At 42.3% G+C, this 1,033,807-nt stretch overlaps 2 protein-coding genes, 1 long non-coding RNA gene and 1 other non-coding gene across 10 annotated transcripts in view; 1 reads left to right on the forward strand and 3 right to left on the reverse strand.

The window, feature by feature from the left end:
- LOC130886168 (uncharacterized) overlaps positions 1 to 16,761 on the forward strand; it is an 18,358-nt gene extending 1,597 nt beyond the window's left edge. The window contains exons 1-5 of one of the 5 annotated variants that reach the window (XR_009058221.1): positions 1 to 301; positions 4,739 to 4,767; positions 5,548 to 5,679; positions 5,913 to 6,742; positions 9,027 to 16,761. The exon at positions 1 to 301 is cut by the window's left edge and continues 1,597 nt beyond it. This is a non-coding gene — a long non-coding RNA (uncharacterized LOC130886168). The remainder of the gene's footprint in view (positions 302 to 4,738; positions 4,768 to 5,547; positions 5,680 to 5,912; positions 6,743 to 9,026) is intronic. The other 4 variants (XR_009058217.1, XR_009058219.1, XR_009058218.1 and 1 more) reach the window with 4 other exon arrangements.
- A 114,858-nt stretch (positions 16,762 to 131,619) lies between these two features.
- Cdkal1 (CDK5 regulatory subunit associated protein 1 like 1) lies at positions 131,620 to 765,600 on the reverse strand. 3 transcript variants are annotated; one of them, XM_057788043.1, is made up of 18 exons: positions 765,500 to 765,600; positions 764,858 to 764,901; positions 761,153 to 761,322; positions 757,865 to 757,977; positions 686,323 to 686,407; positions 624,302 to 624,398; positions 618,066 to 618,114; positions 603,381 to 603,501; positions 541,318 to 541,421; positions 460,053 to 460,219; positions 430,495 to 430,640; positions 372,343 to 372,523; positions 344,578 to 344,640; positions 263,684 to 263,767; positions 260,783 to 260,947; positions 236,326 to 236,514; positions 189,137 to 189,205; positions 131,620 to 131,673 (listed from the first exon to the last, which is right to left on the reverse strand). In XM_057788043.1, the coding sequence occupies exons 3-17, from the start codon at positions 761,320 to 761,322 to the stop codon at positions 189,158 to 189,160; spliced, it is 1,782 nt and encodes a 593-aa protein (XP_057644026.1). In that variant the 5' UTR covers positions 764,858 to 764,901; positions 765,500 to 765,600; the 3' UTR covers positions 131,620 to 131,673; positions 189,137 to 189,157. The 3 variants fall into 3 exon arrangements, with proteins under 3 accessions (XP_057644026.1, XP_057644025.1, XP_057644027.1); XM_057788042.1 differs by having other exon boundaries at positions 131,621 to 131,673; positions 761,153 to 761,325; XM_057788044.1 differs by lacking the exons at positions 131,620 to 131,673; positions 189,137 to 189,205 and having other exon boundaries at positions 235,693 to 236,514; positions 761,153 to 761,325.
- On the reverse strand, positions 216,544 to 216,687 carry LOC130886246 (small nucleolar RNA SNORA67). Its single transcript, XR_009058231.1, has one exon. It is a non-coding gene; the product is annotated as a small nucleolar RNA SNORA67 (small nucleolar RNA).
- Positions 765,601 to 805,511: 39,911 nt separating the features above from the next.
- On the reverse strand, positions 805,512 to 884,313 carry E2f3 (E2F transcription factor 3). Its single transcript, XM_057788027.1, has 7 exons — positions 884,107 to 884,313; positions 820,005 to 820,116; positions 818,439 to 818,658; positions 816,666 to 816,824; positions 812,239 to 812,353; positions 810,098 to 810,233; positions 805,512 to 809,081 (listed from the first exon to the last, which is right to left on the reverse strand). Exons 1-7 carry the CDS (start codon positions 884,122 to 884,124, stop codon positions 808,819 to 808,821), a joined length of 1,023 nt encoding a protein of 340 aa, XP_057644010.1. The 5' UTR covers positions 884,125 to 884,313; the 3' UTR covers positions 805,512 to 808,818.
- Between the last annotated feature and the right edge of the window lie 149,494 nt (positions 884,314 to 1,033,807).

A 1,033,807-nucleotide genomic window follows, 5' to 3' on the forward strand; every position in this document is an offset into this window, starting at 1 on the left:
GTGTGCCTCCTTCCACGATGTGTCCAGGCTTTTCGGCTGCGTGGCTGTGTTTGTGCCTGCTCGGTGGACAGAGTCTGTGCTAAAGAGAACTTTTTGTCTGGCAGACTGTACCATTCATCTCGGGGTGATTGTGCCATTCTGAGGAGGTGGCACAGAATATCCATCCTCCCTGGGGAACAGCGGAAGCATTTAGCAGATGTGGGGGCTTCTGGAATTGTCCTTCTAATAGCGTGGAGACAGCACGTGACTCATGCCAACCAGCAACACTTTTGCATTTGACTATTTCAGGGAGGGACCGAAGGTATGTATGACAGCCATTTGAGAAGGTCCCAAATCTCTCAGTTAAAATTTGGGGATTTTGCTCGAGATTCAGCCCTGATGTGTTCTTTTGTAATTCATTCACCTGGTTTACCCCCTTCTGTATGTTCCCCTACCTGCCCTGCTCTTGTACTAAGGTAAGTTGTGTTTCTAGTAATTTATATAACAAGCATGGATGCGCCTTATCATATGATGTTAGTGGGGACGTGCTTTTGATGTTGTCTTTTCCTCCCATTTTGTTCTCTCTACGCTGGGGCAGACTCATAAGTTTATATTTCTCTGTTTTCTGAGCACAAGTGAAAATGTGGCATTTTGAAGCATGACTTAAATATTGTGTTTTGTTTTCTTTTGTTGTTTTTCTGGCTGAGGACATTCAAGGTTCTAATAGTGTTTAAAGGAATGGGGGAAGCAGTTTTGTGCAGTGAACACTTTGCTTAAAGGTACCAAGCAGTTCGCTGGCCATCACCTCTGTCTTAGCACATTACTGTTTTTAGGGCGCCTGCTTTTCCAGCTTTGGCCCCACTATTGCCACTGCTCCAGAAAGAGGCTCTGCTGGGAGTGACCACAGAGCCTGTGTGAGTCCACACTGCACCCTTGCCAGCACTTCCTGCCCCTGTCTGTGATAAAAATACAGTTTTGCTTATCAGCAAAGGATTTAACTTCTGACGCCTTAAATTGTTTCGAAAGCCAGAGTTTGAGCAGGAGAATCATTGAGTGAGCCAATTGGTTTTTCTGTCCAATATTTAAGCGATAAAAGTATCTTCCAGTTATCTGAGAATAAATGGAATTCAGGCTTTGTCATGTGGGAAGACTCATCAAAACTAATTTTAGGTATTGGGTAAGAATAGCAAGTTGGAGAGCTTATTTTTTTTTAATGATGAACAGATATAGATATCATAGTCTTAGAAGATGAAGGTGTGTTTGGTTTCTTCTGACTATAGGTATGAGAATATTAGTGGTTTGTGTATAATCTCTGTAAGACTCCTTCCAGTGTGCCAGCTGGCCAACACGGCACTTCCCTTGGCTTCGCCTTTTGGGATGCAGGTCTGCAGAGCCACTCACTTGTAGAAACCATTGTTTCTTTAAACTCAAATTTGCTTCACAAACTTTGTTTTTTTAAATGTAAGTACTTTAGGTCATTTTTAATTCACCATTGACAATTTTTCACTATTAATAGATACTCCTCATTTGCTCTAGATATAGATGAACCAGCGAGGGGGAGGATGAGGGTAATGTTATAGCTACAGATAACTGAAGACAAGAGTCCCTGTGAAAATATGTGGAATATGTGGGCAAGAATTAATTTAGGTGTAACCTAACACTAGAACAAACTCTACTGTATATTTTAGCTTTTGTTTAAAATTTTTTAAAAAAATGGTTGTGTGTGTATATATATATTTGTGTGTGTGAGCATAAAACAGGTGCCAATGATGCCTTGTATGCATGCTCCTACCTTGCCAACACTCCAGAGAGTAAACTACAGTTAGAAAGAATGATTGAAAGCTCAAATCGGTTCCTCAGAAACCCATTTATAAAACTCACAGAAACAGAAATGATTCCCACTTTAAGACAGAACGTATAAATTTTGTCACTTGCTAATTAGTTATGTTGAACATCTCTTCATGAGTGTATTTTACATTCCATCTCGTTATTAAAGTCCAGCTTGGAGCAAAAACCCAACCTGAAGTAACTGAAATTCCTCACAGAGAATACATTAACCTTCACTGAACATCTGTGAGCTACTTAGCAAGGCTATGGTGGATGCATTTCACAGATAATCAAATTGGATATTCGTCATCAAGCCTTGTGGCTGGATTTTCCCAATTGAGTTATTTTTACAAGAACAACAGCATAATGTATTTCCCTGATTTTTAAGTGGATAGTAGTAAAAAAAAAATGCCTTTGCCAAATATGCATTTTTGTGTGATTTTAGTCTGGTAGTGTGAAAAAGGCAGGCAAAAACAAGAAACAGGTAAAGACTACCCTTTCATCTTCTGGAGTATTATTTTAGACAATGGTAAGATCAAAAGAGGTTGGTATCTTAACATACAAAGTTAAAATTATTTGGAGGCATGTGTGTCTGTGTGTGGGTATGTATATATAAGTACAGGTACACTTGGAGGTCAAAGGGTGCACCAGATCCCCTGAACTGGAGTTACAGACAGTTGTGTGGTACCTGCTTTGTGCTGGGAACTGCATTTAGATCCTCAGCAAGAGGAATACGCTGCTGACTGAACTCTCTTCTGATTCAAGACTGGTGTCTTGTATCTGTAGAGTGATTTTTCTTTTTACATGACTTGTTTTCTATAGTAAGATTTTTCAGGTGTTGTATTATTGGAAATTTCAAGCGTGTAGAAGAACACAAGAGCGTGGACAGCCATGCACACACCAAGCACCCTGACTGTTTACGTATACTTTCTGGTTCTCACTCTGCATACAGCTATGTGCACACCCACCCTCTATGCATCCATCAGTCTCTGTTTTTAGATGCATCTCTAAGTAACTTGCAGACATCAACACACTCCATCCCTAAGGCTGAGAGGTTTAGCTAGATTCCAAGCTTCCAGGACTCTCCTTTAAGCATATTTTGAGCAGGACTGAGAGTTTTTGAGAAGGAAGCGCCCTTCTGTTTTCATGTGGCACCAAGTATCTCCAGACTTTATCAAGAGTGTCTAGTGCAGCCTCCAAGAGCCTGTGTTTTAAAACTGGAGGACAAAAATCCCTGAGTTTACGATAAAGGGAAACTGGTTAAAGGAGAAGCATGTATGTGGGCCTTTCTCCGGTCTCGGTCTCCATTCCCAGGCCGGACTTATCCACCAAGGATTTCTGGCAATCATGGGGACCACTGGTAATACAGCACAATCGCACTCCCGTGCTGGGTGGAAGAGGTGGGAGGCACAGGCGAGCAGTTTCCAAGGTTGTTCGTGCTCCTGGGCCAGACTTCCCTCCTCTTTCCCACAGGTCCCCGGGAAGGAACCCATGGAATCTTGAGCCATCAGCAGCTGGCCTGCTTGAACTCTTTGGTTGCTCCTCTTCCTCTCTGCTGTCCCCACACCTACCCTTTATGCCCTTCTCCCAACTGTTTCCCCTCCAGATACAAGAGAACAAATTTCCTTATTTTCCCCCAAGGTCATGTCTGTTTCATGAATTTCCTAGCAATGGTTACAGGAGACAAAAATGACAGGTTAAAGAATCACATGATCTCTTAAAGGGATTAATTAGTTTTTCTTGATCTTAATTAAAACATAAATGATTGAGGATTGTCCTCTCATTACTCATTCATGGAGTCACTCCTCCCTCACCTGAACTGGCACCACAGTACTCTAAGACCGGTGTCGGCGCAGGCCCTAAAAAGAAACTTTTCCTGAGCTCCCCACATCTGCCAAGCTTCCTAGGCGCCAGCATCTTTCATAGCCGCGGCCCAAAGCGTTCTCATCAGAAGCAACACTGAGGTCCTGTCCCTTGCTTCTTAGGGATAAGAAGGCTCCCAAAGCCTCCCATTCCAAGTTTGTCACCTACATAACTATAACCATGTCGCCAGCTTGCGGGCGTGTCCCTCAGGCCAGTGCTCTTCCCTGAGCCCATGATGCCTTAAGATTCTCTAGATAAGTAACTGGGTCCGTCATTGCCAGAAGCACCCTCTCCTCTATTCTTTTGAAGTGTTCATTTTCCTGTTCTTCTGAAGTGATATTTGGATATGACATGCTGAGAAGGATCTTAGACTCTGCAGCAACTCAGGCTTACATTACTCTGTCAGGTCTGCCACTTAAGAGCAACCTTGTTCCAGGCAAAACCAGTTTGACCTCTCCAAAATATTGCGATGATTGTTGATATTTTAGTGAATTTCTAATGAATAGTCACTAAACATTTGTGCCAATCTCATATCTACAGGAGGTGTTGACACCCAAGAACTTAGTTGGGTCACCTGATAGACCCCTGGAGGCTGCTCTTTCTTCACCAAATGTTGAGATTTGTTTCTCCTAAAGACCTTTCTATTAATACTTTCTTTTACTAAGGTCTAAAACTACCAGCTCAGTGGGAAGCCCGACAAATGATTAAGTTCTTCCAGGTAAATGTCCTCAATCCAGATGTGTTTGCAAGGCAGAGGTCAACTTCTGATGTCATTCCTCAGGTTTTCTCTACCTTTTTTTGTTTTTGTCTTTTGAGACAAGGCCTTTCACTGAGCTTGAGACTGGCCAGTTAGCTTGGGCTGACTGACCAGGGAGTCCCAGAGATCTGCTTGTCTCTGACTCCTAAGTTCGGGGATTGGTCCTTCTTTCTCCTCCCCCCTTCTCCACTCCCCTCCACTCCCCTCCTCTCTCTTTCCTTTCCTTTCTCTCCCATTCCTTCTTTCCATTATTTACCTCCTGCCCTCCCTCCTCACTAACCCTGGCTTTTTCTGTCTCTCTTCCTCTGTCAGGAATTGTACCTACAGCCCCTACCTACTAGGTGAGTGTTTCCACACTGAGCTATACCCCCAGTCTAGTCTTTTCATCCCAGGAAATACAGTAGATGGCAAAAGTTATACCAGGGAGCCGGGCGGTGGTGGCGCACGCCTTTAATCCCAGCACTCGGGAGGCAGAGGCAGGCGGATCTCTGTGAGTTCGAGGTCAGCCTGGTCTACAAAGGGAGTTCCAGGACAGGCTCCAAAGCTACAGAGAAACCCTGCCTCGAAAAACCAAAAAAAAAAAAAAAAAAAAAAAAAAAAAAAAAAAAAATTATACCAGGGAAACGCATCCTGTAGACCTAGCAAAAGGGACCCTTGGCTAGGCCCCATAGTTCATAAGGACACAGCTTGCCCTACTGTGGCTCTTGTAAAGACAAAGAGTGAGTGGAAGAGGCAGATGTGTCTACTTGGAGCCTGAGACGCTCTCTGTGTACAGACGCTGGGGTCCTAGGTGGCCTGCATGGCTTCCTCTTGAGGGCCTTCCTCCTAAGGGTGAGCTATACATGTGCTCCTGGTGCTGACAGGTGGGTGCGGAAGGGCTCTAGGTGAGATGAGTGTCCCCATACATGGGGAAGGACTTTCATGATGTGTGAGAGTCAGGAGTGTGCAGGAGTGGGGTGGTAATGGGACTGGAAGCTATGTACCACACTGTTGAACAATCTGGTCTGGACTGCTATGTGTAAGGGAGAATATGGATGTGATTCTTGCCTGCAAAAGGGTGTATTTGTGAGAGTCAAAATGTATCATTAGCATGCTGACTTACTGTGTGCTTTTTGTCACAGAGTATAAAAGACACGGTATGACCCCTGCACCTGTACTCTCCTCCACCTGGGTCTGACAAACGCTGGCCTACAGCACAACCACAAGAAGCCTTTGCAGATTCCTGAGAAGCCAGTTGGTGTGTAGCTGTTTTTGTGAGTCACTAATTTTTTACTGTTAAAACACAGGGAAGAAAAATCTAGAAAGTCCATTTGATAGTTGAAGTTTGCAGTCTATATAGTTTTTAAAAGCTATAAAATACTAAAATATGAATGTTCATGCTTGTTCTAATAAATTAACATAATTAATGACCTCTTTCATTCTTCCTTCCATCCTTTCTTTCTCCTTCCTTCCTTCCTTTCTTTTTTTCTATTAATGAATCAAAAAGGCAGACTGGATTTTGCACTTGATGCAGCCCCCAGTCCAGCACCTGATGAACTGGAAAGACAATGGTTATCATCATCACACTGAAGAGGAAGCTCTGGAGCCAGTGTTTTGAGCTATCTCACGAGACAATCTCCCTTACCCACTGTTGACTGGTATCCGGCATGAAACAATGAACTTGGAAGATGAAAGGGTAAGGGATACTCCATGGGAGAACAGTCATTCCTTCATAAAATACTACTTAGAGGAATTTCCTCAATTGGCTTTTCAGAAGAAAATCCAAGGGATAAGAAGACAAAAGATTTAGGAAATACAGGAAAGCGGTATGCCTAAGACTATGAAAGCATTTTACATCCACAAAGTTATACCTATGCGTTGCTAATGTAGGGTGACATAGGTACCACAAGGACTGACGTGATGGAACCTGGAGCCAGACAACCTGGATCTGAATTCCGACTCCTGCTTCTTATCTTTACGACCGCCTGTGGTTTGGATGTGGTTTGCCATATTCAGAAGCATAAATTGAAACCTGGTGTTGGGGAGATTGTGCCTTTCTTGTGAGACTAGATTAGTGCTCACAGGAGAGGCTTAGGTGGGTGCTGAAAGAGCAAAGGGGCAGTCTTTGCGTGATGCAGATACATGCTAGCACACTGCCCTTAGATTTCCAGAACCGTGGGCCAAATACACAGCGTTTCCTCAAGCAGTGCTCAACTCAGGTAGTCTGCACAGCAACAGAAAGACTAACCAAGTGCGGGTGGAACCCTCTTTGCTGCTCCATGCCTTCCAGAGATGCTCATCACAGTGTCTTCCTCACAGGGAAGGAAGAAACACACCGTAAGTTTATATTTGTGAAGCAAAAGAGCATGCCCAGCAGGCGGTGGGTTTAAATGACAAAACGAAAAGGTGGAGAAACTAAAGTCCAGAGAGGTTAGCCACTAGTTCCCAAACACACAGCAAATCAGTGAAATGTCTGGGATGTGGCAAAGGCGTTCAAACCTGAGGCCTGGTTCAGAAAATTGCACATTGCCCAAGAGCTGATTTTGATCAAGACACAGGTTTGTAGAATTTGTTGCTTCTCATCCAGGCAGTGGTAGTGCACACTTTTAATCCCAGCACTCAGTAGGCAGGGGCAGGCGGATCTCTGTGAGTTTGAGACCAGCCTGGTCTATAAGGACTAGTTCCAGAACAGGCTCCAAAGCTACAGAGAAACTCGGTCTCAAAAAAACCACAGGGAAAAAAAAGAAAAAAGAAAAGAAAAAAAGAAAAAAAGTTTTTGCTTCTCTAAAAGAACTTTAGGAAATCGCCTGGTGCTGGATCCTGGTAAACACTGATGTTTTTCACTATATCTTCTGTATCCTGCATTCTTCCTTCCTATGTTGTGATTTTAAAGGCTTTTCAAGTTCATTATCTAAGATTTATTTCGATTTTAGTTATGTCTGTGTGTCTATGAGTTTATGAGTGTGAGAGCTGGTGCCTGAGACAGGTAGAGACTTCAAGTCTCCCTGGAGCTGAAACTATAAGAGGTTGTGAGCTGCCCAGCGCTGGTGCCAGGTACTGCTTCTAACCACTGGTCGGACTCTCTAACCCTCAATTCATTTCTAAGTCCCCACCCAGCAGGTCTGTGGAGACAAGCCACCGTCACTATCTTCCTCGTGTGTTAGCTGTTCTGGAAAAAGGGCAAGTGATATGCAATTATACATGTGCACACACAAACACACAGCACACACATAAACTTATGCTCACAGATGCACTCACATGTGCACGCACACACATACACATGCACGTATGTGTGTGCACACGGATACAAACATCCTTGTAGTGGGTCAAGGGATAGCATGATAAACTAACAGAACTGTAAGAAGAAATGAGGAAAATCTACAATAGCATAAGAGAGAACGTAACCCCACCACAGTCCCCCTGCTTCTAAGACAGGCATGGAGTCCATTATTAAATTTTACACAACTAAGTAAACTCCGAGATAGATATTACGTTGCACACTCCTGCTTTGTAGATGACCTAAACATTAGCATATCAAGGGTATGTGTTAGGGATATTTTTTGGTCATAGAGTGTTTACCCTGCATGCAAGACCCTAGGTTCAATCCCTAGCACTGCCAACCCTCCCTCCCCCCCCACACACACACACTCCAAACCCAAGAAGTGTGCAACAGGTCTTTTGGAGCTAGTGAGATGGCACATAAGGGTGCTTCCCACACTGCCTTAGAAACCCTGAATTTGATTCCTGGGACCCAGATATGTAGAAGAAAAGTGAAAACAGTTTCACAAAACTGTTCTGACCTCCACGTGCATGCGTTTGGCACACACTACGTAAGTAAATGAAAGTAATGTATATATAAAGTGGGTTGGCGAGACGGTTCAGCATGTACAGGCATTGGCCCTCAGTTTGATAAACCGAGATGGAGTCTCTGGGTCCACTGAGTGGTTGTTTTCTTGCCCCAGTTTTAGGGTTTGACCTGGCTGGGATGGTGAGGGAACGAAGAGAAGACAAACACACAGACAGAAAATAAGAGACCGGGTGGACCGGACTTTCTGCCGGAGAAGTCACAGCACCCTGGAAGCTCAATGTGTTTGTTATAGGCAGCTGAACAGGGTGTTATTGCATGCAACTGAACATGAACAAGGAGGCAGGGTCTGAGGTACTGTGGTCCTCGGCATGGCTGTGTCCTTGTCAAACAAGACAGACCACTCAAGACTTCACCCATTCCTTATGACAGTGGAAAGAAGGATGTGACTTTTGCAACTTGTTCCCTCATCTCTGCTCATTCAACATGGCACACACTCCTGTCTGAGCAAACAAAGACAACATGTCTTTAAAAGCGGGCAGAAACACCTTTTGAATAAAGGGTATGCTTCCTAAATTCTAAAACAGTTTTTTAAAACTGAACTTTTAAATGACTGTATATTATTCCAATGTATAATCCCTGTTTATTAAAAGGGATTAAAAGTTTCTCTAGTGCTCATTATCATACATGCAATCAGATGACTGATTAGAACATTGGTGTTAAACACTGAGAGTATTTTGAGGCTATATTGCATCATTTATAGGCTGTAGTTTCATTTTACAGCTATAGCTGTCTTTCTTCCCCTTTCTTTCCAAGGGCCTCGGTGGAGCTTTAGATCTGCACCCTGGATGTCCTGGACCCAGAGAAAATGCAACAGACTCTTGCTATGCAAAGCATGTTCCTGGGAGAGTGAGTGATGGGAAGCACCGCCTACAGGAAGTCATAGGCAGGACAGAGATGATGGAGGCTTGGCGCTTGCAGAGGGTCCATGATACTTGGAGATAGGGAAATCAGGTCTGGTTCCTCACAAGGCTGGGATGGCAGAACTTTGGTTGGGAGACTGAGGATGCCTGGTGAAGACCCTGCACCCCTGTGGATCAAGCAGGTGTGAGACAAGCAGAGGGGATGACGGTTACCATAAGTGCATAGACGCCAACCGGGAGCCATCTTACCTAAATCTGTATATGGGCTGTTTTCCACAACTCTGAGTAGAGGAAGAAAACTCAGGAGAAAGAAAAGACTAGGCACCAAACCTACACCTGCTCGTTTCCTTAGGATATGTTCATGCAAACAAAATGAACTCAAGATTCCGAATGACTTAAGGTTTTCTGCAGGCAACATTCTATTTGTATTTTTCACATCTATGCTACATCTATTTATCTCTGACAAAATGTTATTAGGGAAAGGCAGGAGAGCTGAATTAACCGAGCTAATTGATCATTAAGTATAATCGTCCATTAAGTACAAATTTCCATTTATAATCTATTTCATCCCAGAGGATTTCAATTATTAGATTGCTGTATTGATATGCTGAGGAGTAATCATTAAGTGTGTAAACAAACAATATAAATTTCCACACGAGAAAGAGAAGAATATTGATCAATTATGCATATTGTCAGAAAATCATCTAGAAGGGTGAAGACAGCACGAGACTAAAGAGAGGTGAGTCTCATCTCAAAACCTATCTGCCACCTCTTGGCGTCTTCTCAATGGTTTCAGAACATGACCCCATGCTGTGCTCAATGGTTCAGCCGTGTGTATTCAAAAAAGTGACTTAACTCCTGTGATTCTCCAATGTCTCTTTCATAAGCAACAGGTAATGCTGAGACTCATCTCGAAGGGTTTCTGGCAGAAATAAAAGAATTAAACTTGGAACCTTCTAGAAACATTCTTGGTGTCCCATGAGCCTATGAACATCTTCAGGAGCACGGAGCGCAATGTCCAGCCTCTGGCCTCACTCTCCAGCATCCCCTCTCCCTGTCCTCTCAGCTCCCATGATCTTGTTTTTCCTGCCTTTCCAGGCATCTTTTCTGTCTGGAATGAGGTCCTCATGCCTTTCTTGTTGAACGCTTCTCCTGGATAAGGAACAAGGATTGCTAATCCCCGCTTCTGTCTACTCCCTGCCTTGGCAGACCAGCGTTGGTAAGAAGATAATGGCCTTCTTTGCAAAACCCTTCAGTCTGAGCTGGACACATCTCAGGGCCCCGTGCAATAATTAGCAGAGTATCTTAGTGGCTCCAGCATAAGAAAAATCCCTGAGGTCAGGGAGCATGCACATTTATCGTATTTGCCGGTCCCTGTTCACTGTGGCTATTTTAGGTACCCAGTCATGGTTTCTGTCTGTTCTGTCTGGTTTCCCAACACTGGGGATCACACCCAGGGATGATACATGACAGACAAGCACTCACCACTGAGCTACCAGTCCAGACTCAACCATCATCTTTTGAACAACTTCATTTGCCATCATAATGTGGATCAAGAGACAGGGTACTTTGTATTAGTTTTGTTTCAAGTATTCTGCCTACATTTTATTAGACGCACATGGAGCAACCAAGCCAGAAGTAGTGACACTTTCACAGATATTCATGAATTATAGTCTCAAAAAAGATGCCATGTGGTACCCAGGATAGGTCCGTAACCAGGATGGAGGCAGCAAGATATTGGGCAAAAAAATGTGGCATTCAAAATGGGTCCCACCCAGCGTTGCAGATGAGTTGTGTGACTTGCTTGCTATCTCTTGGTCTCATTTCTTAATTTAAGAAATGTATTTAAGGTCTGGGGAGATGGCTCAGTCAGTCAAATGCTTACAGAGCAAGTGTGAGGATCCGAGTTCGTTCTCAGAACGCATGTGAAAAATCTGGGCAGGGTAGAATGTGACTGTAATCTCACAACTGAAGCAGAGATAGGGGGATTCTGACCAGCCAGTGTAGCCTATTTAAGAACTTCAAGACCAGTGACAGATCCTGTCTTAAAAAAAAAAAGGTGGACAGAAGCCGGGCGGTGGTGGCGAACGCCTTCAATCCCAGCACTCAGGAGGCAGAGGCAGGCGGATCTCTGTGAGTTCGAGGCCAGCCTGGTTTACAAGAGCTAGTTCCGGGACAGGCACCAAAGCTACAGAGAAACCCTGTCTCGAAAAACCAAAAAAAAAAAAAGGTGGACAGAGCCTAAGGTAAAACATCCTAATTTGTCCTCTGGCTTTCAAATGTATTGTAACCTGATAGTCATTCCTCCCCTCACGCACACACATGCATAGACATACAAATATATATATATACACACATATATACACACACACAACTGTAGCTAGCTGCAGCTACCTTGTAATGTGAGGAGGTGTCATCGTAGCACAGATTCCCAATATTCCAATACTTAGAACATCAGCTCCTAAGCAGATGCTCAATAAAAATCTGTTGGCGCTATGAAATGAGCTGAAGATTATTGGTGGTGTATGTCACAAGGTTGCTAGCTGTCAAAACTCCATAGAAGCAGCGGATGCTGTTGTGTTTTGCTCAGTAAATTTAGAAGTGCAGAAAGAAAAAATGAGATGGAGTTTGGCTCGGCAGGTAAAGGCGCTTGTCTTTAAACCCGATGACCTGACTCCCATTTCTAGAACCTACATGATGGAAGGAGAGAAGCAATTCCAGCTGGGGAGTTCTGCATGTTGTGCTCTGCCTCCTCATTCATTCATTCATTCATTCATTCATTCATTCATTCTCTCTCTCTCATACACACACACACACTAATTTTTTTGTTTGGCTTTTTGAGACAGGGTTTCTCTGTGTAACAGCTCTGGCTGTCCTGGAACTAGCTTTTGTAGACCAGGATGGCCTCAGACTCACAGAGATCTGAATAAACGTAGTTTTTAAAAATTGGAAAAAGTTACTTTAAAAAAAAGCAGGAGATGGGCAGCGACTGAGAGGTGATAGCATACACCTTTAATCTCAGCACTCAGGAGGCAGAGGCAGGTGGATCTCTGAGTTTGAGACTAGCCTGGTCTACATTACAAGTTCCAGGATAGCCAGGGCTTTACAGAGAAACTCTCTCAATAAACAAGCTAACAAGAACAACAACAAAAAACCTAAAACAAATAAAATTCAAAACCCGAAAAGGGCTGGCAAGATGGCCCAGTGGGTAAAGGTACCTGCGGCCAAGCCTGAGAACTGGAGTTTGATCACTGGGACCATACGATGGAAAGAATTGACTCCTGTAGGTTATGAGTGCTGTCATAATACATACATGTACACACACAGCACATGGACGTCATAGCACATGCTACACACACAAATAAATAAATGTAATTAAAATTTAAAAAATAAGTATATGAAAGAATTTATTTGTTATTAAGAAAAAAGTCCCATGTCACATAAGATTGTAGGGGAAGAAGGTGTAATTAGACTAGCTTTAAACATGAGGTAGATGCCTTAAAATCCCTGCACTCGGGAGGCAGAGGCAGGCAGATCTCCATGAGTTCGAGGCCAGCCTGGTCTACAAAAGTTAGTTCCCGGACAGACTTCAAAGCTACAGAGAAACCCTGTCTCAAAACACCAAAAATAAAATAAAATAAAATGATGTATTGGTCATTTCTACTCTCTAGCTAACATATCCAGGCTGGCCTGGACCTGTGGAGGGCTGGTGTAGCTCAGGTCGCTGATGCACGACCTGGCACCACATTGCAAACCTAATGGGAATTCATCCTGCTGCACTGTCTCTCTCCTACTGCCCGGGGCATGGAGCCAAACCTATGCGGCAATGGGAGCAAAAATAAACCAGGCGATCTCCACACACGCACCAAGGCTTTGCAAATGTGTATACAGAAATAAGCACAACCTATAATCTTGTAGAATACTATACCTAATGAAGTTTTGTGACTGTGTTGTAAAATGCCCACAGCACATTCAAATGATTCTGTCACATCTACCTGATAGGATGTTAGATCAGTTTTCAGATAAATGGTCCATATGCATTCTGGTAAAGTGAAGCAATGTTGAGTTTCTGATATCTTGCTTGTACCTCATTTATTGAGTCTTTTTTCTTGACATACCCGGAATCAACTGTGAACAAGAGGTACACCATTATTCCTAGAACTGAGGAGACAAATAGACCTTGGAAGTTTTCCAGTGAAGACTGAGGTGGGGCATGGCCAGCAATTCCTCTCTCTCTCTCTCTCTCTCTCTCTCTCTTTGTGTGTGTGTGTGTATACATAGATTTTTTTTTGAGACAGGTGTCAGGTTTCCTACTCTTGAACTTACTATGTAGTTGAATGTGACCTTACAGGCACACACTGCCATGCTCATACGGAGATGGGGATGAAACACAAGGCTTTGTGTACACTAAAAAAAATTTCAGCAAATGAAATACATTCCTAGCCCATAATCCTATATTTTTATTTTCATCTATCTATCTATCTATCTATCTATCTATCTATCTATCTATCTATCTATCTGTTGTGTTTTGTATGTGTATATGGTGTACATGTCATGACATGTGTAGACATCAGAGAACAATTAGTAGAAATTTGTTCTCTCCTTCTACTATGTGGGTCCCAGGGTTGGCAGTTAGCACACGTACATGCTAAGCCATCTCACTGGCCCCATCCTTTGTTTGTTTTTATACAGTGTGGTACTTTAAGGGGGTCACAAATGTGTAGTTTTGAGTTAGTGAGTTGAATGATGATCATATACCTAATGAAATCACTGGATAGTCTTCAGGCTTCAGGCAACGGAGCCTCTAAGTCTCTAAGACACAGAGGCTATTTCTCTACTCAAATCTCTTCAGATTCAGAAAAACGAGTAGCCTGGCTTGTGTCTTTGGGATTGTTTTCATATAGTCCAATGAAAGGACTATTCTAAATAATACATGGAACTTGGTTGGCTGATTCTGTGGCAAATAACCACTGACTATCCTGACAGTGGATCCTAATTGCTTTTTTCTTTCCTGCCTCTACTACAGGTGCTGGAAATGTAAGTCTCCATGTCCCCTCTTCCTTAGTACCTGAAAGTGAAGACAAGAATACTCATTGTTCACTAGCTACCAAGGGTGATAGGGGGCAGGGCTGTGGGTTCTCGTGAGGGAAGATGACTACCCTATGTGGCGGTACTACTTTATCTTTCTTCTCTCAAGTGCAGATGAGGTACCTGGAGTAGTGGTCCCAGTGTCCAATCACAAAGAAAAGACAAGATCACCCAAGGCCATCAGTTCCCATTTTTTATTGTTGTTATTGCATGTGCATGTGGCATATGTGCATGTGTGTATTGTGCTCATACATTTTGAGTACATATTGTGTGTGGGTGTGTGTGTAAGCCAGAGGTAGCTCCAGCTATCCCATCTCCACCTCCCTAGGGCAGGGACTACTGGCAGGCCACTATGCCTGCCTGACATTAACATGGGTGCTAAATATTTGAACTCTAGTTTGCACACTTGTGAGACAATCACTTTTCCTATTGAACCATTTCCCCAACTTCCATGAGCCCTAAATTTTGAGTCCTTGAACCCCTACTGGTAGCTACTAGCCTCTAAACTCCTGAGAGAAATTGCCCCCTACCCTGTTAGACCACCCTTGGGTTTTATATTGTTTGAAGTTGACATCAAAGTATCTTGAGTTCGCCTAAAGATTTCATGTGACAGCAAATATATAAATTCAATTAACTGCAGCAAATAGGTCACTGTTCTATTTTGTAAGGTTCTTCCAATGGCAGTGATGTCAGGTACTTGAGGACACCGGTTCCTTTGTTGCCTTTCTCTGCTAATTCTTTGTCAGCCTCTTCTACATCCTATCCATAAATCTCTAGGTCTATTTTTCTCTTCTTCTAATTATTATTACTATTATTATCATTATCATTATTATTATTAATCTCCTGGAGCCCAACCTGGCTTCAACCTGACTATTTAATTGAGGATGACCTTGAACTTCCAATCCTGCCTCATCCTCCAGAAGTCTGGGACTACAGGTATGTGTCACCATGCCTAGTTTTATGCGCTGTTGAAGATCAAATCCAGAACCTTACAAATGCTACTCAAGAGATCTACCAACTGAGTCCCAGCTCTTAGGTCTGCTTTATTCTTAAAGACACACTTAAAATCCATCACTTTTTCTGTAAGCTGCACCCTGCCTACACCACGGTTCTCCAGAAGAACACTTCTCTGTGCGGTCACTACTTAGACTTTCTCATGACTTTTCCACTATGGTTGCTTTATCCCACTGTCTCTGTCAATGTACTGACATCTCAGTTTCTATGTGTGCGGGGGTGGGGGAAAGACAGTGATAACATTGTTTTTCTTGGTTTGATATTAGCTTGAGAGATGGTGGTCACTGGATTCTCCTGTCTTAAGTTCTTCACAGAACAAATTATTGTGTTACAGTGGAAGTAACCTGCGCCTACATGACAGTGACCCTGCAGAAAGGGAGCGAGGAACACCGGATGGGACAGAGACGCTGTATTAGTAGTCTCTGGCCACTTTGTAAATGTTCTACAGCTTGACTAGGCTATTCCAGGTGCACATGGACCTTCTATGAATAAGGAGCTGTTTCTACCAAGTTCTGCAAAAATTCATTTAAAAAAATTCATTTAAACACAAGTCAGTTATGAGTGCTTATTGCTTTTTAAGAGAGTTCAGTTCCCAATACTCATGTTGCATACCTTCAACTCCTGGAGACCTAATGCCTCCTCAGGTACAGACACACATACACACACACACACACACCAAACAATTAAACTCAATTTCTCTTAGCAAGCAAAATTATCCTTGAAAATACGTACTTAAGCCAGACAGTAAAATCATGTCTGTTTTCCCAGTTCTCAGGAGGGGAGGCAGAAGGACTGCCTGTGATGATTCTGAGTTACATAAGGAGTTCCAGGCCAGCCTAGGCTACAATGTAAGACTTTGTCTTCCACTCATACACAACCCCCACCTAAGAAAGAAATCAAATAACTGCTACATAAAGGAGATGGTTGACTTTTGTTTGCTCTAAGGTCAGTTCAGAGTCTTCCTTGAAAAAATAATGGCCACTTTGGGAGGGAGCTATCTCAGAAAGCTCATGTCTGCAAGAGACTAGGGGGAAGATGAAGGATGCTGGGGTCATGCGAAGAGCATGGAAGCCCTCACGGATGGCTTAACCTGCCCAAAATGAGGCCAATTTGAACACTGTGTTATATTATTTTACAAACAGTTTAGCCCAACCAATAAAGCGGGGATGCAAGAATCTTTACATAGGATAAACAAACTAAGAAATCTGAGTCATCAAGTATATGACTCCTCCATATACTTAAGCCACAGAGGAGGTGTGCTGGCTGCATTTATGTCAAATGACAGCACCTGTAGACATCAGGAGGCGGAAACATCAATTGAGAAAAAGGCCTCCATAAAACTGGGCTGTGGGCCAGTCTGTAGTGCATCTTCTTAACTAGCAATTGATGGGGGAGGACTCAGTCTATTGTCCTTGGAGCCATCCCTGGGCTGGTGGTGCTGAGTTCTATAAGAAAGCAGACTGAGCAAGATACCTAGGGCAAGCCAATAAGCAGCACCCCTCCATGGCCTCTGCATCAGCTCCTGCCTCCAGGTCCTTGCCCTGTTTGAGTTCCTGTGCTAACTTCTTTTGATGATGAGCAGTGATATGGAAGTGTTAGCCAAATAAACCTTTTCCTCTACAACTTGCTTTTGGTTATCGTGTTTCATCTCAGCAGTAGAAACCCTAGCTTAGATAGGAGGGGAGAGGAGTAACTGTGTGGCCTTTGGAAACAGACCTGAATATCTCCAGAGGGGATGCAAATTGAAGATACCCATCACCTAAAGGCATAAGTGGGGCAGCAGCCCTGTGGGTTTTTCCTGTGATGTCTAGCCTGTACAGGGAACTCACTTTGACTCTGCAAGTATGCCAGGCTCATGGAGTAAGGCTGAGCTCGTTTCCCACAGAAGGAAGGTGAAGAGTGTGGTGATGCCTTGATATTGACGGGGTTAGCCTGCCCTCCTCTATCCTTACGCTAGTTTTCCTTGACACTGAAAGGGATGTGAGCTTCCGGGGACTGGATCCTGTTATTTTAAGCCCATCTCTGAGACCCCTGGTGGGATTTTAATTCCCCTCCCCTGCAGAGACTTGAGGATAGTCATGCACCCAGTGTTAGTTTTCTGACTTTGATGGTTGTGTTGTGGTTTTATAGAAGAATGTCCCGTGAAGGTACGAAAATGTACACTAAAATATTCTAGGTGACAGGACAAGAGGCTGCTACCATGCTCCTGGATGGTTCTGGTAAAGAGCTATTTGTACAGTCATCCCAACATCTCTGCAAATTTGAGATAATTTTGAAAGATAAAGTGTGAAGCTGGGTGGTGGTTCACTTTTGTAATCCTCGCACTTGAGAAGCTGAGACAGGAGAACTGCCACAAGTTTGAAGCTAGCCTGGCCTGGCTGTGTAGTAAAACTCTGTCTTTTAAAAGCAGACAAAATCTCCCAAACAATCCTCCAATCCCCCCAAAATTATAAACAGTTTCAAAGCAAACAATGACTTATTAAAAAATGTTATCTAACTCAGAATTTTAATATTTATTTATTTATTATGGATACAATGTTCTGTCTGCGTGTATGCCTGCAGGCCAGAAGAGGGCACCAGACCCCAGTACAGATGGTTGTGAGCCACCATGTGGTTGCTGGGAATTGAACTCAGGACCTTTGGAACAGCAGGCAATGCTCTTAACCACTGAGCCATCTCTCCAGCCCCCTAACTCAGAATTTTAAAATGATTTATTTTATTTCATGTGTATGTGTTTTGCTTGCATATGTATGTGCACAGCAATTGCTGGCATAGGATCCCTTAGAACTAGAGTCACAAACAGATGTGAGCAGTGGTGTGGGTGCTTGGAAACAACCTAGGTCCTCTGTAAGAGCACCAAGTGCTCTTAACTACTGAGCCATCTCTCTACCTCTCCCCTCAGTAATGCTTAAAAGCCAAACCAACAATTTTCCATCATCAAAAATAGACAACAGCTTTGATTCTGCAGAATTTGCCTGAGTGCCAACTCTACTGCCAAAGGGCACAAGAATATGGGTGCCACCCACATTCAGGGTGGGCCCCTCCCCCTCAGTCCTCTCTGGAAATGCCTCACAGACACACCCAAAGGTGCACCTTAGGAATGCCGGGGGTGCTTCTTATCCAGTCAGATTGACAGTCAAATTAATGATGCATCGCATTTTATAGAGAAATCTTGCTCTGGGCATGTAGCTTAGGTGGGCGAGTGCTTGCCTAGAACACATGAGGCTGTGGATTCAAGTCCCAGCACTGCATAAGCCTGGAGCGGCAGTGCCTGTAATCCTATCACTTGGACAGCGAAGAAAGAAAGATCAGGAGTTGAAAGTCAGCAGTTAGTGAGTTTGAAACCACACGGGGCTCCATGAGACCCTCACACAAAGTAAACCAAAAAAGAAAAAGAAATCTTTATTTTTTATTTATTTATTTATTTATTTTTTTGGTTTTTCGAGACAGGGTTTCTCTGTGGTTTTGGAGCCTGTCCTGGAACTAGCTCTTGTAGACCAGGCTGGTCTCGAACTCACAGAGATCCGCCTGCCTCTGCCTCCCGAGTGCTGGGATTAAAGGCGTGCGCCACCACCGCCCGGCTGAAAAAGAAATCTTGCATGGATGGACCTGACATCTCTGCTGACCCTGTCTGTCTGGATCATTTTTCTCACTGTCTGTATCATTTTCCCACATAATGGGTTTAGTCTTTCCCTTTCCATCCTTATGATGGTTTCTTTGACATTGAAGGGTGACTCCCTCAGACACTCAATTCAGAAGCCAGTCCTGATTAATACGGAGTCCATACTTTGACTTCATGTGAGTATATGCGAACTTGTATCAGCAGGAAGGAACATTCTAGATCAGATTCCTGAGAGGCAGTTAGGTTAAAGAAGGCCCTGGGGCTTTGGTAGCATGCTGGCCACTTGTATGCGATCTTGGGCAAGTCACTTGAGCGCTATGTATCTCTTACTTGTGAGACGTGGAAAGAGTGTCTCATGACCAGTGAGACATTTTGTGTGATGTGTCATAAGCTTCTTGTCCACACAGAGTCTGAGCATGCACTGAACACCTTGAGGTGACCGGTAGGTCCATCCACCCAGAGCAGGATGCATTGATTCTCCCAGTTACAGCCATGTTCACACACTTTGCTCACACTCAGAACACTCGCTCGATGAGAACGCCCACCATTCCATTGTTTAGGACAGGCCATGCTATTCAGCTGTCACAACCAACTCCACATCTTGGTAGCTTCTAGAGCAGCCAAAAGTCCACTATTATTGTTTTCTTCAAGCAAAGACTTCCGCAGACCTCTGTGACCTTAGAAGGAAGGCTTCCCTTTGGGATAGTTCAGCCTCCTTCTTCAGACAGAGCTTTAGGGTGCTGAAGTAGGAAGAAAAGGGTACAGCTGAGCCGGAGTGATTAGATGTTTGAGTCAGATAGGAAATTCAATTTCCCTCACATTTCACTGGTAAAGACCAGACCTATGGCCTGATGTGAAGGCGAGCAGCTAAAGTCATGTAATCCCTTGAATTTCTAAAAAGCAAATAGCAAGCAGAAGCAGTGGTGGCTCTCTGTCTCCTGGGAGGAGATGTTCTAATCAAGTGTTACTAGAATTGTCAAGTTTGTAAACTACACAGAAGCTTTGATGGTCACTCCAGTGATATCTACAAATGATTCCCCTTTGAAACAAGAGTATTGATATATATATATATATATATATATATTGCATTTAACCTGCTTTTTCTTCCCCATTTTTCATAATTTTTGCAGTTTTATGACTCAGAGAAGTGGCGTTGAATCACAGCAAGCACGTACTAAGTGCTTATCACATACGGATGGATGAATACCACTGCCCAGAAACTGCAATTGTAAAGGTAGTGGATGGATAGAACCAAAGTCATAAGGCTGTGACGAAGCCAGAAAAAGGTTTTTCCTGCATCCTGCCGTCAGCCACAAGAGTGCTTTTATTACTTCCTTGAGAAAAGTTGGCCCCAGCAGAGTTATTTATGTCTGTTGGCAGTTTCCAAAGGCGGTTGCCGTCTTCAGCCTTGGACTCTATTCATGCCCAGAATGTTCCATGCAGTCACAGGGTAAAACAATGTCCGGCACAATTCGAGGCAGTGTCCTGACTGAAGTGACTCCACAGGGCTCCTCCCAGCGAGAAAGTACAGAGCCACCACTTAGATGCTACCTCTTCTTAGTTTCCTGTTGCTGTGAAAAAAGACCCCAACAAAGGGAACTTAAGGGAAAAAGGGCTCATGTGAGTCACAGTTCCAGGTCATAGTCTGTCATGGTTGGGGAGGCAAGGCAGCAGGAACAGGAAGCAGCTGATAATATCGTATCCACGGTCAAGAACAGACAGCGGGGAATTAATGCGAGCGTGTCAGTGCTCAGGATGGCTTTCTTCATTCTTGTACAGTCCGAGATGCCCTGCCTAGGGAGTGGTGCCACCCACAATAGGTGGGGTTTCCAACTTCCTTTAATATAATCAAGGGAATCATCCTGATCCATGCCTACAGGCCAACCTCATTTAGACAATCCCTCTTCAAGACTCTCTTCTCAAGTGATTGTAGGTTGTGTCAAGCTGACCCTTAGAACTAGCCATCACATACTCCGTAAGTCACAGAGCTCCAACCAGAATGAGTTAGCATTTACATTAATAGCTTGCCTATCTTCTTTACTGGATTCTGTGAAACAGAATCAAGGGACTATATAGGAGGAGAAAGGGGACTGGAAAGGGGGAGCTATTGATACCCCAAATCGGAAAACGCAGTGGGGAGAGGATGAATGAGGTTAAAGCAGAGTGACAGATATGTACGAAAATGTCACAGGGAGACCCCTCTCAGGGTCTGGGGAGATGGCTCAGGGAGTAAAGAGCTTGCTGTGCAATCATGACGACCTACGTTTGGGTCCCCAGAACCCACATAAAAGCCAGGAATAGCAGCATCAGCCGTTACTCCAGCACTGGGGAGGTAGAGAGGCCTCTCCCATCTCACCCGCTAGGACACCTAGCTGAAAGAGAAAACTGTGGGTTCAGTGAGTGGTATTGTCTCATTGTCTCAGAATGAAAAGTAAGGTGCAGAATGATGGAGGGAGATGCTCAGCATTGACCTCTGACCTCCACAGAGGCCCAAGTACACCCCACATATGTGCAGACGCTTGCATACACCACAGCAAACACATGCACATAGAAGCCCACTTCTTTGTATGAGAACGCAAATCTTGCTGATAGAAAAGAGGGGAGCTCTGGTCTTATGCAGGGTTTTTTTAACCCCCTGCTCCTGAGAGGTTTCTCAGACTAACAAAGAGCGAAATGGGTGTCTGCGTTCACTCTAGAAACCCAAATGGTAGCCTGGGCCTTTCTTCTTTGCTGTGTTTTTAAATGATACATTGACATCTGTATCCAAAGAGGAAAAGGGGGACAGGATGGGTCTGTATTCTCAGCTGCGGCACATACCCTGCCAAAGGAGAGACTTCGATTTCATTTTAGCATCCAGGAGACATCAGGTCCAATTTAATTTGATCCCCAAATGACCAGGCTGATTAATTGTCAAGTCAGGTCTCACTTCATAGTAAACCTTAATCTCTCATAATTTGCCGTGAAATGAATGGAAGTTGGCTATTTTGGGCAGGAATAAAATAGGTCTAACAAGCCTCCCCAGGCCTTCTCTAGGCCAGGTGGGGATGGCCTGGTTGTACCCGAAGAGGAACAGGTGGAATGAAGGTTAGGTCACATGGTGGGAAGGGGGTGGCTGGAGGCCGGCAGCTGTTGAAATCCCAGGTGTGTGTGAGTTGGCAGGGGTACAAAGCCAGGAGAGCTGCTAACAGCTCAAAGTCCCTGGGCTGTGCAGCTGCTTGCCTGGCGCTAGCTGTGGACGGGCACACCCCACTCTTAGGAGCAGGAGAACATGAAAGGTCTGGGGGAAAGAGCAGCCAGCAGCTCTTCTAACCCGAGGGTTGCAGGGAGCAAGCTTGCCCCCTCATTGATGAAAATGAGTGGGCTTGAGACCAGACCCCCTTGGCTTTTCTTAGTTACCATGCAGCCCTTGGAGGTCTAAAAATGGATACATGTTTTCTCTCTGTCCCAAGCCTATTCCCAAGTACCCCGAGGAAGTAAATGAAAAAAAAAATAATAATAACCCTGAGCTGGAGGGTAAATCAACATGCAAAGGTATTGGAGGTGGGGAGATGACAAGGGATCAAGACTGAGAGACAAAAATAAAAACTGCCCCTGCTGGGCTTGGGGAGTGTGGAAAAAAAAAAAAAAAGGCACTACCAGCCAGCCTGTCTTAATCTGTTTCTGCTCTACACAAAGCCCTGCTGTGGCTTTCACAGAATGGCCTTAGCTCTGAGGCTAGGTTTGCAGATTTAGTGGCTCTGGATTATGCAAATTCAAGCGACAGCAGTGTTTATTATAGGTGAAGTAGCAATCCCTTGCAGGTGTGCTGGCTACAAAGGGTTGCTAGCTCTCCTTCTATGTCCAAGGCAGCCTCCCAAAGAACCAGGAGCCAGGCCAAGGCCCTTGCCTTCTTGCTTCACCCATCTCTGCTTGTAAATACACACAGCAGATCTGCTGCCCTGTTACCACGTGATCTCCCTCTCCTGCGTGCCTTGGAGAATCGGAACCCATTTTGGAGGTACAAGGATGCCACCACAGATCTGTGACGTCCTCCCAAAGGCATGTGGTCCCGGCTTGGTTTGGGGATGGAGTGAAATTATTCATCAACAGACTCGTGTGTGGGTCCTCAGGTCACTGGGGGTGACTCCAAAAGAGGATAAGATGGTAGGACCCTGGTCCCTTTCTCTTTTGACGTCCTCAATTGTGGTAGGAGTGTTGTTATGTGGTGGGAGCCAATCAAATCAAGGGCTGGAACCTCACAAATTGTGAACCAAGATGAGTTTAAATTTGTTTAAACTTAAATCAATACATCTTTTCACATTATGGGTTGATTGTCTCAGGCATTTTGTTATAACTACAAAATACTGATGACAAGATGATGACAGTTGCTATCACATACTAGCTTTCATGGACTCTGCTGCCCTTTGGCATAGCTGGGTGACTTTGTCTTACAAGGGATCGTAATAGATAGCGTCTGGAAAGGTTTTTCAATTTTGGAAAAACATATTCTGGATCCAGCTATTTTTTGTGGCCTGGAATGAAGGTGTATCTATAGCATATCATGTTCCAAAGATAAAAACTCCATTCTAAACACGCCCAAGAGAGATATGGAAGAAACTGGAGTCCTCATTGTCATAGCTGTTGCTGTGAGACCAGCCCTAACTGCCAATATCTGTATTCTCGTAACAGAGGATCACCCAGACTTTAGTGGGCATCCACACTTATTTAAAGGACTCTCGATTCAGAAAGTCTGGACGGAGTCTAAAAACTAATGTTCTAGACCCAGATCCACAGCCCAATGGGGCTGATCCATCTACTGGGGACAACAGGGTCAGAACCCCTTGGACAACTGAACTGCCATCCACTGAAGCTACTGTTGACTGGGTTTTCACACATTTGCAACTGTACACAGAGAAACCCTGCCTTGAAAGAAAATAAAACAAAGCAGCAAAAACCAAACCAAACCAAATGCCTATGTGGTACCCATAGTCCAGCCTTCCTCTGGCCAGTCCCTACCCCTACTTCCTTTCTTCTAGTGTCCACTGTTCTACTCTGGTCAATGAAATCAACTTTTCTCAGTTTTCATATTTTGGTGAGAAAATGCATCCTTTGCTTTCCTCTGCCTGCCTTACTCCACTGAATAAAAACCCCTGAAGTTCCTTCTGTGTCATTGCAGGTCACACTATCTCATGATGACATTTTGTTTGCATATATACCTATTCTCCAGAAACAGAAGCCTTAGTCAAAGAATCTCAACTTTTTGTCCTCTTCAGATGCAGTAGGATCACACCCAGGGCCTCACACATGCTAGACAAGCTCTCTTCTACCGAGCTAGGTCCCTTGACCCAAGAATCTCTACTTTTAACTTGGAGGTATTATCAGAGTTGAATGGGAGGGGGCGCTCAGGCTAGGAGAATGAACTAGAATTTGTAGAATATCAAATATGCAATTCCACTTTCAAGTTGGTATTTCCTGGGTTTCTTTCCTTATCCCTAACCATAGAACCTGGGGCAAACTCTTCAACTTCTCTAAACCTCAATTCGTCTCTAAATTTGGAGTGATATATTTATCAGACAGATGTGCTATCAGGCCTAGTGATGTTCGGGACTCAGAGACACACTGAGTGTCAACCATTGAAGAGTGGAATGAATATGTGTTTCAGCATCTTAGGTAGCAGAAAAAAACAGCAGAATCGACGCACAAATACCAACTCAAACAAGCCCTGAAAATACAGGTACTTAGGGGCAAAAAGATAGGTAATGAGTTACTTTTCTAAATTACACAATTAAAAATGATGCATATCAAGTAATATATATTACGTTTATATGCATTAGCATTGGAATGAGAAGGAGAGCCAGATATAGACATAAAAACTTCAGAAATAAATACATGGGTGTCTGTCAGGTTGACCAAGCTCTGTGTCAGACAATGCTAAGAAGTTGAGGCACTGACACCCTGTGAACAGGACAGTACCAAGCAGGAACCTGGCAGCTGCTCTCCAATGCCTATTTTCTCATCTACATCACTGAGGTCATGCTTTACATAACCACTAAGAATAACTAATGCCCCAGCCTCCTTCAAAGGTGCTGCCGGGTGAGTTTTCACTAACATTATATGACTGGAAAAGTCACTAGAAACTTCAGGGTAGTTTCTTTAAGTAAAGGAGTCTTGATCAAGGATTTGGAACAAAAGTGCGTGTCACAGAATGGTGGCCATGATCAGGAATGCTGGAAATTCTCCCCTTAGCTGACCCAAGGAAGCAAGCTATCCTTAAAGGCAGAGAAAAATGGCCTTGGGCTATGCAGGCTCATGATGGTTCATCTTGACTAGGTTTGGAACCCCCAAGGAGACACACTTCTGGGTGTGTCTTCAAAGGCATTTCCACAGGGGACTAATGGAAGAGAGGAGACCTAACCTGAATGTGGTTGGCACCAACCCATGGTTGGGGGCCTGGCCGAACAAAAAAGAATAAATGAGCTGAATTAGCTTTATCTCTCTCTCTCTCTGCTTCCTGTCTAGGGATGCAATGTAACTAGTTACCTCCTGCTTCTGCCGCCATACTTCCCCACTGTGATAGCTGCACCCACTCAGATTGTGAGCCACAAGAAACCCTGCCCTTCTTAAGGTGCTTTTGTAGAGTATTTTGTCACAACAGTGCTAATACAAGCACATCACTAGGCATTAGGGAAGAAGAGGAGGAGGAGGAAGAGGAGGAGGAGGAGGAGGAAGGCCTGTTCAAAGAAAGCAGTTGTAAACAAATATAGAAACACTCCAAGACATTAGCAGAATAGTTTTTAAAATAATTTTTGTTTTAAAAGAGTAATTACTTCTTAAACCTCTGCCTCAGCTTTCCTGTACATTACTCATCATATACAAAAATATTTTGCTTTGACTGGACAATTGCTTACAGAAAAAGATTATGAATTCAGTTCTTCATGTTTCTCTTTCCTAAAAACAAGGATATTCTGCTTCTCTGTCATCTGACTTGTTTCAATAACAGTGTGTCTAGCACAGAAAACCACAGCCCCACATCTGCTGCTAATAAAAGTCCGTGATCAGTGGTGCCCACTGCCTTTCAAAATGGGTTTACTTCGCTCCCACACTGGGCATGGAGCTGGCCGAAGCTTGTTTCTGTTGTCATCGAGATATAATGGCATTGCGCGTATTCCAGGAGGAACAAATGACCAAGCAGAATCTGTGTCAGCCACTGAAGGCCATTGCATGTTTGTGTCTTAGTGACAAGTTGACAGTTTCATTTATTAAGTTGCTGAACAGGCAGGTTTAAAAATTTTGTAACTTTCTTGGTAACACTTGGTTGCAAGTCACAAGGCTAAATGACATTTGATAAGCAAAACAGCCACATTTTCAGTACAAACAGATTCTCAGATCACCAACCTTAGAACCTTTCCTTTTTTTCTTTCTTCCTTCCTTCTTCCTTCCTTCCTTCTTTTTTCCTTCCTTCCTTTCTCTTTCTTTCCATAAGAAATATGTGAGCTTCAAACTAGGCTTAAGGTGGAGGCCACTGTCTAGTCAAGACTTCAGCAGGCCCTAGCCCTGATTGGCAGGCTTCTAGATAAATGAGTTAGGGACAGTCTGCAGTCCTTCTTGTAGATGGTCATTTTGCCCAGTGAGAAACAGCTCTCTCTCTCTCTCTCTCTCTCTCTCTCTCTGTGTGTGTGTGTGTGTGTGTGTGTGTGTGCAACCCACTTGAGCAACTTTTATTCTCCCTTAGAGTGAGGGAAAAGTAAGAAATACACTTGTTAAAGCAGGAGTGGACTTACCAACCACAATGGGTCAGTGAACTGTGTGTTAAGAAACACTGGCAAGAGAATAGAGATGAGTTATAAGGTCAACTGTAAGGCCAGAGAATAGAAATTTCTGGCATAAGGCAGCATGTCCAGACGGTCTCAGTATTTGTCTCCATGGACTTCTGTGTTGGGCACAGCAGGGGTCAAGGGGTTATTTCCCACGAGCACATGGAAGGAGAAGGGGAATGGAGGAGGAAGGATGCCTTGCACGCTCCCTAGCTAGCACCTGAGGGTGGAAACTGCACCCCAAAAGTGTAGGCCTGGGCCCAGCATCAGCTCTGGGGGATGCACTGCAAATGCATGGTTGAGAGGAGACAAGAGTTATTAGGAGCTCCTATTTGATCCAGAGGATGAGCCCTGGGACACTTTACCATGCAAACAGAGAACCAAGGAACACCAATCAGACCCTGGCCAACTCAAAAGCCATGGAAAGAGGATCCAGAAGACACCAGATCCTGGGACACTGACAGAGCCTTTGACAGGTACCCCTGGGAGCCAAGAAATAGAGTGCCATTCCTGCCTGGCCTCTGCCAGGTGCACTCCTTTCAGCTCTCCCTAGGACTTTGGGGACGGGGTGGGGAATGAGTGACAGCTTTTTTTTAAAATGTACTGAACACATGAAGGAGGCCTCACGGGAACAATGCAGACACAGGCGAATGAGCACCCCAGAACTTAGAGACAACAGGCTGGCCACTGTGGAGGGACAGGGAAGAGGTCCGAGCCTGGCACTGAGTCGCAGAAATGGAGGAACCACGAGGTCCGGAAGGTGATGGAGTCAGTCATGAAGTGTGCCACGATCATTTCCTTCCCACTTATTCTTAACTGTGATTTAAAAAACAAAAGAGCAAACGAGAAATAATTGAGATGCATGTAACTCAAATGGTTACATGCATGGTTGCCCAAAGGAAGAGGGATGAGAATGCCTGATGGAACGCCATGCAGCTTCCTCTGCATATATGGAGCCGTCTCACAGAAAGAGATCATTCAGCTAGATGTATGCTGTATAGCAGAAAATCACAGTCCCCTTCTGGGGGATCTTAGTCTCCTTAACAAAGGAGTTTTAGAAAGGTCAAAATCAGAAGTTCAAGGACTGTTGATGGAACAGCAGGCTGCGTTCCTGCCACCCAGCTCTGGCCGCCTGGCTAGCTTATGCCCCGAAATAACAACACACAAATTGTATTCATTTAAACACTGCTTGGCCCTTTAGCTCTAGCCTCTTACTGGCTAATTCTCATATCTTGATTACCCATTTCTATTAATGTGTGTAGCACCCCAAGGTGCGCTTACAGGGAAGATTCTAGCCTATGTCCATCCTGGGTCGGAGCTTCATCGTGTCTGCAAGGAGAGGCGTGGCGATTGCCTCACTTCCTCTTCCTCCCAGCATTCTATTCTGTTTACTCTGCCTATCTAAATTCTGCCCTATCAGATGGGCCAAGGCATTTTCTTTATTGACCAATGAAATCCCACATCAAAGGACAGTTTGATTAGAGTTTAACAGAACCTCCCCAGGGCAGGCGAGCTGTGAACCTCAGCAGCTACCCAGAGAAGACAAAGGGAGAGAGAAGGACGGAAAAGACCACACCCTTTGAGTTCAGGCAGCCTGGAGGTCAGACACATGGAGGTCATGCAGCGGCGTGGTAAGGAGGGGACCCTTTTTTGGGGGGGGGGTTTCGAGACAGGGTTTCTCTGTGGTTTTGGAGCCTGTCCTGGAACTAGCTCTTGTAGACCAGGCTGGTCTCGAACTCACAGAGATCCGCCTGCCTCTGCCTCCCGAGTGCTGGGATTAAAGGCATGCGCCACCACTGCCCGGCGAGGAGTGGACCCTTAAGCCAAATTGCCAGTAAGCATGCTTTTTCTGGCTGGCGGAGAGAAGTGGGCATACTTAGCAAGCTGCCCATGGAGCTCTCTAAGAGACAGCCTTCCCCGAAGCTTGGTTTCAGTTACTGTTGCTCCGACCAAAGAGCTGATAAAGCAACTTGAGGGAGGATGGCTGTAGGATGGTGGATATGGATCATCACGATGAGGAAGTGTGGGAGAGGGAAGGGATGGAGGGTAGGGGGTGATGCCCCAGCTAGCTACACCGAGTTGAGAGTCAGGAGGCAGGTATGGGACAGCAAGCAGGCCTGGTTCTAAAGCGAAGTGACTCGCTTCCTCTAACTAGGTCCCTGCCTCCCCAGACAGCCCCAGCAGCTGGGGAGCAAGTGATGAAACACCTAAGTCAGTGACTGATACTTCTTCCAAACCACAAAGGATGGGGGAATATGGACAAGCTGTGGACAAAGCAGAGGCACCCTTGATGGAGACTTTTTCTTCAGATCACGCTCTCCCTGAGGATCCTTCCAAGAGAGTCATTTGAACAAAGTAACAGCACCACAACATCTCATGGGCAACTTGAAATTTTAGAGTATTGAGCCCCTGTCCTACTGTCGCTTCCAGCAGACAGCCCTCATCCTCAATAGAAGCTTCCAGAAGAAAGAGGAGCTCTCAAGTCACACCCTTGATGGAGTCTGAAACTCAAGGGGTATCAGTCTGATCCAGCCAAGAAAAATTCAAGGAGGAGTTTGTTAATGCCAACAAGTTATTCTTGGCCCCTGCCTAAGTGCCTGTTCTTCCATCTTCCGACCTGAGTGGCAAAGAGGGCACCCCAGGGAGACACAGTGTTTACTCTTGCCACATAGTTGAACAAATGGCCAGAGATTGGCCACTGCCATGTGCACACTATAGCAAGTATAAAGGAGCGGGTGCTTGAGTAAGGACATGCCAAAGTCTCCTGTGAGGTCATGGAGAATGTCTTGATCAACAGTTATTCTTCAGGTCACTAATCCAGGCTCTGATATAGATTCCCCAGGGCCACCATTTGGTCTCCAGCCACCACAGGGTTGATGGGCTTCCATTCTGACTTTCCTCCTCTGAGGACTGGACACCATACAGCAAGCTTCAAGCTCATTCTGGAAAGGCTTTGGATTTTTCCCCCTCCCCCAGTAAGAACCGGTGCTCTCTCTCTCTCTCTCTCTCTCTCTCTCTCTCTCTCTCTCTGTATCTCTCTCTCTTTCATTTTTTTTCTTTCTACAATTATCCTGGGACCTTGAGTGTCTGATACAAAGCCAGACAAATTGGATTGTTAACTAATATCTATAACCAGACAAGATGAAACTTGTCTCATCTGAGGTGTAAAGGTAACTTTACCATTAGATTGAGATTCGCAAGGAGAAATTCCCAAGCCTTGAATTTCCATGGAGATCCCCCTGCAAAGAAGTTGGAACTCATCAGGCTCCAGCCTTTCAGGTGAAGAGGGACTCGACCACCAAGATGTCTCTAATAAGTGACAAAGTCATGTGGGTAGCAACTTGACATTTTTTTGTGTTCAAGTCTCTATTGAAATAGGATGTGTAAATTAATAGTCTTAGGAGACCCATGTGGAAGAAAACCAGAATGGGGATCATGAACCCCATTAACTCACGCATCTCAAGCCTCTAATGAGAAGATCTCTAGGGGAATGGAGACAGGGAAGGATGCTCAAGGGATGCAGAACACTTCAAGAGCTCACAAGCATCCATTTCACAAGATGCACAGCAGTGTTCTCCACTGAGTATATAACAGCAGACTTAAGGGATGACAGCAGCCCTATCTGCAGAGGAAGCAATAACTTCTCTAAAGATACCATTTGCTTTGATATGCTGTTTTCGTTTGGGGGCTTTTTGTGTGTGTGTTTTGTTTCGTGTTTTTCTATAACCCTCCACAGTGCCTTATACTGTAACTCAAAATCTACTGTTCCTATCAAATCAGTTTCCCCAAAGATGAAGAATGTAATATACTACACTTAAAATCCAGCGCAGTCTTCTAAGAGCTCCGGAAGAGTCTTTGAGATTATGGGGGCCTGGACATCAGAGACAGAGAAAATGCTTAGGAAAAAAAAAAAGGATCCACTTTCTGATTATTTCCTAATAAAACTGTTCATTCTATGGGAAAATGGAAGGAATTAAATACAGGTTTGTTTAAGCCCAGTGGTACTGCTGTCCAGTAGATTGTTTTATCCCATTATGACATCTGTAATTCAATATTTTTTTCATGAACAAACGTCAGCTGAGCTGAAGTCGTCCATATTTACAACACTGTTCTACAGTAGTACGGCTTAAAGCTTGAGAAAGTTATATGCTCTATGATACATTCAAAGGTTTCAGATGCTAGAAAACCTATCCAACAACATAATTATGGGTCTGGGAAGAGTCAGGGTGGCAGGTGAATTAAAACACATTGTAGAAATTTTCAATGAACTAGTAAAAAATTAAACACAGTTTAAAAATTAACATAGAAAGTCATACTGATAGCCATCTTGAGTACCCACTATGAGTTGGGGATTTTATCTATAGCTTCCCTCTGATCTGTCCCTGCAATGTTACCAAGCGGTATCGATATTCCTGTGTCTATATGATAAAGTGGAAACCTGTCAGAGTTTTCCAGGGTTAAGCTAAGCTTTATCCAAGATTAACAAAATAGTTTGAGGCAGATGGGCTAGCTCAATGGCAGTATGTTTACTTAGCATGGAGGCCCTGGGTTCAGCTCCCAGAACCAAAATAAAATGAAATAGCATAGAACCAAGATTTGAACTCGAATCTTACTACTAACCCACCAAGATTATTATTCAACCTTAATAGTCTCCTTTACCATAACATGAACATAGAACAGACTTGATTTCTTTTGCATTCCTGGAGCACCTGCTTTGGTCCAGGGCCGACTCCAGCGACTTAAGGCACACAGGTTTCAGAACCCATTATAACGCAGTCACAGCTGCCAGTGTGTGAGCTTCACGGCAAGTTTTCAAATGTGTTGATTTAAAGAAGCAATGATGGTAGCACTAACTCTTCCAGGTGCTTCTTAACCCACAGGATGGTCGAGGAGAGCACTGCAAAGCCAGCAAGATGGCTCAGCAGATGAAGGCATCTGCGACCACACCCGAATATGAGTTCGTTCTTCCTGAGCCATGGTGGAAGGAGCGAACTGAACCCTGCAAGGTGTCCTCTGACCACATGTGCACTATGGCATGCACACGCACATCTGAAGAAATTGAGGCGTCAATTTCTAAATGTAATAAAAAAGAAGCCTTGCAAACTTCGTTTTAAAAATAACCTGTGGGTGCATGTGAGCACATACACTGTCTCGAATGTTAGCTTTCGGATCCCTTTAATCTTGTTTGAGACAGGGACTTTCTTGACATGGGACTCTACCACACAGGTCACCCTGACTGGTCTGTAAACTTCCAGGGCATGCTCCTGTCTCTGCCTCCCTGGTGTGGTCCTTATGGGCACACAACACTATGCCCAGATTCTTAGGTGGGTTTGGGGGATCTAATTCAGTCTGGCCAGTTATTAGTCATGTGATTTACCAGCTAAGTTATCGCTCAGCCCCAGTTTTGTTTCTGTGTCTACGTAATATATTAAAAATGGGTAGAGTGGTGCATTGAAGGCCAGGAATACATTGAAACTTTGGACTTCTCGATGCTTCGATTTCTTCATGGGTCAAATAGAGGGTGACGTTAACCTTCTTATAGACCTATTATGAATACTCTCATCATGCTATCCCAGAATGTTGTTGATCACCTTTCTGGTCCCATCTACACTTTTGTCTTCAGTCTGAGCTCACAGACCTTACCAATGAGAACCATTTTTTACCCTGAGAAACTAGTTACCACACCTCTTCAGTCATATCTGGGTCCTCACCCAGAACCACCCAGAATCATCTTACCTAAGGACATCTCCATACAGCACCCAAGTCTCCTTGACATCTGCAGTTAGGTTTACCAGCCACTTCCTCTCCACTCTTGGAGCACCTGCCTCTCCCTTGCAGTACTGTCTCGTTTTTCTTTGAATTATTAATTATCATCTGTGCTGTGGCTTTGTTTTGTTTTGTTTTGAGCCTTGGGATTAAGCCCAGAGCTTTGCCCCTGTCTGCACTAGGCAAGTCTTCTACCAGTGAGTTTTATTTCCAGCCTTAGGCCATGTCTTAATGATCTCTGCTTCCACCCCAGTACTCAGAACAGTCCTCCTACATGATGAATGAGAGAAGGGATAGGGAGTCACTGAGCTTGGGGACAGGGGTTCCTCTTCCTTCTCCAGACTTCACTCTGTAATTAGCTCAGCTGTCACAAAGACAGGCAAGTACAGCAAGCAATTGAAATGAGGACGTTTTCCATGGAGAATAGGACCCTACGTTACTTGATAAAATTCTTGGTAGGAGTCCAGTGAAGGGGTGAGTTTGAGAGAAGAGGCTTAGACAACATTCCCAAAGATTGGGCTGTATGCTTCTCCCTTGAGGCATGAACATTTCATTAACACAAATAGACACAAATGTTTATTAACCCCCCCAAAGCCATACACGTGAGACATAGTTAATAAAGCAAATGTGTCTACCACTGTATTAATCAATGCATTATATATTATAATACATGTGACTATATAACATATAAAATTTTAACTGAACATATAATTTTTTGTGTTTTCTTTTTTGCCTTCTAAGAAATAGTCATTTGTGACTCTCCATTGAGGAGCTATACTTTCTGGGAGACAAAGGAAATCATGTCTTTCTCTCCATTGGCTAATTCCCTGACCATGGTGAGCCCCTTTCTCTCCTCGTGTTCTGTTACAAAGCACAACCGTTCTTGAACCAGGAGGAGTCTTTGGACTCTGCAGTCTCCATCGGAAGATGCCAAATTCATCTCACCTGCCCCTCCCCACCCCCAGAGGTTTGCTGGAGCTGTGCGCATGACAGTGTAAAACTCAACAGATTACTGTAGAATTCTTTGTTTTCCTTGTGACCTGACACTCATAAAATGTATTTTATTTTCTCTTCCAAGTTTCTAGGGCATGTGATCATATGATTCAAAGTGGAAGAAAAAACATTGTCAAAACAGTATAAAGGAATGTCATTTTTTATGTTGTTTTCATTACATGAAATGTTTCAATGTGCAGGTCTAACAATCTAGTTTATCTGCATCTAAAAGAATCAAATGTGATGCTATAAAATATTATTTGAATTACTTAATATTTTTGGCATTATGGCTTTTATTTACAACCTAAAGAAAAAGCCAATAAATACAATCCCAAAGGTTGTTTGGGAAATGAATGCAGGAACTTATCAGGTTAAACACACAAATGTCTCCACACCACACAACACACTCACATACCACATCTCCCACCCATACACCACAATACACCCTACACACCTGAAACCACACACATACACACTATACACACACATATACATATACACATAGTCACATCACATGCACACACACACATCCCAATACATAATACACACACACACATACATACACACAGAGGCATAGGCATTCTCTCCTCTAGAAGTTAACTAGTATTATTTCATAACAATAAGATTGCAATGGATTTTTCTTTCTTCTTTGTGTATTGCTGTAATTTCCCTAACATTCTACAATGGCCAAATATGTTTAGCAAGAAGGATGCTTTACAACAGTTGTGCACGATTTATAGATTTGTGACTTATAAACCTTCAAATAGAAACTTAAAAAATATTCTTCGGAGCTCTTGGAATTTAGAAGAAAACTGTATGTTATTTCTAAATCTGGTTTAAACCATAACATAATATTTAATGCTATTTTGGTCTCATGGAAGAAAAATAGCATTTTAAATGAAGTGCTTTTTAATAGCGTCTCATGCAAATTTTAGACACAGTTTGGACCGAGGTTCAAAAGAGAGGCTGGGCATTAGTGCAGAGGATCTCACAGAGGAGGGGAGTCCAGGAGGAGATGATGTCTTCACAGAAACATCAGATGGTGGGTCCATCTGCATCAGACTAAGACCCTGGCTGTGGGATGGTTCGGTGCTATGCAGGTCTAATGACCTGAGTTCAGATCTGCAGAACATGCACAGAAACCAGACTCAGCAGCCTGTGTGTCTGCAGTTCAAGCATGCCTACAGAAAAGGGGACACTGAGACAGGAGAATTACTCACAGGTCAGCTAGCCTGGACTGTGACACAGCAAAGAGGCTATGACTCAAAGCAAAGTCGAAGGTGATGACAGACACCCAACGGTGTTTTTAGACTTCCACACGGTGCATGTGTAGTGGGTGTGGATTCTCACCCTGACATGTTCACATGTACAGAAACGAGGTCCTGCTATACTCTGAACACTCCTAATAAGATATTCCTACCTAGCAGCAACGCCTACAACATGCTCACATGCTCAAAAAGCAGACTGAGGTCCTACTGTACTTTAAAGACCCTTCACAAGGGCTGGAGAGATGGCTCAGAGGTTAAAAGCATTTCTTGCTCTTCCAAAGGTCCTGAGTTCAATTCCCAGCAATCTGGTGTCCTCTTCTGGCCTGCAAGCATACACACAGACAGAATGTTGTATACATAATAAATAAATAAATATTTTTTTAAAAAAGACCCTTCACAAGACTTTCCCAGAAGCAGAGCCGTGCAGAGGATGCTTTGGGAAGCAGCATGCTGTCACCATCGTGGCTGGTTTTGAGTGCCACATGTCACCAATTAGAACCACCTGAGCAGGGAGCCTCACCTGAAGAGTTTTCCCCTTTGCCTTGATTGATGTGGGGAGACCCGCCCCAGTGGTGGGAAGCACCTTCCAGTAGCAGCCTAGAGTGAAAGGAGTGTGCCAGAAGAAGATCATCTAGATCAATGCTCACTTGCTTGGTCCGACCTCTGGTTGCTGAGTTGGTCTGCCCTGTTGCTGCTGCTGTGATTCCTATGCCGACAGCAGAACCATGGTTTCCAAGTTTTCTTCATGGAATAGGAACCAGTGCATGGATCTCCAGGAAGCTTGGAGGCCTCCAGTGCTGGGTTGGGATTATTGAGGAATCCCACTTCATGGACCCAGGGGAACTGCTGACTGTCAGCCCCCAGCGAGAACCCACCATTCTGGGACTACTCTGGCTGAGTACCAGGGTCTTATTATCTCAGGTGTGAGAACACACACACACACACACAAACACACCCTTTCCCATCGCCTTTATTCTATTCGTCTAGAGAACCCTGACCAACACACCTACTTTCTGGGCTGGCAAGGTGGCTGAGCAGAGATTGGCGGCTAGACCTGACAACCCTAGTTCTAACCTGCTGGGGGACAAATGCCTATACTCTGTCAATTATATTTTAAATAAATGCTGATTGGCCAGTAGACAGGCAGAAAGTATAGGTGGGACAACCAGACAGGGAGTAGAGGCGGACCAATGAGAACAGAATTCTGGGAAGAGAAAGGCCCATTCCTCTGCAGCTGTGAGCCCACCACAGAAGAAGCAAGATGTGACTGCCACACTGAAAAAGGTACCAAACCATGTGTCTAGTATAGACAAGAATAATGGGCTAATATAAGCTGTAAAAGTTAATAAGAAGCCTGAGCTAATGGGCCAATCAGTTTATAACAAATGTAGACCTCTGTGTGATTTCTTTGGGACTTAACTGTAGAAACTGGGCAGGACAGAAAGCTCAGACAACACTAACCCAGGGACCTGCATGATAAAAGAGGACTAATTCCCTCTTCTTGCTCTCACACAGGCAGACATGCAAGTGCCCCTCACACACACCAGGAATACACATGTAAAAGAAAGTCTAAATTTGCTTTTAAAAATATTCCCCCATATTCCTCATTTACACTCTGCCACATCACTCTGTCACCTTCTCAGTATGACATGCTCATCTTGCTTTTTCTGCACCTGACCAGTGTCTCCTGACTCTGCCTTTCTCCTACCCATCATCCTTAGTTTGGTTGCCCCACCCATGCATTCTGCCTGACTACTGGCCAATCAGCATTTTATAAAACCAGTTCAAGTGACAAATCTTTACAGTGTACAAGAGGATTATTCCACAGAAGTTTCCTGACCTCTTCTTGCTTCTAATTCAGAGAATCCTCATCCTACCCACCTCTCTTCTCATTCCAAGGTTCTTGGCTCTTGCACTACTACGGAAGACTTAATTTTTCTCCTAACACATGAATGAAATAATTTTACTATTTTTATTTTTTTATCTTTTTAAAAATATTTATTTATTTATTTGTTTATTTATTATGTATACAATATTCTGTCTGTGTGTATGTCTGCAGGCCAGAAGAGGGCACCAGATCTCATCACAGATGGTTGTGAGCCACCATGTGGTTGCTGGGAATTGAACTCAGGACCTTTGGAAGAGCAGGCAATGCTCTTAACCGCTGAGCCATCTCTCCAGCCCCTTTACTATTTTTATTGTGGCCTTTTTCCTTCTAGAGGGCTAAGGGAAGACAATGGCTCTCTAGACAAAAAGTCTTCTATGGTCTTCTGTTCCCCACTTACAGATCTGAGATAATAGCCCTTTTAGATTTGCTTGGGTTTTTTGGTTTCATTTTTGTTTGTTTGTTTTTGTTTTTGTTTTATACCTGGCCTTGAACTCTATATAACAGAGGATGACCTTGAATTCCCAATCCTTCTCCTGCCACTTCCCTTGGGCTGGGATGACAGTCACGTACTATCCACATCTGGCTAGATTTGTGTGTTGTGTGTATACATGGGTCTGTAAGTGCTCATGTATGTATCGGTGTGTGGAGACCTTATCTTACATGTCTTCCTCAATCACTTACTTTTGTATTTTTTGAGACATGGTCTCTCACACTTAACCTGGAGCCAGCAAACTATAGGGATCCCCTTGCCATTGCCACATTCCCAGTTCCGGGGCTACAGACATGCACTGAAGTTCCTGGCATTTTTACACAGATGCTGAGGATCTGATTGTTTACACGCTTATGGGACACGTACTTGACCTATGGAGATATCCTCAGCCCTAGATTTTTAAACTAGCTTCTTCATTCTCTTCCCACTCAACAAGATATACACTTGTTTATAAGGACCAAGACCTATCCATAACCACCCCAACATCTTCCCTGTGCAAAAACTAGCTCTGCACATCACAGCATCTCCTTCACCAGATTCTCAGGAAACAGCAGTACAGAAACAAACAGAAGCTGTGCCAAGGAGTCTGTTCATGGCATGGTCATTATTAAAAACCAAAACGTGAAGATAATCTGAAGGAGAGAAGATGACTCAGTGATTCATGACTCTATAGACATCAAAAGGACAGTCAGAAAGACATGAGAATAACACAGGAAATAATTATGAGACAGTGTCTCTTAGATGCATGATGTGAACTTGTAAAGAAGAAACATATTGTGTTTTCCAGTGTGTGCACAGGAAACAAAAGAGCACCAAAGAACAGGGCAGCAGTTGAGAAGAACATGAACAGTGGTGTGTATCTTTTCTCTAGAAGACAATTCTATTCATCCTACTAAGAATAAGCTTAAAAATAAATACAATTTTAATTCGCTGAGTCATTCCAAGCTCATTGAAATTTAAAGCAAAGAACCAAGATAAATGAAACACATATATAAAATCTCAAGAGTCTCTCTCATAAACCTAATATTTAAAGAAGTTTATTTCATTATTGTAAGTGTGTGTGTGTGTATGTGTGATAATACACATGGGACATGGAGTGTGTGTTTGTATGTGTGATAATACACATGGGACATGGAGTGTGTGCGTGCGCACATGTATGTGTGTGATAATACACATGGGACATGGAGTGCGTGTGTGCATGTGAGCATGTATGCGTGTGTCCATGGGACATGGGGTACAGTTGGAAGCCAGAGGACACTTTCAGAAATCAGGTCTCTCCATCTCCAGGCTTTGGGATTAAACTCAGGAGTGCTTTTACCCATGGAGCCCTCTCACATCCCTAACTTCTATGCTCTCAGTTCCCCTTTGAGTAAGTTCCGTGGTGCCCATTTGCTAGCTGGCTCAACTCTCTGAAGAGAAGTCAAGACCCGGGGAAAGGTCAGAGAGTTCTAGCAGGCAAAGTGAGTGCCGATGCCCACATACTTGCCCTCGCCTCTCACTGAGACTCAGTTGCTGTCGAGGACACTCGCCAGCTAGGATTTCTAAGACACAGTGGGTCAGAAGCAGGAAATTGACAAGGGGATGAGGTTGTAGAAGTGACATTTGGCAGTGTAAAACACTAGAGTGCAGAAGTAGAGAAAAGCATTTCGCGCTGGACTAAACATTTCAAAAACGACCTCATGTTGGATGCCTGCTCTAACTATATTGCAGGACATTACATGGGAATATCTCCAATAATGACGCTAGGGGTCTTCCATGGCAAAGAAGCCACCCTGCTTCTCACGCTCCTCTCAAAGAAGCACACAGAGTACTCAGTCTAGAAAAGAATTCCACTTAACATGGTTTCCTCAAAGTATCCTGGGTACTTGTATTTCCTAAGACATACAAACTAATCCCAAGTGGCTACAAGGGACTGCTTACTTCTACGTAATATGAAAGGGTTAAAGCCTAGCTCTTCTGCCTCCCTCCCAACCTGGAAAAAGTGTCAATTTGTTAGTTGAGAGAAGCCATCTTCTTAATTTTTAAAAAAATTTTTTCATGCATTACTGACAAAGCACTCTAAGAATGCTTCTCAGTCTCGAAGAAGCTTGCCTGGTGTCCTCTGGTCTCCTCTCCCAGACACCCCTCAACTCACGTTGCTCCCCCTTCTACATTCCCCACCCACCCATCCACCCACTCGCTTTATCACAGACTGGAGCTGCCCCTGTCTCTTGGGCTTTAAAACAAAGATATGAAAATGTCAGTGTCTATGACAGCTAACAAGAAATTCTCCTGCTCCCATTTCTGGGAGCACCCTGAGCTCTGGGAGGTGCCAGCATATCACAATGGCCCAGGCTGTTTGGAAACTTTTCAAGTTGTTTGTATTCGTGGATTTGCTCCAATTGAGGCACATGTCTAAAAGAGAAGGAACGCCAACAATAACAAAAAGAGGCCAAGAGGAGGGAAAAGGGGGACATAACCAAAACACAGGAGTAAACAAGATAAAACTGGCCAAGCAGCAGAATGTTCAAGGGCACTGGAATCGCTACCACATTGAGAGTCACCCAGAAAGACGAGGTTAAAGACTGCTCTGCTGTCTCTCAGAAGACCCTGAATATTTAACAGCTTCTTCACATCCGGGGGGAGTAGAGGTCACTGCACTTTGCTGTTATTTAAGCTGTTTACAGCCCTATTCCAGTGGTCCTTGTTGACAATGCTGTTTCCAGGCAATTTTCTAAAAACGTTCTGATTGCCATTGCTTGTCATTAGCAGCTCTAATTTGTTTTCAGGGTGGATGGTCAGCACTGTAATTGCATTCGGAATGCCAGTGGCTTTGCACGATATTGGGTGCAACTCTGCCTCCAATTTATTGCTATTTCTTGAACCCGATTTCAATTAAGAAGAATATGCCCTTCCCAGCTTCACAGATAATGGAAGATCATTATTTTTGTGTTCTTATGGCTACAAATTTCCACAGTACTTACAATTCCAGGCCTTACAATCTTTCACTAATTACCTACCTCTGGATTCGGAGCCCTAAGCCATTTGGATTCTGATTTCTAGACTAGCCACTGAGGGTAGGGAAGGGTAGTTGGCTGGCGAGCTGTTCCTCCCTTCCTGTTAGAATCCCCACCTTTTTTTTTCCAGGCCACCCCACCCAACTGAAGCCTGCACAGGCTGGCTTCAGTACTTTGTTTGAAGTTTTTTGTTTGATGTTCTCTAAATGTATAAAATGCATTCCAAACACAAATATAGATTATTTGATGTCTTGGATTTTCCCCATTGCTAGTCAGTCACTTTCATTCACTCCTTTACCCCTTCATTAAAACAGGAAGTGAGTTCTCCTATGTCAGGCATGCAATGAGTCAGGCACTGAGAGGCAAGGGACAGCCTTACCACACAGTTTACCAAAAGGACTGCCCACGGATATTTAATGCTGGAGACCATATTTAAGGGGACTCAGTGGAATTGCTCGTTCTTGGAGGGTCAGGGGTGGGGTGAAGTTGGAATTTGGAGACCTTAGTTATGTATGAGCGAGTGAAACACACAGAGGAGATGAACAATATCTCTCCGGGGAACATGGAAAGCCACATGGAAGATGGGAACTCAGGGAATGAGTTCATCATGATTAGAGGACTTATTGTATTAAATGATGGCACGGGAGGCTGGAAATGGTTTGGAAAAAAAGTCGTGGGTGGTCTGCAGATTGCTGAACAGTTTATTTATATTAAGTTGCAAGTCCTTCATAGGACTATAAGGCAATCAGAGGCAGCCAGGAGTATAAAGTATGCAACAGGTATTAGGGCATACACTGTGTGAGGGTAAGTTGCAAAGAGACAGAGAGAGAGAGAGAGAGAGAGAGAGAGAGAGAGAGAGAGAGAGAGAGAGAGAGAGAGAGAAAAGCAGAAGAGAGAATTTGTGGGGTGAAAATGTAAATATCCATTAACCAAGAGAACCAAAGGAAGACCAAGAAAATAGTTATTAGGAAGGACAATTGATCATCAAATAGGTGTAAATGATTTTGAAACATGTCAAACCCAACCACATTGAGTCTCTGAGTCTGTGTCAAGCCACACGTTCTGCATTAAGAACATGGTGTTCACTTCCTTGCACATTCAGCTACATGTGGAGCTAAGGATCCACATCTCTGTGACGTCAGCTACATGGGGCGCTAAGGAGCTGCATCTCTGTGATGTCAGTTACATGGGGTGCTAAGGATCCATGTCTCTGTGATGGCCAGGTCGTTTTTGCTTTTGGATACCTCTGTCCTTGCTCCCTTCAGACTTTGTACTACCACTCCTTCCTACACCCTGTTTCTGTCAAGCTCCTTCCATAAAAAATCCAGTCAAGCTGGGCAGTGGTGGCACACGCCTTTAACCATAGTGCTTGGGAGGCAGAGGCAGGCGGATCTCTGTGAGTTCCAGACCAACCTGGTCTACAGAGCAAGTTCCAGGACAGCCAAAACTGTTATGCAGAGAAACCCTGTCTCAAAAAATGAAACGACAAGAAAAAATTCAAACAAACAAAAAATAAATCTAGTCATATCAATGACATTGATTTTCACAGATTATCCAAAAGGTACAGAAGGTGAGACATTGGGTCTTATCACAGTTGCTAGCATGCCTTTAGGTATTTTGACTAGGTTAATGTGGAAAAACCCATTTCTCTCAGGAGCAGGACTAGTTCCTAGACAAGGAATCCCACACTGTACAAAGTAGATAAGGTAGCATGAATTCATCTCTGCATCTGGACAGGATATTCAATATGACCAATAGCCTCTGGCTTCTGCCATTGTGATTTCACCACCATAACAGATGGTACTTCCACCCCCAAACTGCGAGCTATAACAAGCCCTTCTCCCTAAGTTGCTTTCGGTAGGGTATTTTACCACAGCCACAGGCGGGGAAACCTACTCAGTGTGCCAAGTATCAAATGCCATCTTACAGAGAAGGAAAGAGAAGCTAAGTGGCATGCTCAAATAACGCAGACTGGAAGAAACCAAACTACTACCTACCAAAGCACTGTACACCCCCCCCACCCATGTTGCATGTGCGTTGTATGATATATATGTGTGTGTGTGTTCAAATGTGTGCATGCACATACATCTGTGTGTGCTCATTTGGAAGGCATATTGATGTCACATACCTTCTTCTATTGGTCTCCATCTTGTTTTCTGAGACAAGGTCTCTCACTGAATCTAGAACTTATTTATTGGCTAGGCAGTGGGCTCTAGGGATCCTCCTGTCTCCACCTGCCTGCAGTGGCATTATATGTATAAGCTACCAGGTTCACCTTTACATGTAGGTGAGGAGGATCTGAACTCGGGTCCTTATCCTTGCACAGTCAGTATGTTATCCACTGAGCCCCTCCGCAGGCCCCAAAGTGTGAGATCTTAACTAATCATCCAACCAGAATTGCCTTCAATTACTTAGCACTGAAGACTCACGGTACAGATTTTAGGGTGGGGACTCAATTGTTTAAAATGAAAACTAGTATCTGATCGCTAAAATGATGCTCCTTCAGACATCAAGCATTTGAATGTTTGCCCCTCCAGGATCAAAATATCCCCCAAGGATCCTGGACACACTTGTGCATTAGAGGCTAGGCCACAGTGGCTGAACTGACTGCTTCTAGAAGGCTTGTTCATGGCAAAGGGAACACTTGCTGCTGTGTTGAGTGTGTCATGGAGGCTGTGAAAGTCCCCTGCAGATTCATGTAACTCGGTGCTCAGTTACTGGAGCTATTGGGGTAGTTATGTATCCTTTAAGGGATGGGAGCCATCCTGGCAGACTTGGGTCACCACGGGATAAACTTTGAGGGCAATGCCTTCTTCTAGTTCTGGCCCAAGTTCTCTGCCACCAAGACTTGAAGGGCTCTTCCACATAGTCCTGCCGCAAAATAAAACCTATCCGTTCTGTAATGAAATAGGCCTGAGACTGTGAGTCAAGATACAGTTTTCCTCTTTTAAATGACTTCTGTCAGGAACTTTATGGCTGAAATAAGAGAAGTACCCAATATAGAGGCCAGCATGGTCCAGTGACTCTACAGTGCTTGGGAGTTCTTACACGGTTTTCACCTTCTCCTACCATGAGGAGTTAAATGCTGTTCTCCTAAAACATACATGATTAGGTCTTGGTATTTGGATTTGTTTGGAGACAGGATCTTTACAGAGGATATTTATAATGAGGTCAGAGTTGGGGATCCAGAGTTGGGGTTTAGTGGTACAAACCTACTTAGTATGTACAAGGCCCTGGGCTCACTCCTAAGTATCACAACAACAACAACCAAAAAAAATATGCTTTGCCAGGTGTGTTGACACCACATGCCTGTAATCCTCTCATGTAGGAGGTGGAGACAGGGAGATGTGGGATGCAAAACAAAGCCCTTCCACAAAAACAAAATGAAAATGAGAAGGCACTAGAGTTGTCCCCAGTACATGCTGATGTCTTTGGAAACGTGGGTGTTCGGACACAGCAATCTGAACAGAAGGAAGACAATGTGATAGAGGACCCTATAAACCCAGGACACAGGTTCTCTCACTTCTCTCACAGGCCAGTAGGAGTCCACCATGCTCACTACCTTGAATCTGGACCTCTGGCTTCTAGAAAAGTAAGACAGTGGATTTCTGTTGTGTAAGGTGCCTGGTTTGCGGTACTTTGTTAGAGCAGCGCTAGAAAGCTAATACACACTCCCAAAGCTATGGAACCTGCAATTTCTTCTCAAATAAAAACAACAGTTTTTGTTTTGTTTTGTTTTAACTGGCTGGACAAAGTACAGGGTGAACTTTTCCTGGAAGGCTGCCTTTTGAGCTGTGTTGCTCAAATGATGAGCAAGAAGAAACATTTGATGCTGCTTTTCGGAAGCGTTCGTGTCTACCTCTGAGTAAGAACCAACCGCAGTTGACTCTCACTGATCAGGATGCTTCTGAGGATCACAGGGGAGCCCCAACAAATATTCCAAACAGGTTTCAAGCAGATGCAGTTTCTTCCTTAAAATGCATGAACATCCTGGCAGCGAGGCAGCCTCCTCCTCGTCCACTCCTCTCTTGAAGTAACTTTCAGGACAAACTCTCACAGTCTGTTACGGGAGGAGTTAATGACTCCGTGCTCAAAAGGAATGACTTTTCTGAATTATCCATTTGACAAATCTCCCTAAGGTAACACCCGCTAGCCCCTGCTTGCTCCCCTCATTGAAGTTAGCAACTGTATATCAGTCAGTTGAAGTCAACTCCCAGAAGGCACGAATCTTTGTCTTTCATTTGTAAATAATACTAAGTCTGCTGTTAGAAACCAAGCTACCTGGAAGCTTTCTTTGACACTTTCTGAAAGTTCTCTGGAAATCTTTCCTGCCAGTCAGCCATGTTAAGGTCCTCCTTGCTCTGGGCCCAGCTCTCCACGAAGGCAGTTAGCTTCTCACATGAAATGATTGGCATTCCCAGAACCTTGTTCTACTCCAAAGAATTCCCCTCACTGGCTCGTCATAGGCATCTGAACTTACTAATAAATGTACCAGTTCGACGTTAGCTGTGGCTTCACTTCTGCATGAGAAGAAACAACCTCTGGGGCCAGAGAGATGGGCCCGTAGTGAACAGCATGTACTTCTCTTTGAGAGGACCCAGGTTTGATTCCCAGCACCCAGGATGCGCTGCTTATAACCTCCTGTAACTGCGGTCGCAGGGACTCAGTCAGCCCTCTCTCCTGCAGTCACCTACACTCACATGTGTGTGCGCCTGCCTCTATCATAAAAACACTGATCAGTTTTCTCCAACGGACCTCACTAGGGATTCAAACCACACTTAAGAGCAGGCTCGGCAGTTGATGGCCAACACAAAACAAACTCAAACTCAATGGTACTTTTGGAGTTTGGTTTTGCTTATTGTTTTGTTTTTGTCTCACAATGCTTTGTCTGGGCTGTTTTGTTTTGTTTGCTTTATAGACGCTTTGCTTATATATTATGGCTTCCAATATGGCTTTTGTTTTTATATGTTTTCTGCGTGTTATAATGTGTGTATCAGCATCTATATGTTTCATGTGCTTTCTCTTTGGCTTTTTTTTTTCCTGTTTGTTTGGTACTGTTCTGGTTTGTTTGCTTTTATTTTATCTTCTTCTTATTATTTATGATGTCTGTATTCTAACAAGAATGAAAAAGGGTGTGGATTTGGGTGGATGGGGAAGTAGGGAGAGTCTGGGAGGAGTTGGGGGTGAGGAAACTATAATCAAAATATATTGTATAAAAATTTTCAATAAAAATCATTCTAAAAAAGATTTCTTAGAAAGATAAAACCTTCATGACTTATCCACTTTCTGATCTAAGGTAAATATTATTGTCAGTTAGGAGAGTGTCAGAATGTGAGCAAAATATCCCATAACATTTCCCCCTTTTGTCTAATAAAAGGGAAGGTTTTAACTCTAACACAGTAAAACTATATATAATAAGAACAATTATTAGGTAAGGATTATATTCACAATGTCCAGTCCATTCACATTTGGTAAATTCAGAGAAAATACTCCATTATCTATTGTATCTTAGTTAGTCCAAAGTTTTGTACCTAATTCAAATTTCTATTCTAACTTGTATTGCCAACCCAAAACTATCTTTTTAGATATCAAAATATTTTCTTAGATAAATAATTTAAGTTTTTATGTCTCTCAACCTTATATATGTTACAAGGAAAACTGTAACTGTAACTATCTACTCTTCAACCCCATCAGATATCTGAGAAGGATATAATATTACCTGAGTAAACAGGAAGTGCAGAGCAAACAACTTCCAAAACTATAGAATCAGAGAGTGGATAAGTCATGAAGGTTTTAGAAGACACTGGTCATGTAGAGAGACACAGAAAGAGTTAAGGAGGAGCTTGGAGAGATGATGGGCCTTTGGGATCAAGAAAGGAGAGAGAGAGAACAGGTAACTGATCACTTCTCTGTTGCTTCTCTGATCAATCAGGTTTTTACCCTGATAGCTTACTCTGGAGTGTTGTTGTTTGTTTTTTTGTTTGCTTGTTTTTTGATTAAAGAATAATTAGAAAAATGCTTCAAATTGGGGAGATAGCTCAGTCAGTATTTTGCTTATTATGCAAGGCAGGATCTGGGTTCAACCCCCCTCATCTATGTAAAATACTAGGCCTAGTATCATGAGGGACAGAGAGGGGAGAGAAAGAGAAGCGGGAGGCAGAATACAAGTGAAATCCCATCATGAAGCCTTACCTTCATTTACACAAAATGTATATTCATGTTCATTTTGTATGACTATACAAAATTTGTATACAAAGTGACATATTTATCTAATGGAATATTATATAGCCAGACAAAGACAAAGACAACGTACTAATTATTGGTACATGTTGACTCCATGGAGGAGTCTTTACAGTGGGCTACATTTTAAAAGCCAAACACAAAAAGGTCACATTTATAGCTGCCTTTAAATAAAATATACAGACTCATGAAAGGAGTAGATAAGTGGCTGGCAGCTGCTGAAAAGAAAGGGAATGTGGAGTGGCAATTCATGAGTGTGGTGGGATGTCCCAAAATTGGAGGGTGGTGATGGATGCACTCTCACAACCATACTGGAAACTGTTACATTGTGTAGTGTAATAGGGTGAACTGACTCAGGGGAAGGATGGACAGGGTAGGGGTGGGGGATCAGAGTTGTCAGGATACAAAGTGTACATATGAGAAAATTTTTAAAAATAATAAAATTTGCTGGGTGGTGGTAGCGTACTCCTTTAATTCCAATGTTCAGAAGCAGAGGCAGGCAGATCTCTGTGAGTTCAAGGTTAGACCGGCCTACGGAGCGTGTTTTAGGACAGTTAGAGCTACACAAAGAAATCCTGGCTCATAAACCAAATGAATGGATGAATGAATGAATGATTTTAAAAATTTAAAAAGGGTGAACATCTAAATACCGTCCCAAAAAATTTAGGTCTCTTGCATAAATGTTAGCCCCGGCAGAAACAGAATAAGGTGTTCTTTCCTTACTTTTAGGAAGTGTGTTGGAAACATATGGTTTGTTCCTGAGGATAATATAGGAGCCTGCTGAGCTACTGCTCCTGCTTCTAAGTCCTTATTTAACGTGACGACTTCATCTGAGCAATGCCACCTGCTTCCAGATCAACAGTCTCTCCCAGGTTCCTGAAACCTTGATGCTATTTTCACCTCTACACTAAATTTCACCACATTAAAAACAAAGCAGAAATCCCTGCGTACCTCCAATTTCAGAAATACAAACTCCCACAAGTGTTTCTGATTCCCCATTGTTAGAGGCATAAGCCTGGGAAAATCAACTTCACCACATTGACGGAAATTACCTTCATCCTGCCATGGGCTTCCACTCACCAGAGGAACAGTATTTGGTTATTCGTTTATTTATTCCAGGGAGCCATGTCTGGACTCAAACCATGTATATCAGTCCAGCAGCCGATGTAATGTTTTGGGGCCGGTTCCTTTTCAGACCACAGCGGTAGGATGTTACAGCAGACTATACTTAAATACAAGCACTTCAAACTGATACTTACTGTGTGCTGCCCCACCCCAAATTATAAGTCACTATGAAATTTAAAATGAAAATCACCAACTAGGGCAAGAGCATAAGTGGAATATGAGTTTCTGGCGTATGGTACTTAATCGGATACAAGGCTTTGAAATTAGGCAGCAAATTCTCAAATGCTCCAAGGTAATTAACTAGGAAAGGAAAGAAAGAAGAGAAAGAGATGAGAACTTTATTTTTTGCTTCCTCTAAAATAAGAATTTGAATCTCTTGTTGGTAAAAAGCAAAGTCATTTGTTGGTTTCAATGGCTTCACCTTCACGTTTTGAAATCAGCAAAAGTCAGGAAAACATTCAGGTTGAACCTCGGGCCAAACTCATTTATTGTGTATAAAATTAAGTTTCTGGAACCCTGAAGCTGGTTGCAATTCCAGGAAGGTTTCTCAGGAGAAGTCAGCGAAATAGATTAATGGGAGCGGCTTCAGTAACTCACCAAAGGGCCCACATAGGCCCAGGCAGCCCTGGCCTGCCCCAAGCAGGGCCATCTTGTGGGACAGAGTGATAATTGCCCAGATGTGAAGTCCTTTCCCAGTTTCCTCTTAGTGGCCTATTATTGATTTGTTGTCTGTATCTTAGTCTAGACCCCACAGCTATTTACTTTCTCACCAGGGCAACCACTTCTCTGTGTCCGATGTATACAGAAATAGAACTCTTTTAGTGCGTCCCCAGAAAATGGTTTTTTTTAAGCCTCAAAAAAATGCTGAAGTTGGGGTACAATTGTTACACAGATTCCCCACCTTCTCTGACAGTCTGGTAGGTAATTATCAGCCTCCCAGCTTCGATCTTTTATCCCAGGAATCATGGAACAGACCAAATAGAACAACCTCCTTCCACCCCTGGGAGAAGAGGGGGAAACAGAGCCAAAGATGCTTGCAGAATAGAAAGTAATTTGGGTTCATGATTGAGAGTTGGTGGTTATGGAACTTGGCTGTTACAATACACATAAAAATGTAAAGGTCCGATCTCTGACCCATCCTGTTTCATAAAGCACATATTCTAAACAAAGTACACAGAGTGTTACATATAAGTATGCCTTAAACTGAATAGAAAACATATTCAACAAAACAAATATTTGAGTTTCAACAATGCATCGCATTCACCAGTGAAGAGATGAACGGACCCCAGTTTGGTGTTATGTTGTTTATATAAGTTAACTTTGGAATCATCTCAGATCGAGAGTACCAGAAAGGGAGCACTGTGGCATAAATGTTGCACCCAGACTTACAGGATTATGGAATGTCTCCTATGAAAAGCAACATACAAAGAGAACTTAATTGTGCCATATGGTCTACATATGTGTGCTGAATACCTAAAATGTATCGGCAGACATTGGTATAGTCTCTGGGGTGGGCGACAAGTAAAATGAAGTCCTGCCTTCACCAGCCTGGCAGGCCCTGACGGACGAGAGACAGTAAATAGAACAGTGGAAATGTAAGCAGAGCAAATGATGGTTGCTGTGGCCGAGGTGTGGGGAAGGCGGTGCGGTTGCAGCCTTACACAGAGATACCGGGAACATCCTGCCTTGTAAGGTGGCTTCTGAGCAGAAGGCAGTGAGGGAGGATCAAAGTTTCTGCTTGAAAAAACAGCAGTCTAGGGACATAAGAAGAAGAGCGAAGACTCAGATGTGCATGGCTCTGAGTGGGCTCGAAATAATAACAGGAGCAGTTGGCCCCGAGTCCCTGGAACCCCAGAGAGATGGGTAGAAACTGCTATTGGGAGAATCACATTCTTTCTCCCCATCCATTTGAAGGTGATGCTCAGATATGGTGGTTTTAGATGGCATTTTAAGTAGAGCAGCAATTTTATTATGATGATGCTAATGGTGACGACAGGGTCTTACTCTGTTTCAAGATGACCTAGAACTCACTGTGTAGCCTAGGCTAGCCTCAAACTCATAGCAATCCTTCTGTTTCAGCCTGCCAAGTGCTGGGATGACAGACATGAAACACCTATCTGCTCTGGAAAAGCAGTTTTATTGTTTGTTTGGTTTCTTGGTTTTTGTTTTGTTTTTCAAGACAGGGTTTCTCTGTGTGGCCCTGGCCATCCTGGAAGGTTGGCCTCAAACTCAGAGTTCTGCCTGCCTCTGCCTCTCAAGTGCTGGAATTAAAGGTGTGTGCCACCACCGGGCTGAGAAACAGTTTTAAAGGGTCCTTCCTGTCGCTGGGATGAATAAATGACCTCTAAGGGAACAACTGAGGAAGCGGGAAGATGAGGTAAGATGATGTCACATTTAACTAAACAAAAACAAGGGTGGGGACAAGAGACATGGCTGTTGGTAGGACCTAAGTTCAGATCCCCAGTGCTCATGGAAGAAGCCAAGCATGGGGGCTATGTTCCTATAATCCCAGCACTTGGAGGTGGAGACAAAAGGGTCCCTGGGGCCAGCCTTGCTGAACTGATGCAATCTGCGTTCAGTGAGAGACTCTGTCTCAAAGCACAAAGTGAAGAGCAACCAAGGAAGATTCTCATACCTGTTGGAACCTCCAAACACACACTCCCACAAGTGTAGATGCATATAAAAAACTCTAAAATAAAGTCTTTTAAAGAGGACAAGGATGGCACAGGGCTGGTGTAGCGGAAGCAGTAACAGTAAGAAACAGCCAGATACTGGATGGATGCTCTTGAAAGCGGGACAAACTATTTGGATTGGGCATGAATAATGAAACATGGCATCATGAGACCAAGGGTCTGGGTCTGATAGGTGAGAAGAATGAAGGTGCCATTGGTTGAGCTGGTTCAGGACCGGTCAGCTGAATGGGATCAGCTATGAAGATCTGAGGCTGATAGCCTTGAGACACCAGTTGTTGGTGACACTGAGTTAGAAGCAGAAGCTCAGATAGCTGGACTAGGCAGTCGTCGGTAAATAGGTGGCATTTCAGTCATGAAGTGAATGAGCTCATCCATCAGTGAGTCACCCCCTATCTGAAAGTCAACTAAAAACCCAGAGTGCCACAGAGATATGAGATCATTTATGAGGGGAGAGGGGGGAAAATATGATAGAGCATGGAAACTCAACAAGTATTTATAGCCCGGATCCGTTTTTAACTAGATAATTGTAAAATGGTTCAATAAGGAGAGTCAACACGTATATGCAGACAGTCAAGGCAATGTTCTCCAAAGATGGATTGCAGCTGATTTAGGGAGGAAACCGTGATAGTCATTGACCACAGCTTGCTTGTTACATGTCTCCCTCTACTTTACAGATTCTAAGGAGATCAAGGATGTAAAAACTGCATGCCATTCCATGATACCCAGAAGCTTGGGCCACCTCTGAGTTTATTTCTCTGTGTTTCCGTTCATTTTATTGTTCTAAATAAGCACTCACACCTTTGGTAAGACATTTCAAGAAACATTAACACACACAGCATAGAACTTGAAAATAATAAGAGCATTAAAAAATCTTGTTATCTGTACAATGATAAGAAAGGCAAGAGACTAGTTAGAACAATGTATCAGTTGGACATCTAGTTGTAACTGTGTATCTGTGGCCCTGGTGCCCAGACTCTTCTAGGTAGCTGGCTGAAGTTTGGAAAGACCCTTAGGACAGGAATGCCCTCTATCACTTAGGATCAAACATTTATTTGTGACTCTAAGATCATGCAGAAAAGAAGTCTTGCTGGCTGGCTTCACAGAGTTTCCAGACAGCGTTCTTCTGTAGGCTGGAGTCTTGGTGGGACTGAACTTTCCCTGGATCCCACTTGTTCAAGCATTCCACTCTTGACCCAGAACCTCCATCCACACGCAGTTAAAATTAGACTAACGGTAACGCTTGGTTCAGTTTCATCACTTGCAAAGAAGGCTCCCCATGAACCACTGATTGCTTTTGTTCCTTTCCTGGGGACAAAAATGTTTTCATACCCTTTAAGGGGAGGGCCTCTTCTTCCGAGCCTGCTCTGACTCTGAGATTGCTGTCAGCAGCTAAAGGCACTGACAGGACCGGTACTCCCATAGTTGGCCACACAAATACAAGGACTGGGCCTCTGCTTGGAGTGATTTATGCTGGTTGGCGAGGACTCCGTGCAGAAATCTCTCCCCAACATCCAAAGCCCTGCTGCCTATATCCAGCAGTGAGCCCTTTCTTCACTCTCGTGCTGTGTGGAAAACAGTCTTCAAAGGGGCTTCACGTTAAGTCAATGTGTTGGTCAGGAAGGTGGGAAGGAGACGCTGCATAAAGAGTAACAGAAGGGAGCTGACAGAGAGGTGGTGACATAACACTGTGGGGGCTGCAGCTTTATTATGGGCTGCATTGCCATCCTGGTGCAAACAGAATAGGTAACAATTAAGAGAGAATGATTCCAGTATGGCTCAAACCCACAAGATCATGTCTAATGTGGTCTTATTATTTGTTTATATGAAAGCTTAATAAATGAGTGCAGATTCAGACTGATCTGTAATTGGCTTGCTAATTCAGTACAAATTATAGGTTGAAGACCGGGCTTTTCAGCTGTGGGAAATTTTGACCTTCTCTCCAAGAGGCTATTAGAAATATCTGAGGATGCTTTGGGCTGTCTCAACAGGGCATTTCAGGGGAGGTTCTTCTTGCATTGAGTGGGTAGAGGCTAGGAGTGGTATTGAACATCTTACAACATATAGGACAACTTCTCCCCGCAAAGAATTATCCAGCCTCAAGTATCAACTGTGCCACAGTGGATAAACCCTGTCCCAGGGCTACAGACAAATTGTCAGGTTTGGACCTATGACTGGAGCACAGTAATGTCTAGTCATGCTTTAACCAGGAACACCAGGGATGTATTTAAAGCACAGGCATGGAGCGTGTCCCACCCCAGAGATGCTTGCCTTCAGAAGTCCGCCGTTATGGTTTAACCCCACAGTTGGGCATTTGGAGGACAAGAGTTTGGTCCCACCGCCTCAGTAGCCAGAAGACAAGGAGTTTCAGCCAATTCACATGGAACCCATTATAGTGACACCTCTCGCCAGTGAGTCCTTCTGAAGGTCCTTTAAAAATCAATTGTTCAGACGATGTATCTTGATGAGTGGCAAAAACGTCTTACTTCTCAGCTTCTAAGTGTTCCAGCTAATCGAAAGTCACACAATGGCCATGGAGAGCAATGCTTTCGGCCAACGTCTTCTGTATATCATTTCCCTCTGAGGGATGATGATGCTTTCTATATGACCACTCCACAAGGTGCAATCTTTAGCCATTGTCTGTCTTCCTTCTCCAGATGTTTCCATCTTAAAAGCCACATTGTTTAAGAGCCGCTCGAAAACGGACCCCTCAATAGCTGCTTCGGTTTGTTGCCTAATGCGCTTTAATGCCTTGTGGAGGAAGGGCTTTGCCGACGTGAAGGGCTGCAAAGAGGTCACGTGTAAAGATAGACTGTCTGAAACTTTCCCTCTGTCCTAAAGATACTCGCCCCGCCCCCACCCTGTTAGTCTCACGGACTCCAGGCTGGTCTTGAGTTCTCTATGTAGCCAAGCATAACCTCTGTTCCCTCCTCTCCTCTGGCTTCTCCTGGTCAACAAATTCTTCCTCTTAGCCTGACATCTAGGTATGTGTCTTGTATTTTCTCATATGTATTACTGGAATCTATGCTAATCTTGGATTTTTTTTCCCCCTTTCATACCAGAAAAGCCTTTCTCCAGCATTTCAGAGACTTCCATGGTAGTATATAAGATTTCAGGTTGAATTCTGGGTCTTGTGATGGTGTCTGCCCTGGGATGTGTTTTCTCGGCTAAGGGCAGCGTACCTGACTGCAGAGCAGGGGTTTCTGAATCAGAACCCTGCTGCTTGTCCACGAGATAAAAGAGCAATGTTGCGGAGTAGTGCAGAGGATCTATCCAGACCTCTAGGCCTAGGTGGAGAAGCAGAGGGCAGGAGGAAATGGTGCTCATCTTCACGTTCTTGGCAGAGGCTGGGGAAAGTCTGCTGCATAACAACTTCATCACTGCTCCCCGACTTTATACGTTCCTCTCGATGAGGTACTTAGAGCGGAGAGAGAGAGCAGGCCTTCTTTGGGTTAGCCTTCATTCCCCAAACCAAGCCGTGATGAGCCACTGGTTTCGACCCTATAAATTATTCAAAATTCCACCTTCACATTGAGATTGGAAAATCAATCTCCCTGATTAAAAAGTGACCAGCTTCACATTGCCAAATGTTTCTTTAATCTTTTAATTATGTCTAGTTATAGACAGCAGAAGTCACAGAGAGGCAGGGAGCTGCACTCTGCACTAACTGAACTCAGAAAATCTAGAAGTCCATTGGCCTTTCTATTTAGCCGTCTGGCCTCATTACTGTAGGTGAAACTGTGTTCAGAAACACTGCCAAAAAATGGTGCCCTTCTCTTTACTTCTAATTCAGTATCACACACACACACACACACACACACACAAAGATTGTTGTTTCTGGATTCTAACTGAAAATGAGATCTTAGAAATCCTAATAACCTAGATCCAGTGCTTGGAAAGATTGTTTATAATCCTGCACTGGGTGGGCAGAGACATCAGGGTATCTGGAACTTGCTGGTCAGCTAGTTTGACCAAATCAAGAATCTTCAGACTTGGTCTCAAAAATAAGGTGATTGATGAACATTACCAGTTTCAAGCTCTGCCCTCTACACACACACACACACACACACACACACACACACTGCACACACACTTACATAGAGATGTCATAGCATTACAAGTGTAAAAGCCAGCAAGAAGAGGAAATTGATAGTATGCCAATGCTGGGGCATAAACCTAAAAGCTCAACCCAAACCCACCAGCATAAACAGAACTGAGATAACCTGGGAACATGCATAGTGTACATGAACTCCCTGAGCCAAGGTTTGTGGAAGAATTACGGTCACTTCTACCACCCAGTGTTTCCTGCAAGGCGGCTCCTCTCTGCTGAGCCAGATGAAAGGCAGGCTCTAGAAGGCTTTCCAAGGTAAGCAACAGATTACTGAGTGCAAAACAAGAAGAGAAAGCTCCAGGCTAGCCTTTCGGTAGTCCTGGAGACATCATTTATTATGCACATTGTTTGAAAATGCAGAGAAGCCTATGATAACAGTGCTCAAAAGAAAAATCCCAAATGCAGATACGCAGCCAGCTGCTCCTATCTGGACATCCTGAGAACTGTCAGCAGTCCTCACTGACTAACGGTGTTCTCACACACTGTCGGCCACTGTTTGAAACACCCGTGTCATGATAGGAATCACATTGTCCATCCCACGGCCCCTCTTCCAGATGTCTTCTGGAGAAATGACTGGGACGTTTAAAGGCCATTCTAAACAAACAGAAAGCAGATTCCGACTAGGAGTGGCAACCTGCAGTTCCATCATGCTGAAGGTTTGCACAGGGGGATGTCTGGGTCTATGAACTACTGGAAAACGCAGAGCATCAGGGTGAAGGATTGCGGGCAGCGGGAGGGCATGACTGGGAAGGTTCAGCAGTATCTGCAGTGAACCCTGCCTCACCCTGCAAGGCGGCCTCCATATTTATCAGTCAGGGCACTGACAGCACCTGCTGGAGATGATGCATCATTCCGTGGCCTGACCCATCACAAGCCCACGATAACAGGCGAGCATGCCTCTGGCTCTGAAAAGACAGATTCCTTGTCTGCTGGAGTTTCAGCAGCCATGCCGAAATCTCCAGCAAATACTGAAACTGTGAACTCCTGGAAAGTGCTCACAGAAGGTAATTCAATTCACATTCCATAAATGTATAAAGTTTTTCTAATCTCAACACTAGATGGCTGGGGGAAAAAATCCAAGCTTTAACCAATTTGCCACTCCAGGAGGGCTGAGATAGTTGAACATGCTCATGATTTTCCACGTAAAATCAGCATTAAAATGACATATACTTGTGTACTTCAAATGTCACTCAAGATCCCTTTTATCTGAAGCCCAGTAATTGCCTTTGGAGAACACACACACATAGACACAGACATATATATATACATATACACACATATACACACACATGGTGCTGTCCACATTCACAGTTGGGTTTTCTCTCAAAGGAATACACAGCAACGTGTTACCGAATCAACTTTGAAGGACAAAACCTGGGGAGTCTCTTAGAAGGACGATGTGTGGATGATGCTGCCCATCATCTTCCACAAAGTACTGTGGGAGGGGTAGGACTGTTAAGGTTGTCACAGCTCTGCCGATCCCTTTCTAACCTTTCTGGGAGTCAGAGCCTTGGCTTCTGTTGTTTCCCACATGAAGGCCTGAAGACCACCCAGAGAAAATGACATGTATTTTCATTGACACCCTTATTGCTTTAGTTACATGTTTCTATACTAAGATAAATTATGTTGCGTAATTATTATCTGTTTCTTTAACAGGCTTCTCTTCTAGATTACAAAGCTCCACACATTCTCATCTACTCTCCAGCACACACAGTAGAAAAGCGAGTTGCTTTTCTATTGCTTACAGAAAAGACCTTGATAAAAGCAACTTAGAGAAGGAAGGGTTTATTTGGAGCTGATGGTTCTGAAGGATGTGAGTCCGTGATGTGAGTCCATGACCCTCACAGTGGGAAGCAGGGTAGCAGGCAGGCAAGTATCCTTCTGGAGCAACCTCAACCCACCAACAGGAAGCAGATAGCTCATTTGAAATGCCTAAAGTCTTTTGAAGCCTTAACACCCCCTCAGTGACACACCTTCTCCAACAAGGCCACACCTCCTACTTTTACACGTTAATACCTTGATTTGTAAAGGAAAACCCAGTCTTTCCAAGTACCAACACTGAAATAAATGCTATGAGGACATGGCATGTAGCTTTCCACATCTACTGCATTTATCCATCTGTCAAGGTACAGCATCTGTCAGTCAAGGTACAGCATCTGTCGGGGTACAGCATCTGTCAGTCAAGGTATAGCATCTGTCAGGGTACAGCATCTGTCAGTCAAGGTACAGCATCTGTCAAGGTACAGAACATTAGAAACAGCCTGGAACTCAGAAACAGTCATTCACAGAATTATAGAATTTATAGTCCCTTAAATGTGAGATACTGAATACACACACACACACACACACACACACACACTTCCCCCCATACATACTTTTCTCCACTCCATTCTGGAAGTGCATTAAAAGTGTCAGTAAAGAAATATAAAATAAAAGTCCAAAGGATTGAACAGAGCAGCACAGGGAAGAATATCAGTGGTCAACAAGGTCAACAAATATCTACTGGATGGAAGGTATTAAAAGAGTGACTGGAAGACAATAGAAAATGGTGGTGTGAGCCACATCAGCTACCCAGTCATGAACAGAATTCTGGGAAGGCAAAGGGAGTTCAGCCATGGGTGTGGGGCATGGAGTAAGCCTCTAGTGAATATGTATTGCTGACATGCGCAGGATCATGTCACGGACCTCAATACCTCAGCTCCGTGGGAGTGGCAAAGCCTTCCTCTGACTGGAGTGCAAATACTGACAGGGAGCACAAGTACAAGTATTTATAAATGGTTGATCAGTGTGTGCAAAAACTATCAAATGCTGCTTCTTCCTCCCATATGTATAGAACTTGAGGTTGCTCCCTTACAGAGACCTCTTACTAGACACTTGCTGACTCCTCCTCTTATGCTCTAATAAAAGCCCTGAGCTTCCCTGGTGTGTTTCTTAGTTGGTATTGCTTCAGCAGAGCAAGCCCAACCTACCTGATTCTAGTTTTTCTGTACACATGTCTCTGTGTCTGTCCTTTCTTCATTCCATTTCCAGGCAGGTTTCCAGGACCAAGCTGTGAAGGACTCGGCACATGGGATCTGAAGGAGGTACCAATATGAAGTGTGGGGCGGAGCAAAAGTCAGTATAAAGCACAATTCATCCTTTAGGTTCCCTTGCCGTCATTACTTTCCATCCCCAGACATAGGTGGTTTATTCTCTCAAACAATGAGGCAAACAGACTGAATTCAGGAATAGCTTGCACCCAAGGCACAAACAAAAGGGAAACTGGAGGCATTATCAGGACCATCAGAGTCTTACAGCCCACTTCCTCCATCTCTATCATCCTCAAAGCCCCATCTAGGTTTGCCAATGGGGTTTAAAAGAAAAGGCATGGGGAAGTCCAGGACGCCAAGTGAAACCTGCCGGCTCAGTGTACCATCATCATAGTCAGCGACCCTTACGAACCTTCTGGCCAACATGTCATTCCCTCAGATTCATGAACACCAGATTTGGGGACAGCATCCAAGACGGAAGATGGAGAGAAAATAAGGAAATAGTGAACAAGGAAATCAGCAGAAGAAAAACAATGTAGGGATTATTGCCAATGTAGTGTAGTTAATTGCTACAGAGATTTAAAAATATTACATCTATAAAACAAGAAGAGGCACAATAAAAATGGAATAATCATAAAACATGAAATATTTCCTAGAAATTAAAAATAAGCACATGGCAATAACAAATCAGCACAATCAGGCAGAGTGGATCACGACCGCAATCCCAGCACTGGGGAGGTTGAGGTAGGATTTAGGATTGCTAAAAACATGAGGACAGTCTCGGCTACATAATATCAGGCCAGGCAGAGCTACACAGCACAATCCTGCCTTAAAAAAAGAAAGAAAACAAGCAAATAAAGAAAGAAAAACCAATATAAAATTAAAGAGGATGAACTTCCAGAAGGTAAAGCAAAAAGACAGAGTAGACGTTAGAAGAGAAAAGACCAAAAAAAAAAAAAAATGTGCGATTAATCCTGAAGGCAGGGGGCTAGAGAGATGGCTCAGTGGTTAAGATCACTGTCTGCTCTTCCAGAGGTCCTGAGTTCAATTCCCAGCAACCACATGGTGGTTCACGACCATCTGTAATGAGATCTGGTGCCCTCCTCTGGCATGTTGGCATACATGGAGGCAGAATGTTGTATACATAATAAATAAATGTTTAAAAAAAATCTTGAAGGCAATAAGAATTTGATCAAAGAAATTATCCTGTAGCACAACTAATAAAAACCCGGAAACAGATATTGGGGTTCAAACTGAAAGATCAGAGAAGCAAAGCAGCCAACCACTAGAGAGCTCTTATCTCTCCCAAATCTCCTAACTGAAAAGAGAGCAAGTTCCTGTCTCATCCTGCCTTATATTCCTCTCTAGTGCACCACCACCACCTGGCCTCTATGGCTAACTAGCGTGGCTGCTGGGATTAAAGTGTGCACTGCCCGGCCTGTAGGGTTGACTAGTATGGCTAACTTTGCACTCTCATCTTCAGGCAAGCTTTATTTGTTACGTCATAAACAAAATATCACTGTATTTTCCCTTTTTTGTCTAATATAAAAAAGAAGGTTATAATTAAAATAAGAAAAACTATATACAATAAGCACAATATCATATACAAAAATATAAACAATAATTACATTAACAATGTCTAGATTATTTGCATTTGACAATTCAGAGAAAATACTCCATTATCTATCCTATAAAGTTCAAAGTCTCATACCTAATTAACTTTCTATTGGAACTTGCATTTACATTCAAAACTATATTTTGATATCTATCAACCTTAGACACTTTACACTTCTTTAGTGAATTTCTTTTCTGAGTCTGAGAAACAAGGAAAACTATGACTATCTAGTTTTCAACTCCCTCAGAGACCTGAGAAGGACATATCACTAAGTAAGCAGGAAGTGCAAGCAGGTGACTTCCAAAAAATGTGAGAAATGACAGAAACATCTGACTTCCTGGACAATCACCTATGGTTCTTCTGCAATGTTGGGGCATCCATCTTCATGATCCCAAGAGAGTTTGGGAGATAAGCCAGCCATTAAAATACTTTTAAGTTCCATTTATTTATTTATTATCTATCTATCTATCTATCTATCTATCTATCTATCTATCTATCTATCAGACTATTTTTTTTATTTATAGCAGAAAGGCTTGAGGTTGATTCCTAAAACCCATATTTTAAAGGTTAAAACACTGGGCATCATTGTGTGCACACCTTTACTATCAATACTGGTGAGGGAGAGAGTGGACAATCTCTAGGACTGGCTGGTCTGCAAACCCAGTCTACTAAGTGAGCTCCAGGCCAGCCAGAGACTGAAAAAAAGTGGATGGTACCTGAGGAACAACACCCAAGGTCGTCTTCTGATGCATGTGCACACATGTACATGCAAAATACCACATATGAACACACACACACCAAGACAGAATGGAGCTGTTCATGATGTTACACAATCATAAGCCCACCATTTAGACTGAGGCAGGAACATTGATTCTTCGGTGCCAGCACAGGTTATATAGTAAGACTCTGTTTTCAAAACCAAAACACACAAAAGCAAAACCAAAGGAAGATGAAATTCCAGGGAAGAAGAGAGAAAACAGATTACAAAAGAAATAGCAAACTAAAACTTCATAGTACTTTAGATTAGCACAAACATTGAGTGATGACACAATATGAAAGAACCCATGTCACACCTATTGTTTTGAAATTCCAGCATACCAGAAACAACAGTTCATACAACCATGAGAAAGAATGACAGTGGGCCTGTCAAGAGAAGCATGAGAAGCTAAGAGAAGATGGGTGAATGCCCTTGAATTCAGAATAAGACTTATTTTTAATATTCAATTGTAGCCAAACTGGAAAATAATGTGAAGGTAGACTAAAGATAATTTCAGGAAACAAAGTTCCCAGTAAACTTACCTGAGGTGCACTCTTCCTCAGGAAGGGCGTGCTACCAAAATAAGGGCACCAATCAAAAACTAGAAAACAAAAGGACCAAACAAGAGAGGCTCTAACCCTTGAAGGCGACGAAGAGCTCAACAAGGCACAAGACCAGGGGCAACAGTAGTGTTTTGTCCCTGCCCTGAAATCAGTTCAGGATGGAAAAAGAAAAGGGTGTGAGGTTTTGGCAAGGAGATCTTGAGACACGGGAGGATTATCTGTTACACATTACTAAGTGGACAGTTTTTGTGGGGAAAATACTGGACATTTTGGCACTTGAAGATTGTAACATACAAAGTCAACCTGGTGAAAAAACAAGGCAATTATTAACTCCAAGAGAAACAGAAAGTTGAACAAGGAAGGACAAGTAATTATAGTTTAGTGTTAGCTCAGAAGAGAATGTTATTTACATAGTTATAATAATATACACCCTGAATATTTATTTAACCCAAATGGAGAGCACAAGAAAAGAGTGTTGCAGGATAGGATGTTTAAATTGTCACCAACTACAGCATGCACTAAATAGAGAAATTTTGGGATATATGTGTCCTATGTATTACTCAGAAATTCAGAAGTATCAGAAGAAATATGCCAAGTTAATTTAAAATTACAACCTTCTGAGAAGCAGGAATCATGATGAAGGTAGATGAAGAGAACTTCATTATTTCCTGTGCCAAGTGCTTTCACCACCCAGCCTTCTCCCTGCTCCTCCTTCCACTTCTTACAGCCTTTTTAACATGCTCGGTTCTTAAAATGGGTACATTAATTTGTGTAAATTTGTTAAAACATTAAACTGCAATGCTCAGTTAACTATGAAAGCCCATGATCAACAAAGTCAATACATTTCTGCCCTCAAGGGTCATACAACTTAAACACACATATGGGTAAACCATATAATTTTCTAATATAACAGAGCCTAAAAGAGCTCCAAACCAAGCCAAATGTATTCGCCATTCCAATGTGTAGACATACCTAAGTTACACAAACAGATACTCCTAGGCTGTCCCAAAATGCCTGAGAGACTAACTACAAACCCTTTCCTGCTTTCTGAATGTATTTGCACCTGTAGCCCACCCAGAACATGAGAACAAACTGGTACTGGGAGAATCTGATGTGTCCTTATCTGGGTTTCAATTTAACCAGAGAAGATGGTGTGGACAGGATGGGTGGGGGGAAACCAGGCCTTCTGGTGCAGTCGGAAGAACAGGTGGGGCTGTTCATTCTTGATTCACAGAGGATAGTTGGAAAAGGCCTCACCTAGCAGGTCAAGCATAGAGTCAGGATCGCCCCTTGGAGGTTCCCAGAAATCTGCAGTGCTTCAGGAAATAAATCACTGGGGAGCCACAGAGACTGTGACCTGCTAATTCATCCCTGATCTATTCTTTCTTCTCCATAGTGGAAATCCGTGCAGAACAATAAAGACGTTTTGCCTCAAGTGGCCTGACCATGACCGAGCGGTAGCGAGCTGCCTCACGACAATAATAATGTGTTAATGACTTTGATGAGGGAGAATTCATATTATTATCACCTCTTAATTACCTTGTGGCCAACAGGAAAGCTGCTGTACAACACACAAATCAAGGAATTGTGGGTAGAAGTGTACCTTGAGCTGGCCCCTGTGATGATTAATTTTGTATTATTCTGCTTCTGTAAATTGTTATTTATATGACTTGTGTGTGTGTTGCATGTTCATGCACGCGTGCGTGTGTATGTGTGATTTCATGTACTTGTACAGGTCGCAGGAGGATGTGGCGTGTTCTGCTTTATCATTAGCCGCCATATTCCATCGAGACACTGTCTTTCCCACCAGCCACGCAAGCAAGCTCTGGAAGTTTGACCTAATGCTAGCGGGGTAGAAGAGATGCGGCTTACTAGGAAGTGTCCCCACAGGCTCACATATGAGGCTACTTGGCACCCAGCTAGGAGTGCTGTTTTGGGAACTTGGAGAATCTTTTGGGCACAGGGCCTAGTGTTAGGGATGATAGGGCAGTAGCGATTCATCTTGAGTCAAAGGCTGTTCCACTTCCTGTTTAGCTCTTTGCTTCCTGATCAGCACCAGGTACCAGGCAACAACCCGCTCCTCACTGATCTGAGATCGCCATGACCAAGCCCTATGCCACCCTTCCCTCACCGTGATGTACTGCATCCTCTCAAACAAAATAATTATGTGTCTGAAGTGGCAGTATGCTAGTTCTGATCATTACGCATTATGCATATGTATTGAAATATAATGTATACCTCATTAAACTGAAATATAATGTACCCTAAATGCATAGCTATTATATATCAATTCAAAATTTAATATTAAAAAAACTATTTTTTAAAATAGCTTGGCATTTAGTTGGTAAGACCCACACAGGGAACACCAGTAGGCTCTAAATTACTTATTGTAAATGAAAATATAAGTTCAGGAAACATCATTGTAGTGTAAGCTGCAGGAAGTAGGGAAGACATGGGATTTCCTTGGAATACAGGGAAGAGAAATTTCTGCCAAGACATGGGAAGAGTCTGTTCAGGCATTGGCAAGACCCTGAGCCACTTAGTCTTAACCAGAGAGCCACAGACAAGGTCAGACCGACCTTCAGCTGGTCTTGGAAGCCCCAGTCAGGCCTTCATACAAGACATGGTGGCAAAGAGTGGCAGCTCAAGAGGTTTCTGGGCAGAATTCACTCGTTAATATTCTCCTCCTGCTGATGGATGAGGTGTCTTGTACTAGCTGGCGTCAATAGAGCAGATGAGTTCCTGAGAAGGTGACAGATGACAGCGGTGGTGGCGGCACCAGGCATCTTGGTCCGCATCCCAAATGGTGATTCACCCAGCCCAGAAAGCCCCACTGTTCCCCTGAGGTCTGACTTCACAGAAATTTCGAGAAAGGAGAGGAATGGAATAAAGAGCTTTCATCCACAGCCTTGAAGTGTGGTACTTTGTGAGAGACATCTAGGGCTAACTCCTCCCTGAGATAGTTTCCATGTGGCTGTCACTTTTTAGGCTGGACAAAATCCCATCATAAGAGCTGGGGAGATAGGGCTATTGGTAAAGAGTTTGCCATAAAAGCATGAGCGCCGGAGTTCAACCTTTAACACCCGTGTAAGAGCTGAGAGTGGCAACACAGAATTTGTAATCCCAGCACCATGGAGGCAGAGGTTGTAGGGTTGATTGGTCAGCCTAGCTGAGTTGTTCTGCTCCAGGTTCAGTGAGAGAGGCTCTTGCCTCAAAAGTAAAGTAGAAACCAAGTGTAGAGGCACACACCTTTATTTTGGGTCCTCAGGTGGCAGAGACTGATAGAGCTCTGTGATTTTGAGGCTAGCCTGGTCTACACAGCTAATTCCAGGATAGCTGGAGGCTAAAGAGTGAGATCCAATCTAGAAAACATAAAGTAGAGAATGATACAGGAAGACGCATAACATCAGCCTCTGACCTCCATGCATACCTGCAAGGACACCTATACACACAACACACACACACATACACACACACAGAGCAGTCATAGAGCCTCTGGATCTCAGAGTTAATTTATGACCTTCCATCTCTCTAGGTCTAGATTTTCTATACACAGTTAAGTATGTGATTTTTTTCTTTATCTCTGGAGTCAAAGCAAATGTGCTTGATGGATTATGTAATAATGGCTATCCATGAAAATAAATTTATCATCACATTCAGGCTGATTATCTCCAAATAATAACTGTTTTAAGCCTTTGTGAGGGCTGTAAAGTATTAGAGCTTTAGCAAAATGAAAGTACACCATAAAGTAAATTCCTCTCAAATTTTATGCAAATTACCCCATTTGAATAAAAACATTAATTAAGTTTACATATGCAGATTAATTCTAACTAGCCATGTTTTAATCCTTAGTTATTAACTACAATCTCATTGTAATTGGCCCTATCATTTAGAAAATATTAACAAAAGAGTACTTTAAGTGTTTTATATTTATATTTCTATGCATTAGATATAAAATATTATCATTCCAATAAAGAAGACATGAAAATATACTATGAGATAATAAATAAATTTATGGGACTAATTTTATGTTAATTGGAGAGTTTGCTGGAGAACAAAGGGACAGTGAATATTTGTGTCTCTACTTTGTCTATGATATTTTTGTGATGTATTTCCATCAAATTGGGTATTAGGATAGCTCCTAGTGGAGACAATAGGAAGGGGCTCATCAATGAGTAAGCCTGTCCAAAATATGTTTGGATAGAAAAATTGAAGTGCTTGATCTTCTGTTTTATGTACCAGTGAATAATCATAATGGATTTAATGATTGTGTTCTCTGCCTAAATACATTGGAAATCACATTTCCGAAAGACACAAAGTAAGAGTTATTGCTTATCGAATCCATTTTGCAGGTACAAAACTGATTGGAAGAATAAATGACTCGGCTAAAGACAGATCTCCAATAACAGACAGAATCAAATCTAACAGCCTTGACTTTCAGTTCAAAGTTCTTTTCACTGAATCTTGTTTATGATGGGATGTCACCGGTACCGGACATCTTCCTGAATCTAGAGAAAGGCTCACAAAAGAAACACAGAGAACCATCTATGTCTCCCCATCACAAACCCTCTAACACAGGAAATTATGAGACTGCTTCCCCCAAATCATAGATCGTTAAACTTAACGCATGAGGCTTTAAGACTATGTGACAATTATGTCCAGTAATCTGCAGGAGGCAGATTCGGAGCAAATGCCATTTTGCCTCCTGTATTAATACTACAGCATAGGAGAGGTCAGAGCTGACGGAGTACAGCATTCAGGCACACACTCACACCCACTCACACCCACTCAGCAGCGGAGGCTAGTCTTGCACCTGGCACTTTACTAGGAAATAAATTGAAAAGAGGAAATTGGAAGATATGGTCCCCGCCTTTCTCGAACTTACATTCCAGACTTCTAGCTAGGGAGACAAAAAAAACCACAGTGCTGTGGTTCATATCCAGAATATTCCTCAACACCTTGAGTTAAATGCTTGTTCTTGGGTTGAATGTTACTGGGAGAAGGTGGAACTTTAAGGGTGGGGTCTATTGAGGACGTGTCCTCAAAAGAGATGATGAGACCCTGGTTGCTGATTCTTCTCCTCCTCCTTCCTTATCCGCATGTCCCCTACCCCATCCTCTTTGCTTTTCTTCCTCCCCCTCCTCTCTTGTTTTTCAAATCCTAGCTATGAGGTTACCCTTTTTTGCCCAGCCATGATGTGCTGCAGGCCCAAAGTAAAGAAATTAGTTGATCACAGACCCAAACCTCTAAAACTAAGAACAGAGGGTTTCTTGTTCTAAGTCGATTAGCTCAGTTACTTGTTCCAGTCACAGACTGCTGAGAGCACACATGACATCCAGACTCTCACACCAGGTCACCTTTGTGCCTAGGATATGAACGAAAACTAAAACCATTGGCTTAGTCGGTTTGGGCTTATGTAATATAATACCTTAGACTGATTTTATCAGAGTGTCAGAAGGCGGCAAGTCCAAGATGGAAGTGCTGAAAGAGGCAGTGTTTAGTGGATGCCGTCTTCTTGGTTTGCAGACGGCTGTCTTCTCAATGCACCCTCACAAGGCTGAGAGAAGGAACTCTGCTCTCATCTTCTTGTAAGGAGGCTAAGGCTGCCATGGAGGCTCTGTCCTCACGACCTCATTACAATCTAATCACCTCTCCACATCCCACCTCCTAACACATCGATTAAAATGAGGTCTTTGATATACATGAATTTAGATAATATGTGCCATCTAGGTCTGTACTGTCCAATCAGATAGCTCCTCGTGGTTACCAAGGTCTCGACGGAGGGCTCATCTGTGTTCAGATCTGTTGTAAAGTACAGACAGACGACTCAGAGGTTTAGAGCATACGCTGGTGGGTTTTCTCTGAGAAGAGGGAATTTCAGCTGAGAAGTGTTTCCATCAGACTGGCCTATAAGCAAGCCTGTGGGAACATTTCTTGATTAATAATTGTGGCAGAATGACCCAGCAAATTGTGGGTGGTGCCACCCATGAACAGGTTCCTGCCTCGGATTCCCTCTTCAGGACGCCCTGTAAAAAGCCAGTCGAAACAAGCCCCATCTTCCCCAGTTGGTCATCGTGTTAATCACAGCAATAGGACCAATAGGACAGATTGCTTGCAATTTGTAAGCCAGATCGTTCGTAAGTTCCAAGATACAGATTCTAGAGTTTGAAACGCAAAAGGGCAGGTAGTAGTTCATCACAGCGAAGCTTGTTTCTGCCTGAGTGTTTCATGTAGTTTAGGGAAGCTAAGGCCTGGAAGAGAGCAGGTGAGACAGCACAGCGTAAAGTGCTTGTCTTAGAAGTTTGGAGTCCTGAGTTCAACCTCCAGAAACCATGTTAAAAAGCAAGACAAAAGCCACAGATGTGGTGGCATGAACTTGCAACTTCAACACTGGGAAGGCAGGGACAGGCCAATCCCTGGGGCTCACAGGCAGCTGGTCTAGCCTAAATTGGTGAGCTCTGGGTGGATAGAAAGGAGGTGGACAGTGCCCTGAGAAAAACTCCTAAGGCTGTGTCCACACATGCGCAGACCTGCCATACACACACACACACACACACACACACATGCACATATGAAGAAAAGAAGAGAAAAGGAAAGGGAAGGGAAGGGAAGAAGAGGAGAGGAGAGGAGAGGAGAGGAGAGGAGAGGAGAGGAGAGGAGAGGAAAAGAGAAGAGAAGAGAAGAGAAGAGAAGAGAAGAGAAGAGAAGAGAAGAGAAGAGAAGAGAAGAGAAGAGAAGAGAAGAGAAGCTGGACAAAATCAGTCCTAAATTTGTAATGTCCCAGAAATTGCATCTCTTTTGAAAATGTGCCTGGTTTCAGTGGGTTTTTCCCTATTCCAAAGTAACACAGTCCTGATGACTTCAGCTTTTCTGGCTCTTTGGACTTTAGTGAGGATATAATAACTATATTCGGATGTGATGCCCTGAGAACTTAGGTTGATGGGTGAGAAAGTTTGGGGACTCTGGCTGAACCTGCGGGGTGCTTTTCTGTTTGTGCCTGTATGCAGAAGGGGAGTGAAGCTCTTATTACTGAAGTCCCCTGCACAGAACCCCAGAAGTATGTTTTTGTTAGTCTCCAATGGATGGAAACTTCCTCCTGCCCATTACAGCCCATTGTACCGTTTTGAAAACCATACATTTTAGGATTTCCTGACTTGTCCTATTTAAGGTGCAACTGTCAATCTAGGAGTCTGAAAATAAAGCTTCTCATTGGTGCACCTGCAGCAATTTTGCTTCCAGGGCATCTGGGGTCACTGCTTCAAAACCCAGAAGGCAGAGTTTCCCTAACCTCACAACCTTCAAACTTCAGTCACACATAGGAAGACTTGTACGCAAAAATAAATTGGTTGGAGGAAAATGATATCCTTATAGAAGCCACTTAAGGAAAACCAGGATTGCTCTGCAAATACTGTACTGTGCCACTCGACCGCAGGGACAAAAAAAAAAAAAATTAAAAAAAAGAAACAAACCAAGCCACACTACTTTACATAACTTTAGGACCTCATGTAACCTCCTAGGCGCTGCCACAATACCCAGATTGCTCCCCTGCCTTTAAAGCATAATACATTTGTAAAGCAAAACATGTAGGGAAAGTTTATTCAGGATAAAGGAGTCAAATCGTGGTCTGTTTGAAGAGCAAAGAGAATACAGAGTTAAGTTCTATTAGTTATTAACTACGCTACTCCTCCTCTCAGTCTGTGGACAGATTGCACTTCCCTACCCTTGCAGATTTAGACAAGGGTTGGCTAATGAAGTATGAACCGAAGGGATGCGTGCCACTTTGGGCTCCCTTCGAGAGAAAGTGGTAGTGTCAGCATGGACCAGCCTAAATCCTGGAGGCATCTGAAGGATTAAAGTTCCCTTGCAGACCCACTGTGCATCCCAGGCCTGGGAAATCCCAAAGGTTTTCCAGTTTTCCTTACTGTGGCATGTCCCAGTCTCTCCTGACTAATGAGACAGCGCTGGGTTTTGTTTTCTGTATCATTCTCCAAATTACCATACAACTGATTTCTCATCTAAGATGGGAAAGGGAGCTTAAAATATAAGCAATTAATCGTCAAAAATGATCATTCCAGAAGTGTTTCCTACATTTCACTTCCCATTGCACATACAAAGCCCCTGCAGTGTCTGACCCCCTTAAAGCGAGGGGAGCAGTCCTGGCTGACCCCCTTAAAGCGAGGGGAGCAGTCCTGAGAAATGAGAGTGGTGACAGTCACTTAATGAGCTCTTATTAGGCTTATTTTTGACTCTGTATGCTTGTGGGCACTCACACCCTTGGACCATGGAATAAAAGGAGTTGATTTGTTCCTTCCACCATGTGGGATTTGAACTTGGGTCCTCTGGCTTAGAGGCAGATGTCTCTACCTGCTAAGCCATCTTATCAGCCCAGAGGATAGTCATTTTGACTGTGTGTGTGTGTGTGTGTGTGTGTCTGTCTGTCTGTCTGTCTCTGTGTGTGTGAGACAGAGAAAGAGAAAGAGAGAGAGAGAAAGAGAAAGAGAGAGCATGTGTCTTGCCTGTTCCATCTTTCCACTGTCTCTCACTACTTTCAGTCTGCTGATTTGCCCCACTTTTCCTTGATGCCAACTCAATAATGTTGCCACAGAATCATTTTTAATGACTGCTTTTTCCATGCTTGTGGTCCTCACTGGATTGCTGAGTAAAGACTACCAACGTGCAGAGCACCTGCGCCGTCTGACCCTCTGAATCCAGTTTTTCCATGCACCCCCTCGTTGGTTCCCCCACTGTGCACTAACCACAAGCATGCAAGCGTGCAGTCTGAATGCTAATCAAAAGGGAAATCTGGGTTAGTTGTGGCAATGTCTGAGCTGGAAATTCCTCTGGCCCTGGGGCATGTGTTGGCCACATGACTGCTCCTGGCAGGGTCAGCTGCTGAGCACTGGCTTCCTACGATGTGTTAGGCATTTAGTTAATTTTCCTTTTGGTTTCTCCTTAATTTTCTGTTTTATCAGAATGAAGCATGTGTATAGTTTTAAAAAACAATAACAAAAACGGACAAGTCTATAGACTCTCTATTGACAAAGAACCGTTTTGTCTGTTCCTCTGCTCTGTCCCTCCTTGCTCCGGCTCCATGACTCTTGGAATCTTCCACTTGAAAATCCTTTCATTGCTTTGGCCTCTACTGTGTCGTATGTCTTCTGACTTAGATGCAGTTTCCATTGCAGAACACAAAAGCTTAGCTCTACCAACACCGGCGTCTACACACACACCCACATCCCACACACGCACATGTTCAGTATCAATTGGTGTTTGCCGTGTAACAATCCACTTCAATTCTTACTGGCTTAAGGGAACCATTTATTTACCCACAATCCTGCTGATCAGCAGTTTGAACTTGGCTGGGCAGGGTGAGTTTTCTGGGCTTGGCTGATCTCACTTCTGCAGCTGTGGGGTTACTGGGTTGGCTCAGCGCTGGCAGGCCTAAGTGGCTCCAGCTGGGGTAGCTCTTTGCTACTCCTTGGGTTTTTTTTTTTTCCTGCCATGGACTCTCCTAGGCCGGTTCACTCACAGGATGGTAAGGTTACAAGATGGAAGAGAAAGTGTGTACGGGTTCTTGAGGGCTGGACTCAGAGCCACCCCCTTCTGGGGCCTACAGCAGAGGATGAAAAATATTCCCCACCTCTTAACAGGAGATGTTGTGAAGTGTCATTACAAAGAACACAGAATTACGGCTGATGCTGTAATCTATCATGCCGTGGGTGTGCACTGCAAAGAAAATCCTTAGTGTCCCTGGGGGTCCAGGAGGGATTAATTCCAGGTTGCCCCTGTGTCCTAAAATCTAAGCACGCCACATTCCTCATATAACACACATGCAATTTGCATATACTATGCACATCTTAGTAGATAACTTACTTAATTTATTTTCTTTTACATTCATCTATTCATTGAGTATGTGCTCAGAAGCATGTGTGTGCCATGTCATGTATGTGGAGGTCAGAGGACAACTTGCAGGAGTTGATTCTCTCCTTCCACCACATAGGTCCTGGGGATTGGATTTGTCATCTCAGACAACTTGTTGGCCCTCGATTTGGAATACTTAAGTCACCTCTTCATTACTTAAATATCTAACATGATGTAAATGTTATTTAAAGGTTGTTATACTACATTCACAAAGGGAGGAGGAAGCAATTGTGGGCATATAGGTTTTGTTCCTAAGGAACTGAATCTGCCGTGTGGATGGCCCAGGTGCCTGACTATCACATAGCTGTAGCATCCAATCACTGGTGTGAGCCAAGTCAGTATTCTCCCTGCTGCAGCAATAGACAGACTCTTCCTTCCAACCAAACCATTAACTATCAATAACTCCTAAAACAGGTAGGGGGATTCAAGAGCCCCTCCCTTCCATGATAGAATGTTGATTGGCTTGATTGATGTCCCATTCGTGACTGAGCACTGCATTCCAAAGGATTGTCAATTAAAGGAAAAGGCAGAATGAGAAAAATATTTTCTCCAGTGTTACAGAGCCTTAATATATCGAATGTACAAAGACCTAAAACCCGGTTACCATAAATCTAAACAATCCAGTTAAATGCAGGCCATGGAATTGAAAATAAAGTTCTCAAAAGAAGAAATATGCATGGCTAAGAATTACCTTTACAAGTGTTCGCCATTTTTAGGCATCAGGGAAGCACAATATTTTTTTAAAAAGACATTTTAAGTCTTGAAGTCTTCATAATATTCCTGTGTAGAAACATCCTGTTCTTGTTTCATGGCAGTATCTTTTATCAGAACACTAATGAAGCTCCATTTGCCATGTTGATTATCCATGTGACAGAACACACTCTCAGGTTTCATTGATTGGGACATGGCCAGTATTCTCCTTACCACAGTGTGTTAGTCCTATGGTCACTCCAATAAAACACCCAATGGAAGCAACTAGATTTGGCTCATGGGTTCAGATGTCTCAATCTGTGATGCCAAGGAAAACGTGGTAGAGCTGAGCAGTTCATAGCAAGCCAAGAAGCAGAATAACTGTGTTTGCTGGCTTTGGCCTTTTTCTCTTTTCCTCAGGCTATGTAATGGTGCTACCCACCTTCAGTGTAGACCCTCCTTCTAGTTGAATCCTCTCTGAAAACACCATCACAGCCATGCCGAGAGGTGTGCGTCACCAGTCAAGTTGGTAATAAAGACTAACCATCACGAATCTAACCCTTATCAACTCAACATATCAGCACATCATTTTAAAGCCATAACATTGCATGCCCAGTCCCCAAAAGGCTCATATCTATCTCGTAATTAGAACTGCATTGAGTCTGGCATCTAAAATTCCCAAAGCCTTACCAATGCTGTTTATTCATGCAAATTTAAAATCTCATCTAGGATGCAAGGCAAACTATTTACTGTAAACACCTATAAAATAAAATTTCAAAAGTTACATGCTACCAAAATGTGAAAGCACAAAGTATATAGTCTCATCTCTTAAGGAAGAGAGGATTAATATATTGAATGTACAAAGAATATACCAAGGAACAGCTGATTCAAAGTAAGACAAACCAGCAGGGCAAGCATTTAATTCTGTAACTCCAAGTCAGTGTGTGGGCATGTGGTAGTGTGGCATGAGCTCCAGTTGACCTGAATATCTCCATTTTTCTGGCCTGAACATTTGTAGCCTACATTGTCTCTCACTTGGTCTGGCTGTATTCATCGCCTGCAGCTTACGTTGGCAGATGACCCACTTCCTAGTGTCTCCAGTTTCCTGGGTGTTGTAAGGAGGCTGCTTGCTCATTTCCCACCACCTGACAGCTCAGACCCAAAATAATCACACAAAAACTATATTATTTAAAACACTGCTTGGCCAATGACTCCTAACAAGCTTTTACATATTAAATTAACCCATTTCTAGTAATCTGTGTATTGCCACATGACTGTGGCTTACCAGGTAAAGTTCCCAGCTTATTTCTCCAGTGGGGCTACTTGGCTTCTCTCTGAATCTGCCCTTCTTTCCCCCAGCATTCAGTTTAGCTTTCCCTGCCTATCTAAGTTCTGCCCTTAAAGAATAAAGAAACAGGCCGTTTCTTTATTCGCCAGTGGTATTCACAGCATACAGAGGGGAATCCCACATCACCTGTGGTCTTCATGGTGCCTTAGGTTTCACTTTTAGCTTTTTGCATCTCTTAGTCATGGATTCCCAGAGAGACACTGACTGCACTATAAATTTCATGCCCTCCCAGTCCTTCCTTAAAAAAATGGATGGAAGCCTCCATAATCCTGTGCCTTTTGCATTTTGAACGTCTGCAAAACCAGTATCCCATAGATGGGTGCCAACTCTTCCACCAGTTTGAGCAGTAACCAGAATCCCTTGGACCACAGCTTTAGGGGTCTCTGACTGACTGGATCTCTAAACCCAGGAAACAATTTCATAGGCAAATTTGTGCAACCAGGATATCCTAGTGTCTTCTTCTTACAGACACCTTTCAAGTAAGTTTGGTCTTATAGCCGGAGCCCTGCAATGGGTGGTGTCTAGCCACTTTCCTATGTCCCCAGCAAGAAGTACATGATTTCTCCTCAGTGGCCCCATGTCTTGAACAATAGCACTCTCCTTGTTTATAACTTTCAGTTCCTTCATCTTTTGGTCAGTCTGCATATCTTCCCATTTCTCTTTGCTCTGATTTTTACTCCCCACTCTTATTGTAAACCTGGGTAAAGGTAGCCAGCAATAAACCATGCCACAAACTCAATGCTGTCTTGAATTTTTTTTTTCCAAATCAACTAGTCCACCATCTTTAAATGAGTGTCCCCCTGGGAACCCATGACTAGGAGATGCTCCCCAATGATGCAAGAAATATACAAAATGTAGATTATTTCTTTGCCACAAGGTAACCTGAATGACCTTCTGTCCAATTCCCACCTGAACCCATGTCATTGTCTGCATTTCTACCAGCATTCGGATATTCTAAGTTCCCATTAGAATTTCCCATTAATCTGAGCTTAAAACCTGGGCTTTTCTAGCCTGTATCACCAAATTCTTCCACATTTCTAATTTTGAAGGCCTAAGAACCACCTGGCGGGGCTTAGGCATGGCAACAGCCCCACTTCTCAGCTACCAGTTTTCTATAATGGTTACTTTTCATGTTTCTGTGACAAAATACCTTAAAGACACATAAGAAGGAAGGAATTCATTCTAGTGAGTGGTTTCAGATGGTTTAATCCATCATGGCAGAGAATGTGGGGCCCTTTTTGTTATGATAGCTGGGGAGCAGAAGGAAGGAGAACGCTTGTACTCAACTGGCTTTCTCCTGCACCTTTTATTTTGTCTGGGTCTCTGGTCTATGGAATGGTGCCATCCATATCAGAGTGGAATCACTCCGTCACCTATCTAGAAACACCCTCGATGGTATGCCCACAGGCGTATCTCACCACCAGTACGTGTTTACCCTGTAACCATGTGACCAATCATCTGATAAGAAGCAATTTAAGAAATAGAGCAAATTTTGGCTTAAGTGTTAGAGTTCAGTCTACCACAACGGAGAAGACATGGCTGTGAGACTAGCTTGGAGGGGTGGCAATAAGAACAGAGGACTGCTCGCTCACATCTTAGTGGTCCAGGAAGTACAGCCAGGCTGTAAGTGTCAAGGCTCACTTCTTTGCGACCCATTTCCTCCAGGGAGGCTCCATTTCCTAAAGGTTTCAGTCTCTCAAACACAGCCATCGTCTAGGTATCACGTGTTCAAACACTTGAGCCTCCGGGAGACGGTTCACATTCACACAGCAGGACTAGAGGCATCTGCCTTCTCCTACCATTGCATGTTTAATTCTGGCTGCTAGCATTCCAGAAGCAAGAGAAGAAGGCCATTGACTTTACAACTGCTCCTTTAGGATCCTTACCTTCAAATGCCTTAGCTCCGCCCAGTATCCCCTAGCCTGTGACTTTGTCAGTCAGCCTCTTCCAGGAATAAGTCTCCATTCTTTTGCCAAGCAGAGAAGAGAGAACAGCTGGAGGTGCCAGATATCATGGGGAAATCTGAGGATCAAACCACTCCTAACACAGCTGTTTTCTTCGTATTTTCACGTCTGCCCACACCGCTGCTGAGGCATTCCAGGGCTCAGTCATTTCGTTCAACCTGGCTTTTGGCTTGTTGGTTCTCAGGCTCTTCCTATGCAGCCCCCTGCGTCATGCATTGCCCATCTGCCTGTTATTCAACCTTTGGAATATTTTCACTTCCTCCTTTCTCTTGCAGACTTGACTTGTGTGCTTTTCCCATGTTCCTGCTGACTCCTAGGATGACTCTGAGAGGAAATGGAGGTCTAATCATTTTTTTAATTTGCTATGGTTGGTTAAGGTCCCTCTGGTTTGTCTTTCAGGAGCATCGAGTAATCATGGAACCAATTATACTCCTCGCATTCTTCATTAAACATCAGAGACAGAGCTTAAACATTTCTCTGTTTCCCTGGGAGGGAAAATAAAAGGTTGGAATAAAAGTGGTAGTCACCAGGGGGCAATCTCAAAAGAAGGGTCTGAGTCTCTTGGTCTGGAGAAGGTGCTCAGTGAAACATTTTTGTACGAACTACACAAGGTCCAGGAATCCCAGGCCCAAGTTTCGGTCCCATCATCTCTAAGCACAGGCCTGTGCATATTAAGCTTTTTTTTTTCTTTTTTCTTTTTTCTTTTTTTTGGTTTTTTCAAGACAGGGTTTCTCTGTGGTTTTGGAGCCTGTCCTGGAACTAGCTCTTGTAGACCAGGCTGGTCTCAAACTCACAGAGATCCGCCTGCCTCTGCCTCCCGAGTGCTGGGATTAAAGGCGTGCGCCACCACCACCTAGCTTATATTAAGCTTTTTCAACTCATCAAGTATCTTTTCCCCACTGTAACTGAAGCTAGAAAGCCAAGCTCACGTCCCATTCTAAATTTCCTAAATCTATAGCTTATCATAGCCAATCTCGATGAAGAGGAAATATGAATTCCCCAGAGAATGTCTCATTAAGAGTTATGTTTTTATTTATGCGCTATCTTGACCATGACTGGATAGAAAACTTATGTACTAAGAGTGCATTTTAAAGCTGACTATGGTGGGGTTCATGTACAATTGTAGCACTCGAGAGGCGGGCCGTAACAGTTAGGAGTTCCAGGCCATCCTTTGGCATATAGCAAGTACGAGGCCAACCTGAGTTACATAAACTCCTGTCTCAGTGGGTTGGAGAGATGGCTCAGTGGTTAAGAGCACTGACTGTTCTTCCAGAGGTCCTGAGTTCAATTCCCAGCAACCACATGGTGGTCCACAACCATCCGTAACAAAACCTGGTGCCCTCTTCTGGCCTGCATGCACACATGCAGGCAGAATACCATATATATAATAAATAAATAAATAAATATTTTTTTAAAAAACAGAAATCCTGCCTTTAAAATAAAAATCAACCAATGATCTAATCAAATAAACCCAAACAAGAATATCTAGATTTTATAACCTCTAATTCTATTAATTAGGCTTCTAATACCCCTGCCCCAAAGCAAGCTATTTGATACCTCTAGGAAAGAGAGGTTAGCCACATATGGCTTTGACCACGTAGGTAGGAGGGTTGGGACATTGCCTAGTGAGAGGTGGTGTAGCAGTCACAATGTCAGCCTCTTTTTCCTAACACCCAGCTCTTTCTGTAAGTACATCTGCTATCCCTTTGAAAGCCATCGGATTGTCCCATGTAGGTATCCATAGCAGCTTTGCTCAGGCCCCAGATCAACACGGTAACTCGTGGTCCCAGAAACAGCAACACCAGCTGCTTTCAGAAACTTTCTCCCAGCATCCCCAGAACAGAGCAGAGCGTCCAAACCAGAGGCAGGCTATGGTGCTATTAAAGGAACGGTGAGATAAGGTTGGACCAACTAGGGCAGGCTAGACCATGTGGGCTTACAAACCTTGCTGAGAAGTGTCTTGTTAGGTATTTTTCTTCTAAGGGCATCAAGATGCTGATGAAGGGTGTAGTGAGGCAGACATAAAAAGCTGGGGCTTGGGGAAAATACTGGAAGTCGCTGACGACTGTAGAGGACTAGGTGCGGTCACCCCTCATCCGCACAGCGACTGCCCATCTTCTAGACTCACCTTTAAAACGCACACTGTGCTCACTCGCAGCATTCCACAGATTTCAATTATGATCCATCGGTTGCTATTTGCCAAAAACATTACACAAAATTGCACACAGGATGAAGTTGTTAGAGTCTAATTTACACTGGAACGTATCTCCGTTTCCAGGCAACGTCATTGCAAGGGATAATGATGGCTCTGACCCTCTGTGTCTTCCACAATCTGGTGGGTGAAATGAACGCAGAGAACCATTTCTGTGTGTTCAGGCCAGTATCACAGCTATTACATCCATCCTGGAAATAAAACCCATTTTTAATGCACCATTTGATAAGAACACTTAACCTCGGTACGTATTGTAATTAGAGTGATAATTAGAACCGCACAAGAACCTCTTAAGACTCGAATATGTTTGAAATTCACCTAGATGAAAATCGCATTATCTAAGACCAACCCAAGGTACTTTTTTTTCCCTTTCAACTTTACCTTGATGTTGCTCCCTATCCAAAACCCTTTGTGATCTGAGAGAAAAAGAATAAGAATTGTGTAGGTAGTACACCACAGAGAGCTGATAGGCTCAGCTGATTATTGCTTTAGTTGTTTGGAGGGACGGGAATCCTTAATTTTGAGATGAACTCTGAAGGCCGGGGCATGGAGAAGATGAAATGAATTACATAGGCAGAGAGGAGAATCTGTTCTTGTGTGAATCCACTCATGAAATGTTAAAATATGCATGTGAAAACTGTGTTCCTTAATCTCTGAAGAGACACTTATCACCAAGAATCTACTAATTCTCTTTCTTTGCTTGATTTATTAGCTTATGAAATTATGTTAATAGCCTTCATGGTAATGGTTGGGGGGCTCAAATGGCCTGATTTTAATAATGAAGTAATTTATGCAATAAATGCAATCAGCATCTACGAGTCTCACTTAACAGAACATATTGGTGATTAGCCAGTGCTGGAACAAGGGGCTGTCGGCATGGGGCCACACATGGGCTTCTCCAAAGAAATCAGCCCGGCTGCTGGGCAGGAGATGTGGCCACCCAAGGCGTCTAATCCCAGTGGCAAAAGCAATGCCAGAGAGGTACAGACTAAATCAGACTTAATGGACAAACTGTCCTGTGAGCTTGGCCTGCATACGAGGTGCCTCCTTGTCTTTGTGGGAAGAGATGGGGTGGGTGGTTCTTTCAAAGAAATTGGGTTGTGAAGAAAAACAATCTCCAGCGAGGTAGGCAGTCAGGGAAAGGAAATCCTCCTGAGAGGTGATGGAGTGGACCCCTCTGGAGAAATTAAGGTCATTGAGCCTGCAATTCTAAAATCAACATCCTAGAAACAGCCCCGAGACTTGTATTGTGTGTTAGCTAGCCCTGTGCTGACTTTTGTGATGTGATCTCAGCCTTTTGGCTAAGATCAAGCAGAGAGTATTATGGTATGCTTCTGCCTCACTTTTTATCTCTTGTATACCTGTGTACATGTTCGTGCATGTGCAAGCGTGTTCATGTGAGGTTAGAGTTCAACCTCAGATGTTGGTCTTGACAGACTTTAAGACATTTCGTCACTTGGCCTGGACCCGCTGATTAGGCGGGAGTGGCTGGTCACTGAGACTCCAGGGTTCCACCTGTCTCCTCATCCCAGGCACCGAGAATTCAAGCATGTCGCCAAATCCAGATTTTGTATATAGGTCCTGGAGATGGAGTTCATGTCCTCTTATTTTTGGGGCAAGCATGTCACTGACTGATGGATTAAGGTTTTCCTAAGTTTTCTTCCTATTAACTTTCCTTCCTCCCAGCTGACCTATGCTTGTCTGCTTTCCTCCAAATCCCCCAGAAATGGTGGCACGTTGGTCTGCCATTGTCTTTTTCCACTGACCATGCATAGCCCCAAGAAAAGCCCGTGGAGAGCCAACCGTTTATGAGTGGGAGTTTCCAGTGGGGTCCTGATAGGCTACCGTAGTCCCATTGTCCAATCAGATATCCACCCTGGATGCAACCCTTCCACAGAGGTATTTTTGACATTGTCATAGTTTGGCTGTGAAACAGCCTGTGCAGAATCTTGTGTTTGGTTCCTTGGTCCTTAGCTGGTGGTGCTGTTTTGGGAGGTTGTTGAACTTTTAAGAAGGGAGGACCGGATGGAATAGGTTACTGGGGTAAACTCATGTGTTAGTCTGGTGAGAACTCTAGGCAGAGTCTTGCTCTCTGCTTCCTGATCCCAGGAATGGAGACGAGCGGCCACCTATCTGCCATGCCGCCCTCACCCTGAAATGCTATGAAGAATAAATCCTCCCCCTAAGCTGCATCTTGGCAGGTTATTAATCACAGAGGTGAGAAAATAATTCATGCAATGTTTGGAAATAGTGCGGGCTGGGGAATTTTGCAGAATGCTATGTGTCCTCTAAAACATTCAATATCAAATCCGCTTTGTCATAGGGTAGGTGAGAAAAAGAGAGGGAAAATACATATATAGCTAAGTTCTAAACTGTGACATAAGCAACAAACAAAATCCCTTTACATTTGCTTTGAATTGGCAGTCCTTGAGTTCATAAATGTCCCCACCTACACCTGCTTATGGTATTGGTCAAGACGCTTAATTCTTGGAGAATAGCTCAATTTTGTTTCTATTAACATTTTTTTTCTAAATCTCAATGGACAGGCTCTGCGATAGTTAACTTGGAGTGTCCAGGCTAAACACGATTTCTGGGTGTTTCTGCGTGCTTCCTGATGAGATCAACATTAGAACCAGTGTGGATGGGCATCCAAACTCTGGGGGGCATTCAAACTGTGGAGAGCTAGACTGGAGTCTAAAGAGAAGGAACACTGCTCCACTCCCTCCTTGCTGCTGAGCTTTGAGCTGGGACAGCCATCTGCTCCTGGGCTGAGGTTCCCTGGGTCCTCCCTGGCTTTCAAACTTGCGCAGAAATGAAAACTCGACCTCTCCTGAGACTCCAATTGTGTAAATGGCAGATTGTGGAGATCCTTATCCCCCAAGACCAGGTGATCCAACTGCTCAGTATAAATCTCTCTCTCCTCTACAACTACACACACCCGTGTACATGCACACATACAAACACACAGACATGCGTGTGCACACACAGGTACCCCTAATGTGAATACTAACGATGCTAAAATCATAAAATGCTTAAAAGTTTGGTAGATAGAGATGGAATGTGTTTTGTAAGCAAAACATACAAATCATGAGCGTAATTTTAATTCCCCAGTCCAACCAAGTGTAGTTGGTTTCCTGGCTATATTCGGACTGTGGCAGTCACGTCTCGGGTGAAACCTACCGAGATTTACACGCTTTCTTTGGAAGTGTATAAAGGTGCTCACGCAGCCGCTTTACAGCATGATGTAAAATGCCCTTGGGAAGCCTCTTGTGTAGTCTGCAACAGAAGCTACTGCCAATTATGGAATTTCAGAGGTCAGCAGTTGCACCTGGCACCGTGTAGGTGTTAAATGAGTACTGACCACCATTCTCTCACTACTCCCCACTTCCAAGAAGCTTCTAGAAGTGTTGTCCCTATTTTATTATTACAATCACATAATAACTGTGTAGAGGCATTTGCATCTGCTTTCTCTATATTTTTAAACATAATAACTGGGTTATCTATTCATGGTCACCAAGGATGGTTTGAGCATATGACACAACAAATATAATCAATTAAATTGCAAGGGCATTGATTCCTTGAAAAACAACTCCCAATGTTATTTGAGTTATCTCTTATCACACATAATTTTCAGGATTTTTTTTCCATATAGCAAGAACATTTTATGAAGAGTAAGAAATTGTATGTCATTTCCTATCAAAATGGAAAGTAATAATCAAACCACAGTATGATGCTAAGTAATACCCCCAAGATGAATGACTATTTCTGTTGAGTTGACCAAATTTCATATATACATATTTCTATTTTTTACACACATATACATCTAGCTTCTTCTGTGTGTGTGCATGCACGAGAAAGAGAGAGAGAGAGAGAGAGAGAGAGAGAGAGAGAGAGAGAGAGAGAGAACATGTGAGTACCTGTTCCTGTGTTAGGGTGTGTGTGCATCTGGAGGTCAGAATTACCTAGGTTTGTCTGTGGCCAACTCTGTGGGGTCTGCTTTGATTATTAACTGAGGTGGGAAAACTCACCCTGCATGCGAGCAGCACCGTTCCCTAGGCTGGCCTAAAACTATGTGAGTAAAGAAAGCAGCAGGCAGGCAGCACGGGTGAACACACCCCTGTGTCTGTGGCTCCTGGCAATTATAAACTATAATCTGCAATTGGAAGCTGAATAAACCCTGCCTACTTTAAGTTGCTTTTGCTAGGGTATTTTTAAACATAATTTCTTTATTGATTTTTGGGGAATTTTACAACATGCACCCTAATTCCTCTCACCTCCTGGTACCCCCATTTCCTTCCCCTCACCGCTCTAGCATCCCCCAAAAAAGAAAATTTAAAGAAAATCAAATAAAAACAAAACAAAACAAAGCTTTTGCTAGGATATTTTTACCACTGGAACATTCTCTATTCTGAAACTCACTGCGTAGGGTAGGCTGGCTGGGTAACAAGTCCCAGGGATCTGCCTGTCTCTGTCTCCCCAGTGCTGGGATTGTAAGTAGAGGCCACAGTTGTAGAATATTATTTTAGCTATGTAAAGATGTGTCACATTTCTTTATGCTATGGAATATTACTTTAACTATGTGAAGGTGTGTTATATTTGTCTCTGCTGTGAAATATTTAACTGTGTAAAGATGTGATACATTTGTTTATACTGTAGAATATTACTTTAACTGTGAGGAGGTGTGTTACATTTGTTTATGCTGTATTTGTTTCATGTGTAAAGATGTGTTGCATTTGTTTCATCTTGTCTGCCTAAGGCACCTGATTGGTCTAACAAAAAGCTGAATGGCCAATAGCTAGACAGGAGCGGATAGGTGGGGCTGGTGGGCAGAGAGAATAAGTAGAAGGAGTAATCTAGCAAAGAGAGAGAAGGAGAAGAGAATGAGCGAGAAAGGGAGGGTCTTCCCCAGGGCCAGAAGCCAGGCAGCTGCCAGTCAGTCAGTCAGTCAGAGACAGCAGGAAAGAGAGAGAAAGAAAAGGAAGAAGGGAGGAAGGAAGGAAGGAAGGAAGGAAGGAAGGAAGGAAGGAAGGAAGGAAGGAAGGAAAGAAGGAAGGAAGGAAGGAAAGAAGGAAGGAAAGAAAGAAGGAAAGAAAGAAGGAAAGAAGGAAGGAAAGAAGGAAGGAAAGAAGGAAGGAAAGAAGGAAGGAAAGAGAGAAAGAAAGGTAAAAGTTCCAAGGCAAAATGTAGATAAAGAGAAACATTAAAATAAGAGCTAAGATGAGGCCAAGCATTCATAACTAATATTAAGTCCCTGTGTCATGGTTGGAGAGCTTGTTGTTAGCATAAAAGAAAAGTCTGCTACAGGTCACCACATCCAGCTTTTTAAAAATAGAATCAAACTCTTGCTTACAAGACAAGAAACTTGACTGAGCTAACTCTCCCGACCACATTACACTTTCTAAATTAGTCCTTTGCAGATTTTCTACAATGTGTTTTGATCATATTCACCAGACCCCTCCCAGACCCACCTCCCTTTCCTACCCATCCAACTTCGTGTCTCTCCTTTTTAAAAACCAAGTTCAGTTTGAGGTGCCCATATATTCTTGAAGGCATGGCCTTCTACCAGAATGTGATCAACTTGTCAGGGGCTATGCCCTTAAAGAAAACTGTCTCTCCCTCTCTCAGAAGCTGGCAATGGCCCATAGCTCCTCTGCCAGATGTGGGACTTCCTGTCTACCTCCACTTCCCATGCAGGTCTGCCCTTGTTGTCACAACCACCGTGCCACATGCTAACTTTTGAGACCATGTATCATTCAGTATCCCAGGCTCCCCTTAAACTTGTGGCACCCTTCCTGCCTCGGCCTCTCAAGTGCTAAGGTTGCAGATGCGGGCCATCTTTATTTGTATTTTTAAATTACTATTGTCACTTCAGGATAGTGACGTTTACCAATTAGAGCTCTCAGCCTCACAGTGAGAGCTTTCCACCATTTTTGTGGTAAATATTATACCTTGTAAGGAAAGAAGAAAAGTGGCGGACGGAGCAGCAGGTGGTTGGAAGTGGTCCTCTGTCACTCCCCACTTCCCCAACTGAGTTCCTGGCTCACTATAACCCTCCCCTTCACTTGGGAGCCAATCTCTTTGCTCCATAAACTGTCTCCCCTTTGCTCCACAGGGCTCTCTGCCCTTCGAGAGAGACAGGCCAGTGGATAGCCACGTCCGCCATCTTGGGCCGACAGCTCTGTGGCTATCCACTGGCCTGCGGCCTGGAACTACTCATCCTGTGAGAGATTCTGGCCTCCCTGTGGCTTGGAGGACAGATGCTCTCCACTCCAGGTACCTTCCAAAGAAGCATCGGCTGCCTCTGTATTTCCAGGAAAGACTGCATTCCAGCTCAGGAGCTTCTCCTGCTTCCTGACTCGTTCTTCCTTCTCTGGATTTAAGAAATCATTGAATCACTGTGACTGCTATGCCAAAGGAAATACAGTGAAATGAAAAGTTCTGTCATTTACATTTGACTCCATAGTTCCGTTTGTGTTTGTTTTTATTTGTATTGGGCGAGGGGCTGTTGTGTGAGCACGCATGCCTATGGAAGCCAGAGGTATTGTTCCTCAGAATCCACCCACTTCACCTTTTAAGATAGGGTATTTTGCTGGAACCCCTAGCTTGCAAATAGGCTATGCTGGCCAGCGAGCCCCAAGGATCTCTCCGCCTGTTCCTACTCTACAGCGTGGGGATTACAAGTGAGTTACTATGCTCTGTTTTTGTTTAGTTTTGTTTTAAATGTGGATTCTGCTTGGACTCGGGTCCACCTGAGTGATCTCCCCAGTCCCCCATAATGTCAAAAGGAATGTCTTTAAGTCATTCCCTTTCAAGTCAGGCCGGTCACACGAAGGCGACAAAGGTCATACACACAGCCATCCTTTAGTTTTTCAGCCCACACTGTACTCTGCGGACAGCGTGGTGATTCTTGCTTGTTTTGTTTTTAAACTTGTATTATGAAATGAATGGGTGACTGGAAAAAAGAAGTTGCTTTTGCTAAAATAACCACTGCTGTAGTCCATGAATATATTTTTCCAAAAATGGCGAGAAACAGGTTATTTTTAAAGTCCCAGTGCCTATATCTGGTACAGAACCACAACGCTGTGGTTGGAAGTGTGGATTCTGGAGGCTGCCTAGCCCAGACACAAATCCGGCCTCTCCCCAAAATACCTGTGTCACCTCGGGCAAGGACTCAACCCTTCGCCAACCTTGCCACTCCCCACATTTTAGATGAAGCTCCCACTTCTCTACTCAATTGCTGTGGAGCATAACTGGATGCAGAGCTACAAAGCTCTGAGAGGTCTCCGGCGGGCACTAAACGTTCATCGGTCGTTACTGGAATGACGACACTGTGCGTGCGCCATCTCATCCATAAAATACCTCTCCCTCACTGTCTATGGGCTCTCCAGGCCAGACCAGGAAGGAAGAAAAGCTTTGGCATCTTGTTTCCTCTCAAACGCTTTCTCTCTCACTATTTCAAAGCTCATTGGATTTAGCACAGTTTTTTTAAAAAAGATTATCATCAAAACAGTTCCGGGAAGCGTATGTTTCACTTTCAAAAAGTGTTTTTATTCATTCATTTGTTTCTGTGGTGTTCATGTTTTCATGTATGTATGTTCACATGTGTGTTCATGCATCTGGGACCTAAGTGTCAATATTGAGTGTATTTCTCAATCGCTGTCGACCTCAGTATTTGAGACAGAGTCGCCACTGACCCTGGAACTGAACAATTCAGCATGACCTAATGGGAGCTCACCAACTCCAACCGGACAGGGAAGGAACCAGCACAAGACCAAGCTAGATCCTCGGAATGTGGGTGACAGTTGTATGGCTGGGGCAGAATGCAGGGCCACTGGCAGTGGCACCAGGGTTTGTCCCTGCTGCTTGTACTGGTTTTTTGGAACTCATTCTCTTAGGATGGATACCTTGCTCAGCCTGGATATAGTAAGGAGGGCCTTGACCCTTCCTGGGAGCAATGTGCCTTGCCCTTTCTGGGGAGCAGGTGGGGGTGGAATGGGGGAGAAGGTAGAGGGAAGAGAGGAGGGAGTGGGAACTGGGATTGGTACGTAAAATAAAAAAAAAAGATAGTTTGTTTTATTTTTTAAAAAATAAAATAAAAGAATACACATTTTAAGAGTTTAAAAAAAAACAAAAACAATTTGGCAAGACTAGCTGACCACTGAGCCCCAGGCCTGCCTCATGCTGGGATTATCAGTATCCCTGCTTTTTACGTGATTGCTTTGAACCTGAACTCAGGTCTTTATATTGGTGGGGCAAATATATCATGCACTTTGCCACCTCCCCAGTCCCCTAGACTGAATGTTTTAAATACAATCCTAAGAGTTCTGAGATTCACTCAGAACTTTCAGCTCTGTTTGAAGTCCCACGTTCTAGGAAACAAGTCACAGTGGGTGGCTCTGTCAGCTTCTTCAAAGAGGCCAGAGGAAATGAAGGTGTTTGCCTTTTCCCTGCAAGCGTTTTTGCTTCCCACATATAAGGCAGGGGTAGCTATGGTTGCAGCAAGCTTTGAGGAAATGATGATCTGGCTTGTGGGAAGAATTCAAAATTATCTATCCAAAGCAGTCTTGCAACATGGCATGTGGGAAGAGGGGAGGAAAGGTCAGTGTTTCTCTTCCACCTCATCACGATTGCTCCCCAACCTGACATTTCTTAATCTGGGTTTCTTTTCCAGGTCATTAGCTCGATTTCCCAATGTTTTCCAGCCTTTGGAAGTCTGTTTAAGAAACTGCCCATCATCAACATCGTTTTCCCTTCTTCCTTAGTTTTTCACGTGCCAGCTTGGCATCTGTTTCGTTTTAAATCTCTGTCCCAACACTGTTTTTGAATCGTTTCTGCCCCCTTCTCTGCATCAGCTGTGTTCCTTTCCAGCTGCAAAGCTATCCGTAAACTTCAGTTTTGTGGTTCTTGTGAGCCCGCCGTCCCTGAAGGATGCTCGCCTGCTTCTCTGTTTGTCCCTCCTAGAAGCTTCGGAATTGATAACTGAACAGAGCAGGATACCAGCAAAGCTTACCACCTTAAAATTTACCACCTTAAAACGTACCATCTTCGGAATGGGAACAAGAGAATCCGCCATAGTGCACCACCATGCTACAAACACACAGCTTCTCTGTGCTCATCCCCAGTGGGTTCACTTCTTTCACCACTCAACAGGCTTCAAGCAAATCAGATCTTTCAGAATACAGATACCCCTAGGTGAGCAAGAACCGAAATTTAAAGAGAGAAGAAGAAGAGAATCCCACCGATCATCATCAATGAGACCTGCACAGGTCCTAAGGTTGTCTTTGCTGGTTTGATCACCCAGAGGCTTGAACTGAGGCATGAACACACATGTTTAGTTACTATGTCTAGGAACATGCAAAAATTGGGTCACCAAGTCAAGAACAAATTTAACTGGATTCTCTTTGTCTCTCTCTCTCTGTTACTGTGAGTTTTCTTTTTTCTTTCTTTTTATGTGTGTGTCTTTCTCTGTATATGTGTGTGTGTATATGGACACACATATGTGTGCAGGTGTACATACACATATGAGCCCATGCATAGGGAGGCCAGAGGACAATCTCAGACATCATATCTTGGGCATCATGGGTTTGTTTTGTTTTGTTTTGTTTTGACAAAGGCTCTTACTGACCTAGATCTTTTCTGGTAGATTTGGTTTGGTACCCAGTGCTGGGATTACAAAGTTACACCACCATTTAGACAGACCGATGTTCACTTCTTTTTCCCTTTCTCCCTGGAACCAATAGTGGACCACTTCTTACTTTTCCTGCCTCCTCAAACATGCCCCTCTCTGGGAGTAGTCCTGGCATCCAGGCTGGCCTCGAACTTGTGATCCTACTGCCTCTGCTTCCTTCAGCACACTCTACCAGCGTGAACCACCACAAACAGCAGTCCCAGAATCCAGGACAATGAACCCAGCAGTAGACAGTGAGGCAAGGGTCAAAAGAGGGTCTTTTCACAATGCATTTCCACACAGGGAAAGCCCCACATCACTGGCTATGTAGTCTTTGGAGATGACCGGTAACAGAGCGTGGCCACTGACGTTGTCCAGTGGCTTGCTGTTTACATAAAACATGCTCATTCCCATATTTGATGCTCACAGGAACCTTAAAGCATGAATACAATCTCCATCTTCATCTTACAGACAAGCCAACTGAAATGGAAAAGTGAAGTGGGCCGATCAAGGGGCCCTGGGTTCCGAGGTTGGCAGCCAGGATGCTAAATTCTCTCCATTTCACAAATAGTAACTCGGTCTTGACTATGATTTGTTTGGAAGCATGATCAGGGAAATGTGAAATAAAATTTTCAGCAACCCACTTACTTTTGTAGGTTTAAGTAGTATTTTTTTAAAGCACCCACTACTTTAAAAGTTCATAATTATTATCTTAGTTGTTTAATATTAAGGACCTGAAAATTTGGAAAGTACAGCTAATAGTACATAGCAAATTATTAGAGAATGTATGCATAACTAAGCTTTAGAAATCTTATCAGTGTGTATTAATAAATGAAGGGGTGGAAATGTAGAAATATACCAATATAGGACAAAATTCAGTAGATATTCTTGAGCAAATCTTTAAGTCAAGCAAGAGAAAAAATTCTCTCTCTCTCTCTCTCTCTCTCTCTCTCTCTCTCTCTCTCTCTCTCTCTCTCTCTCTCACACACACACACACACACTTTCCAGTAGAATTCTGGGACCTGAACTCAGCCAAAGCCTTGAGCTACATCTCTACGTCTTTTAGAAAACTGAAATAAGACAGAAAACAGTTTCTCAGATTCGTAAACAACAACAAATAATCATAAAGCACGAGGAAATTTTTCATTAAACTTAGAAACAAGATTGAACTGTCTGATACCACTACTGCTATTTTAAGATTAGAGGCAGCTAGAATTGGTGGCAGCCTGGCAACCGGAGGAAGAACCTGCAGAGAGGCACACAGAGCCAGTTCCACCATAAAGAACACGCAGGGGCTCCCCCACAGATCCGGGTCCAAGACCAGAGACTTCCACACACAGAGATAGTAGAGACCATGGGGTTTAAAGACTTTGAAATGCAACCCAGCCAGCGAGAAAGTGTTGCAAACAATGTAGTGACCAGGTAGAGGTCCTCAAAGAGCCCGACTGTATGACCATAAGTCTGCACCAAGAGCAAGGACTGTATCTTAGGACCCAGCAGCAGGCCTCACGGAATCACACACTCCCCTGTTCATGGCCCAGGGTCCAAATGGCAACATCCTCAGTCTGATTTCTTGAGTGCAGCTCTGAGTAGTTCTCTGCCTTCCACAAAGCCTGACGCAAAGTCTGCCTGAATCAAGAACACAGGCTGATAATACAACATACACCCAGAGCAAAACTCAGCAAACTTTAAGGAAAACAACATGACTAGACTCTCCCTATTTTGAGTCATCTACAATGTCTGACATTCAATAAAAAATTACCAAACATGTAAAGAAACAGATAATTAGATTCATAATGAAGAGAGGACAAAGGAAACAGATGCTGAGAAAATCCAGATGGTGAGATTAGCAACCAAGATTTCAAAGCACCTGCTACAAACATGCTTTAAAATGTGAAAGATACAAAAGAAATCTTAGTGAGATATCAGAATGTATGTAGCTAACATCTGTATCTATCACCTATCTCTATTATTGATATCTATATCTGTTTTTATCTATAATATCCATCTCTGTATTTGTCTGTCTATCTATCATCTAACTATAATCTACCAATCTCTATCTATATATTTATATTTGTGTGTATGTATTTACAACTATGGTGTCTATCATTTATTTCTATCTAGGTATCTAGCTGAATCTATCTATTTGTCTCATGTCATCTTCTGTCTATCATCTATCTATAATCTACCAATCTCTATATATTTATATTTGTGTGTATATATTTACAACTATGATGTATATCATCTGTTTCTATCAAGGTATCCAGTTGAATCTATCTGTCTCTATGTCATCTGTCTGTCTGTCTATCTTTCTATCCATCATATATATCTATTTGTATATCAAAAGAGCAATGAAAAATAGTTTATCTGAAAAGAATCCAAAGGTTTCTGGATAGGCTTACTAACACGCTTACTAGCAGATGATGTGACATAAAAAAGCACCATGACCTTGAGCATGTCTTCCAAACGGACACCCACACTCTACACTGCAAACCAGAGAGCACCGCCTCCTGCAATTTGACAGTGAAAACATTATTCCCTAAAGTAAAGCTGGAAGAAACTTCTGGGTCTTAGAAGCTGAGAGAGAGCACATTCAGGTATGGGATCTGCACTTCATGAGCTGCCAGGGAACGTGATTCAGATAAGGCTGTGGAGGTGAGAACGGATGTAAAGTCAATTTACAGAAAGATGTGAATGACCTCAGTTACCCTGATAATGGAGGTAAATATAAAAGACTGTCTTCTTTATTTTAAAAAATTATTTAAAAGAAAGTGAAAGCCAGCCATGGTAACAATTATAGCACTCAGAGGCTGAAGTAGGAACACTGTTGTTATAATATAGCATTTATCTACATATGCTGTGGAAAGTTTTTTTAAAAAATCTAAACTCCTAAAAATAGAACCACATAAATCCTCAAAGGAAGAAAAATCAGAAGAACTGTAGACACTGACATAACTGGAAAAATGATATAATAGGAGACCCATACTCAAATAAATAAATAAAATTAAAAGAGAAAAAGAAGATGAAAAAAATATCAATAGAGTAAGAGTTCTAAGGTAAAAGTAACATTGAGCCAAGAATTCTGTACTCAGTCACGCTATCATGTGGTATGAGAAGGAAGACAGGTATGAAGTCAGGCATCACAGCCCAGACTCCTAATTTCAGTACTCAGGAAGCTGAGGCAGAAGGATTCTGACTCTGAGATCGATCGGCCAGAGCTAAGAACCAAGACCTTGTTCTAAAGTAAATAAATAAATAAAACCAAGGGGGAAAAAGAAGAAGACTAGAATTGGGGAAAGAGAAGAAGGCAACAGCAGCAAGATGTAGCTGGACTCTCCCGACACGCCTTGAAATCCAATCCGCAAGTCTCATGCCCAGCCCTGAAGCAGACCACCCTCCAGCCCCCATCTCTAGCAGACCAGGCAGATCTTCTCCTACAGCCTCTCACCACCTCATCTCCTTGTCTCAGGTACCAACTTCCTCAGGCACTCCCTGGAACCCAGCTGGTCATATCTGGCCAGGGAAGCAAGCAGGTGATCTTTAAATCTCCACTCTTCGTCTTCTCCGCTACACTCAGTCCCACAAGCTCATCCCTAGCTAGGCAGTAGACTCTGGGCTGCAATCTCTCCTCCCTGTCTGTCCACATTCTGAGGGGATTAAGCAGATCCTGGCGACATACTCTGTTTTCATCCTTCTGGTGGACCTCCTCAGCCCCAACCTCTTTCTCATAATACATACACAAATGAAGGTGATCAAATGAAATCACCAGACAGCAGGGGAGATGGAGCACCAACCAGACAGCTCTTGTCATCAAATGAAGTGTCCAGTACCAGGGATGAGCCATATATAGTCAAGTCGTTGGCCAAAGGGATCCCTTGGGAGCCTTAAAACAACCCAGGTTATTGCAAATGTTATCGGTAGCACTCTGCAAACTAATACAACACCCCTTTGCTGAAGATAGATAGCACCTATACAACTCACTTAACGTGGAGAAGTTGAGCTCCAGCCCTAGTCTCTACGGACTAGTATTTATTGTACTAGAAGGTACTGTGCATGCTGCCAAATGGGGAAAGATAAATACCAATGCAGTGGTAAATCCTTCCTTATACAAGGGTGATCAGCCCACAAGATGCACTACTGTGCAATAATGGTACAAAGCTTGCGAGAGAAACCAACTAATATCTAATTTGAGTAAAGCATGCTCAATGAGATGGAACCCGTTCCCACCTCTGCCTGGGTGACCAAGAACCTGAGACTCGATAGGCCAGGGATCTAGGTGAAAATCAAATACAATTTTCCTGCTCAAGGAACATAGTACTGAAATGACCCCTCACAACATTCTGCAGTGCTCACAGATCCATGTCTCTTAGCCATCATCAGAGAAGCATCCTCCTGTAGTGGATGGGAGCAAATACAGAGACCCAAAGTCAGAAAATGTGCAGAGAGAGGTAGACCTTGGACCTCTCAGTTCTGAATGAGATGCCTCCATCAAATTCCTCCCCTCAGGCATTAGGGAACTCTGTAGAGGAGGAGGAAGAAAAATTGTGGGAGTCAGAGGGGTGAAGGGCACCAAAGAAACAAGGCCCTAACCCCAGCATGGCTGACACACACGGACTCATAGAGACTAAGGCAGGGGCAGCAGAGCCTACATGGGTCTGTTCTAGATGGGATCCAAGAGCTACTGCTTTTGACTTAGGGATTTTATGGGATTCCTAAGTGTGCAAACGTGTATGCTTCTATGTGATTCTTGCGTTTTTTTTTTTTTCTTGTCTGGTTATTTTGTCATATTTTGATTCATTTGGTTTTGACTCAGATGCCTATTTGTTTTCTAATCAGAGACAGAAACGGAGTGGATCCAGATGGGAGGGTAGGTGGGGAGAAACTGGGATGAGTAGGGGGAGAGAAACTGTAATCAGAATATACTGCATTAAAAAAATCTATTTTTAATAAAAGGAAAAAACAATGTATAAGAAGTTAGTCACTAAGGAGCTGTTTTGTTCTGGCTTTATTTTTGTTCTGACTTAGTTCTTATTTTTAATCTTTATTTTATGTGTATATGTGTTTTTGCCTGCATGTATATCTGTGTGCCGTGTGCATGCCAGCTGTCTTTGGAGGCCAGATGAGGGCATCTGATCCCCTGGACATGAAGTTTCAAATGGCTGCTAGCCACCGTGTGGGTGTTGAGAACTGGAATCGGGTCATCTGGAAGAGCAGCCAACGATCTTAACCAGCAGGTCGTCTTTCCAACCCCTTGCTCTGTTTTGTTAACAGCAAAAACCAGAAGCTTGGAAACCTATGTAAAATACGGCACCTTCAAAACACGGCGCACTAAGAAGTTAAATGAAAGAACTGGAGCCACGTGTACCTGTGACAGTTTCGTGCGATCAGGTTGTCAGTATGATGGCCTGTGTGGCAAGAAGCACTCAATACCATCCACATCATCAAGCAAATGCGTGTGTTTCTTTGCAGGTGCTAGACAGAATCAAGCACTTTCTCTATTTTATCCCAAATTATGAAAACCCAGAAGTGAAGTCTTATTACTATCATGTTATAAGTGAAAAAACTGAGGTTTAGAAAAGCCAGATCATTTCAACTCTGATGAGTAACCAGATTGGATTCTGAGTCTAGGCCGAGGCTACACATTGTGACAACTCCACAAAGCCACGCCACACATCCCGTGCAGCTTCGTCTTCTCTAGCCCCGTGGGAAAACCAGACAGAAAGTTCTACTGACTTCAGGAAGAGATGAGCGGAAAAAAACGAGGGAGAAACACTCATCAGGGATGTTAGCTCATTGAAAGCCTTGGAAAGAGCAGGGATAAATGACCATGAGGCGTCAGAATGCTGGAGAATGGAGCATCTATGTTTTAGTCTCTGAAACTTTTGGCACAGTGAAATAATTTAAATCAAAATAAATAGGACATGACAAAGTTTCAACGTCTCTCTATTCCTGATGAGACATGGGTGAGAGCCCAGTGAATGACATCATTGCTTTAGAAAGACACTCGGTGAAGGGATGGTGGGATAGCGCAGTTGTTGAGAGCTTTTGTTGATCTCCCTGATGACTTAGGTTCAATTCGTAGGATCCACACGCTGAAAGAAGAGAGGCAACTCCTGCAGCTTGTCCTCTACCTTCCACACACATGGCATGGTATATGCACATCCCTTTTTATGTACACACATGCACACTCACCAATAACTATAAGAGTCCACGATTTCCGAGGTTATTCATAATTCTACAATTCACAGCAGAAAGTCAAATTCTCTTCTCAAGCCAAAGCAGTCATTTCCCAAATCAATAAATTTGTTGTAGAATTCTAAATCCTAACAGCAAATATCTATCTCATCAAGTGAGTTGGCAATACAGTATCCATGATGTCTTTTGCTCTCATTTTTTTCTACAATTTGATTTGAAATTTGGGTATCAGATAATTCTCTGGACTGATAACCACAGTCAAGTTTTCTACATGATCTCTAGCCTGTGCTAAATGCAGAGCACTTTCTCAGGTAATCAGTACTATTGTTTACACTGTAAGTCAACTGCTATCACTAAAATGTCACTCAATCACCTACTAGAAAGCTTAGATTGTTAAAATGTCATCTTTGTACATTTCTCATTTGAAGTTGACATCTAAAAAACTGGTTACATAATTAATATCTTTCTTTCTATTATTATACCAACTAGGTTTTGCCGAGTTCTCAGAGGGTGGGTGGAAAATCAATCTGAAAATCCCCGATTCCCTTCAACAGACCTTGAGTCCTCGTGTTAAACTCAGGATTCCATTCTAGCTGGTGGTGAGTGAATACATGGTTGGCTGTGGATGAAGCCCTGTTTCCAACAACTTCCCATGTAATAACAGAGCTGCTGGCTTTCATGTCAATAACTAAGACGAAAATTAGAATATTCAAAATGTCTAAGGGCCATAGAGTGGCCTCACTGTCAATCAAGTATTCATTAAAATTCTTTTTTAAAATTTCTTCTGTATTGAACACATATTTTTTCCCTAAATAACACAGTAAAATGTTATATATCATTTGCACCATCTTAGGTATTATCAACTATACAGAAGGCTTAAAGCGCTTGTGAAAAAGTGGTGTGTAAAGACTACACTATCGTACAGGTAGAACTTAAAGCAACATGGGATTTGATGTGCATTGGGGGGATCTGGAAGGCCACAATTCTGTAGCTGAGGCTTGAACTAAGAGAAATATCCTTCCAATAACTGCCAAAGGGAAGAGGACTATGGGGAGAGTTTTAGTGAGAAATATAAACAAAACCCTGAAATGTTAGATCCAGGATGGAATGAGGTGAAAACACAAAGTGTAATGTTGTAGTCAACTTTGTTACTACAACAAAATTCCCAGGGCAATTATCACATAAAGAGAGAAAGTTTAGAAGTCCTACTCAAAGATTAGGCAATCTGACTGCTTCGGGCCTCTGATGAGGACACCACACAGCAATGGCAGAGACTCAATGGCAAAGCAAATAAGATCATGAGCCAAGAAGGAGAAAGTAAAAAGCAGAGAAAGGAAGAAAGGATGGAGGCAGAAATGATAGACAGATGATGATGATGATGATATATGATAGATAGATAGATAGATAGATAGATAGATAGATAGATAGATAGATAGATAGATAGATAGATAGATGACTGTGTGTGTGTGTGTGTGTGTGTGTGTGTGTTATGGTCTCATTATGATCAAATGATATGGTTATATCATTTTCAAGGACAGGTCTCCAATGACCTAAGAACCTTCCATAAGACCTCCCCTCCTAAGGGTCCGCAGCACTCCCAAAGGCATAACTGAGGATCAAGTCTTCTACACATGAGCCTTAGAGGATACTCATCCACCATAGTTAATGTGCTTGTGGAAGATGATTTGGGTTTTTGAAAAAAGCTGAAATGAGACGCTAAAATGAGGAATTTGGTGGTTTTTCTTTAGTGTTAGTGAGATCTCCAAAGTGAGGGCAGAGTAGGGTTGGTTTTGTGAATTTCCCCAGCACTTAGGACCAGGAAAGAACAAAGCTCTTTCTATCCTTCTTCCTCTTCCATCAAAAGATGGAATGGCTCACTTTCACGAATTGTAGCCATACATGTCAACACCCATAAATAGATTTTCGCCTTTCTCTGTGTCTTTTATAAGCATGAGAGGACATTTAGAGAGGCCTGGCACATGCTTTGCATGTCTCATTAGCCAAACACAAGTCACAGCACATTTCTGAACCAATCACTGACACATAGTACTGGAGTTTTCTTAAACCAATCAAGTCTTCCCTGCCCCCAAGATCTGTATATAGGCTAAGTACATAGATGATCAAGACCAAGATGCTTAAAGGATAAAGGGACAAGGAGAAGAAACAGACCCTGGATGGATGACCAATGAAACATCCACTCTGGGGACCAAGTTGTCACATGCCTCCCTTGTACTGTGACAAGCTGATGAGATTTTTGTTTGTTTACTTGCCTGTTTAATTGCTTAGTTTTGTTTCTTTGAGTTAAGGTCCTATGTAACCCAGACAAGCCTCAAACTCAGTATGTAGCACAAGCTGGTCACGAACTCCTGATCCTCCTGTGACAACCTCCCAAGTGTTAAGAGCACAGACAGACACCACTACACTCAGTAGTTCGTTGCGTTATTTAGTTTAAGTGGCACATGAGCATCTGGATGAGAAAGTGCCTATTCCAGGGTCAGTCTGGGATGCCCACACTTTATTCTGTGAACCATGATGCTAAGTATCCCCTAGCTTTCCCTTCACTCTATTTCTTACAGAGTCCCTTCTGTCCTCGTCTCTGATAATTGTTCAATTCAACCAACCTGGACATCATAGAGAGCAAACTGAAGCTGGGTCGTCCACAGAGTCTTGTGGTAGTTATGTTTCTTGATACCAATTTGAGAGGACAGGAGTTTTTTGGCTAATGGTTTCAGGGTTCTGTCCATCATGATGGGGAAGGAATGGTAGCTGGGACACCAGGCTGCTTGCTCAGTGTTAGGTGAATGATAGTACGGAGACTGGACAGGAACAGGGCCAGAGTAGAAACTTAAGGCCCTCCCCACAGTGACTCACTTCCTCCAGCTTGGCACCACATCTAGTAGTTATAAAATCTACCAAAAGAACTGACGACCGAATGCCCACACTCACAGCCTGCAATATTTCATGATCAAGTCGCAGCGCTCCCAACACTGCTGTGCCTGGCCCCATTGAATAAAAGTAACGGTGTCACTTTCTGTGGCTCAGTCGTGGACTCTTGGTCTGGAGGTGTGTTTTCATTTAGTTCTTTTTTTTTTTAAGTTTCTTTTACTGAGTATGGTGGCTCATACTTGTATTTTTAAATTATTTATTCCTTCTTTTTTCTTTCTTTACTTCTTTATTTATTTGACACAGGGTCTCTCTACATATCCCTGGGTGTCCTGGAACTCACTACGTAGACTAGACCGGCCTCAAATTCCCAGAGATTCCTCTGCCTCCTGAGATTAAAGGTGTGAGCTACCATACCTGGTTAATCTAGTTCTAGATACACTTAGTTTCTGCAAATTGAGATTTCATTTCTTTCTACCTAACCTTTCTGAGCCTAGCACCTCCAGTTTGCTTTGTCACAGCTTCCCTTCTCTCTCTTTATCTGTTTTTGCTAGTCAGTCTTCCCCCAAGGGTGTCCTGAGATCCTTCCTTGAAACATGCAGGGTCTCCCTCCTCTTCATTTACATGCAGGTTTTTCAATACACCATCCAGACATTTCATCCTTGTTCCTATGAACTAGATGACCTAACATTACTAATTTACATTGAGTACTTCGGCTACAGCACCCTTCCCTTCCTGGCCACCAGAGACAGGTACCTTCCCTTTGGCTTTTGCCCTAGATCAACCAACAACTGGAAATGAACCCTAGTGTCCTTGTGGATGGAAAGGGGTGGATGTATGGACCTTTTCCAGCTGTGGTGACCCCTCTGATCCATGCTCAGCAGTTTCTCCAGGCCCGGTATGTTTGTCCATGGCATTAGGAAATGTTTATGGTGGTCCTAAGAGAGACCAACTCCAGAGGAACATGATTGAGGAATGACTGGGGGAAAAGAATCAGGAAAGGCCAAACTCAAGGTCAGTGAAATGCAGCTTAGCAAGTTCCTTTGTTTCAGGTCCTTTGTAATCAGGACAACCCCACACTGTGTCCTCTCAAGCACTCAGCGGTCTTCGTCCAGATTTCTAGTAACAGATCAGGATTCTAGCTACTCTGCCCACCAGGAGACAGGGCATGGCTCAAGGGTGATGCTTCAGGAGAAAGACTGGCTGCCGGCACTCCCAAAATGGAACCCCAAAGAGTCAAACCTTCTTTCCCTACCACACAGCAGGCTAGTTGCAGGTCCAGGACTCGGTATCCCCAAGCCTGAACCAGAATTCCTTTGTAATCACTCTGTTCCCTGACAATTGGGCTTTCCAGAGCCGAGTTGAGACCCCAGATACCTCATGTCATTTAGAGTAAATGAAAAGGTGCGTGGAATTTAAAATCGCAGCGCTGTCAGCAGTGATCAGGACAGTCTGTACTGGACTTTGCGATTCCTTCGTCAGCCTTTTCCCCTAAATGCCTCCAGCATGTCTTTCTCAGTATCGAACAAACGTCGCTTCTGCCGATGTCATGGATTTTGTCAATAGGAACTGAGAATGTTCCAGGTCTTTTCTCATCGCTAACAGCTTTCTTAATTAACCTACTGATAGAGTCAACAGCACAGTTCACTGTTCACTGTTTGCTCTTCAGCCTAGGCAGAGTCACCATGCTCTTTGAGAAGTACAGAACACTTGCCTGAGGTTGTTTTCCAAAAAGAACCAGGGTGGGCGGGGGAAGGGGGAAAAAAACCCTCACCACCACAGTGAATTTGACTTAATTGCTAAAACTTCCTTCTGATTGTTTTGCCCGGAGTAATAGTCCTTCCTTAACTAATAACTTTAATTATAGCAACCACAAGTTATAAAAATGTACCCTTTCTCTTCACATGGCCTGTTCCAGTAAACTTCTAATGATGAAACGGAGAAACGGCAAGCGGGCCTCTGGGATTGACAGTAGATGGGAGGTAGGTTCTGAACGACCAGTTGTGAGTGTTAGGCTTCTTCAGCCAGAGGGGTGGATGTCTAGCTGATGAATCTCTTTCTGTGACTGTCCAGCGTATTCGCAGATTAAAAGTAAAACTAGGGTCCTGATTGCAAAAGAATTCCCCTTTAGAAAGGAACAAGGTTCATTTGGGAGGCCGAGGCAGGTGGATTGCCATGAGTCTGAGCTCACCCTGGACTGCACAGTGAGTATCATGTGAGTGAGGTCTACACAGTGAAGCCCAGTCTCAGAATAAAAAGAAAGGCAAAACCAAAAAGAAATCAAAAGAAAGGAGCAAGGTCGAAGACATTACTTTCCAGCTTTAAGATGAAATGTAGATTTCTTGGTAAAACCTAAATACCTCTACTTCCAAGACTGACTAGAGCTGTGTAGTAACTGTAACACACACACACATTTATATATACACACAAATACATACACAAGTCAGTTGGTAAAGTGCCCAGCATACAAGCACAAAGGCAAAGGTTTGGTCCCCACTAGATGTTGTGGTACACACTTGGAATCTCAGTACTGAAGACTTAGAGACAGGCAGATCCCTGTGGCACTGGCCAGCAGCCAGTCTAGCCTAATTGGCGAGTTCCAGATCAGTCAAAGGCTGTCTCAGAAAACGAGGCGAGTGTCTCCTGAAAAACAACACCCGAAGTTGTCCTCTGGTGTCCACATGCGTGCAGGCGCACTGCCAACTTCCCATCCATCCATATAAAGAGAAAGCATCCGAATTTACACAGATCTAGATTATCCCCTGGCTCCGCCCCCACAACATTTTCACTCGATTAGAAAGAGAAGAACACGTTCTCTCATTTCCGGCTATGAGATCAGGATTTCTGTTAAGGGATGGATATTGGTAGACAGTCATGCTGAGCTCAGTGATAGCCAGAAACCACGTCTGTGCCCCGATGACGTCAACTACATCACTGCCAGCCAGCGAGGCTCCTTCTTATCTGCCTCCCAGGCTTGTTTGCACCAAGCTGCCTTGCACAGCTGCCTTCTCTTTGAAGTCATGGGTTCTTCTCACCCCGGTGATGTTATGGAATCAGCTGTCTCCCCAGACCTCAAGAGCAGTCATGGTTGACCTTCTCTGTATCACCAAGGACAGAGGAAACAGGAAGGGATTCTTCAGGGCTCATGGTCACCATATGTGGGCAGGGATCACCAGGGAGGCAGGAATGACTGATATTAATCCTTCATGTCTTAAAGACAGACTCCTCCCCTCTCCACAGACAAGAGAAATTGCCCCCAGCTCACCTGACACGCTGAATCCTGAAGAGGACTTCTGACCAGAGACTGTATCTGCCTAGTAGACAGATGGAAGCTTTGCTTTGGAGAGGGACAGTTCCTCATTCCTGCCTCTTACTGTTCTTAACCATAATTTTGTAATTTATAATTTTTAATGAAACAATATAATCATTGAAAACTTGCCCTTTTCTATTCATCTTAGCGACAGCAAACATTGGAAGACTTTAGGCCACTCCCTGGAGGACAGGAGTGGACAGACTATATTAGTCTGTCTCCTACCATGTTAACAAAATACCCTTGGCTGGGCATTTAGTCAGTGATTGAAAACATTTCTTTCATACAATATATATTAGACAATCTATACAGTCCCCCTCCCTCATCTTCTCCCAGATCCTCCTCCCCTTCCCACCTCCCCTCCCTTCCAGTTCTGTGTCGTCTTTCTCTCTGTGTTAGAAAAGAAACAGGCAAATTTTGAAAAAATCAGAATGAAGCAAATAGGAAAAAAAAAGAGAAAAACACAAGAAACCCATACATGCTCAGAGGCAGACAGATACATGGAGTTCATTTTGAGTTGGCCTTCTACAGCTGGGCATGGACTCCACTCTTGATACAGTGTGTATTCCTGGTAAGATTCTGATGGAGAAAACTGCCTTCCTCTGTGAGTGGCTGATACTTGGAGACAGCTTCTGGGTGAAGGATGAGGGCTTGTGCCTGCTTCCCCTTTTAGTGCTGGGACCCATCTAACTTGTGCTTGTGCAGTCCGTGTGTGTGTGTGTGTGTATGTGTGTGTGTGTGTGTGCTGTCTCAGTCTCTGTGAGTGTGAGTCCTGCTGTGTTTGGAAGATCTTTAGTGTTCTAGGTGTTCTCCAGCCCCTCTGGCCCTTACACTCTTCCTGCATCCTCTTACACATAACTCCCTGGACTCTGAAGGAGAAGGGTTTGATGAAGACATCCCCCTTAGGACCAAGTGTTCCAAAGCCTCTCACTCTCAGCTGAGTGAGACATTTTCCTGCTGTGGATCTCTGTATTAGTGCCCACTTAGTGCAGGAGGAAGCGTCTCTGATGATGGCTGAGCAAGACACTGATCTATGGATTTATCAGACTGTTAATGGGAATCATTTTATTGCCATATTTCCTTAGCAGAAAAGTAGTATTTTGTTCCCCCAGGTCCATGGCCTATCTCAGGTTTTTGGCTACCTAAGTTGTATCAGGCATGGGTTCCATCTCATAGAGTGAGCCTTAAATCCAATCAGATATTGGTTGGTTACTGCCATATGCTTTGTGCCATGACTTCACCAGCAGAGGCTGGGTATTTACAAAGAGAAGAGATTTCCTTAACTCAAAATTTTGGAAATGCCAGGGGTTAGCACCAGAATCTTAGCTCTGAAGGACCTCAGGGCAGATGACATCATCACAATAGGAGTATCTTCGAGTGGAATAGCTCATAAGTCAGGAAGGTAAAAGCAAAGGGAGGGGCCTGGCTTGCTCAGCTCCACACATGATGCTGTGGAGATGCTGTGGAGATGCTGGGGATATAATGTGGAGATGCTGTGGAGATGCTGGGGAGATGCTGGGGAGATAATGTGGAGATGCTGTGGAGATGCTGTGGAGATGATAATGTGGAGATGCTGTGGAGATGACGCTGTGGAGATGATGCTGTGGAGATGCTGTGGAGATGCTGGGGAGATAATATGGAGATGCTGTAGAGATGCTATAAAGATGCTGTGGAGATGCTGTGGAGATGCTAGGGAGATGCTGGGGAGATAATGTGGAGATGCTGTAGGGCAACAGTCTCATCCCAGACTTCCTGTGTGTTACCTGACTGGATAGAAAGATAGGGGTGGTAGATAGAAGGTGATAAATAGATTACAGATACACAATCCTCTCTCAGGTCCCCATAAGAACTTCCTGAATCCCTTGTGAGGGCAGCACTTTCAGTGACCTTTAGGGGAATATAATGCCAACTCCGCTTAGAGTAGTAGTTCTAACTACCCTTTGGGCAGTCAAATGACCCTTTCACAGGGGTAGTCTAAGACCATTGGAAAACACAAATATGTACATTATGATTCATAACAGTAGCAAAGTTATGGTTATGAAGTAGTAATGAAAATAATTTTATGGTTGGGGGTCACCACAACGTGGGGAACTGTATCAAAGGGTCATGGCATCAGGAAGGTTGGGAACCCCTGATTTAGAGGGACGGAGAACTGATTACGTGTGGGATAAGGACAGACTTGCAAATCCCCCAGACAGGGAATAGAAGAGGATCGGGGCTGGGAAGAGCATTTGTGTGAAAGAACTCTAGGAGACACATCATCACCCCCTCTGAAGGCCCAGGTAATATCGAGATCTGGAAAGCAATGGCTTCATCCCGGAGGAGGAGGAGTGCTCAGAACTGGGTGTGAATCTGCAGGAAGGCTCTGGAGAAGACACTAGCTGTCACTCATGTGTTACTCAACATATTCACTAGAGAAGCAGTTTTTTCTCCAAGGGTGTTTGTTTCCAGAACTAACAGTCTGGGTATTTGATAAAGAGGTATTTGATACCCTGTCAATCTCTAGACACTCTGACTGGGTTTACTTTTATAAATAAAAGAACATAGCCTTTCTTTCACATCTCCTGTAGGACACTAGTCATTCGGGAGGAGTGGGTAATCAGAAGACACCGGAGGTCATTTCATCCTGATTTTGCACAGAGGAACCTTTGAGGTCCATATTCACTTCCTCCTTTCACAGGGCCTGCACAACGGGGGAGCCGTGCAGAAGAAGCCAGCGCTGAGAACCAATCGTGTATCCCTCCCACTGCCAAAACTTATAACTTCTCCCAAGTGGAATTGTTCTCCAACTTTAAAGAAATCAAGCTAGAAGAACAGTGTGTGGATGTGGCTCAGCTGATAGAATGCTTGCTTAGCGTGAACAAAATCCTAGCTTTAATCCCCAGCCCAGAACACGCCAGGGGTGGTAGCATCCACCTGTCATCCGGGCACACAAGCAGCGGAGGAAGGGTGGCCCCAAGCTTAAAGGCAGTCACACCTACATAGTGAATTTGATACTTTCCCCGGCTACGTGAGATTCTGTCTCAAGGGGCAACAAGTTGAATCAGGGGGCAGAACAGTTCCTAAATTGAAATTCAAAGAGAGCCTGAATTTCTCTGTCACGCATGGGACTGTCAGACTTCTTTGAATTGTTAGGGGAAGCCCAGGAGGTTTGTTGCAAAGGTGACTCCACACGTCAATTTCTAGTATTTCTTATTAATAAATAGCTTCTATTTTTCACACAGTCCCGTTCAGAAGTTCAAATGAGTCTTCCATTGTAATTTCTTTTCTCATTTTCATGGGACAGCCGGCCCGTACATGTTAAAATGAGGCAGGCAAAAAAGAAGCAAAGGAGGTTGGGAAAATATGTGAGAGCAAAGGTTAAAAAATGGCAGGAATGGCCTCTTCTGTTCACCAGGGAGAAATTGAGGCCGCAAGCCACTTCATAAGGCTTTGCATCTCCCGCCTTCTAGATCAAATAGAACCTCATTCACAGGCCGGGTCAGCAGGGAGCCAGACCAAATTTCAGGGCCAGGAGATGCAGATACACTGGCTCCACTCCCAGGAGGCCAGGACAGATGAGAACCAGTATTTCACTAGCTTGCCATTAGGAAACCAACCAACATGCCTCCTCCTGCCTGTTTAGGGGAACAGACATGAAAATCACGAGACAGTCTGTGTCAGATGGTGACAGACACCAAGGGGCTGGGCTGCAGACACCGACTCATTGCTGCTGCACTTTGGGAGTGGAGAAAGCCATCTGGAGGGTGCTCAGAGTTAGTCTGAGGCCCCTTACCACTGTAAGTAGGATCACACAGACACACGGAAGCAGCTTTCCTGGCCCACGGGAAAACAAAACAAGGCTCTATGTTCAGTTGTGCAATGAGTCCTAAGTTGTTTAGAAAACCAGAAGTCACTCGTGGGGTACAATATGACTTGGTGACAAAGCAGACTTGGCTGTGATTTGACAGTCCTCCACGGGGTCTGCTTTTCACCAACAGACACAAGGAAAATCTAAGCAACCAAAACTCACTCTGCTTCCTCCCAACTGATACCCTTCCTATTTGTGTCAAAGGATGTACACAAACATGGGGTGATGTATGCCAGCTCACACCTAGGGGCATGCGTACACAGAAGGTAGGGCGGGGAGGGCCACATTTCTCTTTCTAGCCCTCAGAAATAATGAATGAGCACTGAAAAGTGGACTCAGTGGATCAAGGGCTGTGGCACAAACATGAGAGCCGGTGTTTGGATTTCTTGCACCCACATAAATGCCAAGTAGGCATGGCTGCCCACCTGTAATCCCAACACTTGGGAAGTCGAGTCAGGGGTCCCTGGAGCAAGTTTGTGCCCTAGACAGTCCTGTATCAGTGAGTGCAGGGTTCAGCTGAGAGACTCTTGTCTCGATGGATGAAAGGGAAAGCCACCAAGACAGTGACACTGGACCTTCACATGCCTATACACACACACATGCAAACACACATTCATACATGTACATGCCCATGCATATAAAAAGAAAAAAATACAAATGAGATCAACTCTATCTACATAAAGGGGCTTTCCTGCAGGAGAGATGATGTCTTTCATGTCTTAAAGCACACTTGATTCCCCACAGCCAACAGTACAGGGACTTTTTCCAGGGCACTCCTCCCTCTTCCTCCACCACTTCCAGGTGTCCAGAATAAAGAAGGAACACTGGGAGGGGAGGGGGCCTCTCCCAGCTCTAATTGCCCCGCTGACAAGGATCAGATCAAAGGCATCTTTCATGGGCTCTTTGATCTCTTGATAACCACATTTAGCACCCTCTCCTGGCTGTGCCTGGGGCCAGCAGCCCTCCCTTCCAACTCCCTTGCCTCTTTCTGCTTTAAATAATTCAACTGCTAAACAGTTTCAAAGGGGTGAAAATAAGCAAATGCTCTAAAGAGCCAACTTGCTTGCTGGATGAAGCATAGCTTCCTTGCCCAACAAATCCCCAAGGAAGGCGATGAAAATCCAGACTGAAGAATCTTAAAGGCAGGGTCGTTGTTTTGAATACTTTACCAGGCTTCAACTTCTGTAGCAAGTGCCTGGGAATGGGACAATAACCCAAACTCCAACTCCAGGGAAACCTGGGTGGGGAAAGCCTTCCTGCTAATGGAAGCATCGATGTAACTAAGAACCCTCCTCTTTGTCCCCTGTGGCCCTCCACCTCCAATTTCTAAGACAATTAAACAACTTCTTTACCCAGCATTGCTGAGACTTTCTACAAGGTGTGCCTGGAATGGTCTGTCCAGAAATGATCTTGATTCAAACATAAGGTCGGAGGTGGGGCGGGGGAGCTCAGTCTGTAAAGTGCTTGCCTTGCAACCATGAGGACCTGAGTTTCATCTCTAGGACACATGTTCACAAAACAAAACAAACAAATAAAAGAACTCCTATGTGTTTATAATGCAACCAGCCAGCACTGAGGAAGTGGAGACAGTCTAATTCCTGGGGCTCGCTCCTCAGACAGCTTAGTCTTGGTGAATTCCAGACCAGGGAGAGACCATACCTCAAACAACAACAAAACCCAGCAACAACAAATGGCCAGCACCTGAAGAAATGGCCTCTATACCACACACACACACACACACATACACACACACGTTTGCTTCTACACCAGCCTTTCTACAAAACTAACACAGGACACCCAGTCACAGCTGAACCTCAGATCACAAATAACTAAGGTTTGAAACCAACTACATTCTGCAAAATAAATGCTCAGGCTTCCCTTACTTTAAGGTACTCTGTTTCTTCTCTGCCGCCATCTTCCTCTCTCTAGGACGGAAGGCCAAACTCAGACTTGTGGCCTCATCCCTACACGAACTGGATATTTTTCGTTCCATTAGATTGTTCACATTCATCTAAGCTCTAGATCGTATCCCCTAGAACTGGCCATTTGGGTACTTTAAGCAGAGTATAAGAAGTCAGTCTGAGGAAGGCGAGTCAGTTTCTGAGAAGAGGTGAGGGTCTAGGGTACTAAAGGAAACTGAGTCAAGGAATGTCCTCTTGCAGGTGAGCCTGTGTAAACTCACCACACCTGCACAGAACTCAAGCCAGGACAGAGCTTGTTATCAACCCCTGACTTCCTTGTCCCCAGGGGCCCAGCTTCCAATCTGGGGCTGCCTCTGATTCTCTGCAGGGCTTGTTCAAACACAGCTTGCGGCCCAACCCCCAAACCACCACCACCAGGATCTCTACCTGGGTGAATTTTGAATGAAACTGGAAACTGGAGACGTCACAGCTCTGGAAATGTACTAGCTGGTCAGGTGATTCTACTCACAGACCCACTACTCTGAGACTAGAAGAAGACAATTCTTGGGACTAAAGTCCACTTACACTTTCTACTTCCAGGCCATTCTACACCCCTTCCCCCAGTCCCTTCGGCTCCCCATCCCCAGCTGAAAATGCCATAGAGTCCTCTTTCCTCACTACAGGCTAAGTTCCTTCCTTCACACACTCCTCCCAGACACAGATTGGGCATTGACAATCTACCAGGTATGAAAACTCGGGAATGAACTAGACCCTCTCCCGCCTGAACACAGGAGACAGTCCTCTGAGTAAGAAACTAGTGCTCAAGAAAGAGAGGTTACAAAAGAGAGGCAGGCCAAGTCAGCAACAAAGCAGGAAGGGGGGGGGGGAGGATCTTCCAAAGATTTAACCCCGAGCTGGGTTTGGAAGGCTGGGGAAGGGGTTACCAGGATAGCAATGAGGAGAGAGCGTCCTCAGAGAGTTGTGGACCAGCAAGACAAGTTCCAGGGCTGCAGATTTACATCCTGGGTTTAGTGGTGATAGGAGAATTCAGTCAGCAGGTCATGTTGAGATGTTTGGCTTTTTTTTTCTTTTAAGATGATGGTGAAGCATTGGATGGTTTGTCATAGGGATGACATCATCAGATTGGTCATCATAATGAAGGGAAAGCCCTGTCATCTGGAAAGTTATATGAGCGAAGGGAGGAGTTTCTTCTTCATTCCCCAGAGGTGCTGTAACAGAATATCATCAGCGGGATATCTCAGAAACAACACAATTATCTCTCCAGATCTTAGAGATGGGGAAGTCCAAGGTAGATACAGTGTCTGGTGAGGGCGATTTTCTGACTCATAGGACAGTTCTGTGTCCTCATGTGGTTGAAGACATGAGAGAACTTACTAGAAACTTTGCATGTGTTCCTTAGGAGTGCATGCAGGGAGTGTATGCATTTTATGGTCCTATGTCTGAACACAAAGACCACAGGAGGACTTCAGGTGCCTGTTCTAATCTACTCCTTTGAAACAGAGCCTCTCACTGAACCTGGAGCTAGAGTGACAGCCCACTAAGGTTAGAGATCTCCTCGGGTCACATACGAAATCACTTCCAGCATTTTGCTTGGATACTGAGGATTGGAACTCAGGTCCTTCGACTTGCACAGCAAGCACTCCTGTCCCCTGAGCCATTTCTCCAGCTCTCCAAGGATACCTTTGAAAAGAACAGCAGAGAGTTCTGCATGAGTGATCCAGTCATCTTAGTCACACAGTACTCTGAAGGGCCTTCATCTGAAGTCAGAATTCTGGAGGATGTGAGCATTTCTATCCTGATCTTCAGAGGGCTCCATCGGAGCTGGGGCAGTGGAGTTCACTGAACAATGGTAGACGGGCTTCTCTGAACTCAATAGAGGTGGGATACTGATGATCTGAGAAGGAAATGTCACATGCATTCTCGCTGTCTTTGGCTACCAAAGGGAGAACAGTCAAGCCTGGGCAAACAAGAAGCCACCACGTCTATGTGTTAGTGCATACATTCATTGCCTGTGTTTCAGCTAAACTGAGGTTCTAATCTAATCATCACCTCAAGACTGCTTCAGCTCTTGACTACGCTCAACCACACTTCCCTTCCCACGCCCAGACATTCATTCATCCAAAATAGTTTCGTGCCTTACTTGTTAACAGAGGAGACAGATACATGGATAGTGTAAATTCACTGTGGTGCCTATTGTATCTTTTGGTAGCATCCCCAAAAGCCATTGAGATTACAGAGGAAGGAAAGAAAAAAATATTAAAACACTTAAGGCTACACTTAAGGCCATTCTAAACTACTTTGAAATTGAGGTTAGGGGTTTCAGTAGAAAGTATCAACTTATTTTCTAGATTGAAAGCCACTTCCAGGAGCAATGAGATGACTCAGCAAGAAAAGGTGCTTGCCACCAAACCTGATGACCTGAATTTGATCCCTGAGAGAACCAACTTCCTTAAGATACACTTTGAACTTCACACATACCCATATAAACAAATAAATGTTTCTTTTAAAATATAGTACTATTTCCAAGAAGAACGTGAAACTTTTTCCTTAATAGAAAGCCTAACATGTCATTGTAACATTGACCCTTCATGGAAGAAAGTCTAGCAGCTGAGAAAACTAATTTCATATATCAGTCTCACCTCAATACCCGAATTCATAAGTCTCCATTATCTCACTTTCTCCAATAAGAATAATTTTGAGATTCAAAACATTTTTGGGAAGTTAGAGATAGTGAGGCAGAAGGACTGCTGCCAATTCAAGACCATCCTGAGCAATAGGGAGTTCCAGAGTAGCTTTGGCTATAAATCAGACTCTATCTCAAATAAAATAAAACTAGTAGGGAGTGGAATAGGGATAGAGCTCGGGGGTAGACAGTTTGCCCAGCATGCGTGAAGCCTTGGTTTCAATGTGAAGCATCAGAAACTGGTAAGAAAAGGAAACTTGCTTTTCTTGTGTGTCCTATACAAGGGTGTGCAAAGGAGGGGTGTAGAGGGGTGTACTATCAAGGTGTAGAATGGTGTATGATCAAGCTATCCTGTACAGAAATCAACCACCGAAAAAGAAACTTGGCTTCAGGGAAAGAAACAGGTTAGTTTATGTAAGCAGAGCTCATTACAGAGCAACTTCATTGAAGATATAAAATAATATATTCATGGTCATGAGCTGCAGCTTCAGAAGACCGAAGCATCTTCTTAAGTCATTCCTATTTCCCTGGGGGTAAATGGCACTAGCAACAGCTAGTGAAGCAGCAGCCCTGGCAGCAGAAGCAGTAGAGGCCCCGTAAACAAGGCAAAGTTTTCTAAGGGTCTCCAGTGATTCCCTGCCAAGTGCTGGGGGTGGACACGCATAAGCTGGACTGAAAGACGCGACTCTCCCCTGAATCCCAGTAAACACAAGGCCACCAGTAGTTCTGAGAATGGTGAAGGCTCCCTAGCTCCATCCATGACCTTTGTCCAGTCACGGGAGAGAATGCCACCCACTTGGTGTCCACAAAAAGTCCTTGTCAGCTGTCACAGATGCCAATAGCTCTACACGTGCGAGAAACCATGACTTTAAAGGATCCTCTGAAGTCTATGCCCTGACCTCACCACAAGAAAAAAACAAACAAACTTATTCTTTCACAGTCAAAAAACAAAACAACAACAACAAAAACTTCTAAAATGAAATTAAAGCAAAATAAAATGGAAAAAAAAAAATAAGAGACCAGAAGGGAGGTGGGGATGACTCATGAGCTCCTTCTTGTCAGTGTTTTCTGCTGAGCTAACTCATGACTGCTTTTGCTTTTCTAAATTCAGGACTGGCCCTGGTCATCTGGAGGTCAGGGGAGGTAGCTTCTAGGATATCACCCATCCCATCCCATCCCTCTGCAGCCACACAGCTCAAAGTCAGCCAGGATGACTCCCGGGGGCCACAGTGACCTCAGCCATGAGGGCCTGTTCCCCAGGCTCTTCCACCTGCAGCCTTGGCGGAGCTGTGATCTCTGCTGGCCTGCTTCAGGTCTTGGAAGGCATCCCAAGAGTGGTGTTTTTACAGCAAGTCTCTGTGAAAGTTGAGGGGAAACACACACACACACACACACACACACACACACACACACACGTGGTCTTGGCAATCTGAGTGGTACACAGGAGAAACTGGTAACACTGAGGTTATGACAAAATAAACCAGGCCACCGTTACTGTTACTGCATTCTGCTCTCAGTGCTTCTGGCCTAGACCTTTCTCTGCCTCACCTGTGCATCTGCCAGGCTAATTTCTGTTTACACAATGATCTGTACTTTGGACTCCACATAAACCTGTTTCCTTGATGCACACCAGACATTGAGACCATCCCATTCCTCCTCTCCTGTCTCTGTCCCAGATTCCTGTTAAAATTCCTTTCCTGTGGCATCCACTGACTAGAGAAGCTGCAATCTCAGGAGCCCTTTACACTAAGGTGCGAATGAGGAGGACCATAGCTGCAACCAATATCACTCCTTGATTGGTTGCTTCCTTGCCTATTCTCTTCTTTAGCCTACCCATAATCCAGATGACTGGCTTGTTTGCCCAGCCTCCCTTGTAGCCTTGGGAGGCCATGAGTCATAAAATTCTGGCCAAAGAGACCTTGTAGGCGTAAGGCAGCGTGTCCTTGAGAGTGCTTGCCCTGAAAAGAGAACAACATACTTTATATTGTTGTCTTTCTTGGAAACACTTGGAAACAGGCACAATAGCTTAAGACAGAAAGTATGGTGAGGAAGCTGACCTTTTTTCTCCTTTCCAAACTCAGCATCGCAGATCACTATAGCCACTAATCTTTCCTTCTCCTTCCTTCTTCCGGCACTCGCCCATCAGCCCCCTCTATGGCACCATCTGACCATTGACTTTCCATGCCCCATGCTGACTCTACTATTGCAGGCAGATGTTCCCAGTCTTTTCCATTGCGTGCTGCTCAGATACTGTGGTATACAGCTTTAGGAGGGTGGATAGAGTATGGACACAATGCTAAGCAGAGTGCTCTACTGCCCATCTCCCCTTTCCCCAGCCTCTGGTAACTACAATTCTACTCCCTCTTCCTCTGATTACATTGGATTCCTTAATAAACGGAATCCTGTAGTATTTGTTCTTTGGTGATAGGCTTTTATCACTAGCACACTGTCCTCAAGGCTCATTCATACCACTAGAGACAGTAGGATCTCCTAATTTTTGATGGTTGGGTTGTATTTAATTTTGTGTCTACATTTGAAGTATTAACCTCTCTCTTGTTGGATTTCATCTACAGTCAGACTCACACGTGTCCTCGAAATGGCAAACCCTGTAACTCGGTAAACTTAGTGGTGTTACCTGGTACCTCTATTTCCAGCATCCTACCCAAATCTATTTTCAAGCCCACTAAAGATTTAGTTTCCTTCTTCCCCAGATATTTCTTACGCTATTTCAGGGACATGGGCATGGCTAATGTCTGGAGAATCCTAGGTTCCCAGACCAACTTTGCCAAACTTGTGCCAGGTCACTCCATTGCTCTACACCCTCAAATCTCTCTCTTGTCAAATGAGGCTATTTTGTTTGGAGTTATAAAATATGTAAGAGGAACACAATAACTGTGTAAAAAATATTAACTATGACTCTCAGCATGATCCATGCTAACAAACAGAGAGACTGTTGCCACCCCTAGGGCCATCTTAACAAACACCACCAGCAAGTCTCCTACTGGACCAAGAATGGCCCATTGCCAAAGCATTCTTAGAAGGAGGAAGCACACTGTTAGCAAGGTATTATTATCATTCTGAAAGCTTCACTATTTTAGTGGAAGAAGAGGAGATCAAAATGTAACACTAGAAAGCCAAGTATGACGGTACACACTTACAATCCAGCACCAAGGAGGAAGCCACCAGAAGATCAGGCACTAGAGACCAGAAATACATAGCAAGAACTTGTCTTGACCCTCCTCACCTACTGTCCCCAGAGAAAGAATTCTAAAATTAGAGCTCAGCGGAGATGCAAGGGAGGGTACTGAAGCGATACTGAAGCTGTGGGATGAAGGAAAGTGTGGGAAAGGCACTGTTGCCCCCAACCCCTGATGGTGCTGGTTAGTTCCTTTTCTTCTCTCTTGTTTTTGCTTCTATCTGGTTTAAAAATAAAGTGTCCTGTTTTAGCTCTAATTATGCCTTTTATTTTCATATTTATAAGATTAAGATTGTGTAACCTGCCCATGACAGGCTGTGATCTTAGGCACTTGATGTGTGTTGGAGGAGGAAGGGCCTGGAGCCCATCTGGAGGATGCAAAATGCTTATGTAGTGTGAGAACTTTGTTGACTTAAGTCAGTCTCAGGACTGTTCTCCCAGGCAAGGAAAACCATCTTTAAAAACAAACAAACTTGTATTCTGGGGTAATTCCCAGAAAAGACGCAGGTATGGTTAGTGAGATGGGATTTGGTTTTGTTTTTCAAGCTGCAACGGAATGGCAAAAGGTCAGCCCTATGTTGTAACCCACGCTGGTGCCTCTCTCCCGTAATCCAAACCACAGCCCTCAGAAAGAGAAAACCAGGCAGCGTGGCAATTAGTGAAATGCAATTTCATTTTCTAAACGCCTGCCCCTGGATACCTTAGGAAGTCAACTGCTGAGTCTTAGATTATTCTGGAAAAACTCTGGTGGTTGGAATTTCGGAATAGTTTCCCTGGGAGAAAGCTGTTAAAACTATTTCCATAAAAAGACGTTCGTGAGCTGGAAATTGAGCAGAAGGAGACGAGGTTCTCAGGAGTGAGATCTTCGGAATGGGTCAGAAGGAACAATGAAGTGCTGATGGATGAGAAGGAGTTTCTTATGGAGTCGTAACTCCCCTGTAAGGAGTCCTGTGTGCTGGGTGCTTCACTCTGGAGCCCGCTCAGATAGCATCTCAGTATCACCCTGCATTATACACCTCTGAATAGGGATGCCACCTCCCTGAAGTCCTCATCTCTCTATCCTCACAATCAAGAAAAGAACCAGCCCCCTACACACAAGCCATGAAACTCTCAACTCACCAAATCACATGACGGCATCATCAGAACAGGACATTTTAGACAGGCATCGTGGCTCATGTCTGTAATCCCTGTGCCCAGAATGCTGAGGCAGCAGGATTGCTCTTGAGTTTGAGTTAAGCCTGGGCTATAGATTAAGACCCCATCCCATAACTCCCTAAACGAGGTTGCCTAGATGGGTCAGCAGTTGATGAACAAGCTTGGGGACATGAGTTCCAGAACTGCCTTCAAAAGGGCAGCTGCGAAGGTGTGCATGTCTTTAATCCCACAGCCCTATTGTGGGACAGGAGGGGAGGCCGAGGCAGGAGAAAGTCCCCAAAGCTTGACTGCCATCCAGCCTGGAATATGAAGTACAGCAGAAACCATAAGAGAGACCTCGCTTCAACAAGGTTGAAGGAAAAACCAAACTACAGAAAGGTGTCCTCTGACCTCTACAAATGGCTCCAACTCCACCGTTTCAACACACACACACATACACACACACATACACACACACACATACACACACACATACACACACATACACACATACACACACATACACACATACACACACACATACACACACATACACACACACATACACACACACATACACACACACATACACACACATACACACACACATACACACACACATACACACACACACATACACACATACACACATACACACATACACACACATACACACATACACACACATACACACACATACACATACACACACACATACACACATACACACATACACACACATACACACACATACACACACACATACACACACACGTACAACAATAAAAGTAATAATAATAATAAGTAAGTAAATAAGAAACAGAGGGAGGAAGAAAGGGAGGCCTTCATTTCAGGTCATATTCCACCTTTTACCTTCTCATTGCCATTGTTTATTAGATGTAGCATTCTAGACTTAACTTGGAAACTCACCCAATATCTTCGGCTGTGGTGAGGAGCCATCTTCCTACACAATCAGCTAAAAGCCTTAGGTTGACACCAGCACCACCCCCAGCCTGATACTACAACTTAACGTAACAATACAGTAAATAGATTTGATTTTCATTTACCCTCCTGTTTACTTGACTCATATCCTAACAAACTGAGCCGTGTGGTAGACTGCAGAGAGGGTAAGAGCCTATCTAATCTCTAACCAAGGTCATTCTTTTCTTAGAGGCCACGCTGTGTGGCCACCCCATCAACCAAAGTCGTAGGTTGAAGTCCTAAACTGGCTCCCTCAGATCTCACCTTATTTGGAGTTCAGATGAACAGATCCTCAGTTTAAAAAGAGGCCATTAGAGCCCTCCCTAACGCAAGCCGACTGGTATCCTCACAAAGAGAGGGAACAGAAACACCGAGATGGGAACCCTGGGAGAATGCCTTGAAGATAAAGCCGAGAGCAAGCGATGCTCCACAAATCAAGCACTGAAGACTGGCAGTAAGCCACCAGAGCAAGGGCTGAAGCATTGGCAGCTTTTCCCACGCTCTCAGCGGGAGCCAACCCTGCGATGCCCTCATCTCAGACCTCCCTCCTCCAGAACCATGAGACAATATTTTAGCCACCTGATGTGTGGTACTTCGTTGCTGCAGCCTCAGGAATCTAATGTACCTTAAAAACCCTGTAGTCATGCCAGCAAGATGGCTCAGCAGGGAAAGACACTTGTCACCAAGGCTGATGAGCCAGGGTCAATCCCTGGGATCTGCATGGTGGAAGGAGAGGACCAACTCCCATGGGTTTTCCTCTGACCTATATACATGCATGCATAGCATATCTGTGCTCTACCATACACAGAAGAAATAAGTGTAATAAAAACCCTGTTCATGGGGCTGGAGAGATGGCCCAGTGGTTAAGAGCACTGCCTGCTCTTCCAAAGGTCCTGAGTTCAATTCCCATCAACCACATGGTGGCTCACAACCATCTGTAATGAGGTCTGGTGCCCTCTTCTGGCTTTCAGGCATACACACAAACAGAATATTGTGTACATAATAAATAAATATTTAAAAAAATCCTGTTCATTACTCTTGCTCCCCTCCCCTACTCCTTTAGACCTCTCCCTCCCTTCTCATAAGCCTCTGTTTCTACATATATATGTGAATATGCACACATGTGAGTTTAAATCTAGATTCTGCATATATGAGGAAAGATATATTTGTCTTTCTGAGTCTGGCTTATCTTGCTTAACAGAATGAACAAGTTCCCTCTATTTTTTCCTGAAGATGTCCTCATTTTAGTCTTCTTTGTACATATGTGTCATGAAAACAAAAAGGAAGGACTATCTGGTAAGAGGATGCAGTACGTCAGAGGGACCAGAGGTTTAGGGGAAGACAGTGGGGGATGCATAGGAAGAAGGGGCACTGATTTATATGTCTGGAAATGTCAGAGTGAAATACATTTTCTTGAACGCCAACTAAAGACATAGTAAAATAAAATAAAAACCCTTAGGATCTGTAAACAGGGTGTGTTCATCCTGAACAGAAGAGGTAGCTGGCCACCTAAAGGTTGGTTTTCCCCACTTTTCAAGATAGCTTTGTTCATCCAGTCTGATGTGTGAGACTCTCAAAGAATGAATAGCAGGCTGCTTTCACTTCTCCCTGGAGAAGACCTGCCCACCTCCCGTTTTTGGCACCAGGCTAGCTCATTTCTCACACAGGTCATGGCTAAAGGAAGAGGCTAGTTGGATGTGAGAAGCCGGTCAGGATCATCTCCCTGTATTCATTGACTGTTTGAATCTGTAGAGTCTGTGCTCCTGCCCTCAGAGTGCCATGGACAGAGACAAAAGTCAACAGGAATGCTTTCAGAACTGACTTCGACATCTCCCCAGCCATGACCAGCCAGTCTGCACTGAACCCTTGACGACTGGGGTATCTCACACTCCTCTCTTTCTGTATGTCCACGTGAGCAGCAGTGCATATGAATGTGCGTGACAGTGGCAGCCAGAGGACACCTCAGCTGTTGTCCCTCAGGAGCCAACCACTTTTGCTGTTGCTACCATTGTGAGACAGGGTCTCTCTGGCTAAAGTTGCCCAGTCTGCTGGGCTTGTTGCCCAGTGAGCCCCAGGGATCTTGGTGTCTCTGCCTAACCAGCCCTAGGATTGCAAGGGTGTGCTCACACACCTGGCTTATTATGTGGGTTCTAGGGAGTGCACTCGGGCCCTTGTGTCTACAAGTGTTGTAATAAGAGCGGCGGGGCTGCGTCCCCGGCACCCAGCCGCCCACATGGCTAGCTTATGCCCCGAAATAATTACACGGAAACTGTATTCTTTTGATCACTGCCTGGCCCTTTAGTTCCAGCCTCTTATTGGCTAGCTCTTACTTATTGATCTAACCCATTTCTAATATTCTGTGTAGTACCACGAGCTGGCTTACCAGGAAAGATCTTAACCTGCCTCTGTCTGGAGTGGGGGAATCATGGCGACTCACTTACTCGGCTTCTTTCTCCCAGCATTCTGTTCTGTCTACTCCGCCTACCTAATTTTCTGTCCTATTAAAGGGGCCAAGGCAGTTTCTTTATTACTTAACCAATGAAACAACAGATAGAAAGATGACCCACCTCCATCATTTCCCCTTTTTCTGTTTAAACAAAAAATGGCTTTCACTTTAACATAGTAAGATTACATATAACAAAGTAGGCCGAAGATGGATGCCCCAATGGTACAGAGAAACTTTGGGTGACTGTCAAGGCAGCGAGATGTCTCTGTCATTTCTAGAGTTTAGAAGTTGCTTATTTCTTGTTTGCTTAGGTAATATTATATCCTTCTGGAGTCTTTGATAGAGTTGAAGAATAGATAGATAGTTATAGTTTTCTTTAGTTATGATAAAGATAAAATAGATGTAAATATTGTAACTGTAATTCTTACTTGATAACTGTTTTGCTATATGTAATTTTGCTATGTTAGAGCCTTTCCTTTTTGTTTAAACAGAAAAAGGGGAAATGATGGAGGAAGGTCATTGGCTAATAAAGAAACTGCCGTGGCCCATCTGATAGGGCAGAATTTAGATAGGTGGAGTAAACAGAATAGAATGCTGGGAGGAAGAGGAAGTGAGCTCAGATGCAAGGCAGCTCCTCTCAGAGACAGACGCCATGCTCTCCTCTCCAGAGTGGACGTGATAAAGCTCCGACCCAGGATGGACGTAGGCTAGAATCTTCCCGGTAAGCGCTCCTTGGGGTGCTACACACATGAATAGAAATGGGCCAAGCAGTGTTTAAAAGAATACAGTTTGTGTGTCATTATTTTGGGGCATAAGCTAGCCAGGCAACCATGAGCCAGGCTGTGGGAAGAGGCCCGCAGCTCCCCACTACATACAAGGCAGTCTCTTTTCTGGCTCAGGTATCTCTCTACTCCCAGTATGTCAATATTTTTGTTGCTGACTGCTAGGGACTCAGGAAAAGAGGCAAAAAGGATTCAGAATATCACTGAACTTCTGGTGGGTGCATGCTGTCTGTTGCCTGGAGATTAAAACATACCCCAGCAAGTCTGTAATGGAACTCTATCTCCTTAACCTGAAGGAAACTGATTTTGGACAGTCCCCTGACCAGAGATATAACAGAGGTGCCCTGGGTTATGCTGGGAGACACTGACATCAACAGGAAGGCAAAGCAAGTGGAATTAAATCATAGCAAGAAGGTTTTTGAAACTCCGCTTTTGTAAAGACAATCCATGTGGTTGACTTCTTACATGGAGAAGGTCATGACAATATCTGCTATCTACTGCCCTGCACCACTTCCCAGCATCGGGCCACAAGCCCCAGCATTGATGCTTCCTCACCCTGCTTCTCTTTGATCTGGCTTTTTCCTTCCCAGCTCCCGAACCCACCCGAAAGCTCTACCCTACCGGTACTCATAACAAAAATAGAAAACTAAAATTGGGTGTCATAGGGGGAAAAATTGTAACTCTTACTTTATTGACTCAAGAGAGCACCACCTTAAGTTCAGTCTGCAGAATGCCATCAGCAGCATTTACAAAGGGGGACCCAATTTGTGCTATACCTGTGGGAGTTCCCAGGTGACTAATGAAGCAATTGTTCCAGCATGTCCTTATGGTTTGAATGTGTAATGTCCCTCGGAGGCTAGCGTGTCTGGACATTAATGTCCCTCGGAGGCTAGTGTGTTTGGACATTGCACTGACTGGCGGTGCTATTTTGGAAGGCTGTGGAATCTTCTGGAGGCGGAGCCTTGATGGAGGAGGTGGGCCTTGAGGAAGAATCTTGAGGTTTTCCAATCTGGCCCACTTCCTGCCAGCTCTCTGCTTCCTGCCTGGGAATTAATTGAATGTGAGAAGGTGCCTCAAACTCCTGCCACCAAGCCTTCCTCACAGTGATGGACAGTATTCCCTCCTCTCTTGTATGGCTTTTGTCAGATGTTTTGCTACAATAAGGAAGGTAACCAATACGAACACGCTTCTGGGCAATGCCTTTAAAAAAATAGCATTGAACAGAGTTTTGACTAAAATTCAAATAATCAGAAGGCAAATATCGATGATGGGCCAATGAGCTACCTCAGGTGAGCACACAGACATGGCTTCTGTGAACCTAAGGGGTTATCTGCATTTTGAGTTCTCTCTGTAATCACTTTGAGGTTGTCGCCTCCTAAAAAGCAGTGAACTTGATTGTGGACCCCTATGCCCTCAGTCACAATCTAGTGAGGTGGGAAAAGGCAGGGTCTACAGACAAGGCTGAGGCCATCTGGGCACTCTTGTCACCTTGCCTGCTAGTCAAACCTCAGAAACTTTTTACTGTAGAGGGCTATTGTGAGGATCAGTGAGGGCATGTGAAGAGTTCAAGTGCCAATTCTGAGCAGGTACTCAGTGTCTGTTTCAGTCCACTGTGGGATGTCGTGGGTTCTTTGTCCTGGTAGCTCTCGATTGCTGAGAGAGCACACATAAAAGGTAAACACAGCTACTTTTCATTGTTGTGACTAAATGTCTGACAAAAGCCACTTAAAGAAGGAAGGGTTTATTCTGGCTTGTAGTTTGATTGGGATACGGTACTTGCACACACACATACGTACACATATCCACAAATCTCTGGCATGTACAGCCTGCCCAGTCCAGCCAATCAGTGATCAGGCTCAGTGAAAGACCCTGTTGCAAAAAAAAAAAGAGAGAGAGAAATAACTGAGGGAGAGACCTGATGTTGCCTTCTGGCTTCCATATACATGCACATATATTCACACACATGCACACACACACATACACACACACATGCACACTAGATAGGTAGGTAGGTAGATAGATAGATAGATAGATAGATAGATAGATAGATAGATAGATAGATAGATAGATAGATAATCAACCATCCCAAGCATTCTCTGTACCTCTTTGGATATTTTTGTTTGTTTGTTTGGTTGGTTAGTTGGATTTTTATATTTGAAACAGATCTTGTATCTGTAGCTCAGGCTCGTTTCAAACCCACAGTATTATTCCTTCCTCAACCTCCCTAATGTGTTACATGGATGAACCAACACATAGCTGGTGTTTGAGTACTTTTATATTAGTCAGTGTATTTGAGGTTTAGTGGGTTTGTTTATATACTTAGGATCAACAAAATTCTCTCCTCTTTAATATCCAGTTGATATTAAAGGAGGTGGGCCTTGTGCTTTGCACAAGCACCAAGGGACTGTGATGGTAAATCTCGTAACTGAGATGCTTACAGGGTGGATAGCGTATATAGTGCCTATAGGCTGAACAAAGGGATGCTTCTGTTCAGGCAGAGACTGCTAGGTAGAGTGAGACTTCTTTACAGGACTCAGAACAGTGCTGTGTACAACTGGAAAATTCTGAGTTTGCTATTTCTTGAATGTTCCTATATGGTTGAACAAAATAACTGAGACTTCAGGAAGGGAAATGGATCAAGGAAGACAGTCTATTTGCCTTTTCAAATGTATCCACAGCACACAGGATGCACTTTCAGTCTTGTGCTCTGGGCCCTGCCTGACTCTCAGATTTCTCTTTAATAATGAGCAATCAGAAACACCTCCAGTGCTCCTCCAGCATTCTGAACATCTTTAGTACCTTCCCATACTTTCCTGCCTAATTTTGATATCATTTTTGTTCTTTGAGGTCCTTCAGCAAAATATATTTTTTGGGTGTGGGAGGGAACTTTGTGTAGTCCATGCTGACACCGAACTCTCTGTTTAGACGAAAATGACCTTAATCTTCGATCCTCCTGCCTCCACCTCCCAAGTGCTAGGATTCTAGGCATGTGCCACCATATCCACTTTCTACAGTATTGGGAACGGAACCCAGGACTTTGTACATGCTAGCGATGGACTCTACCAACTAAGCTGTGTCCCCAGCCCCAGCACAAACTTTCCTCCCCAACACAGTTACTCCCGAGTGCACAGCCACAAGTTCCCTGTTGACACTGACCCTGTTAGCAGTTGTTTCGTCTGACGGCAATTCCTTCTTCTTTCACCCATTCTTCAACCCATGTTGCTTTGTCGATTGAAGTATGGTGGCCTGAACGCTCTGTCCCGTGTCTTCCCTGCCCCGCATTTCTGAGCCTCTGGTGCTGGCTTAGTGAGAACTGATATAGTTGAAGAAGGATTGGGCCAGGGTCAGGGTCACTTCTAACTGCACGTTTTACTTCACTACACCAAAATGGCCCTTCTTAACTCTGAAACTCACGACTGAGATTTGAAAGTCTCTCCCATCATCCATTGAAGACTTTAAGTCCCCTCAAGTCTCTAATTTTCTAAGATACAACCTTGTAATTCCTGTTCCTTCCAGGCTGAGACAATGCCTGCAGTTTACAAACCAAGTTAACTCCATTTATCATGATGTTTATTTCAGAGAACAAGAGAAGTGTATTTCCAGGACATGATAGTATTTATCAAAAGGAAAGTTTATTTTTCTCCAACATTTTCTTATTTGGCCCCTACCTTGGATTGCAAACATATAATCAAATGTTCTCTAAAGTACGTTGTGTACAAATAGAGATTGCGCATGCAAATTAAACTACCTCGGCTTATTATACCCACACACCACCGGCTTTAAGTAGTGGGAGTAAAAGTAATGGCATTGCCCTGGGGCTCGGCTTGACCGCTGATGAGCTATCCAAGGCTTGTGAATATCTAACTAGGTCCCACGTAGACGCTTGAAAAGGCAGGGGCTTCCACTTCCAGAGCCACAGGATCTCTGATCTGAGCTCCAGCTCCACTTCTGCTTAAAATCCTCCCTCTCTTTTTTCTCAAAAGGCCCCACTCAGCATCTTCTCCCAAGTGGCCTTTTCTCCCTCTGCTCCTCTCGAGGGCTTAATCTTGACCAGCAAGGTGTGTCCTTCCAAGCCAGGAGCAGCCCAAATCTAATCCACCCCACTTCCATGTCACAGCTTCGGGGAGGCCTACTGAAGAGAAACTTCATGCCAAACGCTTTCCTCAGCAGACTTTCCAAATTCAGTAGCAGGGTCAGTCGCTGTCTTGATGAACTCCGAGTATGCACATCCTTGAAGAAGCGAGGGAGGGAAGGAATGAGCTGGGGGTCCTTGGAGGCTTGTTGTCCGGGCATGCTCCATCCACCAAAACAGCAATTGCTGCCTTCATCCGCGGGGCTTGTTCTTGCTAAGAAGCAGCTGGAGCCTGTGATCTTATCCATGCTGAACTTCTGAGAAAGAAAAGATATTTTCAAAGTTTTATGCCTGGGGTCAAGCCAGGGCCACAGACAAGCTTATCACTCACACTACCCTTGACTTATACTCCCTCCAAGTCCTGTTTCTGCAATTTAGACGTGTGCTAATGCAGAGGGTTATTGAAGGTTAATCTTGAGGAACACTGTGAGGAAAACAGCTTTAAGCTCCGGGCTTAATATCCTTGTCCTTCTCCGGGACTCATGGGCCTCCTCTACAGAGTTCCGTCTTCGGACGAAAGACTCCAACCTCAGGCATGCACGTGTGCAGAGAGAGCTGCCTTAGTCTATAACAGAATATTCCTTCACCAGAAACCCTGAGTGCTTGCTACAGTGGGAATCCTGGCTTCACCCAGCCCCAGGGAATGGGAATGTTCTTGACTGGTACACATTCTAATTTCGGTCTACTGGCTAAGACACTCAGGAGTTCTAAAAGTAGGCGCTGCCCTCTAAGGAGTTTGCAGATTTCTGACCACTCTGGAGGGAGCATGGTTAAGAGGGGGTGAGGTGAGGACATTTTTGAGAATTGGGAATTTTTTTTCATAATGTACACAAAGTCATTTTTTTTTATTTGAGTTCTGCTTTCAGGTTCAGGTCACGGATCCCACCTCCTCTAGTTAACTGTCCCCTCAAACCTCAATAAGCATTCGGCATAGGATGCTGGTGGCCCCTCTCTCTTAGGAGTTTAAACTTCCTCTCAGAATCACGTCTAAGGAGCTCACTTCATGTTTTGATGGAGAAGCCAATGACCGGGAGAATATCACAGAGCTCCCTTCTAGTACTTTACATTTGTTCAATAGATATGTTACACCATGCATATGACTTCCTTATGTGTGTGCGTGTGTGTGTCTGTGTGTGTGTGTGTGTGGCAGGGGGTGGAGGCCAGAGTTTGATGTCAGGTGTACATCAGGTGTCTTCCTCCATCTCTCTACCTGATTCTTTTGAGACATGTCTCTCGATGCGCCTGTTGTTAACTGAATGGCCTGAATCACTAAGCAGTGAGTTCTAAGAATCTGCCAGTCCCCATCCCTCTACATTAGAGTGACAGGCACCTATAACTGTCCTCCGATTTTTGCTTGGTTGTTAAGATCCAAACTCAGGTCCTTGTGCTGTGCAGTAAGTGTTCTTATCCATTGAGCCATCACTCCAGCCACCCCCAGAGAGACTTCTGACTCACGACGTCTCCAGACAGATTTGAGTCACTTTATGAGAACCAAACTAAGAGAGTTTAAGAAGCAGCCCCTTGATATTTTCCCCCAAATAATTTGCACATGGCAATTTCCCAGAAGGCATTAATATTTTCCAACATTACTTTTTACAGATGCTGCTTGGCTTACGACAGGGTTGCATCCCAATAAAACCACCACAGATGGCAAACACCGTAAGTGCAGAATGCATGGAATATACCCAGTCTACCCAACAGCACAGCTTAGCCTGGCCTACTTCACACCCTGCTAGAGTACAGGCTGTGTGACTCCACGGATCATCTCACACAGTCTGGTTTATAACTAACTAAGTGTTGGCTATCTCAGGTAACAGATTGAATACTATGCAGAAAGTGAAAAGAAGAGAGGTCACCCGGATACAGCTCATCATCATGAAGACAAAAATCACCAGTCAAGCTGTCATGGCTATCATCGTTAGGTCTGTGCATAGGCACACACTCATGTGCACACTCACAGACTCATAATCACACACAAGCTCGCACACACACTTAAGCCCATTGACCCTCAAAGATTTCTCAAGGGACTTTTCCCCAAGTAAATCTTAGCTGGACTTGCTCTTTCCTGCCTAGCATTTTCCTTTTATATTTTTTGAAGTTGGGACACACATGTGCCATGGTATGAGTATGCAGGTCAGAGGACAACTTGCAGGAGTCAGTTCTTTCCTTCCGCCATCCGGCTCCCACTGATCTAATGCAAGTTGCTAGCCTTGGCATCAAATGCCCTTACTCACTGAGCCGTCTTGCTTCTTTCTCTCTTACATCTATTTATATTGATGTTTACTTATTCGAGTGTACCCTCTCTTTTTAATCATTGCAAATGTATGTGTGGTGTGTATATTTGTATGTGTGTGTGTGTGTACATGTGTGTAAGACAGATGTTGACATTGGATATCTTTCTCAATTGTTTTCCATTGTACACATTGAGGCAGGGTCTTTCATTTGAACCTAAATCTCACTGATTTGGCTAGTCTAGCTACCAAGCTTGCTCTAGGGGTCCTCTCTCCCCACCTCCCAAGCACTGCATTATAGGGAAGTTCCCATGCCTTTGGACTGGGAACAAACTCCAGTCCTCGTGTTTGTGTGGTCAGCACTTTATCCACCTAGAGGTGCTTCGAGAGGAAAGCCAGTTTTATTCAGCTGCATCTGTGAAACACGGGTCTCTGTGGAAATGCAGATTCTTGAGTCCATACCATAGTAATTCATTCGGGGTCTTCGGGATCACGTGCAGGCGGTCCTTGGGAAATGGTGATCGTTGTTATGGGCTGACCCAGAGCCCATGTGTGCTGAATGACCCTACTAGAAGATGAACACGACTTGTGTAGAATCTGGGTACCAGCATCCAGCAAGAATGGCCAAGCAAGACAAAGACCCAGTCTTTCTCTTCTTGAAGTATGTTATATCAAATGATAGCTGCTCAATGTAGATACTTATTTGGTTATTTTTCTTGTTTAGATAGAGTGAGGAACTATTCTCAGACCCAGTATGAGAGTGTGTGGGTGAGTTAGTAGCATTCTGTCTGCTGTCCCTCATTTTATTTTATTAGCTACTGGATATGATTTCTACTGCATATTCTAGAACCCCATAGGCAATTGAACTGGAAACATAGTCCCATCTGCTCTTCCACAGGATGGCTCCATGATCCCATGTGATCATGACCTAGGATCTACATTTAATCTTCACAGACTTCCCTTTCTCTTTACATATTGGCTAAAGACTCTTTGACCTCAAACTGATTTGTAAATTCTCCACGAGGCACCAAGTAAGTACAATAGGAAGGTGTAATGTTATTCAAAAAAGGGGAAAATAATCCTATTTTTCCTATGCTATTTGGAATCATGCCATCTTAATAAACCTCCCTAGCCTGTGGAATGAAAGCTGGGGAAAGCAATAACACAATATGTTTGGTGGCTGAGAATGCCCTTCAGAATCAAGAATATGAGCATGCATGAAAAGGAATGGCTAAATAATTCACAAGGCAGCTTTTTATATTAGTACTATCACAAACTCTATTAATTCTTATAAAATGGTAGGATTTGAAGTTAAGATCATTGGTGTGAGAAAACATGAGTTTTCATCATTTTAATATGTTTTTGTAGCCCAATCCCAGATACCACCCAAAGTAACATTTCCAAACAATAATGCCGGAAACAATTATTTTTAAATAAGAGCATCATTTTAAATGTTCATGTTGAGTAAATAACTGGACAGTGACTTGCTCCAATTAAAATCTCATTACAGCTTCCCTTCGTGGAAGGATTGTGGAGCTGGCTGGACCTGGAGTTTTCCTTTACCGGGAGGGTGGAATTTCCATGAAGGTCAGGGTTTATCCCTCCAGCAGAGGTTAGACAGGGCAATGTTTTGGCATCAGAATAAAGAGCCCAGGGAGGATGGAAAAATGAGATTACAGAGAATATTAAAATATAGCTGGTACTTCCCTAAATGTGAAATAACTGAGCATGATAATGCATGCCACTGAGGGGTGCACACGCTTAGAAACCAGCAGGAAAATAGTTTTCTTTTGCTCTTTCCCCCCTCAGAAGCCTCCGCGTCTGTATAGACACACCCAAAACATTTGGCGTCTTCCCAAAACTCCAGACTCTAGTGCTGCTGTAAAAATAGCTCTGCACTATAAGGAGTGAAGGGTGAGAAGTTCTGCACTTCTGAAAGGGGCCTTGTTTCCCTCCCAGTCCAGTAGATTTTCACATATGCAAACTCATGTACTCACACTGTGTACACAGGTAGGTGCGCAGAGATGGCCACTGGTCTAGGCCGAGAGTTTCGTGGAGTGAAAATTCCCCACAGGGTTATGGTTTCTGTGTTTTCTCTCTCTGTCTGTCTCTGTCTTTCGTGTGTGTGTGTGTGTGTGTGTGTGTGTGTGTGTGTGTGGAGAGAGAGAGTGGGGGTGGAGGAGGAGGAGGAAGAGTCGTTTCAGATGTCACTAGATAACACTGAGCTGTTTCCATGAAAAGCTATTCGGAATAGTCTTAGCTCATATGGAAATGATGTTTTAACTAGCTAGGAGTGGTCCCTGGGCCTTTCCCTGATTCTGCCTGGATCCAAATCCTTCCCCTGGACCACTGCAGAATTCAGACTCAGGTACCGAACTCGTAAGAAAGAGTTAGAAGAATTAATCTTGGATTGAAAAAGACAAGTGATTAACAACTGTTGGTCCATGTCAGGACAAAACTGTCTCTCAGACTGGAACAGAACTCCTAGGACTTCAGATTGCCAACCGAACCACCTGCCCAAATAAATAAACAAATAAATAATGCTGCAATAATACCACAGAGATACACAGAGAGAAAGCTTCAGACAGACCAGAAGGAGTCATCTACATCATGGCAAGAAAATGAATCTTCTCTTTATAGCCACAGAATTAAACCTGCCACTGTTGGATCATATATTTTTTTTATTGCTTGTCTGTTAAGAACCATCTTGGTTACCTAAATTGATTTCACATAATTTAAAATCTAGTGAAATGTCAGCAATGTCTACTGAAATTAAAATCTTTATTATTTCGGGTAGAATAAATATGAACTTGTTCTTCAGTCCAATGCTTTGAGCATCCATCGACAGCGCCTAAGGAAACTGTGCCATACCCACCACAAACCAGTATTTCTTTTTGTGTGTGATGTCAGTGTATATGTGCACATGTATGCATGTATATGTGGGTGTGGAGGCCAGAGCGTCATATTCTGTGTCTTCCTCAATGGCTCCCCATTTTATTTTTTGTGATAGGGTCTCTGGGTGAATCTGGAGCACACTGATTCAGCTATACAGACAGGTCCACAAGTTTCAGGGATGCTCCTGTCTCTGCTCCTCAATGCTGAGACTGCAGGTATCCACCACCATGCCTGTCTTTTTTGTATGAGTGCTGGGGATCCAAATTCAGGTTCTCATGAGTAGGTAAGCATAGCAAGCTCTTTACTGACTTAACCACTTGCCCAGCTCCACGCAGTGGGTGTTGACACACGCTTCCAGTCTTTTTCTTAATATCTGGGAAGTAGGGAGGGGCTATCTTTTCCCTAGAGAGGCTTGGGCAATAGCCACTGGAAGCTGAGATGCAGCCACACACACTGTATGTGTTTTGTGAACCACAAACACCCCAGTTTCTGGTGGTGGCCCCTTGGTACTTCCAGGGCATATTGCTAAGTCTTCATACCTTATGCAGTTGTTCTAGGTACAGTTGTTTGGAACAGAATCTGTTGTGGAAGATTTGTTTGTATTGTTGCTCAGAGACCATCAATGGAATCGGTTTGAAGGGCGGAGTCCACATTCAGCTGGCCAGAGTGGACCATGGAGTTTTCTAGCCAACTCAGAGGAAGAAACACAGGGGGAATAAGGAGGGGCCAAGAGAGAAGCAAGGCCTTTTCAACCGGGAAGGTAGAGAAGAGGGTGAGGCGATCCATTTCTCCATTGCTCTGTGGATCTTTTAGTTTTGTTCCCTAACATCTGACTTCTGAGATTTATTTTGTAATAAAACAATAAAAGAAGCTACAATAAGAGTCTGTACATCTTAATAAATTAAGTGCTATGGAAGGTCTTGTTTGCCTCCAAAACACTCATCTAATGGCTTAGTGATCTCTATTCCCCGTTAACTTGGGAAAACTACACAAAGTATGCCACATCTTTTTTTTTTCCTGTGCATTCTTGCATGGTGTAGTGGCCTCTCTCATCTTCTAGATCTTTAGAGTGGGAATATGTTTTCACTCTCCATATCCTTAAAGATAACCTCACCCTCTGTTAAGAGTTGAGCTCACAGCTCCATGCTGCACAAACATGATGGTCTGAGTCGCCCTCACACTCAGCTGCCAGCACATTCACGTCAAAGGCACACACAGAATAATCTAAACAGCAGAGATGGGCAGACACCTGGGACTCACTGGCTAGCCTCACCTACTCTACGGTAGCAAGTCCTATGTCCCAGTGAGAGATGCTGCCCAAAAATCAGAGTGGATGACACCTGAGAAATGGTACCTGAGGTTGCCCTCTGTTGTCCAAGCACACATGTCCAAGCACACATGTACAAGCGTGCGCACAGAGAGAGAGAGAGAGAGAGAGAGAGAGAGAGAGAGAGAGAGAGAGAGAAGAGAGAGAAGAAATATGTGCCTGCAGATTGCAGAACACCCCCAGATCCACTGTGAGTACTATTCTGATAGTGGTTATGATGGTCAATTTTCAGTACCAACTTAACTGAATTGAGAAACCACCTAGGAGATTAGCAAGGCCCACCTTTGTTGGGGCATATTCAGGTGTTTACGGAGAATATTAACTGAGGGAAAAAGACCTGCCATGAATGTGGGTAGCACTATCTCATGGCCCAGGGCCCTGAGTAAAATAAAAAGGCAAAAAGGGGGAAAGCCATCAGAGGGACAGAGCATTTTCTCTCTACTTCCTGTCTGTCATGATGTGAATATCTCTTCTGCACCACACCTCCAGCCACTACAGTATTCTCACCATGTCCATGGACCCAAATAAACATGACTGAGCCATCTAACAACAAAACAAAGCTTGCTTCCTTCAGTTATTTCTCCAGACACTCAAATCAAAACTATACAAAAGTAACCGGTACAAGGTTTCCCTTCTATGCAGACCCTGGAAGGAAAGTTAAGGGACCGTTGTAGCCACATTAAGAAGGTTCTACTTTAAAGAGTGAGTGCTGGACACACTCTCCCATTTTCTGAGGCAAAGGGACCAAAGAAGATTCTCACCCCCAATCTATATTACAGACATATGTGCATAGTTGTACACAACATATGTATTACATACACGTGCATTCATATAGAACATTTTTAATTTGTATTTAATTAGAAAGCTGTATTTCACTGTGGGGACAGTTGGTAAGTACATAAAATATAATGAAAACAGCCAAGGGAGAGTCTTTACGATTCAAAGAAAGAACTTGCTTGTCAAGCCTGAAGTGAAGGAGAGGAGCAGGTCTGTGAGATGCATGCCTTAGCAAAACTAAAGCTTTAGCTCACGAGGATAAAGTCCTCTCATCTTCTTCCACACGAGTTCAGCTTATTTTTGTTTACTTTGTATTTTTTCCCTTCCTACAAATTCTCCTGGAGCCCAACATTACACGGACGGCTTCAATAAGCCTGACAGCATCCTCGTTAAAAACAATAGCGAGTGCCTTTTGCCAATACCCTAATCTGCAAGGACAGGTGGTAAACCTAAGAGGGATTGGCCACCTCCACACGGTGACATCTAAAGGAGAAGACTGGGTCAGTTCAGCGAGTTGTTCGCCCAGCTTACAGCTTCAAATGAGGTTATTGATTAGGTTAATTTTCCGTGGGATATTGGACTGGGTTTGCAATTCAACATCAGAGTTCATTAAATTTGCATTGCGGTTGATCATCTTCCATTAAGAAGCACATTGTGAAGCTTCATTACTGGGAAATATATGTGTGTGTACACTTCCTTAGTGCCAACGCAAAGAATGCACATCTCGGAGCCTCCTATTGATTCCATTGAATTTCGCTAGGCAGCCGAACCCGGTAGCGCTAATTTCTTGAAGGATTAGCATCACTGCCAGTAAATAGAAGGGGCCAAGACTGGAAAACTATTGCTAAGCCTTACAGGTCCTTCGCACAATGACCTATGAACAGAAAGTCGTTTACTAATTAAAACTGTTTTCAGGTTGGGGTGTAGCTCACTGTAGCACACTTGTCTAGAAGTTCCAAGGCTCTGGATTCCAGGCTTAACCCAAAACAAATAAAAACTAACAATAACAACAACTGCACAGAAGCAGAACAATAGTTCTATTTAACTTACAAAGCCCTTGACTTGGTGACTGTTAAGGATGACTTCGCTTAGAAAATTATATGAGAGTTGCGCCTGTCTGGTTAATTTTATAGCCATCTGGATTTTAAAGGCTGTATTTCTAGGGCTGAGTAGACAACACATTTAGAGACAGTTTGTTTTACAGGTACAAGGACCTGAGTTCAGTCCCAGAAGCCTAGTGAAAAAGTTACCAAGGGGGCCTTGTCAATCTAGTGTTGGGGAGGTAGAGACAGACAGAACCCTAAGTGCTCGGCTTGTTGGCCAGTTAACCCAGGCCCTTTGAAAGGCCTCAGGGCCCAGTGAGAGACCTTGGCTCAAAACAAAAGACAAACAAACAAAGAAAGAAACAAGATAAATGTCTTCTGAGGAATGACAACCGAGGTTGTTCTCTGGATTACACACACACACACACACACACACACACGCATGCATGCACACATGAGCACACTCACATACACACAAGAGTGTAATTCAGGTATATAACCTGGAAGTCATAAATTTAACCACTAAAATCTGAGCTCTGGAAAGCCATCCTTCTAATCAGAAACTGTTTAAGGAAGAAGAGGTAACCACTGTTGGAAAGAATGGTGACCAGCTGCTTTACAGTCCTTGGCTTTAGAAGAAAGGGGACAGTGGCCCTCACGAAGGCAAAGGAATATGCTCAAAGGCGGAGGAGGATTTCAAAGGAGGAGTTCACAAATCCTATACTATTACTTTAAACTCTCGCTCATGAGAGCCCGGATCCCCAGGGGTTTCGATCAAAGCTGTTGAGATGTGGAAAGTTCGCACATTCATTTTGTGACTGTCAACCTGCAGAGCCCGTGCCTCAGGATAATGGACACAGCATGGGAAAGGTATTTGTAGGGCTGGGAGCTCCACCTTGTTGCTAGATTACAGAAACCACTTACTGTCTTTATCCTCGATCCTGACAGGGAAGGGCAGACAGCATGCCAGATCCTCACTGTAAAGTGAGGGCACCACTTTTCCTTAAGTACAGTGTGGACATTGGCCACCCCATCTATCAACCTGCGTGTCATATGTTTTAGAAGGAATGCCAACGCTGAGCTGTTGAAGTTGAGGCCCCCTCCCACTCTGCCCTGTTTCTGGCTCCTACTTTGGTCTAGAGCCCAATGAGCGGTGATAACAAGAATTCTAGGACATGTCACCACGTCCTCGTGGATGTGACCTCAGAGGGTCCCCATGCTTCTAGGCACAGAGGTCAGTGTCTCATAGCCAGACTGAAAAGGGACCCAGAAAATCGAGCCATGACCACTAGTCACAAAATGTCCACTAAAATGTCTTTTATTATGACTGAAGTTTTCTCCAGGGACAGCTGTAATAAAGTATACAAGAGAAGTGTAGGCTTCAGAGGTCCAGCAAGGAGTAGAATAGGAATCTGTACACAGACAATATTCAAATGCCAGAATCCAATCCAAGAGGGTCCATTCAGGGCTTATTCAATAGAAGTCAATAAAACAGAAGTACAAGTTAACTTTGCAAAGAACCCAAAAGCACAGGTTCTACTTAACAGTGCTTCTCAGCCTCGTTTTTTTTAAACCACAATTAATAAAAACCCAGAGACAGAAATTAGGGTTCAACTTAAAGGTCAGAAAAGCAAAACAGCCAGCCACTGGATCTTACCTTTACCTCAGTTCGAAATGGCGATAAGGCCTTCAGCAATCTCAGAATGAGACTGTGTGTGAGAGTTGTCTTCCATTTTATATTCCCCTCTAGTGCTGGGATTAAAGGTGTGCACCACTACCACCTGGTTTCCATGGTGGCTACTGGGATTAAAGGTGTGTGTCACCACTGCCTGGTCTGTCAGGCTGACAAGTGGGGCTGTTTTACTCTCTGATCTTCAGGCAAGCTTTATGTATTAAAATACAGATGAAATTTCACCACAGCTTTTAACTGGCATCATCTGGCCCCAAACACCTGGCATCTAATCTGAAGTGGGGAAGGCATAAGAAACCTGTTGAAAACCCTCCTCATGGGACTCTAACTTGAAAAGTCAGTTTATAACAAACTGAGCTAAAAACTTTTGAAGCAAATATTTCCATATAGGGCAGACAGTGGTCTATCACAGAGAGCAAGAATTTGGACTTAGCTAGGGCTAGGGAATGGATTACACATGGCTAAAGGGCTTGTGAAAGGGTCAGATACAGGTAGTGAAGGTAGATGGAGAACGACTTCATTAGCTTTGCTATAAAACCTGACTTTAGGTCCAGGAATGGAAGGAGCCTGGTCTTCAATTAGGAGCAGTCATTGCTTTCATCTCCCAAGTCATGATCCCTTCAAAGTCAAGGGGCCTTGTTAGTTTTGTGCCTTCACTGCGGAGTTTAGAGACCCCAGGACTGTCCTCTCCCACTACCTAGGTCCTGCTACCTAAGAAGCCCTTAACATATGCAGCTACCCGCATGCCCCCAGCCCCATGAAGTACTTTCAACGTGCCACCATTCCTCCAGTCTCCACAGATAACACCAAAATATTTCTCAAACCAGTTTTGTGTATCACAAAAGAGGAAGCTAGTACATATGTTTCACCCCAAAGCATCTTTGAGCACTTCTTTCCCACCTTTCTCTTTGTCTAACTAGGAATAGTTTCAAAGGTAGACTATCCTATTGAAGCTACCTTGCAGAGGTCAGTTACCAAGAAGAGACATAGGGCTGTCTGGCCATCTTCAAAGTATTCCTCAGATATGGTGTCATCCTCATAACTAAGCCTAGTTTCTTTAGTTAGGGTTTCTATTGCTGTGAAGAGACACCATGCTCACAGCAACTCTATAAAGGAAAACATTTAATTGGGGTGACTTACAGTTTCAAAGGTTAGTCCATTATCTTCATGATGGGACACGGTGACCGACAGGCAGACATGGTGCTGGAGAAGGAGTTGAGAGTTCTACATCTTGATCCGCGGGCAGCAGCAGAAGACTATGACCACAGTGGGTGTAGCTTAAGCATAGGAGATCTCAAAGCCTGTTCCTACAGTGACATACTCGCTCCAACAAAGCCACACCTCCTAATAGTGCCACTCCCTATGAGCTAACGAAGGCCAATTGTATTCAAACTACCACAATGGCTTAATCGATCTCCAAACATTAAGTGCAGTCAATACCCAGGTAATTTCCTTGGTTCCATCACTACCTTCCAGGACACATAGACCTTGAGGGCTTCCCCAAATGACTAGGTAGTTCCATTGCCCTTGCTCTTGCTGAGTACTGGCTGGGATTAACTATCCTGGTAGTGAAAGTTCTTCAGAAATGACTCTGGATTTGATTATTAAACCGTCTTAAGAAAACACCATCTGTTTTGAGTGTGGCTGTCAGCAGCTTCTAGGTTAAGGGGATAGCATATCCACCAGAGCCTTGCAGTTCTCCCCCGAAATGACCACTGCAGTCAAGAAAGCCAGTACTAATAAATCCCTTCTCCTTTGACAGGCATGCTCTCTCTCCCGCTTCTTTTCACTCTTGCCAGCCTGCAGGAACGGTAGGGGCCACACCTAGAGACACCCTCCACACAACACTTAGTCCCTTCACTATCTTCAGCAAACCTCCTCTGCGCAGGCTTCTGGTGGCATTTTATTTTGTTTCTACTTGGAATTCATAAGTTTCTAGGAAGGAGTCACATTGCAGATCATAAGGCTTCAACTATCTCACTCTCACACTGTATCCTTCGAACACACCACACTGAAGAAAAAACACCGAAAATTTCAGACAGCAGCATTCTCCATCAACACCCATCATCCCTTGAGTCACCTGGGTTGTCACATTTGTTAGAAACAAGGCTGCCAAGTAGTCCTTTCCTTCCTTTCTTCCTCCTTCCTTCCCTCCTTCCCTTGTAGCGCAACGCGGGTACGTGCTTCAGTACGGTGACAAGTAGGGCAGGGGCCTGCAGATTGAAATACACACACACAGAGAGACACAGAGAGAGAGGGAGGGGGTGTAATGCCAAGAATGCTCCCTTTATTGTGTTCCAGGGCAGCTCATATAGGGTCTCCTTGACTAATAGCCACGCCCTAACGCTCAGCTGCAAGGCCACCAGAATCCACTCCCCTGCCATCAGGAACCCATGAGGGTCTCGTGCTCAGAGCAGCTGCAAAACAAGTGGTTTGCTCAGAGCAGCTGCAAGCAGAGAAAAACAAGTTGTTTACTCTGGCAGGCATGGGGTCACAGGAAATTCAGGGTCTGGGGTCCATATTCCCCAATACTCCCTCCCTCCCTCCCCTTTCTCTCCCTCCCTTCCTTCCCTTTCCTTTTTCCCAAAACTCTACTTTCTAAAGACTCAAGGTTCAGAGCACCCCTAAATCCAACCAAAGTGTGACAGCTCTGCCTTTGTTATGCCACCCCAGGAATGGTTTCCCTGAAAGATGGAGACTTTTTAAAATAGACTTTCTTTATCTAAAGCACTTTTGTGTTCACATGAACGCGAGGGAAAGGTACAGAGAGTTGTCATCCGTCTATGCTGTGCAGGTATCTCCTCCCAAGTGAAGTGTTCCCTGGTAAAGGGAGAGGGGGACTCCTGAGACTCAGAAAACATGGCAAAGCAACAAGATTCACAGACCCCTGCCCACCAGCTTGTGTATATGAGCAGCAAGGGCTGCTGGGAAAGGATTCTGAGCCACCGACTTGCCTGCCTGTTGCAGAGGGAGCCTCAACACACTGGTGTGGGCTTTCCAGTTGCCTCTGAGTCACCCACGCTCTCTAAGTGACTCCAGTATCACTATTAATTCACGAAGCTACATTTAGGTGAAATCATTTTCTTTTGCATGTATGTGCACAGGCATGTTGGTACATATTCATGTGAATATGTGTGTGCAAGTGTGCACACATGTAGTAATGAGAGATCAGCTTTATGCATTGTTTGTTCAAAGCCATCCACCCTCCTTGCCTTGAGATAAGGGTCTCTCATTGGCCTGAAGTCCCCAGGATGAGCTAGACTGGCTGATCAGAAAGGCCCTGGGATCTCCCTGTTTCTGCCTTCCAGAGGTGAGATTAAAAACACATTGCACCATGGCCTGTGTTTTTCATTTTTTTAATCGAGGGTTGAGCTGATTTTCCTGCTTGCATAGCAAGTACTTTACTGACTGGACCATGCTTAGAATCATTTCATGGCTGTGACATCGTTAGCTCATCTTGTGTGAATAGACATTTTCTCCCATTTCCCCAGAAGGGCAATATAACAGCCTGTTTTCTCCATCTGTGTAAAGTCTCCCCCATCATTACACACACCACCAGAGCAGTGTGCTTGTCATGACTGCTGAGCCTCCCCACACACCTCACTACCGATAGTCCATTACACTGGAGTCTCCCCAGGTAAGCGAAGCATTTTTAGCCATGGCCTTCGACATCAGAGTTGTAACTGGGCCCTGCGACAGCATGCAGATTGTTGCCTACCATTCTGCCATTCATTACAAGAGAACACCATAGGAGGGCATTAAGCTCAGTTCTGCGCTATCATTCAAACAGGCTTCAAAATGCCACTAGCTACTGCAATGAAATTATGTCAAAACCCTAAAGTGCAGAAATCCCCGCCACTGTCTTGACTTTAAACAAACCATTGGGGGCCACATCTGTGACATCATGTAGGTGACTGGCTTGTGCATAAACATTAGCTAGCAAGATCTCCTGATACTGTGGCAGCAACGCCTGCAGTGGGCTGTCCGGCACTACCTGCATCTTTGCATTTTGGTAGCATCGAAATGGAAGGTAATGAGTTACAAGTGTTTTAAAAGAGAGTCATCTCCCTGCTTCTTCTTATTATACTTGGATCCTCTGCGTATTTCTAAAATAATCGTGGTTCCAAAGCAAACCATCTCAGCTAATGGGCCCTGATGTGTGCTTTGGGACTGACCATGTGGGGACAGCTGCACCAGGAACATTCGACTACAGCAGCTATTGCTGACTTTCTCGTTGTGCAATTGGAAGAGGCCTTTGTTCTTAAATGATTCCAAAGATGGAACTCTTTCTAAAACTGTTTCTCAGGGAGCTCACATGTAGTAAACTGTAGTAATTTTGAGGTTAGCACAGCTAATTATTTCATAGCCCCCAAAAACTGACAACATTGAAGTCAAAAATAGGATATTTTTTGAATACTGGTGTCGAAGACACAGTGCTGTTTGCACTTAAGTTCGTGGAAAAGCAGGGTTTTCCTTTTTAGGATAATGCCTAACTTAAGTGATCATGGAAGACTGAAAATTCCTCTTTCCAACTGTCCTTCCATAAGGGACTTAAAGCTACGATACACCCCGTTTTCATTTTCTGTCTTAAAAATAAAGGTTGGTCAAGCATCTTAACTTTGTCAGGTTCTATTTCAAAACTTGTTATGTTTGGCTAAAGAACTATGATGTTTTTAAGCTCTCTTTTCTATTATGGATTGTCCAAATAGTGTGTAATAGTCTAACATGTTGTGTTATAGTATCTTAGCCTTACTTTGCTAATCCCAGTGGGCTGAGAACCCCCACAGCTCTCAAGAGACAAATGAAAGCCTTTTCTGATCATCATCATGCACAAAAGAAGAAGGATCACAGTAAGCAGGTTACTTTAGGGATGTATATTGCAACCTGTCCTAAACCACCGTGGACAGAGAGCTGGCCTCTAAAGGCCAGGAGTTCTGGTGTGACCAGGTGCTTACCAACTGTCTGCCACACACTTCCCCTGTGGTATTTTATGTTATTTTCAGGGATGGGGTGTGGGTGCCATGGCATGCACATAGTCAGGGGACAACTCATCAGAGTCCACTGTCCTTCTGACTTGTAGGTCTCAGGGATTGATTCCAAGTCTTCACCTGCTTTTACCCTATGAGCCACCTGACTGGTCTGCCTTTACATGTTTTTGTGAATTGTTCATTTCACACCACTCATAGACACCTGGGAATGAGGCTCAGTCATAAAGTGTCACTGCTGAGTATGTGTCAACCCACAACTTTTCCTCCGCCCACGTACTTAAACTGGCTTGTAGAATAAAGGACTGCACACGTGTCTTAGGGTTACTATTGCTGTGATGAAGCACCATGGCCAAAGCAACTTGGGGGAGGAAAGGGCTCAGTTAGCTTGTTCTTTCACAACACAGTCCATCATCAAAGGAAGTCCGGACAGGAAATCATGCAGGACAAGAACCCGGAGGCAGAAGCAGATGCAGCGACCATGGAGGAGTGCTGCTTACTGGGTTGTTCCTCATGGCTTGCTCAGTCTGCTTTCTTATAGAACCCAGAACCACCAGCCCAAGGATGGTACCACCCATAATGGGCCCTCTCCCATCAATCAACTAATAAAGAAAATGCCACAAAGCCTTGCTGGGAGCCCAAATCTTAGAAGCATGTTCTCAATTGAGGCTTCCTCCTCTCTGAGGATTCTAGCTCGTGTCAAGTACGTAAAGCTAGCCAGTACGACATGCTAACAGGCCTCTCAGGAAGTAGGTAATCCATAGTAGAGATTACAGCTAGGATTTGCACACCCCAGAGGCATATCCTGGCTCAACACACAAGATTCTTGAGCTAAGCAAATCTGGGCGCCACCCTGTATCCTCACATTCCTGGAGTCTGCCAGCAAGCATAGCATCACACATGCATGGGAATCCAGGACCAAGGAAGACTCTGAGTCTACTGTTTTGACAGGTCCAGCCAGCATGCCTATCTGCCCTCCAGAGTTGCACAGGGTAACTCCCTGCCCACGCCATGCCAATGGGCTCAAGCACACAAATGGGAATTTGAAACCACAGAACATCATTGGGTCAAGGGAGAATTGGTAGGGAATAGCCAAGGAGCCCAGGAATACCCGGACTCAAAGGTGACCATCGAAGACACTTGGCATTTCTGCCTGTTCTTTTCATGACATCATGACCAGCCTCTACTATCCTCTATGTTTAGCTGAGTCTTTTGAGTCACTCATTCTTCATCTGTAAAACAGGGAGTACTAAGTCCTTCCCCAGGGAGAGGGTATGATTGAGTGGTTGATGAGAATGAGCCTCCAGCATGCTGCCACGTACATTAACAGGCTACTCAAAGAGTTGATATTATTATTAACCTTGACTGGCCAGTATTAGGCTAAAAATCATAGCCAACTTCACATAGCCAGGAATTCTATAAGACTGTGGAAGGGTGCTTCATTTCCTCAAAGGTTCCTCCTTCCTTATCCCGGGCCCTATCAATTATTTATGATTCATTTTGTTGAATCAGCATATCAATCCATCTATTCATGATCTCTTTACTAAACATTATATTTATTCCAGACTTGAATGCAAAGAAATTCTGGGCAAGATCTGGAGTCAAGGGGTCACCATTAACATGTTTTACACACACACGCACACACACACACACACACACACACACACACTAAAAATAATAGTTCATTGACCATCTGTTTGATGACTTTCAACTGTCATTTTTATTTCTGCTATACAATCATGGTTCCTACTGCTTTAACCCAGTTTTTAAAATGTATTTTACACACTCCAGGGGCAGCCTGCCAGTCACAAGTCACTCTTATTGTCTTGATATATTTCATACTAAGAGATTTGTGGCTGCTAGGGCCCATCTTTAGGGGATAACATGATTTAATGATTAAGTCTCAGAAGGTAAATATGTAAGCACCAGCATGTCATACAATCCTCACACACCTGATGTAGACATTGGGTTCACGTGTGGGTGTGTGTGCACACATATACATAGAGCGAGCAGAACTCACCCTCAGGTGTGATGCCTCTTCAGGCAGCATTCACTTGTTTTTAAAGACAGAGTCCCTCCCTGGTCTAGAGTTTGACCATTAGGTTAGGGGGGTGGCCAGCAAATCCCAGGGACCTACCCATGTCTGCTTCTCACATGCTGACATTATAAAGATATGCCATTCCGGTTGAGGTGCTCACTCACAGTTGCCTGGCAAGCATTTTATCTTCTGAGTCACTCCCTAAGCCTGAAGAGAGACTAGTCAGCTCCTAAAGAATTCAGCCTGAATGTCACAGTGCTGAGTTCCCTCAGATGCACCGATGATACACCCTGCCAAAGTGGGGTGCCTTAGTTACTCTTCTCTAGTTCAGAGAAAAGGGCTTGAGATATCAGGAAGCTTCTTGACAGCAGGCTTGCAGGGAGCCATGGTAGCACAGAATGAGTAAGATAAGGAGAGCCTTGGGATGAACTCAGTGCATGGAGAACAGTAATACATGTGTGTGGAACCATGGAAGGACTTGAAAGCCGCAAAGGAGATCAGGCTTGCCTCTACATTAGTAAGCAGTGTCTATGGTCTACAGGATTTAATGGGCACAATAAAAACTAGCTAGTCTGATTCCAAGTCATGATTTTTACTCTGTTTTTATGAGTTTCTAAAACTTTTAGGGCAAAGACCTAAGTTATCGCTTGCAAGAACAATTCTTAGGAGATAAAGAACAATGAAATGTCATTGCAACTGAAGCATGTCAACCTTCCCTGTTACAAACATAATCACGGTCCCGACACCCAAGCCAAGTGGGGAGGAAGCCTAGAAAAGCATGGGGTGTCTGAAGTGCACACTTAGCGATGCTCTCCACAAATAGCCCAGCGAGCATTCCTCAGTGAAGAGCTATGCGGACACCAGATGCTGTTAGCAGCTCGTGACCCAGGAACCAGGAATAGGGACCGCAGAGACTCACATTAATCCAGCTACAGATTCCAGGCTCTTATCACGATCCTCATATTCTCAGTGAGAGCTTTCTCCTCTCCAGGAAAGATGCCTCTGGTTTCTGCTGTTAACATTCTTAGTCTGTGTATATGAACCAGTTGAGTTTACGCTATCAAGCTCTAGAAACTTAGTAAAATAAATGTCAAAATGCTTATCCTCTGGGGTTTTGGCCATTATAACCTCCTAGTGGGGCACCCTAGGATGAGATGTTTGGCATTGTTGTTGTGATGTTGCCATGTTTGTTCATCTTTTGACAATTGACCTGGTATATGGTTATCTGTTTCTAGTCCCTAAGGGGTTTGTTTGTTTGTTTTTCATATATATGGAGAGAGAACTCTTGGGGGTTAATTTTAATTCTCTCCTTCTACCACATAGGTCCTGGGAGCTGAACTCGGCTTGGTGGCAAATACCTTCACCCACTGAATCATCTCACCAGCCTGATCCCTAAAATATGTTTAAGAAACTCTTGGAGACACCATGCTTTCAGCTATAACTTGCAATGGTGCCTTTGCGAGACACTGCCACAAAGCTCCTTCAAGAGGCCTGGAGCAGCATGTTCTTCGACCCTTCCTTCTAATTAGGGTAGACTGGGAAACCTTCCAGAATTTGGGACAAGTACTCAGGCATGTTAATCATCCAAGTTATCATCTGGAGAAAGTGTGTGCAGCAACTCTCCCACTTTCCTGCTAGGCCTGTGCACCGTACCCTCTGTTCTACTCGGTGAGTAGCAGGGACCCACCTAGGAATCCCCAGATGAGGACCAGGCTTCATTACATTCTTACAACACAGTTTCTCACATGTGTAGTGGAGCCGTCACTATGGCATGCCTCTTCCCATGGATGCAACATGCCCTTGAATATATATTATCTTTTATTACAAGTCAGAGGTCAGCAAGTTTTTGGTTTTTATTTCTGTTTTTCAGTGAAGACTCAAAGAGCAAATACTTGAAGCCTTGAGAGCCACATAGGAGGAAGCACATTTTGTTCCTTGTATATTGTAACTGCTTTTGTTTTTCACTTTTCTGGGAATTGTTCGTCTGCCTCCATTATTCAGTTCTACCACTGGAGAACATCCTCAGGCATGGATGAAGTGTACACAATGAGCACAGGTGAGTTCTAATAAAACTTTATTTACAAGATCAAGCACTGGACGTGATTTACTGGGCATGCTGTAGTCAGTTGACTCCTAATAGCTATGACCTGTGCATATGCACATTAATACTTTAGTAGCCCATTATCTTATCATTATTATTGAATATGTATGGTGTGTGATTTGAGAATGGGCACACGTGTGGATGTCAGCAGACAACTTTCAAGAGTCACTTTACTGCTTCTACTGTGGGGTCCAGGGATCGATCTCAGGCTTGTATGCCGAGAGTTTAGCTGCTGTGCCATCTCACTGACCCCTGTTATTATTTTAGAACTGTTTGCATAGACATTTATTTCCCACTGCATGGCAGAGAGGCAGAACCAGTGTGGTGTAGACTCATTTTCTGTGTAGGTATTGGAGGCTTATTGATTACCTCCCTGATTGGATCAATCAGAAAGTCATGGTGGAGATATACAAAATACAGCCTCTTTGGTTCCAACATGTTTGCTATTATGCCAATATTTTCTGGAATGCCTCTCCATGTAGTAGGTATTCGATGAAGGAGAAGCTCTAGAGTCACATGTGTTTGAGAAACTCCACATGACCTAAGCTTAAGAAGGCCTTTTGTGTTTGTTATGAATCTCCAAGTGGGGATTAAAGTCCAATAAGTTTTCCAAACATATTGGATGCCAGATCATTTTAAGATTCTCATCAAAGGAACTCTTAGGACTCAGGCTTCTTGGATTGGCTTCTGGAAAATCCTTCACTGAGCAAAAATACAAACTACAGAGCGGTCACGGGGGGGGGGGGGGCTGCCAAACTGAAGCCCTGGATCAGACAGACCACAGATTCTGATCAGACCTTGACCCAGTGAAGTGATAACTGACAGAACCTGCCACATGCCAGGCCCGAGCTCAGCCAGATTCTCCGCACGCCACAACTGCTCCCACTGTTTGCCTTCTAGAAATTACTAATCTGATTGGTCCCAGTCCAAACGGAAGGCTGGCTCCTTTTCTCTAATAACCTCTTCAGTGGAGGACATGGACTCTGGATAAGCTGAAGCATACAGTTTGGTTAAAGTCCATATCTCATAAAGAAATACTTCATTTTATGTTACCAAGTGCAGGCAATTTTATTGAGTCAGTCAACGAACTTCTGTCCCTGTGGAGACATGTTGATGATGTTTCAGAGGCATTATGTTTGGGAACCCAGGGCTATCTGTACCTTCACCATGAACACTCCATCTCCCTACAGGACTTTGGAGTAAAGATGCTCAAGAAATAGTACCACCACACTCATAACCACTGGAATTCACATTGCCAATAACACAAGTATTCCCAAATGCCAACAATGGCTTCTCTGACAAAATCATATTAGAGGCCACAGTTGAGGCTCACAGTCTAACCTTATCACCCAACCTCAGGGCACCACCCACAAACTCATGGACATGTAAGGAGCTGGAGTTTCAATGGCTGACCCACCCAAGAGAGATTCTCATTCTGTTTATTGAAGGAGATGAGCTGAGTTTTTGCAGTTCCTTAAGTATGAAGCCCTTCCTCCAGACCCTCCACTGAGACCTGTGTGATGGCTCTGCACCCGCCCAGAGGTGTGTCTCTGGGGGTCAGGATGGAGTCCTGTTTGGATAGGAAGGAAGATTGCAGGTGAAGACTCACAGAGAAAGGTTATAGCCAGTTGTGGTTGAGACGGCATGGTGGCAGCTGGTGACATTGCATCCACAATCAGAAAGCAGAAAGAGAAGAATGCTCCTGGTACTCAGGCCATTTTCCTTTGGTTGTTGTTGTTTTGCAAGACAGGGTTTTTCTGTGTAGCTTTGGAGCCTGTCCTGGAACTCTCTCAGTAGACCAGGCTGGCCTCGTACTCACAGAGATCCTCTTGCCTCTGTCTTTCAGGTACTGGGATTAAAGGCATGTGCCACCACCGTTCAGCTCATTTTCCCAGTTTTATCTAGTCAAGGACCCCATGGGATGGTGCCACCCACACTCAGGGTGGGTCGTCTCTTCTATGTTAAATTTTCCTGGAAAGACCCTCACAGATGTGTCCAGATGTGTGTTTCCATGGTGATTCTAAATCTGGGGGAACTGGCAATGAAGGTTCACTAACATGCCAAGGGGTCATGTGCTTTCCCTGGGAACTTTTTTTTTAAAAAAATATTTATCTATTTATTATGTATACAATATTCTGTCTGTGTGTATGTCTGCAGGTCAGAAGAGGGCACCAGACCTCATTACAGATGGTTGTGAGCCACCATGTGGTTGCTGGGAATTGAACTCAGGACCTTTGGAAGAGCAGGCAATGCTCTTAACCACTGAGCCATCTCTCCAGCCCCTTCCCTGGGAACTTGTGTTTCACAATTGCCACCCAGCTCAGCCCTGTCCCCTCACCATGTTGAAAACATTGGAAACCCTCATGGTGATAGTGTCTGAGCGACTGAAATGGCATTCCAGGTTGTGTTCTAACGCTGGCCTTCTCTACCACTTCATCCAGAGCAACATTTAAATGCTGTCTCCGTTTCATTCGGTCTCCTTAGAGCAACCACAAGCCCAGGGTGGGACCCACCTGGGGGAGATCTGACAATGATGGGGCTGAGAAGAGTACCTGGGGTCCTGAATCACACAAACTACATTGGGGGGGGTGCTTTTGTTTTTCTTTTAAGCAAACGGGTCAAAAGGCATAGCAGATTTTGAAGCAATGGGATGGCCAAAGGACACTTTCCCCACGGGATGTGAACAAGCCTAACTCAATTAAGATTGCAACAGGGAGGCACTTAACTTCTCTAATAAACACGTATCTTGCAAGACGCTGGCAGTAAACAAACTGTAATAAGCAGCTGACAGGCAGGGCTCCCAGCAATCACTGTTGGACTTTCAGGGTCTTGGGCCGTATTTTTCCATTATGGAAGGGGGCGGTGATCTGGTGCAGGGAGAACCTGGAAATGACTGCCAGAGCAGATCAGTTCCGTGAAAAATGCCCCAAACAGTGCTCTTTTTCCCTGCCCTGGAAATTACATGGCTTCCTCCACCCTTCTAAATTACACTGTCCTGATGTACTTTATTTTCCAACTAAATATACAGAATGGAGAGATTATCTGATAATGTGACCTGAGCTGCTTTTGGCCAGTAGCATGTTTTTTTTCCCCAATAACAGAATGAGGTTCTGGATGACAGGGCCATTAGAGTCAACCGCCAGCATGGCTTTGTCCTGCGTGAAAAATGTGTGGCCAGCTTTTGTGCCTTGTACCAGAGATGAGTCCCGGGGCTGCAGTAATAGCCCAGATGTAGTTTTGCAGAGATCACAGCCAAAGGAGGGGTGTATAAATATATTGCATATGAATTTTGCCCAATATGTGTGTCTCTCTCCCTCTGTGCCTTCATAAATAATCCAGAGCCTGCAAGAGAGGAAAGAGTGATGGTAAAATCAGCTTCCAATGTTAAAGTAATTACTACCTGGGTGTGGAAACAGCAGCCAATGGTTTGAAGGCTGCTCATGATTTTGGTCTGGGTGGGCCTGCTAAGAAACCCACCAACAGAAGAACCCTAATTGTTCCTTCTCGCCAAAAGGAAAACATCCAATTCTGAATGGAAGTTTCAAGAAAGGTAATCATTTGTTTCCAGCTGGTACGATTGTTTAATAAAATGCCTGCTGGGTTTCTAGAAGTAATATTTTGCTCTCTTCAACAACAATGAAAAGTACCCTGACGTGGGGGGCTCCTAACTCGACCCATACAGAATATTCTCTACTTGAAGAGTAAGATGCTCGGTGACAGTCATTTGTTCCATGAAGGTTTGAAGAAGTGTCAGAGACATATAGAAATCTGGGGGGGGGGGGGATCCCAAAAGAAGGCCTAAGTCACTTCGGTATTGTAATAATTATTCCTCTAATGTTTTAATCAAAGGCAGCAGCCTGTCTCTCCCCTCATCTATATTCAAGCCACCACACTTTGTAGGTGTTAATCTCCACGCCTCCAGGCTGTTAGGAGGCAGAGGAAACTGGCAGCTCCTGAGCTACAGAAGCCCTTAGGAGAACAGTACCTGGCATTGCCCGTAATTATCTCGATTATGTTAATATGTGTTGTTTGTCATCAGCTGGAGAAGTCGGGACTGAAGCAATCTGAGACTGCTTTTTAGGGAGATTTGGCCAATCAAGGTTTAATAATAATAATATTAATACTTGTAAAAGGCAACTTAAAGATGGATTTTGTATTTAGGAGACTGAAAGAACAAGCTAAGAATCAGCTAGTATGTGCTTTCTTAATCACTGTCCAAACGTAAGTGAATAAACAGTTATTTCCATTATAAATGAAAACATACAAATATTAGATGCACAGGCAATACAGGGGGTGCAAATTATTTATTTTCCAGGGGCTCAATAATTACATAAACATTAAACTAGATAAGATGAAAGATTGGTGTCATGTTTACTCAAACTCAACTGAAATAAATTTCGAGCTATCTATCCATGCAAACGGTCACAATGCTGCTTAACATTCACAGACCCAACATGGTTGGTTTTCAGAACAGAATGCAAGCATGTGAGTCTGTATTAGTTATTTTCCATGTCTGCATCAAAATAACTGACAAAAACTCCCCCAAAACATAAGGATTTCATTGAGCTCATGGTCTGAAGGGTATTCGGGCCGTCACTACAGCCAGAGTGAGAGGCAAGGAGATACAGTGAATCTATAGCCCAACTTCTTTTCTCCATTTTATTCAGCTCAGGATTCCAGTCCATAGATCTTGCCATCCACATTCAAGGCAGATCTTCCCTCTTTGGTTAACCCTTTCTACAAACGTCCTGGAAAACACGCCCAGAAGTGGGATTCCTTGGTGATCCAAGGAAGCTTGTAAAGATGAACAACCATCCCAGACAGAGACCTGGGCCAGTTTTCTCGTTCCTGCTCAAATAGTCCCTGATCCAGCCTAGGCTACCTAGTTAGAGACTGACCAACAGCTACTGAGGCCTTGCTAGTCACACACACACACACAGGATGTGTCCCCAACTCTGGCACAGGAGAGAGAGAACCTGTGCTATTTTCCTTATAGCCCTCTCTGGGGCTTGCTAGGCCCTTTAGCAGCTTTCTGGAGTGCAAACTTTTCTCGGGCTATTCCTCGAGCTCGCTGAGCTACACACAGCCCATGCTGGGCGGGAAAGCAAGCAGGGGTTAGTGGGGGTGTCCAGGCTCCACTTTCACCAATCTTCTGTCTGCTGAGATAATGGCAACCATGCTGCTTGAGGCTAGTAGCCTGCTCTGTGCCTCCGTGCCTCTGTGCGGCTTGCTGGAGGGTCCAGAGCAAACAGGGGAGGAAGGGGGCCTGTCTGTGTCGGTAGAGGCATACCGCCATTCTGCCCAAGGCATCGGGAACACTGGAACGTTCTTTCTGAAGGTTCTCTTGGAAGGGTCCTTCTGACACAAAGAATGGCGCAGGACAAGACGAGAGCCTGTCCTCAAAGGCCAGGATTCCCACCTTCTTCCTCCACTGACCAGTCAGGTGACATGAGAGAATCTGTGCCTACGACGAAGTGGCTGAACTAGTTAGGACTTTTTTTACTAGGTACGTAAGTTAGTAGGCCACTAGGCCCACTTTCTCACGTAAAACAGAACTAGCACAATATCCCTTTCATTGGGTTTTTATGAAAATTAAGTACAAAAAAGTGCAAAATCCAACAAAATTTTATTTAGAAAATGTTATGAGCAGTCAATGTGTGTTTTTTATTTTTCTGTCTTTCCCTGATCCTTAACGTTCTCTAGTTTTCAGGGAGAGATTGACACATCACCCTCAAAGTTACTTTTCCCAGTCCACAATGCACCCAAAATGTTCTAGTGGAGAGTGGTGTGTTCTTCATCATACGCTGAAACTTAACTCCACAAGAAAAAAGTATTTTCTTTTTAAATTATTTTTTAAATTCTTATTAAAAATGAGGCCAGATCAATATACGTCAGCCCTCCAAATCCAAAAGTCTTATTTCCACAGGGTCAATCAAATGCAGGTTGAAAATAATTGCAGATAGATGGATGGATGGATAGATAGATAGACAGACAGATAATGTGTGAATGTATGTGCGTATGTATATTGAAGTCTATGGACCAAGTGTAGACTTTCTTTTTTTCTCTCTTTCTCTTCTGTCTTATTTCTCTTTCTTTCTCTCTTTCTTTCTTTCTTTCTTTCTTTTTCTTTCTTTCTTTCTAAATATAACTTGTATCATTTCTTTAGAATTTCACATCATACACCCCAATCACACTCATTTCCCAGTCCCCCTGTTCCCACCCTTCTTGCCATTCCCTAAACAATACCGTGTGAGAACCATTTGCCCTGCGTCTGTCTTGCATTCTGAGTAATCTATAGTGATTTAAAGTATGCTCAAAGATCTGTCGTTTATATACAAACAGCATACCACTTCCAGGAGGGATTGTGAACACCTGCAGGGTTTGCTTGCTACCCAGTGTGGAGTGGGTAGAATTCTGGAAACAATTCCTCAACAATCAAGGATTATCTAAAAAGGACTGGAGGAAATTTAACTTGCCATATTCCTTAGTTGCGGAAAGGCTGGAAGAGTGGAAGGACCTTTCTGTTCTTCCGAGGGTGTAGAGTCTACACAGTAAGAGCTAAAGGATACTGGGGGAGGGGATCCCCTTTTCACAGCCTCCTTTTTTCCCAATTCTTCCTGAGGCAAAGCCAGAGGTAGCTGATCACCTCCCATCAAGTATTCTACCAGTTGAACAATAGCCAGACACAATAGTTTAGAAGTCCCAGAGAAGAGCAATTGTGCCATCATAGATTTTTCCTTCTTTTTGGTTTGTTTTGAAATAGGTCTCACTACATAATGCAAGTAGCTTCAATCTTCAAATTGGCATGCCTCAGCCTCCCAAGTGCTGGGATTACAGATTTGAGCTAGTATGCTAGGCCGAATCCGGGCCTATTTGTCGATGTCCTTTACTTATTTATTTTTGCAGTGCTGGGGGCCAAACTCAGGGTCTTATGCCTGCTGGGAAGGCGTGCTACCGAGGCAGGAGCTAGCTCTCTGTAGATTGTAAGGAGGAAGGAGCCCGTTCTGCCAATGGCTAGTTGCTTGTATATGTTGGGTGAGAGGAGGCCGGGGTTAAGGGGAAGACTGAGTTAAAATGGCAGAGTCGGAAGCACCAAGGAGGAGGATTAAGAGGGCCTAGAACTGGGCATGAGGTAACCAAACTAGGCAGATGAGGAAAAGAAGCAGGGGTCAGAAACAGTGCAGCAGGCCAGCTAGCCCCTCGAAAGCCCCCAATGAACTCATACAAGGTACTGTTGTCCTTTTTGTATTCCTGATTTTAATGGAGCTAATTGTAACAGACTGAATCGTAAGTAAGGGTGGCTTCTAACCAGAAGCTTCCACCTCGCAAACAACCTCAACAGACAACGGCCTAAGAATGAGCTAACCGAGAAAGACTGCGGCCGCATCTTGAGAACAAAGACAGCTTAGTATAACCAACAGCACTTGGGACACCTACCAGGTCAGAGGCAATATTGTGGGCCAAGGGACTAACAGCTAGCAGACAGCCAAGGTCAAAGCAGGAGTCAGAGATGGACAGATGGGAGCTTCAACTATCCTTCACTGTCTGGGCAGCCCAAGAACAGTGTGTGAGTAGCCCTCAGGTTGGGCTAGTAGGACACACACAGAGAGGATCGGTTCTCTGCTGAGCTGGCTCATGATGGACCAGAAAATTAGCCAATCTCAGTAGAGATTACTTCAGTCCAGTCAGTCTCTACCATGGTCCCATAAAACCCCTGGATAATTAAATATGAAAGCTTTCCCAAAAGATTTGGGACTCACTCCTCAAGAATTTCTTTTTTTTCATAATTCCTTTAAAAAAAACATCACTAAAACATATTATTTGGCATAACTTAAAGATGTCAGAAAATTCTTAAGTATGAAACACAATAGTAAAAGAACAAAAGAAAAGTCTGTGTTTTAAGTTCTTAAGTGTACGCACGCTTTTCAGCTAATGCTGCTTCTACAAAGCCGCATTTTTTTTTTTTTTAAGTAAACTATACTGGTAACTTCCTATCACACTTTCTGTATTTCTGCTACCAGCGTCCCCAAAGTTCTCCCTGTAGACAATGGCCTGGAGCATCCATCGTCCTTACATTGCTACTTCCGCTCACTCCTCAGAAGCCATTTCCTCCTTTCCCTTTAAGAAAAGCCATGAACGTCTAATTCACCCTCCTGTTTGTATATAGGAGCAAACAGAGACCTTGCAAGGCAAAGCATTTTGTCCATATCCCCAGAAGCAGAGCTGCTCTTAGAATCTAAGCAGAGGTTTCTTTCTACACATTGGGATTTGTGACTACGGTCTAACCTGGGCTTAAATGTGCTGTGTAGCTGAAGATGGCTTTCTGCCTCCCAAGTGTTGGGGTTGTAGGTGTGTACCCCCACACTTGGTGTAGGCAGTGTTGGCTCTGGTCTGTGCACAATAGTGCAGGTGCCCTCTCGCAAGAGGCATTGGGTACCCTGGAGGTCATGAGCACCTGTGATGAGTGTGGGGAATTGAACTCAGGTCCTCTGCGAGAGTGAAGCCGTAGTTTGAATGGGATTTAAATGTGCCTCATAGGCTTAAATATTTGAATACTTGGTCTTCAGTTGGTGGTACTCTGGGGAGCTTACAGGACCTTTAGGAAATGGAGTTTTGCTGGAGGAAGAACATCATGAAGGGGCAGGCTTTGAAAATGGAAACCTCACCCCTCTTCTTGTGCACTCTCTGCTTTCTGCAGGCAGATGAAGACTCTGTCCCTCAGCATCCTGCTCCAGCCACCACTGTCCCACCTTCCCTGCCATTATGGATGCTCCCTCTAGAAACATAAGCCAAAATAAACTCTTTCTTCTGGAAGTTGCTTCAGTCACAGTCCTTTATCGCCGTAAACAAGCATGCAAGCGGCATGATTTCTTAATAACAGAGCCATCCCTCCAGCCAGGGAATGATTTTTTTTTTTAAAGCTATTTAGTCCACACGGTTGTCAGTTTTTCAGAATATTTATTCTCCCAAACCCAGCAGACTTTCAAACTCATTAGTGCCTGCAGTGTTTACACCAAAGCTTTTGTGTGTTGGTGGCCAGTGAAAACAACAATTACCATAAAGTTAATAAGGACTATCGATGGCCACCTCTGCTGACAGGCCACAGGATGGAAGAACAGGAGGGGATTTTATTTGTGGTCAATTATTTACCAAGATTGAAACATGGAGCTTTCATTAAGAGAGGGAGGATTAGACAGAGTTGGGAAGAAACTGACTGGGAACAGATTTCTATCTCAGAGCTCAAACCCAGAGTGCGCATGTTTGCTTCCTCTACTCTCGGCCTTCTGCTGCCCACAGACCCCAGGCTGCCCACAGACCCCAGGCTGCCCACTGAGTGCAGTGATTCCAGGTGGGAGACTCCACCCATCACAGCTGCTGCACTTCTTCTAAAAACGACTAAAGTTGTGGGTTTGAGGAAGAGTTCAAACCCAAGTTGAAAGCAGGAGAAAATAATGGGGTTCAGTGACTCCAACTGCCTATTTTAGGGGAGTGGTCTGTCCTCCTGGCTGGCCATTGCTTGAAGGTAGCATCAGTCCCCTGTCACAAAGATGCTGATGAATCAGTCTTGTCCCTGAAATCCCAGGTCATTCAGGAGGAAAGTGTCAGGGTGATTCCTCATCCCTGTACCTTTATCCCTGGCAGACAATGGGACACCTTAGGTAGGCATAGTCAAACAAAAGTTGAGACAAAATAAAGGAGGCAGACCCAACATAAAGGCAGAAATATCAGACTTTCTTTCTTGATTTTAATGACACTGTATCCCAAGTGAGGAGTCTGTATTCTCTAGCCAAAGTAGCTTCCAAGTGTCTGTTACACTGCTGGGGTATAGATACGGAAGCAGCGACAATAGCCAAAGGCTTCTGCTTTGTGAGTAGAAACTTTCACTTCTTTCCATTTACAAGCTTTTCACTGGGAGCCCTGAAACACTAGCTATACAGACCAGCATGAAAAGAACGCTAGGTGGTAAGCTTTATCTTCACTGCGCTTCCCCCACACGTGAGCTGGCCAGCACGTGGGCTGCCGTGGGCCAAGTCTCGATGCCTGCAATGTGTTCTAGGAATTGACATCTTTTTTGGTGCCCTCCTTTGTAAGTTGACGTTAACAGCATACAGGCCTATCAAGGGACTTTCCCCTTCATGTTCGGCAGTTAGCACCAAATCTCCTTGGCAGGGCCCCAGTAACTGCACAACCTCACACCTGCCAGTGCCGGAAAGTTCTGGAAACAGAGACTCTGTGCCAGACATTCCTTCAGAGTAATTCACTTCATCCTGTGCCTCATCCTGGCCAGTGGATGTGCCAACAATTCCTTGAGCTTGGTGAAACTTTCCGCAGCCGTAGTGTACAGCAGGGCTGTTTAAGAACGGAAGTGAACATTGACCCCAAAGGGTTCTTCTCACCAGTGCTCTTGTGGCTTTCTCCACAGCCTTAGTTTAGTACGTCATCCCCAACATCCTAAAATATCCCCACCATCATCTCCCATTGGTCTTTCATGACAACTCTGAAGAGCTGGGGGAAAGGACAAGTGACCTTCTTTGAGTATCTATATAATGCCAGACTTCATGCAATATATTTTTTCTCTATTTACCCCACACAATCCTGACTGTCCACCCTGGAGGCAAATGAAGGGAAAGTTCCCATCGCACAATGAAAAACTGGAAGACCGGGAAGCAGAATGTTCCAGAATGGAAAGTTAACGCCTTTTCTTACCAACATATAATCTATTGGAATACTAGTTCATACTAAGAACAACAGCTGGTATTTATGTCCACCACTTACATTACCTATGCTTCTTTTGCATGTTCGCAGGTATGTGTGTATGCATGTTCACATGTGACTGTGCACGCGGAGGCCGGGGGCTGATATCAAGTACCCTTCTTGGTCACTCTCCACTTGGTTCACTGAACTCAGAGCTCGCTAATCTGGCTGGTCTAGCTAGCCAACCTGCTCTAGGCCTCTTTGGTGCAGGTCAAGGACACTGTGGTTGAAAGTACAGAAGGGCTTCTGCTTAGAGCTTCTAAAACACCCTACACCTTCCCGGGAGGGTTTAACATACTCTATTAAAACTACTTACTATGATTTGTGATGGAGAGATGGCTATAGTTAAAAGAAATGGCAGCTCCCAAGGACCTGGATTTGGTTCTCAGCACCCACAGGGTGACTCACGGCTGTTTGTAACTGCGCTCAATTCTTCATTTGAGCTCCTTGCTTCCAGTTTTAAATTTTTAAATTACATTTATTTGTTTGTGTTTGGAGCAACAGCATGTGTGCCACAGTGTGCATGTGGTGGTCAAAGGAAAACTTACAGGAATCTGTTCTCACCTTTCACAATGCGGGCCCCAGGGATTGAACTCAGGCCATCAGACTTGGCCACAGGCTTCTTTATATGCTGAACCATCCCCTTGCTGAGCCATCCCCCTGCTGAGCCATCTCCCCTGACTTTACTTCCAGGGTTTTTACCACCATGAGCAAAGCTTCAATAAACAACACTGAATAGATGTCTTTAAAATATTATTTCTATGTGGAGTAAGTTCCCTAGAGTACTGAGTTAAAGAATGTATGGTTCCTATCATTTTAACGTGAGTAGATTTCTTTTCTAAAGAGCCATATCAGGGATGCCCTTTGGGCTTCAGCGTGGATACCTTAACACAGGCTCATCTACTGCCCGTTTGTCCTTTCTTGTTTGTAAAGCTGTTGGGTATAAGTGGCATTTGAGCCCCACTGTTATCTGCATTCTCATTACCATTGCAGACTGAACCTCTTTTCACCGTGTGTCTCAGAAGTTTGACCTGGCTTTACATTGAACTCCCTGCTCTTGTTTCATTGGTTCCCTTCGTAAGTTCCACCAAGGCAAGCGCCCTGAGCCACTGTTACTAACTAGGGTTATTGCTGCCTGAAACTGTGACTGGCAAATAGAAACAATAAGATACAGTTTAGTAGGCCTGGAAAGATGGCTCTGCAGGTCAAATGCCTGTCAAGCAAGCATGCCGATGGAAGAGTTGGGTGGATATGGCTGCCCACGTGTAATCACAGTGCTGTGCAGGCACAGGCAGGAATCCAGCAGCAGTGTGGCTAGCTAGAAGAAGTGGCCAGCTCCGGTACATTGAGAGACCCTGCCTCTGTAAATAAAGTGGAGGATGGCTAAAGAAGAGAGCTAATGCCAACCTCTGACCTACACACCCATGTGCACACATGTGCACCTACATCTGTGCACATTAGCACTCATATACATGCAAAGATGGTGTAGGAGGTTCTTCTATGTGTTGCTTTCATTGGTTGAATAAAGAAACTGCCTTGGCCTTTTGATAGGGCAGCACTTAGGTAGGCAGAGTAGACAGAACTGAATGCTGGGACGAAGGGCAGATGAAGAACCGCCACGGAGCTGCCAGAATCAGACATGCTGAATCTTTCCCAGTAAGCCACAACCTCATGGTGACATACAGATTATTAGAAATGGGTTGAATCAAGATGTGAGAGTTAGTCAATAAGAGGCTAGAACTAATGGGCCAGACAGTGTTTAAATGAATACAGTTTCTGTGTGATTATTTCAGGTGTAAGCTAGCCGGGTGGCTGGGACAGCAAGCAGCCCACTCCTCCTGTAACACAAAGACATGCACAAGTGCATGCGCATCACACATACATACATACATAGTTTTTAAAAAGCCTTTAGTGAATGGGCAAATATCCTTTAACCCCGGCAAGTCTCCTCTGAGGAACTATACTAAAGACATACCAGCAGCGGTATGCAAGGATTTATCCAAAGGAAGAATCAATATTACAGTAGTGTTCATGAGTGCAAAAAAGCTGAAAACTTCAGCAATGACGTTGTAGAGTAAAACGGTTAGTGATGTCTGGCCCAGGAAGAAACTAAGAACTGCCTTTCTAACAGCGAACTTTCATTTAGGAGTTATGTTGAGCAATGTGTTAAAAGTGTTAAATTCTCTTGTTTAATCCTTCACCATACATATTATTCCCTACAAGGCCATTAAACGCAACACAAGTATCTTAATTACTCGAAAAAAAGGCTCCCACAAGCACAAGTCATTGGAACAATACGCACCAGATGCCACTAGCGGTTTGTTCGTATCTGTTAAAAACTATGGATTATTTTCTTCCTAGTTGATGTCTTTTACCACAAGCAACATTAGCTTTTATAAGAAGAATGTAAGAAAACCTCTTCTCTAATCTCACATAGTATCTAGTGATTTCTCTTTGCTGTCTTTAACAAATGCGCTCACAAGCACCAAGGGGACCACAATGCATCGATGCACGTACTCTGAGCACCAGAGAGGGGCACCCGAAGGACGATGTTTCCCATCTGCAAAGTAGAGCACCAAGCACACTTTGTGCCTAAGATTTCTAGCTTACAGATCCAATGACTGGGATTTTAAAGTTTGTAGAAACATGTTTTATCTTTAAAAAAAAAAAAAGTAAAAACTTGCTGTTAGTTTTATCACTTTGTATACTTAAATTAAGAAAACATTTCTCTGAAAAAATAAGAATATTTGTGTAAATACATATTTAAGTATATTCACATTCATGAGAACTCTTATTATACACACTCATGCCTATACACATACCCGGTCTTACAATAAAACAGCTAAATAAGCCCCACGGAATAGTTCACTGACCATTCCATTTTTCCTAGATAATGTATGTCCTGAGGCTTGTTTCTCTATGAATGAGGTATATTTGTCTCCTTGGTCTTTTCAGGTTGGCCTAAAGAGCCATTAATCATTCTGTCTGGGGCCCAAAGAGAACCCTCCAGAAGCAGAAGGGGCAGTGAGCATGTCAGGCCTGGGCAGCAATGATGAAGGTGCCCAGCTACCTGGGCAGAAGCAGGCACTGGCTGGCTGGTGATGAAGAGGGTCATTTGCTGCTTCGCTGCCTTGCACGGCCAGTGAGGCCCCCACCCGCCCGCTCACACCCCTAGAGCAGTTCTTTCCCTAATGGCAGAGGAAAGAAAAATGAGGTTTTTCTCTGGAAAAGGGACTGGACAGTGTCCAGACAAAAAGAAACTGCAAGGAAGGACCACCCGCAGCAGCCACCCCTCCAAATACCCAAGAAACAAATACAACAAATCCTTAAGTTTTAGAAAGCGAGAAATACACTCCTCTGATCTTCTCGTATTTCATGGCAGTCCGTTCTCATGCAGCTATGAAAACCTTCTGCAGAAACTGCTCCAACGCCCAGCCTTGAGGAAGCGGGAGCTCGGTTCATAGGTGTTGGTTTATATTCTTTTTAAAGATAGAGTTTCACTTTACAGCTCAGGCTGGTCTGGAATTTGTGGTGATACAAGACAAGAGCATACACATTTATTTAATCTATGTTTTAAATGGCACAGGAGTTTGAGAAAGAAAGACTTAAGGGAACAAGGAAATCCGTGTGCATTTATGCTCAGCTTTGACACAGAATGAGCGCTCACAGAGATATATGTGGTCAAAGTAGGTTTGACCCTGTGGTAATAAGCAGGGAGAACTCAGCAAGGCTTGGTGGTTGGGATCGTTCCCTGCTTCCCTGTGTCCCTTCAGAGTGAAGTGCACCCTCTCCTCTGGGTTACTGAAGTCACCTTTTACTCAGGGTCTCATGATATGCTTCAGGCAAAAGTCAGCTAATTCCTTCTCAGCCTGCTTCAGGGGCCGAAAAGTCAGAGACCTCTTCCTACTGCCGCTCTCTCAGAGAGACCAGGATGCTGCATTTGGGGACTACACCTCCTGACTGACCTCCATGACAACTCCCAACTATTGTAGCTTGGTGCGGATAAAGCATGAGGCCCCATCTCTGTCACAAAGGATCCGCAGCTACAGCTCAATGACAAGTGGAGGCAGGTGCCACCAGAAAGGGTCACAGGCCCAAGGTGGGAGCACCAGCTAAGGCTTCAGTTACTCCTTTTTGAAGCACAAAGGTGCTCAGCGGGGCCTGCCACCTGGCAGTCCCTGGAAGCAGGAGACTATTGTCAGCAAGTGTGGGGAGCCAGCGCAGCTCCCAAATGGGTCTTAAGCCAGCAGCTGTGACTCCTGATTCTACTTCAAATAGGCTTTTTTTTTTTCTGTTTTTCTGGGAGCCTGTTGGTGATCAGGCACCAATAGCGAGTATTGGAAAAGATGAGGCCTGGCTGCTCCGAGAGAGAGAGAGAGAGAGAGAGAGAGAGAGAGAGAGAGAGAGAGGGGGGGGGGGGAGGAGGAGAGGAAAGGAGAGGAGAGGAGGGGAGGGGAGGGGAGGGGAGGGGAGGGGAGGGGAGGGGAGACTAGGGCAGTTCTCCCCTGCTCATCTTGCTTCTATGTAGATGATGGCACAGGTACCTACAGGAAGACAAAATGAGTTGATTTGTTTCCTATTGTGATTTGAGTTTCATACTTTAGGGTACAAAATGGGTTGGGAAATATTGGCCAAGATAAGCCCACTGGTACAACCGTGGTATGGATGTTATGGGAGCTGGATTTAAGGTCTGATCCTCAAGACAGAACTCATGCCCGAACCAAGACCCTGGGGCTTGGGTAGAACCTGTGGTTTAGGTTCTAGGGGACAGCCTCCTGCTAGTATTTTGTTCGATAGATACAGTATCAAACCACCCTGCAGAACATATCGTCATGCCCACAGGTTAGTGGATGTCTGGATCCCTGTCAAAGAAGCTTCTCTTTGTAGTAGATATTGATTAACACAGAGACACCTTCACACACAACTAGTCAGTGAGCAGAGACAATGAGACCTGGGAATGCTCAGCTATAAAGAGGAGGCCATCAATAGTTCATCCCTTCCTCTCAAGGCTCGGGACCATGATGGAAGAGGGGATAGAACGTTTGTAGGAGCCAGAGATAGTGGACAACTTGAGTGAAGATGTTTCCCAGGCACAGCAGAGCCACTGCACACGTGAATTCACAGCAGCCATAACCTTCAAAGTCAAGCCAGACAAAATCCCAGCACGGATGGTACAGAGGATCGTGAAGTCTCACCCCTATCCGAGAAGATGCTGCAGCTGATGGCTAATAGGAGAGGGACAGTCATATTTCTCCAGCTCCTGGAGGCAACCCATATTCCAGTAGATGGCCCTATGTCCATGCACATACTGACAGCACCAAGTGCACTCAGTGGGTTTTACTTTATTTTAATTACATGAAGTTGGGAGGCTAAAGTATTGAGGTGGAGAATAGAGAAAGATTGAGAGACGGAAAGGTTTGGCCAAAACATATTATGTACATATATGAAATTCTCAAGCAACAATAGATACATAGAAATTTTCAAAGAGCATGAACAAAAGCTACCCCCAAACCCTGAAAGTTTACCCAAGTAACTTCAGGGGTTCGGATGTTGCCGAAGACATCTAAGTAGCAGAACTTCCCAAGATGATTCAAGAAGATGAAGAGATAACAGCAGAACAAATGGGCACTAAATAGGAAGAATAGAAAAGAAAGCAGGTTGGGAGGAAACACACAGTGATCGAACGCCATGGCTTCACCTGCTGATCCCCTCAACAAAGAAAGAGAAATAGCCTTGGCACTTGACAGACTCACAGCTCAGCTGGAAAGCTGGGCTCCTGCAGAGAAATCACGCACATGAAGTTTCGCCTCACTCCAAGGCCCACGGGAGCCTGGAACTTTCTATGCAGCCCGGGATTGCCTTGAATTTGAAGCCGCCCTCCTGCTCTCAGCCTGAAGTGTTGGCGTGGAGGGCATGAGCAGCCTCAGCTAGCTGGCTGGCTGTTTGGGGACAGTTTGGAGAGCATATAACCAGCGGATGCAGAAACCTTGGCAACTTTGCACTTGCAAAGCTGTTGTTGGGACACTAGGGTCTCAAAAATTACCTAGTTGTTGTTTTGTTTTTTTCTATGTAAAGAAAGCTAAGCCTTCATTCATCTAGGTGGTCCCAGGGAGATGGAATGTGGACCTTTAGTTCTTGTTTCCGTCTTGCTGCGCTGAGACCCATGTATGACTCTGCTAGGACCCCATGACTTAGTTACCACTATAGGAATTGACTTTGCCAGCAGCATTTTCATCTCAACCAGAACACAAAAATAGATGCTCTTCAAAAACGATCCAAGGGCTGTGCTTCTGGTGTTGTTTTTGTTTTTTTCTTCCTCACAATTTGAAATAATCACCAACTCTCCCGAGGAGCACTGACAATTAAGCAGCTCTCTTGTGTGGCCCTGCCTGGCTGGCTAACCTGTAAGAGACACAGTGAGCCGGAGGCGGTAATAGGAGTACGCTCAGCAGGTAGAAAGAAAGTTCTTCTTTTTCTAAGACACAACACAAGCTTGCTTTAATAAGCTCCGCCATTTCTCCTCAGCACCATGCTTCAATAGAAAACTCCTTTTGTGTTGATGAGATCATGCGGGTCCTGACCCTGACTCTTTTTTCCCCCCTCACATTTAAAACATTAGCATAAAACAGAAGTAGAAGACGTTGGTCCAAAGGCAGCAACGTTCTTTGTCACGGTCAGTCACCTTCAGTGTACTGGGTTCCTGAGAATGTCGGGGAAGAATTCCACTGTAACCCGATAGCCCTGAAGCCAGGCGCACATGGGCACCACCCTGCTCCCAGGCAGCTGCCTGGACAGGTAACCTGGGAGCAGTGGAAGGTTAATGAAGAAGAAATGTCAAGATGCATGTAGGCAGAAAGAATTCTACTGCCTTTAAAAAGGGAAAAGAAAACCCTGTTATTTTATCTCTTCATCCATAGAGCAATTATGCTCTAAAGTGCAATGAGAGGCTTTTTACGCCAGATGGGCACCTGAAAGGTTAAATGCGGAGTCCTTGTATTTATTTTACTTGGGAGCAGTCAGGTACATACACACAAAACATAAAACTTAAACCAACTTGTTAGCTTGTTTTGTCCATTAAAATACATATAAAACAAAAGACATCCCCCCCCCATCTTTGATTTACTTCCTTCTGTCTTTTTCAGGTCTGGAGAGGGGCCTTTCACACACCAGGCGAGTGCCCTGCCTCAGGGCTGTGTCTCCAGCAGTCTTTTTAAAGTTTTGAGACAGGGTCTCACTAAGTTGCCTGATAGTCTCGAACTCAATCTGCACTGCAGCTTGTGATGCTCCTGCCTCATCCTCTTGAGCACTTGGGACTACAGGCCTGTACCACAAGCCTGGCTTCATCATACATAGCCTTCCTAAAGTGCACAGTCAGTAGTATTAACTATATCTACATCACTATGCCACAATTCTCTCTCTTCCTCCTCTTCCCCTTTCTTTTAATTCTTTGTCTTCTTCCTCTCCTCCCCACCCCTATGTACTTTTTCACATGCATTCTGAGAATCAAACTCATGCTTATAAGGTAAGCACTGGCTGAGCCACTCACTAGGAAAACTAAACGTGCTATCCACACACAGCTTACTGGTAACAAGTTTTCACTTACAACAAGCTTGTGTATTAACTACCGAAATTAGTTACACTAAATCAAGACTAAATCTGGGCACGGTGACACCTGTAATCTCATCAATAAGGAAGGTAGGAGGATTCCCATGAATTCAAGACGAGCCTGGACAAGATAGCAAGACCACATCTCAAAACAAACAAACAAAAAATGAAACACAAAAGAAGAAACAAATTTCAATCATATTATCATGGCCTTTGCTACTCTTTATTTTTTTATTCACATTTATTTATTTATTTGCTCTCTCTCTCTCACACACATACACACACACACACACACACACACACACCATGGCATACGTAGAGGTCAGAGGAGTCAATTCTCTCTACAGTACGCATCTCAGGGATCAAACTCGGGTCCTCAAGCATGGTGACAGTTGCCTTTGACCCACTGAGCCATCTTCCAGATGAGATCTTTCTATTCTTTAAGGAAAGCCCTCATTTGGGAGCATTTTGCCTACCAACTGAACAATCCATTTGGATAGCAAGTCAGAAATTCAGAAGAGAATGAAGCTGGTAAGGTTAGCATACAAAACACACGTGTTAAGGTCCAGTAGACTGAAAGAGCTGAGGCACAGATGTCTCTGGCAGTCCTTCAACAGCCTGTGAAAAGGGGCAGTTACAGGAATCAAAAGCTAATCTCCTGAAGTCTCTTGAGAGCCGGCAGAAAATGAGTTTCAGGCAGGACTGTGAGTGAAGAGTGAAGAGAGGTGTGTGAGGGATTAGGAGCTGGAGGGGAATGAAAATGGATGGACCCCATGCAAGAATCAAAAGGAAATTTGAGCATCCTTTTAGAGTTCACGGATGCAAGGACTGTATGCAATTTGCTTGCCCCAAGCTGGGGGTGAGAGAGTTCAAAGGTTCCAGACTCTAGGAAATAATAACTGTATTATGAGATGAAGAGTGTGCGTATGTGGGTGGGTGTTTAGGAGGTAATATGGATGTGTATGAGTGTGTGTGTGTATGTGTGTGTGTGTGTTTGTGTGAGATGCATGCCCACATTCATGGAGACCAGAAGTTTATTTCAGGTATTTTCCTCGTTCTTCACCTTATTTTTTGAGGCAAGATCTCTTGCTGAACCTGGAGCTCACCTATTCAGCCAGACTAGCCGGCCTCTAAACCCAGGAATCCTCTTGTTTCCACTTTCCAAGTACTGGGATACCAACAGACACTCCAGTTCCCAGCTTTTTAGATGACTACCGGGATCTGAAACAAGGTCCTGTGCTGTGTGGCAAGCATTTTACCAACAGAGTCATCTCTCGCCAGTCCCAAGAAAGGCTGAGTTGATCATCCTGTTTGATTTCTAAGCCAAACCCCTAAGATCGGCATCCCAGTCGATCAGTTACGGTTGCATCACGGCCCCCCCTGCACTATGCACTGCATTCTACAGGGTTCCAGCATTATTTTCTAATGAGCAAAATCCTTCGGAAGCTGGCAGAAGACTCTACTAGAACAAAAATTACAGAGAATGTCTGCTTAACATCAGACATAAATAGAGATGAAAATCAGTCTCCTAGAATACATGGCATGGGTGGTCTCACGAGAGAAGAAAATAGTTAAAGGCAGTGCTCCCAGAAGCATCTCGCAGCTTAATTTGGAAGGAATCTTCTCAGCATTTCCCAAATTGGGAGTTTTCAAACTTAAGCCATAGCGCCTCACATAACTATCTCCCAGGTCTGTAGAGCCGGAGGACTGCTCGTGAACCTTCTAGAACTGTGCCGGTGCACTTGGATTACTACAGCCCACAGACTGGAGGAGTCACTGGGGATTGCCTAAAGGACAGGTTCTAAGGTCATCAAAGAAATCATTTAAGTACCCCAAGCTTCTGGCTTTTAATCTGGAATATGACTGTGACAATACTCTCATTTAAAAAAAAATCATGGGAGGAAATAGGAATAAAATTGGAGGCAGGAAAGAGCTAAACAGGTTTACGAATGGAGCATGCACACCCAGCAACAGGGCGCATGCATCTAAGATAGACTGGACCCTTTCAGCTTCAAAGATTCCAGATCCATGATCAGATACAGTCTAGAAAGAGCTAAATCTGAAGCCAGATTAAGTGTCATAAGGGCTGAAAATGAAGGGAATTGAAGCCAGGAGAGTGAAGAGAAGCAGCCCCTGGCTTTTCTCGGGGTTTCCAGAGCTCCTGGCTGTAATAAGAGAGGAGGCGGGCTCTTGTGGAGAGATACAGTGTTTTCACCTAGAGAGAAAGAAGACAGGGCAAGGTCCTGGGCACAGGACTGATGTGACATTGAAAGGAGCCAAGTGGTAGAATACTTGCCGTGCTTGCTTGAAGCCTTGAAGTCATTCCCCAGCACGACTTACGGAGGAGAAGGGTGGTGAAGAAGAGGACAGCAATGATGATGGTGATGCAATGATGATGATGATGATGATGACAACTCTTTGTTTACTAGGACTGTGATGCAAAGATACTATAGACTGGAGAGCTTAAATAGTAGAAATGCATTTACTCAGAGATCTGGAGGTTGAGCAAGGTGGCTTTCTCCTACAGCCTCTCCTTGGCTGGCAGATGGCTATAACCTTGAAGTAGCTGCAGCTGTGATTGGTGCTCACGTGATCCCCATGTGACATGGATCTTTGATGTGTCTTCCTCATTACAATAGGACCTGAGTCCTATTGGACAGTGCCCACCTTCACGTCTTTTCCCAAGCAGCGTTACTTTACAAAGAAACTGGGAATTAGTTAGGACTTTAACATAGAAATCTGGGGGAGGACTCAACTCATCGTGTAACAATGTAGGGGACAACAAGACCCCTACACTAGACCTAGAGCAACAGCAAGGAAACTGGGCAACCACCCCCTCATCACTGTCCTTAAGAGGGGAAACTCGCAGGCCAAGCTTTGTAGGCACAGATGTGAACTTGGACCCTCTCCTTTGCTGCATGGTGTAGGAAGTGTGGTTAAGAAACTGACCTGCAATACCGGGTCAGGACCATTGATACCCCAAGTCATCCATCAGAAACTAAAACCTAAAATCTTCACCAGAGAGAAAGTTTTACAATCTAGGCTATGACAAAGATTTTTTTCATTCACATTGAAATTTAATCCATATTAAAATACACAACTTGGGGCATGTTGAAAGCTCTGGGCTATGGGCACATTATGAGCCACCATCTCCAAGCCAAACATGTAATCCAAAGCTAAACATGGTGGCAGACACCTGTGATCCCCGCACCCGGGGAGTGGAGAATCATGAGTTCAGAGACTGTCTGAACTACGCAGCAAGAACTTGTCAAAAATAACAAGAAAGATAGAAACCAACAGTGAAGTACAAATGACAGAAGTAGACACGGTGGTGCATGCTTTTGATCCCATAGAGGCAAGCGAGTCGCAGTTAAAGGTCATCGTCAGCTAGCCTGGGCTACAAGGAGCTCCTGTGCAAAACAAACAAACAAGCAAGCAGCAAAAGTCCTGCTGAGAACTACTCTAAGAGCGACTGCAGCAGAGAATTGGTTCTCAGAATACCCCCTAGGCTAGCAGGGAACTTACTAGAACTATGCACCATCAATCCGTCACTCAGAGAATCAGAGCACTTAAGGGAGGGTCTTACTAGTGTACATTTTGTCAATCCCTCCAAGACCACAGATGGCGGGAAATGGCTTTCCACCAAGATCATGGTGATCCTGCCCAATGCTTCCCCTCTAAAGCCACTCTTAGTACTTGTGCTATATTGTCCATTGTCCCAAACAATTGCCCTTTTATGCTCAATGAGAGGGTCACCTTTCTCACTTCTAGCCATTTGGCCTACTCTTTTCTGATGAAGAGCAGGTGCCCAGTTTCACAGAATCCAGAGCTGCCTACGGGACACACATCCTCTAAGATGCTTCTAACCCTAGAGCTACTGAAAGGATGTGACGGCATGCTGCTCCACACATGGCTAAATTTAAAAAATGACAGCCATGAGTGAGGGAAACTCCCCTGTAGAACTGTCCTGCCTGTACAACAGCTTTTGATGACTTCATCGGGCCACTGACATCTTGAATCAGAATGGCTGTGATGATCCGATTGAGACCCTCCTGAGATAGCTAGGCCTATTGATATTCCCTGTTCGAAGAGGAGTGGAGGGTCCTGAGTCCTTTAGGAGAGTCTCAGATGGCCCCTCCTCTTCCAGAGATTCCAATCCTTCTATGTAAGAGGTAAAGAGTTGACTGGGGTGGGACTTCTCAGGGACGTTGCTACTCATTTGTCACCCAGGGGATTTCTTGGTGATTGTAGCTGCCTGTGACTCACCACCCATCCTCCCATAGATAACTCCAGTAAACACATTAGCTCACCATTGACTTGCATGGAATCCTTTGGTCTGTTGGTGTTCTCGCTACCTGGGGGCAGATGTTTCTTTATGTTTGCCCAGGAACAGTCACACAATGTCCCCAGACCTCATCTCCACACTGGCTTCCCTCTGAAAGTCCTCTCTTTTACATGGCATTCATTCTGTAAGAACGCCAGTCCTAGGGACTTACCATACTGCTGCATGGTATCAGGGCTTAACTAACTACAGCTGCAATGTACTTTTCCCAAATAAGGTCATAACCCAAGGTGCTGTGGGCTTCGGGGAGGGGGAATGACACAATCCAGCCTATAATAGACACACACAGTATGAAACATACATTTTCAATTACATGACTTGGAAAATGGAAAGCAATGCTGTGGCGGTATTTATGAACACATAAATGCATAGAAAATGTACAAAACATCTGTGAGAAGGAAAACAACCTCAGGATGAAACCTCCCTCCAAAGAGGGAGCACAGGAGGGAGCTGGAAAGGAGACACAGCCTTATTTTAACATTCAATTATTCTAAAACACGACAAGATAGAGTTAAGTGTTCGAATGTGTTTCTCTCTCTCTCTCCATTTTCTGCTGCTATTACAAATACTCATGGCCAGTCAGAAGTTTATTTGGCTCATGGTTCTAGAGGCTGGGAAGTAACCCACGGAGCTGTAGCTGATGGTGGCCCTCAGGCTCCACTCTAACATCATGGATATCTAATATCACGTGATGAGACAGACGTGCACACTGACTCAGGCCTTGCTCCCCTCCTACCAAAGTTACTAGAGCCATCATGGGCTTCCCCTCAAGACTGGACCAATTGTGTAGCTCTTTCCTCCAAATTAAACCTTCTCTCCGGAAGGGAGGCCCATAGGACTCAGGAATGGAAGAGTTCGGAAGTTCATCAAAGTTATAAAATGCACAATACCTCACACCCCCACCAGGATATAAAAGCAGTCCATCATTACCTCATCATGGAGACTCTCTAGCATAGCTGCCTGCAAACTGGACAGGAAGCTTCTGGAATGCAAACCCTGTGAGTCATCATCTATGCTTCTCAGTGATGCATTTTTGAGTAAAACCCTGAAAATAACCCCAGTAAACCCGCTGGCTCCCCAAGCTAAGCTAGACTTGATTGGAATTGTTTTTCGGGTCCATCATCAGTGCCTATCAGCAATACATAGATATTTGTTTGAATCCCTCCAGGAAAACAACATCTAATCCTAAATCACACCCAAAGGTCCCCTTTTAATATGTGAATTTGGGGATCAAGGTTATAACATGTGAACTTAGGGGCACACAAACAGACTGTAGCCGTGATTATGGTGACTGTCACCTTAGTCTCTGATTTTTTTTTTTTTTGTATGTCAGAAATATTTCAACATTTTGTTTGTTTATCTTAGAATGTGGCAATAGGAAAGAAATGTCCCTTGCCATGATGAAGGTGCGGTGTTTGGGCATGCTCAGAAGCAAAGCAATATTGTGTTCGTTCTTGTAAACACAGCACAAAGCATCAAGAGGCAGGTGATAGTAAGAAAGGACTGCATCGCAAAGGCTGACTCAGAAGCCAGCCCAGACCGCATGGGGACAGATGGATTCCCTATCCAGCCAGCAGCCACAGGGATGGGAGGATGGGGCAGGCTGACAGGGGCAAAGAGATGACATTGCAAGTTGAAGAGACACTGCAAAGGTCAACAGGAAAGGCAAGACTATGACACTGGTGCCAGTAAAATACAGGTCATCCAGGCCCAGAAATGCCATCCAAGTAGATAGACGTCCAAGGGACAAGTCAAGATGAGTTGACAGAATAGGAACACCACTGCCTCAAGCAATGTGGGATTAGTGATTTTGTCTGTGTTCGGGAGAAGAAGCCATGTTCCCACAGCTCCCCCACTGATAACTGTACCCCAAACTCACTGGGATCTGGGTGCTCACGGTTTCCTTGCAATTTGGAGCAAATGTCAGAAGATGAGGAGGACAATGGGTTTGCTCTGTTCCATTTCAGAGTAGTTGGGGAAAAAATAAACCTTGGTCAGGCCTTAGATCCAGAGCCCACAATGCTTGCTATTTCATTTAATACTTACATCAATCCAATGGCACTGGACCCACTTCACAGATGAAGAAACTGAGGCTTAAAAGGGTCACATAACCTGCCAGGTAGCACAGACAATACTGTTCCTTTTCTCTTTAGGTATCGGGAGAAAGTTCACTGCAGAATGTAAGGAGGAAAAGCTGGTTTCTCGAGAGAGAGTTGCCTAAGAGAGTAGATCATGGAGTTCTAAGATCAATGCTCAACAGTTTCATCCCCTCCTTACAGTCTGAGTCGCTGTGCATTATGGGTGTCCAACTGACTTCATCCTCAGGCACAGGAGACACGAGTCTGGTCCAGTCTGTGTCATCTGTACATATGTGTTAGAGGTCTGCTCATCCCTCTGTCTTAACTAATGAGAGACCAGAGCGTTTTTGTTCAAGCAGAGCATTCCTCAATAAATCACCTCATTTTTTAAAAAGAAATTTTTTCTTCACATACATTACATCCCAACCACAGTTTCCCTTACCTCCACTCCTCCCAGTCCCCTCCACCAGTTTTTAAAGAAAGTGCTGTGTGATGTGTGTTTGTGTGTGTATTTGTGTGTATATGTGTGTATGTGTGTATATGTGCATATGTGCGTATGTGCGTGTATGTGTGTATGTGTGTGTGTGTGTGTGTGTGTGTGCGCGCTGGGGTAGTTGCAAGGCAAGAAGGTGTGATCCAGGAGTTGAGGCCTTAGGGGGTTCTGTTCTCTGGGAAGTCCAGGATTTCTGAAAGACACTTCTATTCATTTTAGAAGGGACAAAACTATATCAACGACCTTTGAGCTGCAAGGACAAGAAGGAGACTAGTCCTGATGGGCTGTGTGCCAGCAGGGAGACTCTGGTCTGGCTGAGTACACAGTGATTATTATGCTAGCCTGAGGAGGAGAAAAGTCAATTCAAAAACTGCTTGTTCATGTCACGGCAAATCTTTAATGGTTTTAATGAAAATTCCTCTCCTTCATGAGATATTTTCTATTTTAAAGAAGAACTGCAAATTAATACAGCATTTCCAATAGCCTTTAAGTCAGGTTTAATTGGGGCAATTCCCTCCAGTGAATCGGAAGATGACATTCATCTTCGCTGCCTGGGCGGAATGTTAAACTAGAGACAGGGGTGAAATGTCAAAGCAAAATAATGCTAATAATTATTCCGAATGTTACATTCTCCTTGACTTTGGAATTTAAAGGGCCAAAATGAAGGTTTTTTGTCAAAAGTCAAGAAGTCATCTAGAGACGTGGCTGACATTTATGATTAATGTAATCTGGGATTATTAGGAGAGAAATGTAGGCTATGATTAGTTTCTCATATCTCAGTATTTCATTTTTATATTATTATAGGAACCATATAGTATATGGATATAAAAAAAATGCTGACATGCTGTGGATAATCCTAATCTGGAAATTTCAAAAGGAAACCTCTAGAGAGAAGGCCTTTTTAATTAAAGTGGCAGTGACCAAATAATTAAATTTGTATCGCGGTAGTGAAAGAGAGAAGAAAATGACCCCATCCAAGGCTAGATAATGATTGCTTAGGCACAACACGCGTGTGCGCACAAAAGCAGTCAAGCCTCTGTCTGCCGGGACCTGTCCTTTCAGAGGATTTCCTGGTTCATTTGCTATGACAAAGGAGACAAAGCACAGCCTGAGCAGACTCTCCATGTTATCCCTGAGCAGGCAACTCCACTGCCTCAGAAAAGTGAGGCTGTGGCTGAAAGCAGAGGCCCTCCAGAGGAGGAGAGATGGCTGGGGCATGCTGGGGAAGCATAAGTCCTCACTGAAAACTAAAGCTTCTGTTCCAAGGCTGGAGCTGGGAAGAATGCAAACGTGTAGTGGAGGCTGCTCCTTAGAGCTCAGCTCCCTGCTCCAGACTGCTGCCTTCCCTGGCAAATCCTTGACATTCAGTTAGCTTCCAGAAGCCTGTGGTATGAAGCGAGAATGCCAGAGGAGCAAAGGAAAGGGACAGGTCAGGACTCACTCCAGGAAAGAAGGAAAGGAAGGAAGGAAGGAAGGAAGGAAGGAAGGAAGGAAGGAAGGAAGGAAGGAAGGAAGGAAGGAAGGAAGGAAGGAAGGAAACCCATCAATCCAATCAACCATGGCAACAGAGGAAGCAGGAGGTTTGTAAAGAACTCCCGGAAGCACTTACACTGTGTGCTACACTAAGGTGCTTGTGGATGCAAATGGAAGTGGGATGCTTGGAAATCCCAATCAGACTCAGCCAACTTCATTCAAAAACCTTCCAGATCAAGACAGCCATCACAAGGACCAGGAAAACTTCAAAGGCAGTGGCTGTCAACCTGTGGGTGACAGCCCCTTTGGGGGATGAACAAAGACCAACAGAAACACAGATATTTACATTAGGATTCATAACTGTAGCAAAATTACAGCAATGAAGTAGCAGAGAAATAATTTTGTGGCCGAGGATCACCACAACAGGAGGAACTGCATTAGAGGAACAGGGCATTAGGGAGGTTGAATAGCATATGTAAAACTTGCCTGGGGATCAGGAAAGTTAAACAGCCACACTGGTCAGCCTTACAGACCATGCAGCAATAACACACACTTTTCATCCCAGTAGCCACACTAGTTGCCATAGAAACCAGGCGGTGCGTGCCTTTAATCCCAGTGGTGCGTGCCTTTAATCCCAGAAATAGAGAGGATTATAAAACGGGAGGAGACAGCTCTCAGACACAGTCTCATTCTGTGATTCCTGGAGGCAGGATCGCCATTTTGGACTGAGGTAGAGGGTAAGAGCCAGGGGCTGGCCTTATCTTCAGGTAAGTTTTATTTATTAAAACACAAGTGAAATGCAACTACAGGGGAGCATTCCGAGCAACCGACCCTGAGACGTGACCACCATTTAAGTCATTCCAAGCCCTCAGATGCCATGGCTGAGAATGTGTTCTCCAGTTGGCATCATCAGAACTTGGAAGGCAGAGTCACCGGGCACAAGGGAAAAATGCAAGTGGAAAGATCTCTAACCATCAAAATTCGTCACTGCCACAGCTGGTTGTGGCCACTACCCCCCCCCCCATTCCTCCATTTGCATTTCAGCATCTCAGCACTCTTGGTAGCCCTGGAATGCGGTGATGCAGAAGCCACTGTGTTCCCTCCCTTGAGGTCTGATGGGAATCAAGGAAGCCAGACAGCAGTGGAAACGGCCTGAGAGCACTTGTCCATCAACGGAGGTTGTAAGCTATGTGGTCAAGGGACAGAATCTGACGTAGACGCTCCTTGGAAGGTATGAGCAGCAGAGAAAGCCCTGAATGGATGTGTAAAGTGTGGAGAAAGCATAAGTGACAGAACCCAGATGTCATACTTAATCTTTCTTTTCCCTTCTGCCACGGTATGCTATGAAGTTCATGTCACCCTGAGCTTCATATGTAACAGTTTGGTCCCTAAGGCAGTGTTACTGGAGATGATGATCCCTTCAGGAGGTATAGCCTAGTGAGAAGTTCTCAGGTGACCCCGGTGAGCCAGGGGCTACAGGAGATGTTGTTTCAGCAAGGGTATGTGTGTGCAGGTTGAATACAGACAGTATGGGGTCCAGATCTATACCCCAACCCCACCTGTCCCAAAGTATCCTCATGGCATGGAAGAAGAAAGGATTCATGGGAAGTGGAATACGTGACTCCCTAAGCTGGTTCCTCTACTGTGAGCCCTTCTTTGGAAAAGAGACAGACATGTCAGGCTGGGGAAGAAATGGGGGTAGTTTCAAGGCGATTTGGGGGTGAGAGAAGGGATCCCTCAGCCACAAGAGAAAGGAGTCAGGGTTCTGCACATAACTTTTAGAGCTTCAAAGTCTCAAGGGGGACAAGGTCATGAAAATAGATGCGGGAGGGTAAGGGGGGAGGAGAAGAAGTGAGGAGTTGCTTCCATTCAGAGTACCCACTCCCTACAGGCGAGACCGAAGGCAGGGCACTCATAAAAGTTAGCTCATTTATGACTTCAGATAAGAGGATTATCAGTTACAAGATTATAAAAAATAAGCTCATCTACAGCTTAGAGGACCACCAGGATTTTAAATTTATGGGGACTACTGGAAAAGTCAAAGTGAAAAGGCACAGGCTTGTCTTAAAACATCACTGTTGGGGACAAATGGGAAAAGTCAGAGCTTTGTCCCCCAGCAGATAAGAGACTCCACTCCCACTCTACAGAGAGAAAACATCTCGTTGTCTGAACAGCAGCTCAGTCATTACAGCTCGGTCACTAACTACTAGGTGAGAAGCTAGCCTCCTTCTAATGCCTTAGAACGCCCATTTCTATAGGTTTTAAATATGAAAAACAATGCTATAATATTAATACCCACAGATATCACCAAACGTTAACTCAGTAAGTAAATGTCTAAACACTGACTGGAGATATTCTGTTTTTAATTTAAAAATTACATCCTCCAGACTGATAAACCAGTTTAATCATCGTCTTTGGCTCTAGAACAGTCTCAACTGTTTCCAAACATCACACCAAATCTCTAAGGGAAAAGATTTGTCAATTTTATAATCTTAAAAAAAATCTGAGACAAATTATGGCAACCTGTTTTTTTTAAAAAAAAAATCAAAACTTGTCTGAACAACAGAAACATTTGAGCAACATTGTTTTAATAAGCTTATTGTCTCAGAAAGTGAGGAAATGGAGGATATTGGGACATAATTCCTAGCATGTGTATTTTTTTAAAAAATCAGATTTACAGGCTGGGGAGGGAACTCAGAGCCTGCTCTACATATTCAAGGGCTAGAGCTCAGATCCCCAGAGCCAACATAAAGTAAGGCAGGTGTGGTGGTTGACTATAATCCCAGCACTTGGGAGACAGAGGTGGACTCCTTGGAGCTAGCTGACTATAGCAGACCCTGCAGGTATAAATAAAGTGGAAGAAGAAAGACGTCCAGTGTTAACTTCAGTCTTCAACATCCATGTGCATGCCTGTGGATGTGCACTTCCACACCACCTCGTGACCCCTTGCACATAAACACACATACACATGTTATATACACATCCAAGAAAAATTGAGGCTTGTAATTTTATATTGAGTGTCTTTGTGTTTGCTGAGTGATGGAGATGCCAGACAGATAATGCTACATGTTCTATAGTAGAGACACTGCCAAGATTCTAATAGAACGTTCTAGAATCTCATTCTCCTTGACCTTATGAACTAAATACAGTGTCATCAATGCTTGTAAGCCACATTTTATCTTTAGTCATCCTGTTTGGTTTCATGCTCATACTGTAAAAGAAGTGGTAATATTCCTTTGGCTCAGTTTCTGCACTTTCGGTATTCAAACAAATGACACCCATTTCGATACATTATTGCATATTAGTCTAAGAATCCATTAAACAGTCACAGAGAAAGACAAGACACTTTGTTTCTGAAAACACCTTTTCCATAGCTAGTCCACAATGGCGTCAGCCACGTAAGAGTAGGACATGCTAATGATCACCATTCGCAGGTCATATCCTCCTACAAGACAAAAATACAGGTCATATCCTTCCACAAGCTAAATGTTCCTCTCCACAGGTCAGATCTACTATGTTTATCTACAGAATTACAAAAAAATAATTTATAAAATTAAGTAATAAAAATTGGGGGTCGGTGACAAAGACTCGCTAACAAAGTCTACTTTCAGAATCAAGTCTATTTCATCAGCATTGGCACAATTACTCAGTTACACAATCTGTTTTGAAACCCTGTTGGCCAGCAATGCCACCCACTACAGCATAAAGGCGAAGGCCGGAACAAACCAGGTACAGCCAGCATTTAAAAAAAGAAAAATCAACCGAGAAGCAAAGAGAGTTAGAAAACTCTACCAAGAAAACACCTCTATGAATGTCTTCAGTAGCATTATTGCAGGTATTAATTTACGTAAAATTCACATGCTATAAATATAAAACTCAAGGTAGGCAGGGTGACTCAGGCCTGTAATCCCAGCATTTTGGAAACAGAGGTAAAATTATCAAGGGGGTGAAGAAATATCTCAGAGGTTAAAAGTGTCTGCTGATCCTTCAGAGAACCCAAGTTCAGTTCCCGGTGTCATACACGACAGTTTACAAACACCCATAAGTCCAGCTATGAAGTATCTGATGCTTTCTTCAGGCCTCCTTGGGTATCTCCCCACACACACAGTATTCATTCACACAGACATATAAATGAAAATAATATAAATATTTTTTAAAAAGGTTGCCGTGAGTTCGAGGCCAACCTGGGCTACCAAGTGACACCATGTCTCAAATGCAGTTGGTTCAATAAATCCCATCACCATCATGACGAAATTCTGGAACCTTCCATTAAACTCCCAGTGCCGTTACACTCAGCCTCCGTCCCCTGTCCCAGCTGCAGACAGTCACTCTCCTGTTTTGTCTGTTTAGAGTTGCCCTTCCTAGACACTTCACCTGTGGGTCCCTGAATCAAATCGTTTTTCCTGCCTGCCTGCTTCGCCCCTACTTAGCAGAAAGATTCCAAGGTTCGTGCAGGTTACCACATGTATCAACAATTCATTTTTAAGTTGCCTAATAGGATTTTATGACATGAATATACTATATGCTGTGTATCCATTCATCAGCTGACGGCATCCTGGGCGGGGGTGGGGCATTTAAAAATAAGGATGTGATGAAAATCCTCATTAAAATCTTTGTGGCTCTAGGTTTTTATTTCTCTGAGGTGAACAAATTAGGGCATAATCATTAAACTGTGTGTGCATTCTATATTTAGCCTTCTAAGGGAATGCTAAGTTATTCCTCAAGAAATGAAATCATTTTCCATGCCCATCAACACATACACATTCAGTTTCTTTGCAGTCCTCAACATGGGGTCTTCAGACTTTTGACTGGAGTTACACTAGTACGTGGGTAGCATTGCTTTGCCACGCCTTGCATGACTGAGAACAGTAACTAGTACTCTAGATTATCTTTTCAAACATTTACTAGTCGATTGTGCACATTCTTCAGTGAAATGATGCCTTAAATCTTGTCAGTTTTTTCAATTGGATGGTTATCTTATTTATTTGAAGGATTTTTTTTCTTATTATTAGTGTATATGGGGGGGCTGGGTATGTGTGTGGAGGTCAGAGGATAACCTTTCAAATCAGTTTTCTCCTTTACTGTGGGTTTTGGGGATCAAACTCAGGGCATGAGGCTTGAACAAGTGCTCTTACTCACTGAACCACCTCATAGGCTCTGTGAGAGTGTGTTTTAAAATACATTCTAGTTATACATCCTCTATACTGTACAAACATAATAAATGCATACAAATACATATTTACTAATGATTAGGTAGATGATGTTAGATAGATAGATGATATAGATCATAGATGGGACATTAGATAGAAGATAGTCAGATAGATCGATAAATAGATGCTAATTTTTTATTATGGGTACAAATATTAGATTTACAAATATTTCTTTTACCCTGTGGATTGTGTTTATTATGATAATATTATTTGTTTCCTTGGTTTGGTTTGGTTTTTTGAGACGGGGTTTTTTCTGTGTAGACGTGTCTGGAACTCACTCTATAGACCAGACTGACCATGAACTCACAGAGATCCACCTATCTTTGCCTCCCGAGTTCTGGGATTAAAGGCATGTGCCACCACCGCCAGCTCTTAACATTGTTTTTTGAATACTACCAAAGGCTTTTAATTTTGACACCTATGTAAATTATCTTTTCTTTTTAATAGACTATAGCTTTAGCGCTAATTCAAGAAATCATTGGCTAACCTATATTCACAAAGAGATTCTTTGTTGTCTTCAAGAAATTTAAAATGCTAACAGCTGTTGCATATAAGACCATGATCAAGGTTCAGCTGAATCTTGTGTCTGAGGTAAGCTTCAGATGGAGGTGCATTTTTTGTTTGTTTCTTAGGGAGAAAACTAATCATCGTTCTGGTACTAATTGTTTTTTTTTTGTTTGTTTGTTTTTTGTTTTTTTTGTTTTTGTTTTTGTTTTTTGTTTTTCGAGACAGGGTTTCTCTGTAGCTTTGGTGCCCCCCGTCCCGGAACTAGCTCTTGTAGACCAGGCTGGCCTTGAACTCCCAGAGATCCACCTGCCTCTGCCTCCCAAGTGCTGGGATTAAAGGCGTGCGCCACCACTGCCCGGCTCTGGTACTAATTGTTGAAAGGACAGATCTGCCTCCCTCTGACCTGTTTTCTATGAGTAAAAAGCCAGTAGACCATCGTAAGAAGAAATTTGGGGAAATTAGCTTTTGTTCTTTCCTCTATCTCATCTAGCTGATGCTGATACTGAAGTCTTAGCTGCTATACGTTTAGACTGAATGAAGTTGGGAAGCAGAAATCATCTTTTGTCCTTTCTTCAAAACTCACTTTGCTCCTGGCGGTGGTGGTGCACACCTTTAATCTCAGCACTTGGGAGGTAGAAGCAGGTGGATCTCTGCAAGTTGGAAGCCAGCCTGGTCTAGAGAGAGTTTCAGGGCATCCAGGGCTATACAGAGAAGCTCTGTCTTGAGAAACCAAAATCAAAAACCAAATAACAATAAAAAACCTCACTTTGTCTATACTAGATCCTGTGCATTTTCAGAATACTTTAAAATCGATATGCTAATTCATCTCCACCAAAAGTTGAAAAACCTGCTGGGATTTTTTAGAGGGATAATATTGAACTTGTAGAACAATCAGGAGACAATTGTCATCTTGACAATATTGCCTATTCCAGTCCATAAATACAGAATATATCTCCATTTATTTAGATTCCTTAAGTACCTGTCATGATAAAAAAAAAATTAAGCAATTTCTGTCCACCAATTCACCTCTACAGAAAGCACTAGAAGGAAAACTTCAGTCTAGAGAGAGAGTTAACTACTCTTAAGAAGATACAAGAAATAAATAATCCCAGTTAGTCAAAAGACAAGGGAACATTCATATCGCTACAACAAAATAAAAGGAATTAATAAATGTTGCTTATTAATAACTGTTAATATTAACAGTTTCAATTTTACCAATAAAAAATACAGACTAACATATTGGATTAGAAAGTGGGATCTAGCTTTCTTCTACATTCAAGAAATACACCTCACCATCAAGGACAGACATCACTTTAGGGCAAGAGAAGGAAAAAGGTTTTCCAAGGGGGAAAAAAAGCAGCAATAGGCATAGCTATTCTAATCTGACCAAAAAATCAAAAACAAAACAAAAAGCAAACATCAAAGCAAAACCAGTCAGAACTGACAGAGAAGGATGCTACATATTCATTAAGGGAAAAAAAGAAAAAAAACTACCAAGAGAATATTGCCATTCTAAACATTTATACACTAAACACAAAGGGATCCAAGTTCATAAAAGAAATGCTGCCACAGTTAAAATCACAACTGACCCTCACACAGTGAGAATGGGTGACTTCAATAGCCTACTCTCTCTCATCCAGACAAAAACTAAACAGAGAAAGGTATGGTGTCAGGCAGTGTTTCGATTTGTGAAGGAAGACTTAAATACAGTGAGAAAATGGTTGGTTATTACCGCACCATTTGGGTCACTATGGCAACGTGGGCATGTCTTGTTACTGTATCTCACAACCAAGTTATCCTCCTCCTTGATGCCTAGAGAAGAAGCTACAAGCAATAAATGGTGCCCTTAGCACACTCTAGCTCAAGTAGCCCGTTGTTTCGTTGCAATGCATCCTGTGTTGTCTCTAAAGAAAACTTACTGCTTTGCCATTTGTGTGTACTTTTAAAATTCTTTGAAGAGTGTGGCAGGAATCTGGAAACAGACACCCCAGACAAGGCCGCTAGTTATATATCACACAGATTTTAGTTCCGCTGGGTATGTATCTAGAAGTAGGATTGCTGGGTCTCTAGTAACGTTATTTTATTTAAGTACTATTTTATCTAATGACATGGCTGTTCAAGCTATCCCACAGTTGCTATTTGCACAGTGTTTCCTTTTCCTATCATTTTTACATTAAATCAGCTTGTATTCTGTAGTAGACAGAATATTGTTAGATCTTTCTTTTTCATCCATTCTGGAAACTGCTGCCTTTGGGATTATTTAGTCTGTTTACATTTAATGCAATCATTGGTTTTTAGTTGGATTTACTACTGCCTTTTGAAATATATTTCAAAACAGACTTAAGTTTCTGTTTCTCTACCCATTCTTTGTAAGTTTCTTCCACAGAAACTTCTATCACATACATGTTTTCTGGTTTGTTATTTTGTCTCAACCAATTTTTAATGTTTTTCTTAGTGGTTATTTTCTATAGAGCTGTGGGCTATGGATGCCATTCCATGAGACAGGGTCTCATATAGTCCAATGGGCCTTGAACTCTCTATGTCACCAAATATAACATAAAAGTTCTGATCCTTCTGCCCTCCCTCTTGAGGGCCAGGATGTGCCACCTGCCCAATGTATAGACATCCTAATATATAACAGTCTAATTAAATTATAATACACTGTTATATATTAGTCTATTACTTCCTTCTTGTAAAACACAGCAGTTTTCCTTCAGCAACTCCATTTCCTCCCTCTTCCATTGTACCATTATCATCAAACATAATATGCTTATACACACATAAACAAGACAGTGTATCCCACCAAGTGTAATTCTTCCTTTATGCAACTTTAAATAAGATATTTTATACAATCTTTCCTGTTTGCCCATTAACTTCCCATCCAACCCTTAGCTTTAATTTCTCCCCACATACTCTGTACCTCAACCTCCTCATTTCCTTCCCAGGAAGCAGCCCGGCCACAGGAACAGATCCTATAATGATGAGCTTCCTGAGTCAGGTCTGTCTGAATAACGGAAGGAACTTTCCTGGTAAGCTGCCAACCGTTGTCTTTCGAAGCATCTTCCTGGAAAGCGGCTTCCTGCCTAACGCTAAAGAGGCAGCTCCGTTCTTCTGCTTTTGGGGTGCTAGGCTACAACTCAAAAACCTTGTCCTGGAACTGTTGCTGACCTGCTTCAGTGACATCCTCTGCTGCAGGTTTCTGATTCTTGCTGTTTCCTTCACCCCTAAGTAGCAGGTTTATTTCTCAGGTGGGGTTACTAGGAATATTCTTTCCTTGTATTTTGAACAAAGGGATTAACAAAAATATATTTTCTTGAGGTATAACAAATGAACTCAGACTTAAGTTTGTTGTCAACTTCACCCCCGAAAGAAATCCTTCTGTTTTCAAAATGTCCTACTCTGGGATAGTTAAAAGAATTCTTAGCCATCTAAGAATCATTATTATTGGGCCTGACAAAACTTGACTGAATATTTCATTAAGGTATGATAATTATGGTTTCAGGGCATCACTAAGAAAATATCCCAACATGCCATATCTGTTTAAGATATGTACAAACCCACATATGTAATTTCTTTGTCACTAAATACATATTTGTTTTCTATGTCTTACCATTGTTATTACTGCCAGTGGTTTGAGGTTTCTAAAAATAGTTCCCAACTTCCTATCATTTAAAATATGAATCTAATGTCTGTAGTTATGAAATTCTTGATAATAATGTCTGTATAGTTTAGAGAGGGTGAAGAGGGAGAGAGAGAGAGAAAGGAGGGGAAAGAGGAAGAGAAAGCGGTAAAGAGGATGGGGGTAAGGATGGAGAGAGGAAGGAAGGGAGGGAGGAGGAAGGATGGAAACCTAAAGAAAGACAAAAACCGTAACCTAAGAAATGCTAAGTGAGAGGTTTAAAGAAATCGCCAGTTTCTGAGTCATTAGCTTCATCTCATTACTAACAAAGGAAGCAATGTGAGCCCTGGGTGGAGGGGGAGTCTAGAGAATGGGGTTCAGGAGAAAATCTAAAGAAACTGCTGATTACTCAGTCACCAAGGTGCTTTAATTTAAATAAATAAATAAATAAACAGGAGAAAAGGGAAAAAAGCGTCTCTTTTCTCTTCACAAAAGACCCGTTGAAATGGAAGTAAGCAGCGTCTTCAGGAAAATAGGAAGGGTATGATGCGGAAAATAGCCGGCATCCTACACAGTGAGACTTTGTTATTGGCAAACAGAAAGCAATAGTTCAAACTTTATCAAGCTTATCAGTTCCACCTAATTAAAGTTGTAGCCCAGAGGGCATGGCGAACAGAACTCTCAATGACTCACTTCTCAAGCTGCTGCCTCCGTGAACCTCAATCTCCCTCCTAAAATGTGCAGGGTGGAGCTGGCTGGTCCTGACCTCTATCAGAAAGCGACCGCATGGAAACACTTGACTCTGCAGAGGCCCTGGGTGGAATTATGGAGTGATTACATTCTTGTCATCTACGACAGAAATGTGTCTCCAGCCAGAATTTTGCCAGAGGATGCATGAAATTTGTATGTGCTCCTTTCTGGGAAAGGAGCATCTGAAGAAGCTGGGGAGGATAATTTGAGAATTCCCATCTTGTAGACTGACACCGTCGCCCACTCCGTTTGTTTAAAAGGAAGACCAACGGTTTCCCAGAAAAAAAATCTCCCCTCTCAACTCAGAAGGCTTTTCAGTGTGGAACTTATCTGTTCTTCAGGGTAGCTGGATGACAGTCAACAGAGGCTCTCCAAGGCTCAAATTAGAAACAACGGAAATAGAAGACGAATGCAAATTCAGACACCCACGGCCCTGTGTTCTCTTCACAATCCACTCCCTAGCACCCTCAACCAGCTTCTCCTCGGGAAGTCACTTCGTATCCCCTTTTGGTTCCCATGAAGAGACAGGCATTCTCAGGCACCCAAGCCCCTGAGTAGATAAATGAAGTGTGTGTGTGTGTGTGTGTGTGTGTGTGTGTGTGCATGCGCGTGCGTGAGTGCGCGCGCGCACACGCGAGAAGACATTTTCCTTGGAAGCATTTCTGGGACATGGTGAAATGTGGGTAGATGGACGAGTCAGCTGTCCAACAGACCAGGGCCTGAAACTCCAACTACACAAATCTATGCGAAGATACGGAGAGCAACCAGGACAGACAAAAAGAGCAAGTCAGAGGCAGGTAACTTACTTCTCGGAGGAATCAAACGCAGCAGGACACAAAAGAAGCCCAAGTCTCCTACCCAGTGTTAAGTCAAAGACTAGGAACTCACAAAGGTAGAGAAAGGGACACCAGAATAGGGACCTCGTGCTAAGCACTGACTTGGGAGGAAACTGTTCTGCACTCAAAACAGGCTGAGGGTGCCACAGGACCTTTCTCCCTTTAATGTGGCAAGGGTCCAGGGAGCCTGTGCTCTGGATTCTTTGCAATGCTTTTGCATCACAAGCAGCACAAGTATCCGGGAACCAACAGGGCCTATGAAGGAGTGAGGAACTAGAGTGACAAATTCTCAAGCTAAGGATTTTCAGAGCTTACGTCATCCCTAATTAGACAGGTGAGGAAACTGACTGCTTCCGTGAATGAAGAACTCCCACCTCCCTCCGCCACCCCATTACACCATTAAGAGTTACAAAAGCAGGGCTGGAGATGGCTCAGCAGGAAAGAGAATGTGAGGCTTTTGCAGGGGACCCGAATTGTATCCTTCAGCTCACAACAGCTCACAGCTGCAACTCTAGCTCTGGAGGATCTGCCGCCTCTGTCCTCCATGAGCACTGCGTTCACATGCACAAACCCACGCACTGATACACACAACCACACATAGATAAAATAGCAAAAACAAAAATGAGATACTAAAGTCATTGCTAGCAGAAGCCCAATGCCCGTCTCAGAACCTTGCACTCAGTCCCCTGGCATCTTTCTTTGCTCGATGCTTGGCGCTTCTGCTCTCCCCCATTCCTCTGGCTTAGATCTGAGCAGCCTAGCGGGGTCCTAGCTCCTTAATGTAGAAACACACTGATCTAAACTGTGAATGCTGTGTGATCAAGGCGCTGGATTTGCCGTTGTCCTTGGAAGTCCTTGTCCTCCTTGTAAAAATGGTCAAGACCCTGGAATTATAGATGAAGTGCTGTGTGCTCGAGTGTGTGCTCATGCATGCACACATGCTCAACATTTTCCTTGGAAGCGTTTCTTACTTGTCTGTTTATTTGTCTTCAGAAGATCAATGTGGTCAGCTAAGACATGGTTTCCAGAGAGGTCAAAGACTAGGACCTGATTCCCCCTAAGTGACATTGTGGGCACCAGCCTAAGGCCAGCCAGGATGGGAGGTTTATCACGATCTTGTAGAGAAAATACTACGGCTTACATTTCAGGGGCGATAAAAAAAAGCATTCATGGGCCAATAGCATGCAATAGCGGCGCCAGTCCCAAATACAAGTAAAAAGGGAATTTTTTTAAAGTGGAAGACCTTAGAAGAATTGTTAGAGAGACAATGATCATAGATAAAAGGGACTAAGTGCACTTGTCAGCTGGGGACAGCTGTGACCACAGACTCTTCTCCTGGGTTGCAAAGAAGTCGGTTCTCCTGCTAAATCATTACTTTTCCCAATTGTTCTTACTTCTAAAGAGACTAAGCTGGGGGCAGGGGTTGTCTCTTCTACTACTGAAGTAGGCGTTGACTTGCTAAGTGATGGAAAGCCCGTGATCACATACCTTAGAAATATTGTTTCTATTCTTCCCATTGGCACCATCTCGGAAAGAAAAGGAATCCAGGGCTGTGGAGGTGGCTCTGTGGGTAAAGGGACAGCCTTGCCAGCATGAGGACCTGAGATCAGTCAGCAGCACCTATGTGATGGTGTGGTGACCCATATCAGAAAGGCAGATTCCTGGGTCTCACTGTACCCACAGAGTAGTCTGTTTGGTGAGTTCCAGGCTAGTGAGTGAGTGAGCCTGTTTTTTTTAATTTATTTATTTATTAAGATAAATAAACTAATGGCTGTTGGCATCTGAAAAGCCACACTAAAGGTTGTCTTTATATAAAGTAAGGGTATGACTGCTCCAAATGGTTGAGGGGAAGGTTTCTATTGCAGATATGAGGGAGAGTACAAATAGAAGCATCTAGAAGAGTCTAGAACAGGAAGAGAAAGTAGTACACCGCATATGGTCAGCAGACTGGACCAGGCCATGGGAGGAGAGAGAGGAAAACAGAGAGAGGGGAAAAGAGAGGGGAACGAGAAAGAGAGACCAAGACAGAGGAGTTAAGAGAACCAAGAGGGCACATGGCTAAAATGGCAGGGTTATATAGAATTAAGAAGCTGGGATAAAGGAAGCCTTTGAAAAGTTTAGGGTAGAGGGCTGGGTGAGAAATGCCAGGATGTTAGCATGGATTCTGTCATTGGTGTTCATGAAGCTGAGAGACCCTGGAGATCGACATGTGCTTTGGCGTGCTAGTAGGTCCACAGTCAGTCATTTGTCCAGAGTCTCTGGCCTCTATGTACATGCACACACAGGTGTATACACACTGCATCCCCACACACATGAACATACATATGTGAGCGCACGCACACACACACACACACACACACACACACACACAGTCCATTCATAGGTCCAACCAAGTGTGCTGAAAATACATTTTAATAAGAACCGGTGCAAGAGAAAGAAGCACCTTCCCTCATACCAAGAGTTCCTAGTGACCTGGGAAGCCACACTCTGGGGCTTGGATTGTACATTTGACTTTCAAGCCTTTTCAACATGCTGGCAATGAAGTGTCCTGCCCCTGCCCATCTTCAGGGCCATCCCTCAGCAAATGTGTCAAGAAAAAAGTCTTGACATTTATTAGCCATTAGTCTCTGCAACCTTTCCAGCTTCAGGCTGCTGAAAACACTGAGCTTGTGGCTCTCAAATCATACTGCCTGCCCGGCTGTGAAATCCTTTTAACCCAGCCCTTTCCTCCTTTTGGCTACTGCCATGCTATGGTGGAAATCTCATAGCAGATAGCAGATGATAATGCTTCTAGGAACGAAACTGAAGCAATTCCTCTAACACAGGTATACAAGGTATAGAATGCACCACTAACTATGGGATAAAAAGCCTTATCAAATAGTAACCCACTGATGAACGGTGTGAGAAGGTAGAGAGAAGTGACTTTGTGTGTATGTAACTATAAACTGAGGTGCTGGGCCTTTTCCTTGAACTCAGGGCAAAGTTTAAGAAAGGGCAAACAATCCTGTCTTTCAGACAGGTGACATAGTTATCAACACAGAATCTCCCCAAATATATATTTTTTAAATGTAGACAAGGCTTCTCTAAGAACTGTAAGACCATTTAACAAGTCGCTCTACTTACCACTAAAAGAAAAAAAGACAGCTAGAGGAAACTTCAGTTTCTACTGCAAAATATTTATTGTTGAGAGAGAGAGGGAGAGGGAGAGAGGGAGAGAGAGAGAGAGAGAGAGAGAGAGAGAGAGAGAGAGAGAGAGAGTAAGCACAGCTGTTCCTTGGCTCATAGTTGCAGTCATGTAAGAGATCACTTTACACTGGGACTCCCACAAGGCCCTCTGAGAAGCCAGGAACCACAGGCTCAGTTTTCATATACGCCAGAGAATTGGTTTCAATCCCTTCTACACAATTTGCAAAGTCCTGGCTAATGCAAACCATGCCAGTTTCATTTCAGAGAACTGCAAACACAGAGAAGCTAAGGATTTTCACAAAATGTTCCCTCCCCAGACCGGAGTGTGGGCAACTAGAATCACATTGTGAAGCCTTGGAGAAACTCGAGGCCGCACCACACGGTGCTGCTTGGTCATGAACGTTCCGCGTCACCTGGGCTGTCTTGTGAGAGGCAGTTCTTTCTCACCATCCCACCTCAGACCTTATGTGGCTGTCCCCGCTTGGCTTCCTTCTGGCCAGGAAAGCTTTGGCGAGTTTTCTGTTTTTGTAAAAGCCAAACAGAAGAGCTCAGGGAGATTCGATCTGACAGCGAGTTTGAGGTCTTCAAATCACATTGTGTGCCTGGCTGTAGAATTCTAATATTATAATCAAGACATAATGTTTCTGTGAAATCTAATTTGGGCCAAGTAGTTACAAGCCATGGGCACTGTCAAACAAGAAATTTCATAATTCAAATAGACCATTTATCCATTTGCTACATTTTTGAAAAGTCCTCGATGGGATTTGAGTTTTTCCGTTTTCTTCTGTACCCGTCGAAGCATTGTGTGGTGGGCAAAGTGTCTGTCTTGGCTTTGGAGACCTCTGCCTTGACACAGGACTCTGGATCAGCCTCTCCTACCAGGGAAGTAAAAGATCATTTGAAAGAGATCTTGGCTGCTGTGATGGCAGAGTGACATGTTCTCCTTCACTAAAAAAGAAGATCTCAGGCCACCGAACAGCAAAGACCTGGAGACATGGGCCATCTTCGGTGAAACTAGAGACATCTGCAACTCCAGCTATAACATTTAAAGACAGGGCAGACACAAACGTGGTCACCATCCTGCAGAAGATGACGTGCAGAAGGCTTGAACCTGAGAGCTGATAGGGAGGGCAGTGCTGAGCAATCAGCCAGTCTGCCTCCTCTGACACCCCAAGTGCCAGGTGATACAGCCATGTGGACATGCAGTGTGCACGTGTGCGGCTGGGGGATGGGCAGAAGGTGGATTGGAATCTGGGAAGCTAATTGACCTCTCCACTCTCTGTACTGAGGAAAACCTCCACAGTGGAGCATAAGAGCCAGAGGTAACCCCTCTTCACAGTGTGCCCCTCCCCTCACGGACCCCAGAGATGCAAGAACAACACACATCTAAAGTTGGAAACAATAGCACCTACACTTCAGAGAAACAGCTGGCGGGTACTGGAGAAACGCAGTGTCTTAGCTAGGGTTTCTATTGCTGTGAAGAGACACCATAATCACGGCAACTCTTATAAAGGAAAACATTTCACTGGGAGTGGCTTACAGTTTCAGAGGTTTAGTCCATTATTGTCATGGTGAGACGCACGTCAGCATGCAGGTAAACATAGCGTGAGAGAAGGAGCTGAGAGTTCTACATCTTGATCCACAGGCAGCAGGAAGTAAACTGAGGCACCCTTCCTCCAACAAGGCCTCACCTACTCCAACAAAGCCACACCTCCTAATAGTGCCACTCCCTATGAGTTTATAGGGGCCAATTGTATTCAAACTACCACACACAGGCAAATATCAGGAGGGGGATCATGCGTCACTCAGGAACAGTGTGCACTATTCAACTGCAAAACATAAGGAGCGCCCACTATAGACACGCATGAAATCATGATAAAACATAATGCAACACCATACACAGGTGTGTTCTATGAAGCGATGCAGCTGAACTGGAAAGGGAAGAAAAGGGAGAAAAATAAACGTTTAATAGCTTAAGATGCTCATGTGTGAGAATAGGGATTCATCAACATCAGAAATTGATGCACTAGGAAGTAGCGTGGCAGGTGATGGCAGACACACTCCGAGATGATCCCGGTATACCATGTCCTTCTGTTTTCTGATCCCCTTAGACCTGGGTATGTACCCTCATGCACACTTTACGTGGTCCTGTAGGTCAAACACAAGCCTTCATGAGTGGAGGCAGGGATTCTACCAACATCCCTGGGCAACAAATTTATATCGTTTAAGCCGCTCCGTTTGTGACATTTTGTGATGGCGTCCTGAATTGTCTAATACACATCTAGTCCTCCTGCGAGTTTTGTAGCAGAGCATAATGCTTTCCAAGTTTGTTTTATTTCAAAAAAGTTATTTTAAAACTTAAAATACACATGCTTCGTGGATGAGAACAAAAAAAAAATCTAAGAGCTTAATATAGTTCAGGAGAACAACCAGAAACTGCTGTTGCTGAGTAAATGCATATGTATCAACGGGGGAAGAACACAGCAAAGCCAGACCTGAGGAGGGCACGTACTTTCAGATGCACGGAAGAAAGCTTGGAGAGCATTATTTATAACAGAAAAACTGGGGACAAGCCCAATGTCTGATAATTACATGAGATTAGTTATATAACACCTATACATTGAAATGTTATGGGTCATTTAAATGAAATATGATAGTTATTTAAAACAATTTTAGAAGAAAAATTAACACCCTAAGAAAACACTGTTTTGCTAAGGAGAAAATGTCACAGAATATTTCAAGCAACACAAATCTAATATGGGAGGGTGCTTGTGTTTATGAGTGAATTCTAGTACTCCCCCTTTTCCGTAATGGCCACAGACCACAGACAGCATGCTTCAACTATAGACAGCCATTGGCTTTCGGCAGAGAGTGCTGTTTCTCTTTTGTTTCAGAGAGAAGGAAGGTGGGGTTGTTGGTATTTCTAGTATTAAGCTTTTGAGATTCCCCATCTGCGATCATCTTTCCACTGAACCTAAAGACAAGGAATCATGTCATGAAATTGCCTGTCAAAGAACTCAGGCAGTCCAGATGTAGACGCGGTACCTCTAGAAGTGGTCTGGATACTCATTTGTGATGACCAAGGTGCGTTCCTCTCTCCTCACGCCCCGGCCATTTGTCTCAGAGCTGTTGCCTTAACTGAACTCATGGAGGAGCACTTGTCCTCAGATGTGCTATGGAATGGTCTGTTGGGTGCAGAAAAAGGCGTTGAGTGTTTCTTAAAACAAGCCCTCTGAGCTCACACCACCTAAATTCCAGCCGTTTTTCTGGGGAAAGACACATCCCCTCTCAGAAAATGCCTGGGGATACCCATACTGAATATGTGTGGCTGACAAGAGCATGCAGAATTGATTTCATGTTTATTAACTAAAGCAACCAAAAGTAAAGTTTAATATGATGAGCTGAGCAGCTGGAGATACACAAGAATGAAACAAGACAGTGTTGTGAGCATTTGAGAAGGCTGATATAGAGCAGCATTGCATCTCAAACTCACCAAAGGGAAGCTAAAAACTCAGAACTAAGCCACCACTCACATCAAGCCACAGCCTCCCCACTCAGTGAGTGATCATTTTATCAATGATGCTGTATCCTTTTGTGGAACCTTCTCTAATACTTCTGGCTGTCTGGAGATTAGGGGCCAGGCTTACAGCTCCTTTGTCCCAAACGGTACTTGAGATGTTTTCTTCTTAGGCACTTAGCCAAGGCTGAGTTCAGTTTCTAAACCAGGAAAAACAGATCAAGTGAGTTTTATTGGTTGAACTGAGTCCATCCCTTCCCCACAAAAGATATGATGAAATTCCTAACTCTCAACATCTCCACATGTGACACTATTTAGAAACGGGGTCATTGCAGATTTCATTAGTGAGGTTAGGGCGAGGTCATGCTGAAATACTGTGGCCCATTGATTCTATGTGATTGAAGGATAGAAAAAGCACAGACACATGAAGACATGTGGCACTAGGGGCAGAGAATACCACGGGATGCTAGACATCAAGGAAACGCCCTCCCCAGAACCTTCAGTCACCAATCTCTGGTGTTCGTCTGTGGCACCCCTACCATAAAAGACTATGGACAACTTGGCTCCAATAATCTTGAATGAATATAACCAACCTACTACACAGTCAATCTTCTTGGGAATTATGATGAATAATGATAGCTGCTGAGTTTCCTGTGCATAAAAACAACTGAGGAAATGTTTCATTTTTGTAAATCAGAGTAGTGAGCTCCCTGCTCTTGTGGGTATTGCCAAATATAGGCGATGCCCATATAGCAGAAAGACCAATGAATTTAACCTTTCTCTATGAAGAGCTTAATGCTAGAGGAGCCTATAGGTATGACACTCAACTCTGTGCCTTATGGCCTCTGACTGAGCTTTTCTGAATACGTCTTAAATAAAAATGCAAATACTTATCAAGTTGTGCTACAAAATTCAGCATGTGGCCATTAATCTCCCTTGTGATGTATTGGGAAATATTCTGGGCCCTGTGACACAGAGTGTTGCCAGTGCTTCCAACACAAAGAATGAAGAAGGACGCTTAAAAGAAATCCCAGACTAGATCAGAATTGAGTATAATAGAAGGTTATTTACTTAGGGGTAGACTCACAGATTGCAGTCCTCTGCTCGATTGGGAAATATCAACCGAATCCCACAGCCAGAAAAGAAGCCAGAAGCACGTTGTACATTGACATTTGTATATAGAGGCCACGCCCAAGTGGGCAGATAACTAAAAGGCTACTTGCTGTAGGAATTCCTATAGCAACTCCCCCTTTTGTTTAAATAAGAACAAATCAGGTATAAAAATTAGAATTACAACAGCATAAACAATATCAAGCAAGAAACATGTGATACATGTTTAAATGACTATCCTATCCTAAGGAGTTTAAGTCTTGTATTATAAATAACTTGGCCAAGTCATGAGAGGAAAGTAAGTACAACTATCTAGTCTTCAACCCCATCAAAAACCAGAGAAGGGAAAGAATATTACTTGAGTAAGCAGGAAGTGCAATCAAGCAAATTCCAAAATGTGCAACAAATGACAGAAACAACTGACTACAAAGACTCATTTGCAACGTTGGAGCAACCAACTTTGGCTAAAGCCTAGAGTAACTGACAGAACATTTTCAGAAGCAGGAAATTTATCAAAACCATCCTACCCTATCTTGGCAAGATTTGACAGTCTTTTTTCTTGTATCCTGCTTGTCCTATCTGAACATCTTACATTTTGACAGTGGTCGATGCATGGGCAGTTTCTTGCCCAATGGCCAGTTCTGCCAAGAAGAAAACAAGCTCCAAGTGGAGTGTCTTCGGTGCTCAACATTCTCTCAGGAATAGATCTGTGCTGCCAGGAGCAATTGTGTCTTACATCAAAAGAACCCTAAGTTATTTAAATGCCGTATTCTACAGCTCTTTGAAGTGGTTGAAGATTACCTATTTATGCAGAATACACTCTCTATATATCTAAAGAACCTGATTAGTCTAACTATAAGTATGACAAACATGGATGACTGACTATTGACCTATGAATCTTAATACCTATATAACTTAAAGTCTAAGACTTCATATTAGAATATTAAACAATCTTTAAACAACTGTGCAACAAATGAGGAAATGATCTCAAAATGTAAACAACATATACGTATCTTGGTCAGAGGTAGAAATGTATATTATAATATGATAAATATATCCTAAAATAATATTAATATACAAAATGTCTTAATCAGAGGTAGAAGCAGGCCTTGTTTCTTTGGTGTCCTCCATTCCCCCCTTCCCCAGCTCTTACCATCTTTCTGCCTCCTCTACTACAGCCCCCAGGGGAGGGATTTAATGAAGACATCCATGTGTTCCTGGGTCTCTCACTCTCTGCACGTTGTCTGGCTGTGGGTCTTTGTATTAGTTCCCGTCTCCTGTAGGAAGAAGCTTCTCTGATGATGGCTGAGCAAGGCAGTGATCTATGAGTTTAGCAGAGTGCCATTAAGAGTCATTTTATTGCTAGGCTCCTTTAGCAGAGGAACAGTATTTGGTTTTCTCCTAGGTCCCTGGCCTAGCTAATCTCAGGTTCTTGGCCACCTCAGTAGTGTTGGAAACAGGCTCCATTTTATGGAGTAAGCCTTCAATCCCATCCGATATTCACTGATTATTACCACAAGCTTTGTGCCACCATGGCACCAGTGCATCTTGCAGGTAGGTCATCATTGTATATTGAAGGATTTGTACCTGGTGGTGCTCATCTTTCTCCTCTGGCAATGTACAGAGTACCTCCCAGTACCATGGATACTGGTCCACCGGGCTGAAGGTTCTATGCAGCACTAGCTCAATGTCTTCATGTCAAATGAGTTGTGTAGGTGTTGTCTTCAGCAGTATGGTCTTACCATCATAAGTCCAGTTATTCTAAAGAAAGGGTTAGATTGGATTTATGCTTTTTGCATTATCTTCTTAAGTCTATTTTCTTATTCTGCAGGTAGTCTCTGATATACTGCTTAGTGGAAAACTTTGAAAATGGAAATGTGTGTGCAGTTAGAACATACAAACCACTGTGCTGAGCACCCATCAATGAGCACTGGCGGTGGGAGTTGCAACAACCAACACGCCACAGGCTTTTCAGTGTCCTCTGTCTACTCACGAAACAGCTCCTAAGATAAACTACTAGTCACCATTTGTGATAAAAATCTGAGGGTGAGAATGAGGGTTCTGGTTAGCACACAGCTGGGCTGATAGAAGGCTTGCTTAGCGTCCACAAAGCTCTGATCCCATTCACAGGACCATGCGAGCTGGATGTGGCACATATCCAAGAGCTTAGCACTGGGGAGTAAGAGGCAGGAGCATCAACTATTCAAGTCATCCCTGGCTATATAAGTAAGTCTGAGGCTAGCAAGAAATGCATTTGGCCCTGTCTCAAGCAAAACAAAACAACAAATACATAAGCAAATGTCCATAAACAAAGAAAAAAAATTGAGGAGAATTTTGGGGCTTACAAATACTGCTGGTGGGAATGAAAATTAGTGAAGCCACTGTGGAAATCAATATGGAGGTTCCTTTAAAAATTATATCTGTCACATGGCCCAACTATCCCCGGGTATGTACCCAAAGGATTCTAAGTCAGTTAACCGTAAATCCTGCACAATTGTGTCCACTGAAGTTAAACTCATAGTGGCCAAGTTATAAAATCAGCTTAAGTATCCATCAGCTGATGGATGAATGGATAGAGAAAATCTGATATATGTATATAGCCTTAATAAACCAATAAACACATAATGGAGTTTCATTAAGCCACAAAGAAGAGCAAAATTGTCACTTAGGAAAATGGGAGCTGGAGAGCATTATAAGGAAAATAAACCAGGCTCACAAAGGTAGACAGAACATTTTCTTTCAGGTGTTGAATTTAGAGAAAAAGAAAGGACATAAAACTAAAAGGAGATGTGGTAGGGAATGGAAGAAGAGGGCAGGGGCATGAGAGTCTAAAGGAGAGGTAAATATCATCAAAGTACAAGTGTTTAAATGCTATCATGAGCCAGGCAGTGGTTGTGCATGCCTTTAATCATAGCACTCTGGAGGCAGAAGCAGGCAGATCTTTGTGAGTTTGAGGCCAGTCTGGTCTACAGAGGGAGTTCCAGGACAGGTTCCAAAGCTACAGAGAAACCCTATCTCAAAAACCCAGAAAAAAAAAAGCTATAACGAACTCCCTCTTTTGTATTGTAGATTAGTATGCGCCAATTACACACACACACAAACACAAACACACATACATACACATTCATGAACGTACACACATGTGCACACACACAAAGAAACAGGTAATTTTCAATCGGGCTCCGAATATAGACAGTTTTCACGTGGTTGACTCGTTGGTAGGGCTCTCTTCTACACTAGTCCAATGACTTAAAATACACTGTTGTTCAAACCTTGTGAAGTCTGCCTCGTGGAGACCAAAAGGCAGTTTGGTTCATGTGCTGAGACTTATCTTCTATTTAAATCACTTGCATCTCCAACTGCAGTTCGCGTTTCCTTCAACAGCATTAAGCCCTAGCATGTCACCCTCTCTCTGTTTTCAGCCATGAAGACTGGAAATCTCCACACAGAACATTAACCACGTAGTTAGAGCTCGCAAGGTAATAGATCCTTGGAAATGGCAGTGGCAAAGCCTGCCGGGGCTTCCTACCATGACAATAAAGCATTGTAATTCCTTTATTGAACCAAGAGCATTTAAGTCACAAATACATCTATGCAGAAAGCCATGGTGTCAGCGTCTCAAATGGATGACTGAAGGAACCATTCAGTCCCAGCCCTGATGGGCCCTGGTGCTAACAGCGAAAATAATAGGCTAGATTATCAAGAACTGCTGAGACCCAGAGCAATCAATGACACCTCCTGATTGCTGATCTGAGCTGTGATCACTCTTATTTCACATGCAAAGCACACTGCATTAGCAGCCAGATGGCAACTTCCTTTTCCTCGCTGGACTTCCTACTGCTTCCAAAGGCACTCGCTTGCTTTAGCTCACTTTCTCAGACCAGACTAATAAGGCTTCGGCCTGCTGACAAGCCTGAGCACAAAGAAAAATGAGTCCCAACAAATAAGCAGAGCTGTTTATTGGATTTAATAAGAGGAAAGGAAAAGAAGTAACAGTTTAGGCACCCGTGTGTTCAACACCTCCGAGTCTCCTTTTCAAACCCCGAACTCAGAAACCCTCAGCCTGGAATAGGCAACAGAAGACAACTGCTCAATAAGCTCCATTCATTTGTTACCACTATATGACAAGTTATACTTAAATTAAGTGGCTTGGAAGATATTTTTTTATTTCTTTGTTTCTCTCTGTGAGTCTCACCTGGCTCTTCTGCTTTGAGGTCTCACACACGATGAGGCACATGGACCACAGGCATGTGCAGGCTTGACTTGGGAAGGATTAACTCACGAGCCAGTTGGCAAGAGTCAGCTGCTCCTGGGCTGCAGGACTAAGTTCCCTGCTTCCTCAAGAGCACTGGCCAGGGGCCTCCTTCTGTTCCTTGCCATGTGATCCTCTACACGGTGGCTCATGACAGAAAAGCTGCCTTCTACCATCAGGTAAAGAAAACTAAGCAAGGGAAGTAGAACCCTGTAGCTGTTGAACTCTTCTGCAAACATGTCCCAGCGGAAGCATCCCTCCTAAAAGGAGGCTGTTCAACAAGAATATGGGTACCAGGAAGCAGGGCTGCTATCTGGGGGCCAGTTTTGAGGTTGCCTGACATCTGTACTATAGATCTACTACCTTTAGCATCTCACTGGATTCTGCCTTAACTTCTACCCTGAAAGAACATGTGACCTCTTCAAGCATCCAGTGCCTTCCATTTTAATACACTAACTTTTTAACTGGTTCGAATAATTAACCCACCTTCCATTGGCTTGATCTCTGAGATGATTTTAAGAACCTAGAAAGTCTCAAGAGAACCTTAATTCAAGATGTATAGGAAGGACTTGTTTATAAACAAGAATTTTGAAGTATTCTGTATTGAGTGTGAAACATCCCCCAAAAGACTCGATTGTGTATTGAGTGTAAAACATCCCCCAAAGTCTCATCATGTGTTTGAATACCCGATTCCCGGCTACTGATGCTGTTTGGGGGATGTGTTGTGGAACCTTACACAGGCATCCATCCTTGTCACACTGTGGTACAACACTATCATCTATAAACGTGTTGAGATCCATAGATGCATATCGGACATACCTGTAGGAGGTGAAACCTGCCTCACTTGGCCTCAAAAAGCTGAACTCCCAGTAGCTGATCCATCCCAACCTGTATAGGAAATATAGGGATCAGTTAGATGGTTCAGTGAAAAAACATACTTTCCCCGAAGTCTGACATCTGAGTCCAATCCCTTTAACCTACACGGTGAGAGGAAGAGAAATGACTCTTAAGACTCATCCTCTGACCTCCACACACATGCGCACACAAATAAACAAATGTAAGGAGGAAGGAGAAGGAGATACCATCAGAAGCAGGGTATGGTGACACACGCTTATAATCCTACCATTTGGGAGACAGAAATAAGGTGGCTACATGTTCAAGGCCAGCCTTGGCTACATAGTGAGTTCAAAGCAAACCTGGGCCAGATGGCAAGACCCTTAAAAACAAATAATCCCAGACTGGGGAAATCGTTTATGGGTAAAACACTTGTTGTGCAAGTATGAAAACCTAAGTTCAGTCCTCCAGAGCCCATGTAAAGCCAGAAGTGGTAGGAAACATGTCTAACCCCAGGACTCCTACGATGAGATGGGAGGAAGAGACAGAATCCACCCAGAACATTGTAGGTCCCTAGCCTAGCATTTGAATTGGTGAATTATGAGAGACCCTGTCTCAATCAAACAAGGTGGAAACAAGGACACCTGAAAAGGCCTTCTCCTCTTCACATGTGCACCATGGTCTTCATGTGCCCATACTTACACACAAAACATGCATACACTCACATACACATCATACATACACACAACACAACACTCACACAAAAGGATATATGCATTTATGATTCATGTGTACATACATACATATATCCTTACATACATATATAAACAAACCCAAAAACAAGCGAAGAAGGCAAAAAAAAAAATACATTACTGCTGTAGGAATTCCTACCACTAGTATTCTTTAAGTTACCCACCCACTTGGGTGTGGCCTCTTATACTATATATGCCAATGTAAAGAGCGCTTCCGGCCTTTTTTTTTTTTTTTTCGGTTGCAGAATTCGGATGCTGTTCCCCATTCCAGCAGAGGATTGTGATCAATGAGTCTACCCCTAAATAAATAATCCTCTATTATACTCAATTTCTGAGCTAGTGTGGGATTTCTTTTAAGCGTCCTTCTTCACATTACAGATCTGATGAGGATACCTAAGAGTGTGTTGTCACGGTTTGACGATGTAGCTTAAGTTGTGCTAGGAAAGATGGCTTAGTGGTTAAGAGTGCTTACTGCTCTATCATGGGGACCAGAGTTCAGATCCCAATGCCTACTCCTGCCATTTCAACTTCTAGGGATCTATTGTGTCTACACACACACACACACACACACACACGTAGAAGTAAAATAATTATTTTTAAGGAAAGATAGTTTTAATCCCTCTGTGTTGGAAAGAGAGGTGGTTTAGCTAGTAAGAGCACATTGTGATTAGGTAAATGCTTTTCTCATGAGTAGGGATCAGCCATTGTTGGAACTCGGCCCCTCTTCTCATCTTTCTGCCCTTGCTAGTTTTGTGTTTTATGCTACATATAAGTTCATGAGGTTTGTCCAACATTGTCACTTGACCCTGCACTATCCAGAACTATGAACTGAAATAAACCTTTACTTTCTAAGACACAGACATTCTGTTAGAGCAACAGAAAATGGGTCAAGACAGCTGTTTCCCTGGGATGTTCTTCTGAGAACCACTAAGCAAGCCATTATTAGTCCTGTAGAGATACATACTGAGATTTTGTACAGGGATATACCAAATGTAAATCAAGCATGTATTTGGATATCAAAAGTCCACCTCAAATCTAAAGCATTTGGGAGTACAGAAATATTTTCACAATAAACCTAAATTAGCACCCAAGCTGCAGACTGAAGATTTCCCAAGTCCAAGGACAATCGGGGCAAGCCAACTGATATCACCAGTCAAAACAGACAGTGCGATCTATACTTCCAACTCCACTTTAATATGTATGATATATATGCAATATAGGTAAAAAAATAGAAAAATAAATTATTTGTAGATTAAATTAAAAAGAAAATTAAAATATCGTCAACTACTCCCATTTATGCAATGTTTATATTTTTTTGTTGAGCACTGTATTCTGGCTCCAAAGTAACAAAGCCAGGGATCATCAGTACATTGTACTCTTTAAGACTGTATAGAGTCACCCATGGGTACCACGTGGATTGTTCAGGGATGCCCAAGATCCTTCTGCAAAGCAGTTCATGCTGCTATGCACTTTGAAAATCATCTCTTGCTCATTTGCAGTACTTGGTAAGATGTCCGTGCAAAGGGATGTTATACTGTGTTGTTCATGGAGCAAAGGCTCTGTTCATTTTTAGTATTGGCTCAATTTCCTAATATTTTTGATCCACAGTTGGTCGAATCCACAGAAGCAAACCTGCTGGTAGAGGGCTGCCTTGCTCATACTTCACAGAAGCACATCTTAGCAAAGGAAGAGGAGGCATGGGGTTATTTCTTCCCCGGACATCTCTTCCTAGAAGAAAATGCACGGGGCCTTCCCTGAACGTGGGGGGTGTAAATCCTCACAGCTTCTCAGCTGGTCTCTGGTGAGACGTGAGATGAAATAAGGCCGATCTACGTCTCTGCTTCTGGCCTGACTTAATGACTTACTAATTGCAATTGACTGAACACCAGGCATCAGCTCTCACGTGTCAGGACTCATTTCTGTCACCATTCTGCCTCCATTGTGTTCTATCGAGAAACATGCAGGGAAGAGTCCAACAGGTCACCAAAACATGACACACCCAAGGCCAATATTACAATCCAGAAGATGAAGCCAGATGGTCTGAGAGCCAGGGGGACAGGAGCAGGGAGCTGCAAGTCAAGCAGGCACTACAGGACGAGTGACTGAGGTCACCAAGCTTCAACTACGGTTATTGCACGCTCTTATTGACGTATGAGTGAGCACTGAGGACAATTCCAAAGAGCCAGAGTCGGGGTGCCAAATTAAGGGATTTTGAAACAGAGCCACTGTCAGATAGGCCCAACCCTTCTTCCTTTCTGAACATCGCTAATTTAACCAACTGTCCTCCATGCGTGCTGTTGGACGTGTGACAGTCAGTCTTGATTGTCAACTTGATTGGCTTGAGATCTACCTGGGAGATTAGTAAAACACATTCTATTTTGGGAAGCAGCTCAAACAGGTCTATTTTGTATGTAGGTAGCACCATTCAGTAGGCTGAGGGTTGGGATAGAGATATAACAAGGATGGGAAAGAAAGGAGAAGGCTCAACAGTCCAGACATGGTTCTCTCTGCCCCTGTCTGCTGGGAGGTGAAAAACTGTGGTGGCCAGGTCTTGTCAAACTTGACACAAACTAGAGTCACCTGGGAAGAAGGACCCTCAACTGAGGAACTGACCCAATTAGACTGTTCAGTGGGAATGTCTGTGGGGCATTTTCTTTATTGCTGATTGATGTGGAAAGAACCAGGCCACTGGGGGTAGTTTTAACCATGGGCAGGTAGTCCTGAGCCAGGTGGTGGCGGCACACACCTTTAGTCCTAGCACTTGGGAAGCAGAGGCAGGCAGATCTTTGAGTTTATGGCCAGACTGGCTTTCAGAGCCAATTCCAGGACAGTCAGGGTTACACAGAGAAACCCAGTTCTGAAAAAAAAAAAAAAAAAAAAAAAAAAAAGAATAAGTAGATAATTAATTTTTAAAAATAAAGAAAAGAAAGGAAAAAAGAAAACTAACCAAGCCATGGGGCGGTATTTCTTCATGGCTTCTGCATCAGCTCCTGCCTTTGGGTTCCTGTTTTGAGTTCATGTCTTAAAGTCCCTGGATGATGACCTATTAAGTATACCAAGAAAAAAACATTTCCCCCCAGTTTGCTTTTGGCCATGGTGTTTATCCTGACCACAGAAAGCAAGCAGGATGGAGGCGTTGCTCTACTATGAGGCCTACCACGATGTCCAGCCTTACCTCGGGCCCATAGCAATGTGTCAGCCAAACATGGACTGAAACCACGAGGCAAAATAAATCTTCCTTCCTTCTAAATAATTTCTCTAGGCATTAGTCACAGGCAGCGATGCCTCTTCCTGTAATCTTCCAGGCACAGGTGCAATGTTGTGCGTCTATAAAATGAAGCACTAGGGGGACCTAGTAAAACACTTGTCATGTATAGAAGAGGCCCTGGGTTCAATCCCCAGAACCCATGTACAAAACGAAAATTCCACCCCTAGTGATGTGTGCTTATAACCCAAGTGCTAGGGAGGCAGAGACAAGAGGATCCCTAGTGTTTCCTGACTAGTCAGACAGCCAAACTGGTGAGCTCCAGACCACTGTAAGGCCTGTCTCAAAAGCGAGGTGTGAACACTAGAGATTGGCCTATGGCAGGCCTACACACCTCTATGTGCAAACATGCACACACACACACACACACACACAGACACACACTACTAAGCGTAAGAAACATCTATTAAGTATACTGAATATAGTACTGTGCACCAAGGACTCTTCAAGGGACCAAAGAAAGGCAAATAAGTGGTACTCCTTGCTCTCAGGAAGCTCGCTGTCCCCATTCACTTCAACCCTCTGTTTAGAATCTGATTTCCAGTTGTGGTGAAAGACATGTAATGTTAAACTCACCGTGGAGCCGTTTTTAGTACACAGTGTGGTGACAGCAAGCGTATTCACATTGCACAATCAGCACTACCATCCATCCATAAAAGTTGCAAAACTGAAACAGGGCCTGGAGCAGGGTGCGTAACTCACTCTCCACGGAGACCAGCCTCCTTGGCACCTCAAACACCACTGTGGGGTTAGTCCCCCAACGACAGGAAGCCTGGCAGTGTACGAGCTAGCTCCCTTACCTCCTCACACCCAGTGCCCCTCCAACTCACACAGAAGAGCAGGGTGTTGGATTCAGCCAATAACCTTTGCTTCCAATCCCTGCTCATCGCTGTTGGACGAGCCTGATAGCAGTCTGCTCCTATTCCCAAAGTCCTGGCTGCTTGCTGGGACAGATTTCTCCTCCTTACACTGTATTTATTACTGGGGTGTGAAGCACAGCCTGCAGATCCCTTCCGTGCTTGCCTGCTATGAAGAGCCTGCTCCACCGTTTAGCTTGCTCTCTCTTAAAGACACTTGATGGTCGTTGGCCATTGCTTAAAATGGGGTGAGATGCTCCCCACCCCCAGGTCTCCCAGGATCTCTCCTGCTCCCTCTCCTGCCTCCCAGGGAGTGGCTCTTGCTATGGCTGGTTTGCAACTGTGAGAAAAGCAGCAACTTAACTCTTTGCCTCCTGCAACCACCATGGCTCTTTCCCAGACAAGAACTGCTCTCTCCCCGTTAGATCAGCAAATTGATAGTTACTTTAAAAAAAAAAAAAAAAAAAAAAGCAACAACAAAAAACTGTCACAATAGGAGACCAAACACTGGCAACAGATAAAACAAAAGGAGGCACCGAGCTCTTTAATTAAGACTCAGGAAAGCATGGGAAGCTTAGCTTTGAGTTCCCCTGCTGTGTCTCAGCCTGATTAGCTCCACTGCATCTGCTTGCTTTCCTGGCCTCCATCTGTACTTCGAGGGAGAACCGTATTTGGGCTGCCCTGATTCTCTGGGAGACAATGCTAAGGCATCAGCTGTAGCTAGACTAACAGTGATGCGTGTCGACAGAGTGTGTTCGGTGCTCCCAGCTTCGTCGACACGTAGACTCCCATCACCTTACAGGTACCTGGGATTAACTGGTACCTGCATGGCTGGCCGCAAAGAAATGCTCACTTCCAGGAAAACCCAGGCACTTCTGGGTGAGTCCCATCACCAATGGGGAGTCTGCAGGTGGGAACAGAGCCCCCCTGCCACACGTGCACACACTCACAACCCTAGGACCCGTTCGGCAATGGCCGACAAGTGATCCTCCTGTATGTGACTATAGTAAGGCAGTACAAGTGGGATGGGTTTCCTGCAATATTAGAAACTTGACGTCGGCCATCGTACATGCCAGATGGGCGCTCTGCCTCTGAGCTACATACAGCCCCAGCCCCCTTGAGTAGATGTTTATACAGGTGTGTTGTTCTGCTAAAGAGACACGGGCCCTGGAGATCCCGCAAAGAGCTTTATACCTCATGGCATAAAAATAGGGTTGATTCTAAAGTAGGACCCCTGGAGGCTGAGGGATGCATCTCAGAAATGAGTTCTTGCCTAGCATGTACAAAGTTCCAGCTTCCATCCCCCAGAGTAGTAGGTGAGTTGGCTCAGTGGGTAAAGAGGCTTGCTGCCAAGCCTGAAGACTTGAGTTCGGTTCCTGGGCCCCACATAGTGAAGGGAGAAAACCTATGCCTGTAAGTTGTTCTCTGCTTCTGCATGCGTACAAACGCCCCCCACCATAAGAAAGAAAGAAAGAAAGAAAGAAAGGAAGGAAGGAAGGAAGGAAGGAAGGAAGGAAGGAAGAAAGAAAGAAAGAAAGAAAGAAAGAAAGAAAGAAAGAAAGAAAGAAAGAGTTCAACGGATAAGGAAGAGGGAGTAGAGTTTGGAGGAATTGGAGGAGGGGTAAAATGATCAAGAACTAATAACTTGCCGGGCGATGGTGGCGCACGCCTTTAATCCCAGCACTCGGGAGATCTCTGTGAGTTCGAGGCCAGCCTTGTCTACAAGAGCTAGTTCCAGGACAGGCTCCAAAGCCACAGAGAAACCCTGTCTTAAAAACCAAAAAAAAAAAAAAAAAAAAAGAACTAATAACTTTAAGAACTAATAAAAATATATTTTAAAATAAAAAATACATGGATAGTACATTTTTTAAAGTAGCCCTTTACAGAAACACTAAAAATTTTACTAATACATCATTATGCGCATCACTAACATTGATTTCATGTTTAAATTCATAGAAAAGGAAGTGTTTGAGCCGGCTCTGTTGTATAAACTCAGAAGCCTGGGTCTTACACTCTTTTCCAGAAGGCAATGACCTGAATCTCAGTTAATAGTAACGCATCATTGTGGCGTTCTCGGATTAAGTAGACCACACTGATGTAGGGTGGTACCATCAGTGGAGACGGGATCAGGATGAAAGAGAACTTGGCCAGATGAGGGGGTAAAGGAATGCTGAGTGATCTTTGTGATTTTTCTGTTCATCTATATATGATTCCAAGTGAAAACAGGTTTTAAAAACAAACAAACAACAAACCAGCCCTCAGTGGAGTAGAATAGAGCTCATTCATCATCTCCAGCATTCGGGAGGCTGAGGTAGGAGAATAAACAAGTTCAAGGCGAGCCTGGTCTTCAGAGCAAGTGTCTGTCTCAGGATTGCAGAGGCAGTTGGCCGTTAAAAGTACACACTGTTCTTGCATGGGACCCCAGTTCAGTTCCCAGAACCTACACAGGGCAACTTACAGCTGCTGGGAACTCCAGTTCCAGGAGCTCCAACACCCTTTTCTGTCTTCTCACACTCAAACACATATTATTCAAACAGAGACACATTAATTAAAAAGGGGAAAACTTTTAAAAATTATCTGAAAAACAAAACAACAAATGAAAACATTAAAAAAAATTAATTTTTTTCCTGCTTCGATGTAAGAAAAGTAGTATTTAACTTAAGCTGTGTATTATAATGCATGGCCTCTTGCCAGGCTGCTGATCTCATAAAAGGGATGAGAATAAAACAAGGATTAAAATTCTGAGGTAGCTATGAATTGAGTGCTAACTTATTCATGTATTATATATAACTGCACATATGTAATTTTAAACCCAGGTTCCTCATTGAAGGGAAAACATGCACTGTTTTTGTTTCTGAATCTGGCCTGTTTCACTTAGCGCAATGATCTCCAGTTCCGGTCATTTTCCTGCCGATGTCATGATTTCAGTTTTTGTTACAGTCACATAAAATGCCATGGCATATATGCACCATATTTTCTTCATCCATTTATCTGTTGATGGACATGTAGATGGGTTCCACTTCTTGGTTATTGTTAATAATGCAGTAATAAGAACAGATGTGCGGGTAACTCTGTGGTATGCTGACTTAGAGTTCTTGGAGATCTTCCCTTTGATGCTAACTTAGGACATTTAGTCTCCTGGGCACTTCCAGTGCCTTCCATTGTGGTAGGAAGAATATCAGATGCTGAAGAGTGTCAGATTCTCTGGAGAAGAATTACAGCGTATGAAATACCTTTGTGTTATAAGTGCTGTAAAATATGTAGTTAAGATAAAGTCCAGGAGAAATTTCCCTTGTAAAGTGACTGACTAGGCCAGGAAACCAAGGTGCAAAACTTTATAATACTGAGAGCCACGAGGAAGGATTGACTTGAGCACACATGGTCTCACCATTACACACTGGATAAGCTACTTCTTGTTCACACTAGCTTATGAATCAGTGTGAAATCCAGTAGCAGTGCTATTAGTCTAGCCTTCCCCTACCTCCATTTAAATGACTTCTTTTGGAATTCATACCTGTCCTCCATCAGGACCGTAGAGACAGGCTAATCCATTCACCCCCAAGGCCCAGAAGGAGGTTTGAAATTAAACAAGGATTCACTGGCCCAGACAGAGACATATCTTGATATCAACACTAATTATACCTTACCAGACTCTGGGCCAGGATCACTGACTGCATAAACCATGGAAGAGTCTAGAATCTAAAGAGCCTGGGTCTTTATAATTAATTATGGACGGCACTTCGTCCCACGCGAGGAAGTGTGTAATAAATAATCAGACGATTGCAGAAGCACTGTTTAATCCCAAGCCAGAAGACAGTCTTGTTTTTCTCTTTGGAAAGAATCAAATCCAAAGAGAGAACATTTGTTTACAAGTTTGAAAAGGGAGATGAGAGGCTTGCCTTTTCTCCTGAGTGGAAATAGTGCAATGGTTCACATTGCTGTGCCACATGAGTGGGGGAAATGCTTTCTTTTAGAAATTTAATCCCCAAATAAGCATTTAGAGGCCCCCACCCTTCACAAGAACATAAGCAATAAACTGCTTTCTGCACCAAGGGCGTCCACCAGGAAGGGAGAAAGTCACTCTTTAGATCCTTTCTGTCCCCTCTCTCCCTCCTCCCCCACCCTTCACTTCCCTTGATCTCACCACAACCCACACCAATTCCTTCTCAAGCAGATCAAGACCAAACAATCAAGTTCCATGCTGAATATCAACAAAATCGCTGGCGACGAGTGGGAACCAAGGAGAGCATTTCACAACATATTTAAAATGTTAAATTGGGTTCTTATAATTCCCCTGATTTAGCTTTTTTAATTAAAAAATTCAAGCTTTACTCAATATTTGCATATTCATGCCTCTATAATGTGCACTGATTGCACTAAAGGCAGAGGGAAAAAAGCATGTAAGTGCAGCCCAAATATAGTTGCTCATCAAGTGCACAGTCTGTGTGTGCATAGATAAATATTTCCAAACAAATTAACATACCCGCCAGCGCAGGTGCTCTGGCCCCACAGCTCCCTCTAGCTAGTTCAACCTTTCTCTTCTGTCAAGATCCAAGAGCCAGAACTCCAGTGTAAATATGTATAATTTGGTAACTTTTAGCATTAGCAGGGCTTTCCTCCAGCAAAATCACTGGTCAGAAGGACCAGTCATTAGCAAACAACAGAAATTGAATGTATGTGGACATTTATCTGTACAGTTCATTTAATACCAAAAAATGGGCTGGAGAGAGGACCCAGTCAGAAAAGTGTCTGTCACACAAACATGGGGAACTGAGTTTGTAATCCCAGTACCCACAACAAAAGCTGAGCACAGCAACATACAAATGTAACCACAGGACATAGAAGTGGGAGTCTAGGGGATTACTGGAGCTTGCTAATCAATTAATCTAGTCAATTGATAAGCTCTAGGTCCTTTGAGAGAGATTCTGTCTTCAAAAGAAAGAAAGAAAATAGAAAGAAAGGAAGGAAGGAAAAAGGGAAGGAAGGAAGGAAGAAAGGAAGGAAGGAAGGAAGGAAGGAAGGAAGGAAGGAAGGAAGGAAGGAAGGAAGGAAGAGAAGGAGGCAGGGAGAAAGTAGAGTAGGAGGGATGGCTCAGTAGTACTTGCTGCTCTTGAAGAGGATCTGAGTTCAGTTCCCAGCACCCTATCAGGCAGCTCACAGCTATCTGTAGCTCCAGCTGCAGAATATCTGACTCCTCTAGCCTCCATCACACACAAGAGTGTGCACAGTTTCTGTAATCAGCAAAGAGCTCTAGCTGTGGCTCTGGGAAGGGGCCGTTCTCATCCCCGAGATGCAATTCCCACTGCCCAGTGTGACAGTCACAGCTGGTAGTCATTCAGGACCCATTCACCCCCTCTGGTCTTTCCTACAGAGCTACATGTCTCTAGCTCTTAGAAACAGGCCATGCTTGGTCTGAGCCAGAGGCTGGCACTCTCCACCCTGACTTTACAAACAAAGGCCCATGGGAACATAGACATGCCTACTCATTCTCCACTGCTCACACACTTCCAAGAATAGATTTTAACAGCTTTAAGAAAGACTATATGTCCTGTAAAGTATTTACAATCTGATTATTTATAGGAAACATCTGCCAAGCCCTGGCTAAAGCCAGTGGTGGCCAATTTGCCAGGTCTCCTTCAGGTGGGACAACGTGGAGTTGTGTATAACGGGTATGGCATAGAATGTCAGCATTAGTTACTCCTAATAAGAATATATGTTGTAGGAAGAGGCCGCTAGTTAGTTCCCAGCTGCTTAGCCCCAAAATAATCACAAAGAAACTGTATGAATTAAATCATTGCTTGGCCTATTAGCTCTAGCTTTTTATTGGCTAACTCATACATATTAATTTAACCCATCTCCATTAATCTGTGTATCGCCACGTGGCTGTGGCTTACTGGGTAAAGTTCTGTCTAGTGTCTGTCTTCCGTGGGGGCTACATGGCTTCTCCCTAACTCTGTCTTCTTCCTCCCAGCATTCAGTCCAGCCTCCCCCACCTACCTCTGTTCTTCCCTGTTCTGCTATAGGCTCAGAGCAGTTCTTTATTAACCAATGGTATTCACAACATACAGAGGGGAATCCCACCCCCTTTCCTGTTTAAATAAAAAGGAAGGTTTTAACTTTAACATAGCAAGATTACATACAACAAAACAGGTATCAACAAGAATTACAGTTATAATATTTATATCTATTTTATCTTTTATAATAACTAAGGAAAACTATATCTATTTTTTACTCCATCAAAGACTCCATAAGGATATAACATTACTGAAGTAAACAGGAAGTGCATTGTAAGCAACTTCCAAAACTCTAGAATCAACAGAGACATCTCACTGCCTGGATAGTCACCCAAAGTTATGTACCGTTGGGGCATCCATATTCAGCCTACAGGCCCATATTATCCAGCAGACTTTTCCATTAAGCAAGAAATTTTAAAGGCAGTTCCACCTATATTGGCAGACTGTCAGTTACATTTTTCTGTGTGACTAGCAGAGTCTTTCATGAAGCAGGAACCCCGAAAGATCATCTCACTTTTAGGCAAGTTCAGCAGTCATTTCTCTTCAGGTCTTGCATGTCTAGTTCATTAAGTAGTCCAGGTAAGAGCAGTTTCTTGCCCAAATGGCTAACTAATTCCATAAGGAGCCTCTTAATCAAGAGCAGAAATATACATATACACAGTATAACAAAATTGACTTTAAATTTGTATCAATAAACCAAGATCCATACCAACGCAAATTATTTATATCTATATCATATGCCCCTTTTAAAGTAAAGAAACATTTATAAACAATATTTAGGAATTTGGGTGTAGTTCTCTTGACTACTTCCTGCTGATTGGGGTGCTATTAATCAGGTCTTTCATGGTGTATCCTGTGTACTAGGTTTATCTCAGTCAGCATTTGGGTGAAGTAATTTTTTGGGAGTTGTTTACAGCAACCTTTCAGGAGATCTTGGTTCATCAAACTACATTAGTCTGGAATTAATCCACAGGTTCTCATCTTTTGTGGAAACAAAAGAAGAACCTCTTTTTCAAAGCAACATATCCTCAGACTCAAAATTTGAAATCAAGATACCTTTAAAATATATATGATTACTTAGCTCCTTCACAGTCAAAAAATTTAAACACAACACAATAATGTACATAATCCAGACTTCCTAGGAGTCATTCCTCAAACTCACATTAGAGCTTAACTCAGGGTAACAGGGTTGAGGCCTAGAAAGAGTTTTAGAGGTGCTTAGCTCATTAGGAAGGTTAATGTGTTTCTTGTGGGAATGAGCACATGTGGATGACTGGCTTTTCCTTGAGGCCTTGTGTGACAGAGAGTTCAGCTTTCCTATGGGAGCCTGCTATTGGCCTGCTGCTTTTCTGCATGAGCTCTGCACATATGGCTTCCCTTTCTGTCCTGAAGAAGCTCGTCCACCAGCATCATGTCAATGGGTGACCAAGGGAGTAAGTTAACGGAACCACTTTCCTTATCGAGCACCCAGGTTTGAAATAAGGTAATAAGGAGAGAAGACGATTTATCCCCGAAGGCCTATCAGCCTTCCTGGCTTCCACGAATGCTCAACAGCTTTCCAACATTCAATCAAAAGACGATGGCACTGATACTTCCAGCTGGCAGCTTTCTCTAGATCGTCTACCATACATTTCAGACATCTGCAGTGGTCTGTTTATTCCTGCTCTCAGAGAACACACAAAAAAAGCAGACTGGCTAGGAGGGGGAAATGAGAGATTTCCAAACCAGAGTTAAGCTGAGTGACAGAAAATAAAGCTGGTAGACTTGGAGATGGAGTCAGGTGGTGGCATGTTCACCTAGCATATGCAAAGGCCTGAGTTTGATCTCCAACACTGCATAAGCCTGATGGAGTGAATGGTGTGTGTTTGTGGTTACAGCACTCCAGAAGTAGAGGCAGGGGATGGGGAGTTCAAGGTCATTCTCTGCTACTAACGGAGTTTAAGGCGAACCTAAAAATGTGAGCCTCTACCTCAAACAACCAAAAGCACATAAATAAAAGCAAGCAAGCAAAGATATAATTCTCCACTGTCCTAACTTGTCTGTTTTTGTTGTTGTTGTTTTTAAGACTGGTAGCTAATCCGGGTGTAATCCTTTAAACCCAGCACTCCAGAAGCAGAGGCAGGCAGATCTCTGTGAATTTGAGGACAGCTAGGGCTACATAGAGAGATCCTGTCTCAAAAATTTAAAAAAAAAAAAAAAAAAAAACACCTAAAAAGACTAGTAGCTAGCTGCCCAGGAAAAAAAGAGTAAGCATAAAAGCCTAACTGTGGGTGGGAGTCCATGGGTGGACTTTCCTCTTTATAGTAATGATTGGTTACTTCCCCTGTGAAGAGTACTGACTGACTCTAGGGCTGGCATTTGAATAGGAGTTAAAACCAAACCTACATGAGATCAAACTGTGAATAAAGGAGAATTAAAATAAAAATTGACAGCATAGTTCACAGAACTAGAGCTGTGGCTCAGCTGTCTGGAAGTCACTGCTATCATACGCTTTGGACACGAGACATGAAAAATTGCCTGGCTGGGTTCTGGCGGAGGCCTTGCTAGAAGCACATTTGTCTGCACTTTGTCGGGTCTGTGACATTGGGAAGGCAAGGGGCTGGTGAGAATGTTGACAGGCTGATAAGTTTCTTTGGAAGCAGCCTGTGAGGGCTGCCAAGAATGCAAGACTGTGTTCTGGTTCCCCAGCTAGATTCCCCCATACTGTATAAGCACAGCAATGCCATTTTAAAATAGCCCATTGAGAAAGGATGCTTCGTTTGCGATCAGGAACTCAACTTTACCCTGCCTCTGTAACTAACAGGAGTACAAAGGCTGCTTAACTTCTCCAGGTCACGTGTTTCATGGGGTGGTAGGTTGGGCTGTGGAGAAATGGGACAGCATGACTTGGTGTCTTGGTAGGCTCAGGGCTGAGAAGGCGGAAATGCTTAGCCAGTGCTGTCCTCAGGTCTTAGCTTATTGCTTTCCATCTTGTTACAGTTTCAACACCAAGGGCTGGTCTTTAATGAGCTCCAAAGATTGTGCACATCACTGCGAATGTGGGTTTATTTAGAAAAAAAGATTTCCATGCATGTGATTAAAGCTCTTCCAGATGTGTCCCAAATTCAATGACAGATGTCCTTGATGGTCACATGAAGGCAGAAACAGCACCAAATCCATGGAGTCCTGAGAAGCTCCCAGGGCCCTGGAGGTGTTGCAGTTTGAATGTGAAATGTCCTGCACAGGCTCTTGTTTGAACGCTTGGTCTCCAGCTAGTTGAGCTGTTCACGAAGGTTTGAAACCTTTAGGAGGTGGAGCCTCAATGGAAAAAGAGGGTCCTTGGGGGTGGGCCTTGAGGCTGGGTAGCACAGTCCCACTTCCTAACTTAAAACATTACAAGACTTTTTTTTGGTTTTTCGAGACAGGGTTTCTCTGTAGCTTTGGAGCCTGTCCTGGAACTCCCTTTGTAGACCAGGCTGGCCTCGAACTTACAGAGATCCGCCTGCCTCTGCCTCCCGAGTGCTGGGATTAAAGGCGTGTGCCACCACCGCCCGGCAAGACTTTTTTTTTTTCATGGCTTTATTTTGTAACTCGATCACAGGTTCTCCAGTGGGAACTTCGTAGGAAAGAGAAATTATGCTGTGTTCCCATGTCAAAAGCTTAGAAACGCCTGTGTGGCTATCACTCTAGTCTGGACACTAAACACAGTGGAGTCAGACACAATGTTTTTGTGACTTGTGTATTGATCATGTGGCCTCTGAGGTTCACTGTGCACTGCAGGTTGGGATATCTTTATCATCCTTTCTTCAGTCCTCCATCTTGGCTTCATCTTAAGGAAATAACACAGTATATTTATCCATTTGCCCAAGAGGCTATCTCGAGCACTGCTACTTCTTTGTTTCTAGGTGTTTGGTTGGTTGGTTTGGTTTTTTTCAAGACAGGGTTTCTCTGTGTAGTCCTGGCTGTCCTGGAACTCACTCTGTAGACCAGGCTGGCCTTGAACTCACAGAGATTCACCTGCCTCTGCCTCTTGAGTGCTAGGATTAAAGGCGTGTGCCACCACCGCCCGGCTGCACTTCTGTCTCTTAGCTGTCATGAGTATAGTTGCTGCAAGCATGGGTGTCCACGTGAGTTGAATATTTTATTCTCTTGTAAGTGGAGTTCTTATGATCATGTCTAACTCAGAATTAAAATATTCCATATGATCATTAGTAATAAATAGCCTAGAAGCTCCCAGGGTCATAAATCAGCTCTGATCATGAGTTTTCCTACCACACTTTCTCTACAGTCCTTTCCAGAGAAACCCCCTTGGCACATTGATGGTTTCAACAGCTGCTTTCCTGTTCACATTAAGAAAAAGTAGACTCTCTGCCTCTTTGCCAAACGAAGCCTCTATTCATGCATCAGGGATGGAGTTGATTTCTGTCTTCCACTTTGGATATTTATATTCCGAAGAAAACACTAGTGTTTTAGGACACTGTCCCCCAGAAATTCTTCCATCAGGTTATCCCTATGGCTTCCAAGTGGCACTCTATAAGGAAGGCTGTGGTCTTCATGTATTCAGTGTACGCCTCTGACACTTCTCTTAGGCCTGAAACAGAGACTCGGGGCCCACATTCTCCCCCTAATGGGCCCAATAGAGCTTGTGCACACAAGCTTACCTGTCATTTTGGTTTCTAAAAATAGTCAATTTCTGTTTAAAGGTTAAAGTCTGTTGTTTATGTCAAACAGATGGACTCAGGCCAAGGAGCATTTCAGACCAATTATACCACATCAGAGGACAGGAAGGGTGCAGAGGTCATGGTGTGGGCACAAGAATCGGTCCTTTTATTCTGTCACTATGTCTAAACCTTCCCAGATGTCATTAAAAAAAAAAATCAAAGAAGCTTAGTATGGTGGCACATTCATATAATTCTAGCACTCTGGAGACAGAGACAGGGGATCATAAGTTTGAGGCTAATATCTGCCACCTCAAAAAAAAAAAATGACCAACTGTGCACATGTGTGAGTGTGCAAAAATTGAAGGCTCACTTACCCATGTCATTCAAGAGTACTCCTTCCCTATCCCATCATTCTGCCAAGTACCCTTGATTCACCATGTATTCGCTTTGTGCCTCAGTTTCCCAGTTTTCAATACAGAGTTAACAGCAATAACTGTCATTATGATTACGAATTGGCATCTATTGATGTTGAAAGGAATAACTTGCACACATTCAGCTTGCTGTGATCTAAGCAGATCATCAATATCTGTACCAATAGGGAAGAAAGAAAAGACTGCATTTTCTCTCCATGTGACTGTACCATGAACCCCCAACACACACACATACATACCACACACACCATACCACACACACATACACACACATACCACACACCACACACACACATACTACACACACACATACCACACACACCACACACCACACCACACACACTACACCCCACACACACATACACCACGCAAACACATGTTGGGAGTAGTGGCCTGATTAGGAGCAAGGCTAAAACCACTGAGGACTTAGAAGGACGCAGATGAACCCACAGTTTATACAGCTTAAGGATGGCATAGTCTTTACATTTTTACCTGAGCATTTATGGTGTCAATGTGTGAAACAGACACCACCCAAGGAAGAGGTTGTCTCTGACCCAACACAGGGTAAAGAGGTCAATGGATTTCCTTTACTGGCTTGTATCTTATGCCAGGTCCCAAATGGGTTCCCAGTGAAAAGTGTCCCTGCTTCCAGAGGCTTCCTTCCATGCTTCCTTCCTGAGCCCCTCCCCCTGATCCTGTAGGAACAGCAGGGCCTGGCCTGCCCTTATCTTTTACTTAAACAGCCTTTTGACATTTATGGATCGTAAAGCTGCTCACAGATACCCAATTTAGCACAGCCTACCTTCATTAACAGTGTCGTTTAACACTTCCTTCACACTACAGGGATCTAAAAGGTTTAGTAGCCCAAAGAGAACCCAAAACAAACCAAAAGCGTCTGCCTGGGGAAGAGGCTTGCTTGTAAATCAGAGGTTTATGTTCCTATGTAGGAAAAAAGGACACCTTTTGAAAGTGACAACAGTAATTTTCTAAGTGTCACTGTGGAATAACTGTACAAATGTGATGTTTTTCTGTTGGCTAAGGGCTGCACATGAATCTACTGATATTTTAATTATTGTCTTTGGCCCCACAGCCCCACAGTCAACGCCTGTGGCCACTCAGGCCCTGAGGGCCTTCCGGTTCTGAGCCCAGCTCTGCCCTGGTGGTGATAATTAGGAGTAACTGAGTCTCTATCTTTCTATTTACCAACGAAGACTCAGAAGTCAGACGTAGGGATGAAAACCTGCTAGATCAGAGAGGCTGAGAAGCTACTTGCTTTTTGACTGGAGACACATAAGAGACCGTCTCTTCACTCATCCCAAAACCAAAAAGAAAGCCCTTTCCTTCCTGTACATCTCCTCTATCCAAATTGATGGCTTCTCTATGGCCAATTCTAGTCAACTAGTTGTTAGTTCTGCCCCCTAATTCAAGGTAAACTTTATTTAACAGTCTCAGAATGTCACAGTGTGATCAAAATTCCTACAAGATTTCCCCTTTTTGTCTAAATAAAAAGGAAAGGTTTTAACCTAACACAGTAAAACTATATACAATAAGGACAATTATCTGGTAAGAATTACATTTGTTAAAGTTGGAGAAATTGCTCTGTTTTCTTTCTTATCTTAGTGAGTCAAAGTTTTATACTTAAACCACTTTTTATCATGTTTATTTACTATCCTAAAAATATCTCTCTAGACATTAAAACATCTTCTTAGACAAACAACTTAAGTTCTTCTGTTTCTCAATCTTATAAACTTTACACCTCTTATTTAAGTTTCTTTTTTATTTTTTATTAGATTTTTAAAAAACTACCAATTTAAGTTCCCACTCCCTCCCCTCCTCTCAGTTCCTCCATACACCCTCCTACCCCACCCCCATCTAATCCTCAGAGAGGGTAAGACCCATTGCCTTGTGGAAGGTCCAAGGCCCCCCCTACTATATCTAGGCTGAGCAAGGTATCCATCCAAAAAGAATATAATCCCAAAAATCTAGTACATGCAGTATAGATAAATTCTGGTGTCACTGCCAGTGGCCCCTCAGTCTGCCCCAGCCAAGCAACTGTCAACCACATTCAGAGGAACTAGTTTGGTCCTAAGATTGTTCCTTCCCAGTCTGGCTGGAGTTGGTGAACTCCCATTATCTCAGGTAAACCGTTTCAGTGGATGAACCCATCATGGTCTTGACCTCCTTGCTCATATTCTCATTCCTTCTACTCTTCAACTGGACTTTGGGAGCTCAGTTCAATGCTCTGATGTGGGTCTTTGCCTCCATCAGTTGCCGGATGAAGGTTCTATAGTGATATTTAAAATAATCATCTGTCTGACTACAGGGCAAGTCAAGATCAGACCCCCTCTCCTCTATTGCCCAGGATCCTAGGTGGGATCATCCTTTTGGATTCCTGGGAATTTCTCTAGAGCCAGGTTTCTGCTAACCCCATAATGGCTCCCTCAATCAAGATATCTCTCTCCTTGCTCTCATCTCTGTCCTTCCTCCATCTTGACCATCCAATTCCTCAAGTTCTCCTCTCCTCTCCCCATCTCTCCTCCTCTTCTTCTCCTACCCTCCCATCTTCTCCCACACCCATGTTCCCAACCATGTCAGTCAATCCTTTTCATTTCCAATTTCCAGGTGGGTCTATATATTTTTTTTTCTTTGGGTTCACCTTATTACTTAGCTTCTCTAGGATCATGAACTATTGTTTCTTTTCTAAATTTGGTAACAAAGAAAATTATAAAACTATAAATATCTATTCTTCAATCCCATCAGAGACCTGAGAAGGATATAATATTACCTGAGTAAACAGGAAATACAGAATAAGCAACTTCCAAAACTATAAAAATGACAGGAATAGCTGAGAGCCTGGACAGTCACCCAAGGTTCTTCTGTAACTTTGAGGCATCCATCTTTGGTCTACATGCCTAGAATATCTGACAGACTTTTCTGTGAAGCAGGAAGTTTGAAGGACTATCCCACCTTGTCTTGGCAAAGTTTGGCAGTCACCTTTTGTGTCTTAACACATACAATTTGGAGAGCATATTGTCAGCAGTTGTGGCAAAGGCATTTTATTGCCCAGTCATTAGCTTTTCACATAGCTGGCTTAGGATATTTTATTATATTATAGATCTTAACAACTTCACCATGTGATTTTTTTTCCCAAGCTACTTTTTCACTTCAACACTGTAGCTTCCCTCTGGTGTACCTGAATTACCAAGATTATTATTCTTGTGGACTAGCAACATTATTAAGCTAAACAAGGGTTTCTTGAACAAAAGTGTGATCCTTCCAAACTGCACTAGTAGCCCTGCTATCCCAGATGACTGCTAAGTTACTAACAGGTTGGTAATATGCACAGCATGGAAACTCTGGCCCAGCTGAGGCAAATCAAGAAAAGATGAAATTCCATACTACCAAGAATGATGGATGAGTTTAAAATTTGTGAATTGCTTATAGCTGGAATTTTCCATGTAATGTGTTCAGACATTGGTCATCTGGAAGTGACTGAAACAGCATAAAACAAAGTGAGGAAGAAGGAGGTGTTACTGTATCCGCCTCACTATTTTCCTGGAAAGGAAAGCCAACTGACCCAGTAGCTGAAAAGCCAGCAGGTGGAGTGAACACTGGTGCTCCTCCTCAAACGCCCTGCTAGCCTTTCCAAACAGAAGAACAGTTGCCTTTCTGATGAAAGGTAGCTATAGGGTAGGGTTGTTTGTGTTCTAACCCAGACCATGTCTTCAGCCACTCTTCTCAGTCCCATTCCTTCCTTCTGCAGGTCTGCACACAGTCTTGGGGAGAATGCATGGCTCCTCCTTGGGCCCCAAGACTGTCTACCTGGACAGGGCTCTGAGGCTGCCTGCCTTAGGATACCCTCAATGCCCAGTATCACTTTCTTTTCTTCATGTTGTTTCCTCTCACCAGGCAGGAACCACTCCCTTCAGCTTCCTTTCACCGTAACACAGGGTGAGTCTCAAGCTAACTCTTTATATTCTGCTGTGGACCCTACCATCTGTCTCTCAAGTAGTTTCAGCTTAGTTTGTCCCTGAAGCATGTTGTGGGGCCTATGTTCACACTGTGAAAACATTATGGACTTTCTTGGTTTGTTTGATAGTAAAAGTTTTACAGTGTAGCTGCAGCTGGCCTGGAAATCACTACATAGATCGGGTTGGCCTTGAACTCACAGAGAATCTGTCTTCCTTTGCTTCCTGATGGCAGAGACTGAAGGCATGCTCTACCACACACAGCCCTGGAAAAGCTTTGAAAGCACTTTTCAACTGAGAACAAGTTTTTCTTTCTTTCTTTCTTTTTTTTTTTTTAAGAAACTATATTTTGCCATAGGTAAAACAATCTTGCTCAAACACAGCAAAGCAATAACATTGAATTATTCACTGTCATTAATTATAAATAAATGGAAAACATAAATTCAGTTTTCTTCTTCTTTTTAAATTGAAAGAAGTTAGGTTGGGAATACAACATACCATCTCAGTTATTTAGAGCCATCAAGACAGTACAAACACAGGCAGGGATTCATGGGGGATGGTGCTGAACACTCGCAATCTCCTGCTGCCAAGGCTGAACAGAGAAGAAGAGGTCCAGGTCAGCCTGAGCTACACAACAACCCTTATCAAAACAAAACAAGACACAAAGTCCAAACAAGAAAAATTCTAAAAAATTTCCTAAACACAAGTCTCCTAATGAAGAAGTGAACTATCCAAGACTTATCCCCCCAGGGTGGGGGTGGGGGCTGTCACACCACCCTGCCCACAGCATCCTCACCTTCCTGTACCCCACCCCTGCCCGCAGCAACCTCACCCCTCCATTCAAATAACAAAGTCCACTGGTCCATTGATAAAACTCTCTCACAGAGAAGGGAAGGGGGACAAACTTACATCCCAACAGTGCTTCCCACGCTCACAGAGGTTATATTACTCCATTACCTCTATCTTTGTCTTTGGGTAGCTTTCCCCTCTTCTTTCTGTCAGTGGGCCCAAATGGGATGGAAGCCCAAAGCCTGGGTTTTAAGATCCCGCTTGGTTCCCAACCCAGTCTCCATGAACTTATGCTAACAGACACTATGCATTCGTTTCAAACTTAGGCATCCACAAACAAGAAACTTACAAAGAAGCAAGGTTATTTTTTTTAGTATAAAGTGTTTCTCTAATCCAAAAAGTGTTTGTTTTCAATTATTATTTCTTATTAAAGATTGCTACTCAGTTATGAGTAACAAATGGTCATAACTATCACTGACTTCCTTAGTATCTGGGAGAGCTGACCACCAACCATTAAGACTCTTAAATGTTGTGGGCAAATGGATGAATCTAGAAAACATCATAGTAAGTGAAGTACCCCAGACCCAGAAAGACAAATATCATATATTCTCACTCATAAGTGGTTTTTAGACATAAAGCGAAAAAGAAAACCAGCTTACAATTCAAATCCCTGAGAACCTAGACAAGAAAGAGGACCCGAAGAGAGACATACATGGATCTAATCTACATGAGAAGTAGAAAAAGTCAAGATCTCCTGAGTAAACTGGGAGCTTGGAGACCTGGGAGAGGGTAGAAGGGGAAAGGGAGAGGAAGAGAGGAAAGCAGAGAAAAAATATATAGCTCGATAAAACCAATTTAAAAAGATTTTTTTTTTTTTTTTTGGTTTTTCGAGACAGGGTTTCTCTGTGGTTTTGGAGCCTGTCCTGGAACTAGCTCTGTAGATCAGGCTGGTCTCGAACTCACAGAGATCCGCCTGCCTCTGCCTCCCAAGTGCTGGGATTAAAGGCGTGCGCCACCACCGCCCAGCCTAAAAAGATTTTTTTTAAAAGATCATTAAATGTTAAGATGGTGGGAAGAATGGTTGTGTCGGGAGGGTAGCAGGGAACTCTTCCTGAGAGTAAGGGTAAGTTTAATGAGAAAACATTTTCCTAAATTAACTTATATTTTAATTGAAACATAAAGATACAAAAATGCAGACTAATGACACACTGTGTGATGCATTGGTACACACATACACACACACACCTACAAAATCAATTTAAACACATCTCAAGTGTTGTCCCCTCTTTAAGGTATAAAACAAATCAGAAAAACAAAACAAACACTCCACCAAACCCAAACATTCAAATCTTTTCTTCCGGCTCATAATCACCATCACCCCGCCCCCAGTTCCCTACTGTGCAACAGCACACAAGATCTCCTTGCTCCTAGCTAACTGGAACCTTGCCCCCATTGGTCAACTTTTCCCCATCCCTCCAACACTTCCCTCAGCTTCAAGTAATCAGCATTTCCCCCCTGATATTCAAGGGAGTAACCTTATAAATTCTCTACCCCTGAGCAGCGAGGCCACAGGACGCTTGCCCTGTGTCTGGCTAGTTTCACTTCTCATAACCGTGTATGGTTCATCCATGCAGTCACGGACAGGAAACCGTTCCTTGTTCTTGATGAACAGCATGCTGCTGTGTCTGTATCCACTGTGTTCTCCTCACCCATCCACCGGCTGACAAGCCCTTGTGTTGTTTCCAGAGCTCGGCTGTTATAAATTGTGCAGTAATAAGCATGGAGAACAGGTGTCGCCGGACCATTCTGACTTCATTTCTGGGTACGTACATGAACCCAGTAGCAGTATTGCCGAACAATGTTGTAAATCCATTTTTTTTTTTAAAGAGAGAAAGGAGGCTGGGTTTGTAGTTCAGTGACTGTGCACTTGGCTAGCCCATGCAAAGCCCTGGGTTCAAGCCCCAGCACCTGCAGAATCTCCATGTTAAGACAGGAAATCCACCATCACTGAATAGATTTACTTTTAAACTCTCAGTCTGCTGAGACTCCCTTTTCTCCGCATCTACAAAAGCTTTGGACCTGAAAACAAAACCAAAACCATTTCCTTATCTGTTTTCTGATGTGCCAGGGGAGGCCAGAGGGCTTGCAGGAGTTGACCTTCTTCTACCATGTGGGACCCAGGGGTCAAAGTGAGGTCACCAGGCTTGGCAGCAAGCACCTTGACCTGCTGAGCCATCACAGGCTTGCTTTTGACTTTTTAAGAGGAGTCTGTCTTGCTGGAGTGAGGTGATATCTTAACCTGGGGTTTTGTTTGTTACTTTGCTTGTTTATTTTGAGGCAAGGTCTCACGTAGCTCAGGCTTCCTGCCCCTCCTGCCTCCACACTAGTGACGTTCAGCTACTCCACACTAGTTAAGTTCAGCATTTAACTCCACACTAGTTAAGTTCAGCACACTTAACTCTCACTGTGGTGTGGACATGAGTTTTCCCAGGGATTAGTAGTGGTGAGCATTTTTGGTCTGTCCGCTGTATGCAGATGTGCATACCTTCTTTTGAGAAATGTCTGTTAGATCTGTTGGCCATTCTTAGATTATTTGTTTTTCCATTAAGATGTTTAAGTTCCTAATATATTCTGAACATTTGCCCCCCCCCCCAGATGTTTTCTTTGCAATCTTCTCCCATTAGTGAGCTGACTTACATTCTGATGATTCTTTTCTTTGTTGCAAAGATATACAAAGTTTTGATGGAATCCATTTGTCTGTCTTTGTTTTTGTTTCCTGTGCTTCAGAGAATCTTGTGTAAACAGCCTTGTAAATCCCAGTGTCCTCAAGTGTCCTGGTGTTTTGTTGTTATTATTATATGGACTTTGTATCTTGAAGCTTTGCTGAATTTGTTTATTCTAATAGTTTCTTTGGGGTGGGGGTTCTGTCTTTGGGGTGGGGGTCTTTCTTGGGGGTGGGAGTCTTTGGGGTTTTCTACATAGAAGATCACATCATGGACCAGGTGTGTCAGCACACACCTTCAACCGCAGTGTACTGGAGGCAGAGCAGGCAGCTCTCTGTAAACTAGAGGACAGCCAGGTTGACATAGAAAGAACATGTCTCAAAACAGATTACATTGCGCGCAAATAACTTCCTTTTCTGCTTGGATCTTTCTTTTCTTTTTTTTTTTTTTTCCTTCCTTCCTTCCTTCCTTCCTTCCTTCCTTCCTTCCTTCCTTCCTTCCTTCCTTCCTTTCTTTCTCTCTCTCGTCTGTTTGCTTTGCCAAAGACTTTCAGTATCAAGGTGAATAAAAGCAGCAAATGCTAAACACCCATGTCTTAATTTAGGCCTCACAACACTGGTTGGCAGCATTTCACTGTTGAATACATTGCTAGCTCTTGACTTGGTGTGTATGGCCTTTCTCATGTGAAGGTTTGATTTTTCTTTTTTTCTTTTCTTTTTTTTTTTTTTGGTTTTTCGAGACAGGGTTTCTCTGTGGTTTTGGAGCCTATCCTGGAACTAGCTCTTGTAGACCAGGCTGGTCTCGAACTCACAGAGATCTGCCTGCCTCTGCCTACTGAGTACTGGGATTAAAGGCATGTGCCACCACCACCCACCTGGCATCATCTTTTTAATGTGCTGTTGGACTCAGCTTGGTGGTATTTCACAGGCACGTTTGTATCTCTGTCGATTAAAGACACTGGCTTATCATTCTTTCCTTTGGTACCTTTATCTATGTTTTGTATCAGGGTTTTGTTGCTTTCATAGACTATGTTCTTCTTTCACTTTTCCCCCTAATAATTAGAGACTGGTATAACACTCGATGGTATAGCTGTCTTTGGCGGATGACATTTGAAATTACTAATTCAGTCTCATTATCTGACAGAAATGGTAATACAGGAAGCCACGAAGACCCAAGAAACCAGGACTCCTTCATCACTAGGTGGGAGAATTGATCTTAAATCAGTTAAGCTCACAGATGACTCTCCTTTTAAATCCACAGTTTCATGGTAATGGCAAGTGCCAAGGTAGGAATTATTTCTCATTAACTGTAAACTACAAATACTGGTCTTTAAAGGAACCAAGACAATCTGATTAATTTTAAGAATTTATCAAAATAAATGTTCTGTACTAAAAAGTAAATCAAGCCATTCAAAGCAAATTTCCATTAGTAATTTGAAAGCGAGCCCCAAGGCTACTTTAAAACTTCAGATGTCCACAGAAGATGAATTATAAGATTAGTGTTTATTGAGTACAATTATTTGCGCAACTGTGGATAAGGCAGCGGCTTCACAAATTAAGGGAAGAATGGGGCTGTTGAGGTGGCTGGGTGGGTAAAGGCACTTGCTGCCTATCTAAGTCAGGTCAGTGTTCTATTGCTTTGGAGAGACACCGTGACCAAGGCAACTTATGAAAGGAAGGATTTGATTAGGGCTTGCTTCCAGTTTCATAGTGTTAGCCTATGGCCATCATGACAGGAAGCACAGAGGGAGGGAGGCAGGCAGGCACGATGCGGGAGCGGTTGATGAGAGCTTACATTGGATTCCCAGGACAAAGGCAGAAAGAAAGCAATCCTGGATCTGGCAAGTTCCATTCCCGGTGACACACCTTCTCTAACAAAGCCACATCTCCTAATTCTTCCCAGTCTACCAGCTGGGAAGCAAACCTTCAAATCTTTGAGCCTCTAGAGGCCATTCTCATTCAACCATCCCACTGCTAATACCGCTGACCTGGGGTCAAGCGGGATCTTGGGAACCCATGTGATAAAAGGAGAGAACAAAGTCCACTAGGTGCCCTCTGACCTCCATACCCATGCCATGCAATAATAATAAGCAAAAACAAAGAATAAGTAGATAAACAAATGAATGTGATACTGGCAAAAAGAAAGGGCTAGTGTCTCCAGGCGGTGAGTATTACCACATTGTGACAGATGTGGTTGGTTCGGAAGCTCAGGAGAATCTGTTAATACACCACAATGGCAACAATTCTATTAAGACATACAGAAAAATATGAAATTCCTACAAGTCACTGAACATTTGTTATTATTAGCTATAAACATGCAGCAGAAAACAAAGGCTACATATTGACATCCCCCAAACGGTGTCTGATGGCCACATTGACAGACACAGCATATGTCTTCATATGAGGAGAGATGTTGACTTAGCTTTCTACTTGACCTTTTTTTCACGTCATCATGTATGAAAATGACATATGAACCATGACTGTGGGGCAAACTGAGGTCCTTAAGTTACAACTTTGCTTTTCACTGTTTTGGTTTTCCAGAGTCAACCATTGTCCACAACTATTAAACAGAAAATTACAGGGATAAACAACTGCTAAGTTTTGAATTGTGCATTGCTCTGAGTGGTGTAATAAAATTTTGCACCATCCGCTCTTTCCTGCCCATGCCATGCACAGCACTCTTGTCCAGCCCAATCACAGCTTGTGTGCACCCCACCCACCAGCTTCCAAGACCCTGCTTGATTATGAGGCCAAGGGTCCAGAAGATGTCCCGGAGCTTGTGTTCAGGTGACACTTACTTGTGATCCAAAGTGCCAGTGTGAAGAAAAGAGTCACCCAGGCAGAGAACCAGGAAAGACAGATGAACCCTGGTGTTTGTGGCGATGCTGACAAGGCATACCGGGAAAAAGGTACATTCACTGAGTGTGGCTGGCTTGTAATGTACCCATGTAACAGATAACAGAGAGCCACAGTGCTGAGAACATGGGATGCCTGTCTAAAATTAGCCCTATCTTTCCGAACAAGGCCGAGGATATCAGTGTTTTGAGAATTTCAAACAGGAACCTCGGTTTAGTCTTTTTTATTCTTTTTTTTATTTTTGAGATTATTTCATTTCCCCCTTCCCTTTCCTCCCTCCAAACATGCTCATATACTCCTTGTTCTCTTTCAAGTTCATGGTCTCTATTTTCATTAATTTTTGTTACATGCATATATGTGTACATATACGTTACGTGTATATAGATACATATGCACATATATATATATAGATATATAATCTGATCAGTCTGATATATAGACATATACACAATCTGCTTAGTCTGTACAATGTTACTTGTATATGTTTTCAGGGCTGATCATTTGGTATTGAGTAACCAGTTGGTGTGCTCATCCCTGGGGACGATTTCTCCCACCCTCAGCATAGGCGCCTACAGTTTTCCGGTAGGGTTGAAGCCTCATGCTCTTTCCCTAGGGAGTTTGGCATGGCTATTGTTATTGTCTCTGTCAAGTTCATGTTCAGGCAGTCTTGTTGGTGAGACTTTATTCTGACATTACTAGGATTTCCCCTACATTTACTTGTGTGCACACATGCACATTTACACATACATGCCTGCCGTGGCACACATGTGTGAACCAGAGAACAACTTTCAGAAGCTGGTTTTTTCCTCCAGCCATGTGTGTTCCAAGGATGGAACTCAGACTGCCAATATATAGTCATTTTAAGGAATAATAAAATTGTGACAACTTGAAGTAAGGATGAATCAGAACCTAGAATTTTATGAATAAATATATATCTTGAATATTTTGAGACAGGGTTTCACTGTGTAGCCCTGGCTGTCCTAGAACTCACTTTGTAGACCAGGCTGTTCTTGAACTCACAGAGATCAACCTGCCTCTGCCTCCTGTGTGCTGGGATTAAAGACATGCATCACCAGTGCCTGGCAATTTTTCAGTCATATATGTAGGCACTTCAAGGAAGGCAAAGGGAATCAGTATCCCTTGCTCTGCAAGGACATTAGGCATTCAGGATTTTCTTCCAAGTTGCTATATTCTGAGAAGGACACTAGTTAGCTCCTTGAAGAGGAAATAATCACCTTAGTGTGCACGCATGCACATGCACACGCACACACACATACACATACACACACAGATACTCTGAGAAAGACATACAATGTATTTTTTATCATATCCAGCCCTTTCATCCAACTCTTCCCAGATCCACACCACTTCTCTACCTAATCAACTTTGTGCCCTCATTAAAAAAACCTACTAGGTCTGATTTGTGCTTCTCAAGGGTCTATGGGATCATCCATGGGAGCCTGACTGGTCTACCAGGGACAACCACCTTAGAAAAAAAAAAAATGAACTCTCTCTCCCAGAAGCTGTCAGCTTCTCCTTAGCTAGGGAGCCCACTTCCTCTCTTCATGCTGGGACTGTGTTTGACTTAAGCTTGTGTAGGCCTTGTGCATCCTGTCACAACCATTGTGAGCTCGTGTGTGCAAATGTCCTGTAGCGTCTGGAAAACTTTTGCTGTAATCCTCCTCTGCCTCTAGCTCTTACAGCCCTTTCTACCTGCTCTTCCCCGATGCTGCTTCCTTGAGAGGAAGGAGTGTGATCTGCATCCTATTTACAGCTGAGCATCTGCAGCAGTTTCTCACTCTCTGCACCTTGGTCGATTGTGGATCTTTGTGTGATGTGGGATGTCCTTTTGTATATGTGTTGCTTTTATTGGTTGATGAATAAAGCTGTTTGGGTCAATGGCTTAGCAGAGTAAGCCAAGCAGGAAATCAGAACAGAGAGAGAGAGAGAGAGAGAGAGAGAGAGAGAGAGAGAGAGAGAGAGAGAGAGTCGGTGGAGTCAAGAAGACACCATGTAGCTGCGGAAGGAGACAGACACCCCAGAAATGTACCAGTAGTAACCTTATAGCCTTATGGTATACACAGATTTGTTGTGATCCAGTTGCCCTCACTCCCCTGACTGACAGCGGAACTTCCTTGTGGTCTGTAATTGACAAGGATGTTTGTGTTCTTTCTGGCCGGTGGGTCTCCACGGAAGGAGTAGAGGTATAAAAGGTTGCTGGGAAAACTAAAGGTTGCTGTTCTTCCATCTGAAAAGAAGCCTCCGTGTCTCAATCCCGGCACCCCCAGCCAGTCTCGGCTATCCGGCTGCGCTGACCACAGCACAAATTAATAGAAATGGGTAAATTCGAGATGTAAGAACTAGCTAGAAATATGCCTGAATCATTGGCCACACAGTTACTGTCATTAATACAGTATCTGTGTGATTTTCAGATCTGGGCGGCTGGGAAATGAATGAGTATTCTCCGCCTACATTTGTGTTGATTGATGTCTATTGTAAAAACAAGCTCCTTTGATGAGGGGTGAGAGATACACTTATCCAGAGGTGTATAGCAAGAAGTCCTCAGGGAGAATAGATTTTTCCTATGTGGGTCCTGGAGATCAACTCATGTCCGTGTGATTGCTCGGTCAGTGCTTTTCTGACCGAGTTAACAGCCCAGCTGTCCAGATGTTTTTGTATGTGTATGTCAACTATGCCTCAGTTATTTAAAAAGTAAGTGTTCCTTGGCTACAAGAACCCAGTTCTTTGCGTTTGGGGGGATGTCAGAGCTGAGGCAAGGAGACTATGTAGTGGGTTGTTTATAGCAGCTTAGTTTCTAGAGCTTATGAATCATTTTGTGCCTATAAAAAGTTTTGTGGGGTTTTTTTTGTTTGTTTTGGTGTGTGTGTGTGTTGTTTCTCTGTGTAGCCCTGACTGTTCTGGAGGAAATTTATTATTATTATTATCATCATCATCATTATTGATTTTAAAAATATGTTTAGTACTGATCACACAGACTCCATAGTCAGGAAGCAGAGAGATACGCATGCTCAGCTCATGTTCCCATTTTCATTCCATGTGGGACTTGAGCCTCTGGGATGGTGCCAGCCACATTCAGGGTGGGTCTTCTATCTTCTGTTAAGCTTTTCTGAAAGCACCATCATAGATATATATTCACAGGAGTGTTTCCATGGTGACAACATCCTGTCAAGTTGACAGTTAAGACCTACTACCATATAACATACACATATTTCTGGCACAGTTAGCTGAGAGGGACAAAAAGCATTGGCACTCCAAAAGCAACAAGTACTTCTGGCACTCAGCTCTTGGCTTATAAAACCAGTCTATAATAAAGGGAGCCAGGGATCCTTGGAGAAGTGGCTCATTCCGCGTCTGGGGCAGAAAATACAAGGAGAGGAACTGGGGTACCCTGCAGTGACAGAGTAAAGAGATTAAGACCACACAGGTTACCAGGTGAAGCTGTCTATCAATAGAATACTGCTCAGAAGTCGAGTGACCTCCCAGTGGCCAAAGCTGGAATAATTTGAGGGGGGTGGAAGTGGGAGAGTAATGTTGGATTACAGCTCCACTTGTAGAAAAAGAACCTGCGTGGGGTGATGGTGGTGCCCGTCTTTAATTTCAGCTCTCGGGAGGCAGAGGGCGGTGGATCTCTGTGAGTTCAGGGCCAGCCTGGTCTACAAGAGCTAGTTCCAGGACAGGTCCCAAAGCTACAGATGAAGGATTGGGTTAAAATACGATGTTGGGGTACCTCACACCAACTCCCCTGCATCTATGGTGAGCTGAAGGTCCACACTTTTTTTAAGTCTCTAATCACTGGAAATGGCGATAAACAATGGTTGGGCTATTTGATATGCGCACATCATGTTTTAGCTTTGTTAGTTTCTTTGGTGTTTGCTTGTTTGTTTAAGTAATTTTATTGCCAGGTCTAGAGTCCTTACTCAGGAAAAACACGTTGTTGATGTTTAATTAAATGAAATCTGCAGAACCAGACTGAATTTTAACATATTATAGATTACCACTGACAGCCCCATCCATCCCACTTAACAGTTACACCTGGCAGATGGGAGGAACAGGGGTGGCAAAGCTCGTCAGCACAAATGCCTTCCCTAGTCCAAAGAAGATCACCTTAAGGACCACCATGTAGATGTCTTGATGTAAAACCAGTCAAAGACGCTCACCAACCAGACTGGAAGCATAGAAAGTGGTCTATACCTACAGGTAAAAACCCCACTGACCTGTACGACATATGGCACTGTCTTCTGTGTTCAGTGGTGACTCTGTGTAAAAGGTGACTTCAGCTGGAGACTATCAAGGCGCCTATAATCCCAGCATTTGGGAAGCAAAGGCAGGAGGATGACTTTAAGTTAGCCTCAGCTGCAGAGTGAGTTTGAGGCTTGAGGTCAGAGTGGACAACCTGAGACCCTGTCTTAGAAGGTTATTTGTTATTATTGTGTGTGTGATATGTATGTGAATAAGATTCCCATGTGAGTCATGGTACATTCATGGAGGTCAGAGGTCAGCTTTCAGGCGTTGGCTCCGTCTTTCTGCCATCAGTTCTGGGGTTGGAACTCGGGTCCTCAGGCACGTGCAGTGAGTGCTTTAGCCAGCTGCACCATCTTTCCAGCCTTCGTTCTTAAACACGAATTGTGTGTGGGGTGCTCAGGTGAACTTGCATGTGTATACACATATTCCTATGGGGACCAGAGGTCAGCCTTAGGTGTTATTCCTCAGCAGCTATCCTCTGTAGTTTTTTTGTTTGTTTATGTTTGTTTATTTGAGATAGAGTTTCCACTCTGTGGCTCTGGCCAAACTAGAACACACTCTGTAGACCAGGTTGGCCTTGAACTTGAACTCCTGGAACCCTGCCTCCCCAGTCCTTGAATTAAAGGCATGCACCACCAAGGCTGGCTCTTTTTTTGAGACAGTGTCTCTCACTGAACCTGGGACTTTCCCAACTCACCAAACTGGCTGGCCAACAAGCCCTGGGGCTCCTCCTGTCTCCATGTCCCCAGTGCTGGGATGACAAGCAGATGCCACCATACTGGCTTTTTATGTGGACGCTGGGGATCAGCCTCAGGTCCTCCTGTTTGGCATGTTCCTGGACTGAATGAATCATCTCCTCCCTGGTCCATTTTTATTTTCCTTCCCAGCCCAAATACACCTTCCTTTCCCTTTAACCTCCCTTAACTCCCATCATCAGGCATTTTCTACCAGCTAGAGGTATCAGTTTTCTTGGGAGGAAGCTGTGCCAGCTGACCTCGGTGTGAATTAAAACATATCAAAGAGTCGAAGCTTTAAAGTTGCCAGGCCTTCCCTTCCACAAGGAAGGGCTCTATTTTCACTCGTACTCCAGCAAGAGATTAGCAGCTCGAAATCACTTTGACATCGCCGGTTACTCTCCTCATACCGCAGGGAGATTTAATTCCAGCCTGTGAAATTGTAATTGCTTCTCAAGGAGAAGTGAGGAATCCTGGGTGATGGCCACAGCCACGCTCAGTGTCAGAGTTGCCAGTTGCTGCCACATCAGATATGCCTTGCTGTTATTCAAAAATCACTCCAGCTTTCCAGCCGGGAAGCCGAGCTGGGGAGTGAGAGTAAATTAACAGAAACTGTCAGCTGTTCAGATGAGCGCAGACAGCAGTGTGACAGAGGTGGGTGACTTCCCATCAAAAAGGGAACTTTTTCCCTCGCACTAGTTTGAGATAAAGAGTTTCACAAACAAATTCCATGACTTTAGGTATGCAGCTAAATGATGCCGCTATGAAGCCGTGATAAGACGAGGCCTGACAATTTCTAGTCAACAATTCTTGGAAAGTGTTGGGCAAAAAAAAAAGTTATTGAAGAGTAATTAAAATAATGAAGATAACATATACACGTCAGATTGATGCTTCCGCCGGATTGAAATTACCTGCTGGTGAAGTTAAACTGTCTTGAGAAATTGCTTCGCAGCTAGGGCTGGAGAAAGTAGAAACTGGAGCCACGGCGGCTCATCCCAGAACACTCACTGACAGGGAGGTTAACTGCAGTGGGGGGAAGACCTGGAACCTGTCACCTTCTCGAGGTGGGGAAGGGCTGGCCAGAGCTAGGTCATTCTGTTCTTCTCCTAAGGACTGAAAGAAGAGGGAAGGGCTAAAGAGGATTCTTTTCTCCTTTTTCTGTGAGTGTGCACACCATCGCACTCAAGTGGACACCAGAACCAGGATGGCAAGCATCTTCCTCTATCTGTCTGTCTTCCCCCATCCAGCCAGGCTATGTCATCAAATCAGAGCTTGCCATATCAGCCAGGCTGGCTGGCTGGCTGACCAGTAAACTCTCAGTATCCGTTTGTCTCTGTCGCCCAGATTGAGGGCTTACAGGCATGCATAGCCATGCCCAGCTTTTTATATGTGTACTGGGGATTGAACTCAGATTCTCGTGCTTGCTGAGACGTAATCCCATCCCTCTAAATACATGTTTTATAGAAAAATATTCAGTCTGAGGCACTGCCTATTGGTTTCACATTTACTGAAAATTCAGTGGGGCGTGGTGGCATATGCCCATGATCTCGTCACCCTGGAGGCAAGAAGATCAATAATTCAAGGCTAGCCTAGGCTACCTTGAGAGTGCTAGGCCAGCCCTTTGAACTACATACATTTTGAATCTTTCTAAAGTCCAAGGGTTAGAAATGTCGGTAAGTGGTAGAACACTAGGCCACAGTGCTTTAGGCTCTGGGATTGATCCCCAGACCCCAAAAAAGAAATTTCTGAAAATTCAGACATGGATTTTACATTTTCATTTGATGAATTTTATAGCAAATTTCAAGAATCAGAGTTCACCTTCAAAAAAGGAGACTTTAATTAAAAGGTGGGAGTACCCAATTTCTGCTTTTTTAATAAAAAGAAGTAGAAAGGGATTGGTACCCATTCTACTGTATTCCCTTCTGTCACTATGGTTACCAGTTGAGCAACAGTTTGCTGACACACATTTGTACACCTTGTGGGTGTACTCTGATAATTTGGTATAGAAACAAGCTGGGTGTGGTGGTACACCCCTATAATCCTAGCACTTACAAGGTTGAGTGGGAGACCAACTAGAGTACATAGCAAAACTCGACTTCTGAGAACCCAAACTACGACAGATGTCATTCTTGTTTTAACCAATATCTTAAAGTTCCACAAAAACAGCTCCTCCTTCCTCTGTGTCTGTGGCTCTCCTTCCCCTCCCTCTCCACTCTTCTAGTCCCTAGTGACTGCCCTGTTCTTCCAGGAGGTCAAACATTCAGTTTCCACAACTGAGTGAGCACGTGTCTCTGGTTTATTAATGTAGTGGCCCTCTGCAAATGACAAAAATGATTTTTGTGGTTGAAAGATATTTCATTATACATGTACATCTGCATTTCCATGATAAAACCACAGTAATGACTCTGCTCAGGTGGGTGAAAGACACCCATGGACCAGCCTTTCACAGGCCTGCCTTGTGCCTTCCAGTCCTGGGTGGGTAGGGCCATTATGATGAACAAATATATGGGAGAGAAATGGGAGAGAAAGAGGAGCAGACCTGTGCTGTGGTAAGAGGGAGACTCAAAGAAGTGAAGACAGTGAAAAACAGGTTGATATGGGTAGCTTGCTTGCCACATGGGGCCATGATGGTGTCTGGGCCTGTTCAGAAGATCCCTTTCTACACCAGCATCTCATAGGGCACTGACTATGTTCACCTAGCAGGTTCAGTATTTCAGCTTCCAGACTGAGGTCTTCGGTCTCTTTGGAGTTAATGGTTGTGCAAGGTGACGGGTACGGGTGTAGTTTTGTTATTCAGCATGTGGGCATCCAGTTTTAATTAGAAGGAAGGAAATTTGAAATTCTGTCTATCAGTTTGTTTGCTGGTCTCTCCCCCTCTCTCTTCCTGGTGGTAGGAATTGAACCTAGACCTTCATGCATGCTAGACCAGTGTTCTTCCTCCAATAAGTAGGCACTCCACCCCTGAGCTCTCTGGCCCCTGTTCCTCTTTTAGCACCAATATTGTTTTGACTTTATAAACTTATGCTTAGAAATAATCTCCAGCCTACAGAAAAAAAATTAAGAATAATACGAAGGTTATACTCCAATTGCCCTGCTTCCCACAGTAGCCAGTTCTCCCGGAAAATCGGGATTCCAAGTGCGCTCTGTCCTTGCCCCACACGGTTGAAAATGGCTGGGTACTGTTCTGCAGAATGATCTTCTGTTCGGGATCAGGTGCTGCGTCATTACCCCACGCGGAGGCATGTTTGACCAGAACGTCACAGGTGTGGCATTGTGTTCTTGTCATGACACCTCAGGGCCCCACAAACTGATACTGAGATTCTCATAACTTGTAACAATGATGTGATCATGTGATAATGGTAGCACCAATATTTTAGGAGTGAAGTTTACTTGTAGCCATGCCGGAGCACCTGTGTTGAGGCCTCCTATATCCTGATGGAGGACAGGATCTAGAATATGCTAAATATGATGACCTGTGACAACCATCTGAGGTATTTACTGTTAGCTTATTTGGCTTCACAGGGAAGGACCAAGTGGCTTATTTGCATTATGCGAGGACACTCTGAACCCAAACCTCAGGGTGCAACAAATGGATATCTGATTTGAAAAAGACTAATTCCAGTTACTCTCAAAGCCCATGCTAAACCCTTTCCCCATTTCTTAGTAGACCTTTGAAAGCCTGGGCCCTTCACCTAAAGCTTTTGGTCATCTGTTGTCTGTGTACGCTGAGCTCTTGTTCCCACTGATTCATCTGCTTATTCATTCGTCCGTGGAGCATCTACCCTGGTGTGGATAAGCCACATGCTATAGTAGTGAAGCTACTAAAAACTATCAAAAGTAAATGCCATAGTTTAGAACCTCTACACCAAAACCAGTCTTTGCTTGGATCTTCGCTTAGAAATCCCCTAAACTCGAGGGCTGGCTTTAGGCAAGTCAGTTGATTCTGACTCTGGTTCCCTGTGTGCAGTAAGTGGTCTACCTCACAGGCTCTGTGAGCGCTGCCCTTACTCCCTGCTCCCCTACAGGCTCTCCACTTCTGCTTTTCCGAGAAACACCGGGTTCTAGCTGAAGCCAAGGGACATGAGCCAGTTCTCATTTTTTCTTTCCAAGCACCAAGAAAGAGCAATCGCTTTGTCATCAACTCAAATCTTGACTGAAATTTCCAACATTGCTGTGGAGAAGTTTGAGTTCTCTGACACGTTACGGTGCAACAGAGGCTGTTTAGGACTGATTACCAGAAGACAGCCGGTAGTCACTTCGTCCAGTGTCGCGTTTGTGCTTGCAGTGTTCAGTTACCACAGGTTTTGCTTTTAATATTAATTGGAGTTGCAACGGTTCCTTGGGTAGACAGCTTGGCTTTGCCACAAAGCAGGAGGGCAAGCTGCTGTTAAATTGCCTTTTCCTCCTCGCTTTCTTTTTGATTTGGAAGTTGACAGCATTAAAAACATTCTTCTACCTGAATTCGCACCATTTTGAGTCACTCCATTTTCTTGCAGTTTTTTTTTTTTTTATCATTTTCACGGCTCCAGGCAATCTAATCAGCTTGATAAGATTAAATGTCTTAGACCCGTGTCCAGCTGACTTTTGCTTAAGATTGGAACATTCAACCTTCCTGTCTTCAAAAGCCTCAGAGGATCTTGGTTAAAGGAGAAAAAAAAAGAAAAGGGGTCTTAATTGAAGGCTTGGTGACTTTATCTTGCATGGATGGGGTCAGAGACCCTACATTTAGGTGTATAAGTGAAAAAAAACTATTGGAGAATCAGATATTAAAAGCAAAAAAACAAAAAACAAACAAAAAAACGGGGCAGACAGAGCAGTGACAGATGACAAGCACAGCAGATCTCCCTTTGTGGGGAGGGCTTCCTTTTAATACAGCATTCTGATAAAACGCTACAAACCCCGTCTGTGCGTTGGCAAATTCTGTATTAACTTGACATAAACTATAGCCATCTGAGAGGAAAAACCTGCAAATAAGAAAATGCTTCCATGAGATTGGGCCGTGGGCAAGCCTGTAGGGCATTTTCTTATTTAGTGATTGATGTGGGAGGGCCCAGCCCATTGTGGGTAATACCACCCTGGGCTGGTGGTCCTGGGTTCTATGAGAAAGCAGATTGAGCAAGTCAGTAAGCAGCACCCCTCCATGTCCTCTGCATCGGTTCCTACCTGAGGTTTCATGCCTAGTTTGAGTTCCTGCCTTGCTTTCCCTCTATGGACTGTGATTCAGGAAGGATATAGAAGCCAAATAAATCCTTTCCTCCCCATGTTGATTTTGGTCCTGTGTTTCTTCATTGCATTTAGAGACCCTAACGAAGACACCGTCCAACCTGAATACCACAAAAGAGAATTTGAGCTGCAGAAATGGTTCAGGTGCGTGAGACCCTGAGGTCACTCTCCAGTGCCCATGTGAAAAATTAGGTGTGGTGCCATGTGCCTGTGTCCTAGTACTGTGGAGTGAAGACAGAAGGATCCCTGGTGGGGTGGGGGGCTGGCCAGTAAACCTAGTTTAATCAGCAAGCCTTAGGACCCAGTGAGAACCCTTGTCTCAAAAAACAGTGGCCAGCTCCTGGGGAATAACATCTGAGACTGACCTCTAGCCTCAACATGCATGAGTGCACACATGTGCCCACACATACACAATACACACATACACAAACACACAGAGAGAGAGAGAGAGAGAGAGAGAGAGAGAGAGAGAGAGAGAGAGTCATAATAAACAATCCTACTTACAAACAATAAAAATTGAAAGTTCAAAAGGATACTTTAAAAGATCCCTATTTCTGATATTGGACCAGTGCTAAACTCCATCTGCTCCTTTGAAATTTTGTTTGACTTCCAGGTGAGCTCTCAGATACGGAATGAAATGAGACATGCTATTGACTCTCCACCACTGTTTCCTGGAACAGAGTGTCCTGTAATAAGGCCCAAGGCATGGAGTTCTGGCTGAACTCTGGTAGAGTTTTTTTCCAGTGTTGTAAAATGGCAGCTTTAAGCACTTTCATGGGCCAGGATTAGAAATTTAGACTCTTCCTATGAAGATTGTAGAGGGGGATGGCAGACCATGAGGTGGTACCTGCAGTAGCAGAAGTCCGTCTCTTAGCTCTCAACGGATTTCAAGTAAGGTTGTAGAATGCACACAGGCTGCAAGCACACACACACCATACCACACCACATACACATACCCCACACCACACCACATGCACACACATACCCCACACCACACAAACCACATACACACATCACACCACACACATACACCACACATACACACATACACCACACACACACATACCACACACATATACCACATACACACACCACACACATAAAAACACACAACATACACATACATACACACAACACAACACACCACACACATACACACACTACACACACACATACACACACCATACCACATACATACACACACACTACACACACCACACACATATACACTACAGAAACAAAAAACCAAGAACATCTGCTTTCTACACTCACATCCCAAGAGAGTTACCAAGGATGACGTTTTTGGTAAGTATTCCTGTTTATTAAGAACAAAGGTCTTGCATGCTTAACAGAACAGGTGTGGTAACAACTCGAGATACAGAATGATGGTGTCAATTGTTTAATCACTGTGGATGCGTGGAGAAGGTAGCAGGTGCTAGAGGGATAAAGAGTTGCTAGGTTCCCCGAACTACTCTGTGTGGAAATGCCAAAGGAAAGATTAGGTGAGGATAAGAAATTCTCAACAACAAAGGCAGGCTTGGGTCTTACTGAGGCCCTTTCTTAATTAAAAGAATGATGTGATCCACACATCCAGTTCTGTCTCTGCCTTACAGCGACAATCCCAAGACAGATGGGACCAGAGAGTCAGCAGCGACATGCGTGTCAGCCATTACATTAAGAATAGGGACCACTAGCACCTGACTGAGCTGAGGGTTGCCTACGACACTTCGGAAAATAGCCACCGTGAGAAATTCGGCTGTGGACAAAGGAATAAAACCAAAAGCAAGGATTTAGCTCTTTGTAGGCCTTGCTTCAAGGACTTCAAGAAAGCACTGGTTTATTGTGTGTTTCTAGAAGTGCTGAAACTAAACTGGGAGATGCTCACTGACCCAGAGTGTAAGTAAGAGAAGCAGCATTTTCACACGGTCACTGCTGATTTTACCGAATGGGGACTTCTCCATAGCCTGCAAGAATAAGAAGTTGTTCGGAAGCTGGCACAATAGCGCTTGCTTGGCTGCTGCACAACATCTATTTCTTAGCACAGCGTCAAAATTCTGGGTTTCGTTGTTGCTGGTGATATATATATATATATATATATATATATATCCTATTTAGTGTGCTGTGGGACAGGGAAGCACACGTGTAATGTGTAATGAAAGACCATTTACAGAAGCCAGCTCTCTCTCTCCTTCATGCGAATCCCAGGGATGGAACTCAGGCCGTTAGGTTTGGTGGCAGGTGCCCTTACTGGCTGACCCATCTCAGCAGCCTTGTTTCACAAGCTCTCAAGTAGCTCAGACCTTGAATTTGATGTGTAGCCAAAATGACCTTGTACTTCTCATCCTCCTGCCTCCACCTCTTGAGTGCTAGTATTGAAGTAGTGCACCATGCCCAGTTTGTGCAGGGCTGGGGATCAAACCCAGAGCTTTGAGAATGTTCGGCAAACAGCCTACCAGCTGAGCTAAATTCTCAGCCTCAAAACTCTACATAACCAAGACTGAGATTATTTCTTTGTCTAATTTCTAGTCCTGTCTCGTAGGTAACTCTTTCCCACATCTCTGCCAGAAACTCTGTATGTTCGCATGTTGTCACTGTCCTTTTCTCCTCCCATTTGCCACTGGTCATCTCTGCTCTAGGAAACCCAGATGAGCTGACTCCTGCAGTATTTGTCCTTCTGTGTCTGGTTTACTTCATTAAGTGTGTGGTCAAGGTCTCCCTGAGGCTGAGGACATACCTCAGTAGTAGGGTGCATGCTGAGCATGCGCAAGGCCCTGGGTTCAGTGCTCAGCACAAAAGGTGAGTGAATGGGGGCTCATCTGCACTGTAACATATCAGAATTTCACTCTTTTTCAGGACTGAATAGCATTCTGATGTATGCATCCATCTTGTTTGTGTGAGGACACCATGAACCTGGGGTAGTTTCCGTGTTTGGTTGCTGTGAATGACACCACCATGAACACTCCTGAGTCTACTTGTGAGATTTTTGAGTGTGTAGCTAGGAGTGAAATTGTTAGGTTCCAGCCTTGAATCTTGAAGAATTAACACCCTAGTTTCCAGTAGCTTACATCACTGACATTTCCACTGAAAGTTTGGGGGTTCTGATTTCTCTACACCATCACCCACATTCCTTACTTCCTGTTCTTTTGCTAGTGATGTCAACAAGCATGGATTTGAGTTGCATTTCCCTAATGACTATTGCTATTGGCCACCTCCTCCTGGAGTTACAAGTCATCTGTATGTCTTCTTTGGAGAAGTGTTTTTTCAAGTCATTTGTTCAAGTTTGGATTACTATTTTTTATTGTTATTGAAGTGTATGAGTTCTTCATATACTAGACTGTCTTAGCTGTTTTTCTAGATATACTGTTTGCAAATATTTTATCCAATTCTGTAGGTTGTTTGTAGCCATAATGTTTTTGATGACTCTACATTATTAATTATAGCAAAGCTCAATTCTTTTTTATTGCCTATACTTCAGATCTCTCATCTATAAAACCAATATGGTTTCATATTTATATATTCCCTTGAAATTTTCTTGTAAAAGTTCTATCATTTTAGTTCTTAAGTTTTGGTCTCTGATCCACTTTGGGTTAGTGGGTTTTTATTTGTTTGTTGTTTTTTAGTAGTCTGAGGTCCAATTTCTTTCTTTGCATGTGCATACCCATTTTCGCTCTTGCAAATCTTTTTGAAAAGGCAAGCTGTTCCTTATTGAATATTCATGGATCTTTTGTTAACAATCAGCTTGCTTTAAATGTTGTGAACCCTGGCTGGTTGACCTCCCAAGACTAGTTAGATCACACAAATGACTTGCTGGGTTTAAAGAAGAAGGAGGAAGAAAAAGAAAGATACAAAGTTGGGTGGAAAGGAATGGGAGGGTGGTTAGGGTAGGAGCTGGGGATAGAGGGTAAATATGTTTAAAATATATTGTATAAAAATTTCAAAGAATTAAAAATATTTAAAAAATCAATTAACTGCATATGCAAGAATCTACTTCTGGGCTTGCTATCCTCTTTCATTTGTCTGTATGTCTGTCCTTAAGGTCATTTCAAACTGTTGTAATTGCTACAGCATTGCTGCACATATTTTTATTTTATTTGTTAATTTATTTATTTTTGTTTGTTTTTCAAGACAGAGTTTCTCTATGTGGCTTTAGTTTTCTAGAACTTGATCTGCAGATCAGGTTGGCCTCAAACTCCACCTTCTTCTTCCTTCCGAGTGCTGGGATTAAAGATGTGTGCCACCACACCCAGCCACACCTATATTTTGTTTTGTTTTTGTAATTAGCTGTGGTATTGACTCTTTGCAATTCATAAACCTGGGACAACTCTCCATGATTTCTTCTTATCTACATCTGAACGGTTTTCAGTCTTTAGCAAACAGAGCCTTTCATTTCCTTGGTTATATTCACTGCTAAACAGCTAATTAAAATTAAACGTTTTTAAGATACAACTGTAAATGCAGTTACTTTTCCAATTCTGTTTTTGGATTATTCATTGCTGGTGTACAGACACCGGATTGTCTGCTCTTGGCTCCATGATTTACATCTTCCCTGAGTTTATCTGTTAGCTCTAGTGGCTTCCTTGTGAGTTTCTACTGGGTTCTCTACAGGCAGGATCAGGTCATCTTCCTTTCCGAATCCCTTTCCTTCCTTCTGTTGTGTGACAATGCTCTAACTTCTGGGACAACACTAAATAGCAGTGTGCAAGAAGACATTCCTGACTTGTGACTTTAGGGAGAAGACTTGGAGTCTGTCAACACTGAGTGTGTCGGTAGGCAGCCAGCAATGACTTTTTTCCTTTTCCTTGAATACTATTGATTATGTTGAGGATTATGTTTCTTGATTTCTCCTTCTCATATGAGACTGTCAGATTTTATCAAATACCTTTCTTGTGTCAATTGAGATGATCACGTGTTCCTTACTCTTTATTCTAGTATAGTATGCAAATTTTTCTTTTGTTGAGCTACCCTAAGTTCCTAGAATAAATCCCATTTCATTGTCACAAATGTAAATAATTCTTTTAATATGCTGCTGGATCTGATGTGCTAATATTCATGTTGATAGCCTTGGTATTTGTGTATTCATAAGGAATCTGAGTTGTACATTTCTTTTCTCATCCTGTCTTTACCTGACTCTGGTATGGAGTTCCTCTGGATATCCACCCTGCCTGGGACTTTTCTTTGCAGTCTAATGTTTCTTTCTTACTCTCTAGTATTAAAGGAAAAAGAGTCTTGGTGCAAAGCATTTTCTCAAAGCAAATTTCTCAACGATTTCGGGAAAGATTTTTCCCAGGTTCCCCCATTTACACATCCAGTTTAACATGAAGCTTCACCTGCCAGATGCTTCCATTACTTCTGGTTATTCCAAAACAAACTATTGTGCAAAGCTGCAATATTTTCTCTTCTTGAGGTAGTGCAGGAGTGACTGTAGGAGTTGAGAATGTCATCAGAGTCATCCCAAGTGCCAGATAATACTTGACCCAAAAGTTAGTTGTAATTAAAATCGCAAATTGTGTGTCTGTTGTGTGCTATAGTATATGGGAACCCAAACATAAAATGTCTTAAGTAAACAGTGTTCTTCCTATTTGGAAAACCATAGGCCTGTTAAAAGCCATAGGCTTTATGGCTCTCTATGGAAGTAGTCCGGTGTAGCATATAGTTATGTGCACATTAAATGCAGATTTGATGCTAAGAGCTGGAATCCCCCATCAGCAGGCTTTTCTGGATGGTACACTTCCCTCATTTTGGCACATAGCCATCCCTTCCTCTGCTACTTTCTTCTTGCATGTGTATCATTAAGTACTGGTGACTTTAGATGCTCAAAAGCTAGGGAAACTGAGATCTAGTGAAACCCTGCGCTCACCTTCTCCACCATTGTGGTGTTTGGACTATAGAACACGGAAAAGAGTACTGGGTGGACAGACACAGCAGTCAGCTTCTGCCTTCACTTCTTGAGGCGGGGCTGGGGAGGGCAGGGCTTACCCGGCTGCCCTTTGAATCCAGGTGCCCTTTTCATCTTTGGCCACAGACATCCTCCTTCTTGATCTCAGATCAGCCTTTCAAACTTGCGCTTGCACTTCTGCATTAATTTGATCTCTTCAAATGCAGCTGCAATCCATTTTCTTTGAATTTTCCTGCCTTTGCTGAATTTGTTAGAGTCCAGACCCAAAGTCCCTTGAGGCAGGAATCTTTTTATTCCCCATATAATTCTTTTCAGCGGTTATGTGTTGGTATCAGAATCTAAACTTTTATTTATAAAATTGGGTTTTGCCCCAACTGATGTAAAGCTCCCTGGAAAGCCATTACCCATGCTGGAGAGATGAATTGATTGGACTGTCTTTGTCTCCTTATTACCCTCTTTATATGAGTATCAGTAAAAACTTGGGAATCAGTTCTTATTAATTACCAAATTAAGAATATCATCGGATTGCATCTGAAACCTACAACAGATATTTTCCATGCTTTTCTAAACCTATCTGTTATCCCCAACAATCGGCTGAAAAGCAATTTGCTGAAAGTGATGATTTAGTGCTAATTTTTAGTCTGTGACTATAAAAGTTCATAGAACCCAGCTCCACAATGGCACATGTCGTTTGGGACCAGCTGAATCTCTGCTCCCATTCCAAAGCCACTTCAATTTGACTCAGAATAAACTAGCTCACATCTCTTTGGAAGTACTAGCATCTTTTGCTGCTATAGTGGCTAATGTTCTTCAAGGAGAGGAAGTGACACATGTCAGGGACATCGTGTATTTTTATTTTAGAGAAGGTCTCACTGTTGGCCTAGAGCTCACTATGTAGACCAGGCTGGCTTCAAACACAGCAAGCTGCTTCTGCCTCCTGTATTCCTGGATTAAATGCCTATACCAACACGAGCACTTAAGGACATAGTAATTTATATGCACAATATCCTTCAATATATGTCTCAACGCCCTGCAATAAAAATCTTTTTCTGTTTTATAGAAGAGACTCTAAGAGAGAAAGTCGCCTGGTTAAACCCCAGGTTTGCTGATGGTAAACTCTTATGCCTTTTCTTCATTTGCCTAATATGCATACTGGAGACCACTGGGACCTATGTTCTCTTGACTCAGCTCCTTAACTCCTTTACAGTTTCGACACCATTTAGGCCAAACTCTATGGTGGGCTAAGGACAAATTATTCCCAACTGGGCATAGTGGCACAAGCCTTTAATACCAGCACCTGGGAGGCAGAGGCAGGTGGATCTATGTGAGTTCATAGCCAGCCTGCTTTACAAAGTAAGTTCCAGGATAGCCAGGGCTATGTGGAGAGACCCTGTTTTGTTTTGAAGTGAAATTCTATCTCAAAAATAAAAAGAGAGACAGAGAAAGAAAGGAAAGAAAGAAAAAGAAGGAGAGAAAGAAGGGGAAAAAGAACAAGGGTTTTAAAGATTTACGGCCCAAGAAGCTAACTTGAAGTAATAGGTACAGTCGGTTCAGTGACTCTGATCGATGAACTCAGGCAAACGCTGTGAAGCAGCGATTCCACTCCTCACTATACATTCAACACACACTTATCCGTGTGTTTCAGAGCATCTTCATAGTAGGATGGCTCAAGATGAAGAGGTCAGAAGCAAATACAGAACGGGTGAACACTGGGTATTTGGGACAGTAGAATACTATTCATCAATAAATGCCAATGACTACATGTGACCATCGGAATGAGTTTCATAATGCTGAACAAAAGGCAGGCATGAAACAGTTTGGCTGTATTTATGTTAATGCCATAAACAGGAGAGTCAGAGATAACGGCAGTGGTTGTGATTTCTGCGGTGGGGTTAATGGGTGGGAAGTTGTCTGAGTGGCCTCCCAGTGCTGCCTTAAAATGTAACTCACTTCATAGAAATTCTTCCAAGTTAAATTTTCTTGCATGAATTTTTACTTCAGTAGTGTGTATCTCTCTCTCACACACACAGGGTTTCTCTGTGTAGCTCTGACTGTCCTGGAGCTCTGTTTCCTAGACCAGACTGGCCTTGAACTCACAGAGATCGAACTGCCTCTGCCTCCTAAGTGCTGGGATTAAAGGTATGCACCACTATTTCATGGCTTATGTTTCCTTCTTAAAAGAGAAAAGACACAGTCTATATAGGTCGTGTCCTACCTTGACAGACTCTTGGTATGAGTTGGGTCATGTCCTACCTTGACAGACTGTTGGTATGAGTTGGATCATGGTATGAACACAGCCCTTAATGCCAACAGCTTATATTGCAGCATACTTCTTGCTTGTTGATGCACATGCAACTGGACCTGGCATGGACCAAGGCTGAGGAAAATTTCATTCCTCTACAAAAGTCCGCCATCACTGCAGTGGTAGGTAGAGCATGTGGCCAACTGTATACTGGTTACTTTTAACCTGGCTGCACAAAGACGTCACTTTTGCACCATATGCACTGTTTAAAAAGGGCATGCAGGTATGCTTAGCATCAAAGAAAAGTCATGGAGCTGAACTGGACAGGAAGGGAGCAAGATGGAAAGGCAACAGTGTCATTGATGGCCACACCTGCTTCGGCATCAGCCACACTCAGACCTGTCCCTGGAGAACCATGTTTACACACCCAGCAATGACTCAAATGTAGAATGGTCTTCTCTTTCCCCCTCAAGCAGTAGGTCCTAGGAAACAGCAAACCAGATTTCCAGGCCACTGCTGTCCCCTGTGCAAACTGGTCACCACCAGGGCAATGTACATGGTGTGTGACAGTGCTGACAGTCAAGGCATGACTGGTCCTTCTGTGGACCCAAGAACACAGTGGGGTCATATTCGTAAAGAGTCCTGAGCACAGGAACCAGCCTTGAGGGCTCTTAGGGGGCCAATGGGACTACTGAGCACCTGAGAGTGTCATTCTCTCACAGGTAGGAAAAATGGAGGAGGACTAGGAGAGAAGAAAGCCGAGGATTAGAGGGGAGGGACGCGTGGGGACGAGGGAGGAAGAGAGGCAGGGGTAGGAAAGCAGAAATAAAGAGAAAAACTGCCTCTAACAAGCCACAGGTGGAAAGCTCTCCTGCCTTATGTAGTATGGCTCCTGCTTGGGAAAGCATTCTGAGGTTTGCTAGGTTTTTATTAAATAAGCACCACACCAGATCTCACTGCTTACCAACAAAGCAATGACGACACCTCTAAAAAAGGGTGGTCAGTGGTAGCTGCTGCTACATCTCCCAGTTTCTGCTACCACGGAGTAGTTCTTTGCCCTTCTGAATCTTAGTGTACATGATGGATAAGTATGCACACATTCCAAATGTGTATGAAGGTCAGACACAACTCAAGTGTCAGTCCTTGCCTTCTGCTTTGCTTGAAGTGGGGTCCCTTCTTTCTAACACATACAGCAGGTTGTCTGGCTTGTAAGGTTCTGGGAATTCTCCTGTTTCTGACTTCTGCAATGCCATAGGAGATAGACCTATAGATGCACGCTATATTACTTCTGATCTCTGTGGGCTCTGAGAATTGGGACTCAGGTTCCTAGGCTTGCATAACAAGTACTTTATCTACTTGTCTTCTTCCTGAGCCCCAATCTTTGACTGCCCTTTAAGAACTGGCTAGTGGCTTCCCTTTCACTGAATGCTTTAATTAGAAACTTATTCCTTACAGATGCTTCATGTAGCTACATTGCAAGCACAGGTTTTGACCAAAAAAGCAAAAAGGAGGGACCAGAGCCAGGCCTGCAGCTACCCTCAACACAATGCACTGCTTTCCTCATAGAAATCTGCACATGGTAGATTTAGGAGAACTGTGCCATAAACGAATGCTTGTGTGTATAGCGGTGCGTGCTAGAAATGAGTGCTTGTGTGTGTAGCTGCACATGTGCTCTTATTTATTTATTTATTTATTTATTTTTAGCCAACTGATGACATTAAATCTGGGGATGGGCTCTTTAGGGGAAACATGTAAGGAAGAGTTAACAGGGGATCTAGAGATGAGAGCGATCCTATGGCATCTAAAGGCACTTACTTTGTTTCCCTCAGCCTACCCGATCCAAGTAATTCATTTAAACACCAATAAACACGGGGTTTGCTTATCGCACCAACTCCTTTTATTGTGAAAGAAGTAATTTCAGTAGGAAAGACTGATGATGTCCGGTCAAACGTGCAGGAAAGAAGCGTGGTCTGTTGGAAAGTTTGTGGGTACGGCAGGCATGTCTTCCTCACATTTTCTAAAATGCCAGGAAGAGTCCTTTAAGTAGCAGACTTGGGTCCAAGTTCCAAAAAAGGTTCCTATATAAACTTTTCAGGAACACATGTGCTGTGGAAAAGATGTTTGTGGCACAGGGACTCCAAACACAGACTAAAGAGTGTTTATTAAGGGCTGGATATTCTTCCACACCAGGAAAGGGTGGTCAGAGTCACTGATGGCCAGAGCCACTGTGCACTTAGGTTGGGACTTAATGACTGGAGATTAAAAGAAAAAAAAATGCAACCACTTGCATTTGTTGCTAAAGAGTCAAAAGGAGTTTGATGAGAAAGACATGTTCCAGAAGCTGTGATTTGAGGTCAAATGGTTCAGCTCAATGTGAGACAGGGTGAGCCTCATTAAGAAGGGATCCAGACCCGGCAGCATGACCAGTTCAGACTACTGCCTGCCTCTTGAGAACTGGGGTGGTTGCTTTCCCCAAGATTTTAATTAGAAACTTACTCCTCGTGAACGCTTCACTTACTTACGTTGTAAGCATAGACTCTGGCCAGAAATGCAAAAAGAAGAGCAATGAGAGCCAGGCCTGCAGCTACTTTCACTGTGGAGTCACGCTGGGACATCCACAGCCCAATTCTGGAATATGCCGAGTCACGCCGAGTTGGAGCACAGCTGTCTGAAGTTGGCTTCGGATGATTCCCAAACTGATTTCTGAATTCCTATAAAGAGAGAAACAGGTAAGAAAAATACATTTCAGAAAACATTCCTGCAGTTATATCAGCTATGGTTCCTTATTCTTTCAACACATTTAGATGCCCTGCAGGGTTCAGGTAGCCCCACGCTTGTATGGAAACGTCAGCTTCTTTCTCTGAAGATTAGAATAAAGTCTTGTTATTTTAGACTACATGGAAGACATTTTGTTTATCAAACACACCCTTGAGGACAGACATTCTAAGGTGACCATCACTGCCGTTGGGGAAAGGCTGAGCCCATCTCCAGGTAGGCCCATACAGGTCTACGTGACCAGAGGGGCCCAATCCATAGACTTCCCTCCATATACCCTGGTGGGCCAGACACAGAAAAGCCGGGAAAACCCAGCTCGAGAAGAGCACAAGGGGTGAGTCAACATGACTGCTCTGCTTCTTTTATTTTTGGGGCGGGGAGGAACTCCATTCAGCAAGGCTTCTACTCTGACAAGGGAAAAGTAGGGGGAGGAACACTGCCACTCTCATGGCAGTTTTAACATTTCACAGCACACATTGTTTCTATTGTATGAGATTTTTCCAAACAATGCCTCTACTCAGCATGGACATAGCATGGGATGGCGGGATGTGCAGATAGGAGGATCACAGAGGAGGAAGAAAAGGCAGAGGCAGCGCAGCATGCATCAGCGTAAGCACAGCTGTCCTCCAGCAACCACTGGATTCTCTCGTGCCTCCATTCTTAGTGCTGCGAGTCCTGAGCAACTTGGTCTTCTTCCCCATTGCACACATACTGGCTGTGGCCCGAGAGCGGAGAGTAGCAAAGGCACAACTTGGTAATAGATGAAGAGAGAGATATTAAAGACCGGAAGACATCTGATTAGGACAAGGGCAGAAGGAAGAAAGGAATCTGGAGTCTGAAGAGATGGCTCAGTGGTTAAGAGTTTGCTGCTCCTGCAGGGAACCTAGTGTTCCATTCTCAGCACTCACGTCGGGCAGCTCACGACCACCTCTAACTCCAGCACCAGGGGATCTGACGCTCCCTTCTGGACTCAGAGATTACCACACTCACGTGCACAAACTCCACATAAATACACACACACACACACAATTTAAAACAGAACAGAAATGTAGAAATGAAGGCAATGTTTATGACCCAGTTTCTAAGCTTTTATTTATACCTCATTCATGTGGAAGAACTTGCTTTCACTGTAGGAGACTTACTGGAACTTAAAGTTGTTGGCTACCAGGGTGACTTTCTCAACTCCAACTATAATCCTTGTTTCTGCACTTCTCAGGCATTTGGGCCCATGCTGCCCTGCTGATCTCTATGCACTGGGAGTCTTTATCAGGGAGCCACTCCTTTATCAGGGGGACAGCTCTTCTGTGAAGCTGATTTTTGTGGTGTTTGGTACAAGCATCCACTTCAATTGACTGAAGGAGCTCTCAAGAATGGTACTTATGGGGCTGGAAAGATGGCTCAGCGGTTAAGAGCATTGCCTGCTCTTCCAAAGGTCCTAAGTTCAATTCCCAGCAACCACATGGTGGCTCACAACCATCTGTAATGATGTCTCGTGCCTTCTTCTGGCCTGTAGGCATACATGTAGACAGAATATTGTATACAGAATAAATTAAAAAATTAAAAAAGAATGGTACTTATAATGGGTTTGTAGGTTTTAATAATAACTAGGAGTTATTTGTATGAACCTGCCATCAAGAAACTCTTAAAACTGATACATTCAGTAAAATAACAGCAGTAGCCGTTTTGGAAACTTGCCATGTGCATAGGAGGCCTCTCACACTTTACACATTTTTGGTCCTAGGACTAGGTGCAATGTAACTGTCAGTCACCTAGCTCGGTCTGATGACTAGGGAGGGGGCTAAGCTTTAGCCTTCCTATCACAGCACACATCAGGGATGTTTCCAGTAACCTATAAATAAGAAAGTGATGTCCGGTACCTCCTGACTATCAAACTGACTGTTATGAACCCAGGTTTCTAGCAAATAGGCTTTCGGCACCCTCCCCGATGCTGTACCCTGTGAGGCAAGAGTGGCATCTCCTGTTTCTCTACAGAAGGCCATTCCAGGAAAGCCAGCCTTGATCAGGCACAGCCATTTCTCGCTGCATGTCTTAAAGTTTTGAGCCACATTGAGACTGTATCTGTACAAGAAGCACAGCTGGATTGTCTCAGAGCGCACACACATACACATGTGCACGCATACATACACAATCAACATGCTCATATTAGAACACGCTGCAAAATGCATTTTAATGAGGAACAGTTGGTCTGGTTCTGCTCAAATGAAAGACAGCCCTGTAAGAGAGTCACCACCTGCCTTCCCAGCTTGTACAGCAGCTTCTAAATGAGTTCTTCTGTCCCCGACACTGGCAGGTGTTGCCAGGGCCCTGCAGTGACATCCCAGTGCCAGCTCCTTCCCTTGAACTGACAGACAATGTCATTCCCTGTGATTCAAACTATTAGGAGATAATAGCACACACAGTGACCAAGGGCACCAAACTATCTCAATTATTCTTCTAGACTTCCCCTAAATTGGGAACATGCTACTATCATAAGAGTCTTTGATTTTCATAACATGGGAACATGCTACTGTCAGAGGAGTCCTTGATTATCACCAAGCCAAGGATGTTTCTAGTTCTTGAAGTCTATGTTTAACATGTTACATGCAGAGTCTGCCAGCTTAACAGGCACAGTGGAATATACAGGACCAGCAGATTGAAATTAGGAATTAATTGGGCCTTTTCACTTGAAAACCTGTCACACGGTCACACGTTGAGAATACACCATCAACTTCCCAGTATCACTTTTAGGTATGAGTGATTCAAGATCAGATATTATTGAGATGAAGTCCCCCCACCAATGCTTAATTGCTATCAAATCATTAAAATTGCAGAGGAAAAATTTTAAACATGAACATAACACAAACTCTCCCTCTCATCTTAGTATCCTAGATTTTTTTAATCTTATTTTGGTGATAGCAAAGGCTTGTGTTTACTTTACTAATAAGACTGAACATAAATTATTAAGCTATTGACTGCATGATCAAAGAAATTTCCGATTATATTCTGAATAATTTTGCTTTGACATCCACCAAAGGAATAGATCTAATGTGTCCCTGCATGGCCTCAGTGGCCCCTCTCTTTCAGGATGCCCACCCCTCAGACGTGAACTGTGCCTAGTGAGACAAACCCAAGCCCAGCATCTGCCTGTCACCTCATTATGACTTCTGGGGAGTCCACATTTCGTCTGACTCAAGGGACATGAAAAAAAAACTTCCAAGCTCTGAACTTCTTTTAAAGGATTGAAGACATTTCTTATGTGCAAATTTTTCTCATGCCTCATTCAGAAGCACAGTTAACAACTTGAAGTGCAAACTAAGAAGGATGGACAATATGCTTGATAGCCCCTGTCTCAAGGTAAGTAAGACTTTCTATCAGCCCTATCTCCTAAGGGCCTACTGAGCCCATGCACATGCCCAATGCAAGGCAGCATCCAGGAAAGAATCTCAAGAGCTGAGTTTTTGCTTTGAATATAAAATTATTTTCATGTCAGAAAGTGATCTCTACCATAACTGCATTTAAATTCTTCAAATATAAACTTCAAGACCTACCTCTTGCTGTAAGCATTGCTCGTTCATCCTCGACACACAGACAGGTCTTCGTATAAAGGAATAAAGGGCCACACTTTGATCTAAAGTCTATAATCAGTGCCTAGGATAGCAGCAGAAATCTGAGGCCATTTAGTCTAAATCGGAATAGCATTAATACGAGTTAAAGTTCCACAGGCAGGGCAAGAGATAGGATATTTGAATCTGATCATCTAGTAAGAAATACAATAGGTAAATTGCATTTCTCAGGGAAAGAATATTTGTATCTATATAAAATGTGAACATACACTACTAAGGAACAAGTAGAAATCTCAGTATTCATCAGTTAGTGCTGCCCTCTCCTTTGTACCAGGTGCTGGGTGTCTACTGGAAAATAAGATCTTGGTCAGCAGGGCCAGGATGCATCACTGAAGTCCTTTTGGTATTTTCTCCAACTGGTGTAGGAGGTCCTTCTGTCTATGTGTTGCCTTCATTGGTTAATAAAGGAACTGCTTTGGGCCTACAGCAGAGCTGTAGGGGAACAGAGCTAGGGATGGAAAACTAAACAGAATGCTGGGAGGAAGAAGGCAGAGGGAGAGACACCATGGAGCCACCAGAGACAAACATGCCAAATCTTTGCCAGTAAGCCCACTGCCAGGTGGCGATATACAGATTAATAAACATAGGTTAAATTAATATAAGAGTTAGCCAAAAAGAAGCTAGAGCTAATGGGCCAAGTAGTATTTTAATTAATATAGTTTCTGTGTGATTATTTCAGGTGTAAGCTAGCAGGGAAGAATAAGTGACCCCCTCCCTCCAACATCCAACCATGGCCAGAGCCATCTTTACTCCAAAGTCATGTACACAGGAGTGGTGAGGATGCTGGGAAATACACACTTGCAATCATCCAATGAATCTTCAGGTAATCAATCAAACTAAAATAATGACTACAGAAAGCTTCTTTTCAACTAGGTAACCATGTACCATTTATATTTTAAGTGAAAAAGAAGTCATGTGTGATGTTAGTGTCATTGTCATTTGACCTTCTCAGGGATTGCAGGCATCATTTTCAATGATGCTAGAATTATGGTTTAACATCACTTGGCTCTATGAGCTGTATAAAATGAATAAAGGAGGTAGCAGGTGTTATGCTGTCTCACAGAGCTTCAGAAAGATGAACTAATATATAGAATTATCCCTGATAGCTCATGATGATGATAGCTATTCATCTTCGAAAGTCCTAGAAAACTGGTTAAAATCATTTTTATGGTTAAATTACTGTAATTAAAGAATGATTAACTAGGAATTCACACCTCTCGTTCCAAAGTTGCATTATACATTTCCCCAAATCCTTTCCTAGATGGCCCTCTTTCTACTTCGAACAAAATTTTTATAAAGTAAAAAGTACTGGTCCTACCAAAAGTCATTTAAAATAACTAGGATAAAGTTTAATATGAAGGTTTTCATTATTTCCATCACTACTTCAGGTCCCTAGTGGTCCTTGCCGCCTTCTATCCACACCCCTGGGTCATACTTTCTTCTTGGCTAAACTTACTAACCCACTTTTAGTTAATCATAGATGACAAAATGATGGGTGTTCCATATGAAATACACTTTCCATTCTTTTTCTGTTTTCTGCTGCCCATGGTAAACTGGCCTTGTCACATCTTGGGCAGGTTTCAACCACATCACACCCAGGCAATCTTGGCTGCCCCACTGGTAAGGAGAGACACCTCACTGAGCTGCACTAGATTTCTGACTCAGAGGAACCTTGAGGAAAAGATTATGACAGAAAGCTGCTGCGTTAAGAGTTAATTTGTTATGCTGCAATAACAAATAAATTTAAAAGATGTCAAGCAGAGGTCTAGAAACCAACACAAACACATGGAGAAGAAATGTACTAATGTCTCAATTAAAGGTCCTAAAAATTTCAAAAAGTGTTGGGTGCCACTTGTGGTGGCGCAAATGAATGTAGACAGATTATATAGATATATACAGCTTTAATAAGGAAATAGACTTACAGGACCACAGGTTCCCGCGGAGTACTGGAAAAGCGGAGCAAAAGAAAAGGGGCTGCTGGGCTCACGCCCGGCAGATTTATCCGTAAACATTAGCCCGAGGCGAACACGCCCCCAATGGGTGGGGCTATGTCCCTACAAAAAAGGATGGCTTTAACAGAATCCAATGGGAGGAAGAAGTCTAAACAAATAAAGGAAACCAACCAGTTTAAATTCACCTCATTTGTAATTCAGGATTGTGAACTAGACACTCAATGAGGTACTATTTAACATACATCAGCATGGTAAATAGCTTAAGCCTAGGTGCTGGAGAGATGGCTTAAGAGCACTAGCTGCTCTTCCAGATGACCCAGGGACAATCCACAGCACCCCCAGGGTGGCTCACAACCATCCTTAAGTCCAGTCCCAGGGAATCTGACATTGTTGGGTCCTCTGCAGGAATGCAATGCAGACACACGTTCAGGCAAAACACTAATATATACATAATCTGATACATTTTACAGTGCAAGTCTAAGGGGACTGAGTGTGGGTGAGTCAGCAGAGGGGCTGGGACACATCAATACTGCCGCCATACTTCACGGGCATGGTAGGGAGCACTGCTGTCCAGTGAGGAGGGACTTGTAAGCACATGACTAACAACAATTCCACTTCTATGTAGTATGCACACTGGGGGAAGCGATGCAGGGAAGTGCCAACCTCACTTCTCCTGCGACTCAGGAGCTGCGTTACAGTGCCAGCAGAGTGTGGGCTTGAGATTAGGGTGGTCAAAGAGAGAAATGGCCCTAGAGGGAGCACCCAAGGCATGCAGAGCAGACCTCCCGAGGACATCAACTCTCCTTTCCCCAGGAACTAAACTACCTCTTCTTCAACACTTGTCTTTTGCCACCTTCAGCTCCTAAATTGCTCCATGTCTAACTCTCAGTTAAAAACACGGAGTTCACTTGTCACAAATGGGTCTCTCTGGACTAAAATCTCCTGAGCTGTCTGCCTCTTTCTGGAAAATCTAGAGGAAAGCTATTTTCCACCCCTTCTAGTTTCTGTCCCACTCATGGCCTGCATCTAGCTTCTAAGACAGGTTCCCCATCTCCCTGACCCCCGATTCTTCTGCTTGCCATTCACTTTAAAAAGCCTTGTGATTCTATTAGGCCCAGTTGAAAAGTTCATTTTAAGGCCAGATGATTAGCAAATTTGACTCCAGCAGAAACTTTTAATTTATTCCTGTCATGTAGATTAATATAGTCACAAATATGAGGGGTTAGGATAGTGTCTTAGTTAGGGTTTCTATTGCTGGGATGAAACACCATGACCAAAAAGCAAGCTGGAGAGGAAAGGGTTTTTTGAGTTATACTTCCATACCATTGTTCATCACTGAAGGAAGTCAGGACAGGAACTCCAAAAAAGGAAGGAACCTGTAGGCAGGAGCTGATGCAGAGACTATAAGAGGGTGTTGCTTACTGGCTTGTTTCCCCTGGCTTGCTCAGCCTGCTTTCTTATAAAACCCAGAACCACCAGCCCAGAGATGGTACTACCTACCATAGGCTGGGTCCTCCCCCATTAATTACTAGTTAAGAAAAAGCCTTACTAGCCTACAGAAAGGGAACAGATCTTCACCAACCCCACATCAGACAGAGGTCTGATCTCCAAAATATACAAAGAACTCAAGAAATTGGTAATCAAGAGAACAAATAATTCAATTAAAAAAAATGGAGTACAGACCTTAACAGAGAACTCTCAATGGAGGAATCTAAAAATGACTGAAAGACACTTAAGGCAATGCTCAACATCCTTAGCCATCAGAGAAAAGCAAATCAAAACAACTCTGAGATTCCATCTTAGACCTGTAAGAATGGCCAAGATCAAAAACACTGATGACAAGTTATGCTGGAGAGAATATGGGGTAAAGGGAACACTCCTGCATTGCTGGTAGGAGTGCAACTTGGTACAGCTTCTTTGGATATCAGTATGGTGATTTCTCAGAAAATTAGGAAACAAACTTCCTCAAGACCCAGTAATACCACTGTTGGGCATATATCCAAAGGATGCTCAATCGTGTCACAAGGACATGCGTTCAACTATGTTCATAGCAGCATTGTCTGTCATAGCCAGAACCTGGAAATAACCTAAATGCCCCTCAACCAAAGAATGGATAAGGAAAATGTGGTACATTTACACAGTGGAGTACTACACAGCAGAAAAAATAATAACATATTGAAATCTGTAGGCAAATGGATGGATCTAGAAAACATCATATTGAGTGTGGTAACCCAGACCCAGAAAGACAAATATTGTATGTACTCACTCATAAGTGGCTTTTAGATATAAAGCAAAGAAAACCAGTCTACATTTTACAATCTCAGAGAACCTAGACAACAAAGAGGACCCTAAGAGAGACATACATGGATCTAATCTACATGGGAAGTAGAAAAAGATAAGATCTCCTAGATAAATTGGTATTGTAGGAAGGCTGCTTGTTTGTTTCCCAGCTGCCCGGCAGCTCAGACCTGAAATTATCACACAGAAACTATTTTATTTAAATCACTGCTTGGCCCAATAGCTCTAGCTTCTTGTTGACTAACTCTTACATCTTAATTTAACCCATTTCTAGTTATCTGTATATCATCATGAGGCTATGGCTTACTGGGTAAAGTTCTGGCGTTGGTGTCTGACAGGGCTACATGTTTTCTCTCTGACTTCACCTTCCTTCTCCCAGCATTCAGTTTATTTTCCTCCACCTAGCTCTACTCTACTCTATTAAGCCAAGCCAGTTTCTTTATTAACCAACAGTATTTACAGCATACAAAGGGAAATCCCACATCAAACTGTGAGCATGGGGACCATGGGAGAGGGTTGAAGGAGAGGGGAGAAGTAGGGAGGGGAGCAGAGAAAAATGTATAGCTCAATAAAGTCAATCCCTTATAGTTGGATCCTATGGAGCCTCAATTAAGGTTCCCTCCTTTCAGATGACTCTAGCTTGTGTTGACATAAAACTGGCCAACAAAGACATAAAGAGATTTACTTACTCTTCACCTCTGAAGGTCACACAAATGGGGGACCATGATAACTAAGTACTTTTAGGACTGATATCTTGCCTACCATAGGATCTAACAGTAAGAATACAGGTAAAAAGGAGCTGGTCAATGCAGAAAATGGAGAAATAAACATCTCTTTTACTGTCCGTTCACAACTTATCACACTTTATGTGGACTCTCTAGTGCAGTGGCTCCCAACCTCTGATTGTGACCCCTTTTGGGGGGGGGCAAATGACCCTTTCACAACGGTTACCTAAGACCATCAGAAAACACAGATATTTACATTATGATTTGTAACAGTAGCAAGATTACAGCAATGAAGTAGCAATGAAATAATTTTACAGATGGGGGTCATCATAACATGAGGAACTGTATTAAAGGGTCACAGCATTAGGAAGGCTGAGAACCACTGCTCTAGAGTAAGTGCTAGTTTCCTAACACTAACTGTAAAAAACAATCACAATCTAGCTAAAAAAAAAAACAGTGAGAAGGCTCTTTCTTCTAGTGTTCAGATTGTTTTTGAGGTCTAACCCTTCCAGTTCTATTGACACCTGAAAAGAAGGCATTACAGAACCAGAAACATTACATCTAAGACTGGAACAGAAAGTGCTTTCTTGTGGGGGTGTGTAGAAAGAGGACACAGACATACACCGATCACAAGTGCCAAGAATTCATAGCCTTGGCAGACTGATCTTTGGTTCTTACTCCTCATTTTCTGTATATCATCTGCCTTCTGTGGCATCACTTGCAGTGTGCTCTGTTGACCATATGACTTACTCGGCCAATGGGATGCTATCAAACATGCAGGCAAAGACCCAAGGCGACTTGTATGTGCCTGCTTTGCTGTTCTTGTTCCTCTGCCTTTACCATGTGACCATGTCCCCATGCTCTTTTGCATGGCTAAGACCTGGAGGACAAAGTTGACTCATCCAAGTAGTTTTAGCTGAGCACATGTGAAACACTAGTCTCCAGTAACACCTCCAGACATGTCTCCAGAGTCCCACTAAGGTGTGAAGAGTTGCACTTTACTACCCTACATCTGACAGATACATGTGTGATCCCTGCAGAGTTCATCTGGGCCTTACTGAGGTTCTGTAAGTTGCTTGGGAGGGGGCATTTGCAGTGGCAATGGAGAGACTGTTGATAGATGATGTCCATGTATTTGGTTCAGTAGTGTTTTGAATAAGGACTATGCATGTATCTCTTCAACACCTACATTTAACAGCACATAGTCCATGGCAGGTACTTAGCTATCAAGAAGATAGATGCAAATGAAGCAAAGTCTTAGAACTAATGAAACTTCTATTTTAGGGACTGGAAACCGACACATTATTTCAGATATCCGGTGTTGAAATCCATTATGGAGAAAAAGAGCCACCCACATTGTGATGGTGGTGGTGGATAGTTCTGTAGACTGTAACCTAGGGTGATCTCACCGATGAGCCAGTGTTTCAGCAGAGATCTATCTGGATGATATTAGATAACAGACACTTTGTTTGGACATCTAACGAGAAAAACACTACCAGAGAGGGACTGGCAGGTGCACATGCTCTCCCAAATGGTGCTTTCATGTCAGGGAGCAGCAGGCAGGCACTGGCTGGACCAGTGTTCATGAGAAGAGAAAAGTCAAGGCCTCAGACTTGATGAATGCTGTTGGATGTTGGCTTTGAGCCTGAAGCCCTAAGGTTGTTTTTTTTTCTATTTAAATTTTTTATTGTGAAATATATGTAAAATACACCTGATAATTTTAGTCATTTTAAATGTAGCGTTCCATGGCATTCATTACATTTACGAGGTTTACTTAGTTGTGCAGATATTACTGTTTCTAATAGTTCATCACCCCACAGAGATGCTCTGTCACCACTGTAGCTGTCCACCGTCACCAGAAGGCTTGATGACCTTGCTCCTCCCACACCTTGAATGAGGAAACTCACAGTATTTGTCACATCTTGGTCTCTTATTTCACTTCAAACTCAAGGTTCACCCACGCTGCCACATACGTGAGAAATTCCTTTCTTTTCATGACTGAATTTTGTTTGTCCATACATCTGTGGATTGGGAGGTGGGTGGCCTGCTTCTTGTTTTTATGAATAACTCCAAGATGAACAGTGGAATCTAAGCACTTGCTTTCAGTTTTTTGGGTTATAGAAAAAGGAATGGAATTTCAGAGTCCTGTGGGCCTAAGGATGGATTTGACAAGGAGGACACAATCTGCCTTAGACAGGATAGCAGAAGGGAGGCAGTCAGGTAGACTGTGGTACGGGAGGATAACTTCACGGGGCGCAGAATCACTCTGTGGGAGAATGCTTGAGAAAGACTCGTGAATAACACTGCAACACAGAGGCTCTGCGGTTGTTCAGAGCAAGTGACCTTGGGTGAAGAGTACCAGGAGAAAAAGTCACTCTAAGTTACAGGAAAAATGGGCTCCTAAGAATGCCACCAGGATATTTACTTTAGGTAACTATCCTTCACAAATGTTATTTCTACATCTGGCTGAAGAGCTGATGACCATGTTCTATTCCCATTGAACACAATGATTATGGGGAAAGTCTTTGAGGCATGGATGACGTATTAACATCTTAACCAGCCCCCAAACAAACCTTCAATTCCACACCTTCTTCACGGACTGCTTACATGATCCAGTATTTGCCATGTCTTATCTCAGTCTATTGTTAGAAACTATGAATCAGGCTTTATCACTCCTAATTTGTAGCCGAGAAAACAATCTAGGGAGGGAAAATGCCCAGAGGATGATGGCACAATCTGAAAGGGTGAGACCACAATGCCAAAGTCACCGCTGGCCCCAGGCTCTTAGGCACAGGGGCTGCTTTATTCTTTTTAAATGAATGCTTTCAAGAAGGAAGCCTGATGAGCCAGGGGCCTATGGGAGGGAAGTGCTCCTCTTGATAAGGTCTACAATAGTCCTTTGCTGCGAGTGTTCTTCAGATTTCTCTCTCCAGAGGTGGCAAATCGGAAAGGTACTGTATCCCCGTTGTGCAGGTTGGCTTCCTACCAGATAACTGTCCTAGATAACCGACCTGATGTATGGCCTGAATATTTATGTTTCTTGGTAGTTTTATAGAATTACATTTGGGAGATAGCAGGAAAAGAGAAAATGTGTTTCCCCAAAGCTCTTCATTGCAAACCCATGTTAGAGAGCAGTCTATTCCTTAAACATCCTTGATTTATTTTACACACAATGAAAAGCCGATGCGGAGGGGGGCAGGGGACAAGCTGTGTTTTTCACTAGTAGAAAGAAGGGTGAAGAAGCCAGAATTCATGGTAGAAAGTAAACCCCTGCTCTGTGGTACCCAATTCTTAAGAGTTCCCATGAAAAGCAACTTAACAAGCTCAATCTCAGTTTCAAAGAAGCCTTTGCCATCTGCTTATCATGATGTCAGGGGACTTCACGGAGCAGACTGAGAAGCTTGCCTGAGAGTTCCTGCTCAAAGAATATATCAACATCCTGAGTGATACACACAAGTACATTGTCTACTCCCAACCTCCCTGCTAAGAGAATTCATCCATTCCACCCTGCAGATCACTGAAAGCGGAGTGCAGTCAACAAATACTCGGCGAGGACTAACTGGAGATGACCATGGTCTGGAGTTGGAACGAACGCACCAGACTGGGTCGGGTATCCTGCTCTTTTGAGCCACTCTCACAAAGGTCTCCAGCATTTCTTCCTGCCATGTCTCTTGCCTTGCCATGCCTGAGGACGCAGTCACCACGTGACTCTATGGAGCATTCAGTCTGACTCCACAGGACTTACTGTGTGGGCAGGATGTGGCTGCAGGAGGACCGAGATGTCAGGGTTAACCTGTGAACAGCTGATTCTAGAGAAAGACGTACTCTGTCTAACAGTTTAGTGTAAATATTTAGCTTTGAAAAGCCAGAGTTCCTAGTCTTCATACAGAATATTATTTCCTCTGACTGCCCACTGCCCACATTGCTTTGAGTGTGAAAGTCGGACACTGCCCTGTGCATTCTGCATCCATTTATGACCCTTCCACCCTGAGGGTTTCATTCTTCACCTACCTGAGCCCTTCTCACCTTCAAAGCCAGTTCTAATCTCACAGTTGTGAAACCACGGAAGTGGAGGCTGAACCTCTCCACAATGACAGTTCCCACTCTCAATTCTACCTTGGCATTCAGTTCCCTGCAAACCTTTCACAAGTGTCTCTGTCCCCAGGGCAAAGGCAAGACTCGGATTCCATAATTAGAGGCAGCACCTGTATGAGGAAGATGAGGGGCAGATAGGGCATGGGGAGGCAGAGCAGAAGCCACAGCTCTGCCAACAGCTCCGATGTACTTCTAGATAACAGCCAAGACTCTGCTTCTACCATCAGTGCTTCTCCGAATGACTCAGCGTTCATCTTTCAAACCTCTTCCTATCGAAGCAGCCGTGCCCTGCTTCCTGCAAAGAGCTCTGGCCCTGCTGTCTCTTCAAAGGCTTTCCACCACGCATGCTTCGATGCTATCTCACTTAGCACTGGACAAGATCCACATTTGATTGGCACATACTCACTGTTTTAGTTACTACAGATTGGGGAACATTTGGACAAAAGGTTTGGAGTCTGGGAAGTCTAGATGCAGATGCTAGCAGAGCTGTTTCCAAGTTCATGTACGATACTTCCTTGCTGTGTCCACCTGGGATTATAGAAGATTCAAGTCTGCTGTAAATGGGGCCTCTGCCACCATAACCTGTCTCCCAAGGCCTGTACCCCTTTCATGGTGATGTTGTTTCCACAGAAGAATTTTGGGGAGGTGTAAATATTGAGACACTCATTTTTCTTCCGAACACCCCAAAAGGCAAGTCCACACCTCAGACATCTGTGTCCCAAGCAGTGCTTAGCAATGCGCTGAGCAGCTTTGGCACTTCAGAGCTGATGACAGAATCCTTCCTACAAACCATTTCTGGAGGGTAGGAAAAGTACTGTTAGTGAAACCAGACCCACAGGCACAGAATGGGATAGTCCCAGACACATGAGACACAGGGTCCCAACTGGTGTTGGTGAGCAGCCACTTGAGTAGAAAGGGAAAAACAACATTGAGAGAAAGAATGAAATGACAGGAAGGCACAGGACAGCTCTGGGAAGCTGGGACCCACTCACCACAGGGACAATGTTTCTGAGGAGTTTCCCTAAATCCAGCCCATTCGGGTGTGATGGGGCATCAGGGATCTTCTAGGTTCAAAAGCTGCTGAATCCAGCCTTTGACCTCACAGGGAAGCTTTCCCACCAAATGCTTTCCAGTCTGAATAGATTGATTTTACATTTGGGGAAAATCACCCACAAATTAGGCAGTTACATCATTGGTCTAGTTAAATTTGATTGCCAGCTTGGATGGATTATGAAAAGCCCACGACATTGGCAAAATCCATCTTTGGGTGTGGCTGCCAGGGTGTTTTTGAAGATGCTCTGAGTGAATAAGAACTGCCCAGAATATGGGCAGCACCACTGTATGGCTGGGGGTCCCAGGCTGCATAAAAAGAGGGAAAGGGAGAAAGTGAGCTGAGCCCAGCATCACTTCCCTTGGTCTACCCAGATGTGAGTGAGCAGCTTCTCATTTCTGCTGCTGCAGCCATCAGCTATTGCTCCTCACGATGGACTGTATCTGTTAGTCACATGCCAAGCTAAACCCTTTCTTCCTTGAGTGACTTATTAGACACTCAGTGACAGTCATGGGGGATAGTGTGCCCCTTCTGATTGTTACCCTTGCTACTCCCTGCTCACCAGAGTCACAACAGAAGAGCAGAACAACCACAACAGTCAGATCAAGATCTATACAAAAGCCCTGTGCATTTTCATTGCTTGTCTGTCCAACATCAAGTCCACTGCCCAGGTAACATATTCAGTGAAGATGGAAACAAAAGCAGTCAGGAGGCATCTGCATGCTGCAGGTATGAGCACTCAGGTTCAGGTGCCTGACTCTTTGCTCTTAAATTCAGCCTCCCTAGCTCTGGGCATCTGTCACTGCTTTAACTCAACTTCACTATTCTTTCTCCCCATCCCAGTGGAGTAAAGGATATAAGGTGTATGTGTGTGTACGTGTGTGTGTGTGTACACGTGTGTGTGTATATGCATGTGTATTTAATTTTACCATAGGCGTCTCTTTGTCATTATGCACAGAAATGCTGAGAGCACTTTTCATGGCATTCAGGTGCCCTCCCCCAGGCTACCAGAACAACCCAAGGCATTGCGAGCCTCAACGCTAGGGACATAGTAGAGACTCACTAAATTGTAGCTGTTATTGTCATTATCAAGGCACAATTAGTCCCCTGATGCATGCAACTCTCCTTTCTATGCCCAGCTCCAACCCTCAGGAGAAGGAAAATTATCGTTGCTGATTGCACAATTAGGGGTGCAAGTGAAATGAAAGCTAATTGTTCAGCATCAGCTCGGCTGATGATGCTTTGAATGGTACTCAGATTGGTACATAGAAAGTATTGCAAACATATTCTACACTGTTTCAACTGACATCATCCATACTGGCTTGGCAGTGTCCAACTAAACGCAGCTCGAAAGGAAGTGTAGAGTAACAGTTATGTGTCCAGCCTGTGCAATTCAAATGTGTCCTAAGTGGTCTGCAAAAGAAACCAATGAGATGCAATATGGAAGACAGCAATGCACACAATGGTACATGTACTGTGGTCTTAATTGTCTGTGACACCAATTTAAGACTCAGGCGATAAAGAATTCAGTTCTGCATGGTGTAAAGTGAAAAAAAAAAGAAAAGAAAATGAACTGGGAAAACGTTGTGGGACGACAGCCAACATCTAGGGGGCAGAAGGAGAATAGGAAGGAACACACCCTCATTTGCTCCTAACACGGTTAGCTGATCTGTTTGAAATTAGATCCACTTTCAACTTAATTATTAAGCCATTTCTTAACCTCATGAACGAAGTTTTCTTGTGCTTTCAAATCTGGCCCTGAACTAATAGCCCCTTTCACTTCAGTGGTTTTGGAAATGAATGTTAGACGGGAAGAAAAACATTTAAACAGTGTTTTTCTAAGGGTCAAAGCTAAGAAAACACAGTATAGTTTGTACATAAAATTCAGTACATCTGATGGTACTGCAGGCCCTTTGTTAGGTAACGAGGCAAACATGCAACCCTAAGATGCCTTCTTTCTTGTCAAGAGTGGCCGCAGGACTGGATCTGAGCTGTCTAGCTGACTCCAGGGAGCCACACATGCCATAGTGCTCTTGGTAGAGGTCAGAGGACAACTTGCAGGCATTGGCTCTCTCCATTAGTCATGTGTGTCTCTGGGATCTAACTCAGGTGGTCAGGGTTGGCAGCAGGTGTCTTTGCTCACTGAGTCATCTCATGGGCCCGTCTGTGGTTTGTGTCAATGTCATTCTCATTATAGTTTTTTAAGGTGACCTGCTTTCCTCTGCCATTTTGTAAGAAGTCAGTGGTCAATGGATGCACTAGAAATTATAGACAAGTGTGTAATTTCTATTGTCAGTTAAAGTAAGGTCATGGCTTAGTGTGCGTCACAAATGCTGCTGCTGCTGCTAGTATATTGCAATATTTACTGTGCTAAGCCTCTCCTGTTACATCCTGTAAAACAGGTGCTCTTATGGGTTTCATAAGAGAGACTTGGGTAAGTGAATTTCTTCAAGTTCACACTGTTTGTCAGGGATGGAACAAGGATTCAAACAACAGGTTATGAGAATCCTGAACGTGTGCTCTGAATTGTTAAACTGTAATAAAAGCCAAAGTAAGCAAAGTACTTTAAAGAAGTCTACAGTCAAAATAAAGGCCAGGGAATTGGTGACCTATGCTTACGAAATTCATACGTCCACTATGTCCATGTTCATATGATCCATTTAATCTTCCCTGAATGATGTAGTCAGTATGTGATAAACACTGTGATTCAAGGAAGTGAGCTGTAAGGTATTGTAGGATTTGTCACTGTAACGGGGCCCAAACCTGCCAGACCACAAACTGTCCTGGCCTTTCACAAGTGGCCACCTCTTTCTTAAACCAATTCTACCATTAGGAAAGAACTTAAAATAAATAAGTTAAGTCTTTGCAATAAGCCCGACAATTTGTAAGCTTAAAATTCAGGAGAAAATGTTTCAGAGAACCAGCTCTGACTTCTTAAGCACTGATGAGAGAACTGGAAAGATCAAGTGTTTTATGTAGAAGGAGCCACACAAGCCTCCAATAGTTCTGCTTCTCTCATCATGCAGGGCCCAAAAGTTGCTGTGACCGAGTACACAAAAGGGGATTAGTTCTACCCACTTCCTCATTATTTTCTGCCTCACCTTCCTTTTCTTCTTGGATCCAGTGAGCTGAGTCTAGAGAGAAATTCCTGACCAGAGTTATCAAATAAGATTCCTGCAATGTAAAGAGCATGGAGCTGGGCTTTAAAGCACTTGTCTGGCATATCTGAACGGCCTAGAGCAAAAGCATGAGATGACACGATTGTGGGAGAACTGGACCTTTGCTGATGATACAGCTGCCATGGAAACAGTGTAACGCTCCTCAAAGAACAATTCAAAACAAAACCAAACAAACAAACAGAAACTATCATGTGATCTAGAGCAGGGACTTAAGTCATTTGTGTACTGTGTTCCTAAGAAGCAGTTGGTGGCAGCATTCCAGTGTGCTCAGAAAACTGGGCAGAAGAAATACAGTGGAGAATTACTCAGCATGTAAAGATACAATGAAATGTCACTCAGCTTTTGTGGGGTTGACATGTGGCCCAATATGGATGAAATCTGGGGACATCATGCAAGTCACAAAAAAGCAAAAGCAATACGATGCCACTTTCATCTGTCACTTCCAGCAGTAGAGTCATGGAGACAGAGAGAACAGAAATTGACAGGGATTAGCAGGGGGGTGGAAGAAGAATTAACGCTTAATAAGTACAGAGTTAGTTTTATAACATTAAACAGTCCTGGAAACTGGTTGCAAACTGGTGACACTATCAAAATAGTTACAGTGGAAAATTTTATGCACATTTATTCTCCCTTTCTCTTTCCTTTCTTATATCCATCTGTTCATCCATCTCTGAATATCAGGGCCTCCTGCATAGTAGACAAGTGCTCTACCACAGAGGTATATCCCCAGCCTTATTTTTATTTTTGAGATAGGGTCTTAGGAAGTTTCCCAGGTTGGCCCTGAACATACTACATAGCCCAGGTAGGCCTTGCACTTATGACCCTCTTGCCTCAGCCTTCTAGGTAGCTTGGATCATAGGCCTGTGCCATCAGGCCTGTCCAAATTTCAAGTTAAAAAAAATATTTCTGTGTATGGTATTTTGCCTGCATGTGTGTATGCATTAGGTATGTGCCTGGTATCCATGGAAAACAGAAGAGAGTGTCAGGGTCTCCTGGCACTGTAGTTACTGATGCTGGTAATCTGCAACATGGTGCAGGACTTGAACCTTTGGAATGAGTTCTTCTGAAGTGAAGCCAGTGCTTTTAACCACTGTGTCATCTCTCTAGCCCCACAGATTTCATACTGTTCTTCAAGTTGGTAAGACCTGGATTTAAAAAGTGGTTCTTGTTCCTCTACCTGGCTCTTGTCATTTTATGAGTCTGAGTAAGTTATTTATTAGTCTACTGATGCCCTGGTTCCTTATCTGTGAAATTTGATGGTAACAGTGGCCTATCATGAGGATGATATGAATGCATATAAGATATTTAACATACCACTTGGCCCATTCCCCTAAATGTTGGTTTGAGATTGTAGCAAAAGTTAGGGAAATTTCAGTCAATGGTAAAGAAGAATCTTTGTTTTGTGATTTGATAATAGAATATGATTATGTTTTGAAAAGGAATTTTCTAGTGATAGAGATGTAGTTTAGTGGGTTGAAGAGCCTAGTACACCAGAGCCTCTGAATTTAATTCCTAGCACCACCTCAAAAGAGGCGCTGAAAGCACACATACTGAAATTCCAGACACTCCAGAAGTGAAATCTGGGGGATCAGCACTCATAGCTCATGCTAAGCCTCAACCAATTGTCACTTAGGCTACACTAGACTTTGCTCCAAGATGACAAAAGAAAAGTTAGACCCTAAAAAGGCCTTTTCCTTTTGGGGTTAATTACTGATATATTTCTAGATAAAATGATAAATGGAATTCTCTTACTAATAATTAGGGTATGGGAAAGGTGGGAAGGTAAGAACATAGATGATATAAGATTTACTAGAAGGTGACAACTATTCAAGATGGCTAATCATGGGGAGTAGGACGAAGATGATATGCTATTGTTAGATGTGCTTGAAATTCTCTGTTAGTAGATTTAATATGATTATTAGAACAAAGCCTGATCCTACTCTTGGATGAGGAGTCACAGACAATTTTTCATTCTATTGAATGGTTGTAGATTTGCACACCTTACCACGCTTGTCTACCCATATGTTTCTTTTTTTCTTGTTGTTTGAGTCAGGATCTCCCTGTGTAGCTCAGGCTGGCCTTGAGCTTACAGAGAACCTCTTGTATCAACTTCCAAAGTATTGAGCATTGGGATTCCAAGTGGATGCCACCATGTCCATAGGTTTCCTTTTGATATCCACCTGCAGTTTCTACATCTGGTGTGAGGAAGCTGTGTAAATGTACATCAGAATTGCTTTTTTTTTTTTTTGTATCAATACTCAAGTTTGTGAATCATTTTTTTGGGAAAATAGGTCTTAAATTTTAATGTGTATTAGTGTTACCAAAAAAGCTTGCAAAAAAAACCAGTACAAAACTGTAAAACAGGTTATGCAGGTGGAACACACTTTATAGGAAAGTAGAGGGAGGAACCAGTCAGAGTGGAAAGATTTAAGTGGAGATGGAAGTGGGAGGTGGGGAAAGAAGGAAGTAGAAGAAGGTTTAACTAAAATTAAGGATGCATGAAAAAGCCATATGGAGACCTATTATTTTGTAAGCTATTATATTTAGAAATATAATAAAAATACTTTGAAGGCAAGTACCTTACAGGTATGGATAATGCGGCTCTCAGAAGCTATAAGGTTATTAAACAAAAATCCCAGTGCCAGGTATGGGATATTATCTTATGAGTTGAGTTGTTGATCAGAAAGGACCCAGATACTCCCCTAAACAACTCAGACTACTGCCATTGCTCTTGATTATCCATTGGAACTAGTTTAGGAGACCCTATTACTGAAGACACCACACACTTTTGTTTTAGGTCCTAGAGAAATGTAGCTGGAATTAGCTTACGAGAATCCTCCCTGCTGGCTACCTCTATAGTATTGGAAGGTGTTATGTATGCTGCTGGAGGGGAAAAGTCGTTAATGGTCTTATCTAACTATGAACTCTGTGAGCTCTAATACTAACCAGCCAGGTAACATGTGGTCGCCGGTGCAGTAATGGCATTGCTGAAAGGCCATAACCAACCACTTATGATCAGATTTGAGGCAGGAAAGAATTCGCGCGTAGTATTGTAAACCTGGTCAAAAGTCCATGGCCTGGGAGGTCACAGGCCCTCGAGGTCGTGTGTGTGTGTGTGTGTGTGTGTGTGGGGTGACCTATAACTGTTATTTTGCTAAATGAATGTGGTGTTCAACTGCCTTCTAAGCAGTTACGTTTATTTCTATAGATTAGTGCTCAGCTTTGGTCAGAGAAGTTTCTGTCTGCAATGGTGACAGTTAATGCAGAGACTCATAACTGGCCAAAGTGCTGAGAATAAGTGACTGTGGAGTGGCCAACCCTAAGTAGGACATCCTTATCACCCCCTCCAAGGCTCAGAGAGTATAATGAAGAGAAGGCAGAAAAAGGCTATGATTCCGTCTCTTAGACATGGCGTATTGCACTGAGGAACTCACAGCAGTAGTGGCTCTCTGTACATGACTGGCCCGTTACTATTTCTTTACTTATGAGGAAGATGCTCTTGAGGCCCCACTCTACTTTAAGGAGCATACGGGGCAGGTAGAGTCACCGTCATAACAGTGTGGTCACTGACAAATTATACTTGCTCAAATAAAATAATTCCCACTTATACTCACGCAAGTAACCCTAATTAAATGCAAAATGGTGCTCTATACCATGTGTGCACTGTATGCACTGTATGACAGTAGGAAGGGAACTCTTTGGAGAGAAGAAGAGGTTTGGAGGACGGAAATAAGATAATGGGGTACAGTATAAGCAAAGTTACATATATACATATATATGGAATTGTGAAAGAAATACAAATTTAAAAATAGACCATGTATCTTAGTATTTGAGGAAGGAGTGCCATGAGTTTTGGCCATCCTAGGTTACATAGTGAAGTCCAGACCAGCATGGACTATATACAGTGTGGCCTGATCTCAAAAATAGGATTAGACAAAACAATCCTTATCTCTAAAAATACTTGGCTGAATCGTCCCCAGAGTGATTCTGACTTAGGGAGCTGGGGAGGGGCATGTGGAATTTGTGTTCTTCCACAGCTCAGGGACAGTGCTGCACTGTGAGCATGGGGACCACAGTGAAGGTTATCATCCTAGAATACATGTCACCACCCCTTCCTCCACCTTAAAGCACAAGTCCCCTGGCTGGTCTATAGGAAAGGTCACAGCCCGGCCTTCATTTGATTTACATTCGTCTCTGAGCTCAGGCGCCTTCACTTAAATTATTACATAACATTTTCCTAAATCAACCACACTTCCTCGACTTATTTCTTAAGTTGTGGGTGGCATTTGACTCCATAAGCCCTAAAAATAGTCAGACTAATTGTGTCTCTAGTTGTCTCGCCTCCTCCTCCACACCTCTAACACAGCTGGGAAGAGGATTGGCATTCTGTCTCGACAGAACCCACCTATAAGCTCAGTTTCTGAGGGAACTAAAGCAGAGAATGGGGACAGGCTAGACTCAGCAAGTGATGAAGACCCTGTCTCAGAATAAAATGTATAAAGGCAGGAACTACATGTAGAAACCTTGCATCATACGAGGAGGAGGCTCTGGGTCCAATTCACGGTGCTTCAAAGTAGAAGAGAAAAAAGCAAGAGGTTCCTCTCTGTCCTTTTCCATGAAAATGTAATTTCATAGAGACAGAAACTATGCATTTGAGTATGGAAACTCACCAGCAGGACTGAACTTATTCCTTCATCAACACTGTGGGGTGGGGATTTCACTCCCACTCAACATGCAAAACTAGAGCTCTGAGCAGTTTAGACCCAGGGTGCACTGGTAACGGCAGGTGCAGCCTCAGGTCCCTGTGACCAAACTCCAACCACACAGAGCTAGGTGATTCCACAAACCATTTCCAGAACCTTTACCTGCTGTCAAAGAGCTCACCATGCCTGAGATGGGCTACAACCTCTGCCACTTGCTTGGCAAGCCTGTAACTCCCAAGCTCCCTTCCTGCTCTCTTTGGTTCTCCTGCTAAAGAGTACAGTATAATAACAGAACGAGGTCACTGGCAAAGCCTCTGGATCCTGGCATGTTGCTCATGTGTTTAAAGATAGACAAATACAGATAAAGAGTGAGTCACAAATAAAGGTGCAAGAAAGAGCTGCAGATGTTTCCCTTAGCACTGCCCCCACCCCCCAGTCCTTACTTATAGTTTCATGCATGTAAAACAATCCATTTATATAAGCTCAGGGAAGCTAGGAGCCACATGAGCTCATCACACCCCGCCCTCTGGGCTGTCCTGGGCCGAGACAGGCTGGTGGCAACACTGTACCTTAGGCTGGAAGAAGGGAGAGGAGAGGGAGGAAGTGGGCCTCTGAATTGAAGTGGGGCTGGACCTTTAGAAAGCCCACGGTGTGTAAGAAGAACAGAGGGGCTGTCTTTCACGGAGAACTCACAGAGGTTTTCGAGCTCGAGTCCTTACGAGAGATGCACATGTCAGAACTAAGCCAGGCAGGGTCTTTAAAATATTTCTGCCATTTGTTGTAAAATTCTTTCCATTATAGCAATTGAAAGTCAACCTCAAAGGGCTGGAGATATAGCACAGTGGTCAAGGGCTGTGCCAGCATGCGTGAGGCCATGAGTTCAAGCCCAGAACGATAAGTAAAGAAAAAAATCTCCTAAAGCACATGATGGGTTAGCTAATTTCCTTGAAAAACATCTAAAGAAGAAGATGAAATAATTCAGTTGAATCTCTAGCCATTTAATTTCAATGTCAGACTACTGTTGTTTCCAGGCCATTCTCTCCAACTTCCAAAAAATGTTAAAAACAAAAAACCCAAAACTGTAAAAGCCAAAAAAAAGGAAACAAACAAAAACCAAACCCCTAAACAATGAAAATAATAACTAAAATACCTCCCAAAACCCAAATGAACATCGGTGATTTTCCCCCAAGTTTTAACAAGATGGTCGCTTCAAACTGGGTACAGTTTGAGAGAATTATACCCTGTAATTCTAGCAGTTGGGAAGTAAAGGCAAAAGGATTAGGAGTTCAAAGTCATCTTCAGCTACAAAGTGAGTTCAAGGCTAGTCTAGTGCACATAAGACACTGTCTCAAAGTAAAATGAAATCAAATAAAATACGTGAGGTGGCTCAGAGGATGAAAGTATTTGCTGTACAACCCTGAGAACCTGAGTTAAATTTCTGAATCTCACAGTAGAAGAAGAGAACCAATTCCCCAGAGTTGCGCCCCCCCCATGTCCACACACACACACACACACACACACACACACACACACACACACTAATGATGATAATAACACTACTAAAGTGTATACACACAAAAGAGGAAAGCTGATATGGTTCTGACGTGCTAATACATGCCCCTCTGCTGGGGTCAGAGAACATGGACAGCCCCTCCTCTGCAATAGCCAAGCACAGAAGTGCCGCTCTCGTAAGATTTGAGTTCAGCGTCATCAGTGAAGACAGAGGGCAAGGACACACCTGTCGCCCTTTCTGAGGCACAGCTCTACTTCCCTTACTGGAATTAGGATGTCTTTACTATTCATTTGAACTAAGAGCTGCAGAGGTAAATGATCGAGGAACTGCATGGGCAGATAAGTATCAGTTATCTTTTTCCCATATGTTAAGTCATTGCTATATCCTTTTGTGGGAGGGGGTGTTTAACAATTGCGTTGAAGAAAGGACATCAAATGATGCTTAGAAATGTGATACACATTTTCATTTCACACTCCATCAGCTTTTACAACTGTAGCTCAATGAGATGTGTGAGAGGCTGGCAAACATCCATATTTACCAAGGTATAAAACAGGGCCAGGTGACTTTTTTTACAATGAAAAAATGTTTAATTTTCGCTCCACAGGACTCAAGTATCTATGCAGCTCACACTAGCATGAGGTACCACAGCACGTGTGTGCCGCAGCTTCGTGTCTGTTCACCTGTAGGCTTTAGCCGTGTTACAAACAGCTTTGTCAGCAGGGAAACACCAGGTCCTTATTCCCCTCCCTTCAGGATAGACGATACAGAAACATGCTGGGTCTGTTCACCCTCGGTGTTGAATCTCCTATCTACAAATAATGGCTTTTTGCCTTCTGCTTATGGCCTGGAAAAGGAAGCAGTTTATTCCCTTTATGGGCAGAGAAGCAAAAGGCTGCATCAGCACCCACGCAGCTGCACCTCTAGATCTCCATCTGCCAGAAAGGAGCAAAACCTGCGCATCCTCAGAAGGGGCCTACACGTGATCACAGACTCGTGGCGCAGGTCACTGTGCTTCCCAAGCTGCCACGTCGTCAGCAGCGTAGGGGACAGAAACCTTGAACTTACCTTTGTTAAACCCGAGACTTCTCCCTTGGCCAGAGGCTTGCTGATGGATGGTGTGTAGATTTTGGTGTTCGATACCGGCTGTCCTTTCAAAAAGTGTTTTCCTGATTCATAAATGTCTACTTCAACCATTTTCCCCATGAATTCAGGGTTCTTTGGCACTAAAACCTTTAAACAGATTTTCAGAAATTAGAAGTTTTTAATATCAGCCTGATTTTACAATAGTTCTAGGCTAAAGCACAATGATAATGCCATAGGAAGGCTTCTTGCTACCCCCACCCCCATCATTAACTTTCTACATTACCGCAGTGTGTCTGCCACCATGAAGACAGAAAAATGATATGCCACTATCAACTAAGTCCACACTTTATTCAAGTGTCCGCAGAAGGTTCTGCTGGGGGGGGGGGGCCCCATTACAGAGTGCTCTGTCTCCTGGTCACTGAAGGCTTTGGACCCCTGAGAGTGCAAAGGCCTTTCTGAGATGAGCCAAGGGGCTACAGGCCCATTGCCTCCATCACCAGATGCCAGGTGTCTTGAAACACAGTGGCAGGAAGCTGTGAAATTCCCAAAAGTCAGCCAACCACTTCTGGAGTAGCCTTTGACACTCAGCCATTGCCTGCCCTACACAATAAAGAAAATGGATTCAGAAATTATGAAAGCCTCACACTTCCAATACTTTCCAATTTAGCTGTCAGGGAAATGGTTTAATAGGCTCTTCAAATGAAGATCTTGTGTGTGTGTGTGTGCACGCGTGCACGCGCGTGCGTGTGTATTCATGTGTGCAAAAAGGCAAGAGGAAGGACATTTCAAAGCAATTCTTTCAGTGAAACGGCACATTGGTGTTTGTCTAAACGACTCCTCTGGCTAATGGCCGCCTTTCATGCCTTTTGTTGTTAGAAAAGAAATGTGTTTGTTAGTCTCATGAGTCAATCTCTGTACAGAAGCAGCCACTCTGAAGGCCACTTTAGGTGGCTCACGGGTAGCTGTCACATGGCTTTCTTCTAGAGACTGCTGATAGAGCGAGAGAGGTCCATGCTCACCTCAGCAGAAGTCGCCTCTTGTCGGGATCTTTCAGGTCGTCTGTACACATTTTACCCACACACACCTCTGCTTTGGTATTGTAGCTACTTGCCAGCCTCTTCGGGTCAGAGTCCAATATAAACAGAGCAGTGCTAAACCAATAATCCTTTGATATTTTGATGCAATCTTATTTAGAAATAGAAGCTATGACATCTTTGAAAGGCTTAGTTATAGAGACAGAAAAAAAAGGGGGGGCTAAGAAATGGTCAGGGAGGATCCTGCCATTGCCACACTGGGTGTTGGTCTTTCTGAGGTCAGTTTTTAGGATCACTGTACACATGGCTTCATCAAAGGGTAGGGAAAAGGTCACTTGGGGGGTGGGTGACTCATGGCAAACAGGCCAACTAAAAGAGCATTAGTATCAGGCCCTTTTAAATTAATTTTATAAAGTAAGAAAATCCCTAACCCAAACTATGCCTAGAAATTCTGGTGCTAGTCCCGTGGAATATAAGCCTTCTTGGTCTGCTGCCTTGACCTGAATGAAGGGCTCAGTGTTTCTTGTTTTCTCCCCCTGCCCCCCCCCCCCGGTTTTAATAATTGGAAAAAGCCCAACTGCCTTCCACTGGAGGAAACAGCTAATGAGGCATGCTGTTGCCTTTTAAATGAAGGGGGAAAGGTTCCCTGCTGAGGCACAAACCCAGATGGCAAGAGAAAGAAGAGAGAAGAGGCAACCAACATACATCGGGGCCCTCCCCAAGGCTGAGCAGAGGGCTGGCTTGCATACAAGAATGGCTCTTCCTGAGATGGGAACAGGAGAGGGTCAGCTTAAATGTGAGGTACAGGGGCTTCTTTCTCAGCTGCAGCCTTCCCTGTACCCCACAAGAGTCTCCACGTGGGCTCTGAGGGGTCCTACCTGGAACTATTCCATGTGGATAAGCAATAGTGAGGCCTCTCTGCTGCTTTTCCCTTGCCCAGCCTTATCTGAAGTGCCCATGTAGTACTTAAAATCCCCAAATTCCAATTCCAGTCATGACCCAGAGAGAGAGAGAAAAAAAAATCCACTTCTCATCTGATGAGAAATAACAGAAGGATAGGAAACACCATTTGACATTAAGGAAAATTAACATGACTCAGAACCATCTGTGGCCATCCCACGCCACTCTGAGTGTCTCCTAGGACACGTTTTCCATTGTCCTCCTTGGTCCATCCAGGGTTCCTCCCTGAGGGAAGAACTCTGTAAATCACTTCTGACATGCTTTCCCCCTCTAGGGAAAAGAAGCCCGAGGTGCTGACCACAGTCAGGAGCTTCTAACATCCCTCTCCAGTGGCTGTGTGTTTATACTGGGTATGTATTTTGAGATCAATTAAGTTTTTCTATATTTTTTAAAATTCTACTTTCCTAGAGAGGCTGGGAACAGAAGAGAAAGGGCCCATCTGAACTACACTCAGACCAAAGAAGCACTGTGGAGGCCTTGTGAGGGTGCTGGGGGGGGGAGGGAGGAGGACGGGGCGGGGTAGAGGGGAGGACACACACATGCTTGGCAGCCTCTCTCACCTGCAAGTGCAAGGGCACATCTCCAGGGCACTGGCTTTGCTTCCTGCACACACTCTCCCTGCCTTGCCAACAGGAGCCCCTCTCCACCAACTGCATTAGCTGCTAGTTCCCAACGCCCAGAAGCCTAAGGCTGTTCTAGAGACTCTAGTGGCCCAAAGTATATTCAGGGACCAGAAAAAAAAAAAAAAAAAAAAAAAAAATCAGAGTTCAACCCCTTGCTAGCCTGGTTCCTTGGATTCAGTTTGTTTTCTTCTTGTTATCCCCTTTGCTTAAACTTTCAGAACTGGTCTCAGTCTGGAGAAAAAGAAGGGAACATGAAGGATTCTTACCTGCTCGTAGAAGCGATTATGTGCAACATAAAACTTGGAGTCAAAAGACTCTTCTGTTACTAGCACTTGCTGTCGTTCACCAATCTGTGGGGAGAAGAAAAGGCAAGGGTGAAGAAGCAAGAAGCCCAAAACATCTCTGTGAGTTCGAGGCCAGCCTGGTCTACAGAGTGAGTTGCAGGACAGCTAGGACTACACAGAGAAACTCTATCTTGAAAAAACAAAACAAAACAAAAAATTCTGAAAATAAGTGTCGGCCCATATAGTATCCTGGACCATAGCTGCTTCTTGAATTTAGAGTAGGCTGCAGATGGTCAGTTGTTTAACAGACAACATTGTGCATAATTCATTCCCATCTCTGGAAAACCATTAACTATGCAGGGATGTGAAATCACCACAGCGCACTCGTTTTGAACATGACTATGAAACAACTTGATCAGATTGCTTTCTTTCACACAGGAAAGATACAAGAAAAAAAAAGGCCCCTAAAATACACCAAGATCTAAATATCACTTTGTTTCTTGCAACAAACTTGTACAACAAGCCAGAACAAGCTGCTTCTAATCCAAATGCAGGGAAATATTTTGGCAATATGGGAGAATAGTAATAAACATTAATTTGAGTTATGAGGGATATAACACTAACAAAAATGCACCCGAAACTAGTCATTAGGGCTGCAGAGATAGTTCGGTGATTAAGTGTGCACACAGCTCCTCCAGAAGACTAACATTTGAGTCCTGCACCCACACTGGACGGCTTACAGCTGCCTGCATCTCCAGCTGATTTCCTCCTCTGCCTTCAGGGGCACCTGGACTCTCTCGTGTGTACATACCCTCTTCCCAGATACACACACACAAACACACACACACACATTAATTTCAAAACATACACATAATTTAAAAAACAAAATTAGTTGTTAGGCCTTTACACTTCAGTGTTGCAGGCTTCATACAATCCTGAAATTATGACTATTTACATAAGCATTTACTTATTTTATATATATATATATATATTTTGCTATGGGCAAGTGTCTCTTTGTTGTAGCTATAACTCCATGCCATCTTTTAAAGAACAAACATGAAATTATGAAGTTTGCTGATCAATGGATGGAACTAGAACACATACTAAATGAGGAAACCAATATCAGACCCAGAAAACCAAATGTCACACGTTCCACTCAGGTGGATCTTTAGATTTGTGTGTTTAATCAGGAGAACCTGTAGAATTCAGAAAGTCAGGGGGGCATTGGTAGGGAGTAGGGGAGAAGGACCTTAAGGTAAGAGGATAGCAGAACACAGATGATATAAAGGGGAAGAGGAGAATAAAGGGGAGAGAGGTTTGGGTGGAAAGAGGGATGGGAAGGTAGGGCAAAGAGGAAGAAGGATGACTAATACTAAAGGCGCTCGGAAAAGCCGTATGTATCTGTAAGCTCCATATATATACACACACACACACATATTTGTATACAGGAGTTTAGTTCATATAAAAGAGTTACCCTACACAGGGGATAATGTTCCTTCCTGTGCTAGATAGTTTTTTCCCAACTTGGCACAAGCTTGGGAAGGAACTTCAATTGCGAAAGTGCCCCCACCAGGCTGGTTTCTGGAAAAGCCTGTGGGACATTTTCTTGACTAATGATTGGTGTGGGCGGGCCTACCTTACTGTGGGTAGTGCCACCTGTGAGTAGGCAGGTGGTCCTGGGTGTATAAGAAGCAGACTGAGAAAATCGTGGGGAGCAAGCCAATAAGCAGCACTCCTCCATGGCCTTTGCATCAGTTCCTTCCTGCAGGTTAAGGCCTTGAGTTACTGCCCCAACTTTCATGGACAATGGACTTACAAGTTGTACAGTGAAATAAAGCTCTTTCTTCTCAAATTGTTTGTGGCCATGGTGCTTCATCACAGCAATAGAAGTCCTAAGTAAGACACCCCTAAAAGTCATGGGTTGCCAAATAAAACCCCAGTGCCAGTTGTGGGATACCTTCCCTTGAGAGATGTCCTGGAAGCCCCCAAAACAATACAGGCAGGCCATTGCCATTGCTCTTGGTTGCCCCACTCAAACTTGATGATAAGACCTACTGCTAAAGACAGCACACTCTGGTCACAGAACATGGAAAAAACAAGCTGGTACTGAATAGGAAGCTTCTTCTCTGCCACCTAGCTTCGTAGTATTAGAGAGTACTATACAGGCTTCATAGTATTAGAGAGTACTATACAGGTTTCATAGTATTAGAGAGTCCTATACAGGCTTCGTAGTATTAGAGAGTACTATACAGGTTTCATAGTATTAGAGAGTCCTATACAGGCTTCATAGTATTAGAGAGTCCTATACAGGCTTCGTAGTATTAGAGAGTATTATACAGGCTTCATAGTATTAGAGAGTCCTATACAGGTTTCATAGTATTAGAGAGTACTATACAGGTTTCATAGTATTAGAGAGTCCTATACAGGCTTCATAGTATTAGAGAGTCCTATACAGGCTTCGTAGTATTAGAGAGTATTATACAGGCTTCATAGTATTAGAGAGTACTATACAGGCTTCATAGTATTAGAGAGTCCTATACAGGTTTCATAGTATTAGAGAGTCCTATACAGGCCACCAGGAGAAAACGTCATGCACAGTCTTGCTCGGCTGTAGCAAGCTACACCCCGGGTGCAACAGTGGTACAGATGTTATACAAGTAATCACTCCTTTTTAAAAATGGGATTTAAGGCCCATTCTATAGGAGGGAATTCTTGCCTGATATTGCTAATCTGATCAAGAATCCATGGTTTGGGAAGCTCACAGGCTCCAGAGGTGAATCCACAACCATTATCCTGCTAAGTGTGCACAGTATCAAACTGCCCTCAAAATTAATATTTTTATGCCTTTGTATTAGTGCAGCTCTCAGACCTCATCAGAGAGGTTTCTCTGAGCTGTGAACGGTGGTTAAAGCAGAAGCTCACAGCTGGTCAAGGCACAGAGAATTAGTGGAGTGCTTCGCCACAAAGAGACATCTGTTACCCCACTCCCACAAGCCTCAGTCATGAATAGTACAGAAGAAGGGATGGAAAGAACGTAAGAGCCAGAGGTAAGGGAGGATGGGAGCAAAACAGTGTCTTCTGGACATGACAAGGATGCTGACCTCATGAACTCTTTGTGGTTGTAGCTGGCGGCACACGACTGCCATAGGATCAGGCCACTTAGCATTCTAGCATAGAGCAGGGAGGACTCCCAGCTCCCATCTCCGAGGAGCCACTGATAGCCAATTCCTTATGGGGAAGGGAGAGTTCATTTTCTTTAAGAGTTCAGTCCCTGGTAGGTCAACCACGCCCCAGCGGATGGCCTCACACCCGTGAGCATATGGGCAGCACAAACTGGACTCAGTGGGCAACTCAAACAAGAGAAGACATAAAACTGGAAGAGGGTGGGGAGGAGGGGTGCATCTCTGAGGAGTTAGGTAAAGAAATATGGGGTGAATATGATAAAATACACTATGAAATTATCAAAGAAGTACTAAAAATACACTTTAGGAAGCAACTAACAATGGACATGTTAGGCCTGTGTTTCCAAATTACGCAGCCATTTTTAATGAGCATAAGTTGTCAGCCACATAATGGTTAAAGAAATGTGACTATGCATCCTTCCGATTGCCATTTCCAACTTTATTCCACTGTGAAATGTATCATTTAAAGGATCAGTTACTTAAAAAACAAAACTCAACCTTGTCAAAAATGTCTGCTCCATCAAACCAGCTGTAAAACTGCCTGGAATTGCTTGTGCTCTTGCTGCTTGGTAAATACACCCCATACTGGCAGGATGGTCATTTCCCCCAAGAAAGTCCTATTCTCATTTGTGGGGACTTGTCACTGTGTTCAGGCAGTTATCATTTAGGAACCATAAACACAGCTGCACTGAACAGACCACCTAACAATTAAAAAAACAACAGAGTAAACTCCCCACTCCCTCTTACACTGCCAATACCTAAGTATGCCCCAATGTGCCATCTAGCTTACCACCCCATTCAAATGCAATCCCCTTAGCCAAAAGCTGTGAGGTCTCTGAGCATGCTTTTTTCTTTTCTTTCCTTTTCTTTTTTTAACAAGACTGATCTCACTCCCTGAAAAGCAGCGCATACTCCTCCTGCAATTCATCTCTTTAAAACAATCCAAATAGAAGCCGAGGAGAGTTCCTCCAATTTCTACGATGAGCTTCCAGAGTTTCGTTTATTAAAAAAGACTGGTAAAGAGTAGGTTTCATGGGTGTTTATTCTTCTGGAGAAGGCTAGGATATTTACACACAGCTCACAGTGTGAGTTGCTTATGACTTAGGATAAGTACCTGTCGATGGTTCTTAAGGTAATCTGCAATTATACTTCATCTAGAGTTAACACGGTGAGAATATTGAAGGTGTGTAGTAGGAGCTGCGGGCCTGTTTTTCGTCCTGCCCGGCTCCTGCACGGCTCCTGCACGGCTAGCTTTACACCAGAAATAATTACACGGAGACTGTATTCTTTTATGCACTGCCTGGCCCATTATATCTAGCCTCTTCTTGGCTAATTCTCACATATTAATTTAGCCCATTTCTAATCATCTGTGTAGCACCTTACCGGGAAGATTCTAGCCTACGTCCATCCTGGGTCAGAGCTTCATCGCATCTGCTCTGGAGAGGAGAGCATGGCGTCTGTCTCTCAGAGGAGCTGCCCTGCATCTGAGCTCACTTCCTCTTCCTCCCAGCATTCTATTCTGTCTACTCCACCCACCTAAGGGATGGCCTATCAAATGGGCCAAGGCAGTTTGTTTATTGACAAATGACCTTCCTCCATCAAAGGTGTGTGCAATTTGCTGTTTTGCTATGCTTGCTTCAATTTATGTGTCCAGTTGTACCCACATCTGGGCTGTTCCATTTCATGTGGAGATAAAAACACCAACAGCAAAATACAGGTATAACGTACAACAAATAAACAAACAATAACAACAACAAAAAACTTTGTAGGTTGATGTAGGCATCTGGGATTGAGAACTATTTATAGATTAGCCTTTAACTGTCATTTGCCAAAGGGGATCAGAACTGTAGTGTGTGGCGATGGACAGTAGCAAACACCTTTCTCAGCCACTGACCTTGGGTCATTGCCGCAGCTCTAACAATTCCCAGAGGATACTGAACAAAAGACAATGGAAGAAAGCTGGACTCTGATGGGAACTGCTGCGATCCATCCCCACCTGTAAAAGCCACAGTAAATACTACCAATGCTCCCCTTTGTGACTTCTATGAATGAAGGCTTAGACTGGTTATCAATCATAACCATGAAGTCACCCTAGAAGCCAAAGAAGAAGCACTTGGCTTTGAAAACAATAAAGACCTTATAGATTTGCCTCAGTGTATGTAAGCCTCATGTCTTCTCTAGTTTTTAATTAATCTTTCAATGCTGGGCATGGAATTCAGTGCTCTTCCACGGAGTTGTACCCTAGTCATCAAACCTCATTTTAGAAGAACCATTCACTTTCTATGTTTTCTAAATGTGATCCCTACCCAAGTCTCTAATTCCATTAAAGACTCATCATCTATCAACATTTACAGTGACCAGCGTGATGTGCCTTATCATGACTGCTTCTGCTAGCAGATAAAAACAGGGCATCTGGCAAGAGGGGGCAAACCACAGGCCTCCTTAGACACACCAGACCACACCTCTTAGCTCCTTTGCTAGCAGAGGGAATGTTCCATGAGAAGGGACCAGAGTTTATCTTATACAGTGATAGAGCATGTACCGGGCCTTAGCCAACACTAATCCACAAGGCCACTCATCACAGCTACCTCCCTTCAGTGACAGCACTCACAAAACGGGTGGAGCCACCCACAAGAATGCAAGGTCATGGTACGCTGTAAAATGATCAAACACAATCCTGTAAGCAAGCATATAAGGCACTGGAAGACATGTTTTTCGGAAACCCTCCAGGAGCAGCACAACACCACACTCTGCACAAAGAGTTCAGCCTCCACTGGAAGATCTATAGAACATTCTAAGGATGGCTTCACAGCAACCTGGGCATTCCAGGAGAGGAAGAAAGGCATGCTGGGACACAGAAGGAACATGTGATCTAGCAGCACCCAAGGGAAATTGGAAAAAACAACAACAACAAAGAAACACAAAAAACCAAATAAACCCCATAATACCTAAGCCGAAAGCACACGGGGGGCTACGGATATGGCAGGAGAGCGGAGCAGGGTACAGGGTGTCTGTCAGCACATGCCTGTAAAGATGAAAGCAACCTGACTACACTTTGGCCTTCATGTCACCAAGGGAAGTTGGTAGAAGTCAGAGGGCTGAGAGGGGAAATACAGCACTTAGACGACCTTGGCCCTTGGTTCCCACAGCCTGCATCAAGTGGCTTACAACTACCTACACCTCTAGTTCTTGTGAATCAGATGCCTCTGCTGGACTCATCAGAAACCTGCATGCACACGACACATGCACGCATGCGCATACAAATTAAACAAACAAACAAATAAAAATTAAAAGCCTTTTCTCAACCAAGTTTTATGTCATCTTTTACTGTGTAGATTTGTCGTGAGAAAGCGATGTGAGCACACAGTTTCATTGGAATCTGGAAAAGGAGATCGTGTAATCCAGGCTGTTTCTTTTCTCATAGTAAGCAAGCATATGCAGAGTGCCTGAAAATGACAGCCATTTTTTTTCTGCACTGAAACTAATAATTTGATCTTTAATGGCCACCATAGAGCACTCACAAGTCCTTCAAAGGGCCACCCATGACCTAAATCCTGTTGGAGATTTAATAAACCGCTTTAAAAAAACCTCAGCGGTTGGGTGGTGGTAGCACATGCCTTTAATCCCAGCACTCGGGGTAGAGGCAGGAGGATCTCTCTGAGTTTGAGGCCAGCCTGGTCTACAAAATGAGTTCCAGGACAGCCAGGATTGTTGTTACACAGAGAAATACTATCTCAAAAAATCCCATAGTAAAAAAAAACAATCCAAATTGAAGCAAAACAACCTTCAGAAAGATGCCTCTTGTCTTTCTTTTCTTGTTTTGTAAGTCTGTAATTTTACAGTTGGTTAAATAAAATGTTTATTTATTTAATGTGTGACCCCTTGGAGCTAGTGTTTTCCTCCTTAGTAGTATGAGCCTCCAATTGGGTGTTTCTATGGCAAACTCAGTTTCCCTTTACAAAGCTCTGCCAGGAAAATCCCTAATACTGTCTGGGAAGCAGGGATAATGTGGCCCACTTGCTTGTTTCTTAATTCAGTTCTTTGGACTTTCCAAAGTGGCTCCTGGTCTCAGTAACCACTAAGTATACTCTGCAATTTTTTCATCAAATGTCAGTGGAGAAAGCGATTTCCCTGGGATGTACAGAACTTCATTCAACCCATTTTAACCTAACTCTAAAGGTCATCTGTGAAAGACGAACTATAAAAAGTCCTGTAAAACTATCGGTTTAATAGACTGGATGACTGAATAAAGTGGGGACAGTATGCAGAGATTCTCACAAGATCCTGAGGGAAGTGGGGGGGGGCTTCAAGAGCTGCTGGGAAACACAGTCCTTGTCCATGACAGTCAGTGTGATCCAGTGGTCTCGGTCTGGGAGAGCCCAGATGAGAGGATGAATCTCAGTATTCTCCATCTCCCCCTGCCTACCTCCTCTTCTCATTTCCTGCAACTAAGGCAGAAAACAGAAAATAATGTGGTATTCCCTCAGAGAAAAGCAGCAGCAGCAGCAACAACAAATGAACTTGGAGGATGCTTAGCTTAGTAGTCTTGGACTCGAGAGGGATCTCCCGAGACAGGGTCACCTGCACAGCAGCAAAGACCAAGAGAAAGAATCCTTTGAAGTGAGCCAGCTCTCCCTGTCTCCTGTTAAGAGATAACTAGAACTAAAAGCTCAGTTTTGCCGACATCATTCTGCAGTGCCTGACTTCTCCGGAGAACAGAAACACAATGGAGGATGAGCAGCAATGCTTTTCAAATTCAGTTCCTGTGCAGGCTTTGAGCTGTTCTATCACCAGAGGCTGTGACACAGGCTAAGATTTCCCAAGTGCTGAAGTTGAGAGGGTGGGTCAGGTCTAACCACCCTGCTGGAGAACATGCGTAAACACAGGCATGTTGAGAAAGCAGTGGTTTCCCACAGAATCTGGCTGCTGACTGCACGCTCCATCAGAACTACTCTATTTCCCGCCTTTCTTCTCAAACACTACGTAAAATTTGGAGAGAAATATGGAAAACAACTGCTGGAAGAAAGGAGTTATTACTCAAATTCAAGACAAAGTTGGGGTACTTTGGTTAATGTCTGTAATTCACTAAGACAATCTAAATGCTCTTTATATCAGAAAAAGCAAAGCAGGGGGTCTCTAAACTCACATGAGGCTTCATCTGTGCACTGCATGTGAAGTGTTTCCTTTACTAATTTTGCCTTCTTTTTATATTTCTGTTATGGAGCAGGCTTTCTATTGGGCCATCAACCCAATCATGACATGAAGACTTGTTATTCGTTATGAATGCTTGGCCTTATCTTATGCTTGTCCACTAGCTCTCATAACTTACTTTAACCTATTTCTCTCATCTACATTTTGCCTCAGGGCCTTTTACCTTTCTTTCCTCCTGTATATCCTACTTTCCTATTTCTCCTGTCTGGTTGGCTGAGGCTGTCTGTCTGTCTGGCCACAGGCAGCTCTCTCTTCTTCTCTTCTCTCTCTTCTTGAGCCTAGATTTCTCTTCCTCCTTAGTCTCTCTGCCGGCCAGCCCCACCTATCCCTCTACTGCCTAACTATTGGAGGTTTAGCTTTTTGTTAGACCAATCAAGTGCCTTAGGGAAGCAAGGTGAAACAAACCTAACACATCTTTACCTAATGAAGCAAATACAGCATGAACAAATGTAACACACTTTACATGATTAAAGTAATATTCCACAACACTGTTGCATTCAGAAAACCCAAGATGTGGATTTGGAAAATAATGCCAATGTAACTTCTATTTTCAATTCTGGGTAATAAAAAGTTTTAGTATTTCAATGTGACTGAAAAATGGAACAAAAAAAAATACCACAGAACCCCACAAAGATCAGAGCTTATTTGGAAAATTTGTAAACATTTACATACACAGGCCTGTGAGAGTAACAAAGCTATAAAGTGTAAAGAAATGATCTTCTCTTGAAAGAATCTAACAAGTGCTGTTTCTGAGTTGGGCTTGGAGATAGAATCCTGAAATTCCTGTACTTGGATGGCAGAGGCTGGGGGCTTACCACAGGTTTGAGTCCATATGGTTATATACCAAATTCCAGGCTAGCCTAGGCTACAGTGTGAGACCCTATCTCAAAAACAGAAGAAAATTTTTTCTATCCACACCTGTTTTTAAAAAAGAATGGAGATGAAACCAGATGTGCTTATGATCATTTTTATCACGGTCCTAACCAACTTGAATTTTATCTCTGTTTGCCCTACAAAATATTATGACATGCTACTTCTCTGGCTAAGGCTTTTTTTTTTTTAATTGTAGATAATACAATTTTTCTACCTGACTGATTTCTGAATGCATGACTCTGGGAAATGTCAAATGTCTTTCATTAACTCCAGTCAAATTAAGTTTAGTGTCGTCCCCCCCCCCCCCGCCCAAGATACCCCGAACATGTTAAACACAAGGCTGTGACCTTAAACTGTGGACTAATATTTCTGGTGTCTGTGGAGAAGCCTGCCCTTGCATATACCTTTAGACTAATTACTGTAGTGTGCTGTTGCCAGTGAACCACTGTAATTACACTTGGAGAAAAGCATGGTCTTGTTCTCTGCTAATGAAAATGATAACCTCTCCATTCGGACTCATCACTCACAACAGGCAGAGCGTGTGACACTGGCTCTCCAGGTATCACCGCTTCCCAACTGTTTATGCACACTTGGGTGTTCTCGCCTGGCAGGCCCCGGAACTAAAGAACCAGGCGTGTGTATACTAAAGAGAGTCAACAGCGATAACAGCAATAGCATTAAATTCTAACACCATCTTTACTGCACAGTGCTATCTGTAATGTAGGAGGGGCACAGCTCAGGAATGTGGAGCAGAAAACATGCACTGAGCCTCAGTTCATCAGAACCCACGGAGCTGGCCTGTAGCTGCCTGGGCTACTTGAGGGCTCGTAAGAGATGGTGACATTTATTTTTAAAGGAATTGTGTCTAATTGTAAAACAATGATAAAAATATTTTAGTTTTTTAAAGAGACATTATTCTCTGTGTGAAAAAAAATACTGTTTAGCTATGCTTATTAACAGCTAATTTTATTCAACTCCTTTGAAGCAAAGTGTCTGTGCCTTTAAAGTCATCTATATTTGCATACAGATTAATTGCTATGACTCTCTCACTGGCTCTGTTCCTTCTTTTTTTCACCCAGAAATAACCTAAATATGAAGAAAGTCAGAATAGCAAGTTTTTCCAAAGTCCTTTCTCTTAAAATGATAGAGGACACAGGAACTACACTCCAGACACTTCAGGCTGACCAAAGCCACCGTACCAGAGGCCTTAGTCCCTTTTCCTGCACTGGCTGGCTCACTTTCTTCTAGCCATGTGACCACCCCAGCCACAAAGGCAAACCCTAGTAATGTCTTCCCAGCTGGAGACCAAACCTCACCTTTCATTCCAGAACTGTGTTCACCTACTGACTGGTACCTAGCTACTAGACAGCTGACCATCTAAGACTGCTCCAAAGGAAGCTCTATACCTAGCCTGGCTAGACTTGGACCTGAAGATCTTTAGAGGCTTAACTACTTGCTTGGTATTGTAGAACATTTCAGGATACTTCCTACAGAGTTTTAGTGTGTGTGTGTGTGTGTGGGGGGGGGATTGATTGTAGCAATGATGGACAGCATGAGATCTATGATGTCAATAAACTCACACAAATCCTTCTTCCTTATCACAGACTTGGCACAAGTATTTCAAATCTATTTTTCCCAGCATAGAGTAACCTCTATCATGTCCAAGCAGTTTGGAAAAGTACTCAGAATTCATAACCAATTAAGCTGTTTGGGTAGATATTGGTAGTAAAATAATACATATCTCATTAATATGACTATGTTGACTCACATGAGATATGTAGACGGGGTTCCTTATACCTTTTAAGATTTATTTTGTTGTATTTTAATAATGTGTATGTGGGGGTGGGTATTGGGGTAGTGGGATATGTGCATGTCTGCGTGGTTGCTTGTGGAGGCTGAAGGCATAAGATCCCCCTGAATCTGCTGTTACAGGAGCTTCTGGACCATCTGACATGGGTGCTGGAAACTGAACCTGTCTCCTCTGGAAGAGCAGAGAGTGTTCTTAACCACTGAGCACTCCAGAACCCTGCCCACCAAAGCTCAATCCTAAAAACTTAACTCTTGAGCCACCTCCATCCTACTGACCTTTCCCAATATCCCTTTTGCCCATTACTCGATAAGTCTGAGCCAAATTTCATTGAAAAGCATCTCATAAAGAACAGAAATATATGACATACTTTGACTATATGTAATTTTATTTATAAATTATACATAAGAAAGATAAAAAGAGTAAGAAACCATAAGTGATTGAAAAATATAATTTTTCCAAGACATTTTGGCCATAAATATTATATGGCCATGAGATATCTTTACCTATTTACATTGTAATTAATTAAATTTTTGTATACATGTCTGTGACAATGTGTGCTATGGCGCATTATGAACTTGTGGCAGTTGGTTCTCTCCTTCTGCCATGTGTAGTATTATAGAGCATCCAACTCAGATCACCAGGCTTACCTACGGAACTATTTTGTCAGCTGTAAAATGCCAGTTTTCAGAAGTGAATGTGCAGGGCTCCCTCTTGTCTACGTTTTCATTTCCCCCAGTTTCAGTGGCATTTAACCAGCTTCAGTCTGCAAATCTTCCTTGAAATTACACATTGCCTGCGTGGCATTGTGCTGTCTGGTGACCTCCTAGTGTGTCCCACCTAGGGCACAATTATCCACTGTTCACAGTATACACTGTCTGTCCATTAGTACCCACAGCACAACAAGAGATTGTGAGAGTGGTGAGACCACTCAACACGTAATATTTATAATGTCATACTGTTATAATTTTATTACCAGTTATTATTAGTATTAATCTCTTACTGTGCCTCATTTATAAATTGCATTTTATTATGGTAGTGATATAAAAATACAACTCTCCCTTCAAAGGGATAAAGATAACTTACTGTGGAGTCAATATGAGTGACCCTGACCAGGAACACAGACAGACTCAGGGGACCCTAAATTCCACGATCCAACTTAGTACTACTCTGATAAAGTCTTGCAGTAATAGAAAGAAGAACATCATAAATCAAGGTACTTTCAAATCCACTGGTGGGTGTACCAGGTAGGTGGTTAAAAGCAAATTAGGAGGGTCTCAGCTACAGGCTTCATAGGCTATCTGAGGATATCCTCAGACTTTTGATTGGTGAGAACATGGATTCTGTTTCTAGATTTCAAAAGATTTATTTAATGGTCACAAAGATGTTAGGCCACATACGGAGGAGGGTGATATGGATAGTAAGGGCACCAGAGATCACCCAAGATAAGTAGGCTCTAGGTTTGAAACATGCCAAACTTTCCATCATCACTGAAATCCTCGTCCATTAACCAACCTTGAAGGAGTTGAGTGGAAGCTGTCGTTCTCCCCAGGAACTTCTGTATAATAGGAAGATGTGCATAGGAAAACCTCATAACATAGAGTCTGGTACACTCTGGGTTTCAGGGGTCCCCAGGTGGATCTGACTGCATCGATAGCAGATATATTTGGGGGTCTACTAAATAAGCAACATGGCCATCAAGTTAAAAAGAAACACAAAGATTTTCAGGACTTCTGACTTACTAGTTACGTATGAGTTACAGCAAATGGCATTTATTCTTATGTAAGTACTAGGTATTAGCTAGAGACTCTCCGAAACCGTGAGAAGACTATGAGTGGTCCCCACAGAGGAACGAACTGCTGAAGGATCGGTTCAAAACAAGCACACTCAAATCAGAATAACCCAGGCACATGAACGTACTTCTACTTTGTTCTCAGCCAAAGGAATAAACACCAGATAAATAAATAGCCATTTCTAAACAAATGGTTACAATGAAGAGCTGAGAATGAATGAATTCTCAGCTTTATTTCAAGCTATGTGCACTCATAAGGCACAGATGTGTCCAGCCTTACTTTTGAACCGTTCCTAAACAGGTCATCTTCCTGGAAGACACTTGTGGAAATTTTGTTTCATTCATGATACAATAAACTGAGAAAAACAAAGTAAACACAAGAAGTAAGGGCAATCAGTGTTTGGGCGAGATGGAGTTATGGAACCTGGTGATCTGTAGCCACTATCTGTCAACCTGCTACCAGCTCCACTCATTTGGAAGTCCAGACCCGGAAGAGAAAAGCAAGGCCCCTTAGAGAATGGAACTTGGTCAAGGTCATGTGGCTCATAATATTTAACCCATTAAATCAAACATAGGTTTTCCTCCTGACAGGTGTACTAGTCAAGTGGTAAGGTGACTGATTACTCTAAACAGCCTTTTTTCAATACAATGGACTCAACATAAAGCTACATGGCATAGGCAACAAATTCAAACTGAAATGTGCTGTGGAACACTGTGAGCCAAGTATGCACCAGTTAAAAACAAAAACCTCAACATGAGGCTCGGCTGTGGCTCTGTCCATAGAGTGCTGGCCTCCCATGCACTAGGTCCAGGGCTCCATGCCCAGTACCATCTACAGGGGGTCTGCTGTACATGCTTGCACCCCCAGCACTTGAGACACTGAGGCAGGAGAATCAAAAGTCTGATGTCATACTTGGCTACTGATACCTGAGACCTCTTTTTAAAACAAAAACTTAGTATGAATAAAATCATCTTAAATTTTGCACAAGTTTTTAGATTGCTCTTTGGTTAACACATCACTTCTGGGATACTGACTTAGACCACGCATGGAGCAACTCTATCTTCACCAGTTTCTTTCCACTTTTAATGTGCGGTACTGGGGATCCTCCTCCAGGAGCTAGCTGGGAAGTGTAGTCCTCCTCCCTCAGCAAGGAAACGTCTCTTCACAATAGATGGACACCCTTACAGAAACCCACAGTCAAACAAAATGCAGAGTCGTGGAGCCCAGTCCTAACACATACATCTACAATACAACCCCTGCACCTAAGGCTCAGGGATCACTGCAGAAGAGGGGCAGTAAGACTGTAGGAGCCAGACCAGGAGATTACTGTGGGACTGTCTTTCCTAGAAGTGTCAGAAGCTACACTCATTAAATCTCAACATGATTGTTTAAACATGAGATGCACAGGGATGGGTTATTCAATACTGTATGATCAACCCTGAAACTATATGCACACAAGTAACATTGTACAGACTGAGTAGGTTATAGTAATGAATTTAGAAACACACACACACCACCAACAATTAGAGAAAAAGAGGCCAGGAATTTGAAAGTGGAAGAGGGAACTTGGGAGGTTTCAGAGGGAGGAAAGGAAAGAGGGAATCATGTATTTATAATCTCAAAAAATATTTTTAAAATATGAGTACTGGGGGCCAGCCAAAATGTTCGAAGGATAAAGACCGTTGTCACCAATCACTAATCCTGACAACCTGAGTTTGACGATTAAGACCAATAGGGTGAAAGGAGAGAATTGACTCCCACAAATTTCTCTCTTATATCCACATATGGATCTCTCTTTCTCTCTCTTTCTCTCTCTCCCCGCCTTCTCTGCCTGTCTGTCTCTCTCACACACACAGGATTTTTTTTTTTTTAATGTGGCTACCAGGTAATTTAAAAGAAAATATGTGCTCACACCGTGCTTCTCCTGTCCACGGCTGCTCTAGAATACTGTGTTGCTAGTGGAGAATTTCACAGGTCACACTATCCCCGAACTACTTAAAAAAAGACCATGCTGGTCATTTTTCAAAAGATGCTGTTTTTAAAATTCACCACAAATACTCTTAATTGTGGCAATCATGTAAATACAATGCTCCAGTCTTAGAGAAGAAGGCAGGCGTATCCGTAAGTTGTGAAGGCAGGCAAGCTAAATTGTCGGTTTGGGCCATTAAATTATTCTTGCTTCGATTTTATCCCTTCCCCCCGGAATTACAGCTTCCCTAAAATCTTAGGGTGTAATCAACTTTGGACTTAAACAGAGATTTCAGGGAAATCCTGGCACCCAAGGAGAGATGATGCAAACTGCCCTCTCCTGTTCTTTAGGACGGAAAGAGCAGCCATGACAACAACAGTGGGGTGGGGGGCTTCAAAGTCAGGAAGCGGTCATTTTCAAATTAAAATTTTTTAAGTAAAAAAAATAAATGCCCGAAACACATACTACCTTTGTTAAAACAAATCTTTTATCATCCACCTTTCTACCAAAGAAGTCAGCACACACAGGAGTGATAAATAACAGCGTGGTGCGACACAGCCCACTATCTGCCAAGCCTTTGCCAGTCAGGACTGAGGCCGAGGAAGCAGAAAGGATTAAGCCGAAATCAAAGACTGCCAAGCTCTAATGGTGTCTAATTAGCATAACAAAAGACACAGCCACAATCTTTCAGCAGGGCCATACATCTCATTAAAGAAGACTGAATAGCAATTATTCTCTCCAGCTATCCCTCCTTTTCCTGGCTTCTAGGCTTAGCTCTGAGAGACTCTGAGACCCGGAGTGGGAGAGCCTCGGCTTTGTTGGCCAGGCACCCGGGATGCAGGAGGAAAACCCTGCTCCCCAGGACCAGACACCTGCATCTGTCTTCTCTGCCGAGGAAATGGAACTCCTTCAAGCACAAACAAGTCCTGCTACATATATCATAGGAACACAACACTGAAGAATGTTCACGTTGACCTAAGAAGACAGAACCCCAAACTAAATCTTATCCCCCCGCCCTTAAAATGTCCATATTAAAAGAAAAATCCGTCTGCGTATTTCTCTTCACCCACGCTAGCTATTCCCCTTTAATGCTACTTCCCCTATCTCAGACATAATGAAGCTAAATTGAAATTCTCCCAAATTCTACTGCAACCTGTAATTAGCTGGGCGCACGTGTGCGTGCACACATCATGGCTCCGTTTAGACCTAGTCTCCCTGCTTCCTTTGGATGACAGACAAGTGTGAAAATATATGAAATTCAACACAAGGAGACTGAGCTTGTGGTGAAGGGACTTTTTTTTTTTGCACACATTTAAACCAAGAATAAACAAATAAGCAAACAAACCTACTCTAGAGTGACTGCTAAGAAAAACAAAGCCTCAATGAACCTTAATATTTGTCTATTTTTGGGTAAGAATTGAGTTGGGAAAGGAAGAAAAAGGACACAGTCATTTAATTTGAGCAATTTTCAGTTGAGTACTACGTTTTGATCAGCAATGCCTTTTTCAAAAGGAAATTTGGTGTAATGCTTCTTTGATACCCGCCCCCCTCCCATAATGGCTTCGGCTGCCAAACACAATATTGTATTGTGGACCTAAGCCAAAACTAGCCAGGAATGTGGCCGCTCTAGGAAAACTGTTTAGCATAGATGCAGACCGGAACTCCTGCTACAGCTCCCAGAATGACACAGGGAAAAGAAGCCAAGTGGATGGGCTGGCTGGGAAACCCCACCAGGCCTATGCAGCTTGTCTGGGTTCCCCAAATTCCTGTAAGAAGACTGTACAGCAGGCACGGGGAGACCCTGGGACCCCTGAAACCGAACTGGAAGCTGGGCCAGACTTTTTAATGATCTAATGTGATGAAGGACTAGGAATTCAAAAGTTGTGTTAAAACACTAGCCTGGTGGCCGAAAAGCCATCCCTGATTTGTGGTCCTAACCAGCACTGGGCTCATCCACGCTCCCTGTTCCGCACTCTATGCTCAGACAAATGGAGTGATATGACGGGTCCTGCCACACTAAAGGATCCTGAAAGTCAGACCTTTCCTTTTGCCTAGGGATTGGTCTGACACTCTTCAGGGAGACTGCTTGGGGTCCGCATATAAAGGCTGCTTTCTGAAGGGGTTCCCTGGCCGCCACCCATCATTCCTTTCATCTCATTCCGACCCTTAATGAAGCTCCTCTCTAGGCTCTGGAGGGAAGTCTCTGTCCTGTAAGTTCCGGCCTTGTCTCTCCATATGTCACCTTGTTTCTACCCAATGCTCTTCCTCCCACCTGGAGGCCAATCTCATTCTAATAAATTTCACCAAAGGGAGTGTCCACTGCCAGCCCTGCAAACAAGCCCCGCTGTAGCTGTTTTACTTCTTATATGACAAGCTGCTCTTCACCCTTGACCTTGGGGGCAGAGCAGGATGATTTTTTCTGTTTCTTTTCTCTTTTAACTTTCTTTTAAATTATTCTTTGTGTCTTTCACATCATGCATCTCAATCCCATTCATTTGTATCCACTTCTGTCCTTGCAGCCCCCTCTCCCCCAATAAAATTTAAGAGGAAAATAAAAGAAAGAAAAAAGAGGGGGTAAAAATCTCCTCAAGGAAGCTGGCATGTGACATAGTAACGCAGTAAGCCCCTTTGTCCATATAGCTTTACTTGGAAGTGTTCATTGCTGAGAGTCATTGGTCTGGTTTGAGGCCTCTGGTTTCTGCTACACTGTCGATGCTGGGCTTTAACCAGAAGTCCTCATGCAGACCCTGCTGCTGCCCTGTGTTGTAGAGATCCTGCAGCTTTGGGTCTACAGAACCAGTCCCTTCACATGCTCCAGTAGAGCATAGATGGGGTGGATGTTGAGGTGGGCCAATCCATAACCCTGGTTCTGGGCCCGGATATTTTCAGTCCCAGCTTTCCTTTGTCTTTACCACTAGGATGAGCTCCAGCACTTCCCAGGTGAGTTCACCCTTTGCACAGACGAGCAAGGGGCGGGGCCAGTTCTCCTGCTTTCCAGTCCTCAGGGTGGATCTCCCAGACCAACACCTTCAATGTGAGCTCTACAAGGCTGCTTACACAGCACTGGGTGCTGCAGCAGATGAGAGGCAGGGCTAGCTCTCCCACGTGCCTCAGGTGTCAATGGATGGTGGAGGGGTGGGGGCATCTCTCTCCCACCCATGCTGCCACATGACAGGTAAGAAATGGGGACAGCTTTTCCATGCTCACAGTATCAGGGCTGGCTCGCCCACACCTCTGCCATTGGTTGGCTCATTGTGCTGCCCACGGGAGATACAGGGCCTGCTCTCCTGAGGAGAACAGGGCTTTTTGATTCTGCCACTGACTCTGAGTCCTGTTTCAGAAATCAACAGTATTATACAGATATATTATTTACATGTTGATCTAAAGTTTTGACTCAAATACACAATAACATATTATGAGCTGTAGCTTGTTCTGGAAGCTAAATATGCTGTGATCGGAGCTCTCATGTGAACCTTGATGCGGAGGGAATGACAGAAGAACCTGAGGGGCAACAGGGGAAAAATCCTTTTACTGTGGAATCTGTCTAGGAGCTAGAAACTTGACTACAAGTGACAAAATAGAAATTGCCTCCGGGGACCATGCATATATTCCTAAAGATGTCACAAAGCACAATGTTAGAAACAATTTCTGTTTCCTTGTAGCCAGCATGTTTGCAGTCCTCTCTTATTTCAGGCAACATGTAGCAACAGAGTTGGAGAGACAACAGAGTTGGTCCCACATGTTGCCTAGGAACTCCTCGGGGTTCTTAGTCTCATTAATAAAAGAATTTAAGAAAAGATTTAGAAGAAAACTCAAGGATTTAAAAGAAAAACTTCTAGGTACACAAGCTGTAAGTATTGGTGGCTGCCTAGAGGAGAAAGATGTCAAGAAGGAAGAGAGAAAGCTATGACCTTTGTAAGTAGTCAGATGGGGAACAAGCAACCATAGTGGAAAGAGCAGGGCTTCAGAGAAAGAATAAAAAAGGCCAAAAGGACTAGAGAAAGCATATTTAGGCTTTAGCCAGCACAAGGAAGGAAGGAAGGAAGGAAGGAAGGAGGGAGGGAGGGAGGGAGGGAGGGAGGGAGGGAGGGAGGGAGGGAGGGAGGGAGGGAGGGAAGGAGGGAGGGAGGGAGGGAGGGAAGGAGCAAGTTTGAGGCCAATCTGGACTACAAGAGACGCTGGCTCTTCTGTGAGCTTGTTTGCTTACTTATTTTCAGCATGATCTGTATATGTGGCCCTAGATTACTTCTCGACATGCTAACAGAGTGGAGGGTTCCAGGAAAGAAGAGGCTCCTAGATGTGAGCGAGGGTGTAGGCCAGCATCCCTGGTAGGCACACGATGTCCCTACTGCGGAACCAGCCAGGAAAGCCTAGAGAAGGCCCCAGAGTAAAGCTATGTGACTCAAAAGACTGCCCAAAAAGTAAGACAAAATATATTTAAATGGGGAGCAGAAAAGGGAGTATTTACAATACTGATGAATCTATAATTCACTTTAAAGGACTTACTGGAAAACTGAATTGTCCTGGGGAAGAAAAATAAAATCCCACAAGCAGCTTCCTGTCATTTCTAAAACATGATCCAGTGCCTGCCTGAAAGAGTTAAGGCTGTGTGTGCAATATAAATATTTATTATTCTTCTTTCAAAAGGATAAGAAAAATTTCCTCTGCATGCATGAATTTCAGATGGCCGAGCAAACATGCAGATACGGCCAGGGCCCGTCATCTTAATGAGGATATGGTAATGATAATGATTTTTTTTCTCCCAGACTGCTTATATGTGATCAAAACCTAGCGGTTTTGATTTTATTCTAAGCCATGCACAGGCCCAGGAATGGCTAATGCTCTTAGAAGCATATGGATGGGGTGACAGGAATACCAGCAAGGGTTTAAAGTGGGCCCAGGGTGAAAGATTCATTAAAAGTGATAAATAGGAGAGGACTTGTCTAATGCTTGCCATTGCATATTCAATCTAACACGTCAGTGACGATGCATTTTAACTGTCTTTATTTTTAAGAGTGCTTCCAGGTTTTAATTACAGATTAAACAGGTATTTGCAAATGAGCACTTCTTCATTACCAAACCAAAATCATAATAATAAACAGTTCTCTGTTCCTAAACAGCACATCTGGCAGCATGAAGTTTAAGAGCAGTGCACACAATGGTCCTGTGTTAGGAAAATAGCCTAGACAATATCTGCAAGCTGATTACCCCACCACCTCGCACTGATGCGTGCATGTGGGAACTGTTCTTCCCTTTCACCACATGGTCTCTTGCTAGAATAAACTCAGGTTGTCAGGCTTGGTAGCAAGCACCTTTACCTTCTGAGCCATCTCGCTGGTCCTATCTTGAACATTTTTGAGAAAGAAGTGACCAAGATAAAAGTGTACAACTAGCTACCTTCTTTTTTCATTTGTCTCGCTTTTGAATCAAGGTCCCCATCATAACAGTCCCTGAATGATGGACGCAGCTTTTAGTGAGTAGATGACCCTATGTCTGAAGGCATACCCTCAAACAATATTCTGAAAAGTCACTGACTTGACTCTAATCATCAGTGATATATTTTCCCCAGAGGGTTGACTTCTGTGATTTACAGTGAGAAAAAAAGCCCGTCTTTCGGTTAGCACCTGTAATAGGGAGAGTCTACAATAACAACCTTATTTGTGGACCTCTTTAGTTTTCAGTTTCACATCCTCCTTTGCTGTTTCCAACTCCCCAGAAACACAGACTCGAAGCATCTTTGCTGAGGGCTACTCTGTGAGACACCCGGCCCAGGCCCCCAGTTCACTGCAGATGGTTTTGGCAGCGCCCAATACTGCACTCTCTTTTCTGCTACTTATGTATGTGTCTAGAGCAACATGGAGAACAGAGCAAAGAAAGACACTATAACAACAAATGATGGGAAATGAAAGAAGCTCAGCATCATTCCCTAATTAGCAGAGAAGAATGGAAAAATAAAACAGCTTATTAAAGAGCTACATATAGTATCAAGTAGAGATCTGCGAATGTCAAAATGAGACTAGGAAAACGATTTCAGTGAGATCTCTTTCTTGTTCTGTGCTGCTATCACAGAGAACCCGAGACTGCCTGCCTTATTTAAAAAATATTCCTCCAGTTCTGACACTGCAAAGTCCATAATCCATAGGAGAGGCGCCTGGTCAGGGCCTTCCCAACACACACTGCTGCAGGGGGCGGAAAAGTGGATGTTAGACATCACTCACAGGCCTATGTCTTAGAACACTTGGTGCAGTTTGGGGAGGCTAAGGAACCAGGTGGAGGAGGCGGGGTACAGCGGGGAGGGGGGTGTTCTGGGCAGTATGCTACAGTGGTTGAAAAGCTCACTCCATTTCTAACCTATTCTCTCCAACTGTCTGCCGAGATGTAAGCCAACAGTCTCATGTTCCTGCTGCCATGCCTGCCCTGCCACGATGCACTTCCTAATCAGCATATCCTCCATCCAGGCCTAAGAGAAAAGATGACAGCCATAATGCAAACAAGTGTTCTGCACGCCTCAGGCTGTTCCCACCTTGTAGTGGGGAGCTGCGGGCCTCTTCCCATAGCCCAGCTCCCACATGGTTAGCTTTATACCCGAAATAACAACACACAAATTGTATTCATTTAAACACTGCTTGGCCCATTTCTATTCATGTGTGTAGCACCCCAAGGTGCGCTTACCGGGAAGATTCTAGCCTACGTCCATCCTGGGTCGGAGCTTCATTGTGTCTGCTCTGGAGCACACCAGCATGGCGTCTGCCCCAGAGAGGAGAGGAAATGGCGTCTGAGCTAACTTCCTCTTCCTCCCTGCATTCTGTTCTGTCTACTCCACCCACCTAAGGGATGGCCTATCAAATGGGCCAAGGCAGTTTGTTTATTGACAAATGACCTTCCTCCATCACCACCTGTGGTAGTTTGAAGAGGAAGGACCCCCCTGGACTCATGTGTTTGAATGCTTGACCCATAAGGAGTCCCAACATTAGGAGGTGTAGCCTTACTGGAGTAGGTATGCCCTTGTTGGAGGAAATGTGTCACTGTGGGGGTGGGGGGATTTGAGGACTCATATGCTCAAGCCACATCCAGTTGGGATACAGACTTCTGCTGCCTGGGATCAAGGGGTAGAACTCTCAGCCCCTTCTACAACACACCATGTCTGCCTGCACACCATTATGCTTCCTGCCATGATGATACGGACTAAACCTCTGAACTGTAAGTCATGCCAATTAAATGTTTTCCTTTATAAGAGTTGCTGTGGTTATGGTGTCTCTTCAAAGCAATAGGAACCCTAACTAAGACATCACCATCCTGAGAAATATGCCAGTGAAATCATGTTGTCTTGTTTAGTGATTCAGACCTGTGGCAGGCTGCAGCCATTCCCAGTACTGCTTATTTAGATGGAAAGATATTCTGGTATTGAGGGTCAACATGGGACTGCACCAGGGTGGGGCTAGGTGCAAGCCCTGCTGGGCTAGTCCTTTTGGGCTCTCACATCAAATGTATGCAGAACCAGCTCCATTAGTGAGGTTGTGGGGAGAGGGGGGAGGAGATTGACTCACTGTGTAGTTTTGGCTGACCTAGAACTCACTATGTAGACCAGACTGGCCTTGAACTTCTGTCTCTGCCTCCTGAGTGTCGCGATTAAAGGTATGTAGCACTAGGCCCAGCTAGTGTCTTCTTTTAAAAGACTAGCAGGGGCTGGAGAGATGGTTCAGCGGTTAAGAGCATTGCCTGCTCTTCCAAAGGTCCTGAGTTCAATTCCCAGCAACCATATGGTGGCTCACAACCATCTGAAATGAGATCTGATGCTCTCTTTTGGCCTGTAGGCAGACACACAGACAGAATATTGTATACATAGCAAATAAATAAATATGTAAAAAAAGGACTAGCAGTTGCTGGACAAAGGCAGGTTGTTGGTTTATGACATTTAATTTTAACTAAAAGGCTGGCTGGTCACAGCTATTGGGATAATGATGTCACTGTTGTAACTGGAATGGTACCTTTTCAGTTTTTTAAAGACAAAAACCAAAATCCTCAAGCTTTGGTTTTAATACTATTAATGTGTATAAAAGGATTATTTTCCATATATGTTATATTTGCATGTAGAAAATCTCCAGGACCAAGGCTGGAAAGAGGCTCATGGTCAAGAGCACCTGCTGTTCTTTTAGCAGAGGAGCTTCATTCCAGTGCCTGTGATAGCTCACTACTCTCTTTAATTCCAGCCCCAGAAAATCTGATGCCCTCTTCTGGTCTTTGAGCATATACATACACATATGTGCATGAGTGTACACACATATAGAGACACACATATATAAATAATAAAGTAAAAATCTTAAAAAAAAAAAACCCACAGCTTATACCTCGATTAGCGAAGCACAACTAAATGAAGCACGATTAATAAAAACTCAGGGTCAGAAACTGGGGTTCAACCTGAGGATGCCTTGACCTCAGTCCAAAAATGGTGATCTTGCCTCCAGGAATCTCAGAAGGAGACTGTGTGTCTGAGAGCTGTGTTTCCTCCCATTTTATAATCCTCTCTAGGGCTGCGATTAAAGGTATGAACCACTGTCATTAAAGACATGCACCGCCCAGTTTCTATGGCAACTAGTGTGGCTACTGGGATTAAAGTTGTGTGTCATTATGGCTACTGAGATTAAAAGTGTGTGTTATCATAATCTGGTCTGTAAGGCTAATTAGTGGGACTGTTTTACTCTTAGATCTTCAGGCAGTCTTTACTTATTAAAATACAATTGAAATGCCACTACAAAGTGGTTCTCTTATTGTGTGCTTTTCAGTGAAATTGTTAGCACATGCCATCAAAAGATACATGTCAAGAAAAACTTCTCATGTAATGTTTTTATTTAACATATAACAACAGTACATATTTTACTAATATAATCAAATTTGGTACTTCAACACCACTTCGACCTGGAGGCCCAAAGGTACTGAGTCCCACAGCCCTGGTCCCATGCTTGGTAGGTGACAACTACATTCACCCTCTCACTCTATAGTCTGGCTCTAGAGTCTTACCATGCTGTGCTACATTCTCAAGTTTAAAGTCAAGTTACTGCTATAAAGACATATTACAAATACGTAATTAATCCTGGGAATCTGATCACTACAGATAGCTGGTGAGGACTTAAAATGGCTTTTTATTATTAGATGACCTTTCCTAAACCAATATGAAATATTCATGTAAAGAGATAAATATCAAGCGACATCTTGACAGCCACCAAGGGATCAAAGCCACAGCATGGCTAAGATGGTGACTTTTATGCTCATGCACTTATTAGTAATTTAAATCTGCCTAGTCTCAAACGGTAGAGAAGCTGGTATACAACAAAAAGCACCCATACCATGTAGCCTTTGAAAATGGCAATAAAAGAAGAAATCTGTGGAGGGAAAGCAGAAGCTAATTGTACTATTCGGCCTAAACTTAAGCTAGGCCCATGTAAGCTGATCATAGCATGTGCTCAGAGCTTCATGCTGCTGAAGAAAAAGAACCCCAAAGTCACCTCGAAGGGCTCCAGCCTTTTAACAAGGACATGAAAAACAGATGAGTGAGAAAAATTGATTTATAATTCTAAATAATTTAGTCAGGTGATGAGACAGTCAGCAAACCTCTTCTATCATCTTTGCCTCGGTAAGCATTTTGTATGAAGAGCTGCCCAAGACATGTCAAAACAGAACCCTAAAATATACTGCTATGTCTAAGTGTTTCTGGCTGGTGACTGCGCTGCAGCTGCCATCTCAAGGGGCCATCATTAATGGTCAGCTGGATTAACACCTCCTAATGGGAGTCTCTGTTCTAGTTTATGTCTCTCTGATCTGTTTTCCATAATCCCTCCAGGAAGATATCTTAAAAACTCAAGTCTGGTCATGTCGTGCTTCAACTTAAAGTCCCACAATGGCTCCTCACGCTGACAGGAGAAAGTCCAACACCTTCTGTTGCCACAGAGCCCTTACTTAGTTTTCATGAGTGCACATGAGGTCAGACAATGAAGACATTATAATATATTTAACCACTTTTCTATTAAAGACACCTGGCTTGCTGCCAGTTTTTGACTGTTAGCAACAAGAGCACACGCTCTCTGGGTGTGTGGGGGAGCATTTATCTAGATGGGGAATTATCGGGAAGAAAGACCATTTCAATGTACCACTGTCATATTTACAGCTAAGCTGCTTTCTACAGAGGCTGTGTCGACTTATACTTTCCTGGAGAGTTTATGGTGCTTTATTTTCTACATCAAACAGTATATATTACCAGCTTCAAAAGTACCACAATCCCACACACAGCCACAATCTACACTGACATAAAAGGTCAAGTATTTGTTGTAATTTTCATGCACTTTGACTTTGCCCATTTTTCTGCTGAGTAATAATGACTGAATTCCTAATTTGTTGCTTATCTCTAACTATATCCTGTTATTTGTTATATAAATCTTTACTATTTTATTCTAAAATTTACCAAAAGCCTTGGTGGATTTTGATGAAGACTAAAGCAAATCTATAGAATTGTGTGGGAGAGCTGATATTATCATATTACACCTCTGTCTTGTAGTACAGCAGGTATGCCCAAATGAAATTAGCTTGTGCCTTGGGCAGAAAAGGACATATTTAATATCTGTTTTGGTAAAGGAGGATATTTAAAATAGGACAAAAGGAAAGAAGGGATGGAGAAAAAGAGATAAGGATAGAGGAGGTGGGGAGAGAGAATATACGGATAGTGACCTCTCTTTCTCTGAAGATTAATATTTTACTTGAAAGAAAATTGAAAAAAATCTGTGATTTGCATGGTCTGTTGTTGTAGAATATTACTTTAACTATGTAAAGGTATGTTACATTTGTTTATGCTGCATTTGTTCAATTATGTAAAGATATGCTGCTGATTTACCTTGCCTGCCTAAGGCACCTGATTGGTCTAATAAAAAGCTAAACAGCCAATAACTAGGCAGTAAAGGATAGATGGGGCTGGTGGGCAGAAAGAATAAATAGTAAGAGGAATCTAGGTTCCAAAAGAGAGGAGAGAGCAAAATGAGGGAGAGAAAAAAAAAAAAAAAAAAGGGAGGGCGATACTAGGGGCTAGCCAGTCAGGCAGCTGCCAGATGGTCAGACATGGAGTAGGATATATAGAATGAAAGATAAAAAGTCCTGAGGCAAAACAGATGAAGAGAAAGAGGTTATATTAAGTTATAAGAGTTAGTGGGACAAGCATAAGATAAGGCTGAGCATTCATAACTAATAAGTTTCTTTGTCATGATTTGGGGACTGGTGGCCCTAAAGAAAGCCTGCTATAGTCTGTGAGTACCACAGGATGTTAGAAATTGTTTTTACAGTTCTTTGAGACTATACACTAACTTTTAAAATATTCCTTTTAGGCTTGAAAAACAGATGGTGTGCTTTTGTTTTGATATTATCCCTTCTAAATTTTCTAAATGGAGGTGTATTGCATGATGATATGGAAGTTCTGAATCCAAGGAACTAATTGCACACAAAACTTGTCCTCCTGTGCGGCTATGTCAGCTAGGTTTTAAAGGTGATCTCACTGAAAAACGAAAATCTATTTCTGTAGCTTACATATTATGCCTGCAAATATCTGCCATTTTTCCAGGCATACTTTCTAGGACCCTGGTGGTGGTTTGACTGAGAATGGCCCTCTAGGGCTCACATATCTCAATGTTTGGTTTCCAGCTAGCAGACTGTTAAAGTGTTAGGAGGGTTGTTCTTGTTGGAAGAGTTGTGTCACTGGGGTGGGCCCTGAGGTTTAAAATCCATGCCAGGCCCAGCCTTTCTCCCTCTGCCTGCTGCCTGTGGATCAGATGGAAACCAGCCACTGCTCCAGCGCCGTGCCTGCCTACTGGCTGCCACACTTCCCACCACGACGGCCACGGACCCAGCCTCTGAAACTGTAAGCAAGCTCCCAATTAAATGCTTTCTTTACTAAGTTACCTTGGTCATGCGGTCTCTTCACAGTAGTACAACAGTAACTAAGACAAGCCTCAAAACGATCCCAGATCCTATCTCAATATAATCTCGGATTCCTCTCCTGAGCAGCAGGGATGAACTAGCCACAGCTCTGGTCATCAGACATGGGTCTCCTCAGGAGGACGAGACCAGAAGTCTGGTGTGCAAATGTCCTCCAGGGCCCTCACAAAGAAGGGCTGGTGTGAGCACATCCAGTTCACTGGGATTATGTTGATCTCCATGACTGTTTTGATTTTGTACTCTGTGCTCCCCGCAGTCAGCCACCCCCGGTGGCTATGGTAGGATGCAGTCTAAGAGCATTCGCACCCATCCGGACTGTCGACAGGGCAAGTCTCTGCAAGCTCCATGGCAGTAACAGGCAGCACCTAGAAGACAGCATTTTACAAGGGCTACCCCATTCTGCTTAGTGTGCTAGATAGGCTTGCTGCTTTGCTCAATCTCTCCTCACATTTCCCTCTTACAGCCTTAAAACTGGCAAGAGTACTTTCTTTTCAAAGTCTGAATCTAATACTCTGGAAGCTTTTAATAGACCCCTTCACTGACACAGTGAAGTCTGACCAGCTTATGTCTGATGTACATTTCTAAACACTCTGTAATCTTACGTGTGCTATCTCCCTTCTGACAATATAGAAGCACAAGGTTAGCCTTCATCTAACTATACCCTACCCATAGCCCTATTCGCTCTCATTTATCAAGTTGATTCCAAATAATAGAGAAACTGAGCTCTGGGCATGCTGGTGTACATCTGTAATATCAGCACGCAGGAGGCTACAGCTGGAGGATGAGTAATTGGAGACCAGCCTCAGTTATATAGCGAGTTTGAGGTCATCTTGGACTACATTACAACTTGATCTCAGAAACCCAAAGAAAATAAGTTAATAGAGAAAGCAGATCATCTGCCAAGCCCTGTTTTATTAAACTCATTTGGACATGTGTAACTTAACATGCATGAGACTCACAAGACAAGGACTCTAAGAGAAAAGCACTGCTTCTATCTTCTACTGCAGGGCACACTTCTCAGCAGCCACACAGAGGAAGTAAATGGAAGGGCCCGGGAATGAATGCAGAGCTCTCCTTCTAGACTGGCCTCCCACCTTGAGAATCACACTGTCCGGCCAGGTCTGGCTTCCTTTGGAGAAGTTCCCCAGTGCGCTCCCTCTCTCCGGTACACTCACAGCATGCTGCATGCTCTTCTGCAGTCAGCCAGCATGGCTCTCCACAGGCCTCCTGATGATGGAGGAGAGCAGTGGCTATGGGCCTGGGACCTCGGCTTGTGCTGTGTGCTCAGGCTATGACCAGGACTTCCAGTGCAGTGAAATTAAAAGCATCTTTCAAAGACAAGCACCAATGTCAGCAGTCGCCCCCTACCCTAGCGCAGGGCCCTTCAATGGGTCTGTTTAATATTCCCCCAACACAAAGCCAAGCAAAGCAAGAAGATGGATGATTTCAAAGGCCTGTGTTTTTTTTAAAGTCCAAAGTGTCAAATGATGTTATTCATATTTGTGAACAAAAAGAATGCTGTATTTCTGTTGTTATCAATTGTTTCTTGGTTCTTTACAACCTCATTAGAACTCACCAGAGCCTTTTTTCTGCCGTTTCTTTCCTTTTATCAGCCCATGTCCACGGAATGTTTGCATACAGATGCACACATAGCTTGAGTGTTTTCCCTTCTTACACACCCACTAGTCCTCCTTATTTCACTTCTTCTTTCATGTTATAGATACATACATAATCGTATGTGTGTCTATACAACATATAAGAATTGTAAATGACAGAAAACTTACTTAGGTGAGATTGGCTTAATTCTCTGACCGATTATCTCCAGTTTTATCTACTCCCCAGCAAGTGGCATAACTTTGTTCTTTATATTCGAGAAAAACCTCAGTGCTCTTTTAAAAGTATGACACAAAGCCTCCCAAGTCTCACTTAGGAAAGTGGGCAGTAAAGACACTGGTGACTTCAGGAGTGGCTGGTTGAGTGGAAAGCCTTACACAGCACAATCATTTCAGTAAGTCAAGATTTTTTCTCTCCTGATCACAGGTGTAAAGGGCTAAAAGTGCACGAGATTGGCTTCACCACTGCCAAAGACTGGGTCCATCACTTTGCAACAGGGCTTTAGCATTGATGTCTGTTCCTATAGACACTTGAGGAAGGAGGGAAAAAGGGTTCTAGCTTTCACTTCTACAGCTCACACACATCTTAGCTGCCTATTCATTTCTGATTGAAGGCAATCTTCAGGGGCTGAGAAGATGACTCAGTTGGGAAGTACTTGACTTCCAGGCACAAGGACCTGAGTTTGAGCCCTAGAATCCATATAAAAAGCCAGGTGTGGTGATCAGTGTTCATAACTCTAGCACCAGAGAGACAAAGGTGGGGGCTCCCTCACCTCACTGAGCATCCCGTTTAGCCTGCCTAGGAGCCCCTAGCCAACAAGAAACTCCATCTCAATAAAATGAATAACACTGAAGAATGACATCTTGAGGTTATCTTCTGTCCTTCACAATGTACAAGTGCCCAGACACCAACATGCATGTGTACTTGTATGTACACATCAAAACCACATAAACACAAAATTAAAAATAAACTAAACTGTGTTCTGAATCCATGAAGATGATGAATTGAGAAAGACTGATCTTGTCTACGGTGCTTCTTGGCAGCTTAGTGACAGTGAGAAACAATACACAAACTTCCCAATGTGACACTCATGGGCCTTGGAGGCACCACACGATGGAGAGGCTAGGAAAGTCAGGGTTGAAGACTAGTAAAAGCAATTCACGTTAAGCTGGTGTCCCTTCCCACTACAAGCTAAAAAACAAACAAACAAATTGCCTAGGGGGAGGGAGGGCACTTGACCTCACCTTCAAGGCTGTTGAGTTTTGGTCTCCCTTTTACAATGACAAGCTTCTGGGTTTACATGACAATGTCACCCATGGCTTTCCCCCTCCCCAGCAGTTTCAGGAATAAAATTTCTCAAACTAACTTAGTGCTAGGGTAGGGAGTGGTGGGAGACACTGATACAGAGGAAGGGCCCAGGGGAGGCCTTTGTGTGCTGAGTCAAGGCTTGCAACAGACCACCATGGATACTGGTCTAAGGGTGTACTGATGAGGCTAAATTCTATTCCGGCTCAGTCTACGCTTCCTAAGCTTTTAGATTCTAAACAGCACTAAAACTAAAGAAAAAAAATGCTCAAACTCGGGTTCTTCTGTAAGATTTCCACTTTTTATTTCATGAACAAGGGCGATTGAAAATATTCAGTAGCTAGAACCACAATCATGCCCTAAAACAGGGAGAGATTTTGATGATGAGTCTATCTATCTATCTATCTATCTATCTATCTATCTATCTATCTATCTGGCAGATGTAGCCCTGGTTGGCCTTAAAATTGCTAGGTAGTGAAGGAAGGTGGTTTTTAATTCCTGATCTTGCCTCTACCTCCCAAATGCTGGGGTTATAATCCCAGGCTACCACGCATAGTTACAAAAGCCTATTAAAGAGTCAATTTTAAACTGACAATATTGTAGTGTGTGTGTGTGTTTGTGTGTGTGTGTTTTAAATTATGCCTGCAAATTGGCAAAAACATCCTTCGGGACTAGCATTCAATAGAGCAGTAATTAGGAACAAGGGAATAAATCATTCTGAGGCCATAATTAAGCCAGAGCTGGAAGGACAATACTAGGGATAGGGAATCCAGTTAATAATGAGGATAACAGCATCATTTTAAGGACACAAAGTGTATGAGAACTGAACTCTACACATATTTTCCTGATTTTTACTTAATAAATACCTGCACTGTAGTTCAGGAGTTATCACAGAATTAGGAATTTTGGGTGGTTAGTGAGAGAATCTTGAGGAAGAGTGGAAATTAGGATGAAAAGAAAAACTGGGAAAAGATGAAAAGGTGATATGAAATCGCCACCCTCTAAGCTGTTCTCTCCCAGTCCCAGAGGCTAAGCATTGGCATTTGAGGGCCTAATGCTGAGACTGAGAGACTGACCTTAGGTCTAAAGTGACCAATGATGGAAGTGAGGCCTCTGCACTGCTGAGCGTCAGACAGAGCAGTGCGGAAAACAGTTTTAGGGAGGGGGCTGCGGATGAAGAGCCTAAAAGAAGAGACTTCTTCTATGGCAGTGTCTGTCCCAGCCACTGTTTCAAAAGGCAGGATTAAGCTGGGCATTTGGAAGAGGCGGAAAGGGCACTTACCAGTCTCAGACTTGAGCATGTGTTAGGGAACAGACATTCTATCATCATCCTGTCCCACTGGCCTTGCTGGCTGTGTGGGACAGCAATCCAAGACAGACTGTCACGGAAGAGGTTAAGTGTGGCTCAGCTACGGGACAGGTTCTTCAGAGCAAGCCAGAGACTGGGACACAAGGAGTGGTGAAGAGCCTGACACACCAGGTGCCTTTGGTGCCTCTATTAGAGAAATGCTCATTTTTATGACTCCCAGTAGACTGCAATTTTATGGAAAAGAAGCAATAACAAGGGAAGAAGATGCTATGGTCTCAATGTGTCCCCAGTAAAGTATGCTTTGGAAGGTTACTGTCCAGTGTGGGAAGGTGGGAGGTGTTTTAGTCATGAAGCTCCTCCCGCATAAAGCAGGGAAGCTTTACAGAAGGACCAAAGCTGGGAATGTGACCTCTTGCGGTCTTGCCCCTCTGCCTTCTACCATGAGGTGATACAACATGAAGACCACCCATTAACAAGGGACCTTCTGACTCCAGGCTTCCTTTGTGAATTAGGGTCACTCACATTTCTAGGGTTTGAAAGTGTCTCTTCCTTCCACATAAAGGCACCTCACAGATTCGGTCCCTAAGCAGTGTCCACACTCATTACTAAAAGCCTCGTTCTAGGAGCAAATGAGACCTGTGTTCAGCTCTGGCTAGTGAAAATGGCCCTTCAGAGTCTCTATCTGAATTAGCCTTGCCTTTGCACAAAGGCTGAACTTCTTTCCAAACGTGGCTCAAACTAGGAAATGGCAACAATTATGAGCCCACTGAGATTTAAATCTGAAACTCGAATTATCAAGCCTTAATAAAAGCCTAATAAATTCCTTTATGTGTTATGTCTGCTTAATTACTCCGAGCCCATCAAGGAAGCCGTGCAGAAGTGCAGTCTGTTTGTTAGCTTTGCAGAAGAGGGGATTTGGAAGATCTTTCTTCTATATTAAATTTTTATGTTCATATTTAAAACACATATAATAAAGCATTGTAACTCTGAAGTGTAGGTCACTGCTATAAACGTGTGAATAAATTCTCTGAAAAGAGAAAATGTGATTATTCTCAACACCGGCACATTCTTACTTCTTCACTCTTTGACTGAAATGCCAGGTACCTCATACCTGTGAGAACTACAGATGTGATACTGTCTCCAGAGCACAGATGATACTGTAATAGGGGAAGCAGCTGCTGTGAAACAGCCGTGTTTTATCTGGTGCTGCTGTAAAACGGGGAGCAGCCAATGTTACTTTCACTATGACAATGTTAATCTTCTGCAGAATTTTCAGAGAAGGGCAATGAGGCTTTGTGTGGTACAGAGGAAAAACAGGCTTTTACAATGTTTTTGCCCAGGAAGATCTGTGACATGATTGGGCAGAGTGGCTGTCCCTCAAGATTATCTTCCTTGATCCCAACACGCTACTTTTACTGCCACAAGAAAAGGGGTTTCTTCTAACTTTTAGGTTTTCTTTAACTTACATTTTTTTTAATGTTTCAGGGTCCCCTTCCTTTTTCTTCCCCTCTCTCCTTCCTTTCCTTCCCTGTCCTTCCTTTCTTCTGCACTGAAGGTTGAACCTATGGCCTCCTACAAACAGACGCTTCCAGCACTGAGCCCCAGCACCAGCCCCGTCGGCCTCACTGATGGAGGTTAGCCACTGCTCAGGTTAAAGTCATGGGTTCAAAAATATAACAGGAACATCGTTCCTCTCCTCTTCAAGTACAGGAGTTATAACAAAAACAAAGAGGCTGATGCCAGGAGCGCTGGTGAGCCTAGAAGGGCCCAGGGTCCTTTCACTGAGACACCCAGATTGGGTTCCAGGAGGAGCTGAAAAACCTATTTGCAGGACTTTTAAAACCAGCAGAACTATAGGTAATCAACCCAAGACCACAAGAGCAAACTGTACCCATCAGGCAGTGTGGACTGGTGCACACACTTGGAGATACAAGCTAGAAACCCACAGGCTTGCCCTTCATGGTCTTTCACAGGTGGCAGGAGTTAGGAAGCCAACTATCTTCTTTTGTCTGTTTTTTTTCTTTTTTTTTGAAAAGGTCCACCCTGTACCCTGAACTGGCCTGGAACTCACTATGTGGCCCAGGCTGGCCTTCCCTTTTCACCCCACCCTCCCAAGTAAGTGCTAGGATTAAAGATGTAAGCCACCGTGCTTTGTTTCCTCTTGCTTCTTCAGAATAATACATATTAAACTTGATTAGTGATGGAAGTAGGGGAAGCTACGACTCTCAGTCCTGGTCTGAAGTAGGGCTTTACAATTTGAAAGGCAAATCTCAAGGCTAGACCAGGGACTGAGGATAAAATCTCTACAACGTAGCAATTAAATCAAATAGGAAACCCTTAGAGTAGATATCTGTATGGACCAGGGTAACCGAGGGCACAATTTCATGAAACAAAACATCATACAAATACAATTCTCTTCATTTAATCTTTTGTTTTCATAGAAACAAAACAATTTTCATATATAACGGACTCGATTATTCTACAATTCTTCACTGCGCAGCTACTGCACTTTAGGCACGGTCTCTTTCCTTCTGGAACTTACACTGGAATGGGAAGATGAACAGCTTCCAAAATGTGTGTAAATATTAGTGGTGTTATACATGGGATCCTAGATATTCCCATGTCTCATGTTGAAAGCCAGCCCGTGGCATTATTGGGAGATCATGGCAACTCTAGTTGAAGGAAGCAGGTCATTGGCTCACCCTGGAGAGGTATACTAGGAACTGGGCCCCTCCCTTTCTCCTTCCTTCCTAGATGCCATGAGGTGAGCAATTCTCCTTTACATCCTCTTCTGCCATGGCAGCCTTATCACAGATCTGAGAGTAACCATTCACCACACTGATACCTCTTAACTGAAAAAAACAAACCCAATAATCTCCCCCCTTTAAGTTGCTTTCACAGGTTTTCATTACGGCGAGGGATAGAAAGTGGAAGGATGACACAGCACTGCTGTGTACTGAGGAGTGTGACCATTATGTGGTCATCTGACCTGGGCAGGAAGGAACCATCAGAGATGAAGTCTGAAGGACTAGAAGTCATGAGGCGGGAAGAGCCTTCCAAGCAAAGGCTGGCTGTCAACAGCATGTGGGGATGAAAGTGGAGGTAAGGAACTCCTGACTGGGGAACTACCCAAGAACTGTCTGAGCCCTGGTGGCTGCAGTGAGACCTAGTTTTGGGGATGGATTAACTGGGGTGGGGGTAGGGTCGAGTGCCCTGACCCTGGTGCTGGCATCCCAAGAGCTGGGGTCCTTTCATCACTGCCCCCAGACATGAGCAGAGGAGCCACACACCTGTCACTCAAGTGCTGCCTGCTGCCAGGCCTTCCCTACTGGATGGACTTATTTCTGGAAACCATCAGAGAAACTAAACCTCTTCTTTAAATTGCTTCCTGTCCAGCATTTGGTCATGGTGACAGAAAAAGCAGTTGATGCGAGAGGGGAACAAGAAGGGATGCACAGGAGATGCACGGGGGTGGGGTGAGGGGAGGACCCATGAGGAGGCTGCAAATACCGTCTAGATGCATACTACCCACAGCTGTGCGCTGCTGTAGACTCCTTCTCCCTCAACAGGAAGTCAGAGTCTATCTGGGAAATACATTTATCATTCTCAGTTCTATCATATCCATTTCCAATAATACTTCAGAAATGAACTTTATGATGAGATATAGAGCTTACTAAAAATATTTTCAAAAAATTTATAAAAGACAAGTTGTAACACTTTAGATTAAGGCATTAAGTAAACAACTATCAAGTGTATTGACAATGGTCAAAGCAAATATATTTGAAACACCAGTTGTCATAAAAAATCTGCATCACAGAAGCCACACCACGCATAATTAGGTATATAATTACAAATATATAAAACTAAAAATACATAATTTGTTTATGTTTCCAACTAAAAAAATAACAGAAATTAAAAACAAAAAATTAAGTGGGAATTTTAGTTATTCCAGTATGAGTTTTAAAGGATGAAATATCTCTATCTCAATGAAACTGCTCAGATTAGAGAACACTTGCCTGTTGGCAGTGATGGAATTCACACGGAACCCTGCGTTTAGACTCTCTCTGGCTCGGGGAATCACATAGCAGGGCATAACCACAACCATGTCCAGCTCTAGCTTCCAGCCTTCATAAAGCTTGTTCGAGTTTGCCTCCAGGCCTGGGTAAAATGGTAGCGGACTGGATCCCTGCAGAGGCTGGAAGCTGAAGGCAACGGCAACAAGGGCTCTGACATCCTGCCACCGGAGCGGAGGGCAAAATGGGCTGGAATAGACAGGTGGAAGCAGACTCACTGCTCTGGGTCACTGGCTGTCTCCAGACTCTAAGCTCACCTTGGGGTGGGAAATATGGAAGAATAGAGAATTTCCTGTCCTAACCGAGGCAGGGATGTATGGATCTGGAAACAGAAGCCTCCAGTGCACATGGGATCCAGTTCAGTAGTCAGTTATACATACACCTGAAGAAATACACAGGATTTTCAGAGGCTCTGTGTAGTGTTCATACCTCTTACAAACACATGTCAAACATCATGCTTACATATACGTGAGCAAATGTGTGATGTGTAATTATCTCAGTCCGATAACATATGATGGTAAAACCACAACAAAAAAAGAGTACTTGGAAGGAATCTAAGATGAAAGAGTGAGTGACCAATATTAACCTTGCCTACTGTCACATTGCCCTGCTGCTGCTGCAAATAAAACACCCCCGAAGAACATTTCTTTCCCAAGTGAACAAGCACACACAGACGCAAACTTGACTGTGAACATTTAATTCACAACAGAAGGATGCTGCTTATGGAGTGAGAAGTGACAGTGCGGTCCCTCTGGACACATCAGGTGCTCAGCCAGTTTTCCACAACGATGGTGACGATGTGCGCAGCTTTCTCAGGGACTGATTTCTGTAAGGCCAGTTTAGGTGACAGCTCAGTGTCAGCAAACAGAAGTAATTCCCAACACCTGGTCTAAGCAAGTGGTTTGCCTTTCTGAGTGCAGCCTTCAGCTCACCTATTTCTATTACTTACTACTACCCCCACCCCCAACAACAACAAAAGCACACCCCAAAAACCAGTCACGCTATTTCTGACCACCAGTAGCAGCAGCAACAACAACATCAAGAAGCACATATCTAAAAACAATCACATTTCAAATACCAGCCTACGGTCTTGTAATTATAATGTACATTTAGTATAATCACAACCACGAAAAAGAGACCAGCATATACAAGAGAACACTCATTAGCTGTCTCTTACTGTGAAGGCACAGAGCTGGGGAATTTCTACATCTCTCTCTTGTCTAAAACTTGAAAGGAATTGCTAATAGCTTCATTTTAGCACTACTGACTTAGATTAGAACACTGAAACAAATGTGTGCACGGTGTGGAGTTTATAGATGATAGAGCAGTTCAAACCTGCATTGCCTGACTTCTGCCAAGCTCTAAGCCAATCTCATTCCAATCTACCTACCCTCACTGTAAATGTCATGACAGAAACAAATGTATGTTTGTGGCGAAGGAGCTCAGTGGTAGGGTTCTTACATAACATGCACAAAGTCTAGAACCCAATCACAAATACCAGAAAAATAAAAAACAGACAGAATAGGGCCTAGAAGAAGAAACCCATAAACACACAGGAAGACTTGTACAGGCTTAGACCCTGTGCTGATGAAGCCAGGCGACAGCAACACCAGACTCCTTTTGTTAGGTGTCTGGGTTTCTGATTTCCATTCAGTTCATACTTGTGTGACACTTGGAAGGATTTCATCCAGGGCAGGTTTAACAGCACACAGACCCCCTTCCCTCCCAGGTAAGTTGGGTCTTCTGGCACCTGTATCCAACCACAAAGGTGCTGGTGGCCATGACTCTAAATAGCCAACCTGTGCTCTGTCCTCCTGTGTGTCCGCTCTTCCTTTCCATATGGCCCTGTTCCCTTTTGCCCCTCATGAATGGGCTGACCTTCTGCCCCCAAATTAGTATCAGGAAGCTTTCCTTTCTTCCCTGCTCACAGAAGGAATTAATGTTCACTTCAGAAAATTTTAAAATCACAGGCATAAAAAAGAAAGCAAGATCCCCGGGTTTCTACCCCTACACATAACTTCAACTAACATTATCCTAGATATTTACCAGTCTTGGTTTTTCTAAATAAATGCATACTATTATTTTTATAAAATTGATATCACAATACAGGCTATAATAGTTCAATTTTTGACAAGTCCGTGAAAATTCTTTATCACTATAACATGATTAATTGACCACCTGGTTCTGTGTTATACAAATGTGGTATATTTAACTTATCACCTACTACTGACCATTTAGGCTGTTGCTCACATTTGATTCTTTATGAACATCCTGCAGATTTATGTTTACTCAGCCATGACTTTGTAATACATTCCTTGGCACATTGGATGGCTTTGATTTGCCCTTCTTACAGTTTATGAAATTTCTTTCCCAGCAGGACTAATTGCTAATGCATGGGAAATGGGTCTCTTGAACATAATGAATAATCACCAAATTGCACAATGACTTATCAGTGAATTAACTAATTCATTTAACAAATCCTCATTAACCTTCTATACATGCTAGGGACTGGGAGCTTTCACTGCCTCCCCAGCGGAAGGAAGGGCAGTAGTGGGCGGTGACAGGAGGGACATCTTAGCCTATCAGAGCTTTTCCTATCCTCCTTATACCAAATTCTCACTCTTCTGACCACCACATACCCCCATCTCACCTCCATGTTTACTATGTCTGTTTCTAATTTGAGTTGAAGTAACACAGTATTTCATTTTAAGATTCTACTTCTACCTATGAAAAGAATTGCTAGTGAAAGATAATAATTTCTTAAAACCACACCCTCCCAACACTGACTGCAAAGTGAACAATTTCACATGAGAACTCAGTAAAAAAAAATCACTTAGAAAAATGCTTTCTAAATATTTTAAAATATGAATTTCTATGTTTTTAGCTTTTGAATATTTGAATTACAATATTTTTCATGATTAACTTTAATTTCAAAACTGGTCAGAAGCAAATTAACCTAGATATTTTTTAAAATGGGAACAACCAAAACCTGCTATTATATTCTAAATTAATTTCATCCCCCTTGTATTTTAATATTTTACATGGTGTAGCTCTTGGCCATCCCAGAAGATAAAGCCATTTTTCCATAACTTGCTTTGTGCACTAAGGTCAAGTGAACTGAACTTGCCACTGTGTCTGGAGAGCTGGCTGCACCGCTACTTTAGGAACAAGGCAGACCTTCCCTAAAAAAGCGCAGAGGGCTCAGAGAACAAGTAAAACCTAGTAAGATGATGGTCTTTACAAATAGAAGGCAAAATTCAGACTGAGTCAGATAAAACTGGCATGAATTAATTAAAAATAATTTTTTTTTTATTCAGAGTACACACTGAAGACCTTACATACGAAATGCTGTTGGTGGAAATGGAGATTGCTAAGCCAGTTTTACCCTGAGAACGAGGCTGGTGAACTTTTTCTCTGTATTCAGCTGTAAAGCAGGGCAGCTGTGAGAGGACATGCCTCGCAATCCAGCGCTCAAAACAGACAGGACGAGGGTGAGGCCAGTCTGAGCTGTATAACGAAACTCCATCTTGAAAGAAGGAACATATGCTTCTCATTAAGTAAGTTCTATCATAAGTGTATCTCTGTTTATATAGTGAGATGTATGTGATATTTATTTGTTTATTCACTGAATGGACGTACATAAAACATTTCCAATCTTTACTAGTCTTAATTTAATCACCAAGAAAAATCAAGGAGAAAAAGTACCTGGATTATTTCCACTTGGGGGGTGAGGAAACTGTGGTACAGAACAACTGAGTGTCTGGGAAGTAAGACAGCCAGGAGCATCGTGGACCTCAGCTGTCCAGGGATACAGGTGGATAGGCTCCAACCTCTCCACCTTGCCACATGGAGAAGAATCCAGATCCCTCCCTTAAATCATTTTAAACATCTAAAGAACCTAAATCATCATGGTCCTATCTTGTTCCTAATTTTTGCTCTTCTGATTTAGGTCCTGTGATTAAATGCACACAGGGAACAAACAAACAAATAAACAACAAAACTCCCCAAACCAAACCTCAAAACACCTAAAGCTAAACATTGGCTATTCTTCATTCCTTCTTCTCATTCTCTATTTAAAAATGAGATTTATTAATTTCATTGTGTGTGTATGTTTATGAGTGTTTTTTTCTGCATGTAAGTATGTTTACCATATGCATGCTTGGTACCCACCCACAGAGGTGAGAGGAGGGCATGGATCCTTGGAACTGGTGTTGGGGACAGTTGTAAACTATAATATGGGTGCTGGGAATCCAACCTGGGTCCTCTGCAACAGCAACGAGTGCTCTTAACCACTCTTTGGCCCCACTCTTTCTTTTATTTCTTCTAAGCATACAAAATCAATCCTTCCAATTTTTTAATTGCAGAGAAGCTAGATCTATCTTTCACAGTCTGCTTCCTCTGGAGGCCTCAGGTTCTAACTGTGGATGGAACTGTTTATTAGAACTATTTTCTAAGCAAAGCCCACTGTTTCTAGGAGGAATTCACCTGCTAGCTAAGAGAACTATACCTATACAGAATGAGCATGCAGCATCCTACGATATGGTTAATAGAAAGCACTGTTACTGATGACTAGTCAGCTACAATAGAAAAGATCTGAGCTACACTCACCTACACCAGAATGAAGGTAGAACAAAGTTCAAATGACATTAAATTAATTCATTAAAGTCTTAAATAAATCTATATGCAAGGAATTATTTTTCTTTGTATTTCAGAATCCATGGTGAAAAATGACAATGCTTAATGACAAAAAGAAAATCATATACCTCCATCCTGCCAATGAGGCTGTCAATACAGATGACAAGTGTCAAAACACTATTAGAAAAGCAGATTAACAATGTAATTGGGGGCATACACAAATTACTAAATCATATATATCTAATCCATATAAATGTGAAATTTCAAAACATCACCTACATCTGAACCAGTGCGTATGAATTATTCACATGGCTTTATATAGTAGGAGGATCAAAAAGGGAAGTAAAGACAAGAATAAATGTTAGAAAATAGTTCCCAAACTGCTGCTTTTCTAAGTCAATGAGCTCCAACGTGCACGGAAACAGGGATGTATTTGCTGCCCCTGTGGACCTTTGCAGTTATGGTCAGGATGGGCATATGAAGAGGCCCTTTTCGGCAATGGTCAGGAAAAACACAGGGGAATCAATTATTGAGAAGCTGTCTTTGCCTTCAAAGTGATTTTTGCCTTGGGACTGCTCAGATGCTCAGTGGTTAAAGTGCTTACTGAAAAAGCACAAGGACCAGAGTTCAGATCCCCAGCTCCCACATAAAGGCTAGGCAGGTGTGGTGGCTTGCTGCTAACCCAGTACTTGGAAGGCAGAGATGGGGGATTCCCAGTGCCAGCTGGCTAGCTCCAGGAGCCAAATGGGGGAGAGCTACATTCTGTGCAAGCCTTCCTCCATAAATAAGGTGGAGAGGACTGAGGAAGATACCTGACATCAATCTGGCACAGATACAGGCACGCACGTGCACACACGTGCGCGCGCGCGTGGACACACACACAGATTCTCATGTGATTGCAGGAGGACATAAGCATACGACAGGTACACACAGAAAATGCTCTCTAAATTTGGGATAGTAAATAAATAAAAATTTGGTATGAGAGTTACAGTTTGTATAGTCTGCAGGAGGAGTAAGTGCTTTGTGTTCTTGAGAGCTAGGATTTCTTAAGAGACCCAGCTCGGTACCTGCCTAGTAAGTAGAGGCTCTGGATTTGATTCCCAGAACCTCCAGACTGAAAGAAACAGCTTATTAAGGGAGAGCGAAGGCTGGCATTGGTAGTCAGTGTTCTCTGACCTTGACTTGGTAAATGTTTAGAGTGATGTTTGTCAAGGTGATAAATAGAGGAGGGTACCTGCTAAGTCGATTTGGCAGCTGAGAGCCGAGAATGAACTCTGGAGTTGCCTCTCACTCCTTGGCCCCATGCCTGTGCCTGCTGAGTGGCCACTTCATGGCTAGCTAGTCAATGGCAGTAAGAAGACAGAGGCTAAGTTGAGACCATTACTAACTGCCACCTGAAAGTCAAGGGCAGGTGTAAGACATACAAACTCCTGGGACAACTGGCAGAGGTCCAGCCAATGCCTGACACAGATGAAGGGAGGGAGGAGCCTGGTTAAAGAGAAAACATTCTTCTTAGCTAGACTCCAAGGGGGAAGAGAAGGCATGGTTGGAGCATTGACGTGGGGGTGGGCAAAGGAAAGAGGGAAGGGGTACAGGCATCTTCTCCTTCTTTTTGTCTTTGAGGATAGGGTTTCTTATTCTATAGCCCTGGCTGACCATGAATTTGCCATGTAGACCAGGCTGACCCTGAACTCACAGATGTCTGCCAGTGACTGTCTCTGCTGGGATTACAGACACGTAAAATGGTAATGCATGTTAAAAGAGTGCATAGATGTCTTCAGTACAGACCACTATGATTACTCAACTCAACAGACATACGGATGGAATAAACAGGACCTGGGCTTTGAAAATGGCAAAGATGACCGGGATCACTGGGAAGGTGGCATGATGTGCAGACATGGGGCATTCTGGAGAGAAACCATACTTTTCAAACTAAGGCTTTAATTGTTCCATGGTTTTATCAAGAACTGTGATAGCCAGTACAGGAGATTCAAAGAAAGGTAAGATATGGCTCCCACCCACCAACAAAAAAAGGTAGATAACAATCCTGAGATATTTCATGGTCAAATGTGAATATATGCCCTTCTCCCCTCCCCCCTCCCAAAAGGGAAGTGACAGGGACAAAATGCTTCACAAGGAGAACAGAGGACGTGCCAATTCTTTCCTAGTCTATCACTGGTCTTCCTGACTGTTTCTGATACTGTAATATCATTACGAAGTCATTTTCTGTTTTCATGTTGACTGTAACAGTAGCAGATATTTGAGTTCTCTGGTTTGTGGGAAAGTTGGGGGTCCTGGAGATTTGGTGAACAAAACAGCCGATGGGATTTTGGTTGAACCCAGAATCATTTTTTTTTTTAGGTAGGCAGATTACATTTTTGTTTTTAAATGGCCCTTTTGCCAACAAGGTGGATTCCCAGAACCACGGGGCATGGGCACACACTTTGCAGTGTCCGTCCGCACTGAGAGGAGGGCCTAAAAGGGAACAATAACAACCAGCAAGCTATCCTGCTCCTCCTCTGGGTCCATCTAGCTTTTCTGCAACTCTCTAGAGCTAGCTAGGCAGCTGACAGCATGGATTTTTATTGAAGAAATGCTATGACATTTGTTCTAAATGTCACATTTCTCCCCCACCAACTAAAAATAGCTTGTCACCATACCCCTACCCCTAATAAAATTGTTGGCTTGGAAATGACATTGATAAGCAAAATGAAGCATATAACCTTTTCTCCCCTTTTCTATAAATGTTTTATTTATTCCCGAGTAACATTTTGTGTCTTTTGTAGGCTGAGATCAAAGGGACATAGCAGTAAATTTTACTGCGCCAGTGGTCTCCTGCAGTATGGGACTGTCATTTTTAAAGCACGTCTCTGCCAGGCACGGCTGTCATTTGAGTAGTGATCTAGTGACTGACAGAAAATATCTGTAGAAATAATATGTGTTCTCATAGCCATGTGACATTTTATGAGCAGTTTGACTGTTTTCATTACGCTGATTTCAGTCTGGTGAGGAGGAAGTTGGAAAGCCTGTGATGGGCACATACACAGCCTGCCAGGATGAAGCCGACAGGACAACCTTGAAATTGGGCTGTTGCATTTAATAAGACCATGTGGCAATTATCTGAAAGCCTTTTAAATAGCGAGTTGAACGAACTGCATAATCTGATCAATTCCAAGGTCACTAGCTTTATTGATAAGAGTGTGTGGCTAACTGACAGCCTGAGCCCAAATTTCACACAGACATTATGGCAGCTCTTTAGTACTTGCCTTCAATCACAGCTAGGTTTTTTGGTTTTTGTTTTGGAGTGGGGTAGGGTAGGTAGGCCATAGCCCATGCTGGCCTTGAACCTCCTATGCAACCAAGGATGATCTTGAACTTATGATCCTCCTGCCTTCACCTCCTAAATGCTGAGGTAATAGGCATGTGCTACCATGATTGGTTTATGCAATGCTGGACATGGAACCTAGCCTTCCTAAACACTAAGCAACTGTTTTACTAACCAAACTCTAGTGGTAGACTAATTAGGCTTTAAGACTTAACATTTAGTTATTATAGAAAAATCTCCATTAAGCATACTTTACATCCAAAGTGTTCTCATTAGTAATGGAATTCTTTTTACAACAGAATTAGAACACACTGCTGGAAGACATGGTTCAGGAGTTTTGGACTTTTTTTTTTTTTTAAAGCAAGACAAATAAAGAATAGCTATGTGTCATGCTTGTGAATACAACACCTTCTCTTTTCTTGTTCTTGCAAAGGCTCCATACACAGTCGACGGAGGAATATTTGCTCTCACAACTCCTAGTATGACCTGTTGTGTCACTGTGCTGATGTTTCCTTCAGATCCCTCAGATCACATCACAGCTCAGAAAGGAATGACTCACGTGATGAGTGCTGACAGCCAACTCCCCTGCACTTACATCTCACTTGGCATCTTGATTGTTCATGCTGGTCCCCTTCAGAAAGGCAGAACTTGAAATGTTCAGTGGTCTACCATATTTAAGTGTTCTTCTACGCTGCTACACAAGGCACGCCAACAGAGCCCTAACTCTAATAAAACTCTTGGGGAGGATCTGAGGATTCCTAAAGGTTTTGGGATTCAAGGTCCAAAGACATTCACACACAAACTATCAAGATGCTATCTCCATGGTCTACTACCAGAATAACTGTGTGTGTTCAGTTTTTAACATGTGTGCTTGAAGCAAAGCACCACATGTTCTACTTTGTTGTAATTACCAGTTCCCAAGGGTCCACCACACTGTCACTGTCAGTCCCTTTGCTATGCATTTCTCCCTCCCTCCCTCCCTCCCTCCCTCCCTCCCTCCCTCCCTCCCTCCCTCCCTCCCTCCCTCCCTCCCTCCCTCTCCTCTCCTCTCCTCTCCTCTCCTCTCCTCTCCTCTCCTCTCCCCTCTCTTGTTTTCTGAGAAAAGGTTTCTTTGTGTAGCCTTGGCAATCTTGGAACTCGATCTGTAGACCATGCTGGTCTCAAACTCACAGAAATCCTCCGCCTATCTCTGCCTTTGAGTGCTGGGATTAAAGCCATGCCACCACTGCCCCACTGCTTACATTATCTGCATTTCTAAGTCCCCAGCATCTATAGACACACAATACCTATTGATGTTTCCCTGACAGCTCTAAAGTCAGTGTGCCCCATGCTTCAAGATGCAAAAGCTCTATTCTGGGACTTAGTTGAAAATTTAGCCTTCATTCTGTTTATTGCTTTTAGCCATGAATCAATGGTAAAAATTTCAAACACAAAAGTATTTATACTTATTTTCCTGCAATCTGCAATTCACAATGTGTCTTGGTTTCTCTACCGTGGAATTTTAAATCAACATATTATTCTTTGACGTCATTTTGGACACTTTAAAATTGTCCTTTTTTTTTTTTTTAATTTTGAAAGCCCAATCAATTTCTTCAAAAGGCGTGTAGTAGCTGGGTAGTGGTGGCACACACCTTTAATCCCAGCACCTTTAATCCCAGAGGCAGAGGCAAGTGAATCATTGTCAGTTCAAGGTCAGACTGGTCTACAAGAGCTAGTTCCAGGACAGGCCTCAAAGCTACAGAGAAACCCTGTCCTAGAAAAAACAAAACAAAAACAAAGAAAAAAAAGAAAAAGGGGAAAAAAGGTGTATAGTAATTATTACTAGAGATACATATAGAATATTTATAATTAAAAATACTATAAAAATAAACTTTAGAGCTCAATAGGACTTTGAATCTATGTTTGATTCAGGATATTTAAGGCATTAAAAATAAATGCTTCTGAATGTAATAAAACAACTACACATTCTTTTCTATCTATAGTCCGTGCAACCTCAATAAAATTAGATTTTCTGTGTGTTTATGAATTTATGTGTAAATCTGTATGTGTATGCATATGTAGGTGCACATGTTAACAAGGGTATATGCTTGTATGTGCATGTGAAGGTCAGAGGTCAACCTTGCGGGCCATCACTCGGGAGCCATTTACCTTGATTTTGGACAGGGTCTTTCACTGGGGCTTACTGACTGTGCAGGGCTGGTTGGCTAATGAGTCCTAGGGATCCTCCTGTCTTGCCTCCCCAGCTCTGAAATAGGAGCACACATTGGGCTTTCTACTTGGGTGATGGGGCTCACACAGGTCCTCATGCTGGTGTGGCCAGTACTTGACCTTCTGGGTCACTTCCCCAGCCCCAGTCATTAAGGTTTTTACAAATCTGGTAATTAGCAGCATCTATTACGTAGATTTTTTTTGGTTATTGTTTAAAAAGCTGAATTACAAGTATTTTCCCAAGTACGTGGAGCTATAAAGAGAGGCACAGAAAGACAGCAAAGTTACAGTTGTAAAAGTCTAGGATTTTACTGTATGGCTCCTCAGTTAAGACATAGTCTCTTTGATTCAAACCCTCTCAGATTCCTGCCTGCTTTCCCATCCCCCTCCAAAACAAAACATTTATTAACCAACGCTTCCAACTGTGACAGAAATTACAGTCAGGTTAATGCTACAGATGGTGTAAAAAATGCAATCTAAAAACATGATTAAAAACTCAGGCACTAGGTAACTCAGGTTCCTCTCCACCATGGCTGACCAGACATCTGGGAGGAAGGAAACGCACGTTTTTGGTTAATTAGTTTGCTTTTATCCATCTCTGTAATTAGAACATGCTTTTCCCCTACTTAATCCTAAGCAGTCATTAGATTTAATAAACCTTTCTAGATTGTCATAAGCAAGAAAATGAATCAGTTAAAAAATAGGCACTAAGCTTTATTAGCAATATGATTGCAACATCATGAGGACAAAAATGTTTCTGTTTAATTATTAAAAACTAAATACATCATTTTCTAGCTTGTTACAAAAAGATTATATAGGGTCCCATACTCTTTCTCTTCATGTTGGTTTATATATAGCAGGAGAAACACTTAGCTCCACAGATTTTAGCCCACCAAACAGAAGTGATTATTAATCATTCTTTCAAAAACTTAGTCAACAATTAGCTTCCTCTCAGGTCAGTCGGCTTCCCACATGACAAAGGAGTGTGAGTGGCCTCGTGGGAGCCCTAAGTAGGGGTGGAGGGGTTGTGCTTTCTCCCCAGGTTCTTGGGGGCTGATAAGAGCACAGCCTGTGCTATTCTTTCCATTCTTACATCTAAGCCTTTGAGTGACAGACAGCCTGATCTTCTCGCAGACAGTCCAACATGGCCGTCTAACACCACATGTCTTACCAGCCCCCGAGCTGCTCAACTGGCCAAGTTGGTGAGAAAGTTAGTTATGCAATGGCATAGCTTTATTTAAAGATGTTTAACTTTAAAATTGTTTTTAAAGAGAAAAGGCTATAAAAAGACACGGACCCAGTTTCCCATGTTTCTACCTGTTGGCTTTCTCTGCAGCGAAGGAAGTTTGTCTTTGTTCTACTGTAAGAAACTGGAATCAAATGACCTTCTGTATAAAAAGGTTAGTGTTCACCTGGACTTTATGACCCACTTCATAGCAGGTCCTGTGGCCCTGGCATGGATGGGCATGGCTTCTGCACACCCTCTGCCTATGTGTTCCTGAAGAAGTTCTTGCTCATGGCTTCTGTAAACACGAATGCCGATCAATCATCCACACATACAGGCTTCCAAACATGCAGCTCTGAGTCTGGATTAGATGAGAGACGCATAGAGCAGAGCAGAAGGTTTATCTTATGGGAGATGTGGTCTCATTGTAACCCAGGATGGCCTCAGTTTTCACCATGTAGTCAAGGATGACTCTGACCTTTGGGGCCACACTATTGACTGGTCCACATCTCTAGCCTAATAGGAGAGTTTGATTATAGGATGATAAGAACCCTGGCTAGGTAGTCAGGTCAAAGACAAACAGAGGTCAGCTTACCTCGCCAACAATACTGTAGGGTCTAGAAATGGTAGTACGCATTTTCTCTCTATTTCATACCTTACACCACATTTATCCTGAGCCTACCCTGGCTGGGGTTGGTAGTACAGACTGGGAAGGTTGCGGGGGGTGGTGTAAATTACACATATGTAATGCACATGCACATTCTCTGTGGGACATGGGAGAGGAACTCTACTTCTCTCTCTCTGTACATACGTGCAATCTTTAGTGATGATTAGTATCCCATGGCTACATTAGCCATATTATTATTCTAATTTCAGTGAAAAAACTCATGACCCAGGAAATACCTGTTGGAACCCAGACAGATACCGGACTCTGACACCCAAAGTAGTATTTAAGGATTTTTTTTTAAACGAGGTAATTCTATTACACACAGTCAGATTCACTGATACAGTCAAATGCTGCCACACTGAATACCTACAGCTGAGAAGTTCATACCCCCACTGCCTGTCAGTTTCTACAGGCATTTATGTTGATAAGAAGTGTTCCATTCCAGTTCATTCCACCTTTCAGAAAGACAACTCTTTGGTTGCCTAGTGACCACAAATGGTATCAAACTACAGGCTCAGCCACAATGTAGCTGTGGAACTTCAGGCAGAGACTGAGCTCTTCTGGCCTGTGACATGGCTTGATAAGCCATCTCTATAATTTGAATTTGAAAATTATCAGATTTCACTCTGTCATAAACTGCAAATCTGTTTCACTGACTTTTGGCCAGATTGGCAAAATCTTGTTTCTTAAAAGAAGGGCTTACCTGGTCACTGTGCTAGAGGTATGGTAGCTTAGTGGTACACGGCTTACCTAGAACCTATGAATGCCCTGGGTTCCATGACCATCACCTCCACCCAAACCACTAGAAATGGGTTAAAGGTCAACTACCCTGTTATTAATGAAGCTGGCTGAAAGGGCTGCATGCTGAGATGGATGTTTGACTGGGGACCGAGACAGAGTTCTGGTTTTCTAGGACTATGTAACCAATTCCAAAGGAGGAGAAACAATCTCTTTTAATAGCGCTGTTACAAAGCTGGTGGTGCTGAGGAGTCTTTATAAAGTTGTTTACTCTAAACGAGGAAGGATCAGCTTAATAAACAAGGATATTTATGTCAGTGGAATAATTTAAAATTTTTATAGACTTTCTGGTTTTTGTCATTGGGGGTTGAGATGAAACTCTGTGCATTCTCAACAGCTACAAAGATGAAAAGTGGTTTCCTGGAAATGTGGGCTGTGAACCAAAGCTAGCACTGTAGCTCCCCGCCACTTCACCCTGCAGCCCACATAGAACACGTGCAAGACATTAACCTTATGATGGCTCCAAGTCACCCAAGGGGACATGACCACCCAGGGCTCAAGCTCAGCAAAATAGAACTGACCATGCACATATGATGAGGTTAAAGCCACTGTGTGAATTCAGATGGAGAGTAAATGAGAATACTTCAAACAGAAGGGATTTATTTAGACATGGCGATACTGTGGCATTTTTCTCATCCCATACCTTAGCAACCTGCACCTCCACCCTGCTCACCTGGTCTCAAGTCCTTGAGATTTATTCTGGTCATGTGTGTGTAACACATACCCTTGTTCGTGCACATAGGTGTGTTTAAAAACTAGAGGGTGATGTTAATTGTCTATCTTCTGTCTCTTCCCCTCATTTGTTTGAGGCAGTATCTCTCAGCGAACCCAGAGCTCACTTGATCAGCTAGACTGGCTGGTTGGTAAGCTCTGGGGATGCAGGCCCTTCCAGCTCTCTCCCTTCAGAGCTGGGGGTTACACACACGGTCCACTGTGTCCAGCACGGAAACTGAGATCTGAACTCAGGTCCCTGTGCTGGTGCAGGGGGCACGTTATCAGCTGTTCTTCTTTGGGTTTTTAGAACTGGTACGGTCTGTCACTAGGATGCACACTCACTGCCTGGCACTTAGCTTGTGGCTCTTGCTTTAAAAGCAAGAGTGGGGAGGAACCTGGGAGAGGTTAGAGGGAGGAAAGGGAACAAATGAAATAATACATTATAATGATGGACACAGTGGTGCATATCTCAAAAATTATTACAAAGCCCCGTGTGAATTTGCATGACTTTGAAGCGCGCACCACTTGCAATTTTATGCCCACTCTGTGGATTAGAAAATTGAGAATCAAGAAAGGATAGAAGGGAACCTATTTATGAGTGCATGACTTCGTATAGAGACGAAGTATGGAGCACTGTATAGATAAGAATGATGAATGTGATTTATGCATACGGGGATTTGTGCATGCTCCTGTGTACATGTGTGTGTGTGTCAGTGTGTGGGACGTGTACATGTGTGCTCGTCAACTGAAAGCGTCCTTCCTTAAAGACTGTCTACCTTGTTTTTCCAGCTGATTTCTGTCAGTGGCCTGGAGACTACCAAGTAGGCAAAGCTGTCTGGCCAGCAGCTTTGGGGATCCACTTGTCCCTCTCTCCAGCACTGGAACTGCAGATTCATGCCACCATATCCAGCTCCACTAAAAAACTTGGGTGTTTTTCACCTTTAGACTGTCTCTTCCCCAGCCCCTTGGTGCCAGAACAGCAGGCGGTTTGGCATTTGACATGGACTGTTGTATGTCTTGAGTTGCTCTAGACAGGCTGTCACTGGCCTTTCAACAGAAAGCAGAAACATACACAATTAACCTCCCAAGTAGGGTCCCTCGCGACAGAGGACTGGAGAATTGCGGCATTAAGCCACGGTGTTTGGTACAATCAACAGTCTCTCAGATTGACTTAATGTGGAGAGAAAACAGCATCAGAAAATCAGGCTGTAGTCAAGCATTCTATAGGAGAGCACAGCGGGTCATTTCATAGTTTCATCAAAGTGCATTTGCTTTTGTATAGCAGAAATACACCCAGAAATACACAAGGCTTGTGCAAGGCACAAGCTTAACACCAAAAGCCCAACCAATTAAAATCCAAATGCTCATTCCTCCTTGACATGTTATCACGTCCATTTTTATTCAGACACAAGACTTAAGGTGTTGTTTGTGGCTCTTCATCACCCTCCCTTTCCTTTAAGAGGGAAATAATCAGAGCCTGGGTGAAAAGATGCGAACAGTAAGATCTACATGTTCCACCTCACACCCAAAGGAGACATCCATCATCACAGACATGCTTGCTTTGATTAGGCACTACTTAAAAAGAAAAAAAAAACAAAACAACAACAACAACAACAACAACAAAAAACCACCCCAAACAAACAAACAACCTCCTAAGTCTCAACAAACCAGAGAAATTGTAAGAGGAAAATACACTTGGAAATGTATTCCTGTGCCCCCCACCCCCCTTCATTCAGGACATGGCTAGATTCTCCTTATTGGATGCTCTTAGATTTCATCTTTGGGCAAAATTGTGTTTTAACTTCGAAGAAATGAAATGTGACTACATGGAATATGCATGTGGATGCTTTCATTTCAGCATCTGAGAGTGAGGACCAGGGTGAGCTGGTAGATTGGTTTTGTCCCTGCATTCCAAGCCGGATGGCATGATGATGTGGCTACATGCTGGTGGATTACACATTCCACTCTGTTATAACGCAAATTAGATATTTATGCTTCTCTTCCAAACAAAGCAGACATGCTGTCTGGCAAGCCTTTTTTTTTCTTTTTGCCCTAGTTAGAACTCTTGTGAGCGAAGCTGGTGAGTTTTGCTATCCGGCATGCCAGCACCGCTCCATATAAGCCATCCTTACGGGGGCTGCTCTGCTGTATACACAAGTAATAGACACATGCTTGCCACCACCCTCTTTCCCACGGCTTTAGGAACCGTCTCAAAATAACATTTCCTTGCTTGAATCTGTCCACCAAGTAGTTCATAGTACTCTTTAGCGTAGTATTATCATATTTTGGGATTCCCTTGTCTCTCACATGTTATCTGACATCTTTTGACCTTGTGACTTGATACTATCATCTGAAAGTTCATGCTGGAGAGCTGTACCACTGAGTTACAAAATGGAACTGCAAGAAAATCTCCTAATTGTTTATGGTCTTGCTAGTGAGATGAGCAGGGTTGACCAGCCCCAGGGTGCCCCACCCCCTATCCCTGCCAACCACAGCTCATCTCTGCTTCCTGCCTGTCAACACAGGTCTGAGAGTCATAATGTCTGTCTCCAGTGGGTTCCACTCAGTTCTCCAACTGCCCTTCTTCAGGTGCATGCTGGGAGCCACCAGCTCCCTAGAAGGAAGGTGGTGACTTACAGTGATGCTGCACACCCTGGTGTGGTGTGGAACCGGGCCAATCACTTCTGTCTCCTCGGTGAGCTGCCTGCTTCTCCAGAGGAGACTGGCGCTTTCTGGGTGCCTTCCCTAGAGCTGTATGGGGTCAGAGGCGCCTTCCCAGCTATATCATCCCGGTCACGACAGCGGTCCCTTAGCCAGAGTAGAGCAAAGGGGAGAGGAACTTAGAGGCGAGGTCAGCTTCCTCAGCACCTGACTAGGTATCTGCTGTGAAATGGCACGGAAGGGAACACCGAAAGTGGCCAACTGCAAGGCCTTCCTTCTTTGAAAAGAATTTCAGTTCCACCAGGAGCCAATTTATTTATAAAAGATGATAAAAAGTAATGGCCAGAAAAATGGAACTCAAAGCAAGTCCTTTTATTTTTACTGGGCTTAAAAGGCATGACATTATTACCAAATTTCTAAATATTCTAAATTCTAAGTTTCAGGTCAGTACTTTTGTGGACAAGCTGGGTCCAAGGATCACAGTTTTGTTTCTGCTGGCCAGTTCCCCCTTGTATGTCCTGTGCTGGTCTTAAGGCCTGAGCTACTACAAAGGGCTACTCTTTTCTTACCTATTCTCCAGCATTGACAAGAAAGGTTCCCTATTTACAATGCCAGATTGCTGCTATCCTGGGCATGCCTGGTATCAGGTTTTTCCTAGTCAGTAAGAGATAACATTAAATGTTCTCCATATAAACTAATTCCTACCTGACAATGTCACTGATGGATTCATTTAATAAAAACTTATTCATCAAGTAACCAAGATGTGACAGGCAGTGAATGGATTCCTGGGACACACTTTCAGTCTAGTGGGAGAGGCGAAAGGTCAACTGAATGTTTAGAATGTCAAAGAGCCACCTATCCTGCTCTGGATGTGAAACCAGCAAAGGCTTCATTGAGATGCTCATGGCTGACCTGAGTCCAGAGGCTTCGAAGCCGCTCACTGGAGAAGGAGGCAGGGTGGGAGAAGAAGGGATGAAATATGCGGTGACACGTGAGAAGACAGAGTGGCTGGATGGGGATGAACTAGCTCAGCCAAGCTTACACAGACTGAAGGAATGGAGTGGGGGCGGGGGGGCGCAAAAGGTGTATTTCTGAAGACAAATGTTAAGAAATCCAGCTTGCTAATAACAGGTGTCAGGGGCTATGTTTCTTTCCTGTGACAGATGGCAACATTCAGGATGTTTAGCATCCTTGGTCCCTGGGCATCAAATGCCAGCAGCATCATTACAAATGATATAACCCTTCCTCCTTCAATATACCCTCTTGAGAGGGTGTTATTAGCCCTGGGTAAGATCCTAATGTAAGGAGATGATTTAGTCAGAGAGTAGACAAGCCCTTTAGGAAGAAGGGCACCAGAGAGAGCGAATGAACGCATTATCCTACGGTGGGTAGAGGCACAGGACCATAATGTGTCTACTGAAAACTACATCAAATTCCTCTAGTGTTTCTGTATGGTCTTAGTATATGTAATTTATATGTAACATAGCCATAAATTCAATTCTACTCAACAAGGATTTATTTAGAACCTTTTAAACTTCAACTAGTTTTCTAGGTTCCTTAAGGGCCATTGGAGAACAGAAGACATGGTCCCTAATCTTGAGAAATTTATAATGTAGCAGCTAAGGTACAATTAACTAAAAACAGAAGGCCACATATAACCCGGCACTCGGCAGTCTCATTCACATGCTCCGTGGGTACATTTAGCCATTAAGTGGATTCTTCTCTGTTCCTCCCCTTGATCTTTCACATTTGGTTTAATCTTCTATCAGAAGAGAACAACAAAGAAACAGTCAGCAGAAAGCTAAGAGTGCCAGCAACCCTGGTCTTTCCCTTATTAGAGACTGAGGGAAATGCCATCTTGATTTACCTGAGGGGAAAGTTACATTCTTGCCTATAATGGGTATCTTCATAATTAACGAGGTGTGCAGTTGTGTTCGGGCACTTTCTACAAGCACAGATGTGAAATGAAGGCATCATGAGAATACTTCTACACTGAGGGTCGGAGCTGCCTTGCTTCCTTCAGTTTCATCAGATTTTCATTGGAGCCATGCAGATAACCTCAAGTAATGGCATCCAGCAGATGCCACCCTATGCTTAGTGCAGGCTGTCTTCTCTGGTGACACCCCCACATCCCAGCCAATGGCATCAGGCTTGGTGGGAGTGATGGGCTTTTGTCTGAAAGAAGCAGTTTCCAGTGATTTATGGATCTCCTTGATCAAGTCATGAACAGTGACCTCTTACCGGGTAACTTTTCAGGCACACCATGAGAAGACACTGCAGAAAGTCTGCTACAGAACAGGAAGGTTTGCAATCACTGAGCATCAGCAATTAGTAGTTTGGATGTCAGCTTAACCACTGCTTTCTTTTCGAACTGAACATGGCCAGGAGTCTCTCCTGCTGATACCCTCAATAGTTATATCTTCATAAAAGAAATGGCCACGCTTATTGTACTGTCCTGGAAAGAGGTGTAGCTTTGGGTGACTGGAAATGAGAAGAGGTAGCTGAGGTCCTCAGCATAGAAAAGGGCATGCAGAGGTGAAGAGACATGCACTGCCCCGTGAAGCAAGCTTGATTCCATTGTTCCCAGGATTGGACCTGGTTGTATAACAGCAGGATCAACTGAGCTGATCCTGGTGTAGTTCATCATTCCAAAGCAGTCTGTCTAATTGCCATGGAAAGATGTAAGAAATAAAACATGAAATGTAGTTCTATATTTAATAATTCAGTTTTCCAGTGTCCAGACTAGACATATTACATAGAAATTACTTAGCAGGAAGGGGAAGGAAATGGCCAAGAGATTTTATGGACTGTTTCTACAAATCAGCTGCTGGCAGTTTCATTTGCAACAAAATAAGACAGCATTTTCCCTTTTTCACAGATGACCAATGTGTGGGTCAGAAGGACTAGGAAATGTGCCCAAAGTTCCCCCAAGAAGTCAGTGAGACTGTGCGCATGCAAGTCAGGGCCAGTTGGATGGAAATATCTGCTTTTTCCAACCTACAGATGCTGCCTAGGGTTTTAGCAAATCTGGATTACAAAAAATGTTAAGACATGAAATCACATCTGTTAAGTATTGGAGATTTTAAAATCTTTGGGTTGTGGTTATCTGTGACTGAAATGACAATGGAATGTTTTGCAGGAGGGGAGAGAGGAAGAAGGGGAGAGGAGGAGGGGGAGAAGAGAAGGGAGAGGAGGAGTGGCGAGGAAGAGAGAGAGGGAGAATGATGATTATTATGACCATGTCACTGGATTTATTTGGAGGAGTCATTTTCTTTTGCAATACAAAATGCAGATGGCAATCAACTTTTTGCAAGAAAGAGAGCAGGGCTGCAAAAGGGAGAGAGGAGGAGGATGGAGGGATAGGAGGGGAAGGGAGGGAAGGGTAGAGGTGGGGGAGGGATGGAGGGAGGAAGGGAGACTGGTGATTACTATGGCCAAGTCACTGAATTTATTTGGAGGAGTCATTTTCTTTTGCATGACAAAATGCAGATGGATACTAACTTCAATTTGTAGAGTGAGACTCCAGTAATACATATAGAAGCAAACCAATGGTTGAGGTGAAAGAAGAAACAATACAAAGAAAAGAAAGAAGGGCTAGGGACACAGCTCCATGTTAGAGTACTTGCCCCGCATGTTCAAGGTCCTGGATTCAGTCCCTAGCACCATAAAAGAGAGGAGAGAGGAGAGAGAGATAGAGAGAGAGAGAGAGAGAGAGAGAGAGAGAGAGAGAGAGAGAGAGAGAGAGAGAGAATGAAAGGGACAGGAAGAGGAGAGGAGAGGAGAAGAGAGGAGAGGAGAGGAGAGGAGAGGAGAGGAGAGGAGAGGAGAGGAGAGGAGAGGAGAGAAGGAAAAGCAAGGGAAGAGAGGGGAGGAAGGAATAGGAAGTTAACAAAACAGCAAGAATACAATTGAAAAAGGAAGCAAGGAAAGGTTCTGTGGCACGTGTCTTCACAGTGGTACAGAGCGGCACCAGCAGTGAACAGGCAGTGTTCATAAAGAGAATTTGAGTGGCTTGATGGTGAGCTTTGCCCACCCCTAAGGACAGCATGGCTGCCATGGCTTCTCATCTCCCCCGGTGTTTACTCACATTAACTGTATTAGGGGCACCCCCTTTTATTAGTCTGCATTTCTGCTGTCTGAGGCCATGAACTCAAAGAGAAATCACACTCAGCTTATACTATGCATAGACTCTTTAACCAATCATTCTAATGAAATTACTGCTTTGTGAAATAAATTAGTTTCTTAAAGTGTTTTACTTGAAAAGAGTCTGGATGATAAAGCTCTCTCAAAACACAAGTACCTCACTACCTTGTCTGTGTAGAGGATGGCTTTTGCCTGTTGTTTTGTAGTCTTTTGTGTTCTAACTACATTCTGAGAGCTTTAATAGACTTTGGGAACAATGAGAATAGCTTCCTTCTTTATGTGATAAACCCACCTTTGGCAGGAAGGGTCAAGAACAAACCATCGATAAGTGAAATATTCATAATTAGTAACAGGTTATGATTCATATGATTCAGAACTCATATTCATCTATGATTAAATGCAAGTCCTTGTTCCACTAAGAGCAGCATCTTCAACTTGGAACCAAATAATTACAGTAGAGTAGGATTTAGTCTAAGGCTCTTGGAACTTTGAAAGCATGAAGAATTCACAGCTATCATCGAGTATGGAGAGGGCCGGGAGAACTATGACTCAGTACTTGGGCCAAAGAAATGTATTTCTGTGCCATGAGGATTTCCTTAAAGCGGAGTGTGAGGCGGCCTTTTGCTCCTGTACATGCTGACTGAACACTGCTGCGTTACTGTGCCCTTCCGGTCATGATTCCTGCTTGTTTTCTGGTTTTCTGAAGGATGTGGGTCCATATCAGCAAGAGACAAGGTGTGGAGATGACAATAGTGCTCACTGGTGTGGGCTACCTTAATCTTGAAGGCCTCCAGAAGACCAGGTAAAAATAATTTATTACAGCATCGGACAGACAGCTAGCAAGTAATTCTTCAGTGTGACCACCCTCAGCGCAGTGTTCACAGGGCAAGTGTGCAGGCTGTCAGGGAATAAGAGGACATTTCTTTGGCCCAAACAGTGAGTCATAGTTCTCACAATCCTCTCCACGCTTGATGCTAGCTGTGAACTCTTCAAGCTTTCAAAGTTCTAAGAGCCCTTGGCTAAGCTTTCACAAAGTGATTCCTTCAAAATTCATTTAGACGCTGTAGGAACACTACAGCTAACCACGGTGGTCCTCCTGCTATTGAACATGAACAGTGGAGTGGAAAGTAGCCGTTTATCCCATTCCCACAGCACACTGATAGTGGGATGGGAAGAGGGGACACACAGAGCCTCATACACACAGTGACAGAAGGAAAGAATGTGACTTTTGTGATGTGTCATAGAACGACTATTGAGTCCCACTTACAGAGAGAGACTGTCCACATCGCGACATTGATCTACTCTGTGACACTAAACACCAGTAGACAGAGGACACCTGACTTCAGCTAATGGCAATGGACAGCCTGGAATGAAAGTGCCTCCTCTCTGATTGGGAGAGCTTCACATATGTCTGGTTGCTTCTTGACAATACGGCAACACTAAAAACTATAAAACAGGACAATGAAGAAAAGTGTATTCCTATGTTTCTGATAAGGTAAAAATGTAACAAAATAGATGCATTAATCCAATATCAAGTGGTTAGCCCCGAAAGCATATACATGAGTAAACAGGTTGTATGTATATATTTAGAAATGTGTGTCTCTGTTAAAATAATGAAAGAAATTTATACCATGGATTTGAGAGAGAGCAAGAGGGGATGCATCGGAAGGGTTGGGAAAAGTAATAAAAGGACAAAATAATGTAATTATATTTTAATTTTAAAAAATATTTGAAAAAGAAGTAGTTCCAAAGGTTGGAGCAGACAGCTCAGAAAGTGAAATGCTTCCTGCACATGCATGACAATGTAGGTTTAATCATTGAAATCCAAGTAAAAAAATGTCAAACATGGTGGCACACTCTGTAATGGCAGTGCTGGAGAAGTAGTTACAGGAGGATCCCTGGAGCTAGCAGGCCAGCCAGTGGAGCCTAAATAAAGAGTTCCAGGCTAATAAGACACCCTGTCTCAGAAGAGAGAGTAGACAGGGCTAAAGGAATAACATCATAGCTGATCTTTGGTTTCTTCCTGTGCGTACATGCACCTATACATGCACGTGTACACACCTATACATGCACTTGCACAACCTATACATGCATGTGTACACACCTATACATGCACGCAAGTTACAAATACAAAGTCACTTATCTATAAATTATGGAGGGATTATTTACAAATTTGCTGCACATTTAAGCAAAATACAAAGACTGTGGAGGAAGAAGAAAGCCCCCAGCTTCCCGACACGTATGCTCAAGCCCTGCCCTGAAGGAGAGCAGCCAAGCTATGTCCTCTTGGAAGCCGCCTGCCCTGTCTCCCTGAGCTGATGAAATAAATGATTTGCTTTGAAAGACTTCTCATTTTATCCTGCCCAGTCTTCACAACGAGTGCCCTGATTTCCAGAAGCACAGTCCAACAGCTTACTTGTTGCTTAAAGAAGGAAATGAAATCTCCAGTGTTTGGACCCTAATGGGTTAAAAACAGTTTTGAGCCAGAGTCAGAAACCCTCAAGGGAACTCATGCAAGAAGCAGAATTCAGGCAGCAGGAAGCGCGTGCATTCTTCCTTTCATTGGCTCTTCACGGTGACTGGAACGTAGGGGGAGACTGTGTGCCAGTGCACGCACTCACGTGTAATAGACACAGTGCAGGAAATGGAAATCAGCATCCCACCTTTACAAATGGTAGCACTAGAATTTTACTGGTTGAATCTTACATACTATTATGTAGAACCAAAGTACCTGTCTTTTCAGGCTTGAGGTCACCAAGATTTTTCTTTATTCTTTTGTAACAAAGCAATCTCACTAAGACAATAATCCCTAAAAATAGGGTTTACTTGGAAACAGCCTAGCCAGTTGACAGCTATTTTGAGATCATCTGAGGAGATGTGCAGCCGAGACACCATCCCCATGTTCTCTGCCTAAATTCTGAGCGACAAGAGCGTCGCAGCAGTTGGAACCTTATTCCGTGAGGTTGCACTTTCTTACGTGTCTATGCAGTGCTGTGGACTGGGAGTCTATTTAGAAAATAAAATCAATTAATAAAACGAATTAAGCAACAATGAGTTCTAAATTATTGGAAGAAACAAAAAAAATAATTTTTAAAGTAAAAAAAATAGGTGAACTGAGTGTTAAATGAGTGATTTTACCCCGAACGGTTTTCCCAGTTCTCTCCATGCCATCTTAGAATGAAACGTCTGAAGATGTCAGCTTCTGAGCAGGTAATATCTCACACACGTTCTAAGGCTATTGCTCCTGGTGCTTAGGCGACTAATTAAACCTCCTGAAATCACATTTCAAACAGGAGCTGCGGCTGGCTTATTTCTCAGCACAAACCCTGAGTGTGTGCCTTCCTTCCCAGGCTTTAGTCCATGATTGATCACTATTATAGCGGGTGCCATATTTTGCATTCTGCGGCATACAAGCATTAATCTTCGCTCACACTTCAATAGTAGAATTCATTAAAACCCATGCTTTGAGTCTGGCACACATATAAGAAGATGTAACCACATAGGAATATGGTATTGTTATGACAAAACACAATTAATAAAACATAAAATGTGTTTTTTGAAATTATGGTTTTAATTTGCTACTGTAAGAAATACGCTCCAGCAATGCTGAGCGAGGTAACTTCCCAGGGGAGCTGTAACCCATTCCCTCCCTCCTCTCCATACTGAAGGATTATGATTAATACTAAATCTCCCCTTCTGGAAAAGGCCTTAGCAAATTTCTAAAACCAAATTTGAACTACTGATAAGGATGGAGGCCCTACATTTGGAGTCTACTCTCTCTGGCTTATGAATCCCTAGTTTGCCTTTCCTGGCCCCTCTTCTTTCTTAACATTATTACCCAGCAGGGGACAGAGCTCACAGAGAGGAGCCAGACAGAGGCGGCACGCACGAGTAGGGCACAGCTGCCCCCGGCGACCCTGCATGCAGATGGCCTACATTTAGTGCAAGGAGCTCACGGCACAGAAAAGCATCAGTGTGCCACTTGCATTAACCCGTGTTTCAAGAGGCAACTGGAGAAGAGAACGGCAAACACAGGGACTGGGGTGATGGACACGCGCCACTCTAAATTCATGTGAGAAGCCAGCAGAACGTGGTGTGGTCATGCAAATTGTGTACACAGTCTTTTGCTTAATTCTCCAATCTTCATAAACAAATGTATGGGGGGAGGTTAGCAGAAGTAGAAACAGCATTAATGGGTTGCATATTAATATTTATGCTTTACTATATAAAGACCTTGCGTATATTATGACTCTGCCTTGCAAGCTGAATGAATAACTAATGTTACATTATGTATGGGTACATATTAAGCAGACATGTCTACACTTTCTTAGTTCGGGATATGATTAATGCAGCCTATCAGAAGCCAGATGGTGCAGAACCAGAGGCATCAATCAAAATGAAAAGACCACTGCGTGCTATCCACAATGAGGTTCTCACAAATGGAGATTCTGTTCACAGACCCTAACTGGTAATAGGCAGAAAACGCCAGGAACATAGCTGCACTGTCCCACTGGGATAAAAACTGGTAGCTGAGGCCCGGCTGTATAGAAAATCTGGTGTGGGCAAATTTAACCTGGAGTACTCAGCACCAGAGCCGAGGAGGCCTGGACAAACCAACAGCCCATCCTTCAGCTTAAAAAATGAAGCAGCAGCTTTTAAATTATTTTAATAATGTTAACGCTGATGACAGATTCTGTCAAACAACTCCCATCTCCCATCTGATTTTGGATGGGACAGTGCCACACAGTAACAAAGCAGCTGCCACTGCCCGTCCAACATGTAAACTGGCATCTCACTTCTTTTGGATGGGCTTTATTATAAATAACCCCAAATGTTTCAGTGTTACTTTGTAGTCTTTTTCCATGAATCTATGGGCAACGGTTTGAGGCTGTTAGTGTTTAGTCCTAATGACTATTTCTGGGGCAGTTGTAGGGAGAAAGGTGGCTGATGGACATTTCCTGTTTCTTTAAAAGCTTTACATCAGAACAAGTAGAGAAACACAAGATGCTTTGTCTCTGTAAAGGAATCACATGTGCTTAGAAAATGTTAAATGATCCCTATGCACTCCAGGATTTCACACATACACAAAAGAAAATAAATACATAGGAACTGCCTCTCAATAGCCACTGGAATTCTAGTTTTAGGAACAGAGATGTATGTGCAAGCTAAGAGAAAATCCCAACTAATACAGCTTCTTCCAGAACAGTTCTATGGCAAAAACGTTGAGATACTTAAATGGCATTTAAAGTCACAAGAATAAAGATTAGTAAAAGTGAAAAGCCTTAATGTGTTATATAAAGATATGCTCCCTGTAATATAAAAATTATATTGTAACGGGCTCCACCTGCCAGGGACGGTCTGGAAGGAGAGCTGTCTTACTTTATGGTTCGGCAGCATCAGTGACAGAAGAACTGTACATACTAACAGAGATAAGTCAGACGAGTGCATTTGCAGAGGTAAAAGCAATGGCATCTCCTTCTGTCTTCACTGTGCAGTTCCGAAACAGGGCTGAATTTGTAACTTACGTAAGATATTTTTTTCAACTATCTTCTCCCATCCCAGGAGCATTTTCATATGAGCACGGGTATAGGTTCTGTGTAGACATAGGTTCACAGCTGGGTGTCACAGTGCCACATATATAATTGATCCCTGTATGTGACCTTAGCTAAACAACCCAGAGGTGATAGAACTGGTTTCTTTAAAGGCAAACATTTATGATTTTCCTCCCTCTCTCCCTTCTTCCCCCTTCCAATAATGCAGCAGAGAGATGTAATCTTGTCTTGAAGATTATTTCCTTAGGGTAGATTTTTCAGAAGCTGAACTACTCTGCTAACTCATGTGAACTTTAAGTCTCCCTCTAAAATTAAGATTTGCATCTTATACTGTAGTGTCAACTTAATACACTTTTTAACTTTACAGGGAGAACAATGATTTATAGCTATTTGAATTTATGTTGCTTCAGTTGTCAGCTAGGTTAGAAATTTTTCTGTGGCTACACATTTTCATTTTAAGTCTTATTGATACTCTAGAAAATATATGCTATCTATTCATTCAAATGATCGAATCATGGGGCTGGAAAGATGGCTCAGCAGTCAAGGGAGCTTCTTGCTCTTGCAAAGGACGCAAATTCCATTTTTATCACCCACGTCAAGTGCCTATAACTGCAACTCCAAAGGACCCAGCGCCCCCTTCTGGCCGCCAAGAGGACCTGCACTCGTGTGCATATGCCTCCAAACAGACATGCATAAACAAACACACATTATCTTAAAAAATACTTTATAAAAAAATCACAACATGCATTATTTTGGAATTTTGAAATTCTCATTGTTTGAGAGCAAAAACTTGTATTTCTTCAAAAATATTTATGCCTGGGCGTGATGGCACACACCTTTAATACCAGTCCTTGGGAGGCAAAGGCAGGTGGTTCTCTGTGAGTTCCAAGCCAGCCTAGTCTACAAAGTGAGTTCCAGGACAGCTGGAGCTGTTATATAGAGAAACCCTGTCTCGAAAAACCAATATATATATTTATGAATAAAGACTTTCCCCTACTTCAGGCAGGTCTTTTCTGAAGCAACTTCAAATCATGCAACAGAATTAAATGCTCTGGCCCAAATTAACAGTTTCTGGTTATGATTTCCCAGTATTAGGAGTGTTACATGGGAGCTGATCTTCCCAGGAAATAAGTCTTTGTTTCCTGGCTACAAAAACTAGGGCAGTTAGCATCTAAGTGCTTTTGACTAATTTATGAAGATGTTTCTATTTCAGTAAAGACCCCACAGGTAAGAAACACACATGACAAGAAAGGAAAGAATAGTGGCTGCATTCAAATGTACAAAAGAATAACAAGTGACCCCACAAAAATATACAGATCACACTGGTTCAAACACAACGTATAATTTAAGAGCTAGGTGTAAACCCTGGACAGGAAGTTACTATCACAAACAACTGGGATTACTGAAATTCAGCATTGTTTATGTTAAAGATGGAAAAAAAACATTTGAAACACAAACAGAGATATCCATATCTCTGACAAAGTCACAGTCTTTTTAAAAGAAAGTGGTATTTACTACTTCCAGCCCTCCCTAAAGATAACGATAGTGTATAAAAGGAAGAGGCCTGGACCCCTCCATGAGACTGACATGCGAGATTGAATACAGTGTCTGCCCCTTGTGTATGCCAATAAGCCTGCTACCACTGAGTCTTTTGTTTCTGTTCCTATGCATGTGTTGTATGTAGTCTGTCTGTCTGTCTGTCTGTCTGTGTACCTGTCTACCTTGTAGGTATCCCGCGTGGCATGGAACTTGCTATATAGACTGGGCTGTCTTAGAATTTACAAGATCTTTCTACCTCTGCCTCCTGATTGCTAGGATTACAGGTGTGCTGCCGCTATGCCTGGCTTGGAAACTTCTGAACTTCGGAACAGTTTACGCATTACCCTAAATCATAAGTAGTGTTTGGGATCACATAAACTTTTTTTTTCAGAAATTTTTACTGTGTGTGTGCTTGCCGGGGTGAGGCACGTGGAGGCCAGAGGACAACTTGTTGGACACAGCTTCCCTTCTATCACGTGGGCCCTAGGGCTTAGATCACCAGGCTTGGAGGCAAGTGTCTCTCCTAGCTGAGCTGGCTGGTCTGAGGGATCCCCTCTCAAGGGAGGTAGGGCATGGGAACGAGGGCTAAGCACTCTTACAGCACTGATGGTCACCGCTAACTGACAGGTGGTTTCTGCCACACCTTCACATTGCCACCTCACCACCCTGGGCCTAACCATAGTATTTGGGTGTTGATGGCAGCAGGCAAGAAACTACCACCGGCTCAGTCCATCCTGGCCTTCCTGCCAGCAGAAAAGAGGCAGGTTACACATGCTGCATCTGACTTAGAATCGCGCAGGTCTATAGCAGAGTTCCTTCGATTTGTTCCACCTGCCACCCTTTTCCCTGAGAACCTGTCACATGACTCCAGGTATTTAGGTACATAAGAGAGGTCAACTGATAGAATACTTACTAATGATAAATCAAAGAGAAATGTATTTTAAGCAATTTTTGGTATATATGTAATTTTACTCTTCATTAAGGCTGAAAGCACATTTGCATAATAACAAAAATGTGTGTTTATATATTTTGCATAAAGAATTAAATCTTGGCTGAGAGTTTGATGCTACAGGATGCGAAACATCTTCAACATTTTTCAGCTGATTGATACTTTATGATCCTCAATGTTGAGAATGTTGCTTTGAATAAATCTGTAGCACAAAATAGCAGAAATACATTTAGGGCAATTTTCAGAAATTACTGGGAATTCTGTCTTAATAGCAAACCAAAATTAATTCTCTCTCTCTCTCTCTCTCTCTCTCTCTCTCTCTCTCTCTCTCTCATATATATATACACATATATACATATATATGTTCTATATCTGCATATCTACAGATGTGCACATATGTGTATCTATATATATACATATTTGTGAAACTCAGCAAATTTTGAAATCAAACACTGTAACGTAACACAATCTAAAGTTGTACCAATTTGAGATGTATTTGCTGAGCAATGATGCTAAGAAAATATTAAAAGTCATTGTTTCTTATGGTTAAACTAATACATATGGATAAAGGCAGGACAATTAATATGTACAGGAAAAACACTGCAATCCACAGCATACAGGAGCTCGGAACTAAGCTGAGTGGTTTCAGGCAGTGTTTGTTGACACCACGTGGTATGATGGCACGAACTGTGCAAAGCAATGTGGCTGCAATGAAGTTATGAGATGCAACATGGACTAGTACATGAAACACAGTTTATTTTGAATTAATTTTCTGTCGCTGCACATTCAAGAAACTGTGTGCGTGCGTGTGTGCGCGTGCATGTGTGTGTGTGTGTATGTGTGGTGTGTGTGTGTGTGTGTGTGTGTGTATAAGCTGGTGCACTTGTCCATGGCCAGATATATGGAGGCCAGAGTTTGATGTTAGGTGTGTTCCTCTATCATTCCCCACCTCAGTTTTTGAACAAAGTCTCTATCTGAATGTGGGCTTGCCATTTCAGGTAGACTGGCTTGCCAGCAACCCTCCAGGAATCTTCCTGCTCTTTGCTCCCCTTAGAGTCGGGGTCACAAGTGTTTGCTTCCACACCTGGCTTTTTACACGTGCTCTGACAATGCCGACTCAGGTTCTTGTCAGGATGTGCTTTTTCTCTTGAGCCATCTCTGGCCTCTGGAAAACTTTTATTCTTGTCAATTTTTTCTTAAGCTCCAAACTCATTAGGCAACTGCAGTTTAAGAAGCTATGAGCTCCATATGGAGCTGCGCATTATTCGGGCCACTACAGCTTCTGCAGAGAGGATGCTTGCCCTTGGATCAAAGCCAGTAAACTGGACATTCACATTTGGTTTAGTAAAATCAAGGGCCTTGTTGAAATGTTCCATCTTGTTTGCTAAAAAGTGGGGTATACTAGAGTTCTGGGCTCCAGAGTAAATGGAAATCAAGGGTCTCTCCAGACTGTAAATATTGGAAAGCCACATTATCTAGAAACAAAAATAAAAAACAGTAGAGGGAAAAAAAACTACAAAAGCCAAACACTGTGTGGTGAAGTGAAAGCCACACCAGACTAGGTGCCAGCTAATCTGAATTTAAGGTTCACATCTAACATTAAGTAGCCAACTGTGTGTGGGCCTCTGTTTCCATACAATACAAAGCAAGAAAAGTGATGGGACTGTGTTACACTGACCCCTAAGCTCCCAACCCATCACAGGGCTTTTTTAAAGACTCCAAATACACACTATGTTATTTTTATTGTATTTAATAAGCCACCAACCACCAACACACCATATAAAACTAGTAATCATGCTTTGGATTATTCCTAGAATTCTTAGTACTGGGCATTTATTTATTTTATTTACTTATATTTACCAAATTAGTCCAGTAACATGAACTATCTTCCTATAAGTGGACGGCTGAACCACACACACTGGGTACAATATGTTAATGCGCCTTCGTGCACGACAGCACAATTCCAAGGAATTCTGAGGGCTCCCTCTGAACTCACAGTCAACCACAGGCCTTTCTGACTGTCGTGTCATGGAGAGTCTCAGTGCTACTCTCAACTGCCTTGTTTTCAAAAGCACCAGAAAAATTTGAATGGCTCAGAGAACCAGAACAATATTTTCATTTTTTTCATTAGATTTCCAGATGGCTAGATTTTTAAAATCTACTTTAAAGACCCTGGCGATATTTCTGAGTTCTCAGTCACATGCTTCTTTTAATGACAGCGAGATTATCTCAGTGCTAATATTCTTTTCAAGATAAAGAAGCATAGCAATAAATATTTATTGATGGAATTTATAATACTAATTACTATAACAAGGAATACTTATGGAGCCTGCTTTGCTTTCCAAGCCTGTGCTCATCTCTTCAACAGATATTCTCTTGTTTAATCTCTATAATTACCTGTGGGGTAGGTACTGCTTTGTTGCTCCATTTTAGAGATGGGAAAGCCAAGCCTTAGAGAAGATGAGTTATGCATGCTGTGCACATAGCAAACTACAGGTTCAAACCCTGGGCACACTGCATCTCTACTATGCAGAACAGCTTCAGATCTTAGTAATGTGAGTTTAATGATGGAGTAGTCCATTATGCTGTTCAGCGTGCTCTCATAGAAGACTATGGAGCATGTAGTCTATTTAGAGACTCACCCCAAGGAACAGCCATCACTCCTGAGTGATACACTTTCCATTAGCACAATGTAAGAGCTGCGCACTTAGGTATTTGCCTTCGCTTCCCAGAAGCCTAGGCTTTTATTCATAACTGTAGCCAGGACTCAGATTTGGTTAGCAATATAGCTATTATTATTATTACAATGCATCACATTATCCAACCTGTCTTAAGACTCAGTGTACACCTGAAGATGACCTTGATCTTCTGATCCCACTGCCTTCATCTTCCGAGTGCCCTGCCACATCTACTTCGTGCATACTGGGCCAAGCTCTTTACCTACTGAGCTGCATCTCTGCTTATTAGTTTACTGCAGACTTTTAATATAAGGAATTCTAAGCTTTCTTTGGACAATAATGAAAATATTTTAAGTATTAAATGTCATATTTTGACCACACAGAATTCTTTTTTAATTATATTGATATTTTATGAGGCGGTGAACTTCAAAAGCAACATTAAACTCTGACTTGTCATGAGAAAAGTTTACTTTAACATACTGCTAGAGATTCTGTGAGTCATGTTAGTCTAGCATGAAGCTGGGAAACAGAAAAGACAAACAACTCACTCAGAGTTGTCTAGGTAGGTGGGCAGCAAAGCATGGCTTTGAAGTCAGTTCTTCAGACTCTGTCTACCCATCTTCTAGAATGTCAATGAGTGATAATATTTGTATAAAAATAGCTCATAAATTCAATGATGCAAGTTTCCTATATTGTTTATAAAACAGTATATGGCATACACGCACATCTGATTCCCTAGAGTTTTCAGGGGAAACTCAAATTGTCCAGTAACATCAAACAGTTGTAATATTTTTATATGTATTGCATCTGAAATCAAATATGTATAATTCAAATGTCAGGGAGATCTTAGCTATAGATAATACTGTTTCGTAGATTTCTCACTGGAAATTCACAACGATTCAATATGACCAAGTATTTCTACTATGTGTATGACATTTCAAATTAAATACACACTGTTCAGATCTTAGTAAAACTTTTAAATATGGATATTATTATTGTGCAATATTGTGAACATTTCTCCTCTCTTTCCGCCTCCTTTTTTCTCTTGTAGAGAACACACTAGCCCTCTATCCCTCATACCTCAGCCACTGCAAGGTGACAGGTTCTGCACTCTCAGATCTTGGGATAAAAACCTTCACTGGGTCAGGCACAATTCAGAGAAGTATACGTAGCCCAAGTCGATTTCAATGAATAATAAAATTTCAGTTAGTTTTTCTAGAACATAGATCTCTCTTCCTCATTTTTGACAAAATGAGGACCAGCAACAGTTATTTTGTTATCTCCAAGGAGGTGAGCCCAACAGTTGTATTATCAAAGAGTGATCCTTAATACCAAGATACCACTCAGAACAATGGGGCAACTTTCAGAAGGCAGAGCTGACTGAATTAGAAAAGATGCAACACAGACCATGTCAACAGAAGCTTCCAGAAATAGGAAGTGGGGGACAAAGACATGGAGAAAGCAGAGTAGGAGAGGACTTAATTTGGCAAGAGAGGTATAAGAAGATAGGAGGTCAGGTGCTACTAGTGGGGCTGAGAAATAAATGGCTCAGTGGTTAAGAGTGTTTACTTCTGCAGCAGAGCACCCAGGTTTGGTTATGAGCACCCATGTGCTAGCTCACAAACATCTACAAATTCTTTCAGGGGATCCAATTCCTTCTTGTAGCCGCTACATGTACCTACATATACATGGTGCACAGAAGTTCATGCAAGTACATACACACACACACACACACACACACACACACAATAAGAAACAGGAATCTTTTCTTAAAATTAAAAAAGAAGTTACTAGCTGGGGATTTGTTCTGTAAATGACGTAGGGCCATGAGGTATTTTACAATGGAGACAATCATGATCTGGACAACAGGTTACGAGTCTCTGCTTGTCAAAGCAGTGGAGGAGTGGGTTGGGTTTGGAAGAGGTCATTGAGAAGGGAACAGAAATACTAGTTTGAGAGAGGAAAAGGTCACATGAACACCGTCAAAGGTTGACACAATGGCAAGGACACAAAGAGGATGAGGTCAGATCTGGGACAGAGAATAACTCGGAATGATTTTCTGCTTGGTGCTCTTTGGTGAGATGATACACAGGACATGTGAGCCAGTGTTTCACTGAGGAGCTTGGCCAAATACCTGGACAGAGAGGGGTACCATGTTTGAGTGGATGCTCTCAAGTTCACTGTATGGATGCTGGGATTTGTGGAAGCCAGTACAATGATAATGGCCAGCAGAATCAGAGAGAGAGAGGGAGTTCAATGAAGAGAAATCTAAAGAAGAGAAGGGAAGAGCCCCTGGTGGCACGTGTTAGGACTCTTATCACCTGAATTTTATGAAACATCTCCAGTACAAAAAAGGGGGTAAAGCTCAGCTCCCCTAGACTTCAAGTGTTAGTGGCTGCTGGCCTTCGGGGCACTCATTTGGTGACAGCCTGGGAGCAGGATAAATCTGCTGTCCTAAGCCTCACCTCAGGGACAGGTGGTGTTTAACAGGAGACACTAGGTTCGCCTCAATTCTGAGAACAAACTTTCAGGTTTTGACCTTATCTTTTCCAAGAAAGTAAAAGGCAATTGTGGAATCAGATACACACATTGGCAAATGGACCTGTGGTAAATGGACCTCTGTGATACACTAAAGTGAACTCCAGCCATATTTGGCACTCATAGGAAGGGGGAGAACTGCAGTCTTCCCACAGAGTCCCGGGAGAGGTCTGGTTGTGCTGGGATGGGCAGGTTCAGACAACTCCGGTACACTCCACTATGATTAAGGCACTGGAGAAGTGCAGTTAGGAGTGGGGCTGTCATAGAGTCGGGTTATGCCAGCTAATCTCATGTTAGCTGAGCCATGTGACCCTCAGCATGTACCATCCACACATCTGCCAGTCTTCTCTCATGTAGTCCTATTTGTTAATGTTTATAAAAATACTCCGCATTTTTGTTTCATGACTCTTTTTAAAGTAACTACATCAGTATTGTTTCCTTTTAAAATTGTAAAAGATTGAGAGACCTATGTCATATAGAAATATTGAAATACATGTCATCAAATTAAATGAAGTCTATTGCAAATGGCCGTGAAAGAATCTGAAATTCAAACCAGGCTTAAAGGAGCAGAGCCCATGTTGTAAAGAAGCAGAGCCCATGTTGTAAAGAAGATGCTCTTGAGGCCATTTCCTGTGATCCTGGAAGAAGATGTCAACTCCTCCAAGCTCAAGTCCAAGTAAGGAATTCATGGTACTGAAAAAAAACAGAAGCCTCTAATACTTTATCCTTCCTAGAGTGGAAATTTACTCAACAATAATCCAAGAATGCATTTGTTGTAAAAATTACAATAAAAATGTAAACCCCCAAAGGTAAGATGAATATAAAGCCTGTGTAATTCTTATTAGTATCCTATGCAGACTATGTAGAATAATACATAGAGACCTTTGGGAAAAATTTCTCAGGGACAATATTTCGATAAACCCTTTCAATGTAAGGTTTTTGGTTTTATGAGTAAAGATTCTTAAGTGTTTAACCTAAGTTCCAGAGGACTCGTTTACTGATAAAATGAAATCAAGCATTTTGTGAAAAGGTCAATGCATGTAGGAGACTTGGGGTAGAATGGGAATAAGATCACAGAACCCCAAGGCCTATAGCTGCTGGATCTGCTACCTAGGAAGGACTAAGAGTCCTACAGTGCTCTAGAGTACTCTTAAATAAATATGGTCAACATCTGGTCTGGAATATATTGCTACTTTTTGCAAGAAGAATGTGACCGTTCTTTACGTAATGATCAAAACAATCTCCATGATACACTGTAAAGGGAAAAAAAGAAATATAGGCATTTGTAGTGCTTTAATGTTTAAATTTTAAAAAGCATGTATCTATATTGCAAAATAACTCTAGAAGCATCCACACAAAATCAGAAACAACTGTTTCCTTTGGAGAGGGGCCTAGGAGCCTGCAGGACAGGGCCAGCAGGGAGACTTTCTTTGAATATGGTGTCGGTACATGTATTGTCTGCTTTATAACTGAAAATGAAAAACCACCTTCGTGCAGTCTCCCACAGCAGAGTGTATGACGATGACTCACCCCCTGAGCTGTCGCCACATCCCCACGGTGTCCCTTCTCCCCCCACAGAGCCCCAAACCAGAACAAGAGGACTGAATTTCAGCCCGGCATGTGCTGTGGGATGAGGAGGAAACACCCTGTGTTCTAAGGTATGAATAATGCACTTCACAGTAAGAAATAAACCACCCTCAGTTCAGGCTCCTCCGGGTGGAAGGCGAGGAAATGTAAGTCAGGGCCCCAATTCTCAGGACCTCACAGTACAATAAGGTGAACTGTGACATCAACAGTGAACACGCGACAAGGGAAAAATAAATACAAAGTAATCCTTGCTGCCACCTCACCCTATGTCCTATTGGACTTCAAGCATCACACCTGGTCTGTCAAGAAAGAAGAGCATGGAGTGCCAGATAGCAGAGACACACACAAGTTACAGTTGCAGGAGAAAACCTTCCTTGTGTATTAGACAAGATCTGAAAGAGGTAAAACTAATGCGGGCCTTGAAGGATGAGTAAGTATTCAACAGGGCGAGGATACCCATTCTTTCCTGTATTGCAGCAATGTGAGCCCAAGGGCCCGTTTGTCTGCTCTCACCAGGGAAGACGGACACACACAGTGTGAGTGCTCATGGCACTCTTCCCTGGAAGAGGAATCCAGATACGACACCCTGTGCTGCAGAGCTCAGAAATGACACAGAGGAGGGCAACAAGCCAGGTCATCTAAGCAACTCTGTGGGAAAATATTAATAAAACAGGAATCTGTGCTATGACCAGGGAAAGAGAACCAGACTGCAGGGCAAGAAAACGAGGGCAAGGGAAAAGAGAAGGAAACTAGTTAGTAATGGGAAGAGAGGGTGGGAGGCAGAGACCCCAACCACTCCTACACTGCTTAAAGCTTCAAGTTTACATTGAGTTATAACAACAAATAAAATACTAAAGACAAATAAGTAGCTTTAGGAAGCCAAAATTAAGTTAGAGAATTTTGCACTCAGATACATCTAGAGGTTTGAGCAAAGTATACTGCATAAAAAAATTTTAAGTAAAAAGTACTTTTAAAAAGAGATACATTTAAGCCTTAAAAGGTATTAATAGACTAAATGCTGGAAACAGAAACCCTTCACCATCATTAGCATCAGTTGGGAACTTATTTCCTCTCAGATGTTGAAACTCAATGTTCTCCAATTTCAAGAGAAAACTATGGAAGCTGTGCATAGTGTAAGCCCAGTACTTGTGATGCTAAGGCAGGAGGATTGCCAGAAGTTCCAGGCCAGGCTGGGCTACAGTGTGAGACTCTGTTTCTACTTCTACACTCTCCATAAGAGTATTAAATATACATTTCAAAAAGTACCATAAATGCTTACTGTAATTATGTCTTCTTAATACTGTAAAAACAAACAGACCCCAGAGGGACTGAGAAATTGGCCCACGGGAATACTTCCCATTCCCTATTCTCTGTGGACAGAATTCTGCCAATGGTTTCATGCGACTCAGAATCTAACCTCAAAGGTAACAATCACTTAATGTGGCCCACAAATGGGGCCTTTCAGTCACTTAATGATGTGATGTGGAAGAGGAATCAGGCCTGGGGAGTCCCTCTGCTCCAAAGATCTACCCAGACACCACCAATCACAGGACTTTCCAGAGCCTCCCTGTAGAAGAGTGAGTGCAAGCCAAGTCAGCAGCAAGGCCCTTGCTTCTCCAGAGTGGACCATGGGGGTGTTGTCAGCAGACATTTGCAACACATCTCAATAAAACAAGCAGCTAAAAATAAGCCACTAATTTTAGTTTATGATAAGCTGCACTTCTAAGAAACAGTGTACCATCCTTGGAGAGGTAGTTAAAATTCTTCTTTTTTGAAAATATGATATGAGCACTTTTAAATTTCTCTTTATATTTTCAAGAAACTTAAAATATTTTTTTTCCCAGGTGGACAGTGTTTGCACACACCTTTAATCACAGCACTCAGGAGGCAGAGGCAGGCGTCTGTGAGTTCAAGGTCAGTCTGGTCTACAGAGTGAGTTCCAGGACAGGCTCCAAAGCTACATAGAAAAACCCTGTCTTAAAAAAACAATAAACAAAACCACCAAAAACCAAAGAAAAAAGATTTTTCCAGGTTAATATGTTTCCATAAATTTTGTGAGAGACTGAGCTTAGTGAGTTGTTTTCTTAAATAAACAAGTAAATATCTGATAAGCTGTGTCTGACCATTGTCACCTCGGGGCTCTGGTCAGGGAGAAAGACACATCCTCTAGGCAGGAAATGAAATGAAGGGAAGGTCTGACAGTTTTTTTGTTTGAAGACTGATTGACCAATTTTTTTTTTTTTGATTGATTGATTTTTTGAGATAGGGTTTCTCTGTGTAACAGTCCTGGCTGTGGGGGAAGGAGTGTGCATGTGTGTGTGGTGTCTGTGGAGACCCGAAGGGGGCACTGGAGCCCCTGGAGCTGGAGTTCAGGGCTGTAAACAGCACAACATGAGGGCGGAGTGCAAGCGCTAGTGTGAGCAGCAGGAGACAGGCCCAGGAGAGGAAGGAAGGCAGACAGTGCACTATGGGAGCTATGGGAGCTGCAAGCCAAGAGTGGCCAAGAGCCGCTGACTAGTTTTGTGCACCTACCTTCTGCGGCATGTCAGTTCCAAGACCCGGTGGAAGCCTATTTCCTCTGCCCAAGCTGATTTTGAATTAATCGGCTAGGGGACCTGTCCTGTCTCTTATTCCTGTTTATACCTCTGTGTAGACTGAGATCTGGGGTTGAGGAGAGAGAAGGAAGAAGGTCTCCCTCTGCCTGAGTAGAAGTTGTGTCTATCAACCACCTCTTAGAGGACTGGTTACAGCCAATCTCCACTTATTTGTGCCACACAAGTAATGGGCATATGCTCTGGAGCAAGGCTTCCAGAAAGTCTAGCTATGTGGCCTACAATAGCTACTTAACCTCTCTGTTCCAGGTTCTCATCAGTGGGACAAGGTACAAGAAGTCTAACCTTCTTGTTATGTGCAATCCAGAATGTATGTGGAGGTCAAAGGGCAAAGTTTTGGAGAAAGTTCTCTCCCTCCACGTGTAAATGGATTCTGGGGATTGAACTTAGGCAGCCGGGCTTGTAGAGCAAGCACCTTTCCCCGCTGAGCCATCTCACTAGTTCAAGAGCACTCTCTTTCAAGAGTGACTCCTGGGAATGCTGAATAAGTCATGACAGACATGGAAAACATAATGTTCAATGCCAATATTCCATTTAAAGGAAAATATACACAAATAATACCAAAGTTAGGCTCAAGGAAACATGACCTACTACTTAAATGTGATGTTGTTAAAAGAAAGCCAGAGCTGTTGGATTAGGTTAGCAGGGATTAGACACCATGAAAGCAGGAAACCGCTGAGCTATGAATGTAGATGTGGTGACAATCACAAGGCCATCTCCAGAAGGAAGGCATTTTAATAAATGGAAGTTGTTTTTATATTAAAAGTGTTGTTTGTGTGGGCTTTATTATGTGGCCAGGTTGTTTGTCTCTAGAGGGGAATTGAGGGGATGAATTTAATATTTTCTTGAGGTTTCATATCCTTATATTCTGAGGCCACAACCTGAGTGTGACTTTTGTGTAGGGATGTGCCAGTGTAACCATAAGGAAATGCTGTCAGTTAGACATTTACTCAAAATCTCCTGATATTTAGCAACATCCATAAAACTACTTTAAAAGCACTTTTGTCTTTGCCAAAGATGGAAAATAGAGTCACATGCACAAATGGCTTTGGGCAATCTGCTACAGAACTGTTTTAAGCATGGCATCGACACACCAGATCAATAACTTGTTTCTTTATCTGCACATGCCATGAGAAATCTGGCGACCATAGAGTGCCGGATCAATTAAAAACTGAATTAGCTATTTCCAGACAGCAGATAGCTCGAGGTTCTGTAGGGCCAGCAGGCAGGGATCCAAATCCCATCTCTCTCTGGAAGCACAGCTCACAGCACTCCGATGCTGTGTTATGTTGGAGCACGGGGGAGGGGGTGAGGACTGATAGAGCAGTGAATGCTTCCTTCAGTGTGGAGGCAGCCATCAATCCTCAGGCAGCAGGAGCTGGGCACAAGCATATCTGCTGCTCTGCATCTCTACAGCATCTGATTAATGGACATCACCACAGGGTGTCTGAGCCGAGACTATACATTTGCTTACAAGGTATGATGCAAGTATTTACGAAACTGACGTCACCAAGATTCCTAACCTCTTAGGGAAGAAAGGACAGTTATACACAGCCCAAGACTGTTGGTGAGGACGTCCCCTGGATACTTCTGCTCAAAGCAGAACTGCTAAAATTTCACCTCATATTTTAATTTTTTATTGTATTACTTTATATAATAACTTTATTGTATAAAACTTCACCAAGCACTAGTAGATAAGATTCCCAGACATGTTTGTATAAACATGTTCTTAAGGTAGTCTTGGGAAGTGTGGGTCACTGAAATAAATTTTTGTATGTTTGAATTATAATTTAAAAGATCATGCTTGGGGTGTGATGAGAAATGGCTCAGTGGTTAAGAGCTCTGGTTGCTTGACTGTATCCAATTCTCAGAACCTATATCGAGGCTCACAGCCACCTGTAACTCTGATTCCAGGGGAATGACATGTTCTCTTCTGGCCTCCACAGTCACTGCGTGCACATGTTACACAGACAGACATACATGCAGGTGAAAACATATACACATATAGTAACATAATAAACTAAAACATCTTGGGCTGGGCTCAGTGGATAAAGTACTTGACATGCAAGGGTGTGAGATACAGTAAATTCTCCAGGACCCATATAAAGCTAGGGAGATATGCTGACTGACTGAAATACAGACTTTGTGGATTGCTGGTAAACTGGCTGGCCAGACCAGCTGGAATAGGCCAGCTTCGGTTCAGTGAGAGACCCTGCCTCATCAACTTTAGCTCTTCACATGTTTGTGCACACATGTGCCCATACACATGAAAACATGCAGACATAGCCACACAAATAAAATGTACCAATACATCATTATAATTACCTCATGTTAGGCTTAGAGTAATCTTTCTGTTTTCTTTTTTTTCTTTTTTTTTAGGGGGGTAGGCGGGCGCGCAGTGTACCAGGAGTGAGCTAAGGACCTTGTGCATACTTGCAGACAACTGTGCCAGTGATCTAGCTAGTGAGCTCCTGAAATAATCTTCCCAAATGTGTATATGTGTGCACATACACACATAAATGTGGATACACCTAGGTGAGGTACATGTGCACATGGGTGTATGCACTTGTGGGGGTCAGAGGTCAACTAAAGCTCAACAAGGGCTGTCCACCTTTATTTACTTTTGAGAATTAGTTTCCCACTGGTCTAGAGATCACCAAATAAGCTAGTTGGTAGTGAGCCCCAACACAGGTATTAAAAGTGTGTGCTACCATACCCATTTTTCTTTGACTTGGGTTTTGGGAATTGAACTCAGGTCCTTACATTTGGACGGTAACCATTTTATCACCTGAGTGAGGTATTTACCAGCCCTCAAACAGTCTTTAAGATGAAAACACAATAATTAAAAAAAAATGTTCATATGTTTCACAGTACCTGACTTAGAAATAACTGGTGTAGGCCATACTGGTCAACACGCTTCAGCTCTTAAGCTCACATCTGCATTCCTCATCCTACTGCCCACACACATCCCAACATTCTTTACAGTAACACTTCAGCTACTCAAACCTTTCCTAAGAATGAACTACTCCTAAAAGGCCTTAAGAAAAGTACATTGACCCCCACTCCCACAGTACCAATGTTTCCAAAAATAGATTATATGCATCTCCATTGTTTTCAAACAAAGTGTGTATCTCATGATATAAACTAATCCTAATGATTAACCCTGGGGTTGTTAATGCATTAGGTATCTGAGTGCTGGGGTCTAAATTGAGTGGTCCTGGGCAGCTGTACTTTCAGAGGTCCTATTAACAGACGCTAGTCTTTATGTGCACTCTTGCTTTTCCTCCTAGAGCTCTGGATTACTGAAGCAGTAACTAGCCTTTTCTCAATTGCTGTTGGAGTTGACTTTGTGGACTGGGCAAGCAGACATGTATACTGGTTAGGGTGGATTTAAACAAAAGAATGGACTGTTAGTGGATGAGGGACCAAAGGTAAAATGAGATGGTCGTGGTGGTGGGGGGGGGGGGTAGAGGGGGTGGATTTAAACTGTTCTCTGAGCAGTCTGGGCCACATTGGATCTTCAGCCAATTCTGAGCTATATTTTGATTTAGCCAGATCACTGCATGAGCAAGATCCTGATTTAAAACAAACGCTCGTGCTCATCGTCCTCCTGTTTGGAGCTGAAGTTGTCAAGTGCACTCACACGCAGCTATTTTCTGAGATACACAAATTTGTTTGCGATTTTATGAAATAAATATCAAAATAATAGCCATCACCAAAAGACAAAAAAAAGCCCACTCCAACAAATGGAGATGATGTACCATGATTTTTTTTCCTGAAGCATTCCCATTAGCTTCTGTCTATGTCTACAGAAAAACTCTTAACACAGCTATCTGCTAAAGAATAGATACGATGTGCCTCACAAAACCTAGAGAGTGCTACAGCGTGCTACAGCAACAACACATTACAGATGCCTTAGTGGGGACAGATTAATCCACTCAGATTAACTGGTTTAGAATTTACTCAACTCTGCAGATGTTCAACGCTGCTACAGATCTGCACCGAGTTTTCTAACTTTTTCCTTCAAAGTGGTTTCATATTTTATCATGACTTTTTTACATTAGCAGATTATAAACATCTGTGTTTAACTAATAAACCTAGATTTCCCTTGAACACATAAATTCCGATAAAATCTAATAAAAAGAAAGGCAAAGAGAAAGAAAAAGAGAGATGCATCTTTTATGTGAATAATATTTTCTTCAGGATAAAGATATACTGCACATGTTAACTGACATGCATTTAGTAGGAATATTCTAATTATAGCCTGCCTAACTTACCTGTGGCTTACAGAAGGAAAAACTCAATTCTGGATTGAGACTACATGCCCTAGAAGGCCCGCAGGTGGGAAATCTCTCCTGGCGGTTACTATGCTGTTTTCAGAAACCAGAAGCTTTAGTTATCAAAATAGCAGAGGGCAAAAATAGATAAAATATGAACAGATTCCTTGCTATTTTGGGGCTGCCTTTCCTGATATTCCTTCAATTAGAACAGATAAAGAGAGTATGTGTTGGTCAAAACTGTTTAAGTGGTCTTTTAAAAAGTTATTACTGTAAAAATCCTTGAAAACGACCTCTTTAAGAGGGAGAAACAATGGTCCAAAATGAAAGCTCTCCAGGTCCCCAGTCACAGTTTCAGGTTGAGAAATGTTTCCCAACATCTATTTAGGTGCACACATTGCTGTTCAGCTTTGTTTGCTTTTGCAATAGCATTTAAGAGAAAACTGAGAGACCATTTACCACCTACACAAAAGCTTTAGGGTGTGATTAAGAAACGAGCTCAGCCTCACTGAAACAGCATGTTTGTTTAACCTGGTAACTTTCCTACGTCTGGGCTGAGGCAGGAGCAGCCTGGCTGTGGGGAAGTGGGGGAGAGTGACAGAAGAGCAAACACACCTGACTCACGGAGACAAGGCTGGAACACTAACTACTCTTTGTAATGACAACTGTTTTAGCACTTACCAGTAGGCAAGGCTATCATTTCCCTGACCCTCTGTAATTTGGGATGAAATCCCAGGAAATGACGCCAGCTGAGGCCCGGCAGCTTCACTTCTGAGCTCACTCAGCATAATGGACCCACTGAAACGCTGAGTTTTTCTTCTTTGGCACACAAGGACATCAAGGGAAAAATGAACAGTGAAAGCATGGCCAGAGAAAGAAGAATATGAGCACATTCACTCTCACGACCTGGCCGACGTTTATTTTAGTCTCCCATCTCGAGGATTCTGGAAAGTTTCAATCATATAGAAAAATACACAGAAGAACAAACCCCCACAAAGCCGTCACTCAGGTTCCATAATTGTCAACACATGGTCCAGCTGACTTCATGCACCGTATCCTCTCCTTGGAAGTTTTTAAAAGCAGTTTCTAGACAAGCTGTGTTTTATTCTGTGTAAGGTTTCATTTACAATACACATGTATATTTTTCTAAAGATCACTCCAGAAATCTCATTGAGCATGAGATATTTGAATCAACTTTAATCATATCTTGTAAAACATTTTACACTCAAAGCTATCTACCTAGAAAACTGATTTGTCTGGCTGTAATTGGATAATTAAAATGACAAAGTAGTGTGAGACACAAGTCCTATTATCTATTTATGGTAGGGGAAGAAACACACTCTCAGATTGAGAAGACAGTACATGATCATGTCTTCCAATGTTTCTAGTCTTTGTGTACATTACAATCAACGATGAAGGAAAAATAGTGTCATTAAAATTTGCCAGCACAGACCTGAGAGTCTTAGAGGAGGTCACTAAAGGGCTGGAGCTGCCTCCAACACCCCTGCCCTTCTCTACAAACATATGCAATAAAAGAGAATGCCAACAGACCAACTTTTATGGGCTTAAAATCATTCCTCTAGCAGGCTAGCTCCTTATAATAATTTATTACTAATCTGAGAGCAGAGATCAAAAGGAATTCCTTCTAGCATTTCTAGCCGATTCTTCATTGCCAATGACTAATTTGTAGGGGAATGAAGTCCTCACAAGATGAAGCCAAAATCATCTGAGGTGACTTTGATACAACGCCACAAAGGATATGAAGAGGAAGTCAGTAGGAGCTACAGATGGCTAGGCTCCATTAAGAGTTTTAATAAAAGAATAAAAGAATTTCCCTCATCTGTGAATTTTAAAAATGATAGAAGTTGCAAAAATTCAGACAACTCAAGGGAAACCTTTGATTTGCAAGGCTTTTGAAAATTTATCGTTCTTAAATGCTAACTTCAGTCATTAGTGCACTTATGCCAATTAAACGGCCTCGTGGAGGGGGCAACACTCCCCACAGCAGTCTGGGGGTCCTGGGCCACTGCTGTCACACAACTATTATATCACCTTCCCACCGCACTTCCAGATGTTACTGGCTCCCAGGCTCTTTTAAACCAACCCTTCCTTTCTGCAAAGTGACTGAGGCCGGAAAACATTCCTCTGAAATAATAGTTTTGGGGGTCACACATCTCCACAAAGCATAAACACTTCCCTTACAATCTGCTGGTGCTAAAGTCAATTAGCCCCTTGTTACACTAGAAATTCTAAGTTCTTTGAGGTTCCATCAACTGCTAGCGCACTCATTTTGTCTCTTGAGTCTAGACATCTCTCTATTCTCAACCGAGGAATGAGGTTTTTTTACATTAGTTATTTTGGCAGGATGAATAACCTCACACTGCGTCTGCCTACAAGTTCATAGGTAAAGACTCAGATTTATAGTAGCATTTAAACTGCGTGATTTGTTTGTTTGTTTCCTTTTGAAATCACCTCAAATTAACAGATTTATTGGAACATTTCATCTACAGATTTTTCATACAAGCCTCAGAAACTCTGTAATGTGTTGCTCTATGAAGATATAGAACACTAGGAGTTCTAATATTGGCCCCAAACACATGATTTTTGAACTTAAAAATATATTTTTTTATTTTATGTGTATGAGTATTCTGACTGCATGTATGTTTGTGCACCATTTGTGTGCAGTGCCTGCAGAGGCCAGATGAGGGCTCTGAATGACTTGGGGTAGGAGATACAGATAGTTGTGAGCCACTGTGTAGGCACTGGGAATTGAACCAGAGTCATCTAGAAGAGCAATCAATGCTCTTAACCACCAAGGCATCTCCCCAATCCTTGATGTTTGCACTTTTTACAGGAGACCTTACCTTTTACAAAGATGGGGGTTGAAATGCTTCAAGGTGAAAATGCAACTGAAGTTCTTAAAATGCAGGGGTGAAAAGTTTGGGCACAAACTCAACCGGAATGGCTCTGGGTCTTTCCCGAGCAGCAGAAGGGAGCACAGGAGCCCTTGCATCTTGGGCTTCTGCCTTGCTAGTCTTGAAAAGGGCATTCCAGATCATCAGGCCCAGCTGCTTCTTGTACACATTATTTGATACATGGTACGTATCAGAACAATGAAGAATCAAGATTTGAAAGTGAACGTTTCAACTGTCTCTAGCCATTCCAAAACCTGCCTCACTCACCACAGTATTTCAAAAGAGAACATCAATAAACTAAAACAGTAACCACTACTTCCATCTCAGGAGAACACTCGAACTGTCTCTGCAGGATCTGGCACTTCACCGAGAGTGATGGCTGGACTTGGTTTGGGGTAGTGCTGGGAAGTGAGCCCAGGGCTTCTTGCATGCTGGGTAAGGGCTCTTCCACAGAGCAACAACTCTAGAACCCTGTAACTACATTCTAATTTGAAAAAAAAAATGTAAGCAATTCAGTTCAGAAATAGAAATTTTGTTTAATTTAGAAGGCACTTTAGAATAGGAATAGAAATGTACCTGGTCATGCATTTCAAAATCGTCACAAACCAGTGAAAACAGTGCTATCCATTTAGAAAGATCCAGGTCTGGGAGGCATCACAGCCATGCCCTCCCCTACATTTCCTGGAAGAGGGATTGTCGGCAGATGCTCTAATCACAAACACACTAATCACACGCTTCTCTTACCTTGTGATCATATGGATTGTAGGAGTGAAACACCCGAGACAGATCTTTTGTCCTTTGCTTTTTCTGTGGAAGAAAAACCACAAATACTTGAGTTGACAGGTAGCAAAAAATACACGTATGTGTGTGTGCATTTTTATCTATAAATAGACTATTACTTTATGCAAATGGATACCAGTCAACTGATACTTATATATGTCAACTGTAACGTAGCAAGCAGGCTGCCTCTTCCTAGAACAGTGGTTTCAACCTTCCTAATGTTGTGACCTTTAATAAAGTTTCTCACACTGTGGTGACCCCCAACCATAAAGATATTTTTGTTGATACTTCATAAATATAATTTTGCTGCTGCTATGAATAGTAATGTAAATAATTTTGGAGGTAGAAGAGTTTTGCCAAAGTGGTCACAACACATAGGTCGAGACCCACTGTCCTAGAAGGTTTTGTAAGTGAAGCTAATTATCATCACAAACTATTTCCAAGTACACACCTAGAAACCAGAGTGAGGAGAAAGAAACCTCAGCACCCATTTGGGGTCCCTTCAGCTCTGTTTTTAAGCTCCCAAATGACCCTCAAGCACTAGGATCTACTGAGTGGCACTGCTGCTGCACCAGGCTGCCTGGCACATCTGGAGTCTGCCTGCTTGAGCCTGCAGTTGTTGGCGGACCTTCATTATGAAACTGTCCTACAGCCCCAGGAACCAGCATGGTGTATTCTGTACACAGTACGTATGCAACAACAATGGTGCAATGAATCAGTGACGTACTAGAGGCAGAGAGGCACGAACGGTCACAGGCCTCATCTGACTTCGAGCTGATCATAATTAAGGTCGCACATGAAAGTCACTTATACACAGTCATAGTTGTGAAGTGGGGAACAGGTCTGTAGGAAAATTATCTTGAGAGGAACAATTCCATGGGGAAGTGTTTCCGATTAATTGGCTTTGTTGGATCACATTCTGATGCCCACTGATGGCCATCTTTTCCTGCAAAAGTCCCGCCTCTTCCGTCCTCACAAGCAGCACTTGCAACTACCTCCCTGACGTGATATAACCCCCTTTTCTCTTTGCCCCCAGAGCAGAGGTGAGTCTTTGAGGAAACAGGAAACAGTTCCCTTGGCTAATGAAATGCTAGTCCTATGAGCCTCAGAGTATATCTGAACACTCGTCCACCAGACTTTTCATTAGCTTATGATTTTCCCTTTCCTTCCTTTACACCCACTTAGCTGGTGGAATGGTTCTTGGCTCTACTTCAGTCAAAAGAAAAATGACGAATACTAACACTTCTTTCAGTGGGAGACTTGATATAACACACTAGGGCATTTTTTTTCCCAAAAGGAAATTATGCTTGTCAAGATAAGATGCCAAAAATCAACTTAGGAAGTGCCCCAAGGCTGAACAGTCTCAGAAATGGCCTGTTACCAGCTTGAGCTAGCAGGTGGGGCAGAAATGGCAAGCTTGGATAGCCCAAAATCGCACATGCCCTTTAATTTTCTTCTTCTTTTATTTTGGGGGGCACTAGAGCTTCATGCAAGTTAAATGTACGTTCTACGGCCAAGTTATACCCAGTCCTACATATACCTTTGTCATAATCTACTTCAAATGATTTGGGGAAAGAAGGAGGTAAAGATAATTAAATAATGCTATGTGGATTGAGTCTCCCCACCCCCCGAAAGGAAACAGCACTCTTTATTTCTGACAAACTATACAAACATACAGTAGAATTCTGGCTATGAAAAAAAAATAATAAACACTTCAACAGAGTTATCTGAATGTCCCCAATATTCTTCCTCTGAAGTCAGTTATACAGCCAATGGCATATTCTCTGGAATGTAGAACAAAGGTTGATAAGTTATGGTTCATGGGCCTATCCAGGTTATCTCCTGTCCTTATAAACAGGTTTCGTTGAGGGCTGGGGAAATTGTTCAGTTGGCAAAGTGACTACCATGGAACCATGAGGACCTAAGTTCAATTTCCCAAAACCCTTGTAAGAGACCAAACATGATGGCATCTGCTTATAATCCTGGCTCTGGAAAGGTGGAAATAAGTGGATTCCTGGGGCTTTCTGGCCAGATAGGCTAGCCTGACCCTCAGTCTCGAAGCTAATGAAAGAGAAGGGTCTCAAAAAGATAAATGATTCATGAGGAATGACTTCTGAGGTCTGTCTATGGCCTACACACACATAACCCCATACATAGGTTCAGATTCTCTTACACATACAGTCAAGTCAATAAAGTTTTATTGAAACACAGTTACACCCATTCATTTGTGAGTGCTTTCATGCTCCAAAAGCAGAGCTGAGTAGTCACAACAGAGAGTGCAAATCCCACAAACGTATTTACCACCTGGACCTTTGCAGAGAAAAAATGCTAGTCGCTCCATTTTAGAGTCTGTGTTCCTAACACATCAGTCAGCACAAATCAAGCAAAAAGCTTTCCAGCAAGATGCCCTGCTCCTTCTACTTGCTACTGAAGACAGATGAGCAGCAATCCTAGCCTGTGTCCTGATGCATGACAATGAACCAGTGTGGTGCACCAACCAGCTGTCTGCTTTTCACAGCTTGACTTCCCAGAGAATTCTATAGGAAGGCAGAGAATACTGCTAGTCAGTTTTGGGAGCATGCTGCAATAGATCTGGGGTTCTCAGAGCCTTTCTAGATGTATCCTACAACTGCATATCAAAGAAGCTTCATGAAGAAATCTTTTACTAAGTACAGCATGGGTTGCACATACAATGAAGATGTGGCTACAGGCAACATGAGGATAGCTACTCGTCAGGAATTATTGAGCTTTGCTTTCAGCAGTTTTAACTGAGACCAAAAGCTGAGCCCCAAATGGAGTAATTAGGTATTTTCTTATTGCATCAGAGCACATGTCTAAGTGACCTCCCACTTTTTAGCCTGTTAAAACAAACATCTCAGCCACATGGCCACCTGCGGATTCTTTAAGCATTTAAAAAGTAAACATGCCACATGACCCACTTGTAACCAGATGGCCTGGCAAATGTCTCTCCCAGAATCTTACATGGACCCTCAAGTCACCTTCGTCGTCAGTCCCCATGCACGGACGGCAGAGATGGAGAGCGGAAGCTCTGCTGTCTAAGTGGGATGTATCTGGGTTTCAAAACAAGGCAGTATGCAAGTTTGCTAGAACACATGTATTCTCTTTTTACTTCTTTTCATTGAGACCTCTTAGTCACTGTTTAACTAATTGTTTCTTTCTCTCTCTCTCTTTTTGAGGAGCTGTCCATCCCCATCATTCCTTCTAGCTCACTTTATAAACTAGTTTGGTATTTTCTCCCAAGTTCAGAAACATCTCTGGCCTCCTTTCCTTGTACTTACACTGAACTCCTTTTTAGAGAAAACCAAACAAAACTGAAAGCCTCCCTTTTGAACAGCCCAGGCTGCCAATATTGTGACCAACACTGTATGGAGTATGTACCGTCTCTGTATAGAGTATGCAACAGAACACACAATGTGATGCTCCCTGTGTGCAGAGAATCTGTTCTATGTGAGGCCGGAAAATATCTGAGACTCTTGCTTCTCTTCTCTGCCGTCAAGTCACATTCTCTTAGTACTTGTCTCCAGATGGGAACTTCTTGAATAAACCTGCTACAAGAAGAACATGAGACTTCACTTCTTCACGTGGATTCTCAAAAGTGACAAGGGCTTGAAGAGTATGATGTCATAACACAGCATGCTGTGCGGGATGAAGCTGAAAGAGGCAAGTTTAAGTTTCAACATACCTTCTTCTGGCTTCACTACTGGTAGGGAGTCTAAGAAGTAATTAACTGAGCAACTGGCAGGCCAAAGCCAAAAGAAAAGGGGCCAAGATACCATAAACTAGATTATCAGGTTCTGAGTGGCCGACTTCTAGGCCACCTAGGGGCAATTGAGGGAACATGACAACGATGACCTGGTGGGTACTAAGAGAGCCGTGCCAAAGATAATGTCAAAGGAAAATGAAGGAAAATGAGAGCTAGGTTATAACACAGGCCGGGACAGACCCCCAGGAGGGAAGTCAGAACCACACTCAAAGTTATCAGGGTCATAACAACCAAGACGTTTAAGATGAAAACACTAAATTAAGGGCCAGCACGATGGCTCAGTGGGTAAAGGTGCTCTCTGCACAGGCTGGTGACCTAGATCTATCTCAAGAGCCCATGTAAAGGCAGAAGGAGGAACTAACTTTGCAAGGCTATCCTTTAACCTCACACACAGAGACACCGACAGAATAACTTAAGTATATACACTAACAAGCGAGGGTCAAAGTGGTCCATCGTGAAGTTAAGACCTGAGTCAGTGAGGACCAGGTCTTAGAAGAAAGAGAAATGGCCACTGAAATCAGGGGCAAGGCTGGCGGTAGCCAGGACACCTTATGAGGGACACGCAGATGGTAAGGTGGGCTTTGCGTATATCTGCTGATCGTTTAGTCTACATCCTCTAGAAGGAGACACCACTCTTAGACTCTTTGGTGCTAGGGTAGGAACAACACTGGGGTCATTAAGTTTACTCTGCAATGACAAACATTTGCCCCCCTTGCTTGTCAGCTTAAGCTTTCACAAAGTATTAAGAGAAGCACTGAACAGACAGGCAATGGTGCCATTTATGGACAGCAAGGCAGCAGGCTAAGTACAGGCACACAAACACAAAGGGGTGGAAGGAACTGGCCTGAAAGAGGAAAGGTAAATGAACAGAACACATGATGTGCATGATGTAGCAACAAATGGCCAAACATGACTCAGAAAGAGGTCCCCAAAGAGACGGAAGATGAAGACCAACAAGACCAAAACCATCCCTCCCATGGAGGGATGAGAGGCTACTGAAACCACCCCAATCAAATGATGAACCCCCAAGCAAAGCTGGGATGGGGTGAGAGGGTGGACTGGATTACACAAGCTGAGAGGCAGGATGGAAAAAACAGAAGAGACTTCCAGAGATCAGCTTCAGTTCTGGAGCAGATGCACCTTCCATGGAGTGAGGCGTCATCAAGAATGGGCAGGCTGAGGGAGGGAAAAGAATTCCAGTGTTCAGTATCCTAAGGTGAAGGTGGCTTGGAGATATGAGGAGAGTAATGGGAAGAAGCTGGTGACTGAAAGAGGGTATGTGGGCCACAGGCTTGGGAGCTCCAGGCACATTAGAGCTGTCTAAAGCAGGACTGGAGGGAGATCACATATGAAGCTAATGGAGTGAGGAAGGAGAGAAGATGTGTGTCTAGGGACTCCGGCTCCAAAGCCTGCCTAGAGCTTCCTAAGGCCAAGCAGGGAGTTGGATATGCCATGGTATCCACCCCTTGCTACAGATGAGGATGACTGATGCTTCTGTCCTCCCCAGTGTCTCAGCTGTAATTGCTTTTCTGGGGCTCTAGCAAGCTCGCCGTATTTCCAAAGCATGGTTAAAGTTGAGATCCAGTAGCCAGAATGTGTCTTCTATGCTCCTCAGCCATTTCCCTAACATCCTTTGGCTTTTGCTATCATCAAGAACTCTTCAGCTCTACATTGTGCCTGCAGCTTTGCCTTGCTCCCTCATCTGCTCCTTTACTTAAGACACAGAATCCTCTGGGTCACACCAAGTATGGGCTTGCAGAGCAGGCTGACGCTACAGGCCTAGGATGGTGAGTGCTTCTGAAAACGAAGGAAAACTGATTCAATAATCCTGGGCCTTTACTGTGCTGTGTGTGAAAAACAGCAGAAGCTTTATTAAAAGCATTGACAATACCAATCGAGAGTCAACAATCTCACATTCCTACTGTCAATATGTCAATGGTGGTTCAGAGATAGCAATTCTCAATGAAAGACTAGTAAGGAGGAGAAAAAAAGTTTCTGGAATTTAAATCACAAACCTCAAAGATTAAAAACCAGTTGGAAAACTGATGTGAAATATAATTGAAACAGAAAAGAGCTTCAAATCTTATCTGCTAACATTGTAATTATTGTGTTTGCTATCTGTAGTGCTGTGGATAGAACTCCACACACAAGTCAAAAGCCAACAAACAATGTTCTACGACTGAGCTATGTTTCTTGTGCCTCTGTTTTCTAAGGTGTACAAAGTAGTTCCTTGCTATTTTGTGAGAGAGGCCTCTTCAGTGACAATAGGAAAAACAAAATAAAACAAGGCTACAATGTCCTATGTAGATTTCACCCCAGTCTCTAGTCAGAGCTGAAAAATAACTAAGATGATCCTTCACACCACCGAGTGGAAGGATAAGATGGCCAATGCTAAGGGCAGAAATTAGGAGGTAGATGGCTCTGTTCACCCCATCATAGGAAGTAGATGGCTCTGTTCACCCCATCATAGGAAGTAGATGGCTCTGTTCACCCTATCATAGGAAGTAGATAGATCTGCTTACCTCATCATAGGAAGATGAGGTCTGATCACCCCATCATAGGAAGTAGATAGATCTGCTTACTCCATTACAGGAAGATGAGGTCTGCTCACCCATCACAGGAAGTAGATGGGTCTGCTCACCCATCATTACAGTATACAAATCAAATAACAGGCAGACATGAAATGTGCAGCTGATTCGAAAACATGACAGGTATCAGTGAAAACACCTTTTCAGCCTTATCATTTCTTAAATAGCAAGGAGACTGTAACAACCAACCACAAGGACAGAGCAGTCCATTGACTCTTAGGTTTCAATGGGATCCTCAGCAGGCAACAACCAGGGAAGCCTGCAGGGAGATGCTGATATGTCATGAAGTGGAAGGGAGCAGCCAGGCCTTAGTGCGAACACTCTCTATTTTCTACAGAGAACATTTATTTGCAAGGAAAAGTCATTCTTTAACAACAAAGCCATAGTGGGCACAGAGGAAAGAAAAAAGCCATTCATTTATGTCATAGCTGTTGCTCAGATGAGTAGCCATTAGCAGCAATAGGACAAAGTAGCAGATTCTACACAATGGTTCACTCAGACATCCTCTGTGTGCTCACTTCTGGGCACTCAAAATGGGCAAGAAGACAGGTGGCTCTCACTGGCCACTCAGTAATGCCAGCCTGCACTTTGCCATCCCGACTGACTACAATACAGAGGAAGGTCCTCTCCTATTGACATTGTCATCTCACTGTTTCTTTTCTTCACTCTGTAAGTAAAAAGTTCCCCAATACATAATCTGTGGGCCTAATGCGTGCCTGTTTTTTTATACTTTGAGGTTTGTCTTTATATTTTCAAATGCTTTGGATATGACACAAATTGAAACATACGTGTGTGTGTAGACACTGGGCTCCAGCTTGGTCCATTCCTTATGTAGGTAGCACCTATGCTCCAAAGACCCTGCTGAGTGGTCATAGTAGAGAACACGTGGTTTGGAAAGCTGAGAATATTCAGTACCTGGCACCTACCTAGACTTTGCCACCCACCACTCCCAATCACCTCTTTTGTCTCTCTAGCTACACACAGAACCACCCAGGAATACATGATACTGATATCCGGCTCCTCAAGTTAGAAGTTAGAAGCTTCAGTTTGGTGGATTTGGGATAGTCTCAGAGTTGGGTATAGACAAGCATCCCAAGCAAAGCAGATATAAAGCCAGAATTTAGAACTACGGTTGGATCCACCGCCTCTCACTTAGGAGGCATGAGTTTTCCAATAAAGTCATCTGGTTTCACTCTCCAGAAAACCTGGAAGGCTCAGACACTCAAGTTCCTAGTCCTGTGTCAAAGCTCACCCCACTCTTGCTGCTAACCAGCGGCCATGTTTGTTCCTGACAGAACCTATCTCTTCCAACTCACATTAGGAAAGAGCTGGTAGGGACCCACTGCCTCTCTCCAGGTATTGGATTCATATTACAAGTTTCATTGACAATAGTCTCTTCTGAGGCTGGAGAGATGGTTCAGTAATTATGAGCCTCCCCACATGATTCAGCACCCACATGGGATCAGATCCAATGGCCACTGTAGGTACCAGGCATGTTCCTGGTGCATACACATATGTGCAGGCAAATAAAATTTAGTTTAAAATGTGTCTCTTCCATGGGTCAATGCCCATTCTAACAGAAATGTTCTCTGTAAAGAGCTTCTAATTACTGTCGCTGTGTGTCAATGCCTCTTTGAGGAGAAAGCCATAATTTGGTCACTAATGAAGAAACTGCATAAGGGAGATGTTCTCAAGGTTCATTTACCCATTCTCTTCCCCAGCCCATTCAATGCTGGTTTATCTTTCCTGAGCCCCTGGGTCCTCTAACTACCTCGCCATATTTTTTTCTAACACCTCAATTTATGACATAGCACTCCAACCTATTTCTGGTCAGCAATCTTAGCTTTCCAATTCTTTTGTCCTTAATTCCCTCTCAGAGTCATCTGATCAGTCCCCCAACCATATATCCATTCAATTCTTTGATGGAGCCTTCCACCATGCGGTTACTCTTCTAAGTGTGGACATTCTATTTTCCTTTCCTATGAGCCTTCGGGCACATTTTTCTGCTTCCACGATCACCTTCTTCACATACAATCCATTCTCTGAGCTCTGACTACAATAAGCCATTTTCTATGTCTCCACCATTTTGCAGGCACCATATTAATGCACCTGAAAGCAAGCCAGCTGACACTACTGACTTAGCAGAGCTCATGAACTCATGGTGGGGAAGAGGCAAGTCTTGGGCATACTTACTTACGCAGTACCACAGCACACAGTGAGTGCGGACATGTTGGCAAAAAAGAATTGTAAGTGTTCTGGGTGGCAATGTCTGGTATAAGCACTGCTTAATAAGAGTGTCTCCCACAGAATGAATATCTGATTCATGATTCTTAAGCAGATTATTTGATCAGATGCCAGTCACCAGGCTGGATGGCACCATTATCATCATTATAGCTATAAATGATGCTTCAGGACTTTCATGATGAACAACTCAGTTTCAAATTGGTCTTCCAGGGATTTTTACTTTGATTCAATTTATACTTCAGGAAAAAATTTTAAATTATGCTTGCATTTTCATAAAGTTCTGTTCTCTAATAACAAATTGGTATGAGAGGTCCTTCTGTCTATGTGTTGCTTTTATTGGTTAATGAATAAAGAATTGCTTTGAGCCTATGACAGGGAAGAACAGAACTAGACAGGGAAAGCTAGGCTGCATGCTGGGAGAAAGAAGGACAGAGTCAGAGAGAAGCCATGGATCTGCTGGAGATAGATGTTGGAAACTTTACCCAGTAAGCCACAGCCACGTGGTGATATAAAGATTAATAGAAATGGGTTAAGTTAATATAAGAGTTAGCCAATAAGAAACTAGAGCTAATGGGTCAAGCAGTGATTTAATTAATACAGTTTCTGTGTGATTATTTTCAGGTCTAAGTTAGCTGGGTGGCTGGGAACCAACAAGCGGCTCCTTCCTCCAACAAATCCTACATAGCTTCTGTGGGATAGAAAAATAGCATGATGGTCAAAATCCACAGGTACATCATGGCTTCTCCTTACATAAAGAATAAACAAAACAACCAATAATCATTCAGGGTGTGGTCAGATAATCCATGTGTTCTAGATACCAAGTTTTCCAGCAAATACAGTAACTGAGAATACAGGAATGCTGCATCCCAAAGTCTCAGCTTGGTTTCTATGGCTGTGATAAACACCATGATCAAAAGCAACAGAGGGGAGGAATGGGTTTATTCTAGCTTACAGTTCCTAGTGCATCATCTAGAGGAATCAGGGCAGGAACTCAAGCAGGAACCTGGAGGCAGGAACTGCAGCAGAGGCCATGGAGGAGCACTGGTTTCTGACTTGCTCTTCATAGTCTTATCTGAGTTTTTATGGCACCCAGGACTACTGGTCCAGTTATTATACCTCCCACAGTGAACAGGGCTCTCCCATATCAATTACCAATCTAGTGGGGTTCTCAGGTGAGGCTCCTTCTTCCGAAATGATTCTAGCCTGGGTCAAGTTGATATCAAACCAGCCAGCAAGCTTACCAAGGCTTCCCTGCCTCTTCATCACTTGGAAGCTGATTTGCTAGACAAAACAAAGGAAATGGGCTCATTTCCTTCCCATTAAAACTGTTTCCAACAATCTAAGCACTGGGTAGGTATTCTAACCCACACATCTGACATGCCTGGAAGTATTTATGTTTTGGAATCTGGGTTAGAGATGCTCAACTACTCAAATCTATGTAAGTAATTCCCAATTCAAACCCCTTTGGAGTTCAAAAGCACTTCAGAGAAGGGAAACGACCCATGGGCAGAAGACTCTTCCATGCAGGAAGATGGTTCTATTACTTCTTAACTTTAAAGCATTCTTTAAGTACACGGTATGTGATAATGCATCTCTGGAAGGATTCACAGTTATGGCGTTAAAGCTCTGATGTCTACAGCACTTTAACAACCCAGCAAGTAATACAGGACAACTTGTATGCAGCTTGTGTATTGCACTGCTCTTACCTTTGTTTCTATAAACTTCTAATAAGTTTTCTTTTTTTATTTTTTTTTATTTTTATTTTTTTAGGGTTAAAGAAGGCAGGGACAACTGGACTTATTTACCTGTTTCCCACTTGCTAAACAACAGTGTTTGATGGCCATAAAATAATTTACAGCTGTGCCAAAGAGAAAAAAAAAAAGGCAAGGAAGGGACATAAGTGTGAGAGTAACATTTTGGAAGTGGATAAAACTAGTGCAGGCGAGTTTTGCTCATCAGCACCTTGGCGTTCTGTGAACATTTTATTGAAATCGCCATCAGCCATCGTACTTATTTTCCCATTTGCTGAGATCCTGTCCCTGTACAAATCCAACAGTCAGCAAGGCTGAGGCCGGGAGCCCATCCTGTAGACATGAAATCTGGACCCTCCCAAGCCCTGTTGACACCCACAGCCTTGTACCATCGTGCAGAGGCCAATCTGCACAGTGCCCAGGAGGAGTGGGGGAGGAGGGTGAAAAAAGAATGGAGAAAACGAAATTTCTCTGACCCCCAGGTAAGCTGCTGTATAGTTCTAAAAACTGATCAAAAGCGGCGCGCCTCCTCCCTGACCCCAAATAAGCCCTGGTGTCATCCCATTTGTGGAAAAGCTTGAAAACTGTTCGGTGCCAGTTATTGCTGCCTCTCTTGATAAGCCTGAGACTCATTTTTATTATGATCCCACGGTTGTGACCTGGAAGGTCAGACATGACCATGGAGGCTTGACAACTCCACTACTTTCTACATCTAATTTAGCACCTACTGTAAAAACTCATTTCGAGCAGCAATGCAGCCATCCCTGATCTCTCCCTCACACCCATCACTCCAATAATACGGAGTCTAAATTCAGTTCAGGGGTGGCTGGGTTTTCTGACCTAGCTTCTCTTCAAGTACTATGTCAAAAAAATAGAGTTATTTTTTTTATATATTAAACATACACATTTTCTTTTATCTTTGGCCTTTATGACAAAGGAGCCTTTATTTGATAACCAGAGGACAATTTAATAGACAGCTCAGTCCTCTCCTTCTCTTGTTTTCATGTCAATTCAGAAGCCAGCCACGGTTTTTTATGTTGTAGAGCAGGACTCCTACACAGAGGTCCACTGGATGTAAATTCTCAGGCTACCACGGGGAAGGGCTCAGACGTGTGTGTGTGAGGTAGGGACAGGGGCAGGGAAAGTACAAAACGATCTGCAACTTTTAGCCACAGCTTCGGGGAGTCAAGGGCATGGCACCGAGGGCTGCACCACACTGGCAGGAGAGTTTGCGCAGAGACAGAAAGACAGGTGTGGGAAGGGGCCAGGCTGGGACCTCCCACCAGGTCAAACCTCTTCCTGTATTGCAGAAATTGGGCCAAGGGCCTCAAGCATGCACTTTGCTGTGGAACACAGCCTGTCTGGTTCATCTTTTAATGTCTCTACCACATCAGCACCGCCATACTAAGTACCACCCCCAGCGCAGGGATCTGTAGAGAGCATATTCAAGCTATAAGTAAACCAAGCAGTGTGTAACCCAGACCTCAGGTCAGGGAGGCTGCCTCAGCACAGGCTACTTTGTATATATTATTTGCTTTCAGTAACTATTTTCCCTGACACCCCCAAAACATTTATTGATTATTTTCAATTTTTTCCTGGTTGCTATTCAAAATCACTATATATCACCACTTAGATGTTGTATGAATTCTGTTCAAATTTTGGATATCAACTCCTTTTCGGATATAAGATTTACATGTTGCCTAGTATGTGTAGAGCATATTGTTCAATATTGTGCCTTTTTAGTTTTGAAGCCCAAGTTTCTGTAGGCTATGAAAAATGAAACTGCCAAGCCATTATGAAGAGGCCTCCTGATCTATGTGCTGACCCAGAGCTGTGGCCTTACCTTCTCAGTCTTTCTAGGTACTCGGGGTTAGGTGAGATCACGGTTTCAGTTAGATTCTTTTGCATGTGGGAGTCTAGTTCTCTCACGGCTACTTAACAGACAGATTGCCCTTTCCCCATCTGTCCTCCAGTGCCAGGTCGAGAAAGAGTCTGCCATATGCTTAGAATTATTTTTCAACTCTGTCTGATTCATTTATGAGTCTGTTTTTATGTCAACATGATAGTGTTGTTATTAATAAAACTTTATAGTGAAATTTAAAAACAGAATATGTGGTGCCTTTATCTTTCTTAGAATTGCTTTGGCTATTCAGGGTCTTCGTGATTCTATATAAATCGTTAAATGAGTTTTTCCATTTTTGTAAAGAATATATCATTGGGATTTTAACAAGTGTTTTGCTGAATCTGTGTCTGATAGATTTGAATCTTTGGAGAATATGATCATTTTAATAATATTCTTTTGGCTCATGAACACTGAATTCTTGCACTTCTTCATTTTCTTCTATTGATGTTTAAAATAGATTTTTCCTACCAAGATCTTTCACTTCTCTGGCTAAGTTTATTGTTGTCTATTTTTGGTGCTACTACAAAAGAGACTTACTTTGATATATTCTTCAACTTCGTCAGTATTTTCATATGGAATTGCAAGTGGTTTTTTAAAGTTGGTTTTGCAACTTTAGTGAATTTGTTTTCTGCTTTTAGCACATAGGGTAATATCATCCTTAACAAAGATTTTTGATTCCTATCTTATTTTAAACCTTTATTCATTTTTACTGTCTGATCATTCATCATCATTTTCAGTAACACAGACAATGACAGAAGAAGCCATCTTTGTCATGAACCAGCTATTGAGGAAAAGGCTTTCATTTTTTGTTATGATACATTTTTGATAAGTAGCTTTTATTATATTGATTACTTTTTTGACCTCCTAAATTGTTGGCAGTTTTGCAGTTGCTGTTTTGTGTTTTTTAATCAAGAAAAAAAATAGAATTTGTTCAATGCCTTTTCTTTGTTATCAGAGATGATCATGTTCTTTTTATTTTTTTTTCACTACTGTATAGATCACAATCATTAAGTTACACTATTAATCCAGCTTTGCATACCAGGATTAAGTCCCATTGGATCATGATGTACAATTGTTCTAAAGTGCTTTGAATTTAGACTGACAATATTTAATTGAAGATTTTCACACCAGTGCTAATTCAATATAACAGCCCATGCTTTTCTTGTGGTAACTGTTCATGATTTAGATATCAATATAATGTTAGTCTTGTGAAATACCAATTTTTAAAAATGGAGTTGGAGCTGGATATGGTATCAAAGACTCTGGACATGCTAGGCAAGCACACTACAAGTGAGCTAAACCCCAGCCCTCCCCTTTTATCTTCTGGAAGAAGGTTCTTTCAAAGCTCTCCGGCTGGTTCTTATTTGATCTGTCTGCTCTTAAGGTCTGGCACACAGCTGTCTCCTTTAGCATCCTGGAGGTCTGCTCACCTCTTATCTGTGCTAAGCCTTATGCTTCCTTTATCCTGTGTCCTCATCCTTCACTTAGTCTCTTATTTGATGATGCCCAGACTGCCTTTAAAAGCTTTCTGAAAACTGCATAAAATCCTAGACTGGAAAGCATTTTTCTTTAGTGCTGGTCATCTGAGTGTTCTTTGGGTGCTGTCCAGAAGCTTGAACCACTCTGACTCCCCAATCCTCGCAGCATGCACTGTTCTTGTCCCTTATCTTGGTTTAGTTAGGTCTGCCACAGATTCACAATTCAAGCCTCTGGTGGCCATTTTTTGACTGGCAAAGCATGTTCATCAGTCACTGGAAGTATTTTTGAATTATTTCATTATTTTTCTCTGCAGTCTTTTTAGAATTGTTGTTAGTTAAATGTTCAGTCCTCACAGACTGTTCTCTATCTTTATGTTCTCAAAATATTTTCTACCTAATTTCATTTATTTTCTAGGTATATGCTCTACTTTATTCAAATACATGCTCTTTTCCTCTTTTGTCACGTTAGTAATTTCTAAGAATTTCCCTTTGTTGTCTAAAGCATTGCGTTAAATGGCGCCCTGATCTTGCTTCATGCGTTCAATACTGATGGTAGATCCTAGACGTTGTTGTTGTTGTTGTTCACCCAGAATCTTGATTGTTCTTTCTTTAGCCCAATGACTCTGGTCTGTGGACACAGAGCATTTTCTTAACTTTCCTGAGATATCTCAAAGTCCATGAATGACAGTCTTTTAAAGTAAGGGACAGAAGAAAAGTACCATAACTTTTAAAGTAAGGGACAGAAGAAAAGTACCATAACTGAAAATTCAAAGCCAGGCCCGAGCTTGGTGTGAACTTCTCTATGGAGTGATCAACCAGAGGCTTAACTCTAGAACTCTGCAGGTGAGGTTCCTTAGTGCTGGGCTGGCCAGCTTTCCCAAAGAGACCCCTTCAAACTCTCCTCGGGAAGGCAAAGCCTTAGCTACTGACAGTATTCTACTTGCTGGACAAAACCAGTAGTCCACGTCCAGGGACCGACTGGATTCTGCTTGTCTTCAACCACACCCAGTGTCCTTCCATACAGTTTTTATTGTCACCTCAAGGTACAAGCCACCAGCTTTCAGTTGAGACAAGGGAAGGGGTGTCACCTGGAAGTCTGAGGTGGAGGGAGGAGGAAGAGGAGAAGAAGAAGACTCTAACTCCTTCATGGTTTAAGCAGTTTTTCTGATAGCAATGTTCTCTTCCTGCTTCATTTTCCCTTACAGAAAAACCAGCTGATTCCCTGTCCACTTAAATCATCTCCAGCATAGAAGTGTTTTTCAGCATTGGTGGTGAGTTGGTTCTAAGAGCTCCAAGGACACAAAGAACTGTGGATGTTCAAGACCCTCATATAAAATGCTTTAGCAAGCACACTGAGCCTATTTAGCCTACACATATCCTCTGGTATACTTTTAAAAGAACTTTCTCTAGTTTACTTACAACACTAATGCACTGTACGTCCTTGTTAAGCAGCTGTCATTATGCTTAACATTTCTTTCTCTCTCTCTGTCTCTCTCTCTGTCTCTCTGTCTCTCTGTCTCTCTCTCTGTCTCTCTCTCTCTCTCTCTGTCTCTGTCTCTCTCTCTGTCTCTGTCTCTCTCCCCTGCCCCCCTCTTTAGTTTCTTGAGACAGGGTTTCTCTGTGAAACAGCCTGGCTGTCCAAGAACTCACTCTGTAGACCAAGCTGGCCTCAAACTCACAGAGATCCTCCTGCTTTTGCCTCCTGAGTGCTGGGATTAAAGGCGTGCATCACCACTGCCTGGGAATGATGACAAGGACAAATGCTGGCTTGATACAGAGGTATTATTCCTTCACTACATGGCCTTTCCATGGATGGCTGAATTTGTGGATGGGAAATCCACGGACAGGGGCCTACGGTGTATGAGTTTCTCTGGGTCAGTCAACTCTGGTAAAGTGCTCATCTGCTTTCCAGCTGTCACAGTACTGGTGACTCTAAGTTATCCTTATGGGTTAATAATATATGTAATAAACCTTACTCTGCAGTTTGGAAGTTTTTATGAAAGAATAAAACCAGAGACCTATGATAGAACCAAACATGAATGGAGAAAAAAATGTCAGCGTAATGATACTTAATGATATTCTGCTATACTCATAGATTAGTGACTACCACCAATGTCAGCAGAGAGCCTTCATCTAGTAATTGATGGAAACAGATGCGGAGACCCACAACCAAACATTAGGCTGAGTTCAGGGAATCATGCTCAAGAGAGGGAGGAAAGCTTGTAGGAGCTAGAAGGGTCAAGGACAGCACAAGAAAACCCACAGAAACAACTAATCTGGTTCATAGGAATTCACAGAGTCTGAACCAACACCAGGAGCCTGCGTGGGAATGACCTAGACCCTCTACATATATGTGACAGTTATGTAGCTTGATCTACTGGTGGGACTTCTAACAATGAGAGCAAGGGCTGTTCTTAACCCTTTGTCTGACTCTTGGGACCCTATTCCTCATACTAGCTGCCTTGCCCAGTCCTAATACAATGGGAGGTGCTTAGTCTTACCACAACTTAGTATGCCATGTTTTGCTAATACCCATGGAAGGCCTGCCCCTTTCTGAACAGAAACAGAAGAAGAATAGATGGGAGGGAGTGGAGGAGAGGTGAAGGGCATGGGAGGAGAGAATAGAGGGGGAAATATGGTTGAAATGTAAAATAATAAAAAATTAAAAAATCAGATCTTTTTTTGTTCATTGAAGAATACATTTTAAGCTCATAGTTCATACATGCACAGGGAACTCATGAGTTCCTTTAAAAATATCCAATATAGAACAAAATGAGAATCCAGCATTGTATAAATACTGTGAGATAAAAAATGGAGAAACTTAGGATGAAGCTAAAAATCTTATTTTATATACACTTTATTCTGCAGAAGAACCACGCTCATAACCTACAGGGAGCAGTTTTTACGAGTAAAAAGAGCATCCTGGTAGTGAAACGGTGTATTTTTCTGTTTGATTCCAGAACCAGCTGGAACTTACATGGGAATGTTCTCCCATTTCTTTATATTAGTTTCCCCTAAAATAACAAGTTCAAAGAAGCAAAAAGCCACTTGAGAGTGTACTTTGTGATTTCACAGATACCAGAGGTTGAGAGTTAGGGCAGGAAAGAAATTTAAGATGGAAGGGAAGTATTTCTGCCTCCAACAGCATGCAGCCCACACCAATTTCCATGCAGCAAGTCTCATAGTACATCAGGAGAAATACTTCCGACACAATCTGTGAATTCTCCTTCAAGCAGAGATTTTTATCATCCATAATTCTACCCAGCTTCTCTCAACCCATACAGGTTTTTGACTGCAGTTTTGAGGATGCAGGGTCCACGCGTATTGCTAACCGCAAGTAAACGACAGGCACTTCAAGAGATAAATTCTGCCCTTTCTAACTTGAGTTTCCCTTCTCTGCCCCGAAACTCTAAATCTGAGCTGTTTTATTTATTTTAAAGATAGACTCAGGGTTAAAAACTCTTAAAGAATAATCCAAAAGTTTGGAATGGATTGGAATTAAAGTGAAAAACGTCTTAGACTATATGACTGTAGCCGTTTAAGTAGTCAGAAAGCGCAAAATGGGACATAATCATTTGAGATATTTCCAGAGCCTCACTGCTTTTTCTTCTGTGACATACGTGGGTGTTCACCCAAACAAGGTAAATGTATACTAATTATTAAAGGATGGAGGGTTCGTTACACAGATTGTCCAGGGAAAGAGTGAGACTGTCTCTTTTTGACTGGGAGGGAAGGAAGGACAAGGGAGGGGTGAAATATTCCGGAGAAAGATGGGGGACGGGGCACAAACACATGCAAGAGAGAGCATGTGAAAACATAGTAAAAATTTGAAATATAAAAACTGATTCACCTTGGGGAAGTGTAGCTGGAGTCCCTTTACCATACCTAAGTCTTTTCTTCAGGTCTAAAAACATTTTTAGGGAGTTAAAAAACAAGACCAGTGAGACGGCTCGGCAGGCAACGGTGTCTGTCTTCAAGCCAAACAACCTGAGTGCTGTCCCCGAACCCATGTGGTGGATGGAGAGAACACCTCAGGCAAGTTTTCCATGGACCCTCACCTCACACATGTGCCCATACACATACACATCTATGCACACTGAATAAACTAAAGCTATGAAGTTTTAGAAAAAGAAGTTAAAAGCACTTTTGAAACCGCACAGCAATTGCCCTAAGAGGACATACTTTAAATGTCAGCATTTTATTTTCTAAAATTATGAATTTCTGGAATGAATATTTCCCTTGTTTTTTATAACAGCAAAGATCAAGAGAGCAGAAAGAATACAGCTGCAGTCCCAGGATTTCTACTTCACTGTGAGGCAAACCAACTTAGTGATACTCAGTCCAGCTAACTGGACTGCCAAGCAGAAATGCTAGATTCCTGCAAAGATGACACCAGGCAGGACACACAGAAAGCAGAGCCCATGCTGTTCTGTCACACACTGACCTCACAAAATGGAAGTTTTTCCAGAACCCCTCCTAAACCCTGTTTTACAATGCGCTGCTTGAGGGTATTTTGCTGTGAGTAGTAAAACTAAGGAGTCAGGACACATGTACAAAATGACAAGACTCGCACATCGAACATAATCAGCAAAATACACTTTTGTCCAGTTGAATGCTTATTCACTTGGGTTTGGTTCTCTTGTCATTAATTATGAAACAAAGAAAATTCTTAGGAGCAAGAGTTAGACAAGAGCTTCGCACTACACTACCAAATCATTTCTGCTACCCTGAATGCACAGTTAACATCAGTTCTAATTCTTGAAACTACAATTCTAATTCCCCTGAAAGAGAAGAAATATGGAATTATTATTGAACCATACTTATCATAGAGAAAGAAATATAAGACCAAAACCAGGAGACAGCACCATAAGGTCCTTTTTCCTTAGAAGTTAGTCCAAAGAGTCTCATCTCTTATAAAACTATTATTAAGGTAATAAAAATGAGTTAAAATTGAATATTAATATTTTAATAAATCAGGTTCATATAAAAGACACAGAAGAATTATGTAGATCCTTGCAATTTTTTGGAACTTGTATAAAAGAAGGCATATAATCCCCCATGAAAAGAAAAAAAAAACCTAGACAGAAATAGAATAAAAATGACTTTTTAAAGTCCAGGATTTATATTCTCCATATAAATCCAGTCAGACATTCTCCATCTTAACACCCTCCAGCATGTAACATCTAACATAGAAAAACCACCTGTAATCATATTTTTCTTACAGTCATAGTAATTAAAAATTCCTAAAAGCAGGATAAAAGTTAATGCCAAAATTAAAAAGTTTGAAGGAACAAACTGAACACATTATGTAGGTTTTGTTTGTGTCACATGGTTTTCTGTAAGATCATCATAAATCATAAAGGAACGTTACTCTCAGTGAGGTAAAATCATACTCACTCTTCATTATCCCATATTTAGATTAAAAAAAAAAAACTAACGATGCTCAAGCAGAGACATCCTTGTTTTGATTCCTTATTTTAGTTTTTTTTTTTTTTTTTTTTTTTAAAGCTGGGTATAATTAACAGGAGGTCTTTTGGACATCTGTAAACAAAGTTCTGCTTTTACAAGTCTGCTGCTCCTTAGCATCGTGAACACAGACTATCACAGAAGCAGGGCTTGTGCAGGACCTAGCCTCCAATGCAGTGAGTATCCCATCACTCGCACAGCTGATTGACAAGGCCATAGAGCTTATCCTCTCAGATCAAGACTTAACCAAAGGGTGGGAAGGTAGGCAAGAGGTCTAGGATGACAGACAGAAAACTGAGGTGGTCACAACGAGCATGCTCAGGGAAATATTGGCATCTGGAAAGCATGGTCTGACTGAGAGGAATGAGGAACCTATGCTTTTAAACACTGTTTTGTACATATGAGTGTTTTGCCTGCATGTGTGTCTGTGTACCTCACGTGTGTCTATTGGCCAGAAGAGCGTGTCACATGCCCTGAAACTGAAGCTGCCATGTGTGTGCTGGGAATGAAAGCTAGGTCATCTGCAAGAGCAGCCAGTGCTCCTAATTGTGGAGTCCTCGCTCAAGCCCCAGGATCTTACTCTTCAATACAACCATTTCCCAGGTAATACCTCTCTGTTGGGCCTGTGCTGTCTATGGGGAAATGATGTGCTGTATGATATCATATGCACACACTGGCTCTGTAATCTTGGAGACCACTGACATCTTTTAAAAAGCCCTTTTCCTCATGAGAATCTTACACACTCTACTTTAGCTTAGACTAATACTTAAATTCAACATGGTGGACAATCAAGTGCTTGACAGGGCTGTTGAGGCTGCCTGGTGAGAATTACTGGCAATCCTTCCTTTCCACAGCTGAGGTTTGGCAACAGTTTTTGTTATTTTTAAACCTTCAAATTCAATATTATTACCTCTTTCCCTTAGGTTTTGAATAAGGATTGATAGAAGAATAAAAAGAAGTGCTCAATTTAATAAAGTGAGTTTTAAAAAGTAAATAAATTACCCTTTTTCAAATGTGTTCCAGATTGATGTTTCTAGAGGTTACAAAACACAAACTTGGAGTTTAGAACAATAAAAACACAAAGAAAAAAGAGGCAATGATGAAAAAAATCCATCCTGTAACTCTAGAATAGAGACAGCTGAACAGGGAAAATCAAGTCTGGGGTGTGAGGGAGAAGACAGGATGGCATTTACAGGTTAGCATTAGTCATCAGTATCAGATGGAGTCAGATAGGAAGCTGTGATCCTGAGAGTTTTGAAATGTTCAGGAGTCCCTGGGCGATGCAGTGGTGGTGTCAGGAGTGCACGACAGGTCAATAAGATGACCTCTGTAGAAGTATCTCCATAGAACACAGAATAGCCTTGCTGACTGGATCTAGGACTTAGAATCATCAAACCCTTGCTCATGTTCTCCCGCCTTCTGCTCCTCATTTGGACCTTAAGAGCTCAGACCGTTGCTCCAAATTGAGACTCTGTCTCTACCTCGATCCATCGCCAGATGAAGGTTCTAAGATGATATGCAAGATATTCATCAGTATAGGATAGGGTCATTTCAGGTTCCCTCTCCTTAGTTGCCCAAGGTACCAGCTGGGAACATATTCCTGGACACCTGCGAACCCCTCAAGAGTAAAGTCTCTTGCCAACCCTAAGATGGCTCCCTTAGATAGGATATATACTTCGCTGCTCCCGTATCCACCCTTCCTATATCCCAACCATCCCAATCCCCCGAGCTCCTCCCATCCTCCCCTTCTCATGTTTCTCATCCCATTTCCCCTTTGCCCCATGCCACCTCACCCGCAAGTTCCCAGTTTTTGCCCTGCAATCTTGTCTACTTCCCCTCTCCATGCGGATGACTATATGATTTTCTTTGGGTTCACCCACCCACTGTGACAGTGGAACTGATTTATTGAGAGCCCACCAAGGCCAGCAGGTCTGGGACTGAATAAGCATGGGTTGATTCTGGACTCTCTGAGCATGGCGGACAATGAAGGCAGATGAGAAGCCAAGGACAATGGCACTAGGTTTCGATCCTAATACATGAACTGGCTTTGTGGGAGCTTAGCCTGTTTAGACGCTCACCTTCCTGGACGTAGATAGAAGACCTTCGTCTTCCCGCAGGGCAGAGAATTTGGACTGCTCTTCAGTATCGAGAGGGAGGGGGAATGGTGTGGGGGGAGGAGAAGAGGCGTGGGGATAGGGGAAGGGGAGTGGGGGGAGGGGGCAATATTTGGGAGGAGGGGAGGGAAATGGGAAACGGGGAGCAGGTGGAAATTTTAATTAAAAAAGAATAAAAAAAAATACATTCCATGTAAAAAAAAAAAAAAAAAGAATCATCAAACCCTAAAGAGGCACAGACATTCCTAGATCCACTAAACTTCCTAAACTGTTCCCATATCCACTCTTGCAAGACCTCCTAATGAACTTTCTGATGACTCTGCCCCCTTGTATTTCCCCTCTAAAATGTGCTAAAATGGATAAGCACTGCTATTTGGGAGCTCCACGCTAGTCCCACGTCAGTGGAAAGTTTAACGTGGTCTGAAAAGTCACCTTAACCCAAGCTTCGCCCACAGTTCCTAACTCATTATTGACAATAATCTACTCCTATATGTTGCTTGTCACCCAAACAGATAAATCAGAACCCATCTACTGCTGGGAGCCGATTCGAGTGGCCGCCATTACAAGATGGCGCTTGGCCCTGGCCTCGCTTGGTGGACAGCTCCATATTAGGCAATGCAGTGGAACCGTGCCTCTCGCATGTGCAGTGACGATGATGTGCTTAGGGCCAATCCCGTGGCCAGAAGCATTGGCAGGCGCGCATCGGCCAATCCAGGCACGACTCGTTCCCTTACCCCCTATATAAGCAGTCGCCGCTTGGCACTCGGGGCCCCTTGCTTCCGCTCTCCCTTCAACCAAGAGGCTCCAATAAAGCGTGATTTGGGAAGAATCCTCGTCTGGTGGTCGTCTTTTCCTGCTAGTCAGGGAGTTCGCCGCAATCTACCAGCCCCCAAAAGAAGAATTTTAATCTCACTAAATATTCAATGGTCCCCCTATGCTTCCTGGAGCTGGGAACAGTCTTCCTTCCTCACAGGCCCTGTCCCCTTGTGATGGTGGACAGTAATTCAGACCTCACCACTCCATTAACAATATTTATGAACTCTACCTGTGTTGAGTTCCTGCCATTTCCCAGGTATGTACTAAGTCAACAGTCATGTAAATGCCTTCACATTTCTCAAAGCCTAGAAACAAAGACAAGATCCACATGTCTTGACAAAGATCAAGGTGTAGACTGCAGCTTCTTAGGCTCTGGGATGCTAGAGTCACATAATTGAGTGGGGTTTGAGAGAAGTTTTGCAGTGGCAAAAGGTTTCTGAATTTGCAGTGATAACGTTATTCAAAATCAAAAGCATAACGAACAAGAAGAGTTCCAGCAGGTTTGCTGTGCTGTATTACCCAGCTCACCATAGCCTTCAGCACACCAGTGCAGACCTAGGCTCTCCTCTGTGCATAGCCGGTGTCTTCTGTGCACTTTCCTGCTCTTACAGAAAGAAACCTTTCCAGCGCTCCTACTGCCACCTCTCAGATCTAAGTATCAAAGTAGTCTGTCTTTGAACTGGAGTGTGCTATATGCAGTGTTTGGTTTTATAAACTACTTTTTTGAGTTGTGGGCTTGAATTTCATAAAACAAACAGACAAAAACCTTACTTTTGACTTGGGTTTAACATAGACTTTCTGGTCATTTCGGAAATAGTCCTAAATATGCTTCTACTATTTTGCACTATGTATTTATGAAAAGTTTTCCACATTGATGATTAGTAAATCAAAATGTCAATCATCTCTGTAATATAAAGATGTTCTATGTCCTGTAATATCAAATATTCAGCCACAATTTAAGTATTATTATAAAAATAAACAAGCACCATCTCATTAGTATGCACATTTGCTTTTGTCTTTAAAACAATGGTAAATTTATATGCATTCAAAATAATAATTTTAAAATAAATTCTACTTTGATTTGTGTAACCAGGATCACGTAAAAGGCTCTGGTCAAGAAAGCATGAGAGGAAGCCATTTAAGAAGCCCTGGTATAAATAAGCACAAAGCCTGTGAAGGTGAGTTTTATGTGTCAACTTGACATAATCTAGAATTATCTGAGTGACAGTTTCATGAAGGATTGCTTAGATCAGGTTGTCTGCAGGCATGTTTATGGGAGGTTGTCTTTGACTGAATTAACTGATGTGAAAAAAGACTGTGTCCACTGTGGGCAGCACCATTTCCTAGAATTGGGGTCCTCAATGAGTAAGAATGTAGAAAGTGAGCTAAGCACTAGAGGCATGCATCCATTCACTTTCTCTCTACTCTTGGCTGTGGATATGACTAGTTGCTTCATGTTCCTGCCCTGATTTCCTTCTAATGATGGACTAGAACCTGGAATTATAGCTGAATAACCCATTCTTCTTTAAAGTTGCTCTTGCCAGAGTATTCTTATGACATCAAAAAAGAAAAAAAAGAGAGAAAGAAAGAAACTAAAACAGAGCTTTAATGGAACATGGGAGAAGAGCCTGGTTAGATAACCAGAGGTTTAAGTGATGAATAGAAATGACCCAGGCTTTACTATCCGCCCTGCCCCCTGCCATGTGGAAAGATAAGCAAAGATTCTGAAACAGAGAGCAGATAGGGAAACACCGCATTTGAAGTGGTTCCATGGCCATATGTTGAATACTTGGTTCTCAACTAGAGGTGCTGTTTGGGGATGTTGTGGATCTGATCTAGGTGAGTTTCTGAGGAACAGGCCTTGTGGGCTTCAGCCCAGCTCTGCTTTGCCCAGAGCTCTCTGCTTCATGATCCTCTGAGATTTGAGGATGCCACGATCTTCACTCCAACCTCCATGACACGTCTTTTTGCCATGATGGATTAATACCCTCTCAAGCCATGAGCCGAAATCAAGCTGCCTCCTTTAAGCTACTTCTGCCTGGCATCTCGTAAGAGCAGTGCAGCAGGAAGTACAAGAGCTAAGTGGCAGTGAGCAGCCGGGGCCAGGAGGAACTGACGAGACATCAAGAGTTGAGAGGCAAGCAGGAGCTTCTCTGGGCCCCGCGCACATTAGCTATTACTCTGAGCCCCGATTTTCTGATGTTCAACAAGACATTAATAGCAGGACTTGCTTGAGCGACATGACGAGAGAATAAAATTAGATAACCAATACTAAGTCCTCAGAACACTGAAGTACACTCATGGCTGAGTGTCAACTTCATGTTTTTTTTTTTTTTTAATCATATTGTTATATAATTGGGACCAACAATTATCTTATCAGTAAGATAACAGCAGCTAAATGTTCACAGACCTACAAACAATCACTAGTCACCTACCGGGACAACAAGCCTTAGTTAGAACAGATGTATTAACATAGCTCTCACCAGAGGCCCAACAGTAGCATTCAGTGTATGAGTGTCCATTAGGACATTAACATAACATAAATGTAGTCTTTCTGCACGTGTTGTTTAGACAGAATCTCCTTCTGTAGTCCAGGTTGGGCTCAAACTCATGATTCCCTGGCCTTAGACTTCCCAATGGTGGGATTATAGGCATGAATCACTAGGCCCAGCTTATATTTAGTGTTTTGAAACAGCCCATTCTCATTTTCAGCATCTGAAATGTTTTGAGACAAAATGAAAGTTTTCATGTGGCTTTCTCAATGTTATAAGGAAACTGTTCTTGCCTTTTCCAGCTTAGAAGATGACCCTGAAGTTCACCTCAGGCAATCTTGACCGCCAAAGCACTTCAGTTGGAATGTTGCTTCTGATTTCGTGTCCTGAAATTTTGACACCCTGTCATCTCTCCGAGAAGGACTTTGTGGTTACAGGGAACGATCACTGTCCCAGGTAACTCACAGCCATCTCACAGAGATCCCCATCTGAAGAATTTTAAACATTTAATCACAAGTTCTCTGCTGAGCATGTGCCTATCAGAAAGGAAATCAGTAAGTCAAGGAGACAGCTGCATGCCCAGGTTGACTGCAGCCACACTAGAGAAGCATCCTAGTAAATATCTAAAGTTTCGTCATTAATGTTCAATTCTCTGGGTTTATAATTCTGAATTCTATAAAGCTAAAATTTCATGCAATGGTTGTTATATAGAGCATAATTACTAAGATGCAAGAGGTCTCAGGTTGTTCCCCCCCCCCAAAAAAAAACCATTTATTTTGAAGTCCTAATCACTTCAAAATGTTAGAAATTATATTATAGATAAACACAGTTAAGATGAGGGGTAGGAGATGGAGGTCTTTATAAGACACACACAAGGATATCTGCTGACAATGAAGGCAGAGACTAAGGCTACACAATGGCAAACCAAGGACACCTTAGCTAGCCAGCAAACTCTAGAAGCTAGGAAGAGGCCAGGAAAGAGTCCTACACATGGCAGAGTTGGCATGGGTCCTTCTCTGCGCCTTCAGCCTTCAAAAATATGCAGGCATTTCTGTTGTCTAAGTCACTCTGTGGTGTCTGTTGTACCAGCCAGGGTAGAAACACATGAAAAAGACTGATGATGACATGGTAGAAAGGTGAATGTGACTCAAGGGAAGACACAGAGAGAAAGTCTTTGTGAGGCACATGTACCTGAAGGATTATTACCCCAAATCACAAAGAATTCTAAAAGCTTTCCAATAAAAAGGCAAAGAACATGCTCCAAATGGGCGAAAGATCTTGGCAGATATCTGCCCAAGGAAATATATGTGAAAGAGGGGAGGAGATGAGAAGAGGCTCACTACCAGATGTCTTTATTGAACTGCAAGTTAAAACCACAGAGTGGCGGGGGTACCACTCAAGAGTCAATAACCAGCTGGTTGAATACTACTCGTTCTCACGGATAAATAAGGCCAGTTAGATTACGTTACATAGGTAATACACAAACATCATGAGCACAGAGCTCTGAGCTACAGGAGGATGATCAGATAGCTTTTTTTATACATGGCAACAGGGGTTGTACATTTATTCAGCTACTTAGGGAGGCAATTTGCCAGTACTTAGCCCAGCAGGTCAACTGCATGTCCCATGAAAATGCAGTTATACTTTTTACTAGCCACAGCAGTAAACCTTACATATGAATAGAACAAAAGATAAAAACAAGAATGGTGATGACTTATCAACTGCAGTTCTTATGTTAAGAAGCTGAAAAAGCCCACTTGCCTCTAATAGTAGGATGAATAACTTATGCAAAAACATTATACAACAAAGAAAACAGATGGCCTAGAGCCACTTTGCAAAGTACTGGATTCACTAAGAATGAAAAAGAAATGGACAGAACCCAAATTTATACAATGATAAAGTCTGTTCAAAGAGGGGAATGAGTTTCTTCTGGGAAGGGAGAGGACAGTGGTAATCTCTGTATGGCCATGTTAGGGACTTTCATATACAGAGAATGCTCTTAATTCGATTGATTGCACATCCAACAGTTACTATATGAAAACACACACAAACCATTATTAATGATACATAATATTTACACACAGGAAAAATGTCAGTATACATGCTTTAGCTCAAAAAGATTTTTGATGAAGTTATAAAAAAATGGATTGAATTATGACAGGAAACAGATCAAGAACTGCTAGATCAAATAGAAGCTGGGGATGAAGAGAGCAGATGAACACAAAAGAGGGAGAGGCACCTGGGTTACTGATGAAGCTATCCTATACCTGCACATGCATTGGCAACGCACAGACTTCCAAATCCAAAAATCAGACCTCAGTAATAACTTAGAAAAGGTAATGAATTAGTTTATTTTCATGTCTGTGCAAAGTTAATTATCTGTGGGATTAAAGTTGGGCATTTTTGTCAATCAGAAAGAAAATTAATCAGTCTACATATTTGCACTGAGAATACAATGCATAGTTGTTTGGAAGGATAAGTTGATGGGCAGGTAGATGGGTAGCTAGATGGTAGATGGATAAATAGAAAGAAAATAGGTAGATGGATGGATGGATGTTAGATAGATGGATGGAAGAACAGACAAATGCTAAATGTACAGGAATCAAGTAAGAAAACCACAAAGTTTCCAACAAATATATAAATAGAATGGACTTTTATGCAGTAGGAAGATAGGAAGCTTATTTGCTCAAATATTAATCTTTTGTTTCATTTATATGTTTACTTTGAAGTGGTAAAGATGGAAAGGAGGCCTCATATATGCTAGGTAGTCATGGAGCCACATCCCAATCCACACTCGCATGTATGTAAATGTTGCCTGATTTCAAACCATCCAAATATTTAAATGTACACGCAAGTAAATACAAGAGAGTGGTTTTAAAAGTTTTTAAAAGCTGAACCTTCCTCCTCAAGAGAAAATGTGATATTGTCTGCCTCTCCTTGCATGAGGTCATTTAACTTTTCCATGCCCAGCTTGAATGTCCTCGTGTTTTGCAACATAAAGGATAGCACTAGCCAGTGGCACTGGGTAGGCAAAACAGGTTTGTCTGTGCAGCGGCTGGCACAAAGTAATGACTCCTATGAATGGGTTCTCACCACGTGTGCTGGAACTTGCTCGGCTTTTGCAGCAGGAGTTCCGGGTCTTGGATAGAACTGGTTGATGAAAAGGCTTGGAAATTTGTACTCTTCAACAAGTTTCAGTGTTTCTTGAAAATCCTGATCGGTTTCTCCAGGAAAACCACAGATAATATCCGTAGCAATCGTTATTCCAGGAACCCTGGAGAAGAAAAACAGACAAAAATGTAAAAAACAGTTGACTGTGAGCCAGAATTATTTTATTTCCTTGACATTTAAAATGGTATTTAAAAAATACAGTTTATTTTTTTTTAAGACAGAGCACTTGAAAACAGTTTTGAAAAGCTCTAAATACTAAGAGATACAATGAAATATAGTGGTCCCTGGTCATCCTCAGAGGCATCCATTTTTAATGCTTTTAGACATGGTTTTGTTTTGTTTTCTCCTCTGTCTCTTAAGATAGATGCTTACTCTGCTGTTTCTGGATTTGTTGGTTTTTTAAAGGCAGTATTTAAGGGACTTTTACATTACGGTAAATGAACTAGCTGGAATTATACTCTAACCCTACATTCTTAACACTGTATTCACAGCACTTCCATAAAAGAATTGCAGAGACAACTGGCAGACCAGGTTGTTTCTCAGCAACATTTAAGTTTTCCTAAGAGTAGTAACTGAGTCTTTGGAAAGTTTGCTTAACATTTTTTTTCCTAAACTGATACCTTCTCAAGGCTTCATCAGATCTACCAAAACTCAACAGTAGGAGTTGAGTTGCTTGCTAGACAGGTACAGTGCCCTGGGTTCAATGCCTGGCACAGGTGGCATGGATGGAGTGGAGATGGCAAAAATCAAACCTACTTTCTAAACACTTGATGTATGAGGTCGCTCAGCATCCATGTCCCTAGTTTCTGGAAAGGCCACTGCTTTCTTCGAGTGTGCACTACTCTAGCAATGAGCTGGCTGTTACCCCTGACTGCTGCTCCTCGCTCTCTTTTCCTCAGTCTTGTTTTCCTAGGTTGTAGGTTTTGCTAATTCTCAATTACTTCCTTCACTCTGCTGGTGCGTTTCTCGGTATCAGGTGACAGTTATTAGGTCTCAGGGTGTCTGAACACACGACTGATTGGCAGTACAGTTACCTAATATTCCAAATTGAAACGATTATCCACCAGAATTTTGCATTGTTCCTTTTGAAAACGGCTGATAGATGCTGAAGGCATGGAATTCACTCCTGTGCATACTCACACTTTCCTAGGGCCTGTGTCAGCCAGGTCTATACTCTGTGACTGACACCCACCCCACCCACACATACTCCATTGCATGTGCTGTATCACTTTCTTTTTAGGGTGTCAGGTTTTTCTCAATCATTTTAGATTTCATGCAAATATGGCTTTTATTATATTTTTAAAAGCATTTTACAAGGTACAATCTATAGACTTAAAATCTTTCAGTCTAGGAATCTAAGTCTCTCATATTTTTTCCTTAATAATTTCTCTAGGAGATTGTCTTGTATTATTTCTTTAGTAATTTCTCTAGGAACTGTCACCTACAACACTTTCTCTTAGGGACTCATTTCTTTCGAATGTTCAAACTACCAGTTTGGTCTTTAGCTTTTTTTGTCTCATTTTCCATATGTGTTATTTGTTCTATTTTACTTGTTTTCCAGTCTATAATTTAAGGTAAAAAAAAAAAAAAAAAAAAAAGAAGTAATTCAGTACGGTTCAGTCTCTCCCAGATCTTTCTCCATCTTCAGTTTTCCTTCACAGGACACCTTCTTACAGATGTAGCATCATTTCTTACCTGAAGACATGTCAAAGTCTGTCTAAATTTCTCTGCCCATAGCCTTCGTATTTATTTCCTTAAGGCTGAGAATTTACATCAACAAATAGTCATTTTCACTGTCCTTTTGGTATTAAAGAACAAAGCACTGCAAACATTTTTTAGAAGATATTTTATTTGTTTTATGTGTACGAGTGTTTTTCTCTTCATGTATACCTGTACACCATAAGCATGGTGCTCACAGAGGTCAGAACAGGCATCAGATCACCCCGAAACTGAAGTTACAGACATTCATGAGATACCATATGGGTTCTGGGAATTGAACCAAAGTCCTCTGCAAGAGCATGTTATTGCTCCTAACTGCCGAGCCATCTCTCCAGCCACCAGAGACTTTCACTGAAGAGCAGAATATAGAGCAAATTAATGCTGGAGGTGGTGCCATTTTTCTCCACAGCCTTAGAGTTTCTTTTCGGTTGGCTACAAAGTTATCCAAAACTGTAACAGTGTAATGGTAACAGAATGGTACAGCGGTTCCTAACAGTTCCATAGCATGGAAAATAAAAACGCAGATCAGAAATTGGGGTTCAACCTGAAGATCTGAAAAACATATAGCCAGCCATTGGCTCTTATCTCTACCTCAGTTCAAAATGGCTGTCCTGCCTCCAGGAATCTCAGAATGAGACTGACAGAGAGCTGTCTCCCCGTTTTATATTCCTCTCTAGTGCTGGGATTAAAGGTGTGTACCACTGGGCTTAAGGGCATGCACCACCCAGGTTCTATGGTAAACTAGTGTGGCTACTGGGATTAAAGGTGTGAATTACCACTGCCTGGTCTGTAAGGCTGACCAGTGTGACTGTTTTACTCGCTGATCTTCAGGCAAACTTTATTTATTAAAATACAAATGAAATATCACTATAGTACTCCAAAATTATGAATGAACCCATACACATTAGGGAGCATATTCCATATCATTTACAACTACTTTCCTGTCATGTATGGTTCTTCATAGATGAGCACAAGAATTTGGTAGCATAAGAGAGAAGAAGGCTTGGTCAAACTTCAGAGCTCCTAAACAAATACATTCATGGAAACAGAAGCTCTCCAGCCCCCTTTGCTTAGTACTTGATGTTTATGTGAAGGAAACACGACCCACTCACTATAAAAAGTACCCTCTTCTCATTTCTACTTTGCTCGTAGTTAATAATTTGCATGGATTATAGCTTGTAAAGTAATTCAAGGATTTTTCAATATGGTGATAAATATGAGGGACAGTTTTTTACAGAAAAAAGAAATGGTCTACTGTGACATAAACCTACTTCTTTCTTCTTTAAGGACAATCAAAATCACATTTTAAAAATCACAGAACCATGTATTTCCTTAGTAAGACTCAGAAAAAAAGAACAACTTGCTAGATTAAGTCTGTGAACAGAAAGAAGTGTGTAAATAAGTTTCAATTAGCTAGTTTTACACTTGTCTTCTAACTAGTCATGATATAAAGAAATCCACAGATAAAAATAGAGGCAAAAGATAACAGATGAGAGTCCATGTCCCCCAGGAAATTAAAAATATCTGGGAAACATGGCAAGAAATGAAGACAATTGGTCATTGTCCTAATTTCTGAATCAGAATGAATCTGGCAATAGCTGTCGGGTATTCCCAAAGGAAAGTCCCTTTCTGAACCCTCCCCCATCCTTCTCTATCAGTGTGCTCAGCACTGGCCAACACCTGCTTACTCTGGCTTCCCTGGTGGGGATGGGGGGGGGGTGGGCTGTGACCAACCTTTAAAGGAACCACAACAAACTGGGATGTTCAAATGTGAATGTAACTCAACAATCAATTCAAAATCTGGTCTGATAACACAGGAGACAGAGTACTACAGATTGAGGACATGCCAATATTTAGAAGTAGAAACTGTTAAATTGTTTAAACGTATGTAAGAATATAAGTTGTTATTTATATCATAAAAGTAGAGTCTGCACCTCAATATCAGACAAAGCTCATCTATACATTAATTTAAAATATGTAAATGTTGCCACTTATAGTCTTGAAAATAATTTGATTCCTTAGGTAAGCCAACTAAAATCTCATTTACATTGTTAATTTGCCTAGCAAATAATTCTCAGTATGTAAAAATCAAAGAAGTTTGAAGCAAAGCAAATTCTAATTTTGTATCTTGTGATTTAAGTAAGAGGAAATGATGAGGGTGTAAAACAGAATATTATTACAAATATTTAAATGCTAATTCTGGGGAAACACTGTCCTTTGATACACTGAATTTTCAAAATTCTATTTTTTAAAAAAAATTTCATTTTCACAAATTTATTGAAGTAGTGAGTAACATGAATGCAATCACTGACTAGTAGTCTCTTGAGTTTCAAAGCCTTGTAATATTTATGCTTTCTTAGTAGTTTTAGGAAGTAATTCTGAAACGCTGAAATAAAGATATTCAATGAACTGCAATAACAGGGAAAATTGGACTCATCATTTTTTCAGCCGTATGTTTACTGCCAAAGCAGGTTTGTGAAATAACTTGGGAACAGAATAAGGACCCTGATGTACATCTGACTCATCAGTTTGGTTACGGGACTCTACCAGGAACCTGGAGTGACTACATAGCATCTGCTAGCACTGGATTGGGGTTTATATAGCTCAGTTGGTAAAGTGTTTACCTAGTACATGCCCTGGGTTTGATCTCTAGGACACACAAACCAATTTGGTGGCACAAAAGACAACACAGGACAAGACATTTCAAGAGTCATTTTGCCTTGAATGAAAAAATACATATATGCACTCCACAACTTTCTTTTTTTTCTTTTTTTTGGTTTTTCGAGACAGTGTTTTTCTGTGATTTTGGAGCCTGTCCTAGAACTAGCTCTTGTAGACCAGGCTGGTCTCGAACTCACAGAGATCCGCCTGCCTCTGCCTCCCAAGTGCTGGGATTAAAGGCATGTGCCACCACCGCCCGGAAGTCTCAGGAAGACTTTCATGTAACTTAGACTGGCCTCAGAGATAGCCAATTAGCCAAGGCTGGTCTCCCATTCCTCCAATCCTCTTCCTCTTTCCAAGCACTGGGAAGAGGAAATAAAGATCTTAAACAACAGAAATGAAAACATAGACTGTCTATATATACGATTTACAGCGAGAGTAGTACTTGGGAATTTTAAGGCTTAATGACTGTGTTTGGAAGATATAAAATCAATATTCTTAGCTTTCATTTCGCAAAACCAACCAAGAGGAAGAAATCAAACCCTAAGTAAAACAGAGAGGAAATAAAAAAGTATGAGGAGGAAACAATAAAAAGGGAAACAATAAGGAAAAAAATCAATAAAAGTAAAAGGCACATCTCTGAGAAACTAAAATTACTTAAGTTCTAACTAATCTGAGAAGAAAATAAGGAGTTAACGTGATCAACTTCTGGCAAGAAAGAAGGGACACCATGACAGACTCTAGTACCAACACTAATGTCACCTTGAGAGTATACTATACAGTTTTATGCCAGTATTTACAACTTAGATGAAACTGGAGAGTTCTTTAAATGATAAAAATGGACCTAAGAAGAAACAGAAAATCGGAATGCACTTCTACTTATCACAAAATTAAACTCCTAGTTTATATCTTGACCTCAAGAGAAAACAGGACAAGACAACACATCCCAGGTTCAGATGGCTTCACGGCAGATCCTACTAAACACATTTAAAAAATAAGATTAATGTTACAGAAACTATTATAGCAAACAAAAAAGTCAGAAGTTAGAGTCTAGCATATTCTAAAATCAAAGAAACTGATTACAAATGAACTCTATACTAATATCTCTTGTGAATACAAAGATGATGTTTTCTTAATAAAAACATTACCAAACTGATTCAACAGTCTACGGGAAGGATTATTCCTCCATGTTTTAATGCAAGAGTGATCTGAAATGCAAATATCAATTAACACACTGAATCACACTAAAGGAATAAAGATGAAAGGAACCCATCATGGTGGTCTTCGTAGATACAGAAAACTAAGTGGACAAATCAAATACACACAAGAACTTATACTTCATATATTTTCCAAAGAATGGATGTTTTCCCAATAAAACTGATAATATACGTTACAGATTCCTGTTCTCACTTCCTCAACTCAACATACCATGGAAGCCTGGTCAGTAAAGAAGGACAAACAAGAGAAATTAAAGGCATGTTTGTTGTAAATGAGGAAGGAACCTAACTCTTCTGCAGATAAGACATTCCACAGAAAATACAAAGAAATCTAATTAGTCTATGAGGATATGGAGGTCTAAGAAAGCTTGCAAGCTCCAGCAGCAACCTGGGAACATCAGTTGTATTTTTATGTATTAATAATCAACAATCCAAAAGAGATACCAGAAAATAAAGCACATATAAAGTAACTTCACTAAGAAAAGAGTTAAGTGGCAAAAATAAGACAAATCAAGGAAGTGTTCATAAAATTTGCAAAGAGAAATTAAACAGAAAGATTAAAATATCAGTGATTTCAAAACTATAAATGGAATTTCACGCTATCATATGAAGTACTGGGTTTCAGCGTGGCACCTGACCATGTATGTGCCATGACAGTTTATTCCTGTTTACTCCCCACTACTCCTTCCCTAATGCTTCCTTTCTTCCCCAGCGAGCCCCCGTTTCCCTTTTACATTTAGTCCATCATTCTATCTCCTACTACCCTAAGATCCCTTCTCCCCTCAGGTGCTTTTCTAGTTTCATGTCCTGTGGATACAAATATAAATGCACACAAATAGAAGAAGATAAATCTTTCTAAACAAATAATTGAAGTGATAAGCCACAGATTAGGAGAGCATACTTTTGAACCATGTGTCTTGTCCCCCAAACCATTTCAAAATCTTCTGACTTACTAATAAAAAGACAAAACAACAGTCGAGACTTTAATCACCACTTCACTAGAGAATAAACTAGCTAGTACGTATCGAACGATTGGGTCTAGGAAATCAAATTAAAACCACAAAGCCAGCAGTATGGCTGCAACTTAAAAAAGACAAGAGCAGATGTAGGTGCACAAGATGAAAACTGAGCCTTCATTCATAATAAGATGGTGTGTAACGTGGTGTGGCCATTTGAAAAACAGGTTGGCAAGTCCTTAAGTAGTTAAGCAGAACATGCAGGGTAACCCAGAAACCATATTATAAGGTATCTATCTAGGAGAAGTGGATATTGGAGAAAGTGGATTTTCAGAGTGGATTTCCTATTATTCTTTATAATAGATCAAAATTAGAAACAGTTAAAGTGCTTACTAGCTGTTGAAGGCATGAACAAAATATGGCAGTTCCATATATTAGAAAGAGAACTGTCCACTATCACATGTACATAAGTAAACAATAAATGAATCCTTTTAAAAAACCTTAAATCTCCTGGGCTTAAAAAAAAAAAAAAGTACCAAGAAGCCCAAAGTAGCTGGGACAGAACCCATTGCTTGGGCATCTACTCCCAGTCTTTAGACCTGTGCATCTGGAAGAAGTTTGTTTCTTCCCACAGCTGGATGTATTAGCACTACTGCTGCAGGCCCAGGGTGAGTGACCGAGTGAACTTAGCCTTTGGTGGTTTTGTTTGTTCCTAGTAAAAGCATTCAGTGGTAAGTTCACTCAAGTGGATGCAGTACTCAGAAGGGCACTTGCTGAACAGGGCCTATATGTGCCTCCCACCCTCATTGAAACCTTGTCAGAGAAATATAAACACCTAGTGCCAGGCAATGAATGGACACTTTATATTTTGCTTGGGACAACTTCTTGTAAGTCTTCAGGACAAATGGGGAAATATCATTAGTGGAATAAGATTCAGAGAGGTGAATTACAGACAGTTACACAATTAGGATATATTAAATGAGGGTCCTAGTCTGAAGTTTTTAATCACTCCCTAAGGCTGTCTTCTCTCTGACCTGTGTCCACATGTGTTCATTGCATGACTGTATTAGAAGTTTTAGTGGATCGTAAGTTCACTGAGAACAAAACTTATTATTCATAATAGTTTTTCTCCAGTAATTTAATGCAATGTAAAAACCTGATTGTATTTTTGCAGTAATATTTTAGAGCAGAGATATCTACGCTCTGTCTAGAGGTTAAGAGACTTGTCAAAGGCCACCAGGCTATTTACTGCTGGTGCAATCAGAATTTAGACCTGAATCTTCCAGCCCTCTCAGTGCCCTGTCCACAACTCACAACGAACACAGAGGCAATTTAAAACTAAATGGCTCCAGGCTACATTTATTCTTTCTAAGACCTTATTGTTGCCTTTATTATTCTCATTATTCTTCCAGAAATGAATGTGATTATCCCTGTATTCAGATGGTTTGTAGAAAACCTAGCAACAGTCTCAGAGGAAAGAATTCATGTTAAACCCAGACAGATTTGGGTTCATTAACAGTCTTGCTGCCAAAAGTTACTTCAAAGATCCCAGCTTTAGCCCCATCTTCTCCAAGATAGGGCTCACAGCACAGACCTTTAAATGATGCCTACTTTCTTCTACTCTTCATAAGACTAAGGCAAGGACCACACTCGCACCAACTCTCCATTCTAGCATTTCCACAGCCTGTTTCTGTTTACGGTTCTTCTCAGTTGGTGTCCTAGGTAAGTGCTAGGAGATTATAGGAGAACAGGATTAGAGTGTAAATGCCACCAAAGGAGACTTGACATTGCACAAGTGGTTGTACTTTTCTTTGTCACAAATTATATTAACTAAAACTGTGAAACATGGGAATTTGTGAGTGGTTTATGAGTAAAGTGTGAGAAAAATTTAAAAACTCTAGACCTGAAAAATATTCGGACAGTGACGAAAGTCTTAAAATGTGTAGTGAAGGGTTTCACCAGCATTTCAGTCTCTAAGGTTTGCAATGTTTAAAGTGATTAAAAAAATAAAAACATACTATACTGGCTGAAAACTAAAAACAATCTTTCACTAAGACAAAGTTTATTTTATGTAACCAATTTAGGGGGATGGAGAGATGGCTCAGCACTTAAGAGCACTTGTTGCTCTTGCACAGGACCAGGGCTTGGTTCCCAGCATTCATCGGGCATTTTAAGCCATCATAACTGTAGTTCCTGGGGATCTAATACCCTCTCTGTTGTCCTTGGGCACTAAGCACACACATGGTGCATATATATATATATATATATATATATATATATATATATACACACACACACACACAGAGGCAAAAAATTTATATATGTAAAATAAGATCTTTTAAAAGATTTTTTAAAAGACAAATAAATAGGCCTAAATAACACTGCTGCACAAAACTTTCATTTTTAGAAAATTTGTTCAAATGGATAAATAATTATTTTTCTGAGAGTCTGTCTATTCATCCAAACTCCTCTCCAACTGCAGCACTCAGAGTCTAGAATATATGTATGCATGTGTCCATCTATCTATCCATCGATCCAACTGGTTTCCTATTATCAATCACCCTCGGTTCAAAATAGGAACATGTACTCCTTTCTTAGCACAATCCTGATCAGACCACTGAATGTACAAGGACCATATGCTGTGACTTTAATACTTTAATATGTGTAGTCATATTGTTTAAGGGTCAAATAATGATTAACAACAAAAAGAAACACATTGAAACCCTCCTGCCAAAAAGTTCATACAAAAAGCAAGAGCATAATTATATTCCTAGAGGTTATGTGTGGTACAGTCCTAAGACTGCTGAGGCAGGAGGACTACCAGGAGTTCCAGGATAGCCTGGAATATGAAGTGAGAACCTGTATCAAAAGCAAGCACACATTTCTATAAATCAACAATTGTGAACTTTTCCACATAAAAATACCTATAAAATGTATGACGCTTAAAGAGAAGTTTAAGCCTCCTTGTGTGAAGATGTTTTCAGCATTTCAACACCAAGTCCTTTCAAACATTAGGCAAAATTTGACACTGACACAATGACTATTTAGCCTCTCTTTGGGGTAAGTTTTTACTAATTAGCTCTTGTTTGTTGGTTTTGTGAAAATAATTTACACTCTCAAGGTTGCCACCCGGCCACAAGAGTGAGTGCAAGTATCAAGGACCATAAGAAAGTTTTTTTTTTTTAGGTCTTAGTTTTAGTATGGAGGAGATAAACTTGATGCAAAACATAAATGTATGAAAATATCCTAGTGCTGCATATAATATATAAATATATTTAATGAAAACTTAAAAAACTTATTTTGAAATAATTTTTTGATATATATCTCATTTGATTATTTATTAAAAATACACAAAATTTCATCTGGCTTTTAATCTTTACTGAAAGTAGTAAAACTTTCAATAAACTAGAAAAATTTAAATTAATCATTTGTTTAATTGGATATAATTTTATTGTTAAGTAAAAAGCAATCCATATGACACAAGGCAGGAATGAGATGGCAAGCCATCCGTGAATATAATGAAGCCATGTGGAGAGATCAGAATTTACAACCACAAAACAAATGACTGTAAGATCACCTGTGAAAATGGTGAGTATACACAGACACCATTCCTGAAACTCAGAAAGAAGAATGGCAGTAAAACAGACAAGGGGAGAGAGGAGCCTGGGGACAGCTCAAGCTGATGAAACTGAAGAATTTAGTAGCATTTATTATAGTTGCAAACCTGGTATGAACCCAAAAGACACAGTTTTGCTTCAAGAAAAACAGTGTTATGAATCATCACTGTTAACTAAAAATTAAGTAAACACCATGCTAAGTAAGATTTTATCCTGCGATGCTGTACTGCACTGCACAGCAAGTATTTTGGAATAAGCACAAAACCTTACGTAAGACCAAAGATATTGCTTTAAAAATTAAAAGTAAGCATACTGATTATACTGTTATAATATTTAAAAGGAGCCATATTAAATTTCACAGGATTCTCACATCTGTTATTAAAATCATTTTATGACACTGTGGGTTAGAGTGAAGGTATTTACTATCTATGGTACTGTTAACATGATTCTTATATGAGTTTTCCTGTTTCTATGGCAACATGAATTATAAGGTTCAATGAAGCCGGATTTGGTGATGTGTATTTTTCTGGTATTCAAGGTGAAAAGGAAATGAAACAGTCCTAACATTCATAAACTGCAGCGAATGTCTGAATCCCATTTAGAGATAAGACGATAATTACTAAAGTAATTAGAATTCTTCCTGGATGGAATTATTTTGCACACAGTAGAAATTGAGATTTGGAAAGGAAAGCATGGGCAAGTACGTTCAGCATCACTAATTAATTACAGCCGAACTACTCTGCCACTCCAATACCTCGGAAGTCACTATACCTTCTTCTGTCGGCTGCTGACTACAATGGCAAAGAAAACTAGCCCCCACCCCATCCCTTAAGTCAGAAAGATAAAGTAGGTGAAATCATTTTATTCAAGAGAAAATCCAATTACAGAAATAATCAACTTTTCCCTCTTGCTTTATTTTTTCATATTTGAAAGGGCATTCACATTAGCAGAACCAATTAAATGAATATCAAGACAGGGTACAAACTACAAAGTTGGGCAAGTTTCTTAAATCTTTTAAAATTAGATGATGAGAAAGAAAACCGCTTACTGAAATTTTAGAAATTCAACCCTGGATCACAGGATTCTCTAATGGGAAGTATTATCAAAGGGTGATAAACAGTCTTGAGAAGAATAATTTATAAGGTCATAATATAGTCCTTCTAATATATAGTCCAGTATTAACAACAAGTCAGATTAATTAATATTCTGTATGGATGTGTTATCATTAAGTGTTGGTTTCCAGAGGGCTGGGGTTGTAGATTCAGTGAGTAGATTACTTGCCTGGTATGCATGAAGCACTGGAATCATGCCACCTAAACTGGGCATGCTGGTACACAGCTGCAGTCCCAACACTAAGAAGGCAAAGGTGGGAGTGTCAAGGTCATCCTTGGCTACAGAGGAAGTTCAAGGCTATCATGGACTCTGTGAGAGTCGAAAGGAAGGAAGAGAGAGAGAAGAGAGAAGGGGGAAGAAAGGAAGAAGGAGCAAGGGAGGGAGGATGAAGGGATGGTGGGACGGAGGTGGGGAGAGAAAGAAGCAGTGAGGCAGGCAGGCGGACAAGAAGAGATGCCTGTATAATAGAACTCAAACAGTCCACTAAATCAAAGCAGATTTACAATTATTTCATTCGTAATCAGTTGACCGTCTATTGCTGTTGCCATCATTGACTTCATCCTGATAGCTCAGAGTTGGCAGACTAGGGCTAGTGACAAATCTTCCTGTTGATTGCTTTATAAATGAGCTCCAGACTACCCATTCATTGACATGTTTATAGCATTTGAGGCACCATGACAGTTCCAAGAGAAACCACAAGGTCTACAGAACCACCAGCAATTACCATCTGATGGAACTGTACCCCGTCAGGCCAGGAATTCCCTGGATTTTGCTAAGTGCTTTGAGGGACACTATTGGGGAGGCAAATATAGTGTTCTCTGAAACTTCATGTGTGATCATACTCACAGTTCAGTCCTGGTCTTGATCCAGCATCTTCCTTGGTACCACCTCTGGTACCATTTTCCTAATTTCTCATCCCACCTATGGGATCTCAAATGCTTTTGTCTCCTATGAACTGCAGGTAGCCTTAGACTAGGCAGCAGCCTCACAGGTTGGAGGGTGGTGCTCTTTAGAGCCACAGACCCTATGTGAAGAGCTCAGGAGAATTGGGGAACAGAATTAGTGAATTAGCTGAATTAGTGAATTCAATACAGTGACAGGCTTGACTTGTCCTATCAATGGCTAAGCCCTGGGTTGACTCATACCAGTTTTGGCACTTTAAAGCCCGGGAAGGTAACTCTGGCAGGAGAGAGGAGAGTGGAGATTCACAGATGGGAGCAAAACTTATACTTTACTGCATTGTGGATGATGATGGCATCCTGTCTCAAGTGAGCTCTTTGTTTAAAAGTGTATGATTAACTAAGAGCCCTTTCACCTTCAATTGCCGTCTCTAGAAATGAATAGAAGGGCAAGGTTGTGTCAATGTTCATGGTACATAGCTTGAGATTAAGTACAAATTTCAGTTAAAATTTTGGGGGGAGAGGGTGTAATACAGAGTCCTGGAAATAAAGGCAAAAATTTGGGGATATATAGAGGACTCTGGATACTGACTCAGGTCACAATAGCCTTTTTTGTGACCTGAAAGGGATTAAGTCTCATCATTACAATATTATATTTTCACTGAAAGTGCCTCTCCACAGACTTACTCTGAACACCTGAGAGGACCCCAGAGGCAGCAGGAGACCTTCAGCATCTCCCATATAACATTCACATGGAAGTGATGGTTTACGTGCTGAGCCCATCATTTGTGACACTATGTCATGGATACTCACTAGGCCTGAATCCCTAACTTGGAAGCTCTAGTCTGTTCTATTCCAGGCCATGTGGGCTGGCCTTTCACTGTGATGAGTGTTCAGCTTCCATAGCCATATGGCTCTGCTATGGCCAGGCTTCACAGCCCCACAGAATCCCCATAAGGTCCAGCCACTGTAGCTATTAAATCACTCAGGGTTTAGACAACAGCCCCAGTGACATCACTGCTAGCAAAAGAACTGAGGAAACTTGTAACTACTGTAGATCAGGATACCCTGTCTTGTAATATGTAGCCTGGCACACTAACCAAGATACTTGTGCCCTTCACACAATTCACATCTAAATAATGGCTCTGAAGACTCACAGCAGGCCACATGCCCAGGATCCTTCTTTGTTATTTACTGTGCTAGGGTTTGACTTAGCCTCTTATCCAAAGCCCACCATGAAACGTATCTGTCAATGCTGTAATGTCAACATGGCTTCCCATGGTGACAAGGTAGGGATTCACATTCTTTTTATAGGGTTGGCTGTGAAAGAGAGCATTCCGCTTAGTTTCTGTCTTTGGGGTAGGAATTCTAAGGTGCCCACCTATGAAGAATGAGACCTCACTAGACACTGAAGCTGTAACTGCCTGAATTGTGGGCTTTCAACTGCTAGAACTGCATAATCTGCCTAGCTAAGTTACTGCACTAAAGCAGGGGAGACTAAGAGACTAAGACATCAAAACAACAATCTGAGATTCAGATAGGTGAAAGAGGGCAGGAAGATGGCTCAGTCAGGAAAGCGTTCCTAAGAAAACACCAGTATCGGAGTTTGAATTCCTAGCACCCACATATAACGGGTTGTGGTGATGGATTATGAATCCCAGTGCCAGTGAGGCAGAGATAAACATTTCCCTTGGGTCTGCTGGACAAACAGCCCACCCAATTGATATCTCCAGATTCAGAGAGAAGCCCTGTCTCAAAAATGTAAAGTGGAGAGCAATAGAGAAAGCCACCTAACGGTGACCTCTGGCCTCCACATGTGCATATACAAAATGAACACAAGCATTTAACACACACACACACACACACACACACACACACACACACACACACAGTGACTGATGTGCACAAAGGAATGAGAAGTTGATAGGAATTGTTTCTCAAACCACTTTACTGAATCTTTGGGAAGCATGTAGAATAATAACTAATACTTTTATTAACAATAAAGGTTAGTGACCAATTTCAATATAACAATTTTGTGCAAATATATTTATATGTGCAAAGTACCTATGAGTAACAATGTACCCAGCAAATATGCAAAGGAGTCAGACTGCCAGCTAGGTTTCAGAATGGAGGAAGCTCTAATTTAAACAAGACTGGATCCAGGCTAACCAAGGACAGTGGAATTCCTACAGGGAGCATGGAAACAGCTGAGCACAAGAGAGCTGAGTAGTGTTTTCCACCAGCAGCGAAGGCAGCAGCCAAATGACAAGCAGTGCCAGGTACAATTCAAAGCGAAGGAGAAGATGGAACACAGAGGCACAGAAAAACACACGCAGTTCTGAGTCTTAGAAAGTGAGAGCAGAAGAAAGCAAAGACACAGGGAAGCGACAGGGATCAGCGGTCAGTGGTCTGCCACCTCCCAGTGTAGCTGTGCTCCAGCTAACAGGACATTACTGCAAAGATGGTCATTGTGCCTCTATCTGTGATGCTCTGTAGAAAAGCTCCAAAGATTTCTCATCAAAAGACTTCACAAAAGAAACCTTAGGTAGAAACATACAACTGCTTTGCTTCATGGACTATACCATCTGCTCCCAAAGACAAGGTCACACATTCCATTTAGATTTCTAGAAAAGCTGTTCTTAACGCCTGATGATACTTTTATAAGGTGGTCATATAAATGCTGAATACCACAGAAAACTACAAATCAATGACTGAGCAAAATGCAGAGGCATGTACTGTCACTAAAATAGAGAAGGGGAACAAAATAATGTTCGAAGGCACAGCAGTGAAGACACAACATCTTCCTTAGTGACTAGAATACTTCATGTAGTAGGAAGAAAATCATGGCACAAAGCACCAAAATTACATATGTGGGGTCAGGAGGGACACAAACATCATATAGGTCCTCTACACCAGAGTCACTTTCTGAAAATGTGGTCAGAGAAGCTAATTAGGGCTCCAATAACTTCCCGAGGAAAATCCACCTTAGTCAATACTGGCAATTGAGCTGATAATTGATTTAATCAGTGTCAAAGCAGAAGGATGCTTATGCCCTAACACTGAACCATGTGTTGAGCCAGATGCTACAGCTTCCGGAAAAACCTCATTCCCAGATGCCAGGTGCTCACCAACAGCAGTTGAAACAGCTCAGTTTTAGCAATGACAGTGTTCAAGGTAAACGAAGATGGCAAGCACTGAGACTAGTAGACATCTCTTCATTTGATACTCCCGATATTCATACAGATTATTACTGTATGATATTTTAAACTTTAAAAAACTTCCTGAATACTCTGAGAGGCTACATGGCTTCTCCTAGGTCATACATTATATGTAGGTGAGAGCTATGATCTTGATCCTTGTGGTTTTAGTTTCAAAGTCTAAGCTCTTCGCGCATTACTTCAGTAACTCCTGGTCAAGCAACAGAATTCGAGTAATAAATACATTTGTATAGTGAGCACTATAAAATCCTAGAATACAAAATATGGATATAAGAAGGATGCAGGAAGCTTCTGTGGAAGCAATGTGTTAGCACAGGCTTAACCAGGAGATGGACAGAATAGAGGCAGTAGGGACCACATCTAGACGCTACATAACGTGAAGGCACCTGATGTTAAGCAACAATAAGACAAACAAAAACACAGGTGTGTGTGTGTGTAAAATTGATTAATTGGTGACTTTTAACCAAGCTGAGATTGTCATTTCAACTTGCTGTCAGTATAAAATCTCATGAAATATATCACATTGATTTTTTTTTTAGTACTAAGCACTGAATTCTAACATGTGCTTTCTGTTTATAGAACAGTTCAATTTGCTACATTTCCTGTGTTCAAAAGACACAGCACCTATTAGCACAGGTAGAGAGGCCAGTAGAACACACACTGAAGCGAAGGAATAGTGAGAACATGAAGGAACACGCACACATGCTCAAAGCAGCAAACACTGGGATGTGGGGCAGAGCAATGGGAGTGCTGGAGGGTCAGTTACATGAGTCAGGACCAGTGTGAAGGGGGCTGAAGGAAGCATCAAGCAAAGGCTTTGTGGAGAGTGGCACCTTCAGGGTGGATGGTGCTGGTGGTGCTTTCTGTATGGGATGGATGAAAGTGATGACGAAACACAGATAGTTATAGTTCAGATACAGCCCCAGCTACAACAACGGCAGGGGAAATCAGCCAGACGAGAGGATCTTCACACCCACCAGAGAACCCAAAATCACTAGGGAAGTGCCAATCATGTAAGAGATGCGATGGAGTGCACTGAAGGCAGGGACCACTGACGTCAGGCTTGCCTCCCTGGCCTACGACGCACTGTAAATGGCTAAAGAATGTGTTGGGGAAAGAGGGCAGAAAAGGAAATGAAGCTGAAAGGCAAGTTAGATGACAGATAAATGGAATCAATTCATTGAACGTATTAGAGAAGATGGGAAAGGAGCCACAGCTGACAAGGAGTAGACTAAGATTGAGTACTCTGATACCAATTTCCCTCTTTATAATAAAGAGAAGATGAAAATACCTTGAAGAAACAAAAGAAAGGACTTCATCAGAAAAGTTTGTGACATTCTAGTCTGCTTCACCAGATTCAGAACACATGTCAAATTCTACTATAGCCAGAAAGAGAGCCTACCAGGGCAAGGCGTTTACCACTAAACCTGCTCATGGAGTTCAATCCCCAGGACCCTCATTGTGGAAGATAAGAACTGATTTACTGCATGTACTGGCTTTGTGGGAGACTAGCCTGCTGGGATGCTCACCTTCCTAGACCTGGATGGAGGGGGGAGGACCTTGGGAGAGGAGTGGGAGGAAGGGGAGGGAAATGGGAGGCAGGGAGGAGGCGGAAATTTTTAATTAAAAAATAAATAAATAAAAATAAAAGAAAAAAAATCTCGTTCGAGACCAGCCTGGTCTACAAGAGCTAGTTCCAGGACAGGCTCCAAAACCACAGAGAAACCCTGTCTCGAAAAAACCAAAAAAAAAAAAAAAAAAAAGAAAAAAATCTCAAAAAAAGAACTGATTTACAGAAGATATCCTATGACCTTCACACACATGCCATTAGATGTACATGCATACGTGTGCACATACACACAGTAAAAAATAAATATAATTTTAAAAATTCCCTAATTTGAGCATGCCCTTAAAAATTTAGTCCCTTGGGCTAAGGATGTAGCTTGGTAGTAGAGAGCTTACTTAACATGCAAAAATCCCTGGATTTGATCTCTAGCACTTTAAAAGTTTTGAAAAAAAAAAAAGCAGCTAAAGCTACATGCTGCCATGCAATCATCAAAACCAACTTCAAAGACGGAAACATTTCTGTGCACTGACTACAATAATGCAGTTTGATCAACTATAAACCCCTATTCATACACTGTAGCCTAAGGATAAACTAAACATTAAGTCCATATTCATTAAAATATAAAACCTCTACCAAAAATCAGTTTTGAATTATCTAATATCAAATGTGATGGCCAAGCATTGTATGTTGTATAGCTTAAGAGAGATGTGAAAATATGTTTTTCACAGTAACAATGACAGCAATCTAAGCTACGAAGGAAATTTGATATTAAAACTATACGTTATTCAATTGGAAATTCAGTTTAAAAGAGTTACATGATTTTAAACCTGAAACTTTTTAAATGCAAATCTTCTGTTTTCATTACATTTTTCACAAATTTAAGCATGCCGATGGTGTGCATATTTCCAATAAATACAACAGCATGAGATTCCACACTAGCAGGACACCCACTAACATCTTTATTCATGGACGTGCTCCCGGTGCAAAGCAATTATATTATTTCAAATATTGTAAAATGTTTTCTGTGACTACCTAACCTAACCACAGGTTACTTCACAAATCACTGCTTTCCATGTGCACTCTGTCTAAATCTACAAGGGGAAGATGTATTTGTGGTGCTGTACACAACTGAGTAACAGCTCAGAGGTGCTCTCGGTCTGGTACAGTCAGTCGTTCCTGACCCCAGATGGGAGAACACAGCTCTGGAAGAAATGCAAGAGACAGGGATGCTATGTAGATTCTGCTTCCAATCCTGGATCCAGCCCCTTGGCACTGGATAAATCAACTGTCACAAATTCTGGAGAGGAAAAAAAAAATCAATGCTAAAACCTGGGTACTGCAATTCTATGGATGCTGTCACCTTCCCTGGTCTCTCGGCAAAATGTACCATGATCTGCAGTCTTGTTAGTTAGTGTCTCATGTTCACATATCGGCATAGGGGTACAAAGAGCATGCTGTGCTTGAGACTGAGTCAATACAGGAGCCAGGGAAGGTGAGATAAACATTTATGTCATTTTTTCATTACTTATTGACATGACAACTATGTACATTCAGTTTTTATTGAAGCTGGTAAGTCTGACAGGCAATGAATTTCTGTGTGTTAATTCCAGATCCACATATGATACATAGTATATCATCTATTTCTAGAGATGGTAAAAGGTAGCTTTGAAGATAAATATATTTATTTTAGATGCTGAAATAATAATCTTAAAATATAATATTCTTATAAATTTAAAGCTATTCATTGACATTTGCCAAGTGAATGAAGATTTAGTAAAGTTATTCAATTTATTTAAATCCATAAATTACTTGAGATGAAGTATTAGTTGTAGCCACTGACTATTATTAGGCTATTACTTATTCTAGCTCTTTGTCATCTAGCTTTTCTCAGTAACTTTGACTATCCCACCCCCCAAAAACCCATACATTTAATCTCAGCTTGGCTGACATTCAACTCAGATTGAATGTCTCATACAAGGATTCATCACAGGGACAAGGACTTCAGACCGTTATTGTTTTATGACTAAAAAATGAGTGACTTAAGACAAAAAGCTCAACATCCTTAAACTTCATTTCTATTCATTCTCTAATAAATACCATCTGGTGTGTACTTTAGGGATATAATACCCGTCAAAAACTCCATCATATTATGAGAAGCGGCACCGAGTTGATCTGAAATGCATATTTGAACAGATGTGTTTAAATTACATCTCCGTCTATCCACATGCATTAATTCAGAGCAAGTGTGTGTTGATTTAAAATGCATAAAAAGGGGGATTTGGAGATGCATCAAAAGTGAACAGCATCTCCGAGGATCAAGGCTTGAATTATGAAAGGTCATTACTAAAAATAAAGATTGTGTTTCTTACGGGTTGGCCTCGGGGGCTGTTCATGGGAGCGGACTTCATGTTTGCTGCCCCAAATCATGAACTAAAGCTATCCTGTTCTTTTTTCAAAACATAGTTTTTCCATGTAAAACATCCAAACTGTCGTGTGTGGAAAGAAAAAAATGGGACAGTAGACATCACAATACAGAAAATTACAGAATATGTCTGCTGACTGACACTACTAGCTCATGTGTTCACTCCTCCATTTTCAACCATATTTAGTGGCTCTCTAAAAATTTTCCCTAAGAGTTCTTCAGACATTGGGAAGTCATGATTTCATATTCTGTAGATAAGCTAAAAGTTTAAGAAAAAAATAATCAAAAAGAGAAAGCAACTACGAAGCTCATCAGTATTCAGCAAGGAATTCAACCCACAGGAATGGGGGCAAGAAAGCAGCTGATGTGGGCCCACACTCTGTCACCATCAATAACGCTGGCGACCTGAGCACTCTCCACCAGGTGAAGAGGAAAAACAAGAAATCACTCAGTATATCTTCTATTATGAACAGCATTTGCTAAGATCATTCCACTTCATCTACAGGTATACAGTTTTTGACTCAGCTCATCTGAGAATATATATGAATACACACACACACACACACACACGTTACTGGTTCTGGAATGTTTATTCCCAGACAATGCTATTACCTAAACCCTGGCTAGATCTACCAAATATTTTCTTTAATCACAAATTAAAACAAACAATTAAAAAAAAAGGCTGAGGAAAAGTTTTCTACAGTGCCCATCTACCAAATTAACCTTCTGTGTCTTGTTGGAAGAGTTTAAGAAAATGGAGATGACCATGTCAGAGGAATTTCAGGTTGATTCACAGAGGACTCATAAGGGCAGCAAGAACCCTGTCTTTTCTGGAGCACACACAGTCTCTGAAAATGTCAACTGGCACTGCATTTTACTAGGGAAAACTCTCTCAAGCTTGAACTACTTAACCAAGGAATAGTAATGAATCCTCAGTAATAAGATTGTGAATTTTGTCTTTCTGTTAAAACTTTACATATTTAGATATTTGTAAGTATTGTGCTAATTATTTTGTCCCCAACCCAGTCACTCCCCACTGTTCTGCCTTGCTGTGTACACAGGAGGCTAACCCTCCACACACGGCTCCTTCTTTCTCACTTTACAGTCCAGCCCAACAAAACCCCATCCCTTTGAAGACGGCACCCTCTTCAGAGAGCTTCATGTGTACCTGGCTATGCTTATTCCTCCTCTAACACCGGTGGAGCTAAGCTCCTCCCCCGACACTGCTCAGTGTTATTCTAGGAAATCTTCCCTGAACTGAGATCACCTGTCAGCACCTTTTCATGCTGCTGAGCCAGGGTCTTTCCGGGCATTCTACTATAATCATTACTAGTTCTCGGTTCTCGGTTTTCCCACTCAGATGACTAAGTTCCTTAAGGACAGTGTGTCCATGCCGCTTTTCAAGGTACAACTTTCCCAGGGTCCAGAGCTCAGTGCCTAGCATAAAAGAGGTGCTGACTACATGATAATGAATCTTTTAAAGACTTACCAGTTTCCCCTTTGAAGGAAGAAAAATCAGATCTCAAAAACAGCATTCATCTACACTTGATTCTTAACTTTAGGTAAAATTAAATATTAATGCAATACATTTAAGAAAATCTCTGAAATAAAACTACATTGACTAGTATTCATTCAAAGCAAGAGACAGAGTAAGGTAGAATGGCCGAACAACAAATTAGTCAGAGTGAGAATGGAGCTAGAGATGAGCTGCCCAACTCAGCAGGAGCTAGCTATTTATGACCACTTAAACTAAGACAAACCAAAAGAAAAGAGCACTGAAGACTCAGGTTGCCAGCTGTACTGGCTGCCTTTCAAGTGTTCAACCGCCAAGAGCGGTCAGTTTCTGCCACGCCCGACAGCACAGGCTCAGAAAATATATACCCCAAAACAAGTTCTGATGGAGGCCACTATGCTTTGTTGGTATTAGGGACTTACATGCTAGGCCAGCACTCTACCACTGAGCGATATCCTTAGGCCATTTTCTATTTTCTTGCTTTAAGTTTTTGAACAGGATCTCACTAACTTGCTCAGGCTGGTCGTGAATTCATTCTGTAGCCCGGGAAAACACTGACCTCTTGACCCTCCTGGCCCATGCTCTCAAACAGCATGAGTTAAAGTCCTGTACCACCACCTGCCTTAGACTCTACAGTTCGAAAGAAAATCCTGGGAGAGGACTTGAAATCAAAACCCATCACTAGATCTGAGCTATCATTTCCTCATTTTGCAAAGGGCCAAGAGGACCCATGGATTATGGTATCATGAAGAGTGACTGAGGGAAACCGAAATCAGTTCTGTCTTTCCCTTCCTCCTGGAGCTCAAAGGGAGCTTGTTCAATGTGCATCCGTTGGGCGTTCTCCTCCTTACACAACTGCTCTCTTTTATTCACTGCTAATAACAATGCTGTTGTTATTTTTCAAATTGATCTGTGGGGAAGGAAAAGAGCTTTAGTGACAGTTCAAGACCTTGGGGTTCCAGACTACTTATATTGTATCAACTGAAACAGCTTTAGATTTAACTGTTACATACTGGGCCTACCCATTAAATTTTGTTCCCCCCATTAAAAAAATGATAACTGAGGGCAAGTACACAAAAATAAAAAAAAATCAAAAACAAAAACATTTGAGAAAACACTGAGGCCTTGTGAGTGGCCTGCATGAAGCTCATTGTAGTTGAGAACACTGTCTGTTCTATACATGCAGCGGTGATACTGGACCCAACATTGGCAATAGACTTGAAAACAAAATAAGTATTTCTCTCTTTTCTTCTTTAATTTCAGGAAGTATGGCTGCCTTTCAAGTGTTCAACCGCCAAGCGCGGTCAGTTTCTGCCACACCTGACAGCACAGGCTCAGAAAATGTATACCCCAAAACAAGTTCTGATGGAGGCCTATGAGAAAGGATGTGGACCGCGCTCCTGTATTAGATTCCAAGAAAGGATTGCTTCTGAGGGGCCCACTGGGTTGAGGCATAGAGGATGAGCTGACCCATTGTCTAGCTGTCCTACCCACAAGATTTTTATGTACTTCCCCACCCTGGTGTTGGACTGCAGCATCAGACACATCTTTAGAGATGTAGCTTCCAGGCCACTGTGCTCCTTAAGTTGTTATGTAAAAGGAGAAGAAAACAGAAGGCAGGAAACCAGTACAGGAGCCAACAGGCCTGACATTTTTACTACTTGGGGTGTCAGGCCAGGACAAGACGGTGGTAGAACCTGGATGAGTGCAGCTTCTGGTCAAGACAGACTGGTGGCCAAGTTCAAAAGGCAGATCTGATCTTCCAAAGTCTCCATCCTAAGCTTGCCTGACCATTTTTTTCTCCTGTTCTCATAATTTAAGCATTGGACCATCTCTGATAGACCTTATTACGCTGTGCTGATATTCCTAAAACCCCAAACCCCTGAAATCTAAAACAATTCTGGTCCCAAGGATTTTGGATAATGGGTATTTACCTTCTATCATTCCTTTGTTCCTCATTTTCAAGTACTTGTATGAAACAAGTATTTCTTAATAGTCTTCTTAGTTTTAATGAATTGACAGTTGTCCATAACATTGATAACTTATTATTTGTAAAATCAGTATCAAAACTGAAATGAGTTTTTAAAAAAGTGAGCCCATTTGAATAATTTCTATGGAGTCACTATAAATTAGAGATTTTCAAGAAGTTTAGGAAAATGCATTTAATTATAGCCCCCAATATTGACTACTAAGATGTGTCTGTAACTAGTGATAGAGAACAGTACATGTGAGGGCTGCAGAAATGGCAAAGTGGTTAAGAGCACTCGCTGCTCTCCCACAGGACCCAAGTTTGATTCCAAGCACCTACCCTGTACCTCACAACTGCCTAGAACTCTAGTCCCAGGGCATCTGATGCTTCTGTGGGAGCCGGGCATACATGTGGTACATAAACAGACATGCAGATAAAATCCTATACACAGAAAATAAAAATGAATCTCAAAAATTTTACATGTGACACAAAAAGGTTTAGGTGGAGAAACTGACAAAGCTCATGGAATATAAGCCTATGTATTCCAGAAATGTGTTACTGAGTGAAAAATAACTTCATGCTCACGGAATCAGCTTGAGCAGTTCTGTGCTGGGACAAAAGAGAACTATCAAACTTGCCCTGTCCCATGTTAGTTTAATGGTTTAGGACTCCCAGTAAGATTTATGCCTTGCATTATACTGTGAGTATAAAGCAAGATTCAACTTTTTTCAGTAAGAGGAACTCCCTAAAAGAATCATTAGCAAATATTTATTAACAGTTTTGCTATAGTCTTGATGATGCGTTTTAAGGAATTCAACACCAAATTATATAGAAAATTTTGTTATGATGCAAAACATACCTAGAAGTTAAGTCCTTCAAATAAATGAGATGAAAGGGCTAGGAAGATGGTATGGTGACTTTCTGTGAGACTGGGTATCAGAGTTTGAATCTCAAAAATCAAATCAAATCAAATCAAAGAAGCTCACAGCCCAACTAGAAGGTGTACACAACTGCGAACCACAGAGAGACCCTTTCTCAAACATGGTAGAGGGCCAGGAATGATCCCAAGCTTCTCTTCTGATCTGCACAGCTGCCTCAGGCAAGAGAGTTGGGGGGATGGACGGATGGACAGTTGGATAGATGGATGGATAGACTAAATATTCAAACCTAAGTACCAGTAAACTGGCTCATCACATAAAGCTGCCTGCCACCAAGCCTAAAGATCTTTTTGTCCCCAGAACCCAACTGGTAGAAGGTGAAAACTCTTGCAAGCTATCCTTTGATGCCACATGTATACACCCACACATACACACACAAAATAAATTAAACTGCAATAATTTTCTTTAAACTGAGGTTTAAACAAGTCATTTCAAGTCTTTACACATTAAGGTCAAAAGGTAATCGTGCCGTCTGTTCCCTTGAGGGCTTGCAATGAACACATTTTCTGAGCACAAGCTACATTCGTGGGATGAGCATTTCAGCAGGGAGGGTTCCTAACATGCCACTTCAGTGTTGTTCTGTTTCATTAGAATAAGCCTCGGAGAAGGCATCATCTCCTTGTATGTGATGTGTGGACAATCTTCCACACTGTAAACTTTACAGATTAAGAGATTTCAAAAGTAATTGAGTTTATAATTCACAAACATGTATCCCAAAATGAATTTTTGTATCCTCCTGGCCTTTTTTCTAGATAGCAAAAATGTCTTATGTCTACTGTTCATATTTGATTTCTTTGGGTTTATCAAGTTGAACTGAGATTGGTTATTCTTTTTAAATAACAGAAGCAATATATTTTTTGAGATTAGGTTCTCTTTTTTTCTTGGATGAAGGAACAGTTGTGCCAAGCCTTCCCTATGTTCATATGAACTAGTCTTTCCTGTGCTGAACTTGTAGGCCGGTTGTGTTGGCCTGACAACAAAACAGATGTTTTCCTTGGTGACTTGGCTAGCTTTATTATGGAGGACCATTCTTGGTATCAGAATACATGTGTCCCTGCAAAATAAAACCTTTCTGGCTGGCTCAGCTATAAACTGCTTCAGTTGGATACCTACCTGAACCTAAACAGGTGCAGTTCTGAATACTGATTTTTATTTTATGAATATCCTTTATTAGTAGTAAAAGTAAAAGATGCCAGACTCTCCCATTACTGTTAGGGCAGTAATGTCTGAGATAAGCAAAAACTTGGGCAAATAAAAGGAAGCCAGCAACTGTTTAGAAGGTACACCACCTTCTTAACCAGTCTGACAACACCATCATTTTGTCTTCACGCAAATGTTCCAGTATAGTTTCGTTTAATTTTCTGTATTTTCCTCCCAGAAGCTCTAAAATATACTTACAGGCTTTTACTCTTTGTACAGGTGGGCCCTGGACCTAAGATGGACGTTTGCTTTGCCTTACTCCTCTTGCAGTAGCCTCAAATGCCTCTCGGCCAACCCAGGCTTTCCACTTTGCCTAAAGCACTCTCCCCTTGCAAGTAAGCACTCTTGCAGTCTCCCCTGCGATCCCTGGCACTCTCCCCTTGCAATTATGGAACAAATCAGCTCAGTTTGTATTGCCTTTATTCTCTTTCCCTAACTGGTTCCAAATATTTGCCTTTCCAGACGTCTGCAAGAACAGACTACATGCCCTGCTTTTACCTTCTCACCGTGAACTTGCTGGTAAATCCCCCACATCGAGGCTCCTGCCTCAAAGTGCTGATGAAATTCTGATCTCATAACAGGCAACTCCTTAAATGTTTCTGTTCTATTTCTACTTGATCTATGTACTGTATTTGATATGACTGACTGTTCATTTCTCAATTATTCATGGGCCAAGCACATACCCATGCTTGGTTCTAGAGCTAGAAAGCCTGCCTTTACAGAGCCCACAGTCCACAGGTGAACTTGGTTGGCAGGAGCTGGGGTGAGGTAGATTGAGCAGGAATCTTGTACAGCTGGAGTCTTCCCGTAACACTCTTTCCTTAGTTCTGAGCATTTTCTTCCTTAAGCCCTGCCATCTCTCTTAGCATGTGTCTTTATACCTAGTCAAGCTCCAGTTAGGAAGAGAAAAGGCTGAGGACCTAGCTCAGAGGGAAAGCGCCTGCCTGTAATATGTGATACCCTGGTTCAATTCCCAACACTGTGAGCTAAATGTAACAAATTTTATTTAAAAATAAAAAGCAAGGAGGTGTTATCATATTAATTTATGAAAACAGCGCTCTGAGCCAGCCATCCTTTGGGAAGGACACTTAGAGCAGTGGGTTCCTTTACAAAGCATCAGTCACCTCCCTGTTCTGTCACAACCTCCCAGCTGTGTTTTCCTCTAAAGGCTGACTAGTTTACAAGCTATAAGCCTACTGATCACTGTACAGCAGAGGCATGTGCGCCCTCATTTGGACTGTGGCTTTTCCTCCTCTAGCCAAATTGAAAAGGCATTGTCTATAAGGAGATCCACTTTAAGAACAGCACTTACGACTATAGAAAGCAATTATTATTGGCTTACTATTACCTAACTGTTGAAACAAGGATAGAGGTCCCCATTGGTAATGGGAGAATAAAAGACTCCACTGAGGACTTTTGATAACAGCCAAGAATTTCCTGAATAATGTCTAAAAACTTATTCAAACAATGTACTATAAGACACTGTATTGCTATGAAGACAAAAAAAAGCAAAGGAACTGAATGAGTTGCTCACATCTAAACTGGAGGACAGACATACAAATCAATTATCTAGGAAAAGTCCAACTCCATCCAGCTCTGCTCACTCTGGGTCTTGAGTTCTAGTTTCTAAGACGCTATTTCCACCTTATATTTGAGGTGAGTCAAGCCCCCATAATCCAAGACAGCAGATGCTAGCGGAGCACTAAGACAGTTCCTAAAACCAAACCCTATTGTAAAGATAGTCTCCCTCAGTCAATCAAACACGGTGCTGATGATGCGGGATCCTGAAGATGTAACTCAGGACGTGAACCTGTAAGCACTATAGAGAAACCTTTGTTCTGATGGGTCTGTGTAGTGGCATTTCATTTGTGTTTTAATAAATAAAGCTTGCCTGAGGATCAGAAAAGTAAAACACCCACACTGGCCAGCCTTGCAGACCAGGCAGCATTGACACACACCTTTAATCCCAATAGCCATACTACCTTGCCATAGAAGCCAGGCAGTAGTGATGCACACCTTTAATCCCAGCACTAGAGAGGATTAAAAAACAGGAGGAGACAGTTCTCAGTCTCAGTCTCAATCTGAGATTCCTGGAGTAGGATCCCCATTTCGGACTGAGGTGGAATTAAGAGCCAATGGCTGGCTGTTTTGCTTTTCTGACCTTCGGGTGGAACCCCAATTTCTGTCTCTGAGATTTTTATTAACTGTGCTTCAGGTCTGGTAAATAAAGTGAGTCTGTTACTAAAACCAGCATAATTTCCTATGATTGTTAGCAGAAGGGAATCAGAGACCATGCTGAACTGATCTGATAGCCATCAAATATCCATGTTGTCAACTCTCTGTGGGGCAGTAGTCAGGAGCTGTGAGTGGCCTCTAGGACCCAAGACTGGTCCTAGTCAAGAAGCCAGTAGAAGCAGTCAAGAAATCACAAGACATGGAACTAGAACCCTCCTCAAAAGTCATGTAAGAGAAGCCTAAGGCCAGCTGAGAACACGACCCTGGTCATTCTGATCTTACACTCATGAAAAGCTGACCAATTTTTATGTCAACACAAGCTGGAGTCATCAGAGAGCAGGGAGCGTAGACAAGCCTGTGGAATATTTACTTAATTAAGGATTGAGGGCCCCGACCACTGTGAATAATAGTGCCACCCTGCACCAGGGGTCCTGGGTTCTATAAAAAAGCAGGTTGAGCAAATCATAAAAAGCAAGTCAGTAAGCACCATTCCTCCATGGCCTCTGTATCAGCTCCTGCCTCCAGGTTCCTGCCCTGTTTGAGTTCCTGCCCTTGACTGCCTTCAATAATAGACTATAATGTGTAAGTATAAGCCACATAGATCCTTTCCTGTTTTATCACAGCAATAGTAACCCTAATTAGGACAAGGAACTAAGTGGTACAATTGCCACAATTCTATCTATAGACACGGAGAGAATATATTTGTGTCGGTCAAAGCCACTAAATTTGAGGTCATCTGTTATAAATAGCAAAGGCAAACAAATACACAGAGTGCGAAATGGGGCAGCCCTGTCAGGTTCAATGAAAAGAAAATGGGTCACAAGAGTGACCGGATCAGTCCTCCAGCAAGCTCCCCCAGAGAAGAAGAGCAGGCTGGAAGATTTGCTTTGTTTGAAAAGAAGGGGAGTGGAGAAAGAGAAGTAACTATATATTATTTGTTTGTTTGTTTTTGTGGCAGGAGTTTATGTAGTTAAGGCTGACTCACGCTTGCTATATAAATGAAGGTAGCCCTAAACTTGCCTCCCTACCTCCCAAGTGCTGGCAAGTACTACCATGCCCAGTGAGAGGCTTTATTTCCAAATTACCTCTTTAAAAAAACAAAACCAACCTTTTTTCCAATGAGAATACACTCTCTTCTATAAAAAGAATAGGTTTTCTGTGGCATTTTCATACTCATTTATTTTTATACCTTACTCTTAATTGCTCCCCTCTCTGCTCTCCCCACCTCTCTTCTCTTGGTGGTCCTTTCCAATCCTCAAATGATCCCTTCTTCTTCCTTCTTTCATAATAAGTAAAATACATTACTGTATCCATTTCCACTCTTGTTCCTGTCTCCTTCCTTCTCTTATGTCGTCCTTCTCTTTGTACGCTTACCATAAGTTATTGGAGATACTAAAAAAGTTTTTTTCTCCTAAAAAGTAAATAAAGTCACTGAAAATCAATTTCATCATATAACAAAAGGGCAGGTGAGTTTAAAAAAATCAAAAGTAGGTATGTGATGGAAAGCTGAGGTTATTTTCATACAAACCTTAAAGTTGGGGGAAAGTAACCCATGTATCATACTCCCCACACTCTGAAGGAGGGATCTCCATGGCAACCTTGACTACTCTGACTCCTTACTTTGACTTCCTGTCTTTTCTCTCTCTCTCTCTCTCTCTCTCTCTCTCTCTCTTACACACACACACACACACACACACTCTGATCTGGATAGTGATCAACACTTCAAGAAAAAAGAGCTAGTGACATTAGTTAGATGATGACTGCAAGGAGCAAACAGGAAAATCGCATGCAGTTCAGTGTCTGGGCCACAGGAGATCCTGGTAACCCTATGGAATGCTGGGCCTCTTTTCATCTCTGTTGTTAATGTACATATGGAAGATAATGCCCAACAATTTGTTATAAAACAAAATAAATCCCCATCCCCTAACATTATAGGTCGTGCCTTGTCCCTCAACAGGAATATACGTGGTAAATAGTATTCTTTCTGAAGGACTGCTGCTCTCAGAGTGAGACAGGACAGCAAGCCGTACCTCTCTGTCTCACATATACACAAGATGTGGCAAGAAGGCAGCCATCTGCAAGTCAGGGCAAGCACCCTTACCAGAGACAGAATCTGCCGACACCTTGATCTGCTACTTTCAGCCATTAGAACTTCAAGAAAATAAATTTTTGTGGTTTAAGCTGCTCAGTGTGTGGTACTTTGTTATGACAACCCAAGCAGACTGAATAATAAATACTTGCTGACCATTGTGGAGATCAAATGAGATAATGCCTACTCAGTTCTAAGTCCCCGCCTGGCACAGAACGGACCCTGAAATGGCACTAAATATAACTGTAGAGACTGAAGAGGGTGAGTCAGAGTTAGAAAACGATGAGCAACTGATGAGTTCTTACACCATCCTAGAAAAGGTACATTAGTCACAGGTCCCAATGCCTGCTCACCAGAGTGACTGTATTCTGCTCACTGCCCCTGTTGCAGCAGCTTCGGTAAGTGCCCTAGTTCCTGATCTGGCCTGTCGCAATCCTGGATCCAGCCTTATTTCTCTCTCCAATTCTGCTTAGCACCCTGTGTGAAGCCGGTTCTAAATCAGGCTTCTAGGTCAAAGCCCCTCAGCCTCTCTACACAGGTCCTCCTTCATATGATGCTACTTTCCTGAATATGGACACAAGAGTCTCCAGATAGTCATTACCACTCCCCTCCGCTGTTCCTGTAAGATCTTCTTGAGAGTGCCAGAGAGTCACATCTGAGGCAGGAAGTCAGGGAGAGGCCAGGGTATGAGGAAGAGCTGCAGGAAGGGGCCAGCTAAAGCAGTCCTTGCTGGGAGGTCCTATCTTGCTAGTGAGGAATTTGGTCCTTGCAGAATTACACATAAACTCCATGAAAAAGATTCAGCATGGCTAATGTGAACATGGAGGAACGTAATTAAAGGACAGAGACTTAGGAACCACAAAGGCAGCTCAAGGGGGATCAAAGTGTTTGACTTCCTCAGCAAGGTTTCAGTCACAGAGGAAATGTAATTCGCATAGTTAGGCCATGGCTGGAGGACATATGGGCAAGAAAACACAGCAAACCTGCCATAAGAGGTACCACTAAGTACTTTCGTCAGCACTCTGGGGCCCTGGCGGGTGGAAGTCGGAAGAGCAGGGAGTGAGGGGTCAGAGGTGTGAGGTCAGGAAAAGGATGGATAGCAGAGAATAGGGGGTTGGGGGATGGTGTACACCAAGAAAACTGTGAGCACCGCCGGTATTAGTCATTATTGTAAATGGATGAAAGAATTCATACGGTCATGCCCAATAACAGATAAAGACACCCAAACAACCTGCAGTGTCTGGAAAGGAAACAATTTTCTCTGATAACATCTTCGTTAAGACTGCGTATGTGTCTGGTTTTATACACAGGCCGTCTCAGTTGTTCTGCACAATGAATTCCTGGAAAATGCATCATGAGAGTCTGCCTTTTCTCACAGGAATAATAAAAACATGGGCCGCTGCTCCCCTGTCTGTGACTCAGCATGGGATACACTGTGATAAGACCACAATTACACCAGAAAAGCGAAGATGGAACAACGAGCCACACAATCCTGGGAAAGAGAAACGGCGGGAGCCAAGTCATTGCAGGTAGCACTTTTGAATGAAGGGGAACGCCTGAGTTTGTTCAGCCCTCTCCCTCAAAAGGTAGGGCTCACAGTGACGCTGAAGAAATTAGTTTACTTAACATCACATCGAACAATAAAACTTGCCTTCATTGGGAAGCTGGCACAGCCTATTTCAGGGGAATTACCCCAAGTGGGCAAAATCATTATAATTTAACCATATGGAGACGTATGGTGTTCTACAGTTAACCCACAAATATATATATATATATTACACACACACACACAAATGTATTCAAACATCACTTTATATCATCCAACATTTATATATTAGCTGTAACAATAGCAAATGTGCACTTGTACTTCACTGTAACCTCTGGCTATGGCCTCCATCTCAAAAAAAGAAGAAAGAAAGAAAGAAAGAAAGAAAGAAAGAAAGAAAGAAAGAAAGAAAGAAAGAAAGAAAGAGAAAACTAAAGCAGAACCCTTCCATGCTGCTAGCAAACTGAAAAGAATCCAAGAGTTTCTCCATGAGGAATGACTAAGTAAAGAAAAGAAGTGACCCCAATACAATGTTACATAACTTCTAAACGATGACCATGTATGAAAAAGACTGACTGCATCATAAAACTGCATTCTAAAGATGAGAGATGCATTTTTTGGTGATAAAGATGCTCTTGAGACATCCATGCTCCTAAAATTAACAAATGCAAATCAAAACAACACAGTTGTGGGTGCCCAGAACAATGTCAATAGCTGAAGCTTCTTATTCCACACACTCCACTTTTCTAAAAAGCTGCTCTGTCCACAAGATAAATCACCTTTCAAAAGCAAGCCAACAAGCGAGGGAATAGCTCAGGGAAGCCTCAATAAAGCTCATTCTTCAGATGAATTTCTCTAGAAATGTAAGCAGGGGGTTGTAACATGCTACAGCATTTTTATTGGAAAGAAAGGGATTAGAATACCCACATACTAAAAGCATGCCTTGAAAACTTAAGAGTCCCAGGGCCAAGAAAAAGTGATGGCTTGGACCCTATCTCAGTTTCTGTAGGGACATAGCCCCACCCATTGGGGGCGTGTTCGCCTCGGGCTAATGTTTACGGATAAATCTGCCGGGCGTGAGCCCAGCAGCCCTTTTTTTCTTTTGCTCCGCTTTTCCGGTACACCGCGGGAACCTGTGGTCCTGTAAGTTTATTTCCTTATTAAAGCTGTATATATCTATATAATCTGTCTACATTCATTTGCGCCACCACATTTGGCGTCCCAACGTCGGGCTATTTTGCCCCCGACCCAGCACAGGGGGGGCGCAAGCTCCACCTTTCCCGGCTAGTTGCCTGAGCTCAGGAAGGCGATTTACAGCGCGCTCCCTGCTCGCTTTCCCTTCCCCCACTCCAGGCCACTACAGTCGCAGAGCAGCGACCCCCCACAGAGCAGTTAATAGCTCCCTGCTTCTTCCAAACCCTCACTGCCTGATTTAAGTGAAGCACCCGCGGTTTTGAAGTAAAAGCCACCAACCCCTTCCCTTAACAGGCAGTACAATAATTTTTGTTTTGAGTTAATTGTTTCAGACCGGCTCTGGCTTAGACCACGTGGACTCAGGTGCATTTCTTTAGCCACCACTGGCAGGAAAACTTCATTACAGGTACATAATTTTCTTTTATAAATAAGAAAAATGTCTGAAAACATTACCATTCAAGACTTTAACAGCCTTTTCAGTTGTACCATGTGGGAGATTTTACAAGAAGTGTCTGTCAGCCCACAGATATGGATCTTTCTGGGATTCGTAGTTTTCCTTGGTACTGTATGGTTTGATAATAGAAATATGATAAAGTCTTTACGAGACGAGGTTGAACGCTTAAAAACAATTGAGAATGACAACAATCTTCTCAAAAATCAGTTTGAAGTTCTCCAGGCAGAGAACAGATCTTTGTTTAACACAACTCGACAAACTGAAAAAAATTTAGAAGAGGTACAGGCTGATGTTAAGGAGAAATTCATTACTATGGAAGAGGGAACAGCTGATTTGGATCGTAAGCTTCAGTCCCTTTCAGTAGGAACTGAAATATTAACGGCTGATATTAAGGAGAAATTTATTACTATGGAAGAAGGAACAGCTGATTTGGATCGTAAGCTTCAGTCCCTTTCAGTAGGAACAGAAACATTAACTGAGAGAATCAAAACTGCTGAATGTGACAATCGGATTTTGTCTAAAGCTTATGACAGATTGACAGAAAGATTATCTATACAAGAAGGCACGGTATATGCTATAAAACTTATGTCCAAAGATGAGACGTTATCTCTAATGGACAAACTTCATACTTTAGAATCCTCAATGAAGGCTTTAGAACATAATTCTGGACAGGAGATTCAGACATTAAAGAAGGCAATGGTGAATAGAATTGAAAAGATTGAGGAATTTCTAAATTCTGAGGAAGAAGAGCAGGAGGTAGAAAGGCATATTTTAACTAAATCTGTGGGTAAATCCCTCCGGGACAATTCCCACAAAGCTCTACCTACAGTTCTACCTGCCTTTCCAGTTGTAACAACTGAGAAAGTAGTTGGTTCCAGAAACCCTAGGGTCATCAAGGAAGATACATGGGAACCTGTCCGTATGAATGATCTCAAAGAAATTAAACAGGCTGTAATGACTTTTGGAATGAATGCCTCTTTTGTTAAAGAGATGCTAAGATCTTGGGCTACCACGAATAAGGTCACGCCCAATGACTGGTTTCAACTGAGCTCTGCTGTCCTTGAGAGTGGAACGCAATTGAAATGGAAATGCTTATTCAGGCAAGAGGCTAGACTTTTAGAACAGCAAGAAAGAGCAAAGGGAATTGAGATTTCCATAGATCAAATTTTGGGAGAGGGGCTATTTTCTGAGCCTCAGGAACAAGCTAATTTGGATGAAAACATACTCTCTGTGTGTACTACAGCAGCCTTAAGGGCTTGGGACAGGGTGCAAGACCCAGGACAGAGGATGGAATCATTTGTCAGAGTTAAACAGGGTCAAAGAGAACCCTTTAGTGACTTTTTACAAAGAATAACTAAAGCTGTACAAATAGGGATATCTGACCCAGAAGCAAGACGTATAATGATCGAGACTTTGGCTTATGAAAATGCAAATGTGGAATGCAAAAGGATTTTGGGACCTTTAAAGCTCAGATCAGCGCCATTAGAAGAATGGGTCTTGCATACACTAGATGTTGATACATTTGACTATGGCACTGAAGCATGGGTAGAAGAAGCAATTTCCAATGGTAAAAGGAGACATCAGAATACCAAATGTTTTAATTGTGGCAAAATGGGTCATATGAAAAGGAATTGTAGACAACGGATTTTCAGAAATAATAATAATGCATCTTCTAGAAATAACAGAAATAGGAGGACTCAGCCTTCAGGTTTATGTAGAAGATGTGGAAAGGGCAGACACTGGACGAATGAGTGCAGGTCTACAAGAGATAGACAAGGCAACCTGATACAGACGGGAAACGTGAGAGGGGGGGCCTCACAGGCCCCCATGGCAAACATGGTTCAGTCATTTCCAGTTACTACAGAGAACGTGACTCGTCAGGACAATTAGAAAGCCCCATGCCTACTGTTACAAGCAATAATGATCAGAAAGATGAGTTCCGTGTGTTTTGGCAAACTTCTATAAATGACCAAAGACCAAAGCTGAGAGTGTGTGTAAATGGCATTTTTATTACTGGCCTGCTGGACACAGGTGCGGATGTAAGTATCATTACCCCAGAATCTTGGCATCCATATTGGCCTCTTCAGAATGTAAATGTTCAGCTCCTGGGAATTGGAACCCTATCTCGAGTAAGGCAGAGCACGAGATGGGTTGAATGTATAGGACCAGAGGGACAAATAGGAAAATTAAGGCCATATGTAGCCAATATTGCAATGAATTTATGGGGTCGTGACCTATTACAACAATGGAATACCCAAATTAACATTCCTGCTACTTCTAGAGCCTATATTTCTGGGGATAATATTAAAAGATATTACAAACGGAGAAAACCGGCCATTCGGGCTGTACAAGAACAAGCAATTGATGTCCCTTCAGAGATACCAACAGCCTTGCCTTTAAAATGGTTGACTGAGAAACCAATATGGACAAAGCAATGGCCTTTAGCTGAGGAAAAGTTACAGGCTTTAGAACAGTTGGTACAAGAGCAATTAGATGCTGGACATATAGAAGAATCTACCAGCCCTTGGAATTCTCCTGTATTTGTGGTTAAGAAAAAATCAGGTAAATGGAGAATGGTGACAGATCTCAGGGCTATCAACAAGGTTATTCAACCTATGGGCCCTCTGCAATCTGGAATTCCTTTGCCCTCTTTATTGCCAAAAGGATGGCCTCTCATAGTTATTGATTTAAAGGATTGTTTTTTCACTATACCTTTACAAAAAGAAGATAGAGAAAAATTTGCCTTCACAGTGCCTACTTATAATAATTCTCAACCTTCGAGGAGGTACCACTGGGCCGTCCTCCCCCAGGGTATGTTAAATAGCCCCTCCCTGTGCCAATATTTTGTGAATCAACCATTGCAAATAATACGCAAGAAATTTCCCAAATCGATAGTATATCATTACATGGACGACATTTTGTTATCCGATTCAAACATGGATACCTTGAACAGACTGTTTGAAGAAATAAAAATACTTTTACCAAAATGGGGATTGCAAATTGCTCCTGAAAAGATTCAGAAGGGAGATTCTGTTAATTATTTAGGTTATAAAATAGGTTTACAAAAAATTAAGACACAAAAGGCACAAATTCGGAGAGATCGCCTACGGACTCTTAATGACTTTCAAAGACTATTAGGGGACATTTCCAGTCTACGGCCAGCTATTGGGATAACACCTGATCTAATAATTCATTTGAACAAAACCTTGGATGGTGACAAAGATTTAAACAGTCCCAGAGAATTAACAGCTGAAGCAGAAAAGGAACTGACGATGATTGAGGAAAAATTACAACAGGCACATGTGGATAGGGTAAATCCAGAGCTCGACTGTATTCTCGTCATACTACCGTCAAAAATTTCCCCTACAGGAATTTTAATGCAGAGAGATGATATTATCTTGGAATGGATCTTTTTACCACATAAACCAAGTAAGAAACTGAAAACTTATGTAGAAAAAGTCTCTGAGTTAATTATAAAAGGCAAGTTGAGACTTCGTCAACTAGCAGGCATAGACCCAGCAGAAATTATAGTGCCTTTCACTGCTGATGAACTAAAGAAATTATGGGAAGATAATGAACCATGGCAAAGAGCTTGTGCTAATTTCTTGGGAGACATTAATAACAACTATCCAAAAAGCAAGAGGCTTAACTTCATAAAGAGAACTTCTTGGATCCTTCCTCGAATCGTCCGTGATACTCCAATAACTGGAGCCCGTACGTTCTATACTGATGCCAATAAATCAGGGAAGGCAGGTTACAAATCAGAAGACTTGGGTAAGGTGGAACAAAGTCCTTATGATTCTGTCCAGAAGGCAGGATTATATGCCATTCTTATGGTGCTAAGGGATTTTAAAGAACCTATTAATATAGTTACTGATTCACAATATGCAGAAAGAGTTATTTTACATATTGAAACTGCTGAATTTATACCTGATGATACAGAACTAACCTCTTTGTTTATCCAGGTGCAAGATTTGATTAGGAACAGGCTTTGCCCTATGTACATAACACACATCCGATCCCATACGGGTCTGCCAGGTCCTCTAGCACAAGGTAATGCAGAAATTGATCAATTATTGATTGGTAGTGTGCTACAAGCCTCTGAATTTCATAAAAAACATCATGTTAATAGCAAAGGTTTGAAGAAAGAGTTTTCTATTACATGGCAACAAGCTAGGGAGATTGTAAAGAAATGCCCTACTTGCTCTTTCTATAACCAAACGCCACTGCCTGCAGGGGCTAATCCAAAGGGCACCCAAAGGAATGAAATCTGGCAGATGGATGTGTTCCACTTTGCAGAATTTGGAAAATTAAAATATGTTCATCACACCATTGACACGTATTCAGGCTTTCAGTGGGCAACGGCTTTAAGTTCAGAAAAAGCTGATTCAGTTATCACTCATTTATTAGAAGTCATGGCTATCATGGGTATACCTACACAAATAAAGACAGATAATGGTCCTGCTTATGTCTCTAGGAAAATGAAACGGTTTTTTGATTATTACAATATCAAGCATGTTACAGGTATACCATACAATCCTACAGGTCAAGCAGTCATAGAAAGATCAAATCGAACTATAAAGGATATGTTGAACAAACAGAAAGGGGTGGAAAACACCCCCAGAAATAGGTTACATAATGCTTTGTTAACCTTGAATTTCCTCAACGCTAATGAGAAGGGAACATCGGCTGCAGAAAGACATTGGATAATGGAAAAGTCTACTGAACTAAATCAACCAGTTTATTTCAAGGATGTGCTGACCTCACAATGGAAGCCAGGAGATGTGCTGCGTTGGGGAAGGGGATTTGCTCTTGTCTCCACAGGTGAGGAAAAATTGTGGATTCCATCAAAATTGATAAAGGTTCGTTTTGATGAAGAGAAGCCAGTTGGGAAAGATAAATAACAATTCAATCACATGGATGGCAATCATACTGATGGTAAGTAATACAAATAGGTTGGGGGCAGGGTTCTCTTCTTATCTCCACAGGAAAATACCCATCTTCAAAGAATTTAAGGTACCCCTAATATTTAATTACTGATGGAGGGACTTGTTCTGTAAGTATTAATTTATATATATATATATATATATATATATATATATATATATATATGTCTTAAACTTTCTTTGCTTTTCCTCATATCCGTGTCTTTCTTTATATGTCAGTATATGTCCTTGTTGTTAATGTTTAAATTTCCCATAACAAGCAACAAATTTTCCTACAGTAATCTTTGAAGTTTCCAGGATGAAGATGGGGCCCCACAACATCAACTCCATCTGGTTTTTATGACGTCATGATTTTTTTTTTTTTAAAGCGCTAATATTAGACCTGTTTTTTGGTACCAACTACAAGAGACAATTTCGAATGGTGCACATTTTTGACAACACTCTGGTCGGACCTTCTCAAAACGCTCTGAGACTAGTTACAATTTTCTTAGGTCAAAGGTTAATTTGGAAATTTTACCATCATTTGCTTTCACAGGACCCCCTAAGAAGAACGTCGCCCCCATGTCAGCTAGAAGCAATCTTAGAGGACGGCATCCCCTCTCCCAACAGAGTTTGCCCTCAGGGTTGGGGACATCTTTTAATGGTTGGTTTAGGGTTGAGGGGATGGGGTGATATTTTTTTTTTTTGGAAAAAAAAAAAAAGAAGAAGAAGAAGAAGAGGAAGAAGAAGGGGGTAACTGGTTTTTTGGGATGATTGGTATTTGTGAATTACTGTCTATAGAAAATTGTACTGGTACTGTTTCTTGTATATTGATATGTTAAATATTAATATGAGTGTTCCTACCTCTATTTTTGTATGAGTATGCTTATAACTTTGTCCATATTGTATTGATACATCTACCATATTACATTGTACATTTCTACCTCTGATACTATGACATTGTTTACAGTTGAAGATCATTGTCTTCATATATTGCACAGTTGTTTATTCTTTTAGTCTTCAAAGTTAGATAGGTATTGAGAATTATATGTTTGTCATATTTATTTTTAAGTTTATCAGGTCTTTTAGTTACATAGAGATTATATTTAGTATAGATAGTATGATCTTCAGCCTCTTCGAAGAGCTGTAGAAAATGGCCTTTAATCTAACCTAAAATTTCTATGCCAAAGAGACACAATTACTCCTGGCAACACCACTCTACTCCCGAGAGAACGTTGAGCACCAAAGACACTCCACTGGGAGCTTGTCTTCTTGGCAGAACTGGCCTTTGGGTTAAGAAAAGCCCATACCTCAACTTCTGACAAAGATACAGAATATCCCTAAGTGGATGAAACAGGATTGTCTTATCTTGCCAAGACAGGGTAGGATAGTCCTAAGAAAGTTCCTTGCCTTTAATAATGGTATGCCAGTTATGTTAGGCCTTAGCCAAAGTTGGTTGACTCAACATTGCAAACGAGACTTTGGGTGATTGCCCAGGTAGTCAGTTGTCTCTGTCAATTGTTGCACATTTTGGATATCTCTCGATTGTTAAGTGATATTTATTCCCTTCTCAGATCTTTGACGGAGTTGAAGATTATATAATTGTAGTTACTCTCTATGTTATTTAGACTCCTTGAGATAGAATGTTTAGCAAAAGTTTTGTTCTCAATATTGTTTGTTATATTTATTATTTGTTATTATTGTATATAGTTGTATTTGGTTTGGTTCTATCTTATTTAGACAAAAGGGGGAGATGTAGGGACATAGCCCCACCCATTGGGGGCGTGTTCGCCTCGGGCTAATGTTTACGGATAAATCTGCCGGGCGTGAGCCCAGCAGCCCTTTTTTTCTTTTGCTCCGCTTTTCCGGTACACCGCGGGAACCTGTGGTCCTGTAAGTTTATTTCCTTATTAAAGCTGTATATATCTATATAATCTGTCTACATTCATTTGCGCCACCACAAGTTTCACTTCATTTCACTGTTTGTCACCTTCCTAGACCCAACCCCCAAAGGAACTGAAATCCCCATTTCCAGATGGAAAAGCCCACTTCAAAAACAACAGAAACTCCATGCAACCTTGGGAAATTCGAGGTGTTTCCAAATGGAAAGACAAGTTAGAAGAGAGGGTCTAGAAGTTCTAGAAGAAAAATGCTACCTTTATCTAATTTTGTGGACATGAAAGAAACCCCTTTAACAGAGATTCCAGCTGGCGCTGGGTGCATACTCAGGTCATCACCACCTCATCTGTGTTATTTTTCTCGATGTGAACAAAGACCCAACCAGAACTGGTTTAAGACAGGGAGGGTTGATTTTGGCTTATAGTTCAAGAAGAAAGTGTCTTTCACCCTGGAGAAGGCACGGCAGCAAAAGCATGAGACAGCTGGCCACATTGTTTCAGTTAGGGCAGACAGGGGAACACTGCTTTGCCCACTTTCTCCTCTGTTCAGTCTGGGGCCGCAACACATGGGATGCTGCTGGCCACATTTGGGGTCTTTCTCTTCCTTAGTGAAACCTATCTGGAAATGCCCCTGCAGACACACTGGATGCTTGCCTGCTAGCTGATTCTATCTAGATTCTGTCAAGTTCCTGGTCAATATTAGCCATTTCATCTTCCTTCCCCCTCCCCCAAATATTCTTTGCTTCCTTGGACAATGAAAAAATAGGCTGAGATACTATTTTCTGTCAATATAATAAAAAAACAAATACAGGGTCACTAATGACATGTTTCTCTTTTCTTCATGTTCATTTGTGGTCTGGTACTTTTACTTGGATTTACTTTTCTTCACTGTCTTTTATTATACATTTAAGTATAATATATAAGAATGTTTTTGATATGAAGGCGGATGAATACAAACACACACACTTTTTCTTCCTTACAGAGCTTTCACACCACGGTTTCTGCCTTCTCTTTTCATGTGGGAATATCCAGAATTTACTGAAGTTACCCTGAATGAGTGGACTCTTAAAAATGTTTGGATGTAGCCAGGTGGTAGTAGTGCACGCCTTTAATCCCAGCACTCAGGAGGCAGAGGCAGGCTGATCTCTGTGAGTTCGAGGCCAGCCTGGTCTATAGAGTGAGTTCCAAGACAGGTAGGACTGTTACAGAAAAACCCTGTCTAAAAAAAAAAAAGTTTGTATGAGTTCTTAACTAGGAACAAAATCTTTACTCCATGTATTTTTCAGAAAATACAGTATTAGCTTATCTGCTATTGATTATTTTATTTAAAACATAGCTATGAGAAATAGCAGGTACCTGGCTGAGAAATAAGAGATCTCTGGATTCCTCTGAAGGATCTAACTTTAATCTTTAATTAAGCTACCCTGCAAAAAGCCTTAGTATTTGGACTTTCTCTGAACTGTAATTTTGCACTTTCTCTAGGAAAGAAAAACAGTTCCTAGAAGGTCAGCGTAGAAGAAATGGTGTCTCACTAAGGGTTACAGTCTTAGAACAGGCTCAAGCTGGCTGTTTCCAGGGCTCACACATTTTAAAATCCACAGTCTAAATCATGTAATGTAACATCTCGCTTCTCACTGGCTTCTTAAAGGCCTGTGATCAGATATCCTGGTCTAGTATGTGCAGAGGAGTGAAGAAGGTTTCCCTTCTCTCTGTCTTCATGTGTCTCTGTATATGGTATGTGCATGAGTATGCGTGTGCATGTACACTTGTTCTCATGGCATGTGTATATGCCTGTGGATACCAAAAAATGATATCAAGATCCTCCTCCATGGTTCAGCTGCCTTATTCATTGAGGCAGGGCCTGTCAATATACTCAGAGCTTGCCCACATGACCAGGCTTGCTAACTAGCTTGCTCTGTAGCTCCCATCTCAGCTTTCTGAGACAGGAATATAGGTGGGTCATCCGACCCAGCCAGCATTTACCGGGGCTGTCATCCAGTCTCCACTTCTCTTGCTTCTACAACAAGTCATTTAACCACTGAGCCACCTCCCCAGATCAAGGAGATTTTTAAATAGCAACCTTAACATTAATTTTGTCCCCAGATCTTTCAATTATACACATTTAAAAATATAAAAGTGGTAGGGAAAAATGTAACATTAAATAAAAAATTTCTCTCATAGTTGAAGCAGTCTATCCTGGAGAAAGACTCTTTAAGAAGATAACATTTACATCTCAGGATGTCCCTGAAATTTAGCTAATCCACAAGAAGACTCGAAAGATTATATAAGCAATGAGGATAGATTCAGAGAGTCTGCAATCTGCCGAGCTGTCTACAGTGGGTGCAGAGAACGCTTGGGTTGTAGCTTTTATGAGTCATCACCAAATTTGGGGTATACTTTTGATGAAACAGATGCCCAAGTCATCCGTGCAGTTATTATTATTATTATTATTATTATTATTATTATTATTAACACCTTACCCATATTCTTGCAAGTAACCCCAGTCATATTCATTGGTTGGCCTAAATGAATAAATAAGAAAATACTGAAATATAAATCCTGTATCTCACAATTTTCTGGAAACTTCTTCAATTACTGAAAGAGTCAAACCAGCACAGCCTCATGCCACTTATCAAGTTGTTTTAGAGTCTGTCCCAGACAACAAAATTGCTCCAAATATTTGAACATTTTATTGACTTGTCCCCAGAGTTATTCTACATCACTAACTGTGAATTATATACTAACAATATAAATATAAGGAAACTGTATTGATTTCCTTGGCTAAAACATAACTTCCAAACTTGTTGTTATTTTAATACCTTTATCACCTTCATTTAGAAATTAATAAGAAAGAGAATGCCACATGTTAACGTTCACAAAGTGAGTTGATGGCTCCCACATGTGAAGATACAAACCAAAGCAAACCAACTATGATGCTCTTTTCCCACACTTGACAATGTGCAAACCTCACATGCCACACTAGAGGGGACTGTGAAAATGATGAGACCAGGACAGATGTGTTCCAAATTATGCCATCAATGGAACATAACACTAGACAGAGCTATCCTGCCTGTTGTTTCTGCTGCCTGAAAACCTACACACTGCTGGAGCATAAAAGAAAGCCTAACTGCAAAACAGAACACAAACCAGAAATACTTTGGGCAGACACTATTTAGGGGACAAAATTTAAGTTACCAGAAAGTAGAGGCACGTACCGATAAGAAACCCATTAGCCAAATGATTTAGAGACTAAAGTTTAATAGGTGGGGGGGATAAGATTTGACAAGAGTGTGCACCAAAGATAATCACTTGACTACGTGCTTCAAGACTTGGGCACTCTGGCTCGCCACCATAAACTCATGTACAGAAAGAAGACAAAGGGTGTTCCTAACAAAACACCATCCTTAAGGTCTCCTGAAACTCCCAGGAGAGGAGGCAATAATCACCCTACATCACCATATGACTTGGTCCTTCACAGGAAGGACATTCTTTTGTCTGATGAACTGAGCAAAAGTATGTTACAAGGACTTCACATCATTGGAGACCAGAGTACATAAGTCAGTTCCCGAAGCCTAAGACGTTTCCATTAATGTGAATTCATACAAATCGATAAAATGTGCTACGACTAATGTGCAAAGACCAATGGCAAAAAAATTAAGTCATAATTTATCTTCAAACTTTAAAAAGGAAACTCCCTTGCAACAAACTGCTGTTTTCCTTATATTTATCCTCATAAAACTTTCAACTTTAGATCATTCTGCCAGTCAGCATTAACCTGAATGAAAGATGGCAATGAAAGAAGATTAATGCTGATGGAATGTAATCCCTGCCTTGCCTCTGCCTAAACTATCCTGGACAAAGAGTTTCCCCAGTAAGTCACCAAGAACTATAAAAATAGACATGGGCCACAAAACCAACCAATCAAGTATTTCTTACTAAATATCATTAATACAAGCTATAAATGAACAGAAGTGACACCAAGCTGCAGTCCATCAGCAGCCCCCCGGTAGGGATGAGGCCAGATGACCAGTATGGGCCTGAGGGCTGTGCAGGAGCTGAACTCTGCCCCAGCCAGCCACTAAGGGCCCCAGAGACAGGCAGTCGTGTATACAGTGAGACAAGGGGTTGAGCTGGACAGGGGCTATGCTTGCCCTCTCACACACAAAGTGAAAGGGTTTACTGGCAATGGGCTACAGCTAACCAGCTGACCCAAATTGGTATCAGGTCTGCATATGTGTCAAACTCTTTTGACAACTTAAATCAGCAGTGTGGGAGCAGTCACCCGTAGCTTAGTTAGGTTCCCGCCACAATCTATTGTTTGGAAATAACCGAAACTGATCACATCTCTCAGGACTCGGACAACAGCCAAACCATGAATGTCCTGAAGATAATTCACCCCTAGCAAATTATGCTCAAAAATTCACCCTGGAACTCAGCATAAACTTCTAGAACATTGTTTATTTTTATTTCTATATTAACAGGAGGGTCAAATAATGGTGGACACAATCTGAAGATTAGAGTTCCCTGACTGCTGCCAGGGAGAAGGCAAAGCTCGCTGGGTCACCACCATCCCACAGCCTAACAGCTTTGCTACAACTTCCTGAGTCCATAACAAGAACATGTACGGCTCAGGGACCACAGGTGCAGAAAGTCTGAACATATGTTCCCTTTTATATGAGTCCCTTTTCCTTTGCTATAACAAAATACTAGAAGTTGAAGTATTAAATTGAGGTTTATTTGGCTCATGGCTTTGGTGGCTGGAAAGTACAAACAACACGACACTGGCATCCCAGAAACGGACCTCTGGCTACATCACAACATGATGAAGAAGGGGAGAGACAGGCAGTAAGTTCCCTCTTTCTGAAGCAGTCACTCTTGGTGATACTAGCCCGGCCCTGGGAAAACTCTCCAATCTCCTCTGAAGGTGATGACTTTACTGCTTCCTGAAAGGTGCCACCTCGAAGGGTTCAGCCACCTTGACACATTCACACTACAAACAAGGTTCCCACACAGGAACTTCTGGAAGACATACACAACCATATCCATGTTACAGGCACATGCACACTGGCTTTCCAGATTCCTAGCCTACTATTCTGTTATTTTTCACTCGTACTTTAGGACTTGAAGACCCTACCCAAATACCTACTATAATTAAGAAGGATGAGTTTCCAGGCATTTTCATCAAGACTTCAAGAGGAATGAGTTCATTTGAAAAGTTACCACCAGCGCCCACAATGGTAGGGAGATGCAGGAAAGCAGAAGAGTACAAGGGGAGAGAATACTGAAATGTGTGGAAGCTGGTACTACTGGGGCCAACTCAGGATGCTGGCTGTCATCCCAGTGGTAGAGGAGAAGAAGGGGATGCACAGAGAGACTGTGAAAACCAGAGAATGCGAGATTCGTGAATTAACATTAATTCAGCTGAACATGAAGGGCAGGGTCTAGAAACAGTGATGAAATCTCTGATCCTGAAAAAGCAATATGATTTTACCACTGAAAACTCCAACTGATAGCAGCACTCTTAGAGACACGTACATTAACTAATATGCAGTAACGGTTATATCGTATTTTGGGTGAGTTATGTCCAATAAATGATGCTTCCAACTAAAGAAAACATTTTATAAGAAACATGTAAGAGAAGATGAGAAAAGGAGCTGCTTTCGTTATGATTTTCTTCATCTATGTGTACGTATACATGCATGCATTGATCTATTTATGTAACTATGTATCTATGAATTTATGTATGTATTAATGAACCTACATATATACACATTCATTGATATATACATAGATTTGTAGATTCATAGTTACCTAATTTAGTTTAATTTTTTTTCATTACATTTATTTATTTGGTGGTGGTGGGGGAACCATATAGGTTCATGTATGGATGGTGTAGGAGTTCCTTCTGTTTGTGTGTTGCTTATATTGGTTAATGAATAAAGAAACTGCCTTGGCCTTTTGATAGGGCAGAACTTAGGTAGGCAGGGAAAACAGAACTGAATGCTGGGAGGAAGAAAGCAGAGTTGGAGAGAATTCATGGAGCAGCTGGAGATGGATGCTAGGAATTTTACCCAGTAAGCCACTGCCATATGGCGATATACAGATTAATAGAAATGGGTTAAATTAAGATGTAAGAATTAGCCAATAAGAAACTAGAATGAACAGCCAAGTAGTATTTTTAATTAATACAGTTTTTGTGTGGTTATTTCAGGTGTAAGCTAGCTGGGCGACCAGGACAAACAAGCGGGCCTCTCCCTACAACAATGGGGAAATTTTGTGGGATAATGGTCTTTATTCTGTCAATTATACTTTAAACAAATGCTGATTGGCCAGTAGCCAGGCAGAAAGTATAGATAGGACAACCAGACAGGAAGTAGAGGCGGGTCAATGAAAACAGGAGAATTCTGGAAGAAGATTCTGCTTTCTGTAGTCTTGGCCCAGTCACAGAGCAAGCAATATGTGACTGCCTCACTGAAAAAGGTACTGAGCCATGTGGCTAACTTAGACAAGAATAATGGGCTAATATAAGTTATAAGAGTTAATAAGAAGTCTGAGCAAATGGGCCAATCAGTTTATAGTCAATGTACTCCTCTGTTTGATTTCTTTGGGACTTAATGACTGCGAGAACTGGGCAGGACAGAAAACTCAGACAATAGGACACCAGAGGTTGCTTCAGGTTTTCACAGGTATGTGTGCATGTGTGTAGGGACATAGCCCCACCCATTGGAGGCGTGTTCGCCTCGGGCTAATGTTTATGGATAGGGTAACTGGTTTTTTGGGATGATTGGTATTTGTGAATTACTGTTTATAGAAAATTGTATTGGTACTGTTTCTTGTATATTGATATATTGAATATTGAATGTGAGTGTTCCTACCTCTATTTTTGTATGAGTATGCTTATAACTTTGTCTATATTGTATTGATAAATCTACCATATTACATTGTACATTTCTACCTCTGATACTATGACATTGTTTACAGTTGAAGATCATTGTCTTCATATATTGCACAGTTGTTTATTCTTTTAGTCTTCAAGTTAGATAGGTATTGAGAATTATATGTTTGTCATATTTATTTTTAAGTTTATCAGGTCTTTTAGTTACATAGAGATTATATTTAGTATAGATAGTATAATCTTCAGCCTCTTCAAGAGCTGTAAAAAATGGCCTTTAATCTAACCTAAAATTTCTGTGCCAACGAGACACAATTACTCCTGGCAACACCACTCTACTCCCGAGAGAACGTTGAGCACCAAAGACACTCCACTGGGAGCTTGTCTTCTTGGCAGAACTGGCCTTTGGGTTAAAAAAAGCCCATACCTCAACTTCTGACAAAGATACAGACTATCCCTAAGTGGATAAAACAGGATTGTCTTATCCTGCCAAGACAGGGTAGGATAGTTCTAAGAATGGTATGCCAGTTATGTTAGGCCTTAGCCAAAGTTGGTTGACTCAACATTGCAAACGAGACTTTGGGTGATTGCCCAGGTAGTCAGTTGTCTCTGTCAATTGTTGCACATTTTGGATATCTCTCAATTGTTAAGTAATATTTATTCCCTTCTCAGATCTTTGACGGAGTTAAAGATTATATAATTGTAGTTACTCTCTATGTTATTTAGACTCCTTGAGATAAAATGTTTAACAAAAGTTTTGTTCTCAATATTGTTTGTTATATTTATTATTTGTTATTATTGTATATAGTTGTATTTGGTTTAGTTCTATCTTATTTAGACAAAAGGGGGAGATGTAGGGACATAGCCCCACCCATTGGGGGCGTGTTCGCCTCGGGCTAATGTTTACGGATAAATCTGCCGGGCGTGAGCCCAGCAGCCCTTTTTTTCTTTTGCTCCGCTTTTCCTGTTCTCCGCGGGAACCTGTGGTCCTGTAAGTCTATTTCCTTATTAAAGCTGTATATATCTATATAATCTGTCTGCATTCATTTTCGCCGCCACACATGTGAACATGCACCCACTCATTCACATGGGTGTGCATACATACATAGAGAGAAGAAAAGAGAAAATCAAGTCAAAGGGAAGGAAGGAAAAAATTAGAAAACAGAATGAGAAGAGTTAGAGAGAGCATGAGAGAATACGAGAACACAAGCAAATATGAATTAAATTTCTGGCCTTCAGCTGGGCATGAATGGGGATACCTTCTAATTTTACATGCTCATAATCATGCTAATTGCACAGCGAAAACCGTTCATCCCTTAGCATTTTTTCTTTACATTTTTTCTTTGCTTTTCTTTTCTAGAGCAGTGGTCCTCCACCTTTCTAATGATGCATCCTTCATGCTGTGGTGACCGGCACCATAAAATTAGTTTTGTTGCTACTGTAATTTTGGTACTGAGTTGTGTCTCAGTTTCTAAGAAAATTAGATATGCATGTTTTCCCAAGGGTCAAGATCCATAGGTTGAGAATCATTGTTCTGGAGGAAAGCGAAAGAATAAGAGGAAAGAAATGTTTCTACTACCACAACTTTTTAATAAATAGGATTATTTATTTGCCTGGTATGGTAATGAGGGCTGAAATCTCAAAGGTTTTGAGATGGAGATAGGAGGTTCACGAGTTCAAGGCTATCTTAGGGTATATTGGAACCTGACTCATAAAAACACAAACCAATAAAAATTTAGGAAGTTGGTGTTAGTATCCCCCTCTGGACATAAAGTACTAATTGGTAAAGAAGGCAGTCCAAGAGAGAAACATTGTTGACTACAAGGAACCAGTTTAAAAATTAAACTAGGAGCAACTTTTAGGATTCTCTTCAGAGGGCCAGACAAAATAAGTAAATTAAAAGCTCCTACTGATGATTTAGCATCTCCTGATGGCCTGTTGGCAAACATTCTATGGGAGGAACTAGAATCAGGAGGTCATATGCTGTCTGCCACTGTAGAGATGATGCTTTCCATCACTATGGTGCCGGGCAGACAAGAGGCTGTATTCAGTCACCCACGCCAGCAGAGCCTATGGGCCTCTGTGACACTGAGGGGCTGCCTACAGCTTTTAACATAAATATGATTTGCATTTCATGGATCTAAGCCCCTAGAGGGCCTCCAATCTATTTTTTATGCAAAATCAAAGTCCGGTAGGGCCTCTAATTCTATACCCAACACCTGACACAATAGTAGGAAGATTATATGACCCAAATCTAAATTACATAATACGTAATAACATATAGGATGCTTGCAGTGCAGTAAGAAATGGGTTCCTGTAGAAATGAATTGTCACAGAACTAAGACAGAGACTCTAGAAGAAAAGCAAGAATTTAATAGCCATGGCAACAAAACCAAGTAATTAGAAACAAAAAAGGAAAGAAAAACTGTGTAACAAATGAATATGATAGAAGATGCTGCAAATGTCACAGAAGGTCCACCAGGCACAGGCTCCCCTGTCCACTAAGTCAAGAAACTTACTCCATGTAAACCTTGAAATGACTGTAGAAGGAGAACCAGAGTAACTCACTGCCTTCACAAAGAAAAACAGGGCAACAATAAATAAAAAGTAACTGTTCAATTTCAAATCTGTAAAGGTTATTCTGCTCGAATAGAGTTAATAAAACCCAAAGTATTCAACATCACTGCAGTTTCTCACAAGAGAGAAGACTACCTTGTCATCACATACCCAAACATACCCACACAGAAGATTCCCTAGGTCTTCATGAAAGAATCTTTGTGTGTGTGAGTCTGTGTGTGTGTGTATGTGTGTGAGTGAGGGGGGGGAGGGAGGGAGGAAGGGAGGGAGAAAGGGAGAGAGAGAGCCACCGACTGCTGGGATCACAAGCCTGTGCCATTACAGCTGGTTTTGGAAGAAAGGAAAAACTATCGCCAACAATATATTATTGATATCATGTGTAAAACCAGGCATGAGATCCAAGAAAAATGATTATAAATTCAATTCTTTTAAGGGGCAGCTATTAAAACCAGGAAGTGTGAATGCTAAAAACTATATAACCTGACAGATTCTTGGTGGCCCCTTCATAACTTATTCATTTAATCTAAAAATAAATGTCTAGAATAAATGCTGTGTTTCCTAACTTCCTTTGTGCTTAGGCATAGCCATGCTCTATTCAAATAAGACATCCCCAAACTCACACATTAATACAGCGCCCCACATAGTTTCCTTTGCATGCTTTCTCTCTCTTGCTGTTTGGAATACAGACTTGCGGGTTAGCTTTGAATTAGTTACTATGAGCCTTGAGACAGAAAGTCCTGCTAATGACAGCAGAACATCAAAGCTACCCGGGGCCATGGGACTTAAGGTCTACCCTGTAACCCTGGGGCGCTACACGCTCCCTCTGCCAAGCTCTGATCTTCATCGACACTCTAAGATCAGCCTCCACCTTCTTTATTCTACTGCTTTTATTTCTCACACTTGAAAACAAGTCAGAGTGGACCTTTAACAAGCATAAAAATGGGCACGCACGCGCCAGTGTGATCTAGGTAAAGCCTTTCCCTATTCTGGCAGGATTAAGAACATCATAAACAAGATCAAACAAATTATACTTTTATCTAAAAAAAGGTTTTGTTTTTTTAAACGTAAGATCTGTAAATTAGTATTATTTTTCTGAACAGAAAACAAAACAAAAACAAAAAACATCCAAACATTTGTTTATATCTCCTTTATTGAATGAACAGATTTCAGTATAGTGAACCTAATGTTGTGGCTCCAGGCACTTGGATATTAACTACGATGAACAAGCATCAGCTCTTAGAATACAGTTACTCACATTTTGATGTTTCACTCCTAACATGCATCTGATACAAAACTAACACAAAACATATGCTTTTTTTTCCCCCTCAACCTCCCTAGTCCTTGGGAAAGAGATGTGTACTACCATATCCTGCTTAGCTTTTTGGAAATGGCTTTCCCTCACCCCCATGTACTCTGTTCTAGGAACAAGAAGTACACAGGAGGAAAAATGGAGTTAACTTAAAACTGTCACATAGGCACATAGGTCATGAAAGAAAACGTTGCTACAAGTTATGATAAACTTGAACTGGAGAGATGGCTCAGTTGTTAAGATCACATACCCCTCCTCCCGATCAGAGTGCAGTTCCCAGGACCCACAGCAAGTGGCTCATGACTGCCTTTAACTCTCGCTCCAGGGGATCCAGCACCTGTCTTCCAGCACCTGCAGTCATGTACATATTCATACTAAGACACACATACACACCACACACACACACGATGTGACAATTGGTACAGAGTCTTATTTGAAGACGCTCACAAGCATACTTTATTAGGAAACTTAGAGCTTTATCCATTGAACACATTGGTGTTGACAAAGACCTCATAGCTTCTCATGGTAACATCCTTACACAGGTCATTATCTTCTAAGTCAATGGCCCTCAGCCTGGACTACTAGTGACAATATAAAGGAGATCGTGACTACAAGAAAGTTATGTATCTCTAGGAGAAGGTTTGTGTCATTTTAAACACTCCGTTTAATTGCATAGCCTATTTTTGGTTGCTAAACTGCCATTCCTAATTTCTCCTCATCTGAGCTCAGTTACTAGTTCTGTGATGGGCCACTTAACCTCCCTGTCCCTTCATGCCCTACCCTGTAAAATGCGGACAGCAATCTCTTCCTAGTATGTGCCACTGTGGCATCACAGTGAACGGATGCATAGATATTCAGGTCAGTGAGTGCTTCCTAGCCATCACCATCAGCAATTAGCTAGCAGGCATTCCAAGTACACAGCATCTCTAAGATGGCTGAGTATCACATGATCTGAAGAGGAATCTGCCAGTTTACATGAAAAGTTCAGTAAAATTTCTCATACTTAAAGAAAGCTTTAAGAAGAGCAGACTCAGGATAGCACCCAAAGTCTCCTTCTTAAGGGCTCCAAGGTGAGTGGCACTCATTCACCAACACCTGTCATTCCCTCCTCCTGACTGGAAAGCCCTGATTGCTGTACATAGCTGGTGTGTGCACAAAAGCATGTGCAGGGCGCTCTCTGAACATGTACTGAGCACCTTGCTAGGACATGGGATAAAGCTATTAACATACAAATATCAAGATTTCTCCTTTTAGATAACTGCATGTGGCAACAGTGTTAAGAGCTACCCTATTAGGAAAAGAAAGGAATGCAGCAGTTTCTTTCTTATGCCATAGAGCAACCAGCTTGTTCACAGGCAGCCACTCTGGCTGACATTTAGCCCTCATCACCCACCTTTCTATAAACTGCAATGACCCTTGATTTTTGTGGGGTTAATTCTTCCTGGGTCTCTGTGATGGCTAATCTTGGTTTTCAATTTGATCACATCTGGAATCACCTAAAACCCAGGCAGCAGGGCATGCCTGTGAGGACTTATTCTTGATTGAACCATTTGAGGTGGGAAGACACACCCTGATTCTGAGCCACAACTTCTGGTGGAAGCCCCCATAAAAGGAACCGGGGAGTAAAAAGAGCTTTTGCTTTTTTGCCTGCTCAACCTCACTCTCCCTGACAAGTTCACCTGTCCTGCTGGCATTAGAGTCTGCTTCTGTGGGATTCCAACATACTTGAGGACCAGATAGGACATCCAGCCTCATGAATTGAACATCCATCAGATTTTTGGCCTTTCCATCAGTAGAGAGCCATTGCTGGGATTAACCAGATGGCAGCCTGTAAACTAATTTAATAAATCCCATATATGCTCATTCTATAAGATCCATTCCTCTAGAGAAAGCTGACTAAAAGATTCTGCTTCTCCATTCCCCTCATTTTGGTGTACCACAGGCCATTTTTCTTCCCTCATTTAAATGTGTGTTCTGTGACTTCCATTCCTGGTGCGCATGCATTTGTTCTCCCACGCCCTCACACACACACTGCATCTGCTCTTCACATGCTTACTTCCAGACCTACATGTCTCACCCGCTTCTGACCCACAGTTCCTACAGACTGCGGCAGGCACTGCCACACTCTGAACCCAGCTCAGGATGGAGCCTGTCCCCTTTGGTCCACAGCAGTATCAGCTTCTATGCACTTACCCAAGGAAACATCTGCCTGTGCCTTGCTTTTCAGAAGCAGGGAACCCTTTTTCCTGTGCTTTCTTCCTTTAAATGAATCTAGATCATTACAAGACAGAACTGTGGGACTTTGCCCCACACAGCTTTGCAGTTCTCAGCCTCAGCTTGAACTCTCTCCTGATTTCAACTCCCCCAGAAAGCCAACAGTACACCATGCTCACCTTCACTCAGGGGATCAGGACACCGGCAGAAGGAAGTTTGATTTCTACCAAAAAACCACATGATAGGAACCTAGTCCAGCTCCAGGTAGAGTCCTTGTTCCCCTATGAAACTTCATGAACTAGGCCCCACTATCCATGTTTTCTCAGTATCGTCTTCCAAGTTCCTACCAGAAGGGCCCTTTAAGCTCTTCTTTCAACATTCAAAGGCTTTTAAGCCAAACGTAAAAACTCTTCTACCTTTGACCCACAAAATAGTTCCAGCAGCCTAATAACCACAGTCAAGTTAAGCAAGGCAGGGGCTCCAGAACCAATTCTTGGTATCAATTTCTATTTCAGTATTTTTTTTTGCTATGATAAAATATGTTGACAAAATCAACTTATAGGAGAAAGGGTTTATTCTGACTCACAGGTAAGAGTCTATGTTGGTCACATTACACATGGAGTCAGAAGACGGCATGAATACATGTTGCTACTGAGCCGCTTTCTCTAGAGTCTCGGTCACAGCCAGGAATGGCCCTACCCATAATGTGTGGGTCTTCCCATGTCTATTAAAGCAACCAAAATGCACAGAGGCCAATCTGTAGATGACATCAAGTTGACAATACTATCACAACATTCAACTCACCATTTCTACCTATGTCTGTTACTTTTGTAATTATTACAGCCAAACATCTCACAAGACACAACAGCTGGGAAGCTGGGTGTATGAGGTCTCATAGTTTGAGACTATCATTCATCACAGCAGGTGAAGGCATTGTGAAGAAGCTGGTCTGTCTGCAGTTAAGAGGTAGAGTGCGATGGAGCAGGTGTTCAGCACCTTACTCCTTGTTGCCTTTAATTAGGTGACATGGTGTTGCTCATTCTAAGGGTAGGTCACCCCCCACTCAGTTCATTATATCATTATATATAATTGTTATTACATGGGTATATGTAACTAATTATATATAACATTATATATAATTGTTATTACAAGGGTATAATTAGTTACATATACCCATGTAATAACAATTATATATAATTAATATACATATACCTCACATATACTGAGACTTGTGCTTCATTATGTTTGAAAGTGACTCTTAAAGCAATAAAGCTGACAAGTTAGCCAGAACACAACTCACATTCCCAAACCCTTCGGCTAAGTCTATTACCTTATATCACATCTTAATTTATTTTTCTTCCTTCCTTCCTTCCTTCCTTCCTTCCTTCCTTCCTTCCTTCCTTTCTTCCTTCCTTCCGTGTGTGTGAATTCTATGTATGTAAGTTCACATGTGGAAGTCAAAGGATGATTTTCAAGAATTGGTTCTCTACTTCCAATGGGTCCTAGGATTCGCACTTGTTCAAATGAAATATATTTCCTCTGTTAAAAGTTCTGAAAATAGCAACAGAAAGAAGTGAGGAGAACACCACTTTGTAAAGCAAAAATTACAGAGATAAACTAGTGGACAAGACATCAGGGACATAGAAACAACAACCTAGTTAGAGACATCAGAAAGAACATAACCCAGGAAAGCCAGAGAACACTTCTGAGGACGTTATTTCAGAGGAGCTTCTTCAGTGAACACCAACACATCTGGAAATGCAGCTGTAGGAAACTATAACTATCTAATCCTTGTGAAGTGGGAGCTTTTATTTTTCTTTATTCTGATTACTTTACTCTGACACACATGACTACATATATGTCATTTTTCTCTTTCTGGTTATTTTATTCCTCCTGTTTTTGAGATAGAGTCTCATTTCACAGTCAGGTTGGCCTTGAAATTATGGTGATCCTCCTACCTCACCCTTCCAAATAATGGGGTTACAGGCATGAGTTACCATATCAAACCACCACTTACATTTTTAAACCACTAGAAATAAAACTAGATGGACAAGGTGGAAGAAAACACAATTTTGACATACTTCATCTTTTCCCAGTGTGTTCTGGTAATGGACAAATGATAACTCGGACTAAGGATAAGAAAGAAAAAAATTCCAGCATGTGGATAGATTACTATGATGCTTTCCCAGAGAGGCTGGGAATGAGGAAGAATCCAGCTAACACTTTTCCTAACAAACCCCAAAGTCAGGGAATCCTAAGAACAGTACATAACATAACAGAAAAAAAAAAAATCCCTCAAAATGGGAGGAATTACTCAAAAAATGCACAGAAAAGAGGGGAATGATTGAATTTTTATTTTTAAAATATCAGGAATACATTAAGAAGTAAAATGGATGATATACTTATAAGAATATAAAAACAGACTAAAAAACCAGAACTACGTGTATTACTTTGTTCAGCAGTGCTCTTCCCGGTTCCTACAAAGCCCACCATGCATCTCAAGAAACCATCAATCCATTTAAATAAAAGCATCTGCTGGGCTAATGAATCTGAGTAGACTTCAAGTCATATGACTCTCTGCTTGTGGCCAGCTGTTTTAAATGAGCATATCAAGTAATTTAGACACTCTTATTTTTTTTTTTGCAAAAGCTGCATGATTTAATAAATTCCCATATGCCTCAACATGTGCCAACCCTACCAGGTTATCTTCAATCCAGCTGCTGTTATGATAATAGCTGCCAACTTTCAAACAACTGAAGAGAATAATGAATCAGCTACGAGCTGGCTCACAGGTAAACTCAGATTGCTCCCAGCTAAAACATGGACCACTTTCAACTGTGAAAGAAAATTAATTAAGAAGAGTTCACCTCCACTCCACTGTGTGAGAAACAGAGCTCGGCAAAGACCTTTGAATTTGTAGCTTAAAAGCCTGCAGCTTCAGGTAAACTCCCTAAACCTGTGTGTGGGCTGCAGACTAATGCTGTAGGTTGAGGTAAAGGTTAGTTGTTTGAGGAGACAGATTGGGAAATGTTTCATCCCTCATTCACAGCATAAAATCTATGAGCCTCACAATGTGGAAGGAAGGAATAAGTAATTCCTATTTGTTACAGACTCATTACAAAAGGCTCCACAGATTTTATGGGAAAAAAAAAAATATATATATATATATATATATATATATATATATATATATTCCCTCGAACTCACAGAGATTCACCTGAATCTGCCTCCCAAGTGCTGGGATTAAAGGCATGCACCACTACTGTTGGGCTAACAAATCTATCTTGCATAAAGCCATGCTAGTTTTTAATGGGATAAGGAATTACATAGTGAGCAACAAAAACCATTGTCAATATTCCATCTATTTCCAACTGTCCATAATAACTGAGAATTAATCACTGGATGAATGAGGTTTCTCAACAGGCTGGACAAGCTATCTTTCTGTCAGAGAATAGAGCTGTTCTGCATTGCCTTTATGAGGAGAGATGGGCTTCTTCTCCCTAATTTTATGGTTCTGATGAACTTTCTAAAACCATGCAAAGATTGCTTATATTCACAGTGACAATGACTTTATAGGGTATTTGAGATTTTCCCACTTATCTTACTGACTTTGTCATACAGCTTCCAACTGTATTTCACTTATCACCTAACTGGGAACTTCACTATAGCAGGACTACTTCTGCCCATGCTGAATGAGGATAATGCTTAGTCAATTTTAAAATCTCCTAATGTAGAATGATTACTATCATACTGTATATTCCACACTTGTAGCCATCCACAACACATGGATGCACATGTGTGGGATGGAGTATATTCTCCAGATTTCCAGGGAACTCTGGGGTCTGTGATGCTGAAAACACTAAAGGACCCTGTTAGAGTCCATGGTTCAAAGATCTTGAAATACACCTTGGGAAACTACAAAAATGCCACAGATAAGTGAGACTACAAGGAAAAAGACTCAGAATTAATTAAGTCTATGAAAAATGGCAAGGGCTAACTTTCTGACATCTTAATGTGACTCACATTTGACCTATAACATGGAGGTTGGTGGAAATGTTCAAGATGCAACACATTCAACATGCTGATCTTGAGAGCAACACAAAAGGCTGCAATGTGCTGGGACTCTATTGAATATTTAGTCAGCACAGAGATTCCCCAAATGACTGAATAGGGTTTACACACACGGAGACAGAGCAGAGCTGGTGAGTCCTCATTCTCATCTAATCATGATACTCAAGAGTACTTGGAAGGAATTCTGTTCTGTTCTGCACAAGGCAAAAATATTGTGTAAAATGTATGAAGTGTGTACACTCTTTGCTGCTACATTAATACACGAAAGGTAAGAAGTTCACAGGAATAACAACTCACTTGCTATCTGGAAAACCCGCTCCAGTGTCACAGTAATTGGAAAGACTTTATTACCTAAGACAAGTTTACTTACAAAAGCGACCACAAATGCAAGGACAGGATATGGCATACATTTGGCACAAAAATCCACATTATGTAGCTTGGACCAGTTCTACTCAAGATCCAAAAGTATAGGAGATGGCAGGGATTTGCAATGATTCTGTGTTACTTTAAAGGCTGCACAGATTTAATGCTAGAATTATACAATCCTATTTCTTCCTATTCGTGACTTGAATATTTAAACAATTAGCCCTATTTGTTTGAATGCATCCTAAATGTCTTTATTCTTGGTGATTAGGATAATCAAGGCATGCCTAGAGGTGGATAAGAAATGAAAAGACATGTTAAAGAAAGACGAGAAGAGGAAATAAGAGAGGATCTGTAACAGTGTGTGCCATAAAAATTAGCAAATAATTAAAGGTGGAAAAAATAATTGCTTACAATTTGTGTAAAGCAATCATGCCCGTGTAGGACGTGGACATGGTGCAAGACCACATAATTACAAACAACAAGTCGGAAACAACAACAGTGGGGGTAAGGCATAAATTATGGACAGTAGAGAAACCACACACAAATGTGCCAAGATAAATGATACAATCTCAGAGGTGATGATGGCGTCCTAGATTTGAGGAGGGTCCGGGTGACCGTGGCCAGCACCTCTATTTCCTGTCTTGTCTAATCATAGAATGCATTCCGTGCTGGGAAGGGAGCTTTTGAAGAACAGAATTATGGGCTGCAGTGTTTTTCTGTGGAAACGAAATTATCATTCATGTCTGCGATTGTGTAAATATGCCTTAATTTTGGTCAACAGCAATTTGAACAGAAGAAAATAGAATCCTCCAGCCTCCTAGCAAACTGTAAGTACTCAAGTGAACTGCAGGGATCAGCGTGTAGGAGCAAGGACATCCCAGACGCTGTGAAAATGCCAGCCAGGGGAAAACGACCCACTCCTAGAGACAGACTTGGTCCCTTCCTCCATGTCAGAGCCAGCTCACAACTTCAAAAGGCCACATGAAAGGAGACTTTAAGAGCTAGTGACGAGAGGGCAGTTTTTAACTAGCTGGTCAGGTATGAAAACAATCATAATCCGAACTGCTGTGGGAGGGTGGGAAAGCTTACTCAAATCAAAAGAGCACTTTGTGCACACATGGAGGGGAGAGCAGAAACCACATCAAGGGCCCCAAGGAAACTGGAGGCTCTGAGAGCTTCTGGACTTTCGCCCTTTGCCGCGCACCTTAACTGCAAGACTGCGTAAGTGCCCTGCTGCCACACACCTCAGGAAGGAAGAAAGAAACGGTTATTTTCCAAAGTGCTAACAGGCTTACTTCTCCTTGAGAAAATCCACAACTCTTTTGAAGTCGGCCACGCAGTACTCTCTCTTCATGGCCATGAGCACGCTGTCGGAGGCGGACTGCACTGGGATGTGGAGAAACGCGTAGACTCTGGGGTGGTTGAGGATTTTCGCCATTTCCTGAGAGAGAGGGTAGGAAAAGCATTCATCATTTTAATGAATCTGAGGCAGCACTTCCCTTCAGATCTCCACATATAAGTGCTGGCAAGCAAATACGCGAGAAGGGGCTGATCATTCTGACTCTGAGGTAGTACCAGTGGGCACTGCTCCATGGGCCACGGGATTTCTGGAATAGCTTTTGGAGGGTTCCACGGGAGAATTGCTAATTTGTCCACTGGTTTTTTTTTTTTGCAATTATTAAAAAAAAAGATGTGAAATCAGATAAAGCCAGAGAAATGAGTGCTTTAGAATTAACCTGCATTCCTTCATTCTCAGCTTCCTTTTCTCCCTGGGGACATTAGAAGAAGAAATTTAGTTAACTGCCTGAGACCTCATGACTTTGTCTATTTGTATAGAGAAGATTTTATACTTAAAGAAGCTCAAAATGTATTTTAAATAGTTAAGATGATAGGATCCACAGTTATCTCGTTTCTTTCCTTTTTTAATTATTATATTCTTAAATTACAATTTAGCTACTGAGAACATGTTTTGAGCACAGACAGTGGGAAAGACATGTGACCTGACAATAAAGACAACCTGTTTTTTACTGGATATGTGAGTGTACGAGGCAGCATTGGAAAGACTACTAGAACCAAGTGGAGAGGAAGGATGAGGAGGAAGAGATGAGGAAGGGCCATCATACAAGCTACAAGATCAAAGAGAGCAAATCTGAGGGAAAAAAATTAAGCAAGCCTGTTTTCAACCTCTTCTGAGAACACCAAGTGGTGCCAGAAAGAATGAAAAGTCTAAGTCATGAAAAACATGACCAAAAGATACAGCTCTTTAACAGCCAGAATGTGCACAGTGGTATCTAGATCTCTCAGTACGGAATAGTGCACAGTGGTATCTAGATCTCTCAGTACGGAACAGTGCACAGTGGTATCTAGATCTCTCAGTACGGAATAGTGCACAGTGGTATCTAGATCTCTCAGTAAGGAATAGTGCACAGTGGTATCTAGATCTCTCAGTACGGAACAGTGCAGTACCCAGTACAGCAGCCTCTCACATCTCTTTGTTTCTATTAGAGCAATGTTTTAAAGGGCCTTATGGAGTCACAAAGCCAGCTAATGCCTAGCATCACCCTTCAGACACTCTCAGGCCATCACATATGTAGGCCAGCCCTCTTCTTTGCTGCCTGCTTTCCTTCCTCTGGCTGGAACATTAGCATTCTCGGCAAAGCACAAGCAAAGAGGAAAACTCCAATGAGCCACCTTTTTAGCAGAGACTTATTAGTTACTCATAACTACCCTTCATCTGTGAGGCCTCTCTCAGGAATTAGTAAGCATACACACTTGGCTGTGAATGGCCTACGAAGAGCTGAAGTTGAGTTTCTAATGAAGTAGCAAAATAACAAAACGCAGCTCCATGGTCAGGAGTCTATTTGAGGGAGCACAATTTACTTGCTCTGAAGTGAAAATTTTGGCTCTCTGCTATAAATCCTACCTGTGATGGTCTGAATAGGAATGGCCCTTATAGACTCACGAGGTTTACTGCTTGGCCCATAGGAAGTGGCACTATTAGAAGGTATGGCCTTGTTGGAGTAGGTGTGGCATTGTTGGAGGAAGTGTGTTACTGAGGGGGTAGGTTTTAAGGTCTCCTATGCTCAAACTATGCCTAGTTCAGTTCACTCCCTATTACCTTTAGATCAAGATGTAGGACTCTCTGCTCCTTCTCCAGTACCAGTTCTGCACGAATAGTGCTATGTTTCCTGCCATGAAGATATGGACTAAACCTCTGAAACTGTAAGGCAGCCCCAATTAAATGCTTTCCTTTATAAGGGTCGACATGGTCATGGTTTCTCTTTACAGCAATAGAAAGCCTAACTAAGACACTACCTTTCTGGTTTTTCTATACCAAAAAGCTTGAGAGAAAAGACCCGTAAGAAGATCTGTTTTCTCAACGAGCAGGACTCAAAGGTTTAGATGTGCTTGGACACATCTGTCAAGCTGGGAGGTGGTATCTGAACATGCACGACGGTAGCAAAACGTAGTTACTTTTGCAGATTCTGTGCCTGGAGTTCCTCATCTGCAAAATGGAGATACCGAGAACACCCCTTTCATAGATTCAGTGGGCTACTATTAAAGGACAGTAAAATAATTCAGATATGCTCAAACAGTGACATAAATCATGAATTACCAACAGTGACATAAATCATGAATTACCAACAGTCTACTTCCTTAAAAGATATTGCAGGTTCACAGGAAGAAAGCATCATAAGGTTAATGGAAAGTCATCAATACAGAGGAGAGTTTTTCAGTAAGTTGGCTGCTAGACTTGCAGTGAAGAGGAGACACTGCGTACTGAGCTGGAGAGGGGCTTTAAATGGTGATCACCAGGACTGGGCATAAGAAATTCACTTCTTGAAAGCATGTGTGGTGGATGCTGACTGCGAAGAAGGCTCAGCTTTGGGCATGACCTGGTTCTAGAACAGAATTCTCGTGTACATATCAAAACAGTCACCAGAAGGAAGCAGTGGAAACATGGTGGCTTTTCCTTCTTCAGTTCTCAAAAGAAGCTTTGCTGCTAGTAGGCATCCTCTGCTTGATACTGCACACTTCACAAATTTAGAATGTTCTCTACGCCTCACCAAGGGTTCTCATGACACCAGCGATTCTTGAGGCATTGAAAGATAAAGTCAAGTGGTTGTTGAGATGTTCCAACTGCTAAAGGTGCTTGTTGCCAAGACTGACAACCTCAGGTCTGAGCTCAGTTCTTTGAGACTCACATTATGGGAGGAGACAACGGACTTCTAAAAGTTCTCCTGTGATCTACCTACCTACACAAATACACACCACACAAAAATATAGGGGAAATGGGATGAGAAACGTGAGAAGGGGAGGATGGGAGGAGCTTGAGGGATTGGGATGGTTAGGATATAGGAAGGATGGATACGGGAGCAGCAAAGTATATATCCTAACTAAGGGAGCCATCTTAGGGTTGGCAAGAGACTTGACTCTAGAGGGGCTTGCAGGTGTCCAGGGAGATGTCCCCAGCTGGTACCTTGGGCAACTGAGGAGAGGGAACCTGAAATGATCCTATCCTATACTGATGAATATCTTACATATCACCTTAGAACCTGCATCTGGCGATGGATCGAGATAGAGACAGAGACTCAATTTGGAGCAACGTCTGAGCTCTTAAGGTCCAAATGAGGAGCAGAAGGAGGGAGAACATGAGCAAGGAAGTCAGGACCACAAGGGGTGCACCCACCCATTGTGACATTGGAACTGATTTATTGGAAGCCCACCAAGGCCAGCTGGACTGGGACTGAATAAGCATGGGTTGAAACTGGACTCTCTGAGCATGGTGGACAATGAAGGCTGATGAGAAGCCAAGGACAATGGCACTAGGTTTCAATCCTAATACATGAACTGGCTTTGTGGGAGCTTAGCCTGTTTGGATGATCACCTTCCTGGACCTAGATAGAAGTGGGAGGACCTTGGTCTTCCTGCAGGGCAGGGAATTTGTACTGCTCTTCAGTATCGAGAGGGAGGGGGAATGGAGTGCGGGGAGGAGAAGAGGAGTGAGGATAGGGAAAGGGGAGTGGGGGGAGGGGCAATATTTGGGAGGAGGGGGAGGGAAATGGGGAACGGGGACAGGTGGAAATTTTAATTAAAAAAGAATAAAAATAATTTTAAAAAAATATAAATGTAAAAAATTCCACATTACAGGTAAATTAACCATAGCAGTACACAAAGAGATAATATATAACATATATAATTATATATATATATACACACATTTTGCATTTGTAAATATCTGATTTTTATGGACACATAGTTAACAGTATATATTAATGGGACAGTGTGATATTTTGAAGCATACTTACATAATACATACATAATAACGAGATTAAACTATACACACACACACACACACACACACACATACATTTGATAAGAGACTTTTGATTATTGTTGAACCAGTTTGGCAAAAGAAGATCAGCAGGCATCATCTTTAATTTTTAGAGCAAGGAGAAAGTATATGCAAATATGTACACCTAAACTCAAGTATGAAAAAGTTGCCCCACTGTGGATCTATCTTTATAGGTCTCTAGAAGTTCAGATTTTGAATCACAAAATATATCCCAATGGAAGGATTCTGAAGCCATCTATTGTGCTGAGCTTCAACAGCAGTCTGTAGCCTACACATAGAGTCTAGGGTCACCAAAGGAGCTTTCAGTCCAATACATAAGGCTTAAATTCATCAAAGACCAAGAGAGAATTTTGTCCTGATGTAGTTCCATGGGGTAGCTGGGGAGAGTCTGCATAGAGGACAGGCACATGAGGGGCATATTTATACACACACATATGAGACATGTATATGAATGTTTTGTTTCTTGAAGAGCTTGGGTAACAAACAATGTAACAAAACTATTTCAAGATAAAGTCATTTATAATTTAAGAGTTTATATGCCAAGGCCGATCACACGATAGATGGTAACTATTTGACAGGCAGAAAGTGAAGAATGGCTGACCAGATCAATAAGCCAGTAGTTTTCTACTGTGCTGTTATATGGAGCTGTCTTCTTAGAAAATGGAAATTACAGCCATGTTCATTGTTTATTTCTGAACTCAAAATATCAAGAAAAAGCAATAGACAATCTAAAAGGCTCAATTTGGAAGGGCAACCTAGTGAGCACACACATTTGAATACAACTATTATGTGTAATTTTTGTTGCAGGACGTCATTATAGTGAGCCTGGTTTTGAATATCTATACTACCAACTCAACAAAAGCACTGTGAAGAGAATGTAGCTGGAGAGACAGCTTTGTAGCTCAGAGTACATACTTCTTTATACTACAGGGCCTAAGTTCAGTTCCTAAGTGATGTAACTCCAGTTCCAGGGGATGCAACAACCTATTCTGACCGCCGTGGGTACTTGCACTCCTGTGCACATAACCCACACAGATACATCATAAAAATATAATAAATCTTAGCTAGACAGTGGTGGCATGTGTGTTTAATCCCAGCACTTGGGAGGCACAGGCAGGTGGATCTCTGTGAATTCAAGGCCAGCCTGGTCTACAGAGTGGACAGGTTCCAAAGCTACACAGAGAAACCCTGTCTCGAAAAACTTCCCCCCAACAGATAGACAGACAGACAGATAGATAGAATACATTTCTAAAGAAAAGGGTATAAAAGTCACATATGTCTGAGAAAAAGTGACGTTTATCTTTCTGAGTCTGCATTACCTCACTGAGTTACCTCACTGACTTCCATCCATTCCTTTCAATTCTAATAATTTGATTTTTCTTTAAAGCTGAATAAAATTCCATTGTGTATGTCATCATGTTTTTATGACCTGCTCATCAGCTGATTGACATTTAGGCTGTTTCCATGACCTAACTATTATAAGCAGAGTAGAAATGAACCTGCTGTTTTACTGTGACGATACATATATTAGCCACTTTCATTACACATACAATCCAAATGTCATTAAGTATAGCCACAAAGTCATATAACTGTCACATATCATGTCTCCAAAGTCTTACCTTCCCAAACTAAAAGTGTGCACATTCAAGATCAACGCCACATTCCCTCCCATGTGGGCTCTGGGAACTACCTTTCTCCTTTTGGTCTACGACTGTGAGGACTCCAATCAACCCATATAAATGGAATCACATAGTCTGTGATTGTTTCTTCTCTGGCATATGTTATTTAACAGACTCTTCCAGAGTCCATTTCTGATGTAGCGATTTACATCCTTGCTTTTTTTTGTTGTTGTTGTTGGTTTTTTCGAGACAGGGTTTCTCTGTGGTTTTGGAGCCTGTCCTGGAACTAGCTCTTGTAGACCAGGCTGGTCTCGAACTCACAGAGATCTGCCTGCCTCTGCCTCCCGAGTGCTGGGATTAAAGGCGTGCGCCACCACCACCCGGCTCATCCTTGCTTTCTTGCTCTCTTAGGTGGCTGATGGTGATACTTCCTTGATCAGAGGATATTATACAGTATTCCAGGCACATATTTCCCTGTCCTGCAATTACATTACATGTCTTCATACCCAAAGGCCATACACACCATCTTACTTCTCTTTTTCACTGCTCTCTAAATTATATCTCAATCAAGTATCAAAATGTTTTAAGGGAATGTTGCACTTACAATATATTTGACCATACAAATTGGGTGATACAACCTGTGTACATGATTCTTTCCAGGGAGCACTGAAACAACTGCAGGAGAATATTCAAGAAAGCAGTGCCCCAGTGCTAGGCGATTCCATTCTGACGTCAGTGTAACATTAGCAAAGTCATGCACGCCCTCCAAGAAGACAATCAGGAACATATTTCATCCATGGCTTCATTAATACCATCAGTGCAGCCCTGAGTCAATCAGCAGCGCCCACATTTCCTCTCAGCAAGTGAGCAATCCATCACCATAACAGCATCAGAAAGTGAAGGAGAGAGCTTGTGCAGGGGAAATCCCTAGTCCTGGTGTCCCAAATGAGAAGGACTGGATATTGTGAACGGATTCTAATGTACATTTGAACTACAGCTTTATCGTAACAGAATGGTGGCTTTTAAACTACAAAGAGTTAACATTTTCAGAATTTGAGCTAAAATAGGTTGAGGAAGAGAGTCCATCCTAATTAGCTTTCAGAGAAATGCTTAAGGACTTCAGCACATCTTCATCTTCCTGCATCTCAGTGTCAGGCCAATACCACACTTTACATTACAAAGATAAAACACACATTTCCATGCTAATGTCAAAATGCTAAAAGCTAAACACACACACACACTCACACACACACACATTCACACTTATTTTTACCTGATTAAGTGTTTACCATATGTTCAAGTTATTTTTCTGCTCTCTTAAGCAATAAAAGTGGGATAGTGGAAGGGAAATGGGGTGGTAGATCTAGAAAAAGGTAGGAAGAGAAATGAGGGTGAACATGGTCAAAAGTCAATTGTATGAATGTAAAAGCCTCAAAGAATAAGAATAGTATAGTAAAGACAGAAATCAGAAGTAAGTTCTAATATCCTGACTGTAGACACAGTTGCAGAATCTTTGTATATCTTAAAATGCATGGAGCTGAACAAAAACCAAAACAGTCAATTTCACTTTATTCGCTTTAAAATAAAATAAAGAGCCTAACATGAAAATGTGTTCTTACCTGCACACTCCATATGATGAACAGATATACTTCTAAGGGGAATAATCCTTTTTAATTTCCATTTTTAAATTTTTGAAAAGACGGAGGCCTCTACACACACCATAAGCAAATCAATAACTGACCGGTTTAATGAGTCAGGGCAAGCTAGTTAAATTAAGCATTCAGCCGAGCAGCTCAACTGGCTTCTATTAAACATAACATAAATAATTAAAGAATCTAATGGAAAGGCAGATGCTAAAGATTAGTTTTAAAATATTTACATCATTTATCTCTTCTTTGATTATCCAATTTGAGGCTTACCTCAGAAGCATTTGTTTCATATTTTAGGCAAAACATATATTTTGGTCTAATAATTTACCCACTTTGGCTATAAGTTACTTGCTATGGAAATGATATAGCTAAACAAGTACTTACTCAACATCAGATTATGTTCCAGCATTAGCCATGCAAAGCAGATAGTGGCTTTCTCTGCATTTCAGAAATGAGTGCACAGGGAACTGCCTAGCTTGACAATGGTGCACGATTGTGTCAGGTGTTCTACAGAAACGTTCAAAGCACACAACTCAGCCCCGTCCAACATCTCCAAACAGAAGCCATGTGGCTCTGGCAGTGGCTGTGTTCCTGCTGGTCAAATCTTCCAGGAGCAGTGACCTCTGACTTGGCCATGAAATAAGGACAGAAACTTCAGGTGTAGATGTGTACTTCATTTCCACCTCGAGTCTAAGGCAGAAGCAACTTGGCTTTGAACAATATCCAGGAAGAATTACTGTATAGCAAGAGCAGGGGTAAATTTGCTGGGTAGCTACTTTGATTTAGTGGTTCATTCCTTGTACATGCTGTGTGTCACCCTTCTGGGTGTGACAGCTTGACCAGGCTAAGGGGTGTCCAGCAAAAACTGGCAAAATATGCCTTGTCAAGATTTAGAGAAAAAAAGACTTGACGAAAGTGGTTCCAACAGATATTAATATTAAAACATCAGCATAACAATGAAGCACATTCAGCAGTGCACAGCATCATCTGATCTGCTAGGGACTCAAACTGAACACACTACAGAAGGGGAAATACCCTCACGTACCAATTGCTGGAGGCCTCCTCTGTCCGCAGATAAAAGCAGCTGCTTTCTAAGAATCTCAACAGAGACTCCTGAACATGCACTACACTCCCTGTGCAATTCTAGTGGCTTCTACTTGCATCCTATCAGACGGGAATTCCACCCAAAGCATCTCAAGAACCACCTCACATCCTTCTCATATCAAAGAGAGGGAGGGACATGGTAAAAATGATTTTAGGTTCTGAGCTAGAACTTGAGAGTCACCAGGAAGATATATTTGGTTAACACTAAGACAGAACTTGACTCTCTCTTGAGGACCTTGGACCCATGGCAGGATTATTTTCTGCAACCCTTTGCTAAGGCAACGGTACTGACCACACTCACTGTCTTGGATGTATCTTCCTTTCTTTTTTCTCAATGCTTGTGTTTAAGCTTTATCTTTACTAGAACCCAATTCTGCTTTCCTGTACCAAATAATCTTGATTCCTTTCAGCACTGAAGCTATTCAGAATCCCTCCCAGTTTGATGGTCTAAACTGAGGTCCCTAAAAGCGTGGAGGAACTAACACCTAAGGCTACTGAGGGGGGCAATGTCTGTTCCTTTACCACTGACAAAACAGCATCCTTGTGTACAAGATTATCTGAGTCACACTCACGATCTCAGTTGAGCACAAACCTAGGCAGGAGTTTTCCTTTACAGAATCTAAGATCAGAACACATAGCCCAATGGTGCAGCTGGCATCCGACCTGTCCTCTGACACCCTTTCTGTGCACTGGCCTACCTGTGCATTGTCAGTCAGACAGCAGCAGACTGGAAAGTCATTGAGGATGACCCCTTCCCTACATGAAGCAACTTCTAAACCCAGAAGCTGAAATCATAGGCTACTGGTACTGTTCAATACTTTTCAAAGCATGTGATGGAGTCCAGCCTCTGGCCCAGAAGAAGACATGGCATCCTTAGCTGCTAGAATAAAGACACTGCTCTTCTTTCCCTTAAGAGTTGATCCAGACCTGGTGTGCTACTGCACGCCTTTAATCCTAGTGCTTGGGAGCCAGAGGAAGGCAAATCTCTGTGAGCTCAAGGCCATTCTGAGCTATGTAGTGAATTCCAGAACAGGACGGCCAGAGGTACACAGTGAGATTCTGTCTAAAAAAAAAAAAAAGGAAATACAATCACAAAAACAGGCCAATTTCCTCAGCAAAGCTCTCTGGTCTAGACATAATGTAAAAGACTAGAGACATAACTCAGTGTAGAACATTTGCCTAACATGGAGATGGCCCCAAGTTCAATCCTCAGTAAAACACAGACACACTCGGACACACACGAACACACACACTTAAAAATGTAGGTTAATATAGTGGTTTCTGGTTATTATCTATACTCAGGCTAACAGAGCTTTCTTATGCAATAGCTGTTTAGCCACTGCCCTCCACCTGAGGGTGCCTCCTATTATAATTTAATAAGCTTTCTGCCCGTTGTCTATACTACTCTGCATGTCTCATCTGAATTCATGTGACGGATCACAAGGTCTGGGAACCTGACAGAAGGTGTGAGCAATCCCAGTAACATTACTCCCCAACCTACATTAGTTCCTGAGGAATAGCCAAGTAAATGTGCAAAAAAAGGCTAACAATAAACCATGTATGGGAGATGGAGGGATAGCTCAGGGGTTGAGAGCACTTGCTGCTCTTGCAGAGGATCCAGTTAGAGTCCCACAAAGCAGCTCACAACTATAACTACAGTTCCAAGGAACTACCCTCTTCTGGTCTCCATGGGCATCAGGTACACACATATGGTACACGGATGTACATGCAGCCAAGACACCCATACACATAAAAATAGATGGATTAAAAACATAAAATAAAACATGTCTGGGAGGTAGGGATGGAGGCAATGCTGGCTAGAGTAAGGAGATCCAGATGTGCCTTGACTTGGGATGGGATTACACTCCTTGGCCCCACAGTAACTACCTGAAGTGAAAAAGTGCATTTAGCAATCTGCCCCAAATCACAGCTTAGCACTCTGGAGAACTCATGTGCCCTTGATGCCATAGACTGACTGAGGTCTGTGGCTCACTCTATGCCCACCAACCCAAGAGAGCATCATGGTTAACATCATCAAGAGAAGAGCTCAGCATCTTCGCAGCTAACTCACAGCTCTGGCAATTGAAGAGTCCACACTTGGTAACAGCCTTCTGGCTGGATTATATAAATATATATAATGTATATATATAATGTAAGACAGAAACTCTGCAAAGGACAACCAGGCACAAGATAACCAAAGGGGTAGAGAAGCCACTAATACATATGCAGCTTACAGGGTCTTGCTGGGACTGAAACTATCACATGGCAAGAAACAAGAGTATCCAAGTGACCTGGTCTCCTCCAATGAAATAACCAGGTTTTCATCCTAGGTGCTCTACCCTGTCATCTCCCAAAGGCCACACCTGAAAAAGTCCAGATAAAATGCCCCCTTATTAGTATGTCAGGATGGGGATTCACTTTTAACAGAGGGACCCCAAAGGGGCACTTATACCCTATAGACTTAAAGTACAAATTAGTAAACCAGCATAAATTTCTCAAGGCTGAATAGCAGGCTGTGCTCTGCCTTTTGTATGCCACACCAAGCTGGTCCAACTGCCCTCCCACATCAGTGCTTTCACTGGAGCTGAAGTAAAGGGAAGCTCAGGTCCTATAGTTGGCTAGTGAGTCTACGGACACTGTGTCCGGTATCTTGTGAGATTCTAATCTACTTCTCTTTAAACACAGTAGGCTCCACCGATAGAGATCAGGGGGCTTCTTGAGAATAGTAACAAAGTTCAGTCCTAGAGATAAGAGATAAATCATATTGTGTGTGCATTAGTGTGTGTGTATGTGTGTGTGTGTGTGTGTGTGCATGTGTGCACACGCCAGGGCCAGATGATTTTGTGGGATGCTTTCTTTGGCTATCTTGCTTTAAGAGACAAGATCTTTCAGTGAACCTAGAACTTATCAGGTGGGCAAGACTGGCTGGCCAGTAAACCTTGAGTTTCCTGTCAGGGTAGACTTTACCTATAAACTAGGGCCTGCCCTCCCCTGCAATCCCCTTGCCACCTCCCACTTTACACTTGTTGTCTACTGAGTAGCAATGAACACCAGCAGCTCAATGTTTCTAAGACTGGACATCCTAGGGAGCAAATTCAGTACTCACAGACACACAAGTTTCATCTTGACTCTTTCCGGCACTAGGTATTAATAAATCTCAACTGTAGATGATTTATTCTAAAACTTCTACATATCAAAAGCAAGTGTGATACTATTTTATAAGGCATTACTCAACAATAATCTAATTATTTATAAATATGAAGCACTAATTATGAATAGTATCAAACTCCAGAAGCCTGCAAATGTCTTTTTAAAAAAAGATGCAAGGCACTCACTTAATGAGAAAACTCATAGAAGAGTGTTTGCTACTCAGCTACTGAGCCCTATGCTTTTTGCAAACTTCCTATCCAAACAGAAGATTTTCTAACTAACCAAAACCCTAACTGCCTTAGATTCATTCACCATTTCACTTTTTGTGCCTCTAAAATGGTAAAGAATCAATAATTTAATTTGTTTGTTTTTGCCAAACACTAAAATATACAGTATGAGGATCCCCACATCCACCTAAAGACAACACACCATGTTTTATCATTCAGTAACAAAATCTTGATCCCTTAGGAGAACCTGCATTCCCCAGGACAGCTCAACCTTGCAGTGTATGCTTGGCTCCAGCTTCCACATGATCTATTTGTAGATTGAACATTGCTATATATGGCCCTGCTATACTCCAGGAGTAGTATGGGCTCTAACTATGCCCCATTTTTTGGCTCAGGTGTCATACTACAATCCAGTTGTGAGGTGGGATGGCAGCAAACAGAAGTTCTGCCTCCCATCCCATAAGAGCCAGTTTGTAGTCCCTGTTCCCAATTCAGACAATGGAGCATTACTTCGCATGTATAGAAACACACACACACACACAGAGAGAGAGAGAGAGAGCTACCAAGTCAAGAAAAGACATTGGAACTGTACATGATTACTAATTAAAAGAACAAACAAAAGCCATATACACTACCAAATTAATATCACATATTAACTGTTGTCTGTCATCTGACTTCTCAGTTGTTAAAGTGAACATAAAGGACTGACAGCAACAATGCCAACCAATAATAGACTGGGATCTTTGAAACCGTGAGACAGACAAAACACACACCACCACCACCACCACCACCACCACCACCACCACCACCACCACCACAACAGCAACAACTACTACTTCTTTTGCTCTTTGGAACTTAATTCCCCCAGTTATCTGTTCCAGCGATGACTACAAAGACAATCAATCCTTCACAGTAAATGTTTCTTAAGGAATGAATGCAGAGTTTCAGAACTGCAGAGTAAGCACATTGCACAAAAGACTGCACATCTTCCATTGCAATGTCTTTACAAATGTATCATTGCCACTGCTTTGAGAGAAGACGCATTGGCTTGTGAGCACTTAGCCTGCTATTCTTTGCACTAGGCAAGAAGGCAGCAGTGGCAGAAGAGGCCAGGCAAGCACCAACACCGTCAATGTGTTGTCTTCTTTTTCGGAGACACAGTCTCACTCTGTAGTCAGCTTAGCCTGTACTTCACTTCCAGCCTTAGCTTCCTGAGTCCTGGAATTATCAACATGAACTACTATGTTCACCGTGTTTATCCAACTTTCCTGGAAAAGCTGTTTAAGAAATCTGAAAGACATGGGCAAAAATAAATCCAACAATAAATAGACAAACTTTCAATGATCAAATTGAAAATGAATAAAGAAGAGTAGTTGCTGTCCCCAGGAACTTCCAAAGGGCAGAATAATTGCCAGAGGGTTGTGTGAGAGTCCACGTGGACTCAGCAATCAAAACGATCCAGTCTCTAAAAGTCCATTAGTAGGTCAACAATCTTTAACAGAGATCTCATTGAGATGCTTTTCTGTGAATTTTGTGTTTACATTGTATTGTCTGCAGCACAGGTAACACTTGCAATGGAAAAAAACTGAATAAGGCTTACACAGAAGAAATAATCTAGAGGAGGACTCAGGTCACATGAGTGAGTTCCTGTGCTCACAGGACAGAACAGGAGCCTGGTTTCTAGGCCTCTTTGACAAAGCCTTAGACAAACATGGCACAGCTGTCACAGTGGCATGCGATGATTAATCCAAAATATCCGGTGATGAGATGTCATGACAGAAGGACGGGTCTCTGATGGGCTTTTTTGTTTTTATGTTCTAAACTAGATCAACCAAAATGACTTTAAAGAGATTTCAAAAGGCTCACAATTAGAGATGGAAGGGAAATTTTAAGATATATGTCAGCATGATCCTTCAAACTGGTGTTTCTTTCTCTACAAGAGTCAGGTGTGAACGGACTGCCCATAATTCATTTAACTTCTCAGAAGAGTGACAGCCCTGATCCTGATCCAAAGCCTCTAGTTCTGTGACTGGGCCACACAATTAACAGTCAGTAGGAAGGATGTTAAAATAAACCCATTATAGATGTACAAAACATGCCGGGACTAGAAGTGAAGCATACCAAAATCTGCATTTAGTCCATGACAGTAAAATCATGTCTTCTAGGTTGCACAAGATGCTTTCCATTTATGGAGGGCTTCTTCCCAAACGGTCCGTGTTTTTACACCTTACTACAAAACTATGGAGTGTATAGCAATTTATTTCTAGTTTGGTCTCCTTTCAATTTAGTAAAGAGATATCATGTAATCAATCATCTAACTAATAGATATGCAAAGACAAAGAAGCCCTTGGAAGGGCACATTAACCATCTAGTAAACAAAGGCTCACTATGCAGGAGGCCAACAGCAGCATCAGCAACACAAAAGGCAGAAACCATAGAACATAAGCATATGTTAGAACAGGAACAAAATATGCAATGAGGTTTTAAATTAAAGTTATCAGTTTAATGCAGGAAAAGCAAATAATTGTCACAGGCAATATGCAGCTTATGAATGTCATTTTTTGTGAGGTATCCAGAGTTCCAAGGATGTAATGAAATAACTATTTTATCTGTAAATCTCTGTACTTTCCATGATGGAGACTTAATTAACAGTGATCTCTCCTGCCAGTCACTGACTAATGCCACAAATTCCTCCTCCAAAGCTCTAACAGGGCAGATGGCATCTTCAGTGATTGATGGCACCTTTGATGTGAGACACAAAAGTTAAGGAAGAAAATTGATTTAACCTCACACATGAATGGCCTGACAAACAGGCCACCCTCTCCAGACACAAACAACACTTATGATGGCAAAAGGAATGGTGGCGCAAAGATCTCTGAAAGTCCACATATCCATCCAAACAATAAAGTCAGTGTCCAAATGTATCATAATTATATTTTAAAGAATGCAGGAAATTACCAGAGGCTTACAGCAACCTAGAGTGTCTTTAATCCAGAAACAAGAATGAAGTATAGTAAGATCCATATGCGTTTCTAACCTACCCTACACATATCCCCCACCTTGGCTCCATGTACTCTTGAAAAGCAATGGCCTTCTCTCGGGGTAAACACCCACAGCCTGTCAGGAACCAGAGCTCCTTCAAAGTCTCATTTCCAGAAAACTGCCACTATTTGGCCAGTGTGTCTGCAATAGCTGGCTTGTTTAACATGACCTGGCGTTCACCCAGTGAGAAGAGCCTTTTGGCCGGGGCATTTGTCAAAAATAATCAGTTGCCAAGTGTTTAACATCATGGCTTCCTGAGGCGATGAAGAACAGTTGGGACAAACAATAAGCAACCCAAGGGGCTTAAAAGAAAAAGTAAAGAATGTGGTATTCACGGGGGACTTGAGAAAGCACAGACACACTCCTGTGACTTTAGAAGACTGACATGCACAGGACTCTGACTCTCTCCTAACTCTGACAGCCCCCTTTTGTGTGTGTGTGTGTGTGTGTGTGTGTGTGGTGTGCTCACACGTGCATATGCTCATTCATTCAGGTTATGAATATGCTTAGTAAAGACTTGCAGAGGTGCCAAGCTCTCACCTTTCTCTAAATCTGAGACATTCTACAAGCAAGTGAGGCAAAGAAAACTACAATTATAATAACCTATCTGACTGAGCAATGGAGGCATAGAGTAATGCTCACATAGGACCCCTATGCAAAAGCCAGGGAATTTATGGCTCTGTGTATTTATGAAAACATTTTGTTTAAATGCAAAAATACACAAGATCTAGAGTACAGGCATTACAAAATTAATTCTGTAAAGGCATCAATAAGCAACAATAACAAGACCTAGAGATGTTAAGTGCTTGTTTTCCAGAGCTAATGCCTCAGGTTGTTTCTAATGTCAACTTCTCAAAAACAGCAACCCAATTCTTCCTGTGAGTATCTGGTTTAAACACAGGGCAAAGGTGCTCAATAGAAAGAGATTGAGAAAGGCCAGAAATTAAACTCAGTACACAAAGACTTTCAATCAGCATTTAAAATACAGTCAGTCAAAGAACTAAAGAAAAACATTCCTACAGAACTACATGAAAGCTGGATAAAAATATCCTACTAAATAAAAAGTGCCATGAGTAAGACAAAAATCACACACACACACACACACACACTAAAATTTCAGTGTGAAAAGTTTATGAGATGAAATAATAGTTCACTTCAATTTTTCAGGATGTGTGAACTGGCAGACAAGTTGATAAGTTCACGAACAGGTTACTTGAGGCCTGAGGGATGCAAAGAAGAAAAATATCAGAAAAATGAACATGTGAGATTTCCGTGAAGGCCAGTCACTGGTCACCAAGCACACGGAGTACACATAATAGGAGTGTTTCAGAAGAACAGGAAATGGAAGGAGAAAGAACATGTGGACAATAACGTCAATACCTTCTGATTTACAGAAGAGGATCCGAAGAGGAACGGTAGGTTGTCTGTTCTTCGAAGTGGGATCTGGACCTCCATACATCACAAGTAAGTCACTGAAGCTCAAGTACAGACAAGTACTGAGGGTGTCATCAACAGAATCAGTTTAGCATGCACAAGGAGCTCTTGGTAAGATGAATGGTTGATTTTTTTAATCAAAAGAAAGTAGAGGCAAGAAATCATTGGGATAAAGGAAAAAGACCATCAACCAAAACTTCTATGTCCTGAGCAGTCCCTCAAACATGAAGAAATTAGACATTCCTGACAAACAGAATATGATAGGATCTGTATTACAGACTTGCCTTTCTGATAATACAAAGCGGAGACCTTTAGGTTGAAAGGAAAGGGAGCTACATGAAGAAATGAGAAGCAGTGAAGGATCACTAGGTAGTTATGGAGACGGGATGAATGTGCAAGCACGTGGGAGATGCAGCCTTGAGGGTGGCAACACGAGGCCTGGGGAAAGGAAAGGCCTAAGTAGCAGCGCTCTAATACTGTTAAAGTCAAACTGACTCAAATCCAAACTAGACTGATGCAAATTAAGACACCACAATCTCTAAAGAAATCCCTTAAAATATAATACAGTGAAAACAGCAAAGGGGAGAAAGCAGGACACTGGACAACACGGGCCAAACACTGAGCAGGCTGTGCCTTGAAGTGTGGCCTGGAAAAGAAGTCCTAAGCCCTGTGCCTGTCAATGAGACTTTTTTAAAGAGTATACTATAGACATAATCAAGTGAAAACAGAGTCACACTGAATCACATGCCCAGGAACTAGTGCTTCAGAAGAGGGTGTTGTGTTACAGAGACAGCGAGACAAAACCATCTACAGCCTCAGGCCTGACTAACATGATCTCCAAGATCTCCAGCAGCAAGCAGAAATTAGGACGACTCTCCCCCCAGCTCTCCACAGGAACTAACTCTCTTAACTTAAAACTCAACTAGAATTTTAGCCTCCAGAATCATGAAAGAATTCATTTCTGATTACTTATTTTGTTTTGCTTTTGAGACAAAATTTCATGTGGCCCATGATGGCCTTGAAATCCGAATTGCTAAGCAAGGGCAGAAGAGGGTTCAGTAATACTGGTTCTTCTCCTTCAGAGGACCCAAGCTGATTTGCGAAGGCTCAAAACCACCCACAAGCCCAGCTCCAAAGGATCCAAACTGCTATATAGCTGAGGATGACCGTGGACTTCCTATCCTCCAGTCTCTACCTCCCATGTGATAGGATTATGGGCATGCAGTGCTGGGGACCTAAGCCAAGTCAGACTCTACCAGCTGAGTGATAGCCCCAACCTAGTTTCTGTTACTAGCAACCTATTTTTATGGAACTTAACCATAGCAGCTAAACATAAAGGCACCGAGGAGAAGCTGAAAAACATAAAATTAAATAAAATTGACATATAGTAGCTAAATCAACTTAATGTAATATCTAACATTTAAACTGAACAAAAAAACACAGAGATTCAACATGACACTACAAGACCATCATGGGTATTAAGCTTGTTTGGACATATTTTAACTTGTAAACTATAAGGATTTCTTTTTTTCCCCCTTTATTTAAAGACAGAATCCCTTTATATAGGTCCAACTGGCCCTAAACTGATGGCAACACTGCCTCTGACCCCAGTGTGTGCTAATACATTCACCAAGATTATGTCTTTGTTGCCAACTGTTAGGGCCACATTCACCCAAAACATGTCCCTTTCCCAGGCAGTACACTTCCCATGGTGATTTTAAGACCACTATAGCACATTCCATAAAAAAAAAGATCCAATTCTCTCTTGTACTGGTCAGTTTTACATCAACTTGACACAAGCTTGATTCCTCAGGGAAGTGAGACTCTGCAAAGAGAAAATGCTTCCACCATATTTGTCTACAATCAAGTCTTTAGCCTGTTTTGTTAATTAATGATTGCTGAAGGAAGGCTCTGTCCACTGTGAGAAGTACCACCCCCTGGTAGGTGGGCCAAGTATTAAAAAAACAGTCTCACCAAACCAAAAGGAGCATGCCAGTAAGCTTGGTTTCTCCTTCAGTTCTGTATCCAAGTCAGTGTTTTGACTTCCTTCAGTGACAAACTGAAAGACACACACACATACACACACACACACACACACACACACACAAAGAGGGGGGGGAGGGAGAGAGAGACAGAGAGATAGAGAGACACAGAGAGAGAGACAGAGAAACCAAAATAAACCCTTTCCTCCCCGAGGTGCTGAGTCACAACGATAGAATCCTAATAAAAATGTATTTCAAATTGACCAACAATTTGCATACTTTCCACATTGCTCTAAACAGATTGATTTTTATTGGGCCCATATTCTATATCCCCCAGTGCTAAAAATTACTACTCATTCCATGTAGACCTTTTGTGTCTATTGCCATCTATTTTACTTCTGTTATTTCAATGTAAATACAACTCCAATGTCTGCAATTTAGGAGACAGTCGTTATTTATTGTTAAGTGACATTTAAAACTTTTGAACCAGATGTGCAAAAGTTAACATTTTCACATGTATTATTTTTTGGAGCAGGAAAAGTAAGACAGTGTGTGTGGGGAAGGTGGTGGCCCATGTACATATATATCAGACATGAAATATGAACAAGTAATTCCACAGATGATAAATACATAGCAGACTAAGGAAATGAGTCCCTCAACAATTCTATGAACCAGTAAGTTCATTACCAGCTTTTCCGCTCTACACATTGAATCACCTGAGAATTCCATTACCTACCTGATATAAAATACAAGAATTTCATCTTATTAAGAGGTGAATTAGTTAGTGCCTAAGGAGGCCTTTAGAAGGCTATCAGAACAAAGACATCATCAACAGGGAAAGGATTGTGAAATTCAGAGAGAAGTTACTGAAGAATATTGACTGCCTGGTTGTTAAGCAGTCTGACAGCTTGTTAACTTAGAAGTCCACTTTCCTCAGTGGCCTGAGCATAACTAGCATCTTTAATGAATGAGGAAGACCAAACCCATACATAGTGCATCCCGCTCTTTGAACTAATAATTTTAACAGGTGACTTGAAGTCTTCTCCACTTACTCTAGAGAAATAATGTATCTGGCAAACTGCCAAAGCTTTTAACAATGAAAATAAAAATGAAATCATATATGTCTTAGACCCTCTTATATAAATGTAAACCGAATACTAAAGATGAAATAGGATTATTTGTCTGCTGTAAAGGAACCATATAAAAATTCCAAGGCTTCTCAAATACTCTAGAATCACGAAAACTACTGAGATGCCTGTCTATATTCAAAAGGGCTGCTCTACAGTTTTGAAAGCAGGTATGTACACAGAGGGAAGTGGCTCAACATACAGGACTGTGGCCTCAGTTTTTCACATAGACGTTATAAAGGGCCAGGTAAGTTCTCCACGTTCACTCCTATGCTTCCACTTAATTCTAAGGAGACGTCTCTTCTGCAATGAACACACACACACACACCACTGTACTTTATGAGCCATATTCAGCCAGTCAGTACACAGGCAAGAGACAAAGAGAGATGCCATTGGCAAGAGAAGCCCAGAACCACAACATGGATGAAGGTACCTTAGGGTAACCAAAAATGATTGGCACACACTGGGTCTAGACTCCTAGGAATATTACATAATGTAGAGTTTGGAGCTGAGAGTTACAGGAGAGCCTTCAGGGCAGCGATTTCTCTATAAAGGATGAAGGGGATAAAAATGATTGATAGACAAGGCATTTATCCATTGTGCTCCTTAGTAAAATAGAGATATCCAAAACTATTTCCATACTTAGGGGTTTTATCCACAAAACAGTACTTTCCCCTTGAAATATAGTATAATATAAAATAACATTTATAAATCAAAAGGGCATTCATAGAGAAAATGAGGGAAAGAAAACCTAGACAACAGTGTACTCTGCCCTGAAATCCAGTCTGTCTGCTCATGTGAGCATCCTTCAGCCTCATGCTACTTTGAGGTTCTATCAATCAGATCTGATGCTAGAAACTGAAGCTCAGAAAGCAATAGATGACTTAAAACTTCTTGTTGAGTTGAAAACTACTTGGGCATCTTGGGTTCGCTTGGTATTAGAGGCTGAACCATGGTACAAGTAGGCATCCTCCAAACAACGAGATTGAGATGTAAGCACAGTGAAGATGCTAGGTGTCTCAGAGGAAGGCTTGATTGAGGCTGCTGAATCAGACAACCCAGATCCAAATAGGAATGCAAAGAGTAGAATGCTGGATGGAGCCTACTGTCTTGCTGATGAGAACAAAACTTTAATATCATCTTTTATCAGAAATAGTCAAACTATCAGAAAGTCAGACTGTTCCTTTCCCATTCATATCTTCTCTTCCTGGAAGTATTGAGAATCAGACATCTAATAAAAGCTGATAAACCTGTTTTATTATTTTAGAGTATAAATTTCTAGGTTTCATTATGGCATTTTACTTTTTAGAGATTTATTTATTTTTTTATGTGCATGAATATTTTGCCTGTATGTACTGGGTGTCTGAAGAAGACAGAAGAGGGCATGAGATCCTTTGGAACTAGAGTTACAGATGGTTGTAAGTTAGCAAATGGGTGCTGGGTGTGAACCCCATTATGATATTTCCACACATGTATTGCATTATGGGTTGTCATACGACGGTCCCCCATGATTCCTCAGTTTATCTTGTGATCCCTTTCTTTCCAGTCAAATTGTCCCTTCTGGCACATACACACAAACACACAGAAACACCACACACAAATGTGCATGCATACACACACTACACTAGTTTGCTTTTTATTGCTGTGATAAACATCATTACTAAAAGCAACTTGAAGAGGAAAAGGTTTATTTCATCTTAGAGCCTACAGTCTGTCGCTGAGGGAAGTCAGGGCATGAACTTAAGGAAGAAATCTGGTAGTAGAAACTGAAGTAGAGACCACTGAGGAATATTGCTTACTGGCTGGCTCTGCTGCTTTCTTATAAATTCCAAAACCATCAATCAAACGGTGACACAGTCTACAGTGTCAATCAATCAATCATCATCATCATCATCAACATCATCATAATAATGAATGCCCCCCACCCAGATCTGCCCAGGCCAATGGTGGAGATATTTACTCAATTAAAATTAGCTTTCCTCAAATGATTCTGGCTTTTATCAAGTTGACAAAACAATAACCAGGACACACACATGTGTACTTACACACACACACGTTTATGTGTATATATATATATGTGTGCATGTAGATATAAATATGAACTTCCCCAGTTAGTTTTTTATCCATCCTCTCCCTCACAATTTTCAGATGGCACAAACTATTCCCTCCCCCTTCTTCTGAGACTATATTAGTCTCCTGATGTTTGTTTGCAAATGCTGGAAATATGAATGGAAGAATTCAGGTGAGTACCAACAGCCAGGGGCTGCTCCAGCAGTCAGGTGCAATCTCACAAATATAGAGATGGAAGAAATAAGAATTTTTTTTCTGTTTTTTGTTTTTTCAAAATCATCCAAAACACACTTTTATTTGTCAAAACCCAGAAAATATTTAGCATTTAACAGTACAAAATCTATTTACATATTTTTCTACTTTCCTGGAAAGTATCAGTTGAGGGGAAAAAAGATGCTATAAAAATCCCATTGGAATATGAAATGAAACAAAGAAAGCATATTCAACAAAAAATGCTGGCATAACTGGATATCAACATGTAGAAGATTGAAAATAGATCATATCTATCACCATGCACAAAACTCAAGTCCAAATAGATCAAAGACCTCAATAGAAGCCAACCACACTGAACCTCATAGAAGAGAAAGGGAGAAGTACACTTGGATGCATTGGCACAGGAAACCATTTCCTAAATATAACCCCAGTAGCAAAGTCACTGAGAGAAACAATTAATAAATGGGACATCCTAAAACTGAGAAGCTTCTGTACAGCAAAGGATATGGTCAAAAAAATATATATGGCAGTCTACAGAACAGGAAAAGTTTTTCACCAACCCCACATTGGACAGAGGTCTGATCTCCAAAATATACATAGAATTCAATTGGTCATTAAAGGAACAAATAATCCAGTAAAAAATGGGTACAGACTTGAACAGAGAACTCTCAACAGATGAATCTAAAATGGCTGGAAGATACTTAAGGAAATTCTCAACATTCTTAGCCATCGGAGAAATGCAAATCAAAACAACTCTGAGATTCTATTACACCTGTAAGAATGGCCAAGATCAAAAACACTGATGACAGAGGATGTGGGGTAAAACGGTACACTCCTCCATTTTTGGTGGGAGTGCAAGCTGGTACAGCCCCTTTGGATGTCAATGTGGTGATTTCTCAGAAAATTAGAAAACAACTTTTCTCAAGACCCAGCAATACCACTTTTTGGTTTTTATTTTTATTTTTTATTTATTTTTATTTTATTATTATTATTTATTTATTTTGTTTGTTTTTGTTTTTCGAGACAGGGTTTCTCTGTGGTTTTGGAGCCTGTCCTGGAACTAGGTCTTGTAGACCAGGCTGGACTTGAACTCACAGAGATTCGCCTGCCTCTGCCTCCCGAGTGCTGGGATTAAAGGCGTGCGCCAAATACCACTTTTTGGTATATACCAAAGGATGCTCAACTGTGTCACAAAAACATGTGCTCAACTATGTTCATAGCAGCATTGTTTGTCATAGCCAGAACCTGGAAACAACCTAAATGTTCTTCAACTGGAGAATGGGTAAATGTACATTTATACAATGGAGTACTACACAGCAGAAAAAAAAACAGTGACATCTTAAAATTTGCAGACAAATGGATAGATCTAGAAAACATGATTTTGAGTGAGGTAACCCAGACCCAGAAAGACAAATATCATATATACTCACTCATAAATGGCTTTTAGACATAAAGCAAAGAAAAATCAGCCTACAATTCACAATTCCAGAGAACCTAGACAAAAATGAGGACCCTAAGAGAGACATACATAAATCTAATCCACATGGGAAGTAGAAAAATACAGAATTTCCTGCGTGAATTGGGAACATGGGGATCATGGGAGAGGGTAGAAGGGGAGGGAGAGGAAGTGACGGATGTGAAGGAAAATATATTGCTCAATAAAAACAATTTTAAAAATCACATCTGACACATTACCAACCATGGTCTTACAGAATGAGGAAAGAAAACTTAGGTCTATGAATTTTTACTTTAAATATATACACATTAGAAGGGTACTAAAGCAACAAGAGAATGGAGATAGATAAAAAAGCATGTTATGGATCCTAATTGACCAAAGAAAGAGCTTACTGCTAACCTGTGAGACGGTGAGGCACCAGCAAATGCTAGATGGGGCAAAATGTTTTCAATTCACTGCTGTAACTACTATTTCTAATAGCATATGCAAATGTAAGAATACCACACACTTTTATAGATACTTATGTTCATTTCTGTCAATAGTTTTTGAATAATCTGAAAGACAATACATTAAAAACGGTACTGCAGATGTCTCACAGGGATATTTCACTCCTTGTCTGCCTGTTAATGGTGAAATCTTGCTCCCTTTATTCTGTATTTATTCAGTATCCATTATGCAAATTGCCAAACAGAATGCCAGACTCTTGACAAAGCCCTCTGACAGCCTCAGCTGACCTATTTTCCATACCTCGTTTTCAATCAGTAGAAATTCTGGAGCTTCCCCCCTAAGTAACTTTTCTTTTCAATGGTTGTGGGGTGAAGGTGCATGCACTGGAGCATGCTTTCTCATAAGAGTTGTTTTTTTTAACAAGTCACATGGATGTGAAAGGATCAGAATTCTCTTGTGTAGGCCATCTTAATGAAAGTCTGTGGTGTGAAGCATGCCAGGATTACAAAAAGACCATATTGTACTAATAATATCATCAGGATAGCTTCCTTTTTGGGGTACTAAGACTCAGAGCTATTATATAAACAGCTTCTTTTACCTGGACAGTTTCAACCCCTTATGTCCTTCCTTCCCTTTGCTGCAGTTTTGTATTTCCATCATGTTGCTCTCCTCAGCACCTTACCTTATTTGGGTCTGAGTGGCCAGGAAATGAATGAATAGACTCCATCTACAAAATGACATGCCAACATGGCTGACTATATCTACATAAAACCTAAGAGAGCTTGGAAAGAAATTCTAGACACAACAAATCAAAGTTAAGCACGGCTTCAAGGCAGCAGCATTTTCACAGGTGGGCTCTGTTTGATAGAAGCAAGCAGAGGTACAATTCCTTTAAGAGAAGGCTTTCTGACTCAGTGGTAGCAGCAAAAACTGTACAGATCCTTTAAGAAGGTTTCCTGTTTCATGCTAGTGGCAGGAACAGCTCTGACTCTTTCAGGAGGCTGAGCACTTGAATGGGGTTTGTGGGCAACATTCTGCAAGTTACTTGGTGGCAGCATGGGTCAACTGCTTCCCAGAATTGAGGTGGTGAGCACAGCTCCCAACTGGGAGTCCCAGAGTTGGCGGTAAAGGTACTTCCACCAGATTGAAAGGCTGAGAGAGGCAAAGCCAGAAACCAGGGCTGCCCAAAGCACACAACTTATCACTTTACAATGTTCCTGCTCAGAAAATGAGACAGATTCAGACAGAAATTAACCTCTGAACAGGTCACAGTGTGTTTAAAAAATGTACATATGCTTGAGAGGGAAAAGAAAAAGTATATACACAGTTGTAAAAAATAGTTTTAAAGAATAAAACAAAGTCTTTAAAGAGACAGAGTACAGTCAGAGATTAAAGGAGTAAAGAAAAATAAGCCACGTAAAGATGGAAAATACACAGAGAATCTGGATTATGTATATTATTTTATTTTATTTGAATTTTTGACTATGAATGAGCTAAGTACAAAGAGACATTTCATTGTATGGGCTGCTAAGTTAAACCAACATATACGTTTTAAAGGTATCTTGACTTCAATATTTGGGTCTAAGGATATGTTGTTTTGGAAAAGAGGTTCTGCTTTTGTTTCCACAGAGGATAGAGAGCTGTGGATTCCTTACTGGCTAATATGGTTTGATTAAACAGGACCCCCTTGAAGAGGCTCAATATGGACTTTGCTAACCATTTGGGCAAGAAACTACTCTTGCTTGGACTGACTGATGGTATGCTGTATAAATTGGACATGCAGGACCCACCAAAAAGTGACTGTTAAACATTTCAAAAGATAGAATGGTCTTTCAGGGTTCCTGCTTCACAGAAGAAACCTCAAGACATTCTATAAGATACAGAATAAAGTGACTGGCAAACTGCCAAGATAGGTGAAAGAGTCTTTCAAACTTCCTGTTTCATGGAAAAATCTTCTGAATACTATGGGCCTGTAGTCTGAAGGTGGATGTCCCAATGGTACAAAACAACTTTGGGTAATTGTCCAGGCAGCATGATGTTTCTGTCCATTCTAGAGCTTTGGAAGTTGGTTACAATGTACTTCCTATTAACTTAGGTAATATTATATTCTTCTGGGATCTTTGATGGAGAATAGATATAAATATTGTAACTGTAATTCTTGCTTGATACCTGTTTTCTTATATGTAATTTTACTAATTATTACTATGTTAAAGTTAAAACGTTCTTTTTTATTTAGACAGAAAAGAGGAAATGATATGGGATGTCCTTGTTGCTTTTATTGGTTAATGAATAATGCTGTTTGGGCCAATGGCTTAGCAGAGACAAGCCAGGCAGGAAATCAGAGAGAGAGAGAGAGAGACAGAGACAGAGACAGAGGGAGGGGGGAGAGAGAAGAATCATAGAGATGCCATGTTGTTGACAAAAAAGAAAGATGCCAGTCACCAGCCAAAACCTTACCAGTAGACCACAGCCTTGTGGTGATACACAGATTAATAGAAATGGGTTAATTTAAGATCTAAGAGTTAGCTAGAAATACACCTAAACTATTGACCAAACAGTGTTGTAGTTAATATAGTTTCTGTGTGATTATTCGAGTCTAAGCAGCCAGGAAACAAACAAGCAATCTCTGCCTGCAAAATGGTACCCAACAAGATGCCACATAGCTACCAAAGGAGTAACACACCGGACCCTTAACAGTAAGCCACAGACTCATGCCAATAGAAACCCATTAATAGAAATAGGTTCACTGAAGAGGTAAGAGTTACTTAATAAGAAGTCTAAGTTAATAGGCAAAACAGTGTTGTAATTACCACAGTTTTGTTTGATTATTTGGGTCTGGGTGGCTGGGAAACGAACAAGCAGTCTCAGCTTACACTTGTCCTTTTTTACTTTCTTCTTGTTGAATTTATCTCAGCATCTTACGTAAGCCAATTATTTCTGTAGAGTGATATATTCCTACAGAGTGGACAATAAAGAAGGGAGATACACTGTTGGGCAAGGGGCTGAATATCTTGAGTTGCTCTCCTTTCTGAAAGCTTTTAGGACTCTGGAACATAGGGAACCTTTTATGTCACACATGGTATATTTGCCATCACAACCTGGATCTGCACCATGGGAAGATGGCAGCAACTTCAAGGTCTTGTCAAAGTGCTAGGAGTTTAATAGTTCTTATTTCCAAAAGGCCTCGACTTTGGACTTTTCCATTTTTATCTGTCTTTGTTCATTTTTGGTTTTTTTTTTTTTTTTTTGGATGATCTATTCCCAGGGAGGTACATTTCCCTGAATCACTACTTTTAGTACATGTAAAATCATGACTTCTTGTGGTAAGCTCGTATCCTCGAAATTCATTTATATTATCATCCTTTGTTGTCTCCATTGGTCACAGTGTGATGATTTCAAAGTTTATGATCATACTGTGGTCTCTACAGTTTCTTTCATGAAGAAGAGTCTTCCTTTATTCCATCTTCTATACTCATTTACTGAGCACTCTAAAGATAACTGACAGTGAGGGAGGAAAGGCCAGTTTTAAAGCAAAGAATAAAAGAGTGCAATGTCCTGACAATTAAAATGTGTTATCAAGTTGAGGTGGGTGGGGATGGAGCTGAGCTGAGGGCACATATCCAGCTTCTTCGGATGCCTACCCACCTCCTAGCACCACAAAAAAAAAAAAAAAAAAAAGAAAGAAAGAAAGAAAAAGAAAAAAGAACTTTTTAGTCACTTCTAGAACTCATAAACTAACCATCTGGTATTTCTCAGATACAGAATAAAGTTACAGTGAACCACATCTGTAATTACTATAAGGGCCTCTAGATCACCTTTTGGGAGGCCAACAAGTCAATCACTGCTTTATATGGACTGCATTGGGACGTGGTATGAAGGCAGCATCTGTGGCTACAATCCTGCCACCAATTAAAATGCTGGATTCTTTCCAAGAAGGACTTGCTTGACACCTTTGAGCAACTGTTTTTTTTTTTTAACTTGTATTTATTCCCTACCTGAACTCTGTCAAAACTACTTTAGAATCTAGATCAACTTTTCTTTCCAATCTAAAGGAATTGGCATGTCACCATCAACTGCATATCAGTGAAGCCCAATCCCCTTCCTACCAAAGACACATCTAGCACATTGTCGGGCCTCTGCCATGCGTGCCTCACACTTACTGCAAACACAGTGAGACTGCCATAGTCCCATTTTAACTAAAAGCACTTGCTTTCTCAAGTGTTAAGTCAAAGTGTTAAGTAGAAGTTGACATGCTTTTGACTCATTTTAAAATAGCAAGTTATAATAATCAGCTGATACTGTATGAAGCATGAAACTCAATCTATAAATCACAGGTCTATAGAAAGACTGAGCAGGGAAAATGTGAAGAACAAACCAGAAACATGTCTCCATCATAAATTACAATTACCAATTTGTCATCAACTGTTGGAAGGATGTTTAAACTATGCTCCCGATATTGGGGTGCCTTTTCCATAATACTCTCAACTAGTCCTAAAATCAAATCACTGAAATAAATATTAACAGATTTATTGAGTGAGTGTCTGCTGTGTGTGGTAGAGGGCACAGAGGAGAGAAGAGGGCATCAAGGGATGTACTGAACTGGAGTTATGGGAGACTATGGGCCACACAATGTGGACGGGAGAGTAGCAAATACTCATAATCTCTGAGCCAGCTCTCCAGGCCCCTACCCCAGTAATGTTTTCAATGTTTAAATAACTTGGCATTTGGACAGCAAAATTTAGCAACTATGTTTACTTTAAGCTTTTTGAAACATAATTTCCTGCACACAAAAAAAAAAATGGTGCAAAGAATGCCCTGGGTGAAAAAGAAGCCCCGTTTCCTTATTATACACACACAACTAGCAGCACTTGGGCTCGAGGCGCAGACTCTGAATTTACAGTTAATAGTTTTCTAGTAATAATTGTGGATCCTAGAATGTTCTTTTTCATTAAAACAATTGTTCCTTTGTTGATGTTCTTTGCTTGGCTTTATGTGATATTTGTCATCAGACACCACAGCTCCTTGGACACGTGCCTATTTTTTTTTCTAGTTTGACATTTGGCTACGTAACCTAAAGGTTAAACTCTAATGTATAGAAGTCTCTAGAACACTTCTCCTTTGCTCACAGATGAATCCCGAAGAGTTTCAAGTCCAACATTCCTTTCATTCTACTTGGTCCCTGTCTATCTCTAGAAAAAAGAGAAATTGAAAAGTCACCCTCAAGCTTAAGACAAGACAGTTAAAGCAGCCCAACTGACCGTGGCTTTCAAAACGAATGCAATGGATTAGTAGTTCTCAACTAGGCAAGGTCTCAAACTGGGGGAAGCAAGTGAGATTCATGTGCTGAGAAACTAACTGAAGGAGCACACACACACACAAAAAAAAGCTAAAAAAGAACCGTGACAAGGTGCCAGCGACTAAATAACTTAAGCAACATTAAACCATGATGGGCTGAGCATGCCTGGAGAGATGGCAGAGTAACTAATGCAGGGGATGCTATAGCAGGGGCTGCATGTGGATGACGTACGTAGGCAACCGCATGCACTGATGCAATGGCTCATGACCACTAGCTCTGGGAGGACAGCACCCTCTTCTGCCATCCTCATGTGCCCTCACACATGCACACACACACAAAGGCACTGAAATAAAAATAAACAGTCAAGTGTGGTGGCCCAAACCTTTAATGCCAGCACCCAGGAGCAGAGAGTAGGCAAATCTCTTAGCTAGAAACACAGAGTTTCACACACACACACACACACACACGAATATATATATGAATCAAATAATAAGGAAGTAAAATAAATGAGATAGAATGAAAGAAGAGCTTTTCAAGTCTCATTCGTTTTCTCTTGGGAATGTGAGGCTGTAGACACATGAGACAATGGTTCTAAACACAGCTTGAATGATGATCTTGAGGAGGCCACATGGTCTGTGCTAGGGACAGCTGTGTCAGCATGTCAGTGTGGCCGTTTCTTACCTCCAGATGCTCTAAAATATATGGTGGATTTGTCATGCCCAGCCTCAGCATGGCTCCCTCAGGAATCACTTCCACCAGCTTCCACAGAAGTGTGGGGAGATCTGTGCCAATGTCCCTGCCATAGGCGCCAGTGTCTTCGCTGGTCAGCCATATCTCGCAAACACCCTCTGTGAATTAAAGAAGATAATTAGCAGATCTGTGACTCCGCCATTTTCTTCACCATACCACGGCTCACTCTCTCTAATGGAGTATTTTCAATACCATTATGCAGGCAGTCGGCTCATTCAATCGCAGAAAAAGCAGTTTATTCCTCCTTGGCAGTGGGTTATTAAGTTCATTTTATGAACATCTGAGAGTCGCAACAATGTCATAAGGTAGCAGTGTGCCCTATGAAGTCATCAACATCCCAGGCAATCAGCTCAAGCATGCTTCTCCAAAGCACTGATCAGTACTAGAGTTCTAGTCCCACCTCAGAGAATAAGGACTAGACACTGTAAACTGTGAATGTAAAGAGTCCCTCCACAGAATAGGAAGTGGGAGCAGTTAACTCATTAGTCCCTCTGTCACCAACTGAAGGAAGAATGTCAAGTGTAGTTAAGGATTAACTCACAAATTATTAACCAGTCATAACGAACCCATTTTCCTTAGTAACTATTATAATCTGTCTCCTTTATTCAATTGAAATCATGCACACTTTATTTTCAAATTAAAAACATTGGCTGGTACCTAAACTAAGTGGCTGCCTTGGAAACCCTTCTTCATTTGCTTAGTGCTTTTACCTTAGGAAAGAATATTTAATTTTTGTTGCTGTAATGAATCCTATCTTCAGTTGCTGGGATGGACAGCACATGCCTGTGATCTCAGCTCTCGGGAAGCGGAGACAGGAGAACTGCTCCAAGTACAAGCCTAAGCTTCAACATTCTAGGCCAGTGTGTAATGCAGAGTAAGTCCTTGTCTCAGAAAGTAAAACCAACCAAACAAAAGGTAACGGTTTGCAATAGCAGCCTTTCAAAAACAAAATAAAACACTTTTGGATCACCTAATGGTATAAAAATGAATGAAACAGACTAAGCAAGAGCCACCCAAGTTCTCCTGGTAGACAGACAGACCCTTCCTGAACCCATAATCAGTGAGAGGATAAGCTAACATTAAAAGGCTAAAACAAAATGAATGTGGTGTGAAGTTAGTTCAGGGCAGCTGATTCCCTGCTTAGGAAGACCTCCACATACAAGGGCATAGACACAGCTTTCAGAGGAAAACACGGTGGAAGTTTCCAGAAACTGTCTTAAAACTGTCATTGCACAGCAGGCTTTCAAAGCACAGTTAAACTGTAATAGCCAAGAGAGGCAAATGTGACTTGTCTGTAAACACGGATAGACTCAAACTGTACAGAAGGAAGCCCACAACAGAACTCTTAATTATCAGCATTAATTACAGTTCGCTGCTTGGACCTAAGATATCCAGACACTATTCTTTCTATAGATAAGAGCTATGTGCTTTATTATCAAACCTGCAAAAACAGATTTTATCTTTCTGAGATTTACACAGCTCAGAGGACAAGAGGGTGAATGTGAACTGCCCACTTTTCACTTACAGAATCAGTAATAAGAATAGAATCTATTGAAAAGTTCAGATAAAACAAAAACTGGGAATGCTTTAGTACTAAAATCAGTAATATATCTGGGTGTTGTGGTGCACGCCTTTAAGCAGAAGACAGAAGCAGGCAGATCTCCCAGTTAGAAGCCAGGCTGACCTAGACAGTGAATTCCAGGCCAGATAAGGATACACAATGAGACCCTAGTCTCAAAAACAAAAACAAAAATGAACAAAAAATCAGTAATGTTAAGAATATTTTACAGTCTTCCTCGGTTTGAATATACAGGTTTCAGAAAGAATAAGTCTTTATCCTCCAAAGAAACACATCTGGCGTGTTTTACTATTTTATGAACATTATCTTTAAATTAATTAATTTTTTTTCTATTTAAAAATGTGTGATATCACCACCTCTACCCCATCCCCTAAGGATCAGGGAGCATTGTGAACGCAGCAAGAGTAATGCAAGAGGAGAGCTAGGAGATGCTTCCTTCTGGACATGACCTAGCCTTTATGCTCGAGAACTCACCATAGCTGTGGTTACCTGCACAAGCCCTGCCTAAGACTTTAGGCATTCGGTCCACCCCAGCTGGACTCACTAGGTTATACACTCAAAAGAGGAGAGGATGTGGGGACACAAAGGTGGGAAGAAGATACGTTGCAGCTTGTTTAGGGGAGAACTAAGGGAATTTGGGGTGAGTATTGTTGGCAATATGATAATAAATTCAAGAGGCTAGTGGAAATGAAGCAGCCTTTATATACAGTTCTGCAGAAAGGTACAAGCATTGGGAAAAGGCAAGATGGCTGCCACGTGGATTTGGTGCAGGACAGTGGATTATGATCCCCTGCTCATCTCTTACAGGCCAGGATTTGCATCCCTCCCACACTGCCCATCTCATTAGCCTAGGGCAAAAGTCCTCACCCAATCAACAATTTGGAGCTTGAAGCTGTTCTTTTTCTCCATTTCTGGGCTCAGCCATGAAGCAGAACACTTGTCACTTTCTGAATTGTGAGACAAACTGGGGTCAGACCAGCTATGGGAGAGAAGCCCTGGTTGTCAGTAACTCTGAAAATAGACCTATCAGCCTGTTCCTTACAAATATGGTCAAGCTGTGTTACACACATGCATGAAACCATCAAAAAGTAAAAGAAACTTTAAAAAGTATTCCAATTGATGGGTAATCTTGATTTTAAAATTCTACGGGACACCAGACATTGCATTTATGTGAACCTGGACCTTTTATAAGACAGGGATTCATTTAGCATAGCCTGGCCTGGAGCTCATTCTGTAGCTAAGGCCAGCTGCAAAGCTATGATCAGCATCCTGTCTCAGTCTGCAGATAACAGGAGTGAACTACCAACCAGACCCAGATTCATACAACCTGCTTAAAAAGCTATAATTTAAAAAAAAAAATAGAAAAGCTCTAGGAAGAAAGATGGCCAAGTAACAACACAAACACATTTTATAACATTCTGAAAGGGGTTATGAAAACAGGACATTAACTATGATTTTCCAGTCACTGGCATTTGAGCAACACAATGTGAATATTTTAAAATGAACAGGATTTTAATTTACAAATTTTCCATCCAAATGGTTCCACGTATGCCTTCTGTAGAAAGAGCAAGTTCCTGGAATGGTGCCTCCTCTGTTGCTGGGTGAATACAGAGTGGGAAATCACCCTGGATAGAATAGAAATAACATCCACTGGAAAAAACAGCAGTCTGCTCCCCAAACTGCAAAGATTGGGGACCAATAGCTTCTGGGAGACTGCAACTTCAAATCACATCACACAGAGAGGAAGTAGCTGTGACATTCAATCACCACCACTGAAGCAGCAGTCTCTATGTCCCGACAGGCTGCTACAGTACTCAGGGCAGAGGAGAGTCAGCTCAATGGTAAGCCCTGGCCTTGACAGTCCTGCCCTGCCAGACCAATTCAAAAGCACTTCAAAGACCTTCTAGGAATCAACAGGGTTCAGACGTTGTAAGGCTTTCTTTCAGTCATTCTTTCTAGTGAGAGGTGATTCCTCAAATTTTTACCACCAAGAAGTCATTACAGAAAGAAAGTAAAGCGAGGTAGAATCCTCAGTCTCATGTTTGGTGTTCCTGAAGTCTCACGATTCTGCATGAGCAGTCGCTGCCAGACTAAGCACATGCATGAATATGACGCGGCAGCTGGGGCTGCAATCACCAAAACTGGACTTGCATTGAGGTACAGACATGTTTGTCTGCACAACTAATTTGCCACACTTAGAGACAGCTGTGTTTGCCTGAACAGTTTCACTCTTTCAGGACTTGAGGTCTTTATTTGTCATTGCCTAATGTGTGTCCCGTAACTGGTACAGATCCACCAGGAAGCTTCTGTATTTTAAGATTGCCTATCATGCAGGTTCTATCGGGGGACAGTGGCAGATTCATAGGGAGTTTTCTGTTCACTTCTTGGGGAGAAGCAGGGCTGAAAGGCTACAATACCAGCCCCAAAGGGACAGTTCCAGCTGCACTGAAGCATCCACCTCGAAAACTAAGCACATAAAATGACGAGAAGTGTGAACAACTAAGATAAGAGAAACAAAGGCATAACCAGCAACTCCCGTGTCTGTAAAAACAAACACGAACAAAGCAATAAAACGGCACGAGACAGAAACTAACATTCTTTCCCTAACCTGCTCCATCACCCAAGTTCCACTCATTTGCCCCAAACTGTTCTATCACCAGGCTCATCAGGAGGTCATAACAACCTTGCAGAATGCTAATTTTGGTAATTGTATCAGGAAGGGATGAGATGTACTTTTCAGGAAGATTGAGCCATCAGAACCCATGGTCATCTTCCCTGAGTAAGAACACATGAGGCCACACTTCCAAAACAAGCCACCTCTTCCCAAGTGAAGAATGTCAACAGCTGGGTCCCACTCTGCTCCACAGTAATCTGAGGTGGCAAATGATGAAAAACAAAAAATACACAAAGAGTTAATAAAAGAAAGCCAACATCCTCAATAAAATATTTTTACAACAAAGAAAACCCTTTGGAAAAAAAATTAAATATTGCCAAACTCAGTTGCAAAAGACTCAGCTTCTCTGTATGACTGCCACTGTAAAAAGTTGAAATATGGATGCAGATCAATGTCCTCTGCTTAAAAAGTGATGCTCTCTAAAAGATCTCACTTTATCATTAGGAAAAATCCCCACCATAATAAGCTATTTCAATTATTGTATTGTTAGAAAAACTTCCAAAACAAAGGCTCCAGAAGTGTAACTGCAGAAGCTGGAGAGATGGCTTGTGGTTAACAGCACTTGTTGCATGACCCTGAGGGCTGGGGTTCAGATCCCTGTACCCACATAACAAGTCAGCATGCCAAACACACTATACTCCAGGCTCTGGAAGAGTGGAGACAGGAGCATTTCCAGGATTTGCTGGCTTCTCACCTGGCCCAGAAAACATGGGGACTAGGTCTAAAGGGACACTCTGACTCAGGAATGAGAGGTAGAAAGTGACAGAGGAAGACAGTGACTCCCTAGTCTCTCCTCCATTTGTTATGTGCACCTGATAATGCGTTCATGCACTCAAATATATAAAGTAAATACATACATCTAAAAAGCTATAACTATAGACAGTGATTGGGAGAATCAATGGTAAGAGGGCAATAAAGTTTAATGACATATAATGCCACAAAAATACCTATAGTTGCACATGTACTGGATAACCAAGAAACCTACATCAATTTGAAGTTAAACCTATCATTTCAAAATCTGCTCCATTTCCCTTCCTCTCCCATCTCTCAAGTTTGTTCTCCACTCCTGTCTTTCTGACTTTTCCTTCCTCTCTTTGGTAACATCTGGTTCCTTCCTTATCATTTCATTCTAGTCTTCTTTCTTCCAATAAGGCACATGTTGTATTTGTTCTATTTATATATCTCGTATTAAGTTACCTGATCTTGTTTCTTCCTGCTACATGGAGTGCTATGCAGAGTCGGTTTCACGTTGGGAAGTTCACAAGTAATAAGACTGTTGCTTAAGCATCTGAAGGGTTATGAGTAAGAGCACGGACAGGAGCACTCCTGTGCAGCCCATTCATTTAAGAACAGATTGGACATTTCAGACCCTGTATCGACATTAAAAAGTTTCGTGTCTTTACTTTAGATGGTGGCAGAAGAGACTAGATAATCTTATTTAAAGATAGATCATAGTAAGACCAGCTTAGCCTATGCTATGCCTCCAAACCTTCCACTTTGGAAGCAGAGTCTATGCATGTAGCTCAGGCTGCCCACAAACTTAGTGTTCTCTATCATAAACCTTCTGAATACTGAGATTATAGGCTACACCTGGCCATTGCCACTATTATTAGTGGCCTCCAGCCTGGGTCTCTTGGCTTCTTAGTCAATGAACTATAGAATCACACACAAACAATCAAGTGCCAAAGCAAAGTGAAAGGGAAGCACCTGCGAGAAAGCTGCAGGCTGTAGGTCAGCTTTACCAGAGCCCCAGTCACCGCCCCACACTCCTGTTTGTGGGCCCATGAGGAGGAGGAGGTTGCTTAGGACAGAGGAGTGATCTTGTGATTGACAGTCTCGGCTAAAGTGAATCTTTGTTCCTAGTACATGGCTTTGTGTGCTGCATCTGATTTTAATCATATGCATGCCCAATTACGCACAGGCATAAGATGGCAATTAAGGAATTTTCCCTGAAAGTTTGCTTGGAGGAACTAATGTGTCTTACTGCACAAGCACCTCAAACCAGTTCAGACTGGATCAATGCAGTGCCACCTATTCCAGAATATGCTTCAGGATGTGTACGGCGAGATAGGCAAAGTGACAAAAAATTGCTAGGCAATAATAGGTCATTGTGACCCACTGCTACCTTTGGAGAGTGATGTGCATACAGTTCAAGGCTGGTGGGAGTCCCATGTTGCTAAGTGCTTTGTTAGAAAAGGGGTTTATGTTCTGGATCAAGCCAAGAGCAGTCCCACGCTGGTGAACTACCTTTGCCTTCTGACTGTCCCATGGTGTCTTATATAAATGATGCATCCTCCTTGTAAGTCTAATTCATAGACCACCACACAAAATTACTATTAACTACCTATTTCTCCAATATGTGTATGCTATTTTTTAAAAACTCATCTGAGAAGTTCTGTTTCTATGCTTGTCTAGTGTATCGAGGATTCCCCAACCAGGAAAATATTTATGCTGTCTTCTGGTTGGCATCAGCTGTACTTGACCATGGCTCTGCTCTGCAAATCAAAACCTCACCTTCTCACCTTCCTGCTTCTGCAGAGGAAATGACTGGTAAACAAACCTTCTGTGAGGTAGGAAAGACAGGGTCATCCTAAAGGAACAAGCAAATGTTCACAATGACAAATGCAGCCTCTGAAATCCTGCTGGCTAGAGCCACGTTAATGACAACAAAAATCCGAAAGGAGATACTCTAGCAGGACTTGCACTAAAAACTCTATAAAACTATCTTAAAACTGAAAACTAGGAAAACTGATGACACGCATGGCTTCGCAATCCACAGACGAGCATCATTCTGTGGTGCATAGCATCACCTGAGAGAAACAGTCAAGGACGTCAGTGAGCTCCCATCTGACCTGGAAGCATCTGCCAGTGCAGAAAGGAGACTAAAACAGAGCCCAATGCCCCAGCTCACATAAAGAGATGGGAGGTTAGAAGCTAGCATTCGCAGCAATAAGCACTCGGAGAAAGCTGCAGAGACATCCAGACCTAATGTGCAGCAAATATTTCCCACCACTCTCCAGCAGAACAGTGGGATGAGCATGCGCAGGAGGACAATAACCCACAAGGTGGGAAAAGAAACATGCAAATACGGTGTTCTAAACTTCTACAACATCACAGGACTAAGAACTAATGTCCTCACAGGCGAAATGAAAGCCTTGTATGGGTCATCAAATTGAGTTTTTATGAGGCTACTACTAGAATGACAAAGAAAAATTCTGTTAAAATAAAAGCTACTCTACACTCATATTAGGACACCTAAAATGATTTAAAACAATCAAACTGCTGTCAAAGATCTTAACCTTATGGCAGAATGAAGCCAATATAGAAATTTTTGGAATTTTTATTCTACAAGAATAAAGGAACCCAGCAAACTCAGAGCTCAACAAAAGCACAATTCAAAATGTCTGGCACCCCCCAGAAATAGCAGGCATGTAAAGAAGAAAGGAAATATTGACTATGACTTTTCTCCTGTTTATTACCGATCAGAAGTAGTAACATGAGCGATGATTGAAGCAGAAAAGGACATGGAAAGAGTCATTGGAAACATGACCCATAGTTTCACAATTATGGGCATGATGAAGGATGGCACATTCCATAATATTGGCATTTAGAGACTCTGAGGTGCAAGGATCCTGAGTCTGATGCTAGCCTTACATAGCAAGATCTTGCTGGACAGACAGGGAGGTAGGAGGAAGGAAATGAGGAAGGCAGGAAAGAAAGCAAGAAGGCAAGGAAGAATGAAGGAAATGAAAAAAAGAAAATGAGGAATAAAAGAAGAGGTACTGCCAACAAGACAAAATTGGATATAAAATGGAATTCTAATACATCACTAAGAAGAGGGTAGGCAAAGCAGACAGAAGGAAGAGACCTTATGGGGCTACGGAAAGCTCATCTGAGGAGGGCTGGTGGGAGCGGTAGAGGAGAGATTCACGACAGGTGCCACAATCCTGCTTCCACGTTTCTCTTAAAAATATTCAGAGTAAGTGTGGTAAATGTCAAGATGTAATACATGTGGTATTTTTTAACTATGCTAAGTCTTACATTTTTCCATGTTGTAAACAATTCTTAAAAATTTAATGACAATAATCTGATTAAACAAACTTGGCTGAAGTTTATCATTTTTCTATTTTATAAAACACTTAGGGCTCTGTAAGCATAATTAAGAGCAAGTGACCTTTATTAAATCCTTCTTATTAATTTCTTATTAAATATATTCTATATGAAGCTAATTTAGAGAGCTAATATTCAGTATTTTAAAATAGAATGGTAATGTTCTTCTAGCCCAAGGGTGGAAATCAGAATGACATTTTAAAACTACCTCTTTGGAAAAGGCAAAAATGATCAGTTCTCACCATCAGTACACATGTCTGTCATCTCAGCACTGGGGAAGTGGAGCCAAAGGGGTTGTCAAGTTCAAAGGCAGGCTTGATGTGACATGGGATAACTCCTGTGCATGTGTGTGTGTGTGTGTGTGTAAGAGAGAGAGAGACAGACAGAGACAGAGACAGAGAGACAGAGAGGGAGGGAGGAAGAGAATGCACTCTCTCTTTACAGTCTATCATCTTTCTGTGTTTAGTACTGTGTCTAATACTCTGTGCTAATTAGCCAATGTGTGTGAATTTAAAAAAAAGAGATCAATTTTAAAAAATAGTAGTCAATGAATAACCTAGCTAATAAATACAAAAAGACTTTATTTCATTTCCACTAAAGGTGGTCAACCCATCCTAAGGCTGCGCCAGAAGCAGAGCCTGAATTAGATCTCACCTCTGAATTTTCCAAAAAGAGCTCCAATAGCTTTTAAAAATTTTTTTGGTATCGTTTCAGTAATTCCAGGAAAATACCTATAAAACCTTAGCCATAAATATTGCAATGGATAAGTAGAAACTAGAACTTAAGAGGAAAGCTATGGTGATGTTAAAAAAAAAAGAGGATCAAGTGAAGAAAACAAAGTCTAATTGGCGTGAAACACTGTAAGATGCATTAGCGAGTGGTACCCTCTGATCCATCCCTGGTGGAGGCTGAGGACCAGAAGCATGCAGAGGTGTGCATAAGAACAAAGATTGCTGGATTGAAAGATTTAAGAGGAAACCAAAAGACGTAAAAATATTTAAGACTTTTAAATATTGATGAGGTTTCAAAAATTACATTTTGGAAATATCAAGTTAATTCAAATATCTGATTAAAATAAATTCATTCTGTAGCATTCAATTTTACATGAAATAGCAACTAGAGCATTTTCAATTACACAGGTTGCTAACATATTCTTGTTGAAAATACATAAATTTCAGAACTGACTACAATGAAGAGCAATGACACTTAATGGGAATAAATCACATCTTAAGTTTATCTAGTAACAACTGGCACTTTTTCTACGTACTTTACAACAGCCATGGCCTTTCCTCAGATTTGTGATAATGAAACACTACACCTTACACATCGTATACTTCACTTACTTCTATTTGTATTTTTAAAAATGTAGTTCATTGAAATTCTCAAAACTGTATTACAAATGAAAATAAGCACTTACAAATTTCTGACTCTACAATAATCCTTTTGTGCATTATCTTTAACTAATTCCTCTCAAGGAAAAATAATGAAATGGTATGAACAAAGTAACAAAATTAACCTAATGAACATGAATATTTATAATCCCTCCTCTATAAAATCATTATATAGATATGCACCATGTTTCTGTAGCCACAATATTACTGTAGTGTCTACTCTGATTTGTAAACAAAAGAGAGTGCTTATGATAATGGCTTGTGTTGGCCAAAAATTAGCCAACTATAGCAAAAGCATTTTTTGAAAGTGTGCTGGTTATTTTTTCCTCAAAGATTTATTTATTTCTATTAAGTCTCTCAAACCTTTTCTATTCAACTTTATTTTAATACTTCAAATCTGAATTTACACAAACAGTCTACAATACTCTAACGGGGGAAGCAGAGACTTCATTTCATACATTAGTTACTGTGTGTTATTCCATGTGGTTTCAGCTGGGATGGAAGTTGAAGGTCCTGGATATGTCTCAAGCTGATCATCTGAAGACTCACGGCAGTATCACACAGAGAACAGAAAGATGGACCTCCAAACCTTCAATGTAACTCATGTTTATTTGTGTTCATTGTGTACTGTCTCTTTACCTCATTGTCAACTGAATAAAAGCTCCAGTAAGATTGAGGTACCCAGCAGTTTTGTTCACAGATCTACCTCCTGCAACAGACAGTACATTGGGAAATGCACTATATTTGATTAAATGAATAAAACCAAAAGAGAGAAGAAATGCATGAAGGTATGAGGAAAGTCAGGACGATGATGTTTCAGAAATAAGAAAAATCTGAAACTGAATTAAGAGACCACAGTGTCCTTCTGAAATGTGTTATGGACAGAATAAAGAAAAGTAACAATATTATAGACAGCATAAAATATAAATGCTTATTATCACTATAATAAAAATCATACAAACAGAAAATACATAGAACATACGCATTCAAAAGGAAAAAAAACAGTATATAAAATAAATTCCAATGAACTCTCAGTTTTTCATTAGGTCTACATTTTACAATACAGTTTTGCAATAAAAACATTTATGGTGGTTAAACTGTCAACTTGACACAACCTAGAATCACCCAGAAGAAAGGCCACTGAAAATGGCCGGTGTGGGGCTGCACTGATTGCGTTAACTAACATAGGAAGACACTGTGGGTAGCACCATTCCTAGGGCCTGGTAATCCTGGCTTAAGGAATTTTTTCCTTGCAATAGATGGAGACCACTACACAAAACCACAACCAATCAAAATACAGAGTCATGGATTCTAGTTCCAGTGCATCCGTCTATAAAGCACTCCTGCATCTTAAGTTCAGGGAATGTTCCAGAAGGGAGGTGGAAGGTGGTCAAAAGATCTTAAGAGCCAGAGGATCAAGGAGCTTGATATGAAACTTTGTCTCTTAGTACTATCAGAAGCTACACCCATAAAGTCTCACCAACATGACTGCCCCAACATGAGCTGAACTCCACCAATGGACTTTCCAAAGTGGAAGAAGAGAAGCCCAAAAGGCCTCAACCCTACACAAAGAACTACAGGTAAATGGAAATGCTAGAAACAGGAGAAACAATCTCTCCCAGATACAAGCACACCAACTGGCTAGCCAAGACCAAATGCTGAGCCCTGAAAATATACATACAAGTAACATTATGCAGACTTAACAGGTTCTGTTTAGGAATACATATTTTATAATACACATATATACATGCAATACAATGGAAAATGAGGTATGCATTTGAAAGAGAGCAAGGAGGGGTATATGGGAGAAAATGAAAGGAAGAAATATTGCAATTATATTATAATCTCAACTGTTTGAAAGTAAATAGAGGGAGAAAAAGAGTTGACACTAACATGCCATCTTTGCGGGGCCGTGACTCTCTGCTTCAAGTGTCAGCTGCCCTGACTTCCTGGAAATGATGGTCTGTAAGGTGTATCAGTGAGCAAAATAAATCCTTTCTTCTTTAAGTTGCTTTTAAGCGGGCATTTTGTCGCAAGGAGACCTAACACAATGTGTGAGCCATGAGAGTAATTTAAAACTTTCAGTCATATTAAGAACAGTTCAAAGTCAGGTGTGATGACGCATGCCTTTAATCCTAGCACTTAGGAGGCACAGGCAGGTGGGTCTATGAGTTCAAGACCAACCTGGTTTATGTAGCTAATTCCAAGGCAGTCAGGGTTATAGAGTGAGACCTGACTCGGGTAGAAGGGAGGCAGGGAGGATGGGGAGGTTGTGGAGGGACTGCAAGTACAGGTTCCATGGAATCAATATCCTTCTTTCCTACTTATATTCTAATTTAGTGTCTCTTTCATGCACACAGATAAATGTGGAGTCAACATGGAGGAAGAAATTTAGTGAGAAATAAAAAAAACTGAGACCATTCTACATATTAAGTACTTTTCCTGTAAAAAGTGAAAAGGAAAGGTATTTTATTTTAGTAAGAAAAAAAGGCAGAGCTGAGCCAGTGAGTCACTAAAGACCTCCAACTCCATGCAAGGGTCCTGGTTGCCTCCAACTCCGATAGGATGCCTCAGACTTAAAGCCCAGAGGAGACCCAGATGCTACCAACCCTCAGCTGGTCCTTAGCTTTCGAACACTTATTCGACCATGAGCACAAGGGTTCTGGAGAAGGAGGCAATTCTTTGAAAGAAGTTGCCATTCTGTAGAAAGAGACAAGTAAGAAAGTGTTCAGAAACAAGGAGCATGTCAAAAGAACCTATGAGTTACCTTGAAGAAATTCCCAGTGGCCAACCTGGTACAATCAGAGCAATACAATAAATCACAACAGTTATGGAATGTGACATGTAAAATAATGTACACCTAGTCCACATTTATAGAAACAAACATCTGAAAACAGTGGGAAAGGACACAGTTCTCTGATCAAATGTAATTCAGCTTCTGTTGTCAAATCATAACAGCATATCAACCAAGCCAGCACCTCAGTACTTCACTGGGGGGACAGAAATGAGCACTGTGTGTGAGCAAGGTCCATGCGAAATGTCCCAAAGCACATGATAAAACTTATGATACAGAATTAAAGAAAATTATACAGAAACTTCTATGTGGAGTTAAACAGATAAGTACACCATAATGGATGGAGTTCAAGGATACAAACAGGACACTGGGATGCACTGGAAAGAACACTTAACTCAGCTTTTGAGCTTAGATATAATGAAGATAAATGTATTAAATATAAAGTAGGGTAAAAGATATCAGCTATTTACTACTATAATCAACACAGAAGGAGAAACAGAACAAGGTGCATAGGTAGGAAGGAATGAGCATTCTGACAATGGAGAAGACAGTCTCTCCTCCAGGCTCCAGGGTCTATGCAGAAGAGGCAGAAAGGCTTCACCAGCCAGGGGTACTGAATGATTCCAAAGAAACAGTGTCTTCCAGAAACAACAGGGCTGATGTACATAGGAATTCAGAGACTCTGGTAGCACACTTAGGACCAACACAGGCTAAAGACAGAAGGGGGTCCCAGCACTAAGAGAAGGATCTGAACATGAGTTCCCACCCCTAACCCAGAAGCTAGCTGCAATTGATGCCCTCTAGCAAAGAGGAAATCAGTTTTATCCAACAGTGTGTCACTGAGTATATCAACAATGCTCCAGGGCAGGCCCCAGGCCCAGGAATACTCGACCAACACAAAAAGGAACTTCATGTTGGTTTTTTGGTGTGAGTTTGTTTCATTTAGGCAAATTTTGTTTTTTGCTTCTCTCTCTCTCTCTCTCTCTCTCTCTCTCTCTCTCTCTCTCTCTCTCTGTATGTGTGTGTATTTATTTACATTTGAGAGGGAAAGAACATGAAGTTGAGTGGGTAGGAGGTAGGAGGTATAGAGGGGATCTGGGAGGGGTTGAGAGATAGAAAAACATGAACAAATTTTATTGTATGAAAAGAATTAAGAAAAAGAAAGAAGAATCGGCTCACTGGGGAGCTGGCAACCCACTTCTGTAGCAGGGGTGCTACGAAGCAGGGCAGGTCTGGGGTCAGCAGAAGACTGCGATTTTGCAAACTGCACAGGGCACCTCTGATCTTCAGAGCAGCAATGGGAAGGATAAAGATAAAATCCCTTATGGTCCAGACAAAATTTATAGTTAAGCCTTGCCAAACCAGGCCTTTTACAGCAGCTACCACATGGGGCAGAAAAACCATACCATGCACTCAGTTAGAACTGCGTGGCTGTTAAAAGTCATGGTAAGAGCCAGCCTTTAATCCCAGCACTGGGGAGACAGATGCAGGCGGATTTCTGTGAGTTTGAGGCCACCCTGGTCTACAAGAGCTAGTTCCAGGACAGGCTCCAAAGCTCCAGAAAAACCCTGTCTCAAAAGAAAATTAGACAAAACAAGCAAACAAAACAAAACAAAAGTCGTGGTAAGAAAAAGGAGTTCTTTAGTTCAGTTTATTAATTTGTGTATGAGCGCATATAGAGGAGAGTAGGTTTTTTGTTTGTTTGTTGTTGTTTTTTGGGGGGTACTCCCATGATAGTCAAAGGGCTTCTTGTGATATCTATTCGCTCCTTCCACATTTATGTGGTCTATACAATTAGAACCAGGTCATCAGGAAGCAAGCAGTTTTTAACATTGAGCCACTTGGCAAGAAATGTTACTTAAGATCATGCTCAACTTCCTTAGCGATCAGTGAAATGCAAATCAAGACAACTTTAAGATACCATCTTACACCTGTCAGAATGGCTAAAATAAAAAACACCAATGATAGCCTTTGCTGGAGAGGTTGTGGAGAAAGGGGTACACTCATCCATTGCTGGTGGGAATGCAAACTTGTGCAACCACTTTGGAAAGCAATACGGCGGTTTCTTAGGAAATTCGGGATCAACCTACCCCTGGACCCAGCAATACCACTCTTGGGAGTATACCCAAGAGAATATACCTATCATACAACAAAAGTATATGCTCAATTATGTTCATAGAAGCATTGTTTGTAATAGCCAGAACCTGGAAACAATCTAGATGCCCTTCAATGGAAGAATGGATGAAGAAAGTATGAAGTATACACATATTAGAGTACTACTCAGCAGTAAAAAACAATGACTTCTTGAATTTTGCATACAAATGGATGGAAATAGAAAACACTATCCTGAGTGAGGCAAGCCAGACCCAAAAAGAGGAACATGGGATGTACTTACTCATATTTGGTTTCTAGCCATAAATAAAGGACATTGAGCCTTTAATTCGTGATCCTAGGGAAGCTAAATAAGAAGGTGAACCCAAAGAAAAACATATAAGCATCCTCCTGAATATTAACCTTCATCAGGCGATGAAAGGAGACAGAGACAGAGACCAACATTGGAGCACTGGACTGAAATCTCAAGGTCCAAATCAAGAGCAGAAGGAGAGAGAGCACGAGCAAGGAACTCAGGACCGCGAGGGGTGCGCCTACACACTGAGACAATAGGGATGTTCTATCGGGAACTCACCAAGGCCAGCTGGTCCGGGTCTGAAAAAGCATGGGATAAAACCGGACTCGCAGAACATAGCGGACAATGAGGACTACTGAGAACTCAAGAACAATGGCAATGGGTTTTTGATCCTACTGCACGTACTGGCTTTGTGGGAGCCTAGGTAGTTTGGATGCTCACCTTACAAGGCCTGGATGGAGGTAGGTGGTCCTTGGTCTTCGCACAGGGCAGGGAACCCTGATTGCTCTTTGGGCTGACAAGGGAGGGGGACTTGATGGGGGAGGGGGAGGGAAATGGGAGGCGGTGGCGGAGAGGAGGCAGAAATCTTTAATAAAAAAAAAAAAGTTTGACATAGGATCTCAAGCTGCAACCCAGGTTAGACTCCAACTCAAGACAATCTTTCTGGCCTCAGTCTCCCAAATGGCAGTGCTACAGGCCTGGATTGAAATGCTTGATTGAATAAAACAATGTGTACAGGAAAATTAAATTCATGCTCCCTCCCCCTGTGAAATAGTTTAATATGCTTAGACTATTAAAAAAAAAAACCTTCGTTATCCAATAAAAGAATAAGAAAAGGGCATTAGCTAGGAAGGAAAATCTGGAGAGGAGGATCCAATTCCCTTATCAATCAACATCTTATCACTGGCGCAGTTGGTTCCACAAACAGGTCCACATCCGGGGCAGCACACTAAGAGTACAAGGATGGCGGAGTCAGACACATATCCATCTTCTACCAGGTCCACCTCCTAGTGTCATACAACAGCAATGTGTACACCTGACTGTGGATGACCTAAAACCACAATGTCACAGCATCATGAACTCCCATCTGTTCTCCCCCCCTCGGCCTAGAAGTGCCTTCTGTGTCCTTAAAGCCAAGGAGCTGCATGCAGGGCCGGGGCGATCATGTGGCCTCATGCTAAGCTCTCAACCCTAAAAGAAGTTCATTTCAGTTCCTGTGTCAATCAATAGCCACTTCCTGATTTATTATTTTTTTTTGTCTCTTTCTAAGTACTGTAATGAGAATAATGGTTCATAGAATGCCTTCAACATTACCGGTGTCTCAAATCATAAAATACCTTTAACTCAAAAAAAAAAAAAAAAGGTTAAACAACAAATGAACCCTGACTAGAGAAATTTCTACTGACCACAAAATTGCTTTCGATGACACTCAAAGCTATTTTACTATAAAGGCCCACAAATTACCAATATGCAAATGATCTTCATGCCAGAAATGTAACAAATATTCAAAGATTCAGAGTGCTTAAAAATATTCACCCCACTGGGATGATTTCAGATTAAAGAAAATAAGGACTGTGTAATTATATACACTTACCTTGACAAAGAGAAAGCAATCTGTGATTAGAACATAGCAATTAGTTAGAAATTGCTGCACATGGATTTAATTACCCATCCGTCTACATGCAGTCAATTACATTTATCTCATTGCATCAGGAAAAGGTTTCTGCCTGAGGCAACTGCCAGTCATGTATTTATAAGGCTTCTAGACTTTACAGTGAATATATTATTGCGTTCGGGCACATGTGCGAAAGTTACAGTTTAGAGACATTCTTAATTTTAGGTTTCTACTTTTAGCTTGCGATTATCTCATCTCTTTTCAAGAGTCAACCACAATCCAGCTTTCAAACCGATGGCGTCACATCTGCCTATGTAATGTTGATGACACACACATCACCTGTTTATTTTAGAACTTATGAAACCCTAAAGTTATCCTCCTCAAAGAACACAAGGTGCTCCCCACCTGAGCTTAAGTTAGATGTGCAGCATGAAAATAGCCTCTTCCTTTGCAAGGGCTAACCAAAGTTTCCCATTTCACACTACTCTGCTGTTGGAGAAGATGGTGGTTTTCTGGGATGGAATTCTTAGAACCAGACCGAAAGCTGGGATCTTCCATTTGTTTCTCCATTTCATATGAGAGCACAAAACCTCAAATCCCATCCTAGCAGGGCCTGATTCCATGTTTCTTTGGCAGCTCACACTTAGTGTCACTGCAAAAATTATTTAATTGACCTCAGGGTTAATAACCATCTCATTAGACTACAGGATTTCGTGACAAAGTGAAAGTCAGCAGGACATGCACCACCTAGCAAGGCACCTGCCTCACAGAATGGACATAAAGAGGGTGCATGCCGTCCACTGAACAGTCCTCACAGAGTCTACGAAGATTACATAATCCCAGAGAGACACAGGCCTCTCAGGAACTAAGAAGAAAATATATCCATCCCTCTGTAAGGAAACATCTTTGGTTTTGGTTAGGACTATCTTTCCTTAAGAGTCAGGTTTCAGAACTCAGGAATTTGGAATTAAAATTGGGCCCCATTATAATTTAGAACCAAGAGAGGTGACTCCCTTCTGTTGAGGATCTCGGGTCTTGGACCAGATAGTCTTAAGTCATTTCCAGTAACAGAACTCCCAAAAGTCTACCCTGAGGGAACACAAGTCATCAGGAGTCTGTCCACAGTTCCTTTTCTGCCCAACTCCAAGTTCCTTCTGCTTAAGCAAAACTGAATATAAACAAAACTGAAATGCCCTGGGTCTCCAGTCCCATATCTTCTTTAATTCTGTCACTTAAGTTTTGGCATACGTTCCTTGGGAAGTTTCCTCAGAAGCTTGGTGGTAAAGTCTTTAGCAAGTAACACTTGATGACTGTGACAGCCCTGTGGTGTGTTTCAGAAGTTAGTGTGAGTTTCTGATTGTAAATTCAAGAGAAGTTCCCTACTGTGGTAAGGTGATTCCCTGTAACCCCAACGTTATTTTCACTCCTGTAAAAAAAAAAAAAAAAAAAGCTTCAGAAATTTCCCCCTTCAATTTAGCTGTCACTCACACTGTGATTTCCCTTTTCCACAATTATTGATTCCTAAAAGAAATAAAGTTCTGGACTGTTAGATGTAGCTTAGAAATGGCTCATGCATTTCCATGGTGTGTAAACCAAGTATTTCATTGGAAGAAAGAAGACAGAGACAGGAATGATAACAAACAGGATTTAGTGGCTGTGAGTGGACACTTCATAAAGCAGAGAGAATCACTCGCTATTCGAGGTGCACAGTAAATGTGAACTCATATATACCATCAATGCTGCTCTCCTCAAGACTGAACTACATCCTAGACAGCTGCTTCTCAAAAAAGTATTATGAGAAATTGTTTTTCAAAAATCCCAAGGTTGCTATGCTTAGGAAATGGACTTTATTAGGTGAGCAGAAGTCAGAATCAAACTGTCAGGACTAATTTCACAAGCACTCACCAGCATCACTTGAAACTGAGTGACAAGTCCACGTCAGCCACAAGACAAGAGCCTCCTCGGATCCTCTCTTACCAGGCAGAGGGATGAGCACACTCATATGCCCTATGTTTTTGTGTGGACATAGCGACATTGGATTATAATAGTCACAGCCAATTTGCCAATAAAAGTCTCAGTCCAGGAACTGAAACGTGGCACAAGTGAAGCATTATATAGAGTAAGTCTAAGATCAAGTAACTTCAAAGATGAACTGTAACTAGATAAACAGTGTAGAAATGTCTATCAAAGCCCACACCTTTATGCACTACAGGACAGTGGACACACTCTAAAGGGTTTTGAACAGACTGAATGACAGCTCTGGCTCTACCACTTACTATCCAAGTAGTCTAGAGTCTGCCTTAACTAACTTTCCCCAGATATGATATCAAATAATTCCAACACCTCAAGGGTTACTGTAGTGATTAAATGAGACAATCAACAGAAAGTACTTCCTACTCCACCTGGTACATGTTAAACACCAAATGAGCAATATTGGCATGTAACATCTCAAGTTTCAACATGGGCTTCCAATGATGGACCAAGGTCTATTATATTGGAAAAGAAGGAAATGGAAGTATTTCCTTAGGCATTCCAGCTATTCTGGCATTTCCATTTGGAGAAGAAAACTACTTTTTTGTCAGTAAAATTACACAAAAGAGATAATTGTGGCATAGCCTGTTCAGACCTATATGCAGAAATTATCCATTTGCAAATGGGAACTACCCAAGCGCAGAAATTGGGCTCCACATAGGCCGTAAAAACAATAAAGTTAATTAAAAGAAAAAAAATACTTTTTATAGAGTTCAAATCCAAGTTAATTTTTTTTCAAATTCACATTTATGGTGTTAACAGTCAAGAAGTTAAAAAAGCAATGAAATAAATGTTTTAAAACCACTACAACTGACTTCTCTTAAATAGCTTTCATTAGTTTGATCTGAATCTTTAACTTGTTAAGTGTTTGCAAAATTAGATTTGTTGCCTGAACACAGTTTCTCCTGTAACTTTTTGGTCAAGTGAATGGTACCAATGATCACTTACACCCTGGATTGAGAAGACCACAATCACTAGATGATGAAATGCACTAGGGAACCACATTTGGAGAGACAGGTCAAAACAAAAGGAAAAGCCTCAAACATCTAAGCAGGCAACAAAATACTAAATCAGTCCATGTACTCAAGCCTTTATCTTTGCATTTTTTAGAGAGGGGGGACAGGAAAATGTTGACTGGAGCCAACCTTGAGCTGACGAGCAATGAAGATGGCCATCGGGAGATTCTTCAAGTAGAAGGAACACCTGCCATTGACCTGGAAGGTGGGTGGGCGGCAGATCTACAGGTGCTGGCCAGAAACACCTAAAGAGATACTGTATCAGCCTACATCCATCCTGCTTCCAAACACTAACAATGCCAATTATGATGATTGTGAACTTAAAGCAAAAGCCAAAAATAAAGGTCAAAATGTGAAAGGTCTTTATTAAACAGGAAATAACCAGTCAGCTTATGAATGAGCTCCACTCTCACTGCCTCTTGACTCTCACTTCACATGACAGCTCTTGACAGACCCATGTCTGCTCTCTTGGGTCTTATTTCTCCTACACCAAACGATACAGAAGGCTATCCATGTCTCCAAAGTTAGCCTTTGTCACTAGGGAGAATGGGCCACACCTGTGCCTGCCTAGAGTAGAGCCCAAGTACTCCACAGAACAAAAGACCGACAAACAGTTGCCTGTGTTGAAGTCACACACTGTGCCATCACCCCCAAAAGGCTACCCACTAAATGTAGCCTTCAAGAGAGAAGAAGTGTTGTTTCCAGCCCATGACGCCCATTGTACCAGGAGTAGAAGGTAAGTGTCCACTGACATTAGAGTTCACGCTGGGGTGAGGGCGTATTAGTACTAAAAGATCGAATGACTATCAGCTGGTTTCAAAGTTATTCTCCTCAGACTCTGCTGGATCTGAAAACAACATCCCAGAATAGTAGAAAGCCAGGACTCAGACTCACACAGATTTCAAGTTGAACAGACAATATCTGAAACTTTTCAATGATCATGTTTTATTATATAGTTTATGAAAGAAATAAGACAATCCCAGAGACAGTCAACAACAAAAAACGATATTTTAATTGTAGCTCCTCCAAAACTGCCTAACTTTAAATAAACCCATTTTATTCTCTCAGATATCAGTTTATCCGGAAAGAAAGAAGCTTCAACCAGTGCACTTAGCCTAAGTTTCTTGCGGTAGAGATTTCCTTTAAAGAGGATGAAATCACAGCTTTCATTTGGTTTGAGGGAATTTGTATCTCCCTTGAAGGACAACTTATGAAACATTTCTGGACCAGAAATTAAAATGTGGGGTTAGAAGCAGTATGCTTAATGAACTAGTTTGTAAAAGGAACATAAAGTTATACAATATTTGTAACTATCAACTCAGTTTCTTCAGATAACTAAATACATATTAAACATTATTAAGAAAATGTTTCATTATTGGCCTGCCCAGGCTTCCTGCACAGTCAGACATTCTGCATGCTTGTAAAATGGGTGTAAAAAGAGTGGTCAGCATTGACTGGGAAGTGTCTTTATCATTACTAGAATCAGGAGTTCCCTGACCTGGGACTTTCAAAACTCTCACCAAAAGTTTCATTAATCCACAGTGAAAGCTAAATAAGATCTTCAAAAATAAAACTTTCCCATTTATAACAAAAGTAAGCTATTTTCTCAGAAAAACAGGTAAGACTGGCTAGGAGACACTGACCTGTGAGCAAACGATAGAGGAAGTATATAAACAGTCTTCAGTGATTTCATAAAAACTAACAGAAATATTTTGTTTAATCTGGTGACATTTCTACAGTTAGAGATGCACAGCTCTTCTAAATTTAAGTTGGGACAAGACACCTCTCTAGGGGGACTATAACCATGACTCCTTGATTCGGGCTTGTTAGTTAGTACAACAAATAGAACAACACACTCAAGCAAAAAAGCATGAGACTCTTTAAACATTCAAAGAGACCTAGAATACCTTTCTCAAAACACCTTTCATGCCTGCAAACTCCATTCTCTAGAATGCATCTTGTCACCCAACACAGGTCCAAAATTTTCCCTCATCATTGCTACTGTGGTTAAAAATTGATTAAAAGGCAATATCAATGCAAATGAGGTATACTTCTGCTGAATTATTAATAGGCAATACAACTGTCAATGTTTTTGTTTATCATTCTCTACTGCCCTTGAAAATGGTTTCAGAAGGGGAGGTGCTGGAGCGTGGAAGCTTCTGGCAGACATGGCTTTTGGGAAGCATGGTCAGGGAATTGGTGGAATCATTGCTTCCTTTGGTTCTTAGCAGACATTTTGTGAACTTTCTTTAAAAGCAAACTAAAAATTCACAAGAGGATCCATTGTGTTCAATTGATGAAATGTCTATTTCTGCCATTTTAATGTATTCTTCCCAAAGACTACCATAAATATTTAATATAAGAAAGGTGCTGTTTAAACACAATGAATAGCTATGAAATTAAAGTTGGCTGGAGGATTACACTGTATACAGAGTACACTGTAAATAATGACAAGGAAAATACAAGCAGCATTACTTTGTTCACTTCTTGACATTTCTTAAAAAATATTCAAAAGATGATAGACATGAAGGTCAGCTTACTTGGTCCATACTTTATCTGGAGAGATGAACAGAAATACCTATGTATTCCAGATAGGCCACCCATAAGCTAAATAAATGACTCTATATAATCAGACCTGAAGAAATCAATGAATTTAGTGGGGTCACTTATAAGAGCACAGGTGGGTCAAACAGCTGTATCAGGAAAAGTTACCATGGCTCGGGTAGCAACTAAGGAAAGCTGGATCTCTGATGTCCCCATCCCAGTCGACCTCCCTGTCCTATATAATCTGGCAAAGGCCCAAACTAGGTGCAGCCAAGGCAGAATGGCAGGCATTCTGGAAGTGAGGGCAGGACACAGTGAACACCTGAGCTCTTAAGTAGAGGTAGAATGACCTCTTCCATTGTCTCTTCAAAGGGAATGTTAAGCTCGATCTTGTAGGGTTTCCTTTGGATGATCATAGTGTCCCTGATTTCAATGCTGTGCACAGAGTACAGCATCAGCAGCAGCATCATCAACAACAACAGCGACTTTATCTTGGAATACTTCCCCCTGAGAATACATGACAAAGATTCGAGTCTTCCAGAAGTCTCAGCTTGCTGCCCATGTTTACAGAAGTCACAACACTAAACAGGGCTGGTTTAATTTCTTGTATTCAAATACTAATCAGTATTTAATATGAGATTTTTCCCAGAAAACCTCCATATCTATTAAGCAACTGAGTCCATACAGTGATTATCAGAAGCAATTTACAGCGCATTCATAATTTCTAATGAAAGATTCCACTCTCTTTCCTTCCATGCTCTATGGTAACAACCAAGTTGCATGCTTCTCTTTGTGGGAATATCTTACCCCTTATCTTGCAGAAAGAGACAACAGATGATACTTCTTTCACTCCTAAACTCCAATGTCTTGATTTTCCAAATCAAACAGTTTCATCTCCTTTTAATTTCTCTCAAAGGTCTCTTTGCCTGATCTATTCCACTGATTTCTCCAGAGGGTAATAGAATAATTTCTCAGTGCTTAGGTAGCAAACCCCAAAGTAATGTTAACTCCTACAAGAATAACATATCCTTGACATAACACAAGTGCGCTGCCCAGATCCTATTGCTTACTGGGTGAGTGCCAAGCCCCAATCCTTAACACAAACAACTCTATGGTTTGACTTACCATACAGCTATGGATGGCTCTGATCAAGCCATCCATAGTTAACATTCCTTCATTCTCTTGATGCCAACAATTTCTCTTCAACTGATGTCACCAATAAACTTTGCATGCTTTTCATTCCAATTACTAAAAAAAATGCAATACTGTTCCAGGTTCATAATATATCTGTCAAAAACCATCTTTGGGTAGTTAGCAGAGCTCTCTAAATATTCCCAAGTATGCACAGACTCATCTCACTAAAACTTGTTTTTATTTTCTGACACAGGACCCCTGTATGTAGCCTTTGCTTATCTGGAACTCACTAGAGAACCAAGGCTGGCTGAGAACCAATAGAGCTGTCTACCTCTGCCTTGGGTACTGGGACTGAAGGCATGTGCCACTATGCCTGGACCCTAAAATTCTTTAGGATAATTATGCTAAAGTCCAACAAGACTTTCAGTAACATTTACATAGCTAACATTATGTATTCCCTTCATTCACGGCCAGGCCATCACTTCATCAAACTTGACAGGTGGTGTTTCTCAGGGCAGCATGGCCTTTCTAATCTTTATCTCTGCCTTTGGTTCTGTCATTTGCTCATCTGCTGTCATTAATGCTGAATACAGGTAAATAGGTTTAAAAGACAACTACTCCAAGAACATAACATGCACCCTAAAATTAATATGAACAAATAGTGCAACAGAATGCTCCCACACAATGACAAGATGTAGACATGTGTAGATATAAACTTAAAAGTAAGTGTACACCAATATGTAGTAACCAAGGCTCTGAGAACTCAGCAAGTACATCCTCAAACACACTGACAGGCGTTCACAAACTAGAGCGCTAGAAATGCAGCAAGTCAGTCTACCCCAAATCAGCAGCATCCCGTAGTTTCCATCAGAACTGAGCACACCCTATGCACCTAAGAGGTTAGAGACAGGTGATTTTTCAATTCACATTATTGTCTAAAATATCAGTTTCTCTGAAAGTATTTCTTGGTCTAACACTATCCACCTGATAAATAATCTTACACCCAGTGCTTGTCACCTTAACACACAGGCCTTAAGCAGAAACTATATTTTCTAATCAATTAACTTGAATAATAAACAGTTGCAGCTTAAACATTTAGTAAGTAACAAAAAAACTGCATATTGTTTAGTACACGGGGACCCACATACAATACACACACACATGCACGCGCGCGCACACACACACACACAGACAAACTTATTTGCTAAAGTTCCATATGATAAACTTGAAAAACTTCAGAGGATACAAAGTTCAATTCTTTTATTCTAGTCTTAAATAAAATTTCCCCAACTGCAGTGTACAGTTCTCGGAGAAAAATAAAAGTAGTCAAAACAAAGTCTCAAAGCAATGCTTAAGGAAATTCAGTAGCATGAGTAGCAGCAGCATGGGCAACAGCAGCATGGGCAGCAGCAGCATGGGCAACAGCAGCATGGGCAACAGCAGCATGGGTAGCAGCAGCATGGATAACAGCAGCATGGGTAGCAGCAGCATGGGCAGCAGCAGAACAGCCCCTCTGCACAGCATAATGGCACAAATGTGTGTCCATGTGACCAAATGCACACTTTCAGGCATCTCAGGTTCACTAGGTGCATCACCATCCAATCTCAAGAGAGAAAGGCCCTCAGCAGTTTGAACAGGTTCTGAAAGTCCTGCCTCCTGCTGGCCATATTCCCAAATTACTGGGTCAGTCACTACAAACAGATGTGGCCAAACTCTGAACATGTTGTCAGTCTACTAAATGACTAGCATGTGATAACAGATTCTCTGGAGCACATATGCAGGTACTTTGTTCATGGTAAATGCTTATCTTGGCCATACAGTCCCTTAGCAATTAGAAGACAGGCATCATTTGTAATGCTCAAGGAACTATGGGTATCAAAAGCAAGGATTATGGCTTAGTTATTTCCATATTCAGCAGGAAAAGAATGTGAGTCTTTGAAACTATTAAGGGACTTATAACCTTATAAATATGACAAGAGTCAGAATCAAAGAATTGTAGAGGAATCTAAGACTTTTTTCTAGCGTTGAGACACTCGTCAGTCAATATGAACCTGATATGGTTCCTGAAGACTGCTTCTCTCGACTGCACCCCTGCTCCTCTTCAATCCACTCTCTGAGCCACTCTCTGCTCTTTATTCCTAAGTCTCCATCTCCAAGTCTAGTTCTAGAAGCAATACCATCCTACATGTCCCCAGGCCCTGGCCTTTGACCATCCTGCCACTGCAGCAGTCTGACCAAATCTATCCTGAGCACCTAAAATAAGATGCTTCACTGTGGCAACTGAGAGTTATCTTTTAAGGTAACTGTCGTTGAGTATTAGCCATAACTTTTTAAAAAGAATCAGAGAAAGGGGTTCAGGAGGAACCTTTCAGGAATGATGCCTGGCACAGTACAACACAGGGTCAATGAGAAACTGTCAATGACTATGCGCCACAGGGCCTTCAGCTGTGAAACTGTCACCTTGAGAGCTGATGACACAAGCACCCTGCGTGGCTAAGAAAATAATATGGAATCCCCATCTTCTCACTGCTTAGTTTTGAACCTCGTGTTGTTGATGGAATTCAGGTCACATCTCTGAGTTGTGTCATGGTGAAATCATTTTCATAAGGCTGGAAACTCCCCACATTAGAGAAGAATGTTCAACTAAGGCCGGGGAACCAGAAGATACCACTGCTGCCAACTGTGAAGGTTTAGAAAGGCTAACAAATGAGCATTCACTGAAAGAATAAAGTAGTCTTATCTGTCCCACTGGGCTGTGAGCGCTAATGTGAAATAGTGAGCACTGAGTAACACATGCTCCAGAGAAGGAGGCTTTCTTTAATCTCTTTGTCTCAGAGGTTTTAGTCCAGTTGCTGGGTCCCTAGTCCTGAGCTAACATTGAGGTAGAACACCATGGCAGGAAGTGTGGCTGAGCAAAGTTGCCAAGTTTTTAGTGGAGAGGAAAGGGAGGGGAGGGAAAGGAGGTGAGGGCAGAACAGAGGGAGGGGTAAGGGATATGGAAGGCAAATGAAGGCAAGAGAAGGAAAGGGAAGGGAACGGAACGGAACGGAAGGGAACGGAAGGAAAGGGAAGCAAGGCAAGGCAAGGGAAAGCAAGGCAAGGGAAAGCAAGGCAAGGGAAAGCAAGGGAAGGGAAGAGGGAGTGAATCACGGAGATTTTTCTTTCAAAGGCATGGTGCCATTGACTTACTTCCTCCAACTAGACTATTCAGCCAAGAACTCATCAGGGAAGTAATAGCCTTCATGATCCAATCACCTCTCACCTGTGCCATAGCTGGGACCCACACCTTCAACACCTGCTTTCCAGAAGGATATTGCCTAACTAAACCATAATATTCTGGAGGAACAGAACTGCTCTCATCATGATTTAAGTATTGTATGAATAACAATGGTGGAGAAAACAACAAAACATTGCTGCTGTTTCTGAGCTTCACAACTCTCACCTATGGACACCTGGGAGTGTTGGAGTCGCACTGATATGTCATCACCCTTTGGTAACTGTCACCTCTTGCACATTGCCTTACTTTTTCCCCTCCTTCCTGTAGTAAATTATGACTAATAATATTTCAGCTTGATAACCTCTAGCTTTCATTTTAGTAATGGAAGATTTTATTCTGACTCTATAAGGGAATGAATTCCAGGTTACAGTATAAACAAAATTGCTATTAGCCAATGCCAGAGGGTAGAAATGTTGGTGGGTGCTAAATCCTGGAGTCCCAGCTTACCTCAGCATCTTACACAACGAACACAATGAAGATGCATTGGTTTGCTAATGCCCCTTCCCAAAAGAACCTTAGGTAGCTGCCCACGTACAAGCTACATATAGGGTAAGTATGAGAAGCAAAAAAACTGAAAAATGATCTCCAGGCAAAGCAAACAAATTGCTTTCATGTGTCTGGAAATGACAGTGAGAGACACAGAATTTCACAGTGCTTATAAAGAGAATGCCCAATCTTTGTCAGTCTTGGCCTTTGTCATGGGTACACAAGAAGAACATACTGTGCCATTCAGTTGGGAAGAAAACAGACCCACTGGCTTACTGGAATACAGTCTGCAAATACAGGCAGCAGCAGCAGCAGAACAACTTCTGGCAACATTAAATTCAATATTAATTATGCAACTCATTTTGTTTTTCTAAAAAAAATCCTTCTAGTGATCATATTTATTGGAGAATTCTATACAGGGTAAAGCTTACGTAGCTCAGATGGTGTTGTCTCCCTGTGTGTAGGCTTCCATTAAGAAATACTTTAGAGCATGATTTATGGCCAACAGGAACTCTGTCTGCACTTTCCTGAAGGCTGAGAAGTCAAAAACAGAAGTGCTCAAAGACTCGGTAATGGTGACAATCCTTCTCTCGTAAAAAAATCAACTGTGGATGTCCCTCGCATGGGAGGATGAGGACAGGACCTAAGGCTCGCTCAAGGCTTTTTCTAAGATGGTTACTCCAATTCATAAGGGTGTTCATCATCTCCGGACTTCTCGAAGGCTCCTCTTTTCATACCACCACCTGGAGGATTAGGTTTCACCATATGGATTCCAGAATGGCACAAATACTCACAGCCAAGGAAGAATTCAATCTCTTACAACGTGCACGGCAACACTGGAATCAAGGGCCATCACAGAGCACAGGTGTACAACGCATTCCACTTATATTAGTTCAAAGAAATGCATGTCTAAGAGGCCTGTGGCTTAAAAGGTATTTGATGGTATTGATTACCCATTTTCTTTTCAACTAATTAGAAATCACCACACACATGCAATGTTAAGTAAAATGTACAGTAACATGTCAAGTGTGCACGATGCACGAACTTGAGAATGAACTGGAAATTAGGCACAGCCTTGGGAGCTTCTTGTCACTTTGCAGCTTTCTGCCTAAAATATAAGAGTCCTTTGGAACTGGGTTCTGACCGAGTGAAACATCCCCTGTGAGTTTTCGCCCTTAAGAGAAGGTATCAGGAGCACAGCTGAGGCCTACAGAGAGGCCCTACCTTCTGCATCCCATCTACCCTCAACCTAGAATCCTCTTTGGTAAGCCTTTTTCCTTGCAGACATTCATCCTCTCAATAGCTCAATCCAAACCTCATGCTGTGCTCTCCTTTCTTCTTTTGCCCCTCTGCCCACCCACTGGTTGTTGACTAGTGACTTTTTGATTCTTGTGGAGCCTTCATTTCTCTATTCACACTGAAAAATCTTGAATTTCAAATGAGTTTGAGACACAGACAATTGTCTAATCAATGAAGAGATCACTTACACCATCATGCAAGTTTCTGCTTATGATGTCTTCCTATATAACCACATTACCAACTGACACGCCAGGACACTGACACTGTTACAATTCCATTAGCGCAATGGCAGGCCGTGTTGGTCTTTTTAGCAGAACAAGTAGAGCTCTACAGATTTTACTGCATTACGTACTAATGGAATGACCACAGTAATTGGTACATGGAACTGTGCAATCGTTCACCTTAAATTCCCTCATGCTATCCTTTCGCTGTCACCACTGTCCCTACTCTAACCACAGCTGTTATCAATATGTCCTCATCCTCTATAACACTTTATAAATACAGACTCATACAGTATACAGTCACTTGGGATTCTCTTCTATAAAACTCAGCACTCTGAAATCCAAGCATAGGCCTGCATATATCAACAACTGCTCCCATTTATTGTTGAGTAGTATTCGATGGCATGGACACGCCACATTTGTCGACCCATTCGCATGCTTAAGAATATGTGGGATGTTGACAGTTTCGGACTATTACTAATAAAGTTAGTAACGTGCATGAACTTTCACACACAGGACCTATGCAAGCACAAGTTCCTCAAGTGTGTCCAGAAACAGACATGAACAGAAATTAAAACATAGAAATTGTGATAGTTAGATTTTTGTCTGTTTACTTGACACGACTGTGGTACACAATTGTTAGATTGGACCCTAGTCAAGTTGTTAAAGCGAAGGTATTTCTTAGAAATGAGCAAGCAACATCTAAAGTACTAGATAAACCTCCCCAATGTGAGTAGGCTTCTTTAAACCAATTAAAGGATCTATAATAAAAAGATTACATTCCTCAAAATTGGAAAAATTCTGCCTTTGGTCTTAAGAAATCAACATTGATTGTTGAAATTTCACCCCATAAGGCACAGAATTCAGGCATGCCAGTTTCTAAGTCTGAAAACCAATTCCCCTATTCTTTAAATTTTAATTTCTGACTCTGTCTGTCTCTCTGTCTGTCTCTCTGTCTCTCTCTCTCTCTCACACACACACACACACCAACGGTCAAATTTGTTTTAGTTCCTTGGAGCAGCTTACAAGTGCAGCATTATATGACTAAGGAATAGGTATCAGTATCTACATTCACCATTTTTTAAATTAATTAATTTAATTTAATTATACCCCTCAATACAAAGGTATATTTGAGACACAAAAATAACTTATTTAACAAATAACAAAAATCAACATACGATATACTTGCCAATGATTAAGACTGAAATTCTGGAAATATAGTATGAGAATATCCCACTGTAAATTCTATTACTGTTATTATATTATGCAAATTATGCAAGAAGGAATGAAAATAAACTGTCATGTATTCAGTTTTTCATCCACCACTCTGCACAACACACACGCAAGCATTCAAGAGTGTGAATGTCAGCCATGCTTCAGTGATAGAACACTCGATTTGTCAATGTGGTACTAGAAATATTTTTAAAAACTATATATTAAAAAGGTATCTTATTTTATATACCTAGCGTCAAAGACCTTTCAGGGGATCTGCGTCAGATATAGAGAACTATGGTATCCTATATAGTAGTAGAGGTGTTTTATTTTCTTTTTTTCAAATTTTGCTCTAGTGTTTTAGCAAAATAGTGCAAGGGCTGAGCATGGTGACATGAGATTGTCGTGAGTTCATAGCCAGCCTGGACAACACAGAGAACAGGAAAATTGGGAAGAAAGGGGAGGGAAAGATGAAGGGAAGAATAAGCAAAGTGCTATAGGCATCGCTGCACCAAGATGATCTTCCAAAAATCCAACAAAAAATTATTGTTAACCTGTTATAACCAGGATATATCCTAGGATCTAGTGATACAAGATTTTGGAAAAAAAAAAAATCCCAAGCAAATTGCACATGGAATCTACAAATAGTTGGGATGGGGTAAGATGGAGAAAGAAAGAAAAAAAAAACAAAGCAGCTCAGAGTTTGACACAGTAAGTAAGTAAGAAAGAAAAGAAAAGAAAAGAAAAGAAAAGAAAAGAAAAACTAGGTCAGAGATTAAAGGATGGAGGTGTGGGTGGCAACCTGAGCTAATTTAGACTGGAGTAGACAGGAAAGAGCACTCTGCAAAGGGGTCACATGTGTATTACATGGACTCCTTAAGATCAGGGATGACCTCTGACCTTCCACAAATGATGTCTAAAAAAGAGATACTCAAAATTTCTCTACTGAGGCTGATTCTCAGCTCCACTATTGGGCCTCCAAATCTTGTCTCCCGTTTCCTAACATACTGTCACCCAGATCATCAGAGCTCACAGATCACAGGGGCCCACCATTCAACTACCTTGAAATCTGATGTGTCTAGCTGCTCATTTGCCTCCCCTCACTCAGAAACTGAAGGTCTGATCAGCACACTAACTACATTGTTCACAAAACTTCTCATCACAAAACATGGGAACCAACTTTACCTTAAGAGGGTCTGAATCTTCTATCCCAGGACGAGTCCAAAGTGCCTCTAACATCCCACCCAAGCAGGGAAAATAAAACATGTTTGATTGAACTCTACTTCAGATGAAGAAATAAGAACCAAATAATAACAAAATAGAATATCTGGGGCAGAGAATGGGGGAAATAACACTACATTTTTGTGAATTTGAATTAAACAATAATAAAACTGCCTAATAAAAATCAACAGAAGAAATGGGACTTCTTTGTATACTTTCATTCAAAACAAAATGGTAGTAGATCCTGGGTCGATCAATCACCATGCAGTAGGAAAATCCAAGAATGATCAAACTTTTGGGTGGTCCTCCTCAGAGGAACCTTGTCAGAGCCATCTGACTTTGATCTCTCATTCACAGAAATAGCCTGGAGAAACTTCTCCACCCCACAAAAATAACAAATCTCAGAAGCCACACAATCTGCAGGCCAGAAATCACCTCTGGTGAGAAATCCCCCTTCCAGTGCACCCCGTCGATATTAACTGCTAAGATGCTGGATCAGATGCATTATGGTGAAAACTCAGAGGAACAAAAGCCAAAGCCACAGACCTCAGGGCTTGAGCCAAGGCGGAAGAGGGCAAAAGGGAAGAGAGATCAGTAGCTCACCCTGGGTCAGAAGGGGTTTCCTACCTCCAACCTTTAAGGCACAAACAAAAATATAAAACCTGGAAGTGAAATTCAACTGTGTTTCCAGTCCTAAGAGCCAAACTTATGGAACATAAATACATCTGTAATACAAATAATTCAGTGTAAAGTATCAAATTCTGCCATTCTTGGTAAAATTCATAAGCAAAACCATTTTAGGGTGACCTTACCCACACAAACGTTAGTGATTTGTGTGCACATGTGCAATATGAGCATAAGAAAATAACTCCAGAGGGAGAGGAAAACAGTCTGACAGAGAGCACCTTCCCGGGGTTGTCCATCTAATGTGTGTCCTTCACAGAAGCAGTACAGAGCTGTGCTCAACCTGAACCCAGCTAAAGGAAGAGAAACCCCCGCCTTGCTTTGTCTTTTGAGGGCTACATGACGAATGGGTGAGACTCTCATCTAAAGGAGCAGGGAAGGGTGCTCAAGCCTGAGGACATGGCCCTGACTTCAGATTCAGCACACTGTGACCACTCTTTCTAAATCAACGTACCTCCTACCAAACTGCAGTTTTCTCGTGGAAAATGGAAAAACAGTGCTGCTATAGTTGGACAGTATCACCTGAAATGACTGTGCTAGCTACCACTACAATGTCAATGAGTGGGAGGAACCGTTCAGAGGAGCCAGGTCCTGAAGTTCACAGCTGGGGAGCATTACCTCATTAAAGGGTCTCAGTTATCATGAGACCAAGCTTGTAAAAGAGGCAAGTTCAGTCCCACCTTGCTTTCTCCTCACCAGATATCAACTATCAATGCTGGACTTTCCAGAACCAGAAGCCATGGAAATTTCTAGAAATGACCATTTGAGATATTGCACTATAATAGAAAAGAAAACTGACTAATCTTGATCCCAATAATCATAACGTTGAAAAACAAATAATCATTGAAATGCCTGGTATATAACAACTTCTCTACAAAAGTAACTATTACCATGATGAGGAATTGGAATTCTCAATGGACTGGGTTAGGAAATACTTTAGTGGGGCACACCTTTGAGCAAGTCTGTGTGCATTTCCAGAGATAATTAAATGATGGAGGGAGACATGTGAATGCGTGAAGCTCCATCCTATGGTCCCACACTAAATAAGAAGGGAAAAGAGAGAAAGGCAACTGAGTGTTAGCATGCATCGTTCTGCTTCCTGATCAGTTCAGATAAGAGCAAGCTGCCACAGGTCCCTGCCACCACAGCCAGAAGATGTTCCCGCCACGACAGACAGTACCCTCAGACCACAGCCAAAACCAGCCTTTCCATAAGTTGCTTCTCCTCAAACATTTGATCAAAGAAATGAGAAAACTAACTACATATCTACTAGGCTACTTTACACATTTCTGTGGCAGTCCTCTCAGGCCATATTCCACACTTCCGTGGACGTCGTACTAGGCCGTATTCCACACTTCCGTGGCAGTCCTACTAGGCCGTATCCCACACTTCCGTGGCACTAGGCTACAGTCTGCACTGACATGCTATTCCATAGCATGCTCCGTCAGAACAGGTTCTTAAAGAGGTCTAACAAGTCAGGCTTTAGGAAGAGAAATTCCCTTTGGAAGATAGGTGCCTGCAGGGTTTGTTGGCTCTGAAGGCTCTGTACTAGCTGTTTCGTTAGCATGATAACGAGCCCGGCCTCTAAATCAGGTTATACTCTAAGGCATTCTGGTTTAGAACTTCAAAGTAAGACAAGAGACAAAATGCACCTCATAACCCACACTCCTTCCAAACAGCCTGCCATCAGGCACACCCAGAATGTCTGAAGCTATGCTGACAAGTCAGGCCTGAGAGAAGGCCTTGCCAGCACTCATCTGACCCCAGGCTAAAGTTGGAATCGTTACTTCTGCAGCATAAATCCATTTTCTCCACAGTAAGACTGCTGGATAGAACACCCAGTGAACTTCGAATTTCAAATAAAGAAAGATTCTTCAGTATAAATATGCTACGTGGAACTTCTTGTGTTTTTGTTGGCTAGAGCTGGCAAGCTACCCACAGGTGGGTGGTACTGGCACACAGAATTCTCAAGCGACGGCAACGCTGCCTCCTATTTCTTCACAATTGCCAGGGGAACCTGTTGTGCAAACGCCCAAGCTCCCAGGCAGATGCCCAACTGTCACCCCCCCCACACACACTGTTATCCCTCAGACCTTTTTCAGTAGTCTGAAAGGCTGTGTGTGACCAGGAGCCCAGGTCATTCTTATCAGAGAGACACTGGGATGGAAGGGGTTAAATGAAGCCAGCACACAATAAAACTTTACTCGAAGGCAGACGAAAGCAAAGCTCAGAACTATTAGCTGGGATTCACACCACATACGTAGCAGGAAGCGGGACCAGGTAACAGTAGCCAAGCTACTGCGGAGCGCTGAGGAGGCAACAGTGAGTGTGGTGAGGCTGTTCCCCCAGGCGCCTTTTAGGGAGCAGGTGCACATATGTCAACCTCAGCTTACACTGGGATGGAGGCCACCCTGTGCGTGGAAAGAGGACCAGCATCTTTGATGCTACCTGAGATCTGCCTCAGAGGGTGTTCCCACCAGGAAATTCTTCTCCTCCTTAAACAAGTGGCCACAGTGAGTGCAGAACTATGTATGGTGTGTGGGTGGTCTCCCTGTGGTTCAAGGTACTGAAATACATTTTCAACAGAGAAAAAAAAAAAAGTCAAGGCAAGTGGGACACCAACAAAATCTGCACTGAATGTGATTCTAGAGAAAGCCCCTTCACTGGGCAGATGCTGTGACAGTGTACAAAGAACTCATGGCCATTTCAATCAGTGACACCACTTCACACATGACTATGACAAGTAAAACCTTACGGGGCCGACTTTGAATGACACGCGTTCTTCAGACAGCCTAATAATTTCTGATCCCCTCATCATTCTGATCACCTTATCCTAATTAGTTCACTGAGCTAGATGTTTGAGAATTTCTGAGCTCTGGATGAGTGAGCTGTGTTCGGGGTGGGGAGTGGAGGGGGTGCTGCTCTACACAGATCCAGACCACTGCATGAGCTCTGGATGAGTTAGTTGTGTTGGGGGGGGGGAATGGGGGGACAGGGGCTGCTCTACACAGACCCAGACCTCTGGATGAGTGAGCTGTGTTCTGGGGAATTGTGGGGGGGAGGAGGCGGGGGCTGCTCTACACAGATCCAGACCACTGCATGCACAACCATCACTCACTTGCAATGCCATCATTTTTATAGCTTTAGGATTTGAATTTATATTGTTTATATTTTTATTTCAGTTTTTTTAATCAGAAAAGGATGCAATAAAGATCTAGAATAACCAGAAAAATCAGAGAATTCATTCACATATACAGTGTGAGAACCAATGCTCATTCAAATATACTGTAGCATGATCCCTGTGATGATGGCTAATCTTGGTTGCTGCCTGAACTACATCTGTAATCAACTAAAATCCAAACCATTTTATACTCCTGTGAGGGGTTTTCTTGATGAGATTATTTGAAGCAGGAAGACCCACTCGAAATCTAGACCACAGCCTCTGGCATCAGCCCATATTCACGGACATGGAGGAAGGAAGCTTTCCCTTCTTGGTGCTTGGCCTTAGTCTCACTGGCAAGTTCATCTATCTTGTGACTGAGGCATTCATTCACCTAGATTAGAATCAAGTCTTTGAGATTCCAATATAGGCTGAAGATCAGCAGCTTCGTAGGAATCTTCCAGGTCTGGAGCAGCAGACTGGAGCTGCAGAGAGGTCCAGCATCCTGTGCTGAAGGATTGTGAGGTTCTCATGAGGTTCTCACTCCTTCCACCCTGAGACTGGCACTGTGGACTACAATCACAGGCTAGGAAGCCAGTTTAATGAATTCCGTGTGTGTGTGTGTTTATTGTATTAGTTCTGTTCCCGTAAAGAACCTTGACTAATACAACACCCAAAGATGCAAATACTTTGATAAAACTTATATTCTTATGATGAGGGAACATCAGGATTGTCACTAAAAGTACACAGGAAGATTCCTGTCATAAAAATAATCACAAAATAAAATTACTTCAAGTTCAGGAAGAATATTCTGTCAATTTACAATAGATCCGAGCAAACCACAATGAAACCAGATAATACATAATGTAGGATAGCTGTTCCTCCTAAGTCTGTTACTTAGGATCAAAATGTTTATGTATAAGTGAACCTCTTGTCAGTTGCTGGAAACAGTTTCCCTAAAGACATAAAAATGTCTGAGGATTGTATAATACTTCAGAATTTCCATATACATTATTTCTTTTAATCTTCTTAGTAAGAAATCCAAGAATAATAAAAATATTTATGTAAGATGACAGAGCCAATATTAAAATCTAGATCATGTGACATCCACACCTTTTGCCTACAGATCATAACCAGGAAGGAATTTGTTGTGATTGATTAATTAAATTTGTACTTATACGTCCTATTCAAAATAAAATATGGTATTTTTAATCAATAGTAAAACTTTTCAAGTAAATCCATGTAGGCCAATCCAATTCGATTCCATTAAACTGACTTTGCATATGGAAGAGTGTCATTAGCCTTTGGTGAAAATAAATTAATCTTTCTAGAATTTGAAATGGCAGGGAAAAGCCCATCCAACTGTGGGAGCCTTTATTACCCATACTCTTGGGAGCCGTTCTGTCACATAGCCAGGGTGGAATCCCCAGAAGGCTATCCTATGCTGCTGAGGTGATTATAGTCTGTGGAGCAGTTCAAGAAAGACTTGGACACAGAAGAAAAGCAGCTGTCTCCATGGTTAGAAGATATGATGGGAGATGCAGAGATACTGAAGGGTCCAGCTTCTACTCCCTAACCTCCACCCTGTGTTCCAGCTGTCCACACTGATCAATACCAGCCAGAGCCTATCACCACATGCTTGGCAATAACCCATGAAATCAGGGTCCACCCAAAGCACAGCGATCCAAGCCTTCCTCCTCACTGTCCACTTTTGAGACTGGCCTTGTTGAGGTCCTGACTCACCCCAATGGTGCCTAGACTCCACACCCTCAGATCTTCCTATGCTGTGAAGGTCTGTTCCTGTCATGACACCATGCCCTGTTACCCATGGTGCTTAGCTCCCCTTAGCCAATACCTTGGATGACAGGTGAAGTCATCCTATGTGCTCTCAAACATTTAACACTCTGTCTCAGTCTCCTGAGTGTTGGGATTATTGGTGTACTCACCAGACTGGGCCTTCAATTTTAAGTGTGTTCTCCAGTGGTATTGAAAGGATGCACAGTATCATTCAACCATTACCACCCCAGGCACATTAAACAATACCTCCCTATTCTCTCCAATCCCCTCACAGACTCAGGCAATGACAACTGTCTTTACCATGAGGTTTACTACCCTAAGTGCTCACATATGTGAAACCATACAGTCCTTGTGTTTTGAGACTGACGGATTTCACTTAAAACTGTATCTTTAAGGTTCATCTATGCTGTGGCATGTGTCAGGATATCAATATGTCAGTATATCAATACGTCAGTGATGTGGGATTTTCCTCTGTATGTTGTGAATACCATTGGTTAATAAGAAAACCAGGCTTGTGCCTGCACAGAGCAGACTAGAGGTAGGCAGGGAAAACTAAACTGAATGCTGGGAGAAAGAAGGTGGAGTGGCGAGGCACTATGAAGCCACCAGAGGAGAAAGATGCAAGCTGTCAGCCGGAACCTTGCAGGTAGCCCACGAGCCTCATGGTAAAATATAAAATAATAGAAATGGGTTAACCAAAAATAGAAGAGCTAGTTAGCAATACGCTTAAGTGATTGGCCAAGCAGTGATTTAAATAATATAGTTTTTGTGTGATTAGTTCGGGAGTCTGGGTGGCTGGGAAATGAACAAGCGGCCTCCTACAAACATGTCAGGATACAATGAATAGAGAGTATCCTAGTTTGTTCCTTGTTGCTGTGACAGACACCACCACGACAACAAAAGATTTGGGGAGGAAAGGATTTATTTTAGGTTACAACTCCAATGTCAAACCCAACATTTAGGGAAGTCAGAACAGACACTCATTGCCAGGAACCTATACGCAAGGGCTGAAGCAGTGACCACAGAGGAACAATCCCCAAACTGAGACTTCTCTTGGATAACTCCAGACTGTGCCAAATTGACAGATGATGCTAACTAGGAGGAGGAGCCTCTATAAATATTAAAAAGATTATTATTCTAAAAGCCATTAAAATAGCTTCAGTCCTTAAATGTACATTTTATTGTGTATATAATAGAAGAGAATAATACATGTAAATTATGAGCTTGTCATTTTAGATCCATGATGTATGAAGATGTAATTTTGTGACATTAGCATCTAAAAGGACTGAAGACAAATGCAATTGAATAGTGTTGCATATTATTGAAGTTAAGAAGACACTGAGCCAAGCTTGTGTTAAAACTAAATGTTAACTCAGAGACACTGCCCTATAACATGTTACAGAAAAAACAAGGATGGAATGTCAACATTTTCTCCCCACCTCCTCAACAAGAAATGACCATGCATGAAACAGACAAAAAAAGTTTACAGCAATTAGAATAAAAAAAAATTGGAAGAGGACTTGGGGAGAGTAGGGTGTTGTTTAATACACTCATAATCTCAGTTTGAGGAGGAGGCCAGGAGGAGTGGGTGGTAATGACTGGGTGACAGTGTGTATCCTTTTAAGACCTCTGCATAACACACCTAAAACTTGGAGGATGAGCCAAGCCAAGTGTGCACACCCATAATCTGAGCATTCAGGAGAATGAGACAGGATGTTAAAAATTTGAGGGTCCCACCTCTTAAAGGTTCCATAATTAAAGAAAAAAAAAACAGCCCTACCCTAAAGAAGAATATTTACACATTTGAGATTTATACTACAGCATCTGATAGCAAAGACTTCTCCAGCTTCCTCAGAGTTGACTAGACTTTTGTTTTCTTCTGATTGCTATGGACTAGCTCCAGGCCAAGAACTGCCCTGGGGTAACTCTTTTCCGTATCTGCTAAATTCTGTGCCCACAGGCAGTGACTTTCTGATTTCCCTTATGTGTTTATTAAACACCCTATCTTTGGTATCTGGCTCACAAAAATAATTTTTTTTCTAATAAAAGGGATAAAAGACAATATCCCCTAGTTCCCTGGAATACACGTGAGTTGCAGAAGAGGGGGTCTTGTGACAATGGGAAGACACACACACACACACACACACACACACACACCAATAGGAGGTTGGAAATTTCTTTGTCTTCGACTCTATGATCAGAATTTTCAATAAGCACCCAGGGCACAGGTTTCTGACACTCAGAAGGCAGAGGGCTCAGTGACCGTCCTAGCTCCTTAAGCTTCATGTGAACTAATCTAACCCAGACTGACACCTGCAAAGGCTGAAGGGTGAGGGTGGCTGCTACTATGCTAAGAATTCAATTAGCCTAACGAAACCACAATTACTATCACACAATTCCCCTGGAAGTTGTAAACCTTCAAACAGATTCCAGAATTTCAAAATAATTACAAAATAATCACTCCAAACAGAACCCATCAGTGGATTTGTTACCTACGGCAAGATTGTAGATGCTCTCTACCCTGCCATCTTCCCAGAATTCTCTTTACATTTATTTCTAAAGCTGTGATCGCTAACCCTAAAGGATCTGTGTCTATTGTGATAAAATAAAGCAAGCCCAATTCTTCCCTATGATACAAACATGAACCAGGTCTCACTTTTAGTTTATTAAAGTATAGTTACAAGTGTTTTCAAATGAAAGCATGCTCTACTTAGAAGCAGGATTTTATCCCTAAAATTATTCCTTCTTCTCAGTTACTATGCTCCATCTATGAAAAAACATCTTTAGGATCGAGCAACCACACAAAAGCATGTAGGAGCATAAAGCCTGCCTCAGCTTCTTCAATAAACATGTGAGGATCTGTGTAAAAGCAGCATCACTACAGAGGACATCAAGATCGAGCTCTGAAGACTTCTGAAATGATGCAGATCACTAATGTTCAATTATGAAATCTCAAAGGCACTCTGGCAAGGAAAGTGAAGAACATGCATTTGCCAGTGCTAGCCATACCTCACTCAGGAATGCATCTCCCAATAATGACGCTTTAGAAGATGAAAGCATAGAATGTTTCAAAGACTGACATCCTCAGAAAAGCTTTGAAATCAGAGTAAAACATTCAGGATTAAGGGGGGGGGGTGAGGTGGGGTGTGTGTGTAAGCCATTCCTCTCTTTCTGTCTCTGCTGCCATGGTGTTCAAGCTACTACAAGGTTTCCGCACACAGCTTTCTGCCAGGACCCTCCACTGACTGTCACTCTGATCGCTACAATTCATTCACCATCCTGTAGTTATGGATCTCTTAGAAATGCAAATCAGATGGTGTCATCCCACAGCCTGAAACCTTCAGATAATGTCCCATTGTTCTTGGGATAAAGCTCAAAATCCCTAATCAGAACAAGTACAAAAGTGGGACTAAGCCACTGTGTTAGAAGTCAAGATAATGGGTACTCTAGGTAGGTGGCTAGGGGAAGAAGCAGCTTTCTAGGTTGCTAGAAATATTCTAATTCTTAGTTCAAGGGCCCGTAAATCAAATGTGGACACTTTGTGGAATTGCTAAAGTGCATGTTTAAGAAAGGGGATTTGTCTGTATACATGTTATGCTTGCATACAAATATGAAACAAAAATGTGAGAACAAAAACTAATGAATTCTGCAAACAACTGAAACAGCAAAAAATAACATCTTCACATATGAGCGTCGTGGAAAGGGTCCCAGCACGCATCTGTCTCTCAGATCAATATCTACTCTCCTGCCACTTCTTCTCTCCCTTCCTCTCACATACTGCAAGCAGCAGTGTGGCTGTCATCTGGATTTCAAACAGAACACAAAGGCTCATCTTTTAATACATGAGCTCCAATAGACATTATCTCATCATAAATATGAAAGAGGACGTGTCCCATTGATTTTTGGTACATGATTACAACAGAAACTATTATAGCTCACACAAACCATTCCAGATAATGACTTCTCATTCAGTTTTAATATTTAACTTCCAGGAAAAAAATTATACAAATGATTAAATATCCTATTGCATGTTCACCTCCAATTTCACTATGGAATGCTGTCCATTATTTTTCATTTACAGGGTATCACTTAGGCAGAAATATCACAGTATGGTTTAGAAAGAGTGTAGGTTTTCATCCATTATCAACAAATCTATCAGCAAAGAGAAGGACGATTCTGTGACGAGAAGGTTCGAGAGGACTCTGCCCTACACGTGTTGTTTAAGAGCGACAGTTCTGACAGGGGAGCAGATGCTGGGGGAAACCCCTTGAATACACACAGCTAATGATGCTCTGCCTCATCATTAAGCCTTCTCACTTGAGTAACCCAGACAGGATGTGCCACAGCAACAGCTTTGGAAGGTGCCGCTGCTTTCATCTGCACACTGCACTGGAGCACGGGACATCTGAAGTGAGAACAGTAGGCCACATTAGTGGTGCTGATCAGAAGAGGGGCCTCTCGTTGCTCACAGCTTCCTCAGGAACCACGATTTCAGCAGAGAAGGATTTTACTGCGGCAGCTAGTCAGTTGGAGGAGCCATCGAACTTGGTTTTCATCTTATCACCTCATTTGGCAGTTGGCTTTAGTACAAATCCAGGGATATGCCTCCCGCGACCTTTGCAGAGGATTAGGGTGGACACTCTATACGACTCAGGTGTGAATTTAAGGGGTGTGGTGATGGCTATTAACAGCAAACATTTTCTGAATGATAGACCCCATGGATGACTCTGGGCTTAACACACTGTGACAATCTAGAGCGCTTTAGTTCTCTCCAGGAAGAGCAGGGTGTCCAGGCAGAACCCCACGCACTGCACATCTAACCAGAACACCAAACCATGTATTCGTCACCAAGTATGTCACTCCTTCTTTATCATCTTGAGTAAAACAGAGATAATATCAACTTCACAGAATCCTGTGAGAATAGAAGCAGAGCTGATGACAAAGAAATCACGACATACGTACTTGGTAAGGGATCGGCTGCCACATCATCAGGCAGCATCCTGTTTCCACAGGATTCCCTACAGCAAGACCAGCACGCACATGCAGAGCTCTCCAGATAACACCCGGGCCAGCAAAACAGCTCAGCATGTAAAGGTGCCTGCCATCAACTCTAGTGAGCGAATTTGATTCCTAAAATCAACATGGTGCACAGAGGGATGTACTCTTGTAGGCATGCACGCACACGTACACGTGTTCACACAACACATATACATGCACATACAAACATAAAATAAATAAATGTAATTTTACAAAGTGAAAACAATGCCCTGTTAACAGTAACAGAGCACTGACTAAAGAACTAGAAATGCAAGGCTCTGGGAGCCGTACCTGTGATAGAGTGTGTTCACCATGCACATCAAGGCTGCAGTTACTCACTATGCTAAAACAAAGTCGGAGTCACACACTATGTGTAACAATGCCACAATTATACACTAGATCACCAATGTGTATACTTTGTATGATAGTCCTCAAGACCATCTTTGGTAGTTCCATTCTGTGCAGAGTTGATGAGAGCACACTGTTAGAATAGGTGGGTAAGAAACCATAAATTAGGACAAGATGGCTTTTAAAAAGTCTTATCCTGGGCTGGAGAGATTGCTCAATAGTTATCTTAACAGACCAGGTTCAATTCCCAGCACCCAAATGAAGGCTCAAAACTGTTTGTAACTCTAGTTTCAGGAGATCTACCACCTTCTTCTGGCCTCTGTGTGGCACACAGATATATATGCAGGCAAAAACACCCATAAACATAAAGTAATATTTTAAAAAGTTTTATTCTAATAGGACAATATTAATATGGAATTATACTGCAGATAAAAATAAAACACATATAATTTACTTTATGAAACAGTTTTCTATTCAGTCATTTTCATGGTAAGATAATTTAAGCATATTTGTGTTAGCCATTCTCTTCCAAAATGTGATAAGGCCTAACTGAACTTAGAAAAAGGAACTAAATTTTTAGGTCTCTGATTTCAGATGCCAAAGAAAAGAATCATGTGGACAATGGTCAGTCACTTCTCGACACATAGGATGTAAACCAGCAATGCATAGGATGAAATCCCAGCAATCAGGAGGCAGAGGCAAGCTGATTTCGCTGAGATTGAGGCCAGCCTGGACCACAGAGTTAGTTCCATGACAGCCAGAGCTACACAGGAAAACTCTTTCTCGAAAAACAACAAACAAAACAAAGACACTCGCTGTAAAAGGAAAGTGAAACAATACGGTGTTTTAAGAGATCATGTTTGTGTACAAGGAGGTGTACAGGATGTTGGGGGTGGGGGGCACTAACACTAAATTCTGTAGGAGCCACTAAGATAGTGGATAAACATCTCAAAAATAGCTTCAGGAAGTTCCCGAAACTGACCAGATACAGCAGATCTCTTCTTTCCCAACAATATACATAAGCAATAAAGACTGGTGCGCTGACTCTGAGCAGCCAAGCTACAATGAAGACTGAAACACACTGAAGTTAGCAGAGACCAGCTGAGCTGCCAAAACACACACACACACACACACACACACACACACACACACTAGGCTGAAGCCCAGCTCAGCCGCCTAGAAGAGGTCCACACCAGGGAGCCACCTGTGAATACTCCCTAGTGCACTGGACTGTCTGCACATTGTATAGGATCCTCTAGATTTTTAGGTTTTGTGAGCTGCTAAACAGGCTAGGATGGGTTTGGCAATACAACTGTCTTGAAGTCATTTCTGCTCCTATAAGCAACCCCAATAAAACTCATTCATTCACCAAGCGGGACACTGGTGGTATCCATTTTTGTTCTGTTCTAGCTCTCTTTCTGGGATAAGTAGAATGTGCATATCACACCTCCCCAGGAGCCTGTCACATAGCACAGTGATAAAGTCATGTTCTCTCTCTCTCACACACACACACAGTTAAAAAGTTTTTTTTTTTTAAAAAAAAAAAAAAGAGCATAGCGAAAAAGCTATTATAAACACACCTGGTTGAGAAGGCAGGTGGTATGCATATCGAGTTCATGAGAGCAGTCAGTTCCAGAGACAGGCAGGATAAATGGACTACTAAGTAAGGAACTTGGATTTATCTGGGCTTTATTTTTTAAAAAGAATTTCAAAATTGTGATAAAATTAAAATTTCCTAATTCTCTAAAAAAAATCGGGCAGTAATTTTCTATTTTCCCAAACTAAAGTGGCAAATGTATGCTTCGGTATAAAAATGAAGATAATGTTGACCCCTAGGAATGTGGGGCAGTTGTTATGCCCACAGAATCTAAAAATGAAAGACTCCTCAAACGTCTCCTTATGGCAAATCTCTTACTTAAAGGAGCAGGCTTCACCAAGAGTGTCACTCTAGCTTCCTTAAAGAGCATAACATAATTTAGTAAGTTATAAAAATGTAATGTGTTAACATGTTCTTTCTCCTGTGTCACACGAAGAATTAAATGGTAAATGTTTAGAGGGGGGGCTGGTGTGATGGCTTAGTGTGGAAAGGCTCCTGTTTTGGGGAGGCTGGTGTGATGACTCAGTGTGGAAAGGCTCCTGTTGGGGGGGGCTGGTGTGGTGGCTCAGTGTGGAAAGGCTCCTGTTGTGGGGGGGCTGGTGTGGTGGCTCAGTGTGGAAAGGCTCCTGTTGTGGGGGGGCTGGTGTGGTAGCTCAGTGTGGAAAGGCTCTTGCCACCAGACAACCTGAGTACCAGCCCTCAGAGCCACAAGGCAGAAGAAAAAACCAACTGCTCTAAGTTGCATCCAGACCTCCACAGAAGCTATAATGCTGCTAAGTGTATGACCATCTATTCATGATGATTAACCCCAAATTGTAGGGTAAGAAAAGAATCATTTTGCTTAAACACAGTAATTGTTTTTTTTAAACCTAACTGAAAATATTTTTTAAATGGATCAAATAATTGAGGCAAGTGATATACAACCTTTTGGATGGTATTCTGCAGATAAAGAGCTCAGGAACTGACAACATCTCTAACCATTTCACTCTCACGTTCACTAAAATGCACTTAACACTCAGTGTTAGGTCCGAAGTTTAAAGCCTGTTCCTTCTCTTGTGTTCAGTCACAGCACTTAGACACTTCAACAAGGACCATCCCATTAGCATGGACGAAAGCTGAGGAGGAGCTAAGTGCTGCTCTAAGAAGGAACACCCAAGCTTTTGTATCCCGTCTCCCGTTCCTTCAGTACTAGGTCATCGGTTGTAATAATGACGGTAGGGTGTTGAGTGTTCAGTCCCTGCCTGGCCCAGTGATCAGCACCTTGTGCAGATTTCAGTTTGCCTACTTCCACTAACTCTGAAGCTAGTTCTGTTTAGCATCCTCATTTGCAGAATAGACAGAAATGATACAGATGAGAAATGTCTTGTTCCAAGTCAGACAATATCATACACAGGAGAAAAAGTTTGAACTGACAATGAAATGCAGGTATTCAACAACTAGATAATCTATACAGACAGAATGCCTATGAACAGTATAGCTAAGTGGGATTATATCTAGAACAACAACAAAAAATGCAACAAGGCAAAGCAAACACACTACAAATTTACACCTACATCCCATAGACATTCGTCCCCAACACTTTATCACAGCTCATTAAAGAACATTTAGTGGGTGTCAGATCCAAACAAAATATACCAACAAACATTTAGTTACAGACTGGGAACAAACTGAGCTCTATCATGTCCTTGGTCTGAGACAAGCAGAAAGCCAGAGAATATTTCACGGCAGCTGCTGGCTATGAATACAGTTGGTGCTGTGGCTTCAATGAATCACAAAGTTATCTGATTGACTTTGGTCACAATCCCAAAGAACTCGGCATTATTAAGGTGCCCTAATGCACTCTTTTGTGATGCCAAGTCAGAAATATAAACGATCAAAACTGACGCAGCACAGAGAGCTGCAAATTTGGGCTCATTCCAGACCCACCTACAGGGCAATGTGACTCTGCCCTCAGCAGCTGTTTCTACTCACCTGTGGTGAGACAGGTGCAGCACAAAAGGAGCCCACGACTCTGCACCTGCTCCAACCCAGCCCAGGTCCTCCGTAAACCTGACCTTTGTCAGCCTGTCACAGGAGCAGATGGTCAGGGGAAGACCAGGACTCTCATCCACTTGACTTTGTTTCAGTTTAATTCACTCAGTTTAACCAATCTTACGGAACTCCATTCACAGGAGCTTAAAGCAATCGCTGCAACGAAGTTGGATTCCTGCAGGAAATCCCAGATGGAGAGCACTGCAGCGAATCTTAACCAGGCCAAAGGGCAATGGACAAAGAGCATGAAGTTAACAAACAAAACAACAAGAAAAAACTCAAAGGGGCTTGTGAGTACTCACACCTGGAGTCTTTGCACTGGGAAAGTTAAGGCAGGAAGATGGAGAGTTCAAGGCTAGCTTAGACTACACAGAAAATATTAGATCATATGTAGCGATCTTGAGAGCTTGGACATATTTCTTTAAGGAATACACAAAAACCAGCCTCAGGTCACCCCAGTGCATAAAAGGCGGGAGACAAATGAAACAGCATCTCTGAGGATGCTATAGCAATTCTGAGATGGAAAACAACCTCTGAACTAAATTTAACACAGAAAAACATGAGCAAAGAAGAAGATCCACATATGCACATAAGAAATAGACATAGCAAGCCACAAAAGAGTTGACATGAAGAGAGAAGAAGGCTGGCTCATCACACGATATGGGTAGGTCTCTTATTTCCAGTTAGGTAGCAGCATGTACATACACCTGCTACTAATGAGTGATCTTCTTGCAGCTCAGTCCAAAAGCTTCTGGTTTAAGATTGTTTGGTTTAAGATCATTGATGCCTTAATGAGAAGGCATCAAGAAATATGGAAGAAATGAGAAGAATCAGAAGGTACAATTCCAAGTTCAGAATCAACCCAGTGAAAAGAAACTAAAATTAGAACAAGAGGCAGCCAGGAAGGAAGGCCTGTGGATGGGGCTCACAGAGGAAGGAAGGAAGGAAGGAAGGAAGGAAGGAAGGAAGGAAGGAAGGAAGGAAGGAAGGAAGGAAGGAAGGAAGGAAGGAAGGAAGGAAGGAAGGAAGGCAGGCCAGCCTGTGGACTGAGACCTTGATTTCATCTCATGTAGAAAACTCATTCCGACATTCAATATGATCAAACCATTCAACCCAGAAGCCACATTGTATCTAGATAAACAACACAAGAGAGTGAAAATTCCAGTTATCCCACATCAATAAAAGGATATTTATGAATATTAATGTAATAAACCTTATATATGAGTATCTTCTAAGTCCCTATTTTCAATTTCTTGGGATATGAGAGACAGCTATAGTTATTTGTGAAATTTGGTATAGGTAGTATGATTATGAGCAGGCTCCATCCAAACACCTTCCACAGGGGCCTACCTAGTATGTATGAAGGATAGAAAGCTTCCAGTGAGTGGCTGGATGAAAAAGTGTCCTGGAGCCCCAGGTTTGAGACTCAATTCACTTCTACGAGGGTTGTCTTCCCACCTGCTACAACACTGTCAAGATGAGCATGCTCAGCTACAGGCCGACAGACATCCTTATCCACAGACAGAAGGGAAAATCCTAAGGTGACTTCCCAGGAATTTTGGACTTTGCTGTGCATACAAAAAAGGAAAACGATCATGTAGCATATAAAAGCTTCGAAACAAAAGAAAAAAGATCTCAAAAGCCTAGAAACTAATTCCCGTCAATATTAAATGTGATTATTTTTCTAAAAAGATATTCTTTTCCAGGTGTTTAAATGCTGTTCATTTAAAAAATCATACACTTAAAAACACAAAAGACAAGAATACTGAGATTTAATCATTAAAAACTCCATACATGCACCAAAACACCACACTGTACCCTATAAATACAAAATTATTAAGTGACGAGGAAAATAACAACCCACTAGGAATTAAATGACAGGAAAACAAAGTATGAAACTGAGAATCAATCTACCCCAAGACCCAGTGGTACCACTCTTGGGCATATACTGAAAGGATGCTCAGTCACACCACAAGAACACTTGCTCAACTATGTTCATAGCTGCGTTATTTGTAATTGCCAGAACCTGGAAACAATCTATATATCCCTCAAGTAAAGAATGGATAAAGAAAATGTGATACATTTATATAATGGACTATTACTCAGCCGTTAAAAACAATGACATCAGGGAACTTGAAGACAAATGGATAGAACCAGAAAAAACTTATCCCGTGTGAGTATCCCAGACCCAGAAAGACAAACATGGTATATACTCACGCATAAGTAGAAATCAGCTTTAGTAAAGTAAAGGATAACCATGCTATAATCCACACACCCAGAGAGGCTAGGTAACAAGGAGGGCTCAAGGCAGTGGGGGAGATACTTGGATCTCCCTGGGAAGAGGAAATAGAAGAGATTTTGTGGGTGGACTGGGGATGGCTGGGGATGAAACATGAAGGATCAGGTTAGGGGCAGGGGTGGAGCGGGGGAATACTAAAAGAGATTGCTGGGAAGCTGGACATTTCAGGGTCAGGTAAAAACTTGGTGCAAGGGAAACCCCCTGGAATCTACAAGGATGACCCTGCCTGCTAAGACTCCTAGTAATAAGGGATCCATCGCCTGAACTGGCCATCTCCTGTGACCAGGCAAGACTACTATTGGAAGGACTGGGGCATCAACCCAGTCACATAATTTTCGACCTACATACAGTCTGTCCTGACTCTGAGATGTGCTGGGGTAAGGGTAGCATAGAGATTGTGGGAGTGGCCGACCAATGACTGGTCAGACCCATGTCACCAGAGTGAGACCACTGTGACACAGTCTGGAGGGCCAGGACCCATACGTTGGATGGTCTAGAGACCTAGGATAGAACCAAACCCAACTGGAGAAAATTGGGGAAAAGATTTCTAATATAACAATATTCTGCTAAACTCCTAGATTGATTCCAGTTGTCATCAGCAAGGTTTCATCCAGCAACTGAAAGACACGATGCAGACCCACAGTTAAATTAAGGCAAGCTCAAGAAATCCTGCTGAAAAGAGGGAGGAAGGATTGCAGGAGCCAGGGCGTCAAGAATGTCACAAGAAAACACACAGAATCAAGTAATCAGGGCTCATAGGAGCTCACAGAGACTGAACCAACAACCAGGGAGCCTGGATGGGAATGACCTAGGCAGACTACATTTTTGTTACAGTTGTGTAGCTTGGTTCTCTTACAGGACTGCTAACAGTGGGAACAGGGGCTGTCTCTGCCTCTTTTGCTGGCTTTCGGGTACCTATTCCTCATACTGGCTTGCCTTGCCCAGCCTTAATATAATGGGAGGGGCTTAGTCTACTACAACTTGCTGTGCCACATTTGGTTGATATCCATGGGAGGCCTGCTCTTTTCTGAATAAAAATGGAGAAGTGGATTGGGGCATCCAGAGGACAGAAGGAAGGTTGGGGAGAGGGACTGGGAGGAGAGAAGGGAGGGGAAACTTCAGTCAGGATGTAAAATAAATAAATATTTTTAAAAAACGAGAAGGAAAATTACGATGATAAAGACAACATGAAAATGAAAATCCAGAGATGTGGATTTCTACAAACCTGATGGTTTTCATAATGCTTTTATTCATAAATACCAAAAAAAATGGCAAAAAAACCCTAAGCCCTTCAAACGATTAATAAATCATGGTACATACCTCAAATGGAATACCACTCAAACATGAAAAGAAATAAATAAGTAAAAATATGAGTGAATCTCAACTACATTATGCTAAATGAAAGAAGCCAGAAGGAAAGGGCTCGAGGTAAAGAGAAAAACATCTATTTCTGTTGTCTTCTCGGATTTTCAGATTGGACCCTGTAAATGAGACTAATAAAATAAGGAACTAAAAAAGAAATATAAACAAACTTATTTAGTACAACACAAGTGGATTTCCTTATAAAGTCAAAGATCTCCATTAGGAAATAAAGCAATACAGAAGTGTTTCAACCTGCATGTGTCTATACTAGGTTAGTAGAAGACTGTGAGAAAGGGTGACAAGGGACTGAAGCATAGACAACAGCACCTGAGGAAAGCTAGGCAGGCCTGTCCTGTCCATGCAGACTGTTAGGTGGCCCTCAGTAGCTGCGGATAAGGACATACCTTTCCAGGGGATATGTAGAGAGCATTTCTAAGGTGACACCCCTGTATGAAGGTCACAATAGTCATTTCTCACATTCCTTCAATCTGAAAGAAAGGCATATATACTTAGGGACCACATCTGGGGGTAGCACATTCTGAACCTCAGCAGGCACCATTCTGGATTATTCCATTCATATGCCATCTAGAAAAGACAAAAGCCAGAACAGAGAAGCAATCCTTGCCTTCCAGAACTTGCACTGAGAGGAGAATCCGGGCTCCAAGGAAGAAGAAAGGCATTTATACAGGCAAGCCAACAGCTCTGGACCTGGACTATTTTGAAGCTACAGCATTGAAAAACAATATATTTTGAAGTGTGTGAATATTAGAAAATAGAACTCCCTTGGATGTAGAGAAAAAAAGATTTGAAATTATATAAAAGTGAATGTAAAACTATAACCAAAAAAAAAAAAAAAGGCAGGCAGACAGACAGACAGGAGGGAAGGGAGGAAGGGAATGAGGGAGGGAGAAAAGAAAGGAAGGAAGATGGGCAGGTGCTGGTAGATGTTAAAGGCATTTTATAGCCAGGAATTTCAGGGGTGAATGGAGCACAAAGAGAAAAAGTGAAATAATATAGTTGTTTACCAGTAAGCCCCCAAAGAAGAAACTAAAAAGCCACAAGGTTAATAATTAATAAGAAAGTGCAATCAAGTTCTAGATAAATATAGCAAAATCAATAGCTTTCCCATTTATAAATGATCAAGTTAGAAAATAAAACAAGAGCCCATTCACAGCTGAGCTGAAAGTAAGTTCAATGACAAATGAACAGAATTCGGGATACAAATCGAAAGTCTATGCATTGATATAGCAAACGTAAGAAATATATGCTCTGGACACCATAAATCACCCTGTGTCATGAAATGTCACACTAGACATCTCTCACTATCATCTTAGAACTTGAAAGAAATGCAAAGTCTCAAGCTTTACTCCAGAGGCCCTGGCACAGGAACCTGGGAATAGCCTCCAAATCTCTCTTTGTAACACATGGTGACTGGGATGTTCAAAAACCAAGAGGTAGAAAATGTCAGCCACCCACAAAGAACCACTTGTATGCTTATAAACAGGCATGTCAAAAGGGCAACACATTAGCTATGCAAAAACTTGTCCCTCTCTAAGTAAAAACTACAGTGTCATCTTGGAATAAGCTCCGGTGACAAGGAGTTAAGTGCAAGGAGAGTTGTGGGAAAAGAAGGCACCTCCTTGGTAAATGATCTCATCCTCAACCCCTTGCTAAGAAGTCCCAGAAACCCAACCACAAAGTTTCCTGTCATTTCTCTTTTAATGTAATTGGTTGTTTTTGCTCTTTACTCTTAGTTCTTTGGGGGCCCGCCACTCAGCTCCCAAATAAATCACATGGAGTCTTATTACTTATAAATGCCCAGCCTTAGCTTGGCTTGTTTCTAGCCAGTTTTTCTTACACTATCCCACCTACCTTTCCCTCTAGGCTTTAATCTTTAACCTATATACCTTTCCTTACTTCTTACTCTGTGGCATGCTGTGAAGCTGGGGGGCTGGCTCCCAATGGCCTCCTCCTTCTCTCATTCCCAGATCTCTCTTCCCAGATTTCTCTTACTATTTATTGTCTCAGCCTCCCAGCCCCACCAATCCTTTCTCCTGCCTTGCTACTGGCCTTTCAGCTTTTTATTAGACAAGTCAGGCGTTTTAGACAGGCAAAGTAACACAGCTTCACAGAGTTAAACAAATGCAACATAAAAGAATGCAACACATCTTTGCATCATTAAACAAATATTCCACAGCATAAACAAATGTAACACATCTTAATCCAATATCCCACAATAACCTAATGAATATGCAAATGTGCATAAAACAACAATAATAAACATTACCCCTCCCCTTACTGGAACTATTCCATAAAGCCTCTTCCCTTTATAACACAGAAATCAATTATTTGAATTTTGGGTAATCTACTTCCAAATGTGTTTTTGAACTTAAACTATACATAAAATCAAGAGACTAATTACACATGAGGCATAAGTCATAGAGAAATATACAAATAATTAAAAAGACATAAAGTATATTGTATTCTTATTATAAAATATACTTTTTTTATATTAAGACATATTAAGGAATTTTGGTTACATGCTCACATATAATCCGAAAACTAGAAAGACTATGGCAACAGTATGACTGAGAGCTTGGGGTTTGCCTGAGCAGACCCCGTATTAAGCAAAAATAAATGAATAAATCCTTAGTATAAAGTATGGAAGACTACATACTATTAGCTCATATTCACAGTCTGAATGTTCTGGAGCCCTTGGAAACTGCTCATGTTGATTCCTAAGAGAATTTCTTACAGAAATGTCAGGAAAATCAACTCTGCTCTTCTACGCTTCTATGTCTATGGTGTAGAAAACACAGGTTATTACAGAAAATGTTTGTTGATCATTTAGTGGTTAAAGCCTCAAACTTTAAGGCACTGAAAACCTCTAACATGGTAAACAAAACATGGTTCCCTAACAAGATGAAAATAAGTCAGGCCATTCTCTCCCAATACCCAGTGAAGAACAAAAATGGGGGGGGGGGACAGCCCTCAAGAGAGAGAGAAGATGAAGAAAGCTTGTAAATAGAATGTTAGCCGGCAGCTATCAACACTCTGCACTATAGGGTGAAAACCTGCCGCTCAGAGAAACCCTTCACTGACAATAAGAAAGGGTACTGTCTATAAAGAAAAGAAAATTTGGCCAAGATCATATTTAAATGGGTCAAATTCTGGGGTTCGGAACTATTCCAGGATATGTATGTCAGATGCTGACTAGAAGAGCCAAAAGTTGGGGACCAGGGAGTGGATTTTAGAAGAGGGAGGTGCTGAGAGGTCTGGGAAGCCCAGAGGGAGAGGAAGGGTTTGTTCCTATCAAGTGTCAGAGACAAAGAAGGGCTAATTTTCAATATACTAGTAAGTGATAGGGACAGATAAGCCTAATCCTAGGTAAACATCTTGTCTTGTGGGTTATTCTTTCAATCTCTAGTTCTTCAATTGTCAAAGGGTGAGCAACAATTACTGCAAACAGTTGTTTTCAAAGTTAAACAGCACGGAAGTTGTTAAAGTGGCTGATGCATCAACAAACAGGGTAAATTATTTACTATGACTTCTTTTAAACCATGAAGGAGTAGTTAAGGAGGTGAGCTCTACTTATGATCATGGAAGATCAACTCTTCCTAATATGACGCTCAATCAAGAGCATCTTTCCCCATTCTAACCATGGCTTTGAGGGTGTACAGGGTACTGAGTCACAGGAATGAACCACCCGATACAGTTCTAAGCCGATGCATGTTCATCATTCATTCCTGTGACTCAGAATAGATCCATCTTCACATGCATGCCATGATGGTGAGCTAAAAAGATGGATTTAGTGCTTGAAAGAGTTATGAACAATAGTGCTGTTCAGAGGCACAAGAATAGGATGGATTCTGTGAGGTGAGCACTGAAAGGCTGTCACAGAAGAAAGCCTTCTAGGAACCAAGGAGAAACTCATTAGATAAACATATAATCAAGACATTTGGCCCTGTTGCTTTATTATCTAAGTCTGGGTTCCAACTCCATTCCACTAACAAAATTCCCTACATAGGATACACATAAAAACATCTTACAGTCTACCTGAGGTGATAAAATATAGCACCAATAACTATAATGCAACACAGCAAAGGTAAATTCATCACAGGGTGCGGGGAGGACCACCTCTCTTTGGAAGAGAAACAGGGTCTGTCCCACAACAGTTACAGCAATTTGAGCTAAGTGTGAACGAAGGACAGAGGCAGCAAAGACTCTGATCTTGGTAGGAAAAGTCTACATGGATGACCCTGACAGGAACAACAAGAAGTGAAACAGTCAAGGCCAAGGCTGGTGAAGGAGACTACACGGGTACCTTCCAAATCTGAGGAGGAAGGGTATCACCATACAAAGCTACCTACAGGTGCAGGGGACTCTATAAGTAACAAGGCAAAACAAGACAAGTGATAGGTTCAGATTATAGAAGAAAAAACATTCAATTGAGAGTGATCTCAACGCACAGGCTTAAAACAAGAACCAAGTCATGACTCATGTATGGACAGGGAATATTAAGAAATGGACATAGAACTGAGTCATAAGCAGGTGCTCTGGGTTCATACTGAGCTACAGCTGAAGAAACAGGATCAGGACAGCCTGAGCAAGGCACAGTCAGTCTATGGCACAGGTTTCAGCCCTAGGGCAGCCAGTTCAGGCTGGGCGGCTAGAGGCTAGAGAGATTCAGTTCAGTCAACTGAGCCTGAGGACACCTGAAAATTGTGTGACAATGGGAACAAAGGAGTAAAGACAACAGAGGGTTCTGAAAAGGCTCAGGCACACCCTCAAGGCAGCAGACGAAAAACTCCCCCAAGTCTTAGGTTTTGGATTGTAGAACTACATACAGGACACTCAAAGTTTGGTCTGGGCCAGAATAAGGATCCTATTCAAACACTGGGGTGTCCTTATACCTCTCACTTACAGGTTGATTAGGAAACTGTTTTTGTTCTCCATTTAACCTGCATAAAGCTCTTGTAGCTACGCTGGTCTTCCTATCATGTGGCTGTTAAGGCCACAAGGTAAACACCTGATTCTCGGAATTCACAGCAGTCACACCCTGGTGTTCTGCAACAAAGCTGTAGGAGGCTGACTTATACTTCATCACTTTGTCTTCCAGTGCCTCGCACAGAAGGTATGTTAGGTAAATGTGTTCACTGACCTGAGAGCACTGACTTCTCAGCTGATAGGGCTAACATACTGTGCTAGTTTGCTCTCTGTCCCTGTGATGGAACAATGACCTTTCAAAGGGAGCTTGGGGAAGAAAGGGTTGATTTGGCTTTGGCTTCCACTTGCAGGTCATAATCCATCATTAGTGAAGTCAGGGCAGGAGTTCAAGCTAGAACTGAAAGAAAAACCAAGAGGAATGCTGCCTACTGGCTGCTCCCAGATTCACATTCAACTGTCTTTCTATTTTTTTATTTTTATTGAGCTCTACATTTTTCTCTACTCCCCTCCCTGCCTCTCCCCTCTCCTTCAACCCTCTCCTATGGACCCCATGCTCCCAATTTACTCAGGAGATCTTGTCTTTTTCTACCCATGTAGATTAGATCCATGGTTGTCTAGGTTCTCTGGGATTGTGATTTGTAGGCTGGTTTTCTTTGCTTCATGTTTAAAAACCACTTATGAGTGAGTACATATGATAATTACCTTTTCGGGTTTAAGTTACCTCACTCAATATGATGTTTTCTAGCTCCATCCATTTGCCTGCAAATTTCAAGATGTCATTATTTTTTTCTGCTGTGTAGTACTCCATTGTGTACATGTACCACATTTTCCTTATCCATTTAGGATGCTCCCAGGTTCTGGCTATAACAAACAATGCTGCTATGAACATAGTTGAGCACATATCTTTGTGGCACAATTGGGCATACAGTGGATATATACCCAAAAGTGGTATTGCTGGGTCTTGAGGAAGGTTGTTTCCTAATTTTCTGAGAAGTCGCCATACTGATATCCAAAGGGGCTGTACCAGCTTACACTCCCACCAGCAATGCAGAAGTGTTCCCTTTACCCTACAATCTCTCCAGCATAATTTGCATCAGTGTTTTTTTTTTTTTTTTTTTTTTCTTTTTTATTCTTTTTTAATTAAAATTTCCACCTGCTCCCCGTTTCCCATTTCCCTCCCCTCCTCCCAAATATTGCCCCCTCCCCCCACTCCCCTCCCCCTATCCCCACTCCTCTTCTCCTCCCCCCACACCATTCCCCCTCCCTCTCGATACTGAAGAGCAGTCCAAATTCTCTGCCCTGCGGGAAGACGAAGGTCTTCTATCTACGTCCAGGAAGGTGAGCTTCTAAACAGGCTAAGCTCCCACAAAGCCAGTTCATGTATTAGGATTGAAACCTAGTGCCATTGTCCTTGGCTTCTCATCAGTCTTCGTTGACCGCCATGCTCAGAGAGTCCGGAATCAACCCATGCTTATTCAGTCCCAGACCAGCTGGCCTTGGTGGGCTCCTAATAAATCAGTTCCACTGTCACAGTGGGTGGGTGCATCCCTCGTGGTCCTGATTTTTTGCTCTTGTTCTCCCTCCTTCTGCTCCTCATTTGGACCTTAAGAGCTCAGACCGTTGCTCCAAATTGAGACTCTGTCTCTACCTTGATCCATCGCCAGATGAAGGTTCTAAGGTGATATGCAAGATATTCATCAGTATAGGATAGGGTCATTTCAGGTTCCCTCTCCTTAGTTGCCCAAGGTACCAGCTGGGGACATATTCCTGGACACCTGCGAACCCCTCTAGAGTCAAGTCTCTTGCCAACCCTAAGATGGCTCCCTTAGATAGGATATATACTTCGCTGCTCCCGTATCCATCCTTCCTATATCCCAACCATCCCAATCCCCCGAGCTCCTCCCATCCTCCCCTTCTCATATTTCTCATCCCATTTCCCCTTTGCCCCATGCCACCTCACCCGCAAGTTCCCAGTTTTTGCCCTGCAATCTTGTCTACTTCCCCCTCTCCATGCGGATGACTATATGATTTTCTTTGGGTTCACTTTCTTATTTAACTTCTATAGGATCACACATTATATGCTTAATGTCTTTTAGGTGTAAGGAAGATAGAATCAACTGTCTTTCTTAAACGCCCCAGGTTTACCTGCTAGAGGATGGCACCACTCACTGTAGGAGGGCCCACTTGTTTGTCCCGGCTACCTGGATAGCTTAACCCCTAAATAACCACACAAAAACTGTATTAATTAAATCACTGCTTGGCGCTTAGCTCTAGTTTCTTATTGGCTAACTCTTACATTAATTTAACCCATTTCTATTAATCTATGTATTGCCGCATGGCAGTAGTTTACTGGGTTAAATTCCCAGCATCTGTTTCTAGCGGCTCCATGGCGTCTCTCTGACTCTGCTTTCTTTCTCCCAGAATTCAGTTCCATCTTCCCCACCTACCTAAGTTCTGCCCTATCAACAGGCCAAGGCAGTTTCTTTATTTATTAATGAAAGCAACACATAGACAGAAGGACCTCCTACACCACCACTCACAATCAGTCTGGCCCTACTAAGTCAATAAGCAATGAGGAAAAGGTCCCACAGACATACACCTACAGGCCAATCTGATGATAGCAATTCTTGAGGTTCCCCCTGCACAGGGGCGTCAAGCTGACAACTAAGGTTACCATCACACAGGTCTATCTGTGAGAACAAACGCTGCTTGTGAGGCGACAGTAGCACGATCACTTCAGATATGACCATGTCTCAGCTATGCAGCAAACAAAAACTTCAGCCAGAGTTTGTAGTTCTCTTAAACCTATGCCAAGGAAAAAACAAGAAAAGCATACTAAAGGCAAGAATACTGTAAATCAGGCACAATTCCAAAGATGACACCCAGTGCACCCAGGGTGATGTGGATGGCTAACTTGTGTTATCACATGCACAATGATGACCCGTCAAATCCACCGTTGGTACTCACGGCTGCAGTCACCACATATCACTGTAATTTCCACTCTGCCCACCTGGAGCAGCACCCTTCCTTCAGAAAGGCACAGTGACAATGACGTGGCCCTCAGGCCGCTCCCACTGTTTCCCCGTAGCACACTTTCAGCCTCTAAGAACAGTCCTGGCCTGACGGAACAACTTCAGAGGGTAGATGCTGCTGAAATTCTACAGATGAGAAAACTGGGGCTCAGAAAATGTAAGGGATTTAACAAGATCATGAACCCAAGAAGCAACATAATTCAAATAAAAACCAGATCTGCCTACTCTAAAATGTAGTGTTATCCAGGCACAGGTGGCCCATACCTGTATTCCCTTCACTCAGGACGCTGAGGCAGGAGGATCACTTGAGATCAGTCCTAGTTGCACAGCGAGACATACATATGTATATTTATTCTTCCAAGAAAATAATTTCTCACATAAAAATAAAAATATAGAGAATGAGACATTAATAAGCTTAATCGAAGCATGAGATTTCTCACCAATATCCAAATGTTCCCATTTTTCCTATAACATGTCTATTACTTAAGAGATGATTTCTAGCAGGCCTTTGAGGTTACTCAGTGGATAAGGGAGGATGCTGACAGACCTTAAAAGCGGAGTTCCATTCCCAGGGCCACAGAGAGACCAGTTGTCCTCTGACCTCCATATTAGCATGCCTGTGTCACTGTACACACACACACACACACACACAAACACACACACACATGTACACACCAAACCCCACAACCCAACACCCTCCCCCAACCTACCACACATGCCTACACACCTGACAACATTTTTCCCAAATCCCCACAATCCCACACACACCCCATACCTTCTTTCATCCACCACATGTCTATATACACTTCACACAAACACACATACCCGTCACAAACACCCACAGCACACATCCACCTATCCACAACACCATACACACTAAATAAATGCTTATATTTATAAAAAACAAATAATAATAATAATAATAATAAAACGGTTGGAGAGCCACCTCAGCAGAGGATTGGGGTCCCATTCCCAGAACATATGAGGAGGCTCACAACTATGACTGCAGTTTCAAGGGATCCAAGAGCCTCTTTTGGCCTCTGAGGACACATGCACACATAAAACTTTTTTTTTTAAAGTCTAAGAGGCGACTGCTATAGTTTTTTTGCTGTTTGCTTTTCCCTTCCAGGGCAACTCTCCTCTCAGCAGCAGTGAACATGTCTGAGCCTTCTGCCATGTTGGTAGCCAGAGCAGCTTGGCCTCCTCATCTGTCTGACAACATCTGTAAGAAAACAGACACATACTTCCTGTCCCACGTGGAAAAAGCTGCTACTTATAATGGCAGAGACATTTCTAGTCGCCGGTTTGGTGCTGCCAGTTTTAAACCCCAGGATCTTAAATTTAGCAGCAGCCCACTAGTGTTCCCTGGTCCCAAGGCACCTCCAGGCCCCAGCAGCAGCCCACCGGTGTGCCCTGATGCAGAGACAGCTCCAGGCCCCGGCAGCAGCTGGTAAAAGGGAATGCTAATTCACTACAGATGGTAGAGCGCGGCCTACATCTTAATTTATTTACATTTTCAGAAATTTTGGATCTGCAGTGACAACGTTAGATTATTTTAACATGTAAGTTTAGACTTTTTTCAATTTGGTCCATGCTCAATAAAAATTAATGTTTATATGTTAAAAAATTCTTTCAATAAGCTCAATTAGACCTATATTCCCACAGTTTGTATTTTATAAGCTATTTAAGCTGCTGAGCCTTTTCTGAATGTCTTATTACACAAATCACACGCAGAGTTGGAACAAAATTAGGCTTAAATTGTACCAAAATGGTTCCAACAGAACTCTTACATGTGAGGGTATGCTTGGTGCCTTTGTATTCTCCAGCCATGCCATTTCAGTGAGACCAAGAGTTTAATAAATTGTAAGATTATTAAATAGCTCTAGAGATCCCCCTTTATTTTTATCACTAAAGGCAATGGTAACCATAAAAAATAAATTACTGCTTGATTTTGAATAGCCAAGAGAGCAGAGAAAGACTGGACCAGGCTCAAATGCTCACAGCGTTGCTGCCCCCTCCTGGAGCCAGTTATCCTACCCCGACTTTCCCAGGGACAACACGGAACAAGAAATCCTGTATTTCAAACACTAGAACAGGCTCAAAATTCTCCTAAGCTTTATTTATTTATATTAATTCAAAAGCATGCATGCACACATGCGCACACACAAGCATCAAGTCATAAACAATACTTCTCCACGAGTCTCCCATTCACTTTAAGTGTCTTAAACCATCCTCCCAATTTTTCAAGGTATTTTTACATGAACCCCACCCTCTTTGCTCTGCCATATCAGGGTAGGAAGTGTTCCTGAGTACAGCTTGGTTAAGCTTATCAGAGTCCCATCTCCTCTGAAATCATTCTCCTGTCAACAAACATGTTGCTCTCCAGTAATTTTAAATCTTGCTTTATACTTCCTTGTTCCATTTCATCAAGAAGCAAAGTAGCTCCCAGTGCCTGCAACCCATCTTCCATACAAATGTAAGGAACCAAAGCACAACCTTCCCATCCAGGACCCCACCCCCCACCCTGCCAACACAGACCTGGGGATCTGCCACTTCTGGTCATCAATTACTGAAAACAGGCTTCTTTGATTTCCTTGCATCTCTTTAGCAGATCCTATCTCTGTGATCCACCTACCACACATATGAGTTCCTCCACACAGCCTCCTAGACACCAAGGAGGGCCAAAAGAATATAGAAAAATAAGCAGGGTCAAGACAGTGTTAAGAAATTACAATATGAAATAAAGGAATGAATGCCCTTTAAGAGTTCCACAGACATAAACAGGATGGCTGACCTTGGTGCCTGTGGCTCTGAGTCAATAGACCCCCTTTGGTAGTCAGGGCTTAAACTGCTGATTCTCAGAGTTCACTGAGAGACAGAGAAATGGAGATCTTGGGTTTTGTACCATGTCTTGGCTATGCTACACTGAATCCTGTTTGTGATTCAGTTTCTCATTTACATTGAACCACCATCCCAATCTCTCAGGTTATTTTTACACTGACAAACCCCCTTCCCTGCCACTAGTAAGTTATAGTGCATATCTAATAAAGTTCCTAGGAGATGGTGATTATAAAAATTATCAAATAGAACAGCACTTGGCGTATAATAAACGCACTCTCTCATAGATAGATAGATAGATAGATAGATAGATAGATAGATAGATAGATAGATAGATAGATAGACAGACAATGTAATTTTCTTATTCTTCCCTAAACCTAAGGACTTGTGATTTAAGGAATAAACAAACAAAAAATCAATTTGCTAACAATTTAATAAGCTTCCAAGTTTTTTTAATACATTCTAAAGTTTGAAATTAAATAATCTAATTGTTCTCTAAAGTAAATCGTGAGTTTGGAGTTGTCATTTAAAATGATTGTTCTTATACCTCTTAAGAATTCGCTATAATGTTTGAGTTTCAAAACCTCACACTTAAGCTTCGAGTTTTCATTTTGAGCAACCATCTATAAATTCCTACAGCAGAAAGACTCATAACTTGTCCTAGTCTATTAGGTGTCTATAACAAACACACACTGAGTGATTTATATATATATATATATGCATGACTTACTGTTCCCAGTTCTGCAAACTGAGTTCTAGAGTAAGAAATTGGCTAATTCAGTGTCTGATGAAGCACTGTTTCTCACAGCTGGAAGCATCTAAGGATGCTCACAAGGCAGAAGGACAGGAAGACAATCAGGCTTCTCAGGACAATTTTCTAAAGGCAAGAATCCCATTCACCAGGACTTAACCCCCAGGGTCCTTTGAAACTAGTGAATGTCACTCCTCTGCAATCCTGCACTAGCATCAAAGCCAAGATTAATTTTTTGGTATGCTTTGAAGACCCTGCTAAATGTTATTTTTACTTAACTCTGAGAACAGTTTTGGTAATCAAATCTATAATACTGAATTAATTTTCTGAAGAGATAATCAGGAAAGTACACATTTGAAAAAGTAAGCCTTTTCAGAATAATAAAGCAGGTCTTGCTCTGAAATACATATCTTAAATTAAAATATATTGAACAATAAACATTCTTGAATAAATTTAGAGACACATGATATATATATATATATATTTGTGGATATTCATGTCTGCAATTGACAATATCTAGAACTCTACAAATATAATCTCTTCTAGAAGGGATACACTTGTATCTTCATTAGCCTCGTGTCTTAAGCAAAAGATAGGGAGCTGAAGCGAGAACTCAGTGGGAGAGGGCTTGCTATCATGTTCAGGACCCTGGATTTGATTTTCAGCACTGCAAAAATCAAAACACAAGATTTTAGTTTAGAGGTCTATGTGAGCTGAGAACAAATCATTTGTAAACTCTAAGCCTATGGTGACCTTAAGCATTCTTAGTTCACAGGGAAAGCACAATGCTTTGTTAGGGAACGATTAAATAGCATAGCAAGGTGACGTATAAATTGAACAGGGAATTTATATCAATTTCCTAAAACTTAGAATTCCGGGTCAAATAAAACAATGAGTTTGAGACATGTGAGGTTTAATCTTCTTTTTCAGTCTCCATGGATTTGGGATTGCCATGGATGTACACCTTTGGGTGGGTCTGCGAAGTTGTGAGGATACCTATACTGGTTTCCCTGACACTCAGGGGTCCCAGACTGAGTGGAGAAGAGAGCAAGCTGAGCCCCAGCATTCACTGCTCCTTCCTGATGCAGATACCATAGAACCAGCTCTTCAGGGTCTTGTTCTGTGTCACCATGCCCTGCCTGTCATGAGAGATTGTTAAGCTGTACATTTCCTCTTAAACTGTGAGGCAAAATAAATCTATTTTAAAGTTGCTTTTCTCGGGACTTTTGTCAGAATAACAACATAGAAAGGGACATATAGAACCTAGACCCAAAGTCTGGAGTGTCAGGAAACGAGCTCTTGCAGAAAGGATTTAGTATTCATTTCCGAGCTACAGTTAATCTCTTAAAGGGGACTGACAGCTGCAGTGTTATATTGGGACCTTAAATACTCTGCAAATGTTCATGCGTGGAAGTTTCACTCTCAGTTGGTAATGCTTATTGTGAGGAGATGGAAACCATAAGAGATTGGGGAGGGGTCTTAAGGAGAAAGCTAGTCAGGGCGATGCCCTCAAAGCGTATATAGGGGCCTCAGTCCCACATCCTTCCTGCCACCAAGATCTAAGCAGCGTTTTCTGACGCGCGGTCTGTCACATCTATTGACTAACTGGAGTCCTGACGGCAAGTGAGTCAAACATCATTGACGGAAACCTCTGGAGCAGTGGGCAAAACAAATCCTTCTTTCTTCAAATCACATTCGCTTCCATATTTTATGACATGATTCAAAAATATCTAAATCAGGTATCAATGTTTGCTCAACGTTGCTAAGTGTGCTTACAGACTGGTGTTCTCTCATTGGTGATTGCCTCCTTCCCTAGGCACGCAGGAGTGAGCTGCCTGTACTACAAGAGGAAATCATACCCATAGATGGGTGAGAAAAAAACATGAACTTGGATTGGAAAAGCATCAAGTCTGTTTTCTGATATCACTTGCTGAAATCCTATAGTTTAGAATGTGGGCAACAAACATTGTTTTCTATAAGAGATTTAAGATTCTTTCATAGCATGCTACCCTAGTTCCAGATTACCTTGAAGTATCTATCACCCACTGCTTTCGAGATATGAAATTACTAGCCACAGAGATATATTTTATTATTTAATGAGGAAGTAAAAAAGTTATATTATAGAAATGTTCTTTTTATATTGATAATACTTGGCTTTAATCCCATGAGTTTCATATCACAGGTTTAAAATAAAATCACCAAGAGAAAGAGCCCAGACATTCCCACAGTTGTCTAATTACCTTTAGTCACCCCTTTGAAATGTGGGTATGTGGCCATCTTTGCACGTAAGGGATGGGAAGATCCTAGGAAACGAGACGGTGCCTCGCCATCTCCGTGTTCCTGGTCCCAGCAAAAGCAGCAACATGTGAACTCCCTGCCGTCATCCCTGTGCTGCCCTAAAGCTATTAAGTACGCCAGCAAGTTCTGAACGCTTTACTCGCTACGAAACAGACCTCAGACACGTTTTCCTTTTTTTCTTTCATACTATTTCCCCATTCTTCAGTGCGCAACTCAGGGGCACTTCTGCTACTCATTAGCCACACTGGCACTCTGCTCTTTCTCATTCTGAAGCTTATCTGAAAGATAATTTTTAGCTATGTGTGAAGCAAAAGCTGCATCAGTTTGTACAAATGAAATATAGTTGTAAAATAATTAAACAAAATACACGTTAACAACTATTAACTCTTCTACAAATATATCATACTTTAATTTGTAAGTTGTTCCAAAGGCCAAAGATCATTCTGCTAATTTAAATAAGCAGCTGCTCTGCTTTATTAAGATAACTATTGAAATGGAAAACAGTTTAGAATTGGTAGTCATGTGACTGTCATTAATGATGGCTAGCATGATTCCCAAAGAAAATCAAGTCGATGATTTATTTTAATATAGTTCAGATGGCCGAATCATGGATGACGTCACCTCAATCCACTGCTGAGAGGAGATACTGAACAGATGAAGTGCTGTTCAAAGTCAGTGTCGCCCAGACTTAGGGGACAGAAGGATTAATGAGAAAATGAGAATCTGCCACATGGTGCTGCTGGGCTCCTCACCGTGGTTTCAATGCATGCAAAGCCCCAGGGCCCCACCTGGCACCCTAAATGTGCACTTAGGTTTCATTACACCCTGGCCCTTCCTATGCACGCGACTCCACGTACCGATTCCTCTCACCGTCACACACCTCTGCAGTCTCACAGCGCTCGACTGTGAAAACTCCCAACTCCAGCCTCTTCCAACACAAGGCCCACGCTGCTAAAACCACACAGAGTAAATTATTTGTCACTCGACGGGGTGCCAATTCGGTTTCATAAGGATGACATCACGCCCATTTTACCAATAACAATGCCACTAACAAGAACTTGTAATCAACAAACCTCAGTCCTCTCCTAGCCCTGGCAGGTGCAACTCTTTTTATGCTAAAAATAAGCCAACATTAGCTTCAGCTGAAAACTATTTCTTTTATCACAATGCTAAGCAGAAGTTGGCTTCCATAAGGCAGTGCAGCTGCTGCTGCCAAGGCCGCTTCTGCAGATGCCTGCATTAATTGTATCAAGGACATACTGAAATAAGTGCTTATTCAGCACAATGGCTATTGGGGAGCAGCTGGAGGCACAAGACAAACTGTCTTGAAGGGAATGCCCCAGCCCAGTGTGTAAATTACAATGATGAAGTACAAAGAGTCTAAGTTTAAGGGTCTAATACAACTGCAGAGCAGGGCAAAAATTTAGTGTTATCAGTAGAGTCCAGATCCAATAAATAAGGAAGAGAAACTCATGCAGATTTCACCACCATTGCTTTTACCGTTGTGGGTGATATTGAGACCCATTTCCACACAGCACTAAAAATATCAGTGCTGTTGACACTGCCCCTCTTGCATGCATGTATTAGAATATATTCCCCTAATGTATATGTAGAGGGTGGTGTGTGTGTGTGTGTGTGTGTGTGTGCACATTTGCATTTGCTAAGCGGCAATGCCAGAATAGCTTTGTTTATTTACACATAAGCAACACTTGGCTGAAAATTGACTCTCTGACTAGCCTTCTTCCTTGGTCACTTAAGCAGGCTCCCTATAAGCAGCAGTTGTCTGTTCTTTGGGCATTTCTCGTTCTCTTACATTAGTGACTCTCAGTGAATTCATGGTGATTAAACACTATTCCAGGTGACAGGTAATTACAGAGTTTCTGATCACAGCAGTTGAGATAGGGATGGAGAAAATATGTCAGCCAGCACTCCTGGAGAAGGACAGAGCCTAACGGGAAACAACAGGCCAGGGTCAGATTATGGTGTCACGTGTTTCTCTCTCAGCCTTTGCCAGGGTCTCTGAAATCACATTTATCTTCTCTAGAAAAGTTTCAGTGAGGATGGCCACACCCACACATTAGCTGGGAAATTGGCCTGCAACCACACAGTGGCTCCAATAACAAGATCTCTGCAACTCCATCTTCAGTGTGAGCCGCTGCACAAAACTACTCGGGTGCAAATTCAAGCCTCGGGAAATTAAAATTGCTTCTGTTGAGGAATTAAGAAATAGAGAATGGGTAAGACATGAATACCAGCCATCCACATAGTAAAAGTACACTTTATTTTCACTTCAACTAAATGTTAAAGGTGTAGTGCACAAGCAGATGGGTTGTTAGGAAGACTGAAAACCATCCTCAGACAGGATTAACTGCACCTGTACTCTGCCTGGAACCCAAGCCTTCACTGCCCCAGTGGCCATTTCCATGTCTACATAGATCTTCCCAGAAGATGTATGTCATCGCAGTAAAATGCTGTTACTGTCATATGCAAGCCATGATATAACATGCATTTGCATACAATACCAACTAACTTTAGATACAGGCTAAGATGATGTATGAAGCTGGATGCTAACCTTCCAGCCAAGTTTATCCTAACAAGCACCACTTGAATGACCTCATGACCTCACCCCAGTAACCCAGCATGACAGTCTAGAAAATAGTTTCTGTATGAATAGTTGAAGAATTAAAACATAAATTTTAAAATGAAAACAAATTACTGTATTAACCAGAAAGCAAGACAACTCTTGTATCCAAGTGGGTCTTGATGATGTCTGTCCCTTGAAACAGTTCTTTGAGGGTACTTGGTATCTGACAGCTCTATTAGCCTGGAGCCTTATCCAGCATGTTTATTTTTAATGGGTTTCCTTTACAAACAGCTGCCTAAGATGCTAGCTTTTTCATTCTTTCTTGGGCCTTTCGTAAATATTTGCAGCAACTACTCATTAACCATTGCACATCTATTCAGTCCTGCTGCATGGCCTGTGAACTGGAACTGGCTTTTCTCTTATTTTCTATCTGCTGGCCATACTAGAAAACCCCTGCTGTTTGGGTTCAATCTGTCAAGGTCCAAATTATTCTCCAACTGAGAGCTAATCAAGGGCGTCTGACCTGGTTTGCAAATAAACTAGGAACAAAAGTGGGTTTATTTTTTCTTTCTTGGGAGCCCTAGTTCTCACAAACTAAGGCAAAATACACGCACACCACGGATGCAATTGCTTAAAATTGGAAACAGGCACAACTGCCCACTGACGATGGGCTGGATTTTCCAGGCGCTTCAGAGGTGCCCATTTTCAAGCTATAAATCCATTTTTTATAGAAATTGGTTTGCAAATACATTTCAAATTAAAAGTCACAGTTCATTTAATGTAAGTCTGAAACATGCAGAGAATGTAGAATTGAAGCACTCGGCTAACCCAATGAGGACTCTGAAAAATTCAAGTATCCCCACTGATGGCAAGCTTCAAGTTGCTGGGTGCACATGGCAGAATTAAGCTTCCTGGACTATTAACATCATTATTTTATCCATCTTATATAGACCTCTACACTATGAAATATGAAATAGTTTCTGTTTTAAACTTTCCGCTGCCCCTGCTGCCGTTGTTACTGACAGGCTCATTCTGGCCCGACTCTCACTCTATATCTCAGACTGGCTCTGAACTAACAATATCCCTGCCTCTGCCTCCTTGCTCTGAGGTTGCTCCACTGACATTATGAATAGTTTTATCAACTAGTGAATGTGCATAAATGAAATATTACTAATGCATCACAATAAATTAAGGTCCCAGAGACAAAAGTTACATCTAGGGTCTGAGGCTCAGGTATCTAATCTTAGAAAACAGCCTAGGGAAAAAAGGCTGAGGGTAAGGGAAAAGTCTCAGGACATCATCCCAGAACATTATGACGGCAATTCTGTGAAGGGTTTCCCTTAAATTGCTATCAACTGACAAAGTGACCAAGTTACTGTAATGCAGTTAGCTGCACTGCAGCAGCAATGCATTTGCAGCAGGCAGTACCCGAATACGTCACTTTCCCCAAGAGACCACACAGCACAAGGCAAAGTGCACTGACTCATCAGTGAGGAACTCTGCATGGGAAGCAGGACAGCAAGCACCAGCAGCCACAAGGCAAATGGAAGGATGGAATGCAAGGCCAGAGAAATGTAAAAGTTCAAAGATTATCTGGTACCCAGGCCACAGACAACACGAGCAGCCATAAAGCATGGTGGCATGCCAATTACATCAAAAGCACACCACATTTATCAAAACATTACCACAATGCAAATAAAAAAAAAATCAAGGAACAAAATCAGAGATGTACAATGATTCCACCAGGTTTATGAAATAAGGCTTTGTTTATTTAGGATTAGCAGATTTATGGGTTTTTTAAAGATTCATTTTATTATTGGTCTTTATATAAGCATGTGGATCTATGTCTGGTGTGTGTGTGTGAATATTGGTGGTTCCTGTGGAGCTGAAGTTACAGGTGAAGTTATGGGTGGTGGGATTCGAACTCCGGTCTTCTGTAAAAGCAGTACTCAGTCTTAACAGCTGAGTCATCTCTCCAGTCCCAGGTTTGTAGTTCTGATTTCTGGAATCTATGCTTAAGAAAACTCAGCAGTCCCATGGGTAAACATGATATCATGAATTAGCTGACCCACATTTGAGTAAGATCTGGTTTCACCCAAAATGTATCCTGCCAAAATTCTGTTTTTCTCTTTTTCTACAGTGTCCTGGGTAACACAGCTACCATTCTGGAGGAACATATGATTCAGTACTCTGATATTTTATTGAAAAAAATGAAATATCCTGTATTATAACTTTAAAGCAAGTTCTAGTTAGAAACTTGCCATTGTTGGTTTTAATATTCGAGCATTCAGAGACAATTCAGAATATAAACGGCATTTTCTTCATATCCCAAATCCTCTCCTTAAGAGGAATTCAGCAAACGTTTGTTTAAAAAAAACTAATAGTAGAAACAATTAAGCAAAATATACGCACTGACCTCAGCTAATGTGCCATTTAAAAAATTATAATTCTCTTATAGCTATTCAAAGTATGCTATTTTAAAGGTCATCAATTTAAGTCAAGAAACATGCAACAAAATGCAAAATGCTAGGCAACCTGAGCAAAAACACAGGTTTTCAAAATTTATACAAAGAGTTATTTTTCACATGACTAAAATATTTATGAATTTACAAAAAGCATACATTACTTGAAAATCCAGTTCCAAAAATATTGCTGGATATATTTAAATGTTGGGTTAACCATGTTAGAGAAGTTATTTAAAAATCTTTATTCAATTTATTCTCCACTTAACACCAAGCCAAGCTCCGCCTACCTCCCCCTCTTTTTTACATAAACTAATTACATAGTGAATTACATCTGAAAGTCAGTGCAATCATAACTAAAGGTCAGACCATCGAATATAAGTTATTTCAAGTCTGAAAAATAAAACCCAGATGTTACTACAGTGAATAAATATAGATATAAAAATGGAAATGAATTCACTTGGTAGAGTTTATAGCAACCCTTTTTTTCAAAGCAAAATGATCTTTTCTTTTAAAATGAGTTTCTCCAACAATTCCTACGTAAAAGATTATTGCCTTTGTTTCAAATATTCTGTCTTGCTATTAGTTGTTTATGTAATATATATAGGTATATATTAATATTCACATGTATCCAATCCATGTCTTCTCCCCTAAATGACCTCACATCTATGAACAATCCTTTTTTCCTTAGCAATCAAGATGGCTCTTTCTACCAACCTGAGGATCCAGACATGTACAAGATTTATTTTGAGAAGGTTTCCTACCTCTGGTTGCTAACTAAGGCTTCCTATCTCATCATGAGAAACATCACAGCATGTAGCATGCACTCATTCCAAACAAATTCACTGAACCTGCGATCAGTGAGCCCCTGGCAGCCTTCACTGCCACAGTGGTCAAGTGGAAGGCATAAGTGGACCACTCTACATATAGCAATCCCGGTCACCACAGATAAAAAAGGACTCTGTATGACTGGGGTAGACTGTGCTGCTAAATGACATGAGACAGTGGCTGAAGAACAGCCATGAGACCAAGCAATGAAGGGCCAGGAAAATGGTGTCATTCCCTAGGACCTTCTAAGGTCACAGTGGGTAGAATGGCACCTAAGACAACTTCTATCAGAATCAACTAGAAGCTTAAAAATGCAGGTCCTCCCTACACCAACCAGTATAGCATTCCCAAGTCAGCTAAATACTCAGGAAATCTGCATATACTTTACATTAGGAAAAATGTGCTTAAAGTCTGGTGTTTCTTCTTAAAAAGTAACCCTGGAATGAATATGTCAAACCATGCATATACATTAAAAACAAGTTTTAAGAGCACAAAGTAATTCTCAGGTACTGGCTTGTTTTTTCAGGTCCTTCCTCCTTGTTCATTTCTTTGAGTTTAGTCAGATAAACCAAAGTATGTTTTCCACTATGTAAGAATGTAGTAAGGTTAGGATTATGGTTTTAAGAATTGCTGTCCTATCACCAGGAAGTGTGAAGGATGGAAAAAGCCCAAGCTCACAAAAGCAGCGACTCAACTCCAGTGTAAGGCGTTGTGCCTACTGATAACAGTGGGATGGAATTTTGTACAGGATTTTGTCATTCTGATCAAGAACAGGATAGTTGCTGTTCTGCTCCCACGGCTATTGGTTCAGTGATCTTATGGAAGCCACTGATTCTCCCCGCCTCAGTTTTCCCATCGGGAAGCTACAAGTAAAGCAAACTTACTAGGCAAGCACTGTGGGAGCTGGCAGAACAAAGCTGTGTCTGTGAGACTTGGAAGATTGTGACTACATGGTACCTTCCTGTTATTCGTGATCAAAAGAAAGGTGACAGCCGGGCGGTGGTGGCGCACGCCTTTAATCCCAGCACTTGGGAGGTAGAGGCAGGCGGATCTCTGTGAGTTCGAGACCAACCTGGTCTACAAGAGCTAGTTCCAGGACAGGCTCCAAAAACTACAGAGAAACCCTGTCTCGAAAAACCAAAAAAAAAAAAAAAAAAAAAAAAAAAAAGAAAGAAAGAAAGGTGACAAAGAAGAATATCCTGGGACAACAAGACACTGGCAAGCAGCTAGCTGCATTCTTTACAACTTTTATCCTCCATTACTTCATTATTTCCTCTAAAGTACATAGAGTTTACATTTTTATCCTTTTCTTTGCTCATTGTTCTCTTCTATTAAGTAGTGAGAATACCTGTTTAATTCATCATTGGATTCTAAGAATTTGGCATGACAGAGACCATATATTAGGCCCATGAAAAGATTTGCTGGAGAAATAGATTATTTCAATGATAATTTATAAATTCATAGGCTCCAGTGGCGCTTTTCACAATGTAATGTGCTGCTTTCTTTCCAGAGTGGTCAGCTTCAGAAAGAAGAACAGGATTCTCCATCCTCCAAAAGGATGAACAAATAACCACATTACAAGGAAGTCACATTTAAGTCTTAACCTTTTTAATGAGATTATAATATAATTACATTTCTCCCTTCTCTTTCCTCCCTCCAAAACCTCCTATATACCATTTCCTCCTCACCTTCAAAAATCATGGCCCCGTTTTCATTAATTATTACTGCATGCATATATGTATGATGAGGTTTCCATAAGTATCCCAGGCTGATCTGAAACGTGCCAGATCCATTCTCCTGAGTACTAGGACTATAGGCAAGCGCCACCTAAAGTAGTGTCTTACCAAACAGTCAGTCATGTAAAAGCCACTGAGAAACCTTGCACAGAAAGAGAAGGCTGTGAAGAGAGAGCAGCCAGTAAAGTGCCTAAAGCAAAAGCATACTGCGCTGAGCTCGGGTCCCGGTGCACCGGCAATACAGGAACTGTGCACGCTGGTGTGAGTCTACAACCCAAGACCAGGGAGGTGCAGATGAGAAGAGCCCTCGGAGACACTGTCCCACAGCCTAGACAGATCAGTGAGCTACAGGTTCAAAGAAAGATTTCATCTCAAAAGATAGTAGAAGTATATATGTATGTATATATTCTATACATATGTACTTAAGTGTGTACACAAACACAAAGCGAGCAGAAGAGAACTGTTGCGTTGACTAAGGTGAACCAGGGCTTGGGTCTCTGCTTTGTGTTTGTAGTTGAAGATGCTATCTCTCAGCTTCCTGCTGCATGATGGGCTCTTATCCTTTTGGAATCATAAGGCAGAAGAAACTCTTATTTCTGTAAGTTGTCTTAGTCATGGTGTCTTTTTACAGAAACAGAAAAGCAATTAATACAAGTCTAATTAGTTCATTAACACTGATCAAGGGATTATTTTCATAATATAAGGCATGTTTGTTTTATAAACCATGTTTAAAGGAGTTAAAGGTCTCTTGATTCTGCTAATTATAAGAAATTCTACTTTCAAAGAATTAACTCATCCTCATCAAAATACATGATATTTAAGGAAGAAAAATTTGGTAAAATTAAAAGCTAAGCATGGAAATGATCTAGGCATTGACTCGCAAACTTGTGGAGTTTTAAAATAGACATTTTCTAGCATATAGTACCCTTAGTCTATTCAGACAGCTGTTACAATGTATCTTGGAATAAGTAATTTAAAAACAGAATATATTTATTACTCACAGGTCCAGAATGCCGGGAGGCCACAAAAAAAGGGCCAGCAACTTCAGTGTCTGATGAAGGGAGATTAATGCTCTACTTCAGAGATGAGGCCTCTGGCTGCTTTCTCAAACACAGAAGGGTTTATGCGGCAAGTATCTGTCTCGGCCAGGCCTCACTTACAGGCATCACAACCATCTGTGCTCATGGACTAGTTACTCCCCAATACAACCTCCTAATAACATCATTAGGGATTTAACAGGAATAGGGATTCTCAAAGTTTACAAGCATTCAGACCAGAGCAAGTACCTGGCGGACCACCAGAATCTTTTGGGGTAGATTTGTGAAATCTGTAGTCTAAAAGTTTCCATAAAGAATGGACAACTGGTACTATGATGCAAAATTCAAATTAAAGCTTGCATACCATTAAAAGGTGGGGTTTTAGGAGCAGGGAAGGCTTTAGGGGCGCCGTTTCCTTCCCTTCAATCACTAATTCCAGAGCAACAAGGTGCCATCAGAAATAGAGACTGGGCCCTATCAGACTGTCAGCAAATTCTGGATTGCCAGTTTTCAGAAATATAAATAAATAATTCTGTTCTTTGTAAACTACCAGGTTTGTGTTGTTTGTTTTGTTTACAAGATAGGATCTTGCTGTATAGCTATGGTTGGTTGGCTTGGAACTCACTGTGAAGACCAGGTTGACCTTAAACTCACAGAGATCTACTTGCCTCTCTCTGTGCAGTACTGGGATTAATGGTGTGTAAGACAGGAACTCCCTGCTATTTTGTTTGTGTTTGTGATAGTGTCTTACTACATTGTCCAGTCTGGCTTTGAACTCTGAAATGCAAGTCATCCTCCCACCTCAGCCCCTACGTAGATGGGACTCCAGATATCTACCACCATGTCCAGGAGTCTGTGCTATTTTATTTTAGCAGCACAAATGGATGAATACAGCAGGCCTAACATGGGAATAATAGAGCAGATACACACCTATTATATGGGAAAATTCAGGCCAGATTTTGTCACTGCACATAAACAGTAAATTTCTTCATTATTTCACTGTTTTGATCAAATGGTGGCATTAGTTAATCAGGATACTTTCCCAAGCAAAGCTGCGAGGTGTGGTTGCCATCACCACTTTCCTCTCAGGTAAAGTGTGGTCATTCATTCCAGGAAAGCGCACAATACCAGGCTGACCACAAAGCTACTGGGTTACGAATGTGGTCAGACATTCACACTTCAACCAAATCTAGAGTCCAAATTTATTCCGTGTTTAAAACTCACATGCATAGCTACTAACTCAACATTATTTACTTTCCTTAACTAGAAACTCGACATATTAATAAAGTCATGCTAGCTTTCATGATTTGAAAGGAGTTATACGCACTGCCAGAGGAGAGAAAAGTTGTCTTCAATCTCTGCCCAGCAAATTAAATAACCTTGCCTGGCAAGACATGGTGCTGGTGCAGCTGTGGTACAAATGTCCTGCTTGGTAGGAGACCTACTCCACAAGATGAAACTCATACTTGGCACTATGGAGGGAGCCAAGAACCTGTGGCTAGACAGATCACAGAGCCTGGGAGAGCTCCTGCGTCTACTGCTCTGTTAAGACGACAGTATATAATGACTCCTAAGGCTGTATTACCACACCTACACATTAGTGCATCTCTCCACGCTCATCGGAGAGTTACTTATTGAAGTAAGTGGTGATTACTTCAAAGACCAACAACTGGCCAAGGTGTTGAGAGTAAGAGATTTCAGAGTGTTCTGCCCTAAATGGGGCATCTATATGCCTCCTCTTCCTAAGGCGCAGGCGTCACTTCAGAAAAGAAATGGAAAAGACTGCAAGAGATGGAGGCGGTAGAAAAATGACAAGAAACTGGGTTTTCCAGATACAAAAGGGCAATCCCAGAAGTGAACTCACAGTGCTTGTGGCAGCACGCACAAGACTGCAATCACAAGCCAAACAAAAATCCCAGCATGGAGAGAGAGGGAGGGAGAAAAGCCCACTCCCATCTATGGAGCTATTGGCAATTCACAGCTGCCGTGAGAGGGAGACTCAGTTTCCTTTAAGGGTATAGCTCTGGTAGGTTGAATACATTCCAGCTACAGACCCACACTCAAAAACATATAGACCACACAAATTGAACCTACTGGCTTCTTAGTTAATTGTTGTTTGAGGGCACAAAGTTGGCTGGATAGAAAAGGGGGATTGGGTCTGGGAGAAGTTGAGGCAGGTGGCAAATATAATCAAAGTACACTGTATGACATTCTCAAAGAATTATTTTTTTAAAAATAACTAACTGTAAGAATGTAGGGCAGTGGTAGAGCCTAGAGCTCTCAGGGCTCTGAGCTGGATCTCTACTACCACCTACACACACACACACACACACACACACACATGCAAGCACAAGCGTGCAATGTGTAATTGCGTAATCACTCATTTCCTTAATCACTAAACTCATTTATTCATCAACTTTCTCTTACTCAACTACATTGTCACTGTTGGATTTTCTAACCCTCTGGCTTCCACCCTCTTCTTGTTAATGCTATCAGAAATGACGTATTAAAGGGCATGTGCTTCCAAGTCAGTAACCTAAATCAAGCTTTTTCCTATATCACATGCAGTAAGAAATGTGTTAGGACTGACCAAGAGATATAAAGAGCATATGGAGGGCAACAAATAAAAAGAGATACAGGAATTTATAACCTTTGCAGACAGCCAAGGTCCCACTAACAAACATTGTTTTTCATGTAGAAAATTGTGCTCACCGTACGTGACATTGTGTAAGGGTGTTTATGGCAATTTAATATCCACGGGAGCAGGACAAGAAATTTAATAAGTTTTCAAATGAAATGAACTGACAGCCAGTGTGAGAAACTGCAGACTCTGCAGAACGAGCATGAGTTGTTGGCAGCCCAGAATAGTGCTTCTTCCTAGAAAACATCCCACGAAGGTCACGTTCAAAAACCATCAGGTAACAGGATCTCTCTCACATCTTTTCAGGGCGGTTAGCATTCCCCTAAACAACCTTCCAGTCCAACTTACAGCTTTCAAAGTCTACCAAAAGTATCCCAGAAACAGAGCAGTCTCAATCCAAGCCCCTGGGGGAATGTGTGCCCCACTGTCACCCAGGATAACTTGCAGAATACTGTTAAGAATGTGCAAAACCAAAGCAACGTGTATTTATTTGCATTAGTGTGGAGTTAAGTGTGCATACCTGCTTCATAAAACAGTAGATACGTGGGAACTGTTAGCAAATGAGCCTCCACACTAACTCCTCAGCTGTAAATCTAGGAAAGCAGGAGAGCCATCACCACTAAACATCTGTGTCATAAAATCAAGTCTGTATTCAATTAATTGCACTAGATGAACACCTGAAGCCAAGGGGCATTTCTTGGTTGTTCTGAAATGGGTTTTCCATGCCACATTTTCCTTACAGGTCCCAAGCTATACATGGAATTACATAAGGCATGATCATTTCTATGTGAGACACTCACCCAACATTTACAAAGTACGGATCAAACCCATACTCGCCACTAGATATGCTAGAACCTAACGTCTTCTACAAAAGGCACCAGGCACTAATTATACTCTCTTGAAAACATAGCTTTTCTGAGGCTTGAGCCTATGGGCAGAAATACAAAGTGCTTGCAACAAATGCTCAAGAAATGTGTGTTAACTGAACAGAGCAGTAGCCATATGATTCCAACGGTCACTTTAACTCAGGACCACATGGGGGTTTCCTTCTCCTGTCCTGTTCCTTACATACAGAGGCAAGAGCCCTGGCATCATCCTAGGCCGGGGGTTTCCTTCTCATAGACCGCTAGCGTAATATAACCTCCAAGATCCCAAACGGTATTTTGGGTGTTAAGAGCCGGACATGACCATGGCTGATCACCCAGGGTTAGCAGGCAGCAAGATTTTACACAGAGACCATTGTTGAGTAGTCTGACTAGAAGGGATTGGCAGCATTAGGGAAGTTGGAGAGAGCCATAAGGGTTGCCAATTTGCTGACACCACTCTAGATATTTGAGTTATGTATTCAAACTGCAAAGGTTCTTGTGTAAATTTTAAAAAAACAAAGGTCAATGAGCTCTTATCCTAAGACTTGCTTCATGGTTCTGTATACTTTAATTTTCATAATTACAAAATCAGGCAAACTGCTATATGTCCAAATGCCAGCAAGAGGCAAGAGGATCAGAGGTACAAGATCGTCCCTGACTACATAGCAAGTTATAGGCCTGCTAAGGGCTAGGTGAGGCCTTGCCTCAGTACTCCCACTTGGTACCCTCTTCTGTAAACAAAGAGGAGTGCCTTGAAACACAGTCCATCTGGTTTTAATCTTTTTAATCCCTACACTGTGCAGAGTAAGTACTCAATAACTGTCAGCTGTGTCTTCGGACCTATCTGGATGATGATAAATGACCCGGGTGAGTCTTGCGACCCTACAAACATGCACCTGTCTCACAGTACACTATATATTTTGCCTTCATGAGTTCATGAAACTATGGAACTTTCTCTTTCCCTGTTTTTCTAGACAGACCAGGATTCCCGGGTTAGTAAAATTATCTTGCCTTTTTCACAGAAAGCTGCTTTATGCCGCTTCCATTTTCATAGTTCATTACATATAATCGTTTAATGTGGGGTACTTAAATTCCTTCTAGAGTTGACAATGTATAGCAAATGAATGTAATCTATAGGAGACATTTACTTGATTATTTTATTTGAATATTGCACAAATGAAAAGTTAAGGGAATTAGATATTTAACTGCTACATAAATTAATAGAATGCCATTATTGGTCCCTTTTTGATACTGAGGCAAAATCATTATACAGTAATCATGACTAGAGGTGATAGTCAAATGGGGGCTTCATGTAAGCTCCACAACTGAGCAATTTGGATAATACAACAGAAAATCCAATATTGCTCCCAGCATTAACTACTCAACATAGCAGGAAGCAATGTCTCCTCTTTGCTTTTCACATTAACCTTAACCATAACAGGCTGTGTTCTTTCCCAGCCTTCGGCTCGGAATTTGATTTTTAAAATTTCAACAGTAATCCTGAAATCACTAGGCATCAAAAAATTGTCTTCCTATTCTGAATGCTTCATCATAATTTACATTATGTCTGTAACTGGTTAATGCCACTTACGTTGTGAGGGCTTTTCAGATTTATGAGGGCAGAAAGGGGCGGGGGAGGCAACACACAAATGAGATCTAGAAAGCACACGATAACTGTGAAAACAGCCCATCCATCATCCCCACATTTTGATTCAGAGACAGAAATGAAAGGCGCTGTTTCCACACCACTCACCCTGCGCACACACAAAGGTTTGCTCCATCGAGAACACAACTGAAACTGATTGATTAGCTGCTGGAGAAAATCGATACAAATATCCTGGAAAACAGCAGCCTGTGAATGCAATCTGGCCCCGACAAAGTCCTGGTCACTACTTGACATGTTTTTCTAGATATCTAAAAATGCAGCTACAAGGAACCCAGCAATCCCAGCCCAAGGACCACAACTACAGCTAATCCCTATGATTTTATTAAAGAGAAAAAGAATCCTGACTCAGCAGAGGGGAGGTAGGGAGGACAATTTCCCAACACACAAATACAGACCTTTCTCAAAACTGAAAACCACTGAGAAAGTAAAAAGGGTCACTGAAAAACACCTAGAAGACTAAAGTGGGTGTAAAAAAGAAAAGCAACTAAGAAACCAACTAAGTACGCACACACTTTATGTACGAGAGAAATGAAGGCCGATGTTTATGAGACAGAGTCTTGACTTCAACGCTGCCTTGTTCAGAAGTTAACAGGCGCCCTTTCGGCAGGCGAATGGAGTGGGGACAAATCCACACTCAGGAGCCATTTATCCAGAATGGTTCCCGGGCTCGTGCACTTTCTCTTCCGAGTACCACCTGCTTTTCAGTGGCCTGTAGTTATGCACATTCACTACAGAGACAGGAAATTGATTTTTTATACACATGAAACATTCCATGAATATGCTACTAGGGAGAAATTTACATACTTATCGTATGTTCTATTGCATAAGAGGAAACCTGGTTTCTACTAGTCTACACAAGGTTGTTTTTTTTCAAAAGAAAAATCATTTGTATTACTGGCACACAGAAGCCATTAAACAAAATTAGAAAAGGACAGAAAGAAAAGGCCACAGAAACAGGCTGTGGTGGCACATCTCTGTAATTCTAGCACCCTGTAGGCAGAAGCAGGGTTGAAGCCAGGCCTGGTCCACATAGCAAGCTCAATGACCTAAACAGCAAGATCTTGTCTCAAAAAGGGGGGGGGGGGCTGAAAGAAAAGGAGGGAAAGGCAAGGGAGAGGAGAGGCAGGGAGGAGGGAAAGCACCATCTTAAGGACAGGAAATGTATCTGTACTGATAGCAGAGTTCGCTGATAGCATACTTACATTTCATCTTTGAGAAACTTGCCACAGACCCACGATTGTTGCCCATAGTGGGGTCAGCCTTCTAAATCATGGTAGAATGGTTGTAGCTCAAAGACACACGAGTTATTAAAGAATAAATAAGACGTAGAAATAAAAAAGTGACATTTCTTCTATTATGCTGCCTGTGAGATTATCTTTTGTGGTTTGAAAATGCAGACTTTAGAATACTATGTGACCCTAAGCTTCATCGTTTTTTGCGGAAACAAACAACGCTACCTAATCAATGTACGTACGGTGCCACCTTGCAAAGCTATGTCCTATGATGGGACAAAAATTTGCATTTTTCTAAATTAGAAAATGAAAAGTGACTGTCATATTACATAACTTATCTATAGAGAATTTTCTCATAAAACACATTTTAAAGCAAAAATAAAGCCTGTGGTTGGATCACAGTCATTTACTTTTGTAACAGATGCTACAATGTTCTACCAAAATTCGGTTTCTCCTCTTGGATTCATTTGAAATGCCTTTACTGTAAGGAACATATCTACTTCATTCTTTTTCACACAGCCAGCAGCTTACACATGTCTAGAATTCTTACAACAGATAAAGCTAAGTTGGCAGCGAGGAGAAACTGCAGCTTGGAGAGGTTGGACAGAGTTTCAACTCCAAACTGCCTACAGCAGCCCTCCTGCACACAGTGATTCCCTTAGCAAGTAGAAGGGCCGCAGTGCTACAGGAACAAGGCCATAAGCCAGTCAAATGACTCAGCCACCTAAGACCCAGGGTCCCAGCTTCAATACTTAAGATACCGATACCAAGACAATAAGTTTGAAGCCTACAGTGCCAAAATCCAGTTGAGAATAAAAATAACACACAAATAAATAATGACAAAAATGGCACCATTTTCTGGAACTTTCTTCATAAGCAGCCACTAACTGCTGCTAATCTTGGATAAGCTGAGTCACTAGCCCAGTCCTGCACAGCTGATACTACCAACTAACCAGAGAAGAAACTGACTTGTGCTTCTCAGAAGAGAAATCAGATTGCTGAGCTGGAAGCAATTACAAAAGTTCCCTAACCAATTTCTAAAATTCATGTTTCCTTTTCTTAAATTATGTATGAAACATGAGTGGGTTCGTATAAAGTCATGATGCAATGCTATCAACAGTAAGGATCAATTATGAAAAAAATGAAGATAATTCTTTATGCTTAAATAGCCATTTTGTTGCTTTATATTTTTCACCTTTTTTTCAAGTGAAATGAGATAGGTTTTTAAAAGTATGTGGAATTTCATAATGTTGAGAAGTACTGCCTCCTATAACTTACCATTAACAGTGGTTCATTGCAGAATATTTAACCGTGCAAAGATGTGTTGCATTTGTTTAATTATATAAAAAAAATGTGCTGTGTTTCTTTATGTTGTGGCATACTTGTTGAATTAAGTAAAGATGTGTTGCTGTTTTACCTTGCCTGCCAAAGGCACCTGATTCATCTAATAAACAACTGAATGGCCAATAGCAAGACAGGAGGTATTGGTGGAACTTCCAGGCAGGGAAAGTAAGTAGGAGGAGGCATTTAGGCGTGAGGATTAAAGAAAAGGAAAAGACGCTATAAGCCAGCCAGACACAGAGGAAGCAGGAAAGTAGGGCATAGAGAATGAAAGAAAGGGAAAAAGCCCCGAGGGAAAATGTAGATGATAGGAACAGGTTACGTTAGTTAAAAGAGCTGGTGGAACAAGTCTAAGCTAAGGTTGTTTATAATTAATAATAAATCTCCAGGTCTTTATTTGGGAGCCGGTGGGCAGCCCAAAGAAAATTCCAACTATAGTGGTTGGTTCATAGATCAGACACACTTGATATCCCCATCATCAAACAGACACATGGAAAGGCAAGCACCAGCCAAAAGTGCCAGCCAAGATGACCAAGTGCATAGGGAAGGTTTCTATCCAAACGTGTGCCCCCTCTGAAAATTGCTTCCAGGAATCCTGCTGCAAAAAAGACAATCTCCATGGGATCCTCAGAACAAACAAACAAAACTGACACAGAAAACACAGTGTAACCAAAGCCTAACAACCTCCCTTTGCTTGTTATCAGCACCTGTTGAATGTGAACACGGCAAAGGAGTAAGATAAAACAAATGGTTAAAAAGTTGGCTTTTATGTCAATAAATGAACCAAGGGTATGTTTTTCTCTATTACACGAAACATTCCAAATTCCTGTTGATGAGAGCTTTAAATAGACTGAATGAAGAAATGTGTTTGGAATGCAAACATTGTGACATTCAGGTTTAAGTGCTGAATGCAGTTTTCCAAGTTACTTGCTAAAAGGAAAAGTTCATTGCCAGTAACTATTAAGCCACAAGATGAGGAGACAACAGACATTCTGCATGTTGGGTGTAAAAACACACCATGTTATATAGACAGATTAAAAACAAAGAAAAAAGAGGAAGTTCATGGTTTAAGCAGTTATGTGTCAAAACAACCATGACTCATGTTAAAGATAAGCCTTGCTATTCGCCGAGGGCAGGGGGCACTGATTCCTAGGGAAGGACGGGCCAGGCAGGCTGTTCTTCTCAGGGCTCTGCCCAGCGCAACTACTCCCAGGGCCCAGCTGTGGTATCTTATTCACCCCACAAAAGTCCGAACAAAATCCAGAGCTGTGTAGATGATGGCTGACTGACGGACTGACTGACTGACTGACTGACTGACTGATTTCTTTCACTCATTCCTCCCCTATTTTCCCTTTTCTATACCTAGATATGGGTGGTGCTGCAATGTGTTGTTTACCTGAGAGTGATTGACTGGAAAAGTCATACAGGACCATAATTAAAATAAACACAGCTTGGATGATTAATCTGATACTATCCTCTATTAGCTGAGGAGACACAATTAAGCTTCAGACAGCTAAAGAAACTTGAACCATTTTAAAAGCAGAATTGCTTAGAAGATGAATATGACTTCTTAAGGCGACTGACTTCACACATAATCCTAGAAACTCTTACCTTGAAAGGACTGCTCGGCTCTCTCTACAAGTTCATCAATGGGATAGCTGGCCAGGTTTCCTCTGGCATGTTTAGTTTTGCAGTAGGTACAAGCATTGAGACACCTGTTCAAATGGTAGCAATAAATGAGGCTCAAAAACTTAAAGTTGCGGCATACATAAACTGACAGGCAAAACAAACAGTGCAGTGACATTTTAGTAACATTTGCTTAATTTATATGAGATACAAAATAAATTATCTACATGATTCATATTTAACCTCCATGAGGAGCACAGCTGATAATCCTTGTGACTTTTATCTGAGAGAGAATGATCACAGAAAGCCACAGATTATCCTCAACACACAAATGTACAAGAAGCAAAGTTTATAAATATTTTAGATGATTAAACACATGTATCTATGCGAACCCAAGTTTATAAACCCCATGATTAATCAAAGGAAAGCCAACACAAAGCGCCCAGTTTTTGTAAACTACCAGTATTTATTTGGCCATCAAATAACTAGAAATTTTTTAGTATTACTTATATGCAGCTTTTAAGGAATATTAGCTTAGCCACTGAACTTTTAATTAATGACTTAACATTAAATGAACAGGGAACAGCATTTTTATAAAAGTGGAGACTTTTGGAAAATTTCAGAATATTAAGATGCTGCTGTGAGCATTCTGGGAGCTACCCTGGAAGAGAAAACAAACAAGATGACAAGGGTAGCTGTGCAGATGTAAAACTGATTCATGGCCCAGCAGTGCTCAGGCACGGGTAAGAAGTTACCTGTCCACACCAGAATACTGGTTCTTTCAGTTTTGAAATACAATTTAAATAAAATTACCAAATAAAAGACAATTTTTAATATATAAAAAGATAAAAATCTAAAAACACTGAACAAAATAGAAGTTGTCTGTCCTCAGTGATTCAGTATCCACTCTAAGGAACAAGGCCCTCAAGAGATCATTATTACACAAATGCTTTAAATTTTCATATTATAAAAAAACAAAATTTGATAAATGTTACCAAGATGATTGTACTGGTATATAACTGTGAAAAATATATGAATCACTCTCCTTAGTAGTTAAGCCAACAATAAGCTTGATGTCTGATAGTTGTGCATGTAATTCTAGGGAACAGAAACATGTATGCTTTGAAAGGTGTTTTACTATTTAACCAACCACTGATCGTGACGTTTCAACACTGTTCCTCCCAAGTACTTTACATTTAGTTTAACAATTGAGGGCCTTCTATAATGTTAGAAGAATGATGCTTAGCTGTGCTGTACAGAGAGGATAACCCTTCTGTTCCCTGACTGAGGAAAAATGTTAGTGTAGGCACACAGGAGCTCCTTTAGCCTTGTCTGTACAGTGGGGGTGGGGGATGGGGAGGTGCAGAGCATATTATTAACAATGTCCACCACACAGAATGGGAATCGACCTCAAAAAGTCAGACAAGTGAATAGCCCAAAGTTAGAGAACAGCTCAGGTTCAAATTCCACCGTGCTAGATGTCAACTCTATGTATGAATATGTCCTGGAACAAATGTGCATCAGGCATCCCTGGGGTGGGGTGGCAGAGCTTTGTTTAGCAGAAATGAGGCCTTGGTTTCCACTTCCAGAATTCCAGTATCACAAACAAAAAACAAGCACCCAAAACAACAACAGAAAGCATCCTCGCTACATATACATACACAGGAAGAAAGACGGTCCTCGTGCAGTGCAGCAGGAGCTAAGGGAATGCAGCAGAATTTGACAGTGATTATTCTGCTACATAAAACCATTTGTTTAAAATATGTACTTCTCTGCTTTAGATTTGAGGGCCCTGCAATCAGGCTTCCTGTCTGGGCTGGCCCATGCTTGTTCGCTGCGTTCCTGCTGTTGTCTGTTTTCTGTTTCTCATCTTCTTGCTGAGTCTATGGCAGAATGTGTCACCTCATATGACTTATTCTGCTCCAAGTTCTGGAACTCAATTCCCAGTGCTGTGCTGGGTACACTGGGAGGCCACTGTGCTCTCTTACTTTTCCTCAAACACTCCCACGGCTCTGGGATTCCCCTCTGGCTGTCATTCGCTGAAACCAGCACTGTCCCAGACAAGTTGCCACTCTAAGCTTTAACGTTACTTCAGGAAACCTGCTCTCCTTTCTTTGTTCCGTCCAGATAAAGGGCACTGAGAAGCCCAAGGGCCATCTTGAGAGAAGCCACTAAGACCTCCGATTAGGGTTGCTCCTTATGGGATACGACGTCAGAGGAAAGGGTAGGGAAGGGAAAATGGGAAGAAAAAAAGAGAAAGTAGTGTTTAAAACAAAACGCAGGTGAATTGATACAGGTAAACCATGTAGAAAAGTTTCTACTGTTGGCCACTAGGGTGTTTTGTGCAACTAGTGTTAACACCAGGAACTGTATTAAGTTTAGATTACCAGGTGACAGGTATGCCAAACTCTGCAGAAAAGATGCCCTGAGAATGGCCTGGCTTAAAATTAACAAGAGCTAGTTCCAGGACAGGCTCCAAAGCTACAGAGAAACCCTGTCTCGAAGAAAACCCCAAAAATAAAATAAAATAAAGCAAATAATTACTCAATAATGGTAGAAGCACAGCCTCTCCACAAAAGCCAGCCTATGAAAATGTGCTAAAAGTGGAAATAAGTAATATAACAAAACGTTCCTAGTAGTCAAAAGGGCCAGGAAGTAGAAATCCTCCATTAGGAAGGCAGAGAGCCCTTCTCTCGGCTGCTTCCCCAAGCTGTGCAGGAGGCATTTTCAGACCCTACATTTTCAAAGCATAAGACAGACTCGTTCTCATCTGTCAACACAAAAACAAAAGCTTACTAATGATAGCAACCTTAAACTTAATAATTCTAAAGTGCACACTTCTGGAAGCACACAACAGGACCAACTCGGGCAGCAGTCTTATGTCTAACTAATAGGAGGGGTCTGTTAGAGAGACAAAACGCAGTGCCAAAGCAGAAAAGAATGAGGTTTTTTTTTTTTTTTTGATGTTTCAAAACAGTTTTTTGTTTTGTTTTTGCAGTCACCAGGACCTGTGCTGAGCAATAATTTTGACACTTCAAAGCTCCTTTAAAATAAAGGAATTCATGATAGACCGTTAATTGTCCTTAAGCAATTAAACAACTGTCCAAGAGTAGGAACTCTGAGCCAGTTTCTTCAACTGTCAGAAAACAAAAGATCTTTGAAGGCTAACTGCTAAAAGCCAAAACCAAACTGAGGTCGCCACTGAGCTGCAAGGATGCAGGAAACCCTGCAAAGACCCTGGCTGTGGTGACAGAAGAGAAAGCCCAACACACCTACACATGTGTGAGCTGGCCGTTGGCCAAGAAACACTGACAGGCTCAAGAGCAGAGATTAGATTGAACTCAGCACTGCAACCCCAGAGCCTGGGAGAACATATGCAGTAGAATATTTTTAGACTACATAAACTAAACAAATGAAACAACAATGAAGGTTCAAAAATCATGATATTCCAAAAGATTAGAACACATGATAATATACTGACTCAATACTATACAATGAGAAGCAAATGAAAACAAAGCCCAACAGCATAGTCTTTTCAAAAACATTAGATACTATAAGTTCTGTAATAATTTAGAAACCATAGTCACACTCCAAAACATATCCCATAGTATCTGTTTCTCATGAAGAGGGGACAGAGTGATAAACCTAATATGACTTAAGTTCCCGCTTCTCTTTGTTTCTTGGTCGAGAATAAATGTGGATATGCAAAACATATTTGAGAATAAAGCATTAAGACTGAAGTATTAATTACTAAAATAGGGCATTGTAGTTGCTCTACCTACTTTAATCCTACCTTATTCTTAATCAGTTAGTAGAGTATAAAATCTTTTTAGAAGCTTCAAGTGTGTGAGAGAGCTAAGGATTGGAAAAGCCACTTTACCTGGGCAAGAGCATTCTGTACTGAGCTATCATCATGCAACAGAAAAAGAAAAATCCAAGAAACAAACTGTTCACAGGATATAGGCTGAAACAGACCATGTTGGTAAACAGCACCAACTGTGCCTCCTTGTTGGGATCTTAAAGGATTTTTCCAAGGGAAAAGAATCAAGTATTTGAACTGTTAAGCAAACAGACGAGATGCAATCAGCAGAATGATGAACTCTTCAGGCAACAAAAAGATGCCTATTTGGCAAGGCTGAAACCCAAAGCAAAGGAAAATGGAGTGCCGGAAACACAGCAGAAGTGAGTCTGCAGAATCAGGAAGTCTTCAGCTTTCTGAAACCATCTCTCCCACCAGAGCAGATAACTTACACACTCATCACTGACTCCCCATTCTCTCCAAAAGGCTGAGTTTTCAGGATAACTCAGTATCATGTTCCATTGTGCCCTTTCCGGACTTCCCTCTCTTGTGTGCTAAAAATTACATTATACAGATTGCACCTCTATTCCCCTTACCCCATCCCTATTATCTCCATTCTTTGCTTCAGATGGCTGAATTAATGGATTTTCACTTCCAAAGATTTCATCTCCGTTCCTTTTACCTGAAAGGATTATTCTTATGGCCAGTACCCATCAATCCCCATAAAATTCAAGACCTTTAAAATGATTTCGGTAGGAATGGCATCTAATAACCACAAGAGAGGACTGCTGCAAGCTTGCCAGATACTAAGTTAGGCATTTTACATAATAAAGATGCAAGAGGCATTATCTGGATCTTTCATAAAGGAAACTGAAGCTCAAAGGAATTATAAAGTGTGCCCAAAGCTACACAGAGCCAAGTCAGACTCGATTTCTTCTTCCCTCCTTTCTTTCTTTGATGCTGGACATCACACCCAAGACCTCAAATACTTTAAGCTTGTGCTATTATAACCCCAGTCCTAGACCCAATTCATCTCATCAGAAATTCCCAAAGTATGAATTGCATCCTGTACTGCTCTAATGACCTGAAAAATAACTCTCTGTAAGAATACATACTAATTGTAAGAGCCTTTAAAAGCCTCACAGATGGAGTTGGTGAGATGCCTTCCTGAGTAAGAGCCCTTGCTGCACAACAATGGGGAATTTAAGTTCAAATCCTCAACACTTATGTAAAAAGCTAGGTGTGGCCACCCGTGCAACTATAAACTAGACAGTGTGGCAGGGTGGAGACAGGAAGATTTGGGCCACCAGCCTTGCTCCAGGTTCATGAAGGATACCGGCTCAGAGAAACAAGGAAGAGTCTTATAAAATAAGACACCTCCTCCAGTCTTTACATGTGCCCATGGATCTACACACCACACATATACACATATAAATAAAGACCTTGGAGTTGTCTTCAAAAGCACGTAGCAAGTTTTACCGTGGGCCACCACCTTTAGCACAGTCCTTGCACACCTCTAAAATACTAGCAATGATGCTTCTGGAGACTGCACATCATCACTCTCATTCAGAGATGTGCTAAGCAGGAAAGTCCTCAGTAAGAACTACATAGGGAGACAGAAGACACCATGTGTGGCAACAAGAACCTCCTCTAAAGTTAAACTAGCCTGTGCTGCCACTACTAGTTTTTAAACTACTTCTTTCATTGTTTGAGACTGCACCATATCCGCCTTCCTCTTCTTCCCTCTGAACTCTCCCATATTTCCTTCATTGTTCTTTTTCAAACTGTTGCTATACATGTACACACAAACATATATATGCATACATACATACACATGTGTGCACGCACGTGTGCACACACACATAAATATGCGAGGACAGCCTGCTCAGTATGTATAATGTTACTGGTATGTATGTTCTCAGGGCTGACCATTCGGTATTAGATAACCAGTTGGTATGTCTTCACTAGAGCAGACCATTTTTCCCTTCCTCAGCTCTCCCCAGTTGTCTATAGTTCTTCGTGTAGGGTTGAAAGCTTGTGGTGTTTCCTTCATCCATGTTAGCAGGTATGTTGTCCTCATTGAGCTCATATTTAGGCAGACATGTTGGTGGGGCATGGGTATAGTTTCTGACATTCCCAGGAGACACAATCTCACAGCAAATTCCCTGTTCCTCCTGCCTCTGACAATCTCTCCACTCCTATTCCACAATGATTACTGAGCTTTTTTTAAAATTTTTTTATTATTATTTATTTATTTTTATTCTTTTTTAATTAAAATTTCCACCTGCTCCTCGTTTCCCATTTCCCTCCCCCTCCTCCCACATATTGCCCCCTCCCCCCCACTCCCCTCCCCCTATCCCCACTCCTCTTCTCCTCCCCCCACTCCATTCTCTTTCCCTCTCGATACTGAAGAGCAGTCCAAATTCCCTGCCCTGCGGGAAGACCAAGTTCCTCCCACTTCGATCTAGGTCCAGGAAGGTGAGCTTCCAAACAGGCTAAGCTCCCACAAAGCCAGTTCATGTAATAGGATCGAAACCTAGTGCCATTGTCCTTGGCTTCACATCAGCCTTCATTGTCCGCCATGTTCAGAGAATCTAGTTTCAACCCATGCTTATTCAGTCCCAGTCCAGAAGAAACAAGCAGGTGTGGCCATACTAATTTCTAACAAAGTTGACTTCAAACTAAAATCAATCAGAAGAGATGGAGAGGGACATTTTTTACTCAAAACAGGAACAATTCATCAGGATGAAGTCTCAATCCTGAATATCTATGCCCCTAATATAAAAGCACCCACTTATGTAAAAGAAACATTACTAAAACTCAAGACACTCATCAAACCACACACACTAATAGTAGGAGATTTCAACACTCCTCTCTCACCAATGGACAGGTCAATCAGACAGAAACCTAACAGAGAAATAAGAGGATTAAGGGAGGTAATGAATCAAATGGACTTAACAGACATCTATAGAACATTCCACCCAAATAGGAAAGAATATACCTTCTTCTCTGCAGCTCATGGAACCTTCTCGAAAATAGACCACATACTTGATTACTGAGCCTTAAAAGGAAATACAGGAGTTATAGACTGCGCTCCATATCCCTGCAATTTGAATGTTGTGGCTTTTTGTAATGGTCTCTGTCTGTCAAAAGGAGAAGTTACTTTATAACACTGGATGAGGACTACACTTATCTGCGGGTGTTAGAACCCACTATTACTATTGAAAAGAAAAAAAAAGCAAAATACAAAAATAAAATAATACTAAAACACAAGTGTACACATATAGTTTCAAGACACTCATTATATTTTCCTTACATTTCTTAACTCTCCAGAGACCAACATAGAACCAGCAAGGTCTCTGGATCCTATTTCTACAGAACATTCTTTATCGTATCCCCAAGTTTGCCTTATAAGTCTAGAAAAACACAATGGAGTACTACACAGCAGAAAAAAATAAGATCATGACATTTGCAGGCAAATAGATGGAGCTAGAAAAGATTTTTGAGTGAGGTAACTCAGACCCAGAAAGACAAATATCACATGTACTCACTCATAAGTGGTTTTTAAACATAAAGCAAAGAAAACCAGCCTAAAAATCACAATCCCCAAAACCTAGAAGAAAATGAGGACCCTAAGAGAAACATACATTGGACCTATTCTACATGGGAAGTAGAAAAAGACAAGATCTCCTTAGTAAATTGGGAGCATGGGGACCATGGGAGGGGTTGAAGGGGAGGAGAGAGGCAGGGAGGGGAGCAGAGAAAAATGTAGAGCTCAACTGCTGCAGGAAGGTGTATAGCTAACAACTACCTGCCTACTGGGGCGTGGCCTCATAGACTACTTAACTGGATGTGGAAACGCATCCAGTCCTTTTCCTCTCTGCCTTTCCCCCCTGGACCCCGGTTTCGCTGGTTCAGTTTGTTTGGATCTCATCTTTATCCATCGATCATGCAGATAATCCTGATTTGTAAGTTTTATCTATTAATAAATACCTGTATATTTCCTAGTTCTGAGCTAGTGTCGGATTCCTTTTATTAAGCGCCAGACCTCTCGGCGTTCACTCTCAATTAAAAAAAAGTCTAGAAAAATCTTCAGAATTTAAAATGCACAGAAAAAAATGTCAAGAAAACATCTCTGCTCAACTGAGTACTACCCTGCTTAGCAAATATATCAACTGGTGGAGTGAAGAATGAATATCACTCATATGTATCAGAGATAATGCCAGGTGAGCTGTCCATGTTCTCTATGTGTAACTCATGGCTTACTTCCTGGGAAATGGTTTCATGACCACAGCAACAGCAACTATTGCATGGAGCTGGAAGTTCTGGCTCACCACTGCTGCTGTTCTGCCTCCCCAAAGTACCACATCACATGCTGTCGGCCAGGGGTGGGACAGAAATTTGATGTGTGGTTCCTATAGAATGGATAACACTTTCACATTCTTTCAAGAGTCTCAAGTCCAACAAAACCCTGAGGCCAATGGAATACTGTCACACTTAAAAACAAGACACAAACACCCTTAAAATTTTTTCATGGAGTAACTCGGGGTTGGGCATAGCAGAATGGACAAATCCATGATTACACACACAAGAACATCTGTACACATACTTGCACACAAGCGTGCACATGCACAGAGAGAGAGACAGAGAGAGAGGAGCGAGAGAGACAGAGAGAGACAGAGAGAGAGAGAGAGAGAGAGACAGACTTTCCCACTTCTACCCAAAACTCTTGTTCTGTGTGATTGCTTGTTTGGGGCTTGGCTTTCTCTTTAGGTGCAGACACCTGGCCAGATTACTAGATTTACTGAAGATTAAGAATACAAACAGGACATGCTTCCATAAATACTTCCAGTGGTGCTGCTGCTACATATGGTGGAGATAAACCCAATGATTAAATGAGAAACAGCATTTATTTCTTGTGAATTCCCAGCACTGAAAACTTGATAGCTACACTCACAGATATTCTAAGGTCAACATAAGGGAAACAATCGTCAGCAAAGACTGACCCAGGGTTACGAAGATCCCACTGAGCCGCATGCTAAACATATCAATCCGTTGCTCTGAAGAACAGACCTCCAGCTACAGCTTCAAAGAAGAAACAGCGAGAACGACTGCCTTTGCCTCCTCGGCAGCTCTATAGCCTGATCTCTGCCAAGGTGAAATCCACAGGAAACACTGCTTGGAACTAAGTCTACACTATTTACCAGGTGCCCCATTTGAGCGCCTACGATAAAAGCTATTGTTCTAACATGGGTCAAAACATCCTGAGAAAGACAGGAAATTGTTACATTTCAAGAGCATTGAAACAAGAAAGCTTACTTCAGATACATGTCTAACATGTAAGAATATAAAGTCGTAATTTTATGAGGAATAGAGATGAGGACTTCAAACAGAAAACAGAAGACAAAGCCTAGCATGGATGCAGCATCCTGGCATTTACACCTCAACATATACGCCAGGAGGACAGGGCTGGAAAAGAAATACTGAAAATTATAAACCTCAACTAGGATCTCTACTTTCTGAACTAATGACATAAAGCAGAGCCAGGACACACACCATTACCAGAGAGACACAATGACGCTGAAGCTCTGGGCTGTCCAGACCCTGGCTAGCGTGCCGATAGCCCCAGGCACGAGAGACAAGGCGCGTGAGAAGAGTGCTTCCCTTTCAGCCCTTTGGTAGGAGTAGTTCTAGGGAAGGAGGTTAGGGTGAATTTTAAAAACACTCTCTCTGGGGCTGGAGAGATGGCTCAGGAACTAAGAGCACTAGCTGCTCTTGTAGAGGACCCAAGATTTGGTTCCCAGTAACCCACATGGAACCTCACAACCATATGGAACTCCAGTTCCAGAGGGTCCAAACACCTGACCTCTTAGGGCACCAAACACACATGTGATATACACATATACACAAAGGCAAACAGTCGTGCACACAAAAATAAATAAATCTTTTTAATGACCCCATGAAGTAACTAATTCAATCATTTATAAAGACTGATAGCTTTAGAAATATTAAGTCTAGAAAAGGAAAAATATATTTCAGATAAGAGAAGTAAGTCAATTGAAGAACTCAAATGTTGGGGTTAGAGTATATCTCCATGGTAGAGTATTTGCCAACTGTGCAAGAAACTGTGTTCATTTCCAGCACACCCTACATGGTGCTTTGTAAGAGATGTTCGCCATAGCATCAGGTATCTGAATACTTGGTGCTGAGTTGGTGGTGTTGTTTAGGAAGGTCTAGGAGGTGTGGCCTTGCTGGAGGAAATATGTCATCGGAAGCAGGCTGGGGTTTCAAAGCCACACAACATCTGCAGTTTGCTCTCTTTAATATCTGCTGTGGGTCAAGATGTAAGCCCCCAGCTTTCTGCTCATGTCACCATGCCTTTGCTCTGCCATCATGGACGACTTTGAATCAAAAGTCCAAAGAAAGTCTTTCTCCTGCAACTTGCCTTGGTTTGGTGTTTTATCTCAGTAAGCAAAAAGTAACTAACACATAGAGACAGGAAAAACAAAAAAACAAAAAACATTTTTGAGATTAGTCAGTTGGGATGAACTTACTAGGAGGTGGTGACAACCCTTCTGTTTAAGGCTGACGCAGGTATCTGGTGGCAGGCAAGCCTGCAGTATGACAGACCTGGATCCCTCCTGCTCTATTTCTTTACAGCTATTCAGGCATCTAATTCGACACAGCATAACCTCAGTTTCTGTTTCATTGCCTGAGTGGTGCTGCTTTTCCTTTTATCTACATATTATATATATTATACAAACACTTTTGTGATAGCATGTGAACACAGTACTGTTGGTAATATGATAATGGAATTCCTGCCCTTCACAGAGGCTTTGTAAGAGATTCATCTGTTTGGTTTATTGCAAGGCTTTTCTTTTCCTGCTGCTAATTCCTGATTCTACCTTAAATCTTGAAGACATCCAAGAGAAGGACATAAGTTCCCTAACAATTCTGTCACACAACATGCTGAAGTGGCCTCTTCTATCCTCTTTTTCCATCATTTACTTTGAAGACAGAAGCCTGAGGAAGCAAATTTGGTGTCTTTTCAACAGCTGGCCCAATGAAAAGGCCAAGGGAAGGAAGTTGTTAATGCAAGGTTAAGGAAGCAGGGCTCCTGGTACACAGTGCATCTTCATCTGCTTTGGAGGCATCCTGTGTGCAAGGGGTCCAAGTTCCATTGTTTAGGTGGGAGAAACTTGATGGTGAAGCGGCACAGGGGACCACAGCTGTATCCACTGAAGAGGTCCTTCGGCTGGAGTTTGGCAGTGGGGCAGGAAGTTCATTTCTGCTTCACGAGTATTGTGTTTCTTTTTTCCGAGACTCTCACGCCAATATTGATTTTCACCATGTCCATGTCTTCCTCTCCTTGCCCCAGTTCCTCCAAAACTCTCTCAAATCCATGACCACTGCTATCGTTTCCTACTACGCTTCCTTGAAAGTGAGAGCTCTAACTGTAACCACTGCTATGCTTGCTCCAGCATTATGGACAGACATGAATGAGGAACTCTTTAACTAAACATTTCGTGACCATAAAGCATTACTACAGACCTGAGACAGGGACCAGGACCACCCTGAGATCCTGAGCTTGAACAGGATTTGACTCTGAGTGTTCCTCTTCTGGAGTGGTAGTGTGATATCTCTGAAGGCCATGTTTTACTAAGGAATGTGTGCAGGTGAGGGTATTCAGGTGTGATACTGTCCAGTTCTTCCTTGTATGTCTGAGTGAGCACTGTCACTAACCACCAGGTTTGAGTACTACCAACTCACTCTGTATTCTCACCGGTTTGGTAAAATTATCTGCATTGTGTCGATCTTAGTACTTGGAATTGCAGCTCTGTTAGCAGGGACGAGTAGGTACTAATCCTGGTTTCTCATCTGTTTCTTTCCCTTGTCCTCCTCGCTCTCTGGTCTAGACACATAACTCAGTCCTGTGTGCTCAAGCAATAAAATCACTTTAAACAAATAAATAAATAAGACGAAAGATTGAGTGCGGGCTGTAAAGTTATACTGAGATGTGTTTGGTTGTCTGAGAGAAATTTGGCCAGATTCCATCCAGCAATTAATCTAACCCTTTTACAGAGAGAGAGAGAGAAGGGGAGGGAGGGAGGGAGGAAAGGACGGAGGGAGGGAGGGAGGAAAGGAGGGAGGGAGGGAGGGAGGGAGGGAGGAAAGGAGGGAGGGAGGGAGGGAGGAAAGGAGGGAGGGAGGGAGGGAGGGAGGGAGGGAGGGAGGGAGGGAGGGAGGGAGGGAGAGATTTTGATCAAAGATCTACTTTTCTCTCATGTAGTCTAGAAAGGTCAAAGTAACCTGTCAGCACCTGTCCCAGGGTGCACAGCATGGCTCATGCAAACATTCCACTCCTTTGTCCAATGAATGGTGAGTCTGGCAAGTACCCTCAACCAAAGTCAGGTGGCCCTCAGCATTCACAAAGAAACTACTAGTAGCCCAGGAAAGCACACTGGACAAAATTCCTATCAAGGAAATGTACTGAGCATTCCTAGGGAGATACTGCTTTATGCTTAACATGGAACATTTTTGTTCTAGAGACTGTGACACAGGGGGGTACAGTGAAAAATTTTGAGTAGAGACACACTGACCGAATAACCAATGTATCTACTAACATCCATCAGGAACCATAAAGAAACAACTAAATTTTAGACCCTCTTTAACAATGAAAACAATTTCTGGAGACAAAGAGTCCCACTGTGTAGCCCAGGCTGGCCTAAAACTCAGGGACCTCCTTGCTCAGCTAAGAAGACAGCTGTGTTCCCCCACATCCAGCTCTGGGAAAATCTTTCATATTTGCATTTTTTCTAGTTGCCAACTTTCTGAATGCTTGGTGTTAGGTCACACAAGGCAGAAAGAATGAGCACAGCCCTGCATCAATCACAAAAATTACAGAGTAGGCGCACAGCAAAGGCCCTGCAGAAGGGCCTGAATAGAGAACTGCTTAAGCTTCTGAATTTGTGGGAAATCAAAAGAAAAAGAAACAGATATGAAAATCTTCATACATAAACCCATCAAGGTCATTATTCTAATTTTGCAGCTAAAAACTAAATACTACACAATTTAGCTAATAGAACTTAAGGAGAAAAACACAAATTGGAAATTTTTAGTGTGAATTCTAATGGTCTTAATAATAAAAACCCAGAGTCAGATATTAGGGGGTGAAAGCTGAGAGAAACTCCCCAAAATTAGGGCTGGGGAAGAGCTTTGTTTCTGTCTTTTCAGGAGTATGAAGGCATCCAACTAAGGAATCTAAACACCACTGGAAAACGAGATATATGACAAATAGGACAAACCATCAAGAAAAAAATGTCCTAAGAAAAAGAGTAAATTGGCCTATTAGTATATCACATCTCCAACAGGATAGTATTTCATAAATTTTTCCAAATGTTTGCATTTGCTGTTCTCTACAGACATATAACGCAAATAGTCTCTTTGGAGTCCCAGTACAATTAAAAATTATAGCTGGCTTTGGACTTCTAGTGTGGCTCTGCTTCTCTAAACCCAAGCATACTTGTGAAAAGAAAATCATCCCAAATCTCTCAAATCAGAAGAGTCACCTGATATGGAAAAGAAGAAAAACAAAAATTAAGGAACTATTTTATTTCCACTAATCTCATAATCCTTTGATTTTATTTTGACTCTTTAAAGCTTTTCTTAAGGCATAAATATTATCTCAAACTTGTAAGATTAGCATATATATTTTAAACTTTTTGTCATGATATTAATGGTCATATAGAGCACTAACTACTAATTCTAGAAAAAGTTCTTCATTAACTTTCTGTACATAATTTTGTGTTTAAGTCTCTATCAGTTTTCTGCAGTGAACCATGAGCACACCTAAAGGATGATGGGGTCCCACAACAATGATTCCACCAGGACTATGACCAACACCACTGAAAACACTACCTAAAGATCAGCCTTGGACTACAAAATGCTCAGGACAATTTCGAGGTAACTAGCGGAGATGATCCAGCCACAGACTACTCTAGCCAGGACATGAGACAAGCCCTACACTTTCCCAGTACGCAGAGACTGGACAATGAAAGACACAGCTACCTCTCCCTGGACTTGACAATTAACCCAAATGTTTTCTTTTCAGGGTCTCCTAAAGATGCCATCTTCCCCAGACAGCAGGAAGTAAACTTAGAAAATGCAATGCCCATATTCCCAACAAGTGGGTGGGTGGTTTTTGGTCTTTCACTAGGTTATGGATAGTTGTCATTTTCTCGGGGGAGTTGGTTACAAGTTGTTATTGGTGATGGATAGGAGAAAAGTTGAACAAAAGAGATTAGATTCATGGTTCTTGTTTTGAAAAGAAGGGGATATAGAAATAGGACAAAAAGGTAGATTATTGAATTTACTTTTAAACCAAAAGAGCAACTACTAATTTTAAATATTTTACATTGACATAGATTTTTGCATATTGATACAAATTTAAGGTTATTTTTGTTAGAATATAATGTACACAAATTTTTAATCTTGTTAAAGGTATTGTACCTATAAAACTCATTTAACAATGTAATATAAATTTCTAGTCCTTGAAAATTATTATTACCAACTACTTGGGTTAAGAAGGAAATGCAGGTTAGTAGTAAGTCACCTATTACAATCAAACATATAGTCATATTAGGTATGTGTTCATGGCCAAACAGAGAAATATTTTAGATAGACAGGTCCTCTTCAAACACTTCAGAGATCTGCAAATATGGCATTTAAGATGTTTTAATAACATGGGTTCTTTTTGTTTTATGAGACATATTTGATCCTGGCAGCACAAATTTACTTCAAAGAAGATGATGGACATCAAAGAAACTCCACATTGAATTTACTTTCTTTGTGTCAAAAGTAAGTCACTGGGCCAGAAACTGCTCGTGTCAATTGCTGACAGTATACTGTCCAAACTGGATTAGCAGGACACAGAAGAGAGTGACAACCAAGCCTTGAAAGATAAGGTAGGACAATCCTTCAAAAACCCTGCTTCATAAGAATCTATCAAATAATTTATGTCTGTGGGCCAAAGATAGATGTCCCAATGTTGCAGAGGAACCTTGGGTGACTGTTCAAGCAGCCAGCTGTTTCTGTCATTTCTCACAGTTTTTAGAAGTTGCTTGCTTGCACTTCCTACTTCTTCAGTTAATATTATTTCATTCTCAGATCTCTGAGGGAGTTGAAGACTAGAAAGTTACAGTTATAGTTTTCCCAGCTCACCAGAAACAGAAAAAAGTGTTCTAAAGAGATGTAGAGTGGGAGCTGAAAAGATGGTTCAGAGGTTACGAGCACTGACTGCTCTTCCAGAGAATGCAGGTTCAATTCCCAGCACCCACAAGGCAGCTCACAGCTGTCTATAACTCCTGTTCCAGGGGATCTGATGCACTTGTACAGACATACCTACAGGCAAAAGGTCTATGTACATAAAGCAAAAATAAATGAATTATTGTTTAAAAAAACCAACAAGTGTAAAAAACAAATCACAAAAGGACTAAAATGATGTAATTCCAAGCAAAAGGCAGGTAAAGTAGTCAAGTTCAGATGCAGAAAGTGGATAATGACTGCCAGGGATGAAGGCAAGAGGAAAATGGGATGCTGTTGTTAATGAACTCTGTTTTGGTTGGAAAAGAAAGACTCTGGAGCCAATGGTATAGAGAGCCTCACAGTAAACCCTACGAATGAGGTGAGTGTTCCCAGGTTATAAAACCAAGAAAAGTAAAGAGCTCAGTTTTAAGGTGTGTGTGTGGGGGGGGGGGGAAGGGGTGAGGAGACAAAAGGTTTCACTGCATAATCCAGGACAGCTCTTACTAATGCAGCCAAGGTTAGACACAAACGCACTATGATCCTTCTACCTTAACTTCCTGAATGCTGGAGTAATAAACTTGAGTCACCACATCTGGCCTAAAACAAAGACTCCACAGACAGCTTAGTTGATAAAGTGCTTGCCTAGGCAATTGGAAATTCTCAGGCCACACAGTGACATTTCCCCAAGAATCACATCTGCAATTAGTCTCTGGGTTACACACACACACACACACACACACACACACACACAAATGGAGACATACACAGATACATAACTAGTTAATAACATTGTATAATAAAAACTGGGAAAAAAGAATAAAATTCTACAGACAACTTCAGGGGTTCACTGATCACCTAATGACTGTCAACGACCTACAAGAGATATAGATGGCTATTAAATTTCAACACTAATATGAAGAAACAGAAACCAAGGGGCTTTATACAGAACTCATACTGTGTTGTCCCTGTACTGACTGCCAACCAGATCCCATGTCTAAATATAATGAAGTTTACTAAGCGGCCAAAATGTATCTTTCTACCCGAAGCTCTTTCCAAACAGAAACAAAGCAAGAGCAACCCCACATGTGCCGTTTGTATTTCATCAGTGTTTTCACACAGAACAAGAGAGCTGGTGCCTACACACCATTTCTCAGCATCAACACTCATTTCTTATGCAATTCCAAGTTCGGTTGGCAGGTTAGAGACATTTTTTCCAACCACAGACAAAACTTCTTTTGATACTGAAAGAAAATGTTCAAGGAAATGTTCCCAATAAAAAGACAACAAAACAATGGTGTGGAAGTACATCAGCAGTCTGGGGAACAGCTGATGTGACTCCAATTAACCTCGGGTAGCTTGTGACAATGCACTACCAACACACCTAGTCTGTCTCCAACCAGGAACTTGGAAATGCTTGCAGAATGCCCCTCTGTTGGGAGTGAAGCAGGAAGAAACTTCTGTGCTGTTTTTTGAGACAGTATCTCATATATAGCTCAGGCTCACCTCAAAAATTTTATTCTTTGCAACTTTTTTTTCTTTTTTAAGAAAAGAACTTATGATTTGAGGGTACAGTTCATCACGGTAGGGAAGCACAGTGGAGAGCTCAGTTCTAGCTGTGGAGTCGGGAGCATAAAGCGGATGGTCACAAAACCACTTTGGAAAGCAGTATGGCGGTTTCTCAGGAAATTCAGGATCAACCTACCCCTGGACCCAGCAATACCACTCTTGGGAGTATACCCAAGAGATGCCCTATCATACAACAAAAGTATATGCTCAACTATGTTCATAGCAGCATTGTTTGTAATAGCCAGAACCTGGAAACAACCTAGATGCCCTTCAATGGAAGAATGGATGAAGAAAGTATGGAATATACACATATTAGAGTACTACTCAGCAGTAAAAAACAATGACTTCTTGAATTTTGCATACAAATGGATGGAAATAGAAAACACTATCCTGAGTGAGGTAAGCTAGACCCAAAAAGAGGAACATGGGATGTACTCACTCATATTTGGTTTCTAGCCATAAATAAAGGACATTGAGCCTAGAATTCGTGATCCTAGAGAAGCTAAATAAGAAGGTGAACCCAAAGAAAAACATATAAGCATCTTCCTGAATATTAACCTTCATCAGGCGATGAAAGGAGACAGAGACAGAGACCCACATTGGAGCACCGGACTGAAATCTCAAGGTCCAAATCAGGAGCAGAAGGAGAGAGAGCACGAGCAAGGAACTCAGGACCGCGAGGGGTGCACCCACACACTGAGACAATGGGTATGTTCTATCGGGAACTCACCAAGGCCAGGTAGCCTGGGGCTGAAAAAGCATGAGATAAAACCGGACTCGCTGAACATAGCGGACAATGAGGACTACTGAGAACTCAAGAACAATGGCAATGGGTTTTTGATCCCACTGCACGTACTGGCTTTGTGGGAGCCTAGGCAGTTTGGATGCTCACCTTACTAGACCTGGATGGAGGTGGGTGGTCCTTGGACTTCCCACAGGACAGGGAACCCTGATTGCTCTTTGGGCTGACAAGGGAGGGGGACTTTTCGGGGGAGGGGGAGGGAAATGGGAGGCGGTGGCGGGGAAGAGGCAGAAATCTTTAAGAAATCAATAAATCAATCAATAAATAAATAAATAAAAATTAAAAAAAAGAAAAGAACTTATGATTTGAGGGTACAGTTCATCATGGTAGGGAAGCGCAGTGGAGAGCTCAGTTCTAACTGTGGAGTCGGGAGTATGAAGCGGCTGGTCACATCAAATCCACAGTCAGGAAGCAGAGAGGGATGCTGGGACTCCACCCACTTTCTCCTTTTATGCAGCCCACCACCCTGCCAATGGAAGGATGCATCCCAGCCACAGTGGGTCTTCGCTTCTCTGTTAAACTTTCTCCTCTGAGATTTCAGCCTCGTCCAGTTGACCAGGAAGACTGACCACCACAGAAAGCTCTGCACTAATGTTTCCACAAATGAAATTAGGACTTTTGTCTCAGGACTCTAGACAACTGCACTTAATCTTTCCACCTCCGGGATGCTGAGCTCCTAATCTTCCTGGATCTGCTTTCCCATAGCTGGGATTGCAAGCATAAACTGCTGTGCAAATGGGGTCAAACCCATGGCCTCAAGCAGGCGAGGCCAGAATTCTACTGGCTGAGCTACAGCCCCCACCACCAGAATTACATTTTTGAATCTTCGAGGTAATCTTATGACAACCTTGCAATGTTTAATATACTAACAAATAGCATGGAAGCCCTTGATAATGAGTGTTTCATTTAATTTCTCATTTCTTGAGTGTTACAGAAAACTGATTACTACATGGAACGTTTAATTTTTGAAATTTAAAACCCATCATGTACTTTGAAAAGGGAGATTATATTAGGAGACTGGAGAGACAGCTAACCAGCTAAAAGCTCTTACTGCTCCTGCAGAGAACCTGACCTTTGCTCCCAACACCAAAGTGGAGGAGCTCACAAGTGCCTCTAACTCCAGAATCAGGGAATCTGATACCCTCTTTGGGACTCCCTACATCCCTACACACACACACACACACACACACACACACACACACACACACACACACCACATAAGTAAGTAAAAACAAATTTAAAATGTTGTAAAACTAAAAAATTAAGGATGGAAATGATAGACCAGAAACAAACAGCACTGGTGGGATGGAGGCGACACTGCTACAAGCTCTTTATTCACACTGTGCTAAACCCAAAAATCACCCCCATGAAGTGGCTGCCACTGGCATTCTCTCCAAAGATGAAACAGACATAGAAACATAAATAATCTGACAAATATCACAAACACTACACAGCTGGTTAAGTAGGTGAACCAGACAGTCTGGCTCCACTACCAATAGTTGCAACCATTACACACGCTACATGTCATAACATGTCGGAAATAAAGATAATTTTGATAGCACTTAACAAGCTCTTTAATGGGAACGTAATATACAAGATTTCAGTTGTCTTGCTGATCCCCATATTATTATTATTTTTTTAACTGCAAACCACTATGCTAGAAATGTCTTAGAGGGTTAAACATATGAATGAAGCCTAGATTTTTGGTAGTGTTCATTATTATTAAGAAAATAATTAAAGATTATCAAGGGCTAATTGTAAAAAATCTTTTGTGAAAAGCCAGGCAATCCCAGCTAGTGAGAGGCTGAGGCAGGATTATGAGATTGGGGCCAGCCATAAAAGAAACAGAATTTTTTTTTCCTAATTTAACAATCAATATATGAATATGAAATGAAGCCAAGAGGCTTGGTACCTAGCACTGCACAGAAATAAGCATATCATCTTTGGAGGACATGAAAGGTAGGGTGACTAGTCAGAACTTTGATAAACTGACACACGAGGAGACATTTCAGCACATCAGCTGCACGTTGTTGAGGTATAGGTAGGCTACCCAAAATAATTAGAGGTCTGGAGGAAGGACAGAGTTCATGCTAAGTATGACTCATGCATCTCACAGCAAAACAAAATCCACCAGACATTTATCTCCTCCAAACAAGACACTGGGTCTGGCAGCAGCCCACAAGCAGAAAAGACCACGTGAAAGTCAGACGCTCGTGTGCTGGTTAAAAATAAAAGGGTGGAGAGGCACATGACGAGCAATGACCCCAGCCCTGACCTCTGAAATATACAACACCATCTATAACTAACACAAAATTTCAAAACACCTGAAAACAGCAAGTTTCACAAGACAAGTTAGGAAAGAAAACTAAAGGCCACTTTGTAAGCCAAATCTTAGGATGCCTTCCAGTAAGATCTATGACATCTAAAGGAAAGAAAACTAAAAAGCCACTTTGTAAGCCAAATCTTAGGATGCATTCCAGTAAGATCTATGACATCTAAAGAGCAAAACCCTGAGCTCTCTGTCACACCGGCTTCCGTGAAGAGGGCTTGCTCCTCATTGACATGAACTTGGGAATGTTGCCCCTTCCTGCCTTAAGCTTTGCAGGCAGAGTCCACAAGCATGGAGGCTAAACTTCCGCTTCGAAGTCCAGCTTCCCTCGCAAAGGAGAAAAGGCTAGGGACAGACTGACCTTGATACACTTACTCAGATTTTGTTTGAAAGGTTGTGAAATAGTGACCCAAAGCAAGAACACATTCAGACCCAATTCAGGTCCCATTTGTTAGGAAAGACAAAGATCCTTATGTCCCCAAATTGTATTGCATAAAAATTCATCTCCCCACCAAAAGCAAACAAACAAAACAAAAAAGACCCAACAAAGCTACCATGAAATTAAGAGTATACCGGAGCCTGGGAAGAGGGCCTTACCAAGGCTAAAATTTAGCAGGGTTTCATGGAGTCACAACTAACAACTAAATAGTATTAATACTAATAAACCAGAGCCATTTGTGACCCATTAATTGCACTCCTATCATCAGCAACACTTTTTAAAAATTTATTTAGTTTTATATGTATGAATGTTCTGCCCGCATATATGTATGCTAACCATGTGCATGGCTGGTACCCATGGAGGCCAGAAGAGAATGTTGGATGCTCTAAAACTAGAATTGGGATAGTATGAGCTGTAGTTTGGATGCTGAGAATTGGACCCAGGTCCTCTGTAAAAGCACCAAGTGCTCTAAACAACAAAGTCATCTCTCCAGCCTGTCACTGAGTGATGTGTACCCATGACCAGAGGAGCAAGGCCATGCTTCATAATATCAGGACAGCAGTTAGAAAGACATAGAGAAACGTGGCAGCATCACACACACACACACACACAGAGAGAGAGAGAGAGAGAGAGAGAGAGAGAGAGAGAGAGAGAGAGAACAAAGCAAAGCCCTACAAAGGCTTCTGAATTTATCTCTACCTCTCCATGCATCTTCTCCTAGGAACTATCTTACACCAGCCAGCAAACATAATACCTGGAGCAGAACTGGTTTTCCGCTCTCCCTACTTAGCTGCCCACTTACACCTTTATGAAGAACCCAAGACTCTGCAGGGCTCAGTTTGAAAACCTGTTATAAACAAGTGCAAATTTGCTTTGCCATTGAAATTACTAATTTCATGTGGATTTATGGTGCATTTAACCTATGGGTGTGGAACAAACAAAGTGATTAAACTATAAAAATTTAAAGGGTAATGGCTCCACAAGAAGAGACTAAAAAAGGAATGATGGAAAAAAAAGACTCAGCAGAAGAACGCCACAGAAGAGAAGGGGCTAATAATGAATGGGAAGTCACCAACAATTCCAAACACCACCAAGAGGTCAAAGCTGAGAAACTGCTCTCTCCAGCTTCCTTGGAAGAATGATGGGGAGAAGGGGAGTCAGAAGGCAGCAGAAATCTAAGTATATATCCAACTGGATTTGCATTAACTACAACTCACAGCCTAGAAGAGATAAAATAGCATGCTTTTTTACTATTGCAAACACAGCATTTCACTAAATATTTATTCAACATAACTATGTGGGCCACAGCATTGCATCTAGATACCCTGTGTTTATAATCCTCTCCTGATAGAGTGCAATGGCCTCCACTCTCCTGCCTCCTAGAATCTATATCATGTGTGAATCTCTATCATCTCTACAGGGTAGGCAGGATGCGAAACCTGCTTCTTATCACTCCAGTATTAAAACTGCTAAGAAGTCGCTTGCATGATTCCATAACTTCTGCCCAGTAAGAAAGCACTCCTCAGATAGCTTTGAGCAAGCTGTCACGTTGTACAGACAGCACTGAACAGAAGTGGGATTATCCAACAGCCTAAAAAGAACTACAGGTCCTCCAGCAGCACAAAACTTGAGAAAGTTTCCTCCCCAGCTAGATGAGACTTCAAATGATATGATAGTTACTGTAAACACCTTTAAGGCAGGCTGGCTGAAGATTACAGAGCCTGAGAAACTGACTCATAGAGGCAAATGAATGTGCCGAGCAGCCACATTTGGGGGTAATATTGGTACACATCAATAAATAACTAATGCTAACTAGGCCAAGACCCAGACCACTGCTCACCCCTCCTCATAGATGCTTCTTCTTGAAGTATAGGGTAATTATCAGAGACCCACAGCCCCTCAGGGCTCAGAGACCAGTGTCAAATAGGAGGCAGAAAAATTCTAGGAGCCAGCACTGGCAGATGACTCCAAAGAAAAAGAGAGCAGGCACAGACACGCACAGGCTCAAACCAACGAAGCCTCAGCACTGAGAAGGGTATGTGACCAATAAACTATGTGCAACCAACATCAGGTAGGAATTGGAAAACAAGTTTCTCCAGTGGGAATGGGGTGCCACTGGGAATGTCAATCACACTCCATGGCAGGCCTAATGATCAGGGGTAGTTGAACAACATAAAAAAACTCCATGTTTCTATGCATGCTTTTTTTTTTTTTTTTTTTTGGCTATTGTTTAGGTTTTGTCTCTTTTTAGTTCTTGTAGTTTTCTTGTAGATTTTTTTTTTTTTATTGAGAGGGAGAGAAAGAACATGAAGATGAATAGGGAGGAAAAAGGGAGGACCTGGGAGAAGGGAGAAAATATGATCAAATATATTGAATAATAAATTTTAAAAGTAATTGTTAGCGGTAACAAAAGAAAAGGGGGAAAAACAGAACCTTTAGAAATGTTGAGCAATCAAGAACACTAGATGGTCAGGAAAATGTGCTCCTCGGGCAAAGGCTCAAGAAGCTTCATGAACTCTAAGCCCCAGTGCAGAATAAACAAGCCACAGTGTGGTGGCAGAAGCCGAAAGAGCAGCAGGATGGGAAGCTCACCCTCTGGAAGGCCAGCTCACAAACTGTACCCAAGCTCTGACTCACAGATAGTCTCCAAATTTACAATACTGAAAATCCATCATGACAAACCACAAAAATACACCAGTCTACCATGTAGTAAGTTGTGATTAGCATTATTTACTTAGTTTTATACTAGACAAGAAAATTCAGGAATGCATGCCACCTGAACATGTGTGGTATCTATTCATTTCCATTTTTGAACCACTAAATATTCACTCTGAGCAAACCTCTGTGGCATTTATTACTGGGATCTGAAAGGAGGAATCTAACAAGTGCACAGCCGGGGCAGAATAGAGATATACACAGGAAAATACGACAGAGGCCACAAGACAGCCAGGGCAGAATACAGATATACACAGGAAAATACAACAGGGGACACAAGACAGCCAGGGCAGAATACAGATTTACACAGGAAAATACGACAGGGGTCACAGGACAGCCAGGGCAGGATATAGACACAAATAAGGATACAGAATAATTAGAAGCAGGGCACCTTCCTGAAAGAGACAGCACTGTGACAGGCCTCGAGTAAGAATGTGGCTTTCCCCAAGTGAGCACTGGGGTATGGAGAAGGAGAGCAAAGACTTCAAGATACAACAGCTAACCAACCACTGTACAGTTCAAAGCAGAGGAGGCAAAAAGAGAAACAAATGAGGAGAGGTGGGGGGAGCAGCTGAAGCTACTCAGATCATCAGGCTTCAGAAAAGACTAAAAGGCTGGCTAACTAAGAAGTGTTTGTGTAATTTACTAGACATCTATAAAAAGTGGAAACACCCTGGGTCAGACAAAATGGTACTGTTTGCCATGTAGCCTGGTGTTGCTGATTCTGGGACTGATATCTGGGAAACATCCCCAGAGCTAGACTTACAGTGTGGCCTGTTCTGATTACACAGAGTGGGAAGGAATGCGGACCAAAAATGCTCAGTGACATTTCAACCTGATTATACGTAAAACTTCCAATTCTGCCTTTTGATAAACAACTCACTGTAAATAAGTCTTTATTAATTCATGAATATATTCTTATTGCTCAAATTTTTTGCTAACCCAACTTCACTGGAACAATTTTTATAGACCAAATCTACACTAAAATATATAATGCATTATAATTTCAGAGTGAGGCTCTGAATGGGATCTAACACACTTTCCTAAAGCACCAGAATGCCAGATTCTAAAGGTTAGAAACACAATACACTCCTACACAGTGGCTCCAGGCTTTTGACCTGGGAATCTAGATTCCAGACACCACTACCACCACCAGCAGCATGGCCACCACCAGTTAGGTAGCCTGCATGGGACCAACCTAAGCCCTCTGCACATCTATGACAGTTGTGTCACTTGGTCTGTTTGTACGGCTTCTGGCAGTGAGATCTGGACCTGTCCCTGGCACTTAGCTGGCTTGTGGGAACCCGTTCCCCATGCTGGATAACCTAGTTCAGCCTAGATGCAGGAGGAGGATCAACTTGATCCTCTGTCCTGTCTCAACTTGATGTGCCTTGCTTTGTTCAAGTTCATGGGAGGCCTGCCCCTTTCTGAACAGAGACAGAGGGGTCAGTGAGTAAGGGCTTAAATGGGAGGTGGGGGAGACAGGAACGGGAGGAGAGGAGGAACTGAAGCTATAGTTGTATGTAAAATACATGAAAAAAATTAAAAAAAATAAAAAAAAATTCTCTTTGCAAACTTGCTAAGTCCTTGCTCTACAGCATCTCAGCCATCTTTATTTTTCCTCTTCATGCTTTCAATTGTCTTACATTTTTAGGTAGTAGTCTCTCTAGAATCTAAACTGCATAGGGACAGGGGTCTTATTCATAGCACAATCTCTAACTCATCCCACACAGTATATCTTCAATAAACATGTCTGAATGAAATTTCAAATAAGTAAGGGATGGGGCACACTTTATTTTGGGGGGGGGGTTTCGAGACAAGGTTTCTCTGTAGCTTTGGAGCCTGTCCCGGAACTAGCTGTTGTAGACGAGGCTGGCCTCGAACTCCCAGAGATCCGCCTGCCTCTGCCTCCCAAGTGCTGGAATTAAAGGCGTGCACCACCACTGCCCAGCTTAGGGGCACACTTTTACAAAAAGGGATAAAACTGAAAGCATTCCTAATGTCTTGTGGGCAGAAAGCGCCAAATCAGTATGAACTCAAGATGCTTGGGAACTAGGACCAAATACCCTGTCAATAACCGGGAAAGCATGGCCCTGAACTGGGGAGCACATTAGCAAACCTGCCTAGGTAGGAGACTAAACTATTTTAACACCTGGTTTGCCTTCTGCCTGAGAACATCTTTCCGATGCTTTGCAAAGCATTGTGGTAGTTAGCAAACAAGTCATTCAACCGAGATGTGCCTCTTTGATACATTTCCATCATACAAAACCTTCATCTCACAGAGTTGACCGGAGGAACAAACAAGTTAATATCTGCAAACTTACTTAGAAAAGGTTAAACAGGGGAGGTGGTCACTGGGTGGCCAATATACTTTGAGGCAGGAAAACGTGAGTCAATCTTCAAGTTTACCAACCTTGAAGTAGAAATGTGACAGGGATGTGATCAGCATCCCACTTCTACGCCAGGCCCTCAGCAGTTCTGATGGTGGAGGACCACACCACCTACACTTTGCTCTGTTTAGCTTTAGTAATTCTATGGAGCACCACCATACAGCAAGAACAAACTCTTGGCTGGAATCCACCACCCCACCCCATGAAAGGCCACAAACTAGACTTCAGACACAGATGGAAGGGAGTTCCAGGGGGAGGAAGCATTTTCCTTATGGTCAACAAGAGTTATTCGGAAACACCAGTGTCTGTATGGGACGCACGTAACAGAAGCAGGCATCCAATCCAAACCTTCTAGCTGAGGAGTGGTGCATGTGGCATCTTCAGGAATGAACCAGAAAAATATCACCTAAAATTTTTGACAGTAAAGGTAGTGTGACATTTCTATAATAAAAATCCACTTGAAAGATAGAATTAAAAAGTCACATATATTAGAAATATCTTTGTATTTTGCACTCATTTTCAAGTACAGAAAATAGCCTTACTTCTTTACTACTCAACATTTTCAATATGGCACAAGATAGATATATGTAATTGGATCATTTTATAGCTGAACAACTGAAGAAGAAAAGCTGGCTGCAGAACTGTGAAGAAAGGGTGAGGGCCAGTTTGGCCATCAAGGGAATAGAGGACAGAGCCCCAAGTAAATGAAAACAAAGAAACACATAGCCAGTGCAATGGATAACTCTACCACTTCTCTTAAAAGCAGAAAAATTGTTATATTCACGGAAGAAATTTACAAGGTAAAACTGCAAGAAAGTGTTTTAAAACTACAGGAACTCTCATCTGTATTATATATGAAAAATGTATGCCTCAGTCAGTGGACTTCTAAGGACATCCCAGAAGGTGCTTATCTTGCTCAAATTATTTGTAAATAGAGGTTACAATATACATTTTGAATAAACATTGACACTTAAAAGGGGGAAGGGCATAAAATAGCAGATACTAAGCCAAAAAATTGCAGCATTTTAATGAAGTATTTGAGCTCCACGGATGGGGAAAATGGAGAATGGCAATCAAAATGGCACTTTCAGAAGCTATGTTGAACACGCAGATTAAGCAGGTAGCTTGTGAAACACAAATAACTCTAGTTCAATCAAATGAATGCTTTAACCTAAATCATAAATTAATCAAGGACTTGAGTCATTCATAGCTAAAACAACACAACTCCTCCATCTATTAAGAACACAAGATTTTAAAAATCTATTTTACACAGTATAAATCCCGAACATGAGTACTCAGATTGTGCCGTAGCAGGAGGAACAGAGAGCCTCTCTCACTATTCCCTGAGCTAGAACTCCTCGGTCTGTCTACACAGCACACAGAAGCAAGCACATACAAACCCACTATATTAACAACACACATTTATAAAAATTAACTTACATGAGTTTATATGAATTCATCTGTTTCCCTAAGTATATGTTCTGCTAACGCCTGTCCTCACTCTAAATAATGCCTTAAAAGCTGGAGTCATGGATGACTTTAGCCACATTCTTGTTGGGGGGGGGGTCTTGATTTAGACCTACAACTGTTTTAAATAACTGACTTGAATTACAGATGGAGCTGCTCTTTAAAATAGCATCAGAAGTACAGAAGCAAGAGCCTGATTCTCAGTGCCCAGGACTACAGTGAAGATGTGAGCCCCTGCCATTCTGCCCATTGTGCAGCTTCCAGAATGCAATTCAGGAACATGTCTCAGGAGAACAAGCTGATAACTGATTTAAAACCTGTTGGCAAAATGATGTAAATTAACCTGATTGTGACAATAATGTTTGGTCCCACAAGACCAAACAAGAGAGACTGAAAGCTATGAAGTGAGCAGTCACCCCAAAATGACTCAGTAGTACCAGAAGAACACCTTCAGAACCCAGACTCATACTACAAGCAGGAAGCTTGCTTGAGAGTCATGAACCATGTTCATGAAGAACGCCAAAGGATCACACAAGCTACACACACACACACAACTGTGCAAAGAGCATGTGTGTGATCCCATTTCAAGACTTGGGAGAAAAGGTAGGAGGATAATCAAATAATTCAGTAAAGGTTACATTAAAAACAACAACAACAAAAACAAGTTGTTTGAGTATTGTTCAACAATTTACTTGAAGTAAATCTTAAAAATTCTTACTAACAAATGGTGGATCTGTGCTGTCTGAGTTCACACCATCCTCGCTGTACAAACACTACAGAGAGTCGGTGTGCCTTTTGGGCTGTAGGACATCTGCCTACCTTCATTATGCTTCCTTCAACAATATCTACTCAGGGTTTCTCTGTGTCTCCCTGGCTCTCCTGAGACTAGCTCTTGTAGACCAGGCCGGCCTTGAACTCATGGAGATCTACCTACTTGTGCTTCCCAAGTGCTGGGATTAGAGGTGTATGCCAACATGACCCAGCCCTACTCATTTCTCTTGTATCACTATCTGGGGACAAGGTCTCATTGAGAAAGGCCTGACTGTGCTGGAACTTGCTACATAACCACATTGGCCCTAAACCAGCTGGATGCTATCACATCAAACACTCACATAGACCAATGTTAATGCAACCTAGCAACAGTACTGGTTTTGCCCTAAAACTCACTTTCAGAAATAAAAGTACACAGAATGACTGAAATGGATAAAATGAGAAATGACAACATATTGTACTGAAGTGAACAGTGCTTCCCTCAAATTCATATCTACCTGGACCTTTATTTTGAAATATCACATTTATAGATAAAATTCATTTTGAGGGAGGTTATTCTGGAATAGAGTGGGGCCTAATCCAATGATTGCTTTGTTAAACGATTGGGATTGGGACATAAACACAGAAAAGGAAGGCCAGGGAAGATGGATGTAGAGACCTAATGCAAGTAAAATGGGCATAGAGAGTTAACCATCCAAGGCCAGGAATGGGGAGCACCCATCAGGGTTAAGGAGAGAAGGAATGGAGGACTCTGCCCCAGACACTGAAGGAAGCATGGTTTTGCCTATATCATTAGTTGAAGTTACCAGACTCTAAACCTCCTAGGAGACTCAATTCTAAGTCACCCAGTTTTAGCTTCTTTGTTTTAACTGCTGTTGGAAACAAATACAAGCATGTGTGCTGTGGAATATTAATTGAAGATGTGTTACATTAGTTCATGCTGTGGAATACTTGTTTAATGATGCAAAGATGTGTTGTATTCTTTTATGTTGCATTTATTTACCTCTGTGAAGCTATGTTACTTTGCCTGTCTAAAACACCTGATTGGTCTAATAAAAAGCTAAACCGCCAATAGCTAGGCAGGAAAGGGATATGTGGGGCTGGCATACAGGGAGAATAAATAAAGAAAGCTCAAGAGTGAGGAGTGAGAAGAGGAGAGAGGACACCAGGGGGCAGCCACCCAGCTACACAGCTAGCTACAGAGTAAAAAGTAAAGAAAGGTGTATAGAATAAAGAAAGGAAAAGGCCTAGAGGCAAAAGATAGACAGGATAATTTAAGAAAAACTGGCTAAAAACAAGCCACACTAAGATTGGGTATTCATAAGTAATAATAAATAACTGTGTTTATTTGGGAGCTGAGTGGCTGCCCCCTCCCCCAAAGAATAAGAGTTTAAAAAAAAAACTACATACGTGCTCAGAAAACTGGTCTTAGAGTGTTACAACTAACACACAGTCACATGCAGACCAGTGTATAAGGAGTTACCAAGCTAGGAACAGTGATTATCTCTGGGTGAAATAGTGGCTGATTTGTGTTCTACTATTTGTGTTCTCTCTAAATTGTAGAAACCTTTTTTCAATAAACATGTTTACTTTCATAATCAGAACAAAAGACAACAGTGATGACGCTACAAAAATTTTTTTACAGAGTTAAGTTAATCAGGAAGCAAGCCATTAAAAAAAAACAAGCAAAAATAGAAAGGGCAAGGAATGAATGTCTATCAAAACACACACTTCTGTTAAGTCACTACACAGCCTTCGGCAGACGGTTTGCATAAAGTGGGTAACTTTCTAGAAGAATGCAATTTACCAAATTTGGTCCCCCTAAAAACAAAAAAGTCTAAAAAGGTAAATTACTACAGTTAAACTATAAACATTTCTTCTATGTACCTTGAAAGACTGAATGATACAGGATATAAATAATTTCTAAAAACAAGGAAAATACCATGAAACATCTCTCTTTTTCTTTTTGTCACATCTAAATTCTGAAAAAGAAATCTCTGGGAGGTAGAGGGGGACTCCATTCTATGGAATATCAAAATAATAAACAAAACATTAATAAAACGATTTGATTTCTGGACAAAGACTTTATCTGCCTTTCCACAATAACTAAAAATGACAGAAAACATGCAAAGACAGTTTCAGGTGCTAGATCAAAAATAAATAAATACATTGTGAATAGATAGATAGATAGATAGATAGATAGATAGATAGATAGATAGATAGATAGAGGCCAAGCAGTGAGGAAGAAGAAAAATAAGTGAAATAATCCTTTCAGATCTCCATTTGCTCCATGAAAATACTTTCGACATCCCAGTGTGTTTAGATGAGATGCCCAAAGAGAGGAGGCAGCTCTGTAGAGAAGAGTTGGGTAGCACTTCTAAGTGTTTGAGAATCTGTAGGCTGGTCCGTGCAGGGTGAGGGAGCTTTAAACAGTTATGTAGAACTACAGCAAGTCTCTTACAGACTGGCTATCCGTGCACATGAGGTGTGACAGAAGCAAAGAAAGGAAGCCCTGGAAACAGGCCAAACAATTCATTATATGCTGGAAGAAAAGGCTGCCCCACCACTCAGGACACTGAGCAAACTCTTCCAAAGCATATTTATTTGCCTTGAGAAAAAAATCCCTCCACTAAAAGCTATTTTTCACCTGTTAACATCAATTAAGGGGAAACCCAGAAAAGACTGTTTCCAAGTAACCAAACTGAGACCAAGAACACAACCCAAAAATATTTGGGAGAATAAAAATAAGCCAGCACCTAACAACATAAAATTTACAATCTGGATATTAATAACCAATTTCCAGACATGAGAAGAAGAAAACATGACCCATGAGGAGGAGAAAAATAAGTCAGTAGGAACAGAATGAGAAATGACACAGATGATAAAGTTAGTAGACAGGAGCACGAAGAGCCAAGCACCCCGCGTGCTCACAGTGACAGGGGGTCTGAGCACAATGAGGATACAAACTGATGTAAAAATGTAAGTGTATGTTTTTAAAAGGCCCCTGTCACACTTCTGGCAGCTAAAAATAGGACAGTAAAGAAGAAAAATAGACGGGATGAGTAAGCCCGAAGCCCAAAATAGAAATCACCCCTAATGAAATACAGGGAGAAGATTAAAAGGCAAATAACAGAATCAACTGAGTTGTGGGATGTGAAGTGGACCAACCAGCCACCACAGAGCGAAGTGGCAGGAAGGACACTGCAGAAAACAATGCCCAAGTGCTTGAAACCTTATGGAAAGTCTAAACCCACAGAGACCAAGAAGCTTAAGAAACACATCATAGAAGCAACACAACAAACCACAAGGCATGCCACAACCACAGTGCCCAGAAACACTGATAAATCTTTACAGCACTCAGCCAAAAATAAAAATGCATTATATTTTAGCTAAAGAAAATTAAAGGGTGACCTCTGTTAAGAAACAACCAATGTAGTAAAGAATGTGCAACACTGTCAAAGTACTAAAAGACAAAAAGTACTGAAAATATTGAATATATTGAATAATAATGAAAGTTTTAAACTCATTGAAAGTATCATTTGAAAACCAGTGTAACAGAAACACTATTTCTGATGTGAAAAATGATAAAAGAATAGATGGCAGGAGCAGAGTAGACAGCGGGCGAAGACAAGACGACGGGAACAGAGTAGACAGCGGGCGAAGACTAGACGGTGGGAGCAGAGTAGATAGCGGTGGGAGCAGACTACATGGCTGGAGCAGACTAGACAGCAGCAGGAGCAGACTAGACAGAGGCAGGAGCAGACTAGACAGCTGGAGCAGACTACATGGCTGGAGCAGACTACACGGCTGGAGCAGACCACACGGCTGGAGCAGACCAGACGGCTGAGCAGACTAGACAGCGGCAGGAGCAGACTAGACAGCCGGAGCAGACTAGACAGCCGGAGCAGACTAGACAGCAGGTATGTAAAAGGATCACAGAGAAAGTAACTCGGGTGCAAACCTGAACTACTCCAGAGCTAATTAAGAACAGAGTTCAGAGAAAAGACTGCCGTCCTCCTGGAAAAGCTCTCTAATAAATATCTTTTCTGTTATAGGATTTCATGGATTATGTGGCCAGTTTACAGGTGATAATATGTAGAAAAATTTTTTGAGTAAATGAGGCAGGAGATGTTAATAGTCAAGAACCATGGGTTCCTAAAGTATATATGCAGTGCTGTAGTATAACTGAAGAAAATTATAGTAAGTTACATATAAATCCTGAAAAACCAGAACAATTACTAGGGCAATCGGAACAAATAAAAACAGGAAAATGACAATCCGTGTCTAATAAAAGGTGAGAAGGGAAAAACCCAAAAATACATGAAAGATGACATATCAGGAAAATAAAACTGAATACATCCTAAATATATGAAATTTGTAGGATCTACACATACCAATTAAAGAATAAAAAAATAGATGTTGAAAGACTGGGTAAAACAAAATCAGACTTATCAATTCTGTAAAAAATAAAACAAAACAAAAATCAACTTAAAGGCCAGATAGTTTAAAGTAAAATGACAGGAAAGGGCATGTCAAACTCACACCAAACAACAGAGAGTTAGAGCAATTTTATCAAAAGAGAATGTAGATCTTAGAGCTACAGATATTATCAGCGCTTGACATTGACTCCTCATGAGAATGAGTAGATTTTTCTACAGACAATAAGAATCCTACCTGTGCATTATATAAAATTATAGCTTTAAATTACATAAATAGATGTGACTAGAATTCAAAGAATGTACTGAAAAGGCCGTAGTTAGACTTCAGACTTCAACAGACAGCTCTTGATTATGGAAGAGAAAGCAAGAAAGTGAGCAATGTCGAAAAGAAGCAGAACCACACTGCTAACAACGTGCTCTAATTGACACTGTTATCAAGAGTTATGAAATATTCACCAAGACACATATTCTGGACAAATATCTGAAAAGTCTGTGGCTAATAAACATGCATGCTTCTAATATTACAAAGGCTAAACATGAAATTACGACTGGAACTTAAATTTAAAAATAAAGCTATGGGCCTATATGTCAATGCACAAGATGTCTACAATAGTGCTTACAAAAAAAAATACAACCTTGAATGCTTTTACTGGAAACCAAGTCTAAAATAAATAATATAAACTTTGAACAGAAGAAATTAGAAAAATAGAACATTGATAAAGAACAAAAATCCATGGCAAAACATGATCAGAAATGAAATGTCTAAAACTAAAGCGAGTTCTCTGAAAACATGGATGAGCTGAGAACCTGGGCAGATCAGTCACATAAAATAAGAGAAAAGAAACACAAAGAAACATTAGCAAGAGTCCTCATACAACCAAAAATCCAGAGGCAAGTGAGGAGATACAGGAAGAGTCTTAATGAAGTGAAGGAAAATTCCCTTGGAGGACAAAAAACAGCAACCAAGCAAGGTACATTTATATCTATTTAATTTTACAAGTGAATGGCTACAGGTGAAGCCTGTAACTACTTAAACATCGGGGCTACTTAGTGATTTTTGTCTAGCCTGGGCTACAAAGTAATCCCATGTCCCCAAATTTAAAACAAAAACAAAAAGCAAAACATACAAGCATAACCTTAGACTGCAAAGAAACTGCAGACTGAACACTGAGTCCCTCAAAATAATAATTTTGGCAAATTCTAATACTAAATCCCAAAATATATGAAATGATAATGTACCATCACCAACTATAGTTTATATCAGTAAAGCAACAGTGGCTTAAGAGACAAGAATTTACCCAAATAATTCACCACATCAGCAGACTAAAGCAGATCAGTCAAATGATCGTACAATAAATGTGGGAAAGCATTTGATAAGATTGAGCATCTATTCATGATTTAAAAATTTAACAAACTCAGAACAGAAGCAAACATCCTTAACCACAAAATAACTCACAGCATCAAAGTAAACACAGAATGACCAATCCCTTCTACTTGATAAAGAACACTAAGGTGGAGAAACCCTGTCTCAAAAAATCAAAAAAAATAAAAAGAAAAAAAAAAGAACACTAAGGTGTCTGCTCTCGGGCTTCAGGGTCACACTATGGGGTTGGCCCAGTCTGCAAAGTAAGACAAAAGCAATCTGGGCAGGTGGTAGTGAAGCACACCTTTAAAGTAAGCACTAGAGAGGCAGAGGCAGGCAGATCCCTGTGAGTTCAAGGTCAGTCTGGTCCAAAGAGAAAGTTCTAGAATGTTCAAGGCTACACCAGAAGCCCTGTTTAAAACACACACACACACACACTCTCACACACACACAAAAAAACAAAACAACAACAACAAAAAACCAAATAAACCAACCTCGAGACAGAAAAGTACAGAAAGGAAGTAGAATTACATTCACACACAACACAATTACACAGAAAACTAGAAAGAAACTTTTTAAAAATTAGACTTATTAAACAGGTTTAACAGATGCTATGATATAGTGTTAACACTAAAAACTCAAATATACACTAAAGTAATGAATATTTGGAAGCTAAAAATCTTTAATCTCTAGAAAACAGTATTTTGAGCGAGGTAACCCAGACATAGAAAGACAATTATCACAGGTGGTTTTTAAACATAAAGCAAACCAGCCTACAAACCACAATCCCAGAGAATTTAGACATCATTGAGGACACTAAGAGAGACTTACATGGATCTAATCTACATGGAAAGTAGAAAAAGACAAGATCTCCTGAGTAAATTGGGAGCATGGGGACCTTGGGGAAGGGTTGAAAGGGAGAGGGAAGAAGCAGGGAGAGGAGCAGAGAAAAATGTAGAGCTCAATAAAAATCAATAAAAAAAAATCTTTAATCTCATTTAGAAGAACTTAGAAAGCTAAGTTCTTTAGAGTAAATTTAAATTCCCACCCCCCCCCAAAAAATGAATGAGAACTTTTAAGAAAAATGAGAAAGCACTGTTCACTTTTTAAGAGCCCTAGGGTTAAAAAAACACAAACAAGAAAGTAAGGTCTCTAGGTGCTGACAAACAACGTGAATTACGAAGACAAGGAAGGCCCAGCCCTGAGTGATGGCCCAGATGGGAGTCCAGCCGAACACTCTCAGTTGGGAAATGCTGGTCTAGATGTTGTTTTGGAAAGAGTCCTCAGGCAAAAAGATCATAGATTTTGTTATACTCTACAGTATAAATGAGTGTTTGCTTTCCTTCTGATAAACACTGTGGGTTTTGCAAGCAACATTAACAGAGCCAAAAAGCATGGATGCTCTTAGCCTTCAAAAAAGTTCTGGATTCTACTTCAAGTAGTACAACTGAAGGGCAAACATATATAGTGAAAGAATTAGAGTCAATAGAAGAAAGCGACATGCTCTTTGTATAAAACCAGAAGACGGTCTAATTGGTGAGGGAACGGCGTCTATTCCAGGAACGTTTCATAAGAGAAAACAGAAATATGTAGTTCCTTTATAAAGTACACTAAGTTCAGGCAACGAATTTTGTCACCAACCGATATGATGACAACACATAAAATCCTATTTCTCTCTGAAATCTGCCTCCAGACCTGTGCTGGGTTGGTTTTTGTCAACCTGATACAATAGAGAGTCAGCAGAGAAGCAGGAATCTCAACTGAGGAATGGCCTCCACATGAGGAGCCTGTGGTTAAGCCCACGGTGCACTCTTGATTAATCATTGGTGTGTGGGAGTGCCGAGCTCACTGCGGCAACACCTCTGGAGGGCAGGTGGTCTGGGGTAGAATAAAAAAGTAATCTGAGAAGGCCAGGAAGAAGAAGCCATAAGTAAAGCATTCCATCGTGGTTCTGCTTTCCTCCACTGGGCTTCCCTCACTGATGGACTACACATAACCCACAGCTGAAATAAATCCTTTCCTCGCCAATTTGGTTTTGGTCAATGTTTCACCACAAGAGAGAAGCAAGCAAGAATAAGACAGAAATTGTCAACTGACAGCTGAAAATTTTCCCCAAAGCATCTCAAACATAGGTCTAAATTACAACTGGTTCATCATTGTTCAAACTCCTCTTCCTCCTCAAACTTATACAAAGAGAACAGTGCTGCACTGTCTTTTGTGGGAACACCTTCCCTGGGAAGACATAACAGTTTCCACCCTCATTACAGAGCATGATCAACAGCCCAAGTATGATTCCACCAGAGCTGGACTTACAGAACCAATGAGTCTACTGTGTTTACCGAGCAAAAGTGAGGAATCGCTTACAGGAGCATGGGTGACCCCAAGAAGCTGTACCAACCAGAACATCTCATCCAGGATGGATGAGGACCGTCTCACAGATGGGTAGATAGAGAACCTCCTTCATTTAGTTTTCACAGTCGATATAAAAGGACACCTCCCAAGAATAGAGAGTCACAAAAAATTATGGCAGACTTATATACAAAAGACCAAAGAGTAAAAGGGGAGCTACTGAAACATCAAGTGAGGGTGCAATACCCCTCCCAAGTCTCCTTCTATGAGGAAATCCAATCCCAGGGTCTAACAAATAGCAGCTCTTTTGGCGAAGACGACAGCTGTTACGCTTGGAGGACAGTGCTCTATGACAGGGACCCAGTCTGCAGCCACAGTCTGTCTCTCCCTTTTTCACTCACCCTCATCTTTCTACATCGCATCAGCTATTTTTCTGTAAAGAATATGAATAATTTCAGACCAGGTTTTCCATTCCAAAAGGCAGGGTCGAGGACATTACATAGGCACTCAGAGAATAAGAGTCCTCTTGGCTAAATTCAAAATATAGTAACACAAATAAAAATGCTACTGTGTAATACAAACCTATTAAGAAGAATTGAACTTCTTTATGAAATAATAATGTTTTACTTAAGTATGAAGGTAATGCCTCATCAAAATCAACTGCAAATTTCTGTTGTACTAATATGTGGAAAGATTTTACTTATTCCCAATTTTAAAAATGTCTTCACACACATACTTAACTATAAATACTGGCAGCATGCATTCCACAAGCCTCTTAGTTGAGACAGTCCATCAGTGGGAAGCCTTTGTAGAATTCTGTTCTTCATATATATCTTTCAAGATGTCATTTACAACGCAGATTAATTGTTTCCAGTGTCGATTCTGTGAGAGGAGACAGTTCTCACTGCACACCTAAATGAATGCTGAGATATGGAAACTGTCTTTGTTCTTGCATAAAGATTGAAAAAAGAGGCTGTTGGGGTGCAGTTGCTGCTGGAATCATGTATCTGCTACAAAGCTGGGAGACAATCAAGTGCATGGTTTAGAGTCTGGGGCCTGCAGAACAGTGAGCAGCCGGACATAACTCTATTGCACTGTTATCAGAATGACTTTACTGTAATATAAGTTCTATACATGTCACCTTGCCTCTTAATTTTAAATTACTTATATTAAGAAATGTTGATAAGCCTTTGGCAACATCTAATTTTCTGAATTATTTAGTGTTGCAAAACAGTAGGTATGAGAACCTTTGAATTTTGCCCTTGATCTTATATAAAAAAACAAATAACAATAATAAAATACACCAAGTGTGGTGACATATGCATGTAGCCCCAGAATTAAGAAGGCACAGGAAGGAGGACCATTAGTCGCAGAGCCACTGTCCTCCCCAGCAGCAAAATAAGCAAACAAACAAATCACAGTAATATTTTGTCATTGCTGAGCTATCCAACTGCTATACAGTAGGGCTATTTGAAATTATTCAGCATCCGCTCTTAGAAAAATTCTTGGAATCAACCATGGCTGAATCTTCGAAAAACAAATAAGTTTTAGCAATGACACTACTATTTCAAAGTACATGAGATGTCCAGCTCGTAAATCAGCATCTATTTATGAATACACTTGAATACAAATATGAGAAATGCCAGACAAGTACAGTGAATATGACCACTCATACGTGTGTGTGAATGCTGTCACATTTACATTTCATGGACTGTGACTCTACATATTTTTCCAAACATATTTTTACCACCACCCCCTACCAAATTTAACATATCTGAGAAGATTCTGCATCTTCTTATCTGAACCCGTGCTTTCTTAATTCCCTTGAAAATAAGAATCATTTGACAGTGGGATCCACACTGCACTCGTCTTCCTTTTGGTACAGTGAGTATGCCATGGCAATGAAAAATAAAGAAACAACACCAGTGTGGTGCATCCTCTCCAATCACCACTAAGATGCTTAGAGCTGGCATATATGGTATGCAGGGCAGAAATGCAAACACCCAAAGCTCCCATTTCAGGGTCCTGAGATGAAGCACATGCTCAGAGTCCAGCAGGAGAACTCGGTGCTGGGAGACAGCTGTACACATGGTAATCATCTGTTACAGCGTCAGTTATAGAAAAAGACAGGGGTAAAGCCTGCAGCAGCACGTGCGTGAGCTTTGAATTTTCCCTCAGAACTGACCCCAATGAACATATTCCTTCGCCCAGAAGACACATGCATGCAATATTTATGCCCAGACAGCCTACTCAAGAGTGAATCAAGAGATTTATTTTAGTCTTCTCTGTCAAATTGGCGGGATCTCTGAAGAAAAGCCCATGTTCAATACCAAATAGGTAAAATAATTTTTATCAACTTCATGAAAATTCTACAAGCTGCATTCCCACATGCTACCCAAAGATCAAACCCACTCCATATGCTCCAACCCTGGCGCTTCCAAACATGCTCTGCCAAGTCTCTTCTGCGGAGAACCACACATATTCTCTGATGTAATGCTCCATTGCCACAGGACACAACTGCAAACACAGAGGACTACAAGTTCAGTCCAGGTGGCTGCTTCCCCATACAACTCGAACAATATTGGATTTTGAATTTCATGCAATTTTCATGTGTCTCAAATTATTCTCCTTTGACATCCTTCCTCGGTTGTTTAAATACATCAAATCCTTTCTTAGACTACGAGCAATAGGAAGGCAGCATGCATCCTCAGCCTGCACGGTGTGGTTTGCCAACCCTCACACAGCCTGTCCTGTGATTTCTTAACCCCAGTGACTCTCCCCACTTTTAACCGTCTTTGGAAGAATCACACTGCTACTGTTCCCAAGGGCTTGTTTACAGTTCAGAGCTCTTCATTTCATCACTCTGTGTACCACTTTTACACTGCAGTATGCACACAAGATGTTTTGACTAGAAGTTGGGAACTAGGCTTCGTGGGTCATAGCACTTTCTGCAGAAGCAGGAGGACCATGGTACCCAATACCACCATACAAAAAACCAGGGCTGGCTTTCGCATACACAGTATAAAAGAGATAGGAGGCTTGCTGGGTCCTGCTTACTGACAATCTAGCCAAAAGAGCAAGGTCCAGGTTCTCAAGAGAATAAGATTGAACATGATAGAGCAGAACACCCTATATCCTCCTCAGAAATCTACACTGCACACATACATATACACCACACACACACACATTCTGTTGAATGTGATGAGTAGTCCAATCCAAAATCTAAAACTAAATGCTGACACAATCCCAGAAGTGAAGAATTCTATTTCAACAAAGTTGTTTCATGCAAAACAAAATTACTAAGAAACAATGAGTAGAATCATCTTAGGACATATGTGTAAAATATATGTCAACAAATTTCATATCTGGTTCAATTCAGAATTTAATAAAAATCCAAACGATTTATTGCTCAAAAAATTTTAAATAAGTGATATTTGACCTGTGATACAATTTGTAATACATTAAAAATATTTTTTGAAAAATCAGGTATGGTAGCCCACATCTGTAACCATAGTGTTGGGGAAATGGCAGATGAAAAAAGGACTCTACAAAACTGGCTAAAAGTCTTCTATGATCTACGTAATTCCATGAGGAAGCTGAGTGAGAGATCAGAGAAGGGAATACACTTCCCTCTCTCAGCTCAGCAAACACAGAAAACACCAACACTTTCTGATGGAGTGCGGAGCTGCTGTTTCCACTGTGACTATTACATGAGCAGAAGGTAGCTTATAAATTGTTCCGGACTGCGAGTTTTACAGATGAATGCAGCTATAAAAACACATACACATATTATCTCTATATTTTCTACAAAATCTCAAAAACTAATATTGAACCCTAGGTAGTGCTGTCAGTCTGACGAAGTACTTAGAGCAGGAATCTTGGTATTGACAACTGAAACATAGTTCAAAAGAACAAAGCACACTGAGGGATAGGGAGAAACAGTTGGATCAATAGACACAGGACAGTAACTATGACAGACGCTCACGGTGAATGTATGGTGGACACCATTACTGTCTGCAACTCTTCTCAAATAGGACACCTCAACGGCCACCCCCACAGTGATGCACTTCCTCCAACAGGGCCACAACTACTCCAACAAAGCCACACTTCCTAATAGTGCCAGCAGACCTTCCCATCTGGATGAATTGTAGCTTCTGAAATCAGAAGATAAAATCAGTTGCTTCTGTTAGTGAGGAGGAAAGTGAGATGAGTGTTGACCCCACGTGCCTAGCATGTACTAATAAATGCCTAGAAAGCCTAGCATGTGAACCTTGGAGAGTATGCTCACAAACCGGAGAGGAAGTGAGTCCTCCCTCCAGTGGTCTGCAACCAGCAAGATGTGCAGCTCGTCACTCTCCTACCTTTGCATTCATCACTATTATAGTTCATCTTCCTTCATATTCAAAGAAAAAAACACCAGAATAGATGAAAACATGAAATTAGTTTAAGAAAAAGGCTAATACCAAAAAGGAGTACAATGAAAATATTTACAGATTTCTATTAAATATCAAAAGAATTCAAGAAGCCAAGACTTGACAGTTTGAGAAGTTTCTCAGACAGGTTAAATTTAAAGAAATGCTTCTGAGACATAGTAGTCATACATGCAGGCTTAAAGCAAAGTACAAATTAATAATCTTTCTCTATACAAAATCCTAGAAAACTGAAAAATGAAAATCCTAGAAAAGTGAAAAGGTCAGTGGCACACACATGTCACGGAGAGAGCAGTGAGCACAGAGGACCACCCTTTGCATTGTCACTCTTCTGATCAGACTACTCTACCCTTGCCGCTCCACACCCTGTGAGGAACAGAAGGCACTCACCAAAGTCAAGAGCTTTCTTTAATAGAAAAAGACCCCACGTAACTGAACAGTGTCCTGATCTCAGCCTGTCTGGAGGAGACAATACTCCATTCACCAGGGAGGAGCCGTCAGAAAGGCATCATATGCAACCGCCAACATACCCTCAGACCCAGACTCTCCTCCCGTAGCTCAGGTACCCAGCCTTCCCGTGTCAGTTATGTACAGACATAAATTTCCATTCCCTTCGGGTCATTCTTCCTCTTCTTTTTTTTTTTCTTTGCCAGATCAATTAACGCTTTCAAATCCTTAGTAGTAAAACTGGTGTTGAGATAAGCTAAGAGATGTGTGAGTCCAGCACATAGATAAAGATGCATAAACCAACACCAACTGAAAGATACAAAACGGTCCCCTCACCCCAATGTCCCCAGCCACCACCAACTGTCAATAGTTATAGACGCTGCTCTTCCTAGGGGCACTTCCAACCACAGGAACCACTGAGCACCTTTTTGCTAGCACAGTTTGGCCTTTGAGAGATTATCATAGAGATACTTGATGGGCTTCCTCTTCGTAAGGAATCCAGATGAATCCAGAGGGTACCAGCACCAGCACTTATTCTAGTTTGTGACTCAAAAGTGCTCAATCGGAAAGAAGATAGCAGTTTACCCAATGATCCCACCAAGGATACAACAGGGATTTTTCTGCCTGTTGAAACTAAGAAGGGAACTATAGTTAATTTTTAAAAATTAAGTATTTGATGTATGAGTACTATATTTGCATCTTGTCTCCCCTCCCCAGTTCCTTCTCAAATTCAAGGCTTATCCTTTATTATAATTACATATATACTTAGACATAAATTTATAAATGCAACCTGCTGATCCCCTTTAGAGTTTTTTTTTATTATGTTCACGTGTTTGGGGCTGCCAACTTGGTACTGGATAAACTATAAGGCGGTAGGGGAATGTGCCTGAAGAAGACTGATTCTCCCTCTCTTAGAAGCCATTAACTGCCTGTACCTTGTCTTATAGTAGTTGGGATCTTGAGAGATTCTGCCATCCAAACTGGTTTGCTTTTTTTTGCTTGTTTGTTTGTTTGTTTGTTTTGTTATAGGTGGGGATTGCTGTTGTTGTTTAATTCTTCTTTCATATAATAAATACATCCCAACCATAGTTTCCCCTACCTCCACTCCTCCCAACACCCTATCAGTGTCCTTTCTCCCCACTTCAGAAAGAGCAGGCCTCCCAAGGATATCAACAAAACACAGACTAACAAGATACATTAAAACTAGGTACAAACCCTCATATCAGGGCTGGGTGGGGCAACCCACTTGGAGGAAAAGGATCACAAGAGCAGGAGAAGGAGTCAAAGACACCCCCATTCCCACTGTTAGAGGAGTCCCACAAAACCCCAAGCTAACAATCATAGCATATATGCAGAGGACTTGGCCCAGACCCCTTGTAGCTTTCTGTAACCATCTCCATCTGCTGCAAAACAAAAACAAAAACAAAAACAAAACTTCTTTATAAGGGGTGAGATCTATACTTATCTGTGGGTACAAAGATAAGTATTTAGAATGAAATTAGCAATTATACTGGTTTAGGAAAAAAGCAAAAGTAGGATCTTCTTTAGAATCAATGGCCTCATCAGCCACAAGTAGTGGGCTAGGTATAAAGTACCAGTCCTGCCCTTCTACTGAGCTGGCCTTGGACCAATTAGGTAGCTGTTTGGTTACCTGCAGGATATAGTGCCACTATTGCATCTTTAGAGCTATTTGGCTATTCTGGTTGTTGCTGTAATTGGAAGGGATTTCAGATGGCGAGGGCTACTGATTGCACCATGCAAAGCAACTTCAGATGCTACGACAGCTAGGCATGAGTGAAGGGGCTTCTTCCCTCCGGTTTCTATGGGGCAAGGGAAATTCCCTATATTGTTTTGGGAATCTCATAGGCTCCTCTAAAATTACCCTAAAGTGGGTTTTCCATACCTGGTACTGGAGTTTTTCTTAGATAATCTATGGCTTTTAGAGGGAGCATTGTCACTTCAAGTTGTATAACTTTATTTAAGCAAGTTACACATACACACATACATACACACACAATCTCAAGTTAACATAATATTATTCTCTATGGCTTTTCCTAATAAGCATTATTTTTCTATCCTCTCTCCCCACTGCCCAGTTTAAGTCTCTCCCAGCCTCATTGTTTTCTAAATCCTCCTTCATGGCTCTTGAACCTCAACATTTCCCTCTCTAAAGCTGCACCGCAACTCTATGGTCCCATTTTACTTTCCTGGTACTTGCAGTTACTACATATTATATGCTCACATCTGAAGATTTGGAACTAAAATCCATAAATAAAAAAGAATATTTCTTATTTATATGCCTTTCTTTTGTGTGACATAAATTTTCATTTCCTACACCCCAAAGTGAAATATGATAACACGACAAGAATAAGCTTACCTTCTTACCAGTGCATACCCAAGTGAGGCGATATGAGAGTAGATCCTCCACAATGTCCCCCACACCTCACTGCCACAAGATTGCATCTTCACTAATCTAACAGCTTGGGTTGGGAGTCCTTGATAGTGATGCTTTTTAGAAAATACTTAACAAGCACTTATTTCCATTGGGATTTCTACTGTGGATGGTGCCTGTTCAAGTATTTCAAATTGTGTTATTCTCCTGCTATTTTCAAGGTTCTTTTTATATTCTGGATAAATGTCACCCAACCTGTGGCTTGCTTTGTATTCCCCAAATCGGAAGAGTCACAGAAAAAGAGCTGTCACTTTGATAAAGTCTACCTTTTGTCCTTTAATAGATCATGCTTTGTGTTTCATGTCCAGAATCTCTTTGCTTATCTGCAGGTTGCAAAAAATGTTCTCCTACATTTTATTCTACAGTTGTTAGAGTCTTTACATTTCATGTTTGATCTCTATTGCTTTGACTGTTGTATACATGGGAAGTTGGAATCAAAGACTTTTTCTTTTCTTTTTCCATACGGATATTCATCAGAATGAAAACACTGCTTCCTGCCTTGAATGGATATTTGAACCTATATCAAAAATCAGTTGGCTGTATCTGTGTATTTCTATTTCTAGACTCACTATTCTGTTTCCAGTAGCTGATGCGTGTTTTTTCATACACTGCCTTGGTGTGACTACTTCACAAAACCAGAAGTGTGGAATGTTATTTATCCAACTTTATTCATTCTCAACTGTATTAGAAAACTCTACTTCCTTTGTATTTCTTCTACAAAAAAAAAAAATCCTACTGACACTTGTAATTTCTTTAAATCTACCCATGAATTTGAGAACTGACACATTTCCTATTTTGATCTTCCAGTTCATGAATCCTATATTTAATGCTTAGGTTCATGTAGGTCTTCCTTAACTTCTTCTGATTATTAGGTTTTAAAATATTTATGCTGCACAATATTTGTGAGTTTTTTTCCTACGTATTTAATTGTTCTTGGAACAACGATGGAAAGAAAAATCTTCAATTTCTATTTGTACACATATACAAATAGGATCTTTCTGTAGGTTGATATTTTATCCTTCCTAAACTCAGAGTTCTAAGAATTTTATTTTAGAAATCATGGGATTACCTATAGATATCCGTATGATCACTAAACATTTTCACTTTTCCAATTGCACAAGGGTCTAGCCTGACACACCCATCTGGGAATGGGAAACTGAGGCAGTTACAACTGAGTTACAACTGAGTTACAACTGAGGTACTACTGAGTTACTACTGAGGTACTACTGAGTTACTACTGAGTTACAACTGAGGTACTACTGAGTTACTACTGAGGTACTACTGAGTTACAACTGAGGTACTACTGAGTTACTACTGAGGTACTACTGAGGTACTACTGAGTTACTACTGAGGTACTACTGAGGTACTACTGAGTTACAACTGAGGTACTACTGATTTACTACTGAGTTACTACTGAGGTACTACTGAGGTACTATTGAGTTACTACTGAGGTACTACTGAGGTACCAGGCCTGACCAGAAGGTGAACTCTTTAGTTCCAGATATAGCGGTCAATTCACAGCCAGCCACACTGGCCTTCCAGCGCTCCCATTCATTCTTTTCCCTTTGAACTTGCCTTGCTGTGGACCTAGCATGTTCCTATACAAGCTTGAACAATCAATAACCAGGTTGATACTCAAGTGGTATACACTTTCACAAGAAAAACCCAGCAGAGAAATAAAGGAGAAACGTTTTGCACATTCCATTTCAAAGAACACCCCCAATTTACTAAAATCTATTCAGCAATACCAATTTAGCAACAATTCTTACTAAGAATTCAATCTACGTAACATAAAATGTCTATGTGAAATAAAAGAAGTAATATTAAAGTGAAGTCAGTCATTTATGGTGTCTCGTAGAAAAGATTTAACAGAATCCTTAAGGCTATCTGATGAAATGAGTAAGTCGGCTTTGCCCAAACCCATGCTCCATGAGAACGATGTGCGGAAGGCAATCGAGCTGAGCAGGGACTTTGCAGTTCTCCCAAACTCACTACATAGCTAGGATCACTCCAGAGCACCAAAGGAAAATTAATTGAGAACAATAGGAGCTTCAGGGCATTCACTCAGGTGTGAATTTTCCTTCTCTCAGAAAACGTGCACTCAGAAAGGCAGGAATGCAAGAGCAGCACTCAAAGAACATCAAGACAAACTATGAAATGAAAACACACCCTAGGCATCTGGAAATCCAGCCAGAAAATGTTTTCATCTAAAACTCCAATGGACTGATCAAAGTAAGTGCTGGAAAAAGAAGTTAGAATAGCAGGAAATATGGATAGAAAAGGCAATGAGGAGTGAGCAAAAGAGAAACAAATGAGGACAGTAGCCATGGAATTCTTGTGAAGATGTTCAGAAAATGAAAAGAAGTCTCAGCCTTCCTTCTTTCTGAATTCAATTTTTTTAAAAATTGCTTCAGTGTTCTTGTATTCTCTACACACTGACCAGTGGTGGGTTTCCGTGTTAATGGGAATTTACAACAAGAAGCTTCCCTGATGAAGGTTGAGGGACTCACTGATCTATAGGTTTAGGAATAAGTCATAAGAGCCATTTTATTGCTTTGTCCAATTAGTAGAATAATAGTAATGTATTTCCCCTCTGGTTCATGGTGTATCTGACCATAGATTCTGAGTCAGTTGTGGGTTCTTGCTCATAAAGCAGGCCTTAAATGCAATCAAAAGGCAGCTGGTTACACCCATAACATTAGTGCCAATTTTGCACCAATAGACATATCTTGCCAGGCTAGTTATTATTATAGCCTGTAGGTTCATAGCTGATAAAACTAATGAGTACTTTTCCCTACAGCTATATTTCTCCATGTTCTATAACTCAAATAATGGTGTCTTTAGCCATAGGATCTTATCATCAAGTTTTGGAAGATAACAAACAGTACTGCCAATAGCCTGTAATGTTGAAGAGGGGTATCTAAGAGATCCCATTTGTCAACAATTCAAAAAATGGGTAATCCACTTCTGGTACTGTACAACATCTAGTTGGAGTATTGTTGCCCCTTTATTGAGTAATTATATAATCTCTCTCCCTCCCCCACCCCGTGTGTGTGTGGTTGGCTTTAGTATTAGTCAGCCCTACCCATATTCCTTCCTATACCCTGTCCTCCCATTTCCTAACACATTTAATCCTTATAGCTGCATTTCCCCCCTTCTCTATTTATAACATATCCTATGTCCCCTTTATTGAACTACTCCTTCTTTTCCCATGGTTCCTTCACTAGTTATTTAATCTCTGTGAGAATTTTAAATGAAGCACACATGTGTCAAGTGTAAAGCTAGCTTTCACATACAGGACAAAGCATGTAATATTTGTCTTTCTGGTCTGGGTTGCCTCAGTCAGGATGACTGATTCTATTCCGAGCCATATATCTGTAGATTTCATAAATTCATTTTACATTTCCCAATGTAAATGTATAACATCTGCATCATCCATTCACCTGTTGATGGATATCTAGGCTGTTTCCAGATTGGTTACTATGGAGAAAGCAGCAATGAACATAGAGACAGTATTTATACAGTACAATATAAAGTCCTTTGAGTACAGCTGGATCTAGAAGTAGATCTATTTCAGCTTTGTGAGGAATCTCCATACTGACTTTGAGAGTGGCTGCACCAGTCTGCATTTCCCAACAGCAGTGAATAAGTGCTCCCCTTCCCCGCAGTTTCACCAGTATCTAATGCCATTTGGGGTTTGGTTTTATGTTTGGTTTTGTTTGTTTTTAATCTGACTGGGAAAAGATGAAATCTCAAAGTACTTTTAATTGCATTTCCCTAACAGCTAAGAATGTTAAGCACTTTTTTCGAGTGTTTCTCAGCTGTTTGTTTTTTTTTAAATCTTTTGAGAACTCTAGTTCTATCTATCATTTTTGTTACTGGGTTCTTTGTTTCCTTGGTGTTAGGGTTTTTGAGTGATCTGTATATTCTAGATACCAGCCTTCTGTCAAATGTTTTATTAGTCAGTGTTCTCTAACAAAACCAAACTGCATATGAATACAGAACAATATAAAGAATGAATGTGCATGGGATTTATTAGAATGGCTCACAGGCTGCAGTCCAACTATTATTACAACAGTAGCTTTCTCCCAGTGGAAGGCCCAAGAGCACAGGAGGTGCTCAGTCCGCAAGGCTGGGTGTCACTACAGCTCTTCAGTACACATCAGAATCAAGAAGAAGGAGGCTCTAATTCCAGCAACGGAATGAACTTGCCAGGGAGAGTTAAAGTAAGCACATAAAGAGTACGTGATTTCTTCTTCTGTGCCCTTTATATAGACTGCCACCAGAAGGTGTAACCCAGATTGAAGGTGAATCTTCGCACGTCAAATGATCCAATCAACAAAAGAAAAATCCCTCACAGAAGTACCCAGCTGATTGCAGATGTAATCAAGTTGACAACTAGGAATAACCATAACAGATGTACAGTTAGAAAAGACTTTTCCCCCAAATTAATAAGCTAAGTTTATACTCAAATGATGGTGCCCTTTGCTGTACAGAAGTAGTTTGGTTTAAAAATACTGTTGGGTTCAATACCTGAGCTACCAGGGTCATGTTCAGAAAGCGTTTTACTATACCAATGAGTTCAAGCTTGCCTTATACTTTCTTCTTTTACAGAGTATGGGTATCAGGTCCTAAATTGACTTGTAGTTGAATTTTGTACAAGATGAGAAATATGGGCCTAGTTTCATTCTTTTACATGAAACTACCCAGTTTGACAGGACTTTGATGTTATTCATTGAAGATGCTGTGATATTTTGTCCAGTGTGTATTCTGTCAAAAAAACAGATGTTTTTACAGATGTAGATACATGTATAGGTCTTCAATTCTATTCCACTGATGAATGTGCCTATTTGTATGCCAGTATTATAATCACTAGATGGGATATCTCAAATTCCTGCCCTAAGGCTCAAGGATCTGTACAGACGGGGAGGCAGCAAGACTGTAAGAATGAGTAGTAGATCATCTCAAAACAATAGCATTTTCCAAACACAACAGAAAAGATGCAAAAATTATGGTAACTTGTGTAAGACCTACACAAGGTCAATCCAAACACACACCAACAAGAAGGATGGGAAGAAGCCATGACATGTTACCCCAAGATGAAAAACTATTGGTATTTGATTGCTATTTGGAGAGCGAAAGGCAGGTTTTTTTTTTTTTTTTCCCACTAATTGACACCTAGCATATCAACCACACTCCAGGGCAGGTCTCACACCTAGAAGTAGTCACTGAAAACAAACTGGATTTGATGTTTCGTTTTATTTTTAATACAAAAAGTATATGAAATTGGGTGGGTAGGCAGGTGCTGTGGATCTGGGAGGGGGTGGAGAAGAATAAATATAATCAAACTACACTGTATGAAATTATCAAAGAATAAATAAGAACATTATTTTAAAAAGAAAAAAGACCACCTTGCTATCTTCCTCTTTAGTATCAAACATAAATGGTCACAGTGATTGATACCTTTTTCTAGTGTTTTTACCTCTATTTCAATATAAGTAACATAAAGTATGGTTTTTATAATGTCTTAGAGACCACAAAACCTTCTTAACTATCCATTAAGCCCTAAATTTCTAAACAATAGGGTGCACCACCTATAACACCAACCTGTATTTTTTATGAACCTTATTTTTTTGAAAGTCAGGACACCAAACACATAAGTGACCTAGGACAATTTCACTGAAATGAGGACCCTTTGGACTTCAGTTTCATTGTGTACATGGAAAATTTAAATTTTTATAACTTTTTCTGCTTCTAAAAGTTTATGAATATATACGTATCTTTGAAAGTGAATTTTAATTATCCAAGAATAGAATCATATTAGAGATGTGTGGGCACTTGGTATTTGGCCATGATGCTATAAATAATAAAGGGACTTATTAAATATTTTGTAGAATCTATCCCTAATTAAAAGAAATTTTTTCAACTCTAATCAAAAGGCCTCAGACCACTCTCATTAATTTGCAAAAGATCTTAAATAGTATAACCCATCAATAAATTGCTTAAATCAAACTGCTGGTAACTATGTGAAATATATTATTCTGATACCACCTAAACCCTTGTCAAGGAAACATACCAAAGAATAAAAAATTCTACAAATTTACAATAGAAATCCATTAATCCAAGCAGTTATTTCTCACTTATTACACCAAAACGAGGAAATATATAATAAAATATGGCTATTAAAAGTCAGAAATTCAAAAAGGAAAGAAAAATTAGAAATATAGAATATGAGGAGGGACAAAGACAACAAAACAAACTTTTTTAAAAAAGAAAGTACAGGAAAGAGAACAGAAAGAGTAGATGTGAAAGGCAACTGATTACAGAGAAAGGCAAATGATGGAATAAAAAAAACTAGACAACACAGTCTGATTCCACTCCAAATAAGCATTTGTGAAGTGCATGAGACCTTCTGCATGTATAAATCCAGGAACAGCTGTACTGTATTGGGAAGGTAACAATACAGTGGTCAAATTTATGAAAGACCACACATAGAAATGTATATATTTTTTTGTTTTTGTTTTTTGTTTTGTTTTTCGAGACAGGGTTTCTCTGTAGCTTTAGAGGTTGTCCTGGAACAGAAATGTATATATTATTGTCTTTTCTCCATCATCCTTCAATGTAATGGTAATGGAGTCCTAAATACATTAATTATATTCCTAATAGAATAGTTATGCAAAATAGCATGAATATACTTGAAAAAATAATCTTTTGAAAAATAAATGAAGAGCGAAATATGTAACTGGAAGTCCATTCTTCACACAGACCCTCACTGTGCTATCACAGCCACTGCTGGACACTCCAGGAGCTAATGAGTTTGACCACAGCATGGGAGCCCAGGCCCAAGTCCCTCATGTACATTTGTTAGACAGGCATGTCCTTTCCCAGGAGTTGGCATCAGCGCTCAGCTCCACGGCACCCTGTCTTTCAGTTGTTCTGCCTTGTTCCTCTGCAAGTAAGTGAGAATTAAGGTAGAAAAATAAAAATAAAGGGAAAACTCAAAAGCAAAAATACAAATAAGAAAGACAGAAAAGAACTTTCACAATCTCCCACTCTGAAAGTGACATCAACACGTATTCTGAAAAATGAGCATATGGGGCACAGAACAGATAATCAGTCATCCCCATTTTGGAATAAGAGGATGCAATGGTGGCACTAGAACTCTCATCAATAACTCATTATCAAAGAGAGTGCCACTAGCTAGCAAGGAATTCATGATGAATACCACCACCTCCTAGGCCCAGTTCCGCCACCTTCTATTGTAGAAAAAGTGTTAAAAATGTATTATAACTTCTAGACAGTTGTGGCGATTTTGAGGAATGTAACTCTAAGTCCCATACACATAAACAGCAATATTGTCATAGACAACTCAATAGAACCAAAGTCATTTACCAGTTATCTAAGAAATTAGATAGCAAGGCCCTCCAGAACAGCATTTTAGGAGTAGGTCTCGTTTTCCAGCACGCACAGTGTCTGGTGACTACTGATCACTCTGCACATCAGCTGATGAAGTGGATGTGCAAACAAATGGGAAACACACAATCAGTGTCACCGGGGTGTCTTCCAATCACAGGCCTAAATAATTAAGTCCATTCTTACACCCCTGCATATAAATTTCATAAATTTCATAAATTTATATGCATGTGTGGGGAAATAAAAGAGAAAAAGAATAGAAGAAAATACCAACACAGGCAAACCTACACATAAAAGGTATTTTACAGGGTTAAAACAAGCAAGAAAAAAATTCCACATAAACTCATATTATCTCATGCTAATACTTTCGGTTAACCTTCTAAAGTCACAAAAATATACATTACAAATAACTAAATCACATATGTTGTTTTAAAACTCAAACCAGGAATTCTTACAAATGACCTTATTGTAAAACCAACTTTCTCAGTGGACTTATAGGAAAAACATGCATTCCTCGGAGACTATTTCATCAGATAAAGTAAATGAGGTCTTAACTACATGCACTATTACCTTTTTTAAAAGCCAAATAAAACATTGTGCGTTGTCAGGGTTAGAAAAAAAATAAACCAACCGAGACTACCATGCTGATCCTGTAGTAAAATGAAAGCAAAATGGTTTTAAAAGTAAATACAGAGTATGTATTATTCTAGTGTTGGAGAAAGCTGACAGGCCTGCCAAACATTACATGTGTGTCCAATTACACATAATCTTTGTTGGGCTACACAAACTGGGTCCCACACCCCCTCCCTCTTCTGACCAAACTGGAAAAGAAGTTTTCTTGAAGAAACAGGACCATCTACAGAAGGCCCTTGATATATCCAACCACATTTATTGATTCCTTGTACACAGAACCCAGTTCCATGGACCACAACACAAATAGAAACTTGATAGGAGATGGCATGAAGGGTCAGGACACTGGGTAACAACTGTAAAAAAAATTCATATGATTTAGCAGTTCTACCCTAAATATCCCCTGAAATTACAATTTTTGTATAGGCTCATCTCACTGTGTATATAGTCTAGGCAGGCCTGGAATTTGTAATTCTTCTACCTCAGCTTCCCAAGTGCTCAATTCACACAAAACTGTCAAACTCTCTCCAATCCCTCCCCCATCATTGTCTTATGAAAACCCCAGCACACTGATTTACTCGCCATACTACACAAAAAGTGAGGTCATCCAGCCAAGGCTATTATAGCTCATAGATTTGGTTTCATTTTTAATTCTCCTTTGATTGGCATCTACAAGATAAATTAAAATACCACCTCCATACAACATTCCAAAGAAGCCCTCTCCCACATGCCAACAATCCACCATGATCCTGAGGTGGCTTTCTCATTTCTACACTGTTGCACTGCACGGTATTCTATTACAGCGCTGCTTTGTGTTCGGGTCTTTCCTTTTGCTGTGAAATTCTCATGGGAGACACAAATTAACTCCTGCTATCCATAATCAAGAGGAAATTAGCAATCACATTTGAACAAAGCTAATAAACAACACAAAAGAAATAAGTGTCCTGATGCAAACTCTTATATTTTCTTAACAAACAAGCATAGAATCCTTTTACATACACAGGTAAGCTGATATTTTCTTAAGATTTATTTTATTTTGTTTTATGTATATGAATGTCTGTCTGCATGTATATACAACATACATGTGTTTAGTGCCAGAGATGGCCAGAAAAGGGTATGAGATCCCCTGGAACTGGTAATAGAGCATTCTGAACAGCCACATGCGTGCTGAGAACTGAACCTTGATTCTCTGCATCACTGAGTCATCTCTTCAGCCCCCAGTCAGCTGATACTTCAAATCAAAAGTTAATAAACTCTCTGAATTGTAAAGCATCTTTAAGCTGTTATACTGATGTTTGTTCACACCATACAATATGTGAAATGACCTGGATAAACTGTAAATCACTCTATTCAACTTTCTTTAAACTCATATCTATAATGGTGGGCATAACTTTCAGTATCTTTACTTTTGATTTTTCTTATTTTTATTTTATTTATTTTATTTATTTATTTATTGATTGATTGATTGATTGATTTTTTTCGAGACAGGGTTTCTCCTTAGCTTTTGGTTCCTGTCCTGGAACTAGCTCTTGTAGTCCAGGCTGGCCTTGAACACACAGAGATCCACCTGCCTCTGCCTCCCGAGTGCTGGGATTAAAGACGTGCGCCACCACCACCCGGCTACTTTTGATTTTTCTTAAATCCAAATTCAAAGTGATTCTCCCACCTTCAAGCTAGACAGTTTTGTTCATCAGAAATAAGCAAAGTTATATTGTTTTGCTTTGGACAAGAGAACAATGTAACAAGCTAGGGTTTAAAATGATTTTAGAAATCAGACATTTATATATGCCAGTGATAAATACATACAATGCATGTAAATATAAATAGATATACATGTTCATTACAAAGTTTATATAAAATAGTGGTTGAATAAAAAAATTACAAAATTTAATATTAAGCCTATCCTAACATTGTCTAGCATTTGCTAACTGAGACTCAATTTAAGAACCTTTATTGAGCCAGCATTTGAAAGTTCTGAAATTTAAGGATAAATACACAAATACAGGTATGGGCCAATAGTGCCATCCACTGTTCCAATAAAAATCTTTCCCAAACACAGTTTTATAAGGCATAGAAAATCCACTATGTTGAAATTTTGCTTGTACACTATTTAAGTGAAAATAATATATTTGGAAAATCCAGTGAAGACATGGAAAGAGCTACGAATTTCAAGACAAACAGCTTTTGTTTGAAAGATTAAAATGTTACAAGTACAAGATAGCTTTAAATACTTCAGCTTCCTGGTATTCAATTGTTTAGGATGTTTCATTTTTGTTTTCAATAACAACAACAAAAAGACATCTATAGGAAGAGAAGTAAAAAGTACACTGTTCAGACAGGGCTAGAACCGTTTCTGTCTTCACCTTGCCATGCCCACATGCTCAGCAGATTCCAGTGGACTGAGGTGAGGCCTGGAGGACACACACTAAAGCGTTCAGAACAAAACTGCAATTATTTCGTTACTTACACATTCACTTACAAATGAACACACATTTTCCAGACATGGTGGTACATACTTGAAAACTCTAACACCGGGGAGGAAGAAGCAGGAGGATCACCACTTTGAGTATATCCTGACTCAAAAAAACTGGCAAAACCTCAATCACTGCAATAAAAGATGAAGAACTGATTTCAGAGGATTAAGTCTGGACCTTAGATCTGAGCCCCTGAAGTGCTTGTGACCAAATGGCAAAAAGGAAGAAGCCTCCAGGAGGAGAAAGGATCACAGGAATTGTTCGTACAGTCTGTATGAAAATCACATCAATATATCATTTATAAACATGGTAGACAGCACAGAACCTGTCAGCACGAGAGGGGAGCTGAGAAATGATTAATTCATCCACGTCCCCAGATAAAAGCAACAGGGTCTGAAACTCCAAACTCCAGTCCAAACTCTTCCCACTGAACTTTGTGGCCTCCAACAGGCTCGTGCCACACTCCAGAACACGGCCTGCTCTGCACGGCTCACACAACATGGCTAACACCTCTGCCTCGTCTTGGGAGGGGACCATTTACAGTTACAGCTTTTAGTGGCTACGTTTCACAGGCTGTCTTAGAATGCCATAAATTTCCTTCTGAAGAAAACCTGACACAAAGCAAGTGAAGACTGGGATGTGCTCTAAGCTACCACCTGAGAGCAATCAAGCTACAGGTCCATGTTTGACCAAAAAGGCCATTCCTGCAGATACGGCTGCACACATACCCTGGAGCTCTGGCCAACACTTGATTGTTTGCCAACTGGCAAGTTACATTTTCATTTTTCAGAGTAATAGCAAACTACTGTGATGGTTAATCTTGACTGTGAATTTGACTGAATTCAGAGAGAGATATGGGCTAAGTAAAGCACACTTAGGGTAGGTGCCTGTGAGGGTGTCTCTACAGACAATATACACAGGGGATATTAACACAGGGGAAGATGCACCCTGAATGCATTTAGGTATCTAAATACAATAGGGCCCAGGTGGACCACAAGAGGATGGGGGGAGGGTTGGCACAGATGAACTCTGTCTCTGCACTTTCTGCCGCCCTCACACCCAACACTATATCCAGGCAGCCATGGTTTGAAAGCTCAGAGCGTGTGAACCAAAATAACTTTTTGCCTTTTGAAGTATTTCTGTCAGAGCAGCACAAAAGGCTAGCACAGCTACTAACCACTCCAGCTATTCAGCCACAGAAATGAAGCCTCATTGGGGAAACCAAGGTCGGTGTGTTGGTTGAGGAAGGGGTACCCTCATCCATTGCTGGTGGGAATGCAAACTTGTGCAACCACTTGGGAAATCAGTGTGGCGGTTTCTCAGGAAATTCGGGATCAACCTACCCCAGGACCCAGCAATACCACTCTTGGGAATATACCCAAGAGATGCCCTATCATATTACAAAAGCATTTGTTCAACTATGTTCATAGCAGCATTGTTTGTAATAGCCAGAACCTGGAAACAACCTAGATGTCCTTCAATGGAAGAATGGATGAAGAAAGTGTGGAATATATACACATTAGAGTACTACTTAGCGGTAAAAAACAATGACTTCTTGAATTTTGCATGCAAATGGATGGAAATAAAAAACAGTATCCTGAGTGAGGTGTCCCAGACCTAAAAAGATGAACATGGGATGTACTCACTCATAATTGATTTCTATTCATAAATAAACGACATTGAGTCTATAATTTGTGATCCTAAAGAAACTAAATAAGAAGGTGAACCCAAAGAAAAACATATAGTTATCCTCCTGGATATGGAAAATAGACAAGATTGCCGAGCAAAACATTGGGATCTTGGGGGTGGTGGGATAGGGGTAAGGGGAGATGGGGAGAGAAAAGTGAGAAGGGGAGGATGGGGGGAACTTGGGGAATTGGGATGGTTGGGATAAAGGAAGGATGGATATGGGAGCAGGGAAGCATATATCTTAATTAAGGGAGCCATCTTAGGGTTGGCAAGAGACTTGAACCTAGAGGGGCTCCCAGGTGCCCAGGGGGATGTCCCCAGTTAGTTCCTTGGGCAGCTGAGGATAGGGAACCTGAAATGGCCCTATTCTATAGCCATACTGATGAATATCTTGCATAGAACCTTTATCTGGCGATGGATGGAGATAGAAACAGAGACCCACATTGGAGCACCGGAATGAGCTCCCAAGGTCCCAATGAGGAGCAGAAGGAGGGAGAACATGAGCAAGGAAGTCAGGACCGTGAGGGGTACACCCACCCACTGAGACAGAGGGACTGATCTATTGGGAGTTCACCAAGGCCAGCTGGACTGGAACTGAAAAAGCATGGGATAAAACCGGACTCTCTGAACATGGCAGACCATGAGGGCTGATGAGAAACCAAAAACAGTGGCACTGGGTTTTGATCCTACTTCATGTTCTGGCTTTGTGGGAGCCTAGCCAGTTTGGATGCTCACCTTTCTAGACCTAGATGTAGGGGGGAGGACCTTGGACTTTCCACTGCTCTTCGGACTGGAGAGGGAGGGGAAAAGGAGTGGGGGGAGGGGGAGAGGAGTGGGAGAAGGGGGAGGGAAATGGGAGGAGGCGGAAATTTTTTTTTCAATTAAAAAAAAAAGAAATACAAACTGAAAAAAAAATTACAACACAAGCCTACTAAAAAAATAACAACACAAGCCTACTCGGTCCTTCTGCGAGCATCTGTAGTACCAGCCATAGATTTATCTCCGATCTTTGTCAACTACACTCTGTGTAAAATAGAGTGAGGATGAATTACCGCAGTTAAACTGCAGGAAAATCCCTCAACAAGTTCCAAAACTGCCAGCTCACAAGTTCTCTATTTCTCACAGGCCAGAAGTAAACAGCTGATGCTCAGATACTGGTCCACAAAATCCACACTGAAAGGCATTGGCCAAGTAAATGACCAAGCCTTGGTCCCTGAACTGGTCTTCTTGAAGGACACACTGTCCTTACATCCTATAGTCTCAACTAGCTCAAGTGAACCTTCCCTGTGAGGTTTGATTCAGTCACACCAAATGAGACAAAGGCAGGGCCTCACCACACTGACAGGACACCTGGACAGTGCCAGTCTGCAGAGTCTCACTGCATCCTGCTCTGGGACTTGTTCGTGCTCTGGTCACACAGCTGGACTGAGAGAAGAGAGAGGGGAGAAGAGGATGGGGGGGGGGATAAAAAAGAGGGAGAAGAGAAAGAAACACAGAACGAAAGAAGGGAATGAGGGGAGAGGGGAGAGTTAGGAGGCAAGGAGGCAGCATGAAAAACTTAGCTCAGTCAAATTTCAAAAATGAGTGCTCAATAATTTATATATATATATAGAAAAGAAGAGGTTATGAATTTGAGAGGAGGTCGGGGTAGAGGAGAAGCTGCAGAAGCAACGAGAGGTGGAAAGAATGTAAATACAGTACTAGTATATAAATATTTTAAAGAGGCAACAATTCACCATGTTACTTACATTGCTGAGTAACTGAAATTCCTCAGCCCTTTTGTCAATTATTTGGTCTTGAGTCATTCATTACCTCTTCAAAGATATCAAGATCTTCAAAGAGCTATGCTTAGAGCGTGGCACATAGGCTACTAAAATATACAGTTGTCTTGCTTTATTCTCTATTGCTATGCTATGATAAAACATTCAAAGGCAACTTGAAGTTAAAAGTGTTTATCTGGCTTACCCTTCGATGTCACAGTTCCCCATCTATGGAAGCCTACACAAGGAATTCAAAGCGGGAACTCAAGGAAGGAATCTGGAGGCAGAAACTGATGAAACCCTGTTTACAGGTTTGCTTTTCATAGATATCTCAGCTGGCCTTCTTACATAACTTCGGACCACCGCACAGAAGTGGTACTGCCCACATGGACTGAATCTTGTCATTTCAACCAATAATCAAGAACATGGCCCCCAACGCTTGCCTATAGGCCATTGCAATGAAGGCATTTTCTTAACTGAGGTCGCCTCTTCCCAGATGATTCTAGCTTGTGTCAAACTGACAAAGATCTAACCATCACATAGTCATTTCCAAGAATTGTAAAATGAATAACCTAGGATAAGTGCACGTAGGCACTGCTGTGAAAAGCCTCAGAACGTCAGTTTAAAGATGTTTTGAAGCAAAGTCTCTTTGTGCAGACCAGGCTGGCCTCAAACCCACTGTTCCCGCCTCAGCCCTACAAGTGTTGTAATTACAGGCATGGTGAAACAGTAGATAGAACTTCACTCTCTAGTTATGTTGTGGGAGTTTTTGAGATAATTCCTGGCTGACTTGAATCTCTGTGTAGACAAGCCTGCCCTTAATCTCACAACGATTCTCCTGTCTATTGATCAAATTAGAATTAGCTGCTCTCATATTTGGCTACAATATTTCTAATTAGACTCAAAAAATGCTCTTTTTATAGACTATAATTTTCCAAAAGTCACAATTAACACTGACATAAAGACACAGCACAGGATCTTTGTATTTTACAGTGCTTATGACAGGTACATATTTAAGGACAGAGGCCAAGGAGATGTGGCCATTCTACTACTCCTTGCTGGAGAGGGACAGTAAGAGGACATATGAGAGTCTAAAGGCCCTCAAAGTCAGAGACCTAAGGAGGCATTGTGGGTGCCATCACCACAAGGAGTCAGCTGAAGTAGTTTTTCCAAATACAGAATCTTTGATAACTCTGCTTAAAGATATATAAAGATATAGATATACATATACATATATAAGTGTATATATATAGCAACATTTCAGTTTTATAGGTGACTTTGGAGAAGTTTGTTTATCTCTATATTCTACAATTTGATAATGTAATAAGCCCAAATTATATTTTCAAATGCACTGTGACCATATCCATCTAATAATGCCCATGATTTAAAGAGACTCAAAGGTAACAAAAGAGCACTAATAATAACCATTTCTCTAAAACTTGTTTCAGTTCTGTAGGACAAGTTCACAGCCGATGTCTTTCATTTGTGTGTTTATAGAGAGGCTATGTATCAAGGACTATAAAGGAGCCTGATGTGGGCAGACATCTCAGAAAGTTAAACCATCTGGGTCGGAATGTGTTCCTGAAGCTTAGCTGCATACAGAGGGAGAAATGGGGAGTAACAGATACTTTAAAAAATGATAATAAATCCAATTATGTAATTTAAAGAAAATTAAATTCTCCTCAAAGCCAACTACTATCTTTCTTGTCCCTGACTGACAGAAAATAACAAGAGACAAGATAAGCAACAAAGGAAAAAGTATCAGGGACCAGTCAGGGTCAGGCGCTGTTTCTGAGATGTGCTTAAGTGAGGGAGGGTTTGGAGCCTTCACCCTAGGATAACCTGACGGCGCTGAGATCACACTAACATAGCGGACGGTAAAGCAGAGTCAGCTCTCAGCTTTGGAGATGAAGACTGCCAACATAGCAGACGGTAAAGCAGAGTCAGCTCTCAGCTTTGGAGATGAAGACTTCCAAGTGATGGCTTTAACACCAAAGAAATCAACAAGTAGATCACAAACTGCCCTCGTTTCCCAATGTCCAACTTCTTACTTTATGTCCCTTGCACCACCCCCTACTTTCCTCTATACGTCACTCCCACTGCTAGGAAAAGCAAAGGCAGGTAACCAAGCAGTCACTGACCACCCTGACTATGAAACCAGAGTCAGAGAAAGAAACATACCTGTATTTGAGACCTGGCCAGAGAAAGAAACATCTTTATCCCTGAACTCAGAACTAAAGACATGCCCTGGCTCTGAAACTAGTGTCAAAGAAACACACTTTGTCCCTAGAATTAGAGCCAGTGAAAGAAATATGCCCTGGTCCTAAGATTAGAGTCAAAAAGCTAAAAAGGACCAATGAAAGAAATGCAGTTTGGCCATTAAGTCAGAGCCATTTCTACCCCCACCAACTAAACTGACCAATCCCTGAGCAGAGAAACACTACCCCACACACACAACACCCACCCACCCCCCCACTCCCCTACCCCCCCACCCCCGCTCCTTAGGAAAACTCCGCCCCTAAGAAGCCCTATATAAACCTCTCCACCCCTTCGGTTAAGAGTGGCCTTAAGTGGCTGAAGCAGCCACTCTCCTGGACTCCTCCTTCCCAAATAAATCTCTTTCTCAAAAGAGTCTTGGCTGACAACCTTCATTCATCAGCAGAAGAGCCTGGCTGGAACATCCCTTAGGGGACTGAGCTGAAAAACCTTGCAGAGAAGCTCCCTAGGAGACCTCAGCAAGGCAGAGCAGAACAGAAGAACCTTGCTAGGATGCTTCTTAAGGGGGCTGAGCAAGGCCAGCAGAGGAAAAGCAAAAACTTTAGCTGGAGCCCAAGGAGATTGCTACATTTCTGAAGGGGGCTTCCCTTAGTAGAGTGTTAGCAGAAGAAACATCTTGGACCGGAAAAGAAGCAGATAGCTCTGCTAGGACACTCCCGTAAGGGAACACAGCAGAACTCAGCTGTAGCTGCTCTCCAGGAGAGGAGCAGGATCTCTGTATCTTTCGTGGAGATCATCCGCTACCACACCCCAGCTTCAGGTGTCCTGACTAAGAAAAATTAATACCAGAAAGAACTGGAGTAAAGAATCTCTTGAGCCAAAATTCACATATTTAATACAGCAAACAGAAACAAGGCACTAAAGATAAACTTACCAGAGAAAAATACAAAATATTAGAGATAAAAGGTTCTTTCTATATCTTCACAAACAAAATTTTAAAATACCTTTAGCAAAGCCTTTGTACATGTACTGTTAAAATATTAATAATTCCTGAAGCCTAACAAAAACATTATCTGAAATTGTCAACTTATTTCTTTTTTAAAGGCAACTAAAACGTCCGACTGATATTTAGTTTTAATTATGTATCATATCATATGATTATCTATGTATACATGAGTGAGGGTGCCCTCAGGGAATGAAGGTTCAGATACCCTGGAGCTGGAACCATAGGACTTTGTGAGCCCCTCCCCATGGGTTCGGGAAGAAAATTTGAGTCCTCTGCAGAAGCAGTCTGTACTATTAACTGCCGGGCCATGTCAAAGCCCTGCTTTGATAGTTTTAAATTAACATTAACATAAAAACAACTGTATATATTCAAATGGTGACCTGGGAAACCATATCATGAAGCATGCTCCAAAAAGGGCCCCTCTCCTACATTAAATCACAAATACGAAAGGTCTAGCACAGTTCTTAATTTGCAACAACACACTGAGATCTTCGTGAACTTTGATAAAGAGAACAATTATAGGCATAACCATTTAAGCATATTTTAAGCAAGTTTTTTTTTTAAAAAAAAAAAAGCAATTTGCTCCACCAGCAATAAGGATTAAAAAAATAAAATCTAAGCAAAGATCTTACAATTTGATACTATGGAATGACACTCATGGGGCCGATTTCATGTGAGAGAAACGATAAGATGGCCAGCAACTCAGCAAAGTGATGACTAGTCACAGCTCCCAAAGTCCCACTGAGATTTGAGATAATAACTGATTTAGCATCAAAAAATGTACTCGCTTACTGACTTCCTAGGGTCAATTCTATATTCTCTGATGTAACGGACAAGACCATGACAGTTACAGCAAGTACTCATTGAACTTTGGGATTCATTACAGTCTCACTGCAGAAGAACTAAGTCCATGATCACATATGAGAGAAAATTTAACATAATGCTATTTTTATAAGCAAAATAAAATTGTAATACAAGTTACTTAACAATTTTACAATGATTAATATAAGGCAAAATTGCAATGACTTTAAAATACAACATCCAGGGACTGGAGAGATGGCTCAGTGGTTAAGGGCACTCACTGTAATTCAGAAGGTCTGGAGTTCAATTCCCAGCACCCACATGGCAGCTCACAACTGCCTGCTGCCATATTCTGGTGTGCAGATGTATATGCAGACAAAATACCCACATACATAAAATACATAAGTAAAGAATCACATTTTAAAATATAATAGTTCAGATAGCTAATGGTCAAACGTGGTTAGTATTTGGAGCAACCTCTACCAGATCACATACAAGCAATCACAAATGCCAAGTACCCAGCCACTCCTGAGACTTTTCATCTCTTTCACTCTGCTTTAGTTTGAGGAAGAATGGTAAGGGGTTGAGGCTGGCTCTCACTCATACTGGCCTAGAGCTCACTACATGGGGCAGGCTGGTTTTAAACTCCAGACCCTACTGACTCAGCCTGGGATTGCTGGCATGAGCCATGAGATTGTTTTATTTTATTCAAGATTTCTAAAAGACTTTTAACACGGGAAATAAAATCCATGTTTATTGCCCACCCCATAGCCCCAAATGGGAAAAATAATAGCAAAGATATAAAATCCGGCCTCAAACACACATGTAATTGAAGTCAAGACACATGTTAGAAGTGACCATGTTCAATAGTTTTACCACTTTCTGTGATTTTCCTCCCCCAAGAAAACATTCAACTGCCTCTTGGTGTCACATGTCCATGGACACAAGCTGAACTCATCGAGTTCATTATGTCAAGAGCAACTCAGAGATACTCACCCCGTGTTGATTGAAATGATTTCTATCAGTGGATTCTTCCTGATTTTTGGCAAATCCAGTCTGGCTCCCCCCAACCGCTTCCCATTGTCTTTCTTCTGGCCCAGGAGCCTCACTGAGTGACCTTCAAATCAAGCACAAGACACACATCAGCATGCCACACAAATCCACAGCATTTACCGTTTTTGATAAATATGTTTAGGATTGTATTTGATTTTTTTTTCTTATAAGAGATCAGGGAGAAAATGCATCCTAAAGAAGATGTGATCTTTTGAAAATAAGAAATACAGTAAGAAAGGGAGAGAAAGAAAATGGTGTGGGAAGTTCTTCTGTCTATGTGTTGCTTTTATTGGTCAATGAATAAAGAAGTTCTTTTGGCCTGTGACAGGGCAGAATAAACATAGAAGGGGGGAACAAAACAGAATGGTCGAAGAAAGAAGGCGGAGTCAGGGAGAAGCCACTTAGCCCTGCAGGAGACAGACCTTGCCTGTAAGCCGCAGCCACACCCACGTGGCAATACACAAGATTAATGGAGATGGGTTTCTGAGTGATATTTCATGGTCTGGGCAGCAGGGAAAGAACAAGCAGCCTCCAACCACACAGAGAGAGGGCAGGGGGGAAACTCCTGGGCTCAAGGACTGACTAAATTTGACAACTCTTTGCTCACAGTATGTGCACAATTACACATCACATTTAAGAAAGGTCCAGTGTCCTTAAAACAATCTCATAAGGTTGAACACTCCCTACACTGACTCACACTGTAATACAACAGAAAGGTCTGCCTGCTCTTTAATGACAATACTAAGACATACAGAAGGTAACTAATGTTTGATGAAACAGCACTCAACATTCACCTGTACTAGTGTTTTTTTTTTTTTTTTTTTTTTGGTTTTTTGAGACAGGGTTTCTCTGTGGTTTTGGAGCCTGTCCTGGAACTAGCTCTGTGATCTCGAAATCACAGAGATCCGCCTGCCTCTGCCTCCTGAGTGCTGGGATTAAAGGCGTGCGCCACCACCGCCCGGCTTGTACTAGTGTTTTCTAGCCACCTGCTCCTACCTTCCTCTTTATTTCCCAGCCTCACTCACACTTTCATGATACATATACGCATTTGTGTATATATATTCATATTTACATATTCATATATATGTAGCATAATCATAAAACATAGGAGTAGGTACTTTAAACAAAATTTTTGAAGGTTACTTATACAAAATGCAACCAGATTATAATATCCACTAAAACTATGGAGCACTGAAAAGTTTGGAATAATTTCAGACATGTAGAAAACATGAGCAACAAATATGCATCTCCACTCGGATTATAGTCATAGTTTTACCACATAATATTTTCTCTCTGTACTCAGACATGCTGTGTTTATGACTACGCCATATGATTTAGCCTATAAAATCATCCATCATGGCTGAGCACAGCAATAATTTCAAATACATTTATACTGTAATGTACTGTTTTTATAATTTTATCAGTGACTATACTACAGCTTACAAAACTTATCCAAGGTGAAAACAAAACTGAATGATTTTAAATAAATATCTAGAATTGTGTAACCATAACAGTAGGTCATTTTGGAAACATCTCTATCAACAATGGAAGATCCTTTGAAGTTTAGATTCGCCCATCTCTGCTCCTACACCACAGCAGCATCTGTCATTAGTCCATCGGTCAGAAGATGGACATAAACCTCATTCAAACACATATTGTAATAACACTTCCAAGAACATCTACTCATAAACCTTTGCACACCCATGTTTTCACTTCTCCAAGAGTCCTAATATAAAAATTGCTGAATCATTTAGTGAATTTATATTTTACTATTTTAGAAATAACTGCTTTCCTAAGAGATGACCATTTTATATTCCCAATTTCATCAGACACAAGATTACTAAATATTTCCCCTGATTCTGTATATTGTATTTAACTTTCATATGTTGTCTTTTATAAAAAATTGTTTGTTTGTTTAATAAACTTAAAATTATCAACTATTGCCTTCGGGGCTCATGTTTTTGGTGTTATTCCAAAAATCTCACTGTCTTTCTTTGGGTTAAAAAGGTATTCTTCGCTTTTAGTTTCTATTGTGTTGTTGTTAACTCTTAAAATTCGATCAAGGATGTATGTACTCTGCTACTTTTTCTGTAGTGAGGTGAACATATTCACCTTTCCACGTAAATACAAGTGGTCTCAGGGCCATTACTTTGCCATATTCATCCACATGCCATTGTTGTCACACATGTTAGCATAAACAGTTATGAAAACTCAAATGGGCAGTGCTAAAAATACTATTTTAAATAAAGATACATATTTATAACATAGTTTATATTTACTTACCAAAACATCATTTCTAATACTTTCTACTACTCCTAGGAATTCAACTTATCATGTAATTCTAATTCTTCTTGACCAGTCCTCTTTAGTGTTTTTTATACAGTAACTCATTTAGCAATAAAGCAACATTTCTTGCTTATCTGAAAACATTTTATTTTTTATTTCATTTGTAAAGAATAATTGTGTTGGATATAAAACTGCTGCTGTCTCTGCATGCTGGATAGCAGTTGTCAGTGGTGTTTATTGTTTATCATTAGGTGCCAACTATCAAATTTACTACTCCTAAGATTATAGTAAGTCATTTCTTCTCTTATACTGCCTAGATCTCACTTTGTTGGTGTCCAGGTATAGATTTATATAACAGCTTACATAAGACTGGCTATGTTCTTTGAACTCATAAAGTAATGTTCATCTAGGATGATTTTATTTTTTTCTTTTTCAAACATTTTCCATGTCATTTTTTTCTATCTATTCTTCTGCAGTTCCCACAACACATTTGTTAATGTATGACTGACATATTAAACAGGTCCTTAAGGTTGTTTTAGGCAGGGTTCTACCAAGATACAGAACTCATGCATACAGAAGCAAAATATGATTTATTAAGAAACAATATTATCTTATTACAGAGACTGAACAACCTCATGGGCATCCAATTATTGCGAGAGATTTCTTCACATTGACAATTTGTGACTGGCAATAAAGTTAAACCTTGAGTCAGAGAACAGAATCAGCATTTAGCTGATCAGAATTAGCCATAGAGATGTTGAGGAATCCAAGGTGCAGGATAGAGAGATTCACAGGAAGTAGTAGGGAAGAATTTAGAGATTTGCAGGCTTTTCAATCTGTGAAATGTGGAGAGTAGTGTCAGCTGGTCATTCCTTTGTCACTCTTTGGATTCATAAGGTTTTATCCCAATTTCTGACTCCCAACTTTTTATTAATAATAGAATAATTTAGATGAATGCATCAGCTAATAGCATAGCTCAGTCCACATCAAAAGGCGTTCTGACCAAGAAAATTGACGGTGTAATTATCAGGCTAAAGTCAAATGTCAAGAGCCCAGTAGGCAGATGGTAGGAGTGCCAGAGCTCCAAGGCCAACAAACTTGGACTTGCAATGTCCAAGAACTGAAGATAAAAAAGCCTCAGATCTGAGAAAGAGACAGTGAGACAGTGGCATTCCTCTAATTTCCTTGTTTAATCTGGGTCCCCAGATGAAGGAGGGCCTGAATTAAAGAGAGGGGCCACCGATTTGAAGTAAACGATATCACTCAGACCTCAAGTCATGAGCCAGTCCCTTCTGAAAGCATTCTCACAAATAACACGACCATTCTAACCATTTCAATCAAAAGCAATATCGCATAAGCTTCCCTTCCAGCAGAAGAGGATGGGCTCGAGTCCCCCCACCACAGAAAATGAACAGTGCTTTACCAGCCGAGTGCCCTTTGTTCTGTCAACAGCCCTGGAACAACATTCAGAGTGGTTTCCACCTTACTCTGTTCTTCAGAAGGGCTCCCTCCTCTAAACCCATCTTCACATGCACTGATACTCTCCCTCCTGCCATTGGAAATCTGGAATTGGGCTATTCCGATGAGCACATCACTCAGACAATGCTCATTACATTTGCAAACAATACCTTTCTTTGTTTTAAATATTTTACTCTCTAAAACGTGTTCCAGTCATTGTTTTTTTTTTTTCTTAACATGGCTTCACTTGGTTCTATGAGGTCCTTGTCTTCTAAATTCTACACTTTTTCATCAAACTTAAGGACAATTAATACTAAAAACTTTTGGGGTAAGTTGGGTTATGCCTGGTCTCTTGGAACCTATAATATAATGTGAAATGCTGGCCATTTGGGACACTTTACTGTATCAGATCTGAATTTGCATTCCACAAAATACTATTTTCATATACTGACTTTTCAAACTAACCCTCTCTACAATTAATAGCTCTTAATATCCCGACTGCAGCTGCTTCATCTGCTTCTGCTTCTTCTCCTGCTCCTTCCTTTTTGAGGGGGTACCAGTTTTCTTTTTCTTCCAAGCACTGAATTCTATGGATCAACTTTAGTAGAGGCACAATTTCCTGGTCGTCAAATACTTATTACATATTTGCTCAAACATCATAAGCAAATAAGAGTCGTAGTACCTACTGTAGGTCAACGTATGGATAAATGAGAGAAGAGTTTGAGCCATTTTCAAGTGAGCCTTTCATTTACTTTAACCTGGGCTCCCACAGATCCTCTCTGGCTTTTTGTTAATGTGCATACAGGTAGATAAGAATGGTTAGGTTATACCCACTCCATCTCTTCAGTGTGTATGCACAGCCTCTAGTCAACACAAAGCATTTTGGGAGTTTCTCTATGTTCCAATCACTATCTCAGAAACTGGAATCCTCTGTAAATTCTAGGGCTACTACACCTGATGATGGACCTTGCTTACATCAGACTGTCCAGGAGCTTCAGTGCAACAAAGTCACTGTTCATCAGATCTGCACTGTAACTAACAGTTACCACCTGAACCGTCTCTGTAATGGCAACAGAGGCACCAGGTTACACGGTATACCTATTCCTAGTAGAGCATTCCTGTCCATGGCATCAAGAAGAAAAATGGGAACAGCCCAAGCACAAATACCACATACAACAATACTTAGCCAAGCCTCAGGAAGATTCATAAATGATAACGTTTCAACTTATGGTTGAATGCTTTTGGTGGTGAGTTTCCACAGTAAGGCAGACTTGCTGTGGGCATTTGTCTAGCTTTATCATTGCTTTGTAGGGATGTTCTGTGGATCAAGACATAATCATTCTAAAGGTAAATCAAGAAATCACTTAAATACAACTGCATAAGCAATGTTATATATCTTTCCTCAGGCTTCATTTCATACAGATATTCTGTTTTAACATCTGAGAAAAGAGCTTTCCAAGATGGGAAACAAGGAAGCGATCGGTCAGAGCCTTTGCTGCTCTAACCACTAAAACAGAAACTACCCATTCCTTCTGACAATGCCCATTCTAACAAATAAGTATAGCCAAAGTCTAATGAGGATTGGCTAACAAATCCTACAGATGCTCAAACAAGACCAACTCCTCAATCAAGGCCCAGCTAATGAAGAGGTGAGCGAGACCGAGGGACTAACACGACAGTTCTAGGAGAGGCTGAAAGGTCAAGAATGACTGGGCAGGAAGCGGAGCCATTTTCATATGAGCTCCAGGCAAATTTCCTCATGTCCTTTCTGGGACTCTATAATATGCAGCCTGCTCTAATAACATTCGATAAATTATTCATCTTCACTATCTGCATGTAAATAGAGAAGCATATCTACATGCAATGACATAAAGAGTTATTTTCTAATCCAATGACTCGTTAAAATGTGTCACATATAACAATAGGCTAGTTGGTATTTAGTGCACCAAAGACAAAACAGAAAACATAAAAGTTGCTTGTTATATATAGACAAAGACTAAAGGAAGGAAACGACATAATTTCCTTAAAAATGGACTAGCAAAATAAAACCCTTATTTGTGACATATTAATTCTCTTTAACATCCTGTTTCAATGTATTTCAATGTATTCATCAAATCCACAGGTCATAGTCGGAATACATGTATTACAAATTATTTCTGGTCTCTTGTGTAGCTATCAATATTGTTGCCTTCTGAAGCAAACCAAAATTTGAAAAAATAATAACATGAAGGAGATGCCATAAACAAAGTATGACTTTTAGAGGAAACAGGGGGACCAGAGAAACGTGCTTGGCGGGGGGAGGGGAGGTGCCAGATTCTTGGAACAAACTAATCATAAACATAGATGTGTCATATTCACAAAAGGACAAGGACAAGTAGACTACAATTCAACACGCACACACTGCACCTTGGCTTGACCCTTTCTTGTTAGCTTCTAATGTCTAGCACAGAGACAGAAAGTGTATGATTGCTAGCATGGTCTGGTGGTATGGGCCTGTAATACCAGATACCATGGGAGGCAGAAGGATTACCGGTCCAAGGCCTGCCTGGACAATTTTATAAAACTCTGTCTCAAAAAATAGAATCCATTCATACTACAGGGAAAAGAAATTAATTTTTTTTTTTAAAGCGGGGACTGGTTGACTTGGATTTTATCACATTTCAGACTAGAATGAAGAGAGGAAAAAATAAAATCAAGACAATAGAGGCTAACAGAAATGAAGACCAAATATAAAGTTTTTAATTTTTATTGATTTTATTGAGCTATACATTTTTTTTCTGCTCCCCTCCCTTTCTACCCTCTCCCATGGTCCCCATGCTCCTAATTAACTCAGGAGATCTTGTCTTTTTCTACTTCCCATGTAGATCAGATCTATGTATGTCTCTCTTAGGGTCCTCTTTGTTGTATAGGTTCTCTGGGATTATGAATTGTAGGCTGGTTTTCTTTGCTTTATCTCTAAAAGCCACTTATAAGTGAGTGCATATGATATTTGTCTTTTTGGGTCTGGGTTACCTTACTCAGTAGGATGTATTCTAGCTCCATTCATTTGCCTGCAAATTTCAAGATGTCAATGCCCCTCGACTGAAGAATGGGTAAGGAAAATGTGGTACATTTACACAATGGAGTACTACACAGCAGAAAAAGTAATGACATCTCAAAATATACAGTTTTATATCAAGCCCATGCTAAAGAAACAGAGAAAGAGATGGAAAGAATGATGATCGGGGTAACAAGGATGATTCCTAACATCTGACTGCAGAGAAACTGATAAAGATGGAACAAGATGAAAACAAGGACATGCAACTGCAAAACGAGGGCGAAAGAAAAGAAAAGAACTCACAAGAGCAGTGAGCTTCCGGGTCCTCTCCTTTCCACTTTAAATACAATCCCACTTCATCTCACTATATAATGATCACACATAGCTCAATAGATTATTAGCCATCTTTAAAAACTACTTCTCTAAGCTAATATTTTTAAATATTACTTAAAACTCACACTAAAATCTAAATTCAATCATAATCCCTAAAGCTTCCAACAGCTATTTATAAACCAACTTCAAAGCCCTGATTCCATGCTGGTTACACTGGAGCTAGTTCACTGAAATTTTTCACTAAACGATTTTATTATTACACAGTAGTAAATTTTGAAACCAAAAAGTAGTTGCTTATGATTCACTACTACACAGCAATTTCAAATTGATAACACTAAACTTGGGTCAAGAAGAGCCAAGCCATCCTACACGATTTGTGCGTTAGTCGCTATACAAGCTGCATCAATATACAGTGTTGTCTGTGGATCAAGAGCAAAATCTGACTAAACCCCACAGGTCTCAAGGTCTTTATAGGAGGAGGAAAGTCACCCAGGTCTCTGATTAGGGAGCCAGTCAGCAAGGTCATTCACAAGCCCATACACACGGCAAAAGAATGTTACAAACATGAGGATCCTCAAAACGTGTATCCATCAGTTACTAAGTTGTGACACTACACAGCGACCTCTTCCCTCCTCAGTCTCTCACATGTTAGAAAAACATCAACAGTCTGCCAACTGAGACCCCTTTTGTGTATTTTGGTCTTTCACTTCTTTGTTTCTAAAGGCTCTGTAAAAGAGCTAAGACTTTCCTTCAAAACTTCATTCAATCCACCTAATTTTAGAGGCCAGGCCATTGTTTCCTTGCTATGTGACCACCCAGCCTACTACCAACAATGAGGACCCCTGCCACAATATCTTGATTTTTGCTGACTGCTAACTTGGCCCAAATGTAGAGCTATTAGACACACACTGAGAAGTCAGATCTGAACCCTAAGGCTCGGGTCGACCTCCCGGAACAGTTCCTGGGAAAGCAACCCAAACTGACACAGGGGGCAGAGGGCAGAGAATAGTCAAAGCTTTTCTCTACACAATTCCATATAATTCCCCATAAGCAACACTTCTGAGGGGAAGGGCACTTTCAGATATCTACAACAATGACCTACCCTTCAAATATTTTCATCGTGAGTGATGAAAAGTAAAATGATTTCAACGGAAGCAGAAATTTCTTCACAAGCTGAGGCTGGGAAAGAATCTCTAACATTAAAGCTGCCTTGACAACTCACACTCCCGTTCAGTCACTAAGACAAGACAGTGTGTTCCTCAAGTAGAAAGCACTTAATGGTAACTGGAGTAACAGCACTCGAAATAGTAAGATGGGGCTGCAGATGGCTCAGCAGTTAAGGGCACATACAATCCTGGAAGAGAATCTGAATCCAGTTCCCAGACCTACATCAGGTGGGTCACAGCTGCCTACAACTCCAGCTCCAAGTGGATCCACAGCCTCTGACTCCTGGGAACCATGCGCATACTCAAACACAGACAAACACATTCATTTGTTAGAAATACCTTTTCCTTAATGAACTGAATGAAGAAACTGAGAGCATAAGCCAACGCTGGGGAAGAGAGGCCGCAGATGCACTGAAGTCTCTCAGCACAGTAGTTTCTAGACTTTAACAAAACATGAGGACTGTAAAACTCTCAGATACCCACCAGAATGTGGTGGTAAGACCTGACTGCTGATGACTCCACAAACTTTGGTTGTAGGATTTGGAGAAATGAAGCTGCAAAAGAGAAAGCTCATGCCTGGCATATCTGGCCAACAACCATGGCTGGGAAGTTCATAGGCATTGAGGATCAAACTATCCCTATTATTTTTCCATTGGACATAATATCAAACTGAACTTTGGTTAGATATTTCTATATCCAGAGATTAATGCAGCTTTCAAGGCCAATCAGAGAAGCATCTTAGTGGGGTGGAAGATACAGAGACTCACAACTGACCTAACTGCAGAGAACAAGTGTCTGTGGAGTGTGCAGTCATAAATGAGACGTCTGTATTACAGCTTGTCCTCCCAAAGCACAGAAATCATCAAGACAAGGTCAAACGACTGTAAGAGCAGTGGTCAGGAAGGAGTAATGCAAACAGTCTCTTCTGGACACAACAGGGTGGAGTTCCAGGAGCTGTGGCTGCCTACACAGGACCTAGATAGGAACAATCCAGTCACCATTCCAGCTTGGATGGAAGAGGGCACATGAGCCTCTACCCCTAGCTGAGGAGTTACTGAAAGTGAACCGGCAGCCAGCGTTCTTTAGGAATGTGGTCAGGGTAGGCTGACCATGCTCCAGTGGGTAGTCCCATGCTAGTGAGTATATGGATGGCATTATTAGAATAGGTGGGTTGTTTGAAAAAAAGGACTTGAAGCTGGGAAGGTGTTGTAAGGAGAAATAATGAAGAGTTTGAGTAGAGGCAGACAAATAAGACCAAAGAACATTGCACGTTTGCATGATATTCTCAATAAATAAAAATCATACTACTTAATATGGATTAACTTATTTAATTAAAAAAAAGAGAGACCTTCCCTGGTAGACAGGTAGCTTGGGAAGACGCTCTAAGATCAGAGAGCACAGGTGAAGTCTCTGCAAACCTGAAGGTTATTTTATGTCAAGACTCATGTTCCACAGAAAAACGTGCCTGCCCTACAACACTGAAGTGTGAAACTGGTATGTGGGAGAGAAAGAGCTTCACAAGGAAAATGAAAGCATTGCTAGAACAGGAGGTCCTTAGTGATGCTCTGCCTCCATCACACAGCTGCAGGCTGCGCTCATTCTGACTGCGGCTGGGCTAGTCGGCAGACTGCTGTGACAAAGAGGGTACACTAAGGCAACATGTCCTCATACTCTCCCGGAGACGCCTTCTTCAGGGAGCAGAGACGCCTTTTATGACAAGGGAAGGAGATGTGTGAGGGGTTAATTAATTAATTCTCTGCAGTCTAACTCAGGTGCCCATCCAAACTGTCAAGAGCCAAAACAGTTCTGAAAGAAGAGCGGGCAGATCTTAGCCCTGACCTTGAATAAAGGCCTCGCAGACCACTGCCTGCCTTGTTAGGACAGACCTTCCTGATGTAGAGATTGGTTAGAGAGCTACAAAGTTGTGGTATTTGAAAGAACACAGGGATAGATGTTTCTGCCCCTTAGAAAGCATCCGTGTCACAATATAAAACATTACTGTTTCTCATGCTCACAGCTACCATACTAAAGTTACCACAACCAGCCATGGAAGCAGAGCTCGCTGCTAGAAAACAACAGGAGTATAATAATTGCACAACTCTGGGAACCTTGAGACAAATTTCCCTTTTAAGACAGAGCTGTGGAGACAGCTCGGGGAATATGAGGATGTGCTGCACACGTATGAAGCCCGAGTCTGCATCCCTAGCATCCATACAAAAAGTCAGTCCTGCTCCCAGCTCCAGGAGAAGGCCAGGGACAGAGGATGGCCACCTTGCTGGTCACCACCCAAGCCAAAACACAACTAGCTCCAGACTCAGTGACAGACCTTGTCTCAGGAAGAACACTCATTGGAGTCATTCCCGTCGTCTGGGCTGGATAAGCAGGATACATTTTCTATGTCACAGTACACTCTGCTAGAACTTCAGCTTCTTCCTAATTTTCCTTAAAACCAATCAAGTAAAAAGTCAAACACCACAACCAAATCCCAATTTGCCTGGAACCAAAATCCCTCCAAAACACTGGGGGAAAAAGGAGACCGATGGTGAAAAGACATTCCAAAAGGAAAATGCCCCTAAAAAACATTTATAAAGCACAAATAATGAAAGCTGTCAGGCAAAGTCAATCAAAGTCAATCAAATATATTTGTAAATTTTTGAATATATTTTATTATTAATATATTCAAAATTATATACATTAAATTTTGTATTTTTAAAATAATTTTTAACATCCCAATGACAGTTTCCCCTCCCTCACCTCCCTTCAGCAAGCCCCCATCCATTCCTCCTCCATTTTTGTTTAGGAACGGGCAGGCCTCCCATGGATATGGCAATCATGGCATACCAAGTTGCAGTAAGACTAGGGCTCTCCCCTCATATTAAGATTTGGGCCCTCCCCTCATATTAAGACTGGGTAAGAATCAGAAAAAGTGAGCACCAAGTTAAACAGGCCACAGGTCCCCCTCCTCACGCTCCTCTGTCCACTATAAGAGGAGGAGGGTGGTGATTACAGCCACAGTTCCCCTCCTCACGCTCCTCTATAAGCAGCCTCACAGAACAGAAATAACATGGCTTTTGAACGAGAGAGGAAAGGTTCAGACTTGTCGCTGGCCAGTGCATAATCAGTGCAAGCAGGCTTCCTGTAGAGTACAAACGAATTAATGTCTAAGGAAAAGATAAGCTACGAAGAACTAGACAAGGTGCTGATTACAGCTGCTACAGTAATTAATGCAAAGTGTAGTCCTACCAAGACCTGCTAATGATGCAGGGGAAGTTTCAAATTCGACAAGTGAAAGTAAGCTGCCATTTCTATAAAAAACTGACAATGAAAATCAATTTTGTAAGTGATTTGTTATCTAAATAATTAAAGGATTAAAAAGGAGCATGGGTGGCAAGACTGTCACTGGATCCCGAAACATAAGCATGTGTGTAAAGAGCTAGGAGAACCCCGGCTGCTTTTCTGTCTTAGGACCCTAAGTCACAATCAACCATAACAGTTGCTCTCAACACCACGAACCTGGTGAGGAATGACAAGGCCAGTCTCCAACACCAAGCTAACCAGGTTATGGTCAGGCAGCCTAGTTGTAGTTGTTGTTGTTGTTGTTGTTGTTGTTAAAATAACATCGTAAAGAAAGCTTTGTGTGAGCATATGTGCTGCATGATCATGTATGCAGGTACACATGTGTATGGTTACACATAAAAGGGGTGTATAACGTGCAGACCAAAGGGCAGCCACAGTTTGGTGTTGCTTGGGTACCACCCATCTTGTTTTTGAGACAGGCTCTTTCACTGGCTTGAAGCACACAATACAGATTCAGGGAGGTAGGCCAGCCAGGGAACCCTAGGAATCCTCCCATATCCACCCACCTTCCCTGGGCTGTGTTTACTAAAAACATGCTACCATGCCAGCTTTTCCCTGTGGGCTCTGGGGAATAAGCGGTGGCCCCCCCCCAGGCTCACACAGCAAGCGTTTTGCTGGCTGACTTGTCCCGCGGTCCTTGGAAGGCGGTGTATATAAAAAGTGTGTTGAAGCTGTGCATGCTGAGAGAACATATTTCGGTTATGGAGTCAGAACTCACTTTATTTTACAAAATGAGTCCTAGTAGAGAAAATAATATAAAGTTTATATGCAATAAAAGTTCTTTGTGGGACTGATACTTTACAGTACTCATCATATGATATAAAGCAGTATGATGTAGAAATCAGAACATGGATCTTAGAAAGTGACATATCTGAGCACACTACATAGATAGCATAAACAATCAGCATAGGGACATTAACCAATGACATTCAAATAGAAACTGGCTTACAGTAGCAGATTTCACGAAGTCTTTCATTAAGATTATTAATGAAACTTAGAGTCTCGTCTTCCCATGTAATCAGACATTACGTTTTACAAGTGTTAGCATGTAAGCTCAGCCTGACAGTAGCTAAGTCAATATTTAAACAAGTAAGAAATGTGATGGTCAGGGAGTGGGATTTCTTTATACTGTCTGGGTAATTCATTTGAGTTAGAACACAAAGTAATACATTCATTATGGCATTTTCATACATATTTGTTCTTATTTGCTCTCCTCTCCAATCCCCTTATTCTCCACAAAACTAGTTAGTATCCTTTGAACCAAAATTCCTTTATGCATTCATAACACATGCCCCCCCCTTCCTTGCCTCCCTTCCTCCCTTAAGATCAGGTCTCACAGTCCCATTTCTGATTTCATAACTTATACTCTCCCTCAACAAAATATATATAAATACACACACACACACACACACACACACACACTAAAACTTAAGGAAGATGAGTCAGTGGGGTAAATGCACCTGCCTGCATATCTGATGGGTGTATGATGGTGGAGAGTCACCTACCCCAGTTAGCTACTAGGTCTAACCTACCCCATTAGATCCTACTAGGACCCAGAGATCAAAGGTTCTAATGAACAACAGAGTGAAGGTTTTCCTGGGCACCAGTAAACAAGAACTCCTCTGGGTACCAATGAGCAAGGATCTCAAGTAATATAGCACATAAATGCCAGCCTAAATGGACACAGATGAATGTGGAAAACAGCTCTGGAGAGGCAAACAGAGGTTACATAGTTCCGTTTGGGACATTAAGATAAAAGCAAAGTAGCTGAAAAATCTACAGAAAAACCTTCAAATTCTCTCCAGCTGCAGCTGAGAACATTAAACATCAGAAAAATAATGTGCTCAAAGGCAATCAACAAATGTCTCAATGCTACGGGGTGGGAAGCACATTATTCCTCTGGCTGGGCTCTCTAAATGAAGTGCGGTCAGTAGAAACAGGAGATAAAGGACGAGTATCTCTTACAGATTACGAAGCAAACTCAGCCAACCACTTAAGCTGCACAGGGTTCAGTGCCAACACCTGCTAAGTGAACCTGCCAGACCACGCCTCGGCCTCCAGAGCTCTCATTAGCTCCCAAGCACTAAAGTCACCCTGTCCATCCTCCAAACAGCCAGGGAAAAGTCCCACAAACCACATCTCATCTCTACTACTGTTTCTCACAACTAAACTCAACACAGCCTTTCCAGTGAATCTACACTGGGCCAAACTCATCAGGGAGATGCCGTCACTCATCAAACTTACCAGAGAGAGAAAAGCCCCTGTTTCCTGACATGCCTCTACACACCGCCAGCGAAGCTCACTATTGAATGCCACTCATTTTTAAAATTCATTTTATTTTTCCGAGAAGCCTCAGGTTCACAGAGGCTGCACAGAGGCCAAGAGCTTCTATAATCCACTGCCAACAATCTGCACCAGGGTACCTTGGGGGTAGGTTTGTCAAGGATGGAGCAGATGTTGCCAGGTCACTAGCATCACAGTTGACAGTAGAAGTTTGATGTTTTAAGCAAGTGCATCTGACAGGTGTTCAGCATCACAATATCATCAAGAGTATCACTGCCCCAAAACATTTCTGGATTCTGTTTCCTCGACAGTTCCCTATACCTCTAGGTTACCTGGGTTGCTTCTATAGCTGCCCTCTTCTAGAATGCCATACAGTTGACATCACACAGTATATGGCTCTTAAAGATTACCTAATTTTACTCTGCAAACCCTCTGTGTCTTTGCATGACTTCCCTGCTAATTTCTTTCCAGTGTCTTATAGAAAATCTTAAATAAAAACTTAAGAACTATATATATATATGTGTATGTATATATATATATATATATATATATATATACCTCCTAGTCTATGTGTGAGTTCAAGGACAAAATGTATGACTTTATCCTATAGCAATATCCTTTATAAAAATGATTAATAAGTGTTAACTGAATGTATAACAAAATTTTAGTTCAGAAGATGCATCTGCTCATCTTATGCTCCACCATTACCTTTAATTGTTTCCTCCACAACTTCTACCACACGATCAATCTGCTGAACCTGGAAAGGGAGACAGACACAAAGTCAGAGACAAAGTGCAGTCGTGGGCCTGCTGGAGTCAAGGAACATTTCCTAAGAATCTAAGAATGCTGGTGCTGTTTCACTTGATTGACTTACTAGTGTGAGTGTGTGTGAGAGTGTGTGTGTACTCAAGCACTCTCACACACACACAACAGATGGATTAGAGAGATGGAGGTTGTATTTGAATTACCTGACTTTATACACATATATGAAAATATACATGGAAGGAAGGAAGGAAGGAAGGAAGGAAGGAAGGAAGGAAGGAAGGAAGGAAGGAAGGAAGGAAGGAAGGAAGGAAGGAAGGAAACCAAAACTATGTAACTGTCCTGTGAAACAGCAAAGGGTATCTTCCAAAGGTTAAGTGAAGACATCACGCATTATGGCACAGTGAGCCAGAACAGAGTTCTGCTGTTGCATCACCATTACTGGGTGCTGAAACATTACCCAGGAAAAGGAAGAAGAACCAGAAAGTAAGAAGTTAGGATGATAAAAACAGAGATGGACAGAGAATAAGGGATGAGGGATGCAGAAAAATCCTTAGTTGAAATTAGAGAGAATTTCTGACAGGGATTTTGCAAGCAGATTAGGTTTTCTCAAGGCAAACTGACCGACCCGAGGTTTGTTCTCTCCATCGCTCACGCAGTGGGCATGCACCGAGTGTCGAAGAAATACTGCAGTGGAACAAACAGTGTGTGGAGGGATTGGTGACTAGGAACAGAAGGAGATGGAAGAAAACAGCTGGCTATGCACTGGGGCTCAGATGAAGCCTGGAAGACAGAAGAATACAGGGAAAGGGAAGGAGGAAGGGTGGAGAGAAGGAAAAACAGGTTCGAATTCATGTGGGCTCAGCTACTCAGTACCTGTGAAGAGAAGTGAGGGCCGGTATCTGTTTATAGAAACACAGTGCTGAAACAGCATGCAGGTGATTCCCACTGCAGTCTGACACAGGAGGAAGTGCAAGTCACAACACACAGAGTGACTCAAATCTCCTGGGACTTGGACATATGTAAGCAGAGACTTGGCCAAATTGGGTACTGTACACGGGTGAATAACCAAGGTATCATTTGAGAGCAACAGATAGCAAATAAAATGAGAAAAATAGGAAATAAATTGGTGACGGAGTCAGAACAAGAATAAAGTTTTCCTACATGCTTAGAAATAGATAGTTTCGGGCAGAGTCCAACATTGGTCCTTAAGCACACAAATGGACTAAGAAAGCAGGGGAGCAGTGTAATGTGGCAGTCATCAGTTACAGAGATGAGAAGCTAAACTATGAACTTCATAAGGAAAACAGAGCCGCAGGCCCATGAGAACCTTGCTTTTGAGGCAGATTAGAAGAATCCACCTCTCTGAGACACTGAAGCAGGAATTAAGCATTGTCAAATTCTCATTAGCTACTTTTATTTTATTATTATTATTTTTTCTTTTGGATTTTTCTTTTTTTTTTTTCTTTTTTTTTTTCTTTTTTTTATAAATCCCATTTTATCCATTCTTAACCTTCCTAAGTATTGTGTTTTGTTGGGGAAAACATTTTCTTTTTTTTTTTTTTTTTTTTTTACGTTGACTATAATTTTATTTTTCTTTTGGATTTTTCGAGACAGGGTTTCTCCGTAGCTTTTGGTTCCTGTCCTGGAACTAGCTCTTGTAGACCAGGCTGGCCTCGAACTCACAGAGATCCGCCTGCCTCTGCCTCCCGAGTGCTGGGATTAAAGGCGTGCGCCACCACTGCCTGGCATTAGCTACTTTTAAATTAATGTTAAAGATTTTAGGCATTTATTAAAGTACCTGCCCAATGTCTGTTTTTCCTTTAAGATAAGGCAGTGGAGGTCAAGACAATAACTGACAATTGAGAATCTTCCCTGGTACCCTGGTTGCCTTGAGCCAAGCAACCAGTTGGACTGCCAACTATTCAGAACACTTCACTGAAGCCTTGAAGAAGTACATAGCAACCATACCTGCTTGCTACAAAACACAACTATAGCTACAGAAGAGGCAAAGTCCCAGACATGACTATTTCAACCAGCTCACACCAAACTTCTTATCACAAAATTGAAATCTAGCAACCATTTTCACCTAGCATTTCCCCTGCTAGCCCAGCAGAAGGCCTTTGATTGGTACAAACACAGACCTTAATTTGTGAGAATGGCTGTGCCACAACCACCCTTGCTTTCAGCAGCCTATCCTTCACGGTGGCCAGGAGACTCCCATTTGTACCGCTCTCAAATAATTAGCCGTAATTAAATGCCTCTCCCATCATGTCCTTGGTCTGCTTTTATCTTTCTCATCAATAGAGCGAGTGGTAAAGAAGCAAGAAGCCAGTTAAAGCAGCACCAAAGCAGCAATGGGACAAAGGCAGTGGCGGTGGTTACCACCCTGGTGGCAGCAGGAGAAACAGCAATGGGAGGAGAGCTGAAGAATTCCAGAAAGTGGCCAAGGTAAAAAACCTGAGCGAATAGAGGAGAGAGCAAGAATGAAGGATGACAAAGAAGAGGTGGGTCAAGAAAGAAGTGAGCTGAGACTGAAGGCAGACAGAGCTGGTGAGAGCAAAAGAGCTCCGGCCTCCACCAGTGAGCAAGCTCCAAACAGTTGCCAAGCTTAAAGCAAAAGGTCTCAAGCGACCTAGGACTGGGAGTATTATTAGCCACCAGAAAGCTGTAACACTAGTCCCCATGGGGCTGAGGGTCCCAGCATCTGGGGCCGGTTTGATGACTGTGACACACGCAGTCACACTTGCTGCTGGAAGCTGCAGCTGCTGCTGGGAATACAGTCTGACAATTCCTCAAACTCATAAACACGGTTATTATATAATCCAGGAGTCCGAAATCTACTCAACAGAACTGGAAACCTATACACACAAAAACCTGTGACAATGGCCAAAGGGTGTGAAGTCAAATTTCCACCAACTGATGATGAAACATTAAGTCATAAAGGGATAGGGGCAATGAGACATGCGACATCATTACACACCGTGAGAAATCAGGGCAGTCCTCATAGTGTGCAACCCCATTACATGAAAAGTCCATGACGGAAAACTTCACAGGGGGAGCAAGTTAGTGACTGCCCATGGTGACACGAAGGGGAAATAAGAAGGTGCACTAAGGAACCCTGTGATTCTTCCAGGAGTGAAAGCTGTTCTGACAGTGTTTGCAATAACGGTCACACATCTGAATAAACCGCAGGACTGCATGCTGTGATTGGATGTGCTGTGTGGTGCGTGAATTTTATTTCCAAAAAGCCATTACGTCTATAAACAAAAAAGATGAAATTAGCCAAATGTTCTACTGTGAAGGTCACTAAAGAAAAAAGCCATCAGCTTAGGAAAGCGCACAGACTAACACACAGTGAGGACCTCAGAATTCAATGCGACTCCAGACATCAGAGGGCTTTGCATCTATGAGGGACAAGGGACCAGGAAAGAGTGTGTATATTAAACAGAATTCAAATATGATTATTTTTCCTTAATTACAAAGGAGCAGAAAAGAAGCTCATAATGAAATCTGGGGAAACTATTTAGTCTATTTTCAGTGATGAGGACAGTGGGGAGAAGAAAGTGGAGAAAAGGTAGAGAAAAGGAGAAATCACAGTAACAGCCATAAGAGAGGAAAGGGAGAAGTTAGGCCAAAACAGTGCAGGTGGGAGGAGGGGACAGAAAACACCATGGACAAACACAGACCCAAAGTCCCCTTGAAGAGTGCACAATAGACTGCATTTTCTTTGGAGAGGAGGAAAGCTATTCTCAGCACCATAAATTGCAGCCCCAGATACACAAAAGCTTATTCAACAGCATATAATTCAAATAAAGTAAGTAAAGCAATATCTTGTACTCTTCGGGTGCTCGATTATAAATATACAGGGTGGGAGTGGGACACTATGCAGCATGTTCTCTTACGACTCCATATGTTCTCAACAAGGAGGAAAGGAGTTGGCGAGCAACAATTCATAAATAACATTAATGAGTCATTCTGATGAGGGGCTTTCAAAGAGCCCATAAAAATATTTTACCCTGCTCTAAGAAAAGACTTGGAATTCAGAACTAAACATGGAGAGAGGAAACACACCAACATGCTGGCACCTAAAGCAAATGAAAAATGCTGTCCTCACATCTCCCGACTGTGGAGGGTAGAACTTTCTGCAGTGACAGAGATCCTCACAGCTGCCCGGTCCACTATGTCAGGTACCAACCACCTGTGGTCACTACGTACTCAGCTGAACACTAAATGCTCAACTGAAGTATAATAGTCATATGGAACATGCAGGCTTCAGCAACTGGAAGTCAGCCGTCCACTTTGCAGCTCAGCTGTTAAAAGCCAATGAACACCTCAAAGGCAACTTTTCAGTTGGACTAGAAAAGAAGTCCATATACCTGTGTCCCCAAGAGACCAGGTGAAGGGCACTCAACTGTCAGAAGTCCGGATCTGGCATGAATCTAGGGTATCCTTTCCCTAAACAGCCTGATCAGCAAGCCAATGGGTAAAATGGTAAAGATGACATTACTTAAGTAATTCCTTGGTTTCTGGTTGTGTGCTAGTATTGAAAAGTTATCACATTTACACTAGTATTGACAGCAAGCACCCTTATCTGCTGAGCCACCTCACTTGCCCTTAGATAAAATAAAGCCTTATTTTCATGATCATTGCTGAGCTTCTTGAGCAGATCTTCAAAAGAACAGCAGGGAGGAAAAATGCCACCATGTGGTAAAGAAATACTGACTGAGCCCAAATACACTCTCAGGCAAGCTCCCTAAACATTTTCCATTGTGACTGCCTGAAGCATTTTAGATGAATGTGAGGATAAAGATATAAAGTAAGTATATAAATCAAACATTTGTTGACAATAAATACTACAGAAATTTTAAAACATTTCATTAGCATATAATTTTAACATTTATTAAAAATGAAAGCAAATACTAATAAGATAAAAAGGTTTGCTTGTCTAAAACAACACAATCCAAAGACAAACTGATTTGATAGATGCTGGAGAATTATAGTAAGAAAATGACAAACATCTTTGTTTGCTGTAATTCAGCCATTACTCTTCTGAGGTTCAGAAAGTACTGTATGTAGAGTAAAAGCATCGTAGTTCACAGAACTCAGTCTGGAACCTGAGCAGAGGCAGTTCAGACAGAGGTGTTCACTGGTACTGTGGGGCCTGACAGCATGCTCAGTACAAAGTGCATAGATGTGTTCAGAACCAAGGCTTGAGTGAAGTCACACGATGCAACACGGGCAAGCACTGCCAGAACACTGTGGATTAGTTACATAGTGACTTGACCTTATTTTTAGTTGGTGGGCATTCCGAAATGTTTCGTTTGCCAAAGTTTTCATGACCGTCCTTACCCCATTCATTTGCCTATGGGGTCACAACCCACAGTTTAAGAAGTTTTGCACTCGGTCATTTTGTTAACTAAGGCAAACAGACAAGTCTCTGAACTTGTCAGAACAAACTGTCCAACAGTTAAGCAAAAGAATAAAACTACACAAGAAAAAATTTTGGTCAAATCAGTAAACAGACATTTAATGGTTACACTTAAATGTGCAGAGTAGAAAAACACACAATTGTTAAAGGGATAAAAATGTTATCCTGCTATGAATAATTAAATTGGAGCCATGGGCTTTGTACAAAATAGAAAATCGCTTAAGTGTACAACCAAGTTCAAAAGCTAACTCTGTGCTGAGACAGACACACGGACAAGTCCACAGTGGGCAACAGCAGTCAGAGATGAGACCCTGGAGGAGGATGCAGCAGCAGAGAGCTGTGCAACGCAGGCTGCACTGAAGCTAACACCTAGAGGTGAGGATAACACAACAGAGCTTTCTAAAAACACACATTAGGTATTGGGGAGGATGAGCAGGAAGCTAAAGAAGACGAGAAATTTGCTGATTTGGAGAGCAGTAAGAGTGTTGATGACCAGGTCATTCATGAAGGCCAAGATGAAGACAAGCCATAAACCTCATAGTGTGTTTTTTTTTTTATTGTGGTAGTTTCTCAGTGAGAAAACCTACAACATAGGGTGTATTGTGTGTGTATGTGTGTGTGCGCACACGCGCCTGTGTGTTGAGGTGAAAAGTCACACATACAGGACAAAGTTAGTGTGGTTAAAAGAGTCGTAAGTACTAGAATGAGTTGATGACCTCATGCTCTATTTACCCATCAGGTCCACACTTACCCCGATGATACTCAATCCTTTGAGGTAGTCCTGACGAGGTTGGGCTTGGGGAACACAGCCAGCTAGGACAATTTTCTTATTCTCCTCTTGAGCTTTTCTGTAATAGTGAAGAGAATCTTTATGAATTCTATTGCTCACTGACACAGCCTTAGAAACTGACACTAGTGCACCTACGTTCTCTAATTACCAAGACCATCTAATATGAACGAGGGGTTTTTGGCAATGGACTAAAGAAAACATGCATCATTAAACTTATGTACTGTATGCCTATTTCTCATACCACTAACACATGTGTCAACTAATATCTTCCATTATCATCATATTACCAAACAAAGCAATCATATAGAATTTGCAATGCTCATATGAACCATTCGCAAAAATCTCTTTTCCAGATTGATGTTGGATTTCCCTCTTGATGCTGTGAATATGCTGTATTAGCATTGGTTAATAAAGAAACTGCTTTGGCCTATGGCAGGGTAGACTATAGCTAGGCAGGAAAACTAAACTGAGTACAGAGTGAAAAAAGGCGGGGTCAGACAGAGGCCAGCAGCCACCAAGGAGTAAGATGTGAGGTGACAAACCATGAACCTCGTGACAAAATATAAAATAATAGAAATGGGCTGATTCAAGATGTAAAAGTTAGTTAATAAGAAGCCTGAACTAACAGATCAAAGAATATGTAATTAATAAAAGCCTCAGAATAGTTATTTCATAAGTGGCTTCGAGGACAGGGGGATGGAGAAAAACCAGTCCAGGGGACCAGCAGGCCAGAGACTACTTCTAGCTACACCAGATACACAGGCTAAGCCTTCAAACAAATTGCATGTTTAAAATATTAATTAAAATGTATGTAAAACTTCACATATTCTTTCTTAGACTTTGGGTAATATAAAAATAAAGTATACTTCAAAATTATTCCAACAAGAGAGACTAACAGAAGGTAAAATATTTCATATCCTGAAAATTTCCGAACCCCCTGCTCACTTCTTCCTAGACAACTGACAGTCACTGGTTTCATGGGTTTGCTGTCATCCTTCAAACAGCAGGATGATTGGGTGATGTATACATCCGCAGATATACATAATGCATATACTGTACACATATTTTATTTATGTACAATCTGGAATATTTGAAAAAGTATTTCCAAAATATATAAATCTTGATGTGAATATATATATTCCATAAATAATATTTCAATTTGGATCTGAAATGCCCCCCAAAGGGTGATGATGAGTTAAAACCTTGCTCCACCATGCAACAAGATCTGGAGTTTGAAATTCTATGAGAAAGATCAGTTCATGAAGCCTGACCTTATCAATGGGTTAATCCATTAATGACTTCATAATTAGACTGGCTATGTGGAAGTGACAGAAGTCTAGGAAGCAGGACGAACTGGAGGAAATATGCCCTTGAAAGTCCGTCCTTAGCCGGGCGATGGTGGCGCACGCCTTTAATCCCAGCACTTGGGAGGCAGAGGCAGGCGGATCTCTGTGAGTTCGAGAACAGCCTGGTCTACAAAGCTAGTTCCAGGACAGGCTCCAAAGCCACAGAGAAACGCTGTCTCAAGAAAAAAAAAAGAAAGAAAGAAAGAAAGTCCGTCCTTGAGAAGAGCGCCTTGTCCCTGGACCTCTCCTCCGTTGCTTCCACTTTCCTCTCTCCCATTTTCTGGCTGCCAAGATGGGAGCAGTTTTGCTCCACCATGACGTTCTGTGCTGCTGCCCACAGATCATTGGCAGCCTGAACCAAAATAAATTTTCTTCCTATAAACTGATGTCCTGTAGTTTTTTTTCCCATCAATAAAAGCTGATGAGCATAAATAAGTTCTAAGTAGAAATGCTGGTTCAAATACATATCTGCTTTTTACGAAGCATTTCATTACTGAAGAGTAAATGGGCATATCTGTGTGTGAACATCACTCATTCATTCAGTGCTTTCAGCAACACTGATTTTATATTACGAGCAGTGGATAAACTCAAGGGTCCAAGCCTCCCAGATTTAGGAGACTATATCCTTTGCTCATCTTAAAATTAAATGTGCATGTCTTCAACTCTTTTACAAGAGCATTAATTCAAAAGTTGCTGTTGTTCTTGCTACTGCATTCTTGGGTGCCATATTTTATGCACCAAACTGAGCCCCTTGTACCTAGTAACTGAGAAAGCTCAGGTACGTGCAGCCCAGTCTCTGGACAAGACTTTAGACTACATGTCAGAAGTGACTCGTCTCCATACCCAGATATATCTGCTGGGGTCTTCTGACAACTTTTTTAGGACACAGGTTCAGAATTGGAGGAAAAACAAACCAACAAACAACCGAGGCTAGTAGCGATAGGCCCTTGGGACAAAAAGGCACACTGAAAACTTCTGCAAAGTTTAAAAAGGGTTAAATGAATAAGTGAGTATAAACTTACTACTTTTGTTCATTTTTGAGATTTTAACTTAATTACAATATTTCTTCTTTCTGTTTTCTCTGTCCAAACCCTCCCATATACCCCACCCAATTCTCCTTAAATTCATAACCTCTTTTTTCATTAAATGCTATTGTATATGTATATGTATCTGAATATACATATATAGTCCTAACTAAAACCTGTTGAATCCATACAATGTTACTTGTATAAATGCTTTCAGGGCTGTTCATTTGGCAGTGGACAACAACAGGTGTGCTCCTCCCTGTGGAGGCCGCACCTTCCACTCCGAGCCTTATTTACTTGCATGTATTCTTGTGTAAGACTGAGGCATGTCCATTAGTATCATCCTTCTTCAATTCATCTTTAGATGGCCACGAGAAAAGTATTGATGGGTATAGCTTCTGGTATTACTAGGAGACATAACTTCACAGCGAACTTCCTGGTTCTCTGGCTCTTACAATCTTTCCACCCCCTCTTCTACAATGTTCCCTGAGCCTTAGATGTGGGAGTATTTTGTAGATGTATTCCTTGGGACTGAGCTTCACAACTCACTCTGAATTTTGATTGGCTGTAGTACCTATAAAATTATTATTTCAAGAGCCGTTTTTGAAATGTTCTGATAAAGTAATCTGAGTCTTTTGATAAATTTTTCCCACTTGGAATCCTAAAACCACTTGCTCAAAGAATTTTGTTAAAGATACAAGCTTGGCTGACTCACAGTACATCCCAGGGACCAGTAACCCTTCTCTGCCAGCTGCTTACACTTTATGGGTAAACATTTTCATTTGATAAGGAGTTTTACATTCTCTGTAAAATGTATTTGTTTGCAGCTGCACATATATACATGCAAGCGAAACACTCAGACTCATAAAATAGTTTTTTAAAAAAAAACAAACCTGAAAAATGAAAGAAAATGCCTATTTCACTTTTATGAAATCTTTTATCATCATAAAATGAAAAGATTTTAAGGGAATATAGAAACAAGGAAGACTCATGCCTGCAATGCAAGAGACAGTAAGACATGATATGTAAAAAACCATGAGCAACTTGGCACCAAGCATACAACTCTCAGTGGCAGAAAAAAGAGCAGGTGACATAACGAGGCGTGCAATGTGCAGAAAGAAAAAGCTTCTTGGAGAAACTTTTATTAGCAAATGTGAGAAGAAAAAGAAACAAAGGCAAAGAAAGATGCAGACAGTTGCCAGAGCAGGGACAATGAGAGAAAATAGAGCAGGTAGGCAGTGGTAGCCACATCTCGAGACAGAACAGGTGCTTCGTAAAAGAGCAAGAAGAACACCAGATTAGGAGTGAAGGCTCAGAAAAGGCCTGACCTAGTAACTTATTAAGAACTGCTCCAAGCTGTTCTTGAATTTGGCTTCAAACCAGCAGGGCAGACTAGAAGAACAATCTGAACCAAACCTCAGTCCAGCCAAGGAATGTTGATGCTACACTTTATATGTGACCAAAATAACAGATGAGACAGAATCCTTAATGCAGATTCTCAGAATGCTCTTGTCCTAAACATTACCTTCTACAGTTTGTTCTTCTGCTTTAATAAGCTTTGTTCACAATGTGAAATTATTTTTCTTCTGATATGTACCTAACAGATATTTTTAAAAGCTTTTATCCTTCAAAATATGAATGTTGCTAAGAATAATAACTTAAGAAAGTTTAAAATCGTATAAATTACCATGTCTTCCTTTCAGGTGGCACTGGAATGCTAATTAAAAATTTAATGAATATAAAGTTAATTTAATATACTGGTTCATATATTCTTGAAACATATCTCTAAATAAGACTAGTGGCATGCACCTGCATAGACCATTAACTTGAGTGACACAGAAAATAAAAATAAAGTAGCTACCTCCTCTTCTGAATATCAAACATAAGAAATAGTTTGTATAGAATCTTAAAATGCACAGCAGCATGAAGATACCTAATGATGACAGAGTATCGCTCCTTTATTTCACAGATAAGAAAACTAAGCTTCAAAAAGATGCAATGACTTCAGTTGAGATCGCCTGCCTCCTAAGACCTTCATTTCAACACAATCACAAACACTGAGAAAGCTTTTCTACTCTAGAACACACGGGCATGTACCAAGCTGTAGGACCAAACACCTTTCAGGTGGAACATCAATTCAGTATCTAACTGTTCTACTCACCCAAGTTTAGTGAACAAACTAATGATCTGCTTGAAAACACTAAACTCACAGATATGTGCCAAAAAACACAGTTCTTTCTCTACAAGTGGATACTCTGTGTTTATTTCTCTTATTTCTCATATATGTCCTAAATGTATTGGTATTAATATAAACATATTCATAGAGATGTGCAATTTAGTCAAAAATTTGTCCATTAAAAAAAAAAAAGCTCCCTCGATACAACTAGGTTTTGCACTTTTAAATGTAGACTCTTCATCACGACAGCAACAGAAAGAGGGCCATGCAATGTGTTTCTGTATAAAGCAAGCACACCTCTACACTCTACGGGAAGACTCTTTTCTTCAGAAGTTTCATGAGGGGACTCGTATCTTATGAGTTGATGGACAGGTATACAGCCACGTGAAACACAGAAACACATTAAGCAAATAGGAGAAAACCACAATGGGGTTATGATTTTGGTGCAGCTCGGTAACCACAATGCCTTTCCTATCCTGAAACCAGTTGAGAAGGAACACTTGGCATGAATGTCACTGTGAACCTACAAGACTGTTGTTACAATCTGAGCGGCTAAGCTACGAACTCCCAATAGCTTGAAGTAAAATTAAAAGCTACTCTAAAATTCACAAAACAAAAATAATGATCCAAACGGATATGTTAAGAGATGTGTGGAGATAATCAATTTCTAAGTAACTGGAATATAACTGCATCATCCCAATATGGAATGCTATTGTAATTGAGAAAATTGAAACTTAATTGTGTACCTTATGCTTTGTGAGAATAAAGAAATGTTACAGAATGGTGAGCAGTCTGCGGTATATCCAGCAGACAGGAGCCCAATGCCTGTGATAAGAACAAGCAGAGAAGGCACTGTGCAGATGATCAAAATACTCAAACCTGCTACATCCATGCAGTAATTTCCTTAAAGTTTATCTGGATATAATAAACTCTGACACTATGGGGATGTGGTCAAATAAATCCCAGAATGAAAGTAACACACAAAACGGTGGCATAGCTCCATATAGTCTGTGAATTCTTCACATTAAAGAATAAAAAGCCTTGATTCCATGTAACTTCACTGAATTGGCTGCAACTCTTAAAATGATGACGGCATGAGGACTGAGCAGATGGCTCAGTACGTAAAAGCACTTGCCTCACGAGCCTGAAACCTGGGTTCAGGTCCCTGGAATCCATGTAAGAAACTTGATACAGTCCGTGGTTATATCTATAATTCCAATACTCCTACGCAGGGAGGAACCTGAGGGAACTGACGTGACCGGAAAGTTTGAAAACCATTAAGTAGGAGCGCACAGTACAGTGACAAGAAACAGGAGAGACCCTGCCTCACAGCAAAGGGCGAAGACAAAAACTGACTCAAAAGTTGTCCTCTCTAACCTCCACATGTGTGCATGCACAAACACACAAGCAGGCATGTACATGAACATGCATACAAACACAATAATAAAAAAATGTAAAAATACAGACAATCCATTGAAATAAAATACATATTACCTTCAATTATACAACATGCAGTATCATTAATCTATAACTGAATTTTATGATCAATCCTTAAATAAACAAAATCAAATCCATAATACTGCAATACTCCAGAGAATTTTCTTAGTATTTAAGTCATTTGCAACTCTCAGTTCTTGTTCCATTTCTCCTCTAAAAACAACAGTTACACTCAGAGGTTAACATCAAAAACATAATATAGCAGTTGGGTAGAACTAATTTGACCTTAGAGTAGGTGCAATTCATTGTAACACCACGTAATTAGGAGCAACTTTTTAACTGGGGACAGATCCTCTTAAAATAGCAGTGGTTAATATACCTGGAGCAGACCACAGCTGGGAGCCACTATTCACTTCCAAACCCAGCAAGCACAGTGGTTTCAGAGACAGAAATACCACACTACTCTGTGCAAAAATGCTCTCTTGACACATAAATGGATAAAACAGCATCCACTTTGGGGGGTTAAATTGTCAGTTTTTCTATTTCAGTGCTAGCTCATGGATGTACTCACACCAGCATCAATTCAAATTATCAACTAAAACAACCAGGAGAGCAGCACTCACCATTTACCAAGGACTTAAACAAACCGAATTATGCTGTAATGTCTAACTGAAACCAGGTTTCCTCATTATTACCACCGTCCATTATGCAGAGGAAAGTAAAGCTCAGCAAAATCATACAGAAGGGGAGTTGGAGCCGTGCCAATTAGCTTTGGAAAAGCACATAATCAGAATGTGCCTCCATTTGGTTCACTGTTGTTATCTCCCTAGGGAAAGGTGCAATAAAATGTCTACATGTATCCATGAAAAATGATACTCAGCACTGCAGCAAGTGGGGATCCTGAGCTAATCAACCAACACCCGCTGATTAATCACTAAGAAAAAAGTGTGAGACATGTGGGGGTGGCCCCACACTCCAAAGTATATGGACAGCACAAAGGGGAGCCTTTGGATTACTAAATTTAAAAACCACACCAAGCTGGGGGATTGGGAGGAGAGGGTGAATATGATCAAACTACATTTTATGAAATTCTCAAACATCAAATAAAATTTTTAAAAGGGTTACATATATTGTGTTATTGCTGCATGAGGCTGCTTGTTCATTTTCCGGCCACCCAGACTCCCGAAATAACCACACAGAAACTGTATTAATTAAATCACTGCTTGGCCAATCACTATAGCATATTCCTAGCAAGCTCTTACATATTAAATTAACCCATTTCTATTATTTAATATTTTACCACAAGGCTCATGGCCTACTGGCAAGATTTTAATCAGTAGCAAGTGTCTTTTCCCTAAGGAGGCTACATGGAGTCTCCTGACTCCACCTTCTTTCTCCAAGCATTTACTTTAGCTTTCTCTGCCTAGTTCTATTTTGCCCTGCTATAGGCTCAAAGCAGTTTTCCTTATTTATTAATGGTAATCACAGCATTCAGAGGGGAATCCCACATCAGGTTAGGAAAATACAACAGTGGTAGAATGTTTGCCTAACATGCATAAGACCAGTACCACCCAGCGTATGCTACTGGTTAGAATTAAATTGGCTTGAGATAAGGTGCATTGATGTCTCAAAGCTATAAACATATATACTAAAGATAAAGATAAAAAGATTTTGATATATAATCTTATAATAATTACTCATTTGCCTATAGAAAATATTTTGTTTTGTTTTCTGGCTGAGTGAGGGTCTTACTATAAGATGTTAAAATACTAAGTATTCACTATGTAGTACAGGCTAGCCTTGAACTCAGAGCAAGCCTCTTGCCTCAGCCACCTATGTGTGGAGATCACAGGCATATACCAATCTTGGGAAGATTTTTTAATGTTAGGGTGAGTTGACATCTATATTGAAAACAATGGCTCCATTTCATCCTGTGGATTGTTCTGAGAACAACAATAACCATTTACTATATCCTACAGTGTTCAAGCATATATATAAATACATTCTCACATCTTCATAAACATGAATGAGGAGAGTAGAAACAGTCAACACTGCATTGGGCTAATGTTAACTAATTTCAGCACTAAAGTAAAAAGCAAAAACCTACATATTATTTGTATTTCACTCATAAATAAAATTATACCTGTATTGTAATACAAATGATTTTTTAGAAGTTTTAATTTGAAGCTAAAAACAAAAATAACAAGGTCTGTACGAGATGACAGAATCCCACTAAGAGTGGCCTTATGAAAATTATCATGATGGAGTAAGCTAAAACTGAAAGAAACTACGTCTATATCAACGTCTCATTAAAAAAAGTGGGTATAAATTTAAGCTCTTTCAAAATGATTTTAAAAGGTAAACCTGAACACTACAATCTGAGTCCTCAGAGACTGAGATAATCAAAGAAATAGAAGCTCATAGCTCAGTGTGTCACAAGAACTCAACAGAAGAGAAAAGCATGTGACTGCAAACCTATGGCTCTGATGGAAATGGTGGACTAGGAACAGCCCAAAGAATAGGCCTGTTTAGGTGAAACTTTTAAAAACATGACACTAAAGAAGAAAAGCCATAACCCAGGTGAGGGGAACTGAGAAAGCAGACCTCTGTGGCTGACATGAGCTTCCCTAATCTCACAGAGGCCAGCCCCCCGTGAATTCCTCACAAGTTGAGACCATGAAATAACCAGTGTAAATTCTTACATATGGGCCTGTGAGCTTTACCTCCTCAAAGGGAGGTAGAAGAGACTCATCCATTAATAAAACCCACAAGAGGACTGAAAACCACACCTAAAACATCAATAACTCTTCCCCCTTCAAGAAGGCCCATGCTCAGAGAAAACTTGGCCCATAGGAAGCTGACAAAGATAAAATTTATCTTTGGCAGATAAATTATAAGGAAAGGAAGACATGGGGGAACCTAGAAAGAGAAGTGTAGGCTGCAGATCAGTTTTGTTTTTTAAATCATCAGGATTTTTATTTTATTATCTAATGACAAACAGGGGAGAAAAATCATAAGGAATCCTCAAAACTGATCCCTAATCCATCAAAACTATGGTCGCTAATAAATGGAGCAAGCTGTGACTTCCACCACGCTGTGATCTGAATGAGACCGGCCCCAGAGGTTCATATATTTGAACCCTTGGCTCCTAGTTGAAGTAACTTTTTGGGGAGGATTAAGAAGTGTGGCTTTGTTGGAGAAGGTGTGTCATTAGAGAAGAACAGAGTTTCAAAGAAAGCAGTTTCAAAGCACATACCATTCCTAGTCAGCGCCCCCTACACACACACACACACACACACACACACACACACACTACCTCCTACTCGAGGATAGAGATATAAGCCCTCAGTCTGCTGCCATACTCTCCACTATGATGGCCATGGGCTCACCTTCTGAAACTGCAAACCCCAACAAATTCCTCCTATAATTCGCCTTAGTCACAGGGTCTTATCACAGCAATAGGAAAGCAACTAAGACAACTGGGGAAAGCGCAAAAGCCGTTTCAAAGTAACAGAGTTACAGCCTCGAGTGCTAGTTACGGAGGTGCCCCACTTCATTTGCTGACCTAAAGATTTCTGTGTGACTTTAAGATATTTTATTTAACAATATAAACATTAAAAATAAACCAATATTTTAATTAAAAATAAACAACCAGAAATTTCCCAGCAAAAAGGGGAAGAGAACAAAAACTGTAGTGGCTGTTCCTACGCCTTTGAATCTTCCTATGTATCTCAGAACCCACATAAAAGTGGTTTGTAATGCATGGCATATAAACAGGATGTCACAGTTAACTGGAAGAACCTGATGAACGCTTTAGGGGAGAAAAATACTGTATTTGGTCTTCTGACCATCTCAGAAGAAAATAAAGTGGCATCTTTTCAAACCAACTAATTAAGAATTATGATTAAAGGGATTTCAGACATCATTAAATAACTGGTTTGCTTTCTACATTTTGGTGGCAATGAATTCAAAGCTATACTGCTGAGAAGACAAGAAAATCAAGAGCAGGGAAAGTGTCAGAACACTCCTGTGCCAGGTCTACTGCGAGTGTGCCTTGGGTGCCGTCACTACTCCTTTGCTGAAAACTAGGCTTGAAGCTTTCAGGGGCAGGGTACACTTATAACTTGAATGTAGCCTGTCTCCCACAGGCCCAAGTGATCAAGCCATGGTTCTCAGGGAGGCACTACTAATCAAGCTGTCAGCCTGGAGAGTGTAAGCAGGTTTTTAACTCAATGGAGACATGCCTTTGATAGACATGGTGGGACCCTGGCCTCTCTAAGTTCCTCTGTACTGCCCAGTGCCCTTACTATGACAACCTTCCTTGTCACAGTTGGGAGCCTAGTCACCATCCTAGACTATGGGCCAGACTATAGCTTTCTTCTCTATGAGTTATTAGTCTCCAATCTTTGCTAACTGGGCCAACGCAGTTCCAGAAGGATGTTCTAAACTAAGTCTTAAGAGGTCAGTTCAGATTCTGCCTCTGTGGCAAACTGAGAGGAAGGCAGATCTCGCCTGAGTCTTAGCTTTCCCACATGTTAAATGAAAGCTGCTAAAGCCTGAGGCGTCTACTGGCATGAAAAATCAACAACTGTAATGGGAAACACTTGCCTTAAGAGGCAGTAATTACAACCAAAGTCCAGAAAGATTAAAAAGAAACACTGTAGGAATGAGTGAAATTATTAGATTTTCTATTCCAAAAACTACAGTATTAAATTAGTAGTAAGATTTCTGTGAAAGCTCCCAGAAAACGCCACAAATGGGAATTTGGAGGGAATCTGTGGCTGACACAAAGTGATGGGTACTCATGTTAAACTCTGAACAAGAACAGCCAAACTCAAGGCGCCCAAGTCAGCTTCCCAAAAGCAAGATTACACGCTGCCTGGGGCACTGTGAAACAGAGCTACAGTGCAGAAGCTCCAGGTGTAAGAGACACGGAGAACTAAATCCATGTTCTTCCAGGTGCGGCCAACAGAGAGACACAAGATGTCCACAAATACACCAGATTTCAGGATTTCAAATTTCCCCTTCAAAAAGTAAAGTTAGAGAACTTCTAATACCTGCCACGTGAGGTTCAGTGAAACCCATGTCTCCTTCTACAAAAATCAATTTAGGCATATGTTGCTAGAAGTAACAAATTTCTGAGGCACTACCTCTAAAAAAAAATGTAAACATTTTATATCTAACACAGCCTTTCCTCCCACGGAGTCTCAGCAAATGACTTTCCAGCTTATTTTAATGCAAAACTAAACTGCTGTTTCTGCACACTAGAATATAAGATACTATTCTACATCAAAATACTAATTCCTCTACGGCTCAGCACGGAGAGTGCTTGCCTGGCAATCAGCATGCATAGGCCACATCCAATGGGCACCCCACAAATAAATCTACTGTTCTTATTCCTCTCAAACTGAGACACTTCTGATACATAGTACATTCCTACCCTTCCGGCAAACACTGTTGTAATTATCCACTTTTCTTCTATCTATTTCCTCTGTAATAGATCACACCCAAAAGTGTATAGACATTTTTCACATACAACCACATCTTAAAAATACAAAAAAACATCACAGTACTCAAGAGTCGGGGGCAAAAGATAATGAGTTTAGGGTCAGCAAGGGGAACACACAGAGACAAAGACACAGACAGACAGACACACACACACACACACACACACACACATTCTCATTATCTCTCTCTACCTCCCCCATCAGGTATGGAGTAAACATCTCAAGTCAGTATGATCCTGACTTATTGTTCCTACGCCCATACTACTACTCCACATGGAAACAAACTGACACTCAACTACCATGCATCCCCACACATACCAAAACAAAACACAAGAAAAACAAAAAAGGACCTGCCCTGGATTGCTCTGCTCTTCCTCTCTCTCTCTCTCTCTCTCTCTCTCTCTCTCTCTCTCTCTCTCTCTCTCTCTCATACTCCAAGTTCAAGTCACCTGCAAAGACCATGGTAGGTAGGTAGGAAGGAAGGAAGGAAGGAAGGAAGGAAGGAAGGAAGGAAGGAAGGAAGGAAGGAAGGAAGGAAGGAAGGAAGGCAGACAACACTACAACAACCCGAGGAAAATGTTCAGAAAACAGAATCTATGAAAATCAAAATATTCTTTAAAAAAAAATTCAATAGTAATCTATAAAACAATTTCCTTTACCATTACACATAATTTTCAAAGAGAATAATTTTATTAAAAAAGCAAATATGATGAGAATAGTATCACTGATGCTCACTTAGCCAAATAACCTGGGAAGGCAGAAGGCAAAGTTTGCTTTTCACTTACATTTGAGCTGTATACAACCCAAACACAAAAACGCTCTGAATTCCCCATACACTCTCATCTCACAGTAATTTCTGTCTGAGCATGGTCACGCTTGCCTGTATTGCCAGCTTTTAGGAAGCCGAGAAACTGGAGAACTACTGAGAGTTTTGAGGCTACACAGTGAAATCCAAACTAAGCTAGAATAGACTGAGATACAGTCTCTCAAAAAGATGATAATAATCATTTATGACGAGACATTTTATATGTTTAAAAAAAATTCATGCAAGGTAGTTTAGCACATAATGGGACCAGCCACCAAGCCTGAAACCCTCAGTTCCATCTCCACACAATAGGAGGAAAGACTTTTCTATATATCTTCTATGACCACACCTCCTGAGAGTTGTCATCTGACCTACACACAAACACACACGATAAATATAATTTTAAATTTTTGTTTAAAAAGATATCTACTAAACTTTTATGTTTGCATTGTAATTACTCTATTTTGACCTAAGATTCTGTTTATTGTTTAACAAAAAACCTTATTGACATGAGTGAAAATCAATTATTAAAATTTAATTGTGGTACATTGGATTAGTTGTGCTCCAACTATTCACTGTATAACCCTGGTCATACTTTTCTTCTACCAGAAAACAGTGGGCTAGATTTGTGAGCACTCTCTGGAATATATATGCCAAAGAATTATTCAGGAAATACAAAAAATAACAAACTAATAAACAAAGATCTCTAAACACAGTGTCTCTGGCCTGGACAGTAAGGTTTTGGGGTGAGAAACACCTATACCAAGAATTCCTTCGCATATACAGTATGATCTATAGAGACCTGAGGAAACAATAAGAAAAACTATGATGAAAATATTGGTAATTTTCATTCTGTGAACAAATGTAAATTCACTTCTGGACCATAAAAAGGAAAACATAAAAATTATAATATTTATAATATAAAATAATATAAAAGTTATTCACCAATTAATTCAGCCAAAATTCAAAATGAAACAGACTTATTGGACACCATGCTTCCTCACCATGTAGCTCAGGCTGGTTTAGAACTCATGATCTTCCTATCTCAGTTGCCTACTTGATGGGTTAGACATGTGTATACCAAGCTTCCTTGCCTGTGCTTCCTAGATTAACTAAAGATAGCCTTGATTTTTACTATACTATAGACTTCTCTCACTGTGGGGATCAAGTTAAGAATGCTTTATTTGGAAAAAGTAAGAGCCAAATAATCACTACACTAATACTTAAATTCCTAGAGAGATCAAAGACACTCTTTCACGTGTATAACACAACATTTAATACTACATAACTGCATTCAAACAAAACAGATGATGCTGACTAGTTGTTACAGCTGGGCATAGGGGGGCACGCTTTTAATCCTAGCACTTGGAAGGCAGAGTCAGGTGATCTCTGAGCTCAAGGCCAGCCTTGTCTAAAAAAAAGAGGGTTCCAATACAACCAGGGCTATGCAAGAAACCCAGTCTGAAAAAGAAAAGAGAAAGAGAAAAGAATTAGTTGTTAGAGCTATAGCTAGAATAGGATTTAAGTCTGAGTACTGAAGCCACTGTCTGTCTTCAGACTTTTCTCAAACCTGTTCCCCACACACCTGGGCCTCACGGTCTTCTAACAGTGGACAGGCACACTGTTGCACAACTTATTCGTGCCTGATTTGACTACGCAGTCAATATGTGAGATGTACTTTGTTTTAGAAAGACATCTCTGCCCAGGACTCCGGCTTTCGTGCTTTCCCCGTCTATGCTTCTGTGAATGCACACTGTTCTCAAAACTCCCTTGGTTTGATGCTGCTCTACTAAGTAAGTACTATGGCGTGCCCACTACTGTCAGTCAACTCAGTTCGCCCCGTGCTAACGGGGCCTCATCAACTTGACACAAGCTAAAGTGAACTGGGAAGAGAAACCTCAATTGAAAAAAAAAATGTCATCAACATATTGTCTATAGGCAAGACTGTGGGGCTCTTTCTTGATTGAATATTTGATGTGGGAGGGCCCAGCCCACGGTGTGTGGTGCCACCACTGGACAAGTAGTCCAGGCTGTATAAGAAGGCAGGATGAACAAGTCAGTAAGTAACGTTCCTCCATGGCTTCTGCTTCAGTTTCTGCCTCCAGGTTCCTGCCTTGAGATCCTGTCAGGGCTTTCCTCAGTGGACTATGACTTATAAAGTCAAATTTTATTAAGTCAAATAAATTCTTTTCATCTCAAGTTGTTTAAGTCATGGTTTTTATCACAGCAATAGAAAGAAAATGAAGGCATGACTCAAACCACTCCATTCCTTCAGAGCAATCCGAGTTTACTGTTTAGTCTATAAGGCATTATGCTTAGCGCGTGCATGCGCACATACACACACACACACACACACACACACACACACACCTCAAAATCCAATGATGGGTAAAAAGTAGTCTAGGTCAATATGACATCATTGTTCTCCTTGTTATTGGCTATCACTTAGGTCTGAGTCTGAGGCCTAACTGGTTATGAAGTACAGTGCGACCTTGGGGAACAGCTTTCCTCCCTACTTAGTGAACAAGATTGGAGGAGCATCTTGACTGGTTGTAATTACCCCTGTATACAACATATGAAAATGTTCCTAAGACATTAATATTGCTGTCACAAAAGCAATGAACTGAGGATAGGATGTCAAGATGGAAGATCCCTGTGCTGCAGAAAACATCAACCCATAGAATTAATTGACAAACAACTTCCCATCTCTAGACTTCTTGTTATATGAGATCACAAAATTTTTATGGGACACACAAGATGGCTCTGCGGTAAAGGCCCTTACTGCCAAACCTAAAGACCTAAAGTACCACCCAGAACTCATGTGGCTGAAGAAAAGAACAGACACCTCAGAGCTGCCCTTTGAAATCCACATGTGTGTTATGCCACCACATACACATACATTTTTAAATAAATAAACACAAAGCCTTTAGACTTCTGCTTTTGGTTGATTCTTCTGGCATATACAGTCAAAGCTACTCAAGCCAAAACAGCTTCCTTTCATAAAAATACATTAATGTACGGGATGAACCTGAATCCATGTCCACCTCCACTTGACCAGGTCATAGTCTCAGTACGCTACCAGGCTTCCTTCTCAACCAGCTGCGCTACGATTCCCACCCAGGCTCAGCTCTCCGACTCCAGATCTCCTCTGACTGGACTGCAGGGGAACCAGGGACTCCACGCTTCTGTCTGTTTGCACACTTATTAGTCTGGTGCCATTCCAGATGCCAGGTGTCATTAGAAGCTCAAATTTGACTAATGAGGAGCCAGACACACAAGGGAAATGTGAGTGCTTATGCCTACAAATACCTCCTATCTTGTGAACTGACATGCATGTTTCAGAACAGCAAGCTATTTCCTATACTTCCCACATGCACTAAGAGCAAAATGCCTTTCTATCTCACAATCTTGATTCACTTTTTATAGCACACCAGCACCACCAGCACCACCAGTAGCAGCAGCAGCAGCAGCAGCTAGTTGCTCGGTATGTCAATCAGTGCCCAGGAAAGGCGTAGTTATCACCAAAGAGGACCAGGCTGGGGGGAATGCCTTTACAGAAAATGGAGGAAGGGCTCCACAGAGGATGGTTGTTTTACTAGAAATCACAGATATTTAGAGTCCGAACCAGAAGTGGTATTTGGGGTCCAAGTCCTAAGTCAGTGCTTTCCCTAATATCAGACTGCTTCTAAGTTGCCTATTAAATATTTACTGGGACTACTTGGCCAAACAAAAAATAATCCATTATTGTGTTCAAGTAAACCAAAACCTTTTAGTAGGTTAGGCTGACAGATGCACACTGTCCTAAATATTGACTTTTGATTTTTTGAAATGAGCTCCACTACCCAGCTATCTCTTCCCTTCTTCTAGTCAACAAGATTCTATTTTATCTGAGTAATTCAAATACACCAATTGCTATCAGTTCAAACACACTTAAGAGGGAGTCATAGTTCCAACTGGTTCTTAATGTATCCACTTTTTATTTTATAAAAGCAACGCAAAGTATCTTATTTATTAAATTTAGAAAGACAGAACTTGCATTTTTATTTTAAATGCTATAATTTCCTTAATGAAGTAATTATCATATAGTGCTGATTTCATCCAACACTTTTCTCTTTATCAAGCCAATCAGTCTGGGCAATCGTAACTTGGAGCTCAGGAAATCAAGTCTTTAGAAGTTCATCTATAAAGGTTAATTAGGACGGGATTTTCCTGAGTGTGCTAGTCAGTCCTCCCCTTCATCTCACTACAGAGGAGCAACTCAAGCCAATCCCTACAATTCCCCCACGCTGCCAAGGAGCAAACGAAGAATCTGTATTAATGACGCATGAAGAGACTATTGTTCGGGTCTTCATGGAAAGATGGGTCAAGACTCTTGCCCAATCAGGAGAGAAAAGAGTAAGAGAAAGGAAAGAAACTGGGTAACTGACAACAGCACAGATGTCCCTCTCTGGAGCTCCAAAGACCTCTACTTGCGCAGCGCACTTCACTTTCTTTCCGCTGAAGTCACTTCTGGCTGAGGGTTTGGCTACTTGAAGATGTACTGGACAACAGTACTAGAAATGGAAGAGACTACAAACCTATAGCTTTCTAAAAATAATCCTGTAAGAGGACTTTCCTCAAAGTGCCAGTCATCTGCAGAGTAAAGAATGCCAAGACTTCCCCCAACAAGTGACAGGTGAGCTGTCAGAAAAACAAAAAGCATTTATTTCTATATCCTTTGAAATGATGGTTAGTGCCCAGCACACACTTCCTGGCTCTCAGGACTAGAAGTAAGCAGGACAAAATACTTGCCCTTGAAGCTCAGATAGAAAGAGGGATGAAACTAACAAGTAAGCAACATCTTCATGAAGGGCACAAACAAGGTCTCACATGATCAGGATCTGAACATCAACGAGAGGATTATAAACACAACAATCTAGAGACTTCTCCCACTCCAGTGGAGAAAAGGCTCAGAACAACAAGTACAGAAAAGCTGAGAGAGAAAGAAGCAGAGGTTAGGCCATGTGTACAGAAACATGACAGGGAGAAGAAATGTACAAAATGGACATATAGAGGTACACACTCTATCCTCAAATCTTAAAAATTAATTAAAAATATTTTTTAATTAAAAAAAGAAATGGGGAGGTTGAAACATCATCTGCTTCTGTTTGCCCTGTTAGGAGCAATGCACTGGGACAGATGGGATGCTGCATCAAGTATCTTGATCATGAGATCTTCCAGCACCTTCCTAAGGAAAACATCAGACCAGCCAAAGATCGAAGTTCCCAGTCCATATTTCCTAATCACAGAGAGCCAAGCACTCTCTGGGGCGGAAGCACCAGCTCACTCTGCAGAGTCCTCCACAGAGGACGGATGCTCCAAATCCTGTCCGCCTATCTCCTGAGCTCGCAGAAGTTTCTCACAGCAATGTTGGAAATGCAGGCACCTTTCCTCCAGCACACAAATAAAGACTTGGGAAACATAGCAGACTTTGTAAAGAAAAAAAAAATTTTGTAAAGTGATAAACCCCAAAATTAAAAATTAGCACCAACAAAAGTTCCAATGAATGTGCAATCTTTCAAGGTGCATAGCCACACAAGTGAAGGCAGCTCCATGGTTCTCCATGTTTCAGAAAGAAGTGAGCAGCCGCTGCACTGCTATTTGGAGGACAACGGTAAGGCCTTAGAGAGAAGCACCAGACAATGAAGTGCCCTTTAGTTTCATCTTTGAGGTAGAACAGTAGGCAACTACAATTTTAAATTTTAAGTTATTCTTATAATATTCTACATAGTAAATGGTCTCAAAGTTTAAGTTATAGGGTAATGGATAATACCACTGTGTGGCTATCAAAGACTGGACCCACAGCTTTTTTAGGAAGTACATTTTAAAAATAGATGTGGGATAAAACCTTAAGATTTTAAAAAATAAGTTATTTGCCAGGTGGTGGTGGTGCACACCTTTAATCCCAGGACTCAGGAGGCAGAGGCAGGTGGATCTCTGTGAGTTCGAGGCCAGCCTGGTCTACAAGAGCTAGTTCCAGGACAGGCTCCAAAGCTACAGAGAAACCCTGTCTTGAAAAACCAAAAAAAAAAAAAAAAAAAGTTATTCAGATATCTATGTTTTTAAAAATACAATTGTTAGGCCAGGGGTGGGGCCTGATGGTAGAAAAACTTTCCTAGCAAGTCAAGGGCCCTGGGGTCAACCCTCTGATAATACCAAAATTCAGAGACGCTCAAATTCTTCATATAATAACATGTATTGTTTGCATTTAACCCATTCATATCCACTAGATACTTTCAGTCAACTCAAGATTACTTTAAGAAGCCGACGGCAATGCTATGTTCATAGTTGTAAGCTATACTGCAGAAGGTTATGACTAAGTTGGTACTTGCTCAGTACACATGCAATTCTTCCCCTGGTTTTCTTTTTCAATGCTGGGTCACCACCTGCTAAACCTACAGATAAGGAATGCCAACTCTAAGAATCACCCTTAAATACATGAGAGATGACTGCTTCTCCTTGACTGAAGAACACAGTGACATAGGTTGTTATGGTGACCACCACATACATCTCCATCTTTACCTTGGCCCAGAACCATCATTAGTGGGTTTTTAAATTACCTCTAGCATGCTCCAAACCATTCAAGGGTACTCACTGAGCCCCATACCTAGCCACCATGATAGTAGGTAAGCAGACACGTGTATGATGGTAACTGGTTACCATGTTGCCAACTATTACCCAGATTTCTTTTCAATGTGAGAGGTAAGAATAAGCTAGCTATAGATAAAATGGAAAGATTAGGATGCTATATTAACAATAATAAAATTATTCTTTGGTTGCTGACCAACAACTTTAAAGGGGATTTATTTCCTTAATTCAAACACCCAGTAGCCAAATATTCACAGTTCTGTGCTATAAGATTAATGGTTTGCAATAACCAAAATGGATCTCAACAGCCACATAACCAAGGAAGCAACCACAACACAGGGCCACTCGCCAGACTGCCAAGGAACAAAATCTTAGCAGGTGGTCATCCTCTGCTCCAAATGAGTCATGCTGCACATGGCATTATCTCCACAATTGTATGGGTTGTTTTGTGTAATGTAACCTCTGGTATCCCATTTTCAATATTAAAACAAAGCTGTCTTTAATGATAGGCAAACCGCAATAAGAAACATCAATGATAAAAATAAGTCTGCGCAGGGCTCAGTGAAAAGGGCTCCTCCCAAGTCCCAGAGGTAACTGCCAAGCCTTACCCACCCTCACCTCAATATTTGTTCAGTGAAGCAGTGCTGTACCTGGAACAAATCCCGAGGCCTAGTCAAACACCAGGTGGTACACCAGTGTAATTTTTTTAAGTAACAGATGGCTCAAACTTTTCATGTTTATGACATGCAGCCAGGACTTACACAAGTGAAACTGTCTTCCAAGTTCTTTATACAAGTAGCACAATTACTCATGTGACTCAACTCTTCGCATCATAAAGACAGCAGCAGGTGGGACAGATGCTGGGCTCCTGGATTATTTATGACTTTGCATAACAGACAGAGAAACCATACACATGAACACAAATGGAGCCGAGTGCAGTTACATATTCGATGGTATTCCATTTCCTCCGCCATAAAGTTTGAAGGCCAAACTAAGTGAGTGCTTTGGTTTGAGTAAATAAAAGTAAAATGTTGCAAAGCTGAAATAAAGGCAGTGAGGAGAAAAGTGTTCCAGTGCCCTTATATCTGAACAGTATTCTCACTAGAAGTTTGAGAATAGGAAATAAGGAGGAGATGGCTGGCCCAGGAGTCCTCGAGAGACTTTCACTGCCTGCAGAGAATTAGTTGTTTTTATTAGTAGCTGTTAATCTGGCTGAGCAGAATTTATGAATTAAACTGTATCAAAGATTTGTTCATAACAAGAAAGAAACACAGTATATACGGGTTCAGGACCATCCATGGTTTCGGGCATCAGCTGAATGGTTGACAGGATGCACTCCCCTCAAATAAGAACAACTGTACATCAAATTTGTCAAAAAAGGAAGGGAAAGAAAGGCTGAAGAAATGTAAAAGAAGTTACCCTAAGTGACATTTCTCTCTATTCCTCTCCTCCCCTCACAATGTCCCCACTAAACAACTCTACAACCAAGGTCTATCCACCTTTCCCCAAGGCTAGTCAAGGCCCTGGGCAGGAGAATTCAGACGGCAGAACCTTGACGGGACTATGTGGGCTTTACACAGTGCCCACCTGTGTCAGGCTGCTGCTGTCCTCCACATGCAGGGCCCGTGGGTAATCAGGGTCGTGCTCCTGGTACCACTTAAGCTTTCTTGTGGCTGACGACCCATCACAGGTACGTATGGACAGCCATGGTTGAGACCTGCTGCCCTTGCCAGAGTCACGGACAGGCACAGATGTTTGATAATGTCAGTAATTGTTCCACCTGCGGCCCAACTCCTAGGTCCGTCACACAGCCTCCTCTGTCCACACAGAAAGCCTGGCCTACTAATACAGGTAGAAACAGAGCTGAGCCCAAACAGACTCAAGACCTGCTGTACTAACAAAAGACATAACCAAGAAAGAAAAAGGCTAGAAACTACACAAAACTACTAAGCCAGGCGGTGGTGGTGCATGCTATCAATTCCAACACTCGGGAGGCAGAGGCAGGCAGATCTCTGTGAGTTCGAGGCCAGCCTGGTCTACAGAGCAAGTTCCAGGATAACACAAAGAAACCCTATCTTGGGGAGAATTAAAAAAAAATACTAGACTCCTCTAAAACTCATGGAATATATTAAAATACTCGATATATTTTGAATTTACCTAGCAACTGAATTACCATACTTATTATTCCTGGGTAAAACTTAAGTATTCTTCAGATGAACTTGTTTTTATATGGTCTCACCCTGGTAAATTATTTTTCTAAATGTCTGCAGTGTGTTTTATGCTTGCATGGATTATAATCCTCACTAATACTGCATGCCAAAAATCTACTGACTCCAAAGGGAGGGGCTGCATTACAGTCGGTGATGCTGCTCTTCACAAAACATGTATTTTGTGAAAAACTTATCTGATTATCCTCTTATGCAAAACAAATTCACTCACTGATCCACATCCCTTACCATAAAGCTTGGGACAGAACTCTGGGACTAGGAGAGTTTTTCAGCTACTGGTATATTACATAGAACTTTCCATCAGGGGTTAACATCCCTAACCCATATATCTGAAACCTAATGTTCTGAAATCTGAAGCTTTTGAATGTCGAGTTAGAACTCTAAGTATTTCTTTTTTTTTTTTTTTTTGGTTTTTCGAGACAGGGTTTCTCTGTGGTTTTGGAGCCTGTCCTGGAACTAGCTCTTGTAGACCAGGCTGGTCTCGAACTCACAGAGATCCGCCTGCCTCTGCCTCCCAAGTGCTGGGATTAAAGGCGTGCGCCACCACCGCCTGGCTCTAAGTATTTCTAATTTCAGATCAGTGTGATTTCTAAATAGACCTATTCACAATCTGAATGTGCTTTAGGACTGAAATTATGACCATACAAACATGTATTATGTGACAGTAAACAAAATTAAAATGCTATAACGTAGTCATTCAAACTGAGAAAAGAGCCAGTTTTTAAATATCTAAAAACAACTGCACCAGCCCTAAGTTAATTAGTTCACACTTGAGGCCAACTACCCAGTATGCCTTGTAATTATAAACACCATGATCGGTGTTTCGCCAATTTCACAAACTTGACCATTTTGTACAACACTTATAGGAAAAATTAACACTTGGAGGAAAGCTGACTTTTAAATTTACAACTATTAATTACCATCCTCCTTCCTTCCTCCCCTTTATGGAAGCACAGTGAAAAACTGTTGCAGGCTATGTACATTTCAACTGAACATGAATTGTTAGTTTCCTTTCACCCCTGCTTTCCGACCCATTTATTCCAAATCTCATAGTCCTTGCTGACCGGCCTATGATGGGCACCTGTGTTAACATAAATTCAACCATCAATATGGCCTGGGGGAACTGAACGATATCAACCAAACTTCCATGTTGAAAGACTAACTCATCAAGTGATTTGGAGAGCAAGATTTAATCTGAGACACAATAAGAAAAGAATATTATTGCTGATGCCGGCCTTAGAGACATGTGTCACAGATCCTTGTTTCCTGGTTCTACACGGTTGTTCCTGCTCACTAAACACAGGGTGACCCCATGTGACAAATGAACTCATCTCCTCACACTTTCCTCTGGCCCCTCATCCGCAGCAACACTGGCCTGGGCTGACCACGCATACTCCTGCATCTTCTATACAGCTATTTCCTTCTTAAACACTCCAGTCTGTATTCAAATGCCATTTTACTAAAGAAGTCCTTCTTACTCATACTACACAAAATATCATCACCCAGCTCTCTCAAGACCTTATTATCATATTCTTCATAGCACTGAGTAGCTGAATTAATACTTGATTTTTCAGTGACAATGTAAGCAACATAAAAAAAAATTTAAAATGATGTGCGTTCACCAATATATCTCCAGATCTTTATTTAAAAAAAAAAAAAAGAACAGTTCTTGGAACTTGGCTCAGTAAATAATTATGTCTATGGATATATGGCCTACCAACCCATGTTCACTCATTAACTCCTTTGTTTGATTTGGTGCTGAAGTCCTGGTGCCTAAAGCAGTACTTACTACTCGAGGCACCCTGTAATTATGCTGAGTGATGTCCACCAAATAGGCAAGGTGGCTTTTTGAGTGACTGTTTGTTTATGATGACAAGGACTCGAGAAATGAAGCCCATGCTCTCCTGCTGAACTACATCCCCACTCTCTGAACTGCTATTATTAAATGCCTTCAAAATCGAAAGAAGCAATAAAGATAATTTTATTAGTGTCTAAGAGGGCTTAAGTTTCATCATTAAATAAGAATTAACTATTTCCCTAATCACTAAAGCTTTTAACAGTTATAAAAATTGAAACTGCCATCATAATGGACCATATATGAACATTTGTACACTTAAAATACCCAGGAATATATATATATAACTGAGGGTCAATCACATAATTGATAATAAAAAATATAGCTTTGGGCTAGTGAGAAGGCTTAGTGGGTAAAAGTGTCTGACACCAAGCCAGACAACCCGAGTTCAATCTCTAGGACCCACATGGTGGAAAGAAAGAACCATCTCTCACAAGGTGTCCTCTGATGAAAATGATGAGAGAGAGAGAGAGAACATAAAACTGGCTTGAAAAGGTGTACGGGTTTGCTGAACGTCTCCCCAAACACTCATGTATTAAAGGTGTTGTTCCAATGGCATCACTATGGGGGGGGGGGGGGGGTGGAACATCAGGACAAGGCTGTTCTAATTCGACAGCTGTGTAAATTACTTTTCTGTAGCTGTGACAAACTCCATGGCAAAGGTAACTCCTAGACAAAGGAGTTTGGGGTTATAGTGCAGAGGGATGCATCATAGTAGGGAGGCATGGGGCAAGCAGCCAGAGATGGAAACTGGAAGATCACACCTTCACCACAAATGCAAAGCAGAGAGAAGCTGGGTGTATGGCAAGGCTTTAAGCCGGTGGTTCTTAGCCTATGGGCCATGACCCCTTTAGGAGTTGAACCCTTTGGGACCCTTTTACAGGGTCACCTAAGACCGTCTAAAAACAAATACATTTGCATTATGACTGATGACAGTAGAAAAAGTACAGTGATGAGGTACCAACAGAAACAATTTTATGGTTGGGGCTCACCACAACATAAAGAACGGCATTATAGGGTTACAGCATTAGGAAGGTTGAAAACCACTGCTCTAAACGTTCTAAGTGTGCCCCCAGTGACATACTTCCTCCAGCAAGACTGCACCTCCCTAAAACTTCTCCAAAGAGCACCACCAACTGGAGATCAAATGTTTAAATACAGGAGTCTATACGAGGAACGTTTTTCATCAAACCACCACACTAGGGGTAGTGTCTTCAGCAGGGCTTATGGGATGTTACTCTTTACTGTTCCACTTCTTGGCCAAATTTGCTCAGCTAGGACTTGCCTATCATTATCACCCAGCATCCTCCTGAGAGCCCCAAAAGCTATGCTCAGCTGACCACGGCAGAGACTCTCCAAAACCATGAGCCAGAATAAACGTCTCTGTCTATAAAGTAATTCATAGATTTTGTTATATTAATGGGAAGTTAGCTAACACAAAGCCTGCTGCAGTTAGAGAGAAAACAAAGTCTGACTTCATTTGAACGGGGTAGTTCTTGTAAGATACACACCGAAATCAGGACAAAGCAGAGAGGACTGGCTTGCTGCTCTGTAGAGTGGCTCACAGAATTCATGAAGCACTCCTTCTCCTTCTTATCTTTGCACGTGTTGAAATATCACACTGCAGCATACTGATCTGATCTAAAACAGTTAAAAGTTCTACTTCATTTTAACATTAAATAATCTGAATATCACTTAAAACAAATTAAATTATTTTAAAAAAAACCAGGTACTCTATAAATTGTTTTCAAAATTAAGCTGCCATAAGTATTTTGAAAATGAATCAGGGGCAGAAGTGATGGTTCGAGCCATGCTTAACAGCACTGGCTGTTTTTCCAGCAGACGAGGGTTCTATCCCCAGCACCCAGGTGGCAGCTCACACTGTCTGAAATTCCAGTCCCAGGAGATCCAATACCCTCCTCACATCACCAGCATGTATGTGGTACATAGATGACATGCATGCAAGCAAACACCAACACACATAAAATGGAAAAACAAAGTAATATTTAAAAAAGAAAATTAATTATATAACTAAGTCCTTTTGTTTTCAACAAAATTATCACTGAGAGCAGAGAAGAGCTGGTTGTAGTTGATGCTGTTGTGTTCATTTTGGGGCAGAACCTTCTATAGGCAAGATCGCAGACTTTTTTTCAGTCAACTGCCAAATAACTGTTTCAGAGTTTGAGGGATATATGGTCTATGTCACAACTAAACCCCTGACTCAGTCCTAACAGTGGGAAAGCACGCTGGCTAATAAATTCAAATCTGTTCCAATAAAACTTTATTAATAAAAACAAGCAACCAGTTAGGTTTGTCCTGAAGGCTAGAGTTGGCTGCTCTTTAGTCCACCTCGTTTTATCCAGGAACTTTATCTGAGCCCACAGCATCCCGCTTATGAACAGGCTATATGCCAGAAGTCAACATATGGCCATAATTTTCCTTAACTTTCATTACTTTTGCAATACAAACTGCAAGAGAAACAGTTCAACTGGGGAATTTCAGACAACTGGAGCAAAATTCTTCCTTGTCTATGCTGTCCCTCATGTAGAAACAAAGAGAAATCACTTGAGCCGAAAAGCACCTGGGTCATAAGAGTCAAAGAGTAGAGGTGTAGAGACACGAAGGGAGAATGGCACACTCTACTTTTTCCAGGAACACCTTCAATCTGCATCATCTCTCCACTACCTGAAGACCACCACTGCATCTGAAATCACCCGCCATGATCTGCCTGCCTCTAGAGTGCCCGGGGCTTTGAGAGAGGCCACATGCCTTTTCCTTTAAAAAAGCCAAACTCCTCTAAAAATAGAGAGAAAAACAGGCAAATAAAGGATGCCAATGTGGAGGCATAAAACTGAAAACAGTCACAAGATCCCCATCCAGGAAACTTGCATTTTCTGTATTAAGTAAGGATGGCCAGGCACAACTTGATGATCTCAGGGCTATGACTTTAACCATAACAGGGAGAGTGTAAGTGTCAAGAAACGGGGAGAATGGATCAGAACGTGGAGGGCTTGGCAAGGAACGCAGCAGCCGGGCAACCTCACTGACACCTGTCCATCCTTGCACGCACACAGCCCACAGCAGAGCCATCCCATTAGTTCAGCATGGCCAGGAAAGTGACAGTCGTGCCGGTGTGGCAGAGACTGGGGACGACGGGGCACACCTGTATCTAAAGGAGGCAGGTGCTGTCCTCATCACTCCAGCCTGCTGCGGGACTGGGTCTGTAGGGTTTTCCTAGAAAGCCAGAAATACAGACTTTTTTTTAAATATAAAACTACCAATTAGTGGAGACACTTCACCAGTCGGTGACAATTCAACCCACAGCCACCTCCCCAGCCCAGTCTTCAGCTTTTGTCCCTACTCTCAGCAGGCTGTGGTCCTTAACTCTGTTCTCTGAGAAACAACATCAGAAAGAAGTTAGGCCTTCCCAAGGAACTGCATAATCACAGCTGCCCGCCTCTTCTCAACAGTCACATGTATCCCTAAGTTCAAGACTTGACATCGTAGAACTAATTAACATTAAAAGTTTTAGAAAAATAAAAAGCCCAAGCCACCTCGGTGATAACTGAATACATTCACTGTTGAGTGGTTTACTTCAGCCAAAATGTAAATCAGGGTTGAAACACACCCTACGAGTCCCAGCTGGCCCTGCAGCCATCCCAGAGGTAGCACAGTGGGCAAGTCTCTTTCCCAATAATCAAGGTTCCTCGCTGTTCAGCTGCCTCTTCCTGCAGCCGAAGATGAGCCGCACACTATAAAACAAATCTGAGCTTGCCATGAATTCAGGCTCCTTCGCTCAGGTCAGACCCGCCACAGGTCAGGCCTGCCAGCTGCTCTGCAACGTCGGCCCGCTTTCTGCCCAGACCTGTAATTATTTACAGTTCTGCACCTGTCACAGTCCTCGCACAATGACTCTCCTTGTTTCCTGGGCTGTACAGACAGTTAAACACAGCCCTTCCAAAGCCGAGAGCTTGGGGCACGTTAGAGAGGAGCTGCTGTCGCCCAGCTCTAGCCACTTTCCAAGAGAAAAAGGACAGTGGCGAGACGAGAAGGTTAAAGAAGGTTCTTGTGGTTGGCAAACCAAATACTCGGCACCCATTTCAACCTTGGTGAGCACAGAAATTATCTATGAAATGCTAAAATGAAGGAAACACTTCATCTGGATGCCAGCCCTCCAAAATCAGAACTTAGAACTGAGAGGAGCAAATACAATTTCAACAATGGCCTGTGGAACATGCTCCCAAAACTCCTCCGGCGTTGTCAATCAAACCATCTCCTTAAAAGACTGGTTAGTCACTAGTGCTGCCACTAAACCAAGGCAGGGTGGAGTGACAACTATAAATAATTCAGAGGGTGGGTAGATTCAAGTACACTCAAAGGAAGCACAGACTAACACTACTGAGTGAGCTCTCATTAAAAGTGAAATGGGTCTTCTGACTGTGGCTAAATCGGGGGCGCACAATCGGAAGCTTCGGCTTGCTCAACTTCTGTTCTCCTCCTGAGTTATGCAACGCTCTCCAGAAGGTGCATATTTCTTTAAGAAACAAGCAGTCCTGGGTAAACAGGGTGCATCTGGTGAACACATGTCCATGAGCAGGTAAACACATGATTTCAGTAATGACTTCCAACACCATCTGTCAGGCAGGTAGTGCAAAAGCTACTCGACAGGAAAGGCAGTTTGAAGTCATTTTTAAGCACATAGACTTGTATCTGTAATAAAAGTCAAGATCAAACTACAAGCATGGAAACTTGTCTCCCTCTGCCCTAAATTTACCTGTGGCAGAGGCAGGCAAGTTCATTCCTGTTAATATGGAGGACAATAAGGCCACACAGCTTATAAATACAGAAACTGGTAATTACCCCCAAAAGAAAACTTACGATTAAAAACAGCAGTAATTTATTCATTGCTAATCAATAACTAGCAAAAACAGCCTCTATGATAAATTAAACTGTATCACCTGTCTACAAAATCACCTTACCATTAATTAAGGAATAAACCACAGTGGTGACTGGTGCTTTGAAATAATACTCAATATCATTAACTCGACTTGAAAAACATAAACCCTATTGTAAAAGAACACAGTGCAAGAAAAAAAAATACAAGAAGGAAGGGAAAGTTCAACCAATAATTATTCTGACTTTGAAGTAAGTTGGTTAGTGGAGAGATTGTGGAATTTATCGGTGCATTTCCCCCTTGACGTATGTCTGTAAACCCATGACCCTTGCATCATTTGAACACCCAAGGTGAGCTGCAACACAATGACCTTGGATGGCACTGGGGAAGTGATGGGGTCAGTAAAATGGTTGCTATACAAACATGACTCCCAGAGTTCAGATCCCCAGAATCCATTTAAATTTGGGCCTGGTGGTGCTATAGTTCAAGGACTTGGGAGACAGAGATGTGGATCTCTGTGGCTTTCTGGCCAGTCAGCATAGATTACCTGTGAGTTCCAGACCAAAGTAAGATTTCATGTCAAAGTTTCCATCTTCAGCAAGATGAGGTTGACAGAAATCTATAGCCACTGCCACTGGCCAGCACCCTAACAAGAGTGTCACTGTAAATCAAATCATAGAAAAGAGTGAAAACCACTGAGTGCAAATTCAGTTTCAAGTAGCTGTGTGCATATTAGTTTTGTGCCATGACAAAGTTGAAAATTCTTAAACTGGAAACTATCTAATATTTACTAGGCAAGAGAAATAAGAAAACAAGAAATTAATGGAAGTAGTAGGCACAGGCATCGTGAAGTCAGGTGACACAACTGAACCTGTAAATATGAAAACTGAAGCTCCAGGGTGATGTGCAAATACCACCACCACCACCACCACCACCACCACCCCACCCCCCACCCCCCGCTATTCAGCATCTGGTCTGAGCTGGAAGAGAAAGGTTTGGTGTTGATGAACACCAGAATGGACCTCTATTCAGAGCAGTTCTGAAGAATGGTTCTGAGTGCAAGCCCTTCACCCAAACAAAGAAAGTGGAGATGTATATAGGAGAGAACCTAGAGAAAAAGATGATAACAGGCCAATGGCTGGTGGGCCAAATGACCTCGGGACTCTTTATGGGATATTTTTATCAATGTCAGATTTTGCTTAGAAGCATAAGAAAATCTAGTCCTAAGGGCAACAATCTGATTTCTTCCCAGTCTTGAAAAGGAAAAAGTTAACTGCATCTACATCTTTCATAATTATTAGCTAGGGAAAAGTAGTATGATAGAGAATCTGAAAAGATCTGCTCATCCACTGACTCCAAAGCAAGTTATAATATCTTCCCTCCTAGACTTCATGAGCTTTAGTACACTAGGGAATAACATATCTCATGGATTGTGGCCTCTTTGTTGGGACGTCTGTTGTCATAAAGGCCCATTAGTAAAGACAGAGAAAGCATGCAATGCTGTAGGAGGAGGACCTCTGCAAATTTCAAAGCATGGCACCTGAAACACAGGGAGGAATAGCATTCTCTATATGTATAATCTTTTTTTTTTTATTTTTTTTTTTTTTTTTGGTTTTTTGAGACAGGGTTTCTCTGTGGTTTTGGAGCCTGTCCTGGAACTAGCTCTTGTAGACCAGGCTGGTCTCGAACTCACAGAGATCCTCCTGCCTCTGCCTCCCGAGTGCTGGGATTAAAGGCGTGCGCCACCACCGCCCGGCCTATATATATAATCTTGACAGCCAACTTGTGGGACTTGAACCACCTAGGAGTATGTCACAGAAGGTATTTGCAGAAACAATAAACTGACAGGGAATGACCTCCATGCAACACAATGTAAATAGTACCTTACAATGGACTCACCAGAGAGAAAGAGGTACTGGGAAAAGACTGTGACTGTGCAGCTGCCTCTGCTGCTGAGTTCTATGGGCATGCACTGTTACTGCTGCGACTCTGACTACTAACATCATTCTTCTGTTTCTTCACCTTCTTTCCTGTGTGGACTCAAAACCAGTGACTCCACAGGGGTCTTCCAAGCTTTCAGCTCCACATTTGAACTGCAGAGACATCACTAAACCAAGCAGCCAGCCATCTGGTTCTCCGAACTATACAATCCCAGTGTGGGAACCAAACTAATACCCACTCCCCTTCTGTTCTTCTAAAGAACCCTGCCCACTACATTTTTCCTACTGGAGAAATAAGGGGCATGGCTTCAGATCCCGAGTGAAAATCTGAGACTTCAATGAAAGCAGAAGGCGGGTTCTTGGTGACACCCATGCCGAAGGTGTTCAAGACCCTATCTTGGAACAGTGACCTGTTAACTCATGCAAAATCTTTTCTGAGTCAAGCAACCTCATGTGATACTTCACATGGCCAGGCACTAAGAGACGCTCTTAGTATTAGAATCCCATCACCTTCAAGAAATGGGCTGCACGTGCCAAGAACAGGAAAGGGCTCTGTAGGAGTAGCCTTCAGAAAGCTAAGGAAGACAGGTTGATGCTGTCATGCAGGGTCCACACTAACATGAGATATATGAACTGAAAATAAATGAATACAGAACATTTGTCCCTGAGAGAAACTAACTCATAAGGAAAGAAAATTCTGCCATTTATTATGATTGAGATTTGTTTTTGTTTGCAGAGGAAAATGTGACCCTTCACGATGTAAACACACACACACACACACACACACACACACACAGTCCAAACAGCATCATACTCAAAGACTGATACCTCTTGAGTCCTGGGATTAAAGGCATGCGGCACCATGATTTGTGCTTTTTAAAACATAGTTACAGAAGGATTTCAGGGATCGGGAATTAAGTAACAAGAATTTTTACATCATATTAAATTCTTTTATTTTAAATAAATCATCTGGAAAATAAAAAATAATTACCTTCACTGCCACCCACAATTTACTACTTTATAGTTAGCAATAATTTCTTTCTCTAACCCCACTTTCTATTAATTCCTTGTGGACCCCACATCATGCATCAATCTCACTCATTTCTTCACCCCCTCGCCCCCACCCTCTCTGTCCTTACAACTCCCCCCTAAGATAAAACAAAATAAAGTTTAAAAGAAAAGAAAAATCTCATCATAGAAGCTGTAGTGTGGCACAGTGAGTCACACAGCATGTCCTTTAGTCCATACATCTTTACTTAAAAGTGTTCATTGCAGCCGGGCGGTGGTGGCGCATGCCTTTAATCCCAGCACTTGGGAGGCAGAGGCAGGCGGATCTCTGTGAGTTCGAGACCAGCCTGGTCTACAGAGCTAGTTCCAGGACAGGCTCCAAAACCACAAAGAAACCCTGTCTCGAAAAACCAAAAAAAAAAAAAAAAAAAAGTGTTCATTGCAATGAGTCACTGGTCTGGCTCTGGTTCCTGCTACATGAAGCCCTCACTGGGGCTCCTCTCTTATTTCACCTGGTAAATTATCAGAAATGGGTTAGGAAATCTGACTTGTAACAAGAAAGGGAAGTAAATATATTCACATTTAAAATACATAAAATGGAAGTCAGTGTGGATGAAGAAAGGTGGACATTAAAGGACTACTCTCTGGAGAGTAGATCCCTGGAGGACACAGGCCAGCCACCCTAGCCTAACAGACATGTCCAGGCCAAAGGGGTATGCTGGCACAGAAACAAGGGAGATGGCAGCTGAGGCTCATCTGCACCAAGTACACATGCATACATACACAGTTGCACCTGCACATATACATGTAGAAACACTTAAAAATACTAACATACACACATAAAATTAAGTTAAATTTAAACCCGTTTTGATGTTGCACATCTGTAAATAGCAGAACTCTAGGAGGTGAAAGCAGGAGAATCGAGAGTTCAAGGACACCCTGGGACATACTGTGAGTTCTAAGTCAGCCTGGACAACATGAAACCTTATCCCAAAAAAGAAAGAGAGAAAAGAAAAGAATGGGGAGAGGGGAAAGAAAAAGGGAGACGGAAAGGGAAAAGGGAGAAAGGGGAAAAAGGAAAAAGGGAAGGGAGGGAAGGGGAGGGAAGGGGAGGGAAGGGAAGTGGGGTTTTCAATTTCTAGGAAATAACTGAGTCTCTCTAAGGCAGAAGGAGATGCATCAGAATCCACTATCAAAAGATTACAATTGGGGCTGGAAAAATGGCTCAGCAGGTAAGAACAGCAGCTGTTCTTCTAGAAGACTGGACTGTGATTCCCAGCCCCCACACCAAGTAGCTCCCAGTCACCTGCAACTCCAACTCCTAGGGAACCAATACCTGTACTCAGACACGCACAGGGACACACACACACATTATGAGGTCAGTGGTTAAAGCATCACAGGCAACGCCCCGGAGAGAGGAGCAGAGCAGAGCTGAGGTGCTAACACCGCGCAGAGTAGGCACATCTATGTGGAACTGAATGCTCCGGCTCTGTTGTGCAGAGCTCCAAACATTCTGAGAGCTGGCTGGAAGCAGTAATCAACGTTCAGATTGACGTGGAGGCCAAGCCACAACCTGAGGATACTTTCACACTAACTGCTTCAAGAACTGCGGTCCATTTGTCTCCATTCTTAAAACCTAGCAATAAAGAAAGCGGAGAAACAGGAACAGAGTCTTAAGCTTCATGGCCTACAGGACACACTGTCAATAAAGCCTGCTTAACTTGGAGGAAAAAAGGGAACAGGCAGATGATAACCCCAGGAATGTGTAAACACCTTAGTAGAAGCATCAATATGACCAATCCATACGACACAGCTCTAGAGCGTATTTTAAATGGCACAGTGAGAAAACAGTGTTAGAAATTAAAAATCTACTGTGCATGCTCACCATTTATAAATATTCATCTGTAGTTGTTTATACTACTGTGTAGTGTTGGATAGAGCACATGTAAAGAAACCAAAAAACAAAATTTTTTAATATTTTATTCTTTTGGGTTTTTAAAATATTTTTGGTTTTTTATACACAGGATTTCTCTGTGTAACAGCTCTGACTATCCTGGAACTCCCTTAGCGACCAGGCTGGCCTCAAACTCACAGAGATCCACCTGTTTCTGTCTTCCACAAACTGGGATTAAAGGTGTGTGCTCCCACTGCCTGGCACTATTTTCTTAACTGCCCCATGCATTACCTTACCTTACCTAAGGACATATGTGCCCACTCAGAAGGCAGTTATAAGAAAGACTATAAAAGCTAATTTTTGTCATCAACTTCAACACATCTGGAAACAACTAAAACCCAAGGAGCTGTGAGGGATTTTCTTCATTAGACCATCTGAGGTGGAAAGACCCTGAATCTGGACCAAACCCTCTGGTAGCATAAAATGACATGGAAGAGGGAACCTTTGGGGGGGGGTTGTTTGTTTGTTTGTTTGTTTGTTTTGTTTTGCCTTGTTTACCCCCACTCTCACTGGCAAGTTCATCTGTACCCTTGCTGTGACATTTCTCCCCTGGGATTAAACCTCCTTATTCAGGGTTCCAATAGCATCTCTAGGAATCCCCTGGGACTCCACACACCAGCCTGGACTGCTGAGACAGCCAGTCTCATGGACTGAACAACTACTGGATTCTTGTCATTTCAGTTGAGAGATAGCCATTGTTGGAATACCCAGAACACAAAACAAACATAGATAGATAAAAGATAGATGGACGGCCGGGCGGTGGTGGCGCACACCTTTAATCCCAGCACTTGGGAGGCAGAGGCAGGTGGATCTCTGTGAGTTCGAGACCAGCCTGGTCTACAAGAGCTAGTTCCAGGACAGGCTCCAAAACCACAGAGAAACCCTGTCTCGAAAAAACAAAAAAAAAAAAAAAAAAAAAAAAAAAGATAGATGGACGGATGGAGGGACGGAAAGATGGATGGATAGAGGTTAGATAGAGATGTATTCATCTATCAATTCTGTTCTTTCAGGGAATCCTGACAAATACACAGACTAAAAACTAGAAACAGACACACAACGAGAGACCTTTCAGTCTGGCATGGAGGCTACTCTATGGTAAACTCTGCCTACTGAAAACCTCCAGCTCAGGAGAGCTGCACTCTGCACCCCCATACCTATCACTAGCCTCTTCCTCAGAATACACAGGAAAGAGACAGAGAAAAACACAAAAGGCAAGTGCCAGGTTAAGAGTGCTAACAAACTAAATTATCTACTATTATAACTAAACTAAATTCAGTATCTCTATTCATGCTGCCAGCCACTGACAGTCCACCTAGCCAGGTACTCAGACGCTCCCAGCCGCAGCCCATTGCTCAGAATAAGCACTGCTATCAATCACTCTCTCCAGCATCATCAGGCAGGAGGCAGGTCCCCCTCACCCCATGCCATCTGCACATGCACCTGCTCTAAAAGGCAGTGAGTGCTCAGTCTGCTGGCTCAGAGATGCCCGGGTCCAAAAAGCCCCACTGTGAACTCATATTTTCTGCAGGAACTCACCCAAAGACCTAGAAAGAAAAGATAACAAATGCCAAAGACAAGACACAAGAGAAAAATGGCAGTTCACCGATGTGAGCCCTATCACCTCCTGGTGGAGGGGTCAGACAACACCATAGTGTACAAGAACGTCAAAGCCACAGAAGTCTATTAATGCAGCTGTTTATTTATGTCTAAAAATCCACGTAAGTATTACTGCAGGCAATATGCAGTTCATTTTAAACTATATTCGTCATTACATTTGAGCAAAATGTAATGATAGCATATGATATCAGAATCTTTGTTATTCTTACAGTGATAAAAGTAGTTAAACAGAGAGTGGTGGGAACATGTATCTTCATTATATCTTCATGACTTTTCTCAAGGTCAGAATGTTAAAGTGGTGATCGTTTTCATGTACGTGGTAAAGTAGTTAACACTGTAAGAATTCTCCACGGCTAATTCTCAAGATCCAAGGCACTAATATGTACACACCTGAGAGGCATGGACTCCACAGCAAGTCAAAATAATGGTAAATAATCCCAACAACTGTAGAAACATTCAATTCTATTTGCAGGAGGGGCAGGCAGAGGAGAAAAGCTGGAAGGGGTAAAAGAAAGAGCGCTCATTCCGATAAACATTCAATTGGCAAAACTGAACCAGATAAAACTAAAAACATAGGAAGGTGGTTAGAGGGAAGAGAGATAAGAAGGGAAGAAAGGAGGGAGGGGACAGAAAGACAGAAAAAGAGGCAGGGGAAAGGGGGGCTCTCCTTCATTACCAGATAACACTATTCATGTATCTTTGGGAGCCAGTACTTTTTTTTTTTTTTTGGTTTTCAAGACAGGGTTGCCCTATGTAGCCCTGGCTGTCTTGGCACTCTGTAGACCAGGCTGTCCTCAAACTCAGAGATCCACCTGCCTCTGCCTCCCAAGTGCTGAAATTAAAGGCATACACCACTACTTTCCATATGAGGAGAGTTAGTTTATAAACTGTTCCAATTTAATCCAAAACTTCACCTTTCAAGTATCTATAAAAAAGAAATTTGAAAAAGAGAAACTTGTGGTAACAATAAATGAAGACAAAGACTTGCGTCAAAGATGTTCATGTACTTTTCTCTCCCCATCTCCCCTCATCCCCATCCCACCCCACCCCCAAGATTCCAATTTTTTGCCCATCAATCTTGTCTATTTCCCATAGCTGGGAGGATATCTATATGTTTTTCCTTGGGTTTAGCCTCTTGTTTAGCTTCTTTAGGATCACAAATTATAGACTCAGTGGCCCCTATCCATGGCTAGAAACCAATTATGAGTGAGTACATCCCATGATCTTCTTTTTGGGTCTGGGTTACCTCACTCAGGATCGTATTTTCTATTTCCATCCATTTGCATGCAAAATTCGAGAAGTCATTGTTTTTTACCACAGAGTAGTACTCTAATGTATATATATTCCACACTTTCTTCATCCATTCTTCTATTGAAGGGTATCTAGGTTGCTTCGGGGAACTGGGGGAATCGGGGTGATTGGGGGTAAAGGAAGGTTGGATGGGGGAGCAGGGAAACTCATACCTTAGTTAAGGGAGCCACCTAAGGGTTGGCAAGAGACTTGAACCTGGAATGGCTACCAGAAGCCCAGGGCAATGTCCCCAGTTAGTTCATTGGGGCACCTGAGGATAGGGAACCTGAAATGAACCTATCCTATAATCATACTGATGAATATCTTGCATATCGCCATAGAACCTTCATCTAGCGATGGATGGAGATAGAGACAGAGACCCACACTGGAGCACCGGACTGAGCTCCCAAGGTTATAATGAGGAGCAGAAGGAGAGAGAACATGAACAAGGAAGACAGGACCATGAGGGGTGCACCCAACCACTGAGACAGGGGGGCCGATCTATTGGGAGCTCACCAAGGCCAGCTGGACTGCTACTGAAAAAAACATGGGATAAAACCGGACTCTCTGAATGTGTTGGACAATGAGAGCTGACGAGAGGCCAAGGAGAATGGCACAGGAACTTTCATCTGGCGATGGATCGAGAGAGAGACAGAGACCCAATTTGGATCAACCGTCTGAGCTCTTAAGGTCCAAATGAGGAGCAGAAGGAGGGAGAACATGAGCAAGGAAATCAGGACCACGAGGCGTGCACCCACCCACTGTGACAGTGGAACTGATCTATTGGGAGCTCTCCAAGGCCAGCTGGACTGGGACTGAATAAGCATGGGTTGAAACTGGACTCTCTGAACAAGGCGGACAATGAAGGCTGATGAGAAGCCAAGGACAATGGCACTAGGTTTCGATCCTAATACATGAACTGGCTTTGTGGGAGTGTAGCCTGTTTGGATGCTCACCTTCCTGGACCTAGATAGAAGTGGGAGGACCTTGGTCTTCCTGTAGAGCAGGGAATTTGGACTGCTCTTCAGTATCGAGAGGGAGGGGGAGTGGACTAGGGGGAGGAGAAGTGGAGTGGGGATAGGGGGAGGGGAGCGGGGGGAGGGGGCAATATGTGGGAGGAGGGGGAGGGAAATGGGAAACGGGGAGCAGTTGGAAATTTTAAGTAAAAAAGAATAAAAAAAAAATTAAAAAAAAAATAAAAAAATAAAACACCTAAATTAAAAAAAAAAAAAAAAAGATGTTCATGTATTTAACTGTTAAGTTTGCAGTTGTAAAAAAAAACTGGAGGGCTGCCGAGGTGGCTCAGTGGTTAAGAGCACTGACTGCTCTTCCAGAGGACCGGGGTTCAATTCCCAGCATCCACATGGCAGCTTGCAGCTGTCTGTAACTCCAGTTCCTGAGAATCTGACATCATTATACCAATGTACATGAAATAATGTTAAATAAAGTTTTAAAAAAACTGGATAAAATCTAAGTACTCAAAAAATTATAAATATGTATAAAACTTTCATATATCTGTGAGCATGTGTATGTATGTATGTGTGTGTGTGTGTATATATATATATATATGTGAAGACAATATAGAAAATGCTAGATGAGCATTTACTAATGTGTTAACCACAGAAATCAGCACATAAGATGATATGAGTGACTTTTATATATCTTTCTAATGTTCAATATTGGTACTTTTTTATAACTAGGAAGAAAAATAGTTCTTAAAGTCCATGGATCAACCACCACTGCAATTTCTGAAAATTATCCTCATAAAACAAAAGCTTTATTCAATAGAGAGTTTTTTCTCATATGATTCTTAATGATTCTGAAATTTTCATTGAAAATCTGTAAACTACCAGCAATGGTAACCACAGTACCACTGACCCACACGCGGGATTACACAGCAGACATGAACTAGACAGATCACAGCTTTTCTTCAGCAATTTTATTACACCTAAAATGACTGTAAGAACTAACTATTTAGGAATAAGAACTTAAGAAGTTTGGAAACTGGCCTTTCATCTTACCACCAAGTAAAACATTTAAACAAATGAAATGATCAATAATTCCTCACAGATGCATGAGAGAAATAAGACCACAGGACACACTACTGCCCTAATACTGAGCAGAAGAGGAGTAGAATTTGCCGAAGCAGAAATCACAGGAACCAGTGCTGAGCAGAGACCCTAACTCTAATTGTTGGCTTTCTGGAGCTGTTGTATAGACAGTTCTGGAGTTAAAATTCCATGGCACAAGAAGGACCCTAAGAGAAAGATGCATGGATACCACTGAGAAGAAGAAATATACAAGATCTCCTGAAGAAATTGGGACAGGGGGTGAAGGGAAGGGGGAGGAGAACATGAGGGAATGGGATGGTTGAGCTGGGGGAGGGACACAGAGGGAGAACAAGGAAAGAGACATCTTGATAGAGGGAGTCATTATGGGGTTAGGAAGAAACCTGGTGCAAGGGAAATTCCCAGGAATCCATAAGGATGTTCCCAGCAAAGACTCAAGCAATAGCCGAGAGGGTGCCTGAACTGGCCTTCCCCTGCAATCAGATTGATGATCACCCTCGTTGTCATCATAGAACCTTCATCTAGTACCTGATAGAGGCAGATGCAGAAGTCAAGCACTGGGCCAAGCTTGGGGAATCCAGTTGAAGAGAGGGTGGAGGGATTATATGAGCAAGGAGGCATCAAGACAGAGACAGCTGCCCTGAGCTAGTGGGAGCTCAGTGACTCTGGACTTACGAGCTGAGGAACCTGCATAGGACCAAACTAGGCACTCTTGAATGTGGGTAACAATTCTGTGGCTTGGGCAGTCTGTGGAGTCACTGGTAATGGGACCAGGATTGAATCCCTAGTGCATGAACTGGCTTTTTGGAGTCCATTCCCAACAGAGGGATACCTTGCTAAGCCTCGATAGGGAGGAGGATCTTGGTCCTGCCTCAACTTACTATGCCAGACTTTGTTGACTCCGCATGGGAAGCCTTACTCTTTCTGAGGAAATGGGGGCGGGGGGGGGGGGTAAGAAGAGGAGCGAGAGGGAACTGTGGTTGGTATGTAAAATAAAAAGAAAGACTTTTAAATAAATAATAATAATAGAATTCCATGGCACACAATAATTCCATCAACTGTTAGTTTTAATTCTAGGATCTTAACAGTTTTCACACTAGATACAGAAGAAGACACCCCCACCTGTGGTGGTTTGACTACAAATGGTCCCCAAAGGCTCATAGGAGTAGCACTATTAGGAGGTGTGGCCTTGTTGATGTAGGTGTGTCCTTATTGGAAGAAGTGTGTCATTGGGGCAGGCTTTGAGGTTTCAGATGCTCAGTCGGGCCCAATGTCTCACTCTCTTCCTTCTGCCTGCCAATCCAGATGTAGAACTCTCAGTTACCTCTTCAGCACCTGTCTGCCTGTTTGAAGCCATGCTTCCAGCCATGATGATAAGAGACTAAACCTCTGGACTGTAAGCCATCCCCAATTAAGTGCATTCCTTTATAAGAGTTGCCATAGTCTTGGTGTCTCTTCACATCAGTGCCTAGCTAACACACCCAGGAAGCTTCTGGTGGGACCAAAGTAAAAGAAGTCACTTGGAAATGAAGAACCACAGCATTCAGTTCTTCTAGACAAGGAATGCACTAAAGATAACAGAATATAACTAACAAGACCCTAACCTGCTGGATTTTTGACTGGAGCCTATCTGATTTGGGGAAGGAATACGCAAGACAAGCCCTTTGAAGCCATCCAGTTCTACCTAGGGAGAAGGGACAAGGAAACACTTGGAGAGGTCACAGTACAAAGACACAAACAACCATGACACAGAGACCTATTTACAGAACTACAGAGTACTACATTACTAAAGGCTGGTCTACAGGTGGTTATTTTACCCCAATAGATCATGCCTACATATCAAGATAACATCACAAAGTATGATTAAAAGCAAAAGGCACAATCTGGAAAAAAAGTAAACATTAAAAATAGACCTAGATAAGTAGGCATGTTAAGATGATCAGACCAGAAATTTAAAACAATGCTTAATATGCTATGGCTCTAATGGAGAACACAGACTACGCATGAGAAAAGGAAATGCTACACAGTAAGCTATTATAACAGAGACATGCCTCTCCTGGGTACAGTAGCAGTCTGGACACAGCTACTTAAAGACATTCTGAGCTAAAGGGTACCTCAACAGAAAACGAAAAATAAAAGGAAAAAGACAACTAGGAAGCAAAAACATTGGAATATGAAAAGCTATATAACAACAACAACAAAGATACTGTGTGTAATGAGAATCCTAGAGGAGACGTGATGACAAAGACTCAGAAGAAACACACCAAAGACTGAACACTAAGAAATTCTAAGCATTGTCATACACCAACCAAAGAATATAAGAACATTTTGCTGCCCAAATAATACTGAGCAGCACAATTGCAAAGGAGTTGTTCAAATGATAGAAAAGCAAGGCGAAATATGTCACAGAAAGACCACACGAGGGGGAACTCCTATGCAGGGGAACAAAGACAAGAATTACATCTGACTTCGCGGCAGAGGCTGCTGAAGGAAAAAAAGTAAGTGAAGAATTTTGCCAAGGCATAAGCTCTAAACTCAGGGAACTGACTCTTCAAAAGTGAAATGCAAGATTATTCTCCAGAAAAAACTGAGCCTTTCACCGACATTAGAACTCCTTCCTGAGAAATCTTAGATGTCATCCACAAAGAAGAAAAAAATGACAAAGGTCGGAGATGCAGACCTACACAGAAAAGAACATTAACACATAAGTAGTAAAGGAAAAACGTAAAATTTTTAATTTTCTTATACTTAATTGAGCTAAGGGACAAGTTTAAAATTATTTTTAAAAATGAAAAATACAATAATAAACAAAATAAACAAAAGCAATACTCTACTAGAGTGTTTACGGGTACATGTAATCATTAATTAGGATATACAAACACAAGACAAAAAAGTAGGGGAATACAAAAGGGTGCTCAGTACACAATAGAGTCAGATATGACACAAAGTCATGAGACAGATGGAGATAATACTTGATGGCACACTACCATGAAATATATGCAACATTGGTATTTATGGGTAGGAGCAGTGCCTACAGAGGCCAGAGGAGGGTATCAGATCCCTTAGAGCTGGAGCTGCAGGCAGTTGTAAGCCACCCACTTATGCAGTGCTGGCGATCAGACCCAGGACTTTAGACATGCTAGACTCTACCATATCTGCTCCATCCCCAGCATCACATATACCCTCCAGCTGCTGGGTGGCAGAGGGGTGCTGCACCTCTGCATTTTTCTTAGTTTTTTTTTTTAAAGATTTGTTTGTTTGTTATGTATATGGTGTTCTGCCTGCATGTTTTGCCTGCACCCCAAGAGGACACCAGATCTCACTAAAGGTTGTGAGCCACTGTGTGGTTGCTGGGAATTGAACTCAGGACCTTGGGAAGAGCAGGTAGTGTTCTTAACCTCTGAGCCATCTCTCCAGCCTACCTCGGTATTTTTCAAGGTCCACCTGGTCTTATGTACAGATCTAACAAAATATATACAAAAATATATGTAAAGAAAAAAATCAAAGCTAATGAATAAAATCAAAGAAGTTAACAAATTCAGGGCTCTATATTCATGGATAGGAAGACAATATTATCAAATGCCAGTTTTTATCAATGTGATTGTATAGTTAATGCAATGGCACTCAAAATCCCAGCATGTTGTTTTGTAGATTATCAACAAAGGGGTTCTAAATAAAGAGAGACAAAATACCTACAATATCAACACAATAATGAAGGAGGTTCAAGTCACAGGAGTGCCACTGACACTGCCCAAGTTAGAGACTTACCACACGGTTGGCAAGACAGCTCAGTGTGCACAGCACTTGCCACATAAGCTGGATGACCTGAGTTTCATCCCAAGAACACACGGTAGAACAGAACCAACTTCCAAAAATTATCCTTTGACTTCCGTAAGAACTCTGTGGCATGGTCCCCTGTGCATGTTCATGTGTGCAAGCACACACATACATACATAAACACACACACACACACACAAAAATAACAACAATAGTAATTTTTAAATAAATATTTTTTATAGAGTTCAAAAAGGTCTAAAAGAGTGTGTGCTATTCTCAAAAGAATAGATAAGTCAGTGAGCAAAATAAAAAGGCCAGAAAATTCAATGCAATCAATTAATACTTGGCAAAAGAACAAAAAACAAAAACCTAGAGGCTGGGCTGGACAGATGATTCAGCAGTTAATAGTGCTCACTGCTCTTGCAGAGGACCTAAGCGCAATCCCAATACTTTCTCAGCTGGCTCACAACCACTTGCAACTCTGGTTCCAAGAGGATCTGATACGGCTGGCCTCCATGGACACCTGCACTCACACACATATACCCACACAGAAACACATATGCGTAAAATTTAAAATAATTTTTCAAAAGCACCATCCCATAAGTCAGGCATGATGGTACAGCTCTTGGGAAGTAGAGGCAGGAATATATGTTTGAAGCCAACCTGGGCCACAAAGTGATTTCTAAGCCAGACTGGACCACAAGAAAGATCCTGTTTAGAGGGGGCTGGGGAGGAATAATAGAGAAAAGGGAAGATAAAAAGATGTTCCTCATCATGCACTATAAGAAAAAGGGATATAAAAACCACATGCCTCAGCCGGGCGGTAGTGGCGCACGCCTTTAATCCCAGCACTCGGGAGGCAGAGGCAGGCGGATCTCTGTGAGTTCGAGGCCAGCCTGGTCTACAAGAGCTAGTTCCAGGACAGGAACCAAAAAAGCTACGGAGAAACCCTGTCTCGAAAATACAAAAGAAAAACCACATGCCTCTTGCAATGGACAAAAACCTAAAAAAGCAAGCGTTGCCTATACATCATTCATTGCTGCAATCATTCAGGACAGCTTGACTGAGAAACTAGATTTGCTTTCTGCAAAACTGGCAATCAGCCTTTTCAGTGTCTTCACAAGATATAAAAATGTGTATCTCTTATGAACATTTGCACATTAGTTTTAGCTCCTTTTCTCACAATGGCTAAACCTTGCAATCAAGATGCCCGGCAATAGGTGAATGGAGAAACAATATAACCAGATGGCTTTGCTGCCACTATGACTACATTGTCCCTGTCACACCCTCAGAACAAAGCTACCATGCCACCTGCTAAATATAAGACAACTGTTCCAGAGCCCAGGTCTAGTAGCAAAAAAAAAACAAGGCACAGAAGGCCGAACTGGCACACTATCTTTCCTACCAAATATTGGGCAGGACTCTGCTTTACTCACATTTTATCCAAGGCCTCCAACACAATGCCTGGCATAAAACAACAAACAGTTCATTGGCAAAGCACAGGAGAGAGAGAGAGAGAGAGAGAGAGAGAGAGAGAGAGAGAGAGAGAGAGAGAGAGAGAGAGAGAGAGAGAGAGAGAGAGAACTGGCCTAGAAACAAGGCAGATGGGAGTGCCCAACTAAGGAGTAACCAAAAGGAAGTGAGTGGGCTTCCCAAAAGTGGAGCATGCTTAGGGCTAGTGCTACTCAGAAACATTTCATAGTCTACACTACACCCAGGAGTTCTTGTAATAAGTTAACAAGGTTCTTCATCTTCACGGACCAAAGAACCACAAATACATTCAAACCCGGGAAAACAAGGCAAAAGCCAACCAAGAGGGAAGAAGCTTTAGCTATAAGTCTCTAACATGTTGAAACAAATAAAAAACATTCATCCTCCCAAACCCACTTTCAATTGTTAACAAAATATCAATTGTTCACTTAAGGTCTTCTATGCTTTGGTATGTTTGGTGTCAGAATTGTTGTTTTGTCTTCTTAAAATTGCATCCTGATGTCAGGAAACTTTGATGGATCAAACAAGATGCCTCTCTGCAGCAAGCAAACAAGAAACACAGGTTTAATTTTGTTCAGTTACAAACAGCCTCTCCTTGCTGAACAGAACGAGCATTGTTAGCTGTATTTTTTTTTCATGTTCTTAAAGCTCCACAATTTGATCCAAAAATGCCCTGTTGGTGCCAGCTGTGCATATAAAGCGATGTTCAGAAAGCAAAGATTTCCTTTTAACCAGAACAGAGTACTTTCAAAAGAAAGACAGAGGGAGACAACTTACTCACCCATATTAATAAAACCTTCCTTACAGAAAGAACAATTCCAGGCAAGTGACAGCCCATCCTCCTGTTAGCTTACCTTAAAAAGAACCCATAGTGAAACAGTCGTGATTTGAGCTAGTGAACATGAGCAGTCAAACAGTAGTGTATTCTTAGTAAGAAATTGTTCCTGGCTTTTCTTAGCCTGGTGCACACTCACAAGCCAAGTCAGCTCAAATGTACTACCAAACCTGAAAAGTCTAACAGCACTTGGGGTTCACTAAGAGAACTGAAAGCTTTTAAGACTCAACACCGTTGATAATGTCACTGTAATCTCATATGTGTTCTTCCAATATGGTTCAAAACCTCGGAGCATTACATAATGTTTCATACAGGAGTCTTTCTCTAAAGCCATCCAGCCTTAAAAAGATTCATTCACAGTTGAAGCAGGGACCATGTGTGTCTCCAGCACTAACTACTGTCATGAGATGATTGGTACCTGAAGGAACAGACAAAAGGACCGGCCCACAAGACAGTCTGAAGCATAGGTCAGCTCTAGCTACAGGTAAAAGTACTGCTTATGCCCACCCTGTACCCACAATGTCAAATTACTAAATGATCGGTTTAATTAATTCTGTCTACTGCCACCAATTATAATGACTCTTTTGTCAGCCAATTCCAAAGACAACAAACTCCTAGGAACAATCGAGGTCTCGCATGAAGAGGGCTGGTACCAGACTGGAGGTCCCAGGGAAGGCAATGAACAAAGAACACAAACTTTCCTTGAAGGATTTTTCTCTCGGCCTAGGATGTGTTTCTTTCACTGACAACTATGTTCCCAGAACTAATTTGAAATCTAGATTTGGACATATGCCTTTAAAACATCTTCCTGAGCAGACACATCCAAACATAAGGCCATTTATCACAAATTCCGCTGCTAATTACCAATGATCATTTCACAACAAGTATTAAACAAAGGCATGAAGATACTCAAAATAATTAGATGAAGGAAGACAAAAGGCAAAGACAAAACAAGAAGGTATGAAAGCATTCTTAAAATTTGAATCCTAGTAGAAAAAATTTTAAAAAGAAGCAAAAACAAAAGGAACCTGTCATAAAACTATGAAATTATAATTATGTAATTACATAACAGAATTGACAACAGAAAAAAAGAGTTCACAGGTTGAAAAGATGATCGAATTTAACTGGAACAATCAATTCCAAGTCAAACCTCTACTAAAAGGTTTCAAAAATAAATGTTCAGACTCTCTAGGAAGAAAAGATAAAGTAATGAACAAAGGTGAATATATTTAACTAGCATCAGAGATGCCAAAAAGAAAATCAAAAGTAATGTAAAACAAGAATAGAGAGATATCCTCCTGATAAGTAATGAAAGGGATGTAAGTGGTTTTGGGGGGTTTGTTGGTTTGTTTTTGAGACAGGGTTTCTCTGTAGCTTTGGAGCCTGTCCTGGAACTAGCTCTTATAGACCAGGCTGGCCTCGAACTCACAGAGATCCACCTGCCTGTGCCTCCCGAGTGCTGAGATTAAAGGTGTATGCCACCATCGCCCAGAAAACATGGTGGTAAATAGCATCTATAGTAGCCAATTATTAGGACAGAAACCTGTGTGGCTTGAATATAAAATATACTCCATAATAGCCCACGTGTGAGCAAGCCCTCACTGGTAGCACTATTATGGGCTTCTAGACCACTTAGGAAGGACAACCTAGATGGAAGAGATAGGTTTCTGAGGCAGGTCCCTTGGGGTTTCTTGTCCTTGGCCTCTGTTCTCTGTCTCAGCTTCCTTCCCACAGTGGGGTGGAAAGAGCCCTCACCAAGGCTCCCAAAACTATAATGTTCACAACTTTAAATATGTATCTGGAGCCAAGCAGGCATGCTTGGAGGACTCTGGAACTTTAAGGTGTGTCTGCCATGTGACTTTACAAGGAAGTTCAATGCTGGGACTAACATTGGCCATATGATTCTTAATCTTTGGAAATGGTTTCTGAGAATTTGGGAAAGTTTGGAAAGCAAGATGGAGAACAAGAATGCTATGAGTGGAGTGGATGACAGTGTCAGTTCTGATGGGTTCTCAGAAAACCAAATGCTGACAAGAAAGGGAACAGCAACAGTTCCATGCATGAGGTTTCACTTGAAGTAAAGGTGCACACACTGAACTAGAGGCCACTAATGTTAGGCCATGACAAAGAATTTGTATTCTTTTTATCCATGCACCGATGCTTTGTGGGAAACAGGTTGGCTTTAAGGTGATGGACTAGTTTACTTGACTGAAAAAAGTTACGGCAACAAAGCATTTGGGCAGCAGCATGGGTGCCTGGGTGATGCGGCAGCTTTGGTAAGATTTAGAGTAAGAATTGAGGGGGGAAACAAAACAAAAACGAAAACAATAAAAAACAAGTGCAGGAAGACATAGCAGTTACAGAATTCAGAGTAAAAGAACTCATGTTTAAAGTTGTAACCAAAGAAAGTGCAGAGCTTTATACTATTAAAAAGAAACCACACCAATTGCAGCAAAAAAATAAAAAACATGCTTTGAATGTAGCTAGACAACCTCACCACCTCAGGAGCAAAGACACAAATGTATAAGAAGCTAAAATGACATACATTTGCAAAAGAAGACCCTTACCACTGAATTGCTCCCTAGGATTTGTCTCCCCATGTGCGGCTTAAAGACCTGCAGATGACACTGGATGTAGCCTCTGTTATAACTCATGAAGACAGAGTGCATTAACATTGACCCGCTGGTGCTAATTTTATGTGGATACAGAATACAAGACTGGTTGAGTCATAGACGCTTTCAACAATATCTATTAAAAATAGTGGGTAAATCTATCCATCTTCTGTAAAGTTAATTCAACACAGTGATAAGATAAACAATATAGAATGAACCATCCATCAATATACAATCAGTTACATAAAAATATCATGCACACAAAAGTGTACACTATGACTCCACAAACAGCAGCAAGAAGAAGTATTTTATAAACTGATAATTTAAAAAATGAGACCGCTTCTTACACATATTAAGTTATTCCAGGATGTACAGTTAGATGTAGAAAGGGAACAGAAAACAAAAATGAAAAAGAAGATAGAAGGAAAAAGGAGAGAGGACAGGGAAAGGCATGAAATCAGCAGGAGGCTTGCTGGTACGGGCTGTGATAAAGGGCAGAGGATGGTCACCGTCAGACTGTAAGCACCCACTATAAAACTTGGTTGTTGCTGTTTTTAAACTATAAAAATACATTAACCATAACCAAAAAGAAAAATAAGTGTCACAAATATTAGCTCTTGAGGAATCTGGTTAAGGAATACATACAAATTAGTATATTATTCTTTTAACATTTCATTTAGTCTAAACTTATGTCAAAATTAAGCTTTTATAAAAAAAAAAAAAAAGGAGAAGAAGAAGAAGAGGACACATAGAGAAGAACCACTCCCTGTCCACATGGTATCCAAAAGTGACACGACCACCATACAAACAAAGGAAACCTGAGTGAAGACCAAGCTGGTATGCAGAACATGACATGACAGAAAAATAAAGGTAGGAGGGTGAACAGAACCCAGTACCCACGATGCTTGACAGCATCTTTGAATCACTAAATTAATCAAAAGTGGAACTGCCCATCCTTGACGCCGCTCATGCTTTGAGATGATTAATTTTCCTTATTGCTGACAGACACAGCTGTGTAAATTAAATTATGCAGAGTCAACATGAATTCAGACTTGAAAAGGACCTGAGAGTTTAAAGAAAGAATACCCAATCGCAAGCAACTATCCATGAGATGGGATTACCATGCTTACCTAACTCTATTACAATTATTGGGTTGTTGGCTTTTTTGGAGCCCATTCCCTATGGTGGGATACCTTGTTCAGTCTTGATAGAGTGGGGAGGGTATTGGTCCTGTTTCAACTTGGTATACCAGACTTTTTCAGCTCCTTAAGAGAGGCCTTACCTCCTCTGAAGAGTGGATGAGAGGAGAGGATGTGGGGAGCAGGAGAAGGGAAAGAAGGGAGGAAGTGAGACTAGTATGTAAAATTTAAATATTTTAAATAAAATAAATAATTATCAAGTTGTGTTTCTATTATTTTTAAATATTAGTTTTTATTTTAATTTTATTTCTTTATTTAATGTGTATAGGTGTTTTGTCGGTATGTTTGTCTGTACACCACATTCATGCCTGGTGTCTACAGAGGCATGGATCACCTGCTTGAGTTACAGATGATTGTGAGCCACCATGCTGGTTGCTGTAAATTCAAGTCCTCTGGAAGAAACAGTCATTGCTCTTAACTGCTGAGCCATCTCTCTAGTCCCCATGTTCTTATAAACAGACTACCTCTCAAGATCTGAGACTGTCTTATTAGTGTTTAATTGACAAAGCCTTCAATACATAAAAATCCAACAGCTTCTCGTGAAGTTAATATCAATTTTCTCTAGCATATCACATAAAATTAGCTGGCTAGCTGTGATAAAAGTATCATTTAATTTGGAGAATTAGGAAGAATTTGGTTTGGAACAATTATAGTTTGTAGACAGGAACAGGGAAAATTGAAGTCAAATGCAAAGGATATTCACTGTCAAATGGGGGAGACATTCCATACATATTTAACATGGAGGCCAGGGAACATAAACATTTATTTCAGATAAAAGCTCCAGACCTGCTATCTTAAGGTTAGTATCTGGAATGTGTTTCTTCTGACTGGACCGAAAATAGAAAGATGAGCCAAATGATATTTCATAGGAGTGATAAGAAAAGTCTAGAAGATTCTATCTTAATTGACAGGGAGAGCTAGTTAAATCTCTAAACAGCAGCACATAGACTCCAGACACATCAGAAACATCATATTCCTGTGTATGTGAAAGGGTCAGGAAAGGGTAATGTCAACACAGTCACCAGTAAGTGAGAGAGAAGGTACTCTGAAGTACAGTGGTGACTTGGGTGCTTCTCAACTGAACAGATTGCTGGAAGCAGATTCTGAAGCAGCTGCTGGTAAATGCATTAGGCTGTGGCCAGAGAGGAAAGCACCTAAAACACTCCCAGGAAGGTGTGTTACAACACTTTGTGTATTACAAACAATGATGCAACAAATGACAATATGTTCCAATCCTTGCAGGCAGGTGTTTTTAATATCTGTAGGAAAGGTCATAAAGCAATAGATTGCTAGATGAAGGGGCACGCGTGGTTTTCTTTTTATACTACTTATCAATAGCCACGACTTTCCCAGGAAACTATGGGAGTTCACACCCCATCAGCAACGTGACAGCACAAATACTTCCCCACATTCAAGGAGACTGGCCCTGCTTTTCTAAAGTCTAGTGAACTTTAAAAGAATCTCACTTAATTAGTAACTTATTTTAATCCCTGACTGCTAGCAAATACATATTTTAAGAAAAGTTTCTTATTTATTTGCCACTAGCACCTCCTCTTCCACAAACTATTTGTTCACATCTTTTAGATTTTTTTAACAAGATGTTGAACTTAAGCAGTTCTTCAATATCACTTATTTATATTCTAGAACTATATACATGTTATTAAAGGGTGGGGGAAAATGTAACTAACACATATTTCATGGCAAAACTGCTCAAGCATAAATGAAAGAGCCTGTGGATGAGTCACAGTGTCATATATATATACATACATACATACATACACACACACACAAACATATATATGTGCGTGTATGTACATGTACACACATGATGTACACATGTGCATGTGTGACTGTGGTTACTGTGCCTGAGTACATGGACTTACTCTACTGGTTTTATTCTTCATTTCTGCCTTAATCACACCTGGACTTCCACAGGCCATATAGAAATTTCAATCACCAAGAAGAATAGTCTCTTCACACTCTGTGGCTGTGAGACTGAGTGCCAGATGCACCTGACATTTTGTGCAGGAGCTGCAGGGCTTAGCCTTCCACAGTACAGGCCTCTCTACAAAGAATCCCACATGTGGTATGTAAGTTGCAAATGTTCGCCGACCAGGACTACAATGTCTCATTAGAATCCAGTTTAATTTCTGCATGTGTTTAATTCTACAATGTGTTTCTTGTTCAGCTTCCAGTTACAATGTCTTATTAAGAAGTGTCGTAAATTTGGGAAAAGCATATGGGGCCTTGGGGCACTACTGTTCTTGCTGTATAAGCTGTTAGGTACAAGTATCAGGTTGTAGTTATTACTCTGGCACTCACTGTAACGCTATCCACAGGCCCTTTCAGTAAGTCTGGCTAAGCACTTCTATCTAGAAAGACACATTATCAAGCCTCATTTCTGTTTCCTTGTATTACACTTAGAGGATTGTATTAACTGATGTATAATTACGGCAGTCATGGGCTTCTCTTAAAAGCATACTTCAAAATACAAATAAAATAATGATGAAGTCTGTTGAAGTTCAGATGCACTGCCCATGTCTATAGGATAGATAGTAAAGAATCCCACCCCACCACCATCCAGATTCTAGGATTTTTAACCTCTCCTTCATCGCTGTGGGGACCATGATAGGACCTCTGCCTACTCAACCTACACAGTGCCCTTTTTTAAAGGACTCAGAATGTTGGTGGCTTTTCTAACACCTGGCTACCTTAGTCACTTAAGTAGTGGGACAGTGGAGGGATTCAGAAACATCTCAGGAACTCACCAAGGCCAGCTGGTCCGGGTCTGAAAAAGCATGGGATAAAACCGGACTTGCTGAACATAATGGACAATGAGGACTACTGAGAACTCAAGAACAATGGCAATGGGTTTTGATCCTACTGCACGTACTGGCTTTGTGGGAGCCTAGGCAGTTTGGATGCGCACCTTACTAGACCTGGATGGAGGAGGGTGGTCCTTGGACTTCCCACAGGGCAGGGAACCCGGATTACTCTTAGGGATGATGAGGGAGGGGGACTTGGTGGGGGAGGGGGAGGGAAATGGGAGGTGGTGGCGGGGAGAAGGCAGAAATCTTTAATTAATAAATAAATAAATAAATAAATAAATAAATAATAAAATAAAATAAAAAAAAGAAACATCTCAGGGTATCACTGCCCTCAATCATCCTGGATTCCAAAAGTCCTGATTAGAATCTACACTACTCCAGCTGATCAACAAGGTGACATGTTTCAAAATCTTCTTTATTTGACAATCTGAAATGACGACACAAATAAAATGTTTGCTGCCCAGAAGAATGAGAAAATTGCAAAGTTTCTCAAAACTGTCAATGTGATATGCACGTTTTACTCTCAGGATTTGATAACTGCTATTTTTAAAATTTATTCTGATAATACAAAATCCTATGTTATTAAAGAGGTAAAATTGAATATTACAAGAGTAAGTTAGTTTCAACTATGAATGACCCAAACACAGTACATTGATCCAAATCATACTCTCGTTTAAAGAAAAGCATGCCTTTTCCTTAACTACTATAAAATACTGACAGGCACTTCAAGAAGGCACCAAATTAAACCTTTCAATTTTACCTGATTGCTCTTGGAGAAAACAAAAAATGTATAAGCCTGAGTACACATTGGCTAGTTGGCACAAACGATGCACTCCAGACTTCTAAACCATACGGTTAAAAAGGTCTTTGACATCACTTTCATTTGTACTTTTCCCAAAGCAATTTCTGTGTGATGTCATCATTATCTTTCTTCCTGTAGCGACACTGAAAAAGTATGTTGGACCAAGGAACTCAGAGCCCCTGAGTACCCCCCCCAGTAGCTCCCAACCAGGGACACTGAAGGCAAACTGTGAAGGTGAAAGAGAGATCAGAATTGAAGTCTCCCAGCTTCCCTCAGACAAGATCCAAGGACAGCAAACTACAGCAAGCCACACCCTGGGGAAGATTAAAAATTTTTTTTCTAAATCTCCACTCTTAAATCTAACCTTACCTTTTTATCGTATAAAAGGAAGTATTGTTCTCAGCTATAACTTATTTTTAGAATTATACAAAATACTGTTTTCTAGTATTTCATTATAAAATGAATTTAATCCCCACATAACCTGTTTCCTCTACAATATAAATTCTATTCCTGTTTGCCATCCAAATTCTTTTGAATTTTCTAGTTTCTAAGCCATGGTTACAAAGATTGTATGACAGAGTTCAGTCTCAGAGATTACATACACACCTTCCTTATAGAATCCTTTTCAGATATGGCCATGTAGGTTTTAAGAGTAGAAAATATGTACAAGTCCCATTTTCTTTAATACATTCTGCAACATCAGAGCCATGAACGTCTCCTGTGTGTTTTGCTATTGGATAAACAGAATGAGGAAAAGTTCTCAAATGCCAGTCAACTGTGTTATTTCTTAAATAGTCTGAATACAGATAAGAACAGAAAGATCTGCTTGCAAATATTTTAAAGACCTCCTCTAAAATACCGGCCCTGGCAAATGACAGAAAGATAAAGAAAATGTGTGCCTTACTTCTGAGTTTACTCCCTGTGGTAGGGTCATCAAGTCAACCCCCAGTGAACAATCTCTAGTTCTTTTCTTGCACAGCCCTAATTCTGTTGACAACAGTGGACTACACCCAGAAGAAAGGGAAATACACTGTGTTTTCCGGCCTCTTTCACATGCAGGTAGTTCTCTGATAAAGGCACAGACAAGAGAGGCAAACTCTGGTTTTGAGTAGAACTTTCTAGAAAGTACCTTTGAAAAAGAAAGAGGCAGTCTCATTTGGCATACTTTTCTTCCTACTTTTGGGGAGACACATGTGGTGGCTGGGAAGTCACAACTGTTTGACACCATCAGAAAAGGGCCACTAGTAATTTAAACTCTTCAGAACCTCCTACCCCTCAATTGTGAAACCAAACTAACAACATGGTAACTGTGGAACTGGCATTAGATCAGAAAAATAAATCCCCTATCTTATTTAAGCCTCTATTTATTAGGTTTTCTATGACATTTTCTAAAGCTAAGTGCAAAGTAATACAATCTAATAAGAAAGAGATACAGAAAGGGTCTTTGAAAATCCATGGAGGAAGATATTAGTCCGACAGAGGCAGGGGGTGGAGGGTCAGGAAGATAAGTGTCCAGAGAAGCAACAGACAAAGCGGTGCACTCATTTGCTGGAGGATCACCGTTATCTACTGCCTGCGGCCCCAATGGTGGCTGCCCTGGGGGACTGAAAGGGAATTCAGGCAAGAAGAACGTTCCAATACAGAGATATTCATAAGGGCGGACACACAATCTGTGCTGGACTGTGCTTACATCCACCTTCCAATATTTATTCATCTTGTCTCCAAAGCTACATCAGGGCCTCCGCATAAAGTTACAAAGGGGTAAAAAAGCCTATGGAAGACTCAGATCACAGTTAGTACCTCAAAGTCATAAAGCACTCTCTAGCCAAAAGCTGGGCTGCATATTGCCTGAAGACTGCATCTTCCCTCCACTAGCACCCTAGCCGGTTTCCCTAAATCACAGACTGTACCTCAGTGCACTCTCCAGTCTAAGCAACTCATTCGTGTGGCCCAGACAACACCCAAAACTATAAATATTTCATATTTGGGTAGCATGAGCTAAGTGGAAAAGGGTTTTTCATTTCTTTTGTTTATTATCAGTTATTCAACAACTCTGTAGAAAAATTAAGAAAAATTACGTTTGTCATACTCACAGAACACAACAGGGAGAAAAAGGGCTGTTTACAAACACACAAGATCAAGAAGAATATCATTCAAACCAAAACAATAGAAAAATCGCTTTCAGCTGAGAGGACAGGCTTAGAGCATGGTAAGTTCCTCTCTGATCCTGCTACAGCAAGTCTCTGCACGCCTTCCAGAGCCTCCACCAACAGAGCTGTTAGGACAACGGCCAACACATATATTTAATTATGTAAGAATTCAGCACTATCGGCCAGCTGTTGCCATTCAGAATACACTGACCTCTTTCACTCACTCTCTCGCACAGAATGGCAGAAACAAAGCAACTGTTGATGTGACAGTAATCATGAAATATGCAAAGTACTATTCTCCAAAAGACTTGAGATAACTCCACAACTCAGCTTTGCATTTTAAAGTGATTTGCTCCCTCTCAAGTGCTTTTCTGTTCCTTATTTGCAAGTTCAATGACGAATCTAACCATGAGTTCCTTTTGTTTCTATTCCTTTAAAAAGTCAACCATGGATTCAAATACATTTCCTAGGTTCTTTTCAATCAAATTTCTCACTGGAATACATAATAAGATGACTCTCTTCTGCCCTCCATGCATCTCTATGTTCCATGCTTACAGGACAAGCAATGTAAGGGCTGTCCTACACACCCATAACTTTTAGTCCTCATTTTCAAGAGAAAAAGAAAATTAAGCTTCATTTAATGTTCATAGAAAGCTCATTCCTCCAATGGTACCCTCAATTCCAAAGCAGCTGAAGGTGAAGGGAAGGCCAGGAAGGCCCCACAACAACAGAGAGTAGACCACACAGACTGTGACATATAAATAACTACAAACGAACTCACACATGGTGGATGGAACCACAGCTAACCCATCAACTGACCAGAGAAACCTGCACTGCATGAGATCAACTTTGGATTCAACTCAGTGAAAACCTCCTCAGTAACTAGTTAGCAGCACATCTGCAATAGACCTGGGCACCTCAGAAATCAGAATGGCAGTCTCTCTTTCCTTATACAGCTGTGTCTCAGCACCCTAGACCCTAACACACAAACTTAACATTCCCAACACAATCACTTCCTCACACGTCTTCTGCTCTCAGTTTGGTGAGTTCTGGTGGCTTCTGCTCATTCACAGAAACTATAAACAATTGGATGTTCAAATGTACGATAATGCTGTAATGTTAATAGTTACACAACGGGCTTGGTGGTGGTGGCCCATGCCTTTAATACCAGCATTTGGGAGGCAGAGGCAAGAGGATCTCTGAGTTTTGGGCCAGCTGGAACTTAAAGATTAAGTTCCAGGGCAACCAGGACCACACAGAGCAACCATCTCAAAACAAAAAACAAAAACAAACAACTTGTAAATGAGAATCCGCTTGACTAAGACATTAACAGTGAGCTGCTGAGGAGTGACAGCAGAAGGAAGGACTCTGCTCCTTCCCAAAAGTGAAAAGAGAATTCAGGCAATTAAACAAATATGTATTAAGTGAGAAATAATCATTGTGCCTCAAGCTCAAGACAAAACAACACATTTTCTTCTCTCTGATTGAACACGACCCAGGAGTACAATACTGATGCTCTTGGCTGGTTTAGTTTGGTAGAAAAGAAGGTAGTGACATCCACAGCCCAGAGCTACCAGCTCTAGTTTAAAAAGTTGTGCATGGAGGTGTGTGCCTATAATCGAGTACTGTGGATACAGAAACAGAAGGATACCTGGGGCCTCATGGCCACCCAGTCTAGCCAAATCTGTAAGCTACAGTTTGGTTAGAGACTCCATCTCAAAATATAAGATGGAAGGCAATGGAGAGAAACTGTGGAAAATACCTAATGTCAACCTCAGGATTATTTATACACACATACATGTGTGTATACACTGTGTGTATAGGAGAAATGGCCTGAAGGGTAGGAAGGAAACAGGGACCAAAGAAACTTCCAGATGATGCCATTAAACAACACTAGTAAACAGTAATGGCAACAGTAGCATATAAAAAAAGTTCTCAGCACTCCACAAAGCTGAGGCAGAAGAGTAAAGGCTGACGGCCAGCATAGAGTGTGTGTGTGTGCACGCGCACACAAGCACACATGCACAGGCATGTTTGTGCGTACGCATGTGAGAGAGAGAGAATTTACCTGAGGTTAATCATTAACCTCAAAACTCACAATATGTAATTAAGTAAATAAAAATATGTAAATAAGTAACAAAATAATATCTATTTTATTATTTATTATAATATTGCAATGTGCAGCAATAGATATTTGTTCAGAATCAAGAAGTAGTTGGCTGTGAAAGAGCTAGCCTAGAAGGGAAATGACCTCACAGACCTTATTACTTTTGACATGAGCTACGAAAATAAACTGCCCATGCAAGATTAGCATGGGTGGGAGGTGAGAAGGCACACAGCAAGTCTGTGCATCTGGGGGAAAAGCTGAGGCTTTGGGATGGAGGTGAGAGCTGGAGGCAGGGGAGTGTGCGCACACTGTGTGCTTGCAAAGTTTTACAGTTTGGAAGAAGGGGAATGACAAGAATGGAGGTAGGGGAGGCAGGCAAGGAGCGAGCAAACAAAAAATATCTCATGCTTAGAAATTATGTTTTTCGCACAGCTGCAGGGTAAGGGACATTAAAGGGATTTTAAGGAGGCCAAATGATGAAGTAGAACAGAAAGTCAGCTCAGTGAACAAGTTTAAAAGGTCTCTATTACACTAAAGCAGAAGATCCTCAGGATAGAACAGAGTAAATTCAGATGGCTCACAACCAGCTCACAAGGAATCAGGTAGAACATGGGAGCATGCTGACTGATACTGATTCCAAAGGAACATTGATCACATGAGTAAGTAAACGGCGACAGGCCTGGGCTGGAGGAATGGGCTGAAGGGCAGGTAGGAAAGAAAGGAACCAAAGAAATTTCCAGATGATGTCACCAAACAGAACTAGTAAATAGTAGTAGCAACAGCCGCATATAGAAAGAGTACCCAGTATTCCATGAAGCTGAGGCAGACGGATTAAAGGCTTGAGCATGGTGGACAACTGGAGACCCTGGTATGGTGAACTCAGGTAACTGTGGTCACCGACATGGAAATGTTCAAGAAGCATACTAGTCCAGACCGTGGAAAGAAAGGTAGGGTCTGAAAAAGACACGGAAGGAGCCAGTCTGCTGCAGTCCCCAAATGATGGAAACGGGTGGAGAATGGGAGAGCGACCCACAGTGAGCAGAGCAGTAGAGAAGGCATCGCCTTAATAGACAATGTGTAAAGCCACACAGGCCAATACCCCAACTGACTTCATCACAAAAAAACTGGTGTGCAACGACGGGTGAAGCAACAAGATTGCACAGGGATGCGTCCCACCTGCTCCTGACACTTCAGACAACATAAAACTGAGATCAGTTCAAGCCACTCAAGCAGGTAAGTGAAACCCAAATGTGGGCTGGAGAGATGGCTCGATGAGTAAAAATGCTTAAGCTCAGGCCTAGTGACCTAGGGTTGGGTCCCTAGAAGCCATGCAGAAGTGCAAGCACCTATATCCCTGCTGCAACCATAGGAAATGAGAGCTGGGGCAAGAAAGTTACAGCAAGAAAGTTACAAAGGCCAACCTAGCTTAAGCACAGGTAAGGACACCCTGTCCCCAACAATGTGGCAAAACAAGGACAGGCAGTTGAAGGCTGTCCTCTGACCTCCACAAGCATGCTGTAGTCTGCGCATGCCCACATTCTCACACAATATTCTCCCCCTTCCTTCCTCCTCGTGTGTGGTGAAAACAATGTGAATTAGCTAACCAGTTTCTTACAAAAAGTCAAATGAGGCCCAGTGTGCTTTTATTTTCTATCAAATTTTTTCATTTAAATTAAATGAAAATTAAAATTAACCAAGGCAATTATAGTTAAAAATATTAGTGAAGCTAATTAACAACATAATCAGTTGAGATCTTCACTTTCTTTTAACCAGGGTGATTAATAATTGAGAGGACAAGCCCTTGTCTATTCCTAGCAGCTCAGCTTATTCTTTGAATCAATTTACTTCATGTATTCTGGATGAAATAGTACTCTTGTTCCTCTGTCAATGTACAAAGAACTCAGAAATAAATCCACGTAAAACAAACAATATTTCCACACTAGGGTTGAGAGTAAAGCCATTTGTTACTCTGCTCAGCAAAACATTGTACAAGGGATTCCCTGTAGAGAAAAGACATCACACAAAGCAGGTAGCCAGTACTTCAGGCCCACCTTTCCTGCAGTGTCCATCTCTCTCTCTCTCTCTCTCTCTCTCTCTATATATATATATATATATATATATATATATATATATATATATATACTATTCATGTGAGTCATTTTCTTTGGCTATCTAACCCATCCTGTCAGCATTATCTTATGTTACTCTAAGCAAGGGTGGTTCAAAATGGAATGACTCTTGTCTGTCTGCTTTATCGAGTGACCACAGTGTCCATTTGGGTAATAATGTACAAGGTCAAACAGAGGTCATCAGTCCATGATCAAAGCATGCTGGCTGCTCTTCCTGTCTTTACATGGAACACACACGCTGTGTTTATTTTTACCAGCCTCTGCGTGACCTCCTTTAGGTGGCACGAGAAAGACCCCACACTTCTGAAAAATCAGAAGCCAGAGGCTTTTCTCATTTGACACTTTCATTAAGACCATGTTTTTTTTCAAACTTTTGATCTTTTTCATTTACTCAAGGGTTTCTCAAGTTAAAGATCATATTGTTTAAACCACAGTGGAATAATGAATCAAACAGTAACTGGGTACTGAGATGCTCAAGAAGAAACAGAATGATCCACCAGGCAGCATCATGAAACAGGCCCCCTAGCAGTTTTTATCTGAACTAGAACAGCCAATAACAAGAGTTCAAAGTTCAAGACCAGTCCAGAAAGTCAGATTAACTTCTATTTTTGTTACATAAAGCTGCTATGACTTCATCAATCTGATCAATGATCTACCATAAAACCTCAGGAACATTAAAGAAAGACCGAGAGCACAGCTGTCATTACACACACAACTGCTAGATCATAAATGAGACTTGTATCAAAAACATGAAAAACACAAACCCCTGTCACTCACCTTTGTTCCTGTTATCCTTTTATAATGAGGAAAATGGTTCTAACTTATGGTTCAAGAGGCAAAATGAAGTGATGGACAATAGATAATTAAAGGCAAACAGTGACTAGAAACCAAGAATACACTGGAAAGGAACAAAAGCAGACGCTCAGAGACATGACAAGTAAGAACGAGTGACAGGCCAGGACAGAGCACGTGCATGGCAAGCTCCAAGCCCTGCGGTGGAGCTCAGTGGTAGAGCGGGTTCTATGCCCACGCCAGAGGGAATTTATTTATAAGTACTGATAAAGCAAAGCAATTACTATGGATAAGTGATCCAAGGAAGAAAAAAAGACTTTGATGTCCAATAGAAAGGACTGGCCACCACAGGATGGACAAGAACCTCATTCTATTGAAAAGCATAAAGTAACACAAAATACATACAAGAGATGGATTCCACAGGATGAGGGCAGATAAATGTGTACCATAGTAATTACATATTTATTACATACATATAATAACGTATGACTATATAAGGGTCACAAATTGGACATATTTATCGTTTCTTGTTAGGAGATGGCAGTAAGTAGGAAGGCATGAACATAAAGGGAAACACTCGACAAAAGTCTTCATGTACATACATGTCACTTGTACCTGATAGGTTCTCAGTGTCAATTGCTGTTGATATGTTACCTGATTTTTTATTTACTCTGGAAACAAATCAAACATTAGTTGAAGTGTTACTTTAGTATCACCTGGTATAGAAGGATCAAAAGCCTTTAAAGCCATTAACAAATACTCAATCATATGGAACACTACTTTTCATTTTTCTTTCAATCAAGAAGAATAGGCCATTAAAGGAGCTCTGTGTGCTGCTCCTAGCTCTGCAGAGCTCTAAGAACATGTTTCCTTCTGGGATTAGTGCAGCGTCACCACGTGTCACACTGACATTGAGGCTCGTTCACCACAGAACTGCACTGCTTACAGAGTCAATAGCAAAACCACTGGGAAAATTGCATGGGGGTTTTCTTTCCTCTTTTCCTTTCAATCTTTTCCTATTTTGGGGGGGGAGGGGGTGGTCTGCCCTGTGTGTTGTTCTGGTGACGCTGTGGGGTGAACTCAGGACTCCACTCACATGCTCTACCGCTGAGCTATATCTGAAGATAGAGTAATCTGTATCACAGACCATCTTCTCCAGACTACAAGCGTGGGCCTCAGTAGTGCTAAACTGTTTTGTATAAATTTTAACTGTCCTATAGACAATGTGAATATGACAGATTTCTCAGAGAGAGAGAGAGAGAGAGAGAGAGAGAGAGAGAGAGAGAGAGAGAGGTTTCTGGAAACGAACAGCAGCATCCTCTGCTATGATTTAGATCTGCTCTACTAGGTTGGATGGGGGAGCAGGGAAACTCATACCTTAGTTAAGGGAGCCACCTAAGGGTTGGCAAGAGACTTGAACCTGGAATGGCTACCAGAAGCCCAGGGCAATGTCCCCAGTTAGTTCATTGGGGCACCTGAGGATAGGGAACCTGAAATGAACCTATCCTATAATCATACTGATGAATATCTTGCATATCGCCATAGAACCTTCATCTAGCGATGGATGGAGATAGAGACAGAGACCCACACTGGAGCACCGGACTGAGCTCCCAAGGTTATAATGAGGAGCAGAAGGAGAGAGAACATGAACAAGGAAGACAGGACCATGAGGGGTGCACCCAACCACTGAGACAGGGGGGCCGATCTATTGGGAGCTCACCAAGGCCAGCTGGACTGCTACTGAAAAAAAACATGGGATAAAACCGGACTCTCTTAATGTGGTGGACAATGAGAGCTGACGAGAGGCCAAGGAGAATGGCACAGGAACTTTCATCTGGCGATGGATCGAGAGAGAGACAGAGACCCAATTTGGATCAACCGTCTGAGCTCTTAAGGTCCAAATGAGGAGCAGAAGGAGGGAGAACATGAGCAAGGAAATCAGGACCACGAGGGGTGCACCCACCCACTGTGACAGTGGAACTGATCTATTGGGAGCTCTCCAAGGCCAGCTGGACTGGGACTGAATAAGCATGGGTTGAAACTGGACTCTCTGAATAAGGCGGACAGTGAAGGCTGATGAGAAGCCAAGGACAATGGCACTAGGTTTCGATCCTAATACATGAACTGGCTTTGTGGGAGCGTAGCCTGTTTGGATGCTCACCTTCCTGGACCTAGATAGAAGTGGGAGGACCTTGGTCTTCATGTAGAGCAGGGAATTTGGACTGCTCTTCAGTATCGAGAGGGAGGGGGAGTGGACTAGGGGGTGGGGATAGGGGGAGGGGAGCGGGGGGAGGGGGCAATATGTGGGAGGAGGGGGAGGGAAATGGGAAACGGGGAGCAGTTGGAAATTTTAAGTAAAAAAGAATAAAAAAAAAAATAGATCTGCTCTACTCCTGGAGGTAGCCCTCCATCTATCTCTGCTCCATCCAGCCTTGCTACCACTGCTGTGACACAAAAATTTTTGTTCCTTTTGAGTTAAACTGTCACCTTGGCCTCTCACCTGCACGTACCTGGCATACACGGCACATACAAGTGCATACATATAGATTTAAAATAAATATTTAATAAATAAATAATAGAAGCGAAGCTAAGAAAAGGACTGGCTGGCAAGGCAATGGAAAATAGGTAACACATCAGGGACTGATTAGAGCTGAAATGTTAAACAGCAATGGAAATGAGCCAAGAGAGTCAGAGAGGCTGAGAGCCTAGGAGGAAATAATGTATACAAGGAGCTTTCTAAGGACACAGTGAGGAAACAACCTAAACAGCGAGGACTCATGTACCAGTACCCGACTGGAGCTCCTGCACACATCGCACCACTGAGAGCATGGCTAAAGGGAGGCAAAGACGGCTATGGCAAGCAATTTCACCAGAAATGCCTGCATTCTCTGAGAAGAACACACAGACCAGACAAATTAACTTCACAAAGGTTCAAAATGCATTATGAAACTCCTTAGTAAAACACTGTTCATCAAATAAACCCAAAAAAATAGCAGCTTAAAAGTCCCACTGGATAATGTTTCAGTGGCTTCCTTAATCCAGCTGGGATGTTTTTATTTGTGAGTTAATTAAAATAAAGTGTTTTTATTTAAAAACTGTTTAAAGTCCAACTCAAACTTTTTGTTATATACTCAAATATTTAATAATATGAGCAATCATTCAGTAAAAGGTAAAAGATTTATATGAACTGAAGAGAAATCAGAGTAATATAAGAAATCTTTCAAAAGCTTATCTGGAGATAGTGAGAGGACTCAGTGGGGTAAGGCACTTGCCACCAAGACTGACAGCCTGAACTCAACCCCAAGGACTATCACAGTAGGAGAGAACTGACTCCAGAGACTGTCCCCGGGCCTCATGTGCACACTGTAGCACGTGCACACAAATAACTATATGCTTGCTAAAAGTAAAGGCTTCTGAGATAATACTGGCTGATACCAGTTCCTCCCTTGGTTATCTGAAAAGCATGGGGACCTCCTCCTTACTTGATTGAGTTTCGGAAGTGGTCTTCAGCCGGGTTTTTCACAGTACAGCTGTTCAGGAGCCACAAATCTGCATCTGACGCATTTTCTAGTAAAAGAAACAACACAGAAAAAGAAAAGATAAATACTACATTTAATCAAATCAAAAACACGCAAGTGCTTACTTACCAGGCAGCATGGGAATGCTAGGGAATGGGGAGAGCAGGTAGTAACAAAGGCGAGGGGACAGTTACAGTACTGCCAGCCAGAGATCACAGCTCAGATCAAGTTGGGGAGCCTGTAAATGCAGGGAAGCTGGATGGAACATATACTGCATCATTTAAAGTCTTTCACTATTACAAGCAGGGCTCCAGTGAGTGAGTGAGTGTGTGTGTGAGACAGAGACAGAGACAGAGACAGAGACACAGAGAGACACAGAGAGACAGAGACAGAAAGTTTGTGTGATTTTTTCTCAGGTTTCCTTTGGTATCAAGCATAAAGAAGTGGGACTATTGAGTCAAAGACTAATTCTTGAAATGCCCTTTTGCACTTTTAGGCTCCTGAATGGGGAGCAACACTGTACACCCCAAGGCACAGGACCTGTGAGTGTGGTGCACTTACCTTGCCACTAGATGGGCAGCCACCCCTTTGGATTCCTTCTTGACAATCTGGTGGAAAATGGGACCCCAGTGACAGATAAATGTAAGCTCTTCTTATCATAACGTGGAATTTTCCATGTTTACTTCTGAAGTTCTTTCTTTTTCTGCCTTTCATTTGTTCTACTGGACTACTTAATACTCATGGAGGCAATAATGATATATCTATGACAGGGGTCACAACATTTTTCTCAACTTTTTTTTTGGGAGGGGGAATCAATTTTTCATGACACTTTTCTATTTCTAAGGCATCAAACTGGTCAACTTTTTCTCCTTTTTTCCCCCCAATTTTGCCTTAGAATTGTGACTCACAACTAAGACACTTCCCTCTTCCATGACTGGAAAGAAGCATGTCTGTTCCCTTCCAATAAATGCATGATTTTGCATTTTGATTTCTGATGTTACACGTTTACACTGATATACATGGATCTTATTAAATATTTTTGAAAAGTGAAATAAATGCTTACATTTTCCTATCAAATTGGAAAAGATTTTTAAATGTAAAGCTATTTAATATAAGCATAGAAATGTGGAAAACATGTGACTGTTGCTCCCTCGCTGCCATCCACATTGATTAAACATTCAGAAGGCAAGGTAGGAACAGCAATCAAACATTGAAGTGTTCTTTGGGACACTCATATCACACATCTAACACATGACACATATATGAATTCAAACATACACATATACATACATATATATTAAAATTCACTTTGATGATTAACAAGGAAAGAAGAACTAGAAAGCTTATATAGCCTTTAGAGAAAGATGGTTTAAATAAAAAGGTGACTCATGGTTCGGATCTTATGTACATCCAAAGGGCCATATGGTAAAGCATGGACACTGGTACTCTGCACTGTAAGTGGTGGTGGAGTTATCAAGCATAAGTCAAACTGCAGGATGTTATGGTTTAGATATGAAGCCTACGGAAGGCTGAACATTTGGTCCCCACCAACTAAGCCACCTCACAAGCCCCAGATCCATCTTTTCATATTCTGGTTTCTTAAAACCTTTCATAAGCAATGTTTTTTTTTTTCCAGTTTAATCTTTAGAGACAAAATAAAGCTCAATTTATAGCATCCCATACTATTTGAATTTCTAGGATTCATCTTTATTTTGTATACACATGTTCATCTGTGTGGGGGTATATTCACATGAATATAAACACCCAAAGAGTCCAAAAGAGGGCATCACATCTTTCTGGAGTTATAGGTGGTTGTGAGCTTTCCAAAGTGCTGGGAACCCAAACCACATGCTCTTAACAGCTAAGTCATTCTCAAATCCCTGATACAACAAACAAATAAATAAATGCTAGTGCCTTTGTTTGTGTTTGCTCGTTGGCAGTGAGGTGCTTGTGCCACTGTGTTCATGTGAAGATAAGAGAAAGGCTTGTCGAAGTCACCAGTTCTTTCCTGCTATTACATAAGTCCCAAGGATCAAACTCGGGTCAGCAGGCTTTAGCAACTCGTGCCCTTACCCAGTAAGCCATCTCACTGGCCCTATTTGACTTCTATTACATTTATTAAGTGTGTGTGTACAGGAGTGTGTAAGGACAGAGGTCAGAAGAAAGCTTACAGGAGTAGCTCTGGAGACTGCCTGGCACCAGAACACTGACCCACTGGCCCCGCCTATCAAAGAAAAGCAGGTACTGCTTCCTTTTCTCTGAACTAATAAACCTGCTTCATCTTCGTTGATTCCTTCTTAATAGTACTTAGAATGGCTCACTTCCTTTCCACCTGGAGGTGAGACTACAATCTACCTCCCTTCTGTGATCCAGCGTGGAGCGTGGAAATGAGGACCTGATACAGATCCCCTGCTAAGGGCTTTAGTCACTGAACCAAGAAAATGATGGCCACCAACCAACCACCCACCCACCCACTCCAAGCATGAGGAAAGAAGAACAAATATTTGTTCTAATCAAAATGTACTGTTTCTAAACTATTTCTTTACACACACTAGAAATTGCTTTTCGGTCTGTGGCAGTTAAGCCCCGATTGGTAATAATGATCATCATTAATGTTATTGAATACATATTGTGTCGGGCAGGAGGCCAGGCATACCACATACACTTCTGCATGTAAACCGGCCCTTGTGAGGAGAGTTCGATTTTATTGCCATTGTCAGAGAAGGAGCCTCAAGCTTGGAAAGAAAAAGCGACTTTCAGAAAGTCATTAATTAAGGGGTGGGCAAGGATTAGAGTCCCGACAAACTGACTCCACAGACTGTGAGCTTGAGGAAGCAGCATGTCTCACTAACAGTCCTCTACCTCCTAAACAAACAGAATGCCTAGTGTATCTAAGGACAATACCAAGTGGCGTGACTTGGCCTTGAGAACGCTGTAGGGTGTTTCTAGGCTTCAATGAGCACAGCTGTTTCTCCATTTCCGATATTTCTAAGATTTTGAACAGGTCGGCTTTGGTCTGCTCTCATCAAGGGTGAGCATGGAAGGCAGTAACAAGAGAGTTAGTAACAAATGAGACTTATTAGCCTGAAGCCCAGGCACGCCTTCCTGCTCCCTGCAGGCTTCTGCATGGTGAAGTTCAGCAGCATGTAGAACAAAGCATTTTTCTTAGACAGTTGCTCCATGTGAGAGACACCGGAAGAGCAGCAAGGAACAGTCAGAGGCATACAACCACAGACTTCAATGAAGGGCAACCAGCAGCAAGGAACAGTCAGAGACATATATCCATAGACTTCAATGGAGGGCAACCAGCAGCAAGGAACAGTCAGAGACATATATCCATAGACTTCAATGGAGGGCAACCAGCAGCAAGGAACAGTTAGAGACAAATATCCATAGACTTCAATGCGGAGGGCAACTGGGCAGATGCAAATTAAAAGCTCACAAAGAATAATGCAAAGAGAGAAGAGATAGATTGTTTTGGCCCCAAAAGCATTTTTTGAGAGTTTCTTTCCCACAGAACTCTGGAAGACAAGTCAAGCCCAAACAGTTTGAATGCGCATTATGCTTACTCAGACTCAGGAGTTTATTTACATGATACAAATCATAGAGAGCCTCCTAAAAACTTTGAGAGTAAACTATGTGTTTTAAGAGTAAGTAAGTAAGTAAGTAAACTATGTGTTCTAAGATACAACTTAAGGTGTATCTTAAAAACAATATCTTCTTAAGACCAATAAGAGATAAATAAAAATGCTGGTCCGAAGCTAATTTTTGCGCTACAGTTCACCTACGATTCTGTTTGCGGCCGATGTAACAGTACACTAAGTCTGTTTCTCAAAAGCACTGAGAACAGCTCATTAGAAAGCAGTCTCCCTTAGGGATCTAGGGTTAGGACAGTGGGAGGTCGAGGAGAAAGGAGGGGAGAGAAGACAGAAAAGGACAAGAGACCTAGAGCACTAAAGGGACCCAGACTTCCTTTCTAATTCTGAGCAGGAAGGGGCCCTCAGATCCTGAGTGCAGGTCATGGTAGAGAATCCCTTCATGGAGCAAGATACAGTAGGTCCTAGGGACAAGATACAGTAGTAGGTCCTGGGGACAAGATACAGTAGGTCCTGGGGACAAGATACAGTAGTAGGTCCTGGGGACAAGATACAGTAGGTCCTGGGGACAAGATACAGTAGGTCCTGGGGACAAGATACAGTAGTAGGTCCTGGGGACAAGATACAGTGGGTCCTGGGGACAAGATACAGTAGGTCCTGGGGACAAGATACAGTCGTAGGTCCTGGGGACAAGATACAGTAGGTCCTGGGGACAAGATACAGTAGGTCCTGGGGACAAGATACAGTAGTAGGTCCTGGGGACAAGATACAGTAGTAGGTCCTGGGGACAAGATACAGTAGTAGGTCCTGGGGACAAGATACAGTAGGTCCTGGGGACAAGATACAGTAGTAGGTCCTGGGGACAAGATACAGTAGTAGGTCCTGGAGACAAGATACAGTAGGTCCTGGGGACAAGTAGCTTCTCTTGCAGGTACCCTCGCAATGAGTTTGTTCTTGCAAATTACTACATAGACGTTTCACAGAGGTAAGATGAGGAAACTAAGTCAGCATGAACTCTGTTTACTGAATGAAGGAAAAAAAACTTTCCGTTTAAGTGACAAGTAATAATAGCTGGCAAAACTCGCCAACAACTACTAAAAATCCATTCTGTGAGTGTGTATCCTGGTCATAATTACAGTGGAAATGCAGGACAGCCATGTACTCAGTACAGAAATAAGCACTGCTAATAGTCGTTCTCTCTCCAATAGCTAAGCTGACCACACACATAATGACTCAGAGGTCACTAAATCTAAAGAGTCCAAACAGGGTATCTGAGCCTCTGTGTCGTGTCTGCGTTAGAAAGCGAGGGCCAGAATACCTGAGCCACCATCTCCCATCCTGCCTTAACAGTCTAAATAAGCTGTTTTCCTGTCACAGGAAACCTTCAAAGCCCATGGTTTAATACATAAAAGTTCAAAATACAATTTGATCCTTAAGTTTGTATATCCACATAAAATATCTTCATATATCCTAAAAGTGATATAACAAAAAAAAAAAACTTCTATTTAGCTAAAGACTTAAACAACCCAGAGGCTATCACTCACTTGCAAATTGCCAAACACATCTGGTTTCTGTCAGACTGTATACAGTTCCCAGTTGTTTATCGCTAATCAGTAAGTCAAGTCATCTGCTAAGAATGGTGCATTTCCAAGATCAGAATTAACCCTGACTGAAATACAGGGAAGGTTAATCTAAAAGTCACTTCTGGAGTTGACTTGGCAAGTCAAAACAATGACCAATTTGGTTACTTGAGGAGGTGGGGGTGGGGATTATTTTACCAGAGAAGATGGCAAGGTAAGAAAGACTCAGAGGATCTCTGAAGAGGGTTACTACCAAGACCAAATAAACAAAATGATACTGAGTGTGACTCAGGACTAGGAGAAAGTCCAGTCGGCATAGTGCTTGCCAGACAACTATGCAGACCTAAATCCCATCCCCAGAAGCCATGGACTAAAACCAGGTATTGTGGCACACACCTTAATCCCAATATGAGGAAGAGGACAGGCATGTGCATCCCTGGAACTCATTAGTCAACCATCCTTGCTAGGTCCTGAGCCAAAGAGACCTGCCTGCAAATCAAGGTGGACCGACAAACTGCACCAAGTCTGTTTTCATTGTGTTAATTCTATTACTAAAAAGTAAACAGCAAGCCACGGTGGCTTTTACCTTTAATCCCAGCACTCTCTGTGAGTTCAAGGTCAGCCTGGTTTACAAAGTGAGTTCCACAGCCAGAGCTGTTACAAAGAGAAGCCCTGTCTTGAAAGAAGAAGGAGGAGGAGGAGGAGGAAGAGGAGAAAGAAGAGGAAGAGGAGGAGGAAGAAGAGGAGGAGGAAGAAGAGGAGGAGGAGGAGGAAGAGGAGGAAGAGGAGAAAGAAGAGGAAGAAGAGGAGGAAGAAGAAAGGGAGGAGGAGGAGGAGGAAGAAGAAGGAAGAGGAGGAAGAGGAAGAAGAAGGAGGAGGAGGAGGATGGAGGAGGAGGAGAAGGAGGAGGAGAGGGGGAGAAGAAGAAGGAGGAGGAGGAGGAAGAGGAGGAGGAAGAGGAGGAGAAAGGTGGAGGCAGCTAAACAGTGACATTGAACTGTATCCTCTCACCTCCACATGTACAAACACACATATGCAGACATACACCACACGAAAACCCACACTGAATAATTTTAAGAGACTTCTAGAAACAGACTCAACAATATAGTGAAGTGCTATTGACTTGATAGTGAGTTCAAATTCATCACCAAAGTGGCATATCATGCTGGCTAAAAGTACAAGCATATTTATCAATCTATGACAAAGGGAAGTAGCCAATTTTTTAAAACATAAAATACTGCCTTATAATTCACTTTAGGTGGCTCAAACCTATAACAACACACACTCGGGTTTGAGGGCAGTCTGAGCAACAGACTAAGTTCCAGGCTAGCCTTGGCTACAGAGTCAGACACTCAAAAACAAAACTTAACAAAAATAAAGCACACTACTTGGGAAAGGCTAACTATTCAGAAGACCTTATGCATTTGTAATAATACCTCAAAACTTCTTACACTAAGAAAGCAGGAAGAATTATCTTGACTAAGATCTTTAAAAACAAAAAATGACAAAGATTACCAAGGCAGAATGTGTCCTGTGGAAAGCCTTTCTAAGGGAATGCTAAGAAACCTAACTCCAAATGCAGCCTTTGGATTTGAGAGTATAGCTTTTGGTGATCCAAATTCTACTCTGGGAGCTGGAGAGATGGCTCAGCAATTAATAGCACTTGTCCTCTTACACAGTCCTAGAGTGTGCTTCCCAACACCCTTGGTAGGCAACTCAAAATCACCTGGAACTCTAACCCAGAGGATACAATACCTTCCTCTGGCTGCTGTGGGCATCCCATGTAAGTACACAAACCAACACACACATGCTCCTGATCAAAAACAGTTTTACAAAAATGGGGTGGGGTTTTTTTTTCCCCAAGACAGGGTTTCTCTGTGTAACAGTCTTAGCTGTTCTGAAGCTAGCTCTTGTAGACCAGGCTGGCCTCAAACTCACAGAGATCCGCCTGCCTCTGTCTCCTGAATGCTGGGATTAAAGGCATGCACCACCACCGCCTGACTTTTTATTTATTTTGATTACTTGCTTCAGTACATTTTCTATCAACAAAGTCAAATACAATGAATTATAGTCCTAGTTTTACATCAGAAAAATGAACAATTAGATTTCAAAAATAAAATGGCAAAGAATCAGATATAAAAATGGCCAAGAGATCTAAATATACACTTGCCCAAAGAGACACAAAGAGCCAGAAAGCATATAAAAAGATGATCCCATCAGGGAGGCAAATAAAAAAAATAAGACTATTTCACATCTACTGGATGTCTATGTGTTTTAAAACTGCTTTAAAGATGTGTTGGCAAAGACAAGAAAACACTAGAACCTAGGGAACGCTCACACTGCAGATATACCACAAAAAAAAAAAAAAAGCTTTAGTTTTGTAGCGAAATGGTCTGCTGGTTCTTCTACTAGACAATTAACTTCAACCAGCAAGCCCTCCTCTGCATGTCTACCCAGATACACAAAAACATGCTCACACAGAACTCTGCACACCAACACTCACAAAGGCCTGGTTCCCCAGAGCCTGAAAGCAGAGAAAATATAAATACCCATCAACTGAACAGTGGTGAATACAACCCAGAGTATACAACAGAACATTACTAACCATGAAAGATGAGGTGCTGAGAGACACAGCACCACAGACGGACCTTTCAGAGAAAGACATCAGTCAGAAAAGCGATTAAACCATGTGACTTTATTTCAACCATGTGTGCAGATGAGCTACAAATACAGGACAGAAAATACACTGGTGACCATGTAGAGCTGGGGTAGACAGAGAACAGGAGACAGTATGATGACCGGCAGCTTACTTTTGCAGTAATTCAAGTTATTTTGTTCAGTTTGGTTTTTATTTTAGGTTTTTATTTTTGTTGTTATTATTGTTTTTGTATTTGTTTTTCAGGACAGGCTTTCTCTATGTAACAATCCCAGGTGCCCTGTAATTCTCTTTGTAGACCAGGCTTGAACTCACAGGGATCTGCCTGCTTCTGTCTCCTCAGTGCTGGGATTAAAGATATGCACCACCACGACCAGTAAAAGTGTTTTTAAATTGACTGTTGCAACGTGGCATGGTAACTCATGCCTGAAATTGTAGTACTCAGGAGACTGAGGCAGGAGAACTGTCACCAGTTCTTGGCTAACCTGAGCTACATAGTGAGATACAGGGCAGCTTGGGCTGAAGAACTGAGACCATGGTTTGTTTGTTTTAAAAGAAAGAGGGAAAACACAGATAATGGCCATGGGTGCACCAGAAATCAGAAAGCAAACTAGAGAAACAAGCTCAGCAGATGCTGAGGATAAATTCTGATGGACAATTTGATAACTCTTCCACAGTATCTTCTTGTTCTAACAGAGACAAAGAACAAAGATAGCAGCATTTCTTCCCCTACAATATTGAGCATCAATTACAAAAAAAAAAAAAAAAATAGACTTACTAAAGGAATACACACACACACAAATCCTCTTTCCATTTAAGGAATGTAACAACAGTTTATACATGTGTATACTTAGAGCACAAGTAAAAGGAGACTGTTTTAAAATAGATTAACAGGAATTGCACCAAAATGTAAAGGCACTCGCATTTACATAAAAAGAACTCATGTTCTAGAAATCAAGTCTTCCTAGATTCTGAAACATCTGGCCATGCGTCTGGCTTGGCAGGTTTGTCTTCTTCCCCAGGTCTGAGCTCTGCATCTAAAGGTTTCTACAAATCTCTGGACATATGTTCTGTGTGGTTTGAGTTGCTAAAAGACCCAGTGTGGGACCTAGCAAGCAGAAGTTCTAATTCTGCCTTGAAAGGGGCTATTTCAACAGAGAAGAGATAAGAAAAGAAGTAATGGAATGTGCTGTCAATCATGGAGAGATGAGATTTAAATGGAAAGGTATTTGTAAAACATAAGTTAGTAACTAACGAGGAATGCTCTATAGGAAAAGGAGAAGGTGGCAGTTTCTAGTCTACAAGGCTAATAAAAAAGGAAGATTCCAAAAAGGAATAGAGGTTGTAGGAAGGACAAGTCAGAGGAGAAGAAGGTTTGTTCTCTCTGAGTTCCCTGCCCTGTAACAGCTGAAAGCAGGACTATGCCACATGCAACTGGAGATGCCTGAAAGAACTCAGAAAAAACAGCAAAGCCTGGGGTGGGGAGGACTATTGTACTCCATGGGTAAAAATCAAGAAGCCAGAAATGTGCAACAGAAGCAAAATGGGTGTGCAGGACTTCAGAACAGGAGTGCTTGCTTTGCTGAGTGATGGCGACAGAACAATGGGCTGCAAGTGGAAGGGAAAGCAAAACTTATGCTGACCTCTTCTCTGCGCTCCGAGTCAAAGGGAATCTGCCTAGAAGTCACAAGTGCAATTAAAACGCTTAACTTGACTCCCTATATATTTCAACTTTGACTAAGTAATAAATTAGAGCTAAATAACTACATTTGCATACCATTTTACCATTTGCAAAGCATATTCAAATACATTATCTCATCTGAACTCTACAACTTACCACCAAGTAAGCATTTTTAATCCTCATCCTACCTATGAACAAGGACAGAAAGAGGTGTTGTGACTTGCAAAGAGGTCCCCTAAGCTGAAAAGTGGGCAGGGCATGCTGCTGCTTCTTCAAGCTGAACTAAGGCACACTGAGTCTATTTCCCCTAGGGTTAGCTACAGTGACGCTGATTTTCATTACTCCCAAGTGCAGGGATTTGATTTTTGTTTTGTTTCTTTTATAATAACTACATCAATCAGGCTTTTCACATTTAGTCAGTGGATTATAGTTTTGGGTTTTACTTAAGTAAAATAAATTCTATATTTAGAATGATACAAATGACTTCTGCTTTTCATGAAAAGGCAGAAAGAAATAAAACATGAGGAACTTGGAGCAAACTAAAAATATAGCAATTTCGAGCTCAGGAGATGGTTGGTTAGTAAAGAAGCACTTGGTATGCTGGCCTAAGGAACTGTTCTATCTGCAGCATCCAGGTAAAGAGTTAGGCACAGTAGAATGCATTTGCAATCTCAGCATTGAAAAGCAGAGACAGGGGGTACCTATGTTTCCTGGCCAGCAATTCTAAACTAATTAGTGTGTTTCAGGCAAAAGAGAGATATTATCTCAAAGTGGGAAGACAGCACCGAGGTTGTCCTCCAGCCTCCATATATGGGCACAAATATTTGTACATATGCACACACACATGCACATGCATGCATTAAATATATTTATAAATATATATGTGGCTGGATAGATAGCTAAGCAGTTAAAAGTATAGGCTAATATTCCAGAACACCTACATTAAAGTCCCAGCATCCACATGGTAGCTCACACTGTCTGTAAATCCAGTCTCAGAGGATCCTAACCCCTCTTCTGGCTTCTCCTGACATCAGGTGGTACACATGTGGTCCACAGACATGCATGCAGGCAAAATACTCATACACAATTAAAAATATTTTAATGAAACAAAAAAGAATAAAGAAGCAGTTGACAAGAACGGAAAGGAAACTAGAAAGGATGGGAGGAAATGCAGTGTATATGTGTACAGAAATGCAGTGTATACGTGTACAGAAATGCAGTGTATCTGTGTACAGAAATGCAGTGTATATGTGTACAGAAATGCAGTGTATACGTGTACAGAAATGCAGTGTATGCGTGTACAGAACTGCCAAAGAGCCCATTAATAACAAGGAGTCAAAGAAAAAGAATACAGCAATACTATTTCCAATGCGGTCTCTGGAAAACACATTCCTGTTAGCCTAAGTCCTCTTGAACACAAATTCAGTAAAAAGCATGAGAAGGCAGGTGCTTGTGCTAGGTGGAGGCAGCCTCAACAAGTGAATCAGAAGGAAGAGAGGCTGTCAGAGCACAGGGGGAGAGAAAATGAGTGTGTGTCCACATGTGTGTACATCACATTCATACATCCACATACAGGAGCTAGAAGAGAGTGTCAGATCGGGAGCTGCAGTTGCAGGTGCTCATGAGCTGCAAGGAGGTGCAAAGAATCAAACGTGGATCCTCTAGAAGCGCAACAGTATGCTTTGCAGATGGTGAAAAGCGCAACAAGTGCTCCTAACTGCTGACCCATCTCTCCAGCCACAAAGGATAAAACCATTTTCATATTTACATCTGAGTGCCTAAGGATGAGTTAAGTGTCCTTCAAGGTGCTAGACCATGTTCCTGCTTCCGGTCATTTTGCTTTCTAGTTGGAAATGTCACTTGTATAAGAGACAGGCGGGAAAAGATCTCTGGTGTTTAATCTTCCTGTCGCCTTGACTGGATTTAGAATCGGCAAGCAAGCCTCTGGACGTCAGGGTGTTTGCAGAAAGGTTTCGGTGAGGAGGGAAGATTGACCTTGAAGGTGGGTGGCAACACCCCCTGGGGTTGGGATCTGCAACTTCACTAACTGAGAAAGAGGAAGACAGCTGAGCACCAGCATTCATCTGTCCCTGCCCCTTCCCCTCCTGCCACCAAGTCTTCTCCTACCTGAGGACTGTTTTCTCTCCAACTGAAAGCCAAGATAAGCCTTTCCTTCCTTAACTCAACAAAGCAAGCACTCCCGTTCTGAAGTCCTGCACACCCATTTTGCTTCTGTTGCACATTTCTGGCTTCTTGATTTTTACCCATGGAGTACAATAGTCCTCCCCACCCCAGGCTTTGCTGTTTTTTTCTGAGTTCTTTCAGGCATCTCCAGTTGCATGTGGCATAGTCCTGCTTTCAGCTGTTACAGGGCAGGGAACTCAGAGAGAACAAACCTTCCTCTTCTCTGATTGCCCTTCCTTATGCTGCTTAAGCAATCTGGTGCTTTCTTTCCCACAGCAACCAGTGAGTCCCATGGTGTCTGAAGACTACTGTTTAGAAGGCAGTGAAGTTAGACTCCACACATAGGAGCCAAAACTAAGACTCAGCAAGTGCAGGAAATCAATTTTACAATAAAAAAGAAGGTAGAAATAAAGCAATTTCAAAGTAAAAGTAGAAAAAAATACTCATTTATATCTCTAAGCCCACACCAACTTCTTTAGCAAATTTGCTCATAGAAAACCAACTCTAGGCCGGGTGGTGGTGGCGCACGCCTTTAATCCCAGCACTTGGGAGGCAGAGGCAGGTGAATCTCTGTGAGTTCGAGACCAGCCTGGTCTACAAGAGCTAGTTCCAGGACAGACTCCAAAGCCACAGAGAAACCCTGTCTTGAAAAACCAAAAAAAAAAAAAAAAAAAAAAAAAAAACCAACTCTAGGTCAGAGCTCTGAGGGGCATGTGGGAGACACATCAGAAAGCAATGCAGAAAAACTGTTTTCAAGTCTAACCCAGAAAGAAAGGCTGAGCTGCTACACCTCGTTAAAAGTGCTCTTCTAAGGTTCCTAATTACAGATTTATAGAATTTAAACTTTTGTATGTAACAGTCCACATTTCTTAAGACAATACTTGGACATCTTTACTACAACACAATCTGTGTGGAACTCTAGCCAGAAGCAATTTATTGATTGTAAACGCCTTATTTGTACTTAACCCCAAAGGGAAAACAGATATAAATATTACAAATCACTTAAGAGAGTTGAAATACACAGAACACATTAAGCAAAACAGAACAAATGCTTATTAAACTGAACCTTAAAGCTAAATATTGACTTTTTATAAACAACCCACATAACTAGACTCATCTGAAACTTTAATTTTTCAAAGATCTGTCATAGGTCGCAAAAGATCTTCCAGCCTCAATGAACATAATGAGCAGATATTTCACTAGTGAGCACAATGGGAATCAGTGAGAACGAACACACACTACTGAGGTTCTCACTCAATGAAGCAGCACAGAAAAGATAAAACACATGCATACTGATAACATATTGACTCCATCAATAAATTGTTCTCATATTTTGTAGATAAGAGAATTCTGATAAATAACGCAATAGTTTTATGATGCAGTCAATGCCAGCAGCTGACATGAAACAGAATCTGTAGGGTCACAATTACAAGAACACACCGGGCTCACGGATGGCGCTCTCACAGGAAGCTATATCTTCTTCAGGGAACATAGAATAATTTTCCCTAGGTACTCATTTCTGTAATATTTCTATCTGGGATGTTTCAGAGCTTTATCTTATGGCAAGCAAAGATAAATATTGTGTTTTGAAGCAGGTGTGCTGGACACTCTGAGAAATAGTGTTATTTCTGAGAAAATGGCTAAAAAGGAGGTATCTTTGGTAAAGCAAAATCATAATCTGTGCCAAAAGAATAAAAACATTAGAGGTAGAATTTTGTTTTGACAAAATAATTAGTATAGAAGCTATTGCTACTTCACAGCCCACTCTACCATCAGGGATAATTAAATAAACAGAAACTTGGGCTTCCACACATTCTGTGGAAATTTAATGCCATGCAGAATTCAATATAGAAATTTGTAAAAACTTAGGTAGTACAATCTATGTTATTTGAAATGCTTCTCAGAATTTATTACTCAGTTTCTCCACCCTCCCCGCCCCACTCCCTTTGTTTATAGAAATGGACGGTTTTCTGTTAACTCAAGGCCTCTGATCAGTGAACGGGCTGACGGGAGTCACGGGACTGTGTGAGGATTCAGTGGGAGGCAGGTTATGAAGAAAGAACTAAGGAGGGGAGAAGTAGGGACCCAGTTCTAGCAAAGCAAGACTTGCACTCTGTGTTCCCAGGACAGAACCAAAGACAACAAGAAACATCTGCAGCAAATGAAGTAAGAACTGAAATCGAATACCCTTTCCCTCCTGGCGGGCTGGAAAGAGGAATGTTTCCAGAGCTCTGCGTTCACAGCACTTCTGTTAGCTCAAAGAGAACTGATAAAGCCCCCCACCCCCATTCCTCCTCATGGTCACCACAAGCTACCAAGTGCCCAAAGACTTAAAACACACAAAAGAAGCTCAAGCATTGGTTAATGAATTCACCCAAGTTCTGTAAAATTTAAATGGGGGTGGAGTCTTCAGAATAGCTTCATATCAAAGGCTTACCTTCTTTCAAAGAAAGCACATGGATAATAATAACCAGTGCCCCTTAAAAGCAGGACAGTGTAAACACAGCACCCACTTGCTGGGCATGTTCGTGTGCCATGGACTAAGTGCTCCCTGGATGACATTCCCCCACACGCTGGACTATCCTCTGTGTGGAGCTCCACTCGACATGAGAGTCTTCATGTACGTGCTTGGCCAAGGTCCCACTGACCGAATGGTGGAACATGGCAGTCTGGCTCCAGGCTCTGCCATCTTAATCACCACTTTGTTTGCTGGTTGACTGGCTGCTTGGTTTTAGTTTGGTTTTGGTTTGGGTTTGGGTTTGGGGTTTTGGGTTTCTGAGACAGGGTTAATCTGTGTAACAGCCCTGGCTGGCCTGGAACTTTCTTTGTAGTTCAGGCTGGCCTTGAACTCAGAGATCTACCTGTCTCTGCCTCCCAAGTGCTGGGATTAAAGATGTGTGCCACCACTGCCTAGCTTAATCACCACCTTTATCAAATTATCTTTAAAAGCACCTAAAAATGGATCAATATTAAAACAAGAGGCTATCACAATCAGGCACCATGTCTGTGGTGGTTTGAATAGGAAATGTCCCCACAGGGCCAAGCATCTGAACACTCGGTCCCCAGCTGTTTGGAAAAGTTTTGGGGAAGTGCAGCTTTACCAGGGGAAGTATGACAGTGGGGTAGACTCTGAGAGTGGATAGCCTGGCCTTATTTTCTGCTTCCTATTTGGGAATGAGGATACAACACTTCAGCTTCCTGCTGCTACCACCATGCCTCCTCCCTGCCATAATGGACTCATCCCTCTAGCACCATAAGCCAAAATAAACTCTTCCTTCCACAAGTTGCTGTTGGCCATGTACTTTATCACAACATCAGTAAATAACTAATGCAACAGTATAGAAACTACTGACCCTTTCACTATTAAACAATTACCTGCACTTTGATTGATTTTAACACACAAAGCAAGCATTTTGCATTGGGTAAATATGTTTAATTGCTGTATCCTTCAGTAAACTGCAACACAGGATTTTATTTTAGCAAGGTGAAGATACAACACAGCAATTTCCTTCTGCACTGAATTTGGAAAATGTACTGTGAAAGATCTTTTGTCCACTGAATGAAGTCCTCAAAGACAATCCTAAACTTGAATTCTGTGTCACAACACCATATCCTAATGTCCAACAGGATCAAAGTACAGACTTGGCTTAAATTATATACTACTCATCCCAAGATTTTTCAAAATATATTCTTTTCAAATAAGAATGTATATTTCACCAAATATGAAACTATTTTTGGTTTTATGGGGTTTTTTTCCCCTTTTGTTGTTTGTTTGTTTTTGAGACAGGGTGTTGTAGGAATTTAGCAGTCGCCATACCTGGGATAGACATTAGAATGGGCAGTTCTCACCATATCTGGGGTAGACATTAGAGTGGACAGTTCTCACTGTATCTAGGGTAGACATTTAGAATGAACAGTTCTCACCGTATCTGGGGTAGACATTAGAGTGGACAGTTCTCACTGTATCTGGGGTAGACATTTAGAATGCACAGTTCTCACTGTATCTGGGGTAGACATTAGGAGTGGACAGTTCTCACTGTACCTGGTGTAGACATTAGAGTAGACAGTTCTCACTGTATCTGGGGTAGACATTTAGAATGGACAGTTCTCACTGTATCTGGGATAGACATTAGAGTGAGCTGTTGTCTAGAAATATTTTGACCTTGAAGAATCATTATGGAAAACAGTAAAGAATCTGTGAAAAACAATGACTGTCTTCATGATCTGCAGAATTGTTCAGAATTGTTCTTCTGAAGGGGTGTTGCAGAATTCTAATGACTGTTGTCACGAGACACCTCTGGCACACCTGAGGCTTCTGGATTATTGTGTACTGCAACGGTACACAATGAGGACTAAAGTCACGAGAGCGTGTAATGCTTTCCTTTAGAGAAAAACAGATTAAATAGGACCTTGGGATGAGGAAATACTTTACCCAAAAAAAAACTTGGTGTAACAGTCAATAAATACGTCTTTGTACAGCTGTCTAGGGTTCAGTCCATCAAAGGCCAGACCTTACTGCTGCCACACAGACCCAAAAATTTCATTTTTTTCCTCTTTCTTCGACTAACCCATGACAAAGAACACCCCAACAACAGGGACCCTCTCTATAGACCCAGCTTTCCTAAACTCACTACATAGACAAGGCTGGCCTCAAACTCACACAGAACTTCCTGCATCTACCTCCCAAGTGCTGGATTAAAGGTATGTGCCATCATGCACAGATGCAACTAGTTTTCTGTTTTGTTTTATTTTGTATATCTGTAACAACCAAATTTGACCAGAAGAATCTGTTTAAAGAGGAGTAATGCTTGCTTATCCCTTAAAAGATTTATGTTTCATTACCTTACCAACCACCAAAACACATTCAATATACATTCTTTCTTGCCCTAGAAACCCATATAAAAACAATACAATTAGTCACCCTGAACATGTTAGGCACAAAAACATCTTAATAAGAAAGGCTGGCAAAGACAACTAAGTGGTTTCTTTTTTGTTTGAAAAGAATTTATAAAAATCACTTCTAATGCAAATAACAGCCAATTAAGTTGCGTCATCTATAAAGTAAGAGAGCTGTGCTGGATGACAGCTCAGATAACAATCAGACATTATGACTGTATTTAAATAGACATAATAAATCTGGAGAAGCAGTCAGATAAGAGTAGAAAGGGTTTTGGATGGATATTTTCCAAGTCCCAAAATAAAAAATGGCAGAATATAAAAACATAAATTTTGTCTTTCCCAAAACCCAATAAGCTACACAGAGAAATAAAATAACCACTAAAAACTGTCACAAGTTGTCTAGGTAGAGAATAGGCTCAAACTCTACAAACTTTTGAAAAGTATTATCTGGAAGGAAAATAAAACTAAAACAAAATACTTCTATACTTCTATTCCCCTTTTTACTGGTCATCAAAAAATTAAGTAAATAAACAAAAATAAATAAGAAAAAAACACAACAACGATGAAAAGCTGGATTGGCAAAATCCTCAATTCCTGAATCAATTGGGTGCAATCATCATTTACTTGAAAAAAAATGTAATTACAAATATATGAGTTAAAAATTAAGAGTTGAAAAACAACTCCCTACCCATGAACACCTCTGAGTCAGAAAAGGCCTATGTAAATCAGACAACCCAAAGAAGAGTTCGAAAAGCTCAGAAATGGACCAGCCTTTCCCTTCCATAAGGGAGGGTGAACAGAGTCCATCTAAATCTGGGTCCTAGACTAAACAGTAGAGACGGGATCTGTTGTGGGTGGAAAAGAGCTGCCAGAAGGCTTTTACGTGTTGACAGAAGAAATATACATACGTGTATACACATGTCCTTGCTCTGCTTGAGTGTCTAAAAGAAAAGGTGATCCAATATCTAGCAGTCTAGCACCCAATACTTGGTTTCTGTTATGATTCCTCAGTGGAAGGAACCAGCTCCTCTTGGGAAAAGAGCTGCCTAGGGAATTGGGTGGGAAACACAAAATATGAAGCTGGGTTATTTCTCACAGCAAGAACTATGAAGACAAATGGCAGCCAGGACTGGGCCAGCGTGTTATAAAAGCCTAAATGGTACAGATATTTCGATTCTTTAGGATTCTTTAAGGAACTGAGGGGGGACAGGGAGATACCATTTCAGGAATTCTAAATTCAGCAGGTCTAAAAAGATATTAAATGTATAAAAACACTGAGCTGAAGTAGTAAGAGCACAGGCTGCTCTTGCAGAAGACTCATGTTCAAGTCCTAGATGAAACTTCAATACCAGGTGATCCAACACCTTCTTCTCGCCTCCATGGACACCAGGCATATGCATATACACATGCATACATGCAAGCAGAATATCCATATATGTAAATAAAATAAGTAAATAAATAAAAATTTAATAAAAACAGGACGTCTTTTAAAACTCTTGTTAACTGCATATTGTGTGGACTGCTACCCAAAGCATATCCTCTCTCTCCAAATGGTTGAAATTGTTTTCTATAATGCAAGTTATGATTTTAAAAATGTGGAAAATAAGATAGAGAGTTTAAACATTACTTTTATCTATGATATGAACCAATAATAAGGGTGAGATGCGACCAGAAAAAAACTGAGGATTCTGTCCTAAACATGGAGAAAGAGTTTACTTAGAAAAATGATTTGACTAGATTACAAGAGAAAAGAAGGTATAAACAGATTATTCTAATCCAAAGAGGGAGATGGAAGCAGCTTCCAATTAAAATATTAATTAATGTGACAGTGCTATAACCTTTACAAGTTTGTTGCAGAGAAAAATTAAGAGAGGGCTACTGGGCTCCGGTATGGCTCGATGGTAGAACACCTGCCTAGCAGGAACAATGATCTAGCTCTGATCCCCTCAAAATAAGGAAAAGGAGCAAAGCAGGGGGATATTTAAAAGCTGTAGAACAATACAAAAAAAAACTTTAATAAAACAATTAGGTAGTAAAAGAAAACTAATGAGGAGTTGGCAAGATGGCTCAGTGAATAAAGGCACCTGTCTCCCAGCTGATGACCTAAGTTCAGTCTCCAGAAGCTACATGGTCACAGAAGTAGATGATTTCAACAAGTTGTTCTCTGAACGCCACACGTGTGCCAGGAAATATGCACCTATGATATGTGCACAACCGCATATGTATGTATACACAAACACACACAAAATGTAATTTTAAAAACTAAATAATAAAACAACAATATCTCTACAAATAAGTCCCCTTTAACATCTTTGGGCATGAGTAACTCTCACAAACCCAGCCATTCAAGAGCATATGCACCAAAGCACACTCAAATAGACTGTAATAAGATACATGAACTCCCCAATTTGGGGGGGGGGGAGGAGAGACAATCAAAGGATTACAGATTTGCTGAAGAAGGACAACATATTAGTCTGATTTGATAAACAAGTTATACAAATGATAACCTAAATCTGCATTCACGTCACATTCTTCCAAATCATTGGAGGAACACATTGAAAAGCAGGGCTACTCAGCAAGAGGGACTTCTTGCTCTCTGTTTTTAGAATGCATTTATCAAATATGGCATTTGGAAGCAGTATGGGGCTGTGGCTATGGGTGTTGTGAATTACCTTAAAAAAGCTAACTGGCTTGTATTTTACCACACATGGTTATCAGCCACTACTTTGGGGGTGAGAACACTTTTATATCCCTTCACTTGGTTTTAAGAACATAATATATTGCTATACTCACAGAGAAGCAAATCTCTCAACCCCTATCAGAGAAGCCTCTTCTTATAGTAGATGACAGCTAACACAGAGATCTCAACTAGTCAATACAATGAAAATAAGACACTGTGGAGTGCTTATCCTAAATAGGGTGTATGTATTACACCCCTCCTCCCCAGGGCCCAGGAATCTCCTTAGAAGAAGGGGCAGGAAGTGATAAGAGCTAATAAGAAGCCCGAGCCAATGGGCCAATCAGTTTATAATCTTCTGGAGACCTCTGTGTGATTTTCTTGGGGGGCTTTGCCAGTTGTGGTGGCACACACCAGTAGGATTTGCTAAAGGAGGCAGAGGCAGGAGGATCACGAGTTTGAGCTCAGCCCCTCATGTTACACAAAGGTAGATTAAGCTACATCTAAACAGTTTCTGTACTATTTTTCCTTGTACTTAGGCATCCCTCACATCTTTACCATTTATGCAGCTACACATGACTTCTCCCTACATGGCCATAGTGACAATGACCTGCATGCCTCCAGTACCACAGTGTACAAAGAGGTCTCCCTGAACATGACCTCAGACCCAGCACTAGAGTTAAAGGACTGGTAGAGGGTCATCTTCTAAGCAGCTGCCTGCTAGAGGAAGGCAGGCCAAATGTTAGCTCCGGGGCTCTTCACTTTCATGGGGATCAATAAGCGTGATATTTAAGTTATCATACTTCATTCCCTACAACCTCTACAATTACTTTAAAATATTTTAATAAAAAGCTACATAGCTCAACAGATGAAGTGCTTGCTGGGCAAACATGAGGACCCAAATTTGAATCCCCAGAACATGCAGCCAAAACCCCTGTAGTCCCAGTGAAACGATGGCAAAGCAGGAGGCAGAGATAGGAAGATCCCTCTACACTCATGGGCCAGCTAGCCTGGCCTACACAAACGAAAGACTATCTCAAAACAAGCAAGAAGAGGACTGATAGCACACACATACCATAGAATACATGAGCCCACATTCACACACATGCACATGCATCAGACACACACAAAAAAATTCTTCAACAAAAATGACAAAGAGCCAGGTGTGGGAGAATCCCAGTCTTTCAGAGGAAGTAGAAAGATGGAGCTCAGGACCCTCCTTAAGTAAGATTAAAATAATAGTGACAGGAAGAAGAAAGACAGTCTTAGTTACTGACTCTCCTGAGATGAGGGTAGGGGCTTCAGAACGAGTTCCTCCTCTTGTGAGATAAACATTTTCATAATAAACTAGCAGCTCTGATAGATGAAAGAATACAAATGTACTCTGGAATTCTGCGTATGATAATTGTGGTATTTCACATTAGAGGAGAAAAGACAGATTACTCAATAAATGCTATCAGGAAAGATGATTAGTCATCGGGAAAATGAGAGCAGGTCCATCCATCACCTGCAAATCAGAGTGAGTTCCATGTAACTGATTTAAATGTAAGAAAATGAAAGCATTAGAATATTAACAGGAACAAAACTCAGGTAACTAAAATCATCTAGAAAAAAAAAAAGCAGTAACTTCCATGGCAGAAAAAGCACAAGAGGGACAAGTGTCTCATGAAGAGTAATGTCCCTGAGAGAGTATCTACAAATTAGTAACCACATTCAATAAAACAATAATAAAAGGATAAGAATAAATCACAGAAAAGGAAGTAAAATGATTCTGATGAGAAATGCAAATTAAAAGACACTAAGATACCATTTTTCACTCATCAGATAAGTAAAGATCAAAAGTCTCATCATGAGGTATGGTGGCCATGCTCTAGGTCCACGGAGCAAGCTCATACACTGCTGATAGGAGCATAAATAAATACATTCTCTAAAGAAGGCAACACATCAAATAAAATTATAAGTTTACATACATTTAACCCAGCTATTACACTTCTAAGTATTTACTGCAAAGATCTAGTTACATGTGTGCAAAATGACACAAATATTTGTCCCCTACAAAGACAAAGAAATCACTGCAACATCACTGGTAACAGCAACGTATAAGAAAAAAAGTCTAGAATGACAGGATTGGTGAACACTATGCTCCACTGATACAATGTAACCCAGCACTACTAAGGAAAAACAGAACAAGCACACTTAGAACAATATAATCACTGAGCCTGCTGGGTATTGAAACCAAGAGCCCAGTACACGCTAGAAAAGTAAGGCCTCCACCACGCCAGTCTCAAATTCATGCATTCTCTTGCCATGATTCATTTGAATTTAGACCTTGTAAATTTAATATGCATTCATAAAATTCCATTGCCAATCGTACTTTGATGAGAATGTATAGAATGTATAACAACACCAAAGTCTTGGTTTTATACACATTATTAATTTTAGTCTAAAACGTGTAACAAATGTGTGGATTCTGGCTTACAAGGAAAGCCTTCTGCATCTAAGAGACCCCAGTAACACAGTCAGCCTCCTGAAATACATTTCTCACTTTAAGATAATCTTTATTGTCTGCCTTGCTCTCCCTGGGACCACTAAGGGAGCACTCAGAAGCAACTGTCTAGCATGCTAGCACACAGGTGCAGAAGAGCAAGAAATAGCACATGCTTTGCCTATGTTTTTTCTCTGAATTAAAGCAAGATGACTGACAGTTCTTAGTAGAAGAAAATCACTGTGGAGTGGGCAAGTGGGAAATAAAACAGTGTTTTCTCTAGCAAGAAAGTAGATGAGGAAAGCAAAACACAGATAAGAAAAGAAGGACTCCAGTAGCAGAGGAAATAAGGAAGTCTTTCAGAAGCCCAGCAACAAACCCAGAAATCACTAGTGCAACAAACAGTCATCCTAGCAAACAAAGAACACTGCGGGACTGCAGGGATGCAGTGGTTAAGAGCAGGTACTGCTGCTGGAGAGGGCCTCAGTCCCATTCCCAGCACCCACATCTGGCAGATCACAACCACCTATAACTCCAGCTCCAGGGCCTCCACAGGCACTTTTGCATACACACACACAGAGAGAGACATACATACATATATGCAAAACACACACATACTGGGAGGCAGATTTAAAAAAAAAATTATGAATGCTAGAGATATGTGGATAGTCTTCCTTAAAAACCTGCAATACCAGTTAGACTTTGGCATACCATAGTAAAGGGAATTCCAGAAAGTCCCAGAGAAAATGTGAAGAAAGGGTAAACGTAGAGATGACCCGAATGCCAAGCCAATAGAAATTGGAAATCCATAAATAAAACAATGAAATGAGGACTCGCGAGCTGGACCAGTGTTAAATCATTCACCAGCACTCAGAAGGTAAAACAAGGGAGCTGCAGAGCACCATGGCTGGTAAGATGAGCCTTACCGGTGAGCTCTGGACCTAAGAGAGAACAACCAAAGACACCTGGCAGGAACCTTGGATCCCAGCACATGCATCTGCATGCACACCTACACATGCACACATTTTTTTATTGCTTTTATTGTGTTATACTTTTCTCTATTCCCCTTCCTTCTTCCCCTCTCCCTTTCTACCCTCTCCCGTGACCACCACACTCCTAATCTATTCAGGAGAGCTTATCTTTCTCTCCTTCCTATATAGATCCATGTATGTCTCTCGTAGGGTCTTCACACGCACATATTTTTAAAAAGATAGAAAAGTAGAGCACATTGAGAAAAACTCCCAAAGCTAGGTGAAATATTGTCACCACTGAAACTACCCTCTGGTTATTTCACATAACAAAAGCTAGACAAGAGCCTAAAGACATTTTGAAAAGAGAAGAAAATATATTTACCGCCCCCCCAACCCCCCACCCCCGTTCTTAAAAGGGGAAGTCAGGCATCAAATTTTTATAACCTCTTCCTCTCCCTCTAATCCACCCCTCCCTGTGAAGAAGTTATCCAAAATGGTCAGAAGAGGCCATGGAATTCCTTGGAAAGGGAGTGACAGGTTGTTGTAAGCTGTGCAGCATGGTGCTGGCATCTGAACTCCAGTCCTCTGTAAGAGCAGCAAGCACTCTCAATTGCTGAGCCATCTCTCCAGCCTCAAACCTCTAAAATTAAATTCAAAATCAGGAAGTGGTGGTGCACGCCTTTAATCTCAGCACTCAGAGGCAGGTGGATCCTTGTGAGTTCAAGGCCAGCCTGGTCTACAGAGCAAGTTCTAGGACAGCCCAAGTCTGTATAAAGAAACCCTGTCTCAAAAATAGAGTTTACAAAAGAATGAAAGCCTCAAAGTTCTGACAGAAAATTAATAAAAAAAACTTTAGATATAACCCAGCAGGTATAAAATATTTCCAGGTATTCAAGAGAAAAGAATTTATTACCATAGACCATTTCTGGAAGACACTAGATTTCAAAGTAAATAAAGTAGAAAATTTTGCCATACCCTCCTACATCTTAGGTGGTTGGATTTTTTTGTTGTTCTTTCTGGTTGCTGTTTTGTTTTGTTTTGGTGTGTGTGTGTGTGTGTGTGTGTGTGAGTGTGTTTTCAAGACAGAGTTTCTTTGTGTGGCCTTAGCTGTCCCAGAACTTTATAAACCAGGTTGGCATTGAACTCACAGAGATTCACCTACCTCTGCCTCCCAGATGCTAGGATTAAAGACATGCACGCATTACCCAGCTAGATGTTAGTTTTTTATTCATGATCTAGCTAAGAATTCTGCCAAGGAGAAAGAAAGGGATAGGAGAGGAAAAGAGAAAAATGAAAAGTCTGATCTAAGGGGGGGGGGGGGGTTTGCTCCTATCTGATGTTTGGGCCTGAATGGAGGGAGAGAAAGAAGCTAAATAAAAACATATTCACATATAATTTCAAAGTCTTCACTATTTTTTAAAGTGTCCCAAGAGGCTACAAGGGGATAGCAGAAGATAATGACACCCCCATTCACCTCTACCACACTCAACATGTCTGGATAAGAAGAAAGGGAGGGAGGGAGGGAGGGAGGGAGGGAGGGAGGGAGGGAGGGAGGGAGGGAGGGAGGGAAAGAAAAACATCACTCACAAGGGCTAGGAATTCTGCTACAAACTAACACAATAAAGCACAAAACTTTATTATCCCAACTCAGAGGAAGGGATGAGGTCAGAGATAAAAAGTCAATTATTGACGTCTGGATTTATAAAAGCATTTTTGTTTTGAAATAGGATCTCACTCTGTGGCCCTGCCTAGCCCAGAATCCTACCAACCATCCTGCTCCAGACCCCAAGTACAGGGATTATAGGCATGTGTCACCATACCCAGCTATATTCATTTTTAAGCATAATATCATAAGCCACACAGTGATATTCTCTGTGACCAAGTTATAACTTTTTAGCATATACTAATTTTATAAATTAATGAATTTCATAATATTTCTTTTTTAATTTTATTAGTAGTAGTAGTAGTGCTACTACTACTATCTGTGTGTTCAGTATTTGCCTGCACACAAGTCTGTGCACTATGTGCATGCCTGGTGCCCGAGGAAGCCAGAAGAGGCGATGGATCCTCTGGACTAGAATTATGAACAGTTATGAGCTGCTATGTGGGCACTGAGAATCAGACCCAGGTCCTCTGGCAAAGCAATCAGTTCTCTTAATTTCTGAGCCATCTCTCCAGACCCAATTATGACATTTTCATGCAGACACTTTACCCCCCTTAATCTTTTCTTATCCTCCCTTGGTCCCTGTTGGCCCCCTCCCTCTTCCCAACACAGTACTTCTTTCTACTCCATGACTCTTTTTAATCTTGGTTCTACACATTGAGAGAAAACATGCATACGTTTGTCTGAGTCTGGATTATTTAATACAATGATTCCAAGTTCCACCTATTTTTCTGCAAATAATATCTGATAATCTTAGCCTTTATTGTCCCCATAATATTGTCCCCAACCTGTACACATACACAAAACAAAAGAAGCCCATGGAGCATCATTCTTGCAAGGTCAGGTCTCAGTGCAGAAAGTCCTCTGCTGGCTCTCAAATGACAGCTAAGACGAGAACAGCAATAGTCTGACAGCACGAGACACATGCAACCCTTTGGAAGAACTTCATCATGATCCTGTTTCAGTGTGCTGCCCTAGCTAAGAGGAGATGGAGACCAGACAAGCATTCTCATGTTCTTTCTGGATCTGGTTTCCCAAGGCAGCCCCAGCTACAATTGTTAGATTAAACCAGTTGTAAAGTATTTGACTGCAGGCAACCTCAGACATCTTCCCTTCTAGTCCACGCTCACAAACAAAAAGATAATTGGCTTCCTCTCTACTAGTATCGGCCATAGTTTTAACAGATGGTGCCATTAACTGAGGAAGGTATGCTACTGAATAAAACTAATGACAAACCATATGTCAGCAACAAAACAGTGCTCTTGTCAAGGATACAACATACTGGATTTTATTGTGTGTCTGGCTTTTTATGGGGGACACAATATACTGCAGTTATACGAGCTGAAAATAACATGGAACCAGGACAAACCCACGAAAGACTGAAAACAGAGGTAGCTCCTTCCAGCTTCCTAAAGGTACAAGCGCACACACTAACTCCATACGAACAACCCAGAAGGGCCTGTCTCCATTAATTCATGAACTGCTCCCATTAGAGGCGTTACTTAAAGTAATAATATAGCTTGTAAGACACTCAATTTCTTTCTTCAGCAAACTTCTAACTATCCAAATGATATTTTAGCAACTATTATGCACACATTGATTTATTTGAGGAACAACAAAACATACAAATATACAGATTTAAAATACCCTGACTTACTCCTCTGCTACCTCAGAAGCTGGGGCATGGGGACACAAGTCTATAATTCCATGAATACAGAGGTTGGCTCCACGGTAAAACTCTCTCAAAACAAAACCTATCTCAGTAAACCAATGTCTAACATTCTTTTTTTTTTTTTTTTTTTTTTGGTTTTTCGAGACAGGGTTTCTCTATGGTTTTGGAGCCTGTCCTGGAACTAGCTCTTGTAGACCAGGCTGGTCTCGAACTCACAGAGATCCGCCTGCCTCTGCCTCCCAAGTGCTGGGATTAAAGGTGTGCGCCACCACTGCCCGGCCTAACATTCTTAATAATATAAAAAACTGGAAAAACTAATTCAAGTAAGCACTGAATGTATCCAACTTAACTTTATTTTAATAAAGTTGGGCCAAATAAAATACACAGCATATCTGTAGTTAGGTTTGTCGTAAGAACCCCTCTTCCATAGGGCTGGCTATACTGTGTTTCAGGCACAGACTGTATTCTCCGATGTTAATTCCCAGTGCCACTCTATGACATAAAGATCTATTGCAGTTTACAGATCATTTAACCAGACAGCATAGGACACTGATAAAATGTGCATTTAAAAGAATGAAAATCTTATTTAGAAAGGTGTGGCCATTTCAACAAAGCAAGCGCAGGCATTCAAGAGAATCCCTTCAGGTAGAAAAAAAAAAAAAAACAGGAAATAGGAAACCTAGTCTAGACAACTCAGAGAGCCAGCACTACCTCTAACCTATAAGACACAGTGACTTAGGAAGCCTGTAAGATCCAGCGACTTAGAAACTGCTTCCACTTCTGTTGTCTCATTTGTGGACAAGAATTTTTATCTATGACTTCTAGGAAAACAACTATGTGTGTGAGGGGCACAGTGAACACCTGCCCAGGAGTCAAAGTCCCAGCCCAATCCCTGCCTACTGCCCAAGGCAATGAGCAGCATCAGAGTCTCCATTTTGAAAATGAGATCATCACCACACACCTCCCAGGATTTGTCAGGAGGACAAGATGAGATGATGCATGTAAAACCCATGCATCTGGTCAGGCAAAAGACAGTCCAATAAATACACCACAAATTCTTAAGACTCACAAGCAACCAGGACAGCCATCAAAACCTCATTGGCAAGCACAGAGTTTCACAGTTTACATCCAGAATTGAAATAGATTTTATGAAGCATCTCATAGTTAGTTTTCTTTCCCATTTCACAACCAGCCTCTCGGCAGCATCTGAGGACCAACATGTTCAGCCTGATAAATTTTCCAACAAGCACTAAGAAGATCTTAAATCAATAAGTAACAAACACAGAAACACATCCTTAAGACAAGACCTGAGGAACGCTGGGCTTCAAAAGCAGCTCTGGATTCTGTATTTCTCTCAGCCTGTGTTTATTTACAATGACCCTCTGGAGCTCAGAGAGAGTCTATTCCCAGACTTCCCTCTGACCTTGAAATTCTACACACTCAGCTTCTCTGGTTCCACAAACCTGCAGAGGCCATCAGGTCGACCTCACCTGTTCTTCCTCCTCGTGTTCTACTATTTATAATGGGGAAATCTAGAGAGACAACTCTTCCATTAAAACATAACTAAGAAATGGTTCTAAAAACAGGCTCCCATTATACTAAAAGGTTTTAACTTTCTAAGTAAATATCTTTTTTCTGTTTGATCTTAGCCTATTAAGGGTTATATAAATATATGATATCGGATGCTATATGAAAACAACAGCAAAAAAAAGACAGACAAAACACAAAACAGTGGTTTTCGAGACTCAGAAAGTGTTACAGTGAAGGACAGTGACCCCTGTGAAATGGAAGACAATGATGAGCTCCATGATGCCCAAGCCTTGTCTTTTTCCAGAAGAAAATATTCATGGATAAATGGTTTGCAGTGCAAGCCTGAGGTCCACAGTTCAGGTAGCCAGACCCATGTATAAGTGGAGCTACCAATGACGCCTATAATCCTAGAGTGTGGGAAGCAGAGACGAGCTCTCGAGAGTAAGCTGACTAAACTACACCAGTTGAATTGACAAGTTCACCATTCAGTGAGACTCCCTGCCTCAGTACATAGAGAACAATTAAGAACACCACCTAATGCCAACCTCTAGACTCCACAGCATGCTAAGATACACACAACCACACAGACAGGATGGAGGCGATGGTGCAGAGCTCACACAGGGAACCTGCTCTTTCAGTCAGACAGGAAATTTGAGTGACTCATGGGCTACTCGGTAGTACACAAAGGATCTTACCTCAGTACAAGCGAATAATCAATCCTGACTGAGCTCCTATTCTATGCAAAAGGACCAAACATTTCCAAATAATTTAACTACAACCAGAACAGCACTCAAGAATATGCATGAAAGGTACAAAAATATCTAGCGATCTACAAGAAAAAAAGTTACGTTGCTTTGAATCTAGCATGGATGACAAAATAAGGAAAATGTGATCTAAGAATGAGGATAACAAGCAGTATACGAGTAACTGAGAATTGACACAAATGTTAGAATTGCGACAATAACATTAGTATATTGTCATAACTCTGTATTATGTTATAATATATGTTATAATATTCAAAAATTAAGTGCAGACTTATAATGTATTCAAGATGGTGGAAGCAAACCCCAGTTGAGACTCTGGTTCTTCAGCTAGCAGACAGAACTTTATTCTCAAAAGATGTGAGTAGGTCCTTTCTTGACTCGTCAAAGTATCTGTTACCCTTTAAGACTGAGAACAGCAGTGCTAAGAAGTGCCCAGAGAACCCCACTTCTAGACGTCATCTCCCTGGTGCCATTATATTAATAAACTCAATTCACCCCGGTCATCAATCAAGATCATTCATTCTCATAAGCAAATTGGCTTTTACTGTTGCTGTTGTTCGCTGCTGACCCACTAGAACAAGAACCCAAAATAGCCAAGGGACAGCCTCATCTCCAATCCCCTGGAACACCATTTCCCTCCACAGAGATATTCTCCCTTTAGGGTCCACGACTTTACAGACAGCAGAGGTCAGGGCTGACATAGCAGAAAGCAGTAGCTCTGCCAAGTAGATTTGATTACTCAGACTTTCTTCAGTGTGAAAAGTCTCAGACATGAACAAGTTGAGGAAAGCAAAGGTTATTTGTACCCAAAGTCTCAGAGCTTTCAGGCCAGGGTCACTTGAGGCAGTATATCACAATGGCAGAGTACTTGGGAAGCTGTGAACCCTCATGCTGACCGGGAAACAGAAAAATACGGAGGCAGAAAACAGAGTAGACAAGATACAGCTCTGAAATATGTCCCCAGTAATCTACTTCCTCAGGTAGACTCTACTTCCTGGTTTCCAGAGACTCCCAAAGTAGTGCCATAGGGTAGGGACCAAGCCTTCAGTACAAGAGCCTTCAGTGAGAAAGGGGCTATAACAAATCATAACATGGATCACTAAAATAGCAAGCAACTCTAATTTCCACCCCTTGACCACCAAAGCCACAAATTATGATTACTGGAAACAACACATGCAATGGTCTCTGATTCAAAGTGCACACCTGGGAAGCAAAAACACCCTTTCATGGTGCTGCCTCTCAACTGGCACGTTGCTAAGGAACCACTTTGTTGGTCTGAAGGAGTGCAATGCAGAGTGTCCTATAAGTGGATAGAGATTCCTGGATCCACAGACAATGGTGTGGATAGAAGTATGCAAGGGAGGTAGAGAAGGAAAAGTCATATGCAGAATAGACGATTATTCCAGTAAAGATGTATCTTTCCTTCCCCATGATGGAAAAGGTCCAGTATAATTAACCACCACAGATGGCCGGCTGCTTCCCTCAGAGAATGGTGTCACACTAGGGACTCAATGCTGGGACTCTACAGTTGGCAGAGTAGGCACTCAGCAGTAACATCAGCCAGATCAGCCTTCTTACAACACTAACAATAGTCCTTACTGTTGGATGCAGGAACAGCATTCAGCACTGCCAGCACAGCCGTTTATTCATTGGCCCGGAGAAAGAAGACTGACACCTACAGATCCCTGCTGAGAGGCCCTTCCCCACACCTTTCCTTCACACTCACTGTCACCAGTCTTCGGCTCATGCTTGCTCCGTCTCTGATCACACAGAGAAAACATTAGTAAATGTCCATTAACCACTGGAAGTTTTGTTCTGTGCAATCTTCTCTCACTCCAGGAATAATAGGTAACCACTTATTCCAAGTTCTGCCGCCTGGGGGTATTTTCTTCCACACTGTCCTTCATTGTCAGTTCTGTGAGGAGCTTTCACTGCCTTGGTGCCTGCTTCTGAGTGTATCTGCAAATCGTCCAGGCCATCTGTAAACAACTCAAGCTTCTGTTCTTCAATCAACTGTCATAGCGGCATCTCAGAAAGCCATAGGCATGGGCTGAATGGAGGAAGAAATGGGGCAGCCGCTGGCACTGAAGAGTCTGAGTGAACCCTTAGAGCTTACTCCAGACCTGGCCAAGCCTAGTCTCCTTATAGACCTTTTCCCTCTGATAAGAGACTGCTACTATTCACGGACAAATGGGTCAGGAAACACCTAAGTCAGGAGAGGAAACGAAGGTGACTTGGCTCAAAGAGATCAAGAGTTCTCCTGTTGGGTCTTTTACGGGTAGCTGTCAGAGACAAACAACAGGAAAAGGAGAAGATAGGCAACTTTGATAAAATCGAGCACAACCTTTGCCCAGTGTCCTCCAGCTTTCCAAACTCTGTGGGAACAAATGAGTGTCCCTCCCGACACTTGTTCTCTGACGTACAACTGCTATGGGAAGCATGGCAGTGAGTTCTCATCCTTGCATTCAGAAACTGGGTGTCCGCCTCCTCTTCAGACTAGACAACATACAGACGAAATGACTAGAAGAAATCACCAGAGACAGCGGTGGATAAAAATACAGCCCATGCAACTGACACACCAAGAAAATAAGGCGACAGGTAGGCTACTGACTCTACCAATGAGTAACCTCTAAAGAATTTTACAAAAGGAGGAAGTGTGGGAAATAAGAGTGGGCGAGTACTCCAGCCTTCCAAACAGAAATCGGGGTGACTTGTCCCCAGCCATCGGTCCTCAAGAAGCAATCAGAAATCAGGGTGACCTGTTCCCAGCCATCGGTCCTCAAGAAGCAATCAGAAAACAGGGTGACCTGTTCCCAGCCATTGGTCCTCAAGATACAATTTCAAAAATCAGGGTGACCTGTTCCCTGATAGCAATCCTTAAGATAAAATCAGAAATCGGGTGACCTGTTCCCTGATATCAGGCCTTGAGACACAATCAGAAGTTTAGGTGACCTGTTCCCTGCCATCAGACCTCAAGATACAACTAGAAATTGGAATGACCTGTTGTTCACTTGCTATCAGCCCCAAAATACAATCACAAATTGCAGTGACTTGTTCCTGCCATCAGTCTTCAAAGATACAACTATAAATTGGGCAGCTTGTTCACTGGCTTTCATGAACATATTCATATTCATGATTTTTTTTTGCTTTTTTTTTTTGCTTTTTTTTTTGTTTTTCATTGTGTGTGTATGCACGTGCGTGTGCATGCTGTGCCTGTATGTGTGTCTGTCTGTCCATGTGCCTGTATTCATTGTGCTGTTCAACAAAATGTCTTCCCATGTAGCCAAAACTAGCCTCAAACTCATGATCCTCCTGCACCAGTTTCCCAAGTGCTAAAACCCATCAGCACACACATTAAAGTCAGGCAGGAGTAGCTGCAATCCCAGTGCTAGCGAGGCAGGATGGGATCAAGAGAAAAGATTGGCTACCGAGAGTGGCTGAATTAGTGAATCCAGGTTAAGTCAGAGACCCTGCCTTGGTAAATAAAGTAGAAATCAATCAAGGGAGACACAGCATATCAACTTCTGGCTACCCAACATCTACATGCCTACTTGTACACACATGCAAGTACATAGACACTCATACTACACACACATATGCATGCCCCCCAATAAATTTCTGTTTCTTAAAAACAGAAATAAGATTGTATTAACTGATTTTTCAGATGATAATGGAAAAGAAATTTTAAAAACAATAAACAATTTTTTTTTCAAGCTAAAATTTCATAGTCCCTGATTAGTAGCTGAAAGGGGGTTTTCGAATTTGTGCAGAGTGTCCCCTTCTGTGCTGATGGGCCCAAGGGGGCAGTAGGAGATGTGGCAGGAGTTCAAATACATTTCCACAATAGGCAGGGAAGGATCTTCAGCAAATTACTCCAGCCCCCTTTAAGACTCACACTTGTATCTATAAAATAGTATCATAATGCTAACTTGTCCACAGATCTCTTCGCGAGATTACATGCAGGAACATGTAAAGCTCTGCACAGTGCTTCTTATATGGCAAGTCCTCAATGTTATATTGTTATATTAGTTACTATCATTAGTGCCTGTCAGCAGCCCTGGTCTTCAGCAGAATTATGAAATCAACTTTTCCATTAGGTATTCCTACTTCTTTTTCAATCATGTTTAACCATCTGGCAACCCAATAACAATCATGTATAAGTAATAGACATGGAAAAGAATAGCGCGGTGAGAGGCACCAGGTTAAATAAATAGGACCTAGCTTTCCGTCTGCAAGTAACTCATTCACTGGCTTGGCACAAGCCTCCCACATCTGTGAGCCTCCATTTGCTGAGCTGTAAAACAAGTTCGAGATAAATGCTATCAAGACATCTTTGCTCCATTACAATCTACACTACAATATCCACATCTTGGACTTTTAAGTTTCATGCCATTGGTACACCTATATGAAGTCCTTCCAGATTTTTGCTTGCATCATCCTTCTCAAAATCAAACACCAGCGAGTTCCAGAAAAGATCTGAGGGGATGGGGACCCTCCACCAAGTGTCAATATCAATCAGTTGGTAGAAGGTTTTTCTTGAAATCATCACTTACCATCTCCCTCATGAGCTTTTGTTAAAAACTTAAAGATAAGCATTGGTGAGATGGCTCCTCTTCCAGAGGACCTGGGTTCAGTTCCCTGTACCCACATGGTGCCCTCCAGTTTCAAAGGATCTACAGCCTCTGTGGTAGATCATGTGGTACACAGACATACATTAATGCAAAATACCCATAACATAAAAATAAGCAAAATCTCAAAATATAAGAACAGGTTGGCAAGATGGCTCAGTGGGTTAAGGTACTTGCTGGGAAGCTGATGGCCAGAGTTTAGCTCCAAAGCCCACAGTTGTTCTGACTTCCATGCGAATGACCGCGTGCACAAGTATGCATACATGCACACATAGACACAGAATAAATAAACAGTAATAGCAAAAAGCAAATGCAATTCAAAATTATAATTTTAAATCTATTTTTTAAAACAGGGTCTCACTCTGCAGCCCTTGCTGGCCTGGGATTGACTATGTACACTAGTCTGTCCTCAAACTCATGGTGACCCATCTGCCTCCACTCCCCAGGTGCTGTGATTCAAGACTACAGCACCAGGCCCAGCACTTAAGCACTAGTTTTGAAATACAAAATGTTCCCCTCAAACTCAAACTAATTTACCTACAAGGAAAAAAAATAAGAATCATTATAATCTTTACTAGATGGACCCCACATAGTGCTATTCCCAACTGATCAATAGCATTGGATTAACCTACATTAACTCAAAATTAAACAAGCTGACACCATTTGCATTTAATTACGTGTCTCTGCTCCTTCTCGGAGGTACTGGGACTTTTATAATCATGTGCATGGCATTCATCAATAACACTGATTTTCTCAGTAATCTGACCTAAACACAGGCTGCAGGGAAAGAAACACAGGAAAAAAACTGAAGACTTAGCAATGCCCTATAACAGAAACTGCTAGACCCCTTAGGGATCTGGGATCAATCTAACTAAAAACAGGAGTGTTTGTCATTCAGTACACATAAAAGATTTTATACAGGTGTGAGCCATGTTATACAATGCACATCCTAATCTAATAGCAAACAGAAAATGACATTTATAAATCTAATATAAGCTTAAATATATTAATGGTGTTTGTGAGCAATAAATAGAAAATGAATATTGTTTCAGAATAAAGAATAAATGCTATAAGTTGGAAGGAGGTCATGATAAAGGGAATAAGAACAAAAGAAATGGCTGAAATGGATAAGGTCATTCTTCTATGTACACACATACAAAAAGTTCTCCAGAATAAAGAAAACATATAATTTTTAAAAGAATAAATATTAATAATAATATATTTCATATATTACATCTCCATTCCATTACTGAACATCATCAAATTTACTTGGAATAATTAAAACATTATTAATTAAAGTAAATATAAAATCTTGGGTATTAATTACCATCATATTTAAAACTTTATTTCAAAAGACACAGGTAGAGACCATACACATATACACAAAGGAAATACATTTTAGGTACTAAGTCACCACTGCAGAAACAGTATCCACCTATGGTCACACAAACATTGGTGACTTCAACGACACTGGCAGAATCAAACTGTTCAAATCAGAAGCCTCTTCAGTGGCCTGAAATGCTTACTAACATTTACAATAGGTTCAACAACAGATGGGAAAAGGTAAAATGCAAGACATGAGCTGTCTCTGCCTTTGCAAATCCAGACCACCATAGTTCTAAGAGGTAATCACCCTTGGTCAATAACCAAAACTCCATCTGAAAAGGTAGATCTGGATGAGCTGGCTGTCCCAAGACACATGCAAATATACTCAAATATACTTTTTTTTTAGTTAAAAAAAAAAAAGAAAAGAAAAGAAAGAAAGAAAAGCATACCCAAATCCAAACCACTACAAAAGGGACCAAGCTGAGGAGGGAGGTCATTCATCATACCAACCATAAAGCCTCAAGTAAAGCAAGAGTCAACACTATGAGCATTAAAATCAGTACATGCTCCTTCATCACTCTAAAACCAAATCTCAAGCTTTGGTAGCCTTGTGAAATGATCCAGCACCCATGATGAGCTCTGAATACTGCGCATCTGATAGCACTGCTGCGAGACTGTGAAACCTGCCATTCCCTTTTCCAGTGAGGGAAGGTAAACCGTCAGACATCACTCTGATACCCTGACAGGACACCACAGCTAATTTCTGAAAAAAAGGATCAGTAAACCAAGTGTGCTTAGATTAGCCTTTTATGTGGCAGTCAATCATAGCTGCACATGTTACAGAAGGAGTTAACGTTCTGCTCACTATACCTTAAGACATCAAGAAGATCAATTTTATGCAAATTTTCATCAACTGTAATTGGGGTTGGGTTAACAATCATGGGTCTAGATTCCACATGCAAATTAGATTTAAATACCTAAGACACAGTTATCCTGAGAATACTGCCTGTCACAAAACCTTTTTATTTGTTACATAATGTAATCTTTCATATCCACAGTATTTGAACTCTTAACAATATACAAAGCTAAGTGAGCCAACTCAGATGCAAATTTTACCAAAACTCTTTTGAGAAACACAAATCAATAATACAGCTGGCAGTATTTGCATGAGTGAGTAAGTTTGCATAGGATAGGTCAAACAGAAACAGATCCAGAAAGGGCGGGTCTGTCCTCTCCAGTAACTCACTACCCTCAAGATGAAGCAAACAATATACCCAAGCTGAAATAACTGGGAGTGGCAGACAAGGAAAGAAATATAACTACATGAATACACTTGAGTCTGGCCTAAGTCATACTAGATTTATTATCAAGTATCTAATGTCTTTAGAATTATGTTTTTAAAAGTAAAATAAGTGGTAGAAAATCCGAAATATATGTTTGTATTTGGCAGGATTTTATAAATGGAGAAATATGTTTCTACCTGAAAAGACATGGATGCTAAGCAAACATGGGATTTAGACAGAAACAACACTTTAGCATTTAAATCTTTTCACATTTTCAGTATTTTGGCTCATGTGATGATATCAACTACTTCAAAGACTGAATCAATAAAAATGTAAGTGAAATGATAAAATGCCATGACCACACCACTCAATTGCAGAAAGGACCAGCATCAGTCACAGAAATTAAAAGAGGAATTTTATCATTTTCACTGATTACAATTAAATTTGGCACACCACAAGGCATTAAAGATATTATATAATTATAACTTTATAATAAAAACCTCCATTAGTGCTTTTGTTATACACAAAGCCCCCAGAGAACAAAAGGAGAAACGCCTAAATCTGTGAACAAAGTAAATGTTCCCTTTATTTTCCAGAGACAGAGTCTTCCAGTATGGAGAAAATGTATTGTAATTACCTTCATTCTCTGTGCAAAAAGAAAAGCTAATTAATTATTAAAGTTAATAAAATTAGCTATTTGAAATGTTCCATTTGTTTCTAGTTTTATGTGTATTTTACTAAACACAACAGACATTTCTCAGAAGGCCATCATTTATAAATGTAAAATGTGTCTGTGCTCATGACAGAGGTCATGTCATTAAGGAATGACTTTCACTCCATGTGTCAGACACATAGCACATGTCACACTTAATGCAAATGCTGGAACATATTCTCTAGTCAAAAATGGCAGTAACCTAGCTTTTGGTCAGCGGTATATTAGCCTCAAGATCAATATTAAGCTCAGCAAGCTTAGGTTTCCATTTAAAAACAACTTTGCCTTCCGGAGAAAAGAAAATTAGCATGTGACATTAACAAAGGCTAATTTGGATGGCTGCAGATTTCCCTTGATTCCAAATTGCTTTGAGTCCTTCCTGTGACTCTGCCCGTCACATACATAAGAATTTAACAAGATGCTATTTCCTACTTTGTTCCTGAAATTCTCCAGTTCCAATCTTTTGCAGCTTTCTGTGGCCCACAGCTATCACATTAAAATAAGAGGGCAACTCAGGAGAGAAGCCCTAAGTTTCTGCCCTGTCACTCTAATCCCTGTAACAACACCCACAATATTAATATACAAGATACAATGGCAAATGTATTTTAGTGGTTCTGATTGATACTATCTAACCTAAATATTCACAATCTATGACTCTGACAAACAAAAGAAAATGTCTCAAATGTGGCTGCAGATACCTATGGAATCAAAAAGTCCACTAATAATTTCACATGGAGCTACTGAAAAAAAAAATCATAGGCTACCTTCCTTGTATGGTGAAATTTTTACATGGCCTAGATCAAGATGTTAAGATTCATGTAAAACCCAAAGGAATGTGTATAGCCTCCCTAAACGTGTATGTTTACACAATGGTTCTCTTTGACCATGGTCTACTATCATGCCATAAGTATTTCATAGTACTATGTAATAAACTCTATTTTCTATATTAAAATAAAGAACAAAGAAAAAAGCTTATATTACCAGATTTCAATTTTTCCTTGCACTGAACAAAACTTAAGTACATAACCATACTGGATAACAGCTGATCTAGAGTGAAGACATCTTGATTATTAATCACAGAGCACATCCCTAGGACCATGACAATGACAATAGCAATAATGAAGGGTGGAGAGATGGCACAGCAGTTAAGAGCACTTTCAGAGGACCCAGGTTCAGTGCCCATCACACCAGACCTCACAATGGCCTGTAACTCCAGCTCCAGGGGATCTGATGCCCTCTCCTGGTCTCCACAATGACTATATGTATTTGCTGCACATATATATACATATTTGCGTGTGTATATGTCTATATATATATGTATATACACATACATATAAATATTTATGTGTGTATATGTATATATGTGTATGTATAAACACATACATATACATATTTATGTGTGTATACGTATATGTATGTATGTATATGTACACACATATACACATAAAATAAATCCATTCTAAAAACAGAAATAATGTGAAAAACAGATTAAATACTTTCAAAGGTGGCATCTGACACAACTTAGAAGCAGAATTAGAAAACAGTAAGAAAAGTTCAAAGTGTAATTTCACTAATTTTCCCTCTAAACCTTTGAAAGATTGCCAAATAGACTTAAGCAAAACAGGAGGGGGAAATTTTTAATGAAAAGAAATCTGCCTCAGACACACTGAAAGTTGAAGTGCTAGAGGGAAAACACTGAAGTAGACGAAAACTTCAAAGAGATTCTATAATCGAAGATGCCGTGCTCTTGCCTGTCTCGTCTCAGAGATTAAAGAAGATTTTTAAAGCTGTTTCATGGACACAGAGATCAAACATTTATAAATGTTTATCATTTTACAAGTCCTAAATTCAAAGGTGGGCTCAAAGAAATAAGAGTAACAAAGGCAGCAAGGAGGAATGACGAGTTATTGGGTAAGGGAGGGTGCAGAAGGCAGCTTTGAAGAATATACTTTGGGGGCTACAAGGAAGGAAAATTATTTCTGAAAAATCTCATTCCCAGAACACCTAACTGAACCACAGTAAAATGCTATAGAAGCAGAACTAGGACAGGCTTATCCTCTGTCTTCTTGACTTTAGTGCACATAAAGTCACCGCAGCATCTTTCCCACCACAGACCATGATCACCAGCAATCAATTCTTTAGATTTATTTTTATGTATGTGTATGTGGAGGTGGGGAGTGCTATGTGTGTACAAGTTCCTGATGAAGCCAGAAGAGGGAATCAGGTGCCCTCTACCTAGAGTTGCAGGCAGAGACTCGGTGCCAGGAAGTGAACCTGCCCTATGGAAGGGCAGCACAAGCTCTTAACCAGTAAGCCATTTCTCCAGCACCAAGAATTCATATTTTTAATGTCTGAAAGCTTATGGACAACTAATGGATATTATTATCTCAGTCAGCTCTCCATAAACTTCCCTTCCCAGAATGAGAAAGGAAGTTGAGATAAGAATAAAGAAAACTGGATCCCTATGGAGCTTGGAGCCAATCAACTGCTAAAAGCAATAGACACATAGCACAGTGAGGTGGTGATAAAATCACACTGACAGTTCTCTTACTCATGTCTCTCCATGGTTACACATTAAGTATGCCACTTAATATGCTAATTAAACTGAACCTGGGGCTGGAGAAATGGCATAGTGAAGCACTTGCTTTTGCAGAGGACCCAAGTTCAATTACCAGTACCCACAAAACAGGTCCAGGGGATCGGATTCACTCTTCTGGCCAATTCTGGTACCAGGTATGCATGTGATACATAGGCATACTAGCAAGCAAACCACCCACATATAAAATGAAACAAATTTTTTAAATTAAGAAAAGCTGAACCACACTCATTTCCAATAGTGGATATCATTATGTCAGCCAATCAATAAATAGACATTCCTGAAAACAGTTGCTGCCCTCCCCCAGGGGTCATGGTGCTGGAATAAAACTCAAGGCGTTGCCCATGCTAGGCAAGCAATTCACAACAGCAGCTCCTTACTCATGTGCAAAATCACGAGGGCCAAGCACAGTTGTCTACCATGTAACAACACTCATCTATTCATTTTTGCTGCCTAAGCATCAGCACTATCTAAATCAGGGTAAAGCAAACATATAAATTAAATGAGGTAATTTTAATGTTTCCCCTAAAATTAGACAAATTAATTTTCATTCTTGAAGGCCCTGTTGTTTGTATGGAGGTATTGCTGTTGGTATGGAAGTATCATTGTCTATATAGAGGTATCACTCCTGTATGGAGGTCTGCTGCCTAGTTTTATAAACCTGACACAAGCTAGAGTTATTGAAAAGAGAAAACCTCAACTGAGAAAATGCATGCATAAGACGTTATAAGGCATTTTCTTAATCAGTGATTGATGGGGGGTCCAACACATTGTGGACCCTGGGCTGGTGGTCCTGGGTTCTGTAAGAAAGCAGACTGCGAAAGCCATGATGAACAAGCTACTAAGCAGCATCCCTCCATGGCCTCTGCATCAACTCCTGCCACTAGGTTCCTTCCCTGTTTGAGTTCCTGCCTTGTCTTCCTTCCGTGATGTACTATGGATGTGGAAGAATAAGTTAATAAACCCTTTCCTCCCCAACTTGCCTTTGGTGTTTTCATCATAGCAATAGTAACCCAAACTAAGACAGGGGGTATCACTGTTTGTATAGAGGTGTCATTGTTTGTATGAAGGTATTATATGGAGGTATCACTGTTCCTATGGAAGAATCACTCTTCCTATGGAGGTACCACTCTTCCTATGGAGGTATCACTGTTACTATGGAGGTATCACTGTTCCTGTGGAGGTATTGCTGTTACTATGGAGGTATCACTCTTCCTATGGAGGTATCGCTGTTACTATGGAGGTATCACTCTTCCTGTGGAGGTATCGCTGTTACTATGGAGGTATCACTGTTCATGTGGAGGTATCGCTGTTACTATGGAGGTATCACTGTTCATGTGGAGGTATCGCTGTTACTATGGAGGTATCACTGTTCATGTGGAGGTATTGCTGTTACTATGGAGGTATCACTGTTCATGTGGAGGTATCGCTGTTACTATGGAGGTATCACTGTTCCTGTGGAGGTATTGCTGTTACTATGGAGGTATCACTCTTCCTATGGAGGTATCGCTGTTACTATGGAGGTATCACTCTTCCTGTGGAGGTATTGCTGTTACTATGGAGGTATCACTGTTCATGTGGAGGTATTGCTGTTACTATGGAGGTATCACTGTTCATGTGGAGGTATCGCTGTTACTATGGAGGTATCACTCTTCCTGTGGAGGTATTGCTGTTACTATGGAGGTATCACTGTTCATGTGGAGGTATTGCTGTTACTATGGAGGTACCACTCTTCCTATGGAGGTACCACTCTTCCTATGGAGGTACCACTCTTCCTATGGAGGTATCACTCTTCCTATGGAGGTATCGCTGTTACTATGGAGGTATCACTGTTCCTGTGGAGGTATTGCTGTTACTATGGAGGTATCACTCTTCCTATGGAGGTATTGCTGTTACTATGGAGGTATCACTCTTCCTGTGGAGGTATCGCTGTTACTATGGAGGTATCACTCTTCCTGTGGAGGTATTGCTGTTACTATGGAGGTATCACTCTTCCTGTGGAGGTATTGCTGTTACTATGGAGGTATCACTGTTCATGTGGAGGTATTGCTCTTACTATGGAGGTATCACTCTTCCTATCGAAGTATCATTCTTCCTATGGAGGTATCGCTGTTACTATGGAGGTATCACTTTTCCTACGGAGGTATCGCTGTTACTATGGAGGTATCATTATTGTATGAAGGCTCCACAAGTCCTAACATAGAAATTACAATTGAGCCGGGTGGTGGTGGCGCACGACTTTAATCCCAGCACTCGGGAGGCAGAGGCAGGCGGATCTCTGTGAGTTCAAGGCCAGCCTGGTCTACAAGAGCTATTTCCAGGACAGGCACCAAAGCTACAGAGAAATCCTGTCTCGAAAAACCAAAAAAAAAAAAAAAAAAAAAGGCAAATTCAAATCCTATACTCAAAAAATGTTTTTGATCTGTTCATAAACAGACTTTATTAACTCTAAAAACTTTCAATAGACTATGTTTAGTAAATCTGCTATATTTGACAATGATAAACATCTTTCAGAAACGTGGTGAGTTGCCAATGAGATAGGACAATGAGTAAATGTACTTGCCACCAAGCCTGATGGCTCGAATTCATCCCCAAAACCCACATAGTGAAAAGAGAGAACGGATTCCCACAAGTTGTGCTCTGACCTGCCCACGCGTTACAGCACATGTGACCATACCCACATCATGCAAGTGTAAACATACAAAATACAAATACAAGTAAAAAACACTTTTTACTTTAAAAAGCTATTCCTTGCAAAAGTGAGCTCAAACAAAACGGGAGGTAACTTTCAGAGCAAGTGCAGTGCCTTTGAACGCACAGACAATACTACGAACACCACTCTAACTCTTAGCACTCCCAGTCCAAGACTGCTTTCCCCAAAGCTTTCAGTGCTGGCCCTGAGATAGTCTGACCACCACACTACATGTGCTTGCTCTGCAGAGCATCATGCAAACACTGAATGTCGTTCATCTTTCCACATCACACGAAGGCTTTAATCTTCAACCATGAATCACAGGCACATGCATTCCAGACACACAGCAGTGTGCACTAAGGGCAATTCAATGTTAGTAACACATCATACCTCTTCTCTCACACTATAGATGCAAGCTATAGATGTTTCTGATACTGAAAACATCGGTATGATAAATATCTGTCTTCTAACTCAGGGATCAAAAAACTCTAAGAAGGTGAAATGAAACAGAGAAAGGGTATGGGAGGGTATGTAGTGCACATGGTGCCCAGAAAATAAAATAAAATATGGTAAAATAGATCCAGTTTTGAACTTTCTCTGCGGGAAGTGCTGGCCAGTTATCAAGCTAAGGTACAAACATAAGTCAAGTTTACTATACTGAAAAAAAAATACCATTCATTAAAAAATTACTTGCGCTGGGTGGTGGTGGTGCAGGCCTTTAAGTTAAGCACTCAGGAGGCAGAGGCAGGCAGATCTCTGGTCTACAGAGTGAGTTCCAGGACAGCCAGGGCTATACACAAAAACCTTCTCCCAAAAAAAAAAAAAACAAAAAAGGAATTATTTTCTACTTCTAATAATAATAATAATAATAATAATAATAATAATAATAATAGATATTTCTACTTCTAATAATATTGCTGGAACTTCTACTCTCAAAGGCCAAATGGGCAGACTGAACTATATAGCCTTGAGCAGCTTGTTCCTGCATGCACCGTTTTTAACTAACTCCCATATACCCCACTACTCTATGAAACTAGTATTACTCTCATAGTAAATAACTGAATCTTATAAGCTTTGTGGGTACCCTGAAAGCCCACATAACAAATTCATGAATGTCATCAGCTAATTCACACACGTGTATATTCCGCAACCTCCTCCCAAGGCCTCCTGTCAACCAGCTAAGAAGCACCAGGCACATCTGGAAAAAGCATCAAAGCAGATAAGAAGCAGTTTGCTGAGATATAAAGTACTTGCACTTACTTCTAGGGACACAGAGTACAAATTGAAAAGTAGCCCTCCTAAGTAACCTGCTGCCACTTTCAAAGAACTACACCACTCTAAGACGTGTTGTGAATCATGCACACATTAGAAAGAAGTTCTAGTCCTTAAATCCATTTGACACTGTGAAGCTCTACTGACCCACTCTCCTGGGCCATGGAGTGGGTTAGGATGGGAGCAGACAGAGGCGAACAGCAAGGTTAACGCCACGGCAGAATGCACACCACAGCTCTAGCCTTACTGTCTCTGTAGCTTTAACCCAGTCCTTTTCTGTGTAGAAAATGGAATGAAAAGAGAAAAATTTTGCAATTCTCCAAGTTTGGTGAATTAACATATGCAAAGCAGCGATGTCACTGAGTAAGCTATTAAATAAATGCCAGAAAAGCAAAAGGTAAGGTATACACGACTCAAAACGGGGCAGGGTGAGGTGGGGGAGTCTTGAGGGAGAGGATAGCTCAGTAGTTACAAACAGTCGCTGCTCTCACAGAGAACCTAAAGTAAGTTCCCAGCACCTACATCAGGCAGCTCACAACCAGCTTAAAGTCCAGCTACAGGGGACCTGACGCTCTCTTCTGGCCTCCGAGGGCACCTGCACACCTGTCACTCATACATGTATACTGCTCTGCTTAGGGAACTAAGCATTCAAGTAGTATGCAAACAGTATGTCCTGTATGACGCCTGTAAGGCACTCTGAGCTGAGGCCCATGAATGGAAGCTGAAGTTAATTCAGACAGCAGTACTCCTCAAACACACACTGTCATGGTTACTTTTAACTGTCAACCTGACACAATGTGTAATCAATCACCTGGGAAGACTCGCAGATTGTCAGATCAGGGTGGCCTGTGGGCATGGTGAGGTGGGAATTACCTAACTAGGTTAACTTGAGGTGGGAAGCCACATGCTGGGGGTTAGCAGCACCCAAATCTATGCATTCATTCTCTCTTCACTCTGAACTGGAGACAAATATATGTGCAAAAAGATCTCAAGAATATGGAAATGTTTTCCACCATGTTGGGGCAAAACTAAGATAGGCCTGTAAAATGGAACAACTCATTAATTATACACCTAACATTTGAAGAGGTACAATAGCAGCCCTCAGGAAGCTGAGGCAGGGGAGTATAACAGCCAGAGCTACATGGTATTTCACAGGGAAGTGGCAGCTACACAGCAAGACCTCATGACAATTGTCTGATGGAGGAGAGTTACTTTCATTGGTTAATAAAGAAACTGCCTTGGCCCTTTAGTAGGACAGAAAATTAGGTAGGCGGAGTAAACAGAACAGGATGCTGGGAAGAAGGCAGTGAGGTCAGTCGCCATAGCTCTCCTCTCCAAGATGGATGCAGGTTAAGATCTTCCGGTAAGCCTCGTGGTGCTACACACATTATTAGAAATGGGTTAGTCAAGATGTGAGAGTTAGCCAATAAGAGGCTAGAGCTAATGGGCCAAGCAGTATTTAAAAGAATACAATTTGTGTGTTGTTATTTTGGGTATAAAGCTAGCTGTGTGGGAGCTGGGTGGGAACGCAGCCCGCTGCTCCTCACTACAAATGTCAACAAGTAAATATCAATAATTATACAGGGGTCGACGAGATGTCTCAATGGGAAAAGTGCTTCCCATCAAGCCTGATGACCCTCATTCGATGTCTGGGACCCAGAGGGTGGAAGGAGAAAACTGACTCTCCCAAAAGTTGCCCTCTGGCAAAAACACATGCAAACACATTTGCATATACGTAATATAAATAACACAATGAAATTGAAATGTGCTCATTTTGTTGGATATAATTCTACCTAAACTTTAAAAACTTAGAAAAGCAAAGGAAAAGGGATATACCTATAATAATTCAGACAAGATATACACTTAGCAACTTGGGGAAGGAAGTAAGGACAGATAAGTACTGAGCTAAAGACTTAGAAACTGAGGTCTAGGAAGGACAAATATTTGCATTAGTCCTCATTCTATCTGCAGCTACAGATGAAACCTCTTCCCTCCCATTTCCACAGCGTGCATCTTCCTAGCAGTCACAGTTAGGACCACCAGCTCACCCTGCCCTCATCTACTGCAGCCTGCAGTGCTGTTTCGGCCACAATACTAACAGCTAACAGAAAGAAAGACTGTGACTGCCCAATCACAACAGCAAGTTTTATTAAACAGACCAGCAGCTGTGTGAGCAGAGGTTTGTAAATGCACCTGTTCTACAGGACTTTATGTTTAATTCAATTTGCTCAAATCAGAACAGCAAGACCCTCTAACTATGGGCTAGACAAGGAAACAGAACCCACGTTAGGAGGCCGTCTGTTGGAAAAGAACTGCGCCTCTCATTCACCCGCTCCTTCACACCACGGCACCTACTCCATTCCGGCTATTGTGTGCCAAGCTGAGAACACAAAGCCCAAGTTCAGCCTGGTGGAGGTGGCAGACAGCTGAACAGATGGTTGTGACACACTAATACACACTGGCAGGTTCAATAGTACACACAAGCCTGTGCTAGTGCTGGGAAACAGAGCAAGGGAAGAGTCCCTTTGAAGGCTGAGGCTTTTTCTAGAAGGCAGGAAGAATGAAAAGTGTGCCACCATGCACAGTAATACACAGAGGATTTCAGGTACATGGGGAATGAATCTGAGAAAACAGCATATATTCTGTATCTTATTCTTAATCTTTTTCTCTAGCAAGTGTTCCATAATAAAATCTTAATTTGATAGTGTCTATAGACTCTGAAAGTTCTGTCCACCCCCAAAAGCTTCTTTCCCATACAAACAGCTTAAGAAGTGCCCCTATCAGCTCATCACAACTGAAGAGAAACGGAGAGCAGAGACACACCAACATCGCTTCTCACAGCGACAGAGGCCTGAACAGCGTGAAGGGATAGCCCGCCACAGGACTAAAACACACTATGAAAGTAAAAAGAGCCCAGCACTCAGGAGGCTGAGGCAGGACTATTACAAGCTAAAGACCAAACATAGGGTACAAGCACACAAAAAAAGTCAAGCTTCTGCCTCCGGCATGGCTTCAGCTGAGGCAGATACAGTCAGGTGAGCAGAGCTCAAGAACACTGGAGGAGGAGAGGCCGAGTGCGTAAGCTGGGAGGGCTAAAAGCCTGGTAACCGGCACTACCCAGAAATGCAGAAGCAGAAACAAAAGCTATGGTAGAATTAATAAGATGAAACACTGAAGAAAATGTTCCAGCTAATAAAATGACAACTACCCAGACACGGTGGGAGATGCCTGCAATTGAGTTAGAGGACCCTGAGCAACACAGTGAGGCCCTCAAAAAAAAAAAAAAAAAAAAAAAACCCGGGCAGTATGCCTTTAATCCCAGCACTTGTGAGGCAGAGACAGATCCCTGTGAGTTTGAGGCCAGCCTGGTCTACAAAAGCTAGTTCCAGGCTCCAAAGCTACAGAAAAAAATCCTGTCTAGGAAAATAAAAAAGAAGGAAAAAAAAAAAACTCACCCTAAAATCTCAGAAACTCATGAAAATTTTATAAGCTGACTTCAGCTGGGTCGTTATCCTATAGCCCTTTCAGTGACTCTCTGCAAATATGCCAATCTTCTGACCTCACCTCCAATAAGGGCTCTGAATACTTGAACTTTGACCTCCTTAACCTTTTCGTAGTCATTCTGTAACATACACATACTCTTACTGTGCAATGTGTGATTTGAGAGTTAATATTAGCAATTAAGATCAGAATAAAAACACCTGTATCTGTCAATGGCCAGCTAGCAAAAGGAAAGTGAGACTACTTAACAAATTGCAACCAACAAAACTGACATAACTTGTGAATTTACTTAATAAATTCTGTTATTTTAGAAAGACAAAATAAAGATTTTATGAGATAAGGATGTAGCATAGTGATGTACATGTCTACCATGCTCAGGGCCTGGGTTCAACCCACAGGATCACAAGAGAAAAGGACTGTGCTGTATGCTTCATAATAAGTAACTATCAGCCGGGCGATGGTGGCGCACGCCTTTAATTCCAGCACTAGGGAGGCAGAGGCAGGCGGATCTCTGTGAGTTTGAGACCAGCCTGGTCTACAAGAGCTAGTTACTCCAGGACAGGCTCCAAAGCCACAGAGAAACCCTGTCTCGAAAAACCAAAAAAAAAAAAAAAAAAAAAAAAGTAACTATCAATGAGCATGCAAGCACAAGCTGTTCTCCCAGTCCATAAATGCAAACAATAACAGCACCTCACTAGCACCATCCAATGGAAAAGGGGAAACGCCTAAAAAGGTTCTGGGGCTCATTTCAGAGTTCAAAGTGCCAGTATCCTATCAACAAGATTCCATGCCCTTAAGGCAGGATGACTTAAGACTGAGCAGAGCACCAGGGCCACAGTGGGCATCTCACAGCCACAGTGCTACATGTGACACTGTAATACTGTAACACTGTGCGACATGTGACACTGTAACACTGTGCGACATGTGACACTGTAACACTGTGCGACATGTTACACTGTAACGCTGTGTGACATGTTACACTGTAACACGCTTTTCTGTTACTACTCTTAGAGATACTAAAGGATTTCAGAAACCAATATTTGCATTACTAAAGAGGCTTAATGCAAAATAAGTATCTTACACATACACAGATAAATGTTTTAAAGTATGCTACAGGTCAAATTTTGAAAAATGACTTTGTCTTCCCTGGCCCTGCAGCTCTGAGCTATAGGAACAGCAGTGTTCCTAGCTGCCTCCTCCTCCTAGCACTTAAGTTTAAAGGTAAGGGACAAGACAGACGTGTGATGTTTTGATAGAGCCTGTTGCCATGGAAATGACTGCCTTGCTCCTCATGAAGCACCATGACCTCATTGCAAATGAAAAAGGGAAACGATGATTTCTGAGGATTCAACTGCGAGAGAAATTAATGGCTAGGGTAAAAAAAAAATCCAAAGCCTAAGAAGACAATCTGGAAAATATCACAATGTCAAGAGCTACAGTGAAGTGTTCTTGGAGAACTCCTGAAAGCTTCAGCCTCCAGAGCAGGAATACAATAATCAAAAAGAAAGACAATATTAACTTCACGGGAAAATACAGCACAGTCTTGGTCTTGTAGCTCCTGAATAAATACATCACAGCCTCCATCCTGACGGAGTATAAGCCTATGACTTTCTGTGGCTAGGTTATAAAATTAAAACTGCCTTACACTTTCCCCCACTCCTAAAAGCAAGCTGCTTTTTCCATTTTTTTTTTTTTTTTTTTTTTTTTTTGTCTTTTTTGTGGTGCCCTGTTTATACAGCTTATCCCTTATCACACTGACGGGACTGGGAACCACAGCAGATGGCCCCCAGACATAATTCTAACAGGTTTTTTGTGCAAACAAAAGATAAAGAAGGCCACAGCAATGATTTGCTGATATCTAAAGTTGAAAACTGACAAAATACAAACTGCTTTTGCCTTACTGTTTGAACTGTTTATCCTTTAAACTACTAACTAAATTAGATATGGTCAAAATTAAATATGACTTCAAAACAAAAAAAAACAGTTTTAACAGCCATTGAGTTTTGCTTCTGAGGTACCAAAATGTCCTAAATGACACTTTTTAAAAAACACTACCTTCCATTCTCCTTGTAGTAAAAAGCAAAATGTTTGCAAATTTCTGTTTGATAAAATCTGTTTGGTTGGTATACTATGAAATACGCTACTCATTTTGGATTTTCCTTAAAGAAAATGTACTTGAATTGAAATTTCCAAACTGTTTTTCCAGGAAGAGTTCACCAAAGGATGAACTGACTGAACCAGTCGGGATTCTTGGGTGGAAAGCTAAAATAATCTACCAGCTGAGCATAACACAACACCAAATGGAAAATGTCCTCCAAATTGCTCACCCTTCAAGATTAAAGCCTGTTTGCACACCATAAAACAGCAGCTCCCTCATGACAATGTAACAGCAAAGAGCACTGTGGGTGAGACACCCGAAAACCCAGCAAGGGCCCTAAATGATAATATGTAATGAAACTGACAAGCACCTGAAATAAACCACTCAGACATCTAGAGAAAATATATCAGACAGACCCACAGGGCTCTTCTAATGTAGGTCATGACTGTCAGACCACAGCAAAAACATGGTGACCCTTGATAAACATTAACCTTGATTATATGTAATCATGCACATATTTTGCTCTGAGTCCTATGATGTCAATGCTTAGGGCTGTAAGAAGTGAGTATCACCATCAGCTATAAGCCTCTTTACACTAAAGATGTTTGCCTGTCATGTTTCTAGAAAGAAACGCATAGAAATAGCTTCTATAAAAATGAACCAACTTCTGAGGACTCCATACTATGTCAGCCAGGATTACTTCCTCTTACTAAGGAACAAATATGGCTGAGCTTCCCTGTAAAGATTATCAAAGCAGGTTAAAATCAGATTGATATAAGAGAGCCAATCACAGCATCTCTTACATGTTCACTTTTTTTTTTCATAAATTATTCACCAAGTCTCTGAGCAGGAAAGAGGTGCTGTTCAATGCTGATTCTCCAATTAATGAAAGCTACTACAATGTTCTATAAAACCCTACATGTGAGCCAAAATTCTTCATGCAGAACAAGAATGAGTATACTAATCAGAGATAATTTATCCACACACAGCTTATTAATTCAAGAGTAAAAGCACAATATCACCAAGTCAGAGTTACAAATGTGAACCGGTTCAAACCAGCTTGTCACACTGCCTTCTACAGCCACAAAGCAGATGTCTGATTGTGCTAGGCAGCTTTTACACATGAGAACTGAAAGCAGGGGGTAGTGGGAGTCTGTGCTCCAATCAGTGCAAATCCATTACTACTAGAAGAGCGGCGGGTCAGAGTTCACCTCTATGGGGCATACGGCATTCAGCAGAAACAATAGGTGTTCTCTACACAGGGTTCTTAAATCCAATCTAAGCCACTGTACCACGGGTAAAACATATTTTCCTGATGTTAGAAAATCCAAGATTCATAAAATGGTAAGGACATTAAGTGTGATCTAACAAATGTTATTTGATGTTCGGTATCCTGAATGAAACCGTGCATTTATTTCTACACAAACCCTGCCAAACATAGTCAAAAATCAAATCTTGCTTTTCAGAACATAATCATGGCATTCAGTGTAACTCTAAGAATGTCCAAATCATCATGTTGATATAACTTGAAATTAAAGCATCACATTTTCTTAGAACACACACTAGTCTTACTTACATGTCATCATTTTGTAGCATGAAAAACTTTCTATCTGAAATATGTTTACTAATAACATTAGATTTTTTTCACTGAAATTAAAATTTAAAGGTGTTATGAAAACTGTTGTTTGCATACAGCCCTGATCACAAAATTCACATTATGGCCACCATATGTGTGTGTGTGTGTATATATATACGTTTGTAATATATGAATATATATAAATGTATATATATTTTTCTTAATACATAAATATCAACCACACAGCTGAAAGGCAAAATGGTAACATTAGCATCCATTATGGAAATTTCCAACATGAAAACAGCAGATCTAATACACTTAAAAAGAAAAACAAAGGCAAACAGGAAACATGTAACAACGTGTTATGCAATGTGGTCCTTAGAATCCCAAACTTACTAATTGTCATCATATTAGAAGGCTCTGGCTACAAGCTAATTTAATACTTAAATGTTAATATAATTCCCCTATTACTACATCTGTTATGGATGTTTTTTAACCAATAAAAGCAAGAACCAAATGGTATGCGAGGAAGGAAAAGTCTTCTCAGCAATCCCCTGATTGCACAGACGTAAACCTGCTCCAGGCCGCCGAGTTGGCATGTTCCATCTTTATACCCAGGATATTTCCCAAAGACTGTGATATGAACAGAAGTATGAAATTATCCTAACACGACTGAAATGTGGCTGTTTTACAGAGTACATGAATGTGTTTTTAAAAATATTAACTTTACCTAAAATATGCAAAGAATAAATTCAAAATCAAGGAAATTAATTTTGTTAGTCAATGCAAAACTCGTGAATCAAACAACAGGACCAGATGAATCTCGTTACCAATGCAGCAGAGGGGACCCATGTGTATGATAAATAAAGCATAAGAAAGCACTCGGCATTTCTATGTAAACTGCGTCTGAAGGATTATTATGGGACACACACACTGGCTGAACTTAGAGTGTTCAGGTTTTAAACATTAATTTACTTTGACTATGTGCATGTCAAAATGAAAGATTGCTGTCTGGATTCAGACATGCCATATTAATATTGAACACAGGCATTCACTTCAGGTCAGTAGTCACTCCAAGTCAGCTTCAGCAGGTGGTAAAAGTAATGCACTCATTAAAATGTATGTGGTACAAGGTTATCTCCCCAAAACAGTTCTCAAATAGAGGAAGCCTTGAAACTTGAGTATTAGATATGCTAGAACCAACCTCTAATTGTCACGAGTATAGAGAAAATTGAACTTACTCTTGCTAGCTAATAACCAATGAATTTAGTTGCTTTCATCACTATCTTGGGAGAAGTGAAAGAATTAAATTGTTCAATGCTAACCTGGCCACCGACAACACAGTTAAATGTTCTTGAACCAACCTGTACAAACTAAGGCTTCTTTTTAGACCTTGAGGTCAAATAAGAAACATGTTCTCATTTTGGATACCTTATTCTTTTTCCCAATTAAGTGATATTTTATACTCCTTTCGTTTATATTAACTCCATTTACATTAATTTTCCCATTCGTAACATAATAAATTTCAGTTCTCCAGAATAAGGGCACAAAGTTCAAATGAGGAGGCCTGACTTATACCAAACATGATTTTTATCCCAAAAACAAAATTATTTCTGACCTTCAGCATCCACAACTATATGGATAACTACCCAGTTTAATTTCTAAAGTCAATTTTCAATGTCAAGAATACTTTCTGTTTCATACATGTCATACCTAAACTTAAATAGCAGTATTCTCCAGTGAAGTCTTCCATCTTCACACTAAAAAAAAATTAATTTGCTACTACCAGATAATCCACTTCACTTTAATAACATTAAAGCAAATATAGGCTATTGTCTAAATAGAGTATTTATGCTCACACACCAAAAACAACCTGTCAATCTGTTTTGTATATAAGAGCAGACATGCTCCCTAAATTTGTAATTAATCACATCCCATTGCTTCATTTCCTCATTATCTACCCAATGACCAGATAAGCAAACTGGGAGAAGGGCAGGTGGACAGAGAGAGTGGAAATGGAAGTCTTCTTGCTAGGGTGAGAACAGATCTGTCTCCTTAGCTGAATACACAACATAACAGGCGTGTGATGCATATCTAATGAATAAATGAATCTATAAAGAGTCCGAGAGCACTGGAGTTCACCTCCTTCATCTTATTTATGAATAACCTGCGGTTCAGGAAGATTAAATGGCATCACTAAGGCCACAGGGTAAGTCGGTCACCCCTGTGCGATCTAACACTATGTTTTTGCTTCTTTATCCTCCCACCTACACACATATTTAAGCTCAATATAACACTCTTTCTAGAGACTTAGACCACACAAAAACAATCATGGGTGAATAATGTACTCGGTGGTTAGTTTCACATTCAGAAAAAGGGATTTTCCACACTCAAGGACATCAGTAGAACAAAAGAAACCCAGACCCAGTCTGAACATCCTGGTGACTGCGGTCAACACGCATTCGGGTGACAGGGTTGGATTTATCAGGTGGTTCATGACTACACCAATAATAAAGCCTAACTCGCTAAAATATGCCTGACCTGAGTAAAAGCATTTGCTTGGCAGGTGCAGAAGGAATGATGAATCAGGAAGAAACACCCAACACTGGCCAGACGCCTCCAGGAGTCAGTGAGTACAGGAAGATGAAAAGAAGCAATTGAGGAAACTAACAAAGAACAATGTGCCTTTTTATTCAGTCACTTTGAGCATGAAATCTATACTTACAATGCCTATGAATCACAACATCTAAGAAGTAATAACAAAACCATTGACTTTGGGCTCAAAGAAAGGGTCTTAAAAACTTAAGAACTGCACACTACAAAAACGCTAAATTGCATTTGTTCAGGTGGTAACAAGTCATCCCCCATTCTCTATCTAACAACAATGAACAAGAACAGCACAAATGAGAAAACACCTATATAACAAACTGCATTCGGTTCCCATAAAATTGCATGAATATTGATATAAACTCATTAAAAATCCTAATCAATGAGCTGGAGAGATGGCTCAGCGGTTAAGAGCATTGCCTGCTCTTCCAAAGGTCCTGAATTCAATTCCCAGCAACCACATGGTGGCTCAAAAATCCTAATCAAGTGCTTACTGTAAGCAGAGGTAGGGTAGGTGCTGTGGATACGAAAGGGAAAGACTGTGCTCGGGATCCACCTAGTTAGAAGCGGCGCATGAACGCCTGCAGCGGGATCCAGTAGGTGGGGAAAGCAGAGCGCAGGCCACAGCACTGGTAAGGGATGGCCTGAGTGGGTCTGGGTGGGACAGGGCAGGGAAGGTACAGAAAGAAAGTTCCAGCAGGGCTCCGCACCTGACACTTCTAAAGAAGGGCTTCGCCCCAGGCAGAGTGACACTGTGTGGGAAGAGCCATCCTGGGCCTCTCACTTCTGCCACAGTCTACATGATTCATCTGTGAGAATTAAAAACCTGAGAAAAGATGAGGAAGTTCGCCGACTACCAGCCATAAACTACGACACATAATCCCACAAGTCGTCCTCTCAATACACTGCCTTCTGACTCACTGGAGACCAAAAGAAGCCACCATGCTAGTTAACACCCACACAGAAAAAGATGCACAGGAAAGAAACACAAGCAACTAAAATGCATCTAAATAGGTCAAAGTCGATTAAATACATGTTTAAATAAATTTTATTAGCAGGGCAAGTGATGCCAGGTACTCAAACTTAAAACATTACATATAACGGCAAATTTCATCATTGAGTAATTTTTATGTTTATGTTTTTATGAAAACATTCTCCAGGTTTTATTGGCATCTGAGTTTATCAGTATCCTTATGAGCAATACTTGATCAAAAGGCTGGGGAGGGGGACAGTTTTAAGACAGAACTAAGGCAGTTACTGTACCTTTCATATAAGGTGCTAAATATAAGGGGGAAATATCCTAGGTGGGTTTTCAATAATAAAGATAAAAATATTCTGTGGAAAAGAAGGAATTTATATTTAAGGTCTACAAGTTTATTCTACTCAATTTTCACTTTAACATATTAAATTATTTGGGTTCTCCTTTAGGCCCTGGTTGGCCTCATCCTTTTTCTACATGAAGTCCTCAATTTCCCCACCATACACTGTGTGCAGTATTCTTCTCCGTGGGAATCATTAGGTACACAACTCTTACCACTTAAGGAACAGAAACAGAGGCACAGCCAAGGCTCTAACTTCATTAAAACTGACTGTGATGCCTGCTTCTCAGTCTTATGACACTTTCTCACTGACATTAAAAAAATATCAAAAGATGTTCAAAAGCCCTTGCTTAATAAAGCCAATGGCCCAACTCCCTTTCCTAATTAAAAGCTGACGGCAGTAAGAGTACTTACTATTTGCAATGAATGTTCGGACATAACGATCTTATTAAAATTATGTCTATCTTATAATTTCTTCCATTACTAATGCATGCCTAAAGAAATTGATTCTGAGATACATTTTTCTTGTCCTCTAGCAGGCCTTGACACAGACTAGTATGAGTGGTAGTGGGAACTAACAAGCAGATCCAACCAACACGGATGATTGAAATTAAAAAGCTCTAACATATTAACATATCTAGGACACACAGAAGGGTCACGAGGGAAGATCATCAGCATAAATTAGCACATTATTATGAGACAGGCACCGAAGTCAGGCAAAGTCCTGCACAGTCGGTCTTCTAATCGCCATGAATATATAACTTTGTTTGATTGGAGGACTTACGGAAGTATTGCTGGTCCTGTACCACCTCAGACCACTTCCACTCCTACCCTGAGATACATACAGGAACCCAAAGAGCTTGAGTGTGTGGACAGAGATGGGTAGAAGAAATTTAGTAAACACGTTTTGGACACTTGGCTGATTTTGTCCATTTGTTTAGGAATAAAGGGCTTAAAAAATAACTCATTGCATTTTTTACTTCTATTTGTCCTATAAGAATCTGAAAACATAAAGTCAAGTAGGAAAATAACCCTTTGTTATTTAGCAACTCCAGTTTTCCATCTCTAAGAAAAGATGAACAGACAAGACTCATGTTAAATAATTACAGTGTTTATGCTACACAGTAAGCCTAGATCAGGTCCTCTAAAGCAGTCATGTCAGAATGTAATCTTTTTTATTTTTCAGGCTATACCCAGCTCACAGGACCACTGTTAAATCCTAGAGGAGAATCTCTAGATGGCTGTCAATCAGTTCCCACTGTAAGTGCTGCTAAGTAACCAACCTCTCCCTTACCTGTGCATTTCGAAGCAATTCAGACAAATCACATGTGCATCATGTTACTGGCATCAACAAAGGCAGCAAGAAGAATGAAGATTTACATAGAAGTACATCTGTTCCCATGAACATAAAAACAAACCTCTCGAAACACATAGGTGGTAAGCGAGACTATCATGTCAGGGTAATAAGCATGGATTTCTAATGGAATAAGGTGCAAAATCTTTTTTAAGGCATACTACTCTTTAAAAAGATGATTTGGGGAGAAAAACATAAAAGTTGAAATGTAAAACTGATGCAGATTCAAAACAATTTCAATAAAAAATGGTAAAAGGCACCTGAAAGGTCCTGAACTTCTGACCTAACCCCCAAAACAATGAGCACCCATCTCATAAAAAATGACAAAAGTATCTGTTCAACTATGTTCATAGCAGCATTGTTTGTAATAGCCAGAACCTGGAGGCAACCTAGATGCCCTTCAATGGAGGAATGGATGAAGAAAGTGTGGAATATATACACATTAGAGTACTACTCAGTGGTAAAAAACAATGACTTCTCGAATTTTGCGTGCAAATGGATGGAAATAGAAAACACTATCCTGAGTGAGGTATCCCAGACCCAAAAAGAGGAGCATGGGATGTACTCACTCATAATCGGTTTCTAGCCATAAATAAAGGACATTGAGCATATAATTTGTGATCCTAGAGAAGCTAAATAAGAAAGTGAACCCAAAGAAAATCATATAGTCATCCGCCTGGAAAGGGGAAGTAGACAAGATTGCAGGGCAATAACTGGGAACTTGCGGGTGAGGTGGCATGGGGCAAAGGGGAAATGGGATGAGAAACTTGAGAAGGGGAGGATGGGAGGAGCTCGGGGGATTGGGATGGTTGGGATATAGGAAGGGAGGATACGGGAGCAGCGAAGTATATATCCTAACTAAGGGAGCCATCTTAGGGTTGGCAAGAAACTTGACTCTAGAGGGATTCGCAGGTGTCCAGGGAGATGTCCCCAGCTGGTACCTTGGGCAACTGAGGAGAGGGAACCTGAAATGACCCTATCCTATACTGATAAATATCTTACATATCACCTTAGAACCTTCATCTGGCAATGGATCGAGGTAGAGACAGAGACTCAATTTGGAGCAACGGTCTGAGCTCTTAAGGTCCAAATGAGGAGCAGAAGGAGGGAGAACATGAGCAAGGAAATCAGGACCACGAGGGATGCACCCACCCACTGTGACAGTGGAACTGATTTATTGTGAGCCCACCAAGGCCAGCTGGTCTGGGACTGAATAAGCATGGGTTGAAACTGGACTCTCTGAGCATGGCGGACAATGAAGGCTGATGAGAAGCCAAGGACAATGGCACCAGGTTTCGATCCTAATACATGAACTGGCTTTGTGGGTGCTTAGCCTGTTTAGACGCTCACCTTCCTGGACATAGATAGAAGACCTTCGTCTTCCCGCAGGGCAGAGAATTTGGACTGCTCTCCAGTATCGAGAGGGAGGGGGAATGGTGTGGGGGGAGGAGAAGAGGAGTGGGGATAGGGGGAGGGGAGTGGGGGGAGGGGGCAATATTTGGGAGGAGGGGCGGGAAATGGGAAACGGGGAGCAGGTGGAAATTTTAATTAAAAAAGAATAAAAAAAAATAAATGGAAAAAAGAAAGAAAAAAAATCACATTAAATAAACTCTGCCACCGGATAATCTAAAAAAAAAAAAAAAAAAAAAAAAAAGCAGAGTAAGTAAGTAGTCCATGCGTTCTTACTTCCAGTACAAATCCCTGGCTCTGTACAAGCTGAACACAACCGCAGACATAAGACTGGACATAAGCCAGGCGGTGGTGGCGCACGCCTTTAATCCCAGCACTCGGGAGGCAGAGGCAGGTGGATCTCTGTGAATTCGAGGCCAGCCTGGTCTAGAAGAGCTAGTTCTAGGACAGGAACCAAAAAAGCTACGGAGAAACCCTGTCTCAAAAAATCAAAAAAAAATAAAAAATAATAAAAAATAAAAAAATAAGACTGGACATAAGATCATCCCACCTGGGATGCAACCACTTGGGTCGCATGTGAGTTATCAGAGGCTGGAGAAACAAGGCAGCATTTAAGAGCACATTCTGCTCTTGCAGAGAATCTGGGTTACGTTCCCAGCACTCGCATCAGGCAGGCTCACAGCTGCCTCCAATTCCAGCTCTAGGCTATACTGGTGCTTCTGGCATCTGCAGTCACCTGCACACTCGTGCTCTCTCTCTCTCTCTCTCTCTCTCTCTCTCTCTCTCTCTCTCTCTCACACACACACACACACACACACACAATTTAAAAATAATTCTTTTTTTCAAGATACTGACTCCTCAGTCAGAAGGTGTTCACCTGCATGGTGACGGATTCAACCACACTGCTGTTTAAAGAAGCCTACCATCAAGCCAGAGGCACATTATCTAAATTTGTATTTCTCACCTTGCAAAGCTATTCATAGACCCTAGATTCTCCTTCTATCACATTACTGCCAGAGGACACAGAAACAGTGAAAGGTTTTGGTAAATTTTCAAAAGTGCTGTTAATATAAAATGACTTTCCAAAATGGATAAGTCAGAGTGGTGTGACCCGAAAGCCACACAAATTGTTTATTTATGCCTGCTATGTTTTAAAACTCGACTGTTTTAGAGACTTCAAAAAATTAATGGTTTTGGCTATACAACAGCAACTATGTTTCCCATGAAACATTAGCTGTCACATTAAGACAAGGTTTTATCATTAATTATATTGGATTATATAGTTTATGTCTACAACATGATTGTTAAATAACTGAATTTCCAAACCATTTCAAAATAAAAATGAAATCTGGTCCCTGCAAGCCTTACATGAATTAAGGATCCATTTACAAAACAGAAAATTAAATGTAAAAAATATAACCTCAATTTAAAGACATTTGCAGATAAGACATCCAACACTTTTTTTCATCAAAAAAGCGCAAAAGAAAATGCTAACACGGGTCAATAGTGCCATCTTTTGGGGATTTTTGGAATTGCGCAAAGGTGAACAAAACCGTCTTGAATGAACACAAGAACAGAGGAGGCAAATCAAGCTACCAGTTTTTAACTTATATGTTACATTTAATCAATACATCAATTATGTATTCTTTAAATGTAAGTATTTAAATTTTTAGGTATTTAAATGTATTGCAGAAGCTCGTGTTGGTTTGAACTTCAGTTCCATTGGTTGGACTCCTCTCTTAAAGTAGCTGACTTTAATAACTGAGACCCATAAACCTCTGAGCCATTCATTGCTGAATCAGCATACCAGTTTTCAAATTCCTAAATTAATTCATTATAATTATATAACCACAGAATCATAAGAATCCTGTTATAAGCAATGCACACATTTCTATACACAATTTTAAAAAATAGTTTTATTATTTTTACAATGTTACTTACTATACATGTGCCAAGGAAATGATGCTTACACTTAAATTATTACATGACCATACAAACACTAACTGCATCAGAAAGGTATTTACATTTAAAAATATTAAAACTTCTATCCAAGACAGTTCTTCCATATATATGAGAATGGGGAGTGGAACGTAACTGAAAACTGCAAATGGCCTCTCCTTTAGTGGGTGGAGGGGGAATCTCAACATCCATTATTTCAGCGTGCACCTGTCTTACACCTCGCCTAAGCCACAAGACACTACCAGTGAACTGCGGACGACCAGCTTTGAACACTCCCACTCAAGGGTGTGAGTCTTAGGTCTATGTACACTTTCACTGTCTTTTGGGTTGATATTCTTCAGTAATTTCCCAAAATTTTATGAAATCAGAACATATTACTCTAGAACAGCCTCACATTCCCTTAACTTCAATAAGCTAACTAACAATTCAGCTCTCAAATGGAAAGGAAAAAGTATTACAATTGAATCACTCATTATGATAAATTTTATTCAAATTGCCATCAGCAAATGGTTCTTCAGAGAATGAATTTTTAAAACACAGCTAAAAGGCCATCATAACAGAGCTGCCTTATAAGGCAGCAAGACAGTGACTGAAAACACAGAAGAAACAAAGCCAGAGCCCAAAGGGTTGGTTGAGCGCTGCTCTGGGGCTGGGGATGCAGGGCTGCCATGAACAAAGGCCTGGTCAGCCCAGCACTGCAACTGCAGAAACGGAGATACAGAAAGGCATGTCCATTTATAATGCTATAAATAAATATATATATTGAGCACTACCTTTCACAACAGTGATTATAAATAATTCAGAACATCTTCAGGCCATAGACTAGCACCCATAGCTACAAGCACAGAAGCAGACGTGGAAATGGAGACTTGGAGATCTCTAAATAAAAGCCTAGCAGCTGGAAGGATGTGACTCCCCAAGCTCTCCTTCACCTCTCGGGGCCGCTGTGCGCCCACCAGTTCTTCTCTAGAGACAATCGCCTTCCCCTATTTCTGAGTGGTGAGTGAAAATTCCATTCTGAAGGCCCTTAGATTTATTCTGTTTTAGTCCCTGAGGAATAAAAAGGGGGAAAATGAGAAAATGCCATTTTTAACCCGCTTTTCTACTATACCCTTCACCAACCAGTGCAAATAATTCAACTTGTGAACACAAGGATGAGCACACAGGAACACACAAACCAACAGGAATATATTTTATCAAGTTTAAAGGTCCATCAAAAATTGCTACAGTCAATTCCATCCCATTAAATAGAAAGCAATTACTGCTTCCAATTTAATAAGAATGGATTAAACTGGGTTTCTGATTCAATACCATTTGTAAAAGTGTCCATGTCAGGAAGAGTGATGGCGTGTGGCTCTTATCTCAGACATGTCAAGACTAAGCTGACTGGACTTGACAGTCAGCTAAAGAGAACTCTACTGAAAGCTCCCAGGCCTCTCGTGCACATACACCATTGAGTCAACTGTTACAATACACTTCAGTTCTAACTGTCTTAAAGTTGGAAAACAAGCATTCCATTCATCACATTCAAAAGTAAGTTTGACTGGATCACTAACCCATATACAACGCACATTAAAAATATTCCTGCTTTGTGAGTGGTACCCTGTGCTATTAATTCAAACACACAGACATTGATTATTCTGGTTCATTTAACCCTACTCAGCCAGAGGCAGAGGCTCACTTCTAATGCCAACACTTGGGAGAATAACACAGGAGGATCAACATAAGTTTAGAGCTAGCCTGGCCTACATGATGCATTTCAAGCGAGCCTGGGCTATACAGTGAGACTCTGCCTCAAAAAAAAAAAAAAAGAAAGAAAGAAAGAAAGAAAAGAGAGAGAGAGAGAGAGAGAGAGAGAGAGAGAGAGAGAGAGAGAGAGAGAGAGGAGAAGGAATATTATAGTAATCCTACCAAGGACACTGACACAGATGGTGTCATTTGTTCAGCTATTAGTTACTGGAAGGTAGCACCAGGTTTTACAGTATGACAGTGTTCAGAGCTAGGAACTGCTGCTCTGACTCACTGAACTATGGTGTCTTTGAAATGTTCACACTGTGTAAGATGGGAAGACTTCAAAGGAAAACTGGGCAAATCACCCTCCGGTGGGACCAGTGCAAGAGTCAATGTTTCAGCAAAGCAGAAAGAAGCTGAACGGCAGCAGTGCCACGGAACCGTGGTTTAGAGAGCAGGGCACCACGGTGCATGAAGAGGATACCGAGGCACAATTCCAACCAAGAAAAGCCCTTCAGCTGTCGTAAACACAATCACACAAAAGAATGTATATAAACCTGTACCAAACTTCTGAGCCTCGTAAATCAGCCATCAACCCACATGCCGATGGGTTGTGAGGGAGTGAGGGAATGAGAAGGGTGACGTGTAGCTCACTCTGCTTCCCATTTCTTAGGCCTGGTTGCTGTAGCACATAAGCGGGTCTGAGGAATAATGAGGGCCCCAAGGGATCTGTGCAAGTGTGAGAGTAATGGAGTAATAAGGTAACAAGCATTTTTCTCAGATTAAAAAATCCCACCATAATATATTTCTACAGATGATGACCACAACCAGACTCTAGGACAAGCAGTGAGAGCGACCAAGACCAGCAGAGGATCCCAGCTCATCTCCGGGTTATCACACATCTGACTTCCTGCACACTGCATCTCACATTAACATGAGCTCACACTGCCTCTGAAAAGGTCAATTTGCCAAGTTCTTATATAAATACTGTCAAAAACATAAAAAAGCAGAGAAAAATTAAATGTTAGGTAACTTAATGACTTCTAATCATTTTATTAGATGATCATTTGTAGCATGAAATTCATGTTCAGAGGTCATAACATCACTAAGTGAGCACACGATGCAATACTGCCATCTGCTGCTCAAGAGCTAAAAACACATCTGTAATGCAAATCCTCTTAAATCTGAAGCCAAAAAGAGATAGAGGACATTCCTGAAGTTCTTAGTCCTAAAATTAAAGAAGGCAATGCAAAAAGTTAAAATTTTTTAAGTATGTTTTTAATTGAAGCTTTCATGGTAATTTCTCCTCTACTTATTTTCTTAAGCAGGAAAAGTACAGTTTGAACACAGGCTATTTCTAAATAAATTATTCCACAGAACTAGTGGAGAAAACCTACAAGCATAATTGAATGGTTAAAACATTAAATGGATATTAGCTTTCTGAAATTGTATGGATATGTGTTTACTTGTCAAAAAAAAAAAACGCCTCTATAAAATACCGCATGAAGAACAGAGTGTAGCAGAAGGCCAGAAATGTTTTAAGGACTGGGTCTCCTGACACAGCACAGCGGTCACTTGAGTTTATTCATGAAAACAGCATGGGCTGGTTATTCTAGTCACATGCTACATAAAACTGAAGTTCAAGGAACCTCAAAGGTCAGGCCAAAGGTTGACCAGATGAAGAAAAATCTTCAGGTTCATAAAGTGAAACAGGAGAATGTGACAGTTACCACAGTTTTAATAGTGGGAAAATTGGGAAAGCAGGTCGTCGGTCTTTATCAAGATGATGTCACTAGCATGGGGGTGTCAGCCTTTACTGAGCATTCATTTTGGACATAAGATGAGCTGCTTCTGCAAAATGAAGACAAAGAACCAAGTACTTGGGAATTCACACCTGTGAACTACATTTCACTTACTCCTTTAAAACAGAGAGAAGATTCTTATCAGTCATTCAAGGTTATTTAAATATTTCCAATATTTAATAAGGAAAATATTGCTTAGAGTATAAAGGGGAAAAGAGCTACACTATTTAATTTGTACAGATAACAAAATGTAGGACAGAATCAGTGCCACTAAGCATGCTGTTAGTTCAAACACGGGTAGTTTGGGTGTTTCATAAGAGGACAAACATGGAGAAATTTGAGTCAGTAAGACAAAAAATAAGTAGAAGAAATTAAATGTTTCTGTGCTCTCTGAAAAATAAAAGTGCAAACTTGTATGAAGAAGAAACAAAAACTAAGAAAGAAATCACAAAAATAGCTGAGGCTGTAGCTCTGTAAGAAGTGTCAACCAAGCACTCTGGAAGCCATAAGTTCAAATCCAAGCACAACCTAAGTCTGTGCTCCCAGTCATTTCAAAGAAGCCACAAAAATTCAACATATACTCCACTTTATTCCATACCATTGTGTACCGCTTTATACTTAAACAGCCTTCTAAACATAATTACAGTCCAATAAGGTACTACAAAACATTTGTGTGGGGATATGTGCATGTATGAATGTGTATGCAAACACACGTGTGCACAGACACACATGCAAATGTGCAAGTATGCACACAGACACAAGAAGACAATGTCGGGTGTGGTTTACTTAGTGCTGTCCACCTTCTGGAAACAGTCTCTCACTAGCCTAAAATTCATCAGGTAGGCAAGGCGGGGTGGCCTGAGGCTGCCTCCCCAGGGCCTGGGGTTACAAAAGCATAGCACCTCACTGGATGTTTTGGGGGGTTTTGGTTTTGTTTGTGTATTTTAAGTAGATTCTAGGGCTGAATTTTGGTCCCTCATGCACAAGCACTGTACCAAGTGAGTGAGTTATCTCAACACAAGAACTACAAAATTTCAACCAAATACTTAACATAGACATCACAGATTACAAAACTGTGAATAGAGAACCCTCAATGTTTTTATAATATAAAGCATAACTCCTTGTAAGAAGCTATTTTTTTTTCATTTCTCATTTATCCTGGACTCCTTAAATTAAACACAACTTTCTTGCAAGATCTTATAGCTAGAATTTATAGTCAAACCTAGTGTAAATTATATGTAAGGTGTGTCCACTGGCACTGTTCAGTACCTTTACCACAGTGTTGTCTCTACAAAGTGCATCCACCCAGCTCCAGCTCTGGTGGCACAATAGTGCTAACCCTTCTCTAAGACACACTGATGCCTGAGGTCACAGAGAGCTATGCTGTGCACAGCCTCTGGGAATTAATTATATGTATAAATGGTCTTTCAAATGCAGCATTGTAAGACCCTACTATATAAATGGTTTTTCAATTACCTTGGTCCACACCCTTCCAAATGATAGAGACATATTCTCTCTCTCTCTCTCTCTCTCTCTCTCTCTCTCTCTCTCTCTCTCTCTCTCTCTCTCTCTCTCTCTCTCGTTTGTATATTGACTTTCACTAAAGTCTTTAGTTTTATTTAGGACTTTAAATCTCTTCACTGTAATTTTTCACTTCTGTGGTTTACATCTAACCAAGTTGTTGGCCAAAGGGACCCCTTGGGAACGCCCAAACAACCCAAGCTATTGATTACTATCCACAAACTAATGGTAAGGCCCTATCCCTGAAGACAACAACTACACAACTCACTGAACATGGAAAAGTACAGCTGGTGCCTACCTAGAGTCTTCTCCCCTAGTGACTAAATAGTCATGGTACCGGAAGGAACTCTGCACACTACCAAAGGAGAAAGGGAAACACCAACCCAGCTACAAACTCTGAGCTACAGTGGTAACCTGCATGCAAGATGTGTTAATGCAATCGTGGCACAAGGCTTGTATGACAAACCACCTAATATCTAATTGGATTTAAGGCCCACTCCATGAGATGGAACCCATCCCTGATACTGCTCCTGTTGCCAAAAAGTTGAGACTACATAGGCCAGGGACCTAGGAGAAAACCAAAGGAACGTAACAATAAAATGACTCTTAAAGACATTCTGCTATCCCCATAGATCAGTGTCTTGCTCAGCCACCATCAGAGAAGCATTCTCTTGCAGTAGATGAGACTAAATAGAGATCCACCAACCTGGACAATGTACAGACAGTGAGAGACCTTGAAACACTCAATCATAAGTGTGGTGCTTCCATCAATTCCCTCCCCTCAGGGCTCAGGGAACCCTGCACAAGAGGCAGAAAGATTGTAAGAGTCAGAGGGGATGGAAAACATCAAGGGAAAAAGACCTTTAGACACAGTAAGATGCACATGTGAACTCAGACACTGTGGCAACATGCACAGGGTCTGCACAGGTCTAAGCCAGATGGGGTCCCAGCACTGACAGCGGAAGTAGACACAAGCCCACATCCACAGCCCAGAAGCTATCTCCAATTGATAACTGCTCACACAGGAAAACTTATTTTGATCCAACGGAGTCTTGCTAGGTATACAAACCACTCTTAAGGCCAGGCCCCATACCCAGGAGTAGATGGCAACACAAATCATATTCAAAGGCATTTATGGAGGCTCACTGTTTATAATGTTTTTTCAGGGCTTTTTTTTTTTAACCTTACAGTTCTTTGCATATATATTGTGATTTCCCATTTTGTGTTTTTATGGGATTTCTGTATATGTGAATGTGTCTCTGCATCTTTATGTTTCTTGGGCTTTTTCTTTGGCTCTCTTTTCTTTGATTTCTTTGTTTTTACTTTACTTAGTTTTATTTTCTTATTAATTTTCAGATGCCTGTTTGTATACTACTGAGAGAAAAGGTAGGGATTTGGGTAAGTGGGGAAGTAGGAGAGGGGAGACCATAATCACAATACATAGCATTTTTAAAATTTTTTCAGTTAAAAACAAGAAAAAAATCACTTTTCATACAAAATAGGGAGCAATGTATTCTGATCTTCTATGATATTCTGCAACCTAAACCAACACATTTCTGACTCTGTTCCCCTTTCCATCTACCTCTTTAAATGCCCGAGTCAAGGCCTGCTTAGCCCACACCGTGTTTCCTGACTCAGAGTAATGATCCCAGGAACCCAAGCATGTGATTCCCCCATCACCTGTGAGACAAAGGGAGCATGCGCTGACGTCTTCAACCCCACTGTTTATCACACACACTGCAACCCCATGTACGAGGGGTCTCCTTTTACATTTAGCTATCTCCAAACTCCCGTCTTTGTCTCTCCGTCTCTGTCTCTCCCCTAACTCCAAATCTCAATATTATTACCTGTTTCATTTTTTTTTTTTTTTTTTTTTTTTTTTTTGGTTTTTCGAGACAGGGTTTCTCTGTGGCTTTGGAGCCTGTCCTGGAACTAGCTCTTGTAAACCAGGCTGGTCTCGAACTCACAGAGATCCGCCTGCCTCTGCCTCCCAAGTGCTGGGATTAAAGGCGTGCGCCACCACCGCCCGGCTACCTGTTTCATTTTTGTTGTCTGGGAAAATCAAGGGCAAGCTCCAAACCTGGCTAAGACTGCTGCTAGCTCCATCCTTCACGGTCGAGTGCCGGAGAAAACTAAAGAAACAGCTTAGTGTAGTGGCCATGGCCATCTTACCACAGCTGTTTCCCTTTCGTTCATCTGGGGACACCTCCTAAATGGCTGACCACTTCTACTGCCCCCATGCTACAGCAGCATCACACAAAGGCAGCTTTGAATAAGACTTTCAACTCTCTACCTTAGCAGTGGCAAAGCATAGCCAGCAAAACAGAACGCTTCTGAGTAACAGTATCAGTCCATGCAAATAACCTAAGATGTAATTTCCAGTCATCAGAAGAGGAAAGTGGATTATTGGCAAGTTATAGAAATAGTTTTTAAGACTTATTTATTTTATGTGTTTTGTTCACAGGTAGGTCTATTCACTATACTGGCAGCAGAGGTAAGAAGAGGATACTGGATCCCCTGAAACTATAGTTAGACATGGTTGTGAACCACCCACGTTGGTAATATGAAATGAATCCAAGTTCTCTGCAAGAAAAGTAAGAGCGTTTAACCTATGGCCCATCACTCCAGCCCCTTAAAGTGGGTATTTATACTTTATTCATTTTATTTTATATGTATGGGTGTTTTGCCTGAATATATGTCTGTGCACTGTGTACATGCAGTGCTGCTGGAGGTCAGAAAAGGGCATCAGATTCTCCAGAACTAGAATTACAGACAGTTGTGAAGCACCATGTGGGTACTGGAAACTGACCTGGGTTTTCTACAAAAGTAGCAAGTGCTCTTAACTGCTAAGCTATCTCTCTGGTTCCATTCAGTTCCTATCTTAATGTATGAACACCTATGCTTCTCATTCGAGAACCATTCCAATGGCTAATGTCTGAGCCTTAGAATAATGCTAAGACCCAACTCTAGCAATAAAGTGATGGTCAGCCCTGGCTTTACAAACAGTCTGCTCACAATCATAAAGTAAATCATTTGCACGCTCATTCCAGATAGACTTCTAAGCTTCTCAAGGCATTACCTCCATCTACAGAAAAATCTCTGCAAAGAACCTTGAGTCAATGGTTTTTGTTAAATACACTACTCAACACATAACTGAATACTTCATTAAAAATATTCATCACTGCCAGGCAGTGGTGGTGCATGCCTTTAATCCCAGCACTCGGGAGGCAGAAGCAGGCAGATCTCTGTGAGTTCGAGGCCAGCCTGGTCTATAAAAGTTAGTTCCAGGACAAGATCCAAAGCTACAGCAAACTCTATCTCAAAAGACAAAAAAAAAAAAAAAAAAAAAAGAATTCATCACTAGTATATACAGTTTAACAAAGTCAGAAATCTAAAGTCAGGATATTTTAAATATTTTTAAAGCTTAGATTAATAAAGTCATTGGTTATAAACTATGTAAGATTAGCATCAGAAAATTGAGTATTTTATAAACTGCACTACACTATAAACTGTAAATAATGAGATAGTGAAAGAGATAGCTAAGAAAAGTTAGCTAGTGACCTGCATGAAGAAAAGGTAATAGTATTTTTACATTGAATTTCTTTTATTGTTATTGTTCTGGGTTATTTTTGAAACAGGATATTGCTATGTAGCTCTGACTGGCCTCAATTAGATAGAAATCTACCTGCCTCTGCCTCCCAAGTGCTAGGATGAGGAGCACACATCACAACAGACTTCCACTGAATTTCATCAAGAAATCAAGGATTCAAAACCAAAACTTTTCTTTGTGTTTCTATGAACTCTACTTATAATTGAGAAGGTAGAAATTGGCCAAGCAGCTCTTAGTTGACAAGGCTGACCACAGTAAAAGATCTCCAACTTTAACTCTGCAGTGAAATGCATGCCAGTGTACCAATGGCCTTCTTACTCTCTCCCTCTCAAAAGTGAAAAACTTCTCATGAGAGTCACACATAAAGATTCCTGGAGGGAATTTTTTTTAATTTTAGACAACAAAAACTACTCTAGCAAAAGCTACTATTAATAGTAGATTTCCATACTGAATGGCTTTAAAACACTGACTCCAAGAGACCACATAGCATGAGGCAGACATAAGGCTGTGCAGATCTGCCTGAATCTCAATGTGGGCTCTACTACACACGTGCGAGGGGGTTTCCTTCTGCTTGTGTCTTCCTTCTCTAGTCTCTATCTTATGCTAAAGCACACAGCAGCCTCGTGCCAGTTCATTCATCTGTTACTTCTTAATCACAAGGAAATATCTTCATACACTGAGCTTCCCAGCAGTCCATCGCCCCGTCCTAAAAACCGTGTGTAAAGCCCCGACACTTAGCACTAGCCCAACCAGAAGGAACATGTGTCACGTTTCTCATTCCACGGCATATCGGAGTAATTGAAGTCAACTGCTTTCACAGATTTTCATACAATCAATCTATTCTCTGTTATTTTTTCCCTTAGGAGTTTCTTGCTTGCTTGTTTGTTTGTGGGAAAGTTTCTCCACGTAGCCCTGACTGTGCTGGAACTTGCTATTTATACCAGACTGGCCTAGAACTCACAAAGATTCACCAGCCTCTACCTTTTTACAACATTTACAAAAATTCCCCTCTTAGGAGCAGTGGGATTAAAGGCATGCATCACCACACCCAGCTTACTCTGCGTCTTAATATATTATATAGGTAAGCTTGATATGTTTCGTGTAGAGTGACATCATCACAAGCCGGTGAAGGAAACTGAGATAAGCAAGCAGTCAACATTTGCTGTTGCCACTGTTTTTACATAACTTTGTATAACAGATATTACTTCAGTCAACCTCAATTCAAACACAAAAAATTCACTTTAGGATTTTTTTTTTAATAATTTTCTAATCAGTAATGTGATCCTTGGATCTTGGATGTACTTTTTAAGCAAATATTTTAAAAGTGTTCCCAGAACCAATTAAGACAAACAGAAATACACCCATTTAAAACCTCAGTACTAGCCGGGCAGTGGTGGCGCACGCCTTTAATCCCAGCACTTGGGAGGCAGAGGCAGGCGGATCTCTGTGAGTTCGAGGCCAGCCTGGTCTACAAGAGCTAGTTCCAGGATAGGCTCCAAAACCACAGAGAAACCCTGTCTCGAAAAACCAAAAAAAAATAAAATAAAATAAATAAATAAAAAAATAAAACCTCAGTACTCCCTCAGAAAGCTGAGGAAGGAGTATCTCTGAGAGTTTAAGGCCAGTCTGAGCTATAGAGTAAGGAAAGGGAAAAAAGATAAGATGCCTATTGTTAACTAAAGCAGCTTTGCTTGGCATATCAGGTCACTTGCTTCTAACACTCCATGTGTGAAAACATCACAACTTATTATAAATGAAGACACTGAAAATAATTTAGCAAGATCTCCAAAAGAAATAATTCAGAAACAATAACCAGAACCTTACCAGGGGAAAAGCTCAGCCTATAGAAATCTCCTAGAATGTGTTCTTGGAACGGAGGCATTCAAACCACATTTCTACGTGATTTTGAGACAGTAAGTGATTGTACGTACAGTCTGCAGCATTTAAGTCATGCTGAAGTGAGGACAATGAGCGGTGTATAAGATGTAAACACATGGAATTAATACAAGTATATCAGTAATATACTACATTATTAAGAAAATAAATTTCATTTTCAAATATTTTTTAGTTCTCCCTTTTAAAATATTCCCAAATAAGAAATGAAAATTAAGGCTCAGTGAGTAGATGAGACCACACACTGAGCCAGGGAACCTGAGCTCCAGCTCCAGTTCCCACACTGTGCAGAGAGAGCTAATACCAGAAACTTTCCTCTGGCCTCTGCATGAGTGTCCTAGAATGCATACATGCAAAATAAATAGATGTAATTTTTTTTAAAAATTCAAATTAAATCTGTATACTAAAGAGTAAACTGTTTTGTTTAGTCTTGTTTTGTAATAAAGTCTTACCAACTAGCCACAGGTAACCTGAATATCCTGCTATAATAGACTAGGCTGACCTTGAACTCAGGCAATCCTACTACCTCTGTCTCCCAAGAGCTGGAATTATAAGACTATCATGCTCAAAAAGTGAAGATTCTTATTTAAACATATAGGACTATTATGCTATATAGAGACTGCTTTCACTGGACCACATTTAAACTGCCAATGGATTAAACTGTAAATTAAATACAGTGGATATTCCTATCACCGCAGAAGTCAGTACTTAACATTTTATAATTTCCTGAAAGGCAGCCTTCTTATCAAACTATACCATCAGAACATATTAAGCAAGCTCAAGCTAAATTATACTAAGACTTAATATCAAATATAAAGTAGTTAATTCTGAAAATGCATTTTTAACTGGGGACAGGCTTGAGATTTTAAAAGCCTCCCACCCTCCCCAATATGCTCTCTCAACCTCCTGCATTTGAGACAAGAGCTCCCCGATGCTGCTACTGCCATGCCTTTGCTCCACCATTATGGACTTTAACCCTCTGGAACAATAAACTCAATTAAACACTCTCTTTTATAAGTTGCCTTGATCATGGTTACTTCTAATCCAGTCTTTGCTGGTAAGTAATTGGTTGTGAGGGATCCATAAAGATATTCTACCACAGGAGAAAACTCCTAAAGACGTCTAAAATCCAGAGGTGTTCCAAGTTCATATACGATGGTTCAAAGCCCTATCTGTCTCATTGGGCTCTGGACCCCTTCACAAGAAGCATGCAAACAAGGTGAGGCTCCAGTTGAAGACTTTGAAGGTTCCCAACCTCACCGAGGTCACTGTTATGGTTCCTACTTACATAAGTTTGGGCAAGCATAAGAGAGTGGAATATCCAAGCTTCAGCAAGCCACGTAGGCTCTGGAACTAGGCCCAGGAATGGAGTGAGGCCATTTTCCATTGGAGATTAGGACATAAGAGATTAGGCTGTGGCCAGTGTTGGAATGGTTCTAGCCACCTGCTACCACCCGGTGTTCCATCTAATTCACTGGAACCATTAGTCCAAATAAACTCCTTCACAAGTTGCCTTAGTCAGGATGTTTTATCACAACAGAAAAGAACTGAGACAGGGTGATCTGACAAACCACCAGTTTCTTCAGAAACACAAAGCCAGAGAGAACTGCCACAAATACTCGAATACTAACGCAACTTAACAAATAGATGCAAAGTGGGCCCTGGAACAGACCCCGAAACAGAAACAGGAAAAATAGGGAAAAGCTGAACAAGTCAAGCCAGATACACAGTTTAGACAGCAGTATCACAAAGGTGATAATATTCTGGCTTACTTATTAAAGTATAGTCATGTATCGTGTTCATATCAGAGGCTGGGTAAAGGACTTACGTGAACTTTCTATAGCTTTTCATTTCAAAATACAAAATATTTTAAGGTTACTTTAAAATATAATACCAGGGCAGGTGAGATGGCTCAGTGGATAAGGGCACCTGTCATTAAGCCTGACGTCATATAGGGTGGCACAAAGGAAAAGAGATGGAATCCCCTCCTGCAACTGTCCTTTGGCCTCCAGCTGTGTACACATGTGCACACACATATACACACACACAAAATAAAACGTAATATAAGTAAACAAAAATGAAAGGCAAAAATATGATAACCAGTTTATCTAATAATAAATAGTAGCCATTTAGTCCTACCTTCAAATCATTAAGTTACTCCAAAATACCATTAAATTGCTGGGGCTAGACTACCTGTCTCCAAAATCTGAAACTCTAAAATTTAATCAATAAAATACATTATGGACCAGTCTCATTACCTGTAATTTTATAGCCATAGGCAGCCAGCTGTCCAGCCATGTATTCTCCATCTGAATTATTATGTGAGCAGCCCCATGTTCGAATCCAAATTTTCTGTATGCCTGGAATAGTGCTGTTAAGTAATCAATTAAAACAAAGTAAGTATCTTTACATGATTTTTAAAATAAAAGCCACTAGATGACTTCAGGGCACATTACAAAAAAAAAAAAAAACCCACACTAGAATCAATTTATAAGCTAGATACAAAATGCATCAATTTAATTTAAAATCTGCTGTTACAACAAAACTCTAAAATCAAAGGACAGTGAACTGGCCCTGCAAATAAAGTTGCTGCTGCACAAGCCTGGCAACTAGAGCTTGATCCCTGGAAACAAGGTAAAAGCAGAAGGAGAGAACTCCCCAACAGAGTTGTTCTCTGACTTCACAGGTTTATCATGGCACTCACGGGCACACTCTGTGCTGACTAGTCTTTTGTCAACTTGACACAGCTAGAGTCGTCTGAAAGAAGGGAACCTCAACTGAAGAAACGCCTCCCTAAGATCTGGCTGTAAGACATTTTCTCGTTCAGTGAGGACCAGTGACATGGAAATGTAAACCCAATAAACCTTTCCTCCCCAAGTTGCCTTTTGGTCCTAATATTTTGTCACAGCAACAGAAATCCTAACTAAGACACACTTATACACATTATGCAAAGACACAGTAGTAATAAGCAAAATGTTTGAAAACTAAAATATAGATAAAATAACTACAGAATCACAAGAAGAATCTCTGTATTTAAGAAATGTTCTTTTGCATCTCTTGTCAGCAAATTATAATACTGGGAATGGGTTATCTCTAATTGAGCTGTTGGCCAAAGGGATCCCATGGGAACCTCCAAACAACCCAGGCTGTTAGTTGCCCAGACTAGAGTACTGTACTGTGGATTGCTCTCCACAAGCCTATAGTAAGGCCCCATTGCTGAACTCACCTACGCAACTCACTGACCATGGAGAAGCAGAGCTGGTGCTTACCCTGCCTGCACCCTACTGACTAGTGCTCACGTCCTGGAAGGTACTCTGCATGCTACTAAAGGAAAATGCAAACACTAATGCAGCTACAAACTTCAGTCTACAATGGTGACTGCATACAAGATGCACTAGTGCAACAGGGGCACAGGTTTATGAGAGAAACCAGCTAATATCTGCTTGGATTTATGGCCCACTCCATGAGTCAAACCTGTCCCCTACACTGCTCAGGTGGCCAAGAACCAGGGAATAGATAGGCCAGGGACCTAGTATAAAACCAATACTACTGTTCTACTAAAAAAAAAAAAAAAAAAAAAAAATAGCAATAAAATGACTACTAATGACATTCTGTTGTACTCATAGATCAGAATCCTTTTGTTTTATCTTACTACATTTTATTTTATCATCCCTTAGAAGCCTGTTTGTTTTCTAATAATAGGCATATGGGAGGGGAGTTGGGGAAGAACTGGGAGAAATAGACGGAGGAGAAACCATAATCATAATATATTACGTGGAGAAAACATTTTAATTAAAAGGGGAAAAATAAAATGGCAAATAAAAAACAATTGTTTAATTAAAAATAAATAACATCCTTTTGAACTCAGAAGATTCAACAAGTAAAGGTATCTGCCACCAGGCCTGATGACCTGAATTTGACACATTAGAGAAAGAGAACTAACTCCAAGTTGACCTCTGACCCTCACTCACATGCTTCAGCCATGTATTTGTACACACTCACACATGATAAATAAATAAAATGCAACTTTAAATAATTCTAAATACAAATAAAGAATGCCCTTTCACGCCAGGTGGCACACACCTGTAATCCCTGCACTCAGGAAAGAAAAGTAGGAGGACATAAAGTTCAGGGCCATCACTGGACCAAGCTACAAGAGATCTTGCCTCAAAAACAGTTTTTCTCTAGATTGTAGATTTAACTCCTACTAACATACCTGATGTGAAGATCTTTAACACATAAATGATTGCACAGAAAATAGCAGTGGAAGCAATAACACCCAGAGAAGAGGTAAAGGCTGCAGAGATGGTAAAGGCATTAACGTGCTGCCCTGCAAGGATGAGGACCTGAGTTTGGCCTCCCAGCACCCAGAAAAAAGTCAGGCAAAACAGCAGGCCTCTGTAAGCCCAGTGGTTGTCAGGGGAGAAGACAGGAGAATCACTGGAGCACACTGGCCAGCCCAGCCTAGCCAAATCAATAGCTCCAAATCTAGTGAGTCCCTGTCTCAAGAAATAAGGTGGAAGCAATCAAGGAAGACACCTGATATGACCTGTAACATAAGTATGTACACACACACACAATACACATGAATATATACAATACACACACACACACAGGCACCTGCACACTCTCATGATCATATACACACACATACAATACAAAAAATATGTAAATAAAAAATAAAAGTCTGACAACCTGCTGATTCAGACTCTTAAACACTAGTTGAAATCCTTATCCATTAAAATGTACAGATTAAAAATAATCAAAATTGAAAACTCTACGATTAAAGTTACTGCATTCACAGGTTTCTAAACAATTTAGGAAGGAAAAATTCTCCCTTAGATTGCCCTAATAATTTATAAGTAAACAGAAATGACAATAGACATAATTGAGATAAATGTGACTAACTTAACTAAAACACAAGCACATTCTAAATGCTCAGGCTTGAAAAGCTCAATAATCTAAACAAAGTCATCATTAAACCTACCACACTTACCAGATAAACAATTATGAGCTAATTCTAACAGTACAACTATGTGACTGTTTCCCACCACAATAGTATAAAAAGGACAATGATTTTTTTGTGTCCAGTACCTTTGTCCAATTCCTGAATATTCACTAATATGGTAAGAAAAATCATATGTCCAAAATACCACTGTAGCATAAGAATCACAAATCTCAATAAAGTTTAAATCTGCAATTACAGAAGACTTAAACCGACTATAGTCAAATCAAATGACTCCTAGTGTCCTAGCCCGTTCCTTCAAAGAGCATACAATCTGGACTTTTGTTTTTAATTAATTCTTGGAAAATTCCTAATTTAGGTCATGTTCATCCTCCTAACTCCTCCTAGATCCACTCTCCATTCCCTGGGTATTTCCTTTTTTAACCTATTTCTTACCAGGTTTGAAACCACTCAACTTTTTAAACCTATTTCCTACTATAAATACAAATATCCTAAAACTGAAGCTACTCCATGTATGGTGTAGGCCAGCTGTGCCAGTCTCTTCCCTGGATGAACATAGAGGCAATTCTGAGATGCTTACCTATCACTTGGTGGCCTGGGCTCCTCTTCCAAATATTTTTGGGTATTCCGCCTTCGTACTTTAGGAAACACATGCTTTCTTGAGAAATGTCTGTCTTGTGGCTTGGGATCTTCCTGTGACATGATGTCTTCTATGTCATCCAGGAGAGCATCACAGGATGCAGAAGGCATCTTCTGTACCACATAAAAAAAGTTACAAATAGCTCAGGTTTTTTTTTTTTTTTTTTTGGTTTTTCGAGACAGGGTTTCTCTGTGGTTTTGGAGCCTGTCCTGGAACTAGCTCTTGTAGACCAGGCTGGTCTCGAACTCACAGAGATCCGCCTGCCTCTGCCTCCCAAGTGCTGGGATTAAAGGCGTGCGCCACCACCGCCCGGCCAAATAGCTCAGGTTTAACAACATCTGCTTAACATTGTGCTGGTACCCAATTCTCACCAAGCTTGAATCTAAACCAACTCTTTAAAGCCTAAGTTCACAGAAAACGTAGGAGGATAAACCCAAAAAACAATTATGCAAATCCTGCTGATAGTAGACTATCCCATGATTGACTAAATAAATAGATAATGCTTGATAATGTTAAACTTACCTAGTCTTTCCAAACTACAAGAGGAAATTCTTATATATTATATATAATGGAATCTGTGATAAAAACCTTAAACTCTTGAGTTTCTTCTACCACTATTATCCTTCACTATAACGGTGAGAAAGCCTAAGACCAGCGAGCACCTCTGCACATTACTAAGAACTACTGAAGGATGGTGAATGATTAAATGTCATATTAAAAGTCAAAGTTCCAAAAAAAAAAAATTATACAGTGGTTAAGAGCATTGCCTGCTCTTCCAAAGGTCCTGAGTTCAATTCCCAGCAACCACATGGTGGCTCACAACCATCTGTAATAAGGTCTGGTGCCCTCTTCTGGCCTTTGGCATACACACAGATAGACTATTGTATACATAATAAATAATAAATAAATATTTTTAAAAATTATACAATGTTTACATCAGGTCCACTGGAGGGAATTTAAATAACAAAACAAAAATTAAAAACAGGGATAAAATGAGTCAATACTAAACAACATGGTTACTGAGTTAGGCACCACTGCCAAACACACAAAGCTAGTGTCCATTGAAGCTAAAGAATTTGTACATTGATAAAGTTAGAATCAGAGTCTAGACCTTCTCTCAATAATGGAAAAGCATAAACCATGTAAGAGTCTAGTATAATACTGAGAAGTAAACATCCCAAAAAACTGAAGATTCATTTAAGAAAATGCCAATAAAAACAGGATCAAATGTTCAACTACACAAACAATAAGTACTCAAACAATAAGTTACCTACCATTATCTTGATGAGAAGTTAGACTAGCCAAATCCTTGTGGCTCCCTAAAAGCATGGCACAGCTAGTACAGTTTTCTGTGGAACCACTGCCAATACATCTCAAGCTATGCAACACTCACATCTTTCGTCCAGTAACTCGATCACTTTAAGTAGTCTAATCAATGTAATATGATACAGACATTCTCAAGTCTGACTCTGTATCATAATCAGTTTCACAGTCTTATTTATCTCTATGAACAAGCTAAAGTTTTTATATCAGACAAACTGATAGATTAAAAAAAGACTTAAATTCTCAAAAATACTTAAGTACCACAGAAATTAATTTTAGGGGGGAAAGGTAATAGTTACATAAGACAAAGATCTCTTAAAAACTCTTCTCAAAGGCACAAGAAGTCAAGTTTCAGAGAGGGATAAAGACAGAAAGGACAGACTATGATAGAGTAGTGAATTGGTCAGGAACTTCTCATAATACCAAATACCCAGAACCATGAATTTTCAGTAGCTCATTCTGAATCCCCGAGGAGCTTCTGGAAATTACTACCAACAAGATGGGTTCAATGGGGGAGAGGAATGAAAGAAAGAAGAAGAGAGAAAATGACCAACACAACAACGAAACCCTAGGCCAGCTGAACCTAGGAACGGAACCTGAGCATCAATCAATAGATTAAACTCCCAGCAATTCTCTCCTATGTTCAGCCAAGAACACAACCCAATGTGCCGCATTAGCACTTTCCACAGTGAGATCTCCAACAGCAGCAATAGCGTTGGGTGGAACCTGAACGAAATGAAGTCTATGCCTTCACCACAGACACGCTGAATCAGTTATTCTGAGTGAAGCCAGGCTCAACAAACCCTCCAAATAATTTTGTTTGTTAGTCATTGTTCTAGAGTTACTACTTCATAAAGACTGACAAGAAGGAATATCAGACATTACTGAATCAAATAATTTTGGGGGCTTTTTTTTAATCAAATGATTTTTCACATAAGTATAAGAAAAATTTAATGGAAGAAATAAAAGCCTTTTCAACAAATGATATTAGAACAACAACTAGATAGCCAAACAAAAAAATGGAGCTGGAGCCCCATCTCACATCATACTCAAAAATCAACTCAAACAGGGCTACAGACGTAAGCTTAGGAGACCTGACACTACGAAACTCTTATAACTCACTCAGTATAAATCTGCCAACATTAGACACCGGTTGCTTAGTTATGACACCAAAAGCACGAGCAATACAAGAAAGCAACAGATTAGATTTCATCACAATTAAAATGTGTGAGTCAGGCACAGTGGCACATTCCTGTATTCCCAGCACTTGGGAAGAAGAGGCAGGAGGATGAGGAGTTCAAAGCTGTCCTCAAAAACAGATCAAAATTGAAACTAACCTGAGTTCCTGAGTTATGTGAAACCTGTTTCCCCGGGGGGGGGGGGGGATCAATTTTCATGCTTCAAGAACAACATGGAGGTCATGAAAAGACAGCCCATGCGGTAGGAGAAAACAGCAAGTCATATAATATGATAAGGGCCTAGTATCAAAGTAAATAAAGAACTCAAAACTACAAACAACCCAAATTAAAATATGGGAAAGGGATCTGAACAGACATATTTTCAAAGGAGATATATAAGTACCTGGTAAACACGTGAGATCTGTAAATAAAATGAGCCATAAGGGAAAGGCCATTCAAACCTACAAAGATACAGTTCATTGGGACAGCCAGAATCACAAAGACAGGTAATCAGGTTAACAGCAGTGAATCACATTGCACAGAAAAAAATCTTAATAACCAGGCCTGGCATGGTGCTGCACATCTTTAATACCAGCACTTGGGGGCTTAGTCTACACAGATAGCTCCAGGCTAGACAGGAATACACACTAAGACAATGTCACACACACACACACAAATTAAAAGAAATAAAATAATCCAGTTAGAAGAGATATAGAAACAAGCCTCAAGAATGCCATATTTGGGCTGGAGAGATGGTTCAGTAGTTAAGAGCAATGACTGCTCTTCCAGAAGACTTGAGTTCAATTCCCAGCGCCCATGTGGCAGGTCACAACTGTCTCTAACTCCAGGACCTGACACCCACACAAAGGCATACATATAGGCAAAACACCAAGACATATAAAATAAAAAATAAATTATTTTTTAAAAAGTCGAATTTAATATTGGAGAATTAGGATATAACAAAGATTAAGCAACAGTCAAACCAAAAAAAAAAAAAATTAGATGTGTCACTGACAGCAAAGAGCACATGTCCATGCTACTTAATGAAAACGAAAGATTAAAGAAGAAATGCAAAGAAAGTCTAAGAAATTATTAAGAAATAGGACATCTTCAATCACTCAAATGATTTAAAATAAACCAATACCTTGATTATCAGAAATTGGCCTCAAGTCGTCCTGAAAGATGAATCTGGAAAATTAAAATTAATTAGAAAATGGAAGTATCCTGTAACTCCCAAAACCACTCTAAGGCCTCTTTACATTTACCTAAAAAAAAAAAAAAAAATTGGGCCACATCTGGCCACAGTGAAAACTGCTTAGCCCGCACTGTAACACCACAGCTCAGTGAAATTCACCAAGTAAGACACAAGTGTTCTCGTGAAGACACAGGAAAGTCTTCTAAGCACAGGGACGGAAGGGGGGGGGGGGGGGGCTCAAGTCACCTGTGCCTGTGCTCAACTTCAGTGTAAAACCCTCTTTTGCTCAGCCTGATCACCGAGCACAAGTCCATTCCCGAGAAAAGTGAGGGAAGAAACGAGGCTAGGCCGGACTGTAACTCCCAGACTACGCCAGCATCACCCGAGGCCACAGGGGCCTCTCGGGGCAGCGCTCCAGTCTCCGAGTCCCCATCCCAGCTGCCAGATGTTTCTCAAACTGCGAAAACAAGCGAGCGATCGGCCCTAGGAGGAAAATCTGCGGAAACGAAACTCCGCCCAAAAAGCAGCGCGGCCCACAGTCGCTCGACATCGGTACAAGTTGCCCTCGTGTCCACAAGTCCGGAAACTCACCTGTCCAAAGTGAGAGAAAAACCACACGCCTCTGTCAGGAAACTGCACAGACTTCAGATGGAGCGCGCCATGACACTTGTGTCCCGCCAGGCTTATTTACGCATGCTCGGCGACGGTAGCCGGGAGAAGTCAAAATCCGCCATTGTTTCAAGTTTGCGTAGGATTTTAATTTTATACTTGTTGTTAAATTTTTCTGCAAAATAAGACAAAAAATAAACTCTTCCATCATTATGTTCTCATTACGTCTTACCAAATAACTTCTGCTGAGTCCTTATAATCTCTTCCGGACATCTAAGAGATTAACACGAACATCTCGCCGTTTATTATTACTATTCCTAGTTCAGAAAAAGGAACTCGAGAATGTAAATACTTCCCAGAGTAATTACTCCCGGAGGAAATCTTTTCGTTACATTTTACCAGTTTGACTCCTTTATCTGTCTGTCTGTCTGTCTCGATCTCGATCTCCTTTGAGACAGCCTCTATGTATTCCTGACTGCCCTGGCACTCCCTATATGGACCGGGTTGGCCTCGAACTCACATAAATCATCTTGCCTCTGCCTCCCAAATGTGAGCATTAAAGGCATGCACAACGATGCCCACCTAATTCCCTCCTTTTCCTTAGAAAAGAATAGACAAGGAATGTTTAGTCTATTGAATAAGAATAGAAATCATTTAACACTGATGTCTGCTTTTAAGGAAATTGAGGGGTTCTTTTTTTCTTTTTCTTTTTTTCCCCCTTGATTTCTTAAAAAAAAAAAAAAAAGAAAGAAAGATTTTGCTTAGGTAAGCCAGGCTACCTCAGGCTCTTGATTCTCCGGCCTGCATCTGCCTCCTTCTGCTGAAACTACAGTAGTGACCCACTGACCCAATGCACTAGGCTTGGAGTTCTGCTTCTACAGAGACAATTAAGCCTAGGCAGTCTGGTTTCATTTAATAATTTCATAAAAATACTTAGAAATAAAATGCAATACTTTCTTTACCAGTAACGCATAATTTCAAATAGAGCAAAAAGTAAAGAATGATATGAAAAATATGGAATAAAATCTTTATATCTTCAGAAAGATGCTAGAGGGTGAGTGGCTTCGGTTTGGTTGGTTTGAGGTTTTGACAGTCCATGCATCGGGACTAAGCAAAAGCTGCACCGCTGAACCCAAGCTACATTGCCTTGTTTTTCATATTAGTCCACAGAGAATATTGAAGGAAAAAGAAAGAACGTGAGGGATAACCAAGCCAGTGAGTTCTTATTACCCTCAATGGACAAAGAAAGAGTAAATCCAGAAATTATACAAATTTAGAAACAAATATAGCATCATCTATTGGATTAATTAATTTAAGCCAATCAATGACCTTTTCATGAAATAAACAATTCGTGTATTTAATTTGCTCTTCGAAAATCAGAAATGCATATGAATTTTTAATGCAGAAATTAGATAAACATAACAGTGGCAGACTTAAGGCAAGTTAATCTATCTGTTAGGTTAACAGGAACGTGTAGGTGCTCTTAGTTTGTGATGTTCGGGAAGCCACCAGGCATCGGGAAAATATGCTATGATTTATATTGACTTTCAACAGCCTATGCTCAAAATATAGCTCCAGTTTCTTAAGCAACAAGGGGATGGGTTAGCACACAAGAATCAATGTTAGGTGCAGGAACTGAGATCAGATATGAGAAATTGTTGACAGAATAGGAAAAAACCCTGACTGAAAACCATATATCAACAGGAAATTTTGAAGGAAGTTTTTTTTCTCAAAAGTTGGATGGACCCAATAGAAAAAGTGATTGTAGGAACAAAAACACAAGGAATACTATATCAACGTCAAAAGAAAGACTGCTTCAAGTGGGTGAGTCTTCCATGCAGAAGGTAAGAGAGAGACACTGAAGTTCATAAATAATGATAGACAATATATGAAACCACCTAATTATCTCTAGAGGGATGCTGAAAGGTCATCTTACAAAGTAACCACTAGGGGTCAGACTGCTGTACTTCTGACACCAGATATTCTGGTCTATCATTTCACATAAATATGGTTGCTTGAATTCCATAATTAATTTTCTCTTTCCATTCTCCCACTCTCAGTACAAGTGGTTGAGAGGCTATACAAGTGGCCTGTAATGCTAGTCAGAACAATGAGAACACCACAGTCTCTTGCTGTAGAGCAGGTAACCCACACTGAGCCCAGAATTCTGGGCTTTGTCATTTGCAAGAATCTGAGGCTGAATCTTCCAGGGCTACCACAAAGTGAGTGAGTGAATGAATGAATGAATGAATGAATGAAGTGAAAAACCCTGCCCATGACAAGGCTGTTTCAAAGGAAAACATTAGTTACCTACGAAGAGAGAAAAGATCAGTAAATTCTAAAGACAATGTTAAGACCCCTGCTACCCAACATACCCAGCACTGTATTTATTTCTAAGTTGTTCAATTTTGTACGCAAGTAAATCTCTATATTTTCTCTTAAAACAACCCAAATTCATTTCTATCTGTTGCAACCAAAACAGTTCTTTCCATTGTTGTGGTTGTGGTTGTTGTTGATGATGATGATGTTTTGGCTTTGGTTTTGGTTTTAATTTTATTGAGTCAGGTTCTGCTGGCTCCAAGCCTACTGTGTAGCTAAGAATGAACTCAAATGTCTGATTCTCCTGCCTCCACCTTCCAAATGCTACTCTAAAAAGCATATAGCAAAACATACTATTTTTATTGTCATATAGTTTCCCAATGATTAAAAATATTAACTCACAGACATTGTATAACATTCTCATGGTTTATAAATATTAGTGGGAGACATGATGTTTTCTCCATCCTTCTAATGCAAGACCTAATGCTAACACATTTGTTTTGGGGGGGAATATAGCTCCGTGTTAGAGCCCTTGTCTTGCATGTCAAAGACCTTAGGTTGGCTCTCCACTGCTGTAAGCACTAATAATAATGATAGATCTGTCCTTACAAGAACTGAGTTACATAATCTTCACTGCAAGGATTCAATACACTAAGGACTAGTCTACGTGCTCAGGAGAAGAAACAGCAAAGCTCCCTCCTTTTTAAGAGAGTAGCAGATACAGATAAAACATAATAAATACAGTCAGGCATAGTGGCACTCTGCTTTAACCCAGCATTTGGGAGGTAGAGGCAGAGGGATCTCTGAGTTCCATGCCCGCCTGGTCTACATAGTGAGTTTCAGTTCAGCCAAAGATACATAGTGAAATCCTGCCTAAATAAATAATGCAAAACAAGAAAAGAAAATACATCTGACTCCTGATCAGGAAAGTGCACACACACACACACACACACACACACACACACACACACACACAATGTTATAAAATTATTAAACTCTCTCTCTTTCTTCCTTCCTTTCTTCCTTCCTTTCCTTTTTTAACAATGCTTCACTGTATAACGCTGACTGGCCTGTAACTCACTCTGTAAACCTGGATGGTCTCACAATTACAAAACTATATCTCTGCCTACCTCTGCCTTCCTAGTGCTAGAATCAAAAGCATGTCCCTGGCCTGTATTGTATTCATAATGAAGACAAAGATAGCCAAATAAGGATGACATCAGATTAAGGAGCATCAAAAATCAGAGCTTTAGATTTTTTTTTACTGTGTGCACATGTGTATGTGAGACAGACAGACAGACAGACAAAGACTTGCATGTTAGAAAACTTTGTTTCCATCTTACATGTGTCCTGGGGATGGAATTTGAATTTCCAGGCATATGCTGCAAACACCATAACCAACTGAGCCATCTTGCTAGCCCAGGACTTGAGATTTTTAAAGAAGTTTAAAGAGCCTTTTAAAGAAGCTAAAAGAAAAAGGATTTTACTGAGTCCATGGCACACCTTTAATCCCAGGTCTTTAGAGGCAGAGGCTGGTGAATCTTGTGAGTTCAAGGCCAGCCTGGTCTACACAGTGAGTTCAAAGCCTGCCAGGAAGAAGAATGACATTTCCATGAACAGAAAAATAAGGGGAGGAAAGGGCTACAGATAGAGAAAAATATGGGAGAAGAAAAGAAAGATAAAGAATACAGAGTCGTATCTACCTTCCACCCCCCATACAATTGATAAGTTGTTTCATAAAAAGTGCTCAGACGTATACATATGAAATGTCATAAATGTGTTAGCCTTCCTACCAAATATTAATGACATTTGAATGGAGAGTAATAGAAAATCCTTGTTCTCTTTAAATGGGATAAGTTACTTTTTTTGTTTTGTTTTTCAAGGCAGGGTTTCTCTATAGCTTTGGAGCCTGTCCTGGAACTAGCTCTTGTAGACCAGGCTGGCCTCGAACTCAAGAGAGATCCGCCTGCCTCTGCCTTCTGAGTGCTGGAATTAAAGGTATGTGCCACTGCCCAGCTCTAAAGTAATTTTTAGTTACTGTTTGAGAATTTCATTTATACAAGCATATTCTATGTTTTGATAAAATCCACCCCAGCTCCTCTCATACACCCTCACCACTTTTCCCTCCCAAGAGTTTTATACTTAATTTTTTAATATTTTTTATATTTTAATTTTTTAAACTTTTTATCTGGAAACAATTTCAAACTCCTTTTTCTTTTTGAGACATGGTTTCTCTTTATAGTCCTGGGTGTTCTGGAACTTGCCATGTAAGACCAGGCTGACCTCAAAGTCACAGAGATTTACCTGCCTCTGCCAATCAAGTTCTTAGATTAAAGACATTTACCATCAAACCCAGCTAATTTCACACTTCTTCAAAGTTGCCAAAATATTGTAATTGATACATATATAAATCTTCATCCCCAGATAATAATGCTTCATTGGACCAAAGAACAGTGATCATAGGCAGGAAACTACCATGGACATGATGCCATTCTAACTGCAGCAACCCTGGGAAAGTCTGTATTTTCTTATCTTCCCTAACCTTGATACTTTGAAAGAAGACGGGTGCAGTTGGTTTTGTAAAACGTCCCTCAACTTGAGTCCACTGATGTTTTCACAGCTACCTTCGTGGTTTTTGTTTGTTTGTTTGTTTGTTTTCTGTATATTTTGTTTTGTTTTGTTTTGAGACAGGGTCTCACTGTGTAGCCTTGGCTGGCCCGTAACTCAGAGAGATCCACATGTACTAGAATTAAAGATATGTGCACATAGCCGGGCAATGGTGGCGCACGCCTTTAATCCCAGCACTCGGGAAGCAGAGGCAGGCGGATCTCTGTGAGTTCGAGACCAGCCTGGTCTACAGAGCTAGTTCCAGGACAGGCTTCAAAGCCACAGAGAAACCCTGTCTCGAAAAACCAAAAAAAAAAAAAAAAAAAAAAAAGATATGTGCACATGGCACAGCTATATTTTAGTATTGGACTTGGGGCAAGAACACCACGAGAGAAATGTTGTCTGTCCCCTTGGCCTATCTCAACTGAAGCATATGACGCATCTCATTAACAGGGACGTACTTCGAACACTTGGTCTGACTACTGTACAGGGACTCTTCTTCCCTCTGTTTTCAGTGAGGGAAGACACGCTGAGATTATGGAAGCATCTTGTTTCAGAGCATGTTGCTGCCTCTAATTGCAGCATCTCTAAACGACCCTGCAGGGAACAATTATCACTGTGGTGTTTGCCAAATGGGGACTTTCCATTTCTATCATTCCTTCTACTTATATTATCGAATGGGCTTTCCCGTCTCATTTATCCAGTCAATTATTTATATTGGTATGGATGCACAGTGTTCAACTTACATTATAGCTTCTAACCCATTGTTACTATTACTTTGTTGTTCAAATTATCCAAAATTTGGCCATGGCTGTGGGTTGCCTTCAGTGTTCTTTGGACATGTCTGCCTTTCAACTATACATACATGTTTTTTTTTTCTGTTATTGCAGTATGTTCCAAGCTCTGTTGTACTTTCTCTGGCCAATCCTTGCAATCTGTTTATTCTCCATAGAACTATAGTTCCTGTCAGTTTAAAATGATATTTAGAAACTAAGATAGGAAGCCAGACATTGTGGAATACATCCACAGTCCCAGAACTTGGTAGAGGGAACAAACAGCTACATGGCAAGTATGAAGCCATCCTGGGTCACATGACACAAAAGAAAGAAAGAAACAGAGACAGAGAGAGAGAGAACGAGCAGGCAAGGTGCTAGGAGATGGTTCAGCAGTTGCAAACATTTACTGCTCCTAGCCGGGCAGTAGTGGCACACGCCTTTAATCCCAGCACTCGGGAGGCAGAGGCAGGCGGATCTCTGTGAGTTCGAGGCCAGCCTGGTCTACAAGAGCTAGTTCCAGGACAGGAACCAAAAGCTACGGAGAAACCCTGTCTTGAAAATCAAAATAAATAAATAAATAAATAAATAAATAAATAAATAAATAAATAAATTGTTTAGTTTTTCAAGACAGGGTTTCTCCGTAGCTTTGGAGCCTATCCTGGCACTAGCTCTTGTAGACCAGGCTGGCCTCGAACTCACAGAGATCTGCCTACCTCTGCCACCGAGTGCTGGGATTAAAGGCGTGCGTCACCACCACCCGGCTTAAAAAAAAAATTTTTAAACATTTACTGCTCTTGCAGAAGACCCAGGTTCAGTTCCCAGCATCCATATAGAAACTGTTAGAACTGCCTGGAACTCCAGTTCCAGGGGACCTAATGTCCTCTTTCCCTGGCCCTTTTGAACTACTGCATCCACATGTACATATAAATTTATACATGCTCATATACATAACTAAAATTAAGTAAATAAATAAATCTTTCAAAATATAAATAATTATATGAGCAGCAGTATGTTATTGCTTCTGGGTATTACTGCTCCAGAAGCTACAGTCTAAGCCTGGCAAACTTGAAGTGTCTGTTAGACATCCATGAGCATCCTTGACCTAGCAACTTAATTTATGTTTCTAAAGTTTTGAGAAGTTGGGGGTGATTGGCACGCACATAATATACAAAGCCAAGACTGAATGGGAGCACCCATGGGGTGAGCCTGAAGCATGCCAATATGGAGATGGGGGAGAAGAGGAAGAATTAGAAAAGCATACTGAGAAATAAAAGCCAATGGAAAAGAAGAAAAACGAGATTGGTGTCCTGGAAGGCAAGCGACAGAGCAGAGACTGGAATGTAGGCTGTGTTAAATGATGCCGAAGTTGGAGTAAGACAAACGCGGAGAATGAACCATCAGACTGAACAACTTGGAAGGGCACCTTTTGGTGCAGTGATGAGAGTAAAATCTGAGCAGAGCAAATTAAAGGGTGACAAAGGATGCTGACTGAAGACGGGATGTCCTCGAGCAACACGGAGCTGGGACCTTGGCAGTGGGAGAGGCGTGTTCCCAAAGAAGAACTGAGTTGAAGGCAAGATAAACAAGAGCGTGCTTAATTGCTAAGTCCCCTGGAAATGGGAAGATGATGGTGTAGCAGAGAGAGGGGGTCTGTTGGAGTTATTTCTTTAGATATAAATATTTGAAGAATACACAAAAGTTATTTTAATAATAAATAAAAGTATCAGGAGTGGTGACACCGCCTTTAATCCCAGCACTTGTGAGGCAGAGACAGGTAGATCTCTGTGAGTTTACATAGTGAATTCCAGGCCAGCCAAGCTACACGGTGAGATCCTTTCTCAAAAACAAACAAAAGAGCTGGGCGGTAGTGGCACAGACCTTAATTCCACGATTCAGAGGGAAAGGTAGGCAAATCTCTATGTGTTCAAGGCTGGCCTGGTATATAGAGCAAGCTCTAGGACAGGTTCCAAAACTACACAGAGAAATCCTGTTTCGAAAAACCAGATAGATAGATAGATAGATAGATAGATAGATAGATAGATAGATAGATAGATAGATAGATAGATAGATAGATAGATGATGATAGGTAGATAGATGATAGATAGATAGATAGATAGATAGATAGATAGATAGATAGATAGATAGATGATAGATAAAACAAGCAAAAAGCTAATATTTTAAAATTTAAAAATAGGCTGAAAATGTAGCTAAGTTGGTAATTGGTAGAGTGCTTGCCCAGTATACGGGAGGCCCCAGATTGCACACACAGTAAACAGGCCAGGAAGAACATGATAGAAAGGTCTAAATCCAAGCACCCCAGAGGTTTAGGAGTTCAAGGTCATCCTCAGCTACGTAGAAGTTTGAGGCCAGCCTGAGTACAAGAGCCTCTATCTCAAGAAACAGAAACAAACATTTGATTGTGGTATTTTAAAATTTAAGGTTAAAAATGTTTTTAAAGCAACAACCAAAGATTTTTAAATTACATCAAACAGAAAAACACCAAAGCTTCCTAGTAAGGTGTTAGCATGACTATCAATGGTCAGCTAAAATATTTTACTGGAAATATATTTCTTTGGCAAGCTCCAGAATGTGGTTGGTTGGTCATGGCCAGGAAGGTGTAGAAAGAGAGAATAAAAAAATTTTAAGCCCATTTACTTTTGTAACCGTAGGGCATTCATAGCTTTTGTTTGATGGGAGAACAAATACACACACACACACACACACACACACACAAGGAAAGACAGACACATTTGCACACCCCACATTTACACATCTACTAGTGTTACATTTCTCACTGGTTTGATGCCCCCCCAACACACAAACTTTACAAACACTGACTCTGTAGGCAAAATTTAGACTTACAATTCCACCTAGCGATTGCATAGCGAAATAAAAGAAGCCAGAGAGGGTCGTGCTGGTGAGGAGGCCTTTCTCAGAGAACAGAACAAGCTTCTAGCAGCTGGTTTCATGAGAATGCACTCCCTGAACCTACAGACAGAAAGGGCCGCAGAAGTATTCCATTTTGGCTTATTTGCTTATTCTAAACATCTGCAAGGCCCTCTCCCAGGCTGTCCCTTCAGCAGGAGAGTTAGGAGCAGAGATCAAAAGCAAAAGCAAGGAGGGCTAAAGAAAGGGCCAACAAAAGGTCTTTTGTTTTAAAGTGGGGTTCTCATATTTCCCAATATAAATTCTCAAATGTTAGTAAGGAGGTAGAGAAAAATGGTTAGTAAAAGGAACTCAGTGAATTGTTACAGAGACCATTTTCAAAAAAAATTGTTGTTAACTTTCAATTTATTTATTTTGTGTGCACACATGCCACAGGGACCACTTCCAGGAGTCAGTTCCCCCCTTCCACCATGTGTGTCCCAGGGACCAAATTCAGGTCCTTGGGCTTAGTGGAAGGGGCTTTAAGCTGCTGAGCCATCCCAATGGCCCAGACATCTATTTTCAAGGCATATATTTGTTTGTATTACAGATAACTATCAGTAAAATTTAGTCATATATTTAAAGATTTTAATGTATGTGCATGAGTCTCTTTCTACATGTATGTATGTATATACATCATATATGCGCCTGAGTAGGCCAGAAGAGGGCAAGGGATCCCTAGAACTGGACTTACAGAAGGTTTGTGAGGCATCATATGGATACTGAAAATCAATCTGGGTCCTCTGGAACAGCAGTCATGGCTAGTGACTGCTGGCCCATATCTCCATAGGCTATCCTACATTAGCCAAGATTATCAAGAGTCAATTGAATAAACGAATGTGTATCTTCCTAAAAAGTTATATTATAATTACATACAAAAACAAATCAAGTTTGGGGGTAGTTTTCCTTCCAGTAAATTCATGTGGGCTATCAGTTTTGTTGATGGGGACTAAAGAGATGGCTCAGAGGCAAAACCATTGAGTTGCTGTCTGTTACTCCAGTTCTAAGGGATCTAATGCTGTCTTCAGACTACTGCAGGGAATGCACATACTGCATGCTCGTGGTATATAGACACACATGCAGCCAAAACATCCTGCATTCACATAAAATGATAAAATAATTTTAATGGAAAGAAAACTATAGGGGTTAATCAAAAAAAAAAAATCCAAAGGCCTTTACACTTAATTTGGGGGGAAATTTGTTTAATAGTTAGCAATAAAATATGTTTTCCATACCCTAAGATCCTTTTTTAAAACTTCAAATAAAGTACTGAAAAACACTGGGCAAGGATGCACTCTCCCACAGCCTGGTACCACAAACACTAACTTACAAAAACTGGACAGTAATTGATTACCTATAGTGGCTTATTGTTTGTGTTTTAATAAATGAAGCTTGCCTGAAGATCAGAGGGCAAAGCCGTCATATTAGTCAGCCACACAGGTCATGGAGTAGTGGCACACACCTTTAATCCCAGGATTTGGGGACAGAGGCAAACGGATCTGTGTGAGTTCAAGGCTACTCTGGACTAGGATTGATCCAGAAACAGATGCAAGGGTGGTAATTCACACCTTTAATCGCTATGTTTGGGAGTCACATACCTTTAAGCCCAGCAGGGGAGGTGGAGACAGGAGTGATTGATATGGCTGGGCAGAGAGAGGAATATAAAGAGGAAGAGACGGGAACTCAGTGGAGTGTGGAGTCTGAGGATTCGTAGAGACAGGATCTCGACCATTCGGTCTGAAGATTTGGTAAAGGTTTCTCTAGTAGTTGGCTGCTTTGCCCTCTGATCTTCAGACAGGCTTTATTTATTAAAACACAAATAATATATTACTATTTCATTTTTTTAAACTTGTCTATCATTGAGCAACTGTGTCAGGCAGTAAATATTTTTTTTTTCTTATAGAAAAGAACCTGTTGTGTTCCAACTACTGAGGTCAGGCTATACTCTACCCTAAGTTATTCCATACTGCTTAGAAGCAGTGGTTTTTGAGGCTGTCCTTTGCTCTGGGAGACCTTCTCTTAGAAGAGCCTTTGGACTCCATTTTGAGGCAGAAGAACCCTCAGCCCCTGAGTGAATCAAGGAAGAGTGTCATGCGGCAGGCACTACACATCTGGCCCAACTGATGATTGACTAGTTCCCGGGACTAGAAAGGAAGCTACCCTCTAAGTTCATTGGAGAGAATTAAAACTGGGGAGTCACACAGGCATATTAAAATCCTGTCAAGAGAACTAGACCCAAGAATTTATGGAACACATCAGTTAGAAGAAGGGCTGTACTTGCTCTTTTGGACCCCATAAAGCGACACAAACCACGCCAACCTATCATCTAATACCTAGTGTGTGTGTTTCAAATCCCAGTGACCCTCTGACTTATGTCAGCTCCTGCTATAGATACAGCCTACTTGACTATCTACCCCTCCACCTAGACACCCTTCTGGACCGAACCAACTGTTTCCTGCTCCAGCCTGGTTCACCTTTTTCACTTCAAAGCTGAATTCTGCAGCTTCGCTCTCAAGCCTGACTCCTTCATCTCCACCAGCAGTTTTTACTAGCAGCTTCCACCTGGCATTGGTCTGCTTCATTATCTTTTCTACACAGAGTCTTTCTCAGCCCCTTCTGAACGCATCCTCTTTTACTTGTATTCTTCCCGTACCCCATAAACATGTATACTAGCCAGGCGGTGGTGGCGCACGCCTTTAATCCCAGCACTTGGGAGGCAGAGGCAGGCGGATCTCTGTGAGTTCGAGGCCAGCCTGGTCTAGAAGAGCTAGTTCCAGGACAGGAACCAAAAGCTACGGAGAAACACTGTCTCAAAAATCAAAAAAAAAGAAAAAAAAAGAAAAAAAGAAAAAGAAAAAGAAAAGAAAGAAAAAGAAAAAACATGTATACTAATATAGAGACATATTCACTAAATTACTATGTAATATGTGATAGATGAGAGAATATTGCTAATAAAGACTGGAATAAAAGCGAGGTGGTGGTGGCTCACACCTTTCATCCCAGCACTAGGGAGGTAGAGGCAAGTGGATCTTTGTGAGTTCAAGGCCAGAGTGAGTTACAGGACAGCCAGGGCTACACTGAAAAACCCTATATTGAAAAAAAAAAAAAAAGACTGGAATAAAGAACTTCCTTTTACCTTGGCCAAACTACAAAAGTAGGTAAATTTTATTACAAATTCCTGTTATTGGAATGACTAACTGTGGTGGTTTGAAGTAAAATGGCCTGAATAGGTTCATACATGTTGGGAGGTGTGGCCTTGTAGGAGGGGTGTGGCCTTGTAGGAGGGGGTGTGGCCTTGTTGAAAGAAGTGCATCTTAGCTCTCTTCCTGATGCCTGAGGACTAAAATGAAGTATTCTCAGCTCCTTCTCCAGCACCATGTCTGCCTGCATGCCTACATGTCCCGCCATGAAGATAATGTTCTAAACCTCTGAACTGTAAGCCAGCTCCAATTAAATGTTTTCCTTATAAGAGTTGCTGTGTTCATGATGTCTCTTCACAGCAATATATGCTAACTCAGACACCAAGCCTTGTGAATTTATTATTATTCAACAAATTCTGATATTGTGAAAAGACACAAGTATGTTCGTCTATGCTTCTGCATAGTTCACTCATGATACCTGCACTAATTTTGTTTGAGCCAGGCCAGCCTGAGCTACCTCAGCCTCAGTGAGGATGTGACTAAGCAAGTTCAATCAGAGCCTAATAATCCTGGGCCACTGTGGTGGATCTCGTGGTGACATATGACTGTGGCTGGCACCTTCAGCATACCTTAGCCTCCCTGGAAATAGGCCCATAGATGAGAACATGGTAACAGCTAAGAGTCTCTAGGTCCTATTAAGTAAACTATGACAATGTTTCCCAGTTCTATTGATCAGTCTAAAGTAGACCTGTTGTCAAGTTGGGTCAACCATTTCCTTTCTTAAAGCTAGCCTCACCCAGTGGGTTTCCCTGTCGACGATATTTACTGACAACTGGCTGTGCCACCTGTGCCATTGCCAGCAGAGAAGGTTGACGGATGTGCTGAGGACAAAGATAGCTGAAAAACAGCAGATGAAAGAGACCGAAGAGACCACTAAGTTGATGGTGAGATACCAGTGGTCGTGAAGGTCATAGAGGTTGCACCTTATAACTACATACCTGCGCCTATCACAGCAAGACCCCAAAGAATGAGATCTGAAAGGAAACGCTGGCCTGTATGGGTATCCCTGACAGGATATCCTAAACTTCCTAAGGGATCAGAAGATTGCTATCTAGCTGGAAGCTTTCTGGAAAAGAACAGAGACATGCCATCGTTCCCCTTCCTTGAGAGTTTATCCAAAAGGACCTGTCAATCACCTGGACATAAAATTACCCTCCAGGAAGCTATCTGGTCCAGCAATGTTAAGAAATAGTATAAACCCAACTAAAAACCCAAGTTGGTACAACAGGCTCTCTGGCCACTGGTCGCTCTCACTCTGTGTTTTCCTTTTTGGCCTCTGGACACTTTTATTGTTGTTGTTGTTGTTATCGCCGTCATCGTCATTATCATCATCATTAGATTTTTGAGGCAGGGTTTCTCTGGCTGTCCTGAAACTTGCTCTCTAAATCTGACTAACCTCAATATCAGAGATCTTCCCACCTCTGACTCCCAAGTGATGAGATTTAAAGGCGTGTGCTGCCCCACCCGGCTTAGGGCACTTTCTTTTCTTTACTTCTTGAGAAACTCTGCCTGCCTTCTACGCTGTGCTCTGTCCTTGAGATTTCTGCAAAGAACGGTCAAGCTGCAGTGAGAAACAAGAGAACAGCAAATGGGAGATGCCCAACTGAAAGAAGGGGCAGTATTAAGGAGGAGGCTGGACAAATGAGTTGGTAACATAGTGGCATGGGTATTGAGAGGAAGGATAGAAGAGGGTTCAGAGAATGAGCTGTCACCTTCTAAGTTAGAACAAGATACAAGATGTGGCTGGCACAGGGGGTTGCTAAGGGAGGGGATAATTATATAGATCAAGGCCCTTGGGGCTAAGGGAATGCAGAGGGCGGGGAAATGACTCACTTGCTGTTCTTTTGGGGACCTAGCTTTGATTCCCAGCCCCCATGAGGGGCAGCTCACAGTCTCCAGCTCCAGGGGATCTGACACCTTCTTCTGGTTTTCCTGGAGACCCCCACACACAGACACACAAATAAACTTTTTTAAAAAAAAAAAGTTCTGATGTATAATTTGCTTAGGAAAATGGCAAAAGTTAGAAAAAGAGAAATGTGACCCAAATGCCAAGCTTTGGTGAATATGTATTAGAAATGGGGACAATTTAAGAATCAAAATTATGCTGAGACTTTTAATTCTCCAATGTCAATAAGAAGAAACTGAGTGGATAAAGTATTGTATAAAAAATCTTGGTGTTGTCAAATATAGAATGAAATTATATTGAGTTAATTAAGTGAATTACACAGCCTGTTTTTATAATGCATATGAAATATTGTCTATGCCATTCTGCTGCAATAAGTTGTGGGGATTTGGCTTCCAGAACGAATGATACCACCATAACAGAAAGTCAAAGGGCAGCTGGCCATCCATGCAATTACTTTCTATCACAGAACTGAGTTTTCTAAGAGTACCACAGGATAGGGGTGCACACTCAGCTTTATAGACGTCAATGATTACCGCCAGAGTGGTCCCTGAATGAGTCTTTGACTGACATGACCTGTGTGCTGTTTCTGCTGCTTCACCTGGCTTCATGTTTCTTGTGTAGACATGAAAGGCATTTTCTGCATTTCCTTATGCACAATCTGCTCTAAGTATGCCCCAGGGTTAATACTGCACCTCTTCAGCAGCATCCTGGGAAGGCTTCTTCTATGTCAGTGATCGTCACTTGGTCTCCTGTGATGCAAAGTAAAGATTAATAGACTAGGCTTGCAATAGGCTAGGCTTCGAGTCCTACGAAAGCCACTTTCTAATTCCATAAATTTGGCCAACACACTTGAACTCTGTGAACTTCATTTTCCTACTTGAAAAGGTGAGACATTAAATATCCCAATAACACCATCTGATAAGTGTAGTGGGTCAAATGGAAATGTCCCCATAGGCTTTGGTATTTGAATATTTGGTCCCCAATAGGAAATGTTGTTTGGGGTAGTTTAGGAGATGCAGCCTTGGTACAATAAACATGTCACAGGTGGCAGACTTTGAGATTAGAAGCCTTGTGCCATTTCCAGTTCACTGTCTTTGTTCCAAGTTTCTATTTAAGATATGATCTCTCAACACCCTGCACCAGCCGCCATGACTGCGGCTTGCTGCCACACTTCCCCACATGAGGACTCTAACGCTCTGGAACTAGATGCCCACATAAACTTCCTTGCATCAGTTGCCTTGGTCATGGTGTTTTGTCTGAGCAAAAGAAAAGTAGCTAATACAGACACCATAGTGTAAGGAGAGAGAAGAATTATCACTTTCTTAAATTCCTTTCATGATCTAACAGAGGAGATTGGGAGACGTGTTTGTTGTGTTCCTTGAGACTGGGATACCAAGAGTCAAGTTCTCCTTTGAAAATAAGTTCCAGCAAGGCTGAATTCTCTTTGTTTTTCAGCGAATTGAACAGAGTTTGCACATGCAAAATTTGATCAGTCTAACTAGCAGAGTGGGCAAGTCTATGAGGAAGAAACCCCATGGGAGTGGGCTTGGAAGGAGCTGCAGGGTGTTCCTGAGAGGTTCCCATGGCTCTCTAGGCTGAAGGCTGGCATGATTTCCCAGCCCTACAGTTAGAGACCATAAAATCTGCAGCTCTGCAAATCAGATTTCACCCTGCCCACAAAGAATTAGTCAACATTTACCGGCATAACACTGAATAAAATATTCTTCTGTCAGAGCAGAAAGAAAGAGGCTTTGAAAAATGACAAACCAAGGGATTTTTTTTGTTGTGTTTTCTCATTTTTCCCTTTACATTTTCAGAAAAGTCCCTTTTATTTATTCACTAGTATTTTTATGCAAGCTCAGTCTTGAAGGAGTTGAGGACAAAGTTACAACTGACATCAAAATACCAACAGACTAGCAATATCTTTCTTTATCAGTATTGTTCACAACAGAAGGAACCGGGCCTTTCTTCCTCCATATTATTCTACTGGGTTCTTTTTTTTTGCCCCTTGGGGACAACAGATTCTTCTTCAAGTGCATCTTTGGGAGACATAGCTCAGGGCCCTCAATTATGAGTGGCCATTGCTCTGTTTGAGCCCCAAGAAAGCAGTGACATTCTCTCCGGGGTGTTGATGTTTAAGCAGGTGCCTGAAATAAGAAGCAAGCAGGGGAAGGGTTAGGGAGGATAGGGGTTAGGGGTGGGGTAGGGATGGAGAGCAAGAGGACCTAGGGGGAAAAGCATTTCAGAGAACAGAAATTCACAGGCTCTGAGGTGGGGAAAGAATGGGCTAGTAAGAAAGGACTGTAGGAACAAGGAGATTGGCGTGAGCTAAAATGCAAAAGTCAGTAAGGATCAGGAGACTGGGTCTTCTGTGCTCTTCCTCAGCAAGAGATACTTATTACCCTAAGGGAACTTGTCAGGGATCATACTGTCAAATTCCCTGATGCTTACTGTAACACTGACTGGAGGTTGCCTGACAGATAGAATATTAATAAAGAATAGCCTTCAGGGTATGTAGGGCATACTTGTCTCCAAAACTCTATCTATGCTATCTATGAGTAAAGTCAGATGGGCTCAGAGCTAGAGTGCACATCAGAAGGTTCCCTGACTCAGAATCACGTGGTCAGATTGAGTGAAGTGTCAACCTGACAGAAAAAAGGTCTCAGATGTGAGGCATGGTGGCAAACACTATTAGTTCCAGAGTTCCAGCCTTTGGGAGGCAGAAGCAGATATTTGTGAATTCAAGGCTTTACTGGTCTATACTGCAAGTTTCAGGTCAGCCTGTCTCAAACAAACCAAAGATGAAATACCCAATTGTGTAAGGTTACTTCACATGCATGCCACTGAGAGACTAGTCATCTTGACTCCTGATGGATGTAGAAGGTCCCAGCCTACTGTGGACCAATCTAGATAACTGGTCTGGGCTGTTATCAGGAGGTTAGCTGAGCATACGCATGAGTGAGCAAATGAGTAAGCAGTGCTTTTCCTGCCCCAGCTTCCATCAGTGCTGGACTCTGACCCACAAGTGTAAGATAAATAAATCCTTTCTTTTTCAAGACAGAGTTTCTCTGTGTTCTGGCTGTCCTGGAGCTCCCCTTGTAGACCAGGATGGCCTTGAAGTCACAGAGATCCACCTGCCTCTGCCTCTTGAGTACTGGGATTAAAGGTGTGCACCACCATCACTTGGTGGTCAGTGTCTTATCACAACAGAATGAAACTAGAACATATTGGCAGTTGGTACCCAAGATGATGGGTACCTTAGCTTTGTATTCCATGCTGAATGTGTCTGACTTTAATCACTTATGGGATATTGAAGCAATAGCAGTATACAATTTAGGTGTTGTCTTAGTTACTGTTCTATTTTTCTAAAGAGACAGCATAACCGAGGAAACATTCAATTGGGTGCTTGCTTACAGGGGATTAGTCCATGGCAACAGGCAGGAAGGCATGATGCTGGAGCAGTAGCTGAGAGCTCACATTTGATCTGCAAGTTATGCGCAGAGAAAAGAGAGAGTCTGGGCCCAGAGTGGGCTTCTGAAACCTCAAAGTCAACCCCCCAGGGACACACTTCCTCCAACAGGGTCACACATCCAAATTCTTCCTAAATATCTCACCAGCTAGGGACCAAACATTCAAATATATGAGCCTATAGGGTCATTCTCATCCAAACCACCACAGGGGTTACATTAGAAGGGACATGTGGCTTTCGAGATACTCTCTTTTAGATCACTTGTTCTGAAGAAGGCATCAGCCACATTCATGAGAACCCTAAAGGAGCATTATGAAGGAGTCCACATGCAGAAGAACCAAAGCCTCGTACCGCAGGTTTGCCATACATGGGAGTGTCAGCTTTAGTCAGTCTTTCAACCCCAGGCCTACATTTGATAAACATTAGTTTTGCAGACATGACAGCCATCTCACAGGCTACTCAAGCCAGCACCACCTAGAAAAGCTGATACCCATTTCCTGACCTGCAGAAACTGTATGGGTGTCTAAAGACTCACTGTTGTCTTAAAACAATGCATTGGGGGGGGGGTCTTGTTATGTAGCAACTGACCACAATAAACACTGCAAGAAACTCAGAAACTCTACTGGGTGATTTGCTGTGGTAATTATAACTTTATTTTGGGTTGTCTGTGTGTGTACTTGGGCAAGTTACTTCTGAAAAAATTTCATAGCACTAAATAAAATGAATTCCAATATTTAAAAAGTTTAGACTCTATTTCTTTACTTGAGACAGGGTCTCTCTAGAACCCTGGCTGTCCTGGAACTTGCTATGTTGACCAGGCTGGCCTTAAACTGGTCTGCTTCTGCCTCCTGAGCGCTTAGATTAAAGGTGTGTGCCACCATGCCAGGCCTTACTTTTATTATTTGTGTGCCCGTGGGTATGTTTGTGTATGTGAGTGCAGTCTGTGCCCATGGAGGCCAAGGGAGGGCATTGGAATTCCTGGAACTGGAGTTACAGGCGGTTGCAAGCCCCCTGATATAGGTGCTTGGAAAGGACCTCAAGAGCTCTGCAAGAGCTGTATGTGCTCTTAATCAATGAGCCATCTCTCTAACTCCAGTGTTTATTTATTGTGTGTGTGTGTGTGGGGCACACATGCTAAGGCATGCACGTAGAGGTCAAAGGACAGCTTGTATGAGTCATTTCTCTCCTGCCTTGTGAGTACTGGGCGTTGAATTCAGGTTGTCGGGCTAAGTGCAAATGCCTTTACCCACCAAGCCAGCACTCAGGTCTTCCATTTTGTATTTTAACATCAGCCAAATCTGCTTTTACTTTTCAAATTCAATTCATAAAGTAACAATTCAGATAGTCAAAACTCCAGCAACCCAGACAGCACTCTAGACTCTTTGATCTTCACAATGGGTTGGAAAGAATACATGGACTACGTATTTTCAGATTCTTTCACCAGCTGACTCTCCCTGCCGTAGCTCAGGTTGCCATTGCCATCCACAGGCACTATTAAATAATAAATTTGCAAATGCCTGCCCAGAACTTCATTCGCTTCAGAACAGCTTTTCATGCTGCAACTGTTGACCAGTCCTCAACAACAAATATGACCATCAGTGTTCCACCCCAGTGAAAAGCATCCACCTCCTTCTCAACAGTTACAGAAAGCCTTGGTCTCCTTAGCGTGACCTCAAAGTCCTGTTTTGCATGTTTGTCGTAATTCTCTCTCTCTCTGTCTCTCTCTCTGTCTCTCTCTTTCTCTCATATTCCTCTCCTTCCCTGCCCCCCCCCCCCGTTTTTGTTTTTTTGGTTTTATTTTTCTTTTTGTTTTTTTAGACAGTTTCACTGTGTATCCCTGGCTGGCCTAGAACTTGCTATATAACCAAGCTCACCTTGAAGTTGGAGAGCCACCTGGTTCTGCCTCTTGAGTGCTGGGACTAAAGAGGCACACCATCACACCTGGTTTGCTTGTTTAACGATGCTTTTCGTTGTTGTTGTTGTTTGTTTGTTTGTTTTGTTTTGTCTTGTTTATTTTCAAGACAGGGTTTCTCTGTGTAGTTTTGGAGCCTGTCCTGGAACTTGCTCTGAAGACCAGGCTGGTCTCGAACTCACAGAGATTTATCTGTTTCTATCTGCCTTCTGAGTACTGTGATTAAAAGCATGTGCCACCGCCACCTGACTAACCATGTTTATTTTTAATTTACGTCTACAGGATTTTGTCTGAATGCACATATGTATACCACATGTGTGCCTGGTGCCAGAGGATGACAGAAGAGGGTGTCAGGTCTGTGTAACTGGAGTTACAGGGGTAAACTGAGTCACAGTGCACAGGTGCTGAGAACTGGACTGAGGTCTTCCTCAAGAACTGCAAATGCTCTTATCATCTGAGCCATCTCTCCAGGACATTTTCTGTCGGTTTTCTACGGCAGGAGTATGGCATGTAACCAGCCTGGCCTGGCGGTTCAGTGTAGTCTTCTCCCTGCAGTGCAGGTGTCCCTTGCCTCTACCGCCTGAGGGGCAGGCATGACCACCCACAGTGGTGAGTATCTTATTACTCGGTTTTCTTCAGGTGTGCGTGGGTTCATTTCATGTCATTGTTTCGTTTTTGTTCATCGGTACTTTATGGCTCTGTGTTAAGCAGCATAGTTCCCCACCCACACGAAACTCTCGGGCATCAGTAGCTTCAAGTTTTCATCAAAGGAAACAATTTGTAATGTGTCAGATCAAAGCTGGGCCATGTGATAAGTAAGGAGCAGAGGCATTCACACCCTTAGATCTGGGCATAAAGGATTCCGTCAAAATGGGGCATTTTATTATTTATTTGAAGACATGGTCTCATGTCTCATGGTCTCATGAATCTCAGACTGGCATCAAGTAGTAGCTGAGGATGGCCTTGAACTTGTAATCCTCTTGCCTCAACTTGTGAATGCTAGGATTATAGAAATGTGACATTATGCCCGGTTTATGCTGTGCTGGGTTCCAGGGACTGAACTCAGGCTTGGTGGCAAGTGCTTTTCTTTACTCATTGAACCTTGCCCTCCCCTTCAATCAGTTATTTGCTGTTTCGTTTTGTTTTGACCCAGGGTCTCACTATGCATACCTGGCTGGCCTGGAGTTCACTATGTGCACCAGGCTTACTTTGAACTCACAGAAATCAGCTTACTTCTGACCCCCGAGAGCCGGGATTAAAGGTAGGTGCCACCATACTGTTTTTACTGACTTTTTTTTTTCAGATATTTTTTTGAAAAAAAGATTTTTTCACACAATATAATCTGGTAATGGTTTTCCCCTCACTCAACTCCTCCCAGATCCTCCCTATCTCCCCAGTCACCCATATCCATACCTTTTCTCTCTAATTAGAAAACAAACAGGCAACAACAACAACAAAAGAATATGCTGGGCATGGTGGCACACGCCTTTAATCCCAGCACATAGGAGGCCAAGGCAGGCAGATCTCTATGAGTTTCGAGGTCTGCCTGGTCTACAAAGTAAGTTCCAGAACAGCCAGTGATGTTACACCGAGAAACCCTGTCTTGAAAAACCAAACAACAACAATAGAAAAAATCAGGAAAGAAGAATCAGACAAAACAAACAGTAAAAGGAGTCAAAGAAAAAGCAAAAGAAACATACAACTGCAGAGACATACACTCACAAACACAGAAATCCCATAAAAACACAAAATAAGAAATGATAATATATATGAAAAAAACTTGTAAGGTTAGTAAAAAATTCAAACAAAGTATGAGAAGTCCAAGATAACACTGAGTTTGTGTTATGTTGGCTGACCACCTATGCTGGGTATGGAGCCTGGACTTAAGAGTAGTTTGCATACCCAATGAAACTCCATCAGAGAAAACTAATTTTTCCTTTGTGAGTGGTTGTCAATTGGACAGTTTCTGAGTTAGGGATGGGGGCTTGTATCTACTTCCCCTCTCAGCACTAGGTCCCCATCTGGCTTGGACCCTTGCAGGCCCTGTGCATGTTGCCATAATCTCTGTCAGTTGATGTGTGTTTCAGCCCTGTTGTGCCCAGAGGGTATTGTTTTCTCAGTTTCCTTCCTCCCCACTGGCTCTTGCCATCTTTCTGCCTCCTCTTCGACAGAGTTTCCCGCCCTGAGGAGAGAGATTTGATGGAGAATCCCATTCAGGACTGAGTGTTCACAGTGTCTTGCTCTCTGCACATTGTCCAGCTGTGAGTCTCCATGTTTGATCCCATCTACTGCAGGAGGAAGCTTCCCTGCTGATGACTGAGCAAGACACTCATCTATGGGTATAGCAGACTCTGATTAGGAGTCACTTTCTCGCTATGTTCAGTTGGCAGAACAATAGTATTGGTTTTCTCATAAGTCCATGGTCTATCTAGTCTTAGATTCTTGGCCACCCAAGAAGTGTTGGCTTTGGGTTGGAGTACTGTGCTGTCCTCACTCTGATGGGAGAGCAGCATCTACGCAACCCAGAACCTCGGAGTGTTTATTATGAACTTCAGTGTGTTTACTATGTGCAGTGCAGGAAGGAGGGGTCAGCTAGTCCTCTAGGAAGAAGAAGGTACAATTGCTGGGTTTTGCACACGCTTGTCAGTTGTTGACAAACACTCATACTTAGACCAAAAAAGAAAAAAGGCTTTTCCAGTTCCCAAAGGTCTGAAGCATTGAGGTCCTTATCAATATTACACATTCTCTCAAGACATCATCCTCTTCTTACACCTTCATTTAGGGCTTCCTCTGCTCCTGTTTTCTCTCCCTTTCCTCTACTTGAATATTCTTCCTACCTTTCCTTCACCATCTGAGCTCATATATCACATGTCCTTTAAAACAACTCCAACATTCTTTTCTCTAGGAAATAAATAACCAATTAAATAAATAAGCAAGACTTCTCAGATACTTCAGTTTGAGTGCAGCAGTTTTTTGTTGTTTGTTTTTGTTTGTTTTGTTTTTTAACAACATGTTTCAGAGATTGCTGGACAAACTTCCATTTCAAAAATTACCCAGCCGGGCGGTGGTGGCACACGCCTTTAATCCCAGCACTTGGGAGGCAGAGGCAGGCGGATCTCTGTGAGTTCGAGACCAGCCTGGTCTACAAGAGCTAGTTCCAGGACAGGCTCCAAAACCACAGAGAAACCCTGTCTCGAAAAAACAAAAACAAACAAACAAAAACAATTACCCAGTGTTTAACTGAAATTCAAGTTCAACTCAGTTTCCTGGTTTTGTTTTCTGAATAAGGAAGCATTGACCATCTCTTCACTTACTATCCTATGCTCCCTTGACTACTAATGTCTCTTTCCAGAGGAGACTGTGCCTTTCTGTATGTGTGTGACCATTTAGAAGGGTGGCAGGATGGAAACTATATGTTTTGACTTTCCCTTATCTTTTCTACTCCCCCCTTTTGGCCCTGCTCTTTTGTCTAATTGGGTGGTAGATGGAAAATTGTCCAACACGCTAGAGTTTATTACAGTATTTTGGTTGCAAGAGACAGAGGCACTTCAAATGAAGGATGCATCACGGAGAGCCCAAGCCAAAGTGCAGTTGGCTCCAGGAGGCACAAGCCGAGTGCTCCCTCCTGACTCCCAGGCAGCCTTTTCCTAACTGCCATGACTTGCTCCATCATTTGATCTGTTTGGAAAATGCTCAGCAGCACTCTTGAACAGTTACTTGCTTTCTCTTCATGATTAAACACTCCATTTCTTATACTGGGTAATGTCTGTCAACTCAACACAAGTCAGAATTACCTGAGACCAGGGAACCTCAATTGCTTTCACCAGATAGAACTAAAAGCATGTCTATAGGACATTTTCTTGGGAGTCTTCAAACTAGGAATCATTAGACCTTTTCCTGAGCCTTGGTTGGCTTCTTTTAACTCTGAATTGTGTAATGGATTGTGTCTCTGTGTTATTCTTGGTTCTAGACAAATCTTAAAATCAGTGTTTCTCTTTAACAACTACACAGCACCTTACAGATGCTTTGGATACTCTAATCATATTCCTATGTATGTAATATATCTGAAACCCTTGTTTTTCATTTCTTAATTGCCTTACTAATTTGTTTTGAAGTTTAATTTATTTAGCAGCCCTTTATGACTAGAGTATAAATTAACTGAGAAAACGCTTGTCAAAAACTCCTGCTCTTTTTTTAGAGCAAAGACGAACATCTCCCATTTTTAAAGACTCTGAAATGATCAGTTTGCAGCTTTACCAACACTGTCATGCAGTCTGACTCTGACAGTCTTTCCACACTAGAATTCCTGTTCACAGTTCTAAAAAGAAACTCCACTCATGACATCAATCTCTCACTATTCAAAAGCAACTAACTGAAAGTCAACTAAGTATTTCAATACGTTGTCTACCTTCAGACATTTTTTTCCTTACTAGATTTGCTCATCTTTTGACCTACCAAAATGTTAACTTATCCTAAAAGTGACCTTTTGTTCGGTGGTTGAGTGGTAGAGCTGAGAAGGCAAAAAGAATAATCTTGTTGAGCAGATACAGAACAAAGGGGAGGGGTTATGATTATGTATCTGAATCAGTTTAACAAACATGACTGCGGGTAGAATTTTCCAGAACAGCCGGCAAAGTCCCCTTTATTAATTCTGTACATAGTATAAGTGTGGGAAGTTATAGTACAAACAATCGCTACAATTTTGGAAATGGAAGCAAGGATAACTTTACTATAATTCTCACTCTAAAGGTTGCAGCATTCCATGTCATCTTCATTTGGTATTCTGCAATAGCCCTGGAGTATGACAGAGACAGGAAATAACCATAAGGTAATTTCCATTTCTTCTACTGTCAATTCACCTCCTTGCCTTACATGAAAAATATGGCAACTCTATAGCAGAGGTTTTCACAGTTGTTATAGAATTTCACTAAAAGATTAGTTCCCTAATTGTCAGAACTTTATAGAGGGACAGAATGTGTGTGTGTGTGTGTGTGTGTGTGTGTGTGTGTGTGTGTGTGTGTGTGTGATATTTAGTAAAATCATTTACATGGGTGATCCAGCTAATCCAACAATGGCTATCTCTCAATGGAAAGTCCAGAAATCCAGTAATTTTTCAGTTCAATAGGCTGGAAATCTCAGTTGGTCTTCTGTATCCCAGAGAAGAATGTTCTAGTATCAGTGAGGGAATGAACTTGCCAGGGAGAGAGAAGGCAAGCAGGCAAAGAACAAGCACTTCCATCTTCCATATCATTTATATTGGCTGCCACCAGAAGATGTGGCCTAGATTTTAGGTGGGTCTTCCCATCTCAAAGGACTTAATGAAGAAAAATCCCTCACAACTGTACTCAGTTTGCTTGGGTTTTAGATAATTCCACATGTAGTCAAGCTGATAACCAAGAATAATCATCACAAATACTATTTCAGATACGCCAAACAATGGCCTGAAGAGATAGGAGGGGAAGAAATTGGGAATCCCATCACATAGAAAATAACACAATTTTCATTTTGAGAACTAACTAATGAAACGATGAGAAGCTGTATTAGTTTCTTTTCTGCTGCTGTGATAAAAAACGTCATGGCCAAAGCAACTATCAGAAGAGTTTATTTAAGCCTATGGTTGCAGAGGGTTAGACTCCATGGTGATGGAACAAGGGCTCATGTCTCACTGTAAGCACGAACCAGAGAGAATGAACTAAACATGGTGATGGTCTTTAAGCTCTGAAAGCCCGCTTCCTGTGATGCACTTCTTTTAACAAGGCCACATCTCCTAATCCTCCCAAAACTGTGCAACCGACTGGAGACAAAGCACTCAAATGCCTGATAGTGGGGGAACATGTCATCCAAACCATCACAGAGGTGTGTACAGACTGTATGACACACCCCTGCATCATGCAATAAGTGGTGTGGGGAGCAAGGGCATAGGCCTGAAGGTCTTAAACTGAATTGATTAGCTATTTCAAGGAAGTAAAGATCAGGAATGTGAGCTTGCTCTCTTTCCTCTTCTACTTGCTACATGCGTACTGTGAAGGCCAGAAGGCCAGAACTGAAACGCTAAGATTTAAGATACAAACACTAGCACTCGCTATCAAGAAGGACACGAACTTGTATGCGGGTGGTTGTCAGTGTTCAGTAAGTGCATCCATGAGAAGCCCACACCAGCTCAAGAAAGGAAAGAAGCAGGAAAGGCAAAGACAGATGCAGGAATAGGCAGGGATACTTAGAGATCACTGAGAGTTAAAAAATTGGGAGCCTGGAGAGAGGGCTTAGCAACTTAAGGCACATGTTGCTTTTGTAGAGGACAAGGGTTTAGTTCTCAGCACCCTACTGGTGGCTCATAACCATCATAACTCCAATTCGAGAGGATCCAATGCCCTCTTCTGATCTCCGCAAGCCACCAGGCATGCACATGGTGCACATGCAGGCAAAACACTCACACACATAAAATAAAGTAATCCAAAAGAAATAAATAGGAAATTGGGGTTGAAGCTCTGTGGTAGAGCAAACGCTTAGAATGCATGCGGGCCTGGGCTTGATTCCTGGGGATGGGGGTGTAGCAAGGGGGGAGATAGAAAGGACTTCTGGATTATTCTCCTTAACACTTTCATGAAATACTGAGAAAGGGGAAGGGCTCACCGTGCAGCACCAGGCACGTTTCCAGTTCATCGGCGCCAGCTGTTCTCCCGGGTCTTCCCTGTTGGCCCTTGTCCACAGTGCTTTGATGGGAAGGAAACAGAACATATCTGGGTCTGGACCAGGAGCAATAAAAAGCCCAAACCTTTGTGTCTTGCTCTTTATCTTCTAAGTTTTTTGTGTCTGATTTAACTCAACTTTAAAAAGATAATGAACTTGAAATCTCCACCTTTCCCTTAATTTAACTCAATTTTCTGTTTTGGTCTATGTTTTTTTTTTTTTTTTCGAGACAGGGTTTCTCTGTGGTTTTGGAGCCTGTCTTGGAACTACCTCTTGTAGACCAGGCTGGCCTCAAACTCACAGAGATCCTCCTGCCTCTGCCTCCCGAGTGCTGGGATTAAAGGCGTGCGCCACCACCGCCCGGCCTGGTCTATGTTTTTGAAATAGGGTTTTGCTGTGTAGCCCTCAATTTTTTGTTTTATGTCTTCATTCAAACCCTTCAGTGTAGTGCACTGCAAGAAAAGAGAGATTCCCTAATCTATGTCATGTTATTTTCCTATAATTCGTTTATATTCCACACAAATGCATTGCAATTACATAATGAGAAATCACATTTTATACTCAAAAGGACAGTTGTCAAAGGACTTTACCCTTTTATATTTATCCTTGTGTTATTTTGGAGTTTAACCTCATGAAAGTTATTCATGGACTGATGATGTAGTTCAGTTGTTAGAGTGTTTGTCTAGCAAAAATGAAGCCCCAAATTTGATTGCCTGTACTCCATCCCTGGCCAGCCTGGTATGCACAAGACCTTATCTTAAAAACTATGCGTGTGTGTGTGTGTGTGTGTGTGTGTGTAGGGTTTCTCTACATAACTCTGGCTACTCTGGAACTTGTTATTTATACCAGGTTGGCCTCAAACTCACAGAGATCCACCTACCTCTGTCTCCTGAGTGCTGGGATTAAAGATATGCTCATCCAGCTTAAAATATATTCTTAATTTGTTAATAATATTACATACAAAAAGATCATAAAGAACATAAAAGTAAAGTTGATGCTTAGTAGTAAAATAAGTACCTGCAAACTTACCGCTGCCACACAATGAATTCACACGTTTGAGAATCTTTTAACAAAGGCTCACCTTCCTCATCTTCCGTTCTCTCTGTGCTACGGTCTAGGTGATTTTCTTTCCAACTTGCTCTCTCTTTAGCTATTTTTAATTTGTTGATTTAGTCATCAATTGCTTTTTGTTGTTGTTTTCTTCTGTAATTGCTCTGTTTTGTTTTGTTTTGGTTTCGGAGACAGGGTTTCTCTGTGTCGCCCTAGCTGTCCTGGAACTCTGTAGACCAGGCTGGTCTCAAACTCTGAGATCTACCCGCTTCTGCCTTCTGAGTACTTAGATTAAAGGTGTTCACCACTATGCCTAGCTTCTGTAACTGTATTTTTAACTCTAGTGTTTTATTTTATCCTTTCTCTAATCTACCTGGTAAATTATGATATTCTTTTCTTACTCATACATTTTTGAAATGCCATCTTTTATTTCTTTAAATACTTATTTGTTTGTTTATTTATTTATTTATGTATTTATTTGTGACTGGGCTGGGGCTAGAATTCAGGTTGTCGGGTGTCTTTACACACTGTGCTGTCTCATCACCCCCAATTTTTATTTTTTTTTATATTTTTTAATTGTATTTCATATACAATCATTTTATATTCCATATCTATTACTTCTTTCAGAATTATCTAAGATCTAATTGCATAATTCATGTTTTCTGCTATTAGTGATGGTGTTGTGGTTTATACTGACTGTCAACATGTCAGGACGTATAATTATTTACCTTGGAGACAGATCTCTTGGTCTGTGAAGGATTTTCTACATTTACTGTCCCCGACTCTGTGTGTGTGTGTGTATGTGTGTGTAGTGGTCAGACAAGGACTTATGGGAGTCAGTTCTCCCCTTACACGATATGTGTTCTAAGGACAAAACTCTGTGTCTCCATCATGGCACCAAACATTTTCACCCACCAACTCATCTTGTCAGCCCTATGAAGGATTTTCTAGATTAATTTAGCTGAGGTGGGATGACTTATTCCAATTGCTGACTAAATAAAAAAGTAACCTGAGTAGTAACATTTATTTCTCTCTGCTCCCTGACTATTAATGGAATGTGCTCAGCTGCTTTAGGTTCCTGCAGCCACCACTTCGCATCCATGATGTTGAGCTGAGCCAAAATAAGCCCTTCCTTCCTTAGGTTGTTTTTGTCAGGCCTTTTATTGTTGCAAGCAGAGGAGCAGCTAACCCAGATGGCTCAGCAGTAGAGTGCTTGCTACTCTTGTAGACAACTCACATTCAGTTCGCAGCACCCTCACAGAGCAGTTTCCAAACCCCTGTGACTCCAGGCCTATGGAAGCCGACACCATCGTTGTCTTTCTAATGTGCACACTTCTTGACTTGGTTTTCAGCCCAGCTTTTGGGTTTGTTCCATTTCTTTCGGAATTTCCCATGCTGTCGGCAATAAAACAAAGTTATGCTTCCTGTTGAATGTGCACGCTTTGTCAAAGGAGGGGTTTATGCCTCTCTAATCTGACATTGCAGGCATCTCATCCAATGCCTTTTCTGTTTTTACAAGTGTGGCCCTTCCTTGCAGGCTTCTCTCCTGCTAGGATTGTGTGTGGAGATTATTTCCAGACTTCCCATCTTCTTTGTCCTTCACCACAGCCGATGCCTGTTCTTCCCTTCAGAATTTACTGGCATCCATTAACAACATTCAAACTCCAAGTCAACAGTGATGATACTGCCTTATTGGCTGAAGGAGCATCCATTCTTTGGATTCTTGCTGAGGACAGAGTGTAGCTTTAGTTTTTTTTAAACATCTTAAATTGGCCAAGTACCTTTAAAGGCAAAGGTCTCTAATCCCAGCACTTGGAAGGTGGAGGCAGGCAGATCTCTGTGGGTTTGAGGCCATCCTGGTCTACAAAGCAAGTTTCAGGACAGCCAGAGGTCTTTAGTGAGATCCTGTCTTAAATAAAAACAAAACAACAACAAAAAAACTTAAAAAAAAAAAAACAAAAACCATTGTGGGTGTCATTTTGTCTCCTCCTACTCCTAAACACACACACACACACACACACACACACACACACACACACACACACACACACACAACTTCTGCTATTCTTGCTAGGTTGAACAGCATCTTGGTCAGTGTTCTATTGCTGTGAAGAGACACCATGAACATGGCAACTCATAAAAGTAAGCATTTCATTGGGACTGCTTACAGTTTCAGAGGTTTAGTCCATTATTTTCGGGGCAGGAAGCATGGCAGCATGAAGGCAGACATGGTGCTGGAAAAGCAGCTGAGAATTCTAAATACAGAGTCAGAGGCAGGAGAAAAAGGAAGACACTAGGACTTGGCTTAGGCTTTTGAAACCCTAAAGCCCATCTCCAGTGACATGTTCATCCAACAAGGCCACACATACTCCAACAAGGCCAGAGCTCTCAATCCCTCTCAAGCAGTGCCACTTCCTAATGACCAGGCATTCCGATGTATGAGCCTATGGGGACCATGCTAATTCAACTACCGCAAATATCTTCCTTGGCACAGTTTAATTTGTGTTTCCTGATAGCATTTCAGATCTCTCCTGTGAAAGTGTAGCATTCTCTTTGGTTCCTGGTGTTTCCAGGGTGTGGACTGAAGCCAAACACTTTCTTCTTCCATTTATAGGATCACACACACACACACTTTATCATTTTCCAGATTAATTAGTTATTATAAAACTGTTGCACACGGCTTTAAGCGAAGAGACAGGCACGTGAAAATAACTGTATTCTGGGAAGACCTTGACACACTCTGGAGTATTCAAAAACAAAATTTACAGCATCAATAAGACTTCTGAATTTAATTATGAAGAGACACTGTTAAAGAATTCTGGAGCTGAGGAGCAGTCTGTAGAGGCAACATTTTTGAAAGAGAAAATGAAATATTCTATATAGAAGTCACTGCCAGTTTGATACTTTCTCTATGTGAATAAGAAAAATCCATTTTTATTGCATACTAGAGATAAGCAAAACACTGTAATGTCTTCCAGACCCTTCTCCCAAACAATTTTCATCTTTCCCAATTTGTTGTGTGGGAGCTGAGAACATGACTTCCACACAACTCAGAAACAGCTGGTGACGAGCGGGCCGGGACTGGAGAGATGACTCAGAGATCAAGAGCACGTGGCTGCTCTTGCGGAGGACTCAGGTTTGGTTCCCAGCGCCCACATGGTGGTTCACAGCCACCTGTAACTCTAGATCCAGGGGACTCACTCAACTCCCGCTTCTGACTTCTACAGACTGCTGCATGCATGTGTTGCATGTGAAATTATGCAAGCACGCACACATTTTGAATTCCATACTGGCTGAATCTATTTATCTTTCATCGATAGCATATAAAAGTTGAATCCTCTAGTATTTAATTTTACTTTTCTTCAAAATAAAAAGATGCTATTGAACAATCTTGATTGATAATTATTTTGTTTCAGGACTTGACATTTCTGGTTGTTTGAAAAAAAATGGCCACCTAAGGGAGTGGCCACCAAAGGGAGTGGCCGCCAAAGGGAGTGGCCACCAAAGGGAGTGGCATTAGTAGGAGGAGTATTCTTGTTGGAGGAAGTGTGTCAATGTGCGGGCAGGCTTTGAGGTCTCTTTTGTTCAAGCTTCCCTCAGTGTGACTGACAGTTGACTTCCTGTTGCCTACAAGATGCCAGACTTATAGCGGTCAACACTACGTCTGCCTGCACACTGCCGTGCTCCTGATGATGATGGACTGAACCTCTGAAAATATAAGTAAGCCACCCCAATTAAATGTTTTCTTGATAAAAATTGCCATGATCATGGTATCTCTTCATAGCAATAAGAACCCTGACTAAGGTTGGGTGGTGGTGGCACATGCCTTTAATGCCAGCACTTGGGAGCCAGAGGCAGGTAGATTTCTGTGAGTTCAAGGCCAGCCTGGTCTACAAGAGCTAGTTCCAGGACAGGCTCAAAGCTACAGAAAAACCCTACCTTGAAAAATCGTAAAAAAATAAAAAGAACCCTAACCAAAATGGAAGTTGGTACCAGGAATGGTGTGTTACTATGATAGGCTGGACCATGTGTTTGTTTGGAGAAATTTGGACTTTGGTACTTTGGTTATGAAAGCAGTGCAACACTTTAAGCACTGCTTAATGTGCCATACTAGTACGAACATAGAAGACAGCGGTGCTGAACATGATTTGATGGGGTTTTCTCAAGAGGTTACATAGGAGAGGAATGTCAGTATGTGGCCTAGAGACTGGTCTTGAGACATTTTGGTGAAGAAAGTAACTGCTTTTTGCCCTTGTCCTGAAGAGTCTGCCTGTGGGTAAAGTAAAGAGCTTTGAATTAATTCTATTGACAGAAAAAAATCTCAAGACAGCCTAGTATAGGCTCTGTCGTGTGGATATTAATGGTAATGTTAACGAGGATTTATAATGAAAAGGAGCAAGCTGAGCAGGGTAAACTTTGAGGAGAAAAAGGGCACCAGAAAGTGGAATGCAGCTAAATCCTGTGTTCAAGGAGACAAACAGATTAAGAAATGGGATAAAGAGAGTGGTGACCTCAGGGCAAGATCCCACCCAGCTAAGTAAAAAGAAACTGAAGAAAAACCTAGAGCTGGGTGTGGTGGGGCACACCTTTATTCCCATCCTTCGGGAGGCAGAGGCAGTCACAGCTCCAAGTTTGAGACCATTCTGGTCCACAGAGCAAGTTCAGGGACAGCCGTGCTCAGGCAGTGAAAGACAGAAAGCTGATGAAGGTGTAATTGAATGAGCAGACCATGCTCCGGCCCCAGTAAGCATCATAACTTGGCAACTTTGGTCACATGGTTCTGGCTTTCAAGTTAAGAATAGAAGAAAGGAGTTATGGAATAAAGCCAATGAAGCCAGGCATGTGTCAGGAGTGTCCCTTAGGGGGATCCTAGTAGAGAGGCCATTGAGTGAAGCAGTGAAGTTGAAGCCTATATTGACTTGAAGAACCCTAGATATAAGAGATGCCAGAGTCGTGGGATACCCGCTGAGGAGATCTGCTAACAGAGTTGGAACCAGTCCAAGAGAAAGAAGGATGCTGCAGTCAAACATGGGCAGAGCTTGAGATCTAAAGGGCATTCTGACATCAAACATGGAGATGCAAAGTTTGGACTTTTCCCAGCTGGTTTTTGGTCTTGCTTTGGTTCAGTATCTTCTCACTATACTCCTTTCCCTACATTTTGGAATGGTAATGTATAGGCCTGTCTGAAGTAAGCATTTTCTCAACTGAGGGGCTTTCTACCCAGACGACTCTAGCCTGTGTCATGATCACTGTGGTTTTTTTGACTGTTTTCCCTAGATTTGAGAATTTTTCTGATATAGTTTCATTGTCTATAGTTTATATGTTTTCAGATCATTTGTTTTTCCTTCTAAGTCAAAAGAATTACGCTTGAGTTGGGCGGTGGTGGCGCACGCCTTTAATCTCAGCACTCGGGAGGTAGAGGCAGGCGGATCTCTGTGAGTTCGAGGCCAGCCTGGTCTACAAGAGCTAGTTCCAGGACAGGCTCCAAAGCTACAGAGAAACCCTGTCTCGAAAAACCAAAAAAAAAAAAAAAAAAAAAAAAAAAAAAAAAAAAAAAAAAAGAATTACGTTTGAGCTCTTAATCATATGTAAATGGTCTTGAATACTTTTCCTGTTCAAAAACCCTGTACACGTGCACCCACATGTACTTGGATGGTGGGAACTGAATTCTGACCCTTAGTAAGAGTAGTACATACACATAACCATCAGGCCACGTCTCCAGTCTCTTGATTTTTAAAGGTAAGCTGGCAAAGTTTTTACTGACTAGTGTTAATAATAGCAAGGAGGGGTTCTGAAAATGGGTTGCCAACATTTCTGTTTTGCCTAGAATATATTTTGTGAATATGTGTATGCACATGTGTATGCATGTGTTTCTCTGGGCATGTGCGTGTGCACGTGTGTATGGAGGCTAGAGGTCACTGTCCAGTGTCTCAATTGCTCTCCATCTTTTGTTTTTGAGACTGTGTCTTTTGCTGACTCCAGTGCTCACAGATTGGTTAGAATGGTCAGTTGCAGAGATACACCACAACCATAACCTTTTTAAATGTGGGTTCTGGGCATCTGATCTCAGGTACTTATGTTTTCACAACAGACACTTCAACTGAGCCATTTCCCCAGCCTTCAGAATATCATATCTATTCTTTATACATGCATCTGAATTTTTCATCAAAATCTTGAATTAACTTATTTCATTCTTCTGTTTATTTTAATTCGTTCCAGGGTAATTGGTCACTTAAAACAACAGCACTGCCATTCTTTTTAAACAATCTTATTTAGTTTTTATTTATGATCATAAACTTACCTCTGCAAACCAGTTAGACTTGGAGGGGAATAAGGAAAACATGGAACCTAAAGAACTTCAGTGAGAGCAGAGATTACAGGGCACTGTGAACAGATGAGGTGGGCTTTCTCTCCTGAGCTGTAGATGGAATGGTCTGGTGGGTAAGATGCCCAAGAGCTGAGGAATTAGATTATCCACAGTCGGAAATGATGATCTTCCTAATCCCAAACGCTTCCTGGCTTCCACAATGCTCATGCCTTCTTTCACCTTCCCAAAGACGACATGTTTGCCATCCAGCCACTCAGTCTTGGTGGTGCAAATAAAAGTTGGGAACCATTTGTATTTGGTCCAGCATTTGCCATGGGCAAGATGTGAGGACCTGTATGCTTCAGGATCAAGTTCTTACCCTCAAATTTTTCCCTGTAGATAGATCTACCACCAGTGCCATTATGGCATGTGAAGTCACCAGCCTGGGACACGAATCCTGAAATAATCCTGTGAAAGGAGGAACCCTTATATCGTATGCAAACAGTTCAGAGGAAATGCAGCCCAAGGGCTCAGGTAGGGCTGACCATGGCTGCAGAGAGCAGAGACAGGGGACAGCAGCAGCTCCAAAGCCAGCACTGTCACTGTTAACTTAACACGCTTGGGAAGACAACCTCAGCTGAAGAACTGCCTCCATCAGATTGGTTTATGGTCATGTCCGTGAGGAATTTTATTTGCTTAAATTATTATCTATTTATTTTTATTTTATGTGCATTGGTGTTTTGTCTGAACGTATGTATGTTTGTGTAAGGGTGTCAGACCCTCTGGAACTGAAGTTACAGATAGTTGTGAACTGTCAAACAGGTTTTGGGAATTGAACCTCGTATTCTTGAAGAGCAGTCAGTGCTCTTAACTGCTCAGTGCCCCCAAGGCATATTTATTTATTTATTTATTTATTTATTTATTTATTTATTTATCCATCCAAGGCATTTTCTTAATTGCTAAGAAGGTGTGTCTGAGTTGTATAAAAAGGTAGTGAAGGAGGCTGGAAAGATTGCTTAATGGTTAACAGTAGTGGCTGCTTTTCCAGAGGATGGGGGTTTGATTTCCAGCACCCACATGGTAGCTATCAACCATCCATAACTCCAATTCCAAGGGATCCAATGCCCTCTTCTGGCCTCTGTAGGCATAGGCATGCAGGTAAAGCACACAATTTTAAAAAAATATCAATCTTGGAAGGAAAGTAGCTTAGCAAGCCAGAAGAAAGCCAATAAGCAATGTTCCCTCATAGTTTTATGCTCAGTTCTTGCCTTGAACTCCTGCCCTGGTGTCTTAGTTTGGGTTTCATTGCTGTGAAGAAACACCATGATTACGGCAACGCTTATAAAGGAAAGCATTTAGTTGGGGCTGGCTTACAGTTTATCATGGCAGGAAGAATGATTGCATGCAGGTAGACATGGTACTTGAGAAGTAGCTGAGAGTTCTACAACTGGATTAACAGGCAGCAGGAAGAGACTGCCACACTGGGCATGACAAGAGCATCTGAGACCTCAAAATTGGCCCCCAGTGACCACTGTCTCCAAAAGGCCACATCTACTCCAATAAGGTCACATTTCCTAATAGTGTCATTCCCTGTAGGCTTTGGGGGCCATTTTCTTTCAAACCATCACACCTGGTTTCCCTGGATGCAGAACTGTGACCTTGTGTGAGTCCAAGTTCACTAAAGGAGCAGAACTAGAGCAGAGGGTCCAGGTTTCAACAAAGGCTGTCGCTCACTGAAAATCCAGTAGTCGTCATTCCCTGAGGTTGGATGTCTCAGCAATCCCAATCTGGTGAAGGCCTAGAGGATTCCCAGAGAGCAGCTGGTCTTCAGTCCCCACTGGAAGTTGGAAGAACTTGATTCTCATGTAGGGGAAACAATGCTTCAGCCACAGGCTAGATCAACTTGTCATCAAGAACGAGTGCATGAGACAAAACAGCAAAGAGCTTCCTTCTTCCACTTCCTTTCATCTGTGCCGCCACCAACATCATTGTGGGTCTTCCTGCTTCAGATAATCTGATGGAGAAAACCCCTCACACGTGTGCTCAGCAGCATCTGTGAAAGCTGGCTTGGAGGCGGTCACCAACCCAGATCAGCTGCCACAAACCTAAGCTGAGACAAGCCACTTCCTCTAAAAGTGGGTTTCGATAAGTTTTTATCAGAGAAACGAAAAGCAACCCAGGACAGGGATCATTCAACTAGTTGGCATTTCAGGTTTCCTGATTCAAGAACAGCTTTTGGAGGGGTCCTTGCTTGGCTTTTTCATTGTTTTTGTGCATTGGTTTCTTTGTGAAGATCTCTGCAGCTGCAGGGATGGAGACCTCTTCCAGATTTATCTGGATGAGCAAACTTTTTGTTTGTTTGTTTTTGTTTTTCGAGACAGGGTTTCTCTGTGTAGCTTTTGCTGTTCTGGAATTCTGTAGACCAGGCTGGCCTCGAACTCAGAGATCCATCTACCTCTGCCACCCGAGTGCTGGGATTAAAGGCGTGTGCCACAACTGCCCCTGAGAACATTCATTCTTGGAGGGCTCAATTCCTAGCACTACTTAAGAGAAAGCAAGCCTCCACAACAGCAGCATATCAGAAAAAATCACAAGCCAATAAGCACCCTTATACCAAAGAGAGAGGGAAAAACAGCATAGGAAACGCATGAAGTTAAAAACTCATAAGAGGAAAAGTAGAACAGATTGAAAAGCAAAAAAGGAGCCGAGCTGTGGTGTTGCACTCCTTTAATCCCAGCACTGGGGAGGCAGAGGCAGGCAGATCTCTGTGAGTTCGAGGCCAGCCTGGTCTACAAGAGCTAGTTCTAGGGCAGGCTCCAAAGCTACAGAGAAACCTCGTCTTGAAAAACCGAGAGAGAGAGATAGACAGACAGAGAGACAGACAGAGAGACAGAGAGAGGAGGGAAGTAGTGAAGAGCACGATTAAAGAAAGCACTAACAAAGGAAAAGCAAAAGAAGCAAGAGAGAAAATCATCTAGAAGTGGGCTGCAGAGATGGCTCAGTGCTGAACACTTGCTGGCTTGCTGCTCTTCCAGGGGTCCCAAGTTCAGTTCCCAGCACCTACACTGGGTGGCTCACCAGGGCCTGTAACTCCACTCCAAGGGAACTGATGCCCTCTTCTGGCCCCCACAGGCAAGCACACACATGTGTGTGCAAACATAGAGACCAATACATCTAAAATATGTAAACAAAATCAGATGAAAGAGAAACAGCCAAAACTTAAAAATAAGATAGAAAAAATATTAAAAGTAACAGTGGGAGTAGGAAAATAGAAATTGCAGAAATTTCTTTCTGGGTCCTCTTGCATTGGAATCTTTGAGGTCTGGGGGAGGAGTTGAAACCATCTATTGCGGTTCTTCCTTCTTCCCACTGTATAGGTGGGTGGTGTCTGTGGACGTGAGATCTGGCTGCTCCAGCGCTCATCAGAGGGCCTTGCACATTTTATCTCCCCCCACAGTCAAGTGGCAGCCACTATTGTCCCACTGCGCTGTATGTCCGCCCCACAGTCAATCGGCAGACTGCCCCAGGCATATTCTCAGTTGCTCCAGTGGTCCCCTCTCCCAGGTGTGTATACCCTGCATGCGATGCAAATGTCCAAGTGACGGAGCACACTTCTAGTGTGTCAGTGAAGAGAGCATAAATCAGTTCTGCACTTGCTGGGGGCACTGGAGGGCACGGGGTTTTCTCCTGCCTGGCTTAGTGCTTTCAGAGTCCATTCAGCAACAAACCACACAATGGGAGGAAGCTGAGGAAAGTGGACATCGAGCGAACCTCAGCTCAGGGTTCAGAGAGCAGCCTGTTGACGTCAAGCACGCCATTTATAGCCAGACCTCCTACTAATCTAATCGTCGAGGTTTATCTGTGTCTAATTCTTGCATCTAAAAGACCTCTGTCTGGGTGGCCACTACCTAGACCTTGTTGCAGGGTGCTCTAAACTTTCCTGACTGGTAAGTGTTCCTTATTTCTAGGTCCCCCAGAGTAGCTCAGCCCAAACAAGTCTTAGTGTCCCTTTGTCTTCATTCTTTCTCTCCTGGGATTACCACCTCTCCCTTCTTAGCCTGATTCTTCTCACTCAGGAAGTTGCATGGGAGAAAGTTCAAGAACATCATGGTACCCCAGAGCTTGAATGCTGCTTTGGCTCCAAGAATTCTGATGCACTCCAAGAGCTCAATTCCTCTTCGCTGGTGGCAGAGACCAACCTTCCAGAAAGCTGCTATGTAACTGCAGAATTTCTGTTGACACTTATATGCAGCCTCAGTAGATTCTAGAAGCAATCGGCAGTGTTACTCAGTTAATTCAGGCTGGTTAATTCTAACTAGTCAGTGCAGGAATGCTTGTAGGTCTCTAATGGATGACCATATTAGTTATTTTTCTCATTGCTGTGACCAAACACTTGAGAAAATGCAAATGGAAGGTTTACAGTTAAAGGGGATCTGGTCCACCATGGCAGGGAATGCATGGAGCTTTAAAGTCACTGGCTATATACTGCTTTTGTAGTCAGAAAGAATGGGCAGGATGTGGCCTATCCTCTAGGCCCACCACCAGTGACTCACTTCCTCCAGTGAGACTCCATCTTTTAAGGTTCTATAACCCAGGCTGGAGCAAGGCCTTGGTGCTTAGGAACATGTATTGCTCTTGTAGAGAGAGGTTCCAAGTTCAGTTCCCAGCAACCACGCCAGTGGCTCACAACTAAATGTGGGTAATTCCAGCTCCAGAGGATCCAATGCCTCTTTTTCAAGGGCGCCTGTATGGATGTGCCCTTACCCCATACATATTAAGTGATAAAATATATTAAAGTCTTTTTTTTTTTTTTTTTTTTTTTGATTTTTGAGACAGGGTTTCTCCATAGCTTTTTTGGTTCCTGTCCTGGAACTAGCTCTTCTAGACCAGGCTGGCCTCAAACTCACAGAGATCCGCCTGCCTCTGCCTCTGCCTCCCGAGTGCTGGGATTAAAGGCGTGCGCCACCACCGCCCGGCTAGAAGTCATTTTTAAGGTTCCACAACCTACTAGTGGAGTGCCATCAGGTAGAGACCAAGTGTTGAAGCACAGGAACATGCAGGGGGCGTGTCCTACTCAAACCACATGGATTTACAACTGAATCTTGTTATTTTCTTCACGTTGAGGTTATAGTTGAGCTAGGATGAGGCTAGCATCCCTTGCAGACAAAGGACCAGTCGGTCTAGTAGTCAGAATTGTGCCTATTTGGGCAATCTTCTCCAAGCACTCCCGAATTCAGACTCACAGGCCTGAGACTGGGCACTGCCCCAAATCACCCTCCCTCGGTACAGCTCCCCAGTGACAGGGCTGTATCCATCCTTCCTTTCGGCTTCTGCCTCTAACCATCTGTTCTTCTACGTCTTCCACAAATGGCTTTAGAAAGGGAAGTGTGAAAAGATCCACATTTGCTTCTCTTAGCTAAAAGTTCTTCCTCTGTCAAGTCACTATGCCTTCCCCACACACTATCAACTCTAACACCTAGGACAGTACCTGGCACCAAACCATCACTTTCTGTTCATTCAAACACTCACCTAAATGAGTGAACATATACTTTCCTGTGAATTATCTTACTTGCTACCTTCTATTTATTTATTTATTTATTTATTTATTTATTTATTTATTTATGATGTGAGTACACGTTAGAGATCAGAGAACAACTTGCAGTGGTCAGTTTTCTTCCACTGTGTGGGCCACAACAATATAACTCAGGTCATCAAGCTTGGCAGTAAATGCCTTTATCTACTTAGCTTTACAGCCTTTATTTGCTAATTCTATATGTTACTAATGCTTTTCATCATCATAGAGACCGTTTCTATATAATAAACATGGTTCTGAAATATTTACAGATTCTTGTCATTTATCTGTGTTTCTATGTAATTCAACCCTATGTGATTGGATTCAAATTCATCTGTCTAAACTTCTTGGCTGTTTTTGTGGGTGAGAAATTCTTTGATTTGCTTACTTTGTGCCAGCGGGCTGCTGAAGGAAAATATCTTTGTTTTGTTCTGTTCCTGTCACTGGCTTGACCGTAGACTCCATGACCTGAAGACCTGTACGTAGATCCTTGGGTAGGAACAGCAGCCATGTGAGATGACAGAAAAGCCAGGTCCTAAGCTCTTGGTGAACATGACCTCTACACAGAACAAAGATGAAATGTAAGAAAAAAAAATGGACACAAACGAGAACACATGACGGTGAAATTCAAGAGGGAAACACAGAAAAACACAGGCACCACTGCCTACCATGAAGCAAAACAAAGCATCCTGAACTGAGGACGCCGCTCTTGGCTGTTTTACAAACAGTTTAAGTACTTTCGTCAAGTACTCACTAGGAACTTAGTACACACAGGCACTGTTCTAGGGACCGAGGTCACAACAGTGACCAAAACAGAAAACTTTTTCTCATAGAACCTATGTTCTAGAGCGGAAGAAGACAGTATGTGCTACTCATACATGCTTTGAAAACACCCAGAGCATTCACTTAAGCACATTAAAGAGAGCACCTAGAATTCCAATAGTCTACAAACGGAAACAAGCTAAATATACATCAACCGATGGTTAAATAGATTGTAGCATAGTCATACAACGGAGGTCAATCCCTAGCAACATATAAAACAAACCGGGCATGGCAGCACACCATGGGCCTATAATCTCAACACTCAGGAGGTAGATGCAGAAGGATCGGGAATTCAAGGCCACACGCAACTACATAGCAAGTATGAGGCCAATCTAGAGCACATGACATCTTGTCTAAAAAATAACCACACGCGCACGCATACACACACACACACACACAGAAAAAGAGATTAATGTAAGAAAATCCATTTACAAGTCTGAACTCTTAAAAAAATCATTTTATTGACCCTTTACCATACAAAATTTATTCAAATTACATCCATTTGAAGTGGTAAGATCACAGCTAGAACAGGTCACCCTGTAACAAATCTATTTACAAAATCCATCATAAAAGCTTTTTTTGTTTGTTTGTCTATTTTTACATTATATTACATTATTTATTTTTGTAACTAGCATACAACACAAAGCTAAACTGATTAGTAGTTTGCGCACTCCCAACGTTGGGAGAAACACTTCCTTTTTACAAAAAGCATGTACCCCGTAGGAAAGACATCCCACACCCTGCCAACTGCCACCCAACTTCCTCCACAAGGCATCTTCCTCCAGATCCCTTCTCAGACGCACAACTTGTCATGCACACACTTGGATTCTTACTTCGTTTTTCCTGAAAGCTAAAGCTTTAAATACTGCAGTTCTATTTACAGACAGAGCTACACGTACGACCAAAAGGCAAACAAGAGTCACAGGCGCAACAACAACAACAACAAACAACAAAAAACAAAACCCAAGGCAACAGTCTTAAAAAATTACAAACCAGCTAGAAAATATTCTGGCAGTGTTTACAAACGAATCGCTATCTCTGTACAAAAACTGGAAAACAATGGCAATGTGAGCGGACTGTATCGACTTAAATAAAACTGCTATGTACACAAACACACGCCTAACACTGTTTGACAGCTCATGTGTTGCCCTTTATACAGTTTAATCCTCTAGGCTCACGCCATCACCATTCGCACACTTGGAACGTTCAGCCATCCGCATGTGAGCTTTAAGTAGCAGCAACTTAATGGTACCAGGGAACCTGCACTCTCAGGACGTAAAGGAACACAAACACTGTAGTACTCACCTACTTTGTGTGCCAGATATTAAGAGCAAAGAAAAGGCCTAAATGCAAACAGAATATAATATGGACGTCTCCTCTACGTACGCCAGTTAAGCCCAATAACTGGGAAAGTCTTATTATGCGTGAAAAGAACTCTTGAAGACTCATTAGTATTCCTTTCCTTTCTTAAAACAATAAATATGGGATCACAATACGAATAGTTTCAACAAAGCAAAGTCAACCAAACATACAACAACCTGGAGCCAGGTGAGTTTAGTCATTAGACTTCGGGGGGGAAAGAAACCCAGCTCGATGCAGCTGGTAGGGAGAATTACACAAAGCCAGAAGCAGAGGCAGCTAACCAGATGAGAGAAATAGAGGACAGGGGGGGAAAGCTTGGCATAAATGGTTTCCCATACAGGAAAAAACCCCACAGTGCATTTCCAGTAGGCACTTAACACGAAGCTCCCCCTCCCTCCTCCACCCCAGTGCTTTAGCTCAGACCACACGGATTATTCTGTACCAAGTCCAGAGTGTGTGAGGGGAGGAGGCCGGGGCTGAGGCTGAAGAAGAGAGAGGAAGATAGTCTGCACCTTTGATTTTTCTTCCCAAACATACACCACACATACCCACACACAGAGTTTAAAGTGCCGGTGTCTTCTGTCTCCCCCACCACCGCTTTGCATATTGTGGAAATCTATCTAGAGTAAACTGGCCAGGGTTCTTGTGGTTTAGTAAAATGTTTTCCCAAGGGATATTTTCAACACGGTTACGTGTATATGAGTTGAGTGCCTACTACGTGCCTCCCTGGTGGGTCAGGCACATAGCATTTCAAACCGTTCAGCTGGAGGTTAGTTTTTATGACTAACTCATTTCCGCAGCCCTTAGCATCCAAGGAATGGATTTGAGGTACTATGCCATAGTCAAAACCAGGACGAGATGGCCATTGCCACCTGCCAGTGGGAACGTTATTCTTGGAAGTAACTGGAAGGCTCGTAGCTGACACAAAGCCTCCAGTTTGGGACACCATTCCTGAGGCGTAATGAGGGAGACGCCCTGGCATTCTATCACTGCGTTTCCTAGCTCCCATTTTCCCTTTGCCCAACTCACCCACTCACAGGAGGAGGGGTGATGGGTTCTGGATAGAACTAGTCTACCCCCGACATAGTGGGAGCTCCTCGTCCCAACTTCAGAAGTGTCCCTGATCGAATGCCACTTACACAACGGGATGCCTTTCTCCCTAGGGCCTCTCCACCTGACCCCACCCTGAGAAGTGGTCTCCCTGAGTGTGGCATTAGAGCCCTTTCCCGGTCGCAGGGGCCCGGGAAGCCCAAGGATGGAGGGATCCATGCCTGCTGCTCCATGGGACAGCTGTATCATCTGGCCCGAGGTCCTCACTGGGGGCCACTCGAGTCAGTGAGCTCGAGAGCTGTTCTCGTTCCAAGCTTCCTTTCTGGGAAAGGAAGCAAGACAGAGGATGCTCCTCGCAGAGGCTGGTGGACCTTAGGTCGCACAGGTTTAGATGCTTTGATCAGGAGAGGTTCTCTCCCTCTGCTAAAGGAAAAGGAATTTGCAAAAAAACCGCTTTAAGGTAAACACTTCAATTGAAATGGTTGATGGGGGCCACAGGAATGCTTCAATGGCAGCTAGAAAAATAAAAATTCTAAAACAACCCACAAGGAACTCCTAAGTTGCAAGTAATCAACCGGAAACTCACAAACACGCAGGATGGGGGTGAGTGGAAGCAGGTGGGGTATGGAGACAGGAAAATCCACAACAGCGTCGAGCAGCAGAACTCTCCTAGTCTCTGTCTCTGCAATGAGCACTCACAAACAAGTTCTTCATCCAAAAGGCTGTGGAGGCTCTTGCAACCTCCGAGTGGGACACGCGGCCCATAGCTTACATTGAATTATGAGAGTAATTTAAATATTCCTAAGAGCTGAAGAAATCCGTGTCATTCCTTTGCATGACTTCAAGCTTGCATTTGTGGCAGAATTCCATTCCAGGTTAGCAGACTCACAAAGACATGCATTCTGCAGAGAAGGCACGGCTTGAAATGCTGTCAAAGGGAGAGTGCTGTCTGCCAGCGGGCTGGGTGGCCAGGCCCATTCAACAGCCCATCCGTTAGGCACAGCAAGCCAGTCCGCAAGGGAAGGAGAGGAAGGAGGGGAGAAAAGGGCAGGTGAGAGACACCTGATTGCACATCTTCTCACTTGCTGACTCATCAGGAAGATTTTGGAGCCTGGGACCAGGCAGGGCTTTCCCAAGGGAGCCTGCAACTGTGCGTTTAGGAAAAAAAAAATAATAATAAAATAATAATAATTCATCAAAATGTCAGCTTTGTTCTGAAGTTTACTTCATGATACTCTTGGAGGAAGAAGGTAGGAGGGACAACACTGCGATACACGTTCTGATTCCGTGATAAAAAAATATCGGTTTGTAAGGACAGTTTGTACAAAGCCCAATCAACTACACATGAAGTCCTCCACGAGGGGCAGCTTTTCCAAATCATACGCATCAAAGAGATCACTGATGCCCTCTTCCTCCCCTAGGCTCAGCAGATAGTCCTCTTGGAGCAGGGGAGGCAGTAAGTTCACAAAGGGTCCTTCGAGGTTGGAAGGGATTTGGTCCTCAGTCTGCTGTAAAAGGTTGGCTGGGGAGGTCAGAGGAGAGAGGTTTGCTGTGGAAACGGAGCAGTCGCTATGTCCTGAGTTGTTAGAAGCCAAGTCTGAAAAGGGAGAAAGGGGGAGGAGGCATAGTTAGGAGAAACGTAAAAATCTGCCTTTCCTGGATGAACGTGCATGTTGCTGCCCTTAGCTCAATGGTGCACACGACTCAGGACACACATCATCACCGTTAGGCTAACCGGCACCAAGAACCCATCTCTTTGCCTCGTCCTTGTCTATTTATCTTCATTCTCTTTTTGGAAAAGGTTTTGTGTGTCTTTATATCTGAGCTGGAGCTCAGTGGGAGGAAGAGAGAGAAGCGAGCTACCTTCCTGACGCTCGCTGACCCTCTCCTCACTGCAGTGGGGAGATGATGAGATCAAGGTTCTGAGGAAGGCTTTTCTCGTCAAGCTCTTTTCATTTCCATCCCAAATGATTTCAAAAGCATCACTTGAGAGATGTCTGGTCAAGCATGGCTGATAACCCAATACGGTCTACAGCCTCATTCCTTATTCTAGCCATTGTCCACACACCAGGGAAACAGTTTTCTGCTTACAAGAGCTCGAAGGGTCTTCATCAGGAATGAGGGACCATTTTGACTAAGATTGTTATTTTAGTCTGTAGACTAGTTATAATAACTTAAAAACTATTCTCATAACAAAAGGTCCTCTTCCACTCCCCTCTACACAACATAAAGGTTTTAACAGCTGCAAGTCGCCCCATGGGCCAATTGGTGGATACCCAGGACCCAGCAGCAAGTTCAGCATGGACTTGGAACCACTCTTTCTGATTCCGAGAAAAGCATGTCACCTTCTCACATGGGGCCTTTAACATGGTGAATGACGGAACAGCTAATATTGTCCATAGATTCCAGGCCCACCTTTCTGCACTGACCCTGCTCAACACTTTGGTTATTTTGGCCAATTTGATGGGCTGCACGTAATTCTTATCCACAATGGCAATGAGCTGGTTGATCTGAGCATCTGTTAGGACTTAGCTGTATGACTCTGAAAGAGGATCCTTCCAGGCGCCTTCAGTTTTACACATTGTTTCTCAAAGACAATAGTGGAATATTTACCTTTGGAAGTGGGCTTAGGGATATTCCCATTGTGGTCTTGGTTGTTTGTTTTCATGGGTCTGTGTGTTTCTGTTTCTTCTGGACACAAGTAAACCTCAATGGGCCCTTGGGTACTTGCCAAATGTATTTGTAGGCTCTAGGAACACAAGTAAGAGGTCAACTCAAGGTCACTTAGAAATGAAAGCCAAAGCCTATCTCTCCTAAAACTAAAAGGGAAGGACAAGATTCATTGCTCACTCCTAGTTTGCCAGGGATGACAATCTTCTAGCACAAGGGGCCACAAACCACTGCAGCCTGAAGCCAAGTCCAACCCACCAAGCATTTTTGTAAATAAAGTTTTATTGGGACAGAGTTTCTGGCCATTCTCATCCTGCATATATTACCTCTGGCTGTTTGTGTAGTACAATAGTAAAGTGCATTACTTGAATAACCTAAGAAACTGTGCTGCTCACAAAATCAAAGCCAACTACTACGTGATCCCTGTCATAAAGACATCATTTTTGGAGGGAGAAGGGGAGGTGGCTAGGTATTCATTAGATATATTATTTCCTGCAAATTATTTAAAGGTCTATTAAGCATTTCAAAGAATGTATTTCCATTAAACTATTCCCTCATGGTAAAACTTTCTAATGTTAAACTCTAACAACCAACTCACAAACAGCGTTCTAAAGTGCTAGGAGCTTCAGTGAATAAGAGAATAAACCATACTGATTTTTTTTTTGTTTTTGTTTTTGTTTGTTTTTCGAGACAGGGTTTCTCTGTGGTTTTTGGAGCCTGTCCTGGAACTAGCTCTTGTAGACCAGGCTGGTCTTGAACTCACAGAGATCCGCCTACCTCGCCTCCCGAGTGCTGGGATTAAAGGCGTGCGCCACCACCGCCTGGCAACCATACTGATTTTTAAATACCTTTATTTACTCATTTTAAAACAACTTGTTGCTTGTAAGCCACCTGGCCTATGAGGGTTTCTAAAAATTGCACTCATTTATTTTTATGTGTATGAGTGCTTTGCCTGTAGGTACACCCATGCTGATGCATGTATGCATGTTGGTGCTCTGGGAAGCCAAAAGAGGGCACTGGATTCTCCGGGAACAGAATTACAGATGGTTGTGAGCTGCCAAGTGCGGGTGCTGGGAATCAAACCCAGATACTCTGGAGGAGCAGCCAGTGCCCCTAGCCACTAAGCCATCTCTCCAGCCCAAGATTTACTTTGATTTTAAAACTTTTGTTTTTATAAAAATTACTCTTAGTTTATGTATTTGGGTGTTTTGCCTGCATGTATGTCTATACGCCATGCGCATGCCTTGTACCTGACGAGGTTCAAATGTGGACACTGCATTTCCTGCAGTTGGAGTTGCAGATCCTTCTACATGGGTGCTGGGAACCAAACTTGGGTCTGCTGGAGGAGCGGCCTGTGCCGTGACCACTGAGCCATCTCTCTAGCGCTGTACAATAATAGTCAGAGGCCTTCCTCATCTGGTCACAACATTTTAATTTCTTAAGGTAAGAAGTTTACCTTGTAAATTTAACATTTTAGGTATTATTTTTTAATATTCCAGGTATTTTCTTTTTACCACAGTTCCTTTATCTTATAATTACAGTCTAGGCTGATTTTATCAAAGAACACCTGAGAGCAATTACAAAAATGCCACTCTACTTTCTTACACTGTTCTTGTCTACCGATTACCCCAAGGTCCCGTTTAATTTTTTCAAAGTAAACATACTACAAACGATTTTTAAGAATTCTTAAAAATGCGCTAAGTCACAGAGTCACTTCTAAAGCCCCCGGAGCTCTATTCATGGTGGAAACTGTCCGTACACAAGGTAATCAACATAACATTTCTCAAGTGGTTCAATTTGATCAGAACCACCAGATAATAAATTGTGAAAAAGAAACGCTGAACAGAGGCAGAGCATCAAAGACTGCTGTGACCAGAATGCCCTTCTGAATTGAAACCAGACATCTTGAGCATTTAATAAACAGGAAACTGCTGGACCTTTTAAAACTCTGGGTTAGTCAAAATAAATGGGAAAGAACTATCCAGTGCTTGGGATGAGCAGACTTTAACCATGAGCCAGGGATTCTTCAAGCTCAGGTGTTCTGGAATGTTTTCTGCAGATGGACTGCACCGCTGCCTCCTTACCTCTATTGAATCAGGCACTTCAAGTCTTGTTTCTGGAGGGGCTTTCACAACTATAACAGTTTGGTCTTTAAGGCCACTAATTTTTCGAATATCTTGATATGTAACATAAGCTAACGTAAGAAGTGTTAAGGACATTTTCCATCTCATTGTACAGATATAGCCATTATGCAAATGATCAAATAGAGCTGCTGCCCTCTCCCTGGTACACCATGGGATGAGAAGGATAAGGTAAATGTGTCTTCTCCCTCACCCCTTGCCACCTGCAACAGGCAGGAGAGCCGACCTTGGGGACATGAGAACGGAAGAGCTAGGCTTATCCCTCACCAATCAATCCGGAGAGCTGGCCCTGCATCTCGCCTGGGCAAAACAGTAGAACTGGCGCTGGTGGTGTGAGTGTGGATGAACTGGACCAGAGGGTGCGAGAGCAGGACTAGCCCGGCTCCTTGCTGTCTGCTACACTGGGTGAGCTAGCTAAGGCAGTGCTGGAGAGCTCGCCTGGGTGGGGATGAGGAGGAAAAGCTGGCAGGCTGACCAACCCAGTTACCACCCATGCCCCAACCCAGGACAACTGATAGTCCACCCCATCAATAAACTTCTGGAGTACGGGAAGGGACTTAGACCTGCAGATGCAAAGCTACAGGCTCTCCACGACACAAGGCAACAATAAGATATTCAAGGAGTCCCAGTGTATCGAGGGTGTAGCAGAAGCCGGAGGCCTTGAACCAGACCAACGACTCACCGCAATAAACACAAGTAAAGATGTATGGACTAAAGGAGAGACTGTGTGACACACTGGGCCACACGACAGCTTCCATGTCAAGATTTTAGTTTGTTTTGTTTTTGTGTTTTTATTTTTACATTTTATTCCTTTTTTTGGGGGGGCGGTTGCAAGGACAGAGGGCAGAAGTGAAGGGGAGATGAATGGCATTGGGATGCAAGATGTGAAATTCACAAAGAATAAAAAGTAAAAAATAAATAAAAAACAAAACAGACACACAGAAAAATTATCCATCATTTTATGACTTAAAAGAATAGCTATGTCTTCCCTTTTGGATCGTCAAATAATGAGCTCCCCCATGACTTTTCTGGTTGATGGTCTCAATAATAATAATAAAAAAAACTATGCTTTATTTTGCCAATCTTGTATACTAGTATTCCATAAATTCCAGTGAAGTGCCCCATCAATCAAACTGATTGACAGATGGTCCTAGTTTTGAGGGTGGGGCGGGAGAGCACAATTTACTAATCAAAAATTTTTGAGACAACAGCTACTTCTGCTTGCTATTAGCAAGTGACAGCAGCCACCAAATGAATGACTAAACAGCAAACATGGGCGGAAGAACAGAGTCTACCGCGCAGGCAGACAGCGGTGTTTACTCAAGCGCACCTGCACTGGGGTGATTACATATTGCCTAGACAGCAGTGCATCCTCATTTCTCTTAGAGAAATTACCCTTGTTATTATTAACTATGAACACTTCAGGCTCCCAAGGAGGTGAGTGGCTCCCAGGTGCTCTGCAGCCGAATGGAGATACAATGACTCAGCGAAAGAGAATAAGTGAACATTTCATGACTCTTGCTCGGTAGTTACTTCCAAGTACCAAGTACTGAAGCCAAGGCTAAAAGGAGATCATGAAAAAGCATGGTACTTACTATGTAACAAAAGCACGCACATAAATGCACACAAACTCAGCTAGAGACAGACATTTAGCAGCAGGGACAACAGGCTCGAGGCTTTCTTTTGATAATGGACATGGAGGAACACATATAACGCTTTTAAAAAATTAGTCATTATTATTATTAGTGTGTGTGGGTGCACGCACGTGCACGTGCCTGCATCATGGCAAGTGTGGTAGTCAGCTGACGACGTCTGAGTCAGGTCCTCTCCTTCCACCATGGGTTCCACAGATCAAACCCAATTCATCAACCAGGCTTGTGTAGTGAGTACTTTTATCCACTGAGCGATATCTTATTAGCCTTTTAGTGAGCTTAATTTTCTTTTCTTTTTCTTTTTAAATAAAGCCTTGTATCTGTCTGTATATGGGTATATGCACATGTACGAAGGATGTCTGTGGAAGTCAGAACTTTTATATTTATTTTTGTTTTGGTTTTTGAAACATGAGGTCTCATTTTGTAACCTTGGCTAGCCTCAAACTCAAGAGATAATGTGTTCCTCTGTCTCCCAGAATGTTGAACTTAAAGGTGTGTGCCCTTATTCATCTTTTAAAATAGAAACGAATGAACACACACACACACACACACACACACACACACACACACACACGCATGCACTTGCCTGTACTACAGATTGTCTTCTCCAAATCTTAGCAGTTAAGACGGAATTAAGTATGGTGCTCCACTTTAGGTCACCACTTAGCCTATCAAAGAAGTCAATGGGGGCTTTTGGGGAATACTGGATGGTCCTGGTTTTTGTTGAGAATACTAGATTACTGATAACCAGGTTTTTAACCTTGAGCCCACCATCAAAAGGCTATGTAACAAGAACTTACAAAAATAAAACTCACCCACAATTATTCAACAAGCTGTAGGAAGGAAGATTTCAACACATCTCTGAACAAGCTGTACCAGACTGGGAACTGAAGAGAGGGCTGAGGGAAATTTCATAAATATATTTGCTAATCTTACAAACTTAAAAGTGCTTGTGATGTGGTTCTCCCCCTCCAAATCCATTTCTTGTTTTCCCTCAAGGAAACTTTTTTTTTTTGACAAAGGCCCCAGAGAAAGTCAATAGGAGACAATGCTATAAACCACATATTCAGGACAACTGTCAGTCACAGTTTTCCCACGATGGAGTTCCAATTAAACAGTGAATTAAATAGCCCTACTATTGATTTCTTTTACAAAATTTCTCTTATGTATTTATTTAGCATGTGAATGGGTGGGTATGTGGGCCACAGTGCACGTGACAGTGGAGTTCTGAGGTCAGGACAATGTACAGGAGTCAGCTCTCTCTTTCTACCATGTGGGTACCAGGGCTCGAACTCAGATCTTTACGCTTGGAGGCAAGCATCTTTACCTACCAAGACAACCATTCATTTATTCATGTAAAGGTAGCCTTCATTTGCAGCCCTGGCTGGCCTGGAACTTGCTATGTAGACCAGGCTGGCCTCAAACTCTCAAAGACCTGCCTGCCTGCCTCCTGAGCGCTGGGATTACTAGAGGGCACCACCACGCCAGGCTCTTTCCATTCTTAAAATTTTATTTATTTAATTTTTTGAGACAAAGTAGACAGGATATACTCACTATGTAGTATTAGCTGGTCTGCAACTCATTATGTAGGCAGGACCGGGCTGAACTCCACCTGCTTCTGCCTCCCAAATGCTGCATTAAAGGTATATATTATCACACCTTGTTCTTTTGTTCATTAAAGACAAGAGCTTGGGGGCTGGAGAGATGGCTCAGAGGTTAAGAGCACGGTCTGCTCTTCCAAAGGTTCTGAGTTCAATTCCCAGCAACCACGTGGTGGCTCACAACCATCTGTAATGGGGTCTGGTGCCCTCTTCTGGCCATCAGGCATACACAGACAGAATATTGTATACATAATAAATAAATAAATATTAAAAAAAAAAAAGACAAGAGCTCACGCAGATCAGGCAGGCCTCAAACTCCCTAGACAGGCATGGACAATCTTGGATTCTTGATCTTTCTGTTTCATTTGAAAAAGGATTTCATGTACCCCTGTCTAACTCTGAACTGGCTATGGTGCTCAGGTTGGCTTTGAACTCCTCATAATTCTGCCCTTGTGTTTCAAATGCAGGTATCACAAAATGTAATTTCTCCTTTTCTGTTGTGTTTTTCTGGAGACAGGGCCTTGCTATTGTAGCCAGGGTAGCTGTGAACTCAGGATTCAGTTTCTCCGCTGTCAGGATTATAGGCAGTTCCACCACACCCAGCTACAGTATACTTTTCTAGTCTCAACGGTAGCCCAATCAGACAGATTCAGTAAATTCCAATCGCTACAATGTCTGACGACAAAAAAAATAGAAAGAGAGAACCCCAACAGTGTCAGCTAACACCCACCAAAAATCTGGGAAGGCGAAGACAAACCTGCCTAATGCTGCCATTAATATTAATACTGACACCTTCCGCTTTATTGTAATAGCGTGTTCTTACAATGTGAGCGTATCTATATGTTCAGCCACACATGAATAAATGCTTTAAAACAGTTCTCACCTGGCTTTCAACACCGATAATGATACCATACAGTCCAAAGTTACTTTATTAAAAATGCTGTCTTTTGTGGTAAAGCTAAGTGGACACAGACAGACAGACACACATACACACACACACACACACAATGGTTGTTTGCATGATGCCATAGTAACACCATCTCCCCGGAGACCAAGCCCGTCTGCTGGCTCTGGAAACAGTATGAAAGGGTCTAACCACCAGCGGCATAAAGGATATCTTTGATTCTCTGAATCCTCGGTCAGCAGTTTGAGGTCCAGGGTGCAGCTTTGGATCAGTTCATCTAATTTCTTCTCTTCCTGACTGAGCTCGGTCACTTCTTTGGACAGGCCTTGACACTGGGCCAGCATGCCCCCATCCTCAGACAGACTGCAGCCCCTAGAACACAAACACAGATTCTTTAGGGCGCTTTACAGGAGTTGAAGGGTATGGAGGGCGAAAATCACTGGGGTCAACGACTCCCCTCCCCTGTGTCATGGAAGGCCACGCTATTTGTCAGCCAAGGGTTGAGCAGAGCTTCAGAAACACATCTGTACAGTCATGCACTTTCACACACCAAGAAACCAGGTGAAAACAGTAATTATCAGGGTCCTTTTCCCAAGGGGGGTTAAAAAAAAGCCTGTTTGTTCAGTAGTCTCAAATTCTGAGGGCAAAAAAGCAGCCAGCCACCTGGTTCCCACCACCACCACCCAATCCATGCATCCCCAGGGGCAAAGGAGGCAGGTGTGTCAGGCATCTGCAAGAACAAAGATCAGCCGTCAACAGGGTTCTCTAAGGCACAGGTCAAAGTGAGTCCACAGTTCCCAGCGTGTGCACACACACACACACACACACACACACACGTCACTAGAAATCCACTCCGTTTTTTTCAACATGGGGTGTTGAACACAGGGCCATTTTTATCGCAAGTACTCTACCACAGAGTTACCGCCTCAGCCCTCGACTGTATTTAGACATGTTTTTGTTTTCTTCATTTATTGCAAGGATGTGGACACACCATACTGTGTTGGGAGTATGGAGGCCAGGTTCTCTCCTGCCTTAATGCATATTTGTTTCAGGAATCGAATCTAGGTTGTCAGGATTTCGAGGCAACCTTTTACTGGCTGAGTCACCTTGCCAAATTATATATATTTAAAATATTCCTCAAACAGTTTTGATCCTTTTAATATGATTTCATAGCTCAATGCTGTACTTATAAAAATGCCTGGCTCTGTCCAGGATTCACAAATGACATTATCAAGAATCAGACACACTGGGATACATGTCTCTGCAGTAGAAACCCAGACACTGAAGTCTTGCCCTCACTGACAGAGGAAGTGTGTTAATCTATTAGAACCAGAAATGAATCTGTTTCAAGACCGTGTTCGTTCATATTCATCCACACATGACCAAAATACAATATAGCAGACATGCACGCCCATCAACAGATCACACACATACGCACAGACTTCAGTGTGATGGGTGAAGAGCTTCCTTCCCAATTTACAACTGCAGAGGTCTACTGAATTCCCCAATCCTTGGGATTTATGCTAATCAGATACAGACCCAGCAGTATCTATATAAGATGCCTCTATGCTAAAAGCCAGGTTTTTTTTTTCTTTTTTTTTTTTTCTTGTTTTTTTTCTTGTTGTTTGAGATAGGGTTTCATGTAACCTGGGCTGGCCTTGAACTCCCTATGGACTGGAAGATGATATTGAACTTCTGGTTGCCGATGTTGAACACTACTATACTTAGTGGAGCTGGGGGTTGAACCCTGGGCTTCATCCTTCTAGACAAGCATTCTATTAACTGAGCTCCATCTTCAGCCCTGACTTTCTACATGGGAAGGAGGGAAGGAGAGAGAAAGAGGGAGGGGAGGGAGGAAGGGGAGGGAGGGAGGGAAAAGGGGGAGATGTACAGGTCTGAATGTGGGAACTGAAATTAGGAGAAACTGAGGCAGTCACAAACGCCCCCTGAAGAGTTGGTGCCTGGGAGAAGGGGACCCCTACTCACATCCACTGGACGTTGTTCTTTGACTTCTTCTTAATGAGGTGGATGCCTTCCAGCACGTTGGTGATGTCGTAAATCCTCCTCTTCTGCACTTTGAGCACCTCTGCTGCCTTGTTCAGATCCAGGACCCCATCAGGCGACTGGCTCAGGAGCTGAATGAACTTCTTGGTGAGCAGACCGAGTGACGTATCATACCGCGTTTTTTCTGAGGGAGATTTTGGAGCTTAAAGAAAAACAAAAACCGAACGGGTGGGGGATAGGGGGAAAGGTAAAGAAATGAAGGGTTTCTTCGCAGCTAAGCAAGCCCTCTTTCCCAAGGCAGCTGGATTAGTATCTGAAGCAAAGCTGGTGTTGTCTGGGGTGAGTTACAAAAGCTATGACATGGCTTTATCAGGAAAGGAAGAGGCAATACAGACTTCCTATGTTGGGCAATAACATTTCCTTGATCTCCGTCAGTAGTGTCTACTTTCCCTTCCCGTTTTCTGGGTAATCAGATACCTCACACATAGGCGCTCAAAAAATATCTGCTGAACGGATGAAAAGGTGGCGCGGCCTTGGGGAATCTCACTTAAGAAGCCCAAGCTAACGGAGCCAGGCTACCACTTTGTCCAAAACATGGTCTCAAACAGACTTGAGCTCCCTGGCTGCTCAGGCACCGGTGTGTTATCACTTGTTAGTTCATCTTGCAGAACAAGTCTTATCTGGATAAAGAACACCTCAAAAAGTTCAACCTGTTACCCCTCTTAAACAAAATGCCGCTATTTAGCATCATGCCACTCTCCTACAGGAGCTAAGGTTCAGCCCTTACACACCCACACAGTCTGGGGATACATACTTGTGAATCTATAGGGAAAGAAGAGTCAAGTCTAACTTAACTTTTGCATTAAGTGCGGAACTAAGAAATACTTGGCCATTTATAACGTATTCGTTTCTCTCTCTAATGACATGGTGACAGAGTCCACGAAGTCAGAAATTAGCTGTGACTTTTGGGTATCTATTTCTGTCCTCTTTTTCCCCCTTCCTAAGACAAGGTATTTTGTATCCCAAGCTGGCCTTGGACTCGTGGAGTTGAGAACACCCTTGAACCTCCCCCACTCTAACTCGCAGATGCTGGGAGTATGGGTGTGTGCTCCCACACTCAGTTTCTGTGGTGCTGGGGATTGACCCCAGGCCTCATATGCTAGGTAAGGACTCTACCAACCAAACTGCCCCAGTTCCTAAGCTACCGTGTGGTGAGCAGAGAACGAGGTTGGCAGGGACATCACTTACCCCACCACATTCGTCTCCACCCTTCTTGCTCTCTTAAGTCATATCCATGAAAGGGATTGAAAGTTAAATATGACTAGTTCAAAATGCAAACAAGCGCATCCAGGTACCGGGCTGACTGTCGCCATTCGCTAGGTGCCAGGAGACATTGTGTAATTTTTTTTTTTTTTTTTGGATAGGCACAGGAAGAAATAAAGAAACATGCCAAAATTATTCACGCCTTGGCATCCTTCCAGCCACAAGCTTTGCAAGTTGGGAGTCCCACACCCAGGAGCACAGGGAAACAGATAAAAGCACCCTTACTTTTGGGACTATCAGGACTCCGCAGTGCGGCTCTTCCTTTGCCCTTGGGAGTTTTCAGACCATCTGAGAGGTACTGATGGCCACTCTCACCCAGCTCCAGCCTTCGCTTTGCCTGTAATCAGAAAGTGAGAGAGCTGTCACCGGTGCTGTTTGTGCCCTCCTTCTCCACCTCTATCCCACCCTGTGGCTTGTCATGCCCCACAGTTGGGGTCTTACTCAGAAGGCCAACCCGTCACACAAACTCCCTTCCCCGGCGGTGCTCGCATCCCCACACTTGGATGGGCAAAGAGACTCCTCAGCTATGGCTTAATCATTTATTTACTGACTCAACTTATGTTCTGGGCACAGGGCTGGTTGCTAAGAACAACTCATGCATTATGGAACGTAAGTTCACATTTGTGGGTATCTCCCAATCTGACTTGGTTGGATACCCTTTTCTGTGCTCCTCGGACACTGTTTACTTATACCCTAACAGTTATTGGTCACTTATCCACCTCTCATTTCCTGCAAGACAGACACTTGTCATTTATCATTGCATCTTGGAGCTTGGCGAAGAGCCTGGGTCTGCAGGTTTTCAATCACTCTTTCTATATACATTCATCAAACACGTGGTTTAGAGCAACACGACTAGCTACAGGTTACAAATGGCCCTTCATCAGAAAAACAAACATTACAAACACACCATCAGGAGCTACAACCAACAGTACGTCCTCTGGCTTATCATTAAATCTGGCAAGTGAGAAGCTGTCACACACATTTTTATCTTATTTTTCACTTCACTCAATATCCATCTAACATCTTCTGCATACTGGAAATTGTAGGTGGAAACCTCGCTAAGCAAAATGGATAAAAATCTCTTCCTTCTTAGGATGCAGTCATAAGACAGAAGACTAGGTGTTGGGGAAGTACTTTATGATTATGATGGGTGTTTAAAGCAAGGTGTCTCCAACCAGACACCCAGCAGGACAAAGTGTACCAAACTCCCTTTAGGGTAGCTTCTTCAAGTGAGATCTGCAACTTCAGATCTCTTATCAACTACTTATTGTTGTTTTTGTTTATGCTGTGGAATATTTGTTTAATGATGCAAAGATGTGTTGCATTCTTTTATGCTGCATTTGTTTAACTCTGGGAAGCTGTGTTACTTTGCCTGTCTAAAATACCTGATTGGTCTAATAAAGAGCTGAATGGCCAATAGCTAGAAAAGAGAAAGCATAGGTGCGGTTGCCACGCAGAAAGAATAAATAGAAGGTGAAAACTAGGCTGGGGGGAGGGAGAACCAAGGAGCGAGAAAAGGAGGAGAGGAGGATACCAGGGCCCAGTCACACAGCCACCCACGGAGTAAGAAGGAAAGAAAGAATAAAGGTAAAAAGCCCAGAGGCAAAGCATAGTTAAAGAGAAACGGGATAATTAAAGTTAGAAAAGCTGGCTCGAAACAAACCAAGCTAAGGCTGGGTATTCCTAAGTAAGAATAAATCCCTGTGTATTTATTTGGGATCTGGGTGACAGAACCCCAGAGTTAAACAACAACAACAAAAACCTAACTGCAGCCTACGATATGGGAACAGGTAATGGACCAGACAGAGGATGATGGTTATCTGGCTTGCTAATGAAAAGTTGCTGGCTAACCTAATCCATAGCTGTAGCCACTGGCCACCAGGTTATCCCAATTTACACACTTTACAAGTCTAAAATACACATTGGATTTTAAATATATAAAAAAGTAAACTAGTCTATGAGTTTTGTAGGTATTGAAGCCAGAGGACAACCGTGGGTGTTTTTCCTCAGGTGCTGTTCATATTGGTTTTTTTAAAGATAGACTCTTTTATTGGTCTGGAATGTGTAGATTGGTTAGTCCAGCCACTCAGTGAGCTCCACAAATCCACCAGTCTCCATCTCCCCAGGGCTGGTATCATAATACACTCAGATCGTCACGGGCACGACAAGCTTTATTCCCAATCAAGCTATCTCCCCCAGCCCAACATCTCACTAATTTTGATACTGATTATGTTAAAAAAAAAAAAAAAAAAAGATACTTTGGCTTTATAGAGTATTCTGCAGTTTGCACGTGTGCCTATTACCTTTCTTTCTTTCTTTTTTTTTGTTTTTCAAGACGGTTTCTCTGTGGTTTTGGAGCGCTTATTATCTTTCTATTGGATAGGATTAAGCATTCATCAAATGGCCCAGGAAGGACACTTCAGCAATATGCTTTCCTGACCTTCTTTCCCACTCCCAATGCTCCTGTCCAATCCATGCATGTTCTGTGGATTTTGGTTTTCTTGGCCAACATTCTATCTCTGGACAACCAGCCTTCTCCTCTCAGAGCCTGAGTATGTTTGAATACACCTGGGCTTGCCTAGTTGCTGTGCTGCCTCCTGCCCCCCACCTCCCCCGCCCAACATCCAACAGGTTGCATGGCATAAGGCCAAAGCTGGGGGAGGAAGGAACAACTTTTAAGAATTTTTCTAGAACTACAGGCAAAATGTTGTAGACTTGAAAACAGGGCTAGAAAGAAGAGAGACTGAGTTGGCTCATGTAACAGGAGCAGTAGTTGGTCTTCTCCAGATTTTGTGTTGTTGTTGTTGCTTTAGTCAATAAAATCTGTGTATTGAAAGCACCTTGGGCTGAAACCCAAGAGTGTGTTGTTATTAGCACCAGTGAAGTCAAGATAGACTGGGATGCACAGTGTGCAGCCGCAGGGTCCTGGTAGAAAGGTGTGCGTGTGCTCGCATGTGCGTGTATGACATCTTGTGGCTCCTGGGAAGCTGTCACAGAAAGAAAAGTCTTACTTTGAGGTTAGACTACCTGAAAGTAAGCTACTGTGTTCTGGTCCTCTTTGTGAAAAGTAATCCAAAGGGCTCAGACAACTGTCTCCTCCCAAGGCAAAGTCAATCAAAGACAAAGCTGGAAGTTTGGGATCCAAAGCTCCTAAGCCCCAAATCTATGCTCTCCTTAAGTCAAGATCTACCCTCTGGCCAGCAGCCCAGGTACAGGCGAATTTTGCCTCATCACCCTAGGCCATACTGTTTTGCTTTGAAGCAAAGTCCTAAGGAAGCACAAAGTCACAGGCCAGGAAATTCCCAGAGGGCTGTTGCTAAGAGACCGAAGTCTAACTTCAGTCACCAGAACTAGTTTCCATGTGTGACTCTGGTTACTAAGCATCAACAAAGTAAACCAATTCTAAATATCTGATAGTCTACTAAATGCTCACTGAGAGAGCAAAAGACCTACAATGCCTCAGTCTCTTAAGGGACTTCATCATGAGGCTTGGAGACCCACACCACAAACAAGCTATGGAAGAAAGGCCGTCCAAAATAGCCTTCCCAGAGCCAACAGGGGAGGCCATTAGCAGCTCCATCCATCATCCCATCCTCACCAAGTCAGTCCATAACTGCCATTTCTGATGAAGACACAATGGGCCATAGGAAGTGATCACTATATGGTGTTTTACACTTTCTTAAGCAGGTATTTCTGCTGGATTATTCTATCCTTTCCATTTCATGAACAGAAGGGATGAATTAGACTTGAACGTACCACATGCTTCCTATGAGTCCCCGATTTAAACATGCCTATAGTAACTGGACTCGTGGGCAAAGGCTAAGAATTTTGATCTATGATAAAGCATCGTTTTAAATGTTGAACGTGGCAAATTCAATCATATATACTTAGTAAAACAAAAAGCTAGATTGAATAGTATGGGAGTGTTCTGCTTCCACTAACACGCCGATGAAAGTCTCTTCAGTCTGTCCTCATTTTTCTTTGCTCACGGTGTGAGCATCTTGGTGAAAAGTGTGGTGTGGAAGATGTATTTGGCCTTCATTTTCATTCAAGTGTCCTGACACACAACTCCAAAAATCTATGGACTTTCTAGTGACCTGTCATTGGTGTGTTATGAGTTGAGCAATGGCAGTCACCAGAGGGTTGGGCTGCTATATTCCTTTTGGGCTGCTGTGACAAAATACTTGACAGAAATAACAAGGGAGGAAAGGTTTATTTCAGTTCATGGCTTTAGGAATTCCAGTCCATCACAGAGGGAAAGCCACGGTGAAGTGGGGGAAGGCGTGGTGGAGTGTATGTCATTTGGAGTGTGGAGGATGCTAACATCATAGCAAATGGGGAAGCAGAGTGGCCAGGACTAGGGACAGGAATATCCTTTAAAGATCTGCCCAGAGTGACCTACGTCCTCTACCTAGGTTCTAAAGTTTCCACAGCCCCATAACAAACACCCCCACCAGCTGGGAAACAGCATTCGAGACATGGACCTACAGGGAACTGACATTCTCCGAGCATAACAGAGATTTCAGTACCAACTTCAATTTTCAGACAGAGAAAGGGGCTGATGGTTGAGCTGGTTTGTCAGTGGTCAATAATTAAACTGATCATACCTACATAATGAAGCTTCTATTAAAAAGTCAAAAGATGGGGTTTAGGAGGTTCTGAGTAAGAAAACATGGAGACTAGTAATGAAGAGGATGTACAATAGGTCCATCCCTTCTGTGAACCTCACTCCACCCATCTTCTTCATCTCTTTCCTCTGGAATATCCTTCATAAACAGCCAGTAGGGGTAAGTAAAATGCCCATGGCAATTGGTTCAGTTGGAAACACAGGTAAATGATGCGGGAAAATTGTCTGTATTCTGTCAATTATATTTTAAATAAATACTGATTGGTCAGTAGCCAGGCAGGAAGTATAGGTGGGACAACCAGACAGGAAGTAGAGGTGGGTCAATGAGAACAGGAGAATTCTGGGAAGGAGGAAACCCATTCCTCCGCAGTCTTATCCAGCCACCGAAGAAGGAAAATGTGACCTGCCCGGCTGAAAAAGGTACCAAACCATGTGGCTAGCATATACAAGAATAATGGGCTAATTTAAGCTGTAAGTTAATAAGAAGCCCGAGCTAATTGGCCAATCAGTTTATAACTTATGCAGATCTCTCTGTGTGATTTTCCTTGGAACTTAATGAATGCGGGAACCGGGCAGGACAGAAATCCCAACAAGCAGGCCCTCATGCTACAGGTAAAACAACTTGGGGCTTGGGGCTGGCATTGGAAGTAACATGTCTTGGGAACTGAGCCCTTTAACTTAAGGTAGCTGAAAAAGGACCGCATAAGACAAGAAGGGTCCTGATACAGACCTTAGTATAAGCAAGTCAGTAAAATCTGAGTGCTTACAACACACTGACGTTATTAATACTTTGTACCTGACTATACCATGCCATTTCATGACCATTTTGTATGGCAGTTGCTATGACCTTCTATTTGAAGTGAGAAAACCCTAATGTAAAAGACCTAGGAACATTCTTAGGAGCCCAGGGCTTATAAGAGAAGCTTGGAAAAACTACCATATAAAGACCTTTGAAGACTTATAGTAAACCGGTGCTACTTTAGTTGTTGTTTACTTATGTGCATGTGTGTAGGTGTCTACAGAAGCCAGAAGAGGACGCTGGATCTGCAAGAGCTGGAGTTATCGGCAGTTGTGAGATAGCTGATAGGGGTGCTGGAAATGGAACCGCCAGTCCTCTGCAAGAGGAGCAAGCATTCTTAACCCTGAGCCATTTCCCCAGTACCTTATTTACTTATAAATAACTGCAAAAATAAATTTTTATATTTTTTAAATCTAGAAATATTTTCTTTATAAATGATTCATTTATTGATTTGCACGCATGTGCACACAAATGTGTATGCAGGTGTCCTTAGAGTCTCTAAGAGGGCACTGAAGCCTTGGAGCTGGAGTAACAGGAGTTGTAAGCCATACAATGTGGGTGCTAGGAACCCCACTCCTCTGGTAGAGCATGAAGAGCCATCGCTCCAGCCCCTTGATATTACCTTCATATTAAACTTAAGTATTCTATTCCTTTACTCTTTAAGAGAAAACAAGCCTCTTCTTTACATAAGAAATGCATAATACACTTTAAGTATCACAGTTATATGTGAAAAATCAAGATTTTCTCCCACTCCTGATCCTCAGTTCCCTCTCTTAAAAATAAGTACTGGGCCAGGCGTTGGTGGCGCACGCCTTTAATCCCAGCACTCGGGAGGCAGAGGCAGGCGGATCTCTGTGAGTTCGAGGCCAGCCTGGTCTACAAAGGGAGTTCCAGGACAGGCTCCAAAGCTAGAGAAACCCTGTCTTGAAAAAACCAAAAAAAAATAAAAAAATAAAAATAAAAATACTGGTAAGTTACTTGAACAACTTTTCAGAGGCTCTATGTAAATAAATCTAAATATAATTTCTCCATAAATATTGACAATGGCTCTGTGGTGTACGTATTAAACACTCTTTCTGAACTGAGCTAACAAGTGAACATGATCTGCACATACTCTGAGTGACCTTGACTTTTTTGATACTATGAAATGAACCTCACTGGCTTGTGGGGGCTGCCACAGCATAATTTTATATGACAATAATACACAGTCTAGAAGCTTTACTTTTTAGATAAGATCTCCCTATATAGCCTGGAACTCACTATCCAGGCCTCGAACTTACAGAGATTGGCATGACTGGGATTAAAGGCATGTGCCAACATGTTCAGTTTAGAAGCTCAAGCCTTAAGTAGCTTAGTATTCCCAGGGCTTAAGATACACCCATCACCACGTTTACTCATTTGTTTGTTTATACTGGTTAAGACAATGTCCTTGGAAGATAAATAACAAAGCTTTTTTGCCAACCCGAAGGGGATATGTGTATGTGTATATAAGTGTTTCTGTGCACTGGTTGGAGTTTAACCAACACATATCACATGGAAAGCCTTTCAGAAAAAAATACTGTGGAAATTACAGTTGCAGAACGAGATGATCACATGGGGTGGGGTGGGGGTGTGTGTCCTTAAACACCCCCCCCCATATATGCACTGGGGAGAAAAGCGTGGAAAGAGCCATGGCAACACAGCATGACTGTACACACCTGCTATCGTAGCACCTAGAGGTGGAGGCAGGAGGATGAGTATGCAGCTAGCCTGGACTACAGAGAAGGAAGGAGCCTATAATTAAAAAAAGAAAAAAAAATCCACATCAAATGTTGATGGTGTTTATTTCGGTGAAGTAAAATGAAATGAAGCAAAGACAATGTTTATTTTTTTTTTAACATTTTATTGTACTTTACAAAGGGCCATATCCACATATACATTATAACATTCAAGCTAGCAATTCCACAGTATAAACTGAACGGATATTTCTTCTCTGGCATCTGTGTAACAAACACAGCACTTTAGGCATGGTGACATACATCTTTTGATCCCAACATTCAGGAGGTCTCAGTGAGTTTGAGACCAGCCTGATATCAATGCTTAGAAGCCATTTAGTCATGAACCAATACCCACCTGCCTTCCTACACAATTAAAAAATATTACTTTAAAAATAAAGTTGTGTGTGTTTGTGTATTTGTGTGGCAGTTATGTGCATCTGAGCGCAGGTGCCCTCGGAGGCCAAAGATGTCAGATGTCCCTGGAGCTGGAGTTATAGGTGGTTGTAAGCCACCCCACACGGGTACTGAGAAATGAACTCAGGTTCTCTGTAAGAAAAGCATGCATTCTTAACCATTGGGACACCTCTTTACCAGTCCTACACACTATTAGTATTATTAATTTTTTTTTTTAGTATATGGTAGGGAGTTTTGTCTACACGTATGAGTGTACACCATGAGCATGCACGGCTCACACAGGCCAGAAGAAAGGATAGGATCCCTTGGAACCAGAGCTACAAGAAATTGTGAGTCTCCACGTGGATGCTAGGAATCAAACTCAGGTTTCTCCTGCATGAGTAACAAGTGTTCTTAATTGATGAGCCATCTCTCTAGGCCTGATACATTGCTAAGAAAAATTTAAGATAATTTAAACATAAACAGACGTCCCAAAGTCTACCATTTTGGGGCATTCACAGTGGCTGCCTTCCCAGGAGAACCAAAGCCATCATCACTGTTGCTGGTGTCCCTGTGCAATACGCTTATGCAGTCATTTCTTGATTTGCCATTTGTTACTCCGTGCTACCATCTTCCAATGGTGTACCACTTCCTCCTTAAGCAATCTACATTCTTGGATAAATAGATCATTTAAGTACATCATGATTATCGAAATTTAAAGTCAGATATAACACAGAGAATGTGTTTCCTTTCAGTAACTATTGCTAGGGAGACCTCTTTGGTGGTTTAGCTGCCTATAAACAGCCCATGGTCCTGAAGGGAAGGACCCACAGGTGAACTCTGTGGTTCACAGGTCAGACATGGATGGTACCCTATCTGAGGTAAGTGGATGATCGTTTTCAACTTAGGAAAAGCTCCCACAAAGTTTGTATGTTATCGCTGGTGTGTCCAGTTCTTCCCTGACTTCACTATACCTCCATTTCCCTAATGCTCCATCTTAGATATTCTACCAAGACCCCGCTCTTCTTTCTGCCCACGGTTCCCAATCTGCTGTCTACACCCTGGGCTGTTTTCCCAGTCCCCAGCCTGGCTGTTGTTCTGCAATCTTCCTTCACTGTGCAAAGCCTCAGGCAGACATTATTTTATCTGCCTAGTATTGCAAACTTGTCTCCTACGTTAAGAAAATGCTGTTTTATCAGTGTGCATGACAGGTAGTCCCATCTGCTACAGCAGCTGAGAACACTCTGTTTCTAGCTTCCCTGGAGCCCTGGCCAGGACTAGCTTCTTAAGTTGTAGGTGGTGACCCCACATGGTGTTGTGTAACTAAATATGGGAGTCACATAAAAACTTTTTTGAATGTGCAACCATCAAAACGTAACCTAAAATTAAACATGTGAATTGATCCTACATGTCTGACAGTATTCAACCATACAACCTGACTGCAGCCTTGGTTCTGACCACACAACACACGGCTTGTACTGCGCATGTTGCCGCTCCAGAAAACATGGCCGAACACTGCATGAAATAGCGCAGCTCAGATCTGAGATCATCGCAGGTTACAAATTACTAGCTTCCGCTATACAAAGCTTTCTGCTGACAGAAACACTGCGGCTTAATTACGGAAAACAAAGACTTTTTAGTATTTCCCTACCATCATTCCTTAGCATATAAGAGAAGCAAATTAGAGTATGGTTGGAGTGCACCGTTTTAGAATGCTTGATTTGAAAAACAAAATGAAAACCCAAAACTGCTGCTTGAGTTGTTGACTTTAGTTTCATAAAAAACTTGGGAATAAGACGGGATTTCCAATCAGTTCTGAAATGGCCCTAAACATCTTTCTGTCATTTAGCTATGCATTTAAGTGAAGTGGTGTTCTCAGCATTGAAGATTATAAAGAAAAAATATCAACCGACTGTGAAAAGGGTTGAATATGCTCTAATTACTGTGGTATTATGCCAAGATTTAATTTCTTAAGCCTTCTACCCCATCCCCAACTCCAAATATTGGGGATTGAGCCCAGAGCCTGAGCAGGCCACAGAAGTGCTCCAGCACTGAGCTTTCCTAGCTCAAAATTTCATTGTTCACTTTAAAATAAAAAAGCACATGTGTTTTATTAGTATGCAAATTTGCCTCTCCCTAATAGGTGGAAAAATCGTATGCCTATAAAATATGGTTTGAAAATGTTAAAAATAATTTATTATCGGCAAATATTTAGTTTGTTGCCCAAAATATTTACTCATGAACCTGGGGTCATATAAAAATTTCTCAGTCAAAAGAGCTACACATAGAAAGAATTTAAGCCCTTGACCTAGGCAGGGACAAAGCACAGTATCTGGGAAATATCAGATACTGTTCATAATCAGCATCGGGGGCTACCAGCAGTAGGAGGAAGTCCATGGTACCTAAAAGTTGTCTTTTGACTTCCTTATGAGTGTTGTGGTACACACACACACACACAAAAAAAAAACCCACACACTTAAAAAAACAGCAACAGCAAAAACAAAAACAAAAAACAACGTTTTGAGGCTGGAGAGATGGCTCAACAGGTAAGAGCACTTGCTACTCTCGCAGAGGACCTGGGTTCAGTTCCCAGCACCCACATGACAGCTTACAACCATCTACAATTACAATTCTAGAAGATTCAGTTCCCTTTTCTGGCCTCCAAGGACACCAGGCATGCATGTGGTTCACAGACACACACACAGAGGCAAAACAGCTACACACATAAAAATAAACAATTTTCTAAAGTTTAAGATTAAAGCAAAGCTGAAAAGAATGAGGCTCAGGTTAGCTGTAGGTTTCTCAGCATTGAATTCTCTCCTTAGTCAAACTCAAGTACCAGGGTAAAAAAAATACATGTCTTTACCCCTGTTAAGAAATACAATTTAATGTTCCATACTACTGTTCAGATGTGTTCCAGGAACACAATCGATTAATACGACCAGGGTGCTGACTCCGTTGTGAGCAGAACTACCTCGTGTTTACTGAAACGGACATCAGATAATTCACAGGGTGGGTGAGAAGATGAAAACCAAGGGAACAAGTGGGAGCAAGGAAACCCGACAGCTAGAGCTGTAGCCGAGATGTAGAACCCCACAGAGGGTGTACAGCAGTTCCTCTGAGGCCAGTCCTGTGGGAATGGGAGATCTAGGTCAGCTGAGGCCACAGCCAGGCACAGTCTCAAAGTTAACTTAAAAAATACAATTCCCATTCATCAGAAAGTCTACACTGGACATGTCTGTTACCAGATGAGCCCACACAATTGTGGCAACATCCTCTTGCAAGCTCTAGTATACAGGATGTTGGTCTTAAAGGTCAAAAATCACTAGGCATGGAGGTTAGTTATCCTGGCTGGTTTTTATGTCAATGCAACTCAAGCTAAAGTCGTATGAGAAGAGGGAACCTCAGTTGAGAAAATGTCTATAAGACCCGGTGGTAGGCAAGCCTGTAGGACATCCTTAATTAGTGACTGATGGAAGAGGGAGGTAGTACTGGTTCATTAGGGGTGTGGTCATCCCTAGGCTTCCATAAGAAAGCAGGGTGAGCAAGCCAGAAGAAGCAAGGCCATGAGCAGCACCCTTCTATGGCCTCTGTGAAAGTTCCTGCCTCCAGGTTCCTGTCCTGACTTCCTTCGGTGATGACCAGAGACATGGAAACTTCATAAGCAAAACAAACCTTTTCCTCCCCAACTTAAGTTTGGTCATGGTGTTTCATCACAATACTGACCCTAAGACAGGGTCATAGGTCCCAGCCCCGAGGCAAGAGGATCTTGAGTTTGAGGCCAGCCTGGACTACGTGAGAACTTGTCATAAAACAAACAACAGGCTCCAGCGCGATGTCCCAGAAGTTAAAAGTATTTTCTGCTCTAGTAGAGAACTAGGGTTCCGTTCCCAGCGCCAGCATGGCAGCTAACAACAGTCTGTAACGCCAGTTCCAGGGGATCTGACACTATCTTCTGACCTCTCTCTCACACACTCACTCATAAACATTTAGAAGAACAAAATCAGGTTAATTATGTATCCATACCAACTGGAATAGAAGAAGGACCTGACTAATAAACCAATTAAACCTAATGTAGCTTACATAAAATAAGGGCAGATGGTCAGGCAATATTTATAATAATTTATAGACAATTTGCTGCCATAAATAACTTCTGTGTCTATGCGTCCAAGGGTCTCTCCAGCAGAGTGGTCTGGATGGAAATGCTGCATACACACAGCCTTCTGTTCTGTTCCGAGTCTAAACGGGACAAGCCTTTTCCAGACACAGGGTAGATAGAACTGCACAGCTACGCTAACTAAAGAAAGGGTTTCCAATGCCCTCATTTGATTTGCGATGTTTTTTTTCCTTAAAATGACCGCTAATCTTAAGTATGTAAATACCGTCCATACAAGGGAGCAAGTCCTCTTTGGACACCCAACTTTCTACTTTAAAGTTTCAACAAAAACATGTCAACTATGTTCAGTGGTGAGTGGTGATGAAGTCTGGGCTGATCCTGCTATGCAAAGGTCTCACAGCAAGTATTCTGGAACCTTCTACTCACTACAGTTTAGTTTATCCTTCTTTCCTTTCCGAGTCCTGACTTTTGGCCCTATGATTTGTATATCTTGCTTCAACACCAGTGAAATTAAACAGGAGTTCAAAAGCATTTTCTGCAAAGGGCAAACGAGTACGTTAGGCTCTGGGGCAGTCACAGAGAGGATATCAAAGAGTGGGCTGGGCTGTGTCCCCATAAAACTTTATTTATAAACTAGGCAAGGGGCCGCATTTGGGCCATGGCCAGTTCCAAGACTATGGGGATAAACTCCTTTTTGTAACTTACTATTTTCTTTATAGTTCTTTGTGTGATTGTACAAAGAATGTGTTCATGTGGCATGACTGCCACCACGAGTGTCACACTGTGTCTGGAGGTCACAGGACAACCTTGGGTTAGTCCTTGCCTTCTACTTTGAGATAGGCTTTCTTGTTTGTTATTGCATTTACCAGGCTAGCAGGCCCACAACCCCTGGAGATCCTGTCTCTCCCTCCCATTTTGCCTTAAAAAAAAGCTGGGACTACAGATCTGCACGACTGTGTCAGGCTTTACATGAATTCTGGGGATTTGAACTAAGGTCCCCACATTTGTGGAAAAGGGCTTTGCCCACTGAGCCATCTCCCAGTGTGCAACTGTTTTTGATACTGGGCCTTACTGTGTAGCCTTGGCTAGCCAGTAACTCACTATATATAAGCCAGGTTGTCCTAGAACCTGGAAAACTGCTTACTTCTGCCTCTGTAGACTGAGATGAAAGGTCTGCACCAACACACCCAGCAGGATTTGTATTTTTAGGAATGGACTCTGTATTGCTTATCCGAACATCTTTTTTGGTATAGGATGACTTGGTAATGCTTGTGTACTGAAAAGAAAAGCGATGCTAAGCTATCCACTTGAATCATGGGACATAACCCTAGACAACAGTATGTCTTTAGCCATTTTGTAACTACGAACAAAAAACCATAAACAGTTTCTTACTTGGGGGCTGACAGATCTATTTTAGGGAGGACTAAATGAGTTTGAGGACAATTGGGATATATAGTGAATCTGTTTCACCAATAAGGAAGGCAGACAAAAGATGGGAACCTCTGCTGGTCTGGCACTGTGTCAAAGATATCCGACACTTAGACAAATTTCTAAGTGGGTCTGCTCACTCTACGTTTACTCCACATATACTCAGACCTCCAACTTCTGCATTTAGAGGCTGGAGACTTCCAGGTTGCAGTAGAGGAAGGAGCAGCACAGGTGGACCCAGTCAAGTTCTTGAGCTGAGACGACTGAGCTGAAGGAGGGATGAAGGGTGTCAACACAGCCAGAATCTGGACAGAGTTACAGAAGGAAGGGGCTAGAGGCTGGAGGGACAGGGAGAGTGAGCAAGAACATCCAACCCCCTTGGAGATCCATGGAAAGTCCCTCTTGTGAATTCAATGGAGAAGAGTTGAGTCCAGAGAACATACAGGAAAACTCAAGGATGCAATAAAAGCCAGCATGCATAGTGGTGTTGACTTCTATGGGGACAGAAACTGGGCCTGTTCCTACAGGGAAGTCAATACATGCCTTATAAATCATGGGCCACCTCATTCAGGAGGAAAAGTAGTCCTCCAATAATATGGCTCTGCTCACACCTAATAAGGCAAGATCTCAAAGATGAAACCAGTGGCTGCATCTAGGAACAAAGATTGTGAATATTGACAGAAATGTCCAGTATCCAACAATGACTTGTATCCAGTCCAAAATTACTACTCTACTAAAAAGGCCTAGCTGGGAGTGGGGGTGCCCTCCTACAGTGCCAGGGCTTGGGATCAGAGGCGGGAGAATGAGGTCAAAGCAGAGTTCAGGTTCAACCTGAGATACAAGGGTCTGCTCCTCTAAACCAGCCAGTTAATCACCCACCTACCCCAAATCCTTTCACAACACAGAATAAGGGCTGGGGATATAGATGGCTCAGTGTGTAAAGTTGCTTGCTCCCAAGCCTGATGACCTGACTTGATCCAAGAACAGTAGTGGGAGGGCTGGGAGGTGGGTGGCACACACCTTTAGTCCCAGCACTTAGGAAGCAGGTGGGTCTCAGTCAGTGCAAGGCCAGCCAGGACGGCCAGAACTATGACACAGAGAGAAATCCTGTCTCAAAAAAAAAAAAAAAAAAAAAAAAAAAAACTAAATCAAATCAAACCAAACCAAACCACCACCCCACAAAACCCCAGGAGTGAGAAGAGAACCAACTCCTGTAAGTTGTCCTCTAACCTTCATGTATGTGCATGCTGTGTTGCATGATGTATACATACACACTAAGTAAATAAATATTAAAAATTAAAGACACAGTACAATCACATTGCTTAAAACTGGTGATAAAGAGAAAAACAAAAATGATAGAACAGCTCTCATTTGTAACAATGCACCCATAACGCAGAATAGCTTTTTAAGTATTGAAAGAAACGATAATGACAAATGACTTTCACACCTAGCAAAAATATCCTGCATCGTTCAAAGAGAGAATACTTTCTTAGAAGTAAAAGCTAAAAGAATGTTGAGAATGCAGCTGCTGGCCCAGCATGAGCGAAGGCCTGGTTTTGATCCCCAGCAGTGCCTGCAGAAGATTCTTCAGCAGTGGAGCCAAAACAGAAATATTAAAGCCCTTCAAAGAGGAGATGATGCCAAGTAGAACCTGCACAGGAAGGAGGAGCACCAGCAACGTGACCAGGTGGGTACACACGCAATGTCTCCCCTTGATTTTAAATCTTAAAGAACCATTGGGGCTCTGGAGATGGCTTGGGGGTTAAAAACACTTGCTGTGCTCCCAGAATCCACACCAGGCATCTTACACCAGTTTCCTGTTTCAGGTGCTCTGGCACCTGTGGCTTTCTCTGGCAACTGTGCTCATGTGTACAAACTCACACACAGGCATGCACACTTACATATAAAGGAAATAAAAATACACTTTACAAAGAACTATTTATGATTTGGCAAATGGATATTCTATGTGCAAAAATAGATAATCATACAGAAAATTCCAATATGCTGGCCAGCTGTGTGTGTATGTGTTGATGTAACCCAGGTCAACTTTGGGGTCAGTCCTCAGGAGCCATCGACCTTGCTAAAGACAGAGTTGTATAGTATGTTGTTAACAGGTCAATTTCAGAGCAGTCTCTCCACTCAGAGACAGAAACATTTTCCCACACTGTATTTCTAGATCAATTAAATCTCTTCAGATACACCCCACACGCTGGAGAAATAGCTCAGCGGTTTATGGATAACATTCATTGCTTTGGTAGAGGACTCGGGTTCAATTCCAAGCAACCACATGGTGGCTCACAACAAACTATACCTCTAGGCCCAGGGGATCCAATACCCTCATCTGACCACCTCAAGCACCAGGAACACATGTAGTGCACATGCATATACACAGGCAAGACACTCATACAAAAAATTAAAATTTAAAAACAATAATTTAAAAACCAGGTAAGCCTGGGACTCCCTTCCTCTTGTTGTCCATTTTTCATAAGTGTCTTCTGGTTGTATCACTAAAGAACAAGTAACCATGGAAAGTCTTACAGAGACCCAACTTCATACACTCTTCTACCTGATAAGGTAAACATAGGACTAGGCAATTTTTTTATTTTTCAGAGACAACATCTCACTACATACCCTATATAGTCTGATCCTTGTTACACAAACCAGGCTGGCCTGAAACACCTGCCTCAGCCTTCCAAGATTAATGATGCAGCTAAAAACTGTTAAAGACATCCTGGACCAATTCAAAAAGGCCATCCCATCTTGGTCATCCTCCACTCCTTTATTAGGAGACATTTTGGCCATAGACGCATGTATATAGCGAAGCATTATCTCTTGTATATGACTATCTAGCTGTTGGTGCTCTCTGGACAGAAAGTTGGCTCAGAGGTGCACAGCACCTAGAGATGCATTCTCCCTTAACCCTTTCTTAATAAAGGCAGGAAGTCAATGACAGGTAAGATCTTCCTGTCCTCAGGCAACCTAAGACAGGACTTACATGATGAACGTATGTGATGATGGGTACGCCTGGAAAGTGGAAGATGCCTAAGACTCACACAGTCACCTGTTCTATAGCAGAAGCACAGGGTTTATTAAATAAACTAAAAAAGGAGGAATATGTGGGGCCCCACAGAAGTGGGTCCACTCCACCTTGACTGAAGGTCAGAGAGCTTAAGTCTACTCTCCCTCTTTTACAGTTACTGACAAGAGGTCTGACTTAAGGAGTGGCTACAAACAAGCTATCCTGACCTAGAGTGTGGTCACTCGGTGTTTCGGCTATTAGGTAGCCCACAGAGGTGGATCTGCTCTACCTTGACCAAAGGTCAGAGAATTCAAGCTTATTCTTGCTCCTATAAGGTTATGACAGCAGATTTGACCCAGGGAGGGGCTGCCTACAGGATGCTTGGTCTAAGGGGTAGTGACTGCATGACCTGCATAAACAACAGAATGCTTAGCTCAGGATATAGTGACTTGATGTTTCAAGTATTGAAGTAAGTAATTGCTCTGTTCTCTGTGTCACCTTAAAGCAGTCTTTTGCCTTCTTCCCCACTTTTTGTATTGGGGTATGTAAGCATATGGAAAATAAATGGAGGTGTATCCTCCTACCTAATTTTTCTATCCACATGCCCCTACACTGAAAGGTGTGAACCCTGTTGAGGCTGAACCCCAACAGATTAAAAGCGTGCACCACACTAGGCATAATGACTTTTGAAGTGACTAAATCATTTTCAAGTTCCCAAATAAGAGCCCATGATGGAAGACCATTCAGAACAGTGCACGGAGTCTCCCAGTTATCCTCAGGAAAACATCTCTGGGGTACAGAACTTAAAACCATCTTACCCACATAGAGCAGTCAATAGCTTAGCTCCCCTGTCATGACTGTCTCACCAGCAGGTCTACCCACTTCTGAGCAACCTCACTGTGTGAAGGATAGAACAGAAGCTGTGGGAAGCAAATCACACCAAGGCACATATTTGTCTATCTCTAAGATCAGAATGGGCACTTCCTGTAAGCAACATCAAAGACAAGAGATCTCCAGGAGCTTTCAGAGAGACCACCAGGGGAATGACAGTAGTCTGAGGAGGAGCCTAGCTGGACGTCAGCCATCCATCCTTAGGCACTCTGGCTGGGGTTGGGGGAATGCATGGATCCCTACAGCACAATGCAGCTCCGCCACTCTCATTCTGCAGTTAGTTTTATGAAGCTGCTGTCTGAGCATGGCTTTAACTTCCTATTACAGTAATGTGGGCAAATGTTTTGAGACCGTGCTGAGAAGACTCACACTTACCCATGAAAGGTGCTGAACAAGGCCCCTGCTAGCGGTTTTCTACTCTATAAGGAGCCATTACCTTTGAGGTTCTGAAGAAAAATCAACCAGAAAGGCCTCTGGCAGGGACTCCTAATGAATACATAGGAAATCATGCTCATTTTTCAGATGCACATAAAAGGATCTTGAAAACACTCTAGGAAACAAGGTGGTGAGGACTGTGGGTTAAGAGGAGAGCTGTAGCTCTGAAATATACAAATCTGACGATTCTGAACATGGAGAAATAAATGCTCTTTTTTAAAAGGAGCTTGGAGAAAATGTTAGTGTGTTGTATAGGAAAAGAGTAACACATGAGTAACTTTTACTAATGACAAAATCAATAACAGACCACAGTTATCAAGGATCCTTGCTTTACTCAGTAGCTCCATTACCACGGAGAAACCAACCATTTATTCAAACAGAAATTTAGATAACAAAGAACATGAATTCATGCATGGGTCATTGGAAAGTATAGCTTGCTGCCCACTCTGAGATTCTGTCTCCTTTGAGTTTATTTTCCAATCCATTTATCTTATAACTACTGCTAGCTTATGTATCTTATAATAATTCTAAGCATTAGATGCTATTTCATAGGCGTCTGTTAGGAGACCAAACAGAGAACTAAGAAAATATTATAGTTCAAAGCTTCTATTCCTAATATTTATATATTTATATTGTGTGTGTGTGTGTGTGTGCGCACATATCATAGCATGCCTGTGGAGATCAGACAAACAACTTGCTGGGGTCAATTCTCTTATCTCATGTGTCCTAGGGGATCAAACCCAGGTGTCAGTCTTGGCATCAAGTGTCTCTGCCCACTGAACCATCTCATTAGCTCATTCATAACCCCCCTATGGGGGGGTTCCATAAATAAATGAGGGGGTGGTAAAAACTGGGCAATATCAAGGGTCTCTAAACATGCTGTGAACAAAACCAAATTAAAATTCAAAGGTGGAGCAATTGGGGCATTTTTGATAGTGCTCAAAAGCCTTAGACAACTTTTTAAAAATTTTTAACATTTATTTATTGTATATGTATGCATTTGTGGAGGTTTGAGGACAACTTGCAGGTGTCCATTATCTTCCCACTGTGAGGGTTCTGGAGACTGAACTCAGACACGAGGGTGGGCACCTTTACCTGCTAAGTTATCTTCCTGGTCCCAGCCTTGATTCTGAACACACAGCACACATTTTGTACTGTGTATGCTATCATACCATGAAACACAAGCAGGCCCTGCTGTGACACCTTGGCTCAGATTTGAGGTTATCATGTATTATGAAATGCAGGGCTTTTTTTTTTTTAAACTGTCTATGCCCATAGAAACATGGTAGTTTAATTACAGAAAATAAGAACTTTCAATATTTCCTTTCTATCGTTCCTTCTAAGTATCAAAGCATTCATGTAAACATGAAATTAGTATGTCTCCGCATTGTATTGTAGTAGATAAACATACCCATCTCATTAGTGTGCAAGTTTGCTTTCATTTTTTTTTACATGGAAAATTTTATGTATACCAAGAAATTGATTAAAACAAATTCTTTATAATCAACAAATGTTTGATTTGCATACCTGCTATATCGCCACAGTTGAACAGAGCGGGGTAATGAGTGGCAAAGGCTAGGAAGTTCCGTTCTGGCTGAATTCGACGAGACTGGGGACAGAGTCACTCTAGACTATACCATTTCCAGATAAACTCAAAGGGATGGGGGAGAAGCCATTCATCTTGGAAGGCCACCTGTGTCGCATCCTCCCACCGCCTCTCCTCCTTCACTGCACAGCTGGGAAAGCTCACCTGTAGACAACCTAATTCACAGACCTCAGATGCTTCTGATGACTGACCAAGTGAACTCCACAGAACCCCAGGAACACATGTCGAGATTCCTATTAGCAGGGTTGGCGTCTTCGCAAGGCTATCATTACCAATGCAAAATAACCATGCAGCTCCAAAGCAACACACACAAGCAGGATAAACAAAACGTCAGGATTTCTACAAACTAGTCAATGCCTATGGGTCCGAGAACGTTACTTACACACCCAAACCACACAATTCCCCAAAGCCTGATAGTTTTTAGTCGTATGGTTCGATCCTGTAATGATTGCGGTCGGTCTTTTCCACTAGTGAACCAACACTAAGCTCCCCCCCTCCAATCCACATGTATTCACACCTGTCACTGCCCACTAAAATACACGTACGGGGGTTGTCGTTTCATACAAAACAAGAAGAGCAAGGACTTCTCTGTCACATCAGGAGTGTGTTCTATTATCATTTTCAGCCATTTACAAAGGCGAATTAAAAAACACCCATGAATACATGTTAAAAAAAGACACGACTTCTGTTGTACCGGCATACAGCCGTTGTTGCAAGGCAGCAAAATATAACGTCTCATTATTTAACCGAAGAGCATGCATAAAAGGCAAGAAACCTTAGGCAAGTTGTAGAGCCAGTGAGTCTGAGTTTCACTTGAAGAAAGTGAAGGAGAAAATTTCCTGGGAATGCCTTCAACATCTGAAGCTTCACACTACTGAGGTTCACACGCTTGGTGCCTTCTGTACACATATGCGCACATCCAGGTGTGTGAGCATGGGTGAACATCAGTGTCTTCTCAGCTGCTTTCAACCTTATTGTGTGAGAAAGGGCTCCTGACTGCACCTGCTGTTGGCACACCCAATAGACTGACTGGCTTGGCTGCGTAGGAATTGGCTAGGCTCCCCCCGGCCCCCCATCTCCCCCGTGTTGGGATGACAGGCAGGTTGGCGGACTTGGCGATGTTGGTGTAAGTGCTTTACTTACTAAGCCAGCTCCCTAGCCTCAGGAGTGCTCCTCCTTTGTTGAAGTAGAAGTGACCAGACCTTGGCCAACACTAAATTGGTCAGTAACTTCAGCAGAGCAGTTAGAAACATAAAGAGGAATTTATGAGCATTCTAGAATCCTAAATGAAAATGGAAGCCCGCTGAGCGTCATGTGACTTGCATGGAGTTCCCTCCCTAGCACCTTCAACTGCAAGATGACCAGAGCACTGGCCCCTGATGAATCTCCATGAGTGCTCTCTCCAAGAACTGCCTGGTGTTGGAAAAGGGACCAGAGAAGGTCTCCTATTCCTGTCAAAGTCACTGGGCACTCTTGCCCCAGGCCAGCTCCAGAACTCCCTTCATGATGAGCAGTTCTGTTCTTAATCCACACCTTCCCTTCCTTCTGGCAAACTATGAAAGCCTCTAACAGGGAAAAATATGCAGGAGAGCAAACAGAGCAAGGCGCAGGTTTCCTAAGAAGATTCTCAACTGTTGCTATGGATAAGAGAACAGTTAACAGGGGAAACATTAGGAAAAGATCTAGAAAGGATCGTCCCTCTCAAAGACCGCAGAGCCCTGTATAGGTCAAAGTCTCTAGAAAGGGGTTCGAATCAATCTGCTAATGACATCCAAACAGAGCTAAATAGGAAAGTCCAGCACCGACCTCCCTGGCACTGGTGGCCTCTGGCATTATTACATTTGCTTACAGCCAACAAAATCAACAGGCAAGACCATTACAAAGAAATGCAGGAGACAGATACACTACAGCCGCTTTCTTCTCAAGATGGGAAACATTCCAGGAGTTAATTCCATACAAACTGCTTTGTAAATGACCAATTCCTTGTTCTGACTGAGCTCACCCTCAGGACCCCATTCTTTACAAATTATATTTACATTTATTTGTTTCTCTATCTGTTGTACATGTGCACATTGGCATGCACATGCCATGGGGTCCATATGTCGGTGAGTCAGCTCTCTCCTTCCACCACGTAGGTCCTGATCTCAGATCCTCAGACAGTGCCTTTACCCGCTGAGCCATCTTAACATCTTTCTTGCCTTGATCGTGATCTTTGGCCCCTGTTACGAGAGACTACATGACTTTATAAAGGCTCAGTTCTCAAACGTGCGTACACAACACTGGGGGAATTTTTGAAAAGCGATTCCCAGGTCTCCTCCTTGAGACATGAATTTATTTCCACAGATGTGGTTGGTGTAAAAGTAAAGTTCTCAAAGGCATTTAGGGGACTCTGTCTTGCAACCCAGGCTGACAGTGGACACAGCGAAGTTCAGAAATCACGGCGGTGGAGGAAAAGCTCCACCTTCCATGGCCCACAGCCACCACAAGCAAATATGTATTCCATTCTGGTGTCAAGTTATTTTTAAAGGCAGAGGGGCGGCGGGATGAGGAGGAACAATACTGCTTTTGTTGGGGGCATGTTGTTTTCGGTACCACAAAACTTCCTAGCATATTCTGGAAACCTGTTCTTCTGGTTTTTAATTACAAGACACTGGGAAGCACTGGCCTGGTCGGCAGGATTTTGGATGCAATGGAGTCCCAAGCAGCACTGACTCCGTGAGAGCTCTGGAAAATTCCTCAAGAAATTTCCCATTCTAAGCGCACCAGGGTCAAGTAACAGATATCACCGGTTCCTAAGTCCTTACACGCACTGCTGCCTGCCAAGAAGGGCCAACCCAACCCACCCAGAAGGCAGCACCAAAAGTCTGTGATCTGCTATTATAAAACAACAAAACAAAGCAAAAACAAAAAAAATAATTAGGTAGAACTTCTAAGGAGACCACAAGACTCAAAACTGGGAGAGCATGTTCAGAGTCCCTAGGAGGCTAAGAATCAAGCTTTTGCAGCCCTGCACACGGGATCTTTACTGTCTGACTCTATGCTTAGGTCTACAAGGTAACAAGACATTCAACCTCTGAGCAGAATGAAGACGGGGCATCTCTGCTCCCATTCTGCCTGCTGTCTTCACTTTTGTTGAAAGCACAGATATTACCACGGATGGGCCTTAACCTTTTCTCTTCAGGCACCCTATGAGAGTTAATCCTCATAGGGCAGTGAAGGCCCTCCCATCCAAACGAGGGCAGTAAGCAACCCGCACAGGGCTGCACCAGAATCAGTTATTTGGTAGGAATCCACTATGGGGAGGCCAGCAAGGAACAGATCAACAGCTAAACATCAGACCACCCGCAGGCCTGGAGCTGAGACTATGGACAGGACACTCCTTGACCAGGACTGAATGGCTGTGTAAACTTCCTGCCATCTAGTAAGCCAAATCCTAATGTCAGGACCTTGAAGATGAACTTGGAGGAGGAGGGGAGTAATCCTTATCTCTTCCCCTTCCTGGTGTAGCCACTTCGTGGAATAAATCTCTTCACCACTACACATCCCTTTAACTGGCTAAGCCTAGCTGGAGCCGGTTTTGGTTTTTTGTTTTTGTTTTTTTGAGACAGCAGTCTTATGTAGCTCAGGCTGACCCTGAACTTGCTATGTAACAAGGATGACTTTGAACTCCTGCTCTGACCTCAAGTGCTGGGACTCCAAGTGTGCACTACCACACCTGATGTATGCAGCACAGGGGATATAGTAGCAGGGCTCCGCCCACGCAAGGCACGCTCTCATTTGCAATAAAACTTTGGTAACAGGGTCACAGATGGGAGCATACATTTGTGGCAGATAATGCTTTGATAATCCCCATATTAAGGACTCACAAAAGGCATGGTTCTTAGAGAGATTTCTGCTTAGCTTCAGGCCTGGGGATAAAGACAGAAACACTTCCACCAGTGAAATGAGATTGTCTTCAGGTATACCTCGGGATTTGTTCCAAAAGGCAAAATTTCATCATCCCCCTAGGTCGGAACATACAGATGGACTCAGTCCATCCAGTCATTGCGCTCATGAGTAGGCATCATTAGCCTTGAAGGAGAAAGTGGTAGAGCTGTCTTAAGCTGCAAAAGGACCTAGCTCCCTGCCCCCCCCCCAAAAAAACAGTGACCCATAGTTTCTGGTTTTACAAGTGTATAGTGTGGACTTTTCATTTAAAAACGTTTATTCTGGTGAGGTGGGCCATGGGCAGGGGTACCCTTTTTAAAGTATTGGGACACACAACTACAAAAAGAATAATACCATAGAAATTCTGCATGAAATGTGAAGCAACTCTTCTATGGGGAAGGAGGCAGTGGAATTCAGAAGCCAAAGAGGAAATTTGCTCTACAAAAAGTAACTTCTGGGTCCAGTGAGATGGTTCAGCTGGCAAAGTGCTTGCAGCTCAAGCACAAAGATTTGCAGTTCAAATCCCCAACACCCATGTAAAAGCTGGCAGTGAGTATCTGCAAACTAGCACCAGGGAGGTGGAGACACGTTGTCAGGAGGCCACTAGTTCATTTCCTGACTCGAAATAGTCACACAGAAACTATATTATTTAAATCACTGCTTGGCTAGTCACTTAAGCATATTGTTAGCTAGCTCTTATATCTTAAATTAACCCATTTCTATTAATCTGTGTATCATCACGTGGCTGTGGCTACCGGCAAAGTTCCCAAGCGCGTATGTTTCCAGCAAAGGCTACATGGCTTCTTCCTGACTCTGCCCACTCTATCTCTTTCAGCACGGCTTTACTCTGTTAAGCCACTGGCCAAAAGCAGCTTCTTTATTAACCAATGGCAATAAAACATATTCACAGCATACATCACCTATAGTTTTCCTTAGTTATGATAAAAGATAAGGTAGATATAAATATTGTAACTGTAATTCTTGCTTGAAACCTGTTTTGTTATATGCAATTTTACTATGTTAAAGTTTAAACCTTCCTTTTTGTTTAAACAGAAAAGGGGAAATGGTGTGGGAAGCCCTTCTGTTTATGTTTGCTTTTATTGGTTAATGAATAAAGCTGTTTTGGCCAGTGGCTTAGCAGAATAGAGCTAGGCAGGAAAACTAAACTGAATACTGGGAGAAAGAAGGCAGAATCAGTGAGAAGCTGTGTAGCCGTCTGCCAGAGACAGATGTGCCGGAAAGTTGCTGGTAAGTCACAGCCATGTGGCGATACACAGATTATTAGAAACGGGTTAATTTTAACATTTAGAGGGGACTTTACAGATAAGGAAGATTGGCTTTAACTCTTATATAACTTCCAAAAATTATTCCAGTTAATCACTTCCTCTATATTCAAGTTTTGTTTGTTTGTTTGGTTGGTTGTTGTTTGCCTGATAGAGAAGTGTACGGTTTTGTGCAACACATAAATGCACACATGCCTGTCTCTGTTAGTTCCTGGCTGCTCAGAACCAAAATAACCATACAGAAACTATATGCAATACTGTTTGGTCAATAACTTAAGCATATTTCTGGCTAACTCTTAGATCATAAACCTTGGAAGAATTTGACAGTCCTGTGGGCCTGTACAAGGCATTAGAACATCTGCAATGGGTACAGACTGGACAGCAAGATCGTCAAAGTCTAACTTCCCACGGTGGTTTAAACCTTGGTAACATTTACTATAAAGCACCCAACTATATTAAACTGAAAATACCTGAGGATATTGCTCAACTGACAAAGTGCTTACTGTTCAAGTACTAGGTGCAGAGTTTGATTCCAGAACCCACATTAAAAATGCCAGAAATGCAAGGCAGGTACTAGAGAGGCAGAGGGTTTTCTGTGACTTCTAGGCCAGCCGGGGCTACATGGTGAGAACTTGTCTCAAAACCACCACCATCACCACTACACACACACACACACACACAAACACACACACACACAATCCCAGCCCAGGGAGGTGGACAGGTGGATCTCTGGGGCTCAATGGCCATACAATCTGCTTAATCGGTGACCTCCAGGACAACATAGAGACCCTACGTAAATACACAAGGTGAATGTCTCCCGAGGAAGGGCCCCAGAGGCTAACTTTGGGCCTACATACATACACATGCACACACTCTCACACACACAAAGAGAAAACTTCAGCACATAGCCACATCTTTTCTTACAGGTGTATTTTCAGCAAAGCCCAAAGTTTAAAAACAAAATCCAACTTGGTAAATAGGAGCGAAGTGACCAAGCTAAGCCAAAGGTACTGACCTCAGAGATGGCAGGGCTCCCATGACAAAGTCCACCCTGCGGACATGGGCTTTTCAGAGACGCGCACTAAAGCAGAACTCTGAAGATGAAAGCAGCCAGGCTTTTAGCTTTATGGGGTCATGCAATTTCTATAAATATTCTCTTCCAATTAAGACAATGAATTTATATTTCTTTGCAGCCCGTGCTTTTAAGTGAGCTCTGATGTCTACACAGGTTTCTTACTAGGAGACACCCCCAGCTTTTTTTTTTTTTTTTTTTTTAAATAAGCAAACAATCAACAGGAGCACTTAATTAAAGACTTCAAATATAAAATTCCCTGGATCAGACAAGGAATCTGATCTACCCTTCCCCCACCTCTCAAACTTACCGTTTAACTAATTGAAGCTGCAGGCGATACCTTCCGACACTCTACAAAAGTCATAGTACCTAGAGTTTTTCAGGGTCTCCGTGTCTGTCTGGAGACAGGCTGGCATTTATATTTTCTCTAAATCCTTGTTGCTGCCATGCTGGGTATCAAACCTAGGGTCCTGTGTTTGCTAGGCCAAGTGCTCCATCACTGAGCTACAGTTCTAGCCCTATAAATAAAAGTATTCCTTCCTTCCTTGTGATCTTTTCTCTGCAGCCTCCCAATTACTAAAAATTTCAGATACGAACCACACTATGCCCCGCTACTTATCGTATTTTAAGTTCTCCTATAAAATGTAAAATAAAAACTGTATCTGCTCAGGCTGCTGCTGCACAGGTGTATAAAATAAAGACAGCTTTGCCTCGGATATGGTGAAGGACCAGAGTTGTATCTCCAGAGCTGTTAGTCTTGCAAGGGGGTGAAAAATGTGTACACACTTCCACTGACTGACTCTCCACACTAAGAAACCAGTGGAGGGTTTACCTCAGCACTTAAGACAACATGGCTGCTTGTACAAACTCACACACCGTGAAGAGCGGATTCTTGCTTCTTTGGAGAGGCCCCTAGGCTGGGCACTGGAGCACTCAAGATACTCAAAAGCAAGGAGCCCATGGCGAACTAGCTTTTCACTATCCACTGCTCAGCTTCTCCTGTCATCTCCTACAATTTACCTGCAGAAAGGATGGGGCCAGCTTTGTAAATCCTTTCCATGTGGAACCAAAGGACAAAGCGGGACTGGTCCTTGCTGCTGCCGTAGCACAAAGTGTCACTTCCCCACCTTCCTTTCTGGTCCTCATTTGCTCAACACCAAAGACAGTGTGATACCTAAAATTTGGATTCCAGGCTTCTTAATTCTTACAGTTTCTTCTGGCCACTGGGAAACCCCATCTACTACCAAGGGCTAGAGAGATGATTCAGCTGTTAGAGGCACCGGTTGCTCTTCCACAAGACCCCAGCTCAGTTCCCAGCACCCACATGGTTGTTCACAACTGCTCTAACTCCACTTCCAATGGATGTGATGCCCTCTTCTGGCCTCTTTGGGCACCACACATACATATGGGTGGGTCACAACTACCTATGTCTTCAGTTCCAGGTCTGACACTCTACTTTGACCTCCAAGGGCAACCACAAGCATGAGCACATGCACACACACACACACACACGCACACACACACACACACACACTAAAACAAATCTTTAAAAAAGTATAGCAGTGACTATTGGTGATAGTTTACAGCTGGTGAATGTGCTTGTAATCACCCCCCCCCCACACACACACACATACAAACACAGTGAGATTACTTCACAGACTGTTCCCTTAGAGGTTGAATTCCTAATTGTGCAGCAATGCCTGCACGAGATGACATCATGAAAGTGTATTTTCTAATTCATCAGTGTTCTTTCCTTGGAGGCGTCATCAGTACAGGTCACTGTCCTTACAGGGGAGGGAAACCCCAGAAGGCTGTTGGGGAGTCGGTGTGCTACAGTAGTAATTGTCAAGACCTGCTCCAGTTCAGAGTTCCAGAGTCCCACGCAGGGAACTCGGTGGCTTGGAGGTTGACTGCATTCCTACACCAAGGGGACAAGGGTGAGTTGTCTGATAAAAGCCAAAAATAGCAAGACTTACCTGTTTTTTCTCTCATGTTTGTGCATGCTTGCACATCCACCTGCGTGCACACACACCTCTAATAACACAGGACTGCTTAACCCTTTTGCCCTTTCCCCACATCTACTACTAGCTGTAGAGCGCCAGAGCCTGGCTGGGGACTCCCCCACTATGACATTACACAGGACAATGTGGAAATTCTTCAGTCCTCAGGCTCTGAAGACCTACCTGTTCCCTGACACAAGCTGATGTGCTAATTATCCCATCCTGATATTAACCAGAAAGACAGTTCCCAGAAGGACCACCTCTGGGTCTAAGGTGGCTGTGTCCATTACTAAACGCGATATTTCACAAACCTGCTATTGGTTAATACTTATTTAGCTTTTGCTTCGAATTTCTTAGGTTCTCTTTCAATGCTGAGTCGTCCATCCTGTATACATAGTCCAAAATACTACATAAAGTGGTTACCAAACTCACTATACCTCCTAGTCCACAAACAAGTATCTTACATCATGCTCAGCAATGACTCCAAACTGTGAGCGACACCTGGCCTGTTTCACACACCTCCCATGCATAGCAAGTTGACATTTCAATGCCTTCAAGGGTAAATCCCTAAAACGTTGGTAAAATAAATCCATAACAATGTGTGGTTAATACAGATGGACGTTCTGCCTTAAGTCAGACTGATAAAGAAACCCAAACACTGAACCCCGGAATATTGAATCTGTAATGACTATTGTACCCAAGTCTTTCTAATAACAATTAGTGATGATCATGCTACACTGCCTCCAAGAGCGAAGACAAGCTTTCTAGTTACATGAAGCCAGGGTGACAAAATGGGCCACGTTCTAGCAGCAAACTTGGAGGAAGAACACGGATAGAATTCAAATGCACAGATGAAAAAGAATTCATGCCTTAGAAATGGAGCAAATGGGGCTAGAGAGATGGCTCAGTGGATGAGGATGCTTACCCAACAGAACACACATCAGGCAGCTCACACACATCTGTAACTCCAGCCCCAAGAGACACGACATCCTCTTCTAGATTTCTGTCTGTCTGTCTCTCGCAAACACACATATACACACATATTTTTTTTTTTTCAAAAAGGAGAAAGTAGGCATTTGTACAGCCAACCAAGGGCTGAAGATATCCAGGAGAAAATCTAGGCATCTGTACTAAACACACACATCTGTTTTAGTATTCCCACAAACAACACAGAATTAACTAGAGTACAGCATTACACTGCATTAGATATGGCCAAAAGTATGTGAGGGGGCTGGAGAGATGGCTCAGAGGTTAAGAGCATTGTCTGCTCTTCCAAAGGTCCTGAGTTTAATTCCCAGCAACCACATGGTGGCTCACAACCATCTGTAATGGGGTCTGGTGCCCTCTTCTGGCCTGCAGGCAGACACACAGACAGAATATTGTATATATAATAAATAAATAAATATTTAAAAAAAAAAAAGTATGTGAGGGCATACACATACTTTACTGTTTTATGTAAGAGACTAGAGCACCCGGGCATTTTAGTATTCCAGGGGAGTTCCTAGAGCCAATTAACTATAGGTAATGATCGATGGTTAGAGTTGCCAAAACCTTGTAATCCCACAAAGGAAGATAAGACAAACACCATTCTTTCCAAGGAAGGTATGTTGGTTCGCCAAGAAGTCTTAAAGAAGTTAAGTCACTGAGACCACTACTCTCCCCACAATGAAGAACTAAAGACCCAGATGACTAGGAATAGAGGTCAATGCAGGTCAGTTCTAAAACTTACTGTGTTAGAGAAGCTGTGCTGGGCATGGGGATAAACAGACCAAAGCGTTGGATCTGTGTGGCTCTAGAGGCCTACATCTCAATGCTACCACACCCGTCCATGACTCAAGGGGACTTCCAAAGGCCCTTGGATTAACTTGTAACCTTTCCTAAGACTCAATAACAAAATCTTACATCAAACAGTTAAAAAAATATATTTTCTGCTTTGCTGCTGTGGTCGACATACCATTTAATTTCCAGGGACCCTGCCTACTTGTAAAGAGGCACACAAACAAGCTGTGCCTAACTGCAAGGCTAGGGCTGAGTTTCCGTGCCAATTTCTTGGCACAGATGTAGAACGAAGAACACACACCACACAATTGGGACAGCGAAACACAGCACAACCTGACTTTCGGAAAAGGTGACAGCTAATGCATTTGAGGGCTCACTAGGGATCACAGTAGGTACTAGATATTCTTTTCAGGAGGAATGAGCTAAGTACCAAACACATCATTCATCTGTCTCAATGTCAACCCTATAGCTACACAGAAATGTTATCCTCAAGGACCCGAATCAAGTTTACTTTATAAACTAGTTAGCTGACCATAGTGGCTCACAGATATTAGCCTAGGTACAGTGGGGACAGGAGGATGGCCACGAGTTTAAAGCCGGGCTGGGTTACATACTGAATGAGTACAGGTGAGCTCAGGCCACAGAGAGACTGTCTCCACCAAAATGAACTTGTTAACATCTACTTCAAACAGTATGTCGTGTTGTAAACATGTGGTGTGTTAAAAGTGTCTAAGGTGCTGGGGGCCACTGACAGGCAAGCTTTACCTCCAAGGCTGTGACCGAGCTTGTGACTCGAGAGCAGAGCACCCTGCCATTCTGAAGCTAAAAAACAACAGAGAGGTTGACAGGAGATTCACATCAAGTCAACGAGAGCACTCGTCTGCAGAGGCCATGCAGCGGCGGACACACGTCACATTCCTGGTGAAGGACAGCCCTTCCAGAATTCACATGGTATCAACGACTACAATTAATTTTGTTGAACGTGTTATTAGAAATGGCTCCCACTGAAGATTTCAGATTGTGTGTTTTGTACAGAGCAAGGTATGGGAAAGCATTTTCATGGAATGTTCAGCACTGTGGGTGCACTCGGACCCAGTACCATGATTCCGTAAGAGAAACAAAACCAAAACAAACGAAGTGTCAGGAAGGTAGCTCTGGACCTAGGGAATGTCTGTGGAGGTCACAGAAAGAGGGCAGATGACCCGGCTCCTGCATGGTGCCCCCAGACTACCTGCTGCCCCCAAAGGCTTCCAAGGTTGAAGAAAAAGAACACACAAAGAAACAAAGATTTGATCTACATGGCTACCTGTAAGGAATCCTGTCCTGATGTAGGGACACACACAACTACATGTCTATGGAAAGTGTAAAAACACTTCAAATCATCATAACTTCCTCCGAAGACCTCCTTTAACCGGAGCGATGGAAAGTATCTCAAAATTTGAATATTCCAGAAACTCACACTATTCTAAAACTTGCTTTGAGCGATGGAAAAGCATCTGAGTCACCAAGGTAATTGGTAAAATAATCTCCGACACGTGAGGAGCTGCTCCTTTGGGTTGGCAGAACAGGATGAAGTTTTCATTCGCATGAAGCTGTACCTATTACAGCAATGGTTTCCAAGAGAATGAGAGGGCTCACGGCAGACTATGGAGGGTAGCGAGTTAGCACACACCATGTGAACTCTTTCCTGATGCTGAAGAGCACAGGGCCACTGTAGCTGAGTCAGAGTCTTCCAGCGCCTCACAGGTAGAAAGGTACATCCAACCAGATCAACAATGAAACAACTGAAGCCAGCAGACAGGGGAGAAGGGCTCACAAGGGCAGAAACCATGCTGGGAGATGCAGTGACCAATGAAGATGAGGCAGATTAGGTTAAAGTGGCAGGTGCCATTCAAAGGCCTCATCGTGCCCCCTGCCATGGCCTTCTACCGTATGCGCAATGTAAAATGGTACAGTTACTGCAGGAGATCCTCGCAGTTCTTCCAGAAGCTGCGCACTGCGTTACCAACAGTCACTTCTGGGGATACACCCCAATAAGCTGATACAGGTACCGGGAACCAAATCTGGATCCTCTGCAAGAGCGGCAAGTGTTCTTTAACCGCTAAGCCATCTATCTCTTCAGTCCCATATCCAAAGAAGCTGAAAACAGAGGTACAAACATCCCAAGATCCAGGCAGCACTCTCTTGGGATCCAAACCTTACCAACGGCCCATGAATAGTAAGCAAAATGGGCACACACAGAGGAACATTATTGTCATAAAAAGCTTAAAGTTCTGAGCCATGCCAAGCATGGATGGTACTTGAAGACATTGTGCTAAATGAAACCAACTGCTCACGCAAATGTTTGGATTCTACCTGTACAAGTTATCTAGAGCGGTCAACTTCATAGAGAGCAGAAAATAGAAGAGACCTCGTTAGGGGGTTTGAGGGAACAGGGAGCCTGTGGGAGGGAGGGTGAAAACACTTGGGAAATGGACAGTGATGACAAAGGCACCTGCTGCTACTGGATTCTACACCTAAAAACAGTTAAAATGGCAAATGTTGGGAGATGGTTCCACTGGCAAAATGCTGGGCGTGCAGGCACCAGGACTGAGCTTGGCCCCAAGAACTCGTGTAAGCCAGGAGCAGGAACATGCACCTGAAATTCCAGTGCTGGGGAGGTAGGGTCAGGAAGGGCCCTGGAACCCACTGGCCACTTAAGAGGTTCAGTGAGACCATCTCAAAGGACAACATGGGGAAAAGACAGGGGGGAATCCTCCAGTGTGGACCGTCACGTCTGTACAAAGTACACACATACACAGACAAACACATACACACACCAAATAAAAAATCCAAGTGAAACCTGCAATGTTCCACCTACATTACCACAGTAAAGACAAAAGGAACACAGTACAAATCCCCTAAGATGCTCTCTCTCACCAAGGCAGGTCTTGCCCATCTGTGTGGCAGGACCTTCCCATCCTCCACCTCGGATCTCTGCCCTCCCCATAACCATCTGTACATTTCCCCTTCAAGATGTCCACTGAATTTATTGCTGGCAGAGGTAGGCACAAGTCAGTCTGGAAAGCAGAGCTGGAGCAGCCTTATGCTTCAGCGTGCGGTCTTCACTCCTAAGAGGAACAAGTTGCTCTTGGGACTACCAGCCCTGAAGCCCAGCATGGAAAGGAAGCAGCTAGCGGGTGCAGAGAGGAGACAACCTTCTTTTCTACAGGTGTTACCAGCAGAGAGAGAAGAAAGGGAGCGAGCATACCCTTACTCTGGCCATAACCCCTCCTGTTTCTTTAGACCAACGACTGTATTTCTCTTGTGAAAAATTTAACACTAGTTAAATTTGGAGCACTCTAGAAAACATGTTCAGTGTAAGAGGATGTTAACACCTCTAATCTATTATATTTTTTTCTGAACAATAGTGTTAAATAATTGCAACAATTTCTTGGAAGTTACACACCCGTTAAAGACATGAACTGGTTAAGTATTTGTGGAATGAAGAATAGATATATAATAGATAAGAGCATAATCTCCCTAGAAGAAAAGTTGATTTGAAAATGTGACAAGGGTCAAGTATGATAATGTATGCCTTGAATCCTGGTACCCAAGAGGCAGAGGCAAATGGGTTTCTGTGGGTTTGAGACTAGTCTTGCCTAGTAAGTTCTGGGCCACCCAGAGACCCTATTTCAAAAGACAATCATGAAATAAAATAACAAAAACAAAAAAAAAATATGATGAAATCAATTGTCCAATAACATGGGGGAAAAATCCTTTTTATATAACAAGGAAGATCAGAAAGCACATGGTGCTTTGACAAGGTTTCCTGCCCTATGCTGGCTAGCGTAAAGTGCCCCTTGTTCATAACTAAAATACAGACCTACGGAAAGAAAAAGATTAATGGTGGCCAGAGACTTAGGCATTCCTATGACAAGTGCTAAACCAGATGATGTCTGGGAGATAAATGAATGTGAACTATTTCTTTTTGTTTTGAGACAGGGTCTCACTTAGGCCAGGCTGGCCGCGAGCTTCTGTTCCTCCTGCATCTGTCCCTGAATGCTGGTATTTATATGCAAGAAAAAATGGTACCCAGGACATCAGGCATGCCAACTAAGCACTCTACCAACTGAGCTTCTCTATAAAAATAAATCATCTCCCCGAAGAAAACATGGGGATGGAGGCTGCGGGCTCAAAAGAAACATAGTATTAAAAAACGATCTAATAAAAATAGAAAAACACCATTTTAGAGTTTAGTGAGCGTAAAAGCATGAGGTCCAGAGTTTGATTCCCAGCACCCATGGAAAGGGCAGGGTATGGCCTGTAACCCCAGCATCAGCAGAGACAGATGCCAGGTGTGAAGCTCCAGGTCGAATGGCCTTTTCTCCAAATCAGGTGGAAAGTCACAGAGAAACATCTGAGGCTGACTTCTGACCTCCAGATGGACACGCAGGGCATGCTCTCCTCCCCCAAACCCATTCATACGCCACCACGCACGGTAGCAAATGAATACATAGAAAATACCATTTTTAGCCAGTTAAAATATCTGTGAACTGAAAAAAAAAAAGGATCCCTCAGTAGTTAAGAGTACTGGTATCTCCTCTAAAGGACCAGGGTTCAATTCCCACCCTGACAAAACTCTAATCCCAGTCCCAGCAGTTCCGCTGCCCCCTTCTGACTTCTTACATGGTGCAGACATGCAGGCAGGCAAAGCACCCATATCCATAAAAATAAAATTCTGTTTAAGTCATCTAAAAGAACTGAGTGAGATATGTTAGCAAATCAAACAGCCAGCTTTACCCACCAGGCTCCTCACTGCCTCTGTGCCCTGAGATGGGGGTCAGAGCATGAACAACTCTGCATTCTGTTCCACAATGACAGTTGTTCTTTGCTAAGACTTATTTATAATTTAATTCCCTCGATGGTTCTAAAAACAAGGGAAGAAATAGTTTCAAACAAAAATCATTATTTATACAGCTGGAGTTTCCATTTTTGTTAGAAAAATTAGAAGGAAAAAATGTTTGGTCAGAATTTTAGATAAGTTTTGAATGTTTCATAAAACCTCATACTATCAACTCCTGAGTCCCTCTTATAACCCCAACATCAACAAGGGAAACCCCCAAATCAAGTAAACTTATAAATTTTCTGTTTGTTTTTCTGTGTGTGTGTATGTGTGGGGGAATCTCTGAATTACAAACAGGAATAGCTCTATTAAAATGACATTCTGATATGAAGTTAGTTTTTGCTTGTAAACAAGTGACCGGCCAGTGTGAGGAACAGTGAGCCACTCAGACCAGGGCCTTCAAAGCAGAGAAACAAGGGACAGCTGGCAAGTGTCTGGCTCAGTTGAGTCACTACAAACTCCCTCTGGTGTCCATGTCACCCAGACTGGTGACATCCATAGAAAAACTGGAGTGCAATTACCAGCTTCAACCCTGCAGCCAGAGACACACTGAGACTTGTTTTAAGATGGTGACCATCACAAACCAGCAGGCTCTAGTAAGGAGTGTGCTGGGATTTTCACAGCATAAACAAGGCAGCTTCCATCTAAAGAATATAGTTAGCAAACTGCATAGATGCCAGGAATGATGCACACCTTTAATCCCAGCAGCTGGGTGGTAGAAGCAGGCAGATCTCTGAGTTCAAAGCCAGCCTGATCTATGTAGAAAGTTCCAGGACAGCTCAAACCTAACAAAGCAAAACAAAATAAAACTGCATTTGCTAAGGGAATGATGAATTATATGGAGGGGTTAGTTGAAGTTTATTCACTAGTTATAGAAACGCCCTAACTTCCAACATAAGGAATTCCATAGAGGAAAAAAATGCTGCATAAAAATACAGAAAGAGGGCATGATGAGGCATGCCCATATTCTAAGTGCTTGGAGGCTAGAGACAGCAGGACAGGAGTTCAGGGCCAGCCTCCCAAGCATAGGGAGTTTAGAGTTAATCTGGGCAACATGAGAACCCATCACAAACAACAAGCAGAAATATAAAACGGGGGGGGGGGTTTATGCAAATTTGGCTATCTAAAATTTGAAAACAAGCATGTGTTTTTGGTGGACCATGAAAGATACGGATTGATACTTTTCCTGACTGGCTTACCTGTTGATTTCAAGTTTACAAAGCCCTTCCTCACTGCAGAAGAGAAAGTGCGTGAGCCTTAGGAGTCCCATTTCACGGATCAAGGAAACAGAGCTGGCAAAAGCTAATGTCAAGGCTGAAACTTGAACTCAGAGCTTTGGATCCAAGTTTGGTGCCCTTTCCCATGACACCACACTGGAAGCTAAAGGTAACTTAAAGCAAATAAAAACTATCATGTTACCTAGGCAAATTTGTGGTATTCACTACCGTGGCTAGTCCCGGAGTCACACATGCCATTAAATAAATCTTACAAGCAAGCACAGTGTGGGTGCAGATGGCAGGGGAAGGGGGGAGGACAGAAGCTCTGGCTGGCCCTGAGCAAGCCTTTTCTGTTGGACCAGTTACCAAGCCAGGATAGGAGAGGGCCGACAGGAAACTCCCCAGCCCCTTCCCCACCAGGCTATGTATGGAATGAATAGCTTTAGTTTTTTCTTAAGTGTTCTCAGATTGGAACAGGGCATCAGAGGCTTTTGCTCCAAAGTGTCCCATTCCCCTTTGCTGAATGAAAATAGCTCTTACTTAACTGGAGCAGAACAATCTATCCATACCAAAGGAACAAACTACTTTTGTAAAACCCCAATTTTAATGTTTTCTGCAGACGGCGGTGCCGTTTCATTGTATTTCTTGACTTAGGCCAGTTTTCATGCTCTGCAGAGGATCAAGAATAAGAGGGGCTTCTTTCTGCATCAAAAAGTGAACACTGTTTCTGAGGCTGGCGTTGTCTTGTCACAAAGTATCAAACCGTGTCAAAATGACAGCCGTTGGAAGGAGCTGCTATTACCTGATGCTTTACCAAGCCGTATAGGCTTGGTCCCTCTGAGCCTTCTCAGGAGTACTTCCCTTCTGGGCACACAGACAGACCACTTGGTGATCCGTGCATGCATACACCTGTGCTCCACAGAGGCCAAGAGGACCAAGCTGAGTTTACTGGCACATTTGGCCACGCCTGGCTTTTTATGTGGATTCACTGACCCATCTCTCCAGCCCCACAGACCAACTTTTAGTCCTGAAAGGTCTGAAAGATTTTTGCACTATGTAAGTGGCCCCAGCCATGATGCCTTCCCATGACTCTCCTTTTCAGAACGCCACTGGAACTGAACAACTTAAACCATGAGCAGCGTGGCTATTCCTTTTGGCTTTATGCTCCTACTCTTGCCTGAAACTCAGAACGACACAGCACTGGCTGGCCTCATACCGAGATCCATCTGCCTCTGCCGGGATTAAAGTCATGCATTACTGTTGCCTGGTCTGGGACTTTTATGGGAGGGAAAGAGGGCTCCTACTGTGGGAAGCCATCTAATAAACAGACAGAGCCTGGAATCACTATCTCAAGTATGCTAAGACTCAAGCATTCCTCTTAGTTGGGAACGTTCATTTTCTTTAAGGATGTTAGAAGGGACCAGAAAGCCAGGAAAGACTACAAAACCCCAGCAATTATTATTGATACACACACACACACACACACACACACACACACATATATATCCAACAGAGCTCATTCTTACCTCCCATGTCATCCAAATTATTGTCTGTCCAGCAAGTCAGTGAATTTTACTAATGCTTACCCTGCACACCCCTATCCCTTTTAAAAGAACAAACTGGCTGGTAATATTCTTGCCCTTTTATTATCCTTCTTGTTGTTGTCATCATAGGCTTTGCTGGTTTAAAGATGGGGTCTCACATGACAGGCATGGTACATACTTTTGATCCCAGCATTCAAGGCAGAGGCAGGCCTATCTCTGAGTTTGAGGCCAGTTTGGTCTACCTACAGAGAGTGTTCCAGGATAGTCAGAGCCTTCTGCTAATCTTAAGCACTCTGATCTCACTATTGATATAAAAAGACCAAATAATAACACCCAAGCTTCACAACAAGAGTCTGGGTTGGTTGCCCCCGGCCCTTTCCATGTTTCTGGGCATGCTGGAATTAACCTAGGCCTCAAGCTCCTCCTCTGTAAAATGGACACACCACTTAAAAACTTCAAAGAACAGCTGCAGGGAGGAACAAATAAACCCAGAGGGACCTTGCTCAGTTCAAGGGCCACGCCTATCTACAACCGGTGCCAGGGGTTCCCGCTCTGGCACCAAGTTACTGTACCTTCTTCTCCGACTCCAGAGCCTGCAGCAGGTCACTCTCCAGGTTTCCCACCCTTGCGTCTGTCAAGGTTTCTTTCTACGAATGTGAACGAGGTTCACTGTCAGCCACAGAGCAGTCCCCATGCTCATTCACACCAAGGATTTACAGGCGTCCCGAAAGCATGCAGCGGTGGATGGGATGTCAGGGCGGGGAAGCCTCAGACACCTGTAACCCTGCTGGCCCCAAACACAACAGAAGTGACGCTCTGTTCCCTCACTGTAGAAGAAATCTGTCACTTTCTCTACAGTTTACAAAGAACAAACAAGAGACTTCCAGTAGTAACTGGGACTCGGCAGATACAACAAGTCACTTAGTGAGTCTAAGACTGAGGTGGCACAGGGGAAATCAAGTCCTATACATCTTCCTTCTGGCACCATGATATCACAGTTTCTAATTAAGCCACAAATCACAGTGTCTTCAACTTCAGAGATTCTTAGATCTCCGAGATCAATCCTCCCCCTAATTACATGCATCATGAACTGTTAAGTAACCAGTGCACGGTGTCTTGGCTCCTTGAGTTAGTTCACCAGAATTTAAGCCATGACTCCCACGTGGGTGCTCTGTTTGAGAAGACAACATTGACTCGCTCGTGGTTATTTTCCTTTAATAAATTCTTGCCACAAGTAGACCGAGGCTGTTTTTAATTACGGTCTTAACCAAAAGATCATCTGAAAGCTCTATCCCTCCCACAAGGCAGGGCAAGCTTGTTTTGACCAGCTGTCCTAGATCCCTTCTGCTCCTTTCCCAAAGCCCGAGGATCCTCAGATAGTCCCGATAATCTGAGCAGACCCTCCGCCCACTCTCCATTATCCCCATCCATTAGGAACTGACAGATATGGAAGGGGCTTCAAAGGGAAGGATGAGCTCTCAGCAGTGAGGAGGGAGCTTCACTAACCCATTTTAAGATGAGGAGCCAGGGCGGCTCATTCTGTACAGATCTAACCCAGATTTGCATCTCATTTATCCCAGGCCGGCCTTAAACTTCTGATCCTACTTGATCCCATGATATGCACCACCAAGTCTGGTTTAATGTGGTGCTGGGGATTGAACCCAGAGCTTCCTGCATGCTCGGCACTCACCGTACCAGCTGAGTTGCATCCCAGCCTTCTCCCTTCTGGCCAGCTGGCAAAGGCTATGGCAGTGTTCTAGGCCTAATGTTTTTACCCACTGAAAAATAAACATACTAAGGAAATGCTCTGTACATAGCTATTCGAAGCAATGAAAAGACATGTGTGCTACAGTAACAGGCCTGTAAAGGTCCAGCAGGAGGTCCAAAGAACTACAACTTTAAAACAACGATGAACGCACAGTGTCTCAAGACATGGGCAGCAGGTGAAATGTGACTTGAAAAGGCAGGGAGGACTTGCATAGGCGAAGGAGTTACTAGTCTCCTTAATTCTCTTGTGATTTATTCCTTATTCATAGTGAAAGGAAGGGTAAACATCAATTCCAAAGTATCTACACATCCAGCACGGGGGCAGGGGGATAGACACCTACAATTCCAACAGACCAGAAGCTGAGATCACAGGATTACTGCAAGCCAAACACCATGCTGGACTTCACACAGTGAGTTCCAGACCAGCCAGGCTATATGGACAGACCTAGGATAGGTTCTAGAATTCTGTCCAATGATGATCTGTTTAACACCTAGCCTTTGGAATGTCTTATGAGACCCTCAAGATCTGATTCCATCTTAAGTTTTTTCATGTTAAAACTTAACAATAAATAGTTAAAATGTCATGTCAATACCCAGTAATTAAGATATCTCATGTTTTTGTTCCTCTCAACTCTTTGGATATGTCTTGGACACTTTTATGTCAACTTGACACAAGCTAGAGACTTCTGAAAAGTCACCTCGAATAAGAAAATGCCCCTATAAGATCCAGTTGTAAGGCATTTTCTTAATTGGTAATTGACAGAAGGCTTCCACCCATTGTGGCAGGTGCCATCCTGTCCCGGGTTCTGTAAGAATGCAGGCTGAGTAAGCTGTAATGAACGAGGCCAGTAAGCAGCACCCTGCCATGGCCTCTGTATCAGTATCCTGTCCTGTTGGAGTTCCTCTCCTGACTCCCTTCGATCACAGACTACCATGTGGAAATGCAAGTCCTCCCTTCCCAAGTTGCTTTTGGCCATGACGCTTCATCATGACAATAACCCCAACCAGGAAAACGTATTATATAGCTTTGCTTCCAAAAGTGAATTTTAATGTATTTTTTATATGCAGGGGCTTTGCCTGCATGGATGCCTTCATTCATTTAGCAAATAATTATGGAACATTAAGCAGGTGTCAGCTAAGAAAAGATGCTGACTTCAGATGGTGAATGGCAGGACAGAAGAGTGACGCAGAGCTGATGGTGGCGAAAGCGCTTCTGAAAGTTCACTAGTGCTGACAAGACACGGTGTGAGGAAAGGCTGACCAGGCGGAGGGAACAAGAAGTGCAATGGTCCAGCGCAGCCAGCGGCAACACCTACAATGCTTCCATGAACACTTGTATTACGGACCCCTTTCTCCACGTTCCTTGTTCCTAACACAAGCTCCAGGTCTCTCGGAGGGAGCCTAGTCATTTCCGCTCTTCCCACCCTTCGCCCTTCACACTGCAGGCCTCATACTGATGATGGATCTGAGGATGTCTGGGCCAAAGTGTTCCAGAAACCATCCCCTTCAACCACAGCCACCACATACCCTCACCGTTCCTTCATAAGCACAACCCTCTCCAGGTCACGGTGTCATATGGCCTGTCTCCGGCAACTCTGGAGACACACGCCTTGTGTCATGTGTTCTTGTGAAGGTGTTACACTCACTCTCCAGGCCTTCCCAGACCAAAACATTCAGAGCAGAAGAGAACCTGTGACCACAAAAAATATGAGAGAACATGGCTACCGAATGGGATCATCCTCTCTCCTAGTACGGACTCATCTCAAAACCTCTACAGCAGTTTCAGATAAAGCAAAAAAAGTCTAGTGAACCCAACTCCAATCTCAAAGCCAAATACTTACGATGAACCCCCTCCCCCCACCCCGCATCCATATGCTGAAGTACCAAGCCCTGTACCTCGAAATGTTACTGCATTTGGAGACAGAGCCTTTAAAGAGATGAAGTTATCAAATAAGGTCTACAGGGCAGGTCGTAAGGCTGAGATTGGTCTTTATGGAAGCACCCAAAATGCACCCCAATGCATTCACCCAATGGCTTCCATTCCCCCAGGATGAGAGGCTGTTCCCGAGGCACCCAGCATCCTGACTTACAGGGAGGTGTGGTGGGCAGGGAGTGACATCAGGAAGCTACTGGTGAGACCACTAGGCAGTGAATGAGTGAGTACCATGTGCACCTATGTCAGCACCATAAACACAACCCCAGCTTTCACAGAGCTGGCTGGAAGAAAGGAAGTGAGCCATGGGGGACATGATGTAGAGCCAGAGGGACTGTTAGGTCGGCAGCCCATATGCAGTACAGGGTCAGAAGCATCTTTAAGGTCACAGAAGCTAGCATGCTTCTTCGGCGGACTCATTTTGTGTCTGGCATATGCATATGTATGTATGTGGGGGCCACGGGTCAGCATCAGGTGTTTTCTTCAATTGCTCTCCAACTTTAATATCATATCTTACTATTTATTTATTCTCTCTGTGGACTACGATGTACGTGTGAAGAACAACTCCCAGAGCTGGTTTTCTCCTTCCCCCATGCGGATACCGGAAACCAAACATGGGCTGTCAGGCTTGGAGGAAGGACTTTTACATACTGAACCACCCTGATGGCTCTCTGCCTTATCTTCCCGTGTTTAATGTGTATGGCTGTTTTCTGTGCGCCATGTGCATACCTGACGCCCATAGAGGATAGAAGGCGGCTCAGGTCCCCTGGAACTAGAGCTACAGATGGCTGTAAACAGTCATGTGGGTGCTAGGAACCAAGCCCAGGGCCGCTGGAAGATTGGCCAGTGTGCTCACTCAAAGTCATCTCTCCAGCCCCTCTATCCAGAGTCTCTCATTGAGCAGTTGCCGGGGAGACGGGCAGCCACTAAGTCTCGAGGTTCGCCCATCTCTAACGGGATTATAGACCAATGTTGGTTTGGGGGAATCCAAACTCAAGTGCTTTACCCGCTGAGCCACCTCCCCCACCAATGGACTTGTTTTGAAACCACAAAGATGTAAAGATGCTGGTGGCAGTCCGTAATAGCTGCTTCCCTCCCACGAGGTGGGTCTGGGTGTCTTCACACCGATGAGACTCGAAGAACTCCGTGTCTCTACCATCATTTTCAGCACATTTCTGCGAACTGTCTTGGAGGGTTTCTCTGTTTTTGGAGGTGTGTGTGTTTTCCAAAGCAAACCTCTATGCCACCATCTACCTTTTCTACTTAACTGGTCCTCAATACTAAAATAAAATCTATTCTTGAACAATGTGAAGCATTTAAATCCTGTCTCATTGCCTCACTGGGTCTTCAGGCAATCTCTGGAAGTCAATGATGAAAAGGATTCTCTTGATCAGCCAGAATGGAGGGACAGGTGAAACACCGCGTGTTTCTGGGTGTCACAAAGGGCATTACTAGCCTAGCCCTAGGTTGTTGGGTAGCTAACCCCTCCCTGTATGAAACATTCCACTATGAAGGAGGAGGAGGCTCAGGAAATATCAGAAATTTATAAGACTCAGGAGGGTCCCTCTCTGAGGTGATGCAGGCTATGAGCTGTTGGAAAAGAGGAGGTTCTTGGTGGCGCTGCTTGCAAGCAGCACAGAGAATTCCATGGATACAGCCAGTGTGAGTCACCGCCCAGGTTGTGGTGGGCTTGGCGGTAATGCAGCTGCCTGAGTCACCTGCACTCCTGCAAGCACCCTTGCACTTGTACTCTGTTAAATCAATTCAAACTGGCTTGCCAAACCAGATACTGGTGGCGTGGCTTCCTTGGTTTGATGGCTTTGCTTGTTGGGAGTAGAGAGACATGTGCTCACATCTCCCCAGGAGGTCACCCCACATCAGTTTGTTTGAGCTAGATTGTGAGACAAACGAATGGAACCATAAAACACATTTTGTAAATCACTTTCAGAAATTATTTCCTTCCTTATGGCAAGTAATTACTTGAGATGTATTATTTAACGCTTTAGAAAATACAATATCCGAGATAGTTATGCCTGGAGATATTAAGTGGCGGTTTAAGTGGGGTGTGGTAGCATGCACCTGTAATCCCAGCAACGGGGAGGCAAAAACAGGAGGGCTAGCCAGTAAGCCTATCTGATTGGTGAGTTTCAGGTTTAGGGAGAGGTAAACGATGGAGCGATCGAGGAGACACCAGACCCCAAACCACTAGCCACCGCAATGCAAGAGGAAGCACAAATAATGCAACGATACAAGCAATGTCCCGGTCTCCATCTCCCCATCATCTGTGTAACCATCCTTTGCCTGTTTCACAGCTGCATCCCTTCCAGCTGTTACCGTGCAAGCACAAAGCTTTCTGGGATGACACAGTGTCAGGGAGAACACCCTTTCTGTTTGCGTCTTCAGAACCTAACGTCCTTTCCATCTAATCTGAGCACCGCCAAGCACTGTGACTACAACTTTGGCAGTCTGATGTGTGACAGCAAAGCCAGCATCCTTTCCCCTTGTTCACCATTTTACAGATAGATCGGTTCTTAGTGTAGGAAGAAGCAGCGATCTCGGCGCACTGTTTCTTTGTAAGCTGAGAACCCCCACCTTCTCCCTTGAAGGAAGCACTTCCCAGCTTTCTCTTTGGCAAATCTGAGTTGCCGCAATTACTAGTTTTGTGGTTGAGGTCATGATTAAGTCATTTAGGTTCCTTGAAGACAAATACTATGACAGCAATCAATGGCTAAATAGGATGAGTCAGTAGTTAATGGGTGGCTAGTAGCTCATACAGAGTCTCTACGCTGGATGAAGGGATGAACTACCGTCAGAAACTTCTCAGTAACAGCACACACTTCAACTTAGGAAGAGTGTTTTTTTTTTCTCTATTATATCCCATTTAATACTCTTGGCTGACTAAGGGCTGTGAAAAATTCAGCAAGTCAAACTGCAGCCACAACTACCGTATTGACATTTGAGGCTAAGTAACTCTTTGCTGTAAGGAGGAATTGTCCTGCCTATATTAGACTGTCAAAATATATTCCTGAACTCCACCAACCAGATGCCAGGAGCATGTCCCACACCCAGTTATGACAATCAAAAATGTCAACAGACAACATCAATTCACCTAAAGGGGTAAAACCATCCCCAGTTGAGAACCAAGGGTCTAGGAGGACCATTGCTACCTTGTATCTCCTTTAGCAATCAAACGTTCCCAAGGTCCTAGAGTTAAAAAAAAAAAAAAAAAGAAAGAAAAAAGAAAAAAAGAAAGATGGCAACAACCACTATAGAGGGTTCAAAACACTGGCTACTCTACCAAAGAACCTGGGTTCAGTTCCTAGGCCTGGCAATGGCAGCTCACAACCACCCTTAATGCCAGCTCCAGGAAATCTGACAGCCTCTTCTGGCCTCTGCACTACACAGGTAGCACAGTGACCACCACAGGAAAACTCACTGTGGCTTTGTGGACAGACTAGGGGAAGGAGGATTTAAGTCTCTGAACCCACAGGTCCACATCTGGGCCCTGCATCCCATCTGCCTACACAGCAAACCTCACCACTGCCCAAGACCCAAGTGGCTCCCCAGTGTCTCAGTTCTTCATCCATTAACGGTCAGTCTTGCAGGACAAATGCAACCACACATGTCACAGGCCTGTGTTGTACGGAAACAGGTTCAGGGACCGTATTTCTGTTTCAAACAGTTAGGAGAAATGACCAGAGTCTGGCTAAGTCAGTGAAGCTTTGGTAAGAAATGAAATCTTCGGGTTCCAAAGCCTCATTAGGCTGTAAGAAGGGGACACCAGGAGATTTGGAACTGTGACTCTAAATAAGCTTCAGACACATGACTCCATTTCTTTCCTCAACATCTCGGCTCAGAAGCTACTGGAAGGTGGTTTGAATGCCAATAACCCAGACTCTCTGAAGAGAAAAATGTCTTGCCCATCATTTCATGAAGCCCCATTTAGATTCTAGGTCTAATTTCAACAGATATCAGCACACCTTAGCTACGGTTACAGTGGACAGATCATTTGTCAAGAATGGAAAAAGCCAGGATGCCAAGGCCATGGTGTTGGGGGATGGGAAAGAAGACATGTAAAATATTAGTAAAGACTGGGAGGACAGAAGGCCTAGCTGGTGGAGCCCAGGAAGGTCAACCTGTGGCCATAATGCCAATGTGAGTCTAGATGGTGATCTGACTGACACTACTCCCGGGGAGGCTGAGAACGACACAGAGACCCCAGCCCCGAGTGCAGACAGAAGAAGCATACTAACATAAATCCTCACTCAGATCCTCAGCCTAGGAAACCATCTAGGCTTTCATAAAATGAGTATTGTAGGCATACAGTAAATGCAAGAAGGCTTAGATTAGGGCCTTCTTTCTATGTCTTAGGGCTGGGATGGGACCTAGGGTTTTGAACACGCCAGGCCCCTATCTACCATGGAACTGCATCCTGAACTCCTAGTGCCTTCTGTGGTTTAAGACAAAATCTTATTATATGAATTGATAAATAAACGAAGCAAAGCCATGTTTTTATAAATGCTTATGAGATTGACTTAAGTGCCTAAATTTAAGTGTTGATAAAATGCACATTAAATTGGCTATAGAGAGGGCTCAGTGGGTCAAAGTGCTAAGCTCTGCCACTGGAACTGAGTTCACAACCGCAGGGAAAGCTGGGCTTGTAGCTAGTAGCGTGTGTCTGTAACCCCAAAGCCCTGTGCTGAGATGGAAACTGCGATGGGCTATCTGTACACAGCGTGAAGATCTATTGCTGTGATCGGTACAACAGAAAGCTGAACAGTCAATAGGTAAGTATGAAAAAATAGGTGGGATTTCCGGGGAGAAAGAGGAATAAGAAAAGAATCTAAGTGAGTGGATTTCGCCAGCAGGCTCAGAACAAGCTGAACATGCTGTACTAAGAAGAGCTAACTGAGCCAGGTGGCAGAATGTAGATTTAAAAAATATGGCTTACGTTATAAGCGCTAGTTAGAAACAAGTCTAAGCTAAAGGTCCAGCTTTCATATTTAATGAGTCTCCGAGTTGTTACTTGGGGACTGGTGCTCCAAAGATAGACTCACAAGAAAGCTTGCTACCTGAGGCAAAAACAGGAGGAATTGTTGGGGGCCCCCTCAGGCACTGAATTTCCTGTGACCCCCTGCCTGCCAGAGTAAACAACTTGTTTTTCTATGTTTGCAGCTGCTCTGAACAAATCACTTGTTTTGCAGCTGCTGAGACCAAGGCCCTCAGGAGTTCCTGATGTCCAGGGAGTGGTTTGTGGGGGGCTTGCAGCTGAGAGTCAGGGCCTGGCCATTAGTCAAGGGAAGGCAATATATAAGCTGCCCTGGGACACAATAAAAGGGGCATCCTGGGCATTCTTGCATTAACCGTGTCTCTGTGTGTGTGTGTGCACGCGCACGTGCGTGCACGTGTTTAAATCTCCAGGCCCTTGCCCGACTCGCCAACTGTACCATAGCAAATGGCGCAAAGAGAAGGCGTTGCACTAAAAAGAATAACTAGGAGCTCTTGGAAGAAATCCATCTTAAATACCGAACAAAGTGAAGATCAAGACCCAAGATTGTCCTCTGGCTTCCATACATACACCACAGCACATGACGGTCACCTGTTCTCTCTCTCTCTCTCTCTCTCTCTCTCTCTCTCTCTCTCTCACACACACACACACACACACACACACACACGAGACTTTTGAAAAACAGACAAGCAAACTTGAATAAACAACTCCACAACTAAATTATGAAAAGTCTACTAAATATCTTACCATTTTCATTCTTAGGATATAATGTTTCAGCAGTTATTCTGCAAGATACCAAATTATAATCCATGGCCACAGATTATTGTGGGCTATTTGTACACTGTGGGAAGATGGATTGCTGTGATTGGTGTAATAAAATGCTGACCAGCTATGCAGGAGAGTATAGGCAAGACTTCTGGAGAGAGAGCAAGCTCTGGGAAGGAAGGTGTGGAGGCAGGAGGATGGGCAGTATGGAGATGAGGTAACAAGCCTCGTGGAATAACACAGATTTAAAAGTATGTGTTAAGTTGTAAGAACTGGTTAGGAACGAGCCTATGCTAAGGGCAAGCTTTTATAATTATTAAGTCTCCGTGTCATTATTTGCCGGCTGGCGGTTCTGATGAAAAAGTCAACAAAAGGCCTCTGGGTCCATTTTACATACACAATCAATACAATACCACCAATAAATAGACTTACTCAGAAGTCTGATAGGAGCTCACCGGGCCTTGTTAGGGGGTCAGCCTCAAAAGTCCCCAAAGAAAAATCACTTTCCTGATGTTCACCCAAGAAGTGATAGCAGAAAACACAGGAGAGAACAGACTCAATGGCCACCTTACCTGGTGAGCCTAAACTGAAGCCAGATAGCCAAGAATGTGGCCTAACATAACCTAACTCAGACCATTATGAGGGTACTTCTAAAATAACCTGATTTTAGTTTTTGAGTGTGAGCTATGTAGACGACAGGCTGTCTCCTCCTCTCTCTCTCTCTCTCTCTCTCTCTCTCTCTCTCACACACACACACACACACACACACACACACGTTGGCCTGGTAAGCAGTGCTTCTGGATCTCCCACAGATCTCTGTCACTTCCCTAGCAGCTAACAACAACACACTGTTTTTGAAAAGTAGACAACTCCCAGGGTTGTGTAGACATCTCCCCCGGACAGAATGCCTAGGATGTTATTACCTTTGTTGTGTGGTTATTCTTTGGTTTCCATGGGGATTCTAAGAACCACCACCTTACTGTGTCTTTACCTCACTGGATTTGTGTCTCTCTTCCACACAACCTCCCTATGCACTTCATGAATCCTCCCATTACCCCATGCAATGTTAATGCAGCCATTTCTCTACAGCAGTGGTCCTCAGCCTTCCTGATGCTGCGAGCCTTTAATACAGTTCCTCATGTTGTGGTGACCCCAACCATAAAACTTCATACATTGTAATTTTGCTGTTATGAGTGGTAATGTAAATATTTTTGTTTCCCGATGGTCTTGGGCGGCCCCTGTGCAAGAGTCATTTGACCCCGGGTTGAGAACCACTGCTCTACTGTATTGGTGCGAGGGTTCAGATGAGAAGAAACTGCATGTGGTTAGTGCGGATGCAAGTCAAAGTGGACTGCGCCCGTGGCTGAATTTATAAACGGGGAAGTCGTGGATATGGGAGTCTGTCTTCTACACCACAGACTCATCGCTCCGAGAGAGTTGGGGAGTGGGGGGAGCACTGAAGAGCAGCACAGAAACACCAGGTATCTCATGTTAAGCAAAACAACATAAAGGACATATGGGAGGGAAAGGATAAGGATAATGCATGTGCCCTGTGATCGCAAGACATACAGAAATACTCATTTGCACACAAAACTACAGTTATGTGCATACCACACTGACACCCCAAGACTGCAAGAGAGCTGAAAATTCCAACCGAGTGACATGGTGGCTGTTCTAACATGTCAGCGCAGTGCCCTGCTCCTGGGATGGCAGTGATGCAGATATAAACAAACTCATGCTGCCAGTCACACAACAGCAGAGACCGCTGCGCAACCGTGGACACACAGTATTTGATAATGGAAACCGATGATCACTTACTGGCTTACACATTTACTATATATTTTACTCTGTGTGTGTGTATGTATATCTTCATGTGTGAGGGTATGTGGCAGTAAATATAAAAGCCAGAGACCAACCTTGGGATTTTTCTTTTTTTTTTTTTTTTTTACATTTTTTAAAAATTTTTACTTAAAGATTTCCACCTCCTCCCATTTTTCTCCCCCTCCCTCTCCAGTTCAAAGAGTAGTCAGGGTTCCCCGCCCTGTGGGAAGTCCAAGGTCCTCCCCACTCCATCCAGGTCTAGGAAGGTGAGCATCCAAACAGACTAGGCTCCCTCAAAGCCAGTCCATGCAGTAGAATCAAAACCCAGTGCTATTGTCCTTGGCTTCTCAGTCAGCCCTCATTGTCCACCACGTTCAGAGAGTCCGGTTTGATCACATGCTCCATCAGTCCCAGTCCAGCTTGCTTTGGTGAGCTTCCATTAGATCTGCCCCACCATCTCAGTGGGTGGGCACACACCTTGAGATTTTTTTTTTTTAAAGATTTTAATTTATTATGTATACAACATTCTGCCTCCATGGATGCCTGCAGAATGCCAGAGGGTGCCAGATCTCATTACAGATGGTTGTGAGCCACCATGTGGTTGCTGGGAATTGAACTCAGGTCCTCCGGAAGAACAGTCACTGCTCTTAACCGCTGAGCCATCTCTCCAGCCCACCTTGGGATTTTTTAACTTGTCTTTTGAGACAGGGTCTTTTACTGGGATCAGGGACTCACTGGTTATGCTGGCTGGCAGACCAATGTACTCAAGGAATCCTGCTATCTCAACCTCCCAGAGCTGGGATCACAAGTGTATGACACCACACTTGATATTTTTGTGTGGCTGTTGGGGGATCTAAGTTCCTCATATTAAGGGGGTTACCACCTCCCCATAATTATACCTTCTCAGTAATTTAAGTGTAGCCCCACTTGGATGGTAACCAAGTCTTCTGAGTGCATAAAGAGACACAATAGTGTCTGGCCCTCTAAGCTTGTTAAATACAATCAGTGATGTTCAGCAAAGGCAGCGTCCTCTGATGACACATCTCACAATACACAATAGCAGGGGCAGCAGTGGGAGCGGTGGCAACAGTGTTACTTTGTGTTATATGTGATGAATGATAATGTCATTATTGGTAGGTGATGAAGGGCTTTTGTGGCTATCCAATGTAACACTATTTAAAATAGTAACAAATAGAACCAAAAATAACAGAAACCAAGTGAGAATAACTAAATACTTTCCGGCATATCCCAAGAGTGGCCACATAAAGAGTAACAAGCATCAGTATGCACTGGTAAGGAAAGATGTCTAACCTAGTGGAGTAAAATTTGCAAGTCACTTTATATTCCTTTCATATTTTGTACAAATGGTTGTACTTTATAAAAAAATATGTATTTGTAAATGGATATGACATGGACAGACCGATCTTTTATTGTTTACCCCTGGACTAGCAGGTTGAATTTTCACCCCTCTTTCTACTTTCTTATTTTAAAAGAAGTCCTAAAACTAAGTAGTATCCGTGCATTCCTTAGACAGCCAGCAGTACTTCCACTCCGAGGCCCACTCCAGAAAGGGGCCACCACAGCAGGACAATACTAATGGGGCCATTCAACTCATTTATTCTTCCTCTGATAAGCATAGAAATATCTGTAATTGTTCACTAGGCAGCATTACTTCCTGAGGTAAATTAATAAGTGTGTGTTCTACATTTATCAGCTTTTGGAACTCTGATTAACACAAAGCAATCTTCCAGAACAATAAACATCATTTCTAAGTCTGTGAGGTGTGATTAGCACCTCTTCCAAAGGGAGATCACTCTCAGGCATAAGACCACAGGAGACTGTGCCTTTCTTAAAAGGACAGCCAAGTGATGGCATTTTCACACACTCACGCAACAAAAGAAATGAAAACCGAAAGCAAGACTCCAGCCAGGGAGAGGGCTCAGCTGGAAAGGTGACAGTCACCAAGCCCAGGAGCCTGAGTTTCATCCCTCAAACCCACCAGATGAGAACCACGCCCCCTACCTTATCCAACACCCCCACCAAAGACAACACAATAAAACGAATGAAATTAAAATTCATCCCTTTGATAATCCAGTCACTAAGTTCTGACAAATATTTACCAAACTCATTGATATTAAGACAGTATTGCTCTGTTTCTATTTCTTTACTCTGTAAGTCAAGAGAAGAGGCCTCAGGCTCAGCCCCCAGGGCGGGCTTCAGGAAAGCAGTAGTACTGGGTGGAACTAGACTCTCATGAATGGCAGATGTCTAAGGGTCACGTTCTCTGTACAGAAAGGCAAACTGAAACACTAAAATGAGAAGCCGACCCTGACGCGCTGCAACAAGACTGCAAGCTAGAACTGAATACCACCTGCCTTCCTTTATGGCCCCTGCAGCAAAACCAAACACAAATGGCAAACTTCAAACTATTGCTGTGACCAGAAGTTATTGAGTGCAAGCTGGGCAGAAAAAAGAGGAAATGCCATAGGTAGAGAGATCATTTTTAGAGAAACGGGGCACATTTGGATCGTAAAAGACCCTTATCGTCCTTCCTATGCATGGCCAAGACTGTCTTTTTAAAAAAAGAATGAACATGATAGGGTCCCAAACACCCCTTCTAGTGTGGAGGTAATTCATGCTTGTAAATTAAAAGGGAGCCGGGCGGTGGTGGCGCACGCCTTTAATCCCAGCACTTGGGAGGCAGAGGCAGGCGGATCTCTGTGAGTTCGAGACCAGCCTGGTCTACAGAGCTAGTTCCAGGACAGGCTCCAAAACCACAGAGAAACCCTGTCTCGAAAAACAAAAAAACAAAAAACAAAAACAACAACAACAAAATTAATTAATTAATTAAAAGGGAGCTATTCTATTCATGTTTGAGGTTAGAGCAAAGTAAAGAATTTCTGCCAATCAGATTTGACCTTTTCTAAAATAAAGACCCAACTCATCATCATTAAAAAACAGAAACAAAAAACAAGAAACATTCTTTTACCCCCCCCTTTGTGGTACTGGGGTGGGTATGAGGGTCTTGTTCAAGCTAGACAAATATTCCACCAGTGAGTTATCCGCCTAGCTCTTTTCTTTGTGTATAAAGTAACCCTTAAATCAAAAGTTTAGGTTCTATGATTCTCATTTTAATTATACAATGGTAATGAATATGCAAACCGAATCTCAAAGTTTTCGTACAAGGAACTGTGATGTTTATTTAATGCCTCGGTTTTCCTAATGAACTAGGATGGGGCAGAAACTGCAGGGACATTTATCCTGAGGTCACTCTGCGCCCAGTTCCCAGCTGGGCACTGTCCCATGGTCTACTGTTTCACTTCTTACAATATCCTTAAATACCCAACTACCAAACGTGTAAGGAGAGCCACCATTCCATTTCCACAGACACCTTGTGTGCTTGGCCGGCAATTTGATTACACATATAAAGATTTTAATGGGGGCAGATATAAGAACACTTAAAAAATTAAAGTAGGAAAACAATGGTCAAACAAACACACTACAAGTGATTTGGCGGCAAGGTATAGTGGGTTCGACCTGTGACTGTCATTTATGAGTTGGAAGCAGCAGTTCAAGGTCATCTCTGAACATGTTCTGTGCTCAAGGATAGTCTAGGCTACATTAAACTTCATCTCCAAACTAGGGGGTGGGGGTAGTCTCCAGACACAGGAAGCACTTATATGTTTACTGATGAAAACCCGGTGAGAGACCAGTAATTTCCGTTATCAGAAACCATCTCAGTCATCTCACTTAAAGCATGGTTGTTCCATACAAGGAAGAGATGACAAAGTGTTGCCATTTTGAACTACCTTGACATACCCAGCTTTGCAAACTCCGATGCTAGAATCTCCACACGAGCAACGCTGACTTGATACCACAGAACAACGCTATGACCCAATCAAAGCCCTGGGTTCTCCCCAGGTCTCTTCCCCCAAGCACTGACTCCTAGACCAGTGATCAAAATAACCTGTTGGCCCTGATACCCAAGTTTTCGACTCAGTAGGGCCTGGGGTTCTGCATGAGAACATTCCCAACAAGTTCCAAAGTGATAGTGTTGGTTTGTGGTCCCTTAGCATGAGCCACAAGCCATGAGATGCATCAGAAACAATACCAGCAGTGGGTGTTTATTACAGGGCAAATTGTTCATTAGCTATAAGGCCACATGAGGACAAGGGATGCTATTGTTCTGCCACTGCTGGGCTCCTAATATCCAGAAGGTGACACGCTGGTCACTCCATCATACCTGCCAATTAAGTTGAATAACTCAGTACACCCAGTGGCTGACACTGCCACCTAGGGAAGGCAAGCAGGCAGAGTAGCTGCTGACTGCTGGTGGCCTGGATGCCTGGCTGAATAACAATGGCAACGTAGATGACAAGGACTTCAGCGTGTTCAGCCATGGGCAAAGCGGCGATCACAGCTGCTGCTTGCGATCCTTATTCCGAGCCGTGTAAGAATGTCAGGAGGAGACAGGCCATCGAGGGAAGGTATATGTCCAGACTATCAAACTGTAAAGTCGCAGAGCTGGGCTTAAAAAGTGGAACAGTTGATCTAAGCGAGCCTCTAAACAGTGTAGTTAAGTCAATGGTAAATGTAAAACTTATTTCTCCAAACTGCAGATTCTGAACCTTTATTTTCAGAGTTACAGCAAATTAATATTCTGCTGGTCATAGAACAGAGAGCTTTAGCCAGACACACAAATACCATCTACCAGGAGTGGGAGCAGGAGGCTAAAGCTGTGTGTTCCACAGGGCGGCTGGGCATTTCAAAGTGAAAATTCAATAAGGAGCCATTTGCTTGCAAATGTATGCCACTTAAAATATATTAAAATATTAAAACTATATGCGCACACACACACACACACACACACACACACGGTCAGGAGATAATTTAGTTGGTAAACCGCTTACCATACAAGGTGAAGAACTGGAGTTCCAGCCCCAGAACCCGAAAGCAAGGAGGTGTGGAAGTGCATGCTTGTTACCCTAGCTCTACACAGGTGGATCCTTGAGGATTAACAGCCAGCCAAGGTAGCCAGCCTACTTAACAAGTTCTAGGCCAATGAGGGGCCCTGTCTTAAAATTTTAAAAAGGGAGTTGACACCTGAGGAACGACACCTGAGTTTGTCTCTGCCTTCCACATGCACATGCGCACACATCAATACGTTTATAGCATCTATAGAAGGGATCCACATATGATCGATCACTGTATCTTTCTTTTCTTCAGTGATTCTCAATCAGTGGTGGTTTTGCTCCCAGGACATTTAGCAGTGTCTGGAGTCAACGTTGATTATGACATTTGCCAGGATGCTGTTGGCATCTAAGAGCATGGAGGTCAGACATACAAAGTATCCAAAATGCACAGGACTGTCTTCTTCAACAAAAAAAAAGTATCCGGCAAGATGTTAACAGGGTTAAGAGCCTGCTCTATTTTAAACCTTTCTAAGGCTGCTTTGGGAGCCTCCCTGGGCCTCCAAGTTCAGATGCCTGAGAAACATGACTACTATTTCCCTCACCACCTTGTACATTATTTTCATCATTAGAGAACACCACTCCTGTCTACTGAGGCCACAAAGACAATCACCTCCTGAACTCCCCAGAGTACCAGGACACACACACACACACACAATGAAGTACTGTACATAGCTTGTTTTCCTGGAAGGTTAGGCCAAAATTGGACACTTCCTACCTTGGGAAGTGGAGGGTGCCATGAAGTACAAACCGTGTTTCCTATCAACACTATCTCACTTAATCCCGCTGACCAGCCAATGAGATCGGATCACTATTTTAGGTAAGTGTGTCTCACCGATGTAACTGGTGAAAGGTCACATACTGGTGGGTGGGAAAGCATGTTTCTAGAGTCAGACTGCTAAGTCCCACGCTCCTGCCATACCCCACTGCTGTGTCATGGGTCTCCAGGGCCGAGAGCTCACTTTAAAGACGATTCCCAGAATCAGGGTGTCTGAGATGCTAACAAGCAGGGCAGTAACAAGAAGCGCTGGAAGCCTTATGACATCACCAATGTGATAGGTACACACTTTGCTACCCAATATAGCAACAAAAATCAGTCAATTCAAGGAGTACTGTAAACAGGCTTCAACATGGTTATATATTTTTAAAAATTAATTGTAGATATTTAGAATCTTCTTGGCTCTATCCTCCAAAACACCCTCAGCATTTAAAAATTTTAATTTGACGGAGCATAAAAGTTCTGAGGTTATTTTCTTCCTTATTGGCAAAATCAAAAAAACACAGCAAATTCTGAAGAAAGGGGCCACACTGGTTTCAGTCGTAATCACACGACCTGTCCTTAAAAATGTCACTCCCCAGTTGGCCCTGTGCTTTTTTGACACGGCCAAACCGACCCTCTCTGTCCAAGCAGCTGAGTGGCCAGGTGCACACCTGGTCAAGCATCATAAATAACATCTGATGGTTTTTGTCTCTGGGAATCCTGACAGTACCGACCCCCTCCCCCATCAAATCAACCTGATGATTCCGACTCGTCTTCCTATCACAGAGAAAAGCAAACCAACGAAAGCTTTCTGTGCTGCTACACCTGTGTGGTTTTCCCTCCAAGAACTAGAAGGACTAGTTGTTGGCCTGTGGTTTCTGAGTAGTTCTACCATAACCTCTATACCGGAGTGACAAATATTTCCAGGGCTCAGCCCCAGAACCTTAGAAGGCCCATAACAAATATTCCTCCCCTCAGCCTCAACTTCTCTTCCGCCCCAGGAGTTAAATATCTTGAGCCAAAGATTTTTAATTTTTCCCTTCTCTTTGCTTCCAGTTATTCCAATTCTACAGTACCCATGTCCTCAAAGACACACCCTAGCTCTCTTTTAATTCAAGTCCAGTTTTCTGTTCATTTGGTTATCTGTTCCCAGCAGAACAGAGAGCCTGCAATTAGACTAAACCGCTCAAGGCAGGGCATCCAGCTGGGGTTGGTGCCTGGACACTGCAAACTTGCCCAGTTTGACCTCCCAAGCTTAGATCCTCAGTCATTGGCAAACTCCCTGGAACACACTGGGGTTTTATGTGGGATCTGTGTGCTCATGGAGGTAAAGGCACGTGACTGGATGCACGCAGAAGCCAGTCTGGCATCAGGTGCCCTCCTTGACCACTCTCCACTCTATTTGGTCTTCCTCCTCTTCTTTCAGATGGGGTCTCACTGCATGGCCTGGGATTCAGACAGGACCACCTCTCCCTTCTGAGTGCTAGGACGAACAGGGGACACCATACCCAGGTGTACCTTGTTTCTTGAGACAGGGTCTCTCACAGAGCCTGAAGCTGGACTGGCTAGACAGTGAACTACAGGGATCAACCTCCAGGGATTGATTTCTGCCTCTCCAGAGCTGGGACTGAGACATGTGCTACCATGCCCAGGACCCTTTGGGCTTTGGAAACGATCATTGGATGGTTTGCTTTGCAGTGACCTAGAAATCCAGAAGCTGGTATTGACACAGTAGGCACAAACAAAGGTCTTCAAGGCTGTTCTTTTCTACAATGGACGATGGGTTGAGCATCATATATTCTATACAAGACTCTTGCCAGCTGGAGAACCTTAACCTGCATTCTTGGTTGCCTACATATTTCGCAAGATCAGATGTCAAGCTTCCAACTAAGGATAGGGATGGAACCGGGAGATCTTTACCTGGATCAAATGCCTCAGGCTAAACTGACCACAGGTTGGACATCCCTAATCTGAGAATCTTGAAAGACTTTAAGAACCTGAAACTTTCTGAGTGCCATCATGTCGCCCCAAGTGGAAAATTCCACTTCATAAAATGGTTTCCTACACAAAATTAGCAAAAGCAATGTATAAAATGACCTCAAAGCTGCGGCAACAGCGCAAAGGGTGTTCAGACCAAAGTCTCACTTCTAAAATCATCTCATTACAGTGATATGCAAATATCACTGTATTAAAATCAAACAAGCAAACGAACAAATCCAAACCTGCCAGGTAGGGCATTTTCCTGTAATCCCAGCACTTGGGAGGTGGAGGCAAGAGTCAGAGTCACCCTCGAGGACAGTTAAATGAAGGCTAGCCTAAGCAGTAAGTAATTGTCTTCAAGTCCCAAACAAACACCTCTGTTCCAAGCACTTTTGATAAAGGTTATTCGACCTGCAAAGGTAAAACACTAACTTCTTTCCTTTGGACGGGTAACTTTGGTTTCCTGCTATGTACTTAACCCAATGCCAGGCCACAAAGGATAAAGAAGAAATAAGCTGAGACTCGGGGCCAGGCTCCTTGGGTTTAATTTTGATTGTCCCACTTCTTGTCAGGGCCCTAAGCCAGCCCCTTAACCCCGGACAGCCGGCTTCCTCCCGCGTGGAACAAGGATGGAAATGACACCCACTTTGTAGGTTGCCATGCAGACAACGTGCTAAGGCGAGGAAGGCACTTAGTCTCCTGCCCTGGATGCCCACAGGCACTCCATAAACACTGGCTATTATTATCCCACAGACGTCGACTACAGAGTGGCAACCCTTAAGCCAAATCTGGCCTAGAGACCTATTTTGTTTGGCCCGCACATTTTCCTTTTCAATCAAACCAACATTTTAAAACTGGTAAATTTTTAGACTAGGTTGGATGTCTGGCAACACACAGAGAGCCTTGGCCTCTGGCATCCACAACGCAAGGTGAGGGCCCTCGCCACCCTTGTGATAACACCCAGCTTCTCTGTAAGCACAGCTCTGCCTGACTTACCCCTACCTTCAATTTGTCCTTAACCCCACTTTTTCAGGAAAGCAACAATCCCTATTCTAGACCATTTTGTTGTTGTTGTTGTTTTTTGAGATAGGGTCAGTTTAGCTCAGACTGACCTTGAACTCAGTAATTCTCCTAAGTCCTTCTAGACCAATTCTAAGACATCCAACTGTCTCCTTATTCCCCATACTGACCAGTCCAACTGGGGCCCCTCATGCCAACCAACCTCCTGCTTCCCTACCAAGGGTTCAAGTCTCCCCAGCCTAGTCAAGAATGTCCAATAGGCGGCATATTGAAATTGTCGTGGCATTAGAGAAACTTAAACCACAGGGTCTAAGAGGCAGCACATTTGGACACTGTCTGGGTCATTTAAAGAAAAAAAAAAAAAGGACACATCTGTATCTTATCCTCAGAGACTGCTAGTCAGGATAGGACCTAGGTATCTCAATCTTTTAGTGTTCTGGGAGATACTTCTTTCTAATTTAAAGATAGGGTCTCGTGTAGCCTGGGTGGCCTTGAACTTAAGACACTGCCCAAGTTTTTATCTTCCTGCTTCCACTTCCCAAATCCTGGGATTCAAGGTGTACGTCACCATGCCCAAAGTTACCCAAGAACATTTTAGGGTATGCATGGATGTGCTCTGAGAACAGCCATTGCAGGGACCACGGCTGCTGGTCCTGAAAATCCAGTGAAGTCTAAAGAATGTCAATCGCTCTCTAGTGCTTCCTGTCTGCATCATACAAAGGGCTACATGAGTCTTTTCTTTCCGACTCCCTTTAGCCTTGCTTGCAGATCGACTTGTATTTAATGTTTGTCTCCCCAAACAGATTGCAAATTCAAGAGTGGGCATATGCCCCAACATATCCTTCTTTCTTGTCCCAGCAGAGCTAATGGGGTGCCAAGACCACTGAGGCAACTAATGACAACGCCTCTTCTCAGTTAGTCCTACAATCAAAAAGGCCTGCAGAGAGCACCTGGAAAGCCAGCTACCCCATCACTGGACAGGAAGGTCTGTAAAAGCCAAAAAGGATATAAGGGAGACTGGATGCGCCTGGAAAAGACAGAAGTCACTCAGGGAAGCGGTCCGAGGCTTGGCAAGTCAGGGGTACTCTGTGTGAACTTTCTTCAGGTGGGCTGGAAGGACCAATGAGAAAGGGGCAGGGCAACAAAAGGAAAAAAGGTCACTCTGAAGTGACCAGTGCTCCAGAGGGCAACCTATATCCACCCAAAATACCCACAGGGGGTACTCCCTTCCCCACAGAAAAGCAGGGAAAACAAGGCAGGGAAAGTCAAATCAAGATTTTACCCTACCCCAAAGCCAGGGAAAGAGCTGCAAGTCTCACCCCTAAGAAAGAGAAGAGGGGAGTGCAGAGCACAGGAAGAATGTGTGGCAGCACAGATCTGTGATCCCAGGGCCAACAAGACTCAGTCGCAACTAGATAAAGAACCAGAGGCCAGCCTGGGCTACCTGAGACCATCTCAAAACCAAAACCAAACACAGAGTGATGAAAAGAAATGGCTCAGAGGGAAACTGAGAGGCCTCTGGTGAGCAAGACACATTTTCCCGGCCCTCATGTATGTACCCAAGGAATCTCTGAATCTCCAAGTTAGTTAGAGCTCAGCATCAGAGACACCCCGGTTTCTGAACTAGCCACAGACCATGGCATACTGCACAGACACAAAGTTATGTTAACAGCGCAATTTGCATTCCTCGTGCCGTCTCACCAACATGTTCCATCAGTGAAAGAAAGCTTTCATTCATAACAGTTAGCATTACTGATTGTACTACGACAATAAGAAACTTATTCTTCTTTCCCCTCCCAAGTCAACGAGCAGCTCTGAACGCGGTAACAAAGACCAGGGGCCCAGTGACAACACTTAGGCAACATTCACGGTAGGATGCGACACACTCCTTCCCCTTCCAGACACCAGCATTCTTAGAGGGGCAAATGGTGTGAGATGAACACTATCGGGCAGTGGAAAGAAACCAGGACACCGAATACAGTACGAGAGATGGCCACAAAGGGCCTGGGCAACTCTATTACACCTCTGTGGGACACTGGCTTAAGCACTTCCCAGGCAACAACTGATTTCATCTTCTTCCCCCTTAGGATGAGCCAATGAAGAGAGCAGCAGACATACCGCTGACAGGTGGAAGCAGAAAAGAAACCCAGGCCCTGTAGCCTCCATTTAAGTTTAGATCTAGCTGGTTATCATATGCCTTCTAGGAGAGCATGGCTTTTATACTCCACACACAGTCTTTGCACACAAGAGAGGTCACATGCCGAAGGGCAGAGGTGATGGTGTCAGACTTAAGGATGTTGCTCTGGTTATGTCTCCCCAAAAACCCCACCATACGAAGGAGTGAAACATACAGAGTCTGTGTTCACTGCCTACACCCAGGAGTTCATAGCCACACGTAACAGATGCGAAAGAAGAACAGGATAGAGCCGCTCTCAACAGTCACCCAACAGCATGCTAGAAGAACGACAAGGTTCTCTAGGGCAGACTGGCAAGAGCTGGCAGGGAAGGCCAAGGGCATTCACCTCCTCCAGCCATCAAATGTGCTTCCAGAGGAACTCAGCTTCACTGATAACGGGGCTCTCATCAATTGCTACTCATGGTTCACAGGAAGTCAGTCCTCATGCACACAGGGGACCTTCCTGGCTTGCGGATTACAGATAAATAGATACCCCTGTCCCAGGGCAGGCTGTGAGCTGCAACCATGTTGGATTATGTTTCACTTTCCGGCTTCAGAGCTTGAAGCAATTCTATTTTTAAGCTTTCTCGGTTCCACAAGTAAAATAAGGTCATTTTAAGGAAATGAGCTTTGGCTTTTGACGACTTCCTCTGAAAGAGTTAACTGATCGGTGGCTTTGACACATCAGAAATCTTCCTGGCGCTAACCACAGAGGAAGAGCCTCTTGGTCAATGGTACAATGCAAGCCCCAGAGAACCTTGCAAAACTCTGTCTGTCACTCAGGATGGTTCAGGACAACACTTCCCATGATGTCCCTCTCCCAAGAAAGTTTCAAAGATCCTTTTAGGCTGTTGTTGGTTAAGTAAAATAATCTCTCCTGGGACACCAGAAATGTCACATCCAATGAATAATTCAAGTATAAGATCAAGTTTTAAAAAAAATTGCTGTCACTATTTAGGAAAACCTGTCATTCCTTTCCATTTAAAAGTCCATTTCACTGAGTGTCTACAGTAGCCTTGATTGTTTTAGTGTCTCTGGGAATAAGTTGGGACCTCAGAGTTGGTGGTTCAAAGTGCGTGTCTTCATGAAACCCCAGTATAACTGCTTCTGAGGGAAACTTAAGTATTCACACACCTATGCCTCCCATGCAGGGCATAAGTCAGTTAGCCCTCTTCTCACTGAAGAGTTGATAAGGCAAGAATCTCCAGTTTCACTTCTGGCCTGCCCCCTGCTGCCTGGTGACCTTGGCTGAGTAACTTAACTGCGGTGGCCTGTAACTGTCACCTGCAAAAGCGGGTTGGATAGTTAAGAACTACACTTTATAAACTCCCAGGTTACGATTCCAGAACCATCATATTTATCAAGTCTCGGACATGCTAATCTGAAATACTGTCATCAACTCATAAGAATGCTGCACAGACACTACGAATGGCCGCAAACAGTTGGGCTACCGTAGAGAAAGCTAACGGAAGTCGGTCATTCATTCATTATTATCTTCTGGATTCAATCAGTTATCACCCCACTGTCTTCAACCTCAAACTGATGTAGCTCCTGCCTTACATTACAAAGCACAACCTCAGCCTGGTACTCAAGGTCTCCAGCAAAGTCAAGTTTATGGGGACCTATGGATTCCATCCTGGCTTTAACCACATCTGTGAAGTTGCAGGTAACTGTGGCCACAAGACCGACTCCCATTAAGGCTAGCAGGGTGGAAACACATTCTTACAACTTAAATATTTGAGGGGAACGTTTAAAGGAAAAAATATGAGATGAAGATAAACTGAACACCCCACCCACTGGAAAGTCACCTAAATAACTCTGCTGTGTTAACCCCACTTTGCCAGTTTCTTGAGTGGCTGCTTTCTAGTACCTTCTGTAGTAAGCCTCTTCTCTGTGTGACATCATTTTCCCAGTCATTCTTAGAAGGCACACAGGATGGGGAGAAGGAAGGCCCTACATCTGTGGTTTCCTATACATAACTTTCCCGTTTATCTGGTCTTCGTAGTCCCATGAAATATTACTGGGCGGGGGCTCTTCAGCAATTGTAAACACAGTCCCTGAACCATCATTTAACTGCTAACAACCATGAAAATGCACACCAAACCACATATTTTGCACCTCAAAGAACTCAGGGATGTTCCCCTCAACATGGGGGCAAAAACTGGCATTGTTCCTCCTTGCAATACTTCAGGTAGCTTCACAGACCTTGGGGGACTCGGTATACTAAGTAAATGATCTCCACCCATCCTGATTAAAGTATTACTAAAAAGTAGATGGGTAAAAAGAATTGGAGCTGGCTAGCTTGGGACAATGTTTATAGCCAGTCATATGGACTATTTATAAATCGGGGTAAGTTGGAGAAAATAGCCAATTGGAAGTGTGTGTGTGTGTGTGTGTGTGTGTGTGTGGTCTCACTGAAGACAGCACGAGAAAAGGTAAAGGGAAACTACTGGGTTTTATTTCTAAGACACCAAATAGTGCCCCCACCCACCCCACCAGTCTTTCAGCCGCCAGGTGTTAGTATTTATTCCTAAGACCAGAGTAGATATTCTTTTCTCAAGTTAACTTTACACAGCACGCCATTAAACTCCGCAGACTCTGTCCTTCCTCCAAGTATTATACAAGGTGGCGATTTTTAGAAAAATACACATTGAAAAAAAAAATCCTTTCCTGTTCTCAAGCTTGGGTGCTTTAGCTCAGTTTAAGGGTGCTTTGTTGCCAGGGACGATTAGGGTGGCGCCCTCGGGACTGATTATAGTGGAGCTATTTGTACTGCCCACGTCTGGGCATTGCCATTATATTAAAACTTCCATTTTGGGGTATGTAGTGACTAAAAATTCTCTCCCAGCTTCAACTTGGCATCAACCATACATCTCAGCAGAAGCAAGATTATTGCATACAGAACCACAGGAACCCACATTTTTCTTCTTTCAGACTTGCTCAGGAAAAAAGACCCTGCTGAAATGCATCTGCAGTCCTTCATTATCAGATGAGGTTTTTAGGCACGCAGGGCTCTTTCGAAGGACAGTATAATCAGAAGGCTGCTAGGACTGAATTAAAGCCAATCTGACGTGATAGGCTACTGCCTCTTGCATTAATAGATCCTCCATTTCTGGAAGATGAAATGACATGCTCCTTAAGAAAACTTACGATCATTCTTCTCATACAGGTAAACAAAGGGACAGTATGTGTGCAGTCCCAGAGTTATAACAATACTTGATTTATGAATGCTAATTTTATGGAGCAGCTTCTGTTTGCCAGGCTTTGTGCTTAAGGATGGTACATACATTATCATATTACTTGAAAAAGCCTCAAAGTTAGCATTATTGTCCTATTTTATAGAATAATGAACAATTCTGACAGTTTGTCTTTTGTCTACAAGCAGAAAACATGTAAATAAAGACAGGAGGCTACAGTTAGTGAGAAGGCAAGTCACTTGCTCTGTCGAGTTCTTAAATGTTTGGAGACAGAACTTGAAGGTGGACCCAGGTGGGTCTAGAATTCTGATGACCTGAAGACTCCCCTCACCTCGTCTTGAACCTAGAATGTTTGGAGGTCCCATCTTTGTTCATTCTCCACACCTTCCCAACCTTCAAGCTTAGGGGAAAATGGCAATAGGATTCCAAAAGACATGGTGGTGGATGTCTTCAACCTCGGAACATGGATACTTGAGGCAAGATCAGGAGTTCACGGCTATATAAAGAGACCCTGCCTCAAAAAACAAAATAAATTTCAAGCTAACTGGAAGCCCACAAAAATACTGATTAAAAAAAAATAAAACTTTGTCTGCAATACTGAGGACTTTGTATACACTTGGTAAGATAAACCTCGTACCCCTCCCAGAAGATAGTGTTGAAAACGTAGATTAACCAGTGATTCAGCATACATTACAATCTTATATAAAACGACTTCTGAATATGTATAAGAAGCATTTATATTCCTATAATGAAACATTATTTTTGAGTATCCAAATTCAAAACAACCTATATTCCTGGAATAATAACTTCATGGCAAGGATAATAAAGTTTAGAAATAACTTGGAAGACGATGAGAACCATTATTTTTATATTTTAAACACTTAACTACAGTGAACTACATATAAATTTGGTTAGCCGGCCTTGGTGACCAGGTCCAACAAATAGTCTTAAGATTCTTTTTTAAAAGAGCAATTTAGTAGTCTCACAATTTCCTATTATCAAAAAATAACTTTCCCTGCAAATCTGAATCTAATCCAAGAAGCATGTCAATAGCCAGTTGTTTCAGGTTATTTATGATATAGGAAGCGATTGTGTAGGGAGAAATAGGCTTACTGTATGGCCATGCATGTTTAATCAAGTCGGCAAAATTATTTACTGCTAATGAAAGCATGGAATATTCTGTGCCTGAGAATCTAGCACACTGGATACAGTATGTGTAAGCAGGTACTGTACTCGGCTTCCCCCCTGCTGGCAGACCCTAGTCACTAAAAGGATGAACCTCTTTCACTGGGACTGTATTGCACATCCCCACTAAGTATCTCTAGGCTGGAAAGCGCTAAAGATCCAATCCAAAGCCAAATTATGAACAGAAAGGGAATTTCTAAAAATTAATTATTTATCTACCTACTCCATCTCCCAAAGTCCCATATATGTGCACAGACTTTCTTAAAAGACCCTAGCAAAATATTGATTGTGCAAAACAAACACATCGAGACCTAAGACCAGATGAGGTCCCCGACTGGTATTATCATGCAACCACAGATATGAGTCCGGGTGGGTTCGAGCCCGGTCTGGGCCAATCCTCAACACGAGGGTGAAGACAGGAGGCATGGAGGAAGGAATGCAGAAGAGAAAGGAAGAAGAGGAGACCTCGGGGCCACACTTCTTTCTAGTAGCAACAAAAAGGGAAGACGCATACTGACCTAAATCATCTCTCAAAGGCGCTTTATAAATTACAGGGACAAAGGGAGGGGGTGGCGAGTGGCCTGGGAACCCCACAGACACCCTACCCTCTGACCCGCCCCCTCCCCCTTCAGCACAAGGGAAGCAAGACAGAAAGCAGCTCAACTCGGCCACGGGCGTGAAGCCCTCATCTGGGTTTCAATTGCCCATCCGTCCACCCCCCAAAAGAAACACGTAAACACTATACCCTCCCCGGGGGCGGCCACTCCCGCCCCGGGGCTCCTAGAAGCGGAGGCCGGGGATTTACTTAGTTAGATTTTTCTTGCTTACTCATTTCCCTCAAGCACCCAACCCCCCGTTCCCACTCCAAAACCCCGCTCGGTCGCCTATCTTCCGACTCGGGGCCCCCCGGGGATCCCGGGTCCCCGCGGCCGTGGCTCGGGCCCCCGCGCGGTCCAGGTCACTAACCTGCTGCTGTAAGGGCATTTCCGAAAGCAGCCTGGCTCCGGGGGAGGTGGGGGGCTGGCTGGAGAGGGGGCCCGAGGCCGAGCGGAGCGGCGGCGCCGGGCGAGGGCGGGCGCCGTGGGGGGGGTGGGGACGGGAGAGGGAGGGTGGCGGTGCTGGGTGCGAGGGCGCCGGGACCGTCCCAGGCCTGGGAGCCGGCGAGCAGGAGGAAGTGGGTGCCCCCTCTCCCCCTCCAGCGCCCCCTCCCGCCGCCACCTCCTCCCCAGTCACAGGCGCGTCCTCCGCGCACGTGTGCGAAACGTCACCGGCGGGTCCCGGAGAGAAGGGACAGATCCTGGCGGCGGGACGGGAACCCGGCTGCCCCCGCCCTCCGTCGCCGGGGGGCGGGGAGGGGGACAGGGCGGGGAAGGAAGGGGCAAGGGGAGAGGCGGGTCAAGGGCAGGCCCGGGGCCCGGTAAGCAAGGCCCCGGCGCTCCGGCCACGCGGGCGCCGCCGCTGCCACCGCGGAGATGCGCCCAGGCCGGAGCACCCGCCCGCCGGCCCCTAGTCACAGACAGCGCGAGCCCTGGCCCACCCGTGGCTCGCAGCTCCACCTCCCCCACCGCGATACCCCTCCACTTCCCAGATCCCCTTTGTTGCCGGGAGCTAGGTCCCCAAAGGTGCCAGGCACTGGAGCCCGTACGCTCGGAGCACGCCTGTGGGACCCCTGGGCGCCCAGGGGTAGCAGAGGCCGAAGGGGAGGCAGGCACGACTCGGGTCCCCCAGTTTACATCCCCTGGGGTCCCCCACTCTCCAGTGCACTACTCCCTCCCCCACCCCCTTCTCCATCCGGGGCGTGACCCCTTCCTACGCCCGAGAAAGAGGAAGCTTCGAGTTGCAGGGGAGGGGAGAGTGGGGGTAGGGAAAAGTGCAGGAAAAGAAGGGGGGGCGCGAAAAGTTTTGGAGTGTTGAATGTGGTTCGCAAAGAGGGACTCCCCACTGTCCTGCGCGCCTGCCCAGGCCCCCAGGTCCTCCCAACGTCCGCAAGGAAGCACCCCAAGTCTAACAATAAGCACACGCTGGAGGGACAGCACCGAGGCCCACGATGCTCAGCCTCGCGCTCACGCAGCCACCGCTCCCGGGAGCCCGCCTCCCACCTGGGCTAGGGACCTTGCGGAGGGAGGGTATTACCGGAGGGCCGCCGCCGCCGCCGCGTCCTGGTGCTGGTGGTTGCTGCAGCAGCCCGGCTCTGCTGGAGGGTCCTTGTGGCGTGGTGTAGAGGAGGCTGCCGGCGGCCGGCTCCGCGCCGGGGACACTGGGGAGAAGGGGGCCGGCGGCCAGGGTGCCGCTTTGGAGGGAGGTGGCACAGGACGTGGTGGAAGGGTTCGTAGTGAGGATCTGGATGTACGTGCCCGGGGCGGCGGCGGCGGCGAAGCCGGGGCTGGCTAGCAGTGCCCTTTTGTCCATGGAGGCTGCAGCGGCGGCGGCGACGACAGCCGCCCCCTCCCCACCCCCGGCGGTCACCAGGTACTGCTCCAGGGCGGGCTGGATCCCCTTTCTCATCTCTCGCTCCTGCTCTTTTTAGTGTTACGATATATTAACGTATTGCTTTCAATTTCTTTATTATTTGCAGTCGGAGTTTCCAAGTCTCTCCTTCTCGCCTCCCCTCCCGGCGCTTCCGAACCCTCTCTCTCTCTCTTTTCTTTTTTATTTTTCCGCACCGCACAGGCCCCGGGGCCAAAAATAATCGGGGATCTGGAGAGAGGAGGGTCCCGGCCGCTCGGATATCAGGCCCCGAGGGGAGATGGAGGCGTCGGGGACAGCCGATGCAACGGATTGCGAGGCGGCGGCGGCAGCCCGGGTGCTGCGGCCGGCAGCTGAAAAATGGCTCCAGGAAGCTGCTGCTGACAATGAATGAAGGGATACGGTTTACGCGCCAAGGTCCTCCCGCGAAACTCAGATTTCCCGCCGGCTTTTCAAACCATATTTGCATATCTCCGCCCCTCTGCCCGCCGAGGACTGTTCCCACAGTCCATTGGATCCCTGTCGCCTTACTTCGGTACCAATCCTTGAGCGAGGTCGCCACTGGCTAGTTTCCATTGGTCCCTATACATCATGGTTACCGGGGTGACCCGGGTTCTATTTGCATAGGCCAGCCTGATTGGCTGGAAGCAGAGCAGGCTTCTTAGGAGGTGGAGCAAAATCCTACTCTCCCACGGAAAGCCACGCCTCTCCCAGGCCCCTCCCGAGGGGCTGGCTCTGGTGACCTGGGCAGGGACTCGCCTCGCAGACGCAGTGTGGAGATAATCTTGAGCGCAAGTTTCGGTTTTGGAGATTGTCAAGGTGACACCCTCGGGGACTCCTTTTCCTTTAACCAATCAGTGTAGTGAGTAAAGAACTGCTAGTGATTCTCACAAATAACGTGTCAAAGGCAAGTTGGACCCGGCCTGGCAGGTGGAAAACTGAGCCCTTTAAATCCTGGGTTTCTTCCTTCCTGAATTCCAACCAATGGCGCGAGAGCGGATCCGGAGGCCAGGGCTGATAGACAGAAGCAAGTGGGCAGACAGAACCGTGGGGGTAGGAGGTTCAGCTGACGCGACTGCAGGCCCACTTTAGTTCATATTCCAGAGCATTCCTGGTAGCTTCATGATTAGCCCGAATTGGGTTTAAGTAAAAATTAACTCTTTTGTACAGTGAACTCGTACTGCAAGTATAGGTTTGAGCCTAACAGACACCCTCTCTGGCCCAGAAACACCCAGGGGAGTTAATCGGGGCTAACCTAGAACTGATCCCCGGGTTTCTAATCCTCCATGCGGTAATCCGAAGGACAGGCTTTTATGGTGACGTGGGACTGCCAGAGAAAGCTACAACCCAAACCTAACCTAACCTATTTTAAAAGAGAGGGAAAATGTGTGCATATATATGTGTATATATAAATCAGAAAATGTCGTCAGGAAAAATGAAATGGCTGTCCAGCTGACTTTTGCATTGAAGCAAATACTCAGTAAAACCAGGACTGTGGGGCTGGAGAGGTGGTTCAGTTAATAAAATGCTTACCTGCCTAAGCAAGAGGACCTAAGTTTGATCTCTAGGACTCACATTTAAAACCTAAGCATGACACGCGGGTCACCAATCCCAGAGCTGGGATATGGAGACCTGAAGATCCTTGGGGCTTGCTGGCCAGCCAGTGAAGCTGACAGGTAAATTCCAAATTCACTGAGCTTCCCTAACCCGAAAAATAAGGTTGAGAGCTATTGAGGAAGATATCTGAGGTTGACCACTGGCTTCCATATGCACTTGTGTACGTGTGCACGCACATGTGCACTCACATGTGCACACAAGAGTGTTTAAGACGGAGGAGGAAGCTGAGGGAAGATGTAGAGGGAAAGACCAGGTCTTCCTTGAGCAGCTGAGAATTGTGCAAAACAGCTGTTGAGATATACGGAAAGAAATCATTCTACCTCAGCCACATTGTTTTTTTAAATGTAGGGTGTTTGGTAGGGTGTTTGCTGGGTGATGAGGGTTGCATGACACTGAGTCCTGTCACCTGACTTTTGTTTATTATGATTATCACGTTACCCAAGCTGACATTCAAATCCTATAGGAAACTTAACAATTTGGGTCAGTTCATGTTAGGACCTTCTAAAAGTTCAGTCCTATTACCTTCTATGAAATTAAAAGTACCATGAAGCTCTATACCAGGCTTGGGAATACTTTAGTTTTGCATTCAAGCTTCTTGAGGATCCGTAGTACTGGTACATTTGAAGATTTGTGGACAGTGGTAGAACCGGCTGTATTTGTAGGCTTGAGAAGTGGAATTCAAAAGGCATAAGAGCCTGGCTGAGCTAGAGGAATGATAGCAACTTCTCAAATCTTACTTCGTCACTGTTGCTTTGCATTTTGGGTCACTGTGGAGAAAGTGGGTACAGTAAGCTAGGATACTGCCAGCTGCACACTATTACTGATAACTTCCCTTTGGCGGAGGTAGGGAGGTTATGGGGAGAGGTGTTGCAACATATAGTCATTAAAGGGCTGCCTCTGGCCTTAGGGACAATACCAGATCCCAAACTCTGCCAGCTTGAGCTCGCAGTAGGTGGGAACAGTGAGATAAGTAGGCCACAGCCTGGGGGAGGGGCTATGGAAACAGCTCAGTTGGTAAATCTTCAGGACCTGAGTTCAAGACCCTAGAATCCATGAGTCCTTGGTGGAGAGTTAGCAGATTTAAGTAGATTCACACTTAGGAGTCAGGAGAGTCTGGGTTGGATGGGTTTTATTCTAGCTCTGCCAACTCTTGTTAGCCCCTTCCCCCTTCTCCTTGTTTGTTTGTTTTTTTTGTTTGTTTGTTTTTTTAAATAAAGGTCAGAGAAATGGTTCAGCTGGTCAAAGTACATTTGTTGCTAAGAGCTACAACTTAGAGTTTGATCCCCAGAACCCATGATGGGAAGAAGAAGTTGGCTTCCAAAAGTTGTTCTCTGTCTCTACCCTCTGCTACATACAACACATTTATTTTTTATTAATGTATTGTGTGTGGGGGGGGTGAATGATGTATGTGAGTGTTTTTGGGGTGTAGACATGCCAAAACAAGGATATAGAGTTCAGAGGACAGCTGTGTGGGTTTGGTTCTCTCCCTCCAACTTTATGGGGATGGCAGTCAGCTCACCAGGCTTTTCTGCCAAGCACTGTTTCCCGGTGAACCATCTCACCTGACTAGCTTCCGTCCTGACTAGCCTGCTTTCTCATAGGGTAGACGGAAGCTCAGGTTCTGGAGCTCATGCTGCAAGGCGGTGCTGAAAAGAGGCAATGGCACGTGTGTCGTGTGCTGGGAGCACAGCAGCTGTGCACTAAGGGACAGCCACTTAGAGTCTACTAATTTGTACGTGTATGCTTTGTTCTTCTTTGTAGGCCAACCTGACTCACAACCTCTAATCTTCAGAGAACTCCTGACGTCCTCTTGCTGGCACAACTTAGGGCCTTTCTTCCCCCAGCTGAAAGTGTAGTCATGTTCTGGTGAATATGGATGATAGGACCCTGTCTCAGAGATTGAGGGTAATGCTTAAAGTCAACTCTGTTGTTCCCCCACTTCAAACTGCTCATCTGTCAGTGGCCCACTTCTAAACCCTCTTTACCTTACCTCAACGTGCTCTCCTGTAGTGCTACAGGCAGACTGCTTTGCCACCCATCATTCCCATTCGTTTACTCTGGCAACCAGCTAGATGTCTTAGAATTAGTCTATGTGTTTGATTGAGTGGCCCCTCAAAGGACAGGCCTACGTCTATTCATTGGGATCTATGAGTGTGACACTATCTGTGGGAAGGTGGTCTTTGTAGATGTAACTATGGTGATGTTTTCCACCTCCTAGCTACATAGTTTTCATCTTTTTTGTTTGTTTGTTTTGTTTTGTTTTTCTTTTTTTTTCTGAAAAGATTATGGCCAAAGGGATGTTTCAATGGGTACAGGTGCACTTGCTGCCTACTATCTAAGTTTCATTCCCAGAAACAACACAAGGGAAAGAGATCTCAAGATATGATCATTTGGGGTTATCCTGGGGTACCCCCAAATCCAGCAGCAAGTATCCTTGGAAGATACATCCAGAGAGGAGCACACAGCCCTGTGAAGTTGGAGGCAGGTTGCAGCTGCAGTCAAGGCCCATGTAACAGCCACTAGAAGCCGAAGAGGCAAGGGGGGAGCAGAGAATCTCTAAACCTAGAGGGAGCAGGGCCCTGTCAACACCTTGCCTTTGGACTTTTGACCTCCAGCCCTGTTCTAGAATACATTTCTACTGAGCTGTCCCTTTGTGGTGATGTGCATGATAGCTTAGGAAACAAATACAGCCTGTTATCCTGTTTACCTAGCAGGTCAAGGCTCTCAGCTCCTCACTTTGTAGGTCTCCTGCCAACATACCCTTCCTTGTTGAACACTCAAGATCCTAACTGTGGTCTGGGCTATAGACTCTGGTGAGGAATCTCCAGGTATTCTCTGTGTAAAGAAGGCGATTCCGAACACACATGGACTCCAGTTCAGGTACCTGGGAAACTGGAAGAAGGCATTGGATCCCTTGGAGCTGGAGTTACAGGCACTTATGGGCCACCTGACATGGGTGCTATAAGAACAGCAAACATGTAACCACTGAGCTGTTTCTTCTTATTCTTGCTCCTGTACCTAGGTGCTTTACTGTTTATAATCTCCCTCGTGCTCCCACCTGCCAGTTAATGGGAGCGCTGGATTCCCCTTCCTGTTCACAATTTACATGCATATATATGCACACCTTTGCCTACAGTGTTAACATGTTATCTTATAGCCATATAAAATTGATACTATCTTCTCTAAAATTGTCCCTTTTCTATTTAGAAAAACAGTTTGTCAGCCCCTGTAAGCCACCCACACAAAAAAAAAACCCATAAATTTAACAGTTGTATGAAATTTCAATATTGAATCCTCAGATGGAAAAATCATAGTTTTAGGTGATTAAGGAAACCACTCATTAGCACAGCAAAGGTTTAAATTGTGCCTTACACAATTTAATTACCACATCAAATTTAGAGTATACAGTATTAAATTTTAGCATCTGCAAAAGACCAGTTTTGTAGTTTAAGGGTTTTATCTAATAGTTGCCCACAAAGAAATAACAGTCTGTTTCAGCTTCCTGATTTAGAAGAAAGAGACAAATATGTGTTCTGGAGGCACTAGCACATTAGACACCGATAAAAGAATGTCTAAATGCATAGTCTAAAAAATTGATCATTACGTCATTATAGATAGGTGTGGATTCATAAGGTTACTTGCCTTCGGCTCTTTGGGCAGGAAGATGCTTGCTGGCTCTGGGCAGGGCTTCTTTAAATATATCCTGGATAAGCTTCTGGCATACGGTGCTGTCCTCAGTCACATCTTGTGAATCTAGCTCATGGGTTGGGATCCAGGAATCTGCATTGTAAGCAGGGTAATTTTTGTACACGTAACCCACAGAATACACTTCAATAAACACTAACTACAGACATTGGTGACCTAGCATCAATCTTTGCATTATAAATTGGTCTTTTATGTGTGTGTAGGGAAGAAGGGTAAGTATAACAGAAATTCCCCTATGGATGGAAATGACCTCTTGTACTTAAGTTCTTGCTTGGCTAACAAGTAGTGTGATGTCGACAAAATATGCTGGGCTCGGAGGAAAGGGTTCATCTCAAAGGGGTGTGTCTCCTCGACTTTCTAAAGCATGTTTTCAACATGATATTAGATACATGGAGAGAAATATAAAAATAAATGTATGCCTCAGTGGGTCATTATGAGACCCTTATGATTTGCACTGAGGTCCAGACGTAGAGCTCTGCCTGAGCTTTCTGAGGTCCGATTCTTGTTTTCCAGTATGAACACAACTCCCCTTCCCACCAGAAGTAACCATGAGCCTGATGGGTACAGTCGCTCCATCCATGTTGTTTGTTGGTTTTCATTGAAATCGATGAGGAAAACAGCTAAATGGAGGAAAGATGAATTTGGCTCATGGCAGTGTTTGTATATGGTTAGCCAACTCCATTGGCGTAGGATTGGTCTGAGGTAGAAGGCCATGGTGAAGGGAAGTTGATTACCTCATGGCAGCCAAGAAACAGTCAGGAAGGGACCGGGGACAAGACATACAGTAATCCACTCAACTTTAAAGTCATCAGTGGTAATCCAATAATGAAGTTATCAACCTCAAAATCTAATCACCTCTCAATAGAACTACAGGCTGCCAGGTCTTCAACATGTGAACCTGTGGAGGGCATACTCCTAGGACCCACAGTAGAGTCTCATCTGTTTAGCAAAAATGTCACTTTGTGCCGGGCGGTGGTGGCACACGCCTTTAATCCCAGTACTTGGGAGGCAGAGGCAGGCGGATCTCTGTGAGTTCGAGACCAGCCTGGTCTACAAGAGCTAGTTCCAGGACAGGCTCCAAAACCACAGAGAAACCCTGTTTCGAAAAACCAAAAAAAAAAAAAAAAAAAAAAAAAGTCACTTTGTTTTGAAAGTGTCTTTTAGGTTTATGGTTCTTCACCAATCCCTTTACAATTTATCTTTTGCAATTTAACTTGAAGAAAGCACTGGGTTGATTGTTGGCCCTCTGAAAAGATATACCCATTAGGAGCTGGCAGGATCAGTGAGCAAGGACACTTGTTCACAAATCTGATGACCTAAGTTTAATCCCCACAACCCATAGTAGAAGATAGGAGCTGACTCTGCAAGGTTGTTCTCTGCCCTCCACACCACATGCACCCCACACCCATCCAGGATTGAGTAAGAATCAAAGCATGCAAAAAGGCTCCATCTTCAGATGGAACAGGGAGACATGTCTTCTGAGATATTTCTAGTTTTACCTTTTCCATTTCCTATATCTAACCTAAACTTCTCAGTCTCCTCTTGTATCCCTGTCTTGACCCACTCTGTCTCTACTCTCAGTGGTTTCTCCTTTGTCTGTCTGTCTGTCTGGGACCATACCTTAAAAAGGAATGCCAGTGGTGAGATTGTATGTGCATGCACGTGTATGTGTGTGTGTGTATGTGTGTGTGTACATAAGTGTTTATGTGATGGGAGGTGTGTGTGTGGGTGCATATGTGTGTACGTGTGCGAGGGAATGTGTGTGTGTGCATGTGTATGTGTGCATGCAAGCACACGTGTGCCTGTGCCTTTGTGTGTGTGTGTGCATGTGTGCATGTGTGTGTGCCAAAGGAAAATTTTAGTTGTTCTTCCTTAGGTACTCTTCACTTTGATTTTGTGACAGAGTATCTCAGTGTCTTGAAGTTCACCATGTAGCTCAGATTGGCTGGCCCACAAGTCCCAAGAGTCCTCCTATCTCCCCTCCCTTGTACATGCTGGGATTGTAACCAATTGGGTGTCACCATGCCTGAATTCATAAATGTGGGTTCAAAGAAGTCAAATTCAGGTCATCATGCTTGCAAAGCAAGCACGTTATTGAATGAGTTTTATCTCCCAAGCCAATTGGTTGTCAGTTTTGGGAGGGAGGCAAGGTAGATTGGCCCAGATCCTTTAGATCTTCCAGCCACAGTCCCTTGGCCTCACCTGCTGCTGGAGAACAAACCTTTTCTCATATCTAACAACTGGCATCTGGTGGAGATCCATTGCTACCTGGGGGTTCTCCTGTCCTTGGGTCTTGTGGGCATTGCCTAGGACTCCTATAGCTGTTGGTAGTTGGCATCCATTCATTGCACCTTGGGACTGAGGTGATTTATCATTGAATTTTGTTTCAACACTTCCTGTAGATTTGGGACTCTTCTAGAAGTCGTTTCTGTTTTTGCGTAGGGGTGAGGAGGGATGGGAGAATGGTACTGAACATCTACCATCTTCAGATATATATTCCCTTTGCTTTAAAATACTTAATTTTGAACCCATCGACTTGACTTGTCATGAACCAGTGCCACATAGGTAGATGTTCCCACCAGCATCAAAAGGAGACTTATGAGCTGTTGTAGTTCCAGTTTCTCGGAGAACATTTGCAAAGGAGAGATGAAGATGAACAGGAGTCGCGGGACTCAGTTCTTGTGGGTAAGAAACAGAAGAACACACACCACCTTTCAGATTTGGTAGGGTGGCTGTGCCTCAGTGGGTTTTAGATGGGGCACACTGCCAACAGCAGATGGCAAGGGTCTGTGGGTAAAGAATTGCTCTTTCTTTGCTACCCTGGGTTCCTTGGCAGGAGCACTCTCTCAATTCCCATTCTACTCCTCTGATCTCCTGGATCCCATTGATGGCTTCACATTTTTCTATACTCCCTTAAGGGTCTCTTCTTATTCTGCACATTCTCTTCTGGACCACCTCTTCTTGTGGTTAAGCGTGCATAATATAATATTTATTAATTTAGCCACTTGTAAGTATTCAATTAAATACACTCACAATGTGTAACCATCACAACTGTACCTAAGCCTTTTTCATTGTCCCCATTAGAAATTCTGTCCCTACCAAACAGTAACTTCCTGTGTGACTTACTTGTTCTCATTGCTAGGACCAAATACATGAAAAGAAGCAACTTAAGGGAACGAGGACTTTTTGGGGCTCATGGCTTGAGGGTACAGTCCAACACAGCAGGGAAGGGATGAAAGTTGAAGTGGCTTTAGACTGTGGCAGCAGGAGCGTGGGGCCGCCTGTTCACATTTCATGGACCAGAAGGCAAAGATAGAACAGGAAGTGGGTCTTGCTTATAAACCTCACACCCCATTGGTTTTACAATGTTTCAAAAAATGCATCACTGGTTGGGAGTCAGGTACCTAAAAAATTAGCCTGTGGGGGACATTTTACATGCAGACTGTAGTACTCTCCATGCCCGATTCCAACATTCTATAGCTGGTATTTCACTTTCGAGCAGTTGAACACTGCAAGGTACACCTCATAAGTGGAATCTTGAGTATTTTGCCTTGTGTGCCTGGCTAATTTCAGTTGCCGTAATGGTTGCAAGGTCTGCCCAGGTTGTGAAACATGCCTAAATTCCATTCCTTTTTATGTCAGAATAATATTTCATTGTGTTCATATGCAGCATGTTTTGCTTACCTACTTACCTACGGATGGACTCTTGACTGTTGTGAATAAAATAATACTGCATGATGGGCACGTAGATATCCATTCAAGTTCCTGCTCTCAGTTCTTTTGGATAGATGCTAAGGTGCAGAAATTTTGATAAATATATTGTAGTTCTGTTTTACCTTTTGAGGTCCTTCCCAAATAACCTAGTCCTTATTTACAAATTCCAACTACAGTTCATGAAGTATTGTCAAATAGAGCTTTCTAAATAGTGGGTATGTTCTGTAATTTCATGGCAACTAGTGTGCCATCCCTTGTAGCTAAGAGGCACAGGGGGTATCAGCTAGTGAATTTAGTTTTCATTTCCACTTGGTTTTAGTTTACTAAAATTCAAAATTAGACACATATAGGAGAATGTATTGTACAACATGTATCTATAAACTTAACTGAATTTTTCTAATTTTATATTTCTAATTTAGCCATGTTTTTGCATTTCAGAGACATGCTTCTACTACATTTCTGTTCATGAATTTGGGCCTAATTTCTAAAGACACAATTCCAAGTGCTGTAATCCAAAATATGAAGTCCCCCAAATCAAAATCTCTATAGTTAGAAAGCTCTGGATTCTGTTGTAGAATATTATTTTAACTAGGCAAAGGTGTGTTGTATTTGTTTATGCTACAGAATATTATTATTATTATTATTATTATTATTATTATTATTATTATTATTATTTGGTTTTTTGAGACAGGGTTTCTCTGTGGCTTTGGAGCCTGCCCTGGAACTAGCTCTTGTAGACCAGGCTGGTCTCGAACTCACAGAGATTCACCTGCCTCTGCCTCCCAAGTGCTGGGATTAAAGGCGTGCGCCACCACCGCCCAGCTACAGAATATTATTTTAACCGTGTAAAGGTGTGTTGCTTTTGTTTATGCCACATTTGTTTAAAAACGTAAGGATGTGTGTTTAATTATGTGAAGATGTGTTGCGTCTGTTTCACCTTGACTTCCTAAGGCACCTGATTGGTCAAATAAAGAGCTAAACAGCCAATAGCTAGGCAGAGAAGGGATAGGCAGGGCTGCCAGGCAGAGAGAATAAATAGGAGGAGAACTCTAGGCTCAAGGAGAGCAGGAGGAACAAGAGAGAAAGAGGAAAGACCGAGGGAGCAACCCAGGGCAAGAAGCCAGGCTTACTCCAGTCAGTCAGACATAGAGACGCAGTGATAGTAGGATATACAGAAGTAAGAAAAGTAGTAAGCCCCGAGGCAAAAATGTAGATAAAGAGAAACGGGTTACGTTAAAAAGCTAGTGCCAGAAACATGCCTAAGCTAGGCAGGCCAGTCATTCAAAACTAATAACAAATCTCTGTGTCATGATCTGGGAGCTAGTTGGTGGCCCAAAAGAAAAAGCCTGGTACAAGATTCCAAAATCCTAAGAATATAATTTTGAAAACTATAATTTTAGAAATTATATAAGATATTTTTTTATATTTTAAAGAGAAATTTTACTTGAGGAATTTAAGAATACTACAGGAAACTTCATGTAATAAATTATTCAATAACAGATATCTTTTCAAGCATACATATTCAAGTATACTACTAACAGTCAGGTGTGTTTAAGGGATACAAGCATTTGAACCCTATTCATGAGGAAACAGATAAAAAAGCAAACGATGTAAGGGGCCATCAGCCCAACTGGTGACACATATCTGTAATCCCAGCATTCAGGAGATGGAGGCAGGAAAATAAGGAGTTCAAGGTCATCTTCAGCTGTATGTACAGTGAGTTCAAACCTACACTGAGCTATATGAGCACCTGTCTCAGAAAAAAATCATGTCTCTAAGGTTAAAAGTTAGTCTTTTGATGAGATAGATCAAAACCTACCACATCCAGCTGCTCGGATAGGTACTGTATCAAGAAACGGTATCTTTCACAAATGCAAATGTACAAAAAGACAGTCCTGCAGTCATTGAGAAAGTCGAAACATTTTCATGTGCACACATTGTGCTTATATGCAAAGTCAAGGTTGTATAATGTTTTCTCAGAGACTTTAATTCATGAAAAATGCATGGAATGAATTAGAACTCTGTAGAAGTTTTTATACAATTTACACTTCCATTGTAGACAATGATGCAATGATAACACACACAGCATAGCAAATTTTAAAAGCTGATGCTGGCAATTTGGAATAGTGGAGTAAGGAGGGCAAAATAAAAACTAAAAGGAAAATTTGGTCAACAAAAAAAAAAAGCATTATAGGGGCCAGGTAGTGTTGGCATATTCCTTTAATCCCAGCACTTAGGAGGCAGAGGCTCGCAGATTTCTGAGTTGAAGGCCAGTCTCAACTACAGAGTAAGTTTCAGGACAGCCAAGGCTACACAGAGAAACCCTGTCTCAAAACAAACAAAAAGGAAGGAGGAGGAGGAGAAGAAAGGAAAGAACAAAAAAGAAAGGAAGGAAGGAAAGAAGGAAGAAAAGAAAAAAGGAAGAAAGGAAGGAAAGAAGAAAGAAAAGAAAGGAAGGAAGGAAGAAAAAGCAAGAGAGCATGGATGCAAGCAAGCAAGCAGGCATCATAGGGCTGGGCTGGCTGCAGTTAGGTTGTAGAGTAGTGACCGACCATGCACAAAACCCTAGGTTCACTCACTGTACTGAATTCACCAGATATTGTGTTATACACCTACAATCCAAGCACTCAGAAAGTAGAAGTAGGAGTTCAAGAAGTTCAAGGTTATTCACAGCTACATAATTTGAGGCCATCCTGGGCTACATGAGACCCTGTTTTAAAAAGAAAGAAAGAGAATCATCTCCACTCAACGACCCAAACAAAGAAAAAAACAGATGATAATATAGGGCTAGATGGTAGATAATTAACGACATGGATATTCTCCATCAGAGCTGGCTACCTTCACTTTTGGAGCCTTGTTTGGAGGTGAATGTCTTTGTCTTTTCAGGAATGGCTCTGCATTACACTGACCTTTAGGAAATTCCAGTGGTTTGGTAGACACTAAGCCAGCATTCCTTTCTAAACCAGCCTGTCTTCTGGCCCACCTTTCTACGTTCATTGGGATTTAGACATCCATCTTACTCACACACAGGTCACAGATTTGCTAGAAACAGTAGTGGGGATGGGGACAGCAGTGCTGTCTGACTTCCCATCCTGTCCATAGTGATTTTGACAGTGACTCTACTGTCAAATTCAGACTTTCTTAGAAGCGCCTGCTATTTCTTCAGCTAGAAGGAATGCCAAAGCAGACAAACATGATGCCTTTTCACTCTCTAGTTTTCATCCTCATTGCCAAATAAAGTGGCCGGTCCATTCTCCTGCATTTTTTCCCTCATGTATTGGAATAAGAGGGGGAAAATGAACTTTATTGATAATGCGTCGAATGTCACTTGCTGTGACTGGGCATGATGGTACACACCAGTAATTCCACCGGAAGGCTGAGGGAGAGGGTTGTGAATCAGAGGCCAGTCTGAGCTAGATAGCAACAAGACTAAAACTACTTGAGAAACCTTGTTTGTACCTACTTCCAAATCTGTAATTCCAGTGGGGGACACAATTGAAACCTATTTTATCTTGCAAAGTTCACCGAATCACCAAATTCATCTATCTCACCTTTCTTGGTCATTAATACACAGGCAGTCAAGTTCTAAATCTTTTTATTCAACAAGGGCATAAATATATACTTTATATATTTAAAAATATTCAAATATATATGAATTTATTCATATACATTTTTAATTATTTAAAAATATATAAATGTGTGTTTATTTTTAAGAAAACCCAGCCCGGAGAGTTTTGCAAGTCCCACCATTTTACCTTGTGAAGAACACAGTACTTTGTCTTATACCAGTAATACTAGTTACTTTTCTGTTTTGCTGCAACCAAACACCTGCTGAGAATCCACTTGAGAGGAAGAAGAGTTTACCATGGCTCATGGTCTGATAAGAGATACAGTCCCTCATGGTGGAGGAATCATGGTAGTTGGTGCATGAGGTAGCTGGTCACATTGGGTCTGTAGTCAGGAAGTAGAGAGTAGACAGGAAGTGAGGCTGGGCAAGATGGCTCTGCAGGTAAAAGCTACCTAGCCTACCAAACTGAGTTCAATCTCTGGGATGCATATGGGGAAAGGAGAGAACCAGCTTCTATGGGTTGTCCTCTGACCTCCACATGTGTGTGTCCGCACACATATATTCACATACACACATATAGAATACGTTTTTGAGTGACAATGGGCTCTATAGCCTTATGTGTTTGAATGCTTGGTTCCCAGTTAGTAGAACTGTTTGGGAATGATTAGGAGGTGTGGCCTTATTGTAGGTGTGACATCTTGGGAGTAGGTGTTTCACAGGGGCCAATTTTGAGACTTCAACTCCCCTCTCTCCCTGCTGCCTGTGGATCAGATGTAAAGCTCTCAGCTGCTGCTCCAGCACCATGCCTGTCTGAATGCCACCTTGAAAATCATGGACTAACTCTCTAAAGCTGTAAGAAAGTCCCCAATAAAATGCTTCCTTTTATAAAAGGTATAATAGAACAGTAACTAAGATAGTACAAGAAAATAATAAATGTAATAAAAAAATTCCAAACCCCAAGTTTTGAAGGGTGGTTCCCAGTGACTCACTCCTCCAGCAAGCCTCCTTTTCCTAAAGGTTCCACAATCTTCCAAAACAGTGCCACCCTGGAGACCAAGAGTTCAAACACATGAGACATTTTACATCCAAGTTGTAAGAGGTAAATAGAATTCCAACCTCTTCAACAGCTGAATCACTAAGAATAGGACAGCATCCAGTACATTTTTTCATCCCCCAAGGAGCCTCTGTATTCCCAAGTGTCTTTGGTTCAGAAGGCCACTGAGGGTTCTGCTGTTGCTGTCATGTGCTTAATTTTATACAAACACTGCACTTCGTATGAAGGCACAGAAGTGATACCCAAGTGAGTATTTTGGCAATAGAGATATCTTGCGTTTTTCACTTTCAAGGTCTTCAAATGGCTCCATTTGCTCGTATTTGAGGGAAGTTGTACTCTGAAGCCGTTTTAAGCATGTGCTGCCTATTTTAAATTCTGGTTATTAATCAGCTGTTGCACAGAAACACTTTTGTGTTTTCACAGCAGGAAGTGAACTAATCCTTCTCCAGAATTTATCTTTCTAGAATTTTTTTTCTTTCACCGCAGGGAGGGTGAATGTTCAGCATTTCCACAGTCAGGCTGTCAGCATTCAGAATGTGACATTGGGCTTGTGTCACCAGTAGGAGAAACTGCTAGACTTCTTACTGAATGGTGATCTTTCTTCTCCTGGAAAGGTCGTCCTCTGTTTCTGATCAGCCAGCTTCAGGAGCAGGGAGAAAGAAGGCCACCCACAGGGGAGAAGCCATTTGTGTCCTGTTGCTGAAAGAGCTGGGCAGGTGGACTTGAGTTTGGCCTTCTCATGTCCTATTATGTAGACAGACATAAGGAATGCCAGGAGCAGAAAGAGGGGGGTTGTGTGCTGATGAGTACCAAGAGTGAGGGAGCAGTAGGAGGAACGGGGAGGACAGGATGCATATGAGCACCTTTGAATTGCTTTTATCTAGAGTTGCTCTTGTCTTTGTTGGGCCCGAAATCAGGAGGCAGTTGCAGAGGCAGGATCTCTATGAGTTCGAGGTCAGCCTAGTCTACAAGAGCTAATTCCAGGACAGACTTCAAAGCTACAGAGAAACCCTGTCTGGAAAAAAAAAAAAAAAAAAAAGCTTATTTCTGTAGGTTCCCATCAGTCCTATTTTGGGGAAGGAGGAGGAGGAAGGAAAGAGGAGAAAGAGGAAGAGGAGAAGAGTGGAGAAGGAGCCCTCAAGGAAAACTTTTCACCTCAAGGTGGCCATGACCTCAGCTTGGGACCACAGCAAGAGTTAATTTTTCTGTCACCTTTGAAAATCCTTCTCCCTTTTCAGGTGTCCTTCCCAGGGAGGTTTTGGATCCACTTCTTGAGAAAGAGAACCGTTTCCTACTTTTAGAAATGTCTCCATAAATATTTGTCAGTTGATTGATTACGCTGACATCGCTAACCCAATCAAGTCTTCCCCAGGTATATAAACTTCCTGCCCAAAGACAGACTTCCTACATGTCACACCAAAGAGAAAACAGAAGGGAAAGAGGCCAGCACGTGTTCGGCAGACGTGCTCCAAGTGTGCCCTGTGCAGAAACCAAGGGCAGAAATATGCAGGGGCTAATCTGCTTCAGATGAACGCGGTTAGAATCTGTGCTTGAGAACAAATAGACTTTTCCTCAATGAACACAGGCTGGGAGGAAGGGGGTGGGGTACGAAAGAATGCATGGAATTACTAGAAGAACATCTGGTTCAATTAAAGAATAAAACCCTTAAAAAAAAAGAAAGCCAGGGGCCTGGATGTGTAGCTAACGTTGTAATGTTGGTGGTAGCTTTGTAAGAGCTGGGGATTACCTTTTTTTTTGCTAAGCTCCCAAAGCAGGCACACTCCAAGTATCTGTTGAGTGAATGAATGAAACTTTGAAAAAATTCTTTGTGTATGAGGAAATTCATTCAAACCATGATTATTAAAAATCAGTGGTTCGGTTTTGTTTTAGACATCGGATTCTCTGCTCTAACACAGTCTTGGCGAATGGAGACAAAGAGTAGTAGTGATGTGGGCGCACATGGGAAGTCTGTTACCAGCCACAGATCCCTTCCTGGCACAGAAATTCCAGTCCATAGGTCTAGGGAGATGCACACAAGGTCTGATGTCCTCAGGAAATGTTCTGGGTGATTCTGACAGAGGCAGGCTTGGGACACTGTCCCAGGGATCCACTGAGCAAAAGAGAGGACTTCTCATGGGTGGAGGGGTGGGGGCAAGTATCCTTTACACATCTTGAAGTCAATGTTCACCATAGATCCTGTACTGGCTTCCTTGTACCACCATTGCCTGTGTGTGGTCTTCTCAAGCTTTCCCTCAGAACTGATTTTGGCTTTTGTTACATTTTTCTGCAATTTTAAGACAAGGTCTCAGGTAGGCCAGACTGACCTTAAACTTACTCTGTATACACTTATTTTTGCTCCCTCCACCTCCCAAATGCTGATGTTACAGGTATACCAGCACACCCAAACCCTTGTTTAATTTTTTTAAATTTGATTTTCCTTGTTGAGTCTGGGCTACCTGTAGCCCAAGCCTAACCTTGAACTTACTCTGTCAACAAACATGGCTGTGAAGTGGACTTTCTTACATCTACATCCTGCACAGTGACCTGACAGTATTTACTATGATACTTGCTTTCCTCAATTTCTCCTGCTCAACAGACAATTTCAGAAGGACTGGAGGCTTGGCTTCCACACACATGCTTTCAGGGTTTGCCGTTCCTTCAAGAAGAGAGAGTTGGTTTTGTTTTCCCAGGAGAGTATATCACAGCAAGCCCTTACTTAGGTGTCTTCTATTTAGCGGAAAACTGACCATGTTCTATCACTAGACAACTTGAAAATTTTGTTGAGCAGTGACTAGCTCTCTATTGCATTGGAAAGGTTATACCACCTCTTATCAGTTAATGGTGGCTCATACAACTGGGACCCCTGGGCCCTTTCCAAAGTGCTACCTAGTCATTTCCTCATTAGAAATGTGGAGAGAATTCATTTCCCACGTTGCCTCAAGCTGGCTCCCTGGGAAAGCGAACTTCTCTTGTGACTAAATTCCTAGTGTTCCCTTAGAACCTATGAAAGAATGAACGAGCTTCCTCTGAAAGGCAAACAGTTGAAAGTGTCATCTTTCTCCTTGGGTTTTTCTAGATGACCTTGAAAGGACATTGGCTTGGCATTCTTTAATGGACACCATGGGCAGGTGCATGTTACGGCCTAAACCATTAGAAGACTTCCTTGGCTCCTGTCCCCAGACTTGGGTCCATATATCTTAAGAATGGGTTTATTTCCAGACAATGATCATGCACAAATTTGTCTCGAAATACAGAGGATTCTAATCTCCGCTTCTCTCTGGAGTGTCTCTCCTCAATCTGAGCGTAATTTCCTGCAGTTTTGATCAGGATGTCAGGATGTGTGATGCATAACTAATGGGCTTCCCACTGCCATCTGGCAAGCTGCATGAGTCCACAGCACACATTACTGCAGAAGCCAGACCACAAGCCTGATCTAAAGGAAAGCAGGTTATGGGGGAGCTGGACCTGTCACGAGTGAGTCCCCTTGGAGCTCCATCCGTTTTCTTCTGGAGGGAGTTCTAGTTTTGGCCATCAGTAAATGTCTATCACTTTCAAGACACTGCCTATTACCTGTACCAATGAAAGTAAAACTCAGTTTTCAAATCCTTTTGTTACCAATGAAAACTTTTCTTCCTTATAGCATTTTAAAGTTCTCTTTGGTCTGAATCATTCACACAACATTAATTATTACCAACAGTTTAAATTATATTGGGGTTGTGGATGGTGTGGGCTTTCCTATTTTGGAGGAGATGCTCACTCAGATGAACTCAGAATCAAATTTTGCTTTAATAATTACAGGAGAACATCTCCATTGACCTGCTTGGAGCTATGGCTGCTGTCATTAGTTCCTCATCTCAAGATGAGGTGGTTCACTAAAGTGCTTCCTGTCATCAGAGCACACGAGGACCAGAGCCGCTCAGTTACATTCAGTGTAATTCATGCTCCCAATAATTCTTTTGTGGGTTTGTTTTTCTTTCAGAAGTGCTTACTGCCATGTCTTTTTTCACACTATCCCATTCCCTGTTTGGAAAGTTTCTATGCATCATATCCATATATGTAAACCTATAACATATTAGTCATTGTAAGTCAAAGCAAATTGACTTGAATTTGCTTAGAATAACAAACCTATTTTGCTAGTTTTAAAATTTGCATTATGTTTCTTCTTGCATTTTTAAAATTTATTTTGCTTATTTATTATCACTGTATGTACTGTGTCTGATGTGCGTCTGAGTGTGGACACATACATGCTAGGGTACGTGTGTGTGCCAGAGGACGTTGGGGCTCAGTTTACTTTTTCCACCTTTAAGGTTAAGGCAGGGTGTCTGTTGTTCCTGCCATGCTGTGTACCCCAGACCTGCTGGTCCACGGACTGTGGGTGATTCTCCTGTCTATACCTCATATCTTCATAGGAGCACTATAATTATAGACACGCACCAACACGCCCAGCTTTTTTACATGAGTTTGAATTAAGGCCATCAAACTTGCATGTTGAGCAGTTTTACCCCATGAGCCATCTTGTCAGCTCTCTTTTCAATGTCAAGGGAATGTTGGGTAGTAATTTGTAGCACATCGTATTTTAATCACAAGTATATTTTACATAAGAGACAGAGGTAATATGATGGTACCTCTTAACTACTAGTATCTTAAACCCGATCATATAGGGTGAGTTGAGACAAGGCTGTAATACCGCAGAGTTTCAAGAATCATGGCGTTAGAAGCTTAACGACTGTGGAAAACGTCTAGGACCTCGGCTTCTTTCGTTTGTTTGGCTTTATTTCTTATGCACTGATTACCGGTTCCTTCTACGCAGCAAATAAGAAGCCACAGCATTAGTTAGGGCTCATATCTCTGTGACCTGGCAAAAAGGAACTTAAGGGATGAAGGCTATTTGGGGGCTCGGTTTTCTTAAGAAAGAATATTGTCTATCACGGCAAGGAAACCATGGCAACAGGAGTGTGAGGCGGCTTGCCAGGTTGGGTCCTCAGTCAGCAAGCAGAGAGCAGTCAGGAAGTGGGGCGGGGCTATACAACCTCAAGGCCCACCCTCAGCAACTCACTTCCTCCGTGAGGCTCCGTCTCAGAAAGGTCCCGCCATCTTTTATTCTAGCACCATGGTGTGAGGAAGCTACACTTCACATTGAAACCATCACAGCTACCAGGAGCTCTTCAGGCTCCTACCTGATAAATTCTAGCACCGAGTCACACCAAAGCTCCAGGTGAAGTTTCCCAGTTTCTTGGTTTGGTTTGAAGTTCCCACCGCTAGATCAGTGCCATTGTTTGACTGGGCGCACGTCATCAAGTAAGGATTATACAGAACTGAATAAGAACAGAACTGAATCAGACTGGTCCTAGCGGGCCCGTGAGTGTCGTGCGGTGGGTTGAACGGAACTCTCAGAAGCAGTGACGGGCGTGTGTGCGTGGGGGTGGGAGGGGTACCCCCGACATCCTCCCTTGTTACTTGGCATTAACAGATGGCTGACTCCCTTGGTTTGATAGTGTTAAAATCTTTACCACCTTCCAGGTCTACGTTTTCTTTTTCTCACAGCTGGAGCCACTCAGTTCCACTCCGTTTGTACTCGTAGGCTCAACCCTGCATAAATCTTAGGACAAATCACACAAAGGCCGATTCAGGAAAAATTAGGTTGTTTATGGATCACTTCCCCCCCAGTCACTTAGAGGACAGCATTTTATTGAATGGTTAGAGTGCAAAGGATGTTTGCTTGTAGCAGAATCCGCCAGTTGTGTCAGCTCTTTCCAGACCCTTTTGTAGTGTAGCTCGGAAGTGGGAGCTCTAAAGCTGAGCTTTGTAGACTACTTTGCAAGTTTTCCCCCAGAGACCTGGAAGGTGGCATGAACTTTGGATGCTGCTATCCAAGGGAATCACAGGGGGCTGGGATGGAGTTTATAATTCTCTGGAGCCACTGTCACAGTGATGTTGTTGTCTGGTACTCAGTGGTCAAGGGGTGCTGAGAGACTTCCTGGCCCTAGATAGACTCCTGTGTAGTTCAATGTTTCCCTGGTGACATTGTTTCTGTATGGGCGTCCAACTTGTTTCTGGCTCTTTTAGAAATTTTGTCAACTCAGATATTAATGATAAATCTGTTTCTGTTGACGCTGCTGTGGTTCCATTCTGCTGTCTGCAGTGCATACATAACCCTAAGCAGTGCTATGCTATGAAGAGCACAGAAATAGGGATAACTGTCATCAAGTGGAGAAGTAGCCATTGCAATGTTTTCCAATCCTTTTGTCCTTGATACCCACAGTAGAGCTCACATTACATGCTCACCTACATTGACTCATGAGAGACAAACATGCAGAACTCCCCATTACTTGTGAACATGTATTGCGTTGGTAGTTGGCAACCTTTCAGTGTTTCAGAGAAGAAAGGTGATACTCTTTTGTCCTTTAACTGGTGATTTCCGGTCTGGTCCCTCATCCTAAGTCACACAGGCATCCTTGTCATCTTCTGTGCCACCTCATAGATCATTCCACTTCCTGTCTCGTCTCTGAGACACAGAAATTGAGTTTTTCATCTGTTTTGCTTCCAAACTACTACTTATGACATAGGTTTTTAGCTCCAAACAGTCCACTGCTTTGAGCTTGATGTCCAACACCATGATTTGGTAGCTGGCCATTCGTTTCCTTCTCCTGAAGCTCTGGTCTTTGAAACTCAAAGTTTTGGCTGTGAGTTGCCAACGTCCCTGACCCAGTGCTCCATGGCCCTGCTCTAATGGTGTATGTCTGTGGCAGGAACATGACCGTGTGTAGGGATATAGCCCCACCCATTGGGGGCATGTTTGCCTCGGGCTAATGTTTACTGATAAATCTGCCGGGCGTGATCCCAGCAGCCCCTTTTCTCTGCTTTTCCTGTTCTCCGCGGGAACCTGTGGTCCTGTAAGTCTATTTCCCTATTAAAGCTGTATATGTTTTTATAATCTGTCTGCATTCGTTTACGTCGTCACAACTGTGAGAGTTAAAACAAAGCGAGAATTTCTTGTTGTCAAAAATTAAGACAAAATTGCAGTGATTGATATATTACAATATTATCCCACACATAAAGGGAAATTTGGGAAGTCTGCCTGGCTGTGATTATTTCTGAGAAATGGAGGAGGGTTGGTAATAGTGTGAAAGCAGCTTTCTATTTTCATTCTGTAAACTTCTTTTTGTGTCTGTAATTATTTATAAATATGTTTGAACGTTAACTTCTGTAGGAACACCACTGATTACGAAAAACAATAACAGATTTTCAACATGCATCATGCTTTAATTTTTGACATAGTATTTGTATATGTGTGGATGCTGACCTTTTGTGTGTGTGTATAGGTGCGAAGTATATATGTATGGTATATGTGACTGATGATGATGTATATGAATGGGTGTGAAGTACATGTGTGTCGTGTATGTACATGATGATGATGATGTATGTATGTGTATGAATGGGTGTGGAGTACATGTGTGTCGTGTATGTACATGATGATGATGATGTGTGTATGTGTGTGAATGGGTGTGAAGTACATATGTGTCGTGTATGTATATGATGATGATGATGTATGTATGTGTGTGAATGGGTGTGAAGTACAAATGTGTGATATATGTACATGATGAGGATGTGTGTATGGGTTTGAAGTACACATGTGTTGTGTATGTATACAATGATGATGATGTGTGTGTATGGGTGTGAAGTACATGTGTGTGATGTATGTACTTGATGCTGATGATATGTGTGTGTGTATGGCTGTAAATTATATATGTATGATGTATGTGTATCCTGATGATATGTGTGTGGGTGTGAAGTATACGTGTATATACATGATGCTGATGGCATGTGTGTCTGTGTGTACGTGCAGAAGTCAGAGAAAGGGTTTAGATGTCCTCTATCACTCTCTGATATGTTCTTTTGAAACAGAGTCTCTCACTAAACCTAGAGCTCATGATTTTGATCTAGGCTGGCATGTAGCAAACTTGAGTGATCTTCCTGTCTCTGTCCCTCTCAGTGGGCCCATACCTAGCTTGTATGTTCTGAGATCCAGACTTGGGAACCCATGCAGGCACAGTAAACTCTCTTAAGTGCTGAGATATCTTTCCTGCCCCAAAATCTTGAACATTTTACTCTTGGTCTTCATTGTTCCTTATACTGATGCCAAATATAGCTGCACTTTTCTGTCAGCCCAACCCTTTCCAGAGTTGCCAAGCTCATCTCCTTTCGCATTCTTTCTGACTTCTTTTGCACTTTTCCTTCCAGACTGGGTTGTAAGATTCTTCCTGAGTCTGCGTGGACTCCCCACATACTGTTACCATGGTACTTTCAAAGGTGAAGTTTGTATCTGCATCTGTGTTTATCTTTTCCACTCTGCTGTGAACTTTTGATAAAAATTGTGACTCATTCACCAGTACACCTTTAGGTCCCTGCATTTTGCTTGGTAAAGGAGTGCTTAATGCTTATTTAAATTCTGTTCCTGTATCTCCGTCATAGAATTGTTGTCCTGGCATTATGAGAAATATGAGGAAATACAAATACTGTGCTGACTTATCTCCCTCTGCTACTTATTTTTTCTATATCTTCATTTTTCAGATCCATTGTAACTCCTCTTTACATACTGAAGACTAGCCCCCTTTTCCTTAATTTCCTAGAAACGTTCATTTCATTCCCTCTTCTAATCTCATTGATGATGAGCCCCCTTATTGAGAACCAAACCCTAGTTCTAGTTTTGAAAACATCTTCCCTTTCCTCTTGAATCATTTAGTCATTTAGTCCATGAATTACCACCACTTTCTGGGATTTGAGACATATCTTGGATAGACTCGGTGAGCTGCAGCTGGATCACACATTTATTTATTTATTTATTTATTTATTCAGTTATTACTGAATGTTTCTTAAATGCTAAGCACCATGCTGGACGCAAGGTGACATCAACAAATAAAACTCTGTTTCTGTGCCAGAATAGTGGGGATCTTTGAAGAAAACGTGTGGCCCTTCCAACTGGGATAAGTTGAGGACTACATAGATAGTTCAGGGAAAACACATGAGGGAGTGTAGTCTCACAAACCTAGTAAGAATCAGAAACCATTACCATCCCCAGATCTGAAATCAGGAGCTCAGTTGACAGAACATGGAAGTGAAAGAGAGATGCCAATAGCTGTGTGGAGGTGCTTCCTGACAGGGAATGGTCTAAAGTTAGTATTACAGTCATCCCATGGCAACTGGGCAAAGAAAGGCCTGGAAAGAAATACTCTAACTTTACTTTACTCTCCTTACCTTGCTGGTGCCCCTCCCAGACCTGCACAAACAGTGGGAGAGGAAGCCTTTTGGTGCAGCCTCTTGGAGCACAGCTGCAGAGAGATGTAGAGACTGGACCAGGGGTGGAAAGCTGTTCAATACCCAACAAGACTAAACGTGGGCAGGATAGTGAAATGGTGAGATGCACCCTCAGGAAACCCCAGGAACTGGGAAAGGAGGATCTCAAAGTAGGATGAACCTGGAGATGGGTGCAGGGGTCATGGAGGAGAGAGATGGTCAGGCTGGTACTTGGGCTGGAAACAGGGTGAAAAACTTAGAAATGTCCAGGATGAACTTGGAAATGTTAAGACTTAGAGACTGCATGTGAGGATTGAGGGAAGACTTTGGACAATGACTCACAGGTGTCTAGGTCATGTGATTGTTAGGTGATGGCACTTTTAGCCTAGAGTAACAGACTGACGAGAAGAAGGAACATTTGGGACTGGGGCCACCTGGATGATATAGCAGGTAGTCTTAAGAAAACCCACCTTAAATTGTGAGGAAAGAGGTCTAGGCAGGAAGGATGGATTTGATACTTTTTAACATGTGAATGATAACAAGACCGGGGGTTAAAGTCTTGTAATTCCAGCTACTTAGAAGGTTAAAGTAGGGAGATCACAAGTTCGAGGCCAGCCAAGGCAGCAGAGATCAGCCTGGGGTTACTTAGTGAAGCCTTGTCTCAAACTAAAAATGCTTGCTTCTACTGCAGAGACCCCCAGTTCTCAGCATCCACACCAGGCTGCTCATAATCACCTGTAACTCCAGCTTGAGGCAATTGGATACCTTTGGCCTCCACATATGTGTGCTTGCATGTATGTGCACATACACACGTTAACTACAAAAGAAAAAGCAAAGCAAAGAAAGGGCTGGGAGCCTGGCAAAATGACTTACTTTGTAAAGTGCTCACCACCAAACCTGGAAACCTGAATTTGATTTGTGGGACCCACATGATACAAGGACACAGCTGATTCCTGTATGTGTCTTCTGACAGATGCCATGACATGTGGGCACACACACATACCACACACACACACTCACACACACACAAGAAATGTAGTTAAAAATGTTATGGTTTGAAATTTAGCTCAATGGTAGAATGCTTATAGAACATATGTGAAGCCCTAGGTGTGATTCCCATTGCCAAGATAAAAGAAAATAAAATCATGTAGCTAGGATGTAGTTGAAATATGTAAATTCATGGTTACTCACAGGGTCACATATGAGGAATGCATCATTAGACAATTTTGTCATTGTTTGGACATTATAGAATATACTTACTTAGTTTATACTATAGGATGCATATATCAAAGCCGGGCGGTGGTGGTGCGCGCCTTTAATCCCAGCACTCGGGAGGCAGAGGCAGGCGGATCTCTGGGAGTTCGAGGCCAGCCTGGTCTACAAGAGCTAGTTCCGGAACCAGCACCAAAAGCTACAGAGAAACCCTGTCTCGAAACCCCGCCCCCCCCAAAAAGATGCGTATATCACTAGAAAAATGTAATCTTTTCTTAATCTGTATGCAATTTATGTGTATATGAGTGTGCATGTATGTATGCATATTCATATGTGTAAATGTGTGCTCACAAATGCTATAGGGTTCATGTGGAAGTCAGAGGACAACCTCATGTTTTGGTCCTTACCTTCTTCCTTGTTTTTCAACAGTCTTGTTCTGTTGTTTTCTAGCTGGCTGACAGCTTCTGAGGATTCTCCTGTCTCTACCTTCTGTCTTGTCATGGGAGAGCTGGGATCACAGATATGGACCACTGCATCCATCTTTAGGTGGATTCTGGGGATCTGAACTCAGGTCCTTACACTTGCAAAGCAAAGCACTTGCCAACTGCGTGGTCTCCTCCACTCATCAGTCTAAATCCTATGGGACCCCATTGTATAGTCGTCATCACTAACTGAAACATTACAGGGCAATGGCTGTAGACTGAATCCCCCAATGACGGTTCTAAGAGAGAAGGAAAAAGAACCGCTAGGAAAGACCGTGGCCAGGCAGAAATCAGTGACTGAAGGGTGTATAGGATCCAGGGAGGGCTTTTCAAAAGACGTTAAAGAAGTCAAGATTCCTCTGTTCAGATGGTTTTCAATGTTCCTTTTTCCCTTGATATCTCTTAATTTCTCCATCAATGCACTTCTTTTCTTCTGACCCCTAAGCGTGTGCACACTCATAAACCTTATACAGTGATGTCCCTGAATCATAGTGGTCCTTGCTGACTTGTTCTCACTCTCAGAGACAGCCCCAGAGTCTTCCAGGGTATGAAACCATTTTCCGACACAAGTGACATTCCTCAGACCGATAGAAGAGGTAAAGTTTACCTGGCCTTTAGTCACTGTCCTCTGTTTGGGATCTTTGGTATTCTTTATCTTGTTAACCTCCACAATTAAAATCTTTACATATGTGGATGGGGGGTGTGTCATAGAGAAAACAACAATAATAATATAAAATAATAGCTGCCAATCATAGATCTTTTGAGGTAGAGCATTGTGAATTTCTTCTAGCTCTTCTGTTCTCACGGGCTTTTCCCTTTACACCAATGCATCAAACATATAGAGAAGACCAAGGAGCAAACAAAGCAGGAAGTACTTAGTGGGGAATAGTAAAGCATCTGCCTTTACCGCTCTTCCATCCCCTGGCCGGAGACACAGCAGGCTTCTGCCGTGCATCTGAGCCGAGGCTCTTGGTTTTGCCCCTCTTTTCTATGCTTGATTTGAAGGTTCGGTGCAGTTTAGTTATTTTCCTGAAGTTAGAAGAAAATGAATCATCCCTAATGGTAGGAATGGGGTTACTGACAGATAATCCACTCCACAATATCTGATGTGAAATCCAGGCAGGCAGTTTCTAGAGACACTGTTATTTTTTTGGCCAGGTGTCTTTCTGGAAGCAGCATTTGGGCTTATTATTGGATTTATCATTGATAGGTGCATTACTGCACTGCCCACTGTGGGCTAGCGATTAGGAGGCAGATCCCCACCTACAGGAATTCATTACAGCAAATGGCCTATTCTGTCTCCTGTTAATTTAGTCTGCAGTCCACAGCGTATCATGCTAATGCTGCCCGGGTAGAAGATGGATGTCATCCACGCTTATGTAACTTCTGGTTGAGTGCTTTATTCGCCAGCCATGCTTATTTGTGAGTCATAATTATGTCTGTGAAAACACGGCAGCGAGCTGTGTGTGCCTGTGTGGGTGTTTTATGTATGGGTGTTGTCTACAATCTGGGAAGCTAAACCTGTTGGTGAAGCATTTTCGTTTACCTAAAAGAAAGGTCTTAACATTTTCGTAGGGGTCGGGTTGATTGAGAGGAGATATTTAGATGTCAAATGAGGCAGGAGAGTGTACAACTGAGTAGGAGCTAGCCTCCTGCCTTCCCAGGTGTCTCTGAGATGGAGGAGGGAGGTTGGAAGAATTCTTAGCTTCTCCCAGCCTGGGCAGTCTCTGGGCGGTTCTGTGTACCAGGTAAACAGAAGGGGGTCCTCCACCTCAACAGAGAGGCACCATCACCTTTTAGGTAAAGGAGAACCGGTGCGTACAATGGATAAGGGGATCAGCTCTGGATCGAGAGCTATGTGTTGTTGAGCAAGCTTCCTTATCTATAAAACGGGATGGTGAAAGAGTCTGTTTCATGGGGCAGCCGTAGGATTAAATGAGTTACTACTTGAAAGGGGCCCAGTGCCCCACATTGTGGTTCTCACACGGCTATCATCGGAAGACTCCTTGCAAAGACCCTAAAATCAGTGCACACGTGCTACTTTGAATTACTCAGGGGATCAGAGAGCCCTGTCCACGTCGTCTCTCTTGCAAGCCCGGTTAACCAGTGCTCTCCTTTGTCCTTAGAGGGTGGAGCAGGCAATTTCTCCTCCTGGAGTTCGGTGTTCACGCAGGCTGTGGTGTGTGTTTGTCTTTTGTTAGTCTGTGTTCCTTCCACCTACGCTACACCCCCAGCCCCGCAGGCACCGAGGCCTCATTGCCAAGGCTGATTCTTTTCTTCTTGCTCAAGTTCAGACAGCTCTGTCAAAGCCCCTGTTTGCTCTGAGGGAGTGTGGGTGACTTCGTGACTGCCTTCCCACCTTACCCAAGACCAGCTTGATTTCCCCCAGATGCTATGCTTTATTTACTGAGTGGCTCCTGCTTTCCTGCACCCTAACCAGTATGGCGGGGGGGGGGGGAGGAGAAAGCACAGGACTCTGCGTGAACAACCCCCAGCTCTCTGCTTCCACTCCCTCTGGTGCACCCCATCTCCGCAGTCTTTGGCTCCCTTCTCACATTAAGAGTGCACCCCGGGCTCATGCTATTCTAGGCTCCTCCAGGTTCTCCCCAACAGCCATTGTCACCAGCACAATCAGAAAACAAAGACAATAAGAATAACCGCGCAGGACGGCTTTTCAGATTTTGAATATTGATGTGAATGCTTACATTTGCATGGCTCAAGAGAGAAGGAAGTGGAGTCGGAAGGTCCTGCCAACACGCTGCCCAGCTTAGCCCCACAGTCCTGTTTCCTTCGTGAACCACGAGTTGCTTTATCCATTTCTTCCCTTGATTGCTGCTGGGGGAATGTTTGGAGAACGGCCTTTTACTGCCTAATTTTTCCTGATTTATTTTCTTCAAAGGAATTCACTGAGGCAGATTTGTTCTTCCATACAAATCTAGAAGTTGTATTATTTTTCCTTTGAATATACATGAGACCCTGTTCTCTATGACACAGAACCCTGAACTAACTCGGCTCTGCTTCTTTTTCTGGGTTAGCTTTTTCTTTAAAAAGCTTTGTGTACCAAAATTAATAATGGTTTTTCTCGAACCACTATTTCAGAAAGCATTGTGTTTTATCTCCAACTTTCAAACGTCTCCCTGATAAGCAGGGCAGTGTAGACCAGAGAATCATTTTGATGTGCCACACAAACTGGCCCAGCCATAGAGACCAGTCTCCCTTGAGAGCAGGAATAGATAGAGCCATGAGCATGGGTTTTAGAGACAGACGGCTTCTGTTCAAGTTCTGCCATTCGCATTGCCTAGCTAGCTGTCCAAACTTGAACAACTTGCTCAGCTTGCTACATCCCTGCCTCCTCATCTCTAACATGAATGCTGAGAGTCTACCGATCTGTCTCTTTGGGCTCTTATGAAACGTAACTGAGTTATTTCTGTGTGATACATTTAGGAGCGTGTCTAGTCTAGTGTATCTACTAAATATTTGTCAATGACCATCGTCTTTGCTTCTCCCGTTGCGTTTGTTTAGTGCCTAATCTAATAACTCTGCTGATAGGAAGTTGAGGGCAGGAAGTGAAGCAGATCATATAAGGAGGGATGGTGGAAGTCAAGGGATGGGCATATTCATTACACTCGCCTCTCATCTCTGTGAATATTCATTTCCTATGATAAAATCGAAAGACAGAAAAGGCTGCACTCTGAAGCATGCCGGTGTGGACCAAATGCAGTGTTGGGAGAGCCCATCCGTGCTAGGTGGGAGGCCAAATGGCTGCAATCTGCTTAGACAACAGTTTGTCAGGATGTATCAAGAACCCCTGAACGTTCATTCCACTCACTATTTTATGGCTGTGTGAAAAAAAATCCTCAGAATCTTGGCTCAAACCACCCGTTTTATATGTTTACAGACTGCAGGTGGGAATTGGACAGGACATACGGGGGATGCTGTCCACAGCTTGCAGCCCCTCAGCTGCTAGAACACACCCGGGTGACTCTGGGGCTGGGGCTGGCCTTTCACTCACAGCTCTGGGGCTGGTCTGACACAAAAGTTAGGAATGTGCCCCGGAATACCTAAGGTGACCTCCATGTGTCCTGAATTTTCTAAAGCATGGTGATGCTAGGCTAATAATGTTGTTTGTTGGCATCTCAGAATTCCAAGGGTGACAGTCCCAGTCACCAAGGTTCAGTGATTTACTTTATTGGTTAAAGTTGCCTTACAGCAGGCTGGACTCAAAAGGAGGGAAACCAGATCATAGACATTCATAGGAAGAACTGTCAAGAACTTGGGGGTGAGGGGGGGCAGTTTCCTAAGTCCTGGAATATTTGTGACCTTTGACTCAATGTTTTCACATCAAAGAATTCATTTTAATGAAACCATTCAAAATCTGGATTATAGTTGGGGCTGGAGGTCAATAGTAGAGTGCTTGCCTGCTGTGTATGGGACCCTGAGTTCAATCCTGAGCATATGCATAAATACAGGAAGTAGACAAAGTTTTATGTTCACATATATGCATGCATATATTACATCACAATTTGTAATAATAGAACATTAAAAATGAGGTTAATGACTAACAATAGAAAAGTGAATATATACTAAAAAACCACAAAGATGGTATAAATTCATTAAGATAATACTGTAAAATCTTTTTCATACATAGAAAAACAATCATTTAACATAATAAATGTAGGATCCATATTGCATGCACCATGACCTAAAATGTATTTTAAAATTTGAATGATATAGTAACTATATGAAAAAAAGATAAGGAGATACTATCAAATATTGACAGTGGCCATCTCCGGGTAGTGAGATTATAGATAATTAATTTTTTTCATGATATTTTCTGCTTTTCTACAAATTTCTATATTTTCTTAATCCTTTTAGGTTGCTGTAATAAAATATAGTGAAACTATGTTGTTCTACATGAGTGTGTGTGTGCGTACACACAGATACCACAGTGCTTCCCCGGAGGATATCAAGTGTCTTTCTGTGTCACTTCTGCCTTATTCCCAAGAGACAGGGTCTCTTACTGAACATGAAGCTCCCCATTTCACCTAGGCTGACTGGCCAGCGAGCTGTGTCTGTCCCCCAATGCTGGTCTTGCAGGCATGTGCAGCCATGGCCAACTTTTTCATAGATGTTCATGAATCTAAACTCAGATCATCATGCTTGCATAACAAGTGCTCTTACCCCATGGGTCATCTTCCTAGCCCCTAAAAACGGGTAGTTTATAAATAACAAAATTTATTCCTCATTATTCTGTACTCAGAAGTCCAAAATCAAGCAGGAGGCTGGTAGGCTTGGTGTTTGGTGCCATATCACTTCCTGCTTCACAGAGTACACCTTCCAGCTCTGACTTTACAAGACAAGAAGAATCAGAGGTGTTTCTCATGCATTAAAAAAAAAGTTTTGCCAGGCTGTGGTGGCACACACCTTTAATCACAGCACTTGGGAGGCGGAGGAAGTGGATCTCTGTGAGTTTGAGGCCATCCTGGTTTACAGAGGAAGTGCCAGTATGGTCAGAGGGGTTGCACAGAGAAACCCTGTCCCAAATAAACAAAACAACACAAAAAAGATTTATTTTGTCTTAAAGTTACATCTGGGGGAGGAGGGTATGTACAAGTGAGCGCAGGAGCCAGAGGAGACCAGAGTCATTGGATCCCCTTGGAGCTGGAGTTACAGGTGGTTGTGAGTCACCTAATGCAAGGGCTAGGAACCAATCTTGGGGCCTCTGAAGGGCAGTGCATACTCTGAGTTACTGAGCCATCTCTCCATCCCTCTTGCAGTTGTTTTATAAGGCCAGGTCTCCTTCCCAAGAGCTCCATCCTCATGACCTAATTGCCTCCAGATGGCCTTTCCTCCTAGATCCGTTACTGCGGTAGGTAGAATTTCAATAGGTGAGTTTGGGGGCATGGAAACATTCAGACTACAACAAGATAATCAAACACACACACATACACACACACACACACACACTGTATTGTAAAGGGGATGGACTAAAGTGAAAGGCAACAGGATTCCCAACATCCTTCCAATGTACTTTTTCCCTTACCAAGTCCAGTTGGTGCCAGTTTAAGGTCCAGGAGACCTTCTCCTCTTGACTTGGGTCCTCGGGGTTGGGAAAGAAAGTGTAAATGCTTATCATAGTCCAGGTTTTCCCTCCTTATCTGTGCAACAAATATTAAAAAGTAGACATTGAACTTCATTCCCTAACTCCTAACAGCGTATTTTTCTCGGCTTTAACATTAGCTCTCGAGTCTTCACGGCAGTTTTCTAGGATATTTCTCAGCCCTCGAAGTCAATCTCTGTCCCGATCACAGCAGGCCTTTACCCTGGACCTCACCTGCACCCCCTGCTCCCCCGGCTCCCCTTCCCAAGATTGCAAACTGTCACCCTTGCGGTGCATCTTTCTGTCCTGCTTCGCTCTTCTCAGGCTCAAGTTTCCCCGTGAGTTCATTAGTTGCTTCAAAATGAGTATCTGTGTCTATTCTCAGCAGAGGTCATTCTTAGAACCTATTTGACCCAAATCCGAAGCTCCCAACAGTACTCAGCAGGCTACCTCTCTTTCCACCTCAGCCCCCTCCTGAGACAGATGGTGAGAACCAGCCCTCCCTTCCACAGCACCCGCAGTTCAACCAAGCACAGAGCAAAAACAAGGGAAAAATTCCATTTGTTCTGAGCACATAGAAGTGTGTGTTTTTTTTTCCTTGTTGTTATTCCCTAAACTATATAGGACAACTCAGAGATTCCCCTGGGGTCTGAATATCTGCGTCAAACTCACCCATTGACATTGTACTCATCAAGGTGTCAAGCAGGGAAAGCCTTTGGTAAATGATTAGGCCATGAGGATGGAGCCTTGTCAAATAGGACCCACTTTACTGATCATTTACATTGTAAGAGGTATTTTAAGTAATCTGGAGGAATATAGAAAACCGCCAAGCCATCTTTTATAAGAGATTTGAGCACCTATGGATCTTAGAATCCACAGGAATCTTGCAGCCAGTCCTTTACAGATACGGGGTACAGAGGAACACAGCTGTATATATATATATACTGTGTCTGACTCCAGCAAATACCCACTTGCCTTGTTTTCTGGTACACTCTGAAGACCTGTTCCATCACTCTTTTCTCCAAATAAGGTCTCTTTGGGGATTCATCAATGTACTCAAACTCTAAACAAAATTTCAGACACACAACATAACAATTGCTACAGGTTTGCCATAATTTGCACAATATACTTAGCATTATGTTTACACAAAATATCGTATGCATTTAATCAGTCAACAGTTCTATGATAACATGTACAATTAACTGGTGTCAAAGTTAATGATCTACATAATTGTCTTAGCCCTTTCCTGGGCCCAGTTATGCCTGATAGTTCTCTTATGTTAACCCTTGTTATTCAAGGCCAGCTTTTAGACTACATAGTCAAAACCACTCATATTTTGACTCGAGTCACCTAGAATAAAGAGCACTTTCTTTTTAATAAGCACGTTACAGCTTCATCCTCTGTGTCAGATACTGCTCCTTACTTTGTGGCTTGTTTCATGTTATATGAGCCGAGGATTAGAGGGAAGGACAAAGTAGGGTTTGTGATAGAAATGGAAATGTTGCTGATGCAAGCTCTGGTTAAAACATTTTATCCTCTTAAAGGATTTTCAAATTGGGAAAGACTTTACCGTCCATTCCAACCCTGTTTTTATGCTAAATTGTTTTGTAAATTCAAGCAAGCTAATGAAGGGCCAACCAGGCCATTGGCCAACGTTCTAATACTTCTTCTTTTAATTAATTGATTAATTAATTTTTTACATACTAATCCCAGTTCCCCCTCTCTTTTCTCCTCTGCTCTCCTCTTCCTCCCACCTCATCCCCCATCCTCTCCTGGGAAGACAACTAAGTCTGTCTCATCATCTCCTTGAGGCAGGACCAACGTGCTCTCCCAGTGCCTAGGTTGAGTATGGTATCTCTCCATAGAGAATGGGCTCTGCAAAGTCAAAGTCAGTTCATGCATTAGAGTTAGATCCTGCTCCCACTGCCAGTGGTCCCATATACTGCCCAAGCCACACTATTGTCACCTGTATTCCCCGGGGCCCAGTTCAGTCCCATGCAGGTGCCCCAGTTGTCTGTCTGCAGTTAGTGTTCTCCTACTAGTTCAAGTCAGCTGATTCTGTGGGTTTCTCCATTGTGGGCTTGACCCCTTTGTTTATATTGCTCCTCCCTCTTTTAGACTGGATCTCAGCCCAGTGGTTAGTTGTGGATATCTGAATCTGTTTCCATCTGTTTCTAGAAGAAGATTCTAGCTTCTCTGGGGCTGGGAACTGGAGGCTGGTTGTCCTTTGTTTCCTGTCTGCTATCCACTTATGAGTCAGTACACACTGTATCTGTCTCTCTGGGTCTGGGTAACCTCACTCAGAATGATTTTTTCTAGTTATGTCCATTTGCCTGCGAATTTTGAGATGTCTTTTTTTTTTTTTTTTTTTTAATCATTGAGTAATACTCCATTGTGTAAATGTACTGCATTTTCTCTATCCATTCTTCGGTTGAAGGGCATCTAGGTTGTTTCCAGGTTGTGACTATTACAAATAATGCTGCTATAAACACAGTTGAGTAAGTGTTGTTGTGGTCTGATTGTGTCTCTTTTTGGGTATATGCCCAAGAGTGGTAATTGCTGGGTCTTGAGGCTGATTGATTCCTAATTTTCTGAGAAATCACCATACTGATTTCCACAATGGCTGTACAAGTTTGCACTGCTATCATCAATGGAGGAGTGTTCCTTTTACTCCACACCCTCTCCAGCATAAGCTGTCATCAGTGTTTTTGATCTTAGCCATTCTAATAGGTGTAAATGGAACCTCAGAGTTGTTTTGATTTGCATTTCCCTGATGGCTAAGGATGGTGAAGATTTCCTTAAGTGTCTTTAGGCATTTGAGATTCTCCTGTTGAGAATTCTCTGTTTAGCTCTGTATCCCATTTTTAATTGGGTTATTTGGTAGTTTGATGTCTAGTTTCTTTCATTTTTTTGTATATTTTGGAGATCAGCCCTCTGTCAGATATGGAGTTGGTGAAGATCTTTTCTCATTCTGTGGTCAGCTGTTTGTCTTGTTGACCGTGTCCTTTGCTGCTCAGTTTCAACAGGTCCCATTTATTGATTGTTGCTCACAGTATCTGTGCTACTGGGGTTATATTTAGGAAGTGGTCTTCTGTGCCAATGTGTTCAAGGGTATTTCCCAATTTCTCTTCTATGGAGTTCAGTGTGGATGGATTTATGTTGAGGTCTTTGATCCATCTGGACTTCAGTTTTGGGCATGGCAATAGATATGGATCTATTTGCATTCTTCTACATGTTGACATTCAGTTATACCAGCACCATTTGTTGAAGATGCTTTCTTTTTTTCCATTTTTTATTTTTAGCTTCTTTGTAAAAAATCAGTTGTTCATAGGTGTTTAGGTTAATATCAGGATCTTCGATTCGATTCCATTGGTTCTCCTGTCTGTTTTTATGCCAATACCAAGCTGTTTTCATTACTGCAGCTCTGTAATAGAGCTTAAAGTCAGGGATGGTAATGCCTTCAGATGTTCCTTAATTGTCCAAGGTTGTTTTGGCTCTCCTGGGTTTTTTATTTCTCAATATAAAGTTGAGTATTGTTTTTTAGAGGTCTGAGAAGAATTGTGTTGGATTTTAATGGGGATTGTTATGAATCTGTGGATTGCTTTTGGAAAGTTTGCCATTTTTACTATGTTAATCCTTCCTATCAATGAGCATGGGAATATTATCATTTTCTGATAACTTCCAAATTCTACAAAATGAAACACATCTGTCTGCCAGATTTCATTCCTTTGAGTACCCTTTGGGTTACTTCCTGCAGGTACTGGTGTTTGATTGTATAAAGAACAAGTAAGGCATTTCCTTATAATTTCCTTGGCTTGTTACCAAGTGATGGAAAATCTTTTTTCAAACCTTTGGTATTGACATGATTTTTTTAAAATGAAATTCTGAGGCCTCTAGCACATTATCTATCAATAGTTGATCAATTTCTTAATTACCTTGTGCTAGAGGGCCTGGCATATCTGAATGGAATTGGATGTGTGTTATACATATTGGATGATTCCTAGTCCTGATTATTTCTTGTAACTGAAAAAAATAATAGAGTCAATTCTGTATCATCTGGTATAATCTCAGCAATTTCACTATGCAAAACAACTCTTTCTGCATATTGTGAATCAGTAACTATGTTAAGAGGTTCTGTAAAATCCATTAGTACCACAAGAATAGCAATGCAATTTGAACAGAATCTTAAGGGTTTTGAGCCACTTTACTTAAATTTTCTGATTTGTATCTTGCCTTTCCTGATTTATTTGCACCAGTATGGAATGAAAGGGCTCCAGATATTGATTTTCCTGTACCATATGAGGAAAGATCAGTTAGTTCTCTTTCTAAATTGAATTATCATGCTTTGGGGATAGTTGTTGTTAATCTCTCCCCAAAAATTACTGTTAAGCTCTTTGCCAAGGTTCACTTTCTGTCCATAATTTGTCAGTTTCATCCTTAGTAAAAGGTACTACAATTTCTCCTGGGACTATTCCTGCTAATTATTGACAAAGTCTCAATTTTCCTTTTAGAATCAACTAAGAGAGCTTTTCCACATAAGTTCTTAATTTTTATGCAGTTTATGTGGGAAAAAGATCAATTCTAAAATAATATCTTTCCTCTGCTTTAATATTCCTGTAGGAGAATGCATAGAGGGTAAAATAATCAGAATGCAGTCAAGCTCTGGATGCGAATGATCTACATGTAAATCTGTATTTTTTTTTTTTTTTTTTTTTTTTTTTTTTTTTTTTTTTTTGCTTTTTCGAGACAGGGTTTCTCTGTGGTTTTTTTGGAGCCTGTCCTGGAACTAGCTCTTGAAGACCAGGCTGGTCTCGAACTCACAGAGATCCGCCTGCCTCTGCCTCCCAAGTGCTGGGATTAAAGGCGTGCGCCACCACCGCCCGGCTGTAATTTCTTTTTAAAAAATGTTTTTATTGAGCAATATATATATATTTCTCTGCTCCCCGCCTTTCCTCTCCCCTCCCCTTCTACTCTCTCCCACGGTTCCCATGCTCACAATTTACTCAGGAGATCTTGGCTTTTTCTACTTCCCATGTAGATTAGATCCACATATGTCTCTCTTAGGGTCCTCTTTGTTGTCTAGGTTTCCTGGGATTGTGAATTGTACTAGTTTTTCTTTGATTTATGTCTAAAAGCCACTTATGAGTGAGTACATACAATATTTGTCTTTCTGGGTTACCTTGCTCAATATGATGTTTTCTGGAAAGATCCATCCATTTGCCTGCAAATTTCAAGATGTCATTATTTTTTTCTGCTATGTAGTACTCCATTGTGTAAATGTATCACATTTTCCTTATCCATTCTTTAGTGGAGGGGCATTTAGGTTGTTTCCAGGTTCTGGCTATGACAAATAATGCTGCTATAAACATAGTTGAGCACATGTTCTTGTGGTATGATTGAGCATCCTTTGTGTATATACCCAAAAGTGGTATTGCTGGGTCTTGAGGAAAGTTGTTTCCTAATTTTCTGAGATATCATTATACTGATTTCCAAAGGGGCTATACCAGTTTTCACTCCCACTAACAATGCAGGAGTGTTCCCTTAAACCCACAACCTCTCCAACATAAGTTCTCATCAGTGTTTTTGATCTTGGCCATTCTTACAGGTGTAATATTGAATTTCAGAGTTGTTTTGATTTGCATTTCTCTGATGACTAAGGATGTTTTTCAGCTATATTAGATTCCTCTGTTGAGAGTTTTCTGTTTAGGTTTGTACCCATTTTTAAAATTGGATTATTTGTTCTTTTGATGACCAGTTTCTTGAGTTCTTTGTATATTTTGGAGATCAGCCCTTTGTCCTATGTGGAGTTGGTGAAGATCTTTTTCCATTCTCTAGGCTATCGTTTTGTTTTGTTGATCGTTTCCTTTGCTTTACAGAAGCTTCTCAGTTTCAGGATGTCCCATTTAGTAATTGTTTCTCTCAGTGTCTGTGTTCTTGGGGTTATATTTAGCAAGTGGTCTCCAGTGAAAATGCATTCAAGTGTACTTCTCACTTTCTCTTCTATGAGGTTCAGTGTGGTTGGTTTTATGTTGAGGTCTTTGGTCCATTTGGACTTGAGTTTTGTGCATGGTAATAGATATAGATCTATTTCATTCTCCTACATGTTGATACCCAGTTATGCCAGCACCATTTGTTAAATATGCTTTCTTTTTTCCATTTGATATTTTTTGCTTCTTTGTCAAAAATCAGGTGTTTGTATGTGTGTGAATTGATATCCGGGTCTTCGATTCAATTCCATTGGTCCTCCTGTCTCTTTTTATGCCAACACCAGGCTGTTTTCAGTACAATAGCTCCATAGTAGAGTTTGAAATCAGGGATTCTGATGCTTCCAGAAGCTCCTTTATTATACAGGATTGTTTTGGCTATACTGCATTTTTTGTTTTTCCGTATGAAGTTGAGTACTGTTCTTTCGAGGTCTGTGAACAATTTTTCTGGGATTTTCATGGGGATTGCATTGAATCTGTAGATTGCTTTTGCTAAGATTGCCATTTTCACTATGTTAATTCTACTTACCCAAGAGCATGGGAGATCTTTCCACTTTCTGGTGGTTTTTTTTCTTTTTTTTTCTTTTTTTTTTTTTTTGATTTTCGAGACAGGGTTTCTCCATAGCTTTTGGTTCCTGTCCTTGAACTAGCTCTTGTAGACCAGGCTGGCCTCGAACTCACAGAGATCCGCCTGCCTCTGCCTCCCGAGTGCTGGGATTAAAGGCGTGTGCCACCACCGTCCAGTTCAGTTTCTTTCTTTAAAGATTTAAAGTTCTTCTAATACAGGTCTTCCACTTGTTTTGTTAGAGTTACTCCAAGATATTTTATGTTATTTGTAGCTATTATAAAGTGTGATGTTTCTCTGATTTCTTTCTCAGCCCATTTATCATCTGTGTAAAGGAGGGCTACTGATTTTTTTTTTTTTAGTTACTCTTGTATCCTCCTACATAACTGAATATGTTTATGAGTTGTAGATGTTCCTTGGTAGAATTTTTGGGATCACTCATGTAAGCTATTATATCATCAGCAAATAGTGAGAGTTTGACTTCTTTTTTTTTTTTTTTATTTGTATCCTCTTGATCTCCTTTTATTGTCTTATTGCTCTAGCTAGGACCTCAAGAACTATATTAAATAGATATGGAGAGAGTGGACAACTTTGTCTCATTGCTGATATCTGTGGGATGACTTTGAGTTTCTCTCCATTTAGTTTGATGTTGGCTGTTGGCTTGCTCTATATTGCATTTATTATGTTTAGGTGTGTTCCTTGTATCCCTGCTCTTTCAAAGACCTTTATCATGAAGGGATGTTATATATTGTCGAAGGCTTTTTCAGCATCTAATGACATGATCATGTGTTTCTTTTTCAGTTTGTTTATATGGTGGGTTACATTGACATACTTTCATATGTTGAACTGTCCCTGCATTTCTGGGATGAAGCTGATTTGATCATGGTGAGTGATTTTTTCTGATATGTTTCTGGATTCGGTTTGCCAGTATTTTATTGAGAATTTTTGCAACCATGTTCATGAGTGAGATTGGTCTGTAATTCTCTTTGTTTGTAATGTCTTTGTGTGGCTTGGGTATCAGGGTAATTGTAGCTTCATAAAAGGAGTTTGGTAGTGTTCCTTCACTGTTTCAATTGGATGTGGAACAATTTGAGGAGTTTTGGTATTAGTTCTTCTTTGAAAGTCTTGAGAATTCTGAGCTGAAACCATCTGGTTCTGGGCTTTTTTTTTTTGGTTTTGAGACTTTTGATGACTGTTTCTATTTCTTTAGCAGTTATACATCTATTTAATTTGTTTATCTTGTCTTGATTTAATTTTGTTAAGTGGTATTTATCCAGAAAATTGTTCATTTCCTTTAAATTATCCATTTTTGTGGAGTACAGGTTTTTGAAATATGACCTAATGATTCTCTAGATTTCCTCTGTGTCTATTCTTATGTCCCCCTTCTCATTTCTGATGTTTTTGATTTGGCTATTCTCCCTCTGCCTTTTGGTTAGTTTGGATAAAGGTTTGTCTATTTTGTTGATTTTCCCATAGATCCAAGTCTTTGTCTTATTGAATCTTTGTTTCTATTTTGTTGATTTCAGCTCTCAACTTGATTATTTTCTGCTGTCTAGTCCTCCTGGGGAAGTTTGCTTCTTTTTGTTCTAGAGTTTTCAGGTGTTTTGTTTACTCACTGCTCTGGAATTTTTCCATTTTCTTTATGTAGGCATTTAGTGCTATGAACTTTCCTCTTAACCCTGCTTTCTTTGTGTCCCATAAATTTGGGTATGTTATCTGGTCATTTTCACTGAACTTTAGGAAGACTTTAATTTCTTCCTTTATTTCTTTCTAGACCCATTGATGATTCAGGTGGTCATTGTTTAATTTCCATGTGTTTGTATGCTTTCTAAAATTAGTGTTGCTATTGAATTATAATTTAAGCCATGGTGATCTGATAAAATACATGGGTTATTCCATTTTTTTGTATCTGTTGTGTTTGCTTTGTTACCTAATATATGGTCAGTTTTTGAGAAGGTTCCATGAGGTGCTGAAAAGAAGGTATATACTTTTATGTCTGTTAAGTCCATTTGAGTCATAACATCTGTTAGTTCCCTTATTTCTCTGTTAAATTTTTCTTTTACAGACTTGTCCAGTGGTGAGAATGGGGTGCTGAAGTCTCCCACTATTAGTGTGTGTGGTTTAATGTATGATTTAAGCTTTAAAAGTGTTTCTTTTACATATGAGGGTGCCCTTGTTTTGGGGGCATACATGTCTAGTATTGAGATTTCCTCTTGATAGATTTTTCCTGTGACTAATATGAAATATCCTTCTTTGTCTCTTTTGATTATTTTAGTTTGGAGCCTATTTTGTCAGATATTAGGATAGCTACACCAAATTGTTCCTTATATTCATTTGATTGGAAAGTTTTTTTTCCCAACCCTTTACTTTGAAATGATGTCTGTCTTTGAGGTTGAGGTATGTTTCTTGTATGCAGCAGAAGGATGGATTATGTTTTTGTATCCAATCTGTTAGTTTTGTCTTTTTATAGGTGAGTCGAGTCCATTTATATTAATGGATATTAATGACCAGTGATTGCTAGTTCCTGTATTTTAGTTTTCGTTGTTGGTGATATTATTGTGTGTGTGTGTTTCCCTACTTTGGGATTTTCTGCTGTGAGATCATCTATTGTCTGTGTTTTTGTGAATGTAGCTAACTTCCTTGGGTTGGAATTTTCTTTCTAGTACTTTGTGTAGGGCTGGGTTTGTGACAAAGTATTGGTCAAATCTGGTTCTGTTATGAAATATTTTGTTTTGTCCTTCTATGATGATTGACAGTTTTTCTGGGTATAGTAGTCTGGGTTGGCATCTGTGATCTCTTAATGTCTGCATAATGCTTGACCAGGACCTTCTGACTTTCATTGTTTCCATTGAGAAGTCAGGTGTAATTCTGATAGGTCTGCCTTTATATGCCTTTTTCCTTTGCAGCTCTTAATATTCTTTCTTTATTCTGTATGTTTAGTGTTTTGATTATTATATGGCGAGGGAACTTTTTTTTTTTTTTGATCCAGTCTGTTTGATGTTCTCTAAGCTTCTTGTATCTTCATATGCATATCTTTCTTTAGGTTGGGAAAGTTTTCTTCTATGATTTTGTTGAATATATTTTCTGTGCTTTTGAGTTGGACTTCTCCTTCTTCTGTCTCTATTATTCTTAAGTTTGGTCTTTTCATGGTGTCCTATATTTCCTGGATATTTTGTGCTAAGCTTTTGTTAAATTTAATGTTTTCTTTGATCAATGAGTCTATTTCCTCTATTGTATCTTCAGCAATTGAGAGTCTCTCTTCTATCTCGTGTATTCTGATGTTTATGCTTGCATTTGTGGTTTCTGATCATTTTCTCATATTTTTCATTTTCAGGATTCCCTCTGTTTGTGTTTTCTTTATTGTCTCTATTTTGGTTTTTAAGTTTTGAATCTTTTCTTTCATTTGTTTGATTACTTTTTCTTTTCTTTTCTTTCTTTTTTTTTTTTAAGGGATTTGTTGATTTCCTCCACTTTTTTTTCTTTTCCTCCATTTCTTTGAGGGAATTCTTCATTTCCTCTTTAAGGGCCCCAAGCATTCTTTTAAAGTCATTTTTAGGTCATTTTCTTCTACTTCATCTATATTTGAGTATTTAAGTCTTGCTGTTGTAGAGCCACTAGTTTTTCTTGGTGTCATGTTGTTCTTTGTGGTGTTGAGTGTGTTCTTATTTTGTCTACCCATCTTTTCCTCTATTGGTGTAGTTGGGCTGTACCTCTGCTGATCAGTCTTCCAGGTGCCAGTGAATCCTAGGCTCAGATGGTTGCTCCTTGTGGTATAGTCAGGGCCAAAGTTCCAGTCCCCTGGACAGAGGTCACTCTGTGTTGCTGGAGGTTGCTTGGCACTCCTGGGTGTTGCTCTACAATCTAGGAGGTTGTTTGGTCTGCTCCTATGGAGGCTGTTTGCTTGGTTCTGCTCCTGCTGAGGTCACTGCCTTGGACCTGTTCTGGCAGAGGTCACTGACTTGGGCCTGCTCCCTCAGATGTCCCTGACTTGCACCTGGTCCGCAGAGCTGGCTCAGACCTGTTCCCTCAACAGTCACTTCTTTGTACCTGCTCCTGTGGAGGTTGCTGCCATGGGCTTGTTGGAGGTTGCTGGCTCAGGCCTGTTCCCACAGATATCCCTGGCTTGGGCCCAGTTCTGCAGAGGTCTCTGGCTCAGGCCTGCTTCTTCGGACTTCCTTGACTCTCATCTGGTCCCACAGAGCTTTCTGGCTCAGGCCTGCTCCTTCAGTGGTTGCTCCCTTATGTGTAATTTCTTTTCTACCAAAGTCAATTCTCTCTCAGCTTCAGTGATAATTCTCTTGAATTATCTAAGTTCTTGTCACTATTAAAGGTTTTGAACAAATTACTCAGTTCATCATTTTTTATGCCAATAGGTCATAGATTGGAAATGTCTCCTAGCAATCTCTGAAAGTCGTTAAGAACCCACAATTGATCTCTTTAATTTGCACCTTTTGGGGTCTAATATTTTATAGATCTATTTTATATCCTAAATAATTAATAGAATCTTCTCTTTGTGTTTTCTCAGGAGCAATTTGTAATCACCAACAAGGCAAAATTTTCTTTATTTCTTCAAACATTCTCTCTAAAGTATCAACATTTTAATCAGATTATAAAATGCCATCCATGTAATGGTAAACTATAGATCCAGAAAATTGCTTACATATCATTTCTAATGACTGACTTACAAAATATTGCCATAGAGTGGGGCTTTTTAACACCTTTCCTGTTATCATTTTTATCATTTTCCATTGATATCTCTTAGCAGGCTGAGAATTATTATAAGTGTGTCTGCCATTTCTTCATTCTTGCATTACCCTGATCAGGATGCCATGACCAAACTGGGCAGGATGAGGCATGACCAGTATTGCTTTCTTCCAAGGTAAAATTTTTAGACAGGATGCCCAGAATAAGTTCCGCTTTTTACGGTTTCCTTCACTGCCATTGGACAGATGTGTTCTGTCCAATGGGACAATAATGGAAGCAATGTATTAAGGTCTGATAACACAGGTGCATAGACACCTGTTTTCTCCATTCCCACCTGCTGTATGGAAGAAAAACGTGATGACTGGATGGAAGTAATATCTAGGATTGGCAGAGCCATGAGACTGGAAGAATCTGACTACGTGACAGTATGGGGCAGAACCACCACACCAGCTCTGACCTTATTTCAGATGTAAATATTCTCTGCCCTTATTTCATTCACTGGGTATCTCAAATGAAGCCTAAATATCCTCACTAATAAACCAGAATCTCCCATTTTTGGAGCTTTATCCTTGATCAGTGTTTGCACGTTTTATGTAAAGATCTAAACAACAATAGAATTTATGACAGACATTTCTAGATACGTGAAAGTTGGAAAGAAACTTGTAATTTGGTTAAAGTAGACTTTACACAATAGAATAGTATAAAGATTATCAGTTACAACACAGAAAACTGTTGTAGACAGACATTCATTTCTCAATAATGCATACATGAAACAAGAAAACAATTCTCAATGCAATCTCAATTTTCCCCTCTCAAAAATACTTCAGAAGAGAATTCCACTCTTCCCACCGACTTCCTTCCTCTCCGTCACTCTCTATGGCAGGACTCACACTGACAGATATAGAAAGGGGTCCTGAACACGTGTATCAAATACGTAGGGGTTTTCCTCTTGGTGGGTAGAGTAACATTTTCTCTCTTTGATTTTCTGATATGTATCTCCATTTGGAATAAAAAAAAAACCCCTAATGCTAACATTTATTATTATTAGTTGTTTTTTGGTTTCTTTCACACAGGTCCTAATTGTAGAACAGGCTGTTGTTAATTAATCCTTCAGCATGAGTCTCCCGAGTGATAGGTTATAGGTATGCTTTCAACTTAAAATTCTTTATTTTTAAAATGGGTTTTAGAATTTTTTAATAATTGTCCAAACTTAGGGGGAGCCAAAAAACTTCATGGTGGGTAAATGGCTTAATTGTAGTCAATTAAAGCTATGGAATGTTATTTACTATTATAAAGAAATGATCAATCATGCTACTATAAGACATGAGGAAAATTTCAGTTACTAAGTGAAAGAGGCTAATCTGAAAATAATCTAATCATATGTATTATAAGAGTCCAATCCAATGACATTTTGGAACAAGGCAGCTGTTCTAGAGGAGGTCAGGGCAGTGACACTACTCTGCATGGCACAATAGGACAAACATATCATGCTTTTTGCCCAGAGTCATAAAATGCACAATACCAAGAAGGAATGAACATAATGTTGACTATGGACTTGGTTTATAGTGATGTATTTATGTAGGTTTATCAGCTGTAACCAACGTCCTTGGGGGCACACACGTTACAAAAGAGGTCGGGGAGGCTTCTGCAGGTATGACGTCAGGGTCTGTGAATGACTCGCTGTTGTTACTGCGACAGAATAGTTGACCCAAACCTCTTAAGGAAGGGTTTCTTTTGTCTCACATCATTCTGGGGAAGGAATGAAGTCAGGAACATTTAGCAGCTGGTCATGTGACATCTGTAGTCAGGAAGAAAAGAGAAATGAGTGCTGATGGTCCTGCTTGCTTACTCCATTTTCTTTAGTCTGGGACCCAACCACTGGAATAGTGCCGCCCCCACTACTGATGGGTGTTCCTTCTCCAGTTAAGCCTCATGCAAGTGTCCTTGCTGGCACATTTACAAGTTTGTCTCTTAGGTGACTCTAAACTCAGTCAGGTTGATGATTAAGATGAACCACGAGGGGCTGTAAACTTCTCTTTTCACGTGATTTTACTGGTGTGAAGAAATAACCATTAAAAATTAAGTCTCTTCTTCCAAAACATCTTTTGAAGCCGGGGGAGATGGCACAAGCCTTAATCACAGCACTTGGGAGGCAGAGGCAGGAGGATTCCTGAATTCAAGACCAGCCTAGACTACAGAGTGAGTTCCAGGACAGCCAGGGCTACAGAGAGAGAGAGAGACTCTTTCTCAGAAAAACATCTTTTGAATGTGTGTGTATGTGTGTGTGTGTGTGCTTGCGTGTACACAGGTACCTATAGGGGCCACAAGAGGCCTTTACATCTCTGGATCTGCTGTTACAGGGGGGTTGTGAGTCACCCAATGTGGATGCTAGGAACAATACTCACTTAACTGTGCCCCTAACTGCAAACCCATCTTTCTAGCCCTGATCTTTTTTAAAGGTCCAAACACTTTAGTGAGTATATTTTGAACTAACAAAAGTAGAAGCTCATTCTGCTTCTTCCTCTAGTACAGGGAGAAGTGAGACCACATGTGGTAATTTCCTGCCCGTTCTGTCTCCAGTCCACAGTACACTTCTCTATCGGCTAGAGTAACCTCTAGCCCAGAGCCAGTGAGACTCTGGCCAGGTGATGTTTGCCTCGAGCTACCCTTCCAATGGTGAGGAAGATGAAGGAAGCTGGCCATGGTTTACTCTCTTATTTCTGGGTAAGAAGGAGTCACAGACATTAATTACAGTCCCTTCCTCTCCTTAACCAAATTCCCATCATTTGTGATCCACCCACCCAATACCCATTACGTTCCGTTCTCAGCTTGTAGATCTAAAACATCATCAGCTGACTGAATCCTGTGTTCTGTGTACAAAGAGAATGAACTCTCCTCTGCAGTCCTGATGTGTGAATGTGGTCCACATGTAGTGGTGGAAAGATGACAGTTCCTCAGAATGTTCTCGTTCTGGACAGGGTCTGTGGTGAGCAATAGATGGAATATGAGATTCCCGTAAGTTAAACATCGACAGGAAATAGCAATAAGCTGTCTCACTCTTCATCAGGGGGACTGAGGAACTCATACCAATTTGATCATTTTTAGCTACCCATGTGCCCTAGTTTGCTTTCTATTGTTGCGAGAGACACCCTGAGCAAAACCTACGCAGAGAGGAAAGGACTGATTTCATCTTACATCTTGCAGTCCATCGTGATGGGGATTCAGGGCAAGAACTCAAGGCAGGAGCCTGGGGGCAGGAACTGAATTAGAGGCTATGGAGGGGCACTGCTTACTAGATTGCTCACCATTGCTTGCTCACCCTACTTTCTTATACAACCCAGGAACCCCTGCCCAGATGTGACACCACCCACAGTAAGCTTGAACCCTCCACATGAATGACTAATCAAGAAAATAACCCAAAGACTTGCCTATAGGCCAACCTGATGGAAGTATTTTCTTAACTAAGGTTCCCTGTTCCCAGATGACTCTAGCTTGTGTCAAGTTGACAAAAAGTAACCAGCCTATCATATCATTGGGCATTCTGAAGTCTTCTGGATCTACAGAGAGAAAAGAAGAGTCATGGTCACTCTATCAACAAATGATGGGCTAGAGCAGAAACCATTCATTTCTAGAGAGACCCCATTGCAAGCCCAATTGTAAGGAGTATCCCAGAGACTGATCTTGAGCTCATCTTGTAGACATAATTGTAGCTTTGGGTTAGGTGGGAAGGATGATGAGATAAGCCACAATTACTGTAGGAGAAATGTTTCAGCTGCTCATGCAGAGAAGGTGTGCATACATAGAGGTCAGAAGACAGCTAGTGGGAGTTGGTTCTCTTCTTCCACCATGTTAGGCCTGGATGATTGAACTCAGGTCATTGGGTGTGGCAGCAACCACCTTTATCCACTAGCCTGCCCTGCAAGCCTGAGTCCGAAAATTATTTGTTTTGTAACTTGCTGTGCCTGGCACAGAGTAATATTTAATAAAACAATTATTGAGCAAAACAGTGACAAGTCATCTTCTAGAATTTTCTAGGTAGAGGTGCTACTAGTCTTGGAGGCTTTGGGATCCAAGATGGGAAGCAAATTTAATGGAAGCACACAAAGAAATCCCAACCTCAAGAAGTTTAGTGCCTAAATTGCCTGCTGGTTTAAAGAGCACAAAAGGACCCAAGGATCTAGAAAGCTTGAGTAGTATCTCTCTTACCTCCCTCCTTTCACATAAGAAGTTTATCACCTCCACCCTAGTTCCCGACAACCACTGTGACAGTGCAAAAGGGCATTTGTATCTTAGAAAAGTAACAAACTTGGTTATGTGAACTGTTTCAGCTAATCTGTGAAGGAGAAGCACGGGGATCATTTTCTAAATTAACCACACATATGCCTGAAGTCTGAGAGTCTGTGTGATGTCATCAAAGCACTTACTGCCTGAGTAGACTGTTGCAATTGTGGGTACAGTTTCTGAAAATAATCACAACATTTGAAATGACAAGTTCTTACACATCCGTTCTAGATACAGGGATTATGATACTCCCACCCACCCACACCTCCTCATGCATATCCAGTTGGCTCTCCCTATCTGGTCTGAAACTGTGGATTCAGCCAAGCATAGACTGAAAATATTCAGAAATTTTTGCAGCAGTATGAAACGTGGACAGACCTTTTCTTGTCATTCTTTAAGCAATATAGTAAAATAAATATTTGCATTTTATTTGGACATCATAAATAATCTAGTGATGACTTAACATATATGCAAGGGCATGCATAGGTTATAAGCAATGCCACAGAATTTATACAAGAACTTGAACATCTGTGCACTTTGGAGTCTTTGTAGGATCCTAGACCCAGCCCTCTGTAGATACCATAGGACAAGTGCACATTCAAATGTACACGTACATTTGATCCTAGGGTTGGCAGATTTTTGTATTTCCTCCATAGTATCTTAGTTATAATAATATAGACACACACTAGTATTATTATCTTGAATTCACATTGAGAGGGTTATATAAGATGATTCTAGAGAATAGTTGTGATTTTCCTCAATTATAATTTTTAAGAAAGTTATGGTAGAGAGAAATATGTTTGAAAACTGAGTTTCATTGAATTACCTACCCCATTTTGAGGCAGGATTTTATTAGGTAGCCCTAATAAAACTGGAACTGAAGATCCATCTGCTTCATCCTCCAGTGTGCCCAGATTACAGGAGCAGCCACTACACCTGGCTCACTTAGTTCTTAAATGACTGACTGAAAGTCTTGGAAGTAGTTGGGACAAGAAAGAATCAGTCTCTTAAATGAAGCAGGAGCAAGAAGGGTTTGCAGTGGATGTTAATGCAGGACTAATAGTTTTTCTAAGGCCCAGGGGTATACTTGCGAACAAGAGAATTCACCTGGGAATGTCAAAAGCTAGTGACCAAAAGTTTCAGTGCAACATGGATCTGAATTATTGGTGCTGGAAAATGAATAATGGGAATGTGGGGGGAAAGGATTCTGCAGTGAAAGATACCAAAGTTACCTAAGAGTATCTTTAAAATTGTAATGGGGGTGTCAACAGTTGCCCAGGAAAGTGCTGAGTTCATTCCCTGGCAGGAAGAAAGGGTTGGATGCTTGTGAAGACATAAAACTAAGTTCCAGAATAAAGAAAGCAACTACTTTAGGCATTTGGGATGGGAGAAAACTACTGATACAAGCCCACTTTGTGGAAGCTGGTTTGAGTATGTTCTAGGGTCCTTGGGTTTTCCTTTTCTCCTATTGGTCCTGTTTAGATACCTGCCTCCATGGCTTCCAGCTCTTGCAATGTCTTGTGGGAATAAGAAACCATCATCCCAAGGAGCCTCTCTTCACTTTTGCTGCCTTCTTTGATTGCTCAAAGCCTCCTTCCAAATATCCTTCCCTTTGCTTAAGACACAATTCTAAGAGTCTTTTTGTGTATTCTCCAAAGAGTGCTTCCGAAGAAGAATAAGATTAATAATGGACACCAGAAGGATATAGCTTGGTTAATGATGAAGGAAATGACCAATGAGTCGGTACTCCTCACACTCTGCTTCAAGAATAAGCACTTTCAAGTCTATAGACTGTCATCGTCATTCCAAATATGTAATTTAGGCATCATTTCAACCCAATAATTTAATGGTACACTTCATGCAAAGGATAACAGTCCTTTTTCATTTCTTCAAGGTTTAGTGTATGCTATACATACCTGATGAAGATCAAGGTCCTGAGTCTTATTTGTCTGGTGTTTAACACAGACAACATAAGGCTTTGCACTGTCTAGTTGCTCAGGAAATATTTTTTGTGAACAACTTTGTTAAGGCAGACAATTGGGACCAGTCTCTTGATTTAATTAAGTTCAATCAATGCATTGTAAAATTCCCAGGGAAATTCACTTATAGGTCAAGCTATGGAGCTCAGGGCTTGTTTACAACAGTCAGGATCATTGTCTATCTCTGTTGGCATTTAGAAGAATTCAATCCTTGTCCTCTTATCCCTACTGAAAGTATCTGGCTGGAGCTGGGTGTGGCAGTACATGACTGTAATACCAGAATTTAGGAGGTAGAGGCCCTAGGATCAGGAGTAAGAGGCCAGCTTTGGCCACATAGAGAATTTGAGATCAGGCTGGGTTGAAGTAGAACCTGTCTCAAAAAATGAAACAAGAGTCTACAGAGATTGCTCAGCAGTCTGCCTGATTGCTTCTTCATAGAACCTAGGTTCAATTCTCAGCACCCACAGGGTGGCTCACAATAGTTTGTAACTTCTGTTCCTGGGAATTTGATACCAGACCCATGCATATAGTGGTATATTATTTGTATTTTAATAAATAAAGCTTGCCTAGAGATGAGAGGGCAAATCAGCCATACAAGGCAGCCATACAAACCAGGGAGTGGTGGATCACACCTTTAATCTCAGGATTTGGGAGATAGAGGCAGAGAGATCTCTGAGAGTTCAAGGTCATCCTGAACTACACAAGATTGAATCTAAAAGAGAAACAGAGCGCACACAAAGATGATCCCAGTACTTTGGATCACAAGCCTTTCGTCCCAGCACTAGGGGTTTGGAGGCAGGATACAAATCAGAAAATTTAAGTAAAGTGGATCAAAGCCCTTATGATTCTGTCCAAACGTCAGAATTATATGCTATTCTCATGGTATTAAAGGATTTTAAAGAACCTCTCAATGTAGTTACTGATGTGCAATATGCAGAAAGAGTTGTTTTGCATATTGAAACCACCAAATTTATACCAGATGATACAAAATTGACTTTATTATTTATTCAGTTACAAGTTACAATCAGGAATAGGAATTATTCTGTATATAACACACACACACAGCTGATCCCATACAGGTCTGCCAGGCCCTATAGCACAGGGTAATGCAGAAATTGATCAGTTAGTGAATGGAAACATGCTGAAGGACTCAGAATTTCGTAAAAAAAGTCATGTCCATAGCAAAAGTTAAAAAAAAGACTTTTCCATCATTTGGCAATAAACAAGGAAATTATGAGTAAATGTCCTACTTGTTCTTTATACAACCAAACACCACTACCTGCAGGAAGTAACCCAAAGGGTACTCAAAGAAATGAAATCTGAAAGATGAATGTATTTCATTTTGTAGAATTTGGAAAACTCAAATATGTAAACAACACCATTGATACCTATTCAAGATTTCAATGAGCAAGTGCTTTGAGTTTGGAAAAGGCTGATTCACACGTTTGCTAGAAGTTATGGTCATTATGTATATACCTGCACAAATAAAGACAGATAATGCGCCAACACATGTCTCTAAGAAAATGAAACAGTTTCTTGCTTTTTATAATATGAAGCATATTACAGGTATACCACACAATCCTACAGGACAAGCAGTTATAGGAAGATCAAATGGAGTTCTAAAAGAAGTGTTAAATAAGCAGAAAGGGATCTAAATGCCCGCAGAAATAGATTTCATAATGCCTTATTAACTTTGAATTTTCTAAATGCTAATGAGAAAGAAGCAGCAGCTATGGAAATACATTGAATAGTAGAAAAAACTACAGAATTAAATCAGCTTTAAAGATGTACTGATCTCAGAATGAAACCGGGACATGTGTTACATTGGGGAAGGGGTTTTGCTTTTGTTTCCACAGGAGAAGAAAAGCTATGGATACCATCAAAATTGATAAAAGTTTCAATTTGAACAGGAGACACTTCTTAATTAGAGGAGATAGTAGTTCATTAAGTACCATAGTTGTTTAATCTAAACTAACCTATAAAACTAACAAATGCTTTTCATTTGATCATATATAATTTGCCATAAGGGAATCTCCCCAAAATTAGTGTTGAGGGTTTTGTTTATGTATTTCCAGGAGGATAAAGGTCTCCAGCTAAGGAGTCTGAAGACAAATGGACAAATAAAACATCTAAAGAAAAAGGACAAATCATCCAGAAAAAATGTCTCAAGAAAAAGAGTAATTGGCCTATTAGTATGTCATATTTCCAACAGGATAAAATTTCATAAATCTTACCAAATGTTTGTTTCTGCTGTTCTCTACAGACATATAGTACAAATGGTCTTCTTGTAGTCCCAGTCCAATTAAAGGTTAAAGCTGGCTTTGGAGTTGGAGTGTGACTCTTTTTCTAAAACCAAGCATGCTTATTAAAGTGAAAGCCAAAATCTCTGTCTCATGACAGAAGAGCCACCTGATATAAGACAGAAGAAAAACAAAATATTTAAGGACTATTTTATTGCCACTAATTTCATAATCCTTTGGTTTTATATTGACTCTTCAACAGCTTTTCTTAAGGTATAAATTTTATAAGATCAATATATATACATATGTATATATTAAACTTTTTGTCATAATGTTAACGGTCATATAGAGTACTAACTAATTCTAGGAAAAGGTTTCATCTACCTTCCTGTACGTGATTTTGAGTTTGAGGATTTATTAGTTTTCTGTAGTGAACCATGAGTACACCTAACAGTGACCTTTGAAATCTTCAAACGGGGAATGGGGTTCCACAAGGATGATTCCTCCAGGAATATGATAACACCTCTAAGCTAAAAAAACACCATCTATAAAGATTGACTTTGGACTACAAACTGCTCAGAACAATTTCGAGGTAACTAGCTGAGATGATCCAGTCTCACAGTCTACTCTAGTCAGGACTTGAGACAAGCCCTGAACTTTCCCATTATGCAGAGACTGGACAACAAATGATACAGTTACCTCTTTAGAAGTTGACAATAAACCCCTATTTTTTTTTTCAGATCCCCTAGAGATACCATCACATCCAGTAGTGGTAAGTAAATTTAAGAACACAATGTCCACCTTCCTATGAGGTAGGGTGGGTAGTTTTTGGTCTTTCATTGGGTTATGGGTATTTGCCATTGTTTAGGCAGACTGATTACAAGTTATTATTGGTAATGGTCAGGAAAAAAGCTAAAGAAAGCAAATTAGATTTAAAGTTCCTGTTTTGAAAAGAAATATAAGAGGAATATAAATATGATAGGATCAAAGGATAATTATTGAATTTACTTTGAAAAGAAAAAATGGAGGATATAGATATAAGATAACAAGATTATTGACCTACTTTTAAAAAGCAACTGCTCATTTTAAATATTTTACATTGAATTAGACTTTTGTATATTGTCTCTTAATTTTTTATATTGATACAAATTTGAGATTAATTTTGTTAGAACATACTGTATATACATTTCTACTCTTGTTCAAGGTGTTGTACCTATACAACTCATTTAAGAATGTAATGCCCTAATACATGAACTGGCTTTGTGGGAGCTTAGCCTGTTTGGATGCTCACCTTCCTGGGCCTGGAGGGAAGTGGGAGGACCTTGGTCTTCATGTAGGGCAGGGAATTTGGACTGCTCTTCAGTATCGAGAGGGAGGGGGAATGGACTGGGGGGAAGAGAAGAGGAGTGGGGATGGGGGAGGGGAGTGAGGGGAGGGGGCAATGTGTGGGAGGAGGGGGAGGGAAATGGGAAACGGGGAGCAGTTGGAAATTTTAATTAAAAAAGAATAAAAAAAAAAGAATGTAATGCAAATTTCTAGTCCTTGAAAATTATTATTACCAACTGTTTAGAATAATAAGGAAATGTAGGTTAGTAGTTAATCACCTATTATAATCAAAATGGTATCACATTAGATATGTTTTCAAGGTCAAACAAAGATATATTTTAGATAGACAGGTCATCTTTAAACACTTCAGAGATCTACAGAATATGGCATTTAAGATGTTTTGATAACATAAGTTCTTTTTTATGACAATGAGACCTGTCTACTCCTGGAAGCACCAATCTACTTCAGAGAAGTAGAGATAATGGGTATCAAAAAACTCCACATGGAGTTTACTTTGTGACAAAAGTAAGCCACTAGGCAAGAAAAAGCCTTTGCCTCAACTGGTGATAGTATATTGTCCTAATTGGACAAGCAGTACAGGAAAGAAAGTGACTGCCAAACATTGTCAAGACACGGAAGTACAGCCCTTCAGAATATCCTGCTTCACAGAAAAGTCTGTTGGATATGTAGGGCTGTAGGCTTAAGATGGTTGCCCCAACAGCTGTTTCTGTCATCTCTCACATTTTTTGGAAGTTGCTTGCTCATACTTCTTGCTTACTGAGCTAATGTTATTTCCTTCTTGGCTTTCTGAAGAAGTTGAAGATTACATATAGTATAGTTTTCCTTGTTTACCAGATGCAGGAAGCAAGTTACGGTGGAAAGTAAATTAGGTACAGGACTTTGGACTTACCAAGATAAGATAGATAAGGAGTATTTTCTCTGAATTTGTCATATGTAAATGGATTAGATATTGTTGATGTGTTTATTGTCTGTATATACTGTATATAGTTATTTTACTTATTGTGTATAGGTTTTCTTATACTAGTTATAGCCTTCTTTCTATTTTAGACAAAAAAGGGGAAATATAGTTGTATGGTTTTTTTTGTGTGTGTGTTTTAATAAATAAAGCTTGCCTGAAGATCAGAGGGCAGATCAACCATATGAGTCAGTCATACAGCCCAGGGAGTGGTGGAATACACCTTTAATCCCAGAACTTGGGAGATATAGCCAGAAGGAGCTCTGTGAGTTCAAGGCCACCCTGGGCTATGTAAGATTGAATCTGTCTAAAAGAGAAACAGAGCACACACAAAGGTGATCCTAGCACTTGGGATCTGAAGCCTTTATTCCCAGAGCTAGGGAGGTGGGGACAGGATATGGCTGGGCAGAGAGAGGAAGAGACTGGAACTCAGCGGAGTGTGGAGTCTCCAGCATCTTACCCATTTTCAGTCTGAAGTAGAGGTAAAAGCCAGTGGCTAGCTGCTTTGCTTTTCTGATCTTCAGGATGAACCCCAATATCTGTCTCTGGGTTTTTATTATTTGTGCTACACAAAATTCACATGATACACACACATCCATGTGGGTAAAATACTTATACACATAAAACAATATTAACAAACTAAAAATAAAACTAAACTTACAGCATTAATTTCACAATAAAAATGGGACCTGGCTCAAATGTAAGAGAGAAAACTGAGCTTGGTCTTCAAATGCATTACTACATATCGTTGTCAGCTTTTCAGGAGTAACATTTGGGGAAAATGCTACGTTTTTGCTTTTGTTTTTGTTTTTCTGGGATGTCTCAGCAAACCAGTTTTTGAGACAGCACCAAATTTAATTACAGGTACCTAAAGTCAGACATATCACGTGTAGAATGTCTCTATGCCTCTGACTGAGTCTTATTATGATGTTGCATGACAACAGGGGTGAGGGCAGGTGAACCTTGAACTGGCTGGCAATGATAAATTGCTTTTAGTGTCATGACATCCTGGAAAGCTGGCAGACTCAGACTCCCAGCTTCTTCCTTATTCAGTTATCATGGTCCCTGACACTTGAGTATTAGGTCAAAGTTTTTAAAATCTACTTAGCGAGAACTACCTGTTAGGGCTGAGGAACTCGGAAGATGATCGATCAGTCTGTCATGCCTTCCTGAGTGCTGTTTATCATGGGTTCAACTCTCACCTGTGAACGTGAACCCACCATCTTCATCTCCAGCCTGGAAACTTGTTTGAGGTCAGGCCTAGTCAATTATTCATTTAGAGTCCACCTCTCCATGGTATCATGTTGTGTTGCTGCTTCTGGAACTGAAATAAGATGTAGTCTCATTCTCAAGGAGTCTGCCAAGAGACTATGAATGCTTATAAGGTAGGGCTGATAAATACATATCCAGAAGATTCCAGAACCGCTAAACTTGGGGTGAGGTGGATGAAGCTTCATGAAGGAGGTGGCCTTTATAAAGTGTCATTCCTAGACACCTAAAACTGAACATGCCAGATCAAGTATTTGTGACTTTCTTTCCTACCCCACATGCTTCCTAAGTTTTCATTTCATTCTATCACACCATTAAATCAGCCATTAAATCCAGCCAGTTCTTGCAGTCAATTTCAGCCCTGTCTATAACAATGTCTGGAAATTCTGTTTTCTGCAATTAGCTGTCACAGTTCTAAGTGTCTAAGACTGCCGGAGTTCAAAAAAAAAAAAAAAAACTGAAAAAGAAACAGCCAAACCAACTGAAGCCACCGATCTGCCCACACCCATGTGCCTATACATCCCAGCAGAGGCCTCTTGGCTGGTCTCGCTGGCGCCAGGCCTGACTGCCATGGTCCATCTGAGCTGTGGTTGGATTCATTTGCCCGGAGTCAAGTGGCTTTATGAGGAGGAGAGTGGGAGGAGGGAAAACACCTACATGAGCCTGTGAAACCTGCATGCAATAAACAGGAGTGGGCAGCACAAGAAGGAAGGCAGGAGGACGGGAAGGATCTGGATTCACCAGCCTGGCCAGCAGAAAGCTATAAAGATAACAGCAAGAAACGAGATGCCAAGGTGTGGAGCTGGGGGCTGCCATTTCCCTCCTGTGGCTGTTGCAACAAATTACCCCAAACCTGGTGGCTCAAGGCGGTAGAAATCAATTTTCTTAGAGGGGTTAAGGTCAGAAGTCCGAAGTCATTATCGCTGGGTTGAAATGAGAACCACCCACACTCTGCTCTGTGTGGGAGTTTCTGGTGCTTCCCGACTGGTGTCCGCATAGCTCCCATCTCTGCCGTGGTGGTCATGCTGCCTCACTCATTTTCGTTTGCTTGATCTCCTACCCTTTCTTATAAGAATGCAGGCAGGAGCCACTCAGATAGTTCGCACAATCCCCACATACCAAGATAGCTATGACTTAATGCAATCTTATCTGCCAAGACCCCTTCTGTCTCATAACGTCACATTTACAAGTTCTGAAGATGTGGAATCCTTTAAAGGTGGGTGGTGGTGGTGGTGTGATTAGCCTACTCCCATAAAACAGTCAGTTTTAGAGCATGACCCAGGCATATGAATTTCGTCTCATGCTTCATGCTTGCTTTAGAACAATCGTAGGGATTTGGAGATTGTAAATAAGACATAGTGCATGTCTTTGCAAGGAAGCTGCCTGAGCAAAGGTCCAGGGACATCTCTAAGAGTACGGAGAATGAACTAGTACCTAAACCACTGTCCTGGAAACATCTATGTGGTATTTTATTATAGTAGGAGACCACTATAGCTATGTAATTAAGGGGGAAACAACTAACAGGGGTGCTTGCGCAGCTGTTTCTTCAGCAGTAAAAGGACAACTTGGAAGTTGTATTCCTTCCTTTGTTGTAATGGAACACCGTGACCCAGGCGACTTGCATATGCAAAAAGATTCCTTTGGGCTTCTGCTTCCAGAGGGATGAGAGTCCATCGCAGTGGGGAAGCATGGCAGCAGGAGGCAGGCTTGGCTGCTGGAGCAGCTGCTGAGAGCTCACATCTTGAATCCTAAGCATGAAGCAGAGAGAACAAACTGGAAGTAGCCTTTCAACTTTCAAAGCACGTCTCCAACAAGGCCACATCTCTTCAACCTCCCAAACAGCACCATCATTGGGGATCATTCAAATGTCTGAGACTGTAGGGAACATTTCTCACTCAAACTATGACATTTAGCACGTTGTAGGAGGATTGATCTGTAGCCATTTTGTGATGGCTACCAATTTTCTAGCTAAGAAACAAGGCAGCAGCTTTAACCCAGGACTTCACATTCCGTCCTCTGCTTCCACCCCAGTGTTTCCTGCTGCCTTTATGCCAGAAGGTCTAGCCTTTGACAATGCTGTGAACAAAATCTACATTTCATAGAATGGAGCCATAAATGCCTGGAATCTCAGCCCTTAGGAATAAAAGGCTGGAGAATTAGGAGTTCAAGACCATCCTTGACTACATAGCCCCTTCAAGGCTAGCCTGGGCAACATAATAGCCCATGTCAATCAAAATAAAAAGTTCATGAGGTCTTTCACGATTTGAATTCTCTTTACTCTGGAGCCTCCTTTCCTTTCTCTGAAGATGTCAGACCCATTCATGCCTTAGGAATTTTTCTTTCTTTCATTTATATATTGGTTTATTCATGACAAGCTCTGACTGTAGCCCTGGCTGTCCTTAAATTCACTGTATAGACCATGCTGTCCTTGAACTCGCAGAGATCTGCCTGCCTTCACTCCCAGCTGAGTGCTGGGATTAAAGACATTAACTACCATATCACACTGTGCCTCATGATCTTGAAGGTCATTTTTGTGCCCTGGGTCTCTTCTACAATTTGCTGGGCCAGCCTCACCTCATCACTATGATCGCAGAGCAGATGACATTTCTTCAGAAGGTCCCCTCTGAATCTCTAGAAATCTTGCCAAACAGCATTCACCTCAGCACCTGCTGTCTTCTTACACCTGACTGGCTTTCAAAAAGTATTGGACTTCTGTTCATTTCTTTTCCTTGGGTGTCTACTTGTATGTGTGTGTTTGGGTGCATGTGTGTATGCACAGGTTCAGGCGTGTGTGTGTGTGTGTGTATGTGTACATGTGAATACGTGTGGAGGTCAACCTTGGGTGTTGTTCCTTAGGCACCATCATGCTTTTTTTTTCTCTCTCTCATGTATTTTCTGGGGATCAAACTTAAGTCCTCACACTTCTGCAGGATCTTGGTTTATGTCTCCTGTTGCTATGATAAAATATTATTTAAAAAGCAACTTAAAGGAGCAAGGGTTTGGCTCACACATCCAGGTTACAGCCCATCATGGCCTCACAGCTGCAGGGCCTTGATGGAACTGGGAACCTTACACCCGTAGTCAAGAGCGGAGGGCGATGGATTAGGGCGTGTAGGGGAGCACTCAGTGTGTTTGCTCCTTTTCATTCAGTCCAGTGCCCAGAGCATGAAGTGATGACACCCACATTCAGGGTAGGTCTTCATAGTTCATTTAACCCAACAACAACAAAAAAAGATATTTCACAGGGTAGGCAGTCTGGTGGAAAGGAAAGTGTGGTTAAGGCAGATAGCTGTCAGTGAGTCTGGCCTCCATGAACACAGGCACACGAAAGCATATGTGTGTGTGTGTATGTGTGGGTGTGCATATATATGTGTGTGTGTGTGTGTATGTGTGTGTATATATATGTATATATGTGTGTGTGTATATGTATATATGTGTGTGTATGTGTGTATATATATGTATATATGTGTGTGTATGTGTGTGTATATATATGTATATATGTATGTGTGTATATGTATATATGTATATATGTGTATGTGTATATGTATATATGTGTGTGTATGTGTGTATATATATGTATATATATGTGTGTATGTGTGTGTATATATATGTATATATGTATGTGTGTGTGTGTGTGTATATGTATATGTGTGTGTGTGTATGAAGTATCCATGGAGCTGGATAGGTGGACAGTGAAAGGATAACCGAGGCCAAGGGACACCGAGAGGTCTAGCTTTCCTGCAGGGCTGGAGGGGCAACTGCCCCTAAAGCTGCTAGAGAACAGAACCAGCAGGCTATTTTGTTCGCTCTTCCAAGCTGAGCACAAGTAGATGCTGCATGAATATTTGTTGAAAGAGTAAAGAAAGGAGGTGATGTGTGTGCCCCCATTTGCCTAGCAAAGAGGTACCTTTTGGAGCTTTTGATGTGGACTTAGAGTCGTTTATTGACTCCTATGTGAGAAACATCACATCGAGCCTGGAATTCACCAGGACAGGACCAAACAGATGATGCTTGTTGTGTAGGTACCCAGACTATCTGAAAAACATGTGCTGGTAGACAAAGGAGAGGTGAAAGTTTCTGTTTCCTGACATTCAAGCAGAGCTGTGGGGTGCTGATGCAGGGAAAGGGGCCAGGAGAAAATTACAACTGCCTACGTGTACTTTTGTCTGATAAGAGAGACAGCATTTGCTCTGAAAGATACTAGCTCCAGGGACAGAGCAGCTATCACACCCCCTCTTCCCAGAAGAGTCTTTCATGGCTGGGCAAAGGTTAGCTACCCACCCGGTTGATGAGTCACAGTGGGCGTGGCCAGACCTTTGAGAACTAAAACTCCTCAGGCAATGTTATCTTCTCAACTTGCCTAAATAGAAATATAGTGTGAGGCACAGCTGTCTGGTTTTATTTTTATTATGTCAGTAGTCATTTTTTTTGACCAGGGAGGGAGTTTAGGAAAAAAAATCACTAGAATTTATTTCAATATTATGCTTTATCTAATTCGACATATCTCAGACATGATCATTTAGACAGGCAATCAGTGAACATAATTATTAAGGAGATAGCTTATGCTCACTTCTTTTCCAGTGCATCTGAAGTCTAGTGTCTATTTTACACTTGTAGCACATCTCAACACAGACCAGGCACTTATTCAAGAGCTTAGGAGCCAGTGTTGCTGGTACTACCAACTGAGATAACATAAGGCAAAAACTGAATTTACTGAGGTTGGAATTTAGTCCCATGGCAGTGCTTGATCAACAAGCAAAAGGTCCTGGGTTTGCTCCCCAGTACTGAGAAACAGCAAGCAGACAATTGTGTTACCTTTCAGATGTGGGCACTGGCATGTTGCCAGTGTAGCATGGGTTCCTATATTCGGTCACCCCATTCAAACTTGACAGGCTTATGGAGGAAGTTTAGAGACCAAAGGGGTCAGGTCTCATCAGGAACATAGACCCCTGAGTCAGGGAAATGACACAATGACCCTCTCCCTGAGTTTCTGGACCATCTTCCCCACAATCAGATGTCTAATTTATACTGCTGGGGACCTTTTGGACCACAGAGAGCCAAATGGATAAACTCCACTGTGTGAAGCCCGGATGCCAGGCAGAAGAGAACTAACACTATGTGGGCATCCGCCTCCTCCGGGTTCCTCAAAGCTCCTGTGCCTACAGATGCCTCGTCTTCCTTTGCACAAGTGGCCATGTGTTTGAGAAAGGTCAGTACTCACAGGAACTGTCTGGACACATTGCAGACATCTCAGCAGATCGCGGCATCAGTACACGAACAATTCAAGTACCAGTGTGTTCCACATCTGACAGCACTTCATTTTGAGCAATTATTCCCAGAGGGAAGAATACTGTTTACTCTTTGTCTCCAAGGCATATTAGGTCTAGGACCTCCCACAGATGTCAAAATCTGAGGATGCTCCAACCCCTTAAAGGAAACAGAACACTCGTCACACATAACAGGACATATCTTCCTCTGTATTTTACATCCTCTCTAGATTCCTTATAATACATAATGCAAGTGCTGTGTGAACAGTTGTTATCTTGTGTTGCTTAGGAAATAGCAAGGGTAAAAAAATTGGCACATATTCAGTAAGATAGTTTTCACCTGTTTTATTTCTTTTTCTCTTTTTGCAGCGCTAAGCATTCGCAGCAAACACTCTACAACTGAGTTGCATTCCTAGCCCCGCTTTTCAAATATTTTTCTCCTGTGATTGGTTGCATCCATGGTTGTAGAATCCATGGATAGGGAGATTCAACTGTGTTTAATTCAGAGAAATGATCACACATTGGCATACTGTGGGCATGGCATGTCTGCCCTTGAATTAAGAAGAGGGGAACAACAGGGGCCAATTGGCTCCATAATGACACGTCTTGTCATTCTTTCTGTGACAGGTTTTTTGACTCTGCCTGTAGTTTTTCTCAAAATCAAAATGGGGATCATAAGTTAGAACTTTTGAGCTGCTCCTTCTCTGAACTTAACCTCCTTTGAGAATATAGCCCTTGCTTCTTCCATAGGGTCAACTCCAGGCCTGACTATGTCAACAGCCCTGCTCTCAACGTGATCCACGCCAGTCTGAGAACATAGTATACGCTTCATCCCCATCCCCTCCCTACCACTGTAGTTTGCATTGAGTCTTAATGATCATAATGGCTCTGTTTACGAAGCAGCCACGATGGTGCCAGTAGCAGGCCTAGGGCTTCATACACACATTACATCACTTACTCTTCCCTAACACCTGGCCGAGAGCTTGCTGCTGTCCTCATCTTAAAGATGAGGCAATCACAGCTCAGAGATGTTAATTAACTAGCCAATGGCCTCACAGTTAGGAAATGGTAGGACAAAGAAGAAAACATCTATTAGTTTGAGCCCAAAGTGAAGATCAGATTCTGCTGCCCAGAGCCTTGCTGTCCCTGGTTGGAACCAGGTAGGCCTGAGATACTTCAGCAAGCTGCGGCATCCCAAGCTCACCCTCACCTTTGTGTACTCTGTCCCGCGTGACTCTGCTTCTCCTCTGGATCCCGACTTTGATCCCAGGACTTAGCTGTGCCCCGATCCTGATTACTTTGCTAGGGTTCTCACATCCTCTTGTCCTACTGAATTCCTTTCCCCCAGGGACTGAACCTCATCCCTCGGCTAAGCAGAGTCTTGTTTTCCAAGTCTTTTTTTTTTTTTCCATCTGTTTTGGGCAGATGTTTCTAGAGCTATGAACCACCCTCTTGCTTGTCTCTGTGCATGAACTCTATTGTCGTGTCATGCGATAGCAACACAAACTTGCTCTCCCCTCCTTACTTAGTTTAAATGCATGTACATCACCTTATATTGGGATTGCTGCATATAAACAATGTGTATGTGTCTATGGTACGTGCTATCAAATTGTCCCAGGCTGTGTGTGTCCTGATCAACTCACTCTATACTGTGTGTGTGTGGTTTTTTAAAACAGGGTTTCTCTGTGTAGTTCTGCCTGTCCTGGAACTCCCTCTGTAGACCAGTCTGGCCTGGAACTCACAGAGATCCAACTGCCTCTGTCTGTCAAGTGTTGGGATTAAAGGCATGCACCACCACCACCACCCAGCTTACCCTATGCTTTTTTTTTTTGCCCTAGTTTCAAGACCCCGTTTGGATTTTTTTTTTCTTTTCAAATCTCAGACCTAATCTCAAACTCTTTTCCTTGAATCCAGTTTGGGATTTGGTCAAAGACTTGCTTGACATGACTCCCAGTCTCTGCTTTTAGCCTCACACACAGGAATCATTACCCTGGGTAAGACATGGAATGCCCAACGATCCACCTCAGCTTCTGGGATTGGCCCTCATGGTTTAACCTGGCTTCTGCCCAACAGCAGAGGCAAGTATTGGGCTCCTGCTAGCGAATTTGAACACTGCTGTACTCATTAGGCCTTTGTCAGAGCGACACAAATCCGGAATCATCTGGGAAGAAGGACCTGATTGAGAAAATGCTTCCATCAGACGGGGCTGAAGAAAAGTCTCCTTGTTAATGATTAGTGTGGGAGGGCCCAGCCCACTGCACATGCGCCACCCTAGGGCAGCCGGTCCTGGAACGTATTAAAAGTGGGCTGAGTGACCCTTAGCGAACAAGGCTGTAAGCAGAATCCCATCGTGGTCTCTGCTCCTGCTCGGACCTCTGAGCTCCTGCCTTCACATCCCTTCGTGGTGGGCTATAGACAAGTTGGCTTTGGTGTTTATCAAAGCAATAGGAGGCAAACTAAGATACTGGCATCAGCTCATGACAGACCCTAGCTGTGGTTTGAACAGCAGGCTCCTTGGAGTTGATCCCAAAACCAAATGAATCCTTCTAGCGTTGTCAGTTCCATTTTTTTTTTTAGATCATTCTTTTGGTGTTCAGTTGCCAGTGAGAAGCTAGCATGTCCCTGTCACCCAAGTAGCCCAACAAATAGCATCCACACTCACTCAACTTTTGGAAGTTTCTCCTGAATCCCCCGTTTCCTCCTTACACCTCAGTAGTCCCTTCCTCCAGGGCCGCAGGCTACCAGAACCTGATGCCTGCTTCCCTTACTGGTCCGCATATGGACTTCACCGACACCAACTGCCTGGCTGGCCCATTGTCAATTGCTTTGCTCTGTGTGATGCTGCCAGCTGGCTGTGCATCCTACCAGGCCCAGTTCTGTCCCCTGACATTTGCTATTGCCCCAGTCTCATGCTCTATGGGATGGTTGGCCTGGTGTGAAGCCGATCCTCATGTCCACTCTGCTTCCAGCTCTTCCAGCATTCAAAATCAGATGTGCTCTGCTAAGAACGAATGGCAGCTTATAAACTGAGAAAACAGAAATGTACCTGTGGCCTTGCTCATGTGTCCTTCAACTACTTTGTCTTCTTACTGTACACTGGTGTGTGTTGGTTCTGGAAGCTTCATTCTTGCAAGTCATCTTCTCACTTGGGTTTTGAACTCCTTTAGGGTAGTAACTGTCTTATTTTGAACAAAGTAATAGATGTTCTTATTATGTCCTTTGCCTGATGCTAAATGCTGGGCAGGATAGGAGGGCAGAGTGTAGCAGGCTTTTTTTGTTGGGGGCACCAAACACCTCCCAAATAATGACATGGAGACTTATTATTAGTTAAAATGGTCCGCCTTAGCTCATGCTTGTCCCACTAGCTCTTATAACTCAAATTAACTTATTTCTTTTCAGGGCCTTTTACCTTCTTTCACTTTGAATGTCCTACTCTGTGTCTGTCTGGCCCTGAGTGATTCCCTCTCTTTCTCTTCTTACACACTGCCCCAACTAAAAACCCATGCTAGGCTCCTCCCTGCTCTTTCCTGTCCAGTGGTTGCTAACCCTGCCTCTCTGAGCCCAGGTTAATTTTATTTAATCAATGCAAATGCAACACATCTTTACATAGTTGAACAAATGCAGCATTAACAAATGTGACACATCTTTGTCATGTTAAACAAATGTTCCCCAACAACAGGGTATAGCCACACGGAGCATAATGAACCACAAGGAGGCATTTCTCTGTGGGGAGACCATATGCTTGAATGTGCAGATTGAGAGCGAAAGAGGTCCTGAAATAATTAGGTTGTCTTTGACATGCATAAACCAGGACTTGTGTGTGGTGGAACATGACTTGTAATTCTAATACTTGAGAGGCGGATACAGGGCAGACAGGAGTTGAAGGCCAGCCTTAAGAACATAGCCAGTATGACGTCAGGACCAACAACAAAACACATACAAATATAAAAACAAAACCAAAAGGTATAAACAAGGACTTCATGGGACCCTCAAAAGTACAGTCATGTTTCTAACATACTGTTTAGTTTCCTCATGACAGGATCAGCACACCTGACAGACACCAGCTGGGGGTGGTGCCAAGGCCACAACCTCCACCTTCCAACTTTTGCTGTTTCTGTTGTCTTCCATTTGAATATTTATGAATTTGTGTGGTGATGTTTTGTTTGTGATCTAACAAATAAAAACTTGCCTGAAGATCAGAGTGTGGAGCTAAGTCACTAGTTAGCCATAGAGGCCAGGCAGTGGTGGTACACACCTCAGCACTCAGGAGGCAGAGGAGTGCAGATCTCTGTGAGTTCAGGGTTACCCTGGGCTACACTTGATTGATTCAGTCTAAAAGAGAAACCGAGCCAGGCAGTGGTGGCTCACATCTTTAATCCCAGTACCTGGGAGTCACAGGCCTCTAATCCAGCACTAGGGTGGTGGAGACAGGAAGGGATCTGACTGGGTGGAGAGAGGAATATAAAGTGGAAGGAGACAGGAGCTCATGGAATTCAGTCTGAGGATTCCTAGAGACAGGATCCCCCATTCGGTCTGAGGATTCCACAGAGGTAAGAACTAGTGGCTGGCTGCTCTGCTTCTCTGATTCTCAAGCAAGTTTTACTTGTTAGATCACAAGCAAAGTATCTCCACATATTTGCTATCACATTAACAAGTCTACAGAAAACCCAGGGCAATGAATGTGTTACAGGCAGGCAGTTTTTAAACTGTTCTTGGGGGGACCCCAGAGTTCCATGGGGTAGCACCGAGGCTGCTACCACTTGCATCTATCAGAGCCCCTCTCCCTACATCTGGTCTCCAGACTGCCTTCCACAGAACTGTTGGACTCAATAAGTGTTTTGTGGCTTTAAAAAGCATTTCATGACAGACAGCAAGCAGAATCCAGGGCCTGAAGAGGGAGAAAGTCCTTAAGTATTGCATGGTGTCAGAAGCTCTGCGGCTTACACTAGACTTAGATGGATGGGGTTTATATATTTTTCTATACAAATTATTTTGTAAGTTATTTGTTCTTCTTGTTGGTGAGCATATGCACATGAGTATGAGGCCCACAGAGGCCAGAAAAGGACACTGGGTTTCCTGGAGCTGGGGTTCCAGGTGACTGGGAGCTACTTGACATATAGATAGTGAGAACTGAGTTTGGGTCCTCTGCAGGAGCAGGAAGTGCTCTTAACCACTGAGCCTAGGATGGTGTATTGTTAATGAAGACCCAACCCAGCCATGCAGATCAAACTTGTTGCCTAATAGTTAGATGTTGACTTTTGTTATATACGTAATATATTTCGTAGCTAAAAAGTGAAAAAAGAAAACACCATTATAAGGGGTACTAACTAAGCTCACCTCTCCTGGTTCCCAGCACTGGGCTCCCAGCACTCGTGTTGGGTGGCTCACAAACACCTGTAACTCCAGCTCTGTGGAACCTGATGTTTCTGGCCTCCAAGACCATTCACACTCGTGTGTACACACCCAAACACAGACACATACTTAGAGTTAAAAATTTAAAGATTTTTTAAAAAGTATAATAGGGCCAGGGAAATGGCTCCAAATATGGTAGAAAGGGAGAACCAATTCCTGTAAGTGGTCCTTTGGCACACATACTCATTCACTCACACACACACACCTGACCATGCACACACACACTCTCTCTCTCACACACACACGCCCATTCTCTCTCTCTCTCTCTCTCTCTCTCTCTCTCTCTCTCTCTCTCTCTCACACACACACACACACACCTGCCCATGCACACACACACGCACTCTCTCTCACACACACACCTGCCCATGCTCTCTCTCTCTCTCTCTCTCTCTCTCTCTCTCACACACACACGCACACACACTTGCCCATGCACACACACACGCACACACACACCTGCCCATGCACACACACACGCACTCTCACACACACACACCTGCCCATGCACACACACACGCACACACACCTGCCCATGCACACACACACGCACTCTCTCACACACACACCTGCCCATGCACACACACACGCACACACACACACCTGCCCATGCACACACACACTCTCTCACACACACACACATGCCCATGCTCTTTCTCTCTCTCTCTCGCTCTCTCTCTCTCTCTCTCTCACACACACACACACACCTGCCCATGCACACACACACGCACTCTCTCTCACACACACACCTGCCCATGCACTCTAGCTCTCTCACACACACACCTGACCATGCGCGCACACACACACTCATTCACTCACACACACACACACCTGCCCATGCGTGCACACATGCACACACTCTTTCTCTCTCACACACACCCTGCCCATGCACTTTTGCTCTCCCTCACATACACACACACATACACACACACCCCTGTCCATGCTCTGTCTCTGTCTCTCTGTCTCTCTGTCTGTCTGTCTGTCTGTCTGTCTCTCTCTCTCTCTCACACACACACACACATACACACTCACACACAATAAATCTGTGTAAAAGGATTGCAGGAAGTGTTAACCCGCATTACCTATGTATGTCCTTACTCCTAATATATGTTTGATGATCCTGTTCCCACATCATGAGGGGTTCACCAGCATTAAAATTTTCTGTTGACTCCTGGATATGGAGTTGGCATTATGATGCTGTTGCCCATCTACAGCTGGTTCAGGGAGTGGGATTCAGTGGCTCTCAGGTAACTGGACAAATTCCCACCTGTTAGAACACTGTGGCCCTGTTCACATAGAAAATAGAGTTGGTAATAAACTTCTCCAGAGCTGTGAATGCCCACAGGACTGACTCTAGCACCATGAAATCCACCCTACAAGAGCAACTCAGAGGTGCATAAGTAGAACTTGCTGCTGGTGAATCCTGCCACTTTGTTGACCATGAAAAGTTATCATCGGCTGCATGGGAAAGATGGAGACACCTCATTGCAGGCACCGACACAGATAATTATGTACTTGTGACCAAGAGTTCCCAGTTTTGAAATGCTGGCTCTTCCTGCTTGGAAGAGAGAGGATATCTGCCAATGGACCAACATGAAGCTCAAGCCGGCACTTAGAAATTTACCGCACAGGTTCCTGTAGGCAGACTATACGTGCCTCTTTAGGGTGTGCTCTGGCTCTGTGCATTAAGACCCTGTGTTCTACTTTGATCTTTGTATCTATTTTCAAATATGGGCATTTTCTTTGTAAGTTTTATACAGTTTTCTAAGAACTAATAAGTAAGACCTATTCATTTGTGTGTGTGTAGGGGGAGGTACAGACAGGCACAGGGGGTTTCTGTTCATTACAGGATAATGTACCAGGCAGAAAAGGGGATGAAAGAGGAACCATGTTTGGGTTACATCCAGGCTATTGTGACTCAGGCACCTTCCTGCTGCTGTGGTGTTCAAGTTCTCTTTCTGGTTCAGTGTTCAGTGTGAGTTTGAGAGTTAGTGTTTTGGTTGTTTGTTTATTTTTTCCCCTTAATTTGCCAATGGTTTCGAATCAGACTACTTGCAAAAGTAGCTAAACCCAACTCCATCGTATCTACAAAGATTTTCTGTTTTAAGAAGCGTAACCAGTTCAGTTTTCTCTTTAGGGACATACTCTGTCCTTCCAGTGACCCTAGAGGGAGTGAGAAGAGCTCCCCTTCTTTCCTCTGTGTGACAGAGAAAATCAGTTCTCTCCTTCCTCAGGTTAGCATAAAACTCAGCAACACACAGCCCTAAGAACTGTGTAGTTTGTGCTCACCAAACTGTAGTTATAAAGAGATAACTAACGCTTGTTACCTTAGGCTAGGCAAATGCCAAAAAATGAACAGAAGAGGATGGCAAGGCCAAGTTGTCATGGGTTATCAGGGATCCAGTCCCTTGAATATCTCACCTACAAAAAGAGAAATTAACATCTTTCTTCACTTTTCATCTTTTCACTAACAGACATTATGGTATGTAACATATTTTGTTTTTGTAAATTTTTATTGGTGTATATTCATCACACACAATGATGGGTTCCCTAAAGGCATTTCATTTGTGTGTATCGTGTACTGGGGCCATATTCATTCCACTATTCCCTTCCCTTTCTCTGTGCACCCCCCATTATAGTTCATTCTGCTTCCAGGTCATCTCACTTCTAATTTCATGTCATATATACATGTATGTTATCTTATGTTCATATATATATATATAAAATCTAGAATTTATATCTGACAAAACACAATGTATGTGATGACCCCTAATTGTATACATTTTTCTGCAAGCAGCATTAAGATTTTCCCTCCTCCACCTTCCCTCCCTGTCTCTCCCCTCCACCCTACTACCACCCCTCCCTCTCTTTTGACAGGGTCTGTATTGCCCAACCTAGCCTCAAACGTGTGCTCCTCTTGCCTCAGCCTTCCAGTTCCCAGAACTATAGGTATGTACACCACAAACAGCTGTCTGCTGGATGTTATCATCATTTCTGCCCATTCTCTCTCAGCAGCCCTGGGTGTCCTTAGCACTGCTTCATGGATGGGACCACAGGTGCCGGAAATCAAGTGGCTTTTTCAAGGCAGCAGATCTGAGCTCTAAATCTTCCTCTCTCAGAAAAGCCCATGCTGTCAATCAGCACGCTCTACCTTCTATCAAGGGCCCAATCAAATGTGGATTCTTTATTGTATGTATTTAGCACCCAAACAATACAGCTTTTGATTAGGAAGAACCTTACTGGAAGACCCTGCACCCTAGAAGGCAATTAATGCTGAGCCCGGTGCTTCCCGTTTTAGAAGCTGCTCTGTGAAGGAGAACAAGCAGGAAGATGAAGAAAGAGCCTAGAACTGAGTGCACGCCAAAGGAAGCATGCTGAGGTTTTCCGCAGTGCTTGTGAAAGGTCTATTTCCAAACAAAAGATTCAGCTTTTCCACCGCTTACCCGAGGTGAGGCTTGCAGAGACCGTTCCTTATGACGCCTAAGGGAAGCTAACAGTCATTTAACAGCAGCCAGAAAGGCCAGATCTGTGTCTCAGATTTAGCCTGGAATCAGGGATGGGCAGCTCAGGCCCCCTTGCATGCAGTGACTGAACCTGAAGCTGCTCCACCGGACAAGACATCTTTGCATCTTGATGTCACACAGTGTTGTGCTCTGTTTAATTGCTCAGCTGCATGACACCCCTCGGACAAGGATTTGGGCTTATGTCTTTTAGCTGGGAAAATAAATGCATTTGTGAGCTTTAGGAATCCAAACAGGAAATCAATTTATACTGAGAGGCCACTGAAGATTAGACAAAAAAAAAAAAAAAAAAAAAAAAAATCAAGTGTCAGGAACAGGATTGACATGTGAAGGCAAACCAAGAAAGAACTCCAAGGAAGACATAAAGAAAAACAACATGGAGAAGAAAGAAAATAGGCATGCATAGAGCTCGGCTGCTCAAAACACGAGTCCGAAAGCTCTAGATGGGCAGATGTGTAAGGGACCGGGAATGTATCACTGATGCATGTGACTTTGGGAAATGCAGCTTCTCGAGCTCTACTTTAATACTTTTAAATCAGAGTTAAAGAAACACTGCCTAAGCTTTCAAAGTCCCCCGAGGGAAGGTACAAAGGACCGTGAAGAAATGCACTGTCTAGGTAGAGGATGCCCCTTGTACTGTAAGCCATGTCGAATTCTCCGCTCAGTTTCCTTTAGTTAGGGGAGTCCAAAGCAATCACTGCCGTGTAGGTGCTCATCAAAGCTCCTGTTCTGGACAACTCCCTCCCGCCCTCTCTCGAGTTCTCATTCGGAATGTGTCAAAAATCAAAAGTTTTCTGAGTGTGGGGGCTCACGCTTTTAATCCTAGCACTTTAGAGTCAGAGGCAAGAGGATTTTTGTGAGGCTAGCTTGGTCTACATAGTAAATCCTTGTCTCATTTTTTTTTTAAAAAAAAAGTCTATATATGAAACCTGAAATAGAATACCTGTATATCGTCAGTGTCTTAAACTTCATTTTTCTTTAAAAGCATATGTGGTTGTGAAGAATTCGGAGCCAGGCAGTGGTGGCACACACCTTTAATCCCAGCAGTTGGAAGGCAGAGGCAGGCCGATCTCTGTGAATTCACGGCCAGCCTGTTCTTCAAGAGCTAGTTCCAGGACAGGTACCAAAGCTACACAGAGAAACTATGTCTCAAAAAACAAAAAACAAACAAAACAAAAAGAAAATGAAAAGAGGAATTCGGGTGTTTATCTTGTGTAGTACAATTTTTGTAATTTTCTTAAGAAGGGTCTCACTATGATAGACTGACTGACTTATAACTTGCTATATAGACAAGGGTGGCCTGAAGTTCCTTTCACCTCCAGTGCTGAGATTAAAGATATTTGCCACTATGCTGTCAAGGAGCATATTATTTTAGAAAAAGAAATTATAAATTTTAGCCATTTGAGATACAGTATAAACTTTTAAAATAAGGAGACAAAGAGGAAAGACAGGATTTAATTTAATCCATCAAAGAGGACTACAAATATCTTCACATATTAACTTTACATGAGAGTTTTAGGATATAGGAAGTGTTGGTCAACTCCAAGGTCATTAGCCTGGGAATGAGGGTACTACGTCACAGATGCTCTGTGGGGTCTTGCTGATGATGACTTACTGTGTCCAGCATGTAACATCCCTTGGGAAAGCTGAGGATGTAACATTCCTTGGGAAAGCTGATAAAGCATCATAAGACCCAAGTTTCCCAGAGTGTCAGTAACTATAGAGATAGTACTGTTGCCATCTACAAAGGCTCCTGAGTTAATCCTCAGGATATCATCCCGATAAATGGTGGGAGAGGTCACAGGCCCCTCAGAAAGAGGATGCTTGTAACTCTGGAAGATCATATTTCAGATCTTATTTTTACTTCCTGGCCTCGACTGCAATGTGGCCTCTTCTTCCTGTCCTCCATCCTGACTCTGTTCAGTCTGTTGATTAACTCACTTCCCGCTAAGATAGCGCAGCCTGCTTAGGCTCTTCAGAAGAGCAGAGGAAATGTGGTCCCGCCCTTTAAAGGGCTCCATCTGTGTTGAAAGAGGGTAGAGGAGGCAAGCATGGAAGTAGAAGACATGCTTTGAAGTGGAAATTACCTCACCTCAACTGGAAGTTTCTAGATAGGGCTGGGAACAGGAGGAACAAGCTGAGAGGAGCCTTACCAATACCCCAGGGTACCTGAGTCAGAGCCTGTCCTAAGTCCAGGTCTGTCCTGGCAGCACTTCCTTCTTCAAAAAACAATAAGTTGAAAAGCCTTGCATTCCTCCTGGGGGCCAGGCGCCATGTTAGGCTGGGGATATTGCAGGGACGGGCTGTTTCAGTCACTGTCTCAGCCTGAGTTTTGTTGCTGTGCTAAGAACACCATGACCAAAGCCACTTAAGAGAGAGAGGGGGTTGGTGTAGCTCCCAGTTCCAGGTTACAGTTCACCAAGGAGGGGCTTCAACTGGTGACATCACAGCCACAGTCAAGAGCAATGAATTAATGCATGTGTGTGCATGCTCAACTCACTGTCTCTGTGCCCGACTAGGGACCAGACCATGAAATACAGCTGCTCACATTCACCTGGGACCTTCCAACCTCAGTTAACACTATTGAAGAAGTCTTTTGCAGGCATGACCACAGGCCAGCTTAATCTAGATAATCCCCCATTCCCTGCGACTTTAGGTGATTCTAGATTGTGTCGAGTTGATAATTCAAGCCAACTACTACAGTCACTTAGCATCCACAGTTTTCAGGGTGGAACATGGGACTCGGGGCTGGCCAGTTACTGCACTGAATTCTTCCAGCTCACCCAGAAGATGGAGTCCCCTCAGTTTGAATGGTTTTTGTTTCTTATTGCATCTTTATCACAATGGTTAACTTTCCTAAATATTGTTGGGTCTCATTTGTAAAACGAGTACACTAGTACCTTACCCAGGATTTCTGTGAAAAACGACATGGCTGGTCATTCCTGCGGCTTCCATAAAACGAGTGAGCAAACAATCAAGCGGTTACTGGGAAAGTACAGGAAGATACTTCTCTCCTGAGATTATGAACATGATCACGAAGAGATCTGGCGCTTAATAAAAGGAATCCTATATTAGCTCAGAACTAAGAAATATACAGGTATTTATTAATAGATAAAACTTACCAATCAGGATTCTCTGCATGAATGATGGATAAAGACGAGATCCAAACAAACTGAACCAGCAAAACTGGGAGAAAGGCAGAGAGGAAGAGCGCCGGATATGCTTCTGCATCCAGGTAAATAGTCTATGAGGCCACGCCCCAGCAGGCAGGTAGTTGTTAGTTATACACTTTCCCGCATCATGAACGTAAAAGATGAAATGAGCCTGAAATTTCCCGGAATCACCATCTAGTACCTAAAGTAACCTTTTCTCATGCTCTGGGAGATGAAACTGGGAGGCGGTGTGTGTGTGTGTGTGTGTGTGTGTGTGTGTGTGTGTGTGTATACGATGCTATTAGAGCCACTAGATCAGGCTGCTTCCATCTAGTACCAACCCTGCACTTTTCAGTGGTTCCCACTCTTCCCTCCAGTTTGAAGTAATTTTTTCACTGGGTTTTGATATAGAGACAGAGACAGAAAGACAGCCCTCTTGATACTGAGGTGTCAGACATACCCACTGACGACGTTCCAACAGAACGGTTGCCTGTGAAGGCAGAGATGAATTCTGGCTATGATGGGAATAGAACAGACAGTCTGGTTCTGTCTAGGGGAGCGAGGCTCAGCCTGCGGAGGGACAGTTGGTAACTGATCTACACTTCTGGTGAGCTTCAAACAAATCCTCGTCCTTTCGCACAGACCACCGGCTCACTGGCTCTAGGAAGACCCAGTAGTTTGAAAAATACTTGGTGATTGTTTCCTTCTCAAATTTCCCCTAGTGCACGCGTCTCACTACCAGGTTGTACTGCTGAAGACTGCACAGTTTCAGCCAAAGACTGAGCAGGTGAAAATGGCAAGAGCAAAGAATCGTTTTTCTCTGTAAGGAAACAGTAGTTGGCATAAAATTGCTCTCTACTGTGAAAGCAGTTACAAAAGAGACTCAGATAGCAAAGGCAAGCATATGCATTGCGCTACTCAGTATGTTTTACAGTTGGACATACTCTTTAGGAAGATGTATGGAAAAACACTAAATTCCTAGATTTGAATGTCTCCTATGCCCTTCTCCAAGCTGGACAGCCTTCTTCTGATGTTACCAACAAGTTTATGGAGATGACAGTTATGGTTATGTTTTGAAGAGGGCTGCCAAATCCAGACTGGCATGTTGCTGAGGACACTATGCCTTTATTTGAAGCCTCACAGGGAGAGGCAGAGCAGCGAAGTATAAAGGATGCAGACTTAGAATCATATGGATCTGGGAGCTGAGGTGGCAGCTCCGTTGAAGATGCTTATGTAGCACCTGGAAGGCTCCTGGGGTCCATCCCCAGCACCTTGCCACCCTCCTCCCATCAGATGGATCTCTTTGACTTCCTGCAGAACCCATTCATTCTCTAAATACTGTTAGTTTCTTCTGTAAAATGAAGATAACAGTGCCTTCCTTTCAGGGTTTTTAAGAAAAACGAGTAAGATTACTGTTTGTACCTGCATCCCCATAAGACGGACTTCCGTCCCCTCCAACATTAGGATTTTATAAATATTTAACTTTCCCTTCTCCAAATTCGGTGTCCTGCATTTTGCTCTTCTGTCCCTAGAGTGTCACACTGGAGTCACTACCAATGCTTACCAAGGAAGATGGAGGTCATCCTCTGAGGTGTGTCTATGGGACAGATCACAGGCCAGAGGGACTGGTGGTGACCTGGGGAGGGGGGGTTCCCCCCAAGAATGTGAGGAACACTATTCCATATGTGGTGCTTTCCCTGGCTGAGGTCACACGGCGACTCTCTTTTTCATTTCCACAGGCATCGTTAGCTCAACTCTGCTGACTCAGTAACCCGGCTCAGTGTTCTCACAGAGCCCCTCTCGGGCCCTGGCTCCCCGTCTACGCTAACTCTGCAAGGCAAGAGTCTGATCTCATGGTTTACTATACACATGCCTGGCAGATAGTGGACACTCAATAAAGATACAGGAAGCACCATATAAACCATGCAACCAGAACCTCAGCTGCCTTCTCTCCTCCAACACTCCTTGGGGCTCCATGATCCATGAAGGTGGGGTTAGGAAACTGCCTGTCAGATAATGAGGTGGCCCCTCACCCCCCCCCCCTTGGCTTTCTAAGTTAAGTATCCCAAAACTTGAAACAACTCTGACAATGCAGGAGATGTTTTTGATAACTCCAAGGAGATTAGCTGGGAAAGTAATAAACCAAATTGACTTTCTGCTAAGGGCTTAAACACACACACACACACACACACACGGATGCATACATGCATACCCCCCTCACACACAAACACATATGCACACACACAGAAAGTTTAATTTCCATCTGGATATCATGCCATATCTGTATGCTTTTAAGTTCTTAAGAAAAGCACCCCACCCTCTGTAGCTTCAAAAAGATAAGTGGAAAAGATGCTGTTTTATGGTATGGGAGCCAGGCAGTCCAGGCCTGGTCAGACGACACTCACAACACGAGCGCTCAGCCTTGCTCTTGTTCTCATCACTGCTCCCCTTGATGCATGATTTTTATTTTTATTTTATTTTATACCATTTGAAATTAAAAGCATGCATCCAAGTTGGAAGAACAGGACGAATGCTTGTCTCTGAGTCAACTGCTCCAGAGAATGTGGCTCACTGACCCGCCCAGAGTCTTCCTACATTCTTGTTGCCTGTTTATTCTACTAGAGAATATGGGAACAGAGCCTGTGCTTTAAAGCCATGACGTTTGAGCTGGGTGTGATGGTTTACGTCTGTAGGCTCAGCTATTCTAGAGGCTGAGATAGGAGGACTTCTGGAGCTCGGGAGATTGCAGACAGTCTGGGAAACATACCAAGATCCCGCTCTCACAACAAAAAGGCACCAAACCATACTTCCACCTCCTCGGGACAGAAGGAAGTAGAGGATGGATATCAGATCGGCATGAGTGTGGACTGCGGAGTACTGAGAACGAGGATAAAAACATCTCAAATAAATTACTTACAAGAAAAATTTGAGGTTGATTATCTATCTGTCTATCTACTTATTTATGTGAGAAGAGTCTCATGAAGATCAGACTAGCCTTGAATGCGCTAATACAGCAGGAAGTGGCTTTGAAAACCCGATCCTCCTGCTTCCACCACTGGAGTGCTGGGATTTCAGGAGTGTGCCACCAGGGTCGGCTGATTGAACGTGCAGCATGATTAGATCTCCCCGAATATCCAAAGAAGCCAGAATAGGCATCTTCGTGTAAACTCTCTGCATTCTTCAAATCAATGCTGTTGTTGTGTTTAATATTAACTGGATGTCAGAGTAACTGAAGGGGTCTTTCACAATGGACACCAGTTTGTCCGTGAGAAAAAAACACCAAGGGATTCCCAAATAAGTGGCATTCTACAAATTCTCTACCAGTCCTTCTAAGGACTGACACAGTTACCAGGGTCAGAATTAGCGTGAGGAGCTGTAACAATACAAGCCTAAACTGGGGGTGGTGGCTCAAGATTTTAATCCTAGTACTCAGGAGGCAGAGGCAGGCAGAGCTCTGTGAATTCAAGGTCGGCCTGGTCTACAGAGTGAGTTTCCAGGACAACCAGAGCTGTTAGACAAACCCTTTCTCAAAACAAAACAAACAACAAAAACAAAAAAGAAAACAGAAAAGCCTAAAGTGGTGAAAAATGCCAACTGGCCACCCCAGTACTTGTTAGACAGCCCGTAGGAAATTCAAAGCCAGTCTGGGCTATATAGCAAGACTCTATCTCAAAAAGAAAGAAAACAGAAGAAGCAGAGTTGGGGGGGGGCTGGTTGGGGGAAGGAAGAAGACAATGGAAAGCTGACTCAGTAGATAAGAGCACTTGCTGTTCTTGCAGAATACCCGAGTTTGGTCTCCAGCACCCACATCAGACAGTGTACAACCACCCGTAACTCCAGCTCTGGAGTATCTCGGCATCCTCTTCTTACCACTGCAGGTATGCACACCAAAAAATAAAGCAAATCTTTAATCGGAGATGATGATGAGGAGTCTGAGGAGACAGCACAACTGCATGTAATGCGGGAACAGAAATAGCCTTTAGGGAAAATCCGCGGAAGCCTGCACACAGCATGGCAGCGACTGATCAGAGCGGACACTATTGATTTGCTGTCTATGACAAATGTCCTGTGTCAGTGAACGTTAAAGAGGGAAGATGGAGTGCGAGGTCCACAGAAGCACTGTGCCGTCTCTGCAAGATTTCTCCAAATCTACACACGTTCTCGAAGTCAACAAAATCTGAGAAGCAAATACTGATGCCTCGGGCCCTTCCTAGACAAACCAAAGCACACTCACCCAAGAGGATGGACTGGAAATGGCGCCGTGGCTTGGGAAGTGTCTCAGGTGGTTCCGATGTACAGTGGGGCTGCCCATTGGAGCCTTACACGTGGCCCCTGATGCCTGTATTTTAGAAGACAGTGATGGCAAAAGAATGTACCTGCGGGGCCACATGTGACTCGTTACCACCCAGTGGGAATTATGCTCTACACGTTCAAGAAATGTATAGCATGGTTAGGGACCAGTGTATGCCATCAAACACATGGGACAATAATTGAAATTTGCACAGCACAGAAGTCCTAAAGAGGCAGCAATGTTTCTGTTGAGAGAGGGGAGTACGGTGGCCCGTGGAAGACAGATGATAGCTGTGCACGCCTACTTGATGTTTTTCCACTGATGACCATTTTTCTTTTCTTGCATTTTGTCAGCAGCTGTTATTTCTTGTGGACGTGAGCCCCAGGAAGCAAACGCAACCTGGTCAGGTGAAGCTTTGCTTAAGCTACTTAAACAGTGCTTGTTGGACTAGCAGGGTGCTATCACCTGGAGGCTTAGCAGAAATTCCCGTTTGCAGGCTACATTCTAGAACTCCTGGACTGGAATCCGCATCTTAATAGTATGTCAGAAGTACTAAAGTAGAGAAGCCTTCCCTAAACCAGTGAGATCAGAAACCAATACCAAGACTGGTCAGGTGCTGTGGAGACAGTAGGAAAAGGGCAAGCGCTTAGCTGTGAGTGATGGACTCCAAGGCTGGAGACGGGTGCTGGGATGGGTGAACAGTCTTGTGGCCTCCAGAAGAGTGCCGAGATTCAGTGCTTCTCTGTGCATTTTGGGAGTGGGGTGTGTGTGTGTGTGTGTGCAATGTGTGATTTAATCAGACCCAACATTACCTAACTACTGCAGAGAGAACTAACACAGGATGAGTTCATATACATAGACTCAAGCAAGGTCTCAGGTGCTTAGAACCTGTACCTGGTATTGAGAACATTCTACACTCCAGAAAGCACAGCACAGCACAGCGATGTTATAAGACTGAAGAGTTGCTGAACCTGAGAAGTCTCCTGGGCTCAGAACGAGAGGCTGAAGAATCTCTCTGAATTTGAGATGCCAGAGGCCCTGGGTTTATGTAGCTGACAGGAATACTCTCTCAATGTGTCTCATGGCCAAGCCAGACAAACTTAAAGGCAACAGTTACTGGGTTAGGGTGACCAAATGACACTCAACAAAGCCGGGGTGGGGTCACTAAAGCACATGACAGTTCCCCTGGATTCAGATGCCTGGGAAGTACTGGGGTGCACATGCTCCTGAAAGAAAGGAAAGAAGGAGGGAAAGGTAGGGAGGGAGGAAGGAAAGGAGTCTCATGACAAGTTGGAACCTTCCCTATCTCTCTGAAAATAAGAGTTATAGACTTAATGAGACTGAACCACTTTTAATTGGCAAGTCGGGGCGTTCCGGCTCCAAGGTCCCCATCATGTCAGGAATAATAGACGGGGGAGAAAACAAACAAGGCCCTATCTTTGGGTTCATCTGAGGGAAACACATGCCTTTCCTCTTCTGCCTCAGGAAGGATTTATGGGGGTGAGAAGCTTTGGTTAAGGTTAAAAGGTGAGAAGCATTTGTCAGGAGGATGAGAGGGCAAGCGAGGGCATTCTGGTCACAGCACAGGGCTGTAAATAGCAGCGCAGATGGAGAAGGAGCCAGGCTTTCATGGGAAAAAAGAAACACAGAGTAGGTAGGGTCAGCTCTTGGGGGTCTTTGGATGCCAGGCTGCATGTTTTTGTCAGTTATGGCAAGGGGGATATGCCCGGTGGGGTTTTTAAGTATTCTTGGGTTTCAGAATTAGCATTCTGACGCCGGTGTGGAAACAAAGCTGGACTTGGGGGCGGGGGCTGGAGGCAGAGACCTGTTGAGAGGCTGATAGATGGGGAAGGAATTACACAAAGGGAAAGGGCTTAGGTTGCTCTGCTAGGACACCAAGATGAGCTGCCAGTGAGCAAGCAAGGGGACGCTGGGACTCCACAGGACTTGTGCCTGCTGGTTGCCAGGGCTGTTCCTCAGAGTGCTGCTGGAACATTAGAGGTCTGGAGTTGGGGGCAGTGAGGTGATGACTATTTTGTATGTGCGAAAGAATGTTACAATGCTTTCCATTATGGACAGGTTGTTTTAGAGAAGCGAACCCCACCCTCCAGACGGTATATTTGGTACATTTGCACAGTCCCAGCACACTGTATTTTATAACATAAACCCACTCTAGCTAACTGAAAGCATGAACGACTGCAGAATCTACAAACAATAAATCCACGAGGCGAGAAACACCAGATTCGGGGTTTGGCATGAAGGAGAGGCTGCGGTAGCTGCGGTGGAGTAGGCTAAAGGAAGCACTCATCCCGGTGTTGCTGCGATGCTGCCTGATTGGTGCTCCCCATTGGCAAGTCCCTAACTATATTATCTTTTAGTTTTGGCTATTTCTTATTAAGTTTATGTTTAGGTTCAGCCAAAAATCAAGGAAGGTTGTGGCCTACCTGGCATTATCTGTTCAGAGACTCTTTAGGTTTTGCCTCAATTTCAGCACCTCTCTCTCTCTCTCTCTCTCTCTCTCTCTCTCTCTCTCTCTCTCTTTGTGTGTCTGTGTCTGTGTCTGTGTAGGTTTCAGGAATCACTCAGGATGCCAGGGTTTGACAATGAGTGCCTCACCTGCTGAACCCTCTCCCTGACTCCTCAACCTTAGTGTGAGGCAAAGTCTCTCACTTCTCTCACTTGGAGTTCCTTGAATTTTCTAGACTAGATTGCCAGAAGACCTCCATAATCCCCCTGTCCCTACTTCCCCAGGGCTGGGATTACAGGCATGTACCATGACACCCAGCTTTTTATGTGGGTGCTGGGGATCCAAACTCGGGCCTTTGGGCTTGCCTGGTAAGCAAGCACGTTATCAACTGAGCTCTCCTCTCTTGAGTTCTCTTTAACAAGCAGATTTAACAGTTAGATCTTAGGATTGTTTAAGTTTTGACTTCGGTAATTAATGCTAATGAATTTGTGTCATGTTTCTCTCATCTTCTTTTCTATTTGCCATCTTTTAGCAACAATGCTATATGGTGTCCCCTAAAGACCTGTATGTTAAAGGCTTGGTTAGAGTTCAGCTTGATGTTACTGGGAAGTGATGGAGCCTTTAAGAGGTGGTGCCTAGTGGGAGAACTTAGGTCATTTAACAGGGTGTGTGTGTGTGAATGATTTGTTTTATTGTCTTGTTTTCTAGACATGAGGTGAGAGGTTTGTCTCTACTACATAGTCATGTTCTAATATGCTGTTTATTGCAGCCGTAAAAGCACCAAGGCCAGCCAATCACATTCTAAAACCTTCTGTAGATGGAAGTTTCTGTCCTGCCCAGTCCTGTAACTGTTCAGTCTCAAAGAAACACACAGAGATTTATATTAATTATAAACTGTTTGGCCTATTAGCTCAGGATTATTATTAACTAGCTCTTACAATTTAAATTAACCCATAATTCTTGTTTGTGTTAAGCCACATGGATTGGTACCTTTTCTCAGTAAGGCATTCTCATCTTGTTTCCTCTGCATCTGATGGTGACTGATTCACTCCCTTTCCTCTTCCCAGAATCCTCCTAGTCTGGCTGCCCTGCCTATATTTCCTGTCTGGCTACTGGCCAATCAGTGTTTTATTAAACCACTATGACAAATTTTTACAGTGTACAAGAGCATTATCTCACAGCACCTTTAAACTATGAGCCAAATTAAAACCCTGCTTCCCTACATTCCTTCCTGCTTCCCTAATTCCTTCTCTCCCTCCTCTCCTCCTTTTCTCCTTCCTCCCATCCCTCTCTCCTTCCCTTCTTCTCTTCATCTTTCCTTCTTTATTTTATTTTTAAATAAATCTTACATTTCCCAGGCTGGCCTTGTGCTTAGTCTGTAACTAAGACTGGCCTTGAACTCCCGATCTTCCTACCTCCACTTCCTAAGTGCTGAGATCACAGGTGTGCACCATCATGCTGGTCAAAACTTGTTAGTAAGCTGATTGGTATAGGGTTATTGTTATAGGGACCGGAAGTTGACGAAACCTGTCAGTCTTACACTGTTAGGGCTCCTAGCTTTTAAGACAGTCTCTATTTAATTGTATGAAATAAAGTAATAAGTGACACACTTGTTAATATTGGGATTCAGTTATCCCTGTGACAGTCATTAAATAGTGCCTCTTTCCCTATTTGTATCCTTTGGGTTACCATTGCTGGTTTGTGAAACAAAAACCTTTATTTTGTTTAAAATTCATGGGTTTTCTTCATAACCTGTTTCTTTGTGAAATTCATATTTTGTAAAAGGTGCTACAGTATTTCTTTTTCATTAATATTTATAACTCCTTTTTATTTCTTTTCTTTCTTCCTGTTTTTTTGTTTTTGTTTTTTTTTCTGGAGCTGAGGAACGAACCCAGGGTCCTGCACTTGCTAGGCAAATGCTCTTCTACTGAGCTAAATTCCCAACCCCCTTCCTTTTTTAAGACCGGGTCTTACTATGTAGTCTTGACTGAACTGGCACTTGCTATGTAGAACAGGCTGGCCTCAAACTCATAGAGATCTGTCCGCCTCTGCCTCCTGAGTGCTGGGATTAAAGGTGTGTGCCACCATACTGGCTGTATATTTATGATATAAAAATTCTTATGTATTTATGTAGTTCCTGTATGCATGTGTTGGCATATATGTGCATGTGTATGCCTGCATGTGCACATGCACAGGTGTGTGTTGTAGATGTGGGTGTTGGGTGTCTTCAGTCTCTCTCCACTTTATTTGTGCAGGTTTATTCTTAAACCCAAAGCTTGCTGACTTGGCTACACTTGCTGGCCAGTTTGTCCTGGGGATCCTATCTCTGCCTCCTGGATGTTGGGATTACTAGTGGGACATGATACATGCCTGGCTTTTCCATGCTTTTTGGGGATCCAAATTCTCATCCTCATACTTGCTGAGGAAGTGTTTTATCCTTGAACCATATTTTAGCCCCTATGCATGCCACTCTTTAATTAAATTAATTTCTGGTGGTGCTGAAGTTGACGAGCTGGACACACTGAAATCTCAGCACACTCTTTGCACTTCAGACTTAATTAAATTAAAAAAAAATATTTCAAGGGCCACGTGCCTCTCTTCTCCTCCTTTCATGTATATTTAAATGTAATCATCAGCTGTTTCTTCTACAAGTCTCTTTTACCAAAGCATCTCCTGTTAGTGTCTCACTCAAAGTGGGATTGCCAGTGGCCAACAGCTGCAGACCATGTTTGCGTGAAGCTCTCAGAGAATTTTCTGCCATGTCCTTCAGGAGGCTGGGTCTGTGGAGTGGAACCAAGGTCTCTGCCAGCCCGCTCAGCACTATGTTTTAGATCTTAAAAACATCTACTTCATTTCTGCCAGGAAATGTTTTATCACATAATTGAAAATAGTAATATCTCTGCTCAGTGAAATAAAGTGTTGATTTACATTTAGAAAAGCTTTTTATTTGAACTGGACACGACTAATTTTGATTTCCTTTTATTTCAGTGATTAACACTAAAAGATTGCCAAGAAATTCCTGCTGATAAACTGAGTGTGACAGCTCAGGCCTGTAATCCCAGCACTTGGGAGGCCAGGGCAGTAGGCCAGTGTGGGCTGCCTAGTAGTGCCCTTTCTCAAACAAAACAAACAAAACAAAAAGTCCAGAACAAATAACAAAACAAAAACAAAACCCCTCCTGTCCATAACCTTCATTTTTCCTACTTTATTTATGCATAATTCATTAGGTCTCTTTTTTCCTTGTTCTCTTGATGCTTTCTTAAAATGTGCGTGTGTGTGTCTGTTTGTTTGTGTGTGTGTGTGCGCGTGCATACACCTTTACATAGATGGGGACCAGAGAAAGATATCGCGTGTCCTGCTCCACCACTCTTCAGCCTGTTTTCCTTGAGCCAGGGTCTCTCACTGAGCCTGCTCCAGGCAAGGCTGGAGCACCCCACAATGCCGGGGCACCAGGCTTATCAGCTGCTACACCTGACTTTTTCATGTGGTTCCTGCGATCTGAACTCTGGACCTTAGATTTATATAACAAGTGCTCTTATCCATTGAGGTATCTCTCCAGTCCCGCTTTTTCTCCCTTCAAAAGAGTTTGAGGAGAGAGACTAGAATTGGGGAACACTTGGTAGGCAGCGAGGAAACCTAGTGCAGTGCAAGCTTCCTGGTACCTATGAGGGTGACTCTAGGGAGGGTGTCTAGTAATGGGGGTATGGGGTCAGAACTGGTCATCTTTTGCAGCCAGGCAAGGCATCCAGTGAGTGGCTAGAGTTGAGTTGTTGTCTGAGGGGGTCCCGTGGAGATCCCCAAACAACGCGGGCTGATGCTAGGACACAGGGTTCACTCTCCGAAAACTGACAGTGGGGCCCATTGCTGACTACAATATCCACACAGCTCCTTGAACAGAGAGAGGTCGAGCTGGTGTCTGTATGGAGCCTTCATCCCTACATTCCAGTCTCTTTGGTGTGGGAAGGTACTCTACTGGCCCTGGAGAGAAAAAACCACATCAACGGGCCATGAAACCTTCAACCTCCAGTCTGTCCTGCCTCGAAGATATGCTGGGCCAATAGTGCCTCACAAGTTGTGGGCGTGGTCAACAATGTCCAGTTTGACTCAAGGCCCGCTCCACAAGACTGCCTGGATGGCCAGAGACCTAGGGTAGAGCCAAACACGACTGGCAAACTACAACAACAACAACAAGTCAATGAAATGCTTCCTAACGGTATTCTGCTATGCTCTTAGATCGGTGCCGTGTTTAATTGTCATCAGAGAGGTTTCTCCTAGCAGCAGATGGGAGCAGGTAAAGAGACCCACAGCCAGACAAGCGGAAGGTCTACACTGGAGGTCTCCATCAGGTCCCTCTCCTCAGAAATCAGAGACAGAACTTCAGAAGATGGGGATGAAACATTGTAGGAATCAGAAGGGATGGGGGACATCAGGAGAGAACCACCCAGTGAATCAAATAAGGGAGCTCACTTGGGCTCACAGAGACTGAAGCAGCAAACACATGGCCTGCAGGAGGTCTGCACCAGGTCCTCTGTGTGCATGTTATGGCTGTTCATTAGCTTGGTGTTTTTATGGGAACAGGTGTTTCTCTGAATCTTTTGCCTGCTCTTGAGGCTCTTTTCCTCGTCTTGGGTTGCCTTATCCAGCCTTGACATGAAGGCATTTGCCTTGTCTTATTGTATCTTATTTAGTCATGTTTGTTTTTTGTCCCTTGGAGGACCACTCCTTTCTGAAGGGAAATGGAGGGGGAATGGCTCTGGGGGAGAGGTGAGCTGGGGGGAGTGAATGGAGGGGAAAGGGTGGCCAAGATGGATTGTATGAGAAAATAACCAATTTTCAGAAAAGAAATTTTGTAGGTCATTTAGGAAACCCAGAAGAAGAGCTACAGTTCTGTCCCACTTCTTCAAAAACAATTACAGTTACTTTGAAGCAGTTGGCTTGTGCATTGATTAAATAATTCCATGTAAGTTGTATGTGTAACTTTCCATATTGTTAGCTCTTGTTTGGTTGGTTGGTTTGGTTTTTCCAGACAGGGTTTCTCTGTGTAGTGCTGACTGTCCTGGAACTGCTGACATTGTTAGTTCTATATGTGTATTGTCTATAGTATGATTTAAAAGAGAATACACAGGCTCATTTTGTAGGTTTCTTCTCTAATATATCATTACTTACAAGATTAATGAGGGACTGGAGGGGTGGTTCAGTGATTAAGAGGCCTTGATGCTCCTGTGAATTCAGTTCCCAGGACCCACACCCAGCAGTTCTCAACTGCCTGTATCTCCAGGGTGTTTGACACCTTCTTCTGGCCTCTGCTGGCACCTGTGAACAGGGGACACACACACACACACACACACAGACACACACACAAGCATGCACATAAATAAAATAATAAAATGTGTTTTTAAACAAGATTTTTTTAAAAAAAAAAAAATGGTGCTAAATATTGAACCCCAGAGCCTCGACTATGGTAAGTACATGCTCTTTTCTTGAGCTCCACCCCCACACCAGCTTAAAATTGAAATTTTTTAACAAGTTCTGACATGTTTGTGTGTCAAATTGTGTTCCTTTATGCTTGTAATGCAGCATGCAGAAAATATGAATAGTTTTTGTGTTTTGTTTAATTGATACTTTTGATGACTCATTCACTGGGAAAAAATTAACTTCTGTGTTTCTACATGCCTTTTAATTCTACCTAATTCATTATACTAATCAGCTCCAACCTCCTTCATTAAACACAAATTCTCTTCATTTGCCATGTGAAGTACTGACATTTCATATTATTATTCCATTTCTGTCTATTTAATCCTCACAATGTATTCTAGAATTTTCAGTCTCTTCTTTATCAAACCACTCATAAAACTCTATAGAGTGACTTCATTTGTTTCACTCTGAAGTTTAACTGTAAGCCAGGATGTTTTACTTTTCTTATAATGAGCAGACAAGCTTGTTCTCACCTAACTGGTATCCCCGGGGATGCTCCTTTCTGTTAGCATCATGGGAGTTGCTGTAACAAAGTGCCAGAGACCAGGAAGCTTAAAAAACAGAAATGTAGCATCTCACAATTCCAGAGCCCAGAAGTCTGATACCAAACTGTGGACAAGGTTGGCCCCTGTGGAAACTTCTGAGGGAAGGAGTTGCTCCAGGGCGCTCTTCTTGGTCTGCAGATGTTGTCTTCTCTGTGTGTCTCTTTCCACAGGATCTACCTTCTGTGTGTGTTTGTATTTGTTTCTCCCCTCTATGATGACACCAGTCACACGAGATGAGAGCACACCCCAATGACCTCACTTTAACTTGATTATCTCCGTAGACACTTTGTTGTTGTTTGTTTGTGTTTTCTGAGGCAGGGTCTTACTTACCTACTCTTAGTCCAGGCTGGCCTTGACCTTCATTTGTAGCTGAATTGGCAGAAGCAGCAGGGATTGCCAGTATGTGCCACCCTGTTTGTCTCCCTCTGTATCCACCCCCACCTGGTCAGAATTTGGAGTACTGGGGGTGAATATTTCAACTTACAAATTTTGAAAAAGCCCCATTTTAATCCGAAACAGCAGATTATAAATAGTTAACTTGATGGAATTCTGGGATCCTGTTTTTGGGAAGCATCTATTACGGTAATTAAAAAAAAAATTAAGAGTGTTTTCTACTTTCATGGTTTATCATTTTAGGTTTTAAATACTTTTATAAGGATCCAAGAAGTTAAACACACAGTACACAAAGTTTGTAGGGGACACTCACTTTAACAAATCATGTTTGACCTTTGTTGCAGTGCTGGGGATTAAACCCTGGACCCCATAAAGTGCTGGGCCAGCAAGTGGCCACTTCGCTGTGTGCAGAGCCATGCAGGTCTTTGTACTCAGACAAGGAACTAGTGCTCTGTCATTAGCATTTCCTCATAAAATGCACCTTTATTCCTGTTCCTCTTTCTTCTTTCATTCATGGAATTTAAAAATGTGCTTTACTTTTGATTTCCTTTAAAAATATGATTTTATCTATTTTTATTACTTTTCTGCTATTTTAACTTTTTTTAAGTTTTATTGTTGAACTTAAGTAACATCTTTAATTGTCAATATATGTGGAACTTTTGGCTATTTTTGGTTTTGCTTTTTTTTAATTTTTTTTTTTTTTTTTTTTTTTTTTTTGAGACAGTGTCCCTAGCAACTCAGGCTAGCCTCTGGTAAGGTTGACCGTATACAGATCCTCTTATCTCTGCCTCCCAGTTACCTGGATAACTGGCATACCCTCCTACATCTAGCTACTTTTTTTTTTTTTTTTTTTTTTTTTTTTGGTTTTTCGAGACAGGGTTTCTCTGTGGTTTTGGAGCCTGTCCTGGAACTAGCTCTTGTAGACCAGGCTGGTCTCGAACTCACAGAGATCCGCCTGCCTCTGCCTCCCGAGTGCTGGGATTAAAGGCGTGCGCCACCACCGCCCGGCCTCTAGCTACTTTTATAATATTTTTGAACGCTGATATTTAAATAATGTTTACTCATTATGGTTTCTTATACAAACTGGTGAACTTTTTCTCTTACAGGGAGAATACACAGTAAAAAACATACTTTTGTTTTCATTTTAAATTTAGTTTTTATTTTCTTTATTTATTGGCATCTCTCTATCTGTCTGTCTGTCTGTCTGTCTATTTATTTATTTATTTATTTATTTATTTATTTATTTATTTTTCTCTGCTCTGCTCCCTTCCTCTCCCCTTCCCTTCTACTTAAATTGTGTGGAATAATCTGAGGAGTATTGGTATTGGTTCTTCTTTGAAAATCTTCTTTGAAAATCTTGTAGAATTCTGCACTGAAGCCATCTGGTCCTAGGATTTTCGTTTTGGTTGGCAGACTTTTGATGACTGTCTTTATTTCTTTAGGTGTTCTGGGTCTACTTAATTTGCTTATTTGGACTTGATTTAATTTTGGTAAGTGATATTTATCCAGAAAAATATCCATTTCCTTTAAGTTCTCCAATTTTGTGGAGTACAGGGTTTTGGAATGTGACCTAATGATTCTCTGAATTTCCTCCTTGTCTGTTGTTATGTCTTCCTTTTCATTTCTGATGTTTTTGATTTGACTATTCTCCCTCTGCCTTTTGGTTAGTTTGGATAAATGTTTGTCTATTTTGTTGATTTTCTCGAAGAACCAACTCTTTGTCTCATTGATTCTTTGTATTGTTTTCTTTGTTTCTATGTTGTTGATTTCAGTTCTCAATTTGATTATTTTCTGCCATCTAGTTCTCCTGGGTGAGTTTGCTTCTTTTTGTTCTAGCGTTTTCAAATATTCTGTTAACTCACTGGTGTGGAATTTTTCCAGGTTCTTTATGTAGGCATTTAGTGCTATGAACTTTCCTCTTACTGCTTCATTGTGTCCCATAAATTTGGGTATGTTGTGTGGTCATTTTCATTGACTTTTAAGAAGTTTTTAATTTCTTCCTCTCTTTCTTCCTTGACCCATTGATGATTCAGGTAAGTATTGTTTAATTTTCATGTGTTTGTGTGCTTTCCTGAATTAGTGTTGCTGTTGAATTCTAATTTTAAGTCATAGTAATCTGATAAAACACATGGGTTTTTTTCAATTCTGTTTTGTATCTGTTGAAGTTTGCTTTGTCCCGGACTCACGTCCTGGACCTGCAGAGGTCTCAGGCTCCAGCCTACTCCCTCAGTGGTGGTTCCCTTGTACCTGCTCCAGTGGAGTTCACTCCCCCAGACCTGCTTCACTGGAGGTCAGGGTAAGTGTTCTCTGTGAGCTGGTTCACCTCTTCTGGCCCTTGAGACATGGCTGCAGCCTCTGGGAGGGCGAGCATGGGAGGATGCTCCGGCAGTGGGAACACCTATGACTTGCCACCACAGCTGTCAGCTGAGAGAGAGCCAATGAGTGTCTCCGCTGCTAAAATATCAAAACTTTGTGGTGTTTCAAGCCCCAATGAGCTGAGATAAACGTTGCCTGACATGGTGACCAGGACTCTATTTATTGGCTTTTTTGAGACAGAGTTTCTCTGTGCAGTGCTGGCTGTCCTGGAACTTTCTCTGTAGACCAGGCTGGCTTCAAACTCAGAGATCTGCCTGCCCCAGCCTCTCAAGTGCTGGCATTAAAAGTGTGTATCACTATTGCCTGGAAAAATGTTTATTTTTTACTTTTAAAAAATAAAGTTGCTTTGGGACAGGGAAAGGCACAGTCAGAGCCAACTAACAGCAGTGTGTGTGTGTGTGTGTGTGTGTGTGTGTGTTTCCTCTTCAGGTTCTTTCACAAAGCCTAGAATACCCACTCTAGTTTACCTTACCTTGTAGTTTAACTGCTTATAGTGGCCCCCATAACCAGAGGATTGCCCACACTATGAGGCTGTCTCCCTCAGAACTTACAAGTACAGTAGTCCTCAGCCTAGGACCAGTTGAGAGAGTACAGGATGATGGGCCTTTGCTACACAGCAGATGCAATGACCTATGAGGGTCTGGCTGCAGTTGGGCTTCACTGACTTGTCCAACTTCCCCCCACCCCCTGCCTTCTCCTGCTTCCTTCCCTCCCTCCTCCGGGTATGTGTCCTGTGTGAGTCACTTTCACAGGGTCCCATCAACACACTTTCTTATTTGCTAATATCCTTCCTTCTAAGACACTAGGAACCACCTTTCATTTTCTTTATCACATTTTTGCTTCCAGGACAGTATGTAGAGAACCTTATTGAAAATGAGGGAAAAAAAAGTGCCTCTTCAGGCACGTGCGAGGGCTTTCCTCTTCCTTCTTGCCAGTTGCCAGTGCATTTGTGCTGGGCTGGACTGTAGCCTTGTTTGCTTCTGTGGCCACGTGCCTTTGTGCAAATTAGAGATCTTATAGATAGCTTTTTGCAGTGACCTTGCCAAAAAGAAACCTTTGCTTTGTGGAAACTGAAAAACAAGGCACCTACGTGTGGATTGGATTTAGTCCCAGAGTCTGTAGAACTTCATATCATCCTCAGCAATGACACGGGCAGCCACAGAAATGGAAAAGGCCTTTGGAATAGAAATTTCAAAGCAAGACAGAATCTAATAATGTATGTCTAAGGGGAGCATCTTTGTGCTATATTATAGTATACTTGATAATATTTTTCTTTGAAAGTGGTATACAAAATGTCAGGATATCTGTGTTCTACAGCATCCTACCTTTGACCCTATTCTTTATAAAGGCCACTTATGGATGATATTCAATCACGTCAGAGAACCTGAACTAACGTTGCATCATCTAATAGTTTTTTTTTTTTCCTTCATGCTCCAGGAAGCAGGGAGACAGCAGTTCCGTGATGGCATCAAGTCACTGTTGTTCCTGATCACCACAGTCCCTTCAATTTTTCTACTTTTTTTTTTTTTTAAAAAAAAGACTAAGTCTAATTGTGTAGCCCTGGTTGACTTGGAACTCTCTATGCAGACAAGGCTGGCCTTGAACCCACAGAGATCTCTTTGACTCTGCCACTCCTGTGCTTGTGTCCACCATGACCAGAAGAGTGTTAGATCTCCTGGAGATGGAGTTGCAGGCAATTGTGAGCTGTCCAATGCAAGTGCTAAGAAGTGAACTTAGGTGACATGAGATGCCCTTCTGTGTATATGTTGCTCTTATTGGTTAACAAATAAATATTCTTTGGCCTATTGCAGGGCAGAATATAGCCAGACTGGAAGAGATATGGAGAGAGAGTAGGTAGAGTCAGGAAGATGCCATCTAGCTGCCAAAGAAAGAAAACGTCCTGAACCTTTCTGGTAAGTCACAGACTTGTGATGAATAGAAAATGGGTTAATTTAAGATGTAAGAGTTAGCTAGAAATGTGCCTGAGTCATTGGCCAAACAGTGTTGTAATTAATATAGTTTCTCTGTGATTATTCGTATCTGGGTGGCCGGGAAATGAAGGTATAGTCTCTGTCTACATTTAGGTCCTATGCAAGAGCAGCCAAATGACCTCAGTTGATGAGCCAACTCTAGCCACAGCTTGTGGATTTGTCCTTTTTAAATTTATTTTTTGTTAATGTTTTGTTTTGTTTCTGGGTGTCAGAAATTGCAACTTTTGAGGAGGATTTTTCCAGAAGGCAGTATTAGCACTGTTATTTGTAGAATCCATATGGACCTCTTGGGGAGGTCCAGGGAAAGGTTGAACTCTTCCATGCTTTCACTTAATCCCCCATCTTTATTGATTGTCCTCATTTAAGAGTCGGTATTTCTTGCCAGATTTTTTAGAATCTATTGGTCGTCTAGCAGAGCACAAATCAGCAAATGACAGTCCACGGATCAAATGTGGCTCCGCAGCACACTACAGTTGTTCCGACTCACATTCTATAGCTAATAATAAGGAACAAGGACAGAACTGAGTAATTGTGACATGGCACATGGCTTCCAATCCTTGACATATGGATCATCTTACCATTAAAAAAAAATGTTTTCTGACCCATGCTCCGGCTACAGTCTAATGAATTCTATACAGCCCAACGTTTACGTAATGTGCTACTAGTGAGCTCTTCCAGGATCCAGCCGCATCTCGGTGTCTGTGTCATTACGTGTGCCTCTTACACACACAGGACCACGTAATCCCCACAACAATCCCCTGGTCTCTTTGCAGATGAGGAAACTGAGGTTCCATATCCTATCTGAGACTGGAGGGTGGGGAACCAAAATGAGACTTGAACAATTCAGTCTAAAACCAACTCTTCCCATGCAGTCCTGCCCCTGAGTACTGTACTGTTAAGCACCTTACATTTTTTTCCATTTTTTTTTTTTTGTGGTGGTGGTGATGGTAATTGAACCCAGGACCTCTTGAATGTTAGGCAAGTGTCCTACCACTGAGCTTTGCCCTCCATATTTTGAGTATTACATTACTAAGCCTATTTCTCCTCAAGGATTTTCTGAGGAGCACTGGTTTGATCCTTGCTTTGAAACTGGAAGCATGAAAATACTAAAGCCTGTTTCCTTATATTAATAAAAAGGAAAACACTAGGCACATCTGGCATTGGACAGACCTGTTTTGGGCCCTTCTAATCCTTAAAACATGTGAGGACATCATTGGCCTAATACAGCAAGCCTGGCAGGGACTCTCTAGGCCTCAGTGATTTGATGCAATCTGTCTTTTATTCTTTGTACAGGGAAACAGGCAAGCGATGCAGAATTACTTCTTTTACAAGACCATTATATAACTCCATTGGGTTGATCAGAAGCATGCAGTTGAAAAGAGAAAGTGGGCAGACTTTCCCTAGTGTATTTCGTCTTGACCTTTGAACATATAACGCTAAAGCAGCAATCATCATTTTATGATGTCCAAAGACTTATTTTTTAAGTGCGGGTAGCCTGTGTTAAACAGGTCGGTTACCCAAACTCAGACTGCGGTGTGGGGTGGTGGTCCCACCTGGTTTTGCAGGAAGGAACTTACAGCCAGATGCGACTTAGAGGAACTAGAAAGACAGAGGCACAGAGAGTAGGAAAAGAAGCGATGATAAAACAGAAAGAGGGGTGAGAGAGATGGCTAGGTGGGTAAGAACACTGAGTGAGAAAACACAAGGACATGAGTTCAAATCTCCATAGTTCCTATGACAATTTGGGGGTGACCATGTATCTTAGTTAGGTTTCTATTGCGGTGACAGACATCATGACCAAAAACAGCTTGGAGGGAAAGGCACACGTCCAGGTAACAGTCCATCACTGAGGGAAGTCAGGACAGGAACTCCAGGCATGGTTCGCAGCAGAAGCTCTGGACGGTGCCACTCTCTGGTTTGTTTCCCAGGGCTTACTCAGTCCGCTTTCCTACATCACCTAGGACAACCTGTGCAGGGGTGGTACCACTCCCGGTGGGGTAGGTCGTCCTCTTTCAGCTAGCAATCAGGAAAACGCTCCACGTATTTGCCTACAGCCGATTTTATAGAAACATTTTTTCTTAATAAAGCTTCCTCTTCCCAGTTGACTCTAGCTTGGGTTAAAATAAAAAAGGGTTAAGTTGTGACCCCATTACTTTGGGGGTGGGAGTGGGAGACCAGAGATAGGAGGATGCCTGGGACTTGCTGGCTACAAGCCTAGCTTCACTTTCAGTGAGAGACTCTGTCTCAAAGAAGTAAGTCAAAGAGTGATAGAACAGGACACGTGACATCTTCCTCTGGCTTCTGAGGACACACGGATGAGTGCACACACAAACACACATATGTGTCCACACCACACACATCACCACACACACACACACACACACACACGGTCAAAACAAGAAAGAAGAAGCACAAATCCTCCTGCAGGTGTCCCCATGAGCCTTTCAGGCCCAGTCAGGAGGTATGACATGGAGTTGGAGGGTGACATGGTTGTGAAACCAATCCTTGTTGACACCTCACATTTCAGATCATCACTGTGGCTGTTTCATAACTGGAGGATGCAGCCCACTTCTGAGGATCCACCAGGGAAATAAGCAGAGAGAGAGAGAGACACACACACACACATAGCAGAGCTTCAAAGAGGTCAGACATGTTATTCAGATACCAACACGAAGTCAAACAGCTTCAGAGGTGAAGTTGTCCATCCAAGGGCCTCATAGCTGGGCTGCAGTTTATTTACAGGTTGGTTTGTTTTCCTCTGGGTAGGTTTGAGCAATCTGTGTTTGCTGTGCATTCAACAGGGATGCGCAGTTCCTGGCTTGTGAGGCTGTTAATTGACAGCTTCTGTCCTACAGACTGCAGGAGGACATATTGAAAGCCTTGTGGGCCGAGAGGTCCCCTTATAATTACATTTCTGCAAGTCTCCCTTTTCCTCCCAGGTTGTTCCGAGTCAGGTCCTTGTGTCCTAACAAGTGACAGGTGAAATTCACACCCGGCAGTCTGTCAGAGTTAGGCACTGTCGCGAAGGTTCCCAGAAGGCTATTTCTGTAAAGGTGCAACATTTGTTTTGCCAAATGATTTTGAACATATTTCCCATGATTTTGGAGACCCTTTAATAGGGCCTAAAAGCCAGCTAACAAATTTGGCTTCATGTTTGTCTGTTTGTTTGTTTAAGACTAAGAGAGAGAGATGAGAACATAAAGTTGGGTAGGTCGAGAAATGGAGGAGGATCTGGGAGGAGTAGAAGAAGGGGAATAAATATGATCTGAATGTATTGTATGAAATCGCAAAGAAGTAAAAAAAAATTTAAAAATCGCTGTAGAAGATAGTAGAGAAAAATGATCTTTCTCTTTTTTTCTTCTTTCTGCGTATTTTTGTTTCTTGAAATAGGGTCCTACTAGGTAGCTCTGGCAGGCCTCAAACTCATGGCAATCCTCCAGCCTCAGCCTCTTAAATGGTGGAATTACAGGTGTGTGCTACCACTCATCTTAGCACATATGATTTTGTAAAAGATTTATATGTTTGTGTGTGTAGGGTGCTGCACTGCAGTACACGAATATGCATATGGAGGCCGGAGGTCAACATTGGGTGTTGTTCCTTAGGGGCCATTCACCTGGTTTTTTGAGCCAAGGTCTGTCACTGGGCTCTGGGGTTTGCCATTGAGCTAGGCTGGCTAGCTAGAGAGCCCCAGAGATCCTCTCATCCGCGTCGTCCAAGTGCGATGCACCACCTGATGCCGTGTACCACCATGTCCAGCTCTTTCCTCTGGAGTCTAAGAATTGAATTCAAGTACTCACATTTGCACAGAAAGCACCTTATTGACTGAGCCATATCTTTAGCCCTCCCCGCACCTCTTTTTGAGACAGTATTTCAGGCTGGCCTTGAACTTGCTATGTAGTAGGATTGACTTATACTTCTAATCCTCCAGTCTGTGCCTCCTGAGTACTTTAAATACATGTGTACACCACCAGATCTGGTGTCTGAAGTGCTAGGGATGGAATCCAGGGCTTCATGGGTGATAAAAGAACATTCTACTAACTGAGTTATGTCCTTCACCCTGATACTGCAATTATTATATAGACTTATTAAATTAGTTATGACATCAACCTTAAGAGCCCAAAGCACTTCTATCATAATCACCATGGGTTTCTTTTTTTTTTTAAATATTTATTTATTTATTATGTATACAACATTCCTTCCATGTATGCTTGCAGGCCAGAAGAGGGCACCAGATCTCATTACAGATGGCTGTGAGCCACCATGTGGTTGCTGGGAATTGAACTCAGGACGTCAGGAAGAGCAGTCAGTGCTCTTAACCTCTGAGCCATCTCTCCAGCCCCATGGGTTTCTTTTTGTTGTTGTTGCTTCAAAGCCCTGCAACAGGACAAACACACTAACACTTTTATTAATTATCTTTATTTTTGTTCTGCTAGCTTCATCATACCTCTGAAAGGAATAATAATTGCAGAATTAGTAGGAGTGTCTAATGATGCATTTAATGAGAGAATAATCAGGTGATGTTTCATTTGTGCCAAACAGATTGCATTAAGCAGAATAAACAAAGACATTCATTCAAGAAACAAAACTATAGACTGGTTAGAGTCGAGAGAGTTTATGATCTGTGTGACCAACTGAATGACATCAAGTGGCCACGGGGGAGAGCCATTTGATCGGAAGGAAGGTGGTTGAATACTGCTCTTTTCGCTCATTTAGAATAACGTCGTGCCTGTGTGCTTACAGGAAGGTGGTGTGGTGGGCTGACTTGGTAAACTTACAATTTCCACCATCACAAACACGGCCACTGTCGTAGTGCATTTTCTGCTACTACCACAGGGTCCCACAGACAGGCTATGTGCTGTCTGTCGCATAGTTCTACAGGCGGGGGAGGGTGCCACGGGTGCGTGGGGGGAGAATCTGGTAAGGGCCTCCCCGCTGAATCACAACATGGCAGAAAGCATCACGTGGAAACTTGAGAAGTGGGGGAACAGAGCACGCTCTCTCAGAAGGAACAGCTAACACCCTCACAGGCAAGGACAGCAGTCCATTCACAGAAGTAGAGTCGTGAGAGTCGCCACCTCGAAGGCTGCCATGACAACTGTATTTCAACATGAGGTGGGGACCTGCAAACCGCCACACATAACTCACAAACAACAACACGTGGATGCCTTCATGTAGGGGATAATCAATAGCGGGATGAGGACAAACAGAACACATGCAGGGTGTCTTTGTTTTTATTTTGTTTTTAAGTCCCAGAGTAATCAAACCAGTCCATCCACGGGCATAAGAATGCAGAGGCGCCCTCTGGAAGGCTCCTGGGTCTGATTCATATTTATCAACCTTCTCTAGGTCACCTGCTCCTAAAGCCAGACCTAGTTCCCCATCCCTGGCATTTTTGATTTAGGGTGTTTATTCAATGCTCAGTGCCAATACTGTGTGAAATGAAATTTAGACAAGTGGCTTGATGATGAGAGGCCGCTGTCCCCAGGGTGGGGCAGGTAACACTCTGGAGAGACATGTATACCAAAGTTCATCAGGTAGCTCTGGGCAGTTCAGGAGTTATATGGTGGCAGCTGTTTGGAGAGGGAGCTTTAAGGGCATGTCATGGTGTCCTCCTGTAGCCAGGAAAGGTGGATTTCACCCACTGTGAAGTGGGCTAATGTTTCATCAAAGAGAATGAGACGTTTTGTTCAGACATCTGCCCGCCTGTTTCCTGCAGTTAGAAGACTAAGGAAATGCATCCCAGTTTCCAAGGCCTAACATCCGTACTCTACGTCAACGTGAGGAAGGGACACCAAGGATCTAGGAGGCAACCCATTGTTGGCAAGACCTTGACTTTTGCATCGACTCACGCAGTCGATCGCAGAGCGTTGGCCTCCGCACCCTAGAACAGATTGAACCGTGATCTTTGAAGAGTGATGGATGCGAGGGAAGCCAGCAGATGGTTTAGAGGGATCTGGCCAAGGCACTAATAGCAGCGGAGCCAGCGCTTGCAATTGCTGAGTCAGCTGAAGCCCCACACGCTGCACAGACGAGGGGGGTGGGCGGTTCCAAGGTTGTGTAAGGACAGCCGCAGTGCAAGTCCCAACTGGGCAAAGCAGATTTCACCTAATCTCCTAAGCGCTTGTCCCCAGCGCCCAGCCCCACAGAGCTGTGCGAGTTCTCTAGGGATGACTCCGTTCATGTGGGCAACTTCATGCTCCTGAGTGTTATATCTCAGTTTTGGGTGGCATCTGGAGCTTACCAAATTCAGAAAGTCTACATGTGTGGAAGTCGGATTCGGATACCAACATTTTCTAAGTCTTTTTTTTTTAAATCAATCATTTTAGCTGTGTATATAAAATAAAACTGGATCTAATTAAGGAAAACCTGATTCAGGCAGTTTCCAATCAGGATGGGAAGGATCGGGTACCACATTCACACATACATACATACATACACACACACACACACACATGCACACACTCCCCCCTCCAAACTGAATATCCTTTATTTAAAGTCCCTGAGACCAAGTGTTTCAGATTTTGAACTGGGACTGTTTGGCTACTCACAGAGAACTCACGCGATAGCTTAGGACGGGAGCCAAGAAGAAACAGTAAACTCATTTCCACTTCCTGTGTAACTCATACACATAGCTTGAAGGTGATTTTGTACAATGTGTTTACTGTTCCTGCACCTTGACCCCAACCTACCATGCGAGAGGAGGTGTGGAATTTTCTACATGTCAGTGCTCCAGAAGTCTCAGACTTTGGAGCATTTTGGGTTGCAGATATTTTGATTAAGGATGTTCAACCTGTGAATATATTCCTGAGCCCCAACCCCAAATATTCTCACAGGCTCCACTCTATAGGTTTTTTTTTTTTTAACTCTTTGTTCTTTGCTCTTTGGGGGGCCTGTCACCCAACTCCCAAATGAAACAAACGGAGTCTTATTCTTTGTTATGAAAACCTGGCCTTAGCTTGGCTTATTTCTAGCTAGTTCTTAAATTTATCTTTTGCCTCTGGGCATTTACCTTTCTCTATTTCTGTATATCTTTCCTTTTCTTCTTACTCCTTGCTGTGTAGCTGGGAGACTAGTCCCTTGAGTCTTTTTTTTTCCTCTTGTTTCCTCTATCTCTCCTCCCAGGTTTCTCCTGTTTATTCTCTCTGCCTGCCAGCCCTGCCTATCCTTTCTCCTGCCTTACTATTGGCTGTCCAGCTCTTTATTAGAACAATCACATGTTTTAGACAGGCAAAGTAGTACAGCTTCACAGAATTAAACACATGCAACATATCTTTGCATCATTAAACAAATGTTCCACAGCATAAACAAATGTAACACACCTTAACTAATATTCCACAACACCATTCCAATCACTAACTTTTCCAGGGAGGTAGCTTATTAGTATTTTCATTAGGATAATATTCACCTAGAGGGATAAAACTCATCTACAGGAGCACAACAAAACAAAACAAAACAAAACAAAACAAAAAAACACCAAAGAGAAACAAGGTTTTTTCATGCAGGCTGAGAGATGGCTCTGGGTAAAATACCCAGAGCATAAGCTTAGAGTTCAGATCTCCTGCATTCATTTAAAGGCCAGGTCCGGTGGCACGGATCTGTAACTCTATCCCCGAGGGTGGCGGTGACAGGCAGAGACAAGTGGGTCTCAGCACCTAACCTAGCCTGGTCGGAATGGTGAGCTCCAATCCAGTTTAAAAAGGAAAGGCAAAAAATGAAAGAGAAAGACCCTTGTCGCCAACCATGTATGGATGCATGGGCAAGCGCACTGGCATACAGGTGTGTATATGACGGGCGTGTGCGCACGTGCGTGTGCGCACGCGCGCGCACACACACACACACACACACACACACACACACACACACACACGATGACTGCTCCAGCCATCTTGTCTAGACAAAAGAAGTTGAAATACAGACAGGAATAATGCCCATTTCACCCATTTATCTGCTTCTCAGGGTCTTGAACTGGGTCATGTGGCCGCATCCACCTGCTGGGATGTATCTCCAGCAGGCAAGGCGGAGATGCTCTGCAGGCACTGGGAACTTCCAGTGGATCTGCTACAATTCATTCTGGAATGGAGAAGAAACTCCCAGCTCCCTCTGCCTGACTATCACGATTGAGACGGTGTTTTCTTAGGCTTCTGTTGAAAGCAGTCACTACCGTTTGGCTCTTTGAGATAGCTTCTAATAATGTTTATCTAAGAATCAGGACACTCCATCAAGAAGATTAGCCTGTGAGTGGTGGCACGGCCTGGACTCGGACGAGGTATTTTAGCGACATGCAGTCTGAACATGCCCCGGGGGCCCTATCTTTATTCTCTAACAGTTCCACTACACCTTCAACAATGCATTAAATTTTGCTGAAATGAAATCAGGAGTGGAAGCTCAGCGCTGACGACAGCTCCCTGGGCAGGACATATGGGAAACTGCAGGATATCAAGGTAGCCTTGGTGAACCACAGCAGACCAGCAATGCATGTTTCTAAAGGAATCCTTTCAAAGAAGCAATGGCAAAGCAATCAATAGTTTACGAACTGCTAAGAGTCTGAGTCAGGGACCTGCATTCCTGTGTGGCTTTGCTTCTATCCCATGCGACTATAGGCAGGAGGGATTTTAGCTTCTCTGTGTGTGAAAGGCTGATGCTGGACTAGCAGACCTTGCTTATTTACTGCACAGGTCCTACCACTGGCTTGAGATTCCCTTCCCCTGCCTCCCCGCTTTTTTGACATGAAGTTTTGCTACACAGTTCAGGCTGACTTTGAACTCATGATTTTTCTGCCTCAACTGCCCAAATGATGGGATTACAAAGTATGTGGACACAACATACATGTGTACACACACACACACGTAAATTAAAAAGTAACTTTAAAAAGTTATTTAAAAAGAATGGTTTGAAGACTGTGTACTGGGAGATTTATGCAGCTTTAACATGAGATAACAATAGGTTTATTTTGTGTGTTATTAGCATCATCGAATGCCAACAACATGAGCTTTACCACCTCAATCTGTAGTGCATCTGAGCAGCACCGTGGGCTGTGATTTTGGGGGTGTGATCATGACTGACATCCATTTGAAAAGTGTTCCCAGGTTTTCAAACTGATGTTCTGTACCCACTGACCGGTAGTTCCCATTCCCCCACCCTTTTGGGACCTGGCTATCACCAATCTACTTTCTCTCTGGAAAATTGACATCCATGTCCCATAAAGTAGAGGGGGCCTCATTTTCCCTGGTTGCTGATTGCCTTTAAAAAAAAAAAACATTATATGTACTGATTATTTATTTGTGTATGTGTGTGTGTGTAGCCATCTAGATGGCCCACATTTCCTTCCTCCCTCCTTGCTTTTCTTTCTTTCATCGGGAAAGCTTCGTGAGTTTGTGTGTGCCATCCTCATCCAGATGCCATCCTAATCTCTGTGTATTCCACTTTTAGTACGTGTGCTGCTGAGCTGGACACTGGCTTATCACTTAGCATAATGCCCAGATGTTTGTCTCTGTTGCAGCAAGAATTAGAATTTCATTTCTTACTAATGCAGAAATGTGTTTCATTATATTGCTGTTGATTCCCATGTCATATGGCTTGTCCTTTCATACACTGATGGACATTTGGGTTATTTTCCATTTGTTATTGTCAATAATACTAATATAAGTATGAACATGTAAATATTAATATATAAATACTTCTTTGAGATCCTTATTTCAGTCTTTTTGTTGTTGTTGTTGTTTTGTTTTTGTTGGCGTGTTGAGAGAGGTCGTAAATAGCCCAGGCTGTCCTTGAACTCCTGAACCTCCTGCTTTTGCCTCATAGATGCTGATATTACAAACATCTGGCCCTCTGCTTTCCATTATATTCAGTGCATGCCCTGTGGTGAGTTTGCTGGCCCAACAGACAATTCTGGTGCATTCATTTTGAAGAAAGAGACAACAGAGGCTAGGGATTTTCTGTGGCTTTTTTTTGCTCTTCAGTAAAGGCCTACGTCAGTTTAATGTGACTTTTTATTGCAGGCAACAGGATAGAAACAGACAAGTGGGACTGAAGCAAAGTAAAAGCTTCTACTGGGCAAAAGAAGCCAATGAGAAAATGACTGTAGATTGGCAGAAAATGCCCACAACAGTCTGTACCTGAGAAGGGGTTAATGCCAGAATAGAGAAGGAACTCCTGAAATTTACAGCAAACCCCCAAATAACAAAATTAAAATATAGGCAAAAAGCCAGCTGCCTTGGCATTGATCTAAAATCCCAGTTACTTGGAAGGCTGAGGAAGGGGGACAGCTTGAAGCTAGGACCTAGGCCAGCCTGGGCAACAGGAGGCAAAAAACTCAAAGCCACAAGACAAAAGAGGTTACAAAGCACCCCGCGTCGCATCCCCTCAGGAAGGTAACCTCCTCCTTCCAGTTAGAATAGCTGTTAACCAAAGGATAAAAGAAAAACGCCAGGAAGGAGATGGAGAGGTGGGAACTCATACACGTCGTTGGTGGGACTGTAAATGATAGTGGTCACTATGGAAAATGACATGAAGGCCCTCGGGCAATGAAAAACAGAACAATCATGAGATCCATCAATGCCACTGATAGGTGTATATCCAAAGAAGAACGGTAGAGGGAGGCAATATCTACTGCTTCAGCATCCTTAGTTGTAGCCAAAAGCTAGGCACAACCCAAATGTCTACCAAGGGATGAGCACACAAGTGTATCAGGCGATGTTCACTAGAGGAGCAGAGGTGATACAGTGATACATGTATATTAAAGGGTATTTATCAAAGTGGCTTACAGGTATGGTCCAGCTAGTCCAACAATGGCTACCCCCCAATGGAAAGGCCAGGAAAACGGTGATGTTCAGTCCATGAGGCTGCAGTCTCAGCAGACCCAGTATGGGGCTGGAGTCCCAGAAGTTTCCTGAGGGAACAGCTGATCTTCAAATTACACTGAAATCTCAAAGAAGTAGGTTGTAATCCCAGTAAAGGAACGGCTTGGCAACAGGATAGATGAACTTGCCAGTCAATGTGAGGGCAAGCAGGCAAAAAGGAAAAAAAAAATCTTCTATGTTATTTTATGTGGGCTGCCACTAAGAGTATCCAGATTTAGGGTTAACTTTTCCATCTTAAATGATCTAATCAAAAAATAATCCCTCATAGACTTACCCAACTGCTTGGCTTTCAGTTGATTCCAGATGTCGTTAAGTCGAAACCAAAATTTAGCCATTACAATAAAGGAAATGCAATATGGACACACTTCATTCTGTAGCCAAAAGAATGAAATCTTGTCATCTGTAGCGACTTGAGTGGACCTGGAAGACATGGTGGTGAAATAAATGAGACACAAACCAACCCGGCGTGATTTCACCCATGAGCTGAATGTTAAAAACGTTGGGATCCTAAAAACAGATCTAGAACAGTGTAGTGTTTGCCAGACACTGGGGAGAGTAGTAGGGTTACAGGGTAGGGAAATACGGTAAGGTAAAGCAGGCAAGCATAGGGAATAACCTGGCAGTCGGGGACTCTGCTTGGCTTGGAATATACACACTCCCTTTTCCTAGCAATGCACACAATAACTTGTTGGCAACCTGGGACCTCCCGCTGTGCACCCACATGGGATACGTCTGTCCCCTTTATGCAGTGGAAATTGGTCACTCCCCCTTATAAAACCCATGATAGTGCCCCATTTCCATCCAGACACAGCCTGGAAACATCAGGGATCCACCTTGATTGCCCAGTCTGGCCTGAACTGGTTTGGGGTGCATGGAAAATAAGGCAAACTGTGTCCCCCAAGTGAGCTTTAAGGAGAATCCTTTTTTACCATCTTACGTCCACGCATAATTAGGTGTGCATATGATTAAAATCAAATGCATCATGGGAAGAAACTTGTGCAGTAGAAAAAAAAAATGTTTGTGCAACTTAATCTACCAATCAAAACGGAACGGCCCAAACCACATTCCTTAAAAATCAAACTCCTTCTTCCCTTGGCCCCCCTCCAAAAGGAAGCCACAAACAATAATCAGGGCCTTTGAATGCCCTCACTCATGTGGCCTGCTGTCAATCTCGAAAATGCATTCCTTTCTGATTTTTACTAGCTCTTTCCTTTAATAGCATTTCCTTGCTACTTCTGCAATTTGTGTGAGACTTCATTTCAGTTCCTTGAGTAAGAGGTCAAGAACTTGGAGACACCCAGTCTGGACTCAAACCACTGGTAACTAAAGGACACAGAGTCCCATTATACAGTAAAAATGTTTTGTGTACTGTTTCATAGAAGGGTAATTACAGTTAGCAATATTATTCCACATATTTCAAAATACCTCGAAGAGATGATATGAATATTTTATTCCAAAAATGTGGCAAATATTTGAGTTGATAGATGAGTGAAATAGCCTGATGCGACCGCTACACAACACACGCAGGCATCTGTGTACCACACTGCACTCCATAAATGCGCAGTTATTGTGTCAACTAAAAAACACCCTGCACTGATTTCACCATTAGCATCCTGAACAATCTCCCCATCCCCAACCTGAATCTCTAGCAAATGTCTTTGAATCCCTAGAACAGGCCATGTTTCCTTCTTTTCCTCTTCTCTTTCTGCTTTCTTCCTCTTCCTCTGCATCCCACCCTCCTCTTTCTTCCTTTCTCCCCTCCCTCCACCTTCTTCCTCTTCCCCCTTTACTTATTTTCTTTTGGGGGACAGACAGCACTCAGGAGTCTAGGCTAGCCCCGAATTTATGTCAGCCTTCCTGCTTCAGCCTCCCAAGTGATGGGTTCCAGGTGGAGATCATTTGGCCTGGCTTGGGTTAGGTTTTCTAACGTATCTGTCCTTTCTCTGTCCCATGCATTTCCTGAAGGACTGTAGTTCACTGGTCCATGTTTCTTCCAGAGCCACAAGTCTGACAGGGGCTTGATGCATCTCAGGTCAAACAATATTGAATAAGTGAACAAAATAAGACAAAGAAGGCTGAAAATTTTGCCCATCGCTTGTCATATAGTATTATAAAATGTAAGTCAAGGCAAAAATTATTTTTCTGAGGGCAGACAGACAGATCACCTGAATGTGTGGTGTGGAGGTCTAGGGCCTGATAAAGTAGAGAACTGTGGCACCCAGAGCCTGCCAGAGTGATGTTGGATATTACCTTTGTCACTAACTGCATGTTAGTGACATGTTGGAGGACTGTGGCTCTCTCTGTCAGTAGAGTGCTTGCCCAGCTTGCACAAAGTGCTGGCTTTGTTCCCCAACTACTGTCTAAAGGAAACATAGAGGTGCATATAATCCCAACACTCAGAAAATGGGGTCAGGGAGATCAAAAGATCAAAATTATCCCTGACTACATAGTAGATTTGAGGCCATCCTGGGAGACATGGGACTCTGTCTCAAAAGAATTAATTAGGGCTGGGGAGGCAAAGTGCCTGCTACTCAAGCATGAGAACCCGCGCCCCACCCTCAGCCCGCATGTTCAAGGCTGGGTGTAGTGTGTGCATCTGGAGCCCCAGTGCTGGGGAGATGAAGACAGGAAGTCTCTCTAGGGAGAGCTCATTGGTCAGCCAATCTAGAAGAATCCATGAGTTCCAGCCAGACCCTGTCTCAAAAATCAGGTGGAGTGGAGTCAAGGAAGACCTATAACCCTAGCCTCCATATGCATGCACACCCATGCATATACATTTACACCCACAAACAAACAAAAAGTAAATATCAGTTACTATGTACATTCTGTATTTCAAATTCCCTAGTCACGAGTCGGGTGCTCTGCAGGAAGGAGCTCCTGCCACCGTCCTCAGTGGTACAAACGTAGGGCAGTCCATCACCACAGATACCCCCGAGTGACAGCTCTGCTGAGAAGTGCTTGTCACACCTGATGCAAGCAGAATATTTAGAGCATCCCAGATTCTAAGTCTTGCTCTTTCGAGCAAATCTCCAAATGAAGCTAAATGTCTTTGGAGATCACAGAACTGGAGGAATTTCTGGATTCAAGACCCACCTTTGCAGTGGAGAGGATGCTGTAAGCCTGGTACTTATTACCTATAGTCCATGGTGGAACTGATATGTATTTTTTGAGGCAGGGTCCCATCGTGAGCCTGGCTGGCCTGGAACTTACTACATAGATCAGGCTTGCCTTGAGCTCACAGAGGTCTGCCTGCCTTTGCCTCCAGAGTGTTAGGATTAAAGGCGTGTGTCACCACCCCACACCTATGATAGACACTGTAAAATCCCTGGAGGAGAAGAATCTCCCGGACCTTGGTGCTAGCAGCTGTTGTAATATGAGCGGCGGACTAAGTTCCTAGCACCCGGCCGCCCGCACGGCTAGCTTTATACCCGAAATAATTACACGGAAACTGTATTCTTTTAATCACTGCCTGGCCCATTAGCTCCAGCCTCTTATTGGCTAGCTCTTACATATTGATCTAACCCATTTCTAATATTCTGTGTAGTACCACGAGCTGGCTTACCAGGAAAGATCTTAACCTGCATCTGTCTGGAATGGGAGAATCATGGCGACTCCCTGACTCGGTTTCTTTCTCCCAGCATTCTGTTCTGTTTACTCCACCCACCTAAGGGTTGGCCTATCAAATGGGCCAAAGCAGTTTCTTTATTAATTAACCAATGAAAGCAACAGATTAGAAAGAGATCACTCCCACATCAAGCAGCAGGTCTCATGTGTTTATATCACAGTGTGATCCTCTCGTCTGTCACCTTTTGCAGGGATGCAAATGGTCAGAGTCATGTTATGACCCAACTCTAGCAGATGTTCTACCTCCCCTTTAGAAATACCCTCAGGGGCTAGAGAGATGGTTCAGAGGTTAAGAATGCATGGTCCATTTCAGAGGGCCCAAGTTCTCAAGTGGGGCTCCCAGTCAGTCCCACATCAGTCTGGAGGCTCATAACCACCCTTAACTCCAGCTCCAGGAACATATGATCTGATACCTCTGAGGGCACCTGCACTTGTATACACACACACACACATAATTAAAAAATAACAAATTTTAAAAGTCCTGTGATATGTTTTATAGGGGTGGACTGCTTTTTTAATGGACCTATTTGGGTGTTATATAACATCTCATGTTAATACTAGAGCTTAATTCTTTTCCCTTTATTACCAGATATTTCGGTTGTTTCCATTTTCCTCTATTAGAAATAATGTTTAATCCCAGCACTCAGGAGGCAGAGGCAGGCGGATCTCTGTGAGTTCGAGGCCAGCCTGGTCTACAAGAGCTAGTTCCAGGACAGGAACCAAAAAGTTACGGAGAAACCCTGTCTCGAAAAATCCAAAAAAAAAAAAAAAAAAAAAAAAAAAGAAAGAATGTTCACATTAATGGATACTCACACCCAGAAACAGGACTCCTGGGTTGTAAGACACCCTAATTTTCAACTTTGTTGTGTTAATTTAATCTCTTGTAACAATAGGGTTTGAACCAGGGTCTAAGCATGCCCAGTTCTGCACTCCATGTTCATTGCAGCACCGTACAATGTGTTACAAGCCCAGGCAGCTGACACTTGCTATCCATTTGTGTTTTTCTGGTGCTGCAGAGACAACCCAGAGCTCGAGGGTGCTGTGGGATCATGATCCAAAACTGTCTCATCAACCTTCGCACTGGGTGTGTGGGGGATTCTGAGCCTCACATTCCGCCATTGTTTGCAATGGTCCTCATTTCCCCAGTAGTGTGGGTTTAAGTGATCTCATTTTCCATTCCAGGGTGATGCTCTCTCTCCTCATCCTCATTTGGCCAGCTGTGGGCTCTCTCTGGTGAACTTCTAATACATATCCTGGCTCATTTCCTATTGTATTGGTTATTATGTCCTCATTGGTGATATTGAGGCAAATCTACTTTCTTGGTGTTTTGGCTGTGAGCCTACTCTTTAGCAGTTGAACCATCTTCCCAGCTCCATTTTTTAAATACTATTTTATTAAATACAAGACCTGTGCCACAAAGCTCACCCTTTCATATATAAAAACCAATGCTTATTCTATACATCCACAGAGCTGTGCATCCAACATCACTCTTTACACTGATTTAAAATTTCTTTATTTTCTTTTTTTCTTTGTGTGTGTGTGTGTGTGTGCTACAATGTTCGTGTGCAGGTCGCAGGATAACTTGCAGTTGTCAGTCTTCTCCTACCATGTGAGTTCCAAGGTTTGAACTCAGGTCACCAGGCTTGACAGCAAACACCCTCATCCACTAAGCCATCTCGCTGGCCCCAACTATTTAATTTTAAGCCATCATCTTTGTGACTTTCCAAATAAAGTTTATATTCATTAATTCATTTCCTTCCTCCCTCACCTACTAGCCCTAGGCAATCACCAATCTAATGTCTGCAGTGGGACAATGGCCTTTTATCCTGTGGCTTGTATTATTTTTAATAAAATGCTGACTGTCCAGTAGCCAGGCAAGAAGTATAGGCAGGGAGAGCAGGCAGGAAGTAGAGGTGGAGCAAGGAGAATTCTGGGAAGAGGGAGGTTTCAGTCTGCAGTCCTCACCCAGACACAGAGCAATCAAGATGTGACTGCCTCGCCGGACAAGGTACCAAGCCACGTGGCTAACACAGACAAGTATTATGGGCTAATATAAGTTGTAAGAGTTAATAAGAAGCCTGACATACTATGCCAAACAGTTTATAATTAATGTAGACCTCTGTGTGATTTCTTTGGGACTTAACGACTGTGGGAGCCAGGCAGGACAGAAAAAACCTGATAGATTTGTTTATTTCAGACACTTCTCATAAACGGAATCACACAATAAAGTCCACAGGAAATAAGATGGCAGCTCCTTATAGAATTATCTAAGTAGCCCACTGTGCTTAGATGCGTTTCCTTGCATCGAAGTGCTGTTTTTTCCCCTTCTACTATAAGTTCCTGGTATCTTTCACCTTCAAGGATTCCTGGGGGATCCAAACCTCCCTTTGAAAACCATTGGCCCAGAGCAAATTGTAGTCTAAACACAGCCCTTGTGAGAGCAGAGCGAACATTCGGTTTTGTTTACATTTGGCTGAACTAAAAGGGGTCATTTCAAGAAAGAGTCAAGGACCAGAAAAGGAAATGGGCTGGAATGAGTCTGAAATATTTAATGTTTAAAAATCAAGGATGCGCGGGAGAGCTTCCAGCTATTGTCAATGACATGATGGAGGAAAAAAAATCAAGTGTTCAGGTATCCAGCCAAACCAAAGTTCCTTTAAGGACAAAAAAAAAAAAAAAAAAAAACAACCAAACAAACAAAAAAACCCATAAAGCACATATTTTCATATGTATATAATAGAGCATATGCTACAAAGAAATTGAATATGTTTGCCTCAAGGTCCCTCTGGGAAGTTCATCCTTTGAGAACTATAAGACGCACTTGGGGGGAGAAGAAGTGGTCCCTCACCAGACTGAAAATATATACACAGGGCATTTCGAGGATTGGTTAAATGGCAGAGCCAACAAACTCCGAGTAGCAAGTCAAAGATAACATCTGCATATTTTGCTTTTCTCACTCTTCCAAAGCAAGCAATGGTGGCCATTGATTTTCCTTGCACATTCTGATAGGCAAGATGATGTTTTAATTTTTATTTATTTATTTATTTATTTATTTATTTTTTTAAATTTAGAGTTCAGCTTGCATTTTTTCCAGCAGCAGTCTTTTTATGTTGTGGTACAGTTTGTGGCAATATATGTTTCAATATTAATGTGGCATGATTTCCCCTCTAAGAGATAAACTTTAAAGATGCCCATAACTTCTCCAGCGTCTTCCACAGCTTTAGCGGGGCTTAGCAGATGCTGCGTGATGCCAGACACAGATAATGGCCGTGGACGTGTTAGCCAGGCTGACGTCTTCTCCTAGGAAGTGTGCATCTATCAAGATCTTTCAACATTTGGTAGATCCGAGTGCAAAAGGGCCTGCAATATAAATGCAATATATTTTGTGGACTTGAAGCTCCCCCTTATTTCTCACCAGTTGGCCTCATCTTTTTATCCTGCTTTTAAGGAGAAAATTGTCCAATCCTCTAGTGGTTCCTTGAAGTGAGGGCAAGGAAATTCATGAGACATTCGTGGTAACACTTCAGCAACCTCAGCTAACAGTGGGAACACGATCGAAAACAGAGAATTTTTTTTTTTGAAGAACTGAAGTTTATTACTTTCTGGCACATTCATAAACTAAAGCTGCAGACAAGGTGTTTTCATGTCAGGGGATCCTGGTCTGTGTTTATGTCTCATTTGTGATGGATGGTGAAGACGCACACAGGATGCGAACGTGCTGGAGGCAGCTTGTGCAAAGACACCCGGAAATACGAATCCTTTTATTTTCTTTAGGAACTGGCTGATTGAAATGTTTAAAAGAGGCAAGCAGCAGCACTTTAAAGTATTTGAATGATCAAGGTTGGGTCAATAATGCCCAAGGTTTAAACCACAGATACTCACCAAAGAAACCAGCGGGGCTTGGGGTGGAACTCAGTGGGTAGAGTGCTTGCCTTCCTTGCAGAAAGCCTGGGGCGGGGTAGGGGGAACAGGAGCAGGGGCATCAGAAGCTCAGCATGCCGCATCATTTCCTACCTAGAAAAAAACGGCAGTCACCACAAGGCTGCTACAGACTGATCCTCCTACAACGCAGTTTTAAGATGTCATTTCCTAGTCAAGAAACAATATCGTTGTCTCCCCAGCATAACTAGTATGCCAATGCTCAAGGGCCCCTGTTATTTGATCCTTCTTTAATTATGTTGCCAGCCTGGTCCCTCACTATAACAGAATACCACATAGGCTTTCCCAGGTCAGTCTAGACACCATTACCCTCTCTGTGTCCTCACAGTGCCCCTGGGCCCTTGCTCACGATGGTTCCTTGTAAGACAAGCACCAACGTCTCAGTCACATTTCCCAATGCCAACCACACGACCAAATTTCTCTTCCTCAGTCATGATCAAAATTGATTTTCCTACAGTGGCAGGCTAAATCATGGCCCCTGCCAAAGAACCCCACACCCACACATCCTGACAAGCACTTTCCTGACTGAGCTGTCTCAGCAGTCTGTTTATTTATTTAGAGAGTGTGTGTTATGCAAAACTATAGTAAAAGAAAAGGTTGACAGAAGGTGGGATGAGGAGAAGGGATTTTAAAAAAGTAAGTATGACTGGATCATTAGTGACCATTGGAATCTCTAATCCACAGTAGCTCTTTCCTCCTCTCCTTCCTCCTCTTCCTTTTTTTGAGATAGGGGCTAATATAGCTCAAACTGGTCTCAAACTCACTGCTATAGCTAGCTGGGCTTGTTTTGAACTCCTAATCCCTCTACCTCCACTTCTTGAGTGCCAAGATTATAGGTGTGAACCATTGCACCTGACTTCTGTATTGTGATTGTATAGGAGTCTTGTACATGTATTAGAATCTGGGCATATGTTTAAACTCATAGATTGTACACTAGTGTGGATTATACACTATTCTGTGTAGACTTTAAAGAAGGATAAGCCATAGCATAAGAAAAAAAATATTTACAACACACATATTTGATATAGGATATGCTTTTATATATATATATATTATTTGAAAAAAATATGAATATAAGAATAAGAAGGCAAATGATCCATTTAAAAGTGGCAAATGATTTGAACAAACATTCATTAGAGAACATATCCAGGGACTGGGGTTGTGGCTTACCGTGTAGACCAGGCTGGCCATGAACTCAGAGCTCTGCCTACCCCTGCTCCCTGAGCGCCGGGATTAAAGGAAGATGCCACTACAGCTTGGTAGTTCCATGGTAGAAAGCTTGTCCAGCACCAGTGAGGTCCTGGGTTCCCTTCCTTGCAGCAAAATATCACTGGGAAAATGCAAATTAAAGCCATGATGCAAACTTATCAGAACTGGTAAAATTAATAAAGTCGTAAAAGAAAGTGACATTGAACAAAGTGGAGTCGAGGCTGGAGCTGGTGGGATTGCGGGAAGTAAGGGGAAATGGTCTGATCCTCTGTGGAAGACATGTGTGGTATTTTCTTCAAATGTTCAGCACACCACATGATCCAATAACTGCACTTCTTCATGTTTAGTCAAGGAAAATGAAAGCATATGTTCGTACAAAAACCTGGACATGAAGGATTATAGCAGCTTTATTCATAATTGCCCCAAATTGGAAACAGCCCAAATTCCAAATGCTGCCTGGCTGTTGAAAGGATAAGCTCGGCGATCCATCCATGCATCTTCGCATGCCACTTGGCGGTAGGAAGGAACTGCTCATGTGCGCACCGAGGATGAACTTCTCATTTGCATTATGCTAAGTGAAAGAAGCCAGACTCCTATTCCAGATGATTCCATTATGGCCTCTAGAAAAGGAGAATGCTCCAGGAACAGAAAGCAAATCATCAATCCCAGGGACCACTGGGGATCCGAGGAGGCGCTGACTGTCAACAGACATGGGAACACTTTTAATGATAACCGTTCTGTGTTTTGATCAAGACAGTAGTCACATGACCATATGTATATATGTCACTCTTCACAGATGTGCATACAGTAAAGAACAAACTCGTTGCATGTAAATTACATTGTGTAGTTTTTTTTGTTTTTTTGTTTTTTTTTTTTTAAATGCAGACAATGGTCTTCAGAGTCAGGAGAACTTGACATGAGTTTTACTGTTTGCCCTCAATTCAACAAAGATTGAGTGCAGCTGTGTGTCATTTATCCTGTTAAGCATTTTGGAGATTGTAATAGAAGTTTGAGACGAGCTTCAGTTGATCCTAACAACAAGAACACCTTTTGCAGTGGTGACTTTATCTGGCAGATTACAGTTAGTGGTCGCAAGTCTTCCCACAAGGAAAGATTCCACATTTTTCCCAGGTCGAGCAGTTTTGTGTGTTTTAGATTATGGCTGGGCTATAACAGAGAGGGAGATGAAGAAACCAGCCTATGAAAAATAACATTGATAAGAATGGAGATGGGGAAATGGAGGCTTTGATCCCTGGCGGGCAGATTCAACACATACTCTAGGACAAATTGGGGGTAAAGAAAAGCAAGAACTCAGTTTTCATAAGACCTTACAGAGTTTTGCTACTTGTGAAGAAGGGAGGAGAGTATTTTAAATCGTGGAGCCAGGTCTTAATCTGTCTTGACAGTGGAGATAAAAAAAAGAAAAAGGATAAATTGATAACTGATAAATTTAGAGACATTAGGAAGGGCTGGGGTGTTTGCTTTGCTACAGCCAGTCCAGCTAACCACCAGACTCAGTTGGAGGATCACCATATTCGGGTGGGAAAACGGAAAGAGGCTGTAAATGTGACTCAACAGTAGAGTGAGCCTAGCGTGTATGAGGCTGAGTTCCATTCCCAGAACTGCAAAAACAAGCCCCCAACCAAAACTGCAAGCCACGAGATAGGGAAAAACTTAAAACCGTGATTTCCAAGTTACTACCTTTGATGGGTTTAACAATAACAATGAGGAAAATCCCAGGGACACCAAAGCAGGAAGGGATGGCCTGTTTTGTTTGGGGCTGCATGTGCAAATGGAGCACCCAATTTGGGAGAGTCCCCCCCACCAGCGCCCCACATGCACCTGGGGCTGGTGACCTAGCTATGCCCTCAATACGAAATGCTCTTCCCAGCAGAGCTGTGTGGTATGCTCCCATACCTCCCATTTCTTTATGTAAGTCCCACCTTTTAAATGAGATCTCTCCAAGTACCCTAAAGAAAAAAAAAGCCTGTGATTAGCCCTCTCCAGCTTGGTATCTGTCTCCACTTTGCTTTCCCATGGTGCTTATCTTCTTGCTTCAAAGCATTCTTGACTGGTTACAGGGCCTGCTGCTCACTGTCACCTCCTTGCTAGGATGTAGTGTCAGGGACCACTGGCTAGTGTGTTCATAGACAGATAGTAGTCGCTCCATAGATATTTAGAAATACAATAATAATCGTGACTATTAGCATTTACAGAGCAGATGCCTGGCCCACACACTTCACAATGCTAAACAATTACCGTTCCCTGATGAGGTAAGACCTGTTCCTGTTCCCATGTCACAAAGGAGGAAACAGGGCCACAGGAAGGTTGAGGGTCTGAACTAGGGTTGCCTATAAAACCAGAAAGAGTGGCGCCAGTGTCCAGACACCAACACACTTCTAAACTTGGAAATACGGATCCCAAGAAGCATGAACACGCACACCACTGGGGGTTGGCTGGCAGCTGGAAGCCCAGAAAGTTCTAAGTTGGCAGGTCTGAGTCCTGGGATAGATTGTGACAAGCCATTTCAAGGAGTCCATTCTCCATGAAAAACCTCGCAAGGGAAAACAGAGGACTTTTGCACAGAAATACAAGTGAAATTAAATTCAAGGTTTTCATTTCTCAATAATTAGATTCAGATTAAATTCACTTTTTTTTTAAAAAGTAAATGCAGGCTGAACTGCCTTTATTCCCCATTTGAGGTAAAATATACCTAAAATAAAATCCACCTAATGATCGCAAATTACTAAAATAGCTTCATGTAAGTAATTAATTTGGTTTCTGTTTTACCCTGCAGACAGGACAATTTATTATTACTGCTAATGAGTCTCTAAGAATTCATTGTTGAGACAGGATTAACAACACCAAAATAGTTTGAAGAAAATCTTCATTTGAATCATGTTTCCCTAACTCTGTCAGCAGCTTCAGATTATAAAAATAGGCTCAATCCCTTTAGGCAGGACTGACTCTTCCGGTGTCTGAGGAGGGCAGGGTGACCTTTCACTGGCTTTTGATGACCGCCCTCTTGTGGTGGATCGTGAGGATGCAGGTCTAGCTCCAGGGTTCTTTGTGCGGATCCCAGGCCCAAGTGGTCTAGAGCATTCTGGGATGTCCCTGGTGAAGCCCCAGCTTCCTTTTCCTTCTCTAGGAGTCTGTAATGTTCTGTAAACACAAGGACAAATGCATTGCTGTTGTTTCTATATTGTATTTTTTTGAGTGTTTATTTCTGTTCCAACTGCTGTTACTGCGGCCAATTTTAGTCGTATAATTATTTTTCTCTTCCTGTTTTACAGAGGGTTATAAGTAACTGTGAGTAGAAGAAAACCAAGTAGGCGAAAAGGGATTTCTTTTCATTCACGCTTCTAATTGCACTAATTCTCCAAATGGCTACATTTTGTTGTTGTTGTTGTTGTTGTTAAAAATACAAGGCAACCCGGCGGTGGTGGCGCACGCCTTTAATCCCAGCACTTGGGAGGCAGAGGCAGGCGGATCTCTGTGAGTTTGAGGCCAGCCTGGTCTACAATAGCTAGTTCCAGGACAGGCTCCAAAGTTATAGTGAAACCCTGTCTGGAGAATGATGTAGGAGGTCCTTCTATTTATATGTTGCTTTCATTGGTTGAATAAAGAGATTGCCTTGGCCTTTTAATAGGGCAGAACTTAGATAGGAGGGGTAGACAGAACTAAATGTTGGGAGGAAGAGCAGAGTTAGGCAGTCAGACTCATGCTGGTAAGCCACAATCAAATGGCGATACACATTAATGGAGATGGGTTAAACTAATATGTGAGAGTTAGCCAATAAGGGGCTGGAGCTAATGGGCCAGGCAGTATTTAAATGAATACAGTTTCTATATGATTATTTCAGGTATAAGCTAGCCGGGTGGCCGAAACAAAGGGCCCAGCATAAGACAACACAAGAAAAACAAAAAACAACAAACAAACAACCCCCACCCTAAAAAAACAACATAAAAGCAAAACCAAACAAAACCCCGGAGGCTGAATGTGGTTAGCTTATGCCTATACTTAATCTTCAGGAGGATCCCAAGTTCAGGGCTACATAACAAACAAATAAATGAACAAATGTATAAACAAGCAAAGCGACAGAGGAAAATACATATTCAAGCCCAGGAAATACCAAGTTTGCCACTGAGTGTTCTCTCCTTTAGTGACTCTCAACCTGTGGTCAAGACCCCCTCAGGATCATATATCGAATATGTGCATTTCCAGTAGCAAAATTACTGTTATGAAGTAACAACAAAAATAATTTCATGGTTGGGCGTCACCACAACTTGAGGAAGCATATTAAAGGTCTGCTTCGACCCCGGAGGAAAGTCGAGAACCTTAAGGTCAAGGAGAAAACGGGTACGGTTTTGGGCTGATGGAAGACGCCAACATTCCTATCAGCTCTTCTACAGGGTCTCATGCATAGATACGGTGTCAAGTGTCTCTCAGAAATGTAAGCAAATCGTTCTGGCTACAGCTGAGCTTATTTAAATGGCTACCATTTATACTTGACTTCATCAAGGGACAGTGCCTTTAATTATATCCAAACTGTTTTTATAACTTGAAAGCTCCATACCTGCATAAAATATAGTCAATAATATCCACTCCCACTCCTCTACCTAATCCGCATCTACTTCCCATCCCCCACATAATTTCATATCCTCTTTTTTTTTTTTTTCTAACCCACTGAGTCTGATTGGTGCGGGACCATCCACAAGAGCCTTGCTGTCCTGCTCGGGGCCATACCCAAGCAGCCCTGAACTCTCAAAAGCCCTTCAGCTAGAGGTGGGATTTCGGGAGCCCCTCCCTACGTCATGGAGGAGCATCAGCTGACTCAATCTTGGGCAAGCACAGCTGCTCTGAGTTCAGAAGAGCAGTGGTTCTTCCATGTCCAGGAGCCTCCCTGCCCCCGCACCCAGGCTGACTTATTCAACCTTCATTGCCCCTTCTTCCATCCTGTTCTCTGAAGCCCTGGGGAGCGGGATGTGGCCCAGCTGTCCATTTATGGTTATGCACAAGGGACAATGTCTTAAGAGAAAGGGTCTTGGATCTCTGCGATCAGAACGGAATTGAAGTCTGGACTCCCATATTGAAGTCTGGACTCCCATAGTTCGCAGCTGCCGTGGTTTGAAAGGGAATGCTCCCATGGGCTCATTGGTTTAAATGCTTGGTCTCTAGGGAGAGGCACTGTTTGAAAGGGCGTGGAGGTGTGACCTTGTTGGAGCAAGTGTGTCACTAGGGGAGGGCTTTGAGGTTTCCGAAGCCCATGCTAAGCCCAGAGTCTCTCTTGTGGCCAGTGGATCAGAATGTAGCTCTCAGCTACTTCTCCAGCACCATTTCTGCCTGTCTGCCTCCCACCATGATAATGGACTAAGCCTCCGAGACTGTCAGCAAGACTCAGGTAAATGCTTTCTTTTACAAGAGCTGCTTTGGTCAGGGCATCTCTTCACAGCAACAGAGCGATGACTAACACAGTGGTCTGACTCTGGGCGCCTCGTTTCACCTCTCTTTGCAGACAGATGGCACCCCCACCTACCTGAATCAGTGACTCAGAAGAGGTCATAATGGAAGAGCCTGGTCCGCAGCGTTTCATTTAAACTCTGCTTTACCACCCACTCCTTGTCCATCTTCCTAACGTGGTTAGGAAGACAAGCCGCTCTGAAACACCAGGCGGGTGAGACAGGACGCACTGAAAATCGTTTGCTCTGTGTACCAGATTTTCCCATCATGCTGCCAGCGTGTCTTGAATGGCTGGAGGCTCTCTGAATAAAAGCACGGAGATTTAGAATTGTGATATTGTCCAGGTTAGTTGAAGTCTTTAAAGATGTCATTATTTCATAGCTTCTAGTAATGTCTGCCCGAGAGTCTGTTTTGTTTGCTGATGTCTCAGGTGCATCAGCTGTCCTTGGCTAATATTAGTGGCCTGATTCAGGCTTGTAATTCCCCGTTTGCAATTCTGGAAACCAAAGTTCCGGAAACAAAAGGTTGCTTTTGTACTTCTCCTGGCAGCAAACCCTGACCTGTGTCCACGAGGAACTATCTGTCATCATTCTTTTATTTATGTTCTTTTCCCAGAAATGCTACTGTGTTTTAGTACAGAGTGCTATCGCTAGTCCCATTGTGACTCTCACGTGTGCGCTGTGCCAACTTTTTAAGTAGGTTAATCTACCTTATACACATTTGGGACCAGAGTTTGAGCTGAGAGTTGTGGCTCTCTTTGCATATACTGTCTGTCTTACACATGACATATGTATCTTTAGGTTATACTTCACAGGATTTGCTCCTTATGTAATATAATCAACTGTTATTTATTCATGTATTTGTTATTTGTTTTGAGGCAGGATTCTCCTTGCCCAGACTGACGTCAAACCTTTCTGCCCCAGCCTCCTAGAGTCCTGGAATTTCAGGTGGAACCATTATGCCCCATAGCAACAAACTATCATTAAAATGGAAGATTACATAGGTTTGAATCTCTTTCAATGTGTTTGCTTCCTGGCTGTGCCACCTTGTCCCGCCTTTCCTCCTGTCCAGGGTCCTGCTGGAATGACCACTGAGCATCATTTCTCTCTCTTTTCCTAACTCTTTGCTCAATTACTCAAGAACCTGACTCTTTTTATCCTTCTTATGGCTATTTTTGAATTTATTTGACTTACAATCCCCCCCCCCCAAATCAGTTTCTATTCCAATAAAATTAGCCGTTCAGAGCTAGCAAGGTGGCTCATGGGTAAAGGGCTTTCTGCCAAGCCGTCTAACTTGAGAGTAATCTCCATAACATACATGACAGAAGAGACCTAAATGACTACACAAAGTTGTCCTTCCATGTGGGCACCATCACACACACACACATACACACACACACACACACACACACGTAAGCATGCTGGGTAGTTTGGTGTCTACTTGACATAGCTATAGTTATCTGAAAGAAGGGAGTCCCAACTGAACAAAAATGCCTACATAGCCGTAGTTTTCAACCTATGGATAGCGACCCCTTGGGGTTTGAAAGACCCTTTCACAGGGCATACCTAAGACAATCAGAAAACACAGACATTTACATTATGAGTCAAAAACAATAGCAAGATTACAGTTCTGAAGTAGCAACAAAATAATTTTATGGTTGGGGTCGCCACAACACAAGGGTATTAAAGGGTCACAGTTTTGGGAAGGTTGAGAACCACTGCTCCTTAACATCAGGCTGTAGGACATCTTCTTAATTCGTGATTGATGTGGGAGGGCCCAGCCCATTATTTATCTGTATCCTAGCTGGCTTTGAACACTATGTACTGGCACAGATGTGTACTATCATCACCACTGTTCAAGACTGCTATTGATCTTTCTACTTCTGCCTCTCTCTTCTTCCTCCCCCTTTCTTCTTCCCTTCCCTTCTTCCTTCTCCTTCCCTATCCTCCTTTTCTCCTCCCTTTTTTCCTCCTTCTTCCTCTTCTTCTCTTTGTCTTTTTTGATGCAGGGCCTTGCTAACTTAGAGCTTGCTTTGAAGACCAGGCTGGACTTAAGTTCAGTTTCCAAACAGCTAGAAGTTATAGGTGTGCGCTATCATATTGGGGTTGCATTTTCTTTGTGTTAAGCTTATTGTTGTTTTATTCATATTGATGTTATTTTACATGGAATTTTCACTCGTTACATTTTAAACTTTTCATTGCAAGAGTATAGGAACACATTGAATTTTGTATATTGAGTTTTTATCTTGTGACTTGCTGAGCTGACTTATCAGGTTTTTTGTTTGTTTGTTTTTTAGAAAAATTGTGATTGTTTTCTGCGTGCCAGATCATGCCACCTGTGAAAAGATATAGTTTTGCTTCTTCCCAGCAAATGACTTTTCTTTTCTTGCAATGATTTTCCCTTGAGTGGATGTGGTGAGAACAGACATCTGACCCCTTCCTATCCGAGAAGAAAGCGCTCAGTCTTCCTCATTAGGTGAGATTTTAACAGTGTGGTTTTATCGGGTTAAGGTTTATTTTCATTCTCGGTGGAGGATTTTCTATTATGAAATCATTTTGCATTTGTTTGGCCTTGTAACTTCTCCGCATCTGTCTTGTGGGGTGTGCATTTGATCTATTGATGTACTAACTGGTTACTAAATATTAGACCTACTTTGCATTTCTGAGGAAAATTCCAGCTGATTGCTGTGTTAGTTACTGCTCTTGCTGCAGAGACAAAACATGCGACAGAGGTAACTTAAGGGTGTGCAGACAGGATCGCCCACCTCCATGGCAGCAGGAAAGGCATAGCTGGACCCCTCCCCTCCTTAGCTCCCACTTTCTCCTGCAAGGCTCCACCTCCTGAGGATACCACAACCTCCCCAGAGAGTGCCACCACTGGGGTTCAAGTGTGTAGATACAGGATCCTTTGGAGATGTTGACCATGCAAACCCCAACCAGCACTATATTTCTTACCTTTTTTCATATTTCTGGATTGTATTTGCTTGTACTTTATTGAGGATTTTTGCACCCATGTTTATGACATGTCCTTTAGCCTTTTGTCTTGTTTTACCCCTTGTGATATGATTGTTTGATATCATAATGGCATTAGGTTGATATTGAACTCAGAATGAACCATTCTTTAATCAATATTTCCAACATTGGAGACATCTGGGCTTGAAATGTATAGACTTAAAACACAAATTCAGAGTTTCTTTGTTTGTTACATATCTATTCAAATCGCCTATTTCTTTGTAAGTCAGATTTGCCAGTTTGTGTCGTAGGAATCTATTCATTTCATTTAAGTTGCATGATTTCCCACACATTGCCATATTTGTTTTACAAGTCTTTCATTGCTATGAATGTGGCAGCAACTCTCTTTTTCATTTATAATTCTATTAATTTAATTCCTCGCTTTTTTAAAAAAAATCAGTTTAGCTTAAGATTTCTTGATCTTCTCAAGGAATACGTTTTTGATTTTATTTATTTTCTGAAATCTTTGTGTGCACATACATATGTACGTGGTGTGCGTGTGTGGTGTGGTGTGTGTGTGCTCCTGTGCATGAGTGCAGGTGCATGTGTGAAGGTCAGAGGGCAACCTCGGGGGGCATCAATCTTCACCTGCCGCCTTATTTGAGGCGGGTCTTTTGCTTACCACAGAGGTATTCCAGGCGAGCAGAATTTTCCTGTCTCTGCTCTCCCCTTGGGAGCACTGAGATCAGAGTTCTACTAGTTCAACTTTATGTGGGTTCTGGGATTTGAACTTAGGTCCTTCTGCTTTGCAAGTACCTTACCCACTAAACTGTCCTCCAAGCCAATTTTCTCTGTTGTTTTTATGTCCACTGTATCATTAAATTCTTCCCCGGTCTTTCTTAGTTCCTCCCGTCTTCTTGTTTTAGGTTTGGTTTGCTCTTCTTATTATAATATCTTAAATTAGAAGGTTAGGATACTGATGCATAATCTTTGGCTCTTAACATACACATCTCTAAAACCACCTTTTATCTTAAGTTCCAATTTAGCAGCATTCCTGAGTTATGGTACAATATGTCTTCAACATCATTTATCTCAAATCTAATATGCCATTTAATTTCTCCTTTGGTTGAGGATATATTTTTCTACCAGGAAGCAACCAAAAAAAAAAATTCGTCACCAAACTTGAAGTCACCTAGGTTTTCTTTAGCTTTTTTTTCAGAGTTGTCTGCTCTCGCATTTTACAGTTATGTCTGGGAACCATTTAGTTAATTTCCTGAAAAGTATGAAGTCTGAGCTTAGCTGCATTCAAAATTTATTTATTTAAATTATTTTTAATAATGTGTTTGCAGTACTCAAGGTGACCAGCAGAGGGCATCAGATACCACAGTGCTAGAGTTAAAGGAGGGTGTGAGCCGCCCGCCCGCTGAGGGTGCTGGTAAGAGAAATCCAGTCCTCTGCCGGAGCGACAGGTACTCTTACAGCTGAGTCCTCTTCCCAGTCTGTCGGCATTTTTCCTTTTGTGCACGATCCTCCAACTGTTTCAGGAATGTTTATTGGAAAGACTCTTCTCCCTCCATTGAGCTGCCTTTGCTTTCTACAGTTGTTGGCTACATTTTTTTAAAATTCCCTTTCAGGAATTCTTCTAGAAGGCACACACATTTGAACGTACAGCACCACTGTTAGATTTATGTGAATTCCACTCTAGGGAGGTGTAGGGGCATGCATTGCTCTCTCGACCTTTACCCGTGTTTTCTCCCTCTGCGCCATTTTGTTTTACACATTCTTCTTACAAAGGTTTAAAACACAGCCATGCGTGTTATACTTCTGACTTTTTATGCTTCTGGATCTTTTATACCTGTCATCTTTATCTAGGCTCTGGTCCTTCCCTCCACTGACCCCTCATCCTCCTATGGGCTCTGGCCCTTGCTATCACTGACCAGTCCTCTTCATCTGGGCTCTGACATCTACTATAAGAGATGGTCTCATAAGTTAGCAGAGAAATCTCTTTCCTAGACACAAACTCCAACTGGCACCAGACTCTAGCAGCTGACCTTTCCCATCATGAAACTCCTCCACGAGTCAATCCCATTGGCTCTATTTTCAAAACATAACCCTAATCTAGCTACTTTTCAAGAAGCTACCCCACCCTGGTAGCCATGGCTGATCACGTGCCAGGAATGCTTATTACCCTTGGGTTTAGTGTGAAACACGTCAAACATGAAGAACAATAGATTAAACACAGAAACCCTCCTTTCTGTGCCCAGGTTACACAGGCGAGGGACAATAATTGTATTTTGGGTGTGTGAGCAAGTCTCAGGATCGTTGATAAGCTTAAACCATGGACCACGTGTCCCCTGGAAGATTTCCATCTTTTTACCCTTTGAGTCTCAGCTGAAAACCCTGTCTTCTGGGAACCCCTTACCAACTTCCCCAACTAAATTTGCTTTTGTTCTTGTTTTTTGAGACAGGGTTTCTCTGTAGCTTTGGAGCCTGTCCTGGAACTCCACTCTCAGCACCTATAGGAATCAATGATGACACTTATGTTGTCTGAATCCCCCTCAAGGGTCACCAAATATGAGTTTGGGCAGGGACAAATAACATCCAAGTCATGGCAGAGTTTGTGTTTCAAGGAAGAACTTCGATTTGATTTGATCTGAGCATGTATTGTCTGTGGTTTGCCTGTGTGTTATAAAGCAACTACTACAGTCTTCCAGAGTTTTTTAACTACATGTATGCATGGGTATATGGTGTGCGAAGTCCTCCTGTATATGTGTTGCTTTTATTCGTTAATGAACTAAGAAGCTACCTTGGCCTGTGATACGGTAGAGTAGAGCTAGGCAGGGAAAACTAAACTGAATGCTGAGAGAAAGAAGGTGGAGTCAGGAGACGCTATGTAGCCGCCAGAGGGGAAAGATGCGAGCTGCCAGCTGGAATCTTACCAGTAAGTCATGGCCTCACGGTGATACACAGATTAATAGAAATGGGTTAAATCAAGGTGTAAGAGCTAGCCAGTAAGAAGCTAGAACTAATAGGCCAAGCAGTAATTTAATTAATACAGTTTCTGTGTGTTTATTTCAGGTCTGGGTGTCTGGGAACAAACTAATGGCCTCCTACTACAGGTATATGCAAGTACGTACAGATATCCATGGAGGTCAGAGGCATCAGCTCCCCTGGGGCTGGACCTGATCCAGCTGCCTGACTCGAGTGTTAGTCTTTGAACTTAACTCGGTTGCTGTGCAACAGCAGTAAGCACTCTTAACTATTGAGCCATCTCTCCCCCTCCTCTTCCCAACACATTCATCATCTGTCCTACACATGACTTTTCCCACACTCATTATCTCTGTAGAATCATGCCTGTATTTTCCCCTCTTCCAGTCAGTCCCATTGGATCTGGTTTTGAAACATAATATGTAATCCAGATTCATCTCTCAAGATCTTTGGAAGTACCTCTACCTTCTTCCCACGCATGCTGTGGTCTCTACCTAGCTCCCTGTTCCTTAGCATGTCTATTCTGGATACAACAAGCAATGTGTTTCTCCTAAAATATAGGTCAGCTCATAATACTCTTCTGCCCCAAACTGTATAGGGCAGGCTGGGGATCTAGCTTAGTAGCAGGGCTCCTGTCTAGAGTACTCCAGTCCTTGGGTTTAATCCCCAGCACTGTAACGGAACAAAGCAGCTCCCCACCCTCCAGGGATCATCCATAGACAGAGGAAGCTGAGCTTCCGGGCTTAGAAACTGGATGGTCCTGCATAAACCCTTCCCACCTGGAATTCCAAGTATCTACATGTTCCACACATTCTCTGGCCTTGAGACCTTAACATTTTGATATCTCTGGTGGAAACCTCTTCCACAATGAACCCATATTCACATGCCTAGTTAACTTCCTGTGGTGGTTTGAAAGAAAATGGCTCTCAGAGGGAGTGACACTATTAGGAGGTGTAGCCTTGTTGGGGGAAGTGTGTCAGTCTAGGGTTGGGCTTTGAGGTCTCATATGCTCAAGCTATTCCCAATATCACAAACTCTGTCTCCTTCCTATGGATTAAGGTGTAAAACTCTTATCTCCTTCTCCAACACTGTGTCTACCTGCACGTTGATATATCCTGTCATGATGATAATGGACTAAACCTCTGAAACTGTAAGTTGGCTCCAATTAAATGTTTTCCTTTATATGGATTACAGTGGGTATGGTGTCTCTTCACAGCAATAGAAACTCTAAATAAGACACATCTCTTCCTTTAAGTCTTTGATCCCAAACCATACTTTTAGTAAGGGCTTTGTTGTAATGTGGATCTGCTGAAACGTCCTTCAAAGCCCATGCGTTTAAGGCTTTTTTCACCCCGTGGATTTTGGAATGGGACAGAAGCCATAACACGTGGACCTAGTATGAGACTTTAGGTCATTACAGGAATGCCATCATGAGACATTCCCTTACTGGTTCCCTGAATAGATTCTTCTACCATGTTGTTTTCCATATTTCCCCATTGCTGTAGGTCAAAGAGCAATGAAGCAAACTAACCATGGACTGAAAACTCCAAAACTATGGGCCAAGGTTGGCCTTTTAGCTTTATAAGTTGACTAGCTTGGATGTTTTGTCATCGTGGTGGAAAGTGAGTAGTTTATTTTTCCTGCCCCACCCTATTAAATAACTCATGTTTCTCTACTCTCCATGCCTTCAATTCAGTTCATTCTTCTTCAGTGTAGTTATCAAGTTTTCAGTATTCAGAGTTTATTGTGTACTTCTTTCTCCCTGTCTATACCTCCTAGGATATGGGGTCCTTTAAGGTCCCTGTGACTGCTATTGTTGACTGTGCATCATTATTGCAGCCTACACTACAGTGGGTTCCCAATATCCATACACTGAATGAAGAAGTATGCTTATGCAGGGATGCATGAATTGAAGATCTGTGGTCTAGCCTGGGACAGTATGGAAATGCTGGTTGTATTAGGAAACGCACAACTGTAGAGAGGACAGGGGACCACTGGGAAAGGAAGAAAGTAGATGATATTCGCCTACTTGTGAGGTTTCGCTTGGTGCTTTGGGCTGACTCTGATGCCTTTGGCCCTGTCTTCCTTGGTTGTCCATGGCACATACTTCCTCCTGAGGGTACCAAAGTAACTCTCACCAAATACTTCTTGACTGACAGCTTAATTAAATCATCAGAAATGGATTTCTTCTGTTTGATTATGTGGGGATGGGGGTGGAGGGATAAACCTCTTTCCAGACAGTTTTGTTGTGCAAGTTTGTTCCCTGGGCTCCCCCGGGAGGAGAGCTCAGGGGTTTCTTGTGTTATGCGAGGGGACTGGATTTAGATCACAGGAGACAGTGACGAGGTGGGAATAGAGGCTGATCAGATATGAAGCTACCTGAGACAAAGGCAGAACCAGGGAGCTGGAACAGTGAGAATCTAGGGTGAGAAGCCGTAGTAGTTTAAGTCCGCATCAACTTCCCTTGGGGCCATCTTTAGCGCAGTGTCACCCACTCACGATTTTATAACTTCGAGCGCCTCAATTTGTGTACACTTGTTAAGAGTGTGTGTTGTTGGCCGGAACGTAAACTGAGAGAGAAGATCTGATTATTTTGTCAGTTCTACTTCAAGCAAAATGTTTGGTCATGCTGTGGCTCACATATGGCAGCGATTAAATATTTAAAAGATGAAATTCCAAAGCAGAAGGAAGGAACTGAGGTTTAACCTCAGTTGTCCCAACCAGAGGAGATCAATCAGCAAGGGGTTCCCTTCTAGGGATAAACTTTCCTTCCAGGAGTCTCTTGTCCCAGGTTACTCTTCTCTTTCTTCCTTTTTGATGAGAGACAAAGATTTGTGGTTTTCATCAGAGGAAAGAAAAGCACCCATTTTGCATTTCCTTGTGTTTTGTGCAACAGCATTTGGAATTGTGATGTCTAAAGAGATGACAAGATAGGAATCTATGTACCTGCTACACTAAACTTTGAGAAGCACAGCTCTAAGTGACTAAACTCTCTCCTGCAGTACACAGGGCAGGAGGCAGACAGTGAGGTCTGGGAGGATGCAGGTGGCACAGGGTGTGGACTGGCATGTTATGTGGTCTACAAGGGCTGCAGAAGCACCAGAGTAGATGGCTGAGACCAAGGAGGGGAGCAAAGAGCATGGGGAGAGAGAGATCTCAGACAGGACAGCAAATGACAGAAGACAAACCAAACTTGGTGTGGGGGGTGCAAAGAGTGATTTTATTTTGGGTTTATTTATGTGGACACGAGTCTGTCTGCAAATATGCAAGTGTGGTGCCCATGGAGGCCAGAGGAGAGTGAGAGTGTTGGATCCTCTAGAGCTGTTAGAGGTGGTTTATGAACTGCTTTGTGTGGGCACTGGTAACTGAACGCGGGTTTCTGGGAAGAACAGAATGTGCTCTTAATTGCTGAGCCATTTCTTTGGCACCCCATTCCCACCAAAGGATATTTATCTGAAGAGTGGAGAGGGAGGTCAGAGCTACTGGAGTCCCAGGCACCCAAACTATTGCTTCTTTCTGTCTTCCCTTTTCTCTTCTTTCACTGTCCTTCTAGCCTCTCTTTGTCTCCCCCTCTGTGTCTCTTCCTCTCTCCCTACTTCTCTCATTTCTTCCCCACATCTCTCTACTGCTACACTGAACCTTCCTTTTTTCTACTATAGAGATGGGCATTCTTCACACATCAGGAAAAGTGTCAAAGACACATCCTGAAGGATGTAGAGCTGCATCTGAACAGATGCTCTGTCCAACTGTCCAGGGTGAATTCTCTGTCCCTCTGTCTCTGACTTTTGCTGTTTCTGTCTCCCCTATTTCTCTCAGTGTGTGTGTGTGTGTGTGTTGATGAAGATTGAACACAACACCTTCTGTAAGTGGTATTCTACCACTGTACCACTAATCAATCTCTCCAGCTGCCTTTTAATTTTTTTATTTTGAAACAGGATTTCTCTAAGTTACCCAGGAAGGCCTTGAACTTATAATTCTCCTGCCTCAGCTTCCTGAGTAGCTAAAATAACAGGACAGGCCCAGCTCAGATTGGAGTCTTTGTTGTTGTTGTTGTTTTGTTTTTTGAGGCAGGGTTTCTCTGTATATCCCGCATTGTCCTAGAACTCACTCTGTAGACCTGGCTGGCCTTGAACTCTGTCTCCTGAGTGCTGGGATTAAAGGCATGTGCTACCATACCCAGCTAAGAATGGAGTCTTATGTCTACTGCTTAGACTGTCACTGGGTCCTTATTAAAAATATTTGATGTGACTAAATATTTTGTCTAAAGTATGCCATTGTAGCCAAGAGTGGTGGCATACATCTGTAAATCTGTAACAGTAGCACTTGGGAATGAAGACAAGAGGATCATAAGTTCAAGACCAGGGTTGTAGGAGGAAGACCCGCTTGTTTGTCCTGCTGCCCAGTTCCTGGCTGCCCTGCTAGCTTAGCCCCAAAATAACCACACAGAAACTGTATTTATTAAATCACAGATTGGCCCATTAGCTCTAGCATCTTATTGGCTAACTCTTACATTAATTTAACCCATTTCTAGCAATCTGTGTATTGTCACATGGCAGTCGTTTACCAGCAAAGATTCAGCATGTCTGACTCTGGCGGCTCCATGGGGTCTCTCTCTGCCTCTTCTTCCCAGCATTCCATTTAGTTTTCCCTGCCTAGCTCTGTTCCCCTATAGCTCTGCCATAGGCCCAAAGAAGTTCCTTTATTAACCAATGAAAGTGACACATAGACAGTAATAGCAGGGTCTCTAGTCCCAGAGATTGAGGCCAGAGAATTTGCATTCCTGAACTAAAGCAGGTAGATTTTAAAGGTTGTAGGTGAGGGGTGATGATGTATCTGCCACAGGCTGGGATTGTTCCTCAAGTATGGTCAAAAACGAGCTCTAGGTGGGCATCAGAGGAGCAAGTTGCAATAGTCACTAAGACTTTTTGGTACCTTTTCTTGATTAAGAGACTCTCTGAGTGAGTGGGGTTTGGAGAAATAAAGAGACAGGAATAGGGCTTTCTGGGACCAAGCAGGGGTGAGTGGAGGTTCCAGGCACCTACCTTTAATCCCAGTACTCAGGGGACAGAGACAGATCTCTGTGAATTTGAGACCAGACTGGTCTACATAGAGAGAGGTTATCTCAAAAGAAAAAAAAAAGGACATGAAGGTGAGAGGAGAGGAGGTGTTGTAATACGAGCGGCAGGGCTGCGGAAATTGAAGGCATATGGAAGGGGCTAGAGGGAAGAATGAGACTTAAATACAATAAAAATATATTATATGCATGATGTGGAATTCCCCTCTGTATGCCATGAATACTACTAGCTAACAAAGAAGCTGCTTTGGGTCTATTGCAGTGCAGAATAGGTCAAGGTGGGAATTCCAAGCAGATAGAGGAGGAGAGAGTAGGCAGAGTCAAGGAGATGCCATATAGTGCCAAAGGAGAAAGATACCCACAGAAGCCCACCAGAACTTTGCTGGTATGCCACAACCTTGTGGTGATGCACAGATGAATAGAGATGGGTTAATTTAAGATTTAAGAGCTAGCTAGCAATATGCCTAAGTGATTGGCCAGGCAATGTTTTAATTAATACAGTTTCTATGTGATTATTTCAGGTCTGGGTAGCCGGGAACGAACAAGCAGCCTCCAACTACAGATTGGTGCCACAATATGGACAACTATATCCATATAATCCCTGAAAGAGCTTGGAAAGGAATTATAGACACAAAAGAACAGAATTTATTGCAGCTTCCTTATAGCCACAATTTTTTCCCCCTCCAGATGAGCTCTGTTTGCTGGCAGAGAGCAGGGGCTCCATGGCTCCTTTAAGAGAGGTCTTCTTGACATAGCATAGACAGCAAAAGATGTTTGGCTCCTTTCAAAAGGCTTCCTGGTTTATGCTAGTTGCACAAACAGCCTTGATTCTTTCAGGAGACCAAGCACTTGAATGGGGTTTGTGAGCAGAGTGCTACAACTTGCTAATGGCAACATAGACCTGCTCTGTGCCTGGAGATGGGGCTGTGGGCAGAGCTCAGAGAGTTGGAGCTGAATGGACCTCTGTCATGTTAGACTGGGTGGAACCAAAAGGCAAAGCAGCCTTCATTCTAACCACATCACTTAGCATTTTAAGAAGTGGTCCTGGTAAGAAAAAGATTACAGATATATAATAGAGTCAAATTAGATTGAAAAGACCTTTAAATGGGTTACAGTGTTGGATAAATGTATGTAGGCTTAAGAGAAGAAAAAGAATATAGAAAAATAGAACAAAGTCTTTAAAGAGACAGAGTATAGATAGTCATGGATTAAAGGAGTAAAAAAATAAGCCACATAAAGATGGAATATATACAGAGAGTTGGATTATGTAAATTTTGTGTTTTATTTAAATTTTTGACTATGAATGAGCTATACAGAGACATTTCATTGCATGGGCTGCTAAGCTAAACCAACATTTATATTTTAGAGATATCTTGACTTCAAAATGTGGGTCTAAAGATCTGCTGTTTTGAAAAAAGGTTCTGCTTTTGTTTCCACAGAAGATGAGAACCTGTGGATTCCTTCTAGGATAATATAGTTTGATGGACCAAGACCCCTCAAAAGGTCACTGTGAACACCCAAAATTACTTTGCCCAACAAAAAGCAGGAAGCAGTTTGGAGAGAACTATGCCCAAATTCCCTAAATGATTGTTTACAAATGTTTGCTTACATTTAAAGGGGGACATACTATAGAGATAAATACTTTGCATTGGTATGGATCTTGATTTATTGATGAAAATTTGAGATCAATTTTGTTGTATGTATAAGGTATTGTGCTTGTTCAGCTCATTTAAAAATGTAATGAATAATTAAGAAATATAGGCTAATAGATAGTCATCTATAATAGTCAAGCATGTAATTGTGTTAGTTAGGTTTTTTAGATGTACAGAAATACATTTCAGAAAGATAGTTATTATTCAAACATTTCAAAGACTTTCAGAATATGACATTTAAAATGTTTAAAAACTTAGGACTTTTCATGACAGTGGGACAGATCTTTCTGGCAGCACTAATCTATTTCAAGAGGATGATGGGCATTGAAGAGGCTCCTTATGGAGTTTGTTAGCCATTCAAGCAAGAAACTGTTCTTGCCTGGACTTCCTGATGTTATGCTGTACAAACTAGACATGCAGGACCCATAGGAAAATGATTGCTGAAGTTGCCTAAAGAAAGTGAGACAGTCCTTCAGGATTCCTGCTTCATGAAAGAGACTGCCAGACATTTTTCAGGAAACAAAAGAAAGTGATCGACAAACTACCAATATAGGTGTAACTGACTTTCAAATTTCCTGCTTCATGGAAAAGTCTCCCTGTAGGCTGAAGATGGATTCCCCAATGATACAGAAGAACTTTGAGTGACTGTCTAGGCAGTGAAATTTCTCTGTTAATTCTAGAGTTTTGGAAGTTGCTTACAATGCACTTCCTGTTAACTTAGGTAATATTATATCCTTCTAGGTTTTCTGATGGAGTTGAAGAATAGTTATAATTATAGTTTTCTTTAGTTATGATAAAAGATAAATTATATATAAAACTTTAGACTCACAAAGGTAGGGTAGTGATAGGGTATTTTTCTTAATTTGCCAAATGTAAATGGACTAAATATTGTAATTGTAATTCTTGGTTGGTAACTATTTTTGTTGTATGTAATCTTACTATGTTAAAGTTAAAACCTTCCTTGTTATTTAGACAGAAAGGGGGAGGTGATGTAGGATTTCCCTCTGTATGCTGTGAAAACCATGGATTAATAAAGAAGCTGCTTTGGACCTATTGCAGTACAGAATAGGGCAAGGTGGGAACTCCAAGCAGATAGAGGAGGAGAACGTATGCAGAGTCAAGGAGATACCATGTAGCTGCCAAAGGAGAGAGATACCCACAAGAACCTTGCTGGTTTAAGATTTAAGAGCTAGCTAGCAATATGCCTAAGTGTTGGCCAAGCAGTGCTTTAATTACAGTTTCTATGTGATTATTTCTGGTCTGGGAGGTTGGGGATGAACATGCAGCCTCCAATTACATATGCATGTATCAAATTCTCAAGGAATTAATAAAGATATTCTATTTAAAAAACATTGTTAGGCAGTGGTGGCACACACCTTTAGTCCCAGGTGGATCTCTGAGTTTGAGGCCAGCCTGATCTATGTAGTAAGTTCCAGGACAGTCAAGGTTACACAGAGGAGCCCTGTCTTGAAGTCACCTCTCTGCACAAAAGAAATCCCATTTATGGTCTCTAACTTGGTTTCCAAAGGTGGCGTAATCCATCAAGAACAGGCAGAATCCTCACAAGGAACCATTTCTGCACAAATGTGACATGTACATTTCAGTATTGGCAATAATAATCCCCCAGTTAGAAAGAAACAGGTCAATTAGATGCAGGTAAAGCTCTTTAACTATGTTGCTAGGTAACTAAAGAAAGTCATGATTATTAAGTAATTTATCATATAAACATTCACTGGAAAGACAAGGAGCCACAGATAGCATGTTTGTAGAAATATACTCAATTCTACTGCTCCGACATTTATATCCCAATTATCATGCACACACTCACTTGTCATTAATCCAGCACCTTCTATTGACATGTACCATGTTCTGAGCTGAAGAATCAGCAATAAATTTACAGTTGAATCCCACTACACTACATAGACGCACAAAATACATTTTTGTCGCTGATAAAATGTCTTACCCTTCTATGATGACTAATCTTGGTTGTCACCTTGACTACATCTCGAATCAACTGAAACCCAAGCAGCTGGGTGAGCCAGTAAGGGAGTGTCTTGATTGGGTCGTTTGAGGTGATGAGTGGGCTTCTCATTGACCACAATGAAACCGTGGGGCTGGGATGACAAGAAAGGTCTTGCAAAGAAGGCTACCCACTGTTACACTGATAGGATGCTTACACAATCATCCTGAACTTTCTCTCACCTCAGTAATTGAGCCTATGGCCCTGTACATGCTAGACTAGTACACTCATGCTTAGCTACATCTGTAGTCTAAACTTTTGAAGCTTTATGTAGCTAAGGAACACTTATAGAACATGTGTGGGATTTATTCTAAAGATACACATATCTTCAGGGTAGATATTCCTACTCGTACAGTGCTTGTGAACAAAGGAGTACGGGAAGGTCGAGATGAGAATGATTATGACAGGGGTCTTAAGAATGAGTGTCTTGGAAGAGATGGTACCTCACCCTGCCAATCAGAGGAAATGAATGGAAGTGTGCATCCCTCCTACGTAGAAATGTGAAGTGTTGCCTTAGGTCCCGTGACAGCATGATACCCACTGCCCAGACAGCCTTTCTTTCTCAAGTTCTCCAAGGAGCTAGTGCTACAAAGAACAAGGAGAGCCAGTGCTGGTGAAATCAGTGACTGCAGTCAGGGGCCAGGGTGAGGAGCACAATTGCCAGGAATGTAGGTGTGCTGACACCTGTGGAAGGGGCACGTTGAGGAGGGCCTGTTTGCTCTTTGTGAAGGCTATGTGTTGGGCTGTAGGCATTTATCAGGAAAAAAGAAAGACTTTGATTCGCTGTGCCTCATCTGGAAAGTGAGTGAACTCCTTCTCAAAGGGCAGTTTTTGCCAGCACGCCTTGCAATGCCACCGGCGGAACTTATTTCTATCTCAGAATCATCAAATGAATAAAAAAGGTTCAAGTAATATATTTGATAAAGCTAAAAAGAGGAAAAGGTATCCTGTATCCTGATCACATACCCTCCCTTTGTTTCTGAAGAGTTCCATGTAATGTAGGCTGACCTCCAACTCCTTAGGCATTTGAGGATGGTCTTGAACTTCCGGTCCTCTTACCTTCATGGTGGGAGTGAGAAGGAAACACAAAACATGCAACAAACCTGCTTAGGAGTTTATTAGAGGAGATGTGTACAGGCCTGGTGAAGTCGGTGTGCAGAAAGAGTGGGCTGAAGATGGCGCGTCCAGCTTTTAAAGGCTGCCTAGTGCAAGCGCACAGGGGGATGATGTCGCTACATCATATGCAGATGACGGAGCTTGTGCATACATTCAAGGGCTTATGTAGCTGGGTCATACGTAGGTGATGCAACCATGCTGCATGTGGGTCATGCAGGGCCTTTTAAGGTCCCTGGGGCAGCTAGATATTTTTGCCTGAGGGCTTGTCCACACATGTGTGTCCCTGGAACCCAGAAGTGCCAGCCATGGTGGTTGGCTAAAATCATAACATTCTACCCTTTTGTTTATTATAAAAATTTGGGGAGTTTGGGGTCTTTAATGGGTGGGAATGGGGCGTCATCAGGTCTCTCGTGACTGCTTCCTGCTGATTTTGTGGGTGTTGTCAGGTCTCTCGAGACTGCTTTTTGCAGATTTTGTGGGTGTCGGAGAGTTGAGGTGCTTGACCATGTCCTGGGGTGGCTGATTACTTTCGTGTTTTTTCGGGCTTTGTGGAACTGGGTGGCTGGCAGCTTGGACCTCACAAGATGCTGGAAAGGCAGAAAATTATTTCTGGAAAAATTTTAGATCCTGGTGATTGAGGGAGAAGTGTCCCAAGATGGAAGATGGAGGGTCCTTTTGGGGGTGGAGGAGGGAATTTCTCAGAGGTTCCCGAGATCAGGAATGATAAGGGAAGAATTAAATGATACTTATTCTGGAAGAGTCTGGTCCATTTTAATAGGTCCAATTGGCTCCATGGAGCTTATAAAAAATGTTTGAAAAGAAATACATTTAAATATATTAAAAGCTTATGATTACGATAGTATAGTGTTGGAATAGAAGACGGTGGGGAGGAAGGAAGAAAAGAATGGGAAATTATTGGAAAGGGGAATTATTAGACCCCTCAGTGTTTTGCCTGAAGCACTTGTTCTCTTTAGCATCATGGTATTACCTTAATATGCAGTTTAACCTGTTATGTTAAAGTCTGTTTTGGAGTCTGGGGCTGTGAATGTTTCTTAACCACCTGGGCTTTTGGCAGTCCTTGTACTTCCGGCTCTATGTTTAATGGTGGTCCTCATATTAACAGCTGAGTGGTTAACTGGAAATATAAATATGATATTGGAGCTATAGAGAAGTTGCCCAGTTCATGCAGAGCTGGGGATCCATTCCTGGGCTTCCTGCATACTAGGCAGGCATTCTACCCACTGAGCTTCATCCCCAGCACTCGCCTGTCTCTTTTAAACAGAGACTTACAGGGCATTTTCAACCATGGTAACTGGCATTTCGTGGTGATGCTGTTGCTCTAAGATCATTGTCAGCTCCAGAGAAAGGGCTTTGATAACAAGGTTCCCTGGCAACGAAACCCCTCAGGTTTCTGTGCCGTGTCAGGGTGCATTTAATAAGATTTTGGTATCAATTTGGTACCCTGAGGATTCGTAGAGCCGTAAGCATGATACCTTCACATCCCTAGGTGTTGCTATAGTAATGACTAATGTAAAATTTGAGCTCCATTAGAATATTTATAGAATCAAAGTTGTTTAAATATTTTGATAATGCTTTCTCTAAAATAAATCAAAATAGAGGAAACTCATTAATTTGCTAAATATTGAACCGCACAGAGTCCTTTGTTAAAGAAACAGGTAGAGCAGCTAGAAATTTAAACCAGATGAGGTTAGAGGTTGTCAGTGCTGCAATCCTACCTGACACCTCCATTTTCCTTTCTGTGAAAAACTATAGACCTTTCCTGCTATCACATGAATTATTGACATCAAGTTAGATATGGCTTTGCTAAGAAAAGCGTAACAATCTCTTTGACAGACTGAGAAGTTGATATGTGGCAAAGAGGCAATCCCCAGGATCAACCAAATTTGAATTACCAGGAAATCAACAAAGAGTGCTGTCAGGAAACATGTGGATCAACCCATTTCTGCAGTCTTCAGTGCTCAAGAAAGAGTGCAAGGGGTGCACACAATAGGGATAGGTCTCAAGGTTGCAAATCAACTTAACAAATTGGTTTTTTTTTTGTTGCTTTTATTTATTTATTTTTAATTAATTAATTAATTTATTTATTTATTTTGGTTTTTCGAGACAGGGTTTCTCTGTAGCTTTGGAGCCTGTCCTGGAACTAGCTCTTGTAGATCAGGCTGGCCTTGAACTCCCAGAGATCTGCCTGCCTCTGCCTCCCGAGTGCTGGGATTAAAGGCGTGCGCCACCACCGCCTGGCTTAATTTTTAATTTTTATCCATTCAAAAATTTACACTTCCTCCCCTCCTCCCATTCCCCTTGCGCTCCCCCAGTCACCCTCCCCCCTCCCCCTCCCTCCTTAAGAGAGGGCAGGAAATCCTGCCCTGTGGGAAGTCCAAGCCCCCCCCACCCCCATATCCAGACCTAGGAAACTTTGCATTCAAATAGACTAGGGTCCCAAAAAGCTAGTACATGCAGTAGAAACAAGTCCCAGTTCCTTTATCAATGGCTTCTCAGTCAGTCCCCATTGTCAGCCACATTCAGAGAGTCCAGTTTGATCAGATCGCATTCAGTCCTGGTCCAGCTGGATTTGATGAACTCCCATTAGAACAGGCACACTGTCTCAGTGGGTGAACGAACCCCTCGCAGTCCAGACTTCCTTGCTCATCTTCTCCCTCCTTGTGCTCTTCAACTGGACCTTGGGAGTTGAGTCCGTTGCTCTGATGAGGGTCTCTGTCTTTATCTCCATCCGTCGCCGGACGAAGATTCTATGGTGATATTCGAGAAAGCATCTTCAACAAATGGTGCTGGCATAAATGGATGTCAACCTGTAGAAGAATAAAAATAGATCCATATCTATCACCATGCACAAAACTCAAATCCAAATGGATTAAAGACCTCAATATAAATCCAATCACACTGAACCTGATAGAAGAGAGAGTGGGAAGTAGACTGCAACACATGAGCAGAGGAGAACACCTCCTACGTATAACCCCAGTAGTACAGACAACAAGAGCAACAGTGAATGAATGGGACCTCCTGAAACTGAGAAGCTTCTGTAAAGCAAAAGACATTGTCATTAAGACAAAAAGGCATCCTACTGAATGGGAGAAGATCTTCACCAACCCCGCATCAGACAAAGGTCTGATCTCCAAAATATATAAAGAACAAAATGTTAAATAAAATATCCTTTCCCCTCTTCCCTACTCTTCTTCCTCTTCTTCCTCCCAGGTAAGGCCCTCCCTGTCTCCCCCTCCTGTTCTGTGGTAATTTGAATAAGAATGGCCCCATAGACTCATACATTTGAATACTCAGTCACCAGGGAGTGTCATTACTTGAGAGGTTTGGAAGAATCAGGGGTTGGGGCACTGAGGGTGGGCTCTGAGGTTTCAAATGCCCACACCAGGCCCTGTCTCTAAGGATGCACTTCTCAGTTCCTGGTCCAGAACCACACGTGCTATGATGCTCTCCCTACCAGTATGATAACGGATTAAAGGAAACCGTAAGCAAGCCCCCAATTTAAGGCTTCCTTTTATGAGTTGCCTTGAACACGGTGTTTCCTTACAGCAATAGGGCAGTGACTAAGATATCCTCAGTTTCTTTGTCTGTGGTGAGGTAGGTGTTGTTCTGCGAGGGAGGGAGCCCACGGGGTGGGGGTGGGTCAGGGACAGACAAACATGCCGTGCATACTGAGCTTAACTGGAGAGATTATTGAGAGAAGAGGGAAGGGGAGGGAAGAGAGAAAGATCAATTGAGAGAGAGAGAGAGACAGATACAGACAGAGAACTGCTTGCCTCTTCAGAAGAACAGCGGGAAGTGAGCAGGAATGGGCGGAGCTTGTCTGTTAAAGGGACCTTTTACACCTGCGTTTAGATTATGTAGCAATGTAGCAGCCACAGGACCCTGGGCTGGCCAGGGTACTGCCTGAGTGCATCCTTCCAGGTGACAGGGGCCACATAATGCCTGAACCCTAACAGTAGTGTCCTGTAGTGTAGCTCAGGCTGTGCTCAAACTTGCTGTGTCGTCAAGGATAACCTTGAGCCTCCTGAGGGTTTGGAGTAGAGGCACGAGTCACGATGCCCAGTGTATGGAGTGTGAGGGATGGAACCCAGGGTTTTGTGCATACGAGGTGAGCACTCTACCGAAGCCCCAACCCTGGTTTATCTTCTTCTACCAACAGGAACACTTTCTTGACACCCGAAAGGCAAAGTCTGATTTTACATTCTGGAATTACTTAATGCCGCACACAGATTTGTGGTCATCTGGGGATAGGTGATCGGGTTGCCATTCCCATTCCCTGCCACTCACTCAGCTTCTCCCCAAGGACTCCTGTACGCAAGAGGCCCCATGGCACATAGAACCTACAGTGACACCCTAGCCTTGCAAGTAACTCTCTATCCGCCAGCAACAGCTACCTACGGTTGCCTCTCTACAAGATGCAGTGGGTACTCCAGTTATACACAGACAAGACGCTAGCATAAGACTGAACTGGAAGCCGGGCGGTGGTGGCGCACGCCTTTAATCCCAGCACTTGGGAGGCAGAGGCAGGCGAATCTCTGTGAGTTCGAGACCAGCCTGGTCTACAAGAGCTAGTTCCAGGACAGGCTCCAAAACCACAGAGAAACCCTGTCTCGAAAAACCAAAAAAAAAAAAAAAAAAAAAAAAAAAAGAAAAGAAAAAAAGAAAAAAGACTGAACCAGAAGAGAGAGTTGGCAGTCATTTGAGAAGAAGAATCTGGGGTACCTGGAGCAAGATTTAGAAGTAAGAACACATAGTGTGTGGGCACAGGGGAGGGAGAATTCATTCTCTAAAGCATGAGGTCGGGGGTTGGACTTCTGGCACACACCATAGGGCAGGGACCAGAAGCCTCCTTGAGCTAACATTAAGGGCTGATCTCCTGTTGAATTATTATCTTTTTTAAGGGTGAGCTGTTTGCTTTTCTAGATTGGTCAATTTTATGGGCTTCCTGCTATGCCATCACCCATAGAGAAATGGGCAGGAAAAGGCCTTGGGATTCCTAGGGAGGTGCCAGATGTTGCCCGAAGCTTGGGTTGCAGGGTCCTGAGACCATGCTTTTCTTTAAGGGTGTTTTCAAATGCTCCATCACCTCCTCACCCGACTCAGAGTTCCTTGCCAGGATGCCCATGGCTCTTGCTCCTCTGTCTCCTCTTTCCAATTAAAGGACCCCAGCAGGCTTGGCTGAGACAGAGCTACCACCCCTCTAGGAGTGATTCTTCTCTCCACCTCTCCCCACCTAAAGTCATGATTTTGTGTATGGGTGTGGGAGGGTTCAAAGATGAATCGGTCCCTCTCTGCTAATCTCTATAGTGACTCATCTCAGGGTGGAGAGGAGAGGCCAGCCACACCTGGGAAATGTGCCTTTTGGATCCTGGAGATTGAATTACTCTGTACTTTGCATTTGATTTAATTATTTCAAACAATGTAATTATAGTAATGAGAACAAAATTGCTGTTGACATGTCCTCACTTTGCACCAGGAATTTAGGCGAGTCCCTCTCTCTCTCTCTCTCTCTCTCTCTCTCTCTCTCTCTCTGTCTTCCCCCTCTCTCTGTCAAGCCCCTCCATTTTTCCACAGACTGATTTCAAGTTCAACCTGTTTTTTAATGTTATGAATCATATCACTGACTCAAAGCAAATTTGGATGGAAAAACAAAACAAAAGCCAAAGCTAGTTTCTATTAGAAATCAAACCTAGAAAGAAATGTGAGTTCTTATTCTCAGAACCCTTAGCAAACATCCACTAAAGCATTATTCATTCATTCAGCAAAAGTATGTTGTAGGCATACTCAATGGCCTACCATATGTAAAGACAATTTTATATAAAGACAATAAGTGTTTTATCTAAATGGCACTAAGTTTTTTTTAAAACCTTCATTTATACATGAAGACAATCTAAATGAAATGACCAAATTAAGGGAGAGACAGAGCCTCAGATGGACATCTCATGTCACCAAACAAAGTTTCCAGTGCCAGGAATGGGTTACATATAATTGAACTGTTGGCCAAAGGGCTCCTATGGTGTCTTAGTTAGGGTTTCTATTTTTATGAAGAGACAGCATGATCATGGAAACTCTTATAAAGCAAAGCATTTAATTGGGCCTGGCTTACAGTTTGCAGGTTTCATCTGTTGCCATTGTAGTGGGAAGCATGGTGGCAGGCAGCTATAGTGCTGGCTACGTAGCTGAGAGTTCTACATTCAGATCCAATAAATAGCAGGAAGACAGAATGCCACCCTGGGCCTGGCTTGAGCTTCTGACACCTCAAAGACCCCTTCCAGTGACATAACTCCTCCAACAACACCACACCTACTCCTATAAGGTCACAGCTCCTAATAGTGTCACTCCCCAGGAGCCTATAGGGGCCATTTTCACTCAAACCACTATGTTCTACTCCCTGGCCCCCATAAGCTTGTAGCCATATCATAATGTGCAGATACATTCAGTGCACCTCCAAAAGTCCCCATAGTATATAACAGTCTCAATTCTGTTTAAAGCTCTAGTCTCTTCTGAGACTCATGACAATCTCTTAAGTGCAATCCCCTATGAAGTCAAAATAAAAAAGCAGATCACATATAATGGCAAGGATATACATTACCATACCAAAAGGGACAAAAGGAGCATAATGAGAAAATACTGGACCAGACTGGTCTCGACTGGTCCAGACCAGTTTCGACTGGTACAGACCGGAAAAGACTAGTTTCAACCAGACCAGACTGAACCAGACCAGTTTCGACCAGTACAGACCAGAACAGACCGGTCTCAAACGGACTAGACCAGTCAAGACCATTGTCGAGTGGACCAGACCAGACCAGACTGGACCAAAATGGTCCAGACCGGTTTCGACCATTCCAGACCAGAACAGACCAGTTTTGACTAGACCAGACCAGTCCAGAAGGGGGTTTGACCGGAACATTCTGGTTTCGACCAGTCCAGACCGGAACAGACCGTCTGGACTGGTCTGGACCGGTTTCAACCAGACCAGACCAGTCCAAACCAGTTTCGATCGGACCAGACTGGTTTGGACCAGTCCAGACTGAACAAAACTGGTCTTGACTGGTCCAGACCGGTTTCAACCAGTACAGATCGGTTTCGACTGGTCAAGACTGGACCAGATCGGTCTCGACCAGACCATACTGCTCTAGACCGGACCAGACCAGTCTCGACCAGACAGGACCAAACCAGTCCAGACCAGTTTCAACCAGTCCAAACCAGAATAGACTGGTCCAGACCGGTTCAGACCGGTGTCTACTGGTTCAGACTGAAATAGAATGGTCTTGACTGGTACAGACTGGTTCCGACTGGACCAGACCTGTCATGGCCAGGCCAGACTGATCCAGACCGGTCTCGACCAGACCAGACTGGTCTGGACTGGTTTCGGCCCTTCCGGACTGGTCCAGACTGGTCTCAACAAGTACAGACTAGACCAGACTGCTCAACCAGAACAGACCGGACAAAGACTGGACCAGACAAGAATATACTCATCCAGACCGGTCCAGACCAGACCGGACAAAGACCGGACAAGACTGGACTCGACTGATCTAGACCATAGCAGACTGCTCTTGACCGGATTCTACCAGACCAGACCAGTCTTGACAGGACCAGAGCAGTATCGACCAGAACAGACTAGTCCAGACCGGTCTTACAACCATCTGTAACTGTAGTGCCATGGGATTCAATGTCCTCTTGTGATATGCAGATGTATATGCAGACACAACACCCCAAATACATAAAATACATAAAGAAATCTTGAAAAAAAGAAGAAAAAAATTGATAGAGAGACTAGAGAGATGCTCAGTGGTTAAGAGCACTGGCTGCCCTTCAGAGGTCCTGAGTTCAAAGCCCAGCACCATGTGGTAGTTCAAAACTGCCTTTAAGCTCCAGCTCTAGAGGGGTCCATCGCCCTCTTCTTGCCTTTGGGTACAGTGCTCTCATGGATACTCACTTCTCCACAGACACACGTCATTAAAAATAAACTAAAATTCTTTCAAAAAAGAAAGAAAATTGAAAGAATAGGCGGTATCTAAAATAATGGACCACATAATGAAATTAATTAACTAATTTGTGAATGTTTATGTGCTTTTCTTTATGTGCAGAGGTCAGAGCACAGAGTGTAAGAATTCTGTCTGTCTACTACGTGGGGCCTGGGGATCAAACGTGGGTCTCCAGGCTTGGCTGTCAGCACCTTTACCTGCTGAGCCCCCTCGGCCACGCTGTGCCGTTGTTTCAGGGATAGTGTAGTACACAGGAAGACAAGGTGTCCCCTGCCTAGTAGTCTGAGTGAGTACTCTCACCAGCTCAGGGGCAGGAAGGCCAACACAGTTAATGCTTGCTGTGAAGGCTGGCTACATGTAGACAATACTCTTTTTATATGGATTTTCAAGTAAAACTGTTAAAATTACAATGTATCAGCCGGGCGGTGGTGGCGCACGCCTTTAATCCCAGCACTTGGGAGGCAGAGGCAGGAGGATCTCTGTGAGTTCGAGACCAGCCTGGTCTACAAGAGCTAGTTCCAGGACAGGCCTCAAAACCACAGAGAAACCCTGTCTCGAAAAACAAAAAAAAAAAACAAAAAAAAAAACAAAAAAAAAACAAAACAAAAAAAAATTACAATGTATCATGTGTAAGGCCTAGGCATGTGTGGCTCTCTCCCTTCCTAAGATGTCAACATGGTCATTCTAGGAATTCCCCAAGGATCTCCACTTACAGTAAAAGACACGTCTTCATCTCCTAGTCCTACCTTTGTGGCTCATAATTCAACAATATCATATTGTAATTCTATCTAAGGCCAAGCTATTCTAGCATCTCCTTTATCAAAAACTGGAACAAAAAGGAGCTAAAGAGAAGGAGTTTCTTAGAAAATCTTTGAAAATGTGAAGACCCCCAAAAATTCCTGTTCCAGCTAAGGCGCCAAGAGCAACCTCTCTTGAGAAGCCACACCTACCCACAAGCTTGGGCTGTGTTGTTTCTTTGAGCATCTCTTTCTGAACTCCCTTGCTTAGATCCGTGTTAAAATCTCTTCCTGATAAGCTCCCAAGTCTGCTTTGTACAGTCAGATGCCCAGATTCTTTTCTACGGTACAGTCAGGAACCAGGTCTTCATCCGAGGAGGGGCCTATGAAAAGCAAACCTCAGGCTGCTACCAGAGGCAGGACGGACTTGTATTTGTGGCCCATGCTGACGTCCTGTGACAGTAAATGTCTAATTTCAGGCAAGCCGTCGATGAGCACGTTTATAAAATCAGCCCTGCTGGTGGAAGATAGGAATCTCTGAAGGCCTAGTACTTTATTTTTATCCCATTCTCTTGAGACAAATATGTTCGTTCATTCTGCAAGTGAGCAAAGAGATGACATGAGTTGGGAGCTTGTTCCGGTTCTGCAGCCTGTAAGCAATGAAAGCGGAGATGTCCCTCACATGGGCCAAGGCTCTGTTTCCCTTTCATATCCACCATGCCGTGTCTCATGGTGTGGACTCAGAGAACTGGGTTGAGGGCTTCCTGATGTATCGTACAGACAGTGCTAGCTACTTCTCCCATTACCATGATGAAATGTCCAACAGAAGCAGCTTGAGAAGAGAGATTCATTTTGGCTTGGGCTGGCGAAGACACGGTGGCTACAGAAACTCTGTTCATGGCAGTGGGGGCATGAAGCAGCGAGTCACATGGTGGTAGATGGGAAGCAGAGAGGGCTTGGGCTGAAAGCAGGCTCAGCTGTCGCCTTCCAAGGTCCCCAGGAGTTCAACTATCACTGTAAATGGTCCCACCAGCTGGAAACGAAGTGTTGAAATACATTAACCCATGGGGGTACATTTCACACTTCACATGACAACACATGTACACATGCATATAAATGCACATACACGCACATACACTTGATTTTCTTGGTCTTATTTGATCAGTGAGTATCTTTCTAAAAATCTGAATTATGGGCCAGTAAGATGGCTTGGCGGGTAATGGCTCCCTGTAAACCAGAAGACCTGGGTCCACACAGTGAACAAGAGACCTAAGTCCCACAATTTACCTTCCTTTCTCCACGAGTGCGTGGTAGCGCGTATGCCTGCAAACACACACACACACACACACACACACACACACACACACAAAGAAATGGAATAAAAACTGAGTTACAAAGAGCCAATAATTAAATCCATCTCTGTCATCATCATCTTTTGCCCTTGTGGGGTCAACTGTAATTATTACGTCAGTTTTTCTTTTTTTTTTTTTTCCTCCTGGGTACTTTCTGAGAGTCCTTCCATTCGAAAGACCCTTGCCCACTAATTGATCATAGCTATTCAGGAGTGACTGCTAGAATTTAACTTAGGGGTTTTTGGGGAGCTGGTGTGTTTGAGAAACTTTACAGCCACAGGCATTTTAATTCTATCCCTGCTTTCTGTCGCGACTACACTTCCAAGCCCTCCCTTTCTCCACTCACTGAAGATGTAGAGAACAGAATGAAGGAGTTAAGAATGGAAATAGCTTTGGTCATTACCTTACCTCCTCTTCATGCTACAGTGAGTAAATTAACTCAGAGAGGAGCTAATGTAGCCCAAACCAGAGAGGCAGCTGCTGGAGACATTAGCAGAATCAGAAGAGGGATTAATGCATACAAGATTCAGAGCTGGAGTAGATGTCTGTCCTTATTGGAAACCTGCAATTCATTTCCTGGTCTTTTGATTACAGAGCCTTTTTTTACTGCCCCTCCCCCACTTTGGGTCTGAAAGGATCCAATTCCATCTCCAGCCCCACAGGAGAGTACATGGCACAAGTTAGAGGGGTGCATCCGCTCCTTGGTTCAGGGGTCACCCACCCACGGCCATGAGAGTCCATCCTAGGATTCCATTTGTAAGGACAGAACGGGTCTGATTCTTGCCAGTCCTGGTTAGCTTAAACTATCAACTTGACACAGTCTAGAGTCATCCGAGAGGACCTGTCTAAGTTAGCTTGGCTTGTGGGCATGTGTGTAGCACTATTCCCTGGACAAGTGGCCCTGGACTGTGTAGGAGAGTTGAGGGTAAGCCGGTCTGTGAGGGTAAGCTGGTTGCCAATGTGATTCTTTGGCTGTGAAGTGAGTTCCTTGGTCCTTTACAGAGGTAGTGCTGTGTGGAATAGCAAGCAAGCCCTCCTGTTAAGTTCCTGCTTGAATTCCTGCCTCAACGGATGGTAGGGTGAAATAAACACTTGTTCCCCCGAGATCAGGGTTGTTTCTGTATTGACATGTGTAACCCACCACCCCCTCTTACCTGCTGAACCTTTCTTTTTTTATGCACTTATTGTTGTCTAGTAACTATCACTGTTTTGTTGGTTGTTTGAGGATTCATGAGGGGAGGGATTTTGTAGATGAGCTCCTTCCTGTGTATCTGGAGCACAGAGAGCAGGGCTTTACAAATCATAGCCCTGACCTGAGTAGTGGCATAAGCTTTTAAAACCTTTAATCCCAGTATTCAACACACAGAGAAAGGCAGAGTTCTATGAATTGGAAGCTGGTCTGGTCTACACAGTGGGCTCCAGGCTGGATAAGGTTACATACTAAGACCTTGTCTCAAAAACAAACAAATCCACCAAAACCAACCAATCAACCAAACAACAACAAAAATCAAACCGTAGCCTCTTAAAACAAATGTTTGCTGAATATAGAATTAGTGTTCATAAAGAAGGCACAGTTCTCCAGGTGAGACTTGCGGGATGTACATCCTGAAGCAAGACTTGCAGATAAGGCTATGGTCGGACAATCTTGAAGTCTCTTCTTCAAAACAGATTAACAAGGACCCCCTGGTATCACTCGTGATGGTACATGCCTGTATTTCCAACACTTGAGAGGTTGAGGCAGGAGGATGGTGTTCTAAAGGCCAGGCTGGGTCACACATATTGAGACCCTGTCACAAAAAAAATAAATAAATAAAAAATCCATTAAATACAGCAATAACAAACAAAACAAGATAGTTGGGATATTGATTGATGTTCGAATGATTGAAAAATCCAAAATGAAATCAAAGATTCAGATATTGTACATTAGGAGTGCCCGAAAGGAGCTGGGGGATGTATGAACTTGAGTTGCTCTGAACATGTAGCACCTGTGCTAGCCAGTCTAAGGTGCTGACTGATCACTCCACAGGCTTAGTACAAAGAGTTAGGTCATGAGGATTTTACCGAACAATAGAAGAGACAGTCATGAGCCTGGCTGGCTGTGTTGATTGCCAGGAAACATCCATCTATTTGTCACACAACAACACTATGCTTGATCCTGACACTGGCTCTGGGGAATGAGATGGCTGAGTAGGGAATGAAGAATAGGGTAAAATATAAGAGTCAAAGGTGATTCTCAATCGTCTCCACGAGCACAGTCTGGGTGGGAAGGGCTTATTCTGCAGAATTCTGGGAAACTTAAGTGGCTTCACCACTGACCCCTGGAGGGATACGAAGGGAGTAAGGATGGAGCATGCCAGATCCAAGCATCTTAGGCTGCGGGGATGTTAGTGGAGATGATTTTTTAAGCCGAGTCCAAGCCACATGTGGTGGTTCACGCTTGTGATATCTTAGGAGCCTGGATGCAGGAGGATTGCAAAGAGTTCATTGTCAGCCTGGGGCATATAGTGAGACCCTGTGTCAACTGTTCCTTTAAACAACAACAAGAACTTTTCCCCAACCCAAACCTGCAGCCTACCTCAGGTTCTGGCTATGCCCGTTTCTGCCTCCACACCCCGAAGCATTACCTGTAATCATATTTTATTATTTATAAGATTTTTCCGAAATAGGAATAATTTGGGACCCCACAGTAACAGGAAGTAAGAGCAGAAAAGCCTCTGACTATGTGACACAGGACAAGATGGAGCTAATCTTCAAACGGAACATTTCCTTCAATGCCCTGCCAATCCTGGCCACTCTGTGACAACCTGTAGGCTTCTCCAGGTGGCAGAAGATCCAAAAGAGAAAGCAGGCAGGGACACCTGGAGATGGAGGGAGAAAAGATGAGGACAACAGACATCAGAGGTGTCGTTGAGGATAGTGACCTCCCTGAGCCAGTGAGTACAAGGACAAACTGAGCATGTCATTGGTTGCCAAGATCTCCCTGGACTGAAGGCTGCGTTCTTCTTCACAGCGGTACCCAGCTAATGCTAACTCAGTGATGGTCACTAGCTCTGTTTAAGTATGGGAAGTCATGAGAAACATCTCTTTCCTCAAAGACTAAAGCTAACAGAAGCCCACAGGGCTGGAGAGATGGCTCAGTGGTTAAGGGCACTGACTGTTCTTCTAGAGACCCTAGGTTTGATTCCCAGTATCCATGCGGTAGCTCACAGCTACCTGTAACTCCAGTTTCAGGGAATGCAGTGCCCTCTTCTGACCTTGTAGGCATCAGGTATGCATGTGGTCCTATACACATGTCGGCGATACATTCATATGCATTAACTACATTAAAAAGTGCACCAAGGGTGAGCAACAACAGAGCAGGTTTAATATTGAACAAACACTTGCTGTTATTTTACATAATATTTCCTTCACTTCTCATCCCAAACATCATGATTCTTCATATTTTATGTGTGTGTGTGTGTGTGTGTGTGTGTGTGTGTGTGTATACATGCATATGGAGACCAGAGAACAACTTTTGAGTATTGCTTCTCAGGTGCTATTTATCTTTACTTTTGAGACAGGATCTCTCATTGGCTGGAACTCACTAACTAGGCTTCACTGGCTGACCAGTGAGTTCTAGGGATCTGTCTGTCTCTGGGTCCCCAGCATTGGGATTACAAACAGGAGCCCCCAGTTTATTTCATGTGGACTGTGGGGGTGGAACTCAGGTCCTGGGGTTTTCAAGGCAATCACTTTAACAACGTACACCCCCTTTTCCTAGCTCCCTTCCCCCTTTCCCCTTTCTTTCTCTTCCTACTCCTCCCACCACCCTTTTTATTAAATAACATCTCCTTACACAGCCCAGGCTGGCCTTGTACTGGCAATTCTGCTGCTATTCCTTCCCAATTCTGGGATTGCAGGTCTATACTACTATACTGGTTAAATGATAAATCTTTTCTTTTTCTTTTTTTTTCTTCTCAGGCTTTCTCTGTGTAGCTTTGGAGCCTGTCCTGGAACTCGCTCTGTAGACTGAGCTGGCCTTGAACTCACAGAGATCTGTCTGCCTCTGCCTCCTAAGTGCTGGGATTAGAGATGTGCACCACCACTGCCTGGCCAAAATGCTAATTCTAATGCCTACTTTGTAATGGAGGAAGCTGAGGCCTGAGATGTGGATGACTACAAGTCATCACACCAGAAAAAAGGGCAGTAGCTTCCCCAGCCCACCCAGGGATAAAGAGATTTCATTATACCTGCCTTCCATGGTATATTTGGGCTTAAATGATGACCACTCAGAGACACAAAATCTTATCTTAAAACATTGTTCTGAGTATTCTAATTAACAGAATGTTTTTAGCAGGTCTTCTCTCTGCATCTGGCTTTCTGCTTTTCATTTCTAGTGACTGATTTATTTTCTCTTATTGTAGATTCTGTTGTCTTTGGGTTTATCAGTATCTCTAGATGGGAGAAGCTAGCTCACTGAGATAACTGGTGTTGATACAGCTCAAAGGTCTTCACAGACAAAGTATTCTTAAGGAAAAAAAATGTGGGAACTCTGGTGGTACATTGGATAGCTGTTCAGTTTTATTAGGTTCTTTATTTTCTGAACACGTGAGAACAGAAAATAGTGTTTATCTTTGATCTCCAGCCTGGAAAACATGTTTGGCCAATGGACAATAATGTATGGCCAAAGACACATCTATCAGTTGAGCTGAAACATGAAGAAACTGGAGCGTGAATTGCAAAATGTAAGTTCCCTATGGCTTTGTGAGTAGAAATGACTCAAGACCCAGAGACAATGCTCCCTGGGGCTGAGTTCTCATTCTTCTCTGGTCAGTTCGCAGATGCTGAGCCTCCATCTTAGCATCCCATGCAAACAGTTTCTTCTTTTTCCTGAAGCTGGACTCCTAGTATAATACACAGACCTCTGGATAATCAAAAGGAATCATGAATTTTATTTGTATCTTTGCTGTGTACCAGCTGAATGAAGCTGGTGACCTCTGCAAGCCTCCAGTAACTCAGTATTCAAATTAATAAGAATGGAGACGACATAACAATAAAACTGTGGCCCCCACCCTCCTAGAAATGTTGGGAGAATCAAAGAAAACCGTACCAATGCTAGTACTCCACGTGTCTATGCGGTCATTGTGTGGATATAACGTGGCAAGTTTAGCTTGACACATGGCGTGAAGACAGTTTTCACCGTTTTCAAACAAGGGGTTTGTTTGTCTGAGAACTTAGAAGAGGGTCTTAATTCACCTGTTCTTTGACCGTCTTAGGCTTGGCAGAACTGGCATGTGACAGGTGTTATTTGTGGGGTGAGGGCTGAGGGAATATAATGGGACAGGATCTTGCCTTGTAGCCCCATCTGGCCTAGAACTCATGATCTTGTGCCTTAGCCCCCTGGGTGTTGGTCTTATAGTCTGGTGCCACAGGTGTGGTTCCCCTAACAACAGGGGCATATCCCTTTTCACCAAAGTGCATGATCTTCATCAGGCCTTTTTGTACCTGGCCTTTAGTTTTTATCACGATGCACTGCCTTAGATAACATTCATTTTCATGGAGATAGCCCCTCTACTTGTTTTTTCTTTGCTTGTGGACTTGTTCATGATTTTGTGTGCAAGTGCCCTTCAAAGCCAGAGGGGTTGCATCCTCTGCAGCTGGAGTGACAGTCAGTTGTGAACCACTGACCTGGATGCTGAGCAATAAACTCAAGTCCTCTGAAAGAGTTGTGAGCCACCTCTCCAGCCTCCCTCACCCCAGAGGACAATTTCTAGAAGTTCAAAAAGCCTAGCCTTCTTATGGAAAACATTCACTTGAGAATACTAAGCCAGTAGTCTACTTCTGGCCTGTCCATTACTGTCTAAGAGTTTCTTTCCTTTTCTTTAGACAAGCTCTAGAGATATCCTAGGCTTCTTTCCAAACTTCTGGGGCTCAAAGATGACTCTGCATCAGCCTTCACAATAGATAGTACTGCATGTATAACACCATGCCTTCCTTTTCATTTTAAAAAAATTTTTGCAGCCCCCATCTGATCTCAATACCCCACTAAAGTGTTCATCTCACTTAAGATGAGTATTTCTTCAGCTTGGTTATCTTCCAGAGTTGATGCTTGGTGAGTCTGTTTAGCATTGTTAGTCTCATGCATATTCCTGTGCTTATGTGCATGCGTGTGTACTTGTATGTGTGTGCATGTGTCTATGTGTATTCATGTGCCTGTGTTGGAGTCTGCTTGGGAGTAGAATAGTGGAGGCTCCCCCCTTGCTCCTTGGCAGGGGGCATAGGTCTAAAAACTGTGGTCTACTTGTTTACTATTGGTTGTAGCTTTCTAGGGATGACGTTGCTAAATCAAGAGGAAAATCTATGCCTCTGGAAGGAAGTTGTTTGCAATCGGAAAGTTGCTCGTTCATTCCTGACTGCCCAGACCCAAAATAATTACACAGAAGCTATTAGCCAATAGCTAAAGTGTATTGCTAGCTAGTTCTTATAGCTTAAATTAAGCCATTTCCATTATTTTATATTTTACCACGAGGCTTGTGATTTACTGACAAGGTTCTGATTCATCTGTCTCCTGCAGCACATTCTCTCTGACTCCACCTACCCTCTCTCTACATCTTTGTTTGGATTTCTGGCTTTACTCTGTTAAGCCATTGGCTGAAGCAGCTTCTTTATTAATCAATGGTAATAAAACACATTCACATCATACATCATCTCCCACCTCAGTCATTGCCTGTGTTTGACAGGCTATCCATTTAATTTGAAGTCTGAGTCCCCATTCATAAAATCTCCCTAAAGCCATTGACGACCTCTCTGACTGGATTCTCTGCCAGCCGGTCCTTGATTGGCAGCTTCCAGATGCTTCACACAGATCCACAAAGCTCTTTTTTTCTTTGGCTTTCTACACATCAGCCTGGAGTTCTGTATTTCTAAAAGCCTCTTTATTAGATAACCTTTTGAGGTTTATGAAAAAAATATTAATTGAATCTCAGAACATTGTTCAGGCTGGTCACCAACTTCAGGCTTTCATAATCCCAAGACTTCAGCCTTCCATGTAGCTGGGACTACAGGTGTGTAGCATCATACCAGATTTACGATGCCAGTGCTTCTTTACTTTCACATTTTATTCCCATATTAGGTGGGCGAAGGCCATATCAGCAATGAACTGCAGGAGTCAAGTCTGGATTGTCACAGTCCACTGTTTCAGAGACTGGGCTTTCCTGGGTCCATGGCAGGAGCAGGTGTGGGACAGCCCATGGAAAACTCAAGGCTCCCTCCAGGGTGCTAGAAAATCCCTGTGATGATGGAAAACTGGCTATGGGAGTCACTGAAACTTCCTAAATGGAGCCTGGATGCCATAGTCCTGAAGTTGGTACACAGGATGGAGGTACACAGCTTTAGACACGAGTGGATCTTCTCTTCTATGATGTGGACTTCATGTTCAATTACTTCTCACTGCTACAGAAAGGCCCTGATTTCCCAGGCACTTCACGGATTAAGCGAAGGCATGTAGGGGCTGGCAGGAAGGCCCAGTGGTTAAGAGCATTTCCTGCTCTTCTAAAGGACTGGACTTCAGTTACCAGCACCCATGATGAACTGCTCACGACTGCCTGCAACTCCAGCTCTCTCTCTTCCGACCTCCACAGGTGAGTACATACCATATATTTAAAAAATAAAGTAAATCTTTAAAAAGACATACACACATATACACACACACTGAGGGCTCTGATTTCTGACTTCCTTTCTGTTCGGTAGGTTCCTGGGTGCTTCTCAAACTTCCAATTTGAACAGCTAGTTTGACATCTGGCTAGATGGAGCGAGACTCAGGTGTTGGAAGGGTCTCCCTGATGTTTTCAAATATGTATCAGGGTTGAAAAGGATTTCCCAATACAGAGATGTTGTGGCGAGTGAAGAGCTGCCACCATGTGCCCAGTAAACAGTAAACAAAGTTTACAGGAAAGAAGCAGCTCCTGATCAGAGTGAGACAAGCCTAGGAAGTTAGCAGTCTCCAGTGTCTGCCTGCAAGAAGCAGGGCCTGAGGGTCAGGGTGCTGGAAGCTGTGGCCTGACCAGAGAAGGTAAGGAAAGATCAGCCTTGGATGGCTCAGGACCTAAGAGCATTGACAGACCCTCCTGCTGAGGACCTGAGTTCAGGTTCCAGCACCCACATGGTGGCTCACAGTCACCTGCAACTCCATGATCTCTTCTGGCCTCTAGAGGGACACACACACATATGTGTAAAGTAAAAGAAACATTGTGTGTGTGTGTTTGTGTGTGTTGGG

This window comes from Chionomys nivalis, chromosome 13, assembly GCF_950005125.1.
Source record: "Chionomys nivalis chromosome 13, mChiNiv1.1, whole genome shotgun sequence".
NCBI lineage: Eukaryota > Metazoa > Chordata > Mammalia > Rodentia > Cricetidae > Chionomys > Chionomys nivalis.

Coding starts and splice junctions, on each gene's coding strand:
- Cdkal1 (XM_057788043.1), bottom strand. CDS start 761,322: ATGCCTTCTGCATCCTGTGATGCTCTCCTGGATGACATAGAAGACATC. Junction 372,524..430,494: donor GTGGATTTTCTCAAGGAGAA/GTAAGCCTGTTA, acceptor TTTCTTCTCCAG/GGTTCCTGGAATAACGATTG. Junction 344,641..372,342: donor AGCAAGTTCCAGCACACGTG/GTGAGAACCCAT, acceptor TTTCTTCCACAG/AAAAAGCAAAGGACAAAAGA.
- E2f3 (XM_057788027.1), bottom strand. Junction 818,659..820,004: donor GAGTCCTGATAGTCCCAAAA/GTAAGGGTGCTT, acceptor TTTTTCTTTAAG/CTCCAAAATCTCCCTCAGAA. Junction 809,082..810,097: donor CCCTAAGCCCACTTCCAAAG/GTAAATATTCCA, acceptor CTCCCTTTTCAG/ACTTGGCTTCTAACAACTCA.